General features: G+C 51.4%; 74 protein-coding genes, 3 long non-coding RNA genes, 1 other non-coding gene and 1 pseudogene across 227 annotated transcripts; 38 read left to right on the forward strand and 41 right to left on the reverse strand.

Moving 5' to 3' along the window:
- Positions 1-11,989: 11,989 nt before the first annotated feature.
- Positions 11,990-46,396, reverse strand: LOC133506356 (paired box protein Pax-5-like). The gene is made up of 6 exons (XM_061830419.1): positions 41,120-46,396; positions 40,576-40,640; positions 35,271-35,396; positions 26,226-26,383; positions 19,191-19,338; positions 11,990-12,198 (listed from the first exon to the last, which is right to left on the reverse strand). The coding sequence occupies exons 1-6, from the start codon at positions 41,203-41,205 to the stop codon at positions 12,113-12,115; spliced, it is 669 nt and encodes a 222-aa protein (XP_061686403.1). The 5' UTR covers positions 41,206-46,396; the 3' UTR covers positions 11,990-12,112.
- LOC133506357 (uncharacterized) lies at positions 36,004-46,870 on the forward strand. Its single transcript, XR_009796484.1, has 3 exons — positions 36,004-36,048; positions 39,262-39,418; positions 46,749-46,870. It is a non-coding gene; the product is annotated as an uncharacterized LOC133506357 (long non-coding RNA).
- A 15,117-nt stretch (positions 46,871-61,987) lies between these two features.
- zcchc7 (zinc finger, CCHC domain containing 7) lies at positions 61,988-96,706 on the forward strand. 3 transcript variants are annotated; one of them, XM_061829696.1, is made up of 10 exons: positions 61,988-62,114; positions 63,379-63,918; positions 64,870-65,068; positions 84,521-84,573; positions 84,660-84,797; positions 84,892-85,062; positions 87,202-87,237; positions 94,411-94,506; positions 95,774-95,891; positions 96,079-96,706. In XM_061829696.1, exons 2-10 carry the CDS (start codon positions 63,439-63,441, stop codon positions 96,666-96,668), a joined length of 1,881 nt encoding a protein of 626 aa, XP_061685680.1. In that variant the 5' UTR covers positions 61,988-62,114; positions 63,379-63,438; the 3' UTR covers positions 96,669-96,706. The 3 variants fall into 3 exon arrangements, with proteins under 3 accessions (XP_061685680.1, XP_061685681.1, XP_061685678.1); XM_061829697.1 differs by lacking the exon at positions 61,988-62,114 and adding an exon at positions 62,176-62,298; XM_061829694.1 differs by lacking the exon at positions 61,988-62,114 and adding an exon at positions 62,397-63,092.
- Positions 96,707-97,848: 1,142 nt separating this feature from the next.
- pgm2 (phosphoglucomutase 2) lies at positions 97,849-106,384 on the forward strand. The gene is made up of 13 exons (XM_061829698.1): positions 97,849-98,081; positions 99,175-99,342; positions 100,032-100,223; positions 100,429-100,512; positions 100,622-100,815; positions 101,058-101,247; positions 101,346-101,443; positions 102,171-102,351; positions 102,451-102,544; positions 103,890-104,019; positions 105,027-105,219; positions 105,756-105,889; positions 105,964-106,384. Exons 1-13 carry the CDS (start codon positions 98,007-98,009, stop codon positions 106,064-106,066), a joined length of 1,836 nt encoding a protein of 611 aa, XP_061685682.1. The 5' UTR covers positions 97,849-98,006; the 3' UTR covers positions 106,067-106,384.
- A 1,030-nt stretch (positions 106,385-107,414) lies between these two features.
- On the forward strand, positions 107,415-144,677 carry tbc1d1 (TBC1 (tre-2/USP6, BUB2, cdc16) domain family, member 1). 4 transcript variants are annotated; one of them, XM_061829252.1, is made up of 23 exons: positions 107,415-107,514; positions 108,069-108,538; positions 120,617-121,186; positions 122,428-122,517; positions 122,606-122,710; positions 123,404-123,536; positions 123,674-123,765; positions 124,218-124,352; positions 124,448-124,570; positions 124,669-124,814; positions 124,908-125,174; positions 125,814-125,924; positions 127,212-127,325; positions 127,448-127,581; positions 130,703-130,900; positions 135,064-135,225; positions 135,843-136,001; positions 137,731-137,831; positions 137,908-138,051; positions 138,731-138,890; positions 140,023-140,192; positions 141,752-141,928; positions 142,946-144,677. In XM_061829252.1, the coding sequence occupies exons 1-23, from the start codon at positions 107,496-107,498 to the stop codon at positions 143,240-143,242; spliced, it is 4,077 nt and encodes a 1,358-aa protein (XP_061685236.1). In that variant the 5' UTR covers positions 107,415-107,495; the 3' UTR covers positions 143,243-144,677. The 4 variants fall into 4 exon arrangements, with proteins under 4 accessions (XP_061685236.1, XP_061685237.1, XP_061685238.1 ...); XM_061829253.1 differs by lacking the exon at positions 125,814-125,924 and having other exon boundaries at positions 107,416-107,514; XM_061829255.1 differs by lacking the exons at positions 107,415-107,514; positions 108,069-108,538 and adding an exon at positions 113,191-113,586.
- A 5,541-nt stretch (positions 144,678-150,218) lies between these two features.
- On the forward strand, positions 150,219-161,924 carry klf3 (Kruppel like factor 3 (basic)). Of its 10 annotated transcripts, none has more exons than XM_061830169.1 (8): positions 150,219-150,486; positions 150,572-150,649; positions 155,261-155,758; positions 155,849-155,909; positions 156,224-156,722; positions 157,648-157,801; positions 158,871-159,037; positions 160,184-161,924. In XM_061830169.1, exons 4-8 carry the CDS (start codon positions 155,868-155,870, stop codon positions 160,363-160,365), a joined length of 1,044 nt encoding a protein of 347 aa, XP_061686153.1. In that variant the 5' UTR covers positions 150,219-150,486; positions 150,572-150,649; positions 155,261-155,758; positions 155,849-155,867; the 3' UTR covers positions 160,366-161,924. The 10 variants fall into 10 exon arrangements, with proteins under 10 accessions (XP_061686153.1, XP_061686160.1, XP_061686161.1 ...); XM_061830176.1 differs by having other exon boundaries at positions 155,261-155,376; XM_061830177.1 differs by lacking the exon at positions 155,261-155,758.
- Positions 152,841-152,959, reverse strand: LOC133506843 (5S ribosomal RNA; annotated as a pseudogene).
- Positions 161,925-162,612: 688 nt separating the features above from the next.
- trnap-agg (transfer RNA proline (anticodon AGG)) lies at positions 162,613-162,684 on the reverse strand. The gene has a single exon. It is a non-coding gene; the product is annotated as a tRNA-Pro (tRNA).
- A 259-nt stretch (positions 162,685-162,943) lies between these two features.
- On the forward strand, positions 162,944-171,972 carry fam114a1 (family with sequence similarity 114 member A1). Of its 3 annotated transcripts, XM_061828736.1 has the most exons (14): positions 162,945-163,067; positions 164,025-164,189; positions 165,566-165,817; positions 166,875-166,947; positions 167,019-167,200; positions 167,765-167,899; positions 167,969-168,121; positions 168,189-168,360; positions 168,582-168,664; positions 169,519-169,674; positions 169,744-169,883; positions 170,276-170,348; positions 170,428-170,481; positions 171,195-171,972. In XM_061828736.1, exons 3-14 carry the CDS (start codon positions 165,572-165,574, stop codon positions 171,312-171,314), a joined length of 1,587 nt encoding a protein of 528 aa, XP_061684720.1. In that variant the 5' UTR covers positions 162,945-163,067; positions 164,025-164,189; positions 165,566-165,571; the 3' UTR covers positions 171,315-171,972. The 3 variants fall into 3 exon arrangements, with proteins under 3 accessions (XP_061684719.1, XP_061684720.1, XP_061684722.1); XM_061828735.1 differs by having other exon boundaries at positions 162,944-163,067; positions 169,519-169,883; XM_061828738.1 differs by lacking the exons at positions 162,945-163,067; positions 164,025-164,189 and having other exon boundaries at positions 165,617-165,817; positions 168,469-168,664; positions 169,519-169,883.
- Positions 171,973-172,092: 120 nt separating this feature from the next.
- Positions 172,093-175,770, reverse strand: LOC133505582 (uncharacterized). Of its 2 annotated transcripts, none has more exons than XM_061828740.1 (10): positions 175,631-175,770; positions 174,792-174,959; positions 173,898-174,140; positions 173,284-173,394; positions 173,152-173,199; positions 172,809-172,844; positions 172,706-172,747; positions 172,593-172,625; positions 172,473-172,523; positions 172,093-172,309 (listed from the first exon to the last, which is right to left on the reverse strand). In XM_061828740.1, exons 1-10 carry the CDS (start codon positions 175,716-175,718, stop codon positions 172,233-172,235), a joined length of 897 nt encoding a protein of 298 aa, XP_061684724.1. In that variant the 5' UTR covers positions 175,719-175,770; the 3' UTR covers positions 172,093-172,232. The 2 variants fall into 2 exon arrangements, with proteins under 2 accessions (XP_061684724.1, XP_061684723.1); XM_061828739.1 differs by having other exon boundaries at positions 173,898-174,143.
- On the forward strand, positions 175,670-193,974 carry klhl5 (kelch-like family member 5). Of its 4 annotated transcripts, none has more exons than XM_061828734.1 (13): positions 175,670-175,791; positions 186,471-186,659; positions 186,877-187,013; positions 187,525-187,721; positions 188,164-188,376; positions 189,807-189,993; positions 190,596-190,820; positions 191,813-191,888; positions 192,178-192,264; positions 192,520-192,594; positions 192,686-192,823; positions 193,182-193,353; positions 193,668-193,974. In XM_061828734.1, the coding sequence occupies exons 2-13, from the start codon at positions 186,511-186,513 to the stop codon at positions 193,722-193,724; spliced, it is 1,713 nt and encodes a 570-aa protein (XP_061684718.1). In that variant the 5' UTR covers positions 175,670-175,791; positions 186,471-186,510; the 3' UTR covers positions 193,725-193,974. The 4 variants fall into 4 exon arrangements, with proteins under 4 accessions (XP_061684718.1, XP_061684716.1, XP_061684715.1 ...); XM_061828732.1 differs by lacking the exon at positions 175,670-175,791 and adding an exon at positions 175,805-175,892; XM_061828731.1 differs by lacking the exon at positions 175,670-175,791 and adding an exon at positions 184,707-185,306.
- Positions 193,975-194,769: 795 nt separating this feature from the next.
- rfc1 (replication factor C (activator 1) 1) lies at positions 194,770-203,946 on the reverse strand. 2 transcript variants are annotated; one of them, XM_061828730.1, is made up of 23 exons: positions 203,796-203,946; positions 203,313-203,432; positions 203,158-203,224; positions 202,714-202,830; positions 202,133-202,431; positions 201,967-202,038; positions 201,178-201,255; positions 200,769-201,092; positions 200,160-200,267; positions 199,917-200,096; positions 199,661-199,765; positions 199,193-199,568; positions 198,980-199,095; positions 198,772-198,886; positions 198,492-198,580; positions 198,292-198,429; positions 197,592-197,687; positions 197,258-197,511; positions 197,069-197,186; positions 196,187-196,332; positions 195,900-196,113; positions 195,618-195,797; positions 194,770-195,533 (listed from the first exon to the last, which is right to left on the reverse strand). In XM_061828730.1, the coding sequence occupies exons 1-23, from the start codon at positions 203,796-203,798 to the stop codon at positions 195,447-195,449; spliced, it is 3,402 nt and encodes a 1,133-aa protein (XP_061684714.1). In that variant the 5' UTR covers positions 203,799-203,946; the 3' UTR covers positions 194,770-195,446. The 2 variants fall into 2 exon arrangements, with proteins under 2 accessions (XP_061684714.1, XP_061684713.1); XM_061828729.1 differs by having other exon boundaries at positions 194,770-195,536.
- Positions 203,947-205,466: 1,520 nt separating this feature from the next.
- rpl9 (ribosomal protein L9) lies at positions 205,467-209,279 on the reverse strand. Its single transcript, XM_061829853.1, has 8 exons — positions 209,190-209,279; positions 208,672-208,718; positions 208,484-208,599; positions 206,936-207,031; positions 206,634-206,766; positions 205,877-205,957; positions 205,624-205,750; positions 205,467-205,549 (listed from the first exon to the last, which is right to left on the reverse strand). Exons 2-7 carry the CDS (start codon positions 208,715-208,717, stop codon positions 205,644-205,646), a joined length of 579 nt encoding a protein of 192 aa, XP_061685837.1. The 5' UTR covers position 208,718; positions 209,190-209,279; the 3' UTR covers positions 205,467-205,549; positions 205,624-205,643.
- A 485-nt stretch (positions 209,280-209,764) lies between these two features.
- lias (lipoic acid synthetase) lies at positions 209,765-213,831 on the forward strand. Its single transcript, XM_061829852.1, has 11 exons — positions 209,765-209,931; positions 210,089-210,264; positions 210,745-210,838; positions 210,914-210,994; positions 211,608-211,764; positions 212,412-212,469; positions 212,677-212,805; positions 212,998-213,143; positions 213,217-213,287; positions 213,357-213,468; positions 213,557-213,831. The coding sequence occupies exons 1-11, from the start codon at positions 209,797-209,799 to the stop codon at positions 213,613-213,615; spliced, it is 1,218 nt and encodes a 405-aa protein (XP_061685836.1). The 5' UTR covers positions 209,765-209,796; the 3' UTR covers positions 213,616-213,831.
- Positions 213,829-221,440, reverse strand: ugdh (UDP-glucose 6-dehydrogenase). Of its 3 annotated transcripts, none has more exons than XM_061829849.1 (12): positions 220,960-221,440; positions 218,757-218,918; positions 217,849-217,950; positions 217,567-217,767; positions 217,248-217,445; positions 216,823-216,970; positions 216,311-216,405; positions 216,087-216,217; positions 215,799-215,938; positions 215,608-215,699; positions 215,388-215,498; positions 213,829-214,981 (listed from the first exon to the last, which is right to left on the reverse strand). In XM_061829849.1, exons 1-12 carry the CDS (start codon positions 221,086-221,088, stop codon positions 214,871-214,873), a joined length of 1,620 nt encoding a protein of 539 aa, XP_061685833.1. In that variant the 5' UTR covers positions 221,089-221,440; the 3' UTR covers positions 213,829-214,870. The 3 variants fall into 3 exon arrangements, with proteins under 3 accessions (XP_061685833.1, XP_061685834.1, XP_061685835.1); XM_061829850.1 differs by lacking the exon at positions 220,960-221,440 and adding an exon at positions 220,471-220,708; XM_061829851.1 differs by lacking the exon at positions 220,960-221,440 and adding an exon at positions 219,025-219,624.
- A 314-nt stretch (positions 221,441-221,754) lies between these two features.
- map9 (microtubule-associated protein 9) lies at positions 221,755-227,913 on the reverse strand. 4 transcript variants are annotated; one of them, XM_061829848.1, is made up of 14 exons: positions 226,653-227,913; positions 226,110-226,194; positions 225,087-225,123; positions 224,662-225,009; positions 224,330-224,574; positions 224,129-224,165; positions 223,981-224,039; positions 223,856-223,908; positions 223,579-223,729; positions 223,399-223,476; positions 223,105-223,266; positions 222,670-222,815; positions 222,409-222,544; positions 221,755-222,313 (listed from the first exon to the last, which is right to left on the reverse strand). In XM_061829848.1, exons 2-14 carry the CDS (start codon positions 226,191-226,193, stop codon positions 222,194-222,196), a joined length of 1,656 nt encoding a protein of 551 aa, XP_061685832.1. In that variant the 5' UTR covers position 226,194; positions 226,653-227,913; the 3' UTR covers positions 221,755-222,193. The 4 variants fall into 4 exon arrangements, with proteins under 4 accessions (XP_061685832.1, XP_061685831.1, XP_061685828.1 ...); XM_061829847.1 differs by lacking the exon at positions 226,653-227,913 and adding an exon at positions 226,254-226,547; XM_061829844.1 differs by lacking the exon at positions 226,653-227,913 and adding an exon at positions 226,254-226,547 and having other exon boundaries at positions 224,662-225,123.
- Positions 227,914-228,134: 221 nt separating this feature from the next.
- On the reverse strand, positions 228,135-233,614 carry smim14 (small integral membrane protein 14). Its single transcript, XM_061829856.1, has 5 exons — positions 233,390-233,614; positions 230,887-230,988; positions 229,795-229,843; positions 229,545-229,714; positions 228,135-228,848 (listed from the first exon to the last, which is right to left on the reverse strand). Exons 2-5 carry the CDS (start codon positions 230,959-230,961, stop codon positions 228,810-228,812), a joined length of 333 nt encoding a protein of 110 aa, XP_061685840.1. The 5' UTR covers positions 230,962-230,988; positions 233,390-233,614; the 3' UTR covers positions 228,135-228,809.
- A 2,042-nt stretch (positions 233,615-235,656) lies between these two features.
- Positions 235,657-268,771, reverse strand: pds5a (PDS5 cohesin associated factor A). Of its 8 annotated transcripts, none has more exons than XM_061829842.1 (35): positions 268,677-268,771; positions 266,435-266,688; positions 256,558-256,637; positions 251,594-251,750; positions 246,474-246,677; positions 246,320-246,406; positions 246,140-246,237; positions 245,667-245,793; positions 245,439-245,519; positions 245,176-245,316; positions 244,883-244,998; positions 244,464-244,558; positions 244,207-244,352; positions 243,953-244,104; positions 243,635-243,748; positions 243,400-243,481; positions 243,267-243,315; positions 243,042-243,181; positions 242,636-242,751; positions 242,193-242,298; positions 241,957-242,117; positions 241,751-241,874; positions 241,514-241,672; positions 241,361-241,429; positions 240,555-240,691; positions 240,277-240,400; positions 239,227-239,431; positions 239,047-239,161; positions 238,827-238,959; positions 238,606-238,725; positions 238,345-238,407; positions 237,309-237,454; positions 237,069-237,141; positions 236,743-236,996; positions 235,657-236,074 (listed from the first exon to the last, which is right to left on the reverse strand). In XM_061829842.1, exons 4-35 carry the CDS (start codon positions 251,705-251,707, stop codon positions 236,071-236,073), a joined length of 3,855 nt encoding a protein of 1,284 aa, XP_061685826.1. In that variant the 5' UTR covers positions 251,708-251,750; positions 256,558-256,637; positions 266,435-266,688; positions 268,677-268,771; the 3' UTR covers positions 235,657-236,070. The 8 variants fall into 8 exon arrangements, 6 of the variants coding, with proteins under 6 accessions (XP_061685826.1, XP_061685821.1, XP_061685827.1 ...); XM_061829837.1 differs by lacking the exon at positions 268,677-268,771 and adding an exon at positions 268,152-268,281; XM_061829843.1 differs by lacking the exon at positions 268,677-268,771 and adding an exon at positions 267,235-267,350.
- n4bp2 (NEDD4 binding protein 2) lies at positions 252,182-265,232 on the forward strand. 6 transcript variants are annotated; one of them, XM_061829835.1, is made up of 16 exons: positions 252,182-252,322; positions 254,397-255,339; positions 255,818-255,942; positions 256,038-256,126; positions 256,209-256,285; positions 256,418-256,558; positions 257,119-259,550; positions 259,620-259,705; positions 259,806-259,851; positions 261,008-261,111; positions 261,200-261,324; positions 261,397-261,523; positions 262,421-262,606; positions 264,152-264,320; positions 264,412-264,535; positions 264,599-265,232. In XM_061829835.1, the coding sequence occupies exons 2-16, from the start codon at positions 254,408-254,410 to the stop codon at positions 264,642-264,644; spliced, it is 4,809 nt and encodes a 1,602-aa protein (XP_061685819.1). In that variant the 5' UTR covers positions 252,182-252,322; positions 254,397-254,407; the 3' UTR covers positions 264,645-265,232. The 6 variants fall into 6 exon arrangements, 5 of the variants coding, with proteins under 5 accessions (XP_061685819.1, XP_061685818.1, XP_061685820.1 ...); XM_061829834.1 differs by lacking the exon at positions 252,182-252,322 and adding an exon at positions 252,514-252,653; XM_061829833.1 differs by lacking the exon at positions 252,182-252,322 and adding an exon at positions 253,649-254,214 and having other exon boundaries at positions 261,409-261,523.
- Positions 267,697-268,283, forward strand: rhoh (ras homolog family member H). Its single transcript, XM_061829855.1, has one exon. It carries the CDS (start codon positions 267,714-267,716, stop codon positions 268,281-268,283), a length of 570 nt encoding a protein of 189 aa, XP_061685839.1. The 5' UTR covers positions 267,697-267,713.
- Positions 268,772-269,477: 706 nt separating the features above from the next.
- chrna9a (cholinergic receptor, nicotinic, alpha 9a) lies at positions 269,478-275,271 on the forward strand. Its single transcript, XM_061829958.1, has 7 exons — positions 269,478-270,961; positions 271,016-271,161; positions 272,527-272,681; positions 272,816-272,996; positions 273,137-273,488; positions 273,839-274,317; positions 274,649-275,271. Exons 1-7 carry the CDS (start codon positions 270,901-270,903, stop codon positions 274,817-274,819), a joined length of 1,545 nt encoding a protein of 514 aa, XP_061685942.1. The 5' UTR covers positions 269,478-270,900; the 3' UTR covers positions 274,820-275,271.
- A 2,430-nt stretch (positions 275,272-277,701) lies between these two features.
- On the reverse strand, positions 277,702-340,823 carry slit2 (slit homolog 2 (Drosophila)). 7 transcript variants are annotated; one of them, XM_061829651.1, is made up of 36 exons: positions 339,584-340,823; positions 339,108-339,179; positions 338,329-338,400; positions 332,420-332,491; positions 303,737-303,808; positions 303,197-303,268; positions 301,589-301,660; positions 301,336-301,499; positions 300,022-300,157; positions 298,770-298,841; positions 298,617-298,688; positions 295,680-295,751; positions 295,446-295,589; positions 294,627-294,790; positions 291,542-291,692; positions 291,387-291,461; positions 291,039-291,182; positions 290,506-290,649; positions 290,266-290,432; positions 289,781-289,913; positions 289,371-289,439; positions 289,089-289,160; positions 288,841-288,912; positions 288,697-288,768; positions 287,967-288,130; positions 286,966-287,090; positions 286,778-286,875; positions 285,632-285,771; positions 283,485-283,578; positions 283,230-283,367; positions 282,273-282,513; positions 282,058-282,188; positions 281,836-281,990; positions 280,913-281,192; positions 280,221-280,429; positions 277,702-279,122 (listed from the first exon to the last, which is right to left on the reverse strand). In XM_061829651.1, the coding sequence occupies exons 1-36, from the start codon at positions 339,787-339,789 to the stop codon at positions 278,866-278,868; spliced, it is 4,593 nt and encodes a 1,530-aa protein (XP_061685635.1). In that variant the 5' UTR covers positions 339,790-340,823; the 3' UTR covers positions 277,702-278,865. The 7 variants fall into 7 exon arrangements, with proteins under 7 accessions (XP_061685635.1, XP_061685640.1, XP_061685638.1 ...); XM_061829652.1 differs by adding an exon at positions 280,044-280,087 and having other exon boundaries at positions 278,878-279,122; positions 282,058-282,513; XM_061829656.1 differs by having other exon boundaries at positions 282,058-282,513; positions 340,474-340,823.
- Positions 340,824-344,210: 3,387 nt separating this feature from the next.
- LOC133506001 (uncharacterized) lies at positions 344,211-373,833 on the reverse strand. The gene is made up of 3 exons (XR_009796380.1): positions 373,724-373,833; positions 368,463-368,634; positions 344,211-346,633 (listed from the first exon to the last, which is right to left on the reverse strand). It is a non-coding gene; the product is annotated as an uncharacterized LOC133506001 (long non-coding RNA).
- On the forward strand, positions 371,431-388,875 carry lcorl (ligand dependent nuclear receptor corepressor-like). Of its 5 annotated transcripts, XR_009796379.1 has the most exons (9): positions 371,431-373,950; positions 374,668-374,733; positions 375,530-375,609; positions 375,719-375,845; positions 376,301-376,528; positions 376,687-376,753; positions 381,361-386,261; positions 386,368-387,301; positions 388,290-388,872. XR_009796379.1 is itself a non-coding variant. In XM_061829646.1 (8 exons), the coding sequence occupies exons 2-8, from the start codon at positions 374,703-374,705 to the stop codon at positions 386,373-386,375; spliced, it is 5,442 nt and encodes a 1,813-aa protein (XP_061685630.1). In that variant the 5' UTR covers positions 371,431-374,428; positions 374,668-374,702; the 3' UTR covers positions 386,376-388,875. The 5 variants fall into 5 exon arrangements, 4 of the variants coding, with proteins under 4 accessions (XP_061685630.1, XP_061685631.1, XP_061685629.1 ...); XM_061829646.1 differs by having other exon boundaries at positions 371,431-374,428; positions 386,368-388,875; XM_061829647.1 differs by having other exon boundaries at positions 371,431-374,035; positions 386,368-388,875.
- A 116-nt stretch (positions 388,876-388,991) lies between these two features.
- Positions 388,992-398,731, reverse strand: ncapg (non-SMC condensin I complex, subunit G). Of its 2 annotated transcripts, none has more exons than XM_061829660.1 (21): positions 398,469-398,731; positions 398,159-398,380; positions 396,507-396,735; positions 396,285-396,430; positions 396,121-396,205; positions 395,855-396,047; positions 395,637-395,786; positions 394,452-394,592; positions 394,227-394,350; positions 393,596-393,685; positions 393,242-393,430; positions 392,973-393,083; positions 392,778-392,897; positions 391,434-391,646; positions 390,489-390,670; positions 390,228-390,387; positions 389,705-389,872; positions 389,505-389,628; positions 389,377-389,424; positions 389,245-389,314; positions 388,992-389,163 (listed from the first exon to the last, which is right to left on the reverse strand). In XM_061829660.1, the coding sequence occupies exons 1-21, from the start codon at positions 398,574-398,576 to the stop codon at positions 389,037-389,039; spliced, it is 3,000 nt and encodes a 999-aa protein (XP_061685644.1). In that variant the 5' UTR covers positions 398,577-398,731; the 3' UTR covers positions 388,992-389,036. The 2 variants fall into 2 exon arrangements, with proteins under 2 accessions (XP_061685644.1, XP_061685643.1); XM_061829659.1 differs by having other exon boundaries at positions 388,992-389,166.
- Positions 398,732-400,184: 1,453 nt separating this feature from the next.
- Positions 400,185-419,135, forward strand: fam184b (family with sequence similarity 184 member B). 2 transcript variants are annotated; one of them, XM_061829658.1, is made up of 19 exons: positions 400,185-400,638; positions 403,763-403,927; positions 405,056-405,673; positions 406,329-406,464; positions 407,740-407,888; positions 408,680-409,225; positions 409,698-409,805; positions 410,747-411,036; positions 411,603-411,747; positions 412,265-412,384; positions 412,972-413,098; positions 413,189-413,319; positions 413,381-413,496; positions 413,883-414,215; positions 414,281-414,398; positions 416,431-416,502; positions 416,582-416,692; positions 417,155-417,429; positions 418,476-419,135. In XM_061829658.1, the coding sequence occupies exons 1-19, from the start codon at positions 400,597-400,599 to the stop codon at positions 418,546-418,548; spliced, it is 3,675 nt and encodes a 1,224-aa protein (XP_061685642.1). In that variant the 5' UTR covers positions 400,185-400,596; the 3' UTR covers positions 418,549-419,135. The 2 variants fall into 2 exon arrangements, with proteins under 2 accessions (XP_061685642.1, XP_061685641.1); XM_061829657.1 differs by having other exon boundaries at positions 403,739-403,927; positions 418,476-419,134.
- Positions 419,136-421,388: 2,253 nt separating this feature from the next.
- haspin (histone H3 associated protein kinase) lies at positions 421,389-431,438 on the reverse strand. Of its 3 annotated transcripts, none has more exons than XM_061830788.1 (16): positions 431,191-431,438; positions 430,173-430,307; positions 429,287-429,391; positions 429,062-429,202; positions 427,111-428,728; positions 426,235-426,358; positions 426,092-426,144; positions 425,798-425,983; positions 424,805-424,890; positions 424,655-424,723; positions 424,487-424,578; positions 423,639-423,718; positions 423,342-423,430; positions 422,910-423,052; positions 422,713-422,815; positions 421,389-421,698 (listed from the first exon to the last, which is right to left on the reverse strand). In XM_061830788.1, the coding sequence occupies exons 1-16, from the start codon at positions 431,340-431,342 to the stop codon at positions 421,497-421,499; spliced, it is 3,378 nt and encodes a 1,125-aa protein (XP_061686772.1). In that variant the 5' UTR covers positions 431,343-431,438; the 3' UTR covers positions 421,389-421,496. The 3 variants fall into 3 exon arrangements, with proteins under 3 accessions (XP_061686772.1, XP_061686771.1, XP_061686773.1); XM_061830787.1 differs by having other exon boundaries at positions 426,235-426,361; XM_061830789.1 differs by lacking the exons at positions 429,062-429,202; positions 429,287-429,391; positions 430,173-430,307; positions 431,191-431,438 and adding an exon at positions 428,880-429,010 and having other exon boundaries at positions 426,235-426,361.
- Positions 431,439-433,212: 1,774 nt separating this feature from the next.
- Positions 433,213-492,727, forward strand: apbb2b (amyloid beta (A4) precursor protein-binding, family B, member 2b). 5 transcript variants are annotated; one of them, XR_009796322.1, is made up of 20 exons: positions 433,213-433,374; positions 442,808-442,943; positions 443,667-443,733; positions 444,589-445,420; positions 449,230-449,480; positions 451,003-451,122; positions 451,526-451,597; positions 451,864-451,914; positions 453,212-453,297; positions 453,527-453,587; positions 454,744-454,890; positions 461,304-461,431; positions 462,986-463,100; positions 464,556-464,643; positions 464,712-464,792; positions 465,804-465,919; positions 466,092-466,271; positions 466,407-466,596; positions 476,434-476,704; positions 492,691-492,727. XR_009796322.1 is itself a non-coding variant. In XM_061829068.1 (18 exons), exons 4-18 carry the CDS (start codon positions 444,610-444,612, stop codon positions 466,575-466,577), a joined length of 2,478 nt encoding a protein of 825 aa, XP_061685052.1. In that variant the 5' UTR covers positions 433,213-433,374; positions 442,808-442,943; positions 443,667-443,733; positions 444,589-444,609; the 3' UTR covers positions 466,578-469,345. The 5 variants fall into 5 exon arrangements, 4 of the variants coding, with proteins under 4 accessions (XP_061685052.1, XP_061685053.1, XP_061685054.1 ...); XM_061829068.1 differs by lacking the exons at positions 476,434-476,704; positions 492,691-492,727 and having other exon boundaries at positions 466,407-469,345; XM_061829069.1 differs by lacking the exons at positions 476,434-476,704; positions 492,691-492,727 and having other exon boundaries at positions 449,233-449,480; positions 466,407-469,345.
- On the forward strand, positions 476,566-500,185 carry rbm47 (RNA binding motif protein 47). 19 transcript variants are annotated; one of them, XM_061829082.1, is made up of 9 exons: positions 478,290-478,755; positions 478,928-479,285; positions 490,473-490,724; positions 492,691-493,558; positions 493,615-493,942; positions 494,212-494,235; positions 494,521-494,730; positions 496,766-496,950; positions 498,111-500,185. In XM_061829082.1, the coding sequence occupies exons 4-9, from the start codon at positions 492,722-492,724 to the stop codon at positions 498,342-498,344; spliced, it is 1,818 nt and encodes a 605-aa protein (XP_061685066.1). In that variant the 5' UTR covers positions 478,290-478,755; positions 478,928-479,285; positions 490,473-490,724; positions 492,691-492,721; the 3' UTR covers positions 498,345-500,185. The 19 variants fall into 19 exon arrangements, with proteins under 19 accessions (XP_061685072.1, XP_061685066.1, XP_061685065.1 ...); XM_061829081.1 differs by lacking the exon at positions 478,290-478,755 and having other exon boundaries at positions 478,785-479,285; positions 490,476-490,724; XM_061829084.1 differs by lacking the exons at positions 478,290-478,755; positions 478,928-479,285 and adding an exon at positions 490,041-490,356 and having other exon boundaries at positions 490,473-490,720.
- A 1,892-nt stretch (positions 500,186-502,077) lies between these two features.
- Positions 502,078-507,782, forward strand: zfp91 (ZFP91 zinc finger protein, atypical E3 ubiquitin ligase). Of its 2 annotated transcripts, XM_061829073.1 has the most exons (13): positions 502,078-502,812; positions 503,045-503,085; positions 503,827-503,961; positions 504,109-504,148; positions 504,301-504,402; positions 504,469-504,567; positions 504,634-504,807; positions 504,875-504,925; positions 504,998-505,076; positions 506,295-506,409; positions 506,517-506,616; positions 506,700-507,520; positions 507,644-507,782. In XM_061829073.1, exons 1-12 carry the CDS (start codon positions 502,472-502,474, stop codon positions 507,484-507,486), a joined length of 2,064 nt encoding a protein of 687 aa, XP_061685057.1. In that variant the 5' UTR covers positions 502,078-502,471; the 3' UTR covers positions 507,487-507,520; positions 507,644-507,782. The 2 variants fall into 2 exon arrangements, with proteins under 2 accessions (XP_061685057.1, XP_061685056.1); XM_061829072.1 differs by lacking the exon at positions 507,644-507,782 and having other exon boundaries at positions 506,700-507,592.
- Positions 507,733-509,470, reverse strand: si:ch211-113e8.11 (uncharacterized). Its single transcript, XM_061829095.1, has 2 exons — positions 508,837-509,470; positions 507,733-508,712 (listed from the first exon to the last, which is right to left on the reverse strand). The coding sequence occupies exons 1-2, from the start codon at positions 508,920-508,922 to the stop codon at positions 508,079-508,081; spliced, it is 720 nt and encodes a 239-aa protein (XP_061685079.1). The 5' UTR covers positions 508,923-509,470; the 3' UTR covers positions 507,733-508,078.
- Positions 509,471-509,637: 167 nt separating this feature from the next.
- Positions 509,638-517,498, forward strand: cntf (ciliary neurotrophic factor). 2 transcript variants are annotated; one of them, XM_061829096.1, is made up of 4 exons: positions 509,638-509,865; positions 511,126-511,446; positions 513,556-513,691; positions 513,809-514,117. In XM_061829096.1, the coding sequence occupies exons 1-3, from the start codon at positions 509,746-509,748 to the stop codon at positions 513,688-513,690; spliced, it is 576 nt and encodes a 191-aa protein (XP_061685080.1). In that variant the 5' UTR covers positions 509,638-509,745; the 3' UTR covers position 513,691; positions 513,809-514,117. The 2 variants fall into 2 exon arrangements, with proteins under 2 accessions (XP_061685080.1, XP_061685082.1); XM_061829098.1 differs by lacking the exons at positions 513,556-513,691; positions 513,809-514,117 and adding an exon at positions 516,451-517,498 and having other exon boundaries at positions 509,639-509,865.
- Positions 517,499-521,506: 4,008 nt separating this feature from the next.
- On the forward strand, positions 521,507-532,379 carry si:dkey-117m1.4 (serine/arginine repetitive matrix protein 1). Of its 2 annotated transcripts, XM_061829065.1 has the most exons (10): positions 521,507-521,910; positions 525,290-525,384; positions 525,471-525,488; positions 525,576-525,657; positions 526,604-526,889; positions 527,797-527,865; positions 528,078-529,084; positions 529,658-530,484; positions 530,618-530,860; positions 531,199-532,379. In XM_061829065.1, the coding sequence occupies exons 1-10, from the start codon at positions 521,816-521,818 to the stop codon at positions 531,450-531,452; spliced, it is 2,976 nt and encodes a 991-aa protein (XP_061685049.1). In that variant the 5' UTR covers positions 521,507-521,815; the 3' UTR covers positions 531,453-532,379. The 2 variants fall into 2 exon arrangements, with proteins under 2 accessions (XP_061685049.1, XP_061685050.1); XM_061829066.1 differs by lacking the exon at positions 525,471-525,488.
- Positions 532,380-532,778: 399 nt separating this feature from the next.
- Positions 532,779-536,277, reverse strand: ankrd49 (ankyrin repeat domain 49). Its single transcript, XM_061830991.1, has 3 exons — positions 536,191-536,277; positions 534,609-534,833; positions 532,779-533,691 (listed from the first exon to the last, which is right to left on the reverse strand). The coding sequence occupies exons 2-3, from the start codon at positions 534,822-534,824 to the stop codon at positions 533,215-533,217; spliced, it is 693 nt and encodes a 230-aa protein (XP_061686975.1). The 5' UTR covers positions 534,825-534,833; positions 536,191-536,277; the 3' UTR covers positions 532,779-533,214.
- A 698-nt stretch (positions 536,278-536,975) lies between these two features.
- Positions 536,976-539,653, forward strand: cdk2ap2 (cyclin dependent kinase 2 associated protein 2). 3 transcript variants are annotated; one of them, XM_061829531.1, is made up of 6 exons: positions 537,060-537,098; positions 537,565-537,636; positions 537,785-537,930; positions 538,287-538,378; positions 538,915-539,035; positions 539,296-539,653. In XM_061829531.1, exons 3-6 carry the CDS (start codon positions 537,876-537,878, stop codon positions 539,361-539,363), a joined length of 336 nt encoding a protein of 111 aa, XP_061685515.1. In that variant the 5' UTR covers positions 537,060-537,098; positions 537,565-537,636; positions 537,785-537,875; the 3' UTR covers positions 539,364-539,653. The 3 variants fall into 3 exon arrangements, with proteins under 3 accessions (XP_061685514.1, XP_061685515.1, XP_061685513.1); XM_061829529.1 differs by lacking the exon at positions 537,060-537,098 and adding an exon at positions 537,108-537,466; XM_061829530.1 differs by lacking the exon at positions 537,565-537,636 and having other exon boundaries at positions 536,976-537,098.
- Positions 539,654-539,758: 105 nt separating this feature from the next.
- aip (aryl hydrocarbon receptor interacting protein) lies at positions 539,759-543,759 on the reverse strand. Its single transcript, XM_061829526.1, has 7 exons — positions 543,577-543,759; positions 542,355-542,537; positions 542,098-542,286; positions 541,849-542,025; positions 541,622-541,763; positions 540,395-540,630; positions 539,759-540,315 (listed from the first exon to the last, which is right to left on the reverse strand). The coding sequence occupies exons 1-7, from the start codon at positions 543,721-543,723 to the stop codon at positions 540,310-540,312; spliced, it is 1,080 nt and encodes a 359-aa protein (XP_061685510.1). The 5' UTR covers positions 543,724-543,759; the 3' UTR covers positions 539,759-540,309.
- Positions 543,760-544,820: 1,061 nt separating this feature from the next.
- Positions 544,821-548,326, reverse strand: tmem134 (transmembrane protein 134). The gene is made up of 8 exons (XM_061829527.1): positions 547,970-548,326; positions 547,656-547,879; positions 547,386-547,453; positions 547,044-547,130; positions 546,901-546,977; positions 545,928-545,972; positions 545,084-545,137; positions 544,821-545,005 (listed from the first exon to the last, which is right to left on the reverse strand). The coding sequence occupies exons 2-8, from the start codon at positions 547,830-547,832 to the stop codon at positions 544,923-544,925; spliced, it is 591 nt and encodes a 196-aa protein (XP_061685511.1). The 5' UTR covers positions 547,833-547,879; positions 547,970-548,326; the 3' UTR covers positions 544,821-544,922.
- A 46-nt stretch (positions 548,327-548,372) lies between these two features.
- On the reverse strand, positions 548,373-574,868 carry doc2d (double C2-like domains, delta). 3 transcript variants are annotated; one of them, XM_061829523.1, is made up of 11 exons: positions 574,436-574,868; positions 557,961-558,336; positions 557,681-557,760; positions 557,246-557,320; positions 555,647-555,756; positions 553,427-553,553; positions 552,783-552,842; positions 552,508-552,632; positions 551,347-551,428; positions 551,043-551,139; positions 548,374-550,936 (listed from the first exon to the last, which is right to left on the reverse strand). In XM_061829523.1, the coding sequence occupies exons 1-11, from the start codon at positions 574,439-574,441 to the stop codon at positions 550,797-550,799; spliced, it is 1,278 nt and encodes a 425-aa protein (XP_061685507.1). In that variant the 5' UTR covers positions 574,442-574,868; the 3' UTR covers positions 548,374-550,796. The 3 variants fall into 3 exon arrangements, with proteins under 3 accessions (XP_061685509.1, XP_061685507.1, XP_061685506.1); XM_061829522.1 differs by lacking the exon at positions 574,436-574,868 and adding an exon at positions 560,131-560,256; XM_061829525.1 differs by lacking the exons at positions 557,246-557,320; positions 574,436-574,868 and adding an exon at positions 560,131-560,256 and having other exon boundaries at positions 548,373-550,936.
- On the forward strand, positions 569,314-573,703 carry cabp4 (calcium binding protein 4). The gene is made up of 5 exons (XM_061829528.1): positions 569,314-569,548; positions 570,376-570,519; positions 571,556-571,665; positions 572,860-573,007; positions 573,675-573,703. Exons 1-5 carry the CDS (start codon positions 569,467-569,469, stop codon positions 573,701-573,703), a joined length of 513 nt encoding a protein of 170 aa, XP_061685512.1. The 5' UTR covers positions 569,314-569,466.
- Positions 574,869-575,040: 172 nt separating the features above from the next.
- On the reverse strand, positions 575,041-584,415 carry lonrf1 (LON peptidase N-terminal domain and ring finger 1). 3 transcript variants are annotated; one of them, XM_061829520.1, is made up of 13 exons: positions 584,126-584,415; positions 582,954-583,926; positions 581,653-581,771; positions 581,137-581,259; positions 578,636-578,806; positions 578,354-578,552; positions 578,188-578,290; positions 577,868-577,982; positions 577,658-577,779; positions 577,425-577,583; positions 577,172-577,334; positions 576,950-577,102; positions 575,042-576,045 (listed from the first exon to the last, which is right to left on the reverse strand). In XM_061829520.1, the coding sequence occupies exons 2-13, from the start codon at positions 583,558-583,560 to the stop codon at positions 575,887-575,889; spliced, it is 2,193 nt and encodes a 730-aa protein (XP_061685504.1). In that variant the 5' UTR covers positions 583,561-583,926; positions 584,126-584,415; the 3' UTR covers positions 575,042-575,886. The 3 variants fall into 3 exon arrangements, with proteins under 3 accessions (XP_061685505.1, XP_061685504.1, XP_061685503.1); XM_061829519.1 differs by lacking the exon at positions 584,126-584,415 and having other exon boundaries at positions 582,954-584,029; XM_061829521.1 differs by lacking the exons at positions 581,137-581,259; positions 584,126-584,415 and having other exon boundaries at positions 575,041-576,045; positions 582,954-583,859.
- A 65-nt stretch (positions 584,416-584,480) lies between these two features.
- ndufaf5 (NADH:ubiquinone oxidoreductase complex assembly factor 5) lies at positions 584,481-594,048 on the forward strand. 5 transcript variants are annotated; one of them, XM_061829515.1, is made up of 21 exons: positions 584,483-584,742; positions 585,222-585,262; positions 585,340-585,403; positions 585,692-585,739; positions 585,818-585,921; positions 586,644-586,683; positions 587,247-587,444; positions 588,150-588,210; positions 588,568-588,651; positions 588,771-588,853; positions 590,248-590,334; positions 591,341-591,538; positions 591,773-591,979; positions 592,087-592,141; positions 592,214-592,419; positions 592,509-592,676; positions 592,743-592,829; positions 592,915-593,100; positions 593,169-593,239; positions 593,682-593,817; positions 593,902-594,048. In XM_061829515.1, exons 1-21 carry the CDS (start codon positions 584,548-584,550, stop codon positions 594,046-594,048), a joined length of 2,466 nt encoding a protein of 821 aa, XP_061685499.1. In that variant the 5' UTR covers positions 584,483-584,547. The 5 variants fall into 5 exon arrangements, with proteins under 5 accessions (XP_061685501.1, XP_061685498.1, XP_061685499.1 ...); XM_061829514.1 differs by having other exon boundaries at positions 584,482-584,742; positions 592,087-592,419; XM_061829518.1 differs by having other exon boundaries at positions 584,699-584,742; positions 585,340-585,453; positions 585,587-585,739; positions 592,087-592,419.
- Positions 594,049-594,106: 58 nt separating this feature from the next.
- Positions 594,107-605,847, reverse strand: kif16ba (kinesin family member 16Ba). 5 transcript variants are annotated; one of them, XM_061829511.1, is made up of 28 exons: positions 605,498-605,847; positions 604,242-604,311; positions 604,046-604,159; positions 603,118-603,234; positions 602,876-602,973; positions 602,692-602,801; positions 602,107-602,249; positions 601,669-601,837; positions 601,440-601,562; positions 601,169-601,344; positions 601,033-601,098; positions 600,755-600,814; positions 600,537-600,656; positions 600,413-600,464; positions 600,173-600,310; positions 599,980-600,062; positions 599,829-599,902; positions 599,703-599,726; positions 599,296-599,349; positions 598,117-599,211; positions 597,847-597,966; positions 597,680-597,785; positions 597,400-597,435; positions 597,081-597,128; positions 594,699-594,809; positions 594,529-594,618; positions 594,356-594,439; positions 594,107-594,286 (listed from the first exon to the last, which is right to left on the reverse strand). In XM_061829511.1, exons 1-28 carry the CDS (start codon positions 605,542-605,544, stop codon positions 594,107-594,109), a joined length of 3,708 nt encoding a protein of 1,235 aa, XP_061685495.1. In that variant the 5' UTR covers positions 605,545-605,847. The 5 variants fall into 5 exon arrangements, with proteins under 5 accessions (XP_061685495.1, XP_061685497.1, XP_061685496.1 ...); XM_061829513.1 differs by lacking the exon at positions 599,703-599,726 and having other exon boundaries at positions 598,117-598,652; positions 598,728-599,211; positions 599,296-599,411; positions 599,828-599,902; XM_061829512.1 differs by lacking the exon at positions 599,703-599,726.
- Positions 605,848-606,365: 518 nt separating this feature from the next.
- Positions 606,366-608,963, forward strand: snrpb2 (small nuclear ribonucleoprotein polypeptide B2). Of its 3 annotated transcripts, XM_061829723.1 has the most exons (8): positions 606,405-606,496; positions 606,570-606,635; positions 607,438-607,518; positions 607,659-607,831; positions 607,908-608,042; positions 608,424-608,459; positions 608,529-608,617; positions 608,686-608,963. In XM_061829723.1, exons 3-8 carry the CDS (start codon positions 607,455-607,457, stop codon positions 608,843-608,845), a joined length of 657 nt encoding a protein of 218 aa, XP_061685707.1. In that variant the 5' UTR covers positions 606,405-606,496; positions 606,570-606,635; positions 607,438-607,454; the 3' UTR covers positions 608,846-608,963. The 3 variants fall into 3 exon arrangements, with proteins under 3 accessions (XP_061685704.1, XP_061685707.1, XP_061685706.1); XM_061829720.1 differs by lacking the exon at positions 606,570-606,635 and having other exon boundaries at positions 606,366-606,496; XM_061829722.1 differs by lacking the exons at positions 606,405-606,496; positions 606,570-606,635 and adding an exon at positions 606,646-607,156.
- A 760-nt stretch (positions 608,964-609,723) lies between these two features.
- On the forward strand, positions 609,724-612,017 carry LOC133506732 (myelin and lymphocyte protein-like). The gene is made up of 4 exons (XM_061831151.1): positions 609,724-609,863; positions 609,953-610,120; positions 610,875-611,000; positions 611,147-612,017. Exons 1-4 carry the CDS (start codon positions 609,741-609,743, stop codon positions 611,219-611,221), a joined length of 492 nt encoding a protein of 163 aa, XP_061687135.1. The 5' UTR covers positions 609,724-609,740; the 3' UTR covers positions 611,222-612,017.
- Positions 612,018-614,017: 2,000 nt separating this feature from the next.
- On the reverse strand, positions 614,018-616,940 carry rrp36 (ribosomal RNA processing 36). Of its 2 annotated transcripts, XM_061831150.1 has the most exons (9): positions 616,726-616,940; positions 616,526-616,652; positions 616,283-616,474; positions 615,763-615,898; positions 615,636-615,702; positions 615,462-615,566; positions 615,322-615,396; positions 614,622-614,739; positions 614,018-614,279 (listed from the first exon to the last, which is right to left on the reverse strand). In XM_061831150.1, the coding sequence occupies exons 2-9, from the start codon at positions 616,641-616,643 to the stop codon at positions 614,122-614,124; spliced, it is 969 nt and encodes a 322-aa protein (XP_061687134.1). In that variant the 5' UTR covers positions 616,644-616,652; positions 616,726-616,940; the 3' UTR covers positions 614,018-614,121. The 2 variants fall into 2 exon arrangements, with proteins under 2 accessions (XP_061687134.1, XP_061687133.1); XM_061831149.1 differs by having other exon boundaries at positions 616,283-616,652; positions 616,726-616,937.
- Positions 616,941-617,276: 336 nt separating this feature from the next.
- LOC133506728 (apoptosis-stimulating of p53 protein 2-like) lies at positions 617,277-628,354 on the forward strand. 4 transcript variants are annotated; one of them, XM_061831139.1, is made up of 19 exons: positions 617,277-617,605; positions 617,843-618,108; positions 620,502-620,649; positions 620,722-620,823; positions 621,778-621,824; positions 621,893-621,994; positions 622,059-622,224; positions 622,307-622,488; positions 622,554-622,718; positions 623,037-623,184; positions 623,266-623,349; positions 623,422-623,510; positions 623,586-623,904; positions 624,771-625,426; positions 625,994-626,131; positions 626,208-626,341; positions 626,840-627,006; positions 627,395-627,594; positions 627,815-628,354. In XM_061831139.1, exons 2-19 carry the CDS (start codon positions 618,100-618,102, stop codon positions 627,854-627,856), a joined length of 2,898 nt encoding a protein of 965 aa, XP_061687123.1. In that variant the 5' UTR covers positions 617,277-617,605; positions 617,843-618,099; the 3' UTR covers positions 627,857-628,354. The 4 variants fall into 4 exon arrangements, with proteins under 4 accessions (XP_061687123.1, XP_061687122.1, XP_061687125.1 ...); XM_061831138.1 differs by having other exon boundaries at positions 623,266-623,510; XM_061831141.1 differs by lacking the exon at positions 627,395-627,594 and having other exon boundaries at positions 623,266-623,510.
- Positions 628,355-628,495: 141 nt separating this feature from the next.
- LOC133506729 (GTP-binding protein 2-like) lies at positions 628,496-634,106 on the reverse strand. Of its 2 annotated transcripts, XM_061831144.1 has the most exons (13): positions 634,037-634,106; positions 633,571-633,957; positions 632,881-632,907; positions 632,622-632,806; positions 632,119-632,230; positions 631,856-632,053; positions 631,608-631,782; positions 630,894-631,113; positions 630,391-630,526; positions 630,069-630,127; positions 629,504-629,675; positions 628,927-629,091; positions 628,496-628,865 (listed from the first exon to the last, which is right to left on the reverse strand). In XM_061831144.1, exons 2-13 carry the CDS (start codon positions 633,724-633,726, stop codon positions 628,704-628,706), a joined length of 1,767 nt encoding a protein of 588 aa, XP_061687128.1. In that variant the 5' UTR covers positions 633,727-633,957; positions 634,037-634,106; the 3' UTR covers positions 628,496-628,703. The 2 variants fall into 2 exon arrangements, with proteins under 2 accessions (XP_061687128.1, XP_061687127.1); XM_061831143.1 differs by lacking the exons at positions 633,571-633,957; positions 634,037-634,106 and adding an exon at positions 632,981-633,506.
- A 33-nt stretch (positions 634,107-634,139) lies between these two features.
- ero1b (endoplasmic reticulum oxidoreductase 1 beta) lies at positions 634,140-643,407 on the forward strand. 3 transcript variants are annotated; one of them, XM_061831145.1, is made up of 16 exons: positions 634,140-636,186; positions 637,369-637,488; positions 639,088-639,171; positions 639,239-639,280; positions 639,374-639,456; positions 640,187-640,260; positions 640,338-640,458; positions 640,540-640,586; positions 640,678-640,686; positions 640,750-640,776; positions 640,943-641,035; positions 641,109-641,355; positions 641,427-641,496; positions 641,890-641,976; positions 642,106-642,239; positions 643,000-643,407. In XM_061831145.1, the coding sequence occupies exons 1-16, from the start codon at positions 636,028-636,030 to the stop codon at positions 643,058-643,060; spliced, it is 1,458 nt and encodes a 485-aa protein (XP_061687129.1). In that variant the 5' UTR covers positions 634,140-636,027; the 3' UTR covers positions 643,061-643,407. The 3 variants fall into 3 exon arrangements, with proteins under 3 accessions (XP_061687129.1, XP_061687130.1, XP_061687131.1); XM_061831147.1 differs by lacking the exon at positions 634,140-636,186 and adding an exon at positions 636,198-636,626; XM_061831146.1 differs by lacking the exon at positions 640,678-640,686.
- A 1,020-nt stretch (positions 643,408-644,427) lies between these two features.
- tbce (tubulin folding cofactor E) lies at positions 644,428-649,598 on the reverse strand. Of its 2 annotated transcripts, none has more exons than XM_061831189.1 (16): positions 649,460-649,598; positions 649,253-649,376; positions 649,040-649,124; positions 648,793-648,957; positions 648,605-648,690; positions 647,915-648,014; positions 647,737-647,839; positions 647,598-647,674; positions 647,433-647,525; positions 646,946-647,114; positions 646,710-646,862; positions 646,494-646,632; positions 645,872-645,935; positions 645,111-645,170; positions 644,929-645,020; positions 644,428-644,809 (listed from the first exon to the last, which is right to left on the reverse strand). In XM_061831189.1, the coding sequence occupies exons 2-16, from the start codon at positions 649,365-649,367 to the stop codon at positions 644,592-644,594; spliced, it is 1,719 nt and encodes a 572-aa protein (XP_061687173.1). In that variant the 5' UTR covers positions 649,368-649,376; positions 649,460-649,598; the 3' UTR covers positions 644,428-644,591. The 2 variants fall into 2 exon arrangements, with proteins under 2 accessions (XP_061687173.1, XP_061687174.1); XM_061831190.1 differs by having other exon boundaries at positions 645,867-645,935.
- Positions 649,599-649,646: 48 nt separating this feature from the next.
- On the forward strand, positions 649,647-653,557 carry rbm34 (RNA binding motif protein 34). 2 transcript variants are annotated; one of them, XM_061831194.1, is made up of 11 exons: positions 649,647-649,920; positions 650,002-650,152; positions 650,426-650,544; positions 650,653-650,851; positions 651,032-651,091; positions 651,191-651,234; positions 652,146-652,229; positions 652,303-652,372; positions 652,452-652,494; positions 652,557-652,675; positions 652,745-653,554. In XM_061831194.1, exons 1-11 carry the CDS (start codon positions 649,898-649,900, stop codon positions 652,976-652,978), a joined length of 1,146 nt encoding a protein of 381 aa, XP_061687178.1. In that variant the 5' UTR covers positions 649,647-649,897; the 3' UTR covers positions 652,979-653,554. The 2 variants fall into 2 exon arrangements, with proteins under 2 accessions (XP_061687178.1, XP_061687177.1); XM_061831193.1 differs by having other exon boundaries at positions 649,785-649,920; positions 649,999-650,152; positions 652,745-653,557.
- On the reverse strand, positions 653,116-656,430 carry pgap4 (post-GPI attachment to proteins GalNAc transferase 4). The gene is made up of 3 exons (XM_061831191.1): positions 655,684-656,430; positions 654,649-655,069; positions 653,116-654,388 (listed from the first exon to the last, which is right to left on the reverse strand). The coding sequence occupies exons 2-3, from the start codon at positions 655,036-655,038 to the stop codon at positions 653,606-653,608; spliced, it is 1,173 nt and encodes a 390-aa protein (XP_061687175.1). The 5' UTR covers positions 655,039-655,069; positions 655,684-656,430; the 3' UTR covers positions 653,116-653,605.
- Positions 656,431-656,808: 378 nt separating this feature from the next.
- On the forward strand, positions 656,809-662,459 carry tpcn3 (two pore segment channel 3). Its single transcript, XM_061831188.1, has 19 exons — positions 656,809-657,208; positions 657,746-657,828; positions 657,895-658,009; positions 658,152-658,280; positions 658,561-658,677; positions 658,758-658,876; positions 658,963-659,064; positions 659,139-659,265; positions 660,001-660,214; positions 660,284-660,428; positions 660,499-660,684; positions 660,837-660,901; positions 661,027-661,114; positions 661,329-661,398; positions 661,466-661,682; positions 661,755-661,845; positions 661,920-662,033; positions 662,118-662,230; positions 662,309-662,459. Exons 1-19 carry the CDS (start codon positions 657,146-657,148, stop codon positions 662,425-662,427), a joined length of 2,277 nt encoding a protein of 758 aa, XP_061687172.1. The 5' UTR covers positions 656,809-657,145; the 3' UTR covers positions 662,428-662,459.
- An 880-nt stretch (positions 662,460-663,339) lies between these two features.
- ttbk1a (tau tubulin kinase 1a) lies at positions 663,340-680,641 on the reverse strand. Its single transcript, XM_061831187.1, has 16 exons — positions 680,347-680,641; positions 676,807-676,965; positions 676,421-676,568; positions 675,870-675,943; positions 675,662-675,802; positions 675,481-675,585; positions 673,990-674,055; positions 673,816-673,908; positions 673,346-673,471; positions 672,833-672,987; positions 672,555-672,762; positions 672,328-672,491; positions 671,800-672,146; positions 671,558-671,733; positions 664,537-665,855; positions 663,340-664,416 (listed from the first exon to the last, which is right to left on the reverse strand). Exons 2-16 carry the CDS (start codon positions 676,912-676,914, stop codon positions 664,026-664,028), a joined length of 3,621 nt encoding a protein of 1,206 aa, XP_061687171.1. The 5' UTR covers positions 676,915-676,965; positions 680,347-680,641; the 3' UTR covers positions 663,340-664,025.
- Positions 680,642-682,439: 1,798 nt separating this feature from the next.
- LOC133506695 (peroxisomal ATPase PEX6-like) lies at positions 682,440-697,673 on the forward strand. 10 transcript variants are annotated; one of them, XM_061831085.1, is made up of 29 exons: positions 682,446-683,135; positions 684,064-684,630; positions 684,963-685,126; positions 685,206-685,280; positions 685,356-685,464; positions 685,536-685,657; positions 685,727-685,832; positions 685,891-686,093; positions 686,155-686,341; positions 686,530-686,606; positions 686,677-686,794; positions 686,868-687,073; positions 687,553-687,614; positions 688,007-688,115; positions 688,176-688,292; positions 688,548-688,625; positions 688,699-688,838; positions 695,138-695,191; positions 695,260-695,330; positions 695,411-695,568; positions 695,641-695,780; positions 695,853-695,987; positions 696,132-696,229; positions 696,311-696,383; positions 696,637-696,683; positions 696,752-696,860; positions 696,961-697,046; positions 697,125-697,324; positions 697,409-697,673. In XM_061831085.1, exons 1-29 carry the CDS (start codon positions 682,644-682,646, stop codon positions 697,518-697,520), a joined length of 4,215 nt encoding a protein of 1,404 aa, XP_061687069.1. In that variant the 5' UTR covers positions 682,446-682,643; the 3' UTR covers positions 697,521-697,673. The 10 variants fall into 10 exon arrangements, with proteins under 10 accessions (XP_061687059.1, XP_061687061.1, XP_061687060.1 ...); XM_061831080.1 differs by having other exon boundaries at positions 682,445-683,135; positions 696,961-697,324; XM_061831077.1 differs by having other exon boundaries at positions 682,442-683,135; positions 695,641-696,229.
- Positions 690,696-693,978, reverse strand: LOC133506699 (uncharacterized). The gene is made up of 2 exons (XR_009796580.1): positions 692,938-693,978; positions 690,696-690,919 (listed from the first exon to the last, which is right to left on the reverse strand). It is a non-coding gene; the product is annotated as an uncharacterized LOC133506699 (long non-coding RNA).
- A 2,179-nt stretch (positions 697,674-699,852) lies between the features above and the next one.
- LOC133506697 (serum response factor-like) lies at positions 699,853-704,921 on the forward strand. 2 transcript variants are annotated; one of them, XM_061831088.1, is made up of 7 exons: positions 699,853-701,122; positions 701,461-701,694; positions 702,520-702,667; positions 703,427-703,498; positions 703,571-703,690; positions 703,760-703,839; positions 704,055-704,921. In XM_061831088.1, the coding sequence occupies exons 1-7, from the start codon at positions 700,853-700,855 to the stop codon at positions 704,148-704,150; spliced, it is 1,020 nt and encodes a 339-aa protein (XP_061687072.1). In that variant the 5' UTR covers positions 699,853-700,852; the 3' UTR covers positions 704,151-704,921. The 2 variants fall into 2 exon arrangements, with proteins under 2 accessions (XP_061687072.1, XP_061687071.1); XM_061831087.1 differs by having other exon boundaries at positions 699,858-701,122; positions 701,461-701,724.
- Positions 704,922-705,299: 378 nt separating this feature from the next.
- On the forward strand, positions 705,300-709,825 carry eif4a3 (eukaryotic translation initiation factor 4A3). The gene is made up of 12 exons (XM_061831086.1): positions 705,300-705,598; positions 706,842-706,914; positions 706,996-707,062; positions 707,401-707,463; positions 707,540-707,672; positions 708,000-708,080; positions 708,154-708,295; positions 708,559-708,697; positions 708,768-708,883; positions 708,984-709,091; positions 709,167-709,294; positions 709,751-709,825. The coding sequence occupies exons 1-12, from the start codon at positions 705,445-705,447 to the stop codon at positions 709,765-709,767; spliced, it is 1,221 nt and encodes a 406-aa protein (XP_061687070.1). The 5' UTR covers positions 705,300-705,444; the 3' UTR covers positions 709,768-709,825.
- A 545-nt stretch (positions 709,826-710,370) lies between these two features.
- soul4 (heme-binding protein soul4) lies at positions 710,371-713,603 on the reverse strand. Its single transcript, XM_061831089.1, has 6 exons — positions 713,448-713,603; positions 712,782-712,960; positions 711,807-711,892; positions 711,585-711,726; positions 711,103-711,286; positions 710,371-710,866 (listed from the first exon to the last, which is right to left on the reverse strand). Exons 2-6 carry the CDS (start codon positions 712,942-712,944, stop codon positions 710,692-710,694), a joined length of 750 nt encoding a protein of 249 aa, XP_061687073.1. The 5' UTR covers positions 712,945-712,960; positions 713,448-713,603; the 3' UTR covers positions 710,371-710,691.
- A 3,903-nt stretch (positions 713,604-717,506) lies between these two features.
- On the forward strand, positions 717,507-724,853 carry tmem178a (transmembrane protein 178a). Its single transcript, XM_061828653.1, has 4 exons — positions 717,507-718,088; positions 722,614-722,727; positions 722,821-722,958; positions 723,036-724,853. Exons 1-4 carry the CDS (start codon positions 717,623-717,625, stop codon positions 723,269-723,271), a joined length of 954 nt encoding a protein of 317 aa, XP_061684637.1. The 5' UTR covers positions 717,507-717,622; the 3' UTR covers positions 723,272-724,853.
- Positions 724,854-726,016: 1,163 nt separating this feature from the next.
- Positions 726,017-744,213, forward strand: LOC133505541 (son of sevenless homolog 1-like). Its single transcript, XM_061828649.1, has 24 exons — positions 726,017-726,865; positions 727,021-727,146; positions 727,222-727,353; positions 727,886-728,050; positions 728,121-728,330; positions 729,219-729,362; positions 730,720-730,830; positions 731,141-731,239; positions 732,696-732,823; positions 735,490-735,784; positions 737,609-737,975; positions 738,665-738,746; positions 738,816-738,932; positions 739,808-739,911; positions 740,051-740,273; positions 740,351-740,470; positions 740,545-740,707; positions 741,013-741,130; positions 741,202-741,374; positions 741,443-741,559; positions 742,612-742,888; positions 742,986-743,030; positions 743,217-743,338; positions 743,587-744,213. The coding sequence occupies exons 1-24, from the start codon at positions 726,692-726,694 to the stop codon at positions 744,004-744,006; spliced, it is 4,032 nt and encodes a 1,343-aa protein (XP_061684633.1). The 5' UTR covers positions 726,017-726,691; the 3' UTR covers positions 744,007-744,213.
- A 251-nt stretch (positions 744,214-744,464) lies between these two features.
- Positions 744,465-746,926, reverse strand: gemin6 (gem (nuclear organelle) associated protein 6). The gene is made up of 3 exons (XM_061828655.1): positions 746,832-746,926; positions 746,467-746,600; positions 744,465-745,284 (listed from the first exon to the last, which is right to left on the reverse strand). Exons 2-3 carry the CDS (start codon positions 746,598-746,600, stop codon positions 744,891-744,893), a joined length of 528 nt encoding a protein of 175 aa, XP_061684639.1. The 5' UTR covers positions 746,832-746,926; the 3' UTR covers positions 744,465-744,890.
- An 8-nt stretch (positions 746,927-746,934) lies between these two features.
- On the forward strand, positions 746,935-754,417 carry alg13 (ALG13 UDP-N-acetylglucosaminyltransferase subunit). Of its 3 annotated transcripts, none has more exons than XM_061828650.1 (25): positions 746,935-747,071; positions 747,273-747,579; positions 748,447-748,530; positions 748,609-748,659; positions 748,723-748,769; positions 748,840-748,912; positions 748,980-749,073; positions 750,216-750,381; positions 750,447-750,498; positions 750,593-750,710; positions 750,779-750,843; positions 750,914-751,014; positions 751,094-751,179; positions 751,246-751,510; positions 751,588-751,692; positions 751,769-751,913; positions 752,018-752,189; positions 752,773-752,840; positions 752,898-752,966; positions 753,038-753,143; positions 753,208-753,327; positions 753,390-753,430; positions 753,540-753,648; positions 753,719-753,814; positions 753,957-754,417. In XM_061828650.1, the coding sequence occupies exons 1-25, from the start codon at positions 747,016-747,018 to the stop codon at positions 754,253-754,255; spliced, it is 2,895 nt and encodes a 964-aa protein (XP_061684634.1). In that variant the 5' UTR covers positions 746,935-747,015; the 3' UTR covers positions 754,256-754,417. The 3 variants fall into 3 exon arrangements, with proteins under 3 accessions (XP_061684634.1, XP_061684636.1, XP_061684635.1); XM_061828652.1 differs by having other exon boundaries at positions 752,090-752,189; XM_061828651.1 differs by having other exon boundaries at positions 748,980-749,061.
- A 617-nt stretch (positions 754,418-755,034) lies between these two features.
- Positions 755,035-763,617, forward strand: aars2 (alanyl-tRNA synthetase 2, mitochondrial (putative)). Of its 4 annotated transcripts, none has more exons than XM_061829033.1 (22): positions 755,039-755,373; positions 755,646-755,834; positions 757,103-757,248; positions 757,306-757,497; positions 757,829-757,973; positions 758,042-758,181; positions 758,253-758,361; positions 758,438-758,476; positions 758,539-758,653; positions 758,922-759,049; positions 759,132-759,267; positions 759,978-760,147; positions 760,219-760,332; positions 760,447-760,587; positions 760,661-760,798; positions 760,898-761,001; positions 761,119-761,227; positions 761,751-761,876; positions 761,951-762,061; positions 762,125-762,208; positions 763,066-763,179; positions 763,248-763,617. In XM_061829033.1, the coding sequence occupies exons 1-22, from the start codon at positions 755,170-755,172 to the stop codon at positions 763,470-763,472; spliced, it is 2,979 nt and encodes a 992-aa protein (XP_061685017.1). In that variant the 5' UTR covers positions 755,039-755,169; the 3' UTR covers positions 763,473-763,617. The 4 variants fall into 4 exon arrangements, with proteins under 4 accessions (XP_061685019.1, XP_061685017.1, XP_061685018.1 ...); XM_061829034.1 differs by having other exon boundaries at positions 755,039-755,238; positions 758,922-759,058; XM_061829032.1 differs by having other exon boundaries at positions 755,040-755,373; positions 758,922-759,058; positions 763,248-763,616.
- A 1,631-nt stretch (positions 763,618-765,248) lies between these two features.
- LOC133505698 (calpain-2 catalytic subunit-like) lies at positions 765,249-775,201 on the forward strand. The gene is made up of 21 exons (XM_061829036.1): positions 765,249-765,689; positions 765,774-765,843; positions 768,444-768,562; positions 768,644-768,777; positions 768,883-769,051; positions 769,223-769,306; positions 769,372-769,457; positions 769,528-769,593; positions 769,661-769,821; positions 769,898-770,067; positions 770,859-770,870; positions 770,958-771,169; positions 771,308-771,344; positions 772,555-772,620; positions 772,693-772,750; positions 772,825-772,889; positions 772,967-773,035; positions 773,108-773,186; positions 773,974-774,090; positions 774,938-774,996; positions 775,070-775,201. Exons 1-21 carry the CDS (start codon positions 765,453-765,455, stop codon positions 775,091-775,093), a joined length of 2,094 nt encoding a protein of 697 aa, XP_061685020.1. The 5' UTR covers positions 765,249-765,452; the 3' UTR covers positions 775,094-775,201.
- Positions 775,202-775,998: 797 nt separating this feature from the next.
- mrps28 (mitochondrial ribosomal protein S28) lies at positions 775,999-777,088 on the reverse strand. 2 transcript variants are annotated; one of them, XM_061828865.1, is made up of 2 exons: positions 776,940-777,088; positions 775,999-776,636 (listed from the first exon to the last, which is right to left on the reverse strand). In XM_061828865.1, the coding sequence occupies exons 1-2, from the start codon at positions 776,998-777,000 to the stop codon at positions 776,059-776,061; spliced, it is 639 nt and encodes a 212-aa protein (XP_061684849.1). In that variant the 5' UTR covers positions 777,001-777,088; the 3' UTR covers positions 775,999-776,058. The 2 variants fall into 2 exon arrangements, with proteins under 2 accessions (XP_061684849.1, XP_061684848.1); XM_061828864.1 differs by having other exon boundaries at positions 775,999-776,650; positions 776,940-777,052.
- A 375-nt stretch (positions 777,089-777,463) lies between these two features.
- On the forward strand, positions 777,464-782,462 carry sde2 (SDE2 telomere maintenance homolog (S. pombe)). 2 transcript variants are annotated; one of them, XM_061828862.1, is made up of 8 exons: positions 777,464-777,656; positions 779,364-779,481; positions 779,562-779,673; positions 780,208-780,377; positions 780,909-781,017; positions 781,100-781,204; positions 781,285-781,384; positions 782,265-782,462. In XM_061828862.1, the coding sequence occupies exons 1-8, from the start codon at positions 777,528-777,530 to the stop codon at positions 782,406-782,408; spliced, it is 987 nt and encodes a 328-aa protein (XP_061684846.1). In that variant the 5' UTR covers positions 777,464-777,527; the 3' UTR covers positions 782,409-782,462. The 2 variants fall into 2 exon arrangements, with proteins under 2 accessions (XP_061684846.1, XP_061684847.1); XM_061828863.1 differs by having other exon boundaries at positions 777,466-777,656; positions 782,078-782,294.
- mtif2 (mitochondrial translational initiation factor 2) lies at positions 782,291-785,774 on the reverse strand. Its single transcript, XM_061829425.1, has 7 exons — positions 785,663-785,774; positions 785,074-785,206; positions 784,440-784,644; positions 783,557-784,338; positions 783,203-783,367; positions 782,989-783,129; positions 782,291-782,430 (listed from the first exon to the last, which is right to left on the reverse strand). Exons 1-6 carry the CDS (start codon positions 785,772-785,774, stop codon positions 783,051-783,053), a joined length of 1,476 nt encoding a protein of 491 aa, XP_061685409.1. The 3' UTR covers positions 782,291-782,430; positions 782,989-783,050.
- LOC133505626 (echinoderm microtubule-associated protein-like 6) lies at positions 785,673-816,837 on the reverse strand. 6 transcript variants are annotated; one of them, XM_061828857.1, is made up of 47 exons: positions 816,416-816,673; positions 814,923-815,190; positions 814,101-814,260; positions 813,943-814,041; positions 813,799-813,867; positions 813,390-813,575; positions 813,172-813,307; positions 812,892-813,093; positions 812,600-812,737; positions 812,271-812,527; positions 810,355-810,561; positions 810,111-810,278; positions 809,468-809,574; positions 809,303-809,403; positions 808,525-808,711; positions 808,338-808,443; positions 808,158-808,251; positions 807,985-808,085; positions 806,327-806,529; positions 804,791-804,902; positions 804,595-804,722; positions 804,384-804,525; positions 804,165-804,317; positions 803,951-804,082; positions 803,792-803,880; positions 802,365-802,532; positions 802,089-802,290; positions 800,161-800,287; positions 799,403-799,481; positions 799,203-799,332; positions 797,857-797,955; positions 797,675-797,695; positions 796,709-796,882; positions 796,409-796,617; positions 795,674-795,831; positions 795,483-795,597; positions 795,062-795,250; positions 794,280-794,452; positions 793,024-793,186; positions 792,833-792,936; positions 792,126-792,279; positions 791,950-792,050; positions 787,406-787,515; positions 787,215-787,332; positions 786,339-786,510; positions 785,907-786,067; positions 785,673-785,839 (listed from the first exon to the last, which is right to left on the reverse strand). In XM_061828857.1, exons 2-47 carry the CDS (start codon positions 815,117-815,119, stop codon positions 785,821-785,823), a joined length of 6,420 nt encoding a protein of 2,139 aa, XP_061684841.1. In that variant the 5' UTR covers positions 815,120-815,190; positions 816,416-816,673; the 3' UTR covers positions 785,673-785,820. The 6 variants fall into 6 exon arrangements, 5 of the variants coding, with proteins under 5 accessions (XP_061684841.1, XP_061684840.1, XP_061684843.1 ...); XM_061828856.1 differs by having other exon boundaries at positions 810,355-810,564; XM_061828859.1 differs by lacking the exon at positions 797,675-797,695 and having other exon boundaries at positions 810,355-810,564.
- Positions 816,838-818,102: 1,265 nt separating this feature from the next.
- LOC133505665 (spectrin beta chain, non-erythrocytic 1-like) lies at positions 818,103-836,365 on the reverse strand. Its single transcript, XM_061828935.1, is given in 36 exon segments — positions 818,103-819,310; positions 819,368-819,410; positions 819,492-819,674; positions 819,779-819,990; positions 820,203-820,233; positions 820,313-820,407; positions 820,507-820,660; positions 820,662-820,692; positions 820,758-820,842; positions 821,681-821,819; positions 822,441-822,685; positions 823,608-823,982; positions 824,464-824,668; positions 825,935-826,065; positions 828,141-828,419; positions 828,546-828,635; positions 828,701-828,925; positions 828,995-829,258; positions 829,361-829,507; positions 829,594-829,684; positions 829,749-829,951; positions 830,052-830,808; positions 830,886-831,023; positions 831,102-831,972; positions 832,050-832,203; positions 832,339-832,641; positions 832,716-832,874; positions 833,217-833,334; positions 833,464-833,651; positions 834,049-834,161; positions 834,384-834,499; positions 834,570-834,650; positions 834,728-834,819; positions 835,721-835,894; positions 835,956-836,107; positions 836,250-836,365. Coding segments are annotated over 36 exon segments (6,870 nt in total). The 5' UTR covers positions 836,299-836,365; the 3' UTR covers positions 818,103-819,133.
- Positions 835,982-844,706, reverse strand: polr3f (polymerase (RNA) III (DNA directed) polypeptide F). Of its 5 annotated transcripts, none has more exons than XM_061828950.1 (10): positions 844,095-844,363; positions 843,258-843,375; positions 843,115-843,182; positions 842,972-843,039; positions 842,794-842,906; positions 842,479-842,622; positions 841,232-841,339; positions 840,972-841,163; positions 836,837-837,020; positions 835,982-836,107 (listed from the first exon to the last, which is right to left on the reverse strand). In XM_061828950.1, the coding sequence occupies exons 1-9, from the start codon at positions 844,154-844,156 to the stop codon at positions 836,847-836,849; spliced, it is 1,047 nt and encodes a 348-aa protein (XP_061684934.1). In that variant the 5' UTR covers positions 844,157-844,363; the 3' UTR covers positions 835,982-836,107; positions 836,837-836,846. The 5 variants fall into 5 exon arrangements, with proteins under 5 accessions (XP_061684934.1, XP_061684936.1, XP_061684937.1 ...); XM_061828952.1 differs by lacking the exons at positions 835,982-836,107; positions 844,095-844,363 and adding exons at positions 836,250-836,372; positions 844,567-844,706; XM_061828953.1 differs by lacking the exons at positions 835,982-836,107; positions 844,095-844,363 and adding exons at positions 836,250-836,372; positions 844,397-844,486.
- dzank1 (double zinc ribbon and ankyrin repeat domains 1) lies at positions 844,448-855,085 on the forward strand. 7 transcript variants are annotated; one of them, XM_061828942.1, is made up of 21 exons: positions 844,450-844,597; positions 844,697-844,821; positions 845,264-845,420; positions 846,236-846,302; positions 846,343-846,412; positions 846,972-847,057; positions 847,128-847,186; positions 848,543-848,657; positions 848,728-848,844; positions 848,914-848,997; positions 849,073-849,195; positions 849,286-849,399; positions 849,483-849,633; positions 849,926-850,110; positions 850,198-850,272; positions 850,334-850,385; positions 850,467-850,492; positions 851,479-851,562; positions 851,623-851,750; positions 852,177-852,251; positions 852,329-852,464. In XM_061828942.1, the coding sequence occupies exons 2-21, from the start codon at positions 844,710-844,712 to the stop codon at positions 852,339-852,341; spliced, it is 1,893 nt and encodes a 630-aa protein (XP_061684926.1). In that variant the 5' UTR covers positions 844,450-844,597; positions 844,697-844,709; the 3' UTR covers positions 852,342-852,464. The 7 variants fall into 7 exon arrangements, with proteins under 7 accessions (XP_061684923.1, XP_061684926.1, XP_061684925.1 ...); XM_061828940.1 differs by lacking the exon at positions 852,329-852,464 and adding an exon at positions 854,081-855,085 and having other exon boundaries at positions 844,451-844,597; XM_061828946.1 differs by lacking the exon at positions 852,329-852,464 and adding an exon at positions 854,081-855,085 and having other exon boundaries at positions 844,452-844,597; positions 850,007-850,110.
- A 239-nt stretch (positions 855,086-855,324) lies between these two features.
- Positions 855,325-861,915, reverse strand: kat14 (lysine acetyltransferase 14). The gene is made up of 10 exons (XM_061828938.1): positions 861,660-861,915; positions 860,518-860,639; positions 860,328-860,449; positions 860,084-860,256; positions 859,502-859,945; positions 858,855-859,393; positions 858,640-858,773; positions 856,338-856,513; positions 856,081-856,271; positions 855,325-855,558 (listed from the first exon to the last, which is right to left on the reverse strand). The coding sequence occupies exons 1-10, from the start codon at positions 861,913-861,915 to the stop codon at positions 855,385-855,387; spliced, it is 2,331 nt and encodes a 776-aa protein (XP_061684922.1). The 3' UTR covers positions 855,325-855,384.
- A 56-nt stretch (positions 861,916-861,971) lies between these two features.
- Positions 861,972-863,591, reverse strand: LOC133505674 (protein PET117 homolog, mitochondrial). Its single transcript, XM_061828960.1, has 2 exons — positions 863,457-863,591; positions 861,972-862,130 (listed from the first exon to the last, which is right to left on the reverse strand). Exons 1-2 carry the CDS (start codon positions 863,550-863,552, stop codon positions 861,972-861,974), a joined length of 255 nt encoding a protein of 84 aa, XP_061684944.1. The 5' UTR covers positions 863,553-863,591.
- A 610-nt stretch (positions 863,592-864,201) lies between these two features.
- Positions 864,202-887,279, reverse strand: LOC133505666 (CSC1-like protein 2). Of its 2 annotated transcripts, none has more exons than XM_061828937.1 (23): positions 887,140-887,279; positions 885,012-885,233; positions 884,854-884,933; positions 880,312-880,402; positions 878,841-878,878; positions 878,615-878,757; positions 875,613-875,664; positions 875,408-875,516; positions 875,266-875,336; positions 875,116-875,196; positions 874,503-874,626; positions 871,077-871,210; positions 870,860-870,997; positions 870,636-870,789; positions 870,416-870,522; positions 870,111-870,197; positions 869,967-870,032; positions 869,727-869,889; positions 869,174-869,279; positions 868,931-869,098; positions 868,125-868,240; positions 867,979-868,062; positions 864,202-866,809 (listed from the first exon to the last, which is right to left on the reverse strand). In XM_061828937.1, exons 2-23 carry the CDS (start codon positions 885,201-885,203, stop codon positions 866,633-866,635), a joined length of 2,481 nt encoding a protein of 826 aa, XP_061684921.1. In that variant the 5' UTR covers positions 885,204-885,233; positions 887,140-887,279; the 3' UTR covers positions 864,202-866,632. The 2 variants fall into 2 exon arrangements, with proteins under 2 accessions (XP_061684921.1, XP_061684920.1); XM_061828936.1 differs by having other exon boundaries at positions 864,202-866,812.
- A 38-nt stretch (positions 887,280-887,317) lies between these two features.
- Positions 887,318-890,275, forward strand: dpy30 (dpy-30 histone methyltransferase complex regulatory subunit). Of its 5 annotated transcripts, XM_061828954.1 has the most exons (7): positions 887,318-887,494; positions 888,013-888,135; positions 888,200-888,265; positions 888,501-888,623; positions 888,944-888,987; positions 889,725-889,772; positions 889,851-889,898. In XM_061828954.1, exons 1-6 carry the CDS (start codon positions 887,318-887,320, stop codon positions 889,756-889,758), a joined length of 567 nt encoding a protein of 188 aa, XP_061684938.1. In that variant the 3' UTR covers positions 889,759-889,772; positions 889,851-889,898. The 5 variants fall into 5 exon arrangements, with proteins under 5 accessions (XP_061684938.1, XP_061684939.1, XP_061684941.1 ...); XM_061828955.1 differs by lacking the exon at positions 888,200-888,265; XM_061828957.1 differs by lacking the exons at positions 888,013-888,135; positions 888,200-888,265 and adding an exon at positions 890,161-890,275 and having other exon boundaries at positions 887,354-887,494; positions 889,851-889,981.
- On the reverse strand, positions 890,272-898,312 carry psen2 (presenilin 2). 2 transcript variants are annotated; one of them, XM_061828947.1, is made up of 11 exons: positions 898,159-898,312; positions 895,669-895,811; positions 894,499-894,680; positions 894,278-894,419; positions 894,142-894,209; positions 892,991-893,211; positions 892,830-892,928; positions 892,318-892,380; positions 892,164-892,247; positions 891,752-891,867; positions 890,272-890,872 (listed from the first exon to the last, which is right to left on the reverse strand). In XM_061828947.1, exons 2-11 carry the CDS (start codon positions 895,789-895,791, stop codon positions 890,717-890,719), a joined length of 1,254 nt encoding a protein of 417 aa, XP_061684931.1. In that variant the 5' UTR covers positions 895,792-895,811; positions 898,159-898,312; the 3' UTR covers positions 890,272-890,716. The 2 variants fall into 2 exon arrangements, with proteins under 2 accessions (XP_061684931.1, XP_061684932.1); XM_061828948.1 differs by lacking the exon at positions 895,669-895,811 and having other exon boundaries at positions 898,159-898,297.
- Positions 898,313-900,236: 1,924 nt separating this feature from the next.
- On the reverse strand, positions 900,237-907,741 carry LOC133505833 (sodium/calcium exchanger 1-like). 8 transcript variants are annotated; one of them, XM_061829327.1, is made up of 12 exons: positions 907,042-907,318; positions 903,573-905,336; positions 903,301-903,407; positions 902,425-902,445; positions 902,300-902,317; positions 902,093-902,203; positions 901,918-901,986; positions 901,724-901,848; positions 901,493-901,592; positions 901,134-901,427; positions 900,657-901,063; positions 900,237-900,534 (listed from the first exon to the last, which is right to left on the reverse strand). In XM_061829327.1, exons 2-11 carry the CDS (start codon positions 905,291-905,293, stop codon positions 900,687-900,689), a joined length of 2,943 nt encoding a protein of 980 aa, XP_061685311.1. In that variant the 5' UTR covers positions 905,294-905,336; positions 907,042-907,318; the 3' UTR covers positions 900,237-900,534; positions 900,657-900,686. The 8 variants fall into 8 exon arrangements, with proteins under 8 accessions (XP_061685311.1, XP_061685312.1, XP_061685310.1 ...); XM_061829328.1 differs by lacking the exon at positions 907,042-907,318 and adding an exon at positions 907,680-907,741 and having other exon boundaries at positions 900,237-901,063; XM_061829326.1 differs by having other exon boundaries at positions 900,237-901,063; positions 907,145-907,317.
- Positions 907,742-907,882: 141 nt separating this feature from the next.
- Positions 907,883-919,939, reverse strand: slc22a7a (solute carrier family 22 member 7a). 3 transcript variants are annotated; one of them, XM_061829337.1, is made up of 11 exons: positions 918,118-919,939; positions 916,865-916,987; positions 912,563-912,984; positions 911,699-911,802; positions 909,734-909,888; positions 909,505-909,673; positions 909,315-909,432; positions 908,919-909,243; positions 908,730-908,838; positions 908,319-908,498; positions 907,883-908,247 (listed from the first exon to the last, which is right to left on the reverse strand). In XM_061829337.1, the coding sequence occupies exons 3-11, from the start codon at positions 912,908-912,910 to the stop codon at positions 908,160-908,162; spliced, it is 1,596 nt and encodes a 531-aa protein (XP_061685321.1). In that variant the 5' UTR covers positions 912,911-912,984; positions 916,865-916,987; positions 918,118-919,939; the 3' UTR covers positions 907,883-908,159. The 3 variants fall into 3 exon arrangements, with proteins under 3 accessions (XP_061685321.1, XP_061685318.1, XP_061685319.1); XM_061829334.1 differs by having other exon boundaries at positions 907,883-908,203; positions 908,292-908,498; XM_061829335.1 differs by lacking the exons at positions 916,865-916,987; positions 918,118-919,939 and adding an exon at positions 916,297-916,374 and having other exon boundaries at positions 907,883-908,203; positions 908,292-908,498.
- Positions 919,940-920,087: 148 nt separating this feature from the next.
- On the reverse strand, positions 920,088-930,820 carry rcor3 (REST corepressor 3). Its single transcript, XM_061829333.1, has 14 exons — positions 930,686-930,820; positions 930,209-930,599; positions 929,959-930,107; positions 929,801-929,857; positions 928,211-928,288; positions 928,085-928,137; positions 927,269-927,430; positions 927,075-927,199; positions 926,623-926,701; positions 926,317-926,538; positions 925,344-925,421; positions 925,192-925,249; positions 924,098-924,327; positions 920,088-920,779 (listed from the first exon to the last, which is right to left on the reverse strand). Exons 2-14 carry the CDS (start codon positions 930,262-930,264, stop codon positions 920,408-920,410), a joined length of 1,719 nt encoding a protein of 572 aa, XP_061685317.1. The 5' UTR covers positions 930,265-930,599; positions 930,686-930,820; the 3' UTR covers positions 920,088-920,407.
- Between the last annotated feature and the right edge of the window lie 3,553 nt (positions 930,821-934,373).

Raw genomic sequence — 934,373 nt, forward strand, 5'->3', positions numbered from 1 at the left:
GCCCCAAAACATACCGCAATATTATCCGGAATACGCCGTAGCGAATGGACTTCAAACCTGTTCTGTCCAATCGCCATTTTGGAAGCTTCTGGGACAGGGCTAAGGGGGCGGAGCTTATGAGCGCCATCGGAAAGGGCCATTGTCCAACGTTCGCTCAAAGAAATAAAGACGGGGAGTTGTACAGTTTTCGGCAAGACCGGACAGCCGTTCGCAGATGGAGGACTACGCCAAAGCATTCGTGCCTGATGTTGCCAATGGACTTTTTGACAACTTTTCGCAGAAAGACGAGTTAATGAAGCGACTCACAGACATGCTGTTGTTGGCGAGAACTGTTCACCGTCGTACCGTGATGATGGCAAATCAAATTGAATTCCGTTCACGATGAACGGATGGAAGTCGCGACGCCTGCGTGAAGCTTCATCAAACGACTTATCAAGCCGTCGGCAAAACCGAGCAGCACCAGAAGTCACGTTAATGGGAAGGAGTCCTTTTGACATCATCGGTTCGCAACATTATTACATTCATAATGTAGAATTCAGAAGACTTATTGTACTCAAAAAGTGTCGGTTCCGCATAAATGCTCAAATCCAGCTGTATTTAGTTTTTCAAATCTTTTGAAATGACATTTTGGCATTTATGGCTCTCCCGGCCGAAAAGGTTCCCGACCCCCGACCTAAATGGAGTCAAACCTGCTATTTTGAGAGCTGTTGTTGTTTTGCGGGCGAGGTCAGGGCTGCACCAGGCCCGGACGGCCGACGGCGCCGCCGCCGCCGCGCAGGCAACCCCGTGTGAGCTACGTTGAATCGAGTTTGGCCTTCGTGTCACGTGGTCCAGCCCGACCCATTTGGCAATCCCGTACGTGCAGTCTGCTGATTTTCGTGCCGTGTTCTGACAGAACCTCAGGCCGCATCGTACTTTGGGTTCCACCCGAGGCCTTCCTCGGCTGGTCCAAACACACCCCAAAAATCGGAAGCCGTTGTTGTGGTAAACGTTGGTGAAAGTCTGACACGGGCAGTGGCCCACATCTGCTTTCCCCGCAGGCGAGCGAGGCCTCGGTCGGCGTGTCCGTCCTCTCGTCCCCGCTGTCTCTCTACTGCGTCCGCTCCGGTCGGACCGCTCGTCTCGGCCCCAACCCGCTGGTCTCGGCCGCCCTCCGTCGCTCGGTCTTGTCGCTGCTGGCGACGCTCACGTGCCCGCGGGCGGCCGGCCGCCCACCTGCTGCACGTGGCCCCGGTGGGGGGCGTGTGGCCGTTCGGACCCTCGGGCGGCGGCGCGCCGACGGGAAGGTCGAGCGCCGGGCCCAGAGGCGACTGGCGACGTTTGGCTGCGTGAAGCAAACGTGACGTGTTCTCGTCTCGGTTTGGATTTTATTTTGTGTTTGCAATAAAAACGGCTGACGCCTGCTTTTGCCTTCATCGACTTAAGCGGCGCACGACTCCATTTATGAGCTTTGTGGATTCTCATTGTTCTAAATTGACGCTGGCCAAAATGAGTTTGAAAATCTGTGCTGGTGCCTCCAGCCGCCCGCCCGTCGTCCACTTATGGATGTCTTTCTTTCAAAGTGCCCCCCCCCCACCCCCCAATTACGTGCGGATCGCTTCCCTGCTCTCTCGTCATTAGTCTTGTCTGTCATATGGAGATGAACAGAGAAAATAAGAAGGGCGCTTTTTTTTTTTTTTTTTGGGGGGGGGGGGGTGGAATGTATTCAAGTGTTTTTTGTTTTGTTTTCGCGCACACACAACATAAAGCGAGTTAACGGCTGTGTTGCAGAGACAATTTGCTGATTGTAATTCCAATTGGCAAAAATCAATTTTCGTTTCCGCATATTTGCGCAGCGGCGACATCAAAAGTAATGAGTGAACTTTGTGTCTGAAAGGGAATGAAATGAGGCGGGATCATCGAGATTTATGACGTGTCGGCGGCCTTCTAATTAGCATAAAGACCGGACCGGCCCGCTCAAGCAGAGAATTAAAAAGCCTAATTGCGCTGTCAGCCTTCCCCTCCGTCGACTCCGCTTCATTCCGCCGTCTTCGACGACGGAGGAGCTGAAGCAGATTCATCGCCGGCTTGTTTGTAATTGTCTCTGGGATGAGGACGGTCAAGTGGGACGAGGACTGAGCGCTCTCGTCGAATTGTGCGTTGCGCCTCATCTTGTGGCCGTCAAGTAAACGTTCTCGATCCCTTCAAAAAAACTGCGGCACTTGAAGCCTCACTTGAGCTTGGCGCAACAGAGATGAATCTACCGCTCATTGCGGAAAGGGCTCCTCGAGCCCACGCTGCCTTTTGGTGAACTCGGACGTCTCGCTAACCTCAAGGCCCCCCACCCCCCCGACAAGATTAGTCAACGTCACACGGGGGACGGGTGCGTCCACTTGTTGTTGTTCCGACTTTCAGCTTTGGGCGTCGCTAAAAAAGGCATTTCTGCTTTTTGTTGTCGTTTTTGCTCGCGCAGAATTTCATTGTGCGGCAACTCAACCTTGCTCCTTGATTGTTCCCACAGCTCTGCACATCGCCTTTGTTCTTTAAAAATGAGAACTCGCACCCTTCTCCTCCAATCTTCAGGCATCATCTCTCCCGCTAGTATTCTATTGAGTAATTTGGTCAAAAACTCCACAGTTACCGGTCCAAATTGCTTCCACGCCTCCACCGGGTTGTCGTCGGGACCAGGTGCCTTTCCATTTTTCATCCTTTTCAGTGCTTTTCTGACTTCCCCCTTGCTAATCATTGCCACTTCCTGGTCCTTCACGCTTGCCTCTTCAACTCTTCCTCCTCTCTCTTTTTCTTCACGCATCAACGTCTCAAAGTATTCCTTCCGTCTATTCAGCACACGACTGTCTCCAGTCAACACATTTCCGTCTCTGTCCCTCTGTCCGGCCAACCTGTGGAAATGCTTTTCTCCTTCTTTCGTGTCCGACCTGGCGTACGTGTCGTCATAGGCCTCCTGTTTAGCCTTTGCCCCTACGCCGCATCTCAATGTACTCCTTTCGCGTTTCCTCAGTCTTCTCAGTGTCCCACTTCTTCTTCTTCTTCTTCGCTAACTTCTTTCCTTGTATGACTTCCTGTATTTTGGGGTCCCACCGCCAAGTCTCCTTCTCCCCTTTCCTAGCAGAAGACACACCAAGGACTGTCCTGCCTGTCTCTCCGCTCACCTCGGCTGTCGTTGTCCAGTCTTCCGGGAGCTCTTCCTGTCCGTCAAAACCCCGTGACACCTCTTTCCGGAAGGCCGTACACCATTCTTTGTTTCTCGGCTTCCACCGCAAGGTTCCCTGCTCTACCTTTGTCTTCTGAATCTTAGTACCCACCACCGAGTCACAGGCTGTCGAGCTGCCATTTGCATCCTTTTTGCGAGGTCCACCACCACCGTCTGTCCCTCCAACTTCCTTTCCTGGATGCCGTCCTTCCCCCCTTTCACAAAGTCGCGGTATGCCCTGGACGCGGTCGCGCTCGAGTTTTGCACAAGCGTCTGACTTCTCTCCGAGACTTGCCTCTTTCTCGCGGACCGCGACGGCTGCGACTTTGTGCATTTCCAAGGAAGCGGAGGAGATCGAAGAAGCCGAACAGGCGAGCTTGTCCCGTTGGTGCGTCTCCGCTGTCAAAGCGTTTCCTTTCCCGGCGGCGGCGGACGAGGTTAACCCTTTGAGGCCTCGCCTGCCTCCTCCTTCTGCTTCATCTCTGCTTCTGACAGCTAGCACAAGCACACTTGTAGGCAAGATTCCTCCGTTAAACTTTCCACTTTGGCCCAATCCTGCTACCTGCTTTTTAACCTCTGTGCCCCCCCCCCCACCCACACCCCCCAACCTGTGCGCTCTCCTCCTCCTCCTCCTCCTCCCATCTTTTTTCTCCTGCCTCTAATTGGTCTCTGCTAGGTTAGCTCGGACAGGCCTATTCATCATCGCGGCATCCTCTGAGACAAACCCTCCGGGAGCCCGCGGGGATGGACAGAATCCGACGGGAGGGCGGAGAGGGGGGGGGGGCTCTGCCGCTTGTCAGCCACTTGCTCGTCTTCTGTCTTCCCCTTTAAAAAAAGAACCAACAAGAAAACCTCAGCGCTCGGCGATCGCTTCGTAGCAGGGGGAGAGAAAGTGGAGGCTGTTTACGTCGCGGACGCATTAGTCAGGTGATTAGTTGAGCGAGACGTTTCCTCCTCGTGAATGACATTTGGCCCTCGGGCTGTGTGCGCGATTACGGCGAGTCACGTGGGGCCCCGGGGGGGGGGGGGGGGCACTCACTCACTCTATTGTGTTTGTGTGTCTGTAAAGGCCAACGTGAAGCATGTAACGACTGATTCTGTGTGGTCCAAATGTCTGCTGTGATAAGGTCAAACTAGATGTTTTCCCACTTTGCGGGTGTGTGTGTGTGTGTGTGTGCGCACAGAGCTAGAAGGGTAGAGTTTCTCTTCTTTTGACAGCATCAAAACAGACTATCCATCCGTTTTCTGAGCTGGTTCTCCTCGTGCGGACCGCAGCTTATCCCAGCGGTCGCCAGCCAATTGCAGGGCACATCGAAACAACTATTTGCACTCACGTTTGGTGCAATTTATTTTAGTTTGAGGTTTAGTTTGACAATTAAACCTCGACTGTAAACATCTTGATGACTTTTGGGGAATTGTTGACGAATTTTATCTGGCAACTTTTCTGGCGTGAGTCGAATCACTGCCGTCACAAAGCGAGCCGATCACACGTTCCAAAGTCAAACTGAAAAATGGGTCCAACGATGACTCGTATCTGGAAAAAGTCGAGTCATTCGCGCCATAAGGCACCCCTGCACTTGTGTGGATTTTTTTCATCATATCAAGTGTAGCGTCCGCACAACTAAAAAAAAAAAAATGAAACTATAGAATTTGTCACAGGTCCACTCACATTTTTGTAAGAAAAAAAAAAAACCCGAAAGTGTGTATGGCAATGTTTTTAGTCTTGGCTACAAAAAAAGATGAAGATTTTTTTCCCAATCTGACATAAAACCAGACTGTTTGCTGCTTAAATCCATTAGGATGAGACAAATTATAATCATGATTATTAGTATAAGTGTTCTTTTTTCGATTTATACTCTTTGGCACTTTGTGAGTTACTCCTGCTCCGCGTCTCCATCTTCTTCGCTAATCAGCCGAGGGCCAATTACGCTCGGCTGCCGCCCCCCCCCACCCCCACCACCACCACCGTCCCCCCCCCCTCCCCTCCTCTCTTAACGGGGCTCAGGAGGGCCAAAAAGTACACATGCTGATTGACGTTAATTTGCGTGACTCTTTGGCCTCCGTGAGCTCCGCCGTTGTCTGTCTTTTCGTTTGTGGACGAGGCGGGGGAGGAGGAGGAGGAGGTGGGGGCAACTCGGGGGGCTTCCCATCTCGTTTTATGTAATCTGGATTTCTTAAATTGGGGGAGGCCAAAAGTCCAGAATGAAACTTCATACCTTTTAGCAGTTGTGAAAAAACAAAAAACAAACTTGGAGTTCCATGAGACTGACACCATCAGCATGACAACATTTGCGTCACCTTTACACACTTGTGAGGATAAGCTGCGCAAACTGTTTACACATTTTTCTGAACTAGTCTCCCTCATTACAATATTCTCAGTTTGTCCTCGCCCACCAAATGCTTAATTGAGCTTTTTTACGTCACAGCACGTTGAAGGTCGTTCGTAGATGAATAAAAGAACAAATGAAAACGTTTTAAATAGTCTATGAACATGAATAATCCTGTATTTCATCCTTATATTTTTCTAATTTCAGTTTTAGTTCAGACGAGGCCAGAATAATGATCACTAATCAATTATTCAGTGAGATAAAAATCATGAAGAATCGATCAAAAAAAAAAACGATTGGAATGAATGAATAAAATTGGCCGGGCTGACTTGTGAGCATCGTGTAGAAAGCGCCATTGGTCTGCCTTGTTGTTGTTTACTTGTGTGAAATCGGGTTACTGAGTAAATGAATGAATGAATTAAAGTGATTTAATAATAGGACCGGGTCCTTATGGAAAGGCAAGCGGGTCCAGACCCGAGCTTGAGTCAACCCATAGGACCACTACTCGACTGTAGGAAGCATTTGGCTGGCAAGGACCCAAAAGACGAGCGCGTGCGCACACACTCGCCTGTTTCTTCCGCGGCGGCATCTGGGCAGACGCCCAAACGGCGGCCGGCCCGGCTTTTGTCTCAAGCTGGCCGTGTGCCGGTTTTGGCGCGCGCGGCGTGTTGTCGCCGTGTCACGGCTCGTGTCCGATTATCGCCCCTGCCCGCCGCATCCGCGAGGGGGACGCGGGTGCGTGGTTTCGGCCGAGAGCCAAGACCGCAGCCGGGAGGCCCCAATTCGCCCCTGCCTTCATTTTGGGATGCCACAATGTGAGATGAATTGACAATACAGTGTAAGCAAACTGTGGGATTGGGCCGGGCGGGGGGCCCAAGTCGCAAAACAGAAAGTCCAACTCGGCCTTTGAAGACGTTGACGCTAGTCAATATTCTCCTTGCACCGAATGCGCTCACACTTCCCCAAAAATTATCTTTTTTTTTATTCTGAAGGACCAATAAAATTATGGCAAATATTTACAAATAATTACTTCGTCGCTTCACATTACAGTCGCACAAATGGAATAAATCACCGACAACAGCCACTCGGGTGGACAAGTACACGCACTTAAAAAATAAAAATAAAAATGCATCAAGCAAACCCTCAGTGAATATTTCACAGTGTAAACAAAATGCCATTTTTTTCCCCCCTAGAATGAAAACAAATGACAATAACCATATAAATGTACAAAAAAGTGGAACATATCGAGCAGTTGTTTCTAATTTTATGAACAACGACAGGGCAGTAAAAGCAAAAGGCGAGGTCTGGAGTGATTTATGATATCTTTGGCAAATTGGCACTGCAGTCAAATACATTCAAATATTCAGACAACACACGATACACACACACACAAAAAAAAAGAAAAAAAATTGAAAATAAAACCACCAAGTTTTGTTTTGCAACTACTAAAAAAGTCAATAGAAAACATACAGATTTTTCTCGCATCTTTCCAGGATATTTGAAGGCATTTCTCATCTTCCAAAAAACATTTTTCTTTTTTTTTTTTTTTTTTTTCAAACAGGCATCACAGGCTTTGGTGAATATTACAGATATGTCGTCTTTTGAGCGCTGAGGAGAAAAAAAAAAAAAAAAAAGTACTTGACGTCGTCCTCACCGATGTGGCTTCGTTTCCGCGATCGTCTCCGAGATGAATCGATTCCACACAATTCCTACCGGGCAATTAATCGACTATTTTGAAACGTAAGCATCCCTCGAACGGCCCAATAACGTCCAGATTGTGATACGAAAGGCCACAGGAAGGTGAAAAACATCTTTTTTTTTTGGGGGGGGGGGGGGGGGGAATGCGAGCCGTGTCTCGTTTGTGAATAACATGAAGATGTACGCAACGTGGTTGCACATCGGCGCGAGGGAGGGATGGCGGTGCGGGGGGGGGGGGGGGCTCGGATCAGCGAGCGGCAAACAGATTGTGCCACTAATTGCCGTCAAGATGCGATGCTCAAATTCCCTCAGGCTTAAAGATGAAGGCGGCGGCGGCCATCTTTCTGAATTCACAAGGTTGCGCGCGCATGCCCACAAATACCAACAAACAGAAACAAGTATTTTTTTTTTAAATACAGAAGGGGGGAAAAAATATCCATCGTGTAAGCGCTTTTCACGGTGAGAGGAAAGATGAGGCGACGCAACTTTTGCCATTGCAGTGACCTTCGCAAAAAGTCCGATTTTGCATTTGTGGCGGGACAGCGAGGATCGCGCCAGTCGGAGAAAAGTAAGAAAAGGATTAACACGCTAAAGAGGAAGAAGGTCACCAGGATGAAATCAAACGGAATCCTTTTAATATTCCTAATCCCGGCGGCGCGCTGATGCTACAGGAGGGGGCGATGTGAGGAGATTAGAGTTGGGCCCCGGAAGACGGGGACCAGATTCTGATTCTGATGACGCAGCACCTTCCGCCTCCCCAGGGGACAAAAGGATCCGACGTGAGGGCCGCCCGTTGAGTCCGAGGGAGCCAATCAGGTCAAAGCAATGGCAAAAAAAATCAACGTGATCATCCCGTCCGTTCATGTTTCCGTGTACAAGACTCAGGACGGGACAAGCGGAACCGACCTCGCGTCGACGATACGTCTGTGACTCCCTCGGCCGTTTTTGCGTCCCTCCTCCTCGAGGTTGTTTTTCGGATGATTTACTTTTCGCGGCCCCGGCGAGTCCGTTTCAGTCACCCTTCCGACCCCGTCACGATAATAAGAACGGTACGCGTACACTAAGATGTATCGTCGGTCTTCGCAACTGTATGGTTTCATGCCTAGAAAGAGTACCGCAGATGCATTGTTTGCCTTGAGGATGCCCGTGGAAAAGTACACAGAAGGTCAGAAGGAGCTACGCCGTGTCTTTGTAGACCTCCAGAAAGCCTATGACAGAGTACGAAGTGAGGAACTGGTGTGGCGGAGAAATATGTGTGAATGGTACACGACATGTATGAGGGTAGCAGAACAGCGGTGAGGTGTGGCAGAAGGTGAAGGTGGGACCGCATCGGGGCTCTGCGCTGAGCCCCTTCCTGTTTGCCGTAGTAATGGAGAGGCTGGCAGATGAGGTTGGACTGGAATCCCCTTGGACTATGATGTTCGCAGATGATATTGTGAAAGCGGGGAGCAGGCGGAGGAACAGTTAGAAAGATGGAAGGAGAGGACTGAAGATTAGCCAAAGGAAAACAAAATACATGCGCGTGAATGAATAAGAGGGGTGGAGGGGGAAGAGTGAAGCTCCGGGGAGAAGAGATGGCGAGGGTGGACGACTTCAAATACTCGGGGTCAACGATACAGAGCCCACGGAGGGTGCGGTAAGGAAGTGAAGAAACGGGTCCAAGCGGGGTGGAACAGTTGGCGGAAGGTGGCTGGTGTTCTATGTGACAGAAGAGTCTCCGCTAGGATGAGGGGCAAAGTTTAGAAAACAGCGGTGAGGCCCGGATTAGAGACGGTGGCACTGAAGAGACAACGGGAAGCAGAACTGCAGGTGGCAGAAATGAAGATGTTGAGGTTCTCGCTCGGAGTGAGCATCTTGGACACGATTAGAAATGAGCTCATTCGAGGTTAGAGAGAGCAGACTTGGATGGTTGGCGAGAGGGACTATATCGGTGGAAGGGTCCTGAGGATGGAGCTGTCAAGGAAGAGAGAGCGAGAGGAAGACCAAAGAAAAGGTTGATGGATGTGGTGAGGGCAGTCGGTGGGATTAGAGAGAAAGATGCACCAGATAGCCAAAAATGGAAAAAAGATGACACGCTGTGGCGACACCTAACGGGATAATGCCAAAGGAAAACTACAATGTAATTAATGAGGTACATCACTACCTGGCGTTTAGCATATGCTACATACTGTAGCATGTCATCCCCCCCCCCCCCCCCCCCAAAAATCAGAGCGTGCTAAATTCTACGTGATACGGTACAGTATAAAGCTCTCTACGGCGCGGTACATCGCCGGGAAAGGCTCCCGCGACCCTCGTGAGGATAAGCGGCTGGCTTTTATTTGATTTTCGCAGCATTCGGTCAGACCGGATTGACCCGACCGGGTCCGTGAAAGAAGCCAACGCGGAGTCCTGGAGTTGAATTTGAACGCGGAGGAGCGACTGAAACGTCCGTCGGCGGCGCTTCGGCCCGACTGGAATGCAAACGAGCCTCCTTCCTGTTCTGTCTTTTCCGACCGGGTTTTGGCACGCTGAGGCTCGTTTTTGGTGACAAGCGCTCGCTCACGTCGAAGGCACTGTCCTTGTTTTTGGCTGGTGTGGTTCAGGTTTAATAATGCCTCAGAAAGATGGAGAAAGAAAGCCGGGGGGGGGGGGGGGGCGGCGCAATAAGAGAGCTGACGGGAGAATTTTCTGGAGAATTGTGCACACGCAACTTTCAACGTCTACAAAACTCTGTTCCGATCCGGGTTGAACAAAAAGGCTGCAAGGTTAACGCCGTGGGTAGAATTTGCCGTTTGCGGCAATCGATTCAGCAAATTGTCGCAGCGACAAACATTGACAAATCATTCAAATGGAAATTGATATTTTCATGCGTCTCGACGTAAGATGGGCGGCACACGTACAGCGTACCAACGTTGGCGCTCTCCACTCGTTCATTTGCTTGTTGGGGGGTGGGGGATATATCGATAAGGCCTCCACCCTGGTGTCATAAATTGTCACAGCGCACAACTAACACGGGAAGATGAAATAAAAAAGGAATATGTTTGTTGTCCCCCCCCCCCCCCACACACACACACACACACAAACAATTTCAGGATGTCAAACAGCAGAAGAAAGGGGAGCAATTAAAAAGTCAAAGTTAAGAAGAAGTCCTGCTTCAGTTCATAAGAAAGTCCCCCCCCAAAGGAAAATGGCACCTTGACCAATGATTGAGTCTCTTTGTGCTTTTGTAGTTAGTCAGCCGGTCCACAAGGGGGAGCGGGAGGGGGGCATCATCTTTGGGGAGTTGCAAGAGCGAGGGTCGTCGCCACGTCCCGATTTTCCCCGAGTGGACGAAACGCCGCCGAGCGCACTTTTTCCGAGCGAGAAAATCTCCGTGGGAACAACAAACAAACGATTTCACGGCGTCGTCGTCGTCATGGTGATCGTGACACAATCGAATATATTAATCAGACTTTCTCCACGATTATAAATAAGTGTTGACGGCGCCGTCCGTAAATCTCGGCAGGGGGAGGTCCCGCCGGCACCTTCCCGTACGCCGACTGTAGTCGGGCCTGGTTTGGACTCGGTCCCGAGCCCGTTCGACACTTGAGCTCTGTGCTTTGTCGGAAAGGTTCGCCCTCGCCATCTATTCTCTTCTTTATGGGGGGGCGCGCTCGGAGGCCACTTCCATTTCCTACGGGGCGATGTACTAAACGTAAATGTAAATTCATGGGAACAAAAATGAAATCATCAAACACATATTCTGAGAAATAGGAGCAGACCGTACGAGGGTTCGAATCTCAGCTTCCCGTGTTGCGGTTTCATTTTCATCTGTTTCCAAAAGCCTAAAAGTCGGCGTCACAGAAAACTTTCCGCCGCGATGCCAAAGGCGTCGGACCCCCGCCTCATATTTATTCATTTATTTATTTTGTGTCCTCAAATGCAAAAAATTCATCTTTTCAGCTAAATTGATTTGGTCTTTTCATTTTTCCAAAGCCTGCACGCAAATAAAATTCAATTTTCTTCACGTTATACAGCTGCCGTATTCCAAATATTTTTATGTTTTATCTTGCTAAATCTCTTCTTAACATAAACTGAACAGTAGTTACACACTTGAATATTTGGCCGTGACTTCTGATTTCCAATTTACGTGCCAACGAAACAATAAAATGCAGGAGAAACTGTCAAATAATAATAATAATAATATAACGAGGCGATCTGATTTTGTCATAACGGACCTCTGAGGGAAAATGATAAATAACTCCGTGGCCTGGGATCAAAGTGAGTTTGACCCCTGACCTGTTCGATCGGCTGGGTCAGCGGCGACCCCGGTGAGGAAAAAAGCGCTACAGAAAATGGACGGCATGATGCATTCAGCGCAATTTTTCAGCTTCTTCAAATAGCTGAGCTAAAGATTTGTTTTGCCGGCGGGCCAAATAAAACGCGCCCGCGGCCCGTTACGGCCCACGGGCCGCAGGTTCCCCACCCCTGTCGTCGTCCAAGAGGCTGGCATTGAAAATGTTTGGTCGTTTTACTTGGATTGTCTTGACTTGACCGTAGCGCGGCATAGAACTTTGAATCGATTGACGTCAGGTTTTTAAAGGCGTAGTCCGATTTTGCGTCGTCGCCCCGAGCGAGCGAGCGCCGCACGCGAAGCCGCTAGCCCGCAGGGTCACGACGCGTCTGATGCGTCACCGGAGTCCTCGGAGTCCCAAAACTGTCCTTGAAGCGCACAGATGGAGCCTACCTTTCGCACCGCATCACCAGCGTCCTCACGGAAACATTTTTTTTTTTTTTTTAACAGTGCGGCGGGGGCGGGGGGGCAGTCCGAAATCGGCCCCACGTGGTCCGTGGGCGGGTGGCGGCCCCCCTCCAAGTGAGCAGTGCTGGTGCTTTCCTTTCCTTCCCTCCTTCCCCCGCGGCCTCCTCCCCTGGACGGTCAGTGGCGGTCGTACGCCGAGGCGGTGGCGGCGGCGGCGGCGGGCCCCGCCCCGCGTGACGTGGCGCTGTAGTAGTACGGCGACCCTGAGGGGAGCGCACGTAATGACACGTGACTGGACGCACAGTGATCACCACGACGTTATTAGCTTTGACCTTTAACCTGTGCAATTCAAATGCAAGAAAACGTCGTCTGGGTCGATGAAAATCAAAATTCAACTTTTCATCCACGGTTGCAAAAGAAATGTCTGTCACAAATGCAGGCGGCAAACGACCCGTGAAACACTTGTGCCTCACTGTTCTGAGGTCGCAACTGTCGCTTTGCATGTTCTGTGCGTGCTCGCGCAGGTTTTTAAACGCATCCGCTAAATACTTGTCCATCCATCCATCCATCCATTTGCTACCGCTTTTCCGGGTTGGATCGCGGGGGAAGCCGCTTCAGCAGGGATAGCCAGACTTCCCTTTCCCCAGCCACTTCTTCCAGCTCTCCCGGAGGGATCCCGAGGCGTTCCCGAGCCGGCCGAGAGACGTGTTCTCTCCGGCGTGTCCCGGGTCGTCCTCGGGGTCTCTTTCCGGCGGGACGTGCCCGGAACACCTCACCAGGGAGGCGTCCGAATCAGATGCCCCAGCCACCTCATCTAGCTCCGCTCAATGCGGAGGAGTAGCGGCTGGACGCCGAGTTTTTCGCCCCATCTCTAGGAAGAGGAAACTCGTAATCGGTGAATTTTGGGTGCGAAGGGTTGTTTCCACGCGGGCAGCGATCGGCCGGAGACCCGCCCGTGGAGGACCCCGTCGGCTTGAAGTCGACGCCAGTGAAGATCAGACATCGGCGGTATTGCGACCTCCGTCTGGCGCGAGACGGTCGGTCGGCTTTCGCTTTCGGGCCGCGATCGGCCCTCGCCTACGACGCGCTGAGTGCAGCCCGAGTGCCGCTCCTGATCCCTCCAGTCTATTCACTCTGTCGAAGAGGTCAATTCAACACTGTCACCTGCCAGATGGACTTGGACTTCTTTACACCCCCTCACCCCTCCCCCCTCACCCCACCCACCTCACACCCATCAATGCAGTCCAGGTAATCTCGGGAAGCTCGTTGGGGGGAGTCAAGCATTAAGCCGACCTGACAAACGCCGCACCTCGCTCGCTATTTATTGCCAAATCGACGTTCTTCCACTTGCCACCTTGACTCTCATCCAGGGCCTCGTTTTTACGGGAGCCTCGTCCGTTCCAAGACCTAGACCTAGATCCCCCCAACCCCCCCCCCCCCCAACCGTCCCGATGATCGTGTACTCCTAATAGGCGAGTTGTCATCTTTTTTTTTTTTTTGCTGCGTTTTGTTTTGCGCCTACCTTGCATCTGTCCCGCCTGGCTGGTGAAGAGACCCGAAGAGCAGCCGATTTCCGTCCCCAGGAGAGATCCGTAATCTTGCTGGAAGACTGCGTGGGGGGAGCATAAAAAAAAAGGGGGGGGGGGTGAGGGGGGGCGAGCGAGATAGCAGCAGTGAGCGAGCAGTGCCTGACCCCGTCTCGGTTGTTCAATCTTGACAATGACACTCCAAGTGTGGAAAGTTCTGTGGATTGCGCTGGCCTTTGAAATTTGCTTGAACTGGCAGAAGCAAATTTTCCAATTCATAATTGCGCAAAATGTTTGTCACGATATCTAGCAAAGGATGGCGAGCATCTATATTTCTTCCAGCAACAACATTACAAGTCCAAAGCTTATTTGACCCAAAACTCAACCACAATTTTTTCAGCCAGTTTTGTTATGTTTTTTGAAATCCCTGAAACGTCATTTTTGATTGATAGTTCCAATTTTTCGATACCTACCTAACAAACTCGGGTTGGGAAATCGCCAGGATTCGTTGTACGTGGAATACTGAGGATGGGAATACGGACTTCCGGAGAAATCTCCTCCTGAGTAAGAGAAAAGGAAAAAAAAAAAAGAGCAACTTATGACGTGAAACAATTTTGGCAGAAGTTTCAAAAAGAAACACATTTTTGAGGATTTTTTTTCATCCATTTATCCAATTGTCATCGGTCCATTTTTTTGTTTTGGGTAATGATTTCATCCTCGCATCCGTTTTCTAAAGGAATTGCAGAAAAATAAACGGAAAAAAACGATGGACGATTTAGTGGTCAGTGAACCTGAAAAGCGCGAAACGAGGATGTGAGGCGGACGTGCGAACCGCAACCGTTTTGGATTTTATTTTCACCACCGCCAAAAAAGCGACTTTACAGTTGAAAGTTGAAAGGTCACATGGGAATTTCTCTTGAAACGCAAAGCGCTCAGTTCGGTGAGCTCAAGGCAGGCACTTTTTCTTTGGCTTTTTGTGGCACCAGAAGTTGATCAAAGTTGAGGTTGAGTTGTGCTGCGCTTCGGTGTTTCAAAGTCTCATTGTGGTTTTCAAACTTGTGAGAAAAAAAAATGCACGTTGAGAATTTTCAAAGCTAAAAGCAAGCAAAGGGGAAGAGCGGCCTGCTGGAAGTGAGTGTAAATCACAGTTTTCCTTCCTGGCTTCCTTTCCGGCTTCCCTTCCAGTTTCCTTTCTGGCTTTCTGTCCGGCTTTCCATCCAGTTTCCCTTCCGGCTTCCCTTCCAGTTTTCCTTCCAGCTTCCCGTCTGGCTTCCCATCCGGCTTCCCTTCCAGTTTCCTTTCTGGCTTTCTGTCCGGCTTTCCATCCAGTTTCCCTTCCGGCTTCCCTTCCAGTTTCCCGTCTGGCTTGCCATCCAGTTTCCTTCCCGTTTCCTTCCGGCTTCCCTTCCAGTTTCCCTTCTGGCTTCCTGTCTGGCTTGCCATCCAGTTTCCTTCCCGTTTCCTTTCCGGCTTCCCTTCCAGTTTTCCTTCCAGCTTCCCGTCTGGCTTCCCATCCGGCTTCCTTTCCGGCTTCCCTTCCAGTTTTCCGTCCAGCTTCCCTTCCGGCTTCCTGTCCGGCTTTCCATCCAGTTTCCCTTCTGGCTTCCCTTCCAGTTTCCCGTCTGGCTTGCCATCCAGTTTCCTTCCCGTTTCCTTTCCGGCTTCCCTTCCAGCTTCCCGTCTGGCTTCCCATCCGGCTTCCTTTCCGGTTTCCCTTTTGGCTTTCCGCCCAGCTTCCCTTCCGGCTTCCCTTCCAGGTTCCCTTCTGGCTTCCTGTCTGGCTTGCCATCCAGTTTCCTTCCCGTTTCCTTTCCGGCTTCCCATCCGGCTTCCTTTCCGGCTTCCCTTCCAGTTTTCCGTCCAGCTTCCCTTCTGGCTTCCTGTCCGGCTTTCCATCCAGTTTCCCTTCCGGCTTCCCTTCCCGTTTCCTTTCCGGCTTCCCTTCCAGTTTTCCGTCCAGCTTCCCTTCCGGCTTCCTGTCCGGCTTCCTTTCCGGTTTCCCTTTTGGCTTTCCGTCCAGCTTCCCTTCCGGCTTCCCTTCCAGTTTCCCTTCTGGCTTCCTGTCTGGCTTGCCGTCCAGTTTCCTTCCCGTTTCCTTTCCGGCTTCCCTTCCAGCTTCCCGTCTGGCTTCCCATCCGGCTTCCTTTCCGGTTTCCCTTTTGGCTTTCCGCCCAGCTTCCCTTCCGGCTTCCCTTCCGGTCCTGCGAGGCGAAGCAAAGCAACGCGATTGCAGCCGTGTGAGCGGATGATAGCGGCGCTTTTCTCCCTCATTTACTGGCGCCTGTCTGGGGTTTTCTCCTTCTCTTGTCTTGGCTTGACACCCCCCCCCCCCATGCTCCCTCCCCCCCCCCCATCAGCCTTCCCATCAAAACAACATTCTGGCCTTATTTCTGCTCTTCTTGTTCTCCCTCTCTTCACCCCGCCGCTGACTTGCTCTTCTTTGCCATTTTTCTGCTCTTTCTTTTACTCTCTCTCCCGAACCCTCAGACCCCCCCCGCACCCCCCCCCCCTCCCGGGGGATCCCTCTCCCATCGCTGACAGTCACGGACCTCGGCGCACCCCCTCCGCCACCGCCTCCATCCCTCTTTCCCTCTCGCTCTGTCGGTTCTGCCTCAGTGCTCTCCGACTCCCCCTCTGAGTGTCAGCACCCCCGCCTCGCCCCCCCCCCCCCCACTGCACTGAGGGAGAGCGAAAGCAAGAGAGCGAGAAAGAGAGAGGAAAAAGAGCAGCGAGCCGCTTACTTAATGAAGGGAAGATATTAGACAGGCTGGACAAAAAAGGAGGATCATTTAGCGAGATCAAGTTTGCAGATGCTCTCCGACTGAGTTCGGATTTCATAGCGGAGGCGAACGTTTGTACAGCTCGACTTTGCCGGGAAGTTGCGCGCCTCGCTTTACCCACAAGTGAACGCGTGTGTTTGTTTGTCTGCAACTGTCAGGTGGGGTCGGGATGCGGTCTCCATGGCATCCCGACATCCTCGCCTTGTCATCACCGTGGTGACGGCGGCATGTCAGGTTGTTTAGGAGACGAGGCGGGGGGGGGGGGGGGGGCGAAGCTCGCGGCTCTCCCGCGGGTGGAGCGCCGTGTCAAGGTCGCACACGCACGCTGTCAAAAACAAACACACGCACGCACGCGCAAGCCAGCGAGTGTGGGTGAAGACGCGCCCAACTATGCTGTCAAACCTGAGGACAGGAAGAGGTGAGCGCATGGGGACGGGGCGACGGGGCGACGGGGCGACAGGGCGACAGGGTTAGCCATCTTGAGACGCGCTGTTCAGACACGTCCGCCGAGAGCGCGCCCGCGTGTCACAGACTAAACGGCCGGGACGAGCACTTGTAGACGACATTTTTCAACATTTTTCCTCCGTTCGCAGTCGGCCGCCCAAGACTCCGATTGAAACACAAAAGCGGCCGAGAAGCCGCAGCGGAAGGGAATGAATGAATTAGTCCCGGGTCACTGGTGATTCTCATTAAAAACAAATTACTAATGTTGAGGAGGGACAGCTGTGCTGCTGTGGCTGCTCTCTAATGATACACGCATACACACGTACGCGCGCCCCCCCCCCCGCCGGCAGCGCTGTCAGCCGTAGCCTTGGCGCACACACGCAAAAAAAAAGATATAGCGTAAAGTCACCAATTGTGAGTACCTGGTACCATGCCAGCCAGGGAGGGGGCGGAGTAGCTGCCCTGTCCCGTGGGGGGGACGTGAGGAGGGTAGCCCGGCAGGGTGGTGCTGGCGAGGTCTCGACCTGCAATGGCGCAAACACACACGCACGTCAATCAATACCTGACTGATGTGATCAACAATTACAAACGTGTCCAAATGATGGCATTGAACGTATTAACGATGCAACGGCATCGCTATTGGAGTCGATACTCTACATTCTTATACTACAACACCTGGAGGTGGTTCAGAGGAGGAAAGGGGGGGTCCAACATGGCCCCAACGATGACTGCATATAGATGTGTTATTACATTTAATTAGCAGTCCCTTAACCCTTAAATTGTTCATTTACTTTGCGGGGGAAAAGTCTGAGATTTTTCATTCTCATTTGACTGCAAATATTGACGTGAAAACAATTGAAATCAATTTCACTTGTCGATAATTTTGCAGTTAATAATGGACGCCTATTAATGGGAAAATTTGGGCACAGCTTGAGGAGGTGGAACGTGGTCTTGACCCAAATTGTGACTTTTGGGATTGGTTTCTGCGCTGTTCCACTTTCAATGTACAAGCAGATCTGAACAAAATGAATCACGGACGTTGGCGTCGTACTTTGAAATTGACTCGAGTGAGAGAAACAAAATGAACCAAAGGCACCGTTGTTGTTTTTTGTTTTTTGTTTTTTTCGACATGTACCGAGCGCAGGTTTGTTCCTGTTCCTGTTCCAGTCTCCCCTGTCCCTCTCTGCCTCATCTCCGCTCGAGCAAAGTTTTTCCACAGCGAGACATTAGCGCCGGCGGGCCGCTCATCCGCTCGGGGTCAGCGCGCAGGGCGAGAGGAGGGGGGGGCTGAAACAGAGCCGAGGTGGACTCTCTGCAGCCCGACTCGGAGGGGTCAGACGGGGCCAGATCCTCGGAGGTGTGCGTGCCAGCGCCGCTTGATGTTTCTGTTTTGTAGAGGTCAGCGCGACGAGGGCGAGTCTCCTCTGAGCTCAGGTCCGGTCGTCCTCGCGCATGCCGACAAAAGGAGGGAAAAGCACCAACGCACGCCGCTAACTGGCGCTCGCGTCCGTCGGCTTTTGTGGGAACGACCGTCCGTGCTCCCGATGCAAGATATATAAATAAAAAGGCCCAGAGGGGGCGCTCCGTTGTGAGGGGCGGCCCAGTCCGTGAACGTCACGCACGGGCAGCATCCGCTAGCTGAAGGTTCGCGTACGTGAGCACAAATGGAAACGCGTCGCTGCTCCGGCAGGTAATTTTCCTCCGTGGCCTCGGCCGGCCAAAAGGAGCCAATTCCCGATCCCCGGACGTCCCCAATTCCCAGATCCATGATTCCCTTCATCACCGGTGGGGTTGGATGTTCACTGCCTGCCTCGGCTGCTCTTAATTAACAACTGCCCCTCGCTGTGTCCCAAAATGGAGACGAGATCCTTTTTTTCCCGCGCTCTCTTTTTTTTTTTTAATCTACACGTACAGAGTTTATCTAACCGCTGAGCATCTTTTGTTGCCATCTTCACCTTCCGGCGTGTCTCTCTGGAGATGGAAAGCGCTGAGCCCTTTATAGACTTTTAAACCCTTTGCGAGCGCGGCGCCCACGGCGCGGCTCGAGTAGACTTTAGAAGGATTACAGTATTTGGCATATGAATGACTTTATTTCTTCATCTAACACGTGGCTTAAACGCGTGCGCTGGGGGGTTTAAACGCGATTGATTGAAAAACATCGGCGGTGAAGGTTTTGTCGATTTTGTAGTGTTTGCACAACTAAATTGTTTCTCCTCATTCGGAAGCGGGCTAACGCTCGAATGCGGGAGGGGGGCAGGAGGCCGTCCGTCCCGATCAAGCCGATGCCGAATCCGCGAAGGCAAATGTTGGCGCGGCGACGCTTCCTTCATGCCAATTTCTTGGTGATTTGCCAAAGAAAGATGTTGGATGGTCGTAAGGTTTCATTGGAATTTTATGGCCCAATATGAAAATGGGATGTGCTGCAATCCCAAAGAAAATGTTGGGTTCCCCCCACCCCCATCACCACCAATGATTTATTTCCTTTTCTCATGGCGTCTCCCTTACCTGGAACGAGCGAATAGGACTGCGGGCCGGCCACAGCGGCTCCCAATTCGGCCCCGGTGCCGGGATTGGCCAAACCGTTCTTCATGTCGTCCAGTCCGCCGGCGAGCGACGCCATGGACGAGTAGTCCGATGTCTGGGGAGAAACAGGAAGTGCATGTGGACGCTCAAAACGTCAGGGAGGTATCCGAGAACGAGACGCGGCAGCGCGCCGCCGCTTCCTTCTCGAGGACTCGAGTTTATCTTCAAACCCGCGCCGGCACGCTCGGGTTTATCAGCGCGGTCTATTGATCTGTGTACAAAGTCAAAGATTTACTCTGCAAGGCAAACCACGACATCAAACTTGCTGTTTTTCCTCATCGCTCACGCACACGATGGCGCTGACGGCTTGTTTTCTATCAGCAATTTTCATTGTGTTGGCTTTCATTTCTATGAAAAGTATTGAAATCCGACTGCAATAACGTTGGCAAGTCTGCCGCTTTTGCGCGCACGCCGGGATCATTGGCCGCTTAGCTTGACGAAAACTAGTCAAAATGTTGAGTGAAGACATTTCTACGCTTCAGTTGTCAAAAGGTGCGATCCGGCGCGACCTTCAGATCATCGACTTTCATGTATCGCACCAATCGACCGTGTTTATAAAGTCGTGGCTGCCACTGATGGGGCGCAGCCCAAAGCTGCCGAAATGCGGATGGACGGAGGTCACGTCAGCCTCAGCCTGACCTGCGTTTGACCCCACAGGACCAATTAAAACTCAGCTGCCGATGAAAGGTGCCAACAGATGCGAGCGGGAGGACGCAAAACTCACCGCAGTCCATCCTTAGCTTAAGCGCATTTATTAACAAACAGATGAAAAAGTATTTTCATCCTAAAACAACGCGAGGAAGTGATGTCACAGCTCTCTTAAAAAAAGTTGCTTGCTCATTTGTGTGACTCGTATTGACGATTCTTTGTTAGTAAAGGCAAGCAGCTTATTCAATACAGTAAGTGGCAAACACCAACGTGTATTGTTTACCAATGCAGATAAAGTCAAACAGCTGCATGAAAAATATGATTAGATTGTCCAGGGAGAAGCGATGGCGAGGGTGGACGACTTCAAATACTTGGGGTCAACGATACAGAGCAATGGAGAGTAGTGTGATAAGGAAGTGAAGAAACGGGTCCAAACGGAGTGGAGCGGTTGGCGGAAGGTGTCTGGTGTGTTATGTGACAGACGCGTCTCCGCTAGGCTGAAGGGCAAAGTTTATGAAACGGTGGTGAGGCCCGGCCACGATGGACGGATTAGAGACGGTGGCACCGAAGAGACAACGGGAAGCAAGAAAAGAAGATGTTGAGGTTCTCGCTCGGAGTGAGCAGGTCGGATAGGATTCGAATTGAGCTCATTTGAGAGACAGCCAAAGTTGGATGTGTTGGAGACGAGGTTAGATCGAGAGAGCAGAGAGTGCAGACTTGGATGGTTTGGACGTGTCCAGAGGCGAGAGAGAGTCTGGGGATGGAGCTGTCAAGGAAGAGAGAGCGAGAGAGAGGAAGAGCAAAGAAAAGGTGGATGGATGTTGTGAGCGAGGACGTGAGGAAAGTTGGTGGGATTAGAGAGGAGGATGCACCAGATGGAAAGAGATGACACGCTGTGGCGACTCCTAGCCAAAAGGAAAAGAAGAAGCGCCATTTTGAGCGTTCTTTTCAAATATTGGGATGGAACCTTTCCAGTGACACGAGAGAGGCGACCAATCAGGTTCAGCTTCATTACAATAATATACAACATGCACAGTGCAGTTATTCGGTGAATACCTTGACTGCAATTGTCCTTTCTCCTGTCTGGAGGGAATATGAAGAAACGTTTTCAAGAAGCCATTCGCGTCTGAGACGCGTGAAGAAACGCCTGTTTGCAGATCGCAGACACGAACGACGAGCGATGGGGACTTTTGTTCAGCCGACGAGGTGAGCGTTTTGCAGTGACCCTTTTAATGCCTGCGAACTTGTTTGCGGGTGCCAAAGTGCGACTTTGTGCTCAGTGACCTCTTCAACAGTCAGCGCACAACAACGCAACCACTGGACCGTGACCTGCCAAATAAGAGCTCAGCCCGCACACACACCTGAGCGGCCATTCTCGCTCGCCCTCGTTGACGACTTCACACACATTTGAAGCTTCCTGTTTTAATGACTGCCACCAAGACCTCCTCTCAGCGTTCACACATCACACCTGTATTTTTTCCCCCCTCAAATGTCCGCCGCCCCCATTTCTTGGCTGCCATCAGTCTTATTATAATGCCGTCTAATGAGTCCGCGTATCCATGCAGATGAGGGTGGGGTGGGGTGGGGTGGGGTGGGGGGGCGAAGACGGGCACTGCCGCCGTAATTGTCCATGATGAAGTTTGGCCGGTGGGGTGACAGCCCCGCTAAGGAAGATGGATCATTCTCATTCGCCCCCGTAAATGTTGTCAATTCTGCCGCTCGTACGGCACCGTCGGCCCTCATCAAAGGGGGAGGGACGCAGCTGCGGGGATTTGACGGGGTTGAGGTGAGGTGCGGCGGGGCGGGGCGGGCCGGGGCGGGGCGCTGGCTCGGAAGCAACCGGAGGATGCGTTTGGGTCAACGGGGAGGAAGTCACTGGATCGGCTGCCAAAGTTTCCCACCGCTGGCTGGCGGAGCTTCTTTTCAGGACCTTGGAGAGATCCTGCAATCTTCTCAACAAAGAAAAATGGCGCGCATCTGCAGTCAAAATCCATATTTCTTGAACAGCCATCCATTTTCTTGGCTGCTTATCCTCACGAGGGACGCAGGAGTGCTGGAGCCTATCCCGGCTGTCAACGAGCAAATCGCAGGGCGCATCAAAACAAACAGCCACGCTCACAATCACACCAAGGGGCAATTTAGATTGTCCGATCAGAGAGAAATAAAAGAAAACGTTCATTTAAAAAAAAAAAAAAAAAAAAAAACTCAAACCTGTTCATGAAGAAATAAATAAGTAATAATAAAAGCACCTTGTTCTTCCTTCGCCAAGTCCCTGTGTCCTCCTCGCCTGCTAGTTTTGTGACCAGTAATCTTCATTGTAGAGATTCATATCAGATACATGCACGTTGCTACTTTGGTTTGCACGCTAAGACTGTCCACGCGTCCATCCGTCCGTGCGTTAGCCCAACCTAGCTATCATAGGGCGAGAGGCGGGGCCGGAGGCACACCCTAAACTGGTTGCCAGTTAATCGCAGGTCACATGCTCACAAAGTCAATGAAGCGAGCGTGCGTGTTTTGGGGATGTGGGAGGAGACCAAAGTCCGGATCCTTGGAACTTTCCGTCACTTTGCTGCGACACTGAATCCATAAAAATAAATAGCTGCGCTGTCAATCTAAACCGAAAACTATTTGGATTGTTCTGGATCTCCCTAATGCTGCATCTTGTGAGTGGAGAACATTGGTCAAAATAAAAATGTCACACAATTTCACGACTTGAAATTCAATACATATTGTGTGGCGGCAAGCCCCGGTCAGAGTCTAAGAAAAAAAAAAGATTTGTATTTTTTTACCGAAGGGTGAACGTGTTTGGTTTTTCGCCATTTCTCCTCATCAACTATTTGTCGCCACATGCAGGGAAAACGTTGATCTCGCATCAATAAGTGATGAGCGTCCACGACGCGAGGGCACGTGCACGCGCGTGCGCGTCGCCATGTCGCAGCGGCGCATTTGCATAATGGCATTTCCCCTTTCCCCCATTCTCCAAATTGCCCCATTTCTCCATCTCTGTCTTGGTCGCGCCCTCTCGCCGCATCCTTCTGTTCTCCTGATGCAAAAGAGGTGCGACCGCAAACCAGCAAATTCTCACAGATGGTCTGAAAAAGAAAGAAAAGCAGCGCAACGGCCGGCGCTGCGCGGGAATCTGCATTCTCGAATCGCGCCCACGTTTGGAATGAGCCTCACGGGGGACGCTGGTGGGATCGACTGCAAGATTTGGATCAAAGATTATGATTAAGGGGACCAAAATATGAAAACCACCTCTCAGTCTTCTGCATTATTATGAAATACAATCACGATGGCGGACAGACGACAGAAGAAGAAGAAGAAAAAAAGGGATTATTTCCGGAAGCCATTTTTGATAAACCTCTTGTATGGGGTTTGAAAATCTATTACTGAATTTGACTCCATACATTAAATATCTAAAAGCTTAGAAATTTACATTTTCACAGTGTTTGATGTTTGAGATGATTTTATCCTCAGGTTATTGACAGAAATGTATAGTCATTTATTTATGTGGTCGTCTTTGGCGTTGTGATGTTTTTGATCAACTGTTTGTATTTAAGCAAGTGAATCGTTTCAGGAAAACCCAAAAAAAAAACCCGCACAATTATCTCTGCAGTCACTTGTCAACGTTTCCAAACGGAAAATGTGACGGCAAGCAAACAAAAAGGCGCTCTCCCTTTCACTTTTTGTGAAGCGGGCCGTCTTTGGGACCCGGCGTGGAGCGGACGGGTGGGAGGGGCCACCATCTGAGCTGATTTATCACCTGACTAATGGGAAGTGATTGAAGGGAAATTCAAACCGACTCCCTCTGACAAGCGCACATGCAGACGCGCCCACAAATTAATTGTGCGGCTTAATCGACTCTGCTGACGCAGACGACGACCGTCGGGCCGGAGATTAAGAGACGGACGGCCGAGTGTGTTCGGATGACAGAAAAAAGGACATTTGCTTATGAGCTCGTTATTTTAACGAGTTTATCAAAAAAACGTCTCACTGGACGAAACCGTACAAGTTCCTTGAAAAGCAAAAGTATTGTACAGGGGTCACCAACACGCCGCCTGCGGGCACCCGGTGGCCCCCGAGCACCAGGTGTCCGCCCCGCGTGCCTGCCTGAAAACGAGCTCAGCGGCGATGGGACATTGTGAATTCCTCGGAATGTTGAAGAAGTGAGCGTACGGATCGAGATAAATACTGTTGCAAATGAACGTTTTTGTATTCTACAGTGTTCTATCAAAATATTGAACACTAGTGTCAAGGGGAAAAAATGACATCGTCACAGGGTTAGGGTTAGGCTAATTCTAACTCTATAGGTCAGTGCTTTTCAAACCGGGGGAGGGGGCAGGGGTGCCATGAACTCTTACAGCCAGCAGATGGAGCCAATTTTTACTACAGAGCGCACAAGCCCACATCATTCTTAAAAGTGACCACTGGAGTGATTGATTATTGCAAGCTCGGCCTGGGGGGGGGGGGGGGTGAAAATAATGTCTTCAAAAGGTGGGCAATGCTGAAAAAGATTGGAGACCACTGATTTCGCATACGCTTGCCCAGAACCGAGACTCGTGTACTGTATCCGTCTTCCGTGTTCAGGTAGTAACTCTCATTTGCGTGCGGGCGCACATGCAAGCATCAAGGTCACATTAAAATCCCAAACAAACTTCCAAGTGAGGCTCAAAACTGTTCCTGCCTCCATTTAAATTGTCCGTTTCAATGGCGTCCGTAACGTTGCGCCATCCAAAATGATCCCCACAAAGACGGCAGAACAAAAAGTGCTGACGCAGACTTTGAAGCAGCAGGTCCAAAACCTTCTTGGCAACTCCGAGCAAGGTCCGCCGCAGTCCGACGTGACCCCCGTTGACCGCCGGCGCGCCACACAACGCACAAACCCGCACACGCACACAAAGAGCAAAGAGGCTGAGCGTATGACTGTCAATCATTCCCTTTGGGAAAAATGGGGGCGGGGGGACGGTTGACTTGACCAGAACAGATGATAGAGGGCAGCGGAGTTGGAGGGACGGATCGGAATGCGCCTCTCGGTAATCACAATGCGGCTCCTAAAGCCAATCTGACCCCAGGGCGACCCCCGGTCGAGCCGCCCCGTCGGAGAGCGGAGCCCCCCCACCCCCCACCCCCCCCACCCATCCCCTTCGCCCCGCCACCTCCACTCGGCTGACCTCCGAAGTCTACGGAGCTGCTTCAGCCGATCCCCGTCGACCTCTCGCCCTGCGCCGCTCGGGTCTCCGTGTCGGTCGGAACCACATGAAAGCGCTAAAGAGGGCCAAGTCCGCCCCTGAGGTCGGAAGGCTTTAGCCCGTCTGCGCTTCTACACGCCGCCGCCGTGTTTGTTCTCTTGCCCTTGACACTGATCAAGTCAATGAAAGCGAAAGGGGCATGTATTCAGAGCCCGGACCAACAAAATAATTGTCATTTTCAGGCTTTTGCCAAATGCGTCTCCTTAATATCGACCTGCGCAGTGCACGTTGCGAGCGTCTGACCGAATGCAAATTCTTCTTCTTGTTGTTTTGTTATTACACTTGTCCATTCCGCTCACATTGACGAGATTTTGCGGCCGACAAAGGGCGTGAGGTCAATTTAAATGCAACGACCGGGCTGAATATTCTCGAGATGCATCAGCGTCAAGGGTCCAAAAGCAGCAATGAGCCAGCGCCGCATCTTTGACGTCATTCGCCGGCCAATAATTTGAAGCTGGGTGAAAGTAGCCAGTTATGGGAAATATTTGGCTTTAAGATATGAAATGGCAGAAATATTGTGGCTGACACCCACAAGATTTGTTCGCATCCATCGCTCTCCGTAGCGCGTCATCTCGCTGAGGTTAAATATTATCACCTTAACGTTTTAGTGGGAGCTGAAGATATAACTCCACTGCCAAAAAGATTTTCTGGCCTGCCTCGAGTCAGACATGAATTGAAGTGACACTCCAGCTTATGACATTCTGCAGTTATAACGTCTTCAAGTCTCCTGGGAAAGTTTTCCGCAGCCGCCGCCGGGCTGCGGATTTGGATTCCGTCTGTCCATTCAGTTTCGGCTCAATCAATGTTCTTCTTCGACATCTTCACCACGTCTGACTTGGCAGGCTGAGCTTCATCCGCACTTTGGCAACACCACAAATCATCATTTTTCATCATCGGGCATTTGAACAAGCATTCGGAACATCGAAGGGGCGTCTTTATCACTTGGATAATCGTCAAACGAACGAACGAATGAATTCGTAGTTGATCAACTAGCCAAAAGGCCCAAATGGCCGCCGCGGCCCTGCGCCCTTACCTTGCCAGGGTCTGGGCTCGCATAGAGCTCAGAGCTGGATTGGATCGGACAGGACGGCTGTCTGTCAAACAGGCGGTCCAATACCTCGATCTGCTGCGGCGAGAACAGCTCCCCTCTCATCTGCTTCCTGAGGAAGTCCCGCCCGCTGTGGCTGTGCCCATTGGCCAGCGGCGACTCCTGCAGACCTAAAAAAAAAAAAAATAAAAATAAAACGTCGACGTTGAGAAGCCTTGCGGACGTCACCAAAGTTATTTACAGATGGAAATTCGAGCGGGTGCGGATATCAGATCGGGAACTTTGACGGCCGCTCGGCCGATAAAACAAATCTCTGCGAAAGAATTTCGTGGCGCTCGGCGGGTTGCTTTAAAAGCATCGATTGCGGAGAAAAGCCCGTCCAAACGCGAGTCATTGGCAGGCAGGCCGTCGCTCCTTTTTGATCTGTCGGCCGCGCACCTTCTCTCTTATTCTCCGCCATTCCGCTCGCGTCGGCCCGACACCCAAATATGTATTGCCGCGCTATCAGTATTAGACAGCGAGCTCTCGTATCCTGCGGTTATTGCCGGGGCCGAAGGACCCGACCAGACAATTATAAGAACTCTGAAAAGTCGCAGCCCGCGAATGATTAGAAAAGCGAGAAGAAGCAGAGAACTAGATAAAGGGGAAAAAAGGGAGGCGGGGGGTGGGGATGAGGGTGAAAATCCCCACCGCTGCAGAGCCAATTCATCGCTCCAAACTCCTCCTGAGAGCCTATTTTAGTCCCGGGGTCACCGCGTGTGTTCGGGGGGGGGGGGGCATGACAGACAGGCAGTCGAGAGGTCTTGTGGGGTTGGGGGGCCGGGGGGGGGGGGGGGTCTTAAATATTATTTTCTTTCTTCGGTATGGACTGAACATACAGATGCATTTGGCCAGTCTGAGCGAAAAGAAGAACAATCGAGCCTCGTGTTGCTGCATCACTTGATGACCTCATCGCAGCCAAGACTCTAAACGGCAAAATATATTTGCGACATTGCAGAGTGCCCCAAAAGTCATCATCCGCTTCTTTTTCTTTTTTTTGCACTTTTCCCAAGTTTATCGTTCCCTTCCCCATCGCAGCGCTGCAAAGGTTTTTCGGTCCCCGATTGCAGTTTGGGAATCTTTAAACCCCAACGCGTCGTACGATTGAAGCTATCTGTGGCACGTTTCTCAGCTTTTTCTCAGCTTTTGACAAACCAACGCATCGGAAGAGCTGTCATTGTTACCGTGGAGGAACACCTAACCCTGCGTGGCTTTTCTCCGGGCGCTCTGGTCTACTCCCACATCCAAAAATTCGCATGCTAGGCTAACTGAAGACGCTAAATTGCCCGTAGGTGTGAACGCGATTGCCAATGGTTGTTTGTTTGTGTCTATATGGCCTGCGATTGGCCGGCGACCAGTTCACGGTGTAGCCCGCGCCCGCGACCCGTCGGGATAATAAGCGGTACAGAAAATGGATGGACGGGATGGATGATTTATTGATAGCTACGTATCTGATCAAGCAAATGTCAAATTCCTTTGCCTACTTCCTGGGTTGTGTCGCACACGTCACTGAGATTTAAGACTTGAATTGCAGAAATTCAAGAGTTTGGACCATTTTTTAAACGGCGCTGTGGTATGGATGCGTCCTATCAAAGCTTTTCATTATTGCTGCATTTTGAGGATCACGATAAGTAAGTCGACAATAATTTGCAATTAACTGCCAGTTTGGAGACGGCGTCGTGTCAAGGGTTTCCCTTAAAGCTTCACACACGGCAAAGTCGGTCCGAATGGTTCTTGTCGGCTCTCCGTCACAAGACGAGAAGGGCTGCAGCCACGAAAGAGTACACAAAACCTCTTTCATCTACTCTCCCTCTGACAAACACACTCCTGGATCCTAATCTCTCCTGCGCCGCGACTTTCTCCACCCTAACCAACACACGGCGCGGGTGTGAGGTCGGAGGGTCTCCGGCGGTCGGCAGACCAATCAGGGTGGAGATAAAGCCAGTGTGATGCTTTAGCCCGGTAACCCACGGCGACCCATTTAATCCCGCCGGCCGGTCCCCGCGATGGAATTCAATTGATCAATCACGTAGCGCTGATGGCACCATTTCAGCCGCTTTATTGCTTTCTGCTGTCACTCGTCTCACACCCGCGCACACGCTCTCAAAGTGGCTCGGCCGGGTTGTGCAAGCACAAAGCGGCAGACGAAAGGGAGACCTTGGAGAAACGACACAAACTACAAGTAAGAACAAAGCTTTGTATTTATGATGATCAATATTGTCCGTTCATCTGGATGAGTGTGTGTTTGTGTGTCGGCGTGGGTGTGTGGCGTGGCGTGGCGTGGCTCGATATCCGGCTGCTTTCATTGTATCCGTCCATGGATGGGTAAAGAAACTCATTGGCGTGACGGGTTAAATCCTATTCACCACCGCTGGCTGGACACCCGCGCGAGCGCACACACACACACACACACACACAGCTGCCTCTATCTCTGAGTCGGTCTCAGAAGGGAAGTGTTTCTCTTCCCTCTCCTCCAGAGCAGAACAAAACAAACAATGAGCCATTATTGTTCTATCCTCTGCCTTTTTCCCATCTCTCTCTCTCTCTCTCTCTTCCGCCTCCTCTCTTTCTTTTCGTTCCCTTCGTCATCCTTTTCATCTCACCGTTGACATTTTTCAACACGCCATCAAATGGGAAAACGTGCAGGTCAAATATTCCTAATTATTGTGTGTGTTTGCAGGGATTGCAGGTCGCCTTATGCACTTGACATAGACTGAAATTCTCCAACGTAAAAGAAGCAAGAAGAAAAAAATGTCACGACACGCTACCCAACAAAAATATCACAAAACGTATCAACAGTATACTCATATAATGATGATTTTGTCCAGCCCCCCCCCTAAAAAAAAAAAAAAAACAAGCCTATTTAGTTGAACGCCAAGCTAATACATATTTACAGAAATTGAGTAGACGCAGAGATCTTAAATAATCATTTTTGGATGATTGGCTGGATCAGACTGTAAGACAAATTTGGTCTCTTATAATTACACTATTTCAGACTGTTGCCGTGAAATGACGCCACATTTTAGTCACGGCACTGGCAAATACAGCTGACGTACATGGATTACAATGTCGCCTCCTGGCACCCTTTGCACGTTGGTCATTGCGCTGGACAATTTCTCTCTGAGCCATTCAAACGGCTCTGAATGCATCACCTCTTTGAACAATTGTCCCCCCAAAAAAAGTGTACTATCATTGCCAGATTATCAACAACCTTTTATCGCTCCGTGACTGTCCTCGGATTGTCTTTACGTCCCACGAGTATTTTCCGCCAATCCGTCGTACTCGAGCGGCTCTGACCGCCGGAGACAAATTCCTTGTGTGTTCTGACACTCTTGGCAATAAAGAAGATTGTGATTCTGGTTCCGTCTTTTAGAATTATCGGGCTCATCTCGTCAAATCAAACTAGCGGGGAGGCGGGATAGGAAAGTGTGTCAACGCCGCTGGATAAAAACTGTTACCGCGGCATCAGCGACAACCATCATGGAGAAAGAGACACGAGTTTTGATGGGCAAAATTTGTATCAGAAAAGAAGAAAAACTTGTGCGGGGTCGTCCCGAAATCCTCTGGCGAGGACGTTGGGGCTGTCCATTGTTCAAGGAGAGCTTGACGTCACGCTCACAGACTTTAAATGGTGCTAGCAAGCAGGCAACGTAACGTTATGTTGCTAGCTAGGGCTAACGTTTGTTTGTAAACAACATGACGGTAATCCGTCAATTGATGCTCCTCCTCTTCACTCAGAAATGTCAACAACGCCGACCGAGGGAGGTTTGGCGCCGTTGCGAGACGCAATCCTATTGGCTGACGTCCAAGCGCGATGTTGTTTTTGCTGATGTGTCACATTAACGATAAAAGAAAACGTCACACACGCCTGACTTTTTTGCCATCGCCGTACTTCCCAATGGCAAATTGTTGATCGTGGATGATGTCGCACTACAAATTGTTGGCGTGATTGACAAAACATTTTCAGGCCCAATCTGGAAATGAGCAAACTAAGCTAATAGCGACGCTAAATTGTTGTCGTGGGATTCAGGCATTAGCGAAACGGGATCGTTTCCCATTTCGGTGGATCAGTGGTTGCGAATCACTGACAAAGACGGCACCGAAGCTACGAGTGTGACCGGAAGGTTCCGGTTTGTGCGCAGCCTTTTGGAAACTCCAGTGATGGACGGCTTTTTTTTTTTTTTTTTTTTTTTTTGGGGGGGGGGGTAAGCGATTCCCTCCATCCTCCCTTCCACACTGTGCACCACCTCAGCTCATTCCCATCTTCTTTAATCCGATCTCGCACGTCGCAGTGGATGCACAGTGAGGGTCAAAGGTCAGCCCGGCTTGCTGTTTTCGTACTTTTTTGAAGATGTTTGGGTTTCACGTTTAATTTTAAGCAACACCTGGTTGTAATTTTCGCCTAGATGATGTCGTGGAAAGTGTTTTGTGTAGAAAAGCAACAAAACAACCACGATTGCGCTCAGACAGATGCGAGTGGGCCCCTTTTAAGACGGCAGGTCAAGATCCAATGGGCCCCCTTTGCCCCCACAAGTCAAGTTCTTGAATTCCGTCCCATTCATCCACATTCTGCTCCCCGTCACCCGAAGACCCCTCCGCAAACGAGGACTTCCCCTCGCCCTGGCTGAGGTCGCGCAGGTCATCGCCCTCACCTCGCGCGCGCACAACAGCCAAAAGACGGAAAGTCAAATGTGTGCGCGGATGAGGATGAGCAGGTGCAGAACAACTTTGAGCGCAGGAACGCGGCACAAAGGCCGTTTGGGATCTCCTGAGCGCGGGTTTAGCTCACTCGCAAATGGATGAGCCCGACGACGGCAGACGTAAGCACGAGCGTCGTGACCGTGACCGTCTGGAATGAGTTGTAAAAAGTTGTGTCGTGATGACGGGGGATAAAAGCCACAAACTATTTTCTCATCAATTTGGACAAGGATGAGTCCCCGAAAATTCTGGTTGACACGTTTGGATTACATTTCAAAGTTTCAAAGTTTGTCATTGACAAGTGATGAATGCGTTCATAAAATATGTACTGCAATTGACTTATGAATGACACCCTCATGAGCCAGGCTGGACCACGGCCAAGAAGGGCGTGGCCACTGCTCGGGGCGGTGACACGGCCGCATTTGCCAGTTCGTTGTGCCTTGAGTTAGTGAGTTGCATTCACTGACCGTAGGAATCTCCACCACTGAAAATGGTGTAGTGTTGAGCTATCCTCGTCACAGTGTTTCTGTCCCACCTCAGTTTAGTCCTGTCTTAGTTCATGTTTCATAGTCAAGTCCTAGTTCATAGTTTGTGTGCTAGTCATCAGACCTCGCTGCATATCTTTTGGATCCTGCCTAGCCTAGCATTTTTCTCCCTCTGCCTTCTTGGACTGCTGACCTCAGCTTTGAATAAAAACTACGCCCAACATCATGTCCTCATCTTGGAGTCCTGCATTTGGGTTCAGCCCCGCACCGGAGGTTCGGGACAGTTTCTGTTGGCGTATCTGAAGTCAGAAAGGTAGCAAGGAATTTTTTTTTTTTTTTAGGGGCGGGGGGGTTAAGTTTAAAATATTCCTGTTTACGAACAAGTAAAAAAAGCATCTGCATGGTTGGCCAATACTTGGCACCAGGCCTTCTTTTATATAAATTATATTCATTGGGCTTTACGCGATCAGGATTTTTTTTGGGCCAATCACCGATCAGCAAGTTTTGGGAAAAAAAAAAAAAAGATCACCAATCCCCGATCCGATCACAAGATGGAACAATAGTTATCGGAATACAGGATTTGATCGCTGTACTCTGACATCATGCAAAGGTGAAAGACCAAATTTGTTTTGTCAATTTTGATTTGTCTTTTCTGAGCATTACGTGTTGTCTTGTCTCTGTGATGCTGCCGTTGTGTTATTGTTTTTTTAATGACTTTATTGGCCATCAGGTATTTACAGTGGCACGTCAAAACTACATAAATACCACCATCTAAAAATAAACAGATATACCATGCACGACGGCGACGTGGAGTAGATGTCTTTTCCGGATCAATGACGTCATCGATCAGATGGGCAAATTATGACTTTAAAACCGATCGACCGATGCCAATTATCGGCCGATCGGATCGGCGTGAAGTCTAATATTTGTATTTGTTTCAGCCAAATTTGTACAGCTGTGTGTAATGGCGCCTTAATTGTCGTTTCATAGATCTGACCATGTATATGCTGTCCATACATTACATAAAGCGTTTGGGACGGATCTCGATTTTATTTCCTCCGCGTATATTCAGCTTCCTCCCATAGCAAGTAATTGTGTTTGTCGATGTCGCCGCACGCTGTGCATGCGTGTCATCCGCCTCTAATGGACGCCGTGATGAGCAAGGCTGTTCATTAGGCCGCAGAGTCCGGCGACCGCGCCGACGACACGGCGCGCTGGCGTCCTACGCTTCCCGCAGGCTTCAGCGCGATATATTAACGCGCCTTTTGAATCGATTTGAAAGTTCAGCCAAACGATCGTCGTGTTACACGCGGAGAAGTGCGTGCAACAATGAGGCCCCTAATTAGATTACAGCACTCGTACTCGAGTCTTTGCCACCGTCGTCAGGGCGCGCGTAATACTTCATCCGTATAACACGACATTTATTGTCTCCGACAAAAGGATCCCAATTATGGGTCATATTCACCACAGTTATTTGGACTTGATAGTTGAGCTATTCACTGGTATTATCGTGAGGATGACTTTGTTCCCCGAAAAAAAGATTTCGGGCTGGCGGCCTCCGAAAAAGAAAAGCTTCGAATAACGCCTGGGTTGGAAAACAGTGTGACGAGGATAAATGGGATGGAAAAAAATCCATCCCGACAGTTTTGTTGTTAAAGCTCTCAGCGACAAAACGGGCGGAAGCAGTCAGCCGAAAAGTTCGCGAGTCGACGTTTACATTTTAAAGTCGACGACCCGCTAAGTCGACCACACCATTTTGGTATCTCGTCTTCCAATCGGCCAATTAACAGGTGACGGCCAACGCTGCCTGCGCTATCTTTGGCTATCACAATACTCGTACCATCCGGACAAAACAATAAAAGTACAATCGGAACGGCGCTAGACTTTGCAGGAGAACGGTGTCGCGTCTTACAAAACGCCGCGCTCACGAACACAAGATGAGAGCGGCCGGCTCGGCGAAGAGGAAAACGTGCAAAAACGATATATTTAATCAGTGCGACTGGCTCGCGACCAGTTGAGGGCGTGCCCCGCCTCCTGCCCAACGATAGCTTGGAAGGGCTCCGGCACGCCCGTGACCCTTGTGAGGATAAGCGGTGAAAGAAAATGGATGGATAGATGGAATATTTCATCATTTCCGTTGACTTGTTTCGATGGCGGTCCGTCTTTAGCTCGGGGACCAATACCGTCGCATTCAGTTTGCGTCACGATGTACTCTCCAACAAAAGAAAAAAAAACAAAAAAACGAGTCGTTCAACCCCGAGCGTGCGCGCAACTTCCAGATATCTGTCAGCTACGCGGCATCGTCAAGTCTTGCGTTCTGCTGCTGCTGCTAACAAGCGCGCAAGACGAGTTCTTGTTGTCCGCTGGAATGCTTTACAACCGGACACTACATTAGGTACACCTGCACAGTCGGGCGAGGTCCAGGACACGAGTTCCGCAATCTGCTTTTTTTTTTCGAAAATTACAAGCCTCACTTTTGGTTGACGCAGTCAGAGAGGGGAAATACGCTCATGATTATGATTTTACTTGGAGTTTGCAGTGATGTAATTGCAATACTTCACACTGAGGGGGAGTTTTCTTTCAAAGGCCTCAAATAGAATGAATGCCTTTAGGATGATGGAATAGTTTTCTGCACCACTTCAAATGATAAAAAAAAAAAAAAAAAAAGAAACCAAATGCAGAGGTTTGCGATTTGAATCGGTTGAGAGGCCCAGAACAAATGTCAACGCTAAATATAAACACCTCGGTCAGAATAAATGGGCCCAACTCGAATGGACTGGAATATTCCATTAGCCAAAACGATAACGAGTCAATTGTCGTCATGTAAACGCTCAATCGGAACCGAACACCATCAATGCGCGCTGACGTCATCGTGGTCGCGTGTCGCAAATATGGCGCCTCCCGACAGCGTTGCGCAAGTGTCGTGTTTTCAACGACTTGTAAGGCGTTTTAGATTACTGCACAAAATAAACGGCCAACCTCCATCTTGATAGATGACGTTTATGCCGATGATGTTCGCGTGTCACTCGGCTGTCGCGACCAAATGTAGCGCAGGTGTATACGTAGGCCCGGTTGGACCGGATCACGTCGTATGGAAACAGTTGACCGGAGCTCAACAATCACAGTGACGAACAAAAGTAAGTTTCTTTCGGCTTGTCCCGTTAGGGGTCGAACGCACGACCCCTGAATTACCAAACCACTGCTCTAACCACTGTGTCACGGGGCCTCTCAAAAATGATAAACAAATTCTGATAAACATATTTTGAAATAGCTGCCAGGCATGTTCATTTTTCCAAAGGCAGAGTTTTTGATAACACTTGAGTATTGGAGCTGATTATATTATGCAGGTATAGCAAATCTTCTCCCAGTATGTGTGTGCGTGTGTGTTGGGGGCGGGGGGGGGGGGGGGGCAAGTGGTGTTTCCCAACAACCCGAGCCCCCCCCCCCCCCCTCCCATTCAGACATCTGGTCCTGTCTCATTTACCTGTCTGCGTGATGGCTTTTTAATGCCACTGACAGACCGGCACACGCGCTCACAGAAGTCACGTGATCATGAACGCTGCGTACGTAACGCGCGCGCACCGCCGCTGATCAACATTGATCAAGCGTGGAAACGATCGGGATCGATCATTTCCTCTCTGATGGCCCTCCAGCAGAGTTTGTAAATGAAGACGTTGATCATCACACCCGCAGTTTTTCGATTCTTAACTGGAATTTCCACACCAGAAATTAAAATGGAGGAGGGGGGGGGGGGGCTTTTTGTAATGCGTTGCTGTTTGTTGTGCACATGTGAAGATGTTAACATCCACACACAAACGTCTTCTGTTAAGCTCACCTTCATCCCTCTTCCTCTTGCCGACATCAGCAGCCGAGCTGATTCCCAGGATGCCGCTGATGGAGTACGAAGAGCCGGCGGAGTCGCTGCCCACCGCGGGGACCTGCGTGGCGGCCACTGACGTCGCTGGAGGCAAGCAAAGTTCGGAGGTCAACAAAGTCTAACCTAATTTATGGAGAATCGTCCAAAAAAAAAAAAAAAAAAAAAACTTTCAAAGTTTCTCTTACGTTGTCCAAAAAAAAAAAAACAAACAAACAAACAAATATGTGTGCAGGTGCTTATAAGTAGCACGAATAATAATATCCTCTATTGTCGAATCTTCCTGCTCAGCAAACTCAAAATTGTCTCATCCAAATATTGTTTCCTCTGTCACGTTTGGCCCAAAAGCAAAAAAAAAAAATAAAAAACTTTCTTTGCTGTTCGATTTCGAAGGATTTCAACACTTTACACGCAGTCAATTTCGAACGCTAATGACCATACCATCAGACAAATCAAATTCCTTAAAAATCAATCACACAAATAAATGACAATAGCCAAGTATATCATTAAGGATTATGTTAAACCACCACCACAACATCATATCATCATAAATCTAGGTGTTTCTAGCCTCTAAAATTTTGCATCATTTTTCATGGCAAGTTACGCAACTTTGCTTCCCCCCTTTGGCTCTCTCAAACATGGTACGACCCCGCTCGTCTTCATTATAAAAAAAAAAAAAAACTTTGTAGTTATGGTTTATTGGTTTGCCAGTTGACCCCGCAACATTCCTGCACGTCTGGTAAGCAACTCCATATTTTTTTTTTTGGATGTTTCCCGCCACTACATGCTGACCAAAGTGCAAGAAATTCAAATTCCTGACTCGAGCTGCTCACATATTTAGCTTAGCACATGCTGTAGCCTAGCATAGCTTTAGCTTAGCACAGCTCAAGAGGCGTAGACGATCTAATTTCTTGATTTAAAAACAAGTTCTGATCAATTAAACGGACAGTAAAATGTGCCTTGTGGCCACGCAGCCACACCACTTAAACGCCTTAAAGGTAGGTGCTTTAAGGGTACTTTTGTTTTGTTTTGTTTTTTACGTGTGTTACTTTCCTATTTTTGGTACTTTAATGTCTCGTGTACTACTAAAAAAAAAAATCCCAAATGCAGCAAGTGCAAGGACTGTAGATAATCCAGTTGTGACCAGGCGTGTACTTTTGACCTCGTCTAACTCAAAACCCGTCTCGAATCTTCTTCCCCCAATGAAACAAATTAAAATGTGATTCAGCCCCAAAAGACCCACCTCCAATTTTTTTTTTTTGGTACAATTTTTGATTTCAAAATATAGTACTCTATAATACTTTCTATTAACATGGGGTGATGACCTCGAGTTTTCACCCATTTTTTTTACTTCACTTCAGTGAACATTGTGCTCCTTCTTCTGTTCTGTGTGCCGTGGTCACCTGGGGGCAGTACAATGCGGAGCTCGTTAGAACTACTCAATGAACTGCAGTAATATGAGTTGTTCTTCACAGAAAAGAAGTAAAATATACCTGTGAGTACATTGGACCTCCGCAATCTCATGTTTCGGCTGGTGGGTGTTTTAAAAAAAAATTAAACTTTTTGCAGTTTTTTTTTTTTTTTTGGTAAATGTTCTCCTTTTTCTTATAGGAGAGCAAACCTATAACAATACATATAAATATTTATTGTGGATTTTTTTTGGGGGGGGGTTAAAAACGTATTTTTTTTTTAATGCAATTATAATATGCATCAATTATTCAGATTTGTGCAATTCACAGTCTGGCCCGGTCCCATCCCCCCGGGTACCCTGTATTGTTACGTCATCTCTCCTTGTGTTGCTCCAGCGCTTGTATTCCAATAGCCGGTTGCTCAAAGGGTTCTGCCACCTTTACATCAGTGTTATTAGTTTGCCCGTCTGTGGCATTTTATAGTGTTTGTGAGCGTTGAACAAAAATGACTCACCAAGGACAAAGCTATTTGCTTTTAAATGCCCAGCGTCTTTGTTTTATTAGATGGTAAAATTAATGTGGGAGTGGCAATAAATATTCTTAAGTTTCTTTTTGAAGAAGAAGAAGAAAAAAAAGAATTATTGCTTGCAATAAGCCGATCCTGCGTTTCAGTTTGTAAACCAAGTTAACCTGCACACAAAGCCTCGAAAAACGCCTCAGAGGGTGGGACTGTCAGTATTTGTCTCACCCAGTAATCTCAGCCCCCCCCCCCGGGGGGGGGCGGTCGAGTTCCTCAGCAGGCGACACGGCAACATGCTTGTCGTTCCTTTCGACGCGCATCAAACAGTCGCTCGTGCCTGCTCTCCTTATCTGTGCCCTTATAAACAAGCCAGGGGCTGAGTGACAGTACGGCATCCCATGAGGGACAGAAAGGTGAGGAGACAGACATCCTAATCCTCTCTCCCGTGGCAGCCCCCCCCCCCCCCAAACAACTCAGAAGAACCCAAACGAGAGGATTTCAAACACACACACATTGGCGCACAACAAAGACGAGGATGGAGGCCCTGAGACTTTGTTTGCGCCTTCGCCGACAAGCAGGAGATGATAATGAATGCATATCCCACCTTTTCCTATCACTTGATTTAGCACTTCAATTATCAGATTTTTCTTTTTTTTTTTCCCCTCTCGCCACTGTTGTTGTTTTATTTTTTCTTTTATCAGAACGTAACGGTTTTATTCTGCACATTCAAATGTTCAATTTTCCGCCTGGGAGTCGGAGCCATTTATCTGGATAATCTGCAAGTGTGTGTGTAAAAGGAAGTGCATCTGAAATTAATTTAGATTTGTACTCGATGGGTGATTATGAAGATATGAGAGGCGGTGAGACACAATCCAGACGGAGGGCAAAGAAAAGCTGTATTTATTTTCGAGTGAGATATGCATCCCTTTGAAAGGAACGAATGCGGCGCTGCTGCAGTGTTTTGCGTCAGTCGAGATTATCATTTGCCGCGATAAAGTCATTATTAGATGTTTGTCATTGCCCAATATTTGTGTGGTATAAAGGCACAAGAGCTTCTTGAGAAAGCGTCATCTAACGTTGCCTTCATTCCTCAATAATTGAAGATTATATCCTGAATAGGCCGCAAAGCGCAAAAAAACTTTTAATGCTTTTTTTCTGTCGTAATTTTCCGGAGTGTAATAGAAGGATAAAAAGTAAAAGACAGGACATGGCGGATCGCACATCCTAATGACCAAAATTTTACTTAGGTGTCTTAATCTGAATGTACGTGAATGCAGCGCGTTAAAATATAGACCATTGGTTTTCAACTTGTGGGTCGGGGCCCCAAAGTGGGTTATGTGCCCATTTTGGGTGGGTCGCAGACATCTAATAAACCCAAATTAAATGTGCTACTATTCTTTTGTTTTTCTGCCAAGTACACAAGCGGACTGAGTTCCCGCATAGTACAAAACGGTAAAAAAAAAGTCATAAGAAAAGTGACTTCCTTGTTCTGTAGCGACTGGTTTACACCGTAAACAAATATAGTGCAGCTCAGCAAGTAGCATGCCTGTGGCAGAGCAGCTAACTCAATTGAAACGGCATTTAAAAATACTCGAGGATCGTCATTGATCTGCGTCCTGAGTCCTTGTCGCGCAAAAACGTTCAGAGACGCAAACCGATTGTGAGTGCGCCTCGGCCGGCGCACAACATCGCTTCCTGTGCAAAAGTCGAATTCAACGGTCTCGCATGTTGGGTCAAAATTCCCCCGCAGTGAAAAACAAAACCGCAAATCAGGTTTACCACAGAAACAGCCACGAAGAAGCAAGGAATTGACCCCTCCGTGGATATTGCGCAATCCGCGTCACTGACCAATCAGAGGCCAGAGATCCGCATAGACCAAAGCCCGTTTTTGCTCCCGCCATTTTCTCTGACAACATTGCGTGGTCCAGTATAGGTTTAGTTAGCGTTTTATCGCGTATTTGGGTTATTTAACAAAAAATATGGTTAAGAGGTGTAGTCACGGACTTTGTAATCGTGACGACAGGTATCCTGAAAGGCGAGTTGGCGGAGTTCCATTCGTACCCTTTCCAAAACCGAAGACCCAGTATGAAAAATGCCTTCGATGGATCAAACTTTGTGGAAGACCGCGTGATCAACTGAATCCATCTAATATCAACCGGAACACATATGTTTGCACGGAGGTATGCCCTATATTTGATTTTCAATACACGTCTCTTATAACTGAATTCGAAGTTCTTCGCTAGCATAACACCGCTACGTGTGAACGATTGACACTTATTCTTTGTTGAGCGATATTTAGCGATGATCGGACTGCACAAACGTATCGATTTCTTGCCGGCTCGCGGCCGAAGCTTAACCGGACTGTGTTTGCACGAAGATATGCCCTAAATTTGATTTTTAATACACGTCTCGTATAAATGAATGAGACGTTCTCCGCTAGCATAACACCGCTGCGTGTGAACGATTGACACACTTATTCTTTGTTGAGCGATATTTAGCGATGATCGGACTGCACAAACGTTTCGATTTCTTGCCGGCTCGCGACCGAAGCTTAACCGGACGGCGTTTGCACGGAGATATGCCCTAAATTAGATTTTTAATACACGTCTCGTATAAATGAATGAGACGTTCTCCGCTAGCATAACACCGCTACGTGTGAACGATTGACACACTTATTCTTTGTTGAGCGATATTTAGCGATGATCGGACTGCACAAACGTTTCGATTTCTTGCCGGCTCGCGACCGAAGCTTAACCGGACGGCGTTTGCACGGTGATATGCCCTAAATTAGATTTTTAATACACGTCTCGTATAAATGAATGAGACGTTCTCCTCCGCTAGCATAACACCGCTACGTGTGAACGATTGACACACTTATTCTTTGTTGAGCGATATTTAGCGATGATCGGACTGCACAAACGTTTCGATTTCTTGCCGGCTCGCGACCGAAGCTTAACCAGACTGTGTTTGCACGAAGATATGCCCTAAATTTGATTTTTAATACACGTCTCGTATAAATGAATGAGACGTTCTCCGCTAGCATAACACCGCTACGTGTGAATGATTGCATGGAGTCTGTCTCAGTTCAGAATGTATTGTATTGTATTTGCCATTTTTTACGAAATTGTTTGTGGCGTGACGTCACTTCAGGAGGCGTGGTTAAGTGCCCTGTACGGAGGGGTCAATTGGCGGCACATGCGCAAGTGAAACATTCAACTGATGAGCGGAAAGACGGAGGTCGCCAAATGCGACGCCGAGTGGAAGCGAGAGAGGAAAAAAGACAAATGATGGAAGTGTGCAAACATTTCCTAGCTTTTGCCGTCGGGGAGGGGCCTACCTAAATTGTGAGCCGCGACTGAGCCCGCTTGGCCCGGCGGCTGCTGAACCTTGGTCCGGATGATCCTACGGGAGGAGAGAGGAGACGTTAGCGTGTGTCGGTGTGAGCGCGCGCGAAAGAGCGAGCGAGGCACCGCGGACACGAGAACACGAGCGTCGCGGGAGCTCGGCAGCGAGCTTGCGTCCGGCTGCCACTTCCCGCTTGGCTGCTCATGCGAACCCTTTCCCGCCTTCCCTAACACCTCTCCGCGCTGTCTCTGTCCTCCCTTTTGCCTTGCTTTGCTTTTCTCTCCTCTCTTTCTTCTTTTGTCTCCCGTTCTCGGTGCCCGCCCGCCCGCCCTCCTTTTTGCTCACCGTTTCACCGTCCCTGCGTCCCTCTTCTCCGGCTGAGAGCCTTGTCATCGTATGACGGTGTTGAACCACTGATCTGCGACCGCTTCATACCTACGGAGACCGCAAGGGGCCTCTTATCCGGACCTACTCGCTTCCCGACAAACGTAAAGAAGTCGGCACCCGCGACCGCCGGGCGAGCTCGGCGTGGGTACCTGTTGATGGAGCTGACGCTGGGCACGCTGTCGTTGTCGCAGACCCTTTCGGCCAGGAGCCTGTCCCGGATCTCCCAGGCGAACATGGTGGGGTTTTGCCGCTTGTAGTCGGCAATCTTGTCCACCACTTTGGGCGTAGCGACCTTTGGTTTGGATCCCCCGATGACCCCGGGGCGGATACTGCCCGTTTCGTAGTACCTGGGGGACCCACGCAAGATTGGAAATCTGTCCCGTAATTGATAAGCAATGAGTTAAGTAGTTGTGCATATTTTTTTTTTTTCTTTTTAAATCAAATTTAAACTGTGGGGCATCACCATAGCGAGCCACCTGCTCACAATGCCCCTGCGCATCGGACAGTTCCCGGCCAGGAAGAGCATCGTGCTGCTAGAGTGACCTCGATCTCGATTTTGATGTTGTAAGCGTCACCATGACGACGGAGTTGTAGAAGATCCCGGAAGAATCCAGGGCGATGTGAGACTCCAAGGGGATTGCTTTGAAAGGGAAAATTGTACTTTGGATCTGAAAATTATCTTGTGCCTGGCCAGGCCTGTCACTTTTTTCTGGGACACTTTGTGAGCATAAAACATTTTCCAAAAAGAGAAAAAATAAAAAAAAAAAGTGTTGGCAGGGCAGCGAGAGCTTGAAAACTGTACAGCTGTTCCATAAAAATCATCCGAAGCGCCGAAAAGTTCATTCTCGGACTCACTGGAGCAGACTTTCGACTGATTCGGTTCTTTTTACTGGCACTTGAGGTTGAACCGCTCCAACTGGTGATTTGGAAAATTGTCCCTCCAGGCGGTTGTGACCATTTCCTTGACAGTCCCCAACCCCCAAAGACTTCCACTTTCAATTTTCTCACTGACATTTCCCTCCTCCTTCATCATTTCTTGTATGATCACAATTCAAGAAGAGGAAAACAAGTCTTGCCCCTTTATATGATTGGCCAGAGCTGGGAAATTACATAAAACCATTTTACAACAAAAATAACTTCATGTATTGCCAATTTTGTCGCTGACTGTCCTTGGAACCTGATTTAAAAAAAAAAAAAAAAAAATCACTTGCCAAACTTGATAAAATATTTCTCTGATCAGTGATTGTAATAACCGTCGTATTCATTTAGCAGCGATGCGTCACACAAGTAACAGATTAGCAATATCTATATGAGTAAAAATTCTCGCGATTATGATTGTTCAATCAAAATCTGCATCTCAAAAACGCGGTTGTAGATTCGGCAAATGGTTGATGTGGAAGCAGGGTGGCCCAAATACAAAAAAACTATTTTCAGTATGATTGTGTGCCACAGCAATATTACAAAAAGGATCATTTGTAACGTTAACCTTAATTTGTCAAACTTTGATGCAAAACAAAAGTGCTAAAAACTTTCCGAGACGAGATCAGACGCAAGTCGCGCGAAATAATTGCGGCTCACTTTCCAATGAGCGCCGTGTTCTTCCGCTTTGGACTTTGCCGCAAATAATCCTCTTTTACTCAAATGGGCTCACGGAAGCGCCGGCAGCGAAGCAGAAAACGGCTCGCCGACTCTGAGCTGCTAAATTGACGGTGGGTTTGTTAGCAAAAGATATTCACAGCAAAGAAAGAAAGAAAGAAAGAAGAAATGAGCAGAGCCGCCGCCGTGTGGCGCTGGAGGGGTTTGTGCGTCCGAGTCGCCCTAAGGCCTATTCACGCCCATGGCAGAAAGGTCTCGGGTGGGGGGACCGGACAGAACATGGCTCCATAAACCCCTCTGACCGGTGCAAAACAGGCCTTCTCGGGTTCCCTTGCCCGGATGCCGGTCGAAGGCCGAAAGGTTGTGTGTGTGGGGGGGGGGGCAGCGGCTGAAGCCAGAGACCTCGACGATTCGTTCCTCGGCTACAAAAGCTGGGATGTAGAACGTCGCCTCTCTGGCGGGGAAGGAGCAGAGTAGAGGAGGGTTGAGCCGCTGCTCCTCTGCGTTGAGCGGAGCCACGTGGGGTCTGATCCGGACGCCTCCCTGGTGAGATGTTCCGGGCACCTGCCACCAGGAGGAGACCCGGGGCACGACCAGGAAGACGCCGGCCTGGGAATGCCTCGGGACACCCCCCCCCCCCCCCGGAAGATGTGGGTGAGGAAAGGGAAGTCTGGGCGTCCCTGACTCGGATTAAAACCGTAGGAGGTGGCTGGATGAGCAGTTCCTTTCCTTCTCTTGTGAACAAAAGACCCTTTTCAGTTCTTTTCGTGTTCGGACAGCACGCAGACCAGCGTCTGCTTTCCTGGCTACGATAACGCTGTTTGTGAGAAAAGTTGAGAGCGCAAAACACACTTGTTCCGGTCCCGATCTGCAGTCGCCGTTCTTATCTGCGCGAAGATTTCGCAACGGCCTTTTCTTTTTTTGTTGACGTGAAATCGTCTGACGTCACTCGCCAGCGTTTGACCAGATGAGGCTGAAAATGTGACACTGACAGACGTGCGCTCGCCCAACGATCCTGGAAATTCCGGCGCGGCGATTTCATGAATGTATTTGCATGCACAAGGGGAGGGGGGTGGGGCAACGAATGCACTACCCTGCTTGCAGAAAAGTGGTGGTGGGGGGGGGGGGGGGGGGCAGAGGTAGAAAGTGTGTGGATGCAAGCTGTCACTCAGTCTTAAACGTGCCGCGACTCCACGCCGGAGTAATCCCTCCGGTCGTGTTTGTTTCCGTAAACGTGCGCTTCCCATTTCCACTTTCCCAGCCGGCCTTTAAACACTTCAAAGAGGGAAAAGAACAATCTATTTTCTCCCGGAAAAGTATTTCAATTATTCACGGGCCAATCATTGGGCGCGTTTATTGATATCGGCACCGATGAGTTGCTGTTTTTGTTCCGCCGGCGGAGAGAGAGAGAGAGGATAAAACGGGCCTCCCTCCTTCCTCGCATCCCTCGCTCCCCTCCTCCCTTCTCGCCGTAACGCTTGAGCGCGTTGAACGGCCGGGACGGGGGGGAGAGAGAGAAAAGAAGCAAGGGAGAACAATGAGCAGCACGTTTTTGGGATCGAACTGAGGGCCTGTTTCGGATTCCTTTTTTTCCTTGTCCTGACTTCTTCTTCAACACGCCCCCCCCCCCCCCACCCGCCTTCTCCTCGTCTTTCTCCGTTCTCCGTCGGCTACATTTTGTGCGGCCGAAATATGGTGCCACTTTCATTTTGATGCTAATTCCAAAAAGTGATGAATCTTTTCCCCCTTTGTGAGCTTTTCTTCTCCGCCAGACGGAACCGGCCCGGGTCGACTTTGTGCCTTTCGCCTTTGTGAAGGTGAAGGGGAAAAAGTAGTCGGCCAGCAGGTGAAAGGGAGAAATGAGTCGGAATCAAAGGAAAGCGACAAGAAATGATGACCGTGCCGCTGCAAATGCAGATGTGCAAACTCAGCCGGTTCAGATTTGAGTTCTTTTTCAAGTCTGCCGTGTGACCTTCTTCAAAAGAGGACCTTGACGATCAAAACCCGAATGAAGTCCGTTCCGCTACCACGCCGAGTCCAAAGGTCACGTGTGTGCGTGCGTGCGTGCGTGCGGGTCCTCTGTACCTGCCGAGGATCTTGCTGACGCATCCGTGGCTGACGCGTAGCTGGCGGGAGATGTCGCAGGGTCGCACGCCCTGGTGGGCGAGCTCCACTATGCGCTGGCGCACCACGTCCGGGAGAGGCCGGCCGTTCACAAAAACGCCCCCGAGCTGGTTCACCCCGCCGTGCCCTGCAAAACACAAAGCGGTTCGAGTCCGCTCGGCTTCCCGGACATCCCGAGTGGCGCGCGACCGGTGCGCCATCGCGACTCTTCGGGCCTTTCTTGGCAGTGGAAAACTCGCGAGGCCCGCAATGGCAGACCAAGCGAAGGGATTTCAAGTCCCTTTTGACCCAGTAAAGGTCTGAGCCATACTGCTACTGTTCCCCAGAGGAAGGAACGAACGTATGACAAAGACCAAACTGGAAAAATGAGGAGAGGCCAAACCAGCGCACGACTGCGATCCTTTCTCGTCTCCGCCAAGGATTCCGGCCCGTAGCTTATTTTCAAAAGCGACTTTTATTGTCAATGAAATTTGGCTCTGCTAAGCAGTCACCTGGAGTTTGGGTCCAGTTGAGCTCAGCCAACCAGAACGTTTGCCTTGTCCGACGCCACAAAAATGCAAACGCGGCCGTCGGCCGCCGAAGAGACAAAAACGCGTTTCACGGATCTGCTGGCGCAGGAAGCAGTCCATAAAAGTCAAAGCTTCGAGTCTACACTTGAAGCAAGAGTCTGGTCTCCGGGTAGCCACGGCAACCGGCGTACGACTGTTTTGGGACCCCGTCCGTCGCTCCGGCTTCCCAACAAGGCGTTTGCGCCGCACCCAAGGCAATGCGGCGCCTCTGTAATCCACTGCTTTTGTATTACCATAGTGATTGCGTCTTCGGGGGAAACGCACCCGCGCGCACCGCGCTAATCCTAGCTGCGAGGGTAATAGATTTTAAATACGTCACCCCTGCAGGGATCCCCCCTCAACCTCCTGACCAGACCACCTCTTTCTTCTTTCCGCGTCGCTGTGAGGTAAAACGCAAGCAAAACCCGGCTCGCGTCCTGCGGCTCCAAACAAAAGACGACGTCTGCGCGTGAAGGATAAATACGACCGGAAAGTGCTCGCATTTTATTTTGTTGTACCGTAGATTGAAGCAAACTCATTAATCGCTTTTCAGAAAGACAGACGGCAAGGTGTGGCGCCGTCGCGCCCGGAAGTGGAAGTGACGCGACTTCGCCCAACCGCTCGTGTTGAAACACGCCGGCCGCAAAGCTACCGAGCCGTGGATGGGAGAGAGGGGGGGGGGGGGGAAGAGACGTCACGACGCAAAGCGCTGCCCACGAAAACAATAAAAGCTTAACGATGAAAATGCTCGATTTTTGTGGGCGGGGACCGCTCATGTTTGGCAAGGTGGAATTTGAAACGACAACCGGACGGAATCGTACGCTTGACTTCGACATCGGCGGAAGAAGCCAAACGAGCTCGCTGCCACATGTGCACCCAGAGTTCCTCGAGTTTAATCTCACATCGGAAATGCCAACTTGCGAAGTCGGTCCGGAACGTTCTTTTCGTCTCCAGCTTGAAATGATGGCTTCTGTTTGTGAAACCCTGGCGATAAGTTTCATTTTTTTTTCTTTATGGTAATGTTTTTATATCCGTGGCCTAAAACACACGTTTGCCTTTGGGGTGACATTTTGCTTTGTTTATTTTCTTGTCCCGAAATACGGAACCACCGATCTAAAGCAACCGATTCATTCTTCTTTCTTTATTTAGACGTGACCCGACCCGCCACGTACGTCTTCCCATGTTCATGCGCCGCAAGATCGACTACAAACGTAAACTCGAGGATGCAAAATGTCGGCAAACGATTTTCTTCTGCGTTTTTTTGTGTCAAAAGTCGTTGACGCGCCGAGATCGGAAGGAGGAGAACTGCTGAAATGAAAAGTTTTCCACGATGTTTTAGGTTTACTTTGACAAACTTAATTTTGTGACGAACGCAAGTCGCCGTTGCAAAATTTTGCGTTTTGCATTTAAATCTTAGCGATAGATCATTTGTTTTTGTGCGATTGACAATTATGTGAACTTCTCACGTTGCAACAACAAGTTTGATGACTTTGACCTTTGACCCGATCAGCCACATTTCTCGGAATCATTTTGCAACGTCAGCAAATCAAAGCTCGTGAAAGCGCTGCGAGTGGAACGCTGACGACGAGACGCGCGACAAAAACGAAAGCAGAACCAAAGAAGCCGGCTCGCCTCGCGTCCTGGTGGATTTTTCTCCGCCTCCTTTCTTCGCAGCGATAAGAGCAAATGGAAAAAAAGATTTTTCAGGCTTCCTATCTGGGCCGCACCGGCGTGGCCGACCGTCGCCTCGCATGGAAATGGAGAAGCCAAGGAAAAAAAAAAAAAAAAACTCAGTGAGCATTGATTCACTTGTGTGTATTTACAGTCGGTATGAGAGTGATCTCGGAAGAGAGCTCTTGGGATTACGTCCAAATTGTATTTCCCAGGCCTGTAAAGACCGATCGAGACGATTACAACAAAAACACAATCAAACATTGAAACCGCAATCCGTCACGTGACTGGCTGACGTCCACGTTTATATTTCTAAGCCAGTTTTCCCATCAGAAATCACAAGAAAGCAAAATGTATTGACTGTCGCCATCATGAATTCCGATTTCTGTGCACGAGCATATTTTAAGACAAACTATTGTATCATACCAGTTCAAAAAAAAAAAAAACTAAACTGATTATTTTGAAGATGTGCATCCGATGGGCAGGGAGGAAATCGAAAACTTCTCTTGTTGCTCTGATGATCTGCTTTTACATTTGTATCATTCAAAAAAAATGTTTTTTTTTTACTTAGTTTGCACCTGATCGTTAATTAAATGTATTGCTCATGTCAATCTACGGTTATCATCACTGTTTTCCAGTTGCTCCTCATTGGCACCCTTAAAAAAAAACAAAAAAAAAAAAAAGCTAAAGAACAAGCAAATCAGACTCAGATGTTTGCAGAGGTAAAAGCTTGTGAAATTTGCTGAGGTATTCCAAACAAATGACACTTGGAATTTTTGAATGCTGCACATTTTAAGGCTCAAGCTTTAAAGGAAAATATTTTTCTCTACGTCATATCATCTCCACAAGTGATGATTTGCACCGGGCCCGATGCTCCCAACTGCTGACAGATCGGCTCCATCATGTCAAGCCAAACAAATTTCACAAATCCAATCACAGCTGCCAGCTGCGGAGGTTTTGTTGCAAATGAGATACAAAGATTTTTTTTTTTTTTTTTTTTTTGCGCGGGGGGGGGGGGGGGGGGTTGTCTTCCTCTAAAAGCTTGAACCTCAAGAGAGCAGGAAACTCCTGGCAAGGGCGACACTTTCATTTTGTCTCCCGCAGAAAAGGAATCCGAGGGGACGTGCACGTGGGTTTTCATTCGGCCTCACCGAATCTTTCTTGGATTCCGCAGGAGCAAAAATACATCAATTAAAAACAAAAAAAGAAGATCAAGCTCGCTTCGTCTCGGCCCGAAAAAAAAAAAAAAGCGGACATTGCCACAAACCCAAAATACAAATGCAGACCGAGATGCTGAGCTGTTTGCAACCTTGTCACTGATCACGTTTATTTTGTTGAGGAAACATTTTTAATACTTTGTATACTAGATACAGGATATATTAATGGAGGCTGCCTTTTCCATAAAGGAAAACTGCAATTGAGGCATTAATCGGCCTTGTTCTATACCGTACATGATACCCCCCCCCCCAAAAAAAAAGAAGAAAAAAATTGTATTTCTATAAATACTTTAGCACTCCCGCGCTCCTTGTGAGGATAAGTGGCAAAGAAAAATGGATGTGTGTGTATATATGTATATATATATATATATATATATATATATATATATATATATACACACACACACACCCGTGTATGTGTATAAATAGGTTTTGTGCATGATTTTTAGTTTTGTTTTTTTTTTGGGGGGGGGGGCGGACGTTTTTTGTCCTTACTTCAGTTGCAAGCATGCCACCTGCATTAACATCACAATATTCATCTGATTATCATGACAATTCCCCGGAACCGTTCCTTTTTCAAAGGGTACACATTTTCTTCCGGGATGCTTTTAACGTGCCCCCAATTTGTGGATGGTTTAAGATGATTATTTTTATACAACAGCACGCCGGATGAAATTGCTGACGAAAAGAAAAAAAAAAAAAGATGACAGCGGTGTGATTAATTCTAGCCAGTAGAAATGCAGCCACGCAGCGCATTTCCACGCGCTCTCGCGTTGCCGTTTGACATTTTTGGGGTGTAATCGTTTTAAAGCGTCCCACGACGCGCGCTGATCATCGACTTCGGCCCAACAACTGCGAGAAGAAACCCGATTTGTTCTAGCCGTTCAGTGTGTGTAATTGCCCTCTCGCAGAGAACGAGTGACGCATTGCCGAATGCTTTTTGTCCGCATTTTCAAATGTCTGCTTTTGTATAATCTACTACAAGACATTTTAGGCCGCCGAAATTGCATAAAAAATATCAGGCGTATTCTGCTCTTAAACCCCGTTTAAATGAAGCGATGATGCAACTGTCAAACAAATGGTGACTGTTATTATTATTATTATTATTAGCATTTGCGTGTTTTTCCGCCCATATTTCACCTGATTTCGAGGCCAAATTTTAGGTTTTGACAAGTTTTTTTTTTTTTTTTTCTATTTCACTGTTGACAGCAGCATGCACACAGCGGACAATTCATTAGGCACACCTGAGCATCCAACGCGCCCGCCTAAATATGACAAAATATACACAAATATCACAAAGTGCTAGCAAGCATGTACAAATGTAGTTTCACTGAATATGTGTCAAGCAAACACTGCGCAGCAATTCTTTTGCGTTCTTAAACTATTTGGCGCCATTGAGCCTGCACGGAGTTGACCCCGACGACCTCGGGTCCGCTCCGGAGTCCGAGACCGCGTCAGACCTCTTTCACACTCGCGATGGCATCCTGCGGCCTCTTCCAGTTCGACACTCAGTGTGGACGTTCACGGACACGCAACAGCTACAACAGCTCGACCGTCGCCCACCCCTCTTTTTTTCTCTCTCTCTCTCTCTCTCTCTCCTCTCTCTCTCTCTCCCCCCTCCCTCCCTCCCTCCTTTCTGCCCCCGACGTCGGGGGTCGAAAACGCAGCCAGCAATCGAAGGACGTTTGCGTGCAATTTCAAGCTTTGTCGGCCAAGTTCAGGCTCCAGGAAAAAAAAAAGCGTAAATAAACGAAAGATCTCAACGTCTTTAAGTCTTTATGATTTCCAACTTCTTGCACATTACAACTAAACGATTCAAAACGATAGATCAGCATTAAAAAAAAAATCAGGCTATGTAAAAGATGTATTTTGAGAAGGGAAATGGAAAACGCTACAAGCGTGAAGACGTCGGCGCGGCTGCCAGCCTCGATTGCTATCGGCGGGCAGAAGACGGAAAGTTGGACACTTACTGTGCATGGCCGCAAACGGGTCGTGCTTACAGTGGATCTCCATGCGGGCTGGTCAACAAAAAAACAAACCAAAACAAAAAAGGAAGCGTGCCGTCGCGGCCCGACCTCGAAACTGCCAGACGTCCACTGCATGCAAAGTAGTTCCGTTGAAAAAAGAAAAAGGAAAAAAAAAAAGTTTGATTCGTTCGTTCGTTGTTGCTCTCCCCAGTCGGAAATTGAATAAAATAGTCAGTAATTTACAAAAAATGATCACGGGGTGTTAAAATTGTGTCCCGGACGTTACGGCGGAACGAGAGAAATCATCTTCTGACCCGCTCGAAAAAAATACGAAACATTATTTTTTTCCAAAGCGGACCTCCACACACAGACTCAGTTCGGTGGTCGTGCGCCCCCCCCCCCCCCCTGACAAACTCAACTTTCTCCACTGAGTCTCACAATTTAAAAAAAAAAAAATGAAAAATCAGTTGCAGCGACTACAAATGTCCCAAATCCACAACACGCTGCGCGCTGCACTCCTGCCTTGCGTGAGGTCCCAAAATGAAAGCGGGCACGGCGTCCGAGTGGCATTATCCTATGAACAAGAACCAGAACCTTCCAGACCGCTTCGGAAAGCGATTCGCTGCCGGACTGCAGCCGACCCGGGAACCGAAAAGCGGGGCAAAAAGTGCGGCTGCTGTTGTGCCGAGGCCGAAAAACAGCGAGCGCCCCTGGCCTTTCGGGTCCCGTTCTCCGGCCTTTCAGGACCCGTTCTCCGGCGTTTCAGGACCCGTTCTCTGGCGGACAGCGACCGCGCTCCCAACCCCCTGAAGCCGGATGACGTCACGCGCCGGCCGGCCAGCTGCCTGTCACTCAGCCGCCCGCCGGCCAATCGCGAGGCCGGAGCCTCTTCCGCGTCACCACCGGCTTTGAACTGCAAGGGCGGGGCCCTGCGGGGCTCCGATTGGTCGGCGCCAGTGCTCGGAACCAATGACGGGGAACGCTTGTTTTAATCCCCAACCAATGGATGAAGTCGACGACGGCGCCGCGCTCTGTGGAGGCGGGGGGAGGGGGGGGGGCACATCCCGTCTTCATTTCAATTAAGCACGAAGAAGTTATCCGTGTCAATATCAAATGTGTATTTAAATGAGTTTGGCTAAAACGAGGCTTTGCCGCAGCAGCGTCCGCTCGGCCCGCATTGAAAACACACTCAAGTCGGAATTGCAAGCAGGAAAAGTTGTCAGAAGGCCGCCGGAGGCGAACTCTGGCCGAGACGTTTGGCTCCAAATGGGGAGCTCGGGGGGCCGCGTGAGGGAGGCAGAAAAAAAAAATGAAAATGAAAAAAAGAAAAAGGAAAAAGGAAACCTCGCCAGCCGCGAGCTGCAATTAGCCAGCATCGGCCAAGTGCGAGGATTCAATAAATGTTCGTCCCAGCTGATTTTCAGCGGCGCACAAATTGGGAAGAGAGTTCTTTCCATCATGCTTCCCGCTCGGAAACATCTCATCCTTGCACTCGCTCTCTTATTACTCAATTCTGCATCTGCAATCGTTACGGACAACAAACAACAAGATCGCTTGTGATGATGATGTTGATTCTCATAAAAAAAAAGGAAGCTCGGACTGCCGATGTCAAGGAATGTATCATTCATGGAATATTTCATGTTACGCAATCAATACTTGTCTTGAGGTTTATTCCCACTTTAGTACTCTGGAGCTTTTGAGCAATTTACTGAATATGTATTCGACCCGCTTGAAAATCCAACACACAAGCAGCAAAATACGCTTTCTGAGTTGGGGTGATTTTTTTTTTCCCCCCAAAACCTTCCCAGAAATCGTCCACAATTTGTAAATAGTTTGTCTGTTTCAGAGAAAAGCCACCGGGGGGCGCTCGACTGTGATGAAAATGCCCGCAAGCAGCTCGGCGTTGGTGCACAGCGTGCGACAAACAACAACAACACAACGTGAGTGTTGCTTAATGTGATCCAAACTCGCTCATCGTGCGCAGTCAATATCATTATCGGAAGCCTCTGATTACGCCCCCACCCAGATAACAATAAGAAGACAACAACAAAGTTTGAATGAAGTCAAAAATGACACGTCAAATACATTTCACCCGTTGTTTTTCCTGACTGTATGAATTATAACATATCTTGCGCAAGTGATGGACGGTGCTTTCTCCCTCGTTCTTATAAAACAAAAAAGGGAGGGGGGTGGCAAAATGCAGGCTCAAAGATGCAAGGAGTGCAATTTCGACATTTACGGACAGATGCAGTCATCAGAAGCATTTGTGCAAATGTTTCAACTTTTCATTTCAGGCCAACGAGGCTTTGTGTGCCTTCTGGTCAAGAAGGTTCAGTTAAATCATTCCAATTTCTTTAAAAAAAAAAAAAAAAAAAAGAAGAAGAAGAAGAAAAAAGACCGACAACATGGCTGCACCGAATGAAAGGATTCCAAAATATGTTTGGGTTTCAGGTTTGGGAGCCGCGCAACCTTTTGTCGTCCCACTTGCAAATTCAACACACAAGCAATTAAAAAGAGGCAAACAACGCAATCATGTATACAAATTGTTGTCGCTTTAGGCTTGGAAACTGCGAGAAAACTTCCATCAGGGTGGGACGACTTTAATCCGGGGCTCCTGACGCATTTGCATATTTCATTAGCTCCTCTCGGCCTCGGAAATCGGACGAAGTGCAGATTAGACTGCTTGAAACGTTACAACAAAAAAAAAAGAGAGAAAAAAGAAACGTCCCGGTGATCAGCAGTGGCAGGTAAATTGGAGGCGACGATGGAGTGGCCTTCCTTCCTTGCTTCCTTCTTTGCTTCCTTCCTTCCTTCCTTCCCTCCCTCCCTCCCTCCCTCTTTATTGTATTGTAATTTTTGGGGGATCTTTTCGCGAGAGCCACCAAACGAAAGGAAAAAAAGCAATGAAAAATTAATCGCGCATGTTAACTCCGGCAAGCTCGTTTATTACACGCCCGCGTGGTTGTCAACATCAGCAGAAAGACGCACTCAACTCTTATATTGCATTTCGCGTGGGAAGTATACTGTACACGTTTAAAACGTCAAATACAAAAGAAAAAGGTGAGTAAAACATCGTCCACTATTCCCCGAACTTCGTTTTTCTAATGCAGCCGAAGAGAATGCGGGACTTCGAGGTCAACTTTACAACTTCCGCGGATACCTACCTCAGCTCATTTGCTCTGTTTTTGTTTTTTGTTTTTTTATTACTTTTGAAATGTGCCCCGCCCCTTTTTCTACCGTCTCCAGGCGCGTTTCAATGCGACTCCATTAGTGAAAGCAAAGGCCGGTTTACCGCTAAATTGATTCGAAGAACATGACAGAACACACCGGATCTCGTGCACGCTTTTCTCTTTTCGGCCCTTCAATGACATCGAAGGAAAGCCTTCATTTCAAAAGCGCTTCGCATCCTCTCTCGACGAGTGACACACTTTGGATTTGGGGATTCTTCGCACGTTTGCTCGGAAGGAGGCCCCGCACGGGCCCTCGCGGCTCGCGGCTGCGGCGGCCAGCAGCGCGAGGCCCTCCCCCAAAACGCCCCTCGCCTCTGGGTCCGATTCCCGGAACTCCCTTTCCTGACACACTTTAGCAGCGCTCCAAATTCCACTTTGGGAGGAAGAAAAGTGAGACACGGAAGCAAAAGTGGCTTCCTTCTTTTTGTGCGTGTGCGCTTGATGGCTGCCTGTCCGCCATCTTCGGATAGTGGCCACAAACTTGTTGCATTCTCATAAAAAGATGAGATCGGGGCCGGGCTATCCGACTTTGTTGGACGTGCACTTGTGCTCATCCTCACCTCTTTTCAAAAGGGAATTCACAAAAGCACAAATTCAGTTTTTGAACGATGCAAAAATGAAATTCTGCAAACGAAGCAAAGTCTTCACGAAGGCGGCAAAATTTCCACGCCAAACCGTCAACAAGGAGAAGCAGAAACACGTTTAAGATACAGTGGTGTACTAGGCCCGAGGGTTCATCCGCAGAAGAAGTAGCCCATATTTAATATTGCTATATGCAACAACAACAATAACTATCTTCAAAATAGAGGAACATAAAAAGGGACTTATATCATGGTTCAAATCAATTGCATATAAAAATTCCACTTAAATGAATGTCTGTCGACAAAGAACAACTTCATTGCAAATGTACTTCAAAGTCAACTACAAGTGAACTGCAAATAATCCAACACAACAAATTTCCAGGGTTTGAACATTTAATTCATTTTGTGTGTGTGTGTGTGTGTGTGTGTCTCACAAATCTCCACGTTTAACACATGAAAAGAATCCATGAAAAGATTGAAATGTATTTTGTAACCCTGAAAATATATTCAAGAGTTTCTGTTTGGCCAATATTTGATAACATGTCGGCGAGTGTTTTTCTTGCTTCTGCTCGATCTTGACTTTTCGTCACAGATTGGCTGGCAAAGGTCACGTGCTGCTTCTGCCTTTCAATGTGGCGGCGGCGGCGGACATTTGGAATTCTTTTCTCTCGTTTGTAAAGTGTTAAATGTTCGTTTCTTCCACGGGCAACCAAAGACGGGAAAAGCACAAAGTAAGCAAATAGTCAGGAAACAACCTGTGGCACGTGGGCCGTAAAGGGTCCTCAAGAAGATCTCACCTAAGACAAACCAAACTCGGAATGTCCCAAAGCATTTAACCCATAAATGCTCATTAACATTCAGTCACATTTATCTGATAGTTGTGTCATCGCTTTCCGATCATTTTAGTGCTTTGTAACATTGAACTGCCCCCCCCCCCTGCAGAAGGGGCTCCAGCACATTGAACGGACGCATTAATATAATAATAATAATAATATGTCATCAGAACCAAATGTCTGGCTGCTGTTCACAACAGTCCACAAAATCTGCTGCTGCAGCCTTTTACACTGCAAAGTTTGAAAACTCGACAAAAGTTTTTCTTTCTTTCTTTGTTGTTTTTTTATTATTGCGGCAAAGATTTGAAAAGTATTCGGAAAGTGTCGAAAGCAGACGGCGAGCGACGCATGAAGGCGCGAGATGGGTCGAGTGAGCCGGTGCCAGCCTACCTGATCTCCCCGGCCGCACGGCACCAATCCTGGGCCCCTGCAGCTCCATCGGAGCCGCTGAGAAGGGGGGAGTAGGGGGGAAGGGGGGAGGGTGGGGGGGACAAAGTTCTCGCTGTCCTCCCTCGCTACATTGCTACATTTGGCTTTCTCTGACTCTGGAAAACTGTTGCTCGCTCTCCCTACTTTCGCTCCAGCAGCTGCGCACAGATGGGTGTGGGGGGGGGGGGGGCGCAAGTTAAAATAATTCGACCCTTCCGCTCCTTATTGCGTTGCCTGCAAGTGTTCACTCAGCTGCAACTAAACTCTTTAGCCGAAAAAAAAAAGGAAAAGGAAAAAGGAGGGTCGTCGTCATGGCGGTTGGGGGGGGGGGGGGGGGGGGCGCGTGAAATGAGTAAAAGAAGAGCCGCTGTCGCAATGTGCGCTCATGTCGCTGAAGTGCGCACGTGCACGCGCGACCCTCAAGTTTCCGTGCAGGGGTGGAGCTGCCCCCCCCCCTCCCTCGGCCCCCCAGGACCATGAAACTTTTCGTCCTTCAGTCTTTCTTTCCGACCTCAAACTTCCCGCAAATTCGAGTCCCTGCAACTTTAGGAGTTGAGTCCCTCGGAAAAGTTTTCAGTTTTCTCGACAAAATGTCGTCTTTCGTCTCCTTAATAAACGTGACGTTAATTCGAAATAACAATTGCATGAATTTACCACTATTAATTAAAGAATAAATGCAAAATGTCGACATTTCCTCTGAACTTCCCCGTTTGGCGCAGTCATATATTGAGATTTTTTTTTTAATTTACAAAAGTCATTTTCTTGTTGAAAACAATCCAAATGTGAAGCGCAAAAATGAATCAACAACATGAGTAAAAAAAAAAAAAAAAAAATTGCGAAATTCTGTCACTGAGAGAACATCTGTCTAAAACTCGAGTAAAGTGATTTAAACTTCTATATCATCTCTTGTTTCTTGACTTTTGATGTATTTGAAGTCATTCCGAGGTACTGCGTGGTACACGCACACATTCGGGAATTGTTACGTTTTCCCAACAAGTTGCGACTATATTGTTGGCGAAAAATCTCATTTTTGCAAAATCCATATTTGCTTTTTGAACTGGGATTCGCACCGACATACTGTACTGTGTACATAATTGGAAATGTGGTCGACTCACTGTACATTTTGATCTATTATGTACAAAAACATGTCTGTATCTTGTCTCAACATGTATTAAAATAGCATTGTGACATTTTGCATTCCATAAAGTTATGATGAAGTAGTTTTTGTACGCAATGAAAATTATATTTCCAAACTAATTCTTCACTGTATGTTTTTTTTTTCTTTCCTTGGAAACTCACGAGTAGCTGACTTGCATGTGCTCCTTTCCAATGTCGCATTCCCATCTCATGCCGATATTATTAGTATTATTTTTCCATACTGCAAATTTTTCCCTTCGTGTAAACCTCTAAGATCGACTACACAGAGTTGAACAATTATATTTATCAATTGAAAATGTCCCTCCACGCTACAACTTGCATAATATTTCTCTCATGTCTTATAAGAGTACTAATTTATGAAACAATTCGAGAAGTGTACAGCAATACAATTATGCATATATTTATTTTAGCACCATTTTCATAAAAAGAACATTTCTTTGTACCTGTACCGATACTTAAAAAAATCCAGATCCCTTAAATTCATCACTCACGAAACATGAGTTTTATTTATTTATTATTATTGAAATTCCTTGTCATTAATGACAAGTGCACAATTTGTGGCAAAGCGGTGAAAAAAAAAAAAGAAATGGGTGAATATGAGCTGGTGGTGATGACGGTTATTTTTCATTTTGAGACAAAAGACGCTGAAAAGGGACATTTATGCATCAATCATGATATGCGCAGGAAACCTCCGTCCATCAATCCATTTTCTGACCGCTTATCCTCACGACGGTCGCGCGTTCCTCCCGAAGCATAAAACGCAGTCGCTGTGGAAGTCCACGTGTCCAATTCATCGGGGTCAGAGTTCACACATAAAAGCCAAACCACGTCCGTCAATTTAGTTGCCAACAACGCATCAACATTCACTTTTTTTTTTTTTTTTCATGGTCGGCATCACCGATCCATTTCTCGTCGATGTCGACGTGCGGGATGATATCAGTTTCAGTCCATTTCAATCTTTTTGGGCAACTTGCTGTGCGGCCGACAGTCGTTTATTTATTCTTTTTTTTGGGGGGGGGGGGGATATTTGAGCGAAAAATAATTTGAGTGCATCTTCATGATTGAAAGTGATTGGATCAAAACCCAACTGTCGTCATTCTTTTATTCACTTGTGTGCATGAGCGCGGCAATGGTGGATTCAATTTTAGTGCATTTCACAACTTTGACGTTATTATTTTATGATATTTCCTGTCATCAACTTTTGCTGCTGATTTTTGTTGTTGTTGTTTTTGCCACAGTGTTGAAAAAAAAAAAAGAATTTATCAAAATGATTTCAGAAAAATTACAGTCCAGACTTACTCCTCACTTTATTATTATTAGTTGTAGTAGTCATACGAGTAGTATTGTATTTGTGGTCAACAAGAGAATAATTCGCTGTATTGTTATATGTTAATAAGCACGATTTTATCATTATGTTTGTGAAAAGGACTTTTGCCGAAATAATAATAATAATAAAAAATAATAAGTTGTTTGTTTTCCATCTTGCGCCAATGGACGTCGTGAATGGGCCGCGCGGTGCCGGTGCCCGTCTTTGTGATCACTGACCCGAGCGGAACCGGAAAGAATCGCATTAAGCGGGCAGACAAGAAGTAAACACGTAAACAAAACGTGGGACCCCCGCCCCACTTTCGGGACGCACTGAAAATGTAAGCGCTGACGTCACTACAGACGACGTTGCTGGCACGAGGGGCTGCTTGGTGAGGGTACGGGGAGAAAAATATTAATAATAATTAAAAAAAAAACAAAAAACAATCGGACCCGGTATTTTACGTGCTTGTAGTTTTGAGGCGACAATGGATGTGATCATTTTTCATTTTGAGGGGAACTTCTTTCAGAGTAGCTTTGATCTTGTGGTTTGTTGCTTCTTCTGCTTCTTCTTCTTCTGCACTTTTGTCGATAAATCCACCCTATAAATAGTCGTCACGTGCAGTGGTGTAAAACAAAGGCAGGATAATAAATCAAGAACATCTGTCATGGAAAACTACAGGATGGTGTTTGGACATGAGTGGAAATATTTCCAAGTCATCTTAAAATTTGTGGGACTAAAGACTACATCGGCTCTGCTATGGGCTCCGTGACGTCACAACTGTACAGAAAATTGAATGCTCAGACAACACATTGCCATGTTTAGCTCCGTTTCAGGACAAATATTCTTATTATTTTTTGCTTTGCATTTTCCACAGTCAACTCTTCATCGTGAATATTTCTTTAACTGCGTGGCAGATTTGCAGTGTTATGGAAGTGTACATTTTTTTTTTGGTCTGCTCATCCTATATTTTGTCGTGGAAATCGTGTCGTTAAGCGCCCCCCCACACACACACACACACACACATACACAGGAAAAAAAAAAAAAAAACCCTCGGTGGCGACTGGTGTGTTCTGCTCTCCGCCCACACAGAGGCCCTCAACCCCCCCCCCCCCCCAGGATGTAATTCAAAGTGGCACTTGTGCGCGGCCGCTACAAGATTGCCGTTGTTGCGGCTTTTCTGTCCAAGGCGGCTTAAGGGCAGCGGGCGGATTGAGCAATCGGACGCATTGTTTGTCCGTGAAATATTGGCTGACACAACGCCACATCCAGCCCTTTTGTACGTGCAAGTATACATTTCGGCGTGACCGCGCGACAAGAGCCGACAAGGCTGCTGTCAATGCTGTTTTACATTTGCTGCGTGCCGGGGGGAATAAAAAAAAAATAATAATAAAATAAAATAAAACGAGCAGAACCAGTGTCCAGTCCCCGTTCACAAGTTGATGAAATCCCTGTCGGGTCCTGCAGCCACAGCCGAACGCAAAAAGTGTTCTCGGGCTGGTTTCTCTGCTTTGCTTTGAGCTTGAAACGGAGCTCTTCAACTGATCAGTAAATAGTACTCGTGCGAACACGCCCGCGACGCTTTCTGGCTTCAAACTCTTTTGTCACAAGGGAACGTGCGGTGCCTTACACTTACTTGCATGTCGGGCGCTCATTGAAATAGTTCCATATTTATAAAAGGACTTTTTGAAGGGGGGCCTTTTCCCTCAATTACTACAATAGTACTACTGCAAAGACAATAGTAAATAGCGGCCACCGATTCTCCTCCGTTGTTGCGGTTGATCCGAGGACCCTTGCGTTCAATGCAGTTTGGCCTTCACGCTTGCACGCTCGTGGAAATAAATATGTGCCACCAGGATTTGAATTTGAAATGTAAAGCGATCACATTTTCAATAGTTGTATTTCTGTGTAACTTTTTAATGTTAACAATTCAATTCGCTGTCTGAAATTCAGCGTCTGTGCCACCAGGCAGGGGTTACTTCAGGTCAGAACCAAACAGCCAGCCAATCCAGTTACGCTTTCTTCATATGTGACGTCACGTGACTAAGCAAGCGTAACTGCGATTGGCTGGATGTTAGGTTCTGACCTGAAGTAACCCTGCCCGGTGGCACAGACGCTGAATTTCAGACAGCGAATTGTAGCCAGCTGAATTGTTAACATTGAAAAGTTACACTGAAATACAACCATTGAAAACGAGATCACTTTACGTTTCAAATTCAAATCCTGTTTTGTGTGGCATTTCAAATTCAAATCCCAGCGGCACATATTTACTTCCATACTCGCTGTCCTTTGTGGAAAGGGAAAACCGAGTCAGCCGAACCGAGTCGGCAAACCCAACTTGTCGCTTGTTGCAATTCTTCCGGTTCAGTCATTGGCGACGTGTCCAAACATCGGTTTGTCCGACTTTAGACAGGAAAGCCCGTTGTGCGTTATTTGGAGAGCGGCCTCTGCGAAAGTAGACATCAGACCGGTGTACAGTACTTCTCGAAACAAACGCCCAGAAGCGTCAGACAGTTGCCGGTAAATCGGTGGGACGCATCGGGTGTCCCTGCAGCAGAAAAACTTGCGTCTGGCGTAAGCTGCGCAAAAAGCCCCTGAAAGGAGCGCAATGACATGCTTCTTTTAACTCCAATTCTCCAATAACGATCATTCATCAGGCAGAACCATCCTGCCGGAATGTCTGATTGGAAATCAGGGCCTCTGAAATCCCCGTCCCGGACACTCCATCCATCTTTAACACTCCACTGGTCCGCACATTTGGAGATGAACCGGTGAACCGGATGCCTCCATTCCGCCGCTCCCCGACCTTTTCTCAAATCATAATAATAATAATAAATACCAGCAAATGCACGGAAGTCCAAATCAGGCAGCCGCCTCACAATTTCGGCGAGGCGGTCAGGCATCCCGGACCGCCATCCAATTTAGGGAGAGATGAGAAGCAGAGCAGGCGCAGACCCAAAAAACAAAAGGGATGCGGGATTAAAAGTGAGCGCGTGCGGACGGCCCGAAACAAGTCATCGGGAACGCATCGGTGCGGTCTAACCTTTGGAGGGGAACAATCCAACCTTTCCCGTGTTGACACGCTTGGAGACTCCTGAAGAATCAGATGGCCTTCACTCCCCCGAAGCCGCATTACAATAGCATTCGCAACTACTATTATGAAAGTGATTCCCATAGTTTGCAATTATTCTCTCGATATGAAAAGCGAGGAAGAGGCAGATGCTAATGCAACACGGTCCCGAAAGTCGGGCTGGCGCGCATTCAACTTGTTATAAATAGGACCGATGCTGATAGCTCGTCTCTTCAAGCACATTTACATATAGATTTCCATTCCAATCAACACGCAATAATAGTCGAGCATTCGGCGCCGTTGCCGTGCGCCCGTTCTGACATTTCCCATTTGGGCTGAAGGGAGATGAAATTGGGCCGGCTGGGACTGCGGCAAAAAACGCAAAAACGTGACATCATCCCTTTGAACGGAGGACAGACAAATATATTTGGCCGGAAGTCGACACGACTTTGCATCAGCGGCGTAGCGGGACATTTCGGAACGGTGAACGAAAAGCGCAGGCGGACCTGAACGCACGCGTCGGCTCGGATTGCGTTTCAGGTGGACTGCAATTCAACGGACAAATGTTCTGTCGGGTGAAATTAGGAGACTGACAGATTGCCGGCCTTGAGCGAAAGGAACAGGCCGGGCCAGGACACGATCTAGTTTCACTTCGTTTGCCAGAAATCATCTTGTCCAGCAGAATCAGAACCATCTTTATTGGGCAAGTGTGAAACAACACACAAGGAATTTGTCTCCGGTAGTCGGTGCTGCCCTGGTGCGACATTCAGAACAAAGAACAAGAAACGTTCAGACATCTATCGATGCAAACCTTGTATCATGATACATGATACACTGCTAACAGCCGACATTAAGGAAATAATTCATTATTCAAGCACGTAATTTAAAGTCATATCATTTACCGTGCCCTGAGATTGGCTAGCAACCAGTTCAGGGTGTACCCCGCCTCCTATCAGATGATAGCTGGGATGGGCTTCAGCGCTCCCGTGACCCCTGTGAGGATAAGCGGATCATAAAATAGATGGACGATTTACCAAATTCAATCAAAATCCCAGTTAAATATCTGGACTGAGTAAGAGGATCAAATACAGAAGCAAAAGGCATCTAATGACAGGTCTGTGTGTAATTTAGTTTATTTATTTTCTGACCGACATCCCCGCCCCACTAAAATATCAACATTTCAACATGCAAATGCAGACAAACGGAACAAGAACAAAGTTTGTCTGCCTCCCTTGTCGCAATATGGAATGCGAATGGAAGCGAGTGCAACTTTGTGGTTGGCCAAACCTTTTATTTTATTTTGGTTTGTTTCCTTTTCCTTTCCGGCGAGCAAACCCGGAAGTGCATCTTCGCAAGTGGAGAATTTTGCGTTTGTCGCATTTGAGCACAAACGCGTCACTTTGGGGGCTTGGAGGTAAGTTCGCGGATATGTTTGAGACGGATTCAGCTGTGTCGTCGTGACGCAGAACGTGTGCCGGCGTTCACGTTTCCTGTCGTCGTGTTTTCTTCACTGATGTCCTTTTTTGTTTACATCCTGCTAAGCTGCCCGGCGCACGTGGGCACAACTTCAGGGACGCATGTGGGCCAGCTGGCTCGCTGTATTTATATATATATATATATATATATATTTTTTTCCCCCAATTAAAATCCATGATGTATGATTAGTCAAGCATCACAGTGGTTCGTGTGAAGTGGGTTTTACTTAAAGTCGCCGTAAAGCAGAGCGGCAGCGTGCGCCACGATGCGTCTCCATGCTAGTTAGCATTTTGCTAGCACAAGCTACCGCTATAAGCCCTCAGCATTGAGTGCTAATCTTTAAATTTGGAGTCGCAATCAAATAATTTCGAGGACGAACGCATATATACATTGTCCAATGTGCCTTTAGTTCTACATACGCACATTGTTTAACAATTAGCGTTGTTGCCGCAAACTCTTGTTTCATTCTATTTTGTCGTTCTCGTGGTCTGATCAATGTCTTAGAGACCCACCCGGTTTTATGTAATTCTGCTTCGTTGAATGTAGTTGTTTTCATTTTGACAATGGTTGCAATAGTGTTTAGCAGGCAGATGGCAATCTCCGTGAACTTGTACACATAGCAGACGGTTCTGCTGAGATTGGCAACGATTGTTCCTTACTGTACATTTAATCCCCGCGGGCGGGCGGGTGACTTGTGACGGGCTATCGTGGCGTGTCTGCGGCCAGTGGTCGGTCTGAGGGACCAATCATGGGCCAGTACCGCTTCGCAGTCCACCCGTGTCACGCAAGAGAGAGAAAGAGTGTGTAAAGCTACATCTCTGAACATCATTAGTATCGTCATACACCAGATTTGTTTTCTGCCATGAATTGACAGGGCCTTTATCTGCACTGAAGCTATGATTCCAAAAAAAAAAAGGTAACAAGATTGAAATGTGCTCAAACAAGAGTGTGTTCTTTCTCAGTTTAGTTAACAAGCCCACACGGATTTCAGAACCAACACCAAAACAAAGTTTGTCTCGTAATTGATGTCAGCTTCTCAGCACTTGTACACAAGCGCTGAAAATAGTAGTTCAAATAGTGACCAAAGTCAGCTTTGACTGGGAAGTTCAAAGACGATTTAACTGCTGCTTTTAGTTAAACATAAAAAGTTGAATTGTAAAACCAAGATTGATTTGAAATCCCTTTTCTGTTTTTGTTCCTAGCGCGAGCAGCCTTGGGATGTGCTCCTCTGAGTGCTTGTGTGCGCCCAGTCCTTTGCGGTGATGTACTGCAGCTATCAGGACCGGCAGGAGTTGGAGGATGATCTCTACCGGGAAGATGAGGAGGAATCTGAAGGCTCGGAGGCCACCAGCGAGCTGGAGTTTCACCTCTACGGTCAGCTCCACTACTCTTCCAACACGGGGACTACTGAGGGGCAAGATGGAGAGGATCGGCCTCGCCGGGAGCTCCACGCCAGCGAAAAGCCGACGGTGACGGCCGTCAGTGTCGAACTTGAAGACTCTGCCAAAAAACGGAAAGCATCCTTGAATGACAAACGTGTCAAACAGAAGAAGGAAAAAAGTTGCCCTCAACTGCGAAGACCATCGTCGGGATTTGAGCAGGTCATCGTCATCGACTCCGGCCCTGAGGTTATAACCGTGTCTGACGACTCTTCCTCCTCCTCAAGTGATGACGATGAAGGAGTTTGTGCCTTAAAGGGAGGCATTGGAGGTCGAGCGCTGAGGTCGACCCCGGCCCAAAAGGTAGACGACGCTCATCACGCGTGTGACCCGTCGTTAGCCGAGTGGGTGACGCGCAAGGGCTTGAAGGGCGAAAGAATTTTGTTGCATTTGTACTCGACTATATTGCGAGGAAAGTCAAGTTGAACTTTATCCATGGCATTGTAAATATTTTTTTCAGCGCCGTATAGTGGACCCACAAGTGTCATGCCGTCGCTTCGCGGATAAAGTTGACGTCGTCACATATTTGTTGCACGTGAAATAACATTGTGGTCATCAAACACACACGTGCGACTGTATCAAGACCGCGTCACTCGGTTAGCAGGACATTTAAAGGCGTCATCGTCTGTCGATGGCAGTAGACAGGCCAGTCGAAATCGGCCAATTGGATATTGTAACGTATTGTTCATTTGGATGTAGGCTGAAAGAGTGGATTCCACTCATCGCTTGAAATGGTGTCACTTTGTTAGCGGCCACCATTTGGCGAAATACAGGACGTCCGAATGCAGGTGGGAACAAAACTTACATTCGTGGCGATTAATAATGCTCGGTGTTGACGATGCTACGATGCTATGTCACCGATGCGAATTCAACAAATGTTTGTTCTTGTAGTTTGCAGTGATGTCCAACTGAGAGGCAAATTTAGTTTCCCTGTTGCCGAGTAACACATGAGAAATAATGATGTAGTGCATTTTTATAACAGAAAAAAAACACATGCTGTTGATATAATGTTACACTCTTACATGTGGCATATTGTGCAGGTAATTTTTAATGTAATGACCTGTTAGCGTAGCTTTAATATTGTTATCATCCGTGCATCCATTTTCTAGCGCTTGTCCTTTTTGGGGCTGGCTGGGATTGAGCTGCAGCACTTCCCAGCGAGGCGAACGTCAACCTAGCTCGGTTGTCCGTCACTCTCGGTCTAATCATAGATTTCATTGTTTTCTTTTTTAACGTAACTTTGTTTTTGTCCAGGCACCCCGTAACAAGGTGACCGACATCACTCCCGTGACTTTGCCTTCAAGCAGCTCAGAAGAGTCCGAATCTGATTGGGAATCGTATCTTTCATCCGACTCGGACGTTCTGGAGAACTGGATGATCCTGGGTCGAGGCAATGAAGATGGCGACCGTTCCATTTCGCTCAACCTGGAAGGTTCCACCGACAACAATGCAGGTGTGTGCGCGTCCATATTATTTGTAATTACATGCAGGCGGTTGCTTCTCCGATGTTTTGGATCCGCCTCTGATCACTTGTCATTGTGAAAATATGACATCCCTCTAATCGTGCATGACAACGTCAGTGCCATCGTCTGTTGCGACGGATAAAATACATCTAGCCACAGTTGCTTTCAACACGAGGGGACGGAAAAGGTCAGTGTCGGGCATTAAATGTCACGGTCCCGTCGCTATGCAGCATTTCTTAACACGTGGCGCTCGTCCCGCCGCCGCTAGGACTCCGACAGCGCCTCGGAACGTGGAAAATTCCCTGCTCACTTCCGTCGCCTCATTCTGTGTCTGTACCGGTGACACGGACGACGGGAAAGTACTGGCTTTTAGGCTTGTGGCGTCTTTGAAAATGTGCCAGCTCCCCGGATTGGTTCCGCCGTCGGGTCGGCTGCGCTCCTCGCTGCTGCATTGTTAAAATATGTGTTTGTGTGCGTCATCTACAAATATGTATGTGTAGTGCTTGTGCGAAAGCGTTTCTAAAATATTCGACCTCTCGTCGGCATATGTGAGACACACGCACACATAAGACTAATGCCAAAAACAAACAAAATGGAGAGACAAGGGCATCAAAGGAGGAGGTCCGGGGGGTCGGGAGAGATGGGAGTAATCAAAAAATGAATAAAAATGTCGGGCCCAAATCTCTTCAGATCTCCACATTATCTTAACCTGCAGCCTCAGCGAGCCCCCCCGACCCCCCCCCCCCCCCACACTCCCCCTTCCTACCTACGGCGCCTCCGTCTCATTCTTTTATCCAATTTCCTCACTATTGTCCTCCCCCGTTCTCCCTCCCTCCGCCCCTCGCGCAGCTCATTTCAATGTCCCCGGGCTGATGTTTCTGCAAGAGTGCTCCCCGACTTCCGCACACAGGCGTTGTAAAGGCGGGCGGGCGGGTCGGGTGGGCGGGCGTTCTCCTGTAGCTGAGACTTTTTGGGGGGGGCAAAGGAGGATTTCAGAGCCCCCCCCCCCCCCTCCTTTTCTCAGTTTTTTCTCACCGTGTCGTCTGGCTGGTCTCTGTGATCTTTGGAGCTCGACCTTGTGTCTGGCGGGGGTGGGGGGGTTCATGGGCGTGGCGCTTCCAAAGGGGTCTAAAAGTAAGTGAGACGGGGTGATGTGCTTTGCCCCCTAAAATTAAATGAAAGTGAAGAAATTTCATGGATGAGCCTCATTTGCTTTGAGCTGATGCATTTGTCACAGAAGAATTGCCGTTTTTTGCCGTTATATGCTATATTAATCAGAAAATTAAATGACGGATCCGGGAGGCTCATTTTCTTTCAGTACAATTTCTTTGGGCAGCAAAATATTTGCAGAACATTTAGGCCTTTTCATAATCATCTTATTGTCGTGTTAATCCTCACGCCGCTCACTGAGCTGAAGTCCCCCAAGGTGGCCTGGAAGAGTCCCGAGTGAAGGTTGTGTTTTTTTTTTTAAACCTGCTTTGCTTTTTGTTTTAATGAAGAAACGTTGACTTCGGATAAAGCCGCTCCTTCAGCAGCATCCGTCCGTTGTTTCTTTTGGCGCGAGTGAGTGCGTCCGCCGCCTGCGGTTCCTCGAAGCAGATGCAAATTGTTGTGGCCATCGACAGTCTAATTCACGTCAAGTTCATCACATTTGGCGTCCACCTTTTCGAAGTTGAAATGCAGAGCATTTGCTTGAGGGTGCAAACTCGAACTGCCACCATCAGTCTACTAATCACAACAATCAATTATCTTAATAGTCGACGTCGTGTCTTATTTTTTGTTTTGCTTTCCGTTCCTCCTGCTTGCTCGCGTTCCTTGTGGTCTTCTAGCGACGTAGCTGGGAAAAACACACCTATTAGCCGTTCACTTTAGCATTGGCAACGACTGCTTAATTTTGACGTATTGACTGAGCAAAGATGCTGTGCAAAACCTGCAAAACAGAGCGTGGCTTTTATGGCAGCTCAACGGTGGAAAATGAGCATTTTAAAGGGAAGTGCATTGGAAGTGAAGTAGTGCATCTTTTGATGATTGAAGGACATCTTTGACAAAGAGCCGTCCCCATCATTTGACTCGTTAGCTACCAGAGCTACAACTTTGTTCCCGCCATATATGTACAGTGTGTATATATATATATAGGAGGAGCCTATCACAGCTTTCTTTGGGTGAAAAGACCGGGTACACCCTGAACTGGTCACCAGCCAATCGCCGAGCACATCAAAACAAACAACCATTCGCACACACATTCACACCTATAGGCAATTTACAGTCGTGAGGTAATGCATGTTTTTGGAATATGGGAGGAAAGCAGAGTGCCCAGATATAAAGCCACACGGGAAGGTACGCGCAGAACTTGCGAACTCCAGACAGACGGGGCCGGGATTTGAACCACTGTCCTCAGAACTGTGAGCCAGGTGTGCTCGGCAAGGGTGCTAACAGGTTGTGCGGCTTGACCCTGTCCCCAGATTAATAAGAAGTGTTATTGATTTGTTTTAGGAAAAAATGCACGTGGTTTGGGTTTGATCGAAAAAAGTAAATTGGTTGAGAAATGATCAAGTTCTGTCCATGCTTCGTCTTTGAAATGAACATCGACCTTGCCAACATGGCTGCCACGTAGGCACATCGTACAGGCACACGATGTGAAAGAAGAAAGGCGCTGGCTGTGTATTTCATCACCATACTGAGAATCAATTTTAGCAATTGCTACTGACTTGTCGTTTGCAGTTGTCGTCGTAAGTTTCTGAGAGCGATTTTGTTGCTCACGTTGGTTTCCCCTCTTTCTTTGCTGGTCTTTTGTTTGTTTGTTTGTTTGTTTGTTTTTGCACGTGTGCATGGGACGGGTACGCATGGCGTGCCCGTTGGTCTTTGTATGCCTAAATGTTCACTCTGCGTGCCGCTCAAATGACACTGGCTTAATGTCACCTCACCTCCTTGAAAAAGTGGGACGAGTGAGGTCCAGCTGCGCCCAGGGGGAACAAAACCGGCCCGCCCCAAAATCTGGCTCGTACCCGAAGAGGTGTGCATGCCCCCTGAATGAATTTGGGGCTCAGGAGGGGAGTGTGCTGAAGCAAAACTTTGAAGAAGTGGTTGAACTCTTTCTCTCTCTCTCTCTCTCTCTTTCTCTCTGAGTGGTCACACTCGCTTGTCTTCTTTTGCCCCTCCAGTCGTGGTAAGTCCTCTCCAAACTTTGTACCAGGTTTAGATTTTGCGTGCATAAGTGCCTGTGATGAATTGAAAGGGAAAGAAACGAGCACATTTTAGCGTCTTGCCCGTACTTCTCGTTCCTTGACGCGAGCCCAGGCTTCCGAGATGCGTCTGCTTTTATTCTTTTGCCGCAGTCTACTGCAGCAAACTTGTTGTGTATTTGGAGCTTTCTGGGCTGTAACGGGCTTGGCAGGCTGCAGTGCAAATACGGGCGCACGCGGACGGGTACAACTGGCCTGGCCGCCGTTCTGAACGCGAGGGATTATATTTTGGACCTTCGGATTCTAAAATGAGCTCAGAGTAACGCGTAACTGGCATTGTGGGTGGGCACGCGGAGCAGAAGGGAGGCACGGATAGGATCAGCGCTTATCTTGGCTGCACAGTGCCACACGAGGTGTAACGCCACACCCACACTACCACACAGTGTGTTTGAACAGACACACACACACACACACACACGCGCGCACGCAATAATGCCGTGCCACAGTTTTGATTTTTACCATCCAGTTTTTACAGAGCATATGCAAATGAGAGGACCGTATCAAGCTTATGTGAGGAGATGCAAATTTGCACGTTTGACTGGTAACAATTCATTTGTAAATTGTTTTTAAATACAAAAACACAAGTTTAAAAATTGGTGCAGGTGAATGTATGAAACAATCACTCAAACGTTTCGTACTTCGAAAAAACAACAACACAAAGTGGTTGACGGAACAAAAGTTGCGACACAAACAAACGCGGCTGGGCCACCCGACACCCGTGTGGGGAAAGTGCTTACGCTATAAAAAGATGATGAAGTATCTCATATGGCGGCTGAAACAAACAAAAAAACAACCCGAAACAAAACGGGCAGTTTTTAGCTAAATTGAAATTTGCGAAATCTGGCTGGGCTGTTACCCTTATTATTGTTGAACAATTGGAAGGAATGTAAATTGACATTATTTACAATATCGTTCAATGGATTGATGAATATCGATCTGACATTGAGCAGATTTTGTCTTGCTTGCAGTATTTTTCCATTCTTATGCAACTAAAGATTCTCATCTGTTTGTCCCGTGGATTTAAAACAAACAAAAAAATCAGTAATTGTGGGTTTGAAATGTATTTCTTGGGTCTGTTTTCATCTGCATTGTTGTTTGCAACCCAAAAGTAGAGTGCGATAGAAACGAGGGTGGCGGTTCACTTCCAGCGGGAATGACAAATGTTTTTTGTTGTTTTTTTTTTTTTTTTTTTTTTTTTTTGCAATGATCCTTTTGTTTGTCTCCAGTCTGAAATTTGGGTCGGTGTGTGAATTTTGTACAACTGCAATGCAAAATTATGCTTTTGCGTGTTTGGATACGAGTTGTTCCTCAATCGAAATGACGTGGTAATTATTTGTCGTACAATCATTTTTCCCATCACAGTTTTCAAATTTATCCGTACTGTCAATAAAGCTTTTAGCGAATTAAACAATATTTACAATAATTGTGCAGGAATAAGCCTAAAAATAATCGATTTTTTTTTTTTTCCTCCCCTAATCCCCTCGCCATGTTTTTCAATGCACGTTATTAGTTCTTCCAAATGTTCTTGCTGCTATTGATTGACAGTTTGGTGGCATAGGCTGTCCTGTTTAAGAGAAATATTTATCAAATCTATGAAAATGTCACTGCATTTTTTCCGCGCACGTGAACTTAAAAATAACCGGCAACATCTGCAGCTGCGGTTGCAGGTGCTCATTTGTATTCATGCGGCTTTTTGTTCTTTCCTATAAAGAGCAGCATCTTCATGGAGATGAAAATATTTCCGCGCTGGCCAGCTGTCTTGAGACGTCTTTGAATGAATGTCGACAGTTCGAGGTTTATAGTTGGTAGCAAATTATTTGGATCATCAATTTATTGGTTAATGAGGAAAATATTGCAGTTGGCGTCCCCCCGCAGAAACGCCTGACGTGAGCCCGATAAGCGCGGCCTCGCCAACTGCAACAAACTTTTACCCTCACCGGGTCCTTATACAGTCAAACATGCACAGTTAAATAAATGAAACGTTTTTTCTTTTTCGCATTTAACCCCCCAAAAATCTTCATTTGCTATTATTGTAGCCCGGAGGAAGCGTTGGGGATTTATGGATCCCAATTGCAGTTTCAGGTCTGTGAGCTTTTACTTAATCAAATGATCTCCCGCTGAGATCTCTTTTGAAGCAGATCCTCCGTGGAGATTCTGCCCCAAAGCGCCAACGGATACGACACACACACATGAACGCAGAAACACAAAAAAGGTTCAATAGAAGTTCAAAACCATTCGGGCCTTAATCCCACGTTTTGAGTGACAAACAAACAAACAAACAAAAAAAATCCACTAAGAATGAGTGTAAAACTACTTTAGATGCACACAATGTATATTAATCGTGTATATATGTAAAAGAAATATTTGAATTTATAGTGGGATCCCGTGATTCATGATTTGGACGTTATTCACTGTTTTACCGCCTTACACGTCCCATTTTCGGAGCTCTTTGGCTCACTTGGCTTCAAAGAGGAAATGTCAATTACAATGACCAAGTAATAATTATTCTAATTAAGCAATCACGTGATCGGAACTATAATTATTGTGTGTATGTTTGTGGGTGCGGTGTGTGTGTGTTTGGGGGGTCCCAGGAGACTGTATTAATTTCTCTTCTTTCATTTGGGCCGGAGAACTCTCCACTTATTGTGCGTCTTGTGGGGCCGGCAGGGGTCGTCAAGAGGGCTTTATTAACTAGTAGCCCTAGGTGGTGTTATATTTTAGGGGCGGGGTCGTGTCACCAAAGCCAAGGGGCTTTACAGGGTTATGTATTAATATTAATGCAAGTTTCAAACGAGGAACAGGAAGTTGAGGCGTGGGCCGGCCGCTGAGCGAAGCAGTCACGGATCTCTTAACACGATTTTCTTCATCTAGACAAATTTTTGTGTGGCCACCAGCAACAGCGAAGGGGGGAGGGAGGGGTTCCTTGAAATCTGAAGTTCACACACACACACACACGCGATGGGACTTCCTTCTGGATTGCCGCTTTTTTTTTTTTTTTAAATGTGTATATTTTTTACGCTGATCTTATGTGTGTGTGTTGGCTTCTTGGCAACGCTGTCATCCACCGACACCAACACACCCGCACACACACACACACACACACACATGCGGCGCCCGCGTAGCAGCATCCTCTCCTGAGACTCCTCACCGTGTGGTCGTCGGCCAATCCAAGACTTCTTTCTGCTGGTGTCTCTTAATTAAGGCCTTCGTCAGGCGCAGAGCAGCTGGGCCCGGTCCGGCTTAACTGGCGCCGGCTTTAATTGCACCGTCCGTCTTGGCCCCTCAGATGAGAGGACTTGTTTCCGAGCTTGCGCTTGACTTTGGTATCGGCCGCTGCTAATGGTTGCAGATGCCGAGGCCAGGCGCCAATTGAGCGGCCCGAGAGCAAGACGACGATCCGCTTTTACAGTTGAAATGTGCAACATGCTTAAGCGCCCTGCAACTGAGCAAATAAGTAGTAACTTAAAATGACTGAAAATGGACTCGTGGGAATCAGGGATACAAGCAATGTAAAAAAAAAAAATAAGAAAGAAACTGGCCCAGACAAAATGTTTGCAGACAGTTTTGAGGCAAGCAATTATGACCTCTACAACTCTCAGTCCGACTTGCGTACCTGTCGCTTCATATTTTAACGTTATTTTGAAGGTCGAATTCTCCAGATTTCTTTTCAGGTCCTTCCACTATTAAATTGTATTCAGGCAAGGCCACTGTGGCGTTTTTATCAGTTGTTGTCTTGAATTGTTGGAGGACCCACGCCTCATTCCGGAAGATGAGCTTTCTGACGTTGGCCAGCACATTTTGCTCCAGAATGTGTTTTTGGTTTGGAGGTTTTATTTAAGACACCCTGTGATGGATTAGTAAAGCAGCCATAGATAAATGGAGTCTTCTGCATGTTCCACTATTGCCATAATATTTGTTTTATTTTTTTTTTTGTTTGTTTTTGTTGCTAAATGGACAGCTGATGTGACATGCCCAAGAAATAGTTTTATCCCATCCTTGAATGTTTTGAGTGGTGCTACGAATGTCAATGATGTCAAAACTAGAAAGCCACATTTCACGTCTCTGCGTAGGCCCAATAGCACAATTTCTTCAAATCTTTCTGTCTTTCAAATTCATCTCTTCACCCGTGCACATTATTTTGCGTGTGCGCACGCCAGTGCATTAAAACACCGAGGCTGCCTCTTTATCCCGGGGATTATGGTTAAATGAAATGCTGAGATTGCGGCGGCCAGCGGTTGATAAAGCCCAAGTCGGCGCCAGGGAACGAAAATTAATTATATTCGATAAAATCCAAGCCAAGGGAGATAGCTGGCTGCTTGTTTGGGAGTTTGGTCATTGATATTTCTAAACAGGCTGTTAGAAACACACGTGCAGACGATTGCACTCGAAAGAGACCAAAATCAAAAGGACCACTGCAAAATATGTTGGCCTTTCCTTCAAGTAACAAGGCACTGTGCCAGGATGGCAAAAATACAGTTGGAGCTTTAGCTGCTGCCGTAGAAAGGGAGAAAAAGTCATGCTTTGGTCATGGCCAACCACCACCGTCCCCTGACCTCAACTCTATTGATAACCTGCGGTGCAGAAAGGAAGATCCACCGTACCTCCAAACTTTAAAACTGTGAGCAAATTCTTGCACCCTCAATTCCGATACAGACAGAATTCATCCGTGAACTTCAAATTCAAATTCAAACTTTTAAATGGCTGGAAAGGGCGTTGAGGTCTTGATGGTGAAAGACGTACTGCAATGGAAACGCCATTGGTTTGAATTCATTTCATTATATTTTAAAGGGTTTACAAAGTATTTGGTGTGCATAATATTTGGGAACAATGTATTTTGAGTAATTTTGATCATGATTGTAGTTCTGTCAAAAGGAAAATGAATTGCCAGTACTACTGAAGTTAATTCTTGATGACTAAAACATTTCATTCACTGTGAATTGCTTTGACTATTTTGGATAATGAACCAATACGGCACATTAATTAATAACCTAAACAGTAATGTACATTTGCAACTACAAATTTTTACTGGAACATTCTATTTTGGGTTTGGAGTATCCTTCCTGTCCCTCCACCTTAAGATCTTTGCGCCTCCGGGCTCCGTTTGTGGTCAGTCCGTAAGCCAAACTTCGCTTGTGTAGCAGAACGTGACCCAAACAGCGGCCACGTTCAAACGATGTCCGTCAACCTCTGCGGGCAGGCAGCGAAACGCAACAAAATGTTTTCATCGCTACACACCGGCGGTTTAATCGTTTTCGAGTACATTCCTGCCCAGCAATCAGGGAGGGGCGAAATGATGGAGTCCAGCAATCGTTTTGTGTGGTCGCCTTGTGAACACGTTTGGGTCCACCAAGACTGTCTGGACGGACAACATTTGTCATGTGACCGTTTTTTGTTCTCTTACTGAAGACTGATCAATAGTAATTGGGTTGGAGCGTCTCTGGCCTTTTTCCTCTTCTTTGTGTCAGAAGACCAGGAGAGAAAAGAAGCGGTTGGGTGGGGGGGGGGGTCAGAGAAAAGAAGGTCAGAGCGCAGGACAAACTAGACATGGACGGTGCTCGATTGCTAGATTCATTTGAACATAAAACCAAAAATATAAGAAGTCATTTGAAATGTTTGAAAAAAAAAAAAGGGTCAAAAAATGACATCATTCGGCACAGTTTAATGTTCAAAAAGCGGACGAGGAAGTAAACACTTACCCAGTCCTCCCCTTTCGTCTGTAATTTTTATTGCATATCATCTTAAGAAGATGTACAAGAGTTTCTGTTACTGTATATATTCTGAATCTAACAAAGTTACAGCTGTCACAATCTCCTCTTTTTCAAGTCGATTATCCTATAATTATTGTCGACGAAGCAAGTTACCCCCCTCCCAAAAAAACCCAAAAAAACAATCACTTATAAAGGAGGATCTCTATCCTTTAATTGCTTGCATTGTGCAGAATGCGAATTGAAGTATTGGTAAATGAATACAAGTCTTCTTACTTACGTGTACATGACGTTACATGGGTCATTGTCTGCAGGCGAAAATGAGACGACAGGACGTTCAAACTAGCAATCATCGGGCTACACAGGGTTCGAAGTGAGAACTAGTGATTGTATTGTGTTATACGCTGGCTAAAGATTCCCCCCCCCCAAAAAAAAAAAACCACGTTACCTGAGGGCACCGTGAAGCCCGTCCAACCCGCATGTGAATGTTCTATCCCAAGCTGACGTGTCAAGCGACTTCCGGACGAGAAAATTCATCAAAATGAAATTGCGGTTGCAACTCAGTGGTTTTATGAAATCGCTCCCACTTCATTTTGTCCTCTTTTGGTTAAAAGGGATTCCAAAAACTTTACCGTCCTCTGTCTACAGCAACGTATTTTAGCAGTGGTCCCAAATTCCCAACCGTAGATTGGAAGACTCGATACGCCAGCGCCCGCCCGGTACCTTGTGGCAGCTATGTTGGTGAGGTCATGACGTTGCCACGGTCTGCAACTAAAGTTTGTGCAAAAACACGATTTCTCATCAAAATAGAGGTTGAGATAAAAAAAAAAAAAAAAAAAAAGTAGATGTAGTTGTATCGTCAAGTATCTTTCTCACTAGTGTCGCTGTCAATATTAGGTCTGTTTAATGACATGTAAAAATGCGGCACATTGAGGCCGTCGGCATTAGCAGGCAGGCCCATTAGGTCGGTCGCTATTCAAGCAAAGGGCCTGTTGCTCATGTAAACACGCTGCTTACATTGAAGACGGCCCACAGGGGAGGAGATTTCAGCGGCTACCGAGTCAACGTGACGCCGGTGGACGTGCCTGGTGGTGGGGGACGGAAGTGGGGGGAGTAGAGGAAGGAAGGAAGGAAGGAAGGAAGGAAGGGCAGCTTGGGCAGCCATCTTGAAGCTTGCATTCATAAATACGCGAGTTGCATCGCAAATTACTCCAAGCAAATCCTGAATGTATTTGTTTTTATCCACTTGGGTTTATGTGTTTGCAGCTAGCATACGCCAACCTTTGTTTTGTTTTTATGTTTTAGTCTTTGTGTTTTTCCGTTTTTACATTCTTGTCAGTTTTAGTCTCCTCTACCACATGAATCAATACTATCTTTGTAAAGTTGAGGCTAGATGTAGATTTTTTTTTTTTTTTTTGTCTTGTCTTGTGCCTAATTCATTTTTATGGCAAAAAAAAAAAAAAACCCTAAAAAACTAGCTAATGGTATCTATCTGTTAGGCCCTGACACCGATTTGTTTTATCCTGATTTCAAAATTTCAAAATTCTCAACTGCCGTTGAAAGGTTTTAAGTTGCTCTTAATGTTCTTGCATGACGTCAACCCCCCAACCCCCCGCTTGTTTTTTTTTCTGAAATCGTCACCACTGACATAAATTCACGTACGTTGCGCTCGCTCCCGCTCGGACTGAGCGTCATGCGGGAAAGCCTTCAGTGGTATTATTCAATCCAAATTCAAATGGGCTCATCAGGAAGACTTCTGCTTTTTTATGATCTGTCAGAAGAGGAAGAGGATGGATTGAGCCAAGGGGAGCAAATTAAACGAGAGCAAAGTAAGACCCCCCCCCCCCCCCCCTTCCTGACAGCCTCACTTGCTCGCCTGCTCTTGATGATATAAACACACATTTTCTGATTTGACAGGCGCTTGTTGTTTGGCTCGCATTGTAAGTCACCTGCACGGACTTTATTTTGGGCTTTTCGCTTCAAGCGGGTGAAATCGAACTCATTTGAAAGCCGCAGGTGATAAAGCCATAAATGCCAATCGTGCACAAATGTGTTTGGAAGTAGGATTGGTGTGTGTTTGAACTATGGAAAGTACAAATGCTTTGATTGGTTAGTTAATAAAGATAAAAGCTAATTATTATTCGTGTAGGATGGTGGTTTTCAAACTTTTTTTTGGTCGCATGTGAGCTACACATGTAATCTCCGACACGGAGGCAACCAATCAGAGGAAAGGGGGCGGAGTTAGACGAATCTGGACAAAGTGGATGCTAAACTGCGGCAAACAGTCACTTTATCGAGGTCGAAATAGCCAAAATACGGGACCTTTAGCATACCCAGTCCATCTTGCCCATCTCAAGTTTCATCCATTCATTTTCTGAGGTGCTTATCCTCACAAGAGTCATGGGAATGCTCAAGCCTATCTCTGTTATTGTTGGGGAGGAGGCGGGTTAAAGCCAGCCAATAAAATTTCAGCCACACGTTCTTCTTCAGACCTTCCCCAAAATGTTTACCCAAAGCTACACAAAGATTTTATTTATTTTGCCCAATATGGCCGTCGTCTTTTTTTTTACCATTCAATGTGAACAGTAAAATTCATATTCCACCCTCCAGCCCAATCCTTATCTGACCAAAGTGATCTGTGAAATGGGAATGTAAATCCAACGTGTTTGTGACGCGAGTGCCGGTTTGGACACTCACAGGTTGCGAATCCGGCCCATCAAACGGTGGCAAAAGCCGCAATTTTTCAGCAAAAGAGACTCGGTGCAAAATGGCAACGGCGGACAAAGTAGCAGAAAACCGCGGCAATACGAAAATTTTGCTTTTGTTTGCACAAAATCCTTGAGCTTACGTCATGACGAGACTTCGGCGAGGGGCCAACTCGTGTTTGCGACGACACCGACGCGGTCCGTCCGCGGCGGAAGCCGCGTGTGTTTTTAGTAATGCGAACGAGTACAGATCGGACTGCACAAAAATCCCAATTGGCCATCGTGTCCCTGCGCTGTCAACGTAGCCTGAGAGGGGCTTCATTTCTAAAGGTGAATTTCGGAGTGCCACCGAATACCGAGCTGCTTTCCGAGCGCCGTTTTTGGTTTTCTCGCATTCCCACGTACCGTCGGTCCAGGTGTGGAGATCCAAATCCCTCGACGCCGCACCTCCCAAAAACACTCGCTTGCTGGATGCATTTTTGAAGGAAGCATTAAAGGGCCGTATTAGCAGCCCCTCCACTAATCCTCTTTTGTTCTGCCGGCCGCCATCTCTGCAGAGGGGCCGCTCTAATTAAATCCTAATAATTTGTATTGTTTTCGAAACTCTGAGGAGATGCAGCGTTGTGCTCCTTCAATCATTCTTTCTCCACCGAAGGCAATCTCACTGGACTTCCCGCTGCACGCGTACATGTGCGCGTGCTGTGTAAATTAAAACTTTTAAGCACCATTATTTAATTATCCCGCAGGCGATGGATTTGGAGGACTAAATGTCAGCTCGGTCTGTGGGTGTGTGTGTGTGTGCGTGTGTGTGTGTCTGTTATTTGTGCACAAAAACGTATGTTGCCGCCCTGGATTATTCCAGTTTTTCAATTTTCCCCATCTCTTTTGGGTGTGTGTGTGTGTGTGTGCGTGTTTGTTTGTGTGTACGATACGTATTTGTGCGTGACCGTTATTGGTTCTTCCTCTGCGCCGCCCCCCTTCCTTCGTGTCAACCTCCACACACGCACACATTGTACCGCCTGCAGATAAAAGGGCATTATGGTAAATTCCACTTAATGACATTTTTTTTTAATTTGGGGAACAGGGCCCAGTGAATGGAGCTTAATTACCGGGGCCAAAGATCCTCGGAAAATAACCCCTCCGTGTCCCCAACCGGCGCCCATAATGGAGCGCTCCACAAAATGCTTTCTGATTAACCAGCGCCGTTTATCTCCCCCCCGCCTACTTGCTCTGTATAATAACAAAAATAACAATCATGAAAATTCTCTGCCTTCCAGCCCCCCGTTACTGCCACTTCCCACACCCGCTTGCGCCGCTTTCCACCCTCTCGCCCTGCGCCTGGCTCAGTCCCACAGGAGGAAATTCATCAAAATGAAATTGAGGTCGCAACTCACTGGTTTTATTAAAATCTATTTATCCCTTACAGACATTGTGTGCCGCAGTATTTATTTGTCTTCTTTGCTGCAGTAGGCTCCGAGGAAGGACCGGAATATTATATTTTCCGCCATATACCGGTAGTTGTACCGTGTATATGTTCAGTTGTGAAATGCACTCGCTTGTTCGCTTGACTTCCTTTCGCTTCGAAAACCATTTAACGCAACTTTTGTGGCCTTTTAGTGACAGTGACGGCTTTTTAATCCCGTGCGTCTTATTTTGAAGTAAAACGGTTACAATCTCAGTTTTATTCTTCGCGGAAGTTCTGTTCACTTGCATTTCCAGCCCCTTTTTGTCGGTTCTGTCGTGAAAAACATTTGTCGGTATTGTGTTGGAAAAAGCCAAAGGGATCAGCATTTTGGGAGGATATTTTGTCTTTGACTTCTGATGAAGTTCTGGATCTGATTTTGCAAATCTATATCGATAGTATGCATTCAGATGAAACCCTTCTGATCGTATGAATTTGTGAGTTTTTTTGGGGGCTCCGTTTTAAACCAGAACCATTTCTGATTCAATGTTTTAGGCATGAGTCATTCAGGGTTCTGTCTTTTTTTTTTTTTTTTTTTTTTTTTTGGGGGGGGGGGGGAGCACTCATGCTTGATTTGTGCTAAAAGCTGTCAAGAGTCACATCTGTGTGCTCGATATCGTCCAATAGATGGAGATAAATGTAGGCTTCTAAATGAAAAATTACGGCAACGGATCTTAAAAAGGACACAATGATTACCTGTCGTCTTTTTTGGATAATTTGGTCCTGCCGCGTAGACGCCCAGGCATACCAACTAACGTGCCGGCAGACTTTTCTTGGCCTTCTCCGGTCCCTGTTGATGAGCTCCCTGATTGGGCCATGCGGTTGCCATGCGGTTGCCAGACCGCGCCCCTGCTGCGTGGTAATTGGTGTCTATGGACTTGCCACGTGGCCGCGGGGCTTTGACTGACAGCTTTGGCCACCTGCCCTGCCCTGGCTGCCAGCGTGGTGTGTAAATGGGGAAGGGTGGATGGGGGGGGGTGGCACGGACTGGCAGGGGGTGAACAGGCAGCATCTCGTGATGGAGGGCGGGCTGGGCTGACGTGGATAATCGGATGAAAAGTGAAAGAGACTCAACCGGGGTTGTGGCACCTGCTCGTACGGTAGAACCTCAAGAGTTCCAACAGCGTCTGTTACGGAATGTATGCAAACCACAGAATTTGGGAGGGGGAGCGGGGGGATAATGTAAATCTGTTGCAGAATCGAACTCATGTGACTGTGATCACGAGGTTGCAATCTGCAAAATGCGGGACGTCACCTTACCGAAGCTGCAAAACAGGATAGCGGACTTCCTGCGGACGCTACGCTAATGAGCGTTAGTACTGTACACTTTGTTTTCTGTACGCTTGCTGTTTTTGAAGAAAATCACAAAAAGTGGTGACATCTTGTTCCAAATTTTTTCAAAAAATGCTCATTTTCTTCCAATCTTGGCGCCTCTTGTCGCGATTTCTCCATTCAGGTACAAAGTTGCAAACAAGCTCACTACAAAGCGAAGTGAAGTGAGCTTCGCATGTTGAGTACTTTCCCATTTTCTGATATCTCAGGCGACGTTTCGAAGCGCAGCCGTTGAGGGATGTAAATTTGTTTTTTCCTTTTTTTTATGGTAGAAAACATGTTTTCCTTTCAAGGTTTCTCCAGGACCGCCTTAAAGGTGGGGGAAAGTCAAGACAATTCTAAGTTTCCTGTTTACCTTTTTGCAGACTTCAGGCTTTTTCACTTTCATTGCATCGTCAGTTTGCAGACAAAATGTTTCTCTAGAGCTCTTTGTTCATTTTGAATCAAGAAAAGTCAGCCTGCTGTCCCAGATGAAGGCACCGATGTCTGTGATCAATGGGCCTGATGGAGTTTGGTCCAGATTGTGTCATTGCTCGAATTTCGCCCATAGACAAGCCTTTCGTTGGTATGTTGTTTAAACCTTCGAATAGTGTACATACTAGTAAACGATCATCTTTACATGCAAAAGCTGAAATAGAGCAGTGACGTTCGGTCTTATTTGTCAGAATGATCACCTGGCTAGGAACAAAAACGCATCTGTCGGTCACATTGCAATACTTCAGCTCAAATATTGAAAATCCCTGCGCCCTTTGCACAATTGTCTACAACAGCGACCGCGAGCGGGTAAGGGAACTCTTTAGAGGCTTCACAGAATGTGGGGCGTTGACGCACTCTTAACTGTTCTAAAATGAAGAAGATGCTGCATCTTGCACATCTGTTCATATTTCCTATTAACTTTGTTCTTATTAGTTTGTTTGTTCTTTGTTCTGAATGTGGTACCCGACAAATTCCTTGTGTGTGGCAACACACTTGGCAAATAAAGCTGATTCTGAACAAAAGAATCGTTGAAACCTGCGGCCTTTTTTTCCCCGCGCAATTATTTGCTACCTAAAATTCAAACACTACGTATTTGCCTTTTGAAGCAGAAAAACCTTGACAAAAGTTAGAAACCTGGAAAACAGATTTTATTAGAGCTTCGAGCCCCCACTGTAATAAAATGTTGCCTTTTTTAAGAGATGCAAGTGGATTTTTTTTGTGCAAAAGCGAGAGCCCCTAATGGCGTGCGCTGCATCCCAACATGCAATGTCCCCGAAATCAGCGTGAAATAGACACAATGTAAATCTGACGCTTAAAGCTACAACCTGCTTTCTCGCTCTTCATCTGTTAGCTGTGCACGCGCGTCATGTTGTTTGGGTGTTTTGGAAGTATTTTTCCTCCCTCGTTCTCGTGTCTTTTTTACGATTGCACTTTTACGTCCTCGGCGATCGACACCAAGAACGTTGGCCGACCTCTCGTCTTGTTTAACCTCGCAGCGGGCGGCGTGGCGGGCCAAGGCCGATGTCACAAAGGAAAGACTTTTCACAAGCTCCGCACTCCTCCCACCCCCTCGCCATTGTCATGTATAGCGTCGCTAATCCGACCCTGTCGCTTCGCTATCAAACATAACCTCCGTTTGAGGGGCCCCTCTTTCATTCTGGTGTAGTATGTGTGTGCGTGCGCGCTCTGCTCGGGGTGTTAATGAGCCCGGTCAACAGTTTGGTACAATGGGCTGCCTGGTTCGGGGTTCCTGTTTAAGTGTCTGGACAGGGAAGGGGCCACAGTGGAAAAAGGGCGCAACCACCTCGAGGCTTCCGTCGGCGTGGCGCCTTCAATTTTGAAGGGTGGCTAGCGGTCTCGACATTATTCATCTTCTCCTCGGGTTATCTGTTTGAAACCGCTGTGCGGGGGCAGCTTCCCGCGAGGACGGTCCCGACCGACCGCGTCACCCCAGGAGAGCCGGGAGTTCATGGTTCATTAGCCACACATACACTTCCGTTCTGTTGTCAGTGGCAGCGTGAACGCACGCACACACACAACCTCCTCCCCTCGCCTCTCCATCTCAGAGTAATCAGAGTACCTAAGAGAGAGACAGGTAGCATCTGTCGCCTTCTCTTTCTCGATCTACCCCCCCCCCCCCCCACGCCATTGTTTTGAACGGCCCTTGACAGCACGATGACGGGATCACGGCAGCGCTCTCCCTTATAAGTCAAACCGCTTTGGAGTGACTTCAGATCTTCTTCACACGAGACTTTGTAGACCACGTTTACCCAGAAGCCTGGTATACACACGGAAATAGAATTATTTTTAAAATATAGAAGAATTCCATTTGTGAACTCATCAGCTCAAGCTTCAGTTGGCGTTGGAAAAGAAAACTCCCTCTTAGCACACCATGGCTGTCTTTTGTCGGAAGGGGGAGTTATCTTTTCAGCCCGCGCCGCGCTTTCCGACTTGCGGCTTGGCTGAAGGCTTCGTCGGATGCGGCCAACACGGCGGCAACGGCGGCGACGTCTCTCGAGCCTGCTTAGCCGACAAGTGAAGCCGCCCGCCGCCATCTGCCTCTTCGGCTCCTTCGCGCGTCGGGCTAGCAGGCAGCGAGCAGCTCCAGTCATTCTGGGTTTGCACAGGGCCTCCCGTTTGATTAGCATATTTTTCCCTTAGCTTAAAGACCACCACCCCCACACACCTTTTCCCTTCGCCAATACCCCCCCCCCGCCCCCCGCGCCCCCTCCCGAGCCGCATGTTTGATTCCTCGGCCGTGACAAAGAGCTTCACCCTTTATCCGTGTGTGTTGCTGAGATGGGAGGCCCTTAGATTAAGGGAAAGCTTCCTGCTCTTTATTTGTGGAGTCCCCCTGGGAGACGCTTTTGGAAGGACTTTCGTTGAATCGCCAACGCTGACACACGTGCGCACACACGCACACACCTTTAACCTTTATCTCCTTGCAAACGGCTCATTGACTCAAAAGCAGTTGTTTAATGGCAACTATGCACGCACACATCACACGAAAGCCCCCCAACCTGTTGGCGGTCGGCGAGGGCTGCGGAGTTTTCCGCTTCATTTCTCAGCGCCGGAGTGACCAAAACGAAGTTCAGCGAGAGGCGTGCGGCCACACATGTGGATGGACGGCGCACACGCAATCAATATGCGTAAAAAGCCACCGAAAGGGGACTGTCGAAAAACGCTCTGGGCCCGTTTCAGCTCTTTAAACTCAAGATAGAACATCAGAACGTGACGTTTCCTTCCTTGTGATTATTAAAAAAGTCTTTTTCAGGGATTTCCACTTGTCCTACTTATCTTTTGAGCTTCTTGCTTGAATAATTAACAAAACAACAATTGATGTTTGAAGATCTCAGCCAAGCAACCATCCTTCAGCATGAAACCGGGCAATTAATGTTCTGTTGAGCTGTTTATTTTGACTAAATGTAGTTGAAGTCGACACAAATGCTTTTATTCATTATTTGTATTCTGAATTATAGTGGAGAAACATTTCATTGTCTGCTATTCATGAAAAGTCACCGTCATAGGTAGCTGAGCAAAATCAACATTATTTGTAGTCAATCTTTTTTAGAGAAATTAAGTTTGAAACGATGGATTCCTAATCATTTCATGCTGGTTGGAAATGACAAGCTGAGAGCAACGCGCACATTTTGCTTGGATCCGCTGGCGTATTGGAAAATTTGGAATGCTGGAGAATATGCGGAAGACGTCCGGCAGGATATATCAACGGCCATCCGTCCGTCGCTGTGCGCGTTTAGTTAAAGCGTCGCTTTGGAGTCGGTGACTTGGATGTTGCGTGAGGGAGGGAAGGTGCCATCCAAACGGCAGCCATTTTAATTTGTTTGGCAGGGATGAGGGCTGATAACGCCGCACCCAATCCACCCACAACCCCTCCCACCGCCGCCGCCGCACATCGGGACGCGGGCAAAAAAAAAAGCAGGTCTGAGCAGAATAGCGATAAGGGCTCGGATACAGCGAGTCAGAACATAAAGAGGGAGAGAAGAGCGCAATATTTGATTTTGGCTCAAGGCTGCATGTTTGTCCAAAGGCTAAAGAGCGTCAAGCAGCTAATCGGCGAGTCGGATGCGCGGCCGCGTCTGCGTGCGCGTGTGGAAGCATGCGAGCCCGTGGCGGGTCATTGCCACCGGCACGTAATTAATGCCGACAACATGCGTGTCTGCGTGTGTTTCTGTTACAATTGCCGGATGTCAGTTAGCGTTTTGTGCCTCTTCGGCGGATACGCTGATCTCCCCGGAGGCGCTGTTAGCGTCTCTTGTACAGATGCGGCGTGCTGCCCGCGTGGCTTTCTGTGCGCATCCGTGTGGCGGATCCCGCTCTTATGGGAAAATAAGCTCAGCATGCCTCGGGCTTTTGAAGGTCTTCATGTTTGCCCATCACTTTTCATTCTTCCTTTTATGAGTGTACGGCCAAAATAGTTGTAGCGCAGTACGGCAACTCGGACGCTACACTTGAGAAATGGATCGTGGCTGTCAGACACCCCAGTTGAAATGCCAGCTTGTTGTTTTTTAACTTTGGGTTTGAAACCTTTACAGCGGGTCTTCTTCCCTTCTTCCCTCCTGCATCAGCAGCTGCCCTCATCTCTCCCCGCACAACATCCCTCATCCTTCTCTTTGGGCTTCCTCTCGCTCTCCTCCTTGGCAGCTCCGTCTTCATCGTCATCATCATCATCCTAACCAGCAATGTACTCGCCATCTTTCCCCTGGACGTGTCCAAAAAAATCCAGCCCATCTCTCCTGCCAGTCTTTCTGATCACCTCGCCTTTAGTGGTCCGGTCTTCCGGGAGCATGCCCAGTCTCGCCTCTTGTCTCACCGCTTCCCGAAAACCCGTGCGACACTTTTCCTTTCTCAGATTCCACCACACGGTTCTCTGCTCTGATTAAGGTGTACGTATGTACCGCATGCATGTTAAACATGTTTTTGTGCATTCCCTTGTCTTGTGGTTTCTTCTTGAATACCTTTTGGAATCTAAATTTCATGTACAATCTTTCTGTCTTTCCAGATTTGGAAGTAGATAACGATTGCAGCTGGCTGGTTTCGAATAAGGACAGGGAGGTACGAAGGAAGAATTGAATCGAATCTCTAAGTGGTACCATGTAAGTGTTCAGGATGTCTGATGTATTTCCCGTCTTGTGTTTCAGGCTCAAATCTTCAACAAAGAGAGGCGAGCCAGAACGGCCATATCGCGTGTCGCCAACAGATATTACACCGATAAGAATGTCCACTGCCGGAACTGCGATAAAACTGGACATCTATCCAAGAACTGCCCTGATCCCAGAGTCAGTTGTCTTTTTTTTTTTTTTCCTTTTTCCTCCTTGTTTATGTGTCCCTTGCTAGCATGTGAGCACGACTGCCACTTGTGTGACTCTGCAGAAGATGCCCGTTTGCTTCCTTTGCGGCGATCCCAGCCACGTAGGCAGCAACTGTCCCTTTAAGCACTGCAACAACTGCGGCCTTCCGGGTCACCTGTACGATTCCTGCAGCGAAAGGGCCTACTATCACAAACGCTGCCATCGCTGCGGCATGACGGGCCACTTCTTTGACGTGAGTACCGCTTCCTGTTGTGACAGGGAGCAGCAGGAGGCTGCAGTTACATGACTAACCGGGCGTCCAGACTGCGTACGCGAACTATGGGCAAGTGGCAGCCCATGCCGACATCAAGCTCGCTTAGTGCGGCTTGTCGGTTAGTGGATGCCACGTGAATTTGGGACGGCTTATAAATGATTGCGAAGTTGAAACAAAAACACAAAAAGACAGAGATGCAAAAATAGCAGATGCCGCCCACACTCGGGTACAGTGCCCGTCAACTCTCAAGGTTGGTGGGCGGAGTCATTCGATTTGAGCTGCCCGTAGTCTTATCTTTAGTTGCGCGGCCAGGTTGTTGTTTGACTGTAACTGTCATCTGAGAGTGCTAAGAAAGATCTCGCAGCCTCCCTTGGAAGAAAGCTGAGTCATTCTTTCTGCCAAACTGCGACCAGCGCTTTCAAAAAAGATTGTCAAGATTCCGCTGTATTGAAATTGCCTCACGTTTACATGATAGCGGGGGAAGAGCAGCATAAAGGCTCTGTCAAACATTCACTTTTGGCCTCCGTTGGCAAGCGTCGCCCCTCTGCATTTTTTTCTTGGAGCAATAATGAGCCTAAGGGGGTCAGCACACGCCGCTGTTCACATTAATTGATACACTTGAGTAATTACGGCTTAGTTATGTCTCCGGCATGCTGCGTGTACGGGCTGAATGTGTTTGTTCGCTCTGAAGGGTGAATCTAATAACCATCAATGACAATTATCCCGCCGCAACATCCATGACCGTGCGCGGCGGGCGTAGATGCGGCCGCTGTAGCTGGAAAAGCCCGCGCGTGCGGTTCGCTTTTTTTTTTTTGTTTCCGTCAGTCAGTCATGTACTGTGCCCTGCGTAACGGATGAGTAAGCGGGTGAACACCAGAGGCAGACCGGCACACGGGCACCCCGCCCCCTCATCGCTTTCATAGCCTTTTCTCACCTACTGTAACGCATTTTCCATTTTTATTTATTTTTGGGTGTAGAAAGAAGTTAGGTGCAAATTGTAATGACTTTTCCCGGGTGGCAGAACTTTATGTTGTGCGTGCGCACATTTGTGGAGAAGCGAGAGTCAGGTCTCGGTCCCAAGGGCCTTTCTGCGTCTCTCATTAAAGACGGACGGTTGACGGAGCGCAAGTGTGCCGCTCGCCTCGCCTGTCGCCCTCGACAACAACAGGCCGCCCTGACGGTCTGGAGGGAGGGGGAAAAAACGTGTCGGTGGGGGTTAAAGGAACGCTTGATGAGATGGAGCACAACACAGCTATTGAAATTCATATTTATCTTTGCGTATATTTTTAAGTGAAAAGCCCAGCTGCTCTATCTGACAACGTGAGCAAATTTTGTTTTGATGATTTTGACTTTGATTGTCTCGCTGAGTGAGGGATTCAATCTTTCTGGTCGTCGTTTCCATAACTGGACTGCATCTTACTGAAAAGCTTCACCGAGTTGTTTTGAATCCTTCTGTGGGCAAAAGCAGCTCGCAGTGTGATGCAGTGCAGTTGTTCACCAACCCACACTACAACCACAATCATAAAGGTAACGTGTGAAATGATTCATATCTTTGTACTGGATCTCATTTTGTATACGGTACAAGTGGTCTCAATGTTACGGCAAGTAAATCTACTCTCGGACTCACAGGGTGTGTAAGTAGATAAACCTTTTTGCCGGCGGCCGCCGCGGCATTTTCAATTTCCCAGCGGGAAGTGCCGGCATTTTAGAGAGGATGTCGGAATGCGATGGGAACAGCGTGCCGAAGCGCCGGAGATAATTCTTTAACCGCACCGGGACGGAGCCACGAGGCGAGGACGACTCTCCGGATTTTCATTGGCTGACGGCGGCGATGTGGCTGCGGAACGCGGGACAGGTTTTGATTTGCGGGCGGTGACGTTTCAGATTTCAATGTTACGAGCTCATTTTTTGACCTCGTTCATTCGTACCCAAAAGCACCGCTGAGCATCTCATGCAGTTGCACTTGTTGATCTCCCTCAAATGAGACTTTTTTTTTTTTTTTTTTTTTGTCTCCTCATTAATGTCACAAGACTTGTTAACGTTTATTCATCTGCTTTCTGAATGTTTTTCTCTGTGAATTCAATCAAAAATCTAACGTTTACCCTTTGCCCTCCGCAGGCTTGTCCAGAGATCTGGAGACAGTATCACATCTCGGTGAGTGTCTTGCAACAAACGCATTACTTTTCCTTTCAAAATGTTGCAAAACACACTTGAAATCTCCCAAACGTGGGTAAACGTGTTACGGTCCAAATAAAGCAATCATTTCGGAGGGGATGTTTGTTGTAAACACGGCACCGCTCGTCATCCAAACAACACCAAACTTACTGCGAAGCACTTTGGTGCTTTCAGTTAGTATTTGGGACTCAGTCAAGGGGGGGAATCGTGAACTGTTGTAGTTATCGGCAAGTTGTGGCACAAAACATTCAGACTTTTGTTTGAAACCACAATAAAAATGTGTTTTCGTGTCAACGGCGGCGGCACTTAAACGGTGGCAGGAGTGTGCCGACTCAGATGTAGCGCGAGTTAGAATCCGTTGTCGACCAACAAAAGTTCACGAATGGTTTGATATTTTCTGCCAACGTGAACTGAGCTTAGTTCATTTCTGCCTGCTGAACAGTTTTGAGAATCTGCTCATCTTGGCGACATAGAACCACATTTTCATTGAAGGGTTTCGGCTTTTGTGAGGGACGAGCAGGACAAAAACCCGTCTGGAGACGCTATATAGTACACAGTACTACGTTATTTGAGGTATGGCATCCACAGAGCATCTACGCCTTTATTCTAGGGGAGGAAAGACCCGTAAGAGGAATTGGGGACATTTATCAGGAACTACAGAGCGTCGAGTACTAACTAGATGCAAGATTGTGCCTTTGCACATCTGGGGCTCTTGCGGTATAAATAAATGCGTGACGGTTAAAGTGGCAACGTCAACAGGGAGCCGTATTTGCTTATGCGTGGGTGTGTACTGTGAAAACGGGGAAAAAGACAACTTCTTTGCCCGGTTGTGTGTGTGTGTGTGTGTGTACGTAGGAAGGGGGGGGGGGGGTGATATAGACCTCAGCCTAAGAGAAAAGAGCAGCTTGTTTGTCAATTAAAAGACGTGATAAAGCATGAAATGCGCTGGCGGCGCCACGCGGGAAAAACCAGTGCGAAAGAGGCAAGACGAGCGAGCGAGCGAGTGCGTACTTATTTGCATACATCTCGCCGCGTGCCATGTGCTCGGGGAGGTGTGTCACTCTCCTCTGTGGAGATTAATTAACGGGGTCTGTCTGACGGTTCGTGGCAGGCGGCGGGACAGCCGAGTTCCCGGGGAGGCTTCCGACGATTTGAGTCCAACGTTCACGTCAAAACGGGAAGGAATGCGTTTCCCCCCTCACGAGATGCGCCGTCGGCGGCATCTTTTAACGGGTGGCGGATTGTGACCCGGCTCTAATTGAGGTATTTAAGACGTTTAAGCGGAGGGAACAGAAGGTCGTTCCGCGTCCAAACCGGCGTCGGGCTTCAGACGGCTCTGCATAAACAAACTCACAAAGCGCTGCGGGCTCGGACTCTGCGCGCGTACGCTGGGCCGGCCGGCCTCTCCCCTCGCCCCCCGCCCACCCCCACCACCACCACCACCACAACCCCCCCCCACCCCCCTCCCGTTTGCGACAGCCTCATTTTATTCATGATGCCGCTTATGACCCTGAACTCCCCAATGTGAGGAGGTGCGCCCGCGTTGGGAGATGCGACTCTGTCACCTTCCGCTGGGCTCAGCCAGGTGTGAAAAGGCATTCTGTCACACCTCCCTGTGTGTGTGCGTGCACCTGGCCCTCCACTGACAAACTCCTCCAAACCGCAGCGTTGCCCACAATGCCCTGGGGTTCCTCCAGAACAACGTCTTGGCGCGCTCAAATATTTTGGGCGGCAATTCGAGTCCGAAGAATCCAAACTGAACCTTTTCGGCCATTGTCTCGAAGTGCTTGCAAATTCTTCAAAGTCCTTTTCCTTCTAGTCTTAATTCCTTGATTCAGTTCTTGTTTTGAAGGGCTTTAAATGTCTGTAATCTCTGATTATTTATAGATTGGCCGTGCTGCAATCACTCGACTCATCTTCTATTAGAAAAATGAGGACGATGGGCATTTTATTCTCAATGCTCATTTAACTAAAGCAAGGCTGTGGTTACGAATTGAAGATTGTCATTTTCTTTTCTGGTTGATGACAATTCAATTTATGGTTGTGGCTGTAGTTTGCAGTAGTTGCAAACTGGGCTGCCTCATCGTGAGTGAGGGTTGCTGCTATCCTTCACCTTAAGTAGTTTGCATACTTTTTACACCAAGTACAACCTAAACAAATTAATACTTAGCTCTCCAAAGTACCATTTTAATAATGACCAGCATCAAACCATTCATGGGCAGGGTGGCAATTTTTTGCCTTATGGAGATAAAAATCTCCTAACAGGCCACAATCAAGGAAATAACACTCCTTTTTCGTTTAGGCTTCAGTTATATGATAACTTTACTCATTTACAATCTCGTCCCAAAAATGGGACGCTGCCCGCGAGAGGGTACTTGAATTTTCTTAGTAGATTGTCCCAAAAACCAGAATCAGAATCAGATTAAAACGCTTGAATATTTTGATATACTGAAGGATATAATGCATGAAAATCATGATGTCCAAAAAATGGGAGGCTGCCCATGAACGGGTTAAAATACAGGAACATAGTCGGTGTAAGTGTTCTTCAAAATGAGGTCAGGGTTTATATATAGTGAGCGCTTTGAAGTCATAACGTTTTTCATCAGTGCTTATGTGCACCTTCAAGAATGAATGAATGAACCGTTCGAAGGGCCCGACTTCATCTCACTGGGAGCCAAATGATGACAACGTTATGTGCCTGCGTTTAAATAAAGCATGTGAGGACCTTGGGATCCAGTAGTAAGAATATATACTAATCATATTTGATGGGAAAACAAGAAATAACAGAGCTGAGGATGAAAGTTTGAAGACGTTGAAGTTGGATGGAGAAAGATCAGGTGCAAGGTAGAAAGACTTACTTGCCTCCTGCACAGGCAGAGGGCATCTTGAATAAATGGCAAAATCACGCAGAAGCCGCTTTCTTCCTTTCTCTTCATACGAAGAGGCGTTCGTGCGCCCCCTCGTGGCTGTTCCGGATTACGAGCGCCGAAAATGTTTCGGCCCTGCCGGCCATCCTCGTGCCGAGTCCGTTATCTTGTCTTTTTCAGAACGAGTCCGTCCTCCTTCATTTCCCGTTCGGCGTACATTTATGACTGGGACAAAAAGGCTAATAAGGGACGAGTGAGTACTCCAAGCAGGGGAAAAAGAAAAAAAAAAAAGGAGAGAGAGCCACGCAGGTTCGGCGTTATTATGATGATGATGATGATGAGCGGGGCATGTGTGCGTGCGCTCGTTCGTATTCATTCAGTCCGTTGTTCCGAAGGCGTTCAAGCACATGACTTCAATTTTAGAAATGAAGTTACCATGTTTTCGTGTCCGTGTACATGTGTGCGTTTGGACTGTACTCTAAACAGTCAATATTTTTTAGGGGGGGGGGGGAATCACTGGCTAATTACATTTCAGGTGTTTATTACAGTCTATGAATTGTGTACGCCAATACATGATGTATGTGCAAGACATGTCACTGAATCGTTGTCATGATTTACTTGCAGACTGACGGTTTTATTTATTTACATTTTTTTTTTTTTTTTTTTTTTTTTTTTTTTTTTGGGTGTTCTAGGTGTAAAAAAACAGCCAACTGTGAGCATGTCTTGTAAGGTTTGGCTTTGTATTCCTTTGGGGAGTTCTTTAAATAGCTGAACAGGAAGTTAGCTGAATACAATTGACAGTTGAACTGCTTGTTTTGAACTTTTTTTTCGACAACGGAAGTCCAAGTCAGTGCTCTCATGTCGGACTGTGTTAGAGCGCCCCCAAGCGGTCAGGCTCAGGACTGCGCCCGAAAGCACGGGAAGAACTCACTATGTTGCGTTTTCAAATTGACAATTTACAAATCATTCCAAGGGATATTGTGCCTAATTTCAGAGAATATTAGGTTTGAGGTTGAAATAAGCCAAACAAGACATTCACCGTCCACGAATGAGCGCAGCGCTTTGAGAAATCACGCAGATGGAATTCACGTTCCGGCCGGAGATGCTTGCGTCCGGACTGTGTCGGTTGTTTCTTTTTTCTTTTTGCATGCCCCGCTTGGACGTACGCGGCAACGCGCGTGTGCACGCGCACTCGCGTCGAGAAAGGTTCGGCGTTATCAGAGGTCTTGCAGGCTTTGCGGGGCTTTGTGCTTTTGCGCTTAGCTGGATGCTTTCGATTTTGTGGCCGCGTGAAGGTGCAGGTGATTGGCAGAGATGCAGAAAGAGGCTTTAACCTCGCGATCAATACGTCTGCATGTGTGCGGAGCCGAGTCCTTGGCGTATCATCACCGCAGCGCGTTTGTGGCTTCATTGTCTCGGCTCTGGGTTTTTTTTTTTTTTCAAAAGAGATTCTGTGGGCGATACGCGCCCGCGGTCCCGTCGGCTGTTGTCTTGCAAAGATGAGTCATTCAAACACTTGATGTGGTATTTGAGCAGCTGACGACATTCCCGCCGTCGCCAAACCTGCTCCGGCGCTTGCCGACTTTGACTTTTTCTCCCCAGATGTCAGCGGACTGTATCGTAGCAGTGTGGGCGGAGGCGTCTTTTGGACTCCGGCTCATATTTTTCTTTTTCTTTGGTGAGAGAATTTACTCCGCTTCAAATGTCGCCTATTTTCGCCTGCTCTTTCTCTTTCGCAGGACGTCTTAAGTTTGTCTCGAACGAGCCCTTCAAGTATCACGTGCGCCAGGCAGGACTTTCCTCTTTTTTTTTCCTCACTGGGCGGCTCGCTCCAACGGCGCGTATGTTTTGGTTCGGCCCCGGCCGCGATCTTGTGTTGTGAAGCTGTCGTCAACGATAACGCAGAACGGAGTTTGCTCCCTCGTCGGCGCAGTAACGTATGCAAACCTCTCCCGAATGCTTTGCGGTTACACATGCAAAGCGCCCCCCCACCTTGTGCACACACAAGCCTGCGAGCTTCTCAGATTGTGTGTGTTTCCTTCTGATTGTCGTGCGTAACAGTCAAAGCTTTGTGTTGGCTGAAGGATTATCACGGCTTTGCCACCAGCATCCAAGCAAGGACCTGAGGAGAGCGAGGCTTAAAAAAAAAAAAAAAATGGGAGTGTCGTAGTGGGCAGACCACTGTGGGAACGCACAGTTGTGTGCGGGTGTGGATGGTTGCGCGCGTGCATGCACATGCGCGCGCACGCACGCACGAGCGGCCACGGTTGGCCGCTCGTCCGTGTCGACACAGCGAAGCCTTTCGGACCCTCTGGTTCTGCCCTGTGTCCCCGCCCGGCCTCAACCACGTGTTGGTTTTTTTCACCTTTTCAGCCAGCGGCTCAAGTACTGCCGCTGCGCATAGTTCTGGCGTCACCTCAGCAGGAAGCGGATCTCCTCGTTCTTGCTGCCGTTGCACTCGGGCTCAATTTGGACTTTCGCGCGGAGGGATGTGAACTAAAACCCATCTGGCGGTTTGGGCCACCTGTCATTTATGGAGCATGAAGTCAAATGTTCCCAAACGGGAGGGAGGTGGCGTCATTTGTTCAATTCTCAATAATGCGGACCGTGTGCCGACGCAAACTGCAAAACTATTTCTCACGATGACCACATTTGGTGATTTTAATCTGATGATGCTAGACCGGTTCTAGGAACCATTTGAGTGGTGCTTCAAAACAACAAACTCCAAAGTTCAGTCGGGCCTTTATACAGCTCCTTAGCCAAATATATTCGGGTTCAAGCCGATCTCATGCTACACGCAGTTCCACAAGACTTCAGTTTGCAAGGCCGGGGGGACGTCGGGCCGGATCTCAGCAAGGAGAAGTTTCACATTTTTGTGCAGTTGTTGAATAAGCCGCCTTGAGGAGGAAGCGTCACACTTCCAGAATCAATTTTTCAGCAAACCATTGAAGAAATGTAAACGATATATTTACACCAGATGGCAAATGAAGTTAGTAGACATGCGTTTAACGCAACCAAACTGTGTCCATTGTGTACATTTTACTCGTAGCTGCGATTAACCTCTTTTTAGTTCGGATATCAAAAATGATGTGAATTATCCCATTGATAAAAGTTGAGTTGTACCCAGCAACGGAATCAACGTCCCAGAAATGATCAAGATCAAATTAAGCACTGGATACATTTTAGTTATCGTTTTGTTGTAATCGCAAGTACTCTGCAAATTCCTGATTGACATGGCATTATTTATTTTGTATTTTTTTCCTCTGTCAGCACATTTTGGAAAGTCCTCCCCGCCCCTTTCGTCGTCTTTTCCGTTATTATGACACTGTTGGACTGTTTTGTCTTTCTTCATGAAAACAACCTTGCGTCAAGAGTCAAGGATGAGGAAGGATCAGTCCGCCGTCAGCTGTTGGGACCCCCCCCCCCTCACACACACACACACACACGGAGCACAACGGGTCGAGATAAGACGAGCCCAAGGTCGGGGGGGGGGTGTGGGGGCTGCGACGCAAGGAGTCTCGCAGCCAATTTACATGAATGGCGAATGGGGGCCAGGGTGGAGGTCAGCGGGCTCAGATGACGACAACTGTCATCTCTTTAGCTGGCCCGCGTGTGTGTGCGCGCAGGAGGTCTGTGATCTCTTGGCCTTTGTGATGGAGATGGGCCCTGCCGGTCTGACCCGATAATGACGCGACGCTCTAATAGCATTCATCCTTTCTACTGCAAAACTACTCATGCGTTAAAAGAGAGAAGGAGGGAGGGGAGGGGGGGGGCGGGGGGATGCGGGGTGAGGGGAAACTCTGAGGCGGCTACCTACCGACATTAGCAAGGCTGCGTTCGAGAAATGACACGGGCCACAAATGAGTTGGCATCTCGGAATCGGAGTAAATCCGGGGAGGAGGGTGGGGGGCATCTTTAGAGGTCGTCGGCTGGAGATGCGCTGCGCTGCGTCTCTGCTCTTGCTCTTTCTTTATCGGTGTATATTTGCTGCGCTTATTGGAGCGTGCAAGGCTTTCAGAACCCCGGCCCATCAGGGACGGCGGGACCCCGTGACACGCACACACACTTATCACACGGGGGTCATTGCAGGCCGCGCTAATCAGCAGTTTTGTATCGGCGCCTGTATTCACCGTATCAATAGCATGGGAATGATGATGATGGGGGGGGGGGGGGGTGAAAGATGAAAGAACGTCGTATCGGGCAGGCCTACGGATGATCCCAACCAGAGTCTCTTATGGTCAGTCCCCTCCTCCCCCACCCCCCATTTATGTCCCTCTATGCTTAGACCGAGACGGGCCCTCCTTTCAAGCAGAAGGGGGAGGACAACGGCCGAAGCCCCGCCTACTGCTACAACTGTTCCAGAAAAGGACACTTCGGCCACGTGAGTAATATCGGACCGCGTATCGAATGTTTTTGTCGATTTCGGTCGCGTTTAACGATCCGGCGTCTGCAAATCTCGCACGTGACTGAATGTACGTTGCTTCTGCCAAATCAAACACTCGTCAAAATGCCTCATTGTAAAGTTCATTTCATCACTGGGCCAAACTGTACGTCATACCCGATGCATATTAAAAAGATGTGCGGTGAGAAAGCTCATAACAACTGACCTAATTCTCTCCTACTAGGATGCATTGAATGTAATATTTTAAAATCGGAATTTTACAACATTTAACTCAACTTTCTTTCTCGGGAACTTCAACAACCACAGCGGTAAGTGAGTAAGTAAGTAAGTAATGTGAGGGAAAAAAAATAAAGCATTTGTTAATATTTTGAATCTTCTTGTGTATTGGAATATGCTAAGGGATACAAGTGTGGTAGTCTAAAAACATTTTCTTGTTTCACAAGATTTTTTTTTTTACTATTGTGCAGTTGTGAACTGCAACAAATACCGCAATTTCCAGACTATAAGCCACGACTTTTCTCACACACTTTCAACCCTGCGGCTTAAGCAATGACGCGGCTAATTTATGGATTTTTTTTTTTTTTTTTTTTTTTTTCTAACGGCCGCCAGGGGCGCTCCAGCAGAAAAGGTTAGAGTGAGAGAGGTGGAATATATGTGTCGAGGAAGACGCAAGTTGAATGTAACTTTACGCTTTGTAGACGAATAAAATTAACATGAAGAGACCTTCATCACGCCAAATGCAAGAAATGCTCGTGATGCAGCTTTCAAGTTAAAAGCAATCGAGCTGGTAGATAAAGAAGGAAACAGCTGCTGCACGTAAACTTGGCATAAATGAATCCGTGGTGAGACACTGGAAACTTTTACCGGTATGTTATTTTACCCAGCCCTGTTAGCGCTGTGTTACAACCGTATTGCTGCCGTGTTACTGCCGCGTCACAGGCACCATTTGAAAAGAAAAGCTAAGGTATATTATTACAACTTTGAAAAATCTTGCTGCGTACCGTCTTTCTTTGTAAATATCTCATGGATGTCCAAAATGGTTTTTTCCTTTAAAAATTTGCTGGGTGAGGCTTGTAATCAGTCCAGAAAATACGATTAGGGCAAATTCCTATTTCCCTGAAACCAACCTGAACGTTTTGAGGTGATGGAGTGACTGTACAATTTGTCGTGATACCGGATTGAGGATATTTAGTTGTTTTGGCGACGTCGGCATGGCGACCGATGCCCCTTTTTGTGTGGGCCTCAGGGCTGCACCCGGCAGCGGATGTTCAGGGGGACGTACGCCACCACGCCCTTCATCAACCATTACGACACCACTGAGGACATCAACCGTAGACAGCACAGGCTGAAGTTCAAGGTCAAAGGTCAGTCACCTCACAAAAGAAAACTTTCAGGCGTTTGAGGTCACCGTGCGCTCATGTGATTCTCAGAATGGAGGTTGTATTGCTCCATGAAAATAATCTGGTCCCGGTTTTGTGTGTCCGACCCAATCGCGGTTGCAAAGTTGCGGTGTTAAATTAATCGTCGTCGTCGTCGTCTTCTTTCTCCCAGAACTGAAGGAAAACGGCCTGATGCCCAACGGTTCTCGGACCCCGTGTAGCCCGGGACCGCCGAAGAAGAAGCAAAAAGTCGTCTCTCCCAACAACGGCCACCCCTTCCACCGTAAAGCTCACAGGACTTGGGGCTGCCGCGCAGCCACTCCCAGCCATGTTTTTTTTCACCACGGAGACGACTCGAGGGCTGCAGTATTTCCAAAAAGTAAGTCGTTCAAGGGCAAGCAACAGGAGAGCGCCGGCAAACGGTGGAAGCCCAAGCGGGCGGTGCCCAGAGAGCGCGTCGTCCCGCCCAAACTCGACTGTGACGAGGACGCCGATTTTCCGAGGGGGCGGGGCGCCGGGGAGAAAACGCAACAGAACGACAACAGCAAAAAGAGGAAACGGAAGAAGGACAAAGAAGTTTCATCGGCGGGCCTCAAGGAAACTCTTCGGAGGACACCACCAGCCGGGAAGTCAAAGAAAGACAAACGTGAACAGAAAAGAAATCAGCCGCATCTGAAAATGGCCGCTCCGATCCATCCGACGGACGAGAATCTGTTTAACATCAAGCAAAGGAAACGCAAGCGATGGCACCGTGCGAGCTAGTCGCTATGAATTAAAGCTCATCTTTGTTTTCCCTTCCACATGAGTTTTCAGTCAAATTTAATTCATTGTTGTCTATTGGCAAAGTTCGTTCCTTAGTTCCCTTCCTGAGACGTTACAATGTGACGTCTTTTCATGCCACCGATTGAAACGCATTGTGAATTAGGAACACTTTTTATGACTGTAGAATTGTGAATTTGAAACGTAGTTTATCCTCATCAAATGTTGTTTGTTCTTCATGCTTGCAACAACGCAGAGCCAAGAGGCACGATGGCAAAACTTCTTCAAACCACAAAAAAAAAAAAAAAGATATTTTTTTACATCTGGTATTGACCACACAATTCATATGGTAGTCTTTATTGTCCAGGATGGAGCTGTCCCAAGAAAACAACCAACGGTTGAATCCAGCTTTCAAACCACAAAGCGGGATTGCGAAAGTGCTCGTTTCTTAAAGATGAAAGCAGAATATATTGCACTCATATTTCATTGTTCATTTCCACTGAACTGCTAAAGTAATGTGTGAATCCTGTCCCCCCAAAAAATGTAATCTAGTTATGGTAATCTGCAAAGGTTTAGGTGACACTAAGAAAGTCTTACTGAATTTTCAAGATTATTCCCCCCCCCCCCCCCCCCCACTGTAAAATGACGGAAGCGTTTATGCCGAAATTTCAACGTTTAGTTGCTGACAAGATCAAACTTTCAGACTCTCCACATAAACCTCGAAATTACCAGTAGACCAAGGACATCAAATCTGAAAGTTCGCCTGATCATTTTTCCCTCCATCAAATTCCCGAGAACTTTTGTGTGCCCGTCGATTTTTACCACATTTTCATTGAAACGTGAAGGCACCACACGTGGTTCTCGTGACTTTCATTTGCGCCTCAAGTGAACAGAAATAATTTTTCCAGGATTATTCCGATTTTCTAACGTCAGTAGATTATCATAATGGGTCGAAAGAAATATGCAATGAATGACATGTATCGTATTGCTGCTGCTGTAATTTTGTTTGTGTGGTGCATTATTCGTCTTCCATTCTGACTCCGCTTAGGCAAAACTACAAGGAACAACGATATAAGATGATAATTCAGTAGTGCATCCAATGCGACCAACTCCAAATGTGGTCAAAGTGTCCGCCTTCACCAGGCCTTTTTTTTTTTTTTTGTTTTGTTTCTTAAATTTCCACCGCCGCAAAATTGGGATTTCCCCAAAGAACTTGAACGCAACAGCCTCTGGCAGTTTTCCGGGTGCGGGTATAAAACCCACTCGGGATGAGCGGCTCGCTTCATCCCGAACTTCCGCTCGAATAGCGACACCGGCTGCATCATCGGCCCACAATCAACAATGGAAGGCGGCTTTACCACAACCGGGGACGCCGAACTGGACCGCGCCGTCACGCAATGGCTGCAGTATGACAAGGTGGGTATGCCGACCTGCTAGCTTGTTAGCCTGCTAGCTTGCAAATGCAGAAGTTCGCGAAGGTCACGTGAGGTTCCTTTTTGGGACATTAATATTGATATGCGCATTTTATTGTCACTAAATGTCCCGCGGAGGAAGGAAGGAAGCGGACTTGGAATAATGCGTGGACGTTTATTGCTGGTTCTGATTCATACCTATGTGACGGTCCTACACGTAACTCTCCAGAAGCTTCCTTTAATTATTTCACTTGACAAATAATAATAAGAAGAAGAAGCATGATAACGAAGGAATTTCTGTCCATCTTAATAACCAATTTAGAACTGGTTACTTATCTAATAACTCCATTTCGTTGGACTCTGACCCCGCAGAAAGGGACAGACCGGACACTTCATTAGGTACAGCCCCTCGCCAATAAAAAAAAAAAGCAGTTTGAGAAATTTTCTTTACACAAGTGGTACAGCTCAATTATTATTGTATTACATTAAACTTATTGCACCGTGTAATGCTTTACACTTGTACATTATTAATTAATAAAACAGTTACATCTCAGTGGTGGTAAGCTACTTGCATAGCCGCAGCCGGCCAACAGGGGGCAGTCCAGCAGTAGCGTGGCTGCCATTCTGCGCCTCCGTCCTTCCAACCACCACCAAACGTCCAACCGCATTCGTGCGTGGGCAATATGTCTTTGGGGGAGGGGGGGGGGTGCACGGCGTCGCTCGTTTCCCATCTTTAATAAAGGGCTTTCTTTGAGGAAGGCTATTAAACATAATACCGAGGAATGTAACACAGAAAAATGATTTGGGGCAAGTCGGTAACAGTACAAGAGCATCGAGAAGCACAGATGAAATGTGTCGAGGGCTCGACTCTGTGTGACTGACTCGCTCCCAGTGGACCTTTGATCAGCCACACGCTCCAAGACAATATTTTTCGTTGGCATCGTGTTCATACCATCGAAAAAGTTTCACTTAGCCGTCCCTGAAATCCCCAAAATGTGACAGCTGCTCCATTTTCTTCATTTATTTTTCTTTTATCGGCCACATTTTCACATCCACTCCGATGATATTTAGCGTTTTGTGCCTTTTCCAACCCTTAGAACCCAAAGACGGCGTGCGCGGTGGAGAAGCTGCTGAAAGAGGGCGCCGTCGAGGCGCTGAAGAAATGCTTCTCCTCCAGGATGGAGTTCGGGACGGCGGGCCTGAGGGCGGCCATGGGCCCCGGCGTCGCTTGCGTGAACGAGCTCACCGTCATCCAGACTACGCAGGTCGAGTCACAGATGAAACATCCGACGAGCGCTCGTCTTGCTCGCTCCTCCCCCACATTTTTCATTTTATCGCTCTCAAGAACGAATTTGAGTTTGGCAGATGTTTGCGGACGAGGTCCAGTTTTGCAAAGCAACGAGCGACTGCGGATGAACGCATCCATGAGGCTGTGCGACGCAGCAAAATGCAGATTTTGTTTTTGAAGACGAAAACGCTCTGCCAGAGGCGATCGCGTTCATTTTGTTCTAAAATGGCCATTTGAGTTTGTTCTGGGTCCTCGTTACCCGGGCCCGGGGTCCACGTCCCCTCTTTCGCCTCACTAGGAGCACAACTGGGCACACGTACATTTAAAAAAAAAAATTAAAGGAGCACCGCCTATTTCAATAACCAACTGATTCATGGTTAGTAGACATTTTTGAAGTTAAAATTCACCATATTGTCATAATTCCCGCTTCGCATTAAAAAAATTAAGACATTTCCTTTGAGAAAACAACATTTTTTTTTGCCGATTTCCCGAGGGATGGATGTTGCGCATTTGAAATTGTGATTTTTTTTTTTTTTTTTAAATAACGGAATAAAAATGAAAAAAAATGTTTTTCATGTGATTCAGCAATTATTGAAATAAGTTAGTTGCTGCCCTGGCGTTTTTGAACATTTAACCTTCATTTGACGTCATGTTCTTACTCGATAGGGTTTGTGTCGCTACTTGGAGGAAAGTTTTGTGAACCTGAAGGAGCGCGGCGTGGCGATCGGCCACGACGCCCGAGCCCACCCGCCCAGCGGGGGCAGCAGCAAGCGCTTCGCCCGACTGGCCGCCGCCGCGTTCGTGGGCCGAGGGGTTCCGGTGCGCCTCTTCTCCGACGTCACCCCCACCCCCTTCGTGGTAACGTGCCGCATCCTTCTCACTTCCGACCACGGCGGGACGAAAACGTCCCCGCAAATTTCCCGCCCTTGGCTCGACTACGCGTTCCGTCGTTTCGGATGGATTTGGCTCCTGCTGCCCCGCATTTCTTCCCGTGATATTTTATGTTTTGGCTGTGGAATCCAGTTGAAGATCACAGCCGTGATGTTTTTTTGTCCGTTTGCAGCCTTTCGCAGTTTCACACTTGGGTCTGTGTGCTGGTGTCATGGTGACCGCCTCGCACAACCCCAAACAAGACAACGGCTACAAGGTAACGCTGCCTTTTATCATCTTTTTTTTTTTTTTTTTTTTTTTTCTCCTCTGTACACAGATGTTATTTTTTTTTTTGTCTCCGTTGACACCCGTCTCCTGCGATGTAGGTCTACTGGGACAACGGTGCCCAGATCGTGTCCCCCCACGACAAAGGCATCTCCAAGGCCATAGAGGAGAATCTGGAGCCTTGGCCAGAGGCCTGGAACACGGAGGCGGCCCTGAAGAACCCCCTGCTGCAGGACCCTCTGGAGGACGTCAGCGCACGCTACTTGCAAGCCATCCAGAGTCACTGCCTTCACAGGTAGCCACACGTGTCACGGCAAACAAGCCACAAATTGACATTTTTTGGGATGAGGAACTTTCATTTCCATCGTTTATGATTCCAGGCTTTTTTTCTTTTTGTTTTCCTCTTATTGTCTTGACATTTCAGCATGTGTTTCCTTCAGACAAGATTTGAAACTTTTGTCACGCTACATTGTTGAAAGGTGCTCGCATTCAAAGTCGTTTTTTTTTGTCTCTTCCCCCTCCCCCCTTCCCGTCCAGGGAATTAAACAAAAGCTCTGAGGTGAAAATCGTACACACGTCGGTGCACGGCGTCGGCCACGCCTTCGTGCAGTCGGCTTTCCGGGCCTTCGACCTCCGCCCGCCGTACGCTGTGGCCCAGCAGAAAGACCCGGACCCCGAGTTCCCCACGGTCAAGTACCCCAATCCCGAGGAGGGGGAGGGAGTTCTGGTATGCACTCAACTCAACTCAACGCAACACGCGAGCGGGCGCACGGTCGTGTCGTGTGGGTGCGCCGCGTTTATCCGCGGGACGCGTTTTGCTTGCAGAACCTCGCCTTTGCTTTGGCCGCAACGGAGGGGGCCACCGTCGTGCTGGCCAACGATCCCGACGCCGATCGGCTGGCCGTCGCCGAGAGGCAGCGCAGGTGGGCCTGGATTGTTGGCTTTTTCAGAACATTTTTTTTTAACCTTTTTCTCATAAGATATGATTGAAATATGGAAAATGTTCCCTCTTAGTTTTCATTTAGTGTTTATAGAATATTTTAACACTGAGGTTAGGAATCACTAACCCGTTACTGATAATCGGGTACTTTGAAAATGAATTTGAAAAGTGGATCAAGTCAAAGAAGCAACTCGTACTCCTCGTTGTTTAGCCCACACGAGTGGAAAAAAATATGAAAACCAAACAAATGCAGCACGTGATGATGTTTGTGCTGATGCTTGAAATGCGAGGCTGCTTACCAAATTTGAAATTGATGAGGCCGCTCCCATCTTTTTGACCGTATCTCAAAACAAAACAAAAGGTAAAGGTTTTGACGTCATTTTCCGGCCTTTGTGATTGGCTGGGGACCACTCGCGCTGGGACGGCGCTGAAGATGCAAAATGCAAAATGGAAAATGGATGGATGGATTTAAACTTCAAAGTCAAAGTTCACGGATGCGCCTCATGTCGTTCCAGCTTAAATGAGGGCGGCCATTTTGAACGGGCACACGACGTGCGTGGATTTTCCTTTTCAGACGTGAAATTCTTTGCAATTTCCAAAAATGTAAATCGGACGTGATTTTTACTGTTGAAACAGCAGAACTTTTTTTTTTTTTTTTTTTTTTTTATACCTCTCCAATTTGTTCTGTCTTTTTTTTTTGCGCGGGCCAGCGGGCAGTGGCGAGTTTTCAGCGGGAACGAGCTGGGAGCGTTACTGGGCTGGTGGATGTTCCACTGCTGGAAAGAGCGAAGCCCCGACGTCGGCGCCGTCAAGAACGTCTACATGTTGGCCAGCACCGTCTCGTCCAAGATCCTGCGAGCCGTCGCCCTCAAGGAAGGCTTCCACTTTGAGGTAGCGAGTGAATTATTATTTTTTTTTTTTTCATCTTTTTTTTTGGGGGGGCCTGACTTTGAATGCAACTTCCGAAATTTGATTGAACTTTCTCAACAGGAAACGTTGACAGGGTTCAAATGGATGGGAAACCGAGCCCGAGACCTTTTAGATCAAGGCAAGACCGTTCTGTTCGCCTTTGAGGAGGCCATAGGTACGCACACACATCGTGAGCAGAACTGTCTCATCAATTGTTCAGTTGTTGCATAACAAGGAGAAAAAATGTCCACTTTACTTGGTTCAACCCGAATGACAAAGAAGCCACACCGCAGGTGTCAAACGCGAGGCCCGGGGGCCGAATCCGGCCCTCCGCTGGGTCAGATTTGGCCCGCAAAGGCAAATCTTGTGTATCAACTTCCATAGTTTTTGTTCAAATCTGGACCAAAGTTTTCAAAGTGTTGAGATATTGCAAGCATTTTTGTGTTAGCCAACATAGTTGAAAACCCCATTAGCCTTGATTTCTCATTGGCAAACAAGTTGATAAATTTCACGTGTAAATATGATGAAGTGAAAGGTTTTCGGTTTCACGGGCGGGCATAACGACAAACTACCCCTGATTTCCACAGATGTAGAAATGTTTTTTTTGTTTTTTTTTTTCTTTTCGTTGACATTGTGGCCGTAAGTAGAAACTGAACGAAATAACGGAGAGAATCTCCCGATGACGTCTTTGTGGCATTCAATTTGAAGAATTGGAGTCACATTCCTGATGTCACGAGCGGCTTCGATCGGTGGCCGTGTGATTTCTATTAGCGCTTCTGAATTTCTTTTTGCTCGGTCACCAGACAGAAAGTGACGGACGGAATTGCAAAGTCCTCCTTTTAGAGTCGATGTCACCGCCGCACACACATGTTGGAACGGCATTAAATTATTATTATTATTATTTTTTTTTTAAATGGATATTTTGCAAAAGTCGATCAAGTAGTGTCTACGACAGAAAATAAAAACTCGTTTGAGCTTTCCCACAACCCTGAACAGGATTAAAAATAAGAGACGATGAATGGAGCATTTTAACTTCATGATTTTTCTTATTTTGGAACATAAACATCAAAGTAGGGAAACGATGCAAAAATGAATAAATGGAGACGGGGGCACGTCACTGTACTAATATGACGTCTTTCAATCAAACTGAGTAACTTCCGTGCCAATGATGTCCAATCGTTATGCAGCCGAGGGACAAACTTTACAGTCGAAAAATGTCACAAAGGCTGAATAAATTAATTCATATACATACTTCCTGACATCATTTATTTGTTGTACCTGTCACGATGGCTCACTGGCATCAACAAAGATACATTTTTTTTTTTTTTTGTAAAGAAATCATGTTTGTAGCAATGAAGTAAAAAGCGACAATTTGTCAGGGCATAGCGGAAAAGTGCTGACGGGCACAACTGCTCTGTGGCAGACCATCGCGTCCGCCGTTCTGGGCGTCGTGCCGGATGGCGAAAGCGGCGACGGTCATCGAATTGCCTTCGCTTGCACATTTTTTGTGTGTGATGCAGGTTACATGTGCAGTCCCTCGGTCTTGGACAAAGATGGCGTGAGCGCCGCCGCAATAACCGGAGAGCTGCTTTCCTACCTGGCGGCCAAAAATCAAACTCTTTCTCAGCAACTCACAAACATCTATGAAGAGTAAGAGTACACGTTTACTACACACACTGAAGCGATTTGTGAAAAGTGGAAGTGGAAAAATGTCCGTGCGCCACGGGTGGCTGTAAATCCCGCACTAATAACGAAATGAGCAAAAATGTATTTTCATGTAACCACAACAAAAGTGAGATCATTGTTTTTGGCAAGAAAGAAAAAAGGGTTTACCGTTTGTTCATAAATACCTGGAGTACCCTATCTTTAAAAGGCAAAGACTGAGTCCAAAAGCTCGGTGTTCTGATGGATTCCGACCTGACCTTCCACAGTTCTATCGAATCAATTACTAAAAGCGCCTTTTGCCATCCGAAGAGCGAAGGCCAGCATGTGTCAAGCAGAGCAGGAGAAGCTCATCCATGCTTTGATCTCTGCAGTAGACTTGACGATTGTAATGGTCTTCTGGCCGGGCTCGCCAAAAAGAGCATTAAACAGCTGCAAGCTCGACTTGTGACCGGAGCATATAAATCCAATTCTCAAGTCAAGTCAGTTTTCGAATAGATTTGAAAGTTCTGCCCCCGGCCTATGAATCACTCAATGGCTTCGGTCCCGAGTCATGAAAGAAATGCTAATGGGATCCAAACCCGGTAGGGCTCTGAGATCGACTGACTCGGGTCTAAGAACGGAGTGCAGAGTCCAAAGCAAAATTGCTGAAGCGGCTTTTAGCTGTCGTGCTGCAAAAAAAAAACCAAAATAAGTTTCCCGATGTCAGCCTGTTTTCAAATCCAGATTCAAACCTCTTCTTTTTTTTTTTTTCTTGCACTAAACACTACTTTGATTGTGCTTTTTATTTGCGTTGCATTGCGTTACCTTCTGCAAATCCAGTTAGAAAATGCCGCCGTCAGCGCTTTGAATGTGTCGTCGCCCCCTGCAGCGCAACGTAGGCGTCGCCGGTGTGGGCCACTGATCGCATCCGCTACTTTGGAGGATGATGTGCATTCGCTATGAAAGAAATCCAATAAAGGTCATTTCATCAGGATGTGCGTGTGGCTTCTCAGGTACGGCTACCACCTCAGCAAGAACTCTTACTTCATCTGCCACGACCAGGACGTGATCCGCGACTTGTTCGAGCGCCTGCGCAACTACGGCGGCGAGGCGGACTCGTACCCGAGCGAATGCGGCCCTTTCGCGGTCACCGCCGTCCGCGACCTGACCACCGGCTTCGACAGCAACCGGCCGGATAACAAAGCCGTACGTCCTTTCGGTTTCCTTTGTCGCGAGCATCGCCACAAACCTGCCGGTACAAGCGCCGCTAAGATGCGGGCGAAGCCGAGAGGCAGCTGGTCCGGTCTGCGGGATGACGCCGGCGACTTCTTTGTTCTTTGTTCTTTTCCAACCCTTTTTGAGCCACGCCATTGACACTTGTTTGACTTACAAAGCGTACCTCTAAACAAAAACGGATGTCAACAGACCGACAGAGCGGAAGAGCATCTCATCGCTCTGCCTGTCACTCCTTGTTGCTGACATGGATAGAGCAGCAAAGATACGTATACGATATTTGTTTCTTCTCATACCGATGAAGTGGAAATTCCACCACCACCTTTTCACTTTTTGACGACACCGAGCAAACCATCGATCGGCCGCGGTACCGACCGACCTTTGGGAGGATTCAGACGGGATTTTTTTTCAGAGCAGATTTTTCGTCGGCAGGTCGTGGAAGGGTCGCGCAGCTGCGGTTGAGTAAAAGTCTTGTTTTTACAATGCTTTCTTTTTTTTTTTTTGTTCAGGTTCTTCCCACCTCGCGTTCCAGTCAGATGATCACGTTCACCTTCTCCAACGGGGGCGTGGCCACCATGAGAACCAGCGGCACCGAACCCAAAATCAAATATTACACCGAGCTGTGCGCGGCCCCCGGTAACAGGTACAAAAAAAAAAAAAAAACGCCCGTTTTTTTTAACGGGCGGCTTCTGAAGTTGTGGTCGGTTCTGTCGGCAGCGATTTGGAGCACCTGAAGAAGGAACTGGACCAACTGGTGGAGGCCGTCGTTGAAAACTTCTTCGAGCCGCAGAAAAACAAACTGGAGCCGAAGCCAGAGTAGAACTGACGTGTGAAAATCCGCAACGGAGCGATTACGAACGCGGCAGACCAGACGAGCGACCGGCGGCCGACTTGCGAACGTCTCGAATGGCATCAAAAGCAACATCAGCTGGAAAGAAAGTTGCGGAGGTTCTTTTTTGAACATCCACAGTCGGAGTCCTCATTTGCATCAAGTCCGTGCGTTTTCGTTTCGGAGCTTTTTGGACACTTTCCCGACCATCTTGAGGTGCTTTGTTACAGTTGGGAGCACTTTCATGTCCGCAGATTTTCATTGGTGTTTTTCTGTGAGCGCCGTAGAAATAAACACATTCCAAACGGTTCCCTTGGTCCGGAATGATTTACTCGCCGAAGATGATGTGGAAAATGAACGGTTGGATCAATTGTTTCTTGGAAATAATGTCTTTGTTCATCCATCGATGTACCGATTGATGGTGTAATTATGTGATCGTCCACTAGATGGCAGAACGCACAGTTAACTTGTTTATCTGGCGCTGTTAGATTTGCGTTCAATTTAACGGGCCCATTTGTCACACAACGTGGACTTCTGAACACAGAACTGTCAGATGAGATCATCGTTTCGGTATTGGCGTGTTTTGGAACCCTGGTGGATGGGCTGGCAAAGCGTTGGCCTCACAGTTCTGAGGTCCCGGGTTCAATCCCGGCCCCGCCTGTGTGGAGTTTCTCCGGGTACACCGGTTTCCTCCCACATCCCAAAGACACGCGGCATTAATTGGACACTCTAAATTGCCCCAAGGTGCGACTGTTGTCTGTCTCGATGTGCCCTGTGAATGGCTGGCTGGCAACCAGTTCAGAGTGTACCCTGACCTCCTACACGATGTCGGCTGGGGGGGGGCAGGCTCAAGTACTCCCGCGACCCTTGTGAGGATAAGTGCCTGAGAAAATGGATGGTTGGTGTGATGTGATGTTTTTCCTCATGTAATATATGTGCCTTGGCTCAAAGGTTGGGAAACTGAGGTAGGATGGATGACTAATTTATGAGAACTTACAACTTTGGCTGCCATGTTTGCGATGTTGGGTGGGGGGGACAATCCCAAAACACTTGACCCACTAATGTCCATAATATTTAGCTTTGTTTATTTGCAGTATTTTCGTTAATTGGAACTTCTTTGTCAAAAATTGGGACCTTTCCCGGGCCCGACGCGCAGTACAGCCCAGTCCTGCTTTGCCCGTGGACTTGGGTGGGCGTGACGTGGCCCAGTCTCGCTCGCGCGGGCCCCACGCGGGCGTCACGCGTCCCCACCCACCCGCCGGTGCGCGGAGGCACAGCGGAGGCGGCTCTCTTCTAAATTTAACGACCGGGAGGGCGACAGCGAGCAAGCCGGAGTTCTAACGCCCCCCCCGGTTCCGTGGGAGCAGGCAGCCGCTTTTGGTTCCGCTTCAAAAACAAGTATAAGCCGATCAGGTCGCAGATGTTTCCAACAAGTTCAGGTAGTACCGCAATTCACTAGCATCCTTTTTTTTTTTTTTCGACGACGTGCCGTGCTCATGCTTGAAATGTGTCGACTGTGGGAGTTGGAGGAAGATGATTTAAGAAGTGATTATTTGAGAGTGGTTTGTGAGCGAATCGATGACGATGATCGATCATCACCTGTTGCCATCTTTGTCCAAGCGCGATCGTGAGCAAAGTCAAAGTTGCCAAGTTGCCGTCGCCCTCCGCTCCCAAATCGTTCGAGTCGCTCCTTGCGCGTGTCCTCATATTTCATATTTGTTTCGACTGTTACGCAAATGGCTGAAAATGCTTTGAGGACAAGAACGTGAGTGTCGTGACATCACTGAGCTGGAGTGGCGGCCAGAGGCGTTTTTGTGGGGGGCGCCGACAATGGAACCCGGTGCCCCTCAATTTGGAGATTTTATTTCCTTCACTGTGTGTGTAAACGAGCAAGTCGAGTGTTCCATACGGCTTGAAAAAGTTCCAATATTTGTTTTGCTGTCATTTCTCGCCACAAAGTCAGTGACCCGAACCATTTTGTTTTTTGTTGCAGGGGGCGCCATGGAGGGACTTTATTTTGAGGCGAAGCCCACGAGCCACGCGTCCCGCGGCGCCCGCGTACCTTCGGAGACCGCTCCGTCACTTCCACCCGAGACGACTGGCGGCGATTTGACGGGAGAGGCGGAGGAGGTCCGCTACGAGCTGACCTTGGTGGGTTCCCTCCCGGTCCACCCCGCGACCACGACGGCGATGCTTCCCTGGGTGGTGGCCGAGATCGGCCGGTCGCGGGAGCCGGGCTCCGCCGCGTGTCTGCGCGTGACGCCGTCGTGGGTGCGCTGTGTTTGCGCGGAGGCCCGGGGACTGCCGTGGGACCCCTTGACCCACACGGTGCTGTTCGAGTGCCGAGCCCACCGCGTGGCCAAGCTCATCCACGACAGCCAGGACCCCGCCAGCTTCGGGTGCCTGCTCAGAGATGCGTCGCACTGCGCCTGCTACGTCTTCAAGTGCCGCGAGAGCGCCAAGGTAAGCTTGCGCGCTTGCCGTGCGGGTTCCGGTCCACCTCTGCCCCGTTTGGGCTTTTTGCTTGATGGGTTCTTTCAATTTGGAACCGAACCTCAAGCCAGGAAAACAAACATATTTGTGTGGGTTAGGGGGTTTTTTTTTTTGGTTTTGCCACCAAAACTCTTGCTAATAGAAAAACGGTCATTGGTGTCAAAGAAGTAAGTGGATGTTAGATAAGCGACCGTTCCGAGATCTTGGCGAGGAGCTCACTTTAGCCTGGATTGTTAGTGGAAATGATGGAAAGTCTTAACTGCTAAGTGCTCATTTAAAAAGAAGAAAATTGTTGATATTGCTTGACAATTTCTATTTGTTTAAGGGGAACGATGTACAGGAACTCATTTCAAATCCTACGATACAGTTTTTGGAATTATTGTTGTGTTTTATTCGTATGGCATGAACAAAGGCTATCCAAAGTATTTGGGGTCGCTGTCAACGCCTCACTCAACCCCCGCCCACGTGAATCTTGGGTTTCGTACTCCTGTTCGCACGCAGAAAAGAAAAAGGGAGCTCGGAAACAGGAAATGCAAACTTTTAGCGATGGATTCGTTCAGCTCACGTCAGAGAACGCGCAAAAGGAAAACTCGAGCCAAAATCTCCGAAGTTGACCGCTTGGCCACTGCGCAGCACACAAGTGGAGAAGACGGCCTACCCGCGTAGACTCTGAGCGATTTGTTTGACACGGAACGCAGTCGCGTGACTCGTGCGGCGTACTGCAAACACCTGTCGCTGTGTATCCATAAACAGAGTTGCCGGAATAGGAACGGGAAGCCGTTCCTTTGTTTGGTATCCGCTACTCGGACTCAGCTGTGCCATAAGTGCCCGAAACAATGCGATCCATGGAAAATACAAAAACCAAGATGGGATGAAAGTGTACCTAGTCACCTCGGATCAAAGAGATTTCCTTTAAAAAAAAACACACACACACACACTTGTTCCCCTTTGTGTATTAGGCCCATTGTACGCAGAATACTTCCACGTGGGGTTCCGCAGGCATCCGTTCTCAGACCTCTTTCAATATGTGTATAAGAAATAGTTCTGTTCAGCCTGTACCGAGGCAGTTTTCTCCTCAGGTTAATTTAGGTCAATTGTCCGGCAGTGCGAATGGTCGCTTGTCTCAAAGTGTCCTGTGATTGGATCCTGTGACATCGCCCTAATATGTTGTGTAACAAGAATGAGTCCTTCTGAATCCAAGCAAGACCAGCTGTCGATATTATCCCGCTGGCCTTCGCTTGCTGCACAAAATTACTGCAGACTACAGCAAGTATTGATATGATTGCCGGCCTGTCTTATGTTTGCTTGTATTTCACTACCAAACGGCGACCAGTTCAGGGTGCAGGCTGGCCTTTCGCCTGAAGTTACTTAGCCTGCAGCCCTCCCGCGACCCTAGTGAGGATGAGCAGCTTGGAAAATGGACGGATGATTATTTGTGTGAACAGAACAGTTTGTTGCAAGCGGGATGTATGTTGCTATGGAAACGATTTCCTGTGGTGTTGTTGTGGCTTGTGTGCTGCAGAGTTTGGTTGCGTTTGTGTGTGGGCGGGGGGGGGGGGCTGCTGACCACCTGTCACTCAACTCTGACACGCTGACTTTGGTTTCTGGTCACATGACCCCCCCCCCCCACAACACGGAGTTCATGCATGCCGTCATTGGCCGCAGCTGTGAGGCTTTGAACTCTCACCTAAAATTTAAGCAGCAGCAACAAAGAGGTGCCAGGTTTATTAAAAAAAAAAAAAAAAAAAAAAAAAAAAAACAACAACCCCGCACACACTCAGACGTGTGAAAATGTTCTCCCGGAATTTGTGGCTTTTACGCTGTTGACCTCCAAGGGACCTTTTCAGCGTGACGTCGTGCATTTCCGGGTGGCCGAAACTCGAACCTTCTCCGTTCCACTGAGCTAAAAAAAAAAAAAAAAAAAAAAAAAAAGAGACTGGATGGCTCATTGGCCACCAAATGTGAAGTCGCCATCCGCCATCTTGATACTCCCAAAACAAGCACGCCGACCTGTGCGTTCATCGCCAGTTTGGTGGCTGTGAGAAAACGTTCCACAGGTAAGTTAGAAAGATTTACTTTGACACTCTTCAAGTTTGTAAAGTTTTTTTTGTTTGTTTTTTTTTTTCTGATGAGCTTAATTCACTTGTTTTGTCTCCGCTTATTGTTGTTGACTGTTCACTCTCTGCTTGACCTTTATAGGTCGAGGTTTTTTTGCGAAAAAGCGATGTCAATATTTTCCCAAACAATCAGTGGATAAGCAAGAAACTACATTTTCTGTGAAAAATTTGATGGATGTCATAATACAGAACTCCGGAAATTGAATTAGATTTTCAAATGCGAGGAAACAAGTGTCAATTTTCTGACTGAAATTGGACGTCAAAGAGACAACAAATGAACATTGCGAGTCCTTATTTCCACAAATATATCGAACGGATTGACTTGAAATTTCATGCTTTTATGACAAAAAATGCTTTTTTTTTTTTTTTCCCAATGTTACGATGATAGTGGTTCACAGCGTATTTTGGGAAAAGTTAACATGTCACGGAATTCGGGCCCGAGGGAATATGCAAGCTTTCTTGCTTGTCACGGCGTTCTATGGCTTTCCTTTGCACTTTGCCTTTTTTGGCTTACCAAGTCGAATTAAAAATCCTTCGTGTTGCCAGAACTGGAAAAAAACGTGAAGCTCACACGACCATTTTTAATTCTTACATGGCAAACTGTATGAGAAAAACACAGCCCTAATCCAATTTGTAAATCACATCCTCCACACGTTTTGGGAGTACCAAGATGGGGGCCGACTGGCTTCAACCAATCGACACCGCTCGATGTGTCAGCGCTATCCATTTTTTTTTTTTTTTTTAGATCAGTGCTTCACTTGTAAACAAACTCTTTGATGTCATCCTGCCAGCAGAGCGATCCAGAAAACTGATAAGTGGCTTCAATGAAAATTTTAGCGGCCTTCTTTTCCCCCGCCGTAGTTTGAATGTGTGAAGTTACGTGAGCTGAATTTTTCTTTACAAAGGAAGTTCGAAAAATTTCAAATTGTTTGGAAATGCACATGCAGCTCGTCCTTCGCACGATCATTGAGGGACTGGCCAAGGAAGCCACTTTTCCAGTTGTTCGGATCACTTTGCAAACAGATCGGCACCCGTGTTTGGGTTCATTTTGAAACGAGTATCCAAGTAACCACTGGATGGCGCTACTAGCTCTTTGTTGCGGGAATTTGCTTTCATTTACAGTTGCGGACGGATAACAAATCGATTTCCTGTTCTGAAATATGCAATACGTTGCTGTTATATATATATGTATGTATGTATGTATGTATGTATGTATGTATGTATGTGTTTTTTTTTTCCATTGTTTATATTTTCCTATTAATTTAACACTAGGTTGATAAGAGCAAAATGGATTCCAGTGACTTCTTGTCAAGTCAGCAGATGAGGAAATGAGTCGCCAAGCAGTTACTTCTGTTTTCTTGTGGATTGCATGACTCGACAGTGAAAGATCGAATGGGCCTCACTTATGTATATTCAAATATGCAAACATTCATTCTTGCATGATTCTTCTAGAACACTGGTGTCAAAGTCAAGGCCCGGGGGCCAGGTCCGGCCCGCCACGTGACTTTATGTGGCCCGCAAAGCCAAATCTCGAGTGTCAATTTCCATGGTTTTTTGTAAAAATGTGTCCCAAAATTTCAAATTGTCATATATGAGACATGATAAAGTTGAGATATTACAAGTATTTTTGTGTTACCAAACGTGAATGGTTCATTTCTGATTCCAAAACTAGTTCATAAATTGATGATGTCAATATGATGAGATGACTAAATATTTTTGTTCCACAGTCATAACGGCACTCTGAGGGGAACTTGGAACAAAAATGTGGCCCGTGGGGAAAAATGAGTTTGACACCCCCGTCCTAGAAGTTGTTTTATTTTTTTCTCCATCCAATTTCTGCGCTGCTTCATGAACGAAATGGAGCCCATCGCAGCTGACTTTTAGAAAAGATGGCGTCGGGGTCCGCCCTGGACTGGTCGCCGGTCCATTGCAGGGCACATGAAGACAAACGAGCATTTACAGACAATCAGACCTATGAACAACTTGGAATCTTAAATGATAGATATTAATTTGCATGTTTTTGTCATGTACAATTCCACACAAGAAGGAATGCGCCCATCCTATTATAATAATAGAGGTGACAGAACTGTTATTTCTATACTGAATTGAAAAAGATGTGGAAGAACAGACACTTGTGGAAACGTATGAGGTTAAGAAATATTTTACATCAAAGTTGAACAACCATCTCCATTTTTTTCCCAAAAAGAATTCATAAACAAAACGAAACGAAAAAAATGGACGTTGAAAAAGTGCAAGTTGTCCATCCCAAGTGTTGTTCCCCCCTGATTGGGCCAGCGGAAATGTTTTACAGGCAACCACTCAGTGTTGCGGCGCAATGAATTCCGCTGGTCGAGCCCCATTTCCCCCCCCCCCCCAAAAAAAAAAAAAAAAACCAAAAAAAAAAGCTGCTTTTATGTCGTCCCCCGACTCCCAAGCGGCTTCTTTACCACAGCCGAACTGCGAGTGTCCGTCCGGAACTAAACTTCGGGCTTCGATGAAATTTGGAGGATTGACACTTTTTTTTCCCCCCATTTCTTGGCGGTTTTATATTTGTTGCGGTACCAGGACCAAAGTCGGAAATTACTCCGCTTTACGTACAAAAGTAAACTACACGAGCAGAGGGGAGGATGCAACCACTGACCGGATGTGTTTTTATTTTGGAAGGGGAAAAAACGGATGGTGCGCGGTCAGCTGTGGGCCGCCTTGACGCTCAATCTCGGGCTCCCAAAGTAGTTGCGAGCGAACCCAACTTGGCGATGAAGTCGGACTGGAGTCGGACTCGCCGCCTCGGAACTTTTTAACAAGAGTGGCCTTCGATACGCCACTTTTATGGCGAATGGGATGAAAGCGCGACTCCAGCGATTGAACCTGTTCAACCCCAAGCAGGGACCCGACAAAGATGTAAGTGGAGCGAGCTGCTTTGGACTCAACTTGATGGGACCCGGCTAACGACTGAAATGCTGAAGCTAACACTTTGGCGCACTTTTGACATTTGTGCTCGTACGCGAGTCGTGTTTTCATCTCGAATTCTCCCCTAGCGCGAAAGCTAACTTGTTAGCTGGCGCGGAGCAAACCCAAAGTGAGCAAAAGTTATGGGACGGAACTTTACTTCACTCCTTCGGGATTTCCAGAGCTGACAAAAGTGCTCACAAGTTCAAGTGCAAAAAAACCTGGCAAATGTAGTACAAGTGCTGATTCAAGTAAAAGTGCACTCTGTTATGTACTTAAATCCAAAAGTAATCAAGAATTTTGAGTCGGCACAATTGCCGTTTTGATAACTCGGTGCCACAGGGGGGAAAAAAAAAAAACAATCTTCGTCCTCTTTGGTTAACTTCTTAACGTGATGCGCCAAATAAAGGAAGGAGATCATGAAACGGGTTTCAAACGTCATTCATCAATTCTGTGATTGTCGACGGGGAATATCTTGTCGCTAACGTCCTTACACTAGATGGTTCATCAATCCATCCATTTTCTTTGCCGCTTATCCTCACGAGGGTCTCGGGGAGTGCTGGAGCCTATCCCAGCTTCAACGAGGAGGACGCGGGCCACACCCACAACTGGTTGCTGGCCAATTGCAGGGCACATAGAGACAAACATTCATCCTCAAATATACTTCAATTTCCAAACAATTTTATCATACAGATGAGATGATATTGCAATGAATCCAGATGGAAAATCACTTAAGTGTGCAGGCAATGTCTAAAATAACATTTTAACATTCAAAAGAGTTGTCTCTTCACGTTAACGCTAAAAGCAGAAGATATTAGTTTTCAGCGCATGTTCTGAAGTCTCCTTTCTATTTTATTTTATTCTTAAAATTGCACTGAGCAGACAGGACAGTTCTATGGTGGGCATCACCCCCCCCCAAAAAAAAAAAAAAAAACCAAACACTTGTGGAATTAATCCTTTTGTTGCCCAATGAGCTAACGTCTCGCCAAAACTGCCAACGTCGCTGATGATTTGGGCTTTGTGTACAAAGTACACACGGCTTCAAAATGCCAAAAGAAAATGAGATGCCGCAAAGTAAATTTAACACGGTCAGAAGTGAATGTTTAGATGTGATTCATATTGCAGATTCCAGTTTTTGCGTTTCTTCCGACATGCGTTTGACCCAAAAGTGTCGGACCCGAGCGGTTTGTGTTTATCAAATGTCGTCTCGTGCAGGTAGTTGCAGGACGTTTCCTGTGCGTATTTACAAGTGCAATGTCCACACATTCCCTCTTTTCCCATGCACTCTTCTGGTAATCTCATAATCTTTCCTCTATGTGACACATTCCAGGAATAAAATGTGATCAAATCTTAAGGCAGTTAACTATCAGCTCATTCCTGTGTTTTTTTTTTTTTTTTTTTTTTTTTTTTTCCCCCCCATCCACGTCTAATTGTCAGCTTCCTGTCGTTAGTGGTCATCGCTGCTGGATGAGGGCATTGCGGTTAACGTTGAGTCTTTTGTGGTCTTGTTTCTTCTTCTTCTTCTTCTTCGGGAGTTAATTGGGACTCGGCGGAGAGTGGAGTTGCCTCCCCTTTTTGCCACTACTGACGTATTACAATGGCTTCTTTATCCGCTTCTTGGCTTTTTTTTTTTTTTTTTTTTTTGGTTGCCCTAAACTGGCGCCCTGTGTAGAAAGAGCGTGTTGGTCTCGCGTGGCAAAGCGTTTCATTGGCGTTTCCTGCGCTCACGTTTCCGTCTCGCTTTCCTGTCCGAACTTTGAGCCTGTGTGGGCTTCGCAAGCGGGACATTACGGCGGCTTGTGAGTCGTGCAGAGGCTGCGTTGGTCTTTATCGGTCAGCCAGAAGGCCAAACTCTCGATTTAGCAGTGGATCTACGTTCCTTTCCTCGGGTGTGGTCACGAGGGTGTCCGGGCTCTCCCTCCGAGATAAGGTCAGAAGCTCGGTCTTTCGGGTGAGGCCAAGATTTGAGCCACTGCTCCTTTTGCATTGAAAGGGGCCGGGTGAAGTGGCTCGGGCATCTGGTTTGGATGCGCCCCCCCACCCGAACGTCTCCCCAGTGAGGTGTTCGTGGATGAACCCAAACACACTGGACGAGCTATCTCTCACGGATGGCCTGGGAGCGCCTCACGATCCCCCGACTTAGCAGGAGGAAGTGGCTGGGGAGAGGGAAGTCAGGGCTTCCTTCCTTCCGCCCGCCGCTGACCCCGCGACCCGACCTCGGACAGAAAATGGATGCGTGGCCGTCTAACGAAAAGCCCCAGCTATCCAATGACGATGGCCTCTCGTCTGTCCAAATGACAAAAAAAAAAAAAAAAGTACCAACTGAATTTTGGGACCCCTTGGAGGCCACGGGTGTCAAAGTCAAGCCCGAGGGGCCAGATCTGGGTCGCCAGAATATTTTATGTGGCCCGTGAAAGCAAAGCATGTGCGTGAACCTCCACGATTCTTACTATGAATAATTCTTTTACCCAACCCCCTTTTTATCGTAACTTGAACCATTGTTGAAGAAACCATTAGTCTTGATTTCTGATTTCAAAACTAGTTATGCCTTAATTTGTTCAATGTAATGATATGATTAAGCAGTTAAACATGAATATTGTTTCAGTCATAAGAGCCCTCAGAGGGAACGCATAATGTAAATCTGTTTGACGTCCATAAGTCGATGTTATGGCAATACGTTTTGTATTTTAGGAAGTTGGACGCTCAGGAACAAAACGCCCTACTTGAGGTGAAAAAGAGGAGGAAAGCTTGTCGAGCGCTTTTGTCGGCCTTGGACAAAAACTGCAACATTTGTCGTTTGTCGGCCAGAATTGCTACTTGTGTAACTTCCGTCTTTTGAGGTCGCGGCTACAGCAGCTGAACATATTTAACGCCGGTTTCGTGAGCGACGTCGTGTCTTTTTGAGGCGTGCAGTTCGGTGATTGCCGATGGACGCACTCAGGCAGTCTTCCTGTTCCTGATCCCACTTCAGCAACATGTTTGTTGAACTTGTGGCTCTCTTTGAGAAGGAAGTCTCCTTTTCACTCTCACTGGCTCGCTTAGAATTTTGCAGGGCTTCAATGATGTGTACGTTAGCCAGAACTGTACGTGCATCTCCAGGACTCTTGGAGTTTGTAGGCATTGGCCAATCTACAGTAATATTCTGACTTCTGCAATCTTACTTTGAAGTCAATAACTTTTCTTTCCCTCTGAGTTCCGTTGTATTTTTAACAGCATGTGGAATATTTAGGATATTAGTACTGGAAAATCAACCGTTTTTCCGCCAAAAATCCAAATGTAAGTGAAAGTACTCACCTCTCAGAAAAGCTTTTCGTAATGTCAGAGTAGGAAGGAGCCGAGGCTAGCTTGTAGTCACTGGCCATGCGAGGCTGTCGCCTTAGCTGCCTCGCTAGCAACCGTATAGCATTTATTTCCCCCAAAAGTCTTCTAGCTGCTTGCAAATGTTCGTTCCAAGACCGTCAGCGTGATGGGCGGAGCTCTCGTCAATGTGATTTTCACCTGCTGGCACGTTTTGCTTGAGCTTCCCCTGCCAAGCGGCGGCGCCGCCGCCCGGAAAATTCCCAAAGAGCCCGTTTTTATCAATCAACGCAGGAAAATGGTTGGGCTCACTGCTGGGAGCAACACCGGGAGGGAGGGGTGGGGGGTATGGGGGTCGTGTCACTTTGTCCTCCCTGATGACTCCAAGACATGCTCTTTAAATCTGATACCATTAATTTTGGTATATTTTGTACTATATTATTCTGGTGTGTTGCCATAACTGCAGGATTAGATTCAGTTTGAGTTTAGACAGTGTAGACATTTCCCGTTTTCAGCTACTGTCGCTGACCTAATCGTTTTAATTTTCTCTCTTAACACTGTGTAAATATGCTAATTGTGATAGTAGTTATGGCATACTAATGCTCCATAAAGTCATTTTCTTGGCACTGCAGAGCAATAACGTTAAAAAGCAAAACATTTCCTGTCATCTGGATTCACACTACAGATAATCTGCTGTACTTTTGAAAAGTGACCTGTTTTCCGTTACTATATTGCATATGAAAGGCTGTTGTGACTTTATGGCTAAAGATGAAAGTCTTAATATGTTGCAACAGGATCTGTTTGTTTGTTTGCACAGCTGCAGTCATTCTCACCTTTGTGGCGAAATTCCAAATGGAGACTTTTAAACCGTCAACACAGCTGACGACAAAGCTGGCTGCTGTCCCGTTGACCTATGAACTTTTCATCTCAGAAGTGAACGTGTGATGGGTCTAATTCACAAGTGATAAGACGGTTAATGATAACAAGAAGCTGATGGCATCCTTTGTATTTTGGGTGGGTGGCAGTACTGGAAGCAACTCGTCTTCAGACATTTTTGAGTCGGTCTTTCTGAAAAAGATTAGAAATAGAGACTTGTTGTTGGACGTTCAGATGACGCCACACGCATGCCAAGATTAGTTACAAATGAGCAGAGTTGAGGGTAATCTTGCTTGCATCTCCAAAGCGTGGCCAGTGAATCGAGACTTTGTAACCGAAACTTTTCGGTCCAAACGATCCATTTGACTTCAGGCCTTCATCTGATCTTAACGCGAAAGCAAAGTGTGTTTGTGGAGCTGTATCGGGAAGGCCATTGTTCCCAGAACAGCTTCATAAACTTCCTTGCCCGGACAAGACGCAGCAGGATCCGACACGAAAGAAGTCAGCAGTTGGCGTCGCTGCTCAGGTTGCTGGCGTTGATGACATCTCGCATGTGACTCAGGCAACGAGTAACCTCGCACGCGCCGTCGGTGCGATGGCGCAAAGTCTGCCCGGGCCGGCGTGTGACGGCCAAAGGTTTCCGTCTGACTCGTCGTGTTGTTATCCGTGAGGCTCTTGTGACGTACGCATCACATTTGAATGTTCACCGGACGACGTCAACATGTGATTAGACAAAGGGTGCAATTTTCACGACACATTTTTGATGTCGAATGCTTTTAGAATTCAAAACGTATTTGAATAACAGGAAAGTCTTGGACACGCGTTTTGCTGTGGTTCCCTCGGTACGCTCCAAAATAAATGCTCGCAATAAATGTTTTCAAAATAATTTGACAACATTTCAACAAAGCCAAATAGTTGTATTTATTTTGAGTAGCAGTTATGCACTTTCACGTATGCGTCTTCTCCCTTAAAACAAAAGGACTCAAGTCTTAAAAAAACGTACTAGTGTGTACTGTGTAGCATGCTGGGGAGAAAAAATACTTTGTATCTCACTTCTGCTACACACAATTGACCCCTCCGTACAGGGCACTTAACCAGGCCTCCTGAAGTGACGTCACGCCACGTGCGCTCACGTAAGACAAACAGTAAAAATGGCAAATACAATACAATACATTCTGAACTGAGACAGACTCCATGCTTCTGATTTCATTCAAATCAACGATATATTATAGATTCTAAATACAATACATTCTTAACTGAGAGAGACGCCATGCTTCTGCTTTCATTCAATCATTCACACGTAGCAATGTTATGCTAGCGCAGAACGTCTCATTCATTTATACGAGACGTGTATTAAAAATCAAATTTGGGGCATATCTTCGTGCAAACACCGTCTGGTTAAGCTTCGGTCGCGAGCCGGCAAGAAATCGATACGTTTGTGCAGTCCGATCATCTCTAAATATCGCTCAACAAAGAATAAGTGTGGCAATCGATCACACGTAGCGGTGTTATGCTAGCGCAGAACGTCTCATTCATTTATACGAGACGTGTATTAAAAATCAAATTTGGGGCATATCTTCGTGCAAACACAGTCTGGTTAAGCTTCAGTCGCGAGCCAGCAAGAAATCAATACGTTTGTGCTGTCCGATCATCGCTAAATATCGCTCAACAAAGAATAAGTGTGTCAATCGTTCACACGCAGCGGTGTTACGCTAGCGAAGAACTTTGAATTCATTTATACGAGACGTGTATTTAAAATCAAATATAGGGCATACCTCCGTGCACACATATGTGTTCCGGTTGACATTAGATGGATTTAGTTGATGATGTGGTCTTCCACAAAGTTTGATCCATCGAAGGCATTTTTCGAACCGGGTCTTCGGTTTTGGAAAGGGTACGAATCGAACTCTGCCAACTGGCCTTTCAGGATACCCGTCGTCACGATTACAAAGTCCGTGACTACACCTCTTAACCATATTTTTTGTTAAATAACCCAAATACGCGATAAAACGCTAACTAAACCTATACTGGACCACGCAATGTTGTCAGAGAAAATGGCGGGAGCAAAAACGGGCTTTGGTTTATGCGGATCTCTGGCCTCTGATTGGTCAGTGACGCGGATTGCGCAATATCCACGGAGGGGTCAATTGCAGACAAGTTCAAGTCGTCAAAGTAGTTTCATTCAAATTACACCACGTGGTAACTTGTGGAATGACTCAAAGTAGCGATGATCAACGTAGGGAGTTTGCCCAATATGCAGCCATTTTCTGAGCCGCTTATCCTCACGAGGGTCGTGGGAGACCTGGAACCAATCCCAGGTGTCATCGGGCAGAAAACGGGGTACACCCTGAACCAGTTGCCAGCCAATTGCAAGACACGTGGGGACAGACAACAGTCGCACCTACGGACAATTTAGAGTCTCCAATTAATGTTGCATGTTTTTGGGGTTGTGGCACCAATCAATTGCATTCGTTCACTTGAGGCCGTCTGCCCCCCGACAACCATTTGCAACGTTAAAGAAAGTCGCTTACTGCCGTGCTCGACGCTGACACGTCTGTTGATCGTCACCAGAAGAATGAAACGATCGGACGTGGCTGACAACACGAATGTCGTACCAGGGCGGCACCAACTGCCGGCCACAAATTCCTTGTGTGTTGTTACATACTTTGTCATTAAATCTGAGGGTTTAGTGGACTGATGAGAGAAGGGGGGGGGGGGGGGAAGAGTTCCCTTTCCGCATGGATTTCAAATTGGGACAAGTCAGCTCACCGGTCACGTGTGTGTGTGTGTGTGTGTGTGTGTGTTTCAGGTCCCTGAGATCATCAGTACGCTCCGGCAAGCCGGCAAAAGCTCTGCACGCGGCGATGACGTCCTCGTCGCTCCCAACAAGACTTTGGCGGTCCCCAGCGACGCCCAGCCATCGGAACGGCACCTCAGCGGTTCTTCTCTTCCCGCCTTGGCCTCCAAGCCGGCCCTGTCGCCCACAACCTTTGCCAAAAAGTTTGAGGTGCTCTTTTGCGGCCGTGTGACCGTCGCCCACAAGAAGGCCCCCCCGGCGCTCATAGACGAGTGCATTGAGAAGTTCAGCCAGTTAGCTCGGGCCTCGGGGATCGCGAGAAGAGGGGTAAACAACGGCGGGTTGGCGGGCGGCCTGAGGCGGGCGTTAGCCTTCCAGTCGAACGGACCGAGGAGTCCGAGCTTAGGCGACGGCAAACGGCCGCCGCTGTTCCAACGGGACCCCAGCTTCCCGTCTCTGCGGGCCCTGGATGAGAACGGCCTCTCGCCGGAGATCTCTCAAGCCAACACTACAGAGGCGCAGGCCCACCCGGCCGGGGTGCGGCCCACCAGCCTGCAGGAGAACAGGACCATGCTGTTCACGGTGAGGACCTGAAACGTAGCCGTTACCGACCTCCTTAGAACGCGTTCGGCTACAATGACGCAACGTGACCAGCGGGTGGCCTCAATGTATATTTTCATCAGGTGCCCGAAGGGGACAAAAGTCTTATTTTTTGAAATCGACTCGATTCATAATTGGGGCCGGGTTAGGGCTAGGATGGACGAGGTCAGGTCTGAAGTTTGGGATTCCAGCCTGCGGTCCGGCTTCCCCTTTTGCAGTCATTCGAAACGACGCGTGCTTGCCCATGTGACACAAATGGCATCGCTGTATTTTGCGCATGTGATGATTTGTGCATTTTGGTGGCTGTAAGAAAAGATGAAGCCCGGCAATAGCGCCGAGCTGCGCCTGCATGAATAAGTTATGCGATGAAGAAAAGTGGGAAAGAAAAAAAGAAGAGAGAGTGGCATGACTCCGCTGGACTAATGCTGACAATGCTGAACATGAGGCAGGACATTGACCTTTAGTTGACCTCTGTCACCCCGCCAGTACAAGTTTTCCTGTTTACGTATCATCCAGGAAATGGGTCACCATTGACACAGGAAAGAAACTAGCAGAAGTGATTGCCGTCCACCAACTTCTTTTTTTTTTTTTTTTTTTTTTTTCGCTCTCCCGCTCCCGGAGACGGAGACGGTGAGCTCATTGCAGTGATATCATCACCTCGCGTCTGTTCCCGTTCCCGCGAAGACCCGTTAAATCCACGTCTCGTGCTTGGTTCGCGCTCGAGCGGAGCAGCGAAGTGGAACTCCGGACAAGATTGACCTCTGATTCTGAGGCCCGGCAGACGCGAGATCGTGAGCTCATTGCAAAGCGTCCGACGCCCTCTTGAGGCTCAGCGCTGATAGCGACTGACGCCCTCATTAGCTTTTGAATGGGGGACGTTCCCTGGAGCGGAACTATCTGAGCAGACAAGAAATGAAACGCTCATTTAACCGCTTTTTAAAGAAATGTAAAAGATTGGAGTTGTCATGTAGTCATTCATCAAAGCTTAATGCAATGAATGACCTGGTCCCCTCGTCTGTGTTATCGGTTCACTCCTCCTCTTCCGCTGTGATTCTTCCCTATAAGTGGTTGAGAGGATGGCTTGTGACCAAAGGCCCGTAGGTTTGACTCCTTCCACTGAAAATGGCAAATTCGGGAAACGTGCCATCCATAATGCGTGCCTACAAAGTGTCATTTTATGATTAGGACTCGTCGCAATCAAAAGTGTCCTCTTCCTCTCGTAGGTGGGCAGGTCGCAGATCTTTTTGGTCAGTCCGGACACTAAGAAGGTTGCCATCGAAAAGAGTTTCCGAGAAATCTCTTTCTGCTCACAAGTATGCACTGTTTTATTTTTATTTATTTACGTTGTCATTTTTTTAGATCTGTCCGTTGTCACTTACAGTCGTGTTGATCTCTTTCTAGGGTATTCGGCACGTGGACCACTTTGGCTTCATTTGCAGGGAGTTTGTGGAAATGGGAAGCTGCCATTTTGTGTGTTACGTCTTTCAGTGCACCGATGAATCATTGGTGAGGCTCAAATGCGCGAAATGTGTTCTCCCCCGAGTCGGGTGAATGGAATGTCGGGGAGATTGAAATCGACATCACGGTCACGTGTACGGCTCGGACACCAAGTTAACAAAACAATGGGCAGAAAAACAAAAGTTAAAGAATAGACTTGTGGAAAATCCCAATGACACTCAGAGTATTCGGAGAAGAAATGACAGTGAGTGGCCTCATTTCCATTAGACACTTTAAAAAGTAAACCTTGTGGTTGTGTGATTATATTTGTGGTGGGGGTAGCTTTTATGAAAAGTGATGGGACTAGTTTTGAGAGTCTGGCCTCTGACAACTAAACGAGATCCCGTACTCTACACGACTGAACAAAACAGGATGATTGTATCCTCACTTTTGTCTCACTCACTCCTGTGTCGAAGTATTGATGCACCCAAAGGCCTCTTCATTGAGTACATTTGCTCATGCTCATCAATATTTTATAAGGAGGTTCTGACTTGACAAAGTAAGACTCAGATTTTATTGACACTGTGAGACAAACCACGAAGAAAAGTGTTGAATACCACTTTAACAGGAAGAAAAGGAGAATTTTTAAATCAGCTCGAGAGTAGATTCATTTCACAGGATACGTATTTCACTGATTGAAAATGTACGTGGAGAACTGTAGAACGCGAGAGGCGCGTCTTGAAAAGAAGCTTGTGTTTGTAGGTGGACGAGATCATGCTGACCTTGAAGCAGGCGTTCTCCGTAGCAGCTTTGCAGCACAATGCGAAGAACCCGAGCCAGCAGTGTGACGGCTGCCCCGTGCTGCAGCTGCACAAGCTCTGCGAGAGAATAGAAGGTAGAAGAAGGGGAAAAACTCCTTGCTGTCGTTTTCATCCAGCAACTGGCAGAGGAATTTTCATGCGCATTGTGTCTAACCTAAGCACACACACAAAAACAAAACTGACCATTTGGTCATTCTTGCTGTACCCGTAGGTCTAAATGCATCCAAAACCAAACTAGAGCTTCAGAGACATTTGGCTACTCTGGACAACCAGGATCAAGCTGCAGTCTTTGAGAGTACCATGGTAACGTAGACCTGCCGACGCAGTCCACTCAACACCATCACGGATTGATGGCATTTCCGTTCATTTCAAAGAGAAATGTTAATTTGCATGAGGAGTCTGATCAGGAAACAAATGAAGCCTGCAACGCCTCCACCGTATCTGTATCTGTATCGGCCCGGCCCGGTCGTGAGTCACTTCCCAGATCTAGCCCGACAGTTTGTTGGGGGGTGGTGTCATCACTTTTGATACACTCAGCTGGCAGAAATTTCAGGGTGGAAATGTGCTGTGCCCGACATCTACTGGTGATGTTTCTGTACTGCAACAATGCTCCGCCGGTTACTTTTAACTCTGAAAATGCAACAAAGTTCAAACTTGGCTTTGGCCATTACAGGAAATGCACACATGCATCAAAAAGACGTGGACAATAATTCTGCGTCACGTGTTAATATTTCCAACAATGTGTTGTCTTGTAGAAGTCTCGTCCTAAGAGTGAACAGGAAGAAAATGAGCACGTAATGGCGTCTTTGAGAAACTTGTATGAGGAGAGACAGAAGCTCCATCATCATCATCATCATCATCATCATCCTCTGCCCAAGGACACCAAACAGGTCATTTAATTGTGTTAAATGATTAGAAATGTGTGTCCCCAAAGCCGGCCATCATATCTGCTAATATCTGCCGTTGTTTATTTGCGTATATGCAGAACGAGGAGAGGGCTGCCGCCCCAGTTGAGGCGCAGCCGCAAAGTAGCAGCCGACAGCGTCTTGAGCAGTTCAAGAGTCGAGCGAAGCGCTCTCTGACCGAGTCCTTGGAGGGGATATGGAAGGTCCGAGTGTTCTCTTTAAACTTAGAGTCAGGTTGCGGTTTTGCTCTACGTGTGCGTACAACTTTCAAACTTTGGATGCACTTCTTTGTTGTTGGCAGGGAAGCAGCAAGGCCGTTTCTCAACCAGACAGCAGTGAAAGAAGCCACAGCACCTCCTCCATTTCCACTGTCAATAGCCAGAACCGGTCCCGCTCAGATGACCCCCTAGCTAACGCCTCCCGATTGATACCCACCGGCTCGCTCAGGTAAACGCATGGGGGTTCCTGAATTGCACTGACGGAGCGCATTTGCTATGGTAACGTTAAAGTACTTAACTGTAAGCGGTTTTTCCTCCTCAGGTGCCACAACTCGACCGGAGACCTGAAGCAGCTCGACCCCTTTGCCTCCCCGTCCCCCGGCCCCTCCTCCTCTTCGCCAGGTGACGCTCAGCCGCTGGGCTTCCGGAGACGGGCCAGCACCTTCAGCCACCCGCGTACTCCCTCCTCGTCGGATGATTCCCCGACGGGCACGTTAAGTTGCACGCCGCGGCAGGACCCTGCGGCTGCTTCGAAGCCCAAACTCTTGCGACACTACTCGGTCAGCACCGACAAGCCGCACCAGAGCAAGTAAGAAAGGCGCAATTGTCGTTGTCGCCTCCGGGTGGCGTGAGTGATCGGGGTTTTTGCTGGGTTAAAAAAAAAAAAAAAAAAAAAGTGAAAATGTTCTCTCATCCCATTGAGGTGAAAAAAAAAAAAAAATCCCGCAAGCAACTTGTCGTCAGTGACACAGAGGAAGCTTGTTTTAGCAAAGCTGCCTCGAGAGGCCCTCGGGCGCCAACGAGGATGTAAGGCTTTTCAGATCCCCTTTCACACGGACGCACGGATGTTGAAACCTGATCATTGGGGGTTATTTTTTCAGTGTTTGAAAGACACAAATTTGTGTTGTTCTTTTGTGCTAGTTCTCGACACAACCCATTTCCCCACTGCCATAAAAAACAGACTTGGCTCATGGTTCCAAATCAATTTCTAGGCTGTCAAGTACATTATAAAGCAATCCAACAGATGCCGCCACCTTCTAATACGAGAATCACTTTCAAAGGATACACAAGAGCAATCAAGTGTGACTCAAAATATCTTTGGCAAGATTGATAAGACCCCAAATCTCACTTTCTAAAAATGCCACAGCGTCGCATTGTTTTCCTTGACTCGTGCCTCTCCCTTTTGTCGACGTTCACACGTCTTTTTGACATTTGCACCACTTCTCAGACGCCTTCCGTCCGACACTGCCCTTCCTCCCGTTCCTAACTGCTCCTCATCCTCCTCTCTTCTGCTCCCTCCTTCCTCTCCTTCAACCGGAGCAAGGCTCAGTAAAAGACGGTGAGAATTGCTGCCTTCTGAATTGTATGTAATATTTTTCACGCCTTCTTCTTTGCTTGTTGTCTGCACATTCATGTGAGGTCAAGTTCACACTGAGCAATGCAGGAAGTGATTGAATGATTTGCATTCGCTGGCATCTTAACAACATAACAAATGTTTTCCTCCCAGTTGGCAAACCGGAACGCAAGATTCCACTAAGCATAACCTCGCGCTCGGGCAGAATCCTTGCATCTCTAAAACCTTTACTTTGATTAAGCTGCATTTGATTCGACTGTTCCGGGCCCGCTGCTGCCGCCGGCCGTGCCCGTCAAAGTCTACGCTCGTGCTGAGACCCCGAGAAGAAAAAAAGGTTTCAATACTTAACAAAAGCAAACTGTAGATAAGTCATCTTCTCAAACTAACAAATACTTCAAAGTCTAAGAGACACGAGTAAAGCGATTTATAAAACAAACAAAAAAAAAAAACAATCAGCCGACTCGACGGAAATTCATCTGCAGGGAAATTTACGTTGGCCACCAGGCTTCCTTCCGCACAGAAGCATCACAGCTATTGAGTTTTACTGAAAAAAAGGCTTACTGATATATGTCTTAACTAATTTCAGTCATTTTTGTCTGCTCGGCAACTCCTGCAGAGCTTGCCGAGTGCACGGGGAAATCCGTGGAGCTCATCTCTCGCGAGTGGCCCAATTTTACGCCTTCTTGATCGATTTTGCAGCAAAATATAATTTATTTTCTGGTCATGTAGGTCTATATGTTGAAGTAGACACACTTCCACGGTCGCCGTTGTTGTTTCGGAAAGGAAATCCAAAAAGTGCCGAGGAAAGTCCACGCCGGGTCGTTCGAGCCAGTAGCAGCCGTAGCGACGCCTCTGACTTGGAGAGGAACTGCAGCACGTTTTCCAACCTGCACGTGCGGTTTGCGCTGGCGTAGAAAGGCAAATTGTGTGCAGGAGCGCCGCAGCGATGTCAGCGCGCTTGCCGCACGCGCGAGTAGAAAGAGGCCTTTATATGACACGGGGAATCATTTTGCCCTCAAGCTATTTTCAGCACTTTTCATTGGTGCATAATTTGTGAAAATAGCAGACCCAGGTGGACTGACAGTCGTTATCAGTTTATTGGGGAAAAAAAACAAAACGTACAGTATGTATAAATAAATGGAATTGAGCCTGTTTTGGACATACAAGGTTTCAGCCCGGCAGCGACAATAACTCAGTACGCTTCTTGCAATGCGTGAAGGCGACCTTTTTGTCTGTCTTTTCATTCGCTTTCTCCTGCATGGTCTTCATCAGTCCTCTGGGTGGACTGCGCGCTCGACTCCACTCCTCCTCCTCTGTTCCTAACTTTTTGAAATTTCAATTCCTGGCCCCTGTTGAAGAAAACGACTGCCCAGAACCAAAAAGCAGGTACACGTGTATCAAATCATCATACCGATGTGTGTGGGGAAAAAAGGTGCTTTACGGACGTGTTGGGTCCGTGTGGTGTATGTGAATTTTCACGGCAGAGCATTGCGTCTCCTTGTTTTTAGAGATGTAGCAGCCCTCTATGTATCAAGTGCAGAATATGGCGTGGGAGACAGCCCGTTGCGCAGTCACCGACACTCCTGGAGGCAGCAGATCTTCCTGCGGGTCGCGACACCTCAGAAAAACACAGACGTCATTGGTAAGAATCCTGAGCCACGTTTACATCGCTGGCACAGAATTAAAAATCAAATGTTTGATTTGAGACCTTTCAAACCTCCACAAGAAAGACACTGCAAGGTTCGAAAAAGGTTTTCCTCCATGCAGTAATGGAGTCGTTCCACATTGGGTCACTCTTTCATTTGAAATGACGTGCGGAAGGAGGACCTTGTTGTGAGATCATGTCTTTATTTCATAATTGTCACGCATATTAGCATGCAATGTTGGCTCCTTCTGCGTTTAAATGGGTTCACGTGCATCAAGAAGCCTTTCTTGTGCTTTTAAACTTGACTGATGGCTTCAGTGATTGCAATCTCAGCAGATCTTCTGTGCGCACGCTTATTGACTCGCGGGAATCCTGCTTGTGCCTGCCCGTCTTCAGATCCCGTGTCGTGATAATCGTCCTGCGTGTACTGCATCTGTGTCGCTTTGTGACGTTGAATTGTTAACCGAAGAGCTTGTTGCATTTGTCACGCTGTCCCATCGGTATGAAAACTTGACTGTTAAAAATGAACCTCGAGTAAAATGTTCCACAGACAGCAAGAGGTCCTAATGCTTATCTGGCTCGCCAAAAAAGTGAAGGTATCATATTGTTTTTTTTTTTTTTTTTGTCTGTGTACTCTACGAAGACGTAACGCAGTCACCACATCAAACAGTCAAAAGTCCAAAAATGTAGAATGTACACATTTTGACAGTTTGTTCATTTCCTGGGTGGAGCGGTGGACAACTGGTTAGCGCATCTGTCTCACAGTTGCAAGCTTGCAGGCTCAAATCCGCCCTCGCCTGCGTGTCGTTTTGGAGTTCTCCCCGTGCCTGCGTGGCTTTTCTCCAGGTACTCTGCTTTCCTCCCACACCCCCAAAAAAATGTGTGCTAGGTTGATTGAAGACTCGAAATTGAAATGGTTGATTGTTTGTACGCGACCAGTTCAGGTTGTGCCCCCCCCCCCCCCCCTCTTGCCCGTCCGGAGTCAGCTGCGCTAGACTCCAGCACGCTTGTGACCCACGTGAGGATAAGCGCGATAGAAAATTGATGAACGGACGTTCCTTTCTGTGTGGCGGCCTTGCTTGGAAGGCAGCGTTTTCATTGGAACAGCTTGGCTGATGTTTTACATTTTCATAGAATATACGACACTGCAAGACAAACAACTTGGTTGGTTTTACCGAAAACTACACCTGTAAAAATATAAAAATATATGGCCGCTTATGGTGCTCGTGGCTTACATTCATTTGGGTGTCACAGAAGGTGGCTAAACCTTCCATGTGATGGTCTTTGTATCAGCTGCTTGGATTATTGTGCTGTATGTATCCGAATTGATGCGTGCGCCTACACGCGATATCATGGGTGTGTCATTATATTTGTTTTAGGCAGGGCGGCGATGTCTCAAGGTCGTGTTGACTGTCCACAGGGCCAGCGCCAAAGGAACGCGCCAGCCTTGTTGACCCACTTTGCATGCTGTGTTTGTATGGCAGGCAGAGATGAAGTTTTAAGTTGGAGTGTTGACTCTAGGTTGTGCCCTCACTGCACTGACTCTCTCCCCTCCCCCCCCCCCCCCTCTCTAAGCAGCATTTCATAATGCCAAATTTGATATCATGTTGACGGTAGCCTGCTTTCTAAGGACAGTGGTGTTCTTAGTGTTGCCGTGACAAGCCCATACACTGAAATTCTGTTGTATCGCTCAATGATAGGGCCGACCTTTTTCTGCGTTGTTGTGTGCAGCGTCTCATCATCTTTCCTACTCTATGGCATCTACGTTCGTCGCTGCGTATTTGCCTTCTGACCTTTTCTTGACTTCCCCCACGTTTCTGTCCATTTCGGATGTAAATCAGCAGCTTTACAATACGTCAACCAAGTGGAGGCTGCTTGCAAAAAGGAATAAGCATCAGTTTCGTTGTACCTCATGCAAGTGTATGATTGGAATAAGGAACTTGGGTTATTATTGCTTTATGAAGACAGAATGTGCATGTGCACAACTATTGTGACGCGTACATTGCTAAAGACTTTTTTTTTAGGAATGGTGTAGCAGTCTGTGTATGTTGAGTGGCTTCTGTTTGTTTAACGACTGTGGTGAATGTTTAAGTGCATATTTGTAAGCCTCTGACACAGACAGAAAGTACACATCGACGTAACTCTCATGTCACATCAAGAACAGAACATTGTCATCCTGTATTTGTGTGTGTGTGTACTGTATTAAAGTAGCATACAGTATTTGTAGGTGAAGTACCATCTAGCAAGTTGTCACCGGATGTCCTCCTTCCAGACAACACAGGATATTTTGAGGTTTGGGATCCACCCTGTACTTTAGGGTGGAGTCTCACAACATTTTTTTTTTTTTTTTTTTTTTTTTTGTATTCTTGGTGTGTCGCACCCATCTGTATCAAAATATACATATCTATTTTTTGCGTGTTTTTATTTTGCACGAGTGTTCTAAAGGTTTGGGAGAAGTCTATCAGTTGTCTTCAAGTTAAGCATTAAAAGAACACTTTTTTTGTGATACTCGTGTTTGTGTGTACATCCATCCATTTTCCAAGCCACTTATCCTCACAAGGGTCGCAGGAGTGCCGGAGCCTATCCCAGCTCACATCGGGCGAAAGGCGGTCTACACCCTGAACTGGTCACCAGTCGCAGGGCACATATTGACACCGTCACTGAGTATTATTGTTGCGTCATTTACTTTAAGGTCCATTTCTCATTCCGTGGTTAATTACATCATTCCTTTTTGACATCCTAAAAAACGCGTCACATTTTATATCACTGATGATCAACTCCCCGAGTCCTTAATTTTGAATTATAAGCTTCTTGAAAAATTGGTTGAACTCCAGATTGTACGAGGGGTGTTCAACTTCTAGATTCTGCACTCTCGACTGTCTGCTATCATATTTTGATAACTGTTACCTGTATTTGCAATTAGGAGGTTTTTTTTTTTTAATCGTCTTTCTGTGCCAAACAAATCTGAACGTTCATCTGAGATGAAACGCTGTGGCAACCCCTAACGGGACAAGCAGAAAGAAAGAATTCAAACTTTTCCCTGATCATTACTGTAGCAAACACCGACATTTTTCTCACTTTCTGACCTCATATCGTGGCATAAAATCTTGTCTTTCAGAGCGTGGCGAGTGCCTCGATGGGGGTCGGGCATGCGGGGGCCCAGCTGCAGTCGCAGGAAGCGTGGACTTGTCCATGAGGGCGCTGCCCGAAGAGAGAAGCAGGAGGAGCAAAGAGGAGCTGAGGGAACTGTGGAGGACTGCCATCCTGCAACAAATCCTCCTGCAGAGGATGGAACGAGAGAACCAGAAACTGCAGGGTGAGTCGAACGAATGACTGGCTGTAGAACTGCGTTTGCGGAAAGGAAAAAATACACTTTTTTTTTCCCCATTAACTATTTGGGCACGGAAGTCAAGTGTATGCAGCAGTATTTATGATGATGTGTTCACAATAAATGTTAACTCACGTCTATCCTCATCTCTGGCAATCAGCCCTTCTGAGATATGTTTGTCCTTGCATAATTAGTGATTAAGTGCACTAAATCATTTAGACCAGGGGTGCACAATGTGTCGATCTCGACCGACCAAAACCGCCACATCACCCCCCACCCCAAGCCCCCAGTCGGTAGATCGCGACTTCAAAAAGTCAAGTCTGGGCACCCCTGATTTAAACTCACCTCAAACTAGCCTGTTATAGGCATATAGATGCATTTTTTGTTTGGCCCTTGTCACATCCAAGGGCGTGTTGAATGCCCCACCCATTTCCTGACCTAGTTAGCTTGCATCAATAAAGCTAAGCTGTGCTAAGTTTTTCATTTTTATTTTTGTCACACCCAGTGAGGACTTTGTTGCCTGCTCAAGACGGTGTTGATATTAGTGATGTAAGAAAATCAAGTCCTTTCTTCTTTGTTCTTTGACCACTCTCTAATTTAACCTTTTCCTGTCTTTATCACACACACACACACACACACACGCTGAACACAAATTCTTCAGTTGTTTTTCTTCCTCTGTGAGGCTAAGAAATGCCTTTTCGGCAGTTGTGCGTCTGCGTGGAAATTGGCTCCCTGCCGCTGTCCTCTAACCATTTTTCCGACACGTATTACTCCGCGGAATAATATCTAATTCTCCTCGGAACCACCGAAGTACAGTCAAGTGAAAAGAAAACTGTTTGTACTCCCGCACATAGGAAATTATGGAAATAGAAATAATACATTCAAATATCCAGCTGCCACCATCATAAAACCATTACTAGCTGAGGCTGTTTTAAGGAGGTTTTTTTAAAAATCACCAAGGCGTAAACTAACCACTGTAAAAACAAATGACACTGAGGTTAGATTATTTTCCCAAATCAGTACATATTGGAAAAAAACTACTAGTTCGCGTGTTCACTTTCACACGGGTTGTTGTCACCGAGCATCGTTGAGCTACACTGAGCTCACGACATGGATTGAAGCGCAAATTTTGCCTGATGTGAAAGAAGTTGAGTCATTGACAGTAAACTTGGTGGGAAAGCAGCAACTGAGGTCTGCCTCTTGTACTTTATGGCTCAAGTCTGTGCATGCGTCAGTCAGTTCCAGGGTGGAGTGTCCACGGTGCTTTTTGTGCGTTATCAAGGGAGGAGTTTTCAGGAGAAAGGCCGCTCTGGTAGAAGAGACGATAGGGATGTGCCGGGCTTGCAACCAGGGGGCATGTTCTAATGAACTTGACCCAGCCTTGTGATAACAGCAAAAAGTTATCTTCTCTGTTCAAAAACTTTCCTCTTTTACTCAATGTTTATGACCTTTATTGAGTCAAGGCGATTCTATTCTATCGACAAAAACAGTCCCATGACACACCGCCAAACAAGTACAGCATGTCACCAAGCATTTGGAAGCTAGCTAGCTAGCAGCTAGCAAGAGTGGTGCAACAAGCTAACAATGGCTTCTTAATTTGGATCCCATTAAAATACATTTCTTTCCTGGCCCTCTGCGTGTCCTTTCAGAATTGTACCCATCTTACAAATTCTGACTGGGTAAGCAAACATATGAACACAACGGTTTGTTTACGTAAATAAAAGAAGGGCTGTGAATTAAAAAAAAAGAAAGACTTACGTGTTCAAACAAAATGCTTAACTTTGGAATAATTGGAGGGGGGGGCGGTAATAAAATACCGATGCGTCATATTTTGATTTATACGTGCAGAAGTAAAATCATACATTGTAAAAATGCATTATACACAGGTGGGTGGGGTGCGTATTATACCTGGGTGTGCATTATACAGGAGGGGTTGCAGGAAACCTTGTTGCATGAAGGGATGAAGCCTGCTTGGATGTCAACTTTTGAACAGTCCAGTTGCAATTGATTCTATGCCTTCAGAATAAAATCACCTGGTTGAATGAGAATATTCACAGGGACGCTCTCGCATTCAACAAACGTGCTGGGATGTACTCAAACAAGAAAGACTCTGATTGTCTTGGTCATGGTAACTTAAGTTGTTAAATTCTTGGTCTTAATGGTAATTTAAGGTGCATACCCTTCCGTCTTTCAGTCAAAAGGTTGCAATTTGTCCCAAAAATGTTACAAATAAATGTGTTATGATGATTGAGGACGCTCATACGTGTGATTGCGGGTGCGAACGGTCGTTAAAATGTGCCCTGCAATTGGCTGGCGACCAGTTGAGGGTGTACCCCGCCCGCCTCTGGCCTGAAGTCAGCTGGGATCGGCTCCAGCACACCCCCGACCCAGCGGTCGGGAAGATGGGTGGATGGGTGGCACTGGCTCAGTTCAGTGGCGTGAAAGAAGGCTGGCATGACGTTGCTCTTCACCGCGGCAAGACAATCGTTTTGACACCTTTGACGTTTGACGAGCTTTCGGACTTTTGTAGTGCCACTCAACAATCGCATTTCAGCCTGTTCCAGCTGGGCGGGGCTATTGTTCCAATGTGCTCACATCACTTCTTCTTGCCAATTCTTTTTGTGTGTGGGGCATTTCTTGTCATCGCTTTGGGTGTTGGAACACCACCTAATAAGCGCCTCTTGTCCCGGGGGTTTACGAACACATTTTTTGCCTGGGGCTGTGGCCTTTTTTTCGCTCTTCTTCTCTCCTTGAAGTGATGATGTCATTCTCGGCGCATCCGCCAAATTGCGGCCGGTCACTTATGGAGAAAAGGAGGGCGAGGAAGCATTTGGCGGACGAGACAAAGAGAGAAGCGAGTTGCGTTGAGTTTCAACGCGACAATGACAAGGGAAGATCGGGGAGGCCGCGAGAGGAAGGGTGTTGTCCAAAACAGGAACAGATTAGGGTCTGTGGGTGTGCCCTCACCTACTTTGATGAGGGCATTTCATGGAAACTTACAAGTTCTCTCTTTCTTTTTCTTTGTTTTGTTTTTTGCAAAAAGAAAAAATCCCAACAATAAGATGCGACCTGGTGCAAAAACTCATATCGGAAGTTGATGATGGAGTTTTATGCCTGTGGTCTTTGTTGAATTCCTGCCACAGGATGTCGTAAGATCTGCGAATAAAGAGTTATTCACGCCAGGAAAAACATTCTCCTTATCTCGCTTCGATGTTATTTCTGTGTCAGAGTTATTGGCAAACCTTTCCTCTAATATGTCCCGATGATGTATTTTCTTTACAGTTGCGATTGTGAATGGACCTTATTGCGTTGAAGTTTTTCAAACCCGTTTGATCAAAGATGTTTTTTATAAGAGCGTAGAACAACCTCATGACAAAAGAAGTCAACAGCCGAACAGCGGCTGCATTTGAATGATGTGCTCAAGCGGCACGCGAAGTTTCTTAATCATATTTGATTGTGTTGTATTTATGGCCTAGAACCTTTTTTTTTCATTCAAATGTTTTTCTAACAATGAAATGCTAAAGTGACAAATTGTGGTTCATGAAGTACGCGGCACAAAAATGTAGTCGTAGCTTTTTGCTTCCATTTTTCATGAGCCCAACTGCTGATATCGAAGATTTTTTTTTTTTTTTTTTCTCTGTGTACGCACAAAGCCTATTCCTCGAATATTTTCGGCAAATCTGGCTCAATCTGTTAGTGAGCACGTCACAGCTGGGGGATGTCTTGGGCTGCCCGCAATAAAAGGCTACTCGAAAAGGCGAAGCACAACGGCACAAGCTTTAAAGGGAGAGAAAACACCCCCAAAATGTGGGGGCAAGAATACATTGCAAGTCTGCCCACCATTTTAGACTTACTCTGTGGAGTAAGAATTACAAATATAAAGTTCTATATTTTCACCGATCCCAGGGGGAAGCTGTATTGGGCAATATCGCCCGCCGTCTGCTGCCCACCAAAATGAACGTCGCAAATGCACCCAAAAGTCGGAAAACTTGTAGAACCACGGGTCGGTTACATGGTGGTTTGAACGCTATTTTTGATAGTTGGCTTCAAACCGTCATGTAATCAGACAGAGAAAATTGGATCTTTTATGTTGATAGATAAACTTGTGGTGACCCAGACCTGATGTGCGTTGCGTGTGTCGATGTTCGCAGCTTCTGAGAGCGATTTGCAGAACAAGCGTCTCAAGCTGGACTACGAGGAAATCACTCCGTGTCTGAAAGAGATCACGCTGGTCTGGGAGAAGATGCTGGGAACCCCTGGAAGGGCAAAAGTCAAATTTGACAGCGAAACCGTACGTGCGTCAGTTGCTCAAGGTGTGTTTACCTTTTGTGTATCAGTCGTGGCTGCAAATATTGACCGCGGCTTCAGGCTCCCGCCTGGAATGGCGTAATTCAGCGCCTCTTCTTATCAGCTTTGGTCCTTCCTTTCTCTCAGCACTGCAAAAGAATCTCAGTTGATCCCTTTTCGTTTCCCTTTGAACAACTTTTTTTTTTTTTTTTTTGTTCCCTTGCATTTCTTTTGTGTCACATGCATGCTTTGCACGGAGGAAAGGAGGACTCACGTCTGCTACTACTCGAGTTCTGCAGTGTGCTACAAATTCTACTTATTACGAATCTATCCTCCATTTATCCTCTGTAATAATGTAAAGGACGGAGGTCATGCCCACGTCGGCCCGTTCCTGCTGCAGTTTTTCTAAAAATTCTCAGCTCTTCAGAATAAATGTGTAAAGAAGACCTGTGTCGCTATTCTCCTGGAGGAAAATGTAACATCCTTTCACTGCATGTTTTCCTCCAAAACTGTTCCTCGTGCGAACCGGGTGACGACGGCTATTTTTACAGGAAAGCGGAAGCCGTTGACGTGGTCTGCGCCCGAGCAGCTGTCAGTCAAACTTCCTCTACACGCTGTCCAACTTTTGTTGTCCCGCCTGCAGGGGTGCCCAGGCAGCATCGGGGCGAGATCTGGAAGTTCCTCTCGGAGCAGTACCTGCTCAAGCAGACGACGGCATCCCGGCCGCCGGCCAACGGGGCGCCGTACAAGGAGCTGCTCAAACAGCTCACCTCGCATCAGCACGCCATCCTCATCGATCTGGGTAAGTAACCAGCGGAACCTCGGTTTTTAGGATGAATCCGTTCCGGAAACTCTGATGAAAACCGGATCCCATTAAAAAGCAAAGCAAAATTGCCCCTAGAAAATAATTTCAATGCAAATCATTCATTCCAGATATAAAAAGACCAAAAAAAAAAAAAAACAGGTGATATGATGACTGATGAAGATGAAGAAGACATTTTCTCTTGATTGAATATTTATAATGCAGTATGACAGCAAGGCGTATTCCACAATGCAAGCTTCAATGAACAAGTCGAGGCAGCAACAGCAACAACTCTCCCGGTCTGCTCTGCAACACGTCCTCGCAACGTAATTCAGGCCTGCACGCCGCAAGAGTTACAATTTTACTACACTTTTCTTTGGCCCTTTTATTTTGAAGCCCCGACTTTTGAGAGGACACGTTACGTCGATGTTGCCCGAGCGAAAGCTCACATTGCGGAATGCGCCTCGTCATCAGACACTTGAACACGAGTTAGAAAAGCTTCAAATGAGCGATGACGAAGGATGACCCTCACTCGAGAAACATCGATTCTGGGAAAGGACTGGCCGAGTCACACTTTTTACCAATCTGAGTGGATATAAATTGGTATAAAAACTGCATCAAAATCCAGGTCATACTGAAGATGAGACTCGGGCAACCAGATGACTGGCAGCTTGAATCGTCTGGTACCGTGATAGCGGTTTACAGATGTAAAACCGTAGTGCAAAAAAAACCTACACGAGTTGGGCACGTTTGTTATTTTTCTTGCATGAAGTCAGTCTTGATTCACAATTTTGATTTATTGTGGATCTGTACCTGATGTTTCCGGTACATGGAAATCAATGCACTTTGTTGACCTTTCACCCTGCATCCGACACATATTCACGTTAATGTGTTTGATTGAACTTTGGGGTTTTTTTTTTTTAAACTTTCCACCCCAAACACGCAGAGTGGCGTTCACTCACCCCACCACCAACGACACTTATTCACCTGCAGCAATTTTACATGTAACCCAAAGACCTAAAGGAAGGGCGTTGTGATGCGGAAAACGTACGCTTGACAAGTGTAAGGTGCAACCCTCCCACACAATACACGCGCACGCTTTTCCTTCAGGCAGGGGACGGAGTCTTGGCGTAGTCACAAGCAAACAAATAAAGAAAAAAAGCCCCCACAGCGCATTCCTCACATTGGCGCTGACACGGTTGCCATTGTCTTTGCCGTCTCTCGCCGTAAGTGAAGAAGTTCTCGGCCGCAAACCGCACACACCTGCCAATTACAAACGCGTCCACCAAGGGAAGACTTTTAGCAGTCCTCCTTCCTCATTATGTTGTCATTTTTTTTTTTTTTTTTTTTTAAAGGGAAGTGTCACGTCAACTGTTTCACGTCGAGCCTTTTCAAGGAAGCTATCTGCGCTGAACAAAGCCGCATTTGTGCATGTGGCTTTTTTGGGGGGGTTTTTTGGGACATGTTCGTAAGCGTGACACTTGAATGGGTTCACGTGTAAAGTAAAATGTCGAGCATCCCCTGCGTACTTTGACTTCAGCGGAGGTGATTCATGCACACGCCGAAAGTCTTTGGGATCCGAGTCGGCCTTTCCAGTAAATGAAGTACTGTAAACGCTGTTTGTTTTGAGTTTACGCATCTCTGGTAAAAAAAAATGGTAACCACATTTTTCAGTCCAAGTTGTTAAGTGTGACCTTTTTGCCCCCCCCCCCCCCTCTTTTTCTCTCAGGTCGCACTTTTCCCACCCATCCCTATTTCCAAGCCCAGCTGGGGCCCGGACAACTGTCTCTGTACAATATCCTGAAGGCATACTCGCTGTTGGACCCTGAGGTGTAAAACGGCTTCTTTAATATTTTCCCCTCCGCCGCATAAATGTCACGTTTGTCCTGCCGGTCCCGTGCTTCAGGTCGGGTACTGCCAGGGCTTGTCCTTCATCGCTGGAGTTTTGCTTTTGCACATGGGCGAAGAAGACGCATTCAGCATGCTTAAATTTCTCATGTACGACGTCGGCCTGCGCAAACAGTACCGGCCCGATATGATTATCCTGCAGGTAAGATGAACCAGCAATCCGGACTTCATTTTACGGTAATTAAGGGATTATCGGATCACTTATTTCTATTGAGTACATTGCACAGCGGATGTGACCGCAGGCCACCGTTTCGTCACACTCATCTCGCCGTCTTGGTGATGAAATCACCATGACGGACGTCTATCGATCCAATTCTGATACGTATGCATTATTAGAATCAGAATCAGCTTGAATTGCCAAGCATGCAACAACACACAAGGAATTTGTCGATGCCAGTCAGTGCCACCCTGGTACTGTTAGCAGTAGTAATTGAGCGAGTGCTTATTTTTCTGCTGGTGTGGATAAAGCGGCGTATACGCGCAATCCATTTAGCATAATTTGGTTGGCTTATTTAACAACATGAGAGGATAAAAATATTAGAAATCTGCTATGAATGATAATAGTCACGCAAGTTGAACAAATGTGGCTGTACTTTGGAAGTTGTGCAGGTTATGAAAAGGCAACATCAAAGAGTATAAATACAAAGTTGAACTCGCTTTTGGATTCTTCAGTCACTTTTCGATGATTGCGCTGGCCAATTTTAGGCCTTTTCGGTATTATCCGGCCATTCCTCGACGTGCGCTACAAGCAAGTGCGTATCTGAGTCAGGCGAAGTACGGTAAATGTGTTGAGGCTGTATTTGATGTGCGCTCCGTCCAAGATTCAGATGTACCAGCTGTCGCGTCTGCTTCACGACTATCACCGGGACCTCTACGGCCACCTGGAGGAGCAGGAGATCGGGCCCAGCCTGTACGCCACGCCCTGGTTCCTCACCGCCTTCGCCTCACACTTCCCCCTCGGCTTCGTTGCCAGAGTCTTCGGTAAGACGTTTGCTTCTGTTCTGACGGAGAACGACGCGGTGGAGTCGTCTTCGGCGTGTCTGCCTCACATTCGTGAGCACTGGCGCCGATCCGCCGTGCGACGCTACTGAGGGCAATGCCACCGAAAAAAAATGGATGGATGAAAATTTCAGCTCCGCTAAACCATTGCAAGTTGGATACTGCGCAAATGCCGTCCATCCATCCGCGCCGCCATAATTTTTGTCCGCTTATTGGAGGTCAGGTCGGGCTGAAGCAGGGAAGCTCGATCTTCCCTCTCCCGAGGTGTTCCGGGGCAAGCCGTTGTGCTCCTGTTCAAGCCCGGGGGAACACCTCTGCGGGAGCTTAATGGAAGACTCCAAATTTCCCGTCGGAGTGATTGGTTGTTTATAGGTGCGTTCCGATTGGCTGGCGAGCAGTTTGGGGCGTATCCCGCGTCTGGCCCAAAATGAGTTGGGATGTGTCCTCAGACGCCCGTGACCCACCTGAGGGGAAGTGGTACAGAAAATGGAAGGATGGTGTGATGAAAAGGTCCACTCCACACTGATGCAGGGGGAAAAAAAAAAATATTTTTCGTCAGCACCTTTTTTAATGTATACAGCCAGGTAGAAGGCACTGAATTCAGGACTTTTTTTCTTGTTGTTGTCCTCCAAGCCAAATTTTATCTAAACCGAAAGTTGTCATATTTTTATTTTGTCCTTGTATGTGAATGGCGCCTCCGCCACACCCTCACTCCTGTGTCTTGTCTGTACTTTCCCTCGTTACCTCATCTTTTTTTTTTTTCACGCCCGATTTCTTAGATGGTGCTGAATGACTGAATGAGACTCTGCGTCTCCTCGGGCTCACCTGAGCGTGACTGAGTGCGTGCGTGCGTGCGTGCGCTGGTGTTGATTTTGTATTTCGGGCTTGATACTCCCATTTCTTTGAAATGCTTGTATGTTCTCATGTAACCTTCAACCACACCCTTTTAAATTCAAGGCACGACTTCACACACACCCACTGCGGCCAAGCGTATCTTGCCCCAGTTTTGTAGCTTTGCCAGAGCAACTTGTCATTTACGCTAATCAATTGATTGATTGTCTCCAACCGGCCCGTGTTGTGCACGCGTTCCATTCGTTTTCCTCCCTTTCGCCAGATATGCTGTTCCTCCAGGGGCCGGAGGTCATCTTCAAGGTGGCCCTGAGTCTCTTGGGGAGCCACAAACCTTTGATCTTGCAACACGACAGCCTGGAGTCCATTGTGGACTTCATCAAGACCACCTTGCCCAACCTGGGCCTGGTGCAGATGGAGAAAACAATCAATCAGGTGAGCGCCATCAACATTTTGCTCTTTGGTGCTTGAAACGCATCATTCGGCAAATTTGGAGCTGTTGACGAATAATACGTTAACCAAGTTTCCTCTGCCCGTTTTCGTGGTTGTCGCGGTGACGGGTGGCTCCTTTCCATAAAGCGCGAGCGTTTATGTGAAACGGAACGGCCGTGTCGACGCTTCGTCTCTTTCCTTGTTGTCGCGGGCTTGTGTGAACTCGCCGTGGCCTCAAAGCCGCTCCCGCCCGTCGGGCCCCTTTTTTGTCAATTTGCAGTCGTCTCCTTGATAGGTCAAAGTTGAAGGATCCGAGGAAGGCGACGCACTTTTTTCCCCCAATTTAATTTCTCGCTTCAGGTCAATGAGCACACCTGACGTGTGGCGGTCTTGCCTTTTAAGGCCTGGAGCCAGGAAGTCAGTCCACGTCCAAAACGTGCTGGCGCTGATGAGCCGTTTGTCATGGGAACTGCATCTTTTGAAAGCGAACCATACAGTAACTGGTCCAGCACCGACTCTCTTAAAAGGTTTTGAAGATGCTTTAACGCCGGAGCATCAAACACAAAAACGATGGCGGCTCAACTCCGTTGCGCTCACGTGAGCTGGTTGAACCCTCCTTCGTGTGCAACCTTGTCGTACGCACAGACAAAACCCGTGAGAAATTCTTGTGGCGATGACAACGCCGTGACGGCGCGACCGCACGCTCAAAAGGGAGATTCGTCGTATGCACCAATGCAGAGTGTCAACGTTCAATAAATTTTTTTCCATCTCTCGCTGTCCAGTATTGCGAAAAAATACTGTATGAAATGCTATTGTTTTCATCTTTTTTTTATGGGAGCGGTGGGGGTTGGTGAGAATTAGTTGGGGTCTTACACAGAATAACCGAAGACGACGTGTGCACGTTTTTCTTTTGCGTCGAGCGTACGCACCGAGAGCTCCCCTGCGGTTCAGTCCACGGGTGTGATTTTGCATTTCTTGCCAGAAACAACATGAAATCGTAACCGTACAGGAAAAGCGATTCTTTGCGTCTTGTGACGACGACGAGCTCATTTCGCCTCCTGCAAGGAAGTAGAGCAACACTGAGAAATCATCAGTTGGGCGCTGGGATTTTAGCCCTCAGCTCCGAGATTTGTCCTTGTTGTTGTGTCGTCCTTTTAACTAAGGTGTAGCGCGGTGCTGATTTGGGCCCTTGTGCGAGTCAAACGTGTTATCAGGAAGCTGCGGAAGTATGCGGTGACTTGATGATTTGAAATGTGGAGGCAAGTGAAGCGTGCACTAGCTTGCAGGTAATTTCCCTCCGGTCCCATCTGGTCCCACATCACGTCGACTCTTTCTTGGCCGATGTCTGACTCACATTTTCTCCCCCCGCGAGAGTGACGAAGTGGCTCACGCCGCGCGTGTACAAAAATGTCTGACCTCCAAACAATTGAAGATGATGCGCATTGAATGTCAGTTTTTAGTGTCAAACTAATTCTAATGGAATGTACACACATTTACCCCATAAGTTGTATTCTCGGACCTTTCCCGAGAGGGGACAGCTGAGGTCTGGTGTCTGCTGGCAGGTTTGTGAGATGGACGTCTCCAAGCAGCTGCAGGCCTACGAGGTGGAGTACCACGTCTTGCAGGATGAACTCCTGGACACGCCCCCGAGCCTCAATCAACACCAGCGCGCCGCACAGCTGGAGAGGACCAATCAGAGCCTGAGACAGCAGAACCTGGATCTCCTGGAGGAGCTGCAGGTCCGTGCGCTCGTCAGTTCGACCTCCGGTCATCCGTTCTCCATTTCCGTCGCGCGCGTCGCCATCCTTCGTCTCCTCAAAGGGAGACGAACTCTCGATTCAGCGCTTTCTTAAAAAGAAGAGCTCAGTGCCAGAGTGGGGGGCAAATTGTTTTTTTCACGGCCCTGCTGCGGCTTTGGTGCCGGTCTCGAGGTTTTCCCCCGACTAAATGCAAATAAAGGCAAGGAGGACGCCTCCTTTCTCGCCAATGAAGATCGAGGAAACGAGTCCGACCCGTGATGCGGGGAAACGGACGTGGCCAAAGGAGGCAAGAAATCCTCTTTTTGGAATGGATGTCGGTCGTCGTTTGACAGTCAAGATGAGCGAAAATGGTCAAGATTTCCTGAACACGAGATCGAATTGGGAGCTTTCGCTTTACTAGCTTCATTTTTGTACATGCCGTTTCATGAGCGTCTAGTTCATGTTAGAAAAATATGTTTTGTTTTCAATATCGCATCGCGGCTGACGTCGGGCCCAAATGGAATTCCGCCCCGGATTGGTCGCCTGGCAGATGCCGGGGCCCGTGCTGACAAACGGCCGTTCAAGCGTGACCCATCTAAATCAGCGCTTTCAACTTGCATTTTATTATTTTTAAAGTCGCGACCCGCTCTTATAGAAGTTGTTGAAAAATGGTTGACGAAAAGATGTAGATGATGGATAGATTTTGGAAAACTGTGTTTTTGATGTGCCCCCTTTACCAAATGGCTAGCCAAGATGTCCACTATAGTCAGAGGCGGCGCTTGTTGACAGCATGTACGAGTGGCTCGAGCGCGAGGGTGCAACTTTTTCTCTCGCTTACTTACGTTCAGTGAAGTATTTTGGTAACATCCGAAAAGAAAGCTGCTCACGACCGCCCAAAACGGTTTTGCCATTTCAACCCAGAACCTTGGACCGAGGCAGAGTGCGTGTTTTTGTTTTTGTTTTGTCCTCTTCACGCCGGTGACCCCCATTCCCCCGCCCCTGGTTCTTCACGTACAGGTGTCGAACGCTCGGGTTTGCAGCCTGGAGAGTCGAGTGGCGGCGCTGGCGCAGTCGGAGAGCCGTCTGAAGGAGCGAGTTTCTTCTCTGGAGCTGGAGAAGCAGCAGCTGGCGAGCACGACCGCCCGCCTCGTCGACCTGCTCGCCGGCCTGGGGGTCCCGACGGGCCCCGACGGTCGCAGGCTGTCCCCGGCGGACGCGGAGTCGACGCGGGAGGCTCTGACTTTGGACTCGGACTCCCCCCGCCAACCCGAGCCTGTCGTGGAGAAGGTGCTCAATGGACAAGGGGAGACTTGATTGTCGCCATCTTTCGCTTCTTTCATTCGACGGAAAAAGGAGAATCATTGTGATAAACAAGCTTGTGATTGGACCAGCCAATCCCAAAGATGGCACTGCCCCCCCCCCCCCCCCCACCAATCACGGGCCGCACTTGAACTTCTTTCTGCAACCCGTGCGGCCGCTTGTTCCCAAAGAACCAAAACGAGAGCGAGCGACTGAGGACAGTTCACGAGTCAAACCAAATGGAAAAAGTCCACCTAAAGAAAGCGTAGTCGTGACTGCATTTCATATTTCTTTTGCCGTTACAGGAGGAAGAACATGACGTCTCTGTAGTTGAGCCTCCAGTAAGTCTGTTTTTTTTTTTTTTTTTTTTTTAATTTAAATGACCTCGATTATGAACACGCACTGCATCGCTTACACTGTATTCCTCCCCCCTCCCCCTCCCTCCCCCCGCCACAGCATCAGCATTTAAGTCGCCTGTGCAACAATCACTTTGAGTTACACTGTAAACATTTTATGCCACGCATCACTTTGTTTTATTTGAAATGATTATTCTGTTATAGGCGATCGTGAAATATATTCCATATCATTTCAGCACATCTGAGACCGTTTTTGTGCGTGTGTGTGTGTAAAGGTGTCGCGCATGCTTAAAGATGGCGTTTGTGTGCCTCTTTCTTGTCTCTTTAAACAAACACTATTTGCTTGATATCAATATTGAAGATATGCTAATACACGGGATGAAGAAATAATGCCAGCTTGTTTCCAGGAATTCCTGGTGGGGGCGGAGAAAGTGTGTCAGCACAAGTTTGTGTCTTTGTTAGCTTGGCGGGCGGGCGGGCGTGCGTGTCGCGCGACTCGTCCACAAAGAATGAAAATAGAACTTTGAGGAAATATTCAATTTTATTTCGAGAGCAAAAGTACTGCAGATAATGATAAAACGATTCATACCATTCTGAATCTTCGATGAAAGTTCTTGCAAAATTTCATTTTCAGTCTTCCGTGTTTGACACACATCGACAAGATTGTCGTGAGCGATTCTGTCAAATTTTCATTGCGATAAGTTCAATTTGTTCCATGGCAAAGTTCTCAAATATTGCACGTCTATTCAAATGAATGGAAAAGCTATTAATCGGTTCCAGAGTGAGACCCTAGCAGGGGCGTGTACCCCCCCCCTCCCCCCCCGTTCCTTTATGGGCTAAAATCCTCAAGAGGTTTCTCAGACTCACGTGTGAAATTGCTGAAATCTTTTGGACTTTTTGTCATCGATCCTCTCGCGATGTTGAGTGCACCTTTTTGTGCAGGTTGCGCCGCTTTGCCCAACATTTCAGTACCGGCGACTTTCGTGTACTTGTTTCTGTAGTTTTGTACTCAATTTATTGTGCTGTCCCACATTTCAAAAGCAATGTCTGATTTCAATTTGTTGCAATTCAGTAAATGTTGTTCTTTGAGCGCCTCAGGTGGTCTTATCCTAATTTTCCAACTCGGGTGAAGCAACAATTTTTGCACACGTGGATGAATGTTTGCGCCGGTGTGTGAAAATTGCATTTTGTGGCCGTCCGTCAGTCGACAAACGCGTGGATGCGCGATTGAAGTCGGCCTTGAGGTGACTGTAATTATCACGCCAGGGCGTTTCCTCGTACTTGCCAGAAGTTGCAACGTCTCACAGGCCCAAACTGCGAGTTAACACGTCGCCCTTGCGCAACCTTGATTGATGCGCACGTGCCGCTCCAATGGCGATGCGCGTACACACCGAGTACTTTTTAGTTTTGCCTGACGTGAGCGTTTGAGACGGCAGCGATGTCGAGAGTTAGGCCGCGACGGAGAGACGCGAAGAGCGTAGACGTCATTAGACGTTTTCGTGCGTGGACGAAATGTGGGGAATCGCGGTTGGGCTGTGGGATGACGCCGTCAATAAAATGTCACTTATGAGGCGTTGCGATCATCGCGATGGAATCTGCCAAACGCACGAAAAAATGTTGTATACGTTGTGGAAGTGGCAGCGAGGGAAAAGGAAACCGTCCGAAACAATAAGGCCCACCGATCCCCGTCCAAGAAAGTCCAAACATGAACGCGCGTGCCGAATGAGGACGATGCGCCTTTTTAATTTGACACGGTTGGATTTTTAACCAGGCCAATAAAAAGGCAGAACTGGCCTTTAAAAGCGACGGGGCCGATTTTCGCCATTTGGGCCCTTCCACTGCCTGCTGCTGCTAATATTTGCCGGGCATTCTTTTTTCCCGAGCTTGAAACATGAATTTGAACAACTGAATCGACTCCCGCTGGTCACAACTTTAGGTACACTTGTACAGTGTCTTACCAGACACACACACACGAGGAGGGAAGGCTCCATTTAGGGGAAAAAAATGAATTGCAAAATATAGAACGTGAATACAAGGAGAGAAAGAAGTGGATCGCGTTTGTGACGACGGAGAAAAAGTTCCGGAAAGAGAAGAAGAAGCGCAGCATCTTTCCCGGCGTTGGGGTCGCACCTCTGCCCGCTCACCTCACGACCTTTTCCGCACTTTCGCCGTCCCGACGGACGCAAGACCGCCGTCGTCACGGCGACGCAGACGCCATGTCGCCGACTCACGCACGCACGCAGACAAACGGCCGCAAACGGGAGAATGAGGTCGTACGCGAGCGCGTGCGCGGCAGGGTGTTGCCGTTTGTCGGCTAAGGTCAGGCGCCACAGTTTGGGCGGGACCGCCTGCGTCCCGTCAGCACATCCAGCGTCCACAAAATGTCTCTTGTCTTTCTTCTCCTCCCTTCCTCCGAGCCAGGGCGTAACCGGGACTCCACTTGTCACTTATTCACATCTGTAACTAGCCGGGGGGTGGGGGGGTCTCTTTGTGTGTGTGTGTTTTTCTTATCCTGGCGGGTCCACCAACTTGATATCTGACGCTTTGTGTGGACCAAAGTTTCCCCATAAGCACAGAACCTGAACTGATGTTTACAAATAGTCCAAAATTTACTTCAGTGGATCACTACATGCGTCTGTCTTTCTTTTCCAGACTCTCCTTGGTTTTCTTTGTACTCCCCGCATCGGAAAACACGGATTTCTGCTCCCTGTCGAAACGGGTGTTACTTTATTTCAAGTTGGCTTGATGAAGACGTGACGTGAAAACACAAAAAGAGAAAAGTAAATTCTAGCAGGGTTTTGAATACTTGACTGATGGGATGATTGTGACCTTGCGGACGTTTCAAGATGGAAAAACGGAGACACGGAGGATCTCGGGATTATCCGCGACAATTGTGCAACAGATTCGAGCAAAATGTTGCTTATTTCAGAGAATGCAACGCGCAAGGTAGACCCCCAACTGGTGCCGGAGACCTGCCTTTGGATCGTCAAAGGTGGTAAAGCGAGAGCTAAGTCAAAAGGCGAAGCTCTCAATTTACCGGTCCGTCTACGTTCCTCCCCTCACTTACGGGCATGAGCTGCGGGCCGTGACCGAAAGAACCAGATCCCGGCCGAAATGAGTTTCCCCCTTCTCCCTTAGAGAACGGGTGAGAAGCTCCGTCATCCGGGAGGGGCTCGGCGTCGAGCCGCCGCTCCTCCGCATTGAGAGGAGCCAGATGAGGCGGCTGGGGCATCTGATTCGGACGCCTCCCTGGTGAGGAGTTCCGGGCGTCTCCCACCGGAAAGAGACCCCCGAGGACGACCCAGGACACGCTGGAGAGACTACGGCTTGGGAACGCTTCGGGATCCCTCCGGAAGAGCTGGAAGAAGTGGCTGGGGAAAGGGAAGTCTGGGTATCCCTGTGAAGGTACTTCCCCCCGACCCGGAAAAGCGGTAGATGACGGATGGATGGATGGATGGATGGATGGAGAACAAGAGATACCACTATCGGTAGCAGACGCCATAATGGACCCAAAATCCGCCAGGACTCCCTCCAGACTGTACGTCGGTTCTCGGGCTGCGCCAGGCTCGGAATCGAGATGCACAAAACGGCAGTGTTGGGTACAAAGCGACGCAACTACTTTAACCGCATTTGGCCGCCGCCTGACCATTTCAACAACAAGTGGCCCCACGTAGCTTTGCACTACTTGAGCTACTTTTGAGGTCGCGGCGGTAGCAAAGCAGCGTACACAAACGCAACATTTCCCCCGGCAGTTCTAAACGGTGAATGCGACGTCACGTCTCGGGCCTGTGAAAGCGAAACAACTTAGCAAAGGTGTTTAGTTGCACCTCCGCAATTCCCGCGGGCAAAGTTGTGCTTCTGCCCGAGCGCGTTCACATCGCGTCGACGTTGGCCTTTTGGTGCTTTGCCACCGCGATCGAGAAGAAAAACTAACGAGAGGATTCGTAGCCAGCGACGGCCCGAAGTGCGCTAAGCTAGCCGTCGTCGCCTCAACGTCAAAAAGTCAGTTGAGGTTGAATTTGAAGGACAGAGAGCTGACTCATCCGCTTTAGACTTGGACAAAATCCAAATGAATCAATCCATCCAGATATTTTTGAGGACGGAAGCTTGAAATCTCCTTCTGGCACTTTGATTGAAAGTCGGAGGTCGATGTGATAAAAACATTCAAATGAGCACTTTTCAAGCTTTTTTTTTTTTTTTTCTTTTTTAATCTTTGAGACTATCGCAACTTAACGTTCATGACAAAACCTTGAATTTATAGAAGTTCAGACAAATTGTCGTGGAAGTCAATTTTTACTCTGTGTACGACTGATCATCAAATTCATTTCTCCTTTTTTACGTTTGTATCAGTATGTCGACTTTTGAAATAATAGCAGAGACGCGCGTGCGTGCATGAGTGACGGCGGGCCCTTTTCTCGGACAATAAAACTGAAGCCTGAGGAGGAAGTGCGCCTCCCCGCAGGGTGGGGTGGGGTGGGGGGTGGGGGTGCGTTTCATTGAGACCCACCCACCCGCTACACACACACACACATGCGAGCGTCCCACGTTTGTAAGAGCTCATCCAGCTAGAAAAATGCCGCAGCATGAATTGTAAATCATAAAATCCTTACTTTGACCCTCAAACTGCCATCAGGAGTTAAATTCATAATGCGTGTATACTGTCATTTTTTTTTTTTTTTTTTGGGGGGGGGGGACCATACGTTGTGATATTGTACTGCACTTCTGACATCTAACGAGCGTATGGTGGAGCCTCAAAAGTTGTACAATTGAAAGTTTATTCAAAGTTTTCCAAAAAAATTCCCCCGTCCGAATCATCGTCAATTTTGTCACGCGACGCTTCTCCGCGGGGCCCCCCCGGGACACGCTGGAGGGATGACGTGACATCCCTCGGCTGGCCCGGGAATGCCTCGGGATCCCACCCCCCCCAGGAAGAGCTGGAGAGAGGGAAGTCTGGGCGTCCCTCCTGCCCCCGCGACCCGACCTCAGACAAGCGGAAGAACATGAATGCATGGATGAGCTGGACCGCTTTTCGCCGTTCATATCTCTGGATCTCACCGTCATAATTTTCAGTCTCTTCCCCTCAAACAAAAGTCTGTTGTGGCACAAGGGCTGACCTGCGAGGGGCGCTACAGTGCCAGAGGACATCTAGACTGACCTAAAACACAAAGAAGACGTAATACATGCAGCGGTGACTTAAACGGCTGCCTGGAACAAAATTCACTCGAAACCATTTTTGGGAAAACGTCCAAATGAAATATTTGATGTGCTTTTTATATCCAATCAAATCTCAGCGGAACTGAACTGAATTTAAGGGATGTTCAAAAATAAAAAAAAAAAAAGTCGTACTTTTTGGATTGACAAACATAAATGTACATTTTCACAGAGTGCAGTGTTGAAATAAATCGAGCAGCGGCTGATCGGTGACGGGTTAGCGAAATTTTTAGCTAGCGGGTGTTGGCGCGCGGCTATGCTAGCTCGTCCACTAACGTAGCCAGCGGTCAGTTTTAAGCGGAAGGCAAAATCGCGAAATCCTCCTGTACGACGAAAAGTCACGTCCGTTTTCTCGGCGTCGTGTCCGCTTACTGTTGGCCGACAAAAAGGTGGCCAAGGCTTCCTTCCGCGTGACCTTCGACCTCTCGCTGAACTCCTGAAAAGTTTGCTCGGAGTTCGAAGGCCGACGATGGATCAAATCGCCAATCTGCCTTTCTCTCCCCTCCGTCAAAAATGGAATCCTCATCTTTCTCTTTTCCTTTGGGTTTGTCTCCAAAACATCCAACTTTGGCTGCGCCTCCAATGAGCTCATTTTCTAATCCTGTCCAAGCTGCTCACGCCTAGCGAGAACCTCAACGTCTTCATTTCTGCTTCCTGTTGTCTCTGATGTGTCCATCATGGCCGGGCCTCACCACCGTTTTGTGAACTTTGCCCGACTCTTCTGTCACATAGAACACCAGCCACCTTCCGCCAACTGTTCCAATCCGCTTGGACCGCAGTCTCCGTTGCTCTGTATTGTTGACCCCAAATATTTGAAGCCGTCCACCCTCGCCATTTCTTATATATATTCTGTTTTACTTTGGCTAATCTTCATTCCTCTCCTTTCCAGCGCATGTCTCCATCTCTCTAATTGTTCCTCCGCCTGCTCCCCGGTTTCGCTGCAGATCGCAATACCATCTGCGAACGTCGTGGTCCAAGGGGATTCCAGTCTGACCTCGTCTGTCAGCCTATCCATTACTACGGCAAACAGGAAGGGGCTCAGAGCGGATCCCTGACGCAGTCCCACCTCCACCTTAAATTCTCGGGTTACACCTACGGCACACCTCGGCACTGTTCTGCTGCCCTCGTACACGTCCTCGACTATTCTAACATATTTCTCCGGCACACCGGTCTTGCGCATGCAGTACCACAGTTCCCCTCTTGGGTTCCTCTCTCGGTACTCTGTCATAGATCCACAAAGACACAATGTAGCGCCTTCTGACCTTCTCTGTACTTTTCCACTAGCATCTAAGGTACTCTTTCTATTTATTATTTTTTTTTTATACATATATAATTGAAAGAATAGAATCAATATTACACTGAGTTAAAGATAGTTTTCCATCGGTTATGTTTTGTCAATGAACGAAGACAGCGAGTGGAGCGCCGCGGTCGGTCCCGCCCCGGTGCCGCCCCCGCGTCCGGACCCCACCGAGAAAGCAGAGCGTGGGTCACGTGACAGCAGCAGCAGCAGCAGCAGTTTGCCGTGGACTCGCGAACGCAGCAAGTTTCGCAGCTTCGGCGGCGGTTCCGATGCCAGAGACGCCGAAGCGGAGGCACGTCGCAGCGGACTCGAGCGCGTCGAGGAAGTACTTCCGAGTCGTCGTCCAGCAAGTAGACGGCGACCCCCCCCCCCCCCCCGTTGCATCTGTAAGGGTGAGTCTAACATCTGACGACGACGACGACAACAACAACAAAACGCGTAACGCGGCCTCCGTGTGTTGTTTTGGCTCGTTGACAGATCGCAGAAAGTTGACTTTCGTCTACTTTTAACTCTTTGTTGACTTGTGGGAGACGTTGGAGCGATCTGGAGTAGGAAGTACGATCACTTTTTATTGTTATCAAAAGATTTTGTAACCTGACTGTGGAATTGACAAAGCGGTCGTTGGTTCGCTTCCTTCCATTTTGTCGCTGTAAAAAAAAAAAAAAAAAAAAAGTGGATGTCACTGCGCACAGGAAGCTGAGAGTCGTTGGTTCGAATCCCAAGGATATACTTGGCAATTTTCTCGGACTTGTGTGTGTGTGTGTGTGTGTGATTACGTTTGTTGTGATTTTTAATAACTTAATTTACATTGGAGCAAGGACAATTAGTCGTGATTGTTTAAACACGTTTCGGACCAGCGTTTGCGACGGTGGCCTGCAACTAAAGGGTCCGGGCCCAATTCCATGTGTGTGCGCGCTACACGATTCAGATATTTTTGACAAGTTGGTAATTTTACTCAAGATTGGGTACAAGTACATCCTGGTAGTTGTCAGGGGTCTCTCTGTGAGAAACTGGCTTGGATGATTTCGACAAGTGGTTACAAGCGCGACCCGCAACGAAAGGTTTCCGTGTTCGATCCCTCACATTCAGGCCAAGGCAGCAAGTCGTCGGCGGGAAGCGCAAAGCTCGACATTCCGTAGCGAGTCGAGGTGCGCGTGCGAGCGGGGCAGGTGTGCCAGTCACATGATGGGCGGCGTTGGCCCCCCGCGTCGTCCCGCCGTCTCCTCGCCGTGTGTGTCGGCGCCTTTCCTGTGCTTTGTTTCAAGGCCGAGGCTTGCGTCACGCATTCCTCTCGGCATATGAAGCCCTCATCCTGTTTAGAGGCCGAGCGGCGAACGGCGAGGGCGGCGGCGAGCGGGATGTGGACGTGGGGTGGGGGGCTGTACGAGGGCGAAACCGCAGCCCCTTTGTCTGACTTCACGGTCCTTTGTGTGCGTTGCTGGACCTTTAAGGAAAGTTATTTATGATTATTTGGACACGGGTTCGTCTCAGGGGCCGACGCCCCCGGTGCCGCCCCCAATCCCCACCCACCTCTGCGCCTCTTTCCCTGAATCAACACGCCGATGTTATCTAGTGGAACAAAATGCGTAAGAGCGCACACCCGCCGCTCAAAGGGCACGTCTTGTGGAACACGAGAGCTAAACATTAAACTGGTGGCTGCTGAATATTTGCCCGTCCTCACCGAAGAATCCGAAAACCCAACGCACGCAAGCCGTTACACAACTCCTGCATCTCAACCACCGGATCTGTCTCCGTCCCGCCTCCCACCAACAGTCTCCCCCCCCCACCCCCTCCCGTTTGAGGTTGATTGAAGTTTTGTCATATTTTCTTCCTCCCACTTTGGGTCAGTGTGTCTTTTTCCGCTTTTCCTTCCATCCCCCTCTCTTATTTTTGAGGTTAGGGAGGTGAAGTGTTTTTTTTTTGTTTTTGTTTTGTTTTTTTTAGGGAGGCGGGGGGGAGTGAGACAGGAAACCGCAGCCCCCCCCCCCATCCTCTCTCCTTCTTCCTTTTCTTTCTCTGGCTTCTTTCTCTTCTTCACAGCAGCACCGACCCATCGCGCCGCGTGGAAACAATAACAAAACGCGAAGGCTTCCGTCGCTCTCCGGAAGGCTTCGCCTCTCCGCCGAGTGCACGACGTGGGGAGCCCCGCGCGTGTCAGACTTTGCGCGACGCCGGAGCGGGCTCGATCGTCCCTGACCGATGTCCGGCTCGCCGCGAATGACGGCGGCGACGTCGCAATCGGAACGGAACCCGCCGTTGTCGTGGCTGGCGTAAAAACGCACTCCGCCGGTCGGCAGACTCTGTTTGAAACACCACAAACGGGCTCTGTTTGGGCGTTCCAAATTGTAACGCGGCAAACTGCCAAAACCTGGACTGAGACACTAGAACCACTGAACAGAACGTTTGGTCGGCTGTGTTCAGTTGGGGAGGAGACAAATTTAGTTTGAGGGGATTGTCGGCAGGTGAAAAACGGGCCGCCGCAGCAAGATGGAGACTGTGGAGCTCCATCCTGGCATCCACGGCAACAGGGGGCGCTGCGTCCCGGGAATGAGGGACCAGAAGTTGTTTTGTCCGTTTGGTATTTCCTCCGTATGCTCAGAACGCCGACTGACCAGTTACAGTTCTTCTTTTCCTTTCGGCTTGTCCCGTTAGGGGTGGCCGCAGCGTGTCATCTTAGATGAACGCTTATTTGTTTGGCACAGTTTTACGCCGGATGTCCTTCCTGACGCATTTAGCCGGGGAACGAAGCTCACGGCACCCGGTATTCCCAGGCGGTTTCCCATCCAAGTACTAACCGGGGCCAAACCCGCTTAGCTTCCGAAATCTGACGAGATCGGGCGTTCCCAGGGTAGCGTGGCCGTAAGCCCTGACCAGTTAAAGTACCAGTTTTTGAGGAGAGCCCCGTTGAACGGGGAAAGGAACGAATGTTTTTCACATCGCAGACAAGGAGTTTTTCAGACGCGCTTCCATTTTTGGGTGCCTTGACACAGATTTGTACAACGCGCCACTGACCGGCCTGGCGTGCAAATCAAGGTCTTTGGCGGTTGTTCAGTTCTTGCCAACGAGGATCGTTTTGGCAAGACTGTTGTTCAAATTTGAAATAGTCTCACCTTTTTTATAGGTGTGGGGGGGGACCGCCGACATTAGCTCACCGCCTTGATGAGTCATGCAGTTAGCATGCTAATCAGTCAGCGCTAATCAGTTCCGTCCCCGAAGGGTTTAGTGGGGGGGGGGGGGGGGTAACGTAGGAATGAGCTCACAGTGGAAAGGAGTCCGTGAAGACTGAGAAGACCAAAAAGAATGTGGAGAAATGTGAGTTGCGGCGTGTTTCTTGGACAAAGCTGTCGTCTGGAGGTTTGTGCGCTCTCTGGTGATCTCATCATCTCCAGCAGTTTCGCCATCAGAGCGTCTGTTGCAATTTAGTGATTGAACGCCGTCTATTCTGTTGAGCAAGCAGAAACGTCGCGTGCGGTTGGCCGCGCGCGCCAACAAGTGCGCGTGCGCGTGCGGTTAAGTCGGTAGCCAAAGACTCCAAGCCACAATATTTTCCCCCCTCAGTCATGTTGTTCTTTATCATTCACGGGGAGGGATGCGAGCGAGCGAGCGGCCCGGGACATGGAGGATGACGACCGGGTGGGGGTGGGGGGGGGGGGGCTCACGGGCTTGAGCGCACAGTAGCGCCCGCCGCTGACCCAGAAGGACAATATTTGTCCTCTTGGCTACTTATTTACAAAGCAGGTGGCGTCGTGTCATTGTCAGACGATAGCGAACAAGTTCGTCCACCTGTCATCATGTTTCTGAGCCGCTCATCCTCACAAGGGTCTCAAGCAAGCCGGGGGCCTATCCCTTTAACTTTGGGCGAGAGGCAAGGACACCCTGGACCGGTCGCCATCCCATGGCAGTAGCAAGAAGTTGTTGTTTTCTTCACAGCGTGACGACAAAAAGAGGCACAAAAGCATCTTTGCCGCATCCCAAATGTTGCTCAGCTTTGATCGACGTGATCGCAGAGCAGCAATAATTTGCTTATTGGGCTTGTGTGTGTCTCTTTGTACTTCCTTGACTCGCCTTGTGTGATTTTGCTGTCTTTAGACTTGTGTGACGGGGACGGATGCCCAAACTGCTGCCTGGAAAGGTTTCATTTCAATTCATTTCCGACTGTCAGGACGAGCAACTTGTGGGTGGTCCCCCCCCCCCCGTACGACTTCCGTGCCCCGTGTCTAATATTTTGGTGGCAAGTGTGCATCTGTGAAATGCAGACAACGCGGAATATGTCAATCCCGCTTGAAGTCATTTCTAATTTTTGATCGTCTTTCCTGGCTCGCTTTGACTTCCGCTTAATTTTCCACATTTTTTGTTTTGTTTTTACTTTTGTTGGTCACTTCCCTTTCCGGACCGTTTTAATTGTGATACGTCAGCTTTCGCTCTTGTCTCTACTTTTTTTGCAGTTGCCAAATAGTCCTAATTGAGCATATGAATAACGCAAAGATGATAATGAGCAGAAAAGTGAGCGTGGCCGATTGAACCCGCTGAGTAAAAATCAACCTTTGAGCAGATGAAATGCTTGACAGATTTTTGCGTCTTTCGCGGAGTTACATCGATGCACATGGGGGGGGGGGGGGTTATTTTTTACAATCTACTTAAATTTTACAACCGCTTGTCACAAAACGTCCCGCAGAGATTTATGTAACTTACGATCGTCAGGTCGGAAGATACCCGGAGGCCGTCAATCAACTTGAAGACGGGTAGCAAACGTTCATATCAATGACACGCTCCAAAAATTGAGTATTTTATGGCTTTTCACTTTCTGGTGTGGAACTTTCAAGCTGTCCCAACGTTGAAGCCTGCAATTGGACAAATGTGGAAAGAACTCAAACGGCATCTTGAGCGATCCGGATGCCCATCAGCAAATTCAGAAGCTGGTAAAAAAAAAAAAAAAAAAATATATATATATATGTTTTGCTTTGAAGACAGCTGACGTACGCCATTGTTGAAAAGTTGAAGCGAGCGCTTGTCATACGAGAAGCTGTTGAACATGTTGCCAGCAGGTTCTGTTGGCGCTCGCGACGTCAGCCGGCCGGGAAGTCGCTCGACCCGCACTTGAACCGCAACACAATGCAAAGCCACTCGCGGGCCACGCCCGACTGCCGCCTCTTCTTTTCTCCGCAGCGGCGGGCCGACGGGCGAGGCCTCCGTCGTCGTGTTGTTGGCTTTCCTGACCCGGCGGGCGGAGCGCGTCGCTCTCCCATTGGTCCGTTCGCCATCTGGACTCCCAGCACGTGATGGTTTGTTTGTTCTCGGCTTTTTTGTTAATGATTGGAAGGCTAACTCACTTGTCTCCTGACTGTTGCCTTGAATCAGGCCACGCACGGACACGCGTTCGTGAACGTTTGGGTCGCAGTGCGGCTCCTGTTAGCTCAATGCTGCCGTGAACGCGTGCACAAACTCTTTGAGGAGCAACCATTGTGGTTCCACCTGGCAGATTCTCCTGCGAGTCGCTTCATTGTCGTACATAATTTTTGATGGAATTCTCATAACATGAAAAATCATCATATTTTCGCTATTTGCAGTGCGGCTCAGTTCAAATGGTGGTGGTGTTGGGGGGGGGGGGGGGGGGGGGTCCACAGTTTTTGGGGGTCCACCTGATCACCTGTACAATGAGCGCAGGTGGAGAAAATCGCCGCAAGCAATCAGTTTCTCGGCCGTTTTGCTCAGCAGTCGATGGCTTAACGTCGTATCGTGTGTGTCCCCTTGCAGGATTTCGGCCTTCGCAGCCATGCTGATGTATGATTACCCTCTGAAGACAGACATGGAGACGGTAAGCCGAGCGCCTGTGTGTAGCACGCTGAATGTTTGCGCGCTAGCGTCCGTCACGCCTGAGCATGTTTTCGCCGGCGCTACGTGTCTAGACTTCCCGGTTCCCACATTCCGAGTCTTCCCGGACAAACGGGCGGCATTTGCATACAATGGCCAGGCGCGCGCCGCCGTACGGCAAGCTTGATGGCGCCGCCCGCGATAGCGACATTCTTGAGCCGCGCAGCCCGCAGTTGTTTTTCGCCGCTGTTCCGTGCTGAGCGGAAATGTTCAACTTTGCTCTTTTGTTCCCTTTGCCCCTTTCCTCCCTTTTTGCAGTCCTTCTACTCATCGCTGGTGAAAAGGCCGGAGTCGTACGGAGTCATCTTCTCCCACCCGGCCCACCTCTACCGCCGCGGCCACGCGCAGGCCCTCGCCCAGTCGCCCGCGAGCGGCGGCGACCCGTCGCCCGGCCAGCTGGAGCCGGTGGACCTCTCCCTGACCAAGCGCTCCTCGTCCTCGTCCCCCTCCTCTTCCTCGTCCGCCTCCTCCCCGGCGCCGTCGCCTCACGGGGCCTCCCCTCGCCGCTCCCCCCAGCCGCCCGCCCCCTCCCTGCCGTACCCCGCCGTGGTGGCTCCTCTGATGAACGCGGGGTCGGGGGTCATCCAGAGCTCGGGGGTCATGGTGTCTCCGCTCATGGTGCCTCTGTCGGTCCTGTACCCCTCCCCTCTCCACCTGCGCCAGCCCATAATGGTGAGCCCACCTGTTGCCGCGGGCGATGACCATTATCACCACCGCCACCGTCATCATCATCATCGAAGCAGTGAGCACAAGACAGGTGCGCCCCCATTTCTGACTTGACTTTTGCTTTTTCTTCAGCAAAACAAAAGACACTTTTCTATTTTGGATTGTTCCTCGAAAATCTCAATGACTCCTTTTGGTCGGCAAGGTACACAACTCGCGCCCGCAAAAACTTTGGCCGCTACGGAGGCCAATTGGGCTGAACGCTCGCCAAGAACAACCAGCACGCAGCACGTACTAAAACTCACTAAAAGGTGGCGAACTCGAACCAGCCGGAGTGCAAAGCGCATGGCGTTAGCAATGACCTACGGAGTGCCTCAAGGCTCTGTTCTTTGACCCCTTCTGTTCAGCCTGTGTATGCTATTTTTGGGTCGAATTTTCCAGAACTTTACTTTTGACTAAGCAGATGACACACAGCGTTAGTTCTACGTAGCAGTGTCTCCAGATGACTGCACTTCAATTGAGGTGTTGTGCTACAGTCTAAAGTAGATAAATAACTGGATGAGCCAAAATGTCTTTCAACTAAACCACAACCGAGATGAGAATTGTTTTTGCCAATAAAGAAAAAGGATTGCTGTTCGCAAACAACTGGACTCGCGATCTTTAAAAAGCAAAGACCAGTTCTGAAACCTTTTGCGTCCTGACGGATTCTGACCTGACTTTCAACAGTCATACCAAATCCATGACAAAAACTGATCTTGAGTGAAGGAAGGCTTGCATGTGTCAAGCAAACCAGGAGAAGCTCATCCATGATTTTATTTCAAATAGTTTGCAAACGTTTGTAGGAGTTGCTGGAGTCCAAATTTGTGAGGTTGCAGTTAAAAGTCCTGGCAAGGACTTCCCAAAGTAAATGTAGCCGTGCTCTTCCCGTACACGACGGCGCGCAGCCGTTTGAAACTCATGTCTGGATGTCAGCACGGCCGGAAGCTCCCAATTTTTTTTTCTTCTTTATTTCCTCTCAGCTCCGTCGGCAAAATCACCGGACGCGACGGGACGAGGCGACGCCCTCGACGCGCACGAGCGGATCAAAAGCGAGCCTCGCCCCGAGCTGGTCCACCGGCGCCACGCCGGCCACGACGTGAAGTCGGCGGTCATCAGGATACCGCACGAATACGAGTAAGCCAACGGGGGGGCCGCATCGTCCTCCCTTCCGGCTCATGTAGCGTTTCGCTTAGCTGACGTTGGTGGGATCACTTCCCGCTCACGACCCAGACGACAACACTGGCTGGGCACTCGCTTATTAGCGGAGTTTGGTTTTTAAGCTAGCTTTTGTCATTCGCTTAACAACACTACGAGCTGCTATTTTTTGATGGGGGGGGCAGGGGTTGATCAGGCCAAAACTATTGAAATAGTTCTTTGGTCCCATCTTGTGGCGCCTTGGTCCCAAGGAACAATGTTAATGTGAATTGAAGCGCTTCATCCGGCCAACAATAGTACTTGGCCTGCATACCCGGCGCTCGTCGTCTGGCGTCTGCAGGCCCCGCAGCTTCTCCGCTCGCACTATCGCTCATCTTTTCCTATTCCTCGTCAGGCGGTCGCCGGCGTCTGCGCCGCGAGGACCCGCCCTGGGGCGCGTCGGCCTCTGTCATCGCCTCTCACAAGCCGTTCGAGCGTGGCCGCACGTACGTTACGTGAAATGTAGGTCGGCTCGCTGAACCGCCGTCGACCGGGACGGCGGCGCATTCCTTTGCGCTGGAGCGATGATGGGAACGATTTCAACTCCCTGCGCCTGCTTTTCACTTTTCACTTTCTCACGTGCGGAGAGGCCACGCCTCCTTTTCTTCGGAAACAGTCGAAAGACGGCAGAATTTGGAAAGTCGTCCGTCCCTTTTTCCTTGCAAACGGCACGATTAGCAGACGGTTGGCAAAAATGTGGAGCTCCGTGCATGTGACGTGGGGGCCGTCCGTCCGTCCGTCCGTGTCACCACGTCGCATCCCAAATATGAAAGTGGAGGAATGGGAATCGCACTGGATGAGTCGCTTGCCTTTGTGTTCTCGTCTTTGCCGTTTCGTCACGTCAACCATTTGGGACAAGAGGAAAGGCAAAAGGTGCGGTGGACCGGAAAAAGACGGAGGTGCTCCTCAACTTCCTGCCAGGCGGCGCGGGCAAATCATCACATGACGCCGGCGCCCCCTCCTGGTCCCGTCGCTAACCTCGTCCCTTCCCTTGTCTCGGCACGTTTAGGGCCAACAACCCGTCGGTGATCGTCCACTCGGCCGCTCTGCATCCCCTCGCCGCGGACTCTCCGGACTCGCTGAAGAAGAGGAGAATCCACCGCTGCGATTTCTCCGGCTGCAACAAAGTCTACACGAAGAGTTCGCACCTCAAAGCGCACCGCCGGACGCACACCGGTAAGATGGGGCGCTTTGCTACTTCCCCGACCGTTGGGCCACAGTGTGTGAGAAGGTGCCCTCAAAATAACGTAAACGTAACAAAAAACGCATCTCGTAAAAACCAGGCCAGGGACATCTCTTTACCCAACTGTATGTACGTGGTTTGTTTGTATTTGCACATTTTAGAAGAGCAACCTTTGCACCCCTGCACCAATGTTGGTTTTTTTAAATACTTTTTTTTCCAAATCCATTTTTACAGCTAATTTACTTCTCGTAATAAATTAAAGACTTAAAAAAAAGCAGCATTGACAACTAGGAGATGAGAGAAAACACCAATAACAACAACAAAAAACTGCTGTGAGCCACAGCTCAAATCCAGACACACACACACACACACACACACACACTTGATGACATCACACGTCACCCCTTTAGGCCCGCCTCTTAAAGGCACGTGGACTGTACACTTCACTATGTACCATGTTGTCGTTTTGTGGGGCGCAATATCTTTTGAGGGGGGTTAGGATGAAGACACATTTTACTAAATGCTTTGGGGTGGGTGTGGGGGGGCTTGAGTAGCCCCAGGCCCCCTAAAATATCCCTAACGACGCCACTGCATTTTGTTTCGGAATATGTTTACAATTTGTTTGAATGACTTGAATTAACTTGAGATGAGGACCTTACAAAAAGTGCACAAAAGCTGCCAATCGATCGATCCAGGTTGTAATGGCTTCTAATACCTTTAAAAAAATGCAACCTGAAATGCTGAAAACACGATTAAAATCCATAGCAGGAAGTTTATGACACCCCCCCCACCACCACCACCTGCATGCACGTCTAAGAAGTTGTCGTTTTTTGGAATTCATAAATGCCAATCTGCAAGTGTTAATGTGGCCAAAGCAAATCAGATCGCGAGTTGATTGGCCGAGAATGTTTGAACGGTTGGTGGCATGGCTGCGGCTCTCCTTTCCGCTCACGCGAGATCGAAACCGCTCGGTCACTGAATCGCAAATTGCAAGCAATCCCATTAAAAAAAAAAAAAAAAACGGGATGGCTTCAGTGAAGCTCGGCTCTGCCGGGTCGCTCGCTGGCTTGTCCAGCAAGGGAATGCTTTTTGGAACTTGTGGTGTGTGTCTTTGGGCCAAGTGTGCTTTTTGTGCGCAGGTGAGAAGCCCTACAAGTGCATGTGGGAGGGCTGCACGTGGAAGTTCGCCCGCTCCGACGAGCTGACTCGACACTTCCGCAAGCACACGGGCGTCAAACCTTTCCAGTGTCCCGACTGCGAGCGCAGCTTCTCCCGCTCCGACCACTTGGCCTTGCACAAGAAGCGCCACCTGCTGGTGTGACGGTTGGAGGTCCCGCACGTGCTGCGCCTCAGCTGGTTTGAGAGCGCCGCCCCCTTGTGGCCTCGCGAAAGAACCGCATATGGACGGGAAAAGTCTCGGAGCGTCGACGGCATGCCGCCAAATACTGCATCCGGCTTTAGTTCCGTGGACGCGCTCGCACCAGCGCACTAGTAGGAGGACTACAGTGCGCAATTAGCACGACTGCGTCTTACCATGTTTTGTCACAACTATTTCCATTCTGTTTTTTGGCCTAATAGTAGGAAATTGCAACTCAGGAGTCAACTACTTTGCTGCACGAGTTACACGAATAAGCCCAACTAGTAAGGCATGTGGCCCGCACTCGTAGCCTCCTCGTCAAGGATTCTAATCAGTGTTCAATCGGCTTCACGGAAAGACAATGGAGGCCATTAAAAAAAAAAAAAAAAGGGATTTTCTTTGCCACACTTTTTTTTTTTTTTTTTTTTTTTTAATTGCGTGTTTCATCGTTACTCCACGAAGCTCCGTGTGCTAGTTGACTGTCTGTCCACCCACCCTAGTAAAGACAACTAGCGGGACAACTTCATGATACTAGTGAAGAAAAAAAGAAAAAAACTACACTAGCTGACATCCGCATGCAGCTCGCACTACTATTGAAGTGCTTGATAGTGATCAGAATCAAATTTCAAGGCCCAGAATGTAACAACACACAAGAAAGAAACTTCTAGAATATTATAATGCCAATCGTAGTACTAGTAACAAGCAGTTGTCAACTAGTACTACTAGCTAACTGGTCATAAAGGCCATCTAATGGAAATCATTTCTTTGTTATCCTACTAGTGCACTTCATAGTCCGAGTCGTGATGACAGTGAGCGTACTAGTGCAAGGACCATCTTTAGCCGCATACCAAAGATTTGTAATAAACGCTTACTTACATCGCTTGCTCACACAAATGCGCCACGAATAAACTTTTGATGTCAAAGTAAAACACTTTTTTTTTTCATTTGTGACTGGCGAGGGCCAATGAAATGTGAGGTTTTTTTTTTCCACATCACCCCCCCCATCGCAGCATACTCGTGCAACAGCTCTGCTAATGCTAACTCATCGTCAAATTGAAAGGGCCGCGCATCTCGTCTGCTTCTCAAAGCCGGAACGCCGCATTCTCTCTCTCTTTTTTTTTTGCAGGAAAAATGCCCTTCAGTCAATTGCCAAGTATTTTGGAGCGTTTTATTCACAAATGTGAAATTTTCCTCACGTGGTTGTTTCAGTGAGGCCTTGCCTATAACCGTCGAGATGGCGGCAAAACGTCTTCATCTCTGATACGATCTGTCCTGGGGAGGCGCACGCGTTGTGTTGCAAAGTCAACGTTTTAAGCTTAAAAATGTCGACGTTGGAGGCAAGCAAAATGAACGGGAAGCGTTTGCTTTCAGTTTTTCAATGCATCAACAGGATTTCCCTTATTCAGCCGTTCCTTCTTTGCAGCCTCCGCAGAACAAAAACAAAACAAACAAAAAAAAAAAAAAAGAGAGAGAGAGAGAGAGAGATTTTGTGTCCATGCTGTGTGCACTTTATCAAAACAAAAGTTATACATTTGACCGCGTATAAACTAAACGTGCAAATCTAGCGGCTCAACAGATCAGCTTTTTCCTGTTTTTGCTTGTCAAGGTTTTTGTGTCTCTGTTGTAATATATAGATATATAATATTCATATATATTTTATAATGAATTATTAGACTGAAAGGTCAATTCCAGGTTTCTACTAAGCACGATTCTGAGACTCGATAATGGCAAATATTACACATTTCTGCATTGCTGTGTCTGTCATCCATAAACGTTTTTTGCCTTTTAATCTATTTTGCTAATTCAAAGGGAATTTGTTAAACTGTGAACATAACTGTACAGGTCTTGTCTGCAATTTTGCATTTATATTAAAACCGAATATCCATACCACTTAATAAACTTATTGATACGATTTTCCAGAATAGTGCGGTTTCTATTTATTTGCACCGCAGTGCATCAAAACTGAATTCCGTTGCTCACGTGGAATCCAATATTTGAGGACGGGCAGGCTCGTGCAAAATCTGACAAGTTGGAATGACCCTTTACAAGGTTTTAGAACTTTGCGTCTCGACCGTTGACCTGTGGAATTCGGTTTGAGGTTACTTTGAAAAACAAATGTTTTTTACTCAGGGTTACTAATTTGAAGTGCAAAGCATGATTTTCAGAACTTATTGGAAGGGGGGAGTGGGGGAAAAAAAAAAGAAAAACTCTGGGCTCGTCCGGGATTTGAACCCGGGACCTCTCGCACCCTAAGCGAGAATCATACCCCTAGACCAACGAGCCACGCCGACGTCACCTGTCACCGGTACCGATCAGAAATCTCACTACCGACACCTCGTGGGTGGTGGCGGTAACAATTTGACAGCGGCGAGCCACAACTTAATCAGCCTCACATTTGGAAGGAAAACAGTGGCTTTATTTTTGTTTTCGATAAATAACTTCATCTTCGTGGCTTTCTCGGGATTCGGTGACCCAGAGGGAAAAAAAATTGTTTGGGCGAAACTTCCACTGATCTTAAAAAAAAAAAAAAAAAAAAAAAAAAGACTGGATAGCTCATTGGCCACCAGGACTGAAGTCGCCATCGGCCATCTTGATACTCCCAAAACAAGCATGGCGACCTGTGCGTTAATCGCATCGTTTCCTGGCTGTGAGAAAACATTCCGCAGGTAAATTAGAAGGCCAACGAGAGCGAGGCCAAGGTTAAAGTTTAGTTTTTATTCATTTGAACAAAGTTTTGTTTCTGGTTGTTGTTGTTGACTGTTCACTCTCTGCTTCACTTTTATTGGCCGACGGTTTATCGCGAAAAAGCGATGTCAATATTTTCCCAAGCTTCATCAGTGGATCAGTAAGAAAACACATTTTCTGTGAAATTTTTGATGAACTTCATAATACAGAACTCTGCAAATTGAATTTGATTTTCAAATGCGAGGAAACAAGTTTAAATTTTCTGTCTGAAATAGGACGTCAAAGAGACAACAAATGAACAATGCGTTTATTTTCCCATTGCGCGTCCTTATTTCCAAAAATATATCCAACTGATTTTCTTAAAATTTAATGCTTTTATGATAAAATGCTCGTTTTTTTTTTTTTTTTTTGCGATGTTATGATGGTCGTGCTTCACAGCGTATTTTGGGAAAAGTTAACATGTCACGGAAATCGGGCCCTAGCTAATATGCAAGCTATGTCTTTGCTTTGCACTTTGCCTTTTTTGGCTTACCAAGTCGAATTGAAAACCCTTCATGTTACAAGAACTGAAAAAATCTCAAGCTCACACGACCAGTTTTAATTCTACATGCCAAACTTTATGAGAAAACCCCCGTCATAATCCAACCTATAGCTATAACTATATCTTCCACACGTTTTTGGGAGTACAAAGATGGCGGCCAACTGGCTTCAACCAATCGACACGCCGCTAGATATGTATACGCTATCCAGCTTTTTTATTTTTATTTTTTAAGTCAGTTGGAACTTCCGAACTGGAAATGAGTCAAACAAGATGGTGGCCGTGTCCCACGTGACACCAATTTAACCAATGGCAGAGCTAGTAGCGGCAACCGCTGGAACTCGGAGCACCTTGTAAGGCGCAGGTCACCATCTTGACATTTTGTACTCTTCGGCGACAGTTGAACAAGCGAAGGAGTCAAAAGACGGCCGAGACGACGCTTTGACGGAGGCGCGGGGCAGCCTCTCGCCATCGTTGTTGGTCTTGGGCGGTGACCCTCAGCGGCCTGCCGACGTGGCGCAGCCGAACTTGGAGGCGCCGCCGGCCGGTTCGAGGCACCCGACGGGTGAGTTACGCCCTGGCGACGCCAACACTCAGTTGGATGATCGCCGCACAAATCTTCTCGAAACGTTTGGGCCAATCATCCGATGGAGTTTTGCCCAATGGTCAACTTTTGCAAGCCTGCGCGATCTCCTCTTTTTCTTCGTTCCTTCGTGACTACGTTGTCCAAATAAAATAAATCTTTATGAACAATTCACTTCTGGCAACGCGGATGGGGCTCTCATACTTTGAAAATTGACGCTTTATTCGCTTAAGATAAGAACGCATGCGAGTCTTCTTTTTTCGTTAGTTTTTTTTTTTAGGCGGGGACGGGGGGCGGGGGGGCTTCTCTCCTGTACTACTTTTATTTCCGGGACACTGGTTGAGGTCAAGAGCATTTTCAAAACAGAGACAAATTGAAAGCTCTGGAAACAAACAACAAATTTCAACGAGACACGGCGTTGCGAATACGTGCGGCCTTTAACCAGTAGGTGGCGCCGCGGCGTCAACACTCGCCAGTGGGTGCCAACCAGTTAGTCCAATACATCCATCCATCCGTTTTTTTCTGAGCCGCTTATCCTCACGATGGGCGCGGGAGTGCCGGAGCCAATCCCATCTGTCAACGGGCAGTAGGCGGGGTCCACCCTGAAGTGGTCACCAGCCAATCGCAGGGCACACAGAGACAGACAACAGTCGCACTCGCAATCACACCACCGGGCAATTTAGTGTGTCCAATTAATGTTGCATGTTTTGGGGATGCGAGAGGGAACCAGAATACCTGGGGGGGAAACACGCAGTCACGAGCGGGACTTGCAAACTCCACACAGGGAAGGCCGGGATTTGAACCCCGGTCCTCACAACTGTACAACTGCGCCACCGTGCCACCTCGTCCACTCCGCTCACTCGCAATGTAAACATGCTTTTTAGTGCTGGTTTTGCTTATAATCAAGGAGAGAAATCTTCAGATTTTTCTCTGTATTAAGTGGAAAATTCATAAATTTCCCCTTCCCTTGAAGAATTTGGGATCAGCCGGGCGGACTCGTACACTGACCATCACGAACGCAGTACTCGAGTGTTTTCCTTTGCATTGACTTTGTTTGTTTGAAATTGAAGTCACACACACAGATCAAAACAATACAAACTATGCAAAAGAAATAAAATAATAATCATTTTACAAAAAAAACATACCCAGTGAAAGGTCAACGTTTGGAGAGTTCTGGACTGACCCTTAAATCCGGGAGACCAAGTTTTCCCGTCAGCCATCTGCGGGCCAAATTTGAATTCACAAAAAAGTTGATATTTGTTTCAAGCGAACTGACGAGTGAATCTGAATTTTAACGTTTTTGTTTCAAGCGAACCGACGAGTGAATCTGAATTTTAACGTTTATCCCCCGCTTCCAGACCACCATGTCGCAGTCCGCCCCCTCCGAAGCGGAGACCGTCCCGCCGGACTCCGACCTCACCTGCTCCGACCCCGCGGCGCCCGCCGAAGTCGGCCGACTCCCGGAGACCGCCGCGGGGCCGAGCGTGGACACCGGAGAGACCGCGACTTCCTCCGGGAGTCCGGTGGAACTCCAGGGTCAGCTGACTGAATGCGACCAATCGGTGAGCCTGGAGACGGACCCTGCGGACGACCCCAAGGACGGGGACGAGGTTGGTCACGCAACGCCAATGTGGAGGCTGCGCAAGTTATTAAAAACAAACACAAACTATCGTGCAACTCTTGCATACAGTAAGAAGAGCAGTACTCCCAAACTCTAAAAAAGGGAAGATGTTGCTCAAACTGGCCTGGACTGAAATTTTCCTGAAATGAAATTCATACTTCAAACATCAAATTAATGCATGCGTGTTTGCGTATGTTCATGCCAACCTATTAACTTAGAGTAAGACTACATCGCGATTGACACGTGTATGCAAACATGCGGTATACCTTCACACAGCCGTTGATGTATCGACACATAATCCTTCAATTCTCAATAATGATTTACTGTGGAATGAGGCCACACCATTGTTTCATAATTATTTATAATTTGTCATTTCTTCTTTTTTTTTTTTTTTTTTTTCTACAAGTTACACCGCTTTTAGTCTCCGATTAAAATCGTTCCAAAAATGACTGACATGCATCTGAGATTCACATTTTGTCCCGGTTTTTGTACCGTTTAGCTGTTTGGTTTCGGTCGGATGGGCCGCAGCTGCAGAACGGCAGCCGCCCTTCCGTCACACTGCCCCCTGCAGGCCAACTGCAGCTCGCTACCGGCAAATGGAACTGAGGAGCGACCGATCGAATTAAGACAAACAATCGTAGAAGATCTTTGAGTGAGTGGCAGGGAAAATCGCTTTAGGCATCAATGTCGTTATCGTTAATATTATTCGGCGTCCCTCTCGGCTCGTAATGACGGACGCTAGTTTAGAACGCAGACCGGAAGCCGAAGATCGTTCACGAGACCGTTTCACAATCCACCAGGTGAGAGAATTTTAAAATATGTTTTGTGCACTTTGTACACTTTTACCGGGCCGACTTCCCTTTCCCGTCACGTAAGAAGCGCGTTTCGTTATCTTTGATCCGGACGAGCGTTCCCAGACGTCTGCGCGGTAAATTGTGGGCGGAGTCAGCAAAGTACACTGATACAAATGTGAGGAATTTGCCACGATGAAAACCGGAGTCTGATTTTCCCGCAGCACGGCTGACGGCCCGCGTTGTTGTGTGCAGGGCGGCGATGCGGCTTGGACCGGTTGGGGTTCGTGGGGCAAATCCCTTCTGAGCGGCGCCACCTCCACAGTGGGTAGGTGCCGCGGCCGAGGTCGGCCGTCCGTCTCCCGTCCTCGCCGTCACCTTCCGGTGTTTGCGCGGCAGGTCACCGTCTGACGTCGGTGAAGGCGAAGGCGGGGGAAGCCCTGCGTCTGGGCAGGGCGGCGCCGGGGGAGGAGGGCGGAGAGGAGGGGCCGGAGGCCGGAGGGGAAAGCGGCCTCGGCGAGTCCGTCCCTCCCTCCGACAGGGGCGTCTTCTCCGCCATCTCCGACGCTGTGCACAATACGGTGAGCAAACATCAGCAAGAAAACCCTGGCGAAGAACTTGTAGGCTTTGGTGTTTGGACTGCAACAATCCTGACAGCTCCTCACTTCCACCATCTTTCTCAGATTGGTTGTTTTCCCTCCAGCGCAGTGGTTTCCTAGTGGTCCAAACAGATTTACAGTGGTGGGGGGGGCGGCGACAGGGGCCGGACCGGACATTTGGTGCCCGTTTTTGAACAGTTTTTTGTTTTTTTTTTTTTTATATTGAACACCCCAAACTCTTGAGTAGGCGACACACAACTACCAGTAAGTGTTTTGGGGGTTGGTACCTCCCAAAATAACACCATTAATCAAAAATTACTTAAAAAAAAATAAAATAAAATAATAATTAAGAGGGGGAAAAAAAAAAAAATCTGTGAATAGTTGAATTTGCAGGTTCTGAACCGTAAGTCTGTGGCTGGCCCCTGCTCAAGAGATTTTTTTTGATCATTCCATGATCCAAGGTCATTTCGACACTTTGAACAGAAGCGATTTGGGGAATCCCATTCCGGATATTTCCCTCCCTTTTTGTCCCTCGGGCTCTCTCAGGGCAAATCCGTGATCAGCGGCGGTCTGGACGCTTTGGAATTCATCGGCAAGAAGACCATGACCGTGCTGGCGGAGAGCGATCCCGGTTTCAAGAAGACCAAGACGCTGATGGAGAAGACGGCCACGCTCAGTCAGGCACGTCGGAGCTCTCGCCGTCCGCTTCCTTCCGCCTTCGTCTTCACGGCGGCCGTCGTTTGTTTGCAGATGTTGAGGGAAGCCAAGGAGAAGGAGCGAGCGCGCCTGAGCGAGCGGCCCGTCAGCGCGCCGACGGCGCATTACGGGATCCTCTTCGACGACTACCAGGGCTTGTCCCACCTGGAGGCCCTCGAGATCCTGTCCAACGAGAGCGAGGCCAAGGTCGACCGCCGACGCCCGAGTAATCGCCGCTTGCTCAGAGAAAAATAAAGCCCGGCGCCCCCTGCAGGTCCAAGCCTTCCTCTCCTCCCTGGAGGGGGACGAGCAGGAGGAGGCCAAGCAGGAGCTCATTTCCATCAAGGAGGTCTTTGTCGGCAGCGAGGAAGGAAAGGGGGAGCAGGAGCAGGAGCAGGGGCAGGGGCAGGAGCAGGAGGAGCGCCGCGACGGAGAGCCGGCGACGGGTAGGTGGCCGCGTTTGGGATTTCAAATCGGTTTTGCCGTTGCAAAGAAGGAAGAAGGAACAAAAAAAATCGTTCGTCACGACGGAATGAAATTTGTAATTTCGACAGCGTGCATCAAACCGGCAACCGTCAATCGGCGCCCGGGAAGGAACTCCAAAAGCCGTTTTTGGATTGGGTCGGACTTTGTGTGTGTGTGTGTGTGTGTGTGTTCTCCCTTGTAGAAGCCGGTGGAGAGTTTGTGGGCGTTGTCACCGAGTTGCTCTTTGAACTTCATATCGCGGCCACGCCAGACAAACTCAATAAGGTAAACCATGCGTGCACATCGCTTGAATCCCTTTCATTTGGAAATCATCTCACCTACTCTTGGTCTCGCATTTCATGGTACAATTATTGTATTGAAAAAAAAAAAAAAATCTGTAAGAGTAAATGTGGAGTCATACTACAGAAATATTGTATTAATATATCTGTGAACTAAGCAGTTTCAGGCGGGGAAAGTAAAGTAAATTTAAAGCGGACTCTTGATTAAAATTGACACTTAGTTTGGGCCAAGTAAATAACGGATCGGTCCCCGTGTGGCCCGCGGGCCATGCGTTGCCCACCATTCTACACACCACAAGATACATACGGGAGGACCGTACAAACAAAATCAAATCAATAGCATATGGCACCGGTGTCAAACTCGAGGCTCGGGGGCCAGATCTGGCCCGCCGCATGATGTTTATGTGGCCCGCGAATGCAAATCATCGGCGTCAAATTCTGTGATACTTTTGAAAATCTGGACCAAAATTTGAAATTGTCATATACCGTGAATGGTAACTTTGAAATATTCTAAGCATTTTTGTGTGAGCAATGGTTGGAAAAACTCATTTTAGAAATTCCATGTGTAAATATGATGAGATTAAAGATTTTTGTGATTTCACAGTCATAACGGCCCTCTTAGGGAAACTGTAGCTAGAATGTGGCGTGCGACAGAAAATGTGTTTGACACCCCTCAACTCGCTGTGGGAGGAAATAAACAGAAGCTGCAATATGTCACTGTTAATACGGATGATGACAAATTGTTTGCAAATGACGTTATCTTAAAATCCTGCAGATGCGTGTGATCGGCGCACGTAAAGATCGTTGTCGCACGTCACGCTCCTAATTGTGCGTCTCCAGGCCCGGATGAGCGCCCACCGTTGGGTGGGCGAGGTGGTGCAGCCCGTCGCCACGGAGACGGTTGGCAAGGAGACGTGCGAGGAGGAGGAGGAGGAAGAAGATGGAGTTGCTCGGGAGGGAAAGGAGGAGGAAGAGGACGGGCTGAAATCTGCCGAGGTCAGGGGTCACCGGCGCGGCGGCACGCGGAAACGGAATCCGGCGTTCGATGGGCGTTTTGTTCCGCAGGACGTCTACTCGGCGTCGGTCGGCAGTCTGGCGGAAGTCGCGGCCCGGAGCATCGAGCAGCTCCACAAGGCGGCCGAGCTCGTCCTCCACGGAGACGAGCAGGACAAACCGGCGGGGGAGCGGGCCCGCGTCCTCGCCAGGTGTGTGGAGGGGGATTGGGGGGGGGGGGGGCCCACACTTGTGTGCGTGCGTGCGTGCGTGAGAGGGGCGAGCGACGAGCTGCATTAGTTTGTGTCTGGATGCGTTTTGCATTTTGTCGTGCTTGCGTGTACGTGTGTGCATGCATTATTCATTTTTGTTTCTATTTTTTGCGCAAACATTTACTGACCCAGAATCCTTTTTTTTTTTCGTTCTCGTACGGCGTGCGACTCCATTTCTTGAGTACTTTTATGAACGTTCATCTTTTAGAAAGCAATCGATAAATCATTGAATGTGCAGACTACAGCGTCCCAAAAAAGTTTCAAGAATAAAACCCGTGAGGAAGAAAATCCCGCCACTGACCCGCACGACGTCTCGTCCTCGTTGCCGGCAGGTTGACGCGCGCCATGTGCGAGGAGGTGGAGCGTTTGGCCGGAAAGTTCTCTGACGCGCTGCTCCTGGTCGGGGTAAACGTGAGCCGCCGCCAAGGTTTGGAACCGCGTCTGGCCGAAGGGAGGTGTCAAATCCGCTCTCGGTTGCTTTCAGAGTCAGAGGAAAGCCGAGGAGCTGAGTCCGCTGGTCGACGGGGTTCTGGTGGAGGTGAGTGGCATTTTTTTCACGTCAGGACGGGCGGCGTTGCGTACTTTACATCGCAAAGAATCGCTCCGTGCGTACTCCATTTAAATATTCCCGCCGCATTGTCAGTTCATCTTTGCTCCGAAGCGAGAAGCGTGTCGGTTTCGGGACGGGCTCGATTCTGATTGGGTCCAGTCAATCGGCAAAAAAAAAAAAAAAAAAGTTTGCGCTTCCATTTGACTTTCAAAAAGTAAATAAACTACATTGGATGAATGTATATTTTGTTCTCATAGATAAAAGATAAAAGTGGCTCGAAACCAGGTTGAAAAGCATGGGCGGCACGGTGCCTCAGCAGGTCTGAGGTCCCGGGTTCAATCCCGGCCCCACCTGTGTGGAGTTTGCATGTTCTCCCTGTGCCTGTGTGGCTTTTCTCCGGGTGGGCACTCCGGTTTCCTTCCCAAAAAAACATGCAACATGAATTGGACTCTCTAAATTGCCCCAAGGTGTGACTGTTTGTCTCCATGAGCCCTGCGATTGGCCGGCGACCGGTTCAGGGTGTACCCCACCTGCGTCCTGCCCGTCGACAGCTGGGATAGGCTCCGGCACTCCCCGCGACCCTCGTGAGGATAAGCGGCAAAAGAAAATGGAAAAGCATGTCGCGCGGCTATTATAAGGTGAAAAAAAAAGGTCGGCGGCGGCGGCGGCGACGTTGAAGGTGTCGGTTCTGCCGTCCTCAGGCCTCCAACAGCACCAACTACATCCAGAACGCCTTCCAGCTTCTGCTGCCCGTCTTGCAGGTTTCGCACGTCCAGAGCCGACGCCGGGCAACCTGCGCAGAACCACACGTGCGGCACTAACGCACGAGCGCACACGATTTATTGTACAGAAACGCTAAAAAGCTCGGAAGTGTTTATTTACGCAAGGTTAACAGGCAGCCCGTTGGCGTCGCTGACCGCGTTTCGCCCAGTGCTGAATACAAACATGAGAAGTGAGTTTGTGGGGATGAATCAAGAAATGAGATCCGTTTCTATGTTTTTATGACAAAGGTTATGAATCTCATGCTACAACCGTTGGCAACTCGCAATGAAATAGCAGACGGAGATGCAAAGAGCATCTTGAATATTTTGTCATCGATCTGCAAAATTCAGGGCGTGACGCACCGTTTATTTAAACCTCTAAAACCAAAACATCTGGACGTCATTAAAAAAAGTTCACCCGATCCAGCAAAACTCATGAGAAATTTGGATTCTGCATATTAGAATAGTTTGAAATTGAAAAAAACAAAACAATTTGTTGTTGACCAGTTTAATCATTTCCAAAAACTCATCTTAACCAAAATGTGTTGGTGTTTACATTAATATATTTTTGAAAAATACGATCGCCACTCTTTGCAGCGCATTCCACTGACTGACAAGAAATGTTTTGTTTTTTTTCCAAAAATGACATCTTTTATATTTAAATTGTAGAACAGAAAGTATAACTATCAAATAAATGCTCTGATGAGATCATCTTTTATATTATTTTGTCTTTCCTAATGTTTCCCCTGTGGCATTAACAATTGCCCCCCCCCCCCCCAAAAAAAAAAAAATCATTTCATCTATGATGCAAATTGATGCACATGTGAAAAGTGCAACTTTGCAAACTAATACACGTGCGGCCATTTGTGGATGTAAAGTTTGCGAAACGAAGACGCTTCAGACATTTTATTCTGCATTGAAAATTTTGATTTGGTCTTCGAGTGGCGGACGGACGCCGACGACGGTTCTGGTGTCGATTTAAAGCTGCGTTGGGACAACCGGCAGCTCAGCTCCTCCGTGAGGGAACGTCACGCTTGGACGGTGATGAAGATGAGCTGGCACCGGAGGAAAAAAAAAAAAAAAAACATTTCATGAAATTCAGATCGGCAGCGATTAATAGCATAAATGAAAGACGTCGCGCATGTTCCAATTGTGAGCTTGAGAAATGTCCAGAAGAAAAAGCAAACGGCTCTGCGGTTGTTTTAGACGTCGCCTCACCAGTCGGGTGCGAGTGGTCCACGTGTCCGTCCGGTCCGCTTTGTACGTGCTCTGCGGAACGAAGGTCGCGTACACACATGACCTTTGACCCCAGCGCGCCGGCGCCTTATCATACCCTACCGGCCACTTGCATCTCCTCAATGGACGCCAGTCCTGTCAGCGAAAAATTCGTCTCCTTGCGAGTTGAGCGGATTCCCACGTTTTCCGTCATTTTTTTTGATGTCGGTACTCACCGGCCCACCTCGGCCGAGGCTCGCAACGCCGAACGTTTCCCCCTTGAAGGTTCAAATGTCAATTTCAAGGCTGCGCGGACGTTTCAAATCTGGCACAATTTACCTTTGAGTGTCTTGATCTCGGCGTCTTTTCCTCCATCTGATCACAGCAGAATATGATCTCATTTTTTTTTTTTTTTAACATGAAAAAAATGTTTGCGCATGATGGCATTTTTACAATATTCATTTTTCAGCTTTGTACTGAAACGCAATTAACTATGAGAATTTCAAAAGAATTTGCAGTCGTTTTGAGGCAAAATATTTCCCTTCTGGAATTTGGCCCAACATGTTTTGGGCAAAATAAAAATTGCTCATCGGAACAAACTTGGACACCCCCCCCCCCCCCCCCCCAAAAAAAAAAAACAAAAAAAAACATGCACGCAAGCCGCAAAGGAGAAGCTAGTCACCTTTGACATAACCGAGAGGGTGCACTTTCTCGGGCAGACGGCAAACACCTGCAGGTAAAAAAAAAATTCATTTTCCACTTGGCGCGCGTCGACGTAAACGGGCCAACGTCTCTTAATGTGCGCTCGTCTTACCGCAGCAGCGTCGGTTCCGCTTCATTTGTCGGAAGCAAGCCGAAGACAAAGTCAGCAAGACGGCGCAGGAGAGGACCAGCCAGAGGATCCGGAACACGGCGCCCCACTCGTCTGGACAAGATGCACCCGGGACACAACGATTGGCGAGCGGACCGGCTGAAACGGTTCTGCCTCCCTTAAACGTTACCGGCGAGCCTCACGATTGTAGAACGCCTCTTAAAGGTTCACAACGGCATTGACAATGTAAAATTGCCTCAATGGGGCTTCAGTCGACGTGTGAATTCACACGGCTGCGATTGGCCGGCGACCAGTCGAGGGCTCGCCCGTGGATAGGCTGCGGCGCGCCCACGTGAGGAGAAAGCGCAACAGAAGAGGAGTGGGGCCCGAATCTGGGCTTCCCCAAACCTCTCCGTTCGCCAGCGCTGTCGACATAACAAAAACGCGCGAGTGGCTCTTCCCCACGGAGGCGACCGAGGGCGGTCTTTGCCAAAGCGGGTACAAATGTGGGTCAAACACAAGTAGCTGTCAAAATACGGGACTTTATAAAAGTCGAAGCGGTGCCAGCGTCGACCCAAACTTGTAATACGGCAGACGTGCGAAACTCTCCCACCAACCTTCTTGCGTCCGCCGACGCTTCTGATTTCCTCTCCAAACGGTGCCGTTCCAAAGCCTCAGCAGACAGACGAGGCGATCGGGCCGCCGCGACCCGGACTCCGCCGGCCGGCACCGTGACGGAGCGCCGTCCTCGGGCGGGCGAAGGTGCAGCCGGCGGCCGCTTCGCTGTCCGGAGAAGGCCAACTTCAGGAAAGCAACGTCTCCCACTCGAAGGTGCACCGACATCTCCACGTCAACGTTTGCTGCTGGGAGCGGCCAACAAATGCAACTCGAGATGGCAACGCAATCCTTCTAGAACCTTCCCAACTTGACGGCGCTTCGTACGCTTTTCAAGTGAAGCGCGACAGCAATTTCTTCCCGACGTTTGGCCGAGGCGCCGCTTCACCTGTAAAGTATTTTGCGTTTGGCGAGCGTCGACCGCAAAAAAGTTTCAAAGTCGAGGCAAAAGGCGGCGGCGGCGGCGGCGATTGAGACCAGCCGATCAGATCAGAAATATAGGGAAATAATTTGGATTGTACTCATCTTTTTTGGATGAAATTAAAAACCATCGTCTATCTACGCGCATAGATATATATCGAATATGACTTTGTTGGCGAGGTCATCAGAAGTTGGGCTCTTAATTAGGTATCATTAATAGATGAATACATATTGGAATCTTCATGAAGTGCACACTGTAGAACAAGCAGTGTCTAAAAAAAAAAAAAAAAAGAAATATTTGCTCTGGATTGAGATGGTCAAGAATGGACGGTCTCGTTTTAGCAAGTGTGGCGACCTTCTGAAGTTGCAATTTTCTCCATTTTCTGCGCAAGTCTACCGAATATTATGGGCCGAGTGCGTTTTGGCGTAAGTGCGGCCGCCGTCGCGTCCCCATCGACGTGTTGAGGGTTCCGTACGCGAAGCCGATCGGTTGTCGCTCTCCAGCTGCGGCCCGTTGTCGAGTCTTTCGCACGTGACGCAAGTCGCGTCCGTCTCGGGCGACCTCTCGCTCGTCACTGCGGCGTCCGCCGAGGTGTTGTCTCTCCTCCGGTCGCACGGCAAGCACAGCAGCTTGATTTTGGACTCTGGATTGGGGGTGGGGGTGGGGGGGGGGGGGCGTTGGAAGGAAGACGGATGGAAGCGGAGGAACGTTGCCAAATCAAACGAGAAGCGAGCAAACCACAACGGCCGTGGTTGAGAAATTGTCAACAGTGACAACGGCGCCCTCAATTATTTGCACCCAAAAATGTGCTTTTTGGTGGGGATGTTGCTCCTTTATCAATATGCGCACATCCAATGTTTGAAAGCTATACTTGGATCTCAAAAGTGACCACAATTTCCTCAATATTGTATGGAATGCAGTTCAAAAACATTTCTCAACTTGATTTTGACACTTGAATACAGTTTATTGAATGTGTTTGGATGTTATGATCATTTTTGAGATGAGCCGTGCATCACACGTCACGTCAAAGCAAGCGACCGGAATCAAAAATCTGCTCTTTGATGTGAAAGAAAATGTCTTGAAGGATTTTAGCGGGCTGGCCTGCAGGACGCTGGCTGGCAAATCCAAAATGTACCATAACATAAAAAAAAAAACAAAAAAAACAAACACTTGAGCTCATTTGAATTTGAGATGAGAAGCGAAGAATTGAGAAAGACGCCTCAACGGGATCCGGAATCAAAAGCTCAAATGTCAGAACGACATGTGACAAACTTCCTGTCGAAGATGTGAACACACACTCGCTCGGTGGCTCACCTCCGTCCGAAGTCCAAAATTCTGGAAGGCACATGATGAAGATGAAGACCGCAAGGATGACAATCTTGGTCACGGTCGTCCTCGTCATGTTCGTTGTGAGGATTTAAACGTGCTTTTTCCGAGAGAGCCCCCACCCTGCCTTCCTTCAGCCGCGAGTCAAGGTGAGAGCCCCCCCGACGACGAAGCAACGAGGCCCTCGCCCCCCCCCCCCCCTCCCCTTCCGCTTCGACTTCCTGCCGACAAACGAATCTTTCGGCGCAAGGTGAGTGGAGACGTTTCTTTTTGCCACGCGTGCGCTGCTCGTGACGTTGAATTCGTGCGATGGCGCCGATTGGAAATGACACCAAAGCCGCAATGATGATCGCGGAAAGTGTAAACGAGCTTCGGCTGGTTGACTGCTGCTGGCGTTTTTCTCACACGCCATTTCTGCTTTGAAGGGTGCAAGATGCCCAAGTTAAGAGTGCGAAGGTTGAACTTCACAATGGCTCCTCTATGCATCTTCGCAGTATTTTTTTTTTACTGTTGCTCCTGGAAACTGTCAATTAACAACTTCAAACTAAATCACACACAAAGTGACGTGTATATAAATACATCTATTTGAATTGAATCCTCTGAATTGCCCTGTCGGTGCGACTGTTGTCTGTCTCCGTGTGCCCTGCGATTGGCTGGCGACCAGTTCGGGATGCACCTCGCCTCCTGCCCGTTGACGGCCGGGATAGGCTCAAGCACTCCCGCGCCCCCTTGTGAGAATAAGCGGCTAAGAAAACGGATCCACATATTTGCGCTAGCGTGTTTTATCGCACGCGTTGTCAGGCGAGGCGTTACCTCTGCAACGCAGTTGACAGATGAGCCGCGACCTAAAAGTAAAACTGCCATCTCGAGCAATAACCGCTTCAAACTGATTTTTTTTTTTTTTTTTTCCCCTTGAGACTTTTGCAACCTTTTGGAAACTTTTCAGATTTCATACCAGTCCTAAATAAAGATGGCTGCACCCATCGCCCTAACCCTGACCACCTCGTAGTTCCTTCCTCTTGTTGACAAGAGAGAACTCGTGGCGTATTGTTGAAGTTTGCGTCAGGATTTTGACACGCGGGTCCCCTAACGGGACAAGCCGAAAGGAAAAGAAGAAGTACTCTGTCAGAAAACTAGGAACTGGTCGCCGGCCGATCGCAGGGCCCGCAGAGACAAACAATCGCACCAATTTAGAGTCTCCGATGAATGCAATTTTTTGGGACGTGGGAGGAAACCGGTGTGACGGTCTGAGCGCTCCCCCGTGCTGAAAAGTCTCCTTGCGATGAATGCGCATGCGTTACTAACAGGGGAACTCCGAGTACGTAGGGAAGTCCCCCGGTCTCATAGTTCCCCTTCTTCTACATAGAGGGAGCCAACATACGTTAGAAACTAACATTAAAAGAAAAGTTGATGAAAAAAAGTAGATCCACATATACGTACGTTCGCTGGGTTTGTCTTTTCGAGACGTCATAACGAACATGAACGCCCGGCGACGTGTTGAAGGGCGGATGGGGATGATTCAGACTGGCAGGAAGTTGACAAAATATAATCACAAGGCCACTTTTCAGCACGGGGGAGCGCTCAGCCCGTCACACCGGAGTGCCCACCCGGAGAAAACCCACACGGGCACGGCACGGGGAGAAGATGCAAACTGCGCGCAGGCGGGGCCGGCGGGATTTGAACCCCGGGGTCTCAAAACTGCGCCTCTGAAAATATGCGGAACTAAATGTTACATATTTGGATTTTTCTGTGAAAAGAGGCGGAAGGAACGCGCGAAGATTTAGCGCTGCGTAAGCGACAAAAAGGCGTCCCCTGTTAGTCTTGATGAGTCACTGCAGAAATGACGAGTTCCCACCCGGAGAGGAAGGTTCTCCTGGCCCAGTTGAAAGGAGGCCCGCTCGCCCGCTTATTAATTGTGGCTGGGAATCGTTTCCATTCCTTCTCTGAGCATCTTCCCCGTGTCGGATTGGCGCAGTTGTCTCGTCCCTTTGCAGCAAGGAGCGGTCTGGCTTCCGGGCTGTCCCCTTTCGCTCCCTTGCGACCTTTTCTGCTGCGAAAATGCCGCGTCAATAAAAATGTGAGGGAATCAAATATGAATGAGCTCCAGGCGCACCCACCCCACCAAAACCAAAGAGAAAGCGTCTTCGCTCTTTAAATGGACTGCGTGGAAATCCTCATACTTGCCGAGGTACTCGTGCCGTTCAGTGACCCCACGGAGAGACGTACGCTTAAAAGGGCTTTGTCGGACGCAGGTTTTACAGGCCTCTTGGGAAAATACATTTTTTGCATGTGCGCGTTCAATAAAAACGCGTCGTTAACACAATCGGAACATAAACCAACAGATTTAACGCAGCTTGACGATGAATAACATCACAGAGAGAGAGAGAGAGACGTGCTGATAGGTTGAGAGAGCAGATTAAAAAAAAAAAAAAACAAACATACCCAAAAATATCAGAATGCTTGGTTTTGTGGTTTAAAAACAAAAACAAGACGAATCATTTCAAAACTTTTGCATTGTTAAAATACACTAAAACACGTGTTAAGGCGTGTTTGGCTTGGCGCCGACACAACGAAGGAGGCCCGCTTCCGGTCCGGAGACCCGTCGAAGCGGAAAAGTTCTGAATAGCGGTCGGCCCCAAAAAGTTCAGTCAGGATTCTGCTCGCGAAAAAAGCAACGCCTGCCAGGAAAAGCCTACTAGAACTGCTGACACTTATTTGTTAGGAATCAGAGGCGCTTTAAACGGTGGCAGGTCTTTTAATCCATCCATTTTCTGAGACGCTTATCCTCACAAGAGTCGCGGAAGCTGTCCGGGCCAATCGCAGGGCACACGGAGACAGACGCAGGTCTTTTCATATCACAATTGAAAAAAAGAAAACGTGTAGAAAGGGGTGTGTTGACATTTTGCAAGATAAAAGTGTGGCAAAGTCAAAAGGCGACGCAAGACGAGCGCGACGTTTCTGTGCCTTTGAAAGTGATGCGACAATTTCTTGCATATCAGCGTGACTAAAATGGACCCTCGAGCTGACGAAAAAAAAGCATTTTTCGCTTTCTTGGCGTTCGGGCTGAAAAAGGGGCGTGTCTAGACGGTAGTTTGACACGAGAGCCAACCCAGAGCGAGCCATTGTCTTGTTGCGTCAAATGGGAGCGAAGCAATTGCTTCTTCCGGAAACAAACAAAAAGCTGAACGCTGAACGCTGAACGCTGAACGCTGAACGCTGAACGCTGAACGCTGAACGCTGCCGACGTCCTTCAAACGGACCGTCCTGGAAACAACCCACAGAGTGACGATGAAGTGATGATCAATGCCGAGTCTCTCTCTCGCTCTCTCTCTCTCTCTCTCTCTCTGTGTCTCTTGCTCTCCCTCTTTCTCTCCATCTCTCTCTCTCTCCCACTCTCTCTCTCTCTCTCTCTCGCTCTCTTGTTTATCTCTCTCTCTCAGTACCGCCCTCTCTCTCTCTCTCGCTCTCTCTCTCTCTGTGTCTCTTGCTCTCCCTCTTTCTCTCCATCTCTCTCTCTCTCTCCCACTCTCTCTCTATCTCTCTCTCTCTCGCTCTCTTGTTTATCTCTCTCTCTCAGTACCGCCCTCTCTCTCTCTCGCTCTCTCTCTCTCTGTGTCTCTGCTCTCCCTCTTTCTCTCCATCTCTCTCTCTCTCTCTGTCGCTCTCTCTCTGTTTGTCTCTCACTCTCTCGCTCTGCCACTCTCTCCATCTCCCTCCCTCCCACTCTCTCTCCAACTCTCTCTCTCTCTCTATCTATCTCTTGCTCTCCATCTCTCTATCTCCCACTCTCTCTCCTCTCTCTCTCTCGCTCTCTCTCTGTTGTCTCTCACTCTCCCACTCTCTCCAGCTCTCTCTCTCTCTCTCTCTCTCCCACTTTGTCTCGCTCTCTCTGTCTCTCACTCTCTTGCTTTCCCACTCTCTCCATCTCTCTCTCTCTCTCTGTCTTCCTTGCTCTCTCTGTCACTATCTCTCTATGTCTTTCTCTCCCTCTCTCTTTCTTTCTCTCTCTCTCTCACTTCGCTCTCTCTCTGTCTCTCTTTGCTCTCCCTCCCTCTCTCTGTGTCTTGCTCTCCCTCTTTCTCTCCCCCTCTCTCTGTCTCTCTCTATCTCCCACTCTCTCTCTCTCTCTCTTCTCTCTCTCTCTCTCTCTCCCACTTTGTCTCGCTCTCTGTCTCTCACTCTCTGCTTTCCCACTCTCTCCTCTCTCTCTCTCTCTCTGTCTTCCTTGCTCTCTCTGTCACTATCTCTCTATGTCTTTCTCTCCCTCTCTCTTTCTTCTCTCTCTCTCTCACTCTCGCTCTCTCTCTGTCTCTCTTGCTCTCCCTCCCTCTCTGTGTCTTGCTCTCCTCTTTCTCTCCCCCTCTCTCTGTCTCTCTCTATCTCCCACTCTCTCTCTCTCTCTCTGTCACTATTGCTCTCTCTGTTGCGCTCTCTCTGTTTGTCTCGCTCTCTCTCTCTCCCACTCTCTCTCTCTCTCTCTCTCTCTCTCTCCCACTTTGTCTCGCTCTCTGTCTCTCACTCTCTTGCTTTCCCACTCTCTCCTCTCTCTCTCTCTCTCTCTGTCTTCCTTGCTCTCTCTGTCACTATCTCTCTCTCTGTCTTCTCTCCCTCTCTCTTTCTTTCTCTCTTGCTGTCTCTCCCTCTCTCTCTGTGACTATCTCTCTCTGTCTCTCTCTTTGCTCTCCTTCACTCTTTCTCTCTCTCTATCTCTCTCTCTCTCTCCCTCTCTTTGCTCTCCCTCTCTCTCTCTCACTCTCGCTCTCTCTGTCTCTCTCTTTGCTCTCCCCCCCCCTCTCTCACCCCCCCGCAGTCTCTCTCTCTCTCTCTCTCTCTCACTCTCTCGGTCTAATAAAAGCTAACAAAGTGCTCATTTGTATGCCCAGCCACGTTTCTTTTATCCCGCAGTTTGTCGTTTGTTGCTCGGACGCCAGGTCGGCCATGATTTATTTATTTATTAATCATCGGGGCAATAAAAGACACCCCCCCCCCCTCCCCCCCGGTCGAGTTTAGCGTGTCTGCGCCTTCCAAAGGACAATTTGACTTGAATTTGTCTGAGATTTTGTCAAGGTTCAACTCATAGCAATACTTCAGAACACCTAAAATAAAAGATCATCTTTATGTATAAGATATGTATGTTTTTGACACTTGTCATGGGAAGTAATATTGTGCTAATTTGTCAGTATGGTAGTTTTCCGCAGTTCCCGAGTAGATTTCCATTTCATCGTGCTTTACCAGTTGAAAAGATTTCCAAGAAACAACCCAAAATACTGATCGATACTTTCATAAGGGGCATCCAAGGGGCCTGTTGATGCATTTGTTGAAAATTAAGAAGCTAACAAAATGTCATCCATTTTAATTGGAGAAAGTCATCTAAATGGTTACACTCTTATTACATTTTCAGCGGTGTAACTTGTAATTGTAACATTTCCAAAGTACATAGCCATAAATGTCGTCTCAACACTTCTTCATGTGCGCTCATGTATGATTCACGCTCTCTGCTTTTAACATTTGACATGGAACATTTTGAAGTCTTTAGAGCAGCTTTTGACCTCGAATAAATTATCACATTATGGCGGGGGGGGGGTGGGGGGGGGGGTGTTGTATCTCGTTCTCATTTCCATGTCGGCGTGGGCTGTCTCTGATTGGTTTGCTGCCTCGGGGCAGATTCAATTATTAAGGCCTGCTCTTTACTTGGCCGTGGATGCTCTCTCTCTCTCTCTCTCTCTCTCTCTCTCTCTCTCTCTTGCTCATTTTCCATCTCTTGCTCAGTCTCATTTCTTCCACTCCCCCCCCCTCCCCCCGCCGCCCCCGCCCATTTACAGGGATATAGAACAGGAAAAGAGGGCACCGGAGCTTTTTCTTTTTTTATGCTTTTTGGTTGTTGTCAGCTACCAGTAGAAAAAAAATTAAGGGCTGAAGAAATAGTTTGTAAATCAGTGCGTCTCAAAGTGTGGGGCGCGACCCCCCAGGGGGTCTCCTATGATCTACATGTATACCTCTTTAGTATTTGCTTAACTGTTTCTAAGGATCATCCTAGCTATTCAGTGTTACACTGTATATAGATTTTTTTTTCTTCTTCCTGGGGGGTGGGGGCTGGTAACAGAAAAAAAACAATTGAGAAGCGCTGCTATAAACTGCACGTGTGCGTGAATGCAAACATCTGTTTGTTGTAAAGTACGCAGCAGTTGCATATTGCAGTCACGGGGGGTTGGGGGGTGGGGGGGGGCATACAGGTGCCCGCTAGCTAAGGAAAGACTCGGTGACACAAAAACGTTTTTTATTTCCATCAAGCCTTCAGGATGCGTGTTTTGTCCTTTTGTAGGCGGCTGCTAACGTGACGGCTCAGCTATTCTGCTGAAAAGGGCCCGAAAATGTCCACGAAACACAAACGCTAAAGGGAAACTACACATCGTGTGGCCAATTCATACAAATGCGAAACTGCTGCAAACTAAATCGCGCTCCACAACCGAGCGTCGGCTTGAAGATTTGTTAGCCGTGACCTCATCGGCGGCATTCAAATAGCTGCCGGCGCACATTACGCCGTCGATTTATGGATTCTATTCTTTTCGTGAACAACATGGTCGAGACGCCGGAACCGGGCAGGAGAACCGGCCAGTCGTCTCGCTGACATCGGCGTACGTCAGGGACGGGACAGGATTCGCGGCCCCGCGTGGAGGCCGAGCAAGCTCGCGCTTGCGCAGACCGTTGTAAGCTAACACGCCGGCGTTATCCGCAATCATGTGTGTGTGAGGTCATGAAATGACAATAAAGTCCTCGAATTACAGTAAGTTAGAACCCGACTTTCAAGCTTAATGGAGCTAAGGCACATGTTTAATTTTTTACATGGCAAATGTCTCATAAAAGGGATACGTGAATGAATCGATGTACTTCCTGCCATGCCAGAGAAGAACGTTCAGTCTGTCGCTCTGCCTCACAGGCATAAACATACATTATTTATTGTGAACGTACATTTTTTGACCTGTTAACGTTTGCTACCAATGGGATTTTTATAGCGATGATTCAGTTTTGACTCAGCGGGATCACGTGACCTATTTCTGTTTCATCTTCACAAGCATTTCAAAGAAAATGAGGAGCAAAAGAATACATCAGCTAAAGAATACAACATCGTGTGTAAAATGGCCAAAGAAACACCAGAAGGCGTTTTTCAATTTGCCTCTACTTGCAGAGGCCGCTGGAAGAGTTTTACGCCTTCAGGAACCAAAGGAAGGTTCTGCAGGTCGAACGAACGATCGTTGCCGATTGAGACGGCGCCAGTGTGTGTTTGTTGCTGTGTTCAGTTAGCTAATGCGAGCCAACGACTGATGGGAATGTCGACATTTCATTTCCCGTTGAAGAGGCCGACAGATGCGCAGCGACGGCATTTGGCAGTTTGCACTCGCCGCTTTTTTCTCCTGCGGTTTCCCTCGCGGCCCGTTAAAGGACGACAGCGAGAGCTCGACGAGAGCTGTAATGGGCAGCCGAGTGTGTGTGTGTGTGTGTGTGTGCGCGCTCCCTCTAAAAAAGAGAAATGATAACATTAAAATGTGCGAGAGAGACTTTTTCCAGTCGAGACCATTTAGCGTCTTCCTGGTTTGCGGCTCCTTCGGTGCATTTAATGGAAGAAAAACATTCATTTTTTTTTCAATGTTCAGACTTAGATTGGTGACAATCTGACCCTGGTGAAGATTAATTGTATCGTTTCTTACAGGAAAAATGAAAAATTTGTGATAGGATGTGCTTGTGATAACCTGCGCATCTGTGAAGGCTCAAAGGTACACGCAGGTTTTGGGGCAACATATGCTGCCATCCAAGCATCGTTTTAGGGACGTCAGCGAGCCAATCCCAAGGCACATTTTGCACATGTCCCAACACTTTGGCGCACTGATAAAAGGATGCGAGTACCTGACGGCGGCGGCCCGACTCTGTCTGCCGTTGAAAATGTGTGCAAGGCACATTCTGAAACATAAAAACGCAACTGACGTTTGCTGATGGTCGTTTTTGTCGCAATCATCTTTGCGTCTTGTCCAGAACTCCACCATCCATCCATCCATCCCGGCGGAATGTGGGGAACGGCGGCGTCGGGCGATGGATTGTGAAGCGGAGCGGACGACCGGTTTGCAATTTGGAGGATGCCCCATTTGTGCTCTTTTTTTTTACCGTGGCTCTTTGGACCTCGAGCGCCATCCGAGAGTGACTGAAGCGGAAAGGATGAGCGCATCTACGCCGGGCTCAATTTCCAACTATTTCCCGGAGGCCGGTCGCCGTTGGGAGGAAACTCACCGGGACCAGTTGGATCGACGATTTCATTCTATTAGACGCCGCCGCAAACGAGGTTCTATGTTAAGTCCCTCTCCGCCAAGGTAGACCCTTGCAGTTTTGGAAATACTCTTGAGAAGACGATCGCCGTACGGGAAATAATGCTCATTATTGGTTGACGTCAGACGGCGACGGATTGAACATGAATTACGACGATGCGGTTCCAGCGCAAATGCCTTGAAAGTGACGCCCGTGCACGACACCATCAAGCGTGAACGAGTGCAATTTGACAACGCTGATGATGACAGTGGCAAGTAAAAAGCTACCCCAAAATTGCATTTGTCAGGACAGACGTTTGATGAGCGTTCTGATGTTGAAGCCAAACACGATTCGCGGACATGCGCCGGAGTTCAAAACCGCACCAAAAATAGATTCACGAGCAGGATTGTGTGTTTGGAACTTGATGAATCAGCTGCGAGTGTTTGAAACGTCTCCATCGTGCGAGTGATTGCTTATTGTTCGGATCAGTGAGAGACCACCAATATGTATTTCAATAAAACCAGCATTTATTGGATGGCATCGATGCCATCGGCGAGACAGTCACAAGTGATCACACGCGACCTCGTTATCGAGATTTGATCGTAAGAAAGGTCCGGAAAGAGGAGGAGAGACGTGGCACACGTTTGTGGCTTTCGTGCATCGGGTGCACGCCCCCCCCCCCGTCCTCCCTCCCTCCCTCCATTAGTCTCCCGCCGCTGCTCGGTCCGCTCGGGCGGCGGACAGTCCAAGCGGAACGGCGGCGTCGCGCCTCCCCCCCCCGGCTGTCGGCCGCCATGTCGACCGGCGGCTCCAACTCCTCGTCGCGGAAGGACTTCGACGTCAAGCAGATCCTCAGGATCCGATGGAGGTGGTTCGGTCACCCGGCGGTCCCTCCGCCTCACTCTCCGCCGCTGCGAGACTACTTAGCGGGGAGGAGAACGGGAGCCGGAACCGGCGCGGGCACGGGCGCCCACCCCTGCTCCGAGGGACCGTCTTCGTCTCCTCCGTCTCCCAATCTCAGCGGGCGCGGCTCGACTCCAGCCGGCGTCGGGAGCGGCCGCGGCGGGCTGGTGACGAGCGGCAGCGCCGGCTCGAACCTTTGCGACGCCGCAAAGTTTGCGGATTCGTCGGCCGGAACCGGAACGGGAACAGGAGCCGAATCCGGCGGGAGCTCGTGCTCTCGCTCGGCGAGCCAGCCCGGGTGCGGCGGTTCCCCGGCGACGTGGCCTTCGTCGTCGTCGCCGCCAACGCCACGTCGCCGCTCTCGCCCGGGATCGAACACTGACCCCCCCGGCGAGGCTCCGGTGCCGCGGCTGACGGGAACCGGCGAGAACGGCAACCCCCCGGATACCGACTCGAGCTCCTGCAGGTAGGAGGTGGCGGCGTGCGTACCCGGGCTTCCCATTTTCTCGAGACGGTCACTTTGTTTTGTTTGCTAACAACGATGAGTCATCGTGCGCCGGACTCGGGCTCGTCGTCGTTCGGTCCGATTCCGCGAACGTGAATCCGGGTGAGCGATTTCAGGCTAATACAGACGTGATGCAAGGGGGGGGGGGCGAGTGTAAAAAAAAAAAAAAAAAAAAAGATGCCGGGCCACAACAACAACCGACATCTCTACCGATGAGGCACGCAACACACCCAGTTTGAAAAAGAACCAAACTTGAACCGTCAACGCCAGCTTCAGTCGCAAGTCCCTAAAAACTGAAAAAAGTCCCTCTCTGCTTGTTTGTATGTGGCCCAGTAAAGCCATTTCAAATGCATCGTGAGCCTTTCTCGCTGATCCATTCGGCATATGCAGGATCGTGACGATGATGTGCGTGAGAGCTTGATTTTGAACATGCATTGCAACATGACAGTGACACGCGTTCCTCCGCTTTCGTTGATGTTTCTCGATGGAGAAGCGCGCAATGAGGTCGGCACGACAAGAAGGAACCGACGATGCCGACGTGGATCCTTGTTGCGTGGCTGCGGCGCAGGCATCTTCCTGCTGAGCGTGTTGTGGTTGCCATGCCAACGCCGAGATGGAACGCTCACGTTGGTCGGAGGCGCCGCGAGGGTCGGTCCGATGCGCCACGGACGGGGTAGTAGCGTAGCAAAGCTGATTTTCCGGGATGGATCCCCGATGGACGCGTTGCGCGTCGTCCGCCCTTCACGCTCTCTTTTGAAAAGAAACCCGGAGCCACGTACTGCACTGCGACTCGGTTCTCCTCCTGTTTCTCGACGCCATTGCACAAAGCGCCGTTGCGTGCGCTACTTTTTACCCGTACCCCAAAAAGTCTTCCGTCATTCCATCGCTTTTGCCGGCCTGCCGTTGGTCAGAAGGGATTCTGCGGATCAATTTGATCCGGTTGAGCCTTGAAGTTGCATCAAGTTCAGTCCATTAAGAACTTTGCGGTCTTGTTGGATTGTATTTAGTCCCGTATTTTATATGTATTTATCCCCCCCCCCCCTTCTCAGTTTGACAGTCAAACTGCTCTGGAAGGGCAAAAAGGTCAAAGGTCACACTCAAATTCCCGTTTCCGCTGCGCCGCAGGACGTCGGACAGCAGCGCCACGCTGTCGTCGTGCCCGTCGATGGAGGCGTGCGTGTGTCCGGACGACGGCGCGTTCACGGCGCCGTCGCACGCCGACGTCACCTTCCGCAAGATGGAGGGCTACCTGAGGAGTCGGCAGCTGTGCGACGTCACGCTGCTGGCCGGCGACCGGCGAATTCCTGCGCATAGGTAGGGGGGCGGGGCCGGGAAAGGGGTCACGTGACTTTCCATCAACGCCACGTTTATGTTTGTGGCTCGGTGGCCGCCGACGGGCGAGGAAAAGGCTTTTTTCTCGACTTGTTTTGAGACTTCCCCACTAATTTGACAGTCGTGTCGCGATTAGAAAAATGCAAGTCGCCCCCTCGGCGTTGGAGCGCCGACCCATTCCCATCTCCGCTGTGGTTAGGCTGGTGCTGTCGTCCGTGTCGGACTACTTTGCGGCCATGTTCACCAGCGACGTGCGAGAGGCCAAGCAGGACCAGGTGAAGATGGAGGGCGTCGACCCAGATGCATTGTGGGTCCTGGTGCAGTACGCTTACACGGGTAGGACTGACGCTTGGTTTGCCTTTTTTTTTTTTTTTTTTTTTTTTCCCGGGGCTCCTCCTCCAACTTGAAAGTTTCTTGAATTTGCGATCAAGTGCTTGTGCTTTTTCTTTCCCGACAAATGATTATTTTGCGAATCGTTTGCCGGGAGGTGTAGAAATGTAAAAGGGAACAAAAGCTGAACTTTTGTTTTGTTTTGTTGTGCTTGCTGTTTACTTCAATCCAAATATTGATTGTAAAAAAAGATGTTCCAGTTGGCGTCGTCGCCATCTTGCGCCCCCGCGGCGGCGTCGTGTCCAATCGCTAGTCATTGATTCCGATTGCGCGGTTTCCTGGGCGACGAGGGGGGGGGTGCACGGCTACCTTTTCCCACCTGAGGGTAACAAAACAGCCTTGCTCAAACGTATCTTAAAAAAAAAAAAAAAAAAAAAAAAGATTTTCACCGACACCCCACTGAGGGTCTTTGTTTTGTTGTCAATTTTGAACCCGACTTTGCCGCCTGCCCCCCCAGGCCGTCTGGAGCTGAGGGAGGACACCATCGAGTCTCTGCTGTCCGCCGCGTGTCTGCTGCAGTTGTCGTCCGCCGTGCAGGCTTGCTGCTCCTTCCTGGCCAAGCAGCTCCACCCGTCCAATTGTCTCGGCATCAGCTCCTACGCCGGCGCTCAGGGCTGCCACGACCTGCGGAGGGTCGCCCACACCTACGCCGTGGTGGGTGCTCGCTACTCGTACAAAAAAAAAAAAAAAAAAAGAAACGGGGATTGGAAATGCCACGGAAAGCAAGCGGCTGTTTTATGTCAGACGTGACGGTACCGGTCTTAAGACCGCCGACTGTGGCAAAGTGTCCAAATTCAAAGTTTGAATCGCAAAAGCAGCTTCGAGCCGATCAGAATGCCCGCACGCACGCACGCACGCACGGCGCAAATACATTTCTGTGTTTTGCAGAAACGTAAAAGATGGAGGATTACGACACACTTTGAAATCAGCCCGTTTTGAGGGCGACGGCACGACTCCACGTTTGTTTGTCAGCAATTACAAAGCGAGCTGTTCCCCAGCTGCGACGCGTTCATATTCAGTCATTCTTGTTTCGGTCTTCAGTTTTTGGGTGCATTTTTCCTTCTTTTGAGACTCAAGTGCTGTCCCGGCCCACCAGGAACACTTTCTGGAGGTGGTCGGGGGCCAGGAGTTCCTGCTGCTTCCGGCGGACGAGATGGAAAGGCTGCTGGCGTCCGACGACGTCAACGTTCCGGACGAGGAGACGGTGGTGAGCGCTTTGCTGGCGTGGGTCCATCACGACGCCGCCGCCCGCCGACGCGACCTCCCGCGGCTTCTCGCTCACGTCCGATTGGCTCTGCTGCCGCCGCAGGTGAGTGCTGCCTTTGAAGAGGAGAGATTTGATATTTTGCAAGAAAAATGGTTGCACCTTGGGGTGGTTCCGTAGGCCATTTTGTGCAAAGTCATCAGAGGGAAATGAAATGCGCAGTCTCGTTGCTTTCTGGTGGCAAAGTCAAATTCTTCTTCTTCTCCGGCCCAATGTGGTCTGGTTCCGATCGACGTAGCCACGTTTGTCTGTCTCGGTGACGCTGGGCTCACGTTGTACAATCATTTGCAGCTGCCTCAATATTACGCAGTACTTACGTTGACGCTATTCTGTATATTGTTTACTTTTCTGAAATGGCGCAAACATGCAATGCATTTATTTTTTTTGTGCGTGTGGGTGAAATCCACACACGGCGATTCATCGATTATGCCCTGATAACGAAGTTGCCTTTGCACTACCTACTGGTGGCGCTGTGGCGTCTTTATTATTTTCCACCGAGCGGCAGGCCTCGGGCTTTTCGTCCTGCTCAGAATCCGAAGTCTCCCGTTCAAATGCTGCCGCTGCAACGATCCGTGATTCATTTTTCAGCTGTCTTCATACATTGTCCACGTTTCCGATGCGCTTCCAACCCCGCGTGCGCATTTTCGTTCCCCTTTGTGACGCGCGATCTCACTTTTTAAAATGCAGAGAAATCTCCAGAACGGACAGAACCGCAACTGCTCCGTGGCCCCTTTTTGCTTTTTGCGTGCCTCCGTCTTGCCGCCCCGGTCGCGAGCGTCCTTGACGTGCCGTCGGAGGCGAGATGGATGGCGGACAGGAAACGGCGGCGGTTGCGCAAGCCGATAAAGAGAGCTGCAATAAAACGTGAAATTGTCCATCACGCCATTAGCGGGTCGCCTGATCCGGCCGCTCGGGTTTATTCTTCGGGAGGAGGCCAATTTATTGACGAACGCGGCCGTTCTCCCCCCAATCTCGGGCTTTTCGAGTCACTGACAGGAAGTGTCAGGTGGGCTGCAGGGTGGGATGACCCGAAGTCAGATTCTGCATCGACTCGGACGCGTCGTCGTCGTGTGTGAGGATTGGCTGGGCGTCGCCCCCCGCGACTCAATGCGCCGGCGACTGAGCTCGCTTGAAGTTTTCTCCCTCGGGGTTTAAGCGGCTTATCCGGTTTGCTGTGGAAATTGATTTTGCTCAGGGAGCGCGTTCAATGAATTTGGACGGGGGGGGGCAAAAACCTTGAAAAGGGTTTTAATGCTGCTGCTGCTGCTGCTGGTCGTCATCAACGTGCGGGAGCTTGAAAGGTGTACGCGGAAAATGCAACGTTAGCCCTGCGGAGTGTTTGATTTCGATTTTTTTTTTTTTTTTTTTGGTGTTCTCATCTTTCAAAGCGTTTTTCGTGCGTCCTCCTTCCCTCTGAGCCGAGTTCTACGTTGCCTTTTTCTTTTTTTTTTTTTTTTTTTTTTGCACGGTCGCAGCTTTTGGCGGACCTGGAGGCCACGCCGGAGCTCCGAGACAACGCGGACTGCCAGCGGCTGCTGATGGAGGGGATGAAGTACCAGCTCCTGCCGCACCGCCGGCCGCTGCTCCAGAACCGGCGCACGCGGCCCCGCAAGGCCACCGTCGGCGCCATGTTCGCCGTGGGCGGAATGGACGCCACAAAAGGTCGCAAACTGCACGCACGATTTCTTTTTCTTTTGCGACGCCGTCGCTTCCTTCTCTACTTTCATTTCTGATCCATTTTCAATCCTCTGCAATCGTACGCACGAACGGTCGTTCTTAGGCAAACTGATTGGACGCGCGCACAATGTCAACCCTACGCATGTCTCCAAAATAACGTCACGCCCTCAATTTCCTTAATGCAGCCCATAAAATTTGACGGCGTTGTTGGGGTCAAGTGCAGTCGTTTTTCTGCCTGTCTTGATGTCATCGCTGTCAGCGTCCGCGGCTGCTTTGCATACAGTTTTTTTTTTTTTTTTTTAAAAAGCAAGGACACTATTTGTTTTGGTTTTTTTTTTTCATTCAACTTTTCAAATTTAAAACGAAAAACGTGGACCCGTGATCAGCGCCCCAGCAGTTGGTTTTTGTCACTTGATGGAATTCTTACTGAGACCTTTTACGGTCGTGCACGGCACCGAAAACCTTTAAAAAAAAAATGGAATAAAAGCAAATTTTTCAGTGGAACTCCCCCTCCAAATTGTTTTTCCAAGTGTATATTGTGGCCTTGTTGACCCAATGGCGTCGCGTCGCGTCGCGTCTTCCCGCAGGCGCCACAAGCATCGAGCAGTACTGCCTCCGGCGGGACGCGTGGAAGCAGGTGGCGACCATGAGCGGTCGGAGGCTCCAGTTCGGCGTGGCCGTCCTGGACGGTCGTCTGTACGTGGTGGGGGGCCGGGACGGACTCAAGACCCTCAACACGGTGGAGTGTTACAACCCCGCCTGCAAGAGCTGGAGCGTCATGCCGCCCATTTCCACGCACCGACACGGCCTGGGTGAGGACCCCCGAGGCCCTGGCGCCGCCCGTTTTTTTCCTACAAGCACATTCGGACTGACTGGCACCAAGCAAATTTCTAATGCTGACCGATTAGGTAGGGGAACCCCCCACCCCAAGTTGGCCTAATGGGAGGCAAACGCATCTCAAGTCTCGTGGGGGGCATCAAACCTGTCCAGAACTCCCGATCCTGCCCCCCCAGGGAAGATTTTCTTTTTCTTAGCAGTTGTTGTGTCAGCCGGCGTTTTGTCCTTTTCTTCTTTATGAAGAAGCGCTCCAAAGGCGTCTTTTTTGTTGTTGTTGTTGTTGCGTTATTACCAAATCTAACCCGTTCTGCAGTAAGTGAAAACATGCGAGTGGTTGTCATTTATTTCTTGATATATTTTAATTTCAATCTGCCACTTTTTAATCTCTCCCTCTCTTGTGCTCTCCCAAATCTTACTATCGACTTACAGACTTAAGCGTACTGGACATAATTTCAACATTTCAGTTGAAGTCGATGTCGATTTTGAAAGGATTTTGAACGTCAGACGAGACGAGCGCTTTGACTTGGAATCAAGTGCAGGTGCATGAGGTGGATTTTCAACTTCCAACGTTCAAATTCTAATGAAAAAAAAAATTTTTTTTTTGTTCAGTCTGGCTGTGTTTGTTCAGTCCTGCCTTGCTTTTGAACATTTTTGCCGATGTCTTTGACATTGTTGACAGCATCTGCTGGGAATTTTTTTTTTCCTTTCTTTTCTTGTCACGTTGAAAGCTGACTTTGGGCAGCTCAGCAGTCGGTGTTGTGTTCAAGGACAGCCGCGCTTAAACCGAGCCTGCGGGCCCACATTCCGACGAAAGGGCCGATTAAGCTCTTTTATGAGCGCTTGCCCGACTCGAAGGCCCTCACGGTAGAACGGACTCTCCGATCGACGCCACCGCCGATGAAAGCGAAGCGTCGTCGTGCGAAGTCTGGTCTGCTCGGCTCAAACTCTTTCATGCCGTCTGTTGCAGGCGTGGCCGTCCTGGGGGGTCCGATGTACGCCGTAGGAGGACACGACGGCTGGAGCTACCTGGGCACCGTAGAAAGGTCAGCCGGCGTGACCAGGATGCGCTTGTCTGTCTCGGACCTTTGGTGCAGTTTTGTTGCTAGAGTGCATAAATCTGTAAGTCAAAAGTGTCCCTGACGGCACGCAGGACCAAATTATCCGGCAAACGGTACCGACCCAGCAATCTGTGCACACACTCGCAATCTTTGCAACACGTTTAGCAGAAGCCCGAAAGCTGTAACACGAGCTCATCCGCGGTTCCGACGTGTCTCGAGGAAATCCGAAGATTGTCCGATGACTCCAAAGTTGTTTTGTTGACTGACTTTTTAGGTGGGATCCTCAAGCTCGCCAGTGGAGCTTCGTCGCCAGTATGGCGACACCCAGAAGCACCGTGGGAGTGGCCGTACTCAATAGCAAGTAAGCACTTATGTCAAATACACGCCAACGTCCGACTGGCTTCGGCGCACAGCGGGGAAAATCCTCAAGTACTGTCCAATCGATTCTCGACCACTCGGAAGTGATTTGTTGACCTTTTTGTGAGCGTGCGTCTAATCTGCGACGCTCGACGCGCTTTTTGCTTTTGAACTTTCCGTCTGTGGGCTCGCACGTGGAACTGGGGTGTGCAGTTGCGATTTCGGAGTTCAGCGTGATGAAAGTATTGTCGCTCCTCAGGTTGTACGCCGTCGGAGGTCGCGACGGGTCGTCGTGCCTGCGCTCCGTGGAGTGTTTCGACCCTCACACCAACAGGTCAGTCCACGAACTTGCCTGTGGCGCCGCCGCCGCCGGGCCCGTTTTTACGCTCCTCTGACGCTTTGTGGCCGCCGACTTCCGTCTCCAGGTGGAGCGCCTGCGCCCCCATGGCGAAACGGCGCGGCGGCGTGGGCGTGGCCACGTGGCACAGCTTCCTGTACGCCATCGGCGGTCACGACGCTCCCGCCTCGTCGCTGGCGTCGCGGCTGAGCGACTGCGTGGAGAGGTAACCCAAAGTGTCACACTGGCAACTAATATTCATTTGCTCCCAAAGAAAAACATCTGCTGATAAGGAAATGCTCCTATAAATTAAAAAAAATCAACCGTTTTTAACGGGGGGGGGGGGGGGGGGGATAAAAACACAGGGGGGCGGAAGTGGAAAACAGCGTCTTGTGTTAAGTCGTCGCTGAAATGGACAATTTTGAATGTCCGGTTGACGCCGTTTTTTTGAAAATTGGAGGTGCTGAAAACCTCTGCTCCTCTCCCGTCTCTCTTTTTTTTTTTTTTTTTGGAGTTGGGGGGCTGCAAATATTCCTCCTTGAGAGTAAGTCCCACGTGAATGAATCGCCCACCAATGCGCACAGGTACGACCCTCAGACGGACGCGTGGACGGCCGTGGCCCCCATGAGCATCAGCAGAGACGCGGTGGGGGTTTGTCTCCTCGGCGACCGGCTGTACGCCGTGGGCGGCTACGACGGCCACGCCTACCTCAGGACGGTGGAGGCCTACGACCCGCAGACCAACGAGTGGACTCAGGTACCGGACGCGCTTCATCGCATTACATATCTGACATTTGGTCACATTCCAACTACAAAATATTTCCCATTATCAGTTTTCCAAGGTGCTCATATCAATCAATATTGTTCTGCACTGTTTCATGATTTCTTTCAGCATTCACACAATTTCTCCACTCTAATGATTAATTGATGTGAAGATTGAAAAAAAGAAAAAACCAAACAGCCGCTGCTGATGATGCAACATTTCCTCCAATTCTCTTTGTGTCTTTAAGTGTCTAAACGTCGACTTCTCCAATCAAAGCGTCGCGTTCACATCTTAATTGCCTCCGCCAGGTAGCGCCGCTGTGTGTGGGCCGGGCCGGAGCGAGTGTGGTGGTGGTCAAAATGTGACAACGCACGAGACGAGGACCCCCCCCCCACCAAAGGAGCAAAGCCAATTCCCGAGCGCCGGCGGCCTTCTACGACGTCCCTCATGCGGCGGCGACGCAGAAGCCGCTCGCTCCCTTTTTGTTATTATTTTGACCAGGCGGGAAAGGCGCACGCGCTCGTAGGCATTTGCCGACACGGTTGATTTGTAGCAGTCATTTTAATGTATTCATCTTTCTTTCTTATCCACAACATAAAAGAAATGGTGACAGCATCCATCCTCCTCCTGTATACAGTCTTTCTTTAAAATGGCATCAAATGAAACACTAAGTCAAGTAAGTTTTTTTCAGCTTGTCCCATTACGCTCATATTTGTTTGGCAGAGTTTTTACACCAAATGTCCTTCCTGACACGAGCAGCGGCCCCAGCGGGATACGAACTCGCGACCCCGGGTTTACCAAACCAATGCTCTGCAAAGTATCTGTCGTGTTATTCAAGTATACATGGTCAGGGCCGACTTTCACTGTGTCTTGTCGACCCAACAAGTCTTCATTTTGCAGACAGCTGCGCTATAACAACTCTTGTCATGTAGCAGAAAGTCGGTAAAATGTACATTTTCTGTCCAAAAAAAATTAAAGTAACATTGGGATGGCGCCGCTTCAAATCCAAGTCACGTACTCGTACGTACTGCAAAAGTACACCGCCGCAAATATGGAAGACTTGCACAGAAAACGAACATAATGTCGTCCGGCCCCCGTAATATTTCCTCCGTTATGCTCGTCGGACAACAATTGACGTGAGTGACTTTCCTACTTTGCTTTTCAGTGACTCAAATTAGCTGAAAAAAAAAAAAAAATCAGTAAAATTGACCAAACTTTACATAATGCACATGAATGTTCATTATTGCACTACGGTGATGATTTTTGTACATTTGCAAATGCTTGAAGACGCTCTTCTTCCTTCTCGCGGATAAAAGTTGGCTCGCAGTCATTTTGGTGGTCCCCATAAAAGGGCGCGGGCGCCATCACGTTTACGGTCCGGACAGCTTTCATTTGTCGAATAAAAAAAGACGAGTAAGCGGGTTGCAGTTCTCAAGAGCCTCTCGGCGGGTCGCAGGCTGTAGTGGACCCGAGCGCTAGTTCGCATTCACATTCCAGATCGCCGGAAGACGACGAATCGGGCCGTCGCCTTTTCTTATTTACGGCCGGCGATGCGAAAACATCTCACGGGCCTTCAAATTCGTCCGACACGTGCGGCGCAGAATGAGGAGGAGGAAAGAAATGGAAGACAGGCTTAAAAGCTTCGTCAGCGTTATCCATCCGTTGTGCGAGCCGCTTATCCTCACAAGGTGGCTGCTTTCGAGAAGGAGGATGTGGAAATGTTGAATGCAGAAGTCCAAAGCAGGAAGTATGAATGACCGCTAACTCTCAAGTTTTGAACGCAAATCTTGGTGCCGACACGAGGGCGGGCCTGGCGTGCAAACTTGAAAAAAGAGAAGCAAGCGTTCTCCAACCTTGTTTCGTCCACATCGTTTCTGGATACGAACGCCCAAACAAAATAAGGAAAATGACCAAACCGCGTTTCCTAAAAAATACAAAAACACAAGCGGCTTATCTTTCTATTTACAAGAAAAGATTATTTGCAAACGAGTCGTGAGGGTCCTGCTCCCTGGGAGGTTTTCAAAACCGGGAAAAAGGGCAGGAAGTGGATGCAGAAGACGTACGACGCCTGCTTTCGGATCTTCGTGTCACTTTTTCGCCTTGGCCTTGGCCTTGGACTTGGACTTGGCGGAATCGTCAGGCTTCTCCCTCTTGGTGGCTTTGGTCTTCTTCTTCTTCTGCCGCCGCCGCACGAGGACACAAAATTGGCCGAGATCGAGAGCATCCGCACACATTTTGTTGTCTGTCTCCAAACTTACTTTGATCATCGCATCCACACTGAGGGCGTCGCCCTCCTCCTCGTCGTCAGAGAGCGCGGCGCCCTGCACTCCCGCTTCGGACTCTTCGCCGCCGGCGCCCCGCCCCTTCTTGACGGCTTGCAGGGAGTACGGCGTCAGATGGACCTCCTTGTTGTACGCTCGCGTGAACGCCGCCTTCACCTGCGACGGAGAAAAACAACGTACATTTGTTTATCGCCATTTTTTTTTTTTTTTTGGAACCCTCCCGCAATAGTTTGAAACCCAAATCCTGACGGCGTTGACCTTGGAGTCCAGTCTGGAGTAGGGGTCGGGCCTCCCGCCCCAGGAGCCCATCTCCATCATGCCGTCCACGTCCTCCCGGACCAGCTGGTAATCGTCCAGCAGCCGCACGGCGAGAGGGGCGCCGTCGGCCGCCAACTTCTGCAGCGGGTCGAGCAGGGCCTGCCGCAGGAAGTGCAGGTAGTCCAGGTTGACCGCTTGCCCGCCGCTCGTCGTCCTGCACCCCACAGGACACCTTTAGCGCCGCGGCTTCCCCCGCCGAGGTAAAGCTTGCGGCGTGCCGCCCTCACTTCAAAGCCATGTGCGACGCCAGCTCCTGGACGCAGCGCCAATGTTTGCCCGCCGACGAGTTCTTGCCCAGCCAGCTCGGGAAGGACGGGAACTGGCTCATGTACCCTCGCATGAGTTCGCCTGGGATGACGCTGGCGTAGATGGCCTACAAACAAACGCATCATCACCACCGCCGTCATCATCATCGTCGTCGTCGTCGTCAGCCGCTCACACGGTCAACATTCGCCACCCGGGTCACCCTCGCATTTGTTCACATTTAGAAACATTTTCCATCATCAATTGTCCAAAAGGAATTTATCTGTTATGAAAGTGCCGCCATCATAAAGAAAGAAGCAAGGTCATAAATGTGCAGGCCGCTTATCAAGATATCAGGCCCACATGAGTCCAGAAATCGAATGGGGAGGAGAGCCGGCCAGAGCCGGAGCACGCCGCGAGTGCGGACTACAAGTCCCAGAATGCTTTGCTCGCGTGGCGTCTCGGCCATCGCGAGCAGCCGTGCGACTGGTCCCGTCGGGCAAATTTCGACCTCCCGCCAAAAATTGCCCAAGCAAAGATGGAAAACGGGAGCATTTCAGATCTGTCTAAATAGATTACATTTATCTGTCTATTACTGCACATTCCAAAATGACATTTCTGGATAGAAGGGAAAACATGTGCAACGGGAGTCAATTTCCACAAAATCTGGACTTTTGCCCACAACTCTGAATATATCTCCACGGAATATGGTCTGGTGCTGTTAGTGCATGGGGGAGGAAAATATTATTATTACTACCCAGTGCCCGCTGTCGTCCGGAAAACGCGGTACGTGATGCGTCAAATTAACGAGGGATTTATATTCTCGGGGGCTTGAAACCCGAATTCCGAAGAACTGCGAGCGGTACCTGCGTGGGCAGCAGAGACCAGTTCTGGCCAGAGCGGATGCGTCGGTCCACCAGGTCTCCGTCGCCGATGGAGTCGGCCGTCTTGCTGAGCAGCACAAGGTGGGACTTGACGTCGCCGCTAGAAAGAGCGAAACCGCGTCAACGGCGGTTCGACGTAAGCGAAGGAGAAGAGCGGGCGGCGTCCCTCACCCGGCGGCGGCGGGCCGAACGTGGAGGTAATTCTCCTGGACGAAGAGGGGCGCGAGCGAGTAGTCGTGGAAGAAGAGATCGGACTTGTCGATGAGGCTCATGTGCGCCGTCTCCTCGCCGGCGGCGAACACCTTCCGGCACACGTCGAAGGGCCCCAACTTCAGGTCCTTGCGGGCGGCGGCGGCGTCGCACTTGCACTGGTCGTACGTCATCGCCTTGTCTTTGGCCGACCACATGCTGAGGTTATGGATCACCTGAGGAAAACGCCGCCGCCGACGATGATGATGATGATCCCGGCTCTCGGGCGCCGGCGGCGACGGTTTCGCATGCAAACCTGTCTGATGTCTTGATTGGACGCCAAGATAATCTCGTTAAGCGCCGGGGGCGGAATCTTGATTCCTTCCTTGAAAGCGATGGACATCATAGCCGACTGAAAAAAGGGGGGCAAAAGTGCGGTTGAGAAGAAGAAGCTCCAATTCTGCCACCCCACGGATGGATTCGATGCAGTTCGCTTTTCGAAACAACCAAAGTGATGGCTTCCGACGTGAAAGCCAGCCTGCTAGCGAGCTAGAAATTTGAGAATGAAAAAAAAAAAAAAGTAGAATACAAAAAACATTGTGGTGGTGGTGGTGGGAACTAAGGATAATTTTGAGTATACTTGTGCTCCTGCCCCTCCTTGAGCCATCACCTTATGGGGGGGGGGCTGGCCTGGTCACCCACGGCAAAAAATGTCCCAGATGAGGGACCAGACAAAGCACAAATTTTAGATCTCGGTTTCCCTTGCCTGAGGTCTCCATACATTGAGATATATAACCGTAATACTCCATTTATCAGTTTCAAATAGGTGTTGATTAAATGTAAATATCTTTGTGTATTTTGCATTCAAACAAAGGCTAATAAAAATATTGACCGTTACATCAGGTAATGGAAGATTTTAGCGGTCTTAAATTTTTCGGCTCGACGCGCCGCGCCGCCTAAACTCCACTGACCGACTTTGAAAGAAAAGCGGGCAAAACGGGATGTGCCCTCCCCACCTTGATCTGCTCCAGTCGCGGCCTGTGAAAGCGCAGATCGAAGCAGTAATTGGCCAAGGATCGGATCTTCTGGTGGTTCCGATCGTTGCACATGCAGATGATGGGAATCCTGGAATTCTTGATGAGGCCGATCAATTCCTGCGGGACGACAAAAGCGCCCGTCAGCGGCGAAAGGTCAACGGAGCAACTGGCGTGCCCACCTGCACGCCGCCGCGGTCCTCGTTGCCCGCCATGCCGTCCACCTCGTCCATGATCAAGACGTGTTTGGCGCTCACTTTTTGGGAAGTGCCTACCAATCGTAAGGGTCGTCAAACATTAGAAAGGAAATCAGTCGTCACGTTTGGGAGCAAACTTTGACGTCTTGCAGTGCAGTCAAGGTTGAAATAAATAGCGGTATTTATTTGTTTTTCATTGAATTATTTTTGGATATCTGCAACACATTCAAAAATGAAGCGGCCGCGGCCACAGGAATCTGCTGACCTTTGTAGAAGCTCTCGATGCTGGTGTTGTTCAGGGACTCTGCGACCACCTCCTTCAAGTTGCTTTTGCTGCGCGTGCAACTCGCATTCATCTCCACGTAGCTGAAACCCAACTCCTAGTGGCCCCCCCCCCACCCCACAGTGGAAAAAAAAAAAAAACCTCTCAGCCTGGACAATCCCCAACGCGCCGCGAGTGTCGTCTGTCGCACCTCGCACACCAGCGCCGCCGTCGTGGTCTTCCCCACACCCGGCGGTCCGGACAGCAGGGCAGCTTTGCATCCGGAGCCGTCATCTTTTCCTGCCCCAAACTTTCCCAATCTACTGACTCCACGCCGAGAAAATCAAAAGGGAAACGTGCACTCTTCTGGGGAAAACGCAAACGGCTGAAACTTGAATGCGCAACGAACGAGGCGGCGTGTTACCTGCTGGTTTGGAGCCGCCGCCGCCGTGGTGCCGGTACCAGTTTTGCAGCCAGCGCAGCAGCTTATTGGCGCAGCTCTGGTCGCCTTGCTGCCCTATCACGGCCTTCAGCGAGCACGGGCGGTATTTGTCCACCCACAGCAGCGTGGCACCTTCCTCGTTTACCGATTTCGTTCTCGGGGGTGGGCCAGCGGACGAGGAAGGGTCCGAACTCCTTGAAACGCTTTGAACGGAGCCTCTTCCGCCAGCCGTGGTTTTGGCACCGCGGGTGCTCGTCTGTCCAGTCTTGGAGGGACTCGGAGCTTGAGGGGATTTGGAGTTGCCTTTGGAGGCTTTAGGGGTGACCTGAGAAGTCCTGCTCTTCATAGAGCCTTTGCTCTGGATGAACAGCAAGAAAAAGGCAAACTCATTCAAGTATGAGTTAGTTTAAAAAAAAAACATACACAATTCCAAATCAAGTGAGCGCCGACCTCAGCCTCCGCAGCAATCTCATATTTGGACTTCTTTCCCGGTTTGGTCCTAATCAGCTCCAACAGATCATCCTCGCTCAGGATTTTGGTACCGAAACTCTGCGCCTGAGCAGCATCAGAATCCCCAAAAAAACTAAAGACCCTTGTGACTCCCAATTCACACATTTGCGCATCAATCGCTCAGGTTGCCGTGAAATACATCAATTGCGCGATTATGAAACAACTGGGAAGTGACGCAAGATGAGGCGCGGCGCACCTTCTCCAGCTTGGAGACGCCGCTGTCTCGGCCCTGCACCAGGTGGGTGGTCTTCTTGCTCACGTTGCCCGTCACTTTGCCGCCGTAGCGCTCGACCAGGGATTTGGCGTCGTCTCTCTCCAGCGACTCCAGAACGCCCGTCAGCACAAAGACGCAACCCTCCAGGCAGTTGGCCGCACCCTGGCGAAAAGACCCGCATGTCAGCCAGGCAAAACCACACCGCTGACGCCGGAAATGCCGGACCGTGGGGATTTCTTTGGAGCCGAGCGCTCGTGGCCCATCTCGGTTGAGGTAATTCCTGTAAGCGGACGTGTTGGCCTTCTTCTTCTCTGCCTCGTCAGGCCCTGCGCTCTAACAAGATGGGGGGGGGGGGGGGGTTGTCGTCAATCCGCCAGGATTCGGAGTAGAGGGGCAACAATTAATTGATCAACCAATCCAAAAAAATACAGAACAGTTTATCATCAATGAGTAATTGCTTGATGGTTTTTATTTAACTTTTTGGCCAAACCCTCGTACTTTCCGCTTCTCACTGGGACGTGTCGATTGCAGCGAGGCATCCGATGCCAAAACAAAATGATTAATCAACCTCAACCCACCACCGGCATGGCCGACGGTGAAGTTGACACTAGTTACTAGTCAATCGGTTCAACCCCTAGCAGAGGAAAGTTTTTTTTTTTTTTTTTTGGGGGGGGGGGGAGAGAGAAATATCTAAATTACAAAAATCCCACCACCAACTTACTTGAGCCATAATTAAAAAAATAATTATCCCCCCCCCCCCCCCGACAACTGTCTAAAAAGCTCATTTCTTACCCGCGTGTACTCATTTAGTCCAGTTTCCCAAGTGGAACTCACCTCTGCCTTCGTGGGAGATGTTTGAAGTGCGCTGGCTATTTTGGACGCTTGCAGCTTTTCTGCCGACGAGACTGCGATTGGCTCCTTTTTGGGGGAGGCCTTCAAAGTTTTCTGTGCTTTGCTCGGAGTCACGTGTCCTTTTTCCTCCTCCCTCTTCTTCATCATCATCATCCCCAGTTTGGAACTGGGCTTGACAGGAGCCGCGTTTTTCTCGGGCGAAGGACCAACGAGGTCCTCCGACACGCCGTCATTTCTGTTGCCCTTTGGGGGGCCGAGTGCAGTCCTCTTCCCGGGGGAGGTCTTAAGATCAGAGTCTTTACGGACCTGCGAGGGAACACGAAACAAAAGTTGGGTTTCAACAAACGCCCACGCAATTCGGGAAGCGGGCAGCGCTTGGAACGGCGAGCACCTTCTTGGCCTGCGGTTCCGCATCCAGCATGGCAAGTGTTCGCGCAAAGTCTTCGTCTTCGTGGACCCGCTTCTCCAACTAAGGCCCCGTTCAGAAAGCATTTTGGATGACATTCATCATAAAGTATGGCAAGCCGAAGGTGAAATACAACAGTCATTTTCAAGCAGAAATGACCGTCTAAATGTCGATTCAAACTCATTTGCAGCTTTACAAAACGCACTTTTCAAACGTGGGGAGTCCTTCGCCATCTACAGTGGCAGGCAAAGGGACGACGAGAGAGACGTTTCACAGGAAAAAGGTACCAAAAAAAAAAACCCGTTTAGCCAATGACACTTGGGCCGCTTCCACGTGTGCACCTTACGTTTATAAACAGCCCAAAGGAACGAACTCGTTAGGAACGGAGAACCTCAATTGCCAACGAATTAATGCTGACAGCTGACCCGATCGCTGGGGGGTGGGTGGTCGTTTTTGGATCTGATGTTGCTGAAATACAAACCGTGCACGTTCTGAGAATGTGGAAATTAACTGGGACAGCTGAAGAAAATGCACGCAAGCCCAGAACGAACACGCAAAGCCCACACGGGAAAGCCTCGAGTTCAACCCCAAATCTCAGAAGTGTGAGGCAGACAGTGTGCTGTCCACTAGTCCATACGGCTAATATTTACCATAGTTAGGACTTCACTACGCGTTTTGAAAAGCAGAGTCATTTGTGGAGAAATTTGAGTCAAGTTTCCACAGGAAGGCGGGACCCGTTTTTAATTTCATGGATGGTTCAATTCCCCAGTTTACCTCAGCATCCTCAACCATTTGCAGATGCCTGGCAATCTGCTCGTCGCTCAGATCGTCGGCGTCCTGGACAGGCTGAGGACGAGAAGAATTTCCGGTAGCCTCCGTTATCTTCGACGGCTAAACGGCAAAGGTGAGACCGGAGGACACGTCGGCGGTGGCTACTCACAGTCTTTCGTTTGGCGCTGGCGACCAGCTTCTTGCCCGAGCGCTGGATGCTTTCGTTGCCAAAGTAGTCGAAAGCAGAGGTGGGGGTGTGTTCGGCCCGCGGGGGCGGCGCCGGCGCCGGCTTTGGCGTGACAGGCGCGCTGGCACGTTTGACTCCAGTTTGCGAACGGACCGAGGACGACTTCCTGGGGGACTTTGCGGTTTCTTTCACACTTGGACTGGAGCGGCTCTTTTGGGAGGTGCCGTTCGACTTGCCTGTGGAGGTTTTCTTCAGGGAGTCAAAGTCGTCGCTGTCTGAGTCTACAATCACAAAAGCGTGTCGGAAGATCACCTTTTCTGCTTGAATCGAACACTGTTCCGCCTCTTCAAACATTGAACATTCCTATTCGATGCTATCAAAGCATTCAAGCGCCATTTCCTCAAATTGTGGCCTCTGCTCCATGGCTTACACTCAACTCTTTGTTTTTTAACATGCCAGGGAGGATTGCGCACGGCGCACGAGCCGAGCTCCTCCGCATTGAAGGGACCCGGACGAGCTGCCTCGGTTAAGCTCGGAAACAATTACAGAACGGAACATTTGACCTGTTTCCAAGACGCAGAGAACAGACTCGTTCTTGAGGGACTTTGCGGCCTTGCTTGGCTTCTGTTTCTTCCTTGGCGACTTTGTGGACTTCCGCTCTCGCTCCTCTGAGTCAGAGTCTGACGAGACCAAAAAAAAAAAAAAAACAAAAACAAAAACAAAGTTGACGGTAAAAATCAAACAAATTTGAAGATAAGCCACGGTGCTGTTCCGTCTTTGTTTAACCTCGTACCTCGATTAAAATTATCTAATTCGAGTTAAGAAGAAGAAACGTGGGCAGGCCAGCCTCTCTTCATCGGGCTGTTTCAGATTAAGATTGATTATAATTTCCAACAAGTATTAGTGTACCTAAAAGGTATTGATTGTTTCAAAAACAGCAGCAGTAGATGCAACTTTAGTTATGCCAACAACAAGAACGTGCAAATCTCACCGACATAATTAATTACCCGAGTCTATGACTGCACGTTTTTTCCTTTTCTGGTCAGGTTTCCCTCCTGCTCCTTGCTTTTTCATCTGAGGTAAAAAGAAAAACAATACATGAGACAACGATGAAGAGATGCCACCCCGGGGGTCGGTCCAGCCGGAGGTCTTCTTTTCTTGCCTTGGTCTCTCTCTTCTTTTTCACCTCTTCGTCTGAGGAAAGAGGATTTGTCTTGGTGCTTCTGATGTTTCCATTCGTTGTCCCTTTGAGTGCCGACGGCGCAAAGAACCGCCGGATGTCCTGCGACGGCAACCAAAAACAAATTACTCAATACGAGCGGCAAGCAGGAGGTTCCGACGAACGGACGTGCTACAATCAATCAAATGCGCGCGCTACTTTGCTCAACGCTAATTGGTTACCGAATGCGTGACATTGGGCGTCGTTGCACCCGTTTTCCCAAACACTGTGGACACGGAACGGCTTATTTTACCGACATCAAAACACTCAAACGTATTTCATGTTAATGGGTTAAGCTAACCACTCAGCAGTCGACGTTGCGACGGCTTTGCTCGGATTTGGCGAGATCAAAGGACAGAAAGTTAAAGCGAGCACTTTGCGCCGGACTGCTTGTCATTTCAGAAAATGTCCCGAGTCGAAGGTTACCATTGTAAACACGTCCCCGCGGCTTCCTTTCACGTTTGTTGTCACAGAAAGAGCAACAACGCGCAGTCACTTGGCGCCAAGTAGCACTCTTGCTGTCGCCTCAAAGTGACGTCACGGTACACTTGCTCCTACACGGACGTCAACTCGCCCGCCATATTTTGGGCGTGCTTTCATTCCACGTCATCAGTCGTTGTTTTGGATTTTGGCGAGGCGGCGCGTTGGGCTGGCAGTTGTGAGGACCGGGGTTCAAATCCCGCCCCCTTTGGATGTGGGAGAAAAGCCGGGCAGGCACAGGGAGAACGTGCAAACTCCAAACAGGCGGGCCGGGATTTGAACCCCGGTCCTCAGAAGTGTGAGGCCAACGCTCTAACCATCTACAAACACGACCTAATTTCTCAATTTTTAAGAAAGAATCCCAAAGTGCAGATAACCATAAAATGTGCTTCATCTGTAAGCCTTTTTCAGCGTTATTCATTGTTTTTGTGCGCATGTTCCTGATGATTCATGTTGTTGCTGACCAAAATAAAATCACATTAAAATTGTACTAAAGTTATTTTAAAATAACCCATCGTGCTTTCTTTGTACAGGATTATCTCTATGACTGTCATGGAGGCGATTTGTGAATTTAATTTCCTTCGCAAAGTGTTTTTTTGGACACTGTTGACAAAACACCGCCACAACCTGATGCCAAAACCTTTGACGGCGAAAAGTATGATGACCGGTCTCCAAAGTAGTATTGGTGAAGTCATACTCCTCTCCATTCTTCTACAGTACCTGTACATTATTTGCGAAATGCTTTTTTTTTATTTTTTAAATAAATTAATATTAAATATTTCACCAAGGTGTGAAGAAGAGATGACTGTTTATTTGTTGACATTAATCAATGCTGGGACGAGGACAGACACCTTGGAGCTCATCCCTTCCGTTTTGTGTGCACAAAGTCTCTTGACAAGTACGCGAGTACCCAGCTGGACTATTGTTGCTTCTGCCGTGTTCAAAACGGCAGCTTGGTAACATTTTCAGCAACGAAGCAACTGCACCTCTCATCACTGAACTTGACACAGCCGGCAAACGACCGGCCTCAGGCTGCAGCGACTGAGATGGAACTCATTCATCCTTTCACGTGTTCAAAAAGACGTTCCATCCATTTTCCAAGTTGCTTAGCAACACAAAGGTTAGCGGGGGGGGTGTCAGAGCCCACCCCAGCTAACTTCGGGCAAAAAGCAGACTACACCCTGAACTGGTCGCCAGTCAATCGCAGGGCACATATCATGCTCAAATTTTGGGAAAGCATCAAATAACGAACACCAGAAAACATCTACCCAGTAAATAACTCAGATTAATAAGGGGGGGAAAAAAAAAAAACTCACCAATACCTCCTCAATTTATGAAATTAATCTGTTCCAGAAGTGGTTTTGTAACATGTTTTCTTAAGTGGAAGCGCATTTTACATGTAAATGGCGTAATCTGTTCCGTGAGCGTGATGGTTTCTTGTCAATCAAGCAAAAGATGAAGCAGATTTATTCCTACGGATAATTTTGACTAACGTAGCATTCTCAATCCATACTGACAAATACGGGGGGAGGGAAGGGTGTAAACTTCCTTTCGGATTCAGTGAAGGACTTCAAGCCTCATCCACGCAGTTAACCTGATAAGAAAACAAAAAGGCGATGAAACAATATTCCCACTTTATTGAATATGATGATTGACGTCAAAAGGACGTTTTTCTGGCGTCCATTGGTTCACGAGGGCCCCTGTTGACATCATTTCAGAATGTTTCAAAAGCAGCAGCTGGAGGGAGGGTGCAGAAAATCTTGATTTTCCTCACCGGGGGTTCAGACTCCCGCTTTACTTATCCGACTCGACGACCGTTCCCTTCTCGGACACGTAAATACCATCTAAGAACTTTCTGATGTCCTTATTTTTGACTGTGGTGGCCTGCTGGATGAGAGCAGCTGGAAGAACAAAGTTTGGGAGGGAGAGGGGGGGGGGGGGGAATCAGATGGCAAACGTTCCAGAATATGAGGCGATCACAACCACAGAAAAATATTACGCTTGGACTCAAGAGGTTGCCAACGTACCGGAATTTGACACCAGCTCAATATCGTTGCCCTCCAGCACCAACTCGTCCTTCTGGGCCGCAGAGACTGTGCACATCACACCTGTGAGAAGAAGCACAGCACGGCGTTACTTTTTATTCCAGCTAGAAAGATGAATCAAAACGCAGCCTTGAACAACTACAATGGACTTTTCATCCAACAAAAAATGAAAAGTAGAATCATGGTTGAGTGTAGACCTGAGCTGGGACGCTTCCTACATTTTTCAGCCATGTCCATGAAACCATGAAATATGGTCGTTAAAAAAAAAAAAAGTAAGGTTAAACACCCCCCCAAAATAATTTTATTTAAACTTTAGGGAGTAAGTGAACAGGCACGTACCAAAATGTGCATTTGTAATAAAACCTTTGAGTGGAAAAATACAATGACTTCTTGCACTTATTGTTTTGCTGCTCATCAGCTTTGTGGCTTCCTTTCAAAGTTTTTTTTTTTTTTCTTTTTTGGAAAGTGGGCCCTTTCCAATGGGGCAGAGGGTGTGTGGTAATTACTATTTTTTTTTTTTTTTAGTTGCTTCAAATCTTTTGTTGCTGAAGAGCGGTCTAAGCATTGTATTTCTTATATTACTGTCATTTTTTTAAATTGAGGAAATAAAAGCAGACATGCATCTATTTTTATCCATAATAAAAATGCCGTTTTTGTCTTCCATCTGGTTAGGAAGTGCAGAATCCCACGAATACTAATAAAAATCATCGGTCAACATGAAATGTGACAAGGAACTCACCTGTCCTCATTCTCACCCGGCGGATGTACTTCTCGCCGAGGAAATTTCGGATCTCCACCAGAGTGCCGTTCTCTTGCATGACCACGTTGATGGGGAAGTGAGCGTACACTGAACGCATTTTGTAGCGGAAGCCCTGCAGTCAGACGGGAGGGGAGGGACGTCCAAACGTCGTCAACCATTTGATCGCTACACTGGCACAAAAGGTGCCCAATTGCCCGGACAACTTCGGGTTGAATGGACCCACTTATCAAGAGAAGGAACAAATCGGCAGTCGGTCCGAAGAAGCCGAGTGTCAATCTTACCAAAGTGACCCCCTTGATCATGTTCTGGACATGACTGCAGATGGTGCGGACCGTTGCCAGCTCCTTTCGGTTGCCCCACCATTTGTCCACACGCAGCTGGGAAGAAAAAACAAAAAATTGCACAGTCAAACAAGTCCAAATGATCGACCCACTTGAAGGAACAATTTTACTCACTGATTGTATACAAAGGAACGTGTCATTTCTTTGCACAATTCGTCCGAGGCCTCCGTTGCAGTTGGTACACTAAACTGCTTGGCAAAATGGGTCCAACGTTTGCCCTTTTTTAAGTTCCAAAAGTTTACCGAGCGGCATGTACAATACAAAAACAGCCACAGCAGAAGAAGCGAGAAACGAATGAATCCATTTCTCGGTTGCTCTGCGAGTTCGCGCTGCACCGAAAGCAGAAAGTCCGGAGTTGGAAACACTCGTCTGCATTTTCAAAGTCTGGTCCCGAGGCCTATGTTTCACTCTTAATTCCTGAAATCCATAAATGGTGCACGAATGACGTTTGTGCGATTTTGGAGAGCACTTTGCCCCTGAAACGTGCCAGCGTCAAATTGAGAAGGCCCACCCAAATCCACTTGTCGAGTATTGCGACGGGAAATGAAATGCTGCTAACGTCAGCAGTTTTAGACCACCATCAAATATGGAAACAACATTTTGATTTTTTTTTTCATTTAGGCTTTTCAGCTTTCTGGCAGAATTTCATGATGAACTGCAAATGCATTCCAAACTTTAAAAGGAAAGCTAAATTTCCCATTTCCCAAACCTTTGAATGCACACATCCACGTGTTTCTCTTTTCCAACGAGGAACTGAACAGCAAAATTCCCAACAGATGTTTGACCCATGAAGGGATTGTTAGCGATTGAAGGAGAGGAAAAAAACATTTCCTCATTCAATTCGAATTTAAAAACACACATTTGAGCATGATGAGGTCAAGAAAACAGCCAACATGATGAAAAGGCCTCGCCAGTGTGATACTTTGATTTCCAACCTTTGCAGAGCCATTGAAAAATCACACAGCGCACCAACAAAAGTACGTCACCAAAAATGGATTAAAATTAATTACTGTATGTCCTTCCATCTAATAGAAAAGGATTTTTTTGGGTTCTGTCTATCATTGTGCCTCACTGGCATAGAGAGATGAATAAAGACATTATTTCTTGGATATAAATACTTTTTTTTTTAAGCACTGACATAAAAATGGATAACTTCCCACGGCACACTGTTCGGGAATCACTGCTTTAAGCAGGACATTCCGAAAGGGAACTGGCAACTGCGCTAAGCGTGACAGCAGCAGCTTGAAAAAAAGAGTCACAGAGAGGCACTCGAGCAGGCGACTGCGGAAATTTAGCAGTCAATCCGTGGATCAAACACGAGGTATGAATTGTGCCAGTCAGCAAATTGGACACTGCGGGCTATGTGCGTTCACAAGTTCAGACGCCTGTGACAAACAAGATGGCGTAATTGGAAACCCATCCATAGAGGCTGAAATTCAACGTCAAAGTCACAAGAGGGGAAGCCCTTTTGTTTGTGAGCGCCACTACCTTCTTGTTTTTCTTGCCCAGAAGTCTGAGCTCCAAGTTGATGTGGTTGAACTCCCTGACGAGTTTGCCACGGGGACCCTTGACGGTCACCGTCCGCCCCTTCAGCTTCACCTCGACTGCAAGACAACGCACAACAAAGTTGAGCGCGAGCCGCCGAGCCCCGCGAGCCCCAACCCAACTTTTCTTACCATTTTGGGGGATGTCCACCGTCTGGCTGCTGAGAATGGTCTTCATTCTGGAATTGGAACGGCAAGCGGTCAGACCAAGTGAAGGTTCCTGCCTTTCGACTGAGACCCAGACCCAGAAGGTAGCCCGGCCCGGAGTTCTGACTCAAGCCCAAGTGGACGCGGCGCAAACCAGACGGGAGCTGAGCTAGCCAAAAGGCTAACGCGAACGGCAAAACGCAATTCGCCAAATCAAGCCACACATTTGCATCCTTCAATACAGCGCAACGTTTCAAGCGGAAATGGGTTTTGCTCGCTGCGCTACTCGGCCGGAACCGACGGCCCGAAAAGAAAACGCCGACAGCGCACCAAACAAACCCATCTAGTCCCCCGCAGACATGGCGGACACAGAAAATAAGGTCATCTAATTCAACACTATCAATAGCCGGATGGAAACCGCCAAGTTGGAAGTAACCGAATGTGAAATTCCCATCGATGGCTTTAGATTAAGTCTGACGAAAATCATTTGGTGCCAATCTCACCTCGCTGCTAGGAGAGGAAAGGAAGGAGGAAATACGTCACCACGCAATGTAGCCTACGTCACTTACGTCACCAGACAAAAGCAACCGAGCTCAGAGAAACGGAGTCATGTCGCAATCTCATGGAGACTTGTTGCCATCCTGTATCATCTCAATTGTCAAATAAAAAGTTAAAAAAAAAAAATAAATAAAATAATAAAACAGAAAACTGACATGAATCGTTTCAGACTGTCTTCTCATTTTGTCCTCGATTTATCAAAATTAATGACCATATTGACTCTGGTGGAAGTGTAAAAGCACCGCAGTACTCACAGTGAGGCTAATTACTTAAACTGAACTAGATAATCATAATAATAACAACGTATGAATGTACAGTCGTGTATTTCAACACCGATGGAGAACAATGCAACAACAAAAGTGCTCTCCGATCGAGTGGCGACCAATTCGGGGTGTACATTCGGGAAAATGAATGGAAAATGCTAATACTGATAATAATTGAACAAATGAATACACCGCCCATGAAAATCGACGGAGGAAAACGCAAAGCCAAAAAGCTGCGCTTCCGTCACCTGAACGCAACGCCGCACCAGACCAGACCAATCGCTCTTCGATGCCTATCTGGGCCTGGAAGTTGTTAGCCCCCCCCAAAAAAAGCAGCGCGATGGCGTTACTCAGGCAAAGCGGAGGTGTCGTTGGCCGTTTGTCCTCGAGGCGCCCGTGGCTGGGAGCGACAAGCGTCTCACACGTCAGTCTTTTATTTTCCCAATCATTTGTGTTTGTGTTGTTCCGTTGGATTCAAACGCGGTTACCGGCCCGAGCAAGGGCAAAGTTCACGATCGAGGCAGTATGCGGAGCGCGAGGACCCCCCCCCCCCCCCCAAACGTTCCTTTTGTGTCCCGTAGCGCTGCGTCTCCTCCGCGGCTCAGTCCTCTCCGAGTCCGGCTGACAGCAGCAAAGAAAGAGGCCCGCTGGACGCCAGTGACGGCCCCACGCTGCGGGACTTCATTTCCGGAGAACTGGCCGAGAAAAGCAACTGGGCCGAGTACAAAGGCGACTTGAAGAGGCGCAAGGGCGAAAGGTGCGTTTTGGGGGTTGCTGGCCTCGTAATGCAAACTTTCAAAGGGCCCAACTGGAAGCAACGACATCGATTTGGGGCTATGTGTGTGCCCCCCCCCCCCCCCCTCCGAACACGCAGTGACGCCCTCAAGTAGGGATGTTTGGTTTCAAGGCTGTTCCCAAGTGGAACTGGAAATCCACTTAGTTAAAGATGGTTAATAATACATTACAGCGTAATTTGTATATCCCCGAATACAAGAGACTTGCGTTTTCTGTCCATGAAATGTGCAATATTGTGTAACAACTACTCCACTGTACAAAAAAAAGTACAAATAATATATATTTTTTTTGTGCTGAAGAAAGCGACGGTGCTTTACCTTCTTGAAGACATTTTTTTAATTATTATTTTCCTTTCCCAAGTGAGAGTCCAATGTAACATTGTGCTGTTCAAGTGCAGTTATAAAACACAAGATCTTGGCTCAGTGTTGTAACATTTTTGTAGGCTTCGGCTGCCTCCGTGGCTGAAGACAGAAATTCCGATTGGGAAGAACTACAACCGTCTGAAGAACTCTCTGAGAGATCTCAACCTCCACACCGTAAGCGGCCCAAAAGAGAAACGCCGTCCGCGTGCAAGGCCAAGTCGAAAAGCGTGACTGGCTGTGTTCCGTCAGGTGTGCGAGGAAGCTCGCTGTCCAAACATCGGCGAATGCTGGGGAGGAGGAGAGTACGCCACGGCCACGGCCACCATCATGGTCAGTCCCGTCCGCCTTTGTCTTTTTAGTTCTGAAAAGAAGAGCGACACCCCCCGGGCCAGAGTTAAAACCACCTGCGTCGGGGGGGGGGCACTTCCAAAGCGCCCCCCCCCCCCCCACGTGCAGGTGAAAATCTGGGCTGACGTTTTTAAGGCGTCGTTTGCCCGAAAAACTCGACGTCCCAAGCGCAAACGGAACCGACGTTCATAGTGAGGAGTGCAGCATAGAAAGGTCGGAACGCTCTCTTTTTACCGGAATGTGTTTGCTGTGGGGGATTTTTGAGGAGTGGAACGGTGGGCGGCTGGGTGTCCTCGCAGTTGTGAGGACCGGGGTTCAAATCCCAGGCCCGGAGGTGTGAATGGTCGGTTTTTTTTTTTTTTTTTTTTTTTCTCCTCTGTGCCCTGCGATTGTCTGCCGACCAGTTGAGGGTGTACCCCGCCTCCTGTCCGAAAAATGCTGGGATTGGCTCCAGCGCTCCCCCGAGCCTTGTGAGGATAAGCAACTCAGAAAATGGCTGATCTGGGGCGGCGCTGTTGTCGTTTGACTTCCGGTGTTGACATTTCCCGGAAGACTTTAACCTGTTTTGTAACGCCGCAACTTTTCTTGCGGCTAGCTGATGGGAGACACGTGCACCCGCGGGTGCCGCTTCTGTTCTGTCAAGACGGCCCGCGCGCCGCCGCCTCTGGACCCCGACGAACCCCGCAACACGGCCAAGGCCATCGCAGAATGGGGGCTGGACTACGTGGTGCTCACCTCTGTGGACAGAGACGGTAAGAGGGGCGGGGAGCCCCCACGCCGTTGCCGACGCCTTGTAGGTCGCGCTCACGTTTGCGGAACCGACTTCAAAGTCTTCTCTTATCCGTTTGGCACCACGCGAGCATTCCGTCATGCGGTTCCCGAGACTGATTGCGGGGCCGCCGACTGGTTCCGCTCGGTGGTTTCCGTGACTGAGACAGGTCGGAAGTCAAATGGGGGGTTTCTTTCGGCTTGTCCCTTTCGGGGTCGCCACAGCGTGTCATCTCAGATGAACGCACATATATGTTTGGCACAATTTTTACGCCGGATGCCCTTCCTGACGCAACCCTTCTCATTTACTTTGAAATAAAATGTTCACGCGTAAGTACGAGAGAAAACAACGAGCGCCGACCTTCGTGTAGGAAATCAACGTACAAGCCAAAAAATGATGCACGTGTCGCAACGACTTAAGTGGATTTGATCGGGAAAACAACAACAAAAAAAGAGACTCAAATTGGAGTTAAAGAAAAGCTAAGAACAGACAACGTCGTCGGCAAATAAGCCACGTGGGCTTAAAAGATGGGGAAAATATCAGGACTTAGAGTCCAAACATTGCGTACAGTCCAGTTCGAACTCAAGCAAGGTCGGACAACATTCACAGCTGCCACCTTGATTTTGCCAGATCTTGCCGACGGAGGGGCGGAGCATTTCGCCAAGACTGTTTCTCACCTGAAGGAAAGGTAAACAAAGTCGGCTTCACTCTTTTTCCTCACTGATCAAACGCTCGCCGTTCAGCAGTGTGGCGTTCTGGTTCCGAGCAGAAGCATTCAACTTTTTCTCCTGAATGTATTTCTCGATGAAAGCCTAAAACCACAACATTCAACTTCCAAAAACACATTTTTATTTTGATGGCAACCTAAAGCGCATCCGCCGTTGCCTTCCCGTAGGAACCCTCAGATCCTGGTGGAATGTCTGACGCCCGATTTTCGGGGGGACCTCGCGGCGGTGGAGAAGATCGCCCTGTCGGGTCTGGACGTGTACGCCCACAACGTGGAGACGGTCCGTGAGCTGCAAAGGTACCACAGCGGCACGGACTCCGCGCTGCGCTTTTATCGCTAACATTTCACACGCCCGCTAACACTGGCGTTAAACTCTTCCTGTGTACCGAGGCTTATAATCAGGCGCGCTCTGTCGGCCGGGAATTGTGGCAATTTCCTATTTGGCGCAAAATAATCCCCCCCCCCCCCCCCCTTTCCTAATAATCGTAGGCACGTCCGAGACCCTCGAGCCAACTTTGACCAGTCCTTGAGCGTTCTGAAGCACGCCAAAAAGGTCAAGCCCACTCTGCTCACCAAGACGTCCATCATGCTGGGATTGGGCGAGACGGCGCAACAAATCCACGATACGCTGAGCGGTACGCGGCCCGATTACGCGCCGTCTTATTCGCTCCGCCGTGAGGTCTTGACACTGTTTTGGTGACGTCGCAGAGCTGCGTGAGGCTGCAGTGGACTGTCTGACACTGGGACAGTACATGCAACCCACCAAGCGCCACCTCAAGGTAACGGCAGACCACCACAATGCGAGTCGCGTTCGACTTCACGGCAAACGCGGCCGTTTGTGTGCGTAGGTGGAGGAATACGTCACTCCGGAGAAGTTTGCACACTGGGAGAAAGTTGGAAACGAGATGGGTTTTGCGTACACCGCCAGCGGTCCGCTGGTTCGATCCTCCTACAAAGCGGGTGAGATCCAACACTGCATCCGGACCGCGTGTGCAAATCAAAGTTTGCTCTTTCGCTCAAAGGTTGAAATCATCTCCGCTCTCGGCAGGCGAGTTCTTCCTGAAGAATTTGCTCAAGGGAAAAGCGGCAGCTCTTGCCGCAGAATGAATTACGAAAAAACCCGGCGGCGCTCTCGGCGTACGTGAACCTGCGCTAATGCCGCAACGTATCGCTTCAAGCTGCAGAAAAACGCACGACGCCGCAATTGCGGCGGCTGCCCACTTTGCACTTCAAGGGCCTCCATCTAATCCTGTCGTTCCCAAACTGGTTTTTGGCAGCACCGCCATTTTGGAGAGGAAATAATCCCCCCCCCCCCCCCCCCCCCCCCCCAGCCCGCCACGCAGTTTTTCTATGAAATGTCCAGAAGCTTATCTTGCAATAATCAATCACTGGTCACTTTTACGATTGAAAAAAAATTCCACTGGTGGATTTACGAAGCCACCAAGAATGAACAAAAATCGTTCTTTCATTTAAAGTCACTTCCGTGGCTGGTTGGTGTGAGTTTGTGAGCTCAGTAGTAAAATTAGCGTCATCTTCTTTGTGTAACTCAAAAATGAAAAGTGTTTATGGTAGAGCCTGTGACCCCAACCCCCGTTGAATATAATCATTGAATTATGTTACTATGGGGGGAGGGGGGGGGGGGACAAACACATGTACATGTATTGTACCTAAACGCAACAATATCTGCTCTCACTTTTTTGGTATGAAATCACTGAAGTCATGTGACAGACCGCCCCCTCACAACGTGAAATCCATCATATAGAAACACAGCATGTACATTTCTTTAGCATTTACAGCATGGCATTTTTTTTTAAGGTTTTTAAACTCACCTTGAATAACCTGAACACATTTTAAACAGAGGCAAAGAGCAAAGGATAACGGTTAATTGAATTAATACTTCAACTGCAGTATTAAAAATTTGGAATAAGGCAGGATCACAGAGCTTGAAGTGTGATTTAGTGGGGGGATTACTGTAAATAATTGTCTTCGATTTCAATTACATACCTTTGTAATTATACTCAATATCTCCGTTCCATTTTATTGCATTGGCCCATTCAGTCACAGATACAGCGGACACGTACAGCATTATGATTGATAAAAAAAATATAGAAAACTGTATTAAAAACACTTGGGATGTGACTGTAAAAAACTAGATTATCTCAAGACTACATGGAAAATATGCTTGATAAGTACCTGTGAATTCAAGAAAACGCTTTTTTTTTTTTTTTTGTGCGTGGGAAGGTTCAAGCGCGTCCGAGTCCAAATCCGGAAGTCACGCGGCCGGGCGGGCTCGCTTCGGATCGATGGCGAGGCAGGATTGTGAAAGGTGGCGGGCGGAATGCGTCGCGTGCCGACGGCGGCTTCAGATTTTGGCCTTTTTGGGAGGAGGCTCGCCGGCACCGATGCGAGGACACGCGGCGGCGGGGGTGTACGGGATTCGTGTTGCCGTCACTTTCTTGCCGATGGTCTCAATCTGCCCCGGGGGATTTAAAAAAAAAAAAAATAATTAAGAAATGAATACAAAATTTAAAAAACGGACATTTGAGATTCTGCGGTGCTTCACGTTTTTCAGAAACGAAGAATGATGATTACGCTCGGACAGGACCTTTCATGCTCCTCGGTGATGTTTCACATTTGCACATATTAATTCCGGCCTGGGGGCCACCTGGCGGAGCTTGGTCGCCGGCGGCCCCTCAGACTTGCCGCCAGACATCCGACTGCGTCTATTAGTGGGCGATTTCGATCGTCTTGCCCAGGGATGTGCACCCAGGAGGGGATTCGAACCGGCGACCCTCCCGTTGCACGGCGTTATACTTCCCCCGGCGATCCCCAACATTTTGTGTATACGTAAGGTCGTCCCGCGATGAACCCGAGCTCACCTGGAAGCCGATGTCCTGGAGCTGAGCGTGCAGGTGGTCCAGCACTCTGCGGCCGTCAAATATGAACGCCGGCTTCAGCATCTTTTTGTAAATCTTCTCATAGTCCAGCTCCTGCAGGCAAACACGCGAGGCGCGATCAAAACTTGTTTGTTTTTTTTCCCCCCACCTCAATTTGCAGGGGAAGGGAGGAAGTTTCCAAAAAAAAAAAAAAAAAGGTGACCTTAAACATGTCCCACTCGGTGCAGATGACCAACGCGTGTGCGCTCTGGCAAGCCTCGTAAGGGTCAGAGGTCACCGTCACCAGCTCTGAAACTGAGGCCGCAATGTTAGCGTTTCAAAGTTATTTTTGCTTCCCAGCCGACGCATCAGTGCAAGCGCTGGACATTTGACATCATTTGGGGCGGGGGTCACCTCTTTCCGGCCTGCCCTCGGAGATGCTGGGCTGAGAAAGGTCCTGGACGATTTGCTCTTTCAGAACTTTCGGGTCGTAGATGAACAGCTTGGCCCCTTCGTCCATCAGATATTTGGAGATGTAAATACTGGACGACTCTCTGAGGGGTGACAAACGCAAGAGGAAGCGGTCGCGCAATGACGACGACGGCGGCGGCGTTAATATGTCACCGAGTTGGAAGAAGCGCCGACTTCTTCGGCTTTATGATTAACGGCAACGTTCCCGAAGGCGTGGGGCGGCGAACCCACCTCGTATCGCCCGTGTCTTTCTTGAAAGAAAAGCCCAGCAGAGCAATTTTTTTGCCCGTCACCGTGTTGAAAAGGCAGTCGATGATCCTGCAGGCAAAGCGCCGCCTTTGGTACTCGTTCATATCTATCACCTGGGGGGGGGGGGGGGGGGGCGCACACACACAAAAGAATCAAGAGTAGCGCCAAAGTTGACTCCAAAGCTGTGAAAGCGCCGCTGTGCTCGCCTGCTGCCAGTAGGAGGCGACTTCGGGCAGGTTGAGGGCCTCGCACAGATAGACGAGATTCAGCACATCCTTCTGGAAGCAGCTTCCACCAAAACCTGCAACGAGATGCGCGCGTTCAATCGTGCCATTTGGACCGCAACGGAACTCGCGACCCTCTGGCGGGACACGTCGTCCTTTCTGCGAGTCTCCAAATGAGAGCATCGCGGGACCCGCCAGTAGAACTTTGAGCCGCTCTCGGCAAACTGCACTGTAAATACGTCATTACGACTGTGAAAGCATAAATGCAGATTTGCCTTATTATTATTGATGGATGGATGACTATTGGTTTCGAAACCAGGTTTGTTCAACTGTTGTTGTCGGCTCGCGTGAGGCTGAAGGAATCTTCACATCACGTGTTTGTTGTTCTCGTCTGGCACGATTCAGAGTTGCAAAAACGCCAAGGAAATAGTTGAACACGTGACGACACGCATGGCGACGCACAGCGACCCCCCCCAACGGCGTCGGCGTCTTACCCACGCTGGCTTTGAGAAACTTGCTTCCTATTCTCTGGTCCATGCCGATGGCCTTGGCCACCTCCTCCACGTCGGCCCCGGTGGCCTCGCATAGCGCGCTGATGCTGTTGATGCTGCTGATGCGTTGCGCCAGGAACGCGTTGGCCGCCTGCGCGCACAAACTCAGTTGTCGGAGGGCGGAAGACGGCAAGCCGGCGGCACGACAACGTTGACCGGGGCGAAACGGTCTCTCCCGGCCATCATTTTTAATTAACGTTCAAATTTTGACCTCCGTCTGCCTTTTGCGTCCCAAAACACGTCTCTAAATTGCCCGTAGGTGTGCTCGTTTCTACGTGCCCTGCGATTAGCTGGCGACCAGCTGAAGGCGTACCCCGCTACCCGCCTGAGGATAAGCGGCACGGGAGACAGATTTGCTCTACGCGCACCAGTTTGGACAGCTCCGACGACCACGTGTTGGTGGTGATGATCCTGGCCTTGGGCACCCAGCGTTCATAGACGGCGCACAACGCCCGGATGGCCCTCTGACCCTCCGCCGTCTCATCCCCGCCAATCAGGACGCGGTCGGGCTCCTTCAGGTCCTTCACCGCCGTTCCCTCGGCGAGGAACTCGGGGTTGGACAGCACCTGAGGCACGGGAGGGGCACGGTGAGGAGGTCGAGCGGCAGGAGAGCCGGGGGGGGGGGGGGGCTCGGCCCTGGCCCTGCTCCCCCGCCCCCCTCCCTCGCTGAATGCCAATCATACGCACGTGGAGGTTGAGGCTGGGCTTGTCGTTGGCATCGAAGATGCGTCGAATGCTCTCGGCGGCTCGCACCGGGACGGTACTCTTCTCCGTGACGATCTTGTAGCCGTCCGACACCTCCACGATCCTGCGAGCGCACGCTTCGATGAACTTGAGGTCTGCGGCGCGGCCCTTGCCCATGCCGTAGGTCTTGGTGGGCGTGTTGACCTGCACGGGCACGCTTTTGAGTTTCCAGCGGCGGCGCCGCCGATTGTGTGTGTTCGCGCGGGCGTGACGGCGAAAACTCACCGAGATAAAAACGAGGTCGGCGTCTCTGATGGCTGCGTCGATGTCCGTTGAGAAAAACAAGTTCCTCCCTCTGCAGGACTCAACCACATCTTTCAGGCCAGGCTACGGACAGAAGAAGGACGGAGGCCGTTTTTGCTCAACGGGGACAAAGACGTCATTGAAGCCACGAGGAAGTCTCCCCCGCCCCCGCCCCCGCCCCCGCCCCCGCCCCGTCGGTGTTGCAATCGTCCCGTTTCACGTGTACAAGTACTCAGCTGAAGGGCCTTTCAAATGATGTAGACTTTCGGACCACGCCCTGCGAGTGACGTGCGTGACGCGCGTCGGGATAGTTAATAATCAAACAAATCTCACCCAGCAGGTTATTGGGACGCTTATGTACTTTTTTTTTTTTTTTTTTTTAAACAGTAAATATATCGCACTCTTTTCCTAACACAATTTCGAGTTCAACCAAAACTTTGAAAAAGTTGCGATCCAAACATTAATCATGAGCGACTTCAGTTCAGTGAGCATCAACAGCGGCGAGTCTCAAAGTTTTGGTCGGACTCGCCCAGGCCGCCTCCGAAAGAAACGCTTCATTAAATCTTCCAAGTGCACGACTTTAAGACACATCCGCATTTCGTGGATTAGCTACATTTACATATTTTGAATTGAACAATTTAAGGGCGAACGGCGCCGCTGTCGAGCCAAGTATTTCAGAGGCGTAAAAAGTGACAACTTTTTTGTCCTTAGAACCGGAAATTAGATTCACTTCAACTTTTTGAATGATTTCACGTACTTGCCGACAGGCCTGGTCTATGTTAATTGGGTAACTTTGGCCCATTTACACAAATATTGGACCGGTTTTCATAAAACGGGCGACGGAGCATTCGGGCCGGTTGCACGCTACTTTGAAGTACGGGACGCGATACCTCATATATGGGAAGCGTGTCCGAGTTCCAGGCTCGGATGCGGGACTCGTTGACGTCGACGACGGTCACCGTGATCTCCGGACACATTTGGGCGATCACGCTGCACGTGGGACCTCCCACGTAGCCGGCGCCAATGCAACAGATCTTCTTGATTTGGAACATCTGTCAAGCGACACACCCGCGCAAAAAAAAAAAAGGCATCAGGACTCGTCTGTCATCACATCAGAGAATAAATCACGAATTGGATGATGTGAATTTTAACACCAACTTTTCTGCAAGTTTGTCAGACAGGGAAACGACTGGTTTAAATCCGCCCTGTTCTCCCCATCTCTGCGTGGCTTTTTCTGGGTACTTTGCATCCCCAAAACATGGGTGGGAGATGAATACGAATTTTTTGGTGCCCCGCTTTTGGCCAACGGGCAGTTCAGGGTGCGCACGCCGCCTTTGGCCCAGATTCAGCGCCGCCGCGACCCGCGGGTGAAGCGGCTCCGAAAACGGATGGGCGACTTAGGAGAGGGGGTTGTCCCAATACTTTTGTCCGTATGGTGTCCCTTGTGCAACAGGCCCAAACATCCCAAGAAGGAAGGCAGGAGATGGTCGTCACAAGCACTTCTCACAAATTCCTGCAACGACTTCAAGGTTTCACATTCTTGACAAGGTCGCGGGCACGTCGTCACGTTTCTCCGCTAGATGACTTTTTAGCGGCTTGCACGCTCAATTTAATTTCACTCGGACATCTCGACTGGTTCGACCCAAGCGGCGACAATTTGGAGAAAAACCATTTTCGGGCAAATGGACAGAATTCCCAGGAATCCCGTTGATGACTGAAAGAAAAATTAACCAGAAGCTTTCTCCTTTCCTTTCCTCAATTTTTCATTTCCAACATGTCTGCTTCAGCTCTGTGATTTTTTTTTTTTTTTTATGTCACAAAATCACCCTTCATCTATTAAAAGATAAGTAGGTATTTCAGATTCTTGACTGGGCGGGTCAGCACCTTGCCCGTGGTGTAAAATTCCATAAAGGAGGTTGCTTGGGAAAATCGACATCAACTTGTGCTATTTAATCATACATCGAGGAAAATTGCATCGATGGGAAGTTTCGTAGGAATATGTCCATATTCAAGCTATGGACGTTGTGTTCAATTTAAAAAACAAAACAAAACAAAAAACTTTGGGGTCACACATTTCCCAATCGGAAAACAAAAGACGTTATTCAGCCCCCCCCCCCGAACTTCGAATTCGAAGTTGAATAACTTTGTTCCTTCTTTACTTATCGCGCATTCACATCAACGCAGTTTGAAGACTTCGGCGTACGTCCAAGTGGGTTGCCGAGCAGAGCCGGGCGGCTCCGTGGGCGATCAAAGAGCCTTTCATTCCGCTCGGGCCACGTCACGCACATGCACACACGAGCACCTTGACGGAACCTTTGGCTCGACAGGCCAACCGGCACCGGCACCGGCACCGGCACCGGTATCGGTATCGCTCGCCTAACTCTTGGCCGACGCGACCTTATCCGACTTCTTGCAGGAAAAGCTCGAGCTTCCCTTCTGGAATTTTTTTCTTCAAAAAAAAAACACGAGAGGAGCGACGACGGCTGGTCGCCTCGGCACTCATTTCATCTTTAAAACAACAACAACAACAACAACAAATTTCCCCCCCCCAAAAAAAAAAAAAAAAGTCAAGCGGTTTCTGTGGCACTCGACCGGTGGCCTCACCTCGAGCGGTTTCGTGCACGCGCTGACCCGCTGAATGGCTCCGCGGCGTCTGAGGACCAAACGACACGCTCGGCGTGACGCACACGTGACGCGAGACAGCTTCCGGTTGGTGGATTTTCACATTAGAGCGCAGTTTTTATTTATTTGAATCATTGATATTTCAAATAACGACCAACGTTGAAAGCAACGTAAAGAGCATATTTGGTGAACTTGGTGTCGCGCGTTGTTTCAAGGAACAAATCGCGCCACGGACACTCGCAAACATTTGATCGGTTAAAAGTTTAAAAAAGCAACAGTTTAAAAAAAAAAAAAAGAATAATAATCACGTCTATCTTTCAATTCCAAACAGACCTTTTGAGGTGATTGACAACTAAATTCTCATGGGAGAATAAGTAACATGGCTAACTTGTGTTAAATTGGCGGGGCTGACGTCTTTATAATATTTCAGTGTGGAATATGTGGACGAGCGCCACCCGAATGACTCCTCACATCTGTTTCGAGTTGTGCGTGTTGCGGTTCCGAGTGGAGTCCAACTTGCCGCTTCCTTTCCCCAGATGACGTTTTTGCCTCGCCCTTCTGTGTCGAAATGTCGTCTGAATTTTTCGTTTGGAGCAACATGACTGCACTCACACGTGACACAATATGGAAAAATCTTGACACGGGAGGAGTTGTGGCGAGTTGGCCTCCCTTCAGACAGCAGGGGAAACATCAATTATTCAATATCCCCGGCAGAATTTGGCAATTTTCTTCCTTTGAACGTCAGCCTACGCCCCTCACAGTTCTGAGGCCGCGGGTTCGAAACCGTGCGGGCAGCGGTTTTCTCCACATAGTCTGCCTTCTTCCCACATTCCGAGGAACACATTTTAGGTTTCATCGAGGCGACGGGAACGGAACTTTGGATGTGCACGTTTGCCTTTTGAGGCGGGAGGGGGGCCCTGCCTGATGCCGCCGCAACATTTCAGTCCAGCAAGTGCGCTCGCTTGATCTTTGGGGTCCAATCGGCTTCCGACCGTTCACGTTTCTGTCGTGAATTTGGAAGCTGCGCCCAACGACCGCCGCTTGACGGTCGTCCCCCCCCCCCCCCTTCCACTTTGACATCAGTGCCGAGCTTGAACGATTTCCAGCCTCTCACCAAGATGACCCGGTTGAGCCTCGAGCGAGCGGCCGGGCTCATCCGTGACGGCACGCCGCCCGCCGTACTTGATAATCTTCGGTCGACGGCGCGCAGTCGTGTACGGCAATCTGCGTGGGCCCAAATTCCGATTAAAAAAATGTCAGCAAAACTCGATGAAATAGTTTTAGTTTAATAACATCTCAGGATGAGAAATGAGCCACAGCTGCACATCGAGTCAATTCTGAGGGAGTAGAAAAACAAAAACGGATCTTTGTGACGCTTCTGAGCTGAGACATTTTCATTTTGGGGATATTTTTCTTGGACTTTGTCAGCACAACATAACACCAATGAAGTGACTATGAAAACTACCAACGATAAAAGCAACCTTACGGATAAATAGAAACGTTCCAATTGAACTTCTGTCATCTCCTCCCGTGTGTTCTGATCGGGTCGAAAACGGATCAAGGATCATCTAGGCAGTCCTGGAAAATGATGCCTTTCGTTCTTTTCAAATGCGCAATCTTTTGCCTCTGTGGGACACTTTCATCACCGCCGAATTTTGATCCCAAGCCAGTCGCGCAAACTTCAGACATTGCACATTTCCAAAAGTTATTTCCGAAATTGAACGGTTTTATTGGGGGGGCTCCACGGCGGGGGCGGGCTGTCTCGCAGTATCACTTGTATCCGCCGTTCTTCCTTCTGTCGTTTTTGTTGCATATCCTTCTTCGCCTGTTTTTCAAGAGAAAAATCAATCTTGAAGCGGCCCCGCCCACAACAACGCGAGGAAGTCCATTTTGGACCTGTCCGAAATTGTCCTTCCTTACCAGCCAATGTTCAAACGTCTCCATCGCCAGTTTGTCTTTCTCCTCTTGAATGTATCGAAACTCCTCCGCTTTATTCTTGTTCTCCTGCCGTTCCGTTGAGATTTTTTTGCACAGGGCGTCTGTTTTCTTTTCACACCTGGGAAAATAATATTCACACAGTTAACGGCGTAATCTGTCGGGGGGGGGGGGGGTTATTATGAATTTGGAGGCCACCCCACTCGTCGCTTATGTGAAAGGGTTCTCCGCCAACTTGGAACTCACCAATTTGAAAAAGCCGACTGGCTGTCTCGCCTTCTTTCCTCGTCGTCCTCTCGTTTCTTGAGCGCCATTTTCCTCTCGGCCTCCCTCTGCTGTCGAGACTTTTCTCGGAGCAAGTGATCGTGTTCTCGCTTCCACTGATGAAACATCTGCCGGGAGAAGGATTTGGACGACGTTTTGCTATTGTTTTCTTTGAGAATTTGCATTTTTACAGCACCAAAAATACATATATGTAGGATGGATGGACGGACGGACGGACGGACGGACAGAGTTGCGCTCCCTTTTCCCGGCACAGTGCAGATGCGCACTAGAGGAACCGCGAGAACCGGCCTGGCACTGCGGCGAGCGCCTTCCACCGCAAACGGGCGCGAGGGCAGCCAGCGGCCCTACTGACCCCGTCGCTTCGGTTTCGTTCCCTCGGCCCCGCCGTCGGCGTACCCGTTGAGCCGCTTTCCTTTTTTCCTCGCCCTTTTCCACAGCTATTCGCTCTTCTCTCATCCTCAGCCTGTCTTCCCTGGTTTTCGCCTTGAGCATCTCGTCTTTCTTTTCTTTCCAAGCGTCGTACGAAGCGGCGGCAATTTTCTTTTTCTCCTCTTCGACCTGTTCGTTCCGGAGGAGAAGCGAGTCAGCCGCTCGCACGGCACGGAAAGGTTGAGCCGCATTTTAGTTTTACCGTAGTCCGGTGGAGAGGGTCCACTGTGCTGAGAGGTTCTGATCTTCTCAGCTGCTCACCTTTTTCTTTTGGTCTTGCACAATCTTCTGTTTGTTCGAGTTCTCTGAGGACTTTTCCCTTTTCTTTTGGAGCCATTCCTTGGAGGAGGAACGAGAAAGGTTACGACCGATCGTCGTCAAAAACTTCTTTCCGATCCTAATTCGGACGGCCCGCTCATCGGCCTCTGTCGAAAAACCGACCTGGTAAACGGTGGCCCGAAGGAAATCGGCGGATTGCGGCTGACAATCTTGGGAAACGTTACAATCCAGAATTTTGAGGGTTCCCAGATACTTTGATTCCACCTTCTTGGCGCACACACTGTTGGCTTTCTTGGATTGGGAACTGCTTGGCCTGAATGGCACCGAAAAAACAAAAACGACAAAAATAGAAAGAAAGTCACCCGAGTCAGAACTCGCGTGAGCGCCAAAAACATACTGCCGGGACGCAGCAGCTTGGATAACATGACTGAGTACTGACCTGACATCAGATTTGTTTTGGACTCCAGCAGCAACGCCTTCTCGCGACTCTTGCTGAAAAACAACAGCAAATATATTCAAATGAACAGAAAAAAAAATCCTCACCGAAGGCACAAAACCTTTTACATTTGAATCTTCCAATGAGGCGCCGACTTCTTCTTCGGTCTCCCCTAAAGTCACGCCACCTAAGGAAAACCCAAAATGGATACGAATAAGGAAATGCCGCTTGACGGCAAATCGACTGCAAACGCGTCAAAATTGTGAAACTACTCACTCGAAGCGCGCCACTCATCGCGGCGGCCATCTGGCAACTTCAAAAATAAGAATAAATGTAAAAAAAAAAAAAAAAAAAAAGGACATTTATTTATTTATTTGCTATACATGAGCCGACGGCATACCCCAAGCGTGCTCCGAGTTTCCAAATAAATATCGCCGGATCGTGGAGAGCACGCTCGGAGTGAATTCCCGACCGTACCGTGTCGATGACGGGTCGAGGATCGATCCAATCGTTCAATCTCTCAAGATAGAAGAGAAAAGGACCCACGTTGGGACTGCAGCTCCCTGTCGCGATCCTTTCCAGAGTCGACACGTCAGCGACGTCGCGGCCAGAATCGCCGGCGGGGGGAGCTGACGGAGACGCTTCGCTTTTCTCGGTCACGCGGAGCTTCGGACCCACGGTCCGTTGTCTCGGTTTGGGCTTGGGGGTCTCCTTCTCGACACCTACACGTGCATCACGGGAGAGGCGAGCAATGTGCGTGATTTCAAGTTGACACGAAGGTGAATGAAACCGAGCGCAGGCCGTCGCACGTTTAACTTCGGCGTCCGACGAAGTCCGGGCCCCTCCCTCGCAAGGCGTCGGCCCGCTCGCGTCCGCTCTCCTTTCAGGCCCGACGGGCGCCGGAGAGTTGCCGCCGCGGAGAGCCGGAGGCAAGTCCGGAGGAGCGCCGTCCGACCGCTCCGACGGCGACGTAGCGGCGTCGTCGTCTCCGGGCCGACGGCTGAGCGGAGGGACGCCATCTTTTTTATCCGCCAGATCGTCTGCGCGGGTGATCTGAAACGGGCTCGCGGCGTCGGCTTCGTGCTGCGGCGCCATCGCGTCGCCCTCCGCGGGAATCCTTTTCGCTGATTTCAAGAAGGAAGTCCTCTTTGTTGTTCCTTCATCATCATCATCATCAGCGAAGTCAAAATCACTGATTTTGCTTTTAGTCCTGCTGGCTTTGAACGCATCGCACCTGCTTTTCCTTGACTTGAGGAGGCTGTCCAAAAAATCTGGGGCATACGCAAAATTACAAATATTTTTCTTTCCAATCATTTCACCAAAATAACAAGCATAAACAGAGAATGGCAACGTGACAAGTGGCCACCATTTTCTAAAAACGTACATATTTTACACCTCTGTTTACTTTTTATTTGGCCAATGATGGTAGATTTATTTCATTAATAAATCTGCACGTTATAAGATAGCTCTTATAGTGCTATTTTAACGATGCATCATGGGAAAAAAGCATCAGAATAGGCTGCTGATGGGCCAAAGATCATTCAAAACGTTTTATAGCTAAAGATTTTCGAAAGTTATGGGCATTTTATTCAGTAAAAAAAAAAAGCATATATGGGTCACAGATTTCCCATTGTTTCCAGTGGTAAACAAAAGAGGTTATCTAACCATCCATCCATTTTCTTAGCCGCTTATCCTCACAAGGGTCGCAGGGAGCGCCGGAGCCTATCCCGGGTGTCGATGGGCAGGAGGCGAAGTGCGCCCTCAACCGGTCGCCAGCCGATCGCAGGGCACATGGAAAGAAACAACCGATCGCACTCACAATCACACCTCCGGGAAATTTCGAGTGTCCAATTAAAATTGCATGTTTTGGGGATGTGGGAGGAAAGCGGACTGCCCACCCGGAGAAAAGCCACCCAAGAAACGGGGAGAACACGCAAACTGTACACGGGCGGGGACGGAATCAAACCCCGGACCTCAGAACTGTGAGGCCAACGCTTTCCAGCTGACCCAAAAGAGGTTATCCACCTCCGATTTCCTAACTTGGAAGTTTGATGACTTTGTTAGTTCTGAACCTATCACAATTATTTTGGCGTCATTGGAAAGTTTTAGTTTTTAAACTCTCTGGGGGATAAATCATCCATTTCAGCATCAAACCAATTGGAAAATGTTGCCAATTTCCACTAATGTACACATTCGAACGCGGACTTTAAGTCCCCGCGTAGTTGATAAGAAGCAACGTTCGTCTCATCCGCCTTACCGAAGCCATCCTCGTCCAAACGTTCGGAACGAGCAAGCGATGTGGTTTTTCCAGCTCTGACGGAGATCGCAGCTTCAAGTTCATCCTGCGGAGACAACAACGGCTCGAGTCGCTGTGGGAGGTCATCACAAGTCAAGACGTTACCTGGAACGTTGTTCTTTTTGTTGTTTTGGGACTTTGCGAGTAAGCAAGCAGGTCGAATGCTTGGTTCGTCATTCTTAGCATGCTAGCTGCTTAGTTGCTAGCAGCAACAAGTCACGCTACAATTGTCCATTTTAACATGACCACGAACCTCTCGGCACGTTTCTGCCAATTTCAGATAACTTTGTGACTTTGTTCAATGCGGCGCAAATGCCATTTTGTTGACGGTAACCCAGGGAAACAGTTTCCGGTTTGCTATCGCGCATGCGCGGAGCATTTTCTCTCCTCGCTTGTTTTGGTTTGCACGAGTGACGTCACGAGCATTCGGAAAACTCGAGGTGTGGCCTCCATGACACCGCAATGACCTAAACACCCCCCCGCCCCTCTCTAACGTGCACTTACGTTTTAACGGCGAGCTAACGTCAGCGTGTCGAAGCTTTTCCATGCGCTGCACCTTTTGGTGTCTACTTTAGCCTGTGGCGTTTACATCATTCAGCCGCGGGACCTCGAGTTGGGGTGCGGGGTTCCGCACGGACTGTTTTTGTCGTTGCGCTTCCGGAGTCAAGGTTAACAGCGGTCCCGCCGTTATGCGAGTCGTGTTTTGATGTCGACCAATAAAAGCGAGGTTCTGTTCCTGTGTCCGACACTCCGCCTCCGACTCCTTTTCTCCGGCGCTACAAGCCCAATATTTGTGTCAAATCCGGGGCCTGGCTGCGTGGCGGCTCATCGGCTACTCCAGTTTGCTCCCACAGTCAGGTTGACTCAAGACTCTCTCACTGAACCGTAGGCGTGATTGTGAGTCGTTCGTGTGCCCTGCGATTGGCTGGCGACCAGTCGAGGGTCTCTCCCCCGCGCCTCCCCTCCGATAGGCTCCAGCACGCCCGCGACCCTTGTGGGGATAAATGGGTGGATGGCTTGAAATAAAACAAGCGCCGTGCACGGATCAATCGCTTTCCTGCAGTCCTCGACCTTGTCAAATTGTATTCTTAAATAGTGAACAAATTGTCCAAGTGATCTGGATGAAAAATATATCGAGGAAGGGAATTCATTTGGGGTTTCTGAAGTGGAGCGGACAGTTAATTGAAATACTGAAGTCACATTAAAGGAGACAAGTTTGGAGTGAGCTCAGAGGGCATTTTTGTGAAGACTTTTATTCCTCCTGAGTGAATGCGACCAAGGAGGCAAATATTTTGGGATTTGCTTTCCTAAGTTTCATTAAATGCAAATTTAGTTTGTGCTACTTTTTTTTTTCTCCCCTGTTGGCAACGTTAAATGTCTACGAAACGATTTTCCAGCATGACAGAACTCAATAGGAGAAATATGAAGGCCTCCTCAAATATGCATCTATATGAGGTCTCGTTGCGGGGGGAGCGGTTGAAGCAGGGACACCCTCAGCCACTTTGTTTGACAACGCCGAGGGGATCCCGGAAGACCAACGGCGTGTCCTGGGTCGTCCCCGGTGGGACGTGCTCAGAACTCCGTACAGGGGAGGCGCCGAGGGTGCATCCTCAACAGATGCCCGAGCTACCTCATCCCGCTCCTCTCAACCTGGAGGAGGGGCAGCGACCCTCCTCTGAGCCCAGAGTTTCTCAGTGGTTCTCAGCAGGGACCGAAAACCCCGTATAAGGGGGTTCAGTACCCCAAAATTCCTGAAGCCCACCCCCCCCAGAGGAACACAGTTGAACGCCTTCTCCAAGTCCACAAAAGGCATCTAGACCGGTTGGGCCTCGAGGGCCCTGCCGAGGGCGTAGAGCTGGTCCGCAGTTCCACCGCCACGCAGGACAAAAACCACATTGGTCCTCCTGAATCTGAGATTGGACTTCCCGACAGACCCTACTAGACCTTACCAAAACAGTTGGAACAACTGTAAGGAATCGACAAAACTCGAAGTTGGAATTGTTTTTTGTTTTTCCACATTTGACAGGCCTCATTATGTTTCAGCAGTAAGACTTGCAAAATAAGTCAAGAAACGTCTTGCGTATGAGGCCCATGATGTCCAAACCGAGTTTACAGTGACAATCATGCATGAAGATGATCTGCAGTATCTTGATTTATTTATACAACTAAAGTACATTGTGCAAAGAACACATTTTTCGAGGCTCCCGACACCTCCAAAAGATCAATGCTGTCAATATGCAAGAATTCCCTTTGTCCAATAATCACAAGAATAATAATCATGTTTTCTCAATGATATATTTCCTCTTTTTGCCTTGCTTGCAGTGAGCCGCACAAATACGGGATGTACTTCACTCAAAGAAGTAAACTTAAAGTAATTACAAAAAAAAAAAAAAAAACCCCCATCAAAAGCTGAGCGTCACACAAAATGAAGTGTGTCGTACATTATTATATACATCGTTTTGTTTTGCTTTCAAACATTCGGATGGCCTGACCTCAAAATATTTGCTTCAGTTGGGGAGCCCAAACAAAAGAAAAAAAAATATTCCAAATGATATTGGCACTCGAGGAGAGTTCCAAGTAAGAAAATCTCTTTCAAGGCAGGCCGACGTGGGGCAGCCTCCGTCGGCTGTGCAGCGACCAACAACTTCCAGACTTCCTCTCCTAGTCAACAGGTGGCGCCGGTGGCCCTCGTTCGCCTCTCTGCAACAGGACAACACAAATGGCCAGGATGGTTTGTTGTTGCCATGTTCCTTCTTCTTTGTTCGGAATGTCGGAACGGGGCAGCATCGACTGCCGGAGAAAATTCCTTGTGTGTTTTTACACACTTGGCCATTAAAGCCGATTCTGATTCCGATTGCTGTGAGTGGGATCATTTTTTATGTCTCCGACTTCAGTCAATCTCACAGTATCGATACGCGTAAACAATGCAATTGGATTTAGGTCCGGGCTCTGGCTGAGCTGCTCCAAAACTTTCCATTTCTTTCTTTTGATCGGAAAAGTTCCTGAACCTTTTGGGCCCGGCCCAAGCGCCGACCGATATTTGTTTTTAAAATCAGCGAGAGTACACCCGAGACGTTCAATTCTAAGTGTTATTTGGTCTGGCCAAGGGGAATTGGAATACTTAGAGAAATAAACCACTTTAAAATGACCTTTCATGGTATCGTTTGGTTTTGGTTTTGGTTTTTTTAACTTTTAAAACTGCCATTTTTCACACTGGTGCGTTCATTTTCATTAGTCGGTGTACAAGCAGGCAGCATCGTGTAATCTGGCGATACCCAACAATTATTGCACTTCAACATCTCATTTCCACAAATGTTTGTTGACTGCAAATAATGATCTATTTTTGTGGAGGCAGAAAATATAACGACTAGCAGGCCGAGGTCGGATGCCACTTACGTGGTGATCTTGGCCGGGTTTTCCAGCGGAGGAGGAGGAGGACCCTCGGAGAGACGAAGGCCGCATCAGGAAGAGGATTACGGCCAGGAGCGTCCATCCCATCAGAAGGACGGGGAGGCTGAGGTCCGCGGCGCCGGCGCCGCCGAGGGACCCGCCGCTGGGTCCGGGCACTGCGCAGGCACAAAAGACAAAGCTGCTATTCTGCGTTCCGACACGTGCAAACGGGCCGGCGTTGACGCGTCATACGCACGTTCCAAAGGGCACTCGTTGTCTGTGCAGTACGACTGAGACTGTCTGAGCTGGAAGAAGAAAGACAAACGTTGGGAAATTGAATTCAGAGCGAGAGCACTTTGATGGACGACGGTCCAAAGAAACGGTTGAAAATGGCCCACACGCCGGCAGGTACCCGAACCAAAGGCGACGCGATGCCGTCGTCTCACTACGTTTCCGAGGGAAGGCGGACACCTCCGAGCTCAAGTAAAGGAAGGCTGAAGATCGCAAAAGTTTTACCAACAATTTTCATCATTGGGGTCACCGAGGCACCAACTGGGTGAGAAGCGGGCTTGAGCGCTTGACGAGTTTCCCGGGCATTTTGTCGAGACCATCAACTGCCGCTCATGAGTGAAATTGCGTGCCGAGCACAAGAATGATGACAAATTTGAATTTCCCCGCTTGCCATGAGTTATTCTCTTAAGCCTTGAACATGTGTCGTGTTAGCTCATCGCATGAAGCCGCATTGCTCGTGTCACACGGAGCACTTTATTATTTTTCCTTTGGCGTGGCAACAAAAAAACATTGCGCTGCTCGCTGAGCTGATGTCTCAAATATGTTTTCTTTTTCTCCTGATGACGGTTTGAAGTCAACGGTTTGACTGGCGAGACATATCAGGAAGTATTTTCCTGATTTTTTTTTTTTTTTTTTTTTAAACTCGTGTGAAGCGGGTTCAAAAGTTTCCCGCGAAGGTTTGTCGATTCTCGAACGTCGTCGGCTTTTGTGCAACTTTTGCCGACTCCCGGCAACACAAATCGTCCCTTCCTCAATCGGACCGCATCTCGCCATACGAGTCGGACGACGAAGTCGCCCAGAACCCGACGCCGCGCTCTTACTGCGCTGCGTGGTCGTCAATGCTACGAGTCGACCCGTCCCAGCAACATGTTTAAGCGGTCTACTTTCCCCATCCTGAAAGCTCCCGTTCGCAAACACAAAGTCGATCCCGCAGCTCTCAAGTTGTGCGTCAGTGAGCAGGAACCAGGATATTGACACAGCGCAACCTGGCAGCGTCCCACTTGTTTCTCCGCATTCCATTCAGCTTAGAGCACAAACGAACTCTCCCAACACTCGCCAGGTTGATGAGGCGCCTCATGGCGTACTCGTGGCTGCAGATGCATTCACACGGGTCAAAGCCTCCCTCGGCCATGTCTTTCAAGGCGATGCCACTTGGGACCTGAGAGCAAAGCAGAAAGAACAACACGCATAAGCAAAAGAGGTGGGGGGGGGGGGGTGACCTAAACTCCTCCTCCTCCTCCTCCTCCTCATCATCATCATCATCATCTCTGGACTCCAAGTTCGGGGGAGGAGCCTGCTCAACCAGGAAGCGTTAGCGTACTCAATTATTAACCCCCTCAAACAATTTTCACATAGTGGAACAATTTCATTGCGCACTTTCGTTCTGTGCGATCTTGGGAGCAACCGGCAGGAAATTAATTCCGTGACTTGTTTTCGTAGTAAGGCCCCAAGCGAAAACAGAAAACGTTTGCGCAGATGTGCTTTACAAATGAGAAGATGGGCGCCTTCTCTTCGGCCACATGGCCGCACCAGGCACGACACGAAATTTGTTTCGTGCATCCGTCTGCCTTTGCAACCCGACAAAAATACCACGCGAGAACACGTCAGCGTCTACTGCGACGTAAAAAACGCTCGTCGATAGCGTCGAACAATCCCGGCTAAATTTAGCTCCTCCCTGATATACGAAAGGTTGCAATGCAGAACTTCAAGATGCCAAACTGTACTACTTTATGGTGCCTTTAAATAGGGTACAGTATTTCTAAAACATACCACGGGCGTGGGCTGGGCCGGTCTGGTCTGGTCGGGCTTGCCGTACAAGTTGAATGCAGACTCAAAGGAATTGCAGCGGATTCCTTTTTTATTTTCTAAGAGCGTCGCATTGTTTTGTGCAGTAGTCTAAGAAGCGAGAGACGTTTATCGTGCTGCCTTCATCGACATTGTTTTGTTCAGTCTGAGCTTCACAAAGAGGAGGTTGCAAATCATTCATCACATCTTGGTGACGTGCTTGTGCCGCTCGGGAAACAAGCCGGCGGCACTTGTCCACAGTCGACAGCTGAGATTCAGCGTTAGCAAAAAAAAAAAAAACAGCAGCATTTCGCTTGAGCGCAAACTAAATGACCCCAAAAATTTCAACTTCATTTGGGGTGGCACACGGGCACTTTCGGCAACGGCAGGTGTGAGCGCACGCCGACTTAAGAGCAATTTGACTTTGAATGCGATTCATTCTGAACATGTAGCCACACACACATATACATAAAGGGGGGGGGGGAACACTTGTGCAAGTTTTTTTTTTTTAACTTCATTTTTTCATCCTCTATTCAGACGATTTAAAAGAACAATCCAGGCTATCATTCAAATTAATAGTGGAAAAATGTGGATATTTTCATTTCTAAATGCTGGGATGTAGTAAAAAGCATTTTAGATGACATCTCATCACCACAGGTGGCGAGTCGAGTGCTATATTAACTCCTGACATTTTTCCGTAAACTGCACTTGTCAGCGCACTTCAAATGAACTGTTGTCATTTCTTTGGCTGACGATCGACATGCTGTTAGCTACTTTGGTCTTCATCTTATTTTTCTTTTCATTTGACTCCAATTCACCATTCGACGATGTAATGCACGCCCCTGACCACGCACGTTGCATTGCCGAGCCAATCAAAATGACTCATTTGGGGAAACAAATGGAAAAAATAAAAGATAAGAATTAAAAAAAAAACACAGCCACGCATGCGTCGTTATAGGCAGACTCCCAAAAAAATGTCTTAAAACTGTAACTGGCCAAACTGGTACACGTACTTGAGCCAAAACCTTGCGCTAAGTTGCAGATGTTTTGGCAAAAAAAAAAAAAAAAACAAAAAAAAAAACAAGAACAGCTTGTTCGACGAACGCCTTCTTCGTCATGTGGCTTAAGTGATTCATGGAAATCATGTTTTTATTGCATCTGTTGCCCTTTTGGGGCATTTCTAAATTGAAATGGTGGCAGGTGTGTCTCGACTCATTCATGTTCGTGCTCTGAGATTAAAAAAAGGCCGTTATTGACAAATTAATTTTTATTGTAGTTTTTTTTTTCTTTCATTGAGGAAATATTTGAATGACTAGATTTTACATATCATATTATTGTAAAGTAACTTGAGCACTATTTTTTGCGCCACTCCGCACACCATGTAATAGGCAAGCGAGCATTCATCATTAGCTGGGGGGGGGGAGAAAAAAAAAAAACCGTTTTCCGAGCGAACGTTTTGATTTGGTTTGTTGGAAAGTGACACCGAACCCATCCAGGGGAGGCTCCCTTCGCTCAAAACTCTCCACAGGGGCGTCACGCTCCCTGCCGACGGAATTCACAACATTTGAGCCCAGCTCGCAACACAAAACGAGCAAGTCGACGCTTAACTTACGAACAAAGTCGCTTCTTGCTAGCCGAGCCAGATGTGAAGCGCAAAGATGAGTTTAAAAAAAAAAAAAAAAAGGAAAAAAACGTGACCAAAAAAAAAAAAAAAAAAAACAACCTTAAAGGGGATTTTTTAAAAAAGAATAAGGAAAAGGCCACCTGCAACTTACCGGGAACAAGCAGGGTGCGCCCTGGAATGTAGCGAGGAGCCTCCCAGCAAGTCGTCCAACGTCGCACACCGACGACGTCGACGCGTCACACCGCGGCAGGAGAACAACAACAACAACAACGACGACGACGACGAGATGAAGACGACGAAAAATGGTTCGTCTCTGCTAGCCGCACGTGAGCAAAGTTTGCATTCTTGAGCAGGAACATCCGGGGATCAGGGCGGAGTTGTTGGAAAACAAAAAGCGGCTCATTGGTCAACTGCCCCTGACGTGGACACGCTCGTCCAATCACAGGGGAGCACCAGGAGCGCGTCAAGAGTAAACAAACACGCGTCAGGCTGACAACAACAACAACAACAGGGCAGCGCAGCCGTTCTGGACCAGAAAAAGTCCAAAGAGCACTAACGGATCTCAAAAAGAAATATGAACTTCAAAGATGCTTTACTTGGGAATGCACAAATAAATCCTCAATCTATCCGGGCCGCTTATCCTCACAAAGGTCCCATCCCAGCTATCTTCGGGCAGGAGGCGGGGCCAGCCGATCGCAGGGCACACAGAAGCGAACGACTTCCGGGACTCGGGATCACAGCGACACGGAGGCGGGGCTGGGAATTGGACCCCGGTCGTCAGAACCGCGGGGTAGACGCTGCAACCGGTCGGGGTCGGCCGCCGCGCCCCCCTCATAAAAACGCAATTGAGAAGCGTGCGCTTAATCATCAATTTGAGAAAAGACGTCGTCGTCGTCGTCGTCACGCCCACGTTGCCGGTGGACTCGGGCTTACTCCAACCGACCAATCGGATGGTGAGAAGATTCTGAAGTCATTCCAGGCCAGCCGGTGTGACGGTCTGAGCGCTCCCCCGTGCTGAAAAGTCTCCTCGTGATGAATGGGCACGCGTCACTAAGAGGGGACCTCTGGGTACGTAGCAAATCCCCCCCAGTCTCATAGTTCCCCTTCTTCTACATGGAGGGTGCTAACATACGTGATCACCTAAACTTAAAACAAAAGTTGATGGAAAAAAAACAAACAAGATATACACATATATGCATGTTGACTGTGTTCATCTTTCGGAGACATACACAGCCAACAGCAACACGTTGTCAAATGGCACATGTTGAAGCATGGATGGGATGTTTCAGACGGGCCGCGGGTCGACAAAAGAGACGCGCCGGGAGCGCTCAGGGCGTCACGGCGGCCCCCGTGAGGCCGCCAGCCCCCCTTTGACCTCGCCGGGTGGGGCCGCATCAGCAAATGGCACTTAACTGCCGTTACTTATCCAAAAGTGGAAATCGCCAGCTGTTCCGATAAAGTAGGTAGGCGACAACAGCGACAGCTCGCTGGGAGAGAGAGAGAGAAAGGGGAAAAAAATATGTATCGAAATTGCACGTTATCTTCAAGCCACGCACTCAAACCAAAGCAAAGACAAAAGGAAAAAAAAAAAAAAAAAAGCCAGCAGCTCGAATCTCTTCCAGCTCCTCTGTGATGCCCGCCCGACCTTGTGCACCTGTTTTTGTTAACATTCGGCGGAGGAGTTACATGACAAAGTACAAAAACGGGCCCTAATATAGTCACGGTCAGGAGGTGAGGTGAGGTGAGGTGTGCGCGTGTTCGTTTATTTAGAACTTTCACACTTCCTCCTGCAGTTTTTCCACAACGGCGACGTCGTACATTGCAAACAGCACGTCACTTCTGAAGAAATGAAATGTGGGGATTTCCCGAGGCCCGGATCAAGTTTCGGGTGTGTCGCAAGGGCAGGATCAAGTTTTCGGCTGCTGGGATTCAACATTAGGAAAAACGGAGCAAGCGCGTTCTCGCACATGGGGACGGAAAAACCGGCCGCGGTGACCCAGCGGACCGGGACGTCGTCATTTTACTGCCTTGCTTGGTCACGTCACTCTCGTGGAAGAGGCTTTAAATCGAGATGATTGGGGGGGGGGGGGGGGGGCACATTTGAAGATATGCATTTGAGTGTTGAGTGCACCATTTGTTGCTTAAAGCGTGACGGCGCCAGACGGACGCCTTTCGTCAGGTCGTCTCTTCACACTGCGCGTTAGCCTCAAGCTAGCAGACGTTCACAGGGATGTGATTGAAACGTGTTCGTTGCTTTCGGGTCAGTTTGACAACAAACCGAGCGTGGGGGGGCGCAGGCACTAAACCGTTTCAAGCTTCTTTGTGTTTGGTGACCGTCTGCCAAACTGCTGCATGTTGCAAAACGCAGTCAAAAAAAAAAAAAAGTCTTGAGTCGTCGTGCCACAGAAGATCAAATATTGAGAAAAATGGGAGCAGTCGCGCAAGAAGATTTTTTTTTACCAGGGGATTTAATAAGCAATAGTCATACCGGATTAAAATTTCTGTAAAATGTCCATGATTTTTTTTGTTTTTTTCTTAAAAATGTCTCCACAAAAGAAGCATAGCGAGACAAACACACACACAAAAAAAAAAAAAAAAAAGGGGGGGGGGGGGAATATAAGTTTAAGACCTACATACAATGAGCTTCAAATGATAACTACAGAGAGTTTGGAAACCTTCTAGGCTGTCATGATAGTCCACGTGGCGGGAAAATGGAGGTCTGTGCGATGGATTTAGAAGAGGTCCGTAAAGCGTCCGGGAGGACGTCAGCGAGAGGGACGTGGGCGACGGCGGCGCGGGAGCCTGTGAAGAATTCTCTTGCGGCTCCACTCTTTACCTGGAACCAAACAAGCGGGCGAGGAAAAGTCAACACGCGATTCGCAAGAAGTGAGCGGAAGTCAAATCCTTCACACGTGCACACACAATGAGAGAAATGTCCTGAAGTAAAAACGTCCGTGCCGCCCCCAACGCTGACGTCGAGGACCCCGCCCACCCAAACCAATGCAGGACGGGACGGGGAGCAGGGAACCAACCGCGGTGCCCACAGCGACCCAATGCCACCATCTTGGAAGCGTTTCAAGAGTCAAAAGTTGACATTTCTGGTTAACTTGCGCACGTCCCCCGTGGCCACCTTTTCGTCAGACGAGGACAATTATGTCATTGGCCACGTGTCACGTGTCCGGCCGGCTCTGGCGTGTCCTCCGTGACGGCTGTGTGACGAAGGGCTGGCTGCCCCCCAAAAACGCCGCTTGCCTTTGAAAATGGCCCATAACGTACAGAATGGGAATCAGCTTTCATGGCCAAATATAGAACGACACACAATGAATTAAGTCTCCCGCCAGTCGACCTTCACGTTGAGTACTGAGAAGGAGAACAAAAACTAACCAGAAGGAAGAAGCAGAGACAGTCAACAACTAGTGAGCTACTCCTCATCGTCGTCGTCGTCTTCATCATCATTTGGAGCGGCGTTCCCCGTTATCGTCTCTTTTGTCGCTTGCGTCTCACCTCTGCAGGTCGATCTGTCGATTTGTCCCGTCGTCGTTCTGCTGCTTGGACATCTTGATGGACTCCGCCGACGGGTTGGAGTTGGGCTCCGCCCCTCTCTTCCTGCCCCTCCCGGCCCCGCCTCCCGTCGGCGCCGCCTCTTTGCCGGCCGCCGCGGGCGAAGCGGCCGTTACCATTTTGGGTGGCCGGCCGCGCCGTTTAACGGGCTGGGCTTCCGTCCCGACGTCGGGGCTGACGTTCTTACTCGGCTCCACCTGAAGCAGCGGGGACGGGCCGTGTGAATCGCCGCCCGGCAAGCGTGGGTCGATCCCCGCGGCCGAGCGTACCTTCTTGACGACCGGATTCTCGTTATTTTCTTGCGTGCGGCTCTCTGCCGACTCTGTGGCTGTGATGCTTTTACTGAAAGTTGAAAAGCCACAAGCAAGGCCATGAAAGTACGCATCGTGTACACACCCAGAAAAAGGACCCTCCTCCAACCCAACATCTCAACCGCAGACTTCAACGATATGGCGGCGATTTACGTGATGCGTTCAGTCAAAAAAACAAAACCAGCCGGGAACGCGTACCTGTTCTTGTTGACCGCCGAGGAGCTTAGCGGCGACGAGTTGGTGCTGGCGTTACTCGGATCCGAGACGACCTGAGTCTTGAAGATCTTCCTGCCCGGTACGGTGAGAGTTTTGTTGACGGTCACCAGCACCGGAGCCGGTTTAGGCTGCAGGACACAAAGTCAGCCGGCTCGTTGAAATACTTTGGAGGTTACCATCGTTCACAGAAGCAGATGAGCGCCAAAGCTGCCATCGTGAACCATAACTTTACATCCATTTTCTTTGGTGCTTATCCTCACGAGGGTCGCGGAGAGCGCTGGAGCCTATCCCAGCTGTCGACAGGCAGGAGCCGGGCGGGGTACACACCCTGAACTGGTCGCCAGCCAATCGCAGCGAACATGGAGACAAACAGCCGCACTCACCATCACACCTTGGGGCAATTTAGAGGGTCCGATTAACGTTTCATCTTTTTGGGATGTGGAAGGAAACAGGAAAGCCCACCCAGAGAAAAGCCACACAGGCACGGGGAGAACATCCAAACTCCACACAGGCGGGGGGTCTGGGATTGAACCCAGGACCTCAGGACTGTGGGGCCAACGCTTTACCAGCTGCTCCACCGTGCTGCCAACTTTAGAGTTGACATGAGGGAAAGGCCGCACATTTTGGACACTTTTGCTCAAATGTTTGCACCTTGTGAAAATTGTAAAAGCTTTACTCCGTGTTCCTAATTTTAAAACATTTAAACATCATATTGAGAGAGAAATTAGCAACGGATGAAAAAAAAAAAAAAAATATATATATATATATATAAAATATGCAGTGAAATGAATAATTCCAAATAAACAATTATGTTTGGATCCTGGAGAGACGACATTATGATCAACTGCCCTACCCGGTAATAAATAAGGAACTGCAAAATAGCATTAGCCACGATTCATCAACCACAATATTTAGTATTATTTCAGTATTTTCTATAACTTGCAGTTATCTTTTTTGGGTTAGTAATAAACCATATTTCAACTTGCAGATTGTTGCGGCGGACACTTTTTTTTTTTACCTTTCCGGTGAGCAACATTTGTCGCATGTCTGCTGCCAGATAATCTTTGTCATTTCTGAAGTCCTGATGGAAAAAAAAAAAAAAAAAAAGGGAACAGAACAGAAAATTGATCAAAATGAGAACGGAGGGGCTATTTTCATATGATCTTTCTGCATTAGTGAGTCCAGACTCAAGCGACAACACAACGAAACGTGAAGCGTTGTCACAACCAAAACAACGTTATGATATTCAAAAGTGTGGAAGTGACGTGTGTTTTGTTGCCTTGTCTGGCGGCAGGAAGAATTTGGGGCAAATATCGGGCTCGCTCGGGCAGTCCAGGTGACACGCGGTGCTCTTGTTGGCGATGACGAAGAGCGCCACGTCACACACGATGTACAGCTTCTGAAAAAGCCACAACACAACAGCAAGATGGACTCCAAAATACCTTTTTTTTTTTTTTTTTTTTTGCAGTTGCGCCGTTCCCATTCGGTGTGCGCGCGTACCTCGTTGGCTTTTGCGTCTTCGGGACATTGCGCATCTTTGGTCCGTTTGATGTTCTCCACCATCTTCCTGAGGAAGGCGTGGCTATTGTTCTCGTTCTTGGTCATCAGCACCTCCAGCATGAACCACAGACACCTGAGTGCCAGCAACAAACACAAAACAAGGCCGCAGCTGCACTCACCTGGAAACAAACGAGATAAAAACGCGTCCGCCGCCACTCACTCTTTGATGTCTTTGAGCTGGTCGTATTCCTGCGGTTTCGTGAAGTCCGGGTCGTGAGCCAGCAGGTGGATCATGAACGGAACAACGTACTCCGGGAGGAAGGAGAGCATTTTTTCTGCGGGGAGGAAGAGGTGGCGTCATCTTTGGGACCGTGTTTTTTGGAGGCGCGAGCGCGCTTACCCTGAGTGAGCGAGTTCTGCTTGATGTACTCTCTGCGCACTGAGATGTTCTTGAGTAGGCACTGTCGGGCGTGGGCGCGGCGCTCCTTCACCGGGTCCTTGGCACACAGGGCGAAGACTGCCAGGTACTCCAGCGGCAGGGACAGTTTAGCGAGCGCCAAGTGCAACTTTTGAGCAAAGATCTGTCGCACCTGGTAGCACTCGTCCTGGGTAAACAAAGGGAACGCGGGGGGGGGGCTTTTTCAGAACTTTGAAGGACAATAATGCCACAGAAGAGGAATAAATTAAAAAAAAAAAAAAAAAAGTGGCGCTGGTGAAAACGGCATCACACAGACCTGTTCGAAATATTTGGTTGTCTGATGGAAGTAAATGGAAGTCAGAATATTAGAAGCGCCAATTCTGAAGCAGTTCAGTTCTACACTGCTGCAAATATCAACATACTGTTGAAAATCATTAGCGATAAGCGGGACGTTAATATTTTTAATACAGCTCGCAAGTGCACCGAGCAGCGCGGCTACCTAACCTTTTAATGACACGTCTTTGTCTGTCTGTTGTCACACCACCAAACTAAAGCCAGCGAGTGGCCAGTTACTGATAATCTGGCACCTAGCGGGGGATTGAAATCCCATTCTGAGAGCAAAACGTCCGATGTTAGTTTCGGCTGGTTGGAATGATGCTGACCTCAAAATAGCCACTCAACTTTTTGTGGTATTGCTTTTACAAAAGGCCGAGTTGCCTGATTTTGCCCCCAAAACGGATTCATTCGGATTACATTTGTAACTTCGACACTTTACTTAAAATATGACTTTCATCCATCTTGTGGCGTAAATGAGGCAGCGCACGCCATTGCAAACGTGCCGGCAAAGAATGGCTGCGTTGGAGCCGCCCTCACTCCGACTGACAAAAAAAAAAAAAATCTAATCTAAACGCAGCACTTGATAATACGCAGAGGTTAATTCTACTTTCCGCCCTCCAGTTTAGTTGGCACAACGCGGCAGTGGCGCCGATCGACGTTCCAACAAGACTTTCAGAGCAATTCGGAGAGACTGACATTGATGACGAGGCCACACAGCTGGAACTGTTCGGGTGTGATGATTTCATGGTAACAAGGCTCCTGAGCCAGCTTCATAATGGCGCCACCTGCTGCCAGCCTTAGGCGAGACATGTCCGATTTACTGCAGGGAAAAACAACTAGTAAGACAAGACACTCTCTTGATAAAAGTTGTTTGAAGATTGCATGAAAAGAGCAGACCGCAGCAGTCTGCCATGAGCCCAAGTTTGCCACAAGTCGCGCTCAGAGTGGGGTTTTTTTTTCTACGCGAGAGTTACCTGATTTTTTTTTGCTCCGTGAGGTCTCCCTCACTGACCAGCATGGCCGACAGCAAGCGTAACGTGGAATTTGCCGACTTGGATTGGTTGTTCTTCATTCCTAGTAACCAACGCACCAGCAGCTTGATGGCCTGAACCTGAAGATGAGATGAGATGAAGACCAACAATTCCATGAATAGTGCGCCACGTGCATTCTTTTAATGTGCCTTTCTTTCTGTTGCCGCTTTGACCAAAAGGCTCTTATTTGTTCAATGAAATCAGAAGTTGAGGGGAGCAATTATACAAAAACGGCATCGGTCCGTCCCATTCGTTAGGGACACAACTCAAAAAGATCCAACATGAGACAATGAAACGAGTTTTGGTTTTTTTTTTAATGTATTAAATAGAACTTGTCAAAGATGGGAGTCGACAAATGCTTTAAGGCAGGGGCGCCCGTGCTTTTTCGCCCCAAGAGCTACTTTTCGAGGAGTCAGCCTCTTGCGATGTACCGACTCGGGGGCAGGGGTGCGCGCTGAGTGTGTATCGTCAGTGCAACTTATTGGCGTGGGCAGCGACTGCCTGGGATAAAAGCAAGCGCCAGATGGTAAATAGGAAGCTGCTTTACTAGAACCTGCCTTTATGTGCACATGCGCAGTGACATGTCACAAGATTGGTCAAACCGGATGTCAATCAAGCCGCCTGCGCGATCGGCGTATTGGCCACACCTCAATCAAGCGCCGAGATGGATGACAGGCTGACGTCGACGCGCGAGCGACCGTTGGGCACCCCTGCTTTAAAGTGTGTGTGTGTGTGTGTGTCTCCCCCACCTTAGCCAGAACTTCGGGTGAAACTTCCTCGTCAGTGGTCCACAGCTTGCCATTCTTGTTTCCCACCGACTGGAAACAAAGAGGCACAAATAACGGTAACACGAGCGCCACCTCTGCGAATTGATTAGCCCTCGTCAATAGATTTGCACCCACCCTGTCATTCATTAGCAAGTCTTTGACAATGAAGTTGGCCACTATGGACTTCATTGGTGAGGCAAACTGATCTGGCGCCAGCATGGAGATGTGGCCCAGTGACACGAGGGGCGTGATGAGCTGCTCGGGAATGTCGGCGTTTAGACTCCGTGACAGAGGCTGCGAGTACGGAGGAAGAAGCATCATGCGTCAAGATTTTGGTTTTTGGGGTCCAGCAAGGTGCAGCGTTCCTTCTACCTCAAAAATCTGAGCCAACTGCACTTCCTTGTTGTTGAAGATGGCGTGTATACAGTGCACAGCCTGCTTGGCCTGGTGAGGCGTCCCCCTTTTGGCTTTCTGGTGTAGGATGGGAATTAGAGTCCTGGTGGATGAACAGCAGCAATTCTAAGTGAGGACACCGCCGGCCGAACAACGCGCCGCGCGTTACGTCAAATGACGCCTACGATCTTATCTGCGGGAGTTCCGTCTCGATTTTCTGTCCAGTATTTCTAAATATCTGGATCGCTGCCTCGGCCACCTTGTCGTCCTCCATTTTCAGACACTGGAGAAGAGACTCGTAGGTCTCCGATGAGTGGAATGCTGTGGGGTGTGTGAACGACAGAACCTGAACGGGGGGAAAACGCAAACGGTTACGCGAGTCCACGAATACATCTAAAATGAAATGTGGATGACCGCGTACCTTGAGTAGTTCCAAGCCCGAGCGGATGGCCGTGTCAGGGGTCACGCCCTCCTCGTCGTCATCCGCTGTGCCTTCAATCGACTTGTTGAGCAGTTTCACCAAAGCGCTAAAATGTAAATTACAAACAGTCTCGGTTATCTTCTTGATCTTCTGGGCTTGCCGTCCTTTTCCATCTGCCCTGGTTCTCAAAAGTTTAAAGCCTGCTTTATAGTCGTCAGACTAAAACTGATAGTCAGGTGATCCACAGTGGTGGTTCCAGACTGCAGTTCCACCTCAAAACCTCAAGGTGTCTCACGGAATGAGAAAAGCGGCTCCACGCAGCGACGCAGCAGCTGTTGAATCCAAGTCGCAGGGGCTCAACGACTGTGCTACGCACCCCAGAGAATTTCCACAGGGCGTGACACTCATGTATTTGTTTCATGAAACGGTGGAACTTTTCCCACCTGATGGCTTCAGAGTCGATGTGGACAGGGGCGATGCGTTCAAGCAGGAACTTGACCATCTCCAAGAAAGGGTTGGTCGGTTGTTTGGGAAAGGTTAACTTCCGCGTGATCTCCCTCTGCACACACAACACATTTGAGAGGATCTCTTCCAACTGTGCACATTTTTCAATACGTGTGCGACAACCTGATTCCTGCTCATTTTCCTATTTATGTGACACGCGTATTTATGCTAGTGACATACATCAATGCGGTGAGACTGGGAACATTTCATTTATTTCCGCTGCTACAACTTGCAAGTATTCCACTCCTCTTTTGGTGCCCTTTTTTTTTTTTTCCCCTTCAACTTTCAAATCAGCGCACGATACGATAAGCGACGTGCAAGATGCAGCGTTTCGTGTTGGCTCACCACACAGATCTCCGCTTGTTTGCAGGAGCAAGTCGGACTGATGAGCATCTCGAGCTGAGCTCTGAGCTTCTCGTCTTCACCAAGAACCTGGTTGAACTTCTTCATGAAATCTTGAGCTTTTCCCGCATCTGGCAAGTTCTCTGAAAATAGACAAACAAGTAGCGTCGATCTGAATTGCAATTGAATGAAAACCAAAGCCGTGAGGTAGTCGGTCGGGTGACTGACTTGCAATATTCATCAGCTTCCCGAACATGGCGGTGTTATTGGCCTCAGACTGAAGGCGAGAAGCAAACACGGTTACATACGGTACGTTCCACACAGTTGGACAGCGAGACGAGGATCCTCGAAGTCAACATACCACCGGCAGCTTGTGAAGGTCAAGCAGCTCTTTAACCAGCCCTCTCAGCATATTCTGACACTTCCACATCTCGTTCAAAGCCCTGGGAGCAGTCAACGACCAGCATCAAGTCAGCAAAAAAAAAATGCCTTTACATTTGATCACAGTTTGGCTTGTCTCATGTGGAATAATAATAATAATAATAACGTGCAAAAAAAAACCCAAAAAGAGTATCTTTCAAGCTGCAAATACTGACTTGACAGCATTGGTGTCCAGGCAAGCATACAGATAGTAGAGACACTTCATCTTTTCTTCTGTTTCCAGGCTGTGGGGGACCATGAACTGGGCAAAGATCTTTTCCACTAATAACCTGCAGAGCACAGATGAGCCGCTTCACTGGATGAACGGGAAAGTCCGGTTACATCTGTTTACTAAGTAACTCAAAATCAAGATGTTGACGTGTATTGCAAAGGAAGTCTCATCTTCCTCATCACTGCCTCTCAAGTCACCCACCATAACGGTATTTTACACACACACACACACCTTCATTTTGTTTGCAAATGCGCACGCTTACTTGTCATCGATGCTGTTCTGGTAGTAGATATGCAGCAGCTTGTCTTTGATCCAGCTGATCATCACGGCAGACTCCTTCCCCGCTTCGTGGTGCAAACAGTATTTTTTATAAAGCTGAGCCAGGCCCATCATCGCCTCTTTGCGGACTCGCCACTGGCAGCAAGACACACGTTACCGGCCACTTCGTTTGAGTTCACGTGTGGTGTGGGAGGATCACGGTAGAGAGGCAATTCGGGACTAACGCGTTTATCTCACCCGCTTGTCCAGCGTCCTCTCTCTGACGAAGCCCAGTAGCTGGTCATTGACCAAATTAAGATCCTTCTTCCCAGCGTTGATGATGGTGACGATGACGTCGTGACGAATGGCTTCCTCGGGGTCGTGGGAACGCACTTTCAAAAACTCTTGAGGAAAGAGTTCGGTGAACGCGTGTGAGAAGTGGTTTGAATTGGAGGGAGAAGGAAACCAAAGTAAGCCGGCGCGTGCGTAAAAAGTCCGTCAAAGAGCGTTCAAACCTGTAAGGTCCCTCGCCAGGTCCGGGTGGTTCATGAGACAGTGGCTGGCAAACTTCACACACTCTAACCTCACCGGAACGTGGATGTCATTGAACCTACGAGAGAAAACACAAGTTACTCAGCAACTACAGTAAATGACAGCCAAGAAAGCACAATTTCAATGGCAAAATGTTGGACTTGCCATATTTTCCAATCCTGTGCTCATTTTTTCAGAACACAACTCGCAACAACTCTTGCGGGCATCACAATATATTTATTCATCAAGAAAAAACAAACAAACAAACCAAAACATGTCCCTACTTCACTACTCCACCAAAATTAGAATCCAGTAAATTCCAATACTGAATTGACACCGTCGAGTAGAAGCAGTCTAGTGGTCCGACTCACGCGTCGGCATCAATCGGGTCCTCGCAACTCACCGTCCTAAGAAGCACTGCCACAGAGGTCGGTTATGCGAGGCCAGCTCAGAGTCTTTGGCCCCAAACAACTTTGCTAGTAAGCGTACGACAGCCAACCGCTCTTCCCCGTCGTTGCTCTGCGGGGGGGAGACATGTAGTGGAAGGTTACATTTATCCAGTATTCATAGAACAAGGCAATTTAAAAATTCTGAACGATGCTCATATCTAAATGTCATTCTTTCAAGAAGTCGTGAACTTTGTCTTTGTGTGTGTGTGTGTGGGGGGGGGGGGGGGGGGTCTGGAACGTCGCGAACCTTTAGTTTGAATTCCAGCTGTGGCATCACGGAGGTAAGCAACAAAGGATCGATGGAAAAAAGTTCTTGGATGAGGTCAAAGACGTGCTCAGACAGGTCACTGACGGAGGACTTGCCCATCACTAAAACCTGATTAAAGAACTGAAGAAAAACAAAATACAAGATAGGAGATGAATAGGACATGAAATACTCGTTTCAAAGAGCTGAGGAAATACCACCAAATAAATAAACGCCAAGTGTATGGCGTAGCCGGAGCCACTTACATTTGCAATGCACGTTTCTATCGTCTGGACGGTTCTCTTCAGGATCGTCCTCGCCAGATCGTACGCTTGTTTGTTCAGATTCTGGACAAGAAGAAAGTTACATGCTGCTCAGAATAGCACAAGGTTGCCCTTTGCTGCTTCTCCTCGTCGTATCCGTCCAAAATTGGACGAATAAACAAAGAGAGCGAAGAAAATCTTCCAAATCATTCCAAGTGTGCTCGCTCTCACCTTGTGCGCAGGAATGAGGTTAATGAGGATGCTGTCCAACAGTTCCTGTGTGACTCCGTCGCCCTCCAAGATGATGGAACACATCAGGTCCATCATGTGCATCTGCACTTTCTGATTGTGGCTGTTACTGGCGGCAGCAAGCGAGGAACACAAGACACGCTTGAGAAATCTTCTTGGAAACTGCTCAGAGGTTGAACGAGTGCGACGGCGGCGAACAGGAGCGGAGCCCAAATGCAACTCGTCAATTGCAAAGTGATTAGAACTGGTTATATTCAAGCTTTGGACCATGAACTGTGATTTCAGCACTGCCAGTCACTTTGTATGTCCGGTCAAATAATTGAAATTTGTTATTCGGTTTTGGTTTCCCTTGATCGTAATAAACACAATACAGTCGGGGGGGGAATGATTGATGCAACGCATTTCGCGCTGAAACAAACACCCCGAATCCAAAACTGACAGTATGGAGATCTTACTTGATCACAGAGAAGAGGGTTTTGAAAAGCTGGGTGAAGATCTCATTGCAGTCCTCCAGTTCAAAGCAAATGTTATAGGATTTAACCCAGGCCAAATTCTACAAGGACACAAAAGTCATCAAGAAATCCTCCCAACGAGACATTTGCGTATTTGAGCCTGGACCAGCTTTCTTTACTCACCTCCAGAAGGTAAAAGTATCTGTTAAACTGAGGGCTCTTGGTGTCTTCCAGTCCCTTCAACTGTCGAGTGATGAAAAGGAAGATATCCTGCGGGGCCAAGCGCACAAATCACAAATTGCTGCTGAGGCCGAAATTCAACCTTACAAGCGCTTGCCTTGAGTTTTTCATGCGAGGTGTAGGGGGCCTCGGGGGCATAGATCCTGAAGATGTCGGCCAGGCAGCAGGCCACGAGCAAGCGCACGTCTTTGTTGGGGTTCCTGAGGAAGAACTCTGAGGCGAGGTGGAGCGCGAGGCCGAGATACTGCTGCTTCTCCTCCTCAGAATCTTGATCCATGTCCATGTAGGTTTTCACCACCATCTGTGCGGCAGGCGCAACGACAGCGACAAAAGGTGAGGTGGGATTTTCTTTAACCTGCATGATCTCGAAAACGAATGGAAGTATACCACACTTTTATCATCAGGATATTTTTAATGGAGTAGACATTTTTGTTTCCAACTTAGATATTGTACAATGAAAACAGATCACATCAAGTGAAATCTTAGATTAGTTGGTTGAATACCTTTTGGCTGCCTCCAAATGGGTTTTTTTTTTTTTCCGTCCATCTAAAAGCTTTTTGCGTTTCTTCCAGTCTTCCTTTGAAATTTGTTCAAGCTCGCGAACATTCTTTTCATTCTTTTCCCCAGCGGCAGACTTTAGCTCCCCTCGAGGACTTTCAATTGGATTGAAAGCAGGAGTCGTCGCTGGCCGTTTGAGAACCGTTTTAATTGTCAACCGTTCGTGCGTGATTTGGGTTTTTGTTTCACTGGAGGACGAATGAACCTTCACCTCAAAACACGTTTTCATACTATGTGCAAGACATTTAACCCTCACTTGATCGTTTTTCTCATTTCATGATACCCGTAATACAGTCAAGGCTTCCAGTACCAGATGCAACAAAGCAGCCCCACAGGTGATGCTCCACATCAGGGCTGCTCAACGTGTCGATCGCGAGGGAGGGGGGGGGGGGGGTAAGGACATCAGCCGTATTATTATTATTATTTATTATTATTATTTTTTTTAACTTTACCTTACCGCGCGTGTGCAAACAACGACAGTACAGGAAAAGATGCTGTCAGTGACTTCCCCTCCTATTATAAGCCCTCGCTTAAGAAATCTTACCAAATATGCGTATGGACGCTGCAGTAAAGAAGACAAAAAAAAAGTATCACTTTCATACGGAATGGGAGGCAGACAATTTTTTTCACAACGTCATTTTTTGAGTGCGTTTGCCTCATCTGCCAGCGGAGTGAAATGTGCAGCGGCATCTTCAGACTGTTTATGGAAAATACGACGCCGACATTCCGCTGAAAGGCAAGATGAGAATGAGAAAAGTGAACGAACTAAAATCCCAACCGGCCACTTTTCACACGTTGCCGCCACGGAAGCATCGTTTCCGGGTTCGTCACCTCATCGTTAATTACAAGAAGTCCTTCCAAGACGGAGAGATGGTAAAAGAGGCAAAGCGGACTCGTTGTTCCGATCTTTGAAAAATAAGGCAGAAATATGATCTTCAATGAAATCTCTGCAGCTGTAAAGGCGCTGCGATGCCACGGCTGATGTGTGGAAGGACATCGCAGCTTGTGAGCGTTTCTCGCTGCAGTTCGTGACTCACACAGCCCAAATTTGCATTTTCATTCCGATGGTGTTTCGCGATCATCAACGTGAAATCAGATAGTTACAAAAAATGTTTGTTAATTATGTTGGGTGTAATATCGGCTCATGCGGTTATGCAAGGCACACAAACATACGTTCCCACATAAAGAATCCTCAATAAGCTTTAAAATAAATATGTTTTGCGTTTTTACAGTGGGCAGGTCTTTGTGACTTGGTCATTCTATTTCATCATGAGTCATTCTAAAAAAAAAAAAAAGAAAAAAAAAACTGTCAGCCCCCCCCCCCACACCCGTCGATCACGAGGGGCTGGATGCTTGAGAAGTAGATCTTGGGGTAAAAAAAAGTCTGGGCACTCCTCCCTGCTCTACATTTAAACCTCTCTTGCGCAAATTTGCAACAAAGTCAGTGATCGAGTGTTGACGGACTGATAAGATGCTGCCCTAACTTTTGTTTGTTCTGGATAGTCCAAACGACGCGTAAAGAGCTTCCAGAATCGTCTTGCTGCTGCCAACGACGACTTCACTGACTTGCGGGTGAATGCAGAAATGCCGGATGAGCAGATAACGCATCGTCAAGCAAACGAAAAGACAAATCTTTTCAAAACAAGGCTGCTTTAAACAAGGAGCTTGGAAAATGGTTGCTGAACGCTAATCGGTTTCCATTTTGGCATTTCCGAATCATTTCAAACAATCATTCCTGCCCCGAGACACGCCAGCCGTGGGACCTCAGAGTCCAAGAGTCTGACGTAACGCCGGCCCGGCAGCGGTTAAGTACCGAATGGTATGCGCGAGAAACGAGGCAGACACACAACATGCATTTGATGCCGTGGGGGAGGGGCGGACAGAGCGCACGCCGCCACTCGCGTGCGTCGCAGCGCCAGCAGTCACCGGCCGCCTGCTGCCGACGCCGAGGAATTATGTGGGCAGCGGATAGATGAATTCGACAAATTACACGGCGCTCGCTCAGATGTACGGCAAACTATTTCATGTGCTGTACAAGATTGCAATACCAACGGAGAAGAGAAAGAAAAGATGCGTTCTTTTGTGCCTGGCCAAGTTCTGTAAATTAGACAAATCCATCAAGTTGGCGTCCAAAACAAAGACGGCCCCTCAGATGACATCCATTTTAGTCATCTCGTGAGTCTGTTATTCCCATTTAAATCTGCCTCTGTCAGCAAAAGGGCACAATTCGACAAGACTTTACACCGTCGGGATTTTTGAGACCCATCACGCATCGGGGAGTTGAAAAAAAAAAAAAAAAACAATCCGATCACATGATAGAGCAAAGAGTATCTGCATGACCTGTTCATTTACTGTATATACTTGTGGGCTTCATTCTTTCAAAAAATGTATCCATCCAGCCATCATTTTCCACGAAACTTGTCCTCGCGAGCCAATCCCAGCCATCATTGGGCAGGAGGCGGGGAACACCCTGAACTGGTCGCCAGCCAATCGCAGGACACATGCGAAGGACAACAATCGCACTCACAATCACACCTACGGGCAATCGAGAGTGTCCACTGAATGCAAGGCCGTTTTGGGAATGGGGGGTGTGTGTGTGTGGGGGGGGGGGGGGGGGGGGGAAGAGTGCCCTGAGAACATGCAAACTCCACACAGGATTTGAACCCCGGTCCTCAGAGCTTTGATGCAGATGCTCTACAGCTGCCCCACCGCGTCGCCCTAAAAAATATATATCTATTTACAATAAATACATTTGTTCAAGCCGCCCACCTATCATTTTAATCTTTTTGAAAGCAATCATCAAATATTGTATGGGGAAAAAAAAAAAAAAAAAAAAAAGACACGTTATTGACAAAACCAAATTTTTAACTCAAAATAATAACCATTTGCTGCCACACTTTCTCCTTCAATTGTGTTACTCGTTCTCGGGTGCATACTGTGGCCACCCGGGGGAAGGAAATATATAATAAATATAATAAGTACGTACTGTACAGGAGGTGCAACTCCTTTTGGCACTTCTCAGTCCGCCAGTAACACAATTGTACTTCCCGTAGGAGAAAGAATACGATACGCAGAACTGCACACCTCAATTCACTTCCGCAACAGTTCTCAAAACGTGTTTGAATACTTTCTAAAATGATGTCAAGAACATTACTAAAAGGACAGTTCATGCAGTACATGATATGATAGGGCAAAAATAATTATGCATGCCATTTAATTACAAAGCATACTCGTGTTTTGAATTATGGCTTCAATATTTTAGCTTTTGGCAGCACGATGCTGCATCTGTAAAAGCATTGGCCTCACAGTTCTGAGGACCGGGGTTCAATCCCGACCCTCCCTGAGTGGACTTTGCGTGTTCTCCCCGTGCCTGCGTAGCTTTTCTCCGGGTGGGCACTCCGGTTTCCTCCCACATCCCAAAAACATGTGTCTCCGTGTGCCCTGCGATTGGCTGGCGACCAGTTCGGGGTGTACCCTCCCCGCCTCCTGCCCGTTGACAGCTGGGATAGGCTCCAGCACTCCCTGCAGCCCTCGTGAGGATAAGTGGCTCAGAAATTGCACGGATGGATATTTTAGCTTTTATTTGAAACAACCTCATCAAAAATATCTGAATTAATTCACCTTCACCAATTCTGTTTTTAATCTTTGCATACATATAAATCAAATTAAAAAGAACATGTCTATTAATCAGTAATATTAGCCTTACTAAGTCTATTAATCAGATGTCAAAAGTAAATGAAAAGTCACGAGAGTTGTAAATTTCCCATATCCACTATTGCAAGTTAAATGATGGAAATTTCCCCACTGTGGGACAAACAAACAAGATCTTCCATCTCAAATATCGATTATCAATGATTATGCATCCAACCCCGTTCTCAGATGACGTATGAATTCATTTGTGCTTCAGGGGGCATCCTTAGTGGCTGTGAATTATTTCCCCAACGTGTATTTGGTTGGTGAAAGTTTGCTAGAACACGGCTGCAGCCAGACCAACGTGACGAGTGTACCGTGATGAGCCAATCACGCATATTTTGTTGTTCTGCGACGTCATGACACGAAAGCTCAGCAATACTTCCAATTTATAGGATAAAGATGGGGACCGGACCTGACTGCGATGAGAGCGAAAATCTGTCCATGGTGACTGCACTGGATTTTTACTTTCTAACTCGAAAAATTCTTGATGAAGCAAAAGATGAACTGCCATCAGTTCTGTTGATGATGTCACACCAAGTGATGGAAATGAAAAAAAAACAAAAAGGGGGAGCTGGGGGGGGGGGGGGTCCCCCAGGGAAACTAGTTATCCGCCAATGACTAAAATTAATTGATACTATTGGAAATGACTGCCAGTTTTAACGTGCGCAATTAATGCATAAAAAGAACTCGTTATTGAAATATCAACATCTGGATGCTTTCCTTTCTCTTGAGCTGTGAGAAGCAAACACTTAATAACTTCCTCGTAACAACATCACAAATACGTACGTATACAAGTTCAGGGTTGGAAAAACTACAGCACATGGACGCAAGCACACAGCTGTAAAAATCTAAGACAATATTTGTTAAATTGCTTCCTAAATGTAGAGGACTTGATGGGGAAAAAGTGGTTTCCACTCTTGTAGCAGTTTCGGCGAAAAGGAAGCCAAAGAACGTCCACGTGCATACCTTTAAGCGTTTGACCACCTCATCGTTGCTGATTTTGTCCGTAATCTCTTTGACTCCGGGAGGATAGCAGATCTTGCCGTCGGCCGCCGGCTTCTGCTGTTGCGGGAACTCCATGCTCTTCGACGTTCTGACGATCCAAGCGGTCTTCTACTGGCCTCTACGGGCCGGAAAACAAAAGTTCAACACCGCCATGCTACCACACTTCCAACAACAACAACAACAGCAACAACGAAAAAAAAACCCCTTTTAAGCACTACTCAATTCTCGATATAAACTGCTCGGACGGCCAATTGCGATTGAAGCTTGCGAGATGACGAGGAGAAGTTTTGAAGCGACTAAGCCAACAGTCGACCAGATCTTTGGACATTATGAGCTTACATGCTAACGCTCCAGATGGATCTCGGTTCCGTAAATACACGCAAACGATCCCCAACGGAAGTCACGTCCGTTCGAGTAGCAGATGCGAGTCGGCCGCGCTCCGCCGCTGTCACCCGGGTTCTCAAACGAGCTCGCGGGGGAGTTGTGGCTAGCGGCTCGCTTTAGCGCCAAGGGAACCACTGTTAGCGGCTAACGGCTAAGTAGCGTCGACAAGGCCGCAAACTATTCAGGTGGCCGTCACATCTCGCTCCACGGGCAGCCTCGGCGCAAGTAAAGTGCGCGATCGCCCGAGCTGACAAGAGCCGCACCGCCGACTGCATCCCGGCCCGTCCAATCGGCGCATCAACTTTGGCAAGTTTAAAAAGGAAGCGAGTGTACTTGGGGCTGTCTTTTTGGACTTGAACGCATCTGCCGCTAGTTACCATGCGAAGAAGGGCTGCTACCGTTGCCCTGAGCTCGCCTCTCCTCTCCTCTCCTCTCCCACCGCGAACTTGCTTTCCTTGCTCCCGAACGAAAGCGACGCGCGGATGTTTCCCAAGAGTGCACGCTATCCGTTTGCCGGTATTTATATTTACCTTTCGAGTGGGCCGATTTGATTCATGAGTCTGATCTAGGTTGGGTTTAGTTTTCGGCACAAAGCTCTGTGTGACGGCAGAGTGGAGCACGCCCCCTTTTGTCTTCGGTGAGTACTACACGAGCAAATACCTGGCGGGACACGGGAAGTTGGGGGGGGGGTATTTTCACGATGAACTCCATGGCAACGCCAGCATGCTAACCTCAATTATGCTCCACATTAATTTAATATATTAATATAGCTAAAAAAAAAAAGAGGCTTATTTTAATACTACTTAGGTACAAGGCGTTATAATATTGTTATAACCAGGAAATATAGGTTCTAAACCAGTGATTTCCAACCTTTACAGAGCCAAGGCACATATTTTACAATTGAAAAATCCCACAGGCACACCAACAAAAGTGGATAGATTAATTACTGTATGTATTTCCTGCCATCTAATAAGAGGATTTTTTTTGTTCCGTTTGTCATTGTGCCTCTTTGGGATAAATAGATGAATAAAGATACATTATTTCTTGGAATACATGGGTTTTTTTTTTTAGCAATTACATAAAATTGGATAACTTCCCACGGGACACTAATGTACCCCGGCACACTGTTTGGGAATCACTGTTCTAAACCAAGTAGCTCAGCGGATTTTGAAGGAAGAATGGGAAAATTCAAAGCTGCTTTTGCGTATATTGTGTTTTAATTCTATTTTCTTTAATGAGTTGTTGGGTGTCAAACTCATTTTTTGGTTACGGTTTCCATCACTGGGCTGTCGTGACTGTGAAACCACATGAAAGTTTCGTCATCTTATGATTTTCTTGTATATACACAACTAAATCAAGGATAACTAGTTTGGAAATGCAATAATAGTGTGTTCAACTTCAGTACTGTTCAAGCTACTATAAAAGCGAGTTTGGTAACAAAACATGTTTGGAATATCTCTGTTACTTTTTAAAAAGATGACCATTTTAATCTTTGGGACCGAAATCGTGCTTGTTGACGCACATGATTTGCTTTCACAGGCCAGATGTAGCCCCGAGGCCTTGAGTTTGACACCAGCAATAAAAAGAAATACAGTACAGTAATCAAGACATACAGTATGCGTGGGTGGCGGTAATGCACGAAATCCAGAATGCAAACCGCCAAGTTTTTATTTTGTAATCCGATGTTGACTTCCGGGTCGGCCATTTACGACGGCGGTGCCCAATGTCGCGTTCTTAATGTTCGTCTTTGGTTTCCTGTTTGAGTTCTTGAGTATTTAGTGCGCTATAAACATTATAACCTTGAGTAAGTCAACTATACGACACGGAAGAACAATGGAGTCTGTTCCGGAGCCCTTCGCTGTTTTGATTTTATTATTTTTCTGTTGCCACGAACGTCTGCCTACTCAAAAGCAATGTTTGTGCGGCTAGCTGCGCGTGGCTGCTAAAAAAAAAAAAAAAAAAAAAAACAAGTGAAGGATTTGCCCCGAACGTGCGAGCCAGCATGCCTCGGAGAAAGAAGAGCGAACGGAGCCCGAACAGAGTCTCCGGCGTACCTCTCCCCGGGGAAATTGTTCGCGGTTACGATGTCGGCGAAGGAGACTGCGACAGGCAGAAAATCACCGAAAATATCCAAGAGATATTCTCCCACTTAGACCCTGAAGTTATTCACATGGTACTGTCTCAGATGGACTTTAAAGGTACTACTAGATAATTTCGTAACTGCTGCGAGTTCATGAAATGTGCTTTGAATTACTTGTAATAGCACCAGTGCCTCGTAAATCACTGAAACCGAAAGAAAAACAAGTACGTTATTAATAGCTGGCTATTATAAGATTGGAATAATCACCACGATCACCCAACTTTGGGGTCTGTGTTGCAGTGGAAAACGCCATGGATTCTCTCTTGGAACTGTCAACTGCTGCTGAACCCGCAGCCCCCGTAAGATCTCCGGTGTCTGGCTTTGAGAGGACTGCAGCGGCGCTGCTTAGTCCTCGTCACGTCTCTCCACCCGCACCAGACGTCAGTTCGTCGGAAGCGTCCCAGCAGCTCACCTCTCCGTTGTCTACCGGTGTCCTGACTGAAGAGGTCGATCAAGAGCTACAGAACCTGACCGTGCAACAGCAAGATCAGCTTAACAGCCGCTATTTGTCTGCTGCTGCGACACGTTCCTCGTTACCGCAGCGGGTCTTCCCTGAGCTGCTTCAGTTCAACCGGGAGGCCGAGTATGGGCGAGGGTCTGCTGGAATGCCATATCTGGAAGAGGGCTCAGGCTCTTTAGGAGCTCTGCCTCCGTTTGACCGACTCCACACTAGTGAAGGTCAAAAGTCGGTTGTGGATTTCACGCATCTGATGACGGAAGATCCCGCGAGCAGACCAAAACCCTCGTTGGATCTCCTTGCTTCAGGACGTCCGTCCGCTTTCCAAATGTACAAGAAGAACGAGCCGTCCCAAATGTGTCCGGAACAGCCTGCTCCCATGCCTTCTGAAAATAAAGTTGGAGGAGTTAGTTCTCCAGTGTTGTGGAACCTTCATTCACCTGCTTTCACTCCCCGTTTACATGGAAGCCAAGGCCCGTGCTTTATCACCCCAGTTGCACCTTCGCAGCCTCCGGTTGGGCATCCCACTCCCTGGGGAGGCCATGGCGCTGTCACTCAAGCACCTCTTAGACATTCTGCTACCATTCCTAAATCCTGGGCTATGGCTGCCGCAGCGCGCAATCCGGTTGCCGTTGCACCTCCTCGGTCTAGCGGGCTTTGCTTGGAAGGCAAGGTGCTTGTGTTGCTACGTGGTCCACCGGGATCCGGGAAGTCTACTTTGGCTCGGTACCAAATCAACGATCACTAACGTTGTTTAACAAGCGTATTAGGCCACCACCCGATGTAAGGTTGTGCTCTGACATTCCTCTAATGGATAGTAATAATGCACCAGTTTTGATGCTAAAATACGTCATCCATTAATTTTCAAATTTACTACACCAGTGCCTCGAGACACGAGCGATCCGACGTGCCTTTTCCATGACGAGTTGTCGTTTGGCAGGTTTTACGCAAGCAAAAAATGTTGAGATATAAGAACATAATGATGTCATTGAACCCAACTGTCCTCTCTACACGGTGGAGTCTGGCAGACTGAACAACCCCCGACCCCGCACATGCACACAAAACGAAAAGAAAAAAGGTCTCAAGATGTAATTACTTTGCAATTCCAAAAGAGGACTTTTGGATGCTGGTGGTCTGATACATTTGTCCTCTGATAATCCTCATCAAAAAATTGTTTGAACAAAAACTTACTTCATCTCCGCAGAGCTTTTCTAGAACACAATCCAGGGGGAGTTGCGCTAAGCACTGACGACTACTTCACTTTTCAAGGACGCTATCGCTTTGATCCCGCTGCACTGGGGCAAGCTCACGAGTGGAACCACCAACGAGGTAAACGTAGATCTCCATCCAGTAGGTGGTTGTCACAGAATGAGCAAAGTCTATTTTGCCATACGTTCCTGATCTATTTCACCTTCACCCAATAGCCAAAGAAGCTTTTGAGAACGGTGCCAACCCCATCATAATTGACAATACAAACATGCAAGGCTGGGAGATGAAGCCCTACGTGGTCCAGGTCAGTTGCCTGCTTTCAACGCCTATGCCAGGACTGAAAAAGGCACCGGTAGTAGATTGATTTCGTGGATTCTACTTGCTAGGCATTGAAACACAATTACAAAGTGCTGTTTCGTGAGACGGACACTTGGTGGAAGAACAAGCCCAGAGAACTAGAGAGGTGAGTAAGAGCTAGGAAGTATGTAACTCTACGAGCTTTCCTTCAACAGTGCCAAAATGTCTCTCGTGAAGACAGAAATGCAAATTAATGTCTGTTTTGTGTCTTTTTATGTTTGTCCTCGTCCCTGAGCAGACGCAGCAAACACGGTGTGACTGCGGAAACGATTCGGCGCATGCTAAATGGCTACGAGCCCTTTGTAACGGTCAAGTCCATCATGGGCGCAGTCGTACCTCAGATAAAACAGCAGCTCCACTTCGAAAACAAAAACTTACAGTCAGTGGGTTTTTCTGTACGGTGGTTTGTGGCAGGTTACATCCTTTATTGGCGAATCCAATTTTCTGGAATCTTGCAGCTAAAAACACAATGCAAATATAATTATACAATATTCACAGAAACAGGCGTCCTGTCAGTCAGTATTGGTGTGCGCCTTGTCTGTTTTGGGATATACTCCCCTGGCTAAAGCTAAATTGTTGGTTTTTTACTAAATAAATGACTAGAGCATAAAAGATACAATTGTTACAACATTTACTGTGCTGATTTAAAACTAAAATTCAGCACTATGTCGGTATGAATATTACTGAGAGTTGGATCGATTCGCCCAGCGCTAATAGCCTGCTGTGTCTGAAACTGTCAGTGCAAACAGTGCACGTCGGCAGGGCCGTCGTGTTTTGAACTAGGGAAGGCTCTTAACTTCAAAAGATGACTTAAGGTAAAGTGCTGTGTTTTGTAAAATATTTGCCATTTACCTAAATGTCTGTTCTTTGCGCGTGTTTTGTCTTTCATTGGGTGTCACTCCATAGATGATACTTTTTTTTTTTTTTTCCTTCCGTCAGGCGTGTGACTCCTGAAGCAAAATGTCCTGACCTCGTCAGCGAACCTGGACTGATGGACCAGCGTTTGAATTCCCACCCTCAAATGTTTTCCTCTCTTCCTGACGTGTCATCTAATAGTCATCCAAATGAGTTGTGCCAGTTGGAGGATGACCAACACAAATCAACGGATTCGCTTGATTTCCAGCCAATTGGAAGCCCATCAGAACATTTAGACAAGGACGACGACGACGACCTGGACATGGGGGTTTTGGATTCCGACTTGGACGCCCTCACTCAATCTGGAAGTGTACAGGGCGTACCCGATTGTGTTGTAGAATCGGTGATGAATGAAGACCACCGCAGTCATGAACTCCCGGTGGCTTTCTCTGAGTCTATTAAACAAAGGGTACCAAGAGAGAGACCAACGAGGACGTTTGGTTCTGCAATGGAGAAAGAGCAGAATCACAAAGAAGAGGCATCGCTTGTACCTAGTAAAGAGTGTACGATGTCCAAGATGTATTTTGTAGGTGACTGGCCAACTGCAGGGCCCCTTGAGCAGCGGCAGGAAAGGAGAAAAGAAATCTCTGAAGACATTGACGGAAGTGAAGACAGAAGGATGTGTAAAGAAGTCAACAGTCACACAGGCAAAGTGAAGTCTGGAAATAACCTGACTGAGTTCCAAAAACTTCTTGATCTCATTCAGTCCGGTGTAGTAACTTGCCAGTCTGGTTCTTCTCGTGCATCACCTGTTTCCCCCTTCCGAGGCCTGGATTTGGAGAGAGATGACAAGATTGAAGAATCCGTGAGCTGTACCCGTGAGTTTGAGGGAAAAGAACAGAATATGAACGCACCCAAGAGCGGCCGAGTTGATTTACCAGATTGTGTGTTAGACTGGAAAGCGTCTGAATCTGACCCGGGTAATGAGGAGATTCTAAAAAGTGAAAAGGACACAAGTAGAACCACAGTTTTGGACACTGGTTGTGAAACAGAATCAGGTGTTGTTGCTGCTGCAGCGACGCGGCTGGCTGTTAGCACGCCTGAATATGCAGAGCCAAAAGTAAGCCATAGCAATGAGGATGAGTTTGCATCTCCTAGCAATACCAAAAGGGACACAGAACAATGCAAAGCGCAGACAGACAATGAAATGACAGTTCATCCTGGTAGCAGACAATCTAGTGACTTATGCCATGGTCCCGTTGCCAAGGACTCTCCTGAATCAGAGAGTTGTCTTCTCAGTGGAAGTATTCTAGAGCGAAAGCAGCGCCAAGGTCGCAGATCAGGAAAGCAATGCAAGCTAGCCCTCACTTTTTCTCAGAATTGTCTGACTCCTTCACTCGAAACATTCGACTCTCCCATTGCCACTTCCCAAGTTCTTGACAATGATCAGAGGAGCCAGACCACTCACGCAGACTGTGACTCCAACCTCACGCCTAAACTTTCCCCCGAGCTCAAAGAAGGCGTCCATCTGCAAACTGCCTCGCCTCTCCCTACGACTAGGTCTTGGCCCACCCAGACTGAACCTCAGGACTTCGCCCTTCTTTGGCGTCTTGATCGCCACCACGGCCCAGCGGATTCTCTCCTCGCTGCGTACAGCTGCTCGAGTGACATCACAATCCTATGTGCTGCCTCCTCACGATTTGTGCCAGAGGTTCCATCAGCAGTGTCTGCTGGAGTTCACCCATCCACTCCCAATACAGTACCGTACCGCGTGGTGCACGAGAAAAGCACACAGATGGAGGACAAAGAATTAGGCGCAACTCAAAGCCGTCTGGAGGCCCTGAGCATCCTCAGTCGTCATTTTAAGCTAGTTAGTGTGGATATATTGGAGGACTTGTATGACAAATGCCACCAAGACTTGGAATGGACAACAAACTTGTTACTCGACTCTGGAGAAAGGCTCTTCAGAGATGAGGAGGATGCAGTTCAAGTTGAACCGAGCACTTCACTGTTAGTAACAGTATTAGAAACCATTTCGGGGGACGATCTTCCGTCTCCAGGGCCGACCGCTGTTGTCGGTGGGCTTCAACAATCTTCAAATGAGGTAGTTAACAAAATCGCTGGGAGCTCCAGTACTGACTCATCAACATTTGGAGGCAGGGCTTTTCCAACCAGCGCCAAAAATCAGCCGGGTCAGACGGCACATTCACAGTCCGTAGCGACCAGTCCTCCACTGCCGACTTTGGGAAAACCCCACGACACCGAACACCAAATGATGATCGAGGAGTCCAATTTTGCGACTCCAGATGAGATTGCCAGTTTGGAGGAGGTTCACCGGCTGTTGCAAGGTGAGCTGGAGGAACTGGACAGAGAAGAGAGACGGAAGAAAGATTTCGGGAGGGCCAACGGGAAGCGAGTCAACCAAATGCTGAACATTCAGAGTGTGGAGCTGAAGCTACCCACTGAGCTGGCACTGCAGCTCACTGAACTCTTTGGACCTGTGGGAGTCGAACCAGGTAAGGTTGCAAACTACAATTGTTGTGACTTGGAAAATGCCGATGAGCATAAATTCCCGCAATATTCAGGGATGTGCGATTCTGAAGACTACGCCGTGCAGATGGACATGAACCTGGCCAAACTGCTCCACCACAAGTGGAAAGAAACGATCCAGGTGAACTGCAAACCCTTCCCAATAGCCAATCAAAGCGATATTTTCCCATCTAGAAAATCTGAGTGGGCCTGTTGTACAAGTTCAACGTGTCGTTTCACAGGAACGTCAGAAACACGCAACTGTTTCCCACCAGTTGCTTCTGGACAGTAAGTTAAAACACACTCAACAGACCTCGAGATGACTTGTTTAATACGCTTGAAACATAAAAAAAACAAATATTATACCCAAGTTACATCTGCTTTATTTCGTATTGATGAATAGACTGAACGGGCCCCAAAAAATAGTCACGGTCTCGATTTATATAATCACAGCTTTGAATATGTCTTACATTCAATATGGGATTGTTTGGGCTTTTTTTTTTTTTTGTCTCTTCATGACAGTTGATATGAAGAAATGACTCAATGAATTCTGCAGTGGGCATCTTTAAATGGCGTGTGAAATTAAAAAAAAAAAAAAAATCCCATTCAGCATATTCAGGTTCAGCGGTCAGCTCGGTGGCCTGAATATTAAAACCTGCTCCACACTGCGCGATGCGGTCCGGTCCGTTTGGAGGAACCGGCCCATCACATGAGAATAATAGTCGCTGGTTCCCCTTTTCGCCGGCTCATTGAGAGACTGGATATAGTTGCCCCCCAGCACCAAGCAGGTATTAAGTGCCCGGTCGTATTGTAGACATTTGAGGAGCAGGTCGAGGCTCCACGGCTCAGTGGTTAGAGCTCCGCTTTTGCTAAACCAGGAATCGTGAGTTCGTGTGTCACGGGTGGCGTCAGGAAGGCCATCCGGCGTTAAAAAACTGTGCCAAACAAATACGAGCGTTCACCTGAGACGGGACAAGCCGAAAGAAACTTGCTAAAGAGAGAGGAGGAAACGTGAGTCAAAGAGACGAATTGGACGTTTTAAGAGAGACTCCGTTCTTTGTAAAGTACCCACTGAGGTAGGTACCACTCGCGTACATTTTTGGTCGCAACTTTCACTTTTGTCAACCACAAACGCGATGAATACTGTAACGTTACTGTAAGTATTGATGTCAAACACAATATTTGATGCGGTGGCAGCAGCGTTTGGCGTCCTACTGGCTTAGAACTCGGAAACCTCTTTTGAAAAACATTATTTGGGATTTGATTTGTTGTAAGCGATGGGGGGGGGGGGGGGGGGGGAGTGTTTTTAATGCTAATATCAAAAGAGGAACTCGTAGCTCCTTTTTGAACGCCACAGCGATCATAATGACTTTGTATTTTCAATTTTTGTACAGTGGCCCACTTCAATCTAACCAACGTTGTTGATTTATTTTTGTGGACAAAGATGCAGGGATGCCCATGATGGACCACTGGAACGTCTCCCAGCCATGCGTATCCCTACGGAATATTATAAAAGAGGAGCTGGCTATGCAGGAGAACATGGAGAAGGTAATTTTTTTTTTTTTTTTTTGCAGTACGCAACTCCGATCATTGGTGAAATTCCCCTGACCCCATTCCCCCCCCCCCCCCCCCTCAGTCAAGGCAAAATCGAGCAGAGCTCAGCGGTCGTGACGGGGCCTCCGTCCTAAAAGAGGACCAGCTGTACGCCCGCTTCCCCTCCATCGACAGACTTTTTCTCCAGGACATTTTCAAGGCTCATAAGTAAGACGCAACTGTTGCGTCATCCGGCGAGTCAGCGCGACTGATGCGTCTGCGTGTTTGTCAAACCTGCAGCTTCTGCCTCAGCCAGACGGAGCTCTTTCTGAACTCTCTCCTGGACCAGGACCCCGTCAAGACCGTCATCGCTCCAGAACCGGCTCAATCAGACCACCGCAGAACTCCCAGCAAAGAGAGGGAAAAGGTACCTCCTTTCTTTACAAAGCCAGAATGGAAGACTTTGGACGAGATGTTGGAGCGTGTCTGCGGGAATTTTTGTTTGTGAATCAGTGGAACATTGAGGTCACTCATTTCTGACATGCGAGAAGATTTGGCTTGCGATCGCTGCTGCAGTTCATCCTGAAGGTGTCTGATGAGGTTAAAGTTCAGGTCTCCTAAGTCATGAACACCCAAAGAATCTGTCTGACCTTGCCTTGGAGCACAGGAACCCTGTCAACAAAATTGGAAGCACGCAATGACAGACGAGTCCCTTCAAAATCAATGTCACGCACGTGATCTCCTAAAACTGAAGACGCCGACGCTTCCCGAGTATTTCCCGAAGTTGGCGGAGCCGAAAGCCTTGTGAATTGGTGACGGTCTCCAAAAAAAAAATGTGTCTTGCTGTCTGCTTTTATCGGTCAGAATCATCTTTATAGTCCCATTTAGGTCCAAAACACACAAGGAATTTTGTCTCCGGTAGCGGGAGCAGCTCGAGTTCGCCGACGAGACAGCAAATACGTTGCGAGAAGGGTCACCGAGCAATAAAAGCATACTCGCAATGATTGACAATTTGACAGAGATTTTGGTCATAAATAAATAAATGAATTTCAAAACGACATCAGGTCAGATGTCGCTTCTGCGTTTGTCATCTCGGTTGGCTACAGCTCGCTAAATGTCAGCATCCATTAAAAGTCCGTATTTCTCACACGCTTGAAGAGTTTTAGTCGTAAATATTGAACACGTACGTGCAGTTGGGCGGTACCGACCGACTTAGAAGTGTAAAATCAGGACAAATCACCTCCACGCACGTCGTGCTGAGCCTTTCCGTGTTTCACTGGCCCATTTCACTTTTGTTGATTTTTTTTTTTTTTTTTTTTGCCAGAGGCAGACGCTCCCGGACCGCGCCGGGGCTCACTCCCAGAACTACCAGGACCTGGAGGATCCCGAGTATAAGGACTTCCGGGCCGAAGCCGGTCTTCAAAGAAGTCGGCAGCTGGAGAGTTTTTCCAAAGCGGCGGCAGCTTACGAGCAAGGCCACAAAGAGGTGGCGGCGTTTTATGCACAGCAGGTGAGGAGCTGAACCTTTTTCTTCTGCCGTTTTGGCCACAAGAATGCCTGAAGAATTCTCTTGGGTGTGCGGATGGATCACACGGTGGTTCCGACATCGGGTGCTGTCGGTCTTTGTGCGCGTTGCACACTCCACTGGGAGTCTTTCAGCGCGTGTGGGGCCGCTCGCTTATAGCGACGGACATCTTATGTATGCACTTCAATACCCTCCTTCTTTGGACTTCGACAACTCACTCGGTCAGTCCCAGCACACTTGCGTCGTACGGGCGGGTTCGCGACCTTTGACCCGCATGCTTCTTCTTCTGTCCTTGTCCCGTCCTTCCTTGACAGTGTCATGTAACCTTCATGTTTCCTTCTTATGAAATGATGAGTCATGATTTCCTTTTGTCGTTGTGTTTACAAATAGCGCTTTGTCTTTGTCTGTCTCTCTTCCCCCCTCTAGAAATTCTCTTCTGTTCAACTGATGGACTCTGATTCTCAATAAACTTCACTTGTAACGCTAAGAAACCACAGAGGACGCCTTAACAGACACAGTAAAACTGTTCCGGCGTTAAAGGGACGCGGATCCTACTTTAAATCTTCATCTAACAGCCCAACGGGACAAAAAACAAAAAAAAACCCAATATGGTGTCCTCCGCCCCATGAGGCATCCTCTGTTATCGTCGCAGTTCCTGGTGCTGCGGGGGGCTGCTGCAGGGGGCACGTCCAAATTAAACAATTCGGCCAGTTCGGTCGGCAGCGCGCCGTGATAACATCTTGGCGCATTCAAGAGGAGAGACGGAGGCTGAGCCATTTGAGAGTGACAACGGCAAGAGATATTTTTTTTTTTTTTTTTTTTTTGGGGGGGGGGGGGGGGGGAATCAATGATGTCCCGGTGCAGTGTTGTGAGCTCTGTGACACACAAAAAAAGAAAAACCACAGCAAAGTTTGCAACTCTTTCCTATTCTGGATGCACGCATCAAGTCAGTTGAAAGTGGGAGAACGGGCGACTTTCAGCGTTTGTAACTATCGAAAATGTGAGCTTCTGCTCAAATACGGCGTAGCCGCACACGCTTCACTTGCGGAACATCTCCTCCTCTGCAAAGGCAGGCGGCCGGCCGGGCCTTTCCATCGCAACAGTGACTCATTCATATCGCCGCGCTGCAACCTACTTTGCATCCAAAACCGCCGGTAAAAGGCACCCGGCGACCTGCCGTCTTGTGCCGCATCGCAAAAACCGAGTGCGCTGATTTTCATCTCACAGTTTGGAAATGTTCCCCGTACAAGTATTTTCCCGTGCGAATGTTGACTGTAATTAGGGTTGGCAATACTGTCGTGGAAGTGGACGGGTAGCCAGCCAATCGCTGGCCATTTGGAGTCTTCGCTTAAGCGACCACGCGCGTTTCTGGGACGTGCGAGCAAACCGGAGACCGACCGCGCAAGGGCCAGACGAGCGACCGACGATTTGAACCCCGGTTCTCAGAACCGTGAGCCGGCTGCGCTAACCGCTCGTTCGCCGTCTCGTCAGGAAGGCAAATGGCGTCACTTGTGTCACCTTGTCTGACAGGGACACTTACACGGGCAGCGGATGCGCGAGGCCAACCACCGTGCCGCGGTTCAGATCTTCGAAAGGGTCAACTCTTCGCTTCTACCCAAGAACATCCTGGACCTCCACGGGCTGCACGTGGACGAGGCCCTGCAGCGCCTGGGCCGCATCCTCCGCCACAAAACTGCAGGTCGGCGAGCTCAGTTGAAGGAAAGCCTGACTTCAGTGTTTGTGCACGCTTCTTCCATGAAAGTGTCGTCTTTTTAACCGCTTGTGCGCAGACTGCGAACAAGGTCTGTGCGGACCGCAGCTTTCTGTCATCACAGGAAGAGGAAACCACAGCCAGGGGGGCGTGGCCCGCATTCGCCCTGCCGTTATGAACTACCTCAAAAACGCACACTACAGGTATGCACGCGCGCACGTCTCAAAGTCGCACGCCGCCTCATAATTTCCCGATGCCGCCCGCAGGTTTACAGAGCCGAACCCGGGTCTTGTGGTGGTCTCGTTGAGGTAGAAAAAGAAGCTGGCCCAGAGTATTCGTGTTCAAGGCGCAGATCCGTTTGGTACACTCTACCTCCTCCTTCACCTTCTTGTCTTAAAGCAGCCCGAAAAGAATATGAATATTTGTGACATTGATGTTTATATTGTTTCTCAAGTCATTTTTTTTCTGTCGCTCTTTCACTGTGGAATTGATTATTTTTATGCCACCGTACACTAAGAACAGATTTTTTTTTTATACATATGGATATGTTTTAATTCTCTTTTATAGTGTGTGTGTGACTGTTCTGGCTTTTGGGTTGTTTTTTTTTTAAGATATTTTAAATGAATTGTAAGAAAAACGTCCAACTTTTAGGTTGTTGATGGTTTAAGATTAAGATGTGCTCAGTTAGCAACGTACTCCATGTAAAATCCATGTTTTACTGATGACTTTTTATGAAAGGTTTAAATCCCAAATGAGAATTTCTAGCGGCTCCTTAATTCTGCACCGTATTCTAAAAATTGTAAAGCCATTTTTTCTTTTGTTTTGTATTCAGTGCGTACTACCGCTAATCTTTGAATCTTCGTATAAAGGAATAAATGTTTTTGTTTTTTTAAAATGGAATTTGACGCTTTGTGTTCATTCCGCATTATCTCAGTTATTTGGTTTGCTCCAAATTACAGGCCACATGAGAAACTTTTCAAATGACTCATTTTTCTGAGTTTTGATATCCACCGTACATGTTGAAGCTCCTCCCTCCCCCGCACAGCGGTTGGAAGAAGAATGAAAACGGCGGCCTTGTCCGAGTGACCTCGTGGCCCGCGTTGACGCGAGCGAACGGAAAACATCGAAAAGCTGAAAACGACGCGATCGGGCAGACTGCCGCGGCGCAGGAAAACCTGAAGTCGCTTGCGGTCGATACGATCCGGCTGACGCGTGGCAGTCCGGACTGAGCCGTCTTGACTCGACCAATTTGCTCGGCCTTCATATTTCGATTTCTATTTCGAATTTTTGCCTTGAGTCGAAAATTGAAAGTTATGTTAGTTTGAATGGAAAAAAAAAAAAAAAGAATCAAAGGTACGTGGAAAAATGAGAAACACTTGGCACAGAGGACCCATATTTAATGCCGAAGTCGATGGGAAATTGGAAAGTTAGCCCACTGGATATAAATATGGATCTGGTGAGTACACGGAAGAGTACTGCTACTAGTACTAATACTCCATTCCTGGATCTGTTCTCATCAGAAATAAATCCCACGTACAAATACCAATATTTCAAATAAATGACCTCTGGTTTTACACAAACTCGCATTAAACTAAGATTAAGAAAAAAAAGAAAGCGAGTCGGTTTCTTCGTACACAGAAGCGTGTTGCGGGCACACGAACTTCGGTAAATTTCTCCGTGACAGTCTTTTTTTTTTTTTTTTTTTTTTTTAAATGTCCATTGTTCTCAAATGAGTCCAATGCGTATTTAAAAAAGGAAAATGAACCGCTGGGATAGGCTTCAGCGCCCGTACACGGAAGCGTGTTGAGGCCACATGTTGAACTTCGGTAAACCTCGGTGTGACCGACGGTTTATTTTCTTTTCTTTTTTTTTTTTAAATACGCATTGGACTCATTTGACAAGAACAATGCGTATTAGAAAAAAGGAAAGAGGTTTACCTTTTATTAACATGTGGCCGCAACACGCTTCTGTGTACGTTGGAGACGACTCTGTCTCTTGTCTTCTTTTTTTTTTTTTTTTTTTAAAGGCATTGTTCTCAAATGAGCCAACTTGGCATTATAAATACTTCTTGGGAATTTGAGATTGAGAAGAATAATTCCTACCTGAAGTGAAGCGATGAGTACACAGTCGTGTGGATTTGGTCGGGCACCACCCATCACCTTCGATTGGCGAAATCCGTCGATCTTTTCATCCCGTATTCCATAGAACTGTCTCGTCTGTTGTAGCCAGCGACAGCACGACGGGTCTCGGGCCTTGTGAATATTCTGCTGCGGTTCAACGTCCCCCGCAATGTCGAGCGGCTCTTTTTGACCGGCAATGTGGCGCCGGGAAAACGGTGACGTCATGTGCACGAGCGCTATAAGAAAATGGAAAGAATTTTTTTTTTTTTTTTTTTTAGAAAAGACAGATTTGATAAAAAAGTGAGCAAAAAAGCAAATAACATAACCGACTGCACACGCGTGTGAAAACGTACAGGTGAGGTTGTGACTACATTGAGACAAAGAAACTAATAGAAACGCAAAAAGGTGAACTTGTGCTGTAGGGTTTTGTCGGCTTTCTGTGCCGGCTTTGACCCTCCTCCCTCCCCAGCAGCGAGCGGATGCGCCGTGCTTGACAAGTGTCGACGTGCACACGAGCAACCCCTCAGATGCGCAGTGAGTCAGGAAATGAGCAAAAATATCACATCTGGCGAGAAGACGACTAACAACGGAAGAATGGTGAGTTTTGAAAGTATTCGTAGCCGGAGTTGGATTTGGTCGCGCCATCGCGAAATGAGATAACTTCAAGGAGGACGCGAGTGGCTATTCCTCCGAGAAAAGCACAAATCTGTAGAAACGTTTTGTCTGGCAAAGAAACAAGTCAACAACAAAATAATACTTATCATCTGCGAATGTATCGCCACCTGGCCAGCGCTAAGCTCCAACGAAGTCGAAAAGCTCAACGGGACAATCGAGACAAAAAAAAAAGCCAAAAACTGAACAGCATGCTCAGGGCTCCCCTTGAAGCTGGTGCACGATAACATTGAAGTCCCGAAAAAAAGAGAGCCGTTTTCTTCGCGTTTCTCCTTTTGTGTGTGAAATTGCTGATTCCTGTCAGTGCGACTTTTGGGGCAAAGTGAGGGACAGGCGGGGTCCGGGTTCTGAAGGCGTCCCTGTCGGTTTGGCCCGCGTGCTGAACAAACGGATCGTGTCCGTTATTCGTGTCTCCCTCAGAGCATTTGCCACGCGGCCCCCGTCGGACACTGAGGCGACGGGGTCCGGCGAACGAAGGCTATCCCGGACGAGCACCCGAAGATGACGGGAAGAGGAACGTTTCAGACGGGCGTGCGGCGCATTTGACAGCTTCGAAGAGAAAGAAGCCGTCAGATGAGCGGCCGGGCAAATGTCTGTCAAGTGCGTCTTGGTCGGGGACTGCGCGGTGGGGAAGACGGCCCTCCTGGTCAGCTTCGCTTCGGGGACCTTCCCCGACAGCTACAAGCCCACCGTGTTCGACAACACCGGGGTGGAGGTGTACACGGACGGGGCCGTGATCAGCCTGGGCCTGTGGGACACGGCGGGCCACGACAACTTCAGACAGATCCGCCCTCGGTCCTACCGGCAGGCCGACGTGGTGCTCGTCTGCTACTCGGTGGCCAATCCCAACTCTCTGGCGAACGTGCAGCGCAAATGGATGGCGGAGGTCCGGGAGAACCTGCCGACGGTGCCGGTGCTGGTGGTGGGCACCCAGACGGACGTGCGGGAGTCGGCTTCGCACCGGGGCGCCTGCGTCTCGGCGGCGGACGGGAGGCGCGTGGCTCAGGAGGTGCGCGCCAAAGGCTACCTGGAGTGTTCGTCCTTGACCAAGCGAGGAGTCCAGCAGGTTTTCGAGTGCGCCGTGCGGATCGCCGTCAGCCACGAGAGGAAGCGGGCCAGACGACGTTTCTTCAGTCTGGACCGCTGCAGGGTGTTTTGACCCTGAGCCGCTTCCAAACCGTCCCTTGCGGTGCCTGCAAACGAGAAACATCCGATTTTTCTTACCTGCCCTTTGAAACGTTTCCATGCCATCAGGACTCAATTTCAGCATAAGGTTTGACGGCGATCTCCCGACTTGGCTGAGCGCCGGGGCGACGTGCCCCAGCCCCGACCCCGACCCAAATCCTGAGCCCAACCCCCGGCAGCAAAGGTGCGCGCCGCCTTTTTCGCTGAATCGCAAATAGTGTAGACGGATGGACGTTGTCACGGACGAGACCCAAATGCACGACTCAGGTGAGAGGTAAGCAGTGCGGAATAAGCCTTTATCCGTTCCAATGTCGGTTACCGGGGAGTCGGTCCAAACAAGCAGCGAGATCAGTAACGGCAGGCTTACGGGGTAGGTCGGGAGACGGGCGTTGGTCGGGAGTGGAACGCGTCAGGAGTACGGTAGTGCGGGAACGAGGCATGAGAGGCAACGGTCTAGCAGAGTCTCTGTCGTCCCCCCGGGTCCGATATGTACTGGGTCTTAATCGGAGGTCATGAGGCGCAGGTGTGACCCTTCCGATTAGACGGCCACGCCCAGCCCTGGCCGGAATCCGGGATCATGACAGACTCTTGACTCTGAAAGTCGGCGCCGATTTTGCCATTCGACGGTTTACATTCAGAAATGAATACGTTTGTTTCTTTTCATATCCGGAATGATTGTGACAGCAATAATTCAGGCAATAGAGCTCAACTTTGAAACGATCGAATTCGTCGGCCACGGCGTGACGCGAGGTACACCGGAAGAATCTCACACGATACGAGAAAAATTCAGTGTAATACAAAATTCTACCTTTACCAGTATAATAATGCTCAAATTTTATTGATCATTACATTATTATCATTGCATTGTTTTGATGCAGTTAATTGCAATGTACTGTATTTCCAAGAATAATAAACTATTGAAATGTTGCCCATTAAAAACGTTTTGAAACCGCAACCCTTCAAGATTCTACTTTTTTCATTTATCATTTCATTCATTTTGTGTTTCTTTGTTAGTTTTGCAAAAAGCAACATTTTTTATTTTTTATTTTTTTTTTAAACATCAAAACAGAAAATCGATTTGACTTTGTTGTTCATTGCTGTTGTTTTCTATTTTGAGACGTAACGTCTGTCACGACAATGTTCCAATTCCGTTTTCCTCAGGCTTCAGTTGGGTCGCTTCCTCATCGGATCCAGCAAAGAAACACAAATTCGGATGTTCGCTTTCTGCCGCGCGTTGCGGTCAGAATTCCTCAGCGGTCGACGGCCGATTTGGGATGAGGACGCCAATCTGAGTTTGGGGCTCTTTTTTTCATTTGCTGCTGGAAAACCTCAAAATTGTGTTTTGCGGATGGACTCGAGTCCCAACTTTTTTCTCCCGTGTTTGCTTTTTAACAGCTTTCCGCGGAAAGCGATTGCGAGGTGGGAACGGACGGGATTCGTTCAGGCAAGGGAACAAATCCCACATTTAAGATGATTGAAGAGCGGGTTCGGTCGTCCGCTCACAAACGTCGCCGTTCAATGCCGGACGGGATTCGTTCAGGCAAGGGAACAAATCCCACATTTAAGATGATTGAAGAGCGGAGCACAAAGTCCTCCGTCGTGGACCCTCGCAAGTGGCGAGGCCGCAAAATCGCGTGGCGCGCACACACAGGAAACACCTGCGATACGCGAGCGACACTTCACGCCGACGACGTTGACCTCGTTTGCCGCTTTCCGAGACTCCATCGACTCCAGTAGAAAGTCGAGCCCGAACGTACTGAAGATGTGTTGGGCTCACGTAGTTGATTTTAGGTCAATATTAAAAAAAAAAAAACAGAAAAAACTTACAAAAAAAAAAAATTACACACGAGCCAAACGCCGACAGCAAGTGTACGCCGGGCTTTTTTTTTTAAAGGGTGAGTGCTGGACTTTCATTTGAAAAAGGTTTTATTTTACTCCTTGTAGACTTGCCTGCACTTTGGCAACAATTTGAGCCTGGAACAGAATTTTTCAATGCAGATTATTTCCTGATTTCTATTTCCTTCATTTCACCGAAATTCTTTTTTTTTTTTTTCACTCTTCTCTGTAGAGTTAATAAGGGCAGTAACAGATTCTTTTGCGTGAGAAAAATTGTTTTGAAATGAGAACAAGTTGGAGGTGAAGCAGCATCCCAGCGGCATTAAGGTTCATTTCATTTCATTTCCGATTCTTCTTCTTCTCCTCGTCTTGTTTCCAAGCGCGAGCTGAAATCCGATCCCGGATCTGCACCCAGGCCATCGGCGTGTGTGACGCGTGCTGATGCCGATTGACCCCGCGGGCACAAAAGGTCAACGTTTGCGTGCGCGCATAAGTCTTTCGGGTTCACGCTCACGCGTGGCTCACGGCGCGAGCGTCACGTTTCGCATACTGTCCGTGACACGCGATGCGTGCGACGCGCGCGTTTGCTCTCTTGTTACAAAGCGGCCATCGCGCACGTATACGATGCACGTCGACGGGGACGAGCGACGAGAGCCCAGCCGGGAGGATCGAACGTCGCCACTCGCCGTCCGTCGTTCAGAGAAAATCGAGCTCGCGGGTGGCGTCGCCGAGTTCACGCCCTCGTCTCGTGGAAAATGAGAGCGGCGGCGGCGGCGGCGGCGCTGATTGCCGGGATGCTCAGCCTTCTGGCGCAAGGTCAGTTTTTGGAGTGAAGCGTTGCCAAAGTGCTTTCCTAAGACTCCATTTCAGCTTGTCAGGGTGCCCGGGGACATCACGCTCGCAAACTTCTCCGCGACCTGATGCGGGACTACTCCAATGCCCTGCGGCCCGTGCTGGACACGGACAAAGCCCTCGACGTCTCCCTTCAGATCACGCTTTCCCAAATTAAAGATATGGTGAGTGGATTCGTGGCTTCCGAGCTGCCCGAGTAACGAGGAAGCGAGCACAGCTGCATAACGTCAAATGATATTACACGGCTGGCCCACCGACGAAACAAAAGATGTCATGAAATGCTTCAAAATGACACTTTTCCATACAAATTTGATGAGAAATGCGAGCGGCACTTTTATTTTCAAGGGCGACTGAAAAATTGGTTTTCATAAAACCGAAACTTAAAACCAGCTTTTAATGTCGAATGTTTAATATTTGAAAGTCCAGAATGTCCGCAAGGAAATTTTCTCAACATTCAAACGCCGGACAAAAACGTTTACGGGAGATGTCAGCTGAAATGAAAGGACAACTTTCAGCGGTACGGTGATCCGCCTGGCACTTGCGAGGTTGGCGGTGCAAATCCCGGCCCCGCCTGTGTGGACTTTGGATGTTGTCCCGGCGCCTGGGTGGTTTTCCCCCGGGTGTTCTGCTTTCCTCAAAAACATGCGCGCTCCGTTCACCGACCACTCCAAATCGCTTGCGGTTGGGAATGCTTGCGTGCGTCTGCCCTGACCAGTTGAACCTACTGCAGAAACTGGATGGATGCATTTACTGTTGTCATCCATCCATCCAGTTTCCAAGGCGCTTATCCTCAAAATGGTTGCAGGAGCGCTGGAGCCAATCCCAGCATTCTTCTGGCAGGTGGGCGGCCAATCGCAGGGCACATAGAAACAAAGGACCAGTCACACCTGGAGGCAACTTTTTGGGACGTGGGAGGGAAACCGAATGCCCAAAGAAAAGCCACGCGCAGTCCACACCGGCGGCGCCGGGATTTCAACCTCGGTCCTCAGAACCAGTTGCGCCACTGTTCTGCCCAGGTTGTCGCTACGAAAATAAAAATAAAATAAAGGTATCGTCTGTATCCTTTCTCAAAACAGGCACTCGCAACATTCACGGGTGATAATGTGTCGTCCATCGGAATGTTTTCCGATCACGCCGCGCTAATTTACCCAGAACTCTGAGAACTCGATCCAGGTTTCACAGGTTTCCGACGAGGACCGACGCGGCGGGGTTAGCAAGAGGTGAGCACCGCTTTGCGGGAAGCGAGGGCAGAAGGCAGGCTGGAGACAAAGAACAAAAATCAGCTAGAGAGAACGTTTCAAGGTTTTCAGGAACGTAAAAGGCAGACCAAGGTGGCGAGGGCGAGCTTACCAACGCCACGTTGAGTCTCGAGAGTCGGGCGACGACTCGGAGTCCCGCAGTGTGTCCAGCGCAGCAACCAGATGGCGCGCGGAAGCCCTGCCGCATTCATATCACATTCATCTCGAGCACAAAAGTAAAGTGTTGCGATCTGACGTGACGACTGCAATAAATGTCGTGCGCGCTTGCAGGACGAGCGGAACCAGGTGCTGACCACCTACCTGTGGATCAGGCAGGTGTGGCACGACGCCTACCTCAAGTGGAACAAGGAGGACTACGACGATGTGGAGATGATTAACATCCCCAGTGACCTGGTTTGGAAACCTGACATCGTCCTCTATAACAAGTTAGTTAGCAAACGCCAGACGACGGCGTATGCCGCGACTGCCGAGATTCTTTTCCACACTTGCTCGAGCGCGCGGAGTAGCCGGCGTCGGTCGGTAAAGGCCGACTGACTCGTGCCTTCCGATGGGCGTTCAGAGCCGACGAGGAGTCGTCGGCGCCGTCCGACACCAACGTGAAGCTGCGCTACAACGGCGAGATCGTCTGGGATTCTCCGGCCATCACCAAGAGCACCTGCGTGGTGGATGTCGCCTACTTCCCTTTCGACCGGCAGCGGTGCAACCTCACCTTTGGCTCCTGGACCTACAACGGCAACCAGGTGTGCAAAAAGCAAGAGAATCTTCTTCTTCTTCTCCCTTTGGCTCGTCCCCGTACGGGGTCGCCACGGCGTGTCATCTTTTCCCGTCCAAGCCAGTCCGAGTTTGCGGTCGGCACAGCTTGCGTTTCGTCCTTGCCCAGGTGGACGTCAGTTTGGGGATGGACAGCGGCGACCTGTCTGACTTTGTGGAGAACGTGGAGTGGGAGTGCCACGGCATGCCGGCCACCAGGAACGTCATGATGTACGGCTGCTGCTCGGATCCTTACACCGAAGTCACCTACACTTTGCTCCTGAAGCGCCGGTCCTCTTTCTACATCTTCAACCTGCTCCTGCCTTGCTTCCTCATCTCCTTCCTTGCCCCGCTGGGCTTCTACCTGCCGGCCGACTCCGGGGAGAAGGTGTCTCTGGGGGTCACCGTGCTGCTGGCGCTCACCGTCTTCCAGCTGCTGGTGGCCGAGAGCATGCCGCCCGCCGAGAGCATGCCCTACATCGGTGAGTCGCGTGGCCGGGGTGATCCTCTGGCCGGCAAAACTGCATGCGACCTCCGGGAAGGCCGCCTCACTGCTTCCAGTACAAAATCTGTAAGGGTAGCGCTCGGCACGTCGGCCTCACAGCTCAGGCTTTCAGGCTAGGAATCTTGACTTCCGCCTTCCTGTAGCAGTTGTCGTTTAGCTTTGGAGTTCCTTATATTCGGTGCACTGTAGCCAAAACATAACCCTCCGACTTTTGCATGAATATTTCTGCAAAGTGGTCACCCTCCTTTTACGCACGAGAGATCGGGATCCGCTCATCGGGCTCATCAGCGACGGACGACTTGACCGAGCGGTTCTTCTCTTCTCCAGGGAAGTACTACATTGCGACCATGACCATGGTCACAGCGTCGACGTCTCTCACCATCTTCATCATGAACATTCATTTCTGCGGAGCTGAGGCCAAGCCAGTCCCCCGCTGGGCCAAAGTCCTCATCATAGACTACATGTCCAAAATCTTTTTTGTCTACGAGGTAGGGGAGAACTGCACCAGCGCAGGGAGTGAGACGAGCCAGCCGTGCCCCGACGAAACGGCCGGCGACGTCGACTTCGGCCCCGACCACCGCGAGCTCCGCCGCCAGGACGGCTGCAAAACCCGCCCCTTTGGCAAAACAAGCGACGAGCGCGAGACGAGAGAGGCCCCGTGGCACCGAACGCATCGCAAGGACTCGGAGGCCGCGACTCACCCTCCGGAACTCCGGCGCTGGAATGGAGGAGCCGAGGAGCGGGTCCTCTATCCCGGGGGGGAACGTCCGCCGCCGGCCTGCGCCTGCAGCCTCCGACACGATCAGGTACAAGACCCGACTTCTTAGCGTGACTTCATCTGAGGTGGGATTCAAATAACAGCGTCTGAACCGGATTCCGCTTGGCGTTTACATTGACCGCGCGATGCAGGTATCGTTCGCGAGTTACGTTTTCAGTTTGCAAATGGACAAAACTGAAAAGGTTCTGATTATTATTTGGAAGTTAAGGAAAGCAAAAAGATCAACGTTTTGTCTTTCAATTTCCGGCTCATTTGAGAAGCATGAAATCCAAGCAAATGGCAAATGGATCAGCCGATTTCCGTCAGCCGCCCGTTGGACTGACCATTTGAAACGGGCAGCCGTCTTTTCTTTCCCCAAGGTGGTGAAGAACATCCAGTACGTGGCCGACTGCTTCCGAGAGCAGAGGGCAACGTGCCTCAAGGCTGCCGAGTGGAAGAAGGTCGCCAAGGTGATGGATCGATTTTTCATGTGGATCTTCTTCGTCATGGTCTTCCTCATGAGCGTCCTGATTATCGCCAAAGCGTCGTGACGGCTCGTTTTCAACGCTAATCCTCGATCGGTCACCTCATTCCTCTTTCGGAGGCGCAACGAATTGAAAAGCTTCGGCGTCGACATCCAAGACGACAAAGGAGCCGTAAAACGATATCGGCCGCAGCGAGCCTCCATTATTGATGGAACCCGAGACGGGAACGCGGCCGTCGGCGGCGCTTATTGGCCGGCTCTTCGGGTACCGCTAATGGGCCTCTTTTTTTTTTTTTTTGGCTTGGTCTTCACACCACCTCCAGCACCTCCATCACTTCCTGCACTTGTCTTCTTGTCTGCGGTGCATGTTCCTTCATGGAATGACGTGGAAACAAATGATGAAGAAGAAGAAGAAGAAGCGATGGCGCCGACACGTCCTTGCAGCAATTTTCCATACAGTAGGCCGCTACCGAATTTTGTCCAGCCTGCAGTTTGTCACATAGCAGCCTGGATGTTGCTTTTCTTCTTCATTGAAAAGTTTTGTGCAGGAGCTTCACATTGATGAGGTCATGAAAATTATCAATAAAAGTCACCCCCCCAAAAAAAAAACACCCCAAAAAAACTTTGCAAAATATTGGAAATGCCAGAAATAGTCAAGGAAACATTTTTGTTCCTTTGGCTCAAGGAATAATTCAGGATTTTGATAGTCTAAGACACAGGTGTCAAATTCAAGGCCCGGGGGCCGGATCGGGCCAGTGAAGACTAATCTTTCCATGCTTCTTGTTTAAATCTGCGCAAAAATCCAAAATCTCACATCCTCAACGATAACGTTGGGATCTCACTTTTGTGTTCCCGAACATCAAACCAGGGTTGAAAAAAAACAGTTCACAGATGTCATGTGGAAGTATGATGAGGCCATTAAAGATTTTCATGGTTTCACAACCATAAAACCGACAAAAAGGAGTTTGACAGCCGTTGTTGAAGATCACAAAATGAGTTTACGGATGAGAAACGCTTCAAGTCGATCTGCTGGAAAAATACGATTCGCATGTTTTGTTTCGCGGTTCACTTTTGCTTACACGTCCACGTGAAATCCGAAACATCATCTGTGGCGACAGAAACAAATATTCCACATATGGAATTGTTCTGTTTAACACTGAAGAAAAAGAAGTATTTGAACCCCCTGCTGGATTGCAAGTCCTCCTACTTGGAAATCATGGAGGGCTCTGAAATTGACATCGTGTCCACTGTGAGAGAGATCATCCAAAAAGAAAAAGCCAGAAATCACAATCTTTGATTTTTTTTTTTTTTTAACGATTGATCTGTGTGATCCACCTGCAGATAAGTATTTGAACACCTGAGAAAACCAATGTTGATAGTTGGTACAGTCGCCTTTGTTTGCAGTCACGGAGGTCGAAGGTTTCCTGTAGTTGTTCACCAGGTTTGCGCGCACTGCAGGAGGGATTTTGGCCCACTCCTCGAGATCAGACAGGTGTCCTGGCTGAGTTTCAGCTCCCTCCAAAGATTTTCCATTGGCGAGGCCACGCCAGAACCTTGACGTGCTTCTTTACGGAGCCACTCCTCGGTTTTCCCGGCCGTGTCCTTCGGGTCATTGTCGTGTCGAAAGACCCCCGCCACGGCCCCGACTGAGGGAAAGAGGTTGCTCCCCAAAATCTCACAATAGACGGCCGCGGTCGTCCCCGAGGCACGATGCTACCACCCCCGTGCTTCACAGTAGGGACGGTGTTCTCGGGATGGAACTCGTCATTGGTCTTCCTCCAAGCACGGTTACCGCAGCCATTTTTCATCTCGTCTGACCACAAAACTTTCCCCCGTGACTTGACAAACCTAAGACGGGGCTTGGCACGTGCCGCTTTAGGCAGGGGAACCTTCCGTGCCACGCGCGATTTCAAACCACGACGTATTACCGACAGCCACCTTGGAAACGGCGGTGGCAGCTCTTTTCGGGTCGTTGACCGAGTCCTGCCGTGCGGTCCCGGGCTGATTCCTCACCTTTCCGAGGCTCATTGAGACCCCGCGAGGTGATATCTGCCACGGGGCTCCACTCCGGTTGAGGTCGAGCGTCACGTTTCGCTTCTTCCATTTTCTAACGACTGCTCCAACAGTGGATCTTTTTTCACCAAGCTGCTCCGTAGCCCTTTCCAGCCATGCGGCGTTGTACAAGTTTGTCTCTGGTGTCTTCGGACAGCTCTTTGGCCTTGGCCACGTTACAAGTTTGAGTCTTACTGATTGTACGGGGAGGTCGGGTGACTTTCTGCAGCTAACAACCTCACAGAGGTGCATCGGATGCAGGAACATTCATGCGAGTGGAGGCGGACTTTGAGAGGCGGACGAACAGCTCTTTGAGGGTCAGAATTCGAGCTGATGGACAGGTGTTCAAATACTTATTTGCAGCTGGATCACACAAATAAATCATTTGAAAAAATATCATACATTGTGATTTTTCTTTTTCGATGATCTCTCTCACAGTGGACGTGCAGCTACCATGAACATTTCACACCCCTCCATGATTTCCAAGTGGGAGAAATTGCGATGTAGCAAATACTTGTTTTCTTCACTCGATATGTATTTTGCAAGTTGAGCCAAATCAAAGTTCGATCAGCATGAGAGAGCTTCACGTTACGTTGTGCAGTAGCCTTGAAAATTTTGTGGGGGGGCAAGGGCAAAGGAGGGGGGGGGGGCCGACAACGTCCCCACGCAGACGTCAACCATTTGCAATGGTTGATAAATTACAAAAGAAAGCGAGGCACAGCCACCTTTTTTTCAAAGCTACTTCCCGGGTAGTGACCAAAGGCGAAAAAGGCCAAGCGGGGAGGACGCAGACTGCCGAAAATAAGAAATCATTTGGGTTCGGCGCACAAAACACGGCAGGACAGACAAAAACAACAACAACAACAAAAAAGGCAGCGCTAAAGAGTGTGAGGTAAATATTGGTTTTAATTAACAAAGATCAGTCGGGGAGCTGACATTAGTCTGGGCGAGAGACGGGATCTAAAAAGCACAATGCACACGTTTAGAGGTGGGGGTGAGGTTGGGAGGGGCATATTTAATCAGTTCCACAAGGACCCCCCCCCCCCCCCCCCCCCCCGCACAGCCGCAGCGGGAGACTCCAGACAACGTACGGATCGGGATCCGAGTCTACGGTACAAAAACATAGCAGCAACATGTTAAACACGGGAGACCGAAGGGGCTAACAAAGTAGTTTCGTTTAGAAAAAAAAAGTCACAGTTTCCTTCAAGCAGACATTTCATCAAAAGGTCAAAACAGTTCTAAGGCCGCCGCGAGGGGGCGACGCTACTCACGAGATCTGCGCTTCTCGTACGCTTAACAGAAAGACCGACCGACTGCTGGTCACCACACGGTAAACAAACAAACAAAAAAAACAAACAAAAATATATATATACACACACACACACAAACACAGACACAGACACGCACGCGCACACGCACTGTCCTCATGTCACAATTGCAGATCAAAATGGAACCCAAGTCTCTGAAAAGCACAAAAAAAAAAACAAAAGAAAATAAAAGACACCGTGATGTTAGTTCAGCTATCTTGACAGATTATGTCTTTTTAATACAAAAATAAGGAGAAATATAAATTAATATATATTAAAAGAATCAGACTTGATACATGGGGAGAATCTACTGGATAAGTGCAGGTATTTATGATACAATAAATACTCGGCAGTGGGGAGTACTCAACCTGGGAGGTGACAAAAAACACGGGAGACTTCTTGGCCAGTAGCTGGATGAATTGAATGATTTCAAAGGGGGGGGGGGGGGGGGGGCGAGTATTGCGTCCAGCCTCTTGCACGCCGCCCATTCGGCTCAATCTTGGGCTCTCGGCGCCGGCCCGGGCCGAGTCGTCCCAGCGACCCGAAGAAGTCGATGCCGCTTTTCCTCCACTTCGGAAGAAAAAAAAAAAAAAAAAAACACCAAGTCTGGCGTTGTACTGCGCAGCACATTTCGAGGAGCAGATTGTGAAAGGAACCGACGGAGGCTTTTGTGGGGATCTCAGAGGGAAGCAAGCGAGGAAGGCGGGACGCAAAACATATAAGTGGCAAAGAGTGAAGTCTTTGTTTTCCTTTTCTATGCGGGACACTTTGTACAGCCACACTTGACAATTTTCTCCACTTCCTGAACAAAGGAGGAGCCGTCAGCGCACCGGAAGGTGTATTTCCTGCGCTTGCTGCGGAGGGGGGCGCAGCAGGTCCCGTGTCCGTCCGCCGCCCCCGGGCAGCCGCCCCTGCACTCTAGACGGGAGACCTTCTCCTGGGTTTGGCACGCCGCGTAGCCTCGCTGTCGCCGGTAGACATCTCGGAGCCGTTCGCCTCGGCAGGCCACCTCTGCCGACAAATTTCAACAATTATTCGCTGCGTTGAGAAGATCTCGGGGGACAGGAAGAGTTGAGGCGGGGGTACGGGGGCGCGTTAAGGGAAGACACAAAGCCGTGAGGGAAGCGTGGGCGGTGGGGACAAACAGAAAATATGATGACGTCGATAAAAAATAAATAGTCTCGGTCAGATTTCTTATTTTGGAAATGCTGTCTCGGAAACAACAAGGACAAACCGTGGTCTCAATCAATCGGCATAGTAATCAATTTTGCGTCGGGCTGAAGCCTTCCGTTGCTTTCCGTCTGACTTCTTTTGAAAGATTGTTTAGTCGTCATGCCGTGACGTCGACGGCGCCGCCACAAACACGAAGCCGTTGCTCTGGTGCTGCTGCTGGGGGGGCGTGGCTTCACTCCCCAAAGCGCACGCTCGTCCGTCGCTTTCATCGACGGGCCTCGCGACCGGTTCCCCTATCGGCCGAACGGGGCCGGCGAGCGCCGACCGACCCGAATAGTTTGAGGCCGCAAGAACGAGTTGACTTCTTTCCCGAGTTTGCGTCTGCGACGTCAACTCCTTCCGGCAGCTTCAATCTGCTCGCAATTGAAACAGGAGTCGGCAACTTTCAGAGAGATACTCTTGCATCCTTTTATGGCTCCAATTCTAAAGTCTCTCCGGTGGCTCCCAGTCGGCTTTACGATTGACGTGCAAGTTTTGCTATCGGTTTCCAAATCGCGTCCTGAAAATAAACCCGGTCGGGTCCTGAGATCAGCAGGTAACGGAGCGCAAAGTGGGAAGCAAGCCAACAAAAGGAAATGTCCATTGCCGACTCTTTTTTGGAAAAGAATCTAAATAAGAAGCAGACAAGATGAGATGAAACAAAGGCAAGTTGTACAAAGCGGAAGGAAGGACAAAAAAAGTGCCACAGTGAAGTCTCACCTGCGTGAGGCCTCGTGCGGGGTTAAGCGGACGATCGGGTGAAGCTGATTTGGAGGAGCGAGTCGGCAGACGAAAGGGTTAAAAGGCGCAAACAACAAACATCGTTAGACGCTCACGACAAACGAGGACCGAGGCGCGATTTTCTCTCCCATCAATTGCGATAAGGAGGAACGGCACCTTTGTCGCAAGCCTCTCCGGCGTAGCCGCCGTCACACTCGCAGTAGACTTTGCCCAGTCCCGACACTCGACATTTGCCGTGCTTGCAGCGGGACGGGCCGCACGCGTCCGACGCTTCCCGCTCGTCGCAGAGGACGCCGACGAATCCGGGCCGGCAGCGGCAGGAGTACGAGAACGAGTTGATGGCCAGGCACGCTCCGTGGACACACCTGCGGAAAAGTTTGGGGGAAAAAAAATGTAAAAAAGTGCCCAGCGGAGGGCAGGCCTCGAATTCCAAAATCAAATCGACGCCGTCGTCCGCTCTCTTCTTCCACCTCCTCGTCCGTCTGCCGCAAGCCGGCAGCCCGAACTGCCGTCGTTTTGCAAGCGGATGAATTTAGAATTGAGAAAATTCCAGAAAAGCTGCCGCCTTTGCATCTGGAAAAAAAGGCGGGCGCGCACAACGGGGGCTCTCGTGCCGGGGACCCCGCTGAGCCTGGTCCCAAATTTGGTGATTTTTGCACCCAATCCATCCGTCCATTTTCTGAGATGCTTATCCTCACGAGAGTCGCGGTGAGCCCAGCGTCATCGGGCGGGAGGCGAACTAGTCAGTTTAGTCAGGGGTTGTTTTTTTTGTTTGTTGTAAATATCAAAACCATCAAGCAATCATTACACTTTTCAGCATGATGCCGGAAGTGGCTCCTGCAACTCACTTGTTGCCCTGGCACGGGTCGTCGACCCGCTGGTCGCAGAGCGGTCCGGTCCAGCCCGGGCGGCAGGCGCAGGCGAAGGCGCGATGTCCCGTCGGGCGGCAGTCCCCCTGGACGCAGGCCCCTCTCTGGCAGGGCCGGCACCCCGGTTCCACCCCTCGACCGGGCCACCCGAGGTCCCGCAGCTCGCCGTTGACGTAGAGGTTCCGGAGGCAGCCGCGGAAGCTGCTGCCCTCGGGGCCGCCCGGGCCCCCCCCGGATGCCGAGGCGCGCGCCGGCATCCCTGCAACACGCCGACCGCCAGTCAATCGCGCGCCGTTGCTGACCGAAACCGCGTTTTGCCCAGGCGCGACGGCTGCGTTCCGAAAATATTTGCCGCTATTTTGGGGGTGGAACTCCTTTTTCTTTCTTTCTTTGGAGTTCCACACTGGAGAGAAGGACTAAACAGGGCTTGTTGGGTTAGATTTCTGTCAACAAAGGCCAACTGAATGATGCAACAACTCACAACTGACCATTATTCTGGACGATTAATAGTTCACAAACACGTTCCCAAGACAGAACTATTCATCCCTTCCTTTTTTTCACGTTGTGTTCATCATTTGGGACCCGGGCGAGTTGGAGCCCATCTCGGGCCACGTAGACCGACGAGGGTTCAAACAATTCTCGATTTTTTCAACGAGTCTACACGCGGAATCGACGTGGGTGGGGAAACAAGGAGAGCCGAGATTCGAACCTTGTAAATATTTGCTCATGCTCGGAGCTCATGAAGACCGACAGCATTAGGCAGGAACTCGTTTGATTGAATGACCCATAAAACAAAAACAAAAAAAAAAAAAAAAAAAAAACGAGTATTTTTGGGAAAGGGTTGGCTGAACGTGACCCCGCGAGTACGTGTTGGGTTCGCGCGGCTTAGCTCGCGTCCTCACCTCCCAGGTAAAGCGGGGACTCCACGTCGAGCGTGGACTGTTTGCCGACGCCGCGGATGGACTTGGGCGGCCCGCCGTCGATGGACAGGGACAAAGTCTGCTCCGACGCCAGCAACTCCACCGCGTGGAAACTGCCGTCGTTCACCGTCTCCACGCTGAGGGACAAAGCGCGCTCGTGAGAGTGAGAACGGCGTCGCGCTCGCGTCCGCTGGCGGGCGTGACCTGTATATGGCCGAGGGGGGGTGGGTGCCCGTGTCGTAGCTGACGCGCACGCGTCCCCGATAAAGCTCCATCGCGATGTGCTCCTTAGCTCCCTTATACAATAAGACTCCGCTGTCCTCATCTGTAGCGATCTGAAAGGAAAACAAGAGCAACGGACACGGGTGAGCATTTTTTTGGCCACGGGGCGTCCACGTCGAGGCCGACGACATTCGCACCTGCAGGCTGATGTTGGTCGGCGGCGAGATCAGATCGGAGGGCAGCTGCAGGTAAGACTGGCGGTCGACGAAGTTGACGCTGACCAGCGTCTGGCAGCGCTCCCCCTCGTAGCCGTGGAGACATTGGCAGCGGGGGTCCGTCCCCGTGACGACGCACTGCGCCCCGTTCAGGCAGTCGTGGTCGTCGCACGGGCTGGTGCGGGGGAGGACCATCGGCGGGGAAAGGTCGCAGAATAACCCGCTGCAACACACACACACACGAGTACGCCGTTAGGACTGGCGCCCTTGGAGCAAAGCCCAAATTCGTGCCCGAGCGGATCCACCGGCCCAAATCGGGATCCTTTTTCGCACGGGTTGAGATTTTGCCTGGGACCAAAGGGGGGGGGGGGGGGGGTGTCGTTTGGGGTGTCAGAATGATGCCGACGCCACTTTGCTGAATTTGTGTCTCCAGCAAAATCTGGAAAAAAAGTCATTTTTTCATTGCTAGTTTGCCTTTTTTGGTTTGACTGTTGACTAGGTTAGCATAAAAGTCAAGAGTCAACGAAAGAGTGAAACTATATTGAGTGCAGTCACGTTTTTTTTTTTCCCCCTTCCACTGAGTCAAGTGAAGAGAATCAGTTCATTTTTCCACTCTGACTTAAATGCAGAGTGGCCTCAGAGATGGTATTCAATAATAAGATACAAGGAGGAAGACATATGCTGCGATGCGACATCTACTGAGTGAACACAAGGGGGAGCCCTCCTCCTCCACTCTGGAAAAGGACAAACTCCAGTGGTTTGCAAACTTTTGGGATGCGCTCTGAAACGTTCCACAGCCCCCCCCCCCCCCCCCCACCACGACCTCCCCCACCCAGTTGTCAATCCACTGAGCTCATCTAGAAATGCAACGTTTAAGGCTCCCATCGTCATTCCTAATATGGCGAGGGAGAATCCCATCACGGGATTGGCCTTCCTCACCTGTAGCCCTCCGGACACACGCAGGTGTACCCGTTGACGGCATCCGCGCACTGAGCGCCGTTCTGACACTTGTGTCCGTCGCAGTCGTCCAAGTCCAGCTCGCAGTGCTCTCCCGTGTAGCCCGGGCCGCACTCACACCTGCGAAATACACGCAGACGCGAGGCTGAGACGTGCCGTTTACTCAAGTACAAGAGGAAGAAGACGAAACTGGCAGCTACGCCGACGGTCACGCATGCGGCCGTCTCGGCTACTCACTTGTACCCGTGCGGGGTCAGGATGCACTTGGAATGGTGCTGACACGGGTTTAATTCGGGAGCGCAGAAATCGAGTTTCTCTTCGCAGAGCTCTCCTGGGAACGCACAAAGGCAAAGTTTCAGCCGACGCGCCGCGAGATGCGTCGCCTCGGTGCGACGGGCAGGCCTGACGATCTCGTTTCCCCGTTGACATTCTCAAGCGTGTCCTGCTGCTCCTGAAACTCAGAACTTGGAAATGTTCAAAACCAAACGGCGCTCCCGACACCGCGACGTCCACGGCGGGCGCAATTACAAAATCGCTTGGGCCGCGCGTGGTATTTGCGCCTGTGTTCAAAAGGCTTGCTAAAGGTTAACGAGCGGTGTTTGAAAAGTCGCTCATACTTAGCAAGTCCTCCTTACAAGACACGAGGTACGCCACGCCTTCCCGAGGCGGACAAAGCGCCACCGTGCAGAGGTTGTGCACTCTGAGCGGTCACACTTCTCAAGGCCGTCACGGGCGCATTCAACCGCAGCTCCATCCGCTTTGTCGGCACTCGTCAGCGATCTTTTTGCCGAGGCGGGGCGCGTGGCAAAGAAAACGCACAAAAGAGCAGCCAAACCAGAGGTCGCACCCAAGGAAGAGGCTTGAACGAAGCCGAGTTCCGAGGTAGGCTGCGGTGCACAAAGTGCAGTCGCACACTGTACTGCAAACCAAATGCCAGCTTTGGTTGGACTACTTGGAATGGTCGTTTGCGTCGTTGCGTAGCGGGATCTTCTCCTTTCCACCAATCGTTCAAAGGTTCGTCCGCTCTTTCGGCAAAATTCTCAACAATGACCTCCAACTCTGCAATATTCACGGAACAGCAGCACAAATTCATTACAATGCCGCCATTATCGGCAAAAAGGCCGCTTCTTCGGACAGCCGCGATATGCCGTGCGGCAGCGGTTGTCTGCCTTTCTTTGGGATGCACGGAAATACAGCCAGCGCTGGTTCTCAACTGTTGTCTCAACCTGGGACAATCATCGACATGTACACTCGGAAGTTTTAACCGTAACTGCTCATTGCTTCCGTGTAGCCTGCGCCTTTTGGAGCACCTTCTTAGCAAATCGAGGATGAGGCGAAAACCGTTGACAAAAAAAAAAAAACTCCCATCTTAACGCCGATCTCTTCTTTTCAGGAAATGAATCCTGCAGACCAATTATCATGCTATACAACAATTTTTACTACCTCCCACGACGACCCGGCAGTTGAGAATCAGCGCCGTACGGTGTGCTCGTTTGACTGCAAGCAAAAGTCAAATAAAACTAAAGTGCTACGTTCAAAAAAGATGAACTTGGAGCGGAAACCGAACATGCACTGTTAACCCGCTGCGAAGGGAGGGAGGGACCAAGGAAGGAAGGAAGGAGGGAAGGAAGGAAGCACGGAGAGAGGGACAGCGACAAGAAGCGACTAACCTCTCTCCACCTCATTGGTTGCGGCTGCGACCACAGAAAAGATGGCGGATGGCGGACAGCAGAGCGAGACGAGAGAAGGACAAATGAGAGCGCCACAGAGGTTAGAAGTCAAGCAGACGCGCGGCACGGCGGCGTCGGGACACGTCGTTCCCGACCACGTCAGCGCTGCTCGTTGACGACGGATAATGCGGGTGATGCGTTCGGGCCGGCGCCATGTTGGGACGACGCCGTTCTGACGCCGCGTCTGACCATGAGGACGACCTCGTAGGGATCATCTTCCAGACCCACGAGCGAGCGAGCGAGCGAGCGTCCGGCGTTGGGCGCCGGCTCGCTTGGCGGGGTAGAAAATGGCCACAAAAACAGGACGACTGTCTTTGGGTGTGGTTTTGTCTTAAATTGACTTGGAAAACCATATTCAACTCTTTTGACTTTGTGGTCAACAGTATTTCTGTTTGAAACTAGGGAAGAGCAAGTTGCCTTCCAGGCCTCATTTCAAGGTGTCGGGTACTCGGCAAGTCTGCCAATACCAACAACAACAACAACAACAACAACAACAACAAAAAAAAAAACCCTTTTGGCAACTGTGCTCAAACTTTTTGACGACTTCATCTACTTTTTCTTTGGGAAGACTCGAGCGCCGACGTGAGCTCGCGCGTCGCCAAGGAGACGTCTCCAGCGGCGGGCGCGTTACCGCGGAGACGCTGCGGCGTTTACCTGTGTATTCCGGCGAGCACATGCAGGTGTAGTTGTTGATGCCGTCCACGCACGTGGAGTTGTTCTCGCAGTCGTTGTCTTCGCAGTCGTCGATGTTGAACTCGCAAGAGTCGCCCTCGAAGCCCTCGGGACACACGCACCTGGGAGGCGACGCACACGCACGCCCACCGTCTGCGTCATTTGCGTTCCGGCGCCACAAATTCACGATTGCGTCGCCTCGAGCCTGTAATGACTGCGTTATTATGCGCCTAATAAACGCTCCCGCGCGCCCACCCGGTGCCGCACCGGGAAAAGTCACCGTACCGAAAATGAAAATGCAGACGCAAAGAGACCTCAAATATGAATATGAATATGAAAAACGGCAGGATGCAGATGTGAGCCGCATCCTCTTGATTCTCCGCTGAGGGGGTCCATTCCCTTAGCGAGACCAGACGGACGTTACCGGTGCGCCTGCTGATGTCAAATATTAGAATATCGATGTGAATTTGAATAGAGGGGCCGCCCTTCCCGCAATGTTTACGTCGCTGGGAGACAGACAGACGCTTCTTTTCTCCATCTTGTGTGTTTTCATGACTTGAAGACGTCACCACGCGTGCGCATACGTCAAACGACTGACAAACGCTTTCAAATGTTGATCACGTACAAGCGTGCATGCACGCAATGATCAATTGATAAATAGTTGTATGTAATTGTAAAAAAAAAAAAAAAAAATCATTGCAATAAATATAAATTCTAGCGTGATGCACATAACAACACGAATACAACTTCAAACTGGGGGAAGCCAATGCGACGAATACATGCTCAGAAGCTAATTCAAATTGAAAGTCAGTCCGCTGAGAAATATGATGAATACAGCACTCGTCTTTATTGCGACTCGTCGGATGATATCAACCTTAAGCCTATTGGTTAATCGCTTTTAATTTGCTCCCTGACTATTTTCCCTAATATGGAGCACACAGAAAGCAAAAAATATATTCGTCTTCTTCTCTGTCGTGTTCAAAATATACACCGTGAAGTCAAATCATTCAAACACATTTTTTTTTTTTGCATCTGATCTTTGAAAGACTGTAAAACTCCAAAAGAAAAGCACCGAAGTCTCGCATGAATGTTTTGATTGAAATGTGAATTTGAAGAGAATGAGCTCACCAAAAACTGGTGCCTTGGCCTTCCTTGAGATGACAAGTTCCTCCGTTGTGGCAGGGGTCGCCGATGCAAGCGTGGATGGTCTCCTCGCAGTTCTGGCCCTAAAGAACCGAAGGCCCGAGCGCTCCTTCAAAATCACACGTCAAATCTTCTCCGCCCGCCGCTTTTTTCCCCGAGGCGCCCGCGAGTACCTTAAAGCCGTAGGGGCAGGCGCAGCGGTAGTAGCGCACCGGGTCTTCCGAGCAGGTGCCGTCGTTCTTGCACGGGCTCGACAGGCAGGGCTCGCATTTGGCCCGGATGGCGACGTCCACCGGGCCTGTCGGACGGACGGGCGGTTAGACGGCGAGAGACGCAGACTTGCTCGCTGCGAGCGACTTTTGCTTCTAGCGGCCACGACGAAACACAACAAGGGTTCAAACGGTGGGGGTTGGAAAGGAAAAAGAAGAGTCACGGCGGAGGTGGCTGAGACTGGAGGAACTGGGCCGGGACAACGTCGAGCAAGCCGGGGGAGGCGCCACTTGGGTGGCGGCGGGGGACGGGAGGACGCGGGCGGGGGGGGCGAGATATGCGATGGGCTACTTTACCTGGCACCAGAAAACCACAAGGCCCCGGGACCTCTACAGTGCGTCAGTTAGATTAGGTTCAAAATAGGATTCAGTCATGGGATGAAAAAAGTTAGCGTTTCACATCAAGATGAGAAGCAAGCAGAAAGCACGCTCACAAGCACCTTTGCCGACTTTTCAACGTTCCCGTGCAAACCGTCAAAATGAAATCGTTCATCTCTCCTGGGCAGGAATCAATTTGGATCTGCAACTCTTAGAAGTCTGAATACACCAAGTACACGGTACAGGCGAGTACAGCGCAGGAGAGAAAGTCCAGGACTTAACCTTCAATGATGAGAAAAAGTCGCCAAATGGGCCAAGTGAGCCAAGCAGCGGATTTTTCTGGCTTCTTTGTTTCAACTCGTCACAATTGACGGGCGCCGCGTTTGCCATGAATGGGAGGATTGTATCATTTTTTTCATCTTTTGACACTTGCGTGACCATTCAGGATAGCAAAATGGTTCTTCAAACTTTTGACACTAGTGTCAGGTGGTCTCTTATTTATACGGTTTCAGACAAGACTGTAGAGCAGTTTGAAAATGCCGAACAATTGGAGGCGCCTTCTCTTTGCACCAGAGGAATGGACGTACCTGTGCAGGTGAACTTCTTGGACGGCGTGGTGAGCAGCAGCTTGTCGGTCATGTCGCCGGGCCCGGCGCAGCGGGCGATGCCGGGCTCCTTGTAGCCGCTCTTCACCCAGTCGGACAACCACTGCATGTGGCAGTCGCAGTGCAGCGGGTTGGCGCCCAACGCCCTGCGCGGGCAAACGTGCGCAAGGTTAAGGCTGGATCGGCGAGGCGCCGTCGCTTTCTTGCTACCCAATCGTCAAAACATTCAAGGAGCAAATCATCAGCTCTGACACACGTCGGACACGGAAGCAAATCCCAACGTCACTTTGAAGCAAGGCATCAGGTGTGTAAACGCACAACTGCTGCAGGTTGAAGTGCCGCAGAAGTGCAGCAATGAGTTTAACCAACATGGAGGAAAAGACGTCGTCAGTCCATTTGTGGAATGGACTGGATTTTTAGGGCTTTCCCCATCTCTTTCGACCGCAAAGATTTGCCGACTGCCTTTGAAATTCCCTTTTGGAGCTCGTCCGTGCTTTTATCTCACGTCGACTTGACTATCGTAACAGTCTTCCGATGGAACCTCTTGCACGAAAAAGCCGCGGCTCATTCAGAATGCTGCCGCACGGCTTCCGATCGGAACAAAGATGTCAGGGCATATCGCTCCAATTCTCCAATCTGTGAACGTTTCGTGGCACAGCCCTCGCATTGTACGTCACGATGTTTATGGGTAACCCGCGTGTGCGTTTCTTACAAGTGCGAAAGCGACGACAGGTCCTGGAAGGCTCCTTCCGGGATCAGCGATATGTCGTTCCCGTGCAGAGACCTGACAAAGCGCTCAGGTGAGAAAAGTCTGGCCGGCTTTGCGTCTTTTGGGCTCCGCTCGGACGGCACTCACAGCAGACGCAGAGACTTGAGTCCGTCGAAGGCCCTCACGGGGATGCACCGCAGACGGTTGTAGCTCAGGATTCTTTATGACACAAATGAAAGACGTCGTCACGGAGACGGGGAGAGGCAGCGCCGCGAGAAATGACTCTTTGGGCTCATTGTTTGCGGGAACCGTGACAACGCTTGCACAGTCACACGTCGGTCAGGACAGACGCACAATTTCAAATACGCGACACGCTGACGTCAAGCCGGACTCACAGGGTAAGCAGCTCGGACATGTTACTGAGGCTGTGGTTGGACAACGTGCCGATCTGGTTGTTACTCAAATCACTGAAAAGGAAACAAGAACGGGTGCATCAAGGCCCAGGCGCACATGCCGGTGCCAATGCAGGACAGGATGACGTTGGTCACTCCACACACGCATTTCCGGCTGACGAAAACGCCGTGAGATGCGTTTAAGCTTTGGCACAGCGCAAAAGGCAATCCAGATTATAAAAAGGGCAACTCGAGTGGCCTCAAGTTCCCTCCGCCGACACTCACATGAGCGTCAAGCGTTTGTAATCGGAGAGCTCCGCGGGGACCTGGGTGAAGCGGTTGCCGTCCAGATAGCTGAAAGAAAACAGAAAATTGACACTTGATCCTCTTTCATCATCGCTTCCTCATCCGTCTGCAGTCAGCTCAGCGCCAGCCATCAAAAAAACGCCCCTTTCGGAGCTCGGCGGGCTGAGGCGAGGCGAGCTCGCTTTCATGCACGCGGGAAGCCATCAGGTACCGTACGTTAATAACGGCAAAATGCCGCCGCTTCTCCCCAATTTGTGTGTGACTAATACGGACGAGGCGGCCCAAACTAAAAGCTCCGAGATCCAAACCCAAGACTTGACAGCCCGCCTGATGAGAACTGCGTCTTTTGCGAAGCCCGCTCAATCGGAACGTGGAAGGAAATCACTCACAGCTCGGTGGTTTCTTTGGGGAGGCCTCTGGGCAGGGCGGCGAGTCCCTTGTTGCTGCAGCGCACCACCGTGTCCAGGCAGGAGCACTCCGCCGGGCATCTCGGCGCCGGAGAGCAGCTGTCGTCCTCGCGCCCTGGCGCCGACGGTCGTGGAGACGGCGGGAACCGAGACACGTTTATTCAAGACGGACCTACGGCTCCAGCTATTGCACCTCTCTTAATAGCGATCACGTAAGTCTCTTATTGACAAAAAAAAAAAAAAAGCGTCCACATTTGATCAAAACGGGACTGCCGACAGGGTGAAAGGGCAACACGATAAAAATGCTCACTTTGAACCAACAATGCCCAAGAGCTGTTTGTTTCTCCAAAGAGTGATTTGTTTTTTTTTTTTAAACTACACGACCCGCAACTTGAAATGTGTCGGGGCGCTCCAAAGCGCAGCTCACGGAAAATATGGAGCGGACAAGGCGCGTAACCCGATCCTACCGTCTTCGCAAGCAAAGTCCTGGACGGCCACGTCCTGGATGGGGATCTCCTTCAGGAAGTAGGGACTCTGGCAGCGAGGGTTGCCCGTGACGATGCGCTTCCTCCTCAGCCAATCGCCCAGCCAGGCCAGACGACAGTTGCAGTCGAAGGGATTGGCCAGGAGGTTGCTAGACCGCCAACGGACGGGAACGTTAACTCGGCCTTCGGGGACGCGAGGGCCCGGCGAGCTTCGCTACTCACAGCGTGGAGAGCGAGTGCAGCGCGTCGAAGGCGCCGGGGCTGACCGAGGTGATCCGGTTGTCGTAGAGCGACAGCAGGCGCACCGAGCTCAGACCGCCGAAGCTGCTGTTGCTGACGCAGCCGATGCGGTTGCTCCGGAGCATCCTGCGCACACGACCGCCCGCGCTTCAACTTGGCGGATTCGCATTCGCGCGCTACGGACGAGTGGACAGACAACGTGGTGAGAATCGCGGCTGAAAGTCAAATCTACTTTTTGCAAGTAGTGAATGTGATGTCGGGGCTCAGGACTCGCTTTGTGGCCGGAACGGAAAAGGGCCTCCTCCAAACTGGAAGCGGAGAATCCTCCCAAATATCTTTTGCGGAGGAGATTTTTACTAAGCTCGACACGTATCAGCTCCTTTTTAAGGTACATTTGGAAGTAGCGGCCATCCTTTCCCAATTGTTGAATTGATAAAAAGTTTTGGGTCGCGACTTGCGTCCAGATGGCGTATTTGCATACGTGCGTGCGTGCGTGCGTGCGTGCGTGTACCCACAGCGTACGCAGGCCACTGAGTCCCGTCAGCATGCGCTGATGAACGTTTTCCAATCTGTTGGAAGTCAAAATGAGCTCATTGACCCCAGAAGCTCCTTCGAAAGTGCCCTCCTCGATGTCGGCGATGCGGTTGTTACTCAGGTTACTGGTGCAAGAAGGAAGAAGAAGAAGAAGAAGAAGAAGAAGAAGAAGAAGCAAAGAAAAAGCGTCAAAGAAATGCCAGACTTTGGGGTGTCTCACGTCTATCCGAGAAAGATGAGGAAGGAAGCCTCTGTTTTGCCCTCGTGACCCAAATGTGACTCGCGTACGGCTACTAGTTCCAGTTTGGCTCGCCACGCGTCTGACTCACATCTTCCTGAGCTGGGGTAACTTTTTGAAGATCCCTGTGGCCTCAAGCACAGTAAATTCATTGTTGTTCAGGCGCCTGAGGAGAGCGAAAAAGGCCTTTGGACGACAACCGAGCTGATGCAATTTCCGGGCTTGCCGGTCGACTCGGTGACTCACAGTTCGGCGGCGTATTGAGGGACGTGGTCCGGTATTTTGCTCAGCTTCTGGTTGGAGCAGTCCACCGTGGTGCCCTCGCAGCGGCACTTCTCCGGGCAGGCCAGGTCGGCGAAGCAGTCCCCTCCCAGCTTGCTGCGGTAATCCTCCGAACCTGATCACAATCACAGGCGCGCCGTCACCGGTCGGGCGAGAGCCCGGACCGAAAACGTCCGTACGGGACACGCGGGCTTTTTTTTGGTTTTTCTTTTTTGTCTTTCATCCTGTCGAACGCAGATGAAGATGCGAGCGAAAGCGCTCGCGCACGCACACGGACGCGAAACAGTCTTGGATCTCGGCCGATTGGCAGGGCCGTTCCGTGGTGCTTGACAGAACCATGTTCCACATTTCGGAACCTGGCAGCCACATGGTTAGATCAAGCACAAAGGAACAACCTGCTGACTGACTGCTCCTCCGCTGGAATACAGGGAGGGGGGAGGGGGGGGGGCTGCGAGCAAGGAAGAGCCTATAAGTCATTTCCCACAAAGTTGCCGTCGTATTTTGGAGTGTGGCAAAGGCCCGAAGGATCTTTTCCAAATGTGCTTGAACGGAAACGAGGACCACCTCAGGCCCCATTCCCGCAAAACACGTCTGCTGGAACCTCAGGAGTTGAACGTTTCGTGGAAATTGAAAGCTTTTTCTTTGCCTTTTGTTTCTTATGGCAACATTTTTTTTTTTTTTGTCAGAAGGAGATTTCGTCATAACTAACAATAACGCTCTGCGTCGGAATGGAAACGGCAGGCTGATGAATTCTTTGGAGAACAATACTATCGCAAAAAAGGACATTGCTACGTTGACGAAAGCCGACAGATATTAAGATGTGATTCAATCCGGCTTTTAAAACCATCTGCGCGCTGCCAAAAAGTAACGTTTACACATTCTGAACGGAGTCTGGTGTCTCGTCCGTGGATTGAAAATGCGCGATGACACCTTCAATCTCCGCATTTTTGTTTTCAGGCCAAACTGGTGGGAAAGGTCTCACAGAAAGAGGCATGGGAGGAGATGCCAGTCAGGTTGGGAGGAACCAAGAGGGAACGACGCGCCACGGAAGGGCAAGTGAAGGAGGCGGGAGCGGGAACCGTCTCAAAATGAGGCACACGAGGACGACATGTGGGAAACTCGGGCCTGGGGAGCCAGTCGGTAGAAAAACAAAAAGATCAAAAGCAAACGGGCAAAAAGAAAGGCCAAGGGGGGGACGTGACGAGGGGGGCGGGGCAAACCAGAAAGGCTCACTCCGAAGCAGGCGTGACAAGGAGATGCTGGAACACCGCAAGACGCAAGAAACGGCAAGATGGAGCCGTTTCCAGGAGCGGGAGGAGAGTTGCGGCCAGCGGCGCGACCGAGACGGGCGCAGTCGTCCGGGGGACACGCGCGAGAACCCGCGCACGCCGTCGGCCTCGGTGAACGCACACGGGCGGGGGTCAGGTCAGAGGGCGGAGGCGGGGGTCGGGAGGGCGTCCGCGGGTGTTACTTACAGCCGACGTGGTGGACTCCTGAGTGTGCCGCAGAGGCAGCGCAAGGGAGACAAGAAGCCGCTTTACTCATTTGGCTTCACAAAAAGGAAGCGCAGAGGGTTAAACGCGCCAGCGACGCTTTCATCCGCCCGCTCTTTCCATCCAAACTGACAATTTGACACTTGACGAAAGCGCACGTTTCAAACGTGTCTTGAATCTCAGTCAATGTGCGAGTCAGGCACAACATTCGACTTTGAACAAGCTAGCAGCACAAAATCATCAGGAAAAATCACGACGGAAACATTTTACCAGCAATCGGATCGGAACAATCGTACCTCGCGCGACGTTTTGAAACATACCGCAATGGTCTGTCTGAATTTTTAGTCAACATCTTCTTAATGTATCGGCCTCCTCTCCGCATGCTCTAACTGGGCTTTAAAAACTTCGACCCCCGCTGAGCTTTGGCCTTAAGGACGTACGCGTCGCGGCTGTCGTGAGCGCCGCCAGCGTCCTTGCTAATTGTGGTCAATTTGCATATTTCCCAGCAGCCCCCTGGGCTGCGCAGGGCAAGCGTGTGCCCTTTTGATGTCGTACGGCGACAAAGGGCACAAAGCTGCCGTCGCCGTCCGATCGTTTGCGTGCACGAAGCGGCCGGCGGGCTCGTCGAGTCGCTAATTGCGCCGGCGGCGCGGCGTGCCGAGCTCGCAAATCCGATTGTCTCCATCCTCGTGGGAACGACTGCAACTAAAACTGTGTGCGAGCATAACTCTGTGCATTCAAAAAAAAAAAAAAAAAAAAAAAAAGCCACACACTTCCATGCGTGGTGACTTGACAGAAATTGTTTTAGGGCACTCAAAATGAAGCTTTGAAGGGAGAATTTCAAAAAGAGCAATTTCGAGATGCAGAAAACTACAAAAGATTATCAGGAAGGATATTTGAAGCAATCGCCACATTTTAAGAAATGCAAGTCAGCTGGGTTAGGCTCCATGATGTCATCATACTAAAACGACTCCGACTACGGGAGACAAATTCCGTGTTTTTGACACGCGTGGTAAAACAAAGATGCTACGAGGATCAAGTTTTCATATCAGCAGAATAACAACGGAGTTGTAAAAAAACCAGACGAAGCGTGACTGGAATTGCGTTACTTCATCGTAATCGTTCACGGAACTTGTCAAATGTCGACTGAAGCGCCTCTGTTGCTTTTTCAGCCTTCTGATTGGCTAAGTCACACCTGACCGCCAGAACCCACCGAGCGGACGGGACGACCCAGTCTGTGGATTTCAGATCGCCGATTGAAATGGGAGCCTTGTCCATGTCAAAGGAGTCAGCGGAAGAAGGCTCGCCGCTCCAAACTGGGAGCGCAAAATCGTCTTTTCTGTCGTGGAGCGACTGACGCAAACACACACAAAGACGCGCGCGTGCTGGATGTACAATACCTGCGAGGAAATACACTTCTTTAGCTATTGCAGGGGAACAAAGACAAAGTCACAGTCAAGCAAATCGATCGTGTGCGGACGCAAATTCCAGGGAAAGCAGCAAGCAGGAAGACACAAAATGAGAGGGCCGGCGACCAATCGCGGGTTTATCCGTACCTGAGCAGCGGAACTTCTTGCTCTTGATTTGTCCGATTCGCTTGTTGGCCAGACGGCGGGGGCCGGTGCAGCGGGCGCCGCTGGTCTCGATGGGATTGTCCTGCAGGTAGTCCGCCAACCACTTCAGGTGGCAGTCGCAGATGAAGGGGTTTTGCGCTAGATGGCTGCGACACGCACAACAAGAGGACGCGCATCAGCGCACTCGCATCTGGTGGATTTGCCTTGCACGCCACCAGCACAAATTCATTTGCGTTCGGGTAGAAATAATGCGTTCACTTTTACAGTTACTGGTCTGCTCTACGTTCTCCAACATTGTCTTTGTACGATGAAAATGGAACTAAAGAAAGGCTTCAGCCAGAAAAAGAAGTCGGCATTTATTTGTCCAACTGACGTCCTCATTTCAACGTTGTCTCGGAGACAAGAGCAATTTTGTGATCCGCATTTTTATCATCCAAAATAACGTGTGACAGAACCATCCGCGTTTGGAGTCTGAGACAAGTAAATGCCAATCATCACCATCGCAGGCCGAAAATCACGATGAAACGACCGCCATTTGTAAACGTAGCTTATGAAAGAATTCCCTTTGGGTCGGACTGATTTGATCCCAACGTTTTGTCGCGTGAGGAATAGTTCATGTCATTCGGGATCCATTTCGGATCCCGGGCTTGACGGGCCGCCAGCCAATCGCAGGCCAGGCGCACCGCGACGAGCGTTCGCGCCCACGTCCAAATTCCGAAAAACAATTTGCCTCCAGATGGCTGCCAACGGCGGTTCGTGTGGCGTTTGCGGCGCTCACGGGTGGACGTTTTCTGTACATACAGCGTCTGGATGGCCCTCAGCGACGAGAAGGTTCCCTTGGCGATGGTCTGCAGCTTGTTGTCGTACAGCGACAGAAGGTTGAGGTTGTGGAGGTCCTGAAAGGCGTCCACGCGGAGACACGCGATCTTGTTGGCGTTCAGCAACCTGAAAGGCAGGAAAGCGGCCTTGAAAGTCGGCCCAACGTCGACTGCAAAATGGAGGCAAAAGAAATTGTGCGCCCGGGCGTGGACTCACAGCAGCTGCAGAGAAAAGAGGCCCTCGAAGAGCCCTTTGGAGATCTCCGTTATTTTATTGCCGTACAGAACTCTGCGCAAAACAAACGTGCGGGAATGAGCAGTAGTGGTCCGCCTCGTGCATGATGAAACAAAACGACAAAACATCATTTGTGGAATTGGCAAATATCCAAATCGACATTCAAACTTGCAGCAGTTGAAGCAAGCGCTTGAAGCGCCTTTTTGGCCCCGGCTAGTTCCAATTCCTTGCGCTTTGTCTCGGGTCAGCTGGAGCAAAAGAGGGCGCCGCGCTTCACTGCGGGGATGGCCCCTCGCGGTGGCGCTTGCCCCGCCCCACTGCGCCAAATTGGGGCACCTTCGGGGGTTCGGCCCGTACGATAAGAATGCCCACTTTGGAGAGTCAATGTGAAAAATGTACGCGCGGCACCAACGGCGACAGTCGGCGTCCGTGCTGAAGATCCTGCCACGTCGTCGTCGTCAGGACGGACACTTTTTAATTCTGCGTCGCCTGAGGGGTCGAAGGTCACGGGCGTTCCATGAAGCTCAACACGGGACCAGAATGCGTTTCATATGCGCACAAAATACAAAAAAAAAAAAAAATCACTCATGTCTCCAAATGTTTTTTCTTTGGTTGCTTATACAGTACTTAGCGTCCGTCCCAAGTATGCGTTCGTCTTTCCAAATCCAAAGCAAATCATAACACCCGATGTGAGCTTGTCCAGATTTCGGGGAGATTTACGTACATGCATTCCTTAGAAGCACATCAGAGATTTGTGTTGATTATACATTTTGTCAAATACTTTCACATCCATCTCATACCAGAACCTCTCTTTGATGGAGGGTCTTTCAAAGTGGACAAAAGATGTGAAAGAAATGTCATGTCATGAAATGGATATGTGGGAAAAAAGTACCAGTTTCAGTTTTGCTGAGCGAATCCCAAACTTCCCACTTGAAGTTAAACGCAACAGTTTAAAACGAAATTTGCCGAGGATCCCGCCACGTAAACTTCAGGACCGACGCTCGGAAGGCTCCGTCCTGCCGCTCGCGTGCAGAATCGCCCCCGCAGAGTGTCAAAATCATTTCACGACATATTTTGGCTCGTGGATGACCATACTACCGATTCCCAGGCCCTTCCCAACGATAATAGCGCGTCGCCGTTCCTTCCATTTGACAAATTTGAACCCCTCACAACATGCCAACCACTCCATATTTAAGACAATATTTACGTTGAGTGGGGAAACCAAAGCCTCCGTAAATCTGCCGCTCATCACGGCGTGAGGAATGTACTCTTGTTATCGGAAACAACGGCTCAGGCTTCCTTGGCGCACGGGTCAAGAACCCAAACTCCTTTGTCAACGCAACGCCTCACAGTAGTACGTCTCCGTGTTTCCGATGTTCTTTCATTCCATCGGGCTGAGAGGGAACCGCCGGGAAAGCTGATGAGGCTGCACAAAACGGACGCCGGCGGACGTAAGATGTCATGTCGGCCCGACGGAGGCGATGCGTCAGCAAGAAGGTCGGCGTCCCCTTCATTGTGCCGCGTGCTGAACGTGTAACGAGGTGCCGCAAACCTGCGTTCGGCGTCCGAAAACAAGATGAGATCTTGGCACAAGAACCCCGCTTTGCCTTCCGGCCTCACATCGGGCAAAACTGACGGGTGATGAGCGAGAGAGAGAGAGAGAAAGAGATGACCCAGATGAGCCATCAAATGTCCTGCTCGGGTCACATTTACTCGACACATTCGTCAGAAGTCTTCCCGTCTGGACTGCAAATGTTTCCGAGTCAGTTCCAGGTCTCGCTGGCCTCTGTCAGACAGATCACGCAAACATTTGCTGCTGGCTTCAATCAGCTTGCTTGTGACTCATCCACAACTTGCTCGTCTATTTATCAGCGCATGTTTAACAAACACTTTGAATATTTCTTGGAGTTTTTGACGGATGGTCTAACCCTCGTGAGGCGGCCGCGTGGCCCTTTTGGAATGTGGAAACCTGGACTTGTTTCTTGAAGTCTGTTTGAGGGGGTTGTTTGGTCCACACTCTGTTCAAGTTCATCTGAAAAGGGTGACGTTCAAATCAGGGTCGGATTACAAGTTCTTCCGTAACAAAGTCGAAATTCCAAGTATGCCTCTAAGATCGGGGAGTCACTGATGGTGTCGTGGTCCACTCGCCTAACTGTGGTGCGGGCGGCGTGCGTTCAGTTCCCACTCGGCGTCGGTCGGCCTGTACGTGTCCTGCCGCCGACCGGCGAGCGGTTCAGGGTGCGGTCCGCCTTTCGCCCGAAGTCGGCTGGGACGGGCTCCATCGCCCTGTGACCCTGACCGGGATCAGCGACGTTGAAAAGGGATGGACGGACAGACGGACAGATGCCTCCGCTACCCCGATTTGTGCAGTGGAACTCGCCGAATGGATTCCCTGGCCGAAACCTTTCCCGCAACGTTGGAAGCACACAATTGTCCCGGCGGAACGCAGAAATGAAGGTGCTGCGGGATTGACCAGAAAGTTTGCCCGATAAAATGTTGCTTTAGTCCCTTCAATTGAGCCCTGCCATGTCATGAGCATCGTGGACAAATTTCACAGTGCGCTCACCAAAGGACATTGTCGCAAAAAGTCCGCACGCTATACGAAAGAGATGACGCGCTCATCTCGGAATACTTGCAAAAGTTCCTCGTGTCAAATGACAAAGCTATCGTCGTGTCGTATGAAAGGCGACGACCTCGTCGGCGCCTTCGGCATCCAACCGGAGGAGAATTCCACTCGTCACTTGGGGAGCGGTAGCAAGAAGGCGACGTTGTTTGCCGTAAATACGTCAAACGTCTCGGAGCAAGTGGGTCATTTGCCGCAGCGCGCGGTCACGATCCCTCACCGCGAGGCGCCGGCCGGGTGGCGATTATTGATCGACATCGAGCGTCGCAGGCTCACTCGCTGCGGTTTGTACTTACAGAGAGTTGAGGGAGCGCAGACCTTGGAAGGCGTCTGGAGCCAACTCTGAAATCTGATTGTTGCTCAAGTCTCTAGAGAAAGAAAAGCAGTCACAGACGTGCCAAAAGTGGCCCGTGCCACCATCACATCTCTCCAGCTCTTCATCTACTCACATTCGGCGCAGTTTCTTATAAGACGAAAAAGCGCCGGCTGGAATCACCTTGATGGAGTTCTGCTCCAGTCGTCTGGAACCAAACATCGCTAATTGAATTAGAAGTTCGAGGAAATTCATTTTCACATCGCTAATAGTTAAAGCGAGCGTCGGGCTGTGGAATGTTTGGCGGCGGGGCGTGGCCCGGCTTTGTGTTCACAGCGGAAGTTCAACGGCGGCGCTTTCTGTGCTACGACCCGTTTTGATGATATTCCAGTGCGGTGCCTTGTGATTGTTTTTGGATGGCGCAAAGCCAACCATCAGCTGGTATTTTCGTCACTTGCGCACGTGCGTCATCATCATCGTCGTCGTCGTCACTGGATCCGCATTGAGTCATTGGTGGTGAAACGACGGCTCCAAAACGCCAGCCGTGTGTTGTAAGTCGCCAAATGTGCAGCCGGCGGTTGCCTGTCACCACCAAAGTATTTTCTAGCGGGTTACTACGATAAGACCCCGTTTTAACAGTGTAAAACGGCTGGAGACGTGTCCGAGACCACGAGACCACGTGAAACTGTAAAAATTGCTTTTGGGGTTTCACAGCTGCCCGCCAGAGAAGACGTCTCACAAGGCGACCGGCGTACGCGGTCACTTCGAGTCAAGTCGAACCCACTCGAGTAGTTTGCGATTCCCGCAGATCAACTGGGTTTTTTTTTTTTTTTTTTTTTCAGCTTTGTCGACTCGAACCCCAATCCCGACGTTCAGTCAGAACATTTACGCTCTGGTTTCGTTTCATGTTTCGCTGCTGCCGCCCGGGCCCCGCTTCGCCCGAACGGCCCCGGAAAGGTCCCGGCGCTTGGCGCTTCGTCTCGCTCCGGGCGGGCTGGACGGCCGGCGGACTGAGTCGGACGTTTGGTTCGGCTGTTCACGAGGTAAGTTTCCTCGATTTGACGCGGGCGATGCGATTTCTGCCCACAGCTGCGTCCGTCTGCCGAGCCGTCCCAAAGTTTAAAGTCCGACAATTTCAAGGCCGAGCTTTCAGACGCAAAGACGTGACCTGCCTCGTCCTTCGGAAGCCGCTTTTAATTCTTTCTCCCTCATCTGAAATCGGAGGCGAGCCGCACCAGCGGCATTTCTCATTTCACGGCCGTGCGCTTTTATTTTCCAGAGACGAGTCGCGAACGACGACGGCGCCCAAGTCCGTCCCCCCGCCCAATTGTTGCCTGCGTGTGAGCCCCCCCCCCCGGAGTTGAAGCGTGTCTGCGTGCTGGTCTTACATCTCGGTGATGGTTTCCGGGAGGTTGCCGGGTATTTCCGTCAGACTTTTGCCTCTGCAGTCCACAATGTTGTTGCTGCAGGTGCACGACTCGGGGCACTGCAACACGCTGCAGGACGAAGACGGCGACTGGTAACCTACACGGAGGCGCGAACGTAACGTTACGATTCCGACATCTCATCAAATCAAAACTCAAATGAATCCAACGGCGTGGAGATCTCGTTTCACGGGAATCCTGATCAGCTGATGCTCACGTTATGTCACGCTCAAGTAATGTCCGCACTTTTACACATCGAAAAACAAACCTCGTTCATACATAAATGTAAAAAAAAAAAAAAAAAAAAAAAAATCAACAGATGTTAAAATCATTGTAAGTTGCATCGCTTTGTCGCTGTTCATAAATCAACCCAACAGAAATCAGTGAAGAGAAGGACAAAGCGAAATAACAGAAAGTGAGCCAGAGATGCTTGGGTTTGGGTCACCAAGAGTGCCAAAGTGCGTGCTTAAGTCCAAAGTCCAAATACTTGCCTTCATCCGCATCTTGACAATCGAGCGCCAGAGGCAGCCGGGAAGGAGGAACGAGACGCACGCGTTTTGCAAAACGTCAATAAAGCCAGCAGAGAGTCAGCACACGTCGGCACATTTTTCTTCGCCCGACTTTCAGGAAGATTTAGGATCAATATTTCACCACAGAATGTCCAAGCGTCCCTTTTGGTTATCGTCGCGGCGGACTTCGAGCGAGCGGGAGGGGCCACCTTCGGCCGACTGCCCGTCCGTCGACCCCTCGACATTTCAGTACATCCGAAAAAAGGGAACGCGGAAACCCACACGAGGGCGACGGCCACCTACCCACACCGACCCGACGAGCCGAGATTCCGACCCCGAAGCTCAGAACTGCGAGCCGCGCGTGCTGACCGCTCGCGCCAAACGCCGGCCAGAAGCCCGCAAATCCGACTCGGAAGACGGCGAAGTAAAACGGCGCCGGGCGGCAAGCGCGATTGGCTGCAGCTCACCCGCGACCCGAATGAAGACGAGCGCTCACAAAAAGAAACGCAGGTGGCAAACCCGAGGCCCGGGGGCCCGTTGCAGCCCCTCACAACAAATTCAAACCGCGTGCCTCGACTCGGTTCCTGCCGGAAATAACAAACTGACTAACCGCGCTGGCAAAAATGACGTCGCTGCTAACTCGCCTTTCCCGAAATATGTCGCTAAGCGTCACGCCCGTTTTGGCTTCACGACTCGATGAACCCGAGCAAATTCTTCACATATTATCGATGATCCCGGTCGCGCGTGCGGTACCAATGATCCAACTCACCCGTGCAGACAAACTCCTTCTTCTGCACTTCTGCAACGTTGTGGCCCCTCAAGTGCGGCGGGCCCATGCACTGCGTGTAGAGGCCCAGGCGGGGGCGCTGCCGCAGCCACTCCGACAGCCAGGCCACGTGGCAGTCACATTGCAGGTTGTTGGAGTGCAGGCGACTGCGGGGGGGGGGGGGGGGGGTGGGGGTCAGAGAAGACACGGATTTGAGGGTACACGGACGAGACTGATGGCCCAAAGTGCGACTTACAAGGTCCGAAGCTTGGGCATGTGGTTGAAACTGGCCACCGACAGCCGGCTGATGTTGTTGTTGTTCAGGGTCCTGCGGTGGGGGGTCGGGCGGGGGGGGGGGGGGGGGTTTGGGGGGTTGCGGTGGAAGACAGACAACAACGTCACCGTCCAAAAAAATCTACTCTACGGGTACGAGGACCGCTTGGACACTTTTTGACTGGAATCCATCAAAGACGCGAAAAGCAATCAAGAGTGAATATCAAAAGTCGAAACCCGACGTTCAATTTTGGGGGAAACAAAGGCAAATTTTTTTCACCGTGTTACAATGACTCAACTTTGTCACAAAACTGAGCTCGCGTGGTAGCACAACTGCGCACACCCTCTTGTATTTGACTTGCGCCCTGTTCAGATGTACTGCTTATTGCTTATCAAAATTGTTTTGAAATATTTTCTCACTTTTATTCCCCCCAAAATCAATTATGGGTTTTACACCGGGGTGTGTAGGGTGTTTATATCCACTGCACATCCCGGTTTCCTCTCGCAACTAGTTCCACATTCTGAAGCAAAACCTTTCGTAAGTTGGCCATTTTGAGTTAGTTGAGGAACATGAACGTGATGAGTTCACAAATCGCAAGTTGACGCAGAGGAGAAGGTGTAGGAAAGAATTTTTTTGCTTCAGAAACAGAATGATCTTTATGCACTGTTATGAAGAAAGATGTTCCTCTTTTAGTTGGCTTTAGCTCCTTTGCATACCTAGAAAACTTCCCTATCAGAAAAACCTGTCAGTAGTAGCTTCAGTTCAGTTCGCACCCACGTCACAACTTCTCACATTTCACACCATGACGAATGCCATTTTTACAACATAGCCTGGGCCGCAAAGAAATGGAAGCTGGGCCGCTGACGGCCCCCCGAGCCACAGCTTGGAAGGCCCTGGCCCCGGTGACCCGGTTCTGACCTGTCTTGCATCCGCAATCTAAGCGGCAAAGTGCGACGACAACCTTTATAAGAGCTAGAGGTGAAATATGTCATCGTACAAATGAAATTCAAAATTCAAAAGGCGGACGAAAGCGCAACTCGTTTCATCGTTACGGAAGACAAACAAAAAACAATTTTTGATCGAAAAGAATGGGACGTTCGACGCGCTTTTAGAAAAATCCTCAGGCCTTCGCGGCTTCGGCATTTTGTTGGACGGCAGATTTGTTACTTGAATCCCGAGAATTTTCTTGGGAACCGCACGGAAAACAATATTTGATATGGGACAATATGACTTAAGTGTGATTTTGCCACAGCTCAGCCAACTTTTGGGACGAGTTCTGACAAACTGTTGTTGTTTTAGTGTACCAAACAAATATTATTGACCAATTTGTCTCCATTTCTCAATTTAGTCACAACTCATAAAGCACATGGTTTGCCTCCAGTCACGCGAAACCTTCTGCAAAGCCATCAAAAAATGTCAAAACCCGAAAGAAAGAAAGAAATACTGAACACAACGGCGCTAAAGAAACAGAAACGGTCCTCCGTGCGTGTCTGCAAATTTCCGACAGCATCGTGATGATTATCTTTGGCGGCGCGAAGACGATCGTGAGCGTCAATTGGCGTCGGGCCGCCGCTCATCCCGAGGACTCACAGCACTTCCAGGTCGCGCAAGGCTCTGAAGGCGCCGTCCTCGATGCAGCCGATGTGGTTGTAGTCCAGCTGACTGCGCACACAAAACAAAGACAAAAGTTTTCTTTCGCCGGTCGCAGAGAGGAAGTCGGGACAGATGTCAAGACGGCTTTTCGTTTTTGCAGGCGTTATTCCTTCCCTGCGATGCTTCATTTGCACGCCTCGGCCTTTTCCTCTCTCTCTCTCTCTCTCTCTCGCTCTCTCTCTTTTTTTAGATACTACTGCGTACTATTTATGATAATTGCACAACATTTCAACAGAATTATCTGTCGTCGGACAAAAAGACGACTTTACGTGCAAAATGGAGAAGTCATCTGAACCGATTGAGGCAAAACAGATAAAACAACTGCGACAATGCCGGTTACGCACACACATAGATGTTATTAATGATCAGTCAATACAGCAAGCGGGAGGCAGCTGACATTTGAGGCGATGAAATATTAATGAGCAGGCATGCGGCGAATCGCACGCACGGGCAAAGAGAAAGGGCAACGCAACTTACAGATTTTTTATTTCCACAGCTCCCCTGAAGGCCTTCCTGGGCACGCCTTGAATCTGGTTCTCGCTGAGGTCGCTGGTGACAGTCGAAGGTCAGGAGGGGAGATGGGGACACGATGACGGGACAGGACAAGAAAAGAAAAGAAAAGGAAAGAAAAGAAAAGAAAAGGAGGGTCATCAATCCCGAACGGTCTCGGCAAACGCGGCGGGAAACCTGCCGAGAATACGAAAAGGCGGAAACGGGCCAGTTTCTTTCTTTCTTTTTTTTTTTTTTTTTAAACTAAGTGCGCACGTACGTACGCCGTCTGCATTTGGACACGTACCGAAATGTTTTGGGCTCAACCACAGTCAGTCGGCTCTGACGCCACCTTTAGGGGGCAGCGGCGACCTCCGATCACCCGCACGACGCTTTCGGACCGACCGAGGTCTGAAAAGGTTGCTCGCTTTCATTTGTTTTCAGAGACTTGAAACGAGCACGACCAAAGCAGCCGATTGAGCGCGGTCAGGTCAGCGACACGCACGAAATGGAGCCGGCGCAGATGTTCACGAGTTCAAGAGGATTTCATGGTTCTGCCGGTCACCATACGATGCTTGAGTTTGAAGGACCAGGAAGCGAGGATACTAAATAAAGAATCCAAGGCTCAAACGCAAAAGTCTCCATCACCTGACAGCAGAATATTATCATAAGGAGGGATGTTTTGAAAAAAATCATCCCATCATACTTCCAATTGAATTTGAAGTATTATTCCAAACTTGTCACGGCAGAACGGTAACGGACAACCGGAGAGTGTCCCGAAGCCGAGCGGAGGTGGGAAGCGACTGAAATAAGGCCGACGTGAAGTCTTGCGAGCGTTGTGAAAACTTGCATCCGTCGTCAAACAACTTCCCTTGGAAACTTGCAGTGACTGCTTGGGAACCACGGCAATGAGCGCACGTACCTCGTCGCGGTCGCTGAATCTACGACCACGTGCAGACGTGTACGCAAACAAAATAGTGATGGCGCCCACGGCCAACAAATGAAATCAGCACGTCACAGCGGCGAGAAAATGGAGGAGAACAGGCCGGCCGGAGAAGCGCGTCAGCCGCGGGGATAATCCGGGCCACCTTCCAGACCTTTCACCACCGACCCCCAGCTCTTGACCCCTCCTGCCCCTCTGGGGTGCTCATCGGCGAGATTCCTCACATTCCTCCGTCTGCCACTTCACAACGAGGCACTCGGGCGTCACGTGACTTTTCGGCCGCGTTTTTCCTCCCAACAGAACGTAACGTTCGCAACGCTTCAGGTCAGAAGCGCCGACTGGGAAGATATCCGGCGCCCACTCGAGAGAGGAGTCGCTTTGATTGGACACCATTCAAGTTGGCCGCGACCGCTCCCACAGCAGCACGGACGTTCCTCTTTTTCCTGTTCCTGCGCTGGTTTGGGAAATGACCAAGACCGGTTCTACGTGGCCTCCGTGCGGGGCCACGTAGAACCGGTGGACGGTACCGGCGTACCTAATAAAGTGCCAGACGAAGAAAGACAGCTTCTTGCAGAATTGTTGTCAATTCTTTTTCGTGTTTGTTCCCTGCCTATCCCCCGACGAACGAGGGTCAAATTTCCGTGTGGGTTTTCCTCCTGTGAGGCGTCATTTTTTGGTGAAAACATTTTGGGCCGAAGGTCCAAAGCACAACTTTCCCTCTCTCGGTGGCTTCTTTTTCTTTTTCCTCCGCATTTTCTGCCCCACTCTTCCTGTTTCCCCTAATTTGGCCTGTTTTTTTTAGACTTCCCCGAGGTTTAACCCCTAACCTCTGCCCCCCCCAAAACCGGGAGGTTACCTTCATTAAAAGAGGCTCCAACTGAGCCCAGCCTGTGTGTGTGTGTGTGTGTGTGTGTCTGCGTGCATTTTTGTTTGATCAAACCGGAGGTATGAAAGCCACACAGGAACTGCATCACGCCGCCAAGCTGGGAAGAAGACCCCCCCCCCCCCCCCCGGAAAGTGGAAGACCCCCCCCACACCCCCCCGGTACACATTGACACACCAGATGCTTTCCCCGCCACACACGTCCACGAGTGGGACGATGATGATCACAGAAGCAGAACTAAAAAGTAAAAGGAAAAGGTTGCACGTCCGTCCTGGACCCTCAGTAAAATACGACAAAAGCGGGAAAGACGACATTGTTACCAAAAAAAAAAAATAAATAAAAATAATGGTAATACAAAAGGAAGGGAATGAACACCATAAAGTTATATGGGTTTATACAGAGTGAGAAAAATTCCCCCCCCCCGTCCCAGGCATATTTGGCATCGATCCCTCCGCGGACACGTCATCAAGTTCATTTGATGGTTTTGTTTAATCCACTTCAAGAATTTTCTCTCCTCACCTTTTGTCGTCCAGCTCGGCGAAACCCGAGGTGGAACCGAATCACTTTCACCAAAACTGTTTTAGTCCTTTTTAACTCACTCAACACGAGTGAGCAATGTTGAAAAATGTCACGCACTTCAACTCAGTCTTATCGAGACGTTTCGACTTAGGATGGATTTTGCACTTTTGAGCTTTCGAGGCCCCGGGGGTCTCCGAGCAGAGCCGGGGGGCCGCTCAGTTGTCGCTTCCGCCCTCGCGCTTGCCGTCGGGGCGCTTTGTGAAAGTCTTTTGTCGGCGGCCTCGCCCTCACGAGCTTCTCCCCGCGAGGGCGGCGGAGTGCAGGTGGAAGTCGGCAGAGCGGGGAAACTAATCATCTTGTTCAAATCCCTCTGGCGGTTCTTAATCCTATTAAGGGGAAGAATGTGTGAATGGGCAAAGAGGGAAAAGCAACGGCCCGCGAGACCAAGCGGCGTTTGTGTCAGCGTGTCCTTCGGCTAATTCGGGGACAATCTTCACGAAGCGGACCCCCAAAGGTCACACGAGTGTCAAGGAGAAAAGGGGAGGGGGGGGGGGCAAAGTGACAACCTCGGATTGTGTCGTGTCGCCTTGCAGGGGAATCGCACTCTTAAAACAGAAAAGCGGCTTTCTTTGGCCAACCAAAGCAAAATATTGACTTCCTTGCTGAGTGACTGAGGAGGACCAATGTCATCATCTGCACCTCTGATTTGTCGTCGTGCGGCACAGACAAACTTTCCAGGGAAGGTATGACGGTTGCCATGACTACTGCACCCAGGCTGGCACCGTCCGGGGTCCAAGCGCCCCCCCCTCCAATATTGTGTCATGCTCTCGCACGTCTGTGACCGCTTTCGTGTTGCTGCTGACAGCTTTGCGGTGACTTCATCGCTCTCTGGCATCTGAGCGTCACAGGCCGTCAATTAATCCAGAAAAATGACATCATGACAAAACACATTCATGACACAATAAAGCTGTACGGTAATTGCCAAAGAATCTCCACGCAGTTGCGCGAGTGCCCAAAAACGGGTCGGCATCGACCTGAATCAGATCAAGTGAAGACACCAACTCTCTTTTTCTACAAAACTCTTCTTCTTCTTTGGCCTTTTTCTTGCATGTCCTCGGTGAAAAGCAGAACTTGTGGAGCGTGGGCAGGCCGAGGCCCGTTCCGTCAGGCACGCGTTCGTCAGCCGTCTGAGGGCGGCACATCGGCCCGAACGTTGACAGAAATAATTACAGCCGGGAGCGAGGATGACGTCGGCGGACGGATGTGCGGGAATGAAATGTTCACCCGACCACGGCCGTCCTACCGATTTGCGACACTCGAAGACATACGCGGGCGCAAGCGCACGCTCTGCCCTCCGCCGTCGGCCCCCGTCATCATTTTTCCAACCGGCGACGGGTCGGGTCGGGCTCCGGTTCTCAACGGAGGGAGAGCACAATAAAGGAAGCGTAAGAGCTGCAGCTGCCAGTCTTGAATAAGGTTGGATTTACGACACCATAAAGATTTCTATGACGTTTTTATTGTGTGGGAAACGTGGCAACTCTGCCCTGTGCAAACATGTCAAGAAAGGCCCTTTTGGTGTGCGCGCCTGGAATTCCTCCGTCAAAAGGAAACAAGCGAGCGAGCACCCTCGCGCAGCAGATAACGTGCACTTTTTGGCTCCACGCAGGAGCAAGCACGGCCATAATAATGACTTTGGCAAAAGCTTTCCTTTCGCAGCCAGCGCCCGTCCCTGAAGTTCACGCAGGAAGCGGCTAAATTCTCGGGAAGCATCTTTGGCCACATTTCCGTCTCTCCCTCGCCGTCCGTCCTTCCTTCGCTCCGGCCCGACCGACCTCATTAACGGCGTTGGCGCTCCACGCCGCTCAATCTTCCCGCGACACGTCGGCTGTGAATGGAAAGGAGCGGAAGTAGACGACGCACCGCAGCTAAAAGAGCGGCGGCCGCGGCGCGGCCCGCCAGACCGCCGGCCGCATGACATCATTTCCTTTTGACGTGCTCTTTACCAAGCACAAGAGAGAAATAGCTTGTGACGGCTGACCGTTGCTGTGGCCGTGGACGGGTTTTCCTCAGCCGCATCTTTGACCGGATCCGTCGCAAACTCCGCCACCCCAAATAAACAAATAAAGCGGGGCGGCGTCCGCGCGACATCCCCGCAAAAATACCGAGAAAAGGTGCGCTCCCGAAAAGTAGCCGACTTCTTGCCGCGCGATCCGTTTCATCGATCAATCGCAAACGCAGCACGTCGGCCATCGGTCGTCTCCCCCTCATGAAAGTTGAATCCAGTCCAACGGGGCGCCGAATCCCAGGTTTTTTAGGCTCTTCCGGCCGTGCAAAAAGGTTTCAAAAGGAAACGTCGTCGCGGTCGGTGTCACTTACCCCTTTTGGATACTCGTCAGGGTGCCAAACTTTTTTACTTTATCTTCAGAAGAAACCAACACGCCGCTCACTACTTTCACGGAACAATAACTCCTCGAGCACCTGATCGACTTTGAGCCTTTCCTTATTGACTCGGCCAATCGGGCGCCGTGACCTTCGACTCAATCGAGTTTTCCCGATCTAACGCGTCACACGTTCGCGCGCAAAGTCTTTGGTTGGCCTCGGCCGGCCGATCAAAGTCAGTTGCGCGACTCGCGCTTTTGCGTTACGGACTCCAGAAACCAACGGCGTTAACGTGCACCGTCTTTTCATCCTCCTTTCTTCTTTCGGCTCGCTTCGAACTAGAAAAAACAACTTGGGGATATTTTTGCTGTTGTTTTGGCACAAAACGCATTTTTAATGGATACAAGTAAAAGTAGAAGCTGCATCTTCAGCGGTATGTTGCGTTCTCAGCCACTCGCACAAACAGCTTCTTCATCCAGTCAACCACATTTCTTTGAATCCGTCTAAACGTGATGTCAGCAATTAAAAAAACCAAACATCCCGATTGCAAGGGTGACCTCGCCTTCATTCAAGTTGTTTGCTTTTTCCTCCCCGCTCCAAAGAGATACAAAAATACATCAGTTAAGTAGTCCAAATACTCGGTCAGAGGAAGAGTGGATAAAAGCCTGAAAATGATTTCTCTTCTTTTCCAAATCAAAAACTTGGACGTTCCAAGCAAGACCTGAAAGTGCACCTTCAGATCGTATGAAATTGCTTTTATCTTTATCGACATGATTGACATCAGAGGTTACCCTACATACATTTTTGTTTTACCTGAGTAATTATTTGGAGGATTACTTTTGACCGTGTGGTCGTATGTTTCCAAAGTAACAGTATTCTGACTTCTTTTCCTTTCGGCTTGTCCCGATTCGGGGTGGCCACAGCGCGTCATCTTCTATCCATCTTGGCCCACCAACTGCCCTCACCACATCCATCGACCTTGTCTTTGGTCTTCGTCTCGCTCTCTCTTCCTTGACAGCTCCATCCTCGGCACCCTCCCGCCAATTTGCTCACTCTCTCGCCTCTCTCGAGCTAACCTTGTCTCTTTGTTCATCCCTCTGCAGAGCTCGTTTCTAATCGTATCCAAGCTCGACATCTCCACTTCCGCTTCCTGCCACGGTCTCTAATCCGTCCATCGCGAGCGGCCTCATCGGCGTTTTCTAAACTTTGCCCTTCATCCTGGCGGAGACTCGTCTGTCACGTAGAACACCAGCCACCTTCCGCCAGCTGTTCCAACCCGCTTGGACGCGTTTCTTCGCTTCCTTCACACACTCTGGCTTATTGTGAGCGAGACTCATCATATTTTGCGCATAGGGCACTCCTAAATAAACCTTCAAAGACGCCTCCACGATTCTATTTGCGGCATTTGGACTTCACATTTTCCAACCACACCACACCACACCAGCGCTGACTTACAACACTTGAACATTTGCCCTGAGAAAGAGGTCAAATCTTTTTCAAACGCGCCGCAAAATGACACAATAGCCAAAGCCAACGGAGGCTTTTCCGTCCTTTTGTGCTCAAAGTTACACTCTGCACGAATGTCAAGCCTCAAAATGTCTGTAGCTGCATTTTTTTTTCCATTCATCGCTTATTAATCTTGGACAGCCGTGTTCGGAATTTAGCAAATTGTTTTTCCCCGAGCCTTCAAACGACCCAGTAGGCTTTCCCGCTTGAAGCGCCCATTCATTTTCTGAGCCGCTTATCCGCACAAGGGTCGCAGGGGCGCCAGAGCCCATCCCAGCTACCTTCGGGCGAGAGGCGGGGCACACCCTCAACTGGTCGCCGGCCAATCGCAGAGCACTTGGAGACAGGTGACAGTCGCGCACTCAACCACACCGACGGGGCAATTTGGAGTCTCCGACGGATGAAGGTTTTGGCGGAGTACCCGCAGAAATCCCACACAGGCACGGGGAGGACTCCAAACTCGGATCCTCAGAATTGCGAAGGCGGACGTGCTACCCAATCGTTCACCGCGCCGTCGCTCACTTGGAGCGCGCCTGAAAATTAGCCCCCCCCCGAGAGAAAATGGCCGTCGGAGGGGGCGGGGCCACCGAGGCAGGCCGCCGGAAAGAAAATGGAAAGAAAGAAAAAAGGAACCGACTGGTTTGCGCTCTCTTTTATCACGACCGCACGTCTTTGTCTTTGTCCTCTCGCTCCAAACGTATTCAAGATGTGCGCCGCGCCTCGCTTGGTTTTTGCCAGACTGCCGAACTAGCCCTCTTCACATAGTTCCTCTCCGTCAACGTTGCGTCTCTGTTTCAAGAGGCTCGGGTCGCCCGCGCTCGTCACCCCGGAGCAGCTGCACCCCCCCGCCCATCTGTTCGCGGCCCGGAAGGCGGAGCTTCCTGGCACGGGCCCGCGCCTCAGAACAATTTGTGTTCACTGGGCCGTGTCAAAACAAACACAACATGTGGAGCGAGGGGAGAATAGGCAAAAACAAAACAAAGCAAAGAGAGTCGAGGCGAGCGTTCGCAAAGCGCATGCCGGACGACGCGTACGTGATGGCGGTTTGCACAACATTTTCCAATCGGGCCCTTTGCGACCGGCTGAGCGCGTCCGAGTCCGTCCGCGTTTGCCCGACTGTCGCATTCCTGCGAGCGACGCGTTGCAAAGTCGGCAAACGATCTCCTGGGCAAACAAGCACAAAGATTGGAAAGATTTGAAGATTCCGTCGCGTTGTCACGTTTGCCTTCTTTGATGCGCACTTGTCGCTACTGCCAACGCGACATTCGCAACCTTGAAACGTCGCCGTTTGGACTCAGCCGTTACGCGCGATTCATTTTGTTTTGCAGTCGCTGCGTCCGCATGAAGTTCAGCGTCTTTGCGTCCCCCCCCAATTCGGAAAGGCCGGCAAAAGAAAAATTCAACCGATAAGCAAACACGCCACAGCGCTGATGAAATTTGGGAGGCCGCAACCCTCAAATCTGCTGCCTGACGACCTTGATGATGATTTCTTATTCCCGCCAAACTCAACTGGAATTATTGCCGCTGTCATCATCGTTCAGTCGTCAATGCTGGGGGGGGAAAAAAAAAAAAAAGAGGCTTGTGCATTTTCTCGCACCTTCGTTGTGTGTGCTTGGCCTTCTCGGGTCCTTTTGGGGCAACTTCTTCTCGCCCAAAAAGATGGCGGCCAAACTTTTATCAGCATACCGAGTAAAACATTTTGTGTGCCCTGGTCCCGCCACAATAAAAGATGGTGTTTAGCTTTTTGATGGGTCCATATTGACCTTTTGGCAATATAAACATACAGTGACATTTTTTTTTTTTTTTCCTGCCGCGCAGTCCCCGACAAGCGTCGGCCGTTTGGATTCAAACGCGAGCCGCCCGCCGCCCGGCTCGTCCAAATATAGCCGACGCGCTCCCGTCCCAGCTGGACGAGTGACCCGAGACGGGCAGCATTCCCGTCGCGCTAGCTCACATTACAGGCCGCTGTTAGCTAAATGAGATTAGCAGCGTCCGCGCGAACGGCTAATGCGTTCAACAGCTGCGGTGCGCATACGCGACATACGCACATTTCACGTGACGAACGCCATCGTTCACTCGGAGGTCCGCCCGCCGCCTCGGAGAATGTTTGCGCAAGCGGAATCTATCCTGGATCCGATATATTCGGCGAGCGCGTGTAATGGATAAAGTGGACTGATGTAATGAAGCTGTAATGAGGCCGAAGGTTGATCGCGCCCGGCTGAAGACACTCGCTGACGCGTCTCTCTTCACGGCCTCCCTCGGGTTCCCCTCCAGAATGGGAATCGCAATGGGAACCAGCTTTAATAGCCAACGAGGCACAGTTTTCTCTCCAGATCTTTCCTTCCTGCTCACATTGTACCGGTCGTTCCCGTCCTTCTCTCACTTTCTTTGTCTTGATGGCCTTTCCCGATTCGTCTTCCTGCATTCTTCTCCGCTTTATTGCCGTTCAGCCTGCATCGCCTCCTTTTGTCAGTTTTCTAGCCGGGCAGCCAGTTGAACGTCAAAGAGGGCGAACGCGCTTCCTTGACGTCTTCGGTGTTGTTTTGTTGGATGAGGAATGGAATTTTGCCACGCATTTCGCCGAGTGCAGCAATTCTTCAGCCACGTGGAATTGTCCGCCGACACGTCGCGCAATCTGTTCTCAGCGCACGACCTTCAAATGTACGCGACGTGAACAGAGAGAAGTTCATTTTCATTTTCGTGATGGCGCACTTTGTGAACACGCAGTCCACGCGTCCCCCTCTTTCAGGAGAAGTTTTCCGACTCCGCGGTCTTGCTCATCGGCTATTTGGGCTGTCGGTGAAAATGAAGTTAAAAGTGAAGAAAACCACGCAATTGCGCAAATGAAAATTGTCACATTTGCGTCCATTTCCCTCTCCAGCAGTTGCTTGGTAACTTTGCTTTATTTTCATGTCGTGTGGTCAAAACAAGCTCATGAGTCCCATTTGAAAGTGACATACATATTTCCAGGAAAAAAATAAAATAAAGCTGCTGCGGAAGTGACACGCTTAATGTTTCCAGCAGCAGGGACGGCGGCGGTTTGCCCGCTCGGAGGACGCGCGCCAACCGCCGCGGCTGGCGGCGGCTGCCGCTTTGCCGGTTCACCACGCGGTAAAAACACGTCTGGGCGTCTGGGAGGAGATCCGGCCCGCCGCGTTTGCGTTCCCGGAGGCTCGGACGCCGCTTGGCGGGGGCGACAGCTTGACTGACAGCCTGCAGCGGGAAGTGCAAATGTGTACAAGTAAGGTTGTGTTGCTTCTTTGTCCCACGGGTTCTTTGGGGGCCACTAAAAAGGGGAACATTCCAAGAGGTGGCCAGCGGCATTTGAGGCCCGAGAGTAGGGCGGGGTTGGGGGGTGGGGGGTGGGGGGCCTCCCGCTGATCCATTGTCACGTCCCGCACACGTTACACGAGACGCCGCACCGCCGTCCGACCTCTCGTCATCACGTCGCCGCCAACCACACGGGTCGCGTTACCTTCCTGTTTTAAACATTTTTCACTTTTGTCAAATAAAATGCATTTTGGGTACACACACAGATGGCCGGCGGGCGGTCGCCGCAACTGCATTTTATATTTGATGTCTCAGCCCCAGCGATGACTTTTAGGCGCTAACTCCGCGGAGCTCATCATTTCAAAGTGGCTTCGCACCCCCAAATTGGCGACGTGCACGTGCAGACAAAACTTGACAGATTAGTGAGCAAAGTGCTTTCGGGAGGAAAACAAACGCGCTTCCTTTTCAATTTGCACGCGCACAAAGACAGCAGGGGAGGGGGAAACCCCCAAAGTTTATTCGTCTGCGCCGTCCAAATACGATTTCTTTTAATGACCTTTTTCTTCCTCTCTCCCTCTCATTTACCGTCTGCCATATTGTCAACGGTCCCCGCTGCTCTTTCCTTAAAAGCTCTTCGGGACCCTCGGGGCTCAACTTATCGTATCGAGTCGCTCTGAGCCCGGCAAACGCGCACAAATGGAAGAAAGCAAAGAGCCCGACCGAGCGAAAGGAAGCACAAGCTCAAAGAAAAAAATTGTTTGCGCGTCTCTCGCACGCACGTTCAGTGACCGAAAAAAAACAAACAAAGCCAGGACATTTTTGTCAGTCGCCATCTTTTGGCTGCAAGTGACACAAGAACGGAGCAAAAGGCTGAAAGAAGTCCCGTCCGGAGATGCAAAATATTGAGTCATACCTCAGAGGTTTTTGAAAAATGTCTTCAATGGAATACAGTTTGCGATGCAACTTGTAAGTCTATTGACGCTTTTCCACCCGAGTAACAAGTACGCATTGTGGCGAACGACGTTACACGTGCTGTAACGTGGCGTCGACACACGCACGGATCGAAAATGGGCAAAATTGCGCCGGCGTTGGCAGATTACGAGCAAGCGTTTAAAAGTTCAAACGAAACAAACTGCGAGGAGACTCGACGGCTTCCTCCGAATGAAAAAGACGTTTGGCGGCACTGCGGCGTCGGACGTGTGCACGTCGGGCCCCATTCGTGTGCGTGAGAAGCGCAAGACACGAAACGGCATCACAAGTTCGTGACGGGAAATCCCCCCCCCCCCCGCAGGGCACGTTTGGACGACTCGCGCATCAACGTCCGTGTGTTTGCGTGTGCAGAAGCGTGGCGGGGCGTCGGGCGCCGACGACAGAATGAAGTCATTTTTCAATGCGGGGTTAAGCGGCGCATTATTGCCGCCTCATTTGGCTCCTGTGGGCCACCGTCGCCCTCCCGTCTGGTTTCCATGGCGCGGGCGGGCAACACAGAGGGGAATGTCCCCGCTTAGCGGGCTGCGACTTCACCCGTCAGCTCTCGCTACACGGACTACACGCACACACGCACTTTGAGAGGCGGGCAGGCAATCCGAGATGGCGGTCAACAAAATTTGCACAAATGAGAGCGGCGCTGTTTACATGCAAAAGCTGTCCCAAAGTCACACGACGCAACAGTCCACACGTCGTCCGGAAACGTCCGATTTGCTGTAGGAGTCTAAAATCTACGGAAGGCTCCGGAAGGTTGACCTCATCTCTCGTGGTGCGGCACCATGCGCGGGTGCCCGTTTCTGGAACTTGCACCATTGTTTCTGCATTGAAGAAGGCAAAAGTGTGTGCAGCGGCGGTGGGATTTTTTGCAACGCTTGGAAGGCGCCAGGCTGTCAAGTGGATGCCAAAGCAACAGTTTGCGCTCCGACTCCAAATCGCAAGGCCATATCGAAGAAAGTCATTTGCCTCAAAAAGGAGCACAAAGACTGCGATTGGCCGGCAACCGCCTCCTGCCCGTTGACAGCTGGGATAAGCCACCATCGTGAGGATAAGCGGCTAAGAAAATGGATGGGTGGGTGGACCACAAATGGTAAAAATCAAGGAAAAGCGGACTAGTGGACTGAGAGTGAAGTCTTACACATGTATCATTTATTTCACCAACAACCGATGTTAAAAATGTGAATTCAAGAAAGCAGATTTGGGGGGGGGGGGGGTGTCACGGTGGGGCAAAAGCACAGAAGACTCCCAACAAAGTCGCTGAGGTCCGAGAATTCATCTGAAAGTTTCCGCAAAAAAGGGAAGTCGAGCCTCATTCCCAGTCACATTCTCACAAGTTTTCCCAATATAAGACGGAGAGCTTTACTTTCTTAATCCTGGCATGTAGCGTGACCCTGTGGGGGGGGGGGGGGGGGTGACATCACATTTCAAAGAGGGACGTCCGCGTCGGCGGGGTCAAATTTAATTCTGCCCAATCAAAGCGGCTTCTCACATTCCCTTTAAATGCCGCCCACGAGTGGCGCACTGACGGTCTTTCAAATGGCGGCAGACGCAATTGATTTGATTTGGATTTTCTAAGCGTTTCTCCAGAACTGCACGCAGAAGCAGACCTCTTGGCCATGAGGGAGAGTTCCCATCTGCCTCAATGAAAATGGGAATCCAGCACCGAGGCCAATACTTGGGGGTGCTCCCGCCCAGCAGCGGTACGTTTGGACCGCCCACCAAAATGTGCCCGGCTCGGAGCGGAGCGGACGATTTTGCCAGATTAGCGCATCCATTCGTGCGCTTGTGCAGAATCTCATTGGATTATGTAGATAGCAAAACATTTCTAACTCCCCCAAATATTTTTGTTGTTTTACAGACTGCCGCGAACCGAAAGACGCGGTTGGCGACATATACGGAAGCCTCCACTTCTCCGGTGTTGCACGTCACCGGCAGTCGATTCCCGACAAAATGTAGCAAAATCGCTCGCGCGTTGCCCAGACGCGCCCGTGGCAACCGCATTCCCGCCTTTCGCCGCACACGGACAACTTCATTTACTCACGCAGCAGGTCAGCCGTCACAGAAGTTTACCGGCTGGCCCGCCGCACCGCAAGCGCCTCACTTGGCCGAGGGCCTTCAAAGTAAAACGACTTCATTCACGGCGAGGACAGCGGCCGTCGCTTCGTCGAAGAAAATTCCAAGGAGGAGTATTGGTGAAAGATGCAACAGAAAATTGTCAGAAAGTGGTCATCTTATGAGAATAAAGCCCGAATTTCCCACGCAAACATGAATAGAACCGTCTGGTACCGGCATCCCTCCCTCCCCTCGCGCTGTGCCTCATTAAATGGTTGCAATTCGACGTTTTGATTCCTTGATTTGGGTGGCATTTGACGAGCCCTTTCACATCCAGAATTAATAGACGTCGTGACTGTCGCCACCAAATTAAACGGCGACTCTTTCTAATAAATTTCGTCAATGTGTCGACCTCCGTTTTGCAGCGCTTCCAAAAGGCAAAATGACTTCACGTCGAAATGCGTCTGATTGAATTGATAGAGCCCTCTCTGTCGGTTCCCCCCCCCCCCCCGCTGTCTTTGGAGCGCTCCGGGGTCTTCATAGCAAGCGATGTTACTAATTGACCAATCAGGTTGCACTAACAAGGCTGTCAGAGCGCGTTAGCGTCAAGCGCCAATGGCGGCCCGCTGGATGGTCTCCCAGGGCGACGGTTAGCCAATGACCTGCAAGAGTCCGCCTCTGAGCGATGGCAATCGAGCGCCGCAAGCTGACACACAAAGTCCCGATCGGCAAAGCCACGCCAGTCGGGAACAAAGACGTGAGCGGCCGAAGCCGCGGGGCGGGAGCGCAAAACACGCACTCTCGCCCATTTCAACACACACACAGCCGGCTTTGTGCGTCACGGCGGCAGTCTTTTCATGCTGCTGTATCGTACGCTTCCTCTTCCGTCGTAACCGCTTTGTCTCGCCTTCCATTACAGCGCCCCCCCCACCCCCCCCCCTAACCTCATTTCGGCCTTTCTAACGTCGCCTCCGATCCTCACCAACGCACCTGCGCTAACGTACGACTTGGCCCAGTGACATTCACGAAAGGCGATTATCGTAGAAATGGAAAAGATTTGGGTTCACAATCCCAACATTGTGCGTTTTCCTGACGTTCACGTTCCCGCGTTCGAGGGCGTCGTCGTGGCGGCGGCGGCGGCGGTGGCCACCATTTGGACAAAAGTTGAACCCAACTCGTGACTTTGGAATGACACCAACTCGCGATACGTCACAAATTGCATCGACGAAGTAGCTTGCGCAACAAGATCTGCGGGGAGCCCAGTGAGGTGCTTGCGCGAGTCGCGCCTTCACGCGGTCGCCGGCCGAGCCTCCGGTCCGGTAACGAGACGCTGGGCAAAAAGCTCTCCCGCGCGGTCCCCGTCCCGCCACCCAATGCTAATCAAACACGGACACAGTAACGTGTGACGTATGAATTGCATATGAATGATCGACAGAGTGCAAAGGAAGGCAGCGAGCGGCGGCCATCTGCGCCACTTGGCCAGGGTGTGCACGTGGCGGCTCGGGCGAGAAAGAGACGCTCTCTTCTTGACATTTACGAGGACGTGTTTGCCGAAAGCCAGAGGAGAGGAGCATATTCCGAGGAATGCCGCCAAACACGCGGCCGAAAGACGCTTGTGTGACATGGAGAGCGCTAATCCACGTTTGATTTCTCCACTGGATTAGGGAGTTAGCGTGACATCTGTGAGGCTTTGCTGCGCTAAAACCATCAGTCCCCTTTCATATCATATATGTCGCAGTTTCACTCAGGAAGGCAGCTTGAGGCGTCATTTTCTGGATGACGGGGGGGCGTCCCCACAAAAACTTGTGCGTGTGCAATGGAGTGAATGCAAGCGGGAAGAAAAGGCGTGGGTGGGGCCTGCTGTCGGGCCTCCTCGGGGGAGACCGGAGTGCGCGCAGGGGTTCAGATGGTTCGCGCCACAAATGGGTCACTCCCGCCAGCCCCGGGGGTTCTCGGGGGGTCCCGTTCATCTCTCAGGGAGCGGTGTCATTTGTGTTAACAAAAATCACGGAAATTTGCAACGACGAGCCATCGACTTGCACTGCTCGTGAGCAGAGTACGTTTATGTGGCGCGACGCACCCTCGAAGGAAGAAGGACCCCGACAGCAGACACGTGGCCGGGTAGCGGCTACGTCTTCCATTTTGATAACAAAAGTTGAGCACGTAAGGACGAGAAAGGGGAACTAAAAGTAACACGCGAGCAGAAGCAAAGGAAACGCTGATAGAAGAAAAAAAAAAAAAAAAACCCCAAAAAAAGTAATAATCCTCTTTTTAATTCAAAGAGGGGGACGAAACCACAGCGGAAGCATGAAGCCAAGGGATTCTAACCCGCAGCGAATTAGGAGTGACACAGGTCACGTAAATTACCACGACGGCACTCGAGCCAACGCAAGCCAATAATCTGGCGATCATCGCAGCAGGAGGCCCCGCCCACCGGGGGGTCAGCCAGGTAACAGGAACACCACGGAATGGGGGCGCGACGGGGGTCCCCCAAAAACTCCAGCCGGACGGCTTTGGTCCTGGTGCGTTCGCATTAACGCAGGCGGAGCGGCGAGCTGTTAAGTTTATGAGCAACGTGAGACGGGGGGCCGCGCGGGGGGGGTCGTTATTTTCGGTGCGGGCTTCTTAGGTAACCGAAGGCCAGACGTGAGCGGAAACTTTGAGCCCCCGAACGGTTTTAGTTCGTACAAGAACTAATCGCGGGCTCCCAACGGTAATGCGAGCGCGTCCAGAACACGATACGTGTCCTGCCCGCCGCTCCGGCAATATTACGGACAAATAAAGAAGGTTGTCATGGCGATGGCGAAAACGGCCAAAGGAGCGCTCAGTTGAAGATGAAGGCAAGATATTTGGATATTTCACAAGCTCATGTTGCTCTTTGCCTTTGAATGTGGCAACTTTTACGGATCACACGAACCGGCCAACCCCCACTTGCGATTCGGTACCTGTGGATCCACCCCATCCAGAACTTTTCTTTTCCAGCAACAAAACGTTACACTGTACGAAGGCGGACAGGTGAGAAATGACTTTCAGTCTGCGGAAAAAAAATGGCATCTTTTCATGCTCGGCGGTGAACTTATCGTACCGATTCTGGTACCGCCAAATGCGGAACGCGGCAAAACTCGCCGGGGCTCATTTTGATTTGGGCCGCGGCCAACTTCCCGTCCGAGTCTGATGCAAAACAAACCCCGCCCGCAGACAAACGAACCGACAGTGACGAAAAGCTAACAAACGTTCTTTTTTTCTACATGGAGGTCCTGGCGATGACGTGAAAATATTTCAGCAAATACGGGGGCAATTTAAACAATCACACGTGTATTGATTTTCAAAGGCAGCGAGTTAGGCCCGCTGGTTTTGCCTTCCCTCAATTGATACTCATCTCAAGTAAAAGATAAGATGAAGGCCAAGGAAGAGGACTTGAGTACAAAAACCGAGGGAGGGAGGGAGGGAGGGAGGGAGAGAGAGAGAGGCAAACCGCAAGAAGTGAGGAACGACGGATGGCGGAGTCACGTTTTGACAAATATCTTGATGCAATTAGACGAAGTGCACCCAGAAGCCGCTAAAAGCCTCAGTGTCACGGACCTCAGGAAGAGAATTGAATAAGCAACAATCTCCCCTTTCTCCGTTTGCGCTGCCATCCAAGCCGTTCACCGACGGCCATCTTTCGCCACCGCCTTGACTCTTATTTACGTCGGGCTCGCCGTCCGTTTGGCTTGGCGGCGGCCGTCTGGACGCGTGACCGAGTTAGCGATGAAAAAAAAAAAAAAAACATTTCGGAGTGACTCAACGAAACCTGACACGCCAGATAGTTGCTGGCACAAATCCATTTGGGAAGTTGCCAAAAGACTCTTTGGATGAGATCAGGCAAAAGTCAAATACAAAATTTGTCAAGCAGAATTCAAATGTGAGACAGTCCTTGACTGAGAGAGCTGTTTTTTTTTTTCTTTTCTTGCAATATCATAATTGATTAAACAGTTTGTGGAAGGACCATTTGTGATTCATCAGGGAGGGCTGTGCCCCCCCCCCCGCCCCCCATAGCAAGAATCAGAGACGCACGCGTGCTTGTTGGATGAGTCGAGTATGGAACAACCTGACCCCAGGGTGACGGGACCAAAATAATAATAATGATCAAGTCCAGATTTTTTCACTTTATCTTCCAATATCCATATTTTATATAAGAGTAAAACACATAAATTCAGCTCGTGTTTAAGGAGGAAATTTGACCCGCCCCCCCCTGCATTTCCTCACAAAACTGAGTTGTACCACCCACAAGTGTCTCATCTTGAAAAAATGGACAATTCCACGCAAATTCCTCCTCATCCAGCCAAACAAGACGAGAGCACAAGTGAGGTTCCGTTTCACTACAGGCGGCCCGGTGCTGCTCACACGCAAGAAGCGACGCCGCGGGCCGGGAAAAAACTTGCCACCTGCTCCTGTTAGTCCTCACGCACAAGCGCGAGCTTCTCACTCGCGCCTGCCGGAACCTTCCGGACTAACGGTCACAGCTCAAAGCTTCTAATGGCGGCTCGCCTTACGCATCAGTCAGCGCCAACGTGGGTCCGCTCGACGGCCGGCTTTCTACCGCGTCGCTGCGAAGAACTCACCGAGCCGTTCGCCTCCAGAACTGAGAAAGCGGAGAAATTGAGTCATGCACGGGAATTTATCAAGTCCAGAGCCCCGCTGGCGATTACCGGAGGAATTTGGCGAGACAAAAAGGCGGGAGGAAACGCACGATATGACCTCGGTGTACGTGGCGATGCCCGACATCAGCGAGCAACTCGCAGTCGGGTTTGCGCCAGCCAGAACTTGCGCGAAATGCTCGGCTTCGTAGCAAAAAGACCCCAAATAATATCAGAGAAGTTGTCGCCCTCTTTGTTGGAACTCATCACAGACAAAATACAAATTTGGACGACAGGCGGCTTATGTTCGGCAAAAAGGGGGCAAAAGTTGGAACTGGGGAATTCGTTCTGATTTCAGCTTTATGTTGGGACATCATTTTTATACTTGGCAAATTGTCAACAGTTCAAATCCTTCAACAATCTCTCAGCCTTCCGCTGGAAGGGGTAATTACAATTTGGAGTTGGAATTGGGCTCTTTGTCATCGTACGCGGTCGGTGAAGCAAAGCGGCGCAGACCCAAGCAACCCAAACGGTCTGGTGCCGTCACGCTCGTCGGTCGTGCTTTCATCTTTGCCTGCTAATTAAGATTGACCCGAAACCTCACGCTCCTTAATTGCTGCCATGGAAACGGCGGTTCTGGCATCACCCCCCCGCACTTCAATTAGAACCATCCGCTCTTCTGGGCGTCATCAGCACCAACACCTCACCTCCCCTTGGGGCATCGGAAGAAAAGAAAATGAAGCTCGGCGACGAACAGAAAGAGGAAACGGCCGAGCCAGAACGATGGCCTCCGTCTCACCGATCACCCCGAGCAGGTGGGGGTGGCGGCGAGGCGGGGATTCAAGCAGCAGATGATCTTAAAATGTTACACACACACACGCAGTCCAAATGAGCCTGGTCGGAACCGCTCTCTCCGTCCACAGCTAGCTAGCTAGCTAGCTAGCGAGGCCGCCATTACCTGGCTGGCGTTTCTGGTTTTCCTTTCCTGGCCTCAAGTCAAGCGCCCCCATCCATCGACCCCTCGACATTCATCCGCCCCCAGTAACAGCCCTAAAATTCACCGACCACTGAAATCAGGACTGTGAAATTCTGCCAATTCACTTCAATTCAATGTTTATTCCGAAAGACGACAAGTTCACAGAAAGGCGGACAACGTAGACGTGCAAACGTTCGACCGGGAGAGGAACTGGCAAGACAAACGTGGGCTTTGACGATGGCGCCACGTCACACGCCGGCGACACTAAATGACGCGTTCGGGGGGGAGGCGAGACCGGAAAACGACGACGACGACAACAACAACAACAACAACCGTGGATCACGCCAACGGATTGGCTCAAAAACATATCCGTTCAAAAAAAAATGAAAAATGGACTCCAAAAAATGGTGCCGGGATATGTAGAATTACACACCTTCAAGATGCAATAGCACAAAAATTCTCGACACTAAAGCACATGATGAGACTGAAGAAGAAGTTTGCATATCGTTTCAGCAAGCCAAATTGACATCTAGGCACTCAAATATTCATCTTTCATTTTCGCTAAAGCCAAGAAAACGCTCCTTTGACGAATAAAGAAAAGGAGATGGAACAAAACGGAGACTGACGTCAAGGAGGACCCAAAGACGAAAAGCGTCAACACGGCACAAAATCAGATTTGGCAGTTCAAGTTACGCAAAATAAACAAGCGATGATTACAAGCGAGTCAAAGTATTTCCGCGAGCGCAAAATCAAAGCGATTGAGGGCAAATGTCACCGACGCTCCTTTGACAGCCTTCATTAGGAGCACAAATTGGATTTGTCATTTATTTATCCTCGGCAAAGAAGAACACATTGTAACAATTCCTCTTTGTGTGCCGACAAGCGAGTCTGCCAATGCGCAGCAAGAGACGCGAGTACGCGCGAGTACACGCGAGTACGCGCGAGTACGCACGAGTAGACACACTTCGCATCCTCCCTCCAATCTGCGCACGCCTGCCAATTGGCCATAATTGAATTTTCCCAAAGGATGAAAATCCGTCTTTGTATTTCCATTTCCGCGCTGAAAGTCATCAAGTTGAAGAAGTCTGACGGGTTTTTTTTTGTTTTTGTTTGGGGGGGGGGGGGGTGTTGTCAAGTCCGCTCTGGTGCGTTTGTGTTAATGAAATCTTAGCTAAGCCGAGTGGGCTTCAGGGAATACTTGCTTTGGAAAACTATTCAATGTTGCCCATTCTTATCAGATGCAAATACATTTTTCTTGGAGGGTTTCTGTCCTATTATTTGCAACTACAGTACTTCATTTTTTAATTTTCATACATTCTCATAACGCTACAACTTTCTTGTCTTGGCAATGAAACTTTAATGAGAGTTGGAAGTTCAATGATACACGCATTCTACTTCTCTGTAGTGTTGCGGTGTTATATTTGTAAGGAATAATAATAATAATAATAACGAGACAAAAAAAATCTGTGCAGAACTAATACGGAGACGCGGATGGCGTTGGAGGGAGACGGCAGCCGCCGACCAGCGTCCCGACTTGACTCGCGTAGTTTGGTGCGTGAACGGCGACGATAGCATCTGTTGCAAAGAGTTCCCCGACCCCGTTGGCGGACGAGTGCGCATGCGTGTACTGCTGAGCAAGCCCCGCACCGCACCGGGGCCCTCATTAGCTTTTATGGTGAAAGGGGGACCCCGGGACCCCCCCCCCGAGCATCTGAGCTGCGGCAGCCCACCGGCACCAGCAGCAGCCAAAATCTTTGGACACATTTTAAAACGATACAATACTAAGCAAAGGTTGAAAATCATCAGCAGATTTGTAGTAAAAGTACATTTCAATACACAACAAATTTAAACCCATTTCCATGATTTTCACATTTGTCCCCAATTTTTTTTTTTTTTGACAACCCCCAACACGCTGTGCTGCTTATTGAGGCAAATGTTAGGTGAGCAAAAATTGAATTTGCGGGGCGTCCTCGGCGGTCGGGGTGGGGCGCATTCCGTGTTAGCGTATGAATGAAGAGTAATTGAATAATAATAATAACGCTTCTGCCTCGGAAGCAGTCATTGGACGCAGTGGCAGTTAGACTCGCTCTGCCCCCCCCCCCCCCCCCCCCCCCCGCGATCCTCTGGTTCCTATTGAAAGGCCTCCCATTGTAAAAGGCGGGAGGCGACGTCCCCCGGCTCTCTCTCTGGCCTCATGATGCGTTTTAATGAGGCCAAGTCGCAGCGGTCAATCCCAAACGCGCTCACAGACTCGAAACTTGCGAGCGACGTGGCTCTGATCAGCTTCCAGGTTGCTCCTTTGCATTGTGAGCGTCGATGAGGGCCTTGCGTAAGCCCCTCCACGCCAGCGATGGAGAGGGCGAAGACGAGGGTGAGAAGGAGGCGATGACGGTCTCGCTGGAGAATGCCGACTATGCTTGTGGAGTGCCGCTAATGGCGATGCACTTGCCTGCCCGGGAGGGGGGACATTGTGCAACCGGACAAGGCGGCTTGACATGTAGCCGAGATGGAGGAGGATCGGAGGCGGACGGACGGACAGACGGACGGACGGACGGACGGACGGACGGACGGCCACGTTAGGTCTGCTGACTGATTGACATTTTTTTTTTTCCTCCTCACTCCTCGGCCCGCTGCACACGACCCTTTCAAACTCCTTTTTACGCCCGCCGCATCCTAGTCAGGACCGGCAAACTAAAGAAAGACAGTACAGCCGGGAGGCCTCTGACGTGTCTTACGTTTGCTTCGACTTTCCCTTTTGGCCTCGAAAGAATCCCTCCGTCGCATTTGTCCTCATTACGGGCGCAAATTCTGTCGAAAAGGAAAAGCTTCCGCTTCCTCTAACTTGCAGGTTGTCGGAAGGTCAAAGGAAAGCGAGACGACCCGGAGAAAATCAACAGAAGCGCGTGGAGAACACACAAACTCCGCTCCAGAAAGGCCGAGCGAAGAGTCCAACTCGCAACCTCGGAGGGGATCACTGGCGAATCCTCCAAATTCCTTCCACTGGCCACGCCGGCGACGTATTGCGGCAAAGACAACAATCAAATGATTTTCCACTCGATGGCAGAAAACAAAACTCTTGCCGGTCGCACAACAGAATAATTCCGCAGCTACACAGATTCACACGGAAGTCCATTTGGCAGCAAACTGGGTGGAAAGTGTCCATATTTCAGTTCTCAGGACTCTTTTGGGAGCTGTCCGATGAGATTTTTTTTTTTTTTTTTTTTTGGAGATTGTAAAATACGGGCTGAGGCTCAATAAAGGTGGCAAAAAAAGTCCGCCGGGCCAAAGAAAGCCCCATTTACACATCACGGGAGCAACTGGAACCGTTCCAGCTCAATAAATTCCCCAAGTCCGCTTACGGCTTTGTGGCAATTTTCTGAGATTGAGAAGGAGAAGAGCAGTCGATGAACTATGACCTGCTACTGCCATGAGGCCAAAGTCTCGCTTTTCTTCCTTATTACACGCTGACTATTTGCTCATTTCAAAGAACGTTTGCGAGAGCGCCGACGTCGTGACGGCGAGGCCGAGCGTCGAGTCCCGGACCGTCCGCCACAACTGACCCGAGTGGGCCGACGCCGTCCGTCGAGACGCGGCGAGCACGGATGCGCTACGTCCGCGGGAAGGCCAACGCAAGCGGCCTGAAAGCAGTCAGCAATCAAAAGCGCCGTTCGGCCACCACCAGGGTGGCGCATTCTTAGGGGGCGAAAACATAGCTTATCTGTGTTTTGGGATTAAACATTTCAAAAATGTTCAAAAGCGACAACATCTGAGAGGATCTTTTCCCAATTGGAGCCTCATTTTCCATGTTTTTAAAAAAAACGATTGTTCAAGCAAGCTCGACATGCTTTATGTTATGTTTTACCGACCTTGTCAGAAACAAGAGCAGCTTTCTCCTTTGAAACCAAGAGAAATCCTTTGCAGCCCCACAAAACCGGAACATTCTTTCTTAGCTCACGTGGATTCACGCACACGCACACTCGAGCGGCGGCGGTGCGTCATTGGCACACAGGCGAGCCGCAATCGACGGCGATGTCCGATTTCACTTCTTGTTTTTCTTCTTCTTCTTCTTCTCAGACTTTCTCTGCACGTCCCGTTCACACCCCACAAACCTCTGCCCCGATGTACAAAACACACTTCTGTCTTCACGTCATATCATCATCATATCTCGCGCCACCCTCCTTTTTCGACACCGTTGAAGTCAACAAACACAGCTCTAATCCCCCCCCGGTTTATTTTTCCCCCCAGGACAGAAGTGTCAGACTCATTTTTTGTCATTGTAGCAATTGTTACGTCTGCGGTCGGTTCATTATTACATGTGAAAAATGGATTGAAAAACTGGTCCCGGACCTCGTTGAACTCCCCCCCCCTTCCCGTGACCTTTCACCTGCGAGCCGGCGACCTCTGGCGCTCGCGCAGCCAACGGGTGGATGGAATGAAGCAAATTGCCGACGCGTTGTTGGAGGTGGAAGCAACGAAGACGAATGTGGTGCAAAAAAAAAAAAAAACATCATTTGGTTGATTTGGCTTTGACGATTTCAACGGCAACGAACGTCTGATGTGCAAGAGCTCGTTTCAAATATGACGAAATATGGACGAGCTCAGAAACACTAAAACAAAATCGAAGAACTAAACCTGGCTTCCCAACCGAGGCAGACATTCGACAGGCCAAACATTCCCAAGACCAGACGGAGCGACGTGCCGACGAGCCTACGAGGCGTCCACGTGGGCGGGGGTCGACGGGCGTCGCGTGCGCCGGACTTTTTCTCGCCGATAAAGCGCATCGAGAGAAACGGCAAAAAAGGGGCCCGCAAGTGGCCCTGACTTCCAATGCACAATGACTTCCTTTTTTTTTAACGCTTATCCTCACGAGGATCGCGGGTGTGCCGGAGCCCATCCCAGCTTTCATCGGGGAGGGGGCGAGCGACGCCAGTCAATCGCACATAGAAACAAACAAAATATTCACACCCGATGGGCAATTTCGAGCCTCCAATTTTTGCTGCATGTTTTGGGGATGTGGGAGGAAAGCGACGTGCCCACCTGGAGAAAAGCCACACAGACACGAGGAGAACGCGCAAAGTCCACAGAAGGCGGGGCCGGGAGTCGAACTCAGTTACGCCGCCGTGCCGCATGCACCGTGGCATTGTGATGCAAGTCGTAATTTTCAAAGTGACCAATTTTTATGTTGCGGCACTGCATTGCAAAATAAGCAGAGATCATAAAGGCCGCTATTTCCAGAGTGTCCGTGAACGCCCCCGACGCAAAGTCCCGCGGCGGCGCTTGCCAAATACGACGTCGGTCCCCACCACGCAAAGGCGCCGATATTGCGTGTCCGGACCAGTTTTGTCCCTCCCGCAAGTTCCTCACCTCACCTCGCCGAAGGAGTGAAAATGACATTTTTGCCTGAAAAGCCTCCTTTGATGGCAGAATGAGCGCATTCGTCGTCTGTCGTGCAGAAATGAACCAAGTTGGGTTCACGTTTGCGCAAAATATGACATTTTTGTTCAGGTAGAACAATGCTAGTGAACACTTTCTACACTCTAAAACTTGTCGTAATGCACAGTAGTAGTGTAGCCAATGTACATTTTCATTTTCTTGATTTCTTTACAGTTCACAATATGAATATGAGGCGGCACGGCGGGGGACCGGTTAGCCCATCTGCCTCATCGTTCTGGGGGACTGGGGTTGAAACCCGGGCTCTGGCCTTCCCGGGTGGAGGTTCCGTGTCCCCCCTCCCCTCGGCCGATTTTCAAACGGGTGCTCCAGCTTCCTCCCGCGTCGGAAATTATGATCAAACCTATACTTGTAAATGATGACTCGCATCCACAAGTCACTTGGGACGGACTCCAACTAAATCTCAACCGGAATGACAAAATGGAAGCGGGGGGGGCATATATTTAAGGGACTTTGATGGAAAAAAAAAAAAGAAAAAATGTCAACATGTTGTTATCAGGCAGCATCCAAAGGAAATGTAAAAATTTGGCGCAGGCAGCGCGCTTTTAGTTGCCACTCGGCGACTGACTGGGTGTAGTCCACGCCTTTGGCCTGAATTCAGCTTTGGAGTGGGGTGAGGGGGGGGGGGGGGCACTGGCGCCCCAAACCACTTGAAAAAAAATAAATAAAAATCAACGGACGGATGAATTCCTGTCAAAATTCACACGTATCGTCTGACCTAGTTTAGTATCAAAGGCAAATCATTTCAGTGTATTTTTTTTCCTGCTTATTTTGCCCCCCCCCCCCCCATTCTTGTCCTTGTTTTGAAAAACAACCCCCCCCCCCCCCCAACCTAGCTCGGCACATTCTTCACCTTTCACCTCTTTGAGGCCCGAGAGGTCATCGTGACTTTTCTTGTTATTCTCAAATATTATTCAGCAAGAGAAAAGTGTGATTTTCGCTTCGTCTGACTTCTGGCTCCGCCTTCTCACGGTCTTCCTCCTTCACGCGAGTTCACGACGAGACCAAACGGAAGTAAGTGAGGCTTTCCTGAGAAAGATCAGGTTTTATTTGGCATTCATTTCCTCACGTCAAAGGCTTACAGATCGCCGCCTTTGTCGTATTTGCGCGTTCCTTTGAGTCCTCCGAGCATTCATTCAATCGCCGAATGACGAAGAGATGTTTTGCCGCCGTTGGACATTTGCGCTCAGTTGCACGAGGGGGAATTTTGACATTCACTTGCCAAAAGTAGCGTTTCTATGAGCCAAATATGGAAGCAGCACGGTCAGCTCGCGGGGAGCACGTCTCCGAGCCAGTTCCGAGGTTCGGCGTTCAAATCTCGGCTGCGGCCTTCCCGCGCGGACCCTTTGTGTTTTTTTGAGGCGCTCGGGAAACTTTCTGGTCTCTGTGTGAGCCCCCGTTGGCCCCGCCCAAAGTCAAGACTGCGACAGTCCGCCTGACCCGCCGCCCTGAGCGGGACGCACGCTGTACCAAAGGCAAGGACCCGTTTTCTTGGAATCACAAAAAACGAGAAAAGTGCCAGTGAGGAGCGACGAGGCTTCCAATCGAAGCACATTTAGTTTAGTTCAGTTAGCTAAAATAAAGGCCGCAACGTTTGAACAGTCAGAGATGAGCAGCAAAGAAAAAAATGAAAATAAAAATTGAGCACACACACACACACACACACAAATCCAAACATGGCATCAATCTGAAGTCACTCACGCTGAAACAATTCCAGGCTGTTCGCGTTTCATCCAGCATAAGTCGCTTTCATCCGGCCACACGTTTCGTAAAAGTCACAAGTCAGCGCCGTCAGTTCAGGGGTCGGAAAGGAGGCGCTTGGCAAAGGTTCTGATCTTTTACTGGGCCGACACGTTTGGACAGAGTCCACCGCATCGACGCCTCTCGGCCCTCGTTCGGAGCTAACGGTCGCAGCCGTCGAAAGCGGGGACGCGGCGCGTCTGCGGAGGAGTGTGGGGGGGGGGGGGTGATGGGGGGTGTCTCCAGATACGCGTACCCCGATGCAGTCTGCGCCCCGCCGAATCGGATAAATGGGAGCCTGGAGGACGCAGGTGTTTGGAAAAGCCAAATATTATGCAAAACAGACGCTGGGGAAGCAAACAGTTGCAGTGAAATGACACGGCCGAGTGCATTTTTGGAAACGTGCCGTCGGGATTTGTGTTTTGCGGGGGGCTCGCCCGAGAGGCGCACCCGATCGAGGCTTTCCCCGTCGTTGACACGAAGTGGAATCAACGACGCACAACTTGGCTGAGTTTGTTAAAATGTTGCCAACATTTTCCATCATTGATGCCAACTTTCGATATGGCGCTTTTAAAAAAAAAAAAAAAAAAAAAGGGGGGGGGGGCAGCGAGGGGGTGTGTGACAACCGCTTCCCCGATCGGTGTCACGCCTCGGAAAACTACTACTGGTTAGCGTGTTGTCAATTCAAGCTTTTATAAATACAAAGTTGCATTTTGTGAAAACGAGAAATGCCTCAATTTAACGTCGGCATCAACCGGATCACGAACAAGCAACACAGACAAAGAGAAAGAAGAACATTTTACCCAGCATGTTGCGAAAAACAAGTGTAACAAGTGTAAGAAGATTTCTCGTTAATGTTGCAAGAGGTCCTTAAATCTTTCCATTTTTGTAAGAGATGCTGGTCGCACGAAAATTTGGGAAACTGCCAATGGCATCGATAGATACTTTGAAGTCACGCCGACCACAACGCCACTTTAGACGGCAAGATCGTGCCTACATAGCATGGCTAGGAAGCGATAAGTCCGCGTAGCCTTTGCTCCCAAGTCACCGAGTGCGTGCGAAAAGTTCCTCAGCCAGGGGCCGGCGATCGCGCTCGAAAAAAAAAAGCTAAAGGCTATGGCTAGCGACAGCCGCGAGGTGCACGTTGTCCACCGCAAACGTGCAAAGTTTCACGCCGGCTGCTGGTCGGCCCAAAGTGTGGAGGATGCCACAGTAAACGAGCTGAATGGCCAGCAAAGGCGCAACAATACCTGAAGCGTCAGACACCTTCTTCGGTTTGTTCTCACAACCGTAAGCCAAACCATGAAATATCACTCACGAAAAGGCCGTAACACACTTAGAAGCGCGCCAATATTCACAAAAAGATCACCCAAAAAAATGCCGTGGGAGTCGTAAACAAAGGTCACGTGACTCATGACGTCAGTATTTTGCAAGAGGACAGCGGACCAACAGGCCAGGCTGGATTTGAACCCGCAACCTCCCAACCATGCTCACCGGTCGATCTTTCTCTTCACAGGACGTTGCATTACGTCACTTTTCCTCCATTCTTCAACTGAGCGAGAGCTTCGTTCAGTCACGCGGCAAAAAGAGAAGACCGAGAATATGCTCCGTATTTTACTGGGAAAATTCAGGACTTGACGCTGACAAGAAGTGCACAGACACAACACACATGCGCAGTTTGAAGCTCTACGAGAGTGAAAACAAAAATGTTGATCATAGCAGGTTGAGTAAGTCTTCTTATATTTAGCAGCACGCTGGCAAGAAGCGCAGCGTTCGCACATAGCGTCTGACCTCAAGAGAAATCCAGAACCTCATGTTATGGTTTCCAAAAATACAATAAGGCACACACAAAAGGGTACAAGAGAATATCGACTGGACCCTAACCCCAAGCCTCGCCCTAACCGACGTATACCAAATGACTTCCATACGCTCCTGCACGTTTTGTCGTCTCTCTGCGGATCTGTTCTGCGGAGCTAACTGGCTTCTCATCGTCCGTACCGGCACACGGCGAACGCCGTTACGAGGCCCCCGGCGGGGATTCGGACCCGGGCGACCGCCGACGCGCAAACCGCTGGGCGCGTTTCGTCTGGGAGCTGCGATGTATTTTTACCTTTGGCCCACACGCTGCGCAAAATGCCAGAAGTCGGCCTTGAGCAGCACGCATGCGAACGCGCGCGCAACCTCAGACACGACAGGTCGAGCGCCGGAGCAGCCGCACAACATAAACAACTTCTACACGACGTGAATCATCCGAGCACGTCAATATTGCTTTAGAGAAATACATTCGGCCGCATTTCTTCTATCCAACTATACATAGCGTATTGGCCACCGTAATTATTCCCCGAGACCGCAACGCGGCGTGACGAGAAGTCGGTTCCCACGGTCTGAGACGCTCGACGGGGCGCTGAGACGGAAGGTGGCGGAACCATCGCCGCTGCGGTTCTTTCACTGCGACTGTTGATTTTCTGCGGCGAAAACTATTTGCTACCCGCGAAAGGCCCAACGAGACTCAAGAGCAGAAACCCGTCGCGTTGCTGATCCGCACCAACACGAAGGCACGCGCTACTAGCTAGCTAGCTAGTGAAAAACACACGCTGGCTTCCGCCGCGTCCTTCTTGCTAACCCTCCACACCAGCACCGGACCAAACAGTCGCTTGTTGTTATTATGCGAAAGATATTCAGTATCATACCACATGGACGTCTTGGGACGCTAGACGCAGATTATTTACTTGATTTTTAAACAAACAAAAAAAAACAAAGGAATGTGGGTTCGTGAGGGTTGCGAGTTCCAACGGGTCGGCCGGCGACGCGGGTTCAGTTTCACAAAGTCGGAAGGACTGAATTAGCCAAAAAGCCTTCAAGGGAAGGGATGAAAAATAATCACGCTTCAAGCAGGGCGGATTAATTATTAGGATGATGAGGACGCGGAGGCCAAAAGTTTTGTCCGTCGAGTTAATCGTGAAATTGTTTGGAGCTCAATTCTACACATCTGCGGCGAGCTCGCACTGATTAGAATTTATTTGGAAAAAGGGCAAAACGGACGACCTCGGCGGTCAATCGTTCGGCACGTTTCGAGATGCGGACGGCCAAAAGCCAAAAGCCAAAAAAAAAAAAATCTCGCATAAACAGTTGAAGTCCAACCAATCAGAGCGCGGAGTGCATTCCTTGATGTATTCATGAGCAGAACTGGACTGCTGTGGAACATCCGAACGGAACACATTTGCCACGCCGTGCGCGTCCCGTCCAGAAAAGCACGTCGCTCCGCACCCGAGCGATGTCGTTCTACCCCCCCCCCCCCCACACACACACACACAAAATGCAAGCAAAACGGAGGAAAGCAAAAACTTACAGTCTGTGAAGCTTCGAGGTGCCCACAAAGAGAAGCTCGGGAAACACGGCCAGGTTGTTCCGGTTCAGACGCCTGAAAAGGGAAGACAGAAAGTGGATCAGGAAAGACGTTTCTTCAAAACCGCAGAAAAAAAAAAAAAAAAAAGAGATTAAGGCAAACGTGAGGAAAGATGCAACATAGATCAACCCTGAAGATGGCAGCCCGTGTCGCAAGATTCGGGAAAAAAAAAAAACCAAACTAAGAGGACTTGTTGATGTTAGTTCTCCGTAAACCAGCACAGGGCCTACGTGACCGCAAACACAAATATTGCATCATCTTTTTGCTCCTTCACTTACGACAAAGATGCCCCCCCCCCCCCAATAATAAAAATGGCGACCTGAGCCGGCCTCCATAAACAACGTGAACGTGAAAAAAAACTGAAAACAATATTGGCACGTCGCAATTTTTTTCCCCTGCACTCTACTGAGCGTCGCCTTTATAAGAACTCATATTTGATCCTTATTGATTAGATTGTTATTCGGTGATTGCGCGCGCACACATACACACAAACGAGCCCAGGTTACTTTTGATGGCAACGTGGCTGCCGGGCAAATAGTGAAGTGGAGAAGGTGGAAGGCGGGCGAGACTCCAGGAGAAAGACCAAAGTTCCAATGTGGGGGGGGGGCCGAGATTTTCTTCTTAAGCACAAAAGGAGCGAGGAGAAGACGATGTGGGAAAAACAAACAGGCGCTCTGGCCGGGCTACCGAATGTGTGAAAGGGACCCCACTGAGTAAATAACCCTCTCACAGGGGGGTGGGGGGAGAACTCACAACAGCCCGTCGTCATCACACACACACACACACGGGTGAGTTTAATAATGCGGCCGCCATCATTTAACCCTGCTTGAGTGGACTGAAGAGGTTTGTGTGCCGATGTCTGCGGGCGGATGTGTCTTGATGCCAATCGGGTGGGTGGGGGGGGGGGGGGGGGACACTCGGGCAACTGAGCGCCACAATGGCCCAAAGGCCGCCGAAACTGTTTAAGCTCCGCACACAAGAGCCCAACGTGAACGCGACGCGCACTCGCTTTTGTTACTTCTCAGAGTTCAAATCTCAGCCGTGCCTGAACCTGACCAATATTTGTCACTCTTTCCGGGCCTCCGTTGGAAATATTTCATCTCAGTTACTTTATCTTAGATGTCCAGCCACCCATGCATTTTTTTTGAGACGCTTATCCTCACGAGGGTCGCGGCGGTGCCGGAGCCGGTCCCGGCGTGAGCCAATCGGGGGGCACGTAGAAACAACCAACTATTCGCACCTACGGGCAATTTAGAGTCTGCATGATTGCTGGAATTATGAATTAGTCTCCCTGACCGAAAATCCTGGAGGAGGACGTTCAGCCTTCTCTTTGTGACCGCAAGCTGAAGCTCACGAGGGTTCCGCGGCAGGATAGCAATCTTTTACAATTAAATAAAATAACAAAATAAAGGTTTAGGAGTCCAGACTAGCAACGTCGCGGCCGTTCATGCTCGGGAGGCCTCCGTTTTGGATGAATTCAGACGTGAAAGACTCTGAGAAAATGCTTGATTTCTGAGGTGGTGTGTTGTGGGGGGGGGGGGGGGGGCATGGCTTTTTCACGCAGGCCCGGGTAACAATGAAGATTTTTTTTTTTTTTTTCCCCCCATATAAAATCATTTGAAGTTCATTTGGGTTGCTGAATTTTGTTTGATGATCTCAGACGTGAAATTGGGGAGGAGTTCGAGTTGGGGGCCAACGATTTATATAAATATGTGTGTGTGTGTGTGTGTAACAGTCCTGGCTGTCGCGTGCTGGCTCTGCCTTCCTAGCGCACGACGGCCCTCGCCGAGGAAATCGCATCTTCCGAGCCGCGCGCGATGAGCCGACGTGTGCCCGAAAGACGCCGAAGATGGACGAGTCGCCGGAGCCGCGGCGCGGTGATAATCTCCGCGGTCGTAAACAGATGCTTGGGGGGGGGACGCAAAGCTCCCAGTCAACGGCCACGAACTGGCACCCGCGCATTTCTGACGACACACTCTGGCATTTTGTGCGGTCCAGCATTCAAAAACAAACATTAAGCACACACGCGAGTGCACGTACACGCAATCACTTTTCACACCTCAGAGCCTCGCTGATATGAAGCCCCCCCCACCCCCCCACCCCAAACTCCAAGCAATTATTACACCACCAACACTAGTTGCTGTGCTGTTAACACACATTTTGTACCAACAAACGCAATCAATCACACTTGCACACAAGCTAGTTATTGCCTCCTAAACGGATGCTAACGTGTCCTAACATCAGTCGCAAAGGCTCCATAATGAAAATCAAGATCACATTCAATACTAATCATGTCACAAGAATAAAGAATCTTTTTTAGACAAGAGGTACAATCTCAAATTCATACATTTTGTGACGCCCCCTCCCCCGGTAACGTCGCGCTCTCCGCATGACTTTTGTTTCACCTCGTTTGTTTGTTTGTTTTGGCACAACACATGAAGAACGTTATCACTCCCCCCCCCCCCTCTCTCTCTCTTTCTGAATGTCCTCTTCGGGCTTCCATACGCTGCGGCTAATTTGATGAAAACCTCCCAAAAATACGCTCGCATTTCTTGACCTTGTAAAACGAGGCCAATTTCTGGAGCGACTCTTTTACCGGCTGCTGCCATTACGTTGTGCGCGCGTCCCTCATAATGCGGCGGACGAATGTTCGCAAGATGTCGGGTGCGTGCGCTCGATTGTCCGTTCTCACGGCAGGCCGTCTGGTTTCCATCGCAAAAGATCCTTCATGACGCCGGAGGTTGAGCCGCTCTTATCTGATCTCGCGCGACAAGAATGACAGACAACGTCTTCGGGAATCATCGACTGTGAATTCCTCGAGCTGCGAGCGTCGATTGGGTCTTCCTCGGATCCGGGCAGGCGAGCGTTCAGCCATAAAAACAAACAAAAATCCATCTCCAATTCCTTTTTGGAGTCATTTCAGGCTGCGTTGCTCAATAAACAAAGTAGACGCACGCACACACTCGCCAAAACGATCGACCGCAGCAGCGCGATCACCCCAGCTGACAATTTCCCCGAACGGGACGATATTTTCAAGCGATTCTTTCCGGGATCGACAAATGATTTGCTGCTATTTACGATGTCAAAGCACGACAACATAATCACCGGCATTCAGTCTCGTTTTGTAATCTCTGTCGGCAGACTCAAGCCAAGACCGCAACCAATTTTGACGCTTGACACGCGGCCTCCCAATTTGTGGCTAATTCGCCGCCGACGCGCTACCAAATCCCACAATTCCAGTTGCCGACTTGGTCTGGCCGCACATTTCGGACGTCCGTTGGAAACGACTCGACTTGTTCGATCGGGATCAGCGGCTCAAGCGCTTGCCTTGTTCTTCTAGCCACGGGGAAGAATGTTTAACATTCCAATATGCGCAGGACAATGGCGGGCGGGCGGGCGGGTGGGCGGGGCACAGTAACACAAGAAGGGGGAGAAGAAAGTGTGCATGTTAGTTGGTGCGATTTTGGGGGGGGGCAGAGTCAACCCGACAGTGACGGTGCAGCCTCGCGAAAGGGAACGCACATGCAACGTCGCGACATGCCCGATCCGCACCTCCTTCGGCCCCGCCCCCGCACCCTCAGGCTACTGGCCCACACCTGACCTCGCCCCGCGGGGCCGACGGTGGAAAAAAAAAAAAAACAGCCCAAGAAGAAGGCTGAGAGAGGGGGAGGAAGCCTTTTCTGACGCGGTGGGGGGCAGTCACAGCGGATCCGTCAGCCCGGCTTAGGAGCCTCTCCTACGGGCAGCGGCGCCCGGCCGGGCTCCCCGCGGCCTCCCCCTTTGAAATGAGCCGCGGACTCCAGACTGGGGAGACGCGCCATTGTCCGGCCGCCGCGGGGGGGGGGGGGGTCCACCGACGGCCGGCTCCACCTTTGTGTTTGCCGAGGATGGCGACCTTCGGGAGGACTTAAGAGAGAGCCGTGTTGTGTCGCAAAGTTAGCGAGCGTCAAAGCTCTTCGGAGACAAAAAAAAGACAAAGAAAGGAGCGCGACCACGACGGGTTGCGACGCTCTTTCTTCAGTTCTCTCTTTTGAGTGTTGGAGTCAGTGGAGGAGCTCACGCGAACCGCGGCCACCGCCTAACTAATAACCTCTTTGGCAATCCCGCCCGCGATTGTCCACTTTGTACCGCAAGCAACTAAACAAGACAGCCCAAAATCCCCAACGCCGTTTAGCATAGCCAGGAGGCACGGCATAGTCCAGATAAGACCACGTTCTACTCTAGTACGCGAAAAACAGGTCAGTCGATTGGGAAGGATTTTTGTCCAACTTGGTTCGTGGTTAGCAGGTCTGATTCCTTGGCGCAAGTCACGATCCCTTCCCAATCTCAAAGGCTCCCATCGAAGCTTAACTTTTTGTGCGCGGCCAACGGCAGGCAACAATTTCGCTTGCATTTGCATTTGTTGCTCGCCCGAAAAACCAAACGCAGGCACGTGGCCGCTTTCACTCTGGATCGGTAAAGAGCAGTTCCAGTACCGAAAAAGCCACAACGGCCGCAAGGCGGTGTCGACTTTGAATGCTGAAGTCGGCCTGTGCGGCGTTTGCGTAAAAACCGAAGCGTCAAAGTCGCTTTTGCGGCGGGGCCGCATCACGTCTGCGGTTTCCCTTTCTTGACGTCTTTGAAAACCGCAGATTGAATTTGAAACCGGAAGGCGTGAAAAATTCAGTTACTCCTTTTCCATTGCGCTTCTCCTGGGGAGGGTCGCGGTCGGACTGGAGCTTGTCCCGGCAATTTTTGGGGCGAGAGGCGGGCACATAGAAACCAAGAACCGTTGGCAGACCATCGGCCAATTTGGAGTCTTCAATTATCCTAGCGCCAAGGTTTTAGGGACGCGGGAGGAAAGCGGAGCACCCGGAAAAAAGCCACGCGGGCACGGGTAGAACGTGCAAGCCCCACAAAGTTCAAGCCGGATTTCAACCCGCAACCTCAGAACTGTGAGGCAGATCTGCTAACCGGAAAAAATGTGGCATACAAGTATTGGGTACACAACTGTTTCGTTTTATGTAAAAAAAAAAAAAAAAGAACTGGTGGAAGTGGGAAAAAAAAAATGTGCATGTCAAGGTTGCGACTTCCACAAAGCAAAATTTCTCTCGTGGGTCACAAAGTGGGCCAGATCTGGGTGGCAAATTGTCCATCAAGCAGTAGTTGACTTCATAACTACTTGTTTATGAATTTTTGGTGCGCGCTCCTAACAATACGATATCCACTGATCTGGTTTGCCAGTCATGCCATTCGAACTCATCCTGGCGACGCCGTTTGCCGCTTAGCGGTTTCAAACAAACGCTGGGGAAGAAAAAACCTTGAACTACTGCAAGGGGGGGGGGGGTTCCGCACACCCCCCCCCTCCCCGCTTGCCGTCGTCTCTCCGACGGCCCGAGCGCCGCAGGGGTCGCCGCCAAATTCTCCCGATTCCCCCCCCCCCCCCCCGCACCCCGACAAGGTCTCGTCAAACCAGCTCCCGGTCGCGACCCGTTTCGAGTCGAGCATTAACGACCCCCCCGCCCCAGTGGGGGTAGTTCAAGGTTTTTTCTTCCCCAGCGTTTGTTTGAAACCGCTAAGCGGCGGACGGCGTGACTTCCAACGGCATTTTTTTCACAGGCCACGTTAGTTTGCCGTGACTGGCAAACCAGATCAGTGGATATGGTATTGTTAGGGCCGCGCACCAAAAATTCATAAACAAGTAGTTATGAAGTCAGTAAAAATAGGTCAACTATTGCTTGGTGGAGATTTTTGGCAAGAGACATGAAACAAAAACACAATTTGAACCACACAAAAGGACATGGCTGCGCGGCCAGAAGTGGACTCGAGAAAGATGAATTTGGAGCGAAAAAACCTAAACCAAGGTCACTCACAGTCTCTCCAGTTCCTTCAGATCCTGGAAAGCGCCTCGCTCGATGGTGCTGAGTTTGTTCTCCATGAGCTGCCTGCAGAAAAAGGGAAGCGGCAAACGGTGAGATGGCGAACGCCAGCAGGGCCAAAAACCATTCGGGGGTCTTCGCGGCGTCAGGAAAAAGTCGCGAGGAAGGGGAAGTGGTTGCAACACTTTTTAGAAAAAGGAAAGAAAGAAAGATGGAGTGGAGGAGATGAAAGGTCGTTGGAACAAGAAGAGGCGGAGAGAAAAAAAATACAAAATAAAAAATCGGCCGGTGCTCGATAAGCAGACGGGAATTGACCTGAAACCCGAACGCAGACTCGTCCATCGGCCAATTTAGTCGGCTCGGAACCGTCTCCGAGGGACGAGTCACGCGCGGGGGAAAAATAATGATTAAAAAAAAAAAAAGACACCGTGTGGTCTGATGGGCGGAAACAGGCCCGATGACCACAACACGCACTCGACGAGGACGTCATCGCCTGAGGAATTCCGACAACGCGCGGACGACGACGTTCACGTTGGGACGCGCACACTTGGGTCAGCAACGCGTCGTTACTCTCATCCGTGACTGGCGTGGCGCTCGCACGTATCTTCTTTTCCCTCAGCCTGTGCCCACGTGCCCGCCGATCAGGACCCCCTCCCACTTCCGCTGGCAGCTTAACAGGTGCCAACTCAACCACAGAAGATGATGAAGATGCGCGTACAAAGTGTGCAACGGCCGAACAAACGAAAAGAAATTAATCAGAAGAAGCCACTTACAGCACGCGCAAATTTCGCAATCCAGCAAAATCGGCTTTGGTGATTTTCGTCAGGTTGTTGGCGTTCAGATCCCTGAAAGAGAAAAAGTCAAAAGAAGAAATGAGAGACACGAGAGGCTGTGGAATGTTTGTTCGGGGCGGGGGGGGGGGGGCTAAAATGTCCAAAAGTCATTCAAGCGTCACGTCCATCCGCAGTGCCGAACCTTGCACGCACCTGGCTTGCAAATCCGTTTTCGACGAAGACAAAAGCGACGCAAAGGCGACCACGCGAAATTCAACATTTGCGGTCGTGTTCACGCGTCACTTCCAATCCCATTCACGAGGTGTTTTGTCCCCGAAAGAAACTCGTGTGTGGTTCAGAAAGTGAGCGGAAGGCCTCGATTGTGGAAAGAACGCACACTTGTTCCGGTTCCGCGGAAATCAATCGCCGCACGCCAACCTCCGGATATTCGCGAGTAACGCAAAGCCGAGTCTTACAGTCTCTCGACGCTGCGGGGAATATTCCTGGGCACGCTGCGCAGTCCTTGGCCGTGACAGTCCACCGCGGTGCCGGCGCAGGAGCACTGGGCCGGGCACGGCTGTGCGGCGGCGCCCCGGCCGGACGCGACCAGAACCAGGGCCAGAGCCAGAGCCAGAGCCAGAGCCAGAGCCGAGACGGCCGACCGCGCACCTCGTCCGAGCATCGCGGCGACCCCAAAGAAAAGTCGAGCGACCCAAGAGGTCCTGGCTGGGAAGCGCGCGGCGAACTCGGCGGGATGGCGTCCTCCTCGTCCTTTCTACAACGTCGCGTCCCGAACCGACATGGCAGCGGGGACCTCCTTCCGGGACGGGGGGCCGCGAGGGAACCGGGAGCTCCGCTTGCGCTACAGCCGCGCCGACTTCCACATGTCCGCCCGAATCCCGTCTGGTCCTGCTGCACGCGCACGCGCTCCAGGTGACGCCAGGCTCGGGCGGGCGAGCGAGCGAGCGAGCGACGCGTCTCTACTTCCGCCCCCCCCCACCCCCACACACACAAAAAAAAAAAAAAGACGGCCCTGGGGAGCCGAAGCGGGGCTCGTGCCTCTGAACGTCTGGCCGCTCGGGGCGCAAAGGAAGCGCCGCCCGGGGTCGCTCCCGTCAAGGAGTTGCTGGCGCCGGCCACAGAGCTGCGCGCAACTCGCGGAGTCGACTGAGTCCGCTGCGGCAAAGCGCTGCAGCCCCACCGGTCCTCTCCGTGCGTGCGTGCGTGCGTGCGTGCGCGCGTGCGCGCGCGCGCCTGCCTGCCTGCCTGCCTGCGCGCGCGCCCGCGAGAGAACCAGATGAGCAAACGAGGACCCAAGTACACGCGATAACGACAAATAAAGTGCAAGCCCCGTTTCAACTCTTACAGGTCAGAAACTGGGAAAAAAATCGGGCGACTCTCATCCAATCTTTGGGTCTTGTTCTGCTCCAAAATCAGCAAAATTATTAGCCGAGCGGGTTAGAAGGTCAGCCAAAGCCACCATTTATGAAGATTCTTAAGCGCTCCAATTTTATTTCCACTTTATTTGCATTCAAAAAAAAAACAACACAAATTTTCATTGCCACCCCAATCTGAAGCTGTCTGAGAGTGCAGAGAATTCTTCCAATCTGTGGTGAGCGTTTTAAAAAATGGAGTCATGAAGTCAATCAATAACGGACATCGACTGAAAACGTGGACTTCTCTTTTTCCCTTTTCTGCTTTCAAAGGGGCTTCAAACAAGGCTCACTCCAAAACTCTGATGATGACGATGGACTCGTGTGCTTCTTTTTTATTTAATGACTGGAAACTTCGATTCCACTAAGTTTGTGCAGGATTTGTGACGTTGCCGATGAGTTACAGGACGTAAAAAACGGGACAAAAGAGACGCCGAGGTTCGACCAAATGCCGGTACCACACACACACACACACGTGAACCACGTTATGCTCATCATAATCATTTGTGAACATTAAGGATTAACGTCGTTATCGAGGCAACATTTCCAGAGTTCATAGCGCAATGCACGCTGGGAGCACGCGGCTTCACGTTGCTGCCTGCCGCATGCAAAGTACAATCACTCAACCCATATCCCATGATGCACTGGAAACTGTAGTTCATTTCTGTAAAACCGCTACCAAATATTGGGAGGTAAAAAAATGGATTTTTTCTTTTCTTTTTCTTCATTTGCCACTACTCGCATATGTCTTGAGATCTGACTTTGATTTGTTTGAAGAGCCATGCACGAAAAAAAAAAACCTTAGTACCTCAAAACATACTTCTCCGTGAAAACGAATGGAAATACAATTAATCCGTTCCAGTTCCCTAAAAATCGCCACAATTTCTGGAAATAAATGCAAACATAAGCATAATAACTGTTTTTTTTTTTTTTTATCAAAGAGTAATCAACCAACAAGCCTCACACACACACAAACAGAACTTGTAGTTGGCTGCCATTTACATTTTAAATGCGCCATGCGTGTGTGTGTGTGTCTCTCTCTCTCTCCCTCGACTCGCTCGCCCCCACCCTCTATGCTTCTGCTACGCGCAAAACTTTTGTTTTGCATGAAGTTGAATACGCAACAACATGGCTTTGAATTGTTTGGGATGAAAGACAAAAAAATATTTGTACCGCGTACGTGACTTCCGAGCAGCGAGGAAAAGGACACACGGCAAAAGAACTGGAGCGAGGCGTACGCTTCCCGAAAGATCTTTTCCGGGCAGAGTCAACGCACACGCGCACGCGCACGCGCCTCACCTGATGCTTCATTTAGATCGAGTCGACCCCGGCTCGGCGGCGAAAAGGGGGACGCCCGTCCCGCGCCGGAGTTGAGTTGCAGCACTTCCAAGTAGCTCAATAATCATGTGCCGGATCTGAGACTCCCGGAGGCCGCGTTGCTTTTTTAGCACGCCCGACACATTCATAGCACCAAGTGAGGATTGACGCTCGGCTTTTAACATTTGATGACCACAAAGAAGAAGTCCTTTGCGCTATTTTCAAAACGGGCCCTCTTCCATAATACGATCAACTATTTCCGGACACGCGGCCGCCACTGCACTGGAAATAGTGCAAGCAAATTGAAAATGCACGCAGGAAGTTGGCCGGAAGATAATGTTGGCGGTCATTGCTGGTCATCAGCGGTGACCCCCCAACAACTGAACACGTATCTTTGTTTTGTTTTATCTACGCCAGCAACAACAAAGGCATCTTCCACTTCTGCACAAGGCGGAAGCTTCATAATTCTGAAAAATGTTCTGACTTCATCAAGAAATTCGTCATCATTTGAGTCCATCAAGGCTGACTCCCGGTGCACGCTCGCGCTCTTTTTGACAACTCGTTTCGCTAGATTCCTAATAAAATGTGGAATTTGTGGCGGGTTTGGGCACGTCTGCCCCCCCCCCCCCCCAACGAGTGCCTCTCGTTGAAATTGGCAGCCGAAGGCGAAGCTGCAAGTCGTCGACCTTGACGTGAGCAGCGGCCTCCTCTCGCTGGACACGTCTCATCATTAAAGTCGTTCCTCGGTCCGTTTTCCGAGCCGCTTATCCCCACAACGGTCACAGGAAGGCCGGAGCTTCTTCAGGCAGGAGGCGGGGTACACCCTGAACTTGTCGGGGGCCGGGATCGGAGGCCGCCCGCTGTGCCCAAAGTCATTGAGGAGCCTTAAAGGACGTGTTGAGCTGTAAGCACGTGGGGACGAAAACTGGAACAATTTGCAATGGTAATAATGCGAGAGAAATGGCTTTGGCCCAAAATCTTTTGAAGTTCATGTGAGTGAAGCCCAAAATATGAAGTGAATTGCGTCAAACGCAAAATCAATTCACGGAAGGCTTCATTTTTGCGCGTGTGTTTGCGTGCGCACATTACGGCTTTGCGCTCACACTGCTGTAACGACGTCAAAGGGGAAACGTCCATCGATGCGGAATTTGGCAGCCCAGAAGTTCTGACCGGCCGCCAAAACAATCGAGACGCTCCTCACTGGATGTTGCTTTTATGGCCGCGCAATAAAGTTCAACGTGTGTCTTTTTGTGCCTTTTTGCCACCCGGCATCTCATCGGCTGCTACCGAGACACATGCGGCTCAACGTCATCCACGCGCACACATTGCATAGTGTGTATGAATTGAATACCTTCACAAAATATTATGTGTGCGCCTGCGTGCTTTGCCCCTTTGTTACACCGTGAAAAAACAAAGACGTTTGTGTTTGGGCTGCCAGTGTCGACGCAGAGGTCGGTGGTGACACACTGCGTTGAGACACACGCAAATGCGCACGGCACCACACTAACGCGCAAAAACAACGAGAAAACTCCTCCTCGGGCTCACGCTCGCAAAAAAAAAAAAAAAATGTCGTTCGTTTTTGAGACCACAGAGAATGAGCCGCGATGCCTGAATCAAGACAAGCGGACTTGGCTGTGCGATTTTCCAGTTCCGCCGCCCGACTCCTCCCTGCCAATTATGAGCACATCAAATGCGATCGTACTGGTGCAGCCTCATTATGGATGTATGGCAACTGCCTTTTGAAAACGAGAACGTACTCAAGTAGAGACGTTTAACGTGGTGAAAATGCAAAAAGTTCCCCGCAAAGGTCTAAAGAGCGACGGGCTCGGTTTTGCGTCCGCCTCATTTCGCTGCCGTTGACGGCCGGCGCCGGTCGAACACAAGAAAAGTAATTGTGGACTGGCGAGCGCCGCTTTGTTGACCTGCGACGCTGAGACATGAGATTCAACACGACCTTGAATCCAAACCCAAATTGAGATTAGCGGGGGAAGAAAATATGTCCCGCATACTGTACTGTACTCGTCTCGAAAGATCTGGGATAGAGTGAGCAAATAAACACAGACAGACTCGACTACTACTGACACTTGTATCGCTTCCTCTTCTTCCCCCTACGTTGTTTTTCCAACGCAGCGGATGAGGATTAGGCGCTAATGACGTGAAGGTAGACTTTCATTTTTCCGTATGTTAATTCAGCAGCAGCAGCAGCAGCAGCAGCAAGACGAAGAAGAAAAAGGCTGCCATAAAGCACAACAAACCTCATCGTGTTCTTCAGAACCACAGATCTTTGCTGGCAAAATGTGACGTCGTTATTAGACTGCACATATTCTTATTTTTTTTTTTTTTTTTCAGATGCCGAGGAAGGAAAGCAAAAGTGAATCCAGCTCACATGCCAATGGACATGATTTCAGAGCAGTTGTTCCAAAGATTCGTGAGAAAGACCAAAGGCCAAAAAAACGGAAAATTTGACTCGGTGACGGTCGCACGCTCGGTCATGCCATCCACGGATCCTTCGCCAAAGCGGTGGCCGACGACGGCGCCGCCCAGCGCTCTCCTCGACGGAAAAGGTCAACCTGGTGAAATGGAGCGGGGTGACGGCACATATCCCTGATGTGCACCTTTTCAAATCACGCAAGACAAGCGAGCGGTGGCGGGTGGCACGTCTCCGTCCACCTCGACATTATCGGAAGCCCGACCGACATCGGCACTTTTGCAACCTCGGTTCTAATACTCGGTCCGTGACGTGTTATTCGTTTGCTCCCAAGTGTTTCTCTTGGCTGCACTTGTGGTGTTTGTTACAGTAGGATTGAAACTTGGATTCCAGTCACCCGCTGTTGTTTTTGCATCGCGCCATAAAAACGGCGGCAATAAACTCGGGGAAATTCCCCCCGAAGGCCAAATGCACGACCCGCCACCGCAGTCGTTCTGCGTCTACCGTACGACGGTGTGAACTTCCCGACGCTTTGTGTCTGTTTTCCGTCTTTGATGCAGACCTCGCAGAGTGCGGGAGTGAATTATAGCGCTTGTAAAGCTGCGGCCAAGACACGGGTCTTAACTCCTGACGCGCTGCATAAATCACACGTCTCCTGCCGCTGCCGGTGAGTCTTCACACGAGACGACTCTTTTCTGTCGGACTAGCGACGCGAAGGACGCTGCGCGTACTCCCGGATTGGAGCGAGCGCCAGTACTTCACGTGCAAATACAGTGAATCATTGGAGGTGCGGGAGGCGCACACGAGGCTGAGATGGTTTGAGGGAAGGAGACAGCAGCGAGAGAGAGAAAAATATCAGGGAGGAAAATGTCAGCTTAGACCAAATGGCAACAACGGCGGAGAGGAAATGAGGGCCAGAAAAGTACGTAGGGAGTCAACGAAGAGGAAACGCGGGAGGCGAGCGAGCCACAAAAGACCAGTGTGGGAAAAATCAATAAAAGCTCAGCGGAGCCACTCAAACGGACAACGTGGGCCGGGCCGGGCCGGGCCGGCTGAGCCGCCGCTAATACGGCCACACGTGGAAATAACAGATTGGCGCTTTCGTTTGGAGTCCGAGGAGACTCAGTATTGAATCACAATACAAAGAATTATTCTTGCGCTTAGTCTTATTTCATTGAGCACCGTTTTCCTAGCGGGACGCCCGCTTTGGCGCCGCGCCGTGAGTTGAGGTCCGGGAAAAGTGGAAAAACTCAACGTTAACGAAATTTCTGAGCACTGCACATCGAGACAAACGGATCGCCGCGAAGTGACATTTTTGCTCGGTGCTGAGCCGCCACGTCGACTGAATCTGATGAATTTGATGTGCACGCACACGTTCGAGAAAAGATCAATTAATTGGATCGCTAATGAAGATATTGTCACGCACGAGTTGACGCGGGTGCTGAGGATCACCAATTACAGCCCCCCCAAACGCGATTTGCACACTTTGAATCGTGAAGGAGCTTTCGGCACACGCGCGGTGCCGACGAGGATGATTCAAAAAGATTGGATTACGAATGATAGCATGAAATATTAAGTGAATGTCGCACACCACCAAAAGAGCGCCGCCCCCGGGAGCAAATTAATTGGGAGGTCGAGGTTTTGCCTTTTCGCATCATCCCCAAGAGTTTGGCTAAAATCTGAAAAAAAAAAAAAAAGGACCTTTGGTCTCATCGTGGCGCCCGATCGTCTTTTAATGTCTGCGGAAGTTTTGGCCTCCCGTCCTAAACGCTCCTCATGAGATGAAGCGCGGTGCTGTTTCTTGGACTGAATCCTGCTCAGGATTCATCTTCACGCGCCCTCCAAATGTCGCTCACTCGCCGATTGTACGCTTCTGAGCTGGACTTCTCTCATCTCCCGACATCACAGTTGACTGCCTTCAAGTCCTAAAATGCTGAAATCAGTTCCGACGGGCCACCTCGGCACTCGGCTTGCGCAACAGTCGACGCGCTCTGGGCTGCCGTTGCACAGTCCTAAGCAGAGAGCGACAAAATGTGGGTAACAGATCACGTTTCCCACGTATTGTCAGAACAGAAGCTGCGATATCGTCTCGATGTAATTGCGCAACCGGTCATTGATGGCTCCACTAAAAACTGCTTTAGTGGTCTCTACAGCATGAGCGGAGCAGCCGGGACGTCTCCAAAAATGTTTTTTAAAAGCACGACGGAGCCTCGCTAACGCACGCTAGCATTGCCCGCGTCGATGTCTTTTCCGCTTGCCTTCGACGCGAGGTGACGTCACGTGACTCCGCAAGCGTAACTGGGTCGGCTGGCGCTTGGGTTCTGACGTCCTTTGCTGATGTCTGCGACCTGAAGTAGACAAGTTGAATTTCAGGAGACTGAAAATATTGCCTTTGAATTTGTTTTTTTAGATGGCAAATTTGTTAACATTGAAAAGTTAGACTGAAATACAGCTATTGAAAATGTGACGACTCTGAAATAACAATGTGAATTTTCAAAGGTAGTCACAACATGTACGCAAAAATAGAACATAACATTTTCAGCGGCATTTTTCATTCAAATCCTAGTGGCACACGTTTACTTCCGTACACAACTTTCTCACACGAGGAAAGACTCGCTAAACATTCAACTGCGAAGGTTCTTTCGCGAGCTTTCACAAATCCACAATTTTTTTTTTTTTTTTTTTTTTCCCCCCGTCTCTGAGTTGCTCACCGGACAAAGACGGCGCCACGGCCATCAGTTGGCTTCAGAAATCTACGCGAGGGACGAGCGTCGTCTCCTCACAAAAGAACGCTCACGAATTGGCCGCATTCGGCTTTGCGAACGCATCCCGGCTTCCGAGCGCGCCGAGCTATTGACAGGACGTGCTTTGGACGTCAACAAAAAAACGGTGGACGGATGTCACGTAGTTCGGCGCACAGCGCGGCCTGGCCTCGCAGTGGCCATGTTTCAAAGTGCGCCTCGTTCTCCTCGCCGTGCGAGTTCGCTTTAGTCCTCCTCGTCGTTGTCGATGGAAAGATATATTTTCATATTTGGTGGGTAGAATGACTCGAACGTCAAGGTGCGGGACTCGCGACGTGACTCGGAACTTGCACGTCTCGCTTGTGACAGAGACAAAGCAATCAATCATCTCGCCCATGTGAAAACGTCTTCACCATCCGAACTGAATCGACATCAAAATTCACAGCTGAAAAGGCAGAAAATGACCTCGTTCTTGTGTTTTGACGGCATTCCACGCACGCACAATTGCCGTCATCAAAAAGCACACGTGGGGCTTTCCTGCTCTTAACTTGGGCCAACTGAGGAAAAAGCAGAAGCAGCACCGAAATGAATTGAGAAAAAGATGAGAAGTTTGCACAGGTGAGGAATGGGCACGGGCCTCATTTGGAGTCACCAAAGGCTCTTGTAGCCGACAGTTAAACAGGCCAAATACGGCCGTCTTTTTCTTTCCCAAACAAAGTCAGACCGCACGTTTTCCTGACAGAAAATAGAGCGGACGGAGACGGTGGTTAGGAAAGCCCCTCGCGCAGAGGAGCCGGCCGTTCGCCTTGACCGGTCGGTCTCCTTCCTCGTCAAGTGGCGGACGGCGGGAGACGAGCGTCTGATGTGACCTTTGTGATACACGATGACGGCCCGCACGCTTGGCGAGCCCCCCCCCCAAATGAAAGAAAGGACAATATTTGGAGTGGCGGTGAGGGAAGGCGTGTCGCCAGAGAGGTCGGTTAGGAAAATACGCGAGACGGCCGGGTAAACGTCTGCAAGCAGACGCGTGAATTCAAAAAAAAAAAGATGAGACGGAGAGAAAAGGACGCCGCCCTCACCTTTCCGCTCACCGTGGCAGGAAAAGCCGAGACGTCACCACGACAACGCAAACAAACACCCAAACGGACGTGCGCGCAAAATTCGGACAACTTCCAAGTCTTTTGGAATCCAGAAGTCAGAGTGTCAGAAGTCAGTCCTTTCCAACTGCAGAAGTGACGAGGTTTTGCATTGGATTTGTGCCAGAGAAATGTTTTTCATGCGCTAATGTCAGGATCGTAGTAGACTCCGGCAGGTTCTGACTCACACGCGAATTGGACTCGCGCCGTGCGCCTCGTAATATTCAAGGTGCGTGGCACGCTTGTCGTACCTTTGGAAATGACGAGCACGCGTCGGAATCAGATTGAAAAGTGCCGTTGCGGTTGCCAAACGCTCCTTCAACTCCAAGGTTCGAAGCCGCACTCGATAAGATTTGAAATGGGAACGTTTCAATGTTTCAACACACGATACGACGCAGTCCACATCTTCAAAGGCTCTTTTGAACTACTCTCCACGTTCTTCTCTTGGGAAAATTCAGGTCCCACGGTGACAACAGTTGAGAAGCATTCGTCCAGAGTTGGACGCGATTCCAAGCAAATATTCTGTTCAGTACTGCTTAACAAGTTACAGCTCCCCATAAATGGGGGGGGGGGGCAGCAATGCACATACGCAGGCGGCGAAGCGAGACACGATGAAGACATCACAGACGGATGGAAGGAGTCATGCACTGAACCTGCTCTGCTCTGCTCTGTTTTGTGCGTCAGGTCTTGGGAGGGAAATTCTTGGCCGCTGTCCGGCTCGTGCGCGATGGAGAACTCCACAAATTTCCAAACAAACAATCTGGAAACAATTAAGACGGAGCGGCAGACCGAGAAGCAGGTTGGACGCATCAAAAACGCTCCCAGAGGAAAGCGGCCCCCGCGTCATTCAAGGTGAACGGAAAAGACACACAAACAGACAAACCGCAGGAAAGGATTCGTTCCGGGTCGGGGCCGGCGCGGGGAGCGATGTGGGTCAGACGCCGAGGCCGAGGGGACCGGTCGGCCTTTGAGCGCGCGGCTGCCGACCGTAGACGCGGAAAAAAGATATTTGGAACCTCGGACGTCCCTCCTTGTTTTTGCTGGAACGCGCTCACGGGGTTCTTCGGAAGTTGCCGCTCGACATCGGAGCGCTGACGACACGCTGAGGACCTCCCGAACCGAATCGGCAGAGACGACAAGTAGGAAGCTGCTGCCGCTCCGCTTTGAGCTCTTTGCACTTTGTGTTCTCTCCTTCATGACAGCGCCACGTCGCAGGACGCTGAGGAAAAGACCGAGCGCAACCCGATCCGCAAACTCGCGGCCGGTCCGAAGCTACTTTGCGACCGTCGTTTCCGCTTTGAACTTGGATTACAATCTCTCCGGCCTTTGTTGGTTAGGCAAAATGGCCGACTTCACAAAGACAACTGCGCACTAATGGCGGGTCGGCGATCTCGCGGCGATTCACGGCCTGCGCTTCATCCACCATCCACGATACTCCTACGTCCACATCGCAAAAGACAAGACCAAGCGCAGGTCCGCGGCTCTTGCCTCCAGCCTGCTGCTGCCGCTGCTGCTGCGGACCCGACAAGTCTGATAAAGTCTCCCAAGTCTCCTCTCGGTGCCGCAGGAACCGTCAGCACACTTGACGACGAGTCCGACCTCCGTGACGACCATCATTGCGTCGCAGCTAATCGGCGCAAATTCTCGGACCGGCAGAGACCGAAAGAACACCGCAGTCGTTCCCATCCCGCTCCGAACTTGAATTCCAAGGAAGGCGGCGTGAGGCGCCCCCTGCTGCTGGGCTGTGCTTCATTGCTGACGTCTCCCGCCACCGCTCATCAATTCACAGGGGTTACCATGACAACAGGTCCATCACTAAATCTCAAACCGAGAGAAGCTTCCCGGTCTAAACAAGAATTCGGCCCTTCCTATTATAAGCGCCGCGTGTACTCAAGTTGAAGCGGAGTTCCCAGGAACTCTCACTACACGTGTACGGTACACAATTTTTACAACGTTTGATAACGTCGCGTCATCATTCTTTCACACATGAGACGAGCTCGACGAACTTGCACTTAAAAGTGAAACAATATGCAAGAATGACCTCAGCGGTCATCCGAATCCGTCGTAAACTTGCGGTTTGGACGGGACGACGCTGGATAATCCAAAACAAAACTTCCCCCTCGACATGATTTGAAGCTACAAATATATGCGCAACCCTCACCAAACACTTCATTACATAGACAACCCGATACCAGCTTTGGATCTCACGGATAAAGCGAGCAAAATATGGGAAACGCCAGCGAATGTCACTCTGACGCCATCGACCAGAACTTTTCCTGCCGCTCTCGCGTTGGATTTCATTAGCTCGGAGCATCCGTCTCGCGGCCTGAAACAAAACAGCACACCGGTGAGGTATTTGGCTTCCAAATGCTGCGGCAAACACCAGATGAAAGAGCGCGTCCGGATTTGTGATTGATTCCCAACCGTGCGCTTCTGGTAACTCCAGTCAGGATCATTGAAAAAGTCTCAAATTCAAATGAAGTCCCAGAAAAGACGGGAAAGCAAAGCTGCACACGCCACGCGGGGCAACTTTGACTTCTCTGCACGCGCGGAGGCAAAACAAAAGCCGCCGCAGACGCTTACCGAGTGACGCCCGAACGGGACGTCGTCGGCAACGAGGGCAAAACGGCGTGGAAGTCCAAGTACGACGGCCGGCGGAGGACTCGGACGGAGACGTCAAAGAGCGGCAACGCGAGGGACCTGCGCGGTCACGTGGGGCGGCCGCAGCGAATCGCACGCTCCCGCCCAGTGAAGCGGCCTCGTCCAATTAAAAACACGCGGCGAGCGGAAAATCTGATGATGACCATTTTTGTCAATTTCAAAAAGAACACCGCAAGCTCATTTACAACAGCAAGCGAAAGGGACTCGCAACAGTCCCACATTGCCGGATTGTGACATTGTTGCAGAAGTTGGAGCGTCGGGCTCACAGTTCTGAGGACCGGGGTCCGGATCCCGGCCCCGCCTGTCTGCAGTTTGCATGGTCTCGACGTGGCTTTTGTCCGGGCAATCGTTGTGGGCAACCATTCACGTGATCGCAACCTACACGCGATAAATAACATCCAACCTATCGAAGAACGACGAAGGTCACCTTACGCGATTGCCTTCTTTTGGAAGCACAGCCGTGGGGGGGAAAAAAAAAAAAAAAAAAAAAAAAGCAGTGACAAACATTCCAAAAGTTTGCCGGCCCCTCAACAAGATTTTGTTCTCTTCTTCTCTCTTTTGTGTCGTTCTCGCACCGCTGTCGCACGTAACGTGACAAACAATTCGTGATCCGCACTCAAAGTGATTTTCCCGGTCGGGAGGGGCAAGCCCACCTCCACACGATGGATTTTGTTTTTGGGGGATTACGCCGGCGTGTCTGGACCGCCTGTTCCCACATTCCGGCCTCTTTGTCCCGCTTCAGCCCCCCCGCACATCCGACGTGCACTCTTTGCCGTCTTAACATTTCAATCAGTCGCAGGCGGGTGAAGTGGGCTCGCGCCCTTTTTTGCTGCCGTAAAGCTGGCGCGAGCGCAACAGCGCGTGCGCGGTTTGGCCTCTGGCCTCTCGGCGATCGTGCGCGTGAACAGCTACGAACGACTCAATTCGTCAAGTCCATTCAGTCCAAAATGTCATTTTTTGAATTGGACTGCCGAACTAAATGAAACTTTTGACACTACTTGATTGTAATTTATTGCGCCGTAGCTGCTGATACGAATGTCATTCAACCAGCTGAAAGATGAAATTATCGGGAATGTCTTTTTTTCCCCCAAATGCAGAATTCGGATCAGTTAAAACTTTATTTAGATGATTGAAAAGGTCATATTACAATTGCGTTTCAAGCCGTTTTTCTCATCGTGGCTGAGCACTTCAATGCCAATCTGTCAGATTTTGGTTTTGTGCAAGTCACCAGCTTCCAAGTTATCGGAGCGTGTGGCATCCGTCGTCGTTTTTGTCATTCCCGTCCTTCGCGTAAACCCGAAATCCCTCCCGACTGACGTTTGGCGAAAAGCGTTTCCACCTAACCCTGAACTGGTCGCCAGCCGATCGCAGGGCACACAGATCGCAAACATCCACACCGACGGGCAGTTTCGAGCGTCCAATGAATGTTGTCGGGGTGCCCGGAGAAAAACCACACGAAACCACGTCAACTGCACATAGGCGGGCCGGGATTTGAATCCCGGTCCTCGGAACTGTGAGGCGGACGCTCTTGTGCGTGTTCAAATGAATACCAATGTTCAGAGATGAGTCGAAACCGGGCCAAAACGGGCCTGGCGCCCGGTCTGGTCCATTCGAGGTCCCGCATCAACAAAGCTTGCGCTCTTGGGCGTTCTGACGCTCACACTCTCCGACACGAGTGATGTAAGCACGCTCTCGGGGAGGAGGCATTGCAACCAAACCGAAGGAGCAAGGTTTAGGGATTTGTTTTTTGGGTGTCCGGAAAGCTGATCCGGAATTTCGTACGTTTGGATGGAGTCGTTATCTTGTGACGTCACTGGGAAAGCGGCTCGTGGCCCGCTTTTCACGTTACCCTTGGATTCGAGAAATGCAATTTCCTTCCTTTCCTTGTGGCTTCAGCGCTTTCCGGAAAGCTGATCCGGAATTTCGTACGTTTGGATGGAGTCGTTATCTTGTGACGTCACTGGGAAAGCGGCTCGTGGCCCGTTTTTCACGTTACCCTTGGATTCGAGAAATGCAATTTCCTTCCTTTCCTTGTGGCTTCAGCGCTTTCCGGAAAGCTGATCCGGAATTTCGTACGTTTGGATGGAGTCGTTATCTTGTGACGTGACTGGGAAAGCGGCTTGTGGCCCGCTTTTCACGTTACCCTTGGATTCGAGAAATGCAATTTCCTTCCTTTCCTTGTGGCTTCAGCGCTTTCCGGAAAGCTGATCCGGAATTTCGTACGTTTGGATGGAGTCGTTATCTTGTGACGTCACTGGGAAAGCGGCTCGTGGCCCGCTTTTCACGTTACCCTTGGATTCGAGAAATGCAATTTCCTTCCTTTCCTTGTGGCTTCAGCGCTTTCCGGAAAGCTGATCCGGAATTTCGTACGTTTGGATGGAGTCGTTATCTTGTGACGTCACTGGGAAAGCGGCTCGTGGCCCGCTTTTCACGTTACCCTTGGATCTTCCTTTCCTTGTGGCTTCAGCGCTTTCCGGAAAGCTGATCCGGAATTTCGTACGTTTGGATGGAGTCGTTATCTTGTGACGTGACTGGGAAAGCGGCTTGTGGCCCGCTTTTCACGTTACCCTTGGATTCGAGAAATGCAATTTCCTTCCTTTCCTTGTGGCTTCAGCGCTTTCCGGAAAGCTGATCCGGAATTTCGTACGTTTGGATGGAGTCGTTATCTTGTGACGTCACTGGGAAAGCGGCTCGTGGCCCGCTTTTCACGTTACCCTTGGATTCGAGAAATGCAATTTCCTTCCTTTCCTTGTGGCTTCAGCGCTTTCCGGAAAGCTGATCCGGAATTTCGTACGTTTGGATGGAGTCGTTATCTTGTGACGTCACTGGGAAAGCGGCTCGTGGCCCGCTTTTCACGTTACCCTTGGATTCGAGAAATGCAATTTCCTTCCTTTCCTTGTGGCTTCAGCGCTTTCCGGAAAGCTGATCCGGAATTTCGTACGTTTGGATGGAGTCGTTATCTTGTGACGTCACTGGGAAAGCGGCTCGTGGCCCGTTTTTCACGTTACCCTTGGATTCGAGAAATGCAATTTCCTTCCTTTCCTTGTGGCTTCAGCGCTTTCCGGAAAGCTGATCCGGAATTTCGTACGTTTGGTTGGATGGAGTCGTTATCTTGTGACGTGACTGGGAAAGCGGCTTGTGGCCCGCTTTTCACGTTACCCTTGGATTCGAGAAATGCAATTTCCTTCCTTTCCTTGTGGCTTCAGCGCTTTCCGGAAAGCTGATCCGGAATTTCGTACGTTTGGATGGAGTCGTTATCTTGTGACGTCACTGGGAAAGCGGCTCGTGGCCCGCTTTTCACGTTACCCTTGGATTCGAGAAATGCAATTTCCTTCCTTTCCTTGTGGCTTCAGCGCTTTCCGGAAAGCTGATCCGGAATTTCGTACGTTTGGATGGAGTCGTTATCTTGTGACGTGACTGGGAAAGCGGCTCGTGGCCCGCTTTTCACGTTACCCTTGGATTCGAGAAATGCAATTTCCTTCCTTTCCTTGTGGCTTCAGCGCTTTCCGGAAAGCTGATCCGGAATTTCGTACGTTTGGATGGAGTCGTTATCTTGTGACGTGACTGGAAAGCGGCTCGTGGCCCGCTTTTCACGTTACCCTTGGATTCGAGAAATGCAATTTCCTTCCTTTCCTTGTGGCTTCAGCGCTTTCCGGAAAGCTGATCCGGAATTTCGTACGTTTGGATGGAGTCGTTATCTTGTGACGTCACTGGGAAAGCGGCTCGTGGCCCGCTTTTCACGTTACCCTTGGATTCGAGAAATGCAATTTCCTTCCTTTCCTTGTGGCTTCAGCGCTTTCCGGAAAGCTGATCCGGAATTTCGTACGTTTGGATGGAGTCGTTATCTTGTGACGTCACTGGGAAAGCGGCTCGTGGCCCGCTTTTCACGTTACCCTTGGATCTTCCTTTCCTTGTGGCTTCAGCGCTTTTCGGCTTGGCATTCGTTACGCTGGCTGGAAAATTGGGACCGACGTGTACGAAAAGCCGACTTTAGCTCACACCACACCAGGAACTGAGCGTTCACAGCGGCCGCACTTTCGGCGTTCTTCATTTAGCTAATGCAGAAAAATGCAATATGTTTTGAGTTGAAGCGGGACAAAAGTCACGTTCGAGGCCTCACTCGCCTTCGCCACATACTGTACATAGAAAACGATGTCATATCTTAGTTGCTTGATAGTAAATCAATTGTTAGTACATATTTCCTTCACGGGAAGGCAGCAGGATGCTACTTGCCTCTTTGTGCGTGCAAAATTATGGGAAAGGTACCACACCCGTTAAATTATGGATCAGACGGACTGAGCGACACACGAAGAGATGGAGAAGAAGATTGTCGAGTCACATTTCCTGTTGCGCTCCGACCAGCTCGAAACCTCGCGCGCCGCTTCGCCGTCTCTACGTCGAACTTTTATCACAGGCCAGCAGAGCAGGAAGCCAACAATCTTGATGGTGTGAATAATATCCTGGACGGAATCCCTCAGTGGCAGACGGGCAGAGGAGAGCCGCCGGGTCAGTCGAGAAATAAAAAAAGCTCACGTCACGGGAACGAGAAACAAAAGTCGTTGAAAGATTTCGTCAAATCTATCGTCGGGTTACAAAAAGGGGATGACTTGTCTATTTGTCCAGTATGTCACACCGCCTGGCCTGGGGTGAAGATCCAGAGCTACTTTCAAGCCGGCGCCGTAATCCGGACTACGCGACCCAAACGCCATCATGCAGAAATGTCGTTTGGATCAGTACCATTCTGGATACCAACTTTAACGCACTTCCGCCAATTTAAGACCTGAGAACTTACTGTACCTTATGAAAGTTGACTTCAGCGAGCATCAAAACAATTTTGTTCTTGTGCCACCAGCGGCCCGTCGACAGTCTCGTTCGCGCGGCGGCCACGAGGCCCGATTCGGGGGTCTTCGTTCGAGCCGACCGCACGAAACACGAGGCGCCGCGTGTTTCCAGAATGAAACACGGCCCCGCCCCTTCGCTTCGGCCTCGTCCTAACACGTTTGCGTCTATTTTGAGGACTTTGCGCAACTGGAGAAAACAACATTTTCACAAAGTGTATTCCCGCCTCTGAAAAATACAAACTATTCCACGAGTCAGCTGGTCCGCAGGAAGTTGCCTCATTCAGCTCCTCTGCCAAATGACACCTATTTACGGATTGATCTGTCGAGTCGACGATATTTCAACTACGACTGCGAACTTGAAAGGCGCCCAACACCTCGGTCTCGTCATGGAACGACAACGGGTGGAACCCCGTCCAAATAAATACTCGGGAAAAGAATCCACGCTGACAACATTTGGCACGAGGCTAAATGAGGGCGCTTCAAAGTGACACACAAGTACGCCGCCGCGAGGTCTTTTGCTGTCAAGCGAAGTCGCGGAGAGGCGACCAAAGTCGTGTGAAGTTGGACATCGGGTCAACTGGCTGTAACCTTGTCATGTGGCATCAGCGTCGCCGTTTGCACACTTTGGCCCTCACCCTCCGTCTCCAAAACACAACGAAGGCATCTGCCGAGAACGCGGGCCTCCTTCCGCCTTGGGCGTCGCTTGTCAAACGTCGCTCGTCTTTTCACACTTTGCACTTCCACGCGACTCGAGTGAAAGGCACTTTTTCTCCGGCACGTTACAACGTCTCGCACTCTCGCACGCCGCCACTATCGACGGACGTCTGGTGATGGAGGTGAAACTGTGGCAGTACCTCCTCGTGAGAAATTGCGAGGAAAGTGGACCGAAGGACCTGCGCTACCCAGTGAAGTCGTCGCATTTTGCGGCAAGATGAGAGGTGCCGCAGTGATGCACGCGTAAAAAGAAGTGGACACGTATCACCATGTATCGGAGTCACTATCAAAAGAACAGAATCGTTGAATGTGTCACATGGAGCACTAACTAAGGAAGAAAAAAAAAAAACAAATTAAAAAAAAAAAAGACGTATTGAAGGCGCCTCCAAATAAAGGCGTCAACGTGCACGGTTGTGTTCACCAAATACAAAACGACCGACCGGTTACTTGTAAGAAGGTTTCAGGGTCGGACAGAATCCCCGCCGCCGAGATTGTTCCCCGATGTCATTTGGCTCCGCTCCGCGCGCTTGCGGCTCTTCTGCTTACAAAAAGCCGTCGTGACAGCGCCCGATTCTCCCGTCAATCCGCCGCACGCCCCGGCGTGTCATCTGTCACGGCGCGTAGGGCCCGCTTCACTCACGTCAAGCTGAAAATTCGCCGGGCCGGTCTTTCCGGCACGTGTGAATCAGCGGACGCGTTTGGGGGGCCCCGTGGGCACCTCCGAGGTGCCAAGCGTTAAATGAGTCGCAGCGAGAGCAACCGCAGAAAGGACGGCGCCACGGCTACATGCAGAAACACGCTGGGGCGGGATTCCCACGACGTGTCCCCTGGCCGAATTGTGATCCGGGGTCTAAATACTGTAAATGTATCATTAATTTCAAAGCAACCCATCGCCGACGTCACCGCTGACATTTAATGAAGCTCGTCACGTCATCCTTCACGCGCCTGCTATGGCGAACGAGAAGCTGTCGTCTTTGGAATATGGAGGCGAGCCCGAATTTAGAGAATCGCGCGCCTTCAGTGGTGAACCACACTGCACCGAGGTCCACTGGCGGAAATTCAGCGTGCGTGACGGCGAGAAGAAAAAGGCCGGCCACGGTGGACGGATGAGAGAGGGCCGCGCTCGAGAGACCACAGCAAGATGTCCGGGACTCGGCAGGCGGACGGACAGACAGACAGACAGACAGACACGAGATCATTAGAAAGGGTTCCATGGTTTGGACACGTCCAAATTGCTCGAAGGCTGGCGAGGAAGATCAAAGAGAAGCTCGATGGATGTCGGGAGGGAAGACGTGAAGAAGCTGCACGAGATAAGATGGGCCCACGTGGAAAAAGATGGGATGACCCCTTACGGCAAAAGTCCAAAGATTTGATTTTCATTTCATTTCATTTCAGCCACGCAAATGTACGAGACCATTTGGAGATGAGGCCTGGTTTGGGCTCTGCAGCCCAAACTGAATATTTTGATTGAATTAAACATCATCATTAAAACTAAAAGGCTTAGCTCATCTCGTAGAAAATCTTCCAACGTCAACGGCTTGGGAAGTGCCCAAAGCTCCGCCCGCGGTCTCCTTTCATTCCCGACAAAGACAAGAAAGTGATGAACACGTCACATGGGAAGGTTTTTTTGAGGTAAACGCCAGATAAATCATTTGAAATTTGATGCAAAATGACACTCGACGCATAATTCAAAGTTGTGTGTTTCGAAATCTCCCAGCCAAGCCAAATGTCGGTCGGGGCCCGCTTAGCGTCTTCTGCTAAAAGTCATCTGGGCCCATCCTCCCGGCCTGTCCCACAGGACCGACGATATTGTCCAGATTACCTCGTGCCATTTGCGACATTGGGCCTGACATACTTTGTCAAGAACAAGAAATCTTCTTGTACGTAGTGCGACGTAATCCACGCCCGACCCTTTGGTCCGACGACAGAACCAACAGCACCGGAATGAAACGTCTACCATGGTTGATTTTTTTTTTTTTTTTTTTTTTAGATATCTTGCACGGAGTGAGACATTTTGACGACAACGCTCCGGCAACACCTTGACCGCGGCCAACCGACCTGTTGACCTTCTGCTCCTTTCTTCCCTCACTTGTCAACAAGACCTCAAGATGCTTAAAGTCCTCCGCTTGGGTCTTTGCGCCGTTCAAATTTGGGAGAAGGTCAGATTAAGTTCACCCGTAAAGAGTCGAGTGGATTTGCGCTTCATCTGGAAATTTCAGCCACAATGATAACATCCCAAATATTTTAATCGTTTTGCTTTTAACCTTTTGACAAATTGTTTTGCATTCATTGTTCCACATCCAACGTGATTCACACATTCACAAATTGGAGTTATCAAGGTCCTTTAAAACTGTGCAAAAGATGCAATTTCCTCCCAATGTTCCGGTAAAAATCAGGAATTTGAACAAATGTCCAAACGCATCCACTCCTTAACAGGCAGAAAGTAAAACATTTCACGTCAGCTCCAGATTTGGCCAAGCTACGAATCATTTGGGGCTGCTTTCCCCTAAGAGGTGCCAAACATTACAAGAATCCTCATCATAATGGGTGTGGGGGTGACATTCAAGCAGCGTTCCAGCTTTGTCATAGCGTAAGTATTTTTGAAGCGAGAAAAGCACTCCGTTGTAAAATTCCTCCACAATCCTGCCTAGCGACGAGCAGGTGAAAAGTCCCAGAAAAAGGAAGCAGAGAGCAACTCGGCGGATGTTCCTTGGAGCGTCCGCAAGAACAATATTGACGAATCCCGAAATAGCCAAATGAATAATCACGAGCGTCTCTCGGCGGCATTTGGGAGTTTGGCCGTGCCGATGACTCAGTTGTGAGGCGCTTTGGGGCCAACGACCCGCCTCCCATCAATGAGTCTGGAACCCAAGAAAGAGAATTACACTCAGCCCTGTTTTGACCATCAGAATACCTGCGCCGTTGCTGACGGGATTCGCCCTCGTCGGCGCGAGCCGCCTCCTCGCCCCGGCCGGACTGACCCGCCTGCTCCGCCGGCCGCCCAAAACGTCTGTCGGACGCGTGGCTTTGATCGGGACGACATTTGAAGTGCGCCCAGGCCTGGCGGCGGCTGTTTTCATTCGCTTTGATGCTGATTCCCGCTGACTGAGTTTCTCCAGCCGCTGCGTGTCGCGTGTGCGCGCGGCGGGAGTACAAAGACGATTCTACGTTGTACACTACAAATTCTCTCAATTTGGACTTTGGTACTTACTGTAAATATATTTCAGCCTGAACTTTTTTTTTTTTTTTTTTTTTACCATGCAGCTGAATCATTACTTGTAGTATTTGTACTTTTATGAGCCATTTTGCCACCTCAGGCTTTGATTTCTCACGCACGGCATTGCGGGTGTAACCCTGTAATTACTATTTTGCTGCCTAGCAAATATTTAACATGGACAGCGAAAAGCCATCATTTCATTTGACTGGCGACCAGTCCAGGGTGTGACTTGCCTTTTCCCAGGATTCAGGTGGGAGAGGCTTCAGTTCCTTAAAAACCTGAACAGAATACGCCCGACGGAGAACGGATGACTGGTCAGAGGGAGACAGAAATGTAGTTTCCATCGTATTCCCGCCACGTGGCCGACAGAACTGAAAAGTACAACAACTGTTCCATATGTGCAGTCAGAAGTCAGCGTATCCTTTCAATCACAAAACGAGTCTCCGAGGGCTCATGGGAAGGGCAGCTAAGAATCTGCGAGGCCAAACTGGCACTGGGCTCTGCTCTGACTGTGGCATGCTCGCGTCCTTTGAGTGACGCCATCAAAACCAAAAAGAGCACAATCGTGTCCCCGTGTCGGAGTCCTGCATTTGGGTCGCTTGGATAACACGCGAGACACCAACTTCACTTTGATAAGTCTGGTTGACGTTTGAGTTTGCACGCACGAAGGTACAGAATCCGTAGAAAGCCCCTCCTTGAGCCGTCACCATGTTGCGGTGGGGGCGTTGGTGTGTCCTCGTCGTACCGGGGCCTGGGCCGTCGGACGCTTCGCCCGTGGCGAACGGGTCCTAGGGGAGGGACCGGCCAAATTACGCTCAAAGATTCATCACCGGAAAATGTTTTCTTTCACCCAGACGCGTGTCACCCCCTCCGCCATTCTCTGGAGCCGAGCCCGGCTGAAGGCGGGGACCTCGGAGGTCCCATCCCTGCCCACGGAAAGGTGGCTCCGGGAAGGTGGAGCGCCGCCTCTCTGCCAGGGAAGGAACCTGGGCTGGTGCGTGAGCTTGAGAAAACTTATCGTATCATATTGCAGATGACAGGGGGAAAAAATGTCATGGGCAAATCTTCAGAAAAATAACGAGCACCAACCACTTGAAAAAATAAAGAGTGTCTGCCGTGTTGGTTGGAAAATCGTCTCGTTGGGACTGCGTCACTTTTGACAGTTTCGCAGACCGAACTCGCGGGCGGACAGTGAAGCTCATTATTTCAAAAGTCAGTAAACAACAACAACAACAAGTGTTCCCATTGCTGGGAAAAGGAGAGAAAAACGCAGCTGTCGGTGAGGTGAAATCAGTTAGCGATTCGGATGTAACTTGGCGAATTTATTGGATGAAGCTTGCCAGGCCGAGTTCATTAAAAGGGAAAACGGGAAGGTTACCAGCGGTGAGCCTCATTATTTTTGAGCTGGTAATAGAAAGAATTACAGGGCAAAGCCGGCATTGACAAAGCAAACAGCTGCAGGTTCCTCCAAGAGTTATGATGAAACAACGTTTTCGAGTGTCAACCGCTGCAGCCGCAAAGTTCCGCTCCAGGGTAAAATGATGTGCCAATGTGCTCTGACTAATGACTTATTAGCGCTCAGGATGAAGAGGCACATTTGTCAGCCAGCGTGTCGAGCGTCACATCGGCACGACACGGGCGTGACACGCGTGTCGCAGCTCCCGGCAGAAAGACGCCGCAGCTGGACTTGAAGGCCGATAACTAGTGACAAGGGGAGCAAAAGGGCACTGCGAGGAAAGGGAAGGACACTTGTAGAGTCTTGCTGAAGGCGACAACTCACATCGTCACCTCAACAAGGTGCTCAAAGCGAGAGCTTCTCATGTGACCCTGGAGAGTAGAACTCTACGAGTGGCCCAACTTTGAAACCAAGGACGCCCTCAAATTGTCACACAGCGTGGCAAAGAGATGTGCCCACGGATGGTGAGCCCGCTTTGAAAATTCCTCCTCCCCGAAAGGAGCCGAGCTCCCGTTCAACGTCGGACATCAAAGACCCGGCTGAGCATTTTCAAAGCCTTCGGTCTAGCGTCACTTGTGTCGGCTGATGCGGGCGCTCCGTCGCCTCACGTGAATCATTTGCATATTTGATGATCATCGACATACCCAATTTCACAGCCGTCCCGTCAACCTTCGCCGTGAAACGGGAGCCGGCCACGGTCGGCTCTGTTTTCCCATTTCATCGTGTGGAGCAATATCCAGCGGACACCCGGCAGCTTTTCCACCCAAAAAAACAAACAAACAAAAAAAAAAACCCGACAGCAACATCCACAAGCAACAAAGTGTACCGTCGGATCGTCGCAGACACGCTTCTCGCGCGAGTTCCGCAGTTGAGACGCTCCTCTGACGAACTGTGTTTCGGGTGGAATTTCAATTCTTTACCATCCATCCATCCTTTACGCCTTTTTCTTTGTTGCTATTCCAGTGACAAATGTGCCAGTGTCCCTATTTGCAAACCAGTCCGCAGTTTCAAACTGTTATTTTAGGCCGCGATTAGGACGCGCGGTGGCTTTATTTGGTCAAACGGTGAAATTGTGTGTGGCTGACGCAATCCATCTTCAAGAAACACTCAGCGGAACCTCTGGCTGACCTCCTCGTTGACCTGCGTGGTGTGCGCGTGGATGCGGTGTCGCCCCCGCGTGCCCCCGCCCAGGTGACTGCGCGTTCGCAGCCGCTTTTGTCAAAGCATCCGTCAGCAGCGAGGAAATGACCGCTTGCAGAAGGAGAAGAATCTGAAAGCGGTGGACGCTGACCTCTCCGTCCCACCTCGGGACTTTTCTCACTTCCACTTGTTGAACTCGCTTCTCCCTCGTGAGCCGCAATAGTGACATTTGGAAAAGCTTTCCCAGACGTCGCGTGCGTCGTCCAGGACAACGTTACAGAAAACTCCCCCTTCCTTTCTCACAAAGACCGTGAAGTCATGACCCATACGCAACAAGTGCCAGTGGACGCACCCCTTTTGCTCGCTCTACGGACGCTAATCAAGATTGGCACAGCTTCGAAACAAAAAGAGAGGGAAGGCAGCAAAAGGCTGAATTTACCACCGCTGATCACTTCCAATACGGTCAGACCAAGACGTACACGTTTACGTAAGACATACCGAGACGGTTCAACGTGTTGAAAACGGACGGCCGTGAGCGAGTCGACAATTTTTGTGCGCGCCGGTCCGGTTTTTTTTTTCTGCGCACAGTATCCGTCGTAGAGTCCGTCGCAGATAAACCGCCGACGTTGCCAGTCCAAACATTGATGAACGAGGCTCAGAACGCAACCGAACGCCGATTTCTCTGGAAGGAAGGCAGGAAGGCAGGACGGAACGCTCGGTTGCAGTCTTCCCTTTTCGGTGCCACATCTTCGCCGTAAATCTGCTCTCTGAGCAACTGCAAAACATAAACAACCACGGTGGCGGGAACGCTGACAAAAAGCAATTTGAATACTGTAATTAGACGGCTTTTTGGGAGGGGTGGGGAGGTTTTACGCGATATAGATCAATCCGGTAAAACAAATGCGCTATCATGGAACTTTTCACCTCAAATGCAGTCCATTCTGTAAAACTGTGGATCGGGTTCAAATGAGAAAAGAAAAAAAAAAAAAAAAGCGTTCCAGTCATTTCTAAGGGCAATATTTCAAGTCAATTTTAATGTCCATGCACGTGAAAAAAAGTTAACCGCTGATGATAGTACGTGGAGAAAAAAACCACTGTAACTATGACAACGAGTGACGTACCGCTTTGATTTGTCTTTATCTTGCGCTTCTCTCATCTCAAATAGCTTCAAACAACGAAAGGGAATCAAACTCGGCACCTCCCGGATGAGACGTGCCAAGGCGAAGGGAGTATTTTAAGATTTCACTTTGTGATTCTATTATTATTGTCATTATTCTCTTTATATCCTTTGCCGAGGTTGCCTGTGTTCCAAAGAGTGGCACAACCAAAGCAAAAGAGTAAGTTTCTTTCAGCTTGTCCCTTTCGGGGTCGCCACAGCGTGTCATCTCAGATGACCGCACATATATATTTGGCACAATTTTTACGCCGGATGCCCTTCCTGACGCAACCCTTCTCAGGGAGTTGAGGCCCCAGTGGGATACGAACCCACAACCCCTGGTTTACCAAACCAGTGCTCTAACCACTGAGCTACAGGGCCAAAGCAAAAGAAAACACCAAAAAAGATTGAAAGTCGTTCAGACCTTGGTATCAGAAGCAGCTCCATTGGCCAAGTTCGCACGGCGCCGCCTTTGAACACGAGTACGAACAAACGACGGACTAACAAGAACGAAGGCCAAATGACGGGAAACTCGGGAAGCGAGAAGCCGACCGAGCGTGACGGGTTGCAGAGCGTCGGAGCTTTGAAAGCTCGGCCGACTCCAGGTAGAAGGTTCATGCCGTAGCGCGACGGACACCTGGAAGACTCTTATGTCAGGCGTTGGGTTTTTGGCTGATGGTCGTGTCTGTTCATGCGATCCAGCTCCCCCGTCTGTCAGTCCGTCCGTCTGTCAACGCAACACATCCGTGCCGCAGCGTACCGATGAGCCAACCGTGAATGGCGTGTTGGAGCCCATCCCAGCTGACTTCATGCGAGAAGTGCGCTATATACTGCAGCTAACATCTCTATCCATCCATTATTCGAGCCACTTATCCTCACGGGGAGTGCCGGAGCCGACCCCCGCTTATCTTTGGGCTATTTACGTTGAAAATGCATTTCTGCTTACGAACGACTTCCGCAACAGATTCCTCTCCCAAGTCTCCACTCAAGTACGACCGATGCCTTAGGACGACAATTGTCCTAACGTGCAACGGAACAGTCACAGTTGAGATACGGTCCAGGTCCACAACGGGTGAGCGTTCTCAGATCGCGCGTCAGCCCGAGACGGGGCCCACGTGCGGTCGTAGGCTTCTCCCGATTGTGCCCGTCGGTCGGGTTCTTGACCTCCGCGTGGTGAAATGATTCATGCTAAACTGCAAATGAGGGGAAAGCGTAAGCATGTTATGACTCCAACTTTTCCGTTAGCCGAGCGGTGCCGGTGTTGACAAACAGCTGATGTTTTCTTTTCCAGATGTTGGTTAGCTTTCTTGTTGCTTCATGGATGGGGTGTTTCCCCGCCGCTGTTGCTTTTCCAACTGAGCTCCGTCCGCACGCACGAAGCGAAAACCCGCGTTTGGTCCGCGGACTTCGAGTCAACCACCTTTTGGCCGGCGTTGGTCACAACGCTTCCAAAGGAAGTCCTCGATAGCGACCGCACTCAAGTCAACTCAAAAGAAAACAATATCCAATGTCACAACTTGCTGATGTTGCCCAAATTCGGATCACGGATTTGGGATGGCGTCCGTGAGCCAACACTCTCAACACACAAGAGTTGCAGACTGATAAGAAAGAAATGTCGAGTCGACTGTAATCAGACGTGCTGTCAAGTCCCGACGCAAATACAAACACGGCAGAGCCAGACCCCAGAAGACAAGACTCGGCCGGAGACGCTTCGTAATCTAGTGGGCCGTTCGACCGCCGATGTCATCAAGAACGTACCAGTCCGGTCCGTGTGAGTGATCGAGAGGCCAATTTGTCATTTGTCACTTTTATCGACTCGCCGTCTAAATTCCCAATGACTATTTCCTTCGACGTGCGGATCGCGATCCAATCGTTACCGCTCGGACGACCGCTATTTCTATTATTTATTCGAGACGTTCGCCCGGCAAATGAAAACTCCAATTTGATTATTTCCAAAAAAAAAAAAGGCCCTGGTTAGGTCCCGGTCGCAGTTTTGTTTTTTTTTTTTTTTTTTCACGGAGTTTGGGCAGAGCACCATAAAATGACAGCCGGTGTGTTTCGGCAAGCGCATTTTAACAACGGCTTTGAACCAGGATCCCTTTGCGCACGACGGCCGGGGTCTGATCAGGCAAGTGTCGGTGCCGTAAATGCGCGCTGGCTGGCTGGCGACATCCGCTTCTTACGACATCTACCAGCTAAACTGGCAGTATCTGGCTTAGCGGTCATCGATCCTCTGCCCCGAGGTGTCAAATGACGGTTGCATAACTTTATCAACTTCGTATCTTGCGGTCGGAGCCTGCCACGAACATCCGCCTGCTTCCTCGGGGCCATCGGACGCCATCTATAAAATCTCTACTTTGATTCGTTTTCAGTCAAAACGTGAAAATTATGACTGGGTATTTGTTTTTCCTCCAATCGGACTCGCGAATTAATCCATTCGGGTAAAGCGCTGGCATTCCGTAAATCCGCCAATCCACTCCGCTAAAGTTTATTATGCGTGGATTCAAATGTATCGTAGTCGATGTAGGGCGGGGATCTTCGTTCGGCGTTCGGACTCTCGGGGTTAAGGCCCGGGGAAAACAACTTCAGCGGCGTGATGGAAACGGGTCGGGATTTGCCCTCCGTTGTCACTGAGCGACCCGCTTAGATCCAAGACAAACTCTTCAGCGTCCTCTCTTCCGGACACAATTTAAACACAATCACCATGGGAACCATCAACTATTACGCCTGTACAAGTAGACCACGGACAAGACGGGAGCCTCTGCAACAAGTGCGCTTCCTGCCTAAAAGCCATTTCGCAAGGCTTTCTTTTTTCAAATGTTCGGAAGTCATCTCACAAGCTTTGGGGTTGGCAAAACAAAAAGTGAACTTGATGAAGCAAATTCCGATGTATTGTCAGAACACTTGTGTGAATTCCCTTGAATGGGAATGTAAACCCCACCCTTTTAGGGACGCGCTGCGGAACTCGTCCTCAGTCGAAACCCTGGGAATGCTTCGCCGGAACCACTGGTCCAGAACTTCCTTGCAAAATCTCAGCCAACCGCTGCGTGACGCTCCAAGAAGCCGCATTTCTGGGCAGAGTTGAGCTCCGATTTCCCTCAGCCACTGTCATATATTTTCAGGTTTGGTGTCACTTGAGGGAGGTTACAGAGTCATCGTCCGTCTCCACCAGCTCCAGATGTGCTGTTGACAGAATCCGAATGTTGGCTTTGGAATCTCTCGACTGATTTCATGGACAATACCAAAGAGACGAGGATTGAGACGAGGCGTTTGTCCCGTCTTACACGTTGGCATTTCCAGTCACGGCTCTCTCTTGCAGGACCTTTGGCGATTCTCACTTCCATCCGGCCGTTCGAGGAGCGCGGGACAGACTCGGCCCCGAACCGGTCGCCAGTCAATCACAGGGCGAGTACGAACCGGGCTCCAGGTCGGCACCGATCACGCGACTGACTCGTCGAGAGAAGCCGCAGCGAATGTTCGCTCTGCTCCTCCACGAGACGGGCCTTGACGTTGCGATGACATTTAAGTGCGACGTTCCATTCAATGAAAGATGGACTGCACGGTTGCTGGCTGGCCAAAACAAGGCCAGGGATTCCGATTCAATGCTGTGATATTTCTCAGAAGTGGAGGCCTTCTTGTTCTTGTTGTTGATTTTCCCCATCCTCGTTTAATAAGAGACCTCATCTGGCCTTTTCGGGGGTTTAACACGCAACAAATGTATCGGGCCGACTATGAGAAAGTGCAAGACGTCCGTCTGGCGAGCGCTTGCGTCGTCCAATGGGAAGTTCACACGAATAGCAGAAGACTTGATGTGGACCGTCGATGGTCGGGCAATCACACAATGGTAAAAATGTACAGCCATGTTGACAGCTGTGCAAGTCTTCAGCGAGTCGTGCCCGAACCCCGACGTTAATTCTGTTGGATGAAAACTTCCTGGCCCATCAAAGTTGTTGCTCCAGGTCGTCGCCGCTGGGGATGAAGCGCGAGGCTCGGCTTTTTCACGGCTCCAGCTTGGATTGCACATTTTCATGACCTGACCTCACGTTACCTTTACGTCGGCATTTCATCTTTAATAAGTGGATTTGGAAGGATCTCCTATCAGGTTTTTTTTTTCACGTTGAAATATGTAATCGTGACGGGCAGGCTTAGACTCGTTAAAAACGAATAAAACCTCTGCACCATTTTTGATGAACGCCTTTGCGAGAACCGCGGCCATCGTTTGCTCACAGTTTTGCTTTCGTTGCCGCTTGAACTCGTTCTTGCGCTTTACTGCACAAACTGGGCGTGGCCATCAAAAATGAAAAAAAAAAAAACCCCACCTTAAAGGACTCTGCAAATCCAATCTTGCAAAAAGTTCACAAGTAAAGCGTATGCTGAAGCCAGAATTCATGGTAGGTCTGCTGTAATGTTCACATATTTCACACTTGTGCTATTAAAGAAAGGATGAGGTCATTGGCTGAGTGTAGAGTGTGCGGGCGTGTAATATATGCGAAATCAGAGCCCAGAATTGGCCTCACTACAGTCTCTGCTCAACTCTTCAAGAAATTGCTACAATTCAAGGTGAAGAATGAACTTTATGTTCTTCTTTTCACACTCGCGCAGCCAAAGCGCTTTAGGAAAACCGCCAATCGTAAATCGGCTCGCCGCGCGTAATAACGATCGCGTCCGTCAGCGGTCCTTTCCCAGCTCCGAGTGGGACGACGCAGCCCATCTCCTTTTTCTTTTTCTTATCTGGTGAAGACCCGCCTGACGGATTTGTCGCGGCTCGGGATCATGCCGGCAGCGGAGGAAATAAGAAGGCGTGATGAAAAAGAAAGAAAAGAAAAACAAATCCTGCACGTCGACTCGGCTCGCGATACTTCTACTCCGAATCCAACTGAGGCCTCCGTTCCTCTCTAAGATTCTTCATTTCACGGGCAGACTTTTTGACAATTTTTAGGCTTCGCGCTTGGATGAGTTTGGTGCGGAAGAAGCGGACTCGAGACCCGACCTCGACCCAATGCAAGATTTTCCGATTGATTTCCTCGAGAATCTCGAGATTATTTTCAATACCACATACTGGATGTCTCAAATTCAATTTGTCAGTATCTCGTCAATGCATACGCAGGTACGTACATACATACGGTCTCTAGCCGAGATCGCGGAACATCTGCACGGATGAGCTCGAGCACGCGAGTACGCCCACGTGGGCGCGGAGGGCAGAATGGGTGACGACATCCTCCTTTCCCCTCGCTGTGGCATCTCGTTGAGGGACCAGACAGAGGCAGAATTCCTTTTGGCAGGTCTGCTAAGAAGACGAGAGAGATTTGAGATCAGCACCGATGACGGAGCAGAAACGGCGCTGCTGGCATGTGGCTTCGATTAGGCAGGCGGGCCACGCCGAGCCTGGAACGATCCGTTGGTTCTTAAGAACACGGAGCGAGGAAGACCCTCGAGGAGCTTTGAGCTGAGAATGTGGAGGGAGGAGGCGAGGACAAAACACACCTTCCAATGGGGACGGGGGGGGGGGAAATCCCTCCATTTCATAAAGGGCAACATACGACGTACTACATGGCTACACATATTGAACAAACTACTTGTGCACATGAACTCACAAAAGCGTACTTTGCGCGCATGAGCACAGTTCACCAAATAACTCCATAGGAGGGACGGGGGACGGGGGACGGGGGACGGGGGGCTGTTCCATTCATCTTACCTCCACTTGATTGCAAAACCCAAAAGGATTAGCGGGTGCACGTGTGGAGCTCCGAGACGAGTGCTGGACGGAGCAGTGCATTGTGGGCCGTCGTAGTCGTCCATCCGCACAACCACCGTGGAAAGACGCAAAGAACTTTCAGGTGCAGCGCTCCCACAGAGTTGTTTTTAGGTTGTTTTTTTTAAATCGGGAGGGGGGCCGACCCCCCCAAAACACTTCAAGATTTTTTTTTTATTTATTTTTTTTTTTTGGGGGGGGGGGGGGCGTCAATTAACCATGAATTTTCACTGTTTGCACTCCAGTCCCTGAGCCCCACGGGTACTGGGGGGTGGGGGTGCGTGTCAGGCTAATGCAGCAGCTGGCGAGGGAAAAAGTCCCCAGATGAGGCGCCGCTGCTTTATCTTTTGTCTGCATGTCCGACGCTGTTGGTCACAGCTGGAGAACAATAAAAACTATCCTGAGCGCGCATTCTTATTTTGGTTCCATTCTTTTTCGAGATGATTTCATTTTCAGGCTCCGAAACACGCTTGTTCCTTTTTTTTTTTTTTATATATATATATTGAGTGTGCAGCAAACGCATAAAACTCTCACTGAGGCCCTTTTTGGGTTGGGTCGTTTTCGATTGTGATCGGCAATTGTCAGCCGGCGACCATCGGAATGATTCGAAGGCTGTGCGAAATTCGGAACCGCTTCTGATTTGACATCCGCAAGGCAACTTTGACTGGGCTACCGGAACCAGCGACGGCGGCCACGTGCCAAAGTTGTTGCGCCGCTTTTGTCTCGCACAAATTGTTCTGCTGCCGGCGCTCGAGGACGTGGGAGTTGCGCTTTGTTGTCCGTAGCAACCGCAGATACGGACTCAAATGCTTCGCGCGTACAGTAATTGCATTATGGAATGAGTGCATTTCCTGGAATAGCGCAAAGGGCCTTTCTTTCTTTTCCACGCTGAGGGGTGCCAACTTTTTATGGGGTGCAGTGACTCTTCTCTAACCGAGTCAATCTGATTGGCCTTCCATTTCTAAGCTAAGGACCAGAAAACGCGTCCCGGATTGCGAATTCTACTTTGGGTTCGCAGCCTTGATAAAGGGAAACAGCCAGCCGGGCTTGACCATCTTCGTCTCTTCCGCCGGACTTTGTTCCTCGCTCCCTCAGGCGATGTCCGACCCCTTCAAAGGCGCAAGGACTTCCTCGGTCCGGCTCTGGTACAGTACGACTGACTACGTGCGCGCGCGCGATATCACCGCGTGCAGAAATAATGCTAAACCCTCCAAAGTCCGACTGTGCCTCATAAGGTCCTTTTCACCGGGAATGTCCGGAACACACGTCGGCCTGAGCCCCCCCCCGGATTAGCGGCTGTATTTTGCGAGACGGGCTCCGACCTTTGAGATAGGCCCGCGGGTGCTTTTGACAATTTGGTGGCGAAGGCTCTGTCTCAACATGCCCGTCAAACTTTTGTCACAGCTGGTCTCACCTCATTTGGGTGAAGTCGAAGGAGGTTTGGGAGCGAGGCGGGCGTGTGCCCGACGTCAGACCAAAACTACTTCATCTGCACACTTGGACAAACCCTCGGAAGCGTGCTAGAAATCAGTTCACCCAGCGCGTCATTTTTATTGTTATCATGATGTGGTTGTTGAAATCGACCGACACGCGGCTGTGAGGGGCGCCGACGACCGCAGTTGCGCCGCGTTCAGGGAAAGATTTTAGTCAGCGCCGTTCTCATCGGAAGCTCGTCCTCGTTTTGTTTATCCAAGGTTATGTTGACGTTGTCTGTCGCCACACGGGCCAGAGGTGGGAGGGGGGAGGGGGGCATGCACACAAACGTCGTCGCCGTGCATTTGTAAGGGGAGGGGACGAGCCGCCGATGAAGGGGTGTTGACGCACTTTTCCAAACATACATACAGAAACTTCAATTTTGATGGAGCTTAAAAACGCCACTGCGATCCGCTAAATGTGTTATGGCTTGAAAAGGGGTACAGGAGGCGCCGTTTTGATTAACATACAAGCTGGAAAGGACAAATTACAAAAATGAAAAACCGTTTGGTTTGAAATGAAATTGGCACTTGGACCCTAAATCCGTGTTACGGATGGAGGGTGAAATAGCCAAAACTCGGGACTTTCCATTCGTTTGCAGGGTTTCCAAGGTAACCTGAAAGGGAAGTTGGAATATCGTGACGTTGTACCAATGAGGTCCACACCAAATACGCCACGTGAACAAAAAAACTGTACCCGTCATTTTATGTTGGTATGTTTGTGTTTTGCTGTGCACTGAAAGTTTTCAGGAACAAAAAAAAAGAAGCAAGAAGGGAGACTTTTTATTTTTTTTTTTTTTTTGGGGTACCGAACCTTCTCGACTGATTCAAGTCCCATCAAATACTTTCATATGGTTCTGTGTAGTTTCTCCTGGAATGATAAAATCCTTCTTACACGGTGGCCAAAATCCAACAATTACACTCATGATGATGATGATCACGACCTCACAATGTACTTTACATTTCATCCCAAAAAACACCATTTTTCTTTCTTTTCGTGTGACTGGCCCTTCCCTCCCTTTGTTTCATAAAACCAGTGCCAAACTTTCCATGTAAAATGAACTCAATCCTTTTTGGACGCCACCTTTAAAAGGGGGAAGACTAAACCCAAGGTCAAAAGGATCGACTTGCAAAAAACACGACGGCGTCGACTCACTCACTTTCCGCCACCGAGACACGGAAAAAAAGCTCCTTTCAATACAGTTGCGATTCAACACTTTGGCTCCGATCAATACATATCATACATAATCCATCGACACCTTTGAAAAAAAAAAAAAATAATCTGTAATCCTGAGCTTTTCATTTATTTTTTCCCAAATGGAAGTCGCTGCATCTGATTAAACGCGATCCCTGCTGCTTTCCACGCAATTACATTTCTCGGGGACATTTATTACGCTGAAAACATCGGACACGTACACTTGAAGTAAAAGCAGAATAAAACAAAAGCAAACGTGCCAGACAAATGGAGCTACAAAACAAAAATCATACTCAGCCACTTTTCATCGTTTAATTGGGCCATAAAAAGCAAACCATCCATTCATTTTCTTAGCCGCTTATCCTCAATGCCACCAAATCCCGTTTGGACTACGTAAATGTGTGAGGTGTTTCCATTTCCATTTTTTCTACAATACAGTATACTCTGGATATCCATCCATTGTCTTCGGTGCTTATCCTGACGAGGGTCACGGAGAGTGCTTAGTAGCATCCCTCGCTCCAAAACTGGTCGGCTGCGTTGAACTCATCCATCCCAGTGGTGGTGCAGGCCGCAATCCACGTGTAACTGTTTTGATCGTTTGAAATTGAAAGCGGCAAACCTTCCTGACGCGGTGCTCGGCTTGGGACCGTCCTACGGATTGCGCTGGCTTGTGTACCCCAGAGGGCTGCATTTTATATATACGCACACGCACGCACGCACGCACCTCGTTTTTGTATGTTCCTTCCGTGCCGGTGGGACTTTCCTTTGGCTTCCTCCCACATTCCAACAACGTGGATGGAAAATTGTCAGTTGGTGTCCTGCCCGTCGACTTGGCACCATTCAAATTGGAAGGCGGACGATGGGTTTAGTGGTCCCATGGTGGAAATGAAGAAAACTTCAACGTGTTGCAACAATTTCACGCTTTTTAGCTCCATGAAAAAAAAAAGATCCAGGTGCAGACTTTGGATGTCCGGCAGCCAAGCGGGACTTTGGGGGGGGGCTTTTCAACGCGTTTTGCTAGCGGTGAGCCGCTGAATGTTCTCGCGGGCCGCAGCAGACGCAGTCGGTGACCCGGCCGGCTCCGTGGCACCGTCGTTTTTGCCACAATGGAAACGAAGACGCGCGCGCGCGCACGCACGCTTTGCCTGCGAGACCTTGAGCCCCGCTTTTCAGCTGACATTTTTCATGATCATCTCCACAGCAAGCACCTCTTTGCCGAAGCCAGTCGCTTGCATGCGTGGAACGTTCCGCGATCTGACAGAAAGTTTCAAACGTCGCCAGACTTCCATTTATGCCTATTCTGGCGACAACGCTGGAAGTGTTCTGCTTCCCCCGCGTGGCTGTTTTGCGCACTGGCAAGAGGTTGATTGGGGCACATTGAAAGCTGCCAGGCAGGCACGCTTGTGAATTGTGCATCTGTCGCTTTTTACATTCAGAACGAGTTCGACATTAATTTACACGAATCATTCAATTCAAAAGCGCGTGCGGGCCGGGTGGGGTACACCGCGGACTGGTTGCCAGACAATCGCAGGGCAACGTAGTCCCTCGGAGAGAAATCATCTTCAAATGATGACATTGAGTTTACATCACATATCTTGTATATCCTCAAAACTCACCTTGCTCGCTTCTGCGGATTGTATCGCGTTCCATTTACTGACTGGCGACCAGTTCAGGGTGTCGTCCAGCTGGGATGGGCTCGAGCTTCATTTAGAAAGTTCTCAAGGTTCTATAGTACAATTTCTTTCGGACGGTTCTCTAGAACTTTCTTCGGAACACAGTTTTATAGAACACTGATCCTAAAGTTCTGTTGAATATTCTTTGGAGCGTCTCTAAAATGTCATTAGACAGACCAGCTCTATCGGACCCCGCCCCCGTGTGGAGCAAAAGGCTTGTTTGTGTCGCCCCCGAGTGGCGTTGTGGAAGAATGCAGTTGTGAGAAGAAGCCCAACTAACCTACCTCAGCGGCGCCGAGCTTTGCCTTTTCGGTCCCGGAGGCTCCGGCGCGGCGTCCACTTGTTGACACAGTCGACGGAGCGACGGAGCGACGGAGAGGAAGAGACCGCTGGGGAGGGGGGAGGGGGGGACGCACAATGGCGGCGGTGCCGTGCTCCAAATGCACGGCAGAAAGAAAGGGCTTTCGGCGGGAACTTGACTCTTGGCGATACAAGCTGATACACTGCGTCGGTATGCTTCGAGTGTCGTTTGCCTGCTTTCTTTGAAAATCAAACAAATGGCGACGCTCAACGGGGCGCAAGTCCGACACGGAGAGGTTTGCTCCACCCGGCTATGTTACTCGCTAGCTAGTAATTAGCTGCCCGGCTAGCTAGCTAGCTAGCTTCAACTCCGTTCGGTGGGCAGCCCAAAAGTGACAAGCTAGCATCGAGCAGCTGGCTAGTTGACACCTTCTCTTTGCACCCCTCAACATCATGAATACGACTCGTTTTCGACCTGCTAAAGTATTTGAGAGGACGCTATACATGCAGTTTTAATGTGGGCTCTCATTAGCTGGATGTAGTAATTGCTACGTGCGGCGTTGTACACGCACACAAAAAAGAATAACAAATGGCGAACAGTGCTCGTATTAAGGCAGTTTGGGGGAGGGGATTACGGCTGAGATAAAGCAACAAATGGTTGGTCGCTGCACGTGAAGACGATGTGCCTGGTAACGTTTTGATATATTAAAAAAAAAAAAAAAAAAAAGTTGTTGGGGGGGGGGGCTGTCAAGGACACATCGCCCGTTAACCTATTTGGTACTTTTTAAGAACAATAAACATGCAATTTGTCACAGGATAATTTCACCAAGGGGAAAATTATGTGAAAACTATCGATAGTGTTGCACGAGATTGTTTGTTCAGTCGTACGAGGCCTGAAGCGTGTTATTTGTGTGTTTTTATCTTGCAGGGTTTGAAAGCATCCTGGAAGGAATATACGGTCCTATGCTGACAAGAGATCTGAACTTATTTAATGGTAGGTTCGTTGTTTGTATTGGAAAACGACTTCTGCCTGAAATAAACATTTGTCATTTTTTTTAAATTTGGTCGATACGCTCCTACGTCGCAGTCTGTCAAAGAAAAATAGAAGAGTTTGCCACTCCCGTCACCAAATGGTCACGTGACGTGTTGGTTGGCAAAAAGACTTCAATTAAAGGTCGACCAGGAGTCAGCAGGGTATCCAAACGTAGATTTTGGTCCCATTTGTCTGCAGCTGCATACTGATGAGGCAAAACCTCGGTGCCACTGATGCACTGTCGCTTGACATCAGATGACACAAACTTAAAAAGCCACGAAAACCTGGTGACAACGCGCCTTTCTGAACCACCGCCGTAGGAGGCGCTCGGAGTTTCCTGCCGACCAATTTCATGCGCATGGTGCACAGTTGGCTCGGTTGGTAACGCTCTCGTTGGTGTGTCTCGAGAGATCTGTCACCCCTCAGGTGTGCCGCTGGAAATTGTCTGATCTTATTTTCGACAAGTAATGTCTTTGCTCATCTAGCGATGTCAGTGACGTGCCGTATGGTGGCCGGCGGAACGATTGAATCGTGGCTCGAGTCACTTTATCGTCAGACGTGTTATACAAACGTGACATACGTGTCAATGTTCTCAGAAGTTACTAATTGGTAGTTCCAGTGAGTCAAGATAATCATTTGATGATGTATAGCGTGTGATTTTCGAGAAGGTAAATCAGTCCAGTTTGGGAAACGGCACAGATGGTCGGATGAAGCCCTCTGTCTTTGTTAAGTCTTTTTGGGTTGTTGTTCCTTTCAGACTGTGAACCCGAAGCGGTAGCGGACTGGTCTCCGGAGGCAAACTGCTCATTCTGCAGCCTTCCTCTGGATAAACTCAGTGTAAGAACCCGACGGGAGTCTTCTTTGGAACTAATTATACAAATGGTGTGCTCGCCGACATTTACCACTCATTTGGTTTTTTTTTTTTTTTTTTGGTGGTGGGGGACAGGTTGTAGCACCTGCAACCGCTTTGCCCCTCCCCTCCCCCTCGGATTTCTCTCTATGTCAAGCTCCAAACATCTCGGAGAGCAGCCAGACGGCTCACAAGTTCCTTCAAGCCGTGTTCCACAAGAACGGTGAGTCAACTTTGAACAGTCGCAATTTCAGACACACGTCCTCCTCCAATAACTTGAGAAATGAAGTAGCCAAATTTTGGTTTATGCATTGTGTGCCTTTGAACCTTTTGTGTATTGTTTGCCCCTGCCGAGGTTCGATCAGACCAAATTGTGCTGACGCGGCATTTCACGTAAATGGCAAACAACAACAAAAAAAATGTCAAAAACAAGACAAAACATATAATGCAAAATGTATGAACTGTTCAAGCAACATTTGATGTGAGATTCTAACATTAATTATCACACGAGTGTGAATTTTAAATCTTGTTTTCATCGTCCCACACAAGCAAATCACTCGTGGAGTCAGTGGAGATGATCAGAGATTTACAAAACTCTCAAACGAGAGCAGTTGGACGTTTTGAAGTGTCGCGCGACGTCGGAAGCACGACTGTACGGCTTTACGTTCCTTTTGTCAGATGCGTCCGTACGCTGCGACGCCAGCATTCCTCGGATTGCCCAGGACCTGATGAAGAAGATGATACGCCAGTTCGCCATGGAGTACGCGTCCAAGTGCCTGCTCCGCACCACTTCGACGGAGGTGACGACGAGAAGTTCTTCGCCTTTTTCTTCGGAAACGTCGGATGTCCCCTTGGACCTGACCGTGAGCAGAACTAAGGAGGAGACAGAAAGGGAATCGGATGCAGGTTAGTGCCGATCTTCACGAGTCAAACTTGGGATGTCTCTTCTTTCTTTCTTTCTTTCGACTTTTGTAATTCTTTGTGGCTTTTGAAATAAACGCCACAAAACTGTGCGCACCGTGTGCAATCGCATCCTCGTTGAACTTGAATGTTTCTGACGGCAGACGGGGTGCTTGACCTCTCCCAAAAGAACGACGTCAGCACAACTTCGTCGAATGTCATCGCCTTAGGGTAAGAAGTTTATTCCACATCAGACAACCTAGCCTGTCCTTAACTTGTGGTTTTGGGGAGCCCTGCGGTGAAAGACCAGCCGGAGGTGTGCGATTGATTACGTTACTGTTACTCATTTGTTGATTACCATCATGTCCAAAATGTCTTCATTTGGTTTCGGATGAGTGGCTTGTTCCTCGTTTCATTTTTGGATTTTGGTTGAGTGGGGTTGACTCTTCTATCTCTTGAGCAGTAACGTCACAGCGCTGGCACCGTAACTGTCCAAAGGCCCAGCGCCGCACGCTTGACAAGAGCTGAATTGCGACACCCCCGTCATGAATTCACTTGCTTTTCGACCGATCCGGTTCTGAATACGCTTAGCGAACGTGTACGTCAGACTGTTTGTGAGTTACGCCAGCCGTTCACAGACAGTCCCACCCGGCCGCGAAAAGGCTTTAGTGGCCACTACGCACTGAGCGCAGGCGTGTGTAAGAGATGCGCAACTACAACAGTGTGCGAGGGTCCAGCCCGACAGAGGCTGAACGCAAAAACAGAGTGGCGATGTTACCGACAAGGCATAAAGGAGTGGACCCCTCTACATCCCCCTTCTCGCCTATGCCCGAATCACACCCTCTCCATCACCTCCATCCTGACCCTGCTGTTTGGTCCTCCCATCCCTAGGAGGCAGCTCGGGCAGAAGGAGTACATTGAGAGGAGTTTGGACCTGTCTGAGGGGCTGCTGTCCAAGGCCTTGAAGGACGTTCACTCAGGAAGGCTGCAAGAGCAGCGTGCTGCATTGCTTTATGGAATTCCCCTTCGCACCCTGAGGCACGGCCTGGAAGACCGGTCGGGAGAAAGGTCGGCCGTGCCGCGCCGAGTGGCACAAAGCGGCAGAGATTCCAGCGAGGGGATGACTTCCTACAACGCGACGCCATTGACGCTGGGCGGCGAAGCCCGTCTGGTTTTACAGAAGGTGGCGGCGTGGGCCGAGCGGGCGGAAGTGGGAGGCGATGCGGAAGAGAACGGCGAGCTCGCCTTCCCTCTGTCCCGCCTTCCTTTTGATCAGCCGAGTGTTTTCCAAAAGACCCTCCCCCGCTCTTGTCCCCAGCTCAGGGATGCTCTCCAGCCCCCGCCGAGTCCCACTCCCAGCCTGGAGGCCCCCGCGCCCCTTCGCATCCCTCAGGTCCGTTCCGTGTCCAATCGTAGCAGGTTAGCCCCGGCAGAGATTCACGGTCCCACTGAAAACCGCCGGACCTCGCCGACGCACGGTGCCGCCAGACCTTCGTCTTGCTTTAAACTCTCGTCGCCTTTCCCGGCACGCGGCTGCGCGGGGAGGGCCGACCTGTCGCCGCTCCAGCGCAGTTCTTCGATGGATGAATCCGAGGAGGGAGCGGACCGTCGGGACAAAGACAAGCCAGCTCGAAAGAAACGCGGACGGTACCGCCAGTACGACCACGAGCTGATGGAGGAAGCCATCGCTATGGTGATGGCCGGCCGGATGAGCGTATCGAAGGCCCAAGGAGTTTACGGGGTACCGCATAGCACACTGGAATACAAAGTCAAAGAGCGCACTGGAACGCTGAAGAATCCCCCCAAGAAGAAATCCGCCAGCTTTTGCTCATCCGGTACCAATTTGTCTGGTCTGGGAACTCTTCCGGGTTCCGCTAACTCAGGGCCTCTTGCCTCACCTGCTGCAAAGATGTTCTAGACAAAGCAAAACCTCCAGAACTCAACTCTTGACCCCACCACCTCTGACGAGATGAAGGTTTTTTTTTTTTCCGAATCTTGTTCAAACACAACACATGCCTTTACAATATTCGAGGGTTCTAACGATTCAGGTTAAACTGTGAGTCGCTTTTTTTTTGTGTTTTTGTTTGTTTGTTTGCTGTGTTTCTTCCATTTGGTCCGGGACTTCATTTTGTTTGCTGTCTTCGGTAGAATCCACAGTTTTTTTTTTTTTTTGTGGGGTAATAAATGTCACATCTTAAGCCAGTTCTCGGAAAGCCATTTCCCATGTCCTAAATGGTTGGCTTTGGTTCTGCAACCTCTTTTGATCGTTGTTTTGTATTCTTTTCCCGGCCACGAGAAATGCCTAAACCCATCTTCTCTTTTCCTAAACGCAAGACGGTGTATTCACCCGACGTTCGATTTCTCAGGACCAAATGACTGAAACACGGTGACGGTAAAAAGCAAAGATGAGCTGTTAGGAAAATGATTTCTTCAGGTTCGACTTGATTGTTCAAGCTCCTCGTCAATGAAGTCATTTGCAGTTCTCTCTGGGTATCCCACCAAGGCCGTTGAAGTGACTTAGAGCCATCGTAACAATAAACTCTCATTGTAATTATTGTTATTTACCTCTGCAAACCGAAAGATTGTATATCGTCAACTACAGTGATAACTATTTTAATGTGAATTTTTATTGAACAGTACGATACAAAAAAAAAAAAAAAAAAGCCATCCGTTGTTCTTAGTTTTTTATTTTCCCCGATTTGTAGGGGGGGGGGGTGCGTTCGTGTAGCATGTTTTCAAATGTGCACTCATCGACTTGGGCACTACGTTAGCGGATGTGTATTGTTAAAGAAGTTTTATGACCTCAGATATTGACAAATGTTGCTACTTTTATCTGCATTACTGTTGACTGCTGCTTGAAACGTTTGTTCCATAAATTGGTGGAGTTTATTTCACGAAAGGTGATGTTGGAGATGACATGCAAAGACAAAATGACTGTATGTGTATCGTGTATCACGCACTCGTCTTAACATGTGTATTGTTATTGTTGTCGGCTGGCAACGTGACAAAGAGCCAACAGGCTTTTCCGTCTTGGAAATGGCTTCACTGAAACGGTCGTCGTCGTCGGTTCTCATCCCGTCCGCCGTCCTTGAGATGGACCGGTCCCCGACAACGCTCATAAATACCAAAGCAGCAGTTCAGGGTCAGTCAGCAACAAACGAGCAGTTTCTAAATGTCGACTTGCCGTGACGTCAGCCTGCGCGTCTCTCGATCGAACCGCGTAGCCGCATGTACTCGTGCGTACCTCAGAACTTCATTTGCCTGCAGTCCAGTGTCACGTGTTGTTTTTCCACCAAAATCGGGATGATGTGGTATAAACTCGCGCTTTCGTGAGTTTTGGGTCTTAGTCACATGAGCTCCATTTTTTGGGGGGGTTTTATCGGGCACTGTGACATTTCCAGACCTGCCTTAGTTTCATGACTGGCTTTACATTCTTGTTCCTCTTACAGTTTCAAGTTCTTGAGCCTGATCAAATGCTCGGACGGGTGCGGAATGTCTCCGTTCCTGAATGTTCTTGTTTCTTCAACGTGGCTGGCGGCCGCGTTTTCACTGTACCGCAACAAGCTCTCCTTTTTTGTCATTGAGTTGGTTCTTTTGGAAAACAAGCCTAAACTTGAGAAACAGAAATCTGATTGATTGATTGCAGTAAATCTTCACATTGAATTGAAGTAGTATATTTTCAATCAGTTTCTATAAAAGTCAGATTAAATTCCTCTGCTGTTAATTCCTAAGTGTTATTGCACTGAGACTTCTTCAAATTGTCTTCTATGACGTGGTGCAAATGACTTTGACGTACTTCAATGCTGAGTTTTCCTGGTTTGCTACTTGTACTTGTTGACGTGTAATAGGGCACTTAAATGCTATGTACAATGTGTATTGTGAAAATTGCATGAATGCTTTGAAATGTTCTCCTGCTATATTTAATTGAATCCTAAAAGGACGCCGTGAATGTTGTGATTATTTCATGATTAGTTTCAAAAAGGAATACGAAAACCGGACCTTTTGGTTGAAATACGCCATGTACAGTAGATCCGCTGTGGCCCAACGCTATTTATTTCACTGTGCGCTTTCATATTGGCGTCATACCTTTAGGTCTGCGTGTACATGAGTATAAAAATCCTTCGTGGATACTACTGTTGATGTAACAATGGCATTATACCTCAAGCTGGCATCTTACGTGTTGGTAGTTCCCAACACTTGGGAGTTCTTGATTTGAGTGTGCTAATATTTTTTGAAGCGGTGTCACGTTTGAATCATCTGTTAAATCTCTCATGATCTGATTGAACTTTTGACCTGCGCGTCAGTTTGTGGAGCTGTCAAGATTGGTGTTGGTGCCGTTTAAGAGAAAAGAGTTTTCAGCGTTTCTACAATCATTCCTGCTGCCACGAGCAGAATGTTCATTTGCCTTCTGCGACTCAATAAAAGCGTTCTCAACAAATTGCCCAGTCGTCACAATTGTACATTTCAATGTGTCATCTATACCTCCTGTACAACTAATTGTTTGGTGGGTTGACAAAGGGTCAACTTGAGAGCAGCTAAAAGTGGGGAAAATGCTATAATTTTCCGCCATTTCTGTTAGATGTCTTCAAAAAAAAAAAAAAAAAAAACAGGTTAGTGGGAAAAGCTGATGGAGAAAATGTGTCACATGTTTATTCAGGTTTCAGATCTGGATGAAAAGAACATCTCAGATATACCGTAAATGTCAAATCCAAACCCTAGAGTCAGTAAGTAAAGTCAGACTTTCTAGATACCCTGCACTGCTACTTTGACTTCATCAAAAGTTTACTCATGGAAGAAAACGGACTATTAACTCCGTTGTTTGTACTTCTCGCCTCTAGCTGCCCGCCTCCTTGCGATGAAGAAGAATTGGGAAATCGGGAGAAGAGGACAGCTAAGCGGCGATCTGCACTGGACGTGGTGCTCGACTGCCTCTGCCCAGCACATCGTTCCTTACTCTACCAGATGCTGAAGTTGGCCCACAAGGAAAACTTGCTCTCCTCCCCCGCCCGCAAAGCAGTTTTTCCGACAGAAAGCCACTGCCGCCGTTGTGGATTAGGCGCAGATGAGGTCACCCTCGAGAAGTGTACCACGCGCCACGGCGCTTCGTTCTGCCCTTTGTCCGATTGCGCTCATCAAGGCTGCACAAGCCCAACGTGCCTTCCCGGAGAGTTGCCCTTAAAAGCCTGTCGCGGTGTGGCTCCGTTTGACCTGAACGGCCACAGCACGCAAAGTTGTACCACGGACACTCGCGACACACTGATGTGCCCCAAGAGGCTCCGCTGTACTTTCAGTCAAGGTCTGCCTGCAGATCAAATCGAGAGCATGGTGTGTTCCTTTGCTCCTCGCTCTGCGGTTTGCTGTAGCCGACACCCCGACCCTTATTTACGTGTTAGGAACCGCGCCCGTGTGAGCCATCTTAACGCAACCACGGGAGATCGTGACCCCCCTCCTCCCGTCCTGAAAAGAGAACAGAGCCCTTCTCCTCCTCCGCTTTCTCCAATCCAATCAGATATTCAGAAATCAACGGATGAAATGCCACCTTCCCTGCTTCACCATAAGCAAGAGGGAGAAGCTGCCCGCGCGGTTAAAGATCATCCGAATATGCACCGGGAGCTGATTGTAGCTGCGGCAAAAAGACAAGCTCTGGAGTCTCGGACTCCAACAAGTAGCCAAGTTGAGAACCAAAGTGGGACTTTACTGCAAGATGTTGTGAACCGTTTTAGTGAGAAACTTGATACCATCAGACCTCCAGCTCCGGCTCCGGCCTCCTCGGCCATTCTTTCTGAACAGGAGCAGCGACGGTCCTCAACCAGCCAAAACCTGCAGTTTCCTGCTGATGCCCATTTGACTGAAATTATCACCACTGTGCTTCATACGCACAGTCCCAGCGACTATAACCTCAGTGAGCTCTTTAATCGGCACGATAGCAAAGGGTCCAGGTTGCCTAATACACGCTTCCGTCGTCGCCAAGAAGCGCTCGCTGCGATGGCGAGAAAGGCTGACGGCGCTACAAGCCGAAGGCAAAGTTTGAAAATCAAACGAGAGCTCGCAATGTTGGACGCGTCATGCGGCAAGAGGAGGTCATCGCGTGCAAAGAGATCGCCGTCAAACCGTGTTAACGGCGCTGTGAACGCATCGGGCCCTTTGCTTGACTTCAACCTAATGCCAGAAGAGGAACGAGAAACCGAGCGGAACACGGACCGTCGAAGCCTTAACGGGCTCCCGCTCAATAGCGGCCCCGCAAGTAGCAGAAATGCAGTAAAAGCGGATGAAACCCGGGGAAAAAAGGAAGGGGAAATGGATGAAAAAGACCTGAGCCAAGCAATTTCCCACGATTTGCAAAGCAAATTTTCTAACCCTTCTTCTCGAGACGCTGACGTGCAACCGCAGGTGGAGGCTCAGTGTGAGCGACGTTGCCAAGAGGACAAGGTCAGTGCAAACTGCCACGCCGGGATTTTTGAATACCCCCCGTCAGGGCAACGCTGTGGCACTGCTGATCGTGATGATGGGTCAGTTGAAAAGCAAAGTCAAATTATCATTACAGACTGTCATCCAGGTCACGAAAACCCCAACACTGAGTCGAGGAGGTCACGGAGAAACATCGTGCCGCCACAGCGGTTCTCCTCTTACGTCACCGAAACCAGGAAGATGTTCTTTAGTATATTTAACCAGAGAACTCCGAATAAGAACGATGTCACGTGTGGTACCTCAGAGGCCTTATTTCAACATGGAGATGTTAAGAGTGCTGACTTTGAATCAAAAACCAAACCATCTAATCTCCCAGACACCTTTGTACTAACCGGTAGAGAAGGAAACTGTTCGTCACGTACGGAATCAACAGAACAAAACCAGGATGTGCAACAAACTCCGGCAGTCAAAGAGACTGCGTGCACTGCCAAACCTTTGGGAGAGACCCGACCATATCCAAAAAGACCCATCTCAAGTACTGCATCAAGAAGGCTGCAATACCCAAATGTCAGTGTTATGACGAGGTCTGCTGCCTGTGCAAAGGATACTTGCACCGATCTGTTCCAGTACGCGAGCCCAATTAAGTTAATGTTTGTATCACCTTTAAAAGAAGGTGTCATATATAGGCTTAAATCAGCAAAATCTTGCTCAGATGCACAGGCAGAGGAAGTCTTTGACCCATGCAAGGAATCCTCCTGGGCAGGGACACCCGAGAAGAAGGAAAGCCAAATCACTGAATGTAGTTTGCCACCTACCAGGGCTAACGGCAAATCCATGGCCTCATTTGATACATCTCCGCGGCACATGAGGTCTTCTCCTTCACAGCGACTGAAGTCCGGTGCGTCACCGGCCGAGCCACCTTTGTTAACTCCCATTTGTGCTTCGGGTTCTTCACCAGCTAAGCTTTTGTCATCGCATCAGTCTTCATCGGCCGAGTCGGCTCCTGCTCCATTTAAGTCGGGTTCTTCCCCAGCTAAGTCCTCTTCCTCATCACCAAAGTCGTCTGGAAAATGTACGTCTTCATCACCAAAAACAAAAATGGCCTCAAAGAGATCAGGTGAAGTTACTCCACCTAAGAATCCATTTGGAATGGAGAGCCAAAGGTCATCTCGGGACTTGCAGTCGTTCCATGAAATCGCTCCCCTGAAAAGACGCCCGGGCCGGCCAAAGAAGTTGGGGCCGCATCTGGAGCAGAAAGTGAAGAGACCAATCGGTCGACCGCGTAAACAGAAGCCTGAGCGTGCAGCAGCAGGGACAGGCGTGCCAAATGTACCAGCAGACATGGAGGGCAAAGTCAACAAGAACCTCAAAATAACTGTGGTCTACGGCCGTTCGAGAAGAAACAAACGAATGGTTTCGGAGAGTTTTGATCAGCTCCAAACAGAGTTTAGCAATGCCTGTCTTAAGAAGGACCCGAGTGTAGCACGAAGCTATAAAATGGATTTAAGTAATCCCGAAATGGATTCACCGGAATTCCCTCAGGGTTTGCATGATGCCAACCCTATAAAGGAGGCCACGCTACACCCTAGCAGTAGGATCAAGTGCCAAAAAAGGGAGAGTCCTTTACCCTCGAGGAAACCAGGTAGACCGGCAAAAGTTAAAATCTCTGGAATCTCGGTCACTGTGACCACAGTGTCACCAAAGCAACGTCAAATTTGGATGGGGAAGGAGTCTCCCAAAAGAAAAACCAACAAGAAAGCTCTACTGCCACGATTTCAACACGCTCAAGGGCCCAGGAAGACGGTTGGTTGTCCGTCTGTTTGTGAAAACCTGCAACCAGCGGGACCAAAAGAATCTCAGAGGAAAAACGGGCGAGCGCAAAATCAGCCTCTAGCTGTGCGTCATTCAAAGAGAGTGAGTAAGCCCTCGGTGTATTTTCTGCATGCCGTTGCCACCTGCAGAACTCCAACATACAGTCACAGTAACGCTCTCTTACGACGCTCCAAACAACTTCTGTTGAACAAGGCCTGCAATCAAAGAAAACAAGAAAGACACCCGAGGATAGAACATTCAGTCTTGAAAGGCCGCCCTTGTCAACTGGGGCCAGAGGACATCTCTCAGGAGCTCACTCGAATAGCAGCTATTTCTTTGGACTCAATATTTGCTCCCAAAGAGACACTCCGTTGGTGGGCAACATCGGCTGAAGAAAGGACCTTGAACCAAGAGCTCGCCAGACGCATTCAGCTCATCTCTGACACCTGGGTCTCGGACACGGTGGAGAACCGGAGGGTAGACTTCCAGTTCCAAGTAAACACCGGTAGTAGTTCCTCAGCCTCTAAGTCCAAACATTCTTCAGTCGTTCAAACGTTGTTCAGCTGCCCCCCTACTAAACCCAGATCCTGTAGTATGCAGCAACTCAGTTCCTGGTTCATGGAGACGACAGAGACGCAGTCACTGGCGATTGTCAAGAAGACCGGCTCCCGCAACCATTACGAAGTTATGCACTTCCCTCGCTCAGTCAACAAACGAGGTGGCAAGTGTCAAAGTCCTCAGGCAGAACGACTCCGCAGACATGTCAAGAAGTTTGCCAAAACCTTGCCAAAGAGTCCACTCCAGCACGAAAAAGCCCAAAAAAGGTTGAGGGAAATGAAGGGAGCTCCATCAATCCAAAACACGAGGCACCGACTCCGAGGAACTAGATGGAGGCGGCGGCGGCGGCGGCGGCCCTTCAGCAAATACAAGGCCACGCTGCTCCGGGTCAGGAAACTCTTCCAAACTCAAAAAGAAAGGAAGTGGGCAAAGGAAAGATACACGCAAGGAACTGCCTGTAGGCCACACACGGTCGTTGGACTTGGACCAAAAGAGAAAGCGGTGACATTGCCGTCTGACGGTTTGGAGAGCAGTCCCGGCGCCGAATCTGAGGAGCCAAAAGAGCGAAAGATCTGCTCGAAAGCCTGGAGTCCCGAGTCCATTAAGGAATGCCGAGTATTTCTGAAAAAGATCAAGTCCGCAGACGACAAAGCGGCGCAAGAGTGGGACGCCTGTACCGTGACACTGGATGAGAAGTCAGCTTCTGCATTTGTGTTTGCCGGAAAGAAGAGGCAACTGGTCGGAGTCGTTCGAGCTGTGAAAAGAAAACGCTGCGCCGACGGCAGCGGCGCGACCCCTTCGGTGCGTGAATCACTCCAGATGGAACTGGATGAAATGCCTTTAGGGAGGCGCAAGGGCAAATGTCCCGGCCTCGCGTCTGCCCGAGCACCACCTGCCAAAAAGCTGCGACAATCTCGGATGAAGGGCTTAAGTGGACCGAGGTGGTGTGACTTTGTGCTGGGTAACTAACTGCCTTCCTTCCTTCCTTCCTTGACTGAATCCCGCTTAGCAGAAGTGCCTTTGTAAGCCAAACAAAGTCATTTGGAATTGTCTTTCTTCTCTGGCAGGAAGCTAGACGACACACGAGGCCTCCGTCCTTCGTGGGGATCGGACTCTGGTGTTTTGTGGTGCCTTTGGACACTGAGCTGACCGTGTGGAACTGAGCATTACGCCACGGTTCAGTCTCGCCCTCAGCAATTATGTAGCAGTCTAACTTAAGAAAATGTTGATGTTGCACTATTTTTTTTTTTTTTTTCCCTTCTTTATAACGTTGAGATTTGACTTTTTGAACGTAGCCTTCTTTCACGAAGCAAGCCTCGTCTGAAGAGCCCGGAAGAGTATTCTGCCTCTTCCACCACAAACCCGCCAAACAAAAGTCTGGCACAATGGCTAGAAATGTTCGGGTAGGACGTCTCAAAATCAGTTGGGTTTTCCAACATCATGGTGGGGGCGAATTGTTTTCAGTGCTAGCATCCTCGCGGTTTGAAGCCACAAGTTAACAAACACTGTCACTAAGTCAAGTGACGGACTGAAGCACTCCTTGTTTCAGGTCATTCAGAATCACCAAAATGATGGAATTTTGTTCAGTGCCCCAATAATGAGAGAGAGGATTTTGGTTGGCATCCACTTCCAATGTACTGGCTTCATCCAGCATCTTCCCAAGGTCTTTAGCTTACGTCCTCGCGTGGACTCGCGCATTTCTGACCAAAACACCTCTGGAACACAAAGCCCGTCCGTCTCCTTCCCGAGCGGTGTGATGGCTGGACGTTCCTGTGATGTTTGTACTTGCGTGTGATTGATTTGAAGAGAAGAAGGTGGCACCTTCGTGCATCTGGAAATTGCACCCAAGGATGAGGCAGACCGCCATTTTCCCCTCCGACTTCCCGGCTTGACTTCAAACAAGGAAGCGGGCAGCTGCGCCGTCGGTGAACTCGCACGTCGTCAGCTCGCCCAGCGGGAGCTTCCAAAGCCGAAAGCCGTGACCTGGACATCTGGACTTACGTACGTAAACGTGATAAATCTCGAATTGTGTGAGCAAATGACACAATTCAAAGATTTTGGTGATGCCGACTGACCTGAAAAAGGAGAACTTCTGTCCGGTTTGACTTCAGACAGTGAAAAGTGTGTCAACTTTCCATGCTTGTTGTATTATTCGTCTTAAAGCATTTAAAGTTTGTGCTCTTGAAATTGAGAAGTCCAAACAAACGTTGCCGACGGCAGGTCACGACGTGGAAAAAAATGAAGCGCGAAAAATGGAATTGGAATCATGCAGTATTTTACTAGGTTTTGTACATAGACTTTTTTTTTTTTTGCGCATTTACCGTTACAATTGGGACGCCGCCAGCTTCAGATGTACGTCTTGCACTATCCCATTTCAGATTTAGCCCCCCCCCCCCACCATCATATTTTGCACATTCTATTAAATTTCCACTACCACCAGCTACTGTACAACAAGAGAATCAAACGCGGTGCAATAGAAACACACAAACGCTTTCGTCATTTTAGAATCGAGCGCAACGAGATGACCTGGCCTGTCGCTTTAAGTCGAGCGGACCGACGACGGCCGTTGGAGTTGGCGCGAAATATTTGGGAGGGACGCGAGGGTTGTACTTTTTTTTTTTTTTAATATTATTGTTGAGTAGAATTATGCTAGCCGGCAGGCAGTTGTCGTCTCTGTTGTAGTTCAACTTGCCGACGTCGCGATTAGACGCCAACTCGTGCCCGGAATTACTCACTAACCGCTTTGACGCCATTTTTGGAGGAGCGTCCAAAAGCTTGGCAACCGGCGGTCGGCGGACGTTCCGATGGGAGCAGATTTTTGATATGAATGTAACTTTTCAAGAGCGTCGGGCTGATCCTCTCATTTTTTTGGCTACGTCGACTTCGTGCCAACACTTTTTGGGCTGACGGCAGCTAATTCGGCTTTCCTCTGATCGGTTGCCATTTGTTTGTCTTTGCTCGTGATGTTGATCAGCCGAACTGATTTCAGGCAGAACAACGTCTGCGACTCGGGAATGAGCGAGTCGACGTTTTCCGACGGCGGAAGTCAACGAGCGGGCCCGACTCCTCCGTTTTGAACTTGTCAGGTCAGTACGGCCGTCGAGCGGAAAAGCGGGCTTGGCTCTCTTTTTCTTACGTTCTCATTTATCGTGCCTTCCTTTGAAGAATGAGAATTGGACACTAATCTTGGAGGAAACTCGGCTTGGTCCCTGGGAGGGTTTTGTTTTGTTTTGACTTTCGCTGTACAAAATATGTGCCCGGCGACCCGTCTATTTATGTCAGTGTGGTCACATTTTATTTGGGGGGAGGGGGTGTAAATCCACTTCCAAAAACTTGGTGCTAAATCTGTTGTATATTTTTCCTCGTGGTTTTATACAGATGCAAAACGATGACTGTTTGGAGAAATAAAAGGTTTTTTTTGTTTTGTTTTCTTAACCTTAAACATCCAGTGAGCTTCACAATTTTAATAAAGCAGAAGCCAGAGGTGAAAATATGGAATCGCACTGTTTGCATTCCTCTTAGTCCCGTATTCAAAACAAATTTCCTCGTTAAAACTCACGTTGTAAACGCAGACGAAAAAGATGCTGTTCTATTACCGATCAGACCCAAGAGAAAATACAAATTGTTTTTGATCGCATTTGAATCAAAGTTTAAAAAAAAAAAAAAAAAAAAAGCTGCAGGCGCCAATCGACACTGTGTACACGACGTTTATTGTTAAAAGTCATCTGACGAGACTTCAAGACACGTTGGCCTCCTGGTTGAGGAGGGGATTCAGATCCAGTTTTGTCTTCTCCATGGCGGCGATCTTCGCCCTGCGAGAAGGTCGCGCCGCCGGGACCGCGTCGGGAACGTTTTCCCCGTCGCTGCTTTCAAAGGAAATCACGGCAAAATGCGTCGGCGGGAGTTGGACCTCCGCCGCGAGACGCGGAAAAGTCGAGTCTCACCTCTCCTCGGAGGATCCCGTCCTCTTGCTCGCCTTTCGGCCCCCTTTGGCCGCGCCCGCCTTCCTTTGACCTGCGCACGCGCTCGCGTCAACGGGACAACTTGTGCGGCGTGTCGGCGACGGCCAACGTTACCTCTTTTGCCTCTCGCGGGTGCTTTTGGTGGCTCGTCTGCGACGGTTTCTGTAGAGACAACCTCGTTACTGTGCGGCTCGGCCATGAAAGCATTTTAGCAATTCTTTCCGAATAGTCGCGCATGGTACCGTCTGCGCCGACGTCCTTGGGCCGCGGCACGGACGCGCCGAGGACCTCGGCTTCCTCCCTCGAATCCGCCAGTTGAGAAATCAGCTTGTCCAGAGCGCGAAGGCTCACCCGCTCTTTCACCACCTGAGCGACGCGACGCGCAAGTCGAAACTTGACGCGGGAGAAGCGGACGGGTGGCGCCGGGATATTGCCCACCCACCTGGGCGAGCTGCTGCAAAAGGGACAGCAGGTCCTCCCTGACCGTCTGGTTCCCGCTCAGCTCCAGATAGCTCAGGGTTTTGGCGTAGAGGTGCACCTCGGGGGCCTTCGGGTCCCTCAGCATCTCGCCGCATACGCGCAACGCCAAATAGTCGTGGACGCGAACTTCCTGGAGGGGCGGCAACAAACAATCCGGTCCCGGTCTCGAGGGACGCTTCAAGAGGACGGTGGACACTTTGCAATAGACGGTGATCGTTTGAAGGGCTCGACGTTACAGCGAACTAATCTGAGCAGGACGAACCCCGAGTAGGTGCAAAACAACAACACGAGCACGGTGGAAACCGGCAAAACCCACAACCGAGGTTCTGCCAGATGAGCTAACCGCCGCTAGTTTCTCCCTCAAGCGGGACCGTACTGCAGCGTTTCGTCTTTGAGAGAACGCAATCCGGCGGATTGCTGAAACGCTTCCAATTATCTCAAGAGAGCCCAAAGAGGCGGCATTTCACGCGAGCGAGCGAGCGCACCTCGGCGTCGGGCTTGACGAGCGCACTCGGACGGGTCAACTCCACGAAGAGCTCCGCCACATTGTTGACGTCCACCTGAGCCAACGGAGACGTGGCGGGGGCGTTCAGCAGCGTGCGCATGGTCGGGAGGAAACTCTCCTCCACCACTTCCTGGTGGGCCCTGAAACAAAAACAAGGGGAAGCCAAAAAGTTCTTTCACATCACAACAAGACTTTGGACCTCCTGCCCAGCTGGGTGATGTGCCCCCCCCCCCCCCCCCACCTGCTCTGCCTGGCGTAGAGCTGGAAAAAAACGCCCAAGCAGTGCCGGAGTCCGACGTCGTCCTCGGTGAGCGGGTTGTACCACAGCAGAACCAGACGTGACAGGATCTTGGCGCTGGACACGCGGCCGGCGTACATCAGTTTGGCCAAACCTTCGGCCGTCGCCGTGCGCAGTTCCGAAACCTGCGGGCGACATTTCCCGACGGTTGGCGCGTCTTCTCAAGTCTTCGTTTTGCTGCCGCTTCGGAAACGCACTTCGTTATTTCCACCGTTAAGGCTTCACAGCGGCTTGGAAATTGGAACTTACCAAGATCGTGCCGAGCGCACGTTTCTTCGCGTATAACGTCACGTTCATTTGTGCCAACGTTGAATATGAATACAAAAAAAAAAAAAAACTTTTATGTTGTTGTAAAATGTGAAATCTCATTTTTTGCAGTTAATGGTGACAGAACCTCCTGCAAAAGGTGAAAAAAAAAAAAAATGAAATGGGAGTCATGATTCCCTGAGGAATTTTTGTGGGTTCAGGTACCACAATGAGTATAATATTTTTTCATGTAGAGTGAATCAATATTTTTGTACTTCTGCCCTCTTTGATGCCCCTCAGCGGCCCCTGGAACATTAAGGACATGACCCCCCCCCCCCAAATGGCATGCAGGGAAACCAACATGCATGGCTGTTTTTTTTTTCCCCCGCCCCTTCACCTTCGGTTTTTTTTTTTTGTTTTGATGCTTAATATTTTGTGGAATGGCCAGGGACCGCCCTATGCATTCCTTGAAATTATGTTTCATGATCATTTTGTCCGAACAGCGTCTGTGCCGTTTTGCTTCAACACAGCTGACACAGGCCGCGGCGCCGTCGTCCGTCCCGCCCCAATTTTTGACAATCCTCTCAATTGGGTTTTGTCACAACAACACTAAAAGTTATGACGTGACGCGCGCGGGCTGACCTCACTGTCCAGAAGTTCCGACAGCATCACCAAAACGTTCCGAGCGCCGTCCTCCCCGTCGGCTTCACCCGGCGCCGCCGTTTCCCGGTCCGGCGACGGCGGCTTTCCACCGTCGCCGTCGTCGGAAAGCAGCTGGAAGCCAAACAGCAGCAGCTGGTCGGTGACCGCTCGCAGAGCGATGATGCGAATCTTGACCTCGTCCAGCTGAGCGATCTTTCAAAAAAAAAAAAAAAAATGCAGTTGTAATATTGGGGTTATTGCCGCATTCTACTCTGAACAGAATAAACCCCCCCCCCCCCCCCAGATGGAGTCAGGAATATAAAAGAGACTTTGAAATCATCTGTGTACTTTTACTTCCGAGTGCTCCAAAACGTCTCCCTCCCCCACAACAACAACAACAAAAATCATACATTCGAGTGTGAAATTTAAGAATCAAGTCAACTTTTGTCAAATTCAAGCAAACTTATTGTTCCGTTTATTGACACGTTAACGCTTCTCTGTCCGGAACCGTTTCGGAGCCAAATGCTCAAAAAGAGGAGATCGTGTTTGCATTTTAAAAAAGAAAAAGAAGAAGAAACGCAGGAGTTGGGGCGGGGGGGGGGGGGGGGCCAGGTCCAGTATCAGTGGAAGCGTCTCAAAGCGGACTTGCTTCGGATCGGCGCCTGCTCCGGAGCGGAGAGGCCCGGAATCTCGAGAACGACTTGCCAGCTGTGATGCTCGCTTGCTTTTTTTTTTTTTTTTTTCCCTTCTTCAAAAATTTAAAATAATAAAAAAAAAAAAAAAAAAAAAAAAAAAGGCACCAAGCGGCCCGTTTTGGCTCATGGTAAAAAGCAGACTTCAAAAATAAGCGGATGCGAAATTCCTGCTTTGAACCTCCGCTGGGACCATTAAATAAAAAAAAAAAAAAAAAAAAGCACTTGGAAATGTTTGCGTCGCCACAATTGAGAAATCCCGCCGATATTTACTGCTGCAGGCAGATGGCAGGGGAGTCATTTGTGAGCAACGTCAACATACATTCCGTGATTTTTTTTTTTTTAAAACCTAAAATGCTGCGATTGGCTGGCAACCAGTTCAGCGCGCGGCCCACTTCCTTCCAGAAGAACGCTGGGATCGGCTCCGGCACTCCCGCGACCCTTGTGAGGATAGGCGGCTCAGAAAATGGACGGCTCAACGTCAAATGGGAACGCCGATCGGAAGTGGCGGGCTCCTTATTATTTGATTATTGGAGCAGTCATCAATTATTACTATGAAGTGTCGTTTTGACGATTTGGTGCTGATCCAAATTTGGAGGTACACGTGACAGAAGCGAAGCGCGCACGTCATCGGCGTCACGGACGTCCTTACCTGCAGCAGAAGGACGAAGTGCGTCTTGGCGAGCTGCCTGCTGTGCAGAGCGCACAGACCCAGACACACCACAGCCGTGCTCCGGACCGTCGGGTGAGCGCTGGCGATGCCGGGCAGGACCTGGCGGCGAGACGATCCCGGTCAAGCGGAAACCCGACGCTCAAATCGGTCGAAAGGCCGCGGAGCGGACCGTACCAGCGAAGACATTAAAGCGCCGACGGTGGGCCCGATTGGGTTCTTCACGTTCATCTGCTTGAGCAGCTCGGCGCACATCGTCAGACACCTCAGCAGCGTCTCCGGGTCGTTCTAAACGCAACGAGACTCGCAAAATGGACCCGGTAAAGGAACCCCCCCCCCCCCCCAAAAAAAAAAAAAAAAAAAAAATATGTGCCAATATTGCACTCAACCCTCGGGCTGTGGCTTCAAACCATTTTCAAACCCGCGAGGTGTTGGAGGTCCGGTACCTTCTCAGCGCGGATCTCGTTGTCGACCGTCTGAACGCTGGCCTCGATCTCCCGGAGGATTTGGTTGCGCCGGTTCTCCTGCTCCGCGATGACGTCCTTCAGTTGGGCGGCGCGGCCGAAGTCCTGAGCGCCGACGGACTCCTCCAGGGCTTGTTTGGCCTCCATGATGCGAACCTTCACCTCTGCGAGCTGAATGGGTGAAGCAAAAAAAAATAATAATAATAAATAAAGGGGGGGGGGGGCGGCGTTAGTCCGAGGATTCTTGACAGCGGCCGACGGGGAGGGGAGGGGAAGGCGGCCGCCCCCAGATGAGAGCAAAAAAAAAAAAAAAAAAAAAAAATGGACACCCCCGACCTGAATCCGCTGGCGACGGCTGGCGTTCTCGTCCGGAGGCTGACTGGCTTCGGCGACTGGCGCCCGAAGGTCCGAGATGATTTCTGCCACCTGCACACAAGACAAAGTCCGCTCGCATTTGGTCCTGGGTGGGAGGCGGCCCCGCGGCGTCTTCCTCTGTGGTTTGAAGACGCTTGAAATAAATGCTTTTCACTTCTTTTTTGTGATATTTAAAAATCAATTTTCCACAGAAACTCGATTTATCTCATGATAATGTGAAAATTCCTGTTCTCTCTTTTGACCTGCTTAACAAAAATCAACATTTCCCGCGTTCACCAATCGGAGCCGATGACGTGAGTCGGCTGCGGGCACGCACCTCGGGTCGAAGGTCAAAGTAAATCACGGCCAACGTTGGCCGTGATTTAATCTGCAGTTGCCCTCCGGCAAAGAGAATTTTGCCCCCGTTGTCACTTTCTTTGCTATTTGCTAGTCACTAAAAACGTCGGCAGTTTTGGCAACTTTGACGGCGCTTGTAGAAAAGAGCTCCGACCCGTCTGCCGCCGCCGCCGCCGCCACAAAACGCGAGAGCAAAGTCGTGTCATTCGATGACGTCGGGCTCCCGAAAATAAGAAAGACCAGAAGTGCGTCTCACGGTCAGAACGCGTCGGTTGTCATCGGGCACGAGCGCCAGGAGCTTGTCGGTGAGCGAGACCACCAGCGAGGACGGCGTCTGCGGCGAGGTCAGCATCTCGCGCAGCACGGCCACGAGACATTTCCTGCAAACGTCAACAAATATCGGGCCACGGAAGCAGAGAACCGGAACCGGAACCCTTCCGCACGGGGGGGGGGGGGGGGGGGGGTCCTCTCTCTCTCTCACCTGCCGCCCTCCTCGTTGGTGTCCAGGCAGTCCATGAGCTGGATGAGCTGCTGCGAGATGAAATCTTTGGTCATGACCAACTCCAGCTGGCTGAAGTCGGCTCTCTGCTCCTCCGACAGAACCGGAACCGCCTTCAAATACCTGAAGGAGGGAAAAGAAGCTGGGAGATTTTGGACTCAGTGGTAAATCGCCCTAAAACTGCAATTCAAACCCTCTTCCGACCCCGATCTATTGAAATTATTAGTTGTTTTTTTTTTCCCCCCAATACATACACACCTCGTCTGGGGGGGGGGGTTCATCAATAAAATGTACAACGTTGATATTTACTGCTAAAGTTAAAAGTGTTCAAAAAGCAAGCGAGGCCTCTCGACCCCTGAGTCTGATTCGCAGTTATGAGAACAAAGCGCCGATTATGTGGCCCGCCGCCCTTGTGCGCACTCAAAACGATTTTAAACACGCGGACGCGTCAACGGGTCAGTCAGTGATGGCGAGAAGACGCGCAAGAAAATTGATCAAACGTTACGTCTGTGAGCGAGTGCGGTCCAAATTCAAAGTCAAACGAGAACCCGACGGCGGACGTGCCGGCTCGCCGTTCGACTCCTCACCGAATCAAGAGCAATCGTCGCCGCGCACGTTCCTTATTGACGGGGCGCTTCTGAGAGGTTTTGGCGGGCCTCAGGAGATCAAATTGGGTCCCGGACCGGCGCTTTTAGGAGTCGACGGGGTTCATGTTTGAAAAATGAAACGAGTGCTTACCTGAAACGCAATCTTTTGATTGGTTTGTTTGCCTTGACGGAGGAAAGGGAACAAAAAGCTCATCAATGATATTTGGAAAACGGCTCCGTTGACTTTCGTTTTCCTTTGAGGAGAAATTCACTGGCGGTCAGCGGGATTATGAATCTTCCAAATACGCTCTTGCGAGATCGGACATCTTTTTACGACGTACCAACGCATCGCAGCGGTCCCAAAGTAATTGAAGGCGGAGGAGAAGCGGCGCCGCGCAGCGGACGGAGAAGGCGAGCCGGACCACGTTCGGTCCACTTCGATTTCGTCAGATCAGAAAGCCGCAAAAACAATTCTTTACCGGCTCCCCGCGGAAGCGTCTCGGCACAAGCTGCCTTGTACCTTTGAGCGAGGGCTCCCGACCCTCCACGCAAACGGCAGAACTTTTGGCGTCCCACGTACCCGCCGAGGTAGTCGGCGTAAGCGGCGGCGTCCGGCAGGATCCGCTCCAACATTTCGTCGCCGTCGTCGCCTTTTTCCTTGACGAACTTGCTCAGAGCTCGCCAGTAGAGCGCATTCTCGCACGTCAGCGCCTCCGCCGGGATGAGCTTCCTGCTCAGACGCACGGAAAATTCACCCACCGGGGCGAAAGGCCGCCAAGAAGGAGCCGACCCGCGTACCTGCCGTCCAGCCCCGCGGCGTTCCGCAGCAGGTCGTCGGCGTCCGCGGCCCGGAAAACCACCGGCAGCGTGGCCAAAGCCGTCGGGGCGCAGTTCTCCACGTCCAGCCTGTGGAGAAGCTCCAGGATGTTCCCGTCCAGTTGCGAAAGCCAAGCGGGCAGCAGACGGGAGCGCACCGTCTCCTTTACGACTTCTGCGACAGAGGCCGGCCAGCGATCACGCAAAAACCGCTTGAAAGCGCGACGGCGGGCCAAAACCGCTCTCACCCGATGCGTCGCGGAGTCCCCGCTCCAGCAGACTCACTCTTTGCGCGATGGACAGAGCTCGAAAATGAACCTTGTCGGCCAGAACCTTTCAAAACAAAAAGTCACGCGGCCGCTGGGCAAAACGGCAAAAAGCCGCAACGCGACACCCAACGAGCGGCGCCTACCTGGTAGGCCAGCTTGCGGACATTTTCCTTCACGTCGCGGGTGCGTTTGAGGACTTTCGGCAGGGTGCGAGGCGACATGGCGACGCAGGAGAGGACGGCCCGGCGCACCTCGGCATTGGTGTCGTGTTCCAGAATCTTCAGGAAGGCTGAACGAGAGAACAGACACCAGTGACGGCAAACGTGGACGGAGGTTTCTCCCCGCCGGCCACGGGGAACACGCACCGCTGACGGTGGGACAGTCGGGATCGTTCGGCTGCTGCAGTCGGGTCATGGCCGAGGCGGCCTGGATGCGCACGTTGGGGAACTTGTCGGTGACCCGGACCAGCATGCTGCGATGGATGCCTTCGAAGAGGTCGTCGTCGATCTGAGCGTTCTCCGGCATGCTGCCGAGTATCTTGTTGATCAGCTGGCACACGCGGAAGCGCACCGCGTGGCTGTTGGCCTCGTGGGACTGACAAAAAACACGAAGCGCATACGGTGAAGAAAACAACTATTTGTTAGTTCTCCCACCGAGAAATCACGGAGGGGTCTGAAATTTTCCATCGAAGGAGGTGAGAGAGAGAGAGAGAGAGAGAAATCATCGAAAAAGAAAGTCGCAGTGGAGCCCCGTGGCAGATATCACCTCGCGGGGTCTCAATGAGCCTCGGAAAGGTGAGGAATCAGCCCGGGACCGCACGGCAGGACTCGGTCAACGACCCGAAAAGAGCTGTTCGTCCGCCTCTCAAAGTCCGCCTCCACTCGCATGAATGTTCCTGCATCCGATGCACCTCTGTGAGGTTGTTAGCTGCAGAAAGTCACCCGACCTCCCCGTACAATCAGTAAGACTCAACTTGTAACGTGGCCAAGGCCAAAGAGCTGTCCGAAGACACCAGAGACAAACTTGTACAACGCCGCATGGCTGGAAGGGCTACGGAGCAGCTTGGTGAAAAAAGATCCACTGTTGGAGCAGTCGTTAGAAAATGGAAGAAGCGAAACGTGACGCTCGACCTCAACCGGAGTGGAGCCCCGTGGCAGATATCACCTCGCGGGGTCTCAATGAGCCTCGGAAAGGTGAGGAATCAGCCGGGACCGCACGGCAGGACTCGGTCAACGACCCGAAAAGAGCTGCCACCGCCGTTTCCAAGGTGGCTGTCGGTAATACGTCGTGGTTTGAAATCGCGCGTGGCACGGAAGGTTCCCCTGCCTAAAGCGGCACGTGCCAAGCCCCGTCTTAGGTTTGTCAAGTCACGGGGGAAAGTTTTGTGGTCAGACGAGATGAAAAATGGCTGCGGTAACCGTGCTTGGAGGAAGACCAATGACGAGTTCCATCCCGAGAACACCGTCCCTACTGTGAAGCACGGGGGTGGTAGCATCGTGCCTTGGGGACGACCGCGGCCGTCTATTGTGAGATTTTGGGGAGCGACCTCTTTCCCTCAGTCGGGGCCGTGGCGGGGGTCTTTCGACACGACAATGACCCGAAGGACACGGCCGGGAAAACCGAGGAGTGGCTCCGTAAAGAAGCACGTCAAGGTTCTGGCGTGGCCTCGCCAATGGAAAATCTTTGGAGGGAGCTGAAACTCAGCCAGGACACCTGTCTGATCTCGAGGAGTGGGCCAAAATCCCTCCTGCAGTGCGCGCAAACCTGGTGAACAACTACAGGAAACCTTCGACCTCCGTGACTGCAAAACGGGAGAACCTGCAATGTAGCAGGGGCTTCAAGTCCCCATTTTCTTCACTGTAAGTTGTCGCTTCTCATCCTCATCAGTGTGTGCCGGGTTCCACTTACTTTTCCCCTCAAATCTAGAGCAGAACTCGAAAATGACTTGATATCTTGCTAAACGCCAGAATAATGGGAAGGATGTCAAGTTGTCCAATATGCAAATGCACACACAAACCTCCAGCAAGAAGTTGAAAAGGAAACTCAAAAATGGATGATCGTCCTCCTCCTCGTCGTCGTCGTCTTCTCCTTGTACATCTTTGGGCGGACACTGGAAACTTGTGGCGAATCTGGCCGCAAACTCGATGACGTTTTCCACAGCGGGCTCCCGCTTGTAAACAATCATGGCGTGTTTCAGAAAGCCGATAAACTGCTGGTGGAAGGAGCTCTTGTCCTCCAGCTGATCGGCGACAGACAGACAGACAGACGGGACAACAGTCAACCCGCACGCCACAAGAAAGACTCGACTCGACCGGTCCGGGACTCACTTTGTCGTAGCGGTTCTTGAGGCTGGCCACCAGCTTGGCCTTGTTGCTGTGGGCCTTCTGAGCGCACCCGAAGACCTCCTTGAGGTCCGTTTGGCTGATCGCGGCCATGTTGCGACGAAATGCGACGCGTCCGCTTTTCTCTCCGCGCAGATTAAAACAATAATAAACAATAATTACAGCGCGCGGCAACTGGAAGTCGGACGAGTCTCCTCTCCGGTCCGGTCCGGTCCGGCTCGCTTCTGAATGTGGCGCCCGCCTGTTTTCAAATGCCGTCCTCGTCTCGCGAGAACGAGAAAACGGGCGCGCGATCTGTACGGCGTCGCCGCTGAGCCCTCATTTGAGTCTCGCAGGCAAGTACGCGGACAGAAAACCCGAAAAGGTTTCGCAACACTTTGATGAATGTTGTACCGGTCTTTCTAAATACACACACAGTATGTATTTATACTGCTTGTAATGATTTATTCACATGTGTGGTAGTGAATCTATTTGAGTCTTGAATGTCCCTTGTGTACGCACGCAGTGCTCAATACGCCACAGGAAAGTCCAGCACCTGTGACGTTGCCGCTCAAAATCTTTCGGGCGTTTTCATCATTTTCAAAGATGGGAACCAAACGTTGACGGCACGGTGGATCAGCTGGTAAAGTTCTGAGGTCCCGGGTTCAATCCCGGACCAACCCGCCTGTGTGGAGTTTGCATGTTCTTCCGCGTGCCTGCGTGGGTGTCCACCGGGCAACGTTAATGGGACCCTCTAAATTGCCCCAAGGTGTGATTGGGAGTGTGACTGTTTGTTGACTAGTGTGGGTGTATTTTGCCTCCTGCCCGTTGACAGCTGGGATAGGCTCCTGCGCTCCCTGTGACCCTCATGAGGATAAGTGGTAAAGAAAATGGATGGAACCAAACGCAACACAGCCGCTTGCGTTCCTTCACAAACCCAAAACATAACGAGTGCTGCTTCCTGTCGTGATCCTGCCGGTCCCAGTTCTGGCTGCCCAGGTCTCCTGACACACCTGCAGTCATCAGTCATCCCCAGTCATCCCCGCAGAACTGATCGGACCCAGCGGCCAGGACGGCGTTCCCGGACTGTTGCCATCGGTGCGTCGTTCCCGCACTTCCTCGACGTCGTTATCGCCGCTGCTCTCGTGGACTGCATCAAGATTTTTCCCCGAAGTGCCTCCGCGTTTCCCGAGTCCAACTCCGGGTTCCGGTTGTGACACTTCCTCCAGGAGTTAAAATGTCTATCTATGCGCGCACACACAGCTGTCATTGTATCGGTTTTAGCAGATGACTGCCGATCTGCTGTGTTGTCTCTTCTCTCTTGTGGCGTTTGAACGGCCTCGACTTAGCGGAAGCAAATTCCTCGTGTTTCTGACATAGTTGACAAAATAATGATGCGTCTGCTTCTGCTTTCTTGGCTCAGCGATCTTAACGACGACGCAGAGTGAGAGAAGATTCGGGAAGCACAGTTGGAATCAAGCTGATCGTCTTGTTTTTGCATCGCGTTCAACGGAATCGGAAACGACCGTGTCGCGTTTTTCCTGCAAAGCTCGAACTTGACCTCTGCCGACCAAACGCAAGTCAAGCTTTGTTTGGTTCGGAACGACGAGGACGAGCAGTTGCTTGTCACGTAGGGGCGGGCGCAACACGAGCGGACCCCCACCGTCGGGTGGGCGGGGCCGCACTGCAGCAGTGCGCCCCCCCCCCCTCCTCCGAGACAGGTGCTCGCCGTCCGCCGCCTCCCGCATCCTCCGCCGCCCGCCACGTTACGATATCTGGCGGCTGGCCGGCTGACAAGGGGGGGCGAGCGGGGGGGGGGAGGCTCGCTCGCGCCGAGCGCGTCCCCGATGGACTTGCAGCGCGCGACCTCCGCGATCGCCGGCCGGAGGGCAGTCGGGGCGGGGGCCGCAACCGGAAGGCTCCGCGCCGATCGATCGATCGCCTCCCGAATGCTTTCCGTTGACGGGAGGGGGCCCGCCGACGGAGGAATGACAAGTTGACGGCGGCGTCATTTGGGATCGTCGAAATGGCTTCGGGCTCCGGGAAAGCGATCTAGAGTCCCGGGCCGGGATCCGCCGTCAACGGGAATGCGGCGGAGTTCCCGAGCGCCGACCACGAGAACTGCGACTTCCACATGCACAACAAGATGTGCAAGAAGATCGCTCAGCTCACCAAGGTAGGCGGGCCTGGGGGGGCGACGAGCGAGCGAGCGAGCGACGGACGGACGCGGCGCTTAGCCAAAGAGCAAAAAAAAAAAAAAAAAAACACAAGAAGGAAAGACAGAGAGAGAGAGAGAGAGAGAGAGAGAGAGAGCATTGCGACCTCCTGCACTTGCGCCGCTACGACGTTGAAAGGCGACCGCGAATGCATTTGCGCGGCACTCGGAATGCGTGCGTGACGCCCCCCCCCCCGACTTGCACCCGAATCGGTTTCAAGATGCTCTTCAAATCCAAAACCTGCCTTGAAAAAATAGGAGTGACCTTTTCCATTCAATAACACTGTATTATAAATCCAAGCCGCCTATCCTCACGAGGGTCGCCTTCCCCAGCCGTCTTCGGCCAGGAGGCGGGGCGCACCCTCGACCGGTCGCCTGGCAAACAAACAACCGTCGGCGCTCGCAATCACGTCTGATGCAGGAAACCGGAGCACCCGGAGAAAAGCCACGCAAAGCCGGGGCCGGTCCTTAGAACTGTGAGACGCTGGCTCTGACCAGTCCCGTTTTCTTCATTTGACACTTAACGTTGTACGCCAGGACACAAGTGGCGCATTTCCAGTTCCGCTTCACGGCGCCGAGGTTCTGAGTTTGAGCGTTTTCCTTCCTGGTGGCCCCGCAAAGACGCAGGTCGGTTGCGTTTGTCTGCACGCTTGCCGGCGAACGCCCGAGTCGCCCGTGACAGGCTTGAGAGGAACCGGCCGCTCTTGGATGTCTTTAGGTGGCGCAAGTGTACCTAATAAAGTGTCCAGCGTGAGCAAATTGGCCGCCGAGAGCGCGTTCCGTATGTTGGGACGCTTTTCAAGGCACGTGCCGTCGCTCGGAGGCGCTGTGGGCGTTCCCGCTGAGGGCAGCAGGGCGCGACCCGCCCGGCGTTACTGATGACGATGCAGTCAACGGCGGGCTTCACCTCCGAAGACGTCGGGCGGACGGGTCAGTTCTTGTGTCTGGACCGCTTGGGGACGTTCGCTTCTGGGCCCGGCGGGCAAAAGCTTGAGGACACGCGGCTGGAGGAAGCGGAAAGTCGCCCGCGTGAAGCAAAAAAGGCCTTGCCACGCATCTGACCTGCGCTCTTTGTTTACGGGGTGGATTGCAACAGGAAATGGGGTCAGCGGTCGTAACCTTATACCGTTCATAACTCCTCCGCTCCACCAATCGCGGGCCCCCACCCCACCCCACCCCACTTTCCTCTGCTTGAACGGGCGCCGCTAAAGATAACCCGAGAGTGTGTCGACGAGGGGGAACGGGCCAATGGGCAGAAAGTGCGTCGCGCCAACCGTGGTGATGTTCACGGGACGTTTTTTTTTTTTCTTCTTCTTCTTCTTCTTCTTCGGTTGCGCGTGCCTGCACAAAGTCCCGCAGCCCTCCGGTGTGCGTTCATGGCGACGTTTTGACAGGCGGACCTAATTTTGTCGCTCTTCCCCGGACTGTCAAAGTGTGGCCCTCTTTGTCACGCCGGCGCCAGCGCGACGCGAGTGCGAACCTCGCCTTCTTTTTTTGCAGCAGTTTTACGCTCAGCTGCAGATTCTGAATTCTCGCCTACCAAGTTTTGACCTCTTCTGCCCTCGCAGCTTCCACAAGTACATACGACGCCGCTCGAGAGCTTGTCGCGCTCCCGCTTTGCAAATCGGCGCCCCGTCCAAACGTTAGTTCGCAAAATCTTATTTCTACACCTGTGGCCGTTTTCCGTCGCTCGGCGTCGCCCCTCCCTTTAGAACGCGGGAGGCGCCCCGACGTGATGGGACGCAAGTGTTGGGCTGGCTTGGCGGGAACGTGAGAAGGGAGCTTAGCCACATGTCACATCTGTCACTGCCAGGGCAAAATGCGCATCGGAAATTCGTGCGTGCGCACATTGACACCCAGTGGGGGGGCCGCGTCAACGCCGTCGCAGACGGCAAACACGCACGCATCAGATTTAGTGGCGCCACCGTGACACAGCTCGCAAATACTGCCCGCAGTAGCTTTGATTGCGGAGCAAATGTTTGTCCAATTTCGTCACTCAGGCTGTCCGGTCCAGTTTTTTTTTTTTTTTTTTTTTAATTAACTCTGCAGTGCTCATCGCTACCGGTGACGCCAGTATTTTTAATACATGAAATTGCAAAATGAACGGTAACTGTCACCATGCGGCGCCGGCTACTGGCCAGGAGGAGATTTTCTTTTCTTTAAGTATCAGCGGCCGGCGTATCGGCGCCGTTCACCGGCCCAATCCCGAAACCCGCGCCGGCGCTCACCTATGCCCAATCGGCCCAATTCGAGATTTTGTACTTCGATCCCGGCGTGATGTCGGCCACCGCTGCTAAAATCGTCTCTCGGAAGTAAAACGCATTCAGGTTTTGCGCGTTTCCCGCAGAAACGGAAGGAATGGCCTTCATTTTCCGAACGTAAGCACGTAGAAGGAGGTCAAGCCGTTTGAATTCAGCGTCAACTCTTCTTTGAAGACTCAACTCGAGATGGTGTAAATGTGCTCGTTCAGATTTGACACTTTGACACATTCCTCAATTCCTAAAGCCGGAGGAGAAGCTCCCAACAAGTCGCTGAGCGCAAGTCTCACGTCAGGCCATTCATAGAGTTGGCCGGAACGCGTGTCTGGATCGAAAAAAACACAATTGTAGTCGGTAATCCTTTTGTCGCCCGGGGAGACTCAAAAGGTCTGTCGCGCTACGAGCGGCTCAGTCGCGCCGAGACAAAATTCCTTGTGCATTTTTGGGTCATACTTGGCAAATACAAATGATTGCAATTGCGGCCAGCCCAAACGCGTCACAGAAGAAAAACACCATTTGGGCGGTTTCCTGCTAGGATCCGGGACATCCTCTGTTGCCGTAGCGACTCAGGCTTCTCCCTTGGCCCACGCGCGCTTCTGTCAGTTCTGCGCAATCCTCGACTCGACATATTGCCGGTCAAGGTTCCTAGGGGCCGAAGCGTACTTTCCGTCCGTCGTCGCAACTGGACGTCACGTTTTGGGGCTTTTGAAAGTGACGCGAGTGTGCCGAGTTTGACTGGAAATTGAGTGACGCAAAGGGGAGCGGTCACCGGTGTTCCGCTGTGCGTTGCTGATCCGCTCCAGGTGATTTATTCCCTCAACATGAAGAACGAGGAGCAGGAGGCGGCCCTGCAGGCCTTGAACGAGGACCACGGCAAGGAGCTGCGCCGCATCCTGACGGAGACGTGTCAAGAGGAGGACGGCTCGGCGCTGAGGACGCGACTCCTCCAGCTGCAGGAGTCTCTGGACGAGCAGCAGCGGGTCGGAGCGCAGGTGCGAGGAACCGGTCGGCCGCCGCCGTCCCGCGACAACGAGGCCGAGCCGGCGAACGAGGTCGCGCCCGCCGCTTTGCCGTGCGATTCTGGTGCTCGCGTTCCGGTTCCCGAACTTCGCTGTAAGCGGCGCGGCGCTCGCTTAGCCCGTTCGGCGGGTGCAATTTGCATAATGCGCCTCACTAAAACGTACTCGTCAATCATATCTAAGACTTGAGTGCCATTCGTCAGAGGCGCTGGGTGTGTATCCATCCCCCCCCCCCCCCCATGCATTAATGACTCAAAGCGGGGGGGGGGGATATCTCTGGCTTTTATATCATGTACTTTTGCAACATGGGTTCTCTTCATTGCCTGCTCGTGCACGTCGTTCTGCTGTGTGGGGGGGGGGGGGGAACACTTTTCAGATGATTGACGGAGGTCCTTTCGCGGCCGAGCAGCCACTGAAACGGTTGCAGGGATTCAAGACGTTCAATTTTAGCAGGAAAGAAAAAAGTTTTCATTTTTAAAAGTGACCACTGCAAGCTGATCTGAAGCCTATTTATAGAAAAACTGTGTGAAAAGGAGGACGTTGCAAAAAAAAACAAAAAAAAAAACATTTGGCAACACGAACGAGAGCAACAACTTGATCAAAAGAATCTGCCATTTCAATTCTACTTATTGGGATAAGATGACGAAAGAAAGCCTCCAGTTTCCAATTTTTCCTTGGAAAGTGGAACGTGGAGACTGAGGCTGAACGAAGCCTCAGGCAGGCACTTCCTCTCCAAATTTGGCCAATAAGGATTTCTTTAGCTATGTAAACTAGAATGCAGGATGTATATTTCTTGTCATTTATCGCGCTGAAGCCGTAAGACCACCTGGCGTCAAACCGCGAAGAGAACCTCCAGCATGACCAAGTGAAGGTTTTTGTATTCTTGTAGCTTTCATTGTTGGTGCTCTGAACTCCTGTTTCAATGCCGTCGTGGCCCAACGGCACCTGCGCAAATTTCTCGAAACCCGATTAATCGACGCTCAATCGAAAGAAGCGTTAACGCTCAATCCCTATTACCGTGGCCATCCGTAATTCAGGCTGAACTTTCGCGGCTCTCCTTAGACGGCGCCGCGTCCAACGTCTCGCCACCTGCGTCTCCAGGTACAAGCCGACTTTGAGTTCTTCCGCATGCAGTCGGAGGAGAGGGGACGCGAAACTGAAGCCGAACTGAGACGGGATTTCGAGGAGAGGCTCCGCTTCGCCCGGGAGGAGCTCCGAGAGGCCGAGTCCCGGATCGACGCCGCTCGGGAGGAAAACCTGCGACTGGGCAAAGAACTGGAACGGGCCGAGGAGACCGTCCGAGATCTGAGCGACGGACGCGAGCCCGCCGGGCGGTCGCTTCGCGACGACGAGAAGAAGGAGACGCGGCAGAAGGCTGAAGATGAGGAGTCGGAGAGCGTGAAAAAGCTTCGGGAGGAGGTGAACGTGATGAAGGAGGAAACGGATCGAAGGGAGGAGGCGCAAAGGCGAGCGGCCGACGAGGAAAGAGAGCGCTGGGAGCGGCGGCTCCGAGACGAGAAAGAAGAAATGAGGAAGGAGATGGAGGCCGAATGGCGGGAGGAGCAGCGCAGGCGGGAGCAGAGGGAGGACGAGGAGAAGAAAGGAATGCACAGCGCTCTCAAGGAACGAGTGAAGAAAGCCGAGGCCGAGGTGGAAAGTCATCTGGAGAGGCAGGCCGAGCGCAAGCGCAACGCGCTCAAACTGCAGGAACGGATTCAGGTACGAGCATTCGCGTGTGTGTGTGGGGGGGGGGGGGGTCACTCACTTTGCAGAAAGGCTAATGCCCCCCCCTCCCCCCCCTTTTTCCAGCATCAAAGGGAAAATCAATCATTCGTTTCCGAGCAAACAATCAAATATGAGCCGGAAACTCGCGATACAGCTTCCTCGTCAGAATGGTCGTCCGGGTGTACCCAAAAAAGTGCAGCGCCTCGAGTTCCAATTTCGGTCCGGATCGTTAACTAGCCCTGCCGGCAGCTGAATGTCGAAGAGCAGGCCTCAGTCAGCCCTGGGCCACGGGTTTGACACCCCCGATCCAGAATAACTAGCCTCATCCACATCGAGACACCATTTTGGCAAATTCGAACAAATGTTCACCTGTGTGTTGCCTGCTAACGACCGTCGCCTGACGTCCACGGTAGAACTTGCCCGTCTGACCACAGGCCGCCATGGCCGATCGCTCTTTCCGCCGTCGGCGACGTCCCGACGAGCGGCTCGCACGAGATCGAGTAGAAAGAACGCGCCGCCGCCGCCGAGGCCAGCGTTTCCAACCCCCGCCGAAGCGAGGGCGCAGCTGAAGTCCTCCGGCGAAAGTAGAAACGCTCACGTTGGTCAAAGTCCCGGATTGACACTCCGCACGCCGTCTTCCCGTTTCCAGAACCTGGAGGAAGAGCTGGAAGCGGACCGGAAACGCGCGTCCGAAGCCGAGGCCTCGGCCAAACGGGCGGAGGAGGAGCTGGCCGTGGCCAAAGAGAGGCTCCTGCTGCAGGAAGACGAGCTGCAGAGCCGAGCAGGTACTTCGCCGCACTTTTGCACATTTGACACGCGTCTCGGTCCTTAAGAAAGCTCCCAAATCGCATTTATTGACACCGACACTGACCGGAGGAGCAGAACCTCCATTTGTCAAGCTAAAGCTGACGTCCGAGGAAAGAAATTCAAGTTGGGAAAAGCTCAGCACACGGTTCAATAAAGGTTTAAGGACCACTTACACCAGCGTCGGTGTCAGACTCAAAAGCCCGGGGGGGCGGATCCGGCCTGCCCGATCTTTTTCTGTGGCCCGCTAAAGCAAATAAATGGTGACAACTTTGTGCTTCTCGCCAAGACGTCGTTTAAAATACATTCCCGGCGCTCACGGCGGCAGCGCTTCAGGCCTCCGTCAACTGAACGGGAGGCTTGTCAGACAAAACGGACTGGATGGGGGGGGGGGGGGGGGGTTTATACTGTCAAAATATTTGCCTCAGCATTCGCAAACACACAAAATGTTTCTGAAACAAGCGAGTTGTTGTCAGAAAACTCATATTGGCAAATATTTATTTCGCGGCATTATGTGCCTGCCCTCAACGAGGTCAGACTTTAATTCCCGTGGAGCGGGATTTACACCGATGACATTGTGACGTGCAGGTGGAGGAACAATTAGAAAGATGGAGGCACGCACTGGTAAGGAGAGAAATGAAGACAAACAGAAAACGTGTGCGGAAGGGGGAAGAGATGGCGAGGGTGGACGACTTCAAATACTCGGGGGGCGGGTCGCAATCCGGAGCGATGCTGAGCGTGGTAAGGAAGTGAAGAAACGGGAACGGCCGACAGCCGGCGGAAGGTGACAGACAGAAGAGTCAGGAAAGGGATGGACGGAGGAGAGACAAAACCAAGTACAAACATTTGAAGAAATCTCAAGCACAAATATGCTGACTGAATAAGGCAGTTGCTCAACAACTGAGCCCTGACATGGGAATGAGAGAAAAGAGCTTTAGAGCAGGACTTTGTTGCTGGTCCTCAAAGTACAGGCCAGTCGATGCTTCGTGTATCCTGTGGGACTAGTCATCATACTGTCAGGCGACTTTGAACATTTTCCAGGGGCCAAAAGCTTCACCTCAACCGCAAACTATCGTCCCTCTACAAAATAAAATGCCCTTTTTTTTTTTTTACACAGATGCTAAAGGTTGGTACGGCCTGAACACACTTCGAAAAGACACGCACGACTTTTCAAGTCGACCGTACTCGACCGGTCGACTTGAGAAGGGCTTTTTTTTTTCTGCGTGTGACTTGCGCGGATTCTCGATGCGTTTTAGAAGAACTGCTGAACGCGGGCTGCAAGGCGTGCGCGTGCGACGACGTCGAAGACCTGAAGAGTCAGCTGAGTCGTCTCCAGAGCAGGAACCGAGAGTTGGAGCTCCAAAACAGCGGAAGGAACAGCGACCACGCGCGGCAGATCCGCCAGGTAACGGACGCGCCTCCGCCCTGGCGACTTAAGACAGGCCGGCTGATCGAAAGTTCATGGCGGCCACACGTTCACGCTCACGCAGGAAGTCAAGTACACGCCTCAACTACATCTGCTTCACAAAGGCAAAAGGTTCATCTTTTTTTGTTATTGTATAGTAATCGTAGGTTTATGCAAAGGATAAGAAGCCCCAACCCTGAACAGCAAACGTTGGAAAATGGAGGAGGGGCCCATATGCGTCTATATTATCCAAATGATTGTTTAACAAGGTTTTTTTTGTGGCCTAAAAAGTCTAATACAGGACAAAGTTCATGTCAAAAAAACCCAAAAATAGGGAAAATGTTTGACGTACTTTTATGAGTCGCGGGGAATTAGTGTGCCTCCAGGTTCAAACTCTGTTGCCAAAGGCAAATGGCTTTGCCCAAAAACTATTATTGTATTGCAGAAGCTTTGAATTCCTCTGAGTTAGCGATGGCGCCATAACCGCACGGTCAATGGAATATTCCAGGCAAAGACGCACAAGTACACGAGTGGAAAAGGATGATTTTGTTGCATTGAATTTTTACTTTTAAATCTGCCTTTTCACCAAAACGTGATTGAAACGTTGTTGGACCGACCCCCAACCCCCGACACACACACACACACACACACACACACAAAAAGATAAATCGCAGCGCAAACGCCTCCTAAACGTACGACGACTCCATCTCCGTAAAGGCGGAATTCTCGATGGCGCTCGACGGCAATTTGGAAAGCTTTTGCCGACGAGGCGCCCGGCGGGTGTTTTTCAGCACGCCGAGGCCCTGTCCAGTCTGCGTTCTGAGATGGTGAGGGCCCAGACCGAAGAGCTGCGGCGCATCCAGAAACACGCTGACGAGGAGCGCGACAAGCTGCGGAGGGAGCTGGACAAGGAGCGAGAGAACCTGCAGAAGGAAAGAGAGCAAGAAAAAAGCCACTCGGACAAGGAGAGAAACCGACTGCGGCGGGAGCGAGACGAGGAGAAGGAGGCGCTGCGTCGCGAGGCCGACGCCATCGGGGAACGCGTGAGGAGGGAAACGGAGGAGGAGGCGCAGCGTCTCCGCAAGGAGCTGGAGGTGGAGCGGGTCCGCGTCCGGGCCCAGTTGGACAAGAACTTCGAGCAGGTGGAGGCGCAGAAGGCGGCTCTGCGGCACAAGCTGGACGAGGAGAAGAGGAGGCTGGCGGAGAAGGCCGAGGAGGACAGGAGGCGGCTCAAGGAGCAGGTGCGGAAGGCCATCGAGGAGGTCATGCGCAGGCACGCCGCCGAGCTGCACGCCGTCCGGGAAGCTCTCGACTCGGAGAAGACGACCAACCGAGAGGTCAGAGGCCGCCGAACGTTGATACGATCGAAAACAAACAAACGAAAAAGAAGAACGCAGCACCTTGCGTCGTGTCGGGTATCGGATCAAAGGGGGAGGCGGGTTGGATGCGGCCCGCTGATGATTGGACGAGGCCGCAGAGACGTTCTCGTCGGGGGTCCGAGACGCTTATCCTCACGGGGTTCGCAGGCAGGCCGCGGCCCTGGCGGACTTCAGAGTTAAATGAACGTCGAGCCCAAAGCGGGCGGCGCCTCGTGGGTGGCGGACGATCGGCGAGCACATCCGCATCAGGTTGCGGCTTCAGGTCCGGCCTCGCCCGTGTGGAGTTCCCTCCCACGTTCCAAAAACATGCGCGCTAGACTCGAAATTGTCCGTAGGTCCGAACCCGCATCTCGCCCCAAGTCGGCACAACGGACGCCGTGCAAAACGGGCAAATCTTTTTTTTTTTTTTTTTTTCTGGTTCTGGTTGAAGGTTTGTGGGCATCTCGAAGAGGAGAGACGCAAAAATGGGGAACTTCACGACAGGCTGGAGAGAGACCGACAAGAACTGGAGCTCAAACTCAAAGATGCCGACAACGAGGTAAAGTCGTCACCCCGTTTGATTTTTTTTTTTTTTCGACCGTGGCAGGTCAAAGGTCACCTCTGAAGTCGTCTCACCCGGTCGACCTGAGGGAAAATCTATTGGGCCGCACGCTCGTCAGCTCACGTCAATCCTCTTTGGAGTTGAAACCGGCGGGCGGTTCGGTTCGGCTCGGCCCAGGAGCACATTCGGTCTTGCGTATTTTAAAAAAAAGCAGCTATCGTTCGAGCTCGGAGATTTTTGCTTGAATCAATAATGATAACGTGCGTAATAATGCCTGCGACGTACTTTTGTCAAAAGGAATCCTTGTGAAATGAGCCCGTTTAGCCCCGCCCACCGCATGCATTGCACCCCATTTTAGTCCCTCTGCGGGGTTCTGTTGGAGACTGTGTGACTTTGGCTGGCAGTCACTTGAAAGCGCCCTCGCTGGTTAGGTCAAGAATTCCTACTGGAGGGCGCCGAACATGTTAAGTAGTGCCGCCGTCGACGGCTCGCTCTTCAGAACCGGCCAAGGGACAAAAGAACCGCGTCGGTCGGTGGTTTCACGTCCCGCTTGACTCCAGAGACTCCAGTCGGTTGTACACAAGGCAGAAAAATGAAGCCGTACAATGTCATTTTTCTACTTCCTGCCCACTCGTCTGCTTCCAAGCTAGAGCGCAGTCGGCGTGTTTCTTAAAGCAGTTTTTTTTTTTTGGAATGGCTTTTTACAGTCTACTTCTTGTAACGCCCTCGCAAGCAGCCTCGTTGACGCCCCGCCTCTTAAAGGCACACTCATTGCCGTCCACGCAGTATTTCCTTTGCCTGTTTGTGCTCGGAAAATGCGTTGAAAGTGTGAGGGAGGGTCGCCACGATGTGGAAAATATTATCGAATGCGGAACGTACGCCGATCGAGCGGGTTCGGACGAGCGGCTCATCGGCAGCCGGACCGCTCGTGCGTGCAGATCTTTCGTCTGAAGACGGCCACGCAGCATCAAGGGGAGAAGGACCGAGCGGCGGCGGAGGAGACGTCGGCCCCGTGCGGAGCGCAATGTTGGCGCCTGCGCCAGGACCTGCAGCGGGCCCAAAGCCGCTTGACTCGCCTGCAGGATGAGGCGGAGGAGCAGCGAACGAGACAGCAGAGCGACGTCGCCGACAGACACCGGCCGGAGGAGAAGCTTCTGGAACTGAGTCGGCTCGACGCCGAGAGGAACATTCTGGAGGGCGGCCGGCGCGCCGCGGATGAACGCGTCAGGTAGTACGCGAAAAAAAAAAAAAAAAAGTGGAAGCAGAAATGAGCATCCATTTCAGATTTGGACCACTTGACCTCTTTTGATTCCTTTCTGACTGCGATTATTGGAATAACGCAGTCACGAAGCAAAGGGGAAAAAAAATCCCTTTGTCAAACGGCTTCTAAGCGTGTTGTCGGGCTTACTTGAAAGCAAGGAAAAGACGGAAAAGCCCGAATCCCAATTTGAGTCGCTTGCGTTCGGCAAGGGGGAACCGCCCCAGCACGAGCGCCACAAACTCACAAATCGAAAGTTACGCCACTCAAGGCAAATGCAACAAACCAAAAATCATCGTAATCGTCAAAATTTGGGGACGGAGGGGGAACTCCTCCCAAAAATGAAAGATGGAAGTTAAGAAGGTGCCAAATCGAACCTCCATCTGCAAAACGCGTTTGTGACGTGCTAATCGTTCTTCCGAGAAAATCGGACGGTCAGCGCTGGAGATGGAAAAGAGCAAAAGTTCCACTCGGAAATTTGACCTCTGCACCCCCCCCCCCCCCCCCACCACACACACACACACACACACACACAGAGCGGAGTGCGAGGACGCCCTCAGGGCCGAGTTCCGGATCGAGATGAACGCCGCCGTGGCCGAGAGCGAGCAGAGGTGGCGCCAACGCGAGGCCGAGTTGCACGCGAGGATGGCGAAACTGACCGCTCAACTGGATCAGCTGCAGGTGAGCCCCGCGTCGGCCCCGCCGGGGGGGTTGGGGGGGGGGGGGGCGTCCAGTCCGCCAAAACCGGGACCGGTGCCGACCAATTCAAAATACTGTAACAAATGATGGATTTTACCGGTTCATATTTGTGATTTCTCACATTGTCATGGCCGCCCATTTAGGAATCCGGCAGGTGGTGGAAATCGTTTTCATTCCTGCCAACAATTTTTTGGGTTTTCCACGCCCTGAAAGATGTTGCACGGCTGGACAAACGCATTATGACTTTCCCATTATGAGTTAACCCTAAGCCTGGTCCTCATCCCTTTGGACGGACTTTATTTACTCTTGATTTTCCCCCCAACTGACAGAAAATTCTTTCCTCGCTCACACGGTCAGAAAAACACGTTGCCGAGCGCGTTGTTCTCGCTGATCTCGTTTCAGTAGCCCGTCGATGGCAGCAAAATCAACATTTTTTGCCCATTTTCTGTATTCTCTGGACGGCCGGGCCTCATTTCCTTTTTTTCTTTTGCAACCGCAGACCGAGTCGAAGAAGGAGGAAGCCGAAGCCGATTCCCGCGGCGACCTCGAGATGGGCAAGCTGAGGAAGGAGGTGGAGGACACCAAGGAGATGAACACGAAGCTGCGGGAGCTGCTGCAGGTACTCGCGCGCGCACAACTTCAGATTGCGCGTCGGGCCGGGGAAAAATATTTCACGCCGCGTACAAAAATGGCTCACAATTCTCGGGAGATGGTGACCAAACGACAACAATCCAATCGGAATCGGCATCCATTTATGCTCCCATCGCTGACGGAGGTGGTGTCAAAGACCTACTTTTGTCCAAGTGCACCTCCTCACTTCCTTGGCACCAAAGTCAAACGGAGGAGCGAGTATGTGAGGTTTTTTTTTTTTTTTTTACGTTAGGTCAGGGCTTTCAAAAAAATCCGGAGCACAACAACCTCGACTGGCCACGTGCAAACAAACTACCATTGGCACTCACTCACTCACGGGCAATTTGTTGGGGAAAGTGCGCACAGGCCAGGCCGGATTTGACCTCGCAACCGTGAGGCAGACGCGGCCATCTCGTTCAAGAGCTTTTCCTCGTCGTACTTGTCATCCGGCGCGGATCGACGAGCAAAGGTGCTTTTTCCAATCGAAATTGCGCAATCGTCGGGTGGGCGCGACGCCGAGCCAAAGGTGCGCGTTGTTTGCGCGCGGGCGGTGAAAAGGATTCTTGCGTGTCGGAGGAGCCCCAAAGTTTGGCCGAGGAGCGCCACAACCACGCCGCCCAGCTGCAAGCGCTGGAGAGACAAGCCAGAGACGACGCGCTGTCCGAGAGGAACAGACTGCAGACCGTGCACCGCCTGGAGTTAGGTAAGGCGCCGCGCCGCTCCCACGGGACGCTCTCGATGCCGTGGTCGGATGAGCGGATCCGTGCTCTTCTTTTCTCGCTACCGGCCTCAGATAAGCAGCGCGCCGAGTTGACCCAGCAGCACACGGAGTGGACCAGGCAGACCACCCAGAGACACATGCAGCAGATTGAAGACCTTCAGAACCAACTGCAAGCGCACACGCAGATGATGGCGCTGCAGCAGGTGAGGCGCTCCTTCCCGCCTTCCCGCCTCGATAAACGGGCGGGTGGGTCGTTGCTTTCAGGACCTGAAGCAGCAGAACCAGAACCAAGTGTTTGAGCGGCAGCTGGACGAGAGTCGCTGCGCCATGCTGGAGCTTCAGAGGGAGAACGCTGCGCTCAAGAAGCGATTGCACGACAAGTAAGGCGAAACTTTTGGAGCCACTCGCACGGAGTTGAACACATCCCCGTCCGTCACCGTCACGGAATACTACGCACGGTACAAGTTCCAAAAAGGAGAAACAGTCAGCAACGTTGTGCGTACTTCCCCTTGCGCCGATTGCGCAGCGATTTTCAACGGCCGACTGATTTCAGTTGTCCGAATGCACGCCGACGCTCCCTGAATCGAGATTACAAGTAGCAGAGCGCCCACGAGCGCCGAAGCCGTTTCGTTTGCGCAAGTCGCGGCTAACGTTTAAGCGCGTCGCGTTCGCCGAGTCGCCCGTCGCCGCCTTTTAGAAGCCGCGCGCCGTCGGTCACCTGACGCACCTGGTCTGAACGCCGACTGCGTCGTTTCTCTCCTCGCAGGTCCATTCAGGCGACGCCCAAGCTGGAAGCAAAAGAAGAAGCGGGCCCGGATTTGCAAAAGACCGGCGACGTCCATCTGGAAGACGAAGCGATGCGCCTGAAGGAGGAGGTGGAGAAACTGCGGGTGGAGATGGAGACGCTGGAAGAGTCGCACAAACTCTGGGAGGAGAAGAAGGAAGACGACGACCAGGAGGAGGAAGAGGAAGAGAGGAGGAGGACAAAGGAGCTGGAGGACATCAGGAAGGAGCACAAGCGGGAGATTCAGAATTTGCTGTCGGAATACGGCGGCGCTCAGATGCAGCTCCAGGCTCGCATCGTGGCCCTGGAGAACGAGTAAGTGGCGCCGCCGCCCGCGCCCGGCGCTCCCGACCGCCGTGATGACGTGACGCCCGCCTCAGGTTGCGGGAGCGCGAGGAGCGCTGCAGGAGGAGGGACCCCCGCTGGGACCGCCGACTCCAGCTGGGGAAGCTGCAGGAGAGGCTGACGGAACGAGAGCAGCTCATCAAACGATTGGTGGTACGCCCCGTTGTCGGATCGCCCGATGGCCGCTTTCGCCGGCGCCGAGTTCCTTCCGGGACGATTGTCCGAGTCCCCGCGAGTCCGGCGTCTCTGCTTACGTTCGCTCAGAGAGTCAAGCGGACCGGCCTGAATCAGCTGGGGCAAAATCCACGCGTGGATTCTCTTTTGGCTCATGGAAACAACGCAGCTAGAGATTTTGCGGCGACTCGACTCGACTCGACTCCTTTGAGATTTTGCGGCGACTTGACTTGCTAGAGATTTTGCAGCGACACGACTCACTTGAGATTTTGCGGCAACTCGACTCGACTTGCTTGAGATTTTGCAGCGACTCGACTCGCGTGAGATTTTGCGGCGACTCGACTCGACTCCTTTGAGATTTTGCGGCGACTTGACTCGACTCCCTTGAGATTTTGCGGCGATTTCACTTGCTAGAGATTTTGCAGCGACACGACTCACTTGAGATTTTGCGGCAACTCGACTTGACTTGCTTGAGATTTTGCAGCGACTCGACTCGCGTGAGATTTTGCGGCGACTCGACTCGACTCCTTTGAGATTTTGCGGCGACTTGACTCGACTCCCTTGAATTTTGCTTCAACTCGACTCCCTTCAGATTTTGCAGCAACTCGACTCGACTCCCTTGAGATTTTGTGGCGATTTGACTTGCTAGAGATTTTGCAGCGACACGACTCACTTGAGATTTTGCGGCCACTTGACTTGACTCCCTTGAATTTTGCTTCAACTTGACTCCCTTCAGGTTTTGCAGCAACTCGACTCGACTCCCTCGAGATTTTGTGGCGATTTGACTTGCTAGAGATTTTGCGGCAACTCGACTCGCTTGAGATTTTGTGGCGAACTGATTCGACTTGCTTGAGATTTTGCGGCGACTCGACTCGACTCCCTTGAATTTTGCTTCAACTTGACTCCCTTCAGATTTTGCAGCAACTCGACTCGACTCCTTTGAGATTTTGCGGCAACTCGACCCGACTCCCTTGAATTTTGCTTCAACTCGACTCCCTTCAGGTTTTGCAGCAACTCGACTCGACTCCTTTGAGATTTTGCGGCGACTTGACTCGACTCCCTTGAATTTTGCTTCAACTCGACTCCCTTCAGATTTTGCAGCAACTCGACTCGACTCCCTTGAGATTTTGTGGCGATTTGACTTGCTAGAGATTTTGCAGCGACACGACTCACTTGAGATTTTGCGGCCACTTGACTCGACTCCCTTGAATTTTGCTTCAACTCGACTCCCTTCAGATTTTGCAGCAACTCGACTCGACTCCCTCGAGATTTTGTGGCGATTTGACTTGCTAGAGATTTTGCGGCAACTCGACTCGCTTGAGATTTTGTGGCGAACTGATTCGACTTGCTTGAGATTTTGCGGCGACTCGACTCGACTCCCTTGAATTTTGCTTCAACTTGACTCCCTTCAGATTTTGCAGCAACTCGACTCGACTCCTTTGAGATTTTGCGGCAACTCGACCCGACTCCCTTGAATTTTGCTTCAACTCGACTCCCTTCAGGTTTTGCAGCAACTCGACTCGACTCCTTTGAGATTTTGCGGCAACTCGACCCGACTCCCTTGAATTTTGCTTCAACTCGACTCCCTTCAGATTTTGCAGCAACTCGACTCGACTCCCTGGAGATTTTGTGGCGATTTGACTTGCTAGAGATTTTGCAGCGACACGACTCACTTGAGATTTTGCGGCCACTCGACCCGACTCCCTTGAATTTTGCTTCAACTTGACTCCCTTCAGATTTTGCAGCAACTCGACTCGACTCCTTTGAGATTTTGCGGCAACTCGACCCGACTCCCTTGAATTTTGCTTCAACTCGACTCCCTTCAGGTTTTGCAGCAACTCGACTCGACTCCCTGGAGATTTTGTGGCGATTTGACTTGCTAGAGATTTTGCGGCAACTCGACTCGCTTGAGATTTTGTGGCGAACTGACTCGACTCGCTTGAGATTTAGCGGCGACTCGACTCAAGTCCCACAAGGACTTGCGTCTCGCAAGCGCGTGACTTACTTCCAGCTCTTACGACGACGACATCTGTGCGGGTTTCGGCACGGCAACGGCTATTTTGGGCGAGTCGTCCGCAATGAGGCAAGCGAGCGCCGAACGATTCCGGTCGGCAACGGCGAGAGTGAACAGACGCCTCCTTGATTGTCCTTCTGCCCTCCAGGAAGAACGGCATCAGCTGCAAGTCCACCCCCCCCCTGTTGTCGGGGACGACGGCGGCCTCAGGATCTGTGAGAAGAAGCCCCGCCCCGGGAGCGTCACGCCGACCACGAGGGTGAGTGTGAGTGTGTGTGTGTGTGTGTGTCCTGATGGAAATGCCAGAGGGGAAGGTGGGACGCAAGCCAAGTTTTCGCCAGTCTGGACACTTGACTGCTGGTTCCGTGCACAATTGTTTGGGCTTGTTTTTTTTTTTTTTTTTTTTTCACCGGGGCCGCAAGCAAGTGCGATTTTATTCGCCCGCATTCACGTTGCTGTCTGACGAAGCGGACGTCAAGGCGCGTTGCGCAACGCTTGCAAAAAGAAAAACAGCAGTCAGCAGAAAGTGTACAAATGATGATGATTATCAGGAGAAAGATGGAAATTGCTCAAGAATTGTGGCAACAACACGAAGGGTATATGGAATATATTGAAGAGTACAAGACAAATGAGTAACATCTTGCAATATCTGGTGTTCTTTTCGTAAGAAAGATGACCTAAGCGGCCGTACGTATCGTGACGTGCGATATTTTGTGCGCAGAGGAAGGCCGCTGAGGGCGCCCCCGGCCCGTCCTCGTCCACGCTGCCTCACCAGCCCACGTCGCAGCCCCGGGCGTCGCCCCGCTACTCCAGCTCGTCTCTTCCGCACAAGCACGCGTCCCCGTCCCCCCCGTCGCTGCCCCGCTCCCCGAGATCCCGGACCTCCTGCGTCCCTCCCACGCCGGCGCCCACCGGCCCGCTGCCCGTCTGCCCCTCGCCGCAGACGGCCATTCGCTACGTGTCGCCGGCCTCGTACCTGCAGGCGCGCTCAATCAGGTACGTTTGGACAAAGATGAAATGAACGCGCATCGCTTAGGAGCCAACTTTTCCGACGGTCGACTTTGTTCCGGACCTCGCTTTGGGGAGAAAAAAAAAACTTCCGCGCTAAATAAAGACGGCAGAAATGGATCAAACGTCGACTCGAGCGAGGACGGCGAGTCCTAACGTGCAACTTTGATCGCTTCAAAGGCCGAGCAGAGGCAGCGACGAGCAGGAACTCATAAAATATAACTCGATGACTTTGTTGGATTCAAAAAGAATGGAAAGCATGCGCAACAAAAAGCGTCCCGCAAGCTGACGAGATTGTTTTCTCCATCTTTATGGCCGGCTTCATGCGAACAAATTGATGGAAAATTAGCATTAGATGGGGTTGGAATACATGCAGGTGATTCACAGGCGTCTGGTAGAGGGTTGGCCTCACAGTTCCCAGGTCCCGGGTTGGATCCCGGACCCGCCTGTGTGGAGGTTGCGTGTCCTCCCGTGTGGCTTTTCTCTGGGCACTCCGGTTTCCTCCCACATTGCAAAATCGTCGAGTGCAGCTGTTTGTCTCCATGTGGCCTGCGATTGGCTGGCGACCAGTTCAGGGTGTACCCCGCCCGCCTCCTGCCCGTCCACAGCTGGGATAGGCTCGGGCACTCTCCGCGACCCTCGTGAGGAGAAGCAAGTGAAGAAAACGGCTGGACGGATGGGTATATTGTGCGAAAAACTAGTAAAATCGACGTTTTGTCGCAATGTTTTGCTCCTATTTTTTTTTTTAACTACAGCTCTCTGCACGCGTGGCACCACACCGCCCCTACGAGGCCAAGGCGGGAACTGCCCACCCCGAACGTCAGATGGCCTGTTTTAACTCAAATGATTTCAGTTCTTTTTGTTTGCGATTTGGCTTTCATTATTTATTGACCTCGGGGCTCTTTTAAACGATATTGAGCTCATTTTCGAAACGTATTGCAATGCATGCAATGTAATCGTGTATTTCATTGTTGAACGCCAATTGAAAACAGAAGAAAGGAAGATTGTGTTTTGTTTGTTTGTCTGCGTTCTAGGGGGCCTTATCTGGAGCAGAGAGGCGCCGAGGGTCTGAAACAGGAGTGGTTCACCAAGTATTTCTCCTTCTGAGCACAAACACGAGCCGGCCGGCACTTGACGGCTTCCCGCTACACGTGCGCGCTCTCGCCACGTACACGCAGTCGAGCGGGAGCCCCGCCAGTTTTTCCACAAGGTCAGACGTGCGAAGACGTCCCCCGGTCGCCGCGCGGGTTAATGGAATCCAGTTCTGTGAAACGAGCCGGCCGGCGCGGACCTCGACCCAAAATGTACGTCGATGCGGGCCCGTCACCAGCGAGGCCATCTCCGACATTGCCTCAAAGCTCAACCAAAAAGTGCTTCTCCAAACACATGCCTGACCTCCCGTCGGCCTCCCGGATCTCCCCCTTGTGTTTCCATCCGTTAGTTTTGTTGTTGTTTTTTGAAGCAGTCTTCCTTTTTTTTGCTCGAATCGGATCACACGCCGACTGAAGGCGAATCTCGCGATTTCGCCGACCAAATGTCACTTCCGTTTGAGGCGCGGGCATTTGATGTACTGTGTTCAATCAAAATCTTCATTAATACAAACATTTCTCACTTCCTGCACCAAAATGAAGCTTGTTTTGATGCAAATAGTCTTAATGAGCACCTTGAATAAATATTGTGTTTTTGTACTCGATTCTTCTGGATGTTTTTGTTTTTTTTTAAATGTACGAGTTCAGACAGACAGTTTGTGGCGGTCCCCAAATCGAGCACAACCTGGAGGCGGTTTGAGCATCGTGGACGTGCGACGACGCTCCCAATTGCACGCTTTGCCCTTGTCGTGTAGCGCAAAGAGGTCAAAGTTCAACTGCACTCAGCGGAGAACTGAGGATGGGCGGCCCGCACGCGGGTTGATGTTGCGCTCCCGACTTTTCTGCCTGGAAGACAAAGCATTGTGTTTGCCTTCTACTCTTCTTCATCTTGTCAAACGGAATTATTGTTTGCAAAATATCTTCCGCAATGCATGTTGAAAGCTGAATGATGCTCCAAAACAATTTCAGGGTTAATGTTATGTTGCCTCCTATATTTCAAATACACAATTATCGTCTGTGCTTTCATCCCCAATCAGGCTGTGCCAAGGTGGAATTTGAACATGAAGCACCGTCTCATCATCCTGCGCTTTCTACTTTGGCTTCAGACCAGATCTTTCTCACTCAAAAAAAAGAGGAAACCTCTCGCCCAGTTTCACCACTTTCTCTTCCATTATTCACATACTCCGACGTTCATTAAAGCGACAGCATTTCTTTTTTTGTAACAATTATTATCGAGAGTAAACATAAGCGGCACTTGGTGGTGGACGGTGTTTGTAATTATGAGTGTACCCCTTTAAGAGGCGGAGGGGGGGGGCGGAGTCAGCTAAAGTAAGAAGTGGAGCGTGTGGCCCGGTGTGGCCCGGTGTGGCCCGGTGTGGCCGAGCAGCGGCACTTTGCGAAAGACGAGGTGCCGCCGCCGCCGTGTTTAAAACCAAACCAAACCAAACCACGCCAGGCAGTGGTTGACTGCGCCGGATCTGTTTTGGCGCAGTTGCGCAGCTTAGAGGGAGCAGTGGTCCAAGTTGTAAATATGCTGCTTCGATGTGGCCGGGGAACGCGATCCGGAGAGACGACCTGGTGCGCTTGCCCACCCCAAAGCGCAATTTAGATAAGTGCAAACGGTGGATTAAGGCTCGTGGCCGACCTCACGACCGGCTGAACGTATCGACGACAAAGCAGCACAAAAAGCCGTCTGGTCCGAGGTAAGCGATTCAATTAGTCGGTGTAACACCTGGAGAGGAAGGAGGAAGCTCTACCCGAGCGGGGCCGAACCCAAACCCGAAGCTTCCGGCCGCACCTCGACTCTGCTCTCAAGCGTTCTTAGCCATGATTAAACGCATCACGTGAACACATGTGCGTTCAGACCGATGGAGGACACGCAATCTGCCGTAATTCATGTAAATGAATGATCCACTAGGAACGTAGAATCGACACGTTTATGTAGCGTAAAAAACGCTTTGCTTGAACAATAGGCATCAGATCCTCGTTGATAGAAAAGCAGATTTCCACGCGTAAGTAAGTGCCCATATGAGAACTTACTTACCTGTAAGGCGGTGGAATATTATTTTTTTTTAACATCGAGGCAAACTCCATTTTTTTTTTTTTTCCCCCCCAAAAAGTAAAAGTTCACCACAAGCCAAGCGAAATGTTTATTTGTTTGAAATTTGATGACAGTGGCAGAAAGACTAAAGAATAAACAAATGGAGAATTTCACAAAATTGTCAAATCTTTCAAGTGACTAAGAAAAACTACAACTCTGGAAAAAGCTTCAGCAAATTGGCGAGAGTTGGTCAGAAGGCGGCTCGCTGATGGAACCTACCTGGCAAGTCCTCAAAAAGTAACAGGGGGAGAGCATTCCGCCCCAAAATATGGCGTCAGTGAAAACAACCCATATTCACGCTTCTAACGGGAACACACGTCTGTGAAACTTGGGCTTGGTTCCGTTGTCATCCAAACGGCGTTAAAAATGGGCCGCGCACAAACTTCCCAGCTCCTGAACGAGCACCTCGACCGGTCGCCCGAGACCTTCGAACCCCGGAGGGAAAACGAGCCACGTGCTCGAAGGACCTCGCCATCTACTTTCAAACAGAAAAAAAATTAGGGCCAGGACCCCCACCCCACAAAAACGGGAATTTGAGAGAGCTGGACTGCACTGTAATGACATGTTCTCAAAAAAGAAAATCAAGGTGGAAATGCAGAAGAGCTCACACGGGTGTCTGTAGCAATGACTTTTTATTAAACTCCGAGGACGTGGAGCACAGACAGCCGCAGGTCAATTAAAACAAAAAAAAAAACAAAACAAACCGACAACATAGATAACGCAGATAAGGGACCTCGGAGAGGTGAGACCCCTACTGGGCTGAGTGACAAACAACCAATAATCGACACCGAGGGCAGCTAGTTTATTCGGGGGGGGGGGGGGAAGAAATAATACTTTTTTTTTTTTCTCGGTACTGTACAGAAATGTTACATCAACGCGGAGCACCCTCGGAGCGCTTCGGTGGCAGAAGCGTAGCGCAGGACGCGGTCCCGAAAGAAGGTGAGCCGCTTCCGGGCGTCCTCCACGGCCTTGCCGGCGGCTCTGCGGAACTTCATGGAGAGCAGCTTGGAGCACAAGTAGTGGAGCCAAAGCACGTTGGAATGAGGGTGGAAGGCCTCCCACTCGTTACTGACGCACGCAAAACACAAACACAAAAGGCTCCGTGAAGGAGGAGCCCCACAATCCTTTGGGTTTTGGACCGGACAATTCCGTACAGTATTTGACTTTTAGCGGCCAGAGCAAATACTACCGGAAGTTCGGGACCTGCCGATTCAACTACGGATTTTGTGGATTTTTTTTTTTTTTTCCCCTCCGATAATGCTTTTGGGTGGTTTGTCCAAACATTTTCTGGGTGGGGGAAAAAAAAAAAAAAAAAATCTCCTCACCGTTGGCGCTCGGGCCTGCTCCAACCACCACCGCGTGGAAAAACTCCAAATTTATGGCTCGCTTTTACTTATCGTAAAGTCTACCACTGCGTTCATATCGGTCAGTGGGACAAAACTTGAGGACGCGCGGCCGGCCTCACGATCTGGCGTCGCTCGCAATCTCAAGCGAACCCTTCCTTCCTGGCAGTTTTTAACAAACGTGTCGCCAAAGCAAGTAATAACTGGCGTCCGAGCAATTTATGACCTGTAAACAAAGACGCGGTGACAATGGATGAGGATGAATGCAAATTATGGGGTGGTGTCAAGAATGGGGATGAATACGCGACTTGGGGCCCGGGCCGGACTGCGAATAACCAAAATCTGAAGATCATTGAGGCCTGCCACAAATCAATGTTTAGTTGTTGAATGAGTCTGGCTCAACCACTAATCGGCAGAAAAACTCCCAAGACTGAAGGGGGAGGAAAAAATATGTTCGAAAAAAGTGGCAGTCTGGGTACTGAACCGGGAGTACGCGAGGGTCCCCCTCGCGCACTCATCTTTTTTTTGTGTGCCCAATTTCATGAGAGAGGAAGCCTTTGAATCAGGTGAGTTGTGAGAAAAATTGTGGACAAAGCCTATCAAAGGTCCTGCGGTCCAGCGACCGGCAGAATAATTCCGTGGATCGCTAACATTGGGGACTAAACGAGATGATCACTGACAACTCTCGCGACGTTTTGGCGTAAGTAAAGAAATTCAAGAAACGGACGGACTGACTGACCCATTCTCCTCTCTCATGAGTCGATAGACGTCAAACTGCCGATCCCCCCGGCCCAAGAAGAGCTCCTCGTCGTCGGAGATGTCGCAGGACACCGTCAGGCCGTCTGGGGACAAACGCAGCTCGTTGCGGTCGCTCTCGCCACGTTAAACGAAACGAGGACAAAGGCAAAGTCGCTCGCGGGAGGCGACGGCGCTGACCGATTTCCAGTCTGGACAAGGAGTAGTCAATGATGCGGACCAGCACGCCGTTGACGTCCACCGAGTGGGCTTCCCCGTTCAGGAGGAAGGTGGCGCTCTTCTGCTTGGTTGTCTTCACCAGCACGTTGCCCCAGTGGAGGTCCCTTCGCAAAAAAACGGGCAAAGTCATCAATGACGAATTTGACGCGGCACACCGGCGCGCTGTCGACACGACGTTCCGTCGAGGAACGGACGGATGCGAAAGGGGGAACGCTAATTCGGAGGCCACCCGAGGCCGGACGGAAACGAAGACGGACGGATGCGAAAGGGGGAACGCTAATTCGGAGGCCACCCGAGGCCGGACGGAAACGAAGCAGCAAGTCGGGCTTTGTGCAAACCACGCGGAGAGTCTTCAACAGTCGCAATAACGGAAGCGCAAAATGATGCGCCTACCTGTGCTCGAAGCGCAGCTGCTGCTCGGCCACGGCCAGCGCGGCCGTCACCTGGTGAAGGATGCTCTTCGCCGCCACCAACGACGGCAACTTCACGCCACCGCGGGTGTTGAGAGAGAGAGAGAGAGAGAGAGAGAGAGATCACATTGACCACAACGGTTTTGCACGACTGCCAGACAATGTGTGCACACCCCCCCCCCCCCACGACCATCCAGTAAACAGCAGATCTTGGGGGAAGGGGAAAAAAAAAAAAAAAATGCGTGATATGACTATTGGGCATAAATACACAATCCAATACCGTTCGGTCGCTGCTCTCCAGGTCCACACCGCCAAACTCAAACTCCAGCATTATGTACAACTGGTCATTTTCAAAGAAATCTACACAAGACCCAGAAATGAGAAAGAGGTCAAACCATTTCCACCTGAGACGCGACACAATGCAGGCACGTCGCGAGCGCTGCCAAACGGCTCCTTTCGGGTTTTGCGCTATGCAAGCCGGTCTGAACTTGGGCCGAGTAACGACGAGAGCCCCGGCCGGGAACGGATTGGGCGACACGTAGCACGGCCGCAATTTTTGGTTTGCGCACATCGCGTAATTAATCGAGGAAAAACAACAAGAGGCGGAACTTCGAGCTCCAGCTGAACTCGTCGTCGTCGGCGGCGGCGGCCAGATGCAAGCAAGCGGTTCGGGTCTTGCCTTTTATTTGGAGAAAAGGCTCCCACACGCCACCTCACATCTACTAAAAGACCCCAAAAAAAAAACCTTTTCTCGTCACATTTTATGCTTGCCCGCCCGCCCCTTTTCCTGCATATTCAAATATTGTCCGGTATACTTGGGAGGGGCTGACCGATATGAATTTTTTGAAGCCGTTTGCGAGATTCATCATCCCATAAAGTAGGAATGATCAAGTGTACGAAATAATAGGCGGAACATTTTTTTTGCCGGGAAAACTGTGCCATTCTTATGTTGCAGTGTGCGAAATTTCCCTTTTTTTTTTGTTGTTGTCGTTGTTGCTGATTTTAAAGGAGCTCAACTGTGGACGCCGTCCCAAGAAAGATTCCTCCGCAACAAGTAGGGAACACCTTCCGCGAAACGAGGGATTACGTTCACGCTGCCGCTTGCAAAAGAGCGAGAAGAAGCCCGACCCGGTCTGTCGTTCTCCGAGCCCCTTTCCCGATCAAAGGCGTCCCAGGCCTTCAGGAACTCGGGAGGGTAGCGGCCTCGGACGCAGTGGAGGCTGTGAGCAAAAACAACCAGGAAAAGGTCAAGCGGAGCACGGCCACGGGCGCCAGGAAGCGGACTGGCGCAGTTACTCGTTAAGTCCGATGAAGCTGCTGGTCTGGTTCTGGTGCTGGTGCTTTGCTTTCAGGCTGCTTAACTCCCTGGAACGAGACCAACAAAGCCCATCCTCAAGATGGTTCTGACACAGCCAGAAAAGAAAAAAATGAGGGCGCAACCCTTACTTGGAGATGATGATCTCATGGAGGACCTCCCCAAAGGTCTTCTGGTCTTCCCCGTTGACCTTCTCGCTGCCCTCCAATGGGATGACCTGCGAGGAGGTTCCGAGTCCGCTCGGGCTTCAGTCGTCGAGTTCACACACACTTTTGATTTCAAATACTCTCAGTGAGACCGAAGAACATACATGTCATCTTTTGGCTGACATTTGAGGACGGAGCTCGAAATGGACTCGGACCCGCACGCTTTTCGCCTTTTGGTACATTTTTCTCCAACTTGCCGTTCAGGCGGGCAAAATTCACGGCAGGCGCAAAGCATTTCCCGCTTCAATCGGAAAACAATGTTACGGTCGCCATTGCGAGGCTTCGACCGGGAGGGGCCGCTCGGCTGAGGGTTTGACGCTGCTCTTGGCTCTCTCGGTCCGACGACAAAAAGGATTCAAACACGGAACGTCTTCATTCAAAAGTTTAGAGGTCGAATTAACTAACCAAAAATGTCTAACGTCGTCGCCCCCCCCCCCCCCCCCCACTTCTTTGTGGTCACGTCTCGATGCGACCTTCCAGTCGATGCCGTTCGACACGTCGAGGGCTCAACTCCCTGATCGAAGACTTATTGCGGACCGACCGCGATGACAAAAGTGAAGCGCGCGAGTCAACTTTCCCTCCCTGTCGTCACAGCCCAACGCGGGACGGGAGGAGGAAGCCGGTCGGCGCCGCCCCCTTCGCTGGTATCGAACCAAGTCACCCGCCGAGCTGGGGAAAGTTTACCAAAAGCGTTCAGCTCGCCGTCTTCCACTTTTTCGGGGAGTTTTTTTTTTTAAAAAAAAAAACCTCACCGAAATTGTACGAGGGTGGCCCCGACCGCCTCGTGTGCTGTTCCGCGCCTGGCCAACAAAGCCCGATTCTGCGTGAACTCGGTTTGGAAAAGCACAAACGGAAGAAATGGAAACGGTTCTTTTACACATTGGCGATGAGTCCAATGTCCAAAATGTACGCCCGTACCTTAAGAGCCACCGTTTCTCCCGACGGGTTGCTGGTGGAGAAGACCTCGCCGAAAGTCCCCTCCCCGATCTTGACGCATGCTTTCATCTGAAGTCGGGAGAGGCACCGGTTCCAGGGAAGCGGACCCCGCTGGCCGCACTCGGCGTACACTTTCTCAGCATCTGACAAATCTGCGTCGTACGCGAGCTGTTGGCGTTGGGGTGGGGGTGGGGCACAGAGACGGGTGCATTCCGCCATTTGTACGTGGATTGGCTCTGTGGCGTCGCCAAAATATGATAACGCCTTCATTCAAACCTGGTTGTTGTCCGCTGGCTTCGGTTTTTTCAAAGTCTGCGGCGTGAGCAGCACTGAAGACGGTCCAAAGAGACACTTTAAAAAGGTTCAAGTGAAGAGACAACGAGCACAAAGCCGCAGCCGGGGGGCGGCGCCGGTCCCACCTTTGCGGTGAACGGAGAGGGCGGCTTTCAGCCGATTCCAGTCCCGCGTCCGCGGCGTGAAGTCGGCCGGCTCGAGCGGACTCGTCCTCCGGGGGCTGCGGAAAGTCAGCGGACGCCGCACGAGCTGCTGCACGCCAGGACGCAAACCCGAGTTAGTCGCGGGCCGAATAAGGCGACGTCGTCAAGCTCCCGTTTTTCAAGAACTAACAGGGATTGACCGGAAGTCGGAGGGAAACAAAATGAGACGCACCGCAAACGTGCATTTTGCCCAAAGAAACCCAAACAACACGATCATTTTATGAAGAATTCATGTCGGGCGATGGGTGGGAGCAAGAAAAACATTTTCGTTAGACTCATCCACCAGAATGAAGTTTTGTTGCACAGCCGCTGCCCAATCACGAGGGCGGACCTTCATGCAGGTCCGCTGACTTGTGTCCTTCGCTGTTCACGTTTGTTTCTTTGTTTACGTGTCCGGAATGTCCTCAGTCGCCCAAAACCGGCCTGAACAAGCTCCAGAATTCGTTGAAAAGAATGAAAATGAATATTGGAGAACTTTAACAAAAAACATTCAAAGAAGAAGTGTCCCCCGTCCGTCTCCTGCTCCACCCCCCCCCCCCTTTTTTTTTTTTTTTTTTTTAAATTGTAGCCCAGCCCAGTCCGGTACCAAATGGACCACTGCCTCCGAGACATTGCAGATATCGTTGACATAAAATATAAAGAATAATTTCGGGCCCTTGTGGACTCCCATTAGTGACCTTCAACTGTAACTACAGTACGTGCGTCTTGCTTGTCGTGATACTGACGAACGAACGGAATGCAAATGGAAAATGCGCTCACGGGCGGCCTCTTATGCGGTTGTCGTCGCGTCCGGCTCACCTGCACTTGATCACGCGGAGCCGAGGTCGGACGGTCGACGGCGCCGTCGCCAGCCCGCCTCGCCCTCTTCCGTTTGAACGTGGGCGGCGTTCGCATTCCGCTGTCGTTCTTCCAGCGACTCACGCTCAGACCGCTGACGCAGGCCTTTCGGGCGGCTCCCGGCGGGCCCGGCAAAAGGCTCGTCTTCGTCTTCTTTTTAGCGACGGGCCGGTCGGCTTGTCGATCGACTTTCCAGCATTTTTGGGGGGCTTCTTTGTCCAAGTCCACAACGCTGCCGGAGCGAGTCCAGCCTTTTTTCTCACGAGGCGACTCGCTTCTCGTCAGGTCCTCCTCGGTCAAACCTGAAGAATTTGCGCGGGACGGAGACTTTCTGCCTTTGCGTCGGAACTCCTTCAGCTGTGTGGGAGTTAATCTTTTTATTCTTACGCAGACTTTGTCGCGTCTGCATTTTTGGACCAGGGCCACGGAGAGGCTCTCAGCACCGGACGGCGAGTCGCTGCCGTAGCTCGATCGGCCTCGATGGGACAATCTTTGGGAGATTGCAATTTCAATTTCCTCAGACTCCGACCGTTCAACCTCGTTCCACTCAAACGTGTCGTCGGCCAAGATTTGCCCGGGACGGACGTCTGTTAATTGGGCACAAGTGAATAACTCAAAGCTGCCGTCGCTTCGCTGAGCGGATTCGACAGCGTGACTTGAAGTCGACGCTTCCGCGAGTCCAATTTCTGCCGAGAGCGAAAGGTGGACGGGAATATCTGAAGTTTCAGAATCCGACTTGTCGTCCGTGCCCGAGCGCGAGCCGGCGTCGCCTTGAGCGGCGGCTAAATGAGACTCGTACGAGCGTTCCGCCGATAACGGCTCGGCGGTTTCCCGGCTAAGATCGCCGAGGCAGGAGGAGCGGGCGGTCTGGGCGACGGTCGGGCCGTCCAATGGCCTCACCTGCACGCTGCAGTCTTGGCTCAAACACTTCTCCTTCAGAACTTCAGTCAGCGAGCGCAGGCCTTCCACCGTTGACAGAAAACCGCCGTCGCTTGCCCTGTGTGCGGTCAGCAGACGTTCGCTTCCCGGCCCGCCGTTGCCCTCGAGCTTGCGGTCTCCGCTTGTCTCCTTCGGAACCCTGGCGCCCGTAAATAGGTCGTCCCAATGTCCTTCGCGGAAAGGCGGGTTCCGTTTTCCTGTCGGCTCGCCGCCACTTGACTGCCGGCTCTTGTCGGAGTGATGCACTATGGGTGGCGGGGAACACGGCGAGTCCCGGTCTTCTGGGCGCAGGCTCGCACCCGCGCGGCCGACGGACACAGACGCGGGCTTCGGGGATTGATCGGTGACGGGGAAGGCGAGAATACGGGGGCTCGCTGAGGGCGTGGAGCAAAAGGTGGGCTTCCTGGGGGGCGGGCCGAGGCTGCCGTCCAAGTTGCTGGCGGAATTCTCCGCACTTGAATCCGGCGTTGATAAGAGGACCATTTTCTTCGCGTCAGGGCGGCAGATTTGAATTTCCTCTTCAGAAATCAAGTCGTCAAAAGAGTTGGCAACGGGGTCTTTTGCCTTCCACACTTTGACTCTAGCGGTGACGGCGCCCCGACGACGAGTCACATTGCGGCCCAGCAAAGGATGCGGGAGACTGTGGAAAACACAGAGAGCGCACGTGACCTGTGACCTTTGGCAGAGAACTGCAGGAAAGTCCTCCGAAAGTCTCTCGATTAAATGTGACACATCTCAATTCTTTCAATCCCGACGCATAACTTGACTACATTCCGGGGCTGTCGATTCACCGTCTAAAGATAAACAACGTGACGTCATCTCTCCAAATCTGAAGCGTCACGTCGCCGCCCCCTCGGCCGAGCTCATTCTGCCGTCGTGGAAAAAGCAGTCTTCAAAACCTCGTCGACGTTTCTCTCGCCCTTCCAGTATACAGTACATCGTCCTCCCCCCCCACGGTAACGCAAGGACCTACTTGGAAGTCGTATTGACTTGAAGTGGATTTTTTCGGCTTTTTGCAGACGGCGACGGCAGATCTCGCTCAGGCGGCTCTCCGACAATCGGGTGATGCTGCTTCTTGGGCGTAATCGTGACTGACGCCGGCACTTTGGTCCCGCTGAAGCGTCGACAAAGATGAGGAACAAACAATTTGGTCACGTTGTGGCTGCAGTCAGCACACAACTGCAACGGCGCAACGGACCTGGCGGTCTCGGCCTGAGGACGGAAGAGGGCGAGCGCGTTTTCCTTGGCCTTCCTCCTCGCAGTCGGGCGGGCTGACTTTCCTTTGGAAGAACCCTTCCTTCCTCTAAAGATTGAGAAGCACACCGAGAAGAAGACGCTGAGCGTACCAAATTTGAATCGACGCCTTCCGACCACATGAAAACGTTCCAAATTCAAATCAAGACAGACTCGCAGTCTCCACGTAGTAGGAGCCAGAATCTACCAATGCCACAAACGAATTGTCATAAAAGTATGACTTACCATTCTTACTATCATTACAACATTATCAGCACGCTTGTCTAACTCTAGGCCCGCGGGCCGGATCTGGCCCTTCACGTCATTCCATGTGGCCACAAGGCTTTGCCGCAATTTTTCTTGACTTTTGTTCCAAAGTAGTTTTCCATCATCAATAGGAGGATGGGCCAATTATGTAACATGAAGGGGGCAGGGTTCCCCACCCAACGAGGCACAACAAGTGTAACTTTTCCTTGCGCTCTTAACACACGCCTAATTCAAAACTCAAAAACAACGAACAGCGCAGCGGCCGTCTTTTAGCAAAACTTCAAACTCGTGAACTCATTTGAAATGGCATCGAGCAAACGTCAGGCGCACACGCCGGACCTTTCGCAAATCTTGACACGTACCATCGCGCAGTAAAAGGAACGAGGGCACCAGAGCTACCGGGCGCCGTTGGTTGCGTTTTAGAAAGACGAATAAGATGATGTCAGCTCCGGGAAACTGAGCTGACGTGTCAAAACTCCTCGGTCCAAACTTATTATCCTGCTCGAAGGACAAGGAATCAAAAACGTTCCACATCTTCGGATGCCCTTCAAAGCACGAATGTGACGTTTCCCCACAGTTCTTACTTGGAAGTTTGAGGTGGACGATAGTCCCTCTGTCGAGAAAAAGAGCGCTCTTCCTCGCTCTCGGAAATAATCCGATATCGCTTGTCCCGCCCTCTTCTTTGGACGGCCGCGGCGACCGAGACGGGTTTTCTTCTCCTGCGTCAACAAAGATCAAGTCAAACAATTTGGAGAGCAACGCCCCGCCGGGTCATCTCGGCGCAGTCGTTTCAACGTACTGTCGCAAAATAATTTTTAGAAAATTATTTCAACTATTTTTTTGTTTAAAAAAAATAATGTGTAATAAATGTTTCCCTTGTTACATAAACACGATGTGGCAAACATTACTTGGATGTGAAAACAAACCCCATAAAAACATCATTAAAAAAAAAAAAAAAATCAAAGCGGTCAATAGGATGCCACTCGTGATATGAAACAAAGGAATTCACCTCCTATATCATGCCATTTGGAGATCAGATGGCACATGCGGGCAAAAAGGATCTCCACAGAAATACTGTACACTTTATAAAGACTCGGGATACTTGGAGAAGTCAGACTAGACGATCGGCTAGAAATGTCCACGGCAAACATATAGAGTCTGTATTGAGATACATATTTGACGGGGTTTTTTTTCCTCAGTAATTTAACATTTATATATATATATATATAAAAGGTCTTCAGATTAAAAAGGTCATAATGGGCGTCCCCAAGTCAATTGAACAATAGCTCATTACTAACGGTGTGTATGAATTCCAAAGTATTGACGAAGATACATAAAATAGAGCAGACACCAAAATGAAAATATATCTTTGCTCAGCGCAGTGACAGCCAGAACAAGTCAATGCGCTTCCAGTAGGTGGCAGATGGGGAAAAAGAATAACTTTGTGAGGAAATAATTACACGATAAGTACATTTGGGAGTAAAATGACGAGAATTCAAACGTTTCGTGGTGTGCCGAGAAACAAATGATTCCTTCAAGAGACAAACAGAGAACCTTTGCACCACCATCAACAATTCGCTGCTTTCCTTTTGGGATTTTTACCTGATTTTGTCGTTTTCAGAAAAGGATTCGTCGCTTTCCGACGACGACGAGCTGTCGAACGCCTGCTCGTGCTTCTTCGGTGAAATCCAGACTGTTAACTTGCGCCTTTTCCTGGCGTAAGTCCTCATAAATAATGTGTTGGAAGTGCTCATTGTGACCTAAATGTGCTTTCGCCAGCTCTCGCGTCGACTTTATTTCGTCCGAGAGGTTTTTGCCCGCTCGTCCTTCAAATCGTCGACGTCACCATCGGCCGCGTGATTGGCTGAAAAGGAGCGCAGGGCTGCGTGCGGCGCCACCTGCCGGATTGGAGTAACTCCAAGAGAGCGCCGCATTCTTTTTCGAAGGTGGCTCATCCATCCATCCATCCATCCATCCATCCATCCATCCATCCATTTTCTGAGCCGCATATCCTCACGTCGGGCATCATGTCATCGGGCATGAGGCGGGCTACACCCTGAACTGGTCGCCAAGCAACCACAGGCCACGCGGGGACAGACAACAAGAGCCTCCAAATGATGCTCCTTTTGGAAAATGGGAGGAAACCCACGCAGCCGGGGCCGGGGTTCGAATCCAGGTCCTCAGAAGTGTGAGGCCAACGCTCCACAGTTGCGTCACCTTTCCGCCGGCCCATATCCCGTTCAGGTATCTTGGAGCTCGAAACGAGGTACACCCGGATCAGGTCGCCGGCCAGTCGCATGGCGCCTAGAAACAAACGACAAACACGAGTCACACGTTCGCACCGACGGGATTTTTTAATTTTCTTTTTTTTTTCTTTTTTTTTGTCTCCAATCAACCGAGCACCCATGCCTTTGGGATGTGGGAGGAAACCCACACAGAACGTGCAAACTCCACACAAGCCAGGCGGGATTTGAACCCGCAACATGAGAATCGTGCTTTACAATTAATTTACATTCATTAACAGTGCGATAATAATACCTTTATAAATGTCAGAATATTATCTGATCTAGTAGGTCATCCTCGCCAAGTTCATACCCGTAAGTGAGCAAATGAATTAACCTTAAACCATTCCGATTTTTTAACAGTAAAAAATACCGATCAAATGAGGTGGAAAAATATAAAATTGTGACACACGCACACACGCATGAAAAGCAATGACGACACAGGAATGGCCGCGAGATGTCACTGCGCATCCAAACAAGTCCAATCAATCAAGTGGGTTTTCTCACAAGTACAATCGAGAAGATGATTTTCAAGCACTTGTTTACTTGCAACTTGTGTAGTTGCATAGTGTGCCCGAGTGTTTATCCCAAAACAAAGAAGAAACGTTGTTTCTAACGCTCAGGTTAAAAAGGCAAATGAGGATTTTCGTCTGCACACTCTGCTTACATCAAATGAAATATGCACGGTTGATATAAAATGTCTGCACACCTGCCAGTTTTGTTATGATGTTAAAAAAACGAGACCAGGACAAACTATCTCCAAACTTTTTTCCACCATCGATGTGCCTTATCCCAACCAAGGTAACTTTGTTTCGCGATTCGATCCCATCCAAATTGATGTCGAATGGGGGGTCCGCACACACATGCTAACATTTACAACATGATTTTATTTTTGTATTTTTTTTTTAACGTAGCTTTCTGGCAGGAGTCCGACTGTTTTGTGCCAACACTGACTGTTTTTTTTTTTCAAAGGGTTTATAATTGCATACACCTTGTTTTAGCCCCCACTTCCTGCTGTAGAAAACAACAACAACAAGGCAGCAGCAGCTTGTTGTTGTTGTTGTAATGATGGCCCAAATGTTGGGAAAGAGGGAGAACCCCCCCACCCCCCACCCGTGGACGCGGAAGAGGGCGCGCTCCCGTGCAAGCCTCATTCTTGCCGTTAATCTTCAACTTTTTTGTTTGTTTGTTTGTTTTTAAAAAGCTACAAGATCATTGCAGGTCGCGCATTTCCGAGTGACAAAAGTCTGGAAATGATTTCACTTGGTTGACGTCATAAAATGTGAGCAGGGGCGTGTCCGCTGGATTGGGGGGGGGGGGGAATGAATGCTTGTTTTTCGCTTCCGGAGCAGCGTCACCGGCTCCCCTCTGCCGGGGAAGGGCGGCATCTGGCTGGCCGGGAGGAGGAGGAGGAGGAGGAGGAGAAGAACGAGAAGAACGAGAACGAGAGACGGGAGGAGATCTGGTCGAGCGGCGAGCAGGACGTCAAGCCGTCGGACGCGAGGTGAGGACGCGGTGGTCGTCTCTTTTGGCTCCATTTTGTCGAGAAAGGAAATGGGGGCGAAGGCCAGAGGCCGGAGAGAAGCTCGGGAAGCTCGAAAAGCTCGAAAAGCTCGGGAAGCTCGAGAAGCTCGGGAGGGTGCCGTCTCCGATGGGGCGTTCACGGAACCCAGCGTGGCTTTTGTCTCGTGGTCAACGGCGACCGAGTTGCTTTTTCCCGACCTGTCGGGACTACAAACAACCTCAATTCTCAGGGCGCTTGAAGCCCTCATCAAGCAAGCAGTCGTGTTTTTGAAACGCGCTACTTGGTGAGGGGGTTGAGGGTTCAAGTTCCCATCGAGGACTATTTAGGCTTTATTTGGATCTTACTGTGTTTGCTTGAACGCTCAATCATCCTCCCCACGAGAACCAAAATAAAAGAAGCGATGTTTGGAAGCCTGTGACAGTAGTTTGCGATGTTGGCATCGTTTGTGTCGTAGTAATCGCGCCACTCTCGGATATTTCCTTCATTTGACATTTGCAAAAGGCAACGCTAATTCGGGACAAACACTCCTTGGTGACGGCAAAATGGATGCAGCGCTGCAATCTTAGCAACCATTTTGGCACGAGGGGTGAACGGACAGGAAGGAACCTTGGCAAAACCACCAGCGGATCTTGTGTCTGTCTCCTAATGTTGGATTTCGAGGCGCAGACGGTAGCGAGATGAGCCCGGGAGGACCAAAAAGTTCAGGGCAGGAGCAGTCGTTTATCATGATGCCGCTAAACTGTCAAGTAGGCTGAGCGCGGATAGTCCGTCCGATGAAGACGACGTGGATCTTGGAGCAGGGTCGGGGTTGCTTTTTCTAATCAGGAGCATAACATGTCGGACGTGTTGAGCAAAGAAATCCTTGTACGTGATGACGCCTTGTTGGGATTGCGTGTCGGGCCGGACCAAAGGCTCGCTCGCGGGTCATCGGCATCGTTCAAGTAACTTTCTCTGTGGACGTGTTAAATGACGTCCAACGTAGCTGAAACGGGATTCCTCTCAGACCTGCAGTGCTGCGACGTTGTTGTCACCAACAAAGCTGCCAAAGGTTTTGGTTTTTTGGCCGTGAAAAGGTTGGAAAATGGTTTCTTCCGCCAGATGTGATGCATCTGTAAGGCCGACGAGGCGGTCGGTCCAAACAAGTAAAATGCGTCAGTGTGGATGAAATGGCGCACTGACGTCCTCGCGGCTTGCTTCGGAAACGTGTATGTCTAAATATTGATTGTCGTTAGTAAGTGCTCCGAGGTCAAATGCCGTCCTTCCCCGTCTTCCTTTTCTTTTAACATGGACGAGCAAAAGTCCTTCGGGCGTTTACGGGCCGCCTTTGGGCCAACGAGCACAGCGCACGCTCGGCCTTTTGCCGTCATCCGATAAAAGTGCGTCTGTTTAATTCTGGGGCAGAGCTGCGTGATATTTTCAACCACCGCGCACCAAAATAGCCGCGCGTGGCAGCTGCCACCTCGCGACGGCCAAAGCGCGTGTACGATGCTTGAATTCTTTTGGACTTGCGTGAAGAGTGCGCTCAAGCGTCCGCCCGGCAGCCGACGAGAACAAATTCTGCGCGAGCGAAGAGATATAAAGAACTCCGAGCCCCGCTATCGCGATTCCCGGGCGGAACAATGCGGCTCGTCGGCCCGTGCGCGGGAACCCCCGGAAGCGGACGGCAGAGAGTCGATTTCATCGCAGGCCGACAGCAGCGTGGACTTTTCGTCGACTCTCGCATTGTGTTAGCCGGGCGGCGAAATGTGGTGTGTTTGAACAGGGAAGCCCACCCCGGCCCTCCCGCAGGGGGCCATTTTGAATAGCCTCGCCCGTTCCGGCTGCTTTTTGCTTTCCGTCAAGTTTTTCTTCTGACGAGCCGATTGGGACACAAAGTCGTCACGTTCGGCAACTGCCGTTAGGGTCTGATGTATTATTTTTGAATGAATCCGCAATAGAAACGGGAGCCTTTCAATATCCAGAAGTACCGTAGAAGTGGAAACGGTGAAGGTTTGAAGGCTCGCATATCTGCCAGCAGCGAATTCAGCTCAGTGACTCCCTCGGGTGCGGTCCGCGTGGGTCCGCCGAGGCCGAGGGTTCGTCTTTTTGGTTTGGCGGGGGAGGATAATCGGGCGTCACCGCAATGTTTGGTTTGCGCCGCTTTGTTGTTTGTGCACGAGTGGCAATTCTCCACACTTGCTCGCTGGCGGGAGGCTTTTCAAAAGGTACAAAGTAGTTCAAAAAAACGGCTCAAAAATGAGTCCCTGTTTGAAATGGAGTCATTTTAAACTTAAAAAAAAAATGCTCATCTTCTTTTGGTCACTGAGCGAATTTTGGGGCTCAGTCTTGCGGCCGAGATCGCCGGGAAGAGAATTCCACAGTCTGAATCCTGGAACGCAAATCTTCACTTTGTCCAGGTTGGCAAGCGCCCGCCGACATTCATGATTGTGGGGCAAAAACGGGGAATTCAGCTCCGAGGACACGAGAAACCTTCCGACTCTTCTTGCCGTCCTTGTGTTGATTACGATGTGGCGGGCGTAATAATCAATTGGCAAAGCGCGAGCTCTCTCACAGTTTTTTTTCCATCCACATATTTTTCTTTGCTTGCTTGCTCCAGCGTTCTAACCACAAAGTGAGGGAAGAATGTCGGGAACACGTTGGTGGCTTTCTTCCACGAGGATCTGCTCCTCCTCCTCCTCGTCCTCGTCCTGGTCCTGGCTGGGATCTCCAGCAGCATTTTTGCTGACTGGCAAATGTTCAACTACTACGGTGGACTCCTGTAACGCACACAGAATCGGCAGGACCGTGCAAAGTAGACCTTGCCGAGTGATTTTTTTGTTGTTGTTTGTTTTGTTTTTGTTCCTAATTAGAAAGGCTTTTTACTAGCTGGATTAGCGTGTCGGCCTCGACGTTCCGGTAAGCGCTGCGTCGACTTGTGGGATGGACGTGCTCGCAAAAAGTTGCTAAGCCAGCCTGATGATGAGCGGGACGGCTTCACGCCACGCGGCGTCCGTGTGCTCCGATGGCTCGGAGCCGCCGTTTTGTTTTTTCTTTTGTGGGATGCGAGCGTTGCGCAATTCTTTTGCCAGGTGTGCTCGGATTTGGAAATATTGCTTATAGAGGTTCAAGCGGGAATCAGTGACTCGACAACTATTTTGATCCGTCATCCTCTTTGAAGCAGACTGATTTGTTTTTGCCGAATGAAGACTTTTGCAAACATCTGCTGGAACAACAACAATAACCACTCTTCATTTATTTTTGTCATTTTGAAATAATGTCCTGTTTTTTTTTTTTCCAATAATGCAATGGAAATAGATTTTTTTTTTTTTTGGTGGGGGGGCGGGCTACAGTTCATCGATTAATGAAAATGAATTCATTGATTATTAAAGTAATCCTTATTTGCTGCCCTAACAGGTTTTAAATGTAGGTTGGCGATGGCGTTTGTGTTATTTTAGTAAGGGGGAAAAATATGTTCAAAATTTGAGTTGTGACGAAAACGGCCCAAATCTGGAGTGCGAGCAGATTGTTGTTTTCTGAATTTGTGAAGTGGTTGAAGTCGACAGTTTCTTCACTTATTTTCCGAGTTCTTCTCATTCCTCAAAAAGCGCTCCATCAATCAAAACCAAAGTAAGGAGGAAGCGATCAAATCTCGGTGCCGATCAGGTCTTTCTCCTCGCTCGAGGGCGTCCGCGATTGCGATGGGCTGCCGTTCCGCTGATTATTTGTAAAGCTTGATTTTTTTTTTTTTTTTTTTTTTTTTCCGCCTCCATTTGAGCAAGTCCGCATATCTGCAAATTTGGATTTGGACTCTTGCGACCGAAACGCTAAGGAGGTCTTGAAGAAGGCTTCGCTCAGTGTGCGCCGAGCAAAATGAAGACGAATAGCGAGGGGCCCGGATGACAACCGACGTAATCGGCGACGGTCGCAGCGGCGTCTGTGGCTCGTCTGGCGACGACGCGACATTCCTTTTCTGATGAGTCACCCTCGCGCTCCCGCATTTTGATGGCCTCCTTTTTTGTCTTTTGCTCGCGGTGGTTTGACGCTTTGTGGTGGAAATGTTGAAGCAACGGCCGCGACCTTCATCTTGGGGGACGCCGGAAAACAAGGCAGTCAGTGGTTGACGTCGTGGCTTCCTTCGCCCCTCGGACGTCCCGCCACGTTGCACAGGATGTGATGATTGCGTGTCCTGCTTCCGTTCTCGGCCGTCTTACACCACGGCTGTCAAACGGGTGGTGCCGGGCCATTTATGTGGGCCAAGAAAGTAAATCCAAATTGCTAATTGGGTTCGTTCGATTGTACTAATGTTGATGACATTGCGAGCATTTTTGTTGTCAACCCCACTTTGAAAAGAAGCCTCCTCATTGGGAAAAAAATGTGTTTTAGGTTGATCTTGATTTTTAAAAGTGGTTTCTATCCATTCGCCACGGAATGACAAGCGGCGATCATTCCTTTCCGTGACTCCGCGGCGGTCACAGCCCTCAGAGGGACTCCACAACTACGACGTGAGCTGTGACAAAAATCCGCGTGACAAACGTTTCGCAGACCTTGGGCCATCTACAAGGTGGATTTTCTTTTCTACGACCGCGGTTCTGATTTTGGGAGATAAATAATGAGACCAAGATAAGCAATTCCACCGAATCAAACTTTTTTCACCATTAAAGACGCCAATAAAAATACAATCCAAATTACTGAGGTTGATGGTTCGATGATTGAAAGATGGTGACGCTAGAAAACATTTTCCTGAATGCATTTGTGTTCTTAGCCAGAGTGAAGAATGGTGCCGGCCCGGCCGTGCTTCGGGTCTGTTTTCCTTCCACGGAAATCCGTTCCGCCTCCAGCATCCAATCACGGATCTGATTGACGTCCGAAATGGGTTTATTTTCATCCCAAAATACTCCAGTACTGCGGAGCGGTCAGGACATCTGCCTCACGGTTCTGAATATCGTGGAGGTTTCGTGGCGGCTTTTCTCGGGCTACTCGGGTTTGGTAAGCGGATTGAGGAATCCAAATTGTCCGTCGGTGTGAACGTGAGTGCCGATGGTTTGTCGGTTGAATGCGTCCTGCGATTGGCCGTTGCTCCCGAAGTTCCAAAATGCTTCGGCTCGGAATTGCGGGAAGGTGTTTCTCCACCCCCGCCATTGTCAGCCGCCTTGTTTGTGTCTGAAGGACTTTTCAGGGTCTTGGCAAGTTCCCGTGTTACTGCTGAGACTACGATTGGAATCCTCAAGCACTGATGAGAGGTTGCACGTTGTCATCCTCGCCCAAAAATCCCCGTCTTGTATGCGAAACTGTTATTTTCACGTCATAGCTCGGATTCTTTGGCACGCCCTGCAAATTTCTACTTTTCCTTTGCTACGTGCTCATTTGCTCGTGCAGCTTTCCCGGCCGCAAGGGAAACCGGACCAGCGGAAGTGTGATGTGATGTATACACACACACACACACACGACTGTACGTTCACACAAACTTTCAAGCTCGATGATGTCAGGGTTTTTTTTTTTTTTTTTTTTGGTTTGTTTTCTTCGCACTCCGTGGGGCCGAGTTCTGCGTGGTTTTTGCACTTGCACCAAATTGCTTGTTTGGACTTCGGTCTGAGCGGTGGAGCCGTTTTCTCCCTTATTATTTCCTGTGGTTAAAGCTACACACATTCCTTGTGTACTTGCGTTGTTGCATCGTCAATCTGCAGTCATTGTTTGCGTTTTTTTTTGTGCAAACGGGACGCTGTTTCCATTCCTCAGGCAGTCCTTTTTTTTTTTTTTATTTATTTTTAATTTTGCGAATTTCCGTTGACTGTGCCTGATGAATAATGTTCTGGATATTGAGCAGTTTGGCTTGCGTGAAGTAGTAACCTTTAAGTGTCTTTCACAATCTGTTGATTATTCACAAATGCAGAAAGAGTACAGCTCTGTGTACGGTGTGCATGTGACACATTGGAAGACGGTATGTAAAATATACGTATACGTTTATTGCGATAACTGCAGCAGGAATGTTTTCATTTTGGCAAGTTCACGCGTGTTGCGGCGTCCGCGGAAATGCGGAGGACCGCTCAAATGAGCACGAAGCCAAGAGTGATCTGGCAAGCTTGCCTGCCGTTGTGTAACTCGCCTTGCGCGGTCGCGTTCAAACTCAAAACGGAGAAAAAGAAAAAGAGCCCGTTTCACTTTTATGTCTCTTCTTTTCCAGACGGACAGCCAGCCTTTGAATCAGTGCCGGAGAAAGAAGAATTTTTTTAATGAGAAGGGAAAGCAGATGTGTTGGAGACGCAAGGAAATGTCTCCAGTCTGTTAGGATGGCGGGGAGAAGTGCGATGACGGGAGGAAGTCACGAGAGGCCGATGGAAGGGCTCGCAGAAAGCCGTCGGTGCGCACGTAATGTGAAAAATGAAACAAGATGGAGGTCGCGTTGCAGCTGTTCCTGCCTGAAAGGAAGCGCGCGCACCCCCCCCCCCCCCCGACTTGGCTGCACGCGCACAAATGACGGCAGGCTCGGCGGGGGTCACAAGTCAGTCGGGGTCCTGATGAGCGGCCGGCTTAGCTTTTGCCTGCACTGCACATTGAACAACTGTTGTTGACAAGCAAGCGTCCACGCGTGCGAGTATGTGTCACCCTCGTCTTTGCGATGCTCGTTACAATGCCGGCGGTTCTGTGCCCACAGTGGGGGGAGGCCGGGGGGGGGAGGAGGTCCTTCTCCTCCGCGGCAGAGACGACTCCAAAGTTCCACTTTTACAACGTGAGTGCATTTGTGCTGACGCACCCTCTGTTGCTGCACACCCGCTTGTGGAAACTTCCTTTTGGATTTTTCCATTTTGGTTTGCTTTTCAAAGTGGAAAATGGAGAGGAATTTTCAAGTGTTGAGTTGCGTTCACTTCACCACACGGTGCAAAGTTTCGACCTTGAACGGGAAGGGTTTCGTCCCCTTGGTTGAACTGAGCAACAAAGCCTCCAATTAGCGTCACAAAGATCTCAGCTAAAATGTTTGCCAGTGCATTGAAATGTGGCGTTTGAAATTGTCAACTGGCTCGAGGATGGCCCGACATCAATACAGGCGGTCGTCACTTTTAGGCAATAACCGGTCGCTCTTGTCAGGGATGCAAATGTATTGATTTATCACGCATTCCACTGATCTTTGAAGACACCCGGAAAGTGCGAGCTCTTCAGTTGTTTGCCGTTTACGATTGCGTTGGCAATTTACGGAGACCGGCAAACCCGAGTCACTGAACCTCATTCGCTCACGGTGCGCGTGGAGGTTTACGGATCCTACACAAACACGTGCCCAAGAGCTTAAAACAACTGAAAGTGAGCAGAGGGCTGGCCGACGGACTGTGAACGATACGGTGAAAAAAGTGTGTGGCGCGTCACTCACCTGGACTAACTTAACAGCGACGGAGCGGAACAGTCTCGGCCGCCGCTATCAGTTTTTCCATCCAAAAGGTGTTAAGAACTGCTTGAGCTTTGTGGAGAGCTCCGTACACTTCATCGGGGCCATTCTCCTTCCTCTTTCTTGCATCTTTGGTGTTGTGGCGGATGCATCGTATAAGTGCTCCGAGCCTCGCTGTTGGTAAAAGTCTGCCAAGTTTTTTTTTTTCCCAGCTTCTCGCCGCAGGACCCACATCGCCTCCTCCGGTCGCGTTCATTCGTACGAAGGGCCGCAGTCGCGCATCCGGGTGCCGAAGCGCCGGGTCAGCAGCAATATGGGCTGGGGAACGAGTCGTGCTAATAAATCAGCGTATGCGGTGGCGTCCCGATGGTATGTTGACTCGTTGCAGCGGGATCCAACGGGGCCACGCGCGTCCCGTCATTTGACGTCAATGAAGTTCGTGTCGTGCGCGACGCTGGTTGGCTGGAGCACCAGATCCAGTCCAAGATCTCCAACAGCGATGGATCTCATCAAATCCATGAAGTTCCTCACGATTGTGTGTGAGAACCAACGCTACTTTCTTTTCAGAGTACGATTCGGAGACGTGAAAATGGGCACAAATGCATTCCGTGGCATCTGTGCTAGCCTTGAACGCAGAGGGCGATATTTGTGACGTAACCTTTGAAAGTCTTCTCGGGCTTTGTAACTGGTTTGCACGGTTTGAAAAGTGCCGCTTAGGAATTTGTGGCCGGGAAGCGCTTTCGTCCCTCTGGCTTGATGTGGGGGAAAACAAAGCAAAAGGGATGCCATGACACCCGATTGTGCACGCAGCCAAATACATACTTGCTCGTACTCGAATGAAATTCTGGCTGCAGTGATCCACCCGCTGCTTGTGTAAGTAAGCCGACGGTTCCCACGCCGTCGACGCGCAGCGCCCGGTACGGTCACCCGAGCGCCGTTCATCATCCGTTTGAAGAGCGTGATTTGGAGTCACCCGTAAGTCTCGTCATCCGTGCTCAGCAGCGCGGAAATGACCTGTGTGGCTGCTCGCATTTTGACAAGTACCCAATACCGTCCAGATGTACAATATCTGCACGGATACCCTCGCTGGCATCCCGAATTATATTTACTCGAGTGACTACGGGGCACTGAAAAACCTAACCATCATCCATGGATATTATTTTTCACGGTATTGGAAAAGGCAGCAGTGTGTGAATTAGTGGTTAACCTGCGGGAGTAGTTCTGGGCTTCCGGGTTCGAGTCTCGGACTTCACATGTGCAGCTTGCATCTTCTCCCTGTGCTTGCGTAGGTGTTCTCCGGTCCGTTTTTAAAGCATGCATGCATGCATTTCATTGAAGGCCGGAAGTGGAAACGTTGAGCCAAAACCGTGAGGATGAAGCTCGATTTTCCTTCGACGGCGTCCCCTCGGTCGTCAACGGCGGTCGTAGTACTGCTGTCTTTTTGGGTTGGACTTTATGGCCGTCCCACGCGATGGACGGGACGACGTTCCACGTTTGTGCTTTGGCTCAATTGGAGCACTCGTGAACTGAACTCTTGAGAAGTCAGTGCGGAGAAGGAAAAACGTCGGGAATCTACATGAGGAAGTCGGCAACATATGGAAGCCATCAGTAATATACAAGTCAATATTTGTTATTTTGTCTTTTACTGGAATGCCACTTAACCATTAGATGTGGCCAAAGATTTCAAGGTTGCCCCCCCCCAATTTGTTGTAACCCACGTGGAGATTTGGGTGATTTTTGCAGCGGTGTTGCAAATGTAGAACGCGCAGTACGCAGCGGCGATTGTCGGAAGCGTTGCGGCGCTTGTGGGAGGGGCCTCCTGTGACATCAACTCGATGATGGTTCCAGCCCGGGAAGCCTCTGCAGCAAAGCCAGCTTCATCCATCCCGTAAACGAGCCTTGTTGTCCGTAAATGTTCGGTGGCGGCCGTGCCATTAATGCCTCTTTATTTGTCCCTGCGGTGTCCCGCCGTCGTTTCGGTCTCCCCTTTTCAGTCCTCCTCTTTTTCCCTTTCCCGCTCGCTCATAAATCCCGTTTTGATGTCGGCCCCTCCCTCAGGACGCCGCCGCCTGTCTCGGGCCCTCCCAATCGGATGACGAGAGAGACGCAGAGGGCCGGCATGGACCTGGACCTGGACCTGGACCTGGACCTGGACCTGCTCCATCTATACATTTTGAAAATTACTCAGCAGCCGGTAAGTCGAGCGAAGGTCGGGAAGTTTGGAACTTCGCAGCCGTTTCTTGTCAACAGTCAGTCAGTCAAATAAGGCAAACGGCAGCCGCGCGGGTCCGGCGAAATCCACAGAACAGTCGAGGTGAGCGGTCGCCGTGATCTTCATGCCTATTTTAGTGTGATGGGTAGCGTGAGCTATTTCGTCCTCGCTTTGACTTTAATTTTATCAGGAGAATCTTTGAAAAGAAAATCCGGCACTGGCCTCCGTTCTACCTCGACGTCGCCGTGTCGAATTTGCGCTGTTGATTTTTCAGTCAAAGCTGGATAAGAACCCCGAAGCGTAATCAGAATAACCAAAAGCAGCTCGCTAACTGACAGATGGGAAAAGCAATGTGATGTCCTCGGAGAAAGCATCAATCTTTTTTTTTGACATCTGTTAAATAAGACGTCAGCTTTTTATGCCGAGTGCCATCAAATACTGACCAGCCTCCGCCTTTACAGTGGTTTTTGTGGTTGTTCGCACAGCATTTTGTAATGCAGAATAACAGTTAAAAAAAAAAAAAAAAAGGTCACCTCGGCTTGTTTGCTACTTCAACGTAAACATTTTGAAAGCAGCTGTTGTGACTCGTGACCTTTGCCGCAGACGAATTTGCTCTCTAAGGGCACCGCGAGACTTAAGAAGATTCTTCACATTCCTCTGCTGACGATTCCTTCTTTTTTCGACCCCCCCCCCGGCGGTACTCAGATGTGCAGCCGAGCGTGCTGAACCTTGAACCGTGACCAGCGGCGCTCTATGACTGACCTCCCGTCAGGTACGCAAGACGCACACATGCTGCGTATGTGTTAGGAATGTGTTGAAGTAATATGAGGGGAAACCCCCCCCCCCCCCAACCCCCCAATGTTTAAGTGTAAAGAGAAAATTGTGCTGTAGGGCATAGGGTATGTCAACAGTTACTGAAAGTAAATGGCAATATTTAATAAACGAGAGTTGTGCTCATTATGTTTGAGTAAGACTGGTCAAACCAGGTAAGATGGCTGTGCGCTAAACCAAATTCGTGAAACACAAACAATCATACAAAGTAAATCTGCAATATTATGGGACTGCGAAGGAAGAGCCGTGGTGTAGCGGCGGTACTGTAGCCGTATTCCATGATGATAAATTCATAAATGACAGGGTAAGTGGAAACATTTTTGAATTCAAACAATGATTTTATGCACAGCAGTACAATGAAGACTGAGATCAAATGAAGAAAAACGTGAAATAAAAAAAAAAAAAGTCCCAACTCTTCGCAATATATGCTCGGTTAGACGATTCAATGGCAAACCGACCAGAATTTAAATTTGATCCATCTTGGACATTTGGAAAATCCCAACCTCCTTTCTTATTTGCGGTGCTGTACTTCTGGATCATTCCAGAAGGAGTGAAAAGCTCCACGCAGACTGAAGGGAACAAATTGTAAACTGGTTTTTCTGGTCGCCTAATTCGCTAAATTCTGATGACGGGGGGGTTGGATATCTCGCTCCGGGACGATCGATAAGATCGAGCCGACAACCTTGCGGGTCGGAGTCGACCTCTGGACCGCCTGGAACCTTTGCCGCCCCAGTAACGAAAGCCGAAGGCGTTTTCAAAAGCGTTTATTTCCCTTGCGTGTGGTTTTCTCTTGCAGCGGCTGGAACCGTCGGCCGCGATGACGTCGGTAGACGTGAGCAATCGCAACGGCCCCCCCGCCAAGCCCCCCACTTCGCTCAGCCTGCGCTCGTCCCACAACCAGCTCCTCGCCAGCGACGTCATCAAGCAGGGCTCCACGCCGCCCAAGTGTCGCAAAAAGTACGCGCTGACAAATATCCAGACCGCCATGGGCCTCGGGGAGGCGGCGCCGCCTCCGTCGTCAGCCCCTTCGCCGCCTTCGCAACTGCTGACCCCCAACAATGCCAAACTGGCCAAGAACGGGGTCAACCGACTCCGCAAAGCCGGGCGGGATCACAATAGAAATACAACAGACCTCGGTCTCGAAAGCCCAACGGGGGATCCGCGCGCGAACCCGCCCGAGGATGACGCCGAGCTGAACCCAAACGGTAACGCCCACTGCAAGTCGGACGACGACGGGTCAGAGTCGGAGGGCGGCTGTCACGTCAACGGCAACTCGGGAGATGGCGTTTACCTCTTGAACGAGAGCGACGACGACGGCGGCGGCGGCATCCTGTCCCGGAAGGAACTTCTGTCCCTGATGGCGGCCGAAGAGGAGGAGGAGGAGGAGCCCCAAAACGAGTTGATCAAGAGCCAGTCTCCGGTGAATAACGGCTCAGACCCCCCCGCGCCCCCCCCACCTTTCCCAGAGGACGCACCCCTCCTCTCGTCTTCCTCTTCCTCGTCCTCTCCGGAGACCAAGGAAGACGGGAGGACCGGCGCTCTCAACCGCATCCAGAACTTGAACCCGAGCGACGAAGACTTGAGTTGGACCACGTTGTCCCAGGAGAGCAACTCCGCCGGGGAGGCAGGTACGCTGGGCCGCTTTTTTCATGTTGACTTGCTCGGTTGGGCCTCGGGCCTTTTCCTCCATTTGCGGACAATTTCTGTTCGAGCGCCGGCCCGACTGGGGACGGAATAACAAACGCTCCGTCCGTCCGGCCTGCAGTAAATCCCCCCACAATCCCTCTGGGACAGCCTCGGGGGGGGGGGGGGGGGGTGAGCTATTTGGGCTTCATTGTCTCCGTCCCTCGTGGCACGTTTCACGAGCGAGTCGGCCTCGTCTCTGAAACCAACTAGCTTTGATTGTCGGTCGGCAACGTGTAGTCTGGACGGAAATGTTTGTTTTCTGAAGAGTGTCGAAGCTCTTTGGCGAATTTGCCGACATTTAACAGCCAATCGTCGGGACTCCCCGAGTGCCTTGTTGTTTTTCCCAGGTGCGTGTCAGAACCCTCTCGGGATGTTGCGCTTTCGACGCTTTCTCAGCGGGGAGCCAAAACGGATGCACGCACGCACACGATCTGAAAACATTTGACAAGAGAATCGAAGTTGAATATTTGGCTTATCTGCGTCACGATTGCTTTCGCGGGCGGATTTCAGTCTGCGATCGCTGCACCTCAACGCCGATGAGCATAAAAGACGGCGCAAGGATTGCGCGGCCAGGCGACCGCGCGAGGTGAACACGTTCACGACCGGCGTTTTGCGAGATTGAACGTTTGCCGCGTTTTTCGGAGACACTGGCGCTCCCCGCGATCTCGGAGAACGGCGGCTGCAAGCGAAAGCGGTGCGGCGGCGGCGTCAGTCCGAATAAAATGCGTACTTTGCTTCGTCGTCATCTCCGATGCGAAAATTGGGATTTGGAATGAGTTCAAGCGGACCACACCAGCGAGTGACTCCGAACCGGCACTCATTCGTCGGCGGCGCTCGTCTCGGCCTTTTGTGGCGTTTCCCCCCCGCCCCTCGCTTCTCCAGTCCTCGTCACCCCCCCCCCCCCCCCCTTCCCCGTCCGTCCTCTCTCCTCTCTGTCTGGGGTTGTGCGCATTTGGCAACGGCTCCGTTTTTCATCTGGCAAACGAAGGCACAGTATGATGCTGGGCAAAGACTACATGCTGGCCATCGTCATTGTCAATTACGAGGGTAGGTGTGTCGTCGGACTCTCCGTCACGGTCGACTCCCAAGTTTTCTGTCTATCGATCGGATGAGCGCAGAGTGCGTTTTTGTGCGAGAGCATTTCCCCAGCGCGTCTGTGTCTGTGTTTTTCAGTTTTGCGACACGAGCCCTCCCCTCCCCCTTTACGTTGAACTTGCTGGCTGCATGCTAACTGTAGCTAATGTGGCTCAGTAGGGAAAGGAGCACCACAGGTAGCGTGCGCACGGCTGTAGCGTCGGCGCCGTCACGCTAAGACGCGGAATCCCGCGACCCGGCGTGGGGGTGACGCTGCAAACTTTGCAGCACGATGCAGCCTCCCCGCTCGCTCCTTTTCTGTCTCTCTCTCTCTCTCTCTCTCTGCATCCCGAATGTTTACATCCCCCAGTCCACCTCCACTTTTGTGCTCCCGTCACAGCGGCTCCCCACCCGGCCGACACTTGTGTTTTAGCCGAGACGGACCGTTGCCAGAACGGCTTTCGTTGGGCCACTAACCGTGAATCCAAATCGGGGCAAGGTTGACGTAGCCTCTTTTTTTGATAGCGGAGCAAAAGTCAAGAACAACATTTTTGTGACTGGAATTGATGTCGGTAGTCTGTAAGAGCACGAGAGCTTGTGGTGGTGGTGGTGGTGGTGGTGGGGGGAGGTGTCTTTGTCACTCATGATGGAGTTTTGCCGGGGGTCCATTTTTACCCAAAGCTTTGTTGGGGGGTCTGTGCAGCGGTGGGAGCGCATGTGATTGGTTCGCATCCACATACCAGATCCTAACATTAAAAAATATGACAGGATCGGGGGAAAAAAAGACCGAGTAGACCAAAGTTGTGAGATGGCGGAACTCCTAATATGGTCATGGAACTTGTTCTCCCCCCAAAAATAAGCAAACGGCCTCAATTTTGTTGAGCGGAATCGCAGCTGCCGTACTGTCCGTGACATCCAGTGGGAAGCAGCGAGTGCTGAAGCTTTTTGGTGAGCGTATGGGACACCACAGCCAGATTCATCCCTCCAACAATCATTTCATCGTTTCCCCTGAAAGGTAATTCTTCATTTTCGGTGGTTTGTTAGCGCCCGACTTCCGGGGAAAACTGGACTCAGACGGGACGGATGGTCTTGGGACGCCGCAATCAAGAGATGGTGCGCACCATTGATGGCGCTACGGAAGATTTTTTGGGGGGGGGGCTAGAGAACCCAAATTTATTGACCTGAGTACGGCAGTTTGTGCGCGAGCGAGCGTCCGCATTTCATCCCGACGAGGCCGCCATTGTGTGACGCGCCGCCGGCCGCCATTCATCAGCGAAGTCGGCACACCGAGCGCTCTCGAATTGATTTCAACGCACAATTAAGAGAAAGCTAATTTGCATCCGCACCATTTGCACGACGGTGGTCGCCGGAGCTCTGCGCGTCGTCTGAAACTGCTCTCAACAAAAAGTATCGGCATTACTGCTCAGTCTGTTTTTAGCTCTAAAAACATATTTTGCGTCTGTCGGCAAATCCCTCGCGTGTCAAATAAAGATGATTGTGACTCTGATTCCGAAATACGTATAGGAATATTTTTGTTGGCTTCTTTATGAGAATGATCGGCCAAGAAAGCCACTGCAAAGGACAAGAACAACGACAATTCCTACTTTTCGGACATTGCGTTGCTTGATAAAAGAGCAAAGTTATCTTGTATCTTATCTGATTTGCCACCTTTTGGAGTTTAAGCTCACTTGCGACAAACTGCCAGCGGCAGCCGTGAGTGCGTGAATGTTGTTTGCGACTTTCAGACCAGGGCATCTTCTATAGCGGGCAAATCAAGTTTGCATTTTCCCCGCCACAGCACGTCGTTGTGTGCGCGCGATGTCGGTAGCTGCCGCATTTCCTCCCAACGTGTCGCATCAGCCATCTGCTTAAAGCTGCGTGTTTTTAAAGCCAGCGCCAAGTCAACTTTTTGGCCATCCAAAAATGGGAAGAAAAAAAAAGCAGACATGTTGTGCATTGAAGCTGTGATTTGCAAAGCTGATGTCATTTCCTTTTGGCTTTTTTTTTTGGGGGGGGGGGGCAAAGAAATTCATCCCAAGCGAGAGCAAACTTTTCAAGCAGGAATCTGCAAAAGCAGCTTACGTTTGCTTTCTGCTTTTCCATCCAAGTGGACATTTTCACCGTCTGGTGTTTGCTTGCAATACAAACGACTGCTAATTGTCTGTCTGCCTGTAATGTTCGACCTAACTTTTCAAAAAAAAAAATCTGGCACTTATTGGAAAGTAATAAAACAAATGAGTTTCTGAGCAAGATGTTGCTCAAAGCTTGCTGAAGCCCTCGAGTTGTGTTGCCGGCCAGTCCAGTTTTTTCCCCGTTTAAGGTTCTCGCCTCCTCTGCAGCTCTTTCAAAGGAAGCTTTTTATTATTATTATAATTATATATATATATATATATATATAATTTTTTTTTCAAATGGGTCTTCACAGTTCAAGTGAGAAGGCAGAAGCGCAGTCCAGCGTGCGATCTCACGCCGGAGCTCGCACCCGGACACCCGCGCCACCCCGCCAGGTCCCGCCTTCTAAAGGCTCATACGTGCATGTACACACACGTGCAGTTTTGATTATTGATCCATATTTTGCTTGCCATTCCTTTTTGAAGGCAGGCCCAGTTCGATCATCTGCGTTTATTGGCCCGGCGGGCACGGATGGCTGTCTTTTTAACGTCGTTCCTTCCCTTAGCAGATATCTGGAACGAGCCGTCTTTCCAAACGGACTCGGACCTGCCGCCCGGATGGAAGAAGATCACCGACATGGCGGGTATCTACTACTGGCACATTCCCACGGGAGCGACCCAGTGGGAGAGACCCGCCGCCCACGCCGCCGCCGCCCCCGGACAGACGGAGCCCCGGGCGCCGGGCGAGCGCGCCGGCCCGACGGCGTTTCAACATCCGGCGGGCTCGCTGAGCCCCTCGCCTACGCCTGACCAAGAGGTGACCCACCGGGGCCGCGCGCGGGCATCTCGCCCCGCTCCTCGTATTGTCCTCGCTTCATTTTACTCTCTTTCGCGCTTATGAGAAGAGTTGGGCTGAGGAAACGTACGACGTGAAGTTAAATGGCAGCTCTAAAAAAGTCATCAGGACAGACAACGCCGAAGACTTTTTGGGGATCATTCAGTGCAGGGAGACAAAAGTTGTCGTCATTCTTCCACGGGATGTGCGAGATATGATATTGACAAATATGACAAATTCACCGTTTGCCCCTTTTTTTCTTTGCCTGGAGAGCCTTGCCCTTCTTCGTGTTTTGCATGAAAAGCTCACCTGGTGGTGTTTTTGTCACCTTCCATTGTTGCCACAAGATGGCGCCAACTGTTAATAATTGCTGTCAAAGAAGTCCGTGGAAGTGAGGGATCATTTTTGGATGTTGTGATTGGGCTAAATTGGACTTGGGGCCTCGTTGGCCTCGGGTGTCTTTTTTGGTTGAGCTAGCAAACGACGGAGCACAGTTGCTGTCGTCGGTAGTGCTTGACTGCTATTTTTGCGAAGGGGCGACGTCGTTCGGCGCTTCTTTTCTCCATCGAATCATCTGAATTTTAATTTGAAATGATATATGGCATACTGTAAGTGATTTACGTTGATAGTTTGTGGTATTGTTGGAGTTTCAAGTATGACTAGACAATTTTTTTTTTTTTTTTTTGCTTTTTACAGCATGCCTTGGTGGAAATATTAGAAATGATTTTTAAGACTTTGCTGTGTGCCATGAAGCTAAAAAAAAAACCAAAACAAAACACTGAAACGTTGAGTTTGCCGTCAAAAAAGTGAACAATTCAAATCTTTGGAAGGCAGAAAAAGTTGTCAAACGCCAGGACCGCCACTTCATTTTATGTCATGTTTTGCGCTAAAACACCAAAAAGGCAAATTATCTGCACTTTTAATCATACCAAGCACTCATTTGAAATGAGTGGAATAATGCAATAGTTGAATAACCTTTTTTTTTTTTGGCTTTTGATTTCAAAACTAGTCATCCCTCAATTTGTCGTGCGTTTAATAATAGACAATCGTGCGGCCATGAAAAACAAACTGAGAGCAGACTTAATTGGTTCATTTTAATATCTGGCAGCACTCGAGCTGTTTTACCTTCAGAGTAGAGCCAGCACAGCAAAACTGCATCTGGTTCGATGATACTTTGTCCTTTTCGACATGCTTGAGCTCAAATGAATTTGGTTATTAATATCTAGAAAAGCACAGAACAGGCCACCGTGAGGCATTTTTGTTCTCATGGTTCCGTGTGTCAGGCGGCCGTTCAAAACCAACAAGAAACTGCGGAGAGAATCTCTTTTTCCTGCATTTTAGATTTTATATGGCTTCCTAGTCCCCCCGTCCCCTTTTGACTTTGGCACCCCTTTGCTTCTAACACTTGATGTGGACTTCTTTCGACCGCACTTTTTCCGAATATTGTGACGAGTGAGCGTCCATATGTTCTCCCCCCTTTTTCTCGTGCTTGTGGGCCTGTCAGGCGGACGAAGTCTTCTTCAGGGGCTCGGCCCGCTCGGGCAGCTCCGCCTCCGACAGCTCGGCGGAGCCCCTCCACGAGCACGTCCTGCCCACGTGTGGATTCGTCAACAGCTGCTATTTCGTAAGTGACCCGCCGGCCCCGATCGACACGACCCGACGCGGAGTTTCCTGTACAGGCGAGCGATGAAAGAAGCCGGCGGGGGGGGAGGGGGGGGGACTGGTGCAGAATGGCAGACGGTCAGGGCGAGACGGGATGATGTGATGCAAAGCAACCGCTGGAGGTGTCCGTCCGTCCGTCCGTCCACCCGCTCGCCCGCCTTTGCCGGCGTCGTCGGGTGCATCCTACGTGAAGCGAGATTTTTTTTTCGCCTTGCAAGCGGCCAACAGAGTTTTCGATTTCGTGTCCAGTAACGCAAAACTGAGACGTGTTCGAACCCCCGCTCCCACTGCATCTCTAAAGTTTCCTTTTGTTTTCTCATTTCTTCTCTTCTTTGGAAACGTGATCCCCCTTTCTTTGTGCCTAGCCTCGCTCCACGTCGCCACAGGGGGCGTCAGATCAGGAGTGTACCCCCCGTCACCGAGAAGACAAAGACAAGGTGGGAACTGCCGAACTTCTTTCAGAGCTTCTCCGACAAATGAAATTCAACTTCTTGCTGATTGTGGTGACTTTTCCCGTTTGACGGATTCCGTAAGGTTCCGTTGGCGCCGTTGAGCTCGACATTTTTCCCCCGCGTCGTAACAAAGGCCAGCGTGCGCTGAGCACTGAGCGAGTTGGTTAACAGCCTTGTTGTGTTTCTCCCCCCTGTCGACGTCGACCGACCCCCGACCATCTGTGCACGTGTGCTTTAAACGCCACGTGTAGAAGCACGCGTGGGGTGATTTGGGCGGAAAGATTGATAGTGAGGTGTGGAAGGCAAGTATCGCCACGCATTCGACGAGTCTCGTCGCCACCCCAAACCGCCAACGTTTGGCTGAATCGCCACGAGCGGCCCGGATAGCATGCGCGGGCGGGCCGGAGCGCTAACGTCGACTCTTTCTGGCCTGTCCGCTCAGCCCTGCCGCCGCGTACACTGGAACGCTTTAGCAGCTGCATGTCCCGCCACACACACACACACACGCGTGACGCGACGCGCCGCCGCCGCCGCCGTCCGCTCTGCACTTTGGACGCATGCTGCGATTTTCACTTTCCGTGATTTGTGACCACTTTGTGTCCTCTCGGCCCTTCTCCCACAGGCGTCGTGTTGCTCCAAAAATTTGAGCCGTCACGTCGCCACAGGGTTAGCTTTAGCTTCGGGGTTGATCAGCGGCCAATCACGTGCTTGGACTTGAAGCGCAAGTCCCGTGTGGAAAATGTCTCCCGACGACGACGACTTGCAAATTGCAAAGAAAAGCGCGAGCGAGAAGGCGCCCGCCGAGGCCGGCCGACAAACGCTGGCCGTCACTTTGCCAATTTGCCAATCGCTCGCTTTTAACCAAGAAAAGACAAATTAGCGTCGCCTTCGCTTTGACGACGAAACCAAGACGGCCTTTTTTTGTGCGGTGTGGAAACCAAGCGTGTTTGGCTCAGCCTTTTATCCCCCAGCTGCCGATGCGCGGCGTGCCCCGCCCCCTGAATTTCTCAACCAATCGCACGGCAGTCAACATTCCCAAAAGTCCCAATAAAATCAAATATGCAGACGCTCGCCCCGATACTCTAAAACACATTCCGGGCTCCATGCGTTAGACTTCATGAGCCGCATCATATCCATGATTTACATGTTTTTATCCCTCTTATATGTACTTTCCATTTCGCAGATCGTGGCACGACAGGCATGTTGAGCTTCTTTCATGAGTCGAAGAACACGTTTTTGTTCTTTTGTTCCGCAAATCTTTTGTTTTGTGTTTTCATTTCCGAGTATAATAAGCAGTTGACCTGCATACCTTTTGAAAATCAACTTTGGACCCTTTCGAAATGTTAAAGTGGGCAGTAAACGCGAGTGCAAACCCGATTGTCGCTATCGCGTGTGCCGCACATCGAATGAGCGAGCGAGCGAGCTTGTACGCTGTCCCACGCTGCCATTCCTTCCAATTGAGGAAAATTATGAAATTCACCGACATCGGCAGCAGGCAATATTTGCGCTTCCGTGTGTGAGGAGGGCTCGAAAGTCTTCTTTGCGTTCTGGTTGTTTTCCCGCATTCTGACGTCCGTTTACGTTGCTTCCGCGGACCAGGACTTGCAGGAGGCCACGGTGAACCCTGACCCCAGCCTAAAGGAGTTTGAGGGTGCGACTCTTCGCTACGCCTCACTGAAGCTAAGGTAAAAAAAAACATTGGAAAGTCTCTTTGGTCATGTGACTCAGTTAGCCGAAGCGCCAGCACGTAGCCTTTAATGGCTGTCAAATAACCTGCCAGGGAACAGGAAATGGACTTTCCTGATCAGGAAACGGTGCCCCCGACCGCTCTGTCTGGTTTTATTTGGGCTCAGTGGCGCTAAGGCGTCACCACGGCGACATCTCATTGCTACTTTTATTCCACGTCCGTTGCAGGAACCGTCCAGCGGCGGAAGAAGACGAGACCAGCGTCGCCAACAGTGACCCGCAATCGAAGGTAAAGAGCAAAGGCGGCCTCACATCGAAGCGCAAATGGCGCTCGTCTCCTGCTGCGCGACGGTCGACACGCGAGTTAACGTGCGTCGCTCGACTTTCTGTCCGCATTTTTGGGCGCTTTCAAATTCACTTCTAACCGTGTCAAGACTCGGGCTTCCGCGACACAATCCACCTTTTAATACCATCACTCTTAAAAAAAAAAAAAAAAAAAGTAAAGCCCTTGTGATTGGGAAGGCCACGGACAGAGATTGAAATGGCGCCACGCATATCAGCTGAAATCTGACGACAAAAAAAAAAAAAAATCAAGACCAACGCGACCATAAAAGGAGAAAAATGGTGGTGATGTGCAAATCGAATTTCATATTCAAGTCGAGCTGGTAAATCTGGCTCGGGGCCTCTGAAGCTAGCAAAGAAGGCCTTGCTGGCCCTGACCGCAACCGAATTATTGCCTCGTTTCACGCGGAGGCGACGGTACGGCGGAAGCCAGCCCGTTTCCAGTTGACTCGCCGCCGGTTCCGACCAACCGACTGACCGATTTGCACAGCGCGCCACAAAGTTTGGATTGGCGACGAGATGGGCAGAATTCTTCTGGCTCAACCATGGCTAACGGCAAAAAGCAAATGACAACTAGCGGCACTCCCTGTAATTTGTCTCCAACTGATTTTTTGTAAAAACTGTGCTACCCCTACTTCCAAACGTCTGTAGTTCGGAAGGACAATTCCAGACACAAAAGGCAAAAATAGGCGAATTCCAGCGAACGTAAACATCCTGCTCTCCCATTGGCTATCGCCGTCGCATCCCATTGGCTCGGAGGGATGTCATTCTTTACCCACGATGCTCAAGCGTCACCAAAGGCTTTTTTTTTTTTTTTTTCATCACGGAGCCCAAGAAACTTTGGTGGCTTTCACTTGCGCGTCTGTCCGCACTTCGGTTTTGTGTCATTTGCCGTCCCCCGCGATGCTTTTCGCCGGTCACTCCCTTTTTCGCGTCTTCCACGGTTTGGAAGCGAGAAGTGACGAGCGAGTTGGACTCTCCCACGCCGCGAGCGCGCTCTGATTTTTCTCGTCTTTTTGGGCCCGTTCCCACGGCGCCGTCGGTGGAAATGCCAGGCGGTCTCGGTCGCTCAATTCTTTTTCTTTCTTGTTTTCGCGCGTCAGTGCTTCGCAGTGCGCTCGCTGGGCTGGGTGGAGATGGCCGAGGAGGACCTGGCGCCGGGCAAGAGCAGCGTGGCCGTCAACAACTGCATCCGCCAGCTGTCCTACTGCAAGAACGACATCCGGGACACGGTCGGCATCTGGGGCGAGGTGAGGGACATTCTCAAGCCGGCCGGGCGTGCCGTCACGTCCTCGTTCTGTCCTTCCTTCCTGTTAAAAATGTGACCACGATCGTCTGTCATCGGTTAGGCGCCGTGAGATAACAATTTCGGCTCCAAATATTTTCACTCGGGCTTCACTCCCAAAATTGGAGCACAAAAACATTTTGGTTTTCCATGTCAGTGGATTATTGACGGAAACTGATTTCATGTCGGAGTCGGAGTCGGGCGGCAAAGCGCGTTCGTCCACTTCACAGGGACCTCTTGCGGGTTGGAAGACCCAACTTGTCGTATTCGCCCTTCAAGTTCTTCCGCAGTCGTCGCTTTGCTTCCCACGCATGTCGGAGTCGGGCGGCAAAGCGCGTTCGTCCCCTTCACAGGGACCTCTCGTGGGTTGGAAGACCCAACTTGTCGTATTCGCCCTTCAAGTTCTTCCGCAGTCGTCGCTTCGCTTCCCACGCATGTCGGAGTCGGGCGGCAAAGCGCGTTCGTCCCCTTCACAGGGACCTCTTGTGGGTTGGAAGACCCAACTTGTCGTATTCGCCCTTCAAGTTCTTCCGCAGTCGTCGCTTCGCTTCCCACGCATGTCGGAGTCGGGCGGCAAAGCGCGTTCGTCCCCTTCACAGGGACCTCTCGTGGGTTGGAAGACCCAACTTGTCGTATTCGCCCTTCAAGTTCTTCCGCAGTCGTCGCTTTGCTTCCCACGCATGTCTGAGTCGGGCGGCAAAGCGCGTTCGTCCACTTCACAGGGACCTCTTGTGGGTTGGAAGACCCAACTTGTCGTATTCGCCCTTCAAGTTCTTCCGCAGTCGTCGCTTCGCTTCCCACGCATGTCGGAGTCGGGCGGCAAAGCGCGTTCGTCCCCTTCACAGGGACCTCTTGCGGGTTGGAAGACCCAACTTGTCGTATTCGCCCTTCAAGTTCTTCCGCAGTCGTCGCTTCGCTTCCCACGCATGTCGGAGTCGGGCGGCAAAGCGCGTTCGTCCACTTCACAGGGACCTCTTGTGGGTTGGAAGACCCAACTTGTCGTATTCGCCCTTCAAGTTCTTCCGCAGTCGTCGCTTCGCTTCCCACGCATGACGGAGTCGGGCGGCAAAGCGCGTTCGTCCACTTCACAGGGACCTCTTGCGGGTTGGAAGACCCAACTTGTCGTATTCGCCCTTCAAGTTCTTCCGCAGTCGTCGCTTCGCTTCCCATCCATGACGGAGTCGGGCGGCAAAGCGCGTTCGTCCACTTCACAGGGACCTCTTGCGGGTTGGAAGACCCAACTTGTCGTATTCGCCCTTCAAGTTCTTCCGCAGTCGTCGCTTCGCTTCCCACGCATGTCGGAGTCGGGCGGCAAAGCGCGTTCGTCCCCTTCACAGGGACCTCTCGTGGGTTGGAAGACCCAACTTGTCGTATTCGCCCTTCAAGTTCTTCCGCAGTCGTCGCTTTGCTTCCCACGCATGTCGGAGTCGGGCGGCAAAGCGCGTTCGTCCCCTTCACAGGGACCTCTCGTGGGTTGGAAGACCCAACTTGTCGTATTCGCCCTTCAAGTTCTTCCGCAGTCGTCGCTTCGCTTCCCACGCATGTCGGAGTCGGGCGGCAAAGCGCGTTCGTCCCCTTCACAGGGACCTCTCGTGGGTTGGAAGACCCAACTTGTCGTATTCGCCCTTCAAGTTCTTCCGCAGTCGTCGCTTCGCTTCCCACGCATGACGGAGTCGGGCGGCAAAGCGCGTTCGTCCACTTCACAGGGACCTCTTGCGGGTTGGAAGACCCAACTTGTCGTATTCGCCCTTCAAGTTCTTCCGCAGTCGTCGCTTCGCTTCCCACGCATGACGGAGTCGGGCGGCAAAGCGCGTTCGTCCACTTCACAGGGACCTCTTGCGGGTTGGAAGACCCAACTTGTCGTATTCGCCCTTGAAGTTCTTCCGCAGTCGTCGCTTCGCTTCCCACGCATGTCGGAGTCGGGCGGCAAAGCGCGTTCGTCCCCTTCACAGGGACCTCTCGTGGGTTGGAAGACCCAACTTGTCGTATTCGCCCTTCAAGTTCTTCCGCAGTCGTCGCTTCGCTTCCCACGCATGTCGGAGTCGGGCGGCAAAGCGCGTTCGTCCCCTTCACAGGGACCTCTCGTGGGTTGGAAGACCCAACTTGTCGTATTCGCCCTTCAAGTTCTTCCGCAGTCGTCGCTTTGCTTCCCACGCATGTCGGAGTCGGGCGGCAAAGCGCGTTCGTCCACTTCACAGGGACCTCTTGCGGGTTGGAAGACCCAACTTGTCGTATTCGCCCTTCAAGTTCTTCCGCAGTCGTCGCTTGCTTCCCACGCATGTCGGAGTCGGGCGCAAAGCGCGTTCGTCCCCTTCACAGGGACCTCTCGTGGGTTGGAAGACCCAACTTGTCGTATTCGCCCTTCAAGTTCTTCCGCAGTCGTCGCTTCGCTTCCCACGCATGTCGGAGTCGGGCGGCAAAGCGCGTTCGTCCCCTTCACAGGGACCTCTCGTGGGTTGGAAGACCCAACTTGTCGTATTCGCCCTTCAAGTTCTTCCGCAGTCGTCGCTTGCTTCCCACGCATGTCGGAGTCGGGCGGCAAAGCGCGTTCGTCCCCTTCACAGGGACCTCTCGTGGGTTGGAAGACCCAACTTGTCGTATTCGCCCTTCAAGTTCTTCCGCAGTCGGGGGGGTTCGCTTCGCTTCCCAAGAAGGAAGGCCTTCCCCGCACCCCACCCACCATGTCGGAGTCGGGCCAAAGCGCGTTCGTCCCCTTCACAGGGACCCTCTCTGTGGGTTGGAAGACCCAACTTGTCGTATTCGCCCTTCAAGTTCTTCCGCAGTCGTCGCTTCGCTTCCCACGCATGGAGGGTCGGGCGGCAAAGCGCGTTCGTCCACTTCACAGGGACCTCTCGTGGGTTGGAAGACCCAACTTGTCGTATTCGCCCTTCAAGTTCTTCCGCAGTCGTCGCTTCGGAACACGAAGGGAGGAGGGCGGGCGGCAAAGCGCGTTCGTCCCCTTCACAGGGACCTTCGTGGGGTGGAAAGACCCAACTTGTCGTATTCGCCCTTCAAGTTCTTCCGCAGTCGTCGCTTCGCTTCCCACGCATGTCGGAGTCGGGCGGCAAAGCGCGTTCGTCCCCTTCACAGGGACCTCTCGTGGGTTGGAAGACCCAACTTGTCGTATTCGCCCTTCAAGTTCTTCCGCAGTCGTCGCTTCGCTTCCCACGCATGTCGGAGTCGGGCGGCAAAGCGCGTTCGTCCCCTTCACAGGGACCTCTGTGGGTTGGAAGACCCAACTGTCGTAGTATTCGCCCTTCAAGTTCTTCCGCAGTCGTCGCTTCGCTTCCCACGCATGTCGGAGTCGGGCGGCAAAGCGCGTTCGTCCCCTTCACAGGGACCTCTTGCGGGTTGGAAGACCCAACTTGTCGTATTCGCCCTTCAAGTTCTTCCGCAGTCGTCGCTTCGCTTCCCACGCATGTCGGAGTCGGGCGGCAAAGCGCGTTCGTCCCCTTCACAGGGACCTCTCGTGGGTTGGAAGACCCAACTTGTCGTATTCGCCCTTCAAGTTCTTCCGCAGTCGTCGCTTCGCTTCCCACGCATGTCGGAGTCGGGCGGCAAAGCGCGTTCGTCCCCTTCACAGGGACCTCTTGTGGGTTGGAAGACCCAACTTGTCGTATTCGCCCTTCAAGTTCTTCCGCAGTCGTCGCTTTGCTTCCCACGCATGTCGGAGTCGGGCGGCAAAGCGCGTTCGTCCCCTTCACAGGGACCTCTTGCGGGTTGGAAGACCCAACTTGTCGTATTCGCCCTTCAAGTTCTTCCGCAGTCGTCGCTTCGCTTCCCACGCATGTCGGAGTCGGGCGGCAAAGCGCGTTCGTCCCCTTCACAGGGACCTCTTGCGGGTTGGAAGACCCAACTTGTCGTATTCGCCCTTCAAGTTCTTCCGCAGTCGTCGCTTCGCTTCCCACGCATGTCGGAGTCGGGCGGCAAAGCGCGTTCGTCCCCTTCACAGGGACCTCTTGTGGGTTGGAAGACCCAACTTGTCGTATTCGCCCTTCAAGTTCTTCCGCAGTCGTCGCTTCGCTTCCCACGCATGTCGGAGTCGGGCGGCAAAGCGCGTTCGTCCCCTTCACAGGGACCTCTCGTGGGTTGGAAGACCCAACTTGTCGTATTCGCCCTTCAAGTTCTTCCGCAGTCGTCGCTTCGCTTCCCACGCATGTCGGAGTCAGTCGGGCGGCAAAGCGCGTTCGTCCCCTTCACAGGGACCTCTTGTGGGTTGGAAGACCCAACTTGTCGTATTCGCCCTTCAAGTTCTTCCGCAGTCGTCGCTTGCTTCCCACGCATGTCGGAGTCGGGCGGCAAAGCGCGTTCGTCCCCTTCACAGGGACCTCTCGTGGGTTGGAAGACCCAACTTGTCGTATTCGCCCTTCAAGTTCTTCCGCAGTCGTCGCTTCGCTTCCCACGCATGTCGGAGTCGGGCGGCAAAGCGCGTTCGTCCCCTTCACAGGGACCTCTTGCGGGTTGGAAGACCCAACTTGTCGTATTCGCCCTTCAAGTTCTTCCGCAGTCGTCGCTTTGCTTCCCACGCATGTCGGAGTCGGGCGGCAAAGCGCGTTCGTCCACTTCACAGGGACCTCTTGTGGGTTGGAAGACCCAACTTGTCGTATTCGCCCTTCAAGTTCTTCCGCAGTCGTCGCTTTGCTTCCCACGCATGTCGGAGTCGGGCGGCAAAGCGCGTTCGTCCACTTCACAGGGACCTCTTGTGGGTTGGAAGACCCAACTTGTCGTATTCGCCCTTCAAGTTCTTCCGCAGTCGTCGCTTTGCTTCCCACGCATGTCGGAGTCGGGCGGCAAAGCGCGTTCGTCCCCTTCACAGGGACCTCTGTGGGTTGGAAGACCCAACTTGTCGTATTCGCCCTTCAAGTTCTTCCGCAGTCGTCGCTTCGCTTCCCACGCATGTCGGAGTCGGGCGGCAAAGCGCGTTCGTCCCCTTCACAGGGACCTCTTGTGGGTTGGAAGACCCAACTTGTCGTATTCGCCCTTCAAGTTCTTCCGCAGTCGTCGCTTCGCTTCCCACGCATGTCGGAGTCGGGCGGCAAAGCGCGTTCGTCCCCTTCACAGGGACCTCTTGCGGGTTGGAAGACCCAACTTGTCGTATTCGCCCTTCAAGTTCTTCCGCAGTCGTCGCTTCGCTTCCCACGCATGTCGGAGGCGGAGCAGTCGGGCGGCAAAGCGCGTTCGTCCCCTTCACAGGGACCTCTTGCGGGTTGGAAGACCCAACTTGTCGTATTCGCCCTTCAAGTTCTTCCGCAGTCGTCGCTTCGCTTCCCACGCATGTCGGAGTCGGGCGGCAAAGCGCGTTCTTCGTCCCCTTCACAGGGACCTCTTGTGGGTTGGAAGACCCAACTTGTCGTATTCGCCCTTCAAGTTCTTCCGCAGTCGTCGCTTCGCTTCCCACGCATGTCGGAGTCGGGCGGCAAAGCGCGTTCGTCCCCTTCACAGGGACCTCTTGCGGGTTGGAAGACCCAACTTGTCGTATTCGCCCTTCAAGTTCTTCCGCAGTCGTCGCTTCGCTTCCCACGCATGTCGGAGTCGGGCGGCAAAGCGCGTTCGTCCCCTTCACAGGGACCTCTTGTGGGTTGGAAGACCCAACTTGTCGTATTCGCCCTTCAAGTTCTTCCGCAGTCGTCGCTTTGCTTCCCACGCATGTCGGAGTCGGGCGGCAAAGCGCGTTCGTCCCCTTCACAGGGACCTCTTGCGGGTTGGAAGACCCAACTTGTCGTATTTGCCCTTCAAGTTCTTCCGCAGTCGTCGCTTCGCTTCCCACGCATGTCGGAGTCGGGCGGCAAAGCGCGTTCGTCCACTTCACAGGGACCTCTTGCGGGTTGGAAGACCCAACTTGTCGTATTCGCCCTTCAAGTTCTTCCGCAGTCGTCGCTTCGCTTCCCACGCACGACGGAACGTAGACCCGAAAATGGAGAAAAATCCGCTGCAGAATCCATTTTAAAACCGAGGGTTCCCTTTCAATCATCCGCTCTTAAGCTTTCCGTTGAAATATGTAATTTGTGTCCTCAGCCGATCCGTGACGACGAACGAAGGTGAAAGTATTTTACCTGGCGGGGATTTATTAACGAGGGCATCGGCCGTGCAATTTGCCCACCGATGCGCGTGATCGACAGGAAAGGTGGCGCAGGTTTGAGCGCGTGGCGTCGTGCGACTTTTCCCTTGCGCGGCGGTTGCGCCGTTCTGTCGCCGCGCCGCGATCGGGTCAAGTCGCATTGTCATTTTGGACGAATGCGATCTCCGGAAGTATTGAGCGCATCCCAAACCTTATCTGTCGCTCTCATTTTACGGGAAGCTGGAACGAGCCCTCCCGGTCGCCGAGCGCGTGGCCCCCTCGTACACGCCGCTGAAAACTGCGCTTGTGTGCGCGTGCAGGGGAAGGACATGTACCTGCTGCTGGAGGACGACATGTTGAACTTGGTGGACCCGATGGACCGCACTGTCCTTCACTCTCAGCCCATCGCCAGCATCCGCGTCTGGGGCGTCGGCCGCGACAACGGGAGGTGGGTTTTCACACTCAGCGCTTCGGCCGCCGTGTCTTTTCGCGTTCTTCTTCTTCTTCTTTGGGAACGCCGGTAACATCGGCGGCGGGGGGCTGCCGGGGAGGGGCTCAAAGCTTTCGCAACCAAAACGGGAGAACAAATTGGACTGTGAGTATTTGCTTTGTGGGATTCCCATTCTGATTGTCAGCATGCCCTTTTTACAGGAACTGGAATGCGCATCGTAGCGAGCTGAAGCTCAGGGTTGATCGCACGCGCGTTGCCGCTGAACTGGATTGCAAAATAAAGCACGCGCGCCGTTTTGGTTGCCGTGAGCTGAGGTGGTTTGTTTGGGAAGCGAGTCGACGTCCTTGGCCGACGCACGCTGGAACTTTTTAGCGCTCTTCTGACCCATTCACGTGCGCGTTGTGACTTTCACGCTTGGCCTGATCCGATTTTCTCCTCCCTGGATTGGATTAGCATTTCTTTTGACCTTTTGACGTCACAATTTGGTTTTGCCAATAAACGGGACTTTTCCTCCGGCATCTTTTTGTATTTTTATTTGATTTGATTTGATTTTGGGTTTTTTTTTTTCGTTGCTTTGCATTTGGCTTGCCGGCAATTTCTTTTCTGATGCTTTCTGGGGCGCGGCCACAATCCATTTTCCAGGGTAAAGGCTCCTTTTTGTTGTTTGTATTCGATGACACGAGCGAGTCGACCTTTGACGCGCGGTCGTTTATTTTGTGGATCGTGCGGTCGCAATGAGCCGGCGACGCGTCGAGTGAACCCTGGCGCTCGCTGGCGACCTGTTTTGATGTGTTCTTAAAAACGTTTTCCGTACGTGTCCTTTTCTCAAGGTGCAATCCATGCAAGCTGCGTGTGTTTTTGTTAAAGTTGTGTTTTTATCACAAGATTTGCATTGGCTGTCAGATGTCTTCGGGTCAGCTTCAGGATCTGGATTTTCTTTTTCTTTTTTTTTTCTGACAACAAATCTGAGCTGTTCCTTTCGGTTTTTCTTTTGTGTGTGTGTGTGTGTGTGTGTGTGAGGAATGAGTACTTCAATATTGTCTTTCTCTTGTCTTTCTTCCTCCTGGCTTGCTTCGGTGGACGCAGAGAGAGGTAAATGCATTCGTCCTCCCCCTCTTTTGCGTCTGCATATTTGTCATTTCTTAGGTTTTCATTTCCTCTGGGCCCAAAGGGACAGCGTATGAAGCGAACGCTTTGCAGATGTTGAGGAAATGAAGGCGGCCGCCTCGGTCGTCGTTTAGTGTCTGTCTGGTCTCTGTAAAGTTGTGTACTGTGTGGGCAGAATCCGCGAGGAAGGAGAAGATGGTCATTCACGGGCAGACCCCCCGTTTCCTCTTTGTTTTTTTGTTTTTTGTTTTGTAATGACTGAGGTCCCACTTGGCGTCGAAAGCTTGAGAGGCCAGATAGTAAAGCAGGTCTCCATCCATCGAGTGGAAATTGTTGGCGATTCCAACGCGGTCTTCCGCTTTTAGCAGCAGTCGGCCGCTCGCCGTTCTTGTTTGACTCCTTGCGCAAAATCAGCTCGGTAGCGTTTTCTTCTCGTCTTCGCAGGGACTTTGCATACGTTGCCCGGGATAAGAACACCAGGATCCTAAAATGTCACGTCTTCCGGTGTGACACGCCAGCCAAAGCCATCGCCACCAGCCTCCACGAGATCTGCTCCCGGGTAAGCCGCGGCGGAACCTTCCTTAGAACCGGGCCCCGTCTCCAGCTGCAAATACTTCGCCTTGAGCTGGAAACTGCACACGTTGCAGAGGCCATTTTCGTTGGTTAAATCAGACCATGGGTCATGATCTCTCCCGAAAGTTGATGAGAATGTTCTGGATCGCCTGCGGTGGACTTAAGTCCTTGGGGGGTCGCAGATCCAATCCAGCGTGTCATTTGAAAAGCAAAATCATGTGCGTCCACTTCAACTTTCTCGCTACAATAACAGCGTTGCAAATTGTCTAAACCGTTAATGATGTTTGGAATTGCTGCGTGTTTTGGTCACGAACCATCAAATGAATAAGAATAATTATAATAATGCAGCGGTTTTCACGAGCATCTGATTTCAAAACTAGCTGTGTTTGCGATAAATGTGGCAAATATACATTTACTGTGTTTTCTGGACGACAAGCCGCTACTTTTTTCGAACGCTGTGAACCCAGCAGCATATTTTTTTTTTTATTTTTATTTTTTGTCGTTATCAGCTTTGATTTCAAAAGCGCAAGAAAAACGTATTTGAAGGTAATGCTTGAAACATGACCGTTCTTGACAATGCCCTTGGGTTTGAGCGTGTGTAGAAGAAGAAGAATGTCCCTCAATTGCATGTAGAAGAAGATGACGAGGCGTCGAGCATGTGTAGAAGAAGACGGCGCAAGTTTTTGGTGCCCTCAATGCAGGATGCAGCACGAATGCAAAATCTGTATTTCGTATTTAATTCATTTTAAATCTTTTACAATAAACTGGCTGCAGGCAAAGGTTTTTCTTTTCTGAGGTCTGCCAGCGGATTTTAAATGCGTGGCGCAGCGTCAAAGAATTAACTGTTAACCTGAGCGGAACGCAACAACTTCAGCGGTGGTCACTCCCGATGAAAACGACAGTGAGAGCGAGAAAGAGACTCAAACGGTGTGTGACGGAGACGTTCTGAGTCGTTTCAACTCCGATATTGATGAATGACGACAACTTTGGTGCTTTCGGTGAACAGGAGGAGGATGAATCAAAACCAACTTTTCAGTCGTGTTGTTGTGTTACAGTCACTGTTTGGAAAGAAGGTGTGGAAAAAAAAAAAAAAAGCATTTCAAAGGCTTTCGGTGTGAACATTGATTTTTCGCAATTGTGGCGACCCCTCGCGGGACAAAGAAGACGAGTATGCACCGCGGCGGACGGTCAGGCGCGACGCGAGTCAAAGTGGGCGCAGCCCATCAAATGCTGCGCGCCGTCATCCCGGAAATCGTGTACGCAGTTTCAGAGTCGTCACGGCCCTCTGAGGGAAAGCGGAAGTCCGACCGCGTGGCCGGCGACAAGACGTGATGCCAGTCATCAGAATGGCGCAAAACACCACACGAGCGGTTCGGGGATATGAATGAATGAATGCGGTCCCTCACCTGATCCATCTGCCCGTCCCTCCCCCAACGTTCAGATCATGACAGAGCGAAAGACTGCCAAAGCCGTGGCAGGAGGCTCTCTTCAGGAGAGGATTCAGGCGGGACTGGATCTCCCTCTACAAGGTCGGTTGTTCAGATCCGTCACTCGGCGCCAAAGCATTTCTTTGAAATACCATTTCAACCTTTTGCAGAATTCCCCACGCCAAAGACCGAGCTGGTTCAAAAGTTTCAGGTGCTCTATCTTGGCATGATGCCGGTCGCCAGACCCACAGGTAGGTCTTTCCCTCCCTCAAAAACGCGCACCTTCCTTTCTTTCGTTCGTTTCAGTGAAACCCGCCCCGCCGTGTGGATGGCGAGAAGATCCTTTGCAGTAGGTGGACATCGGGGATACCCTGAGCCGTGCAAAAGGGTTGGCCCGCTTCTCAAATTCGGAATGCTTTCCATGGTTTCCCTACTACTCCCTAAGATCGTCAAAGAAATGTCAGTCAGTGAATTGAGGAACTTCAGAGTCTTCTGGTCCCGTGCAAAAAAAAAAAAAGCCGAGAAGTGGTCTCGTACAAGTGCCAACCAGTCTTTCACATTTCTGCGGAGATGTTTGCGGAGTTGCTTGAATTTGGCACTCCCTGAGAAGGGTTGCGTCAGGGAGGGCATCCGGCGTACAAAATGCGTGCGTGTCATCTGTGGCGAAAGCTGAAAGAAACTTACTTGAATTTGGCAAAAATGGACCTTCCATTTTGAAAAGCCTTTTGAAGGGTTTTAAGCATCCACTTTGACTTGGCCACACCAAAATCGTCATTTTGGTTTTTTTTTAAGCCATTCAGAATTGACTTAGTGGCGCGCTACGGATCGTTATCCTGCCGCAGAACCCGAGTCCGCTTCGGCTCGAGGATTTTCTCTGAAAGAGCAGAATTCTTGGTTCCATCAGTCACGGCAAGTTGTCCAGGTCCTGAAGGAAGAGAGCGGCCCACCGCCACCATCTTTGACCGTTGGTGTGATTTTTCTGTGCTCCATTTCGTTTCGCTGCGTTTTCGCCACGCGAGGATAACGGCTCTCGCTGCGGTTCTCTGGAATCCTGAAACTTCTGTGATCGTTCGGCGGCCGAGTCCCACAGTGCTGCCAGAGACGTTTGGGAACAAAGCGCTACTACGCTGATGCCGTGCGAACTTTGGACTTTGTGACGTGATCAAAAATGTGTAATGTCAGAAATGTAATATAATGTAAGCCCGATTCAAAATCTGCGGATTGGCCGCGTGCCCAGTGCTTTAAATGCGCTCCGATCGCAGGCATGGACATACTGAACGGCGCCATCGGCAGTCTGGTGGCGACTTCCGCCAAGGAGGACTGGACTCCGGTGGCCCTCAACGTGGCCGACGCGACGGTCACCATCAGCAAAGACGAGGTCAGTCGCTCCTCGGACCTTGAAAAAGTCCCAAACGGTTGCGGAAACTTTCTTGTGCGTTCCCAACATTAGCAGCTCAAGCTCATCTGCTGCTCCGGTGGTCCAATTGATGAAGGGGGGGGGCGGGGGGGGGACAGAGGAATCTTAACGAGGCAGGCCCGTTTCCGAGCAGGACGAAAAGGAAGTTCTGGTGGAGTGCCGGGTCCGTTTCCTGTCTTTCATGGGCGTGGGACACGACGTGCGCACGTTCGCCTTCGTCATGGACGCCGGCGGCCATCGTTACGACTGTCACGTGTTCTGGTGCGAGCCCAACGCCGGCAGCGTGTCGGAGGCCGTTCAGGCCGCTTGTATGGTGAGTCGCCCGAGCGCGTGTTGAGCTTTTTTTTTTTTTTTTTTTTCCCGACCCCGGAACCCTAACGAAACGGGTCGCGCAGACATGGCCGCCCTCATCTATCGCTGACATTGCGTTTTGTCGTCTGTCGTTCAGCTGCGGTACCAGAAGTGTTTGGTGGCCCGGCCGCTGTCCCAGAAGGCGTGCGGCTCGTCGCCGCCGGGCGACTCGGTCTCCCGCCGGGTGTCGACGAGCGTCAAGCGCGGCGTCCTCTCCCTCATCGACACCCTCAAGCAGAAGCGGCCCGTCCCCGAGTCGCCGCAGTGAAGGGGAGAGCGTCGCCACGGTAACTACTCGCATCCTTATAGAAACCTCCTGTAACCGTGGAAACCCGGCTCAGACCCTCCAGAATTTTTCAAGACTCAATCCAGACAACAACAAGAACGTGAGAGCCCTTCCAATGCGGGGACGGCATCTAGTGGCCATTTTTGGCCCGATGGCCCAACCACCAAGCCCCCCCCCCACCACCACCACCACCCCCCACCCCCGTAGACATGACAAAATGCGTAGACGCCGCCTTGAGCGCTTGCGCGTTAGTTGAAAAGTGGACGGCTCGCTGAAGGCGCTCGGAGAGGAACCAAAAGTTTTCCCGTCCCGTCCCGGCCCGGTCTCGCCGCTTCTCCGCGATACAGTCCGAGATTCTTTTTCACTTTGATATTCATATACAGTGGAATCCAGATATTTACATAGAGTGTGCAAAAACACATTCCATTTTTTTTGTACCAAAATGATTCACTTTGTTAAATGTTTCAGTGTTAAACGTTCATTTTGTTATGCACTAAAATGAGAAAGAAGGTCTTAAATTTGATATGATTTTCTTTTTCATTTTGCTTTTCCTGACTGAGCTGAAACAGGAGACGTTTTGCCCTTTTTGACTTCAGACAGTGAAACAAAAAATGACATGTGTATCCGTAAAGTGGCTTCAACTGTATCTAAAAGTTTTTATCAGTCAAATGCAAAATAATTTGCAAGTACGACTTGGACGTGCCGTTAATTATGTCATTGTTGTCTCATAATTACAATAGATTGCCGGTGGACCTTCTGTAGTAAATCTTCAACGAATACATGTCATAATCTCGTATCATTTTCATCTGAATGTAATTTCCAAAACGAATACACGCAAAGCACTTTTTGCACGACAGTTATTGATCGGCCAGCTGAAAAGCAAACGCATGGATTTCGCCGTCGGCGTGATGCATTATGGGAAGTTTTGGGATTCCCTCGACCGTAGGTTGCCTGTTTCAGATTGCTAGCAAGCTACGTTGAGGACCGTCTGAAAAGCCGAGCAATCATAGAACTGCTTTGGCGAGGCACTATGTTGGAGTGAGTTGTAGAGATGCGTAGTGCTTGTCGCCACCCGGTGACATCCGCGGGCGGTTCCAAAAGTCTTGGCGACCCGCCATTGATGTGCGGGTGCTTCTGAAGTCTTTTGATTGGATTTGGCTTTTCTAACGTTGAATTTTTTGGGCTTTGTGTCCACCAATTCTGAATTTCTGTGGTGGAAGCAGCCTGCAAACCAAATCGACATTTCCCTGAAGTCATGACGATAACATTTTAGTTGATTGATGATTTTTTTTTTTTTTTTCATTATTAATTTTTTTCCCCATAGAATTCCCAAAGATCAAAGGCAGCAAAAACTCGTCCGGTCGGTCTGACCGTGACGTTATTCCTCGTGAAATTGATAGCGGCCACTTCAGGTGTCTAAATAAATTATTATACTTATTTAGAAGATCCACATCACAGATATGTTTCTGGATCGGGTCTGTTTCAATATTTGATTATCATATTCCCATATTCACTGTCACTACGGCAGTATTGGAAGACGTAAACACTCCTAAATTGCTTTGGGGCTTACTTCTATCCTAAATAAAAAGTTGCACAGGTTATTTTTGGTGCCTATTTTGTAAACATGTTCATGTTGGTGGCAGCTGATGAATGTGCAGAATTTCAAGTTTCGTGACTTTGACTTTTCGCCTACCTCAGTTTCTCTGCCACATCCAATATGGCGGACAGAAAGACGTGCGCCAGCAGCGGGCCAAACTGCTCAAGGCGGTGTCTACGTGTATATCTCCCCCCCCCCGCCGCCCCCCAAACGAACATGTCGAGGACTCTAAAATGGCGGCGAGAAAGGAAGTACGACAATGACGTATGCGATCTACCCGCACGAAACGTCCCCAAGCGTTCCCGACAACTTTTTTTCAAACGGAACCAGCGAGAAACGCCAGCTGCTCAAGAGCAAAACGAGCGCTGACCCTTGACCCGAAGCGCGGAGGCCGCCCCGGACGGGTGCCCGACCTTTGCCCCCCCCCATCCCGCTTTGTGTTCCGCACGCCGGACGAAATTCTGCCGCTGACTTTCGGACGCCGGCCGTGCGCTTTCGTCCTCGTTGCCATCATTTTCTTCACATTGTGAGGAGAAGAGAAAAAAAAAATGTAATTCTGCCTCTTTTTTTTTTTTTTTTTTTTTTTCTCTCCCCCTCCCCCTGACGGCCACTTTTTGTTCGGACGAGATTGAAATGTGAACGGGTTGACAAATGTATCCCAAAAAAAAAAAAGTCTCCATGTAAGGTAACATTTGCCATTTCTGATTGTCATAAGCTTTCTATCGCTCTTGACTTTTGGATTGTTTTTTCTTTTGAACTTACCTACCCAAAGGCCAAAGTGTAAGATATCAAATGTAGATAAGAAAGCTTTTATTTTATCTTGCCAATGAAGTTGACGCCCGCTAACGGCTCATCTATGCATTCTTTTCACGGCGAAAGTCGTAACAGAGCCTTGCATGCCCGAGGACGAGCGAGCCAGAGACTGAACAAAATATTTGTATTTTATTTATTCTATTTTATAAAGCTATATCGTGATCGTGTTGACGGAGGCTGGCAAAGTTTCATTTTGTGTGACTTGTTTCGGTTTTCCCGACGCTCCGCAACAGGCAGAAAAATGTCTCGGAAGCGCACGCGCGACATTTAACGCCACTCACTGATTTGTAGCCCTCGTCAATGTAAGCAATTGTGAGAATAAACGTCACCTTGAAACGGATCGCAGTGCTTGTCCGTGTCCAACTGGTGCCGGCGCTTTTGCCACCGGCCGCGTTTCGTTTTGGGGCTTTGACTCGAGCGATCGCGAGTTCGCCTTTAGCTCAGCTGAGGCTCATCCGGGAAGTCGCGTTGTCGGGGAAGCCCCGCCCCTCGGCGAGCGAGCGCCCGCACTTTCGTGGTGTCGGAAGGTTGTACGTCGCATAAGATTTGTTTTCGGAGTGAGGGGGGAGGGGAAGCCTGATTGGCCGGAACCCTGTCTAAAGAAGGAACAGAATTTGACTGCAAGATGAAAGAATTGATGATGGCTGCCAAAGATGGGAGAGCTGCCGGAAGGCAGCCTGAGGCGAGCTCTTCACTTCAAACCACTTTTATGTGCTCAGAAACAAAACTTGGTTCAACTTTCAAATCAACCGTAGCTGTGTACGGCTCCAACGTCGGTAGATCCGCCCCGGCACCGAACACATTTCCAGGTTCTGGAGCTAAACAAAAGTAATCATCAATTTCAAAACAACTATCATCTCTCCCAAGGCTGCTTTTCCACAGCGAGTCGGTTACAATTTGTAGGCGCAGTCGAGGCCGGTTCGGTGGTCCCTGCTTGTTCTCCTCGTTCGGCTCCATCGGGTCGTGATCTCCGACCGGCGCTGGAGCGGTTTGCGCCCAAGCGGGATGAAAATGAACCCCTCCAAACCTGACAAGTTGGTCCTCGGTTGCAAAAAGGTGGCGGGCCCTCTCCGGGTCAGGGATCAGATCCTGCCCCAAGTGGAGGGCTTCAAGTAACTCGGGTCTTGTTCACAAGGGAGCGTTGGCTCGAACCGGATCGGTTCCGCATCCGCAGCGCTGCCGACTTTGCGGCGAAGGAGCTGAGCCGAAAAGGCCGAGCTCTCCTTGTCATCTGCGCAGCGTCAGACATGAGTACTGTCTTGTCCGTCATGTCGGTGCATCCGTTTGCTCCGGCTGGCATTTGCATTGAAGTACTGTTTCCGGTATTTTGATTAGTCTGCAGCAGGATGACGACTCACGGGATCACACGCAGGAGTCGTTATTGTGGGATGAATATTGCCGTCTGGTGATGGTATTAAGCGACCATCTTTGCAACCTAGAGATGGAAACGCGTCAAGGCCTCTTGAGACGTTCCAGTTCACGTCCCTTGGTCAGGCCTTTTTGACAGTGTCATGGTGGAGATTGCCCCGCCCCCTCCCATCTGTAGAGTCAAGGCTGCAAGTGGAATAAATGCCGCCACCTGCTGCCCAAAGCGCCACAGCGCAGCGCAAAAGCTTGTTATGGGCGTGGCAGCTCTTTTGAGTCTACTGAATCACTGGAATCAGATTCTTTGAAAGAATCATCCCTGAGGTTTACGAATCACGATATGGGTGGTTGTGTATTTTGAAGGAGTAAAGGCGGCGGTTTAAGATAAACACACACCAAAAAAAAGCAAACTTTCCCTGCAGCGAGCTCAGCCACCGACCGTCCCTCGGCGTCCGGTCCCGTCGTGCCGCCGTGACGCATTCTGGTACGCGGACTTCCTTCCTGCTCGCTCACCTCGCCGTGTTTGTCATTTGATTGGTGGAAATACCATTGAGAAAGTTGAATATATTATTATTATTATTATGAAGTAAAAAGGGCTTCAATAATCGCATTCGAGACAGACGGAACGCTGCGTCCATACGAACATTTCTTGTGGAGTTGCGTTTATTTGAAATATGTCTTCTTATTTTCAGGCGCTTGGCAGACTCAAAATTGTCCGTCAGCTCGAAGGAACGGCTGCCCGTCACCGAACGTTGGCCCCCGGCCGGTAAAATCGCTCCCGAGTTCGTTGGCTGCGTAGTACGTCGTCCGTTTTCGTACCTTGGCGGATCACAGCAGTTCCTCAGTGCACCGGTGAGCCCCTCCCCAAAACGAAGGACTCTTCAGTTCCTCAGTACGCCCGCTGTTTACTTAAGCCCCTCCTCTTCCTGCACGGCGCCGCCCGACGCTGGCCGCTCATTGGCCGAAGTCAGCCGGTCGCGAATCGGTCCCGCCCCCGCGCGCCGGCCGCTATTCAGAAGCGAGCGACGGATTGCTTCCGCATTTCGACTCGTCGCGTGCAGGTGTACATCTCGTACGTACGCGACGGTGAGCGTGTCGCTCCTCTGCCGTGACGCCGGTCGGCGTTCTTCGTTGGTGGTGCTTCGCGAGGGGACTTCTACAAGATATTGCGAGGCAAAAACAGCGAGCCTTGAAAAATGCAAACGATAATAACAAGTACAGTTCCTTTATTGGAAAAGAAGGGCTTAAAGAGTAAGGTGGGGGGTGGCGTGACTTTCATCCAAACGTCCACGGGTGGGAGTCCAGCTGGAGGGATTATCCCGTCCAAGGCGCGTCATCGACGTGTTCTCACAACAGGACTCGGCTTGCCGCGTAACCTCGTATTCAATAATCGGCCCAGCGGGAGACGGCGGGCGTAAGCCGACCTGGAATTTTCTCAATCGAGGTCGGCGAAACTCTTGGGTGCCGCTTTTAGCGCTTTCTCGTCGCCTCGGCTCGGCTCGGCTCGGCTCGGGTGCCCGCTTTCCTTCAGAGGTCCTCCGTCCGAATAGCCTCAACCGGGTGCTGAGCCTGATTACGACTCCGATGCGCCAGAAAGAGAAAAGACGTTTTACTGTACTGCCGAGCAAGTGCTGTCAAAAGCGCTTTCACAAGATGGCGCAAGGTCCAAAGCCAACCCCGACGAAGTTTAAACGAGGCCGAGCCGCCTCATCTGGCTCGGCGTGAGATTGCGTATTTCCCGCTCGGAGACGTCGAAGCGCAGTTTGCGGCGTTTTCATCGCGAGGGCCTTCGGTTGGGATTTCATGTCTCGCTCATGAAAAGTCGAGTGCGCGCACACACACAGACACACACACGAGAGTGGCCTCGAAAGGACTTTCCGAGAAACCACACATCCTTTGGTTCCAGTTGCTGTTGTGCAAAAGCGCCAGCTCAGAAGTCCCGCGTCACACTTCTCTGTGCAGGGTCCTGCACCCGTACGTGCGTGACTGCAAACGGCGCACAAGGAAGTGGGACGCATTTCAAACGAGGCCGCAAACGCCGACAAGAGTCACTTTAGAGACGCGGGCCAAGTCAGCGCGGACGTTCCGGCGAAAGCCCGATCCAGAGAGGGGCTTCTCGTGCCGCGTGCTCGGAATCTAGTTCGCTGCACGCCGTCGGGGACTCTCGGAGGCAACTTTTGCTTGACTGTACGCAGCCAGCGGTTCCGAGTGCAGGAATGAGGAGTGGCAGGCTTTGTTTTTGGAGGAAACTTTGTGTTATTTTTAGTGCCAGGTGTCGCCGCGGCGAAACGGGGACCGAGTCCGAGACCGCCGCCGAAGGTCGAGCCTCGCGCTCTCCTTCGAGGCCGCGGGTGCGTTTGTATTGCCGTCATTCCGACGCGCTTTTCGAGGGAGGCGCGACCGCCTCCAACTCTGCGTGTTTACGCAATAGTCAAACGTTAGCCGCGACTTTCCGGCCATTTTCTCTCCTGTTGAGGTCACGGCTCAAGCGGAGCCCGACGAGGGTCGGGCTACACCCTGGACCCGTTGTCAGAGTACCCGGACGGAATTGAAGGCCTCTTTGTAGCGCGCACACTTGCAGCGTGCGACGACGTTTGCCGCGTTGCGTCACGTGAATGACGCAACGCGGCAAACGTCGTTGCGCAAAGGAGAATTCGGCGGAGGTCGGCTCTCGCGATTGATCCATTTTACTCGGCGTTCCTCCCGCTTTTTGCAGCGCAATTAAACGTAACGTTAAATGTACGGATGTAGATCTGCTCATGTAGGTCCATTTGTCCTAGCTGGCGTTCTTCCACGGTCGCCGTTGTTGTCGCTTTCTTCCTTGTTCCGGAAATGAAAGTTAAAAACGGCCAGCGGAAACGGCTCAAAAATGTCGAGGACTTGGAGAGAAGAGGAAAGTTTCAAAATTGCCTTCGCGGGTTTCGCTCGAGTTGATAGGCAAAGTGCGTGCGGGTTAGCCGCAGCGACGGCAGCGCGGTCGTCGTCGACCCGTCGAATATTTTTTGAAAAAAAAAAAAAAAAAGGCCTTTGGCCAAGCACAAGAAGAGTCGACCGACTTCACACGGGAAAAGATCGAGTTCAAATCTGGAAAGTCCGAAGCATGAGGCAGACATGTAAACCTCGACCTCGTCGTGTCACCTCAACACTGCTAATCTTGACAATGAAATGCTTGATTTAAAAAAAAAAAAAAAAGAGGTCCAATCCAAGAAGCGACATTATGAATTGGCACTCATACTCTAGGACACAAAATCCACACACGTGAATCCTACTAAAACCTTAACCCCAACCCAGACCACGCGAAACGTCCAAAATGTGATCCAGTTTTGGAATTTCAGCGGGTTACGGCCGCAGCGCAAGCCTTTCCCGCAAAGCGCGAGCGAGCCAATCGTCTTGCAGCGGGGCGTGTCCTGCCTCCAACAGGACAGGAACATCAAGGCCAAAAACGTCCCGTTCCAGCGCAACTTGACCAAGGACACGGGCGGCTGGGTCGTCGCCGCGTACGGCCGCAGAGCAAGCCTTTCCCGCAAAGCGCGAGCGAGCCAATCGTCTTGCAGCGGGGCGTGTCCTGCCTCCAACAGGACAGGAACATCAAGGCCAAAAACGTCCCGTTCCAGCGCAACTTGACCAAGGACACGGGCGGCTGGGTCGTCGCCGCGTACGGCCGCAGCGCAAGCCTTTCCCGCAAAGCGCGAGCGAGCCAATCGTCTTGCAGCGGGGCGTGTCCTGCCTCCAACAGGACAGGAACATCAAGGCCAAAAACGTCCCGTTCCAGCGCAACTTGACCAAGGACACGGGCGGCTGGGTCGTCGCCGCGTACGGCCGCAGCGCAAGCCTTTCCCGCAAAGCGCGAGCGAGCCAATCGTCTTGCAGCGGGGCGTGTCCTGCCTCCAACAGGACAGGAACATCAAGGCCAAAAACGTCCTGTTCCAGCGCAACTTGACCAACGACACGGGCGGCTGGGTCGTCGCCGCGTACGGCCGCAGCGCAAGCCTTTCCCGCAAAGCGCGAGCGAGCCAATCGTCTTGCAGCGGGGCGTGTCCTGCCTCCAACAGGACAGGACATCAAGGCCAAAAACGTCCTGTTCCAGCGCAACTTGACCAAGGACACGGGCGGCTGGGTCGTCGCCGCGTACGGCCGCAGCGCAAGCCTTTCCCGCAAAGCGCGAGCGAGCCAATCGTCTTGCAGCGGGGCGTGTCCTGCCTCCAACAGGACAGGAACATCAAGGCCAAAAACGTCCTGTTTTCCGCGCGTTCCAGCGCAAGCCTTGGACCACAACAAACGGTCGCTGGGTCGTCCTCCGCATCCTCTTCCTGTCCCCAACTCCAATCCTTTCCCTCCCCGCTTCCAACCTTTCCCCTCGTCTTGGCCGTCTTTTCGTTTCCTTCCGTCCCCCTTCCCCTTCCCGCCCTCCCCGCCCCCCTTCCTTTTCGCAGAGAAGCGACCTTCTCCCCTGTGCCCCCCTACCCTTCCATCGTTTTCTTCGCCGCTTCGTCCGTTCCGCGCAAGCCTTTCCCGCAAAGCGCGAGCGAGCCAATCGTCTTGCAGCGGGGCGTGTCCTGCCTCCAACAGGACAGGACATCAAGGCCAAAAACGTCCTGTTCCAGCGCAACTTGACCAAGGACACGGGCGGCTGGGTCGTCGCCGCGTACGGCGCAGCGCAAGCCTTTCCCGCAAGCGCGAGCGAGCCAATCGTCTTGCAGCGGGGCGTGTCCTGCCTCCAACAGGACAGGAACATCAAGGCCAAAAACGTCCTGTTCCAGCGCAACTTGACCAAGGACACGGGCGGCTGGGTCGTCGCCGCGTACGGCCGCAGCGCAAGCCTTTCCCGCAAAGCGCGAGCGAGCCAATCGTCTTGCAGCGGGGCGTGTCCTGCCTCCAACAGGACAGGAACATCAAGGCCAAAAACGTCCTGTTCCAGCGCAACTTGACCAAGGACACGGGCGGCTGGGTCGTCGCCGCGTACGGCCGCAGCGCAAGCCTTTCCCGCAAAGCGCGAGCGAGCCAATCGTCTTGCAGCGGGGCGTGTCCTGCCTCCAACAGGACAGGAACATCAAGGCCAAAAACGTCCCGTTCCAGCGCAACTTGACCAAGGACACGGGCGGCTGGGTCGTCGCCGCGTACGGCCGCAGCGCAAGCCTTTCCCGCAAAGCGCGAGCGAGCCAATCGTCTTGCAGCGGGGCGTGTCCTGCCTCCAACAGGACAGGAACATCAAGGCCAAAAACGTCCCGTTCCAGCGCAACTTGACCAAGGACACGGGCGGCTGGGTCGTCGCCGCGTACGGCCGCAGCGCAAGCCTTTCCCGCAAAGCGCGAGCGAGCCAATCGTCTTGCAGCGGGGCGTGTCCTGTCTCCAACAGGACAGGAACATCAAGGCCAAAAACGTCCCGTTCCAGCGCAACTTGACCAAGGACACGGGCGGCTGGGTCGTCGCCGCGTACGGCCGCAGCGCAAGCCTTTCCCGCAAAGCGCGAGCGAGCCAATCGTCTTGCAGCGGGGCGTGTCCTGTCTCCAACAGGACAGGAACATCAAGGCCAAAAACGTCCCGTTCCAGCGCAACTTGACCAAGGACACGGGCGGCTGGGTCGTCGCCGCGTGGCTTTTCTTCACCGGTGGCTGTCAAAGTACGGGCCCGGGGGCCGGGTCCGGCCCGCCGAGGCAAACGTCTGTCGACTTCCGTGATTTTTGTAGCAAAATTTCAAATGGTCAGATACCATGAATTATAATGTTGCCATATTACAAGTACTTTTCTGTTACCAAACATGAGCAATATTGCGGCAGTTAAGTGAGCTATGATGCTGATCGACAGCGTGGCCCGCCACAAAAATTGACAGCTCTAAATTGTCCCCGGGTGGGACTGCGTGTGTGCGCGCAGCTGTCCGTGGCCGGCGACCGGTCCAGGTTTAGTCCCGCCGCCGCTCGCCTTGGGATCGGTTTGTGGATGAAAGCGGAGGGGAGGTCTGATACGCGGCAGCGTTGGCTGCGTTATGAACGCACGACATCTTCGTTTACTGCTTGTGGTGCAAATGTAGCGTCTTTGCTCTTTTGACTTTTTTTTTTTTGTCAGGCCTAATTGAAGTTTGGAGCGCGTACGTTAAGAAGTGAGCGTTTGCGCATTGGGCAACCCCCCGTCGAAACGTTTGCCTCTCTGACTCAACGTCGGCTTCCTGAATTCACGCAAGTTTCTTCTGCGTGCGCACGTGCCGTCGCTCCAGCTCGTCGCCGCTCCGGCTGCCCTCGTCTCCATGACGACAAGGTCTTCGCCGAGACCTCGGGAGAAGGAAGAAGGGAGCGGGCGGCCCCGCCCGGTCCCGCTTTTATTCCTACCAGCTTTTCAGGTAAGTGAGCGCTCGCGCCTACCGGGCCCGACGAAAGGGGAGCGCTCGTGTGCGGAAAGCACCCGCGGGAGCGATGAAGGAAACGTGTCGGAAAGAGTCCAAAAACTCTTGAAGTGGAAGCGGCGCGACTCCACGTACAGTTTGGGAGGCGGCGAGCCGTCGGGGGCCGCCACGGCCTTCTCCGCCGGTCAGCTCCCAGACATGGCCGACACCGACCACGGAAGGGTTCTCCCACGAGGCGTTCTCACCACGTTTTTTTGGGCTCATCCGCCCGGGCCGTCACGTCAGGCGTGTTGGCAAATGGAAGCGGTCCAAATTCACGATAATCCCGCGGTCGCATCAAGCAAAACTGCAGATGTTCCATTTCATAAGTAGAGTACGTCGCATTGGTTTGGTCACGTTAGCGAATCCAAGTCGCTCCAGACGACGCGCGTCGCTCAGCTGTCTCCTCTTCCAGTTTCGGGACACGTCGCGTAACTTGGACGGAGGGCCAAGTCGGCCGAAGCCGCCAAATGTTCGCCACGTGCGTTTCGGACAAAATTTTCTCGAGTGGCGTCGGGCTGCTGGCTGTTATGACGACGGGACGTAGAAAATGTGCTCTTTGGACAACGGCTCCCGGTCCCCGACAGGATTGCGCGCGGCTGCGGACTCGTGTACGCAAAATCAGAGCGCCGACCCAGCTCGTAGTCACCGAGTGTCCGAGTCCGTGTCAGACCCGGTCGGTCGGGTGGAGATCAGGACTCAGGACTGAAGTTCTTCGACGTCAAAATCGGGGAAACAAAACGGAAGTGCAAAATTCTGGTGGGAAATGGGGGCACGGGGGCCAACCGGTTGGCGCATCTGCTTTGTGAGGTTGCAGGTTCAAATCCCGCCCCCGCTTTTCTCCGGGCTCCCCGGTTTCATCGTGCGAACGGTCGCCTGTCTCCGTGTGCCCTGCCGCCGGTCGGAGGTGGCGCCGCCTCCTGGCCGACGACAGCCGGGATAGGCTCCGATACTCCCGTGACCCTTGTGAGGATAAGCGGCTCAAGAAATGGACGAATGGATGAAAAATAAAAGAGAAGCAAACTCCTGCTGTGGATTTTGCCCTTCAGCTCCTTGTTAGGGAGCAGAAAGTACAGAAACAAAAAACAGTTGTGAGAATTGTTGCACTGAGCCTGGGATTAAAAATCTTTTGGACTTTTTGCGACTCGCGTACGGGCCCAGGAATCGACTGCCGAGCGGTCCGAGAACCGGTCCGCCTTTGGCCCCAAAATTAGCGAGAGGCCGTCCGAGATAAGTCGAGAAACTGGATGGAATTAATAAATTGGTTTCAGCCAAAGCTGATGAAGGAAATGTGCTCAAGGAAAATGTGGCATTTTGCCCCCCACTTCCGGGTGAATGCATTAAATCGTCATTTAAAAATAACCCCCCCCCCCCCCCCACCGCCGCCAGAGGAAAGCGAAAGCGCCTGCGAGAGATGTTTTTGTTTCCTCCTCCGCCCCCCACGGTCGTCGGCAGCCATCTTGACCCGGAGATCGCAACGGGGGGGAGAAAGGCGAGAGCGTGCGAGTTGTTATTTCTGCGAGTTGTCGTCAGGGCGGCTCGATGTCACGGGGGGGTCCGCTCGATAGCAAAGTGGCGTGCCGTGCGGGAAACGTCGGCCAGTGACGCACTCGCACCTGCGGGAGGCGACTAAAAGGTGCGCAGCCCTCAGGTGGAATGTGGCTCCCGCGGCTCCAATTCAGGTTTCTGCCGCACTGGGACAAAGTTTGGCCTCAGCCGTGCGCACGCACACACGAGGGAAAGCGTTTCCCATCCGGAGCCATCGAGGGAGGGGGGTTGGGCCGTCCCGTTCTGGTTTGGCGAGTTTTGTGAAGCTGCCAGTCGTGTGTACGCCGTACACAGGTGCAGAGAGCGAGCGAGCGAGCGAGCGAGAGGACGGGAAGAAGCCCAAAAAGGCCCAAAAAGGCCCAAAAGGCCAAACGCGACGGCCGCCGAAGACGCCTGAGCCGACGTCCACCCAGCGCGGCGCAGCGATGGTGCGCCGGGAGGACGATTTTGTGGCGTGACGAGTGAGTTGCGGCCGGCCGCTGGGGGGGGGGGTTCATTCGGTGTGCTGGAACTTTTTGCCCTCCCCCCTGATCCCGCCCCCCCAGGAATGCGGGGCTTATGTCACTGAGAGTCAGGTACAGGCTGACTAATTACCGTTGGCCTTCCTCCCTCCATCTCTCCCTCCGTTTGCAGCTAAAAAACAAAACCGGATCTTTCTCTCCTCGTCTCCCGCTGTTGCGTCTACAAGAAGCGCCGTCGTGACTGGAGCAGAGGCCGGCGCAGGATCTGAGTCAGAATCCAAAAAAACCCCCACAAAAGAGGAACAGAAACTTTGGCTCGTCCTCGTCTGCCGCCGTTGCGTCCTTTGTACGTTAGTCTCGTCGGGGAAGCTGCCGGCGGCGGCGGCAGGAGGGGGCCGGGGACTGACGGGATGAGAACCTGAGCCCGGCTGAAGAACAAGTCCAAAAGTAGGCCAAAGCGTCGTTTTCCGGAAGGACGTTTCTTCTGCGTCGGCGCCGACCGGGCCCGCGGCCCGAACCTTCACCGCAAGGTTAGGGCGCAGCCGCCGTCTTTCTTTGTTTCTGTGTCGTCTCGTCGTGTTGCGCTTGGGTTTTTCCCAAAAGCGGTCAAGCGGGTCGTCGCTTCGGCTTCGGCCTCGGCCTTTGGCCCGTTTGATTGTGACGCCGATGCCGCACGCACGCACGCACGCACCTCATTTTGGACTTCCTCCGTTTGACTTTGAACTGCGTCGGTTGGTTTCCGCTCCGCTCGTTGTTTTTCCGTTCTCCACGTACGTTGGACAAAGACGCAATTTGTCTCGTACGTGAGGGTTCCTTTCAAAACTCTGCTCAAATAGCGACTTAGCCATTTTATTGATTGGATTTCAAGTATCACTAGCGCGAAAGATGAATTGTTGGGAGCTATTCGTGAAAAATATTCAGTGTTGTAACATTTTGAAAGTGGTTGTTGTTCCCGATTTGAGGAAACGAATGCATCCCGGTAAGCTCGCTAACCTGTTAATCGACTGCCACTTTTTCCACACCGTTTTCAAACTAGGAAGGTTTTGTTGAACTAGGAAAGGACATCCCGAAAGCGCCTTTTCACGTCCCCCCCCCCCCCCCCCCCCCCAGCGTGGTAAAAGGTCTCGCGCTCGGACGTGAGGCGTGTCCGTCGTGCGGAGCGACTGGTCACACCTGACGACGCTTCCGATTACGGAGCTCACCTGACAGGATGGCGACGCTCTTGCGCGCTCATTCGAGACAGGAATTCAGATATGTTCGGGGGGGTTCCTTAGCCCGGTATCGGCTTGTGCCTTCGAGCCAGATCAAGTTTCGGGTGGGGGCTGAAAAAAAAAAAAAAAAAAAAAAAGAGCAGTGGCTCTTCCAAAAAAAAAAAAAAATTTAAATATATTTGACATCGTTACAACGGGCCGCCGTGCGTCACGTGACCATTTCACGTTCGCGACGGGAAGCGGAGCACGAAGTCCGCCGTGCGCGGGAGGCCGAACGGTCAACGCAACGTCGTCGACGGCGGCCAATGCAAACCCGGAAAGCGCAACGGCGCCATTCTTCCGCCTCCCACTCCTCATATTCGACCCTTGCAACAATGAAGATTTTGCGTGGTGGAATGAAGAAAAAACTGCAAAGCGCTTCAAGCGCCAGCACGTCGGCCTCGCTAGTTCCTCGTCGCATTAGCGTCGGAACGCTTTTCTGCACCCTCGGCGGACTGCTTTTACTTCTCGTGGCTTTTGGTTTGGGTTTTGCTGCGGCATTTGTCGCAACAGCAGGAATGTCAAATAAAACACGAAAACACCAAAAAAATGAAGGGTCAGCATCGGGACCTGCCGCGCCGAGAACGTGTCGTCCGGATTCACGGATTCCTCGTTCGCTGTTGGCCTTGGATTATCTTTCGTAGCGGTTGTTCTGAGTGTTCTGAGCGGAAGCGGAGGACAAACACGCATCCGTCCATTTTCTTTGCCGCTTATCCTCACAAGGGTCGCGGGAGCGCCGCACCCTATCCCAGGTGTCAAGAGGCAGGAGGGGGGAGAAACCGAAGAGCCAAAGTCAAGTGAGCGTCTCGCCGGAGCTGCCACCTGGCGGAACCCCGGTGGCATTCCGGACACGGTCAAGTGAGCGTAGTCATTCTTTTTTGGGATGATTTGCGCCATTCTGGATCAGTCTTTGGCGGGCCAGACCCAAATGGTCAACGGGCCGTGGTTTGTCTAGTACAGCAATGGCCGTCTCGTTTGACGTTTTTCGACGTTTCTTTCAGGGATTTGTTGTCAAAACAAGAACCCTGTTGATACGCGTAACAAGGTGTCGTCCTCAGAAGATGATCTTGAGATTGCTTTTTTTTTTTTGGTACTGCTTTTATTCATAAACGCGGCTCGACGTGAACTTTTGTGGCCGGCAGTCAGCGAGGCTTTTGGTTCCCCAGAGTTACTCGCCACTCAGCATTTTAGCTACCCAAAATTTTGTCGTTGAATAAGGGCTCAACATTATTAGAGCTTGATTTTAAAAAAAAAAAAACAAACCCTCCAGGCACACTCGGAACTAGACTGCATTCATTTTGAAGAAATTGCAGATTTCAGACTTCTGACTCCGCACGGACCCGGTCGAAATGGAGGCCGGCCGTTACTGTCTCGTCCCGCTCGTAAATCACGCCGGGGAGTCGGTCTGCGTTTCCGCCGTCCGTTTCCTGTTGCGCTGGCCCTGATCGGGATGGCGGGTGGACTTGACTTTGGCCGAGAGACGTGGCAGACCGGAGACCGGTCACCGGCACATTTCGACATTCGGTCATTTGGAACCGGGGTCCGCGCGGGAAGCCCGGATCGGCGATTCCCACCCCGAACCCGTCGAACCGAGCGGGATTGTGCGCAGTAGCGAGAGCCGCACAAACGGTGCCGTTTTAGGAAGGTCCGATGCGCTTATACCGCGAGGCCGGCCTGGCCCACTTCCCCGCTGGACTTTTGCCTTTTCCTCCCCGGCCTCCAAATTGTGACGTTGCGCAAGCGTCTGCCCGGTTTGCGCGTATGTGTAAACAGGTGCGGGGGGGCGGGCGGGCCATCCCCCCCCCGTTGCGAAGGCCGCAACAACATCTTGCATCATCTCACCTTTGACCCCGTGTGGTGACACAGCTGAATCCTCCCCTCGGTCCCCCCCCCCAACGCTAACTTTCTTTTCGTGCAGTTTTTGTCCTTCCCCTTTCGCCTCCTTTCTTTCTTTCTTTCTTTCTTTTTTTTTTTGGTTGGGACCTCAGAGTTTGCGGCCGATCGGGCGGGCGTCAAACCGGTTTTGTGTGACTTCCACCTTGCGCAAACGTGCAAAGCTGTCCAAATGTGCGACGCGTTTGACTTGTGAGCAAATGTTTGCGGGTGCGAGGAGACGACGGCAAGTTTTGTGAACCCAGAAAGGCTTTGGGGGCCAAAGTTTGCGGACCTTTTGACCACTTTTCCAAGGGCCGTCGACCGAGGACCGGCGAGCGCAAAGGGCAACTTTTCCGTATTGCTTTTCACGGCGCGCGACGTTGGCCGTTGTTATCCTTTGTCGCGGGCGTTGCTAGGCGACAGAGGCGTGCTCGGTGACGCGGAGGCAGCGACGGCGAAGTCGTCCGCCGACTTGCCGATCCTGTTTAACAGCTCAGTTTGCTCTCAGGAAACAAACGGGATTGTTTTATTTTAAAGCACTTCAAGCCACAACGTGTCATAAATGAAGCTCGGCTTCCAAACGGTTTTGACGCCGGACTCGCGCCCGGGTCAGCGTCGACGAGCCCGCTCGGACCGCCGCTCGCCTCTTTGTGTACGAGGTGTACAAGTTGTTCCAAAATGGGATAAGGAAATCCTTCCATCCGTCTGTTTTGTTTTGGTTTGCTGCTTATCCTCACAAGGGTCGGGAGAGCATGAAGAAATGAGCAAACAAATTGTGTGAAACAAATACTTTCTGCATACTTGACGTGGTTTTGCCAGGTGGAAGCGTTTTGCCTCCTTTTCTTTCCTGTCATCAAATCGCCGTTCGGTCGGCAGCTCGGCCATTTTGCGTCTTTCGCGCGTGGAAGCACTTCATGGTGCGATCGCAGCGGCTTCTTTTGGTGCCGGAACGTGTTTGAGGGTGCGACGGTCGAAAAGAAGGAAGTTCCTCTTCCCAAAAACCCAACCCTAACCAAAAGTGAAGATTGTCGGCAAGCTCGTTTTGTCAGGCGAGTTCTCCTCACTGGGGGGGGGGGGTCACGCGAATGAAATGCTCATTTGTCGCAAATGCTAATGTTGCTCATTTGCGTGTAACTGGAAAGAATTGTCGGTGTCGTACATCGTCAAAGACTACACGAGACCGAATGTTGAGTAGCGCGACGGGTCCGGGCCGAGTCCCGCCAGCCGGCCGAGACCTCCGCGGCCCCGTCGATGTCGGACCCGCAAACCCGAACCCCCCCCCCAAAAAAAAAACAAAAACCAAAAAACAAAACGTTGGCGGAGTTGTTGGGTGACGGTTGGACTCTGGCAAGGAGTTTTTTTCCTTTTCCTCCCATTTTGTTGGGAACTTTTACGGACGGCGTTGAGGGGGTCCGGTTTGGTGGCCTCGCTATTGCATCCCTTTGCTTTTTCCGATCTCCAACCGTCACCGGAGCGGATGTGTCAAAGGGTTGCTTCGCGGCTGTTGATTTCACGGCAACGACCCCCCCCCACACCCCCCACCCCCGGTCTGGACGTTACACAATTTGTCGTCCTCTGCGCCGCGGAGGACGTTGTGCAAACTTGTTGAAAAATACGCGACGTAACCGCCGGGTGGCGTCGGCTCAGGTTCGCTCGCTTCCGTGTTGACTTATCTTACCTGACTTCACCCCCCCCCCCCCCCCCTTGTCCTTGTCCTTGGCACCGATTGTGCAATCTGCTGCGGGCTCGCCGCAAGACACATGACTGAAGTGTCAGCTGACAAAAGAGTAGGCCAAAGAGGACTCCACTCTGGTCAGGATTGGGGGGGGGGGGGGGAGATCCCGTGAGCGCGATTATGCCGAGCGCTTTTTGAGCCGCACGTGGCGATTGGCCGAACTCCTTTCAGGATGGGAGGTGAAACCTTTTGAATGAGGAAGCGAAGCCGCGTTTCCCCTTTGCGACGGCTTCTTTTTTTTTTTTTTTTCCCCCTGTACGAACGCGTGTTTGTCATACTTGGATTTATTTTTTGATCTATTAATTTTGATTCACATTTTCCAGAACATGTAAGAGAATTTTTAACTTGGCGGGACACAAAGTCATAAATGATCGTGGACATATTTTCCATTTTCCTTTTCCCCCCATATTTTTTGACAGTGGGATTTTTCCCAAAGTCTTTCAGGATGGGACGGCCCCCCCCCCAAAAAAAAAAAAAATAAATAATAATCTGTGAATGGTCTCCTACATAACTGCAATTTCTTTAGCATAAATGATGTTTATTTCTGTCCAAATGAAAAGTTGCTAAAAAAAATGTCCTCATCAAATTCTCTCCAAATGGGCCAGTTTGAGTTTTTGTGTCACTTTTGACGAGCTGACGTCCGCATTTGGGCCTCAATTGTAATCTTTGTACCTTTGATGCAACCTCTGTCTTATTACTTTTTACTATTTTTTTTTGGAATCATTTTTCACAAGTTATGTCCACTTGCGCAGCGGTGGCCATTTGCTGCCAAAGCGTCCAATTACTGGATTGGACCATATTTGGTAAATATTGGTGAAAAAAATCTTGACGCCAAAGCCTCTTGAAATCGTTCAAACTTCCCCATTGAACGATTGGTGTACAGTTATGAACGTTTTTCAATTTTGTTTGGATGGAATTTGAAGCGCACGTTCCCATTTTTGTCCTCACATTGACTTGAAAAGCCTGTAAAGACAAAATATTTCATGCCGATGAACTTTGTTTGGCGCAAGTCATATGAAATATGGATTCAGTCGAATGTAGCTTGAAGATGATTTGAAAAATGAGTCATTTCTCACAAAGTCCCCACTTCAATGAAACAAGTCAGAGCGAAACTGTCGCCGTGCTGAAATATTTTTTCATTTTTGAGGAACATCTTCGACCACCGGAAGTGAAATCGCAACGTCGAAAATTTTAAAATGTCCCAAAAACCACAAAACTGTCATGTGAAGTTCTGAGCTGAAGTTCTGGAGCGCAAAAAGAAGTCAAGCGCTCTTTGCAGGACCTCCGAGAGGACACGCAAGTTTTTGGGGACTCATTTGAGCAGACTCAAGCGCTCAAACTCAAAACGGAAGCACAAAGATCAGCACGCAAAGTCGCTTTGGACTTATTTCAGGCGCAATTCTTGTCTCCAAACGGGCCGGTCGTCCCGCAGCGGACCCCAACGTCCGGTTCTGCTTCTTACGCTTGCCGCTCCGATGGAGGAATTTGCCACTACTTCTGTCGTCCTCTCCAAATCCTTTTTTGTGGTATCACTCGGTCCACACGAGCTTTGTGCATTTCCGCCTTTTCGCAAGACTGAATCTGGGCTAAACCCCCCCCCCCCGCCCCCCCGTTTTTTTTTTTTTTTTTTTTATGACTTTGCTTGGCCTCCCCTCCCCTCCCCTCCCCGATTTCCTCATGTTGACTAGACCCCGGATTCGGGTCCCTTGGCAAACTTTGCACCGCGCGTGTGTGTTTGCGTTCCGACCAAAACGGGAGAATCAGTGACTGCTCGTCCTTCTTTAACAGAACCGTCGGTTAATGTATCACTCGCGCCATTGCGCGCGATAACGCCGTTGACGATTGTTTAAAGCTGCGTTTTTGAACGGCTGCGCATTCCTTGTGCGTCTCGGACACAAAAAAAAAAAAAAAGAACAACAACAAAAATGACTGGAATGCAAAGTGTTCGGCCCGCCAGGCCGACGGTTTCGTTTCATCGGCATGGAAAGTCCAAACGGCGCCCGGGCCGCTTACGTGTGATCGATTGTTGCTCGTAGCGTAAATAAGGTGAAACCGGGAAATCTTTTTGGGGTTGGAGCTTGAAAGTTTGGGGATCATCACTTTTTGTCCAGGCCACTTTGCAGGAAATGTTTCTTCATCTGTGACTATTTCGTTGTGTTTTTCTTTTTGGGCGTGGGCGTCATTTGCGTGTTCGCAAATTTGATGGATTTGATCGGCAGCTCTTGAAGATGACAGACTTGGTCCTAACCCGAGAGAAGGAAGAAACAACCCGAAGCGAGGCTAGCCGTGAGGAGGATGGCGCTCTCGTCGCAGTTGACTTGGAGAGAGTCGGGTTTTTTTTCTTTGGCGTTTGGCTTCGGCTCACGGGTGGAAAAGCCATGACAAATATTGCCGAGATTTGAACGAGTTGCTTGTGCCAACGTGTCGCGATTATTGTTGGTGGAGTTTACGCTGGGAAAAGGTCGAGATCGCCGCTGCAGCTAAAGAAAAGGCCCGTTGACGCCGTCGACGGCCCGCGAAGTCAAACAGCCGCGTTTGCCGAGCGGGGCCGCCCGCCGCTGATTGCGTTTTCGTTACAGAGTAACAACAAGGTATTTGTACTTTGTTACTTCCCACCAGTCGTGTCTCTCTTGACAAAGTGGCAACTCCCGGCATGCGCGCTAGTTTTGGTCCATGCGAGAGGGGATACTTTCAAAAAAAATGTTGACGCTGCTCGAAAGGCTTCCAAAACCTCTTTGGGGGTCACCCGTGCGAGATGGCGCCGTAACCGAGACGAGCTTCACCCCGATCGTCGCGACCTCTGGCCTTTTCTGCCTCGCCCTCATCTTTGTCTTATTCCTTATCAGCTGAGAGCTTAAAGCGAATAAATAGGTGGTGGCCGTGTGTGTGTGTGTGTGGTGTGTGTGTGTGTGCGCGCGGGGGGGGGGGTGGGGGTAGGGGGGGGAGTTTTTACCTGCACTGAATGGCCCCACCTCTCTTTTCTGGCCATTGACAATGAGTAAACACAAAAGCACCTTTTACTTTCCTGCGCACTCTTAGCCAGCGCCAGCAGCCGGGACCCTCTCCGCTTCGCCGCTTCTATCGTCGGCAAAATCGAGACGGAAAAGTCCACCTTCGACCGTCGCGTCTGCGCTGCTCAGTGTGGCCCGCAGGTAAAGAAAGTTCCGTTCTTCCAGTTGGAGTGCCTCGACGCCGCCATTTTCAAATATTTTGCCCGGCGTAGTCTGCGGATTTTGTCGAGCGCTTTGGAACGTGGGCGGCGCGGGTAACTCGTACGTTCCGTGGCGAAACTTCCGAGACTTGCTCGTTTTCGCCGCTCTGTGAAAAATGATTGCGAACTTGAATGATGAGTTGGACTCGACCTCAGCGCAGCTTTTCCATTGAAACCAGTGGAACCAGCGGAGTGTGTGTGTGTGTGTGTGTGTGTGTGTGTGTGCACGCGCTTGTTGAAGGTGGGGGTTGAAAGTAAAAAAAAAAAAAAAAAAGAAAAAGGAGACGCAATCACCGGAGCTTTCCGGGTTCTTCATCATTAAATCTGTGGACTTTTACCCCAGCGAAGAGTCGCCTGATCTCCATTTAATGCAAAACGAACTCTGTCATCATCGCCTTGACGGGAATCGATGTTTTACACGCACGCGTCTCAAGAAGACGGACGGTGTTCGCGGACCGGGCGGGCCCACGTTTGACGGCAAAGGGCGAGGACTGAAGTCGAAGGACGCTGACGCCGACGTAAAATGAACTTGCTTGAAGTCCCAAAGTGTTAAACTCAAGCGTTTGTTCTCAGGGACCGCTCGGGCGGGAGCGACCGTGTCGCCGTCACCTCGAATGATCGTCTTCAAGTTTTCGGTCAGGGCAGCCGATTGGCCGCAGGAATGCCGAGAAGGCGAAGCGCCTTCGGCCGGCGCTCGCGACCGCTGACGCGTGTCGGTCGAGGACGCCCACTGCCGAGATCTCGACTCCATTCTGCGATCCTTTGTTGGGCTCGAAGCGGCTCGACGCAGACGCTCGCTTACCTAGGCCGGAGTTTGGCTCCCGAAAGCGGGGGGGCCCTCGGGGTAAATGAAGCGGAATCATCCCTCGGCGCTGAAGCGGGGGCGGGCCCGCACCCTCCGTCTGACCTGAAATTCTTCAGGTCACCTTCGCTTGCGAAGGACGTTTGAGCGCCGAAGGGAGGCCCGGTGAGATGGCGGGGGGCATCACCTCGGACCCCTCCCCCGACTCGGCCCATATTTCGCGTATTACAGTCACGCTTGTACGATCAGAATGAATTCTTCTTATCTTGACGGTGGGAACGTCGCTCGTGTGTTGGCGGCGTGCAGCAACGCGTCTCCAGTTTCCCCATTTCAACTGCGTCGTCTGTCGACTTTTTCATTTCGCTTCATGCAAAGTTCGTACGTTTTTGATCGAATTCGGTAGAAAGGTGGGGCGCGCCCTGGACTGGTCGCCAGCCATTTGCAGGGCACGCGGAGACAGAGGTCCATTCGCCTATGGACCGTTTGAAGATCAGGGGTCCGAGTTGAGGCCCGGGGTCCTGATCCGGCCCACCGCTTCATTCGATGTGGCGCGCAAATATTGCGCACTGACTTTGGTTGTTTTTCTAAAATTCCAAAATTTGAAAAATGTCTTTGCTCTTGAAAACGTTGACTTATTGTAAGCATTTTTGGACCATTTTTCGTCAATTTACTGTCAATACGCAGGATGGGTTCACACTCATTAAGGAAACGTGCAAAAAAAAAAAAAAAAAAAAAAAAAAACCCCGTCTGATTTCCTGGATTTTGAGTCTTCACTGAGGCTGAGACGAATATTTTGGTGGAAGAAAACCCACCCAAACTCTGAAACTCCTCCAAAGGAGGGTGGAGACCTTTCGGGCTGCTGGGATTCATTTCAAGAGCACCCCCAAAAATGGCCGACAAGCACTCGCGGCTGCAGTCGAGACTTAAAGCCGGATCTTGGGAACTACGGCGCAGACGTGTAAGCGCTCGGGTACCGTGCCGCCCGCTGCAATGTTAGCGGTTTGGAAAAGTCAAGTTTCAGTTGACGCAACGCTATCAATGAATTACCAATCATTACATTTTACGCCTGGTGACGTACACGATTAGCTGCGATGTGCTAAATTTGGATCTTGATGAGATTGACATGCCCCCCCCCAACCGAAAAGAGGAGAGGGGGTTACACAAACGTGCGGCGGGCGGCAGAGACGAAAGAAACGAGTGACACCGGCAGGAAAAGGCCGGCCGTTCAAGAAATTCTGGGGGGGGTGAATGAAGGTGCGAGTGTCTCGAAAGGCCACTTTCGAATGGGTCGGTCACGCGGCCGCCGTCGCCCGCATGCTGATTGACCCGCTCAGCTTTTGGGTGTCCAAAGAAATGTTGCCGTCTCGCGGGGCTCATCTCTCTCGTGATTGATTGATTGATTGATTCGAGTCACACGCAGCGATGACGTGCTCCACGTAGCACCTGCGTCGGCGGCGCCGCTTTCTCGCAGCGAAATTCAACGCAAATCTTCCGGTTTTTTGGTAGGTCCATTTGTTCAATCAGACACACTTCCAAGGTCGCCGTTGTTTTTTGTTGTTGTTGCCCAAAACGCCTCCCGAAAATAACTTAAACGTGTTGGGGAAACTCCTCTGCTTCTTCTACTGCTGCTACTTCTGCTCTTGCTCCAAAAAAGCTTTTTGTCCGAAATCACAACAGGAAATGTTGGATTTTGAAGGAGTTGAAGCCGTCCGAGCGGCAGGAAGTGCTTCCTGGAAGCTGCGGCGTGAGCCTCAACAGGCCCCCCAGACCCCCCCCCCCCCCACCGCAGGTCACGTCGCTCTCTGCGACCTCTGCACACGTGACGCGCTTTCTATTTACTTTGCTGGATGACTTGCAGAAGCAAGATACTGATTACCAGCAAAGTTTTATTGCTGACTTTATTCCTGCCTTTTTGCGTGCTCGGCAGATTCCTGCCAGTGTGCGGCCGTCCCGGACGCACAACAAAGTCACACAGTGACAACTTTAACTTGTTGTCGCGTTGCATCTTCCGAGGTGTCTTTGTGCTAAGTCACTCATTAGCTGAAAGAAAAATGTGGAAATCGCTCTTGATTGAGATCAGCGAACAAACCGAGCAGAGGCTCAGAAAAGTCGCATTCATCAGTCCGGAAAGATTTCCACGTGACAAGTGCGATCGCGCCTCGCCGCTTTTTCTCCTCACGAGGGCCGCGGGGGTGCTATCTTCGGACAGGGGTGGGGTCGCCAATCGCGCTTCTATTTGCGAGCCAATATTTGCCGGCGGGTTCTTCCTGGGGGAGTTCAAAGGTCAAGCTCTGAAATACCGCACCTGACTCGGTGCACTCGCAACACCTGATGCGTTTCTTAAGTTTTGTGTGTTTCTTGACCTCCTCGCAGCAAATTGTCCTTCTCTCCCCCCCCCCCCCCCCCCATTTCTTTCTTTTCTGTTTTTTTGTGTTGGATTGAAAGAACTTCAAGCCCCCTCCCCCTTTTGTTGTGGTCTCCGTTTGGTCTTCCTTATCGCTTGTTTTCCCGGTCGTTAAGGAGTGAGGCCAGTTTCACTAGCAGCTGATGACCACACAGCGAGACTTTCATCCGTCGTCTCCGTTTTGTCCTTCACTCCCTTTTTCTTTCTTTCTTTCTTTCTTTCTTTTTTTTACACTGAAACTACACGAGCACGTCCTCCCGTCTTTGCGGGACTTTGCACTCGGTCTCGCTCTCTCGGCTGCCCAGGAAGGCGTGCGTTGTTTGCGTAAGTGAAGCCGACAAGGCAAACAACACGGGACCCCCCCCCAAAAAAAAAGACGAGGATGTTTCCTAAAGCTTCCTGTTTTTCTCCACTTTTCTCTGCTCTTGTGCCTCCCTCAGCAGAAAAGCCGAGCGCATTTCCCATCGGGCGTCTGTCGCTCTCTGGGGCGCGCACGTTAGCACCTGTCGAAGCTCCGCCCCCTCCATCCCTCCGCCTGCCGGCGGCCGGCTCGTCCCGTCCCGTCCCGTCCCGTCCCGTCCCGTCCCGCCGCGCTCAGTGCCGCGCCGTACCTGCCTCTCTCGCCGGAGGCGGAGCGGCACTTCCCGGAGCAGACGGCGGCGGAGGCCGAGGAGCGCAGTCAAGCCACGTCGGTAGCTATGGCCTCTCTCGGCTTCTCCTTCTTTCTCGCTTGCCTCACTTCCGGCTGACATTCTGCTCGACCCGGGAAGGGAAATTTGAACCTGTTTGTGCGTGCGTGCGTGTTGAAGAAGCACAAAGTTGGGTTTGTTGTTGGAGCCGGGCCTCTTTGGGCCGCGCAAAGCCAGCGAGACACGTCGGCTGCGTTTTTGCCCTCAGATGGAGCACAATGAGAAGGAGACAAAAGTCGGTAGGATGCGGCCGCGATAATGCACCTGCCCGCTCGGTGCGACGGGGAACCGCTCGGTGCCACAGTCCAAGATGTATTTTTGTTATTTAGGGCTGGAAAGCACAAGTGATGCTTTCGTTTGTTCTGAAACCAAAGCAAAACGTCAAACAATGTCACATTTCATTGGTTTCTTGCCTTGAAATTGGAAGTAGATTCGAGTTTTTGTTTTTGTTTTTTTCTCTCTGTAACGATGGAACGTTTGGCGCAGGCGTTCCCGAGTCCGACACAGTCCGAATGCGCAATTCTGTCTTCTTCCTGCCGCGCGGACTCGAGTCCGGACCCGGCGTACGCCGGCGTCCAGGTTTACGGCTGCTCGTGAACCTCGATTCCTTCCCTCGGCCGGGTCACGTCGTTAATCCGCAGGGAATCAGGCGCTTCTGTCAATGATAAACAAGGCGACAGCTTTCCGCCATTGCTAACCTGGCCGATTAGCCAATCAAGTTTTTGCCCTTTAACTTTTCCCCTCGTTCATTCGTTCCCGGCCTTTCGCCGCTCGCTGACTTCCGAGGCCTCGAAGGTCCTTCCGCTTGCGGGGCGAAATCCGAAGCCGCCGGACGGGAGCGAGTCGTCGTCGTCGTCTTCTTCTTTTTGCTCTGAAAAGGAGATCCGGCCGCTGACTTGTGAGTCAAAGCTTACCAAGCTAGAATTTGTGGCCATACTTTGGTTAATCATCGACCCGCTGCTGCGCTCACCCGACGCACAAGCGCACTTTGAGTCCTGATTGGAGGGACTCGGCGTCCTCCTTGCTGGCCTTTTAATCCTCCGCTGGGTTCTTATTCGTGTTTGGTCAAGAAAACGGACTCATTTCATTTAAAAGCAAGACATGCAGGTCTGTGAAGTGTCCATGAAAAAAACCCAAAAATGTCACCTTGACCTCCTGCTCAGGAGCCCCCCCCACCAACTCTCCACGCTTGCACTTCGGACCAATCTCAAGTTTGATGGCTACGCGCTTCGTTTACAATCCAGAACGTTTTCGTGCGTGTAGTTTGTAGCCCGAGGAAGGAAGCTAGCGATCAGGTGTGTGCGTGTCGCCGGGGTGGGGGGCGGGGGGCTCAGGTGAAATGAAAGCCCGCGTTAGCGTTTTTTTTTTTTTTTGATGGCCGTCAAATGTGGATGGCAAGAAGCAAACCGCACGCACGCCCGCTCGCGCGCCGTCCGAGATGATCGCCTTCCTCACATCGCGGCGATTAGGGACTGAACGCCGCTGGAATTTTGCTTTCTCAATGGCGCCAGTGTTGAGAAATAAGAGGTTTACGCTGAGGAAGCCGATTGTTCTCTGTTCTTTTTACGGCTCGGTTACAGTATTAATAAAGAGAATGCACGTACACACACACACTTTGCGGTATTATTCTCCGAATGAAATGAGCAGGAGAAGACGTTAACGCGCGCCAAGGTACGGCCTCAGTCGTGGGGAACATGTGAGCGAGCTGACCTCCGTGAACCTCGGACCAAAGTTTACGGTTTTATGACTTGGCAATTTCTCTTATGGGGTCAGCGATCCCGAAAGCGTATTAGGAAGCGAACAAAACAAGGTCGTAAAGCTACCGATAAGCGCGAGGGAGCGCGAGCCTCGCTAGCCGATCGTCTTCCACTTTTATTGGCGAAGTCTTTTCGAAATAGTAGAGTGATTCCTCCCAATGTGTTTGTCTCCCCCCCCCCCCACCACCACCACCACCACCACCACCCTTTAGGCCACACCTCTCATTGGCTGTTTTTGTCAGAATGACAGCCGAAGATTCAGCTTCCCCTTCAGCTATGAGCACCAACACCGCCCCCTCCAAGCCCGGCAAACCCGGCGCCGCACCCCACCGCGCCGTCCTGGGACACATCAGCATTCCCGAGGGCGTCGCGGGCGCTCCCAACGAGGCGGCGCTGGTGGCCCTGATGGAACGCAGCGGCTACGGGATGGTCCAGGAAAACGGCCAACGCAAATACGGGCCCCCTCCCGCTTGGAACGGCCCGTCTCCCCCGCGGGGATGTGAGATCTTCGTGGGCAAGATCCCGAGAGACGTTTACGAGGACGAGCTGGTGCCCGTCTTCGAGTCCGTGGGACGCATCTACGAGATGCGCCTGATGATGGACTTTGACGGCAAGAACCGAGGCTACGCCTTCGTGATGTACACCGAGAAGCACGAGGCCAAACGGGCCGTGCGGGAGCTCAACAACTACGAGGTGCGGCCCGGGCGACTCCTCGGGGTCTGCTCCTCTGTGGACAACTGCCGTCTTTTCATCGGCGGCATCCCCAAGACCAAAAAGCGCGAGGAGATTCTGGAGGAGGTCTCCAAAGTGACGGAGGGCGTGTTGGACGTGATCGTCTACGCCAGCGCCGCAGACAAGATGAAGAACCGCGGCTTCGCCTTCGTGGAGTACGAGTCGCACCGCGCGGCCGCCATGGCCCGCCGGAAACTGATGCCCGGGCGCATTCAGCTGTGGGGTCACCAGATCGCGGTGGACTGGGCGGAGCCGGAAATCGACGTCGATGAAGATGTCATGGAGACGGTGAAAATTCTCTACGTCAGGAATCTCATGATGGAGACCAGCGAGGAAACCATTAAGCAGGTACGTTTTACGTGACGACGGTCCCGCCGGGTCGGCTGACTTTCTTCGTGGGCCAGGTGTTCAGTCAGTGGAACCCGGGCTGCGTGGAGCGAGTGAAGAAAATCCGCGACTACGCCTTCGTTCACTTTGCGTCCCGCGACGACGCCGTGCTGGCCATGGACCAACTGAACGGGACGGAGGTGGAGGGCTCCTGCGTCGAGGTCACGCTCGCCAAGCCGGTCGACAAAGAGCAGTACTCCCGCCAGAAGGCCTCCAAGGGGGTTTCCGCTGCTCCAGAAACTCCGCAGCAGAACTTTGTCTACCAGTGCGACCCTTACACTTTGGCCTACTACGGTTATCCCTACAGCACACTCGTCGGACCCAACAGGGACTACTTTGTCAAAGGTTAGAACTTTTTCTTCTTGCCAGACATCAGTTGTTTTTTTTGCTCAACGGGGGTCGCTGCAAAAACGACTGACGTTTAAGGGGATCGATCGAGATAGACTCGAATGAACAAAAGGTCTTTCCTTCAAATCATGAACGTCGGCGACGGGCTGATTACGTCACAAATGCTAATCCTGCGTGACCTTTGATGACCGGTCGAATAGAGCGGAAGCGGGAAAATCAATTTGACTTTCAGCAATCCTGATTTTGTTGTGGTTCTCTCTCCAAAGGAGCCTCATTGATACAGCACAATGGTAATCGCTCATTTCCACTCATTCTCTCAATGAACCGTGAGCCTTCTTGCTATGTGACACGCTATACATTTCCTAACATAACACCATCCCTTTCCTGCCGCTCGGTCTCCTTCGACGCGCCCCCAAAGAGAATAATGCCACGTCGGCCACATCGACACCATCACCGATCCATTTTTAGCGTTTTTTTTTTTTTATTATTATTTTTTTTAAGCGCCGAATCCAATCTCCTTAGGAAGCCCCAAAGCATTTCCCCCCCCAGTAATCCGCTGACCCGTTGTATTCAAGCAGGTACCGTGCGAGGTCGTGGTCGCGCCGCCACAGGTAACCGGACCCCCGGTCCTCGGGGCTCGTACCTGGGGGGTTACTCTGCCGGTCGTGGCATCTACAGCCGCTACCACGAGGGTAAGACCAAGCTGCCCGAAAAGTCCTATGAACTGATGCCCAGTCTGGAGCTCGCTGCCTCCGTCAACCCGGTTGCCATCAAACCAGGCACAAGTCAGTGAGATAGACGTAGCCATCCCTACCCTCACCCATCTCAAAAGCCTCCACTAAAACCTTCAATCTCTTTCCTTTTCCTGCTCCCGATGACCTTGATTTGTCCAATGAGCTGTGAGAAGTGATTCCTTCTGTCTTTCTCCGCCGAATAACTCCTTGCTAAATCAAAATAACACTCGCCAAATTGCGTCCTTTCTTGTGCGATCGGCTCTTTGACGTTAACGCCCAAAGAACGTCGTCCGTTGGAGCCTTCGCGCGGATGACAACGTTCTGCTAATAACCTTGCGAGATGGCCGCAGGATCGAGGAAAAAGGGCGCGTCGTATTGTACGCCTCTCTATCGCTCTACATTGAACGAGGTTAGCATTGATCTTGTCACGGCGGAGCTACTTTTCCCTCCAAGAAGAAAGAACTGGACCACCTCAAAACAACCCGAGATTGGAGCGGGAAACATTTGCCGAGCAATCGCAACTGCCTCTTTCCAACGTGGCCTCCAGAAACGGGCCGTCTGGAGACTCTCCGGGTGGCCCGTTTTACAACGACTTCAGAATCTGCCGCTGGCTAGCAAGGTTGCATAAGCGTCGTTAGCGTTGTTAGCGTGATCGAACAACAGCCAGGGTGGGCAGGCGTAACTACGTGCGAGGCAAATGAAATCTTTTTGCTCTGGAAAAAAAAAAAAAAAAAAATTAGATTTCAATTGTTTACAAAAAAGATTCCAGTACATTTGACAATGAATTATTATTATGACAAATAATCATTGGGTGCTGCTGTTTGTCTGATCATGGCTGTAAATAATGCGCACTGAAATCTTGTGGATTTTCTTTAGAGAGATTTGCAAAGCCACATTTGGACTCAATTGAAGTTCCACATCCAATCACACGCCCAAAAACGTACTTTGAAATTCAAAACAAAAACAAAAAAAAAGCCAATGGATGAATTTTGTGTTCCGTGGCCGTTCGCCTGGCAAGACCGGAACCAAAAGTCGAAAGCGTCTCGCAAGGCGAAGAAATGTTTTTCTCAGCAATCACTCCAAAGTGTCCACACTTGTGATCTCTCATTCAAAGAAACGTTTGGAGTCAGCGTGAGCCGAGGATACGTTGAGGGACGCCCCTGTTTGAAATTGACTTGGACTCAATCGCCCGGAATGTTTTCAACGATCACAGATGAAAACGAAAGCAGGAACAGTTTCCCGGAACGGCGCCCGAGGGCGGGAATTCACTCAACTGCAGAGAGTACCCGTCGGTCGTGGCGTCGCTTTTGCGACGGAAAAGAAACTTGCAACCTGCTCTACTTGGCTGCGATCGATAATGCGGTGCGTCTGCTGGAGTGCGCACAAAACCCGCACCCTTTTTTCAGATCAGGTTTGCGTCATGTAAAAATAGAAAGAGGCGTGTTTTCAACGACTTTTTGGGGACATACTTGTCAAGGCAGCTCTGAGCCCCGTTGCGTCTTTTCGCTGGCGACGTGAGGCGGCGTTCTACGCTGTCACGCTAGCTTCACAGTGCCAACCCCGTCGGGCTCGAGTGGACTTTGTTGCGTCGAAACGCGGTCTTGTAGCAAAGGCGAGAAAACCTCTTGCGGTTTTGCCCCGGACGCGAATACGAAGACGCCGATCGCAGGGGAGCGTCGTCGAGTCGGCAACGGTCCGATCCCGAAACGTAAACGAGCTACCGCGTCAGGTCCGTCGGCGAGGAGAAGCGAGGCACGGACGACACTTCAGAAAACGTGAATCTTGATCTTCAGTTGACGGTGAAAGATTTTGCCGTCCGTCTGCTCGTGGGAAGCTTGGCTCGGACGGCGGGGGAAAAAAAAAAAAAAAAAGCAGAGCTGAGCGCCGTCCGTCCGATCCGAGTCTTCCGTCCTAACATTCCTTCCGTCCTTCAAGCTTCTTCGCTTTGCTCTCCTTTCTGTCTTTTTGAGCATGGGTGGATGTACCGAATGCGCTGGTCTTCTGCTGTTAGCCAGACGACGCGTCGCCTTGTTGTCTCCTTCTGCCCGTCGACCAAACGGCGCCTCACGTCTGCGTCCCGTTGCAGTGGCCTTGCCGACCCTGGCCGGCCAGTACCCGGTGTTCGGCGCCGCCCCCGCTGCCAAGCTGATGGAGGAGGGCAAGGTCCACGCGGTGGAGCATCTTCTTAACCCCCTGGCCATGCAACACCCCGAACACGCCGCGGCTCCCGCCGCCGCCGTCCTGCCGGTTTCCACTCCGCCGCCTTTTCAGGTAGGAACCGAGGCACAATTGGCCGACTTCCTCTTTCTGACTGCATGTTTCCATCGCAGTTTTGAACTTTTTGAACTTCCTTCTATTTCAGGGCGTTGTCGAGAGTACGGAAATAATTGTGCGGAATTGTCTGATGGACGCTGTCAGACGACGCTTTTTTTTTTTTTTTTTACGTTTGGTGTTGTTTGAACGCTCGAAACTTTAGTGGAGCTTATCGAAGAGTTGCTGCGCTCGCGTCGTCTCGGTCTTCACCGGAGGTGGACTCGAGTAACACAGTATGACTCGGCAGTTCAAATGTTTACCGTGAGTAGGAGCCAGTACTCAACGAAGAAAATACTCAAGGAGAGAGTAACTTGTGAGTGACTTCAGATTTAAAAAAAAAAAAAAAAAAGTTCTCCAAAAATTCGAATACGGGCCAGTATTTCAATTTCGAAGTGTCCAGAAAGCAACAACACAAGCGTTGCGGCCTTTCCTTTGTTGGCTTTATTGACGTCGTGAAGAAACTTTTTGGCGAGCGCGCTCGCTGATCGCGCGGATGTTGGCGCATCCGCAGCCCAAACGTCCGCAACCAAGCGCGAGCTCCACTCTCAAGTCGGAAGTCCTCAAGTTCGGCCAGTGGCGGTTTAGGCCCACAAAATCCTGATCGCTTCTTCAAAAACGGTTCCGAATCTGAATCCAATCATCACCCCGTGTACCTTTCCCGAACAAACACCAATGAAAAACGGCTTTTGTGAATCATATGTGCCGGGAAAGCTTGAAATGGTTTCATTTAAGCAGGATCCCGGGTCGTCCGTCCTAACATTCCTAACGTCCTAACAGACCTTCCAACTAGCCAGCTGGATCCTGCTCGTGTTTCTCCCGTTCAGGCAAATGTTTTCCTTCCAGGAATTGGCAGTCACCGGGTTCCCGTGGCCGCACGATGCCACCAATCCCTGCGCATATGAAATGGGATTTTTTTCGAATCCAAGTACCGTGCAATTTGTGCTCGCAAGCGAGAAGGAGCGCATGCATTTTCTGTCCAAAGTGAAAGAACCGAACGGACAACCTGCGTTTTCTTTAGTGGGCCAGACAAAGTGAGGCCGGGGGGGGGGGGGGCCCCAGACTTTGTCACCGGCGGGCTATTTCTTCCCTTCCTAACCGCCGTTGATCTTCTTCCGCAGGGTCGTCCGATCACTCCCGTCTACGCCGTGGCGCACAACGTGCCGCGCATCCAAGCGGCCGGCGGCCTGTACGGCGCGGGATACGTCCCCGTGGCGAACTACGCGGCCAACACGGCCGCTCTGGCCGCGCTGCAGAAGAACGCGACCTACGGAGGCTACGCCGGCTACGCCGTGCCGCAGGCCTTCCCGGCCGCGGCCTTCCAGTTGCCCGTGCACGACGTCTACCAGTACTGAGCTCGTTCTTCCGCCTGCGACCGATCCGCCGCCGGACGGCCTTCGGCCACCGCCACGAGCGCGTGGTGAAACGACGCCCCCGCCCCCCACCCGTTGTCCCGCGCCGATCGGAAGAGGCGGAAGCGGGTACGGCCGACCGCGAGCAAAACGAGGCCCCCTTGGTCGGAAGCCCGAAGGTACATTCAAGTATTTATGAAGAGAGGACATCTGCTGTATTTAAGGTTGTACTACTGTAGCTTTCGGGGTGAAAGTGAGAGAAGAAAAAGTTGCCAACTGCTGACACAAAAGGATACCACTGAGGCCAAACGCTTTGCATATACTCATCGATGTTTTCGGGTTCTTGTTGTTGTTGTTTTCCTCCGTTTGTGTCTTTTAGTTGATTTTAGTCGCTCGTACGGAGGTGAGGCGGCGCTGTCCGTCCAGGCCGCTTGAATGTTTTTGCTTCAGACAGTTTTGGCCTGTTTGCTACTTAGCTGCTTTTTGTTCTTTTCCAAATGAAGGTTTTCGAGCTTTGCTTTGTTTCAGCGCCGCCGCTTGAACTTTTTGAAGACGCTCGTCGGATTATTTGAAGAAACGTCCCCAGAACTTCCTCTGCTGTTGTCGTTGGGCCGACAATAAGCAACGCTAACGTCTTTTCTGACGGTGACGTCGCCTACGTGGGGTCCCCCCCCACCGGGGACAGGACTGAACATTTTTTCATTCATATCGTGTGTTTTTATCATGATTATATGACACGTGAAAGGTGAACAAATATTGGAAGCGTTTTCTGTTTGCTGAGTTGGCCGGGCAAGCTAGCAAGCTAGCAAGCGAGCCGGCCTCCAGGATACTAAAACGCAGCGCCGGACAACAAACTTTTCCCGCTCCTTTTTTCTTCCTAACACTTAAAACTGTGCCTTTCCCGACAAAAGCGGAAAGAGCCTCGAACGGTTCTGGCTCCGGGACGACGACGGCGGAAGGAAACGTTCCGCCGCTCGGCCCCGCGAGATCCGCTTATCGACGTTTAAGAGGCACGTGCGATCCAAAACGCCGTTTGCGTCGAGTCCGTGATGAGGACGGTGATTATTCACATGAAGTCAGCGGTTCCCACGGTTAGGATTCTGCGTAACCGAACAGCCAAAATTACGCAACACACACACACACGCACGTTAAGCAATGATAAAAACGTGACAAAAAGGATTTTTTTAGTTTCGCCCAACTCCCCATTTTTACTCCACACCTTTTTTTTCCTTGTGTGATGGTGAAACATCAGGATGTATTTAATTAGTAATATATGCATTCCATATGCCGTGTATGAAGTGAGAAGGAAAGGTCTAATATATTCGAAAACTTTTCTTTATTAACATTTTTTTTAGGGATTTTTAAAGTCTGAGTAACAAAAGTAGATTTTTGTTGTTGTTGTTGTTGTTTCTTGCAAGCGTCGAGTAGTTGTGAGCATTGAACTTATTGTTTTGTTTTGTTTTTCTTTTCCAATGTTGAAGTGGATTTTGCGTTGCGAGCGGGTCTTTGAACTCCATTTGATCAGAACACCGCGGTGGCCTTTCGCAGCGCCGAAGTAACGCAGAGTTCGGGTTCGGGTTCGGGCCGGGCCAGCCGATAACGACAGCTGCGAAAAGGCTTTTCGCTTTGGGTTTGACCAAAGTCACTTCCTGGTCGTGGCCGCCACGCTAACTCGCGCTAACGTGTGCCTTTATTGCCAACGTTTGCTTTTACCTTTGTAGACCTACGAAGACTGACGTCTATCTGAGGGGTTGTATTCAAAATACTTTTTTTTTTTTTTTTCCCCCTGCCTTGTTATATTTATAGTAACAGATAGATAAATAAAAGCATTTTCAAAAGCAACAGCGAGTCTTTTTTTCTTCGTCATAATCACGCTTTTCCTTTGCTGCTTCTCTACAAAGGCAAAACGCGCTCGCGGCGTTATTCGTTCATTCATCTTCCGGCGTGGCGACGTTCGTCCAAGCTGACCGGGCCCGGGCGCACTCCGGACTGGTCGCCGGCCGATCGCAGGGCGCATCCGAACAAGACAACGACCGCCGGCACTGAAGTTCTGACCTATGGGCATTTCAGAGCTGCCACGCAAAGCGCCACACAGGCCGGGACGGATCGGAACCCGCGACCCTGAGGACCGGTCGACGGCGGAGCGCCCCCTGGTGGAGGTCATCCCATCGCTGAAATCTCAAAGCATATCGCGACGCTGCTGCCTGCGGATTTTGTGCCTCGACAACTGGAAGGAAATGCGCTCTTGTCTCCTCCCCACTTTTGACTGGCCCCCCAAAAAGTAGAAAGTTCCACAGCCGCAGTTGAACTTTTCACACCACGATTGTGGAAGGTTGGAAAAAGTACAGGAGGCCATAAATGTTTTGCAAAGCCGGAGACTTCGGCGCCAACCTTGGTGAACGTGCCGAGGCACGTCAACCCTTATCAAGGCCTTTGACGCGCCGCCGACTGCAGCCCGCCTGAAATTTCTGAACGCAAAGAGAGAGCAAACTACACCAAAGAAGAAGTGGCAGAAGTGCAAGCGGCTGGCCCGGCACGCCAGCTGGCACTCACGTGACAAAGCACCAGAAAACCGCCAATTGCGTTTTGGACAAACTCCACAAATACTTTCTCGTATTTTCCAGCATTTGGAAACACATCTGGACTCTTCCCCTTTACGTTGCAACATAAAACATCAAATGCTGTCACCGCGGCGGCGATATTTTGATTGTCGTCGCGATCGACCAGTTGGCGAAAAAAATCTGCCATTCAAACATTTGCTGTCAGATTTGAAAAAGGCCTACGGGCAAGTTGTTTTTCTTTTCTTCCAAGTTCTTATCTTTGGCCAACTTTGTCCTTTTTGGTGCGGTTTTACTCCGTTCACGTGTTTTGATGGCATCCGAATCTCATCAAGGGCCAAAACAGGAATGGCCGCCGCACCCGGGGAAATCCGAGGGACCAAAATGTGGATTTGAAGGACAGAAGAAGCGAATTGTCACCATTTGGGGAATTCGGCCACCGGTCGTCAAAAATCCAAACCTGGGTGGGATCGATTGAAAAACTGCTCCCAACAAATCATGCGAGGAAGCCGCTGTGGCAAAGTCAAAACACATTTTCGAGTCTGGAAGTTTGTTTTCTTTGTTTGACTTGAAATGAAGTGGCGGAACGGAGCTGAATGAGCATTTCCATTCTTGATAAAGTCGTTTTATCTTTGCCGCCTCTGCTGCCGCTTTTCGTTTGCGTTTAGCAGATGAGATTAGACGACGACGCCACCTAGCGGCCGTAGCAAGAATGACGTCGAAAGGCGCAGGTTGATACGGCGGCGGGTCGTCATTGTCAGCCATTTTGGCTCCGCGGTCGCCATGTAAAGAAAATTAAAAAAACAAAAAACAAAACGTGATTTCAAAGGCGAACTCAACGAAAGAAATACATATCTTGTATTTTGGCAAACCACAATGTATGGATCGTGGTTTTTTCTGTACTGATAGTATTGTTAAAGACAGCATTCGCGTAAACCGTGAAAGAATAATTGTAATTTTTAAGCAGAAAAAAATTAAACTCCAATTCCCACAATGCACCGCGGGCCCCACGCTTGCTGCGGTTTTTCGCCGATCTTGCAACGGTTGCAGCGAGGCCGTGAGGGCCTCCGAAGCGGGAGAAGCGAGGAATCCGGGTGATTTGGGCATTTGCGCATCTGCAAAAAAAAAAAAAAAAAAAAACGCGACTCGCCGCTCCACGTCCCCCCCTCCCCCACCCCCTCGGCTTGGTTGGCTTAAAGGAGACGCACAAAATGGTCGCGCTGCGGGGCGGCTCCAGCACGTAAGTCGGCTACCGCTTTAAGAAGGCCAAAAAAAACAAAAACAAAAAAAAAAACGGCGGCTGCTTCTTTAAGGTACCTTCGGGTCATCGCGAAGTAAAAGTTTGCTTTTTGGGGAACCAATAAACCGATGAGTGGCGTCGGCGACGACCCCGGCGCATTTTGCGAAAATGCCCCTCGGTCGGGACCAGGCCTCTCGACGGCCCGATGTCTGCCGGCGTCCGCTCGACGCGCGCTCGTCCTCCTTCGCCAAGTAGACCGCCGGGCCCCGGTGCGGAATTGAAGACGGCCTCGAGCGTTCCGGCTCGCCTCGCCTCGCCTCGTCCCGCCGGCCATGGAAGCGAGCGGCGACGTAAACAAAGGCGACGGGCTGCCGGAGCGGAAGGCCGCGGGCCAGACCTCGGCCCCCGGTGCGGCCGTCGCCCCGCGGAGGGGCCTCAGGGAGCGGCCGGCCGCCCGGACCGCGTCGGGCGACTCCTCCGTGCGGGGCTCCGGCAGGGTCTTGCGGGACCGCTCGACTCGGGCCGTTCCGGCCTGGCTCAAGGACGACAAAAGTGACGACGAGGACCGAGACGAGCGCAGGAGGAAAGTTCCCAGCTCCCGGCGGAGGAAAGCCGCCGCCGCCGCCGCCGCCGACGACTCTTCGGGCTCGCTGGAAGCAGGTGACGCCGGACGGTAAGTTTTGACTTCACTTTTTCTGTTTGTTGTTGTTTTTCCTCTCCTTTTTATTTTTTTATTTTGTTTTTTTCGCGGCGTGACGAGCGGCTCGAGCTCGTCTGCGCAACTCAGCTCGCTGGCTAACTTGTTGTTGACTTTTCATTGGACGGAGCCGAGTGACAGCATCTCCGAGAAGCTGCGAGAAAGAAAGAAAGAAAGAAAGTGACGGCATGTTGTCTTCTGTCCGCAGCCCTGCTGACGAAGCCGAGACCCCCGCCGCCGATGCTCGAGGTACGGGGGTGCTTTTTTTTTTTCCAAGTCACGGTCGGGACGCCAAACAAGTCCACGCACCTGCAACTACTTTTTACAGTTAGCATGTAATGTGGGTTTATATCTGCCTATTCTAAACGGTTATGAGTTCACATCGTGAATATGCGGTACAGTGATGGACTGGTTAGGAGTTGTGAGGTTGCGGGTTCAAATCTGGCGTTGCATGGTCTCCCCTTGCCCGTGTGGCTTTTCTCTATGTGCCCTGCGATGGGGGCTGGCGAAGCCCCGCCTCCCGCCCAAAGTCGGCTGCCGTGTATGATTCATATCACGCGGTAATAACGGGCATCAATTGCGGACGGTCTTGTCCGCTGTATTTCGCTTTCGGGTGGAACTTCAAATGCGCGATCACCTCCATAGGTGAAAATTAATTGAGCTTCTCTAAAAGGTTGCAATGCTGACGTCCCGCCGGTCAACGTTTCGGGACGACGGGCTGCAGCGTTCGCAACCGGCGACACACTTTCACGGGCGTCCACTTCTGCGACTTTCTGTGCCTCTTCCGGTGCCTCCGTTGCAACCTGCTGATGGACTCGTCGGCTCCTTCCCTAAAAAGAAACGTACTGGAAAGAAAAGCTTTGGGGGGGGGGGGGGAGTATGCAGGAGTCCACAACGTTTTGTTAGCTTTATATGGAATATAAAGCAAACTGTGACCCGACAGTTGTCATAATAATACTAATAATGTCCGTTGCTCCCGCCGGACCCCAGTCCAACTTTCCCGGCTCTCTCCGGCCCAGAGTGGAGCCGAGCCACCGCCCGACAGGACCCTCCGCTGCGCCGCCGCCCCGCCGTGCAAAACGGAGCTCGCAACGGAGAACCCGGCCGGCGAACGGCCCGTTGACGGCAAGTGACGACGAGGCCGTAAAACTGGAGCGGTCGCTCCAAACGCGACGCCGCGAAGCCATTTGTGACTTTGACGATTTCAAGCCACGGATGGGACGTTGTATTGACTGCCGCCTTCCCTTCCCTTCCCTTCCCTTCCCTTCTTAGCTGCTTCAGGAGAGGCGACCCGACAAGAAAAGCCCGACATGTAAGTTTGTTTTTTTTTTTTTTTTTTCTGCTCCTTGAATCTTCTTCTTTTATGATATTGAAGAATAATTGACAGATCCCGAGCTGAACGTTCCCGTCTCGAGACGTCCGGCGTTTCGGCCTTGAACTGTTGTCTTTCGTCCCTTTTTCAAGCAACGGAGAAGAGAAGCGTCAACGTGCGGAGAAGCCGGAGAACCCCCGACTTCAGGGCGACCCCGACGTCCTGAACGCAGCGTCGGCCTCGCAGCCTCAAGGGTAAACTCGACTTTGCTTTTTACCAAAGCCAAATATTCAGTTTTGTCCCGTGTGTTTTTTTTTCAGTCGAGCAGACGAGGAAGAGGTCATCAGCAGTGATGAAGATGTTCCTTTCAGAGACGATTTAAAGGATCAGAGTTACGACCCCAAGGGCGAAAGATTCTCGTACGTTTGCGCGCCGCCTTGACTTTTTCCCCCAGCGCGATTCCGCAGCATTTGCTCGGGTTTCAGGGACGCCCCCAAGCCAAAGCGCCGGATTCCTCTGAGACAGAAGGACAAGAAAGAAAAAGAGAAGGCACCCAAGAAAGAGGAGGTGGAGGAGGTGAAAACGGAGAACTTGGGGATCCCGGAGACGGAAGTCAAGCTGGAAGAAGACCTGGCGGACGGCCCCGACGGGCCCAGGAAGTGAGCGGCCGGGGGAACCGCATTCCTTCTCGGAAATGCCATTTCCTAACTTTCTACTTCCCGTTAGGAGGGGTCGGCGGAAAAAAGACGACAAAACCCCGCGGCTGCCAAAAAGAAGGTAAGCCGCCAAGGTTGCACTTGGTTGCGTGCACGCTTTGAGATAACGTCGACGGTCCCGGTCCCCGTCCAGAAAAAAGCCCCCCGTGCAGTACGTCCGATGCGAGATGGAAGGATGCGGCACCGTCCTGGCTCATCCTCGCTACCTGCAGGTAAAAGCGCGCCGGCCTTCCGCTTTGTACGTCACGCTTGAGATGAAACATTGTGAAGGTATTGCATCGTCGCACTATTGACAAGTCGGTAGGATCATGATTTGGCTCAATTTTAATCGTTTTTTTTTTTTTTTTTTTTATGACCACAAATGTACACTCATCCAGTCTGCACTTTCTGCGCACGACACAACCAATGAGACCAATGATGATAAATTTATTGTCGGTGGTCAGCCACGCCTTCCTTGAAGAGGAAGTGACTGCGGCTGGGGTAGTTTGGTCCATAGGTATTGTATGTTATCGATGTCACGGTGAAATTAAAATCCACGGTGGCGAAGGATGTATCCAAGAGGTAGCACGTTACCACTGAACGGGAGGTGACCAAGCGTCGAGCCTTGAGGGACACCGTGTGTGTGACAGGGATCGAGAGGGATGTGCAGTTGAGAACGGAAAGGGGCTGGCTTGTGTACCGAGAGGCCGGGTGTCTCGGCTGTCTGCCGCGTTGGTCTTCAGAGCGTGTTGTGTGCCGGGCGGTGGCGCCAGCGAAAGAAGCACCTTGTACCGGTTGGGAAAAAGATGGAAAGGATGTTTTTCTAATTTGAGGGAGGGGGAGTTACAGGGAGAAATGGTGTTCAATATGGGGACCGGGCAGGACCGTGAATATTGAAAATTTGTGGATAATTGGCGGTCCTTCATCCCCCAAAATCTTGAATAGGTGGGGATAGAGCAGCAACAAGCAGTTTTGGGATTGGTCCCCCCCCATTTTGAATTGTTTTGGAATCCGTAAATAGGTCAAATCTGCAGGTTTGCAGGGTCAAACGGGTTTCAATATTAATGAACGTGTTGTTTTGGGGACAGTAAATGTAAACAAACACAAGTAGTACGCGAAGCGCTTACATTGGAGCAAAATGAAATTTCGTCAGTATTTTTTTTTTCAATTTGGCAGATGTTTTTGCGCGTAGACCAGACCAATGTACCGGAATGCTCCATTAGTAGTTACAGCTGTACTTTTTTTTTTTTTTTTTTTAATATATGATTGTTTCATCCATTTAGTTTAGTGAAGCTTACTAGTGAGGGCGACTGGGTTCCGGTCAGATAAATACAGGCTACGGCGCCGCTTAGGATCGCAACCGAGGCCGCTCTACGCACGTGTCAACGACGGGCAGAACCAATTTAGCCGAAAGGTCCAACTGTTGTGTTTTGCTCTGTTTGTCACACCAGCACCATATCAAATACCAGCACTTGCTGAAGAAGAAGTACGTGTGCCCTCATCCTTCTTGTGGAAGACTTTTCCGACTTCAGAAGCAGCTACTTCGTCATGCCAAGCACCATACGGGTACTCGTTTGGACATCAAATGCGCACCGTGCGGCAGAACCGCCCCCGACTCATGTTTGGTTGTTTGCGATTCTTTTTTGTTTGTTTTTTTTTTTTTTTTTTTTTAGATCAGCGGGACTACATCTGCGAGTTCTGCGCCCGTGCCTTCAAGAGCTCCCACAATCTGGCTGTCCACCGCATGATCCACACTGGAGAGAAGCCCCTGCAGTCAGTGCCGCCGCCGTTTTTGCGATGTTGGGTCGAACGCGGGGCGGTTCCTGAAATGTGCGGATGGCGTGGTGTGCCGACAGGTGCGAGATCTGTGGCTTCACCTGCCGCCAGAAGGCGTCCCTCAACTGGCACATGAAGAAGCACGACGCCGACGCCAGCTATCAGTTTTCCTGCTCCATTTGTGGCAAAAAGTTTGAGAAGAAGGACTGCGTGGTGGCCCATAAAGCCAAGAGTCACCCTGAGGTGCTGATAGCGGAGGCGCTCGCGGCCAACGCCGGCGCCCTCATCACGACCCCCGCGACCTTACTGGAACCTCCGGTCGACGAGGGGCGGGCCGAGCCGCCGGGCGCGGGAGGACGCGTCGGCTCGGGGGTGGCCGAGGTCTCGCGGTTGGCCCACGTGACCCCGCAGGTGGTTCTGCTGGGCCACGAGCGGGCGCCAGTGACCATTGCCGTCGACCCCCCGCCGCCCGCCGACCACCGTCTGCAGACTCAAGTGCACCTCCAGATGCCCGTCCAGTTCGTTCAACAAGCCCCGCAACTCGGCACGCGATCCCCGTCGGCCCAGCGCCAGCACCAGCACCAGTCCCGGCTCCGGCCTCTTCAGTCCTACTCCTCCCAGCAACAGAGCCAAGGGCAGATCCTCCAAATGAGCTTCCAGCCAACGGGCCAGCAGCAGATCCCGCTCCCGGCCGCCCCCCTGCAGACTTCCGACGGCGGCCGCGAGGCCTCCGACAGCGAAGCCCTCGGCCCGGACGGTCCCGCGCCGGCCCCCCCCCCCCCTCCGTCGGCCGACGCCTTCCGCCCGACGCCGACGGAAGGGGCGGGGGCCCTGGGCCCGGAGCAAACCAAGCGAGGGGACGCGTAGCGGGTCGTCGTTTGTCACCTTCACCGCCAACAAGGTTTCAAAGTTTTAACGTAGGATCGCTCGGTCTTATTTGTTCGCTTTTTTCAGAAAAGCTCATCAGGGAAGCACATGGGCGTGTGGAACTTTGTACATAGTATTCCTGTCCGTGCGTTTGCAGATGGATTGTTGTGAAGCGCTTCCTGTTCATGGGCACAACGTTTGCCCGGTCTGGTCTCCAAACGACACTGTAGACATCTAGCAAGCCAACAGGTTAGAATGTTTGTTTATTTATGACGTCCACACAATATGACAATAGGGCTGCCACTTTGTCCTTTCAGTTTATCTGCGCACTGTTAAATCGTTGAGCATCTTGTCTTGTCTAACGTCGTCTACTGTCTTTAAAAGTGACAAGTCAATGAATCCGACGTTTGCGGCACTCGGCAGAAGTCGTAAACCTGTACAGATAAATCATTGTTTACAGTTTGGGCTTTTCACTTCTCATTTATAGGACGTCAATAAATGTCTTAACAAAAAGTCGTCGTTTATTGGGAGTCCGGAAGACGATTTGGGCAAGACTTGAGGGGCTCTGTGGACACCCAGCGTCGCGTTTCCCTCAGCACGTCTTGTGTTGTTCTCTGCTCCTCAGCATGTTGTAGTGCTTCATGGCTTTCTTGGGGGGGACCAACGCGTCGGCGACGCCCGGCCGCCGCCTCTTGGCCGGTCGCCCCTCCGACGGGTCCCGCTCGGCCTCTTTCGGGCTCGGGCTCGGGCTTGGGCTTTGGGAGCGGACCCTCCCTTCGCGAGAGTCGTTGGGAGGAAGTGCAGTCTGAAGGTCGCTGTCGTGCGCGAACTTGCACTTGATCCCGAATCGGCATCGTCCGCTTTTCCTGTAGGACAGGCACACCCTCTTGCCTCCGATCTGAGACGGCTTGGCCTCCGTCGTGAGCGGGACGTGTTTCTGCAAGGCGCTGAGCTTCTGCTCGGCCTGAGCTTTGAACGGGTTCGCGAACACGCTGCTTTCGGAGCGGCCGTGCAGAGTCGGAGGGGGCAGTTTGTGAGGAGCGGTGGCGGGCGGGCCGGACTTCTGGCTTCTGCTCCCGGGGCCCGAGGGGCCCGAGGAGCCCGAGGAGCCCGAGTTGTAAGGCTGCCTGCGGTCGCCGTGGTCGGATTCGTCGGACTCGCTCGAAGCCGAAGCGCTTTCCAGCAGGAAGTTTCGGCTTTTCTTGTCCCAATCGTCGACATCCGTCCTAGTTCCGCGTTGTCAAAGAAAATCCACGAGGGGAGACGTCAATTTCAAAGCAAGGAGCGACGATCGAAAACCTCCGCTAAGTAAGTTTTGTCATAGAAAAGATTGTGGATGAGTTCACCTACCCTCCGTGATCGCTTTTGCGCTTCTCAGCTGAGTCTTCGTCACCCTCCGAGTCCGACGAGCCGCTGTAGCCGACGAGAGCGTCCATGTCTTGTTTATTTCGTTAGGCGCAGCGTGACTTCTTAATATCGACGCGAAGGCGAGACATATTGGAATATTAAAGAAGACGGGGCTTTAATCGCCGTCTCCCAAGTCCTCGTTCAATGCGGCATGCTAGCTAGCTAATTTCTTGTTCTGCTGCGGTTCACAACGCTGCGCGGCTTGACTGACATCTGCAGCGCGAGGCTGGTATTGCACCCTGACCCGAATTTCCATTGACGACGTTCAAAGTATTTCGAAACGAGGCGCAAAAAGTCAGCCACCCCAAAAAACAAGTACAGACAAAAATGCATCGAAGCGATGGAAAAACCCTGAAACCAACCCGAAGTATGAAAAAGGGGTCGCTCTTTAGCGTGGTCACTCGTTGTTGGTCATTTCTTGCATTAATGTACATCATCATTGTGTGGACTGCTGCTTCGCGGACGCTTGATTTGGACGGCGCGATCCAGGATGGAAGGGAGGAAGATGGTCGATATGCTTCTACATGGATGGTTGATCCATTCATAACCTGACATATTGATGTATACGGACTGGTATTATTAAAATGTCTGCTTGGAGCCCGTTGGCGGTACCCGATGATGATGACGATGACGATGACGATGCTTCCCTGAAACAGAACGAGACTCTTTTGAAAAGTGAGCTGCGATTTGCCGTCGGACGCCCCCGCCCCCCAAATCCCGGGGGAAGGGGCGGAGAGTGGGTCGAACGCCCCCCCCCCCCACCCGAACCTGTTCCCGCACTCACTCGGAACGCAACTTTGTCGCTCTCGCGAGTGTCCGACGGAAGCGAGCGTGGACTTTTCTGGGCCGGGGATGAGCGGGGGGGCTCGTCGGCCTCATCGTCGAGGTCGGATGGCAGAACGACCGGAGGCCCGGGCGGCCTCCTTAGCCGAACTCTTGAGCCTGGAGAGCGCCAAGCTCCTGGAACTTTATGTGAGTGCGACTCCCGCTTCTGTCCCGTTTGTGTTTGGGTTTGGGTTTGGGTTTGTCTAAACGGAACAGGAAGGAATTTTCCACGAGCGAGCGTCGGTGTGCCCTCAAAACATGTTTGTGCGCGTCTTGTCAGCAGCAAACCGCAACCCGACCGACGCGGAAACTCATCACTCGTCGTTGACGAGTCTTAACAAATGAACACCTCGACCCGCTAAAAGTCACAAATGCACCATTTAGTCTTCAAATGTCACCGCTTTATTATTTTTGCCTTTCCAAAACGTATTCCATGTCCCCAAAGAGCTGAAAAGCTTCCAAAATCGTCTAACCCGTCTTCCTCATGGCCACCAGAACTAAAGACAAGCCAAAGCAAAGAAGTGGGGGGAAGTCGGGGTCTGGGTGGGGGCAGCGGTCCGGACCGGACCTTCTGACTCAAGTGTGGGTCAGGCGGACTCGCCTGTTTCCCGGCCGGTGGCATCAATTTAGCCTTCGTCTGTTCTCACGTTTCAGGCCAGCTGTCAGCTTTGGGTTCGACTCCCGCCGCTGGCCTGAAACGAGTCGCTTTCGCCAGGTGTGACGTTTGTGGCTACTTTTTCTTTGTCGGGACGTGTCCCGAGCCCAACCGGCCACGGTTCGCGACGCGTGTCAAGAGTCATCGAAGGTTCCGTTCGAAAAGTGCTCCGTCACATACTTGTCAAATTGACTTCCAAACTATTTTGAATGGTTTCTGCTGCAATATTCCAGTTTCACCTTCTTCGCCGTCCAAACTAAAAGAAGGCCGTTTTGAACAGTGAACATTCATTTTTTGGCCAAGTATTATTTCAGATGTGTACGCACAATATTTCGGCGCAGTCGTCCTCTCAATCCGTCAACTCGGGCTGAGTCGGCGGACGGGCCGGGACGCGTGCCCCGGCGAGATAACGGCCGCTTTTTGCCAAGCGGACGTCAAGCGTGAAGAGATGCGGGTGTGTTTTTCCTTCCCGCTGATAAAAGTGGGCAGGAAGCCTCGTTCCGCCATCCTCACGTCTTTCAAAGCAGCCTCGAGGGCTCGCCGGCGAGCGAATGGCAGACTGCTGAGATTTGAACCCGCAACTTAGGGACCGGGAGAGAGACGCGCTAACCGCTACGTGTTGCCCCTCCGGGGAGTCAGTGGAGCGGAATTCCTTTGACTCTTCCACCTGGGAAAGCAATTTGATGTTGGCGAGTCTACGAACGCGGCGAGCTGCTCCGTTTATTTCTAAATCGTCCTTCTGCCCCACAAAGAGAAAGCGGGAGAACCTCAGCGGCGACGTGCTGGCGGGCGCCGGCCGTCTGGTGTCCGTCCCGCCTCCTTCCGCCCAGCTGGGCGCCGCCGACAAGCTGCGGCGCTTGCACGCCGCCCTGCTGCAGTGCCGGAGCCTGACGGAGGGCGCCGTCGCCAAAGAGGACGACGAGATGGGCGGCGGGACGGGAGAGTACGAGACCCTGAGGAAGACCGTCAAGGAGAGGCTCTCCTCGCTCGTCAACACCGTCGGGGAACTCGTCAAAGCCGCGGGCGGCCCGACGCCGGCGCTCACCCCCCCGGCGTCGGGCCGCGGCTCCGAGGTAGGCTTCCGCGCTCACGCTCGCGCGGGTGGCAAAGAACCAGCGCGGTCAAAGTAAAAGTCCCCAATTTCCCGGACTTTAAGCCGCCACGGATGTGGCTAAAATAGCAGCTAACAGTTTGCACGTGGAACACAAATTTCTTCCAACCTGATCCTCGCTAGAATACTCCGGCGTGTCCAAGAAGACGGCGCCAGCTTTTGCCGCGCGCGACGCGTAACATAGCAAAACAGATTTTTGTTTTTAATTCATTGAAAATCTGGCGGCACGTTGGAACAATCGATGACAGCGTCGGCCTTGCAGTTCTGAGCACTGGGTTCAAATCCCGGGCCCGCGTGTGTGGAATTTGCACGTTTTTCCCCGTGCCTGCCTGGCTTTTCTTTCTCCGGGCGGGCACGCCGCTTTCCTCCCACGTCCCCCACAAAAACGTGCATTCATCGGACACTCTCTCAATTGCCCGTAGGTGAGATTGCGAGTAGCGCGGCCGCTGTCCTGCGACGACGGCCGGGATAGGCTCCCGTTGTGAGGATAAGTGGCTCAGAAAAGGGATGGATGGATGGATAGTTGAAAATGTTGACGTCTTCCGGTGGATTTTAAAGGTGAAAGGCGGAAGTGCTTCGTGACGAGAGGGGCACAAGTTGAGCGAAAATGACATTGAGAGCCAGAGAGGGACTCAAATGTGTGCCGACACTTTCGGAGGCTCTTGGACTCCGTCCGGCGCTGAAGACGACCACTTTTGTGGTTCCAGTCAACAGGAGGAGGATGAATTAAAAAACAAAACAAAACAAGAACTTTAACGTTATGGTTGAGCCCTTTTAGTGCCGTGTTACACTCACCGTTTGGAAATAAAAGTCTTTCTGTGCGGAAAGCAAATTGAACAACGTACGTTTGGACGGTATCGACGCCGTATAGTCCGGTCCAACTAATCTGTGTAAGAAAAAAAACTTCTACGCGAGTGCGCCCGCCTCACAACTGGGTAGTCGAGAAAATACGCTACTCACTCATTCGTTCATTCTTGAGCTCAAGTAAAAGTGAGAAAAAAACAAAACCAAAATAAATAGTACAGACTTAAATGTAAAATGCATTTGAAATGATAAAACAACCCATTCTAACCCCTATACACAGAAGTACCCATTTTGATCACTTGGCCAAATTATTTCATCCGTCCATCCATCCATTTTCTTCACCGCTTATCCTCACGAGAGCCTATCGCAGCTGTCAACGGGCAGGAGGCGGGGGACACCCTGAACTGGTCGCCAGCCAAGCGCAGGGCACATTGAGACAAACAACCAATCGCGCTCACAATCACACCTACGGGCAATTTAGAGTGTTGCATGTTTTTGGAATGCGGGAGGAAACCCGAGTGCCCGGAGGAAACCCACGCAGGGACGGGGAGAACGTGCAAACTCCACACAGGCGGGGGCCGGGGTTGAACCCGGGACCTCAGAACTGCGAGGCCAACGCTTTACCAGCCGAGCCACCGTTATTTCAAACAAACGTTTGTAACTTTTGGAATGAAGACAGCAAAAAATGGGAAAAAAAAAAAAAAGGAAATCCGTAGACGCGCTTTTGCTGAGGGCAAACTTGTGTACATTTGAGTCGGGCGGCGCAACCGGGCCCCACTTGGACCGGTGTTGGTACTTTGACACTTGGTTTGCCGCTTCTCTCGTGAACGTATTTGCAAAAGTAACGCCTCCCGCACCTGGCAGGCGTCGGCCCGCGTCCCGATTGAAGCCGCGCAGAACCGGCGACGAAGCATCCGAGGGCGAGTCCGGTGCCGGCGGCCGCGGGAATTCCGGCGTTTTTTTTTTTTTAGAAGAGCAGTTTTTGGAGGGCGCAAGTCTGACACGCCGCGTTTGCCACAAACCAGCGCAAAGTGGGTCAAAGGATTTGGCGTCTCCAAACCGGCGCATTGTCGTCGACGCTTTTCTGGCCTCACGAGTCCGCAAGATCTCAAGTCAATCAACTGAAATGTCAACTTTGTCTCTCGATTTGCGTCTTTTGTCCTCTGCGGAGGTTTAAAGAAAAAAAACAAACAAACCTAACGCGCCCACTTTGACAAAGACTTGTCGGTCTCGGCGCTGACGGGCTCGGGTGCCTTCTCGTTTGTAGCCGGACGACCCGAGTCTTTTTGCGCTGAAGCTGTGGCTGTTCCGGGTCTTCGCGGAAGTGGACTTCTGGGCCAGGACGGCCGCGGGCGCCTTGCGGACTCTGAGGAACGCTCGCTCCAGGGGCGCTCGCAGATGAGGTGGCATCGACTGTCTTGTGGTTGGGGGGGGGGGGGGGGGGGCGTCACCCGTCACATTTTGCTCCAAAATGTATTTAGTCCTTGTTTTGTGTTGATTTCTGTCTTCGTTTTTTGGAGGCCACTCACTGGAAAAGAGTTCCGGTCGATTCCTGCCGTCGGCTGCCAGTCGCCGGGTCGGAGACCGTCGGCGCTCTGCGAAATGTTCGATAACCCATCGCTCGGTTACAATTCAATTATAAAGAAGGAATTGTTGGATTATTAAATTAAGCCATTGAACAATTTTTTTGAGCCACATCTATAAGTAGGTTGCGCCATCGAAGCTTCAAAAAAAGAAAGAAAATCTAATGTTGACCCTTGAGAGCAACACTTTGCCCGCGAGGTGCGCGATACAACGGAAGCCCCAACGGGACCAAGTCCACAACCGGGTGGGGGGGGTTCGTTCAGATGTTTGGAAAGATGATACCGAGCTTTCTTTCTTTCTTTCTTTCTTTCTTTCTTTTCTCGGGAAGGGAAGGGAGGGAGGGGAGGGAAGGAAGGAAGGAAGGGAGGGAGGGAGGAGGGAGGGAGGAAGGAAGGGAAGGAAGGAAGGAAGGAAGGGAAGGAAGGAAGGAGGAAGGAAGGGAGGAGGAAGGAAGGAAGGGAGGGAGGGAGGGAGGGAAGGGAGGGAGGGAAGGAAGGGAAGGAAGGAAGGAAGGAAGGAAGGGAAGGAGGAAGGAAGGAAGGAAGGAAGGAAGGCAGGAAGGAAGGAAGGGAAGGAAGGAAGGGAGGGAGGGAGGGAGGGAGGGAGGAGGGAGGGAGGGAGGGAGGGAGGGAGGGAGGGAGGGAGGGAGGGAGGGAAGGAAGGGAGGGAGGGAAGGAAGGGAAGGAAGGAAGGAGGAAGGAAGGAAGGAGGAAGGAAGGGAAGGAAGGGAAGGAAGGAAGGAAGGAAGGAAGAAGGAAGGAAGGAAGGAAGGAGGAAGGAAGGGAGGGAGGGAGGGAGGGAGGGAGGAAGGAAGGAAGGAAGGAAGGAAGGGAAGGAAGGAAGGAAGGAAGGAAGGGAAGGAAGGAAGGAAGGGAGGGAGGGAGGGAGGGAGGGAAGGGAGGGAGGGAGGGAGGGAGGGAGGGAGGGAGGGAGGGAGGAGGGAGGGAGGGAAGGGAGGGAGGGAGGGAAGGAAGGAAGGAAGGAAGGAAGGAAGGAAGAAGGAAGGAAGGGAAGGAAGGAAGGGAGGGAAGGAAGGAAGGGAAGGAAGGAGGAAGGAAGGAAGGAGGAAGGAAGGAAGGAAGGCAGGAAGGAAGGAAGGGAAGGAAGGAAGGAAGGAAGGACAGGAAGGAAGGAAGGGAGGGAAGGAAGGAAGGAAGGAAGGAAGGAAGGAGCGGAAGGGAAGACCTTCCTTCATTCCTTCCTTTCCTTCCTTCCTTTCCTTCCTTCCTTTCTTTTCTTTCCTTCCTTCCTTTCTTCCTTCCTTCCTTTCCTTCCTTTCCTTCCTTCCTCCTTCCTCCTTTTCTTTTTTTTAAGTTCGCAGAATCCAAAATACAGCAAGTTTCGTAGAGCAAGGAGTGTCGAACACCCCCTCTAAATCATTCCAAAGCCATGACAGCCTGGGGACAGCATAGAGGAAAAAAAAAAAAAAAGAGGGGGGGGGGGGCGGAATGTGCACAAGAGCACCATCTAGTGTTTACATGGTGGAATTACATCAACTCCTTCTCTCTTGTCGCACCAAATTAGGAGCGCTGGGAAGCGGTCCAAGGCGTCCATGGAACCCAAGCAAAATTTTGTCTTGGGACTTTATTTGTTTGGCAATCACGAATGTTTTCGTTTGTTGTTGTTTTTTTTATTTGATTTTTTTTTTGGTAGGTCTAATAAATAAAAAGATGTGGAAAAACAATCACCATAAGCCGACTGGGGTCGTTTTCCACCCCATTGTGGGCCACGAACGTCGTCCAGGTCGGGCGGTACCGGAGCGCCGCGCGGCATTTGTGCCGACTTAACTTTTTCATTTGACTTTGAAGCCGCAAGATAATCGGGCGTTCCCCGAGCTCGCCCGCACGTTTTTCCGGCGTCCTCGGATTGTAGCGTCGTCTGCTCTGCTGACTGTTTAAAGAAAATAGTTTAGAATTGTATTTCTGCTTTTTCTTGTTTTCTCAGTGCGCAATTACTGTTGTGCACGTTTTTGTGCACCGGCGGCTTCGCCTTCTTGATGCTGTGCACGGAATTCTCCTCACTTGTACTTTATGTCCGAAAAATGTTTTCACAAAGCTTGTGTTGCTTACACATTCCAAAAGTCTCTTTTTCCTGTTCCTACTGAAGTGGCGCGGGTGTGCACATTTATGCAACCAGTCCCCTCGTGAAGGTACGACGGAAACTGAATGAAGGAAATGATTTCCAAATCATCTTCCCTTTTTGAAATTGTAATTTGCTGCTCTTGATAAACCAAAGTGAGGTCTGGAAAGTCTTCAGGTTTGCGACGTAACGATGGCAAATATGAGAAGGAGGGGCCGGCGTCATATCGAATCGATTCATCGCTCGTTATATGTGCGCGTTTCCCTTTAAGAAAATCCAAAGCCGCTGTCCTCCCTCCGGCGGATTTACCCACAATGCTTTGCGTCGCGGCGCAAGGTGGCTGCAAAGTCACGCGGGACATTTCTTGTATATTATTCCTTCCTTCCTTTTGTACACAGCCACCGTCAACTGTGAGGTTTTTCTATTTTGAAATGAAAAATGGATTATGTCCACCGCGAGCTTTGTTGTTTGCTCCAATGAGATTTTTTTTTTTTCACAGCCGTCGCCGTCCGCGAACCCACCGACAAATAGAAATGGCGATTCCGTTTTCCTTTATCGGGACTTTTGGTCTCAGTGCGGGTCTGTGAAGTCCTGAGTGACTTTCCGGTTGCTCAAACCTTTAAAAAAAAAAAAAAAAGAAGAAGAAGAAGGTGACCCGAAACTTTTGCAGCTGTTATCTTTTGAATCCAAATGTTTGGAATTGTCTTGATTGTTGTTTGGATTTGAAATAAATCGATTCATATTCATCTTCCCTCGCGCGGCCTCCTTTTGTCTCGTTTTGAGGGTTTCACGCAACGGTGTCGACCTCGAGGCCCGCGGGCCGGGTCCGGGCCCCCCGTGTCGTTTCCTGTGGCCCGTGGAGCCAAATCATCTTTTGCATTTTCCAAATAGACAAAAAAAAATCCCTTTGGATAATGTTGAGAAATGGCAAGCATTAAAAAAAAAAAAAAAAAAGTCGAGTAGCGGAGAGTCGATCTAATCTGTTGAGCATTTGGACCATTTTCAAATGTTCAGATGTTAAAAAAAAAAAAAAAAAAAATGTCGAAAATTAGGAGAATACAAAAAAGACATCATGTACTGCATGACAATCATCTTCATTTTGTCTTACTATGTCACACACACGCACACACCCACGCTCGCACCGGTCGCCAGCCAATCGCGGGGCACGTGGAGACAGTCGCACCTACGGACAATTTGGAGTGTCCAATGAGTGCACGTTTTGGGGACGCGGGAGGAAACCGAAGTCACGCAGGCGCGGGTAGAACGCCCGAGCCCCTCACGGGTCGGGCCGGGTTCGAGCCCCGGTCCTCAGAACCGTGAGACCGCGTCCCGATACGACGAGGCCCCCATTCGGGCCTGAGAGGAAAAACCAACTGCGCCCAAATGCGTTTTGACGCTCGCTGGTTCAGCTGCCACGGCCACGTTACTGCTTCGGCGTAGAATCGCACCGACGCATCGCTGCTTTGCTCAAACGCAAGAACGCGTGGCGCGTGTACGTTGAAGTGAAAGGCTCCGATCGGCCCGGAGGGCGGCGCCGTACGACTGACCGGTCAAGGTTAGGGACATTTTTCAGAGTTGGGGGGGGGGGGGGGGGCGTCTTTTGCGTCCTCGCCAACACGAGTGCCACAAGCTTGTGGGTGTGCGGGTGCCCATCTTGTTGGCACTTTTGTGTGGTCGTTGGGGAGGGAGTGGCATTTGGAATGGGGGGGGCGGGGGGGGGGGTATTTGAGTGTGTGTGTGTGTGTGTGTGTGTTCCGGTACGAGAAAAAGACAAGAGGAAATGCGTGTGTGTGTTTTCTGCTTCTGCGCATGTCAGTGTGTGCTGCTGTTGTGGGTGTGTGTGCGGCAGAAAAAAAGAGAAGGGAGCCAGGGCAGGAAAGCGCGTGCACGTGTGGGACAGACAGACGGAAGGAGGGAGGGAGGGAGCGAGCACGATACTGTGTGTGCGTGCGTGTGTGTGTGTGTGTGTGAGAGAGAGAGAACCTGCGTGTATATGTGCGTGCTTGCTTGCTTGCTTGCGTAGGCGGGAGTGTGCGTGAACATGCGTGTGTGTGTGTGTGCCTAGCAGATAGGGGGAGGGGTGTGTGTGTGTGTGTGTGTGTGTGTGTGTGTGTGCTGCAGCAGCAGCACAATATGTGTCTGTGCAGAATGAAAGGGAAATGAATGCAAGTGTGCGCGAGTGTGTCCTTCGGTGGAGTCGTGTACTTGTGCGCGTGTGTGTGTGTGTGTGAAGTTGGTGAGAGTGTACTAGCGTGTTGCTAAAGTGCACGCTAGCGGCACGTGTTTGTTGAGCGTTGGTCATGGGTGCAAATTGCGCTTCCTGTGTCCTCCCCTTCAAAAAAGGGAGAATTTCCACGACGGTATTTTTAGCTGCAGGTACTCCTGCGTCTGAAATAGGCGTATTAGCAAGTGCGGGTATTTTCGCCTCTTTCCGCGTGGTTTTTCTGCGGGCGGGCGCACGCCCCGTTTTCACGGGCCGTGCCCTGCGATTGGCTGGCAAGCGGTTGAGGGCGGGAGAAGGGTGGCAGAAAATCCCCGGGTGCGGACAGTACTCTGATGTCATCCTGTCCCGTTCTCCCGGGAAGAAGCGGTGGAACCGAGTCAGGTTTGCGGGTCGCCCCGCTGGCCCCGCCGGCACACGCCTTTTTGGATGTCGGATTCAGATCGGGGCCACTCCGAGACCAGGACTTTGCTATCCTCCAGCCTTTTTCCAGTCCGCTTGGGGTGATTATCGTCCCATTTGCGAGCAAGTTTCAGCGAGATATTGCCTTCATATCTCCGTGGGCTTCCCCACAAGAGCTGCGCCACGTGATGCCGCCACCTCCGTGCTTCGCAGTTGGGACGGTGTTCTCGGGTCTGCAAGCTTGCCCCTTTTCCCTCCAGATGTCATTACACCCAAACGGCTCCACTTTATTTTCATCAGACTTCAGGGAATTATTTCCAGTAGGTAAGATCGTTGTCTTGTTGCAAAATGTCATTTTTATTTTCATTTTTTTTTAGGTGTATTGGCTTCATTCTCAGTGAATGGCCTTTCAGCCCACGTCAGTACAGGAAACGACGATACTTTTTTACCATCTTCACAAGGTCTTTAGCTTATGTCCTCGGGTGGATTTGCACATTTCTGACCAAAACACGTTCAACTCCGGAACACAGAGCCCGTCCGTCTCTTTCCCGAGCCGTGTGTTGGCTGGACATTCCTGCTATCTTTGCACTTGCGTGTGATTTTTTTGAACGGAAATGATGCGGCACCTTGGTGTAGCTGGAAATTGCACCCGAGGATGAGCCAGACTTGTGGAGTGCCGCAATTTTTTGTCCGGTTTCCTGGCTGATTCTTTTTGTTTTTCCATGACTTCAAACAAGGAAGCAGAGTGCTTGAGGTGTGGTCTCGAATACATGCCGTCAATTAACTCACCTCCATTACCTATAGGGGTTTATTTGATCATCCCCGTGTACTTTTTGGGTAGAAAAACTTTTGACCTAAAAAAACCAACGATTCTCTAGGAAATTCTCCAATTATGTTGGCATTTAGCAAAATGAAATAATTTTGTTTATCCCGACTGACCTGAAACAAGAAAGGTTTTGTCTGATTTGACTTCAGACACTCGGACAAAAAATGTGGATGTAAACTTCTGGCTTCAACTGGGTTAACAATATCCAGTGAAATCTCGGCCTTCGACTTTCTCGGAGGTCATACAAATCAGCCAAACAAAAATGTACGTGACAACGGAAGAAAAAGTGTTACCCATGTGTAAGCCTACGAAAGATGGGGTCACGTCAGCGGCGACGGTAAAGTGAAGCCCTTACTTGCGTACCATTCCGATAACAAGAAAGGTTTAAAAAAAAAAAAACAACAAAACTTTTAAAAAAGATCATGCAGCACACGGTGAGAACAGCTGTGAAGATCATTGATGTCCTTCCCTTTCCTTTTGGACATTTATCACACACACCCACCTCACCCGCAAGGCCACCGGGATCGCAGGTGACCCCGCTTGCCCGTCCCACTGCCCCTTCAAATTGTTGCCATCGGGGAGGAGACTGCAGAGCCTTGGGGCTAAAACCGGCAGTCTCAAGGAGAGTTTCTTCCACCCGGCGTTGAGGATGCTCCGCTTTGCCCACGTTATTATCATCCCTCCCTGAGACCCGCCACCGCCGACTCGCGGACATAATTGAAGCTCATGATCACGCGGCACTTGCAGCACTGCAGCTACGTTACCCGAATGATTTTTATTCTGCTATGCACAAATGTCTATAATTAAATACACTAATGATAATACTCAGTGCACGTTGCTGCTCATAATGTCAATACCACTGTATAAAAAAAAATAAATAAATAAAAATTTGCAGTTCTTGTTAACTTAGCCCGACTTAGTGCCGCGCTGGTGAAGACAATAGTGAACATTTTTAATGATAACTTCATGAAACACTTTGGGCAAATTCTGCAACCAGGGCAGAAACGGGAAGGAAGGCCACTTTGGAGAGAGGGTTAGCTTGAAAGTAAGAGACATAGAGGGGAACCCCCCCCCCCCCCAAAAAAAAAAAAAAAAAGAAGAATGACCCAGTCAAATGGTGGCCGACTGGCACACAAAGTCTAAGCAGCCCCTCCCACGCCAGATTTGGCCATCCATCCGTCAAATTAGCGTTGGGATGACAGAGCCATCTTTATTATTACACATGCTTTTTTTTAACAACGTGTCAATATCTGTATTTTTGGGGGGGGGTGATGGTGAAGCAAAGAAAATTCTCCATGTCACTGTAACAATAAAGGATTATTCTCCTCCATTTCGACGGAGTGGAAGTGGTGCCGGTGCAGCTGGTGGGGGATAAAGCAAAAAAAACCCCAAAATGGAACAAATCACTCCATCTCCTCGTGTCGGATTTTTTAGGAAGTCACCGCACACACACAAAAAGTGGTTTGCCCTAATGTCAGTGAAATTTGTCAAGGGTCAAGGAGTTTGGGGACATTTGCACGGCTTTAAAATACGGAATAACAATTCCAAAAGCTGGGATGCTACTTTGCGGATTTCATCCATTTCGGGTAATTGGTCCAGTACGTCGTCATCATCATCATCATCATCATCATCAGCCTGTGAGGTTGCGGGCTCAAATCCGACCTCGTTTGCATCTTGTCCCCGTGCCCGCGTGGCTCCAAATTGAGTGCCGGCGGTCGCTTCGTTTGAATGTGGGGACCCGTCGGGGGCGTGGACCGCCTCTCGGCCGAAATCAGCTGATCTGGGCCCCAGCACGATGCAAAACAAATCAAGTCAATGACGGAATTGCGCCGGTGAGGTCTGCTTGACGGGTTGGAACGACGACGGAGAAGACAACTCTTGACGAGCTGTTGATAAAAGTAACTGTGCGCCTCGATTGCGACTTTGGGGGACCGCCGACGCCGTCGCCGTCGCCGTCGCGTTTCCTTATGACGACTCAAAGAAATGCGCCACGGCTGCGAAACCCTCGCAAAGATGCCGCGCACGCCCTCTCGCCCTCTCGCCCTCTCACCCTCTCGCCCTCTCGGCCCCCGTCCTTCCCTCCCGCCCCGCCCCGCCCCGCCGCTTTGTGGGCGCGTCCACTCCGTCGCGGGGGTGACGAGCGCCTTCGTTTGGAGGGAACGACGCCATTTGTTTGCCTCGTCGTGCGCCGCTTTGATTTGGAGCCGGAGAAGTAGGGAAGGGGCGGGTTGCGGCTCACCGAGTCGTCGGCAGACGCCAAAGCCGGAGCGCCTCGGACGGGCTCGCACCCCCACCGCGGCGCCACAGTGGACTCGCCGCTAACAACCTGGGTGAGAGGCAGCGACGGCGGCGGCGGCTGCGGCGGCTTCGGCTTCGGCGGCTCCGGCGAGGGAAGCAGCTTCACCGCGGACGGACATGGCGGAAAGCGAGCGCGAGCCCCACGAGCACCGGGAGACGCGCGGCCGGGACGGCGACGCGGACGCCGTCAAAGCGGCGGCGACGCCGCGGGGGTGAGTCGGCCCTTCGACCGTAAACCGAACAAGCGATTCACACGCCGGTGACAGCGAGACCCGGTGTGGGTGTGGAAGGCGCGTGTGCGTGCGAGAGGGTCGTCGTCGTCGTCGTCGTCGTCGTCCCCCCCCCCCACCGTGACAACAAGTTGGAAACAAGCGCGAACCCACAAAGTCGCTGTTGCGGGAACGGTTTTTTTTTTTTTTTACGACGTACATCGAACGCAACACCGCGTCCTCGGTGGTACTTTTAAAGCCAGAGGACTTCATGTTGGGACCCTTCAAAATAAAAAACAAAGTTGAAGAAATGTTTGCTTGCGTGCGAGTGAGAGAAAAGGACACGCCGAAGGGAGGCGTGAGAGAGAAACCAGCAGATTTCTGTGTGTGTGTGCGTGTGTGTGTGCGTGTGTGTGCGCGTGTGTGTGTGTGCGCGTGTGCGCGCGCGCGCTTAGCCCCATGTTATGGGAACAGCAATGTGTTTACACATCACATCTTTTGGGGTCCCGGAGCAAGTTGCCATGACAACACCGATGACCATACATGAACGGTGAAGATAATGTGCTCAGGGTGGGCAAGGTCAAAGGTCAACCCAGCAGCGCAACTGCTGACCAAGAAACTAAAACAAGTCAATGCGACGTCGTCGTCCGAACTCATGGAAATGCTTGTGTGTGTGTGTGTGTGTGAGAGGGGGGAGGGGAGGACTCTGTGTGTGTGTGTGTGCGTGTGTGTGTGTGTGTGTGTGTGAGAGCAGAGAAAGGAGGAGGGAGTGTGTAAGAGATGGGAGGGGGGAGCGAGTGTGTGCGTGACAGAGACAGACACGAGAGTGTGTGTGCGTGTGTGTAAAAGGGAGCGAGAGAGGGGATGGGGAGCTGTGTGTGTGTGTGTGTGTGTGTGTGTGTTGAGCAAGTGTTATTGTGTGTGGTTGTGCAGAATAATTCTGTCTGTGTGGGAGGGGGCGGGGGGGCTCTATAGGTGTGTGCCGTGTGTCACAAGGCACGGAGAGATGTGTGATATGAAGGACGTGTGTGTGTGTGTATGTGTGTGTGTGTTGCGTGAGAGAGACTTTAAAGGACTGTTTGTGGATTAATCAGAAGGACAATCAATGACATGATTAGTGTATGGCGTGTACCTGGTACGTGTACGTGTACGTGTGGAGACAAATTTGGCATTAAAGTGGAAAAAGTGCGTCCCAAAGAGTGTGCATTTTGCTTTAAGTGCTGGTGAGCAATGCGTGTTTGCGATTCACACACAAGACCCAAGTGTGTGTGTGGTGTGTGTGTGTCAAAGGAAAGATGGAGGGTGTGTGTTGCAGCTAGTGTACTGTGTGTGTGTGTGTGTGTGTTTAAGAGGAAAAGAGAAGGGAGGGTGTGTGACGCAGTGTGTGTGTGTGTGTGCGCGTGCAAGCTTTTGAAGGGGCGGGTGAGTGAGCTGCATGCGTGTGTGTGTGTGTGTGTGTGTGTGTGTGTGTGCGTGTGTCTTGGAAACTGAAAAAGAGGGCTTGGTAGCCAGTGCATATGTTGTGTATTTGGTGTGTATTTTTGTGTCTACGTGTATTTGTTTGGCTTGTGTGTGTGTGTGTGTGTGTTCTGCAGTCAGGAAGAAAGTGAGGTGTGTTGCGTGTGTGTGTGTGTGTGTGTGTTTGACACAGGCAAGGTTCGTGTGTCTCTTAGACAAGGGCAGCGCGTGCATGCGTGTGTGTGTTTGTCATACAGCGGGAAGGAGAGAGTGTTTACGCATCTACTTTGTTTATGAAAGAGGGAAGGACCTTGTGTGTGTCTGTTTGGATGCATGTGTGTAGCCATGCTAGGAGCAAAAGTTGTGTGCATGGCGTGTGTGGGTGGTGTTGTAATGTGAGTGAGGACGGTTGCGTCTGTGTGGGGTTGTTTTTGCGTATACGTGTATGAACAAGTGTACGTCAAAGCTCAGAGGGTGACTTTACATCCGTGTTTGTGCTTAATCTGAACGCGGGCGTAGCAAGCAAACATGTCAGGCTGTGCGTGTGTGCGTCTACATGTCAGTAGTTTGTGTGGGAGAGGAAAAACCAATAGTGTGTATTAATGAAGATGACTACGCAATTCATCACAGCAATTACATACGCGTTCGGGAAAATGCAAACTGGCTCGACGCTCGTTATTGTGTGTTTGTGAGTGAAAATGTGTGTGCGTGCGCCAGAGATGGAACATGAGACTGTGGCTTTGGTTATTTGTGTGTGTGTGTGTGTGTGAGAGAGAATGTGTGTGTGTGTGTGTATGTATGTGTGTGTGTTTGTGAGCTTTAGTGAAGGGGGAGGGTGTGTGTGTGTGTGTGTGTGTGTGTGTGTGTGTGTACGTCGATGGAAGCTTGGCTACAGAGTGGATATTTTGTGTGTGTGTGTGTGTATGCATGTTTATGTGCCTGTTAGCCTGAAAGGGAGGGGTGTGTGTTTGTGTGTGTCACTGGGTGCTTGCGTGTGTGTGTGTGTGTGTGTGTGTGTGTGTGTGTGTGGGCCAGAGAGAGGGAGGAGTCTGTTTTGTGTGTGTGTGTGTCACTGAGTGCCGGTTCGTGTGTGTGCGTCTGCGTGCATGTGGGCCAGAGAGGGGGAGGGTGTGTGCGTGCGTGCGTGCATGCGAACATGTGGACTGTGAGCTGCGCGCGTGTTTGCTCATGCACATGTGAGTCTTGAGTGGATTTGTGCGTGTGTGCGTGTGCGTGTGCGTCGGGTTAAAGAGAAACGTGCAAGGACACAAGAAAGACAGAGTCAATGAAGAGCCGGAGACAGAAAAGCTTCAAGGGAATGAAGACGTAAGAAGAAAGTTGACAGACGGCAAGTCTGCCGGACCCCCGTTGAAACGGACCTCGGCGTAGACGCGGTTCTGGAGCGCCGACAGCTGCTCCGCTTCACTCATGTTGGTCTACAGGTGTCAGAGGAAGTCACGCTTCGACGGGGGTCTCCCCCCGCAGGTCCGAGGAAATAAGACGCGGCCGACGGGCTTTCTCAAACTTCCTCCGTCCCCCCCGTCTTCCGAGCCGCTTATCCTCACGAGGGTCTCGTCATTCGAATGCCAATTGGCAATTCTGAATTTTGAAGCGTTCATCCCAAATGAAAAGAAGAAATGAAGTCGTTGTCGCCACGACGACGGGTACCGGACGGCCGAGACCGGTCGCGTTGTAGCGATCGGGCGGGAATCTCTCAGGTGGCGTTTTGCCGCGGAAGGAACGCAGCGCCCGAGCCGGGAGGCCGAACCCGTGCGCCCGCCGTCGTCAAGCGACTTCTTGTCTGCGGACTCTCTTTATTGCAGTCGTCAGCATATTGATCGTTCGCTGATCGGATTGATGTGCGGCTGGCTCAGCGGGCCCATTGATTAACGGATAATTTTGTGTGTGTGCGCGCGCTCTGCAGACGCGGCTGTGGAAGAAAACGCAAAGGGACGCCCGTGAAAGTCTTCGTTACGGCCGCCGAGGAGGAGATCAACCCTGAGCGCGCGCACTGCAGAGGTGTGTGTGTGTGTGTGTGTGCGCGCGCGGGATCGGCACGGAGGCGGAGCTTGTGCAATTGTGTGTGACCTACTTTTGTGTTTCAGCCGACGTGGTTCTGGAAGGTACACACACGACTGCATGTGATGGGGAGGAATTGGTGTGCGCGAGCGCGCGTACGTCCTCGTAATCCGTCGGCGTTCTTCTCTCAGGTGATGCCAAGGAAGCAGCTGAGACGAAACGTCCCACGCCGGACCCCCCTCCCCACAAGACAGACCCCACTCCCAACAACTGGTACGTGTACTTGCGCTCATCCATCAATTTTCTGGGGGGTTCGCGTCGCGCATGAGCCGGAGCACGGCCGGATTCGTGGCAGACGGTGGCCGCCCCGTTCCGGGGGGGGGGAGGGGGGGTCCCCGCCGCACGCACGCACGCACGCACGCGCCATCACGTGCCCACAAGTGATCGTCTTCAGTGAACACGACACGGAACGTGCGCACTCGAGAGCGACTCGTCGGAATTCTTGCGATTTTTGGCTGTGGAGGCCCACGTTCTCGTTTCAATTTCCCTCATAACTGTCGTCACGACAGTGAAACCACGCCTCATATTCTGGCATCTACACAACATGTTGAGTCATCGCGACTTTTCAATTCACTAGACTCACAGTTGGTGCAATTATTGATCAAATGAATGTAAAAAGGGGATTGGTAGCAGCAAATGCCACATCGCAATGTATGATGGTTTTGAATCTTGAATTTCAGATTGGAGCAAGAATCACGGACGCTGGCGCACACATGATTTCCTTTTGCGGGCCACATTCTGGCCCCCGGGGCCTCGAGTTTGACACCCACGGCCATAAAAGCAACCCCGGTCGCACTTTGACCCCGCCCTCGCGCCCCGATCCGGGGTCCCGATGTCGCATGTCGTATGAAGGTGACGGGGGCGCCCTTGACTGTAAATAGTGCACAAAGTAGCGCAACAAAGCAAAAAGCTTGAAGTCGAATCAATTCTGGAGTTAAAAAAAAAAAAAGGTCCTGAATCTGAATTTTCATATTCTAATGAAAAGGATCCAATGTGCTTGTTTTATTTGTTGAGTTTTGATGCCATTTGAACTTACTGCACGGGCGAAGCCGCGACATTGACAAGCGGAAACATTTTGAGTCCGGACAGTCGGTTTTATCCAACGTTTGGGTTTTATTGACGTTGCAGCGTTTGTCCCCTGTGGCGCGCTTTCCTCTAGTGGTCCATCAGAGCCAAGTCGGGACAAAGTCTCCAGCGCATCCAAAGCTGGCTCGGCCTCGGGCCCCACGCCGGTCCCGGCGACCTCGGCTCAAGCCCCCTCCTCCCCGGCCCCGGCCCAGGCCCAGACCCAGGCGACCGGCTCCTTCCCGCCTTCCCCCAACTGCCGCATCAGAGAGGTTCACTGCGGCAGTCAAGTTCGACTGGTGGTGATCGCCATCCGAAACATCGCCAAGGGGGAGGAGATCACCGTGGACTACAGCCTGACCGAGTGGGGGGAGAACCTGGTCAGTATCTTCACACACTCAAATGTAGAATTTGTTGAAAAATGCTTTGGAAAAAGCCATTTTGGAATGAAGGTGAGCTAATAAATCTTATTGAAGTTGCCATTTTTCAACCGTCACCCAGGGAGAAATTCTTTTGAAACGATATTCTTCGTCTTTTAACACTTTTCTCCACAGAATTCTGCTTTGATTGAACGGGAAACGCTCACGTCGCGACCACCTCCAATCTTTCCTCTCCTCGGGCCCGAGTGAAGACCACGAAATATATATATATATTTTTTTTTGACACCTGAGGGAAAGGTCCGATCCAACCGGTTTCTGCAGACTTAAGCGGCGGGTTTGTCCATTTGATCACGGGCGGCTCGGATCGCGCACTTGCGGTTCTCTCCTCATCGACGTTTGCAAATGTTTCCGCGCGGTCCGACGACCTCAAGCGAGCCTGCGCTTCTCCACGTCCGGTTCACCTGTTTAATTCCATTTTTTTTCTCAAGGCCACCAATCCCCATTTTTCCTTCTATTAGTGCAGTTCTACTGGGTGTCAGCGGTGCCGGGATTGTGGCCCACTCCCCGCCCCCGGCCCCCACCGATCGCGGGGGTCCGGCGTATTCGCGCGTCGCCGCCTTAACGCGCATCCACACAAAGCTCGGGCATGGGGTTGCCATGGTGATGAGTGAGCTCTTAGGTAACCGGGTGACATTTGTTCTTTCAACGGATTCCGAGAAATTGGATCCGTCTGATTTTCTCAGGATGGACTTGAAATTGACGGGTCGAAGTCAGAAATCACTCAATTTCTTCCAAAAGCATCATCGTTATTTGGGCACGGGTCGGTGGGGTCAAATGTCACCTGGGGTTGACGGTGGTGTCATGACGACCGCACGTAAGCATGGCTGCGCCTTTTTGTGTTCTTCAGGGTTTCCGCGGTTCCGTCTCCCCAGCGCAACCAGAGTGTAACTCTGACGCAGAGAGCAACAGCAAAAAGGTACGAGCGGTGTTTTCCTCAACATTGGCCCGCCTCGGAAGTTGTTTGGATTTATCGACGTTGTGTCGTTTGTCATTTTCGTCCGGTTGATGGCGTGTTGTCGTCGCGACGTCTTCAACTCTTGACCTTATAAATGTGCGAAAAGCAGATGAGCGTCGACAAAGTTGCAACCTTTTTTCAGCCTAGCTAAACATTGCGTGTGTTGCTCTCAGGAGGATGAGCCGGCGCCGGCCTCCCAGCGACCCGAGCAGCAGCAGCAGCAGCAGCAGCGGCGGCAGTACCAGGACTACGTCACGCCCTCTTGGTCTCTTTCGCCCTCTTCCTCGCCCATCTCGCATTCCGACGCCACCGACTCGGACGCGGCAGACGAGGACAGCGCCGGCCCCCGCGGGCGCACCCTGCGTCGCCGCAAGAGGCGGCGCGGCACCCCCTCCAAGAGAAAGACCCCTCATCGGACTCAGTCCGAGCATCCGGCGGCCGCCGCCTCCTCGGGTGGTCCGCTCCCGCCTGCGCCCTCCCCTCCGGGCTCCTCCGCCAAAGGCGCGTTCAAAGCTCCCGCCCCTCTGAGCCCGGACGGCACGAGCGACACGGACGCCCCCCACCGAGACTCCGCGCGCCAAACTTGCGACTACTGCGGACGCCACTTCCGCTCGCTGGGCCGCCATCTCGACAAACACCACGCCCACCAGCCCGACGTGTGCTCCGCCCTCGTCGAGCGTTACACCCGGATGCCCCGCTTGCACGCGCACAACGCGAGCGCCCCCGCGGCCCCCGCTCACCACAACTCAAAGCACCCGAGCGCCGTCCGGGACCCGCCCTCGTGTCCGCCGTCGCAGCGAGGGCACAGCTCTGTGGCCGTGTCGGTCCTGAAGAGGAGTCCGCCCCCGGTGGCGGCGACGCCGCCCAGGAAGGGAGGAGGGAGGAGGCCCAAGAGGGGGAGAGCGGATGATGACCGCGGAGGTGAAGATGAAGAAGCCGCGGAGCTCGTGCACGCCAAGCGGCCCAAAGAGGAGGAAGTCCAGGCCGGGTGCGCGCCGTCCTTCGGAAACGACTTGTCCAAAGAGATGCGCAAAGAAGGAGGAGGAGGAGGAGAAGGAGAAGGAGAAGGAGAAGGAGAAGGAGAAGGAGGAGAGGAGGAGGAGGAGGAGGAAGAAGACAAGAGCGTGATGGACGTGGAAGATGAAAGCGGGGCCGAGGATAAGGACAAAGACTCGCTAAGGTAAGACGTCACGTCCCGTTGGGAATTGTGTCAACTGCGCCTCCGAGGGAGGACCGTTACAACCGTCAAGCCAAAAACTGCCTTTGAAATCGGACTCGTTTCTTCAACTAGCATTGCCTTGAATTTTAGAAGGCAGGCGCTTGCAAATAAAAAGTGTCTTAACGACGAGGAGACGGCGAGATGAGCGTTTTAATGTGGAACAGGAAGTCAGCGCACATGATTTGCATCCAGCTCCCGGTAGTTCGCAATTGAAAAGAAATAATTTCTTTCGAAAGCGTTGAGTTGCATGTGAGAAAAGAAAACCATTGAAGTGAGTTTGTGTGCAGGCGAGTTCGCAGTCCCGCCGCCAACGTGACGGCCGCTCAAAAAGTTTGCAATTTCCTGTAGATGCCGTCGGGTGGCAGCAAAGGACTCCCCCCGCGCTATTGGCCTCCTGGCTGCTTCCGCCAAGAGGCCACTGGATGGCGCCAAAGCAAGATTTTCTCCCAAGACGACGACGATGACGGCGGCGGGCTGCGAATTCACCGCATTGTTTCTCGCCTTTCTGACTTTTTGTGTCCGCTCTGTGCGCAGTTCCGGGCGTCACCAGATGCTGCCCCTCCTCTCGTCGTTGTCGTCGCTCGTCCTGTACCTGCGCCGGCTGCAGCACTCGGCCTACCTGTCGCTGTCTCGCCAGCTGCAGTCGGCCGAGGCCTGGCGCCTCCTCTGCCACTCCAGCCTGGCGCTGCTCATCCTGTACAACCGGCGGCGCGAGTGCGAGGTCTCCAAGTTGTCCGTGGGCGAGTACAGAGCCCGCGTGACCCCCCAGTGCCCCGTCCCCGTGCCCCCGGGCTCCCCGCCGGCCCTCACCCCGCTGGAGGCCTCCCTGTCTCCCTTCGAGCGGCTGGTGCTGGCCCACCTCCCGCGCGTGGGGGTCCAGGGCAAACGGGGACGCATCCAGCCCCTGATTCTGCCGCCCCACTGCGAGCCCTGCCTGGAGCTGCTCCTGCAGACGCGGCGGGACGTGGGCGTGGACCCGGCCAACCCTTACGTCTTCGCCAGGCCCTACCACTCCCCCGCCACCCCCCTGCGGGGCACCGACCTCCTGCGCGGCCTGGCCCGCTCCAGCGGCACCCGCAATCCCAGAGCCCTGACCCAGACCAGGGTGCGACGGCAGGTGGCCATCCTGACCCAGCTGCTGCTGCTCGGAGAGGGGGAGGAGCCCGGCCGGCCGGGAGGCGGCGCGGTGGAAAGGCTGGAGCGCTTCCTGGAGAGGGAGTACCACGTGACCCAGAACTGCGCCGGGATCGGCCAGGATCCCGGCCTGATGGGCAGAGTGGGCCGCGTGGTGCTCTGCGGAGAGCGAGACGGCGTCCTCTTCAGGGGGATGAGCCTCAACCACATCTGCCTGGAGCTGGACGGTGAGCTCCTCGTTCGTCTTTGGAAAAAAAACCTCCGAATCCAGCGGTCGCGTACCCTTCGCGATGGCCGATGCTCGGGAGCGATTCCGCCTAACTAAAGACGAGCGCGTTCCTCTCCCTCTCCCGTTCGCAGTCATGTCGGGAAACTCTGCGGACTCGTACTCGGAGGGAGAATCGGAAGGCGAGCCGCTCAAGGAGAAGCCCGAGTCCCCCAAACCGGCGCCGACCCTGCTGTACGTCCGCAAGGGCAAGAACAACGGCCGTGTGGGCCGACCCAAGAAGCTGAAGAACAGCGGGTCGCTTGCTTCGCCTCCGCCTCCTCCTCCTCCTCTTCCTGCTCCTCCTCTTCCGCCGATCAGCCGGAGGAGAGGCTCCGGTAAGAGAACCGCGCTTGTTACTCGTCTTGCCGTGACCTTGCTCGAGTCTTCTGTGGATGGTTATTATTAGAATAAACAGAATCAGCGCAAGAATTTCCTGCCGCGCGGACCGTCGGAAGGCAAATTGTTGATTGCGTCTTGACCGCCGACCGCTTTCGGTGCTGCCGGGAAGATCAGAAATGGAACTGGAGCTTCATTTGTCGCTGGCTTTTCCAGAGCTGAGAGTTCAAATCCACAAGTGTTCCAAAACGTCGCAGCTTTGCGACGAGAACGCGTGAATTGCAAATCCCCCGACAAAGTCGACGCGCTCGGGCTGAACCTTTGCGCTGTCCCGCAGGCAAGCGCGGCGTCCTGAAGCGTCCCTGGTCCGAGGCGGAGCGGGCGGCGGTGGAGGAGCACCTGACCCAAAACATCAACGAGCTGCGCGTGCCCGCCAAGGCCGACTGCGAGCGCTGCCTGCAACTCTGCCCTCTGCTGGTCAGCAACCAGCGCGATTGGCGGGCCATCAAGTTCTACTGCCACAACCGCATCCAGCTGCTGAAGAAGAATCAGCGGCGGGAAAGCGAGCCGCTTCCGCTCGTCGTGTGCTGAGAGAGGAGGTCGGCCCGGCCCGGTTTGGAGCTGTCCCAGATTTCACTGCCACTCATCAGGTTTTTTTTTTTTTTGTGACTTCCTCGGTGGTAAGACGGCACACGATCCGTCGCGTCGCCGTACACTCGGACTCGGAACCGAGCAGGGCGCGCCCGCGCCGGGTTGATCCCCGACAGTCGACGGGGCTGCGTCGCGTCTCGACGACGACGTTCAACGCTTTTTCTTGGATTTGACCTTCACGTTCCGTCGCCTATTCTCAGACGCGCTACGTTGAGCTCGTCAATCAGCCGCTGTTTCATTTTCCGTAGCATTCCGGCGGATTGGAATTTTTCACGCTGAGGATTCTCGGCGCTGTTCGGACCCGTGCGCGTCCTCGTGTTGTTTGCGCGGCTGAAATCACTTCATGTAAAAAGGAAGGAAAGAAGGTCGTGTATTTTGACCTCCGTCGTGACTAGCGAGTAGACTTAAGTATGAAAGCGTCAATTTCATTTTGAAAAACGAGGGAAAAACCGCCTGGGTCTCGGCCCAGTTTTGTCGGCTTTGTCCATATTTGGCGTCAAGCGCCGCGCCCTTTCCTCTGATTGGTTGCCTCCGCGAAGCTCATTTCAGGCCCGGGCAGAAAAACGTCCGCAACTCAGGAACGCGTGGACCCTTTGAATTCATGTTTCTCGCACGTGTCGGGACAAAATTGCATCCGAAAAGTCCGCTTTGAAAAAATGCGGCACCCTGAAGATCCTTTGTTGCGTTGCGATGTCTGTGTGGTGTCGTCCTCGTGCTGGTTTTTGTTTTTTCCCCGTAGCCAAGAATCTCTTCAAGCGCCGTGATTGAAAAGCGAAGGTGTAACGACAAACAAGTTTGTCCCGGTCCGTAATGTCCCTTTCTTGCTCCAGTTCTAATGTAAATACCAAATATATTCTCACTATAAGACCACATGTAGCCGCCTCCGTTTCTGAGTCATTACCTGTACATAATCCTATTTTGTAAATAATTTCTCAGAAGATGACATGCCTTGGTTGGTGTTTTTCTTTTTTTTTTTTTTTTCCCTAAGTCTTATAAAACTTTCAAGTCTGACATTTTTGTCATTTCTTGGTGGTTTTTGTATTTGATCTTTGACTGGAGAGTCATTGCGTCACTCCGCTACGGCGGCTGGGAAGCGCACAAGTTTTGAGAAGCTTTTCCATTTCAGTTCGAAGAGCCGCGAAGCTTTTTTTTTTTTTACATTTCAGAAAACAATTTGACAGTTTTAGAAAAATGCAACATGAGGCGGAAGTGTTGCTTCAGGAGTTGCCTAGTTAAACGTTGACCATCCAAAGGGAGCAAAAGCAGTTCAGAAAAGTCATTTCGATGCCTTTATTTTAAATGCTGTAATGAACCACATCATTGATAACAAAATGTGAAATGTCAATTCCTCGCATGATATTTCTACAGCTTAACGTCACCACGTCAGCGCCCCGATGAGGTCAGATTCCGGACCGACGCCATTTAGTGACTTATGGAGAAGCATAGCTTGCAAATCTGTTCTCAAGGTGCCAGAATTTGAGTATTGGAATACGGTCCGACCTCTTTGTTCTGGTCAGACCCTGCTGAATAAGTTTGAAGACCATTACAACAGTCAAGTCTACCTGAGCTAAAAGCACGGATGAGCTTCACTGGATATGTCAAAGGCTCTTTGAGGAATTGATTTTTATACTTCTTCCCCTTTGATGTGCGAACGCCGACAGGCCGCGAGCAAAGAATTTGTCAGGGTTCTTGGGGAAAATATTCACGGGCCAGGAAGCACACTGGCACAGTCCTCCACCATCTCAAAGAGGAAGTGATAGGGGCCGCAGCGTCGGGCCAGCTCGCCGGCACGCTCGCCGCCGTCGCTGCCGAGTCCGGCCCGCAGGTGGCGCTGAGAGAGGAGGAGCTCCAGAGTGTGGCGCCAGCCGGCTTTGCGCGAACTGCCGTGCGAAGCCGCCAGGTGCAGCGGCGTCAGGCCTCCGTCGGTCTGCGCGTTCACGTCGGCGCCGTGATGGAGTAGCAAGGTCGCTACGGCGACGTGCCCCCAGCGGCAGGCGCTGTGGAGGGGCGTCCAGCCGTCGACGGTGCGAGGGTTGACCCTGGAGCCGGCGGCCAGCAGGGAAGCGGCCGCGTCCGCGTGGCCGCCGTAGGCCGCCCGGTGCAGGGGAGTGTAAGCGTCCTCGTCGCTGCTGTGCGCCAACGACGCCTCTGCGGATAACAACCTCAGGATCGTGGACACCTGCGGGGTACATCGCAAAGCGCGTCGACGTTGGGGAATACGCCAACGACACAATTTCAACAGATCAACGGGGGCCAAATGTTCAGAATTGCAGCTTTTAGTCCGCGCGATTGACGGAGACGCCGTCAAGGCCGCAGGACCGTCCGCAAAAAGGTACACCGGTCCGCCAGGTTCTGTCCTCGTGGTTTTCCCCCGCAAGCCCATACGAGAAAACTCCGGGGCCGTCGTCATCTCGCGTCCTAAAGAAAAAGTACGCCGAGCGACCCGCGACGTGTGCGAAAAAGGCGGCCATTTTGAAAGCGCGTCCCAGCGCAGGTGGCCGTCGGCCGCATTTTGCCGATTCGGGCCACCGCCGCCACATTCAAAACGGTCGCCGAGTATCGTTGAATACATAACGCGTGGGATTTGGTCCTGGGTGGCGGCTGCCCGACTTCAAAGGCCAAAAAGCGCTCGTGAAACGGGCCCGAAATAAACTGAAGCCGTTCGTTCCGACTTTGGCAACAGCCAAAAACCACTCGTCGGCTTTTCCTGATCTGAGGGGGGCCAAAAACGAGCGGGCAGCCTCCTGAAAAATGCCAAAGACACCGACGTCGGATCGGCTCATTTGTGCGCGCCTCGCATTCGGCTAAAAGAATTTGGAGCTGTTCTGCAAAGAAACTTTGGATTTTGATGGCTGGAGAGCGCTAATTTCCCAAATGCGTGAAATGAAAAGGACTTTTTGATTACGCGCAAGCTGTCGCGGTCTCCCTCACAGAACCGAGCAAGTTGAACCAGTTTGACGTGGAATCGTGCCGAGAGGTGTTATGCATGGTTGGAGGCGGCTTGACGACCATCACCAAGGTCATGCGGGCCCGCCGCGGCGGAAGGAACCGGGGCCAAGCGTCCACAGTCCACGGTGTGAAATGGTGTCGACTTACGCGGTTGTTTTGTGCAGCCCAAAGAACGAGCTCGGCGGGTCTGTCCCGGAGGCTTTCCTCTTTGCGGAGGTACCGCTCCTCACTCTGCGCCTCCTCATCCTCCACTGGCCCGTCTTCATCCTCACTTCCAGTCCACAGGCCGCAAGAACCTCGCGGGATCAACTTGCCGTGCGTGTTTACGAGCTCCAGTTGGTTGAAATCGTCTGGAAACTCCATGCGGCGCCTCTGTGTGTCCAACAATCCACAAAGAAGGCAATGAGAGGCACAGCCAGACGTCCGCCCGCCTTTCGGAGCGCTCGCCCTCGTCGTCCCTACGCAAAAGCGGGCTCAGCTGGCGTCTCGTAGTCCGATTGGAATCGCTCCACAAGGCCAAACCCAATGAAAATGCGTCAGATCAGAGGAAACCCAAATAGGGCGGACATATCCGTTGAGCCATTTTCCGAATCGGAACAGCGTCGAGCCTCAACGCAAATGCGCGTCGGCGACATTGTTTGCGAAATACACGAGCGAGCTCATCGACGCACGTCAACGTTCCGATTAAATGCTCAAGCGCAAACGGCCGATCGGAAAGACAAGTCGAGTCTGCTTAAGAACTCGGCGGTGGGTGCTGAATTGTTGCGAATGGCGCCAACGGTGGTACGTCGCTTTTCACCATTTCTTTTTTTTGTTGTTGTTGTTGTTGTTGTGGCTAAAACCACGGCAAGTGACACTCTTGGCCGTCCGGCGACGACCCCGCCAGTGAGCGCCAAGGGACCTTTCTCAGCCCCCTGACATTTGAAGGTGGCTACGTTGCGTTGCGGGGATGCTCGCCCACTGGCGTTCGCACTCTGAAATCTGTCCGCCAATCTTTCCCATTGGATACATTTTTCACATTGAGGGGCGTCGCAACGCAATAAACGGCTTCGTCGCCTCCCCGCCCTGCTTCGCGACTTCGTTTTCATTGTACGACTTCGGTCCGCACGTTGCTCAATTGTGACGTCGAGCCGCTTCGAGATATTTCATTGCATCGTTTCTTCTCTCTCCAATAGTGAAACGCGACTGATGGGCCACCGTTGACGTTTCGATATCATGAGTGAAGGCCCACAGCGGCATGTCCGCCATTTTGGAGGCTTGTGAGGTCCATTAAGTGACTTGGAAAAAGATTCAACTTCTGTGGGCTGTGTCAAATTGACATTTATTTTGCTCAACACGTCCTTTGACTTAACATTGGAGCGTTCGTCGTTAGCAGCGGTTGCAAGAATCCAATCGGCAGTATTTATGCTACAATTTACAAGCGCTGCTGACTTAGTTGATGGAGAACTTTGCTTTCCATCTATTGCCTCCCTGGTTTTTTTTTTTTTTTTTAAATGTTACATCGCACAAACGAGTAATAAGGATGAAAGTGCGTTGTTCTTGTTGCTTTTTGTTTTGGGCTTTTGGGCTTCGGAAAGGCGAGCTTCAGCGCATTTGGTTCCCTGTCAGGAATTCTGACTTCACGGCCGACCGCTGCCGTTTGACGGCGCCGAATTGGAAAAACATTTCAGACGCGAGGCTCGAAATGCACAATTGTTAAAGAACGCGAGTCGAAAAGTGGAATTCTTACCCTCGGATTTGGGGCTCTCTAAACTGAACCCAACCTTTGGAAAAGTGTTCGGGAAATGAAGTTTGTAAGACCCCGAATTCTACGAGAACTCTGTTTAAAAGACACCATTACCCACAAGGGCTTGCGGTGGCCTTTTCTTTCTTTTTCGTTTATTTGGGTGCTGCGTTTGTTGGTTGCGCCGCCCAACGGTTACTATCGCAACTGCAAGAAGTGAAAATGCGCTTCCTGGGGGGGGGGGGGGTGCCCGAAGGTGCCTGCGATGGGCTCCCGTGGCCCTGGGGAGGAGAACTAGCTCACAAAATGGATGGATGGATGGATGGATGGATGGATGGATGGATGGATGGATGGATGGATGGATGGATGGATGGATGGATGGAGCCACGCTTGAGAGAGGGAGGATACGCGCAAGAAAAAAACAGAAAAAAAAAAAGAATCATCTCTCAGCGTCTGATCATTTGCAGACATCGTCATCATCATAAGTATGAAATGGCACTTGGTTGCCACTGTACATAAAAAACAACTCGAGGGCTAATAATATTTGACAAATTTGGACAAACTATCTTTCTAGATCTGCACAGACACAAATAAACGATTTTCATCTCAAATGGTAACGTCTTTAAAATGCTCACAAAGGATATTTTTTTCTATCTATCTATCTATCTACCCCCCCCCAAAAAAAACAAAACAAAACCAAACAAAAGTTCGGGATTATGTCATGGCTGTATTGATAAATTGACCAATGGTGAGCCTCCAAAATGAAACGAGCGGAAAGGCGCTGCGCGTCCGCGTGACGTGGCCTTGTGCGCATGCGCTGTCCTTTCCTGACGGGAAGCGCTCTGGCTGGCGTCCCCCCCCCCGCCCCCCACCCCGCTCACATTTTCAAATCTTCTTCAGTCAACTTGCAAAAGGTACTCGGAGGGAGGAAAGAGCATCGTGATACTTTGCGCTTCTTCTCGCAGTTTGCGAGTGTTTCTTTCGGTTTGATGTGTGGGTCGCGCTCGCGTTGTTGTGCTAACCGGCGAAGGCTAGCTCCGTTTAGCATGACAACTTCCTGTTTGGCTAACGTTAGCTTTTGTTTCATTCGAGCTCCTCGTTTGCCTTTCACGCTGTCGTCCCCCCCGCACGCAAATACGCTCCAAACTACTTTTCATAATCATAATCGCGCATTTGCTTGGTGTTTATGTGTCAATCGAGCCGCTTTCACGGGAACATCCGAATGAAAATGACATTTTTCGTCGTTGGACTGCCAACGTGCACTTTGCGGCCATTTTATTAGGTACACCGGCATAATCTCGGGACTTGTGTTTAACCAGTGAGACCTAAAATAAAAAAGAAGAAATGTTCAATGTGAATGCCTTCAACGTTTTTTCCTAGGTTTAATAGCGGCTCAAGCTTATGATTATTGATTATGGCAGCCTGCTTAGGGGACTTGAAAGTAGGAATCCGGTGAGTGGACGGCGGCCAGGCCGTTTCCCAAATCCACCGCTAGTCGACCCCCTCTTGATTTGCACCAATTCCGTGTATTTATTCCTTTGTTTTCCAAAAGAGGTTCTGACCCATGAGTGTGTTCTGACGGCGTCTGTTCCCCTTTCAGCTCTTAGGAGCTCATCGCCGGACTAAAGCTGTATAAGCACCGGAACGAAGGAAGCGGCGCGTCGTACGGGGAGCTGCCGGCGGACATCGTCATGAGTTACAAGCCCATCGCTCCTGCGCCGTCCGGCTCCAACCACACGCCGCCTGGTGGGTTGTGGGTTCCGACGCCCTCCCCGATTTTCCTCAGCCTGTTCCTTGGCTCATACGTGCTCGCTTTTTTCAAATTGATGATATTCTCGCTTGTATCGGCACCCGCGTAGTGAGGTGTGTCTTTGTCCAGTTCTTTTCATTTTTCTGACGGTCACGATGGGTTGCTGACGAAATAGATGAACGATAACAGAGATCTGCGGTGCGACATTATTATTATTCCCGGCCTGTTTAGGTCAGAATGGACCAAACCTGGCACTTCAGTATTGGACCTGCATCACGTATCTTAACAGCGGTACCGTTACAAGATCACGGCAGAAAGTTCTGTCTATTGATTGTCTTCCCCCCCCCCGCAGGCTCCTCCGTGCCCTCACCTTCCCTCCCGTCGTCGTCCAACTTCCGGCCGGCTTTCAGTGACTTCGGCCCGCCCTCCATGGGCTTTGTGCAGGTACGCTAGCGGCAGGCGCGCTCGCTCGGTTCTGCCGATTCGGCGGCGCCTTGACTTTGGGCTGTGCCGACTTAGGAGGCGTCACTCAAACTTTGGGGTACAACAGCAGTGCAAAATGAAACGCACCCATGAAGTTTTGCATGCTAACAGTGTAACAAATGCGTACTTCATTGGACATGTCACAGGACAATTTTGCACAAATGGTCAGGCTGTCCATTTTGGAGAAGATTTGAGACCTTTAACCTTGTTTTAAAAAAAAAAAAAGGTTGGGGGGGGGGGGGCTGATAAATGACTTGATTTTCACACCAGCACAAGGAGATTTGAGTTCCGGGGTTGAACTGGTGTGGATTCGAGTCGAGTAATTTGTTGCACAATGAAGTCGATTGCGATTCCCTCGCCGCAATGCAAATTACAAAGTAGGCTTGACGGGGGCGACTCCGAGTTCACGAAGCCCCCAAGTCAAGGTACCGCGTTGTACTCGTGATCCAATAAGCAACGAAACCGGAAGTGACATTTTGTTGCATCTCTGGTCTCAGCCCATCAAGGTCACTCAAGGGTCAACCTACAGCGAACTGCTGTCGGTCATCGAGGAAATGAGCCGCGAGATCCGACCCACGTACGCCGGGAGCAAAAGTGCCATGGAGAGGCTAAAGAGAGGTAATCGTTCCTCTCGCTTTACTCGGCAACGACGGAAAGCCGATCGGGCAGCGCCCAGAGTCCCGAGCGACTCTGGGCTTGTGACGGGCGCAGACAAAGTCACGCGTTAGTACAACGGGACTTTTCGCCGCAGAACGACGACGCTAATCGTGCGTCATCCATCTGCACGTCGGCTGCTCTGAAGCCTCGAGAACCCGAGACGTCCAAACCCTGCGGGTTCGTCGGACTTACTATTCTGACGCGTCGTTTGTGGTTTCCAGGCATCATCCACGCTCGTGCGCTGGTCCGAGAGTGTCTGGCCGAAACGGAACGAAGTGCCCGGACATGACCTCCCCTCGGAACTCCTTCATCTGTTTGAAAACCTTTTTTTCTTTGTCCTCCTCTGTCAGCTTTTTACATTTGCGTTGTTTTTTTGTCATTCCACCGGGCCCTTCGCTTTCAACCTGTCCCCCCCCCCCCTTTTTTTTTTTTTTAGTCCATTTTATTTTCCTTTTCGTTCCTTTGCTTTTCTGCCCACGTGCGGGAGTTTTCTAGTCAGCATCCAGCAAGAATTATGTATTGTACATCTCAGTCAATTTGTTATTGTGGAAATTTTGTAAAGCAAACTTTTGCAGTTCAGCGTGTATATCTTAATGAAATATGAAAAAAAAAAAAAAAATCAGCACATGTCATGTTTTCCTTTCCCATTGGATGACACACATTCAAAATGCCAAGAGACGGACGGACGGACGGACACTTTTATTTGGATGACACGATTGCCGCTCGACCCACCGGCGGCTTCGCGTTTGTTCATTTTCAGACGGGCCGATGTCGGCGCACAAAAACAACAAACACAAACGTCGTTTATACGGGAAATACACAAGAAAGCAACATCCAAGTGCGTTTTATGATTGTCGTAACGTCGACCGGGGGAAAGCGCCGATGCCCAGAAAAAGGTCCGTAGGGACAAAGAAGACCTGCGCCTGTCGGTAATATTTTAGCTGTGATTCTAACATCGATTATAGGAAACGGTGACACCCCCCCCCCCAAAAAAAAAAAAAAAAAAAAAAGCTTGCGTGAGTGACTCTTGGTTACGTGTTGACATTCTCTGTGATGAAGCCAAAATGTGCCTAAACATGAAGCTGAAAGACTTAAAAGGGAGAAACGGAGCTCAAGAGCGTTCGTCCCGCCAGTGGATCCGAGCCAAACCGCAGCAGCAGCAGCAGCAGCAACGCGTGCGTTGGCGACGCTTTCTCCTGGAAATGATCTCGGGCAGCCGCTTCTCATTTCGCTCTTCAACCCTGCCGAGAGAAAGCGCACAAGAGTGAACGCGGCCGATTCTCCGGCGGAGAAGGGAACGAGAGGCCCGCGCCGACCCACCGTGGTGGCGGTCGTCGGCGGCGCCGCCGCGTTGTAGTCGAAGAGGCCTTTGTAGCGGCCCTTCTCCTCCTTCTCCTTGGTGCGAATGCGCACCTCCATGGCCCGCAGCTCCTTGGCCACGGACGGCCCGAGGGACGGGTCCAGCTCCAGCACCTTGGCGAAGTCCGCCCGGGCCTCCGTCTCGTTCCAGACGGCGGCGTGGGCCTTGGCTCGCTTGTAGAAGGCCTTCACGTTGTCTGGCGCGCGCGCACGGAAAACGGCGGGCGTCAAGTTATCATCATTCAGCGAAAGAAGGACACTTTGAACGTACACAAGGGCTTAACACAAATGAGTCACTTTGAAATGCAGTTGTTTTGGTTTTTTTTTTTTTCTTTCCCCTAACCAGGCGCGTTAATATAATATCGACACGAGCCGCCCGATGATTGCAAGCGGGTCTCACCGGGGACGCCACATTTGATAGTATGAGGACGGCAGGCGACGAATTTGAAAATAAAACTAATGTAGGTGCTCAAATCAAGGACCGCTTTCAGCATGCAAATCTTTGCTTGAAAATTGCCTACATGACATTTGAGACAGTAGAAGACGTGTGGGACGATTTTTCTTCTGCCGCAACAACAAAAACCTCAGAGCGATCATCACAGAGATAAACGTATCTTTCTTTGTGGCCACTTGAAGCTGTGAGAATGTCACTGCGGTCTGCCCGTGATTTGAAGATACGGCAATTCCCGGGGCCTACGCAGCGCACCTGGTTACGAGCCTCACATTTGTAAAGGAAATACCATTTGGTACATACTGTACACACGGCGCAGCTGTGTAAAAGCCGCAAATGGCCACATCGAAGCACGACATATTTGCAAAGAAACACGGTAGCGCTAACCCCAACGCCACACTAAAGCGAGCGCTAACGCCGCACTAGTGCTCAAATAAAACGTACCGGTAAATATCACTTTAAGACACGGCAATAACACAGCAGCAACACGCTAGCACAGTGCTAACAGGGCCGGTAAAAGCCACTTCCTGGGCACATCTATTTCAGCGGTCTCATTGCGGCGGCCGCTAGAAACAATGCACAAATTAGCCGCACCGCCGCGTGAACCGCAGGGTTGAAAGCGTGTGAAAAAAGTGGCGGCTTGTGGGCCTGAAATTACAGTAACTGGAGCGGCGACTCGGGGAGGACGAGGCGGACTTGCAGTCGTGTTCCGCCGGCAACAAAGGGGTTGGCCTCACCCTCGTACTTGAACGTGAGCGACGAGCAGTGTTCGATGACTTCGTAGTAGTGTCCTTGGAGCAGTTTGCACTGGCAGTAGTTGAGGAGGAGCGGCGTGATCATGTGGTCCAGCTTGATCCAGGCTTCATCGCCCGGATGCTCCTGCAAGGGGAAGCACGAGCGGGGCGACGGGGTCAGCGAACGGCCGCGAACGGGGCGGCGGCGGCGGCGGCCGCGACTCGCTGACCTTCATCTGGAGATTTTTCAGGCAGGCGATGCCGTTGTAGTACTTGTCGGTGGCCTCCTGGACTCGGCCCTGCTTGAAGAGCTCGTTGCCCTCCTCGTGGATGTGAGGCACCGAGGCCAGCTTCTCCTCGTCCGTCATGGCCCACACGTCCAGCTGGAAGGAGCCCGGAGGAAGGACCTGCACGCACGCACGCACGCCGGATCAGCGCCACGCGTCGGGAGCCAATGGCGGCGGTCCCGGCTCACGCGCCTCCAACAGCTCGATGGCGAAGACGAGCGGCTGCGGGTCGGCCTGGAGCCGGTCCAGGTCTTTGTGGCCCAGCGAGTGGTGGGAGTGGATCTGGGCGATGCCGCAGCAATGCCGCTGGCCTTCCAGGGGGTCTTTGCCCACGCTGATGTTCCTCAGCGACTGCGACACCAGCGGGTAAAGTCCGGTGTGCTGCGGACAGAACCAAAAACGGCCGTGACGGCGACGCCTCCGACGCCGGCTTCGGGCGGCTCACCCACTTTGGTGTCGCACGTGAATTGGGCCACTTCTCCCGCTCTCATGGAGACGATGACGCGTTCCCACACGGCCAGTTTGAACTTCTTGCCCAGGATGAGCTCCATGGGTTTGCCGCCGCCCCCCATCTTCCTGGAGTCATCCAGCACGGTGCCGTCGCGCAGGCTGGTGCGGTAGTGGAACACCACCTGGAACCGCGCCCGGCGGGCTGTTAGCTCGCCGTCGCCGCTCAAGTCTTCGCCGAGCGCAAGGACCGGAAACGACGCCGAGGCCAAGTCGCTATCGAGCCGAGAAGAAGCTCACGCGAAAAAAAAAAAGCTGCCGTACGGTTTTTCCTGTCACGACGCTTCTCGTACTCTCACCGCGTGAAGCCGAATTCGGGTCTGTCCTCAATACACCGGAGCGAGGGGGACGTGCAGACTCCACGCAGGCTGGGATTTGAACCCCGGTCCTCAGAATGGTGAGGCAGACAGTGCAACCGGTTGTCCACCATGGTGCTGGGTTGTCAATCTGATTTGGGTGTTTTTTTTTTTTTTTTTTTCAATGAATTCAAATAAATGAGGGCGGAACACTAGTTAGTACATCTGCCTCACAGTCGGAGGAGCAGGGTTCGAATCCCGACACGTGCCTGCGTGGCTGTTCTCCCACCAAAAACATGCAACATTGCCCATAGGTGTGATTGCGAGCGCGACCGTTGTCTCGTCTGCATGCGCCCTGCGATTGGCTGGCGTGGCGACCAGTTGAGGGCACTCCCCGCGACCCTCGTGGGGATAAACGGCTCAGAAAATGGACGGAAACCATTTTTTTAATGGCTAAAGCGGTCCCAACTCAAGGCGAAAATGTGACGCGAAGGCCGACGGCGCGTCTTCCAATCAGAAGCCTAGAAAATTGACCGGCACGGTCGGCGGACCAATCGACGGTGATCAACAGGCAGCCTTCTGTCCCGCCCACGTCCTCCCATCAGATGGGGGGGGGGGGGGAAGGAAGGGAAAGAAGCGCTGCAAACGTTCGCAAAGCAACAACTTGGAAGTTCTTCGACGTGCGGCGGTTCGCGCTTCTCGAGGAATTCAAACGCGTCCGCCGATGAGCAAGAAAAGAGAGAAAAAACGGAAGCAAAGACGACGGCAAAGCTAGCTTTAGCCAAGTTAGCTCGATGGCGTTTGCGCGAGTTTTTCCGAGGCCAACGTCAGAGCCAGCCGCCGACCCGCAAACTACTTCAATTGTTACCTTCGTTCCATCGGGGAAAGTCGAAAGCTGGCCTTTGCCCGGGCTAATGACTTTTTTCCTGATCCCTTCTTCGAGGAGCCTCCGAGCCTCTTCCTCCTCCATCCTCGACCCAGACCGAGAGGGGCCGCCGCTCGAGTGACGGAACATGACGATGTTTGCCGAGGACAGCCGATTCCGATGCGCCCTCTACAGGTCGCCGGTCGCGGAGGTAGAAATCATTTCCATAATAGCTGGAAATGTCACTTGATGCAACTCGGACCAGTGCAATCAAGTCATCCATTTGTGTTGTCGCAATCGGAATCAGCTTCAACGGCCAAGCGTGTCGTCGGTCAGGAAGGAGAACGAGAACGAGAGCCGAGAGTCACAAACGTGCGAGATTCCGTTTCGGGGCGTTTCTCTTAGCCGCGGCGGCTCCAGTCGAGATGTCGTCGTCGTCGTCGTCGTTTCGTTCTCGTTCAATCTGCCGCGGTCGACGTCGTCTCGCGACGGCCTTCAGAATCACAAATGCTGGCCAAAGGGACTCAAACGCGATCGTTTCTCTGAGCAATCGTTTCAAAATCGTACTCCCATCCTCGATGACAGCGGCAATTTGAGCGGTCGGAGCAAAACTGGATCCAGCCAAGTTCGACACACGCGCGCGGCGGTCCGCATCGGCGGCCCCCGCGACCATCTTATTCCGACGACCCTGCCTTGATATTTCACACTTTCCTCTCTTCCGTGCACTTTTCAGGCCAACCGTTTTTTCTCCCCCTTTTTTTCTTCCATCGGGTAAGCACAAATATGTGCTTCATCCCAAAATGAAGGAAAACATCTTGAGGGTCATTTTGATGCTTCTGTTCGAAATGAAAAAGTCAACAAAATGTCGTGATGTCACTTTTTGAACGTGACTAAAAGAAACTTTCAGATCTACAAAAGTGTCCGTTGTCTTCCCCGCACGTGTCGAAATGAGCAAAATATTTGCTTTGGAATGCCGACGACCGGCGGCGGCAGAAAGCAGACCCGCGCAAAAAAAAAGTCCGGGCGGGGATTCGCGTCGATTGTGCCGCGACGATCACCATCAGGATTATTTTTAGGGGCCCTGCGAAGCTCGGCCCGCAAAAGTTGGGAACTACTGCGCCGACGAAAGAGTGACAAAAGTTTTTATTTCCGTTTCACAGCAGAGCATCAAAATACTTTCACAAAACCTGGGCGGACGTCGGGACCTCGCGGTTCCTGCCCGCTCCGTCACTTTTCATGCGCCGACGAAAGAGTGACAAAAGTTTTTATTTCCGTTTCACAGCAGAGCATCAAAATACTTTCACAAAACCTGGGCGGACGTCGGGACCTCGCGGTTCCTGCCCGCTCCGTCACTTTTCAAAATAAGGCAGGTAGAACAACTTGAAGCCTCGTCGGCCGCGGACGGCGCAGCCGATGTAGGTCACGTGATACGCTGGACACAAAAAAAGAAAAAGGCCACGCGCGCTCAACTTTTTGGGGATTGTCAACGCAAACAAACCTGGACGTTTACCTCCGGGGATGAAGAGCAGGAAGCCGGGCACGAAGAAGATGGCGCCGGAAAGGCCTGCCGAGACACACGGAAAAGAAAACAAGCCGCTTTGGGTTTTCGCGGGTCGTGAGCGCGCCACTTCCCGGCCTCCGTTGGCCGAAACTAAATCCGCCGATTCCAGCGTCGTGCCCGCCAACGCGCCCAAGGCAAAGAGGACGCTTTTCATGCATCATTTTGACAATTTTCGCTTACGGCAAACGCTTGAGTCACTTTGACGACGACATATGGACTCTTTCATGCCATTGGCCAGAATCCTTTTGACCCTTTGCCATCCCCGTCTTCGCTTTTGACCCACTGAAAGTCACACTGACACATTACAATCGGGCACCTTTTCGGGATTTTCTTTTTCTCGACTTTCAACAACTTTTTTTGTGTTCTTTGCCACGCAAATTGTGTGACTTCTTTTCCAAACGACTGCACGGCGCCACCCGCTGTGGACCGGAAGAGGCGCGGCGCGGCTCGTGACGCGTGCCGTCGTTCATCGGACTCGCGCTTAGAACGCGCCGGCGCCTGCGCCGCATCAAACGATCGCCCTACTGTTGGGTTTCCACTTGTACGATTGCGCTTTTCGACCTTTTACACGACGTTGAGGAAAAGTGGATTTGACGGTGCAAATTTTTTTGTCTTTTTTCATCTTGTTTTATCTCAGCTGCACTTTTCTGTTTTCAAGTCAGCAAATGTAAACGCCATCGTCTGACATCTCGAGGTTCATTTAGGAAACGTCTGAAATTTCATATTCTAGTCCACGTTGTCTGTTATTTTGTCACTGAAAAAAAAGTACTTCAGATCAATGGAGTTTTCTTACCTGCATTCGGATTCAGATGTACGAGAACGCCAGCGAAAATAAGAGCTACAAACAAAGAGTACATATGACAATTATCAGGATGGTAAGGATGGAAACAGCCACTCGGGGGGGGACACACACGAAGTGAGCAGCGACCGCTTTCAAGTCCACTCGTACCTCGACTTACGGAATTCATCCCTTCCGGAAGTCCTTTCATAACGTGAATGTATTTTGGAAGTACAAGCGCATTTTACATGTAAATTACGTAATCCGTTCCAACCCCCCCCCCCCCCCGCTTGCCAAAAATAAGCATTCAAAGTACATAATGTAAAGAATGAAAAAAAAAAAAATAATATATATATATATATATCGTAATTCCCGGCCTACAGAGCGCACCTGCTTATAAGCCTCGGTACACAGAAAGAGTTTAACGCTAGCGCGGCGCTAGCGTCACTACATAAACCGCAGGCTTGGAAGCGTGTGAAAAAAGTTGCAGCTTGTAGGCTGGAAATTACCGTATGTTTGGCGTTGGCGAGAACAAGCGAAAGGCATCGCGGGGGGGGGGGGGGGGGGGGGGGTAAATTGAACGATTGACAGCCGAGAGAAAACATGCGTACAAACAGATGAACGCACACAACTTCATTCCGCTAAAATTTCTTGGGGCGAAGGAAGAAAAGTTGTCCAAGGGAAAGGAAAAGCATCACGGGTAAAGAGCGACGTCCCTCCCGGCCAACGGGATGACGCTACGGCGATAGCCAATGGGAGAGCGGCTCGATCGAAGTTTTACGCTCGGAGGACCCGGCGCCCTTTCGTAACTTTCTGAACGAGAGACGTTCATAAGTAGGAGGTGCCGCCGTACAGGAAGTCCCCGACCCAAAACGCCGTGCCCCCTATTTTGGGCGGAGGGACGTCGGCACAGCGGATCCGCGCAGGAGCACACAAGAGTATTTGTCAAAGCGGGCTGGGCCGCAAATGGCAAAAAGGTCCAACTCACCGAGTCCGGTGACCAGCAGAAGGAAGGAAGCCAGGACCACTTTTTGGTTTTTCTTCAGCAGCGGATGCGACAGCCACCTGCCCGACACATCGGCGCACACGTCACCTCCGGTTGGGCGTCTCTGCGCGTTCGTGCGACCTCACCCGCAACAACGTGCCGAAAACTGCGTGGCGGAACTCAAGGTGCCGAAGGACCACTGGGAGCTGCAGTACGACAGCGCGGCGGGGTCGCTGTGCAAAAAAAAAAAGAACATTCCAAAATTCAAAACTCTGCTGGAGGTGCAGGACGCAGGTCAAAGTTTTTGTTGTCGCGGTAAAGCCGTTGGCCTTCGGGACATCCTTGGGCCTCCGTTAATTGTTGCCGAATGATCGTCAGGATTGTTTTAAAAAGGTAATACCGCCATTGCAAAAAAAGGCACACTGTGAGGTGGAAAATCGGTTGAAACGTTTGTCGTTCCGGCGTCACGGGCAACACGTTGAACCGACCTGACTTTGAAGAAGTTGCTGAAAGACGAGTTGCCGTTGGTGCCGAGCGGGTCTTCGTTTTCCAGATTCTACAACACAACACAAAGCCACGACGGAGGTTTTCTCTTTTCGTTCCAAAAGGGAAAAACCCATCGGGACAAAACCTTTGACATTTCTCCCAGTCCGAGCCGAGCGGCCGCAAGAATAAACCAAACACCCGTTTGAGCACGGCGGTGGCAGCTTTGTCAAGCGAGACAACCATTCCTTTCTGTGCCTCTCCGAGTCCGGTACCTGATACTTGAGCTTGGTGTGCTCGGGCGAGGGATGAGGCTGAGCCTTGGAGAACGTCAGCGGGCCGAAGGTGAGCTCCGCCTCCCTGTCCTTGTCCCGAGTCTTCCGTCCGGAGTCGGCGCCTTCCTCGTCGACTTCCAGCGCGAAGGCGTCGTCGATGGTGAACTGCGTTGCCATGGAGATGGCCTCTTAGACACCGCCGACGGCTTGTGGGTTGAGGCTCACTATGGAGGGGGGGGGGGGTTGGTCAACGACGCAAACAAAACCTCGTACGGCACCGAAGATCGAGCTTTGTGGGCTCCGCGGTACGTTACTTGTGTTTTCCCAGTTTCAGGGGAGCGAAACGGTGACTTTTGGTTTTGGTGACTCGCGATCACGTGGTTCCCAGCATCGGCGGCTCGGATCGGAGCCAACAGGAAGGAATCTCAGCCTTTGTTCGAGGAGGGGGGAAAAAACTTCCCGACTGGCTTCCAAAGTTGTTTCCCGTCTTCTCCCGAGTTCAGCCGGACTCCGAGACGCAGTCGACGCGGTTCCTCCCAAGTCTACCCGCGATGCTGACCCCCTTTTGGAGCGCCTCCGACGTCTTCCCGATACTTCGGAGTCCGTCGCCGTCGCCGTCGCTTTTCCCCCCTCCCGCAGGCGATCAATTGCTTACGCCTGATGACGCCCCGCGGAAGGGGGCGCAGTCGAGCGTCGACTCGTCGATCGAGGGTGGGGGGGGGGGAAAGGGGGGGGGGCTCCTCGTCTCGTTGACGAATCTTTTCGCGTCTTTCTTTCGTCTCGTGACCCGACGCGGACATCATTTATGTCATCAAAAATAGCACCGGAAAGGCCAGAACATTTGCTTTTTTTTTTTTTTTTCTTGGGGCCGCATTCTACTTTTAAATTGGTAACGTGCTTCTGTGAAATCGTTTCATCGTTTCTTGAAACGTATCCGAGTTGCGTTCGCTTTGTATTTCCATTCCACGGGTGTCCCTAATGTTCTGACCGGGCCGTCACGTGATCGGCGTGATCTGGCGGCCCGCGGAACCGCCCGCCTGCCCGTCCTTCACCAACAGGTACGACGACGAAATGCTTTTGGTTTCACTAGTTTTTTTTTGGTCTGGACTTCGGACCAAATTCTTTTTTACACACCTCACAATTTAGAGGTTGCGGGTCGACATCCCAGCTCCGCCCGCATCCCCAAAACAGGCGTGCTGGGTTGTTTGAAGACTCCTGATTGCCGGTGGATGTGAAGGTTTGTTTGCGCGTGTCCTGCGATTGGCTGGCGACCAGGACCGGTTCAGGTTTTGTCGCGATGTCTTGCTTGAATTGGTCGATTGGTTGTGAAAATCAAGCAAATATTGCGATTAGCCATAAAAAGTTCAAGCTTGCAGTGAGGTTGAGAAAGCAAGTGCGACGTGTGCCCTGTGACCCAGTTCAGATTGTCCCGTCTTTCAGCCGAGACGGGCCGTGGCGCCCCCAAACGGGAAAAGCGGTGTTGAGAACGGCTGAACTTTGGCAAAGACAGGTGGCATTGGATAGAATTTGCCTAAATCAAGTCAAGGGTCTTGATAACCGCCATCTCCGGGCGCAAAAGTTCATTTGTCCGCAAGGAACGCCTCGGCTCTCGTTTTTGAACGGAATCCAATCGCCAGCCGTGGATCCAGATCCGCACGGAAAGGGCCCGAGGTCGGATCCGCGTTGAGAAACGCCAGCCCGACGGCGGCCGCGGCACATCCGCGCGCTTGCGTTCGGCTGGGCAAACTTTCGCCTCTGCCACGTAAGTGCGTGAAAATCAACCTGAGAAGCGAAGACCTGTCGAGGGCGGTCGTACCAAAAGAAGCCACCTCACGTGAAGTCCCGATGTGACGGGGGTCCAAGAACACTCGCGGGCCCAGTTGCATCGTTTATTGACGTCACAATGAAAAGCTCGACGTTCGTCACGGAAAGGCCCGACGCTCGGCGGGCACGTCGTTCGCCCCCCAACCCCCCCGCGGGCGCCCCGGCAAAATGCGCCGTCCAAAGGTTACAAAGGCTCGGAACTGAAGACGAGCAATTTGGACAGAAGACGCAATCACCGTCGCACCGATTTTGTGATCGCTCACGGCTCGCGGATTATCTTTTGGTGAATTTGTTGTTCGTAAAACAACAGCAACAAAAAGTTTGTTGAGCCGTCAACATGGAAAAAAAAAAAGGCAAAAATGATGACTAAACAAATTTGAGAGGCCAACGAAATGGAGCAAATAGAAAAAGGCCGAGGGCGCTTTCTTGTGCTTCTGTCCCGTAATCGTCGGCCTCCCGCCTCTTGAAGTTGGCTTGTCAATTTCCGAACGAGCGCCGCGTGAAGACAGAAAATGGAGCCACCGCACGCACACATTACAGAGTCACAAATGCAAAGACGGACAAAACCTCGAAACCACCGACACGAGGAACAAATCCACCGACGGGATCCTTTTTTTTGTGCTCGTCATCGTCGGGTACCGGCCGGCGAGGCTGCGCTGACGCCGTTGGGTCTGATTTAGCAAAAGTTCGCTTGCGCAAGAAGGTCCGACGACGGCGTCACTGACGCTGTCCAGTTTCGGAGATACTTCAGAAGACAAAATGTGAGGAAACCTGAGCGCACACAAAAACCGGCTTGAAAAAAAAAAAAAAAAACCCGATTGGGTTCAAAAGGGATTGAGCCCAAAAATCAGAATTGAGCTGACTTTGTTGCTGAAATGAAGAATGCGGCGATTTTGGTCCAGATCGCCTCCCAAATGTGGCGAGTTGGCGAGCCTCCAATAAACCCACACAAAAGTATCGGCGCAGCGCCCCCCCCCCCCCCCCCCGATTTTCAGAAAGGGTTTACGGGAATGGGTGACTTTTTCCCCACGAGCTCATTTGCGAGGTTTGACGTTGGACAAGAAGGCCATCCGTACTCGGACGGGAATAGCGGGTGCCGTAAGCTTTGGGACCGGAGCGTGCACCTCCTTGTCGCAAGCATTATTTGCGGCACGTTGCCCGCCGCTGCAATTTCGGACCGGAGTCCATCTAACGGACGTTCTCAAGAGTAAATCAGGCCCACAATTCATCTCTCGGTGAGCTGTACAAGTGAACGAGGACATCGGTGAATGACGAGGTGGAATGCGCAAACCGTCAGAACCGGCGCTGTTATTGCATTTAGTCGGTTTTGTCGGCGCTGGGGGCTCCCTGCTGAGTCAGCGTGTGCCAGTACTCCACTTTTTTGCCTTTGTTTTTCAGGCACTCGAACCAGTGTCGGAGTCTCTGTCCGCTGGCGTTGATGCCCAGCTCCACGCCACCTGGAAGCAGAGCCGGCCGCAGAGTCAGCGCGCAAACCGGGCGCCGACGCGCGGGAACCCGACCGGGCCGCCGAATCCGACTACGGCGGCGCGCTAATACTCGTACCTATGAAATCGTTGCTCATTCCCAAGTCGTAGTCCCATACGGAGATCTCCAGCGTTTTCTTAGCCAGCAAGTCCAGAGTCACGTCGTAGGAAAATTCCTGCGCACAATAAAGACCCCAACGGATTTAAAACCTCAGAACGATCTCGTGGCGTTGTCTATCGAGAATGCCGAGAAGGCTTGTTGGAAGATGTTCTTTGCAGGTTCATTTCTCTTTTTGATAACACCTCAAGAAAAGGGGCAGAGGAACGTGTTTGGGGGTCCTTTTCAGTTGACGGCCAAAATGAAGCGATTGGCAGACGCCTACCTCGTTGAATTCGGGGTTGAGGGTCTTCTTCTTCACCGACGTTTTGTACTTGGACTTCTTCCCCATGTCCGGCTGCAAGACGCTAAGAGGACGGACGACAAGAAGAGGGACAAAAGGTCAAGTGCCAAATGAGCAGTCGTCCCACACAGATTTGGAGAGGCTTCAGCCGCTACCGGACGTACTAATGGCCAAGCGGAGACGCGACGACACGCGGGAGCGTCGACGTTTCATCGCGAGACAAAATGGACACGACCGAGCGCTCAACCCGTTGCACTTTGGGCTTTTTTTCCCCCCCTTGTATTTTTTGTAGTCAAATGTAAAAAAGGAAAAAAAAAAAAAAAATCATTATTCAAAGGAATGAAACTCGACAGCGTTTCAGAGTTAAAGAGTCCCATGCGCACGTGCAAAACAAGGAGAAAAACGCGATCGGCGCGCAGATGGCGAGAGTTGAAACGACGGCAGGCGGGCCGGACGCCGGCGTCGGCCTTTCGGGCCGTCGGGCGCTGCTTTTTGGTCCTCATTTTGCAGGTGCGGCGTCGTCCTCGCACGGCAAACTTCCATCGGGCACAAGGACGTCAGCGGCCCCTTTGAATCCCGGAGAGTCCAAAATTTGCCGGCCTGCCACTTTTCCGGGACGCAACTCATTCATTTCGTCTAAAAAAAAAAAAAAAACTCGATTCTTAAGTCCACAAAAACACAAAAAGCACTGCAGGATGGCAACCGTGCCGGCGTCAAACTGCATCGGGCCGAAGTTTGGGAGCTTCACGCTCATCAGTGTCGTTTTGACCCAGTTGAAGCGGCAACTCGCTCGTCAGGATCCCGAAAGTCGATCCGAGCGATGCTTTGGAATCCGGTTGTGCCTTTTGCCCTCATTTCAGATACTCGTTGCTGCTTTTTGCATTTTGAAAGGAAGAAAACGTACATTCCTGATTGACTTTCGAACTTCCATTTCGATTCCCCCAAAATGAATCAATAACTCATGAATCCTTTTTTTTTTTTTTTTGTTCCACTGCAGATTATTTTGTCCGCGATTGACAACACATCAGACACGAGAAACGATTCTGCGTGCGCCGCAGCAAGGCAAGAACCTCCCCCGCCCATGTTGCCTTTCCGCATGCAAATGAGACGGTCGGTCCGCAGGGGGCGCCGGAGGCCACTCACATTTTCACAAAGGGGTCCGAGTAGCCGTTGGAGTCCATGGCGGCCAGATGGGCGCAGCGCACGATGCCCACCAGCAGGCAGCTCTTCTCCGTCATGTAGCACAGCGACACCAGGATGCGTCCTCGCTGCCCACAAACGACACGTCAACGCGTACGGCGCTCGGAACCAGCGCCGGGCGCCGAGCGGGCTCCGCGTGAGCGGGAAGCCGACCGACGACCCGGCGAGCATTTTGCAGACGCCGGCACCCAAAACGAAGCACGCGCAAAAGACGCTACCTCCTCCTCGGCCAGCGGCGCTCCCGCCTCCACCGCCGCTGGATTGTTCCAGTCTTTGTTCTGGAAACCGAGAAACACGCACGTGGGTGACGAGACGTACGCGCTAGCCAATATTTGCACCATGCGAAAGGCGTCTCGGCTCGGATGATTGCGGAGAGACTGAAAGACGGCGCAGGAGCATTTGACTTGAGCTTTGCACTTGACGTACGTCGCTCGCGCGCAAGATTCAATGTGGCGCCCCCAAATTATGCTAGCAGCTCCGCAAGTACCACCGGCAGCGACGACGGAGTACAGGAACAGTACAGAAGGCGGTCGGCCCGAGTCTTCCTCGGACACCCCAACCTTCCCCGACGCACAATTTGATCAAAGAGAACATTTGAAAAATGGCCAAAATCGATTGGACGCTGTGAGAATCGCCGATGTCGACTATTCAAAGCCAGATGAAAAAAAAAACAAACCTACTCTTAAGTTTGATGGTTGTGGAGTTTTTCTCGGTCGCTAATCCCAATTGGACCAAAAAGCCCGACGGCCCATCACCGCTTCGACCAAGATAATCAGCCCTCATTTTGCCATTCAGGACCAAATATTCGACATCTAACCCTAACCTGACGGCAACACGTCCGCAGGCGCGCTCCAACGTATACCTGCGCACTTCTCTCCAGGCCCATATTGTAACGCTTGTTGTCGCCCTCTCGGAGCTTCTTCAGGGCCACTCTCGCCTCACCGATGAATTCGTTCCGGCCCAGTCGGTCCATGTCACAGACGCACAATCTACACGCGCAACACAAGACGGGACGGGACAGGACAGGACATTGCGGTTATTTGCTTTGTCAAGATGAGACCCGCCACTTCCGGGGTGCTCGCGCAGAAATGAAACTGAAAGTCTATCAACTGAATTTTGCACATTTGACCTTGCTTGAGTTTTTCTACTTTGTAGATTTGAGGGGAAAAGTTTGCTTGTGCAAGAGCATTTGAAATTCCAAAAGTCCAACAAATCTGTCTTCGCAGGGAGAGTACTCAACTGCAGTTGAGCTCGTCTTCGCAGGGACAGTACTCAACTGCAGTTGAGCTCAGCACGGCTGCGGAAGGGCCACTCGCCATCCGGTCTGCCGGCTTTGGAAATAATGTGGACTCATATCAGGAGAAAGAAAATCGGTGAGACAACAACGGAGGGAAGCCATACTTAGCGTAGCGTAACGTTGCTGACGGAGGCGGTGGTGGGGTAAGTAACCCCCCCGGTCTCGCCCTCCCCCCTTACCCTAACTCAAGACGGCAGCTCTCTGCCGATTTCTGCGATGGTGGTGCAATGTCACACCAGTCCCGGGCGGAGGGCCTCCGTGAAAATCCTCACAACTTGACCCCCCACTTTGAAAGCAAACGCCGAGTAATTCGATGAGGGCATTTTAGCCAAGCTCCTCACATGAAGTCGCAGCTCTGAATTTGGGCTGCCACCATTTGTCAACTCGTCCCGACCGCGTCAACAACGTCACCGCACCGTCATTGATTCCCGGCGGACCGGTTTGAATTTCAGGCTTTGCTTTTGGTTCGTCGTCTCCCGCCGCCCGTTCTCCGGGGGCCTTTTGCGACGAGGCACCGCTCGACGATGACTCTTCGGAGGCGGGACGGCGGACGACCGGCTCGCGCATCAGTTGTGAGGTTGCCGGTTGAAATCCCGGCCCGCGTGGAGTTGACATCTTCTCCCCGCCTACACAACCAAAACATGTGCGCTAGGTCGATTGGCGAGCGCAAATGGTTGTTTGTTCCCTGCGATTGGCTAGCGCCCAGTTCAGGGCGTACCAGTGTCAGCTGGGATGGGCGCTAACACGCCCGCCCGCGATCCAGGGGAGGAGAAGCGGGATGAAAAATGAACGAATGAATGATTCCTGCTTTCTTGAGACTGGGAAGGAGCAAGCAACCGAGTCTTGGACCGCATTTTGCGGGACGGGCCAGCCGCTTGCATTTGAATGTTTTTGATCATCCGAACTTCCACAGCTGCTTTCAGGCGGCGTCCGTCCGCCCGCCCACAAAAGTGCGCTCGGTTCTGGCAGCTCAATTCTGCACTCAGTGGCTCATTTAAGGTGTCTTCAACCCTCCGAACATCGAAGGCCGTGACTTGAAGTCGACGACGTCGTTGCGGAACCAGTGACGCTCTTTTGGTCACATTCCTGCTGAAAGTAACTCCGAAAGTTACTCGTAGTCGCCGTTACTTCCGAAATCAGATTTCAAGGTCACTGCGGCAACAGCGGCGGTCGGTCCCTCCCCGCCTCTTCTTGCGCCGAGCCGTCGCTTCCCATCGGTCAGACTGGGCCCCGCCCACCCGTCGCATGACACCGGACATGCCGCCGCCGCCGCTCCCCCTCCTCCTGCTTTTTGGGAGGCGGCAGCCCCACCATGTTGTCTGCGTCCTTGCGCGGAGGTCAGATGGCTTTCTGGAGTCGGAGGCAACTCGGCGCTTTTGTCTGCGGGAGATGAGCTCCGTTTGCGTTTGGGGGTGTGCGTTTTGTCTGGATCGCGAGGACGAGTTGAGCATCTGCAGTCCTTCCACGCACACACCCGAGCAGCTGCTTTTGTGTGTTCCCCGGAGACGGAGGCAGCCAGCGTGTTTCTCGTGTTTCTTCAGGATAAACAAAGTCAGCCGACTGGATCGTCGCAGATCCAGTAAAAGTCCCGCATGAGGCAAAGTTCCCGGGGCCACGCCCGCGTATTTGAGATTTGGGGTCAACGTTCGACCTCGGCCGCCCCACGCGCAGACGATATCGCCACGCGATACGAAATGAGCCGGGAAAGCGCGGCGGGCACTTTGCCGGGAATCGCACCCTCGCAAGCGTACGGCCGGCGCCGCCGATCCCGAGCCGAGCGCCTACCTGAGCGTCTTGGTGGTCATGTCGGCCGCCGTGATTCCGTGATACACCAGAGTCTCGTTCCAGACCGGGTTCAGCGTGTTCTTCAGAGTCTTTGTGCGAAGTTTGTTGGCCTGGAGAAAGAAAAACATCAGAGTAGCGAAGGGGGCGGGGGCGGGATTTGTCGGGTCTCGAGGGCAAGAAGGTTGAGGGATCGAGACATTCATCAGGACCCGGAGGAGATCGGCGACATCTGTCGGGCGAGAGCGAGAGGCCGGGAGGTCGCCCTCCTCCCGGCCCGCAAGAGTCACCAGGCGCCGCCGCTTCGCCCCCCCCCATGACGCAATCGGAATGAACGTCTCGAGTTTGCCGGTCGGCCTTCGGGACGTTTTGGTCCAATCCGGCTGAGGAGTTCGCTCTGGAGTTCATGTCGACGATACAGAGAGAGACAAAGAAAGAAAGAAAAAAAAAGCTTCTCCGTTCTGCTCTTTTCCCCCAACTCCAAACCAAAGCAGTTCTCCAAAGGTTTGCCCCCCCCCGGGGGGGGGGGGGGGAATTCCGCTTTCTTGGTGCAGAAAGTGCTTCCCTCCCTCGACTGCCCCATACGACGCCCCAATCCATTGTGCGATTGTACCACTTACAGCACGATTGACTTTCTTTTGTTGTCTTCTTACCTTCTCTCTCTCTCTCTCTCTCTCTCTCTCTCTCTCTCTCTCTCTCTTTTTGCCCCCCCCCCCCTTGAAAAGAAACCACAGCGACATCGCAAAACGTCAACGGTGACAAAGTCAAATTGTTGTGACCAAATATCGGGCAACCCCACCGCCAGCAGGATCGCGGCTGCGTCCTGTGTTTATTATTGAGAGTATTTGAAGAAAATATGGATGTTTTTCACAGGTCAAGTATGACGTCACCATTTGTTTATGACGACGACGACGATGTATTTCTTCAACATTTTGTAAAGGCACGCTGAAACGTGTTTGGAATTTCTGGTGTCCTTCTCACAGTTAGCGTCGGCTACAAATGGCTTTCGACTACTGAAATGAGGCCAAACCGCGCAACCCGATTTAAGCGGCACAGGAACTCATCCGAGCGGGCGTGAGCGACGTCCGCCGGCTATTCCCCGCGCGACGGGCCGCGGGTACTCCGCTCCGGGTCGCCGCATCCGGCGCCGTCGACGCGAGCCGTGCGACGAGCCTCCCTGTTTCCATGACAACCACCTGCTGCTGCACGCCTCCTCTCGCTCTCCCCGTTTCCTCGCTCTCCCCTCGTCGCCTCGCGCAGTTTGTTTTTCAAGGTCAAAGTAGGTCACGGCGATACGCCGAGAACGACGCCGAAGCCGTGACGGGCGGCGCTTCAGATCTGGACGCGGTGGCCCGATTACGTCGATCGCGGCTCGACGTGCCCTCGCCTTACTCCGTTCTGATCTACCTTGAGCTAAAATGGCCGACGACGGGTCATTCGACGACACGCTTTCGCTTCCCGCCGGCTTGAGCCAAATCAAAAAGCGTACTTGGCAACTCGGACGCCTGGGCTTGGCGCGCCTTCGCCTTTTTGGAAGTCCAATCACACAATCTTAGTGTAACGTGCACGTCGGGTGCCGAGAGCCGAGTTTGAAGCGGTGACCTTGCTGGCGCCGGGAAGAAGATGAAGCTTGACGTAGGGATCGGCCAGCCCGTTGGAGTCCATGGCTTTCAGTCCCTGGCAACACACACACACACACACACACGCGCGGACAAACACATCATCGCACGGGAAGTGATGTCATCGCGCCCACGGACACGACCCTCAGAAAAAGACAGCGAACGTCACAATCGCGCCACCGATTGCGAACGCGGCCGACTCGGCGGCGTCGTCCCGGAGGGGGGTTGGCCAGATTCAAGCGGTGTGCCGCTTCACCACGGGTTAGGCTAACCCTAACCCTTTGCCCACGCAGTCGTCGACAAAGCGGTTTGAAACATCTGGCCTTTGTCGCGGATTCCGTTCAGTAGCGGATTTTCTCGCAACGGCGTTCTGATGGTATTGCCCCAACTTCGGCGGAAATGCGGAGGAGCGGCTTACCTTTGCCTTGTGAACGGTGCAATGGAGGCAGTTATTCTCCTGATCGAAGAGCAGCGAGAACTCCAAAGTCCCCAAATAGGCTGCAAACCGCACAGACGACAGCAATTAGCGGCCGTGCAAACTTTTTCAGACGCGCTTTGCGGGGGAAACGAGGCCGAGAGCACACGTGGTTTTGTCAAGAGGGAGACGAGAAAAAGACATTTGGAGGTTTTGGAGCTCGCCGCCGCAGGGCTCTTTCCCGTCCGTATAAACGAACAAACCGAATCCCGAAGAAACTCACTGTCGTCATCGTCGGAGTCGGCCACCCCGTCCCCGTCCCCGTCCCCGCCGGCGCCGGCGCCGTCGTCCCCCGGCCTCTCGCCTTCTTTGAAGCCGCCGTTGAAAGTCTCCTCCCTCGGGATCTTCTTTTCCCGCGGAGGCGGCGGCGTGCAAGGGTAGTCGTGGAAACGGGGGAAGAAGTCTGAGATCTGCGGGATGGGGAGGATGGGGCCCGGGCACACGTTGATGGCAAAGTGCTCCTGCATAGAAATCTTCACGGGCGAGACCGACGGCGAGGGCGAGGAAGCCGAGGGGGGAGGGATGGCCAGGTGGGAGGCGGCGGGGGGCGGGGGCGGGGGCGGCGCTTTGGAGACGTTCATGCGGGCGGCTGAACGGGGCTGAAATCGAGAGGAAGACAAATGAGCGGACGGGAAGGTCGGACCCGGGGCGAACCCCGCCCACCTCCTTCTCGGCTCGGACATACCGAATTCGGAGCGCGTCTTCCGGAGCCGCGGCCACGGCCACGGAAAAGAGAGGAATAAGTTTGGATTTTACATCCGTCGATACGACCGGGAAAACGGAACCGGCCACAAGGTTTGGCGCACGCCTCCGATCGGCCACCTTACTACCTACTAGTCCGACTGATTCCTTCCAAAAAGTTCAACCGTTTCCTGGTTTCCTCAGAGCCACTCAAGCACTTTAATCAAATCTTGGGGTCTGACTTCATTGATGAAGTCCAACTTGTAAACGTGACGTGCTTGCCACCCTTTCCCTGCTGGGGCAAGTTGAAGCCCTGGCATTTCTTTGGCAAAGGATCAATAGAAGCAGGCGGCGTAACGTCGGCGGACGTAGAACACGGCCGCAATCAAATCGCAACGATCGGGCCGCTCGGTGAGTTTCCCGAGCTCCCTCCGCCGCAAACTCCGGAACAGCCGAATCGCGCATCATCACTCCGACAAAAGACGTTGCCAGATTTGAGAGTCCATCGATGCGATTGGGTTGCGTTCAGCGGGTTTACGAATCAATGTTTTGTTTTGTCCCCCCCTTTCAAATCCCAGCTGCTTTTCGACTTTGGCCCTCGTGGATCCCGTCCCGGTCCGAGATTTCCCGCACAAACTCGGTGTGCTGGTTCACGTGAAATTTGAAGCGAGCGGAGACGCGTCCGCGGCGGCGACATCAAAGCGATTTGGGACTTTTTCTGCAGGCAGTTGGGCCGTCCAAACGCGGAGCCTCTTTGCGATCGGTTTTTGGAGTTCCAATTGTTCTTTTTGCGGCCAACAATTGCGTCTTTTCACTCAATCCAGAGGAAACAGGAATCGGTGTGGCTTTGCCCAGTTCCAACCGGCGAGCGCAATCGAGGCGATTTGAAAAGGTGCCCTTTTCCAAACCAAAATCAAACAAAGGCTGTGCTGATGGAAGCGCTCCGATTTGAACTCATTTCATGGCAGCATCTGCGACTTTGGAGGTGTCGCTGAGCTTTCGGGTTCGGGGCCGAGCTTTGAAAGGGAGTTTGCAAAAAATGCAATGTAACGCTAAAAAACAACTGGGAGTGACAAAGAAGTCCAAGTCCGAATGATTTGGAGCACGACCGGGATCGGTGGAATGACGCCCGACTTCTTTTCTCCCTTTGCGATGTGACGATTGCGCAATCGTCACCACCACCACCACCACGATGAAACGTCGCGCGGTCCCCGTATCGCCTTCCTTCTTCCTATTTCATCTTTTTGCTCTCCGACCGATTTTGTCAATTGCAATCAAATTGTTTTCTTCCTGTGCTGTGCCACCTTTTTGGAAAATGCGGAGGCGCTTTCCGATCACGTCTTGATTTTAACGCCGCGACCATTTCCTGCCTAAGCCAGCGTTGAAAAAGCAAAAGAAGATGAAGACGAAAGCTGATCTTGATCACCGAGCAAACAATTGGGGTGGGCGCTAAAGTCGGGACTCCATCTGGCGTCAATCCCACCGATGCCTTTTCGTCCTCCGCAACGCGAAAAACGAGCTGGTAAAAAGTCACATTCGACAGAGCGGACGGCTCGGCTAACTCATCCCAACAAGTTTCAAAGGTCGCCTTTCCACGGGCTCCGCTCGCGGCGTCTGCGGAAGGGCGGCCCGACGTCGCCGACGCTCGCGTGCCGATGACGTACAAGCGCTCCTTCCTTTCGCCCGTCGGACAGCCGGCAAATATTACATACCGAAGCCAGGCCGGTCTTCATCTGTGCCGGGGATCCATCTTGACTGCTCTCGCGTCGACTTCACAAACACACCGAGGAGCATGAAGACCAGCTTGGAGTCTGTCTGCTCCCCCCCCCCCCCCACCCCTTCTCTATCTCTCTCTCTCTCTCTTTGCCCCCCCCCCCTCCCACTCCCCTTTCCTCTTCCCCTATTTGTGACGTACGCTCGTCAAATCGTCATCGGGGGACTGCAGACTGTGCCTGTCTCACGCCTCACAATCACTTTCTCAGCAGGGGAAACTGCAGAAACGTGTCAACAATAGTAAGACAAATGGACGTCGTTCAGCGCGACATCCGGCCGGTCCGTCCCGACGAAGCCGCCGAACCCGCTCGGATGACGGCCAAAACGTCTTCGCGGACGAGCGGAACGGTCCCGCCGCCGTCGACTCGATGCTCTGGAAATGGGAGGGAGGACTTGGATGAGTAACAATATTCACAGGCACAAATACACGTGGCGCACCCGCAAAAAAAAAAAAAAAAAAGGAACAGAAATGCAACATTGACTGACTCCAGCACAATAAAATGTGTGTGTGTGTGTGTGAGAAGCAGCCCCCTCCACAATAAAGTGAACCAAAGCCAAGCAAATCCTTCATCCGCAGACCGTATCAAATTACCGGCTTAAGTTAGACACTTTTGTTTTACCCATTTGCCCATTTTTGCCAAGATGGATTTCCAGTTTTAAAACTTTTCCAAACACAAAAAAAGGCCTTTTCCCTGAAAGGTTGTTCACAAATGTGTCCAAATTTGGTAGTGAGCATTTCTCCAGCCATCCACCGCTTCTCCGAGGTCAGTACCTTCAGACTTCCCGTTCCCCAACCACCTCATCCAGCCGGGAGACACAGTCTCTACAGCGTGTCCTGGGTCGTCCCCGGGGTCTCTTTCCTGTGGAGCGCGCCCAGAAAAACCTCACCAGCCGCCTCATTTTGGCAGCCCCTCCAGGATGACCGGACCACCCGCCGAGAAAAACTCATTTCGGCCGCTTGTATCCGGGACCTCGTTCTTTCGGTCACGACCCGCGACTCGTGCCCATAGGTGAGGGGAGGCACGTAGATCGACTGGTAAATCGAGAGCTCGGCCTTCCGACTTAGCGCCCTCTTCGCCACAACGGAACGTTACAAAGTCCGCATCACTGCAGACGCTGCACCGATCCGTCCGTCGATCTCCCGCTCCGTTCTTCACTCCCTCGTGAACAAGACACTTGAACTCCTCCACTTGGGGTAGGATCTCCTCCCCGACCCGGAGAGGGCGCGCCGCCCTTTCAGATCTGGAGGTGCTGAATCTCACCTCAGCCGCTCGCAAGCGCTCCGGTGAGAGTTGGCGATCGCGGCTTGATGAAACCACGTCAGCTGCGAAGAGCAGAGACGCAATGTTGAGGCCACCCAACTGGACGCTTTTGATGCCTCGGCTGTGCTTTCCTAACACTTTTCACATCATGGGAAAATAAACCACGTGTCGTGTTAAAATTATTTACACATCTGCTCACTGTGTATTTTTTTTCCCATTGCAAAAATGCCAGCACTGATTTCCACTAATTTGGGGGATTCAGTTTCCCCGTTTTGATTCTCTCCAGAACGGAACATCTTTAAGGAGTCTTTTCATCCCTCCTGAGAACAACTTGTTTCAATACAAAGTACCGATGGTGCCTTTTTAATCGTTTGGTGTGCGGGTCAGAACGCCGGCGTGGTCCTTTCTGGATCAGCACGGGCACAGCGGTCTCGGGGGGAGGTGGAAAAATCAAAATCAAAAAAGAAACTCAAGCAATCACGCCCAAAGAATGAACGCTGGAGGCACTGATCTCTTCTCAGCGGTAAACAGACGCGTATCTTCCACGCTGGCATCGTCTCGCCGCTGATCCGGGAAATAAACAGATGTCGTTAAAATCACATCGGAGGGCGAAGCGTTTTCAGAGACGTAAATGTTAAGGCGCTAAAGCCACATTATTAGGATATAACGAATAATCCGCCTCCGTAATGAAAGAACTAAAAAGACGGGCAAACTGAGAAGGCTCGGCAGAATGAGGAGCTTCCACGCTGCTCAAGAGAACCGCGGAAATAAGATGCCATAAATTGTGTGGAATGAAACAGAGGGAAGGGAAGGAGAGAGGCTACAATCAATTTGGGGGTGGGGTGGGGTGGGGGGGGGGTGTCACGCCGTCGCCCTGCACGGCAAGATAAGCTCCTCCCATTACCGAGGCACAATGCAGTCGAAGAGACTCCCCCCCGTCGCTATTAACTCTGATAGGAAGTTACCTACCCACGCGCTCGTGCAGCCGGGATTTTGTGCAAATTTGCATCCATTTTACGACTGATGAAAATCGCGCCCGTGTCCTCTGCGCCGTCACCCAATTTGTCAAGGAAAAGCGTCGCTCGTTACTCTCTTTGCTGCGTCGATTACATCGACACAACGAGGATTCCCAGCACGTTTCCTCGAGGTCATCCGAGACCAAAATCCAAATGTAATTGCTGTTCTTTCCATCAAATGGCAAGCTGGGCAGGAACATTGTCAGGAAAGAGATGAATCCCAATTTCCTGTTTCGGTCAGAGGCAAAGAACTTGGCAAGGAAAACGCCAAAGAAGGCCAAGTTTCATTCAGTAAGTTCGCCCTTCGCGTCGTCGCAGATCTGCGGAGGTGCGTCCCTCTTTTGGCCAAATCGAGCCCAACGGCAGACCGAAGAGGAAACGTCGAGCGCTTGACCTTTGGCTCGCTTTATCGGCCGTTCTTCCTCTCGGGCCGACGCCGATGGATCCCATTAACCCCGCCTGTCATTCGGCCTGAACTCCGACGTGCAAAATGATTTGATCTAAATTCAAAGTCAATGTCACTGAGCAAGTTTTCCTTTTCCTAAAGCTCGAAAACAACGCAAGAGAAAGAAGTTGGGCTGTCAAATCAAAGGTGCCACTGACTGATATTCTCCAAGGTTCCGTTTTTTTGATTGTATTCCTTTTGGGGGTCTTGGCTCTTGTTTAAAGTTGACCCTGTCGGGCTGTCTGGCTTGGCTGGGTGCGGGGGGGGGGTTACCCGCATCCAGGCAAGGGAAAACTGAGTCCGGAGCTTGTGGTCATAATAAGGGGTCTTGGATCTGTGCTTTGTCTGGTCTGGTCGCTCAGCGAAGACCTCACCCAGAGCCAGACGGCTCAAGGAGGGGCAACACCACTTGGAAATGGGCAACTCTCTTGCCTAAGGGGTGAAAAAGAACCCCCGCAGACAGACAGATTTCGTTTTGGGGTTCACATGTAATTATCTCCCCCCCCACCCCCCGGTTTGACGGTTTGCGCCATCAGAAGGGCAGGCACGCGCCAACTGCTCCAGACCAGCAGACGAAAGGTGACTACAGAGTGGAAAACGCGGATCAAATGCAGAAAAGGGAAAACTGTCTGGAAAACGGACAGGAGGGAGGAGAAGAGTGTCAGACCGGAGGCGGAACGTCCGTCACACCAATCTGAACGGCAAGAAATTCAGTCTGTGACCCGGCCCTGAAATGACCCGGTCTGCTTTTCGTTTCACAAAGCACAAGCCAAATATTGACGACGAGTTGGAGGGTGGGGGATGCGGGCAAGCGCCCAGCTAGCGTCCGCGTCGTGCTGGGCTGAAAGAGCTAACGGGGCGGGGCGAGGCGAGGCGGTCCCAATGACTTCGGCCTTCGGTGGGCCCGTTTGGCCGCGCACGCGGTGGGCTTTGAAAGACCGGCCCGGTTCCCGGGCAGCGGGAAGGAATTCAGACAGCCGAAAAAGAGTTGAAATGGTCCAAATGGTTCACACGACGCGACGGAAGACTTCCCGAGACGCGTCGCCCTTTTACGTACCACACGCCCGGCTCCATCTCGGGCTAATCCCGACATATTAAGATGGATAATATGATATAATCCTCAGGTTAGCAGAGGCTTTTCCTACACACCTCGTTGAAGAAGGATCCGTGTAGTCTCTTTTTGGCTTTGTTTTGATTTGGGCTGCTCCAAAAAGGTAAGGCTGCAAAGTTGCTGTGCAAATGAATTTGAGTTCGGCGTCATCTGGTTTTGCTCTGTAATGCTCAATAATTCACGGCAGCAGGAAGTGGCTCCAATTCATTTGGGAGTCTGTCGCAGAGCACTTTTTTCCTCTCCTCCCTGCTGAATTTTATTGTTGCCTCCGGGGGGGGGGGGGGGGGCCTTCATTTTCCTTCGGTTTCCTCGCTCAGCCGCTTGCAATTCAATTCCGTCACGCCGTTGCCTCGACTTACACGCGCGGCAGGGAGGGAAAAAGCTGGAATCATCCCTCGTGTCAACATCGACCCAGAGTCCGATTTGATACCAAATCGCCGGCGGTGGCCGAGGCGGGGTTGCCAGGAGGAAGCGGCGGAGAGGCGCTCCGAAGGGCTGCCAGAGGATTCCGGATCGGCCGCTCGGGGTCGGCTCCGTCGGGGTGGACGGCCGTGGGACTTGAAAGCATTGATTGGTCTTCGCGTGACACTTTTCGACTTATTTGAGGGACGGTGAGCGAGATCGTCGGTGTCAAACTCGGGGCCCGGGGGCCCGATCCGGCCCGCCGCATGATTTTTTTTTATGTGGCCTGTGAAGAACTTCCACGACTTCTATTCAAATCTGGACCAAAATTTCAAAATGTGTGCGTGGTAATGTTGAGACATTGCAAGCATTTTAGTGTTACCAAACATCGACAATGGTTGAAAACTAATTCCCAAATGTCACGTGTGAATATAATGAGGGGAAAGATTTCCATCGCTCGGCGGTCCTGCCTGACGGGCCTCTGGAGGAAACCGCGAGCACAATGAGGCGCGTGACGAAAATGAGTTTGACACCCCAGCTCAAGATGAACACGGCACGCTGTACTCTTGTACTTTTGCCTTTTTTGTAGTCCTTCGGTGAGCCAAACGTGTGCGCGTCCGTTCTTGCTGGGATGACATCAGCAATCATTCCCAGAATCCTTCACTCCAGTGGCTCTTATGAAATATATTTAGACTCTCCATTTATTTAGATTCTGACCATGAAACGCTCCAGCGAGGCCCTCCAAGTTGAGCTCTTTTGTTTGTTTGTTTGGGTTTTTTTTTTTTGCCCACGTGGCTCCTCGTGACGGACGGCAAGCGACCACTTGGGAGAGTCACGGGAATACAACCTTACTCTTTGGGGTTTTTTTTTTTTTCTCCCCTCTTTAGTCCGATGAGATTTGCGCCCGTTGAAAAAGAGAGCAATTCTTTTGCACGGCAGTTCACACCGCCGCGAGGGACCAGTTTTCCGCGCTCGTCGGGCGAGGATCATTTCCGCCAAATTCAGCCCAGCTCACGTGGAAGGGAAGCAATGAACGAATGGATGTCTTTTTCCCGCAGGATGTCTGTAAAAAGTGCGAAGGGAGGAGCGGACGGTCGACCTTCCTCTTCGGCCAGGTTTGTCACTTCTCCCGACGGGGCTGAAAAATGCCCCTTTTGTTTTGAAAAGTGCCAAAAAGCAAACGATTGTCAGCGTTGGCCTCGTTTTCCTCCTCCCAGCGCGTCTCCACGAGGGGGGAGGGCCCCAGCGGCCGGCAGATTCAAGAACAAGGCCCTTCAGCTCAGCCTCTCCAAGAAATTCTGGTTCTCATCAATCTCTCTTTGTCATCAGTCACTGATTGGGGGGCACTTCAGTCACCGATTGGCGTACCGGCGGCAAAACAATTAAAGGAACCCCCGCCCGATTGGAATGAGTCGCGTCAGCTGATTGGACTCAACGTGTCATTTTGCCCAAACGGCTCTTTTGTCCCGCAAATTTTTTTTTTTTTTTTGCCGTGGCGATGGGAAATGAAAAGCTTGAGAGTTTTGGTTGATAAAGAAAAAAAAAATGTCCCCTTCGCAGTTCCAAGACTCCCAGCGGCCAGAAAAAGGCCAACGGCGGCGCCGATCAGGAGAGTCGACCGCGCGGAAAAGGGAACCTCAGCAACAGCTCGGCGGTGGCTGCCGCCTACGTCGCCTACCTCGACAAACTCTTTGGACAGGTCAGCTCGCCACACTTGATCCCTTCCGCCAGAGCAAGATCCACATTTCACCTCACCAAAACTTAGCGTACTCGAGGCCGACCCGGAACCCAGACTAGAGACAACAAAAAACTCATTTTCAAAAGTGTGACACGGTTGACGAGTGAGTGAAATCATCTTCAAAAGCACAACGTCCTTCCCCAACTCAATTCTTGCACAAAATATACACGTTGTAGGTCTTCAAAAATGATGCGAAAAGGTACAAAAATGGCCAAGCGAGACAATATTACCACAGGGACGGACGGACGGGCTCAGCTGCCTTGGCGCACAGATGTGCGATCGGAAGTCATACGTCATTCTTTAAACGGATCCTTTGCGCTCGGAGCAGCTTCAACACTTGCGGGGAGGAAGTTCGCATCAGGCGGCGCTCATTCTTCCGGGAGCACATTTGCCGGGTCACAAAGCGAGGTCGCACGACGAGGCCCGGCTGGCGGTCGCTTCCAGATCGGTGTTCTGTCGCGGGCTAAGGTCAGGACTGCGTCTTTGTGGAACTTGCCTTGTGCACTCGTCCGCAGGCGCGTTGAACGAGGAAGATCTCTTGGTGTGCTGACCCACTCGAAGTTCCTTTCTCTGGAGCTCGGGGGCCCAATATTTCGAACTTTGTGGGGACACTTTGGACAGGGGCTCCTCCCTCTTCCGACGCGGCCGTCCATCGCTGCGCAAATCCCGCTTGATAAAGACGCCAACGAGAGCGACTTTGACGTGGTGGATGAACTTCACTGGCCTGCACGGTCCTGACCTGGACCCTGGAAAAGACAGAACCAGGCCAGTTTGGAACCTTGGAAAAATGGGCATAAATTCCCAAAATCTGGTGGAAAGCCTTCCAAGAAGACTTGAAGATGTTGAGAGGGTGGACCAAAGCTGGATTAATAAACCACATCCGATTCACAAAGGGAAGTCACTTCCATTCATACGCCGGTCAAGGCGGCTGAGCAAATACTTTTGTTTTTCCGGAATGAATGTTCAATTTCAAAAAAAAAAAAAAAAACGACAGCGACTGCGTGCCTTCACCCAAACTCTTGCGGTGCCGAAGAAACTGCAGTTAACGAATCGCTTGCCGGTGCTGCATCGTACGGTCGGACGTGCGCTCAATGACGGGAATTTCGACCAGCGTAAGATTCTGAACGAAGCTCCGGGATGAGCCGAGGTCGGTTGCCGCCCGTCGCGGCCGCTTCCCATCCTGACTCCGCATCGGTCGGCGCGCGGCGAAAAGGCTGAGGCCAGCACGCCGTTCGTCCGGCACTGATCCGATTCCCTGCCCGAGTATTAATGAGCCCCTCAGCTAAGTTTACTGTCAGCCCTCGTTAGACGAGACAAGTGGATCACGGAAGAGAGTCCGGAACAAACCGACTCCGCCCAATCGACGACGGCTGAAAGATGCCGACCGGCACAACGCCGCTTCCCTGTTGGTCGAACACCTCGCTATGATATGTAAAAATATGAGAATGTGAGAAGGAGGCCAATGCTGTTATGAATGGAGAATCTGTCGCCGCTTTATGCCAGAACTGTTTTTGAGCGATTTCTTGGGATTTTTTAATTGGAGCTTATTGAGGATCAGAGTCGATCAGTCAAACGGAACCGAATTTCCAGAGTGTGAAGAGAGACAAAGACAAAGTGCTCGTCGTAAACAGAAGGAGAAATCATTCAATCATTCCATATCAACAAGAAGGAATCTTGAAATATGAAAATGTAGTGCGCAACAAGACAGGACAGGAGAAGAAAAGAAAGAAGCATTGACGAATGCCACACCAAGGGTGGTCCGCCAGCCCCTCTGAGGTGACACCCGGCGGTGGCCGCGGTGACCCGATGCCACCCACCCTCCACAACTACCCCCACAACCCGCAGGGTCCCCGATGCGGCCAATCCGGGGGAAATGTCCATGACTTGCTGGGAAAGGAGGACGGATACGGGCACGGTGAGGGCGGGAACCCGGGCAGCCGCCACGGGCCGCGAGAGGGGAGGCCATCCGGCCCGGACTGTCAGGAGGCGGGGAACACCCTCAACCGGTCGCCAGCCAATCACAGGGCGCAGGGAGACAAACAACAACGGTCCAATTCACAAGCACGCCGACGGGGCAATTTAGTCTCCAATTGATCAGAATTATTGCAATAACCAAATAAACGGCATAATCCACCGACATATCCAAAATGAAACGTTGGAGGCAGAGTGAGTGGCACACTGCTGCCATTGAATTTGGGCCTCAACTTATTATCAATTATTGGCGCGGCCCGGCCTCCGAAGACGAGACCACGCGGGGCACGGACCCGAACTTTCCCGGAGAGCGACAAAACCACCTTCCCTGCTTCATGAACGGAATTGGAGGAGCAACAACATTTCAGTTCGCAGGACAAAATGGTGAAAACTAAAACGTAGAATAATCATTTGCGTGAAACTGCCGTGTTCCGAGAAAACAAGGAGGGGACGAATTAAAGCTCGGTGCAGATCCAGATGAAGGCAAAGTATATCGGGGGGGGGGGGGGGGAACCAAATTGAAAGGCATTCGGTGGTACCCTTTCGCTCCATTTTTGCTTTTGTTACTTCTGAAGGCACTCGGATCTTTATTGACTTCATTTTGGGTTGCGCTTTCAAACCATCACGAAAGGTTGCAAATGCAAATTCAATGCAAACGAGTCTCGAGGCAAACGATTCGCAATAAACGCTCTTGGGCGGCGATTGCGCCGCTTGTCACGCTTCCGAAACAAACCCTAACCCGAACTTTGCGAGGTTATTGGCCCGCCCCCGTCGGCACATCTTTCCGCCAACAAATTGGCATTCGTGTCGTGTCTCCCGGCGACACAGGAGGAGAAAGCGGGTTCGGTCGGCCCGAGCAAATGTCAGCACGAGGTAGAGAATACACAATGTTTTGACACGCATGCAAACAAGACGCCGGCCGTCTCGCCCCGACTCGCGTCCGCCGCTTCCCTCCGGAGGCGATCTGGCAAAAATATCCCATTCCGCTTTGTTGCGGCAGCGTCCGGCCGAGCCTCCCTGAGCGATTATCGCCGGGGTGGTTCTCGGGAGAATTTGGCCCGGGAAAGTCGCCTTGATTTTTACATTGTACTCCCCCCCCCCCCCCCCCCCCATCTTTTGTTGGGAGGATCATTTCAATTTTGGATGAGGAAAACCATCCGAGTCGTGCCAGGAAGTTTTTACCCCAAGCCGCACTTCAGCCGCTCATCTTGATCACGTCAACCCGCAAAGTCGGCGCGGGTCGCCTTCTCGACACATTTGTAACCCGGAAAATAAGGCTTCAAAGGTTTCAAACGAGGGTTTGCGATATTATCCAGCCGTGCCGTGTGCGATGACGCTTGTAACGCAATCCAACCTTTTTCCTCTTAACGACGCTGCGGAGGAACGAGAGCTGATGCCTCTGGAGGTCGACGGTAAGACGCCGTTTGTGTCGCTTGCACGTTTGACACTCGGGCCGAGTTTGGATTCCGTTTCCGTGTGCCGGTTTATTTCTTGTGTCGCGAAGGCGCCGTCGAATCGCAATCCCATTTCAATACTGCGTCCTTGAGCTCGGGGGAGGCGGGTCCAAATAGCTCTCGACCCGTTCTCGTCACATTTGTGACGTTTGCCGGCCCAACCGCTTCCGGATTTACCCGGCTCGGCTCGGCTCGGCTCGGCTCTGTCCGTGACCTTTTTCACGTGGAGTGACTCAAGTTAACTGGAGGACAGACGCCACGAATCGGGATAGCATCAAAAACAGAATCGGAGCCAAGAAAACAAACGAGTCTTTTCAACTCAAAGTTGACGGACAAATTGTGGACATCCTGCGATTGTTGGAAATTCTACGTTGTCACGTCCCGTGAGTTGCTTTTTTTTTGGGTTGCGTGCCGTCTTTGGCGTGATGGCTTGGAAAACAACTAACGGATGAAATGGAATTTACACTGTCACATCATATCAAAGTCAGTCCAATGACAAGAGTCGGGGCGCTTTCCCGGGGTGTCCCTCGAGGGGCTCCCTTCCTGGTCGCCCTCTTCCCCGTGATCCCTGTTCGCTTCGGTCACCCGCACCGCCCCCCAACGGGGCTTCCGCGGGACCCGACTTCGAGGCTTCGGTTGCAGTTTCTGCTCGGGTTCTCCCCCGCCGGCCCCTCCCACGCGGGACCATCCTCGGGCGCCTGCTTTTGCAGTTGGACGTTACGCAACGTTTGAGGACCAAAGTGACCCGGTTTCAAATGAATCATTTTTCTATTTTCCGGCGTTAGAGTTGCGCGAGGCCTTCAAGGAGTTCGACTACGACGCCGACGGCTTCATCCACTACAAGGACATCGCCGACTGCATGAGGACGATGGGCTACATGCCGAACGAGATGGAACTGATCGAGATCATCCAGCAGATCAAGATGAGATGTGGGTATTCCTTTGGCGTTTTTAAGAGCCACGGCGCAGCGCGTGACCGACGTTTTGGTCGACGTCTCCGGAGCATTCTGGCAGACTGACGAGTGAATGAATGTGCGCCGTTGCACGCGCTCGGGCTCTTTTGTCACCGTCGGCTTCTGCCTTCGCTCGGTTTCCCTCCCGCCAAAACTCTTCTGAAAATGAGATTGGGACGAAAAAAAAACCTGCAGTAGATGTTGTGAAATGATACAGGATCAGTGTTAAGAATGTTCATTTTCTGTGCGGGCCACTCCAAAGTCAAGTTCCACAATTCTAAAAACAAACATGTTCATAACCCCCTCGAGTAGCCCACTGCAACTTTTGCCGTACAATCTCAAAAACGTGTTGCTTGAATGGTTTTTTTTACCCCCCCCCCCAAAAAAAAAAAATAATAAAATAAAAATAGTGGCCTTTATAGGCATGCAGGACAGTATTGTAGGAACAATGGCGAAAGGACGTTGCCAACTTTGCGTTCCTCGCAGCTCATGCTGATTACATCCATCCAAATATTTGAGCTACTATATTCCAAAACAAAATACATTTCACCTTATCACAGTGCGATTCATTTAACTAAAGCATTCCGATACAAATAATAAGAAGAACTTTCCTAGTAATCCGTCTTTACAAGTACGTACTAAGGTACATTGGTCACACGTATTCACGCAACGTCCCTGAACAAATCTCGTGTGCTAAGTTTCAGGCTGAAGCGTGTCCCAAACAGGTCCCTCTGCTGGTCACGTTTACTATTGCACTTGATTGACCGTATACTGTATATTGCAGTACACCAACATCGCAGCGTCGACGGCGCCGTATTCCAAAAGAGAAAAGACGCACTGCAGATGAGAACGCTTTGACTAAGTGGTTAGGATGGACGTGGACGGATCACGGCTCGGCCGGCCCCGAGATTCAGTTTTCGCTCGCTGGCGGAAAGCCACCGGCAGGGTTTGCCTTGTTGCTGCGTCAGCCGGCGCAACCAACTAGTCAACGCGCTCTTCTGCCCCCCGCGCAGGGGGCGGCCACGTGGACTTCGACGACTTCTGCGAGCTAATGGGCCCCCGGATGCTGGCCGAGACGGCTCACATGCTCGGGCTCGAGGAGCTCCGCTGCGCTTTCAAGCAGGTCAGGACTCTCTGGTACACTTGCACTTCCGACTCGGCCAAGTACGAGTTATCTTTAAGACGTGGCTCAACTCGCTGCGGGCCCCGGCTACCAAATGCACGGCCCGCCACAAAGTCGGGAAAAACCCGACGCTTCAGAGGCGCTTTCTCCTCGAAGCAAAATCCTTTCAGCCTGGGCAGGGTCGCGGGGGGCCCGAGTCGACACCCCGAACGGGTCGCCAGTCGCTCGCAGGGCACGTGTGGACGCGGGCAAGCGGGTGGGAACTGAACCCGCGACAAGTGCCGATGATTATTTTCCGCAATTTGTAAGAACAAATATCACGCAGGCAAAGTTGGTCGGGATTATTAATGATTCCCGCCAAACGCTCACGTAAAGCGTGGCTGCACGCGCGGCGCTCTTGATTTATTCGGGAAGACTTTTATTGGGACTGAAGCCTCGCGCATCAAATCGGATGACATTTTGGGAGCGCTTTATTACATCCAAAATGGTCACAAATTGACCGTTTGGTCACGCAAATTAATAAAACTACAATTAAGAGCTTGTACGTAGTTACGGAAAACATATTTGACAACGATCACGTTCCAGCGACTCGTCCCATAGCAAAAGTGGTTTTGTGTCAAGGAGGTGACCTCATCCCTCCAAACAAATGCGATCGTGCGTTCAAACTGATAAAGTTGCAAATAATCACTCGCTTCAAATTGGATGCTTGCAACCCTTTCCAAAAACACAAAGTGAGAAAGTCGGTGAAATCTTTGGCAACAAGTGTGGGAGAAAATAGACCCAAAAAAAAAAAAAAAAAAAAAAAAAAAGGTAAGAAGGAATTTTAAAGAATTCTAAAGAGCCAAAAGGTTGCGAGAATCTGGGGGAACAGGCTTAGGGTTGGGCCTACTAAAGGAAATACGGAACCCAGTTGGGCCCGTCGTGCCTCTGAGACGCGTCCCCGTTTGAGGCTCCCAAAAAAAAAAAAAAAAAAAAAAAAGGCGGGGGCGCACAATCCTCAATCAGGCAAAGTCTTGACGACGAGCGTCCGCCATCCACGACGCGGAACGGAGAGCGGCCGACGGAGAAGCGCGAGGTCCAATCTGATCGGCAGCCGGGCGGCACCTTCGGCCCTTTGAGAGGGGAGACGACGGCTTGCTTTGTGCTCCCCCCTACGCCGGGAAGCGACCTCATCTCCCGTCCTTCCAATTCCAGTTTGACTGCAACGGCGACGGCAAGATCACGCTTGAGGAGCTGAAGGACGGCATGAAGACCCTCCTGGGCGAGAAACTGAAGAAGGGCGAGCTGGAGGAGATCCTGGGTGACATCGACCTGAACAAAGACGGCAACATCGACTTTGACGGTGAGCGCCCCCCCCGGGGGGGGGGGGGGAACGTAGACCACCCAAAACAGAAAGCCACGTCGAGCCGCTTGAGCGATCCACACCAGTATCGTAGCGACCCATCGAGTAGTTACCGACAGCTCTAATACTTACCATAAGCTTTCTGACGCACATGAAGAGTCGCCGATGTGTCCAACCGCTGCCGTGTAGCGCCACCTACCGGCGAGGTGGACTCCCTCCCGGGTCAGATTGCTTTGCCCGAAGATTCGGCGCCGTTACCGGCAAACCGTGTAAATGTTCAAAGTGCACGGTGGGAAAAGAATGTTAACCCCTTGACCGAGAACTGCTTCGGGACCCAGTCAGGAGTCAAGACTCGGTCTGCTCGGGCTCTCATTTACTAAGAAATCACGGCCGATGTTGAAGGTCGCCCGAATGCTCCTCCGACGGGCAACTCCCAACCTTTTACCTGTTGGGAAGCCCCAAACGTTTGCGCTAGAGCGGGGAACCCCTCGTTTGGGGATCTCGTCCCGCGTCCGATCGAGCCTGACAGCCCGTCAGCGTGCGCAAAAATGAAAGGGGGCCCGCATCCGTGACTTTCGCTCACGTGAGCGTCATTACCCTCTCGCGGACCTCCTCACATCACACAGGAAAACGATGACATCCTTGTGCTGACTGTCTCCCTCCGCAGAGTTCGTGATGATGCTCTCGGCTCGGTGACCTCCGACGGCGCAGCGACGCCGATTTCCTTCATTTTGTCCCGTGACGCTTGTGATTGTAAAAGAGAACTCATCGGGCATTCTACTTTCACAATAAAGGAGGAGTCTGACGAAAGCATTGATGGTGCTTTGTCTCCCCCACGTGGCTGCGGAAGGTACATCCTGAAACGGTCCACTTTGCACCATTGCGGGAGTTGGAACACTTTGGACGCTTCGAGCCTCAAGTCAGTCAAATAAATCAAGTCCGGTCGCCACCAAGTTTCAAGCCAGTCCAGCCAAGTCATATTTTGTTGGGCCAACGGGCCGGAAGGAGAATATTAACTTGCTCAGTCAAAAACATATTGGGAGTGATCATCAAACGTTTGTACACTAGCGTAGCAAAATTTAAAAACCAAACGTACATACCAAAAAAAAAAATACATTCCATGAACAAAGTATTAAATTAATGTATACTCTATTATTCTTGCCATATAAATGACTACGTTATACGTGCAACAGTTTGAAACTAATGTACGTTGGGGGGAGGGGCTGCCACATCCAACATGGCGGCACACCCAACGTTCACGCTATACCGTACATGTCTGTGCTCAAATTGCAAGCTCACTTTTTTTATGACGTCCTTTCGATTTTAGAACATCATTTGATGTTCTGGTCACACTTAAATGCTAAAACCGAGACGAATCTGGGCCGCCATTTGTGCGTGTCAACTGTGAAGCTAACGTAGCTAGCTTACCTGCATCGGACAGACCGCCAACGGAGCACCTCGTCCAACTTTGATCGTTCACACTCGCAAACTTTGCGTGTCGCTCCCCCCCGACGTCAGTCCGGCAACAAAAAAAAAATCAAAATCAAAATCCTTCCCTTTCTTCTTCCGCCGCAACTCAACTCAACTTTTGTCGAAAACAAAAGGCACATTATTTCCACAACGCGACTTGTTTAGTGGCACAAGTCCGAGTGGAGTCGACCCGAAATTGAGTTTTTCCTCAACTGGAGTCAATCAAGTGGCGAGTCACGTGACTCTTGTCACCTGGATCCCGAGGCCTAAAAAGGGCGACTTTTACGGACCATCACGTCTTATTCTCACGAATACAAATATAGTGTTGTGAGGTCGTAATCTTTTGCCAATATGTAAAAAGAAACCCTCAACTTTAGCCTCGGTGGGAGTTCTGACTTCTCGACACATTTGAGGAGACCTCGTATATAATCTCTTTCCCTTAAGTATGCATCATAAAACTGAAATGGTCCCTGATAAAAGGGGAAAAAAAGCAGACTCCAATTTGACAAAATGGCTTTTTTTTTTTTTTTTTTAAATTAAAAAGTCATTTAAAAGGGCACAAAAAGCCAAACGTTCCCCCAAAAATACTTTTTTTTTTCTTTTCTAGCAATGATTTACATCTTCGTCCCGTAGGAAGCAAACGACGCTCGAGACAAAAATACAATCAAAACACGACACTTCATATCATGACGGGACAGAATTGTGTAACTTTCAAGCTAAGGCAAAGCAGAGCTTCACAAGAATATTCAACGTTTGCCTTACGGCTGCATATACTGTCCATTGATTCAATGACTAAATATTGCAGTAGCCCCTCTTTCAAATGAAAACACAAACAGAATGTCAAAATATGCGTTGACTTTGGAGAAGTACGACGGACCCCCAGCAGGTTTGCGTCTTTGCAAATTTGTTTCTAAACATTTCAGACGTCTCAGTTTTTCTTGGAAAAGACCTCGCAGCTGGCTCAAGAAGAATCCGGACGGTCAATGCCGTTGGAGCGGGCGTCATTTCGTCCAGGACTTTGGCGATTGGCGGTCGGGCGTTTCCGTCGGCGCAGGAAACGTATCCAGATCTTAGTGGGTGGAAGATTTGGACGACGACGACGACGACGCGGGGTGAGGAGTTGTTGTGCACGAGCAACGTGGAAGCGACGCACGGAATCTGGAACCCGCCAACAACGAGGCCAGCCCGGGATTCCCCACGCGGACTGTTTTTGATGCAGCATTTTGGATTTGACGTGACGGCACTCCGGCTTCCCGCTTCCCCCGTAAGGCAACGCAAGGTGGCCCCGAGCCGTCGGAACCGCTTCATCTCTTCTGGTCATCCGGCCGACGGACGAAGAATGCCTGAGGCGGTCCGGCGGCGAGTCCGCGAGTCGAAACGGCTCCCCGGCCGGCTGCCGGAGGAAGCGCTCAGTCGGCGGGGATGCTCTGCAGGTAGGTGAGGATGTGCCGGATCTTGACCAGGCGCTCTTTCAGGCTGGTCATGGAGAGGACGGACAGCTGGTAACGCGGGTCGATGGGCAGCACGGCCAGCAGCCACCAGCAGCACGCCGGACCGTTCGGAGTCGCCTACGACGCAGGACACGGGACACCGCCGTCAATGACCGACTCCCTCGGTTCGCCATCACGTCCTGAACTTTCCGTTGCGCGTCAAACGCGCTTTCGGGGAGCAAACGTGGGAAAACGACGTCGCTCGTCGGGCTGAACCTGAGTGCCAAGATTGCTGCTGAGCGGGAACGGAGGGATGGAAAAAGGACACTTGGGAGTCCGGTCTTAACTCGCTCATTTTTGTATCTTTTTTTTTTACTAAAATAAAGGCTTCCTAGCCTAAAACATGAAGACTAGCGCTGCAGCGTTTCATCAAGCCAGCTAGCGACCAGATACTACTATTTTTTTTTTTTTTTTAAATTATCTGATACTTAAAACATGGCCGTTGCTTCCAGTGCAAACGAAGAAGAAGAATCTACTTCAATCGCACGTAGAAGAAGAAGCTACCTGGAGCGTGCAAAGTCTGGCCTCGTCTCTGCCGTCTTTTCATCTCCATCGTGCCGACATTTCTTTTTTCAGTGACTTTTATTGGCCATCGACTATTTACAGTCCGACGCCAAAAGACGTGAAAAACCCCAAATCAATTCTGAACTAGCTTTCGGATTCAGACTCAGGCCCATCGAATCGGCGTGAGGTCCGTCTTAAACGTGAGGTGCTGCGTCCCGCCCGGGTTTTGCAAAATAAGCTCATTTGGAATGAGTTGAATTGTCTTGGCCCAGCCTTCCGAGATTCACCAGGAGTCACCCCAGTCTCAGAAACGGGTCTCCCTGATAAAACCCCCCCCCCCACCCCTCGCGAGTTGTCCTGCCGCAACCGGGCACCCTTCTCGCATCCCGAATGAAGCAAAGACCGCCTCCGATTTGGAGAACTTTTCGGCCTCCGCCACCTCGAGCCGCCCGAGAGGGAGCAGCGCGAGGACGCGTACCTGGATGTCGGCTTCTCGCTCGGGCATGGGTCCGAAGTGCTGCAGGATCTGGTTGTGGAAGCGGACTTTGAGGTTCTGGAACCAGACCCGGGCCTGACCGTACACGGCGTCGTGGAGCTCTTGGAGGCTCTCCAGTTCTTCTCCGTCCGCCACCTGAAGGGCGGCGGGCGACTTTTTCGGTCACAGTCGTGAGCGCAGCGGCGGCGAGGGGACCCCTCTTACCCGCGTGTCCTCCAAATGTTGGATGTCGGCAATACTGTAACCGTCCTTCATTCCTCGGGACAGGACTCGGAAGCGCTTCCCTCCGACGGTGTCCACCACGGATCTACCGTCGGGCAGGAAGTGGACGCTCCGGATGATCAGCATGCATCCGTAGTCCACAAACCTGTCGGGGCGGATGCCGCCGTCTGACTTGAATCCAGCCAACACGATCGGCAAATAATGAGCGCCGGTCCGTCCGGTTTTCAGCTCTCACCCTTTGTGCGGATCGTTGATACACATCCCGAACTGCCGCGTGCCCGTCTCCATGCAGCGGCGGATCATCAGGCGGTAGCGCGGCTCGAAGACGTGCAGCGGGCAAGGCACGGTGGGGTAGGCCATGGTACACACGAAGATGGGCACGTTCTTGGTCAGGCTGCGTCGGGACACAAAACAAAAGCGTCGGCCCCTGTCGCCGTCGGGGGGTACGGGCCGCGGCGGCCCACTTACTCGGACAGCTCTCTGGTCTCCTCCCAGTGGCTTTTGGACCTCTCCTCGTACTCCCGAGGCAAATACTCTTTGATGAGGGCATCCAGCACGCTTGTCACAGTGTACTTCCTGCACGCCAGATACTGACCGAGAGAGGTTTCCCGTTAATTGAGGTGACGCTGGAGCGCGAAAGCCCCCCCCCACCCCACCCCCAGGGCTGCCCCCCTTTACCTCTTTCAGGCTCTCCTTGCACAGGGGGCAAAGCGCCGCGTGGTCCAAAGAGCGCTGCAGGCAGTTTTTACAGAAGGTGTGGCCGCACGGCGTCGTCACCGGCTCGTAGAACAACCTGGTCGGGCCAGAGGGCGGCCCGGGTCAGACGCAGACTTTCTAGGCACCGCTACGCAAAGTGTTACACACGGCACTGACGCACAATTCGGAGCAACGAGCAAATTGGTAGCTCCCAAAAATATTTCACCTCCCCGACCGACTTTCGTTCTGGCGAGATTTGGTTTCATTTCTTGGAAGCTCGCAATCGGCGCACGTCAGCTCACCTCATGCAGAGCGAGCACTCCAAGTCATTGGCGTCAATGAGGTCGTCCGGAACACTTGGTTGCGTCTTTGCTTTGGCTGCAGTTTTGGGGGACTTTTTCACACCTTGAAGCAAATGCAGAGTTTCACCTTTACTCGAGCACAGGTGGGCAAAAAGTGGCGCCTCACCTTGTTTTTGATACTTGCGACTTCCGCTGGCCGCGACGCAGGGCTCGGCGTCCGACGCGGACAACTTCCTCTTGAGCAGGCTGGCCTTCTCCTGGCCTCCCAGCTGGGGGGCCGAGCTCACCCTCTTCAGGCCCCGCTCGCCGCAGCGCAGGGAATGGGCTCGGCTCAGACCGGGACGCTCCAGACTCTCGCAGCGTCTCTGCGGATTCACAGGAAACCACGTGAAGCGGTAACACGTCGGCGCCGCGATACGCTCGGCGTGACCGCCCCCGCCCCGCCCACCTCCCGCTCGCGGGCCTGCTCTCGGCTTCGTCTCCGGACGGGACTCTGCGACCTGACTTGGGCGTCGGGCACCAGGCTTTTGTTGCGCAAGCGCGGCGACGTGTTCAGCGCCGTTTCCCTCAGGCCGACTTTGACGTTGTCATTAGCCGAAGAGAGCAGGCCACAGAGAATCTGCAAAACAACGACACAAATGAAAGAACAATGATACGGAACGTATACCATTAAAAAAAAAAAAAATAAAAATAAAAAACTCGGGGCGAGCAAGTCGCGCGGCGCACAACCGGCGGAGTTGCGGGGGCAAGAACCTCAACAGAAGTGAATCCGAATCGTCTTTATTTTGAATTTGTTTCGGGTCGTTGGAGCCGCTCGAATGCGACACGGACAGAAAAGACCTTTCAGACGTAAAGCGGAACTCGCAGAACCTTTTCTTTGCCGTCGTCTGCGGGCATTTCTAAGCGGTATCGAAGGCAGCGAGCCACCGTTGGACCTTTCCGGCCGCGTTATCTCTTTCCGGACTTGGGCCTCGAGAAGCAAGTGGACATCCGCTCGCTGTCCTCCGTCCCTGACGTCGATATCGTGGAAACAGTTTTTGCGTTAAACGTCCCACCGAGACAAGACGGTTCCAACACATCGCGGATGAAACCCGGTACAGAACTCGTTTCAGCGACAATTGCGTCAGCCGACGCGGATGTCGGTTCCCCCCGCCGTTTGGGGCGGCCTCGGACGGCGAGATTACGCAACGGTTTCCCACGAGAATATCGCGAGAAGATGGAGGTGGCGTGACAAAGCAAGTTGAAGTGCGTACAAGGGAAGCGAGTGTGCGCGCGCCCGCCCGTTGCGTAAACGGCGCCACAGCGCCGCTTCTGTCGAGCGCAGCTAACGGGGTCGCGTCGGGTCACGGGACGTCGGCGTACGGCGGGTCAACATTCTTCTTTTGTTTCGCTTTACTTCTCAAGTTTCCCAAAACGGCTGCTGCGCCGCAACCGTCGCTTCATCGATTAGGAGGAACAAATTGAAATTGAAAGGGGGGAAGGAAATTCCGCACTGCGGCCCAAAGGTTTGATTCGTATTGACTGAGGAAATGGACGAACCGCGTACGTCCTCCTCCTTCGTTGACACCAACCGACTGCTGCGTTCCAATCGGGCTGAAAACCAGAAGGCGGCGCCGCGGCTCGCTTTTGAACTCGCGACTCGCCGTTCCCAAACAAGAACCTTCATTTCGCGACGGATCTTCACAAATTCAGATGAGGAACTCGATAATCTGGACTGCTGCGATAATCCGGAGACGATTCAAGTGCCGTTCGGCCCAAACGGTTTCCGAGCTGTGGAAGATGATCCCGACCCGTAAAAAAAAAAAAAAAAAATCATTCTGGACGCTCCTTCGTGCATCAGAACTGCTTTTGTAAGTGATGCGTGTTTGTGCATATGTTGTCTTGTATTTTGACTTGATGGAAAAGAAAAGCCCAAATGAGCCGCAGAATCACATCGTGTGACATTTAGTCTTTTGTTTTGTTTGTGTCCCGGGACCGATTGAAATGCGCCGAGTCAGAAACAACAACAAAATAGAACAGTAATAAATTACGACGGGTTTGACAGCAGTTTCCTCAAGGCCCCGTTACGTTTGTCGCAAAAGGCAAAGCCGCCACCACAAGTTACGCGCAGAACGAGACCACAAATTCTGCAGAAATGAGCCCAAGTTATGCGCAGAACGAGAACGCCGTAGTTGGAAGGTGTAGCTGAGATTTTGAGATTCCAAAAAAAAAAAACACCCCAGCTGTGACTCAAAGGATGAAGCAAGTCAAGAAGATGGCGTCGATCAGGCCGTTGCTCGACTTGACTTTCTTCCTCAGCAAGGGAAAAAAAAAAAAAGGCAGAAGAGGAAGAAAAGTTTTCGGGGTGACTTGGAAAAGCCGGAACCCGAAAGGGACCCCAACTTCTTGTCCAAAAGGGACGTTTTTCCCCAAAGGTTTGGGCTGCTTTTCTTGATTTTCCATGAACGTGAAGAACCCGGGACAAAAGGTGCCACCAACGACAACCGGGTCGGGTGTGCCCGCGTGAAACACGTCAGGTATGAAAATCATCCAGCAAGCGGAGCCAAGCAGACACCCGCAAACGAGAACCAGATTCTCACCAAGTGCCGTCGTCGCAAAGGCCAACGGACGGAAATTGGACGGGCAGGAGCGCTCGAGCGGATCCCATCCAAAAACTCGACATTTGTAAAGGGAGACGCCGTCTTTCGGGACAACTTTTCATAAATGGCTTCCGACGTCCGCAAAAGATTGCGCGACGGAACGATCGACGCCTTCGGGTCACGAAAGCGGTGGCCTTCGTCCCAATTGTAATCAAATAAATCACGTCAGACGTCACCACGACGACCCCGAAACGTAACCCTCGCCAAACTTTTCAAACCCAAACAATTTTGGGGGTTTTTTGTTTGTCACGACAACACACACACGCGCGCGCGCTGGCAACATCCGGTCATTGGTTTTGAGCGAGCTGACCTTTTCCACTCGTCTCTTAGCGCAGGGGAAGTCCTCGTCCAGCGCGAGGCACCCGAGGAAGACTTGGAGGGACTCGTCCACTTGGCCCGTCTCGTGCAGCACCGTGGCTTTCCGAAACAAAGCCTAAGGCGACGCGACAGCGTGAGTGAAAAGTTCTCCATTGATGAGCACCATTTTCACATGCTGCTGGCAAGAAAGATATTTACAAAAAAACAACAACGCTGCCATCAGGCGGCATCAGACGACAAGACAAATTTGCACAATTTCGGACAACCGCACTCAAATCTTGGATTCTGATGCCGTCGCGTTCCGTTTTTTTTTTTTTTGAAGCGGGCAAATCGGATGCGACGGGATTCAAAAAAAATAAGGCTTAGCTGCACTTGACGTTTTGACCGTTTTTGCACGCCTTCGCGGCGTTACGGAGTTGCCACTTAGATCGTCTTGAGTCCACGGCAAAAATCTCGACGCGTTCCGGGGCACGACATTTGCCCGCAAGAATGAAGGAGCGCGACCTACCTCGGCAGAAGAGCCGGACGCCAGACAAAACTCGATGTCCTCTAAAGCCAGATCGAACTGCTTCAGGGACGTGTAGGCCTCCGCCCGCAACAGGCGCACCTCCTCCGTCGTTTCTGGGTCTTGGGAGGGCCACAGAGAGAGAAGACACCAAAGAGAAATCATTTGCAGTCCGACGCTATTCGGGCTTGATCCAGAACGCTCGTTTACCGTGACGGCATCGAGCTGCCAAACGAGGACCACGGCAACAAGAGTCACGCGGAAGCGGCCGACGGCGGTTTTGACGCAGAGCTTCAGAGACGACATTTCCTGACAGCGACGTGGCCTGCGATCCAACCGGCGCATGCGGCCGTCCACATCCTGGACCGGCTCAATCCGCTCACAACAATTTGGAATCGCCAATGAACCCGGAATGCCCTCTGCGCGACTTCAAACGAGCAAACGGGGGTTCGAGCAGCCCGTTGCCAAGTGCGTGGCAGCTCACACGTGGAGCACTTTTTGTCGTCGCGGCTTCCCTCGGATGGCCGCTCATTATTACATGAGAAATTGATGGACATTAAAACAAAAAAATCGATGACAGAAATGTAGTTAAAAGGAAAGACAATTTTTAAATGCGGCATTTTAGCCTCCCTAATTAATGCTGCAGTGGGCCGGAGCTGGCCCCCGGGCCTCGACTTTGCCACCTGCGTCTGCAAGCCCAACACCGTCCTGCTACTTTGAATACTTTCAATTTTTGCCATCATTCCTGAGAAAAGTTCAGGTTGTTTTTTTTTTTTTAACTTGCGAGAAATGATGGTTTCTTTCGGCTTGTCCCTTTTGGGGTCGCCACAGCGTGTCATCTCAGATGAACGCACATATAAGGACCCGACAATATGATCCGAGCGATCCCAAAGCAGCAGGATCGTTGACACGTTGTCCAAAGTAGTGGTGTGGCTGCGGAAGTAGTTATGCACAAATGATATTTTCCTTCCACAGCCTCGACTCGTGTTCGGTCGTGAAGAACACCCGCAGATCAATGAAAAGCTTCAAGGATTTAAGTGGAGCAAACCCTGCTTTGTTTGATCTGCAACTATGTCGCTTTCGTCGGGTTTTTTCATTGTCACTCGGTTCGGCGCAAGTTACGAAAGCAGCCCGCCCGGCTCACTCGCCGTCTTGACTTTTACGCAAGCGGACCCCGACGCGCATGCGCTCGACGTCCGACATTTCGTAAGCGTTTGGGAGAGTCGCCGTGTAAAAACGGACGCGAAAGCTCGCACCGAACCGGAACCAGAGGCCACATCCAAGACGGCGTCCGCGCGCCTCACCTGCTCGGATCAGGTCGCTCGCCCGCGCGACGGCGTCGCGGTAGCGCATGCGCGCGCACAGCTGCTCCACCTGGTCGCGTCTCTTGCAGCGGTCCACCTCCCCCGGGAAGCATTTGGCCAGGAGGCCGCCCAGAACCACGTTGGGCTTGCCGCTCAGCCGGGACGGCGCTTCGTGGCACAGCTTGCACCGGGACAGGAGCCCCCGCGTCACGCACCTCTTGCAGAACGAGTGTCCGCACGCCAGCGTCACGGGCTCCCCCAAGAAGCGGCGGCAGCCGGGGCAGTCCAACACCCGCTCCGACGGGGAGTCCGGGGCGGAGGCGGCCTTCGTCTTGAGCTTCCGCACGACGCAGTCCACGAAGGTGCTCAGCTGTTGCGGTCTGACGGGCCCGTAGCGCAAGGCCACCGACAGCCAGTAAATGGCCTCCTTCAGGGAGTCGTCCGAGGCGCACGCGTTGGCTTTGCGCAGGACGACCTGCTGCTGCTGCTGCTGCTGCTGCTGCTGCTGCTCTGGCTCGAAGGCTGCGGCGGCGGCGGCGGCGGCGACGGCCTGTTCGGCGCCCGCAAAGAAAGCCGCCGCTTCCTCTGCCGGCGGCTGGAGCGACATGTCGTCGTGGACGTCTCCAAAGAACGGGCTAGGCGGCGTCCATCTCCGCTGCGGTTCGGGTTCGAGTCCTCCTCCTCCTCCACCAGCGAACTTCCTCGCCGCCGACACTCGTCGCTTACATAAAAACTCGGGTCACGTGAGCGCAGGCTGCCGCGCGATTGGCCGGCGCGGCCGGGTTACAAAAGCGGCCTCCCTCGAGTTTCATAAGCGCCCAGAGGACGTCGGGGAAGCCAGCGGACGAAAACGAAGCGAAACGATGAAAACCACAAGAAACGGACAACGAATGCTTTCCTGACCTGACTCACTTGTGCAGCTTTCAGTCAAGCGGGTTGACGGTGCGCTTCCTCACCTGAAAGTCTGAAGTCGCTGCAGAAAAACGAAAAAGAGGCGAGTCAAGTTTGGACTCGGTTGCGACTCCCCAACTTATGTAATCCTGCCCCAGTGCTCGTCAGATGGTTTTGCAAAACAACAACAACAAAGGTCGTTCCACCTAATAAAAGTTGAAGGAACAACACCATCAAACAAAAGCCAAAAGCAGTTTTTCCACCTTTAAGGTGACACTTACAACTGGTGGGGGAAAAAAAAAAAATGAAGATAAACAGCCAGGTGCGTTGTGGTGTTTACATAATTCACCCCCGGGACCTCGAGTTGGGGTGCGGGCTTCCGCACGGACTGTTTTTGTTGTTGCGCTTCCGAAGTAAAGGGGAACGGAGTTCCCGCCGTTATCCGAGTCGTGTTTTTGATGTTCTGTTCCTGTGTCCGACTCCTTTTCTCCGGCGCTACAGTCTCATAATTAGGGTGACGGTGTTGAGAATTATCTCATTTTAATAAACTGTCCTTCGCTGAAAGCTTATGTGTCATATGATTCCCCCCCCCCCTCCCCCGGAACGAGGTTACTTGACGTCATGATTCTTACCCCGTACCACAAGGTGGCGATCGCGCACCCAAACGTCTCTTGAAAGAAGAAGAAATTAAAAACAAGAAAAGATGGCGACAATCGGAGGGGCGTTCGCGAGGCTGCTGCGGACCCCGCCGGCCTCCCGCTGCCCCAGCCGCTGGGGGGTCGAATCCCGCAGGAGGTTCGCGAGCGCCAACGTGTTCGACCGAACCGCGAAGAAGGCCCAGAAGGAGCGGGCCGCCGCCGATCGCCACTGCCGCAAGTACGACTACGTCAGGGAGGAGGTCAGTCACGTCACTGCCCGGTCGGATTGACGTTGTTCAAAGGAAGGCGACATTCGCAAGAAGGAGTTCCTCGTTTCACTTCGTCGGGGCGCGTTGTTGGGGGGGGGGGGGGGGGGGACCGGACCGGACCGGATCGGAGGGCAGAAGGCGGCCTCCACCCTCAACTGGTCGCCAGCCGAAGAACCCTTCACCCTCACTCGCGATTCACCTGGCGTGCAACTTTTTTTTGGACACCCACGCAGGCGCGGGGAAAACATGCAAACTCCACAAAGGCGGAGCCGGGATTTGAACCCCGGTCCTCACAACTGTGAGGTTTACGACTGCTCCACCGTTCCGCCAATATGATCATCATAATCACATATTTGACAGTCCTGCTTAAACAATAGGAAAACATTTCTCAATGACTTTCAAACATGGCAGGCATTCAACGACCTCGATGTAAATATTGATCCAGATATTGTGTGTGTGCGTGTGCGCAGGTTGGCAGTCGAGTGGCCGACCGCGTCTACGATGTGGCCAGGTGACTTCCCGACGGCGGCGCCGGCGCTCTGCGCGCGTCACCTTGCTGTCATCGCCGTCTTCTTTTTGTGCTTCCAGGACTTTTCCTCTGGCGTTGGAGCTCGGCGCCGGACGGGGTCACGTCGCGCAACATTTGAGCAAGGTCACGCTTCCGTCATCTCGTTTGGGACTTGAACCCCGGTCCTCGCCACTGTGAGGCACATGTGCCGACCGGTTGACGTTTGCAAATGTTTTCGAGATGTGCTCTCATCGCATCTGAGAGGAGCTGAAATGTAAAACGAGAAATGTGTGATTCATCCCAAACGTTTGTTGTGAACTCGTCAAGTGAGGCGCGGTGCCGATCTCGTGATCCGATGACGCGCGTTTGAGTCCCCGTTTGTTGTGTCGCTCTTCGATGTCGTCACCGGTTTGCTCTCCGCTCGCCGTTCAGGACGTGGTGGAGTGTTTGTTTATGACGGACGTCTCTGAGAGCGCCCTGGTACGTGACGGCCGCCGCCGCTTCCCGCGGACCCGTCGGCGGACTTCTCTGAAGCCGTGGCTTCCCGTTTGTGTCCAGAGGCAGAACGTCGCCGGCGAGATGAGGCGTCACGCGCTGGCCGCCGACGAGGAGTTCCTTCCTTTCCGGGAGAATTCCTTCCATCTGGTTCTCAGCAGCATGAGGTGAGCGGCGGGCGGCCCGCCGTCCCAAATTCAATCGGGATTTCCGCGTCGGCTTCCCGCCGGCGTGGTACAAACGTCGTCGTCGATCGAGCCTCGTTTATGTACAAAATGGCTGCCGTGTGCGCGCCACTTCCTGCTTGCGGCCTCCCTGAGGCAACTCAAGCGGTTTCTGGACACGAAGTCACTTTAACTGCCATCTAAGTGCACACACACATTAATCCTTTAAATACAACACAAAGTTAGTTTTCCAAACATCGCCCGCTGAACGCTAACGTGGGCTAGTTTGACTTAGCATTTGACCCCGGGCGGGACTGAGTTTCAAATAACGAATATCTACACTCAAAGGCGAGAAAGAAGACGTTTACGTTGCGGAGTCGGTGGCAGAAAACCGCGCTAGTCGTAAAGTTCGGCTGCAAGTTGATTCTTCTCCTCCCGTCGTCTTCACGCGTGCACCGCGCTGCCCCCAACAGGGCGAGGAGCGCACAGCAGGAACTGCGGCAAATCTTTTGGATTTAGCTCATTATTCCCGTTGTATGAATGTATCGTTATGATTTGTGACTATTTGAATTCAATTGAAAGTTGAAATTTGGTCATTGAATAAAAACAAAGTTTCGAACGAGTGAATAATCGTGTGTGTGTGTGTTAATCATGATGTCAAAGTAATCACGTCGCGCTCGCTCTGCTGACCTTTGACCTGTGCTCTCTGTTTCACCCCCCCACAGTCTGCACTGGGTCAACGACCTGCCCGCCGCACTCAGACAGGTCAGTGATGTCACGCACACGCATGCGTTAGTTGCCTTCAGGATGCGAGTGCAAAAGTTCAAGAGAAGCTCAAAAGGCGCTGCATTGCGTCTTCTTTGCGGCACTACGACAAAGAGAGCAGTTGCGGTACTGCACGCGCAAGTCGGCAGAACTGCGGTGAGAGGTGTGCAACAGGGATCAACTCTGAGCCCCTTCCTGAATTGCGTCAATGCCAAACGGCGGCCAGATGGCAGACCGCAGACCCGTTGCAGACACTTAAGATGTATTTGTGGGTTGTTGGTGATTTCATTTTTTTTTTTTTTTTTTTCTTCATGGAAAGGATTAGAAAAGTCAACCGTATCTGGAAATGTCTTGAGCGTCATATCCCCAAAATGTGTTGCAAACCCCGAAACATTAGCCACGATTTTGCCATTTGGAGAGGTCGCCACCGCCACCATTTCAAAGATTCTAATCGAAAGAAATTGAGCGCGGCGTTATCGATCCAAAGATGACAAAATGGTTCCTTTATTCTCGATGACCCCAACCCCCCCGACGGTCAGGTCCGCGGTCTGTGTCTCCTTCAGATCCACGACGTGCTGAAGCCGGACGGGGTGTTCATCGGCGCCGCGGTGGGCGGCGAGACCCTGTACGAGCTGCGCTGCTCGCTGCAGCTGGCCGAGACGGAGCGCGAGGGGGGCTTCTCGCCGCACGTGTCGCCCTTCGTCGCCGTGGCCGACTTGGGGAACCTGCTGGGACGGGCCGGATTCGACGTGCTCACCGTGGTGACGTGACCGGGTTCCTTCGGCAGGGAGGGCGCGCGCTAAACGTCGGGCAAATGCCGCTGCAGAGCGCCTCGTGCACACTTTTTTTTTTTTTGCGCACTTGAGTGGAAACGTCGAGTGCGGCCGTCGGCTCCGCTTCGCAGACCTTTCTGTGACTCTTCCGGTCGTGGCCGATGACGCTCGGGCGGCCATTTTAGGAGCCAACAAACGGGGGGGACAAAAGTTCAGAGGTCAAATGAGGTTCAGATGGACAGATCAGGCGTGCATTTTCGGGTCACTCCAATTGTGCCAACTTTGTCAGTTCGCCATCCAGGAACTTCACTTTTTGTGTACTTTTACTGCGCGTACCGGACTTCCCGGCCTACAGAGCGCACCTGGTTATGAGCCTCGGTGCGCGGTGCTAGCGTTGAACTCTTTCTGCGTACCGAGGCTGATAATCAGGTGCGCGAGCGCCGCGTCGCCACGTAAACCGCAGGCTTGAAGGCGTGTGAAATAAGTGGTGGCTTGTAGGCTGGAAATTACGGGACTCTTCTGTACGTCACACGAGCGCCCAACTTCAATACATGGCATAAAACTGTCTTTTGCAGTCGAAATCTTTGAAAACACAAAGCCGTCGACCTTCGTACGCTTCCATCCGCCGCGTCACGTGACTCGGCTGCTGCCGAGCAACACTTGCGTTGGTCACGCGACGCTTTGTTTCCTCAGGACGTGGACGAGGTGCAGGTCCGCTACCCGGGCGTCGTGGAACTGATGACGGACTTACAAGGTCAGACATCCACGTCGTATGAGTGCAACCAGTCCAAATTCAAAATTGGGATTCATTTCTAAATTTTGCGCTCCACAATGAATTTTCTTCCGTGTGGGACAAACGTCGCCAATTCCTCCTCGGATGAATTTTTATACTAATACTCCAGCCAGTCCCGACCGGGCCCAATTTTCCGTTGACGCGTTTGTGAGTTTTCATGCACGTTTTTAAGGCCTCCGAAATGCATTTGTTTGATTTGTTGCCAAACAAGACGTCCGTCCCTGCCACTTTAGGCCCTTTTCGTTCCCGACTGAGTTTATGGTTAAATACTTTTGATGGGCGTCAGTTTCCGACCCGAGCGTGCTTGTGGGTGTTCAGGGATGGGCGAGAGTAACTGCGCTCGGAACCGAAGATCCATGTTGCATCGGGACAGCATTTTGGCGGCGGCGGCCATTTACAAAGGTGCGTACGGAAAAAAACTCCTGCCGGCCGGAACGACGTCGACGAGCAAAGCAAAGCAAAGTTATTTATATGTAACACATTTCATACGCGAGGTCAGTCAAGGCTTCATTTTGTGTCAGAAATGTACGGTCGCGAGGACGGCTCCATTCCCGCCACCTTCGACATCATCCACATGATTGGGTGGAAGCCTCACCGCTCTCAGGTGAGACGCCGCCGTCGTCGTCGGCCGATCACCTTTCAGCCTTTCTTCAGTACCGCAACGGGCGAGACCAGAAACCTTTGGCAAAAAAAAAAAAAACCCCAAATCCGCTTCCAGCGTCGTCGTCGTCGAGCTCACCAAATGCGATGAAAGGTTTTGACTTTTTGGTTTTTGTCTTCAGGCCAAAGCGGCCAAACGAGGCTCGGCGAGCGTCTCCTTCGGGGATTTGGCCAAAATGAATCGCGAGCCGACCACGCCAACGTGAATCGGGACACATTTACGGAGCATGAACGGGAATTGTGACGTCTGTCATTTGGGGGATTTTTTTTGTTGTTGTTGTTGTTTTTTTTGTCCCGTTCGGCCCTTCGTCCCCCTTTTACCGTGTTACACTGGGAAGTGTTTAAGCTTCCGCTGTGGTTTCTTAGCATTACAAGTGAAGTTTATTGAGTCCATCACTTGATCAGAAGAGAATTTCTTGGGGGGGGGGGGGGGGATTAAAAACGGATGCTGCATGACCCTGTTACGGAAGGACGGGACAAGGGTCGTGAACCTGGCTGGGAAGTCAAAAGAATGAGAATATTTCAATTTCATACGCACGTATATGAGTTACCTGTCCCAATAAGAGAGAGGCCGCAGTTCTCATCGAGGACGACCTGGTCAAGAGCAAAGTCCGGAAACCTTCCCTGCTCGCGCCGCCGCTCTCCCGACCTGATCCGCCTCCGACAAGCTAAAAAAAGGTGGACGGAACGTTCAATATTACATTGATTTTTGGAAACTCGAATATGAAACGTCACATCCATTTAACATTTCATGAATGGTAATGTTTCATTTAACGTGCAGTAAAAGTAAATGTTTTTGTTTTCAACGTGAATATATCACATGTATCCAACACTTGTATGGTCATTATTAGAAGTAAAATGAACTCTTATTAAATGACAATTGTTCATCATGTACATTAAATATGACATTCATTCGACCCAAACATGAATTGGGAGGGTTTTTTTTTTTTTTTTAAACTTGAACATGAAACGTGAGGTTTTTTCAAGTTGAAACTTTTCTACTTTGTCTTTCCTCAACGAACAAACAATCGACGTTGATCTCACGTCGTCGTTTGCTCAGTTGGAAGCGGCGCGTCACGTGAGGCTGTTGCTATGACAACGCTTGGCTGTCGACATACCGCTGAAGTTGAATTAGTTCGCTTGTCTTTGTAAAAAAAAAAAAAGAAAAAGAAAAATACGTGTTGCGCCTTCCTAAACGTTCGACGATGGTAAGTCGTTGGCTTCAATTCTCGAGCTAACTCGTTCGCCGCTGACGTAGCTTAGCCGCCGCTAGCGAAGTTAGCTAGTTTCGGATGAGCTGCTCTTGTGTCAGAAAATGTTTGCTGTGCGGGCGTTCAGACGGCGAGGAGGACGAAGGCCGCCAAGGGCAAAGTGTCCGGTGGACCCGCGGACGCCCCGTGGACGCAAGACATGACCAAGGAGCAGGTAGCGAGCTCATCGCGAGGCTAACTTCGCGCCTTTCTCCCCTTGAATCATATCAAATACGCGTTGGGGTTTGGTTCGCGCAGTTTTACAAGGACTTTTTCGGGCCCAACATTTTCCACGTAAAAAGTGCTCTAAAACGTCTTAACGCTCATCTATCTAATCACGCCATCTTGTGTGTCATACAGGTCAGGGAACACGGGTGAAGCGGAAAGTTGTTGGGGTTTTTTTTTTTTTTAAATCCTTATTTTATCCCATTGGTTTAAGGGCTGCGGGGACGTCATATGAAACTTATTTTTTGCCCATTTTGACGTAAATATATATATGGACATTTTTTTTTTTTTTTTGGTAACATACCTGTTTTAATGGGACACTAAACTGGTGCAAAATTTCCAAGTAAATTCAACGTACCACCGGCAAGTAAGGTCACCGGGCCTGCCAAATTTCAATCAAAACAATATCGCTGAGTATATGAAATCCCGTTTGAGAAGTTGAACAATAATAATAATAATAATAATGGCCACATCGCAGCGGGCACCGAAAAGAATCCGACATACTGAGGGGCCGACGTCTTAGACCAGGTCAAAGGTCATCGGGAAGACTTGCCGCCGACTAGAAGCACACGAGTCCACTTTCCGTGGTCGGCACCGCCCGCTTCACTGGTGACCCGCCGAGCCGTCTCGTCTGTGGGGAAAGTTTGCAAAACCAGCTGCTGTGAAATTGGGAATGCCGCCGGCCAGCGGTGTTGACGTTCAGCTGGCCGTCTGCGTCTTTTCACAGTTTGGTTTTGAAAACGTCCTCATTTTTGGCAGTGTTGAAAAGCGAACCCAAGTTGTAATGAAAAATTGAGGCATTTTCAGAGCGTCGCCGCGCTTGGCTTGCGAAGAGGAAAACGGGCCTCCGCGCAGAAGCGAAGCTCGGCCAACTCAGAAGCGAGCGGCAGCGCCGAACACGACCGCGTGACTTTGACGTCGGTCCAAAAGTTGTGCAACTTTTTGTGCGAGCGCAGCTGGAGGAGCACATCATCCGCCTGAGAGAGGAGCTGGAGCGCGAGCGCGAGGAGAAGAGCTTCTTCCGACTGGAGCGGGACAAGATCCAAAGCTTCTGGGAGGTCAGCAAGCGCCACCTAGAGGACACTCAGGCGCAGCTCAGGAAGCGAAGCGCCGAGAAGGACGAGGCCGAGCGACGCCACCGCCTGGAGATCGGCGTGAGCGCTTCCTCCTCCTCCTCCTCCGTCGCCGTCTCATCGTTTCCTTTTTGCGCTGTGCCATCAAAGTGCAACTCCCACGCGTCGCCATTTTGTACGTTATCGAGCTTCCGTTTGAGATTGGACTGTTGAAAGTTTGTCAGCGTGCGGCGCTCCTGTAGAATTTGTGTACGGAATCAGCGGGATTCATTTCCGGGCGTTCCACGGCCAAATTTTCCTCCGCCGACGTCGCAGGTGTACAAGCAGAAACTGAAGCACGTCCTGTCAGAGCAGCGCGCGGCGGCGGCCCGCGAGGAGACGGACGGCGCCGCGGCGACTCGACTCGCGCGCAGACGCCACGCCGACGTCGAGCTGCGTCTGCGCGGCCAGGTCCAAAACGCGCAGGCCGACGCTCGCCGTCGGGAGCTCTGCGGCCGCCGCTGCGTCCGGGAGCTCAAACTGGTACGTTCCGACTTGAAGGTACAAAGTCCAATTCCGGTCAATACAAGATGGTGGTCAAAAAGTCCAAACTTTGCACCGACACTTTTGGACTCCTCGAACCTCCGCAGAAGCATCAAGTGCAGCTGATGGAGCTCAGCAACGAGTACCACAAGAGAATCGCAGGTCGGTGTCGGTGTCGCCGTCAAATTGACGTCGTTGCAAAAATGGACCCCGTCGCCGTCAAATTCCGCGTAGACGTGGAGGCCAAGTACGGCCAGAAGCTGGAGCAGACGCGGCGGGCGGAGACTGAGAAAACGTCGGCGGCCATCTTGGCGTTGGAAAAGGAGATGGCCGAGCGCCTCAAATTGGCGACGGGCGAGCGCCGCAAAAAGTTTCCGGCGGCTGAAGAATTCTTCGGCGGCGTGCAAAGCAAACTGGGCCACGACGGCAAAGTACTCGAGGTCAGGTCCGACGACTTCCGTTGTACGCGTTGTATTTGTCTTCATTTTGTCGCGGCTTTCTGCGCTTCTGTGGCCGACTGCGCGCGCAGGACGCGGCGGCGGTGGCGAGGAAGCGCCACGCGCACGTTCACGTCCGCCTGAAGGAAGCCGAGCTGCGCAACAAAAGCCTCGGCGCGTCCCTGCAGGAGGCCGAGCGGAAGCTTCCGGACGTCCGCCGCCGACTGGAGGGCCACGGGCGGGCCCGCTCCCGACAGGCGGTACCGACGACCGGCGCGGCGCGGCCGTGTGCCCGTCTTGCCCGTTTTCACCCGTGCGTCCTCCAGGCCGGCGCCGCCCGTGTCAAGATTCTGGAGGAGCAGCTGGAGGACGTCGCCCTGGAACGAGACCTGCTCATCGCCGCCTTTGCTCAGGTCGCCGTGTGGCACCGACGCGCCACTAGCGCACGTCACGGGTCGGCGTGACTCGCTCTTTCCTGTGCGGCGGCGCCGACCGCAGGTGGAGGAGGAGCGTGACGCGCTGCTGAGGAAGCAGACGGAGGTCCTGCTGGAGGTCCAGCGGAGGAGCGGGCTCAAGGAAATTCTCCTGGACCAAAAGATGGCGCTACTCAGTCAGTCTGTGGAGCGGAAAGAGGCGCAGCTCCTCGCCGCCGTCGGTCACCCGCCCCGCCGCGACGGGCTTCGGGTAGGGCTGCGGGCGGCGCGACGCGACGCGACCGTCGTCGTCATCGCAAATTTCCTTCCTGGTTCCAGGAAATCCTGCGGGCCAAGACGGACGCCGTCGCCACGTTACAGGACGACCTGGACCGACGACGTCAGGTCAGGTCAGCCCGCCGTGTTTTATTCGGGCTGCACGATCCATATTTACGCGCGTGTACAAAAATGTTTGTGGACTGGAGTGAGCAGGAAATCAACGGTAATATTAAAAATGTCCACCGGAGGGAGGCGTTTGGAACGACGTCAGCAGATGCGCACGTCATCGTATCCGTTGAGGACACGCAAATCAGTTGTCATCTTTTTCATTTCAAATGAATCTTGGCCGACTGACGATGAGCCTTTGAATTATCAACAGAATTGAGATCATTTTAGAATCGATGTGGTGAACTTTGTCAAAAATGAACGTCCCCGACAGCCGTTTGCAAAGACGGACGTCTTTTTTTTTTTTTTTTTTTTTTTCTTCCGTACCCTGCGGCTCGAGCGTGTGCGTGACATTCACGTAAGTTGACCTCCCTCCCCCCCCCCCTCCCCCTCCCCCTCCCCCCCCAGGACTACAGCACCTTGGCGGAGACGTGCCGCGACGGTCTCCAAGAGCTCGGCGTCCCGTCCTACGAGTTCCCTCTCAGAAGCGCCGAGGTCGTCCTCAACGCCGCACGCACCGACACGCGACCGTAGTTCCCGGCTGGCGTGTAGGACAAAAATATGTTTCACAGTCACAAAAGCGACGTCATCTCTCTTACTTTAGTTTTCTTTTCCCTTTTCGATGAAGTCCCGCCTCTCACTGGACCCGTCCGCATCGGGATTTCCAATGTCCGCAGGAAATTATGTTGGTCATTATTATTATTATTATTATAACCCTAAAGATAATAAAAGGGGCAAAAAAAGCAAATCAGTTGACTTGATTTACTGTCCATGAAGAATATGAAAAAAAGTTCTCCCCACGCGGCGACCCATATGAGGACTCCCCGCAGAGGTCAGCCGGTTCCGTGGCGGCCGCTCTCAAAGACGCCTTTCTTGAAGAAGGGCGACAGCTCGCAAACGGAACGCTTGGACACGGCCGGCGCGCCCTCGGAATCGTCGGACGGCTCCAGGGCGACGCGCAGCGGCGAGCCCGACGACGACAACATCACCGCAAACAAACGCCGCAGGTAACGCTGCAAGGCACACGCGCACGTCAACGCGGCGGCCGACGCGGCCGGACGTCCTCGCCGCGTACGCGTCACCTCCAACTGGTTCCCGCGTTCCACCGCCATTCTTTCGTCTTTGTTTCCAAAGATTTTCCTGGGAGGGAATTCCAGAGATGCCAACTGGAACGCAAAGCAAAAAAAAATGAAAACGTCGTCGTCGCCGCTGCCGCCGCCGTCGTCGTCAATGTGAGCGTGTGCGCGCGACTGACCTGAGGATATTTCAACTTGAGACTTTTGTGCATCTCTCGAAAGCGACTGTAACGACGGAACACCGTCCACGTCTCGTCCTTCACGCTCATCTGACGCGCGCGCGCGCACGCACCCACACACACACACGTGAACTCTGACCTTTCTCACGCAGCAGGAGGCGCGCACCCACCTTGACCTCAAACTCAAAGTGCTCATCCTTGCCTTGACCTCTGAGGACGTAGCGAGGGATCTCGACGGCGATCGGCTCCCGGCGACGCGGCGGGGGCGCCGAGACGCCCCGCTGGCGGGGTCGGGGGGGGGGCACACAGAGGACGACCGCAAAAATAAAAAGACGGAAGCGACGATACGACCGAAACGGCAAAAGTGGCAGAAAGTGAAAACGGACAACGAGCAACAACAGAAGACGACAAAAGCAGTCGAAAAAAAAAAAACCAAACAACAACAACAACAAAAGGAAAACAAACTACAGAAGAAACAACGACAGCGGGAAAGTCCTGGAAACAAAATGGCTGGACAAGCGAGTCTTTTGTCTTTTGAGAAATTGACTCTTGGCTCGCTCTTTTGTTTTCCTTCCCTTTTTTTTTTTTTTTTTTTTTGGGGGGGATTGCAAACCACTGAAGCGGGCCACCAAGACGGCGGCCTCCGGCACGCAGCTCCCACGCGGGGGCGGGCCCCTCCCGACGGGCGGCAGAAGGTCACGAGGACCGGCGGGCCCTCGCGGCTCCGCCTCAGCGGCGCGCGGCCGACGCAGGGTTAGGGGTTAGGGTTTGAGGGACCCGAAGGCCAATTCCTCGTGAAGCAGAACTACGTGGGTGTCGGTTACAAGGACCCACAGGACGGCGTCGCCGGCGTACAGCAAAGGCCGGAGGGCGCCCGGCGCCGGTGCACGTGTTTCCGTGGACCGGGTAGAGGAGATCGGCCAGAACCTGGGCGGAGGAGGACGTGATGGTCAGTTGGTCCGAAACAACTTTGGGAACCTTACAGCTCCAGTCCAGAGACGGAACCATCAGGTCACCGTGGAGCAGAGGCTGATCTCTGGACCGGTCCGAGGGCTCTTGCGGAGAGACCGCACTGAGAAGATTCTTGAGGAAAGACCGCCAGGAGGACTCCGTCCAACCCGTCTTGCGGGCAAATATGTTGGCCCGCCCCAGGTCCACACGCCGGGACAGCGTCAAGGTGTCTGCGGAATCGCGGCCCTCCCGACGGCGCCCCCGTGATCACGCTCGGGCCGCTTTTCCCGACACCAGCAGGCAACCGGAAACTCAAAACGTCTCCGGCCGGGGGTCGGAGTGGAGGCGGCATGAGAACCAGACGCTGGCGGAAGACGCGAGGATCCCGGCTGGTCACGCGCGACACGGAACCTTCCGGCAGGTCGCCGCCTTCGACGAGCTCGCTTTGGCTTCTGAGTCCAGGTCGGCAGATTCTTCTGACCATTCTTCTTGTGGCTCTTCTGCTCGTACTGTCCATTTTTCTTCCAATCGCCGTTTCAACTGGTCTACGGCTCTTTCTTCCTGTGTTTTTTGTTGCCCGAGTGTTCCTTTTGGGCCGCGTGGTGGGTCGACTGATGTTTGTGGATCTTTGAATTGTCGGTCTTTGCGATTCTTTTGACTCTTTTCGAGGTTCTTTCCATTGTTGTTCTTTGGACGGTTCTTTTAGGAGATCTCTTGATGGGTCCTTCTGGGTCTTTCTGCTCTGTGCGTGTGCCGGACAGCAAACGTGGAAGTTCTTTGGACTTTTGGGTGACCAAGTCCTTGACGTCGAGCATTAAGTCACCAGCGCTTCTGTACGCTGCCGCCAAAGTCCCCGCCGAGCGGCCCAAAGTGGAACTCCCGTCGGCACCGTGCCGCTCCTTCCGCTCGGGTGAAGAGGTTCCGGTTCTGTGGCGGCTCAGCTGCGCGTCAGCCGGGTCGAGCCTCTCGTCGAAGTTTTTTTCCCCCACCGGGCCGGTTCCGGTGCTTGTCGGGGCCGCCGGACTCGGGTTCTGTGCTCTCGGCCACCATTTCATCGCTTTACTGACCCACAAGTACGACATGGACGGCGCCTCGTCTCGCCGGGCTTCCGTAAGCTTCTGCACGCAAAGAGGATCGATGATGTCATCAGCAGGCGCCCGCGCCGTCCCTCATTGGCGTTGACGGACACGTCAGTGCTAATTAGCTGCGGACTTCTACTTCTGGCGTCCAATTATGACATGATTCAACCAACCAACCGACCAACCAAGCAATCTACTCGATTACTGATGATCAAAGAGCAGAAGCAAGCGGAAGCATGATTGGAGCCTCGGGACTGTGATTGGTCGCCGGATGATTATTCTTTTGAGCGATGATCGCTTCGTGTGTGTGGACTTCCTTATCATTGTGATTTCGCTGATTCAATATCACGATTGATCAATTTACTCAGAACCGAGATGGCGGAAGATTGGACCTTGGACCGCTTCACAGGTGGATTTCCCGTTGTTAGGTTCTGTCATTGTTGTCGTTGTTATTGCCAATCAAACCATCAACATCCACCCCAATTAAGACTGGGAGAACCCGATTGGCAGACGATCACTTACCCGATGTTTGGACTTTAGTAGATCATTGTTGTTGAGCCGCTGCTTATCCTGGAAAAAAAGAACAAGAGATCCTGCATGTCTGGCAAAATTGTGTTCAAAAGTGATCAGCACCCTCGTCACGTGTGAAGGTGAAAGGGATGATGGAAGGCTCGAGTACGACGGTGAGCGCGGCAAAGAACACCATCGGATTGGACGCGCAAGACAACGTTAGGAGTCCGTTCATTTTATTGCCTTCAAACTCCAAATATTTTTTCTCGTATCGCATTGGTCAAGTGGCGCAAGTGAAAAAAGAAAGCGGAGGAACATGCTTGCCGTTTACCTCCTCAGTTGATCTTCTCTCGCCGGGGTTCTCCTCCTGCGGGAAGACGGAACCGCATCAGAAACAGAAACGTCTTTTGCGCCATTCGGACGCCGACTCTGGCGCCTGTCACGGCCAACGAGGTCGTTGATCATTAAAACCGATCAAACGATCTCCATCCAATGCGAACATTCCGCTGATAGCGGTCTAAGCGCTCAGAACGTCAGGTGCAGAAAATTCTGCGCCTACTTGGCTCATGGAGTCCAAAACAAGACCAACAGCACAAAACCTGCAGACCAACCTGTAGCGACTCGCAGGAGCGCGCCAGGTCCATCCTGGTACTGGTTCCGTTGAGGTTTATCTGCCGTAGCCTCCGCTGAACCTCCTCCTCAATGTACGCGTTGATCCTGTTTGGAACCCCGTGTGAAGAGCAGAGTCCTGAGGTTCTGATGTTCTGACGAGCGGTACCTGTCGTCCGAGATGGGAATGAGCGAACTGCCGTGCGCCGCGTTGTCGTCCATGAGAGTTGAAATCTTCTCCTGCCCTTCGCTGATGTGCTCTCCCATCTTTTGGATCTCTGGCTTTACGCTGTCAGAACCAGAGCCGTATTAGAATAACGTGGCAGATGGTAAATAAGTTCATGGATGGCTCACTCGGTTGAGTATCCCCCCCCCCGACAACTTTGTACTTTGAAAATGCGACGCGAGTACCTAGTCTGACCGATTGTGCGTGTCTGACCTATGTTGATCCAGATCCGGACCCGTCCTCGGGTTCTGCACCCGGTTCTCCTGGGCATCCGTCTCCGGGCCCGCCACGGCCTCCGGGATCTCCGTCTCCTCGCGCCTCACCTTGTCCTCCTCCTGCCGGGCCACGTTGGCCATGAAGCAAAGCGTCTCCTGGAGCTGCTCGCTGGCCCGGTGGACCTTCAGCTTCTCCTCCTTGTCTTCCATCTCTCTCTCCACTTGATGCAGGAAGTTGTCCAGGCCAGGAGGACTCGGGTAGTTGCCGTTGCGTTCTAGCGCCTCCTCGGCTCGCCGCTTCTCTTGGGCCAGCGCGGGCAGAAGCTCGGCGTCCAGGGCGCTCAGCTGGAGCTCGACGGACCGCAGCCGATGCCGCGTCTGCTTGAGGAGCTCCCGCTCCTCCTGGCACACGTACGGCGCCTCCTTCAGGTGCTCCTCAAGGAGACGGAGCGTGGCTCGCTCGCTGGCCGCCTCCTTTTCCACGCGCGCCCTCTGCTGTTGGAGACTCGATCCCAACCGGCCGAGCTCCTGCACCTGCGAGGCCTTGAAGTCAAAGTAGCGAGCACAGGCGGCGGCCTCGTCTCCGGACGTCACTCCGGCCTCCCCCACCTGACCTCTGACCTCCTTGGCGCACAGGAGCGCCTCTCTGATATTTGCCAGTTCCCGTTTCTCTTCCTCCAGACGTCGGGCGTCCTCGCGGCTCATCAAAGTGACGGCGAGCTGTTGTTGGTCTCTCAGCTGCTCCTTGAGGCTGCTTAGCAGCGTCAGCCGCTGGCCCTCCTGCTCCTCCAGGCGGCGCTCCCGCTTCAGCTTCAGCTTCAGCTTCTCGAGCTCTCGGTACATTCCCTCACCTCGCGGTCCCTCCGCCGGGAGGTCGGATCTTCTGTCCGCCTCAAAGCGCCGCTTCTCCTCCAGGAAGTCTTGGAGACGGCTCTCCATGTCCTGACTGCGGCGCCGCAGGATTTCCTCCTGGCGTAGGTTTCTCTGGCGCACCTCCTCCGACTCCTTGCGCTGGCTCGCCACCTCCTGCTGGAGACGCTGCAGCTCGGCCTTCTCGCTCCGCTGCTTGACTTCCATCTCCTTGATCAGACGCCTGCCGCCGCGCAGAGAAAAGCATCAACGTTGTTAGCGGTGCCGCAGGCACGGCGTGACGGGCGACCGTGGGTGGCGCGTTTACCTTGTCGCCTCCAACCTGCCGAGCTCCTCGCGGCGCTGACGCTCCAACTCCAACCTGACGTCGTCGACAACGTCGTCAGTCACACGGCGGGAGCTCACGCGTGCAGCAAACATGTGCCCGTTGACATAAACGCACACGAATGCCCAACAATTAGCACACAAAAGTGCACACGGTAACACGCAAGCACACGTGACCACAGTAGGCATGCGTGTGCGTTACAGGGTCCAGCATGCTAACGCACACGTGTGTTGGAAAGTAAATGTATACACACATTTTGACAAATGAAAAAAAAAAAAAAAAAAAAAAAACAAGCATGTCAAAGTTCATGTGAGAAGATGGCAAGACCAGAAGTGAAAGCTCAACAAAATGGCGTCGAATGTTTATCAAACAGGAAGTGGAGCGTCTACCTGAGGAAGGCGGGACCCTGGTCACTGAAGAGAATGTCGACCGCACACGCACAACATCATCATCATCATCATCATCACGCTCATCCTCACGCATTGCACTCAAGCCCTGTTGCTATGGCAACTCACCCCGGGTTGTAGAGCAGGACAGCAGAGAGGTTCTCGCAGGACCGGGACAGGCTGAAGGCGGACGACAGGTCGCTCTGAAGGAGACCGAGCCGGACGCGTCAGAGGCGGGTTCGGACGCGTCGTACCAGATGAGGTGGGTGCGAAAGGTCACCTTGCGTTTCTCACGCAGCTTGGCAGCCTCTTTGGGGTGGTTGAAGCGGAACATGTTGCTTCTGCCCAGCAGGATGACGGCGCCTGCGCCAGTCGGGAAACATGCGGACAAACCAGAGAGAGTCAGCGGACCGGGCAGTCTCGCTGGAGAACGAAGCCGAGGCGCCCGGATCCCCCTCCCCGTTTTCTCTGACCTTGGTTGAGCCGCGCGGGCCCGGCGACGTTGGTCCCGTTGACGGAACACGGCGCGGCGCCCAGCGGCACCAACGTCACAGTGCCGCCGCCGTTCTCAAACACGCAGTGCTCGCTCTCTACCTCGGCGCCGTGAAGAACTGAAAGCCGAAGAAACGGCACGTCAGGAGACGGCGGCTGCTTTGACGTCGATTCAAAATAAACAACTTGAATCTAAGCCTTAAAAAAAGAGAAAGACTGACCAATGTCCTGCTGGGTGGCGGCGTCCTCTCTGCCCACGCACGTTCGTCCTTCCTGATGCGAGAGCGCCACACCAAACAACGTGATTGCGAGTTGATGCAAATGGCGGCGGAGACATTTTGGGACCTTGAGGTGGTAGAGGATGATGCCCGTGCTGAGGAGGTCGTCGTCGATGCCGATCAGGTGAGGAAGCTCAGAATCCAGGACCACGCCGATGCCCTCCTTCCGCAGCGCCAGAGTCTCCTCCTGAGCTCACGGCAGACGCCGGCGCGCTCGTCACGCTGGCAAGAACGACACCAGAGGAAAAAGCCCCCCCCCAAAAAAAAAAAAAAAAAAAAAAGGACCTTCAGGATGTTCTGCGTCTCGTTCCACTTGTTGGTCCACTCTTTTGTCAGCTCCAGGACCTAACCCCAAACACAAATCAATCACATCTCACACACACACACACACACATGCAGTCCCCCCGCCCACCACAAAAACCACACAGGCCTCCTAATTACCCACACTCATACGCAGAAAATATCAAGCAAAGAGGCATTTGCCATTTTTCCCCACGCAGCCCGCAACTTCCACACCCGACGACGGTCAACGCGTAATCGTGTCGAGCGTGTGCGCCACTGACTCGGACTTCGTTCTGGTGCAGCTTCTGCTCCATGCTGAGCGCGGTGGGCGAGTCCAGCGGAGCAACCTGGACCGCAAAGACCGCAGCGAGAGATGACGACGCCGTCGCTCCCGGTCCGGCGCCATCCGGCGCTCACCTGGTTGCCCTGAACCAGCAGAGCTTTGAGCCGTGCGATTTCCGCCCGCAGTTCCCTGATGAGCCTGACGTTGGCGTCCTCGTTGACGGTGGGCTTGTTGATGATGTTCTTGGCCCTGTTGGCGTAGCGCAGCGTGCTGAGCGTCTCGCCGTAGTTGACGTCGGCGGGCGACACGGCTGCGGACAGGGCGAGGATGGGGAGAAGGTGTCTGGCAGAGTAATTTTGTGGGGTTTTTTTGGGGCGCTTAAGCCAAGAGCAGACAAGGTCTCACTTGCGATCATGATGGTCTTGGAGTTGCCCCCCAGACTGTCCTTCAGCAGCCACGTGAGCACCGAGTCTCTGTAGGGCACGAAGACCGACTTCTTCTTGGCGTTGGCGTCCCGAGGAAGTTCGGCTGCGCCCCCCCCCCACCCCGCCCCCAAAAAGCAAAGGCTGTCATTTTGTCGTTCTGCGCAGCTGCGTGTTGGCCTTTTGTTTCCGCAATTTTGCGAGCGTCTGACCGAGAGCTGAGATGACGATGCCGAGCGTGACGAGAGACTTGTTGATGTTGCTGCCCTCTTTGAGCCGGACTCCGGTGGCGCCGGTGGCGTCGGCCCGCTCGCTCCCGGCCAAATCCACCAGATGGATCTTGCTCAGCGTCTCGCTGGGCATCTCGGCGTCAAACTTGGCCTGGAGAAAAGAGAAATACAAAGAATGTCGAAAACACACAAGGGGATCAATCGACCCGTGCCGTCAAGCAAGTGGCGACATGGAAGACAGGCAGATGGGGTTGTTTTGCTTTTTGTTTGGTTTTTTTTGAAGAACGCCATCACACGACTGACCAAAACTGGCTCGGCGATTGCGATCGACCCGTCCGGCACCCCTGTTGCATGCTGATAGTCAATCTTTTATGAATTTATTGGCAGCGGGCGACGTTGCTTTCACGCCGTATGTCGGACCTGCGTGAAGTTGACGGTGAAGATGGCGTGCGAGCGGCTGCTGACGTCGTTCATGCCGGTGCTGGCGGTGGTGCGCTTGATGTTTCCCGCCTCCATCAGCTCCTCCACCTCGCCGTAGTTCTGCACCAGATGCTTGGATAGATCTGAGGTCACAAGGAAGTAGCCAATCATGTTTGGGGGGTGTCCTGCGCATTAGAACTCCTAATCAGTTATTGATGTTATTCGCATCAAGAATTTGTGGCTGTGAGGACTGTTCAATTGTCAGTAGACACGCTGCTGCTCCACCATTTGTATTCCATCCTTTGCCTTAATCCATGCAACATGGGTGCGAATCAGCGTTAGCATTCAGCTCGCAAACTCAAAAGCTAAGCTATGATTGTTTGAACTTGCGCATTATCGGAAAAGTAAATCAACAGAAATATCCACCGAGTGACAGCTTGTATCTTGAAAGATTGGAAGGCTCCTCTGTACTCGCAATAGTTTTTTGGCTTTCGCTTTTATTGAGAACTTTTTTTGTAATTAATTGCCCCTGCCGTCACGCGCTCTCGTCTTCGGCAAAATTGTTCAGTGAGAAGAAAAATTGACCTTCCACGTAAGGGCCGTCCTTGGGGTGCTCTCTCACTCTCAGGTTGTACGTCTGGGTGGACTTCCTCCTCAGGAGGTCCCTGACGCGTTCGTTGTAGATCTCCAGGTAGCTACGACAAGCACGAGACGATGACCACGACCGCGACGTTACGGCCGACGTCGTGGAGGATGGAACGGCGGTCACCTGACTTCCGTGCGGAAAGAAGCTTCATTCCGTCGAGCGGCGTCCGCGATCCGACTGAACAAACCCTCGCAGATCCGCGGGATCAGACCCGCGTCTCCCTGCCACCCAAAAACAAAAACCAAAATCACAAAGTGTTTACTAGCTGACGTGGACGTTCCCCGCTAAGAATGCGCCTCTGTTTACCATTTGTTCAATTAAGCGGATAGAGGAGAGAAAACCAAGGAGTGCGCCGGCCGCATTACCGGATTTCCCATCATGGTGTACGACTTCCCGGATCCCGTCTGACCGTAGGCAAAAACGCAGGCGTTGTAGCCCTCAAAGGCCGCCCGCAGCACGTCCCGGCCCAAATCTCGGAAGACCTGCCGGCGACACGGGCGGTACAAGCGTTCACATTCTGGATCCGAGTACAAGAAAAGATCAGGGTCAAGTAAGACGGACTGATAAAGTAACAAAGTAAGTAAGTACTGTACACATTCTGAAAAGTACCTCAAAGATCTTGTTTGGTGTGCGTCCCGCATCTGAGACGCATAAAGTACAATCAACCTGCGTCTTAGAATGCAGAGCAAAGCCCGTCCCAGCTAACTTTGGGCTAAAGGCAGACGACACCCTGAACTGTTACATGTAAACCGTCATTATTTGAGGAAGAAAAAAAAAGATGGAACTTGTTGGTTGCACGTCATGCACACGTGAAACCCGTCGTCGTCGTCTCCAAGTCAGACTGATATAGTGAAGGGGCAGGACCTTCGTTCTGATTGGCCAAGAGCGTGCTTTTGAAATGCAGACGCTCGCAAACTCAAAGCTACATTTTCTGACGACGAGCAGGAAGTAATTATTCCTATGGTTGGTATGGTCTGTAACATTCATCCCAAAATGGGCCAAAATGTGGATAATTGTTTTCCGAATTGAAAGCGTATGTTTGAAATGGTCAGATTTAAAAAAAAAAAACACACATAATTAGCATGCTTTCATGAAGGACTACAGAAATCAGAGAAGTTGGAAAGCTGTTAATTATCTGATGGGATTCAGCAAGCAATTTTTGCACCTGGGCCACATTTAATATTTAAAAGGCCCAGGTCAGTCAAAGGTGGGAGGAGTTCAAAAAATTGTGAGTAAAAAAGATTTTGGGGGCAGCACAAAAAAAAAAAAAAAAAAAAAATGGACACGCTTTACCATCTCCTGAGTGACAAAGCCGGAGCTCCTCGAGTCAGCCGAGTCGTAGGAGAAGTCATACGTGAAGGTCTTGGCGGAATCCCTCGTCGGATCCCCCGCCATGCCTTCGGAGAGCTTTGGGGAAATTGTAGACGAGGAGCTTTCAGAAAACTGTTGCGGCCAAACGCCCGACAAGGCCAAAGAAGCGGCACAAGACCTTGGGGTTGGCGATGGAGGTTTTGCTGCCGTCCATCTTGATGATGCACTTGGCCATCAAGTCCTTCTCCCTGGAGGAACAACAAAGTGAAGACTTGAAAGGGAGCTTTGTTGTCTCAAAACCCGCCCACGTTTTCTCACCACAATCTGCACACGTTTCTGATCTCGTCACTCAAACCATCGCAATTGTGCGTTCATTTGTCGTTTCATCAGATCGGTGTCAAACGCCCAAGGGTGGCACGATTACAAGAGCAAGTCTGCATGGATGGGTGCTGTCAAACGTACAACCCGTGGGCCAAAACCAATCAGCCCTGCGCAGATAAAAGTTTGTTTGTTTTTTTTTTTTTTTTTTTGGGGGGGGGGGCGGGGGGTTACAAATCTTGTTGCTAATAACGTCCACTAGAGGGTGCACTGGCGACCACTTAGCACTATTTAGGATTAGGATTTGATGCACTTGTGAAGCCGAAAAGTTGGCCAGGCTGAGGAATAAACGATGCCTCGGCCCCAGTTTATACGCAATGCCGCTGTACCACCTTTGCACATTAAAAATTACAACTGTTTGAAAATCAATACCTCCATTACAAATATTTGAAGGGGGCTGAATATTGCAAAATGTCAAACAACAGCTGCAGTTCAAAAGAGGTCGGTTGGATTTAACGCAAGCACGCACGTTTGTTTTTTTTTTTTGTTCGTATACTGCCACAGTTGTCCTAAACTTTTCTCGATATGATTACACAGTAGCTGCGACCACTTAATTGCATTGCTGAAGTTGGCAAAATTTCCAGGTGGATGTGGAAATGTATGCAAATGTGGGAGGACTTCTAGATCAGGTGCATACACAGTAATGTGAGGGCTTCACAATACTGCACTCATCATTTCAGAGAGCTGATACGATTTTCCCCCAATGTCATTATTTACATGAATACAAGTGTCTTTGATCAGTCAACTAATATGCTCCGGCCAACTTGAGATCAAATTGGAGTCAATGTGCCCCCGAACTGAAAAGAGTTTTGACGCCCCGGGAAGACAAAGTGCGAACGTCCATTCATTTCTAATCAAAATATTCAACATCTGCTTTGCTCAGACTTTTGACGAGAAAAGAATTATTCTCGTTCTTCATATTTTCGCCATCACTTTATTTGAAATCGCCGGTGCCATCATCATCATCATCATCATCATGTTGACAACTGTTCGCGTTTATACAGACACACATTGTGATATTTAAAGACAAAAAAAAAAAAAAAAAAAAACCCTCACCGTCTGTTCATGGGTCGAACTCGAACAGCCACCCGAACCGACGCCATGGCTCATCCCGCTCCGGTCCCGTCCGGTCCGCTCGGCTTGAGGGCTTCGGGACAGGCGACGAGTTGGCTCGCGAGTTAGCCTCTGGCAGCTAGCGGCAACGGAGGATGGGGGGGGAATAAAAGGCACTTGGCGGCACAAGTGTAAAAAAAAAAAAAGAATAGAGATGGCCGGAGTGGGTCGCCACCACGGACAGGTGTTATGGCGAAGAGGGCCGAACCGGGTCCAGCGCTCCGCTGGCTGGAAGGGCAAAACTAGCCGTCCGAGCGGGTTAGCTGCCGCTTCTGATTGGCCAACAGGAAACAGGGGACTTCGTCACGGGAGAAAGTTCTTCTTCTTCGGGCAGGTGCACCACGGAGGCAAGCTGCACGGTCGCGCCTCCAGTGGTCATAATGGGGAATCCAAGTACAGTACTTACAGTTGTTTTTTTTCCCCCTCTTAACTTTATTCATTAAAATTTCGGCAACATTACGGTACAAAGATTCACCCCGAAAATACCCCAAATTGTGTGTGATGTTTTAAAAATCGTTTAGAAATAATAATCAGGGTGTTTATCAGACATAATTTCCGGTTTTTACTTCGTTATTATTCTAAGAATGAATGTAACAACGTAACCCAAAGTGATTTACGGAGACATTAACACAGAAGGGAAAAAAAGGAAAAAGAATCAATTTCACATTTTTTACAAAACTATAACTTAGACATTAAACATAAATAGTAAAAGAAAAATATTTAGCGAATATATTCTTTTGAAAAGCATTGTTGAACAGGTGAGTTGTTGAACTTTGGAGAAGAAGAAGAAGAAGAAGAAGACGCTGAGATGGTGCCAATCAACGCGCTTTTGGCGTAGGGGGAGGTCGCAGACAGCAGGTGGCGGTATACACCGCAGCCTCGGTTGCACTCAGCCGCCAATAAGCGAAAGAAGAAGAATCCGACGTTTCTCACCACCCGCCGGCAAGCCAGCAACACCGCCACCACTTTTTTTGTTTTTAAGTTGTTTTTATTTATTTATTTTTTTTTTTGCCAGGTTCCGTTCGTTCGGGTTCAGGTTCACTCTTCTCTGCGTTTCTTCGTGTTTGCGCGCCTCGTGGCGGTGAGATTTGAAGTTCTTCTCTCGGATTTGTCTTCGGTGCTTTAGCTTGTGAGCTAACCGACGTAGGCAAGGCGCATTGCGACGGCCTGAGACTTTTCCTCTTTTCGGGATGTTTTCCGTGGAATGTGACGAAGTTGGACACTTATTGTTGGGCAACGGGAGCTCATCTTGGACGTCGGTTGCCTTTGTGGCTTTCTTGGACGTGCGCGCGTTCGACGCAGCCGCCATTGTTCTTGGACCGCCCCGAACGTGTCGGCTCATTTCCACGTCGTTCGCTTCAGAATTGCGTCCGAAGCGAACCGTTTCCTTTGATGCCGCCTCGGTTTGATATGTGTAAAATGTTCCCTTAATATCCGGCCACGCCAGAAGTCCACTTTTCACAAAGTCATTGAGGATTTGAAATTGGACGTAATAGCGATTCGTGAATTGAGCCAACGAGATTTCGTCCAAAGGTTGCCAAAGCGCAAATGGACCAGGTGGCCACCGGAATCCACGTTTTGAAAGCGCCGGAGACTTAAACGGTGCCAATTTTTTCAAATGCCGGGGCGTGTTGGCTTCGAAAAATGAAGCGCATCCGTCCGCGGTTGATTATTAGCCGTAGTCTAGCCGCAGTTCTATGTCAAAACACGAAAAACAAAATAGTTTTTTTTTTTTTTTTTAAATAAAAATCAACAAGCTTTTGGATCGAAATGTACTGCAGGACTAAAGAAACGTCTTTGCCGGCCGGAGTCATCGATCGGGTCGGCAAATTCTGACATCGAAACCGATCGGGCCGATGTAAAGTCTTGACTTTTGTTTGCAGGCTCGTGCGGCGCCGTCATGGACATCCGGCCCAACCACACCATCTACATCAACAACATCAACGATAAAGTCAAGAAGGAAGGTGAGCGCCCTCACGTTCATTTTGCAATGACTAATTTGACTAGGGGGCTGAAAATGAGGATTCGGGGGCCGTTTGAAGTCTAACGACGGCTCTCAAAATGGCGCGGCAGTGATTGTGGAGCTTGTGCTGACGTCCCGCAGAGTTGAAGCGTTCTCTGTACGCGCTCTTGACGCAGTTTGGCCAGATCGTGGAGATCGTGGCCATGAAGACCATGAAGATGAGGGGCCAGGCCTTCGTGGTGTTCAAGGAGCTCGCCGCCGCCACCAACGCCCTGCGCCAGCTGCAGGGCTTCCCCTTCTACAACAAACCCATGGTAGGCGCCGCCGGCGAGCCCGCCGTTCCCCCTCCCCCTGCGTGCTCGCTCACCCTTCCCCCTTCTCCTCGTCAAGAGGATCCAGTACGCCAAGACCGACTCTGAAGTCATCACCAAGGTCAAAGGAGCGCACAGCGACCGAGATAAGAAGAAGGACAAGAAGAAGAAACCTCAGGACGCCGCCGTCGCCCTCGCCAGGAAAGCCGCCATGGTTAGTTAGCTTCTTTGCTGTTGCCATGACGCTTGACCTTCCGGGGTGACTTCCTGTTTTCAGACTTCCCGCCTCGACATCAATATCGTGTGTAAATGTGACGCTTTTTTTGTGTGTGTGTGGGGGGGGGGTGTCATGACGAGCGACTTCCTAATTTTCCTACGTTGCCATAATCCCTGGGGGGGGGGGGGGGAGAATCACAATGGTGTAAGGACGACTTCCTGTTGCCACGCATGGACATCATGATGCAACACCTCCGTTTGGTACTTCCGACGACTTCCTGTTGTGCCGCTTCTCGCCCTGACGACAGCGCCCTGTTTTATTTTTTTACGTATTTGTCGGCGTCGCCGTGACTTCCTGTTTTTGTCACGTCGCCTTCAGGTGCCGTCGCTTGCGGTTCACATTCCGCCAGTGCAGGTACGTTGACCCGACGTCAACCGGGTCGGGTTCGGGGGTTAACTTTGGAGGCCTGCTCCGACTCGGCAGGTTCCCGACAACCCGCCCAACTACATCCTGTTCCTGAGCAACCTGCCTGAGGAAACCAACGAGATGATGCTGTCCATGCTCTTCAACCAGTAAGTGCGACAGCGAGCGCGGCGACGGCGAGCGTATGCGCTAACGTGGGCGGGGCTCGTGCGCTCAGGTTTCCCGGCTTCAAGGAGGTCCGTCTGGTTCCCGGGAAGCACGACATCGCCTTTGTGGAGTTTGAGGGCGAGATGCAGGCGGGCGTGGCCAAGGACGCCCTGCAAGGCTTCAGGATCACCGCCACCTGCGCCATGAAGATCACTTTTGCCAAGAAGTAGGACCGCTCCAGCGCTGACGGACATTTTGAGTCTACTTTTTGATCGTTGTCGTGCTGGAAGGGGTTTTTCCTTTTGTAAATTACCCGAAATAAAAGTTTTTCTTTTTTTTGTACGTGTACATATTTCCACTTGATTCAAATGTACGCTTGTTTTCATGTTTGCCGGACTCAAAATTAGCCGTTCCGCTTGAGGAAAGTTTAGCCCCGCTCTCTGCAGTTTGTCAGTTTTTCAGTCCACAAACTGAAAGAATGACTTCAGCCCTGCCCTCACCCGCATGACATCGGCGGACGCCGGCCGCTCGTTGGTCGTTCGTCCGATCGTGGGAAGCGAACGACAGACCACTTCAACAGTTCCATTCAGTTTATCAGTTGTGAGCGCTGAGCCCCGCTTGTCCCTGCGCGGCTTTTCTCCGGGTGGACACTGCGCTTCCCTCCCACGGTCCCAAAAAATCGGAAACTCGAATTTGCCCCGTTGGTGGTCGTCTGTCTCTGTGCCCTGCGAAAATGGCTGTCGACCGGTTCAGGGTGTGCCCCGCCTCCTACCTGAAGACAGCTGGGAAAGGCTCTGGCACTCACGCGACCCTGTGAGGATAAGCAGCTCAGTGAATGGATGTTTTTTTTTGTGTGTCGATTCAAATGCTGTAGGAATGAAAAATTGCCGGACTTCCTGTTTGTTTCCACGGCAACACAAAACCCAAATAATCCCCACCAATGGAAACGGGTCAGGAAGGAGTCCCCCCTTCGCCCCCCCCCCCACCCCAACAGTCTCGTCACGTGGTGGATCGCCTGTCATATGAGCAGTGGTTGTCATGACGGCGCATGCAGTCAAAAGGCGCCGCTCTCCTTCAGTTCGCTTCTCCTTCGTCTTCTTGCGGTTGTCGTGCGTCGGTGGCGCGATGGCGTCCAACACGGCCGAACCGGCGGCGACCGCCGCCACCACCACCGTGACGATGGCCGAACTTCCCCGCGGAGCCGCCGTGTGCGCAACTCTTCCGGACCTCCTCTACCTACCTGAACTGGTAAGTTGGTCTGGATAGGAAAAGTCCGGCAGACTTGAAAAAAGGCGACCCGAACGGGTGATTCACGGAACTGCGTGTGCGTCGTGCAGGTTTTCGGGGGTCTGGTGTGGATCCTGGTGGCGTGCACGCTGGTGCTTCCGGAGAACCCGCTGGGCTGGCTCATGTTCGTCAGCGTCTTCTGCTTCGTCGCCACGTTTTTGTGGAGCGTCCTGTTCTTGTGCGGCTGTCATTCCAACAAAAGCCGCTGGGCGGCGGCAGTGAGTAAAAGCGCCAACCCCGAGCGTGACCTTCGCTCATTTCGTCCCCCACCCCTTTAAAAAAATAAAAAATAAAAAAATAGATCAGCCAATTGAGCGTTGATGAACGTGATCAGCGACTTTGGCTTTTCCACACGTGAAGCAGCAACGCAGACAAACATGGCGCAAGTACACTTTTCTTTTCGCGTAAACGACAAGCGAGGCGAGGCGAGGCGAGGCGACCTTCTCTGCCTGTTGGCTTTGCTGCAAACGACGTTGCGTCGACATCACTTGTGGCTCCACTTCCACAAGTGCACTCGTCCTTTTTTTTCCCCCTGCATTTAAAATTGGACAATTTTTGTTCGCAGGATCGTCAACCTAAATGCTAATTGCAATGAATTGTACTCCCTCTGCTGGCGGCTGACCGCGGTGCACTTTAAGCACTTTATTAAATGAGAACAAAAGAAAGGATTGATGCGCGCACACCAAAAAATAATCACACGAAAGTAACACAAACACACAAAAAATGCTTTCAGAGATGGGCACACGCGTGTACACCAAAACACACAACAACACAAACACGATCGTAAAATTACACACATCAGTGAGCACATGCACGATTGAATTTTGTGATTTTGCGGTTTAACCAGCGAGAGGCCAGCCGATGCTGCGCTCTCATTGGACGACAACGGCCGCCTTTCAAAGTTACACATGCTGCGGCGTGAAATGCCACGACGGCGCCCCCCAGCGGCCACAAATCCGATTTGTTTTGCAGGACTTTGCGTATCACTTGACGGCCGCCGTTTTCTACCTCAGCGCCTCCGTGACCTTGGCAAAGGTCACGTTGGACATCCGGCAGGGCGGAAACTTCCAGAACTACCAGTTGGACGTATCTGCTGTGGTCTGTCTCACACACACACATTAATATCAAATCGCGTGCATATGCGCACACAGCTTCATAAATGCAGTGATGGATGATTTTGTATCTGTCTGCATGAATGTGTGTAGTCGCGTGTGTGCGTTCATAGATGTGTGCGTTGCCTTCAGGTGTTCTCGTACGTGGCCACGCTGCTGTACTTCGCGCACACCATCTTGTCGGCCATGCGCTGGAAGACCTTCTAGAACATTTTCATCTGCCCGTCACACACACACACACACAGACACTTTTAGCATGGAGGGGCGGAGCAATTTTTTTTTTTTACTATCCACATTTAACTCATTTGACATTGTTCATTCTCGACTTTGACATTTGTACTGCTGTCGTATCCTGGCCTTATTTAAAATATTCCTTTTTTTTTTTCCTATTTCGCATTGCTTATTTATGACATTTTTGCACACATTTCTTCATGATTTTGATCTACCATATTTCCAAACGTCGGAATAAAGAATTGCGGATTAAGTGGGCTGGGCCGAGACGTCGCCACTCTTCGCCGCGTAGCGTGGGCGGTCGCCTCGGTTACCAGGCGTCGGCGGCTCGAACGCCCCCCGCCTCCGAACCCGACACCGCACGTACGCAGAGCGAGCGCTCGGGTCGTCGTGAATGGAGCGGGGACGCGTCTCCTTGACAACGTGGGAACAAAAGACATTCGACGTGTGCTCAAAAATGATCACAGAACGCATCAACGCGCAAAATGTGAATAATGTTATTAGCGCCTTAATATTAAAAACCGTCAAACTGTTTGGGAAGCTACGGCTTCACCTCTTCATTGGTTTAAAGGATGTTTCATCTATCTACAGTATCTGTATTTATCCATCCGTCCATTTTCTTTGCCGCTTATCCTCACAAGGGTCGCGGAAGCGCCGCAGCCTATCCCGCCCGTTGTCGGGCGGCAGGCGGAACCGGTTGCCAGCCAATCGCAGGTCACCATTGGGCCGTCGGCCGCTCGTGGTTCGGTGAAGCTCCGGAGAGGCCTACAAGTCACACCCCCCTGTCACGAGTTCTGGAGCCCAGCGCAAGAATGACGGGACGACGGGACGATACTCGCTCTTGTGTTCCGCATTTGGCTTCTGTCTTATTCCGTCATCCCTCCAGCAGAAGTGCAATGAATCGCATCTGGTTCCGGTGGTCCTTTGTCAAAGGTCATTCGAGGTCGAAGTTCGAAGGATAACCGGAGCCGAAACCTGTCGACAATCAAATACTGCGCGCCAAAACATTAAAAAAAAAAAAAAAGAGAGAGAGAGACAGAGAGAGCGGTCAAATTTCTTCGTCTTCATCCACCACTTTGGAACGACAAAAGTGGAAGTTTTGGTGGGACGAGGAAAAACGCCGCCGGGGGCGCCATCTTGTGTTCCGACTTGGGAAAACGGCGATTACGTCATACCCGACTCGACGTCACGTCCGCTAGACGAGCCTTTTGTGGACAAGATGGCCGCTGTCGGCGGAGCAAGCGCCGCTTCGTGAAGGTGAAACATTTGACTCGTTTCTTGGCTTTTCTGCGTCACGGACTCCTTTTTTGTCCCCCATAGTGACTTGTAAAATATCATCAAGATCGGATAGAATATTAGATTGGTGACGATTGTGCAAACCAACAGCTACGCTGATGGCGTTGTGAAGGTTTTTCTAAAATCAACATCCGGCAACTTTGGCGCATTGCAATCACACACACGTAAGAAGTCAGTGCAGTGCGAAAGAAAGACAGCGTGGGAAGCCTCAGGCCAGCCATTTCTAGCCCACTTGATAGCTTGAAGGGTTTCGTATCGATACCGATTGCCTCTTTCCAAAAGCTTTTCCGGTCCCATCAGTTTATCGATGCCAAAAGATGGAGCTAGAGGACTGCTGTGGTTTAGTCTGTCGTCGTCGTCGTTTCTAGTCATGACGTCACTGATGTCAATCACTACTTTAGTTTAAATTTAAATCTCTTCCCTAACCCTAGTTAGTTCCCCGATATCGTGTCGCCACAGCAACTACCTTCCTCAGCACTACTTTTGTACAGTGCTGTATGTTCTTGGCACAAGTGTGGCTTTTTTTTTTTTCTCAAATGAAGGAAGCTCCTCAGTTCATTTCACTGGCACCAAATCGCCGTGTCAAAGTAGCGTTCATCTCTCTCTCAAATCTGGGAACGGCTTTGTGGATTTTGCAGCTTTGGGTTTGGTGTGATGGGCTTGTGGCAGGACTACAAAGTTCTGATCGTAATGGGTGCCAGTTTGGCTGTGATCCACGCCGGATGGTACCAGCTCAAGGCTCGCCCCCACCTGTACAAGACCGCCGCACACGAAGACGACGTCCCCGAACCCGCCAGCAAGTAGCGCAGGTGCGCTCGCCCGGCGCCGTCTTGACCCCGCGTCCTCCTAATATTGCTCATCGTATTGATTGGAATTTTCCCTTGCCAGATGAAAGGTGGCACGTGGATGCGCAGGAATTGGCTGTGGGTGGCCGGCGGCGCTTTGGCGAGCGTGCACGTGGGCACGTGGCTGATGCAGCGCGCCGTCAAGAGCGCCGTGCGCTCGCCGCGGCCAACGCCCGAAGCCCAAACGGGCGGAGACGAGTGAACTTTTTTTTTTTTAATTGCCCTTCTTCGGCGGATCGATCGGGAAAATGGATCAGTCGCATGGTGCATTTTGAATGTGCGGAAAATGAACATTAGCGTCAGAAGAAAAAACGCTAGCTCGTTGGCTAATTGTTTGCTTTTTCAGGAAAAAAGTGGCCAATCGTCACAACTTCTTTGTTTTCCCTTCATCATTTATCATCAACTCAAATGACCTCAATAAATTGGTGTAAAATAGATTTCCAATTCAATATTTGTGTGTCGTGATGCGTTCAGGGTCTCCGGGTGCTTGCGCTTGTCAGCTTTTGAGGAGGCAAACTCACAGATTTGTTAGCGGACGCAAACGTTCAACGGTCACATTTTTTTTTTTTACTTCTGGATCTGTTCAAAAAAAAAAATCAAACATGAATTCCTCAAATCACCCCCTCCCCCCCCCCCCCCAAAAAAAAAAGTAAAGTAGCACTAAATTACGCAGCACAAAAAGAAAAATGGTCCAGACTCCGATGTCACGGCAGGCCGTCCTCGCGTCCGTCGACGTCACTGCGCGGCGGGCTTCCCGCGCCGCGGCGGCCCCGGCAGCTTCCTGCGATCCTTGCCGGCGTTCCTCTTCCTCTTCTTGCTGAGGAAGGCGTCCAGCTTGCCGCTCTCCTTCAGCTCCGAGAATCTCGCCGCCAGACGCAGTTTCTTCTGCTCGCCTGAAAATGGGAAATTCATTTTCCACATCACAATTTTCATTGGAAGATCAAATGACATTTTTGGCAAAAAAAAAAAAAAATAGACAACTTTCAAAAAAGCTATTACACATCTATTCTATTGAAAATGCCAATTTTCAAAATTATCCAGACAAATTTGAGACTTTGACAAGATGACACCCCCTCCCACCTCCCCCATCGCAACTATTTTCACACGGTATGCGGCCATTTTCCGCCCCGAAACAACTGCTCACGCAAACCGCGCGTATGACGACATTTTGAAATCATTTCATTCAATGCCGCTCAAGGATTTGTGCCCCCTCCCCCCGGCCGCAAAATACGTACCTTTCTTGAGGAAGAAAGGCCGAGCTCCCCGATTGGCTCGTTCTCTCTGCTCCCGCTTGTGCTGAAGCTCTCTCGCCCGTTGCTGCTCTTGACTCTGGCGCGCTCGCTCCTGATTGGCCTGCACGGATGACATCACATCGCTCGTTAACCAATTGCGTCGCTTTCGTACCTTTTGACCCCAAAAGCGGGCCGAGCGACGGTTTTGTCGGGGATCTGCACGATGTCGATGAAGTGAAGCGACGTCCCATTCATTCTCGACAGCGCTTATCCCAATCAGGGTCAGCGGAGCCCGTCCCGGCTGACTTTGGGCGAAAGAACCCGGGCGCATACCGAAACAAACGGCCGTTAGCGTCACTGAGTGGGAACTGAACCGACGGCGCCCCCACCCGAGTCAGGCGACCCCCCCCCCCACCCCCCCGACCCCGAGTGAATGCGGTCCTGGCTCTGATTTGGCCAAAGGTCGCCTGCGGACCCAAGATCAGGATTGTCGGGGCCAGTCGAGCTCGTGATTAGCGCAACCCGTGCGGGGCCGTGTTGGAGGAGGCCACGCTTGAGCTCCAACACGCCGGGAGAAAATCCCCCCAAACTCTTGAAGCTAATACAACGTTGCTAATCTTCTTGGAACCGAAACCGCAAAAAAAAAAAAAAAAGCCAAGTTGCGGCATCGCCGCCGCTCGCTCGCTCGCTCGCGCACGCTCACCATCCTCTTGAGGAGGAAGCCGATCTTCTCTTTGCGGTCTTTGTCTTTGGTTTTCTTCAGCTGCCGCCGGAGCTCCTGAACGCCACCAAAGAAGTTCCGTCACGGAGGCTTCCGACGCCGGCGATGACGACGGGCCGTACCTGCGTCTCACGCTGTCTGATGTCGTGGACGAACTTGTAGGTTTTCTCAAAGATGGCCGCCTTGTACTCCCCTGACAGGTCGTCGAAGCGGGGGTCTCTCTGCGTCTGCGAGGTGGGGGGGGGATTAGATCGACATTTCTATTTCCTGCCGCACTCGCCCACTTCTGGACTCACCGCCTTCTTAACGGCGACCACCTGGCGAAGGAACGGGACCGGTTTCTTGGCCGAGACCTCCGTTGGCCTGAGGAGGGACAAAAACCCGTCAGGACCGGAGCGAGCGAGCGAGCGGTCGCCGCGTCACCTGTTCTTGTTGAGACGTTTGCGAGCGGCGGCGCTCGGCGGCCGGCCGGCGGCGCCGTAAGCGACCCGCTTGTACGCTTTGGTGCCCACGCGGCTCTGCAGTTTCAGGACGTCCTCGAACGGCAGGTGGGACAACTCTGTGGACGCGCATCTTCATCGTCATCATCATCGCCGCCTCAAGTCCATTCATATTATTTGGACTTTTGTACTTTTTGGAAATATTCCATTCACAAACTCCACTCTTGCATCCGATGTTATGTTTCGACCCGGATCAAATCTTTGTCAACTTTTTGAGAAAGGGATGGAAATTCAAACCTTTTTGTTTAAAAAATGCAATTCATCAGAAATCACCAGCAGATGATTAAAATAATGTAAAGAATATCTGATATCCGCATGCGAGGGTTAGGTTGCAGGTCATATCTGAACATTTTAAGAGTGGGGGCATGAAAAAAGTTCGTCTCCCCCCCCCCCCAAAAAAAAAAAAAACTTCAACAAGCACTCTCACACGAGTCACCCTTGACCTTTTCTGACGTCATCTCCCGTCCACGCCGCTGACCCTGGCTCCTCTTCCTCTTCCTCGGTTTCATCGTCATCAGAACCTTCCTCATGTTGCTGTGTGTCTTCAGCACCCCCCCCATCAGAATCAGAATCAGAATCAGAACCTGGCCGACTTTCCTCCTCCTTTCCGGACTCGGCCTCCTCCTCGTCAGATCCTGGCCGACTTTCCTCCTCCTTTCCGGACTCGGCCTCCTCCTCGTCAGAACCTGGCCGACTTTCCTCCTCCTTTCCGGACTCGGCCTCCTCGTCCTCCTCCTCGCTGCTGCTGCCGTTGTTGTTGTTGCTTGCCACCAACACCGCGTTGGTGTGTTGCGCTCTCTTCATGTTCCGACACTAAGCCCACGTTACATGTTCAATAAATGAATGACTCGAAGGCCGAATACGAGACATTGTGACACGTTGTTACCTGAGAGGCTGGCAAAACTTAAAAGATGAACATCCGCAACGGACTTTGGTTTCGTCGCGTTTAGAGCACCGCAAAAGTGTCCGCCGACGCTTCCGGTTGTCTTCCGTCGCTTTAAATCACTTCCAAAGTTGAAAGGAGGATGAAATGGTCAAATTGGTCAACATGCGGACGCGTTAGCGTTAGCATTAGCCTCTATCAGCTTCCTACAAGGCGTGGACGATGACGCCACGTTCTCCTGCCCCTTCCGCCTTCAGAATAAAGCTCGCTCAAAAGAATGTCAGTTGAACTTCACGCGGAGCTAACCACATAAATAATTGTAAGCATTTACAAGTCGCTATCGTAAAAAAAACCAAACAAACAAACAAACAAACAAACTCCGAACATCCCAAAAATCCCCAGAATTTTTTTTCCTAAGGCCGTCGTGTGGCATGCGCTTCTCCTTGGTTGCTAGGAGACCACGCGGAATAATTACGTCACTTCCGTTTTATACACCAAAGCCTTCAAATTCGGGAACATGTTGTCAGCCGGAAGTTGTGAAATTTAACAACATAAACTCATTTTGATGATGCCGAATGACCTGAAACCGGAGGGGGTCGTCCTATTTGACTTCAGTGAGACAAAAAAAAAAAAAAATAAGGGGAAATGTGTGTTTTCACACTGGATGTAAACTTCTTGTTTCAAGATTTATCTTTACAAAAAAAAAAAAATGTCAAAGCCCTTTGGAATTGAGGCCTTTGTGAATGTCCGCCAGAAGCAAAGAGCAGCGCTTGAATTCTTGCTTTGCAAACATTTTCAAAAAGCGGGTGTCCGGGCTCAGGATGTACAACGGCGAGGCACCTGATCGGGCGCCAGCAGATTCTCACCTTTTTGGACCTTTAAAGTAAGTTTTGGCTCAGCACTCCTCTTATGACTAACAAGTTAAAGTTCAAAACGTGTCAAATTGTCAAGGCTAGTTTTTGCGACCAACTGTTGATCGATGGACAGTTGTTGCGGAAAAGGGCAGATTCTTTGGAAAAGTAGCCAACAAGGAAGTGCCAATTGGGCTCACTGCTTTTTGACTGAACCGCCATGGCTGGATACGGTACCGGTACCGACTAGAGTTAAAATCCAACACTAGGTCCAACGTGGAAAGACGACAAGCAAGGCTGCCGGCGCACATTGAGTCAAGCAAGCCGAGCAGAGAAGAGCTCGGCCCCGTCATCTTATTTTGAAAATCTCGAGCGAGCGAGGGGCGTGCCACTTGAAGCCGGCTCGGGCTCAGGCTCGGGCTCGGGCTCGGGCTCGGAGCCGCTCCGGCTGCTCGTCATTGTCGCTCTTGCAGCCTCGCCGAGGACTTCCTGAAGTGAAGCGGAAACTTCCTGTCGCGCGGACAGCATGAGGCCGGTGAGACAACCACCTGCAGCCCCCCGCGCGCGCTTTCATCCGTTCTTCTCCTTTTCCCATCCATCTATCCATTCTTCCATCTTCCCTTCCTTTCGTTCATCCATTTATTCTTTCACGTGTCTGTCATCCCTTCAACCCTCAACCTTCAGCCATCCCTCCCTCATTCGTCCTCCCTCCGACCGTCCGATTTTCTCACTGGCAGGGTCGGCGTTGGTTCTACCGAATAAATGTCCCGTCTCGGGACCCATCCCCCTTTCCTGGGATCGTTCCCCCACCCAGCCGTCCATCCTTCCATTCGTGTGCCTCGTTACTCACCGGATGAAAGTGCCAAGAAAATCACGAGTGATCGGAACGCTCTTTACTTGTCAACTACTAGCAAGGAATTTGTCTCCCGTAGGTGGAGCCGATCCAGTATGACAAAAAAAAATATTTGTGAGACCTTCGACATGACGTTGTGATTTCCTGCACTCGACTTGAAGCGTTCGAGTGGCCAAAGTTCTTTGGAAGGTCTCGCGTTCACATTCGTACGCCAACGGCCAACTGCTCCCGGGCCGGGCCCAAGTTTGGGCTTGCTCGAACCGGCGACCCCTGTGAGCTGCAGTCGCCCCATTTAAAGATCGCTGAAGCAAATGTTAGAGCAATTTCATAAGCGTTAGTCGTAGATCTCAGTTTCAAAAAGGTTTACGAGTCTTAGACTGTAGAATTCGGGTACAACTTCTGGATGGAGACGACTCCAAAAGCCGGACGGAGAACAAAGCGGTTCACAAGTTGAGCTAAAGCTTCTGGAAGTCTACTAGGTTCTGGAAGTTGAGTAGAATAGAACATTATAGAATTCAGTTAGAATATCCCGGAAGTCAGGGAGAATTATAGAGAAGATTCTCAAAGTCCGGCGGGTTGGTTCTAGACTTTTTGGCTGAGTCCTTGATGACAAGCTCGTACAATTCTAGAGGTAGAGTCGATTCCAGGAGGTTCGAGAACTCCGCAAGTTCTGGAAGTAAATCACAGAGACACCGGAAAGGTTCTAGAAGTTGCACACAAGGTTTGAATGTCCTTCTGTTTTTGCCCAGCTAGACCAGGACAGGAAGCAGATCCTGTTGAAAGTTGCTCGCTGGTTTGCGGTGCAGGTCAACAAGATGTGTGTGTGTGTGTGGGGGGGGGGGGGGTGTCATGTGATTGCATCTTAATCCGGGCTGGGTGAGGGACCCCCGCTGCGGGAGACGCCGTCACAACAACAACATTCCGTCCGTCCATCCAATTTTCTTTTTCCACTCGGGGTGCCGAAGGGTCAACGTCTAACCCGGTGGTCCCCCCCCCCCCCACCCGCACTGCACTTTTACCATATTTTTTCAGCACCAGCAATCCTCCTCTTTCATCTTCCAAAAAAAGTTCATCTCCCAAAAGCCCCCCCCCCAACCCCTAAAAAGGATTAGTCTGCTTAACATAACATATAATGTCAAATGCCATAGATGGGCTAACGGTCATTGTGAGCCTTCAAACCGCTCCAACACGCAAAGAGAAGGCTGCACGTCTTCAAGAGCTCAGTGCCGCCTTTCATGTTGTGGAACAAGACGGTATTACACTGACGTAGCTCGCCTTTTTTTTTTTTACCCTATCGTGTGTAAAAACCCTTAAAGGAATCATTTGAAAGGCTGCGACGGGGTGGGGTTTCGCTGGAAATAATGATGGCTCCCTGTTGCCATGGTAACAGAAGGGGCAGCTGTTCACCGCAGGTCACTTCCTGAATGGCGGCGGCGCCCGCGCCCGCTGCCATATGGCGGCCGGGATTAACACACACACACACACACACGAGGATTATTTTGTTCATTAAAGGAGAAGATGGTCTGAACGTCAGCCATGGGGAAACTTGTGGACACGCCCATCAGAACGCTGTCAAGCCTCGCCGTCGTGACCTTGAACGCCGCACGGTTGTCCTGGCGAGCAGAACAGCCGTTTTCCCCGATGAAGGGAGGACGCCGCTACTTCCTGTTTGTCCTTCCCGCTTCACTGCAAACGACCATCCACCTGGAGAAAATTTGACCCGACTTCTAAAATATCGCAGATGACTTCTAGAACCTTGTCCCTGATTTCCAGACCCTTCAAAATGCCTTCTAGAAGCTTCCACGTAACTTCTCCAATCTTCTACTGACGCCGATCAACTTGCGAAATCTTTCCGGAAGTCCGAACCGCACGTGTCAAAAACGACTGACATCTCAGCGATGGTGACACGCACGGGCGCCGTGTCACATGCTGCACGTCCGGCATTTGATGTCAAACAAGTCAGTGGGGAGCAAGAGGAAGGTGGAGAGAGTTTGGCGCGTGGGGATCTGGCGGATGATTCTGCTGAATTCCTTGCTTTTCCTGACGTTTTTTTTTTTTTTTTTTTTTCTTCGTAGACGTTCGTGAGCGTGTTCCTGGGCGGCGGGCCGCAGAACTGCTGCGAGGTTCCCGTCACCCCGGAAACGCTTTGCAGGGACGTTCTGCACTTGTGTATGGAACCGGGAGAGAACCGCTGCTGCCTCACCGAGAGATGGAGGGGAAATGGTACACACACACGCACGCGCGCGCGCACGCACGCCCAGTCAGCTGACGCGAAGATGCCTTTGGACCAATCAGAACGCATCGTCGGGGAAGAGGAGAAGATGACGGAGGTGTTGCAGCGTTGGGGGCAGCACACTGGGGAGGTGTCCTACCTTCTCAGGCGTCTGCCACCCGCAGGTACCGCGCACGCAAACACAAACTCTGGAGGGCAAATGGAAAGTTCCAGAGGGCACAAACAATTCCGCAAATGTTGTCGAAGTCAAAAGGAAGGTTTAGGAAGGTGACGAGCAGCCGAGTACAAGGTTCAAGAAGTTTCCAACAAGTGCACAGAAGATACGACGAGTCCAATAAAAGTTTCTGGAGTTTGAGAACAAAGTCACAGAAGTGAAGTCGATACTTGTAGCCAAGAGTCAGGGAGCGTTTTTAGGGGTCGGGTAGAACGTGGTGGAAGACTGTAGACACCGGCAAGCTAGCAGAGGTCAAAATGGAAGGTTCTACAAGTGGAGTGTAAGGTTTTGATAGTTGAGCAGGCGGTCTCGTAAAAGGTTCTGTCAGTTTTAGAAGTCGAGTACAGAATGTAAGGATCAAAAAGCCAAACGCAACATTCTACAAGTTACACGGAAGGTTCTATACGTAGTACACGAACACCAGACTTGTCGAGATGTTGACCATAATGACAGAGCGAGGAGGGTCTGGAAGTCAAACAGAAGGTTCGAGAAGCTGAGATTCAAGAAGACGAGCAGTCAAGTGGAAGGTTGTGGAAGTCAAAGCGAAGGTTCCACAAATCAAGTCGATGTTCCGGGCTTAAGTAGAAGATAAACACGAGGTTCAAGAAGAATTCGCCAACCAAGGAATCTACAACTTGGCTCGCTCGGGGTGGTGTAAGCACTAGAATATTTTACAAGTTGAAAAGTTGAGAAGCTGTGTCGACACGACAACGTTCCGGAAAGGGAGGAGTCAGATGGCACATACAATTCGAGAAATGTCCAAAAAGTCAAAAGTCAAAGTCCAATCAGGTTGTCTTGGTTAAGGCAGCATGAGTCGGGGGTTTTTTTTTTTTTTTTTGAAGCTCATTTAGGAACCGACGCTAACCCGGCTAATAATGCTAAGCTATGATGCGTTTGTGCCCAGCCGACCGTCCGACGCGCAGAGGTCTCGGCGTCGGCGAGGATGACGAGGTGACTAGCGTTAGCCTAGCTCAGGGTCCACCTGTTAGCACGCTGAACGTTTGCGGATGCGCATTCAGGTGTTAGCGTCTCATCGAGACACAGCGCTGAGCGAGCTAAAAGATTTGGTGGCCCGACAGCAGCTACACATCGAAGTCAAGCAACATCTGCTGGCCTCCAAGGTAGGATGACGTGACCTCGCCGTGACGACCGTGTGATCTCGCCGATGACGTCGCCTTCTTCCAGGAGCAGCATCTGTGGCGTTTGAGGCACGAGGACCGTTGGGAGACGTTTGAGGAGGAGCACGTACAACGTCTTCGGGACAACGCCAGCAAGCAGGAGGCCAAACTGCGGCGTGTGCGGGCCCTCAGGGGCCAAGTGGAGCTCAAACGCATCAGTAACAGAAAGTTGGGTGAGCGAGCGAGCGAGCGAGCGAGCGGGCCTGCCGCGAGGCCGCCCAGCAGATCGCGCTTGAGGGCGCCTGTGCTTCTCAGCGTCGGAAGTGGAGCACGCGAGCGTCCTGTTCCAGCGGAAGCAGACGGAGCTCCTGGCGGGCGCGGCCCACGCGGAGGAGCTGAGCAAGCAGCTGGAGGCGCTCGGGAGCGACGGGACGGCGGCCGGAGGCTCGTCTTCCTCCTCGGCCGCCGAGCTGGAGCGGCTGCGCGGAGAGCTGCAGGTGAGGCCGGCGAAAAAGATGCTGACACTAACAAACGTGCTAAGGCGTTTCCTGCCCCCCCCCAGGTGAGGAATCGACTGAGCCAGGAGCACAATTCGCGCTTGCAGCGGCAGAAAGACGCGCTGAGCAGGAAGAACCAGGAGGTGGCGACCGTGGAGCGACGGGTGGCCGAGCTGCGTCTGCGCCTTTGCAAGAAGAAGGCCGGGCTGGAGCATAAGGAGAACACACCTGTGAGTGAAGCTAACCTTGTGCTGATACTATCTTATGCTCGTAGATAGCACTGAAACAATAAAAAGTAGCTAAAGCTAAATAACTCGTGTTAATACGATGCTAACACTAGCTGTTTATATGCTGTGCTATGCTCATCCTGGATGTACATCATTCTGTTATCTCTACGCTATGCTAATCGTTGTTTCTATGTCAATGCTAACGCTACGCCATGGCCGTTCTGGCGCTACACGCATGCTAGGACAATGATAGCTTCATGAAATGCTAATGCTAATGCATCCAGAAGCTGAAACATGTCCTCGCGTCGGTTCCCCCTGCAGGTGCCTTTGGACAGCCAAACCCTTCAGCATGCCACATCCAAGGTAGCAGCGGTGGGTCCATACATCCGGTCACCCTGCCAGGGTCGAGCGGTTCCGCTGAAGTCCACCTACCCGAACGGCACCGCCGCCCTACCGCTCCACAACAAAGGTACGCTTTGGTGAGGGTTCACTGAAGGCGCCATGTGATCCTTCCACTAACCGACCAGATGTGTTTTTGTGTTCTGAGCAGTCGTCAACCCAACCGGCTCTAACGGAGGAGCCGCCCACACGTCCACGCTGCCCCGCGTGACCAAACTGCGTCGCTACACTTCAGGTCAACGAGAGGAACAACAATGGTTCCATCTGAGATTGAAGAACTCGAGCCTTGACGACGTTCTGTCTGCAGAGTCCGACGCCTTCAGGAGTTCCAATGGCCTGTCCCCTGTTCCCGCACGCACCAATCACACGACAGAAAAACTGCTCGGAGAGCAGAAGGTTCCAGCGGACTCAAACGTGTGCCATCCTCACTGTGAACCATTTCAACTTCCACTCGTGTCCTTTCTCTCTTAGGTATCGGTGACGAATTGCAAAGCCTCCTGCACTGGAACCTTCCCTGTCGAGATGCGGGCATCAGCGGGTGCTCTTCACAGTTACACCCTCCCGCTGCCGCACAAGCAGGAGAGGCCCCCAGCCGCCGCCGTGCGACCCTACACCCCCGAGCCTCTGGAAGCCCCGAATCCCCCGGAGCCCCCGGACCCCGTGGCCCTGGCCCTGGCCCCGGCCCCAGTGCTGCAGAAGCCTCAGACGGTGGCGGCGGCGTCCATCTACTCCATGTACACGCTGGGAAAGAGCTACCAGTCCAACACGCTTCCACGGTGTCAGATGCGAGGTGATTGCAGAATAATACCTCCTGACCGTGCTTGTTTGGCTTCCAAGCTTCTCCTTGTCATCTCCTCAAATGTATGATATTATGTCGGACTGTGTCGACCTTTACAAGAGGTTTTCGACGTTGGGGCTCGCTGGGCTGGAGTTTGATTTAGTTACAGGATGTTGTTCTGGGTCGGACCTGAATCCCAAATCTTCTTCTTGATTTGAGCGGTTACGTTCTCAAGGAGATTTTGGCATCTGCTGTGACTTCCCACCTGATCTGGCAAGGAGGTCTTTTGTGTTGGTGGGTTTCTTGCATCCAGTATTCAGGAAAAAGGTGTCGTTCAGTGCCAGGTCTAGTTTCGTTCCAAGGTTGTAGTTTATCAGGCCCGTCTCCTTCCTCGGGTAGAAGGTGGTGATGCCAAAGGAAGACTTTGTCTGGAACATCTTGGCCAACAAAGACAGATCGGATTAAGTGCTGCAGTCCTTGAGAGATGGAAGTGGAAAGCACTGTTAGCTGTGAACCCGGCCGGTGAGGCGGATGTACTGACTGACTGGCCGGACGGACGCAAAAGCCGCCCTGTGCCCCCCCCCCCAAAAAAAAAACTGCTCTGAAAGGCTGTCGAAGCCGCCTGTAAGCCGGCCTCAGACACCACATCGGGTCCGTAATGCTACCTGTACATTTTGCAGCGACAGCTCAGACAGCAAATCAACTTATAAGAAATATAAAATGAGCTGCACTGTGCTCAGGGCAGGTTAAGGATGACCCTTGACCTCGCATGCGAGGGGAATTCTCCAGCTACTTGATTCAAAGCCAAAAGAGTGTGACGTTGATCGATGTTGATCCCCCAACTTGCATATTAATCACTTGTCTTACTTGTTCCTCAGTGTATGGGAAACCAGCCCTCCAGGGCAGCGGGGGGCAGCAGTCCGACAGTTGTGCCATCACCTCTGGATCTTCCAAGAGCGGTGAGGTTGATGCCAGTCGCTGGGACAGATGCAACGCTTCTGGGGCGGAGCCTGCCACGGAGCGAGACAGTCCTCGGCCCCTGAGCCCCACCAAGCTTCTCCCCTTCCCGATGAACACCCACAGGAACCCCAGCGACGCCGACCCGGAAGCCACGCGGCGCCGCCAGCGTGCCCCGCGGCCCCTGAAGAAACGCGGCTCCGTCGCGGAGGCCGAAGGCCCTGCTGGATCCAATATCCAGAAGCTTCTTTTCCAGAAGACCACCCTGGCTGCCATGGAGACAATCCTCATGGAGACCGCTGAGACTGTCCCCGTGGACACCCAAGACCCGGTCTCGGAGCACTTTGGGACATCCGACACGAGTGAGGGAGCGGATCCGAAGCGTTCACCCGGGACGCCGCCCTCCGCGCCCCCACGCTCCCCTAACCCGATCTCCGCCTCCCGCCGCAACCCAGCAACTAATCGAGATGTCAAGGAGGAAGCCGTGCGCTCAGTCACAGCGGAGGAGTTCCCGCCCTACCCGCCTCCCCCTTACCCCGCGCGAGGGGACGCTGCCCTCAACCTGAGGCCCCCTCAGGTGACACTGATTCTTTCTTCTTCTTCTTGTGAGGTTCTCATGAATGAATGAATGAATGAATCCGGAGAGGTCTTTGTGAAAATGAGTGACTTTATTGAATTAATACATCTGATAAGGTTGTCACGAATGAATGAAAATGAGGAGGTTCCACTGAACATGACAGAAGTCGGGCCGAGTCGGGCTGTTGGTCCTCCGCGTCGAGAAGAGCCCGATGAGTTGCCTCGAGCATCCGGTTGTGACGCACCCTGGACGTCTCCCCGGTGAGGTGTTCCGGGCACGTTCCCCCGGCATCTTACAGCTGGCCCGAGAGGGAGGGAGGGAGGGAGGGAAGGAAGTTAGGGCTGGGGGAAAGGGGAGTCGGGGGAGTTGCGGCATCTCTGCTGCCCCCGTGACACGAGCCCGGGTAAGCGGAAGATGGATGGATGAAGTGGTTTAACAAATGAATGAATGCGAGACTGTTGAAGAGGGATAGATGGATGAGTGAATGAACAAAGGTGCCAGAGTCCACGTTTTCCCTTTCTGCTCACCGACGTCGAGCTCAGTCTGTTGAATTCTGACTTCCTCCAGCGAAAGAAGTCTATCCTCCGCACGTCGACCTCAGTTCCGGCGGATCGGATCGTGCGGGTCAAGTTCAACCCCTTGGCCGTCTTGCTGGACGCCTCCCTGGAGGGCGAGTACGACCTAGTCCAGAGGGTCGTTTACGAAGTGAGCCCGCGACGCCTTTGGAGTCATCGAGGACGACAGAGATTTTGACCTCCTCGGTTTTTTTGTCTTTCTCCAGGTGGACGATCCCAGCGGGGCCAACGATGAAGGCATCACGGCCCTGCACAACGCCGTCTGCGCCGGCCATGCCGACGTCGTACGCTTCCTGATCCACTTCGGCGTTGACGTCAACGCCGCCGACAGCGACGGATGGTAAAGCTCCTCCTTCTGATGGTTCGCCGGGCAAGGCGGACTTCCTAATCACGATACGGGAGATTCGGATTTAGTGGTTACTAAAAAAGATTCCTTCGTCGAGACCAGAGAGTCGGGTAAGAGTCACTGATTCTGAAGGAGACGACTGCGTCCTGAATTGTTCGTTATTCCCAACCGCCTGGATATCCCGCGACGGTTTCAGCAAATCTCCCGGAAACGTCTGCCCGCAAGTGCTCACTATTTTATGACTGATCGCCGGGGGTCGCGCCTAAGGCAGTACAAAGGGGAAACGGATCTCGCCGTCCATTTTGTGGGAGGCTTTTGGGAGCAACCCTGAAAATACGTTTGTGGAGTTTAGAAAAAAAAATGACGGTCGGATTTTTGCGATTCTTGTTCCTTCGAAGCCCAGAAAGACAAGAGAATGTTTTTTTTTTCTGCACGGGCATAACGGGCGGGTTAGGGCCTTTGTTTGATGACGGATGTCGCGGTGCCCCCCAGGACGCCGCTGCACTGCGCCGCCTCCTGCAACAACGTGGACGCCTGCAAGTTCCTGGTGGAGAGCGGCGCCGCCGTCCTGGCCGTGACGCACAGCGACGAGCGGACGGCGGCCGACAAATGCGAGGAGATGGACGACGGATACGCTCAGTGCTCGCACTTCCTCTACGGTCAGCAAGCGCGACGCCAAATGCATAAAGTCAGAGCGAGAGAAGGAATGCGTACGAGGAGGTGCTCGCCAATCGGCTGGTCGTGACGAGCGAGCGAGCGAGCGAATGAATGAATGAATGAAGATCTGAGCGGCAACTCGAGAATGAACGAGTCGGTGGCCTCACCATCGAAGGAGGTTGTCAGGGAACGGCCGAGTGAGTGAGTGAGTGAGTGAGTGAGTGAGTGAATGTTTTGCAATTTGAACAGATCACCAGGGATGAACGATTGGACAAATGACGGAAGGGCTGATTTGCGTCATGATCCAAGAAGCTTCTTACGAAATGATTTTGGTGAATTGGGAACGAGAGCACGATGACGCGGCCCCGCCCCTTGCCCGTTTGCGCGCAGGCGTCCAAGAGAAGATGGGAGTCACGAACCGGGGCACGGTCTACGGCCTTTGGGACTACGAGGCTCAGAGCGAGGACGAGCTGTCCTTCAAGACGGGCGACTGCTTGACGGTGCTGCGGCAAGACGAGCAGGCCGACGGCGGGTGGTGGTGGGCGTGCTGCGGCGATCGCCGGGGATTCGTACCCAGAAACCTGCTCGGGGTCAGTAACTTGCAATGCGGTAGAAACGCTGCCTTGACTTAGCACTTTTCTGAGTCGTGACAGTCGGGGCGCTGGAAGGGTTTCAAGTCGCTTGAAAATGGTTTTCATGTCAGAGGAAACTGAGTTATGAGCTCGGCCACGCGACGATTTGGATCAGCAAGTCAAGAGGGTTCTGTTCAGCCGTGCGCTCACTCCGCTTTGCCTCATCTTTTCCCGTCAGCTCTATCCAAGGATCCGTCCCCGACACAGAAGTCTGGCGTAGCTGAGGTGGACTCCGCAGGACCGCCAAGATCCACTCAAATAAATGAACAATGTTGGCGTCAAACACAATAAAACATTTGGACACTTGCTTATCATTTTTAGGATTTATTGACACCGTTTCTGGTAAACACAAACACAAAACATTTTTGAATGAAATCATTTACAAAACTACAAGTGAGCTTTTCTAGCATGCTAGGTTAGGCTACTACACTACATTGATTTCAAAGTCATGCTTGACAACAAACATTTCATTTCATATTTCACGTAGGAATACATTCAATATTCTCCTTTTGGACTTCCCAAGCAACAATCCATTCACAGATTTTATTTGACGGCGACCAGTCAACGCGACTGCCGCCACCGGGTCATAAAGTGCGTCCGGTCCCCACCACGTTGACTCCAAATCTTCTTAAAGGAGACCCGCTCGGGGTTAATCCGCATCAGCGCAAGATTAGTGGACGAGATGAAGGACTGGCGGGGGGGGGGGGGCGGCACCACACACACACACACACACACACACACACACACACCCCACGTGAGGTCAGATTTGACTTGTTCTGGTTCAGGTTTTGGTCAACTGCTTCTGGCCTTTTCAGCGCGTGTGCTTGTGGTTTGAGTTTCCTGGTTCTGATTGCTCATGTTCTGGTGGGTCGGTAGTTGTATTGGTTTCTTTTTTTTTTTTTTTTTTCTTTTCTTGTGATTCCAGCAGTTGTAGTACTAATTTGGGTGACTTTGGCGGTGTCGGTTGTAGCGGTTCTGGTGGTTGCTTCCGATGCCTACGGCTGCAGTTGTTGAGTTTTATTTGACTGGATTCTGACGGTTTGGGTTGCGGTCCCGCGCTTCTGATTCTAGTGGTTCTGGTTGTGTTCTGCGGTCAGGACACAGGTGACGTGTCCTATGCCCTTGGTGACTCCCTCTCGGAAGAGGAGTTTGGCGCCGGTCCGAAGATACTCGGGATGTTTGAGGAAGCGAAACGCCACCACGGCTCGCTCCCCCGTCCTCAGCTCGTCCTGCCGGGAGAGAGGCGACCGGGTGTCACGTGCGCAAACGTCGGCACGCCGGCGGACGTACCTTCCCGTGCACGCTTTGCACGACCGCCGTCTGCCTGACGTTGCCCACGTGCGCCGTCACCTGCGAGCCTCGGCGGAACGTTCCGGCGTGGAAAAGGAGAACGATGGCCGCCTCGAAGTGGCGGCAGACGCTGGGCTTCATCTTGGGGCTCACCATCACCATACCCTGAGCACATCCGCGCCACGTCACCTTTAACACGGACGTCCAAACCACAGCCCGCCAGCCTTCGGTTTGTGGTCCACAACCCAAGGCAAATTTTCCCGGTCTCGATATCTTCCCGTCCGAAGGGTCCGGAGGACAAGAGAAGTCGCTTTGAGCGCAGTTACGACAAGACAATTGCACTTGATGAAGTCGGCGGAATTAGCGCCGGAAGGCCAGACCGGCTCCCAATATTGCGCGCCGGTCCACCGACTGACATCACACAGAAGTAGTTGAGGAGTCACCAAGAGGGCCGACAAAAACCGCCACCTTGGTTTGGTTCAACGTTGGCCTCCCGACCTTCCTCTTTGCACAAAAACCTTTGGACACCCACGCGGCATCACCGACGCCATCGCTCGCCCCTCCCGCGGCGGCTGACCTTGCGCAGCAGCGTCCGGTCCAGGTTGCCCAGGGCCAGCGTGGCCGCCTGCCCCGCCCTCAGCAGCCTGCAGGTGGCGCGGTTCCGCTGGATGGACAGAACCTTCACGCGCAGGAAGCCGCCCGCCTCCGTGGGGCCCACCGCCAGGCGCTCGCCCTCGCGGCACACCCCGCTGACAACCCGTGCACAAAAACACAACGGAGTGTCAGTCCGACACAAGCAACAGGGTACGGTGTTGCGCGTCGAAGCATTTTTTTTTTTTTTTTTTTTTTTTACAGCTAGAACACGTTCACTCCGCTTTGACTCAGTGTCCTCAAACGCACCTTCTGCACAAGCACGCCTAGTTTGGTTCCTTCTTTCTATGAACGTATCCAAACAGGTCCCTCTGCTGGTCACTTTTCATACTACACTTGATTCACTGCACACCGCAGTACACCAACATCGCAGAGGAGCCTGCGACCTGACTACTCTCACACAAAATATTGTGCAGCCCTAACACGTACTCGCATAGATGCACACGTGCACAAAAAGACTCCCACATCCAACTCGGTACAATAACTCTCACCTGTACAGAGTCCCGCCCACCACGGTGCCAACGTCAGGAACGGAGTAGATCTCGTCTACCTGCACACGACACACGCGCACATCAGCATCGCTCGCAAATCCGACAAGAAAACAAAGACAATGACGCGTTGGTATTTCAAACAACTTGGCCTGCTGCCGGCGCAACGCTATGGCTAGCGATTAGCCTCCACTGATGCGTTTCTCAAAGAATTTATTTAGCGCCGACGGACCAACGCAGCAAAAGTCTGCTACGGTGTTGAAACGCATACAAATATTGTAGTCGCAGGCAATATTTCTCGATCTTGCTTTGTGCACGCGTGTACCTGGAACTCGGTGAGCTGCTGCATGAGTTCTTCCTGCTCTTTGCTGTTGCTGAGGGGTGGAAGAATATTCAAGAAGACCTTGAGGAGGTCCAGACCTTTTCCCGACACGCTGGACAGTGTGAAGATGGGCGTCACACTAGGCACACACACGCAGTCCGGTCAGCCGCACGCGCGGCGTGTCGTGCCGATGTCGCGCTCAAGACGCAAATGGTTTGATTTTCTTTCGATTCGCGTACGCTTCCATTTGGATGGGTTGCGATTCGATTCCATTTTGATTTCGCCTCCCGCCCGAAGACGGCCGGGATCGGCGCCGGCACTCCCGCGACCCTCGTGAGGATCGGCGGCTCGGGTGACGGACGGTCCGAGTCCCTTCGGTTTAGTATCGATTCGATTTGGATTCTTTGGGTTGCGTCGTCGGGACGTATAAACCCCTCCTCCTACGCCCCGCCCCAATTCAAATCATCGAAATTGATCCGGTGGCGTCGTGCGTGTGTGGGCGTTACCACGCCGCGGGGGCGAACTGCTGAGCGGCGGCGACGGCGTCGTCGGGCGTGTGGACCACGAGCGGAACCTTGTTGCATCCCGGCTGCTTGAGGAGTCTCTCCAGCTGTCTGAGCGTTCGCTCCACGCCCACCCGGGAACAGACGTCCACTTTGCTGACCGCGATGAAGATGGGAACTTTCAGCGCCATGGCCAGGCCCAGGTGCTCCCTGGTGGTTCCGGCTGCACAGACCCGGGGACGGAGCACAAAGTCAAGCCGGGTTCTCGAGTCCCGTCCCGCCGGAGTCATCAAAAGCGAAACGGCGACCTGTGCGGATTGGCTTTGGGTGTTGCGGGTCTACTCGAGAACTTTGAAGAGCGACGGATCAGATTTTGCTCTCTTCGTGATTCCTGCTAACCTCAATTCTGGCCTTCGTTCCTCAGTTCGTTCCATCATCTTTTGACTTTATAATTAAAATGCCAGCACAAGTCAAGTCACGGTGAAGCCATAATAAATCCTATCAAAACTCTAAATAACAGAATGAAAAAAAAAAAAAAAAATCAAATATGAGATGAGAAAGTTAAACTAGGTTTTTTTTTTTTTTTTAATCACGAATAATAGCAAAAAAAAAAAAAAAAAAAAAAACGCAAATCTACCCTGACCCGGTTCGCCGCCATCTAACGATTGGAGCTAATTGAGGGGCGGGGCCTAGCGTTGGTAAAGAGGAGGGCCTGACCCACGCCGGTGTTGGCGCTGACCACCAGCATGGCGAAGTCCGGGCAGTAGCTGGTGAGTCCGAAGACGGTGGTCTTCAGGTACTTGTGGTGTCCCGCCAGGTCGATGAAGGTGATCATCTTGGAGGAGGTCTCGCAGATCTCCTCGGCGCTGCGGGACTCGCTGTAGTTGACCACCTGTCGGGCGCACGTCAGGAGTCACCCGCCGCGTCGGGCTTCGGCGCCGGCGCCGAAGCCCGACGCGGCTCACTTCTCCTCTGCTGTCGAAGCCCAGGATCTCGAAGCTGATGCTGGACGTGCGTCCCGTCTGGATCTCGTGGAGGTGCCTGAAGAGGTTGAGGCGCGCTCGGCCCCGCCCGTTGTCCAGCTCGCCCTGCGTCAGCACGCCCAGCAGCGTGGACTTGCCCGAGTCCACGTTGCCGAGCACGGCCACGCGCAGGTCCAGGAACTGCGGGCGGCGAGCACGTCGCTTCTGAGGGAAAGCGCCGGGAGAGGTTCGGGGCGTTTGCTCACCTGCTGGTCGTCGGGCACCTTGCGCACCAGGACCTCGGCGATCCTGCGCCCGCCTCCTCCGGCGTCCGAGTCCACCCGCCTCTCCCGGAGCAGCGCGATGTCGGCGCCCACCCTGACGGGGCGGAACCGCGCACGTGCTGCGTTGGGTTGGTTGGGTTCCCGAATCAACGTCCCCGCCGAGGATTCCGGGCGGCGCTTCGGGAGCTCCGTTCGGAATCCTCGGCTCCTCCTCTACTCCCGGACCACTCAAAAAATGGATTTCTGTGTGCCGGCGAAGTTTCACATCAGCCAGCCCGTGCGCAAAAGTCTCGTTTCGTGAGGTTCGGTCGCGCCATCTCCGGCATTCGGATGCCTTTCATTCGTATTCCGGCATAACGAACGGCCCCAATTTTTCCGCCTTTAAACTTTTCTTCTTTTTGCGCACGATAGTTGACTGGAAAAATCAAATCAAATCCAATCCAATCAGTGTCGCGCGTAGCGCCGAGAGCCCGACGGTCACGTACTTGTCGGCCATCTTGCGCAGGGTCCCCACGGAGGCGGCCATGTCGGCGCGGCTCAGGCCCACCGGCAGCCCGTTGTCCTCCACGCCGATCTGGTAGACGGCCTCGCCGCGGCCCTCCTGCAGGCGCCACTTGAGCTGCGTGGCCAGGTGCTCGAAGCGGTACTGGCTGGGGTTCACCAGCTTCAGCTAGGGGGCGCACGCGCGTCACGTGAGCGCCAGCAAGACCCGCCGGGCCCCGGCGGAGACCATCGGGACGTTACCTTGTATTCCACGTTTCCTTCTTCAGCCTGAAAACACGACGGTCCGATTCAGTTACGTCACGCTTAAACGGACTGAAAAACAGAGATATAAAGCGCTGGCCTGGCAGTTCTGAGGACCGGAGTTTGCACGTTCTCCCCGTGCCCGCTTGGCTTTTCTCCGGGCGTTCGGCTTCCTCCCACATCCCCAAAACATGCAACATTCATCGGACACTCTCGGTGCGATTGTGAGTGCGACTGTTGTCTGTCTCGATGTGCTCTGTGATTGGCTGGCGACCGGTTCAGGGTGTACCCTGCCTCCTGCTCGTTGACAGCTGGGACGGGCTCCAGCAGTCCGGCGACCCTTGTGAGGATAGGCGGCTAATGTTCTTGCCGGCATCTCATCTGGTCTCTGGAGTCGCGGCGAGTGGCGGACCGCCGAAGTACAGGCCCGGCCCGGAACTCGGGGCGTCTTCGTTTTTTGTTATGCTTTTGGACGCGTGCTCGTTCCGGTACTGAGCTCGGTTACCCCGGCAACTGAGTCGGAATTCCTCTCAAGTTCGCGGGCCCATCTCGGCTCGACTTGCATATAAATTTTCACATTGCTGGAATGTTCGTTGTTATGTTTGACAAACTGCTCTTTAAAAAAAAAAAAAAAAAAAACAAAAACAAGAAGACAGAGTTTGTTGTTATCGGCTAATCGGAAGCAGCTACCTCAGGTGGGAGAAATGCTGGCGCTCTTTCATTGTTGTTGTTGTTGTTTTTATTCCGACGACGGCGACCTCGTCTGCTTCTCCTCGCTCGGGCCTTTTTGGACGCCTTCTTGCCGCCGCCGTCGCCCCGCGAACCGCCCGGACCCAAGTCCACCATGGCGAGGGCCGTCACCGGCTCAGCCCGGCCCGGAGGAAAGCAGCCGGCGCCAGATGCCGTCGCCGCCTCGTCCTCAGCATCACATCGGCGACGCGGACGCGAGACAAGCGAGCGGAACTAGACAGCGGCTACTTCCGGCAAGCCCTCGGCTCCAAGAGCTCCAAGAGCTCCAAGAGCTCCAAGAGCTGATGGATGGCGTCGGGGTCAGGTCGCTGTCGGACTAGGTCCAAACTGAAGAGAGGTCGAATCATTACTGTGGGCGCGAGAGGGCTCACACAATGTCAGTGCTCGCTGATTTTTGCAAAAGCACCTCTCACTTTTCCGCCATCCACACTCGCTTCCGTCCTTTCTTGCACCTGAGTTTCGCTTGCTTCCGGTTTCACTGGGATGGCGCCCCCCCCTCCCCGACTAAGACTCGACTAGACGATCACCGGTGCCCTGGATTCAAAGTGCGTCTGCCTTGCAGCATAAGTGCGGGCGGACCTGATGTTACATTCACTGGACAAAATAATCACAGATTTTCTAGTTATTGGAATAAAAGCTTTCCAGGTCATCTGAGCTCTCGTTTTATGGCTCGCGGCCTGACGCCATCTCATCTCTTTGATCAAATTGAAGTGAGCTTTTTCGAAACTCAGTCCTGTTTGCTTTCTGCTAAGTCTGAACATTAGATATCGCAATCAATTTTCAAAAGCAATAAAGAAACCCGGAAGACGGTGGGGTGGACCGGGATTCGTCGTCATAGTAATGATGAATAGTAGAACTTAGTATTGGCCTCCTTTACACGTTTTGGGTTTTTTTTGCATAGTTTTCCAACATTAATGTCTAAGATCATCCAACCAAATGTAAAACCAGACAAATATCACCCAGGTGAATTAAAAACAAAAGCAAAAAAAAACTCTTCAGTTACAGAACCTGTGTTCAAAAGTAACGCCCCTCTAAAGCTAAGAACCGGTTTCGGGCGTCCTCGGCAGGAGGAACGTTTGAATCCAATCAAGCGTTCGCGCCAGCTCCCCACTCCGTGGGGACGTTTTGGCTCCTCCTCCTCGCTTACTTGTTTGCGTTCAGCAAACGTGAAGGATTTCCGAGCCCCAACGGCCGTTTGAAAATCTGGTTTCAACTTGACTTGGCCACTCCAAAGCCGTCATTTTGTGTTTTTAAGCCATTGAAAAGTTGGCTTGCTGCTGTATTTTGGGTCATTGTCCCGCTGCAGAACTGAAATGCGCTTCAGCTTGAGGTCACAAACTGAGTGCTTCGGGATTTTCTGTTGCGATCACAATTAGGTGGTTCCATCAATCTCAGCAAGTTGTCCAAGTCCTGAAGGCGAACAGCAGCCCACAAGACTGATGTGGGTGCCATTTTTGCCCTGCAGTCTCTTCCTTGCACTTGCGTCACGAACTCTGACCTTATGTGTGGCGAAGGAGTTCCTTTGTGGCCTCCTGGATGAGTCATCTCACGAGATTTCAGTCACGGAAAAGATCTCCCCAGATTCTGGAGGGAAGGAGGTCGGCGTCGGCAGAGCGGAGAGGCTACGGGGTCTTCGGTCACTGTAGGGTTGACCCAGATTTTAGTTGGCTTTGAGCAGGAGTTTGAAGATGATTCCCTCGGGGGGGGAGCCAGTGGGGCCAATACTGGGCTCAGCCTGAATAGTGAATGTGTGCTGATCTGAATTTCCATCTCTAGTTTTGAACGGGCTGAGGAGAAACGCGACAGTCCCAATCGTTTTCATCAGATGTTGGAGACGGCGAGAGCGACAAATCTTTCAATGATCGGAGAAGGTCTCTTTTATTTACTCTTCAAATGAAAGCTTTTGATCCAGGATTATGTCAGCTCGTCAGGGGAGGTAGTCGTCACTGTTGATGGCGACGTTACGGACGGACGGAATTAGGAAATGTCGTTGTTTCGCGGAGTTTGCAATTGCTCTGACCGCCGTCGGCCACCGTACGCGCAACTGTTTTTCCGGGTTTGCTGACGTGACGTCATTGTATATCGCGACCTCAATCCGGAAGTTGCCGTTCTTCTTTTTGGCTCGAACGTTTAACGTCGAAACGCGTCCAAGTTCCGTTTGATTCTGAGCGATAACAGCAGTTCCGCGAGGGGGCTCGTCGGTCTAAGTATCCGCTTCAGAGTGCGCGCGCTTCGGTTTAACAAGTCGAACGGAACCGCTCGGGTCTGCTAGCATCTTTTAGCCTGCGGAGGCTAACCGAGCGCTTCGGATCGAACTGCGGGCAGCCGCCGGACCGGGAGAGTCCTTCGCGTCGGCTTTCGTTTGGATTTCAAGCGGCTAATAGTTCCGGCCGAGGCATGTGGAGAGGTTCTTTGGAGGCGTTGGGCGTTCTTCTGCTGGCCGCCTTGTTGGGGAATCTCGCTTTAGCTTGGTTTCAGCTCAACAAGCGCGAAGCCGAGGCGAGTGCGGAGCAACGCGAGCAGCTCGAGCAGCAGGAGCAGAGCTGCTTTTGCCACGTAAGTCCCTCTTTTTATAATTTCAACCACTTGAAAGAGATTTTCTGTCGTCAATGGACACTTGAACGCTTCCCCTCCACATAATGATGACGGCTACACCCCCGTCCACGAAGAAGGGTTACTAAAACAGGGATGTTTTCGCCTTTGAAGACGACTTCCGTCCGTCAAATTGTTGGAGTCACCGACCGAGGCGATATTTTGGACCTATTTGTGTACATTTGTGACGTCAAGATGTGTAAACAAGCTGAGCGAGTCGACCAGCGTGGTTTAAGGCGATTGGCTGATGAGGCCGGAAAAAGGAGGGGCTTCAGGGAGCGGCGCTCCGAGTCCACGCAAGTCCACGACACGCTCGCACGAGACCGAGCAAGTTGAAGATGGTCCGAGCTCTTCGCGTCTTGCTGCTTTTTGTCCCGTTCGGCGCTTTCGTGCAGTCGCGGCAGGTCAGAGGCGCCCTCTCATTAGCATAGTTCACATTTGCATATGGAAGTCCAAACTCGTCACGACCGACAGCTGTCAGCGTTGGTTCCATGACGTGCTTTTGAAATCGGACAAATATGATCATCAAATCGCTTCCTGTGACTTGTTGCTTCCTGTGTTAAACACGCACAGTCGTCACGTTGTCGTTTGCGTAACATATGCTACAAGTTGCACCTGGAACTTCTATTCATCGGTCGATTAATTGGATTCGAAAAAATCGGTCAGCATCACGTTATTGAATATTGATGAGAATCATCTGTATTGGCCTAGTGTGTAAAAAAAAAAAAAAAAAAAAAAACCATGATTCAGTTCTCGGTTTGGTCCATAACATCTGTCGGAACATCGGCACAAATGAGAGGCGCTCCACTTATTTCAAATCATTTGTTTTCAAATGAATGTGTTGTCTTGAATCTTCTGGATTTATTTTGAGTTTGTGTGAGATTGCAGCCTCTCAGTTTCGGTTCTCTTCCGTGAAGTGTGCCCCCCCAGAAAAAAAAAAAAAAAAAGACATTTTGCAAAGAGCAGCTTTTCCTTTGGAGCCCTCAACATTTGTGCCGATTGTCTGACTGATATTGGTCCCCCCCCCCGGAACTGCACCGCCAAATTGAAATTGTCTATTTTTGAATAAAAGCATAGACGTGTACAAAGTGGGCCGCGGGGTGAAAGTTTCAGAGTGTTGATTGGGCTGTGACGGCTGCGCTTCAGCTGACGGGCGTGCTGGACGACTGCTTCTGCGACGTGGAGAGCATCGACGTCTTCAACAACTTCAAAATCTACCCACGCATCAAGAAACTGACGGAGAGGGACTACTTCCGCTACTACAAGGTACACGCCGGCTCGCGTGCTTTGCTTTTTTTTTACGCTCGTTACGTTTGGTTTTTTTTTTCCCTGAACTCATTCGGTGGCAGCCATTTTCATAAAAGGTGTTTAATGAGGGCGGGAACCAACCTCCAAAATGCGGATCGGTGCTTTATCCCTCCTTATTCAAGAAAAACGACCCAAAAAAAAAAAAAAAAATCCGGTGCAATTATAGTGGCCGTAAATTCTCTACTCCTTTTTGCTATTCGGTCGAGTCCACTTCATGAATTTTTTGACACCTATTTTAAAGCTTGCGGTGTTCGCAATGAACTTTTTGGCTTACCGGCGATCTGAACGTATTTGACGTGGGGCCGCACATCATATTGCAAAAAGCGCTACTTTTACACGGATTTCTAAAATATGGGAATATGTTGGATGCAAACGCAGAGAAGTTGTCACGGCAACAAGAAAAAGAAAACCCCAACCTCAAGTCCGGCCTCCCTTTTGGCGACTCGGTTCTCGTCCCACAACATTCCAGTCTGTGCGCGATCGTCCTCGCTGGCCGTGTGCTTCTGTTGAATTTTTCATTCATCGTTCAACACTTTTTTTTTTTTGCTTCTGTTGAATTTTTCATTCATCGTTCAACACTTTTTTTTTTTTGCTTCTGTTGAATTTTTCATTCATCGTTCAACACTTTTTTTTTTTTTGCTTCTGTTGAATTTTTCAGTCATCGTTCAACACTTTTTTTTTTTTGCTTCTGTTGAATTTTTCATTCATCGTTCAACACTTTTTTTTTTTTTGGTCAAGCAGAAAGGAGGCTCTGTCTCCCTTTTCTGGCAGAACACTTTTAGCACAGTGGAGTTCTTAAGCTGCTGCTGCGGTTTCTTGGTGTTGTAATTGAAGTTTATTGACAAGCGGTGTCCATCCGTCACTCAAACGGAACAAAGTTTGGAGAGCGCAGGCAGAAACCGAGCAAAGCGCAAATTATAAATGGGATGAGCGCAGTCAATCATTACATATCTCCAGCAATGAAAACATGAAATCTGAGTATTGCTGCGAGGGCAGCACAGAACAAGAAGCAACGGTCGTCGTCATCAGTCGACGCTTTTAAAAGACTTGTAGGCTGAAATAGTCCGTTTCATTTCATTTGGTTTGCATTCTGTTGAGTAAAAGAAGCGCTGTGCTAATTGTTGAGCTGTGAGATTTTTTTCAGCTCGTTAAAAACCACAATTTCTATTTTCATATGGGCCAATCTCCATTATAATCATATTTTAATGCCAAGTTCTAAAGCATCTTTTTAAAGCGACACTCCACACAGTCCTAATTAAAACAGTTACCCCAGCGTGATATGAAGATACTGAGCAGTTAAAATACACGTCGAAAAATACGAGAGCGCTCCGCGGTCAACAGTGCACTGAATGTCGAAAAGGAGACCCCGACTTTGTTGAAGTATTTTCGAGGGAAAATAACCAACGTTTTCCTGAATGCGGGTGACGATCGTGCTCGCGCCTCCGCAAGCTGACGCCGGACCGGGCACACCCGCCCGATCGTCGGCTACTTTGAATCGCCCGTTTCGGAGGCTTCGGGGTTTTGCGCGGATGTTGACGGATTGCGCACGTTCGTCAGGTGAACCTGAAGCGGGCGTGTCCGTTCTGGCCCGACGACAGCCACTGCGCCATCAAAGACTGCCACGTGGAGGCCTGCCCGGAGGTCAGAGGTCAGCAGCCGCCGTCACGCGCCGTGCCGACGCTGACCTTTTCCTTTTTGTCCCTTCCAGAGTCAGATTCCTGCGGGCATCAAGTCTGGGAATTACAACAAGGTGTGCGCAGCTGTACACACACACACACAAACGCGCACACACACGGGTGTCCCCGTTTCGACTGACGGCAAAGTGGCGGCGTCCCGTGTTCAGTATTCGCAGGCGGCCGACGACGCGACGGACCTGAGCGAGTGCCAGCAGGCCCGAGAGCTGGGAGCCATCAACAGCACGCTCAGGTCGCGCATCACACGTCGTGCCGCGACACGCGAGTCGCCGTCGAAATCGTCCCGATCCCGCTCGCGGAACGCACGCTAGTCCAGGTTTTCCTCCGACGGCCGCCTGGATCGGGGAATCCTAGACAGGGGCAACGTAGACGCAACAAACTGCTCTGGACATACAAAGTTCTATTGGCCATTTTGATTTGGAAAAGAGCTTTGGTCACACGAAATGGAAACATTCAAGTGACATCCCGCCCATTTGCTACGGTGGGCCGAATCTGGCCCCCTGGCCTTGTGTTGGGCACCCGTCTTGTTTCTGGCTCCGTTAGGCTTACCCAAATTATTTGCGTTCACTAAACGCCGGAGCAAATAGAAATCCTAATTGATTTGAAGCAAGATTTTTTTGTGGTTTGTCCGTCGTACATCCAGACCGGAGAGCTTGTCCCGTTTCAGCGCATTCAAAGGCGCAGCGTAAAAATAAATACGTGGGACGCGCAAAATGTTGAAATCATTGATTAATAGCACAGCTCCGGGAATTCCCCCCCCCCCCCCCCCAAAAAAAAAAAAAAAAAACCCAACCAAACAAATGGGTCCTCGCTTTTTGTGCGTCTGCGCCGCCTTCCACGATGGAGCGCGGCCCTTGCGTGTGTTTCAAGTCTTACTGTGCGACGTACGTACTCGTGTGTGCGTGTCTGCAAATATTCCCGATTCCAACTGTACGATCGTGCGTGTGCGTGTGCGTGTGCAGTCATCGGAGCAAAGAAGCTTTTGCCGACTGGGCGCGACACGACGACGCTCAAGATCACTTCTGCGAGCTGGACGGTCAGCGCTCTCGAGCTCCTCTAGCGCCGCCCTTTGGGCGCCACGCGCACGGCTGACGGGTTTTGCGCGCGTTGCAGATGAGTCGTCCCCGGACGCGGAGTACGTGGACCTGCTGCTCAACCCGGAAGGCTACACGGGCTACAAGGGCCCTTCGGCGTGGAGGGTCTGGAACAGCATTTACGAGGAGAACTGCTTCAAGTCAGCAAACGTTCAAGTTGTGACCGACGGCGATCTGGCGCCGTACGCTAATATGATGCGTGTAAATTGTGATGTGCGCAGGCCCCGGTCCGTGTACCGACCTTTGAACCCCTTGGCCCCGAGCAGAGGTGAGTGAAGAGTGTCCTCTGTGCGGGGGTTACGAACGGCGCCCCCGAGCGGCCACAAACGTAAAAGCGCCTCACTGTCGTCCGTCCTCAGGAGACGACGGTGAGTAGAAGCGTTGGCGCGTCGCCGGCGATGTCACTGACGCCGTCGTTGATGTGATTCCAGGCGAGAGCTTCTACAACTGGCTTGAAGGTTGCTTTGCTTTTGTTTTTGGACTCTTTCTGACGTTTTTTGTTGTTGTACCTGACGACCTTGTCTTCTGCTCGCTTCTCTTTTTCCATCTTGTTCCTCCTTTTCTCCTCTTTCCTTTCCTTTGCTGGTACCTCCTCCTCCTCCTCCTCGTCCCCCCGGTTTTCAGGTCTGTGTCTGGAGAAGCGGGTCTTCTACCGGCTGATTTCGGGCCTCCACAGCAGCATCAACATCCACCTCTGCGCGCGGTACCTGCTCGACGGTAACGACGCCGCCGCTCCGGGTTTGAACGGGTGGGTCCGCCTCCAAACGCTCGCTGGCTCGTTCGCCCGCAGAGGGTTGGGGCCGCTCGGTGTGGGGCCCCAACGTGGAGGAGTTCCGCTCGCGTTTCGACACGGCCGAGACCAAGGGCGAGGGCACGCGGCGCCTGAAGAACTTGTACTTCCTGTACCTGATGGAGCTGCGCGCGCTCTACAAGGTGGCGCCGTACTTCGAGCGCGCCGCGGTGCACCTGTACACGGGGAACGGGCGCGACGACGCCCGCACCAAGGAGCTCCTGCTGCAAGTCTTCCACGAGATCAAGTCAGCCGCTTGCTCGCGTCCGCCTTGTCGCTTCCCCTTGCGCCTCCTCACTTCCCGTGTGCTCCCTCTAGAATGTTCCCCATGCACTTTGACGAGAAGTCCATGTTTGCCGGACACCAGAAGGAAGCCAAAAGCCTGAAGGTAAACATCCGGTCTCGGTTCAACTTCTTGATCTGGAGTCCCGTTCCCCGAGACTGCGTCGGCGCCGGCAATCGGGCCTGAACGTTCTCGTCCGAGAATCGGTCAGTCTCGTCGTGGAGTCTCTTTGGTCACCGCAACGCATGCAATTTGCGGCTTGCTCCATTTCCACAGAATCAACGTTAGTGGTGGAAAAACCGTCGTTGGCGTCCAAATGTCAAACAAAGAAACGTGAAACGTTGGGCAAAATTCACCATTTTGAGCTTAAAATTGGCCAAATTGTTCAGATGCGATCATGAGTTTTTTCCTGGGGGGCGGGGGGACGTTAGATATACGCAGACTCGTTACGATGATGTGTGTGTGTGTATATATTTTTTTTTTTTTTTTTATGCGCAGGAAGAATTCCGTCTCCACTTCAAGAACATCTCCAGGATCATGGACTGCGTCGGCTGCACCAAATGTCGACTTTGGGGAAAACTGCAGGTTGCGTCGGGCACCACCACAAGACCACAACACGACACCGCACCGCACCGCACGTGAACAAAACCAGCACACGCGTGCGTATACGTGTACGTGTCCCCTTGACGCTGTCGTGACGTTGGCGTCCCCCAGACCCAAGGCCTGGGCACGGCCCTGAAGGTCCTGTTCTCGGAGAATCAGATCAAGAACCTTCCGGAACGTTCTCCCTCCAAGGGGTTCCAGCTCACCCGCCAGGAGGTCGTCGCCCTCATCAATGGCTTTGCCAGGTAGGCCACGCCCGCCGCACGCTTAGTAGTGGCGGTGATAAAGTACCAGTCGTACTTGTACCCGTAAAAAGTCCTTTTTTAATATTTGAGTCAAATATGGGGTTTTTTTGTGTGTGTGTGTGTGTGTGTAATTTGAAAGCAAAAAGCACGAAAGGCAGCAATACCGGGTGCAGGTCGCCTGAGTAGAACCTTTTTTGCACTTTGTTCAAGCTCTGGAACATTTGCAGTGTTCCTCGAGCCTATGGCAGATTTGGGCTCCCCCGTCAAGTTTCCAGACGGGACTGAGTTTGGAATAGTGTCCATTTTCTCACCTGGGTTCTTTGTCTCGCCGCGATCTTTGCCCCATACCAAGTTTTTTTTTTTTTTCCACCGGGCGGGGAAATCTCTCGATCTGATGTCGAGGCTTCCAGTCCCCGATGTAGCGAAGCGGCCCCTCCGCCACACTCGGAAGGCTTTCTTGTGCCTTCGCTTTTGTTTCGTCTGTCCATAAAATGTTGTGCATCGTTGTTCTCCACGGAAAAATGTGGCAAACAACTTTGCGCTATAAGCATTTGGAGGTGGCCCCTCCCCGCCGCCATCCGAGAGCGGAGACGGGCCAACTCGGCTCCTAAATTCCCAGAAGGACAAACTTGGACCAGATGGACTAAGAACGGGACGTCCCTTCAGTCCAAACCCCGGTGGAATTACTACTGGGCCGAGGTGTTGTCGCGGCTATGAAGTACCTTCCCGCTGACTACTTCCTGTACTGTGTTTGTGTCAGGTTGTCCACCAGCATCCACCAGCTGCACAACTTCCGGCTGCTGCTCAAGGAGAAAAGGTAACAGGAAGCAGGGAGCCGGCCGCCCGCCCGTCCGTCCGTTTGCATCGCGGACATGTTTGGAGTTTTGGCGCGATTTGGACCTTTTGGAGGACGTTGGGTCGTTACGGCCGATGTGGACTGCGTGCGGACCTCCGCTCTTTCTTTGAGGAAGAACATTGAATTTGAAACAATATTTTGTGTGTTTTAAGATGGGATTTCCTTCTTGTCGTGCAGTCAAAGGATGTGAAGCTTCCACATTTACTTTGTTTTCCTTGTCTAGGCCGTGGTCCGCTTGACTTTTTTGTGTGATCAATGATTCTAGTGAGCATTTTGTCTGCTTGAAAACTTAATTAAAACAACGCAAAATTGTTTGGGGCGCGGCACTGTCATGTTTTGACTTTGATACGGTCGCTCAGGACCTGAAGTGGGAGATCAACATCAAGTCCATCCTCAAAAAGGCCCAGCAGAGGATGTCGCCGTTGAGGTAGTTCTAGACCGCGGCCGCGGAATCAGTACTGTGTTCCTCCATCCCAGTCAGGTTTGGAGCTGCCACAAAAAAAAAAAAAAAAAAAGAGAAAGAAAAGCAGGGACTGCAACGGACATCAAAACTGCCCAACGGATTTTCGGCACCACCCTACCCGCTCAGCAGCTCCTCCAGTTCCGCTTCCGATCGACACAAACCAAAATTAGCCGACCTTCCATCTTCTTGTTCTTTTTTTTTTTTTTACCCCTTTGGGCTTCTCCCACTAGGGGTCCTCGCGGTGCCCCCCCCCCCCCCGGCTCAACAGGCCTCACGACCTCCAGCAAGCTCCTCCTCTTCGCTCTCTTGCCTGGCATCATCCTTCGTCCTCCTCAGACCTTTCCCCAACCCCAAACGTTGGCTGCTGTGGCTCTAACGAACTCGTTTGTAACCCTAACCCAACGTCAACATCTTCTCATCTCTCGACCCGACCCGAAATCTCCTTCTGAATCTTCCCCGTACTTTTCCGCCAGGCAACTAATGCCTCCGCGGTCCTCTTTCTCGGCACCAGGCCACCCCGTCGCTCGCAAATACTTCTCCCCGGAGTCTCGCCTCCGCTACACTTTCCTACAAGTTCATTTTTTGTATTCCTCTCGAGTTCCCACGACGTTCTTGAAAATGGGAACCGGCAGACTTTTCCTCCATTCTTCAGGCAACTTCTCGTCCGCTCGTATTCCATCTGGCACTTCTCCAAATTGCTTCCAAGCATCTTTAAATAATATTCAGTTCAACATTCAATTTGTCGTTGGTTCTGTTTCAAAACCTTTTTGTTACTTTTGCTCTTATTTTTCTCTCCGTCTTTTTATGCTCACGATGACAAAATTGATGATTCACTCCCCGCCACGGAAACATTTTTCTGCACAAAATGATTTTACGTTGCTGACATTTGGAGTTTATTGTAATCGTAAATGAGTGACAAACATGATCGGTGCAGTTAGCATGTTGCTATCGCTAACAGGCGAGCGTTCCCAGCTGTGCTACGATGCGACGGTCGCCGTGGAAATTAGAGACGCCGGCCACGTCGTCATCGTCGTTAAGACCAAAGAGGAAAATCGATGGCCGACTTTTTTTTTTTTTTTTTGTCGTATATTTGCGTTTGCAGTGTGAAGATGTGTTGGCGACACGTGCGTCGACGCGCCGTTCCTGCGTTTGTGTTTACAAACGTCGTACTAAGACCGTGTCGCCGTCCTCCACGGCGTAGAAGAATAAAGTCTTGAGGTCGCTGTCCATGTGGTACTCTGGACCCACAACCTGCACAATGACAAGAACACACAACACGTGAGTGGCACATGAATTGCCGCCCCCCCCCCCCCCCCCCCAACACACAGAGACGGGCGGTTAAGAGTCCCGTTAGCATGTCAGCGCAGCACCTTGGCGCTGGTGTAGCTCAGCTTCAGGTCGCTCGCGGGGACCTTCAAGATTCTGGACAGAAGACCTTTGACCTTCTGGACCTCCATGGAGGCTGCACACAAACATCTTGAAGTCAAATATGAACTATTCTGTTGAATTTTCGAAAGCGTCAGCCGGTTAGTCGCGCAACATCAGCGCCGACCTGGAAGTTTCTTCTCCACCGGCGTCCTCGCCGCGTCGTCCACAAACACAAATGTGATTTCTGCAGTGCGACAAAAGACAAACTTTGATTTGTCAGTGTCGATAGGAAATCTTTCCTATTGAACGCGTGACGCGAGCGTGCAGTCAGTCAAGCTCTTGTGTCCCTCTGGTGGCGATTCGATCCACTGCAACGATGTCAAACTTGACAAACGTTCAACATCCTGCTGTCTATAATCGATCTGACGCGCCGCTCGCTGCCTAACGACGATTTAAGATGGGTCCATTTCTTATGGCGCCGTCATCTTCTCGCGGTTGACTGGTTTGTGTGTCCCCGTGACCTTAGGAGCTAAGTTGTCTGGGGGCTTCAGGCCCCTCGGTAGGGTCACCCATGGCAAACAGGTCTCAGGTGAGGAACCAGACAAAGCACAGCTCCTTAAACCTTTACGACGAGTAAAAATGTTTAAAAAAAAAAAAATAACATTTTCTTTGCCAGGAGGCAAGTCACCCCCCCAGTGGCTCTTGGGACGTGGAACGTCCCCTCTTAGGCGGGGAGGAGCCCGAGCGAGCGTGCGAGGTCGCTAGTTCCGACGAGATGGTCGGGATCGCCGGCCCCGCGCATCTTGAGCTCTGGTCGTCCCCGCTAACGCTACTACTGCTGCTGTGACCCGACCTTGGACAAGCGGTGCAGGATTTATGCAGTTATTGTAGCTGCGGGGCCCAGCGGCCAATCGGAAGCGCAGAAGGAAGCGAGGCTTACGTAACAGCTGATTCTTCAGCGCAAACGGTTGACGCTTCGTCAGCTCGCCTTCGTCTGGCGCGCCGTACTCTGAAACAGAAAAAAAAAAGCAAGCAAAAGATGAGGAAAAAAATAAGTGTCGAAAGTTCCGGTTCTTTGAGAAGCCACAAATGTAGCGCTTGTGGTAAGGCGCAAAGACCACCCCGGCCGGGGGCTCGCCGACCTCATCCGGCCGATTCGCAGCTCGTTGCCGGGGCTCAGCTTGCCTTTCGCTTTTGTCACTTTCATTCTTTATCGTTCCAGCAGTTTTGCGTTTTGGCCTCTCAATTCAAGCTTGGGAATGTTGGAAAACTTCTACAAGTCAAGCCAAATGTAGAAAGGCGGCGAGGAGGCCGCCGGACCAAAAGTGACGGCTCGGCAAGACGGCGACATTGCGCAGGAATCCAATCAAAAGGTCCGAGAAACTGGGTGAAAGGTTTTTAGGGGGTCGTGCAGACTCACGCGAGGAGGAGGTTCTACAAGTCCAGTCAGGCTTCTCGGAGACAACTAAACAGTTCTGCAAGCTGAGCACAAGTTTCACAGGGTCCAGCAGAAGGTTCTAGAACTCAAGAAGTCAAGCAGAAGCCCAGGGCTTTGCAACAGGCTTACTGTCGACGAGGCCGGCGTAACGCGGATGGCGAAGGGCGAACTGCTGGCTCGCCTGACTCCGCCCCCTGGACCGGAGCCATTCCTCGCCGAACATCTTCAGGTAGTCGCACTCCGCGCCCCTCCTCTCCTCGGGGGTGACCTGTAACCGCGGCAACCGCTCAGCGTCAAGCACACGCGCACAATCGAAAAAAACCGAGCCGGCAAGCCGGCAAGCACCTCGCATCCGTCGAGGACCCGCAGGTGCGGCAGCTTGGCGACGAGCATCTGATTGGCCGTCCTCGGGTTGCGGTCGGCGCTGGCCAACGGGTTTCCCCGACACCAAAGATGTCGCAACGACGGCAACTTGGACAGCTCGTCGATCACGCCCCACTGCCGGCGTCGCACAAGGGGGAGGGGCGGCGGTCAAGCCCCGTCGGCCTCCCGGCGGGGGCCGCCCGACGCCGGGTTCTCACCTCGGAGATGTTGTTGCGGCTCAAGTTGAGCTTCTCCAGGGACGCGAACGGGGACGTCTCCGGTCCCGACGGAACGGACACGCGGGACGGACGACTGAGCTTAGCCGGCGCGGCGTCGGGGAAGCGGATGTCGGAGAAGCCCGTGTCCGTCATCGTCAACTGCTCCAGTCTGCGACGAGACAAACGTTCAACGAGTCGCCCAAAGACGGTTGGGGGCACTTCCGGGACGCGGTCGTGCTCCGGTTCTGGAGGACGACTAGCACGAGTGTCAAAGTCAAGGCCCGGGGCCCAGATCTCGTTCAAGTCGGTAGAAAACGTGCAGTTTGTCATAACGCTGCGATATTGCCGACCCATCACCCTTTGATTTCCGACTCCCAAACCAGTTCATCCATTTCATGTCTTTTTGCAGCCATCGGAGGGAAACGACACGAGTTTTGACACTCCTGCTCTCGACGGGAGACTAGAAAGTTCCGCAAGCGACGCAGACCTCGGTAGCGCGGCCAGGTTGAGCAGGCTCTCCTGGTCGAGAGGGTTTTTGGACACGTTGAGACTCCTGAGCTCCTGCAGGACGCCCTCGGGCCTGAAACCGAGACACACGCGCTCGGGTGAGCTGAAGTCCCGTGGCGGCCATCTTACTCGGGGGGAGCACCACCTGTCCAAGCGCGTGATGCGGTTGTCCTCCACGATGAGCTCCTCCAACTCGGGCCACATGGGGGCGCATCGCAAGACCTGCGCAAGCGCGGACTTAGCGCCCTGGCTGTTTCCAAGGCGACGGGTCGCGTGACTCGTACCTGCGTCCACGTGAGCTCGCAATCGATGAGCGTCAGAACTTTCAGGTTACGGAAAGCCCGGCGGTGGGCCGAGGGGTCGGAGGGTAGACGCAGTCTGTTTGAGCTGCGAGAAGAGGTCGGAGGTTGCTCGGAAGGCAGACAGGAAGTGGGCGGCGGCGGCGGCGGCGTGGACTCGAACCTGAGCAGAAGCGTCTCCAGATGTTCCAGCTGGACGCCAATCGCGGCCACGTCCTCCCAGCGGCACAGCAGGGAGGCGCTCAGGTCCAACCAGCGCACATCTGGACAAACGCTCAAGAACTACAAAGACGGACGGACGGACAGACGGACGAGGCGCATCCTTTGGAAAGTCCGAGCGCAGAGCGTTTTCGATGAATTGACCCACGACCGTCACTGCGTCCGCCATATTGAATGTGTCACTTCTGCCAGCAAATATCTGGTCCCGCTCTGTTGACTCGACGTTTCCCGATGTTCGGAGCGCACGGAGGGAATTTTCCAACGGCCTACGCTGACTGTCAAAGCATTTTTGCAGAAAGGGTTCAAAGCGAAAGAAATGAGCTCGTTTAAAGACGGCGACGGACTCCTCCATCTCATTTCTGAGGCGCGAGCCGGAGCCCAACGCGGCCGACCTACGCCCCGAACCGGTCGCCGGCCAATCGGGGGAAACCAACCGCTCCAACAGCCGTTCGCACCTTGCGTGCGATGTTTCGGGGACGTGGGACCACCCGCAGGAGAAAGCCACGGGGGCAACGTGCAAACTCCGGGGTTCGAACCTGCGACCTCACGACTGTCGTACTCTCTAGCGAGTACGGGAATGGTCGTATAAATGTCGGTGGAGCCCCCGGCAAACGCGGACACTTGTTAAGGATACTCGGTGTGGCTTTGAGGATCTGCCCATCTTCTCCCGGTCCGTTCACCAGGCAGTTTTTGAGGAGAACGCTGGGGAGACTCTCCAAACTGGGTCAGAAAAACAAAACGACAGTCAGAAGGGCGACGGGCCGGCGAGGACGGGCCGGCGAGGACGGGCCGGCGAGGACGGGCCGGCGAGGTCGCGCGCACCTGCGCTCCCTGACGTCGGCCCACTCCAGCGTTTTGCCGGAGACGGCGATCTCTTCGCCGAGCGCCGCCTTGGCGTCCACGCCGTATTCGCGCCGCACCGCCCGCAGAAAGTCCACGCCCCAACTCGCCTTGGACGGGCGGACGAAGGAGCCGCCCGTCGGGCGCCTGACGGGAAGCGACGCGGGCGAGGTGACTTCGGGCGGACGGCGCAGTCGCGCGTAGTGCGACTTGCACGCGACGGCCGTACCTGCACGTAAAGTAGCGCTCGCCGTCGTGGCACCCGTCGTGTTTCCCTCGCGTGGGGTCGTCCCACTCCACGCCCAACCACACACCTGCCGAGCGCACGCGCACGCACACGCGGATTTGGGTGGCGACAGGTCCACGTTCTTCAAAGTGTGACCCGACCAGGGGCGGGGTCAAATTGCGTGTGCCCCCCCCCTCGCCCCCGGTTGAAAGGTACCTGCCGTGGGCGGCACGGCGCCCACGAAGCGGACCGTGGCCCGGTGCTGGCCGCACGACACCCGCCTTCCCACGGCGTCGTCCGGGACCTCCGCTTCCGTCCGGTCCGCCGCCATCCAAAACAGCTTATCGTGCGGTAGGGGGAAAAAAAAAAAAAAAAAAAAGTTTCATCCCTCCCGCAAATGGAGGCAGAAATCGAGACTGTTACCTTTGAACTTGGAACAAGAAAGACGCTAACTGGCTGATGTCCACATCTCGCTTGCTTCCGGCAACGCCGGAAGAGACTCCGGCACAAGACGCACACACGTTTATGTCAGTTAATATTGCAGTTATCTTTGCAAAGCATAACCTTTATCTTGTTACATTTAATTATTAATCCTAATTAAGTAAACACAAGATTGGTGCATATCTCCTTGGATATTTTTATCCAACGAAAGAAAGGCTTTCCATCGAGTTTGAGGCGAAGGCACGGAGCTCGTTTCCTCCCGGACACATTTGACAGAAGGACCGGAACTCGTGCCGGAATCCAAATCGGTTTTCGTTTTTGAATCATACCGAAAAAGAATGCTTCGCTGCTGACTTTCCACTCCAATGCTCCGTCGTATATTCTTCAAGGAAGAGCGCAGCTGAAACGTTGTTTGTGAACATGAAGAGGAAAGTTGCTCAAAGGTTTGTCGAAACCATTTTTTTTTTTTTCCACAGTTCCAAGATAGTTGTTGTCCAAACGACTTTTGTGCTTTTGTCCAGCAGCGCGGAGGCGTCGTGCGACTACCGAGTGGGTCAGGTGTCGGACAGTTTGGGCCAGAACGCTCGTGGGGCTTCCGGCTCCCTTTCGGCTCTGTTCGGCGCCGCCGCCCCGACAGCGAGCGGCGGCGCTGCCCTCTTTCGACCCGCCCCGCAGGTAAGTCGCAGTCACCACTGCACCAGAACCGACACCTTTCAAGTCAGCTGCACAAAGAAGTAGACCGAAACAATCTTTCAGATCAATACTGATGCATAAAAAAAATACACGTCCAATCATCCCGCTCGGGTCATCAGATTACCGGAAAGAAAACAAACAAAAACCATCCTTCTCTTCAGTTTTAAGCATTTTTTTGTTTCCTCCCCAAAGTTTTGCCCTTTTCATATGGTTTTTGTCCAATTTTGAATTTGACGCGATCGTCCCTCCCGCCAGCTTCCTCAGCCCAGCGGGCAGTCGGAAGCTGCCGAGGTCAAAGTTGGAGCCGGCGACGAGCGCAAACGCAAGAAAAAGCCCAAAGTGAAAACGGAAGCCGAGCGGAAGCTGGAGGACAGGTCAGACGCGCACGCGCCACAAAAAAAAAAAAAGCCGAGGGTTCCGTCAAAACCGTCGTTCCGCGTTGCGATTGCCCGTCTTGGGGATCCTGACGACAATACTCGCAGGGAGCTCAGCCTGCGCGACGCCGACGAGGACGAGCGAGCGCCGGCCGATAAGAAGAAGCGCGGCGAGGCGGGGCTCGACAAGGGGGCGGAGCGCCGGGTCCTCAAGAGGCAGCGGCGGCGCCAGGACAAGCAGGAAGAGCAAACCAAGAACCGGAGGACGGTCTTCGTGGGAAATCTGCCCGTCAACTGCACCAAGAAGGTCGACCGCCGCCGTGTGACCTTTCACCTTTGGCGACTGCCAGCTCAGCGCTAAAGTTTGCGCGCAAGCAAGCTTAAAAATATGTGAACACCCGCGTGCTCGTGTGTGTTGGCATACGTTGCCGCGGTTTGTGTGGAACTCCACGTTTGTGAGTGTATTTGAAGGCCTCTTCCCGTGCAGATGCTGCTCGGCATGTTCCGGCCCGACGGCGCCGTCGAGTCCATCCGCTTCCGCTCCATGGTAAGAAAATCGAGCCCGCTTTTGTTCCAAAAAGTTTTGCGTGTCGCACAGCCGTCGTCCTCGAAGTCACACGATCGCGTCCGCTTTGGCCCGTCGCAGGTGCGAGAGGATCCGGCGGTGTCGCGCAGAGTCGCCGCCATCAAGTGAGGTCACGTCCGGATTCGCAAACACGAATGCAGTGTCCGGTCCGAGCTGAAAATGTGCATAGACTGTGCAAAAAAAACACACATTTGATATATATATATTTTTTTTGTCTCGTCTCGCTGTCTGAAGACAAATCAGACCGAAGCGCTCTCGTCTTTCATTCACGTCAGTCGGGATCAGCGGAATTGTTTCATTTTGTTAAATGCTGCAATAATGAGAGAGGATTTCTTTGAAAAATTCTTTCACGTCAAAAGTTTGACATACAGTCCGCTAAAAGTATGACGTCCTTAAAGAACGCGGAGAGGCCCAGGCGGCGTCAACTGGCTGGCCACACCTCAAATATTCTGCTTCCTTCTTTGAAATCATGGGAAAATCAACAGAAATTGGCCAGGAAATCAGAGAGAGGGAGGTCTGGCTCATCCTTGGGTGCAATTTCCAGATGCTTGAAGCTGCCACCTTTTATCTCTTCAAACATGGGAATGGAGCTGTTTTGGCCGTAGACCTGAAAACACCGTCCCAACTGTGAAGCAAGGAGGCGGCAGCGTCACATTGTGGGGCTGTTTTGCTGCAACGGGAACTGGAGCTCTTCATGAAACGTCACGCGCAGGTGTTCAAGGCAACGTGGGCCCGAACGGGACAAAGTCGAGGTCTCGGACTGGCCCTGATCTGAATCCAGATGGAAAATTGGGGGGCAGAAATGAAAAGGCAAGCGACAAAGTTGACTGAAAGAAAGTCCAATCGTCTCTCTATTCTGACTGACCCGAAGCGGGACAAATTTTGTCTGATTTGTCTTCAGACAGTCAGAGGAAAAAATGAAATGTTTTGCACACGCTATGTAAATGTGTGGCTTCGGCGGCACGTACACGCGCGAACTGGCGTGTGGAGTGAGCCGCCATCTTGTGTGTGTCAGGCGCCAAGCTCACCTGCTGAAGCAGAGCATCAACGCCTACGTGGTCTTCAAGGAGCCACAAGGGGTCGCCAAAGCGCTGCAGAGGTCACGGTCGCCCGCCCCGCCCTGCCCCGCCACCGCTTTTCCTGACTCCTCCACCATTTTGTCTCCCTCGCAGGAACGGTACGGAGGTGGAGAACGGCTTCATCATCCGCGTGGACCGAGTGCGCGACGAGAAGGCGGAAAGGGTGAGTCTGCCGCCTCGTGCCGTCGGCTCGTCCATCTCGCGAATGAACGTCGTGTGGCCCCTGCCGTTTCCGTCCGCAGCACGACCACAAGCGCTCCGTGTTCGTGGGGAACCTCAACTTCGGTGAGTCCGCCCGCCGGCGTTACGTCGTCGTGTCGTCACGGTAACGGCTGCGGTCACACCAGAGCTGAAAGAGTTGGCGTTGCGGCGACACTTTGAGGAATGCGGCGTCGTGGAGGCGGTCCGACTGGTGCGCGACCGCAATACGGGACTGGGGAAAGGCTTCGGTTACGTCCTCTTCGAGGTACGCGCGCGCCAACGAGCCGTCGTACTCGCCGCGTGACCTTTAACCCCCGCCGCGTTCACCCGGCAGAGTTCCGACTCGGTCCAGCTGGCGCTGAAGTTGGAGGGCTCGCCGCTGGAGGGTCGGCCCGTCAGGGTGAAGCGCTCCGCTGAGAAGGATCGAAGGGGCGCCCCCCGCAGGACGACGGCGGCGGGGAACCGGGTCAAAGGTCCCCGCTCCAAAAACTTCAAAGGCGAGATTGCGTGCCCCAATCCAAAAACCAAAAAGAAAGTCAAGAAGATCAGGAAAAATGTCCACATTTGACTGAACTGTGTCAAAGTGTAATGAGGCGCTTTGATTCTCTAAAATAGTCTTTTGCTGCCATCTTGTGGCGTGACAACCTCGTTGCTTTAGTTAGCATGAGTGACGAGAACCTTTTGCCATCACATCGTTTTCAAATCAAAATTCTTGCCAATAAAATGCAATCATTCGTGGGCTTCGGCGTTGCCAATTCTGCCCGTCTCCTGAGCTGCTTATCCTCACGAGGGTCCCGGCCGTCTTCGCCCTCAACTCGTCGCCGGCCAATCGCGGAGCACGTAGACGCGTCAAGAGAGACAGAAATGAGTCGCAAACCCGATTCCGACCTCGTTTTTTTTTTTTAAGGATAGCGAGTTTGTGTCCTCTTTATTTCCAAAAACCGATCTCAGCTTTGTCGTGTATTGTGTGCAATTAAAATGAGGTTGAACACGATTTGCAAATCTCTGGCGTGGTCCCAACATGATCGGAATCGGGCTCGCGTTCACTTCCTGTCGAACAAACATTCAGACACTGGGCCAGAGGTGCTCCTCGGATCAGAATCATTTGAATTCCTTTCAAACGTGCGAAATAAATCAAGGCACCGCGGCGGTCGCAAGCGTCAACGAACAGAGACGTCCAAACGGGTCCACAAAGTCAAATGAGCCTGGGCTGAGCCGGGTTGGGCCGGATGGAGGAAAACGCTCCGATGTGGGTGACCAGGTTGGGTTCCACGCTGTGCGCGCGTTCGCCGGGCGTGCGGCGGGCGGCCCGGTAGAGGACCGTGTCCTTGGCGTTGCCCTTTGAACAGGTCGCCCGGTCCAGGTAGGCCGCCACCCTCAGGGAGGCGTTCCCCGGGTACAGCATGGCCGGCGTGCAGCACTCGGTGGCGGGCGACACGGCGTAGAGCTGCGGGGACAGCCGGCGCGCCTCCAGCAGGTAGTGGCGGCCCAGCAGCTCGGCCGCCGCCATCACGTACACGGTCAGGAGCGCCAGGTGGCCGGCGGACATGCGCCAGGACAACGAGCAGGGGTTCCACACGCTCAGCAGCTGCAGGAGCAGGGTGGCGCCCACCAGGCCCAGACCCACCCACTCCAGGATGCGGTACGGTTCCGGGTTCCAGTAGCGCTGCAGCCGCTCGGGGTGGTACAGCTTGACGTAGAGCGAGTCGGCGGCGAAGCGCCTGCTCAGGAGCTCTTTCAGGACCCGGAAGAAGTCCGGCCGGGGCACGGCGTCGTCCTCCAGGACCACCATGTTGCGGGGCCGCGCCAGCCGGAAGGCTTGGCGCAGGCAGAACACGTAGTCGCGCTTCTCGCGCTCGAAGGTGTCGAGGGCCGGCGGGCGGCTCCGGTGCGGGCGGCGGATGACGGGGAAGTGGCGCTCCAGAAGTTCGGCGTCCCCGTTGACCTCCGGGCCGCTCTCCACGTCGCACAGCACCACCTGCGGGAAAACCCCCGCCGTTAGAGGGCGCCTCGTCGCCCGCAAAACTCAAAAGACGCTCCGGGTTTTGCCCGGGAAGGGCGAAAGGGGCTTTTAAGGGTTCGAGTCGCCGTCGTCAAAGGGAATGAAAAAAAACGGCCCGACGCTAGGAAACGAACCACCTCAAAACAAAACCAAAAATATTACAAACAAAACTTTCGGTGGCTTCCCCCCCCCCCCCCCCCCGTGGCCAAAATGAGCCTTCCCCCCGGCGGACCCACCTGGGCGCAGGGGCGCTCCTCCCCGCAGCCTCTCAGCAGAGCGCTCAGCTCGCGCGCCACCTGCAGGAGGTAGTGGTAGCGGAGGGCCTCGCGTCGCCGCGCCGTCACCACGGCGACCAGCAGCTCGGGATGGCGGGAAAGCGCCGCCGGCGAGGGCGCCGGGGCGGCGGCGCTCTGCCAGAAGCGCAGCGCGTCCTGACCCCGCCCAAGACTCTGGCGCAAGGCGTCCTCGCTGGCGGCGTCCAAGTAGGCGGAGCGCAGGAAGTAGTAGGAGTGCAGCAGCCGGTGGCAGCACACAGGAAGGACGGCGCAGAAGGTCAGCGCGAAGACCACCAGCGCCTGCGTGGCGCCGCTGGACCAGCGCACGCGCGGGCGAACCAGACGCAGCATCGGGCGGGTCACGTGGACGGCTTCTCGTCGGCTGCGTGCAGACGCGACGCGGGTTAGCGACAAGCGGTTCCGACGCGAGTAGCGTCACTGCTACGCGTCGCCGTTACTTCACGAGTGCGCTCAAAAAAACCACAACGAGTACAAGAACGACGGCAACGTCACAATAAAATACAGAAATGTGGAAAAAAAAAAACTTCAGGTTGCCGCCTCTTGGCTACAGCGCTCCCCTTGTGAGGATAAGCGCCTAAGAAAATGGATGGACGCTTGGACAATTGAGTCAATATTAACCAACATATGAAAGCTATTGACAAATAATTGAATGAGTATTGAAACAAATCACCATATTGACCAAACAAGATGAAAGAAAAATTCAATTCATTTTTTACATCGGGAAAAAAAAAAAACAGAAAAGAAGCAAAGAATCAGGGGAAGGCAAAGCAGAAACTATTGTGACGGACGACGTGAAAATCCCGGAAAAAAATGGAAAAAAGTATTTGTCACGCGCCGGCGGTGGGCGTGGCCAGCGTCGGAGACACCTTTGCGTGCGCGCGGTCGCCACAAGCAGGAAATCGGAGCGCGCGCACTGCTTGGTGTAAAAAAAAAAAAAGGGGGGGGGGGAATTATTATTATCAAGAATCAACTCACCCAACGAAGCCGTTCGCTGCGGTTCTTGATGCTTTTTCATGGCGGTTCGTCTCTTTCAGCCAACTTGTTGGGGCTCCCTCGCTGTGGTTAGGGAGCTCAGGACGGCCCCCCCCCCCGTGCCGTGCCGTGGACGTCCTCTTCGGCCACCGCTGAGAAAGGCCCCCCCGCCGGAAAAGGGACAGAAGGGAAAAGCCGCTCGCGGCCGGAGAAGAAGGCGGAAGCGACTCGCGGATGCGCGCGCAGCCCAGCCGGCTCGTCGCAGGCCTACTTCCGCCCGCCAGATGGCGCGAGAGTCAAAGACGAGGCCTTTTCGAGCCTTTCAATCACAAGTCGAAAAAGTGCAAAAGGTCGTGACGACAAAAGCTGCCTTTCATCTTTTCGCATCGCCAAGCAAACATTTGACGCGCGCTGCCGTCGCGCAAGCTTCGCTCTCGATGCGGCGGGACGCGCGAAGCGGCTCGTGCTTCCGGCAGCGTCACGTGACACCCGCTGCTACATTCGCGGACGCCGTAGAAAAGCCGGAAAGACCACGTACAAAAACTTTTACTTCAATTAATATCTTGTGTAAACCTCAAGAACAATTCATATCATTTATTCACCGCAATTTCATATCAATAACTTTTTATAGCTTTCCAACAGACAAATAAATACACCAAAACATTGAAGAGGAAGCTCAAATGTGCAAATATGAAGGTTATTTTTCTTGTCGATTTTTTTAATCCCATGTCAAGCACCGCCCCCCCCCGCAATAAAATTACTCTCGTCGAATTTCAAAGGTTTTCCTAACATTCTTTCTCTGATTCTGATTTTTTTTTTTTTTTATACAGCACTGTGATGTGACCCTTTAAAAAAAACTGGTGGTCGTTATTCGTGAATTAATATTAAGAAAAAAAAACATTTTGGACCACTAGTATAAGGATTTATTTATTTATTTGTTAGTTTGTTTCACAGAAGGGAATGGCGTTCTACAAGTGTGGACACTTCTTTTTCTTTCGGCTTGTCCCGTTAGGAAAATCGGCCCCAAAATACATTTGCATATTTAAAAGGAAGCTTTTTCCTTATTTGTCAAGAGGCCGAAAAAAAAAGCAAAAAAAAAAAAAAAAAGAAAAGAAAAAAACTGCAGCGGGAAATCCGGGTGACGTCGCGTCGGCGTGTGGAGTCTGCCATTTCCCACGACACGTGAACTCGACGGGGCTCCTTGCTTGCGGCTCGTGAAAGAGCAGAAAAGGAAAAAAAAAAGAGAAGAAGGGAAGAAGGGAAGAAGGGAAGGGAAGGAAAGAACAACAACAAGACAAAGTGCACGCCACACGTCATGTGCACGCGCGCGAGCCACGACTCGGACTGACGTCAGCCAAAAAAGGGAAACGAGCGAAGGCGGGCGCCGGATTTAGTTCGGACAACTTTGGGAGGAGAAGGACAAGAAGAAAACGAAGAAAAAGGTTGAGAAAGGAAGAGAAGAAAGATGACGGGCACCAGCGGCCAGGACGCGCGTGCGTGCGAAGGAAAAGAAGGCAAAACCAAAGAGGTGAGCCCGTGCACGCTCACATGACTGCAACGAGGGCACGTGACAACTTGCAGACCTCAGCAAAAAAAAAAAAAAAAAAAAAAACCCACAAAAATGAAGAGAAAAGTTAGCAAAGAAGCAACTTTAGCCCACAGTAACGTAGTGGGCCCAAGGGTTCGTCCGAAACGTCCCTAAAATACATTTCCTGTCATCGCTATCGTTAGGCACACTTTTCAAAACACGGAATACGGTGTTCAAGTGCAGGAACGCACACCCCGAAGCGAGACTCGGCTTGATTGCATTGAAGCGTAAATACGCCGGCCGTATCTGGGCCCACGGAGTCCGCCGTCGGAGCTTATCGCCCGACCCGGGTCCGGAAGCAAATCGGGCAACGTTTGGCCTCCCGGACTCACCCGAGAGTCTTGAAATGCTTTCAACAAATCTGAACTTGGCACGGAGCGACTTTTGTTTCATTTAGAAAGTCATTCCGTTCCCGTTCCTGTTCTCGTCCCGTTCTGCTCTTTGCTTTTGAAAGTGTGGCCTTTGTGTATTTTGGAGGAATTGGAGCTGGCGTCAGCGTACGTGTCGGACGCTCAGTACAACCGGAACGTTTTCTTCGACACGTCGCCGCGGGCCGTCAGGTGAGGCGCCGTTCCCGTGACGGCGTCGGGCGCGTGCTGACGCCCGGCTTTTATTTTCGAGCGCAGTTTGTACTTGCTGTACAATCGCCGACTTCTTCGGGTGTCGGTCTACTTCTTCATCCTGCTGGACTTGAGCTTGGCCGTCTGCGAGGAGCCCGCCGTCTGGCCTCTGCCGCCGTGGGTGAGGCCGCCGCCGCCGCCGCTCGAAGCGAGTCCGGGAAAATCAAGACAAAAGGCTTCAGCTGACGTTCGCTAACGTGGCCTCGCAGGCTAACTGTGGCTAGCGGTCCGGCGGCTAAAGGTTTGCTCCCGTGCGTTGGCAGGCGACCATGCTGGCGGAGCTTCTGTGTCTGCACGTGTTTGCCCTGCGCTTGGTCCACTACGCCAAGGTGATCCCCCGAGACAAATTCTGGAAGGACCCCAAGAACATCTGCATGATGGCCATCCTGGCGGTAGGAGCGGCTGGGCGGGCGTGGCAATGTTTTGGAAGGTTCTGGAACTTTCTGAGAAGTGCCCGTGTCCTGGAAGTTTTTCCACCATCCCGACACTTCTCAGAAGGTTCCGGAAGGCGCGAAGCCGCTCCGTCGCGAGCTCGCGTCTTGTCCGGCGTTCCCGCGGCAAACCCCGTCGCAGGGACTCAGCACGCTTTTCGGGTTGAGCGCTTTCTAGCGGACTTTGCGGGAGCCCCCCCCCCCCCCGGAACGCATTTCGATGTGTGCGTGTGTGCGTCAGCTGACACTGGTGGACATGATCGTGTACGGCGCGCTGCACGCCGCCGGCTTTTACGCCCTCCGCTGGTCGCGAGTGCTGCGCCCGCTCCTATTGGTCAACGTGACGGAGGGCCGGCAGGTAGGTCCCGCGATTGGCGCGCGACCCCCCCCGCGCGCGCGAGTCCGTCCCGCCGACCTGGTGTGTGTTTGTGTGCGAAGCTGCGCAGGGCAATCAGGAGCATCCGCAACGCCCTCCCTCAGATTTTGTCGCTGTTCCTGCTCTTCATCTTCAGCATCCTCATCTTCTCACTGATGGCGCTCAAACTCTTCGGCAAGCGGTGAGTGGGCGGGGCCGTCGCCTTCGACCTCGGAGCTCCCGCCTCCCCAATGACGCCGGCGTCTGTTCCGAACGCGGGCGGCGCAGCGGCCTGGCGACGGCGGACGGCGCCGCCTACTTCTCCAACTACGGCGACGCGGCGTTCGAGCTCTACGTCTTGGTGACCACGGCCAACAGCCCCGACGTCATGTGAGCGAGCGCCGACCTCGTCAGCGTCGCTCGACGCGGCCTGAGCGCCCGGTCTGGTTTGCGTCCGCCGTCAGGATGCCGGCGTACGACGCCGGCTCGGCCTTCGCCCTCTTCTTCATCGTCTACATCGTGGTCAACACGTACATCTTCATGTCCGTCTTCCTCGCCGTCGTCTTCAATAACTACAAGAAGTACTTGAAGGTGGGCCCCCGCACACATACGCAGTCTCTCCAAGTTGCCAAAAGCTTTTATTTATTTTACTGACATTTTTCTAAGGAGGAATTTCCTAAAGAGTTTTGGGAATTTTCTCGGATTGGAACTTTTTCAGAATGTGCTGGACTGGACTTGTTGAAGTTGCGCAAAGTCCTGCAAATTCCGAGAGACTTCTTTCAAAGGTCCCGAAAGGTCACAGAAACGCTTCGGAAGAACCCGAAACCTTTTAGACTGCTTTAAAAAAAACAAAACAAAAAAAAAAAAAAATCCAGAAAATTCCTGCAAGGCCTTGGAAGGTATTGAACACTTTTGGGGAGTTTTTGTTTTTAGGATGCATGACGAACCGTCGTAAGAATTCCGACTAACAGGCGGAAACTCTGTTTAGTCCAGTCAATTTAAAGCAGCAGCAGAAGAAAAAAAGAACACCGACACTCCAGCGCATCCCCGACTCTGTGAAGCTTCCCCCGTAAAGTAAAAGAAAGTTTATAAACTTACTACAAGGCCAATTGCCATCAAGTTGGTTGGTCAGTGGGTTCACGTTCAAGCTCAATTGAATTGGATACGAGCTGAACTTGAGCTTCGGAGGTGGAATTCCTCTCGCATTCTTGCTTGACGTCCACCATTCCGCTGTTCAACAGTCCGGCGTCTCCGTTGTCGTATTTTACTCGTCGCGACACGTTTACGGAAGGTCGTGCAAGTTTGGCTCATCGGTGCGCCTCGCAGGAGGAGGTCCGGCAGCTGGTGCGGGCCAAGCGGCGCAAGATGGCGCGCGCCTTCGCCGTGTTGCGGGAACTCCCCGAGGACGGCGGGCGAGGCGAGCCGCTGGTCGGTCGCGCCAGCTGGACCCGCCTCGTGCGATCGGTCCGGCCCGACATCAGCCGCGCCCACACGGAGCTGCTGTGGAGCGTGTCGGACGACGACAACCGCGGCGCCATCGGTGGGTCGCCGCGTGTGACGTGTACGCGCGGGCGACATTGAGTTAACGGGCGTCGCCCGCCGCCGGCAGACGAGCGCTCCTTCGTGCAGCTGGCCGACCTCCTCAACATCGAGGTGATCACGCTCAAGTCCAGGCCGCACCCGCTGGACCGGCTCTGCCCCGCCTTCTACCGGTCGGCGCCCAGCCGCCTCGTCCGCCGATCGGTCCGGCACAGGTGAGAGGGGCGGGCTCGGCGTGGGCGACAAGCGCGGGTGTGACGCGTCATCGCGTGCGCTCCCCGGCAGGGCCTTCGCGGCGGCGTACGACGTCATCATCCTGATCAACGCCGTTTTCATCGGCCTGGACGAAAAGCAGCCGATGATCGCCAACTCCGAGTGGGGCTTCCTGGCCCTCTACCTGCTGGAGATCCTGCTCAAACTTTACGTCATCGAACCCAGAACCTTCTTCTCTGCGCACAGCTTCTGGAACTGGTCAGCACGCGCCTCTTGCACTTTGCACGAGCAGAAAGTTCTGAAAGGTTCCGGGAGTTCTGAAAATTCTCAAAAGTGTCCGAGATCTGGGAAGAAAAATTCCGATCAAGTCCGGGAAGTTGTCGGTCCTGACATCACTTCCTGCTTTGCAGGTTCGACACCCTCATCGTGGTCAGCGCGCTCATCGCCACCGTCGTCAATGCCGCCCTCGAGTCATGTGAGGTCACTTCCTGTTTCGTGCTCTGACCCGGTCCTGATTCTGGAAGTTCTTTGAAGACCAAAGCAGGAAGTAAATGGGACCCGTTCTCCTGCCGCACGTGGTCATTTTTTTGTTTTTGTCAGCGGGGGGGTACACCAGCCGCCAGATCCTGGACATCGTTTTCATCCTGCGAGTGCTGCGACTCATCCGAGTGGTGGACAGCATCAAGAGGTGAGAGGTCGTCCACGCGTGCTAACACGTACGGGGCAAGCTGGCAGCATCAAAGGTTGTTGCTTCGCGAGAAATGCCACAGGTGGGAGAACAAGTACCACCGGTACTCGTTTAGTGCCGGCGCATATTGGCAAACCTCACAGACGGGCTAATGGCTAGCGTGGAGAGTTGGCAAGGAAATGCCGTCACACCCAAGGGTGACTTTTGCGGTCAGGTTTCGGACCATCATGAACACGCTGATCCGGATCGGACCGGCCATCCTCACCTTCGGGCAGCTCATCCTGGTAAGTGCGCGCCGGCCGGCCCGGCGGCCGTCGGCCGGCGGCGCGTGACGGAGCCGGTGGGGGCCAGGTGGTCTACTACGTGTTCGCCGTGGTGGGCATGGAGCTGTTCGCGGGCAAGGTGAAGTTCTACGAGGACGCGGGCGACCCGGCTCGGCTGGACTGCGGGAACGCGCTGCTGCGAGGGAGCGCCTTCGCCCGGCTGGGCTACTGCAAGAACAACTTCAACCACGCGGGGGCCGCCTTTGTCCTCCTCGTGCAGCTCACCGTGGTCAACCAGTGGCACAATATCCTTGGGCGACTTTCCCGCCATGGGGAAAACGGCGGCCGCGTCGGTTGTCCTCCTTGACCCCGCCCACTCCTGTGCAGCGGCTTCACGGCCGTCACGCACGAGTCGGCCAGGATCTACTTCGTGCTCTTCCACGTGGTCGTCGTCATCGTCGTCATCAAGTGAGACGCCGGCGCGCCGTCTCCCGGTCTCCCGTCGTCCGTCCTGACGCTCGGCCGCTTCCCGTCGCCGCCAGCATCTTCGTGGCGTTCGTCTTGGAGGCCTTCTTCCTGGAGTACTCGCTGGACAAGAGCGACCTGCACACGGAGCTGGAGAAGAAGATTGAGCAGCTCCAGCTGGGGGTGGCGCAGTGAGGGGGCGCAGCTTCCCGCTTCTTCTCGTCTGCGTTTCGCAAGTCCGGCTTGGTAACTTTGCCCGTGCGCGTTTGGCTCAGGGACGCCGTGGAGGACAACCTGGTGGCTGCCATGGAGACGAGCGACCACGAGCAGCCCGCCGAGCAGTCGGAGAGCGCTGCGCCCAAGCTCGTGTTCAAAATCGCCTCCAAAAGTAGGCCGCCGCCGCCGCCGCCGCCGCCCTCTAGACCCGTTTTGTGCAACAGGAAGTGACGGCATGTCGGTGTGTCAGGGTATCGAACCGTGGACGCGCTGCTGCAGCGCCTGTTCGAGGCCGACTTGGAGCGGGAAGACGCCGACGTTCACGACGGCGACGGAAACTTCGCCAACCCGTCCTTCGGCGCCGCCTAAATGATGTTTACGAATAAAGTCTGTTTTTCCCAGCTGCTCGTTCACGCCTGTCACTCAAAACATCAAAACCGTCGGGACACGTTGACCGACCGTCGCCGTCTACGCTGTTGCTTAAGACGTGTCGAGGGAACCCCCGGCGGCAGCCCGATCAGCCTTTTGGAGGATTCCGGTCTGGACTTTGACTCCAAAACCTTCATTTTCGGAGCCATTCAGAACTTGACTTGCCAGTGTCTTTCGGGTCGTGAAAAAAAAGGTTTTCCGTCAATTGCTGTTTTCCGTACGTCGAGACAAAATTCCTTGTCCGATAAAGCCGATTTGGATTGAGCCCCGCAGTCGCTTCCTTCTTCTTGCGCCCTGGACGCTGACCTTAAGACCTTAACCAAAGCAAGGGAGGCCGGCCTGCAAGTTCTTCGGATGTTGTCCTCGGTGTCTTTGCGAACTCCCGGGTGACTTGTCCCGGTTTGACGAAAACGCTTCTCGCTGTGGTTCACTTGAGTCCGAAAGCTTGCGACGCGTCTTTGTAACCTTCGAGATTGACGGATGGATGTCAGTGAGCCATCTGAATTTCTTTGGATTGTGACATTTCGTGGCAGCTTTTTGAGCTCTTTTGGCCGACGTCGCTTTTTTTCTTTTCTCCTTCAAGAATAAAATCATTTCAAAATTGCATTTGGAGTTTCTTTGGATTATTTTTCATTATATCTCCATTTGTTTGATGATCTTCAAGTCAGGAAACAACGCAAAAAACACAAATGGAAGGAGGAGGCAAATACTCGGATGTGTCCTTTGTGTCTAAGTTTGTCTGAGAGGTCAATCAAAATGGCGCGGAACCGAGTGGTCGCCTTGGTTTTGTGTTTTTTATTCTTTGGAGACATGCGAGGGAAGACTTGCTAAACATGAGGGAATGTACCCCGGTCCGGTACTGTGCGCTGGTCTCGGACCTCGTCCGATCTCACTCGAATTAGGGTTAGCGCCGACATACGGGCACAAACCCAAAGGTGCAAAGCCTGCGGTGGGAAAAGCGACCAAGCGGCCCGATCGAGCTCAGGTAGAACTTCGACTGGCAGCTCCGATGAACATGTGCACGTTTACGCTGTTCCAGACGATGGCGCCACTTGTGCCTCCTTCTGCGCCAGTTGCACAATCGTCACGTTAGCGGAATCTCGCAGAGATTTGCCAAATCCTTTGCAGAATCTCTGCATCAACGTCGGCACGGTTTCTTACGAATCCCGCCGCGTATTTTTTTTTTCTTTGTTTTTCCTCACAGCGGCTGTCGGTAGTGGTTCGAGAGCGGAACCTCGTGTTTTTGACATGCTCGGCAAATAACGCTTGAGCACTTTGGGCTTTGCGTTTGTTTAATTGACTTTTTCACGTTCGCGTTTATGTGTGAAGTGTCAGAAGAGCAAGAACAAAAACAAAAAAAAATGGCCGCAGTCGAGTGGTAGTTGAAGATAAATTGATGAATAATGAGATGGTTACGAAGATTATTTACAGCGTTCATGAGGATCGAAGCATGCCGAGTCAGCCTCCAGATCAAGAACCGGAGTCCGCGCAGGACTCGGTTCAGGTAGCGACGCGGACCAAACAGGACTTTCTTTGTATTATCTAGTCGGGGCGGCCTTCTCCCTGGAGTTTGCCTTCACGGCCGCTCTGGACCGAGACCACCTGGCCGCGGGGAAGGATCCCGACAACGAGGGGGCGACGGCGGCCTCCTGCGAGGCGCTGCGCCGCATGCCCGCCGGATTCCTGGGCGGCAGCACGGGGACGGTCGGGGCTCGGACGGAGAGCGAAGGTCTGGAGCGCGCCGGCGCTCTTTGAGGGGAGGGGCTGTCGGTCCTGCATTGGGCGGAGCTAAGGCTGCGACGGGTCCCCAGGAGGAGTCTGAGGGGCGCACGAGGACTACCGGACTGTACGGGGGCGGGGGACGGACGGGGGCACGAGGAGGATGATTGCGACGGGACGGCTGCGGACCTTCGTTGAGACTTTGCCTTCCTGCGGACAGAAGAGGACAAACAGTTTGCTTTTGAAAGACGTGTTGGGACTGCATTTGGGTCGGTCCACGGTACACAACCTTTTCAAAACACCGCTGTAAGCCAATGAACCAGAACCAACCTGAAAGAGGAGGACGGCACCGAAGATGCCAGCGGAGACGGAACGGCAGCTATTTTCCCAGGAGCTCTTTTGATGGGCGTGACAGGCCTGGGGATCCGACTTCTGGTCTGGTCTTCCTGCCTGACCCCGGAGTTCCTTTTCAGCTCGTCCGAGATGTGCGTGTCCTCCTCCGATCCGGCGGTGGACAAGGTTTCTGAGGTCCTGCGATGCTCGCCGTCTCCTGAGGAGAACGAGGACGACGTCCCGGACCAGACACGCCGCCGCACCCGGCGACCCTGTTGCCTCTGGGCCAGCGCCCGACCCAAGTCCAGGTCCAGCTGTCTGGTGTGCTGTTGAAGGCGAGCTCGAGCCAAGAGCGAGGCTGATGGTTCAGAGCCTTCTTCTGAGATCAGAACAGGAATTCTGCTCCTGATTCTGGACTTGATTGCCACTGAAGGTTCCGAGTTCTCGTGGATCTGAGAGGCTTCCTCGTTGTAGGATTTCTGCTCCAGAGAATCTTTCGGTTCTGGTGAAACTGCTTCCGTGACCGGCTCCAAAGGACCATTTTCAGTTTGAAGATTCTTGTCCAAAGCCGTTAGATGCTCGGATCCCGGTCCGCCTCCCGCGACGACGTCCCGGTCCGTCTCCCGGGCGGCGTGCCCGTCGGAAGACATGACATTCAGGTGTGATGTCTCTGCGATGTGTACAAAAGTGCGCTCCACTTTGGTAAACGGGGGCGACGCCGGGGCAACCGGCGTGGACGGCCGTACGTCCAGTCTGAAAGCGGGGGACAGGCGACCTGTGTCCGAGGGTCGGATTACGTCTCCGAGAGGAAGGCGGTCCTGGCAGGGGGTCGCTCCGGAAGGTGTGGCCAACTCGCCCTCCTGCGCGTGGTCGCCGGATGGGGACTTGCGAGTGTCTCCGGGGGAGAAGAGGACCAGAGTCTTGGAGGCGTCCTCCAAGTCAGGGTCGCCCTCAGAGGGATGCTCCCTGGCGCCTCTCTGGTCCTCGGCCATGAGCGTGGAGGGGGCGGCGTCCTGGCTGCGCTCTGAGCTCTTGGGACTGGCCTCGCTGTCGGACTCGCTCTTGGTCACGTCGTCGTAGCCCGGTTCCGGCGAGGCGTCGTCGACGCCGGGGGCGAACGTGCGGCGCCGCTGCAGAGTTCCCGTCAGCATCACCGTCAGGAAGTCGCCACGCTTGGCCTGCAGCTTGGGCAGGATGTGGAAGCGTTCGCGCTCGTCGCCGTCGGCCTTGGTGCGGTAGTCGGGCGAGGGCGGCGGGGGGCCGCCCGGCGCGGAAGCGTCGGGCGAGAGGCCGACCGGCGAGGGGGGTGTCGCTGCCTGAAAGGCAAAAAAAAGGCGCGTTAGCCGCAAAGTCGCCGACGGTCGGATGTGGCCCTGCGTTTAGGTGGCGACCGGTCAAGGACGTAGTCTGCCTTTTTTCCCCTGAGCCGCAAACCAATTTGCACATTTGAAAATGGACGGACTTACTGTAATACTGCTGCGTCTCCGACTTGCAAATTTAATTTTGCCGCGAGAGGACGGAAAAGGATTCACTTCAACATAGTTCCTTGGTACCAACATTACACAGGATGGCACCAAAGCAATACTTCTTAGACACAAACACAAATAAAGATAAGAAGAACTTTTATTCCCTCTCCCCCGACCAAAAAAAAAAAAAAAAAAAAAAACATCTTTTCTTCTTTTTAATGTGATTCTGTCGGTACACGAGCTGGTCAGGATTGTCATAATTATGACTTCACACGGCAATAAAAAAAGGCACAAAAATGCATCGCAGTCTTCTTCATAAACATTTTCTGCATGTCTTCTGTACACGCGTGTTTATCTACATACTGTACTTATGTACACGATAAGTACACTCGTTATCATGCTAGGAGAGGGTAATTGCTTTCTACAATGCTCATAAATACGCGAGTGTGCACGGGTACGTGTGTATGCGCGTGTGTACAAAAGAAGTTAATGCTTCACTTTGGTTGAAAAAGAGCAAAAAGACGTGTTGACAAAGTTTATTGCCCCCCCCCAAAAAAAAAACATTCAGCTATTTTAGCCTAGCATAGCTTAAAAAAAGGAGGAGGCAAGGCTTTTTTTCTGCATTATTAAATGAATTCGAAACATTAAGAGCACATCAAAAGTTACAAGGTCGACGTATGTATATGTGGATGCGTGCTTGTGTACGCACACACACACACACACACACACACGCACATGTATAGGTACATGTATAGCATAAGTGATAAAAATTGTTTTTCTTTTTTGACGCTACGTTGGCTTGCAAACTTCCAAGTGCAAAAACGTTGCAGTGCTCAGCTAACGAAGTGATGAATCGGCTAGCTAGCAGCAGGAATTTGGAGCTAACAACTTCCCTTTGAACTTTCTTCTCGCTTACGAGTAGCGCAAAGGCGCGTTACTTGTATCTTGTCACCCTGTAATCCCAAAATCATCAAAACTAAACAAAAAAAAGCAGTTCATAAAAATGAAATTTGTCTTATTTATGACGCACGCAGCACTCACGCTAATATCAGCTCATTCATTTCTCGACTCGAGGTACCTTTGAATACTTTTGAGCAATATCACATTTTATGATGAACGCAAAATGTTGCTCACTTTCGCCACGCTAGCACCCAAAAGCCAAGCGGCAACGCGACGGAGGGCGCGTCACACGTTTCCGGTCTCCTGGAAGCTCGTCAACAAAACGCGACGACGTCCGCTAAAGTTCCAGCGCTAACCGCACGAGTATCACGTGACTCCGCCTCCTGCCATATTGAGCACGGGCTTGTGCGCGCAAAATCAAGTTAGCAGCTAGCCTAATTTAGCTTATACATTCTACGTTAGCAGCGTGAACGCAAAGAGGAAGTGGTGGATTTTCACTGAGTTTAGCCCTTAAAGATGTGTTGACAAAAAAAAAAACACGTCATTCTGTGAAATATCAAAGCCCCGCCCCCTTTTCAAGGTTCAAACAACCGAATGACGAGGAGCTCGAACAGTCGCGGGACATGCCAAGCCGACGATGTAGCATTATTGCGTCCGTGTGGATGACGACGGGGATAAAGTGCAGCAGTGACAAAGCGACAAAACGGCAAAGACACACACTCAGTGTCACGCGCGCTAACTAGCATTAGCATTAGCGACCCGCCGACTGCAGTCTCCTACAACCATGCTAGCAGCCACATGCTAACATGCTAACGTCACTCCTGATAGAAGAAGCAAGAATCCAAAAAGGAAAAGAAAAGGAAATAAAGGTCACTACAATCAGCAAAAAGAGGTGAAAAATGTCACGTGTGGAGTTTCGCTGTTCTTTGCATAAGTCTGGAAATTGTCACTTGTCATTTAAAAAAAGGCTAGCGCCACCTACAGGAAGACTCCCCGAAGTCTACTTCCTGTCGGAGTGTCGAGCTTGTGCAACACATTTGCAGAACAAATTTATTGCGTCGTCAGCACCGCTTCTGTCGCACTCTTGTGTGTTTATCTACGAAGGAGCGAAGCCCCTTTCGTAGACGGGGGGGTCGGCCCTGCGACGAGGTGGGTCTCCCTTCCCCGTCGGAGGGGTCGGCTCCAACGCCACTCTGACCCGGCAGACCCAAATTTACCGTGAGGTTCTGTTGGGAATGTCTGGCAGAATCTGGCAGAAGAAGCTTCAACCGGTAGAGGAGGTGTCCCAAGGACAACGTTGTCCGTAAAGGGGGTCGGCGGGGGACGCCGTCGAGTTGAAGGAGGAGTCTTCATCGGGCCTTCGTTGGCCTGCGCGACTCCGGAAGCGATCGATGGGTACCGGCAAAAACAAAAAACACGGGCGTGGGAGGACTTCCGGACAGCTTCGAGGAAATTCTGGTCCGTCTCGGGAGGGAGAAGCGGTGGACCGTCAACGCTGCGTGTCGTTTGCAGGCGAGTGCGAAGCAATTGGGAGCAGAATCGGCACCTCCGCATCTGAAGCGGTCACGCCCGAGTGGACCGGTTCAAGCATCCCGGGGGTTCGTTCGCAACCGAGGGAAGAAAGCGGCGGAAGACCGGCGCTGCCGAGGCGAGGAAGGTTCGTCAACTGAGTGACAGTCGCCGTCCCGTAGCCTCACCGACGGTCAGGACCCAAAGAACGAGATCTGACGAGATCCCGGATACGGGCGGCCGAAAAGGGCTTCCGCCGCTGGGTGTGCGGGCCTTCCCTTCCCTGCTCCTCTGCATCGAGAGGAGCTAGACGAGGCCCGCCGGAGAACGACCCAGGCTACGCCGGAGGGACGAGGTCTCGGGGCCGGCCTCGGAAGGCAGCCGGACGAAGTGATGGCGGGGGGGAGACGTCCGGGCCACCTCGGAAAAACTCGAGAAAATGGACGGAAGGCGTCTTCGTGAGTGAGTGAGCGAGCGAGCGCGAGTGTGTGAGCGATGGCGTCGTGGACAGGCCGCGCTTTCGTTTCAGCTGCTGTTCTTGTTCATGAGTTTGGCCAGCATGTGCTGCAGCTGCGAGCGCGACACGTTGAGCACCGAGTGTCTGCCGGCGCGGGCAGGCAGCGTGTTGCCGCCGCCGTGCCGCCGCCTCCAGCCGGCGGCGGCGGCGTGAGCGGGACTGCTCTCGGCCGAGCGGCTCCTCTGGATGAAGGCGGCGCCCCCCCCGTGGGGGTAGTGCTCCGTCTCCAGGGTGGACGACGAGAAGACGTAGGAGGCCAAGCGCCTCAGCTGATTGGGCCGCGGCTGGGGGCGCTCGTCGTCCAGCTGCAAACAGACCAATCACAGAGAGAGGGGGAGGAGGTTAGCCGGCGGAAGCCTTTTTTTTTTTTTTTTTGCTTTTTGAATGCGATAAACGCCGTGACGTGGCTTCCTGTCTTCGGCTCCTCCCCCTCCCCTCCCCGAGCCAATCAGGCGGCGCACGGCTGATTGGGAGCCTTTCGGCTGATTGGTTGAGGGGTGACGAGGGGGGACGGAGCCCGTCTCGACCGTTGGCTTCACGTTAGCGACCGCTCTAGTCACCGACACCGAGTACCGCCGGTTCCTCGTACTTTGGATGCTACTTTTGATTTCGGTGAACACAACGACACCTCGTTGTGAAACTCTTCAAACTGTCGTCACGTGTCAAAGCCGACTTTGAAACCCTGACCCGGCCTCCAATCCCCGATTTGAAACCCGAACCCAGGCTCGATACCCTTCTTTGAAAACCGAGCAGACGTCCCGGCTTTACACCCTAACGTGAAAGCCTACTTCTGAAACGCTAAGCCTTGTTTAAAACCATAAGATTGGTTTGATTCCCGAGGCGAAAACCGTAAACCTAATCCGAGATTTTCCCATCGGGAGCAACGGGGGCTGCTATCGGCGGGATTTACACCGCTAGCGTGGTCTTACATGCTAGCGCCACGACGGCGATGGTCATAGGAAACATGCTAACGTTGCCAAGTGCTGGCAAATCAAGTGGAGATTCGCTAGCGTGCGGTCCAGCAATCAAGTTGAAAGAAACCAACGAAGAAGACGACGAGGAAGACAGACCACATGAGGAAGAGGAAGATGGGGTGGGGGGGGGGCAGTTGTCTTTGTGTGTGTACGAGTGAGTCATTGTCATTGTCATTGTGTTGTGTTGTGTGTGCGTGTAAGATAGAAAGCGCAGCAGTTAAGGACATTTTGGGGGGTAAACTTTCAGACTTACTGCTCAAATACTTTCAACACACCAACTCGTGACCACCACTAAATCATAAACCGTTAATCCTGTAATACTCCTGATATTTTTACTGAAATCCCAAAACACAAGTCAAAGCCTCTCTCGCTCTCTTGAATCCGAATCAGAACCCAAATCATATCGGCGAGTGTGAGGTTGGCGGTCATCTGGCAAAGACGGGACACGTTTTTGTTTTTGGGGACAATTGTGCAATTAGAACAGTCAAAGCGCTTTAACCGGGCAACAGACTCGGAGAAATGGACGTTGCTCAAAGCGATAACGGCAGAAGTCGTCCCTTTTCTTTTGTCCCTTTTTTTCCATGTCGCGCTTCATCAGCGTCAGCTACCGCCTCGGGGGCCAAGCCCGATTCGCGGCCGCTTCTTCGGTCGGGCGTGTTTTGAGAGTCTCTTGCCGCCTCGCTCGCCTGGGACGTTTCAGCGACGGAGGCGACTGGAAATTCCGGACTGGGCGGAGCCCGACACGGCGGTCGGACCCTGGACCCAGAACTGGCCTCAATTGCATCGGTCTTGGACTTTTTGATGTGCCGCTGTGAAATAAAAGTGGAACGGGACTGAACCGGCACTAAGCTAGGTGGACTCGAGGTGACGTACATCCAAAGTGAAGTAGGCTGAAATACGACACCCAAGCACAAACGGACGACGGCTCTTCTTCAAGCCAAATACAACTAACTGGGTTCCATTTATTCCACAAGGAAAGTAGAAAGGAACTTTCCCAGAACTGGACTGAATTTGGACTTGAGTGCCATTTGTCCTCTTCACAAATTTCGATTTGGTTGCACTTTAAGATTTCAAATCATCAAACACACACAACTCAAGTGAACTTCCAATGGGGATTTCATTGATGAGGGGAAAAAAACATGTTCAAAGCGTCCCCGTGTCAAAGAGTCATTGCGTCCCTCGTGAAAACGAGAGGAAATTGCGGCTGCTCAAGAATTTTGCTTCGTTTGCAGCCGGCAAGAGATCGCTTCGACACAATCGCGACGAATCGCTCGAAAGATCGGGAAAAGGTGACACCATCCAGGCCAATTGCAGAAAAGTCAAGAAATGGAGTGCTCCATCTGGAAGCGCAGGGAGAGACATGATCTATCGCTCGATATTTAACGGTAGCGCTTCATCGGATTTCTGTTTGCCACAACGATGCCGGACCGATTGTTCACGTGGGCCGAATGGCTGAATTGAAACAATGGGGGAGTGGAGGAAAAATGTCTCCAGAGATGACGCCAAAGACTGCGGTGACGCCGCTGGGACGGCCCCGCCGGTCCTCAGCTGGACCTTCTTAACCACACTACAGACGCGGCTGAAACTAAATGCCAAGTAGAAGCCGACACCGAGGCTCCCCAGCGATCAGCCGACAGACGGCGCGGTCTTACCGGCCGGTGCGGCCCGTTGGGTTCCGACTCTCGGCGGCGAGGTCGTCCCGACGGCAGGGAGTGACACGGCGAGTGGGCGGGGCTAGCGCCGCCGAGGCTCCTCCGTGACGCCTCCTCCTCGGTTAGCGTTACCATCCCGCGACCGTGCGTCTTGGGACGGACGGCCGGATCCACACCTGAACCACAGCGCAAACCGAGTCATTTTGTGAGCGCGCAAACACGCTAACGGCGCCGGCGCTCACCTGATGCCGTGCGGCCCTTCCTGCGCTCCTCCTGCGGCTCCTCAAGGGGGCGCAGCTCCTCGGGCTCGTCGTCGGTGGTGCCCGACGTGGTCGGGTGGAAGTCTCGAAGCTCCGCCTCTTTGTCGATGATCACCCACTCCTTGCTGTCGAAGTCTTCTTCCTCAGCCAGCGGGACCGAGCGTATGAACGCATTGCTGTGCGCCTCCTGGTCCGCCGACGCCGCCGAAACCTCCTGCCGGCCGCTGGCCTGTCGGTCGCCGCGGCAACCGGGGTCCACCGACAGCATCTGCGCCGGCTGCGACGAGTACACGTGGCGGGAAGGAGAGCCCAGCATGTCCATCCGGGACCTGACGCACACGCGCAGCTTTCGCGAGTTAGCTCGGCCGCTGAGGGTTACCTTCTTCTTTTACCCCAATGCAGCCGAGGCTAACATCCTTAGCGAAAGAAGCTAAACTTCCTCCGTCACCAAATGCACGTTAGCTTGGCCGCTAAGCAAGTTAGCATGAGCAGCCCGGACCGGGTCTTCACCTCTGACCGTAGGCGTCCGTGCGTCCCTCCGCGGCTGACAGACGTTCTGACTCGGGACTATTGACCCGCCGGTATCGCGAGGGCCGCCCTTGCCCCGAGGGCGAGTCGGGAGCTCCGCCGCGAACCGGAGACGCCGGACAGGCGGCGTGGCCCGCTTCCTCCTCCTGCCGACGTGACCCCATTTAGTGGCGGATGTTAGCCTAGCTTAGCGTTACTCGCGAGCAGACCTTGTTCAAGCTGATCCTGAGTCTGTTGCGGTTGAAGTCGGTGTCCTCCCAGGCCTCGCCGGGCTCGCCGCCGCGTTGCACTAGCGACTCGCCGCGCGCGCATCCGGGCGGCGGAGGGGCGTTCTCCTGGTCGCTCAGGTGCTCGTCCTGGAGGACGTCGTCCGTGTTCTCGCGCTGAGGATCTCCGGGCACCGGCGTCACGATGGCCCTGCGCGCGACCCCGGGTCAGAGACGCGCGACACGCCGACGGAAGCCCGAGACCGCCCAGTTCCGCTTACCCGACCATGGCGGCGGTGGGCCGTGTGTTGAGCTGCGGTTGGGTGGAGGCGCTGGTGGACACGGTCACGTCGCTGCCCGCCTTCTCCCAATCGAAAGGCTCGTTCTCGGTGATGATTCGCTCCTTCATGCTGGTCTCGAACACCGACATCAGCAGCTGACACGGCAACACGCGGCGTCCACGTGAATGTGGTCGTCGCGTCGTCCTTGGTTTATTACGTCCCGCAAAAGACCAAAACCGGGAAGTGGCCACCAGATTCGGGTGATTCTCTTTTGAATTTGGCATGGAAAACACGCAGGAGCTCCGAATGGAAACTTTATGACAGACTCGACATCGGGAGGGAGTATTAATTAGCTGGAGGGACTTTGATATGGTGGACCTACAGACTGTAGTTCCTTTCGGTGTCCGCAGTCGGGAGGGATTCACCAGAACTCAGTCCGCCCGTCTTGGAACTTTGACCCCAGGGTAGAGTGGAGCAAAAGGAAGTAAAAGCGGTCGGAACGGCGAGCGTTACCTGGTAGTCGGGCTTGGTGTAGTAGTCGAGGGCGAGGACGTGGTCGAGGAAGACGTTGAAGTCGGACGGCATGTGTTTGAGTAACATGCGGTGGTCGTAGCGTTCTTTGATCTGACCCACTTGCTCCTAAAGCCAAAAGCAAATCAGCGACAAGTCGACCACCGGACCGCGACCACTGGAATTAGGCCAAACGAAAACCGGACCAGCGGCAGTAAAAGTGAACTCGAAGGGAACACAGAAGGTGGGGAAGAAGTACAAATAATATGAAAGCGTCATCGACGGGAGGCTTCGGCCACCGCGGTGGTTCCGAACCTACAACCGCCGTACGTACTGCACTTTTCCGCGAGACTACAAGTGGACCAAACGTCAAGTCAAACCTTCAAGCGGACCCCGGCGGGTCCGAGCGGGACTCGGAAGTACCGGACTCGATCTGTCCTAAAGTGACGTGGAAAGAGAAGACGAGACGTCACCTTGTCTTTGATCTTTCTCCACGGCAACTGTCCGACGGCAAACTCCACCAACATGTAGAAGAGTGACCACAGGTCGTCGTGGCGACCCATCTCCTGCCGACACACCATCACACGTCCCGTCAGGCGACCCGTCTGGCGCTTACCGGCCGATTCCCACCGCCCGCCGTCCGTCACCTTGTTTTTGTGAGCGTTGACCGAAGCGTAGCGGACCGTCCCTCGGAAACCCGCCACCGTCCTCGGCTGAACACACAAAGCGCAACGGCGGAGTGACGTCAAGGGATTTCCAACCACGTCCGCCCGGGGCCGAAACTCAACATTTCAGCTCTGCCCGCCTCGGCCGCCCCCCCCCGGGGGTGGGGGTGAGGGGGGGGGGTGGCGAACCGGACGAAATCCCACAAGATTGGCCCCGTGTCCCGCGAAACTGCCGCTCCCCGTTTTGGGGGAACCCATCGCCCCGTTACTTTTTTTTTCCTGGAAAATTCCAACGTTTTTCCAACAATTTAGATTCTCTTTCTTTATTTATTTTGGGGGTCGGGGTAACCAATCGCTCATTACTGGCTGGATTTTGACCCGATCTCGTGCTTATTTGAGTTTCGGGGAGGGAAGAGGAATAAGAGGAATTGACGGCATTTGTACAAGTGTCAATTATTCACGTATTTGCGGGGGCATTTCTCGGCTTCTTTTGCCTATTCTCATTCTTTGGCATTTTCAAATCGACGCTAGCGTCATCGCCTGAGAACGTACGGGGGCTAAAATTGCAGACAGAAAATCAAAGAAAACGACGGCAGTCTGCTGTTTCCGTGGCAACCAATCATTCCACAGTAAAGGGGACGCGGCCCCGCCCCTCCTTGTCGCTACGGAAACCACTCACATCCCCGATGACCATGGTGATGATGAAGGCATGCACGGCAAAATCATAAGTCCCAAAGGTACTGGAAGAAAAACAAAAATGACAACTCAACACTCGCACAAATCCAACAAAGGACACAAATCATGAGAATGAGAAGAATCATAATCGTCACCAAGAAGGAAAACAAAAGCTGAAGGAAAGCCACGTCGCGCAGTTAGCCAAAAAGTGCTCATAAGACTTTTTGCACGCTAATAGGCGAGAACAAAGCTAGCAAATGTTTGAAAACTCGTTTTAAAAACATGACATAAATGATACAAATTCAACATTCAATTGCACGCACGCTCATAAACACGTAACGATAATCGGAAACGAGTTTCGAGGCGACGACACGAGAGGACCGAGACCAAACAAGCACAACTTGTAGCGAAAGACCCGAGAACCGAACGGGATCTAGAGCGGTTTGGGGCTGGAAGTAGACTCGACTCCACTGAAACTGAACCGGGACTAGAAAGTCCAAAGAAAACGGAACTAGAACTGGAACTAAACACGACAGGAACGGCACTGGAGGCGGACCAAAACCAGTGGACGAAATTTGGACTAGAAAGTCAACTAAGAAGTCAAAGTTTTAGGGGTGGAACTAGAAGGGAAATGAAAGTCAAATCAAAAAGCAAAGAACTGGAACAGAAGGGGATCAAAATGAGACTCCGAGTGCACTCAAACGGAACTGGACTGAACTCCGAGCGCCAAAGACGGACGGGCGGAACAGACGGCACGACGAGTCCGCCAATAAGATAGAAGGAGACGCAAAGTCTTACCGGCCGGACCTCCCCGCTGGTGTTGGTGTACTGGCGGGCCAGACCGAAGTCCAGCATGTAGCACTTCCTGTACGTGGACGGCAGGCGGCCCATGGCGAAGTTCGACTGGCGATCGCAACGTCAACGACGGTCAGACGGTCGGACGGCCGGACGGTCGGACGGTCGGTGACGTGTGACTTACGGGTTTGATGTCTCGGTGCAGGAAGCCGACGGAGTGGATGGCCTCGATGGACTCCAGGATCTGCTTGCCCAGCCTCAGCGTGGTGCTCATGGTGAAGGTCCCGCGAGGCTGACTGCGCCGAAGGTCGGCCAGATTGCGACCCTGCCGCCCGACGGGAAGCGTCAACGCGCGCCGCTCGCCCCCCGCTTCAAAATAAAAGTCTTCTCACCTGAAGCTGCATCACCACGTAGTTGAATTTGTCGTTTCTGCCGCAGCCGATGAACTTACACACGTGGTTTTTACCTGTGGACACGCGCACGCCACACGGGGGGGAGAAAACTTTTTAGTCGGACACTTTTTTCAAGTGCGGCAGCGCGCGACTTTCGCAGCAGCTCAAATTTATGGGAGGGGCTGGATGATGGCGGCGGCGGCGGCGGCGATGATGGAGGCGCCGCCGACCGGACGTCCTCTGTCTCTGCCGCCGGGTCGGTTCGGGTCGGGGCTCCCGTCCCGAGCGGACGCAAAAGACGGCTTCGCCTGCTTTCGCCCGGCCGGACTTTGACGGCCCCATCGGGAGGGAAGGAACTTCATCTGCGCGGTAAACTCGGCCAGGGGCCGACGATTCGGCTCCGGGCGTCGGGGCCGATTTGCGCGCGCCCGCGACGTCGGCCCCGCCCCGCACGGATCCGCGACCGTCCGCCGAGAACTTCCTCGACTTTCTACGAAAGGCGTCCGGCGGGAATTCGGCCGAACGTGAGGGAAGCGAGATTCGGCGCTCACCCTGCAGCTTCTTGAGCACGGCCACCTCCATCTTCAGAACCTGTTTGGGCTGCTGGGCCGACTCCACCTTGAGGGCCACGTTCTCCCGGGTCAGCAGGTCCAAAGCCTCGTAGATCTCGCCGAAACCGCCGCCGCCGATCTTCTTCAGCTGTGACACGACAGGTCGAAATGTGTGCGCGCGTTTTTGTGTTGTATCGCGCTCGTGTGTACCTTTGCATGTCCGTGTGTGCGAATGCGTGTTTGTGTGTGTAGTTGCAGTGTTGCGGTTAGCGACGGGAAATTGATCAGCCACGCGTGAACCCGCCTCGGGCTGATGTGTGTGTGTGTGTGTGTGTCTTTAGTGGGGCGCTTGTGTTTGCGCTTGCTTGATGGTGTGCGCGACTGACCACTTTCCACCTGTCCTTGACCATCTGGTTCGGCGGCAGGATGTCGGCCTGCTCGGCGGCGCCGTTCATGTTGGCGTTGTCCTGGTGGGCGGGGCCTAAGCACTGCATCTGTAATCCGTGAAGAACGCGAGCAGCTCCCAGCTTGAACGAGCCATTGATCTGCGGGCCGGCCGGGGACAGGAAGCGCGTTAGCCGCGGACGGCGACCGGCCCGAGGATTTCGGCGGGCTGCGGGCGGCGGGCTGGGGGTGTGGCCGGGGGGTAAGGGGGTGGCGTGGCGTGGCGTGCACTTCCGTTGGCAGTAAAGGCGGCAAATCAGAAAGCGGCTACAGTCAACCCGAGCGAGCCGACGGGAAGAAATTCGCCGGTAGTCGACGCCCCCTGCGCATATTTGCAGATTCAGCGATTGTGAACTGTCCGCCTTCTATTTACAATCTTTTTCTCAATCACCTCCCAAAAATTACATGGCCAATATTTGACGCTTTTCAAAAGAACATCAAAAGCATTTGAGTTGTCTTCACTCGCAGTTCAGCATCCTCACGTTCGTATCTTGGACCGAGCGCGTGTCGCTTCGTCGGGGCGACATATTAAAACATCAACAAGAAGAAATGAGATGAAAGGGTTTCCCTTTTAAGAATCTGCGACACCGTCGATCCCGCACGATACGCTCGCTGCCTTATGAGTTCCGAGCCGGGAAGTCGCCTTTTCGATTGACCCCGCGACCCTCGCTTAGCTCGGATTGACTGTCGTCGCCAACTCGTCGTAATCACGAGAAGTGCAGCCGCAAGCGGCCGCGAGCGGGTCCTCGCGTCCCCGAGCCGCTTGAGGTTGGAAGTGTGAGCGTCCATCGCGTTCGACAAGAAAACATCAACGTCTGCAGTGATGAACGTCAGTCTGACGGGGGCGCTAAACATCCTCGCTTTCAATTTCACGCGCAGAGAATTGAAAGTCCGTAAACAGCCGCCGTCGTGGTGTTAGCGCCCCATTCCCCCCCCCCCCCCCCCCAGGAAGGGCGGCCTTCTCCATACGCATCAAGTCCTGAAGCATGCGGCCGTGCAGGCGGTGTCACATGCAGGCCGAGCGAGCATCCAATTAGAGCGGCTCCGACCGCAGGGGAGGGGAGGGGCTTGTCTTCATCTGCGCAGAATTAAAAAGGTGTCTTGCATGAAGACTTGCTATAGTTGGCATTAGCATTAGCGTGCTAAAAATATCCGATCGTGGGTCCGTGCACGTGTGCGCATTTGCACATGTACACAGCGACATGGAAAGATCCGGTGGCTGTTCCACTTCCCAGTCTGGCCTGAGCGGGGCAGAGGGGGAGTTCTCCACGTTAGCTCAATGACTTGTGTTGGTTAATTAGCCACATTAGTGGCTACATTAGCGCTACAAGCCACAGTGAGCGACACTAGACACACGTTAGTTTTCGCTTTGACTTGTTGAGGCAGTGTCACTTCTATTCGCTCAATTTGCTCTTCATAAGAATGCCAAAAAATAAGCTCAATCTTGGGCGAACGTTTGATGTGAAACTACAACAGTTTTCATCCCAGCTTAGCTTAGCACGGCAAAGACCGTGGAGGAACTCTGTGGTCGTGACACTTTCCACTTTGGCCTGCTAGGGCAGAGGAGGGCGGGGCCGGGGTCGTGCTGTGTCGCAAGCTAGCTAGTTAGCGTCATTCCCGCTCACATTCTGAGCTCACCATCGTTCTGAGCGCCGGCTTACGACAACCCCTCGGACGGCCTACGAGCCAAACAGATGCCAGTTAACCGACGCCCGGCCACCTGCACGTGACATCACAGCGGGCGGAGCTCACGCACCGAGACAGTCGGGACAGACCTTGTTGTGTCATAGCAAACGCGTACGCACGGGGTTAGCCCGCATAAAAGGAAAATCTCCCCAAGCCTCAAACACGGGGCTAGAAATGATAGCGGCAGGCTATGCTAGCAACATCGGAGTCTAGCTAGCCTAGCGTTCCGTTCACAATGCTGCGAAGACTGGCGGAACATTATTTGCTAGAAACCGCGTTTCCTTTTTTTGCTGCGGGAGTTCAAACAAAGCTCATCGGGCTGTTTTTGTCAAGCGAGGAGGGATACTCTCGGAACGCCGACCCACACCGCGTGACTTTTTGACAATTATTGCAGCCCGGCGGGGGGCTGACGTCGGTCCACGTCAACGACACGGCACCGACAGGTCGGACGCAGGGGGGAACTCTCTCATTGCGCCTGTTTTCAAAAAAGGGCAAGTGCGAAGTGTGAATGCGTAACGTGAGGAAACCCGTGCGACGCGTTTGTCGCAGTCGAGCTAACATTTGATATTTTCTGCGTCTGGCTGGTTGAATTTGTCTGCCGTTATTAGCCGACTTGCAATGAGTTGGCCGTCTGTGGCCGTGACGTCCACCCCCCCCCCCACACACACACACACCCACACACACACAACACAGTAAGTCAAATGCAAAAATTCGCCTGTGACGAATAATTTGTGATTGGCGTGGGAAGATAATATTGGATAACATATTTGTTAGAGGCAAAATGTTACATTGAACAAAATAGTAACACAAAGTTAACATGAAGTTGTTGCTGCAAATATCAAATGAATTGATTTCGGTCTTTTGCACGTTTGCTAAATGTGGTGCCGGGTGCACTTTTCCTTGCTTTTTTTTTTTGTTGTTGTTGTTGTTTTTGACAAAGACAAAATCCAAGTAGGACTTTCTTGAGTTGCTCTGTTCAAGATCCCATAAAAGTCATGAAATATTTTTGCAGATAAGTGCAGAGAGAGTGCAAAAATGGTTGCGCTAAAGCCTTGAAATCTTTTTCAAGCTCTCGATTAAAAAAAAAAAAAAAAAAAAAAAAACAGCCGAAGGACGCGACGTTCATTTTTGGCGCTACGGCCGCCATTCCGTTGGCGCAGTTCTCGTAATAAAAGTTTGCGAGGCGTTTCTGGCACTCCGGCGCGCCGCGAGCCGTCCAGCGTCCAGGCTGCCTGCCTGCACCCTGACGGAACGCGCACCACTTCTTATTCACGTGAAGAGTCGTCCACTTATTAGAATCCATCTTTGCTTCGACATGTTCCTATTTTACCTTCCAGGCCGGGGCCCCCCACAAGGGTCTAGAAACGCCCCTGCCTTAGTCCAACTTTCCGCAAGATTAGTCGGAGCCTCGAAGTCGGTTTGTGCGTGCCCGGTTCGGGGTGAACCCCGCCGCCGCCGCCTGCCCGTCGACAGCCGGGATAGGCTCCAGCGCGACCCTTGTGAGGATAAGCGGCTAAGAAAACGGACGGACGGATGGACGGATTTCAACGAAGCGCACACAGCATCGTTTGCGGAGTGCGCAATTCTGGACGCGATGCGCATTTGTGTCGAAAGCGCGTTTTTCCCTCTTTGCGGTCCGCGGTTAAATGTCCGCACTGCACAGTCATGCGGGCCGACCGCGCATGCGCAACCTCGCATCCGCCGCTCAATAAACGTAACCCGGCCTGACCCGGCTCATGAATGGAACGGCACCGCCCGAACCGACCCCGTCCGGCACGGTGCCATTCTCGACCTACCTGGCGCTCCTCCGCTTCCGTCTTTTGGGACTCTTCATCGGGAAAGCGGGCCCGTCCTCGCGAGCCGAACCCCGAGCCTCCGCGTGAAGGTGCACGCGCGGCCTCCGACTCCGAGCCAGTAAAAATGACGCAAACCCGCTCCCGGTCCTGGTCCGAGTCCGCGTGGACCGGAAGCGGAATCTGCAAGAGGGCCGCGGTTCTCCTCGCAGAGGTCCAGAACCGCAGAACCGCAGATGCGTTTTGTCCGCACTGCAGCGCGGCAGCACCAGCGTCAAGCCGACCGGCGAGCGCCGCGGTGACTTCCGCCACGCCCTTACACAATAAAAGCGTCCCCGCCGCCGCTTTGCGCCTCAGCGTTCCGCCTTTTTTGCATCTTTGACATTTCTCGGTTCACTTAAAAGGCTTACTTAGAACCAACCCATCACGCAGTTCTATGTTGCTGATCACATGTTGACAAAAGAAAGACAGGAAGTGCATGATGAGGAGGAAAAAAAAAACATTTCAGAAGCAAATTTGCGCTCGGCAATATTGGGCTGTACACGACGACGACGACGACGAGAACATTTGCGCTCCGCGTAACTTAAGTTGCGTCGAAGCGCGCTGCCGACAACCTGAAACGCGCTCGGCCATCAAACTGTACTTGCGACCCAAAATAGGTCAAGTAACGCTCGGGTGTCGAGAAACTCTCGAGTCGCCGTCTGAAAAGACGAGACGAGGCTGGCGATCGAGGCGCGATTTTGAACGCCGCTCGAGTTCGAGACCGCCCTCGACTCTGTAAGGTACAAAACTGTTGAGCGCTGCGGCGGATAAACACGAGATGACTCTTCTTTTGTCCGTCTATGTGTTGTTGCTGCGCCGTTTGTGTTCAGGCCTTTGCTTGAAATATTGGCATGAATGCTACTTAGCATTAGCATTAAGCTATCAGACGGAAAGTTGAAAGACAGGTGACATCTTTAAAAACACGTCAGTCGGGTCTCTCGTCGTTGATTTGTGTCGGCAAACAACACAAACATGCAACATTTGGGGCCAAGGGGGTTCTGTTGGTTGTTTCTCAAGAAACACACTGACGTCATCTCGGGGGGAACCAAAGCGCTCGGGATGTCGAGCTTTTATTTTGGTAGTGAGTGGCAGCGTTTCCGATGGCTTTTTTTTCCCGCCCCGCCTCGTCGCGCGTGTGCGCGCGCGTCTCCCACTCGAGGATGAGCGCGTGCGCGGCTCATCGGCGAGTCAGGCAACGAGTGCTCCTGTGTCCCACTCTGCCGAGCGGCACGTGAACGCTTCGAAATGATGATTCGTTTTGCGTCGTCACGAAGGTGCACATCGAAACGCGCGCACGTTGTTGCGGTTGTGCTTGGTCTGACCTCCTTGTCGCCGTTTCCGGTCCGGACCGCCCCGAAGCAGTGAGCGTCGTCGTCGTCATCGTCTCCATCTTCATCACCGTCGTGTCCTGGGCTCGGATTTCATTTTCCTCTTCCTGCAGCATCAGCAGCAGCAGCAGCAGCAGCAGCAGCAGCAGCAGCACCTGCAGCAACAGCACCGCGCATGCGCGCCATCCTCCGTCGCAGTGCCCCCTGGCGACGCGGATCTCGCCTGCAAACGTGTTCTTGGAACGTTGACTTGGTTTGTTGCCTACGCAAGCAACGAACGCTCGTTGCCACGAGCCGAATCACAGCACGGATCTTGCGGAAGTCCACTCGGGGTGGACCGAATTTGAACCTGCAACTTCACAACTGTGAGGCGGGCGTGCGAACCTTTACATGCTGTTTTCAATAAAAATATGAAATCATTGGTGATCATTGACGTGGGAGTAGTTGGTTGTCTCGTCACTTTGGTGAAGATCTGAGCCGGTTGGATGGCACCTCTCCCCCCCCCCCACGCCCCCCACTTTCAGATCGGTTTCTCCTCCCTCGGCCCGTTTCCCGTCAATCGTCGGACGACTGACGGGCTCCACCCTCAACCGGTCGCCGGCCAATCACAATATTTGATGAGAAAAAAAAAGAAGTTCTAGTCGTCATTTAAGACTCCTCTAAATTGCTTGAGGACCCAGCACCATTTTGCACTGCCTTTTATTGCTTAATGACTGTATTTTTTATGTTTTTATGACTGAAAAGTACATTTTGCCGCAAGGGAGTGCGGCTCGCGCAGACAATTTCCGTGTTTTGACGCGGCGATTCCGCGTTTGATGCAGCAGCCAATCAGAGAGCAGCGGGCCGTGCCCTGGGGCCAGTCATACCGGAGCGGGGCGTGTCTTAAGACGTCACGCGACGGAAGCGAGACGCTGTCCTTTTGGAGCCAAGATGGCGGCGGCGCAGGCGGACTTGCTTCGCCTGGAGGCTTTCCCGCCTCACTTGAGTCCGCTCGACGTGTTAGTGTCAAGATGGCAGCTCTCTTCGCTTTTCCCCCGCGACCGTTCGGACCCTCCGACCGTCCTGTTCATCCCGCGGCGGACGACTGCGCGGGCGCCCGCCGTCCTGTTTCGCGTCCTGGCGGTCAGCGACCAGGAGGCGGCGCTCTTCGGGGGAGCGGCCGGCGGAGCCCCGTCGCCGTCGTCCGAACCCCGAGTCCGGCTCTTCGCCAGCGGCTTGTTCCTGCGACTCCGCGGCCTCCCGGCGGCGGGCAGCAGCGGGACGGTGCGGCCCGTGGCCCCCGTGAGCCTGGACGAGGTGGTGCTGGGTGTCCGCGGAGACGACGCCGACCGCTTGGCCGCGAAGCTGCTGGAGCTTTGCCGGTCTGAATGTTGCGTCTTGGCCCGCCAAGGAGAACCGCTGGTCGCGGAGCTTCCGGGGCAGGTGAGAGCCTCCCTCCGCTAGCCGTTTTAGACGCGCGCACTCGGGGAAGAAAAGTCGCCGCAAAAGTACTGCATAGCCATTGCACATAAACAAGGATGGTAAACAGACACGATTCCCGCCCTCTTCGCCTCGCCGGGTCTGTTGCAGAAGTGAGTGGGTGTTGACCCGCTACAATTATACTCAGTTACATTTACTCGAGTAAAACCTTCCGTCAACTGTACTTGGCAGAGGAGTCTCATTGCACCGTACATTTTTTTTTTTTACTTTGCCTTTAGTCTTTATGTGAAGAAGGATCGATACTTGTACGCCGTTACAAAGATGGACGCGTCGTTCTCTACTTTGGCGCGTCTCCCTTGACTACTTTCCATCGTCGACTTCCGCATTGGGTTCCCGTTGCGTCACGTGACCCTGCTCGCAGCCGCCATGAGCCCGTCCAAACTTTGACTTGAGTCATTCCAAAGTAACGGTACTCTTACTTGAGTGCAGTACCTGTATTTGGATCCTCGAAACGCTGACACATCCGTGTTTGAATGAAGTCCCATTTTTTGTCACCTTTTTCAAGTCTTTATTGTTTGCATGTCCATTTTACAAACGCTTTAATACAAAATATTGTCTCAAGGATTATTGAACTATTTGGGATCATCCATAGCGTAATCGATTGAAAGAAATATTCCGACCAATCAATTATCAAATTATTCTATTTTGGAACCGTTTTTATAGCTCAGCTCAGTGTTCAGAGCGTCGGTTCGTGAGTTCGTATCCCGCCGGGGGGGCCTCCGGGTTTGCGTCTGGGAGGGCGTCCGCCGTCGAAACTCATCTGAGACGTGCCACTGCGGCGGCAAGCCCAGAGCAACTTCCTGTCGTCCATTTTTATCCGATTATCGCTTTGAGCAGTTTGCCTCACCAAATGCGTCCTCTCCTCGCGCAGACGGCCGACGCGCTGGTGCTGTCCTGCGGCCCGCTCGCGCAGGGTCGCATCACGCCCGACACCGCCGTCGTCCTGGCCGACTGCGCCGGCCGTTGGCCGGACGCGCCTAAGCGGGCCCCGCCCACCAGGAAACTCCAGCTCTGCGCCTCGGATTTCGCTCACGACGCCGCCGGCCTGGGAAGGGGGCGCTCTCTTCTCGACGGCGCCGGGCGTCGTGGATCTGCCGTCATCCCGGAGGAGGCGGAGCGGCGGCTGGAAGTTCGCGTGACGGATCCGGAGCGGTGGCTCGATGGGGAAGCGCGCGACCGCGAAGACGCCGACCCCGACGCCCGCTTGTACGTCGGCAGGCGCGCGCTGCTCAGGCTGGGACTGTTCGACGGCGAGTGGGTCAAGCTGCGGCCGGCGGTCCGAGGGGCCCGATGGCGAGCGGCCAAACTCGCGGCGCGACGATCGGACCGGGCGCGAGACGACGACGACGGCGGCGGAGGCTGCGTGTCGGAGACGTTGTGGTTCAACCTGACGAGGGGAGAAGAGACGCCCGGCGCCACCTGCTGCCTCACGCTCAAGGTGCGCGCGAGTACGACGACGCACACAAACGCGGCCCGTTAACGCGCACACCGCCCGACCCGAGCACAAAGGTGTGCCCGTGTAAACAGTCACACAGCGGGTAAATCGGCAAAAACACACGCACGCAGGGGTGCATGACGGCGAAGGCGCCGCAACAAATGTACAAGCGCGTAGAAATCCAGTTCCCTCCAAAAGTATGGAAACAGGGAGGTGACTTTTTTTTTTTTTTTTTTGGGATACTGAAGACTTCTGGGTTTGAGGCGAAAAGATGAATATTGGGCAAAAGTTCAGAATTGCAGCTTTGACTTGATGATGGACTTGTGCCACTCCAGAGGTGGCGGCGGCCTCCGAACGGCGCCGGTGACTCCCGCACTTCCTGTCGCTCCGCCTCGCCGCCGCCGGCCAGCGAGCTTCACCTCCGGCCGGTGGCGTCGCCGCTCCGCGGGCGGCCGGGTCGCTGCGACGACTTGCTGGCCGCGCACTTCTCCGTCCCCAGGTCGGCTGACGGCGGACTTCCCGACGCGATGTCGTCGGTTGAAAATTGTTGATTGGACGCGCGATGTCGTGGTTTGCAGGTTGGTGGCGCCGGGGGACGTCCTGCGCGTTCCCACCCGGAGTCACCCGGACCTCCTGGAGGACGACCCTGACAGGTCGCAGCGAGCTTTGGCACCAGGAACGTGAACGGGCTACGGACGTTTACGCCTCTGACCTTTGAACTGGCTCAGGCGTCGGGCGCTGTTGTTTCGGGTGGAGAGGGTGCGTCCGGCCGACCGGACGGAAGGAGAAGCCGACCGCTGTTACCTCGCCGACGCGGCGCGCGCTTCCCTCTTCATGGTGACCTTTGACCCTTCGAGTCAAGCCGTTAGCCTTTGAAGGGCGACACCTGACCTGCGGCTTGCCTTCAGGGGCCGCCCGTCAACTGCCCGGTGCCCTGGAGCGCTGCGGACCTGCGGGACGGGCCTTCACCTCCGGGTCTGGAGCGGACGGTGGACGCCATCAGCCGCATCCTCCGCCCGTACCGCCACGGGTGCGGCCCCTCCCTCGCTCTCTCGTGATTGGCGCGCGAGGCGCTCACGGGCGTCTCCTTTGTTTTCAGCGGCTCCCTCCCGGCATGCAGGCTCCTGGTCCACGGCCCGGCAGGAAGTGGCAAAGTGACGGCCGTGGTGGCATCCGGCTCCGGGCTCCACCTGCAGCTCGTGAAGGTGTGACCGCTCCGCGGACCCCTCAGATGTTTGTGTCCTGACCCGCCCCCTCGTCTAGGTGGACTGCGTCGGCGTTTGCGGGGACACGCCCGCCGCCACGGAGGCACGCTTGACGTCCTTGCTGGAGCGCGCCGACGCCCTGCAGCCTTGCGTCCTTCTTCTCAGGAATTTGCAGTTCCTTCTGCGGTCTCGCGGCGGCGCCGACGACGACGCCCGGGTCCAGGCGGCGCTCTGCCGCGTGCTCTGCGGCGCCCCAAGCAGGTGACGTACGCCATTCGTGCGCTACGTCGGCGAGGCGCGGCATCGACTTTGTTTGTTCCAGGGTGGCGGTGGTGGCGACCGTCCGCAAACTGCGCCAGCTGCCCGCCGGCGTCGCGGCGGTGTTTATCCACCAGGTGGCGTTACAGAGCCCCACCGAGGAACAGCGCCGGGTCATGGTGACCGGGCTGAGCCGGGACCTTCGCCTCGGTCGTGACGTCGACTTGGAGAGAATCGCCCAAGTCACGGCCGTAAGTCGTCTCGTCTTTTGAATGTTTCCACCGGTTCACGTCGGACCGGTCGCCAGCAAGGGCACGTAGACGAGAAATTCCATCTGGCGCCCCGACGGAGGCTTACTCTGTGCATTTTCTATGAATTTATGAACGGGCGCGTCCGCCATCTTGAATGTGGCCAGAAAAGAATTTTTCCGTGCTTTCAGGGTTTTGTGTTGGGTGACTTCCGCTCCCTGCTCGCGGAGGCCAGCCGTGCCGCGTGCCGACGGCTGGTCCGGGACTGGTGAGACCCGCCGCGCGTCCGCAAGGTTTGTCGTCGGGCGACCGTCTGAGCGCATCCGCGTCGGTTTCAGTCCGGGTCTGCGCGAGGACGACGTGGTCGCCGGCGGCGCGACCGTCTCGGGGCGAGACTTCACGGCGGCCCTGCGGACCTTACAGGACGTCCGATCGGAGGCCGTCGGCGCCCCCAGCGTGAGTCCCGGAGATGCGCGACGGCCGGACGCGTCGCGTCTGAAGCTTCGGCTTCTCCTCGTGTGGATTCCAGATTCCGGCCGTGCGCTGGGAGGACGTGGGCGGTTTGGAGCGGGCCAAGAAGGACATCCTGGACACGGTCCAACTCCCTCTGCAGCGTCCGCAGCTCTTGGCGCTCAACCTGAACCGGACCGGAATTCTGCTCCACGGGCCTCCGGGCACGGGCAAGACTCTGTTGGCCAAGGCGGTGGCCACGGAATGTTCCATGACCTTCCTCAGGTAGGCCGGTTCCCTTTGCTTTGTGCAAAGTGCGTCTTCAGCGTCGGGCGTCCCAAATGACGCGGGTACTTCTCGGCTCTTCCTCGAAAACAAACGCAAATGCATCTCAGTGTTTGGGCCAATGTTTGAGCATTCCGAAAAATGATATTTTTGCTACGTTCAACAGCGACTGTGAAAAAATGAGATGTGACACTTCTTTTTTAATGTCTTGTCTTGACATGTTTTCAGTGAGGCCATTTCAAACAATGCAAAATTCAGTTTCAACTTATATACTGAGCCAAATCGGGGTGTTATGAATTTCATTTGAGTTCTACGTTGAACACGCCCACCCGCAATGTGATTGGCTCGAAGGGGATTATTATTATTATTATTTCGGTTCATTTTAGCGGCAACAGATGATTTGTGGGCATCCGTCGTACCCTTATTCGCACTCGGGCCGCCAAGACGCACGACGTCACTCGTGTTTCACCCGTTTTCAGCGTGAAAGGCCCGGAACTCCTCAACATGTACGTCGGGCAGAGCGAGGAGAACATTCGAGAAGGTGAGCGTAAAATCGTTAAATGACGGGAATGCCAGAAAAGCAATATTGTCGTTGGTTTTGGTCTTGCTCTTTTTGAAGGACACCATCTTGTCGTAAGGACAACGGTGGCCTCGTTTCAAATTGGCCCCCCCAAAGAAACCAAAAAAAAAAAAAAATCACCTGAACTTAACCAATTTTTCATTCTGTTGTGAAATAAACACATTCCAAACTGACAGTCACCTGGAATTCATATCAGTATTGTCACCAAAAAAACTTTTCAATTTGACTCTGCCACAAGTCCAAGTAGAACAATGCACATTTTTCAAAAATTCGCTTCCGCCACCGGGGGCAGTATAAAAGTGTTGCGCAGGCCCAAAAGAAGAATAATGGAACGACTTCACGTTTGCGCTCAGTGTTCGAGAGAGCGCGCTCAGCGGCGCCGTGCGTGGTCTTCTTTGACGAACTGGACTCTCTGGCGCCCAGCAGGGGGCGCAGCGGGGACTCCGGCGGTGTGATGGACAGGTGAGCGCTTGCTAACGCTCACGCTAGCTCAGTGCCTAAAGTCGACCTTTAACCCGTCAGGGTGGTCGCTCAGCTGCTGGCCGAGCTGGACGCCCTGAACGCTTCGGCCAGAGTTTTTGTCATCGGCGCCACCAACCGACCCGACTTGCTCGACCAATCCCTGCTCAGGCCCGGAAGGTCAGAGTTCACGCTTGTACGCTAGTTGTTGACGTGTACGATGTTACCAGAAAGAGAGAGAGCGAGAGAGAGAGAATTACGCTTTGTGTGTTTAATACAACCAAAGAAGTTTTTGTGTTAGCAATCACTCGACTCGCTTAGCGTAAAGCGGAAAAACACCGCAAACGCTACCATATGTGAGCACAAACGGTGCGGCAACACATACAGACGTGCCAATGCTCGGGCCCGTATTCTCCGCCGGTGTCCTTCGCGCAGGTTCGACAAGCTCGTCTACGTCGGGATCAACCGAGACCCCGAGTCGCAGCTGCAAGTTCTCCGAGCCGTCCTGAGAAAGTGAGGGCCCCCGCCGCATGATCGCGCTCGCGCAATGCCGCCGGTTTACCGTTTTCTGGTCGGCGGCCCGCAGCTTCCGCCTGGACGACGGCGTGGACCTGCCCCAGGTTTTGGCGCGTTGCCCCGCCCACACGAGCGGCGCCGACCTGTACGCGCTGTGTTCGGACGCTATGACGGCCGCCGTCAAAAGGAAGATCCGCGCCGTGGAGCACGGTAGGACGGAGGGGGCGAAGGTTAAAAGTCGGATTTTCTTTTAAGGAAAATATGGAACACTTTTTATTTTGGGGGGAAAATCGGCACGGTGGAGCAGCTGTAAAGTGTCGGGTTCAATCCCGCCCCGCCCCTGCCCGCGTGGCTTTTCTCCGGGCCGGCGCTCCGGTTTCCTCCCGCAACATTCATTGGACACTCGAAATCGCCCCCGAGCCGTGTGCGCTGCGATTGGCCGGCGACCAGTTCGGCGCGCCGGCAGTCCCCGTCGCCCTTGTGAGGATAAGCGGCTAGGAAAATGGAAGTCTGGATGGGGGAAAAGGAAAGAAAAATTTTTATGGGGGGGCATTTTGGAGAAAACTAAGAAATAATATTGAAAGTTTTTGTGTAATCGGCAGGCTTTCTTAAGTGTCGTGGCATGAAATCTTTTTCCGGCTTGTGGATGTTTCCAGTGACATATTTTGCAGATATGTTTTACGCGCGTAGCCTTGCACTTCAGTGAAATGTGCGAGAGGTCAAAGGTGAACGGGGGCCTTTGTGCGTCAGGTTTGGACTCTGAGGACTCGCCGCTGAGCCTCACCGCGGACGACTTCGCCGCGGCGCTGTCGCAAGAGGGATCGATGCCGTCCCAACGCCTGACGCCATCGTGTACCGTTCGTATATGACCAATAAACACCGCGTGTGCTTGAATTGAAGCCCCTCACTGGTATTTTCTGGGGGGGGGGGGGGGTGTAGTCAATACGTGTACGCGTTATTGGCCATTTGCCGAAAGCCTTGTGAGGATAAGCGGCTCAGATAATGAACGGATGATTAATTGTTGAGGGTGATATTTTGGGCCGTGTTTGATACCGAAATGACTTTGAGCCGTGCTTTGAAATTATGGTTGGGATTTTAAGACTTGCTAAAGGATCGAAATCAGGATTTGACGCCATGTTGGTTCCGTGTTCGAAGTTCCGGTTTGCAAATGTGATTTGAAACCCGGGACGATACGGTTCCTTCCAAATCGGGGTGAAGCTTTCAAACGTGTTTTTTTTTTTTGCTCCTTTTTCCACTCCATCTGAAATCCACTCGCAGAAGAAAGACGTGACGCGACGTCGTGGACATCAAAGTTGGGATTTTATTGATTGGATGCAGCAAACGTGTCATGTGACCTCTTCGCCGCCATCATTTACCAACACCACAAACGGGATCGTCACGCTTTACACTTCAAGCCGAGATGCTAACTTCCTTAGCATCAGCGTCGCTCGTTAGCAACTTCCTTGTGCTAGCGAAGGCCGCGTTTGGTGAGCCGAGCTCAGCTTCCGTTTAGTGGCGAGGGAGTCGTCGGCCCGAGAGTCGACTACATATTCTGCTCTATGAAAATGATTTATATGGTGATTGAGAACTAATCGATTCAACGTGATTTGGGGGTATTTGATTCATTGTTTTTTTTTGCCCTCGACTCAAGTGTATGGAAATGATCGTTATCGAGTTTTGTCAATTGCATCGTTCAAGGAATCTTCGCCGAATCCTTCCGATATTGCTTAACGCCTCATCCAAAACGGCTGCAGAGTGAAGACGCGTCGCTTGATAGTTTTGCGCTGAGAGGAAACGACGTGGTTCAAATCCCTACAAAGTGAACAGTTGGGAGGTGGCAGGTTCAAATCCGGCCCGTGTGACTTGAGTGAAGGCTAAATTGTCCATAGGTGTGAATATGAGCGCAGATAAATGTGCCACGCGATGGGCTGGCGACCGGTTCAGATGCAGCCCGACTCGTGGGGATAAGCGGTTCCAAAAAAACGGAATCATTCTGTTAGCCTTTGAGTCCAAAATCTAGTCAACTGTGTAAATTGCTTCTTGGCTTAGAAAAATCCCCGAAGAGCGTTTGTTTTTTTTTGGTTGGAGAATGAGCGAATGCTTCCAAACACAAAGACGTTAGCAGGCTAGCTAGCTAGCTGACTGGCGTGTCCCTTTCAAGGTCAACGTTTGGACTTTTTCTGGCGTCAGCAGCACGAACAGCTTTGACGACACAGAAGAAGTCGGCGGGGAGCCATCTCGCGGGTGGTTTGCCGCGGCCTCAGGCGAAGTGGGGCGTCCTGCTGCACGTCCTGCAACGCCAACGGAATACTTGAGTCCCAAACAGGAAGCGCAGTTGACAGAAAAACAAACAAAAACAGTTTGACGACGGCGAGATGAACGCGGAAAAGGGGCTCGTTCAAACGGGGGGGGGGGGGGGTCTAATTTTTGTCCTTTAGCGAACTTCAAAGTTCTCACCATTTGCTGCCCTGTTGTCAGCTTGACCTTCCGACGCTCGGGGCGGGTGAGCTAACAAAATGAGATATCGGCCGTTTTTTTTTTTTTTTTTTTTTTTCTGGGTTTTGAATTCCGGGTGATGAACGATGACACGAGCGCTGTATCGTGACCGTCACCTCACTCAACCATTTTTCAAACGGGGCAAAAATGGCTCGTTTTAGCAAATCTTAGAATGAGGGCCACGCGCTGACAACGGGGGCCCGCGTCGCAATTACCGAAGCGGACCATCGGCTGGGATTTTATTCACTTTGAGAACGGGCCTGTTGACGATGACGAGCAGACAAGCGAAGGGGGAGACTGAGGAATTGTCAAGTGGGAGGCGGAAACCCAAAAGTTACTTTCATTTGGGGGAGGAGAACGTGGAGAACTTGATTTGGGGTTCAAGATGGGACGCGTTGCACTTGGTTGGCCAGAAACGCAAGGCTGGGGAAAAAAAAAAAAAATCCTCTCCATCCATCCGTGAAATCGGACAGAAGTGCTGATGGTCAAATCTTGGACTTGACTCCCTCGCTCCGGAGTCAGGAGGCTGAAATTGTCTTTCGGTCTCCCGTTTGAGTCCAGAGTAATGCAGTCGCGGCATCCGTTAGTGGCAACTACAGCGGGTGAGGGGAAAGATTGACAAAATGGCGGAGGTTCAGAAGTCGCCGCGAGGCTCGGGAGAACGAGCGATCGGGGAGTCCCAATCCGAGTCTTGTGACTGGGAGGACCTTCGCCGCCGGTCCAGTGAAGAGAAGTCCTTCGGCCGCTGCCGACTTCCCGTCGCGACAAGAGAGTCGACGCGGAGATCCCTGGGACGGGATGCGATGATCGGATTGTCGTGGGGGAAGTTCCGGCGAGATCCACGTCGGGCGTACCTCGACGGCGGAGGCCGAGTCCGTTCGGCCGTCTTCGTCTGCGCGCGTGACTCCCGTCGTGCGGCCGTCGCGACAAACGGCGACGGCGGGAGGAAAAAGCTGCCGAAAGCTGGCTCGACCCTCCTCTTCGTACCCCGCAACCCGCCGTTGGCAAGTTGAACCTCTGAAAATTTGACTCCCGGGAAACACGAAGCTTCGCAAGAAATTTGTGAAGCTTAACTCGTAGCGCTCGTCTCCAATCGTTGCCGGTCAGTTTTTCGTGTTTCGCTCATGAATTTTGGTGCATTAGGTGCGATGGCGCGTGGAATTTTTGGCATCTCGGTTCCTTTTTTTTTTTTTTTTTTTTTTTTTTTCTTGCCGCTTCTTTTAACACTGACGTCATCGGGATTTCAAGTGATCCCGCCACAAGGTGGCGCTGTTTCCACCACTTCTCCCGTCAGGTCACAGCAACGTTACAAGATGGAAGAAATGAATGAGATGACTTGACGCAAAGCGCAACTTTAGAGGGTGATCGGACACAAGCGAGTACGTGAACGTAGCTCGATCCATCGGAACGCGGCTGACCTCACGCTCGTTATCGGCCGAGCGACGTAAAGACCGCCCGTCGCCGTGCTGCGCGGCGGCCGTTTTGCACTCACACAAAGGCAGAGAAGAAAGTTTATGACGTTGTTCCCGAATACGGAAGTGTCGCAAGAATGGATAGTTTTCCAGCGACGCCATCTCGCGCCTCGTCGAGGTCAGAGAACACAAGTGAGAGGTGACGCGTCAAGTTGAATTTGGTGGCGTGGACGTCGTCGGAAAACGTCTTTACCGCTATCGGGGAGTCGGGCTCACGTACGCGCTGGCCTCGTCCTTACCGTCGACCGGAGCGGGGACGGCCTTTCGAGAGCAAATTTTGTCGCAGCCGAAACGCGGTCGTCGCTCGGAGCCCCTCGGTGGGCCTTTCGCGCCATATTTACCGCTTACGTGGCCTTGGCTACTTTGGTTCTCTTCATCCTCTTCCTCCTCATCAGGGTCACCTGAGGTCGCTTGAGGCCGGCGATGAGCAGCAGGAGGCGGGGCCTGGACTTGGTCAGCCAGCTCCTCAGCAGCGTTCCTTTTGGAAACCTGCACGAGGCAGCGGCTCCGGTCACTGGCGCAAGAACTTCCCCCCGTCGCCCGCTCGCTCGCCCGCCCGCCCGCTTCTGGTGTATTCCCATCAAAGTCAACTGCTGACGTCGGCTTTTCCCCTCCCCTCCCCCTTCCCCCGAACGCAGCGCGACCTCCGAGACGCGTTTTCAAGGCTCAGGAGACTACAAATGCGCGCGGGTCCGTTTCTCAACTTGTGGCGTCCTTTTCCCGGCATCCTTCCCTTTTGATAGATGGCTTCTTTTTTATTTTTGTGGGGAGGGGGGACCCCCGAAAACACAAATTGACAGTATGTCCTCACTTATTTGAGAATGTTTGGGATTCAAATAAGAACTTCTCTCCGTTTGCTCTGAACATCCAATCGAAAGACAGGAAAAGTCCCGCCTGCTCGACGTTGATAAAATTGCGAATATACTTTGACTTCCCTGTGCCGGCGCCACCGGTTGCCGTCGAGGCCCCGGGCGGATTGCATCGTCATGGCAACACAAGGCATCAGAAATGTGATTGGCCAAAAAAAACGCAATCTATCTCGCGCCCGCGCACTTGAGGCAGAAAGGCGCGGCGGCTAAAATAATAACGATAAATGCGCCCCCCGAATCCCCGCGAGCGTTCTTACCAGTTGACCCCGCACATGGGTTATGTTGTGGGCCGGCGTGGCGCTGCGCTGCACTAGAATGGCGAGCTGGCAAGCCGGACGCTAGAAGCTTCAGTGCACAAACACCGGCTGCCAATCATAATAGGGGGGGAGGGGGGCCCGGCCCGGCCCGGCCCGGCCCGGCCCACTCAGCACTTCTCGCCGCAAAACATCAAACGCTCGGCCAATCGCCGACCGGGACCCTCGTCGCCACGGCGACCGGCCGACGGGCGGTATAAAGGCCCGAGGGGGTGGGGGTTGCGGGGGGGGGGGGGAGTCTCAACTTGAGGCTTGGGGAGCATTTGGGGGGCTCTCCAGCGTTTTTGGCGGGACGCTCATTTGGTGCATTTCGCCACACTTTTGTGTTGTTCTTGTTGCTCTTTTTCATTTTCATTTGTACGACTGACTATTCAAAAATGAATTTCGATTTCCTATCATTGACTATTCACAGCAAAGTAAAAGCAGCCATCGGAGACACGACCAAAACACGCCGATGTGACTAATCGGGGGTGTAATAAATGAGTAATAAGTGGTCACATGGTGTGTAATATGCACGCGCGTGTGCCGGTGGTCTTATCAGAACGAGACCAAAGTCTGACGTGTCGGTGTGGAAGGTCAGAGGTCACCTTGTCTTCTTCAGGCTCACAAGGAGAGAAGACGCCATCCGGCACACACGCTTGCGCAGGGAAGAGGTCACAGCTAAGTAATATTTCATCAGAATTATTAATAATTCATCACATTTTGAAGGAAAACGGGGTTTGGATGTGAGCAAACGTCACTTTTGTCCACTTTCTGCTTTCAAGTCAATCCACTTCCCGTTTTGTCATCACGTGACCAACCACTTGTCTTCTGTCCATTCTCTGTTTTTCCTCTTTTACTGTCACATGACCCACGTGGACTTCCTGTTTCACAATGTTTCGGCCCCTTTTCGCGGGAAGAACAAAGACGAACAACGGAAGGCGTTGCCGTTAAATATCAATGAAATCGGACAAGTACTTGTCTTCAATCCGCTTCCTGTTTTGAATGTGACGTGACTTACTTCCGCTTCCTGTTTGCTCTGATTTATGTCCACTTCCTGTTTTGAATGTGACGTGACTTACTTCCGCTTCCTGTTTGCTCTGATTTATGTCCACTTCCTGTTTTGAATGTGACATGACTTGAGTCCTCTCTCCGTTTTGATACCTGACGGGTTGACGTCATTCCGCTTCCTGTTTAGATATGACTTGCGTCCACTTTATTACTATTATTTCTTAGGTTTTTTTTTTTTTTTTTTTGGTCATCCGGATCCTCCCGGCCGTGAAATAAATACATAAATTGCGATCCTTTGACGTCATTCCGCTTCCTGCGTTGCCGCGGCTCGACTTATTTCTACTTCCCGTTTCGCTCTCCGCTCGCAGTTTTGCGCTTCCGAGACCTTTCTGGAAAATGGCGGCCGGCGCGCCGAGAGACACGTGAGTGCGTCGACCGACGGGGCCCGCCGACCGTCGACTGACGTGTGGTCTCGCCAGGTTCCGCGCAGTGTGGTCGGTCTTCTTCATTCTGGGTTTGGGAACGTTGTTGCCGTGGAACTTCTTCATGACGGCCACCGCGGTACGACGCCGCTCCCCGTCTCCGAAAGTCGGCGCGAGAGTCCGCAGGAGGAATTCTCAAAAGGGATTTTCCGCCGTCAGTACTTCACCGGCCGGCTGAGGGAGTCGACCAACGGGACGGAGGGGGAGGAGCCCGGCGGCGGCGGCGCCCCGGAGGCCAAATTCAACAACGTGATGACGTTGTGCGCCATGTTGCCGCTCCTTGTCTTCACCTGCCTCAACTCCGTCCTGCACTCACGGTAAGAGCGCAGACGTCGGGACGGCGTCTGGCTGTGTTTTGCGAGCTTTTGGCGTCGCTCGTCGCCGGGCAGGATCCGCGAGGCCGTTCGCGTGTCGGGCAGCCTGACGCTCATCCTGGCCGTCTTCCTGCTGACGGCGGCGCTGGCGAAGGTCCGGCTGGAGCCGACGGCTTTCTACTGCGTGACGGCGCTCAGCGTGGTCGCCGTCAACTGTGAGCGCGTCGCCCTTCCCCGACTCCGCCTTCTCCCGACGGGAAGCCGACTGACGCTTGTCGCCGCCCCAGCGTTCGGCGCCATCCTGCAGGGAAGTCTGTTCGGGATGGCGGGCGCCTTCCCCGCCGGCTACACGGCGCCCGTCATGAGCGGGCAAGGACTCGCCGGGACCTTCGCCGCCTTGGCCATGATCTGCTCCGTGGCGAGTACGGCGCCTCCTCCTTCCTTCCCTCTCTTCTCTCCTTCCGTTGCGCTTCTGTCCATCCTCGCGTTCCGACCTCCTTCCTTCCGTCCCCGGTGTCCTCGGCCCCGCCCGCTCGCTCGCTCCCGTCCTTTTCTCCCGCTCGCAGGCGGTTCCGACGTCGACGAATCGTCCTTTGGTTATTTCATCAGCGCTTGCGTCGTCATTTTGCTCTCCATCTTGTCGTACGCCGTGCTGCCCAAACTGGTAAGGCGCACTCGCACTCGTATGTTGGCGGCGTAACGCGACGTGTGCGCCTGACGCGTGTGCCTGTGCCCGTGCCCGCAGGAGTTTTTCCGGTTTTATCACCAAAGGAAGGACGGACGCGACCACGACGTCAACGTCAGCCTCGATCGGCCCGGTGAACAACTTCCTCCTCCGTACTGTGAAAAGTGGGGGCTAGGCGAGGAAAAGGGGGATGTGGGGGGGGGGGGAAATGAGGAAGAAAAGTAGAGAAGAGCAGAATCGAGCCAGGAAGCCGGGGTGGGGGTGGCGGTAGGAAGTGGAAAAGGAAGCAAAATCCCAAACAAGAGCATTGCCTTAGATAAGATGCATTGCTCGCTCGTTACGAGTCTTGTTATTCTTTGAGCTGCTCCTTTTTTGTCTTTCGGCAGGCCCGGCGGGGCGAGCCGGCGTCTCCGTGACGGCCGTCTTCAAGAAGGTCGGTGGGTGACGGCGTCCGAGTCGTGCGTGACGTGCCGACGTTTGAACCTCGTTGTGGTTGCGGAGATCTGGGTGGCGGCGGCGTGCGTGTGGGGAACCTTCACCGTCACCATCGGGACCTTCCCCGCCATCGCGGCCGACACCAAGTCCACGTTGCCGCGAGGAAGCGCCTGGGGTGAGCGCCCCGCCGATGCCGCTTTTGCCCTCATTTTTCTGACTTCCTTGCAACATTTCCGACCTGTCCTCTTTCCTTGCCGTCCCTCCTCCGTCTTCAGAGACGTACTCGGTGCCGGTGTCGTGCTTCCTGCTCTTCAACGCGAGCGACTGGGCGGGGCGGAGCCTGAGCGCCTTCTGCACGTGGGTGAGTCGTCGGCGAGGGGGCGTGGCCCGGCGCGGGCGTGACCGTGACCCCGACCCCCCGACCGTGGGTGTGCGTCAGCCGGGAAAGGACAGCGCCCTCCTGCCCGTGTTGGTGGCGTGTCGCGCGGCGCTGGTTCCCGCCCTGATGTTGTGCAACGTGCAGCCGCGCCGCCACCTGCCCGTCGTCTTCCGGCACGACGCCTTCTTCGCCGCCTTCATGCTGGTCTTCGCCTTCACCAACGGTTACCTGGCCAGCCTCGCCATGTGCTTCGGACCCAAGTCAGACCTTCTTTTCTACTTTGACTTCTTTCGTTTCGTCTTCACGTTTATTCGTCTCCCTTTCCGCGGCGGTCACGTGTTCAGGAAGGTCCCGCCTCACGAGGCGGAGACGGCGGGCTCGGTCATGGCCTTCTTCCTGTCGCTGGGTCTGGCCTCGGGCGCGGCGCTGTCCTTCGTCTTGCGGGCCCTCGTTTGAGACGGCGACGGCGGCGTGAGCGCCTGCTGAACGTCACCTGATGTCCTCCCGAACACCGGAGGGCGCTGCGTCCTATTTGACCATCTCAAATCACAGTTGAATCACCCGAGGGTGCGTGTTGATTCTCCCCCGATCACAATTTCACGTTATGTCGAAACATCTGATTTGAGGCTGTATTCATTCCCACCCAAAAACGAAAAAAAAAAAAAAATCATGTTTCCAATGAGATCGTTTTTTTTTTTACTTCTCTTCCTCGCTGAAAAATCGTCCGGCTGCCGTGTGACACCTGAGTCATGTGACGTGTCGTGGCACGTTGTCACGTGACGGGCGGCGTCGCGGTCGCCACGTCCGCTCGGAGTCTGTCGCACTCAAAGTCGGAAGCGCTCTCGGGAGGGCTCGGCCTCTCAGCGCGGACGGCGCGAGGCGGCGCGCCCGACGAAAGGGGGTTCCCGGTCCCAACGGCGGACTTCCTGTCGGCGAGGACCCGCCGGGCCTCGCCCTCGAGCCGGACGCACGGCAGCAGCAGGCCGAAGACGTCTTTGCCGATGCAGATGAGCGGGTTGCAGAAGCCGGCGGACTTGGCGAAGAGCCGAGTGAAGATGGACGTCGTGTCGGGAACGTGGAAGCCCGGCGCCGACCACGCGGACGCGGCCAGGGTGAAGGCCGTGCAGATCACCATGGAAACCTGACCTCAAGCGCCACACGGAGCTTTCGGCGTTTCCACCCGAGCGCGACGAGCACTCACCACGGTGACGTCTCTTTCCGCCTTCCTGCGGCGGTCGCCACTGTCGCCGCGTGCGGCCAGCGCATTTCCTCCCTTCACAGTGTTGATGACGGCCACGTAGCAGAAGATCACGACGAGCACGGGAAGCGAGAAGCTGAACACCAGCAAGCCCACGATGCACGTGCGGCACGCCGTCGAGTACGCCGCCCGCGACCAGTCCGCCTCGCACGTGCCGTAACCGCGGCCTTGAGTGCGGCGGTCTACAGAGGAGAAGGGCAAGTGAGGCGCGGCCCGTGCGGCTTCCCCGGCCCAGCAGCGGCGCTCCCGACCAAATGGCGAGCGGGCACGCCGACACGCGGCTCGCGTCCAGGCCGCCGGCTGTCGGGCGACAAACCGTAACGACGGACGTGAGCGACGGGCCGGTCGGCGGGCGGGGCGCCAGCCTTTGTTGATGTAACGAAATCGCCGTCAGGGTCAAGATGCTGACCGGGCCGAAAAGCAGCGTGACGAAGCCTGCAAAACACGCACGCTAATTGACACGCGGACATGCGCAAAAACACGCAAGACCGCGGATCGCCCGCCATTATGTCGCACGTCCGGACGGCGGCGACGATGTAGATCTGGATGATGCCTCGCGAGTAGCCGAAGACGGAGATCCCAGAGTCGGACACGGCGAGGTTAAAGGTCAGGTAGTCGGTGGGCGGCAGACCAACAACACCACGCTGTTCCCGAACCACGACACGACAGCCAGCCTGGACGGCGTCAATGCAAATACATACATACAAAAAAAAAAAAAAACAAGGTTGTAACATGACGGCAACAACTAAAAGCCAACACAAAAGATGACAGCAACAAACAAACAAAAAAGCTCAGAACGTGACAAGGACACGCGATCATCCCGACGACGTCTTTTGGTGTCGTTTTTTGCTGCGCGTCCCTCAACACTGGTGAGGATAAGCGAGATGGGAGAAGGAGGAGGCTAAACATCTGCCCCCACCTATTGGCCAGGCAGACACATTACAACACATTTTGTCATTTTGCTGGGCAAAAAAAAGTTCAGCGTTACATTGTGGCACGATCATTTCAACACTTGGCATTATTATTAGTATTATTTTTACAGCATTACAGCACGCCAGCATAGTAACGTAGCCACTAACTTTTGTTTCTCGGAAAGCCAAAAAGATGTGACCGGAACGGATTTACAGCACTTCAATAGGAAAGCTAATCACGTGGTATGACGTGCAATTATGATGTTATAATGTGAAATGAGCACATGATAGCACCGACCTTCCTTTACACAAAACAGCGTTATATTATATAAAGATGTCATAAAAGCAAACGTGAAGAAATAAAACAGCACAGGCCAGGTACCACCACCACCACCACCACCGACCGCACTGCAGTACACGAGGACTCGAGTGGGTTTTAGTCACCCAGCAGCAGCAGGTCCACCCCGACGACGGTCTCGGCCTGCGCCGGGGTCAGGGGTCAAGCTGTGGTTGCTCCAGACCGAAGAAGAAGAAGAAGAGGACATTTTGTCGTGACCGCGCCGAGCGCTGAGCCCTGTGGCTAATCTGAGGTAAATATAGCCAGCGGATCCTGCTCCCTTCGGCGGGCTCACGGGTGCCAGCGTGAGGTCGCGGCTGTGTCGGTTAACGACGTTCTAGCGCATATGCCTCACAGTTCGGAGGTTGCGGGTTCAAATCCGGCCTGACCCGTATAGAGTTTGCATGTTTCTCCCTGGGGGTGTTCCACTTTGCAGAAACATGCATTGATCCATTTTTCAAGCCACTTACGGGAGCGCTGAAGCCTGCCCCAACTAACTTCAGGACAACACCCGGAGCCGGAATTGGACGCAGGCTGTCTGCACCAAAGTCTGGCCTGCGTACCGCGACGTGCACTGCAGGTCAATTGAGAAATCTAAATTTCCTGCAGGTGTAAACGGTTGGTTGTGCACTACGATTGTCTGGCGATCGGTACGGGGTCTCCGTCGTCTCTTAGGCTTCGGTTAAGGTGACGCACTTTTTCCCTTGACAAAAAAAGTACAAGTTCGTGGAATGTCGCCCTTCCCAACATGGCCGGTGCGCTCGCGGGGCAGTTCATGAATGTCGCCCTTCCCAACGTGGCCGGTGCGCTCGCGCGGCAGTTCATGAATGTCGCCCTGCCCAACATGGCCGGTGCGCTCGCGGGGCAGCTGGTTTGCTCGTCTTCCTCGGATTTGAAGTCGTTGCCCAAATGAGCAAAAAGCAGCGTTTCAACACATAGAAAGTCGGAACCTCTTTGGCAACACCAACTATGAAAGTATTTGTGGACTTGGAAAACAGAAGTACCACGTGACCGGAATTGGCGTCGGGTCGCGTTTCCGAGGGGAGGAGCTTCCGCGTTTCGCGTATGTGTGTGTTTGGGTTTGGGTGGGGGGCATATGGAAATGTTCAACTCTCAAGTAGACAACATTTGACTCCAATGTCGTCAACTTAGTAGACTCAAACTTTTTCCTGACGTCAGCGAGCCGAGCGGCTAAAATGTCAGCTCTTGTAGCTTAGCGGTCTCGTGAGTACACGCAAGCCCACCGGAAGTGTGCCTCGACAGCGCGGTCGGAGCCCGGCCGATGGGCAGCAGAAGCGAGCCGGGCCCGGGCCGCTTCGAGGCCGCCGAGGTGCTCGACAGCGGCTCCGAGGACGACGACTCCGCCGAAGACGACCGCTCGCCCCGGGAGCCCGTCAGCGGGAGGGACGCCGAGCCGGAGGGCGGCGGAATGCCGGGGGCCAAGCCGGGCAAGAAGACTCGGGGCAGGGTCAAGATCAAGATGGCGTTCATCGACAACAAACTGCGGAGGTACACGACGTTTAGCAAGAGGAAGACTGGCATCATGAAGAAGGCGAGTGAGCGCGCGCACGTCGCACCCGCGACTGTCGGGTCACGTCACGGACCACGTAAACGACCACACGTGACCAGTACGCACGTCACCACGCGTCACGGGCCACTTAAAACGCCAGCAACAAACCCGTCTCATACAAGAGCATTGCCTTAGATAAGATGCATTGCTCGCTCGTTAATAAATAATATTTTGCCCATGATGTGAGATTTGATCATTTGCCACCGCACACAAACATTACGCCAGGTCACTTTCGGACCCGCGAATAGTGCACGTGTTACACCAGACGCACTTATGGAAGCGATGCCCCCCACCCCTCCCCACCCCCACTGTACCGGCAGGCATACGAGTTGTCGACGCTGACGGGCACGCAGGTCCTGCTGCTGGTGGCCAGCGAGACGGGTCACGTGTACACGTTCGCCACCCGCAAGCTGCAGCCCATGATCACGTCGGAGACGGGCAAGGCCCTCATCCAGACCTGCCTCAACTCGCCCGACTCGCCGCCCCGCTCCGACCCGGCGGGCGACCAGAGGATGAGCGCCACGGGCTTTGAGGAAACCGACCTCGGCTACCAAGTGAGCGAGGCCGCCGACGACGTCGCCAAGGTAACGCCCCGCCTACTGATAAACTGCCAACTACCATCAATCGTTACAGGCCCCGACTCGACGATGTCAAGTACCGTCTTCATTTATCGGAGATGAAGCGAATCGCAGATTAATTTTCCCCCCGTCTGATTCCTCTTCACATGCTAATCGATTGAAAAGATGAGTTGAGCGCTCGTTCTTACCAGGAAAAACAAAACACACAAAAAAAAAAGATTGACTGGTTTAAAACACAAACCACACTCAGCGTTTGATGAAAAACATTCACAACTGCCAACATCAGCCTGACAAATGCTGCATGCAAACATTCCAAATCATATAAACAGGAAGCAATCCAAGTCAAAAGCGACGACGAGCTTGAATGTTCTCAAAACCTTCCCCCAGTGCATTCTGGGTACCAATAATGCTTCTGTGCAAGGAGTTGAGCCAGGAAACGAATCGGCGGTTCACAGCGCGTCCACTCGGGCCCGTGCTCGCATCCACAAGGCGTATGTGCCTCATTTCAATCAATGCACACGATGGTAAAACGTATTTCATACCGGTGGAATTCACACAAATGTCCGAAAGGTGCGGTTTCTTTTGGACGGCAACGACGTCGACAAACGTGTTCGGGTTTGCGTCCGTCGTGAGTGTCATCTTGTATTTCTTGGGGGGGGGGATTCCATTTACGTATGATTTCAGATTCAGCTTTTTTCAACGCACCCCGAGTTGCAACAATTGATGGGAATTATGTTGTTGTTTTTTTTTTTTTTTTTTTTTTTGTCATCATCAAAAAGAGGACTTGTGGTGTCTCGGCAGGATTCCAACAAAGCCGTCTTCAGCGTGTCCAACGTGGCCGCCGCCAGCACGCCGTCCACGCAGGCGCCTTCCTGCGCCGCTGACGGGACGCCGCTCAAAACGCCGGCGGCGGGTGTGGTTTTTCCTGCTGGGTTCGCCCTGATGTCAGGTAGCGGGTGTCGCCGGGCGTCGTTTGAATCGGAGCCATTCCGGATCCCAACAGTTGCTAATTCCCATTCTTGTTGGGTGCGGACTTTACACAAAAGAGTTTCCTTTTATTTTTCTCCATTCAGTACCAGTAACAACAACAACAAAGCTACGAACGAACGAACCCAATTGACGTGGCGTCCCACAATTCGAGTTTCAGCTCAAAGTTCAACGTGGTATTGTTCAATTCCCAATTTGTGGCGGCTTTCTCGTGTGGAACGTGCGAGTTTGAACTTGGCTACGCATTTGAAGGCAACTTTTGCGCTGCAGATTAATTGAACGTTTGTGAAGTGAAGGAAAGTTGCTCACTTGACCTTCGTTGAAGTTTTAGCTCAAGGTTACCCTTGAAATGCTTTTTCTTTTTAAATTTATCGATTTCGTTTTTGTGTCCGTCATTGGCGCTTACGTTGGTTTGAAGACGAAAATAAATGAACTTGTGAGTTGCTTTAAGGCTGGCGCGGACGTCTTTGATGGTTTCACGCGCGCCAAATTTGTCTTGGCGCAAGTTCTGCGCGGCGTCAAAACCGGACGATTCCGCGAGTCCCGGTTCCGAACGGTTCTCGATGTCCTCACGCGCTTAACGTGCGTCTCACGTGTTCAGCTACGTCACGCACACGCCGCAAACCACGCTCGTGCGTCTGCGCGCCACCCTGCCGCGTGCGCGTGTCTGCGTGTGTGCTTGTTTTTCCTCCTTGTACGTTGGTCATGTTTGTGTTGCCAGGGGGCGGAGTCTCACAGGTGCTTACTACCAATCAGAGCAGATGTGACCTCCTTAGCCCCACCTCATCCACAGGTAAGAACCCGCCCACCGTGAGTCCACTCTCTGATCGCTCATGGTGGTCATGTGATAACCCCGCCCCCCCAGCCACCTCGTCGTCAGGCCACGTGACGTACCCCGGGGGCCGGGCCCTCGTGTACACTCTGGCCACGCCCTCCCCGGGCGACGCCGGCCTCACCGTCCTCAACGGCCAGTCGCGCGAGCCCGGTAAGCGGCGCCACCGCGGTTACGTGACGCCGCCGCCGCCGCGGCCACCTGACGGCGTTTGTGTGTCAGCGTCCGTCCCGCAGGTGTTCCTGACGTCACTCCCCCCCGTCGCCGCGCAGATCCCCGTCTCCGCCGTGCAGCTGCATCAGGTAAGGGAAGACCTCGGCACCGTATTGGATGTGACACCTCAGCCACGGTTTGACAACCACTTGGTCCCCGAGTAAGACGTGCGTGCGTTTGGAAATGTTGAGCCGGGTGTCTGCTAGCAAAATGCCATAGACTGGCGAATGGAAATCATCACTGACGTGACAATATTTGGACGACACGCACACATGAGACGACGTGGCGGTGCGTTTGTGTGCAGATGGTGCTGAGTCAGCAGAACGGAGAGGGCGGGGCCAACCTGGCGGAGCTTCAGGTCGTCAGTCTGGACGCGCAGCACGCCAAAGACGCCGTTTAGTCGGTTACGGTCAACCCCGCCCGGCGGTCCCCCGATGGACCCCGAGCCTCCCGTGGCTTGAAAGGATTTCTTTGGACTTTCGGTTGGGCCTGCGGCTGAAGATCGTTTTAAGAAGACAAATCTATTTTTTGATGAATCAGTAATAGGATTTAAACAAAACCCCCCACTCGTTTCCATCCCTTTGTTCCAAAACAGGACTTCCAACATGGCGTTGAGAACATGCACAATCGTCTACTGATGATTACGATTTATTTTGTGCTTTGCTCAGTCGGTCGCACAAACTCAGAAAGGCTACAAAATGTGCAAAGTAAAAAGTGGACATTTGGGTTCAACACAAACATGGAGTTGACGTATTTAGAGAAGGTTCAACAAAACGATGTTCCGATGTCGGGGGTGGGGGGCTGGGGGCAGTCTTGTCACATCTCCTTTGTCATTCTTGATTTTGTGAATTTCGGTAACGGACACACAACTCGCGCGCTCCTTTTTGGTGGCCAACTGTCGCGACTGAACTCGATTTGGGTTATTAATATTATGTTGGTTTTTTTTTTGTAACCTTGGCTATTATTAAATGATATCATCACCCAAAAGAGCAACAGCGTAAACAACTGTTTGACAAGAAAAAGCTTCCTCAAGGGGTTTGCAGTAAACAAGACAATTTCATCTTATTCGCCCCTGAGATCATTTATTAATGACATAACTATTTAGACTGAAGTATTGCATTTTCAAAAATCTTTTGGTGTTTTCTATTTAAAATTTATTTTTCTATTTTTATTGTGTATCTTATTTTGATCTATCTTTCCTTCTTTTGTTTTTAAGTATATTTCGTCCTCGTGTTTTTATGGACATATATGTTTACGGTTTAATTTTGAAAACATGAAAAATGGAAAATGGTCCTTATTTGCGACGAGTACTCCACTGCTGCGATACGCCGGCGTGGCGGCCATGTTGTCAACGGGGAAAGCAATGCACGGACATTGAAATTGAATTCTTAATTTTTCGACCCATTTTTACTTGGTTTACTTTTGTGCCAAGGCAACAGCGCGCGTGTGTTAAATGCGATGAGTAAAATGCAGAGGACAAATTCCGTGTGAATGCATGTTGATGACAAAGACAAGAGTTGAAGTGACGGGGACGGCGAGGGAATATGACGTAACGTCCAGCGTCGCTTACCCCTGCGTCATCCTGGCGACACGCGCTTTTTCCGGCGTTAGCTTCGAGCGGTGCGACGCCTTATTGTTAGCTCCGCCACTAGCTTTCCCCCCACGCTTTTAATTCGTGTCCAAAAAAAAAAAAAATGGCCGCCACTGGCGTGCAGAGTCGAAAGAGGCTCTTGAAGGACGAGGACATGACCAAGGTGGAGTTTGAGACCAGCGAGGAGGTGGACGTCACCCCCACCTTTGACACCATGGGCCTGCGGGAAGACCTGCTGCGCGGCATCTACGCTTACGGTAGGCCGGGGATCCGCGCGGCCTCCATAGTCCCCCTGATGCTAAAATGCTAACGACGCCGCGTTTACGAAAACTGAAAATCCCGCTTTGTTTTTGTTATTTTGCTCGTTTTTTTTTTTTTTTTTTTTTTTTTTTCGTCAAGAACGCGTGTCGCGACCCCAACACGAGGCTCAGATTAGCCAACAAAACGAAATGAACTGTGTGAAGTGTAAAGTGGCAACGTAGCGTTAACCCTTTCTGCTCTGCTAAGCGCCCACTAACTCACATTGAACGGTGTTAATAGGAGCACTTCTGGTACCCTATCCCCAAAAATGCACCAATAAACACTTAGGACAACTCCTCTGTTGTGTTAACAAAATATCGTGATTTTTTTTTTTTTAACTTATGGATTTGAAGTCGCGTAAATCGGGGCTTCTTGCCATTTAATTTTGTGTCTAAGTCATACTTGTGTACATAATCAAAATGTAGATTGTTAACTTTGAAGACATGAAGATCATATAATGCCAACACTTGGGAGTGGAAGTTCATCAAAGGTTACCGTTTTTGTTAGCTTCGTGATTCATTGAATGCGTTTCAAACAAGAATCTAGTTCAAATGAAAGCCAAGGTGCCATGTTTAGCCAAAGTAACCTTTTTGAAATTGGGGATGGAATATCGTCTGTGATCATGAAATGGAAATTTGCGTGGTCCACACGTTCCTGAGTCTCAGACTCATCATTTCTCCATTTTATTGACATTATTGGCTGGCGCAAATCTGCCGTCGACATCACGAGCACGTGAGGCGACCGGTTAGAGGAAAGCAAAACGCGGGCCGAGCGGCTCCGAGACGGACTCAAACGGAAAGGGGCCTTTTCCGGACACTCGGAAGTTGTTTGAAATGAAATTGACACTTTGATAGCAAGGCACACGGCCTATGGAGGTCAAAATAGCCCAAACTTGGAGCCTTGGCATTCGGTGACGACAATTGTGCGTTTAAATTTGTTTCCTAATGAGGACTGACTGATGCGGCGTCATTTCCAATATGTAAAAGCGATGAAGGCAACGGGCCCAGTTGCACGGTGCCGCATGCTGGCCTCCCCACGTGAACCCTTAACTCGATTCTGTTTCCTGGTGCCACAAATAAAACTCCTCAACCCAATCGGGTTTCGCTTTAAATATTCATTCCGAGGTTTTCAAACAATGATTGTCGCAAAGACAGAACAAAAAAAAAAAAAACCACCTTTCTGGCTTTTTCCTGCTTTCAGGCTTCGAGAAGCCGTCGGCCATTCAGCAGCGAGCCATCAAGCAGATCATCAAAGGCAGAGACGTCATCGCCCAGTGAGAACCTCTCACGGTCCCGCGGAGAGCGCTTCAACTTTCGGAACCACCCACTTTCTCTTCCTTTTTAAACCCCACCAGGTCCCAGTCCGGAACGGGGAAGACGGCCACCTTCTGCGTGTCGGTGCTGCAGTGTCTGGACATCCAGGTCGGCGGCGTCTCGATTCTCACACTCGTCACTTTTTCCAGGCTCGCGTTGCGAATTGAACTCACTTGACGATAATCGGCCGTTTGCAAAATTGTGAATGGTTTTTCAATTTAAAAAAAAAACCCAACCTTCCAGCTGTCAATTGGCCCCGACCGGAGTTGACGCTGAAACGGAACACGAACTAACGGTGGAGTCCCGATGAGCTGAGATGTCTGAGTGAAGACGAAATCCGTCTGCGCTGTGGCGTCATAAACTGTTGACTTCTTTGGAATGAATGTGAAGTCGAGGACAAAAGTAGCACTTTTTTGTGACGCGGCGCCACGTTGTTTGTTTCCCAGGTGCGGGAGACGCAGGCGTTGATCCTGGCACCCACCAGAGAACTGGCTGGACAGATCCAGAAGGTAGGGCCTCGCCCCCGCCCCGATTCGGCCTCGCCACCCCTCCCGCTGAAGGCGCGCGCGCGTGTGGTGCGTTCAGGTGCTGCTGGCGCTGGGAGACTACATGAACGTTCAGTGCCACGCGTGTATCGGGGGGACCAACGTGGGGGAGGACATTCGCAAGTTGGACTTCGGCCAGCACGTGGTATCGGGAACGCCGGGGCGAGTCTTCGGTGAGTCGGCGGCCTCGGCCGCTGCGACTGTTTCCAAAGGTTGCGCGTCGGCGGTCCCGCGTCGCCGATTGCGAGATGAAATTCGCTTTGCGCGCCTCCAAAATGGCAGAGCAAGACTGCCAATCGCAGCCTTCGCGCAGCGCTTGTGCACGGGAAGGTGCCCAAAAAAAAAAAACCAAAATCTGGCAAAGGCGTGAAATGCCGGGCGAGCGCCCGAGGCAACCGAGCCGTTACTTTTGCCGGGCGGACGGGTGTCCCCGGTCGAGCGAGCGAGCGACTGATGCGGCGAAATGTGGGCGCGCGCCGCCTCCTTGTTTTTGCTTCCAGACATGATCCGGCGCAGGAGTCTCCGCACGCGCGCCATCAAGATGTTGGTTCTGGACGAGGCCGACGAGATGCTCAACAAAGGTGGGGCCGACCTCACCGGCGGCGAGCGGATCCAGCGAGCCTCGTCAAATCTGACCTCCGATTGGCCACGCAGGTTTCAAGGAGCAGATCTACGACGTGTACCGCTACCTGCCCCCCGCCACGCAAGTGGTCCTCATCAGCGCCACGCTGCCCCACGAGATCCTGGAGATGACCAACAAGTTCATGACGGACCCCATCCGCATCCTGGTCAAGCGGTACGAGATTTAGCGTTCCATACCGGCTTTGATTTCCGATCGGGTCGCCGCCGCGCAATGAATGCACGTCTCGGACGTCGTGCCCGCCTCTCAACCAACTTGGCGTCGTGACCTCGAGCGTTCCCACAAGTCCAAATATTAAAGCCTCACTTTTGGACCCGTTTGAGCGCTTCCAAGCGTCCGCATTTCCTCACCAAAGGGAAACCGGCCGCATTTTTCAAAGTCCACGCGGCGAACGTTGCGACGCTTTTTGTGCGCCGCAGTGACGAGTTGACCTTGGAGGGCATCAAGCAGTTTTTCGTGGCCGTGGAGCGCGAGGAGTGGAAGTTCGACACCCTGTGCGACCTTTACGACACGCTCACCATCACGCAGGCCGTCATCTTCTGCAACACCAAGAGGAAGGTCGGCGACGTCGGCGGCGTGCCCGGGCGTCTCGGCGGCGGTCTCGGTGACGCCGTTGCCTTGTTTTCAGGTGGACTGGCTGACGGAGAAGATGCGAGAGGCCAACTTCACCGTGTCGTCCATGCACGGGGACATGCCGCAGAAGGAGCGCGAGTCCATCATGAAGGAGTTCCGCTCGGGGGCCAGGTAACGAAACCGCCCAGGTGCAGACGATATTCCAGTCTTCGCCTCGGAGGCGAAAGCGGGTTACTGACGTATCTGCGACTGTTTCTGACGCGCGCGTCAGCCGCGTGCTGATTTCGACGGACGTGTGGGCACGCGGTCTGGACGTCCCTCAAGTTTCGCTGATCATCAACTACGACCTGCCCAACAATCGAGAGCTGTACATCCACAGGTCGGTAGGACGCGCGCGCCCACCCCTCCTCGGCCAAGCGCGGCCTAACCCTAACCCTTGACCCTTCCCGACCAGGATCGGCCGCTCCGGCCGCTACGGCCGCAAAGGCGTGGCCATCAACTTCGTGAAGAACGACGACATCAGGATCCTGCGCGACATCGAGCAGTACTACTCCACGCAGATCGACGAGATGCCCATGAACGGTACGACCGACGACGTCCGGCCTCGTCCGTCTTTTTTTTTTTGTTTTTTCGGTACTGGAAAAGTTGAGACGGTCTTTTCCGAATGATTACGTACAACAACGTTTACAAAAGTATTTTCTAAAATCACAAAAATGAACCGCACGTTAGCTTGAATTCTCGCCGGCGACAAAGGATCCCTCGCGAGGTGGGCTGGCGCGTCGTCGCCCCCCGACGAGGATTTTGTCGAGCCGCGACCTTTTCGGCGTTGACACCGGACCCGTGAGCGGGACCCACGCAAGCGCACGATCGCCGGCTGGAGGGGGGGGGGGGGGGGGGGGGGGGACCTTTTGCATTTCTGCCCTTGCCGCCCAGGCGACCATTTTGCGGTACTGTCGGGATGTGGCGGGAAGTGCACCAAAACGACGACTCCTCTTTTCGAGGTCAAAGTGGAAAAATGGATTTTGTTTTCGTCCGCAGTGGCCGATCTGATCTGATGCGCTCGGCCGGACCAGGACTGCTACGGCAATGGGAGGGCCGTCGCTTGCTTGTTTTTGTAAATAAAGAACCCACCCTCCCGCCCCTCCCGTTACTATAGCAACGACTGTCAAGCCCGTGTCCATGTAACTGTTTGACGTTTACTTCATTTATGAAAAAATGTAACTTCTTGGAAACCTTTGGAATTAAAAGCTTTTGATTGGAATCCTTTTTTTTTTTTTTTTTAAGTTGCAAAATTCCATGCACAAATATGAACATAACTTTCTTTCAAACGAGTGTGTGTCTTTTTTGCTTTTGTCAGTTTTCTGCGTTTTTTTTTCTGGCCTATGTTGCTATAGCAACATCTGACAAAACCGAAACACAGGAGGTCGTTTGATGTACTTCGATACAGAAGTTTAGTAAAAATCGATTAAAGGAAATTTGGCCGCTTTCTGAATTCTCCCCGTTACGCAAATGAGGTTGAAAGGTTTCGGGCGCGTCCCGCCGGGAGGACCTCGTGCGAGCGGGACAAAAACCCGGATTTCAAATGCGAGCGGTCCGATCTGAGTCCTTTCAGAATTGTACACCTCCATATTATGAAAACATGAGAAGGAAAAAAAACGTGGAGTCTTTTCAACTTTATTAAAGATAAGAAACGTTTGATTTTGCAATTGGATTCAACTTATTTTGTCGACAGAATTGTGCAAACATTTATTGCGAAAGCAAGAAGAAAAAACAGAGACTTGTGGAAACCTTTCAAATTCAAAGAGGTTTTCCTCCAACAAGGTACACACACAACATGGCCGCCTTCCTTTTTTTCCTAGCACGTTACTATAGCAACAGTCCCGCGAGGCCTTGAAACGGAAAGCGTCCGTTTTCATCGGAATGTTTTCTTCTTTTGTCTGACATCCCAAAATCTTCACGCGGGGGGTCCCGTCCGGGTCCTACCGCCGCAGGAACCAGATCTCGTTGCGGCGGCGCGGGACCCCCGGGTTCTCGTAGACGGCCACCATGAAGACGTCGGAGCGCAGCTGCCCGGCGGCGGCGGCGCCCAGCATCTCGCGCAGCAGGCCGGCGTGCCGGGTCACCGTCTCCTCGGTGGTGGTCCCGAAGAAGGGCCTGACCCGAGGGCGACACGCGGCACACGTGGCTTCGGTCGAGGCAGACATATTTTTTTTGTTTTCTTTTCTTTTTGTATGATTTGACACCGATCTACCGGTCTCCTCCCTCTCTGTGGTGTCGCTTCCAATTTGTTTTTCTTTGTTTGGACACGTAAACGTGAGACTTTCTCCCGCCTGCGTTTCTCTCGATGGATTTGGCACGCGCGAGTTGACAAGACGACTGCGCCGGCTCACCTGGCGACGACGGTGACGGCCTCGCGGTGTGCGACGTCCACGTCGGTGTCGTGCGGGTGAGGCGGCGCGTCCTGGAAGGCGGCGGGCAGGTAGAACCCCGTCACCACGTCCTTGTCCAGCGTCTCGCCGTCGGCCCTCACCAGCACCGTGCTCACCACCGGAACCGTCAGGCCCAGATGGCGACCTGCCAATAGGTTGCACGTCTATGGCGCCGCCGCGTTCAACGAGAATCCGCCAAAGTCAACCGATGAAGCCGACTACGACGCGCATCTTGAAAAACTCAAGTCAAGCTAAGTCGGCTTTGCGAGCACGTTTGTGTGTTGAGAGTGGCGCGGTTCGGGAATGTGCGGGTGTGCTACGTGTATACCTTCATTTGTGGCGTGTACTGTTTATACCAGATAATGGTGCATGTACCAACTTGTATACCAGCTGGTGCTACGTCCACGCGAGCGTGTGTGGTTGCGTGCAGGCTTTGCTCGCACCCGCCGAGTTCTCCTTGCAAATGAAGCGCATGAGTTTCATGAAGCTCTTGGAGATGCTCTGCTCGTAAAGTTCTTCGGCCTGGCGCACGCACGCCCACTTGCCCGCCGGGTACACGCGCTCCTCCCACAGCGCCTCGCCCATCTGCACGCACGCACACGCACGCACGAGTCAGGCGTGACGTCGGTCCGGCGGTCGACCGAGCGAGCGAGCGAGCGACTGACCTTCTCCTGGCGGGAAATCAGCACGAACGGGACGGGCTCCCTCTGCTGGCTGTTGCGTGTCATTTCGTGGATGGGGCCCACCATTTCTACAAAAACAAAGCGGCGACCGATCGTTCATCCGGGCGGATTTTGTCGGGGGAGGAGCGATCACGGCGGGCGACCTCGTAGACTCGAGAACCGACCGCTCGCCCGTCGCCAAAAAACTGCCCGTCATTAGAAAAAAGTACCACGGAACTCATTCAGATGTTTTATCCTGAAAAAAAAATGGGAAGACGCCAAAAAGTCAAACAAAATGGAGGATGGAGAGTCTCCCAATATCAATGATTTTTTTTAAATCATCCCCCCAAAAATGCAAAGGAGTGAGGGGGCGGGTGAAAATACGGTGGCCTGGACGCTCAAAACAAGTGAAAGACTTCAAAGATGATTGCAGACACCCGGAAAGGGGAGGGACCTCCTCGCGACTCCCGCGGCCTTTCCCGCCAAGCGACGGAACGGACGGAAGCTTCCGTTCGTCGGGCCATTTGACTTTCGACGTTTTGCGTCGGGCTCAGTTGACGTCCGATCGAATGCGAACCGGGACGGCGGCGCGGACTTCCTGTTTCTTTGGCGACGGCGACCGGCCCGCTAGCGGCCCCCCCCCCCCCCCCCCCTTCGTTAACTCCAAATCGAATCGGATCTTGCTCGTACTGCATCGAACTCGCTCTTCGGATTTGGGACGGGGCGGAGCTTGGCGAGAAGGTCCCTCCCCTTACCGGCGTTTTGTCTCAACGTCTTTCACGAGCCGTTTTACGGTGTCGCACTTCCAGGCCGCTGGAGAAGAACGTGAAACGCGTCCGACAGCAAATTGCGTTCGGGGCGTGGCCCGAACCCGTCGGGGGGGGAGAAGCGCTTCGGAAAAACGGACGGAAAGGATTTGAGCCCAATCGCCGACGCCGCTTTCCGAGCGGCTGATCCTCACGAGGTCCTCGCCGTCACCTGTCGGCACGGCGACCTGATGCGTGCTGGCCACCTCCCTCCAATGAGCGAGCAGCCCGTCCGAGGGCTCCTCCCCCATCGGCTCGGAGCCGTCGGCGACGTCGACGTCCGGCTGCTCGTCTTCGTCCAATCCCTCGAGGTCTTCCAAGGAGATCAAAGCCATGACGCCCGCCAATCACCTGTCACCGGTGCGAAAAGGGGACTTGGAGTCATCGTCGGCCACGAGAAAAACACCCAATATGTCGTCGTGCCCGTGACGACCGACTGATTGTTTTTCCTCATTGTTTACGTGACGACCTGAGATGACGTCACTCCGCTCAGCTACGCGAGAAGCTAGCCTTTAGCGTGTAGCGCGACGGCGTCACGCCAATCACCTGTCACCGGTGCGAAAAGGGGACTTGGAGTCATCGTCGGCCACGAGAAAAACACCCAATATGTCGTCGTGACCGTGACGACCGACTGATCGTTTTTCCTCATTGTTTACGTGACGACCTGAGATGACGTCACTCCGCTCAGCTACGCGAGAAGCTAGCCTTTAGCGTGTAGCGCGACGGCGTCACGACACGCGTCGCTCGCGCGCTTGAGCTCAGCTCAGCTGACGTCAGAAGACGCCGCGAGTGCCACGGAACCAAAAGATGGCCCGCGCGAGCACGAGCGCGTCTTTACCTGCTCGCTCGTCACGAGTGGGCTCAGCGGCAACAGCGGCAGCGGCAGCAGCGACGGCGGAGACGTCGTCCGTACACGGCAAACGCGCCACTTCCGGCCTCCTTCAAAGTAAGAGCGCAAAAAAAAAACCGGACGAGTGTGCGCTTCTATGAAGGCCGGCAAACACCCCGAAATAGGAGCGGAATCGAACTACAAAAGGAATCTTTATTAAAGAAAAAAAAAAGACCGGAAAAGGACTAATCCCATTCATTTAAAAAAAAAAAAAAAAGTTTACAATTTTTTTTTCTTTATTAAAAAAATATATATATCTTGGCACAAAAGCTTTTGGAAGCCTTTTTATGGAAGCGTATTTCGGCCAGTTAAAAAAAAAAAAAACAATAATTACGGGAAAATACCACCGGTGATGATACAAGTACAAAATAAAGATTATGATGATTATTATTATTATGAATTCATTAATGTCACTCTATCGTGGAGTTTGTCGTCGCTTATCTGAGCCAACATCAAATTCTGCCAGTTTTTAATGTGGTTGTGCCCGTTCCTATAGAAGCGCATTCCCCCCTGTAAAATAAATGAATACATACATAAGTAAATTAATTCTGCTGGGGAAAATGCGCACCCCCGAAAACGACCACCCGACTTTTCTTTTTTTTTTAATGGCAGAAATCGGCTTGAAAGCTTTCTGGGCCCCGTTAAAACAACAACAACAACAAAAGACGCGTTTCCGCCAGGGGGCAGCAGAGCAGCGCCTTCCTTCTCTTTCTTTGATCGATCGGATTGATTGGTTTGTTCATGGATTTACTGCAGTTTTCCTTCCTTTCACCGCGTCAAATATTGCGATACCTCATATCAAACTGAATGATGAACGCGGACGTGGGAGGCCCGTGGAACGCGACCCGGTGTTGTAATTTGTGAGTATTTCCCTGCTGTCAGGCACGAGGTCAAAGGTAACCAGCGAGCAAACAAAGCAAAGCAAATTTTCATCAGGCCTCCTGCCGGTGCCCCACCCGACTGCCGCAGTGCCGATCAATAAATTATTCAGACGGAGTGGAGGTCGCCGGGCTCCGCCTCCTACCGCCGAACCCGCTGTGGCCGGACACTCCATTAGGTACAGCTGGAAGCAAGCTCCTCAGTTGCCACGGCAACGCCCTCCCCCCCGGCCGCACAGCGGGCGTCTTTGTCGCAACGGAAACGGCGAGCGGTTGTTCCGCGTTGCCGTGGAAACACGAAGACTGAGGATGATGGTGATGATGAAGTGAAGAGAAGATGAGGAGGATGAAGATGATGGAGAGTTTTCTCCCTGGATGGTTTTGGCGCGGTGTTGAGCGCTTTGTGGTGGGCGTCCATTTCGTCCCGGGGGGGGGCGCACTCTTGGCTTTCCGTTTCCCGCCTTTTGTGCCTTTTGCCTCAACTGCGGCAGGATGGAAATTGGAACGGAAGAACTGAAGACATTGATCGGTCCGCGCAGTCTACTGTCGTACTCGTATATATATATATATATATATATATATCTGACGTCATCAGGTCCAAAGACCAAAGAGAACGGTACTAATGAGTTCACGGGACTGCAGGGAGTCGCCGTCATGCCAGCGGGGGGGCGGCCTTTGTGTGCGCGTAACGAGCGACGTTGGAAATCTTAATGAGGCCGCGCGTTGAGGGGTCCGCAGGGGCTCTCGGGCCCCCGCTTGCCGCGTTTGACAACGGTGCCCGCTTACTAAATAAGAGAGCGACTCGCTGAACTTCGCTTTCCGGCCCCGTCAGCTCGGATTTTGTGACAACGGAGCGCATCCGACGCCGCCGGGCTCGGCCGTCAGCTGAGCATTCGGGCCGCTCGTTCCGGTCGGAACCCGAGTACCGTATTCGGGTTTATTGGGGCTCACAGCAGCAGCCGACATTGACAGAACGGCGGCCTCAATGGTGGGACGCTCCTCGTCGATGAGCTCCGCCCACACCGTGAACCCAAAACCCAAATTCGATCTGACGCGACCGCTATCGGTTTCTCACGCTGGCACAGAAAGTGGCTACATTTTCTCAGCTGCTTATCCTCAAGGGTCGCGGCGAGTGCCGGAGCCCATCCCAGCCCGATCCGTCGCCAATTTCGATTCACGTTGCGCGTTCTGGCGACGTGGGAGGGCCGCCCGGAGGAAAGCCGCACAACGCAGGCACGGCGAGGACACGCAAACTCCGCACAGGCGGGTCCGGGATTCGACCCCGGTCCTCAGAACCAGAACTGTGAGGCCACCGTGACATGGTTTGGAAGCCTGCAGCCCCAAAAGTGGGGGGCTGAGGTGACCCCCGCGCCAGAGGGTGAAAGGTCACGCGACGTCTCGTCCTGACCTTTGACCTCCGGCGCTTCAACGCAATGATTGTTTATTAGCTTAGCTGGCGCGCAGAGCGAGTCGATTCCCGCTGACGGGGCGCTCGATCATCTTCTGATGGGAGGGGCTTAACTCCGCTTGGGATCGTGGGAAACGCTCCAGCGTATTGATCCGTATCACTGAGTGTGTTTGTGGAAGTTGCGCGCTGACCTCCGTCTGAGCGTTGCAGAACTAAAGCCAGCATTTGGACGGCGACGGCGAGCCGAAAAAAGTGCAGAGCGACCTTGAAACGCACGCGAAGGACGAAAGGCGCCACCTGGATCGGACCGATGCAAACTTTCCATCGTGATGATTCCAAGGATTATTCTGGGGGTCGGGAGTGGGAGGGGTCGCGTTACAGGAAGCAGCTGCAGGGACTTTTATGAATTATTGATCACACTTAATGGTCAACTTTTTCTTTTTTTATCACGATTTTTTTTTTTTTGACGTGACCGCGCCGGCCATCTTCGCACGTTGGCTGGTGCGCGCGCGCGCGCACACTCGGCAGGTGTGCACGCGCACTCCTACACTCGCCGTAACTCTTTAACAAAGATATTCACACAAACGTGCACGTACGAATGTGGCACAAACGCGCGGGTGGAAACGATGCAAATATGGCTTTAAAAAAAAAAAGTCTGCCGGTGCCGCAGTGGCGGCAAGCGGCCACTTCCTGTCACCTTTACAAATAAAAGCCGAGGAATTCAGTCGAAGGCGGCCAGTCACGTGACTGGAAAAATGTATTCCGGGGTTGCCGGAGTAGCGAGCGCCACGTTCAAATCAGTCAAATTAAGGAATTATGGATATGTATTGCTGTGCAAATATGGAAATGGAAGAACAATGTGAAATGTGAAGTGATGAATGTCCAGCTCTGGAAAAGGGTAAAAATTCAAAATAACGCGAAATACGTCAAAGTTGAATAACTGCTGGTTTTGTTTGACACGATGAGGCCACCGACTTGGTCAATCTCGCATTCCGATTGGCTTACGTTGCAGCCAATCGGCCAACGAACGGATCGCGAACCCGCTCGGAACGCCTCCAGCGGTTCCTGACGATTGTTTTTTTTTTTTTTTTTTTTAATTTTGAATTCTATTCTTCGAAAAGAATGTCGCCGTTGAATCACGCGAGCAAACGCAAGCAACCCTGCCGCGTTTTCTGAAATGTAAATGTGGGACAGAAATAGCCATTCGCCCATCATCCGAGCCGCCTATCCTCACAAGGGTCACGGGAGAGCCTCGAACCGGTCGCCGGGCGGACGTCGACGCCGAGGGGGAATCGATCTCGCGTCGCCCGGGCCAAAGTCAGGCGTGTGTGGCGCTTCACCATTTGGGACCTGCGGGACGCACAACGGCGAGTCGTTGAATCGTCGGTGATTGCGGCAAATTTGATGAGAAGCTGCCAATGGGGGCGCAATGTCAGATGTTCATGAAGAAAGACCTGCCCCCCCCCCCCACCCCAAAACCAAAAAACAAAAACGGACGGACCCCGCCCTTCAGCGACGGCGGCGTCCGGTTCGCCTGACGTTCAGATCGAACGGACCGAAGTGATTCGGCTTTCGCAATCACCGATTGTTTTGATTTCCTTGTTTTTGTCGTTCGCCGCCCTGCCGACGGACTCGGGGAAAAGCGTCCGGAGGCGAGCGCCAGCGCCGTTATTGTGAAGGCGCCGCGGCGGAAGTTCCCGCGGCCGGCGGACACGCGCTTGACGGACGACGGCCGGCGAGCCGGTCTGCGCGAGCGCGCGCGCTCTCGAGGGCAAAAACTGCGGCGGCGGCGGCGGCGACGGCGGCGGCGCGGCCCGAGATGGCAGCACGACGACGCCATGGCCGCTGAGCACCAAGCGGGGCGCGCGACTCGGGTCCGGCCGGACGCGGTCCGCGCCTCGGCGGCCGCCAGCCTGGCCCTGAGCGCGCTCTCGCTGCTGCTGCTGGTCACGGCCATCGGCACCGACCACTGGTACGAGACGGACACGCGACGCCACCGGGACAACTGCGAGCGGCAGGGCGCCGACTCCAACGCGCAACAGAACCGGGACATGCCCATCTACCACCTGCCGCTGCTGGACACGGGCGGCGGCGGCGGCGGAGGCGCGCGCGACGTGGCCCTGCTCAAACCCGTGCACGTGGGCAGCCGCGAGGACGAGCTCCTGGAGAACTGGCGCGCCATCCTGGGCATGGGCATCCTGGAGACCGAGTGCGGACGGCCGCTCTTCTCCACGCACGCCGGACTCTGGAGGAAGTGCTACTTCGGCGGACTGGACCCGGACATCGACAAGCTGGTCGACAGAGGTGCGCCGTCCCGTCGTCTCGCTTTATCATCATTATTATTATTATTATTATTATTATTTTTCCCTCTCGAGGACGCCGCCGGGACGGGACACATTCAAATTGCCGAAGGCTTAGTCCCGAAAATTGGAACTTGACGTCGTTCCGATCATCTCAAATCAGCTTGCTGCAATTCTGAAAATTCTCCGATTTTCAAATTGTCCGCATGAAAACCACGACGACATTCAAAAGAGCTTCAGTGGTCGCAGCAGCCAATAGAAAAGCACCTTAAAAAAAAAATAAATAAATCCAGATTTGCGACTGATGTACGTTGGCCATTCAGAGAGTGAATCGATTTTGCAAAAAAAAAAAAAAAATATGATGGCGGCTGCTAATGCAGCCCTATGGGGGCACAAACCAGTGCAATCTGTAGGCCGGTCCCAAGCCCGGATAAATGCAGAGGGTTGCGTCAGGAAGGGCATCCGGCGTAAAAACTGTGCCAAACAAATATGAGCGTTCATCTAAAGAATCCCATACCGGATCGGTCGTGGCCCGGGTTAACAACGCCCGCCCCCGGCACTGCTAACCTGCAGGGCGTCGGTGGAAATTCAGCTACTGTGGGTCGAAGACAAAGGAGAGGAGGAAACCGGATCAAGCGTCAGAAGAAAAAGAGGAATGCACAGAGCCTACAACTGAGTGTAGGGACTTTGAATGTTGGGACTATGACAGGAAAAGCTCAGGAGTTGGTTGACATGATGATTAGGAGAAAGGTTGATATTCTGTGCATCCAAGAGAGCAGGTGGAAAGGTAGTAAGGCTAGAAGTTTGGGAGCAGGGTTTAAATTATTCTACCACGGAGTAGATGGGAAGAGAAATGGAGTAGGGGTTATTTTAAAGGAAGAGCTGGCTAAGAATGTCTTGGAGGTGAAAAGAGTATCAGATCGAGTGATGAGACTAAAATTTGAAATTGAGGGTGTTATGTACAATGTGGTTAGCGGCTATGCACCACAGGTAGGATGTGACCTAGAGTTGAAAGAGAAATTCTGGAAGGAACTAGATGAAGTAGTTCTGAGCACCCCAGACAGCGAGAGAGTTGTGATTGGTGCAGATTGTAATGGAGATATTGGTAAAGGAAACAGGGGCGATGAAGAAGTGATGGGTAAGTACGGCATCCAGGAAAGGAACTTTGAAGGGCAGATGGTGGTGGACTTTGCAAAAAGGATGGAGATGGCTGTAGTGAACACTTATTTCCAGAAGAGGGAGGAACACATAGTGACCTACAAGAGCGGAGGTAGAACCACGCAGGTAGATTATATTTTGTGCAGACGATGTAATCTGAAGGAGGTTACTGACTGTAAAGTAGTGGTAGGGGAGAGTGTAGCTCGACAGCATAGGATGGTAGTATGTAGGATGATTCTGGTGGTGGGTAGGAAGATTAAGAAGACAAAGGTAGAGCAGAGAACCATGTGGTGGAAGCTGAGAAAGGAAGAATGTCGTGCGGCCTTCCGGAAAGAGGTGAGACAGGCTCTCGATGGACAACCGAAGCTCCCGGAAGACTGGACGACGACAGCCAAGGTGATCAGAGAGACAGGCAGGAGAGTACTTGGTGTGTCATCTGGTAGGAAAGGGGAGAAGGAGACTTGGTGGTGGAACCCCAAAATACAGGGAGTCATACAAGGAAAGAGATTAGCGAAGAAGAAGTGGGATACTGAGAGGACTGAGGAGAGGCGAAAGGAGTACATCGAGATGCGACGTAGGGCAAAGGTAGAGGTGGCAAAGGCTAAACAAGAGGCATATGAAGACATGTACACCAGGTTGGACACGAAAGAAGGAGAAAAGGATCTCTACAGGTTGGCCAGACAGAGGGATAGAGATGGGAAGGATGTGCAGCAGGTCAGGGTGATTAAGGATAGAGATGGAAATGTGTTGACTGGTGCCGGTAGTGTGCTAAATAGATGGAAAGAATACTTTGAGAAGTTGATGAATGAAGAAAATGAGAGAGAAGGAAGAGTTGAAGAGGCAAGTGTGAAGGACCAGGAAGTGGCAACGATTACCAAGGGGGAAGTTAGAAAAGCACTCCAAAGGATGAAAAATGGAAAGGCAGTTGGTCCTGATGACATACCGGTAGAGGTATGGAAGCAGTTTGGAGAGATGGCTGTGGAGTTTTTGACCAACTTATTCAACAGAATACTTGCGGGCGAAAAGATGCCTGAAGAATGGAGGAAAAGTGTTCTAGTTCCCATTTTTAAGACCAAAGGGGATGTTCAGAGCTGTGGGAACTATAGAGGAATAAAGTTGATGAGCCACACAATGAAGTTATGGGAAAGAGTAGTGGAGGCCTGGACTCAGGACAGAAGTAAGTATCTGCGAGCAACAGTATGGTTTCATGCCTAGAAAGAGTACCACAGATGCATTATTTGCCTTGAGGATGCTCGTGGAAAAGTACGGAGAAGGTCAGAAGGAGCTACATTGCGTCTTTGTGGATCTAGAGAAAGCCTATGACAGAGTACCAAGAGAGGAACTGTGGTACTGCATGCGTAAGTCTGGTGTGGCAGAGAAGTATGTTAAAATAGTACAGGACACGTATGATGGCAGCAGAAGAATGGTGAGGTGTGCCTTAGGTGTGACAGAGGAATTTAAGGTGGAGGTGGGACTGCATCAGGGATCAGCTCTGAGCCCCTTCCTGTTTGCAGTGGTAATGGATAGGCTGACAGATGAGGTTAGACTGGAATCCCCTTGGACCATGATGTTCGCAGATGATATTGTCATATGCAGTGAAAGCAGGGAGCATGCAGAGGAACAATTGGAAAGATGGAGACATGCACTGGAAAGGAGAGGAATGAAGATTAGCCGAAGTAAAACAGAATATATGTGCGCGAATGAGAAAAGTGGAGGGGGAAGAGTGAGGCTACGGGGAGAAGAGATAGCGAGGGTGGACGACTTCAAATACTTGGGGTCAACAATACAGAGCAATGGAGAGTGTGGTCAGGAAGTGAAGAAACGGGTCCAAGCAGGTTGGAACAGCTGGCGAAAGGTGTCTGGTGTGTTATGTGACAGAAGAGTGTCTGCTCGGATGAAGGGCAAAGTTTACAAAACAGCGGTGAGGCCGGCCATGATGTACGGATTAGAGACGGTGGCACTGAAGAAACAGGAAGCTGAACTGGAGGTGCAGAAATGAAGATGTTGAGGTTCTCGCTCGGAGTGACCAGGTTGGATAGGATTAGAAATGAGCTCATTAGAGGGACAGCCAAAGCTGGATGTTTTGGAGACAAGATTCGAGAGAGCAGACTTCGATGGTTTGGACGTGTTCAGAGGCGAGAGAGTGAGTATATTGGTAGAAGGATGCTGAGGATGGAGCTCCCAGGCAAAAGAGCGAGAGAGAGGAAGACCAAAGAGAAGGTTTATGGATGTGGCGAGGGAAGACATGAGGGCAGTTGGGGTTCGAGAGGAAGATGCAGGAGATAGGCTAAGATGGCAAAAGATGACACGCTGTGGCGACCCCTAACGGGACAAGCCGAAAGGAAAAGAAGAAGAAGAAGAAGAAGATGGCGGCTGCTATCTCATTGTCACGAGGGCAAAAGAGTGGGAAGGGTCTGCATCTGGTGGTCCTGGCGCACCAGTGAAGTTCTTCCGGTACCGGCTCGGACGCCACCCGGCGGGGTCTCTGTTGGCCGTTTTTTTTCCTCGCCTTTCTGTAACAAGGAACAAAACGACAACAAAAACGGCGCCGCGAGAACAAATGGAGCAAAATGACCGGATGAGACATTTAAATACGCTACAAAATCAATCGAGAAAGCGGCCGCGTTGACTAAAATCGCCATCGGCCAGCGGGCGGAAGGGAGGTCACGGCGAGCCGACCCCGTAAACCGTCGTCGCTGAATATTTACCAGCTTGGTTTGCCTCTGTGGGTCAGTTTCGGCTCATGCCGCAGACGGACGGATTACCGTAGCGTTTTTCAATTTCAGGGAACCACACCGTATTGGCGTCATTTTCGGTTCACGCGGATGTAAACTTGAGTGACCTCCCATTCGGGTTCGACTCTCGCGGGGAAGGCCTTGCTCACAGTTTACGAGTGCGCGGCGGGGAATTTTTGGCCATTCTTCCGGAGGCGCTTCGGTGATCCACAAGGATTGATGGGCGGCGAGAATGTAAAGGCCAAACTACAGGAGTCCGACCATTGAACCTTGTGGCACTCCACATTGTGTGATTCCATCTACGACAGGGACAACAGTTCTAGCGTGTCAACTGAGTTCTGAGAACTTTGTGACTGACCGTGCCCAAAGCTTCTCTCAAGTCCAGAAGTCCGCTTCCATTTGCAACACCCCCCGCGTTGAGCTTTTGTACATGCTAGCAGATTGCGTTGTCTCCGCGGAGTCACGTCATGTTTTCTAAAGCCCAAGAAAAGCCACATAAGCTTGGAGGGACCCGGGTTTCTGGGACTTTCCCTCCAGGTACTCCAGGCCGACCGGACGACTTCGGCCGCGGTCTCGTTCTGGGCCCACTTTACCAGCGAGGTCGCGCGACGTTCGTTTGTGTGTGTGTGTGCGCAGGTATCGCAGAGCGCTGCACAGCAGTCAAGTATCATTTCTCTCAGCCAATCAGGTTGCGGAACATCCCTCTGAACCTGACCAGGAGCATCCAGCAGGACGAGTGGCATCTGTTGCGTGAGTCGCATGCGCGCACACACACTGGCACACTGGCACATTGGCACCGGTGCGCGTCGCCACGGAAACGCAGCCCCGTCTTCCCGCCCGCAGACCTGCGCCGCATGACGGCCGGCTTCCTGGGCATGGCCGCCGCCGTGCTGCTGTGCGGGATGGTCGTCACCGGAGTCGGATTCTTCTGGGAGGGAAGCCTGACGCGCCGCCTGGCCGGACTGCTCTTCCTCATGGCGGGTGCGTGCGAGTGCGAGTGCGAGTGCCGACGTTCCACCCGCCAGACCCGCGGCGTCAACGTGTCGCCTGTGCTTCAGGAACCTTCTGCGGCGTCTCGCTCTGCACGTACGCGGCCAGCGTGACCTACGACCTTTCCAGGAAGCCGCCCTTCATCTACGGCCTCCCCGCCGACGTGGACCACGGCTTCGGCTGGTCCGCGGGCCTGGCGGGCGCCGGCCTGGCGCTGAGCCTGGCGTCCGGGTGCCTGGCCGCCGCCTTCCCGCCCGCGGGGACCCCCCGCCGCAAGGCGGCCCCCCGCGCCTCGGCCGTCTGACCTGGCCGGTTGCCGTGGTAACTGCTCTTTCTTCAAGTGTAAATAATGTCAGCGGAGCGTGACGTGACACGTGCCCGATTCTAGTCCTTGTGGTGATATTGCAGCCAAAGCGCATTTATTCCAAACGACAAACAAGAAACAACTTTGAAGTTTTCCCAACCAAACGTAAACGTCGCTCCGGTCGCTTCACGCTAACGTACGACGCGGACGGGCTAGCGAAAAACACGATGACGTGAGATGACGCCCGTAAGCGCACACACGCCGCGTATTTGGGTCCTCCGCTAGCTTAATGCGAACCTGTAATGTGAAGCAACGTAGACGGACTGTTTGAAAAGCAGCAAATAGCAGCTCGGCGCAAACACGACGGACTCAAGTGCTCTTTCGTCACTTCCAGCCGCGGCGTGAAACTACACTGGAGACGCACATCTTGCCTGCGTACCGCTAACAGCAGGAAAATGTCGCCGCGGAAAAATATGTCCATTTGAGAGTGAAGCGGGCGGAGGGACACTTGTTCAAGTTCTGATCAGTCCATTTGTTGACCTGCTGTTTCCACGACGACCCTTTATTCGACACACCGACGGCAGGCCTCTTAAAGGGACGGCGGGACGCATCCACGTTAACGTACACTACCACAAAAACACACATGCGCCCAAATGATCACAAAATAATCATAACAGTGCTTTCTATTTGTGCAGTGCGTTTCTAGACACTTTTCAGTTGCACATATTCACTCCAAATCTGTCACGGCTGCCATTCTGCGCCTACGGCCACCGCCAGACTTCCAAAGGCGTCCGTTTGTAGGCATTGCGGGGGGGGGTCAGACAGGGCGCCCCCCCCCCCCCGTTGACCATCGCGTCGGTGGCATCAAAGTCCCGAGACCGTCGTCTTTAGGGGGCATCGATCACAACCTCTTCAAATACCTTTCGGGGGCGTACACACGTCCGTGACACACACACACACACACACACACAAATGAGCACACACTCCAAGGATGAAAATATAAAAAATATCTTTAATAATTGTTTTCTCATCTTAATCACACAGGGAAGGATTTTATGTGACAATTAAAATTTGACAATGTAACCGTGAGTTGAATGTAGAACTGCATCTAATGAATATTTCAGTAGTCCAGTCGCGTGGCCAACAATCGAGTCATCGGATGAAAGTTGAGCTTTTCATATCATCAGGTATGATCGCAAAAAGCCTTTTATTTCTTCGCTCGACAATACGCACCAAAGACCGTGCATTCCTTTCCAACAAGCTTCGACCTCGCTCGCGCGTCTGCCGACGTGCCAATTTCTTCGTTTCACGGCAACTGAAGGAGCATCGAGAGGTAACAAATATTTCCTTCGTCTGACTTTCCAAAAGTTTGCGCACATGCTCAATTTTGCTTTTCACCGGGCCCGTCACGACCGCAACAATTTGAAGACGACGTTTGCCTCTGAAATTGTGAAAATCGAGGCCCGCCCGCAAGCTGCAAAAGTACGCTTGGTCCAATCAAAGATCCGACGGCTAACTTTGCTGGAATCAACCAATTACGTGTGCCTCTTAGCTTACGCTTAATAAACACTCATTATCTTCCCGTGTGCGCGTGTTCATTGGGGCGACACACACAACTCACAGCAGAGCGCTCAAGTTCCATACCAACGAACGTTTAGTTGTTAGCAAACAAACCATCTGCTGCGCGCTCGCGGGAGCAAGATCCGACGCGACATCCCGCCGACCCGTCTCCTTTTGGCGCCAAAAAATGCTCATTTAAACTCGCAAAGTGCAAAGCGGTTCAATTGGAGCTTTGTAAACAAACAAAGAGACAAAACAAGCAAACGAGCCGACGCGCAAAACGGAGCAAAAGTCAAAACGCTCACGCAAAAGACAAATCAAGACTCACACAACACGAACACAAAGCAAACGTCACGCACACGGCGAGCACCCTTGTGAGGATCAGCGAAAAGGTGGTTATCGCAGTTGTGGGTCGGACCCCTCGGGAGGACTTCCCTTCGATAAATGGAACGTGGAGGTCGGCTTGGCTTTCACCTCGGAGCGGCACAAACCTGACGTACGCGAAGGCCTCTTTGTATTCTCGCGCTTGCGCTTTTTCACGTGACCGACGCAATGCGGCCCCTCGATGCCGCCTGGGGGATCATCCCTCCCGATTGGTCCATTTGGGTCACGTGGTGTGACGACGCGGTCGGCGTTCCTCTCGGTTCCGGTTACCACGTCCTCCATCAAGTCTGCAGCAGAATTAAAACGCGTCATCTGCTCATCTCGGTCCAACGGTTGCCGCTTTGCGGAAAGCCAAAGAAAAAGCCACCGAAATGGGCCAAAACGGCAGAGCCAATAGCAGGCGTAGCCACACCCCCAACTCGGAGGAGAACGGCAAAACGGCGGGCGTGAGTCGCGCTCGACTATAAAGGCAACCTTCACACGGGACCGCCGCAGTGACATCAGCGCAGTCGTCGTCACGTGAGTAGAAAAAAAAAAACGCTTCAGGAATTCTTCCAGACGCTGGCCCGGCCCGGAACTTGCCGAGAACAAAACTGCTCCTATCTCAAGTCTGCGCCTGTAGGGTCAGCCAAAAAAAAAAAAAAAAAATCGGCCGTGTGGCAGACGCCTGTACTGCGGGGGAAAATGGAAGACAAATTTCAAATTTGTGCCACTTTATCATTTTTCAGAAAAATGTTCGGTTGTCTGTACCAATGAACATGCTGCACTGCAAATATAGTTTGAGACGAAAACACGATTTATTGATTTACTTTTTCAGCAAATTTGGGTTCATCACAATGAACAATCACGGCGAACCGCGAACGTGCCGGGGGTTGACCGTCCTTCGTCGTCGTTGCGGTATCCGGTTGCAGTCATCACATTGGCCGCCGGGGGGCGGCATCTCGACCTGTCCGCATCTTGCCGGGCTCTTTCTCTTCTTCTTCTTTTCAATCTTTCAATATTTCGAACAATAAACGGAAACGTAGTGCGATGTACATGAAAGAAAATGTCGCAACGTATAGAAATGAACAGAAACTTCCATTGAGAAATGCCGGCGGTGACGAGCGCTGACGTCACGGCGAGACTGCGCAGGCGCGACTGAGGAGCTCACCCGGGAGTCAACAGACCGAACCGAACCGAGCGAGCTCCCGCATCGCGACCGGCCGCCTGGACGGAATCCGCGGCCCACGGCCGGACGCTCGTGCGCCGGCCTCCACCACTTCTCTGCGGCTAAGGTACGGGAAGGCCGGGCCCGAGCGAGCCGGATGGACGTCTACTGGCGAGCCGTTAGCATGGCGGGGCAAACATGCTAACCTCCTCCCGGTGAACGCGCACGTCGTCAGCGAGGCACAGCGTCCGTCTAGCCGCCTAGCTGGCCGGCGGCTAACGGCGAAGGAGCCGCGTCACGCCCGGCGCGCGGAGGATGCTTTCGGCTGGATGTGCCGAGGCTCCCGTGTCCGCCGGAAGCCACCGGCAGCCGTCCACGTAAAGGCCCGCCGCCGCCGCCGCCTCCTCCTCGTCGTCATGCAGGCGGCCCAGCAGCAGTACGACTTCTTCAGCGACGACAACGCCGCCAAATGGAGGGGCCTGCTGGTGCCCTCCCTGGACAAGGTAATCCCGAAACACACACGCTCGTCCAGTACTTCCGCATTCTGTGCCCACGTCACGCTAAGACAGGAAATGGAGCGTGTCGTCACGATCCCCGTTCCGCTTTTGCGCGCGCGTGTGTGTGTGTGTGTGTGTGCGCGCGCGCGTGCACGGCTCAGGTGCTGAAGCAGGTGCACCCTAACCTGGCGTCCCAGCAGGAGGCGCTGCAGTACATCGAGGAGCTGATCCTGCTGCTCCTCAACATGTTGTGCCAGGCGCAGCCGCGCAGCGTGCAGGACGTGGAGGTGACACGCACGAGCACGAACACGCGCACGCACGGACAGCACATCACGTCACCCGACCCGTGTCCCTCCAATCAGGAGCGGGTCCAGAAGAGCTTCCCTCACCCCATCGACAAGTGGGCCATCGCCGACGCCCAGGCCGCCATCGAGAAGAGGAAGAGGAGGAACCCGCTGGCGCTGCCCGTCGACAAGATCCACCCGCTGCTCAAGGTTCGCCCTTCGGACTTTCGGCCGTCGGGCGGCCAAAAGAAAAGCCGACCGTCTTTGCGTTGCGCCAAAACCTGCAGACGTCCCATCTGGGCTGCGAGGGGCTCCCGTTGCAAAACACAAATCGCGTACGGTCCAAATTTGGCGCTTGTCCCGTCGGGGGTCGCCGCGCCGCAGCGCAACATCTCAGATGAACATTTGTTTAGCGCAGGTTTGACGCCGGATGCCCTTCCCGACCGACCTCTTTACTGTACGGTCCAAATCCGTCCCTGATAAAAGACAACTACAGAATTAACTTCCATCTCAACGCGGAGCGGGAAAATGAAACCAAACAACCGTTTTTCGAGTTGCGTTCAATTGTGTTTGGAAATCAGCTCGTCAGAAAGGAAAGCATTTGAGGGACGTCCCGTCTCACTGAAACGGGTCGGCGGTCCCTTCAGCTCTCGGCAAACGTTGTTTCTCCGTCCGCGAACAAAGACCAACGGGAGGCGTGCGCTGGTAACGGGCATCTGGCTCCTTGTCGCCGTCATCCCAGGAGGTTCTGGGCTACAAGGTGGACCACCAGGTGTCGGTCTACATGGTGGCCGTGCTGGAGTACATTTCTGCCGACATCCTCAAGCTGGCGGGCAACTACGTCAGGAACATCCGACACTACGAAATCTCGCAGCAGGACATCACGGTGGCCATGTGCGCCGACAAGGTATCGGCCCAGCTCGCCCAAAAAACGCCTCAGACTCTCATCCTGAGCCTTAACGCCGATTTCTTTGCAGGTCCTGATGGACATGTTCCACCAGGACGAGGACGACCTGAGCGGCTTCCCGCTGACGGACGAGGAGCCGTCGGCCGGCGAGGACCAGACCTACTACGAGCTGGTGCGGAGCTTCGTGGCGGACGGCCGCCACTTTCTGCGCCAGCTGGAGCTCGTCATCAGGGTGTTCCGCGAGCCCTTCGGCGCCAACGCCATGCTGTTCTCGCAGCACGTACGTACGTACGTACGCGTAGACCCGCGGGCGCTTGAGGGCGGTTTCCAGCCTTCCAGAATTTTGGAACAATGTGGAGAGACTGCGGATAAGGGCTGCGGCTAACGGGCCTTGTAATCGATCGATTAGTTTCTCCGTGAATCGGACGGGGAGAAAAAAAATCGTTCCCGGTATGTGACGAGAGGAGCCGCAGCAGAGTTGGGGGTGGCCCGAATGAAGGTGACGGGTCGGAAAGATCAGAAATGTCGCCGATTCGGAGGGTCTGGAGGCAAAGTCGGAGAGAAAGCGGACCCGTCCAGAGGGGAGAGAGGGAGAACGGCGCCACCTCTACTTCTGAACATCTCTCATAAGCCAAAATTCAGGTTATGAAACGCCTCCTTGGAAAAAAAAAAACATATTGCCTCTACTTGCGAAGGAAATTCAGGATACGAAAGGGGCAAGAATGGCCGCTGGATTCCCTAAATTCCGCCCAGTGCCTAAAGTCCTCCCATTGGCTGTCGCCGTAGCATTTTCCTGGTGTCCCATTGGCCCGTTGAGGGACGTCGGCCTTTCAAGACGACGCTTTTCCTTCCCCTTGGACGCTCGAGCGCCACCGAAGATTGGGAAAGTGCAACTTTTTCATTTGCGTGTGTTCGTCTTCCTTCGGGAGTTACGCGCGCCGTTAGAGCGAGCACGATGGAGAATCTCAACAGTTTCACTTTTCGTTGACCTTTTCTTGAGGGTCAGAGTCAAACAGAAGAGGGGTGAGAAAAAAGCGCAACCTGTAAACGGAAGGAGAAAAAGAAATCGTTCCACATCGGGAACCTCGAAACCTAAAATGAAGGATGTTGCGCTACGCCGAAGAACAGGGTGGGGGATCCGGGCTGACCCCTGACCTCTACCCCGCAGGACGTGGACAGCATCTTCAGCCGCGTGGTGGACGTCCACGAGGTGACGGCCAAGATGTTGGGGCTCGTGGAGGACGCGGTGGAGATGACGGATGAGTGCCGCCCGCACCCGCTGGTGGGCAGCTGCTTCGAGGACCTGGCCGAGGTGGGTCGGCGCCCGTCGCCCGCTTTTTCAGCCGCTGCCCGCGTTTCTTGACAACTTCTTCTCGTCGGCTTCTCCTGCAGGCCCGGAAACATTTTTTTTTTCCCCTCTAATTGATGAATCAGATTTAAAAAAGATTTTGATCCCTTAATTTCGACCCCCCAAAACAAAAGTGCACAACCTGCGTGAACGCGGCACAGCTGTGAACGGAATCAGGACGAAAGGGAACTTGACAGTAGCCTGCACACAAAAACAACCCAAAGAATGCGAAACGATGGCTGCTGATTTTGTCCCATTTTTTTTTTTTTTTTTGTTCCTCTTCACTTTGTATGAATTTTATTTTGATCTTACAGCAAAGACGTGAAACGGACATAAGATGCGGAATCGGAACTATTTGCAAACTTGACCTTTTAGCACTTCGCTTTGTTTCCCACCCACTGCACTTCCACTGATGTCCATCGGGTGGCGCAAACGTTCCACAATAGTCCTAAGAGGGTTATCCATCCATCTATCCGTTTTTTCTGAGCCGCTTATCCTCATGAGGGTTGCAGGAGTGCCTTAACGAGGCGGGGCACACCCTTAACTGGTCCCCAGCCGATCGCAGGGCACGCAGAGACAGACAACTGTCGCACTCACAGAAACTGGAGTTCCCGGAGAAAACCCGCACGTGCAAACTCCGCACAGACGGGACCGGGATTGGAACTGTGAGGCCAGTTGCTCTGTAGAGGAGGGCCGTACCGATGAATTAGCGCCTCGTATAATGTGAAGTCACAAGTCTGTCAAGAACATTTGAACCAATTCCATCTGATTTCAAGCGGAAAGTGTTTGCAACGCTAGAACCAAGACAGCGGTTTGGGTTTGGCTTTTGCGGGCCACATAAAACGACGTGGCAGGCCAGATCTGCTCCCGTTTCTTTACGTGCTATATATTCAAAAGTAGACCGCGGACAACTTGGTTCGGCTCGCGTGAGCGTCGAGTCCAGCTTTGGTGCAAAATGTGCACCTCTCCGTGCCGGATCGACTTCCGTGTACTTGATTTAGCGATTCTTTTTTTTGTTTTTTTTTTTTTTTTTTCAAATGTATTTCTTTTCAATCATCTTCTCACTGTCGCGGCTCTTCCTCTCTCTCCATCTTTCCACTTGGTTTGTGGCTCACATCCTTTCCGTCTTCATACCCACCCCCGCGGTCGTTTTCTTGCCTCCTCGTTGGCTCCAAGTTCTCATTTCCTACGTGAGGTAGCTTCGGCTCCATCTTGTGGCCGTTTCCACTAAGCACGTAGGACCTCCGCGAGGTGTTTGTCAACAGGCCGCCGTGCAGCTTGAACTGATCTGCCGTTGTCTCCTCCGATTGGCCGTCCGCAGGAACTGGCCTTCGACCCGTACGAGACGTACGCTCAGGATGTGCTTCGTTCCGGCTTCCATCAGCACTTCCTGAGCCAGGTGACCAAACCCGGCGCCGCCTTCCACCTTCAGGTGAGCCCTGCCCGCCGCCCTCTGACCCGATGATGTCAGCGAACAAATGTAGTCCTGTCCTTAACGGTCGGAGGACGCGGACGTTATACGGGTCGGTTAAATTTCATGTTTGCGTATGTTGTCCTTTCCGGTTTCGCTAAAAACGAGGTTTCTATTAGTCATATCGGGCACTCCCTGAACGTCCGGGAAGCTCGAGACTCCGGGCTGCGATTCCGCCATCCGCCTCGAGGGAGTGACCAATGTCCTAATCGAGGATTTTGCAGAGGCGGCCAAACCGCACGTCATCTGATGATGGTTGTTGTGTCCACAGTCCATCTGCGAAGGCTTTAAGGAGGCCGTTCAGTACATCCTGCCTCGACTGCTGCTCACGCCCGTGTACTACTGCCTGCACCTCTTCGACATCATCAAGGTAGCGCCAACACAATATCGCGACGTCTTATACAATACAAGGCAAAATGTTCTCAAAATCTGAAACATGCTCCTCCTTGAGCCGTCACCTTGTCGTGGCGTAGAGATTGGGGTGTCCCATTGATCTGACTGCCGCCGTTTGTGCCGATACGCTAAACAAGAGTTCCGAGTACCCGACCTTTTTGGAGTGCTGGAGAGCACTCCCGCTAGGGACTCCATCCTTCTGCTGGGGGGCTTCAATGCTTACGTACGCAACGACAGTGAGACCTGGAGGGGCATGAGTGGGAAGAGCCCGAGCAGTGTTCTGTTACTGGACTCTGTGCTCATCACGGATTGTCCATTACGAACGCCCATGTTCAGGCATAAGGGGGTCCACACGTGCACTTGCCACCAGGACACTTGAGGACTTTGTGGTTGTCATCGGACTTGCAATCGCATGTCTTTGGGGGCGGGGTTGCTCAGTTGGCTCCAATAGCGGGGGGGAAGATGCCAGCTCGACGGGGCAGGCCCAAACGTATTGTGAGGGTCTGGAGGGAACATCTGGCAGAATCCGTTGTCAGAAGGAGTTTCAACGGCAACCTCCCAAAGAATTTTGCTCATGTTCCGGATCATGCGGGTTCCATTGAGTCCGAGCGGACCGTGTTGCGGACGGGAGCTGCGGCCGTAAGTAAGGTGGTCTTTGCCTGTCGTGGTGGCTCCTTATCCCCAAAACCCCTTGGTGAGGGATACCGTCAAGCTGAAGGAGGAGTCCTACCTGGTATTTTTGGCCTGTGGGACTCCTGAGGCAGCAGATGGGTACCAAGTTGTTGGTGGGCATGGAAGGAGTTTGGTGAGGCCAAGGAAAAATACTTCCAGACGGCTTCAACGAAATTCCGGTCTACCAGCCAAACGCTGTATCGTGAAGACGGGGCGCTGTTGACTTTGACTCGGGTCGCAGTGAGATGGTTTCCTCCCTGTGAGGTGTTCCGGTCACGTCCCACCAGAAAGAGACCCCGGGGATGACCCGGGACACTCTGGAGAGACTCGGCTGGCCTGGCGGTGCCTCGAGATCCCCCTGGACGAGCGGGATGAAGTGGCTGGGGAAACCTTAGTCTGGGGCGTCCCTGCGTAGAAGATGGATGGTTGGATGGAGAAATGCTTTTCCAAAAGTTGTGGATTTTATTTTTTTTTTTTTTTTTTTTTTGTGGGGTCTGAAACAGATTGAAAGCATACCAATAATTTCAAAAGAGAACACTGATTTTCTGGACCAGTTTTTGCCACGCTCAAGTCCGCTGTAGTTCCTTGGCACCAACATCTCACAAGGTGGTACCAAAGCTCCCCCCCCCCCCCCATACTGGCGTTGCGGCACATGGATCCTTCTATTGTTATGATTATTTTGGTTTTTGTAGTTGACATTTTTCCTTTTAAGGTGGGGACCCAACCCCCTAAACATTTTTGTGCATCTGTGTGTGTTGTAGCAACTGGAGGAGAAGAGCGAGGACGAGGAGGACAAAGAGTGCCTGAAGCAGGCCATCACAGCGCTGCTCAACCTTCAGAGCAGCGTGGAGAGGATTTGCTCTCGCAGCCTGGCCAAGCGCAGACTCAGGTCCGTATGGAAAGTTCCATTGCGGGGACTCCGCCCATCCTCCGGCTCCCCCGATCCCAAATAGAGCGGCCGGGGGGGGGGGTCTGCGGGAAGTGACGAGGGCAGGCGGGGCAGTTCTGCTCATTGTTCTGTTAGCAAAGAGAACGGGGGGGCGGAGGGGGGGGGGGGGGGGGACAAACCAGACAAGCAGCAAACGGGGTTAGAGGAGAGCAGAGGCGGCGGCTGTCACGGCTCAAGTGGGAACGCGGAGACGAGCCGGATGATTGACAGGTGCCTACGAAGACGTAAGTGTAAATAGCCGAGGTAGCGGAGCCGCGTTAGCGTCTTGTGACGAGGTTGCTTCATACCTCAGGGGTTTATGTGCTAAAGTGATTAGCCAAAGATCAGCGCGCAGCAGTTGTACTTGGGCTTCTGGTCACCCGTGTCACGTAGCAAGCGTTTGCACCGTCACCGCGGCGACGATACGGTCAGATCACAGGTCACGGTCCGACCTCACGGTGACGGCCGATCGCCTTCCTCTCATCGATCACGTGACGAATACTCTGAATATGTGTTGTTGTCAGCGTTTTTACAAATTGATTAATTCATCTATCAGGACTACAATCGTGGTCGTGCGCAGGATCAGGAATAGATTCTTACCTAGCGCCAGAAGTGGGATCGGTACAAACAGGGTTGGGTTGGGACGAGGATTAGGGTCACTCCCATTTCATGTCAAGGATCAGGACTAGAATCGGGATATGGACTCGACTCATTATGAGGACTAGAATCACAATCAACTCCGGGATCGGAACTAAAATCAGGATCTGCACTTCAGAGCCAATTCCAATGAAGTTGGGATGGTCTGTTAACATAAATAAAAACAATACAATGATTTCAAATCATGTTCAAGCCGCACTTGATTTAACGCACTACAAAGACGAGATATTTCACGTTCAAAGTGTTAAGCAAATAATTGGGAACTTTGAATTGCACGGCTTGCAACATGCTCCCCAAAAAAGCCGGAACAGGTGACAAAAAGGAGTGAGAAAGTTGAGGAATGCTCACCAAACACCCGTTTGGGACATCCCACAAGTCAACGGGCCTCAGTGGGATGATTGGCTCCAAAAGGAATGGCCCAATCGTTCACGAGCAAACCTCAACCTCTTTGTCAACAAGTGCCTAGAAGAGGAAAGTCCAACAGGTCAAGGTTCCTCAAGGTGCAGATGCAAGGCGTGTCGGGACTTCAGCATCTACGGTTCAGAATATCATCAGAAGATTCGGGGAATCTGGAGCAGTGACTGCACGCAAGCGGCAAGAAGAGGAAGGGCAAAAACCAACATTGAATGGCCGCGCCACCGCATCCAAGACCCCGACATCGACGTGTCAAGGGTATCGCCGCGTGGGCTCCGGAACACTTCACAAAACCAATGGCGGTAAATGCAGTTTAGCGCTGCATCCGTAAGTGCAACTTCAAACTCGACTATGCAAGCCAAAAGCCATTTGTCAACCAACATCAAGAAACGCCGTCGGCTTCTCTGGGCGCCCGAGCTCCTTAAAAGGTGGATTGATGAAAAATGGAAGTCCGCATCTCAAGTTGTTCTGGGAAATTGGTGGCGTCGTGTCCTCTGGGCCAAACGGGAAAAGAACCAAACTAGACTGTTATGCCCACAAAGCATTTGTGATGGTATGGGGGTGTGTTTCGTGTCAATGCCATGAATAACTTTCACCTCTGTGAAGGAAGGCACCATGAATGCTGAAAGGTGCCTACAGGTTTTGGAGAAACATATGCTGCCATCCAAGCAACATCTTTTCCATGGACACTCAGTTCCTAACCACATTCTGCATGACAACAGCGTGCCTTCATAGTAAAAGAGTACTAGACCGGCCTGCCTGCAGTCCAGACCCGTCTCCCATTGAAAGTGTGTGGTGTGTCATGAACCGTAAAGTATGACAGCAGAGACCCCCGGACTGTGGAACAGCTGAAGCTGTACATCAAGCGAGGGTGGGAAAGAATTCCACCGACAGAGCTTCAGCAAATAACGTCATCAGTTCCCGAACATTTATTGAATGTTGTTTCAAGAAAAGGTGACGGAACACAGTGGTAAACGTAACCCCATCGCAGCTGTTTTAGAACCTGCTGCAACCATAACATTCTCAGTTAATGATTACGTGCATGAACTATACAAACGGGATAAATTTAGGTTTGACCATGAAATAACTCATTTGTTGGGCATTCAATTAAATCTCGGTTCAACGTGATCATTTTGCTTCATACAACGTGCCAACTTCATTGGAATTCGGGTTTGTCGCATCAGATACAGGATGAAGATTATAATCGGGACCAGGATTTAGGTCACTTCTAGATCCATGACAGGGTCAGACTACAATCAGGACCAGTCCTGGGATGAGAACCAAGTGTAGGGTGAGTACTAGAGTCAGGTTAAGGATGAGGACAGGGTTCAGTATCATGACTAAAATCAGGACTACGCTTGGGTCCGGTGGTACATTCAGGATCACTGCTCTAACTGGGCCTAGGATTAGAGTCAGAACTGGATTCAAAGGCGGGTCTAGGTTCAGTACTAGAGTCAGGTCCAGTATGTAAAGACTACAGTCGGGTTTCGAACTAAAACTGGCATCAGAGCTCTGGTTATGATTAATTATTGGTGTGGTGCTGTCGTGCGTTGCAGCGAGTCGGCGTGCCGCCTCTACAGCCAGCAGATGAAGGGCAAACATTTGGCCATCAAGAAAATGAACGAGATCCAGAAGAACATCGACGGTTGGGAGGGGAAAGACATCGGGCAGTGCTGCAACCACTTCATCATGGAGGGGACGCTGACCCGGGTGGGCGCCAAACACGAGCGCCACATCTTCCTGTTTGACGGCCTCATGATCTGCTGCAAGTCCAACCACGGACCGCCGCGCCTGCCCGGCGCCGGATCGGCCGCCGAGTACCGCCTCAAAGAGAAGTTCTTCATGCGCAAGGTTACATAATGTTGACGTTGGAAACAAAGATGGAGGGTTCTTTTCTGTGGGTCCTAACTCGGAATTGAAGTACGTTTATATAGCAGCCCAAGCTACTTCCCGAAAATGTCCAGAGAAAATCTGTTGATTGTGATTAGGGAGCAGAATGAATGATTCGTCATTTCCTTACAGTCTGCTGCTGCCTTGCCAGACGGCAGAGACGTGTTAGCCTAAAAAAAGACATTGCGCCCCAGGGAAGACGTATTGTCTTCGAGTTGTGTCCATACTTTGATGGCTAACTGCGAGAACGAGGTCTGTTATCAGTGAGGGAGCGGCAATGCCGTCCAATGGCTACTGCATGGAATGGAGATGCTGGGGTTTACGTACTGGGGGGTGGGGGGTGCAAACCGTACAACCAAAGCGCTTGATGTCAGGTGAAAAAGACTTCAAAAGCAGACCTCTTCTTCTTCTTCTTCTTTTCCTTTCGGCTTGTCCCGTTAGGGGTCGCCACAGCGTGTCATCTTTTGCCATCTTAGCCTATCTCCTGCATCTTCCTCTCTCAACACCCCAACTGCCCTCATGTCTTCCCTCACCACATCCATAAACCTTCTCTTTGGTCTTCCTCTCGCTCTTTTGCCTGGGAGCGCCATCCTCAGCACCCTTCCACCAACATCCTCAGACTCTCTCGCCTCTGAACACGTCCAAACCATCCAAGTCTGCTCTCTCGAATCTTGTCTCCAAAACATCCAGCTTTGGCTGTCCCTCTAATGAGCTCATTTCTAATCCTATCCAACCTGGTCACTCCGAACGAGAACCTCAACATCTTCATTTCTGCCACCTCCAGTTCAGATTCCTGTCGTTTCTTCAGTGCCACTGTCTCTAATCCGTTCAAAAGCAGACCTCACCGATTCAGTATTGTATTATTTTCACAACTGTAAACATCCACCCGCCCAACCGTCTTCCACCATTTTTCTGAGCAGTAGCTTGAACAGGGATGCCCAGACTTCCCTTTGCCCCTTTGGTCTTAGTCTCTCCAGCGTGTCCAGGGTCATCCCGAGGGTCTCTATCCGGTGGGACCTCACCGAGGAGGCGTCCGGGAATCATCTGGAGCAGATGCCCAGGCCACCGCGTCTGTCTCCTCTCGATGCGGAGGAGCAGCGGCTGTGTCCGGGATCTTGTTCTTTCGGTCACGACCCGCAGCTCGTGACCATAGCCGAGGGTGGGAACGTAGATCGTCCGGTCAATTGACAGCTTCGCATTTTGACTTAGCTCGAATCGATACAAAGTCCGGATCGCTGCAGACGCTGCGCCGATCCCCCTGTCAATCTTCCCTCACTCGTGAGCAAGACCCCAAGATACTTAACCTCCTCCACTTGTGGCAGGATCTCATCCCCAACGCCACCCTTTTCCGACTGAGGACCACGTTCTCGGATTTGGAGGTTTGGTTGCTGAACCGCTTCACACGGTGCTGCGAACCGCTCCGGTATTTAGAACAGAACAAAGCTTCACATCGTGGAGAATGTCGTTGACTGGAGGACAAACAATTCATCAAATACTTTTTTATATTTTGTTTATTGGCATTTGTCTGATTCTTGGCACTACAGAAACGGGCTACTTACAATTTAGGATAGGGATGCCAGTGTCAAATCTTTTTCCAATCAATGATCCCCTGAGATACTTCATACTAACCGAGTAACCGAGTAAGGTTCGGGTCAGCTTCCGACCTGTTTGTGAAGTCCACTTCTCCGAGTTGGGCATTTTTCTCACCTCGGCGTTTATTCCAATAATTTGCCATTGAAAATGTCCACTTTTGAAAAGTTCTGTGGTTTCGCCACCTTTCACAAGGTCCAAATCAACGACAAGGACGACAAGGAGGGCGAGTACCGCCACGCCTTTGAGATCATACTGAAGGACGGCAACAGCGTGGTGTTCGCCGCCAAGTCGGCCGAGGAGAAGAACGGTTGGATGGCGGCGCTGGTGTCGCTCCAGTACCGCAGCACGCTGGAAAGAATGCTGGACGCCGCCGTGTTGCAGGAAGAGAAGGACGAGCACGTACGCCTGCCAGCGCCCCACCTCTACCGCTTCGCCCAGCCCGACTCCGAGGAGAATGTGGTTTTCGAGGACAGCGTCCAGTCAAAGTCCGGCATCCCCGTGGTCAAAGCCGGCACCGTTCTCAAGCTCATCGAGAGGCTCACCTTCCACATGTACGCCGGTGAGTACCCGGCTCCGAGATCTGGATCTGTGGAAGAATTGTGACTGCGTATTCACAAATGGTCCAGGATCAGGGTCAGTCTAGAATCAGGTCCGGTATCAGGACTCCAATCTCGATTTGGTACTAGAATCGGGAGATCAGGACGAGAACCAGGAATTGCAACAGTGCTCGAATCAGGCAGAGATCAATACCAGAATCAGGATGATCTCTACAACCAAGAACAAGTGTCGGATCAGTGACGGAATCAGGTCCAGGATGAGGACTCCAATCAGGACCAAGTCTGGGGTCAATACTAAAGTCAGGTCCAAGATGAGGACAAGGTTCAGGATCAGGACTAAAAACAGGAACCACGACTTGGATCAGCGCTAGAATTTGGGGAGGCTCCGGTATAGATCAGGATCACTACGAGAGTCTCCCGATCCTAGTGCTGATCCTTTTATAGAGTGTAGTCTCGGTACTAGAATTGGGTCCAAGACGAGGACTAGATTTAGATTCAGGACTGGAAACGGGACCAGGCTTTGTATCGGTGCTAGATTAAAGATCAATACAAGGATGAGGGTCCGGGATAAGAGAACGAGGAGACCAGGATCAAGAAATTGCCGTTATTAGTGTATGGATAGCACTAAAATCAGGTCTCGAGCTACGTGAAAATCGCCGTGGTTTTTCCTCTGCTGTGCTTTCTCCCGCAGATCCAAATTTTGTCCGAACATTTCTGACCACGTACAGATCTTTCTGCAAACCACGGGAGCTGCTGGACCTGCTCATCGAGAGGTAAAACCTGCACACGCACTTGTGCGCACACACGTTTGAGAGTGATGACGTCATCGCGGGCACGTTCAGGTTTGAGATTCCTGAGCCGAGACCCAATGATGCGGATCACCTGGACGGAGGAGAGCAGCCCCTCAGCGCGGAACTCAAGCGCTTCCGCAAAGAATTTGTACAGCCTGTCCAGCTCCGGTACGCCAACATGTCAACTCGATGTATAGCGAGCGTACGCGCAAAAAGTCTCTACGAGACTGTTTCAATGCCAGCTTTTTGTGACTGTAAAAAAAAAAAAAAACCCAGACTAATCATTTCAAAACTTTCCTCGGATAGGAACCAGGTGCCGCGTAGGGTCATCTGAGAATCAGGACTATAGTCGTGATTGGATCAGGAAAAGGATTTGGACTTGATTTCTAAAGGTGTGCGGGATTAGGGTCAGTTCTCGCATCGGGTTCTAACATCCAGGATCCGGATCGGACTCTAACCACGACCAGGGCTTAGATCAGTGCTTTTTCCTCGTGTCATCACTCAGTTGAGGTCAGTCGTATTTGCGCCCTTCAGGTCTTGAAACGCTTCATTGCTTGTGTTTCTCCACATGGAAAGTTTGTGACGCTTGCCTTTGGTTTTTCTCAACTTGTTTGCGGTCATTCCTTATTTGTCAAGGTTAGCTTGCGCTGGGTTGTGTTGCCGGCTGTCTTTTTTCGCCGCGAGTCCGCCCTGGAGGAGGCGCCTCGGCTTGAGTCGAAAGCTTTTGCTTTTGCGAGACTTCTCGGTGTCCAAACGACAAATGTTTGGCGGCGTTCAACTTTTAGCATTTGTTTCTGGACTGTTACACGGCAGAGCCGGTTTTAGGCCTTTTGGATGCTGAATTTCATTTGGAGCACAGCGCCGTTGCAGTTGTCACTTGTTTGTTTTTTACGTTGCCCTCTCGATTGAGTTAGTTGTGGATCACGTTAAAGGTGAGGAAAAATTTGGACGCATTACTCAGAAAAAGCTGGCGTTCGAACAGGGCTGTGAAGATTTTCAGTGGCCGGGGAATGCGTAAACGACACGTACGCGTCCTCCGGTAGGGTTCTCAACGTGTGCCGTCATTGGGTCGAGCATCACTTTTACGACTTCGAGAGAGACGCTCAGCTCCTGGGACGACTGGAGGACTTCATTGCGTCAGTAAGAGGTCTGTAGCTATACTTGTACCCCGTCGCCACCCGTCACCCGACCTGTCCTCACACCCGGTTTGCGTTTTTGTCTTCCTAACTCGATGCCACGCGTGTCGCCCCCAAAAAGCTCCGATTGCCCTTTTGCGTTTGTTGCAGGCAAGGCAATGAGGAAGTGGGTGGAGTCCATAACAAAGATCATTCAGAGGAAGAAACAGGTGGCGGTCTGCGGGCCGAGCCACAGCATCACCTTCCAGAACCCTCCGCCCGCCATCGAGTGGCACATCTGCAAGCCCGGACACCCGGAACCCTTTGACCTCATGACGCTTCACCCCATCGAGATTGGCCGCCAGCTAACCCTGCTGGAGTCGGATTTCTACAGGTGACCAGCGCGCCCGCGAAACTCTCGACGCGTGAACCCGTCGTCGATGGGAGACCTGAGCCTTGTGCGCCGTACAGGGCGGTGCAGCCGTCCGAGCTCGTGGGCAGCGTGTGGACCAAAGAGGACAAAGAGATCCACTCGCCGAACCTGCTGCGGATGATCCGACACACCACCAACCTGACCCTCTGGTTTGAAAAGTGAGAGCGCGACCACGGCCGCCTCCTCCGGCTCGGCCCCGCCCCCCACCCCACACCGTCTGGCTGTGCCGCAGGTGCATCGTGGAGACCGAGAACCTGGAGGAGCGGGTGGCGGTCGTGTCGCGGATCATTGAGATCCTTCAGGTCTTCCAGGAGCTCAACAATTTCAATGGAGTTCTGGAGGTCGTCAGCGCCATGAACTCCTCACCGGTCTACCGACTGGATCACACCTTCGAGGTTCCCGCGCCGCCGCCGACTGAATCGCTAACGTCCAACTATTTAGCCGTGCTCGTCCCGCTAGCGTCGCGCCGTCCGGTTGTCGTTCTTTGTCGTGACTGCTTACCGCCGTTGCTAACATTGGTCTAGCACAACAGGGGCCAACGTGCTAGTGGCAGCTTGTAGCAAGCACTCGTACTCTTTTGCGAACGTTTGTGTCACGAGCATCTTCTTCCATGACTACCAGCAATCTTGCACAAATGTTGGCATCCGTCTGCGCGACAGTGATTTCTTCTTTCGTGTTACGATTTCTTTTTCCTCTCCAGCAAATTCCGAGTCGTCAGAGGAAGATTCTGGAAGAAGCTCACGAGCTGAGCGAAGATCACTACAAGAAGTATTTGGCCAAACTACGCTCCATCAACCCCCCCTGTGTACCCTTCTTTGGTATGACCCGGCTTGTTTGTCGATTGGGGTCGTCCCAAAGCGGCCGTAATGTGCGTTTGCACCGACATCAGGCATATACCTGACCAACATCCTGAAGACGGAGGAGGGCAACCCGGACTTCCTGCTGCGACATGGCAAAGATTTGATCAACTTCAGCAAGAGGAGGAAAGTGGCAGAAATCACCGGCGAGATCCAACAGTACCAGAACCAGCCTTACTGCCTGCGCGAGGAGAGTGACATCAGGGTGGGTCAGCGACTCGCCTCTTTCTCCAGGCCCAACTTTGACCGGCCGGCTTTGTCGTCGTGTTGCAGAAGTTCTTCGAGAACCTCAACCCGACGGAGGACCTGTGCGAGAAGGACTTTGCCGATCATCTGTTCAACAAGTCTCTGCTCATCGAGCCCCGCAACGCTCGCTCGCTGCCGCGCTTTGTGAGTGCTTGCCGTTTGATCGCTGTGACCGCAAAATGTTTTGAGGTGATTGATTGGGTCGATGGCACGATTGGACGTTTAACGTGCAAAGAATTTCAGGATTCTCGACGAATGAACACATTTTGGGATACTTTGACACTCACTGGAGTTGGTCCGTTTTACCACGTAGTCCCCGCCCTTTGCGGTCTGTGGCCGGCCCCAAACCAAACGTGTGAGGAACTGATGGTGGTTGCTGCTGATCCTGGCTGAGTGACCTGAAATCTTTGGCACTGGTCCACGCGAGTTTCTACCGGAGCCACTCGTGTGACGTGCGCGCCCAAATAGGGGTGGGTGTCGCTAATATCCGAACAATACTCGTAGGGGTTGTCACAACGTTATTGCAGTCGTAAAAGTGTCTCGATATTGTCCCGGTCTTGCCTTAGCATAAAATAACGACCAACCAAGGCCGCGTCATGGCCGGGCTTCCGCGGCGCTGGCTTCACTTCCTTGTTCCGACGTTTAAGCACCGGACCGGCGGCCGTAACCGAGGAGACCGTGTGATGACATCACCCAAAAAAACTGACCGAAATGTCCCGAAGAATGCGGAAACGCATCGTGAGGGGTGTACAGCAGTCGGCCGACGGGATTCGCGGGACACGTCGACGGGGCAAGAGCCGCCGCTCGCAATACAAACGCACCCCTTCCCCCTGCCGTAACGTGACAAAACCCGACGGTCCACTGGCGGTCGTCGGCGTCGGGCCGGGAACGGTTGGCGGCGGACCGAGCCTCAGGCGAGAAAAAGAAACTTCCATTATCTCTCGTGTGTAACGCGCACCTCAACATTCCAAATGTCTCTGTATTTTTACATTATTTTTCAAAGAGCAAGGCACGTTGTTTGAACACAATTGTTTTGGGATTGACAGCCCTCTTTGTAGTTTCGTACACGGTACAACACTTTCGTCCGTATCTGGTTCTTGGCGCTAAAACCGTGTACTACCGAGGTGTCCATCACACACACACACACGTGTATTTGAGTTTGAAGCTCACTTGTCGGTGCAAACTGTGACCTTCAGGCGAAGAGGTACACGTGCCCTCTGAAGTCTCCGGGAATCCGTCCCACGTCGGCGCGTCCGGGAACCGCGCGCCACCCGACGCCGCTGCAGAACGAGCCGCGCAAAATCAGCTACAGCCGGATACCCGACAGCGAGGCCGACGCCCCCAATCCCGTCTCTGCCCCCAATTCTCCCTGCACGCCGCTGACTCCGCCCCCCGCGTCGGCCGCCTCCAGCTCCACCGACGTGGGCAGCGTCTTCGACTCGCCGCAGGCGCCCAGCAGTCCCGCCCACTCCAGTAAGCGCATTATTAGCGTCAATTGTCACCCTACTTCCTGTTTCGAGTGTCCGTTCTGTTCGCCCACCTACGTCGCTTCTTTTTCTCGATCCCGCAGCTGGCGACGCCACCGTCGGCCCGGTCTCGCCACCTCACGGCCCACGTCAGTATGCCCCGCCGCTTCCCGCTTCTGTAGAAAGCGTCACGCTAGCATCTCTCGCGCTCACGTTAGCGGGTGTGCGGCTGTCGCAGGCTCTCCCGTTGAGATAACGGACCCTCACCCTCGCGCTAGACGGTCTGCTGACTTTGTCACATTTGCCCCCCCCCCCACCCACCCCCCCCCCGCCAGGGTTGTCCTCGGTGTCGTCCACGGTCTCCTTCGGCCGCGCCCCCGACGACGTCCCCGTTCCGCCCCCCGTGCCCCCCCGGAGAAGACCGGACTCTGCTCCGGCGGAGTCGTCTCTGTCTAAGGTGGGTTTGAGGTTCGATTTCAGCTTGATCACGTGATCGTCTGCGTGCACGTTCACACAATCAATTGGGTTGCGGGCGTGAACAGAAACCGGTCCGGTCAAGTCTTTTGGAGTTTACATTCCAGTCGGGATGCTTTTAAAACTGGCAATTTTCCCAAAATCGTGTCAGGACCGGCGATCGTTAATGTTTTGTCGGACCGTACGTCGACGGACGAGGATGACGATTGTTTTGACGGCCTTCGTCCCCAGATGTCGTCCGCCCCCCCCGCCGTGCCGCCTCGCCTGCCCACCTGCAAGCTCCTCCCCCCTCGCTACCCGTCACAGTCGTCGCCCCCTCCCGAGAGCCCCCCCGTGTTGCCCCCCCGGGAGCCGCTGGCCTCGCCCCTGCACCTGCTGCCGCCCCCCCAGGGCCGCCCCCGCTGCGAGCCGCCGGCCCAGGCCTTCTTTCCCGCCACGTCCTGCCCGGGCCCCGCCCCGACGTCGCCGCCCGCCTCTGTCAGCCCCTCCCCCGTCTCCAGGAAGATGCCGCTGCCCTCGCCGCCACTCAACGGCCCCCCGGTGCCGCCTCGCCACGGCGTCCCCAAGCTACCCCCAAAGACCTACAAGAGGGACTCTCTGAGCCACGGCCCCCCGCTGGACACCCCCCCGCGCTGCGAGGGGGCGGGGTGAGCCGGCGGACGCCGCGGCCTGTCGGCGGGCTCCCGCCAACGTGACGCTGATGATTGTGGACCCGCCCCCTTCGCGCTCGCACGCGGTGCGATGCCTTCAGGTACCAGGACCGGCAGAACCACTGAGGTACTCTCACGTTAAAGACTCGCGTCGGTTCTGTTAGGACAGATTTATCACAAGGGAATTAAAGTTGTCTCTGCACCACGATCACTACTGTATTATTATTATTTCCCAAAAAAAAAAAAAAAAAGCTCCCCGACGACATCAACGCCTCGCTCTGATTGGCTGCTCAGCCAGTGAAAGTCAGACTTGTCGCCATGGAGATGTGACAAGCAGACGGTGAGGAAATAAAGTTAAAGCGGTCAACATAGGGAGACAAGACGACGCTCCTTCTCTCACTTCAACATAGTTTTTTTGGCAGCAACATGGCACCGAAACAATTAAAAATAAGAAGGGGGGGGGGGGCTGCAAATTTGATTGGTCAGTTGTAATCACGCTTTTTTTTTTAGCTTTTCTGCATCACCTGGGGAAAAAAAAAAAAAGTGATTTCCCCATTTTTATAATTGCGGAAGTGAAGAATGAAATAGAATTTGTTTTCCCGATTAGAACCACTGCCGACTTGTGGCGAGAGTTGCAAATTCCCATGATTTTCCCCAATTGATGAATCTGCAAATTTATTTTTGGACGGTTACACAAATAATTGAGCCGATTTGGATGCGCGTCGCCGACGTATCAAATTGGGACTTGATTTTGTGAGCTACCCAAAGACTAATGGGCACATCCCCGTTTTTTCCGTCGACCAAGGAGGACCGGTTCCCCTCAAAGTGGGTCAAGCGCAACTTTTTATTTGATTAAGGACACAAAGGGGGGCACTCGAGAGGACTTCAGGAAGCGACGTCGACTTCCCGTCGTTCCGCCGCCGCCGCCGCTTCCTGCCGTCTGTGTCGCTCCAGCAGCTTCTGAATTCGGTCCAGGACGATCTGGTTGGTCCCGCTGCAGTCGTCGGGCCCGTAAGGCGCCACCACAGTCAGCGCGCCGGCCACTCGGAGTCGGTCGCCACGCTCCTCCACGGGCACGCGGTTCTCCTCCAGCCACCGGCGAACGGCGGCACGTCGCCGCGGGTCCGGCCCTTCGGCCTCGGGCGCGGGGAAGAGCGAGCGCAGACGGCGGGTCGTGGCGACGTCGCCTTCCTGTAGCGCCTCCACGTGCCGCACGGCGTGACCCGTCACCACCTGGATGCCGGCCCCGCCCGCCGCGCTAAAGGTGACCAGAACCATGCTGCGGGGAGGACAACAATGACGTCACGTGCAAAGCGAACAACAGCCGCGGGGTTCAGAACGCCGCGCGCTAGCTTCATGCTAATATTTGGCGTCACGATTTGGGAAGGAAGGACCGACGGCGAGTCCCTTAAATGCAACCAAGTGAATGGAGCCACTAAACACTGAACGCCAGCAGGAAGTTTTTGTCACGCGGGGGTCTTATCAGGAGCGTCTCAAATGTGTTAAAAGTTGGGCGGGCGGGCTGGCTTAAATCGCACTTTGGGGGAGCTCTTCTCCTTCTGGAGGCAGTCGGCCGGCGGCTGAGCAAAACCCCTGCGGGGGTTTTGTGTTAGCAGACAAGACCGCGACACCTCATGATATTCTCCATAGTGGAGTTGAGGCTACAAATATTCTGGTGAGCACATCTGGCTCACAGTTCTGAGGACGAGGGTTTGAATCCCAGCCCCAGCTGTCTGTGTGATTTTTCTCCAGGCGCTCTCAAGTCTCCATAGCACACGTGCCAGGATCAGTGAAATTTAAAAAAAAAAAAAAAAAAGTCCCACGGGCCGTGATTTTTTTTTTTTTGTCCATTTCGACATCCCTGCGATTGGCTGGTGGCCAATTTGGGGCATACCCCTCCGCTCGCCCGAATATGGATGGGATGGGCCCCAGCACGCCCGCAACCCGTTTGAACGGAATCAAGACGGGAGATGAACGTTTGAATGATTGATTCACGCACTTTTTTTTTTTTTAGGACATCAGGATGTTTGTCTGACCTTTTGTGGTGCCCCCCCCCCCCCATTACCCCATTTGCTTCCAAGGCGACAGTAATTTCTGAACTTGTATCAATTTTAGATCCCTCTTAACTGTGCTATATTTATCGGTTATTGTTTCAGTGTTCTTGAGCGTCGCCCTCCCTAACATGGCCACCACGTTGGCGCGTCCGTTAGCCGGGATGCTCCAATATCGAGCAGTAGTCAAATCTGTGCGGCTCACGCACGCCGACAACCTTAAGGCTCGTCTGACCGAAATGGCAACGTTTGCTTTAGTGTCCTTCATTATTCGAGCCGCTTATCCCCACGCGGGGCGGGCAGACCCGCAACTGCTTGCCAGCCAATCGGAGGGCACACGATGAGCGTCCACGTTCACTTCCGGCCAATTTGGTTTCAACCAATGCGTGTTTCGGGAAGCCATAACTGACCTTGCGGAGACCGGGTCGACGGTGAGCAGCCACCCTTCGAACTGTCGCGCCTCCGTTCCCGCCGTCACTCGGAGCTCTTTGTCGACGAAAGTGGCCCACTGCAGCGGGCCCAAGTGGGTCCAAGCGTCCTCCATCTGCCGGTCGGAGAAAACGCCAAGAAAGACGAGAAAGCAAACAACAACAACAACGTCGCGCACGTGCTGCTAATGTTCACGGGTGCAACGGCGACAAAGGTTCCGCTTGAGTTAAAGGTTCCGCTCTCCAAAACACGGCGGACTCGGGGGAAACGTCAACGACAACGTGAATAAAAACGTACACGAGCTGGACAAAATCGCCGCGACCACAGACCCAAGAGCGCCACCTACCCTACGGAAATAGTAGTGATTAAAAACGAGTGCACGTTGGATTTCCGGTTTCACATCGGAACGGACTTGATTTCACGTGTCATGACAAAATGTCGTTTGATTTGCCACAGGTGTTTTCCATACGAGCCATCGATAATCAAGTGCTTGTGAAAACAACAATAAATTAGATTCACTTTGACATAACATGTCAAATCGATTGTTGTGCCTAAAAGCAGCTTTTGTGATTTGCGGAGTAATAATGTGAGTCTCTTCCCCCCCCCACCCCCCAAAAAAAAAACAAACAAACAAAAAACCATCCCAAAGTTGTTGTCCGGTGTGATTGAAATGGTTTGACTCCGGTTGAGGTTTGTCCCCATCAGTTGTCGAATGTCGCGGGAAGTCATATGGACGCCTCGTTTTTCACCGAGTTCCCTTTTCCGTTCTTTGCATTTGCCCGTTGAGTTGCTGGAGGCGCGAGTTTTGCGGTGTCCGCCTCTCGTCGGCGTCCGCGAAGGCGTCACCTCCAGCAGCTGTTTCTGTGGCCTCGTTAACTGATGAAGTTCACCTGCGGGACCGCGACCGGAACCGGGACCAGGACCAGGACCCCCACCGCGAAGCGACGCCGGAGTGTGAAGGACGGCACGGCGGCATGCAGAAAGGCCTGAAGAAATACTTCGTCAACATGGACGAGTACCTGGCCAACCTCGGCCTCTACCGCAAGATGGTGGCCAGGGACGCCTCCAGCCTCTTCCGGGCGGTCTCCGAGCAGGTCAGACCCGGGGCGAGCGAACGGGGTTCGAGAACGAGCCGCTTTCGCCCTCGCATTTTCTTTCAGTAGTTTAAAAGGGAAATTGTGTCCCCGAGAGGACCATCGGCAGGAAGGGCATCCGGCGTCAAAATTGGCCCAAACTAATATGAGCGCGCTGGGGCGACCTCTAACGGGACAAGCCCAAAGAAACTTTTTTTTTTTTTTTTTAAGTGAAATTGTGTTGACTGCGTGATGAGTGATTGTTGCGATGAGGAACGGCTGCGCTCGTACTTTTTATTATTATTGAAATTTGATTTCCCTCACACGATGAGGCGCAGGCAAGTCAACGTGTCGCCCAAAGCGTGCCGGCAGCGCCGCCGACCTCTCAGCGACGCCCCGCTCTGTTCGTGAACTGATTTATGTTCTTCATCACTCTTATCTTGTGTCGCTGTGTCAACGTGACGGGCAGAACAGTGAACTGCGCTTCCGCCGAATGGCATAAAGTCGACAGGATAAGTCGGGACTTCCTGGAAATGTATCTGGAGCGAGGCCAGATTTTCACGCTGGGGTTAGTTGTGACGAAACGGAGATTTTAGTCATTGCACGGGGGGGGGGGGGCAGAAAGATGCCGACTCGGAGAAGTTTGATGGCCGCCCGGACGTCAAGATAATGTGGGATCGTGCCGATGGTACTCTGACACGAGTGGCCAGTATTGGTCGTCAGTAAGCAGACCACCATCTGGTCGGCAAATCCCTCTCAAGAGGACTCGTACCGGAGCCCAAACTGAGCAGAGTAAAATAGTTTCTTGATTTTTGACTCAAGTGTTTAAGTGTACAATATTCGGACTTCAAGTACAAGTTATCCAAAATCACTCGTGTGTGCGCATAGTTGTACTATTCCCAGAACTATCACCACACGATTCGTCAGGATTGCGCCAACTTCATGAGGGCCAACGCCAGCGTCTTTGAGCCGGTGAGGGTGTCGCCCCCCCCCCCCCCCCCCCCCCGTTTTCGAGACGTCATCCCTGACCTCACCCGTTGTCTTTTTAAGTTTGTCGAAGGCTCGTTTGAAAAGTACCTGGAGCGCTTGGAGGACCCCAAGGTGAGCGAACGCGCACTGTGAGAGGGCCACGCCCACGCCTACCGGTGTCCGCTTGTGTTGCAGGAGAGCGTGGGCCAAGTGGAGATCAAAGCCTTGTCCCAGCTGTACAGGTGAGGCCCGTCGATCGCTCGGCCAATCGGCGCGCAGCTAGCTGCCTTTGTGCTCTTTGACGGGGCGCAGGCGCTGTTTCCTGATCTACCGTTACCCCGGGAAAGCCGCCACGGTCATCTCGGAGGGCGACTTCCACGACCGGGTGAGCCGGGCTCCGCCTACGACCGTTCCGGGTCGCCGGGGATGCTAACTGCGCGCGTGTCGCCAAGGTAACGCTGTCCTGCTCCATCAACGGTCACTATGACATCGTGTACCCCAGGAGTTACGTCGCCTCCGCCGCCCTGTGCCAGTGTGAGTTCAAAGGTCGACTGGCCGCGTTTGTGTGGCATCATTTTGATTTGGGTTTTAGTCGCTCTTTTGTTTTTAATTTAAGGTGAGCAGGATCGTATGTCAGCTTTCAATTTCGGAAAGTAAACGAGTTCACCCATCTCGGAGGTTGTTAAAATAGTGGAGGCGAGCCGTTGGCTCAGGGACCATCTCGTCGGTGGGCGGTGGGGGGGGGGGGGGAAGGGATTTGGCCCCACCCCTTCCGGACGCGGAAACCTCATTGACTGACTGTCAATGGCACGCCTCAACATTGTGGTGACTCCCGCAGACCGACGCGCAGCCAGCGAGCCGACTGGATGCGGACGGTGGACTTGAACGGGGAAAGGTGGAGGGGAGGCCCGTCGTCTATTCAGTGCTTAAAGCTTCACGAGACACAAGTTCCGAATAGGATTTGCGTGCGTGAACGATGCCGCTGCGCAATTACGTCAAAGAGGGAGGATGCGCGGATGAATTTCTTGCTTGAAACTTCCGTCCCACGAGCCGCTTATCCTAATGTTGCAACGATCGAGAGCGCCGGAGTCGGCGGTTTAGCTCCATGGCGCACTTGCTCGTTGGCAAATGTGATTAAATATAACTTTCCCAAAATTTCCCAGGTTTTTGCATCTACAGCGTCAAAGCCGCTCCAGCTGTGGCTCGCCAATTTTAATGCCACAAAGGAAAGTTTAGTCTGGGGGGGGGGGGGGGGGGGGTCGCGTCCTTTGTACAGGGGAACCTCGCAGTTCAAACATCTCAGTGGTTCGACCCAAAAATCTGCATTTAGAAAAAAAAAAAAAAGCCTCGTTTTTCAGTGTCCCAATACCCAGGCAGGCAAAACTAAACCAGTCTTTCGATGGCGAACGTGCACGGGGCGCTTTTTAATTTGAATGGAATCATTTAAGTCGAGTTTTTTTTTTTTTTTTTTTTTTTTTTTTCTATATATTCAATCACAGTTAACGTTCCCGCCGCCGTGATTGTCTTTGTGGTTCACGATGTCGACCACGACACGATTGCTGAAGAAATGGCTTCCTTATCGCGGCCTTCTGATTGGTTCTCGTCAACGTCTCCCGCCTCTTGAAAGAAAACAAATTCCAATTGGACCGCGCCTCGCTCTCATTTCTTTTCTTTGACTTTGCGCGCAGCCGTCGTGTACGAGCTGCTCTATACGAAGGTGTTCGGCTGGGAGGAGGCGGAGCTGAGCCAGGCCGCCGAGTCGTTCAGGGCGGGCGCTCGTCGCTATCGAAACAGCCCGTCCGCAAGCAGCGACGTCGACTTCGGCTACGACATCCCCGAAGAGCGAGGTCACAGGTACGCGCCTCCGTCGGCGTCTGCCCGTCGGCGGGCGGCCATCACCGGCGTCTTGCGCGTTGCAGGGAGGAGGCGGAGCCGAGCGAGGAGAGGCCGCGGGCGACGGAAGACGTCAAGGTGAGATGGCGCCGACCTTTTCCTGACCCGAGAAAGCGGGGCGTCGCGGGCCACTCGAATACGTGCCTTTGATGAGCGCGTCCTGTCCACTTAGCCGCTGTCAGAAGCCCCGCCCCCGAGCAGACTGTGTCTGCCTTATAAGGTGATGAAGTCGCTGGACGGAGACATTTACCGAAACGTCGAGTTCGACGTCTGGCAGGACACCTGCAAAGGTAGGCGGCGAACGTGGGCGACGCGGCGGCGCGCGGCCTTGATATTGACGGCGGCGTGCCGTGTTCAGAGATGCAGAAGACGGACTACATGGTGTTCGCGGGCCGCCAATACTTCCTCGGGGACAAATGTCAGGTGAGCGCCAAGTCTCCGCCGAGACCGGCCGCCTCGCGCCGTCGCCAATGTGCGAGTCGACGTATTTCAGGTGCGCCTGGAGCCCAAGGGGAAGTACTTCAACGCGTTCATCCAGGAAGTGGGAACGCACTCGAGTGCCGTTACGGTCTTCATTGAAGAGTTGGGAGAGAAGTACGACCTCGTTTGTGCGCGCAAGCAGAAAAAATACAAAATGCGAGTAAGAAAATCACGCGCGCTCGTTGTCGTCCAGACATTTGGTTCCGCTGACGGACCTGAAACCGGTCAATCCGGTTCCGGCCTGGAACGTGTCGGCCCCGACCCGCAAAGGCGAGCTGGGTACGTCTGCGTCTGCGTTTGCTTCCCGTTTCCCGTTTCCTCTGAGGTGACCTTTTTGTCCTTCAGACACAGAGGCGCGAGGCCACCAGCGCCGCCATCGCTACTTCCGGAAGTCCCGCGGCGGTGGCGCTGTTGTCAAAGGGGCGGAGCTGGCGATGCCCCAGTCCTACGGCGGCCCCGCCCCCTCGCCGCTCCCGCCCCGATTCCAGCCGGCGGGCCACCCCCGGCCCCCGTTGCCGCCGGGGCCCCCTGCCGCCGGGGCCGCGCCCTACGACCCCTACGCTCCTCCGCATCAGCACGCGGCCCGACCGCCGAGATACGGCGCCCCCAGGTGGCCCGCCGTCGCCGTCGGCCCAACGCTGCTCGTGCTTGACCGCCCGTCTTTTTGTGTGTTTGGGTTTTGGTCAGAGGCTCCACCCGCTTCGTGAACCGTCACCTGATCGGTCCTCAGTTTTCGTACTACCCACCTGGGAGGCGTTACTACGACTACGACGGCGTCGCCTTCAGGTCTCGGTAAGAGGGTGACGGGGGGGCGGGGGTGCTCGCCGGTGGAGTCTAAAAGCCGCGTCCCCCCCTTTTGCCATTTTAGTCGCAGTCGTCGTCACGCGGCAGCGGCGCTCGCCAAAGAGTGTCACTTTTTCAACGCGGACGAGGCGCCCGCCGAGCTGGACGCCGCCGTCCCGTACTTCCATGTCGACGACGCGGGCGGCCCCGACGTCTTTGCGACGCTCACGGTACCGACGCACGCACGCGTGTGCTCGCGTCTGTTTCTCGTATTTTTTTTTTTTTTTTTTTTTTGGGGTGGGGGTGTGTTAAATGAACACTCGCGACGTCGCAGAGTCCTTCCGTGCCTCAATCTCAGAGCGTGGGCGCCCTGCCCCCTCCCTCCGGCTCACCCTATCATGTGCAGAGAGGCTCGTGCCCCCTCCCGCTCACCCCGCCAGGAGGTGGCGCCCTCGGGGGTTCATCGGAGGAAGACCTGGAAGATCCCAACGCTGTCGACGAACGGGGTGAGTCGGTGCAGTTTTTGCTTTTTTTGGAATGCGTCTTTTGCCCAAGATATTGATTTGGTTGATCTTGAAGTTTCCGTCGAAATACGAACCGCATCCAGGTAGCTGATAGGACCCGCCAAATCCAAAAGTTGGCGCTCTGCCGGAAGAGGTTCTTCCTTTTTGTAAAACCAGCGGTCGCCGTATTGGCCGCATGTGCCGCCCGTGACGTCACTCCGGACATCCGCCAACACGCCCCTTTCGACACGGAAGCTCTTTTCGAAGAAGAGAAAATCTCACAACCGGTGCGATATTACCCTATCGTTTCGAGCCATATCTAGATGACATGCGGCCTCCCGGTCCGCGTCGACTCGGCCTTCGTATGGAACCCACGGAGCTCTGGTCCTTTGCGCCCGTGCAATCCATTTTTCACAACGAAGCGGGTCTCTTGGTCCTCTTTCAATCCAGTTGCAGACGGACGGGACGGCAATTTTTTGTGTGTGTCCGCATGCAAGTAACGACGGGCGTGTTCTTCCCCCCCCCCCCCCCCCCCCCCGGAGAGAACTTTAGCTACGAAGCTACTCTGACAGGAAAATTGTTTCAGACGCCAGCTACCAGACGCCGATCGTGTACACGAGCGACGCCGCCCACGTCGACGCTCCCGCCGGACAGGTAACGCTCGTACGTACCTGCGCGCGGTCGCGGCTCTTCTCACCGATGACGTGGCAGGACCAGGATGAAGCGTGCGTGGCTGAATCCCCGCCAAGAGCTGATTTGAACTACAGCTTTCCACAGCAGGTTGCGTGAACGCCCGCCCGCCCGCCCGTTATAACGCGCACGCTTGACGACAAATGTTCGTCCCGCCTTAGGTGGTCAAGCCGGTGGCGGTGATTTCTTCCTCCCCGTCCTCTTCTTCGTCCTCGTCTTCGTCGTCCCGTTTGCCCGCCTCTGCTACGCACGCGCAACCTCGATCGGGTGAGTCGAGCGCACCCTTGAGCCGCTGTGGACCCGGCGGCTGGTTTTTGGTCTTTGCTTTCAGTTGCCATGGCGATGCCAGCGGCCACCCCCTGGTTGGTTAACGAGCTGGGGGACGGGCTGTGCTCCGTGGTAGCTCCGCCCCCTTACTCCTATGACCCCAGCGGCGCCGACCTGCCCAGAGGTCAGAAACTCGAAGCAGGTTTTAGTTTTTCATGAGCGCCAATCGAGTTTTTCTTTTTGCAGACTGCCGCCTGCTTCAGTTTTACTTCAACCTCGGAGTTCAGGTGACAACTGGTTTTGGGTCTGGATGTATTTTTTTCTAGGTGCACGCGCATGTCTCTTTTCTTTTTCTCTCGCTACCTTTTTGTCTACATTGTTGCCCGGTTTCCTCAGTGGTACCATCAGAGCTGCTGGCAGCCGCAGCAGGCGTACTCCCCCGACGCCGCCTACCCCTACCAGCACTACGTGCCCCCCTACGGGGGCCAGGAAGCCCCCCTGCACGGTTAGCTCATCGCGAGGGTTCTCGGACCGTGTGACCCAATATGAAAAATCACGTGACTCTCCACCCGCAGCCGCCCCCCACTCATACCTTGAGTTTGGGCGCGGACCCCATCAGGTGCCGGCCCCCTACCCGGACTCCACCAGGATGACCGAGGCTCAGATGGACGGTTGGTCTTTTGTGCTTCTTCGAGAATTTCGTTTAAATGACGCAAAGCTGGAAAGAAAAAGGGGGGGGAAAAACTGAAATTGTCGCGTCGTGTCTCTCCCCTGCCCCCACCCCCACCCCCACCCCCACCCCCCTAACCGCAGGCCTCGCTCATCCGCCGGAAGGCTCCTCCCTCGACGCTCCAGCGATGTACCCGGACCAGATGGCCCCGCCCCCTGTGCCGCACCTACCTTACGAAGCTCCACCCCCGGCTGCCTACCTGTCGTCCGCCCCGCCCCCCACTCTGGTGCACTCCGCCCCCCACTCGTACCACGCGGTCGTTCCCGCCTCTGCGCATTGGGGAGGCCACGCTTCGCGAGTCTACTGCCCCGCCCCCAACCCCGCCCACGTGGTGGGTTACATCACGGCTCCGTCCGCGCATTTCCTGCCGCCGAGCGCCTGACGCTAGCTGGCCGCTAAATTGAGTTTGTTTAGCTTGTGAGGATCGGCGTCTTTGACTTTATGGCAGCCGACCGGAAAAGAGGGTGTGGCCATTTTTTGTTGTTGATGTTTTTGTAGCCGATCACTTTACTTTGTTCACTTGGTTAATAAAGTTTGTCACCAGCAGAAACTTTGCACTTGTCCGTCTGACTTTTTTTTTTTTTTTTTTTTAATTGAATTGTTGGGTCTTCAAACTAATTCCTGCTACGGTGTCTACCGGGGGATTCGTGGTTTGATACGTACGTACCTTGGTTTTGGGGTCACAGTTTGACGCAACAGAGTCCCCAAATACATCATTCTGTACCACTTAGCCGACTAACGTGTATATAGTTGTTGTCGTTTTTGGACGACCTTTGATAACTTTATATAAGCTGTAGACGAGCGCCGCCTCATTAATATGGATTTCTGTCATTTGGTCTGTATCGGGCTCCAGATTGTAGCTGAGAGAGAGATGAGACCTGACCTCAGATAAGTGGAGGAAAATGGATGGCCAAAATTTTGAATTTGAACTAGAAAAGGATCATGCGGATTTTTTTTTTTTTTTTTTTTTAAATATGGACATTTTGGGACTAAAAATAAACTAGTTCTTCTCCTCGCGGGAGTTCGGAAATCCTTTCTGTTGGTCATCGGAAGGGTTCGAATTCATTTTGAGTCACAAGCAAGTGAAACGAGTCGAGTTTGGAGGGTAGGAGGCGCAGTACCGGAGCCGTCCACGAAGCGGCGGTAAAGCGCCCGGACGTCGCTGTAACGCCCCCGTTGTTGCGCAACGCGGAAGGAAGCAGGCGCACGCGTAGTCGTCTCGCGTCCGGGTCGGACGAACGCGGCGAGTGCGAAGCGGCGCGTCGTTCGTTTGGTTGCCTTCCTTCTCCGCCGTCGATGATCTCCCTGCTCGGTCGGAGCCTCGGCTCCGTCCGGAGGCTGAGCGGACCGTCGTGTCCCGCGGAAGTGAGTGCCGCGCGCGTCCGGAAGACGTTCGTGGACTTTTTCGAGAGCGAACGCGGACACTTGCTGGTTCCGTCCTCGCCGGTGCGTCCGAGAGGGGACCCCAGTCTGCTCTTCGTCAACGCCGGAATGAACCAGGTCAGGTCCGGGCACAAGTAGAACACAAGTCGCGACCTTGAGCCTGAGCCTGAGCGCGTGCAGCGATGTTGCGCCCCAAATTAGAAGAAATTCAACGTCAAATTACTCGTAGGGAAATGGAAACTACCATTGTTGAATGGTCGCATGCTTTGGGTGTGCTACCCTGCGGATACTTGCTTGTGTGTTTGTGTCACAGTTTTAGTGTACGAGACGTCCAAAAGTACTATTCAGGCCCCTGAGCTGGTATTTGACGTAGGACTTGTTGTCTGCAGTTCAAGCCCATCTTGTTGGGCACGGCGGACCCCCGCAGCGCCATGGCGTCGTACCGGCGGGTGGTCAACAGTCAGAAGTGCCTGCGTGCCGGCGGCAAGCACAACGACCTGGACGACGTGGGCAAGGACGTGTACCACCACACCTTCTTCGAGATGATGGGGAACTGGTCCTTCGGCGACTACTTCAAGGTTGGCCGCCGGCTGGCGCTCCTCAACGACGTGAATACGTAGACCCAAAACGAACCCGGCTTCATCGGGGCAGTGAAGCAGTCCGTGGCGTCGACCGTTTCATCGCTCGAGGTGGTCTGCGGGCTCCTTCTTTAGCCCGAGCGACGGGCTCGCTTTTGCTTGCGGCCCAACGACAAGCCGCGGCGAGGCCGGAGGTGTCGCTATCTGGCCCGGAATGTCACGTTTGCGCTGAAAGATGTCGGAAACTTATTTTGTGTCCGTTCCCAAAGTCCAAATGTTCCTGGCGGGGATTGAAACATCGTCCCGAAGCGCTGACAGAGAGAACCGTACGACGCTGCGTCCGTCTGCTCGCGTCAAAATTCAGGCCAAGATTCGGACTTCACGGACCGATCAGCTCGCTATAAAAAAAGTGATTCATGCGTGTTTGTTCCCTTCTTCTTCTTTTGTAAAGCAGCTCGGCGCATCCGCGTCCAGTTCTTCTGGCTTTGGGGCCGCACCGGGCGGCTTCTGTCGCAATCGAAACTTTTATCGTGAAGGGATTCAACTAAGACTGTCAAATGAATGTGAGCCAATATCGCCCGGCCCAGTTGAAGCGAGAAGTTTTCATTTTTTTTGGTCCAATTTAACCAAACTTCTCCTGTTTGTGGTCAGTCAGGATCAGCAAAATTAGTTCATTTTGTTAAATGCCACAAGAATGAGAGAGAGAGAGAGAGAGAGAATTCCTTTCAAACTTGTGCATGATTTTCTTTGAGGTGAAAAGTGTGCATCCACAAAAGGTGTTCCGTTCTTAAAGTCCGATGGGAAGCTCAGATGAGGTCTCGGTTTTGGAAGCTCCTGATTCCAAAATGAGCAAAGAACAACATGGGAGTTGATTGACGGCACACCTGGGGACCTATTTTAGGCCACACCTCAAACACGGCGCTTCCTTGTTTGAAATCACCCAGGAAATAAGAGAAAGTCTGGCTCATCCTTGGGTGCAATTTCCAAATGCTTTTAAAAGTGAAGTTTTTAACTTCTGGAGACCTGTCCCACGGTCTTATGAAAATAAAGTGGAGCTCTTTGGCCGTAATGACCAAGTTTACATCTGGAACGGAACCGCCAAAAACGAGCGATCGCTGTGTTTTGTAATTCATTCAGTGATCACTAGAGAGCGCTCACATCCCACTTGTGAGGTTTTGGGCGTAGCGCGGGTTCCGTGTCAGTTCCAGTTCGGCTCAGATGGCGGGAGCACCTCCGCTAATTGTTTTCCGCTCTGAAAACGCTGACAGGAGGAGGCGTGCGCGATGGCGTGGACGCTGCTGACGGAGCGCTTCGGGATCGCGGCCGACAGGCTGTACGTGTCGTACTTTGCCGGCGACGCCGCGGCGGGACTGGGACCCGACGAGGAGACTCGGCGCATCTGGCTGGACGTCGGGTAGGTCGCCGATCGCGGCGGGAGCGTCGGCCGATGACGACGGGCCCGCCTCTTCAGGGTCCCTCCGGCTCGCCTTCTCCCCTTCGGGCCGAAGGAGAACTTCTGGGAGATGGGCGACACGGGCCCGTGCGGACCCTGCACCGAGATCCACTACGACCGCGTGGGAGGCCGCGACGCCGCCGGCATGGTCAACGAGGGGCGTCCGGACGTGCTGGAGATCTGGAACCTGGTCTTCATGGAGTACAGCAGGTAGGCGTGCGCGCCGGTTCCGCGTCGACGTCGACGGGAAGCCGGAAATTGAACCAGGCGATAGCAGACAGTCTCCAGTAGGTCGCAGCGGTGAGCCCCGTAAGGGAGGCCACCGCGCTGGGGTGACGAGCAAATGTTGCCGATAAGTTAGGAAAGTTTTACGGCGACTGTATCGCGAGGCGGTTCGCAAAGCGCGTACGCCGGCGTCGCCCGTCGAGGCGCAACTCCGACGTCCCGTATCTTGTCGCGGGATTACTTCTCTGGAAAAAGGAGCGGCTTCGACGTCCGAGGCGGGCTCCGACCACGACGTGCAAGTTTGCGTGTGCGGCAGGGAGGTGGGCGGGGAGCTCCGTGCGCTGCCGCTGCGCAGCGTGGACACGGGTTTGGGTCTGGAGAGGCTGCTCAGCGTCCTTCAGGGGAAAACTTCAAACTACGACACGGACCTCTTCGCGCCTCTGATGGACGCCATCCATCAGGTAGCGGCCGTCCAGACACGCCGCCGAGACGAGAGGCCCAGGCCGACGCCGGCGTCTTTTCTCCTCAGAGAAGCGGCGCGTCGGCGTACGGCGGGCGTACGGGTCCGGGGGCCGAGGTGGACGCGGCGTACCGGGTGGTGGCCGACCACGCCCGGGCCCTGACGGTCTGCATCGCCGACGGGGTCCATCCCGGCATGACGGGAGCCGAGTGAGTCACAAACGAGTTCGAGTTGACCAGAGTCCAATTTCTCGCCTGGGTTCAATCTTTTCTCCCGTCAGGTTGGTGCTGAGGAGAATCCTGAGGCGAGCGGTCCGCTTCTGTACAGAAGTCCTGCGGGCTCCCCGGGGAACGCTGTCCAGCCTCGTGCCCTACGTGGCGCGCAGCCTGGTACGCCCGCCCGCCGCAACGGTCTCGGGCGCCCCGTCCCTCCGCGGCTCTTAACAGCTGCGGCGTGCGCACGCAGGGCGACGTGTATCCGGAGGTCCGCCGCGAGGCCGCCAGGGTGAGTCCGCCGAGCGCCTGAGCCGCCCGCCCGATCCGAGCCTGACGGGGGGCGTCCGACAGGTGATGGACGTCATCGACGAGAACGAGGATCGCTTCCTGTCCAGTCTGCAGAAGGGAAGCCGGCTCATCCGACGAACCCTCGCCGCGACGGATGCGCGACGGGGGCACTTTCCCGGTCAGTCCGCTGCGGATGATCTCGCCTCTCCCTCCGTTGGACTCTTTCTCGTACGCTCACTCGCTGTCGCTATCGCTCGGCCGCTCCGTCGCTTGAGTCTTGGAGGCAGACAAGTTCGGTCTTGGGGTTCTGCTCGAGGTTTTTCCCCCGAGAGGGCTTTTTCACGTGGGCTTCGCTCACTCTTTGGAGGGCTGAGGCACGCTCGGAATTGTTTCCTGTTCCCGATCTAGATATCATATACCCGGCTCTCTGTTTCGACGCTCTTCAGCATCGGTGGCGTGCTCGCTGCACCGGGACTTGGGCTTCCCGCTGGACCTGGTGGACTTGATGCTGGAGGAGAAGGGCGCGTCCGTCGACCGGCAGGAAGTGGAGCGGCTCATCGCGAGCCAACACGAGGTGGCGCCAGTAAGCCGGTACTCGCCGACTCGAGCGCGAAGTCGCGGCGGCCGCCGAACCGCGATGTCGTCGATGATGTCAGGCCACGTCGGGACGGGCTGAAGCCGGCGGTCACGCGGCGACGGGCGCCGTCGTCCTGGCGGAGCTGCGACGGAGGGGCGTGGCCTACACGGACGACAGCGCCAAGTACGACTATGCCCTCGAGCGGGAACGCTACGGTACGTGCGCGTGCGCTTGTGTTCAATTGTGTGTCGTCGTGTTTGGTGGAACGCGAGTTCGGTCGACTGCGTTTCTTTCGTGTGCGTGTTCTTCAGTTGCCTCGCTCGGTCGCTTTTCCGCTCCAACTGACCTCGATCAAAAACGGGAAAGATTCGGACGGGATCGGGAGGCTTCTCGGGGAGCCTTCCACCTCCCTCGTCGCATTCCGTCTTCTGCCGAAAACGGCCGCGCCTCCTCAGTCCACCGCGGAACACGGTCCAACCCGACCGTTCACGGGTGGCCGGAAGAGGTTCTGAAAAGCGGCGCGTGTACTCGATTGGTCGGGAAAGAGAACGATCAACCGATAATTGGCAAACCGGACCGCGACCGAGCCGTCTCATTCGGTGGTCACCGGCGGCTGCGATCGGATTGGCTCCCGACACACGTGGAGATTTTGACCAAAATGACACGGCAACATTGGGCCACGCAGCACTTCACCGAACGCTGAGCCTCCCGTTGCAGGGTTCCGCTCAAACGGTACCGTGTTTTGATAAGTGGGGGCTCATAAAATGTATCTCCTCCTCCTCCCCCCCCCCCCCCCCCCCCCCCCCCCGGGGGAAAAAAAAAAAAAAAAAAAAAAAAAAAAGAAGCGGCGTTCTCCATTTGCAACGACCAGCTGGCCCAAACAACACGACGTGACGCGACGCAACACGACGCGTTTCTCCCGCAGTGTTCCCGCCGTGCCGAGCGCGCGTGCTGGCTTTGTTGGACGGCCCGGCGCTGGTGTCCCAAGTGGCGCCAGGTCAGCGCTGCTGCGTCATTCTGGACCGGACTTGTTTCTACGCCGAGCAGGGTGGACAGGACGCCGACCGTGGATACTTCGTACGGGACGACCTTCAGGTCGGCGCAAGGGAAACGAGGACGTCCGCTCTGCCCTCACCGCGCCGTGACCTTTGTTTCCCGTCGGGCAGGAAGTGCCCTTCTCCGTGGAGGGCGTGTCGACGGCCGGGGGCTACGTGATCCACCAGGTGACCGCCGCGGACACCCTCGAGACCGGAGACCACGTGCACCTCCATCTAGACCAGGTGACTGCGTGCGATTCCCAATAACGTCGATCAGCTGCATCTCCATCCAGTCCAGGTGCTGGCCAGGAGCGTCATCACGGGAATGAGCGTTTTCTCACGTGATCGTGTCCCCAGGCTCACCGGCTGGCGTGTATGACGAACCATACCGCCGTGCACCTGCTCAATTTTGCCCTGTGGAAAGTTCTGGGTCCGTCGGTGCGACAAAGTGGATCTCACGTGTCTGCTCGACGCCTCCGTTTTGACTTCAGCGTCAAGGTTCCAAAACTGACCTGGTAACCGTCTCGTCCGTCCACAAGCTCGCGATGTAAACGCGCTTCTTCCTGTCCAGAGCTCGCTTAGTGCCAGTCAGCTTCAGGAGCTGGAGGCCTGCGTGAGGGCGGCGGCGGAGAACAATCAGGTGGTGCACGTCCGGGAGGTCCCCCTGCAGGCCGCCCTGAAAATTGCAGGCGTCCGGACGGTGGACGAGGTGTGTGTGTGTGTGTGTGTGTGTGTGCGCGCGCGCCTACCTGCTCTTTCACAATAAAAGCCCGTCTTCTGCTAACTGTCTGCCACTTCCCGTCCTCAGGTGTACCCCGACCCGGTCCGAGTGGTCTCGGTGTCGGTTCCCGTCTCCGAACTTTTGGAACATCCCACAGTCGAACGCACGTCGGTGGAACTCTGCTGCGGAACGTGAGACGCTGCTTTTTTTATTTATTTTTTTTTTTGGGTGATGATGATGATGATGATGATGCCACTTTGACTGTGCCCCCCCCCCCCCCCCGCCCAATCAAAATGGCCGTCGGTTAGTCACCTGCTGCAAACGGCTTCCATCGGCGACCTGGTGATTGTGTCTGAACGACAGTTGGTCAAAGGAATCAGTCGTATTGTCGCCGTGACAGGAACCGATGCCACGCAGGTCAGTACCAGGGTGGACCGGATTGCGCTCGAGACCCGCTTCATCCCGCCCGATCCCCGTTGTTAGCCTGGCTTGGCATATTGACCTTTTTGTGTGCACAATGACTTCACTTGTCATATCTGATCACATATGAAGAGGACCTACCCGATATTGCGCCTGCTCTCAGCTTCCCAATGTTTGGCTTTTCTCCGCTGTGGTCTTCGCGTTTGCCGAACAGCAAATTCAGTTTTCGCAGCTCAAAATGTTCGGCCAAAAGTCTGTCGCACATTCCGATATTTTTGCTCACCGGAAAAGTGGCTGTCTCCAAATTCTCAAAGTGCGCTGACTTGTCATTTTCAAGTGTAAAGATGTATTTACATCTACAGGTAAAAACGGGAAAATTAAAACTGCAATCTGGAGCTTTTCCTCCTCTCACATTCATTTTTCAAATATCTTCAGGTACTTTATGTTTCTCATTTTGTGTGTGAACGTGGACCGTAGCCTAGTTTAGCACAGACGCTAACAGCGCTAACGTCACGTTCAGGCTCGGGAAGCGGGGCATTTGCTACTCGAGGAAGTGGACTCTCTGTCGGCCAGGATGACAGGCTCCGCCCCCTCCTGTCTGGACTCTGCGCACAGACTCGCCAAGGAAGTGGGCGTGGTCTCTGACGTAAGTGGAACTGTGTTTTTCATCGCCGTTTGCGTCGTCGGCGTAGTTAGGATGGCTCGCGTTGCGTCTTTCAGGCGCTGGACAACACGCCCGTCCCCCAGTGGCTACGAGAGGAACTGCGGATGCGCCTCAAAGCGCTGCAGAGGCGGAGCAACACTTTGGTCCGGAAGCTGGAGACGACGCAGGTGGAAGCTTTCAAAATCAAATCTCGGCTTCTTGTTTCTGAAGCTCACTGTTGTGCTCTGCAGGCGTCTGTGACGGCTCGGGCTCTGCTGGCCAAGAACGAACAGGAAGTTGTTCTGGTGGACTGCGTGGAGGCCCCGTCGTTGTCGGTACGGCTAGCTAAACGAGCTTAGCGCGACGCTCCTGAATCAAGTTGAAAACGTTAGCCCGTTTTGGTGTGACAGGAAATGAAAGCCGAGCTAAATGAAGACGGGAGGTTCGCCTAACCTGCTTCGGCCGCGAGGGTCGCGCTTTCCGTTCAATCTTTGGGGGACGCGTGTCAGAACGTGCTGATCGGCCTCCGTTGCCGAAGGCGTTTTCTCCTTTTGAAATAGATGACGGTCCGGCCTATCCACAGTTTGGAAGGAGATGCAGAGGAGCCGCTGATTCGGGAGTTCTAAAGGCGGAGAAAAAGAAGAAGACCCGACCGGGAAGCGGAATGTGGCAAAGAAAGCCACAAGGGTTTTTTTTTTGTTTTTTTTTTCCTCCAAACGTGACATTTCAATGGCGTTGCTGGAAAGGAAGCTCCGATGATCCGAACGTCGTTGAGCGTCCCCAGTCACGGAAATGAGGGAGTCGAGAAGTGTTTTGGATGAATGCTGGAACGTCTTCAACAGAGACGAAGACTCCGCTTTCCTCCGTTCGAGCTTTGCGGGTCGCCATGACGACTCGTTGCGTGCACCCACTAAAATGGACAAAAAGTGAAAGTTCAAGGTGGCGTCTTTTATCGTATTTGGGACGGAATATTGGCTCCAATGCGGAGTCGGGAGCGCCCCGAAATGAGCTCTGCGGAATTTGTCTCGCTCCGCCAGGCCGTCCGCTCCTAAATTCAAAGACAACCAATCGGGGGCCTTTTCTGGACACTCGCGTGACAAAAGGTCAAATTGACACTTTTATACTTTGGTCCGTGGTCCAGTACGAAAACGGAGACCTACAAGAGAGCCATAGCATTTCCCGTCTCGTTCAGGTCCTGATGAAGACGGTGAACCACGTGAGTGCGGCGCGGCCCCTCGCCCACGTCATGCTGCTGGCTCACCAAAGGCGTTCTGGGAAAATCCTCTGCGCCTGTCGGGTCCCAAAGGTAACGCCGTCGATCGGCCGCGTCCTCCGGAGCGTCTCATTGCTTCCGCCCTTTGCGCGCTCGCTCAGGACTCGGCGGCGCTTTCGGCGTCCGATTGGGCGACGGCCGTGTGTCGGCGGACGGGCGGAGACGGAGGCGGCTCGGCGACGGTGGCCCGCGGAACGGGAATCGGCGCCGACGCGGCGGAAGCCTCGGCGTGGGCCGAGATGTTCGCTCGCAATTCTTTGGCGACGTTAACGTTACGTGTTGGCGGACGGGAAGTGTGGGGGCGGGGCCAGACCAGTGAGCGCTGATGATTTGCGATGAGCGGACGAAGAATCGGCTTTCTTTTGAAAGGAACACTTGTCACTGGTCCCGTTTTGAATCACTCGGTTGAGAAGATAATATGAACAATCGTGTCATTAAAAGAGTCATTTTGATAACCCGTTGCGCAATGTCATTTCTCATTCCCCCCCCCCCCCCCCCAAAATGATTGAAGCCAAAAGAGCGCATTATAAATGGGGGGCGGGGGAGCCGCCATTTTGAGGTTACAAGAGAGATGTCCACTTTCATTCCAATATGTCACCACCACCTCGAGGGTTCTCAAAAGGGTAGCCGCCGCATGCATGACTGCGTATCATGGACACGTTTACATATCCTGGCAGAATTGGGGATTTTGACTAATGACTGATGAATGAACAGCCATCATGAATTTCAGTTTTGTTTAAGGCCCGGCCTTTTCTGAAATGCTTGAATCCCGTTCAAATCAAATCACACGCGTTGCGCCTAGCCCTTGGTTTTCTATCGAGATTTTTGCAAATTTTCTCATTAATTAAATCTTAGTCGAGCTTTTCATTTCAAAATGAAGGCAATTCCAATAAAGTACTACTTGTTCAACTTCACAATGATGACTTTTGATCATCCGGCTATCAACGAGACGAGGCATTGAAAGTGCGACCGCCGGAAGACTTTTCCAGAATTTTGAGCTCAGGAGAAGCATTTTCAAACGTTTAAAAGATGATCCATCGGTGACAGAACCCACACACGGAGATCCCAAAATCTGGCCTTGCGCGTCCACAAGTTTGCGCCTTTCATTTGAAGTCCAATCAGACTCGAGCTTTCGACGAAGGAATCCGATCCTGGCAATGATGATCCAAACTGGTGGGTTTGGCGCCGGCGGTCCGAAGTACAAAAAGATGTTGCTGAGGTCGACGTTACACTGGGGAATAAAAAAAAAAAATGTCTTCTCGTCAGTTACGTGTGATGATTTCACTGCGCTTCTTTTCTTCTTGATTGTCGGTGCAGAAATCAGGTAAAAAAAATTGGGGGGGGGGGGGGTTGGCTCTGGTCCGGTGGTTTCTTGGACTGTGTATTGAATTTCTGCCATTGTCAATGGTTCGGCCCGCTCGGGGCCAACGGCGGATTCCACCCTGCGAGTGAGAATTGAACCCGCGTCGCCTGCACCAAAGTGCCCGGCGACTGGAGCACAACACACTCAGTGACCCCCAAGATGAATGAAACAAAAGTACGACTATGATCCTTCATAAATCCCACTTCAACCGGAAACGCTTTGTGGTTCAAGTGCGGAAGTTTATTTTTGCAGCAAATATTTCGTTTAAAAATCAACATACTGTGCAACTTTTTCTCGCCGCTAGAGGGAGCCCGCGCGCCGCGCTTTCGCAATCACTGCTGTGCTTTACTTTTTGTGGAACTTTCTTCAAGAGTTTCTTTCAATGTTGTTGTTTTTTTCTTCAGCAAAACACAAGATTGAAATCCTTCGCCGACGTGATTTTGTCCCGTATGGTTTGTTGAGATCAGATCGGCATCCAAGTGGGCTTTCTCGTCACGCGGGTCGTCGCGGGGCGTGCCGGAGCCGAGCGCGGCTGATGCCGGACGCCGGACGGGGAGGAACCCGGAGAAAAGTCAGGCAGGCACCGGGTTGGGGATGGGGATGGGGATGGGGGTGGGGGTGGGGGTGGGGTGCTTGCAGGCAGGCAGCCAGGCGGGCGGGCACGCAAAGTCGCCTTGGTGGCGGAAGTGGCCCTCCGCCCTTCGGTGGTCCTCAAAGCAGTTGAAAGGAGCCACGCACGGAAGGTTTGTGTGCGTGCGCGTGCCCTGGCGCACACACACACACATGCACATCTGGCGGCCCCGCCCCCTCGGCAGGGCGTGGGTTTATTTGCCTTCGGTGACGTCACACGCCTCCCAAGTTCGGCAGAGGCAGAAAGTCGAGCGGAGTCGGCCTCGCGCGCCAGACCTTTTCGTCGTCCGCGATTTCGATCTCGATCTCGATCATGTCCGGCGTGGCGTCCACCCTGGCCAAGAAGCGCGCCGAGGCGGCGGGCTTCGGCAGCAACGGGCGGGCGGTCCCGTTCCTCAAGCAGGACTTCGGTTCGCTGCGGGCCGAGTGCCTGAGCGGCGGCAGACTCTTTTGCGACCCCGCCTTCCCCGCCAGTCCGGAGGCGCTGGGCTTCAACGAACTGGGTCGCAACTCGTACAAGACGCGGGGGGTCACCTGGAAGCGGCCCACGGTACGTGATGACCGACCGACCGACCGACCGCCGCGCGCGTGACGTGACGTGACGTGACGCGACGCGCATGTTGCCCTCCATCAGGAGCTCGTGTCTTCGCCCGAGTTCATCGTGGGCGGGGCCACCCGGACGGACATCTGCCAGGGGGCTCTGGGTAAGTCCACGGGGGTACCGCTTCGAGCGAATGCCAACGTCTGGGACCGAAGTTGACCAAAGATAAATATGAATGTTGACGACCCGCTCTGGTTTTTCCCGGTCAGGAGCTTTGGGCCCGTTTTGGAAGAAGGAGGAGAGAAAATGTTTATTTGGACTCGATTGCGCGCTTTGCATTCATAACAGCAAAAGTTTCCCCTTTTTCCGAAGTTCGGCGCATCAACCGGCGACACGAGTCCGGACGGCAAGTCCGAGGAAACGTCCGAGTTCCGATTTTTCCCTCTGTTGTCGTTGGCGGACGCGCACGCGCACGCGGGCGCACCCTCAAGCTGCGTGCGTGCGTGCGTGATTAGTCACCAGCTGCGTGACTCACTTTTCTGTTTTCACATGTTGGATTTTTTTTTTTTTTTTTTTTTTTGGTGCCTGCAGCTTGTGTGTGTTGAGGTCTGCGGAGGAATGTTCGTCTCCCCCCCCCCCCCCCCCCCCCCCGCTGAATTTCCAACTTCCCCCTAACAATGACAGACGCGCACTCCCCAAAGTGGCCCTTCAACAATTTGCATCCAAAATGTGTTTTTCTTCTTCTTCTTCTTCCTTCCTTCAAGTCTTGACTATATCCAAAAAAGTGGCCCAGTTTCAAGTCAACGAAAAAGCCCAACCACGTCCGTTGTTTGATTTTTGCATATTTCCTGTTGAAGATCATCAAACGAGTGCAAATGGGGGGGGGGGTACTCAAATTTACCTGGCCATGTGTGCAAAAGGTATCAGCCCCAAAACCAAAGACGCGCTTGAACCATTTTCACCGGCAACAACTGGAAAAAAAAAAACAAAAAATCAAGCCGGTTTTGTCCAACTACTACTGTTTCGGCCCACTCTTCCATGGACAATTTTTAATAATTTAGCAAAAATGGAGGCTTTTGACGGTCACGGCGCTGCATTTCAATCAGATTCAAGTATGGACTTTGACTAGGCCGCTCCAAACTTTTTTTTTTTTTTTTGAGCCATTTAGAAGTTGAGTTGGATTTTTATCCGGCTGAAGAACCCGAGTTACGCTTGCTCCGGACAAGATGTCTGAGCATTCTCCTTCAGGACTTTGCGGTTCCATCCGCCACAGCAAGTCGTCCAGGTCCTTAAGGAGCGAAGCAGCCCAATCCCAGCACCACATTTGTTCACGTTTCATTTTCTGATAACGCTGAGCTGCATTTACTGTACAGTCGATGTAACGAGACCCCCCCCCCCCCCTTCCAAAAAGCTCAACTTTCATCCGATCGGTCCTCTCCACAGAGTCTTGTGACTCATTCCGATTTTTTTTTTTTTTTTATGACCTTTTTTGCAATGTTAAGATAAGCCCTGGTGCCCTTTTGGGTCAGTGGTAGTTTTGGCCTCGCAACTCTGTCATGGATCCCACTTTTTCCCGCTGCAGTCTCTTCGTTATCGTTGTGTGGTGAAGTCTGACCTTAAACGAGGCAAGAGAAGTTGTCCGGAGTTTCTTCAGGACATCCCTGAAGAAGTCATTGCTGTGCTCCCGAGCTAATCTTTTTGTAGGCCGGCCGCTCCTGTTGCGTGAATTCTCAAAGAGGTCAACGGTTCTCCCTGTGGTTCGCTGGAATCCGAAGGCTTTCCAAATGGCATTCGTGACCCTTCCCGGACTCTTTGAATTAGTTTTATTTTCCAACTGTTCTGGATTTGTTTGAATTGTGTCATTTTGTCGCAGCTTTTTTTAGATCTTGATTTTATCGGGACAGCTTCTGTGATTTCTTGATGGAACAGGTCTGGAGGTAATTGCTTGAAATCGGGATTAGCCGCAAGGAATTCATGATTTCCTTTGTTGCTCTTAAAGATTGAAGTGGGGAAACTTTGCAAAAATACCCATATTTGAGAAGGGGGGGGGGGGGGCGCAATACTTTTCACGCAGTCTGTGTTGTGATTTTTATTGCAGAACCAACAAAAAAGTTGTGATTAATTGTGAACTGCTTTACGTTTGAACCTCCGTGAATTTTTCCCAGCTTGGTTGTCAACGTGCAGCTTCAGCGTTTGCGTAAGCGTGAGCGAGATTTCGTGCGGTCTTCACTCAACAGAGGAGCAGTTTGGATCTTTTCTTTGCCATTCACTAGTTTGATTTGACAACTCTCATTCCTTCATCAGTTCATCCCGTCTCAAGGTGTATTAGGCGCGTTTGCATTTGACCTATCAAGCCTTCAATTTTCCGAGTGCTTCTCCTCAAGCGCGGCCATCTTAGGGCGAGAGGTGGGCTCCGCCCTCGAGCGGTCGCCAGCCAATCGCGGCACACATTGACACAAAGGAGCATTTGCACTAACATTCACGCTTATGGCCGATTCCTGGGCGTCTTCATTTGAGCTCGCATGAATGTTCTTGGGAAGTGGAAATGAAGCAGTGTACTAAAGTACTAAACCCCGTGGGGGGGCGCCCCCTAGAGCCCACTGCCTCATTAGCGCTTGCTCATCTGGGCCCACGTTCGCGACGCCACAAGAGTGTCGGAAAGTTGACAAGGACTAAGCCGTGATCCCGTTTGATGTAGCCTTGAGAGAGGAGCGCTCGGCGTCCTTGTGAAATTCTCGACAGGAAGTGTGTCCTGTTACGCAGGTGACTGTTGGCTCCTGGCGGCTATCGCGTCGCTGACCCTCAACGAGTTCGTGATGGCTCGCGTGGTCCCCGGCGACCAAAACTTTCACGACGACTACGCCGGAATCTTCCACTTCCAGGTTAGCGGGCGCAGCAACCGAGTACGCGGTGCACCCCCCGCGTGTCGGGCAACATTTCTTTGCGCCCGTGTGCACTTGCAGCTGTGGCAGTTCGGCGAGTGGGTGGACGTGGTGATCGACGACCGCCTTCCGGTGAAGGACGGGGAGCTTCTCTTCGTGCACTCGGCGGAGGGTCGAGAGTTTTGGAGCGCCCTTCTGGAGAAGGCCTACGCCAAGTGAGGCCCCCCCGTCTTACCATTAGCGTTACCGTTAGCGGGTCCTAGCGCCTGTGTGTGTGTGTGTGTGTGTGTGTGTGTGTGTGTGTGCGCGCGCGCACGCAGGGTGAACGGCAGCTACGAGGCGCTCTCGGGGGGTTCCACCACGGAGGGCTTCGAGGACTTCACGGGGGGCATCGCTGAGAACTTTGACCTCAGCCGACCTCCCGATGACCTCTTTGAAGTCCTGCGCAAAGCCCTGGAAGCTGGGGCGCTATTGGGATGCTCCATCGACGTACGGCACTCTCTTATATTGTGTACTTTGACAACACGTCGTGAAATTGGTGCTGAGGGGTGTGTCATTTTTGAGATGACCCGTTTTAAAAAAAAAAAAAAAAAAAAAAATCCACATTTGTATTGGGAGGCGCGAGTGAGCAGCCATTTTCAATTTTGTCGTCGTCCGCAGATCACGAGCGCCGCAGACTCCGAGGCGGTCACGCGCCAGAAGCTGGTCAAAGGTCACGCGTACTCCCTGACGGGCGCCGTGGAGGTCAGAGTTCACGTTTTGCGCAGGGGCGGCCGCCGGCGTAACCTCTCCGCGACTTCTGCGCGCAGGTCAACTTCCGAGGTCGCCCGGAGAAGCTGGTCCGGGTGAGGAACCCCTGGGGTCAAGTGGAGTGGACCGGCGCCTGGAGTGACGGGTGCGACAGAGAAATCGTCCTTCAGTTAACGGCGCCGCGTTCCCCTGACCTCTCTTTTACGCCGCCGCAGGTCGTCCGAGTGGGATTCCGTGCGTGGGGATTGCCCTCACGCCAACGCGGAGGATGGAGAGTTCTGGTAGGTGGAACAAAAGCTGCGCAACGTGTTCTGGGAGCGACTTATGCTCTTTTTTTTTTTTGTGCAGGATGTCGTACCGAGACTTCTTGCGCCATTACTCGCGTGTGGAGGTGTGCACTTTGACCCCCGACACCATTTTGGACGACGCCGTGAAGCACTGGAGCTTCAACAAGTTCGACGGCTCGTGGAGGCGGGGCTCCACGGCCGGAGGCTGCAGGAACCACCCCTGTGAGTTAGCGCGACCCGTCGGTGCGTTGGCCCACTAGCGTAGCGCTCGGGTGACGCGGCGGCCGTGTTCCCGCAGACACCTTCTGGATGAACCCGCAGTTCGTCATCAAGTTGGACGCCGAAGACGACGACCCGGACGACGGCGAGGTCGGGTGCAGCTTCGTCTTGGGTTTGATGCAGAAGAACCGAAGGAAGCTCAGGAAGCAGGGGGAGGACATGCACACCATCGGATTTGCCATCTACGAGGTAGCTCGGCGTACGTAAAGGCTTGGTCCAAATCAAAATACACGTGCAAAAGGTGTTGAAATCAGCGTGCCTTCGCATTAACGCCGCAGTTGGAGGAAAAATGAGAGTTGAGGGTGCTGGTGGCTCTGGGGGGGGGGGGGGGGGGGACTGTTCCTCAGCGGGTTGGTCCTTGCTTCTGTACCGCCCTCCAAACGGCAGGAGCTCAAACAGTCGAGAACCGAGGTGTGGAGTGTCCGTCATAATGTTCCGAGCTCTGCTGATGAGTCAAAGTCTCCCACGGAGGGAATTGGGCAGCCTCCAAATTCTGGTGCTGCTTTAATGGTCCGTTGAAGCCTTGCTCGGTCTGCCTCGGTGCAACTCCAGTACCGGACGGAGACAAAACACGTCAGCGGCCACTCGACGGATGAGCGGTCCAAGGTCATCCGCAGCTTTGTGTCCAGGTTGTTTTTCCCGAGGACATTTCGTGGCAGAATTTTCAGATTTTTGCTTTTCACGGTCAAGAATGCCTTGGTGAAAAGTCCGGATCCAAAAGTTCCCGCGGTGCCCAAACATCCGCAGCCAAGCGCCGCACTCGGTTTCGGCGACATCCCACAGGCCCGAGTTTGCCTGGCGGGGTGGGGGGGGGTTGTTTTTGGCCGTACCTGGTTTAAAAAAAAAAAAAATAGTGCCGCTACCGTAAACGACCATGAACGCGTTTCATCAAGTCCTGTTTTTTTTTTTTTTTTTTTTTATTCTTAAATCACGTTTGCGAGGGATGGTAGTGAAAATGTCCCCGTTGCGTTACCTTTCAGCTTCCCAGTCAGGTGAGCAGCGCACGGCCGGCGGGTTGAAAGGTCACCGCGTGCGGTCGCCAAGGTAACGAGCCAGCGGTTTCCGCGTTTGCGTCTCAGTTCCACGGCCAGGGGCAGGTGCACCTGGACAAGAACTTCTTCCTGACGCACGCGCAGACCGCTCGCTCGGAGACCTTCATCAACCTGCGCGAAGTCAGCACCCGCTTCAAGCTGCCGCCCGGCGAGTACCTGGTGGTGCCGTCCACCTTCGAGCCGCACCTCAACGGCGACTTCTGCATCCGCGTCTTCTCTGAGAAGCGGAGCCAGACCGTGTAAGTTGGGCTGGGGGGGGGCCCGTGTCAATGAGCCCCGCTGTTTACGAATTTGCCCGGTCCGACTAAACAAGGCTGCTCTTGTGCAAGGGGCCCCTTTTCACTCGTGTGTGTGTGTGTGTGCGTGCGCATTTTCAGGCCTTTTGACGACCCGGTCAGCGCAGACCTCGAAGATGTGAGTAATAACGTGCGGGACTGTGTCCTTACATCCACATTTCCATTGTTTTTGTTTGTCTGACTGAAGTCAAAGCAGACTAAACCTCTCCTGTTTCACCCAAATGTTTTGTTTTATTCATTGCCACAATAACGACAGAGAGAATTTCACATTTTCTTTGAGGTCAGAAGGTGACATCCAAGAAAGTACTGCACCCTAAACAATGTGGCGAAGACCAGACCATGAGGTCATTGCTTAGGAAGCTCCTGATAGGGTTGGGATCACTGATGCGACTTCATTGACGGCACACCTCCGACACAATCGTGGAGCTCCGCGAGTCCGGCTCATCCTTGGGCGCAATTTCCAGATGCACCAAGGTGCCTCGTTCATCAGTGGAGCTGTTTGGGGAAGCTTGGAGACCAGAGAACACTGTCCCAACTTGTGAAGCATGAAGGTGGCAGCGGCGTCACGTTCTGGGGCGACCTCTTCAGAAAATAGACGGCAACGTGAAAAAAGATTATTACACGGAACATCTCCAGACGTATGCCGGGAAGCTCAAACTTGGGCGCAAAGGGGTCTTCCGAATCCAAAGCAGACTGACTGCCAAAAGGCTTCAAAAGTGGCTTGGTCCGAATCCCGTGGAAAATGGGAGGAGTCTCCGAGCGAGGCAACCGACAGAGCTGATTCGGTTCCACCGGTTCTGTCGGGAGGAACGGGCCGGGGTTCCGGCAGAGTAGCGTCAGAAGCTTGCGGAAGGTGACCCACCCGAGACGTTTGACTCGCGTCTTGCACTTCAAAGGAAATGCAGCAACATATTAAGGAAATGGATTTCAACTTGTATGCTCCGATAAAATGGTCTAAAATTCTCCCTCTGGTTATTGTGGCATTTTACAAAATGAAATTATTTTGGTGATCCTGAATCGGGTCAGCTTTAGTCTCATTTGAGACTTGAGACACTGACGTTTTTGCACATTGCATGTAAAAATAACTACTGTACATACCGTCATGATGTGTGAGCTGAGTTGCGTTTGTTCCTTGACCAGAGCAGCAGTTGTAGCTCAAATCGTCTTTCCCCATTGACATGGACAGGTGTGCCGCGAATGCGTTTCCAAAATGTGTTTTTCTTCCCCGAGAAGGAGGAAAGCGCTCGATAATACGAGCTAAGAACAGGTTGAGGTCTCGCGCGGATCGGCAAAGTTGAAATCGGCTAACCTGGGATTCACCTCAACAGGAAGTCGTTTCGGAAGAAGAGGTGGATTCGGCTTTCCGAGGCCTGTTCGCCAAGCTGGCGGGACCCGTACGTAGCCGGCCGCGCCGACGCTAACGTGCTAAGAATTGTCGAAATTCTTCCACGTGCGCTGTTCTTCAGGACATGGAGATCTCTGCGGCGGAACTGCGGACCATCATGAACAAGATCGTCTCCAAACGTGAGCGTCGCGTCGCGAGTTTGACTCCTGGCGCTCGGACGGTGGGCGAATACACGTCTGGTCTTTGCTTCCAGGAAGTGACATCAAGACGAGCGGCTTCAGCATGGACACGTGCAGAGTCATGGTCAACCTCATGGACGTATCCTTTCCCCGTGGCAGCGTATGGCAGAAAATCCTCAGTCCACCTGCGAAGTGATTCTTGACGCCCAGCGTCAGGAAAGCGGCAATGGGAAGTTGGGCCTGTCCGAGTTCGCCACCTTGTGGAAGAAAGTGCAGCGCTACCTGGTAGGATGTCAACTGTCAACCAGCTCGGCTCGCGGATGCCGCGGGACTGACCTTCTTCTCTGTCCTCGACAGTCCATCTACAAGAAGAACGACACGGACAACTCGGGCACTATGAGCACGCCGGAGATGAGAGTCGCCTTCAAAGACGCCGGTCAGCTCACGCTCACAAAGACGGACGGGCTTCGTGTGTTTGCGCTGCTCCCGTAGAACGAAAAGAGCATCTGTCTTGCAAAAAGGTTGCATTGCAAACTCGCGCCGAGGGGACACGTTGTGCGCAACTTTATTCGTATCACATCACGCAAATGTGTGCGGATATTTCAAGCAAAAACCTTGAGCAGCCAATTGGCACCAGCTGATTTGTGTGCCGAACGGAACGCTTGCCACCCTTTCCTGCCCTCGGGACGGACGGCGAGCTTTTAGGGATGGAACACGGCACCCGAGTCTGCCTTTTTACTACTGGTCTCGTGCTGCAGACCTGACGGCGGCCTTCGATGTGGATCGCGGTATCCTTCTGGCTCATTTGCACCACCTGGTGGCCATCAGTTGTCGAGTGGTTAAGATCCGGTTTGGCAAGGGCGGGCTCCCGCTATTGTCTTGATGTTTGCGGATGACAGTCAGAGACTTATGTTCATCCATCCATCTCCTGAACCCCTTATCCTCACAAGGAAGGGCTTATCCCGGCTGTCCCATTCAAGAAAGAGGACGACACCGCCGTAAAAGCTCTTTTGTTGGATGGTCGCTCGGGACAAAACCTGGATGCCACTGAACCGTTTGCGCTTCAACAATAAGAAACTAAAATTATTCTTTGGCTTTCAAACTCGGCACCGTTTTGGTGTTTTTCATCCCGCATCTGTTTAAATTCGCTCTGTGTTTGAATGGTTTTTATGTGGTTGTTCCAGAGCCATTTTTATCGATATTTTTGTTTGTTTGCATCGTAGGTTTCACCCTGAACAACGCCATCTACCAGCTCCTGGTGGCCCGCTACGCTGAGCCGGACTTGACGCTGGACTTCGACAACTTTGTGGGGTGCTTGATGAGGCTGGAGATAATGTTCCGTAAGCTAACGGCTAAGACACACGCCGCACGTGAAACGCCTTTCAAGCGCTCTTCGTGCTATTTTAGCGACCTCTCAGAAGCGTCGCTACGGCCGATACCGGCTCGGACGCCACCCGGTGGGGTTTCCTCGGTGCGTTTTGGTCATTTCCGGGAGCCGTTTTTCCTTTCCTTTCCGTAACAGGGAAGAAAATGACCACGCGGAGCGTGTACGAGCGTCTCCTTTAACATCTGGACGTAAATGACCTGATGCGACATTTAATTGTGCTGCAAAATCCATCGAGAAGGCGGCGGCGGCGGCGGCGGCGTAGGTGATGCGTGGAGCCGGGAAGAACGCCGAGTATGTCATCGCATCATGTGACTCAAACGGGTCAATCACGAGAGATGAGAGCTACGTGACGAAAATCTACTTCTAATCGCTTTGATAATGAATACTCGAGCGCTCCAAAATTATGAAATTGCATTTTTGAATTGAGCCTGCTTATTCCAATGGAGCATTTGAGGTCACGTTGGGCTTTCCAAAGCGATCACAATTGCAAAATAAGGCTCCAAGTAAAACCAGGACAGACACAGGAGGGGGACGGAGACCACCGAGGAAAGTAAAACCAAAGTAGTGATTTGAAAGCAAAAAGCAAAGCACAAAACAAGGGCGGGGCCGACTACCTGCTCACATCCGTGTTTCTCGTCCCGCCAGTTTGCTTTGAGAGCTGCGCGTTTGTTGTCGTCGTTGACCAAACTTGCGGCTAAAACTGCCGTTCGTGACCGTTCTGTATGATGAGCAACACCCGACGCCTCTGAAACGGTTTCTAGTCTCGAGTTCTGTGCCTCGGCTGTGTTTTGTGTGGCCAGGAATTTTCAAGAAGTTCGACCCCGACGACAGCGGCACCATCCAGCTCAACTTCAATGAGGTCAAAGTTCATCCGCCACTTGAAATTGTGTGCCTCTTGTGGTTTTGTGACGATGTTGTCTCCAACCCTTTAGTGGTTAAACTTCTCCATGATCTGAAAGCCATCCGCCGCCGCCGACCCCTCCCAGAAAACAACTTCCTGTTTCTTCACGTTCCAACTTCAATAAGTCCAAGAAAAATGACAGAATTAAAAGTTTAGCAAACTGCTTGTGTTGCTTGGCTTTATTTATTTATAGTAGCTCCACCCTCCCCCCCCAAGAAGCTCTCGTCCTTTGCACCTGTGCAATTCCATTTTTCACTACAAACTGGATCTATGAAGAGTAAATCCATCCTCCCGACTGTTTGAACGATAATCGAGCAATACAACCAGCCGGCATTTTGTCGAACAGGAAGGAACAAAGAGCTGCCACCCAGCAGGTAAAACTGCTATAAACATACCTGAGAGTGCCAGTGCGTGTTGCTGTTGACGTCACTTCCTGCTTCTTCAAAACAAATCCCTCGAGAGGATTTTCACGGCGGGAGTTACAAAAAGCCATGTACGTCAAAAACATGTTGCGCAGGTCCATTCCGGCTGCCTTTTTAAAACTTTTAAGTAAAAGCATACTAAAAATCATGTTTTTCACGTCTTTGGGGCTTTAACAATTAAACAATCTAGTTCCGACCTTGTTTTGGTCTCAAACAACACGGTTAGCCTGTGTGCTCGCATGTAAGCCTTTATCTTCACATTAGCCACGTAAAACTGAAATAATTGATTGAATTTTCGTCTCAACTATTTGTGCTATCCTGTAGCCTAGCACCTTAGTTCCGTTGCGAAGGAGACAGAATTTGATTTGGGCTGCTGTGGAAAAAGGTTGGTTAGCTTAGCTAATTAAGACTTTTTTTTTTAAAAATATATATATTTTAAAAGCATTAAGTTCATCAGTTGATGCCGTCGAAAACTGTGATCTTGCACACGATAATCACAAAAAAAAAAAAGTCTAATTCAAGTAAATTCCTACGCGTAGCGGTTGTAATTTGTCGTTTTATTGTGTCCAAAAGTATACACACGCCAACGCCATTGAGTTCAGGAGGAGCGGCTCGGCCCGTCTCTCCCGACGTCCACAGGTCCGAGCAGGGTGGCGTGGGCCTCCAGCAGGGTGACGTCGGTGTCGGCCCCCAGGAAGCGTCCGGTGAGCTCGGCGTCGTGCAGCCTCAGGCGAACCCTGACGCCCCGCTGCAGCTTCTCCCCGTCCGCCGGACGCCGACACACGGCGTGGAACTTGGCTCCGAAGTCGACGTACAGGTCGTCGCGGACGACGTGGAAGATCCTCCCGACCACCGTCTTGTCTTTGCCGGGGCCCATCTGGACGAGCGGGCTCCGACGGAGGAGAGCCGGGAACGTGGCGTCCTCTTCGCGGCTCGACGACGACGACGACGAACCGCCGACCGAGGCTTCGCGGCGACGGATCTCTGACTGAGCGCTAAAGGCGGCGGCGAAGCCCGACTTTGGCTTGTCGTCGTCGTCGTCCGCGGAGGCCCCGGAGCAGAAGGAATTCCGGAGTATGACCGGCGCGTGGCGGCCGAGGGGGACGACCTTCCTCATCGCTGCGGCTGCCGCCATCTTCTTGTCCTCCTCCTTCCTCTTCCTCTTCTTCTTCTTACCTTGGACGATGGCGCTTGATTAAATTTAGCGTGTTCGTGTGTTAATGTGTTGTTGTTATTATTGACTTTTTAAAAAAAAAAAATCATAAATACAAACATTTCAATGTCTCTGCTTTGGCACAAATCATCGACGTTTGTAAAGAATAAAAGCCTTTAAGCTTCTTTCTCGGTAGATTTACTTTATATTTACAAATCCCTATTCGGTATTTTTATCCCCCCCCCCCCCCCGAGTTCTACTGTAAGTCCGAGATATGGCTCATGATATCTAGGATATGTGGTGACATTTACAGAAAAAAAACTTACATTGTTGACATTGCTTCGTGTAAATCTTTTTCTTCTCGTTTGTTGACGGTTCGAGATGCATTACTGCCACCTAGCGTGCTCGAATGTGATGCCCCCATCTGCTGATGGCGATCGGGGCTCTCGCTCTTTCCGGTTTCCGCGTCATCCGACCGAAGATGGCTGGGATCGTAATCATCCATCCATTTTCGTTGCCGGTTATCCTCACAAGGGTCGCTGGAGTGCTGCTACTCCTAATGATGCTTTCCAATTTCCACAAGCATGCCTAAGTGGTGCAAAGCTACTGTTGTAGCCACAACTAATCTGCAGGAGGCGGTCTGACAGAGGTCATTATGTATTTGTTTCCAGTTAGTGATTCCCCGAATATGTCAATATTCATAAAAATATTTTTCCCATCTCTGTGGGTGATCGCTAAAGAAAGCAATGAACCAGACAATTGACAGGGCGCCGTCAGACGTCGGCCGATCGCTAGGTGGCGATAGAGGCCTCAGATACAGTCCAGCTGGCGGTATTATACACCGGAACCGGAAGCTGCTGACGAGTGACGTAGACGTAAAGCTAACGAGCCAGCCTAGCGTGGCGTACGCGGTAATGGAGACGCAAACGCACACCGGAACGGAGGTTTTTGTTTGCTCCCCGGGCCGCTTGAAGTTCTCCAACTGTGTTTTCCCACAAGGTTCTTCGGTTCGAGATGTTCTGCAGCGGTTTGTCCAACAATGGGTGAGTTTGAACGAGGAATTTCATCGCTATTAACGACTATCGAGCTGGCGTGCTCAATTCATGGCTAGTCGACGGGTCTTCGTTTTTGAAAGGAACTCCAACAAGTTGATTTTAGTTACTTCCTGACCATTTTCACCTTTGGACTTGAGTGGGAGCTAGCAAAGAACCTCTTCTCGTCTCGTGTGCGTTTTAATCAACCCGTAAAAAACAAAAACAAAAGTCTAACTACGGTAAGCCAGGAGGTGCAAAACAATGTAACAAATGAGACGCTATTATCGTTCAGAAAACAAACAAACGAATCGGAGTGGAAACACTTTTATATTCAGAAAACAAATGAACCAAAGATGGAACACTTGCATCTGAGAAAACGATAATTAACGTTGAAATGCATTTACATAGACTCAATTGACAAAAAAAAAAAGAAATGTCATGACAAATCCAATTTCCTGAAACAAATGAAAAAAACGTTTATGTTTAAGAGAACAAACGAGCAAAGGTTGTCAGACTTTTCCGTTTCGAAAATACAAGTTCAAATACATTTGTTTAAGGGAATACTTTTACGTTTAAGAAATGAAATGAGCAGCGGAAAGGAATGTACACTTACAAAAACAAATGAAACGTTTCTCCCTTTGAGAAAACAAATTTACATTCCAGAATGTAATTATTCAAAAGCTGAACCGCTTTCCATTTCCGACATGGAAAAAAAGGACGACAACGCGAAAGAAACTCAGAACCACGCGAACCGAAAAACGTCGACGGGTTCTGAGGGCGAGCGCTGGCCTTCTTGACGGGCCCCCAAACGCTGCACGGTGATTGGCTGCCGTTTTTTAATGGACACGAAAGCCTGCTTGAACCCGACTGTTGGGTTTCAGATCCAAAATGGCAAAAGGTCAGAATTCATTTCAGGCTATTTACTGGGTCACAATTTGTCTACTTAAATGACTTTTTCCATTTCCTGCATATACTTATAGACATGAGGGCAGTTGGGGTTAGGGAGGAAGATGCACAAGGCTGAGATGGAAAAAGATGACACGCTGTGGCGACCCCATAACGGGACAAGCCGACAGGAAAAGAAGACTTATTGTTCAAAAATATCTACTTACAATAATGGGTCTTTGGTCATCTACTTATGCCTGTAAGGCATCGCCACAGACGGCAGGAAGCACATACGGAAATTAATTTTGGTGACATTTTTAAAGTGTCAAGAATGCGCGTCGACTCCCAAAAGGTCGGAACTCGGACGGGATGGCGCCGCCCGGCAACCGCGAGCGCTCGGCGGGAGGCGTGCCGCTTTGTTGCCCGCTTGCGAGCCGCACCTACGTGAAGCGGGCCTGACGCGGACGTCCTCTTCTGTCCCTCCGACGCACATTTTGCGTCCCCGTTTTCTTCTTCGGATCCAGTCGGCGCCATCTACTCGTCTTGTCGTCCCCACGGTAACAAGCGTCGCGTTGGCGTCGACGAGATGAAGTCCGGCGATCGTTAAAAGCCAGGCGCGGTGGTACCGGATACGCGATCTGATTGCGGTAGTCTGATGTCGTAAAAGGGCAAATTTGTCTCGTCGTCGGTCTTCCGTTGCAACGTTTGCGCCAAAACGTGAAAAAACAAAAGGCACTCCTGTGTAAGCATCAAACAAATCATCTTTTGGATTCCTTCCGTTGTACTGGCGGTAACATTAAGATGGCTGGAAGAAGCTTGATTTACTTTCAGGCTACGTCGCCGCACGACTTCTACGTCAGCAGAGACGCTCGCCTGTGCCGCCTCGACGAGCGCCTGCGGGGCGGCGCCGTCTACCGCCTGGTGCCGCGCCTCCTCGGAGGCAAAGGAGGTGAAGTGTCGTCCCGGAAGGTCAAAGTGCGTCACGCGGGTGGGGCCGCCGTCCACGAATTGTCTCCGGTCCTTCTTCAGGGTTCGGCTCCATGCTGCGTGCGCTCGGCGCTCAGATCGAGAAGACGACCAATCGCGAGGCCTGCCGAGATTTGAGCGGACGCCGGCTGCGGGACGTCAACCACGAGAAAGAGTGAGCGAGCGATTGGGAACGCGGCTTCGGTTTTTGTCCACAGCAGAGAGTCGAGGTCACGTCGCCTCGTGACGGGCGGCGGCCGACAACTTCCGGAAAAAGCAATCGACGACCGAGATGGCGCCGTTCGTCTTCGGGGCGAAGGTCGCAGCGTCCGCTCGGTGCGTTTCGGATTATTGTTTAACATTTTTAATTCTTTGGAGAAGGGCATAGAGCAAAGGGTCCGCCAAATCCGCTGCTTAGCAGTTTTTCGACCAAACGGGAAAATCTTCCACAGATTTTTGGCTTGGGGGAAATATGATCTTGTTACTTCTGCGATCATCTGAATGAAATCGGTCGGACCCGTCGGGAAACCTTCGTTCGGGTTAGGCGGGATATTGATTAGAACCAAGCAAGATGCCGAGGTCGCGTCGCCGGACCAAACGGCGGCTTCCTCGGTTGTTCGGATCGTCTGGGAAAAAAAGTCGCCGACCGCGTCTCATTTGGGCCGTCCGTCGATTTTATTTTATCTCCCCCCCCCCCCCCCCCCCTCAGGATGGGCGAGTGGCTGAAGCAGCAAGCGGATCGGGAGGCGGAGAAAGAGCAGCGGCGCGCTGAGCGTCTGCAGAGGAAAATGGCCGAACCCAAGCATCAGTTCAGCGACCCCGCCTACCAGCAGCAGTGCCACCGCTTGGCCGAGAGACTCGAGGACTCTGTGCTCAAAGGTCACGCCGACCCGAGTCCAAAGGGGGCTGCCGTATAGGGGGCGGACCCTCGCGCGCGGCCACGCCCCTTAAAGGCGCACGGCCGACACGAGGATGACGGCGCGGGTCATTTCTTGACTTCCCCTTGTTACATTTTTCCATCGTCATTTGCCGTCACGTAAGCTTTCAAATGTTCGAAAAATGTCGATGCCGGCTAACGAATGGAGAGAAAAAAATGAAATCGAAAAGATGTTTTGCCCCCAAATGGCGCTCGGATTACAGAGGAAGCCTCACAATTGATTGCAACCAAAAATATGCTCAACGGTACCAAAGCGAGTGCGGACATGAAAAAGCCAGAAAAGCTCACAACGAAGCCTGTCTGCTCAAATATAAAACATGACTTTTCAATTTCATCTGAATCTGGTCAAGAACCGCTGTAACCAAATGCGACGACGTTAAAGGGGGGCCGCGAGGAGGTTTTTCATCTCTCTCGCTTTCAGATGCAAACGGTCGAGTCTACGAGCGACCCAAACGGTTACCGCTCTCGTGCAGGTCTTCAGGCGGCGTCCGCTTCTCAGGCGACGGCGGCCCCGAAGAGACCCGGCCCCGCCCGCCGCCGGCCTCCGCTCAAGAAGCGGAAGACGGCAGGGGCCTGTTCTTGGTGAGCGCCGGACACCGGAACGCACGCCGTCGCGCGCTTGGATGAAAATCCTGACGACGTTCAACTGTCGTGGCGGCGACAGGTCCGGCGTGGACGATCTGAGCTCAGATGAAGATGACGATGACGACGAAACGTCTTCGGACGCCGTGACGGGACGGGAGGCGGAGCGACCCGCGACGAGCGACAGGTCGGACCGCGGCCGCTCTTCCTTTTTGTGTGTCTTCCCTCTCCCCCCCCCCCGTCATCGAACCGGCGTTTTGCGCTCAGGACGCCGACCTCGGCCCCCCGGGAGGAAGTGCGAGCGGAGAAGACCCCGCCCCCTGCCCAGGAGAAGGGCGTGGCCCCCCGCGGCCCACCCGGCTTACAAGTAAGAACTCGAGTCGTCTGTTTGTCGGCGTGAGATGAATCGATTTTCTGGAGAAACTTTGTTGAAGTTGCGATTGTCCGCGGCTGCAATTTCCGCCGTCTCCTCGGCCTGGCGTCGTCCGCCGTGTTTGCAGACGTTCGCAAAGCAGTCGGCGTTTTAGATCGTTACGGCTCAAAGCGGGAACTGAATCGAACGACTTACTCCCAATTCATTGATTTATGCGCAATTATTAAAATCATTATTAGTTGAGCATGAATGTCAAATCAAGTGTTGCCTATTTTTGGGGCTCCCTCTAGTGGTCCACCAAGGAAATCACTGGATTTCAACTCCAGGCCGTGTGGAAAGTTCACTTGGATTTCACCTTTTTGATTTTGTTGCTTAGGCTTTCAGTTTGAACTCGAATATTGTGTGAAAATCGAAAAGGATTTCAGTATTTTTTTTTTTTTTTTTTTGGGGGTCAACGCACAACGTTGACAAGTGATGAATTGGACTTGGAAGTTTTTGGTCGACGAGCTAGTTGGTGCGCTCGGAGGTGTTCGGGCTTTGGCGCAATGTTGCTCCTATTTTCCCGGGAACCGAAAAGCTCGCCGGTACTGATGACGGAGATGCGGCGGCGTCTGGTCGCCCGTAGACCGACCAACGACGCCAGCTTCTGCACGTGATTGCGTGTCTTTGTGTGCGCGTCTTCCACAGCGCGACGACGCGGCGGAGTCCCATTTGCGGCTTCTGAAACCGGATCGCGAGCGCGGCGACGCGCTGAGCCAAGACTGAAGGACGAGACCGACGGAGAGCGAAGAGGGGAAGCGTCCTGCTTGTCTCACAACGTGACAGATTTTTTTTTGTTTTTTTTTTTTTGTTCCTTTTTAATTTGAACAATCAGAATCCAGGGTCCCAGGAGGTGACCAGCGGCACCTCCACTTCCTGTAAACACTGGACGACATCACCGGGCAGGAAGTCGACGTCGCCGTCCGCCGACAGGCCGCACTCCATGCCCGACCTCACGGCGCTCACGTCGTCTTTGTGATGCTTCAGCGCCAGCAGGCCGCCTAAATGCCGCAAATAAAAATTCCAACTGTGAGACGAGTAGGCCGGCAAACGACTCAAGTGATTGCAGGATAGGCAAAAATTGGGAGAGAGCGCAAGACCGAGTGTCAAAACGACGGCCCGGGCAACGGGATGAGTAGCAGCGAACTGCGCAATTCACGTGTTCGCTATTTCTGCCCTCGGAGGCGGTTTTGCTGCGTTTTAACGAGAAACAACGTCAGAAACGTCAGCCAAATAGCATCAGCGGTCCGGCCTTCCATTTTCTTTGCCGCTTATCCTCGCAAGGGTCGAGCCCATCCCAGCTGTCAACAAGCAGGAGGCGGGCGGGGTACCGGTTGCCAGACAAACAGCCGCACAAAACGAATGATGCATGTTTTTGGGATGTGGGAGGAAACCCAACACAGGCACGGGGAGAACATGCAAACTCAGAACTGGGAGGCCCCAAGTCTATCAAGAGTCATTTTGCAAAATACCGCAAAGCTTGCCAAATGTCCGAGTACGCACGCTCAGCCAGTCAAGTTGACCCCACAAAAATGATTCTGGAGGGCGGGGCGACTTACCCTCCCACAGCGTGGCTCCGTTGCGAATCAAGCGAAACTTCATCCTGCGGTCCAGTTGACCTTTAGTCACGCGGCAGCCGGCCACCGCCGTCTTCTTTTTGCCCGCCGACACGTCGAACACGGCCAGAACCGTGGCTTCGCCTGGGGGCGGGGCCAAAAGGTCAGTCAGCGGGGCCGGCGAAACGGCGGGCGCTTCTGGACCCGGCCGACTCACCCAGCGCGTCGGAAGCGATCAGCGGCGGCAGCTTGCCGCTGATCTCGGCCTTGAGCTGCTCCACCATTTTGTAGATGACGTCGTGCAGCCTGACGGGGACGTCGCGCCGAGAGGCCGCCTGCAGGATGGACTTGCCGGCCGCCACGTTGAAGCCGTACACGCTGCCTGGGCCGCGAAAAGCGCTTCAGTCGCGGGATTATTTTAGCGCCTTGTCTTTGTTCGTTCTTGAGTCCTCGGTCGCGACCCAACTCGAATTTAAAATGCCACGCGCACCTCAGCGGCTTATTTTGTACTGCTACTGCGCATCAAGAGCAAAACTTCAAAAGAAGCATAAAAAGTCGTAGCGGTTCAAACCTCCAAATGTTTCCGCCATGTTGAGGTCGTTTTCGGAGACGTCGCCGATCCCGAAGTGGATGACCTCCAGCTGACATTGATCGTCGGCGTCGTACGTGTCCAAGATGGTCAAGATGGCCTCCAACGAGCCATCCACATCCGCTGGTGGCCAAAACACAAACAAGCCACAAAACCGACATTAGCGCCGTATTGATGAGCTGGCCGAGAAATCGAGACATCCCGCACAGAGACCCGATGATGGTTTTGCAGCCGGCCGTGTCCCGCCTCGGGCTCAAAACGGCGCCATCGTGACCGCGAGATCCCTCGGTCGGTGGTAAACTGCCGCCGGGCGACCCGGGAGCAGCAGCTTTACGTTGACGTGTGACAAAAACCGTTGAGTTCTTCTCAGTTGGCTTTAATGATGTCATCATTGAATGTTTTGACTTTGTAGCTTTCTGGCCGGGACGGATTAATGGATGCGGGTCGACGATTCGGGACACGGAGCGCGTCGGACTCGCGCCTCCGCAACTCGGACGGCGGCGCGTACCTTTGATGACGAGCGGCAAGCCGGCGGACGCGCCCGACGGCGTCTTCTCGGCGAGCCGGCTGGCGAACGCCGTCTTGTTGTTGCGGTAGAGGAGCGACTTCCTCTGGCGCCAGCTGAGGTGCGCCAGCGCCTCCCTCTCCTTCCTGTAGGCGGCGCGGTGCCGCTCCCGCTGGGCCCGCACGGCGCTCTCCTCGGCCCGCAGCCGCTCCGAGTCCTCCTCGTGACTGCGCCACGCCGACACCTCCCTGGCGCGCTGCTGCTGACGCAAAGCGGCAACGTCGGCGTCGGCGCCTTCCACTCGCGGCCTTTTTTCCGAACAGGAAGTCGATTGGCGGCTCGGGGTCGTGCGGCTCTTACCTCCGACTCCACTTCCAGGATGACGTCGCCGGCGGAGGGCGCGTCCTTCCAGCCGACCACCTCCACGGCCACGCCGGGGCCCGCCTCCTCCACCGCCCGGCCGCGCTCGTCCGACAGGAAGCGGACTTTGGCCCACGTCTTGCCCGCGACCAGCACGCAGCCTCGCCGCAGCGCCCCCCGCTGGACCAGCGCCGTCGTCACGGGACTGAAGGGTGAGACGCGACAGGAAGTCAACATCGGCGACTTCCCGTTTCGGGGCCAAACAAAGGCTGACGACTCGGGTATTTGGCCCCGCCTCCAAAATGTTTTCATCGCTTTCCTACTTGAAGCTCGTCAGACAAACCAAAATATCCGAAAATGACCGTCGTATATATTAGATGACATTTTTCCCCATTTCATTCATCCGTAGGATAATAACTCGATCGGATCCTAAACGGTTCCGCCGCTGACCCTTTGCCTTTGTCCGTGCGACTCTCAAGGACCAGGCCTTCCGCGGCGCCGTCGGGTTCCGCCTTCAGCTCCAACATCTCGGCCAGCGCCGCCGTGGCCTCGACCAGCGCCGTCAGGTTGTCGCCCTGCCCGCCGCGAAAGGCCGCGTTAGCAAAAGCGGGCACACCCCTCCGACGGGCCTCACCTTGAGGGCGGAGATGTGGACGGCCTGGACGTCCCCTCCGAAGTCCTCGCAAACCACGTCGTGAGCCAGCAGCTCCCGTTTGACCCGCTGGGGTTCGGCGTGAGCTTTGTCGCATTTGTTGACCGCCACGATCATCGGAACTGAAACGCACCCGCGAATATGGACAAACTGTTGGCTGTTGGTGTGGGGGGGGACTTTTTTTACACACTGGAAACGTCGGAGACGTGTTGTAAAAGCCACTCGGTCCGCACACGGGCACGATGTGGCCTCAAGATTGAAAGTAAATTGGGAAAAACCGTCGGCCTGTTTTGTTAAAAGCTCAGCAGTCCTGCTTCCTAGCGTCCTAGATGCTCATGCTACGATCAGCCCAGTCCTGCGAAATGCTAACGCTAACGCATCAGGGTTCCTTCTCCAGCGACGCTCAACAGCGATTGCGATCTAACCCAACCGTCGTCGTCGGAAAAACCACAGACAAAAACGCAGCCTCCCAATCTCGAGGACTGAGGGACGCGCCGGACTTTCACAACACTTCTGAGACCTTTTCCACGGCGGGATGAAATGCAGAAACGAAGCCCAGCCCGGCGGGTACCTCCCGCCCGCTTGGCGTGCCGGATCGACTCCACCGTCTGGTTCATGACGCCGTCGTCGGCGGCCACCACCAGGATGACGATGTCGGTGGCCAGGGCGCCGCGGGCCCGCATGGCCGAGAAGGCGGCGTGACCGGGCGTGTCCAGGAACGTGACCTTCTCACCCGTCGGCAAGTCCACTGCAAGCGGGCGCGACGTCGATTTCAACGAGCGAGACGAGCGGCCCGGCCGAAGTGTTTCGGATACCTCGGAAGGCTCCGATGTGCTGCGTGATGCCGCCGGCCTCGGCGGCGACCAGCTGGCTTTTCCTCAGACTGTCCAGTAGCGTGGTTTTGCCGTGGTCCACGTGGCCCATGATGGTAACCACCGGGGGGCGCTGCACCAACTTGCTGGCCTCTGCGGGGGGTCTGCACATAGGGACACACAAGCGTCGGCCTTCATCCACCCGCTGCAGGATGCGGGCGACTTCTTCACCTTTCCGACTACATTTTGCAATTAGTGGCAGCGTTGAAGGATTTCATCTGTGTGTCATTTGAGTTCTAGAGTGCGGCTGAAGGAAACGGCGGGTTTTCATGTACTGCGAGGGACCCGGAAGGGACCCCCTGCAGAAAAACCGCCTTGGTTGACTGGACTGGGACTTCCGTCTATCAGCCCACCACCGCCGAACCGACGGCTTACCTGGGCCCGGCGTCTCTGTTCTGGCGCTGCGGGGTCTCGCTCAGCTTCTCCCAGCGGAACTTCATCCCCGAGCGCGTCACCGCCTCCTTGATCCAAGGCTCCTCCAGCACGGACGTCGCGTCCAGACGCGACGCGTCCAACGACGTGTTGAGAAGCGCCTCCAACACGTGCTCTGCGTGTGTACGTCAAAAAAACGTGAAATGGATCTACAAGAACCAGCCCGGATGGATTTCAAGTTGACTAAGTGTAAAACAAAGGAAATTGCACCTTGTCTAGGTTCAAACGAGCAAACTACGGTGCCCTAATGAAGGCCTAATAGCCCAACGCTAACGATATTAACCATCAAAGTTGCAGCCCTTTAACTTTAACTCATAAATGGTTCAGCATCAAGACGTAGACTGCTGATATGTACATATATATATACATACATATATTCTTGATCCTCTGCATAGAACCACTAATATGAGTGCTGTGCTGAGAGGTATTATGAATCCCTCTTAACGCTTAGCCAGGACACAACCTTGGACAACGCCTTGATGAAGGGGGTTTTAGTGTGAAGGGATATAACTGTATAACGTGATCCAAATTGTACGTTATATCGCGTAGCCCAATATGGAAATATCCCATCTTCTTCATTCATCGGGCATCGCCTTTTTCACTCTTCTTTCGTCCTCGCATCGTGCGCCCGCACAGCGCAACGTTTGAGCAAATCTGATAGCCCGGCAACGCCGCTGCGGTGGGGAAGCCAGCGGGGAGCCCCGAAGGCGGCGCTAGAACGGACGAGCGAAGACGGGGAGCCCCAAAGGCGCCGCTAGCACGGACGAGCGAAGACCAAGACGACGACAGCACGAACGGCAAACGGTCGAATGTCTTTACCGGGCTCTTTGTTCATGGCCCGTGCGAGGGCCTCCACCGTCATGGTCTGCCTGATCTCCACTTCCTGTTTGTTGGCTTTCACCTTGGGCCGCTGCTCCTTCTTCTTCTGACCTTTGAACTGTAGTGTGGGTGGGGGGGGGGGGGGCACAGATGAGAGGCGGCGGACGAGAGCGGCGCCCGACGCCACTCACCTGCTTGGAGGCCATCAGGGCGGCGGCGCCCGACACGGAGCGACGCGACAGCGGGAATTCGGCGGCGCGCGCCGCCGACGTCGTCAGCTTTACCATCCGCAGCATTGTTGCTGAAAAAGACAAAGAAAAAGCAAAGTTGCTCTTCTCGCCCACGAATCAGAATGACGACGTCTCTCAAAAACCCAACTGTGTCTTTTTTTCAATAGCAATGAGACACCAAGTGGCTCAACATCCAAACGCTTACAAAGTAGGCTCAGCAATGGGAGGTCCCCCAAAATGGAGAAAGAAGGTCCATTCAGAATGACGGCAAAAGCCACAGTGGCCGCACACGACTGACTGAAAAGTGGACGTGCGACATCTGTGAAGTTTCAGAAGAGTGCATGCGCGACATTGACTCTGCTATGTACAGCACTTCCGTTTTCTGTGAAGTTTCAAAACATTCTTGCTCGGTTTGGGTCAGAAATGTTGACGGCTCGAGCAGAGCAGCAAATGAAAAAAAAAAAAAAAAAAAAACGGTTCAATGGCCTGACGAAACATCACATTTAAATCTCGCCTAATAAATATTTTTTTCAAGCAAAGAGTCAAGGTTTCGGTCACATATTCCCTAATTAGTGACATTGATTTCAGGACAAGTCCAAACTCGGAGCGCTCCTCTATCCAACGTTGTCGTCTAAATACATTTGGTGTGGCGCCCATGAACGTGTGCGACGACGAAATAAGTCCGAACGGGCGTGAAGAGTCTTTGCTGACCTGAAAAAGACTTTTTATTTCTCGTGAGTCGGTGTTTTCATGCGCCGTCTCGACGGGCGCCGCCATGACACTGACGCTCCATTTTGCCGGAAGCGATGTGCTGGCGTTTCCGCCCCCCGTCGGCGTGGAGTGGAACTGCGGCCCACAACATTCGGAAGGTCGTTGGCGTCACTGATCTAAATTATTGTATATTCTCGATTTTGGGAAGAGTAGAAAATTATGGAATTTCTGGGTGGGGGCAGGGGGGTCTATTTTATGAGGAAGAAATTCTATTTGATCTTTATGACAAAATATGGGGAAAACACACCCGCCCATTTTTCAAGGAATAATGTCATTTGATGAGTAAAATTGTATGAGTAAGAAGTATTCCAAGACTTTTTTTTTCCGATTTTTTTAAGGACACAATTATTTCTTTTATCTTATGTGGGATAGGATTGGACGTGTGTGTAATTGGAGCACACTTTTTTTATTTGTATTTTTTATAAATTGTCAGTCATAAGGAGAAAAGTAATCCACAAAGGTTGAATCAACACAAGTGGCCTTTTTTTTTTTTTTTTTTAATCCTTTTTCACAGTGGAGGGATTTGCGAGTTTGGACCCTATGCGTGTTCACGAGTTGAGGAAGATATGACCAATGATTAGAAAAAGTTAACAGCAAAGACGTCCGGGTCTTACCTAGGTATCTGCCGCACACGAGACGTCTGCCTTCTGGCAGGACAACCGAAGAAGAAGAAGAAGAAGAAGACAAAAGCTGCCCGGTAACATAAGGTTTTTATATGTATGGGTCCATGACCCCCCCCCCCCCCTCCCCAGTCTGGTCCTGGGCCGGATGGTAAATCAAGTTATTTAAAAGATGTCAAAAACTACAATTCAACATTTACACACTTTTATTGTGAAATCATTCCTAAACTTTGTCGACACGAAATACTTACTATGACAAAATCACAAAGAGAAATGACTGCGTGTCACGCTAGCCTCGCTTAGCACAGGTCTTTCCTTTCTTGGATGCGAAGCGCAGGGGCTGATCGTGAGTAGCATTTGTTTGTCAAACACCGACAATGTATAAAATGTGTCGTTAGCACTGACTATACATGAACATCACCACTAACTGTACAACAAACTAATCACAGAAGCTAAGCTAAAATAGAATCACGTTAGCATTAGCGAGGCTAACTGCTCCCGTGTGTGGCATACTGTTTGCTTGTCTTGCTGAACGCTAATCTGAATCAAACATGCCACTAGCATACCAAATAAATAAACCACATAAGATAATAATTCACCTAACACAATTCATGTCCTGGCTTGTTTTTTTTCCTCAAACAAATGGATTTCCATCACACAAACGCACAGCGCTGTTGTTAGCGTAGCACAACAGATGTCCAGTGCTATGTGGCGCCATTTTGTTTGCGGCACCGCTACGTCGCCAATTTTTAAGCTAACGACACGGCCAAAAGCGACTGAAAGAGGGCATCTCCCAAAAATTAGTCGGGGATTGATCGCTGGACATCAGACGACAAACGCCCCACATCAACTATCAACTCGCTCCGACGGAAAAAGTGCGGTCCTGTAGCCGTTTGGCTTGTCAGACTCCAATATACAATATACCTTCATTTATTTTTATTATATTGTCAAATGTTTGAAAACTGCTGATCTATGCTAATTTGCACTAGCCCTGCTCTAGCCTATTGCAATGTCTTGAGAACAGTGAGCTACCTGCCCCCCTCCCCCAACGATAGTCGTTTTGTTTGTTCTTTGGTCTTTAAATATACAATGCTTATTCACCTTCTTTTCACAGTAAACGTGGACCGGGAGGGACGAATTTGCAGAACTGCGCGAGCCAGAGAATGTTTTATTTCCGCAAAGGTCTCCCATTTCTGGACAGTTTGATTACTTTAATCCTTGGGGTCTTTTAATAACTTCACGAGTTAAATGTGCTCCCTCCCAAAGCACATGTACGCAAACAAACACAGACAATTGGAGTTTTTGTCACAATCCACGGAATCGCCGACGGCCTCCCTTTCCGGCCTCAGTCGGCCAAACTGTTCATCGAGGATTTATTCGGAATTCCGGGACGGGCCTCGCTGTAATGCGATTGACCAATCATAGAGCAGCAGGCGTGTCCCGCCTCCGACCCGGGCGGGATTCAGAAGAACGACTCAGCAGTGATCTTAGTCCTTCTACGCAGAGGATAAAGAACATACGAATGGGACTACCGTTCGGATGGATGTCCGCGAGCGTGACGTCGAAGCCCTCGATGGCGAAACGGAGCAGCAGGTGGCGCTGGCGACTCAAGAAACAGAAGAAGATACCGAGCCTGGCAAAAAAAAAAAAAAAAAAAAAAAAAGCCAGAAAAGGAGCCAGACGGACGACATCTCCACTTCCGGGCGGCCAGCGAGGCTCGGAACTCCGCCCGCTCTGGCTTCAAACTCCGATGCGAATTCGCGTGAATGTCGTTTTTGGGTACGAAATGTCGGTCGTCCGCTGAACTCTTTTGCTGGTTGAGTCCAGTTGACCGCCACCGTTCGGCGTTGAAAGACTCGCATCTCAAGGCACCGAAAGAAATCATCTTTGACATGGCCTCGGGCGGCCCCTTGGAATGACCGGTTAGGGCATCTGCCTCAGAGTTGTTAGGACTGGGGTTCGAATCCCAGCTGCGCCTGTGTGGAGTTTGCATGACCCCCCCGTCCCAAAAACTTTAAATTTCCCTTACTGGTGTGTTTCTATGTGCCCTGCGATTGGTTGGCGACCAGTCGAGGGTGTACCCCGCCTGATAGCTGTGACGGGATCCGGCGCTCCCGCGACCCCTGTGGGCAGAAGCGGACCTGACAATGGACGGACGGATGGAACGGGCTCTCGGGATCCCCGACGTACGCCCTGCAACGAACGGGGCTCCGGCGTACTCGGGCGTCTTTTCCCATTTCATCAATGCATCAGTCAGCGTTTCCGTCAAGTCCGGCGAGCGGGTTTTGCCCCGGTGACCTTCAGCGAGCGAACGGGACGGTGAGGTAGACGAGCGGAAAAACAAATCCCGCTCGGTCGGCTGGAGCTTGCTGGCAGTTAGTGACATTTCCACACAAACAAACTGGAAGGAGAAATAAAGTCAAGTCAGACGATGTGAATTTGTTCCTGGTTCCGTTTGCCAAAACAAACGAGGAGAGAGTCCTTATTGACAAAAGGTGCAACAATCAACCACGATCGCGCGGTGAAGACTGGTTAGCACTTCTGCCTCACAGTTCTGAGAACCGGAGTTCAAATCCCAGGCCTGGCCCCCGTGCGACTTTGCGCCCCCGTACCCAAAACGGCAATTTGATAAATCGACCGAAATTCCTTCATTTTCCGTAGCGCTTCTCCTCCTGCGGATCTGATTCCGGGCCAGCCCCGAACTGGTCGCCAGCCTATCGCAGGGCCGCGATTGCAATCACACCCTTGGCGTCTTCAAATTGACCAATCACGCCTCTTTTTGAGATGTGTGTGTGTGTGTGGGGGGGGGGGGGGGGAGAAGTGGATCACTGGGAGAAAAAAGCCACGCAGGCACTTGAACCCACAAGCTCTCAACTGTGAGGCAGATGTGCTAACCACCGTTTCGCTTGTGGTTTCTGGAAATATTGAAAAATAGAATCCAATCCTTCTTTGCCGTGGCCCGTTTTCCCGTCTGGTTTTCTGGTCCAAGGCCAAATGCGACGTGGATGGAATTTGCGAAGGCTTCATTTCTTGTGAGCTTTACAAACAAACAAGCGCGACATGACGACTCCGTTTTTCATGGTCTAAACAAAAGACGCAGAAGGAAACGGTCACCTGCAATCGCTGCCGCCGGCGCTGATGACAAACTTGTCGTCGCAGGAGAAGCGAGCGTTGGTCACGTGAGCCGAGTGGCCGAAGTAGCGCTTGTGCTTGGCCTGCCGAACACGGACCGACCGACGAAGTTAGCCACAGCGGCGCCCCCGCGGTTCTTCTTTACACGGCGGACCTACAAATTTCTCCGAGCACGGGAAGTCGAAGAGCTTGATGAGGCCGAAGTCATCGCCGGTGACCAAGTTGAGGCCGGCGTGGGACACGCAGGCGCAGTTCACGTCCGCCTTGTCGGCGCTACGAGGCCAAATCCCCAGGACCTCGTCGCCGAGGATGCTGGAGAAAAGGAGGCAAAGTCGGGAGCAACAACATCGCTGACAAACTTGAGCAAAGTCTTTCTCTTTCCTGGTGCGTTCAAAACTAGTTCCATCCATCCGAGGCTCCGGACCAAAGCCCGGCTGACCCGCATTGGATTCAAATCAGTTCTGACACTCTTCCCCCGTTGAAATGAATGCAAAAGCAATTGATGGCCACACGTTTTTCGACAACTCCACATTGGACACTGGAATTCATTGAACAGGCAAATTTTGACGGGAAGCCCACAAACTGAACCCGACCACATCCTGCAAACGTGTGAGCGCCATCGTGAATTTTCCCACAAACGCGACCCGCCCTCAGGCATTTCTGCTTCCTGCGACCTGATTCCCGTTGGGTGCTAAACTATTAGTTGGGGGCCGTGGCTGCATTTTTGCTCTCAATGCATCCTGCGTATGCCAGAATCATACGATGAGGTGTTGACACAGCACCGCAGATACAATTTGACAGTCCCGAGAGAAAGCCGAGGTCTAAAATGAGTCGGACGGCCCTGACGCCAGGTCCGCACTCTCACCTGGTCCAAGTAGCCCAGGTGATCCTCTCAACCAGGGACGGTTCCGTGACGATCTTCCCCGAAGGAACTTCGTGTACCTGCCGAGCGTAGGTGCTCGTGGACACCTGCGACAAAGAGCGCCGAGGACGTTTCAGTGAGACCGAGAGACCCGTGAGACAGAAGATGCGGAATTTGAGCGGGTCAACCTGAACCTGAATGTGTTTGCTGTCCGCAGAGAAGTCCATCTGAATGACGCAGCCCGGGATGTCCTTGCAGTAACCGATCCGGTTGAGGGAGGAGCCCAGAGAAAGGTCGTAGAAATCCACGGCGCTCTCGACGCAACCCACGGCAATGTAGCGGTTGTCTGGACTGAAGCTACGAGGACGACACAGAAAAAACACTAAGTGGCCTCCCCGAGGACTGCTCCTGACCAACAAGAGAGACATTTGAAAAGACTGGGAGGAGCACACGCTGGTAACGGCTGTCGGACAAAAACTCTTCCTCGGTCTGCCGATCCTCGACCATCTGCACCGCCTTCCGGATGGCAGGACCTCAAAGCGTCGACGACCGGGGTCTGTCTCGTCCTTAATAATGTTCTGAGCTCTTCTGAGGCACAGAGAGGAGGAAGTACAACAAACCAGAGCGGAAATTTGCCAAGCTATGTTTTGGGTTTTTTTTCCCCCTTCTCCAAAAATTTGGGAGATTTGACACCGTGTCCTTTGAGAAGCGTGTCAGGGTCAAGGTTTCGTCGTTCGGGGAAGCGTCTAACAACAGCTGCACGACCGTCACCGGGCCGGTTGGTCAGCAAACTTGATTCGGCTCGATCGGCGGTTTTGAAAGACGTCGTATCGGGAAGCAGTGACGGCTTTGACGACGGCTGTCTGATTTGTTTGTTTGTTCTCCTCGCCGTTCTTTTGTATGTGTGGCTCAAATTTAAGATCAATAGCAACTTTCGAAACGTCTGTAGTGTTAAAAAGCCTTTTATTCCAGGCGCTGTATTTGTTAAGTACAGATCACCCAGGATTACGTCCGCCAAAGGATCAAAACCCCCGGAAGGAATTTCAGGAGGAGACGCAAATACAAAACCAGAGACTGACCGATATGAGTCGAGCCGAGTTTTGCAGATGAAACACCGCGCTGGTCTTAATTTGTCATTTAAATGGCGAAGTCGTGCATCTTTTTTCATAGAAGCCTCCATCTTTTCATCATTTTGGGGGTCCTGATCTTGGAATCCAGGAAGACTGCTTCCTGATGTCAAGCTTGGAGAAAGGGCAAGTTATCGGGTATCCCCCCCCCCCCCCCGGAGTCTCCTACGTCTCCTGGCAAATTCGTGGTAATTTTCCGTGCGTCTGGAGAGATGAGAATGCCTGAAAAGGGCCAGCGGTACGGCCAACTCTGCCTTGCCAACGCGTCGCATACCATTTGGCGCCGGGGGCCGGAGATCAGGTCAGCGTAAGGTGGTACGTACCGTACGTCCTGGATGGCGACGCTGCGGTCTCGCTTCTTGCCCCAAACGCTGAGCGAGTTGACCAGCAGGATGATGAACTCTCCGTTCTCCATGCCGATGGAAACCATCTCGCCGTTGGGACTGTACGACGTGCACTTCGCGGGATGGCCCAGGTTCACCTTGTTCAGGAGTTTCTGGGAAACAAAGACTCAAGTCAAGCGTCAGCGCCGGCGTTTTTGTCACACTTGGCCTCAGTTCCCAGGGCGAGAGAAGGACGACAACAATTTGGAAGGGAGATTTGGAGCTACAGCGTTCAGCTGGTTTTCACCGTTTCAGTTGGCACACGCTTGTACTTTCCGGTTGGAGTCAGTCCCCCCCCCCCCCCCCCCCCGCCCCCCACGGCTCCTGGCCGGCTCGCTATGTTAAATTCTACCTCGCTGGGTTTTGTGTCGCGCGCGGGTCCGCACAACCGAGAAACTTGAGGGAAAGCCGAGCCTTTGTTAACGGCGGCGGCGGCGCGCGTTTTCCGGACTTCGGACATTGCGTGAGCCGCAAAATGAGGGGGGGGTCGTTTCTGTCTGTGGATTCTGCGGAGGAGGCGCTCTGTCCCCATTCTTCACCATTTTGGAGCCTCATTTGGCAGCCTTGCTTGGCACGACGTTTCTCTGCGGCTGCGGTGTGTCAATTTGTTCTTGGATCAAAGCATAAAAGAGCAGTTTTTTTCCATATTGTCTCCTTGTCACATGAGGGTTTTTCCCCCCCCATCAGTCTATCCCGGGTGGGTCACAAGTTCCGAGTCTGACCTTATCAGCGAGGTCCCAGATGCGTACGGTTCCGTCGTCGCTGGCAGAGATGAAGACGTCTTTGAAAGGATGGGCGTCCAGTCCCCAGATCCCGCCCCGGGTATGTCCGTTGATCATGGTGTTGGACGCTGCGTTCTTCTCTCCGACTTCGATGATCTCGCCGTCTTTGGTTCCCACCAGGATCTTCCCCTGGACCAACAGAGTCCAATCTGTGTTTAGTCGCTCTGGTTTGGGGTTGCTGACTAGAAAGAAAACGTGCTAGAATGAACTAACGGGACAAGATCAGATGCACAAAAAGTTCTTTCCTCTCAAGGAAATAATCCCAAATAGTCCCAGAATGCAACCGGTTTTCCAGAAGGGCTCCATCTAGTTAACGACAGCATTCAGTCGCCCGATTTGCGGTGACACCGGCGCCCCCTACCTTCCCTCGGCAGACGGATCGGACATTCTCCACCGGTTGACCGGTTTCCAGCTGAAAGGCCCGGCATCGCTTCATCTCCTGGTCCCAGAGCTTGACGGCGCCGCCTTCCTTGGTCCTGTTCGCCGCGCCCAGAGAAGTCGGTCACGCGAGAAGAACCGGCCAGCCGGCCGGCCGGCCGCTCGCGTACTCACGGACGTTCTTTCCCGCCCGTGACGATGAGTCCGTCCCTCAACGTGGTGTACATGGTGAAGACCGGACCGCTGTGCGCCTTGGCCACCACCCGGACCAGGAAGTGCTCCCTCCACACGTACACGTCGCCATTGATGGCGCCGGTGAAGGTCAGGTTGTTCTACAGCACACGTGCACGTAAACTCACACATTGGCCCTACTTACAGTTGAAGCCAGAAATGGAAACATTTCACTTTTTGTCTCGGTGAAAGAATTGATGACTATTTTAGTTATTGTTCCAATTGTTTTTATCACGGATTTGTTTGTTAGTCTTGCTGTGAATTGAGTTGCGTGCGAAACTTGTGTCAAGTGTGACCCGGCGACACCTGGGAAGCGATAACCCCCCCCCTCCATTGTGACCTCAGCGCGTTTCCCTGCTGACCTTTAGCAGATACTCGTCAACACGGGGAGTCAATGTTCCCCTTCCGCCGCATGCGGATGCTCCCAAACGCCATAAACGTGTCTTTAAACAATGCCCCGTTTCTCAGGTAAAAAGAGGAACAACACTTTGGCTGACTCAGAACGTGGTTTGGCCGTGCAGCTGGTCAGACAAAGGCGTTTTCCTCATCAGCCCATCAAAGACCTCTTCCTTGTCCCTCATGAATTGCATATTCAGCCCAGCGGTCGGTTTGTCCAACCTGACCGTCTCAGTCAGGAAGCTTAAGGTCTCCAGAAGCGAGACGCGGACTTTGACTTACAGCTCCGAAGGCCACGGCCAACATGGTCTGCATGCGTCCGTCCTCCACGGCGCCGACGACGCCTTTTTTGTACAAGAGCGAGCCGCCCGCCAGAGTCCAGAACTTGATGTGCTTGACGCCCACCGACACAAACTGGGTGTCCGAGTCCGGTCGGAACTCCACCACGAAGATCCGCTCCGCGTGGCCCCCTTTACTGGTGATCCTGGTGCCTGCCGTCAAAAGCAGTCGCGCGACGATTGTCTCACGGCTGGCCACAGCAACACTGTTGTTGTTGTTGTTGTTGGGGTTTTTTTTTTTTACCTTCTTGCCAGCGCCACACGGTGATGACGTGTTCGGGCTCCACCCCAACGGACAGGAGCAGCTTCCCCGTCGCGCTGAAGTTGACGTAGCCGACACCTTTAGCGTGGGAGCACCGCAGGATGGACAAGGTCTGCTTGGTCATGGCGTCCCACACGTGGATGCACGGAGCGAAACCTGAGGCCGGCCACACGGCGCAAATGGTAAGGAAATACTGTCACCGACTAGCTCGTCGCGAGCACGACGTCAAATGGAGCTAAGTCCACGACGGGACCCAGAACCAAAGCAGTCCACGTAGACTGAAGTCCGAGCGGGCCACCAAGATGCCGACGTGCTACGGCATTACACCGGTCTCAGTACGTGGCCACCTTGGGACTCTTTGACGCTGTTTACAATCAACCTGCGCTGCATCTCGGACCTTCAGCACTCTCTGCAACGGAGCTTTCAGGGCTCTTCTCCGGAACTCCCGGCCACCTGCCACCTGACCTCTTTTCAAAGCCAGACTTAAAACTCATCTATTTAAGATTGCCTACTCTACTACTATTGTGTGCATCTTCGTGGTTCATTACAGAATTGATCCAACAACAAGCTAAATCTTGCTCTTTACTTCCATACTGTTGGCCCGACAAGTTCCATATTGTTTCATATGCTTATGAATGTGAGCATCAGCTATACTCGTTATTTCATGAAACTCTTGACTTTGGCTTCTAAGTAAAGCAGCAGCTAACCGTAACCCTACCACCAAATGTGTGAAGTGAATTTTGCTCAGTGGGAACTGCTGCACAGTCCCAAATACGCACTGCACAATCAATAAAAATTAAAAATTAAAGAATACAAATCTGGAACAAGAGCGCCGGTGGCCGTAGTCTACGTGACGACAATCCAGACCGCTACACGCACAACTTCCATACTCAGCGGACATCAGCGCTTCTGCACAAACGACACATGCGCCGGGTGGGCGGGGCTTACCTGGGAGTTCCGCGATGTCACCTGATGAAGGAGCGGAGACGACGAGGAAGCAAAAAAAAAAACAAAAATACAAATAAAAAACACGGAAAAGCGGCAAATGGAGCAAGCCACGCAGCCACGTTCGTGCGGCGGGAGCAGCGGAGGAGCGCCTTCGACGACGGACGAGCGCAGCGACCACTCACCGATCTGTCCCGTGGCGATGACGTTTTGGTATTTGGGGTGCTGGTTGACGGTGAGACACAGAATGTCGTCCGTGTGCTCCAGATAGAAACTCTGAGTTCCTGTCGGCACAAGAAAGATTGCCGCTACGCGGTTTCAGTGGATCCAAGGACCCAGACCGAGGGCCAATGGCGTAAATCCAGCAGTCACAAGACAGCCCGCGACCCACGCACACGCATTGACCTTTTGGTTCGTTTTTTTTTTTTTTTAAATTGAAATCTCCAAATGGGTCATTCTGCGGCTGATGAGCCACAAGCATGCCAGAGTCCAGTCTACTTTGTACAATTGATTCATTGATACAATAATGACTGTATTGTGTTCTCGAGCCACCACACCTTTTCTCGGGGGGGCGTCGGCCTCACGGTTCTGAGGACCGGCGTTCAAATCCCTGCCTGTCCTGTGTGGAGTTGACATGTCCTCTCCGTGCCCGTGTAGTTTTTCTCCCGTTTCTTCCCACACCCCAAAAACACGAATTCTAAATTGCCCCCAAGGTGTGATTGCGAGAGCGACTGTTGTCTGTCTCTCTATGCGCCCTGCGATTGGCTGGCGACCAGTTTAAGGCGGCCCCCGCCTCCTGCCTCACGACAGCCGGGATCGGCTTCAGCGCTGCTCTGACCCTCGTGAGGATAAGCGGCTGAAAAAATGGCTGGCTACATCTTTTTTCACTGAACGGATTATTTTCCCAAGTAAAAGCATATGTTTGCAAATGTCTTATTTTGAAGAGTTGACGGCCCCACGAATAATTTGTCGTCCGTTCAAAATCGGAACTAGCTTCTGGCGTTCAGAAAATCTGTCTAATGGGGAAAAAAATTGCGCCTTTCAGTCAGTCGCAAGCCATTTTCGACCTCGACCCCTGGAAAAAAAAAAAAAAAAAAAAAAAAAAAAACGTTTTCAACACCGCCGAACAAGGGTTAGAGTCGCAGACAGCCGGGCCGGATCCCAGCCGACGGCGGTCGAAAGGCAGACAACTACGTACACCCGGGACTGGTCGCGGGGCACATTTGGACGCCGTCACCGAGTGGGAACCGAACCCACGCTGCCCGCACCAAAGTCTACACAGTCAGTGAACGTTTTGTTTGAATCTTTGGTTTTTCGGGGGCACGTAACCAAATGGCTATTTTACGTACAGTCAAGGAGGGGAAAATTCATTGAGATTTTTGTACTTGTCAGGGTCTGTACCTTCCTTACGCTTCCTTCCAGAGGCACAGGACCTGAATGAATACTTTTACTCTAACCACAGTACGTGCGGTTGGACTTGAGGAGTGCAGAGAGTGCTTCTGTTACTACCGCTCCAGAGTCCGCTACGAACCGGAGGACAGGTTCTGCATGACGGCCGCGGCCGCGGTGTGGAAGATGATATCGGCGCCTTCGTTGAGGTAGTGAAGGTTGTTACGGCAGTCGAAGCCTCGGTATCCGAACACGTGGTCCAGTTGCAAGTCCTGAAGCAAACGCAACGAGACCTGAGACGACCTGTGGGCCCGCCGAGACCGCCGGCGCTACTGGACTCGCCTCCACTGCCTTCTTCCTCCTGGACACGTTGTTCCTCACGAGCTTGTCAGGCAGCGGAGTCGCCCGACTCACCGGAGGTCTGGAGACACAAGAGCCAGATGACAGACCGAGAAACAGGGCCAAGATCATAAACCGGAACCAGAATGGGCTTTATTATTAAAAAAAAACACAAGGAACTATTCTCCCTCCGGTGTTGGTAGGTGCTGCCATAGCTACGAGAGGGACAAGGGACATTTCTATTTCTAGGAACTATCCCTTCGAAGAGTCAAATCTTCTTCGCTCAGAACTGCTACGAGGTAACTGTGTCAAGGTCCCACTTGTCCAGAGTCCTTCTACCCATTGGCGGTTCCCATTCTAGACCAGTGCAATGACAGTTGTGCAAAAGGAGCAGGTTAAAGTCACAAATCGTGACGTAGTCTACAAAAGAGATGACTAAAAGTAGTACCGATTTGATCCCAACAATGGCACAAGGCAGAAAACACGACATTTGCTGATCGTCTTGATCATGTCAGTCTCAAGCCTCACTATGTACAGATCCAGGTTCAAAAGTGTTCTCCTCCCCGCCCCTCTCCTGCTTTTTAGGCAATTTCCACTTTTGAATGATCTTTCTATGACTGTTGTGCCAACTCCGGGAAAAAGGCGGACTCCGCCCTGAAGCACTCGCCGGTCGGTCTCCTTCATTTTAAAAAAACTTTTGAGCGTTTCATTTGCTTTGCTATCGGTGGGCCAAGCAAGCAACGCGAAGTTTGTGCGGTTACCTCTCCTCCACAGGAAGTTCCTTGTGCTGCAGGTGGGGTTTGGTTCCGGTCATCTTCCGGATGCTGGCCGAGCAGACCTTGGTCACGTAGTCCGCGGCCTTTTCCCGAGCCACATCGCTGTCGTAGCCTGATGCCGGCACAGGAAATGTGATTTTCAGAGGAAGAATGGAATAACATAAATAGCGTAACACTGTGCACGTGCAGTACTTTCCAGAACGCAGAACGGCGTTTGCGTACACAAATTAGTCAGTTGTGCGTCGCTAATTACGTAGGGCCGATTTTTTTGGTTCCAGTCCACCCCTGCTAACAATACAATGCCGTGCTGAAGGCGACTTGAAAAATAGCAGGCGCAGCAAAATTAAACAGGTGACGGGCAAAGTTACAAATGAGACGAATCCTAGCAGTCAAAGACCCCAAATCTGAATTCTGCAATCCTGATTTTTGTCGTCTCGGGATCAGATTGAGTTTGTATGCCGGGGTCGGAAGCAGGGGCTAGCAAAAAGTGGCTGTGGCCACCCGAGACACGAATTTTGTAAAAAATATTTCCGGTCCTTTGACAAAACGAGGCAAAAACCACCAGCTCATTTGATCCAGGCTAGGGAAAAAAACCAAACAAAAAAAAAAAAAACAACGACATTCTGAAATGCAGATCTTTATGATCTATCTGGATGACTTTGTTTTTGAAATACTGCGCCCAGAGTTTAAAATACTAACAAACTTCATGAAATCAGATGCTTTATAGATTTCACCAAAATAGGAAGGACCCAAAGTAGACCCTTGTGGGACACCGTATGTACTAGTGGAGTAACTTGATTCATTTTTGCTCGGCCTTTTTCTGTGACTAACAAAGCTTCTACACAGTCGTGAGAGGCAATCTGATCGGCTGATAATAAGAATTTCACGCTGATCGGGTTTGTCGTAACTTGCCGATCCAATCAATGCTCCGCAAAAGAAATGAACGTCACGTTGCCGTCGTCAACCCGTCCGTCCGTCCGTCCATCCATGCATTTTCTACCACTTATTTGAGATGGGGTCGGGTCTTGGGGGGCAGCCACTTCTTCCTGATCATCTGGGGTAGTCCCGAGGTGTTCCCAGGCCAGCCCAGGGCTTTCCGGCATATCCTGGGTCCTCTCCTCCAGGCGGGACGTGGCGGGAACACCTCAGCTCGGAGGCGTCCAGGAGTAAGGCATCCGAATCAAATGCCTGAGCCACTTCACCTGGATCCTCTCAATGTCAAGGCGCTGCGGCTTCCCACCATCTCGGAGAGCCCAGAAACCTTTCGTCCCTTGTTCTTTGGCTCACAACCCAGAACTCGTGACCACAGATGTGGGTAGGAATATACATACCCGGGTTCAATCCCTGCCCTCCCTGTGTGGAGTTTGCAGGTCCTCCCTGTGCCTGCATCGGTTTCCTCTCACATCACAAAAACATGCAACACTCTAAATTGCCGCTAGGTGTGTTTGTGAGTGCGGCTGTTGTCTGCCTCTGTGTGCCCTGCGATTGGCTGGCGACCAGTTCAGGGTGTACCCCACACGCCTCCTGACCGTTGACAGCCGGGATAAGCTCCAGCACTCCCCGGGACCCTGGTGAGGATAAGCGGCTAAGAAAACGGACGGACGGACGGACGGACAGTAAATTGAGAGCTTCGGCTTTTGGCTGAGCTCCTTCTTCATCGCAACGGGCCGCCGGAAACCCCGCGCCGACCCGCCCTTCCCTTTCCATTCTTCTCACCGACGACGTTTATCTTAAAACAACGAAACAAAACACGGCGGCAGAGTGGGGCTGACATTTGACCAGGAGAACCCGCCACGCTTGGATCAGACTACAAGACTAGACTGTACGATGTCAGACTACTGCAATGAAATCTTCTATTCCTTCTATTTAGAAAAATGTATTTGGCGCCACGGCGGATGTACGGTACACAGAACCTCCGTCTTCCTCGGTGTCGTCGTCAGACTCTTCACTGTCGACGACTTTATTCTCCTTGTGACCCGGATGCTCCCGAGTCCAAATCATCAGCGCGGTGTCGGCCCCGCCCACCGACAACAGCAGCGCGTCGTCATTGGACCAGCGGACGTTGGTCACGTTGATGCTGTGACCCACGTACTTCTTAAACTTGGCGAACTGACCCTGAAGCCGGAGAAGAGGCAGTGGCTCTGGAAGTCAAAGGGCGAGCTGAAAAACGGCCTGCGTCCGAGTCTCACCCTGCAAGGGAAGCTGAAGAGTTTCAGGAAGCCAAAGTCGTCCCCGCTGGCCAGCAGTTTTCCATCTTTGCTGAGCGACGTTGTGTTGACAAAGCCGAACGTTGGCCATATTCCCTCGCAGCTCGGACCCAGAACTGAAGTCCAGGTGGCCCAGTCCAGTTTGTCCAACTGCGAGACCGGTTCCAAGGGAAAATGTTTGTGCCCAATATTGGATCGTGACGAGCCTATGTAATATCGTCATACAACACATGCATGTGAGGAGCTGGCATTATTTTTGGGGTCACAGTCTCTCCTTCTTTGTACACTGCAGTATCGGACAACTTTAAAAAGATCGGGTGGTGCGGAAGTCAGCAAATCAGGATGGATGCTAACTGGCTAAAGTCTTTGCCGCCGCGGGTGCGGAACGACGGGCCGTCGGCAGATCGACCAAGGATAAGCGCATACGTCGAAGCGATTGAAAGACCACCAACAACTGTTTCCAGCCTCTCTCGCCGTCGTCCCTCTTTGTTTTTCAGGGTTAGGCTTAGGCTTGGACTAGGTGCTAAGTGCTAACCCTCAGCCTTATTATTTCTTACGAGTCACCACTAACAGTCAGTGTGGAAGAATAATGAACCGCCAGTGAAAAGAAGTGAACCACGATACACCGCAATAGGTTCACCTCGACCCCCTGCGGTCGGAACACACTCCGATCCCCCTTCTCAAAAAGTCTGCCAATCCAGAGCCACGGTCCCCGACAGCCATGCGATGTTGCAGAGGCGTGTCGAGCCAGCCTTTGGGACGTCCAGGCGAATTTCATCCACCCCGAGGGCCTTGCCACCGAGGAGGATCTTTTTAACCGACGTCGGCCACCTCAACCCTAGAGGTAGGGGACCCCACAATGCGTCGGAGCCAACTCACCACCAGGTGGTGATCAGTTGAGAGCTCCGTCCCTCTTTTCAATTCAATCCCTCTCGAGAGGACTGGTACCAGAGCGCCAGCCGTGGGCGGAGGCGAGCCTGACCAGATGTGGTCGCAACTTCACACACCAGCCTGGGCTCCATCCCTGCCAGCCAGTTTCTGTAGATAGGGATCAGATCGCCAAGGTCCCCGAATGCGGCCACCGCCCAGCTCACACTGCACAGTGTGAGCTCACGGCAAGGGGGGGACCCACTTCACCCTTCCGGGTTTTGCTCAACTTCGAGCCCCACCTCCAGGCCTGCTCCACAAGGGGGGCACTGGCGACCTGTGTGTGCACGCACAAGGTAAACCTTGTCATGGGGGGTATTAAACCCGTGCTCTGTCTGGTCCCTCACCCAGACTTGGGACACGTTTGACATGGATCGCGAAGGCCCAGCCAACCTGCGCCCAAATTATGTCATTTTCATTTATCATTTTCAAGGCTACAGCTCATAGACTCTGCCCCAATTCCCTGACATTTAGAAACCGACCTCAGTGGCCACGATGTTCTGCTTGCGTCCTCGAGGGGCTTCAAAGAAAAGTTGCTCTTTGCTTCCCGTGTTGACTTGCAGAAGCTTTCCTGGGAGGACATGAGGAAGTCCAGTCTGAAAAGAAGCCAGCGATGCCTTTTCGTAGCGTTTCGGGCTCACCTCTGGAGTCCCAGTCCACGTGAGTGATGAAGCTGGCGGCTCCTTTACAGATGCCCACCCTCTTGCTGGTCAGAACGTTGTAGATGTCCACGAAGGAATCGTGGGAAGCCACGGCCAGATACTTCCCCGTGTCTGCAACAGGTTGCCGTTTACTCCCTATGGCCCGCCCGCTTGAGCTACCCCCCCCCCCCACGACAGCGCCCGCTTTGGGTACCTTGGGAGAAGCGGATGTCGGAAATGAGCTCCCTGCGGTGGTGGAAGGTCACCATGTCCTCCAGGGTGTCGGCGTTGACCACCAGGAAGCTTCCGTCGTTCAGACCCACCGCCAGAGCTTTGCCGTCAGGAGAGAAAGCGCAACAGCGCCCGCCTGACACACAAACAGCAACAAGTTGTGTTCAGGCTCCCCCTGCCGCCAGGTTGACGTCGGGCGAACCTTTCTTCAGCTTGCGCACGGCGACCATCCTGTGATTGGCCGACAGTTCCCACATTCTCAGAGTTTTGTCGTCGCCCACGGTGGCGCACACGGGAAGCAGCGGGTGGGCGGCCAGACCCCAAACCTCTCCCTCCATGTGACCCTAAACGCAACACATTTGGAGTCTTGTACGGGGACGTTCAGATCTGGAGTTCGACCCGATCGTTCTGACCTGGACCAGCAAGGTCATCGGTCCGCTCTTGTCAATCTCCAGAATTTCTCCGTTCTTGGTGCCGACGAGAATATGCCCGTGTCCCAACGCGATGGCCCGGACAGACGGGTTGTCTTCCAGGAGCAGCCCTGAAGACGAGAAGGAGGAAGGAGGAAGATCAAGCGAGCGCTAAAACCGCCGCCGAGGCACGTCTCACCTTTGGACGAGGGGGACAGAAGCGCCCTCTTGATGGCGTAGGTCTTCAGACATCTTTCGAAGGCATCGTCCCAGAGTTCCACCACGCCGTCCTTTCCGCCCGTCACAAAACCCTGGAGAGCAAAGCCAACGAGCACCGTCGGAAGCCGCACGGCGCAACGGACGACTACTGGGAAAGTCCTTTCTGCATCCCTTCCATATCCAAAAAACGTCTCTGGGATGCCCGTGTACTAGTTCGCTCTTTGTCTTACGAGTGAAGTTTTTGCCACTACTGCCTGAGACCTCTGATCGACTTTGGCAAACCAGCGGGTAGTGTCAAAGTAACTTACGGTTCCCTCTGTCTCACCGTGAGACCCTGGTCATGGTCTTCATCAGACTGAATTCAGATTCTCATTGGGTATGTTTGTGTAGTGGGGTGCATACGTACGCAACGGCGCAAGATGTCCTCAAATCTCTCAGTGCACTTTAGCCATACAAGAAGACGAATCACCTTTATTGTCACGTACGTGCGCGCATGCGTCCACACAAAATGCGTCTTCTGCGTTTTAACTACCACAGCGAACAGAAGACGGACTTCTTAGTGGGAGCCACTCGAGCCGGCCGGGGAGCAGTTCGGGGTCTCAGCGTCTTGGCTCAAGGTCGCCACTAGTGTTACTTGGGCACACACCATAGTTTACTATCCGTCCATTATCCGAGCTGCTCATCCTCACAAGGGTCGTGGGAGCGCCAGAGCCTGACCCGGCCGTCTTTGGGTAGGAGGCGGGGTACACCCTGAACTGGTCGCCAGCCGATTGCAGGGAACATGGAGACGGACATTCACGCTCACAAACGCACCTAGCGGCAATTTATTGGAGTCTCCAATGAATGCCAAGTTTTTTTTTTTTCCGACGTGGGAGGAAACCGGAGTGCCCAGAGAAAAGCCACGCAGATTTGAACCCCGATCCACACCAATGTGAGGCAGACACTTTAATCGGTCATCACTGTGCCACGAGGAAGCTTTAATTGCCTGATAGTAGATGGGCCAAAAGACAGAGTAGTGCTAGTGGCCCGAATTGTATTTCTTGTGAGGACAAAAGACGTCACTGCGCCTCTCCGTCGCGCACTTTGCCTTTATAGACGGGCGCAACCCACACGTGCTATTTTGAAATTGTGCTGCAGTTCTCCGAGTTGAGGCCGGAGTTTCCTCTGAATTCTGGGGCCAATTCCAAGGAACGACGCAGAGCGTGGAACAGTGCCCGCGAACAAATGGACCCAGATGAGCGGACCGTGCGTTTCATTATACTGCAGAATTGATCAGGGAGGCGGTGGCGCAGGTGGCACGCGAGGAACCGAGGCGAGAGCTGACTACGTCGTCACGCCGTGTGACTAAATCGGACCAATCACAAGAAATCATCTCCGTGGGTTTTGTGCTGCATGCGCAGTCGTCTGTACAAGCGCGGGAATATTAAGAAGCTTAAAGAGCGCACGAGTACACGGACCTTCAGACCTTCTGGAAAAAATGCTTCAATGTCTTTCCTTAAATCAACCAGGACGAGACCTTGTCCAGCGAGCACATGGCGAAGACGGGCCCGTCGTGGGCCTTGACGGTCTTGACGAGCGTGGTTTCTTTCCAAACGTAAACGTCTCCGTTGGTGGCCCCGGAGAAGACGGAGTCCTCGGAGCGGCCGTAACACGCCGACATCATGGTTTCTTGCTTCCCCAGGTTCCCGAAGATTCCGCGTTTAAACGTCAGACCGCCACCTGGTCAGGATGGAGACAAACTGACTTGGAACGTGCTGGTGAACGAAGAAATTTGGTTTTTTTGGGGGGAAAAAAAAAAAAAAACCCAAAACAAAACTGTTGACGAATGGAGTGGGGTGCGTTTTAATTGCCCCGAGGGCAAACGAGCGAAAAGCTGAGACTGACTCTCTGCCCTGCCTGGTGGTCCTGGCCCTAGTCTGATGTCAATGTCCTGTAATGGTGGAAGAGGAACAGCCCGTGACATTTTCTGCCGTTCTCGCGATTTTTTTTTCTTTGTGTATTTCCAATCAGATTGTTTGCAGGCAGATTTTGGATCGACTCGCCCTCCCCCGAGATGAGTCCCACCGCAGTCGGGATTCTTCTTCTTCTTCTTTTCCTTTGGGCTTGCCCTCCTCTCTAACACTGTCCACTGTCCTCACAACATCCAGCAACTTTTTCTGTGGTCTTCCTCTCTCTCTCTCTCTCTCTCGCTCTTTTGTCTGGCAGCTCCATCCTCAGCACCCTTCTCCCAATATCCTCCCTCTCTCTCTCTCTCCTCTCTCTCTCTCTCTCTCTCTCTCCTCTCTCTCTCTCTCTCTCTCTGTCATGGTTATGATTGGCTGTCTGTAAACTTCACGATGCAATTGGAGGGGCGGTAGGGGGCGCAATCTGAGGTGTACAGAACAGGACAGAAGAGGGCTCAGCACACAGCCCCGAGCGGAGGAAGTGACGTAGGGGTGGTTAGTGAGAAAGTCCATCATCCAGGAGCACAACTGCGTGTGAGGACCAAGGTGAAGCAGTTTCCTCATCAAAAGTATCAGTTTGCGCGTTCGAGTTGTTCCAGTGCTGAGCGGAGAGCGACGGCAGTGGCAACCTCTGTTGACCTCTTTTCCCTGTAGTCGGACTGAAAGGGGTCAAAGGTCGGGCCGATTCGACACACCATGTGCCTTTGTACACGTTTCTCCAGGCATTTCGTGACAATGGGCGTGAGAGCACGACGTCTGTAGTCATTGAAAGCGTTGCCTGTTGGGGATCGGGATTCGGAGAACGCATTTGAGGCAGGGTGGATGGACCCGCGGCTTGTAACAAAGACGCTCGACGATTTCCCATCAAAGATGCCCGGGAATTCGTCAGAAACAATGACATCAAGCAGGAATTTGGCCGCTGAAAATGAAGGTATATCCTGTATGAGGAATGAAACACTTAACCTTTTCTACCTTATTCTAATTTGACTGCTGCCACCTGCTGGCCAAGGACAGTTGAGTTCCGCAAAGAGCGCATGGAGCTGGAGTTCAGGCTTAGCAGGGAGCACTTTGAAAGCCTCCCGCAGAGTCATCTCGCTCGCTACGTCAACTTTTGAACATTTTCTGACAAAATGGACACGCCACCAACAGTCCCGTGGCCGCGCACGCGATAAATGGAAAAGTGCACGTTGCCCAGCGCAGGCGTCAACAGTGCTTCTGCTAGCAATGCTACCTGTGTGTTGCCAGAACTTGATGTGTTTCATCCCCAGCGTGACCAGTTTGTCCATCCGGAAGGGATTACTCTTCACCACAAACACTTTGTCCTTGTGACCCCTGCACAAGGACCAGAGCCAGTCAAGGGCAAAGCGAGATCATTTCATTCCCACGCAGCCTCGGGGCCTCTACCTGCTTTTGGCCAGTCGCTCGCCTTTCTTCCAGTCCCAGATGACCACCGAGTAGAATTCGTCCATACCGACCGACACCAAACTCTTCCCGTCAGCTGGGAGCGCAAAACGTCGAGGGGCGGCAAAGAGGCACAGGACTCAGCGCTAACGTGCGGATCCGACGTGACCGGCGAGAAATTACCCGTGAAGTCCAGCGCGCAGACACCGGTGCTGTGGTGACCGCGGAGCAGCGACAGGCATTTCAGAGTCAGGATCTCCCACACGTGGACGGCCGGGTCTCGGCCCACCTGAGCAGAATGGACCGCCGTCGATCGCAGACCAGATGGCCTTCCGGAACTAAGGAGCGGCCCTGGAGGCGACCGGCGTACCTGCGCGGTGGCGGCGTAGTCTTTGAGGGGGTGCACAGTGAGGCTGAGGATGTCGTCGTCGTGACCCTGGTAAAACCGCTGAGCGTGCTGCAACCGATTGTAGACCACCGCCACAGCGGCGACGTGGTAGAGCACCTCGCCGGTCTGACTGTAGAACAGGTTATTACGGCAGTCGAAGCCCCGGTACCTGCGGGAAGTGCCCCACAAAACCATAAAGGTCTAACGACTGGACTTTGAAACGATCTGATCGGCTTTCGTGTCATCATTCGCAGATCCTTTACTCGGCCTCGCCACCCTGCGCAGTATATTTGAATCCAAAAGCTAGCATCTTTTTTTTCTTTTGGCCCAGTACTGTAAATAAACAGACAACATGCAATGACTGCAAGGAATATTTCAACAATTTCAGACTACGCCGAGAAAATCTCGCATATACCGCGATACTACCCCGACCGTTTTTTTTTTTTTTTTTTAACAATCACTGGCCCTTATCTCGTCATCTCAAAAGAGAACGGATACACTCGTCACCATGGCGACGAGAACACAAGCGGATCGTGCTTCCCGTGCGATAAGGTGGTCTGGATATACCTCCAGTCCACTGCATAGCGTTTCGGCGACAAAGCCTCCCATTCACGCATTCGTACACCAGGGTTAGTTTCCTGATGAGAGGCGAGCGGCCCTCGTGAGGATAAGCGTCTCGGGACCGGTACCTGTTCCCGAAGGGCAACCGACGTGGGACCCTGCATCAGATCACCAAAGGTGATGAGAATTGCGTGTTTACCCGTGAACAAACTGCAGACGAAGACCCTCCTCAGGAGCTTTCTCCCGCTTCAGGGAACCAATCGGCTTCCTTCGTAGCTGCGGGAGGTCGTCTTTGTAAACCTGCGGACGCAAAGGTCAGGCAGAAATTTTCCAGCCGGAACGTCGCCGTCGCTTCTCGGGTCACCTGACGTTCGTAGCTGTGCTGAGATTCCTGCTCGATGTCCGAGTCGATCTCGGGGACGTCGGACACGTCTGAGTCGGAGTCGCCGCTGTTGGAGTCTGCGTAGCCTTCTAAGAGCGACACGAGATGGTGGCAACTTTTAGACTTGGGAGCAAGGGTGTGTCCAGCTATGCTTCCAAAAACCTGACCCGGCACTCCCCTTTCCCATCGACGTCTTGGTGGCGGCATCCATCCATCAGTTAAAGAGTCTTTGGAGACGCGTACTGAGAATGCTGCACTTGTTTACGTCAAGGTACTGAGTGCACTGTGTTGCCATGTCAAGTCTGCACTAAGTTGGTGATTTCATGTGGCTTCAACGACACTAAAACGGTTCTGTCATTTGTGTGCGCCTCCGTGACAGTTTAGTTAAGTTCCTGCTTTTATTTTTGGTACTGTGGCCTCGAGACTTTTTTCTAACTTTGGCAATCATTACAGCAAGGACGTTTTGTTTTGTTTTTTTTTCTTTTCAAAGTAACCGTGGCAACACTGCAACTGGGGAGCTCTCACAGCACGCCGGTCAAGAATCACGGCTCCAAAGCAAAGATTATCTGCCGACATCGTGCGAGGGGAAACGGGGGTCGACTGTATCGATCCTACAGGTTTTGACCTTGGAGAAGGGGCTCCAGGACACCGTTCATGACACCCTCCGGCAAGAAACGCCACTGGAAGACAGCGTGGTCTGCGCCCCCGGTGCTGACCAACCACTGGAGATCGCCGGACCAGCGGACGTTGGTGACGTGGGCCGAATGTCCGATGTACTTCTTGAATTTGGCACCTGCAGAACGGAAGGAGCAAGGAGGACCGGCGGAAGCGCTCAAATCTGCTCCGTGTGCTCGGCGGGCGGGACGGACCTTTCTTGAGGCACGGGAAGCGGAAGAGTTTGACGAGGCCGAGGTCGTCGCCGGTGGCCAGCACGGCGCTGGTGTAGTTGGCGTCCACCGAGTTGACATTGGTCACGTTGGAGTATTTGGGCCAGATGCTGTTGACCTCCGGGCCCAGCACGCCGGTCCACGTCATCCAATGGACCCCCTTGGTCTCCTCCTTGGACACCAGCTTACCTGCTGTGCACAAGGTCGAACGTCACCCGCAAAGTATGTAGTTTGGCATTTCAGGGGTGCTGAGGTTAAACAAGACTTGACGCCACTGAGACTTAAGTCTTCAGATTCAGGACTTGTTGAGGCTCGCTTGGCAAAAGCTTAGGAGGGAGTCCACTTGATATTCATCGGACGTGGCTTGACTCGGACTTTAACAAGTCTTGCCTAAAAATCTGGATTTTCATGATACTGTTTGCTTTGTTATTGTCTGTGCTGTCAAAAATCAGCTTTATCGGCAGAGTATGTTAAAAACACACGAGGAATTCACCTCCGGTAGTTGAAGTTAACCCAAGTACGACATAGACGAGACAAGTACGACTAAGTGCACGGATAATCTGTAATGTCTAAAACTGATTGGACTCAATCAGACTCCAGACCGTCGCTGTCAAAAATCAGCTTTATCGGCAGAGTATGTTAAAAACACACGAGGAATTCACCTCCGGTAGTTGAAGTTAGCCCAAGTACGACATAGACGAGACAAGTACGACTAAGTGCACGGATAATCTGTAATGTCTAAAACTGATTGGACTCAATCAGACTCCAGACCGTCGCTGTCAAAAATCAGCTTTATCGGCAGAGTATGTTAAAAACACACGAGGAATTCACCTCCGGTAGTTGAAGTTAACCCAAGTACGAGATAGACGAGACAAGTACGACTAAGTGCACGGATAATCTGTAATGTCTAAAACTGATTGGACTCAATCAGACTCCAGACCGTCGCTGTCAAAAATCAGCTTTATCGGCAGAGTATGTTAAAAACACACGAGGAATTCACCTCCGGTAGTTGAAGTTAGCCCAAGTACGACATAGACGAGACAAGTACGACTAAGTGCACGGATAATCTGTAATGTCTAAAACTGATTGGACTCAATCAGACTCCAGACAAAGAATTGGAAGAATGTGCCAGGTGAATTATAAATTAGCTGGTTAAGAGGTTAATTCCAAGGGAGAAGAAACTGTTGGGATGGCTGCTAGTTTCACGCCCCTACGCCAGGGAGGGAGCTGGGAGAGCAGGTAGGCTGGTGCCCACAATCCGTTGTCAGACGACAATCTGGCACTGAACACTACGGTAGCAAAGGAGATCATCGCGGACTTCAGGAGGAACACAACGGACTAATCTTCCACTCTTTGTCAATGGCGAGTGTGTGGAGAGAGTCCACACATTCAAGTAACTGGGAGTCCTGATCTCCGAGGACCTCTCCCTCAAAGACAACGCATCATCTGCAGTCGTCAAGAAGGTTCGACGGCATCTCCACTTCCCGAGAATTCTCGGGAGAAACAACCTGGACTCAAAACTGCGGCTGGCCTTCTGCCGCTCATCCGTCGAGAGCTCGTCGGCAGTGAGGCAGACCGAGCCAGGCTTCGCGGGACGGTCGTAGGCTGGCCCACCCCCCTCCACGGCAGCTCGGAACATTACTAAGGACACTACGCACCTCGGTTCTCATCTTGAAGGCGGTACACGAGCAAGGACCAACAGAATGAGGACCAGTTTTGTTTTATTCCGAGAGCCACCAGCACCCTGAACTCTCATCTTTCCTCTCGCGGCACTTTTAATGTGAGGGCACGCTGATATCAAACTCCTGAGCGATACTTGTTTTAGGCATTCCATTTCCACATCTTTTTATTTTAAGACACAAGACTTCCAACGAAGCAGTCCCAGCGGCGGTCTTTACCTGGCATTCGGTAAAAGAGGCGTTCTCCGGCACCGTCGTTGGTTTGCAGGAAACGAGAGTCTACGGACCAGTCCAGGTGGGTGATGAAGGAGGCCGAGCGGGTGCACTCGCCAACTTTTTTGAAGCGCTGCGCCACGGCGTAGATGTCCACCACGCCGTCGTTGGAGCCCACCGCCAAGAAGGAGCCGTCTGGGGAGAACTTGAGCTCGTGGATCACTTCCTTCCGGTCCTTGATGTGCACTACCTCCGTCATGTCCCTGCGGATGCGAGTCCTCGTCATTGATGCGAGGCCGCCCGATCGAGGCGCTAACCTTAAGGGGAGGGGTCACCTGACTCGCAGGACGGTGAAAGATCCGTCCTTCATGCCCAGAGCCAACTGGGATCCGTCGTTGTTGAAGGAAACGCTCCGCACCGATTCTTCCATGTTACAGCGGGCCAGCAGGGTGTGGTCAGGGAGGCTCCACAGCCTGGGGATGCACAGTAGACAACGGCGCTCTTACACGGAAGTCAAACGGAGGAAGGGAAATCAAGTGGAATCAAATCGGACTGACAGCGACAGTGACAGTGACAGTGACAGTGAAGCCAAGTCCGGCGGACCCACACCGAAGCCCAGCCGCTCACCTTACGGAGCGGTCGTCGCTTCCGGTCACGGCGACCGGTTGTTTGGGGTGGAGGTCGAGTGCCCAGAGCTCGCCCTCGCTGTGCCCTTGCATCAGCAGCAGCGGTTTGTCTCTGTCCCGGACCATGACTTCAAAGATCTCGCTGTCCTGCGTCCCGGCCAGAATCCGGTCGGCCTTCCAACAGACGCTGCGAATGGACAGACCTGAAAGCGACGACAGACGGCACCGTGAGAGACTGACGGCCAGCCGGCCTTCGCGGCAGCAACGCCGGTCGCGCCGACCTTTGTATCCATGCTCGGCTTCCCGCAAGTCGATCTTGGTGATGGGCTTGAAGTCGACGTCCCAAAGGCGCACGCAACCGTCTCGCCCGCCGGTGGCGAAGCCTTCTTCGCTGGCGTGCATGCTGAAGATGCCCGCCTGAGAGGACGTCGCCGGCAAGGCTTGGCGTCAGCCTCGTTCTCTTTTCCCGGTCCGGCGTGGCGTGGACGTACGTACGTACCCCGTGCGCCGCCTGCACCGTCCTGACGAGCGAAACTCCTCTCCACACGTACACGTCCCCGTTGAGCGCTCCCGAATACGTGGTCTGGTCCTTGGCGGCAGCCACGCACAAAATCGTCTGGAGGTCGCCCGTCTTTCCGAAGATTCCGCGTTTGGGGGTCAGGGCGTTGCCGCACAGAGTCCAGAACTGAAAAGCCGCACGCGACAGGCAAGGTCATTGTCTAGATCTTTGGGGTCCTGCTCAGGCAGGGAGGAGCAACTGGTTCACTGCGTCAACTTGTACACTTGTATCGGTCCCCTTACGTAGCTACGCCCTTTTTTGGAAACGCTACCACTGCACCGATTGCAAACTGTTTCCCGGCCTACCACAGCGCTCAAGGAACGCTAAACTCCACTAAACGAGGCTTCACCTTGATGTGTTTGACGCCGCAGCTGATTAATCGCGTCGAAAGCTGCGGATCCCAAGCCACGTCGAAGATCTGCAGAGAGTCGAGCGGACGTGAAAAAAAGGACGCCACGCCGCGTCCGGCGCCGATCGTCGGAGGGCGTCTCACTCTGTCCGAGTGTCCAGTCGCCGAGGCCAGGACGCGTCCTCTTCTCCAGTCCCACACGCAGACCGTGTTCTTGGCGTCCAGACCCACCGAGGCCAGTCGCTGTGACGACGGCACGTGACGAACATCGTCCAATCACAGGGCGGCGGGGGCGGGCTCACCTGTCCGTCGCCGTCGAAAGCCAGGCACGCCACCCCGTGGGTGTGCGCGTCGCGCAGGATGGAGACGGTCTGCATGGCGTACGTGTCCCACACGCACACGTACGGGTCCTTGCCCACCTGGCCGGTCGCCACCTGCACTTTGTCGGGATGCAGCGCCAGGCTGGCGGCCGCGGAAACGCGCGTGAGCGGCCGTTTCAGCGCTTCTTCGTGTCCAGCTTCAGCCACGACAACGACGTTACGAGTAAGGCAAAACTGCGCACCAGTGGACAACTGTGTGCTGCTAGTCACGCAATCGAATTCAACTAGTTCACATCGACTACTTCACTTGTTGCACACAGATGTCCACTAGTGCACACTTTGACATGACTAGCAACATCCTGAACCATCGAAAATGATTTTCGCCGCTCAAAAACGTCTCGCTCATTTTGACGCCCAGACTTGGAAACTTCAGCAAACTACGAGCACAGTGGTGGAGATTTTGGACTGAAACTCGTCAACCGATCCGAGCTGCAACCAGGCAATATTTTTACGAGTTGGTTATTTTTTTTCAATGGCTCTGATCAAAAGTGCTAATGATAGGAATTGGCATCCCATCGTTTATCCCGATCAGTTTGCCAAATTCTGAAATGAGAACGTCCCAAACTCCGAATTTGGCTTTAAACATGACAATCATCGATTCACTTGGTCCTCCCTCAATGAATCGGCAGCTTTGTCGAAAGAACGATCGTTTCTAAAACGAGGTCAAGGTTAGGGCGCCGAAGAATTTGCATCAGATTATGTGGTGGAAAAATGGAAAGAATAGTGGAGTGCGGAAGGGCTGACCTGATGATGTCATCGTTGTGTCCCAGGTAGAACCTCTGAGCGTGCTCGCGGGCATTGTAGACCACGCCCACCCCGGCCACAAAGTAGACCAGCTCTTTCCCGGCCGTGTAGAACAGGTTGTTGCGGCACTGGTGCCCGCGGTAGCCGTGGACCCACTCCAGCCTCAGCTGGCAGCGCGGCGCCGTCTTGTCCGCCATCTCGCCCGCTTCACGGCCGGAAAGACTCACGGGCGTGACTCCGCCGCCGCCGCTCGAGCTTCCTGTCAAGACTTGGCCGTTCGAGCGGGACCGCAAATACAAACGAAAATGATTAGTGGGTGAATTGTTCTGAATTCAGAATTACAGGAAACGGTAAGGCGGCTTTCGCTTCTAATGCGCGTTTCACCTTCGGGGGGCTCGATGCGCGTCTCCGAATCACGCGGGAATCGGTATCAAGGACATTTCGAGATGGCCACAAAGGCTGAGGGTCAAAACCCACGACCGTCAAAACGGGAGCCGGGAGCAAAGGCGGTTCGAGACCTTTTTAGTTGGGTGGCCAGACGGGGTCCAAGTCTCCTTTTTCACAAGGGCTGAACCATAACTGTCAATCGGGGGTGTGCGTAGAACATTTTGACTGTCCGGTCCAATCACGTCCTATCCGGGGTGGGAGCGTCTTCATAGAAAGGGGCCGAGCCCTGCCTTGAGGGGGGGGACTCCCTGTTTGGGAGACCACCACCACTCGACCGGACCAAGAAAAACGCCGACCGTGGAAATGGAATCCATTGATTGGAGCCGGGAGGAAGGCCGAATACGTCATCGCGGCATGTACTGGACTAAACGTCCAATGACGAAACCGCTTATCCTCACCAGGGTCGTAGGAATGCCGGAGCCCATCCCGGCTCTCATCGGGCGCCCTGAACCGGTCGCCGGCCAATCACAGGGCACACGACAATCACACCTACGAGTTTCCAATGAATGCGTGTTTTGGGGGATGTTCCCGGAGAAAAGCTACACAGGCACGGAGGGGGAGAACGCGCAAACTCCACACGGGCGGGGTTTAAACCCCGGTCCTCACGACTCTGAGGCCAACGCTCAACAGCTGCTGCACCGTGCCGCCGTGACTAATAATACATTTATGAACTAGCTTTGGAATTTGAAAAAAACTAACTGACAAAACAAAGGGAATCTTTCTCACGTTTGGCACCACAAAATTGCTTCTCTTATCTCAACGTAATCATTTATGGTATCTGACAATTTGAAATTTCAGTACAGGATTTCGCAAGAATCATGGAAGTTGACACACTAGGTTTTCTTTTGCGGGCCCGTTCTGGGCCCCCGGCCCTTGAGTTTGACCACGGGGCCTGAGCATCTTCAAGGAAGTTCACTTGGAGCGGAACTTTTCTGGACGTGGTTTGGACGTTCTCTCTATTGCGGGGCGAGTTCCGAACGTATCCCCCGCGTCATAACAGGAATGAGAACATTTCAAAATCCCTTTTTGGATTTGTAGACGCGCACCTGGTGGCCCGTGGCCTCTGACGTCACAGCCATCCTCGCGTTCCACGGGCGGTTCGGGTCTGGTTGGAGTCCAAAGCGAGATTCCAGCAGCACCGTGCTGTCGCCGAGGGAAAACATCCGTCCGCCCCAGCGGAACAACCTCGGTCCGGAATCGCAGCCAAAAACCGACGGAAGGCGATCCCGACTGGACGCGGCTCACAGAGACCGCCGCCGACCTCCAAAGACGGCAAGATTACTGCTAGCGCATCCGGCGCGGGCCTTCACAATAAAACACGCTACAACATCAACCGCAACAGAACTCAAACCGAAAACAACAAATCAAACGTGAAATACATTTAAATGTTTACGTACATGTTATATGAATCCTTTCTGGAATCGTTTACTCCATCTTCAGCCAGGAACAGGTTGAACGTTCTTTCTCTACTCATATTTTGAAGTAAAAGAATCGGCTTCGTCCTCTCTCCCCCTCCCCCCCTCCCCTCTTGGGCGTAGTGCATCCTGGGAAAGCGAGTCTTTCTTTCGGAATGAGGCGACCGGCAAACATCGCGGCTACGAAAGAGATTTTAGCGACCAGTCCGTTGTGCTTCGTCTCTGTGCGGACGATCGGTTGTGTCATCACTGGCGTGGGTTCTCGCAAAGAAAAAAACAACAAAGAAAACGTCGTCCATTTGCCAGCGAAATCATTCCGCCAACCGAGGGAAGAGAGAAGGGCCGCCGGCCAAAGACTCCGTGGGTGCGGAGGCGCTCAGGTGGCTCGCGGCCACGACCCCCGAACAGCGCATCCGCCCCGGTCCGCGATCGCACGCAAAACATTGTTGCACGAGAACAGAACAAAAAAAAAAAAAAAAAAAAAACGATTGGGGTCCTGAAGGCGACAGGAAATCGGGAAGCCTTTGGAGCTCCGAAGGCTTGACTGGCACCCCTGGAAAGGTGCCAAATGGAAACTGGTCACGAGGAGTCGGCGTCAGGTGCGTGGTGGGATGAGACGGGATACAGACAGACAGACAGACAGACAGACAGATCTAGCCGTCTCCAGGGGAACAACCTTTAACGTGTTTCATCATCGTTTTTCCATCCATCCATCCCATTTGAGGACGACTGGCGCAAACTAAGCGAGCCAACTTTCTATGGAAGGCCGGAGTTCCAACGACTCAGGGGTCGTACAAGGGTCAGGGTAAGCCTGACCATAACCGCACTTTGAACAAACAAAAATCTGCGTAAACAGTCCGAGAGTTCCACCCGGTTCTCAGGGTCCGAACACCCGAACAAAGCTGAACCCGCGTTGACCGGGCAATTAGGCGGGAAGTCGCTACGAGCCCGCACATTCGCGAGTGCTTCTCGAAAAACAAACAAAAATTCAAGGAAAAGTAGCAGCAAGGGAAAAGGGAAAGTGGAGCCAATCACAGCAGACCGAGGGAAGGAGATCATCCCAAAGTACCAAAATGGGTTGCGCGCTTGCTAACTAGCATCGTATGGCTAAGAATCCAAAGGCCACGAAAGAAATGGAGAATCACGTCGGGTGACTCGGGCGTAGCGCTTCCCTCCTTCCCTCTCTGTCCAACCGCCCACCGACGCCGACGCTAGATGCACATTTAACTTGCGCTCAACGGATGCATTCTTTATTGTCCAAAGACGTACAGACGTGTACGTTTTCACATCAATGGGAATTTACAATTTGAGGCTTGGGAACGGATTCAACTCATTGACTTTATTCTTTCCTATGGAGAAAAAAAAAAAAAAGTTTCAGAGGTGAAATGAATTGGGACTTTGAACACTGTTTGACCTCTGAGGTTTCACCGGATAATAATCATCAAATAATGCCTTTATAGTGTCTCACACCATCCAAATGATTGAGATGAGATGTTTTGAGGTGAAATGACATTCATATTCTACGAGGTTAATATTACCTTCATGGATGAATACAATGCTTCCTTTGTGCACATTTCACCGTGCAAACAACTGAAAAGATGTTCAAGTTCAAACTGTGCTTTGCGCTAAACGGTTGCGTCTCAGTCACTTTCTGGCGTCAGTGGAAAAACGCACGAGACAGCCACGACGCGAGAAAAGAAGCTTTCGTTTTTGCCGTCTGGGTGGCGTCACGCAGTTTTACGTGTGGTGCGTTTTGATTTTCCTTCCGTTTGGAGATGATCTCAGTTATCATCCGGTGAGCCGTCTTCCGGATGGGCTACCGAGCGCCGTCAGCCCGGCACTCCCGAGGACGGGAGCTCAAAGTCACCGGACGCTGGTCCTTTCGGATCCAGTTGCGGATTGGTAGCGGGTATCGCTCGAAGGCGAAGAGTTTTTGTGAAAATATCCGTGACTGGCCCAAGCCGACGCCAACGGAACAAACAAGTTTGCGGCCCAGCGATACGGCTCGTTATCGATGGAATTTTTTTCCAGCGTGGCGTCATTTATCAGTTATTGTGCATCCCCAGTTTAAGTGCTGTCAATTTCACATTTTATGGTGGGAAGTTTCGTGGGATAAATTTCACCTTTTAACAGAACAAATGATTCCGAAACTGCCAAATGACGACAAAGGGATTTTTTTTTTTTTTTCCCCCTCAGAACTATCCACGCCCACTATAATAACAATCCTTAAATGGTGATGAGGAAATGTTGCTCCTGTTCTCCTTCACATCCAAACATGGTGGAAAAGTGTCACTTCCTGTTTTCTTTGACCCCCATCCCCCCCGCCCCACCAGGACGGCACCGCCCCCCTCACTGCTTCTTTTTGCCGAACAAGTTGAAGCGTTTATCTTTGTCCTTTGTCTTCACGGCAGCAGACTCTATGACGGCAGGCGGCGGGGAGTCCGCGTCCAGGGTCCCGTTGGCGGCGCTCGGCCCGACGGGGGCGCTAGTGTTGAGGATATTGCGGATCCACGCGCTCATCTCCTCCTGCAACATAAGCGCTCTAGAAAGCAGTTGTGGGAACGGAGACGAACCAGGGCTCACCTCATTTTTGGCTTGAAACAAAAACTGGTTCCCATCGGCGACTCTGGCCCCCCACCAAAAAAATGACAAAATAAAAGCGTCAACTTCGGAAGGAGACTTCCCGCATCGCCGCGTCGAGGCCCACCTGAGTCGGAAGACGTGCTTCTTCTTCTTGTAGCCGCCGGCCACTTCACAGGCGACACCCTTCAGGCTGACCCGCGGGTGGTTTGGATAGGTGGCGCCCTGCGCCGCCGCCGCCGCCGCCTTGGTGTCCTTGTAGAAAGTCATTTCCTGTTTGGCAACCTTGCACAGCACGTGATGCCACGACCTGTCCATCACACGTGAGCTTGATTCTTTATCCCGCTTTACACGAACGACGTACGCGGATTTGGGAATAGTAACGCAATTAAGAGGAAGGAAGGCGTGGCGCACCCGGACGCCACGCTTCGAGCGAACCTATTGGACGCCTTCTTGTTTGGTCCCTCCCACTGGTGTTTCCAGTGCAGAAATCCTTCCTGCGTCACCGCCGCTTCCGTTTCACTGCTTCTCTTCTTCTCGGTGGGGGGCGGCGAGGGGGCGGGGCTGGCCTCCCTGCCGTCGGCGACTCCGTTGACCAATGAGACACCGACGACGACCGTGCCACTCTGATTGATGGAAAACGTGAGCGAGTCCTTGAAGAAAACACTGAGAAGTAATCAGCCAATCAGAGTACATTTGATTGGTTGAACGTGGACTCATTGACCAAATGTAGATGAAAGGGGGACACGTTGGCGTCTTTCAAGACTTGAATGGGAGCGAGACTAATCGGCAGGCCGCCGGTCCAGCGATTTGTCTGGCGACGATCTTGAAAACTGACCTGATTAGAAGAGTCGTTCCCGTCGACGTCGCTGCCAAAGCCGACAAAGAAACGGAAGGTTAGCTAAGGTGCGCTTCCCGTCACATCCAGCGCGTGGCGCCGTTGCTCACATCTGCTGTGGTTGGACGTGGATGCAAGATGACAACTGGGCCTTCCTCTGCTGCTGCTCCTCCTCTTGCTGCCTCCTCACCTCCAACAAGTCCATCTGCAGGTCACAGACAGGAACTGGTCACGTGACGCATGTTTTTGTGTCACGATGTGGACAAAACTGGAGAAGAGAGGGCCTTGACTTGTTTTTCCCGACCGTAGTGAGACGCTCGAGCGCCGAGAAGCGCTCCTCCCAGGTGGCGGCGGACTTCTCAAAGGCTTCGTGCCGCCTGAGGAGATTCTCCACCTCGTCCACGCTCCGGCCCGCCTCCTGGCTCGACAGGTACGACTCCTGGCCCAGAAGCCACGCCGGCGTCTCGAGAGAACTGCTGCACCTCCAGGACTGGGGAGGGGGCGGCGACGCAGTGAGGTCGGCGCCGCCGTCCCAACGCGATCGGCGCCACTTACCGAGCTGAAGCCACTCCCAGCGATCCTCCCACTTGTTGATCATGTCTTCCCTTTTGGCCGTCAGCTGGAGCAGCTTTTCCTCGATCTGAGTTCAAACGTGAAAGCATTCCTCAGATATTCCCCAAAGACAGCATTTTGCTACAGTGGCAGTCTCGAGGGCCGAAAGCTTTATGGAACCCTCCCTAACAATTCCAAAGTGTTTTTGTTCGAAATCTGCAGCGGTAGGTACCTTGAGATGAGGATTGAACCGGTCCTGCACCTGACTGCCTCCACTGAAATGAATGCGCAATGCTGAAGCCTCCCCCCAAAACCCGACACAAAGTCGGGTCAACGTGGTTCGTAATCAGGAAACGGGGACTCGCTAATGTTTGACTTTATGTGAAGAGAATGGAAGGAATTCAAATGTTTGTTTTTTGCTTGAGTTCAGCGGAGATTGTGCTGCTCCAGGACGCCTTTGGCCAATCCAGAAATCCTGATCCATTCCGAGAGGGTCACAAGCAACAATATGAGGTCACACTACGTTGAAGTCGTCTTTCTGGGGGATGAGTTGGACTTGTAGGAGTAGTTTTACTTTTGCTTGTCTATTTTTATTCGATTGCATTGTGTTGCTGTGCATGATGTGCATTACTTTTCTTTTGTCAGTAATCTTACCCGACATATCTTTATGTTTTGTTCTTGTCACGATGTCTGACTCCATCAGATATTCCCCAATGAAGACATTTTGATAGAGTGGCAGACTCAAGGGCTGAAAGCTTTACCTAATAATTACAAATGGAGTCGGGCACAAAGTCCCTGCAAACCATCCCCAGTCCCCCCCCCCCCCCCACTGAATTTTTACAGTAATCGTGGAAAAAAAGAGTTTGCAATAAACTCTGTGGTCAGCTATTGCACTATATCGATTAAGTAGGGCTGGCGATTCTCACTTCCTGCGCCGCATCCTGCTTCCTGGCCAGCAGCGCCTTGCCCAGCTCCAGGCAGACGTTGACGTCGTCCTTCCGAGCGTCCGCCTCGGCCTTGACGCCCTGATGCTGGTTCATCAGCAGCTCCGCCGACGACACGTCCCTGAACGCATAGACGCACGCGGCTGCTGACTAGCTAGCTAGCTAGCTCGACAACCATCGTTCTTATGCGGCATCAGCAAGCTATGACAGCTTGCACGGGCGGTGCCCCCGATGTGCTGTCGTTTCACACTTTGTAAAGGGAAATTCAACTAACCCTAACCCAATCGGTCATGTATCTTGATTTTAATCAAAGACTTTTATCGACAATTACCAATTTTCAGGGGCGCTGCCATTTTGGCGAGTCACATGGCCTGCAGGCGCGGATACGACGTATGAGGTGGCGCACCGAAGGCTCGATGACATGTGGAACCATAATGCCCAGATTTAACCTCATCTGATGACGAAATAGCAGCATCGGTTGATCGGGAAGACCGAGGAATACTTCCGTACAGATTGGAACCTGCGGCTGTAAACAATGTTGAATGTTCGGACGGGAATTGCTCGCTCGTCAAGACTCGACGCCATCCCGCCCGAAGAACCATCCAAATATTGAACATTATTTACAGCCGGAGCTCGCACGTCAGACTCCCCGTCATTCCCATCCGAAGACGGCGAATATGTCGGGGGCCACTGTATGTCCTGAGAAACATTTCTCCTCCATCAAGTTCTAAGATGAGCGTACCGAGGGTTCTCCTGGGCTGCAACGATCCAGATCACGTGGTCCATCCACATCATCAGGTCTCGGACTAGGTTGAAGAAGCGAAACCTGTCGCTGGCGTCCAGGAGTCGAAGTCTGCGGCGGTCCGAGGCTTCCAGGAGGTCGTTCCACGCCGCCAGGACCTCGCTCTCCCGACGCTGGATGTCATCAGCTTTGTCGCCGGCGTAGGCCGACAGGAGGTTTCCGGCGTCCTCCTGAAGTTGTCTCACCTGACCCGGGGCAAAGAGGGGACCGTAACTGCCCTTTCTGGTAATCTTACATTTCTACTTTCACGCAAGTGCCGAGTAAAGTCTGGAGAAGACGAGACAAGTTTGGTCTCTTATGGAGCATCGACAGGATATACAATGAAACCTCAATTTGTTATTTTGGAGCCATTTGCTGAAACAATTATTCATTTTTTCCCCCTCAATGTACACACAAAACCTCCGACTGTTTGTTGAAATGTTTGCAGATACATTAAAAAGAAAAGATGAAAGCTCACACCGCGTGGCGTCCTCGCCAATATCGGCTGTAGCTTCTAATAATTGCACACGTGCCCTAACGGCTTGGTTTGTTTTTGTATTGCAGCGACGTATAATCCCGTTCCACGGATGGAATCGCTCGTCGACGACAACGACCGTGAAAGGAAAGGGAGCCGGTCGGGAAGCGACCTACCCGAAGAGGACACCTACGTAAAGAGAAACAAACATCCTCACTGCAGCTCCCGTTAGCTTCGTATCAAAGACAATAAAGTCTACGTTTGCTTTCCACTTTCTCCGGGACCTTTTTCAGGTTTTGGTTTTACCTGTCAAAAATACCATCGAGTCCACTTTTTCTGTGTCCTCTCTAATGACGACACGTCGGAAGTTTTGGGGTTTTTTTTTTCTTCCTCATTGACGTTAGATTGCATTTGATCTCGGGACATTTCTGTCTTTGAGGACGAGTCGGAATAGAATCATCGAGCAGCAACTGAAACATCACGTGCGGGCTCTGGCACAGATCATCTTTTTCGGCTTCCAAAAGCTTTCCGCGTGCACCAGGCCGGGCCAGGCCTTAGTCTGATTGGAGTCAAGTCACATGACTCTTCCCCCGCGTGTGTGTGTGTGAAAGTTCGTGGCGAGGCGCAAGCACGTGACCCCGCGTCCCGCTCACCTGCAGGCTGAGCGCGTGTACGTCGCGCTCGAAGGCGGCGTGGGCTCGCCGCAGCAGGTCCGCCGTGTTCCGGTCGCGGCCGGCCCCGTCGGGGATCTCGCGGCGCTTGTCTCGCACGCGAGCCAGGAGCTCCGTCGCGTCGCGGTAGAACTTGTGCAGCTCGAAGGAGGTGGCCAGGATCTGGGTCCTGGTGTCGAGCAGCTCCAGGAGGTCGGCCCAGGCCTCGTTGAGTCCGTCCTTCCACTCGGCCGCTGTCGCCGCGTCGCCGTGACCCGAGTTGATGAGCTCGTCCGCCTGCCGGTTGACGGCGTCCACGCGGTCCTGCCCGATGTTTCCCGTGTCCCGCGTGAACTCCCTGAATCGCTCCCGTAACATCTGAAGCCGTTCACAGACTTGAGTGCGGGGCAAGCCACTCATTGCCAAGCACGGGGCTCTTTTTTATTTTTTTTTTTTTGGCACACTTTTGTTTCCGGCGCCTCGGCTCAATGGAGCTCGTGGAACACAACGTTCCAGATCAACGCTCGGTTCCATGAGAATACGCGAGCGAACGGCCTGCATTCCCGTGAAAGTGACTTCGATTATTCCTTTCAGGCACGAGCACGATGTCACATTGAGCACTCGGGTGGAATTGCAGAATGAAGCCAAAAAGGTTCACCGGGTGTAATAACCTTCATCTGACTTTGCCTAATAAATTGGGCTCCAATATTTGTATTCAATTCAATGATTCTTTTATGGAACGCGAGAGGGAGCCAGCGTAGCAGACTTTGGGAATCGCTTGCTTTAGCTTCATCCTGAAAGTACACCTGAAGAACCAAACGTCCATGCAATAGCGCGAGCAGCAGGGTTTTTGTCGTACCACGATGTGTTCGTAGTCCTGACCCAGCTCGTGAGAGCCGGCTACCGCCTCCCTCTCGGCCATCCACTGCTCCAAGTCATCCACTTCCCGGTTGAGCAGCAAGAGGTGCAGTCTCTCCTGCAGTCTGGCCTGCCTCTCCTCGCACAGATCTTTCAGGCTCGCGTACAACTTGTCCACCTGAGACTGACGCGTGCCGATGCGCTCGCTGTCAAAGACGCAACAAAGTGCTCAAGAACTTCATTGGCTTGGGCGTCCTCCTCAAACATACAAAGTGGGGCTCGAACACACTTGTGGCACAAAGGGCTACTCCTTGGCTTTAGCGCCAGCCGCCGTGTTGCGGAGTGACTTGTTGCAAGTACTCACCGCACTCCAGGCGCTACGGAGTCTTATGGAAAAGCGCTCAGTGGTCGCGAGTCGGAATAAAGTAGCGTGGGCACACAAATGCTGTACGCGCGACATTGCCGACCAAGATGCACTTTTCACTGAGCCAATCGGACTAGCGCGGGATAACGATCCACGGCAAACCGCAACTCGCTCAGCCCTGGCCATCGCCATTTCGGTACTCCCGGACCCTCACAGACGCACACGTGGTCTTGTCGGCCGGACGCTTTTCTGCTCCACAGACTAGTACCTGTAGAAAAGCCAAAGTAATCGGCCCGCAGTCGACCGGATTACTTTGGCTTGGGAAATGGCCAATGGGAAAAATATTCCCACGCCGAGCAGTCGGAGGAGGCTTGAAGGAGAAATGTATCTGCAATTTGCACTAAATGTACGTTTTATTGGATGGATTTAAAAGCTTCAGGTGGCGGAATGTGCGACAGTTGAAACGGCGTCGGCGTTCTGACACGGCGACAAGACGGCGCAGGACGCCGTTTGGCTTTGTTTCGGTTCCTTCTTTCACCGAGTCCATCATTGCCTCTTCGACAATGTGTTGCTTTGGAAAACCTTGCCGAGATGAAGAAGAAGAAGAAGAAGAAGAAGAGTCTCAAAACCTAAAAAAACTGGAGTGGAGTACATCCGATTGCTTGAAAGGGTCAAGTCTCTGTGGAATTCAACTCTCAACTCGGATCACAAATTGCGTCCGTCTCGACGTCCCCCCGGCTACCGAAAAGCGACTGAAGTACTCCTTTGCGGCGCTCTCCGTCCATGCTGGAAATATCGCAAAGAGGAGTTGGTGACAAAATGGCGTCCGTTGCTGCCGTTTGCATTTGAACGTTGGCCTTTTTACCATCATTTTGACTATTTTATAGACTCCACACTCGTGATGGTCCACTTTTGCACCTTTTATCGTGTACAATTGGTGCGGCATACACATATATTCAGAGCCCATTCAATTCTTTATGTTTGTCAAAATCATCTGTTTGATAAGGATCGGTCGGACTTGGTGCAGGAAAGCCACACCCCTGTCTATAGAAGACGTTGCTTTCCAAACCTTTTTTTTTTTTTTTTTTTTTTTTTTTAGCAGGCTAACCTCTCCGGGTGGCCGGCGTCCACGAGTCCACGACTGGTCTTGGAGAGCAGGTGCACGGCCTCGGCGTAGTCCTCCACGGCCTGCTCCGTGATCTGATGTTTCTTCAGCATGCTGACGGCGCTCTGCTGGTCCTGAAATGGACACGCCCGCAAAGGTCACGCCCGCTCAGCGCGGGGTGACCCCTCATACTGATGGAAAACGGATACGATCGGAGGTTCATTTTGGTCCAGTCCCGCTTATGCGACCTGTCTGTCGCGTTTTTCCCCTCAAAAATTGATTCCTCATTTCTACATGAAAAATGATTGTCATGGTTTCTTGATTGTTTGTTACGTAACAGTTTCTAGTCTCTGGAGACGCTGAATTTGGGGGGTTCATTTGCTCGAAGCTCTCATCGTCAAAATGATACATAAGAGTGCGGGCAGAAGTCTCGCGGCTACGTTTCAAACGACGACAAACAGAAAAAAATCACGTGTGGTATCGACGGGAAGCTCGCGGTTGGATTCAATTCAAAATGTACGTCATACATCTATGAATCAACAAGAAGCCGTGATGCAAGCAAAACCTTGTTTCGAGGCTAACGCTCAACCACCCCCCCACCCCTCCCCCAATCTTGACATCGACACGAGTTAGCCAACCACGGCCATCTCAAAGTATTTTCAGTGGCTTAGCAGAAAAGGCAAATACGCCTGAGCCACTTGTGAATGCTTGCGGCCATATATGGAAGAAACAAAATCGGGAAAGATTTGATTTGAAGTGTATGTAGTACATCTCCACAATATGAATTTCAACTTTTGAATTGAACGAGCTAGCTAAATTAGGATTTTGGCCAATTCTAATTTACAGTCATTGGCATCGGGGTTCACCCTGTCGGGCGAGAGGGTCGCCTCCCTCCATCTTTGGGGGTCCTGACTGTTGTTTGTGTTTATGCACCACCCTTTTTGGAGTCCTTGGAGGGAGTGCCGGAGAACTTTCCCGCAAGGGACTTCAGGGTTTTCCGCTGGGGGACTTGAACGCTTACGTGGACAATGGCGGTGATTGAGTGCAACGGCCTCCCTGATCAGAACCCAAACGGCGTTCTGTTGTTGGACTTCTGTGCTTATCATGGATTGCCCAAAACGAAAAACACATTGAGGCATAAGGGTGTCCGTACGCGCGCTTTGCACCAGGATGTCCGAGGCCGCAGTTCGATGATCCGACTTTATGGTCATGTCATCGGACTTGCAGCCGTCTGGATTGGGCACTCGGATGAAGAGAGGGGCAGCGCTGTCAAGTCATCACCACCTGGTGGTATGCTGGCTCTGTCCTGGCATACTGTGTGGGTCCGCTGGGAACCTCGGGCAGAATCCTGTCGTAGGGAGTTACAGCTTCCACATTCGACAGAATTTCACCCACGTCCTGGTTGGAGTGGGGACATTGAGTCCAAGTGGACCACGTACCGTGGATCCATTGCTGAGGCCCGCGGGAGCCCTGAGGCAGCAGAAACACCGGCGTCGGAGGAGCTCGGCGAGACCACGGAGAACGACTTCTGGATGGCTTTGAGGAAATTCTGGTCGACTCTCTGGCCATCAACACTGTCTAGCATTGCCTTTGGCACCGGTGACCTCGAGAGACTTTGTGTTGGTGGGGAGAATACTTCACAAACCTCAATTTCACTCACATGCCTTTCCAGGAGGAAGCGGAGTCTTGGAACTCTCAGGTGGACTCTCTGACCTCTAGGGTTGAGGTGACTGAGGTGGATGAAAACCTCCTTTGTGACAAGGCTCCGGAGGTGGATGTGAATCACACGGATTTTCGGAGAGCTTCCTTTTAAGAGAATATCTTGTCATTGTTTCAATGGGAGCGGGTTCTCGAAAATATTGGTGACCTTGAATAAATACCCTTGGAAGATAAGTGTGATTCGGGGTCATTGACCAGAAAAGTGGGGAATCTACAGCAGAATCATCTAAGGTGAACCCCCATCAGAGAGTTCAATTCGTGTAAGGCTTACTCAGCGAGAATATCCTCATTTTGGTAGGATCGGCCACAAGCTACCAAGAATGGAAGCGAGCTCTAAGATGGTTGGTGACCATGTCTAAAGTGAGTTCAGTAAAAAGAGCAGATCCTCCTCTCCAATCATGTGTCCGTGTCATATTTAGGTCATCAATTTATGCATGAAAACTCTTTTCAGCCGTACGGTCCCCGAGAAGTCATTGACACGAAAACCCACCTTGGCCTTCTCCTCTGACATCATGTAGAGCTCCTGCTCGCTCATCCAGGCTTCAGCCTCAGAGGCGTCAAAGTAGAACCGTTGCGCCGCGTGAGCCTCCTCCAGACGGCTGTGGCGAAGCTCCGCCTCCCCTGTCAGCTGTCACCACAGAAGCTGAAGGTTAGACACCTGCCGTTCGGTGTTGCCGGTGCCCGATTCGTCATCTTTCAGGAGCCTGCGACTTCTCTCCAGGATGTCGTCGATGCGGGGCCGGTGGCCTCGTATCTCCTTCTGGAGTGTCTACGGAGGACACGGCAGCCAAAAAAGGACTTTGAAGATGTGGGACAGTCTGAGTCGAGTCAGAGGTCACTAGACTCATGGCTCCCTTCTCTGCATCAGACCCTCACATGACTCCAAAACCTTCACCTGGTTCTTCTTGATGAGCAGCTGAACGCTCTGTAGGTTGTGTCCGTGGTCATTGGACAAGGCCAGCGACATCCTCTCTTTGACCCAAAGCTGGGGGACAGAAAGAAGCGATGAAGATCACCTTATCATCCTCACGAGGTCACACAAGGATTTACAATCTCATCCGCCACATCACGGTTAAACTGATGAACTTCTTTAGATGCCGCTAGGAAGTCCTTGCGGCGACGCAATGGCTCCAGCAGCTCGTGAAACCTCCTCTCCACAAGCTGCCGTCGTCCGCCCCCCTGATCGGCATCCGTCACCTCCTGACCGAGAGCCTTGACGTGAGTCTGCAGCTCTACCATCTCACGTTGGCGGACCTCCACCTGGCTCTCCAGAATCTACACGGATGCCACGGCAAGTGAGCATCAAAGGTGTTCCCGAGGCACCAGCGCTAGCGGTACTAGTACCTGTTGTTTCTTCAACAGGATATTGACAGACGCTAGGTCTTTTCCGAAGTCGTGGGATTTAATCTCACCCTCCAGTGCCCCCAGCCACTCATCCAGGTCGGCGCAACTTTGTATGAATAGCTCCACCTTGTTAGCGTCAAAAAGACATTGAGCTTTGGTCTGCGTGTTGCGCTCCAGGTCCGCCCACATCCTTTGCAGCCCGGTCAGTTTCTCCGTCACCATCGCCTCCGTCTCCGCCTTCTCGGACATCAGCAGTATGCCATCCTAACATGACCGTTGAAAGCCAGGAGCCGCCGTTTGTCGTTTCTGAATGACCATCTCCAGTGTGAAATGAAACATTCTCGCTTAAAAGAAACTTAGTGGTACCTTCTGGATCTTATCCAGCCATTCCTTGTTGGACTGCAGTTCGGCCATGAAGGCCTGATGCTTCAGCCACTTGCTGTGCAGGTTTCGGGCCCCGTCATATGTCATGTCCTGAGCTGTCAGCATCTTCTCGTTGATCCACAATGTCAGCTATAAAGGGAACAAGATTGTCAACATACGCAACAAGGTCAAAGCTGGTACAATGTAGCAAGGTGTCAACGGTCACCTGGACTAACCTCCTGGCAGTCCTGCAGGAACTTCTGCAGCTCTCGGTTGTCCTTCAGTTTGATCAGAAGCTCCACTGCAGCCTCCCTATTCTTCTTGTGCCTGAAGCACCAAGTGGAAGTTGAGTCATTCACTCCGAAAGATCCTCATGCCAAGCTAGCCTCACCCATCATCGATAGAGGCAAGTCTCTCCAGAATGCGTTCGCCATTGATGTTCCCGTGACTGGCCAGCCTCCTGCCGGTATCTACCACACTGTTGATCTTGTCCTCATTGGCATCCATGGTGGCCATGAATTCTTCCTGCTTCCTGATGGCGGCCTCTGCGCCGTTCAGGGTGACGGGTATCTCGGTGTGGGCCAAGATGTACTTCTGCAGAACATTTGCGATCGAGGGTATGTTATCATTGTTGTGTTTTCATTTCATGTCATTGTTTGATGTTCTCGGCCAGCTGCCGCGGTAAGGTTCTCACCTGGTTGTTAAGGAAGGTTTCGGCCTGCTTGCCATCCCTGAGGAACATCTGGTACACGTGGGACTGGGAGACCAGTTGCTGGCGGTTCTCCCACATTTTGTGGAGTTCATTCCAGCCGACATCTAGTGCTTGGAGCCTCTGTCGCAGGAATACATACTGAGCATCTGTTTGACCCCGTGTCACCATCTCACCCACGTCCCGCATCTTCTGATAGTCTTCTTCGTAGTTCTGGATCTCGTTGCGGATACCCTGGTGTTGGCACATGAGCTTCTCTGCCTCAGCCAGTGTGTTGGCCACGTCCTCGGAGGCGATGGCCGTCTGGGTGCGGGAGAGCCAAGACTGGAAGTTGTCTAGCTCTCGTAAAAACTTCTGCAGCTTACGGGCCTCCCCCAGGGACTCCTCACGACTCTTCAAACTGTTCTTCAGTTCCTCCCAGACGGCGACAATCTCGGTCAGGCGGCCCGTGATGGCGTCACGTCGATCGGGAAGGTCATCTGCCAACCGCAGGGCTTCTCCTCGCAGGTCTCTGAGTTTCTGCTCGATGGCGGCCAGTTCTCGCTCCATGCTGCTCATTTTACGCTGCAGTGCCATGACCCCTGCCAGGTCGTTGTCCAGGTCTTGGGTGGATTCGATCACTTTGGTCTTCTCTTTGATCCAGGACTTTGTCTCGTCACAATCCAGGTGATAGTTCTGCACACCCAGGGCAGAGCTCAGTGTGTCTTTCTTCTGGTCCACCAAATCACGGAACTGGCTCCACCTGGTGGCAGAGGAGAGCCTTGGAATGGACTAATTCTATTCCATCTGCATCTAGGAGACGTGTTCCCATGTTTGTACCTGCTGTTAAGCTTCTCCTGCTGGGTCCTGATGTCTTTCTCAGCAGGATGAGCGCTGTGAAGCAATTGACGAGCGATCTGATTGACCACTGCGACATGGGAAGCCTGACTATTCATCTCCGGCTCCAAACTTTCAAATCTGTCAAAGACAAAAAGTGCTGTGACACCAGATGGTGTCACGTCGGTGTCATATGGTCTAGATGAGTGGTGGTCTTACCTGTGTTGCACCACCTCCAGGTCTTCCAGTTTGTCAGGGATCTCCATGTTGTTCAACCACTGTTCTTTCTCATCGATCCAAACCTCGCAGGATGCCACCTCACTAACAATCTTATAGAGCCCCATAGTGTCCTGCAGTGACTGCTTCCTCAGCTTGCTGAGCTCTGAAACCTCCCTGAAGGATTCCTCAATACGTGCCAGACGCCCCCATAACTCATCCGACTCCGCCCCCTCTCTGGACAAGTTGGAGGCCTGTTTGTGCAGCATGTCTATGACGGGGTGGTAGCTGGCCACCTCCGTTGCAGTGTCTTTATGCTTTCTGACTAAAGCCTGAATGGAGAACTCATCATGCCCAGTGTCTCCGCTCGAGGCCACACGGAGAGCATCCAGTGTCCAGGCATCCACGTCGTCTGCATCGGCCTGAAACTGGTACAGAGCCAGAGCTTCTTGCAGCTTCTTCTTCTTGAGCACCGCCAGCTGCTCTAGTGATGCCCACTGAGCTTGGAGATCACAAATGCGCTGTTGGATGCGCTTGGCACCAAAGTGGTCTTCCAGCACCATGTTCTGGCCCCGTGCAACAGTTTGCTGCAGGTGTCCCTTGCGACTGCTCATCTCGTCCTCCAGGCCTCGCTGCTTGCCGAGCAGACGCAAGACGCCCGTCAGATCTTTGCTGTACTCGGCCGACGACAGGACCTGCTCCTTTTCCCGGATCCAGCCCTCCTCCTCATCTAGCTCCCAGAAAAACTTCAGGAGATGACGGGATGCCTCGAGGTGAGCCCGGCGCTCGGCAGCCAACTGAGCCAACTCATTGTAACAGAAGTCCAGATGGGCCACCCGGTCCTCTATGACTTGAGGATCACAAGGCTTGTAGCCTTCACAGACAGGTGAAGACTGATCACAAGCTAAATCTTTTCACTTACACCTCCCGTTTCCAACCAAACCTTCTTACCATTGTCACGGCTGGAGAATTTGTGGGCGCTGGCGCTGACCGTCTTCACCCTGTCGGACTGGATGGCAATGTCCGCCTCTACAGGGGCATGTTTCTGCAGAAGGTCTTCCACTCCCAAAAGATGCTTGCCGTAATCTTGAGATAGAAGAAGCATCTGTAACGTACAAATCCTTCTTAAGCCACGCAGTGTTGCGAGCACGACTCCTCCTCTGCGATGCAACAGAATCACTAAGCTGGAACCTCACGTGGTTAGGTTTAGGCCAGGTTTTATCAGAGGGATATAACAAACCTTCATCTCGTCCATCCAGTCCATTATGTGTAGCATCTCCTGGAAGACCCTCTGCAGGTCCAGGTTCATCTCCAGCCGCTGCCGGCGAGCCTTGAGCAACTCCAGCAAGTACTCCCACAGATAGACTACGTTGTCCTTCCTGGCCAAGATGCGTTTGATGTCATGGTAGCCCTCCACTTCCAGTTCTTTGGTTACCACGACCAGAGCCCGCACGCGCTCTTCATACGCCGCGATGTCCGTCTCGATGGCCTCGTGCTTCTTCTTGGCCGCCTCCACGGCCTGAAGGTCAAAGCCGAAGTTGTCCTGGACACAGGAAGCGTGGGATTCAGGCAGTGTCAGTAGACGCACGCAAGTGGCCGCGTCCTCGTTCCTCCTACCTGAGAGACCAGTCTTTGGTTCTCACTAAGCCAGGTCTCCCTCATGGCCGCCTTGCGGTCCAAGCGTCTGGCTAATTGCTCCAGCTTCTCCTGACGAATCAGCTCTGTCCGCAGAGCTAGCTCTCTCTCATGCTCTGCCTTCTCCAGACACTCCCATGCCTGCAAGTGAAAACGTCAAGACACGTTTCAGACCCAAACTCCCCCAAAAAAATGGTTGCAGAACTGGCAAGCTTGAAAAGTCGGGTGCACCCTGAACCGGTCAGCAGCTAATTGCGGGAGTCTTAAATGAAGCTAACGTGCATGTTTTTGGAGCCTGGGAGCAAGCCCTAACCCTAACTCTATCGGTGAAAACGGGTAGAGGATGTGGTTTCCACCCAGGATTTTGCTGAGATCGATACGCTGACCACTTGACCATAATACTGCCCATATTTAAAAACGGAGTCAATCAAAGTTCCGTCTCAGAGTGTACGTACACGCAGCATCCAGGAAGCTGCCGCTGACCTTGTTGATGTCTGAGATGAGCTTTCCGTCACGAGGTGTGTAGACCCTCTGGTTGTTGGCCCTCATCTTGCTTTGGATGGTGAAGAGAAGAACTTCCATGTTGCCCTTCTCTGTGAACCTGAGCAGCAATTACAGAAAAACTGTATCAACCAGTAGGTCAGATGTTTGAATCGCGAAACAGCAGCTCGAGCGCAAGAAGAGGTGGAGTCAGTTTGGCAGAGGAGTCAGAATGGTGAAGGTTGCTTACATTGGGGGTTTCTCCGCAGTCCTGTAGCTGTTAAAGGCCTGCAGCTGCTGCTGGACGCCCGCCAGCGAGTTTGCGAACTTCCTGTCGTCGAGGATGACGATGGTCTGCTCAATCCACGCCAACAGCTCGGACGCTAAAGACTCATATTTGTCCACCATCTTTTGTGTCTCCACGGCATGATCCAGAACCTGCAGGGTGATAAAGCTGCTGTCACTTGGCTTCCTTTTTAAGGCTCTGAACTGAACAAGGATCCTGCGGGTTACATTGGTTAACGGTGCAAATCCCGTTGAAGACAGCAAGAAAGTAGCACAGAAAAGTAGCACTTGCAGGTATGGAACCATTTCCTCAAAGATGCTTTTCACGGTCAGGCCAAAGTATTCAAAGTGTTACTTTTCTTGTGGCATCGACAGACAATTACAAATGTCTTCGGGTGGGCCTCAATTGCTTGCAGCTGGGACTGATGAGGGTGCTATCACCCAGCAACCAGTTGGGCCCACTTTCTAACGCCCAACGAACGTTTGGACAAGAAGAAAATTCTCAAGAAATATGCGGGGTTTCCATATTTCAGGCGGCTTTGGAACTGACCTTCCCGATTCGCTTGCCCTCCACCTTGAGCGCCTTCATCTTGGAGAAGTAGTGATAGAAGGTCACCACGTATGTGATGACCGACTTCTCGTCCGGATGATCCACGCTGATGTCTAGGAAAACAAAAACCACAACCACTGGGACAAGCGCACTTTTAAAGGAGGCCCACAAAATCAGAGATGGAAGCGTTTTGGTTTGTTCAGGTCAAATTGTGTTCATGCCTACTTTTCAATTGCCTCACGGGTTCGACTTGCTACCTTCCACATTTTTGTCAAGCGAATTGTTAAACAAGGGTTCGGGTTAGTCTTAGGATTGTGGGAAAACGGGAAGGTCACCCTCGGGGTCAAGCAGCTGCGTCAGGCCCAAATGTTGTTCGGCCATGTTGAAAGCGTTCTGCAGGTTGTGGTGAACGTTGGACTTCTTCAGCTTGTCAAAATCGATCAAATCGGGCCTGAAACACACGAAGGACGACGGCAAGAGATGCGATCGCCGGTTGCAATGAGGAGGGGGATGAAGCTCACCTGTGTTTGTGTATTAGCGCGTTTAAGGCCATCCCGTCTCTCCAGCTCGTGGTGAAGTCGTGGATGTTGACGTCAGGATAGCTGAAAACGAGAAGGCGAGCTGCGCTCGTATCACGGCTAATCCAACTGAATTGGTCACGGACGGGATCAATCGTCACCCGGCTGTCTTCATCTGACACCAAAGCAGCAAAGCATCTTTGGCAGACTTCTTCTCTTCGTTGTCTCCGGTCTCCACGCTGATGTCCTGAATCTGGAAGGACACGCCATGGCAAAATTGGAGATCCGAGAGCCTCAACTTAGGAGCTTTCGCGATAAGAGCCGTCGGATGTCGCACGGTGTGAAACGTCTGCGCGCACGATACAACGTCTGGCCGCCATCCATTTGCAGTGGAAGGACGGATATCAGCTGATGCACAGTCAAGCCGAAACGCGCTCTCGTGTTTTTTGGCCTTATTGTTATTACGTTTGCAGGTTACGTGAAGAACGGGAACCCAGACGTTATTCCGGGGGCTCCCCGAAGCGGACCGGGGCCAGCCGGACGACTGGGCGTCCTCCTGGAGGGACGTTCCCGGCCGGCATCCTAACCGCATGCCCGAGCTACTTCGAACTCTGAACCCCTCTCGGATGAGGAGAGCTTTAGGGAGAGCCCGGACACCCTGCGGAGGAAACTCTTTTCGCTGGCCTGCATCCGGGGTCTTGCTCTTTGGGGGGGGAGGAACGTTGATCCACCGATAAATTGAGAGCTTCGCTTTTGGGCTCAGATTCCTTTTTGTCGGAGGGGACCGACACGAAGTCCGCATCACTGGAGACTCTGCACCGATGCGCCTGTCTTTCTTCCCACACCCTTGAACGAGACCACAAGACAGTGAAGTCCTCCACTTGGAGAGGGACCCATTCCTAATCTGGACTGTTTTGTCGTTGCTGCTGACAGGACACTGGAACACACGCGCCAGCTTTTTGTTTGTTCGAACTGACCACACCACGTTATGAACTTAACCCAGACATACCGCTAACATTCAGCCTGAGAACTGGCTCGATAAGAACCCGCTGACGGGTCGGGCTGTCACCTGGCACCGCCCTGTACTGGTCAGGATAATCATTTCCAATCGGCTCCGGTTTCGACAAAAGCCAAAAAGGAAGACACGGTGCGACCTGAAATCGTAAGATGATGGTCCAGATGAGGCCCAGCGTCAGCCGGTGGTTCCCGTCCACGATGTCGTGCGAGCCCATATTCTCCAAATGGACGCGCTGCTCCTTGAGGAACTGGAGAGCCTTGTCCACGTTCTCCAGGCAGTGGATCCGCATTCGACCTCTGGTGGCCTTGGGCTGAACGGGACCGACACGTCGTTTCAAAGACTGTCCCGCTCAGTGTGTGTGTGTGTGTTACCAGCTTCTCCCCTGACAGAATTTCCAGGAGTCTGATGAGCATTCTTCCGTCTCGCAGGTCCGTGTAAAGGTCCGAGATTCTGCACGATACTCGGGAGAGGTGAGAGTTCACCCACTTGGCGAACGTCTTCTTCTGCACGGTTTCTCGTTCGTCTGGGAAAAACACACGCACAAGCGCAAAAGGAAAGTGGCGCAAGGTCCCCGGCGTGCGCCCGACCGAGTCGATTCATTTCCTGTCCTTTTAATTTCAAAATGTCAGCGAGCGCACGGAACGTGCCGCGCGACCTCCGGTTACCTTTCAGCGCTCGAACGCGACCCTCCAGCGGGTTGCTCAGAGGTTCCATGGCGGCCGCCCGTTCGAGAGCGCACCCCCGTGTCACGCTAGTGCGCCCGTTTGACGGGCAAAGTAGGTCACTTCCTGAAAGGTCAAAGGTTCACCACGACATCACCGTGTGTGTGTGTGCACGTGTGTGGGGACAGCCAATGACATGAAGGCAAATCAATGATGTCACGAGGTCGTTTCCCTCCCTGGTAGCTCCACATTCCAGTGGGACGCACAACAGGAAACAGGAAACAAAGTTCAACAAACGTGCATCCTCCAGCCTTTCAAATACATATGTAAAGCCCGCACACACACACACACCACACACACACACACACACCTTAATGTTAGCGTTACACGCACGTTTATAATGCATTTGAACCGGTGTGATACCGTAATGCAAAATGTGAAAGGTCTCGATTTTTGGGCATTTCAGATGTGGGATGGAAATCAAACGAGATCCCTGGACTAAATAAGATGGCTCAGTGTGTAAACAATCACCGTGCAAACGGAGCTAAATGTCAGCGCGCGACAGTAACCGAGCCCAACGTCGGCGGTACCTGCGAGCGCTCAAAGAGTCGCGCTGAGCTGCTGTCGTTGTCCCAGTCGTCGTCCCGCCGTTTGCCGCCGTACTGCAGGTCCACGCGCGCCGCCGCCGTCATGCTGGCTCAACCTTTCACGTCGGACCGGGCGGGGCCGGCCGCGGAACACAAACGGGAAGGCGTCGTCGGGAAATGTGTAGATCTGAAATGGAAACGAACGCAACCAAGTTGGGATTTGAGCCGCCGTCCTCAGAAGTGTGAGGCCAACGCTCCACAGCTATTCTCCCCACCGACTCCCACGCGCCGTCCTCACTGTACGCGGTGTTGACGGTGCGCCGCTTCCCCCTCTTGAGATGCCGGTTGGCGGACCAGGATTGATGCAAAGTCTTTCCCCGTGGCCTCAGCCTGAGAGAATGCCCTCTGGTACCGGAGCCCGAGCCGAGCCGAGCCGAGCGTGGAGGCAATCCCGACCAGATCTAGTCGGAACTTGTCAACCTCCTTCCCTGCCAGAGAGGCGACCTTCCACCTCCCTAGTCAGCCACTTCGCCCTGACAGGAGGGGCGATCAGGGGTGCTGATCATGCAACGGCGTGTAATGTCGTGTATTACTGAAGGATGATGTCACGTACTCTGGCGTCGTGTCCGAATGTATCCATGGAGTGTATAACGTAGTGTTGTGTGTAAAGGGCACCGTTGCAAAGCGCTCATGGATCACGATCGGCTGCTGATGTCAGCTGATCAGCACTAATGCAGGAAGTGCACCCGGTGAGTCTAATCGGCCACCATTAAAGCGCCTCGAGCCGACCGTCATCGACCACTTCCCAGAACTCCCGGTTGCAGCATTGGAAAAAACACCACTCGTGCTTTGTTGCTCGCACGTTAACAGGGAAAACGAACACCGCTTATGCAGGTTGCCGGCACGCTAACAAATCATCAGCGAAAAGCAAATATCAAGATGGCGGCCTAAACCACGAGGCCGACGGAGCGCAGGAAGAGTTCAACTTCCTCAAGCGTGGAAACGATCGCCAAAGTAAACAATCAGTGAGAACGCAGTAAACAATGTCTAAATCTGACACTAAGTTAGCCATCCATCCATTTTCTGAGCCGCTTATCCTCACAAGGGTCACGCGAGTGCCAGAGCCAATCCCAGCTGTCGTCGGGCAGGCGGGCGGGAGGCCACATCCTGAATGAAAGCGTCTTTTAGGGATGCGGGAGGAAAGCCACGCAGGCACGGGCGGGGCCGGAATCGAATCCTGGTCCTCAGAACTGTGAGGCCAACGCTTTACCAGCTGCCCCGCAAACTGATCCGGCTAAATGTTAGCAGAGCAAACAGTATGTGAGCTAACGCTGCCGGTGTGCATAAATAAATCAGTGTTGTGTACATGTTGTTGTTGTCAGTTGTGGTCGGCCTCAAAGCGGATTGTTTTGCGATGAATTATGATACTTCCGGTCTTCGCTGTCAATTGTTTTGAAAGACATGCACGTCACATATGACGATGACGATACGACGCTGCCTGAGAGTAAAGACGTGACGGCATCGGCGCGAACACGAGTCGAACTCGTGGCGCTACCCCGGCAGGCAAGCAGGGAGGGAGCCCGTCTGTCTGTCTGTCTGTCGGAGAAGCGGGCGCCGGACGGGTCGGTACCGGTCCGAACCGTCACCACGACCACGCCGCGCGTGACAGTCGGGTGCTGTCCCCGAATGCGTCATCGAGGCGAGCGAATCGGACCCGGAATTGCACAAGCAGGTAACTCACCTGGTGATGACGACGACGAGGATGAGGAGCCCAAGAAGCCGCAAGACGGTGGACGATGAAGGCGCCGCTGCAGGGGATGACGCGGGGGAGGCCACGCCCCCTTTCCATCCCACGGGCGCCGTCACGGCGGCGAGCGACCGCCCGTCACCCTTCGCCCTTCGAATCCATCCAATATCCTCACGAGGGTCGCCTTTCCCAGCCGCCCTCAACAGAAACAACCATTCGGTCTCCAGCGAGGGCCTGTTTTTGGGATTTGAACCCCGGTCCTCGTAACTGTGAGGCAAACGCTCGTAACGGTTAGAGTCGTTCACCCCCCCCCCCCCCCCGTGCCGCCCGATCAATAAATCGACATTCATCAAAAAACATAGCGGCACGGGTGACGCAGCTGTAACGCGTTGGCCTCGGGTTCAATCCCGGCCCCACGTGGCTTTCCTCCCAAGTCCCAAAAACACGCAACCTCGAAATTGCCCGTCGGTGCGGTGGTTGTGCTCCTTTTCTAGCCAGTCCCAAGGAGCCCGTTGAGCCGTGCGATGCCCCAAACGGGTCCTTGATGAGCGTTCCTCAACTTTCTCTCTTCTTCTTTTGCCACCAAACGTCACGCAGCCAACCATTTTCTGAGCCGCTTACCCTCACGAGCGTCGCGCTCGAGCCAATCCCGGCTGCCGACGTGCGCCCCGAACCGGTCGCCGACCAATCGCGGGTCGCACGGAGACGGCCAAGAGTCACGCCGACGCGGCAATTCAGTGTTCAATGAATTCAACGTTTTGGGGGTGTGGGAGGAAAGCGGCGTGCCCACCCGGAGAAAAGCCACGCCGCGGCCGCGGGGAGATGATGCAAAACCCCACGACCCCACGGGGGGGACTCGAACCCCAGTCGTCAGAACTGTGGCCACCGTGCCGCCAGATTTTTGCAACGTGTTACAGCCGTCACATTTGAATTTATTTGATCCCTTCAGACTTTTTCTTGATTTCTTCAAGCGGGATTTTTTTGCAGAGGGCTAAAAATGAGCCCGGCGACGTCAGCGGGCTGCGGCGCACGCTTTCTCCCGACTGCCCGAGTTCACGCAGTGGCCGTTTGGCAAAATTCCACATTCCATTTAACCCGAGCCCACTGCTACTAGTATAACCTGCAATTGGCCATCAAACGACGGCAATGAAACAGCCCCCCCCCCCCCCCCCACCCACGGTGGTCCTTCCTTTCCTTCCTCCGACACTTTTGATTGTCCAACATGCTTCCGACAAAAATGCACAATGTAAATACTCAGTGAAGAGATGAAATGGACGCATCCAAGCGTCTTTGAGACGGCGTACAGGCGCCGTTCGCGGACGTCAGCGGGCCGGCAACTTGACAAATGTGCGCAAAGTAGAGCCAAAAGAGATGGCGCGTCAATGACTTTATTGAGGATAGCGAAGGATGCAATTATTACAGAAACTTGTCGGGGGAATCGTTGACGACGACGTCAGCGTCAGAAATCGAGCCACTGATCCAAATAGATGCAGTTGGACGGCGAAATCTCGCCGCCTTCGTGACAGTCGTCGAAAACCTGCCAAATGCCAAAACATCAGGCACATTTTTGTTTTTTTAACAGAGAAAAACAATCTTAGAATATTATACTCTGTTGAGAGAGGGTGGGGGGGGGGGGGGAAAGAAGTGGAGAGTTTCTGCATCCAGACGTCAGATTGCATTTTTGGGACTTGGGTTCGTGCTTGGTTTTGCACAAACCGAAGCGGTGGCCTAACGTTAGAATTGGGTAAATTCAATTACGACTCGCGGCACAAATTGAACCGAATTGTATCGTTTGTGAAGGGTGCTGTATTGAAAACTCGAGACCGTCTCCGTGTACTACATATATCCGTACGTAAAAGTAAGTTTCTGACAGCGCGTCATCTCAGATTGAACGTTTGGTGCAGTTTTTACGCCGGATGCCCTTCCTGACGCAACCCTTCTCAGGGAGCGGAGGCCCCAGTGGGATACGAACGCCGTACGTACACTTGGCTTACACTGCCGCCGTCAATTGAGTTGATGCAGAAAGTCTTTACAGTCTGTCGTTAGGGTCTATTTTTTTTTTTTTTTTTTTTTCCCCCAATAGTTTGAAGGCGGAGATGGGAGCGCATCAGGGATCAGCCCCGAGCTTCTATTCTTTGCAGCGGTGATGTCAGATCAGCTTAGGCCGGAACATTGAGAAAGGTCGACGCACGCGCCGGAACGGAGAGGAGGAAGGAGTAAAACACAATAGCGTAATCCCTCGTTTTTTGCGGTTAAACCGGAAAGGCGCGGTGGTGTTAGAACTACATGGTCCAAAAAATGTTAGCGCTCAAGAGTAACTGGGCGGAATCTGGTTTCGGGGCGCTTTCTGGTAGATTTTCACTTTTGGTGTGAGGAAAACAAGCACGTTACCGGGCATAGTCCACAGGGAGTCTTGACCAGGCCAGCGGGCGCGACGACAGCGTTGATGGCGCGGTACAGTTTGATGCGTCCGTCCACGCTGCCCAGCGTGCCCTCCTTGGCCGCCATCACGTTCATCTCCACCTTGCCGTCGTACACCAGCGTGTCCAGGATAGTCTCAATGTCGTCCATAGACAGGTCCACCTGGCGAGGTAAAAGAGCAGGGCTGCGTATTGAGGGTTTGGGGCTCCACCTGAGGTCGTGGCGGCTACCTTGCTGATGCCGAGCTCGCAGATGTACTTCCAGACTTCATGGGAGGCGGCGAAGGAACTGTTCCTCTGGACCATCGGACTTTGCTTGTTGTCCTGTGCAGACTCTGCCTGGCGCACGAGCATTAAAGTGCGTCAGCCCCCGTTTGAATGATCCCAATGGCACTTAACCCAAAGCCGTAGAAACCCGAGGGTGGACCCACTTTGGAAACCTTACAGTTACTCTTCATGAAATGACTCCTCTCAAGTCCACAGTTTACAGACACTGTGGGATCTCTGGTCCTGCCCTGGCCTCAAAACAATTTTGGGTCAAAGAAAAGATAAAACTTCAAGGCAAAGATAGAACTTGAATGCTGTTTTGACCGCACAAATTGAAAATTCAGCTGCCAGATTGGATTGTCACATCTTCTATCAGTTTTCTGTGTGTGTACCAACAAAGTCATTTGGCAGGCTCAATAACAACCCACGGTTGAAGAGGTCTCCTACCGTAGTGGGGATAAGGCCTTGAATCCAGCTGGCTAAAGAAATAAACACTGCAAAGAGAAACTTTGGGGTCAAGTGAGACAAACTGTGCAGCGCTAACAACTCTAGATCAGTCTGGCACGCAGTGACAATTGCAACGATTCCCCCCGCGAGCTGCCCTTAACCTAAATAAGCAAGCCGACGACCTGAACTGGAGATGTGAAAACGACACGTTCGCGGCCCGCCACCAACACACACCTGACTTCTGCCTTGACCATCCGCAAACAATGCGAGACGCATCTTCAAACAACAAAAGACTGACCAAGCGGAAAGGCCAAACCTCGTTCCCCCATCCTTGCCCTCAAGTCTGACTCCTTCCAGTCTTCACTAGATCTCGAGAACCTTGCTAAGTAGCATCCTGTTGAAAAAGCTCAAGCATCATCCCAATCGGTCAGGAATTTGCAGTCAGCGGCCTCATCAAAAGACCCGTGACAAGTCCGCGTTTCGACGGGAAGCCGAGCGGCCGGAGCTGCGGTGCGGCCGACGCAAGCGGGAGCTGAACACGTTCAAAGAGCGAAGAGATGAACGTGGACCTTTAGGAGGCATCCCTCGGCGCATCTGACCCTTGTCAACCGTCAAGACCTTGAAGTTCCCAAGAATTACAGTCTCTCAGGACCTGAAGCGGGTGATCACCGTCAATTGGTTTTCTACGGCTTTGGGACAGCCTCTGGCCGAGTTAAAGCCAGAAGAACCCCTGAGTAATCTGATGTGACGCGACAGGACATCACCTTGCCGTGCAGGAACTTGAAGCACTGCTGGTTCAAAACCTCCACAAACTCCGACTCAAAGTCCTGGTCGCTGTACCAGGCGCCGCCGGTCACGGAGCGGTCAGGCTGCACGTTGTACAACATGTACACCTTCTTCTTGGACGCCTAAACGCACACGAACGCTTATTCAGGATTTGAACCCGTTGGGTTGCGCTTCTAAAATGTTGATCATGTGGACAGCTGCAATGGAATTTGTGTGGGCTGCTGAGCTTTCAGAGGCTTCCAGAAGGTTTTTGAAGGTTGTGCAATGTTCTGGAAAGTTGCAAACAGACTCACTGCCACAGACTTGACAGCTTTGATGAGTTTTTTGCTCTCCAGGTTCTTGAGGATTTTGTTGATCTCCGTCAGAGGAAGGTTGCTCTTGAAGCGGATGTCTCGACTCCAGATGCCTGCGTGGACGCGCACACGTCTCACGCGCATCCGTCCTCTCACATGCACTCGCGCACGCGCTCACCTTTGTTGGCAGCGTCTTCAATGATCTGGTAGACGAGCTTCTCCTGGTTGTCGGAGCCTTTCATCTTGCTGACATCACAACCGACAGCCCAGGTGACGACAACAACCTTTCTCAGCGTGCGCGACGTCAGCGCCTGGCGTTACCTGGCGCTCTGCGCGTCCTTCAGTCTGTAGAGGAGACCGCTGCTGTTCCTCAGAAGATCTAGCAGACCCTGCCGTACAGGTCAAGCAGAGGTCACGCGGAGGCCACGCGGGGGTCACGCACGCGAGGTCACGCCGAGACCGACCAACGAGAGCAGTTTGTTTATGGCCGTGGCTCTCTGACGAGGTTCCAAGTGGGGCATGTCGTTCTGGATCACCTCGTCCGTGATGCCGTGAGGAAACTGCTGACACAGCGCCTTGATCCTAAAAACCAGAAACCGGCTCAGGCGTCGATCTGATACGTTGGCATTAGGTGACAGCAATAACATCGCTGCAAAGGGGTTCCAAAAAAAGTCTCCTGCTAGCGCCATCTGAGCGCTACAAGAAATTTAGGACAAACTTAGATGGTTATGTTGGAGCAATTCCTGGTCAGTTTAGGATAGGAAGACGGGCTCCTTGCTTTGCGAGCGAGTACTGCTCAGCTTCTTCCAGCAGGCCTGCTTTAAGTCCATCAAGTCGGTGAAATCATTTTGAGACGACGACAGCGACAGATGGGAACTTCTTAGGCTGGACGTTAAAACGAACATTCGCCCTTCTCTAAGTCCTACCGACCTGAAAAAGAATTCTGGCCTGAGAACAAAGTACATGGAAACACCTCACTTTCGGCGCTTTCTGTCATAAACTTTGAATATTTGTTTGTTTGTTTTTTTAGCCATTGCTCTTGCACGCTGACCGTCTCTGTTTACCGTCTTATGTGCGTACATCGTTTGAAGTGGCTCTGAAGTGCCTAAAACGACGGCAGGGGCATCGTGATTGGGAGCAGCTTTCATCGTTCGATTAAGCGACAGCCCGCACGATTGGTCGATTTCATGAACGATATAGTCGAAATAAAACGTACCATGTCAACAATGCATGCAATAAAATGAAGTCTACGCAATGTAAAGTGAATTGAAATGTATTAAGTCCAAGAAACGGTATCAGACCGGTTTTCAACTTCGGCGGGCTCGCAAACGTTGGTCTCCGTCTTGACTTTAACTTCTGCCATTTTCACCGTCCTACTCGCCACTTATTACACTCGACTAATTGTTCACACACAAGGCGACATCTTTTTAGCTGTTAGCTGTTAGCTAGTCATGCTACACTCCAGTAGAACGCTGGCCGGGGTCCTAACACAGTTGACACCTACGCTGGGACGTCCAAACTTTTGCCTGATCCAAAACAAAACATTTGTCACATTTTAAGACCGAGTGGGCGATGACGAGATCTCCTAGAAGAATACACGCACAATAGAACACGTCCCACTGCTATTACACGTTTTCGTTTTTACTTCGTCCAAATGTGAATCATGTGGCAAGCAAGTTGTAGTGGGGGCGTGCCCGACTAGAAAACAATCTGGCCACTCTCAATACGCCCCCCGTGCTGCTGTTGCTGTGGCAACGCAAACAAAACACACACCGACAGTGGTTGTGCCCAAGTTTGGCTCGAGGTGAGTCGGCTTGTCTTAACTCTTCGGACTCGTTCCCAAATCAAATGAGAGCCGCTTGTTCTTTTCGTGCAATGTGCTCGTCATTGGTTTGATCGACAGCTGCGCCGCGAGCATGACGGCGGGGGCGGTGGCGCCCCCTCGCATTATTCCCATCGTGCGGCGGGACAAATTACCCACGTCGAAGAACCGCGTTGACACCAGCACGCGTGTGTGCATCCAGTCGGGTAGGTGGGAGCACGCGCACTTTTTTTTTTTTTTTTTGTGCTGAGCTACCAACTTGATCTTGTTTATTAAAAAAAAAAAAGTTCTCCAACTACTGGACGCAGTCAATGACGCCATTTTTGTTGCACAATGAGTGTATACTCGATCACCCTGGGGCGGCACGGTGCACAATTGGAGATTAGAGCACCCCCCCCCCCCGCAAAAAAAAAAAAAAACAATTAAAACATGCATTCATTGGACACTCTAAATCGTCGTTAAGTGTGACTGTGAGTGCGGTTGTTTGTTTATATGTGTGCCCTGCGATTGGCTGGCAACCAGTTCGGGTTGCACCCACCTCGTGCCCGAAGACAGCTGGGATTGGCTCCCGCGACCCTTGTGAGGATAAGCGGCTTGGATAGTGCAAGGATGCAATATTGTGTGTGTGTGTGTGTGTGTGTGATGTAGACACTGGCGACGCTTGGCTTTTCTACACACTGGACGGCTCGAAACCCGTGGCCGGTTCCCCGCCAGGACCAGGCGACGGCGGCAACAGGCGGCTCTACGTTTCGCCTTTTGCGCTGCCGAGCGGCCGAGTGTGCGTCAGAGCAGCGGCTGTCACCAGGTAGCGTCGTGTCAACGGCTGCTTTGCGCTAGGACCCGCTCCCAAGCTTTTTGGAATAGTCATTTTATTTTGGGACAAAAGTAGTGCTTTCCTGACGCTGTCGGCAATTGTAACCTTCTTCAGGGGGCTCAGCAATTACTTGCAAATTTTCACTACTGAGAGGAAACGATTCCATAAGGATTCTTTTGAAATGAATCAATGATTCTCAACACTGGAAAGTAGAACTAGTTACCAACTTGGCCACTACGTTCCCCTTTTGAACACCAGGGGCCACGTTGACTTGTCAGCGCAAGACTCGAAATCCAGCGGTTTCCCACATTTACTTGAGGGTACCTGATAGCGGCACAGGCGGGATCTCGTTTCAGCCTTTTTCCGAGCACGGAGCGTAACCTCCGATACGGACCGACTTATTCTCATTCCGACTGCTTCACGCTCTGCGCAACGTTTGCAAAAAGCAGATCCGTGATACTGAGGCCTCATCGCCTCGGGTGCGCCTAGAGATTCTTCAGGGGCTGAATTCTTTTGGAATTTGGGAGGTTGCTACCTCACAGGGTCAAATTGGCCACTGGAAAGCAAAATGGCTCAGCTCCCGACCCTTACTAGGCACCGCTTCCTAAGACTTTTTTTTTTTGTTCAGGTTCCACTCTTGACCGTCATGCTTGCTAAATGTTGTCTTGCTCAAGTGAATCTGGGATTGGGATTAGGATTGGGGGCCATGTTACAAGTCTGAACATCAAAGAAAGAATGCAAAACGTCGTCACTAAACGAATGCGTCCAAGACCAAGTTGACCACGTGCATCTTTTCCTGTCGGCAGCGACGGGCGCCAAAGCGCAGCCGTCACCAAAGTCTTCTTTGTCAGCGAGGTGGAGCCTTCGCGACAGGTAATCAATCAGTCGACTGCTCAATCAATCAATCAATCAGCCTGTGCTGTTCAACTTCCAGCTGGCGAGTCAGGAAGAAGGACTGCAAGACATCACTTCTTCACCTCAAGGTTGATATTTTCACAAACCTGAATTGTATTGAAATTGTATTGAATACACCAAGGGAAGTTTTGAAATGTTTCCGTAGGGAAAAATGACAAGTAAAAATTCCTCGGTAGTGATTGAGGTGCAAGGAAGGCAGCGACTAGAACGTGATTTGGATATCGTGGCCTATCCACTCCACTCCACTCCACTCAATTCAATTCAACGATGACGTCCTTGTATTGACGGCCGTCCGTCATTTTGACACTAATTGGACAGGGTTCCATTTTGCCTCACCGGATCCTTTCGCCAGACAGGCCGTTTTGAGCCGCCGATGTCTCAGATGTAGCGTGTCCAGACCGGTTTTTGTCCGGGAAGTCCTGAAACAAAACTTGGCAACTACGACTCAAAGACTAGTCACAAACACCCAATAATATCGATCAGGCAGAAATGAACTAAATTCGGTTGACGCTTGGCCAAAATAGCGCTCGTCGGCTCTACCAAGTCGTTCAGGTGCAACACTGGTCATTAGCATCTGACCGCTAGCTTAACTTACACGAGGCTCTTTTGTTCTGATTTGCAATTCAGGGTCAAAAGCGACGGGCCGCGCCCGGTCCCAATCGGTTCCTCGGCGGGGCCCGCCCCCTAGCGGTTCTGCCCGCTCTCATTGGGAGGTAAACGAACAACCGACAGGCTAACTCCTGATAGTCTTTTATTTTGAAGCCTCAACTTCCCGTGTGTTAGCGCACAGCCGCGCCGAGGGACCGCAGCGCCCGGCGTGACGCAGACGTTCGCTTCCGAAGGTACGGTACGGATCCCCCTTTTACCATCATTTTAACCAATGACGCACAAGGGGGTGGGGGCCACGGCCACCCGGCTCCGCCCCCGCTAAGCTATCGCGACGCAGTCCGTTTCTCTGTCCGGAATCGCCCTTTCGCAGACAATAACCCACTTTGAACAAGAAAATAGCAGGCCAATGCAGTCTGGAGAGGAATAAAATCAAATGACGAGGTAACGTTGGCACGGTGCCTGACTGGTGGGTACAGCCGCATCACAATTCTGAGGAGCGGGGTTCAAGTCCTGGTATGGCCTTTTTCTCCAGGTACCACATCCAACAAAACACGCACAAATGCCCTTAGGTGTAAAGCTTCTATGCGCCCCGTTATTGGCTGGTGACCGTTTCAGGGTGCACCCTGCCTCTCCCCCCCAAAAAAAGATGGGATGCGCCCCGCGTGAGGATGAGCGGAATGGGAGATGAATGAATGAAAAAGATCACAACTTTGCATCGTTTCAACAGCAATAGTGGACAGAATACATCCCAAAATAACTTGCAAGAGAAGACTTTTGTTAGCCCGCAGCCCAAAATAGAAGAAAGAGCCCATCAAATCAATTTGTGGGCAACTTTTCACGGAACTTTTCACGTGATCATTCGGACCCAAAAGGCCTCCCCCCCCCCCCCCTTTCTCCATTTTCTGAGCCGCTTCCCCTCACGCTGGAGCCAATCCCAGGGATCTTCGGGGGCGCCAGCCAATCGATCGCAGGGCACATCGAAAGAAATGACCGCTCGCTGGCACATTCACGGCAACGGCCACTTTAGCCTCTCCACAATCGATTTAGCGGGCACAATCAGTCATTATTCTACAATCCGTCTGTTCGATTGTAAAGCTTCAAAGAGAATGTCTGCAATCTACTCGAGTCTGTTGTGCCACCGGAACGCAGTACTGTACAGTATAGTACAGACATAAACTGAGAAAGAAGGAGGAGAAAGCTATTCCTTTCTATATGTTGCTTCACCGTTTGTGTTCAAATATTCTAAGATTGTGACAATCCACGCTAACGTTAGCGCGGCAATTCCAATTCAAGTCACTGCCACCATGAAAGGCTCATAATCTTAAAAAAAAAAAAAAAAACAACAACATCCAAATGACCGCTCATATCTAAAAAAAAAAAAAAAAATCCTAAGTCGGTTCCCTCACGTCACTGTACACGAATCCCAATCGGCTTTCCTGGCCAAGCTAAAAATGATCTGCGTGCCACGAATGAACTTTTACGATGTGAAAAACGCCATCAAAGCGTGAAGTGGGATTGTGCCAAAGACGCGCACACCTCCAGCCTTTCGCAGCACCTTCAAGTCACCTTTTGTCAATTCGTGTGTGTAGACGTGTGCAGCGTTCACCTTTGAGCAGTCGTGACGGCGGCACAAGTTTGTGCGCGGAGTGCGGCGCTTCGCTGCCCCCTTTGCCGCTACGCGGGAGTCCCGCCGACGGGGGGCAGGTAGTGACCCCCTCCGCCGGCTGATGACGACAACGAAGACGTCATAATCGTGTGTGCGTGTACCCGTCAGGTGGTGTGTTGTGTGCTGTGCGACGCTGAAGTTCCAGTCAACACTCGCGCTGATTCCATGTTCTCCCAGGCCCCTGACCTGCAGAAGCTCCGCCCCCAACTGCAAGTGTGCAAAAATGTGAATATAAGAATAGAAACACACACACACACTTTTGTGCACTTTGTCAAGCACGTTATTGTGTGGCAGGGTGACATTTTGTGTGTGTGTTGCGGCCGAGGAAACCCGCGTGACCTGTCAAACTGTTTGACGTGTGAGACCTGCCTACACACGGTAACACACCCACGCACACCCGCGCACGCACGGTCGCCAACTTGAGTTTGTGTGCTTGTTGCGGGATCGGTCCAGGCAGCGTCGGAGGGGAACGGCGCCCCCTGTGCGCCAGCCTCACCCAACAGGAAGTTCTCCTGCTCCAAATGCGGACGTCTAAACCGCATCGACGCTCACTATTGCGACTGGTGTGGCGCTAAGGTGTGTGTGTGCCCACAGACAGACACACACACACACACACAGCGCGCACGTCCGCCGACGTGTTTCTTGTACGGTGTCGCACGCCAACAGGCTGCGACGTGCGGCGCCGGCGCCTCTCCCCAGGCTGTCATCCGCGCCACCCGGGGCCCCTACCTGGACACGCCGTCTACTTCCTGTTGTGACGCCACGACACCCACATTCCAGGTAAGGCACCGGAGGCGCCTCCTCCGGGTCCCCGAGGGGCGGCGCGGGGCGGCAACCCAACTAACGCGCGGATGTGCGCGCAGGCCAGCCCGCCCGCCGCCGAAGGCCCGAATCGCACGCAGACGTCGAGACCGCGTTTCCCGTCAGCCGCAAAACTCCGCCAGCAGGAGCGACAGAAGTCGCCGCTACGCGAAGACGGACGACTGCCGCTCGGCGCCGTCAGCCCGGGACGAGGTCAGTCGGGCTGATGGCGGGGGGGGGGGGGGTCGCACAACAACACGGAAACCGCGCGACTGGGATGCCGTCACTCGGGGTACGGGCGCTATTACCGATACGGGCCGCTGCGGTGATATCAGCGATACGGATCTGCGATTCCCAACCAGATTTCATTGGTCGGAATTTCTTTTCAAGAAATAATGTATCTTTCTTCATCCATCTACGGCAGATAGAACAAATCAATCTAATTCTTCGATTAGATTGCAGAAAGTTTATGCGCATTTTTGTTTTTTTAAATTTGTGCGTACAGGTGGAAGTAGTGAAGTCAGTGATTCCGATAACAATAGCGATATCCGTAAAAGAGGAGACGCGCGTGTCTGTCCGCCATCAGGTTACTGGCGGACGCAGCTGGATCACGTGTGCGCTCACCTGAGGAGTTTTGCCCAGAACAACGCCCCCTTCAGGACTCTGCTAGGAGAGCCTCGCCTCGGCCGGGTATCCGACGACCCGGCGACGGTCTGAGCTCGTGGCGGCAGGAAGCGGGCGTGTTCTTATTCCCTCTGCGTGCGCTTCCTTCCTCAGATGATCTCGGCTGTGCTACAAGAAGGCGCCGGCGAGGTCACGCTGACGCTCAGCTTCAAGGACGCCGGAAAGGAAGTGAGACGAGGGAGTCGTCCGCGTGCGGGTGAACCCGTGTTGACTTTCTTCTACCTCTCAGGTTGCTTCTGAAGGTGTGGACAAGATGGCGTCCACGAGGAAGCCATGCCAAGGTGGCCCCGCTAGCGTAGTGTTAGCATTGCATTTCCGAGCCGCTGAGCATAAATGTTATCGTTTTGTTTTTGTGCTGACAGGAAGTGGAAGCACAGCGAGCGTGACGGTGAGACTCATACGTATGCAAATGAAAGGCGCCGATTTGTCAATAAGTGAAATATGATTGAAGACAAGTGCTGAAAAAAATGTCACAACGTTGGATTGTAGAGATTTGTTTTATGGTTTTGAGTTCTCCTGATTTGATGGGCGGCCCTGCAACATTTTGTTTGGCTGCTTAGGACTCTGAACTTCCAAAACCAGCCCCATTTGCTACTTGAGCGTGTGGTTAGCAAGGTAAAGATGGCTCCGCCCCGAAGATTCGTCTTGGCTGAACAACTCAAAGAGTTTTCCCCAGACGACCACGATGGCTGGGGGGGGGGGGGCACTGCCGACCGCCGTGACGGTCTGAGCGCTCCCAGTGCTTAAAGGTCTTCTTCAGGTTCATGCACACGCGCGTAGAATTTTTTTTTGAAATTTTTCTACATCCGTGCCAGTCTGAAAATTCCCCATCTATGCTTCCACCGCGTCTCACAAAGCCGAACACGCGCGATAAATAACAAACGATACGTTTGCAATTGTTTCTGTAATATTTAATTCGCTGTGTTTGGCTTTGTGAGACGTCCATAGCGAAATCCACGCAGAGTGAAGCATGGAGGGGGGAAGTTTCAGACTGGCACAGAAGTAGAAAAAGTTAAAAAAATTAATCCCAAGGGGACTTTTCAGCACGGGGGAGTACCCAGACCGTTCCACCGTGCCACGTTGGGCTGTGACATCATTCGTGTCCTTATTTTTATGATTCTAGTCTGCAAAAAGCGTCCAGTTTTGAAGTCGAAGCTGCGAACGTGATTTGATCTGGTATAAAATGTCGGACCCTCGCTTTGCTTTGTTGGATTCCTTTTGGCTCGTTAACATGAGATCACAACAACTTTACGTATTCATTTTTTGGGCCTGCTCGGTGCCGCTCGAACACTTTTTCACTTGCAATAAGCACACAAACAAACACGCTAACATCAGACCCCTCCCCTACCTCCGATTGGGGGCTGCGTCCACCAGGTGAAGGACATCCAGCTGCTTCATGAATTGGGTCCAGGTCCCGCTTGCGGGCGCGTCAGCGTCGTCCAGCGGCTCTTGGATCAGGTGAGGAGCGCCCGCTGACGTTCCGCCGCTCGCCAATAGCCGTCGGTCCTCGTCCCACAGGGGGCGAACCCGAGCTGCTGCGACAGCGAGGGCCGGTCCGCCACCGCGATGGCTGCCGTCAACGGGCACCACGCAGTCTTGCCGCTTCTGCTGCAGCGCGGCGCCGATGTCGACCGCCCGTCTGGCCAGTAAGGTGGCGCCGTCGTGCCGTTAGCGTACGGAAAGCCCAGTTGTGCGTGTATTCCAAATTGTCGCTATCGGGGTGTAGTGGAGGCTTTTGTCCAGTTACGCAACAGGACAAGGTGAGCGCAACCCTTCTGGTAGGAAGTTGGCGTTACTTCTTCCTACCATATGTGGCTCCCCGGGAGGGTCAATGACAGCAAACCAAGCTCTACGTTCCAATATGACAACGCCAGGTTGCATCGGATTATCTTGGCTTGTGTGTCCATATAATAGGACACTTTGTTCTAACTCGTAACATACAAGTATCGTGACTTGCTCCTAACAGTATGAGGTCCAGCTATGAGGCACGTTCCACGCCTCCTTATGAAGGACATGGAATAAATGTTCGACGGGCTTTCCGCGTTAGCCTGATCTCCAGTCACCCCTGACAGGATGAAGAACACGGCGCTGCACGAGGCTGCCGCACTAGGACCTCAAGGTTTACGCTGTGCGCACGTTCTCATCAGGTAGCGAGCGCTACTTTCAGCTCATCGTTACGGCTGTGTTGGGAATCACTCGCTGTTCCTTCCTCCCTAATCAATAGATCGGGATTTTGAAGGCCCCCGCACCGAGCGTCAAAGCGGAAAATCGCGTGCGGGGTCCGGGAAGTAGAGACAAGGCAGAAACCCTCGTGCAGGGTCCGGGAACTACAGACTTTGAGCGAACGGCAGGTTTGGTCCGCGGCAGCGTCGGCTATGGAAAAGCCAACCAGAAAAGAAAAAACACACGGCCTCCCAAACAAACCAAAAACAATAAAAACGTAACTGAAGAGCATGATAAAGGCATAAATGTACACAGACCAATGATACGACGACGACTGTTATTACAGTCAGCTCCCCCTTTTAAATATGAGCAGAAAATGTTTTGCCGATTGGTCAAGTACCTAAATGGCGCCACCTAGCGGATGTGTCCTCCCACGGCAATAAAAGGCTTTCCAAGTGAAGTGGACATATGGTGTGAAGCGCGGATGCGCCACCTAGTGGCGGGAGTCCGACTCACTCATTTCTCCAATGGACCTTTCTGACCGTACAGTAATAGCAGCCCAATCAGTGAGCCGCATCATCTCAAACCCTGGCTTGACATGTTGTCCCACAAGCAATGCTGGTTGCTGCGTTTGGAAAAGTTCATGTTACAAAGAAAATAGTCCTCGGGTTCTGATGAAAGATATCCTGCCCGCTTGATTCATTTTGCAAATCCTAAAACACAGTTGAGGAAGTGCCGACGATGGATTAAGGCTTGCGGAAGAGCGCCCGTACGACTAAACGTGGACAATATCAACAAACAAGTAAATGTTCAAAAGTAAGTGAGGGAAAAATATCTCAGAGTTTGATTGAATTATTATCAGTGCAGGAGAACAACTTTCACTTTGTTAGGGTATCACTGACCTGCTGAACGAAGAAGAGTCGGGTTAGGGATACATAAATGCGCCGTGCAAAAGAAATGTCGATTTGGCCATTTGTATCACATCAGCAGACTTTAAAGACGGAGCAAAGGCTTCCATTACAAGCCAAGTCAAATGAATACGCCCACTCACAATAATATTGCTCGTTATCTCACCCTGCTTCCCGTGCGCAGTACCATTCCACTGTTTTATCCTGTTGGATTTCAATTTTATTGAAGTTTGTGAGGTGTCAAACTTTTTTTTTTTTTTTTTTTTTCCCTCCAGCGATCGCCAACATTTGGCTGTAACTCTGACCTTGCGTCCAGCTCGGTCCAAAATCGTCATTCTGCGTACGTATATCCTTGCGTGAAGTGGTTGAGACCTCTCTTGGACGAGTCTGACGCGTTTGGCAAAAAACATGCCCCAATGTTATCTGGAATACACGATCGAGAATCGACTTCTATGTGATGTTCAATCGCCGGTTTGAAAGCTGGTGGGACGTGGCTGAGGGGGCGGAGCTTAAAGTTGCCATCGGAAAGCTCCATTGAAACCAAAGAACCGGGCAAGTGACTCTCCGCATCTCCAAAAAGTGAAGAGTCCAGGAAGTGGTACCCGACGGCCTCCCATTTGTTTTTCCAGGCCCGCTCGACAAAATCGTGAGGCGAGAAAGCAAAGCGCCGCGAGTCCGTGTCAGCGACTTCTCTGATTCCATCCATCTAAACGCCAACGATTGACCATATTTTTGTGGCTCAGTTAAAAAGAAATTGCGTCTTGTCTGCGGGGCCTCACCAGTGTGTCGACCGGGGGTGGGGGGGGGGGGGGATTCCTCACACAGCCTGTGACATCACGCTCACATTTGTGTGTCGCCAACAATGATGCAATACACTGATTCCATTTTTCATATTTGTCTTTCAGCTGCGCCGCCGCCACAGGGCTCCGTAACAAAGACGGCCGCACGGCCTACGACGTGGCGGCCGCGAGCGGATGCGCCGCCATGATGTCCCTGTTGAATGGCTCTGTCTCTTTGGAAGGGGCGGGGCTTACACCTGACTCCAAGCAACATCCAAACTAGCCGGAGTTGAGCTAGCGGTTAAGGGTTAAGCTAAGGGTTAGCCCCGGATGCCCAAGCTAGGTTGAAGGCCTTCGCCGCCACCACCGGAGCTCGCGGCCCGCCTTCCCGAGCCTCAACATCCGGGGAGGCCTTTAGCCGAGCTTCAGCGCGGGCGGAGGCTTTTGGCCTAGCTTCGGTGTCCCGGGCTAACGCGGCGGGCCACGATTCGAGCTCCCAGGCGGCGGAGGCCGTCAGCCCGGGACGCCGAAGTTAGGCTAAAGGCCTCCGCTACCTGAAAGCTCGGCTCGTGGCCCGCCGCCGGAGCCCACCTATCAGACTCCGCGTCATTCCCTTCCCGAGAACCGTCCACGGTTGCCGGCGCGGAGCTCCCGGGGGCCTTCGTTTATGCACTTATGTCGCGTGTAAGCCTCCAAGCGGCCAGACTCCGCGTCATTCCCCCGGAATAACCATCCGAATATTCATTCATTCCAGCCACAGGTTCAAATCTGTATGAAAGTATTCCTCTCTCTTCCCACTCGAGTGATACTGCTATTTCTTCATCAGATAGGGATAAATCAGCACTGGGCATAATGGTGTCCCATGTCATCGAGCGTTTGGAACGGCTGTGCCACACGTCACATCCGCCCACGTACCTCATGTGACTCGTGATAATGGCAACGCCCCTGAAAATTCGTACTCGTCGACAAATATCTTCTCAAAACACGATGAAATGAGAAGAGGATTTAACATCACATTGTCAAAATAGGCTCCATATTACCATATGACCTATTGGATACACTCTTCATGCAAAGCACTGAAATTCTCCTTTAACATTTCATTGTTTTGTCATCAGTTTCTTATTTGTGTAATACCCAAATCTATGGTTTGAATGCAAATTTTTCGAGGAACCATTCTGGGTTTTTGTAGATGCAGTTATCCAAAATTAAGAAAAGTCATCCAATCTAATTACTTTGAGAGAGTTGTTGAAAGAGTACAATTATTATCATTTCAACAATGTTACTTGTTCATTGCAACCAAATCCATTAGCAAAGTCTTGTTTGCAACCCTTTTGGGTAACCCGACTAAAGGCCAAAACCCACAAAAAAAAAAAAGAAACGAGCATTTATTGATGCTTTACCAGATCACACGACAAAAAGTTGAAGATTCGTCAGCGTCGCAGCCGCAGAAAGAAAGCGTGTCGACACTCGGCGCTGTCCAGCGTGTAATACTTGTCATAAAAGTCCAGGATGTACTCCTCGGCCTGGAAGCCGAACTTCTGGTAGAGCAACATGGCGGGGTTGCTGGCCGACACGTGCAGCGTCACGTCCTTGCCCATGCACGTCTGAAACGGACGCCGATAATTTGCCGTAAGATGGGGGAGGCAAACAAAATTCTTATTACCCCAATGACTGCGACAAAAACAGGGAATGAAGTGGAACCTGCTCGCTTTGCACCGTTAGATTGGAGAAAAACACTTTTGGAAAAAATAATCTGATGCATATTTTCAGAAAAAAAGTAGTTGCACGTTGGACGCTATTTGTGGGGGGTTACGGACCGGAGCGAAAATTCACAAATAATTGACGCTCATCAGAATTGACGAATAAATTGGGCTGGCAGAAATGTGTTTTTTTTTTTTTCCATTCATTTGAAAGGGGGAAAAACTCAATTTTTTCAAAAGTTGGTGATTGTGTGGATTCCCCCGTAAATCTGCAAATATGCAGGGTCCACCATAACTGGATTAAACCTTTCTTTGGTTTGGTCCTAGTTGAGGAAGAGTTGCAGTTGATAAGACCCACCAAGAAGCCAGTACAGGCCCGGGGGTGGGGGGGGTGTCCCCGAGGAAGTCCCGCCCGTGGACGCTCACCTGAATGAGGTGATAGATCATGAAGGTTCCGATGCCCGCTCGCCGCCACTCGGGGTGCACAAGCAGGAAGGAGACGTACGCCTCGTTGTACTTGACGTCGGGCACCATGAAGCCGAAGCCCACCACCACCTTCTTGTACAGGACCACCACGCTGAAATCGGGGTATTGCAGGCACTCGGACAGGTCTACTCCTGAGGGGAGACGCCCCGCAAACATCAGTGACGCGGCTGCCGCCGGTTACGCCGTCGTCGCGCTACCTGGCCAGAAGCTGTGTTGACACATGGCGTTGACAGACGGGATGTGATTGGGCCGCACGTAGCAGTAGTCCAAAGGGGCGTCGGCCTCCGGGGTCCAGCCGGGCTCCCGGCGGTGGGGGTGAGCTCGGATCTCGGCCAGCAGACGCATCCTCAGTGGACGGCTCTCGTAGTCGCGCCTGTTATACCGGACGGTCCGTACGTGAAAACTCAACGCGACGTACGATACAATCCGCGTGTCTGATGCAATGACTGCAGGTGTCCCAAAAGGCACGTTCCCGAACACGCACAATCGTTGCGAGTGCACAGTCGCCGTGGATACGACACCGGGGACAAACACGGAACTTTGGCTGGTATTGCGCCGCACGCTTCCCTCGTTCCTCTCGCTCCGGCAGTGAGCAGATTGGATGCGGCGAGGTTAATGATACACGGCTAATCGCTAAGTTTTCAGCGTACATTTCCGTACTGTGTGTGTGGAGCGGGAGAAAGGAATCTTTTTCCACCTGATCGTGACCCACTGAAAATCGTGATCGGATCAGGACATCCCTGGTGAATGGAGTGTAGAAAGACTAAAATAATCCACGAGAAAGCAGTGTTCCCAGGCTACAACCCGCTTCATTTTATGCAGGTGGGGTGTTGTTTTTTTTTTTTTTTTTTAAAACAGGCTTATGAATCCATATTGTATTGTGTTCTGCGTCCCGATTGGCCAAGGCACGGTAGACCACTGTCACTCAATCCCGGACAGGACAGAACGCCTTCGTCTTGCCTCATTTACATAATCGTTCCATGCAAGCAGCGTGGAAGATGAAGTGTTGAGAGACGACCACGACGGACGACCTAACATTTCATCACTCGACACTTGAACTTCAGCACACCACACATGAATGAGACCCGATCATCACAGTTCTCAAACATCACGGATGGTGCCGTGTCTTGCGTACGAGACGATTCTTACACAGGAGGAGAAAAGAGCGCCGACAGCGATGTTTGGCTCTCGCTAAAAAGACAACGGCACCACGCCGCTTCAGCAGAAAAAGACGCCGAGAGGAAGAAGCACGGCCAGAGGAAGTGAGAAATACACACCGGTCGCTCGTAATCATTTCTTGGCCGTGAAAATTACATTTATTTCGAAAAACTTCAATATTTTCCTTTTAATAGGAAAACGCTTATACCTGGTCCTGGATAAAGCGCAAGAAAACGAATGGAGCGACGTTTATAGAATACACTAGTGTACTTTTTTTTTTTTTTTTTTTAAATATGAAGATTTGAACTTCGAGAGTTTAAATAAGAGAAATGTGAGAAAATATTAATGCCCGTCAGAGAAATTTGTAAAGTGTGGGGTTAAGGGTTTAACAGCCATAAAACCTAAGAAATGAAAAAAATTACTGTAAATGAAACATTTACATTAAAAAAAAAAAAAAAAACATTCTGAAAAAGGAATAACTAATGGAATTTTTTTTTTTTTTTCCCACATACGCGTATTTTTGGGGACGTGAACGAGGTAACCCTTTGTACTGTGTATTGGAAAAAGATGTAGATCATAAAGCAAAAAGTCTGACTTTTCAGCATTTGGGAGTGGCCAGTCCAATGAGAAATATTTCACATCTACACTGAGCAGCAACAGAATCACAACACTGATCAGAATCAAACAGGAACATTCTGTGCTAAGCTGACATTGGCGGCACATCCCATGTTATGACGTGAAAGATCAACTTTTTCCTCTTGCCTTGCCACTGATCTTTTATTTCTTGTCTATGCCAAGGGCTGCAAATGGCCCTCAAGCGACAGTTTGAACATTCCTGGGTGTCGCCGCTCTCCCGCCGCTACAAATCTTCACATTCCCGCCCGCGAGTCCGACGTTTACGTTACGTGCGTTTGTGCGCACGGTTCACATACACACGGACAACTGAGAAAAATTATTGCACTAAAATAGGACAGAAAACATTTCCTCAGAGTGTGGCGGATGACGCTCGGGAATGGCGCCACAATTGGCCCCAAGCGAGGGTTATTTTAGACCCAGGCCTGCACGATCCAAAAAGCTTTGCAGAACTTGATGGCATCCACCATTTCTTGAAATGTTGAGAATAAATAATCCAGTATTGAAAAGCAGTGTACGGTATGTTCGAAATACAATCCTGTAATAATGCTACAGGATCTTAATGTTGTTTGGGATGGAAAGCTCAGAATTTTATTTTTTTTTTTTTTTAGGTACTCTTGGACGTTGATAGTTTGAGAACCGCCATTATCGAGTGTCCACGGCGTGTCTTGACGGAGTTGTGTCATACGTTTACACTTTTTGGTGTACCTGATGTAAGGCTTGAGCAGGCGTGACGTGTACGGGCTCTTGATACTTTGCTCCAGAGCGCCGTCCGCTCCCGTCAAGCGGCAGGAGAAAGAAAGCTGAGGTGGGGCGAAGCCGCGACGAGCGGGACAACTCACCTGTGGGGAAGAGTCAAAAGTCGCCCTTAGACCTGGACACTAAGCGGAAATCTCGCCGGACTTGCTGTTACACGCCGTTACCTGGAAGCGGTCCAGCACGCGCAGATCCCGGCTGCCGGCGCCGCACTGTCCGCCGCCCGCTTCCTGGCCTGCCGCTGGTCGTGCGCCGTAGACTCCTCCCACCAGGCTGAGTGCGCGGTCTATGTCCAGCAGGGGGAGTCCTCGCTGCCGCTTGGCCTGGCGCACCATGAGCTTGCGGCGGAGGCGGCAGGCCTGCGGCGTGACAGCTAACGCTAGCGTGCACGCGTCCAAGCGGCGCCGCAGCATCCGCTCCTCATACAGGCTGATGGGGGCGTGGCGAGGAATCTGAGGGGTGCCGCCCCCGTGGCTTTTGTCGCAGCGAGCCGGCCTTTTCCGGTCCGGGCCCTCGTGGGCGGCGGAAGAAAGCTGCGAGCCTACCGCTTCATCATAGTCGCCCTGGTGTCCTTCGTCGTACTCGCTGTCCGCCTCCCGCTTGATGTGATGCTGCGCCGGGCAGAGTTTCTTGCGTGCAGTGGCGGGGGGAGGGGTGTGCTCCATCCCAGGGTCGATCATAGCATCCCCCTCCATTTCCTCGTCGTCTGGATTCCCCCCCAAAAAAAACAAAAAAACAACAAACAAAAGTCAACTAAATGAATCATATCCAATGCGGTGCAATGCGGCCCACAATCCCGCGATAGGCAACTCGCCGTGAAAAAGCGCCTGGGGCGGCATGGCGTCCGGGATAAGGTCGGCCTCCGACAGCAGGCTGGGCGTGGCCGAGTGGGAAGCCGGCGTCCCGGGGGCCGAGAAGTCGGGCGAGGGCGACGGCGAGGGGCTGGTCAGCGGCGTCCTGTCGGAAGAACTGAGCGAGGAGAAGTCCACCACCTCACCTTTCTCCAGGAGCACGTCCGGCGGCCGCCGCCCAGCGCCCCCGCCGTTGGCGCCGCCCGCTTTGACGGGCGTGGAAACTGGGCTACGGCCGGCGAAGCCCGCCTCCTTCTGAGCCCGTCGTATGTCTTTGGCCTCCTGCGTGCGAGAGCGCTTCTCTTTGAGCTGCATGGCCGTCTCCACCGGGTTCTTGCTGCCGCCCCGTTTCCGGAGACCTTCCACCATGACAGTAGACTCTGCCGCCGCTGCCTTCAACACGGCACCTGCCGCACCGAGCCAATCATCAATTATGAATAAAAGCCAGAAAGAAACAAAAAACATATAAAATGAATTCCAATGAAAAGTCTGTTCGATGACATGCGGCTCGATTGATGGTGCCCGCAAAATGTGCGCTCGCGCACCTTTAACCTTGGTGACAGCTTTGTGAGCATGGGCGCGCAGGGTGGGAGGTCGGTTGTGGACCAGCTTCCACCATCCCGGTTCGCTGAACTCCTGCGCCCCCGATCGGAAGAAAGCGGGACTCCCCACCGACAGGCAGCCCGCCACCGTGCTCCACCAGGTGGACGTCTTCTTTCTGCCGGGCCGCAAATACGACATGAGACACGCCGGTCGGTCGTCGCGTGAGACAAAGTGACAGGACGTGACCTGGATCCCAGGAGGAAGTTCCAGTGGCGGCTGATGAAGGCGCAGATATCCTCTTTCCAGCGGAAGTAGCCTTGGCGTCCGGTCCCTTCCAGAGAGAGATTGTACATTGCCAGCATTACCACCTGCCAAACACAAACGGACGTTAGCCGCTGTCGCGCAGCCGCCGCCCGTCACGTGATCGTGCAACAACCTGCTGCCAGGTGAGCCGCATCCTTTCGAAGGTCTCCTTGCCTTCTTCGGAGCAGTCGCGGCATACAAACTTGAAAAAGTTGTCGCCTTTCAGGTAGCTGGGCTTGTTGCCACGGAGATGAGCTAGCGTGACAAACCCACACTTTAGCGGCACACCAGCATTGCGGCGTTCCCCCACAAGATCGGGCTCATCGTTTGGGTCCGGCTCCGTTACCATTTGTGTTCAAACGGGCTTCGGATGACCACAAAAACTAGGCGAATTTCCGTTGTCCATCTATGGCGTTTTGTGCGTTATGTGAGCAAAAAGCAAGTGGACCTTTGTGAACACAGTCCCGCCTTGTGATGCGAGTTTTTACAGATCTTCTTTTCCTTTCGGCTTGTCCCAGTAGGGGTCGCCACAGCGTGTCATTTTTTCCCATGTCAGCCTATCTCCTGCATCATCAAGACATCATTTTTTAATCTTTTTTGGTGGCTTCGACTTATGAGCACAAACGTCCGAGTGAAAAATGAGTGCTGCAACACTTCAGCAAATAGGGAACAATTCTTCAAAAAGGAGGTTTTAAGATGCTTATTGCCCATCCCAGCTAAAAGCTTACTCTAAAAATAGTCAGAAAAACAAGATAATTAAAAATTGTGCATTTAAAATGTACAAACACAGGTGGGAAATATATTGTATCTGTACTTTCCCCTTCTTACATTTTAAAAACTAGCTTGTTACTTTTAAGACAATTCGAAAGTTAGTAAGAATGCGAATCCCAGAAGTCGGTCAAATGCCTTGATCGTAGACATCGTAGATACGAAATGCGTCTAGAGCTGCTTGCCAATGGCAACGCTAAGCTTCATGGGTGCAAAGTCTTGGCACACGTCGGGACAAAGTGTCGGTGGACAGCAAAGTCGGAAACGTAAATAACACGGACGCCTGCACGTTGGACTGCGTACATTTGCGCGCACGTTTCACAATCACAACAAGGGAACTTCCATAGGTGAGGAAATATTTTTTTTTTTTTTTTTTTAAAACGGCTGCAATTTCGGTGAACCTCTTTTTTTTTTAGGTTAAGTTTTCCCAAGGTTAACTAACTAGGGCTAATTAGTGCTAGCTATCCCTCAATGACAACTGAAAGACAAAGAAAGTGGCGCACATACTCGCTGGAATCCACTTGTGGCAGCGCTCGCAGTAAAAGGCCAAGTTGTCACAGGCCCACATGGCGTCCACTTCCTCGCCGACATCGCTGGCCAGGGAGTCACCGCTCTGATCATGCGACAGGTCCAACGAGACCTGGTCCTCGGACTCGACGATCAGGAGCGTCTCTCCCTCTACCTCGCCCTCCTCCAGACCCTCGGAAGCGGAGGTGCACGCCGTCTCGTCTTCGCCGCAGCCAAGCTCTCGGCCACCGTCCATGACCTCGCCTGGAAGGGAGGAGACCCGCACTGCGAGGTGAGGTGAACGTCTTTGGGTTAGTGGGGGGCGTGGTCTGGAGGACGGCGCTCCGCCTCCCTCTGCCGCCGCTCCTCTTCCAGGTGAGCGCTCAACTTTCTGTTCTCCTCCAGAAGACGGAGGTTCTCCTTCTTCCGCTCCACGCGCTCCAAATCTCTCAGGACGCCTTCGTGGAGACGCTGCGCACACACATGACCGGCCGCGACCAGTTGAATTGAGTCAAACCCATTCATCCTTTCTTAATGCCACAGATGCTTATTGTGCAATGGAGTCTTTCCCAGTTGACTTGGGGTGAAAGGCAAGGTATGCCCCGGGTTGCTAGGCTACAGAACAATTTGTTGCCTGCTTGCGAGGCGCATCGCATTACAAGTCCGTGACCATACCTCAAGCAAGCCTTAGACGGACGCCCTCCCCTGCCCTGAGCACTGCTGATCACCAACACACTTTCCCCCCATTTTCTTCTAATAAGACAGTCAGCGCCACGCACTCGTGTTGCCATCTCCACGGTAACGAGCGTATCTGGCCGCATTTGAGTTGATCAGATAAAGCCCAATGATGGTTTAAAACAAACAAAAGAAAAAAGCGGGATGTTGAATCAAAGATTTTATTGCTGTCGTCTGACAGTGCAATCGTGAAAGAGTAAGTTTGTCTTTTAGTCTGATCCTTAAGCGTCTTGTCTCCGCAGTCTTCTCTCTCCCATTGCACAGTTTTTTTCATAAATTTTATTGGTTGTCAGATATTTGCAGTAACATCAAATACTCCGAAAAAAACTTAAACAATTACTATCTAAAAATAAACTAGCTTTTGTATTCCTTTCCACCGTTCACACCGGCGACGCAGAGTAAATGTCTTTCTCGGAGCCAATCATCGACGTCGCTGATTGGGACTGCAAATTATGACATCGAAACCGATAAACCGACAAGCAAAAAAAAAAAAAAAAGAAAAAAAAAGACGATTATCTGCAGATTCCGATCAGGCTGATAAAATCGCTTTGTGTAAACAATCGTGGCATGTAAAATGGACCTAATGTAGTTTGTTTCAAAAGTGGCTATTGATTAGTGTACAGACTTCTGGAGATGCCATTTAGTCAAAAATGTTTTTTGCTCACAGAAACATAGTGACGCCAAAAAATGAGTTTAAAGTAAAACGTAAAACTTTGGTTCCAAACCGAGTCAAATCAAATCCTATATATATTTCCATAAGTGGGCAATTCCAAAACAAAAAACATTTTTCAGTGGATTGTTAGCAACAACAGCAATTCGTATGAGGATCTTTTAGGAACCATTGGACGAAAAAAAAAAAAAAAAAAAAAACCACACGTAGGAAACCCATTAAATATTTGAAGGGAAACTTGTTCTATTTTACTGTTATTTAAATTTTTTGCTAATCTATTCCAAACCTGACCTAGTACGAACCTCGTTGCTAAACAGCTAGCTTAGCTCGACATGAGCCGCTCAAAGCTAAGTGCCATGTCCGTCCTCCTGGTTCGGCTCGGTCGGGCTCACCTGTCTATCCCAGGCCTGCCTGAGATGGACCGCAGTCACGGTGCTCACAGTCAGAAGCACAGAAAGTCCCAGAACCGCTTTAGAGGTCCGAGACATAACGTTATCATTTCTTTTTCTTCTTCTTTTTCCTTTCCTTCGTGTTCTTCTTCTTCTTCTTCTTCCTGTGCTGTTTTGTGAGAGTTCGCAACAAAGGTTTATGTGCATTACCCCCACCTAGTGTTCTTCCAAACGTATGATCCCTAATAAAAACCGTCCGTCCTGCTTCTCCTCACGAGGATCGCCGACATGCGGTAATTTATCCCAGCGATCTTGGGCGAGAGCCGGGATACACCCTAAAGTGGGCATCAGCAAATTGGATCGCAGGGCACATACGAACAAAGACCTCTGGGCAGTTTAGAGTCTTCAATCAACCTACCACGGATGCTTGATGATTGCACTTTTATACATTTTAGTGAAGCACGTCTAAAATGTTATGGTATGTCATATTCTGTGTATTTGCAATGGTCGGGGATGATTCACAAGGTTTGGATGTTGTTGTGCGGAAAGGTTTTAAAAAAGACATAGAGTCACTCTCCCTCCCCCAAAAGATGTGTCATGTTTCAGGGTGCTGGGATTAAACGCGGCGGTTCCGTGCCTGCGGGCCGGCCGTTCACGATCAGACAGCAGAGAGCTCGTGAGGAAAACGAGATGACGGATTAAGGAGCTCGATAACGTGTTTGTAATCAGGGGATGTCCACACTGACCATTAAAGAGACATTTTATTGATCAATTGCCAGAAATAAGTAGCATACGAGTAAAAATAAATAGTCACAGCAGTAAAACAAATCAAACGTTAGTGCGAGTGCATCAAGACGTGAGGTTGTCAGCGTTTAGTGCACTTTCACACACACACCCCCCCCCCCTTTATTTACACACGTTTTAGTCTTTCTTTCGAACGGGGTTAGGGTTATTTTGCACTTTGACGGGAGCTGTTGTTTTCAGCTTCTTCGACTCTTCCCAAAAGAAGAAAAGCAGCAGCAACAACAACAACAACAACAACAAAATGCAAAAAGGCTTTGTTACCCTTTCACGTAATAGTGTGTCAGTTTTCAATGTATTGTTCCTTCGCAATGGTTGCCCCCCCCCCCCCCCCCCAGAAAAAAAAAATAATAATCTTTTTACAGACACAGAGCCCAATTGTACAGAGTCGGCAGCCTTTCTTGGAAGCTGTCGGGGAAAGCAAAATTCCAAAGGAGGAATCTCACAGAGTTTTCATCCAGTGAGGGCAACCCGACCTGTTCTCTCTCTTACTTCACGTGAGTTCATCCTAGCCCTTGTTCTCCCTTTTGGAGCCAACGACCCCTCACCAAACTCACGTTTCCCCCTTTGTCCCAATGTGAGAACGTGATCATGGTTGTGTCTGATAAACTCAAGATGATGGTCGCGCACGTCCGTGTAGGTGGAGCTTTTCACGGAGGCTTCTTTTGCTCAAACATTCCGTCTACAATCGTTGAAACGAGGACAAACTTTTGATCGTGAAGCAGGAACCACCAACAGCAGATGGTCGCCACGGAAAACAACAACTTGTCCACTAAGGAGACAGTTTTGGATCTCAATCAGAACGCAAAGCAAAACCTCAAGAGACCTCAAGACGGCACGCGGACCCCCAAGCAACACACAGCAGTCGGTGTCTCCGGCATGTGGCCACCCCAGACCCGCACGCGCCTCCCGAGATCCTCCACGTCGGGGACCACAGCTTTCATAGCACAGCGCTGCGTGTACACGCGCATCAACAAAACGCAATGTAAACATGATTCAAGAAACCAAATACACCTGAGACGTCTCTTTCAATCAGCTTCCAATGGCTGCGTCATTTCCTGGTTCTGTCGCCATAGCAACCTCAAATGGCAGAAAAGGGCTGTGGGCGTGTTTGTGCATCAACTTCTGTGTCACAACTTCTGAAACAAAACATTTTTGTTTTGCTAATGTTGGCTTATGAGCTAGCTGGTTCAAAAAGACAAAAACAAACAAACAAACGTAAAAAATAAAAAAAAACAGCACAAGTGAAAAGCCATTTCATAAAGTGTGGTTAGCCTAGCTTAGCATAGCACTGAATGTCAGATTCAAAGCACAGATCTGGAGTTTTATTCAGGGTCAGTTCAAGAGGTCTTCCGAAGCAAAATGGTGGCCATGTTATCTAACATGCTAGTTTTAGGCTACTGCTAGCAAACCACTAGCTCGTTAGCTTGTCCTTTATTTCTTTTTGGCAAACTTATTTTTTGCAGTGAGCTCATGAAAGGACCGCACCTGCTGGTGTCATGTCAACATACAACACATAAATCTAAACAATACTGGCACTGTATTGATTTAGCTAGTCACCGTGCTAAGCTAGGCTAAAGGGTGGGGGGCTAGTACACAGCCAACACAGAAGGTCGCAGGTAGCAGGTCAAAGAAATCTTGTTGTGCATGCATTCGCTTGCACCTGCTACCACGTGTGAAACAACAACAACAAAGTCAGTGGAAGAGTCTCGCCGCGACGCGTTTATATCGGGAAGTTCCATGTACTACTTGGAAAGTTTTTCACCGCTCATCGTGAGCGACCGCAACCTGTCTCGTTGAGTCAAAACTGGTTGTTTGAAGTCCCACTGTAGCGAGTAGCGCTGCGTGAAAAAACCCATGGGGAACTTGGATGATGTCATGACAGAGAGAGTGCAAAGAACTGATAGCCAGGACTGAGAGAGATCAGAACAGACAGATCAAAAGTGGGTGAACTAACACAGAGCGTGAACATCACAGCGAACGGCGATCCGTGAGAAAAGCAGCGGGGAAGTGGGATGATGTCATGTGACATTTGAAGGTGTGTCCGTTTGCATCGAGGCCTGGCAGGAGGTCCGACAACTCGTTCCAGACGAGTGAAGAGTGATCGGCATGGAGACAACTCCCGAGCGACCGGTCCAAATCAAGCCACAGATGAGAGCAACGACAGACGGCGGTGGCCAACTGAGGGCCACCGCCAATCACACGTACTTCCTGTTTGATGATGACTCTTTGGTGCCGACGTCAATGGTCAGGGTCAAGTCTTCAGGCTAGGAAGGGGAGGAGCCTCACCAGTGACGCGAGCTAGCTAGCTAGCTAGCATCGCGTGGTGGCGAGGACCGTGGACTGTCTCCGCCCCCTCCGTGGAGCTCCACCCCCAATTACTGGCGGACCTCGTTTGCGATCAGACTGTCCTCCCCTGAGTGGAAATCCGCCTCATTGATGTTGTTGCCGCCATTGAGCATGTCATCATCCTGGGACGACGCCCGGTCCTCCTCGGCGCTGCCCCCCGGCTCGTCCGAGTTGGGGTCTTGGAGTACCTGAGCGATGTACATCTGCTGCTGGGGGCAGACAGCATTTGCAGGTTAGCCACATTGCTAAAAGCGGACATCCGCTGCCGAGCGGGCGTTGCTAACCGTGCACATCTGCTGGAGAGTGAAAGACGGCATTAGCCTTGACGCTAACAGCTATGGTCTTCAATGCGGCCTATATTACATAACACACCATCTACATTATCCTGACTCCTAGAATATGACGTATTTTATCCCGAAACTGTTATTAATATATTTGCCACGTCATTTTTCAAATTTATAATCATTCGGTCATTTAGGTGGACCATTAGTATGACTTGTTTAATCATTGGTCAATCGTTCAACCCTAAAATTGCCTACTTGTAAAGTCTATGACTTATATTAAAAATTGACTGCTCAGCGGAGCCGAGGCTAGCCGCTCAACTAGCAAGGCAGTAGGAAAAATGCAACGAAGCTACGACCCGATTTATGCGAGAGAGAAAGAGATTTGATTATCTCCATCCATTCATTTTCTTTGGCGTATCAGAGGTTGGGTCGCAGGGGCGCCAGCTTTAGCGGGGAAGAGCAGACCTCCCTCTCCCCAGCGACTTCCTCCAGCTCTTCTGAATGGATGCCGATTTATTCCCGAGCAAGCCGGCAGCCGTAGTCTCTCCAGCGTGTCCAGAGTCTCCTTATGGTGGGACATGCCCAGATCACCTTACCAGGAAGGCATCCAGGAGGCATTGTAAACGGATGCCTCAAGATGCTCATCCTCACAGGAGTCCTAAACCCAGCTAATTTGGGGCAAAAGGTGGACTACACCCAGAACTGGTCACATGCCACATATGGACCCCCTCAGGGACAATAGGGACAAGACCTCGAAACACCGGACCCAGGTGCTTTCGAGCAAGTCTCAGATACCCGAGCTGCCCCACCAGCTCCAGTGTGTACCACTAACAGGCGTGTGTGTGTGTGTGTGTGTGTGTGTGTGTGTTCACTGTGATGGGTAAAACGCAGAGAACACATTTCACGTGCATGCAAAATGTTCATGACAATAAATTGATTCCTCTTTTCCGTTAACATTGTTCAATTAAGATCCGTGAACACATGAACTATTATTCTAACAGAAAACGGATTAGCAAAAAAGCAACATTGGACCTCTGTGATGCGGTATCATTGAAGGTTATAGCGAGTCCGTTTGAGAAGCGACCTCTCACCTGCGACTTGGCTGGGGGGGAGGCGGCGCTGCGGACCGGACGTCCGTTCTCCACCACCTCCGCGTCCGAGTCCTTGGTGTCGATCTGCCGCAGCGCAAGGTTAGCGTCAGACCAATGGACAAATGCTACCGGCGCAACGTACGTACCTTGTAGTTGTGAGCGCTGAGGTACTTGAAGTGTCCGAAGCAGACGTGCGACAAACACACCACGATGGTTACCACCAGGACCACCAGCGTGAACATCGACGTGGGCGTCTCGAAACCTGTACGGACTTGGGACCGTTAGCTCACAATGATGTGTGAAGGAGGAAAAAGTTGGTGATTTTGGAGAAAATAACATTCAGGTATATTTTTAAGAAGAACAGGGGACCCCCGCTACTGGCGAAATTTAGGGACCAGACAACCCCAAAAAAATAAAAAATGGGGGATCAAAAAATACTGCAAATAAACCAGGGCTTTCTGTGACTCACAAGGCAAAGGTCCCCCCCCCCCCATATGAGGGATCCGCATCCATCAATCCATCTATTTTCTTAAATGCTTATCCTCACAAGGGTCGTGGGAGTAGTGGAGCCAATCCCAGGTGTCATCGGGCAGGAGGCGGGATACACCCTGAACTGGTTGCCAGCTAATCGCAGGGCACATACACGTTGAATTTCAGTTTTAAGATTGCCAGCCCTGACACGAACATGATTCTGTTGTTGGGACAAATTCACTCCTAACAGACCTCAGACCACATATGTAGGATCATCTTCCGAGACAAAGATTTGTGTGATGTTTGCCGTCCTTAGCGGGAAGGGGCAGAATGGGGACAAAATCACCTCCACCGTTTTACTGTGTGCGCCAGGGCTAAGACCAACAAATGCGTCGCGAATGGGCGAATTCTAACTGCGACAGAACCACGGGAGGAAGGAGGAAAATTGAGGTGAGGTGCACGGCGGCTTGAGGATTCTTGCCTGTTCGCATGGTGGAGAAGAAGAGCAGCCAGAAGAGGCAAAGGATGGGCGCTGCCACTACCTGAGTCACGGCGCCAGAGTGGATTTTCTTGTCCAGCTTGGACGGCAGGTACGCATAGTACATGTTGTAGCGGTCCACCAGATGCTTCAGTAACATGTACATAAGACCTGAAGCCAGGACAGATGGGTTCGGGTTTGGCGCAGGCTCAACGTTGGCGTGACCTCGCACCGCGCCGCACTTACCAAAGGGCACAATTATGGGGCAGGTGATGCTGTAGGCCATGACCACGGTGAAGACATTCATGATCCATGCGTAAGCCGCCCCGAACTGGAACTCGTATGCTTGATGCTGACACAACAGGAAGACACATTTGTCAGTTGCTACGGAAGCAACACAGCACAACCACAACTTCGGTTAGCCCTGGCCTTCAGGACCTAGTTTGGAACTTCTGGGTTAGGTCTCATAAACCCGGCCATGATCTGGAATTGGTCTTCTAGACCTCGTTAAAATCTGCTCTTGATTTCAGTCTCTTGTACGTAACGTGACTAGGTGACCACATATGGTCTTGTGGACCTGATCAGTGCCTTGTTTTTCGATTGGACCCAGACTCGAGCCGGGCTTCTGGGTCAAGTCTGATAAAAGTGGTGAAGATCTGGCCTTTGTCTCCTAGACCTCATGATGACCCAGCTTTCAAGACGCGTTCTTTAGGCGCTGATTGGCATTTGGCCGTTTGTGACTGGTCCTGTCGACGCCACACAGGAAATGTACTTGCCTAGCGGTCTAGTGCGTCCTCACCCTCTTGACGTTGCGTCTGTCTGCTGCTGATGGTGCAAGGCAGAGTCGTATCATGTACATGAGGAGTCCAGGGATTCGAAGCAGGTCCATGGCGTTCCCAATGAAAGCTGACGCGATCACGTAGTTGACGAAGAACGCGCCATTGTCGGGCAGGAACACGCACCTGAGGGACCACATGCACCTGACTGGTCTTTTTTGATGTGTCCGGCCGGGTAAAGAAAAAGGAAGAAGTCGACTCACTCAAAACGAACGGTGCCGTCAGCCAAGAACTTTTTGTCAAAGAGCCAACGGAAGAAAACATCCAGGCTGAAACACATGCGGGCACACGCGGAGGTGTTAGAGGTCAAAACCAAATGAGAAGACCTTTACAAACAATAACATTACCTGCTCAGGCCAAGAGAGGGCAGGAGAAGAACCATAAAGATCAAGAATGTGTAGCACTTGTGCATCGTAGTTCGATTTTCTCCAGACCTGCACACGCACGCACATACCTTCAAGTTAGACTAAAATTGATAGTGTGGTGAGGAGAGGTAGTCTTGGGCGGGGGGAGAGACGTGCTCTTCCAAATAAAAGTGGTCCCTGGCTGGATATCGGGACTGACGACCAGTAGCGCCATTTTGATTGGAAGCGGTGTTTGTTATTGGGACTAAGGTAGAAAGGAGGTGACAAGTAGCGGTGTTGCTTGCAACCTGGTCCAGTGTGCCTCGAAGAATGCTGAGTAGTAGACGATGGTTGGCAGCAGGGCAGAAAAGGCCCACAAGAGGAGTGTGGGGAAGAACTGGGTCACAATAGGGTTCTGCGGAGACACAAGCGGTCAGAAGCTTTTGCAGCGGCGACTCCTCAGGAATATCAAAAAAGTGTCTTGAATATGAATGAGACGTTGCACATATTATAGACCGTTTCTCTCACATTCAGGTACTCCACCGGCTTGGTGACATTGAACTTGTCCATGGTGGAGATGATGATGGCAGGCGTAGTGAGGAAGAAGAGCAGCAGGAACAGGATGCAGTTGATGATGAGGCAGCGGATCCACCAGGAGACCCCGCCCAGCGACAGGTGCTCCCTGAGAGACGCACAGGGTCTCATTACCCACTGAGACAATGAGCGGGTCTACAACCGGAATTGGGACCCACCAGCGCACATTCTGGGGATCGGGTGCATAGGTGACGCTCCAGTTGTGCACGTGAAGAGCTTCGCTGAACTGCGAGGATCGCGGCTCCTGGCGACAGCGGCACCCTTGGACCTGACATGCGTTAAAATCCTTCAGGATTCTGCCAGGGTAGCAGGAGGAGGGGTCAGGAGGTGGGCTCGCACAGTAACAGCAAGCCATCTCGGGGGCACGGGACTTACATGGCGGTCATGGCCTCGTTCTGGAAGGTGACAAAGGCCATGCCCAGAGGTTTGGTGTGGACCTTTTCCTTCTCTTTACGGTACTCCTCCTTCAGCTTGGCCTCCCTCTTGGTGTAGAAGCTGACTGCCTCCTCCTGCGAGCACATTACACACACAATCCACGAGTCAACAGTGCATCTCCAAGTCTACAATCCCCAAGTCAATGAAGAAAGGGCTTTTTTTTTTGGAAAAACTGTCTGCAATGAATCAACCATGTTAGTTTTCCAGAGAGCTGGCTTGTTGAAGTTTGTCTCGCTGGTAGTAAATTACATTTGAGCACTAACATAACATGTTCAAAACACATTTGCTAACAGTGAAAACAAAGGCGAAAAAAAAAAAAAAAAAAAACAAAACTGAAAATAGTGCTAACTTTCTTTAATTTTAGTCAATCGCCCCGCCCATACCACTCCCAGTTTGGCACTCAGCAAATAACGTGTTTGAAACAAATGTAGCTCTTGTATTTCCATCCATCCATTTTCTTCCATCCATCTGAGGTCAGGTTGCGGGGACAGTCATTTTAACAAGGAAGCCCAGACGTCCCTTTCCCCAGCCACTTCATCCGGCTCTTCCAGAGGGATCCCGAGGTGTTCCCAAGCAGCGTGTCCTGGGCCATCCCCAGAGTCTCCTCCCGGTGGGACATGACCAGGAAGGTGTCCAAGAGGCCTCGTTAGCAGAAGCCCCAGCCACTTCATCCTGCTCCTACCCAATGTGAAGGAGCAGTGGCTCTACTATGAGATCCTCTCGGATGACTGAATGTCTCTCCCCACGATTCCCGAGACAAGGTCAGCAGCGCCCCATCTCCGCAATACACAGTGTTGATGGCGCACTAATCCCCCCTCCTGAGCCACCGAATGGTGGACAAGAACTTCCTCGAAGCCGTCCGGAAGTCCTTCTCCATGGCCTCACCAAACACCTCCCACGCGTGACTTTTTGACTCAGAGACCACCTGAGCTGCTTTCCGCTTGGCCAGCCGGTACCCACCAATTGCCTCAAGAGTCCCACAGACCAAAAAGGACCGGTAGGAGTCTTCAGCTTGACGGCCTCCTTCACCGTTGGCGTCTGACCAAAGGCTTCAGGAAGCGGCCCCCACGACAGGGACTGACTACTTCACGCCCACAGGTCCGGCTGCCCGCCTTGACAAGAGGGCCTGCGGAACGTGGTCCACTTGGACGGACTCAATGTTCCCATCATTATTGGAAGCAGCTCGGAAAATGGATGGATGGATCATTGTACTCAAAATTAGTGTCTCTAAACTATTGGAGAACATCTGTGTTTTTTATAATGTAACATCTCGTAAATGTTTTGCCGTTGAAGTTGTTTTCCAAGTGTATCTGTCAGATTCATTGAATTGTTAATTGTTCATTTTTTTTCCCACCAAGAAAAACGTGTCCTCTCTTTTTGTACGCTTTTCAGCAAGCTGATTGCTCTTTTTGAGACTCGAGTTATCTCTTCGGGGATTTAGCGTAAGTTCAAATCAAAAGCATGTGAAAAAAAGGCTGGATCATCGTTATTTGGAGCGTTTGTGTTAAAGATTGTGTCATGTTGGAGCCTGTATAATCACAGAGCCTCGTAAAAGTATTGGGTCCCCTTGAACTTTTCAATCTTTCGCCACATTTCTGGCTTCAAACATAAAGATGTCAAATTTTCATCTTTTGTCAAGAATCAATCAAGAGTGAAGTGGAACACATTTTTGGGGATATTTTCAACTTTTTTAACCTGAAAAGTGGGGCGTGCAATATTATTCGACCCCCTTGCATTAATACTTTGTAGCGCCACCTTTTGCTGCAATTACAGCTGCAAGTGGTTTGGGGTATGTCTCGATCAGTTTTGCTCATGGAGAGACTGAAATTCTTGCCCATTCTTCCCTGCAAAACAGATCGAGCTCAGTGAGGATGGAGAGCTAACAGCGGTCTTCAGCTCTGCCTACGGATTCTCGATTGGATTCAGGTCTGGACTTTGACTTGGCTATCCTAACACCTGGATACGTGTATTTGTGAACCATTCCTGTAGATTTGGCTTTATGGTCTGGATCATTGTCCTGTCGGAAGATAAATATCCATACCAGTCTCAGGTCTTTTCTTCTGGTATTGGTCCTGGTCCTATTTGCTCCATTCGTCTTGCCATCAATTTGAACCATTTTCCCTGTCAGGCCCAAAACCTGAGGCTGCCACCACCACGTTTGACAGCGGGGATGGTGTGTTCAGGGCGGTGAGCTGTGTTGCTTTTACGCCAAACACATCGTCTTGCATTGTGGCCAAAGAGTTCGAGTTTGGTTTCATCTGCCCAGAGCACCTTCTACCGCACGTTTGGTGCGTCTCCCAGGTGGCTTGTGGCAAACTTGACAGGAGACCTTTTGTGGCTATCGTTGAGAAATGGCATTCTTCTTGCCACTCTTCCATAAAGGCCAGATTTGTCCAGCATACTGCTGATCGTTGTCCTATGGACGGGCTCTCCCACCTCAGCTGTAGATCTCTGCAGTTGATTCAGACTGATCATGGCCCTCTTGGCTGCTTCTCTGATCGGTCTTCTCCTTGTTCGAGGTGAACGTTTGGAGGGACGGCCGGGTCTCGGTAGATTTGCAGTGGTCTGCTACTCCTTCCATTTCAATCTGATTGCTTGCACAATGCTCCTGGAGATGTTTACAGCTTGGGAAATCTTTTTGTATCCAAATCCGGCTTTAAACTTCTCCACAAGAGTATCTCGGACGTGCCCGGTCTGTTCCTTGGTCTTCATGGTGCTCTCCGCACTTTAAACAGAACCCTGAGCCTATCACAGAGCAGGCCCATTTATATTGATTACACATAGGTGGGTTCTATTTATCATCATGAGTCGTCATGATGAGGGTCATTCAGAGACCCTCGCTGAACTTCTGGACTGAGTTTGCTGCACTGAAAGTAAAGGGGCCGAATAATATTGCGCGCCCCGCTTTTCAGATTTGTATTTGTTAAAAAAGTATAAAATATCCAATAAATTTTGTTCCACTTCATGATCATGTCCCACTTGTTGATGAGTCTTGACAAAAAAAAGAAGATGAATTAAAATCTTTATGTTTGAAGCCTGAAATGTGGCGAAAGGTCGAAAAGTTCAAGGGGCCCGATACGTTCACAAGGCCTTCTGGATCTGGTACTGTACTTTTTTCCCAAGGCAAAGTGTGATGTAAGCGCAGTCGCTGCACGTACGAGCACAAAGAAGCCTTAAGTTTTGCTCAAGTGTCTGCTGGGGGTGGCCAAGGTGTCGCTTCCAGTAAGCATTGTCAATGCGCCCAATAATAGGTGTCAAGTAGGTGTTGTCTGGGTCACTCCCTATGGCGTCATCTATATTAGGGTTAGTTCATTAGTTAGCTAATATCCAAGTGTCGCCACGGGAAGTGACGTAACCAAGGGTGACCTCTTCGCAGCCGGCGATGGCGCAGCAGCAAAGATGTCCGCAGGGTTTGGGGTTGATCATGGTGGGAACGTGCTCCTTGGCCATGAGGTCGGTGAAGAACTTTTTACTGCGCTCCGTCTTCTTCCTGCAACGCAGGATCACACGCTTCAAGATGCCACAAAGCTAATTGCTAGCAGTTAGTGTCCCACCAGCGTTATTAGGATTTCCACATAGTTTCTAGGCCGGACAACTGGTTAGCCCACTAACCCACTGCAACACGACTGGCTACGGCAGATGTAACGAAATGACCGTCCCAAACGTGTCACATCTGTGCGAACTACAACAAAAGATGCTTGTTCTGCTTTGGATTCAGGTGCGGATTGGGTCTTCTGGTAGTTTAGGATGGGTTCATGTTAGGATTACCGTCTATTTGGGTTAGCGGGAACCGTATTCATGCTGCCACACTGAAGACGCCTCTTTTTCCCATGTGTAAGCAGGAGGGCGTGCGCTCCAGGGATACCATAGCCAGTCATCGTGCAATGGCGTGTGTCTCGGGGCCGGTAACACAGGAGCAGGCTGTGTCCGGCCGAGAAACCATGCGAGAAGCCTTCATAACGCGTCCCAGCATGCTCACCTCTCCGCATTCAGAGACATCAGCTTGGCCACGTTGTAGCAAATCCGAGCTTCCAGGACCGTGCAGTTCTCGTACGCCTGCCTGGGTAGGAAAGAGGAGTGACTCGCTAACATGCTAACAGCTCACGGTGGCCTCGTCAATCACACGTACTCAAAGTGCTGCTTGATCTGGCTCTCTTCGGCGTACTTGGAGATGCCGTTGATGAATAAAGTGCGTTTCACCTGCAAGGCATCAAAGTGACAAACTGTCACATTGTCATGTGCTCGGCGTGCGCTCCGCGCGCCATTTTTACCAGGTCGTCCTCTTTGTAGTGCATCTTGGACGTGTGCCGTCTCATGCTGTAGACGGTGAGCAACAGGTACATGAAGGCAAATGACGTGTGCAGCCACAACAGGTTGGTCCTGAAGGCGTACGCAATACAATCGCTAATTGCTTACTCTCTTCACAGCCAGATTCTGTACACGAAAATGTTGACATTAAAAAAAAAAAAAACTCACCCGGACTTCAGGTTGGCTATGGTCGTGCGGCCGAAGCTGTAGGCGTTGTTTTCTGGAAGTTTTCAAACATTCCAAATGATCAAGATGGAAAAGAATCTCAAACCAAGAAAGTCAGTTCCAGAAACGTTGAGGTTCATCTCATAACGAGATGGTGCAGTTTGCCGAAAAGCTGAAGCACAACTGAAATACTGCGCAGTTAAATAAGGAATTTGCATCTCGTAGTTGGAACGTTTCACATCACTCCAAAAAAACAGAGACGTAGAAGGGACGAGAAAAGTGCTTGTCAACTCTTGTCAGCCTGCACATTTTTACACAGCGACTTTTACAAAACTCAGGACCGATAAAGAATGTGAAATGTTCAAAAATAGCTCTCAAAACATTTGCACGTCATATTTGAAACCCAATACATGCTCAAAGTGCTGTTCGGAGCACCTCCTGAATTGATTGCCAGGAATATTTGACTTGTCGAGCTGTCGATGGCAGTCGACGTGTTTTGAGAAAAAAAAAAGATGATACAAATCCAAAGAGTAAAATCACAATTGCACAAAATGCTTGCACAACACAATCAACTTGATACTTATCTTCTTTTCAAGAAAGCAAAAAACAAAAAGTTTTCCAAACAAAAGTCACGTTCGACTTTGGATACACTGAGAGGGGATCCTCATTTTTTGGCCAACATCAAGAATTTGCACGTAAATGGCCGTAGCCCTCGGCCATCTACACTAACACTGCGTTTGTGAAAACCACTTGAACTATCCAAAACAGTCCACAACAAGTCGTTCCTTGTGCCATTTTTACCCTTTTTTTCCCGCTTCTTCTGTTCATAAGCTCATGGAGGGAGTCAATGATCAGATCAATAAGTAAGTTCAATGATGATGGTGTAGCGGTACGCATGGCTGACTTTGATGTGGGCAGCGCGGGAGTGATTCCCGCTCTGCGGTGGTGTCACTGACTGTCGATCAGTTCAGGGTGTCGTCTGCCTTTCGCCCAATGTTAGCTGGGATAGGCCCCGGCGCTCCCGTGACCCTTGTGAGGATAAGCGGCTTGGAAAATGGACTTGTACGAACTAAGGCGTGTCTGGTGAGACCGCTGGCCTCACAATTCTGAGGACTGGGGTTCAAATCCCAGCCCCGCCTGTGCAGGGTTTGCATCTTCTGCCCACCTGCGTGAGGGTTTACGTCCCCAAAACAGGTCTTCGTTGGAGACTCTAAATTGCCCCCGGGTGCGATTGCCAATCTGACTGTTGCGATTGTCTGGCGACCAGTTCAGGGTGTACCTCAACCCCAGTGAAGAAAAACGCAGAACGGAAAATGGAAAACGGATGGATGGATGTCAGCCATCATTGTTCCCATTTTGGGTCCCCACCCACGAGTTGGGAATCTCTGACCTCGAATGTTTAACTCTACAAATGAATGTGGAGCAATGTGCAATTTCACTGTAAAAAAAAAATGTGGACTTTTTACCAGGAAAAAAATGGTGAAAGTTCTCGTGATCAATGGGGTTTATTGCAAAAATACAGGGAATTTTATTGTGAAAAATATGTGGAATAATATGAAATACAGCGTAAAATAACATTTTAACCCCAAATTTTTGGAATGTTGAAAATACACCAGTTTCTCAAGTAATTTCAACGAACTGAACATGATAAATTTCGAATGGGAACAATGTTGGAACTGTTTTGTGGACTGCCTTAGTGTGTGTGAATGGGGAAATATGGAATTGTGGGATAATTAGGTGAGGTTGAAATTGTGTGAATGCGGAAGTCATTCATATAATTTCAACGTCAGGGTTAGGGTGTCCCGTCCTCGAGCCGTCACCTTATCGTGGCGTTGGGGTTTGCGTGCCGCAATGATTCGGGGAGCTAAGTTATCTGGGGCTTCAAAATTTACCGGGCCATCTTTGTTCCTACCCTCACCTATGGCCACGAGCTGTCGGTTGTGAGTGAAAGAACAAGATCCCGCGGCTGAAATTAATTTCCTCCGCGGGATGTCCGAGCCGTACAGATAGGGTGAGAAGCTCGGTCACACGGGAGAGGCTCAGCGTCGAGCCGCTGCTCCTGCGCATTGAGAGGACCCAGATGAGGTCGCCGAGGCATCTGATTCGGATTCCTCTCGGACACTTCCCCGGTGAGGTGTTCCCGGTACGTCCCAGCGGGAGGAGACCCGGGGGGTCGTCCCAGTACACGCTGGAGGGATTTACGTCTCTCAATGGCCGGGGAACATTTCGGGGGCCCGCCCCAGTCTGGACATCCCTGCTAAAACTATTGCCCCTGCAACCCCATCTCAGAAAAGCGATAGAAAATGGATGGATGGATGGATGGATGGATGGATGGATGGATGGATGGATGGATGGATGGATGGCTGGATGGCTGGATGGATGGATGGATGGATGGTGGATGGATGGCTGGATGGCTGGATGGATGGATGGATGGCTGGATGGATGGATGGATACTAACTCACCACAAATATGCCACTTCAATCTACAATCCACAAATCTAGACTCTGCCAGTTTCCAGTCCACGACTTGACAATGCAAAAATCTACAACCAACAATCGAGCAGGTGAGTTCCTTAGTTTACCTTCTTTGGACGGTGGTCCAGCCGCTCCTTGGCTCATCAGCAAATCTTTGCTGATAATTCTTACTTCAACAATCACACACAAGCACGCACGCACGCACGCACGCACGCACGCACACGAGTCCACTTCCTGTTTTTCATTTGCTCAACATGCAAGATCTTTTCCATAATTTGTGAAACCAACGTTTTCTAACGTAGGGTTAGTCTGTTTAGGTGATCATTGATCCCAAAGGGAATATCGTGGAGATTGCACAAATGGTACAATGCACAAATGTGCACCAATGGAGACACTCCCAAAAAAATGGGACGGAATACTTGTGACCATGTGCAATGTAAATGGACTCTGTGCCAGTCAAAAGGTCAGCTGATCGCCTCCGATCGTGGGAGGAGCTGTCAAACGATCATTGTACAAATGTGGAGTTCTCACCCAGCAGGTCTCCCGAGAAATTGACGGGCAGCACGATGCCGACAGAGAGGACGCCGACCACCACCAGGAGGCCGATGATGTGCCGCTGGAAGGACAGGTAGTGCACAGCGTCCTCGCCGCATTTCTCGCGGATCTCCTCATCCCTGCGAACGACAGCAAATGTCATACGATGGCGCGGCAACACGGAATGGCAGCGCTAGCAAAGGAAAACTCCACACGGACTAACTTGATTCGAAAGATGGCTGTCAGCCAGGAGCAGAAGCCCTGCAAGGACAAAATGACAAAAACAACAATCTGAATCACAATCCGCTTTATTAGCAAAGTACGTCGACAACACACCAAGGAATTTGTGTCTGGTAGTTGGAGCGGCCCAACTACGACATACTTTTTGAGTACGGGAGCAGACAGACAACATGGAATACTTTTGAGACATCGGGACATTGCGGTAACAGTCAGTCACAGAGCAATAAGGGTTGCTAGTAACCTGGCAATGATGGAACACTTTATTTGGGTGGGTGGGATAATTGTGCAATGGATGCAGAGTCTCTCACATTTAGAGCAGTTTGAATGCCTGATGGGGCAATAATCCTCTGGGATGACCATTGCGCCAAGACTCAAAAGAATGGATGCACTTTCAAGTGACTAGTCAGGCCATAATCTGGAACAATATCGATATTCCTCAATCTATAGTGCCAGTGGTTCCAGTGGCTACTCAGGACGAGAGGCTAGTACTGGTCAACAACCGATGTGCAGATGCTGCAGCGTCGTGTGACTGACGTCCGGGGGGGAGACTCCCTGATGGTTCGCAAGTCTTCCCTTCTCTATTTGAATCCAGAGATGACCCAAAAACACACAAACATAGACAATACGAGGGAGAACCGTACTGAGGCGATCACCCGGCTAGGCGACATCTTGCTGGATAACAACATAGTTCAAGGTTTCTCTTTGTCAGGCAAGTCTGGTCCACACCTCGCCCTGTCGGTCATTCGCGATGATTAACTCGGTACAAATGACTTTTTGTATCTATTGTGTTTGCATAGTGGTACCTTGCACCGTGGGCCACATTCGAAATGTTCATACTCACCACAGATCAGAACATGCAACGGTCTGACAGACTTTTTGGCTCCCTGAGCAGTGTTGACGATACACGTACCACAACCTTGCCGGCTTGTTTCAAGAATCTAAAGATCTCATTTTTAGCTGGGCATCACATATCTCGTGATGGATTCCGGACTTTTCAACAGTTTTATTGGCCATTTATCAGAACGAGTCTTTGGAAGTTATACGGATCAAGTAGAAATAAACATTAAAGAATACGTGGTGACGGGTCAAAAAAACCCGATCGTAAACAAGTTAACAAGGGGATCCAGTGTCACTTGCTCTTCCTGCAAAGATGTTTTCTGAGTGGGCGGGGCCTTCAGGGATGGCCTTTGACTTGCTCACTGTTTAAGTGGACGAGCATTAGCCGTAGCGTCCAATGGATGAAAAACAAAACCTGCTGAGCCTTCACCGCGGCGACCACTCCACAACACGTAACCGTGATGATGACGTGCGCTGACTTCTTACCTGCACCTTAGCATGGTAGCTGAGGAAAGGAATGGAAGGGAAAGGGAAGGAAAGGGAAGGAAAGGAAAGGAAAGGAAAGGAAAGGAAAGGAAAGGAAAGGAAAGGAAAGGAAAGGAAAGAAGCTCACTCACGTTGTCACGCTGTTCAAGGTCCACAGAGCTGGAAACGGACGTAAGGCGTTCGTAGCGGTCGGGCGTGTCCGAGTGCATCGCCGACGCCACGCTGAGGACGAGACGGCGGAAGGGTTGAGGGTTAGCGATTGGCTTTGGTCAACGGTGGCCAATCGCCTCAAGGAAGGTGATCACATGACAAAATGGAAGAAGAGGAGCAACTAACATGACATGACGGCGACCCGTCCGGCTCACGGCTAGCTAGCGTTGGGCCACGGGGTAACTCGCTAGCTGGCTAGCACGCCACGGGAACATCGGTACACACACGCACACACATAGGAAGTTACCTTTTGACCGGCTCATAGTTATCTCTGTCTCGTCTTCGGCTGATTTAGTTTTTCACGTTGGGGACAAGCATGAAGAATCGTTAGCGTCTTGGCTTCTGTTAGCCATGGAGTCATTGTCTCTTTGACTATTTGACTCATTTCTTATTCCTACTCACACACCATCAGACAAATCACAATCTGTCAACCACTTGAATGTACGAGAAAATTCAAATGCGTGCATCTTTGCACATTTTTTTCCCGTTATTTCAATTTCTTCTTTTTGGTCTTTTCGATTTCTTGTCTTAATTGGAGGGAGATGAGCAAAGTAAGAAATTCATTCATCAGTGCTAGCTTTTTGTTTTGTTTTATTTCCTGTGCATATGCCAATGACACCTTGAATGTTGAAGTGGTGGACTTTTTCCACGATGAACATCTCTCCACAGTTTGGTCAGTGTTTGACCCCCACCGCGACATTTTATTTTCTCATTGTGGAAAAAGCGAGGGCCAAATGTGAATAAATCTAGACAACGACAACGCAAGGCGCCAATACGTCGTTGGGCGACAGTCTCGTGCGGCTGCTTTGTTCACAATCATTCTTGTCACAAGGGACACGAGGAATTTGTTGCCTGCAATGATCAAATATATATATTTAGAACTTGTGGAGTGTGGAGTGTGAAGGAGCAATAAAAGTGTCCCTCCGGTGTGGCGGTGGTGATATCATGATAACTGTGGAAATGAAACAGAGTCCTCGTGCACTTCAGATCACTTTCAAGTGGTTACTCGTAGTACAATGACCCGGTACAGTGACGATGTGCAACTGGCGCAGAGTCCCGGAACACGGTTGTCAGCCTAGTCCGGACTCTGCTGGTCTACAAACAAGCCTACTGATTTCATTGCCTCGTCAAACGCGTAACCCTTTCCCTGTCTCAAACCAATTCACACAAGTGAAACGTCGTCTACTTGTAGGTCAATTGTTTCAAAGTGTAACTTTTGCTACCCTGCCTGTCGTTCTCGGGTAGTCGCTCACGCAGAAAGATAACAAAGACACTGCTACTGTCGCTCTTCAAATATTCAAATTTGAACATCTGAAACGTTACATTGTAGAACATGTAGTCGCGTTCAAAATAATAGCACTCCGATGTGACTGCCGAGATTCATCCACAATTTCAGTAAAAAAAATTTTTTGCTACGTGTCAACCAAGCTAGCAGTAGGTGCAGTAGATTCTCAGAAAACCAACAATGATGTCCTCACTCTTCAGGCTGTGCAATTGCGCAATTTGTTGAAAGGGGTGTATTCAAAAAAATAGCAGTGCGGCGTTCAATCAGTGAGGTCATCAATTTGGAGAAAAAGGGGTGTGAATCCAGTGGCCTCAATTTAAGGATCGAGCCGGCACCCCGTTGAGCATGGATTTCTCCTTGAAAGCCTGTGGAAAAGAGGTCGCTCAACACATTGTTCAGGTGCAAAAAATGAGAGGCTGTTCAGCTACAGTGAGCTCTACGGAATGCCTTCAAATGAAGAGCAAAACCAGTCGAAGTCAACCATCAAAAAGGACGGCAGGATGGCAAAGGCTCACCCGATGAGCCGCTCCAGGATGATCAAAGACAATCTGGAGGTACCTGAAAGTACCGTGACAGTGAGAAAAAGCTAATCTATTGACAAGAATCCCCCGCAAAGTCCACCCGTTCAAAAGAGGCCTGTGCAGAAGAGACAGAGAACACATCAACGAGCCTAAAGACAAATGTTGGGACATTTTGTGGACTGAAGAAAGTCACATTATTTTTTGGGGTCTCGGGTCCGCAGACAGTTTGTGAGACGGTCCCCAAACTCCGAGTTCAAAGCCACAGTACACATTGAAGACGGTGAAGCTTCAGGATATGGGCGTGTTTCTCCTCCTCTCCGGTGTTGGGTCTACTTGTCGCATACCAGGGATCAAGGCTCGCTTTGCATACGTCAAAATACTTGAAGAGGTCATGTCGGCTTATGCCCGTCAAATGTTGTTTCAACAAGACGATGACCCCCGACGCCACGAGTAAATACGCAGGCTTGGTTCCAAACCAACAAAGTTCACATCACCGAGCGGCCAGCCCAATCTCTGGACCTTAATCCAATTGAGAACATCAAAAATGCCATTTCAGAAGCAAAAACGAGAACTGTAAATGCATTGTGAGATGTCGTTAAGGAATCTTCGAGTGGAATAACAGCGAAAAGGTGCCATGAGTTGGTTGACTCCAAACAACATCAAGTTCATCCTCAAAAAGGACCAGCAGAGGAAGTGCTGTTCAGGCACTTCTACACGGTGGTCATCCAATCAGTACTGTGTACCTCCATCACAGTCTGGTTTGGTGCCGCTACAAAAAAAAAAAATGACAAACTCCGACCGCAACGGACATTCAAACCTGCGTAAAGGTTTGTCGGTGCCCCCGCCGCCCCAGCCAGCCTCGAAGACTTTCACGCTGCCAGAACTAAGACAGGAGCGGGCAAAACCCTCTCAGACACTCCACATCCTGGCCGGCAGCCATCCATGAATGCAAATGAAAACTAGCAGACGATCCAGCAGCTTCTTCCCGCTTGACACCAACTTCTTTGACAGCTTATCGACAATTTTATTTCTTTATTTACTTGTTATTTCATTATTAGAATTACAATCTTTGGCAAAACAAAAAAACTTTACTGTCAATGCTAGATTGCCGGTGGTGGCCTTTTGTCGCTCAGCGAGGTTTCTGGTCATGTCTTTCTGTCGCACTGGAGCGGCTTCAGCTGCCCGTGACAAAAATCCTCGTGTGTTTTGGACACACTTGGCAAAAAAAAAAAAAAAGATGATGATTCTAATTCTGATCAAAAGCACATCATTTTCCGTCCATCCCAATTTTCCACAGGAGGAGCGTTATCGTTGTTCGAGGCCCGAAATGAAGTTTGGTGATTTCCGACCAGTTTTCTGAAGATGCAAATTCTATTTTTAGATTCGATGCATTGTCAATAATAGCACGTCAACAGCACCTTTGGAAATATATTTGGAGAGAACTATGATGATGTGTTAACCTAACCTTTTTCCCACCAATAGAAAAATGGAAATATCACACTGTTATTAGTATTCAGTATGTCTGGAGTAACAGCACCCTTTTGAGCTAATACACCCGCGAGTCTTTTTTGGAACGATGCAACAAGTCTTTCACAGCTGGATTTGGGTATCGTGTGCCATTCCTCAGGTCGCATGCAGCCGTTTTCAGGTCTCTCCAGAAATGCTCCATTGGGTTGAAGTCAGGGCTCTAGATGGCCCATCCAAGGACAGTCACGGAGTTGTTCTGAAGGCCATTCCTTCAGTGGGGTCAGTGTCTTGTTGGGAGGTGAACATTTGGCCCAGACTGAGGTCCTCCTGAGGGAGCATTGTGGAGAAGATATCCCTCTACTTGGCCGGATTACAAAAAGTCGTCTTGATCCCTGCAGCTGCAGAACACCCCCGCCGTGCTTCACGGATTGGACGGCCGACGGTGAGTACCGCCTGCTTGCCTCCACACATACCCCTCCAAATGAAGGCCAAGACAAGTTCCATTTTGGTCTCATCAGACCAGAGAATATTATCTGGAGTCCTTCGGGTGTTTTTGAGCAAAACCCCATGCAGGCCTTCACGTGTCTCGCACGTTGGGCCGCTCTGCCGTAAAGCCCCGACTGGGGGAGGGCCGCGGTGATGCTTGACTTTCTGGAACTTTCTGCTCACTCAGCCTCTCTGGAGCTCAGCCACAGTGAATTTTGGATTCTTCTTAACCTCTCTCGCCGAGGCTCTTCTCCCCTGATACGCTCTCGGAAGGGTTCCGATCGTCCCAAACCTTTTCCGTCGAAGGATTACGGAGGCCACTTAAGCGCAGCGGAAATGTTTTTCCCGACATCTTGATCTGAATTCTGTCTCCGAGCTCTTCAGGCGGTTCCTTTGCCCTCGTGATTGTCATTTGCTCTGACATGCAGCCAGCGGTGTGGCTTTTCTAATCGAGCCCAATCAGTGTCGTTAATTAAACATGGCTGGACTCCAATGAAGGTCTCGAATCATCTCAACATTGATCAGAAGTAATGGACAGCATTCGAGTTAACTGTGGGAGTGTCACAGCAAAGGTTCTGAATGATTAGGGCTTTGTGATATTTCAGTTTTTCATTTTTACTAAAGCTGTGACAAATTCCCTTTGTTTCTCTCAACACTTTTTGACATGTCGCGCGCACGCAAGCGCCACCACGCCCGTCGCTCACCTGTCGGCGTCGGTGACGAGCGCCAGGCGTCCGTAGTCCCACGCCACTTTTCGTAAAATGGAAAAGACGAAGAGCAAGACCTGCAGGAAGAAAGAGAAGTCAAAGTAGCGTCTGTGTCACGACGTTCACGCTTCTTGCCGTTGCGCGGCGGTTCTGACCAGGAAGCACATAAAGTCCAGCGCCAGCACGGTGGGCACGCCGCCGAAGGGCAGACCCTGCAGCACCGTGCTACGGATGCGGGCAGAGTAGCAGTACTCCTTGGAGCCGCCGTCGGCCGAGCAGTTGTCCCGGGCGCCGCACGCCTGGCCGCCGGCCACCGTCGCCATGGCGATGATCAGGACTCGCAGCATGCTCAGCGCCGCATCCTCGCCGCCGTCGACCTGCGCGGGGAGACCGATCGGCATCGACGGCATTCCCCGCCAAAAAGTACGGACTGCGGATGTTACGTACCTCTTTTTTTTTTTTTTTTTTTTCTCTCATTCCAAAACCGGCATGACTATTCACCCATTCAGAGTACTGCTGCCGCAACTATTTTGGACAAATACGAAATAAAAAGCCGATGCCAAAAGTCGCAATGACAGATGATTGGCAAGAATGACCTTACTCTCTTCCTTCCTTCCCTCCTGCCACCGTCGTGAGTACCCACTACCTTCAAATAAGGGCGTTATCGACTCGATACTGATCCCGATACGTGGAAATTACGGAAATTGAAAATGTATTTTCTAGGTCTTTGAAAAGTGAAAAAAAAAAAAGGTTGATTTTTCAAATGTTCCATTTGCCGACAAAATGCCAGAAAAGGTGGAAGAGTGACCGACCGGTGAGCACATCTGCCTCACAGTTCCGAGGATCGGGGTTAAAATCTCGGCCCCGCCTGTGTGGAGTTTGCGTGTTTCCTCCGGCATTATGCCGTTTATCGTCTGTTGCATTCCATCGAAAAAAAAAAAAAAAAAAAAAAGGGAACCTGAACGCAGCTCTCAATTTGCTCGATGGTATGCATGAAAAGTGTCGAAAGAAAATCTAAGGGTGGTAATTGCATCAACCCCTCGGGACAAAAGCCAGAGAGTAAGTTTATTTTATATGTGGAAGATCATTGAAGTTAATGCTGGGGACCAAAAAGTTGTTTGGTGTTCGGAGAAAAAAAAAAAAAAAACACAAAAGGAAAAAATAATGCCAATGTCATTCTTTTTTTCTACAAAGGAAAAAAAAAATCTGTTAAAAATCCCAAGTTGGATTTGAAATGAAGGTGACAGCAATCAGCAAATTGTCTGTATTTTGTTTGTTAATGCTGAGTCAACGTCACGCGCGTGACTCAGCATTTTAGCCATCCGTCTGTGCGGCAAGATAACGCCAACCAGGGGGAAAAAAAAAACATTCACTGACGTCATTTGCGGGATAAGTCGTACTTGGCTCCGAGTAGTTCTAATGCAAAATAAATGTGATTTTTACTTGCTCAACTGAAAAAGCAGCAGTCGTGTTATTGTTGAACTTTTCGATTAGGTGAGAACATTTTGACTTTCACTTGACTTGTGCTGTTTGCGGCTATCGAGGCAGCTGCGGTGCTGCCCCCTGCTGGAGCGGTGGACTTGTGACTCACCTCATTGCTGAGATTTGTAACTGATCATCTCACCTTTTCCTTTCATTGAGTATAGAGAAAATACAGAGCAGAATAGTTTATAGAACCCAGAGAGACAAAACTCTTCATGGCGTTCAGCTGCATTGAAACAATTGAAAAGTTGGATCGTTTTCACAGCCTTTCTGTTACTCAAGTCCTTTATTAGTTCGATAATGGAAAGAGTCTGACAGTAAAAGCTTAATTGTGATTACATAATCGTCTTGATATTTGTCAATACAATCTTTTCTCCTTGTTACACTGAAAAAAAAATCATTTTGGACTTTAATGGAACGCGTCGCAATGGATTGAATTGAGTTAAACTAGCGTACAGTGATTTGTTGGAAACGATCGGTATTTGACCACAATTGAATCAATTGCATCCAAAAATGAAGTACTTTTGAAGTGTATGAACAAATTAACAAAATAAAAAGAATTGATGGCTTGAATCCACGCGTGACGTCATCACCCGATTTCAGCCAGCACGAGCCGAACCGAGCCGAAGTTGCCCGATTGAAGCCGAACTCGCAAAGCGGACGCCCGGCGTCCTCTGTGCGTGTTACGTAAGACTAACGACCCCCCACCCCCACCGCGTCCCCCTCAGTGATGCTGCGGGCGGGCCAGCGGATGAAACAAAGGCGGCGGCGGCGGCGGCGGCCCCCATTTTGTGGCCTCACCTGAGCACCGGAAGTCGCGAGCGTCGCGGCCTGGAATCCTCGTCACGCAGCACGCACGAGCGTCGCCAAGTCGGGCCGCCGCAGCGCCGCCGACGCCATCGCCGAGTGCACCTGACACTCTTCCTCCTCCGCCTCCTCTTCTTCCGGCTGACTGAAAGACTCCCCGGCTCAGTGGCTCATGTCGCCTCGTCCGTTAGGTCGGAGGCTTGACGGGGTTGAGGGTTTGCCCGCTGATGCTGCTGCTGCTGCTGCTGCCGCTGCGGACGACGCGCAGGGATTGCAGGCAGGCGTCGACAGGGGGCGCCCCAGCCGCCCCTTCACAATAAAAGTCTCCGTGTCCGTCCAAAACAAGAAGGCAAGTCGGAGCCTTGCTCAACGCTGCATCTCGTCCCCAAAATAGATCTTATTTCGGGGAAAATGCCCCAAATCGTTGTTTTGTTTTTGTTTTTTTTTTTAATTTTTCCCGAAATGTTGAATTTCCGGTCACTCCGCTTGCCTCCCACACGCCAAAAAGCCGCATCCACTGGAAAATCTGAGTGCGAATGGATGTTCGTTTCTATGTGTCCTGCGATTGGGTGGGCAGCAGTTGAGGGGGTACGCCGCCTCCTACCCCGAAGACACGCGGGATAGCGACCCGGCTGAGCAGAACCGGATCCGCAAGATGTTTGAATGTTGAAGATACGTGGTTGAAAGGAAATTTATTGGACTTGATTTTCTTTTTGGGTTTCTTTGTAAAGACCGACGACGACAACAAAAATGCCAGTTTGCAAAATCTTCTATATCACAAAATTTCACATTCCAAAAATGTACGTGATAGACAACCCACTTGTTTTCCAGAATTTCACACATTTTTTTCCCCCAATGGACTTTCAGGCCAACACTGAAGACCAAATTCCAATTGGAGCACAAGCGTGGTCAGTCATCCGCGCATCCATCAATTTCCCGAGTCGCTTCGCGTCACCGGGCCGATCCTCGCCCACTTCAGGAGGGAGGCAGGTACGCCCTGAACCGTCCGTCAGCCCGACCGTTTGTACCTATGGACAATTTGTTGGTCTTCAAGCAACCTCGCGTGTTTATTTGGAGGGATGCGGAAGGAAAGCGGAGCACCTGGAGAAAAGCCATACAGGTGCAAGCTCCACACAGTTCTCGGATTTGAACCGGAATTTTGAGGCAAACACGTTAATCCGGCGGGTTGCCGTACTACCTGCTATGTGGAGTCAGTATGAAATGTCCCACTTTTTTTTTTCTTCTTAAATCTCATTTCATGTCACGTTTGGCAAAATGGTATTTTTATTTTTAGATTTCCTGTTTGATGGTGCTTTTTTGTGTTTGTTTAGATTTAACTTTTTAAGATTTTTCAGCTTACCGGAGAGGAGGGTCCGTCGGGAAGTCCAATCATTGTGAAGGTCACAGACCGGAAACGAGCGTGTAATTCCGAAGTGACGCCGCTTGAATGGAGACTCCCACAACAAACATGGCGGACGGTGAGTTCATTGTTGTTCATTTTCTTCGAAGTTGCTGCTGCTTCCGTTTAGTCCTTCTTTTTCCTCCTACTTTTACGCCGCTCTGCGAGCACAAAAGTCAGTTGACGAACGTCGCTGCAACCTGCTAAAACATGGGAAGCAAATGGCTGAATCAGATGCTAAGCTAACATGCTAGATGAAACTTGGTTGGGCACATTTCTGCAAGTATTAAAGAATGTTGACGCCGGGTTCTTGCGTCAAGCCTCTCTCTCTTCTAACTTGAAGTGTGCAGCGGCATAATCGACATCATGTTGATGCTCTCCACCATGTTTGGCTTGCAGAGCACACAGACGCGCAACACACCATGGAGCATTCCACTACTACCGTGAGTCATCTTCTTCATCATTTGCATTTTCCATTGATACAATGTTCCCATTAAGAATATATATGCATATATATATGCATATAAAACAGGATTAGTATTAGTTGAACTTTGTCTGCCAGGTGAAGCAAATGAGCACAGGTTGTCGTCGTTAACAATGCCGACCTGACTACTCGCAGTTGAAAACACAACAGAAGTTGCAACCTTAACAAGAACAACAATTGCTATTTTGCACAAAGAAAACAACTACAATAGTTATAATTGCAAGAATGAAGTTTGTGATGAAGTTGGAGCTTTTTCTTTTGTGTGTGTGTGTGTGCGCATGCTGTTGAGGTGCCTAACTCTTCCCTAATGACTTGACGCTCAAGAGAATTCTGGAATGGTGGAGTTTTCTGACACGCACAAAGGCCGTGGAAATGAACTCCTGGCCCGGTAACGGAAGTTAATCGTGGCCCGTGCTCACCTCACGAGCACGTGTTTTGGTATTCTGTAATGAATAAACTCCGCAAAAGGAATTTGAAATGATTGAACGGTTTAGTACCCGGCCCATCAATAGAAAAAGCACATGAAACACATTTCATGACCGACAAAGAATGTCAATCCACTTTACAAGCCATGTCTTGGGCGCGTCGTTAAAAAGGGTTAGTGATTAGCAGGCAAGCATTAAGGTTCTTTGTGGATGCAGACTCCTCAAACACACGCACGCACGCACTCACTCATCATTATTTGTCGCCGCGCAGGCGTCGGAGAACCCGCACGCAGAGTTCGGCCTGACCGACAGCATCCAGGTAACGTGCCCGCGCGCGACTGCGACTGGCCCCGCACGCGCGCAAATTCCCAGCATGCTTTGCTTGCAATCTTGCCAGCGCACGCTGGAGCAGGAGAAGACGTCCGGCAAGCAAAAAGTGGACCTGCAGGCGCTGCCCACGCGCGCCTACCTCGACCAGACCGTCGTGCCCATCCTGCTGCAAGGCCTCGCCGTGCTCGCCAAGGAGAGGTCAGAGGTCACCTTTGCGTCACAACACCAGTCCCGCCATCACTCTGCGGTGACGGGTTTTCACGTGGAGGGGCCGGGCGGCACCTGCCGGAGGACTTTTTGCGCAGCCTTCTTATTCTTGAATTCTTTCTTTAGGTGTGTCTTGCAAATGACGACTTTACCTCCCTTGTTCCTTTCAGACCTCTGAACCCCATTGAGTACCTGGCAGCATTTCTCCTCAAGAACAAGTCGCAGTTTGACGAACGAAATTGAAGCCTTTTCACTTTTGTCAATAAAATGTCTCACACACGTTCACCTCGTACCAAGAGTCCTCTTTTATTGGCCGGGATGTCACAACATACAGACGTGCTTCTCAGGCCCCGCCCCCTGACACTCATTCCCTGCCATCTGGCTTGGGATGTTTCCATTGGCAAGGGCAATCTGCCCGTATTTTTAGTTTGTGATTCCATTTTGATTTTTTCAAGTTGGGATCTGATCTGAATTGAATTCCTTAGGTTGCAATTGAAATCTGATTCTTTTAAGTTTGAGTTCAATCTTTACATCACTGGCATTTGATTTAGATTGTTCAGTGATTCAAACTGGTTTCAAATCCAATTCCCCGGGTCTTGAAGGGCCGTCCAACAGCTCTTAAAAGACTTGTCATTCCGGGGAGCTTCCGTGAAATCGGGTAAACTGCGTGAGCGTCTTTTGAAAAAGAGCTTTTTGAGGTCAAAGCGTGGTCATTTACTTGAGCCATCAGATGTAAAACTGATGCGCGGCCAGCCGGTCCATGAAGGGCTGCACCAGAAAGTCCGTGGAGAAGTAGAAGATGAGACCGAAGGTGATCGAGATGGGCAATGCCGGCAGCGCCTTCTTGAAGATTGCCAGCAGTAGCAGTGTCATGCACAGACCCTAAAAGCAAAAACGAATGATTTTGGCTTCAGCAAAAAGAATGAAAAGAAATATCCAAAACGTTCAGCAATTCCAGAGTAGAGAGGAGAATATTCCCTTTAACGGTGAAGGAAACGTGTTGACCGGTGCCAGTTGTGTGCTAAATACAGTAGATGGAGAGACTACTTTGAGAAGTGGATGAATGAAGAAAATGAGAGAGAAGGAAGAGTAGAAGATGAGCAAGGGGGAAGTTAGAAAGGCACGACAAAAGATGCAAAATGGAAAGGCAGTCGGTCCAGATGGCACTCCTGTGGAGGTACATACGCAAGCGTCGAGGAGAGGCGCTTGTGGAGTTTTTCCCCAAATTGTTCCGATAGAATACTAGTGCCTGAAGAACAGGGGCAAAGTGTGCAAGTTGCCCTTTTTTTTTAAGAGCAAAAGTTGTGTGCGGAGCAAAGGCAACTCGAGACAAATCAAGTTGATGAGCCACACAATCAAGTTATATAAAACACTGGTAGAGGCGAGACTGCGGACAAAAGTGTTTGCGTCAAACATGATAATCGGGGGCAGTTTTCTCGAGGTTCCACTGGGTAACATGTACCATTTGTAAAGTTTTGAAATTTCTCATTCTGTTTTCTTAGGTTGCAATTAAATTAAAGTCATTCAAATAAAAATCGGTGACAACGGGCAGCCTTGGCGGAGCCCAACTCTCACCGGAAACGAGTCCCACTTATTGCCGGCTACGCGGACCAAACTACTGATAATGGTCATACAGGGATCGATCAATTGATTATTTAGGTTGCAATTTCAATTGAGCATAAAATACAATATACAAGACCACATTTGAGATCTGCGTTTTGTTTTGTGCAGTTAAATTAACCCTAACGATTGCGATCTTACGATCAAGATGGCAACAAAGCAGGCGATGGTGGTGTTCCAGTCGCCTCCGCTGGCTGAGGCTTTGCCCACCAGGACGCTGTAAAAGATGAAGTCGCCGAGGCCCAGCTTCACGCCTCCTGTGGCAACACATACGACAGCACGTGTCACGCCACGCGTTCCGATACGCTTCCCGACAACTATGACATGCGCCGCGACACGTCACCAAGTGCGTCACATTACACGTCATGAAACGTGGTACAACACGACACTTGCTTCACAAACATCATAACCTGACACAATTCGCACGTATCACGACATGCTTCGTAACGTGCGGCAACACCTGTCACGAGATGTACCGCTACACATCTATACATGTCCAAGTGTCATGACGCGTGACACGGGCGAAGGAAGGCAGACGATTGGTGACACTCACGCTCCTCCTGCTCTCCCTCCAGCGAGTGGCGTCTCTCATCCTCCTCCTCCACCTCCTCCTCGCTTGGCTCTGCCTCCTCCTCGTCTGTCATACGCAGCAACGGTTCGCGATAAATTGCAATGGTTTGGCGCAAGAGTTTTCCGTGAACGCCCACCTCTCTGACGTCGTGGCTCGCTGTCCGCGGGGCTCGCCATCCCCACCGTCCACGCCACGGCGGCTGCACGCACACCAAGAATGCTCGTCAACAACTTTGGTCACGTGCCGACCGCTCGCTGACACGAGGTCAGGGGTTCTCAAACCTTTGACGCTGTAGCGCCTCAGAAACAAAAGGGGTTAGCTCTCGGAGTTACACCACGCTGAGCGACTTTATCAGACAGTTGCTCAGAGGCCTACGTGTTAATTAAAAAAAAAAAAAAAAAGTCTAAAATGTGCATTGAAAAGGCAAAGTAACATGACACACTTTGAATATTAACACAGCTGAGATGTAGAAACATTTCTCTGGCCTGTTCGCGGAGGATGCAGGATTTTTTAATTTTTTAAGTACATGAATAACTGAATCGAACAGAACCAACTGAACATGCAAAGAAAAGAAAGCGGGAAAAGAGGTTGTTGATCTTATGAGAAATAACGTACACCTCGCAAATGACCGCGCTGGCGAGTACTCACACGAGTAGATGAGGGCGGGGAAAATGGGCTCGTTGCGTTCTTGCGCCGTCTCCACCAGCACCCTCAGGGGACCCTTCGGACTCAGGACGGCCACCAAGTCTGCGGAAAACAGAGGCCTCGTTAGCGTAGCACGGCGGCGGAGCACGGCGGCGTTTGCTCACCGTAGACGGATATTGCTCCCAGGATGACCCACGCCGACCACTCGGGCAGGTACTTGATGAAGACCAGCGCCATAAGCGCGCTGATGGCGATGAGGTAGGCCTGTTGCAGCGGCAGCGGACCCTTCCAGTGGACGCACGCCATGCCCACTGCGCCAAAGTTCCAGATCAGCATGCCCGCCGTCGGGTAGTCCATCGCCACGTTGTACGTCTTGAACACCTCGCTGACGCCACGAGGAGCACGTGCAGTGTTGTAAGGTACCAAAATGTGGCGGCGTGGCAACAACGTGAAGACAGCCACTCACATTTGAAAAATCTACGGCTGCGGTCCAACAGTCATGCCCGCAGATATAAAGTTGCGGGTGTGACTAGGGATGGAATCTCAAGACCTTAAAATAACTTACTGAGCTGATACAGCCGAGAATGGAGTTGCTACCTAATACCGTAGTCAGAATTTATCGACACTGCAAAGACTGAGACAGACATTTTTCAAGAGGTCAATAGATATGCAATTTCAAACCGAAATATTGATATCATCAGATCATTTTATTTCACCATGATGTCTTCTAATCTAGCGTCATTTACGTCGCTATCTATTGTCAATCCATTGGTGAAAGCTTGCTACTGCAGTAGATGATCTAGATGTTCCTAAAGCACGGAGAGGGGAAAAGTTTTCAACGCGTACCACGGGAGAAAACGAGCGCTCGCATTTCGACGTGTGGACAGACCGGTCCAACGTTAGAACTTAGATCAAGTCAAAGTACATCACAATCTCATTGTCATTCCGGAAACATTAGCCGTGTCATATCCCAGAAATGTTTTCAGTCTAAGTGAATTTCCTTTGGCACGGCTCATGATGTTGACGACTTTGGACGTAAACGTACGTGAAGGAGCACTTTTGAAAGTCTGCACGCGCGCCTGTCAGATGGCCGTGCCTGTTAAGAGCCTCTTCTTCAGTTTGCAATTTGCTCGGCTTGCAAGTCAATTCAATTTGGTTTCGATGACTTCTTACTTCTCACAAAGTAAATCACAACCCAAAGAATGCAATTGTTGATTCGACACACAAGTGTCACTGAATGCTGATGACTGCGAAGCCCCGTCGGCAATGGCTCCTTTGTGAGGCCCCTCCATCTGCTGGTCGGGAACTTTCTCACCTGAGATACATGAAGCTGAACCAGAAAAGCAGCATCAGCGAGGACAGGATGAGCCAACCGTGGATGAACTGAGGACAAAAAGCAGAGCGGCGTAAGGGCAAAGACGACGGCGGACGGCCGGCAAAGGCGGGAGGACCTTATAGCAGCGGTATTTGTAGAGGAACACCAGGAAGACTGTCATCACCACGATGACGCCGATCATGATGACCGTGTTCAGGACCGAGTTGAGGAGGCGGCGACCCACCGACGACGTATTCTCCGTGAATGGCGTGTAAATCCTTAGAGTGAGAGTGGAGCAGGGGTAAGCGGCGGGACGAACGCGGGGGCGGCCGGCCGGGCAGGCAGGCTGCGGCTCACAGCTGCTGATCCGTCTTCTCGCTGTAGAAGTCGACCGACTTGATGGTGGCCACCACCACCAGCATGCACAGCGTGACGGGGATGAAGAGCATGATGACGTGCTTGGCGCCGTACTTGAGGGTCAGCTCGTCGTCATCTGGCTCCGAAGCACGGGCCGCCGCCGCCGCCGGGTCCCCGCTGCGCTGTTGGGGCGACGGGGGCCGTTAAGTCGACCGCTCTAGCAGAGAGGATGCCCGACTAGTCTTCCGATAGTCGGTCCCTTCTACTTGCATTGGGGGTAAAATGACCCCCAAAAGTGGAGACTGTACTCCAGGAAGAGCTAATGCTAAACTTTGGCTCAGCTCAATGTCTCGTATCGCAAAGTCACGAGAAATCGCCGTGGTGTGACGGCTACAAAGCACGCTTGGCGCAAAGGGCCAAACCGCCGCCCGTGTCGGCAGTAACGACCAACCTTGACCGGTCGGTACATGCCAAGTCATGAGAGACGACATCGAAGGCTCATTTTCACAGACGCGTAAACTCACCGACTCACAGCATTTTCATCAAGTTCTCGGTCTTTACCATGATGCATTTTTGTTCTAACTTCGACCAATATACTCAGTATCTCTGCTCTGGACGTGTCCAAACTATCAAAGTCGCCTCTCTCCAACTTTGGCTGCCCTCTAATGAGCTCATTTCCAATCCGATCCAAGCTGCTCACTCCTGGAGAGAACATAAACATCTTCATTTTTACCACTTGCAGCTCTGCTTCCTGTTGTCGCTCCAGTGCCACTGTCCAGAGAGAGTAGTCCCTATGGTCTATAGTCAGTGGTGGTGAGCGCTACGGGGGGATAATAATGGGGGTAAAGGAGAGAGGAGGTTGAGCGTCGTGACTGCCTGGTGGAAGAAACTGTCTTTGAGCCTGCTGGTTTTGGCGCGATGATGCCCATTGGCCAACAGATGCATCAATTCAGAGGACGGTCAAGTATTGTGATGCATCAATTCATCGATATTTTTGCCAACCCTCTATGCAAGCTACAACTAGAGGAATTTGATCACATCAACAGCACTGCTCGTAGAAAGCGGTCATCAACTCGTGCAGTTTTGCCTCACTAGTAGCAGCTATTCGGACCACTAGCGAGGACAAAGGTTGGACGGACTTTGTACCGGATACGGAAGCTCAACTTTTACCCTTCCGGATGAGCGCTGGACGGACGCGTCATCCGGCCGGTACGACGGCACGGCCGGATTCTCCGATTGGACGAGCGCAGTCCGCTCCGTGTAGGCGTCGTCCTCGCTGTCGGACGCAATCATAGCCGCGTTCCAGATTCTGCCTGAAAACAGCAAAAGCGAAAGCGCCCACGTAGGGCCGCTGCGTCACTCATTGTAGAGGCTGGAATGTGATACCGGAGCTTCAGGTACGCTCTGGCGGTCACCCAACACGGCAACATCAGTACAAACAACAACACTGACATCCCATAATCCATCTCTGAAGAAGTTTAAGTGGAGCAGATATTTTTGGTTGTAACCTTGGCCTGACCACGTCAACCAACTCCTGATCTTTTCCTGTCATAGTCCCAACATTCAAAGTCCCCACCCTCAGAGGGTGGCTTCGTACTTTCCTCGTCTCTTTGTGCCGAAGAATCCGCTTTCCTCCTCTTCTTCGTCTTGGACCCACAGTAGCTGAATTTCAACCGACACCCCGCAGAACCAAGGCCACGACCGATCCTGGATAGGGGTCCTTATATGAACGCTCTTATTTGTTTGACAATGTTTTTAAGGCAGATGCCCAACCATGTTGTGCATTTACCCAGGCTCGGAACCGGCCTGCAGTTCGCGCTGGCTTGTGCCCCCCGTGAGCCTGCATTACAAATGAAATGAATGAAAATAATAGCGTATATCTGAAGCCACTGCCATAGCTAGTTATAGAGCACCAACAACTATTTTGATCTAGAAAGCATTTCATTTTTTTATTCCGAGAAAAGAAAAATGGCTGAGTTTGCGGACGAGTGGGCCCAAAATCCAAATTGCACGGGCTGGGCAGAGGTGAGACTCATCTTTAAATGATCAATAAATGACAGTATTTGTTTTGCTTTTATTTCCTCGTTTCATCCTTTTCATCTCAGCTTGCGGTTGATCTATCAGGATCAAAAAACATTTGGAAGTGATGAATCAATGCAATTTATTTCCTGAAGGTTAAAACATCTCGATCGTTCAAATGAACTGTCCTACGGGTGAGAAAAGCACCTCCTCCGCAAAAAACGATCACGGCACGGAAAGGCCAAATGGCACCTCACCGTCACCTCCAGCGTTTTCCGTGTTTTCTGTGTTTTTCCTTCATGTTGCTCAGTAACTGCTTTTGAAATTAGGGTGGTTTTTTTCGAGTATTATTTCGAGCATTCACTGCGTCTGTTGTCACATGAGAGCCAAGCCAACCACTGGAGACAAATTTTATGTGTGGTGTTTACATACTTGGCCAAGAACGATCAAGATGATACAATACACAAAAATACACAGAGAATAAACACCGGTGACAGACACTTTCAAACTGCTTTGTACTCACATTATTAAAAAGGAGTCCCTTTTTTAAAATTAATCAAATTTCCAGGAAGTATGCATTGGACCAGATAGGTCAGAATTTCATTATGAGTCATTATGTTTTGAAAGGTTTGGATGGAAGACATTTAGATAAGTAGTTAAAGCGCATTTAGTTGAATTACTCTCAAATACAATGATTATATACACACACACACACACACACACACATCAACCTCTTTCAGTGGTCTTGACAGCTTTTAGGCGCATAAGCCAAAAAAACTGTAATGAAAGATTGCTCTCCAAAGATAGCGGGATCACTTAAAAAACTGAAGCGCACGAATGCCAACCTACAGGAATAACTTTTTGAAATTAGAATGTGGGCCTTTTTTGGTTCCCCGCCTCAAGTACATATGCAAAAATCCCGCTCACGCCTTCACTCTGATTGCTACAACGATGATCTTACAATGACCAATTTAGATATATTTCAAACTTATTGAAGACGAGACAACGTAATGTACAACAAGCTAACCCTACGGTGTATAAGGGGCGACACGGTGGAGAATCCCATTGAGCGCATCTGCCGTCCCGGGTTCAAATCCGGGAGTGTCAACTTTGGAATTTTCTCGAGGTACGGCGCTTTCCTTCCAAATGTCAGAAAGATGCACGATAGGTTCATTGCAGATTGAATATTCCAGAAATGTGAAAGTGTGCACCAATGCTTGTCTGTATGTGCCGGCAAGCAGTTGTGAGTGTAAACCGCATCATCTCCATCACGACCGACCGCACTGAACGATTCCAAAAGTGACGGAAGGGATTTCCCACCTATGGGAAGTACTCGATGACGTGGTGCAAAAGTGATGAGAAGAGGTGACGGGATTTAGTAACACGCCGAGCCAGACCCTCCCATTCTCCCAAGAAAGGGCGCGGTTGAAGTCTCAGGAGCCTTCGACGATGTGACCCGATTGGGGTCATTTTCATACACGTCATGTGATCAAAAACTTCCCTTTCGTCGCGCGAAGTTGCCAGCGCAAATCTGCTTCGAGTGACGTCATTATTCCAGTCGACTCAACGACGACACCTTTTTTTTTCATCTTTGCAAATGTCGGAAAGGCTTCAAATGGAGCAAGAATGTTCCAAGCGTACCTGATTTGTTCCACAAAGTGACGACGTGCAGCAAATAGCGCTCACGACCCGGAAGCTACAATCCGGAAGTCTGCAGCTGGTCAGGTGATCCAAGCCACGTGACCAACGTGACGTCACGGCGTCGCGTCTTCCGACGGCGTCTCGTTTGAGTGGAAAAAAAAGCCACCAATTTCATAAAGCACAAGAAGAGACACAATATCACATCCTGAAGGAATACTCCACGACATGAAGACACACATTTCATGATTTTGATATGCTGAACTGTATTTCTTCCGGGGAGTTGGTTTTTGCTTTTCTGTTTTGTCATACGGAGAGGCAGTTATGAGAACGTGTTATGCATATAGTTTGTGACCATGTATCTGAAATCTTCTTGGTTTCCTTTGGGCTTGTCCCGCCGGGTGTCGCCCTTTTCCCTTTTCCATGTCAGCCGATCTCCCGCATCTTCTTCTCCAACCCCAGTTGCCCTCATATCATCCCTCACGACCTCCGTCGACCTCCTCTTTGGTCTCCCTCCCTCTGACGTATTGGTAGAAGGGGTTCTACCAATCTACCCACTGTCTCTCCTCTGAATGTGTCCACAAAAAAAAAAAAAAAAAAAAAAAAATTGAAGTTCGGTCTCTTGAACTTTGTCTCCTTGGCTGTCCTCCTGATGAGCTCACGAGGCACTTGTTTCTTTTCATGGTTATTCTGCTTTTTGACTTCCTGCGCGTGGGAGACGGTGATCGGTTTGCGTGTTTCACCTGCCAACAGGTGGCAGGCAGTGGCTTGTATGCTGCTGTATGATGAAGGAAAAGAAGAAAAGCGAGAGCCTGCGAAAGGAAGGCTAACGTGGCTAGTGCTGCTGTGTATACCTGCAAGGGGTTGTTTTCCAGAGATTTTCTGCTTTGAAGGCAATAAAGTAACGTTTTCCCCACACCACCTGAGACGTGTGTAGTGAGTGGTGTGACACTCGTTTCCATTTTTCCCCCAATCTGCTCACTGTTAGCGTGAACATTGTCTTCATTTGCTATATTTCCTATTAACAGAAACGTCTCTTCTTCTTTGTTCTTGTTGCTCGTTCTGAATGTCGGACCAGGGTAGCACCGACTGCCAGAGAAAAATTCGTTGTGTGTTTTTTTTAAAGCTGAGTCTGATTGGAGGCTTCCTGTCATCTCTTCAGCCGTCGGTCCGTGCCTTTGTAACCCATCCGACATCCTGGCGGACTCCTCTGTCACATGAAACGCCCGACACCTTCCTCCCACCATTTCAACCCGTCTGCTGTTCACCTCCTTAACACACTCCCCCTCGCTCGGGACCGTTGAGCCCAAGTATTTGAAGTCCTCCGCCCTCGCTATCTCTTCTCCTCTTCCGCACCTCTCATTCAGGCACATAGGGTATATTCTGTTTTACGTTGCCTCATCAGCATTCCTCTCCTTTCCAGTCCATGCCTGCACCTGCTCCCTGCTCTCAAGGCAGGTCACAATGTCATCTGTGAACATTACGGATTCAATTCTAATCTCATCCATCAACACTCCAAGCAGGGAAGGGGGAAGTAACAAGGGCTTTAAAGACGATGAAAAAGGTCTTTACGACAGCCATTTTCATCTTTTCTGCTTGCCAGCCACGGAGATGCACTCAAGTCTTACTCTCGATCACACCTCGGGACAATTTAGAGTGTCCAATGAATGTAAGCCTTTGGGATGTGGGGAAAACCGGAGTGCTTGGAGAAAAAGCCACACAGGCGCGAGGAGAAGATGCAAACTCCACACAAGGGAGGGGGCACAATTTCAACCCCGGTCCTCAGAACCGTGAGGCTCACGCTCTAACCGGTCACACCGACTTGCTGCCCGCGTTGAAACGTAACCTTTATGCTTGTGGTCAAATATTTCCACTATTGTTTTGTTGTGCTTCACACTCACACTGCGCTTGTTCATTCTGTCCCTTGAAAGGCTTTTTTTCTGCCAGGCTGCATTTTCAATAAACATCTGAAAAAAAAAATAATAATAATAATAATAAGCAGAGTGAGGGTTCAAAACTCAGCAGAACCTTTCTAGCACAAAGGAATACAGATACACCATTCTGCTTCAACAAGAACAGGATACAAATTGAATACCGATTTATTATTTGAGGAAAAATCTAATCAACACACCAAAGTGGTTGGTTGCTCTTGCGCTTGACACGTGAAAAGGCAAACTAAAAAAATTGCCAATATTTATCTAGTACACTGAGATGACAAATGTGTTTACATTGATTTTGTGGGCTGATGATTACGAGGTATAATTATTTCATCATTTTGAAAAAAGGGAAAAAATGCCACACGAATGATGAAACTTCTTCCATTCTGGTGTCATTTATGTCGATCAATGTCCATCCATCCATGCGTTCCTGGCATTCTCGCTGCAGGTGTGACATCATTGCGACGAGAAAGGTGCGCGGACGTGGGCCAAAACAGGAATCAAAGAAGTTGAAGGTGACAGGGCCTGACTCGTTTGAAGTCCACGTGATGAACGGTCCGATACCTCCGGATGTTCCAACAGCAGAAGGCAGCATCAAAAGCCGTGGATGTGGCAGTAGGCTTCGAGCGAAGAAAGGAAGATGTACAGCAACCACAGGCTGAAGAACAAGCCGGCAGTCGCCATCTTAGCGAGGGGGGGTCCGCCCAATTCTCCGCCGATCTCGGGTCGGCGCCGGTACATGAGAACGGCGATGCAGATGAAGGCAAAGATGGTGAAGAGGGTGACTGAGAAAGCCAGAGTTCCCGGGTCCACCCTGAACACCTGATTTTTGGAGTAGTGGTAAATGGCGGCAATTGACCAAGCCACACCGATGCCCAGGAACACGTTGACCGCATTGCTTCCTGTCACGTTGCCGATGGAAGCATCGGCGTATCGGTCCTGGCTTGCCGCCACCTTGCTCGCGAAGGTATCTGAGGAGGACGCGGGATTCCGTGAAGGTGTCGCACCTCAGTCACGCTTCACACGTGGGCGGCAACCTACCAGGTACCGATGTTCCCAATGCGACGAACACCACAGCCGTGACCGAGTCCTTCAGACCCACCGTGCAGCCGAAGTGCGACGCCAGGTCCCCGATGAATGCCGTCAGGATGCCGATAACCACAATCGAGACAACAAAGCAGGCCCAGCCGTTGCAGTACTCGGTGGGTGGGACCATGGCAAACAGAAGCTTCCAGAAGACGGTCAGAAAATGTTGGACGTAGTCCAGAGCGGAAGGCAGCTTCTTTCCACCACCTCGGCCGCCGCCGCCGTCCTCTTCATTGTCGTCGCCGCTGCCTGGACGCAACAATGACGCGGACAGTTTTCAGACAGGACCACTTCATCTGCATCAAGTCATTTACCTGCGCTGACTGCGATGGCCTCCACAAATTGTTCTCGCCACGACGTTGTTTCTACCAGCACGGCCAGTCTGGTCTTCTTCAGCACCTTGTCCACGGCGCTCTGACACAGGCGCAAAAATCCCTCCATCGTGTCAAGACCCACAAACAAGTGCCTGACATGATCTACCTCTGAGACGGCTGAGTGATTTATGTGCTCAGACGTCACACGTGAACATTTTGTCAAGGTCACACCTTGAACTCGTAAGACTCCTCAATGACGACTTCGAGTTTGACGTGTTCGCCCAACGTCGGTCGACCCGTCAGTGCCACGCGACGCTCCTCCTCTTCCTCCTTTGTCCCCAAGTCCTCAGCTCCCTCTGACAGAGACGCAAATGGTCTGAAAGGTCCCTGAGGGGGACGGACACGCAGATGGGGACATACTGTACCTGAGAGGGTAACGACGGAAGAGCCGTTTGGTTGTTCTTGCGCTTTTAGCTTTCTGTAAACGTCTTTGCCTGTCCGATGGTGACAAGGAAGTGAGAAAAGGTGAGAATGTTGTGATGACAGAGAAGATGAAAATGTTGTGATCAAAAGATGAAAAGAATCGGGAAAAGGATTCACGGAAGTGGACACACGGTTCACCGAACCAGTATAGTGTAGCGTTGCGGCCGGTCCGGAGGCCGCTACCAGCAAGGCCAGGGATGAAAGCGGCCTTACCGAACAACTGCTTGTCTGTCAAAGCGAGGCGTGACATTAGTCAACATGGGACGAGATGTGCTTCCTTTTTATTTGTTTTTTTTTTTTTTTTTTTTTCATTCTTTTACCCACCGGTTCGCCTGAATCCACCTAAAAAGAAAAGAAAGTGGGGGGGAAAAAACAACATTTAGTTTCATTTTCAGCAAAGACACAAAAAAGAAAACATTTCAAAAATGCAAAATGAAAGGTAATCTTACCAACTTCTCGAAGCAGGACAGCTAAAGTCGGCGGCAAAAGCCCCCAAAAAAAAGAAAACTGGCATGAACTTAGAATCCAGAAGCGTCGGCAGATAAACAAAGATGCTTGCCAGGAAAAGCGCAAACAGGACGTTTTTTTTTCCCACCGAGACAAAATGGTTAAGAACGTCTCAAAATTGATCATCTTTTCTGACTTTAGATTATTACCAGCAAAGACGTAGCACCAAATTCCATATGTAAGCTCCCTGAAGCCCACCCCCCAACATGAAATAGTCCCATCAAACTTCAGTAACTATGCGCTCTGTAACGCGACAAACCGACATCAATCAGCACTGAGGAATTTATATGAGCGACAAACATCATAAAATGTTGTCTAAATTATTTGAAACCCAACCTAACCCTGTCCCTAAAGGACACCAGAGTATTTGTCCCCAAGTTATCAATCCTAAATCACTGAAATATTCCCTAAAAGAAATTCAGAGAGTCCGAGATGCGAACCCATATTTCATCGGAGCTCCCAGATGTGCTCAAATACTTGGGAATTGTGACCGAAATAGTTCTCAATCTCCTAAAGCCGACTCCCCCCCCCAAGAGTTACCTGAACAACACTGGCATTTCTAGTGAAAGTCTTTCCGTGAAATTGATCTCCTGCCCAGCAGATATTCGCACTAAAAAGGAAAAGAAAAACAAAAGCCCGTCCGCCGTCGGTACGCCATTCCAACTCGGCACCTCACTTCAACACCCCCCGAGTATCGATCGCTAGAACACAGACAGACGAGCTGTGCTCTGATCTTGTCCTGCACTGGTGCAAAACTGTGAGGTCACCAGAGGACAAGGGGCGGGGTCAGAGGTGAGAAAGGCCACACCCTAACCCACCTTTCCTTTGGCTCATCTCCAGAAGTCGCGGCTCATCCATCTGCACAAAAAAACTTTTGTTTTTCTCGTACTCTTCGTCATCGATGATGTTGATGTGCAGCGTTTTGCTGAAACGCAAACAGGAAGAACACTGCAATGTTAACAGGAAACTCGGCGACTGATTGGTCAGTGAATGAGGTCGAGGGTCGGCTTTAAGGGGAACACGCCATCGGCCCAATTAAGTGTGTTCTCGCCTCCTTACCCGGAAAACGCCACGCACAATTTCTACTGACCAGATCTCATCGTTGTCAAACTCCAGGATCCCGTGAGTATCTTCAAAGTCTTCCCCGCCACCTTTGGCGGTTCCCTCGATGGTTCTGTACGGCACAGCCACAGCTCCTCGAGCCCCCGCAGTCCGGACCACTCTGACCTCCATCACGCCGACGCTCTCGCTCACGGTCACCGTGGGCTCCTCAAAGGCGAAGATGCCTGCGTGGTCGTCGTCAAAGATCGCGACCGTGGCCGTGCACGGCCAACCCAAACCCGCTAGGCTGTCGCGGTCCGTCGCCTCGCCGCCGTCAGCGGACAGGACCCTCGCGCCGCTCAAATGGACCAGGAAGTGCTCCTCCTCCTCAAAGATGTCGTCGTCGATGATGTTGACACGGATTTCCTTTTGTGTCTCGCCGCTTTGAAACACCACCGTTCCCTTTGTGAAGCCAAAGTCTGAACCGGCTTTCGCGGTGCCATCTTGCGTCTGAAAGTCAACAGCAACGGTTGTGCTCAGATCTCCTCCTCGACACAAATTCAGCGCAACGCTGCCACAGTTCTCAAAGCACTGGTAGACGGCTGGGTGGAAGAAGACTTTAGCAGAGCGGTCATTTCCTGACGTTTCCTGAGATGATGTTAAGTCGCACCGAGTGAATCTCTGGCTCGGGTCGGCGGCCGACTCGGTTTTTGGAATGTCGTCTGTCCCCATCGTGATCTGCGAGGCGTGACAGCTGTAGAATGCGCAACTCTTTTCCTCCCGTGTCGAACCGTGGCCAACGGATTTCCTTAGCTGCTCCATCTCCTTGTCGGGAGAGTTCGCTTTCAACTCCTTCGCCTGGCCGTATTCGGCCGGCACCTCGACGCCCAGCTCGGCATCAGAGGGCCCCCGGCCGCGGGCCGGCTTTTTAACGTGGGCTTTGGAGGGAAGTTCCGACTCGCCCTCGGTCTCGATGATCACCCCCCTGCGCTTCCCGGCGCGATAGCGCTTGTACACGTATTTGTAGAACAGGAGGCGCCGGTCAGCCACGTACGCAAAGCTGACGCAAACGGGAAAGAAAAAGAGCGTCAGAAGCCCCTCCCAAATCTCAACAATGCCCGGAGAAAAGTAGGCCAAGATGAGGTAGAGCCACGTGTAGGCGAAGACGCTCCAGGCGGCTGTGACGAAAAACACTCTGAGGTGCTTGACGCGGCGGGTCTCCCCGTCAGGAATGACATAAACGCAAAGGCCAATGATGACGAACATGTTGAAGGCGGCGCTGCCTACAATGGTGTTGGGCCCCAGTTCGCCGGCGTCAAAGTTGTGACCGCAAATCTCGACGACAGAGAGCAGGATTTCCGGAGCAGAAGAACCCAGTGCCATGAGAGTCAGATTGGACACGGTCTCGTTCCAGATGCGGACGGTGGTTGTGAACTTGGTCCCGTTGGATTTTTTGACGGTGATCTGTCGCTCCTGGGACGTGATGACCTCGATGGATGCCATAAAGCGGTCGGCGATGATGGACACGCCCAGAAACGTGTACGCTAAGCCCATAAAGTAGATGGCGGCTCTGGCTATGCGGTCCGGGAGGCTGGGGTCCTTTGGCCACCACTGTGACAAGATGACGCCGTCCTTGCAGTCGGTGCTGCCGCCACATTTGCTGTCGTTGTGCGGCGTGTTGTTCCAGGAGGCGGCGACGGCCCCCACCGAGCCGACTTTAGCCAACATGACGGCCAACAAAACCAGGGACGACGACAACGACGACGACATTCCGGCTCGGTGCACGGCAAGACGTTAGGGCTCCTCCGCTAGCCTGCCGCGTGCAAAGTCGCGTTAGAGTCGCTAATGTAGTCTACATTACAAGTAGAGAAATTCTTTGACCATCAATCATGCTAGGAGTGCAAATTTAGGAATAAATGAAAATACTGATTACACTTCAGAGTCTCTTATGCTACACAATGTAAATATAAATCACATTTTTAAAGGGTTACTAAACCCCCACATTTTTTTTTTTTTTGCAAGAATGCACTTTATGAGGGTTAAAAAAAAAAAAAAAAACACGACACACTGGTTAACGTTGCTAATGACTGAAGTGAACAAATAACTTAGGTTGGTGTCATTCATCGATCGATTTTCTGAGCACCCTTATGCTCACAAGGGTTGCGGGGGCGCTGGTGCCAATCCCAGCTGTCAACGGGCAGGAGGCTAAACTGGTTGCCAGCCAATCGCAGGGCACGTCAGTCGCACTCACAATCGCACCGACGGGGCACTTTAGAGTCTCCAATGAATGCAAGCATGTTTTTGGGACGTGAGAGGGAAAACCACGCAGGCACGGGGACAACATGCGAACCCCTCACAGGCGGGGGCTGCGATTCACACCTCGATAACCTCAGAACTGGGAGGCGGACCCTCGAACCAGTCATCCACATGTGTGTGGACGTATATTTATACATACACATGGAGGGCGCGCGCACACGCGCACAGTCTTTCAACTGACTGTACTGTCAAATCCAAAGTCATCAACATTCCTGACTGAAGTCCAGACCACTGATGACCAAAGTTCATTCCGTAGCTTTTGTACTCTCTCAAGGTATTGGATGGATGGCAAGTGTACAGTTGCGGTTGTCTCCGAAGACGTTTGGCCTCTTGTCGTTGCGAGAATGCTTGAAAAGTTCATGCAACAAGGCTGAGTTAGGACAGACGAGGCTGACCTGAGTCTGACTTTGTGGCATCAACCGATGAGAGGCCAAACGTCTTTGGAGAGAACCCGCAACAGTCCACTTCCAAACCGTTCGGTATCCTAAGAACAAAATGAGCCGGATGTGCAAGACTAATAAAGAAGCCTAAAACGTACACTTTAGAAATCAACAATTTACAAAGTTGCACATTTACAAAAAAAGAAAGTTTGGGATAGGGCTGTGATTAACCATTATTTTAATAACCAATTAATATGTGGAATTTTTTTTTTTCGGTTAATTGAGGAATTAGGTCCCGGATTTTTTTTCATCCCTTTATTAAAAATGTAATTCTATTTAGATTTTTTTATTGTTTTCATATTGACACATATTAAATATTAACGTGAATCCATCTCTAGTTTGGTCTGCAACATTCATAGGAAAAATCTACAAAAACATTGTGTTTTTTCGTTTTTAACAGTAAAGCAGGAGATTGTAAGTGTTGTTCCAACACAAAGACGATTGGTTAGCTTTGTGTTGAATCAGCTTTCATGGAGGCTGAGAAAAATCCGAGAATATTTAGTTGTGTGGCTGGAATTCCATTTCGACCATTTCATCTTCAACAAGTCCTCTAAATGATTACCTGATTATCAAAATAGTTGTCGATGAAGTCGATGGATTATTTTCTTGATTAATCAATTCATTGTTGCACCTTTAATTTGAAAATCTTGGATTTCGTTCACCTTTAAGACTGGACTGAAGTGTTACTTCAGTATTTTAGTTAAATTTGCAGATCTTTTTTTTTCTTTTTTTTTTTTTTTATATTGGTTTGGGCAAACTTACCTTCCCAATCTTTCAGGATTTTTTTTTAAAGCCAAACAAAATGAAAAATGGAAAAAAAAATCCTAAAAAATAAAAACAAATAACAAAAAAAGAAATCACAAACCCATGAACGGAGTTGACATAGATGAAGACAATACGTGACGAAGCCGCCAAGATGAAGCGGACGGACGCAGGCAATGGCTCATCACTCATTTGGCTGAGAGGCGGAGCCAACAGGGACTTCCCACCCTTATTCGTCAGTCCCAGATGAAATAGCTCCGATTTAAAAAACAAACAAACAAACAAACAAACAAACAAAAAAACACTCTTCTGTGGAGTGAAGGATTGGGGGAAAAATGATTAAAAATTAGCAGTTAAAAAAAAAAAAAAAAGTAACCACAGTGCCGACTAGAAGATGCTAACGTGCTTGCTAACCCTCGGGAGGACGGCGTCTGGTGTGTGTGTGTGTGTGTTGTGTGTGTGTGTGTGTGTGTGTGTGTGGGTGGGGGGGGGTACTGATAAGCGCTCCTAAGTGAGGAGATAAAAGTTCTAAAGATGGCTGCCAAGCGAGGAGCTTATCAGCAAGCCGAGACCAAAGAAGGTAGCAAACACGCTAATAATTGCCAAGGACGAGATATCGGCTAATGCTAACAACTCACACGGTCAGGCTGACGTCTGAGCCACCTTCGTCGACCTTCGCCGAGTTCAAACATCCCAACAGGAAGTGCTCGTTTTCCTCCTTAAAAGGGGAAAGAAAGTCAAGTAGAAAATTTTGGATTTGAACTGTGCAATATTCAATGTTCTTGGGACAACTTGTGCGATACTACTTCATCACAATTCTATTAGCATCAAGAAATATTTTTAGTTTCATGATTTTTCACAAAATTCAGGAGATTTTTTTTTTCTTACACATTTTTAATACAATACATATATGTCTATGCTGGAGGAGGAGCTGCTTGTACATGTGTATAGTGAGAAGAAAAGAAATATTCTCGTTTATTCTTGGTTTCCACTCGAGAAGGATTTTGTTGTAGTTGTCAGGTTGTTTCATTTGAAAAAGTCGGACGTGTGGATTCAAGTGTCAGCGAATCAAAGTTGTCGATCCCGCAGCGCCCCAGCTGTCACAGTGCTGTTGACGGTCATCTCGCCGCTACGGTGGTCGTTGGCCTCCGACTTCTTGTGTCTGAACACCGACAAAAGGGCTTCTTTAACTGGGCTGGCGCGGGTCTGCAAGGGCATGCTGTCAATGCATTTTCCTTTCCACTGCCTACCTTCCCTCCTCAATGTCCAGAACGTACTCGGGCAGATGCACGTCCAGCGTCTCGGGCAGCAGGAAGACGAGCGTGCCGCTGAGTATTCCCAGGGAGGCAAAGATGAGCGGCGGCAGGTAGAGCCAAGTGTCCTCAAGAAGCATAATCATCGGGGCCAACGAGCTCCCGATGCGACCCAGGCAGGAAGTGTAGCCGATTCCGCACTGCCTGTCCAATCAAAGCGGCTAGGTTTAGCGTGGCCGCGGCTAACATGCTAGCAGCCTTGGCTAACTGAAAGCAGAAGCATACTGACTTGTATAACAAGATAACAGTGCTACGAAGAGTTGTCACATCAAAGATATCATAAACCAGAAGTGGCTATCTGGGCAATATCGAGCTTTTGTAGGCTGATGCTAAACCAATTCAGCTAACTCAAGAAATCACGCGTAGCGATCTCACCGAAGAACGGTGGGGAAAAGTTCAGCGGAGTAGAGGAACGCAGTGGTGAATGCTGCTTCAGAGAAGCCTTTTGCAACCACCGCCACACAGGTCCGAAGCACTGACAAGTCTGTCAGACCAATGAAAAAGGCACTCAAGATCAAAGCTCATTCCGTGCAAACATTTGCGCAGTCTGCCATCGGCGCTTACTGAGTGGAATGGCAGCATTGACGGCTATGAGCGCTCCCGTCGCGATCAGAAACCCTGCCTGACCGTTACGTCGGCCGATCCAGTCCAGAACGAAGTAGGTCAGGATTTTGGCGGGCGTTTCGACGGCACCATAGATGAACTGCGTGAGGTAGATACTGACACCAAAGCCCGAGATCCTGAAGCTAATGCCGTAGTACAAGAAGGCCACGGAAAACCAGAAGACTCCGGAAACCAACGTAATCTTCCTCAGCTGAGGCGTCTTGAGCAGGTCCATGTAGGAATGACGCTTGTCGGCCTCCTCGGACACCGCCGCCTTGTTCAAGAACTGTGACGAGAGGAGCTTTAATTTGAAACTTTGCAGGAACCGAAGCCTCACGCATCTGTGGCGACACCTACTCCTGCCTGCAGTGGGCTGGCGTCCTGCCCGTTCATCTTAGCGCAGCGAAGAAGGCACTCGCGGGCCTCAGTGGTCCTACCTTGGGCGAGCAGCCAGCGGGCCGACTCAGGCAGCCACCTGGTCGCTCGGAGAAAGAGCACCGGTCAAGGGTTGCGGTATCCAGCCGCCGCAGAGCCGCCTCCTACTTACCAGCAGCTGACTAAGGCCAGTACGCAGGGCGCCGTCACCGCGAGCATTAAGTGGCGCCAGTCTCGAATGGCGTAAGCCAGCAGGGCCAGCAGCATGTTGCCCACGCTCCACAACAAACTGATGAGCGTGCTCGTTAAGGTGCGGTGTTTCACGTCCGTCCACTCTATGCCTGAGAGAGACACGAGCCGTTAACACTCGGGACGGGTAGCGCAAGACCGGCATCCCTCACCCAGAACTGTGCCGATAATGGACATGCCACTCAGCGTCACGCCGCTCAGTGCCCGCGACACAGCAAACATCACGTAAGAGCTGGAGAAGGCTGAGGTGATGCCCAACATTGTGGTGCCCGCCAATGCCGCCACAAGCATCGACTTTCGACCAAACCTGTACAGATGAGAAGAACGATCAAGGTTTAGCCTTGCGACATTTTCAAAACGACAAACAAAAAGGGGTTACATTTAGTCAGATCGCAAAGATTTACCGGGGCTTAAGTAGGACGCTAACTCGAAGGTCTGGTTCACACAAAAGGACTTTATTACTCTTCTTAAGAGATCTTTTATCTGCTACAGATCCCAGACATTACGATGAACAAAATAAATCAAATGGGCATGTCACAGGTTTGACTGCAAATGGCTGGCAAACTGTTCAGGGCGTACCCTGCCTCCTGCCAAAGGTCAGTCGAGATATGCGCCGACATAACCGGGATCCTAGTGACCCTAGTGAAGCGTTTTGGAAAATGGATGGATAACAGGTTTGATCATAGGGTTAGTGTGTGCGGTGCATTACGCTAATCTCAACACACAAAGATTCTGTTCCAGCACCAATGTAGAAGCCAGTCCCTCCGACAAAGAACCCTAAATGTAAGGCCTCGTTGCACACAAGATGGACTGGTTTTTGTCCTGTCATACAGCAGACTACTTTATGTAAGAGTGGATTAAATATCTTGCATATCAGACGTGTCCAATATTTAAGACACACTCAGGCATACCAGATGGTTGTACGGCATTGCAATTGGCAACATGTGCAAAAGAGGTGGTGAGCACCTTTTGATAAGGGCGTCCCACTCATTCTTAGAAGAGCTACGGAATCGAGTCAAATGACTTGGATTTGAGTCAGACTCGAGTCACGAGTTAGTTTTTGGAGGCACTGGACCCCACAAGTTTTGTATGCACGTTTAGGGAATCCTTCGTGTCCAGTTACCTGCATATTTGTCATTTTGTCCATCTGATATTTCGAGCATGACCATCGCAAAAATCTGAAAGTCCACTTGGGACGTTTACAATTTATCAGCAGGGGAAGAAAATCAACCCTAACCTGACTTAAGTTCCAGCAGTTCTGTCAGGAGGAATGGGGTAGGATTCCAGCAGCAGCCTGTGGCAGGTTACCCAAAACCTTGGAGTCGAGTCATGGACTTCAAAGGAAATCAGACTCCATACTAAGGAAATGGATGTCAATTTTTGACCTCAAAGATGATCATATAAAATTATCTGTCTCCTATTATTGTGGCATTTAACAAAATGAAATGATTTTGGTGATCCTGACTGACTGACTTGAAACAGGAGAGGTTTAGTCTGATTTGACTTTAGACAGTGAGACAAAACATGACGTGTGTGTGTGTGTAAATGTCTAGCTGTATATACATTTGAATGTTGGGTGTATAAACTATATAACCATCCATCCATTTTATTAGCCGCTTACCCTTAGAAGGGTCGCAGGGCGTGCTCCCATCCCAGCTGTCAACGGGCAGGAGGCACAGTACACTCTGAACTGGTTGCAAGCCAATCGCAGGGCACATAGAGACGAACAGCCAATCACGCTCACAATCACACCGACGGGGCAATTTAGTGTGTCCAATTAATGTTGCATGTTTGTGAGATATGGGAGGAAACCAGATTGCCCGCACAGGCACGGGGAGAGCATGCAAACTCCACATAGGCGGGGCCGGGATTCAACCCGGGTCCTCAGAACTGTGAGGCCAACCCTTTCTAGCTGATCCACCGTCCCGCCTACAAACTTTCCATCCATCCATCCATCCATCCAGAGAAAGCGCGCTAAGTGCCGGGTCAAAAGCACGGGCCACCAGTCCGGCGGCCACCACCTTACCTCACTTTCATGCTCGTCACACAAGATGAGTTAGATTTTTGGGGGCAAAGATTGGGTAAGGTTGGTTTTATTTTCCTGTCTACATACTTACTTGTCAGAAAGATGTCCAAAGAGGATGGCACCAAAGGTAACCCCCAGGAAGAAATACGTAGCCAAGGCCTGATTCGGGCTACGCTCCTCACAAACCAGATCCCACTGCACCAACACACAGAGTTCAAGACTTGACTGTTAGAAATTTCACAGGGTTTTGATGAACTTACTGTCAACTTGAGAACAACAGTGTCAAATGGATGCTTCCAAAGAACGTGGCGCTGACAAGTTACACAAGGTAAAACGGAGCTCTGTTGGCTCGCAGAACTAGGTCAAATAATACATACTTGGAACTTCGCTTAGCGTCGACGAAGAACTGATCGGGTTTTTACTTGACTGCGTACCACACACAGTTGGGGTTTCACGAAAGGAGAAATCAACATGCTGTACACGTAACGCCAGAGACAAACAAGACAGAAATTCAATAAACCTTCACCTTCCCTTCATCCTTGTCGTTCATGAACGTCTTTTTTGACAGCAACTATTCAACACGTGACACTGCAATGCACACCGAAAGCAGAGAATTCTGTTGCATGCAAAATACATTCGCTGTATCATGTCAACCAAAATCCAACGCTGGAAACTGTCAAGATTGCAAAAGCGCTTTAAAGTCTATTACTGTAAGCTATGAGGTTTACAGCGGTAGGAATCACAGGGATGTCTAACAGATGATGACTTGGACTAGACCTATTCACACCCCGATCAAGGCCTAGTTTATGCCGAATCACACAAGCACGGATGAATCTTTCCAGGGAGGGCCGCCACTCACTGGAGTGATGGGGTAGGGTAGGTATAACTCCGAAGTTTGGGGGAGTGGGTGAGGAGGGGCGCTCGCACGGAACCGTTTCAAGCAGCTCAGGCTCACCTCTGTGGCGGTGGTAGAGGTGAACTCGGATCGGTCGTAAACATAGCCGTTAGGGCAAGGGCCAGTCCAGTTCTTCTCCCGGGTCACGTTGCCCGCGGTCGGCTCCGCATCGTAGACGCCGCACGAACTCCGTGCGCCGTCACCCGGGCTGATAAAGTCCTGGTTCCCCGGCCCCGGGTGGCCGGTCTGGTTCCCGAGGTCGCAGCGGTGCGCGGGCGTTGCCGACACAAAGTTGTGCAGCAGGAAGTGGAGCGGCAGGATGGCCCGCGGGAGGCACAGGATGCTCAAAATCAGGAACTGGAAGTTGGAGAAGCCGCCGACATCATTGAGGATCTCCTCGAACCTCATGGCGACGGCTCGGTTCCGTGACTCGGGAGGAGTTTCTTCTTCTTATGCTTTTCGAGGCAGAAGGAGGAAGGGCTCTGTGACCGTGCGAGAGAGAGAGAGAGAGGAAAACATTCCTCGCTTGATGAGCAGCTGGCAAGAGAACAATTACACATGATGTCTTCTTCCTCATGACCACTGGCAGACGTGACAAATAATTTCGTACTGTACTTCAGTGGTTTTGTGTTCAGCTATGCTTTTGAGTTTTTTTGTTTGCTGACAACTTTTTACTTTTACTCTCTTCTAGTAGTGCAACAATAAATGGATTAATCGACAAATAATCAATAGTGATAACAGATTTTTTCCCCCCCCATCACTTAATCATTGGGAGACCTTAAAATGTTCACGATCCTCAGAATGTCAGCCTCGCAACAGTAAAATATCCAGAAATTTCTGGAGTCCTCCATGAAAACAGACTGATGTTTTTTTGTTTTTGTTTTTTTTAATATAATAAAGAGCATTTACAAACATTTACCTTTACATAACCTTTAAAAAAATAAAATAAAATAAAAATGTAAATGTAGGCTGTTCCTACCCACCACTGATTTTTAATGGAAAAAAAAATGTCAAATAGTTATTTGCTGGGTACTTTCTTTGCATTGAACCAATTTATCAAAACAGGCGTTGCATGTCTTCTTTTCCTTTGGGCTTGTCCTGTTCAGTGAGGCCACAACTCATCATCCTTTTAATACAAAACGATATACACACACACACACACACACACACACACACATCCATCCATCCATTTCCTAACCCTAGACCTTACCAAGGGGGCTGAGGAGTGTGATCCCCCTATAGTTGGAACACACCCTCCGGTCCCCCTTCTTAAAAAGGGCGATCACCTCCCCAGTCTGCCAATCCAGAGGCACTGTCCCCGATGTCCATGCGATGTTGCAGAGGCATGTCAACAAGGACAGCCCCATAACATCCAGAGCCTTTAGGAACTCCGGGCGAATCTCTTCCACCGCCACCAAGGAGCTTTTGAACCACCTCAGTGAGCTCAACCCCAGAGATAGAAAAGGCTGTATTAGAGAACCCAGACTCAGCTTCCTCACGGGAAGCCATGATGGTGGAATTGGGGAGGTCTTCGAAGTATTTTCCCCACCGACTCACAACATCCCGAGGTGAGGTCAGTCGTGCCGCATCCCCACTATACACAGTGTTGACGGTGCACTGCTTTCCCCTCCCGAGATGCCGGACGGTGGAGCAGAATTTCCTCGAAGCCGTCTTGAAGTTGTTCTCCGTGGCCTCACCGAACTCCTCCCACATCCGGGTTTTTGCCTCTGTGACCACCAAAGCAACATTCCGCTTGGCCTGCCGGTACCTGGCTCGGGAGTCCCACAGGCCGAACATTCCTGATAGGACTCCTTCTTCAGCTTGACAGCATCCCTCACTGTTGGTGTCAACCGCGGTGTTCGGGGGTAGCCACCATGGCAGGCAGAGTCCCGACATTCAAAGTCCCCACCCTCACTTGTAGGCTCTGTGCTTTCCTCATCTCCTTCGCCTTTGAACACAGTAGCTGAATTTCCATCAGCCTCCTGTTGGTTAACAGTGGCGGTGGCAGAGGTTATTCTAGGCCACGACCAATCTGGTACAGAATTCGCATCATTCACCGGTTTAAAAAAAAAAAAAAAAAAAAAAAACATTTGGATGTTTTGTACTTGAAATCAGGACTTCAACTTGTACACAAGCATGTTTACTTCTACTTCGGTACTGCTCGTCAATTTTTTTGTTGTACTCATGACACGAATGGCCGCACTTCCCGTTTGCGGCGTGACATTTGGTCCCCATCTGATCAGCTCACGGACGATTGATTATTTATACTTAATCTCTCCGTCATTGCTATGTGACACGTGTGACATCACATGGACAAGCAGGCTGCTTCCTTCATGTGCGCTCCAGCCAGAAGAAACATTTCACTGACTGCTTTTCAGACACAGACAGGTCTGCACAATTTGAGTTGGTCTTGACTTGGATCGCCCATCGAGGCGAACGTGTGCTAACGAATTGTGTTGGTCTCGACTCGCCTCCCAAACGACTAACTTAATATTGAAAATGCCAGAGGTTAGCAGATGTGGTTTGAAGAGATACTTACACACAATTGGTGGAGCAACACATTAACCCGGTATAATAACACTAACAGACAGACACTCTCATGGTTTCCCGGATAGACATTTGTGCCAGGTCGCCATAAACACATTTTGGCTTTTGCTCCTCCGGTATTGTGCCTCGATGTGCTCCTTTGGTGTCTCTGCTAATTATCCATACTACAAATTTCCTTTCAGGTATGATACAGAAAAGTCTGGCTATACCTGCTGAAGCTACTTCCCCCGCGACCTGACCTGGAAAAGCGGCAGAAAAATGGATGGATGGAAAGACTGTCCCTCAAATGACTAAAATATCAAAAGTATTTCTATAATCACGTTTGAGGATTGAGCTTCAGAAAGGGGAGCATGAAAGTAATGGACTGGTTAGCATATTTGCCTCCCAGTTCTGAGGACAGGGGCACAAATTCGGCCTCGCCTACGTGGAGTTTGCAGTTTCTCCCCAGGTACTCCGGTTTCCTCTCACGTCCCAAAAACGTGTATGACTGATGACTTGAAAAGCGTAAGTTGCCTATAGGCATGAATATGAGCGCAAATGGTTCCATGTTTACACGTGCCCTGCAAATTGAGGGTATACCCCGCCTCTCGCCCAGAGTGAACCGAGATAGGGATAGGCTGCAGCTCCTCGACCTGTCGGGAACTTAATGTGAATGGGGAAAAAAAAAATTAAATCGATGAATGGCCGGATCTTCTGGTATCAATGCCATCACCATTCGGGACACTGTCGATCCTTCCCCACACCAGAAAGTCCGGCGCAGTTTTCTGGCCCCTTGTCACAGCATACTCTGTCCAGTTTTTCTTTGCATTTGTGTATTGTCACTTGGAATTCCCTACCACATGCAAACTTCACACAGGGGTGGCTGGATTTGAACTCAGCTCTCCAGAACTGTCAGCCACACGTGCTAAAACTGTTTAGACTGTCAATGCTCATTCCAAACTTCACATACACAGTACAATACTTTGCAGCTATACCTTGAGTCACAGTCAATCTTTATGATACGAGACTACCTTATGCCAATTACGCTTAGTGCGGACCACGCAAGGTTAAGTGCTATCAGTAGAAAAGTTCATGTGCAGCCCTGTAAGTGTGATTTTACATTTGACCTGAATTCCTTTATATTTAGTTATTGATGTCATCGTATTGTTCCATTGAAATATTTGAATCGATTACACGTTATCGGACAAATGCTTTAACTTTAACCCCAGTCCTACCCCCAAAAGCTCCGACCCCTGACGGATACACACCACAACAAATACATTCTGGTCCTGTGAGAAACCCTGTGCTCTTTGTCTCCTATGAAAAATGATCACTGTTACAACATTTTCATGAGTTCCTGTAGTATAAGTTTATACTTCCTTTGTCTCTACATTTGTACTGCATCCTGGTGGCCAAGGAAGGCACGACACTTTGAATTAGATTACAACATTAGATCATGATACATGAACTGTTTCATTCTTTTATGTAATGAAGGTATTACTGCATCTCTTTTTATGACATACAATATTACATTTCATTTTTATATATTGAAGACGTTTTATTTTTGGGGAATTTTATTTAGGTGGTGGTTCTGTCAAGGATCAAAGGTATTTTCCATTCATTTCCTTAGGGAAAGATGTTTCGAGCTAAAAGTGTTTTGCACGCTATGAGTACCTGTATAAAAAAAAAAAAAGAACTTTAAGACAGTGGAATATGTTGATTTGTGTGCTTGCACGACTCGACCGTATCACGTGTGAGCTGTGTCCAATACTATGGAAGAAAAACATTCAACACGGCTCCCTCTCGAGTACTAAAAAGATTTTGTTCGGCGAATACCTCTGTGATCGCGTGTGCGCCCTATCGTCAGGTGGTCGTCGTGTGGCGTTATGTCCAGACAACGAGTCGCCACACGGTTGGGAGCGTGACCTTCACGCATCCTTGATGAAGTGCTTCCTGTAACTGGCAGCAAAACAAATAAAGAGTACAATACAGTATCAGCAACACTTATGTTCATTTGGTTCACATTCAGGAACAAAAAGTCTCAAGATCAGATACTAGTCGAGAAATGAGCATCCATTGGCAATGAAAAGTTGTTCAAAATTTTGAGCAACTTGAAAAGTTATCAAATGGAACTCTCCTTTAATGTTTTTACATTGTCACCTTACAAGCATAAACTTTTGAGTTCATTTGAAATTTTGTGACTTGAATTGACCAAAACAAAGTAGTACATAATAATAAAGTGGAGTGCAAATGAGTTGTTGAAATGTACGTGACCGAAAGAACAAGATCGCGGATGCAAGCGCCCCAAATGAGTTCCCTTCGCGGGGTGTCCGAGCTCTCCCTTAGAGAACGGGTGAGGAGCTCGGTCATCCGGGAGGGGCTCGGTGTCGAGCCGCATTGAGAGGAGCCAGATGAGGCGGCTGGGGCATCTGATCCGGACGCCTCTCTGGTGAGGTGTTCCGGGCACGTCCCACCGGAAAGAGACCCCGGGGACGGCCCAGGACACGCTGGAGAGAACACGTCTCTCGGCTGGCTCGGGAGCGCCTCGGAAGAGCTGGAAGAAGTGGCTGGGGAAAGGGAAGTCTGGGTATCCCAGCTGAAGCTACTTCCCCCGCGACCCGACCCGGAAAAGTGGTAGATAATGGCTCAATGGAGTTGAAATGCAAGGTTTAACGAGACCATTTTGATATTTTTCAATGGCGCCATCCACTCAAGCCATTTCACCTCATTTTTCAGCCGGGTAAGGCTTCACAATTACAGATTGGCTGATTATCACCTGGCCCGATTCTAGAGACACGATTGAAACTTTTACGTATGGTGTATTGTGGTGTTAGTGTAGTGTAGTATTTTTTTCATCTTTTTTTTTTTCATGTAACGTGGCGCCTTTAAGAAACAAATTTAAACCTGGGTTATATCGGCTCTGCTACAAAACTTTTAAAATTCTGAATAAAATGTGACTGTGCTCCTAAACTTTTAACCTTACTTCCTTTCCGCCTCCTCTTGGATGCCCGATATATCAACCTTTCTGCTCATCGTGTCAACCAACTCGTCTCTTTTCCTGTCATAGTCCCAATGTTCAAAGTCCTCACCATCAATTGTAGGCTCTGTACTTTTCTCTTTTCTTTCTGCCAAAGAATCCGCTTTCCTCCTCTTCTTTGTCTTTGACCCACAGTAGCAGAATTCCCACCGACGCCCTGGAGGTTAACGGTGCTGGCAAAGGAACGACGATGTTAACCCGGGCCATGACTGATCCGGTACGGGATTCTTCCTGAGGCAACAGTCTGGCTTTACCCAGTCTTGCTTGTGACCCCGCATAGGGCTGCGCTGCATTACACACACACACACACACACACACACACACACACACACACACACACACACATTTGAAGCTAGATGTTTACATAGACTAACCTCTCCTGTTTCAGGTCAGTCAGAATCAGCAAAATTACTTAATTTTGCAAAATACCACAGTAAAGAGAGATCATTTCTAACCTATGGTCTGATTAAAGTCAAGTGAGGCTGTCTGGCCATAATGACCACCATTATATTTGCAGGAAAAGGGGGAAAGCTTATAGACTTAAGAACACCACCCCAACAACAAAAAATGGTGATCCTGGCTGACCTGAAACAGGTTTCATCTGATTTGACCACATAGTGAGGCAACAAATGAAATGTGTCTTTGCACATGTATGTACGTACGTAAAGGCTATCTAGCGATGACAAGCAATCCCTGTGGAGGTTGGTTACATGGGATGTACTACACAAAAAATGGATCAATGGTAGCAAAAGAGTTTTGAGATTCAAACTTGTAGACAATCACATTAAAGGAAAAGGTAAAATGGTAGATGAACTGCACTTCATCTATACTATCGCAGTGCCTAAAGTGCATTCCAAAACCTCACATTCACCCAATAATACATACAACGGTGACTGCTGCAATATAAGCGCCACGGGCAGGCTTAATGAGAGCAAATTAGGGTTTGGCGTCTTGCCCACGGACATACAGGTGGGGCTGGGATTCGAATCTGCCACTGTACTACCTCCTCTACCCTACTGACCCACAGCCGCGGCGCTATTACGCAGATTGATGTTCCTGTGACCACAGTTGCACATACTATTCAGAAATGTTTGCTCATTGTTCAACCTCCGTGGACGAGGCCACAGGAGAAAAAAAATGTTGAGAAATTTCAGAGATAGCTAATACGAACGGTAACAAGAGAGCCCAGAATAGCTGCCAAAGAAAGTGAAGGTGAACTCCAAGATTAAATTAGATCAGTGTTCAATCGCACTCTTTTTAAAGCAAAAGAGACTTCATGGGAAAGGAGCAAGAGGGACACGATGGTTAAAAATAAATAAACCTCCATGTTGACAAGCAAGAAAACTGAAGGGAGAATGTTCTATGGACAAATGAGAAAAAATGGAACATTTTGGCAAGGCGCATCAGCTCTACATTCACAGAGACAAAAATGAAGCATAGCTGAAAAAGAACACCTTTCCCTACTGTGAAACACGGAGGAGGCTCTTTCTGGGGCTGCGCAAATACATCTCGCACAGGTGGTCTTGAATCCATGCACCGTACAATAAAATCTCGGCTCTCGAGAAATTCTAGAGAGGAGTCTGCTGCCCGGTGTCAGAAAGTTAGCTCTCAGTCGCGGGAGTTTTGCCACAGATTAATGAGTCAAAACACACCCAAGAATGGTTAACACCCAAAGATTAGACTATTCAGAAATTGCTTTTTATAAACTCTGATCTAAATCCCGGAATATCTGGAGAGGAAGTGCAAACATACCATCTGGATAAAGCACCATTCAAACTTGAGACAACTCGAGCAGCTTGCCGAAATACCTGCTGAGTGGTGCAGGTGTACAGTTCCAGAGCTGAAGACTACAAAAATTGTTGGATTGCGGTGATAGCCTCAAAAGGTTGTGGAACACAATACGTTAAAGAGAGTCATTTGTACCGAGGCCTGGTTCATGAGTTTACTAATTCTATTGAACCACAAATAAAAACCAGTAACTTAATTCCAATGATTATGATGTTTTTTTTTTTTTTTTTTAAATTTAACCTTACTTCTGTCAGATTCAAGGTGACCATTGTGGGGTTTTATTTCATGAACAAAGGGGTACCAATAACTATATGTGTGCATGTCTCAACAATTTTGTGAGCGTGTGTATGCAGATATGCTTTTATTGTCCACAAGATGCCCGCCATATTGGTTGTGTAATTTCTCGCTTTCTTTTTTGTCTTCGATTGACAGTTTGCGTCGGACACTTCTATTGCCTTCTCATGCTGTAGGAAAGTTAAATGCCATAAAAGGCGCCTCATTCAGATGTTTCATGACAGACATCCCGTCTTCTTCTCTTGGCTCCTCTCAGCGGGTTAATGGTGAGAGGAGGATGAGGCCGCCGGGTCCGGTTGGTGGAGCGTCAAGGAGGAAGGCTGCTGGCTGCCCGTTGAGACAGACGGGCGGGGGTTGAGACGAGGTGGCGGCGGATTAGAGGGCCGAATGAGCGGCGGCGGCTGCTGCAAGGCGGCGGAGCGGGGCTGCTGCAAGGCGGCAGGGCGGGGCTGCTGCAGCGCAGGGCGGGGCTGCTGCTGAAGGGGCGGTGGCTGGCGGTGTAGGGAGGGCGTGGCGGGTAGCGAGGGACGCAGGAGCGGAGGCGGCTGCTGGAGTGAGGAGGTGGGGCTTGACGTCACGGCGGCCTGAGACGAAGACGCGGCGCCGGAGGACGCCCCCGAGGCCGGCTGAGCCTTTAAACAAAAGGGCCTCAATCAGGTGATGTCATTAATACACCCCCCCACCTTTTTTTTTTTTTTAACAGAAATCTGACAATTTTACTCATATTGTTCACAAATTACTGACTTTCTGTCTAGAGATCCCAAAAAGTAATCAATTATCAAATGAATGGACAATTATTTTGACCATCAATTCAATTGTGCTCATGAAGACGACTGTGTGTGTGCATGCACCTACGAAAATGTGAAAGTAAGCCGCGGTTTGATATTGGGGTCATACAGTGCTGTGAAAAAATATTTGCCCCTTAATGATTTCCATTTTGTTGTTGTTGGCATTTCTATGAAATCACACTGATCCATCACTCAGAGACATCCCGAGGAAATACAAAATGCAGTTTTCAATTGAGAATTCAATGTACTAAAGGACAAAAAAAACAAAACAAAACAAAAAAAACTGATCCTCTGGGGGAAAAAAAATTAACCCCCCCCCCACCCCTCCAAACTCATTGTGACTAACCACAAATTTGCGAGAGGCGAGTTCAATTTCTCAAGCCATACCCAAACCTGATAACCACGACAGGTTTACGTTATGAACCGAAAAGGGGAAAAAAAAAAATCACTTAAATAGAATGTGTCCAAGAACGACAAGATCTTAAGAACTAATGCTTCATGCCACGATCCAAAGAAATTCAAGAAGAAATGAGGAAAAAAAAAGATCATCAGTCTGGAAAAAGTTAGAAAGCAATTACCAAGGCTTGAGGGCTCCAAAAAAAACACTGTCAGAGCCATTATCCACAAATGGAGAAAACTGTGAACGAACAGTGGCTAACCTTCCCAGGAGTGAACGACCAACTAAAATTACTCCAAGAGTGCAATGACGACTAATCCTGGAGGTCACATAAGAACCTCGGACAACATCATAAGACCTGTAGGCCTTGGTGGCCTCAGTTAAGGTCAGTGTTCCTGACTTTATCCTAAGAAAAGACACTGGCCAAAAATGGCATCGATGGGAGAGTTCCCAGGCGAAAACCTCTGCTGTCAGCAAAAAATGCAAAGGCTCATCTCACCTTTGCCAAAGAACATCTTGATGAGCCTAAAGACTTTTGGAGAAACACCGGGGACTGACGAGTCCAAATTTTTACTTTTCGGAAGGTGTGCAGCCAGTTACATCTGGCGTTAAAATCAGCACAGCTTTTGATAAAAACTAACTGATGCCAACAGTGAAGTTTGGTGTTGGTTGGCAGTGTGATGGTCAGGGGCTGATTTTGCTTCCTCAGGACCAGGACCAGGACAACTTCTTGTGATTGATGGATTACGCAGTGTACCAGAGCGATCTTGAAGGAGAGTGTCCGACCATCGGTTCACGCCCTTGAACTCAAGTGCTTTTGGATCATGCAGCAGGACGATTCGAAACACACCAGCAAGTCCATCTCTGAATTGACGCCCTCAAAAAAAAAAAAAACGTTTTTGGAGTGGCCAAGTCAAAATTCGAATTTATATCCAATTGTGATGAAGTGATGTTACCTTAAATGGGCAGTTCATGCTAGAAAACCCCCCAATATGGCGCAGTTGAAACAATTCCACAAAGAAGAGAAAATACCTTCCGAATGATGTCACCAATGATCACAAACTGGATTTCACTTATTGCTGCCAAGGGGAGCACAATCCCTTATTGAGGTTAGGGTTTTTTTTTTTTTTTTTAGATTTTCACAGCGGGTCAGAAAGAACAACTAAAAGTGATGATCTTACTAAACTGTTGAATAAGGAAAAGCGTGGGCGATTGAAGGAGAGGAGAAGCACTCGCGTGACGTCAGCCGTGCAGCGCCGTTAAACCAGCTCATCATCCAAAATTCAATCAAGTTGAAAGTTCTCACTTTTCATTGGAAATATTATGAAAGTATTTGAAATCCCTCAGTGAGACAGTCCTAAACCTCCATGAAACATTTATGGCACCGCACCCCGGGTGCATTGCACCCTTAACACTAATAAAGCTATTATTTATGTGTGAATTAAAAAAATGTAAAACACAGTTTTGCAAAGGAAAAAAAAATGTGTGGCGCTCGTAAAGTCGTGCCTTTCTTTACCCTTTTAAGATATTGAACACTCACTGCACTGTAAATTCAACTGTCATCTTATCCCAGTTACAGCATGTGGATGATTAAATGTTGACGGACTTTAGGGCGGTGAACTTTACAATCGTCGGCATGCAATCATGCCTTGCTGAGAAACTTTATTAACTAACCTATTAGTAAGTGCATTCTGGTTAGTCTTTTGGGGAAATGACTATCACTTCACTTATTATCGGCAGTCACTGTTGACTTTTCTTCTCTTTGGTTTACCCGTGGCGGTCGAAGCGTTGACAGCTGAAGCAGGAGTAGAAACGGAATAGCCAAAGTCAACTGAAAGTACCAGCGGGCTTTACAGCGCAACAGGGTGGAACCAGTCGGCATTACAGACAAAGTCCGAACAATGTGTTCATGATTATGGCAATTGTGTACCAATCTTTGGTGGTCCGGATCCAATTGGTCAACAGGCCAGATGTGGCCGGCACCTCAAAGTTTGCCTACTCCTGGTCTAGGGTGTATCGCAAAGCTGTTTATGTATATTCAAGTATTGCTCACTTGAAATAATGTGGCAATTATGAAATCACTTTTGGAATTAGATTCTTCCCCAAAAAATGATGAATATAAGCACTAGTTTCAGCCCAACTCTGGTCAACAGTTTCGACAGCAACTGGTCACGTGGTCTTTGGCAATGCTCAGAACCAGAACTGCCTTCCGCCAGGCTTCTTTGTTGTCATACAAAGATAAAAAAAAAAGATGACAAGGGCCAGACCAAAATGGATTTTTTTAGGCTGATATTTGGTCAAATGAAACCCAATAACCAATTAAGTGACCGATTCATTGTGACTGTTTGAATGCATTCTTTGCCATTTACAAAGTGGGCGTGTCCACCGTGAGTGGTGAAATGGAGAGAACAAATTTTGTGTGCATCTATGCACGTTGAAGACGTTGATGATTTTTCTTTTTGGAGGATGTCATTGTCTTGACATATGTTGTCATGTGTAGACGACGAAAATGTGAACATTAGCCGATTAAACCTACTTAAACCCCCTTGTCACCTTTTTGGGAAAAAGTAGCTCAATATGTGGACAAAAAAGGGTTTTTCTCCGTTGGCAGCTATCATGTTATGGGAAGCGATACACCTGAGGGTCGACACGCTTGTGCACTACAGATGCTGGTTTTTTTTGGGAGGCTCAAAGGGTTTGACGTAAATCGCCTCTTGCCTTATGAATTGGGTATATTATTCCTGGAAACTGCATAGCCATTTCACCTCGTCATCGTCCTCGTCCGTGCTCCTCCCGGAGTGCGTGGCCGACGCGGTCTTCGACTCCTCCCCGGAGTGGGCGGTGCCGTCGCCTTGCTCTGCCTCCCACTCCTGAAGCACCTCTTCCAGGTTGAAACGCCGTCGGTAGTTGACGAAGAAGTTCTTCACTTGTCCCAGCGTTTTGTTACCGATGACGTCGGCGATAGCCTGGAAATCTTTGCCATACTTCCTGACACCTGAAGGACGACATTACGCTTCAGTGATGGCATCAAAGTGAGAGTACAGCATCAGATTACGTCATCGCAGGCCAAAGTACACACTTGCATCCCACTATTGTTGTAATTTGCGGTTCGCATTTAATTGTCTGAGACCGTACATTCTGATCATGCAAAAAAAAAAAAAAAAAAAAAAAAAAAAAAAAAAAAAAAAAAACAAAAAAAAACTGAAGGTTATATTATTTTTTTGGTTTTTAAAGCACATCACATTTTTTTTTATTACCATTTACATTTTTTGTTTGGTTGTTTGCATAGGTGTATGAATGGACAACTTTTTTTGTGTAAGGTGTAAAAGTAAAACAATCATTGTTAAAAAAAACACAAAAATGTGTTACACTATTAAAAGGCCTTGATTCTTGGGTGAGCAGTGAAATTACACACTTGAAGGCAGACGGGTTAGAGGGTTAAAAAAAACAAAAAACAAACAACTGCCTTTTTCCACAACCCCTCGGTTGTACCAGTACAATCTTTTGATTTTCCTTATACTGATGTATAATGCTCTCTTGGCTTGATTTTTGGTAGGAGGGCTGGGTGAATAACCGCATAAAAACATGAAATTAAGGTCATCTTTGACGATATCCTCCACTATTTATTGAAGAAACCAGTAGTCTTCCATAAAGGTCAGGCAAACGCATTTTTAAGAAATGCGAGAAGAAGCCACAGTACGTGGAGAAAATCCAAGCAAGAATTTTTCTCCAGCTACTCTGAAAATCGTGCAAACTCCGCACACTAAGGCAGAGGCCCGAATTTGAACACTCAACTTCAGAACTCATTTGACATCCTAGCAGTAATGGTCAACGAATAAAAAGAAACCCAATGAGTCACCTTGAACGGCAAGCAACTGCTCGTCGGTGGTCCAGCGAGCGTTCACCTTCTGTGTGCTCTGAAAGCCGTGTCAGGAACATCAAAAAGAAAGTTATTGCCGCAATCAAGAACGTTTCCCGTGGAGGCGACCGCATCGACGATTCATAACAAACCTCGGACAGGCGGAAGTCGTTGATTCCAGATTCCAAGACGTGCTTCAGTCCGCTGTTCATCTGTTTTGCATTTTGAACCTGCACGAGACAGCAAAGCCTGCGTGAGGAAACCTCTCTTTTTTTTGTTTTTGTACCAAACAAGTTTTTCGGTTAATTGCCGTTCTTGTATTGAGACTATGTAACGCTTTGCAGCTGTCAATTGCTCCTCGCTCGCTGTTTTTTTTGGGTCCACTCCCAGTCTATGGAAGTGGATTGGAAAAGTGACAAGGTAATGAAAAAATATATTGTCAATTAAAGCAAGCGGGATAGCTAAAATTAGCATCCAATTAGGAGAGATTTACCTTCAAATAAATACGGGAGTGCACGCTATAGTAACAGAAGGTAATATAACAATACGCACAGGCATATATTCTTCTAATCTGTCAAAAGCATTCTTTCGCAAACTTTTTTTTTTTTTTAGCTTCACGCGAAACCCTAACCCCATACATTGACTGCACCAAACTGCCCACAAGAAACCAAGGAGCACACAGCCGGGACAGTAGAGGTAATTACTATTTTAATAAAACATAATTTATAATCTGGTTGTTCTTTTGAATTACATTCCAACTACAATTTTGTTAAATACAACAAGTTTTAATAATAATTTTTTTTTAGAAATCAATAAAAAACTATGTACAATTTCAAAATGAATCAATCAAATAAGTCATGACTATTTTTTCCCCATCATGGCGCAAAAGTGCAAATTTTGGAATGTGAAGTCAACATGAGTCACATTCTGACAAATTCAGACTCACAGGATGTGAAAATACATGCCGATTCAATTCATGGAAAATAGACAAATAAATGGATGATTAAATGATAATTGTTAGTTGCCAAGTACATTATTCCTAAGTGCCAAAGCGCCCGGTTTGACGTTAGTTGTCATGTTTACACGGTGGAGAAGAGCAGTTGGTTCTGTCACAGTGCCCCCTACCTGCCTCTTGAGGGACACCAGTTCCATATCCAGTTGCCGCAAAAGGCTGTTGGCGGCAGCGGCACTACAGGACACGGCCACCACGTCGTCCTGGGTCAGGTACATGCCTTTCGGGGGGCGGCATCGCGAGCGCTGGTGGTGGCGGTGTTGCAGAGTCTGGTGCTCCCGGCGGCCCGGCGCCAGTTTGGAGGCCGGCGGCGGTGGCTCCGCAAGGTTGTTGGGCTGTGAAAAGTGCCAAACTCGTCGTCCCTCTCAGAGCGGCTCTGGAGAGGACCTGTCGCCACAGCAACTGCTGTATTCACGTACCTCCTTTTTGGCTTCCTTGTTGGGGTCATAGTCACTGTCGTTGGTTTCCATGGCGTTCCCCTCTTCCACTTCCTCATCACTGCAGTGACAACATCGACAATATGGCCATTGCCCGACTGTCCCATAAAAAGGACGTTAAAGCATCATGCAAGTAATACCAAAATTTATGCACGCGAGGTGCAGGTGTTACTGTTCAACACTTGCATTCGCCATCCCCAGGTTCTACATTGTTGATTCCCAACTCTGAATCATTCACGTGTCACCCGCTCACTAATACCTTGAAAGGGAATTTTCAGGGTACATTTTGCGGAACGGTCACGTTCTACTACATTCAATCTCAGGATTAGGGAGTGGGGCATGAGCGAATGATTTCGAGCACAGCGACTGAACATAACTCCAGATTTTTTGTGGCCTTCTTAGAGAGCACAAACGTGTAAAGTCCAATACGTAACCTGTCCCCCTGGTTGCTCCTGCTGGCCAGTTTTCGGGCTTGGCGGTCCATCAGACTTGTTCTGGAACGGGTCTTCTTCCACGAGTAGTAATACTTGACCAGACTAGAAATGGATTTATCTGGAAGCTGGTGTAACAACAACCACTCAGCAACCGAAAGATGGGAGCAGGAGGCGCATTTTGACATTTGTTCTACCATCTGCTGGATGCGGTGGAAACTCTTCCCATGGAAACTGAACGCTTGCTCAAAGAGTACTTTGTCCTCCACTGTCCACTCGTCGGGAAAAGGTGTAAAGTTGGGAAGGTCGGCCAAAGACTTCTCAATATTGTGTTTGTGCCAGAAGAGCATTCCCAGCGCCTGCAGACATTGTTGTCATATCACTTGAGCAATAAAAGGAAAGACGCGTTTGGAAAATAAAATTACACACACACACACACACACACACACACACACTTCTCCCCCCCACCCCATCCATTTTCTGACCCGCTTATCCTCATGAGGGTCCCGGGAGTGCTGGAGCCAATCCCAGACGTCATCGGGCAGGAGGCGGGGTGCACCGTGAACTGAGCGCCAGCCAATCGCAGGGCACACGAAGACAAGACAACACTTGCACTCACAATCACACCGACGGGGCAATTTAGAGTCTCCAATTAATGTTGCATGTTTTTGGGATAAGGGAGGAAAGCGCAGTACCCACCTGGAGAAAATTCACACAGGCAAGGGGAGAACATGAAAACCCCCCACAGACAGGGCTGACATTGGAACCTGGGTCATCAGAACTTTGAGGCCAACACTATAGCTGCGCCACCCTTCCGCCTATATGTGTGTGTGTGTGTACCTAGATATACATGCATACAAACTCAAGTACATTCAAGTTCTCATGTTAAAAAGGAAAAAAGCAGGCCATGTCTGTTCCGATTCTGTTCAAATGACTATATATGAACGCGACCCCAATGCACGAAAACTTGTGCGGTGTTTTCAAAAGTGGGTGGGTGAGAAAAATATGCCTACCTGCTCCACATTGTAGCCGTGCTTCTCTTTGGCCAGGGCGATGTACTCATCCACTATCCAAGGAAAAAAAAGGGCATCACTATGGCGACACGAAGGACAGACTAAGACCAGGAGCACCTCACTCACATTTGGAGTCATCAATGTCATGGTAGGGCGACCACACCAACATCCCGCCGTTGTCCTTCTCCGAATATTTGCTGGAACCTAAATGTACCATGTCATTATCACCATAACCACCACCATCACTACGTCACGATTCTCAGGAAGAAATATTACTCGGGGGTTGAGGTGTAACAATGATTAACCTTGTGGTTGGGTGGATTATGTGCTTTATCTGATTAATTAAACAACAACTAGTCAATCAAATTACTTGACAGTTGTGATAATCGATTAACCATTTATAACCCTTATTCAACTTCAAATTGTCCAATTCAGAAACAGAATCATCTTTATTTGCCGAGTATGTCAGAAACATACAAGGGAATTGTCTCCAGTAGTTGGAGCTGCTCTCGTACAACATACATGTTGAGAACAGACAGTCATATGAAACTAAGACATTCCGCTAACAGTCAAGGAGCAATAAAGGCTACTAGTAATCTGGTGATGATGGAACTTTTTTATTTATTTATGTTTTTTTTTTTTTTGGGACAATTGTGCAAAGGCTGCAAAGTCCTCTAGCAAGTGGAGCAGTTAAGAGTGCCTAAAATAGCGCAATAGTCCAGTGCAGTGACCATTGTGCAAAGGGCGTCAAGACTTCAAGGAATGGATGCAGTTTAAATTGACTAGTTGTGCAATGTCAATTGTGCAAGTGTTGCAGATATTTCTCAGTCGATCGTGCAAGTGGAGCTGATGCTACTCTGATGCGAGAGACCTGTACTGTATTGGTCAACAACAGATGTGCAGCTGGTGCATCGTGGTGAGACTACTACAGTGAGTGGATGACTCATGTATGAGCTATGGAAATTGAATCAGAAGATTTTGACAACTCAAGACAAAAAAAAAAAAACAAACAAAAAAAATAGCAGCATGTTCCAGTTGAATTTTTTAAGCGAGCGGTTTTACTTAAATTTTTTTTTTTAATAAAAATGGCATTTGCCAAAATCAGCTTTAACATTGGAAAATGAATAAATTTTGGTCTGGTGTTACAGATTAAACAGTCAACTGAATCACGATTTAAGTTTGTGGACTTTCTGCATTATCAATGGAATTTTTTTTTTTTTTTAAGAAAGAGGCTGAAATAAAAAAAAAATTAAAACCAAATTGACTTTTAGAACCATCTTTAATTGCAACCCTAATTGGGATATAAATCTTGATTGGAATAAGAAATATTGTCCACAATTCCACATCTCTACCTTCACGTAAACTGCATGAGCGCATGAACAGACGCGCGCGCGCACACGACATTTTTTTCGATTTTCTTGGAGCGTCAGAAAACGTCGTCGGTAGCCTCGGTCCCTATCTAGCAACATTTTACTTTACACCAACGTTAACTGACGTTTTCACGTTACTCGCATACAATTCGCGACACGTATACAAATACACTCCAAATATAAGAAGAGAAATTTGGGGAGGAGAGATGATTTTGCTTCAATTTGGACGCCCGAGATCTCATTCCGCCCGTAGTTTACGACGTTCTCACACTCGGACCGAGGCTACCCCAGTCACGATGAGATCACTAAAACAAGACAATAATAATAAAAAAAAAGAAAATCTCACCAGCCTCAAAGTCGGGTATGGTGGCCTGATAATCGGCTCCGACTCGCATGCCGACATCTGCGAGCAACACAAGAAAACAAAACACATTGGGTTGCATTGCAGCGTCGAAGCTAAAGGGGCTAGCCCGCTAGCCGACGGGCTCGTCGCGGGTTGCCGACCGTGTTCGTCGTCACTGCCGCTGTCGTCCGTCAAGTGTCCGTTTGACGCGTTGGACGGACTCTTGGTCCCGTTGGAGCGGGCCTTTCCCAAATATTCCGAACCTTTGTCCATCATGCCCGCCGGCATGATGTCCCCGGCGCGGTGCTTGCTGGGAAAGCAAAGGGGCGAATTTGCAAACCTTTAGAAAGCAACATAGATATGAAAATTGGCCAGATTAAAGGACGCCACAACAGAGCGGAAATAACTGACGTGCCTAGGTGGTAGCCATCTTGGAAAGGTCGATGTTCACGTCGGAGGTAAAGCATTTAAACAGAGACGTTTCCAATGGATTTTCTTGAGGTTATTTTTTTTGTGTGTTAAACGCCAAAGCGTGTGCTATGAAGAAAGAAGATACGTACGCCAAATCGTGTGATATGAATAAAGAAGATATGTACGCCAAAGGGTGTGCTATGAAGAAAGAAGATATTTTTCAAAGCCTAAAAAAATGCCGCTGCCTGAAGATCATCGCCTGCCACGGACTCGACCATCCCACGGACTCACGGCCCTGGTGTCCCATAGAAGACACTGATACCCCGAGCTGCTCCCCGGGCACTGCCGCTGTACCCTTGCAGTGTTTCACTGACAAGTGCGTGTGTGTTACCTGTGATGGGATGGCAAATGCAGAGAACAATTTTCGTGTGCATGCATGCAAGTTCATGACAATAAAATGATGATTTTTTTTCATACGTGTAATTCCTAGTTCTCAGGTTGTTATTGCATGGCCTCGTGTGCAACCGAATGCAGCAGAAAGGGCACGCGTACTTCTAGTGATTTTCTTGCCGTCCCCACATCGGGAATGCGCTGACGACTTTGACATCCTCGTCTATCTTTCTGCGGCTGTGAATGGTAGGGAGGCAGATCAAAAGGGGCGTGAGAGGCGAGATTGAGTTGCTCTCCCATTGGCCACCACTGGAGCACTTTCCTGGCGTCACATTCCTTCAATGGCTCGGAACAACGTCAATCTTTTTTTTTTTTTTTTAAATCCTGGTTGGGGAGTGTCGAGCGCAGGGTCTTGCGGCGGGAGCTTTCGCAACAGTTCCTGGAGAAATTCTTGTATTTAGCTTTATCCAGCCATGTTTATTTTTGGTTAAGAAAATAACTTGCGCTATGCTTTGCTTCCCAAATCTTTACAGACTAACTCGTTGGCGGAACAATAACAGGTGAATAATACAAATAACACTGCCCTCTGCAGGACACAGAGTGTTAGGCTTTGGGTTAGACACGTGTAAGGGCGCAAATAAAACTGACATTGAATAAGATACTTTTTTATTGACGTCACGCCGACTACGTGTTTTTTGTTTACAACGCCATTTTGGACGGTATATCATGGCTAGGAAGCGATAAGTGTATATTGCAATGTTTTGGCTATGGTTATCGTTTGATCTTTTATCTTTAAAGTGCTTTGACAAACGAACACTGGAACCGGAGGTGATTGAGACACTTGTGCTGGAGTGAGAAATAAAGAAAGAAGCCACGTGTGAAACTCGAGACCAAGTATTGTCTCATTATTACTAGATTGAGCTGTAGTACTTCTCGTGCGATTTGATTGTGTCGACGTCAGCGGGGTGCAACGAGACAGGACCATAAGTAAGTGAGCTAAAGAGGTTGGTGGGGGGGGGGGAGCAAAATAAATATCACCCACATTAAAAAGTACAGTTGTACTCATGTCTACATTATTCAATAACATTACAGCAAGATCATAACATGGTGTCAGAGTGACGGTAGAATAACTACTGTTGTTGGTTTCCATGGCGTTCCCCTCTTCCACTTCCTCGTCATACGGTGACAACGTCGACAATATGGCCATTGCCGGACTGTCCCATGAAAAGGACGTTAAAGCATCATGCGAGGTGCAGGTGTCATTGGGGGTGCGCTGGGGGGAGCAAAGACAATTATGAATTGACCATGATGGAGGCTTACGTTCGGTGTTCCAAGCCCGAGGAAGGAGTGTGACTCATCCAATTTACCAGATGCGTGGTGGAGAACCAAGCAACACGCCAAACTCATTAAACAGAGCTAAAGAGGAAAAGTGTAGTTCCTCCTGCTGTGGATCGGAGATGAAGGACAGGATATCGGAAATACGTGAAAACTGACCGGAGACGAAGATGAGTTGCTGAAAACGTTTGACTAAAAATTATCTGATTACCTCAATCCAAAAGAAAACCCCATATTTGCTAGATAGAAGTTTCACGAGAAGGTGCATGGTAACTGTGACTCATTTGAGAACTTTGTGACAAAACTTGAGCTGTTGGTTAAAGGGGAAATTCAGTGGTTTGCATGAACAATGTATCCAATAGGTCATGTAAAATGTACTCTATCTTGAGTGTCATATTATTTCCTCTCTCATTTAATAGTGTTTTGAGAAGATTTTTAGCGCCAATTCTGAATTTTCAGGGGCGCTGCCATTTTTGCGAGTCACATGACCTACGTGGGCGTACGTGACGTGTCACGTGCCGTTCCAAATGCTCGATTACATGGACGCTAACTTATTTGGTGTCCGTCCATCTGTCCACTTTCTTAACCGCTCATCCTCACAAGGGTCGGCGGGAGTGCCGGAGGCTATCCCAGCTGTCAACGGACAGGAGCCTTGAACTGCTCACCTCGGTTTCCTCCCACATGTTAATATGGTTCATTCTTGTTGCGCTTTTGGCAGGTGGTTGCAAAGAAGTAATTTCTCACCAGTAACTTTTGACCTTCATAATTAATTCTGATAATTATGAATGTGGAACATATATCATTACAGTGCAGAGTAATCTGTTTGGAGTATTAGATCTGGGTGTGTAAGAGGCTTCTATCATTGATTATATCTTTCAGTATCACAGATGTATAGAACTGGTGCACGCGACGTCACCATTTTCAGTCACACACACCCCACGTAGGATTGGGCTTCTCCCGACATATATGTAGGGACCAACGAAGCTGACATAATTTCACTTTGTCATTTACCCTAATTGAGCTTAAATTAAAAGTTTTCTTCCGTAAGGAGCTATAAAGGCCTTCTGTCATAAACTGGCTGCCTTTTTACCTGACTCAACTGCTTCCAGCCGGACAATTGCACGACAGGCGTGTGTGTCAAATGCTTCAAAGCGTGGTCCGTGTGGTTTTTGTCAGTCTGTCCAGTAAGGAATAAACCATGTTGCAAAATTGATTGTTGCAGTACATTGCGCAAAGAGTTCAAAATACCTGCACTCATAAACACAAAAATAATACAAGAGAATAAATGCAAACTGATTGTGGAAAAATTGTATATTTATGGCAAAAGCTGCAGAATCCAAACTTTTTGGGGAATATTTATCTAAATGTACTTGAAAATATCATTCCAATGAAAGACTTCCATTGTTTGTAAAGACCCCAAACAATTTTGTTTCAGAAATAAATATGGTGGCATGTAAATGAAAAATATGCAACAACCTTTACTCCAAGTATTCTCACTTGATCTCACTGGGATGCTAAAGAAAGTTGGCCAATCACGAGTTTTCCAGGTAGTGGAGGGATGCAAGAATCCGCACTGCATCTAACCTTTTTCTCTAGTTATACTGTGTGTGTGTGTGCGTGCGTGCGTGTGAGAGGGGTACGATTAAAAAAAATAACGCTCTCACTAAATAAGAAAAAAAGGACTAATTACACGTCTAGATTTAAAAATGGGATGGGGCCACAAAATAGCAAAGGAAGCCCAAGGAGGGAGAGGAAAAAAACAGTGGAACCCTGATTTGAATTTGAACTGAACTGAACTTGAATTTGCACTTTTCCATGTACTTGTCCAGTGTTCCAACATTTCATTGGTCTATTTTGTTTTGCTGGGCGGGGCTATCATTTGTGCAGGTGCACATTTGTGCTAATCACTCCCAGCTGCTATCATGTCAATCCCTTCCGGGTCAGCCAACACTTTACTTAATGCGTCGTTTCGTTGCACTGGCTCAGTTTGTGTCCCAGCCAAGGAATGGACAGCTGTGTTAAAAGAGAAGGCTGCACTCTGTCGAAAATGATCATTTATGAGGAGGAAGAGTCAAGCATTGCCACATGAATTGGAGAGCTTCCTAGCACGTTCCTGTGGGTGAAAGAAGTCCACAATTGACTTATGTGAGTAGAAGCAGCTTCGAAATTGTTCCGTTTTGTCGGTGATGACGTGTTCAAAAGAAGAATAGTCCAGCCAACGTGGTCAAGGTAAGGTGCTTTTTTTTTTTTTTTTTTTTTTTAATTTTTATTTTTTTTTTTAAATTTTCTTGTTGGTGGTTTCCGCCTCCACTTTGAGGGTTCGTGATGTACTGTTTTCGGGCACGTGTTAGTGTAACCAGTGCATTCCAATTACACATCTCTGTTTCATAGAGGTCAGAGCGCGCAGAGATAGGTGATGGGTGAAGCGGGAATTTTTTTT

This window comes from Syngnathoides biaculeatus, chromosome 9, assembly GCF_019802595.1.
Source record: "Syngnathoides biaculeatus isolate LvHL_M chromosome 9, ASM1980259v1, whole genome shotgun sequence".
Classification (NCBI taxonomy): Eukaryota; Metazoa; Chordata; class Actinopteri; order Syngnathiformes; family Syngnathidae; genus Syngnathoides; species Syngnathoides biaculeatus.

Coding starts and splice junctions, on each gene's coding strand:
- pgm2 (XM_061829698.1), top strand. CDS start 98,007: ATGGAAGGCGGCTTTACCACAACCGGGGACGCCGAACTGGACCGCGCC. Junction 102,545..103,889: donor CGCCTTTGAGGAGGCCATAG/GTACGCACACAC, acceptor TGTGTGATGCAG/GTTACATGTGCAGTCCCTCG. Junction 105,220..105,755: donor ACCGGCCGGATAACAAAGCC/GTACGTCCTTTC, acceptor TTTTTTGTTCAG/GTTCTTCCCACCTCGCGTTC.
- sde2 (XM_061828862.1), top strand. CDS start 777,528: ATGGAGACGCAAACGCACACCGGAACGGAGGTTTTTGTTTGCTCCCCG. Junction 777,657..779,363: donor AGCGGTTTGTCCAACAATGG/GTGAGTTTGAAC, acceptor ATTTACTTTCAG/GCTACGTCGCCGCACGACTT. Junction 781,385..782,264: donor GCGGCCCACCCGGCTTACAA/GTAAGAACTCGA, acceptor TTGAACAATCAG/AATCCAGGGTCCCAGGAGGT.
- ero1b (XM_061831145.1), top strand. CDS start 636,028: ATGTGGAGAGGTTCTTTGGAGGCGTTGGGCGTTCTTCTGCTGGCCGCC. Junction 640,459..640,539: donor TACGAGGAGAACTGCTTCAA/GTCAGCAAACGT, acceptor TGATGTGCGCAG/GCCCCGGTCCGTGTACCGAC. Junction 640,777..640,942: donor CTTCTACAACTGGCTTGAAG/GTTGCTTTGCTT, acceptor CCCGGTTTTCAG/GTCTGTGTCTGGAGAAGCGG.
- polr3f (XM_061828950.1), bottom strand. CDS start 844,156: ATGGCAGAAGTTAAAGTCAAGACGGAGACCAACGTTTGCGAGCCCGCC. Junction 842,907..842,971: donor TGAAGACGCTGCCAACAAAG/GTGAGCGCGTGC, acceptor GCGTCCACGCAG/GCATCTGGAGTCGAGACATC. Junction 841,164..841,231: donor GCGAGCTCGGCATCAGCAAG/GTAGCCGCCACG, acceptor TTACCTCGCCAG/GTGGACCTGTCTATGGACGA.
- LOC133506732 (XM_061831151.1), top strand. CDS start 609,741: ATGGCGTCCAACACGGCCGAACCGGCGGCGACCGCCGCCACCACCACC. Junction 610,121..610,874: donor AAAGCCGCTGGGCGGCGGCA/GTGAGTAAAAGC, acceptor TTTGTTTTGCAG/GACTTTGCGTATCACTTGAC. Junction 611,001..611,146: donor AGTTGGACGTATCTGCTGTG/GTCTGTCTCACA, acceptor CGTTGCCTTCAG/GTGTTCTCGTACGTGGCCAC.
- mtif2 (XM_061829425.1), bottom strand. CDS start 785,774: ATGCGGGCCCGCGGCGCCCTGGCCACCGACATCGTCATCCTGGTGGTG. Junction 784,339..784,439: donor TCCTGGAAGTGGAGTCGGAG/GTAAGAGCCGCA, acceptor TTGCGTCAGCAG/CAGCGCGCCAGGGAGGTGTC. Junction 783,130..783,202: donor GATCGCTTCCGACGCGCTGG/GTGAGTCGGCCG, acceptor CCCCGCCCCCAG/GCGAAGCCACGGTTCTGGCC.
- rhoh (XM_061829855.1), top strand. CDS start 267,714: ATGTCTGTCAAGTGCGTCTTGGTCGGGGACTGCGCGGTGGGGAAGACG.
- aars2 (XM_061829032.1), top strand. CDS start 755,170: ATGATCTCCCTGCTCGGTCGGAGCCTCGGCTCCGTCCGGAGGCTGAGC. Junction 757,249..757,305: donor CGCATCTGGCTGGACGTCGG/GTAGGTCGCCGA, acceptor CCGCCTCTTCAG/GGTCCCTCCGGCTCGCCTTC. Junction 762,209..763,065: donor TGGAGGCCCCGTCGTTGTCG/GTACGGCTAGCT, acceptor CGTCTCGTTCAG/GTCCTGATGAAGACGGTGAA.
- eif4a3 (XM_061831086.1), top strand. CDS start 705,445: ATGGCCGCCACTGGCGTGCAGAGTCGAAAGAGGCTCTTGAAGGACGAG. Junction 707,464..707,539: donor TGGCTGGACAGATCCAGAAG/GTAGGGCCTCGC, acceptor TGGTGCGTTCAG/GTGCTGCTGGCGCTGGGAGA. Junction 708,081..708,153: donor CGACGAGATGCTCAACAAAG/GTGGGGCCGACC, acceptor TTGGCCACGCAG/GTTTCAAGGAGCAGATCTAC.
- ankrd49 (XM_061830991.1), bottom strand. CDS start 534,824: ATGGAGTTTCCAGACGATTTCAACCAACTGGAGCTCGTAAACACGCAC. Junction 533,692..534,608: donor GGGCTGCACAAAACAACCGC/GTAAGTCGACAC, acceptor TGTACCCCGCAG/GTGTCCACGATCCTGAGGTT.
- LOC133506697 (XM_061831087.1), top strand. CDS start 700,853: ATGGGCAGCAGAAGCGAGCCGGGCCCGGGCCGCTTCGAGGCCGCCGAG. Junction 701,123..701,460: donor AGACTGGCATCATGAAGAAG/GCGAGTGAGCGC, acceptor CTGTACCGGCAG/GCATACGAGTTGTCGACGCT. Junction 702,668..703,426: donor TGGGTTCGCCCTGATGTCAG/GTAGCGGGTGTC, acceptor TTGTGTTGCCAG/GGGGCGGAGTCTCACAGGTG.
- si:dkey-117m1.4 (XM_061829065.1), top strand. CDS start 521,816: ATGGCGGAAAGCGAGCGCGAGCCCCACGAGCACCGGGAGACGCGCGGC. Junction 521,911..525,289: donor GCGGCGGCGACGCCGCGGGG/GTGAGTCGGCCC, acceptor CGCGCTCTGCAG/ACGCGGCTGTGGAAGAAAAC. Junction 530,861..531,198: donor CAGCCGGAGGAGAGGCTCCG/GTAAGAGAACCG, acceptor GCTGTCCCGCAG/GCAAGCGCGGCGTCCTGAAG.
- pgap4 (XM_061831191.1), bottom strand. CDS start 655,038: ATGCTGCGTCTGGTTCGCCCGCGCGTGCGCTGGTCCAGCGGCGCCACG. Junction 654,389..654,648: donor AGGAGCGCCCCTGCGCCCAG/GTGGGTCCGCCG, acceptor GTTTTCCCGCAG/GTGGTGCTGTGCGACGTGGA.
- LOC133505833 (XM_061829328.1), bottom strand. CDS start 905,293: ATGTCGTCGTCGTTGTCGTCGTCCCTGGTTTTGTTGGCCGTCATGTTG. Junction 901,987..902,092: donor TGAACCGTGTGTCCACTTCC/GTGAATCCTTTT, acceptor ACCATCGGACAG/GCAAAGACGTTTACAGAAAG. Junction 901,064..901,133: donor ATTGGGAACATCGGTACCTG/GTAGGTTGCCGC, acceptor CGTCCTCCTCAG/ATACCTTCGCGAGCAAGGTG.
- rrp36 (XM_061831149.1), bottom strand. CDS start 616,643: ATGAAGAGAGCGCAACACACCAACGCGGTGTTGGTGGCAAGCAACAAC. Junction 615,899..616,282: donor GGGAGATGACGTCAGAAAAG/GTCAAGGGTGAC, acceptor GCGCGTCCACAG/AGTTGTCCCACCTGCCGTTC. Junction 614,280..614,621: donor GCCTTTCTTCCTCAAGAAAG/GTACGTATTTTG, acceptor TCCCATTTTCAG/GCGAGCAGAAGAAACTGCGT.
- rbm34 (XM_061831193.1), top strand. CDS start 649,898: ATGAAGAGGAAAGTTGCTCAAAG. Junction 652,230..652,302: donor GTCGCCAAAGCGCTGCAGAG/GTCACGGTCGCC, acceptor TCTCCCTCGCAG/GAACGGTACGGAGGTGGAGA. Junction 652,676..652,744: donor TCGGTTACGTCCTCTTCGAG/GTACGCGCGCGC, acceptor TTCACCCGGCAG/AGTTCCGACTCGGTCCAGCT.
- haspin (XM_061830787.1), bottom strand. CDS start 431,342: ATGAGCACTTCCAACACATTATTTATGAGGACTTACGCCAGGAAAAGG. Junction 430,308..431,190: donor TCTGAAAACGACAAAATCAG/GTAAAAATCCCA, acceptor TTGTTGACGCAG/GAGAAGAAAACCCGTCTCGG. Junction 429,392..430,172: donor CGTCCACCTCAAACTTCCAA/GTAAGAACTGTG, acceptor CTCAATCTTTAG/AGGAAGGAAGGGTTCTTCCA.
- snrpb2 (XM_061829720.1), top strand. CDS start 607,455: ATGGACATCCGGCCCAACCACACCATCTACATCAACAACATCAACGAT. Junction 608,043..608,423: donor TCGCCAGGAAAGCCGCCATG/GTTAGTTAGCTT, acceptor CGTCGCCTTCAG/GTGCCGTCGCTTGCGGTTCA. Junction 608,618..608,685: donor CTGTCCATGCTCTTCAACCA/GTAAGTGCGACA, acceptor TCGTGCGCTCAG/GTTTCCCGGCTTCAAGGAGG.
- rfc1 (XM_061828729.1), bottom strand. Junction 198,430..198,491: donor AGGACCGCGGCGGCGTGCAG/GTGGGCACGCCA, acceptor GTCGTCCCGCAG/GAATTGATCGGCCTCATCAA. Junction 197,187..197,257: donor GTTCGGCCCGCCGCCGCCGG/GTGAGGGACGCC, acceptor CGCTCTTTCTAG/CGGCGACGTCAAGTCCCACC.
- LOC133505626 (XM_061828856.1), bottom strand. CDS start 815,119: ATGGCGGACAAGACGGCGCCGCGCTGCCAGCTGAGGCTGGAGTGGGTC. Junction 808,252..808,337: donor CTGCGCGCTGGACTTCACGG/GTAATTTCTCGC, acceptor TTGCGCTCCCAG/CTGACGGGAAGAGTTTGGTG. Junction 787,333..787,405: donor CCCTGATGGCCTCCAAGCAG/GTGAGTGGCGTC, acceptor CCCACACTACAG/TTCAAAGGTCAGAAGAAGAA.
- map9 (XM_061829844.1), bottom strand. CDS start 226,334: ATGCTAAGAATGACGAACCAAGCATTCGACCTGCTTGCTTACTCGCAA. Junction 224,040..224,128: donor CGATGAGTGGCGCGCTTCGA/GTGAGTAGTTTC, acceptor GGTTTTCCTTAG/GTGGCGTGACTTTAGGGGAG. Junction 222,545..222,669: donor CAGTCGGCTTTTTCAAATTG/GTGAGTTCCAAG, acceptor TTATTTTCCCAG/GTGTGAAAAGAAAACAGACG.
- si:ch211-113e8.11 (XM_061829095.1), bottom strand. CDS start 508,922: ATGGACGCTCTCGTCGGCTACAGCGGCTCGTCGGACTCGGAGGGTGAC. Junction 508,713..508,836: donor CGCAAAAGCGATCACGGAGG/GTAGGTGAACTC, acceptor ACGCGGAACTAG/GACGGATGTCGACGATTGGG.
- LOC133506728 (XM_061831138.1), top strand. Junction 621,995..622,058: donor AACATCTGCTGGCCTCCAAG/GTAGGATGACGT, acceptor GCCTTCTTCCAG/GAGCAGCATCTGTGGCGTTT. Junction 623,905..624,770: donor TCCACGGTGTCAGATGCGAG/GTGATTGCAGAA, acceptor CTTGTTCCTCAG/TGTATGGGAAACCAGCCCTC.
- LOC133505582 (XM_061828739.1), bottom strand. CDS start 175,718: ATGACGAGGACGACCGTGACCAAGATTGTCATCCTTGCGGTCTTCATC. Junction 174,144..174,791: donor CGACAACCGATCGGCTTCGC/GTACGGAACCCT, acceptor GGCCGCTCCCAG/CAGCAAACGTTGACGTGGAG. Junction 172,748..172,808: donor CGAGATCAAGACACTCAAAG/GTAAATTGTGCC, acceptor TGAACCTTCAAG/GGGGAAACGTTCGGCGTTGC.
- lonrf1 (XM_061829520.1), bottom strand. CDS start 583,560: ATGTCGCTCCAGCCGCCGGCAGAGGAAGCGGCGGCTTTCTTTGCGGGC. Junction 581,772..582,953: donor GAGCGACCTGATCCGAGCAG/GTGAGGCGCGCG, acceptor GGCCCTCCCAAG/ACCCAGAAACGACGGAGGAG. Junction 576,046..576,949: donor AGCGAGAAGCCGACATCCAG/GTACGCGTCCTC, acceptor CCTGCGTCGTAG/GCGACTCCGAACGGTCCGGC.
- psen2 (XM_061828947.1), bottom strand. CDS start 895,791: ATGATTGCGTCCGACAGCGAGGACGACGCCTACACGGAGCGGACTGCG. Junction 893,212..894,141: donor TTCAGCTTCATGTATCTCAG/GTGAGAAAGTTC, acceptor TCGTGGCGTCAG/CGAGGTGTTCAAGACGTACA. Junction 892,248..892,317: donor CGAGCCACGACGTCAGAGAG/GTGGGCGTTCAC, acceptor TGCGTATGACAG/ACGAGGAGGAGGCAGAGCCA.
- n4bp2 (XM_061829832.1), top strand. CDS start 254,019: ATGCCTCGGAGAAAGAAGAGCGAACGGAGCCCGAACAGAGTCTCCGGC. Junction 254,215..254,396: donor GTCTCAGATGGACTTTAAAG/GTACTACTAGAT, acceptor TCTGTGTTGCAG/TGGAAAACGCCATGGATTCT. Junction 256,286..256,417: donor AAGCCCAGAGAACTAGAGAG/GTGAGTAAGAGC, acceptor GTCCCTGAGCAG/ACGCAGCAAACACGGTGTGA.
- zfp91 (XM_061829073.1), top strand. CDS start 502,472: ATGGAAGCGAGCGGCGACGTAAACAAAGGCGACGGGCTGCCGGAGCGG. Junction 502,813..503,044: donor GAAGCAGGTGACGCCGGACG/GTAAGTTTTGAC, acceptor TTCTGTCCGCAG/CCCTGCTGACGAAGCCGAGA. Junction 504,403..504,468: donor TCGGCCTCGCAGCCTCAAGG/GTAAACTCGACT, acceptor TTTTTTTTTCAG/TCGAGCAGACGAGGAAGAGG.
- klhl5 (XM_061828731.1), top strand. CDS start 184,732: ATGTCGACCGGCGGCTCCAACTCCTCGTCGCGGAAGGACTTCGACGTC. Junction 190,821..191,812: donor CACGCACCGACACGGCCTGG/GTGAGGACCCCC, acceptor CGTCTGTTGCAG/GCGTGGCCGTCCTGGGGGGT. Junction 192,824..193,181: donor CTGAGCGACTGCGTGGAGAG/GTAACCCAAAGT, acceptor CAATGCGCACAG/GTACGACCCTCAGACGGACG.
- rcor3 (XM_061829333.1), bottom strand. CDS start 930,264: ATGCTTTACCTCCGACGTGAACATCGACCTTTCCAAGATGGCTACCAC. Junction 927,431..928,084: donor ACGGCTACAATGTGGAGCAG/GTAGGCATATTT, acceptor CAATGTCTGCAG/GCGCTGGGAATGCTCTTCTG. Junction 924,328..925,191: donor GCAGTTGCTTGCCGTTCAAG/GTGACTCATTGG, acceptor GTCGTCCTTCAG/GTGTCAGGAAGTATGGCAAA.
- tpcn3 (XM_061831188.1), top strand. CDS start 657,146: ATGACGGGCACCAGCGGCCAGGACGCGCGTGCGTGCGAAGGAAAAGAA. Junction 660,215..660,283: donor CGACAACCGCGGCGCCATCG/GTGGGTCGCCGC, acceptor CGCCGCCGGCAG/ACGAGCGCTCCTTCGTGCAG. Junction 660,902..661,026: donor CAATGCCGCCCTCGAGTCAT/GTGAGGTCACTT, acceptor TGTTTTTGTCAG/CGGGGGGGTACACCAGCCGC.
- LOC133505674 (XM_061828960.1), bottom strand. CDS start 863,552: ATGTCTCGGACCTCTAAAGCGGTTCTGGGACTTTCTGTGCTTCTGACT. Junction 862,131..863,456: donor GGCAGGCCTGGGATAGACAG/GTGAGCCCGACC, acceptor GTGTGTGCGCAG/CGTCTCCACGAAGGCGTCCT.
- slc22a7a (XM_061829334.1), bottom strand. CDS start 912,910: ATGAGGTTCGAGGAGATCCTCAATGATGTCGGCGGCTTCTCCAACTTC. Junction 909,889..911,698: donor TTTGGACATCTTTCTGACAA/GTAAGTATGTAG, acceptor TCATCTGTACAG/GTTTGGTCGAAAGTCGATGC. Junction 908,839..908,918: donor CAATGCTGCCATTCCACTCA/GTAAGCGCCGAT, acceptor TTGGTCTGACAG/ACTTGTCAGTGCTTCGGACC.
- apbb2b (XM_061829068.1), top strand. CDS start 444,610: ATGACGTCGGTAGACGTGAGCAATCGCAACGGCCCCCCCGCCAAGCCC. Junction 464,644..464,711: donor ACTGGATCTCCCTCTACAAG/GTCGGTTGTTCA, acceptor AACCTTTTGCAG/AATTCCCCACGCCAAAGACC. Junction 465,920..466,091: donor TCACCATCAGCAAAGACGAG/GTCAGTCGCTCC, acceptor GTTTCCGAGCAG/GACGAAAAGGAAGTTCTGGT.
- LOC133505698 (XM_061829036.1), top strand. CDS start 765,453: ATGTCCGGCGTGGCGTCCACCCTGGCCAAGAAGCGCGCCGAGGCGGCG. Junction 769,458..769,527: donor ACCGGCGCCTGGAGTGACGG/GTGCGACAGAGA, acceptor ACGCCGCCGCAG/GTCGTCCGAGTGGGATTCCG. Junction 769,594..769,660: donor GCGGAGGATGGAGAGTTCTG/GTAGGTGGAACA, acceptor TTTTTTGTGCAG/GATGTCGTACCGAGACTTCT.
- mrps28 (XM_061828864.1), bottom strand. CDS start 777,037: ATGGGGGCATCACATTCGAGCACGCTAGGTGGCAGTAATGCATCTCGA. Junction 776,651..776,939: donor CACGAAGCAATGTCAACAAT/GTAAGTTTTTTT, acceptor AATTTAATCAAG/CGCCATCGTCCAAGGTAAGA.
- kif16ba (XM_061829508.1), bottom strand. CDS start 605,544: ATGGCGTCGGTTCGGGTGGCTGTTCGAGTTCGACCCATGAACAGACG. Junction 601,099..601,168: donor TGCTGGTTCAGGGCAACCAG/GTGAGCGCCGGA, acceptor TTTGCGGTCCAG/GTTGCTCCGCTGGACTCGCC. Junction 594,619..594,698: donor ACTTTGAGTTTGAGGTCAAG/GTGGGTGCGCGC, acceptor CGCGCGCGTCAG/ATGAGCGTGAAGGACGAGAC.
- soul4 (XM_061831089.1), bottom strand. CDS start 712,944: ATGGCTTTGATCTCCTTGGAAGACCTCGAGGGATTGGACGAAGACGAG. Junction 711,893..712,781: donor TCAGGTCGCCGTGCCGACAG/GTGACGGCGAGG, acceptor TTGTTTTTGTAG/AAATGGTGGGCCCCATCCAC. Junction 711,727..711,806: donor TGATTTCCCGCCAGGAGAAG/GTCAGTCGCTCG, acceptor GCGTGCGTGCAG/ATGGGCGAGGCGCTGTGGGA.
- slit2 (XM_061829649.1), bottom strand. CDS start 339,789: ATGCTCGGACGAGGTGCGCGGTCGGCCGTCTCGGCTCTGGCTCTGGCT. Junction 288,131..288,696: donor CTGTCGTCGCTTTCGCACTT/GTAAGAAACGCA, acceptor TTGCCCGCGCAG/GGCGTTGGGCGCCAACCCGC. Junction 281,991..282,057: donor CCCCCCTCGGCCATATACAG/GTCACGCCCGCC, acceptor TTTGTCCCTCAG/CGTGGAGACGGTGAACGACG.
- ttbk1a (XM_061831187.1), bottom strand. CDS start 676,914: ATGCAGTGCTTAGGCCCCGCCCACCAGGACAACGCCAACATGAACGGC. Junction 674,056..675,480: donor CCAGCGGGGAGGTCCGGCCG/GTAAGACTTTGC, acceptor TTGTGTGTTCAG/CCGAGGACGGTGGCGGGTTT. Junction 672,147..672,327: donor ACGGACGCCTACGGTCAGAG/GTGAAGACCCGG, acceptor CGTGTGCGTCAG/GTCCCGGATGGACATGCTGG.
- tmem134 (XM_061829527.1), bottom strand. CDS start 547,832: ATGGCAACGCAGTTCACCATCGACGACGCCTTCGCGCTGGAAGTCGAC. Junction 547,131..547,385: donor AGCAACTTCTTCAAAGTCAG/GTCGGTTCAACG, acceptor TTTTTTGCACAG/CGACCCCGCCGCGCTGTCGT. Junction 546,978..547,043: donor TTTTCGGCACGTTGTTGCGG/GTGAGGTCGCAC, acceptor TGTGTCGGGCAG/GTGGCTGTCGCATCCGCTGC.
- rpl9 (XM_061829853.1), bottom strand. CDS start 208,717: ATGAAGACCATTCTCAGCAGCCAGACGGTGGACATCCCCCAAAATG. Junction 208,600..208,671: donor GGTGGACATCCCCCAAAATG/GTAAGAAAAGTT, acceptor GTTGTCTTGCAG/TCGAGGTGAAGCTGAAGGGG. Junction 207,032..208,483: donor TGGGCAAGAAAAACAAGAAG/GTAGTGGCGCTC, acceptor TTTTCTTCCCAG/CTGCGTGTGGACAAATGGTG.
- fam184b (XM_061829657.1), top strand. CDS start 400,597: ATGCACAACAAGATGTGCAAGAAGATCGCTCAGCTCACCAAG. Junction 411,748..412,264: donor CTCAACTGGATCAGCTGCAG/GTGAGCCCCGCG, acceptor TTGCAACCGCAG/ACCGAGTCGAAGAAGGAGGA. Junction 416,503..416,581: donor GGCGAGTCGTCCGCAATGAG/GCAAGCGAGCGC, acceptor TCTGCCCTCCAG/GAAGAACGGCATCAGCTGCA.
- LOC133506729 (XM_061831143.1), bottom strand. CDS start 633,256: ATGCCGGCAAGAACATTAGCCGCCTATCCTCACAAGGGTCGCCGGACT. Junction 631,114..631,607: donor CAGCGCCAACACCGGCGTGG/GTCAGGCCCTCC, acceptor GGGTCTGTGCAG/CCGGAACCACCAGGGAGCAC. Junction 629,676..630,068: donor GTGGGCGGGACTCTGTACAG/GTGAGAGTTATT, acceptor ACGGGTTGTCAG/CGGGGTGTGCCGCGAGGGCG.
- chrna9a (XM_061829958.1), top strand. CDS start 270,901: ATGAGAGCGGCGGCGGCGGCGGCGGCGCTGATTGCCGGGATGCTCAGC. Junction 270,962..271,015: donor GCTCAGCCTTCTGGCGCAAG/GTCAGTTTTTGG, acceptor ACTCCATTTCAG/CTTGTCAGGGTGCCCGGGGA. Junction 274,318..274,648: donor GCAGCCTCCGACACGATCAG/GTACAAGACCCG, acceptor TCTTTCCCCAAG/GTGGTGAAGAACATCCAGTA.
- gemin6 (XM_061828655.1), bottom strand. CDS start 746,600: ATGGAGGACGCTTGGACCCACTTGGGCCCGCTGCAGTGGGCCACTTTC. Junction 745,285..746,466: donor GTCGACCCGGTCTCCGCAAG/GTCAGTTATGGC, acceptor TCCTCCCCGCAG/CATGGTTCTGGTCACCTTTA.
- LOC133505541 (XM_061828649.1), top strand. CDS start 726,692: ATGTGCCGAGGCTCCCGTGTCCGCCGGAAGCCACCGGCAGCCGTCCAC. Junction 727,147..727,221: donor GCAGCGTGCAGGACGTGGAG/GTGACACGCACG, acceptor CCCTCCAATCAG/GAGCGGGTCCAGAAGAGCTT. Junction 740,471..740,544: donor CTGACCCTCTGGTTTGAAAA/GTGAGAGCGCGA, acceptor GCTGTGCCGCAG/GTGCATCGTGGAGACCGAGA.
- dpy30 (XM_061828954.1), top strand. CDS start 887,318: ATGTCGCCTCGTCCGTTAGGTCGGAGGCTTGACGGGGTTGAGGGTTTG. Junction 887,495..888,012: donor TGTCCGTCCAAAACAAGAAG/GCAAGTCGGAGC, acceptor ATGGACTTTCAG/GCCAACACTGAAGACCAAAT. Junction 888,988..889,724: donor TGGAGCATTCCACTACTACC/GTGAGTCATCTT, acceptor GTCGCCGCGCAG/GCGTCGGAGAACCCGCACGC.
- cdk2ap2 (XM_061829530.1), top strand. CDS start 537,876: ATGAGTTACAAGCCCATCGCTCCTGCGCCGTCCGGCTCCAACCACACG. Junction 537,931..538,286: donor CTCCAACCACACGCCGCCTG/GTGGGTTGTGGG, acceptor CCCCCCCCGCAG/GCTCCTCCGTGCCCTCACCT. Junction 538,379..538,914: donor CCTCCATGGGCTTTGTGCAG/GTACGCTAGCGG, acceptor CTCTGGTCTCAG/CCCATCAAGGTCACTCAAGG.
- pds5a (XM_061829842.1), bottom strand. CDS start 251,707: ATGGAGTTCCCGCAACAGCAGAAGCCGGCGGCCGACGGCAAGATCTGC. Junction 246,407..246,473: donor CCTCGCATGAAAAACTCAAG/GCAAGCGCTTGT, acceptor TTGGCCCCGCAG/GATATCTTCCTTTTCATCAC. Junction 244,353..244,463: donor CCTGGCGAGGGACCTTACAG/GTTTGAACGCTC, acceptor TCTTTCCTCAAG/AGTTTTTGAAAGTGCGTTCC.
- ugdh (XM_061829849.1), bottom strand. CDS start 221,088: ATGTTGCTCCAAACGAAAAATTCAGACGACATTTCGACACAGAAGGGC. Junction 216,218..216,310: donor TCGCCTCCTACTGGCAGCAG/GCGAGCACAGCG, acceptor CCCCCCCCCCAG/GTGATAGATATGAACGAGTA. Junction 215,499..215,607: donor CCGAGTGGGACATGTTTAAG/GTCACCTTTTTT, acceptor GTTTGCCTGCAG/GAGCTGGACTATGAGAAGAT.
- LOC133505666 (XM_061828936.1), bottom strand. CDS start 885,203: ATGCTGCGAGTCCTGATCATCGCCATGGCGACGGTGGCCGGCGGCCAG. Junction 878,879..880,311: donor ACCTTGAACAGCGTGACAAC/GTGAGTGAGCTT, acceptor TTGTCCTTGCAG/GGCTTCTGCTCCTGGCTGAC. Junction 875,337..875,407: donor ACTACAAAGAGGACGACCTG/GTAAAAATGGCG, acceptor GATGCCTTGCAG/GTGAAACGCACTTTATTCAT.
- cntf (XM_061829096.1), top strand. CDS start 509,746: ATGAGCGGGGGGGCTCGTCGGCCTCATCGTCGAGGTCGGATGGCAGAA. Junction 509,866..511,125: donor CCAAGCTCCTGGAACTTTAT/GTGAGTGCGACT, acceptor TGCCCCACAAAG/AGAAAGCGGGAGAACCTCAG. Junction 511,447..513,555: donor CGTCGGGCCGCGGCTCCGAG/GTAGGCTTCCGC, acceptor TCTCGTTTGTAG/CCGGACGACCCGAGTCTTTT.
- fam114a1 (XM_061828735.1), top strand. CDS start 165,572: ATGTCGCAGTCCGCCCCCTCCGAAGCGGAGACCGTCCCGCCGGACTCC. Junction 166,948..167,018: donor CGGCGCCACCTCCACAGTGG/GTAGGTGCCGCG, acceptor TTTGCGCGGCAG/GTCACCGTCTGACGTCGGTG. Junction 167,201..167,764: donor CCGACGCTGTGCACAATACG/GTGAGCAAACAT, acceptor GGGCTCTCTCAG/GGCAAATCCGTGATCAGCGG.
- smim14 (XM_061829856.1), bottom strand. CDS start 230,961: ATGGCCGAGGGAGGCTTTGACCCGTGTGAATGCATCTGCAGCCACGAG. Junction 229,844..230,886: donor TGAGGCGCCTCATCAACCTG/GCGAGTGTTGGG, acceptor TTCTTCTTCCAG/CTCAGACAGTCTCAGTCGTA. Junction 229,715..229,794: donor CAACGAGTGCCCTTTGGAAC/GTGCGTATGACG, acceptor GTGCCTGCGCAG/TGCCCGGACCCAGCGGCGGG.
- rbm47 (XM_061829074.1), top strand. Junction 493,559..493,614: donor GCGAGGAAACCATTAAGCAG/GTACGTTTTACG, acceptor TTCGTGGGCCAG/GTGTTCAGTCAGTGGAACCC. Junction 493,943..494,211: donor CAGGGACTACTTTGTCAAAG/GTTAGAACTTTT, acceptor CTCTCTCCAAAG/GAGCCTCATTGATACAGCAC.
- kat14 (XM_061828938.1), bottom strand. CDS start 861,915: ATGGACGGTGGCCGAGAGCTTGGCTGCGGCGAAGACGAGACGGCGTGC. Junction 860,450..860,517: donor TGCGGCTCACCTGGCAGCAG/GTTGTTGCACGA, acceptor TGTGTTTGGCAG/GTGGTAATGCTGGCAATGTA. Junction 856,272..856,337: donor TCAACACAGCTTCTGGCCAG/GTAGCGCGACGA, acceptor GTCTCCCCTCAG/GAGTAGACCTGTCCGAGTGC.
- lcorl (XM_061829645.1), top strand. CDS start 373,857: ATGGCGGCGGTGCCGTGCTCCAAATGCACGGCAGAAAGAAAGGGCTTT. Junction 375,610..375,718: donor TTCCTCTGGATAAACTCAGT/GTAAGAACCCGA, acceptor GGTGGGGGACAG/GTTGTAGCACCTGCAACCGC. Junction 375,846..376,300: donor AGCCGTGTTCCACAAGAACG/GTGAGTCAACTT, acceptor TCCTTTTGTCAG/ATGCGTCCGTACGCTGCGAC.
- klf3 (XM_061830169.1), top strand. CDS start 155,868: ATGCTGATGTATGATTACCCTCTGAAGACAGACATGGAGACG. Junction 155,910..156,223: donor TGAAGACAGACATGGAGACG/GTAAGCCGAGCG, acceptor CCCTTTTTGCAG/TCCTTCTACTCATCGCTGGT. Junction 157,802..158,870: donor AGGATACCGCACGAATACGA/GTAAGCCAACGG, acceptor CGGCACGTTTAG/GGCCAACAACCCGTCGGTGA.
- zcchc7 (XM_061829696.1), top strand. CDS start 63,439: ATGTACTGCAGCTATCAGGACCGGCAGGAGTTGGAGGATGATCTCTAC. Junction 85,063..87,201: donor TGACGGGCCACTTCTTTGAC/GTGAGTACCGCT, acceptor TGCCCTCCGCAG/GCTTGTCCAGAGATCTGGAG. Junction 95,892..96,078: donor GCTGAAGTTCAAGGTCAAAG/GTCAGTCACCTC, acceptor TCTTTCTCCCAG/AACTGAAGGAAAACGGCCTG.
- LOC133506695 (XM_061831075.1), top strand. CDS start 682,644: ATGGCGGCGGCGCAGGCGGACTTGCTTCGCCTGGAGGCTTTCCCGCCT. Junction 687,074..687,552: donor TGTTCCATGACCTTCCTCAG/GTAGGCCGGTTC, acceptor ACCCGTTTTCAG/CGTGAAAGGCCCGGAACTCC. Junction 688,293..688,547: donor TCCCTGCTCAGGCCCGGAAG/GTCAGAGTTCAC, acceptor TCCTTCGCGCAG/GTTCGACAAGCTCGTCTACG.
- dzank1 (XM_061828939.1), top strand. CDS start 844,710: ATGACGGCGGGGGCGGTGGCGCCCCCTCGCATTATTCCCATCGTGCGG. Junction 848,658..848,727: donor GTCCCGCCGACGGGGGGCAG/GTAGTGACCCCC, acceptor TGTACCCGTCAG/GTGGTGTGTTGTGTGCTGTG. Junction 851,563..852,176: donor TCCAGCGGCTCTTGGATCAG/GTGAGGAGCGCC, acceptor CACCCCTGACAG/GATGAAGAACACGGCGCTGC.
- lias (XM_061829852.1), top strand. CDS start 209,797: ATGCCTATCTGGGCCTGGAAGTTGTTAGCCCCCCCCAAAAAAAGCAGC. Junction 209,932..210,088: donor GAGCGACAAGCGTCTCACAC/GTCAGTCTTTTA, acceptor TGTGTCCCGTAG/CGCTGCGTCTCCTCCGCGGC. Junction 212,806..212,997: donor ACGGTCCGTGAGCTGCAAAG/GTACCACAGCGG, acceptor TAATAATCGTAG/GCACGTCCGAGACCCTCGAG.
- tmem178a (XM_061828653.1), top strand. CDS start 717,623: ATGGCCGCTGAGCACCAAGCGGGGCGCGCGACTCGGGTCCGGCCGGAC. Junction 722,728..722,820: donor GGACGAGTGGCATCTGTTGC/GTGAGTCGCATG, acceptor TCCCGCCCGCAG/ACCTGCGCCGCATGACGGCC. Junction 722,959..723,035: donor ACTGCTCTTCCTCATGGCGG/GTGCGTGCGAGT, acceptor CCTGTGCTTCAG/GAACCTTCTGCGGCGTCTCG.
- LOC133506356 (XM_061830419.1), bottom strand. CDS start 41,205: ATGTTCGCCTGGGAGATCCGGGACAGGCTCCTGGCCGAAAGGGTCTGC. Junction 40,641..41,119: donor AGCGTCAGCTCCATCAACAG/GTACCCACGCCG, acceptor CTCCTCCCGTAG/GATCATCCGGACCAAGGTTC. Junction 35,397..40,575: donor AGTCGCGGCTCACAATTTAG/GTAGGCCCCTCC, acceptor GCTTGCCTCCAG/CGACGTCAGTGGCCGCCACG.
- tbc1d1 (XM_061829252.1), top strand. Junction 124,815..124,907: donor ATACCCACCGGCTCGCTCAG/GTAAACGCATGG, acceptor TTTCCTCCTCAG/GTGCCACAACTCGACCGGAG. Junction 135,226..135,842: donor ACGTGCGTCAGTTGCTCAAG/GTGTGTTTACCT, acceptor TCCCGCCTGCAG/GGGTGCCCAGGCAGCATCGG.
- ndufaf5 (XM_061829514.1), top strand. CDS start 584,548: ATGGCGACAATCGGAGGGGCGTTCGCGAGGCTGCTGCGGACCCCGCCG. Junction 584,743..585,221: donor ACGACTACGTCAGGGAGGAG/GTCAGTCACGTC, acceptor GCGTGTGCGCAG/GTTGGCAGTCGAGTGGCCGA. Junction 588,854..590,247: donor GGAAGCCTCACCGCTCTCAG/GTGAGACGCCGC, acceptor GCGGGCGTTCAG/ACGGCGAGGAGGACGAAGGC.
- doc2d (XM_061829522.1), bottom strand. CDS start 560,151: ATGAAGACCGGCCTGGCTTCG. Junction 558,337..560,130: donor TGAAGACCGGCCTGGCTTCG/GTATGTAATATT, acceptor TCTCGATTTCAG/CCCCGTTCAGCCGCCCGCAT. Junction 552,843..553,426: donor GCCTGGAGAGAAGTGCGCAG/GTATACGTTGGA, acceptor CTCGGTTTCCAG/AACAAAGACTGGAACAATCC.
- tbce (XM_061831189.1), bottom strand. CDS start 649,367: ATGGCGGCGGACCGGACGGAAGCGGAGGTCCCGGACGACGCCGTGGGA. Junction 649,125..649,252: donor CGCCGTGCCGCCCACGGCAG/GTACCTTTCAAC, acceptor TGCGCTCGGCAG/GTGTGTGGTTGGGCGTGGAG. Junction 646,863..646,945: donor GCCGCAACAACATCTCCGAG/GTGAGAACCCGG, acceptor CGACGCCGGCAG/TGGGGCGTGATCGACGAGCT.
- alg13 (XM_061828650.1), top strand. CDS start 747,016: ATGTCAAATCGATTGTTGTGCCTAAAAGCAGCTTTTGTGATTTGCGGA. Junction 748,770..748,839: donor GCCTTGTCCCAGCTGTACAG/GTGAGGCCCGTC, acceptor GACGGGGCGCAG/GCGCTGTTTCCTGATCTACC. Junction 753,144..753,207: donor GCACGCGCAACCTCGATCGG/GTGAGTCGAGCG, acceptor CTTTGCTTTCAG/TTGCCATGGCGATGCCAGCG.
- ncapg (XM_061829659.1), bottom strand. CDS start 398,576: ATGGCCGCGATCAGCCAAACGGACCTCAAGGAGGTCTTCGGGTGCGCT. Junction 396,048..396,120: donor GGGACTCCGCGACGCATCGG/GTGAGAGCGGTT, acceptor CCTCTGTCGCAG/AAGTCGTAAAGGAGACGGTG. Junction 394,351..394,451: donor ACCAACGAGGAGGGCGGCAG/GTGAGAGAGAGA, acceptor TGACGTTTGCAG/GAAATGTCTCGTGGCCGTGC.
- cabp4 (XM_061829528.1), top strand. CDS start 569,467: ATGACGCTTGTAACGCAATCCAACCTTTTTCCTCTTAACGACGCTGCG. Junction 569,549..570,375: donor GATGCCTCTGGAGGTCGACG/GTAAGACGCCGT, acceptor TTCCGGCGTTAG/AGTTGCGCGAGGCCTTCAAG. Junction 571,666..572,859: donor TCCGCTGCGCTTTCAAGCAG/GTCAGGACTCTC, acceptor TTCCAATTCCAG/TTTGACTGCAACGGCGACGG.
- aip (XM_061829526.1), bottom strand. CDS start 543,723: ATGTTCCGTCACTCGAGCGGCGGCCCCTCTCGGTCTGGGTCGAGGATG. Junction 542,287..542,354: donor AATTCACGTGCGACACCAAA/GTGGGTGAGCCG, acceptor TTCTGTCCGCAG/CACACCGGACTTTACCCGCT. Junction 541,764..541,848: donor TGAAAAATCTCCAGATGAAG/GTCAGCGAGTCG, acceptor TTCCCCTTGCAG/GAGCATCCGGGCGATGAAGC.